Below are 1,153,433 nucleotides of genomic sequence, written 5' to 3'. Positions count from 1 at the left end.
TTTGTGTATGGTGTTAGGGAGTGTTCTAATTTCATTCTTTTACATGTACCTGTCCAGTTTTCCCAGCACCACTTATTGAAGAGGCTGTCTTTTCTCCACTGTATATGCTTGCCTTCTTTATCAAAGATAAGGTGACCATATGTACGTGGGTTTATCTCTGGGCTTTCTATCCTGTTCCATTGATCTATGTTTCTGTTTTTGTGCCAGTACCATACTGTCTTGATTACTGTAGCTTTGTAGTATAGTCTGAAGTCAGGGAGCCTGATTCCTCCAGCTCCATTTTTCGTTCTCAAGATTGCTTTGGCTATTCGGGGTCTTTTGTGTTTCCATACAAATTGTGAAATTTTTTGTTCTAGTTCTGTGAAAATTGCCAGTGGTAGTTTGATAGGGATTGCATTGTATCTGTAGATTGCTTTAGGTAGTATAGTCATTTTCACAATGTTGATTCTTCCAATCCAAGAACATAGTATATCTCTCCATCTATTTGTATCATCTTTAATTTCTTTCATCAGTGTCTTATAGTTTTCTGCATACAGGTCTTTTGTCTCCTTAGGTAGGTTTATTCCTCGATATTTTATTCTTTTTGTTACAATGGTAAATGGGAGTGTTTTCTTAATTTCACTTTCAGATTTTTCATCATTAGTGTATAGGAATGCAAGAGATTTCTGTGCATTAATTTTGTATCCTGCTACTTTACCAAATTCATTGATTAGCTCTAGTAGTTTTCTGGTAACATCTTTAGGATTCTCTATGTATAGTATCATGTCATCTGCAAACAGTGACAGCTTTACTTCTTCTTTTCCGATTTGGATTCCTTTTATTTCTTTGTCTTCTCTGATTGCTGTGGCTAAAACTTCCAAAACTACGTTGAATAATAGTGGTGAGAGTGGACAACCTTCTCTTGTTCCTGATCTTAGAGGAAATGGTTTCAATTTTTCACCACTGAGGACGATGTTGGCTGTGGGTTTGTCATATATGGCCTTTATTATGTTGAGGAAAGTTCCCTCTATGCCTACTTTCTGCAGGGCTTTTATCATAAATGGGTGTGGAATTTTGTCGAAGTTTTCTCTGCATCTATTGAGATGATCATATGGTTTTTCTCCTTCAATTTGTTGATATGATGTATCACGTTGATTGATTTGCGTATATTGAAGAATCCTTGCATTCCTGGAATAAACCCCACTTGATCATGGTGTATGATCCTTTTAATGTGCTGTTGGATTCTGTTTGCTAGTATTTTGTTGAGGATTTTTGCATCTATGTTCATCAGTGATATTGGCCTGTAGTTTTCTTTCTTTGTGACATCTTTGTCTGGTTTTGGTATCAGGGTGATGGCCTCATAGAATGAGTTGGGGAATGTTCCTCCCTCTGCAATATTTTGGAAGAGTTTGAGAAGGATGGGTGTTAGCTCTTCTCTAAATGTTTGATAGAATTCGCCTGTGAAGCCATCTGGTCCTGGGCTTTTGTTTGTTGGTGGGAAAAGAAAGAAACATTTTAAACCCTTGCCTAGATTATTGAGGTGAAATGAAACAGGAAGCAATGTAGTAATATATGAAAATTTAATATGTAAATGTCTTTTGTCTCAGAAAACATAACTCAAGAAAAAATAGGTTTTTCCAAGTGCTTAACTGTGATTAGTAGGACCAAAAATGATTAAATGTGGAAAAAATACAGGTGTGTAAGAAAATGATGATTAGAGAGCATGGTTATTCAAGGAAAGAACTTGGAGGAAAAGTTTAGATCCCAACTGATATATAGCAGGCTAATCCTATCAACAATAAAGAAATTTTTTAGATCCTGAGTCCCTCTTAAGTCTAGAGCTGAAAGAATACTTCCTCATTTTATTTGATTAGAGCTAAAAATTGCTACTTAAATCAGTCAGTGAAAACATTTTGTTGACAGATGTTGTTAAACCTTGTTATGTTGGGGAATGAGGGAGGAGAAATAACTTCATCTGGATGGGATAAATATTGTCCATCACAATTTTCAAAAGCACAATTCTCCCTCTCTCCCAAATAAACTAGTATTAGTTATCAGAATCATTCACTTGAACTGTAGCCCAAGTTCCTGCCTGGGATTTCAAGAACATTATTTGACATATGAAACAGGCATTTCGGGTGGACCTACTCAGTTACTGTTAATCACTACAACATCTTTCATCTTTCAGCCATATCTGTACTGTACAACCCTTTGCATTTTCATTGATCTTCCAATTACTTTTGACCTAGGTTGACAGGAAATGAGTATAAACTAAACTGTATACTGTGGCTATCTAATTATGGAAGTTCTAAAAGATCTGTAATTTAATTCTCCTATTCGACTAAAAGTCAGTAGAAACTGTCTCCTCACCTGTTAGGTAACAGAATATTAAACACAGTTATCCCTCATTTTTTTTTTTTTTTTTTTTTTTTACTTCTTGAGACTACTTTCGCCTGATTTGGATATCTGACTCCCTGACATAGAAAATATGATGTTTGGAACAAAATTTGTATGTCAGATTCTTTAGATGGATTATGAACACTTACACAGAAAGTAGAAAGTAAACATAATGACCTGCAAAGTACAGTCTGCAGCTAATCTAAGAGACTGTGGAGTAGGGACCCCTTGGTAACTAACTCTTTTCTCAATTCTTCAATTCTGAATTTAAACCAGTGCTGATGATGCGGAGGTGATAAATGAGGACCACTTGTTCCTGAGTGCAGGGCACCGTGCTCAGCTGCATTCTCTATTCATAGTGTATATTGTATTACACCGTGATTGATGAGGTACACCTACCTAAAATGAGGTCGCCCCCAGGAGATGCGGGGAACGTCTTCAGCCATGTGTATATAAACCTGGGCAGGAAAGGAGGTCTCTGAGCTTTCAGAAGATTTTATGTAACCCTCCTTACTCACACTTACCAATCTGCAATTGTATGCCCACTTCTGAAGGCTTTGTAGGGTATCTGGAAATTTAAACTTCTGTCTGTCATTAAAAATAGTGTGGATTTCCCTGCTGCGTACCCTCACTGGCTCACTACTGTCTGCATCTTTTTATGAGCAAACATATTTGGTTTACCTAGGTCATTTGTGTCGGTCTCCTTCAGTCTAAATCTCTAATTTACATTAGTAAATGTAAATACTTTGATTCTAAGGTCTCTCGTTATTTCAACTCAACAACTCCTACGAATTGAACAATATATGTATTTCTATTTTGATTTTACATTAGGGAAACTCTATCATGGATTGATTTTAAAAATTATGTGAAGTCTTAATATAGGTAAAAGGCAGATCTGGGATAAAAGGGAAGGCTTAGGGATTCAAGTCTAGCACATTTTCTGTTATATCCCAGACTGTATAGAGTTAGAGAACATAACCTCTAAACTGAATTGACAGCATTGTGGTAAAGATCAAAAGCAGTGATACATGTGAAAATGGTTTTTCCACATAAAACTATTCAAGCTTTATAGAACCTTCTCCTGCCTTCACCTCTAGCCGCTGATAAGTAGCTTTGTGATGAAACTAAAAAATAGAAACAACTTTCCATTGTTTCAATTTTATTGTTTTAAAAATATGTAGGCTAAAATATGACAATGAAATTAAATTTAATCTAAAAAATTATGGAGTGGGACATGGGGGATGGATGTATTGAGAGGAATACATACCATTGAAGAAAAAACAGGAAATCAGATAATGATGATACCATACCATAAATATTACTATTGGCTTAAGACCAGTGCTTTTAGAGGGAAAATTGAATAAGGCAAGGATAAAATTACACCAAAAATAAGCTTACCCTGGAAAGCCCTGTTTCAAAAGAGTCAGTTGATACAGATTAATCTAATAATGCTGAATCAAAAGCAGTACACCTGGATACAGAATTTTGTAGGTTAAGGTCTGAGGCAAAAATAGTCTCTTCTTTCAAAGAGCTTCCTGAATAAATATTTTCCAAGAAAACTTACTTGAGTCTTTGATTATCCATTGGTTATCTTTTAAAATACCCCTTCACAAGTCAAATTAAGATAATGAATACAAAGTGTGCTTATGATGCTATCAGTGCTGGCTTCTTTATAGTCTTAAACTTTTACTCTATCGGCAGGTAAGCAACCTGGGTGAGACTTTATGTTAAACATGGGAAAGGCGGGGAGAGGAGAAAGCCCTTAAAGTGCTAATTTTAGAAGCATAAATAATTGTATCTTTTTATCCAGCTGACTGTTTAGCATTATATGGTCACAGTCTAAGTTTATCTTAACCACCATTCAACTCAAACATTCCAAAACACAAGTATATAACTTAAAATTCAGTAATTTATGAAAGAAGGACACATACCTACCCACTTACCCAGACATATTCGTATACCCAGGAAAATTTATGAAGAAAAAAAAGGGAGCACAGACCTCTGATTCTGAGTCACAAATCACAGTCAAAGACTTGGTGTTGCTCCCTAGGCAAACCTCTGATACCATAAGTGGGTGCATATTTCCTCTCAAATTACATTAATCTCCTCAGAGTATTAGCTAGATAGTACATTTATTCCATAAACCCCACTTGGTCCCCCTCCACCACTTTTGGGAAAAGACTGCATATTGAAATAAAAATATGGTATAAGATCAAAGATATAATATCATAAACATGAGCACTCCCAGCCTAAACCTCGTATATTTCACTTCCAAAATGCAACCAAATTATATGTTTACCTTTACAAAAACCAATATGAATTTTAGTTTTCTAATTATCCAAATGAGAAGGGTTGAAACTTTTGAGATAAATTTACTTACTCTCATTTAAATCTGGGTTTTGAGTTAAATCAGACCTCATAATACATTTCATTAGGGTAATTTTCACCTTAAGACCTATCTTCAGAATGAAAGATGTCTTAAGATTGTCTTGATATTTTCTCACTGCACCATACCCATGTCTCTATAATTATACATATGGATATGAAGCCATTAGTTGATCCCAACCCTGAAGTCATCCTATCTCTGCACTTCAGGTTTCAGAAACTAATAAACTTCTACATTGTGCCAGTTGAGCCAGATTTGCCATTATCTAAAGTCGAACACATCCAAACTGATCCACAGATTTTTCCCCAAAAAATAATCATCATGTCCAAAAGCATGTGGTTCTGGCTAGAAGGAAAGAGGTAAGCCCTTGGAACTGTAAACTGGCTCAAGGTAGAAAGAGTCAACTATACCTGATGAGTGGAAGTCCAACTCAGTAGGAAGAATACAGTCAACAAACAGATGGTAACGCAAGTAAACATTTGGCTTCCTGAACGTTCAACACAATGTCATGAAAGGGCCTCTACAGGCAGCACTCTGAAACTCAGCAGAGCAAGTGATAAATCTGTCACGATGTTCTGTCCCAGCCCCAGAGGCAGTGTTGAGGAAGAATTCTTCCTTTCTTAGAAGGGGAGACAGATAAGAGCAAAACAAAAATCCAGCCTTAGACAGATTCTGCTACTAGTTAGATGACAAAAACAGGACTTGGACCCTGGTAATAACACAGAGAGAGAGAGAGAGAGAGGGAAGGGGTGTGGGGAGGGAGAAAGACCTGATAAGAATAAAGAAGCAAACTATGTTAAACAGGGGACAGATTTGGACTGAGTAGGAGTTATTCTTGTAGAAAAAAATGACTTGCTCTTGAGTCACTGGATTGTTTGAGCCTTTTAAATCCCTCTTGACTAAAGTCAGGCTTGATCTTATCACCTAGAACATGGGGAGGCAGTGTATTGATGAGGTAAAGCATCTCTTCAATAGAGGGCCGGGAAATCGGGAACTGAGATACTGGTAGATCTTAAAATGATGAAAGAATCACCTGGAAAATTCCTCATTCCTTAATAACCACTTGACCTTATTAACAAGTTGATACTTAGAACTCACTTATCCCATTTCTTGGGCTTTTCATAGGCCTGTGTAGTTAATACTATCATTTCAGTTTTATCCCACAGCTGATCAACTAGGAGGCTTGGACCTAGAGAACACCTTAAAATGTAAAAAGTAAATTGAATCCTGAAAGAAGTGCCCAAAAGAGCCTGGGGGATAATATATAAATGAGAACAGAAGTCGTACCTCCTGTGTTTCCTACATTTGCTGAGCTCTTACTTGTAGCAGAATCAAAGTACATGAACTACAACTAAAACTAGTAATAGAAAAAAATAGCTTTAAAAATTGTCTATATTTAAACTAACTTCGTCACAGGCCACCAACCTATTAGGAAGATAAGAGACGATAACTACTGTATCATTGTTTAAAATGATTTTTCAAATTAATCTCTTTTGCATGAAGTCTGCATTAATATCCAGACCATTCGAAGTTCAAGCCCCTATCAAAGCTATTTCTCCCAGTCTTTCCCTACTTCTTAACACGGCATCTAGAGGCAAGAGTAAAGCATGGCACAGTTCATAGTCTGACTGCTGGTCTCTGGTCTTTGCTTGTCTTGTATACCTGGCCTTTTCTCCTGCTGATGAATTCAGAGGCTGGAGAAAGACATGGAGTGTTAGCACTGACGGTCTGTGATTATAGCTCCCGGGATCATAGTTATTTTTCTGGTCCATTGATTCCATCCTTAAATTTGCAGACACTACACATCTCTGATTCTTGGGCACAAACTCCATATGTTGCCTCAATTAAAATGTCTATTTTTCAACTTCATATTCAGAGTCCCCTCACCCCTCAAGATGGCAGCTTCATGAGAGACATGAAATCTCTCATTTCAGCTGCTTTTTGCTCCCTTGTGGGTGTCACTAAGAACTAGGTGTGTTACACATCAGTGAATGTCCACAGGGAAGTAGGGTTGTTATTGGTATTTCTGGATTTTCCACTGGATCACCAGCCTCCATCAATGCCATAATCTACCTGGCACAGTTAGAAGTGTGGGTTTCGACCACAACTTGGTGATGAGACTTAACACATACATTTCTCATACCCTGTCCTTTTGAGGTCTCCATTCCTTCATGACTCCTCTCGAAACTAGGTAAAGGGACCTTGCTTTGATTTGCTGACAGATAAGATGTAGTGGATAGGAGAATTCCCCTGTGTCATATCCTCAATCCTCTCAATTCTATGGCTTAATTGCAAACTAAGATTTAAATTTCTAAGCTTTCTTTTGATACATACACATGTTTCATTTAGGAGAAGGTGGTTAGGTTGTCATCTTTATATGGATTGAAAAAACAGCAAAAAAATACCTTGTTATTTCTCTTCACATTCTTTTTTATTAATCCTAAACCTCTTCAAGGTAGTAAAATTTGTCTTGAAACCCTTGGAGAAAAAAAAAGTGCAATGCAAAAAATGAAAGAAAAAGAGAGAGAAAGAGAGAAGGTGATTCATATATTTTAAAATTTTGTTTCTACTAATTTTACTTTCTCTGGTCATTTCTTCTCTTGTTCTTCTTGAAGCACTTCTCATTTTCAAACACCACATCTCAAGGCCTGAGTTTCAAAATTGTGTGTGTATTACCATTAAGATATACAACTGAAAATTGTATAAGTAAATCAGTAAGTGAAGGCCGTAATGAATATAGCAACAATCATACTCAAAATATTATTTAAATTAAAACTTTATTTTTATATTAATATCTATATCTAGTTTTAAAAAATAGTATTGAAAGGTTTATACAGAAAAATAAGAATCTCTTACATCACCACTCAACATCCCCAAATCCTATTCCCTACTGTCAATCATTTTCTAATTCTTAGCTACTCTTATTTTTGCCTCCATATTTCCATAAAATATGCTTATACAGATATGTCTGGGATTTTCAATTTTTCTCATGTATTATTATTCCAGATTATTTATACCTCACATCTACCCTCCATGTCATAAAATAAAATTAAATGGCTCTATTGCTAGCACCATTGTTGCTTGCGTTTTTGTTACTTGCAGTCAAAAGAAATCTTAAATGATACATGATGACAACACTGTTTGAGAAATTACATCTGCTTCACCCAGCCAACTACCCCCTTCCTTCAAAACTCAGCTCTAGAATTCTCTGTTCCTGTGAAGTCTACACTGTCACCACTATTACCCTACCCTAAACACACACACACACACACACACACACACACACACACACACACATATTCTGTTTGTATTCTGTTCTCCCATAACACCACAGGACTACGTTTATCCTTGCTTTCACATCATTATGTTAAAATTGTTAACCACTTGTGTGACTTTCCTAAGAGACCATAACTACTAAATAGTGTAGTCCAGTGTCATTCAACTTTTTATCATTATGAGTAACTATGGAGGATTTTTAGAAATCATTCAATACATACTGAGTTGAATTTCTCAGAGTCCCTGGTTCCAGTGCTTGTTAATCTTTTATTTTATGCCTCAAGCTACTTGGTATGTGCTTCATACCTCTATGATAAATAGCAATTCACTGTAGCAAGAATCTTGGTTAGAAATTGGTAGGGTGTGTTCTATCAATACTTAGGGCTATATCTTATTCTTAGAGGAGAAAGCATATACAGTTTGAAACTTTCTCCCTCCAGATGACTCTGATAGGCCGCCCTTATAACCTATCCCAGATGACAATCACTGTTCTAGATATCTCACCAAAAGTTAGACGTGGAACCCCACATTTATTTCTCTGTAACAGTTCTCTTAGCTGAATTCAAATCATGCTGTCTCCAATTGGACTCCCATGCACTTCAAACCCCAAATTTCCAAAACTTTTTTTAAAACCTGCTCCTTTTCCTTCAAATATTATCTTCATTAACAAAACCATAATTTAACTAGTCACTCTGCTCAGAACCTTGAAAATCTTTCTTGGGCTTCTCTCTTTCCATTATCCACTGTATACAATCTGTTGTCAAAGTCGAGTTCATTCACCTCTTCTAAGTCTCTCACAAATCTACTAAATCCTCTCAAGCCCCACTGCTAAGTCTTGACTGAGGCCATGTAAGTTTCCTACCTGAATTCTTAGGCCACCTGACTGCTTCTAGTCTTGGCCAATTCTACAGTGCTGTCAGAGTGAGCTTTCTGCAAAGAAAATCTGATCATACAATTTTCCTGCTTAAAAGTCTTTGAAGACACTTAGGAAAAAGCATAATAAATCTTCTTACTTCGACTCTGACTCACATTCCAAAGAGTTATTCCAAAGAGTGACTCAGTTCCAAAGCCAGGCTGATGGAGGTGATGCAATGCAAGATGTCAAGTCACAAACACCATTTAAATTTGCCTAGACAAATGGTTTCTCATTGTGAGAAAAAAAATGCCACCCCCAAAAATGGCTATGGTCCAGCAATGTGAATAATGTAGAATCCCAGGAAGGCTTGTAATTCCACCACACAGAAGTAAGATGCCTCCTCACTACTTCCTGGGATGCTGTAGCCCAGTCTGGCCGAGGCTATGCACACTCATAAGCAAGGGGGTTGAGTTTTGAAAGCCCAGTTGGGCTTCTTGCTGTTTCTTCATCTTTGGGAAAGGGACTAAATTAATTCCAGATTTCACTCATTATGAGCAGCTGAGGTTTGTCACTCAGCTTTATGTCAAGATACTCCGCACCATGGTGAGGTGGAGCTCATCTCCCATCCACCCCCTTCTCCACACTCCACCACAGCATGGTACTTTAAGAGTTAAGCTTATGACCCAAACAGGCCTGAGTATCAGCCTTACAGTAGGAGTGGAGTGGGGAACGATGACAGGAAAGAATGAATACCTGGTTGTCCCAAAGTATATGTACCTTTAAATAAGTCATCCAACCTTAAGGTAGGAGTGAGGGTGAAGGATTTCCTGAGTCTAGGAAATCTCGGCCACCCAGTCTCTACAAACAGCCTCACTACTGACGTAGGCTCTCAGTTCACACTCACAGAAGATTTCCGCTCGTGCAGCCCTGAATCCCACACAGTTTCACTCCTCTGATGGGCAGCCATACCTGGGGAATGACTGAATATGGGATGCTCACAAACTCCTTGGAAGTACCAAATCAACTAAAAGTCTTCAATCTAAAATAGACTTTTTAAAAAAAAAATACAGATTATTTTGAAATGAATTATGACACTCTACTTGGGTCTTCGTTCTTGGCATAAAATGAAACGTGATAACCAATTAAATATGGCCACTTCTATGTTAGCTCTATTAGTTGTTTTTTTTTTTTCCTCTTTTCACCTTAGCTACATTATTCTCATCCACTCCAGCTTCTACACATTTCTTCTCTTTATTTTTTTTCTGTTAGTGACTCATTTGTCTAACAGTAGCTTTTTATTTCAGGATGATTGAGTTTTTGACAAAAATTAAACATTGTTCTTAACGCTTGAAAATGGTTCCCTTTTACATCATTTTCTGTTCAAATTCGAATTAATGATGGCAACTATTCTCAGAACAGAATCAACCATTATAAAGTTTACCCCCAAAGAAAACCTTTTCAAAGATTATAAGGAAACAAATGAGTAATATAAATAAAAAAAGATTTTTCCCACATTCAATTATATTTTGTTTTTTATAATTATTTGCTCCACATTTTATCTTTAGATAACATCTTGTTTTCTTAATTTAGGGAAAATCTTAAAACCATCTAAAGTGAAGAAGCAGGATATCTCAGAGTATTATTCTTACCTCTGAATTCTTTGGCACATTTCACTGTTTGCTATTGGTCAAATTCAGGGAAAAATTCAGGTTTTGAATGAAAAAACTCCTTAGTTTAACTCTGTCAGACATCCTGCCTGGAAAGAAATATAGCAGTGTCCTAACTCAGAATTCATGGATTGACTTCAGGATGTCAATAAATCCTCTAAGATTATATGAAAAATAATTATAAATATTCACATGCAATGTTTTTCTTAGGATGATAGTTCAGATATTTCAAAATATTCTCAAACGTGCTTTTTAAAAAAGTGTATTCCCACTAAATCTGTAATACAAGATACATACTTGCTAAGAATAGCCAGCATTATTTTAGATAAGCATAAATATCCCTTCAAATTTGGGTTTATATTATCTTTTATTTGACAGTATTAAAATGTATCTTTCCAAAAACTTCTTTTTAAAATAGCTCTGAAAAATGACATTATAATTTCCCAATCAAAGTCTACATGGATTTGGGCAGATTCATTGTTTAAACTCACTCATGCTGAGAACATGGTTGTAAAAACCATATGTCTTCAGGAAAGTTGTAAAGCTGATTGTTGAAAATTCATACTAATGACCCAGTAAGATTCTGATGGTTTCCACTGTGAATTACTATCTTTTTCCATTAAGTGGCATATATAATTCTGTACATTTATAAATTTTGACAAGCTTGTTATACAGTCTGATCCACGCCACAGCAGTGTTCTCAGGACAGACTCTTTTTCTCAATAGGCATAAGTCTGAAAGTTTAAGTGACTTCTATTCATAATCACAGAGTAAGTAAATTATGGAACTGTCTCATATCAAGGAATTTTAATATCAAATCTAGCTTTTTTTTTTTTTTTTTGGACAGACAGAGGCAAAGAAACTATTTTTAATATTGCCTCTAGGAGATACTCATATTCCTAATATTTTGTTAAGAGGACTACCCAAAATAGAGAAACAACATTGTACAGTATCATAATGCAGGAAAATGGTATCACAAGTAACAACGGTATCACAAGTAATTAATTTTTCAAGTAATTGTTTTACTTATTTAAACATCAAATAATATATGTATGCATATACACACACATACATACATACATACTTACACAGTTTTGATAGAGGATTTAAAAACATATAAACTTACATACTTCAACAGAATTATTGAGTACACTCTGTCCTTCTTATGATGAACCAGGAGCATGGTTCTGATGATTATTCACTGTGCTAGGTTGCAGTTCAATGATGTACAATGAAACTATTCCAGGGGAGCTCTTTGCTCCGCAGAGCAAATGTCCACAGACTGAATTACAGTTGTTGATTTTGTCTCTTCTCTTGTCTTTCTCAACACCAGGTGTTGCACCTTAATGTTTTTCTTCATCCTCTCATTCTCCATTTCCTCTGTTTGCCTGCCTCATCCTCCCAATGGATAGCTAATAGCCTATTAACAGTTAACTAAGGGAAATCCAAATTTGTTAAATCAGTTAACTTAATTTCATGTATTTAGATCTTTTCTTCCTGGAGAATTGATGGTAAAGTTCATGAGCTGTCATGAGACGTACTTTTATACAACTCCTATTCAGGGCTAATTGCATCTTTGAGGCATTACTATTATACTATATCGTGCAATGGGAAATATAACCAGTATTAAGGATTACAGAGGACAACATAGGACAGATTATCTTTTCCACACTAAATGAATTGATTTTTCTCCATCTTCCTCTGCACAGAACTCATGCATTCTTTTGACTGTCATAGAAATTACTCAAATATACATATGACCCCACTCATTTTGATCAAATTGTAGAAACGTTGCTGACAGGGAAACCTAGGAAGTCTTTCAATTTCAGCTTACTTTCTATTAGTATTTTTCAAAGTGGGAGTTGGTAATATTAAGGGTCTCTCTATTGGCCTGCAAGGTGATTCCTGCAGTATACTGTTTATATTATGATAGAGTACATTTTATTTTAGACAACTAAGTATTTAAGTTATGGTAATTTGCCTTTTTTCTCTTCCCATTTTATATATACATGACCGGTACATGGTAAGCAATAATAAATACTTATGGTTTTTAAAAGTAAATAAAATCAATGTGAGAAACAGCACAGATTTTAAGTTTTTTATCCTTCTGAAAATATTTGTGGTGATTATCAAAAGCATACAGACTATTATACCAAAATGTTTGACAAGTACATTTAAACGATGTGTTATTGCTCAATATACGTCAAAAAAAAAAAAAACCCTCAATTAACTTATCACCATTCACTTTAATGAGCGTAAATGGTACTAAGAACAGGAGGCATGTTCTGCCTGATTACAGTTTAAATTGAATCCCATATTTGAAAGTATCAAAAATCTTTGAGGAAATAAGCATGTTTACTATGCCTTTGTTTGTTTCTGTTACATCTAGATCTGAATCATTCCTTAGGTTTGCAGTTCTTCTAAAGCAATAATGAATTTAAAATTAAGCATATGTCAATAATTGAAATGTGTAAGCCCTCGTGAGATGAGGTCCAGAAGACATAATTCCAACGATAGTCTTCCAACGCTTCCTATCTCTTGGGTGATCTTGGGTGCTGGTCTGAGAGCACAGATCCCAGCAGCTATAGCAAATAAGCAGCTCATACCTGCAGGAACTCCCTGTAAGAAGGAAACTGAATCATGTAACAGGCCACTGAGGGAAACATTTGCCCTAGGGCTTGGCTTATTCCTGGTAATATTTCACACTGTTGTTTTCCTTTGATTTTAAGACCCAGTGCCCTGCTGAGCCATGTCCTAGCCTGAGGCAAAAGGAAAGATCAATAATACTGATCACATCTTTATTTAAAATTTCTATAATGTGTTCATCACTTTTTGCATTTTGCAGTAATTTTTATTTTTTTAAATATTGCATTAAAATATTGTTTATCTTGATTTCTAAAGGTTTTCTTGGTGCCCCTTATATTTGGCATCTGAGGGAGGTACCTTACAGTATCTGTTAACTAAGTACTGACCCAGTATCTTTTGGGTGAAACCTAGGAATCCATATATTTTTTAAATGATTTTACAGTGTAGTCCACAAACTCCTGCATCAGAAGTTACAGAATCACCAGCATCTCATTTGCCTCACCCTAGACCTGTCTTTATATTAATAAGAGAGCTCTTTATGTAAAGTCCCCTTTTATATCTCTTTCAAGGCCTAAATTTATATGCAGGATTGAGTAGTTTTGTATTAAATATATATTGACATTGCTATTTGTGGCTTTTCATCTGTTCTCATAGAATCTAGACAAGAGTTATTCAAAAACTGGTTCCCAAAGAAGTCACTGCATCTTTTTTTATTTTTCAATCTCTTTGCTAAGACTTTTCAAACGGTCATCACTTTTAGTTTGAAATACCTATAAGAGTGAAAAAGCCAGGGGCAAAGTGGAATGAAACATTATACTTTGCTGTTAGCATAATGTGGGTATCAATTATATACAGTCAAAATACAGTGTTTGAAAACACTTTACAGTTTGTTTTTCATTTAAAAATATTTCTTAAATATTTATTGAATACCCATTTTGGGGTGATATTAGAAACACATGAAAATATATATTAGGAAATAAGAAACAATCTAAGCTGAGGTCTGGTAATGTAATGCTTAAAAAATAAACCCAGAGGAACTATAAAATATTTATTAATTCAAAACCAAGTTAGATAGTCTAAAGTTTCTAAGGCTTCATGGGATCTCATTAATGCATGGAAAATTTGGCAGTAAATTTATTATTTCCAATTTAGAAACTACGGGTAACATGTAAAAGTCACAAAACTTATACAGGAGACAAATGCAGAGCTGAAAAAGTTTCACATCACAAACTGCAAAAATCTTTTAAAGGGTTTTCACAGCACAGCAGATGTGACAAATCATAAAGAAGATTCTTGGTTAAAAGGCGAGATGCTTAACAAAATATGAAATACAGAGGCAGAGAATTAGATATCAATGATTTTAAGTTTTTCACATTTTAACATTAAAAAGTAAATACTAGGACTTGAGTATTGGTTGAACCAGGAATTCTCATGCTCTCATTGTGCTGTAAGAGCACTAATTATGAGGACTTTGGGAAATCGTAAAATCACCCAAATCTCTGAGCATTCCTAAGAAAGCTATGAGTTGAAGAAATATGATTACAGCAACACATCTTTCATTAACAAAGCCCTAGCTATTAAGTCATCTATGCCTCCGCCTCCTTCCTCTCATCCGCGCAGGAAAAGAGTAAGTGATAAAGGCACAGACAGGAGACAGAGGCTGAAATGCAACCCCAAGTCGATTCATTTAATCTAGAGCAAATACGTATTGAATCCCTCCTATACTTTCAGAACTATGCTGGCAATCAAGTTGGATTCACAGATACAGCTTCGATATCCAACTCTCCAAAGTTTCAAGGCCCCTCTGTTATGAATCTGGCCTCGTCAAGTTCAGAAGAACTAACTGTTAGGGTCAGGGAAGAGGGCGAAGGGCATCTTTTCTCCTTCACACCAGGGAGTATACACTTCCTAAAAGTTAAAGCAAATTAAAACTTTTGAAATAAGTAAATAGGAGAACCAAACTCCCTACATCATTAATTTTCACCAGAATGACTTACAAATACCAACACATTAATGTGTATAGTATCCATTACAGATTCACAACACATTTCCTTCCTCTCAGAAGTGTAAGGTCTTCTTTTTCTCTTCTTCAGGGCCCATCCTGTCACTCTTCCCTTGCTCTGTTCTAGCCCTCGTCTATTCTCATTCTACACATGATCACAAGAAGACCAGCTCCATCCCAAAGTTCTCTGTAAGCCGTGGGCTGGTCATGCGCCCCCAAAATGTCTCCATCACAAAATTCACTCTTAAATCCTAGGGTTTTACCTACACTAATGTGTAATCTTGACCTAGAAATCCAGACCTAATGTCTAAAATTGAATTCATTATTTTTCCTCAGCTATGTTCTTTATGTTTCCTACCTGTCAGTGACATACATATCCACTCAATCTCCCAAGACAGCAGTCATTCTTCAGTCTCCCCTAAACCATGAGATGGGAACAGAATTGACATTCACAAAATGTGTTAAGACAATGTATAGATAAATAAATTGATGCCATCACTCAATTTTATTCATTGACTTTATACTAATTACCACAGAGCTAAATTGGCAAAAATAATTCTTAAAACTTAATCACATGACTGTTTATATATGGTTTATAATTTTGCATACTTTTTTAATCCAAATGTTTGTTGGATTGTTTTTTAAATGTACCAAAAATAGAAATATGCTTCAGAAATTATTAACCTTTTTTGTGTAAAGAATTACACTTTCACTTATATTGTCATTTATACTTCCCCTTTTCAGGGCAGCCTGCATTCTGAAGATCCAAGTAACCAATTACATTTTTTATCACTTTTAGCTAATTTAGGCTTCTATTAGGAGGTCTCTTTGAGACTAGTTAATTTGTCAGCATGCACCTAATAAAGTTTAGGTGCTTTGTCAATTCTGCATCTTGCCACGTAGTTTCCTACCTTTATTTAACTAATTCTGTGTAATCATTTTGTTCCACTTCTAATAACATTGGATGGAAAACTGTACAAAGTGTATTTCTAGAATGTGGAGCTAATGCATTATCGTTAGCATCTGATTCTCTCTAATGATTAACTGGCAACTCAATTTCTTAAGCACCTTAGTAATGCCCACTGGGCAAAACAACGGTTTATTTGAGTGAGGAAGGTTGAAAGGACCTCCTCTCTCCTCATCTTGATGCCCTGCTACAGAAAGAGACTAACTGCAAAATAAAACTTCATCAGTGGAGCCTAAAGAGCTTTAGCTTTTTTATCCAAGAGGAATGTGCATAAATACTACACACAGGTGTCTTAATAAAATATATAGTTTCCCCAAAGGATATTGCATTCTAGGGATAAGATTTCATCTGAAAGCTGTCTTCTCCTTTTAAAAATAAAGTGGCTTTTAAAGATAAATTCCTCTCTCCTACACTTTACCAACTCCACCATCATAATCTAGAGATAAGAGATGAAGTAAAAAGAAAATATAGAAAGGCAGACAGAGCAGAGAAATGCAAGGAGACACTGTAGACTGGACAAAAGCAAATCTCCTCGTAAATATTGTTGATAAAGACCTTGAATTTTGAGGAAAACTGGAGCAAATTTATTAAGGAATATACTGGTAGCAGAAATAAAAGCTAAAACAAGGAAGCAATTATTTACATGCATGGTGTTGAATATGAACAGAGAAGGAAAGGAAATCCATAAACGAATGATGTAAAGTCAGCTCTGCTAAATAAGATTTAGACAGACACTGATCAACAGAAAATTTTCCTTGGGCACACGTGGCTAAGAGTTTCATTTTTCTTAGTGAGGAAGTATTGGGAGATAACAGCACATCCATAGTGTGAAATGTGTTTAAGCTCCTATATAGTAATTTTACATATTTATTTTAATTATAGTGTGGTTCATTCTTTCTCAAATATTTTTGTGTTCTCTTTATAAATTCAATATTCTAGTGCCCAAAGTAGGAAAATCAGGTAAATGACACATATCTGTTGAATGCTGGCTCCCCCAAAATATCATTCAAACAAGCTGTTAATCACCCAAAGCTAGGTGTGCATTATCTCAGCAAGGATAGGAACTACTATGCCAGAGTCTTAGCCTCTCAAAGAGAAAGGCGAAGTCAGGATATTCACAAGGCTTTGGAATCTGGCTTAAGGCAGGTCTTTCAGTATGTGTGGTAGACAGGGGGTGAGATGGGGATTGGTTAAAACTGGGTAAGGATCATAATAATACTAGTTTAGGATTGGTGAACATGGCAAGGCTTGGGTTTTGAAGTCAAGAGGTTTCAAAGAACTGGGGAAGTAAACAACTGTCAAAGTTATCTGTTTAAGAGTTCAATAGTTTGGTATTCATCTAAATGATTTTCTCCATAAAAATAAAGTTACTTGGAACATTTATCTTCCCAAGACACAGTTTCCTAGAATAATAAAATCATGATGATGAAGTCAGTGAAATGGTAAAGTCAGACTAATTTAATTTAATATGAACAGTAATCCATGTGGATAAAGTTGGTTTTGGTTTTCAAGCTACACAGATAAAGCTATATTTTGTAGCTCAACTTCTGCTAGTCTACATTCAAGGTACTGAGTTAGTGTCTGTCTGTCTATATGTCTTTCTCTCTCTCTCTCTCTGACTTATATATAGTAATTCAGAGAATACTGCAAGAATGATAGGGCACTTGAGAGAGGTTGTAACATTTATTTTGCACATAAAGCACGTAATGGAGTAATGGAAATTCTGGAGATGGTAACAGTACAAATAAAAGTGCAGATTTTAGAAATTTTAGGGCATGAGAAGGGAACAGAGAGTGGTCCATTGTCCTAAAAGATGGCAGTTAACTTTGGTAGAGCTCTTTTTCTTTTCAAAAGAGAAAGGTGTATGTATTAGGAAATTTCAAGTGAAATAACAAGCAAGCCTTAAACACCAGATCTACAGTTTTTGCTTAATATGCTACTTCGCCAACATAAGAAAGCAGGTCAATGATCTCTTGAGAAATTCCTACTTCCTTATATAATATGGAATTTGACCTTCCTTTTCCCTTCTTCTAAAATTATAACCAACTGAGATGAAAGGAAACATTATTCTGTCTGATATTTCATGGCAGATATTTGATTCACCTCATACAAGTACAAAAAACTCTTTTATCTAGCTTTCCACTACATATCTATTTCCCCTCAGAAATTTAAAATTGACTTCATGGGTGTATGATACTTCACATTCTCTGAGAGTCCAGTGTAGTGATCAACTGAGGGAATCACTGATAAATGTGGAAGGTAGAGTGTGTTAGAGTTTTTCTATCACAGTTTATGTACATGGTAGACATGCACATTGTTTTTCAAAAAACTGTAGTTTCATAATCTCAAACCAGTAGAAATAGAGCTCTAAAAACACATTTTTCCTGAAAACGTGTAACAATTTCTCCTACATCTTTATTAACAGAATTCCATAATCTCTCTTTCTGATCTCAAATTGAGAACTTTGTGGGAAATTTTGGATTGGCTTATGTATCAATAGATGTCCTAGTTTAGTTAGTTTAGAATGGAAATGATGGATTACAACACATGCCCATCAGCAGATTCAGAGACTAGAATAGACCCAAAGGTTTATTAAATGCTCTTGTCAGAAGTCACATCACTGGTGTGATGCATGAATCAAAATTTATTTGAAACTTGTTGCAAACAGTAGTGGAACTTCATAATATGTGCTAAAAAATCATGAAAATAAGCACCAAACTAGGAGTTCTAAAAAAGCAGGGTGGTACAAAGAGAATTCCAACAAGAAAAGCTGAAGTAAAACTTACTTCTCCATCTAAAATGTTGAATTATAAATATTAAATAAGAAGAAAATCGTAAGTAAAAATATATCCAAAGTATCAAAAATTTTAAAGAAATTAGATCTACTTATTCACATTGAACAGTAATGCAATAAACATAAAATGAAAGCAGTAAATTAACACTTCGAAAATATTGGGTTGGCCAAAAGGTTGGTTCAGTTTTTTCTGTAAGACGGCTCTAGTAGCGCTTAGCTGTATTTAACTACATTAGAAACAATTTTGTTAGATTGTATTGTGACAGCTGTCATATCAGCGTGCATTTAAAAAAAAAACTATCAAACTTGGTGAATTTTTGTGTAGCCATTTTAATACTGAATATGGAAGGAAAAAAAGCAACATTTTTGGCATATTATGCTTTATTATTTCAAGAAAGGTAAAAACGCAACTGAAATGCACAAAAAGATTTGTGCAGTGTATGGAGAAGGTGCTGTGACCGACTGAGCATGTCAAAAGTGGTTTACGAAGTTTCATGCTGGAGATTTCTCACTGGATGTTGCGCCACGGTCGGGTGGACCAGTTGAAGTTGACAGCGATCAAATAGAAACAATAACTGAGAACAATCAACATTATACCATGCAGGAGATAGCCAACATACTCAAAATATCCAAATCAAGTGTTGAAAATCATTTACACCAGCTTGGTTATGTGAATCACTTTGATATTTCGGTTCCACATAAGTTAAGCGAAAAAAAACCTTCTTGACCATATTTCCACATGCAATTCTCAACTGAAACGTAATGAAAACATTCCGTTTTTAAAACAAATTGTGACGGGCGATGAAAAGTGGATACTGTACAACAATGTGGAACAGAAGAGATCATAGAGCAAGCGAAATGAATCACCACCAACCACACAAAGCCTGGTCTTCATCCAAAGAAGGTGATGTTGTGTATATTGTGGGATTGGAAGGGAGTCCTCTATTATGAGCTTCTTCTGGAAAACCAAACGATTAATTCCAACAGGTGCTGCTCCCAATTAGACCAGTTGAAAGGAGCACTCGACGAAAAGCATCCGGAATTAGTCAACAGAAAATGCATAACCTTCCATCAGGATAACGCAAGACCACATGTTTCTTTGATGACCAGGCAAAAACTGTTACAGCTTGGCTGGGGAGTTCTGATTCATCCGCCATATTCACCAGACATTGCACCTTCCGATTTCCATTTATTTCGGTCTTTACAAAATTCTCTTAATGGAAAAAATTTCAATTCCCTGGAATACTGTAAAAGGCACCTGGAACAGTTCTTTGCTCAAAAAAAGATAAAACGTTTGGGACAATGGAATTATTAGGTCACCTGAAAAATAGCAGAAGGTAGTGGAACAAAAGGATGAATACATTGTTCAATAAAGTTCTTGGTAAAAATGAAAAATGTGTCCTTTATTTTTATTTAAAAACCAAAGGAACTTTTTTGGCCAACCCAATAATTCGCTAACAAACAACACATTAGCAGCAGATATGAATTAACATAATAAAATTGAAAGACAGGAAATAATAAAACAGTAAAAACATAAGGGAAGAAAAAAAGGAAGGACAAAATCAAAATCAGAATTTAGTATGCAACAGAAAAAAAGAAAACCAGGAAAATATTAATAGCAAAAGAGCAATATTATACCACAAAAGCCAGAACAAACTAAATCCAATAAAATGTTTAAAAAGCTTCAAAGAAAAGCAAAAAATATTAAAAGGGAACCACATTTAAAATGAAAAATCAGTACAAAGGATTGGATCATGACAGCAAACTCCGCACATACATCATTTATGTCTTCTGCCCAAAATCCTTTGAAATGACAGAAAAATATGTTTTAAACTGTATAAATCCATAATAATGCTGGTCAGCAAGGAATAGTGCCAAAAGAGTAAGAAAAATATTGAACAATTTTTAAAGAGAGAAAGCAGACAGGACTGGATTGAGAACTAGGCAAGACTCGAGAAATCTCATCCAGGCACAGTGCCTGGAGGACTACCAAGGAGAGGTGCTTCAATATCATAATCAGAGGAGTCCTTCAGGATACTAGTCTTTTAGAATTAATTGAGAAAACGCCTTTAGGGAGGCTGGGGAAATGAACATCTCTCTTCTCTTCCCACTCTGCTAAATTGAGTACAGCCACCAAGTTGGCTGACAGCTAACGCAGCCAGTATTGGTGTTGGACCCTGAAAGGCAGGGCCATGCCGCAGGCCATCAATGGGTGAAGGACCTTCTCCCAGGAGGATCCCTCTGAAAAGACAAACTGCTAACTCACCTCCTGACAGCATATGTCACTCCTCTCCTCTAATCACCAAATCTATGTGATAGGAACTTGCAAATAAAAATAAAATAATTGATACTGTCAAACAACTAAATAAATAAATAACAAGAAACATGAGATAGTTCAGGTAAAAGGAAGTAAGTGGTAAATATCTTGTTGAAAAAGGAATTAAAGTTAAACAAAAATACACCTAGAGTTGGAAAATAGAGAAATGAGGGCGAAAACAAGAAATACCCAGCAAATTCTAACAGAATCAATCATATTTGAAAATATTCAAAAGGTCCTGAATAAATACAATGAAAAATCAATAAATCAGCATAAAATGAAGTTATTTTTAAATCAAGTTAGAAATGTTCCAATGAATAAAAGACTCATAAATGGTTATTTCAAGATTCACCAACTCAGATACAGGTTTTTGGTTTTGTTTTTCCCTAAGTAGATAATAATGTAAATGACGCAGGAAGTATATAAATGAATGAGAATGGTGGGCAGTACAACCATTTTAAAACATCACCCAACCAATACAAAAAAATGAATCATTAATCTATATCTAGCTATTGATAAACACTGCATAAATAATGTCTGAACTACGCAAACAAAATTTCAAAAAACATGAAGCAAAAACTGATAAAAACTCAATGATGACTTGAGAAACCCATAAATTGTAGTGAGAGGTGAGTGTGATACTCTGGCAGCCATGTGAAGGAATCACATCAAGAGGGAAGTGATCAAAGGACATTTGAACAGAAAAAAAAAAAAAAAAAGAGGGAAGTGATCAGCTATGTCAAAACTACAAATAGGTTAAATAGGTGAGAACTGGGAATTCGCATAGGAATTAGGAATTAGCATTACTTTTGTCATTTGTAACCCTGACAAGAGCTATTTTGGGGGAGGGTGGAGATAAAAGCCGCATGGTAGTGAGCTCAAAAAGTGGAAGGAGAATTGAAGACTCTTGGTACAGAAAACTTTCTCAAGGAGTTTTACAAATAGAATCAAAGCAAAGGGCTGATATCCAGAAGAAAATTGATGTTAAGAAACTTTGGTGGGTGGGGAGAAGTGATAATAGAATTGAGGTAATTTATTATAAGCAGTATTTTTTACTTTGTTCCAGTAAGTTGCAGTAGGAAATCCAGTCATTACCTATATAATTGAAAAAAATCATTAAGACATTGAGTGCTTTGTTTCTACTTTTGCTTTTTTAAATAACTGAGGAAATAGCTTGTTTGTATGTGGACAGTAATAATGAAGTAGAGGGGGGGAAATGTGACAATTTGTAAGGCACAGAAGAAAATGGCTCGAGGAATGATTTTAAGTAAGTAAGACAGGATAGGATGTGTTACACATGAGTTGGTGTTAGAAACAAAGAGTTCAGTCATTAGAACAGGAGGGAAGTGAGGGTACACTGTCACCAAGGTAGGTGTCTGGATACACCCTGGTGAGAATACACTGAACTTCCCTGATGGCTCCATTTTGCTCAATGAAATAGGAAGATCATCAGTGAAGAGTGGAGATGGGAAAGAGGTATTGGAGACTTGAGGAGAGAGGAATAAATATAAAATTATGATCTTGGAGCTAATAAGAGTATTCTGCAGGAGTATAAATTATCCATGCCAGTCAGCATTAAGGACCCATTAGAGGCTAGTGATTATGAATTTAAAGTGAGGCTGACAAATTGGTTGTGGGTTTTCCTGCAGCTACATTTGGTTACACAAGGATAGACACTGAATAGGTGAAGGGTTGGATTTAACCTAGGTTGTAATTTAGCCAAAAGAGTATGACATAGTGAGAGAGGAATAGGACAATTGTAGGGTATGCACGAAAGGGGTCACTGTTATTGACCATGGAATGTAAACCGTTATGGAAGGAAATGAGTATACTTAAAGCCGTTGAAGTTTACACTTTGATTGATTAATTGTATGGTATGTGAATTATATCTCAAAAAGTTGTTACCAAAAAAAAATTAAGAAAGGGGAAGTGGAAAGGAGAGGGAGGAAGAGGAAGGAAGTTGAAGAAACAGAATGATCGTGAAACAGAACAGCGAAATGAGAAAAGGAAATATGCCCCCAAGACCAGCAACCATTTGAGGACACAGGGATATGGAAGTGTAAGCTGGGATGAAGTGAGAGAGTGGCATGGACATATATACACTAACAAATGTAAAATAGATAGCTAGTGGGAACCAGCCGCATAGCACAGGGAGATCAGCTCTGTGCTTTGTGACCACCTAGAGGGGTGGGATAGGGAGGGTGGGAGGGAGACGCAAGAGGGAGGAGATATGGAGATATACGTATACGTATAGCTGATTCACTTTGTTATACAGCAGAAACTAACACACCATTGTAAAGCAATTATACTCCAATAAAGATGTTAAAAAAAAATTTTAATTTAGCAACATTTCCTCAAACATGTCTTCCTATTTCCCTAATGTGACAATGTTTGGTGACTTCCAGATGTGGAAGATTGTAAAATTTTTTATCAATTCACATTTTTAGAGTCTATGTGTAATGGCTATTTCTACATTTTGGGTTATGACACATATTTTTATCATAATAAGACTTCAGCAATAAAAATACTTAAGATGCTAAGAAGACTGACAAAAGGTTTTGGGAGCTGGCTGAAATATCATTAATAACTTGGTAGCATTAGTTAAAGAAAAGTAGTTTGTGTATCCATGATGTTTAACTTGTGTGGGAATCCTCTTTCACCTGGTTCTGTGTTTCCTTCTGCAAGGACCTCTTCTAGAGTAATGCTGGAGGCATTGCCCCATCCCCACACTTGCACCTTCCTGGGGTAGGTGTGATTTATCTAACTGTTGAATTTGGAAAACTAAACTTGCGGGTCCACTTCCCTCCACTTCCTTCTACAGGGGAACCTGCCTATCCCAGGCAGCAAACATTCTTTCTCTATGCCATAATCTTTATAGGGTAGGTCCCTGCAGAGCAAGATGCCTGAAGTATTTCAAGATGACACACGTATCATAGAAGAACTGGAATTTGAACTCGGAGTGTGGCTTTATAGCTTACCACCTCAGGCATTAGACTACACAGCATCTGTGAGTTTGTGTCAGGAAATTGGAATGAATACCCACATGATAAAGTAAACAGGGAAGAAACCTCAACCCCTTGCTTGATAATGTAAAGAGTGTCAGAGATAACTGGGATGTAATCAGCTGCTTTTATTTTTTGCTTTTGTTCTAATTTGGATGTAACCGTGCTACAGTACTTCTTCCCACACCAGGGGAAATATCTGTGCCCCTGAACTTGAATCTTCAGGTTGCAGAGAAATAGAAATTGAAGACATGTTTCAGAGAGTGGATCAAGAGAGATCAAGGATCAGAATGTAACAGGAGAAGAGTTTGGAGTCAGACAATCAATGAAACTTTGAGTACTTTAAGGTATTTAATCTATACAGAGCTGCAAGTCTACTAGAAGTCAATATGAAACAAGAAAAAAAGGGGTTTCAAGGGAAAGGAAGCAAAACCTTGGAGATTGGAGCCACAAAAGGTAGGAAAAGGGGAAGAAAGAATAAAAGTAAAGGAAAGATTGTATTCAGAATGAGACATTGGATAACTGAAAGATATAGATTTCATCATGAGACCCAAAGCAAGACAGCTTTTAAAAATTAATCAGAGAAAGGTGATCAGTGACCCTGCTTTAATTCACCCCAGTTAAACAGCATACTGAAAACCATCCACCTATATTCAGGGAAAGCTAAAGCAACCAGAGTTGATCCATGTATCAGAAAGAAGTCAGAAAAATAAGATGAGTTTATTAGAGATAAGTTTAGTTATTTTTTGTATTTTCTGATGAATTTGTCCCATCAATATTTCAAATGAAATAAATATTCTTATTTTGTTTTATGTAACAAAATTAAGTGTACTATAATATTTGCAAGGTTAAAAAAAAATCTTTAAATAGACAATTAGGTTGATTTTCTCAATGAGAATCTCATATTTTAGCTGTGCTATGTATTTGGTAGTGAGCTATGCTTTCCCACCTCAGGGGTGCCATTCAAACAAGCAAATCCATTCACAGAGGTCAAAAAGGGAAATATCTACACCAGCAATAAAAGCAACCATCTCCCACTTTATGTTTACAGGGTTTTTAAACCATAATGAAGTTTAAATCACCCTCTCCCCAAATACATGATTATGATGCCAAAGCACAGTGGCAAGGAAATAACCAAACAATATGCCTAATTTGTCTCCTTGTACAGCTGATCTTGTGGAATGTTCTAGAATTGAAAATAATCTCTGCTACTTGCCTTCCTGCAAATATGCTGCAGATTAAATAGTTCTCGTGAACTTTTCATGAAAGATGGATTTTAATTATATTCACTTACTATGCAAATTAGGCTTGAATCCACCAGTTCATTAATATCATATCTGAGGTAGCAAAATAAATATACCACCTAAATTTTATTAAACATGCCTATGTTTAATGTTTATTAAACATATCCTGAGATATTACAGAATGTGAATTTTTACTTTTGATACAAATTAACAGATTGTCTTATTACTTGATATAATATTTGTTGTTAGCTGATGTAAACACTTGCAAATATCGTGCACATGCAGGATTTCTTTCTTTTGTTGACATTAACAAGAAAAATCTCTTTATAAAGTTCATTTTCATTTACAATCTTAGATTAGTCCTGAGCGTTTTTTCCTCATTATGTGTGAATCATTAATCATACAAAATGAATGCAGCGTCACTTTTTGTTCTCCAGAATGATGTGCGTTGTGATGAATACTTATCATCATAAATCTTTCTAAAAGAGCTCCTAATAGCATCCAGTAACTTGTAACATCAGTGAGTAAAATTTAAAGTATACTCTTCCACCAGCTTTTATATCTGAAGGCAGCACCATCAGTTTTCACAAGGACAATTTAAACTTCAAGCATGTAAAAACAAATATCCATACCATCAGTAATGTAAAACACATTTTCTACTGCTTTTCTCCAAACAGGATTTCACAATGCCTTTGCTTTTTGTTGTTGGCTTTGCCCCCTGCCCCACCCCATACACTTCCAAAGTCAATAGGGCCTGCTGCTCAAGGATTCATTCCTTTAGCCTTGGTAAAACAAAGCTTCAGTAATTTATTGTTGTTGTTCAGATCTAGAGTATTTTCAAACATTGCCCACACCCAAAGTGAATCTGAACTAAACAATCTTGAGTCCTTGTGAGAGTGTCCCAATGAATATAGTAAATATTTGTAGATCAAAACACAAAAACAAATTTAAAACAAGACCAAAGGGAATATAAAAGCTATCTCACAAAATTTGATTACAGGGAGGATGGGAGGGAGACACACAGGGAGGGGATATGGGGATATATGTATACGTATAGCTGATTCACTTTGTTATACAGCAGAAACTAACACAACATTGTAAAGCAGTTATACTCCAGTAAAGATGTTAAAAAAATTTTTTGATAACAGTTATTAAGTGGCACTTTGAAGTCTTTAAAATGAAACTCCTCTTACAAATTACTAAATTTTGACCTTCCACTTTAAGGTCAGAATATTTTATACAAGGCATAATTTTCAGGAAACATTGAGATCATTTAAGGCACAATATGGAAGACATTTTCATATATATTTCATCTATTGATTTCTGTTGCTGTCTTTGTTTCAACTTGAAGTAGTTTTAGAATCATCATAAAAAGATTAAAATGTCAGGTTCTAAAATTTTCTGCACTTGAGACACTTAGACCGAAATAATTGTTGCATCTTCCACTGGTGAAAAAAAAAATCATGCATAGAAAGTTATTTAAAAATTTTAAGCACTTCATAATTATTATAACAATTGTAATAATTTGCTGAGTTTCTGCAACTGTGATCTCAGGACTGTTTCAAGCTTTAATTCTATTGATCTCACTGAGTCCAGAAAATAGCTTGTAAGGAAGATTTTTATCGCTCTATTTTATAAATGAGATAATGAGGCTCAGAGGGCTTATGTGGTCGCCCTGAGAACACCTTACTGGATAGGTGGCACCTTACTGGATAGGAGGCACAGGGCGAAATTAGAATGCAAAATTGTCTGTATTCAAACCCAGCTTCTTTCATCATACATCTTTTTATTGGTTATCTTCACTTGTCTTAGCTTTAAAATTACAGGTGTGGTTTTAGGTTCCCTCTACAAATAGACGTGAGAGTGTATACTCAGACACATAGTGTAGATATAGTAGTTCGTATAGGTCTACAGCTGACCAGAAGACCCACAACACAAGGAATTTGCTATGTGTTTTATAAAAGTAACTTCTACCTTTATACAGAAACCAACTCTGAGAGAAATATATTGTTATTTCTAATGTCATCACTTTTTAATATACTGGAAATATATAATAATATATAATAATAAGTAAAATTGATTTAAATATATTATTTAATGCTTACTATGTATTTTCAGGAGAATATTTACATTACCAAATAACTCAACTGGTCCTAAGATTTTCTATGGAACAGTGAATTGCTAATATTATTTTCTTAGCTATGAAAAAGTATACACTAAAATATAATTTGAATCTCTTAAAAACACATAAAATACAACCTATATAACATTACATATGTGTGTGTATACACATATATGCAGATATATAATTAATGCAAATTTTAGGAATTATAGAAACCTTTTGAGTGTCTAGCTCTACAGTTCAACTCATCCTTCCTAATACGTGCATAAATTGCATATGTACCTTTTAAATGGTTGAATTTATTAATTGTTTTTGGATATACAATGAACAAGGTATAATACTGATTTAGTTGAAGATATTGCCATGTTATAAAATCAGATCTAGAATTGATATCATCAGCAATATCAGCAGTGGTAATTATGGCGTGCAATAAGGAAAAATAGAAACTTAATAAACATAAAAGTTTAGATTTTGAAGTATCAGGAAGAAGAAGTTATAAAGTATATTAGTTATACTATGGTGATAATAATCTAGTACTAATCTCTAAGCAGGTGATTGTCACTCAGGGAGTAAATGCTGTTATGAAAGCTATTATGTTCCTACTCTTAGGCAAGGTACTTGAGGCTGTATAAACATAGTAAGAATCTCTGTGTCAAAATGGAAGCAGAGTTTCCATCAGTTTCTTCCAGCTAAAATCACCTTGGCAAGGAATAGAATAGAGGAGATGTACACCTGCCTCTTTATTCCCATGAATAATAGAGAAATAGCCTTGGATGTATTTGTAATGTGCAATTCAGCTTAAGCTGCTTACTACATATAAGTACCTGTATCAGCAGAGGAGGGTGGGCACTTATCTCTAGGACTTGGTAAATGGAGCCCCAAGAGACCCAGGAAACAGTATTTCTGTGAAGCCTTAACATTTATCTAAAATTTCATACCATTCTGTATTTAGGTAAATAGAAACTATTTAATGTAAAAACAATTTTAAAATTTCCATTAAAGGCTTAATCTTCCCCAGTTTCACCACTGATACTTCATAAAGACACACTTATGAAAATCTATATGTGAGCGATATTATCTTAATATTTACTTTCAGATATCCTGAAGCTTTGTTTCAAGGTTTCCAATGTTTAATAATTCACTATGGTTTTCATAATTTAATGTAAAAATGTAAAAGTTACAGTGTAAACATGGATATTTGCAAAATATAGAATACTCCCAAAGATTCTTTTTTTCTTTTGGTAAAATTTTATGACTACTTTGTTGAATAAGATGTTTGGCTTGTGTGGGTTTTATGCTGAATTACTTGATTGAAATCATTTCTTAACTTATCTAAACTTAGGAGAAAAATTATTAAAATACCTATGTAAGTAATTTACAAATGTAACCTACAGGCATGTCTGAAATCCACATAACTTAAAGTCAAATTAATTCTTTTTCTTTATGTTTTTGGATTTGAGTTAATCTTGATGCTATTATGAAAACACTTGAGGAGAAACAGCAGATTGTGAATCTGGAATTTTCCTCTTTTAATATTTATCAGTTTCCATTATATTTTCATTTTTGCAGGTCTTCATGATCTGTGTTGATAAAATATTCTCTTCAAAATATGTTTTATTATGGGTACTAGTCAGTGGCAGATGATAATATTGAGCTATGCTAGTGCTCACATATAAGCCTTGTTTATCCCTTTTAAACTTCAAAAACAATAAAATGTAGATTTTCTCCATGTTTTTGTCAAACACTGTATTTTATATGTTAATAGGCTCCCTAAATCCATCCATAATTTTTGAATGCTCCCACCATTATTCTAGCTAGTAGATTATTTAAGTGAATTAAGCTGTTTAATCCCTTCTGTGTTTAAAATAATAGACTATTTCACCGTAACATAATTTTAGTTTCTACTCTATCTTCTTCCATTGAAATAAATGTGTAATTAGACCACTCACAGAAGGCTGTAAATAGCCTTTTCTTAAAGGGTGTGTCTTTCATCTTTTCGGCTTTATAGTTCCTAGAATATGGGAGAGCCTTTTTCATTCATTTAGTCAGTGAACACCTGAAGGCTCTCTGCTAGGTCCTGGAGAGAGAGATTTTGAAAAGGAAAAACAGCAACAATGACAACAACTTTGTCTTAAGAAAAGAAGCAAGTCCCAGTCACAGAAGGTCACCTAACTCTAGCTCATCCTTGTTACTCTATACAAGTAACAAGCACCTTGTATGAGGTGGCACTAACTTGAGTCTCATGAAAGTTGAAACCAAAAATCAGAGAAAAGCTGGCCCAGCATACATGGCTCTTCACTGCTGTTGTACGTACCAGCAGACAGTGGCCATGGAGGAAGGGCATTTCAGACAGAGGAAATGAAACCTAAGTTTTCTGCAGAAGTCCAAAGAAATGCATTGGCGTTTTGTTCTGGAGTAATGGGGCAAGTGACATATTATTTTCATTTTAGGAAGTTTACTTTGGCAACACTTGAAAATGGGTTGTAAGAAAGAAGCAAGAGCCAATGAAACCTGTTCAAAGCCTGTTATATTCTAAGCAGAAAAAAAGACCTGAAAAAAGAAATGATAGTGGGAATGGAGAGGAGGGAATAATGAGGAGATATTCTAGAAAAGGATTTGATGGCCCACTGATGCAGGGAATAAGATAGAAAGAAGAATCTAGGGTAAGCATATGCATTTGGCTTGGATGAATGGCCAGCTGGTGGTTCTCTTCACTGAGCTGGGACAAGAACAGATTGAGGGTCTTGTAGGAAAGTAAATGATGAGTTTCATTTCAGTCTTGTTGAACTTGAGTTATTTGTTGGAGAAGTCCAACAAGAGGCTGGATGTATTTATTGTAAAATCGAGAAGAAAAATGTGGTATGGCGGCATACATTAGGTAGTTATAACAGTGATAATTGTAGCCAGTGACAGAGCTTAAATGATACAAGGGACATCAAATGAGAAAAAAGAGAGCAAATGGCAAAACCTTAGATGACACCCATATTTAAGAACCTGGCGAGGAAAGAAGCTGCTGTGAAAGAGAATGAAATGTATGGAAGCTCTTTTTTTTTTGCACCCACCAGACCCTGCTTCCCTGAACAAATGAACATTGTCAGCTACACAGAATTTCCTTGGAAAGATGTCCATTTATTTCAGTGATGCTGTCTTTGCTTAAAGCATTTTATTAGGTTCTCTTTCATCTTCCCTCTGAACTAGCAGCATTTTCTTTTTAATATCATCAACGGTAGCAAAGCTTTATCCTTTGACAATAAATGTGTTTCTTTAGAAAGAGCTCAGACATCAGCAAGATGTAACTATCCAATAATGATACTTATTTTCTCTCAAATGCATTATAAACTGACTGTGAAGGCAATTTCAGTGTGAGAAGTTAAAAATTAAAAGTAAAAAGCTACATTTTAATCATCTTCAAAAAAAGTATATATTCTCCCAAAGTAACTTTTCGGAAGATATTTTACTGGGTAAGTTTATTATATTATTTATAGAAATACAATCAAACCTTATATATTACTATGTTAAATAACCTGATCTTTAAGTAATATTACTGAATCTACACAAATTAATGTGGCTTCTGACTTTTATACAAACCTATCAACTGTCTTACTGAGATTAGTGATTCACTGTAAATGTAGAACCCATTTTCAAGTTTCATTAAAATTCTTAGACGCCCTTACATTTTTAGTCATAACAGTCGGCCCTCCTCACCTTTGGGTTCTGCATCCTCAGATTCAACCAACTGCAAATTAAAGATTTTTGAAAAAATAATTCCAAATTCCAACAAGCGAAAATTGAACTTGCTATGCTCCAGCAAATTTTTACATGTCATTTACATTGTATTTAAAACTATTTACACAGCATTTACATTGTATTAGGTATTATAAGTAATCTAGAGATGATTTAAAGTATGTGAGAGGATGTGCATAAGTTATATGCAAATACTACATCATTTTATATAAGGAATTTGAGCATACACGGCTTTTGGTATCCGCGGGGGTCCTGGAACCAATCCCCTGTGGATGCTGAGGGAGGACTGTACTTTCTTGCTTGTGTACTACTGGCTAATTTGAATTTGTGTGAGTTGTCTGTCTTATCAAGACATTGACGAGCAGATATGCCCCAGTAGTTAACAGCTCCTGGCAATCTATCTTATTTCTTCCTTAAATTGTCTCCATGGCTATAGCTTAAATGCATTTCCAATACAATTAGTAGTCAATCTAAGAGATATTTATTTATTTCAGAAACACTAAGGTCCAGAGATTACATGTTATATACCAAGAGATCAACAAATTGTGTTCCATGATAAAAGTAAAATAGAGTGAGTTATGGTTTTTGTCTTTGATCAGCTCATGTATGTTAGAAGCAACATTTGACTGTAAGTCCCCAAATCTGCAAATAAATGAATCGGACAACCAAGACTTTATTTTCCAATGTATCATGTTAAAGAGCTTCATAGTTGATATCTAAGATACCTAGACTTCCAAGTACAAGTTTAGAACAGGCTTACAATACTAATGCTCTAACTTTATACTCTTAGCATAGAGTATATACAAATCTATTACTACTATGAAAAGCCTTTAGACCCATACATTGGTCTTCTTAATCCTGGACTTTTGTCAAATTAATTTCCAGGGGAAAAAAAACATCTAATCCAATTTTGACTTTAGCTCTTATTTGTATTTTTGGCATGTAAACATTGATTGAATTCAGCTTATTAAACATTAAGAAACATTTCTTTTTAGTATGACTTCAAATAATATAATTAATGTATCTAGAACCTTCTTTGTATCAGAAAGAAGACTGCTAAATGGAAAAGGAAAATTTATTAAGGTTAATAAATTGCCTGGTGAGCATACCACAAAGCTGGGATATGATTTAGTCTCAAGTCAGCATTTAGAAATATTCAAATGAAGGCTGTTTGATCTTGCACAGAGTTTCTTGATTGGTTAAAAGATTGAACTAGGTGAATGCTAAGGTTCCAACAAACTATGATGTTATGACTGCTCCCCACATAATTGAAACTGGAACTGTTAATACTCAGTTCAGCTTTTGCTTTTTTTCTAAAACTCTGTGCTAGGGTAGTCTTATACATTAATTTAACTGTCGTGCTTAAACTCTGTGAACTCCTAGACAATGCGTAATTCATCTTTTTAGCCCCGGTAGAGCATGGTCTTGTCAGTCCTTTTCCACAAAAAAAAGAAGAAAAAAAAAAAGGAAAGGCAAGGAAATAATGAGGCTCTGGTGGCAGTTACTGGTGAGTTGTATTTTATCTCGATCATTGGATACTTGACTGTGACAAAACTTCAGGTTTCCACCCTTTCTACTGCAGGCTTTCATATGTTTCTCTACCTGCCCTGCCTTGTGATTCCTCTTTTGGTTGTCCATACTCAAGTACTGGATGTTATTCCACAATTTTTGATACTCTGGTTTCCTAGAAGTTTGATAAGTTATCATTACATATTGCATAAAGCATGCCACAAGCACACATTTTAATCACATGCACAGGCTTTTCCTCGCACAGCCCTTCACTGACTGGACAGTCATCACAGTTGGTTGCTAAGGTATGTTAATAGTGTCAAAGCATCGGCATCCATATAGTCACCAAATGAAATGCTTTGATAAAAAACCCCGTGCAGATATCCACACAAATGCAACAACAAAGGAATAAAACTTTATGGGATGAAGAAAATGTTTGGTGCATTTACTCTTCTAATATAAAAATTATAAGGTCATGCCTTATTCACTACTGCATAATGAATGGATGCAAAAGAATAATTCTGAGCACATTTATGCTTGCATGTGAAGTACTTAATTATAGAAACACTAAGTTGCAGAAGTAAATCATTATATGGGTTGCATTTTTAAGGTTATTCAGTTCAAACAACCCCAACCATTTGCTAAATAAATAGCAAACACAAGATCTTATAAAGGAAGAAGGAAAAAGAAGATTCATAATGCAGGTAACATTTGTTGAGCTTAAGTTATATGTCAGACACCATGCTGGTCCCATCCCTGCATCTTAAAATGAGATTAGTATAATTAATGGTCCTGAGACACACGTATCAGTCATACCAGGGGGACCACACAGACTGCCAGTGGTTGGCTCAGGTCTCTCCCAGCTTACTGTTGTAGTGACTTTTCTTTGGGAACAAGAATTCCTGGTTTTGTGTCCCTTGAGTTTGGGGACTATTGAATGTCAAGTTGCCACTCACCTTTCAGTGACCACTAGCTCTACTTTTCCTACAGCCCCACGTGAGAGACTCCCTACTCCAACCCCAATTCCATGAAACCCCATTAACAGCCTACACTCTGTTTGACTCATGCATCAGTTGGGATGGGATAGGTTATGCTTCAGTGACAACTTCCAAATTCTCAGCGGTTTGTCTCAGCAAGAGTTGTTTTCTCTCGCATAGTACAGGCCCAGCAGGAGTTGGTAGTGGGGCTGATAACCAGGCCGGACTCTGCAGGATATGGAAGTTCTGCCTCCATAAACAGCAGAGCAGAGGGGGAGAGTGCTGGGGGTCTTATCCTGATAATTAAATGCACCCATTTAAAGCTACACACATTGCTTCTGCAAAAATCTCAATAGACAAGCCTGCCAATGGCTATGTCCTAGTTCTAGAGAGGAAGGAAGTGTAATCTTCCCATAACCCATAAGGAAGAGGAAAACTCAAATGTCGTGGACAGCCCTATCAACTGCTGGACCCAAGCACCCTGACAACCACTAAAACCACCAGCACTCCACACCTACATCCAGACACACGCACGCCCTCTCTGCTCCTCCTTTCTCTCTCGACTAGGGGATAAGGGATCAGGTGTATGTTACATATAACCGTCTCACCACTCACAACAGGTAGTGAGGTTAAGTATTAATAACCTGTGCTTCTGAAGTGAGAGAACTGAGACTTAGATGCAAGGCCTTGAATATAATCACACAGGTTATTGGGCCCAACATTCAAACCCAGATATTTTTGGCCTAAAACCCCTACTGAGTATCCAATTTCCATAAGAAAAAAATCAAACTCTTCCCTATGGCTATGCCGAGTCCCTCAAGACTGGCTTCCTCATCACTCCGTGGAGTCATTTCTTACTGCTCTCAACCCTTACCCTTGACTATACAGCCGTAAGAAACCCCTTATGGTTTCTTTGGGCTTCATTTCCAGTGGCAAGTCCATTTGTACCATTCTCCTCTCCTGTCCTCCTGACAAACACTAATCTACTTTAAAAACACAGTTCCCAAGTCCATGCCCTCGATGAAGGCTTTTCTGATCTTTACTTTTGCACAGAAGTCAAATAAGCTATCTGTTCTTTATGTTCCCATTGGATCCTGTGCATACTTTTATCAAACTAATTTCTGTTGCATTTACTGTCTTTGGTACCTGTTATTATTATACGCAGGTTACCTTGTGGATATCTCTCACTCATTTTTATAACTGAGTGTCTGTGTGTCTGTGTTGATGTCTAATACTTGAGCATTTATTGAATCCTGGGTGGATACAGAATAAACACGTAGCAGAGTGGTAAAGCATGGGCTCTGGAAGCCCGACTTTCTCAATCAGAAAACTGCCTCCTTTCCTACCATTGCCTGACATTGTCCAAATTAACCTCTTTGTATTTCCCTTTCTTCATCTGTAAAAGTAAGGTAATAATATCATCTCTCTGTTGTTCTGTCAGGGTTATTGTGAAAATAAACAAGAAAATATGTGAAGGTTTTAAGGTAGTAATGATTGAAATTAGTAGTGGTCATGGTGATAGTAGTTGTACTAATGCTACTAATAGAGATAATCTGTGACACCTCTCTCCACTAACTTGAAACTGTTATAAATCTATATCTTTAGATCAGACCTGTTCCAAATGGTAATAGATCAAAGTTACACAGAACTGGGTAAATAATTACAATTATATCACTCAGGTATGCATTCAGAAGACACTACGTATGTCATGTGACAAACTTAACTAAAAAATATAACTTGGATGTCAAATTGGATGGGTTGGTTGGTTCAGATAATTTTTTCCTGATTTCCTATCTGCTCATGTAGAATAGAATTACCACCACTTGTAACTTAATCCTGATGGATATGAAAGAGTTAAACCTAAACACTCAAGCCATAAGCTTAGAAACTTAGAATTTTCTCCCCATCCATTACAACTGCAGACAAGCAGGGAACAGCCGTAAAAGAAAGAAAAAGTGCTTGAGTAATGGAAGACAGTTACTTAGCCTGGAAGATACCACTTTCTCCTATCTGACATTAGGGTGTCCTTTGAGAAAATGCTCCAAGGGAACTACATAAGCTTTCATAGATCATCTACAGGCATTCTAGGGCCCTTGAAGAAAGTCACTCTTGAGAGTTTACTTCTTGTGGTTTCTGTATTATGTGAGCTGTTTAATAGCAGTCAGGAACAGAAGTAGAAATAAAGAAAACTTGTACAAACACATATATATATATATATATCAAAGGCAGAAAGCCTGTTCTACAAGGACTCAATTTTGAATGAATAAAAAAGAATTTTTGGAGCAAGGTACAGGGGGTACAGACCATTGGAGGATTACAAAAGTAAAAAGAAAGCTTCACAAATGAGTGAAGAAATGAATAGGATAAGGAAGGATATGTCAACTCATCTTCTGGCTAGTACTTCCCTGGTCTACAGGTGTGATGGCATCGGTGGTTAATATTAGAATGAGTATTATAGGCACGGCCGTTGCCTACATAACTAACATTATATTTCTCTACTATCCAGGACCCAATGATTTGTAACCCCATCACTTCAAATCAATAAACATAACCTATATAATTCGTATTTACTCAAATTACTAATGGCCATGTAACAGCAATGTTAATATTAAAGCCTAAAGGTATACCCCTTCTGGAGTTTGCATTTTATTGTCTCATTCTCCTCAAATATGGTGATGGTTCTTGATATTCTTGAGTCACTGGAATGCTCTGGGTGATAGTTTCATCCATGTGCCCTTCTAAACTGTGAGAAAATGATCCAGATGAAAGAAATCCTCTTGACTGTGAGAAAATGGGACAATTAAGACAACAAAAATTTGTTTATTAGAAAAACTCTTTTCACTTTTTAAAAATATTTTTTAAGAGCAACTGCTCCCAAATACACCACATAAATTAAGTAAAAGAATTTTGTTAATTAAAAACAAAGTGTACACTGAAAAGTGTACACTTGGCCTCTTAATTAAAAGAATTTTGTTATGATTATAGGAAAATTTTTAAGGTCACAAAATAAAGGAAAGTACCCAGCAATTTGCCTTTTCATTTTAAACTCTTAAGTTCAAGCAGTTGTTGAAATCAAGTTCAATATATATTGCTCAAAATTTACCTTTTAAAAACCCTGGCCTTACTGGAGAATTTCCCAATGGTAATTTGGATTTCTACTCATTATATCTCTATGCCTAAAGGCCCTCTAGTGAAATTTGCAGTGAGGATCTGGAGAGAGACAAATTCATTTTATTATGAATTAACTGTTTCATGAGCTGTTCATGACTAAATTGAACTAAATCTTATCTAATTTTCACGTGTAATCAAACAAACTAGACTTTAACAAATGACCAAAATTTCTTGCTGAAGAATTTGAAGGGATAAAAACTGAAGGAAAGAAATTGATAAATGCTTTTAGCATCAAATGGAAAATCTCCATTTGGTGTCCCATTTTTCTAATATAAATATTATTGTGAAGCTTGTAACTTTCATGTGTACTGTTTATAACCCAGAAAGCAATTCTTTCCTAAGGGGCATAGAGTTTAACAAAAACTGTTGGAAACAATCCATTTATGTCTGCAGCTTTCTAAGAATTCTGGAAATTATTTCTTTTATTTCATACGTTAGAGATATAGGTAGTTTTTTTTTAATGAATTTTTTCTTTCTTCTCTGTTTAATGAAAGAGTCAGGAAAGCTAGAATGCGCGATGATGGAATCCTTCATTTGGAGGGAAAAAGCTAAATATAATAAATATGGTTTGATCCGTTTGAGGATTTTTTTGGTGGAATTATAAATTGTTACATTAAAGAAACTTTGGATTTTATAGCTATATGCTCTTATATAATGAAAGGAACTATTTTAGGAAGGCTGATGTTGTCAGATGCATTAAACCGTTTATGGATACTACTCATGAGAGGATGACTCAAATTTTTTTTTTAACATCTTTATTGGAGTATAATTGCTTTACAATGTTGTGTTAGTTTCTGCTTTATAACAAAGTGAGTCAGCTATACATATACATATATCCCCATATCTCCTCCTTCTTGCGTCTGCCTCCCACCCTCCCAATCCCACCCCTCTAGGTGGTCACAAAGCACCAAGGAATCTAAAAACATAAAAAAAGGTTATGAAGAACATAGGGGCAGGACAGGAATAGAGATGCAGATGTAGAGAATGGACTTGAGGATACCGGGAGGGGGAAGGGTAAGCTGAGACGAAGTGAGAGAGTGGCATGGACTTATATACACTACCAAATGTAAAATAGATAGCTAGTGGGAAGCAGCCGCATGGCACAGGGAGGCTCAAATATCTTTAAATCAAGATGTACCTAACAGTTCAATACCATGAATCAAATCTTAAATTTACAAACACTACTGCATTATAAGGCTTACCCATTTTCCTAGAAATTGGCAACATTTAAAAATAGCAATTCCAATTATATATGAAGACTTTCTTGGTCCCTGAAATCATAAATGATCTCACGATCCTCTAATTTCCAGTAGGACATTGTATTTCTTTTGCATACCTCTCATTTAATGTTGTAATATACACTTAGGTGTGTGCCTGTCTTATCGCTTCTATTATATTGTACCTCCTTAAAGATGAGAAGTAGTATTCATCCTTTTTTATACCTCACAGCATGTGGCAGTGTCTTGCCTACAGTGAACGCTCAATAACTGTTTCGGGCATCAAAGACTGAAGGAGAAAATCATCAAAATTCAGACTGCTGACCTGGAGAAAACTGAATGTAACTCCCTGGTAATAATCCTCTACATTCAGAGCAGGCTTTGAAGCAAAATAGCTTCTTGACTAGGAAGAATCCTAACAGACAGAAAAGTACTGCCACTGACCTTCAAAAGTGATGTTTCGTTGTGTGCACGTGTGTGTGTGTGTGTGTGTGTGTAGGGGTGTCAGAATCACCTGAGGAGCTTTTCCTTTTCAAAATACAAATAAACCACGCTCCCTACCCCACAGTTCTTTGTGTGTTGAGAGCATGGGGGGTAAGGCGAGTGGTGAAGAATCAGGATATTTTTGAAAAAATTCTTAGGATGATTTGAAAGCTCATTACTTCTTCCCTCTGTTTAGAATTAACTGCCCTAGAATTTTGGCTTAACTAATAAAGTCATATGGAGAATTAATTGGATGCAGATTATCTCGAAGTAATGCATTTTTTTCAAGGGTCTTTGTGACCTTGGTCAACAGTGTACACTTTCAATATACACTAGTAGAGTTAAATCACTGACACACACATTGCTCTATAAATATACATTTTTAGAGTGGCATGTAGCATTTGTACTGTCAGTGTCGTCTTGGCCATAAATTATATAGGGTAAGCCCAGTGGAGCAGGTATAGTAAGGCCTCACAGGAAAAGCACAAAATTAACATAATACTAATTATATCAAATTCAAAACATACAAATATTTTCATTGAAAACTAAAAATTGTAATTATGCAAAGAAAACTATATGACCCCCAAAGAGCAACATTAAAATAATGGCAATACAAACATGAATATGAATGACATTTTCATCGTATCTTCTCATTAATTTACTTGAAAACTTAACCACTTTAGTGTTTAATTTCAAAACATTTTTTTCAATTTTTATGGCTGTAAAATATCTGTTCAAAATGGACTAGTCAAGTCAGTCAAAAAAATAGTCAAGAAAACTGAAGAGAATTCAAATATATTGAGTAACTACTACTCTTGAGAAACTATGATAGATTCGTTGAAATACTATGCTTCATGTAATTCTACCGACAGCCCTCCAGGATAAATATTGCAACCCCATTTTATAGGTGAGAATGCAAAGGCTCTGGGGAGTTGGTGAACTGATACACAAGTTCATTTATTTAATAGTGATAGACTCAAGATTGAAAACAAGTCTGAATACAACTCATATTCTTTCCACTGTTACTATACATCAGAGGTTTGCAAATGATAGCTCACAGGCCAAATCTAGACTGTTTTCTGCTCTTGTGAGCTAAGAATGACTTTACATTTTTAAAGGATTTTTTTTAAACACAAAAGAAAAGTAATATTTCCTGACACATAAAAATTATATGAAATTCAGATTGCAGTATCCATAAATATAGTTTTATTGGAACAAAATCACATCCATTCATTGAACTATTGACTATGGCTGCTTTCATGCTACGGCATCAGGATGAGTAGTTACAGTAGAGATTATGTGGCCTGCAAAGCTGAAAGTGTTTTCTATCTGTCCCCTTACAGAAAAAGTGTGTAGATCTCAGCGATCTATTCTTGCTTCCTCATTAATGTATGTCTATGCCTAGAACTTAAATAGAAAGTGGAACCATAGGAAAAATAAAGTGAAAAAAGTATTATTCCAAAGATACAGATAAGTAATATTTTTAGAGAGCAATAATGCACCAGATACAATCAATCACTCTGCATTTTCCTTTCCACACAATTTAGAGTCGATTGGTTTGAAAGCTTCGTTGAAGGGCTTGCAGCACTTAATTCGTGCATCCATTAAACCTCTCAAGTTTATTTGGCCTGAGTGTTGTGAAAGGCATCTTGGAGGCACTTTATTACATAAGAATTTGTCACTGATTAACTCTTTTTTAGATGTGTCATGGAGCAGAAAGATGAAGTCACAAGTGACAATTTTGACAGTATTTCCACCAAGGAGTTGAGATTCTGCCAACTGGTGCTAAAAGGATTGTCTCACCACGGCATGTCATTTCCTGAGGCCCAAGCCCAAACTCCACCCCACCACCCCCACCCCCTCCCCGCACAGAAACCAGGTTTTGTGGAGCCTGAAGCTTATAAAATTTGACGGGCCCTTTTTAAGAAAAAGAATACCAAATTGCAAACCCAAAATTAGACATAAAGTCTTGGAAACAGCCCAGACAAGTGAGGGACCCTGAAAATTAATTTTCATTAGCTTTAAGAAAATCATCTTTTGCTTCAACAGAAAAGAGAGACTGGAGGCATCCAAGAGAGGGAGTGGCCATACTCATCAATATGCTTGCGAGGCAAAAATATAAACATTAATAGATTCAATCATAAAGTGAATTTTCCAGATTTCAGTTGCATTCTGAATTATGAAAGTATCTTTTATATAACTTTAACTTCTTAAGCAAGTAAGGTCCTGCTAGATCTCCCCATTTTCTCAGAAAAATATCCAGCTGTGGATACACTACACTACACCACAGCGGAGGGTAACAGCTACACTACTGCACCAAAGAGATGCTTGCAGAAGTGTAATTCTGCCCCGTTGCACTTCAGTTCACTCCTGCTCTGCTTTCTTCCCGTTCTTTTTGAGGTTTCAACTCAGAACGGCAAACTAGGGCAGCCGTGTGCTGTCTGCAGGGCTCACCGTGTGCCCGAAGCTGCAGAGCGGCAGCCCAGGCTGCCTGGCAGGTTCAACTCCACTGGCCCACTTCAGAAGTGCCAGCTCTTTCGGCGGACACTTGCTAGCCTCTTTACTTACTTCCAGTTTTTTCTTTCACACTCTTCACCTTTGATTACAGATTTTTCCAAACGCAAGAAGATTTTGTGTGTGTGTGTGTGTGTGTGTGAGAGGTGGTTGACTAGAGTCTAGGGACTGGAGCCAGAAAAAAAAAAAAAAAAAAAAGGAAAGAAGTGGACCAGATGGTAGGAAAGTAAAGTGAAGACCAGGCCTGGGTTGAAGCCAGATCTGAAAAAGGAACAGACTTGAGAGGTCTGAAGTAAAAGGCCACAGTGACAGTCCTGCTGACAGAAGTGGTCACGGCTACCTCCAGAAAAGACGATAAAGGGGTTTTGCTGCCTATTTTTCTTTAAGCTAAGCAAACGCTTTCCAATGTCAAAGGGAAGCATGGTGTAAAGGAAAGAATGCAGGCTGAAGATATGATGAGAATTCAGCCTGAAGACCAGTCTCTCTACTTACCAGCTATTTAAGCTCTCAAAAATCAGGGTTTTTTGGTTTTTGGCTGTGTTTTGTTTTTTGGGGTTTTTTTTTTTTTTTTTGCTCTCTTTCTTTTTTTAAAAATTTATACACATTGGTAATGATTCCTCCCAGAACTGGGTATTATCAATAAGAAATAAGACAAAAGGTTAAAAGGGCCCAGTATTATTCCTGGCACGACCGTATTCAAGGCCAGTACACACCATCAGTTTCAGAGTGTTACCTCTCCAAACAGAGTTACTTGGAATCTCCAAGTTTCTGGACATGCTTTTTGAGGCCAGTCCTAGGCACACTGCCCGAGGTTATCCTGGAGACCTTCCCAGCCTCTCTGGATTCAAATCTGTGCTGAGCATTCACCGTTTGCACCCTCCACTCAGATCCTTTCACGACCCCTCTCTGCTCTGCTGGGCGCTCTGCTGGCTGCATCACCCAGGGTCCCTGGCTTGTTGACGTCTGTTGAGTTGACCCCTACTTGGCATCGGCAGATCAGGGAGTAGGAGAGAGATACAGGGTACTTACTCTTCCAGCTTGCTCCCTACAAGGCCCCATCCCTCTACAACCAGAGCTCCTACTGGGCGACCCCTCTTCAGCTGCTCCATTGTGCTCTGGCCTCCAGGATGGACACTATCTCCTCCCTTTGCCCCTTCAACACCAAGGGAGGTGATGGCTTCCTAAGATGCCGCTCCCTGGATGCTTCACTCAGAATTTGCTTTTGTTCTTTTAAGTAGTCCCTTCATTATAGCCCATGATTCTTTTAAACAGTTTCTTCATTAAATTATCTTCATTCAAGCCATCGGAATTAAATTCCTCTAGTTGGGCCCCTGCCTAATATAGATTTCATGTCTAGAAGAGTTGGGGTTTTTTGTTTGTTCCTTGGTACTCTGTAGTCAGCCAGACTGCATTTAGGGAAATGTATCCATAATGAAGTTACATTGTAAATCACTGCCTATCAGGAAAGGTTCCTTTCTTTCCCCAAACTTAGATTTTAAACACATTTAACCAAGAAGGAGTCGTGAGGAAAGACATAGGACATCCTTTTAGGGGGTCGAACCAACACTGACCATCACTGGGTCGTAGATGTTTCAGTCACACCCCACTGCCACTGAGCATTTTATCTTGCAGAAATAAGGGTTATATTTTATATTCAATGACATAATAACATATCACCTCTTTAATTATACATGATGTATGAAAATTAATCTAGCCTACGCTGACTTCACTATATTCATCGCTACATTTTAGACTTGTTAGCAAATTCAATTTATTTACCTTTCAATTTAATGAAGTTATTTCAAATTTCATAGATGTGGAAATAATGGAAATGCAGACATTAGAAATCTTATTTTAATGTCAGATCTCGTTTGAAACCTCATTTATATCTTATGGAAATGAGGACTCTGGTAACCATAATTCTTAGTATTCCCATAAATATAAAGAAATAAGAAATATTGAAAAGTAAAAAAAAAAAAAAAAAAGGATGTGCTCACCAAACTATAGTTTATAATTTCAGGGGGTGAATGTAATACAACAAAATAATCAAATATTCAGTCACATTCTTGTATCATCTCTCTCTCTCTTGTGATACTAATGCATGTCAAGCAATTTTAAATCCGAAAAAAAGGTTACACTTCTAGAGCCCTAACTGATAAGCAGTCTGTTTGTAGCTGCTAGAAACACCAAAAATGTTATTTCAAAATCTACATATAGAAGAGGAGAAATGATTTTGAACTTGCCATGTGTACTGATTTAGTCAGGTTTTCCGTTCAAATTCTTTCTTTGTCAACCTCCTCCAAAGTCTAACGTAAATTCACATTGGCAGACTTCCCTCATGCTTTTAACGTGCATTTCAGATACTAGCAGGGGAGAAAGCGCCAATGTACACACGAAGCCACCAGTCTGGTGTCAAGTCAAAGAGGGAATACTTGGGACTTCCAGAGAAGCAGTCATGCTTCAGTTGAGGTCACTGCACCATCCCCGCGGCCACGATAGACATCGCAGGCCTGGATCTGAGAGTAGATTGATACAGGGTTCCCTGGTGTGCATCCTGGTAGAGATACAGGCTGTAGTACAATAGCGCTGGCCACCTAGTTGAGGAGATAATCACGTTATCAAGGATGTCAACACATTTTCTTGTACTTGGGGGTATGTCTGGTGAAGTTAGAACCAGAGAAGATGAAAAAGGTTTTCTTCTTATGCATTACGTAGAAAAAGCAGTAAAATAACATATAACGGGGCCTGTTCTTGCTCATGTGCAAATCTTTCCCTGGTGTTAAGACTATAACTTAATTTGATACTCTCATATATAGAGTAAGCCCTACTAGTTGTCACTTGAACACTTCTGGTTGTAAAAATTCAGTAGTTTTCCTTGTTTCAGTATGTCCCTGTTTCTGGCTGTACAGTGTTTCAATACCTGCTGAATTAAGAATTACAGCCAAATGTTTTTGCTAATTTTCTAGATGTCTGATTAAACGAAATAGCTATCACTGTTGCTTACAAATCTTGGTATAACACAGCCTTTTGATTGAGTTTGTACAATTTTGACAGTCAATCTTGATTTAAAAATTGAAGAATTTTACATAGTCTAGATTTTTGCTTGTTTATAAAATCAGAAGATCTCACAACACAGGGTCTCTATTCCTGTGGACAATTAGCTTGAGATGGGGGCTAGCACCACTCCATATTCTTGAAAGACTCTTTCTTTGCTTTAAGTAATGTCGTACTTTGTTTTCTTCCTGATTCACTAACAGTTCTTCCCCCATTATTTTTTCATCCTCCTCTAATTTTAAATGTGGGAATTTCTCAGGACTCAGTTCTAAGTCCTGAAGAAGGTTCTGTGTTCTCATTCTAAATGATCTCCCTAGGCAAACTCATTCAGTTATTACATATATATCTATATCTATATCTAAGTATCTATGTATCTGCCTAGCTATCTATCCATCTATCTATCTATATCAGCAACCTACAAAGGTCTTTTTCCAAATCAGTCTGCTCCAGTCTGCTTCCACCAATCCCCCTATTCTTTTTTTTGTACACTTATTCTTTATTTTATTCCTTGAATATATCACATCACTTCTAGTTATCTAGCTTTTGCAAAGCCAATTCCACTATCTGGAAGATTCTTCCTCTGCCCCTTTACCTGCTTCCTACCTATCTTTCAAGTTTCTCTTAGCTTATATCTTATTCTTCTAGAAAAACTTTCCTGAACTTCAGATAAGATTACATCTTCCTATTATCTTCTTTACAGTAGCTTGAATGCCCCTCTTTGTAGCACTTATCAGACCATAACACATTACTTGTGTAATTGCAAGCTTAATATTGATCTTAATATAATCTGTAAAGTACATTCAAACAGGTCCTACTTGTATTTTTCACTGTGTGTCTTTGCATTTAGCACAGGCTTTGACACCTAATATGCTCCTAATAAATATTCATTGACTTTGACATAGGTGTTAGGGTAAAAGTTATATGAGATCCTTTAGCATCCTTCAAGAAATTAAAAAATCTCTCTTTCCTTATCAAACTTAAGGATAATCCAGATAATTTTAAACAGGTGGGCTAATTAAGCACTTTATGGACTGTAATTAATAGGTTATATTTCTCAGCACATTATTTTAGTCTGAAAAAGCTATGTTATCATGGAATTAAAAAACATTCAAAATCTCTGAACAATAATTATAAAGCACTAGCCACTAACAGTTTCTTTTAAGTTAATAAGTATTTGTAAAATGATATTCTTCATAATAAAGAGAACAAGCCTATTTAGAATGAATATAACATCCACATTTGTATCTAGCCGTTTTTGGGTAATTCTCAAACGATTTTATTTCCTTTTTTTTTAACATGAAATGAATTGAGCATGTTAAATGTTTTGTGTCATTATCTTAACAGTGCAACTGTTTCACCAAACACATGCATGGCCAGGTTATCAAGTGTCTGAAATTATTTATTTCAAGAAGTAGACTAAAAACAAAGTCATGCGTTCATATAATTGTTTGTTGATGACTGAGAACTAGAGATCTGGAGGCTTCGTAGAAAAACAAGGCACAGAGCATAAAAGTTTTGCATCTTGAGATTATCTGTTGAGCAGAAAGCTGCCACCCCTTTTCTGCTTTTGCCTAAAGACCTGGAACATTCGCATGTTCACTTGGCCAGAGACAGATGGCTGCCCACACGTTCTCCCTAGGCTTAACACTTGTTCTCCCAATACCAACCACCAAGAAGTTTGGCCCACCATCTGTGGATCTGTGGCCTCCTCCTTGCTGTATGAATTTTATGACAAGAAGCTGAGTGGTTTTGGACTGTACATTCTGGGACGGTTCTTTTTTTAGTATATAAGCCGTGCAGGTCACCACCTTTACTAGTCAGGATGGGCTAGGTCAGGCAGCAATAACAAACACCACCTTATTCTGGGTGGCTTAACACAACGAATGTTTACATCTCACTCCTCCTAAATGTCCAAATGGAGCAGCGTAATGTTCAGCCCCCGGAAGTCACTCAGACCCCCAGGCTCACGGAGGCCCCCTCTCAGCTCTTGCTCCTGTGATCACTACCTGAGAAATAGAAGTTTAAATCTGAGTGTCTACAATTAATTCCTCCTACAGGGAACTGACACGTTTCTCTTCTGCTCCTATTTCACTGGCCACAGCAGGTCAATGGCCATGCCGAGCTGAAGTGTGGGAGGTGGTAGGGAGGGGATGACGCAGTACAATGCGACCACGCATCCGGGAGAAGAACTGGAATAGAGGTGGACGCCCCTCCGAGGAATACAGGGGGAGAGTAATGTTCTCTACCTTAATAATCAAACGTATAAAAATTGTGTATTATACTTCTTTCACCCTTTCAAGATAAAACATCTCTGTATCATATCCTTCAAGTTTCTTGCCTTTCTCACTATTTCTAAAAAGTTTTTCTTTAGGACAATTAACAGTAAGAATACCATGCAGCTCATCCAGATAGCTACGCACAGTCCGTAAAACCAAAAAGCCTGCCATTTCTACAGGTCTTTGCCAAATAAAGGTGGTTCTTGCTACCCAAAGATGTCATGCTCTTTGCCACGTGACCCTGAAAGCCAGATTATCCCTTAGCTGTAAGAGGTCATGATGTATGGTATGATATATGATATGATCATATGTCATGATATGACCTATCAGGGACATTTGATAGGTGAGCACATGAAGAGCTATGATAAGCTCACACGAGAATTACTTACGGGTTGGAGATAATAAGAGACATTCAGAGAATAGCACCTTTGAGGATACAGCAAGATGAGTGGATCATTAGAACTGCTAATCCGTAAGTGATTTATCCAGTTTTCTATGAGAACAGCCATGCATTGCTTTGAAAACAGTGGTTGAGGAGTTTCCTTTATTTATTACCATACTTTGTGTCCTTACATCACCATCATAACCCAGTATCCCCCTTCTTTCTTCATCAACATCACCATCATTATTGTTGCTTCTTCCATTGGTGGAGTCCTGATTATGTGCCAGGGCTTGTATATGGAACTTAACTGCTTATCACATTTAACATTGTATTCAATATTTAAACTCAGAAAATCAAGAATTGTCACTTTCTTTCCACCTAAAATAAAGCATAATACACAGCCCTGGTTAAGGCATCCTTTTTTTTTTTTTTTTTTTTAATGAGTTTTGCTTAGCTGAGTTTCACACTCCAGACATCAGAATTTAAATTGCAATTATCATTGAGATCTTCTTACTTGCAAGTGAGAATTGGCCACAAGTGGAATTTGCATATATCTTGAAAGATGGCAGGGCAGCAGCACCGACGTTTATCCTCAGAAGGGGAGTGTGAGTTTGGGAGCTGCTGTAGCTCACGCGCTTTGTCGCCGATCTGCTGGTTGATCTTGTTGCAGTAGCAGCCAGGCCTCTAAACTCCTCTAGTTCCTGCCATCTCCTCTTTCAGCTTCTCTAGCAACTGGACTGAGAATATGGTGTCATGGTCAAGGGCACCCACATATTTGTGGGGCACCTGCATCTAAGAATGGAGACTATGAGAAACATCTTTGTCAGTCAGTTGCTTTCCCCGTTTCTCCTCTATCTTTTCCTTCCCAGCTGACCATTCAGACCTAACCCAAGAAACAGAAACAACAGCCTTAAATAGACTGTTTAACAAATACCCACAAATGCTTATGGTCTCTCCCTCTAATAAATCCTTTATTTTATATTATTCACTGCGGTTCTGTTTCTGTACCCCTCTGATAAATGAATGTTCAAAATAAAACAGACTTCCTATAAATCCCCAACTGCTTAGTTTCCTCAGTGGAATCCCTGAGAAGGTACATTAACTCTCTTCTGCTTTAGGGGTGAGAAACACTGATAAATACATACAAATTCAATTGCCTGATATCATTTTTAAAGGCTCACAGCATATTTGATTGAACGGGGTCTTGTCTCTTATCCTCCGCTGGAATAGTGCTTGGTGTAGCCTTGTTCTCTGCCCTAACATGGTCACTACCCACCACTCTCAGATCTGCCCTGAGCCTCTGCTGGCCTCACTGAGACCTGTGCTCTGGGATTCTGGCACCTCTCTCCTCCTTAAATACAGTGAAGTTACAGCGGCCTCTGCAAGGACAGATGCAAAAATGCTCATCCTTCTTTTACTGCCCCAACACAAAACTATTTTGAATGTAATAAGACTTCACTGGAGACTGGAGCAAGAGGGGATTACAGCGTAGGACAAAGCAAATATGAATTAAATAGTACAGTTCTCAGAGTACGAAGAAAAAAATATTTTTAATTGCACCAACCATATATAAACCTCGTATGATCTGATCTTCATTCTTGCATTCTTGAGTCAAGATTCATCTTTCTCTCTTCCTTCTCCTCAAAGAGAGTGGTTCTTTCTCAATGTCTCATTTTGCAAATCTTTCACCTTTTTAAAGAAAAGTCCATTCCTAAATCACAGGTATTCGTTTCATTCATCCAGGGGAATACAAGGAATACAATAATTCACGGTGCTGCATTCTCCAAAGTCTGAGATAATGTGCCTAAAATAATATACCATAGGTTCCAGCAGAAACACGCAGGTGCTGTCTGGTGCAAGAGATTGGAAGGGGACTACGGTGCGGTAGGTTCACATGAGGTTAGCTGTCTAATATGAGGTGAATAAAAGCTTTCCAGCTCTTCCTGTGGTCTTCCTGTCTTCTGAGGACAAGTTTCAGATGGAAAAAGAAAACCACACACACACACACACACAATGCACATGTACAGATTCAAAGTGTATATCCACATTGTGGAAAATAATCCTGAAGACGAAAAATCTCTTAGATTTCCTTTATCACTGTCTATTATCATTGCAATCCCAGGGGATATGTTTTATTTTTTTATTCAAGCATGTTTGTATAAATTTGAAATGTTACCAAATACTATATATTGGAATTTTAAAATTAACTTTTGATATTTTTTAAGCACTAAACTAGTTAATGTAATGTGTGTGGTTAGAATTCAATCCCAATTTCTCCCTCTCGTCTGGAGTTTGCATTATGCAGGCACCTCATGTTTTTGTAAATGACTTTCCCATTCCGTGTTATTTATAAATAATTATATCACGAATCAAGGCATTTATAAATAATTTAAGTGAAGTACTAGTATCTTGATCTGGGATTACTAACAACTCATATATTATTATCAATTAGATTTTAAAGTAAGTGTTATTTGCCTTCTCTTTGCTGTGCAAATGCTCACTACTAGACACTTACTACTCCCCAGGAGTTTGGTAACCAGCCTCCTTCTCTCTGACCTGGGAAGTCTGCTGATCCGTGGCCTGTGTAGGTACCATTTGATCCACAGTGGAAGACTTTCATGAATATTTCCAACGTAATTCTATTAAAACTCCTATTTTATATCTTTTTTCCTTCTTTTTTGTACTTTTGTGTATATACTTTTATATATTCACATGAAATCTCCTACATATACTCAAATAAAACCACCTACATAACTTTTTGTGCTATAGATTGTCACAACAAACCAGGTGTTTAAATAATAGAGGTGTTTAAACAGAGCTTTAGATCATGTGCACACGTGTATATTCATGGTGTATTATTCACCCTACCATCCCATTTGGGGGTTTGAGAGAACTAAAAAGATGTAAAAGAGATAAAAATGCCTAAGTAATCATTCAAAGTTACCAAAAAAATTCTGTATTATTTTTTTCTGGATCCCTGTTCTGTTTTCCCTCTCCCTTTTATTTCTGACCCTCACCCTTAGTCCAGTCATCCACAATTAACTTGATAGTGTACAACTTCAGATAAACCTTCTTTTTATTTTTAACATCTTTATTGGAGTATAATTGCTTTACAATGTTGTGTTGGTTTCTGCTGTATAACAAAGTGAATCAGCTATACGTATACATATATCCCCATATACCCTCCCTCTTGCGTCTCCCTCCCACCATCCCTATCCCACCCCTCTAGGTGGTCACAAAGCACTGAGCTGATCTCCCTGTGCTATGTGGCTGCTTCCCACTAGCTATCTATTTTACATTTGGTAGTGTATATATGTCCATGCCACTCTCTCACTTCGTCCCAGCTTACCCTTCCCCCTCGCCATATCCTCAAGTCCATTCTCTACATCTGCATCTTTATTCCTCTCCTGCCCCTAGCTTCATCAGAACCATTTTTTTTTTTAGATTCCATATATATGTGTTAGCATATGGTATTTGTTTTACTCTTTCTGACTTACTTCACTCTGTATGACAAACTCTAGGTCCAACCACCTCACTACAAATAACTCAATTTCGTTTCTTTTTATGGCTGAGTAATATTCCACTGTATATATGTGCCACAACTTCTTTATCCATTCATCTGTCGATGAACACTTAGGTTGCTTCCATGTCCTGGCTATTGTAAATAGTGCTGCAAAGAACATTGTGATACATGTCTCTTTTTTTTTTTATTTAAAGAAGTGTGGCTTGGTCATTCACATATATATATATATTTTTTAAATTAATTAATTTATTTATTTATTTTTGGCTGTGTTGGGTCTTCGTTTCTGTGCAATGGCTTTCTCTAGTTGCGGCAAGCGGGGGCCACTCTTCATCACGGTGCGCGGGCCTCTCACTATCGCAGCCTCTCTTGTTGCAGAGCACAGGCTCCAGACGCGCAGGCTCAGTAGTTGTGTCTCACGGGCCTAGTTACTCCGTGGCATGTGGGATCTTCCCAGACCAGGGCTCAAACCCTTGTCCCCTGCATTGGCAGGCAGATTCTCAACCACTGCGCCACCAGGGAAGCCCCCTACATGTCTCTTTTTGAATTATGGTTTTCTCAGGATATATGCCCAGTAGTGGGATTGCTGAGTCATATGATAGTTCTATGTTTAGTTTTTTAAGGAACCTCCATACTGTTCTCCATAGTAGCTGTATCAATTTACATACCCACCAACAGTGCAAGAGGGTTCCCTTTTCTCCACACCCTCTGCATCATTTATCGTTTGTAGATTTTTTGATGATGGCCATTCTGACCGATGTGAGGTGATACCTCATTGTTGTTTTCATTTGCATTTCTCTAATGATTAGTGATGTTGAGCATCCTTTCATGTGTTTGTTGGCAATCTGTATATCTTCTTTGGAGAAATGTGTATTTAGGTCTTCAGCCCATTTTTGGATTAGGTTGTTTGTTTTTTTGATATTGAGCTGCATGAGCTGCTTGTATATTTTGGAGATTAATCCTTTGTCAGTTGCTTCATTTGCAAATATTTTCTCCTATTCTAAGGGTTGTATTTTCGTCTTCTTTATGGTTTCCTTTGCTGTGCAAAAGCTTTTAAGTTTCATTAGGTCCCATTTGTTTATTTTTGTTTTTATTTCCATTTCTCTAGGAGGTGGATCAAAACAGATCTTGCTGTAATTTATGTCATAGAGTGTTCTGCCTATGTTTTCGTCTAAGAGTTTGATAGTGTCTGGCCTTACATTTAGGTTTTTAATCCATTTTCAGTTTATTTTTGTGTATGGTATTAGGGAGTGTTCTAATTTTATTCTTTTACATGTAGCTGTCCAGTTGTCCCAGCACCACTTATTGAAGAGGCTGTCTTTTCTCCATTGTATATTCTTGCCTCCTTTATCAAAGATAAGGTGACCATATGTGTGTGTGTTTATCGCTGGGCTTTCTATCCTGTTCCATTTATCTATATTTCTGTTTTTGTGCCAGTATTATACTGTCTGGATTACTGTAGCTTTGTAGTATAGTCTGAAGTCAGGGAGCCTGATTCCTCCAGCTCCGTTTTTCTTTCTTAAGATTGCTTTGGCTGTTCTGGGTCTTTTGTGTTTCCATGCAAATTGTGAAGTTTTTTGCTCTAGTTCTGTGAAAAATACCACTGGTAGTTTGTTAGGGATTGCATTGAATATGTAGATTGCTTTGGGTAGTAGAGTCATTTTCACAATGTTGATTCTTCCAATCCAAGAACATGGTATATCTCTCCATCTGTTTGTATCATCTTTAATTTCTTTCATCAGTGTCTTATAGTTTTCTGCATACAGGTCTTTTGTCTCCTTAGGTAGGTTTATTCCTAGGTATTTTATACTTTTTGTTGCAATGGTAAATGGGAGTGTTTCCTTAATTTCTCTTTCAGATTTTTCATCATTAGTGTATAGGAATGCAAGAGATTTCTGTGCATTAATTTGTATCCTGCTACTTTACCAAATTCATTGATTAGCTCTAGTAGTTTTCTGGTAGCATCTTTAGGATTCTCCATGTATAGTATCATGTCATCTGCAAACAATGACAGCTTTACTTCTTCTTTTCCGATTTGGATTCCTTTTATTTCTTTCTCTTCTCTGATTGCTGTTGCTAAAACTTCCAAAACTATGTTGAATAATAGTGGTGAGTGGATAACCTTATCTTGTTCCTGATCTTAGTGGAAATGGTTTCAGTTTTTCACCATTGAGAACGATGTTGGCTGTGGGTTTGTCATATACGGCCTTTATTATGTTGAGGTAAGTTCCCTCTATGCCTACTTTCTGGGGGGGTTTTATCATAAATGGGTGCTGAATTTTGTTGAAATTTTTTTCTGCATATACTGAGATGATCATATGGTTTTTCTCCTTCAGTTTGTTAATATGGCGTATCACATTGACTGATTTGCATATATTGAAGAATCCTTGCATTCCTGGTATAAACCCCAATTGATCATGCTGTATGATTCTCTTAATGCGTTGTTGGATTCTGTTTGCTAGTATTTTGTTGAGGATTTTTGCATCTATGTTCATCAGTGTTATTGGCCTGTAGTTTTCTTTTTCTGGGACATCTTTGTCTGGTTCTGGTATCAGGGTGATGGTGGCCTCGTAGAATGAGTGTTCCTCCCTCTGCTATAATTTTAGAATAGTTTGAGAAAGATAGATGTTAGCTCTTCTTTAAATGTTTGATAGAGTTTGCCTCTGAAGCCATCTGATCCTTGGCTTTTGTTTGCTGGAAGATTTTCAATCCCATTTTTAATTTCAGTGCTTGTGATTAGTCTGTTTATATTTTCTATTTGTTCCTGGTTCAGTCTCAGAAGGTTATGCTTTTCTAAGAATTTATCCATTTTTTCCAGGTTGTCCATATTTTGGCATATCGTTGTTTGTAGTAATCTCTCATGATTCTTTGTATTTCTGCAGTGTCAGTTGTTATTTCGTCCTTTTCATTTCTAATTCTGTTGATTTGAGTCTTCTCCTTTTTTCCTTGATGAGTCTGGCTAATGGTTTATCAATTTTGTTTATCTTCTCAAAGAACCAGCTTTTAGTTTATTGATCTTTGCTATTGTTTCCATCATTTCTTTTTCATTTATTTCTGATCTGATCTTTATGAGTTCTTTCCTTCTGCTAACTTTGGGGTCTTTTTGTTCTTTCTCTAATTGCTCTAGGTGTAAGGTTAGGTTGTTTATTTGAGATTTTTCTCGTTTCTTGAGGTAGGATTTTATTGCTATAAACTTCCCTCTTAGAACTGCTTTTGCTGCATCCTGTATGTTTTAGGGCATCATGTTTCCATTGTCATTTGTTTCTAGGTATTTTTTGGTTTCCTCTTTGATTTCTTCAGTGATCTCTTGGTTATTTAGTAGCGTATTGTTTAGCCGCCATGTGTTTGTATTTTTTACAGTTTTTTCCCTGTAATTGATATCTAGTCTCATAGCATTGTGGTTGGAAAAGACACTTGATACGATTTCAATTTTCTTAAATTTACCAAGGCTTGATTTGTGACCCAAGATATGATCTATCCTGGAGAATGTTCCATGAGCACTTGAGAAGAAAGTGTATTCTGTTGTTTTTGGATGGAATGTCCTATAAATATCAATTAAGTTCATCTTGTTTAATGTGTCATTTAAAGCTTGTGTTTCCTTATTTATTTTTGTTTTGGTTGATCTGTCCATTGGTGAAAGTCGGGTGTTAAAGTTCCCTAATATTATTGTGTTACTGTCGATTTCCCCTTTTATGGCTGTTAGTATTTGCCTTATGTATTGAGGTTCTCCTATGTTAGGTGCATAAGTATTTACAATTGTTATATCTTCCTCTTGGATTGATCCCTTGATCATTATGTTGTGTCTTTCTTTGTCTCTTATAATAGTCTTTATTTTAAAGTCTATTTTGTCTGATATGAGAATTGCTACTCCAGCTTTCTTTTGATTTCCATTTGCATGGAATATCTTTTTCCATCCCCTCACTTTCAGTCTGTATGTGTCTCTAGGTCTGAAGTGGGTCTCTTATAGACAGCATATATACGAGTCTTGTTTTTGTTTCCATTGAGCCAGTCTATGTCTTTTGGTTGGAGCATTTAGTCCATTTACATTTAAGGTAATTATCGATTTGTATGTTCCTATTACCATTTTCTTAACTGTTTTGACTTTGTTATTGTAGGTCTTTTCCTCCTCTTGTGTTTCCTGCCTAGAGAAGTTCCTTTAGCATTTGTTGTAAAGCTGGTTTGGTGGTGCCGAATTCTCTTAGCTTTTGCTTGTCTGTAAAAGTTTTAATTGCTCCGTCAAATCTGAATGAGTTCCTTGCTGGGTAGAGTAATCTTGGTTGTAGGTTTTTCCCTTTCATCACTTGAAATATGTCCTGCCACTCCCTTCTGGCTTGCAGATTTTCTGCTGAAGGATCAGCTGTTAACCTTATGGGGATTCCCTTGTGTGTTATTTGTTGCTTGTTCCTTGCTGCTTTTAATATTTTTTCTTTGTATTTAATTTTTCATAGTTTGATTAATATATGTCTTGGCATGTTTTTCCTTGGATTTATCCTGTATGGGACTCTCTGTGCTTCCTGGACTTGATTGACTATTTCCTTTCCCTTATTAGGGAAGTTTTCAACTATAATCTCTTCAAATATTTCTCAGTCCCTTTCTTTTTCTCTTCTTCTTCTGGGACCTCTATAATTCGAATGTTGAGCGAATTATATATGCGCTTGATATATGCGTTTAATGTTGTCCCAGAGGTCTCTGAGACTGTCCTCAGTTCTTTTCATTCTTTTATCTTTATTCTGCTCTGCAGTAGTTATTTCCACTATTTTATCTTCCAGGTCACCTATCTGTTCTTCTGCCTCAGTTATTCTGTTATTGAGTCCTTCTAGAGAATTTTTAATTTCATTTATTGTGTTGTTCATCATTGTTTGCTCTTTAGTTCTTCTAGGTCCTTGTTAAACTTTTCTTGTATTTCCTCCATTCTATTTCCAAGATTTTGGATCATCTTTACTATCACTTCTCTGAATTCTTTTTCAGGTAAACTGCCTATTTTCTCTTCATTTGTTTGGTCTGGTGGGTTTTTACCTTTCTCCTTCATCTGCTGCGTTTTTCTCTGCCTTCTCATTTTGCTTAACTTACTGTGTTTGTGGTCTCCTTTTCACTGGCTGCAGGTTCATAGTTCCTTTTGTTTTTGGTATCTTCCCCCAGAGGGTAAGGTTGGTTAAGTGGTTTGTGTAGACTTCATGGTGGAGGGGACTGGTGTCTGTGTTTCATGGATGAGTTTGGATCTTGTGTTTCTGGTGGGCAGGGCTGTGTCCAGTGGTGTGGTTTGGTATGTCTGTGAACTTATTATGATTTTAGGCAGCCTCTCTGCTACTGGGTGGGGTTGTGTTCCTGTCTTGCTAGTTGTTTGGCATGGGGTGTCCAGCACTGGAGTTTGCTGGTCGTTGATTTGAGCTGGGTCTTAGTGTTGAGACGGAGATCTCTGGGAGAGCTCTCGCCGACTGATATTATGTGGGGCCAGGAGTTCTCTGGTAGTCCAATGTCCTGAACTTGGCTCTCCCACCTCAGAGGCTCTGGCCTGACACCTGGCCTGACACTCAGGAGCACCAACACCTTTTCTCTTTTGTCACTGGACTCTGTGTGGACCACCACCCCATCCTCATCACAGAGGGATGCTTTCACGTAGGTAGATGTGGAAGGGATGAATCACACACTGGTGGAGAGGCAGGGGACTGGGAGATAAACCTTCTTGGTAGCTTTATCAGCATACCGAGGAAAAGAAAGGGACTTTTGCATTAAAACAACAGCAACAATGAAAACTCTGTCCTTACAAGGTGCTAAAGGGGGTTTGATAGTATAAGACACCTGAAATTGTAATTAGGATTCTTGATATTTCAAAGACTTGTATTGCTTTCTAAAAATCCAACTTTTTTAAAAAAAATGTAGAAGCACAAGAAATTACAGAACCTTTTTATATGCACCTAAATGAATTTTCATGTTTTTACTTTATTTTAAAGATGCACACACATTTAAACACTTCAGACACTACCCTCTGTCTTCCTCCTCTGGGTAGCAATTATGTTGGTTGCCAACCACGTGGCCATCCACTTTCCTTACTAACAGAATCCCAGTTTTGTCTAGGCGGCAAATAAGACCCAGCCCCAGGGGAGGAGGACCAATTGGCCTAATAAATCAGGGTCATTCATCACTTTTTGCCAGTGGTCAAGTGGTGGGCATAAGATGTTCATTCACCACATTCATTCAGCAAATATTTATTAAGTAAGTACTTACCCTGTGCCAAAGAATGTGCACAGCAGTGGGCAACACCATCAAAATTCCAGTCTTCATGTAGTTCACATTCTAACGAAAGGAGAAAGGCAACAGAGAAGTAAATTTCATAGTGCATCAGATGATAGTAAATGCTATGAAAAAAAGTCATGAGAGAGGAAAAGAAGTACTAAGTAAGTGGGAAGGGAGGCAGAGGCAAAACTTGAAGTATGTGATGCAGCAGCTATGAGGATAGCTGAGAAAGAGAATTTCAGAAGTAAGTAGCCAGTGTAAGAGCTCAGAGGCAAGAACATGCCTGGTGTGTGTTAGGAATTAGGAGCGTAGGAAAACCAGAATGGGTAAGAGGGTGAGTAGATGAAATAAGGATGAAGAAATGATAGATGCTAGATTTCATAGAGATTTTGGCTATTTCTCTGAGTGAGATGGAAATCCATTTGGAAGATTTTGGTAGAGAAGTAATATGGCTTGATTTGAATTCTTAAGGTTCGCTTTGTGGAGATGGGAATAGATTTAGGAGGCAAAGTAAAGATAGGTGGAAGAATATAAATTATGAGGCAATTCCAATTATCTGTTTTTAAGAGGAAAATAACTTGGACCAGGTAGTAGTAGAGGGGTAAAAAATATTCATAAAGTACAGCCAACATTATTTGTGTATAGATTAGAAGTGTGAAAGAGAAGTCAGGAATGATTCTAAAGTCTTCAACTTGATCAACTAGAACTAATTTGTTGATTTTTACTCAGATGGTGAAGTTTGGAAGGATGGTAATAACAGGTTTCAGTTGGGTTATATTTAATTGGAGATACTGGAAATGCCCACTAGACATCAATAAAGAGACATTGCAGAGGGCATCAGACGTACAAGTCTCAATTTCAGACAAAAGTTACTGGCTACATATAAATTTGGGAGTCATTAATGTATAGATGATATAAAAGGTAATAAGACTGAATGGGCTCACCAAAGGGATGAGTGTTAATACTGTCAAGAACTGAGTACAAGAACTGAGCACTGAAGTGCTCCAAAATTAATATATCAGAAGAATAAGGAGGAGCCAGAAAAAGAAATTGAGAAGCAACCAATAAAGGAGAATATGATGTCCACAAAGAAAAATTATTTTAAAAACATAATGACCAACTTTACCAAGTGCTGTTGAAAGCTGACATAAAATGATACCTAGTAATTATTGGATAATGTATCAAATCAACACACAGTATACCTAAACTTACATGATATTATATGTCAATTATATCTTAAAAATTAGAAATTTTTAAAAATTAAAAATAAATTTAAAAATTTATTCAACCATATCTCAGTGTGTAGAGATGGGCAAAAGGAGCCAAAGAGATATTAAGTGTGTGGGCTAAGCATTGTGTAAGTAGATGCTTTTATATAATCCTCATAACAACATTCACTGTAATAATTTGAGCAACTTAGTGAAATTAACCAATGCTATGAAAATTGTAGGCATTTAAAACGTAGGCATTAAGAAATAAACTGAAAAAAAGCAATTTGTGGAGAGACGCAGATAATAGGAGAAAAACAGGACTCCGGAATAAGCTGGAAGTTTGGAGTAGGAGGCCAGACAAGTCGTCCTGCTAAACAAGTCTTTGTCCCCTCCGCATCTCAGTGGACAAAGCATTCCCTTCCCGCGGGCAATTTGTTTTCATTTTTTAAACTTTATGTAGATGCAGAATAAGTTCTGAAGGAAGTTTATTAACTCTTTTATATTAGAGGGGTAGCATTTGCTGTATCTCTTTTTCAAAACAGATATTCTACAAAAACAAAAATATAATTAGATAATCATATTTTTATAATATTTTATTCTACCCTAATATGAGGTCAAAGTGCAGACTTTTCTTATAATACAATGCTCAGATGGACTTCGCATATACTTTTATTAGTGTACTGTGTTGAAGGTGGTATTAATCTTTAGAAGGAAGTTCAAAATATAAACACAAGTCCGCCCTGATTATTGCACTTGAGTAACTAACACACTGCAGGCATTATAACCCAACTGAACTGATTACATAAACCAATAATATCATGACCCAACTGAACTGATTACAAAGAGGCACTGATAAATGGGCTGTTTTAATAAGCATTTATTTATGAATATGTTATCAGAGTTTCTTCTATTAAAGCAAAATAATTAGGAGGCTGAATCAGATGAAGATGACAGGGCTGCCAAGCAACATCTTTAGAAGAGAACACAAGGGTGTTTGGAGAAAAGTGAGGCAATGTTCTTAAATGAACTCAAATTCCTTTTCAAATTATTCTGCTTCTCAAAGAAAGACTCTTATTTAATAAAAACTCTTTGCCATAAACATCAGTCACAGTCTCATTCCTTATATGCAGAAAGGCAATGAACAGGAGCTATTTCTACTTAGGCGTTAAGCACTTTTTGTCTTTAAGTAGAGGCTGTAAAGTGGAGAGGGTCATTTTGTTATAAGCACCCAAGTGAAAACTGTTATGTGATTACTATTTCTTAATGAGTCATATTAGAAGCTAAGCCGAAGACTGGAAAGGGAAATCCATAAAACCACTCCAAGTTCTCAGATCTTTGAGGCCACCAGGACTCGGAGCCTCAAAGCTGTCCTATGACTGTGCACATGCATATTTCCCTGTCATGCCCATGTGCCATGATGACAGACACTGTGGAGATACACAGATGACACTTCAATCTCACCATGATCTCTAGTTATCCTTCATCTATTTTCCTCTTCTAACCCATGATCCAGAACTCAGGTCAACATGCTTTCCATCTCCTGGGTGTTTTTGCAATCAGGATAAAGACTTTAATATCTGATCAGCATTCTGTTAGAAAATAATTATTTTAACTACTTTCAAATAAGTGAAAAAATTATCCAGGTTTTTAAGTATGTATACAGTTTAATATTTTGATGCACCACATGTTTATAATAAAATTGAATCTACCTAAAAGACAGACATTTCAGTCTACATTAATTTACTATAAAATTATATATATATATGTATTCAAAAGATACCAGTCTAAACCCTCTCCACACTCTGCTTAAAGACAGAAATTTACTCATGTTTCAAAGATTTCGTATGTAATTATGGCCACAGGAGTCACAAATCTTGAAACTTCTTGTCTCATGACTCATTTCATTTAGAGTCAGTGTGTCCTCTAAATTAAATTTCTCTTCTGATAGTGCAATTAACCAACAGGATATACGTGGACTTAATCTATTTCATTGCTTTCATGTTAAGATTAAAATCAAAATGTTTTTAAATTCAGACCTTATTTTATCTGTACTTTTCAATATGTACCACATGATCAACTCCTCAGTTGATGCCATTAAACATGTATGAATCTCAATCTGACTTTCTGATTCTGCATATTTAAAAGTGAACCATAGAACTGAAACTGATAATGATATTGAACTTTCATAATGAATAAGACTAGGTTTTAATATCAAATTTGAGACTTTTCCAACAACTGATATAACTGAAAAGTTACAGAATTTGACTAAGTTGTTGCAAAGAAATGGACTCATCAGTGAAAAGGGAGGCTTCAACGAGACACAGGTAGGGAACAGTTACTTCTTGATATTCCAGTGAGTTGGAATTCCTCAATAACCTGGCTGTAATTATATGAGCTGTAAAGATACAATGAGACTTTAGATTCTCAGAAGTTTTCTTAACACCATAGCCTATTGGAATCTTGGTTTAAATTATATTAAGCAAATTAAGAGAGCAAAGAAAGGCCCCAAATCCTTAGAAAGAAATACATGAAACAAAATGTCCATTTGTGTCACATTTCTAATGATTATCCTATTTTTGTATGTATATGTGTATGACAAATACAGTATACAGTTATTTCACTATGTCTTTAAAGGTGAGCAAGATTTCTGTGCTACACAGCAAAAACCTAAGCATATTTCTGTTTCATGTTGAGTCTTAGAATAGGAATCTCTCTGGAGACTGGTTGTCTGAAATTCTCTCTTGCATGACCATTCAGGCTTAACCGTATTCCAGCTAAAGCTGAGTCACTGATTGACACTAGGCACTGGGGCAGACCGATGAATTTCTCGGGTTCAAAGTTTAATGGAACAGATCTTTTGATCTCTGATTCTGTAAGGAATCTGAAGTTCATTTTTCTTGCCCAAGTTTCTTTGGTGTTAGTACATTGTCGCATACAGATCTCATTCTCATGATTAGAATGTAATGTAGTGAGGTCAACATTGCTAAACTAATACAGAGATTTATATTCATGCTTCATGGCAGGTTAACTTGATCATTATTATTTCCAAGGGTGCTTAGTGTATCTAATTCAAATGTGGCATAAGCTCTTTTAAGATCTCAGTTTGGGCATGATGTCTTATATGAATATAAACTACATAAGAATCCTGTAATTCAGCATTTGCTCTCCTATTTCTAAAATGGCCACAAAATTATTTTAATGTGACTGTCAAAGCCTCAAAAATTTAAGAAAAAAGGAATTCAACTATTCCTTACTTCCTTATAGTCCAGTCTTTTTCTCCCTACATCAGCTTCTAAGACACCAAGCAATATCTGAATCAGTGGAGGAAGAGAAAATATAGCAAGCCACATCCCCTACAGTGGAGCTCATTTTTTATTTCTAGTCTAGTCTCATGGATGCAACTAGAAGACCCATAAAACCTAATTGAAGTTTCTCTAATTCTGCATGTTTATCGAAGTCTTTTCTTGATTAGCCTAGAATAATGTGTGGGCACACACACACTCACATGTCCATGCAGATACACAGATTTTTAGGTCCTTCCCAAGACAACAGATTGTTTCGCTTTTTACAATAATCCAAGGTCCCCTCCAGTTCAAAGTGATGTAAAGTGGAAGACTTGCAAGGTGAAAAAAAAATACAAACAGCCAGTTTTGGTTTTCTTTTTTTTTACTGCATTTACTTCTATGTAGAATATTTTGATAAAGATCTATCCTCCCAGGTCTTTGCCAGCAAATTGAGAGACAAGGTACATTTGCGCACTTTTTCCAAATTTAAATCATATTCAAATAAGACAACATTTAACAGGAAAAAAAAGAACAAAATTGGCATAAAAATACCGTATAAAATTTCAAAACACCAGTTTCTCTGTAAGCATCATCTATTAGATTCCTTTTCTTAAAACATGTAGTAGTTTTAAACCAAATGTGATCATGTATTTGCTCTAACAGAGCTTTTGGAAGAGTGCAAACTGCTGATAAGGCCAATAAAGCTGAGATTTTAAACTTTTTGCATTTCAATTGCATAATCAAAACCTGATGATAGCACATCACACACTCCAAGAACGCCATGGGCACTGCACAGCAAATGAAAATTAGTTCTAAAAGCCTTTTCATTCTCTGTGGCAGAGGACGCTCCTCTCCTGGCTGTATATGAAAGAGGATCAGACACAAAATGGAAAAAAAAATATTATGCCTGTGAGTAAAAGCAAAACCCAAAGAAAACGGAGAGCTTTGGGGGTTGCACTAGAAGAGTGAGCAGCTGTAATTAGCTCCAACGCTGTATGAGAATAAAAAACAAAACCACTTTAAAAAATATAAACAGGCAGAATGCCAGCTGAGATAGTGCCTAGTGCTATAGCAAACCTTGGTAAATAGTGAGCAATATGAAAGTAAATAGAGCTTGCAGACAAAAGTTTGACATCAATTCCTTTGGCTACATTTTTCATAAATTACCATCTGTAATAAAAGTCATTCTGCCATATTGCTTTTTAGGTAAGACAACATTTAATACCAAAGGTTGTTTAAAATAAAGGCAGAATATCATCACATATCCTCCACTAAACAGACACATAAGGCAATTTTAATTACCTTTTGTTTGGGGAAGAGTGAAATTTCCTGTGTTTATAGATATATTCATTTTAAGAAAGAAGTGCAAGGTTAATCAAGGTAGTGAAAGGGCCTTCTCTCCAGCACTCAGCATTGATTTCTGTCCTGCTTGAAACATGGTTTCCTTATTCATTCATATTCCTTATTAAGCAAACTGACCTTGCAAAAAGTGTTAAATTAAATCAAAACTTGCTTATGCATTTATTTGCACATGCTGAAGGCTATAACTCTTCCAACACGGAACCATGAATTATTGGAGAAGGTTTCATATTTGTCCATTCCACTGAGTTTAGATGAAAATATACTCAAGCCATGTCAGTAGGAGGCACATGTGTGTTGTGTTAATATGGTCCTTAATACATTTAAGGAAACCAATTCCTTAAAATAAAATAACTTGATCTTCTTTCTGATCTGTTTAAGACAGACATAGAGAAAAAGATATCTTGGGACTGGCACTGTATTTCCTCCGTTTTATTTTTCTACCCACAGCTTCTACAAAATTCTAAAATTTTACAGAAAGGGCTAGTTCTTCTCCTGTATAAACTACATGAATAGAGTCATACATTCTAAGGAGTGTGTTCTAGAAACACAAGAAAGGGCGAGGCCAAGAAGTGACTCCATTCTCCAATGGCATTTTGCACTTTTTCAATAATTCTTGAAATAAGCCTGTGGCCATGCTTGAGTCTGATGCAAAGATGGAACACTGGTAAATAAGAGAAGAAAAAGCATCCCTGGGGCTTCCCTGGAGACACAGTGGTTAAGAATCCGCCTGCTAATGCAGGGGACACAGGTTCGAGCCCTGGTCCAGGAAGATCCCGCATGCCTCAGAGCAGCTAAGCCCATGCTGTACAACTACTGAGCCCGCGCGCCTAGAGCCTGTGCTCTGCAACAAGAGAAGCCACCACAATGAGAAGCCCGCGCACCGCAACGAAGAGTAGCCCCCGCTCACCACAACTAGAGAAAGCCTGCGCGCAGCAACGAAGACCCAACGCAGCCAAAAATAAATGATAATAAATAAAATAAATATAAAAAAGAAAAAGCATCCCCTTTTAAGTTGGGGACTATGAATCCCTTAGATATCCCCATTCTTTCCTATTTTTCTTCTTTAACTCATCACCACTTGATATACATTTATTTCCCTGTTAGAATATAAGAAGCATGAGAAAGAATTTGTTTTGTCCACTGCTCTATCCCCAACCCCTAAAGCTCATTGGAGGTGCTCCACAAATATGTTGTGAATGATTGAATGGAGAGAACCCAAAACTGATAACCTGTCAGGCCTGAATTATGCATGTACTCCCCCTTATTCTTCACTTTCTGAAACCTGCACCTTTAGAATCCTACAGGTACCTCATAACCGTACGTTAGGATGGCTGGCTGCCAGTCCTTTGTTCATCTTTCTGTTGTACCTTAGGAAACTACCAACTTTTCTTTTTAAGACTTTTTTAGATTCAGTAATACTCTATCTCTTCTAGTCCTTTTAATTTTTTGAAAACTCATTCCCTTGTCCTATACTGGATTCTTTATGGGATTAATTGTGAGCATGCCCTAATCATAGCCTTTGCTATATGACTCTTCTCATCTTGTATGGAGGCCATAAGAAGCCTGCCCACCCTCTTGGCTTCAACTTTCATAGCTGTACTGATGACTACAAATATTTTCCTTCGGCAATGATGTAGCTCTAAAATTTCTTTCCTTATAAGAAAGAATATGGTGGGAATTTCCATTTGTATTGCCCTTTCCAATTCTCTCTCCAGACCTGTGTATTTTCATTTATGGAGTCATTACTTTTCTTTGTATTGTTCCTAAGACCAACAATATCTAATCACTCTTCAAATTTTATTCATTTTATACAAATAGATCTAATTAAAAATCCCTTGCCCCCAGTCCCCTTATCTTGAGATGTGGTGCCTGGACACTTAACAGCATCTTTATGGCCTTCTTGCTTCACTGCTCTCCTCTGCAATCTTTCTAGAACTATTAGAGCACTGCTTCAATCATAAAACTCCCTTGCTTATTGTGAAAGACTCGTGATATCGATGGTTATTAGAGTCTACATTCCTAGCACAGGTTTCAATGCCCATTACAAACAGGGTCCCAACCTCCCTTAACAGTTTTTCTCATAACTGTCTTTCATGAATTGTCATCTGTAACCTACCAAGTCAGCTCAATTGTATTTTCCTATTTACATGTTTACTAATACTCTTCCATGGAAAAGTTTCCCACTCATTTACATCCATTCAAATCTTACTCATTCTTCAAGAGACAGTTCAAATATAATTGCCTTCATCACCTCCATTAGAAGTCTCCTGACTACCATAGCTGGAAATACTCTGCTTTCTGAGTGCCTTAGCATGATTTTATTACTCACTGAAAGTCTGTAATTTACTATTTGGAATGTGCTCCATCCTTTCCTGAGTGTCTGCTTTCTTTCTTCTACTAGATTAAAATTCCTTGAGAGCAGATCCTGTGCATTCCTTACGTGTTTATTTCACTCAGTGCCTTGCACATGGTAGGTATGTGTTCAATTAATATAAAATATTTTTATTAAGTTGAAATAAAAAGTCTATTTTCATGTTTAATTCGATGACAGATTATAATTGAGTTATTCACTTAGTATTTAGGCATCAAAAATGAGTTGTATACCTTTACATAGGAAACCAAGACTCCAACCTCTAAGACAGTCTATCAATCCAGAGGAATAAAATTACATAACTTCTTATGCTTTTGTCATATGCATCATCATATGATTCCCATTCCAGTTCTTTGCTCTTTGGCAATTTTTAAAAGTCAGATTTCTGAGCAGTTGCTCAAGAAGTTATACCTAGGGCTTTCGATTTTGTAACATTCCAGATGGAACTGAACTACTATTAACTTCTAGGATTTTAAAAATTATTCATATACTTAATTTTTTTCTAAATTAATTGCTTTTTTAATTTCCTGGTATAATTTAGTGACATTTATGGTATACAAGGAATATCATCCCCTATAAATCATCTCTGCTGGGGCAGATTTACCCAGTATAAATGGAAGCATCTAGGAGCAAGGCAGATGATCTATAGAAGGTGATGCCTTCAAGTCCTATCCTAATCCCAAGCAGGAACTTAAATAATGACTCAGGCAGAAAAACTGGATTTCATTTATCTTTTCCAGCTGTCGAGGCTGAATTTTCAACATGTTTAGCTCAGTCAAATTCTCCTCCACTAACATTAGAAATCTAAAAGCTGTAGTTTCCTTCATATAAACAGGAGGTCTCTTGCTATGTACCTTCTCTCATCAAAATATCACCTACAAGGAAAGAAAGGTCATAGAATTTTATCTACATGTAACTTTGAGCAAATAAGTGCCTTCTTCAAGATGATAGATTATTGATTTTTGGAAGAGGAGTTAATATATTTTACAAGGTTTTAGTGCATATAATATACAGAAAAATTAGAAAAAATTTTAATGTTATTATACAAACATGTTATTCTCTAAATGTAATATGCAAAATTGTACTAATAGTCTAGATTGCATACGAAAATTAAACATTTGACAAAAATCTCCAATAATTTCAAGATCCAGTAAACAAGCATTTAATTAGTTCTTACTATTCACCCCTCCATTTACTCCCTGCCTTATGCCCACCTCTCCCTTTGTGTTAGTGGCTGCATTACAAGTTGGCTATGTCACAGGTATTCCTTTGTGTCTGGCAATGGTCTGACTTCACATTCTCTTTTATTTCACTTCAAAACATTTGTTTGTGTTTCTTTCATCCATCAGATGACAAATATCTCAAGAACTGCAACTGTGTCTTATTTGTCTTTGAACTTCAACACCTAGAAATATTAGAATATGGTTAGTGTCAAGTATAAGATTGCCAAATTGAACCGAGTTAAGTTTTAGAGGGAAGGGGAGCAATCCTGTCCCAGAACTTCCCAAGAATCTGTATTCTACAGTTTGCTCCTGACTTAAGCAAATCCTTGATTCAGCGATTCCACTTCCTCTGCCAGCTCCAGGTCCTTACTCTGCTTCCACCATTATCCATTAAGTTAACAGCACAACCAAATTCCATTGTTAATGGCACAGGAAAAGGTTAGAGCTTATCACCTGTCTTCCCTTGAAGGCTCTTATTATCTATATCCACTTTTACCTTAGAATAAAAATAAACCTTCCATTATTACCAAACCTAGGGTATCAAGGTCTTTCCCAGACTTTTCAACAATAAATATTGGCCCATATCAAACATGATATATAGGCACAAAGAAATCCCATGACTTGAAGAAAAAAATGAGAACAGATATTTTATTTAAAATCCATTGTGTACTCTGCTCTGTGCTACACATATCATCTATAATGTGGTGAAACCAGAGCCAATACACCACATAAGAATCTATAATTATGTAAGGATCTGTAATTATGTTTCAGCAATGGAACTTCAGAATGTAAACAAACTTTCTACATAAAACTTATACTCTAAAAAGAATATTTCATAATGTTAAAACAGTTAATTCAGCAGGCAGATGTCACAACTCTAAATTTGTATAAATTTAATCACATGGGCTAAAAATAAATGAAGCAAAAGATGGACAGAGACTGTATTAATAGATACATCTACATATGTACTTAGAAATTTTAACATATGTCTCTTAGGCTGATAGAACACACCACATGCACACACACACAAAAACAAACAGAAAAATATGGATTTGAACAGCACAAGTTAAAAAAAACAATAATAAAATCAATAATAAAATAACTATAAAAAGCTCAAATATTTGGTAATTAAGTAACATATTTCTAAATAACCCAAAATGGAAATTAGAAAATTTTATTTATTTATTTATGGCTGTGTTGGGTCTTCGTTTCTGTGCGAGGGCTTTCTCTAGTTGCGGCAAGTGTGGGCCACTCTTCATCGCGGTGCGCGGGCCTCTCACTATCGCGGCCTCTCTTGCTGCGGAGCACAGGCTCCAGACGCGCAGGCTCAGTAATTGCGGCTCACGGGCCTAGTTGCTCCGCGGCATGTGGGATCTTCCCAGACCAGGGCTCGAACCCGTGTCCCCTGCATTGGCAGGCAGATTCTCAACCACTGCGCCACCAGGGAAGCCCCGAAAATATTTTTAACTTCAATGGTAATGAAAATAAAACACATTAAAAGATTTGGAATATAGATAAAATACTGCTTAGAACAAAATTTAAAATAATAGAAGCATATAACAGAGAAATTCAGCAAAGCCAAAAGTTGGTGTTTTAAAATGACTAATACAATTGATAAACTCCTACTAATACCAATTATGAAAAAAGAGAGAGTAGTCGCTGTCAATTCACTATATTAACAGGAAAAAAAAGAAAAATAATATTATCACAACAGATGAAGAAATAAAGTATTTGGTAAATTCAAAATTGATTCATGAAAATGTTGTTGTTGTTGTACAGTATAGTAATATAATAGAACTTCCTAATTCTGATAATGGGTATCCTCTTCCCCTCAGAAAAGCAAAAATAATTGCCATAGCCATAGCAGTCACTGCATTCCTTGGATGGATTGTTATTATTATTAATATTATTTTTTAACATCTTTATTAGAGTATAATTGTTTACATTGTTGTGTTAGTTGCTGCTATATAACAGAGTGAATCAGCTATACATATACATATATCCCCATATCTCCTCCCTCTTGATCTCCCTCCCATCCTCCCTATCCCACCCCTCTAGGTGGTCACAAAGCACCGAGCTGATCTCCCTGTGCTATGCGGCTGCTTCCCACTAGCTATCTATTTTACGTTTGGTAGTGTATATATGTCCATGCCACTCTCTCACTTCGTACCAGCTTACCCTTCCCCCTCCGCCTGTCCTCAGGTCCATTCTCTAGTAGGTCTGCGTCTTTATTCCTGTCCTGTCCCTAGGTTCATCAGAACCATTTTGTTTTTTTAGAATCCATATATATGTGTTAGCATACAGTATTTGTTTTTCCCTTTCTGACTTACTTCACTCTGTATGTCAGACTCTAGGTCCATCCACCTTGCTACAAATAAGTCAATTTTGTTTCTTTTCATGGCTGAGTAATATTCCACTGTATATATGTGCCACATCTTCTTTATCCATTCATCTGTCGATGGACATTTAGGTTGCTTCCATGTCCTGGCTATTATAAATAGTGCTGCAATGAAAGTTGTGGTACATAACTCTTTTTGAATTATGGTTTTCTCAGGGTATATACCCAGTAGTGGGATTGCTGGGTCATATGGTAGTTCTATTTTTAGTTTTTGAAGGAACCTCCATACTGTTCTCCATAGTGGCTGTATCAATTTACATTCCCACCAACAGTGCAAGAGAGTTCCCTTTTCTCCACACCCTCTCCAGCATTTATTGTTTGTAGATTTTTTGATGATGGCCATTCTGACCAGTGTGAGGTGATACCTCATTGTAGTTTTGATTTGCATTTCTCTAATGATTAGTGATTTTGAGCATCCTTTCATGTGTTTGTTGGCAATCTGTATATCTTCTTTGGAGAAATGTCTATTTAGGTCTTCTGCCCATTATTTGATTGGGTTGGTTTTTTTTTTTTTGATATTAAGCTGCATGAGCTGCTTGTAAATTTTGGAGATTAATCCTTTGTCAGTTGCTTCATTTGCAAATATTTTCTCCCATTCTGAGGATTGTCTTTTCATCTTGTTTATGGCTTCGTTTGTTGTGCAAAAGCTTTTAAGTTTCATTAGGTCCCATTTGTTTATTTTTGTTTTTATTTCCATTTCTCTAGGAGGTGGGTCAAAACAGATCTTGCTGTAATTTATGTCATAGAGTGTTCTGCCTATGTTTTCGTCTAAGAGTTTGATAGTGTCTGGCCTTACATTTAGGTCTGTAATCCATTTTCAGTTTATTTTTGTGTATGGTGTTAGGGAGTGTTCTAATTTCATTCTTTTACATGTAGCTGTCCAGTTTTCCCAGCACCACTTATTGAAGAGGCTGTCTTTTCGCCATTGTATATTTCTGCCTCCTTTATAAGGTGACCATATGTGCATGGGTCTATCTCTGGTTTTTCTATCCTGTTCCATTGATCTATATTTCTGTTTTTGTGCCAGTATTATACTGTCTGGATTACTGTAGCTTTGTAGTATAGTCTGAAGTCAGGGAGCCTGATTCCTCCAGCTCCGTTTTTCTTTCTTAAGATTGCTTTGGCTATTCTGGGTCTTTTGTGTTTCCATGCAAATTGTGAACTTTTTTTGTTCTAGTTCTGTGAAAAATGCCACTGGTATTTTGAGAGGGATTGCAGTGAATCTGTAGATTGCTTTGGGTAGTATAGTCATTTTCACAATGTTCATTATTCCAATCCAAGAACATGGTATATCTCTCCATCTGTTTGTATTATCTTTAATTTCTTTCATCAGTGTCTTATAGTTTTCTGCATACAGGCCTTTTGTCTCCTTAGGTAGGTTTATTCCTAGGTATTTTATTCTTTTTGTTGCAGTGGTAAATGGGAGTGTTTCCTTAATTTCTCCTTCAGATTTTTCATCATTAGTGTATAGGAATACAAGAGATTTCTGTGCATTAATTTTGTATCCTGCTACTTTACCAAATTCATTGATTAGCTCTAGTAGTTTTCTGGTAGCATCTTTAGGATTCTCTATGTATCATATCATGTCATCTGCAAACAGTGACAGTTTTACTTCTTCTTTTCTGATTTGTATTCCTTTTATTTCTTTTTCTTCTCTGACTATTGTGGCTAAAACATCCAAAACTATGTTGAATAATAGTGGTGAGACTGGGCAACCTTGTCTTGTTCCTGATCTTAGTGGAAATGGTTTCAGTTTTTCACAATTAAGAACGATGTTAGCTCTGGGTTTGTCATATACGGCCTTTATTATGTTGAGGTAAGTTCCCTCTATGCCTACTTTCTGGACGGTTTTTATCATAAATGGGTGTTGAATTTTATTGATAGCTTTTTCTACATCTATTGAGATGATCATATGGATTTTATCCTTCAGTTTGTTAATATGGTGTATCACATAGATTGATTTGCGTATATTGAAAAATCCTTGCATTCCTGGGATAAACCCCACTTGATCATGGTGTATGATCCTTTTAATGTGCTGCTGGATTCTGTTTGCTAGTATTTTGTTGAGGATTTTCACATCTATGTTCATCAGTGATATTGGCCAGCAGTTTTTTTTTGTGACATCTTTGCCTGGTTTTGGTATCAGGGTGATGGTGGCCTCGTAGAATGAGTTTGGGAGTGTTCCTCCTCTGCTATATTTGGAAGAGTTTTGGAAGGATAGGTGTTAGCTCTTCTTTAAATGTTTCATAGAATTTGCCTGTGAAGCCATCTTGTCCAGGGCTTTTGTTTGTTGGAAGATTATAAATCACAGTTTCAATTTCAGTGCTTGTGGTGGGTCTGTTTATATTTTCTATTTCTTCCTGGTTCAGTCTTGGAAGGTTGTGCTTTTCTAAAAATTTGTCCATTTTTGCAGTTTGTCCATTGTATTGGCCTATAGTTGCTTGTAGTAGTCTCTCATGATCCTTTGTATTTCTGCAGTGTCCGTTGTTACTTCTCCTTTTTCATTCCTAATTCTGTTGATTTGAGTCTTCCTTTTTTTCTTGATGAGTCTGGCTAATGGTTTATCAATATTGTTTATCTTCTCAAAGAAAGAGCTTTTAGTTTTATTGATCTTTACTATCGTTTTCTTCATTTCTTTTTCATTTATTTCTGATCTGATCTTTATGAGTTCTTCTGCTAATTTTGGTGGTTTTTTGTTCTTCTTTCTCTAATTGCTTTAGGTGTAAGATTAGATATGAGATTTTTCTTGTTTATTGAGGTAGGATTGTATTGCTATAAATTTCCCTCTTAGAACTGCTTTTGCTGCATCCTATAGGTTTTGGGTTGTCATGTTTTCATTGTCATTTGTTTCTAGGTATTTTTTGATTCCTCTTTGATTTCTTCATTGATCTTTTGGTTATTTAGTAGTGTATTGTTTAGCCTCCATGTGTTTGTATTTTTTACAGTTTTTTTTTTTCCTGTAATTGATATCTAGTCTCATAGCGTTGTGGGTGGAAAAGATACTTGATACGATTTCAATGTTCTTAAATTTACCAAAGCTTGATTTGTGACCCAAGATATGATCTATCCTGGAGAATGTTCCATGAGCACTTGAGAATAAAGTGTATCTGTTGTTTTTGGATGGAATGTCCTATAAATATCAATTAAGTCCATCATGTTTAATGTGTCATTTAAAGCTTGTGTTTCCTTATTTATTTCATTTTGGTTGATCTGTCCATTGGTAAAAGTGGGGTGTTAAAGTCCCCTACTATTATCGTGTTACTGTCGATTTTGCCTTTTATGGCTGTTAGCATTTGCCTTATGTATTGAGGTGCTCCTATGTTGGGTGCCTAAATATTTATAATTGTTATATCTTCCTCTTGGATTGATACCTTGATCATTATGTAGTGTCCTTCTTTGTCTCTTGTAATAGTCTTTATTTTAAAGTCTATTTTGTCTGATATAAGAATTGCTACTCCAACTTTCTTTTGATTTCCATTTGCATGGAATATCTTTTTCCATCCCCTCACTTTCAGTCTGTATGTGTCCCTAGGTCTGAAAAGGGTCTCTTGTAGACAGCATATATATGGTCTTGTTTTTGTATCCATTCAGCCAGTCTACGTCTTTTGGTTGGAGCATTTAATCCAGTTACATTTAAGGTAGTCATTGATATGTATGTTTCTATGATCATTTTCTTAATTGTTTTGGGTTTGTTATTGTAGGTGTTTTCCTTCTCTTGTGTTTCCTGCCTAGAGAAGTTCCTTTAGCATTTGTTGTAAAGCTGGTTTGGTGGTGCTGAATTCTCTTAGCTCTTGCTTGTCTGTAAAGGTTTTAATTTTTCCATCGAATCTGAATGAGATCCTTGCTGGGTAGAGTTATCTTGGTTGTAGGTTTTTCCCTTTCATCACTTGAAATATGTCCTGCCACTCTCTTCTGGCTTGCAGAGTTTCTGCTGAAAGATCAGCTGCTAACCTTATGGGGATTCCCTTGTATGTTATTTGTTGCTTTTCCCTTGCTGCTTTTAATATGTTTTCTTTATATTTAATTTTTGATAGTTTGATTAATATGTGTCTTGGCCTGTTTCTCCTTGGATTTATCCTGTATGGGACTCACTGCCTTTCCTGGACTTGAATGACTATTTCCTTTCCCATATTAGGGAATTTTTCAACTATAATCTCTTCAAATATTTTCTTAGTCCCTTTCTTTTTCTCTTCTTCTTCTGGGACACCTATAATTCAAATGTTGGTGCATTTAATGTTGTCCCAGAGGTCTCTGAGACTGTCCTCAATTCTTTTCATTCTTTTATCTTTATTCTGCTCTGCGGTAGTTATTTCCACTGTTTTATCTTCCAGGTCACTTATCCGTTCTTCTGTGTCAGTTATTCTGCTGTTGATTCCTTGTAGAGAATTTTTAATTTCATTTATTGTGTTGTTCATCATTGTTTGTTTGCTCTTTAGTTTTTCTAGGTCCTTGTTAAACGTTTCTTGTATTTTCTCCATTCTATTTCCAAGATTTTGCAAGATTTTGCATCTTTACTATCATTACTCTGAATTCTTTTTCAGGTAGACTGCCTATTTCATTTGTTTGGTCTGGTGGGTTTTTACCTTGCTCCTTTTCTGCTACATATTTCTCTGTCTTCTCATTTTGCTTAACTTACTGTGTTAGGAGTCTGCTTTTCACTGGCTGCAAGTTCGTAGTTCCTGTTGTTTTTGGTGTCTGCCCCCAGTGGATAAGGTTGGTTCAGTGGGTTTGTAGGCTCCCTGGTGGGGGGGACTGGTGCCTGTGTTCTGGTGAATGAGGCTGGATCTTGTCTTTCTGATGGGCAGGACCATGTCTTGTGGTGTGTTTTGGTGTGTCTGTGAACTTAGTATGATTTTAGGCAGCCTCTCTGCTAATGGGTGGGGTTCCTGTCTTGCTAGTTCTTTGGCATGGGGTGTCTATCACTGGAGCATGCTGGTCATTGAGTGGAGCTGGGTCTTAGCATTGAGATGGAGATCTCTGGGAGAGCTCTTGCTGATTGATATCATGTGAGGCCAGGAGGCCTCTGGTGGTCCAATGTCCTGAACTCGGCTCTCCCACTTCAGAGGCTCAGGCCTGACACCTGGTCAGAGCACGAAGACCCTGTCAGCCACACGGCTCTGTTTTGAAGAGCTAGACGTTCAGGGGCGTAATTCATTGGCACTGATAGGTATGCACTGATTTGGGCACAATTCGTCTTCCCTGTCTAACTCCACAGAGTTCCCTTCAGACTCTCCTCATGTGCACAAGAGCAAATGCTTTACTCTGAGACATCAGAACAAATCAGCGGATGTTGGTGAGTTTGCTGCCTCCAGACTCTGGAACTCCACACTCCAGAGGCCCTCCTTTGAACTTGCTGCCTCTCCCCTTCCGAGCAGGTCCTAATGTTTTAGGAATAATCCTTTGAAGAGCTAATTTACTGGGATACTAGCCTCAGGGCAGCCAGGCCAGGGCTCTCAAACTTGTCCACTGTCTCTCCCTTCACCGTGTGTTTTCTATACCCCAGGCCTCTAATCACAGCAGCAAATACTCTAGACAAACCCCACTTTTGCCATCTGGATTGTTATTATTAACAAGATGTTCAGTAGAAGACATATTTAGGCTTAGATATTTTGCTAAATAATTTATATAAAAATGTATAAAGTATCTACAAATAGAGCAAGGATGATATTCTTTTTCCATGAAAACAAGTTATATACAATTTATAACATTCTGTATCATTGCATTTTTAAAGATATTTTCGTAATAGTCTGATTTCTGAAAAAGTTATATAAAAGTCTAAAAAGCTTTAAGGTATTTACTTTAGAAAAGAACGAGTTATTAACACTCCTTGATTTTACTCTACAAATAATGTGCTTATTTTTCCACATTTCCTATTATTTTAATGGTTTAAAAGTAAACATTACACTGTTTGGTATATTTCCTCTTTTCTGCAACTTGTATTTAATTTCAATTACTTTCATATAAATACTTCTAGTTCTTTGAAAGACTAGCTAAGTTAAACTAACATTTATACCACTTTAAAAACTTATTCATCACTATAATATTGTGTGATATTATATTACAAAGTCCTTTGAAACTTAAATTTCCCATCCATTACAGATTCAAGTTTTGCTTAAATAAGGCTACAGACTCACTAAAATAAAGAAATTGAAAACATATTCCATTAGGAACCAATTTTACCCTCAATTGTGTTACCCAAACCCAAATGACTTTTCAGAGCCTCCTACAGAAAGTATATGCCTCCTTGCCACAGTGGTATTGGGTTTGATTTATTCAAATTGTCCCATCATTTATTCATTGATCATTTTTTTCATTGATTGAAAGTATTGACTTTATATTATAGTCTTCCACTAAACTATTTAATAAATTAATAATTACTAAATAATTAATAATTTAATATTTGTTGGGAAAATAAGTGAATGAATGAATCATATACAAAATTCTGACGTACGCTTATGTTTGCAACTGATCTTTTTAGTCTCTTCTATGATTCACTAGCTATGTACTAAATACTTATTTTGACATAAATCCAAAAAAAAGATAAATAAATCTTTCTGTTTTCAGAGAGATTATAATTTAGTTGCTCATTACAATTAATACTCCAAGGAAACGTTACAAATTTATATATATTGCTGAGTTTAATCCATGGCAATTTATTTATGAATAAATAAACAAATAACCAATATAGCTACTGCCTTGTTGGGAATAGGTGTTTGCCTTCTTGGAAAACCTGTACACACTTTGGATACTTTATCATTGGCTGGGTTTAAAGTAAAATAATGATCCTCCTTTGAATGTACTATAACAACACAAATGCCAAGAAAAAGACATAGACAGCCGGAGGTGAGAGTATGAAGATGCAATGTGCTTCTTCACTAAAGAACAAAGTGCAGGGTCAAGTACTGATCTTCTCAGAATGGAATCCTTACCAGGCATCCAACTAAAGTCTGGGCAGAAGTTAGAGAGGAAATCAATATTTCACCACTATTTTTAGAGTGTAAAATTATAGGACACAGAAGGCTCTGACAGAGAGCAAGTGAATGGTGCACAGTGTGTGTGTCTGAAATGTCTAAAAATACTCCACTTGACAAAGCAGTAGAAGAGGTTATTCAGAGTACCCAGCTTTGATAACTGTTTTTAACTTGTCTTTCCTCAGATTTGAACACAGAGACAAAATGTTATGTCCTGTGTGGACACTAGCTACTGAAAATTATGGGCTTACCTGGCTCCATTTTTTAAAAAATAATTGTTAATTACCTGTAATGTCTGTTACCTGTAAACTAATTAGAAAAATGCAAACTGGTTCAAAGAAAAAGTTGTCCATTATTCAAATAACCAGAAATAATCACAGGTAGTATAATGGGTACATTGATTCATTCAAGTGTGTCACTTCACAAAACATACTGAGAGTCTCAACTCACTTTACTTATTTCATAAACGGAATTTCACACTGTGATTTTAATGGCATTATAATATTTTAATACATGGGGTTGCTGTAACTTATTTCAATAATTCCCAACAATTCCATGGGATATTGAGAAGATATCCAGTGTGGTGCTTTTATAAGCCACGCTGTGATGAATGTCCTTATGGTAACTTTTTAAAGTTTATTGTATTATATTCTTAAGTTCTAAAGTTCTAATCAAGATGAAATGCTGGGAGTGAAAGTCCTGATATCTAAGGTCAAATTATCATCAGAGAAGTTTGTCTGTATCTCTGGAGATAGATGATGTCTTGCTCCCACATATGTGCTCCCGTTCTCAGCATGTGGGTTATGCCCTCTCACACCTAATGCTGTATACTTTTCAGGGCCTCCTGCAGAATGTATATGCAACCCTGCCTCCTTGGCAGTGAGATTGGTTTATCCACTGTGCATTGTATATATGTTTAATTTTCTATGTATTATGATGTTTTGACATCTTAAAAAACCTTTCTGGCTGGGAAAAGACTGCCCCTCCTGGGGCTAGTTAATTTTTTTTTGGAGGTGGGGGAGGCTTAAACAATAAACATTGCTCTGGGAAAATTTATTCTGAAATACCGCCCTCTCTACATTGGTGTATATCAGGCAGGATATGTTAGGGCATGCTAATGATTCCAAAATCTGGGCACCTCATAATAAGTATGTATGTATGTATGTATGTATTTAATCTCACACTGCATGTCCTGTACATGTTGTCCAGAGGTTTTGCTCCATGTCTTCTCTCTCTGGAATCCAGGCTGATGGAGTAACCATTGTCTGAGAAAAAGGAGAAGGAAAGAGATAAAGGATAAATCACACAGTGACTCTTACATATTTCACCCAGAAAAAGCACATTATCTCCACTAGCATTTCATGGACCAAAAACAATGCATGTGACCACAACTAACTCTAAGGGGAAATGAAGTACAATCCTGTAAGGGACTGGAAGAAATATCTTAAATATTTGTGGAACAATTCTAATGAGCACCACTTGTGACATCACCTGAATATTAGACTTCCTAGTCAGGGGCTAGATGGAGAATGCAGGGATCCTGGTATAGAAAGAGTAATAAAATGCGTGAGAGAAAAGGGAAGAAAGATTCTTAGGAACCTGTAACCACTTAGTCCTCTGTGCCAGCACCTCACCTCTAGCTTAACCACAATTCCCATGAGTGATTTCTAGAAACGCTCTCAGGACTTATGTGTACTAATTTGTTAGGTTTTGTTTGTTTGTTTTTGTTAAGCTTGTTAGACCCACAGTTTTTCTTCCTTTCAGTTTCTGAGGAGAAAAAAATCCTTGCATGCAAAACTCTACCTATAAGCAAGAAAGTTTTATTCACTGTCTTGAAAAAGCTAGTTCCTAAGTAAAATTTGTTTTCTTTACTAGGTCAGCTAAAGGTTTAAGACGTAGTAGTATCAATGTATTATTATCTTGGCAGCCTGTAAGCATGGTGAGAGTGAAGTAATTGGCCAGCCATAAATTGGGGATAGAACTATTATTTAATTTCTTCCCATGAACAAAGGATCTTACAATTTCAAATATAAAACTTGAAAATGAGTCCTACTCTCTTTCTCTCTTAACACAATACACAGTAAACTAATGAAAAAGAAAGTCTTTCATCTTGAAAAGATAATCACTTAAGAAATGAAAATGTCGTAAGAAAAGAAAATGAAGATTCTAACCTAAATTCCAATAAATGTCTTCTCTGGTTGATTCAGTGTCATTCACTAAATAATGTGAGTATATCAGAGTCATCACAATTGCCAGGAGTCTGCAATCATCCTTGCCTTGTGTCATAGGATGAAAATGAAAGAACTTAGAAATATGTATTATGTACAAGACTGTAGGCACTACTTCAGAGTCTGACCTCAATAAACGTTACAAGAATATATATGATTAAGATAGTTAAAATGTGTACTTTTCTAAAATAATACGTGTACTTAACACATAGCCGACAAATATAAAAAGGCACAATAAATAATTTCAAGTACAGTGGATAATTTGGTGGGAAACAATGAATAGTAGTTTCTTCTATCTGGCAAATATTTGATCCTATTGCATTTGAGGAAATAGAAACATCCCCAAATCCTACCTGTAGTCTACTCCATGAATTGTAATATATTTCTTAACTACCATGAGACACATGGCTACTCAGAAAGTACCTTAGTTCTGTAAGCAAAGGCCTACTTGATTAGTTTTATGCTGGCATTTCCCCACCTCCTATAGAGATAGCATTGTGCTTTGTAGGTCTCATGCCTGATCTCCACAATTCTGAGCAATCAACTGATACCCCAGGAAAATTCGGTTCTATACTTTGCTTCAAGGAGGTAGTGCTCTTGTATGGAGGCGTAGAAAACAGTAGTTTTTTGTTTTGTGATTCAAGAGTCCACCTGATGTAAAAGCCCACCTGAAATGGGCTTGCTATGAGTTATTGCATGATAAAGCAAATTACACTGTAACAATGTGTTTAGAGTTTATATCTCTGAAAGCCAGGGGAAAGGTAACCACTGCCCAGCAAACACGGAAGCCCACAAGGCTAAGGGAATGGGTAGGTCCATATCTCAAGTCACAATTGTTCTGGGTTGTGAGAAAGGTTGTTAAGAAAAGCTTGCTGTCATCATTTCTCTACTTGATGTCTTACAACTAGATATTTATCCTACATACTAAATTGATTGAAAATATGATCACTTTCTTGCATAATTATGGCTATTACGTAGGGATTGGCTCCATGTGACCTGGAGATTTCCAGCAGCCCCACTTTTTGTGCCTAAAATACCAAATAAAATCCACAGACCTGTATGTGTTTTTTTCCTCAGCTTAGTGAGAGCCAATTTTCCTTGAAATAACTTGTGAAATGATAGTCTAGGAACAAAGAGGAAATGATAACAGGGGAAGATGTACAACAAATTGCCACTCCCTTCCTAGTACCCAACTGCTATGCTCACAGAGGTTAGCAAACTACTACAAAGAAAGGAAAACTGTGACATAGGCAAGTATAGTCCCTTCCTTTCTCTAAAGAGAAAAATGACAGTCTCGTTGACCTTGGCTCACCTGTTAGCACATCTCAGACTTGCATCAGCGTACCAAATGTGCAAAGATCCAGAAGTTACACTAGTTCTCTATTTCTCTGAATAGAAAAAAAAAAAAAAAACCACACAGGTTTTAGAAGATGCAAGCAGGAGAGCAGGAAACAATGTGCTATGTCTATTACTCCCCAAAGGCCTGAATCTGTCTCAGAAATAAAGCTGCTGAGGTTGAGAGTTCTGTCCCTTCGTTTTTAAAAGATAGATATAAAGGAGTTTTTTTTCACTCTTATCCTTTTATCTCTAGCATCATAGTCCAAACTGGGACTTGATTTTTGACCCATAGCAAGTTAGGGATCTCTTTTCTTGTTAGTCCATCTCATTGCCACATTAATGTTCTTCATATTCATAAAAGGAAATGAGTAAAAGTAATTTTCTTGTCTGTTAGAAATGAGTCATGACCTTATACATTGAAGCATGAAATATACAAAGTAAATTGCACTATGGTAGTGATTTGGCAGAATTGACTTTGTTATTCTTCTTTTCCTGCATAAGTGACCATAAAGAGCTTTTCTGCAATAGTGACTCTTTCTCATAAATCTTAGATCTGGGAGGTGTTCCATAATGTTTTTAAATGAACTCATAGATGTGTATGACAGTCATATCCCAACATGATATTTCCATAGAAGTATATTTCAGACAATGTTATGATTTGAAGACAATAAGAAGATATTAGTCACAGTTCAGGGAATCCTTAATGGATATTGAGGAAAGATGTCGTGAACATATTAAATTTTCCTCAGAAGATGCAATTTGTAGTAATTCTGTGAAAAGCATTAATGATTAAAACGCTATGTGTCAGAGGCTGCTGATTAGAAAATGATTTCCTCTTCTTCCTGAGCCTACATTCTTTAGGCACTCATTGAAATTAGATATGGCCTTGTGAATGACTTCTATTCAGTAGGATGTGAGTGGAAATGAAGTGTGCTACCTCCCAAACTGCCCATCGAAACATCATGTGTGCGGTGCTCCATACTCTCTCCATTTATCGCTCCTGAGAAGAGCAGACTCTTAAGACAGAAGGAACTGAGACATGGAGGAACGACATGGATGGAATCACAATTTAAGATTTCATGTGAGCAATAAGTAAACTTCTCTTGTTTGGGAATAATAAAAAAGACCTATAGAATATTATGTTTAGTGAAATAAGTCAGATGGAGAAAGACAAATACTGTATGATATCACTTACATGTGGAATCTGAAAAATAACACAAACAAATGTATATAGCAAAACAGAAACAGGTTCACAGATATAGAAAACAGACTGGTGCTTGGAAGAGGGGAGAGGGAATGGGGGGCAAGTTAGGGGTACGGGATTAAGAGATACAAACCACTATATATAAAATAGATAAGCAACAAGGATATATTGTACAGCACAGGGAATTACGTATATTACATTTAATAGAGTATAATCTGTAAAAATACTAAATCACTATGCCGTATACCTGAAACTAATATAATATTGTAAATCAACTATACTTCAATTAAAAATAAATAAATAATTAAATTTAAAAAGAAGTTTCAGATCTGATATGATGGACTAAGCTTCTACCAGAACATCCTTCCCATAGATAAAAAACTATAAACTTCTGACAAAATGCAACAAACCACTGTCTAAAGACCCTGGAGAGTGAACAAAACAGGCAAATTCTGTAAGGGAGTCAACTACTGAATTAGCAAACAACATGAGACAACATGCTCTAACTTGACACTGTATTATAGCTGATGCTGTTCATGGTAGCTAAAATTCTCATAGAAAATCCCCATCTTTCTAGCCTGAAAATAACAGATTACAGAATTCTGGAAAGTGAGAGGGGAGTCTTGGAAGAAAGGGAGACTGAGATGGGGAGCTACAAATTCTGTGTAAATGTCTGTGGCTGACCCTTGAATTATGCATGCACATGGCAGATTCAAAACAGTCCAGGTAAGAATAAAATAACTAACTGAGCTGAGAACTGAACTACAACCCAAGAGATTGCTTTTGTCTATGAAGTTAATTGTCTGCTAAACAAGAAATTAACACTCTTTGGAAGACTAACAGAATCCAGAGCCTCCAAAACATAACATTCATGATGTTCAGGGTACAATCTAAACTTCTTCAGCATAGAAGAGAGAGAAGAAAATGTGACCCACCTAGAGAGGAAAGAACAATGGAAGAACAGCAAGATTATGTTAAAAATAATAATGAATGTAAAACAGTTAGGTTAATGCCATCTACTAACCTCAGTAATTAATATTAGCTTAATGAATACCCATTATACCTATTCATAAAGACTAAAAATTTCTTTGTAGACAGACAAATGAGATGGATTCATCAAAAAGATTTCTTATAAACTAAGCTCAAAAATTAGAAACAAAGAAAGCAATCAACAAAATGAAAAGGCAACATTTGGATTAGCAGAAAATATTTGCAAACCATATATCTGATAAGGGATTCATTTCCAAAATATATAAGGAACTCCTACAATTCAATAGTTAAAAAATTAATTAACCATATCACAAAATGGGCAAAGGACTTGAATACAGTCTCTTAAAAGAAGACATACAAATGACTAACAGGTAAATGAAAAGATGCGCAACATCACTAATCAGCAGGAAAATGCAAATCAGTGAGATCACCTCACTCCTATTAGAATGGCTATCGTCAATAATACAAGAGCTAACAAGTGTTGGCTAAATGTGCAGAAAAAGGAACTTTTGTGCACTATTGATGGGAATGTTAGTGCAGCCATTATGGAAAACAGTATGAAGTGTCCTCAAAAGGCTAAAAAGAGAACTACCATATGATACAGCAATCTCATTCCTGGGTATACATCCAAAAGAATTGAAATTAGGATCTCATAGAGATATCTACAATCCCTTGTTCATTGCAGCATTATTCACAATAGCAAAGATATGGGAACAACCCAAATGTCCACTGACACATGAATGGATAAAGGAAATGTGATATATACATATAATGGAATATTATTCAGCCTTAAAAAAAGAAAATCCTACCATCTGTGACAACATGAATGGACCTGGAAGACATTACGCTAAGTAAAATAAATCTATCACAGAAGGATAAAAACTACATGATTCTACTTATATGAGGTATATAAATAGTCCAATTCGTAGAAACCGAGAATATAATGGTGGTTGCCAGGGGGTAGAGGGTGAGGGAAATAGAGAATTGTCTTAAAAAACTCTTGTACTAAGCTCAAAAAATGACAAAAGCTCACTTCTAACATGCCTGAAACAAATAAATAAAGAAGACCAAAAATGAGACTGACAATATAATTTTTTATGCAAGAAGAAATGGATTATATCATATTAAAACTAACACTTGTTGAAGGTCTAATATTTTTCAATCACTGTTAAGTGGTTTGGGCAGGCAATAGAATATTATAACTTAAAAAAAATCAGTCAGTGAATGTGTCTATAAGATTTACTAATTTTATCACTATCTCATATGTATAATAGCATGAAAAAAACACAATGTCTTTTAGGGTTCAATGGAGGGAAATAGAAATTCCTCTAAGTATTTACATACTGAAAGAGATTGATTATGAGGAATTTGATGCTTACAAACTTATTAGAAGTGTTAGATGAACAAAATTCATAGGGTTGCTGTTAGATTTCAACTCATGCCACTGCAGTTGTGAAAGATTATAAAACTGCTGCTGTTACCCAGAGGTGAGAAAGCCTCCTGACATAACTGCCAACTTCCCAACTGCCCACAGCCCTAAATCTTGGAACCAGGTAGTGCAACACTGAGTTCAGCTCCTGTCAAATTTGTCTGTGGAAGTCTACATATCAGCTACCACCACTGAAGGAAGAAAAACCACTCCTGCATCCCTTCACCTTTCCATTCTTGCATAAGTAAATCTCAATGGCCAAACCTAAACCATACCCAAGACCTGGCAGCAAGAGGGTCAAGAGTCTGGGGAATATAGTTTCAAGACTTCTAGCCCCCATAAAAAAGATGAAAATGCAGAATGATTGAGAAAGAATTGAGAATTCAGTCCACAGACAAAACCTAGCACTAAAACTAATTCACAGGACTATTGTAAACACAAAATGGGATAAAACATATGACAAGGCCGTCAAAAATACTAGCTCTCTTTCCCTTCTCATAACTACAAATATCTGGGTTCCCAGGTGAATCTTACAGTCTAGCCTTAAAATCTGGTTTTATCTACAGAATTCATGGGACGATGTTCCTATCTAATAGGAGAAAAAGTTCTTGTGAGGAACCTGGAAGGAGGACCAAGTTCTTCTGAAAAACCTGGAAGGTGAGGAAGGAATAAGACTATATGAACTTTATCCCCCAGACAGGAAGTAGATTTGATTCACTGGGCTAAGAACTGAAATGAAAAGGACAGTTTTGGGAAATGGGCAACATTCAAGGAGCAAGTACTTGGCAAAGCTTTGGAATCTTTGGACAACTTTATTCTCATTGTTTGGGGAAAGAGTTATTTTCTGTATTGCTACTGAGATTGACCCTAACACAATAAAAATAAAGGAATGTACAGCATTTGGCAACTCAAAGGTTCTACAGCTTGGGTAGCATCAGGAGGCAGGGAACCTGGAGCCTCATGGAACATCCTTGTAAAAAGCAGAGCCACTGCAAGATGCTTTGTAGCAAAAGCACTGCAAGATGAGGCAGGAAATATCAACAAGTTATTTGACATGATAGAGGAACATAAGGTGCTGGTCATGGATACATGAAAACCCCCAGAGACATTCATAAGGAAATTTTAGGGGAGGAGAGCAGCCAAGACCCTACTTTTGTTCAGATGGTAGGTAATGAGACAGCAATATAAAGACATTCGTTTTAACATGATTATTCTCCATGAGTCATATAAACTCAAGATCTTTGGAGATCTGGACTACACCTCAATTTCTGTCTTTGCTCTTACCTGATATTGAGCACGTATCCTTCTGTACACATTTGGGACCAAGTTCTTGCGGTATGACCTAGAGTTACAGCATTAAACCTTTCTTAAACTCTTGCTGAAGAATTAGACAAATTTCTTTAGCTTCTGAGGAGAAAATATCCTTTCCCAGTGAGCTTAGGAAGAAAGCCCAAAAGAAGGTGCATTAAAATAATAATTTCTATTTAAATATGTGAAAGAAGAAATAGACATAAAGTTCTGGAGGGGAGGCAAAGGCTACGACCACTAATAAGCAGTATTTCCTCTGTGTCCCCTATTCTTCTGGAAGGGCTTTGTTGTTCTGATTTAAAGTCAAGCCAATAGTTTCCTTTGCCATGGCATTTAGTGTGAGTAGTAATTCTCTGATTCAGTTTTACTGTCTTTGAGGTAGTTACTCTTATAATCTGCATTTTACAAGTGAGGAAACGGTCTCAGAAAGGTTAAGTAGCTTGTCCAAGTACTCTATGCATGTTACAAATTACATTCTTCCCAGAAGCATTGAACTGAATATATAAGCTCTTCTGACTCCTAAATTACAGGAAAATGTACTTAATATCAGATATGATTCTCTTCTAGAAAATTTATCTAGATACTAAATGCAGAGGATTTTAATCTGCATTGCTTTATTATTACCATTATAATTATTATTAGATAATAATCATAATCTATCAAGTTGATATATGTAGAAGGTGAAATTACTTCATAACTCTAATCCTGAAGCAAAAACCATTCAACAAATTGATATATATCCTTCTGGGTAAATGTATATGTTTTAATTTACAAACACTATGTCTATATAGCTATGCCATTTCCCCCCTTAACCAACCTCCTTATGAGTTGAATTGTTTCTAGTTTTTTGCTCTTTCAAATGATGCTGCAATTGATTTTGAAATTTCCTCTAAGGAATCAATTTATGTATGAAATACTTATTGCATCTTCAATTACTGTGTATTCATAAAAGGGCATATCTCTTCCCTAAACTCCAGGAATAAGTAAAATATTGGTTATTTAGTAACCAGGAGTTTTCCTGCAAATAACCAATAAGTAGACCCACAAATTACTACTTACCTTAATGACTGAAATAAGGCAAAAATCCCTGGATGACCTACAGAAAAAGGAAAAATTGGAGAGTGAAAGTACTGAAAAAAGCACTTGTGTGATTGATTTCTATGTCTCTAATGGACCAAAATCCTTTAATTAAATTTGTTATAAATGGATTTAAATTATTGTTTCTACTGAAATTCAACTTCTCTAGTTGTATGAATAATTTTATAAAGGTTCCAATGATGCAATGACATCATGGTCAGTTCCCCCCTATCTGGCAATTAAGTTTAACACGTTTCCTAGAATTAAATTCTTATAACAATTGCAGAGGTAGAAGGAAAGATGAGATCCAGTAAAACAGATCTACTAGGTGAAAGCATTTTCTAGAATAGACTAATAATAATAAAATAATATTATATATTCCCAAAGAGTTTTTCTATATCAATTTTTCTATCACACCTAACAGGTTATAAAAGTTTCTGTCTTCTTTGGGAGAATCACTTTCAGGGTCTATGTATACCTACAAGATATACAAATCTCAAAAACCACATGACCAAAGGCACACTGGAGCTAATCTAACTACTCTGTGAATTATCAAAGTAAGAGGATCAGATATGAGAGAGAGAATACAAGGACAAGTAAATGCATAGTTGGATGAATAAATGAGATAAATGGATAGTTAGATAGATATTTTACATTGAATGTTTATATATTCTGTGCAATATAATAAGGGCTTTACATAAATTATCCTTCTTAACCTTTATAAGAATCCTAAGAATTAGGCATCTTGATTGAGATGTTGAAATTGAGGCTTAAAGCTGAATTGCCCATGATCTTGCTCTTAAGAAAAGTCACTCCCAGTATTCAACCTTGAAATTTGAAAACACAGACACTCACTCATTCATTCAATATAGTTGGGTGACTATGGCATGCCAGCTCCATTCTAGGCATCACAGATCAAGCAGGGAACAAAACAGACCGAATCCCTTCTCTCATACCGTTTATATTCTACTCAGGAGAAGAGACAGAAATGTACGTGTGTCATGTATCAGGAGCTAATAAACAGGATGAAAAAAGTAAAACCAAGGTGAGGGAAGAGATCATGAAGGTAGGGAGGCTAAGATCATTTTTGATAGGAAAGGGAAACATTTGAGCAGAGGCTGGAATGAAGTGCAGCACTGCCATCCATCAGGCAGGTGGGTGTTTGCTGGATGTGTGAAGAAAACTGCAAGGAGATCAGTTCTGACTAAAAAGGAGGGAGCTGGGGGTGTTACTGGAGCAGGGGATGTTAGGAGGGGAAGCAGAGAAGTTATCAGGGAAAGAGCACACAGCCCTTCATCTGGCGTTTTATTCTACGTGACACGGAAGCCATTGGAGAACTCTTCCAAAAGAGGTGGCAGGGTCTACGCCAGGGTTGTAGGATAACTGACAGCCGTGGGAAGAACTGACAGTAGGGAGGCAAAGAAGAAGAAACCAGCAGGAGAGTGATTCTCAACCCTATCAAGCCCAGTGCATTTTTTTAAATAAAAAATATTAATAGTGCCCTCTTTACAATTCTAAATAAATCTAACCTACCAATACAACAGAGTACCAAAAGAAATCAACACTTAGAATACAGAATTTCAAAAGCCCTATTTTTAATACCAAACATCAATAAATGAAAAATAATTTATTTTAAAAATTATGTATTTCAATGTGTCTTTTCCTGCAAGAAGACACTAGAAAACAGCGACTAAGGATCAGATTTTGACACCCATTTGTATGCCTGCTGTAAATGTGAACGCTAAAAGAGCTGACCAGTGTTTTATACGGGCAACTCAAAGACCAAGAACAGCACAGCCAATGACGATGTCATTTTCTGAGATGATGAAAAAATCCTAATAGTTTTAAACAACACTAAATATAACATTCCTTCAATTTACATAACAGGCACATTCCTGGAAAATTCCTATACATTAAAACAAAAACAAAAACCCACTTTGTATTTATAAATAAAATGGAATTAGATTCTAGGCTCAGGAATGACCATGAATGTGAGACATTTAAAAGGAAAGCGGGATGGAGGATAATTCATTTTTTCTGGAGGACTGTTCTGTGTGTTGAAGGGCATCTAGCATCACTGGCCCCTGCCCATTAAAGGCCTAATGTCTTCTTCAACCCCTCTGACTAAGGAACATGGCTCTACATGTTTTGAAAATGCTTCAAAATATTTTGATAGTACTCACATTGGGAATCACTGACTCTGGAGACTAAAGCAAAAGGCAGGTAAAAAAAGACAGTGCAAGTGGTTAAAAGTAGCAGATTCAGGATGTGAAGTTAGACATTACAGGATTTTCCAATGATCTGGATGTGGGGTGTGAGGGAAACAGGAGTCGAGGATGATTCCAGGTATTCCAGCTTGAGAAACTTGGAGAATGCAGTTGCCACATCCAGAGACAAAAGCTGTCAATCGCTATGATTACATCATCTTTTCACGTGTGATCACTATGAGACTACTGGGAAGGCCTCTTGTGACCAAAATACTTCTTCACCAATACTTAGTGACTGGAAATATAGGGGCCTTGTTAATTATGACAAACGGCTTCTAAAACTAGAGTAAATTAGATTAAAAATTTCCACAATAACATTCCTGTAATATGCATATTTTAATGGGAATGCATATTTTAATGGGAAATGCATATTTTAATGGGATGCATATTTTAATGGGAAAGAGTTAAAAGGGCTGGATGTGTACTTCCAAAGGAAAACCAACCAGTCTGGTTAAGGTGTGCATGAGGACTACGAATAGAAACTGAAAGTGGGGCTGAAATTGTGCAAAGGAATGTAGAAAGGAGACGTGGCTGGAGGGTGATGACAAATTTTGTTAGCTTCATTATTTTGCCTAAGACTGACCATAGTCAATAATGGCCATAGTCATGGCCATCTGCCATATGACAGCCAAGTTTCACTGAGCACCAACCCATCTCCAATGCAAGAAAAATAACTAGGTTGACTTCAAATCAAGAAAAACAAGGAAACATCTCTCAGTTTCCCCCATGCGCCTGAGAACAGACAGGACTACCATCCACCTCATAAAGGCAGCAGGATATAGTCACAGGCTGCTGTAAATCATGACATATTTGCCCATGAATCCACAGTGAGTATCTTTCCCCTTTAGATCAAAGGAGTTTACTAAATTATTTCCTTGACCTGCCCACCTTCCCTGACCAAACTACTAACATACCAAAGGAAAGAAGATAAGCCCAGGAAAGTCTTTCTGGGTCATTATCATACCCCATCCCCCAAAGTCATATCTCTCAATGTAAATCTGAATAAGAGAGAAGAACAGAAGTCAATGTTTTAATTTCAATATGTTATCTCAGTCCTTCCACATACAGAATACTCTCCAATAATCTATGGCATTATTTCTCAGAACACTTGAAAACAAAATCTGCTTTCCTTTCATTTTCACTGGGTCAGTGTGATTTACACAACAATATTGGTTGCAAAAAGGGGAATGGTTGGTGAGACAACCCTGGGCTTGAATCAGCTAAAATGAAAAACAGAAAAAAATGTATGATGTTACCCTCTATCACACATGGAAACTGTGTGATTTAGCAAGGGTCTACATCCTGCACTACAGTTTGACAAGCTTGATGTTGAACTGCATTAAATATTAATTTGTATAATGCAGTAGTCATATAAACTCGGCTTAAAACACAGCAGGGGAAATTGCAATTTCTTACCGTTAAGACTATTGTTACAGTCTTCTGTTACCTCACGCTGTCATCCTACTTAGCAGATTGATGTTTATTTTCCCAGCACACATTGACTGTCATCAAAAGCGTTACTAACTTATCTCCTGTTATGTTGCCCTCAGAAGTAGTAAATCTTGCCAACCAAGAAAGGGTCTTTAGATTCAAGAGATACTCGTAATCTCCTGACATGAATTTAATCAAAATACAGAAATGACATGTGAACGCCTGTTTCCGGCAAACGGTTTATGTTAAACCTCAGCACAGCTTTGGTCTTGATCTATAACTCATTTTATGATGTAGGTCCTGGGATAACTTAACTTCAAATGTTATTTTCCTTTGTTTTCACATGTGCAGTCTGTACCAATGAATGTCTCAGCTCTCTCCTAAGTCTCACTAAAGAAGGGTATTTGCCAAAAAGGCCCATTCACCCTTTCCCTGAGTCATTCCCGGTTTACTCTTTAATCTTCTTGTTCTTGTCATAAGTCGTGAAACTATTAGTTTGATTCCATTTTTCCAGAACACCCACAACATCGTTCTATAAAAACTACAGCCATTGCAAACATATTATTTAAAGGCAATTTCTTTCCTCCTTTTTTGTTTTGTTCCACTCCTGTCTCCTTTTTTCTTGGCGCTCAATATATATGCACATCCATACAGATACCTCTCACTACACACCCTCTCCAGAGACTTGCCTCAGGCATGCTTCCGTGAAAGCTCATCTGTAGACCTTCAACTGAAGAATAGAAAGAAAATGTCACCCAGAAGGAGATGGTTACAAAGTTGACAGGACATCGTGTGCTGTCCTATTTCTCCACCTTCTCCCATATATCTGCCCTGGCCAAATGTAGCTTTTTTTGATCTTCACTTCTATTTTAGAAGTAATCTCAAAGTCTGGGGCTCAGTTCTAACTCAGACTTAAGCAAAGAGGAAGAACAGAGAACAAGTAGAGAATTCCAGAAATTTTTTCAGAGAAAAGAGGTTACCTGATGTCCTTGTTTAAAACCATATTCATTTTGCATAGATAGGAAAGGAGAGGAGCAGGAAGGGAATTCTGGAATTAAGGATATTGAAAATGTGTAATGAGTGAGAAACTCCTCATGAATTGCCTAATTCCACCTGGATTTAGAAGGATCAGAGGTATGCTCTCTCTTTTTGGCAAAGTTAAACCTTAAAGTTACCAGATAACTAAAATAACTCCTACTTTCAATTTCCCTAGAGGAAAAAATATCTGCTTTATTCCATCTGTCATTCACATTCTCACCTAGAGTTTTGCACTGATTAAAGGTAACATATTTTGCTTACTCTTCCCATTTCTGCAAATGCCTGACTGTCCCACAGAAATATTATATGATGCTGAGCAATGGGTCTGAGCTACTGTGCACTCCTGAGCAAGAGACACTCTAAAGACTGAAGGTTGAGGTAGCGCCTCCTTTCTAAAAGCTCCCTGGAGATGTTGACAGTCATTTATATCTTCTGTTGAAAATTACTAATACAAATGTTTTTGTGTTGTACAGATTCAAAAATTTTAAATTAGATTAAATATTTCTGCATTTCTTGCCATATTATTGCACTCTTTTTATAGTAACAAAATTCCCCAAATACTAAGACTTTTATTTATTTGAAATAATTTGCTATCATTGTTCCCTCAAAAAAAAAATTGCCTATTTTGATGTCATCTCAAACAAATTCCTCCCAGATGTAAAACTGGAGTTAGAAATTCAAAAGCCACATTGGAAGTTTTAATCATCTTAACCGAGGAATCTAGAGTTGACTGGTAAATCTTCCCATGATAGCCTGTGACATATACTAATCACAGGCCACTGGCTCAGTGGACATTCAATAAATAACAATTGATGAAGTCGAAAATGTGTTGCTCTAAGTTGACTCTCTAGCTTTAAATAATCACTTTCAAAACTGCACCTTAAAAATGTCATGAGCATAAAGAATATTTATGAGTGACGGGTCTCTTCATCCCTTCCAAACAAGTGATTTAGTTCCAGCAGACAACTGTGGGTCTCTGTATCTGGATTTTCATTTTCAAAGTCCAATATAAGAATAAGAAAATGCCTTATATATGCATTACTACTGTCAATCAGAAGATTGAGTTAAAATTTAAATAATAAAAATAATTACACCTATGTTGGAAAAGACTAAAAGAAAATAAATCAAGAAACGTGAGCTGGCGAAATAATTTAAGTAAAGGAATAAAGTTAGAAATACTGATATTACAGACATAGACAAATGGAAAATGCTTTGTGAGAGTGGCAACAAAGGAGTGGAAAGTCATAGCATATTCACATTGGTATCTGAATTAAGGACTGCAACTCATAAATATTAATCGGAAAAGGAAGTTTGGGTTACAGTACAGGAAAAATTACCTAATTTTAGCCTTAATAAAACAATTTTATTTTTTAATTATAAAATTAAGTTATGAAATCTTCTTATTAAAAATACCTTAAGGATACATTTAAGAATGATTACAATAGTTCAGCCAGTTTGCTATAAATATAAGCAGAGCCTCCGACTTCAAAAATCTGAATTTCTAGACCTTCTCCTGCTCTGGAACTGCTTGTCAACTGGCCTTCTTTAAAATCAAGTAAGGCCTCCATTTCTTTATTCTACTAGCAAATTAGTATATATTTTTAACATCAAAATAAGATTTAGAAATAGTTTTTTCCCTGAAATCGCGGAGAATGTTAATAAGTGATTAGATGTGTTATGTGTCTATTCCGCAACTCACTTCTACGATTATCACAATGATTGCATTAGAAAATAACCAGCCTAGTATTATATAAGAGGAGAAAAGGAAATAAATATTAAATGCCTACTGATCAACAGTAAAATCTTTTAGTTTCTCTTCTACTCCACAGTGATTTCTAAATTAAATGGTATTCTTGATGATCTCTGATGTTCTAGATGATGATACATTTTTAGACTAATAGAGTTTTTCTCTTCCTATGAAATTCAACATCTAGATTATGTCAATTATTCCCTTTTTGGCATTCCAATATGGACTGTGGAAGAAATTGTTTCCTCCACATTGACACTGACTGTACAAAACAGGTAGTGGTCTCTACTTCAGGTATAAGAAAGAAGTACATATACGGAACATCTAACAGAGCAGTAGCAACAATGCTTATGTCAAAAGATTTAAGCACCTGGAGATTCAGTATCCAAACATTATTCAGAAGAGACTGAAAATGTGTATGAAAATGAAAGAGGTATTATTTAGGAAAAATTGAAATCATTAGGAAATAAACCTATAGCAATCAACAGCACAGAAAATGGAAGGAGTACATGGAAACTCATTTGAAAACTATAACTTTTGTTAGCTGGGCAACAGCATTCCCTTAGGTTAGGAAATAGATTATTAACAAAAATCCAAAGCAGAACCCTAAAAAAAAATCCCATGATTAGTTTTGTCTTTTGGGTTCAAGATACCAATTTTAAAAACTGTTCTAATAATTTAAACAATTTCTGTGTTGTATCGGAAGATTTTTAATAATATAGTGTTATTATTATGAGATCTTATTATGGTGCTAACAATATTTCTTTTGAAAACAGAAGATTATCTAATTAAATGTCTTTCTAGGAAACTGCTTTCTGACACCTCAGAAAATTTTTATATTGATAAATCACATACTGTGTTCCATATTAAGGCATTCTACTACACACACACACACACACACATCACAGAAAACAGGGCTTCTACCACGTTATTTGTGCTTTACAATGCCCCTTCCCTGTTCCTCCAATGCCATGCTCTTATTTGTTAACTGTGCAAATAACTGAAATACCCTTTTCCCCACTCCTTGTCCACTTGGTAAAGTCACAGGCATCCTTCAAAATTCAGCTGAAGTGATTCTTTCTCTATGAAGCAAAACCTAAACATTTTACAACAACGGGCAGGATCGTGGACACCCCAATCCCCCTTCCTTGGTTTCCAGTACTCCTGTGACGTTTCCTGTAGGGTACTGAAATGTGTCATAGGAGAAGGCATGTAGAGAAAAGGGCAAAGATGGTTATCAGTTAGAATTCCAGATGTATGGCTTATGAATTATTAGCAGTATAACTTTAATCAAAATATTTAATCTTCAGAGCTTCAGTTTCTTCCTCTTAAAGTGGAGGCTACCTTACAGGTTACACTAATGGTTAAGTGAGTTCATACATATAAAGCCCATCACACAGCATCTGTCCTGAGTAAACAAGAAAGAACAGTTATCATGACAATGATGAGGATGAAGATGAGGATGCTGACATACCCTCACTAGACTGTGGGGTCTCTGAATCTTTGACGATTTGAGGTAAACATAGGGATCTTACTATCTCCAGAGCCTAGGAACTACTACACTACGGATTATCAACAAATCTTTGTTAAATTTTAAAACTATAAGTAGCTGCGCAGGATATGATGTGTAGCAAATATGAAAAAAGTATAAGAGGACAAATAATTAAATACTACATATGGAAAGTAAACTTGATTTGACCTAGTGGTCGATAGGTAACCACTGACATATTTAAAACATGGAAATGAGATGATAAGTATTACCATTTTAGAAATATAGGCAGCAGGCTGAAAAACAGATTGAACATATTTTTATTCTATGTATATAAATGGAAATATATATTAGTTTCAGCCATGAGTTCTCATGTCTGTTACTGTAGACTATAGAAAAAATTATGAAATTTTAATTATTATTTTAAAGGACATTTTGTTTGTATTCTTCTATTTCTTAACTACTGTTATATCTAGGATTTGCATCTTTTTACCTTGTATATTTTAAATCTCTGCCATATGTATATTTTTGTGAAGGTAAAAGATGAGGGAAATGTATGTGAGGTTGAAAGTCCACTAAAATGCTTGTAACCAAATGTTAAAAGCTAAGTAATTTTTTTTAAAAGCTGAGTAATTATAGAAAAATAATATAGAATTATAATAATTTTTTAGTTGCTCTTCACAGGGGAAGAAAACGTGACAAGACTAGAAAGGTCCCTTGGTAGATTAGTAGGGCATTAAACAATTCATTCACTTTTCTGCATTAGAAGATAAGAGTTATTAACTTCCATGCTTTTTGATGCTTTTAATACTCTGTAGAACTATCCTTGAGCCTCAGAGGCTATTTACCTTTCTTCACAATGTACACATGTGTCAATCTTTAAAGACTCAGAAAATCTGAACAACAAATCCTCTAAAGCAAACGACATAGTATTAAGTGTATCAGTTTGCTAAAATGTATTTAATCTTTCTTATTACCATTATTTCTGCAATAAAAGCAAAATGTCAACTGTGAGTTGGGCTTTAAGTAATCTTTAAAAATAGAAAAGCTAGTCATTCTTACAGAAAAATACCATTTTTATTAAAATATTAAGCATGAAATGTTTGATTGCAATCCAGTGAGGTTGAATGATATCACTTTATCTAATTAATAATATTTCAATTAAACATGAAATCAAATAAAATTTATCTTATAAGCAAGTCTTTTGTTGATGTACATTTTAATGATTCTCAATTATATAGCTTTCTTTGAAAAATAAGTGGTTAAAAAGCAATCTTGAGAAAGAAAAACAGAGCTGGAGGTATCAGGCTCCCTGACTTCAGACTATACTACAAAGCTACAGTAATCAAGACAGTATGGTGCTGGCACAAAAACAGAAATATAGATCAATGGAACAGGATAGAAAGCCCAGAGATAAACCCACGCACATATGGTCACCTTATCTTTGATGAAGGAGGCAAGAATATACAGTGGAGAAAAGACAGCCTCTTCAATAAGTGGTACTGGGAAAACTGGACAGCTACATGTAAAAGAATGAAATTAGAACACTCCCTAACACCACACACAAAAATAAACTCAAAATGGATTAAAGACCTAAATGTAAGGCCAGACACCATCAAACTCTTACAGGAAAACATAGGCAGAACACTCTATGACATAAATCACAGCAAGATCCTTTTTGACCCACCTCCTAGAGAAATGGAAATAAAAACAAAAATAAACAAATGGGACCTAATGAAACTTCAAAGCTTTTGCACAGCAAAGGAACCCATAAACAAGACAAAAAGACAACCCTCAGAATGGGAGAAAATATTTGCAAATGAAGCAACTGACAAAGGATTAATCTCCAAAATATACAAGCAACTCATGCAGCTCAATATCTAGAAAACAAACGACCCAATCCAAAAATGGGCAGAAGACCTAAATAGACATTTCTCCAAAGAAGACATACAGATTAAGAATGCTCAACATCATTAATCATTAGAGAAATGCAAATCAGAACTACAGTGAAATATCATCTCACACCGGTCAGAGTGGCCATCATCAAAAAATCTACAAACAATAAATGCTGGAGAGGGTGTGGAGAAAAGGGAACCCTCTTGCACTGTTGGTGGGAATGTAAATTGGTACAGCCACTATGGAGAACAGTATGGAGGTTCCTTAAAAAACTAAAAATAGAACTACCATACGACCCAGCAAGCCCACTACTGGGTATATACCCTGAGAAAACCATAATTCAAAAAGAGTCATGTACCAAAATGTTCATTGCAGCTCTATTTACAATAGCCAGGACATGGAAGCAACCTAAGTGTCCATCGACAGATGAATCGATAAAGAAGATGTGGCACATATATACAATGGAATATTACTCAGCCATAAAAAGGAACGAACCTGAGTTATTTGTAGTGAGGTGGATGGACCTAGAGACTGTCATACAGAGTGAAGTAAGTAAGTCAGAAAGAGAAAAACAAATACTGTATGCTAACACATATATATGGAATCTAAAAAAAAAAAAAAAAAAATGGTCAGAAGAACCTAGGGGCAAGATGGGAATAAAGATGCAGACCTACTAGAGAATGGACTTGAGGATACGGGGAGGGGGAAGGGTAAGCTGGGACAAAGTGAGAGAGTGGCATGGACATATATACACTACCAAACGTAAAATAGCTAGTGGGAAGCAGCCTCATAGCACAGGGAGATCAGGTCAGTGCTTTGTGACCACCTAGAGGGGTGGGATAGGGAGGGTGGGAGGGAGATGCAAGAGGGAAGAGATATGGGGACATATGAATATGTATAACTGATTCACTTTGTTATAAAGCAGAAACTGACACACCATTGTAAAGCAATTATACTCTAATAAAGATGTTAAAAAAAAAACAGGTGGTTAAGATCAAGAAAATGTGTCCTTACATAGCTATAATGTGACCATAATAATAAAGTAATAATTTTATTATAGTTTCTTAGGAGATACGAGGTGGCTCCACCAAGAATGTAGAAATCAAAGAAATAGATTACTCTCTAGGAGTCGATGAAAAGAGGAAGATGGGTCAAGTGTGCAGGACTAGAATCCTACATATTTAACTATATAAACATTGTGTCAGTTAGGAGTACTTGTTAACCATAGGACCAGAAGGAAATAGTCAACAAGGCAAATGTGGTGAATGCCCATGTCGCCACTGTATAGGAGAAGGAAGCTTGAAGTGGCCTAGAACCACAAATAGAGATAAATGTAGTTGGTTATGGCCAATGGATTTTAAATATTCTGATCCCCAAAATAAAAAATATAATAAAAATTGATAACTTTTGCTCTTCAAAAGTTAATGTTTAAAAAAATGAGACGACAAGTCATAGACTGGGAGGAAATACGTGCAAAATATATATGTAACAAAGGTTGTCATCAAGAATATATGAAGAATACTTATAGCTCAATAATAAGATAATCCAATTTAGAAAAGGTCAAATAGACATTTCACCAAAGAAGATATATAAATGAAAATATGCACATGAAAAGAAGTTTAACATCATTAGAAATTAGGAAAATGCAAAATAAAAATACAAAGAGATACCACTACATACCCACTAGAATGGATAAAATCAAAAAGACTGACAATACACATTGTGGGCAAAGATGTGGAAAAAGTGTAACCCTCATGTATTGCTGAGGAGAATGTGAAATAGTAAAACCTCTTTGATAAACAGTTTAGCAGCCTCTTAAATATTAAACATACACTTACCATATGGCCTACAAGAAATGAAAATAAGTGTTTGCACAAAGACATACATGAAGGTTTACAGCATCTTTATTCATAGCCAAAAACTAGAAGCAACAAAAATAGATAAGCAACTGCTCAATAGAAAAATATATAATAGTCATCCATATATTGGAATAGTACTCAGAGATATAAAGGAAAATACTCCTGATGTATGCAACAGTATAAATGAATCACAGAGGTATTATATGCTAAATTAAAAACATTAGACACACACACACACACAAACTGATTTGACTTATAAGAAATTTCTAGAAAATGTAAAAACGGAAACATAGAGCAAATCAGAAGTTATTAGGGATGAGGGATGGAAGTGAGGATGGGCAAATTGGCAGGAAGAAGCTTTTTAGGGATGATGAAAATGTTCTAAAATTAGATTTTAATGATGGTTGCACGACTGTATAAATTCAGTAAAACGCATCAAAATGTACATTTAAAATGGGGGAACTCGGAAGCTATAAATTAAACTACGAGACACCACTGAATTAGCTGAGATAATGTATGCTAAAAAATTAATCCTAAATTTAAAACAAGGAAGTTAAATAAATTCTGGTGATACCTGGAAGGAACTTTTAGATGATATGGCAAAGATTTAACAGCAACAGTCACCTAAAGGAAATATATGTTAAGAATCACCTGTTACAGCTCTGAATCATGTTTCTAACCATGGTGTCAATCACAGCTTAAAATATATAAATCAGAGTCCAATTTAACCCAAAGGGGCTGACATCTGCCATGATAAGTTATGATAATTCATGGTAAAATGATTTAGACAGGAAAGTACATTGCCACCTCCCAATACATATTATCTAGCAGTGAGAATTTGAACTAATTGGGGATTGATATAACCATTTCTCAAACTGATCTACACTCTCACAGGATTCTACTACTTCACAAAACTATCTACACCACTTATAGGAATCCAGGAACGTGTAAACCACTTTGCTGGGAGACAGTTCTCCAGAGGTCTCTCAGGTTTTTCTTGCAGGAAGGCACTGCTGTCCTTTGGTTACAGATTATCTTCTCAAGTATGTCTGGATCGTGAATAGCCTTAGAAGATGAAGATAGTGTCTTTTTGGAGCAAAAGCTGGGTTTGTTTACTGCCCATAAGAAAGATTAAAGATCCAGGCTCAGGGCTCTCTCTTGTAACACAACCTGCTAGGTGTGCAGATAATACCTGTGCCTCTTTGTGTCACCAGGTGGGATCAGGGACTTGGAGAATTGGAGTAAATGCTGATACTATGTCTACTCCTTTGTCTCTGTCACAGGAGTCTTGTGGCTTCTGCCAGCATCCATGAAACTGTAGTGGGTCAGCTTATTAGCTTGCAAGTAAGGTACAGTCTCAGGACTCCTCAGAGTTCTTAACAAAGTCCACTTTAAACCTTCCTTTTTTGTTTGTCAACCCTATTCCAGAGCAGAGAAGGCTAAACTTATTTTGTAGATAGTTAAAACTGTGCAATACTATATAATTCAACCATTTGAAAAAAACAGGACCTAGTAAATTTGTACTCAATAATTTTTACTTGCTTTACTATTTTGGTATTATTTCCTAAAATAAAAGTTCGGCATGGAAAATATCAGTGAATTAAAAACAAACTAGACAATTAATATAAAACATTAAAGATAAAAATACACGAAAAGGGCTTCCCTGGTGGCGCAGTGGTTAAGAATCTGCCTGCCAATGCAGGGGACACGGTTTCGAGCCCTGGTCTGGGAAGATCCCACATGCCGCGGAGCAACTAAGCCCGTGAGCCACAATTACTGAGCCTGCGCGTCTGGAGCCTGTGCTCCGCAACAAGAGAGGCCGCGATAGTGAGAGGCCCACGCACCGCGATGAAGAGTGGCCCCCGCTCACCGGAACTGGAGAAAGCCCTCGCACAGAAACGAAGACCCAACACACCCAAAAATAAATAAATTTATAAAAAAAAAAAAAAAAAACACGAAAAAATCAGTGAGATTGTGTATTTACTCCAAATTTTTCAATCTTTTTACACTACTAGATCAATTTCTTAATTGCATAATTTGAAAATCAAATGCATACATTTTTCTAAACATTCAGAATACACACTCCAGCCTAAAATCTAAGAAAAAAGCTAATGTTCATTAAACTAATATTCGTCATAATGGTACAAATTTAAAGATATGCCAACAAGGAATGTTCGAAATAATGTAACAAAATTACCACAATTTATCTTTTGCCAATTTAAATAAATATTTTGATAAGCTAAAAGTCTTTAGGGGTAAGTCTTACGAAAAGGAGTCAATGCAGGTACAGGCTACTCATTTGAAGACTGCTGGTTCAGGGACTTTACTGTGACACGTACTTAGTAAAGCAGTCATTATTAAATCCGGTTTCTGGGTTAAATCAATAGTCATTGATAAAATACCTTCAAAAGAACATGTATCATTTTGTGCAATTTTGAAAGTGCTACTTGCGATAATGTAACATTGTCCTTAACCTTTTTGGAGGAAAAACTAAGTACATTATTGTCCCCATAATGACAGGAATGGCAATCATTAAACTGTATTTCTGAGAGACCAAATCTATTTTTTTCTATTGAGAGCTCAATATCAACACAATTACTTTGCTTTGGAGAAAATAAAAGTTGACTTCACAATGTCAAAGCCTGGAAATAATTAATCTCTAAAGGCAAGGGCTCTTTCCCTCAAGACTTAATTTCAAAACTAGTTTGGAGCATTTTAAAGAATCCTCTAACGCATTACACGCACACACACACACACACACACACACACACGGAAAGGATCTCATTTATAGATACAGATTTACTAGTTAAACATACTAATAAAGACATAAATGATATGGACAAACACAGCTGAAAAGCATTAAGCTTCATATTAACAACTATATGTGTAACCAATACCTTTTTTAAGCTTTTTAATAAACACATAGGTGCTATAGGATGAAACAAAAGAGTAAAGACAAATCTGAAATTCTTAATCATAGTAGTTTAAAATTTTGTATGTTTTTTTTGTACTGGAAACTTTTCTGATAACAGAAAACATATCCAAAGAAATTTAAAATTAGTCAATACATCACTCCTTTTATGTGTAAATATATAAATATGTGTGTACGCATATACATAATTGTGAGGTTTAATATATAAAATCATATGGGGAAGGGAGACTTAGAAAAATATTAGCCTGAGTTTTATCACAAGAAGTTCAAGACAAATTATGTTAAAGACCCACACTTAACGTTAATCCTTTCCTTTCCATGTTATTTTTGACACTGAGCATTCGTGACCTAAATGCACAGGCCCTTGATCTGATTCCTTTGTAGTTTAGGAATCTTACTGGATTTTTTCTTTATCCCATTTGCTCAAATTTATTTATAAACAAAATGCAGCTGAATTCAATACAGAGCTGATGTGAAAGCAACTGACAAACCAACTAAGAAAAGCAAAGTTTTCCTCAGTCTCAAATAATAAGTTTGATAATTAGCTGCAAGAATTATTCAAGAATTGGAATTTTCTGTCTTCAACTAAGAGCTTTCCAATCCATCCTAGCTAGGAGAGAAGGAGCTAACATATACATTAAATATAAGCACGACCTTATTTTTAAGAAGGCGATATGATGGAAAAGTTACAATTTGGTATGAGGCTTTGATGTCAAAAAAACAGAAGTGAATCTGAGCTTTGTCACGCATTATCTATGTGAGCTGGAAGTTACTTAATTTCTCTGAGTTTCGGGGGAAAAAAGAAACTATTTAGAATCAAAACTGCCTCTTGGCCCTTCTGTCATTAGGAAGTTGTCAGGCTAAGAGGAGGAGGCATCATTCATATTAAAGGGAAAATAAAATTTTAAACGGCTCCATTCAACCTACCTGTGGCTAAGAGGGAATGGGATAAGAAAAGACTAACCTTCTCAAAATCTTGGCCAGTTTTCTAATGTGCCTGGGTGACTCCAAGTGTAGATGACTGTGTCTTTGACAAGAACATAAATACATTTGGGGATATGCAGGTGTTAGTCCAGAGTCTAGTTAGAGGAAGTAAGTTAGATTGTTCTGGCTGATAATATCAGGATATTTAATTTCATAAGAAAGCCCCAATGGCGGGTACCCAAAAGAGAGAGAAGCATGAGGTGTGAAGTGAGTTAAGGGATGAGGCAGCAGTTTTTTGAAGAGTTTGGAGCCTACAAATTAAGGTGTCCCGCAAGAAATTTGGGATAGTAAAAAGCCCTTTAGAAATAGTGCTGTCTAATATTCAATTTTAAGTTGATGTCCTAAGTTTTCTGCAGTATAAACCTTCTCTAAAATGGGGATAGATCCATTCTGTAAAAGTACCCTGTGGATACCTGCTGGTTGATTTTCTCATGCTCCATCCGCCCACTTCCGATTTCAAGCACATCTGTGGAGAACATTTCTGAGCAAGCCTAGACATACACAGATCGATGCTGCCTGCATGCTTGCGCCCCCTTCTTGGGGCATCCTGCCCCAGAGCCTTCTCACATGCCACAGGAGCTATTCATCCAAATACAACCCAGCCCAGGAGGCAGGTAAGTTTGCATGACCATGTCAACCTTCAGCCACAGGGGGCAGGAGATGGCAAATAACTGCTCAGCCCCTGCCCAGGGAGGGAGGCATCCCGCATGGTTCTCGGGGGGCTCCTGTGGGATGGAGCCCTCACAACAGCAACACCAGTGGCACACCTCACGCAGCTTTTCCTCCATCCCTGCCTTACACCTCCCCCGGCTTCCCTCGCTCTGGCTGCCCAGGAACATCTTCCCAATAGACTCCCAAGGCCTTACCCATCCATGACTCTACTTTCAATAGACTCCAGACCTAGATGCTTTGTGGAAACTGTTTTAGTGGACAAACAGAGGGAAAGAGGCTGAGTTCCCTACCTGAGCCAGCGCAGAGCTGAGAGGGCCAGCAGGCTGGGGGAGAGAGAAGACCAGGGAGTAACAAGGATTCTAAGCAGGGGTCTTGAGGGGCCCTGACATTTCTGTGGGAAGGGTGACAAGAGGATTGAGTTGATCTTATTTATATCTCAAATGACAGGGCAACCTTAACTAACTTCTAGTTACAGAGTAGGCTCATGATAAGTAGAAGAAAATTAATTTAATAAAGCTGATTGTGGTGGCCCCCAAGCTGTAAGCTTATTCAGCTTTCTGCTTTCCGGAGAACTGCTTGTCTCTCTCTTGGTATGCACTCCTGACGCTGCGGTATTGAGCGTAAAAAAGGAAAATGGCTTGCGGCCAGTTTCGCTCCAGGTGCCTGCTCTGCATCTAAGAGCCCCTGGTTGTTCCCCAGAAGAAGGACGTGCTGCCCTGAGGGGGAAGTCTGTATCTCCAAAGAATGGCCCATAAGGCATGCTGACGCATAGATAGTGCTGCATAGATAGTGGTGCATAGATAGTGGTGCATAAATAGTGGCGCATAGATAGTGGCGACAGAATTATGCGGAAATACAAGGTTTACTGATTTATTGTCTGATATTCGTTCCGTACTAAACCTATATATACATTCATGCTCTTTGAATAAACTTGCCTTGCCTTGCAACCATCAGTTGTCTTGGCCCTTCTGACCCCATACTGGTGCTTTTCAGTTCCTTACCCCTCACCGCCAGGAACTTCTAGCTTTCTGCAGCCGGTCTGCGGCAGCTGATGGTAAGAATTTTGCATTCTGAACCAGTTTATTGCTGTCAAGATCTTCAGTTTCAGATTCTGCTGATCTGTTATCAGGTCTAACTTTTAGTGAGATATTCCTCAATTAGCAGGTGGCACATTTTGAATCTCAGGGCCATTCTATGAATTGGGGACAATCTATCTTTCAAAACTTATTATTTCCTGAAACTCCCATTCATGTATAATATTTGAGCCAAATTATTACCTATGTACACCTTACATCTTGACATTCCCTATACTTGGAATATTCTTTATTATCATCTGCTTTTTTCCCCCCTAAACCTAGCCATCTTTCCAGGCCTGCCTGAAACAGTATGTCATCCATAAAAACTTCCCAAACCAAACCAGAATGTATGACTCTGTTTCATGGTAGTCACCTGCCTCTTGGTATTTATATTTTTTGCTTTCTCCCATTCTCACAGGACAACATTTAAGTTCCATTCACCTTTTACTTACATATATGGGATCCCTGCATAGAGCTGCACTTTAGATTTGATCAGCTTCTTCGTCTTCATTAATATGCTGGGTAAGTTTTTACTACAGAGGATGTTGCTACCAGCCTTTCTTATTGGCTTCCAAATTTCCGTGTGTCCCATTCCATAGTCCACCATTTCACACATCCTATTCTGAAGCCTCATTCTGACCCTTGTTCCTTAAATAAATACCTACCTGTCACAACATTTTGCTTTCACTCGGATTCTCTTATCTCCTCTAACTCACAGGGTAAACATACAAACCGGTTTGCCTAGAACAGCTCCAGTTTAAGCCTGTCGTACAAGTGTAATTGTAGCATCCCTTTTTACTCCCAAACGTTTCCAGGTTTTGGAGGATAAATTATATAGTCACCTTATTTTATGCAGCTTTTGTGCTTTGTTGCTTTTCCTTCTTTTCTGTGCTTCACCTACTCTCACACTGCATTGCACGTTATACATCCACTGTTGCAGAATATACAGTATTTTTAAAGTGAGGGAAATTGTCATGTAAAATGATGTAACATGATCAGTTTGCTCTGGGTATACGGAAGACTTTCCTGTGACCAACATTATAAACGTCTGAGCACTATTAAGTCTGAAAAGCAGACACAAACCAGAATGGGTGGGAAGAGAGACTGCGTTTGGCATAGCTTCAAGAACATCATTTCAGGAAGAAAAATCCAATTCAGTTTTCAGAATGACTGGTTAACCAATCCATGACACGTCTACGTAATCAATATCTACTGCCACTTACCTTGGCAGCATTCCTGGAGAGATCATTTTCCAAAATTGTCCTCTTCTCAGCCACTTTCCATTGTGTTTTATGTAAATTATTTTGGCTTGTCTACTGTATCCCATTTTTTTTTTGCCTCTATTACAATAAAGAACTTAACCCATGTATTGCATTAGGTATGAAAGAATAGATACTTTCCAACCCCTGTATGCAGTTTATTTCTTTAAGTATTCAGTTTTAAAATTCTTTTCAAAGTTATAAAAGAGAGCTCAAAATATTTTCCCATTTTCAGAGTTCTTGTAGATAATCCTAACCCAACACGAACACCAAGCATTTCTATCTCTGTTATCTATCCCACTTTTACAAATTGCCACACAAGGTTCTGCCCTACCACAGCAGGAGCAGCTTTTGACCTTTCCCTTGAAGGAATTAGTGTTTTTCTGGTCAGTAAAACCTTTGTCAGCAGACATAGTCGTTGGTTAAAGAACTCTTGGTATTCTCCCTGATAAGTACCCTCTGTCAAAGGATAAGCATCCTTAATTTGTGCCTACTAAAGAGAAATGGATAAGCAACAAGGATTTACTGTATAGCACAGGGAACTCTGCTCAGTATTCTGTAACAACCTAATTGGGAAAAGAAATTGAAAAAGAATAGATGCATGTATATGTGTAGCTGAATCACTCTGTTATACACCTGAAACTAACACAACATTGTTAATCAGCTACGCTCCAATATAAAATAAAAATTAAAACATAAATAAAGAGAAATGGATCAGGAACTGCTTTACTTCCCCACTTAAATACCCCTCAAAACCCTCAGCAGCTTCCCATTGCACTGAGAACAAACCTAGAACTCTGGCCAAGTCAGCGCATGGTCTGGCTGCCACTCTCCCCCCCCCGAGCCCTGTCTCAGCCACTCTCTCCTGCGTTGGCCGCCATGTTCCAGCCACACTGGCCTCCTTTCTTTGGTTGAAAGAGCACACCAATCCCCTTCCCCTCTCTGCCCAGAACGCACTTCTATCAGCCCTTCAGGTAACAGGCTCGTTCTCACGCTCCAGTTCTCAGCTCATGCAATGCCTCCCCCAGAGGGGCCTCCCGTGACTGCACCATATACGAATTCCCCCAGTTAGTTCCCTTCGTTGCCTTCTTAATCTCTCCATAGTTCTAGAGTTAATTTTCTTATGTGTTTGCTCACTTAGTTGTTGTCTGTCTACCCATTAGAGACTGTGCCTATGTTTTTTTACCCTTAACATCCCCAGCGTCTAGCACATAATGGGTGATCAATGAATGTTTGTTACATGAATGACAGCACTAAATAAGACTGATACAGGCAGTGTTTCTCCTGGTATCATTTTGTCTGGCTCCATTTCTGCTAGTAGCTAGCAGCTCTCCAGCAAGCTATTAATTCCCTCTAAATCTCGACCTTGGTTGCTGGGAGCAAAGAATGAAAGCAGCCAACCTCTGATCCATGGGGGAAGGGGGAGGGATGACGGAGGCAAGGGGCAGCCTGGGGGAATGAAAAGAAAGCAGATGACTTTGTTTAATCCTTATGTCAACTGGACCGCCAGATAAATGGACCAATAGTAGTTAATAGGAAGAACAGACTTTTTCTCTGAAATGCCCTTAGTAGCCATCTCTGGTTGACAATTACTTATAGTAAAAGGAAAGTAGCATCTATAAGCCATGAATAATGCTACACGTGCTTTATCACATATAAAATAGATCTGCTTAATAATTCGAATGCTTCACCACGGGAGGTGATTCCTACAAATCTTGCACACAAGTCTCAATCTATTATTCTGGGTAAAAAGTGCATGTCTATCGATGGAAGATAGGACCTGCGGATTCATTCTGAAGTCCCCATACCTCTCTTTGCTCCATCCGAGCTGAGTAGGATCTCTGATTTATGAGAATCTGATTTGACTATCCGATCGTGTGTGTTAGCTTAGCTGTGAATCAGAATTCCGTGGGGAGTTTAAAAATACTAGTATCCAAAAATTCAATGGTGAGGGAGAAAGGAAAAGAGTCTGTCGAAGTTCTTTTTCTATGATTTAATCCTGGCCCGGGGAAGTAAAAATGTAACCAAAGAGCGTCGGGTGATACCAGTTGCAGTGGATTGAAGGGTGGCCCCCAAAGATATGTCTACATCCTGGCTCTTGAAACCTGTTGTCTTTGTCAGCTCGGGCTGCCATAACATATCAACAGCAACTGGGTGGCTTAAACAACAGACATTTATTTTCGCACAGTCCTGGGGGCTAGAAGTCTTTAAAGAAGGTGCCAGCAGATTCAGTTCCTGAGGAGAACCCTCCTTCTGGTTTGAAGATCGTTGCCTTCTTGCTGTTGATCGTTGTCTTCACATGGCAAAGAAAGAAAGAGGGAGCGAGCTCTCTGGCGGGGGGCGGGGGGGGGGTCTCGGCTTATAAGGGCACTAAATGCATCAGGAGGACCCGACTCTCAGTACCTCATCTAAGTTTAATCACCTCCCAAAGGCCCGGTCTCCAAACACCATCACGTTAGAGGTTAAGCCTTCAACATATGAATTTTATGGGGGATGCAATTCGGTTCACAGTACCTGTGAATGTAACCTTATATGGAAAAAAAGGTCTTTGTAGATATTAAGGATCTTGAGGAGAGATCTTCTAGGATTACCCAGGTGGGCCGTAAATCCAATGACAGGTGTCTTTAGAAGAGAAAGGCAGAGGGAGATTAAGCACATGTAGGAAAAGGCAAGCAAACACCAAGGCAGAGAGTGGAATTATAGAGTCTCAAGCCAAGGAACACCTGTAGCAACAGAGCTGGAAGAGGCAGGAACTGGTTCTCCCTTTAGTGCCATCAGAGGCAGCACAGCCCTGCTGGCACTTTGATTTTGGACTTCTGGCATCCCGAGCTGTGAGACAATAAATTTCTGTTTTAAGCCAAGAAAATAAACGCCAGTGCTCAAATTCCACGCCTATCCAATTAAATCAATACCTTCTGGAAGTGAAGTCCTGGCACTTTGCTGTTGTTTAAAGCCCCTGGGGTAGTCGTAACTCTGCATGTAATTAAGGTTGAGAAGCTCAAACTTAAAGTGTTTCCCCTTCCAGAGTTATTATCATTTTAGTGAGGGTTTCTTTATTCTGAAAGACCAAAAACATTCTTGACCTTCTGAAAAATTAATGCCTGGTGGCAAATTATTTGTACCAGGGAATGTATTGGAAACTAAGAATAGTGACAACATATATTAGAGACTTCTGGATCCTTTAAAAATCTGCCATCACTTCTATTATGACTGGAAAGTAATATTTTAAAAGGAATTTGAAAATAGGCTGAAGGGCATTATGAAACAATGAAGCATTTTTATTCCTTGATATTGCACTAAAAGTAATCATTCTAAATTAGCCTGTAGAGTAACATCCAAAGGTGGGGTGTTTTACTTCTTTTATGTTATAAATTCCCATAGTTTTTCTTTCCCAATCTATCACCCTGATCAAGAGTTAATAAATCTACTATACCAAGTGAACTAAAGAGGCAAAATAATCGCAGTCTTACAGGGAAATACAGATAGTTCATCTAACCCCAATCCTTCCATTTTAACCTGCCATCAGAAGGCTGGGCAGAAGGTCACCTCTTCATCTCTATTTCTCAAGAAAAGAATTAGTCATACATATTGTTAAATTGGCTTCATCCCCAAAGAATAAATGAGAGATGAACTGCACTGAACAAAGAGACATCACTACACTCAGAAAGCCATTTGCTTGCAACAGGAAATCGATATAAAGCAGTCTTACAACATTGCATGACATTAAATGTCTATAATCACTTTATTCTGCTTAACTTGTATAGATGTGTTCTGTCAGCATTCTCTCTCTATAATCTCTCCCTAGGAAAACTCATCTCCTTTCCACAGGGATCACTTATAAACTAATAGCTCTCAAATCCCCATCTCTAACTCAACATCCCTTCTAAGCCCTAGAGGCAGTATGGTGCAGTGGCTAAGGATGTATATACAGGCTTTAGAGCCAGTCTGTGTTCAACTCCCAGCCACCACTCATTGGTTGAATTATTTATCTTCACTAAGCCTCACTTTCATCATCTCTAAGTTGAGGAAAATGCATGCAGCCCAGTGCCTATTAAGAAGTAAGGATTGGGCTTCCCTGGTGGTGCAGTGGTTGAGAATCTGCCTGCCAATGCAGGGGACACGGGTTCGAGCCCGGGTCTGGGAAGATCCCACATGCCATGGAGCAACGAGTCCCGTGAGCCACAACTGCTGAGCCTGCGCGTCTGGAGCCTATGCTCCGCAAGAAGAGAGGCCGCGATTGTGAAGAGGCCCGCGCACCGCGATGAAGAGTGGCCCCCGCCTGCCGCAACTGGAGAAAGCCCTCGCACAGAAACAAAGACCCAACACAGCCAAAAATAAAATATATAAATAAATAAAAGATTACTATAAAAAAAAAAAAAAAGAAGTAAGGATTTGAGAAATGTTGTATTTACTGTAATTATTATCATTAGGCCTATCCGTGCAGATGTCCCAGGAATACATCAAATACAAAACTGTCCAAGGTTGAATTCATTATTTCCCCCCAGTAAATGATTCATCTCCGCGAGCTCTACCGTATTGAATAAAGCCATCATCCTACCAATATGCAGCCCCCAGGGAATCCTTTTGTTATTCTTCCTTCTCCCTCATTTCCCACTTACTTTTCGTGGCCACATCTTGCTCTCTCTCTACAGTGACTCATTAATCCACCTTCATACGTCCCCATTGACATGACCTGAATTCAGGTCATTGCCACTTCGATGACTACAACTTCCTTGTAAGTAGTTTCCTAGGCTCCAATCTCTTGCCCTCACATTGCTGCCTGATGTCCTCCAGCAACACAGATCCGGACTGGAAATGACCCTCCAATGTACTCAAATGCGTTACTTAATATGTCATTCAAAGACTTCCAAAATCAGGCCCCAACCAACCTATCTAGCCTCATCTACCCTACAGTCTACTGAGGAGGATCTCAGTCCCTACTCTACTAATAAGACTCACCCACGGGGGCTTCCCTGGTGGCGCAGTGCTTAGGAATCCGCCTGCCAGTGCAGGGGACACGGGTTCGAGCCCTGGTCTGGGAAGATCCCACATGCCGCGGAGCGGCTGGGCCCGTGAGCCACAACTACTGAGCCTGCGCGTCTGGAGCCTGTGCTCCGCAACGGGAGAGGCCGCGAGAGTGAGAGGCCCGCGCACCGCGATGAAGAGTGGCCCCCGCTCGCCGCAACTGGAGAAAGCCCTCGCACGGAAACGAAGACCCAACACAGCCAAAAATAAATAAATAAATTAATTAATTAAAAAAAAAAAAAAAAAAGTCACCCACTCCCATGGGCATTCTCAGAGGGAAATGTAATTACCCAGCCACTGACTGTAAATCTATCCCTCAAGCAAACAGGACAGATTGCAAGTGAGAGCACAGTTTATATATATATATATATATATATATATATATATATATATATATATATATATATATATATATAATCTTAATGTGATTCTGATTTATATCTTTTAAAGCAAATTATGTGTAAACTTTGGCACCTTATAATTAGCTTTAAAAGGATTACTAGATTTTTATCTCTCATTTAATCTCAATAAGCTTTGGGGGGACTATATTATGGATGAATAACACTAGCCAACAACCTAAAATTCAGATTACTGTAAGCCTAAAAGTTTATTGTGACACCTCTTAGTACACTCTTTTCCTTTAACCCTCTTCCCCAAACACCTTATACCGCAACCCTTGACCTCCCAGCTCTTGAAAACCTAAGCATATAGTGTTCCCTATGCCTCCCTAGCTTTATTTGACCTTCCTCATCCTTATTTATTTACACTTTTTCATCCTCCCTCTCTCGGCTTAATTAGTATCCTCTCTTGAATGTTTTTCTTTTATCAAATTTAATATTATTATTTATTTAACATTTCAAATCTATTTAAGTTATTCAGTAAGGCTAGCTTTTAATGGGCAGCAGCATACTTCTACTGAATACAGATTACCATCTTGGTTCTGTAACAATTCAGTCAGCAGCTGTGAGGACCACCGGCTCTCCCCTTCCCTTGCCCCCCTCCTCTGGGGTGCCTGCCAACAGGGACAGGTTCTGCTCCCGTCCACATAGCAGCACAGAAAGTGGCTTTATGTGTTGGCGTTACTTGTCTTTTCACTCTTTTTTCTTTGGTGCTTCTGATATTCAAAAGTTAATTTTAATATAAACAAATGTGTTCATTGCTTTTTCTCTATGGTTTATAATTTTTATATTTTGTTTAAGAAACCCTTTGTTACCCTGAAATAATAAAAATATTATCCTATATTATCTTCTGAAAACTTTTTGGTTTTTCCTTTTACACTTATGTCTTCTATCCACCATGAATTAATTTTTGGTTTGGTGTAACAACTATTAGAAAACAATAATGATTTTTAATACCATTAATAATAGCAACAAAAAATATCAAATATCTAGTAATAAATCTCATGAAATATGTCCAAGATCTCTACAGGAAACCTGCAAAACTTTGTTGAGAGAAATTTAAAAATCAAAATAAATGAAGAGATCTATGGATTTTAGGATTAAGAAAATGACTATTGTTAAGATATCAATTCTTTGAATGTTCTCTGACTCCCTGGAGAGTAGGTGCCCATAACTCCATGTATCTGAACTCCAGACTGTGTTGAAATTCTAAGGTACAAGTCTAGGCTCAGGTTAGGCTGATCCCTAAACTACAAATTGCCACATTCAGGTTAATCCAAGAGCAAGAGCCTAGGAAAGAAACTGATACTGAAAATCAGAAAAACATACAACTGAAGTGACTGGAGAAAGAGAGAGAGAGTCTAGGTATAAAACACCCGGACAGAAATCACAATTTCAACTGAGAGACCGTATTGAGCAGAATATACGTAAGAAGAATTATCCTTAGATTATCTAAGCAGCTGAACTGTAGCCACCAGCGCTTCCTACAGGCCACGGAGGCTCTCATCCAAGAATGGAGAAAAAGCTCTGCGAGGCCACTCAGGCACACCAGTGCGATTCATACATTCCCTATTGTACGGGAACTTGTGATATTTTTTCTGAGACAAACTGATGATGAGGGAGGAAAAACTCTTTCTAAGTGAAGGAATTAAGTGTAAATGTATAAACAGAGAAAAGAAAGAACTTCATGTTAATCCACTGGTAGAGAAAAAAATGGGGAGACACAAATATATGGTATATCTTTAATTACTGATATAATCTGGGCTTGTTAATATATGCAAATTTCAAACCAGAATCAGAGATCACCTAGTACTTCTAGGCTGAGTCCAGAAATCATTGCTCCTAAATTTTTCTAGGTAGAAAATGGATCATCCTATTATAAACATTGTCCAATTTTTCCTTGGTAATTCAAAATAGAGTTAAAGTAAAAATTTTAAATCCAGCGTACAATGAGGCAATTTCAAATTAAAAAACCAAAAAGGCAATTCTGATTCCCCTGGCAAAAATTTCCTTGCATTGAAAAGTAAAATTTCAAGCAAATTTTCATTGATTTTTTTTTGAACATCTTTATTTATTTAATTTTTATACAGCAGGTTCTTATTAGTTATCTTTCATTGATTTTAAATTTATTTTATTTATTTATTTATGGCTGTGTTGGGTCTTCGTTTCTGTGCGAGGGCTTTCTCTAGTTGCGGCAAGTGGGGGCCACCCTTCATCGCAGTGCGCGGGCCTCTCACCATCGCGGCCTCTCCCGTTGCGGAGCACAGGCTCCAGACGCGCAGGCTCAGCAGTTGTGGCTCACGGGCCCAGTTGCTCCGCGGCATGTGGGATCCTCCCAGACCAGGGCTCGAACCCGTGTCCCCTGCATTGGCAGGCGAACTCTCAACCACTGCGCCACCAGGGAAGCCCCTTTCATTGATTTTAAATGCAACAATCTCTGTTGAAATTATTCTTTGTAATATTTTAAATACATTTTAAAGGTTAATATAAAACATATTGCTGTCAAGTAAATATCAACCTCATCAGAAAAGATAAAGAAGAAATTAGAACCTGATGTGCATAGATCAATAGATACTTAGATACATAGATATAAATAGACGATAGCTAGATAGATGATAGCTAGCTAGGTGACGATGATGATGATGATAGATATTTACTAACCAATTTTAGTTGGTTTTTAAAAAATATTTCAATTCATCATATTCATGTCTCAGTTGATTCTCTGATTAAAAGGAATTTGTGCTTCTTGCAGGTACAAAGGCAGCACACAGCCTGAAATCTATCTGAGCTTCCCTAGCCAAGTCACATGCCCTAGCTCAGGCTATATCCTGGAGGAAGCAGCATCTTTTTTTCTAATTTACACCAAAGCTGGTAGGAGATTTTATAGTTCTATAAAAACTCAAGGGCTTCCCTGGTGGCGCAGTGGTTGGGAGTCTGCCTGCCAACGCAGGGGACACGGGTTCGAGCCCTGGTCTGGGAAGATCCCACATTCTGCGGAGCGACTAGGCCCGTGAGCCACAATTGCTGAGCCTGCGCGTCTGGAGCCTGTGCTCTGCAACAAGAGAGGCCGCAATAGTGAGAGGCCAGCGCACCGTGATGAAGAGTGGCCCCCGCTTGCCGCAACTAGAGAAAGCCCTCGCACAGAAACGAAGACCCAACACAGCCAAAAAAATAAAATATACAAATAAATAAATAAATAAAAGATTACTATAAAAAAAGAAAAACTCAAGTGTCTGTATCATTTTTAATTCAAAATCAAAGTTATCACATAACATCTGACATGTGATACCCCCTTACACTGAGAGGAAATATTCATTCATGCATGCATGCTTACCCAGAGGGAAACAGAACCCAGAGGAAAACTGAAAGAAGTCCCTCTTCCCAAGAAGCTAATATTCTAGTGAGGAGAGACAGACTCTAAATCGGACTCTAAATTATAATAAATTAATAAAACATAAAGCATCAATAAAACATAAAGCAGCAGAAGAAGTGCTAAGGAGAAATATAAGGAGATACATAAATGATATGAAAAAAATTAAAGCAAGGAAAGGGAATAAAGAGTATGGGGAAGTTGGGGAAGGCATTACAATTTTAGAGAGTGTGGCCAGCAAAGGCCTACATCAAAGACAGCATTTGAGTAAAAACCTAAAGGAAATGAAGAATGAGTCATGCACTTATCTGGGGCAAACAGTGGTCCAGGTAGAACGTGGAGCATGTGCAAAGGCCCTGAGGTGGGATTATGCCTGGTGAGTTGGAGAGTTAGTACTACCAGATATATATAGCACTTAAATACACAAGGCAGTGTGCTAATCATTTTACATAGAAATACCCATTTAGTCTTCACAGCAACCCTTTGATACAGGGGCTACTATTATTCCCATTTTATAGATGAGTAAAGTGAGGCAAAGGTTGTTAGGTAACTTGCTCAAGATCACAAAACTATCAGTGAAAAATTCAGACCTAGGCAGTTTGACCCCAGGGTTGATGCCCATAACCACTCTACTATAGTATGTCTTAGTAATTTAGTAATTTTAATCATCAGTGGATTCTGATTATGATTATCTCTACATTTTAACAATAGAAAGAAGAAAAAATTTTAAGAATCCAGTGAAGCTGATCAATCCAATGAACCAATCCAGAAAATACAAATCTAGCAAAGTAGATATCCATTCATTAATTCCTGGGTGATAAACATTGCTCCTTGTATAGCATAAAGTTTCCTCATTGGTTCAAGCCTTATAAATGATGTAAAGTTTAAAAAGAAGAGACCTTAACAAATCATCAAATTTTGATTATTATGACTGAGACAAAGCTAAATTAATTGCCTACTTTTTTAAAAAATTAGGTAAATAACAGAATAGTTAGTAGGTATTCTACAACCAAGTTTTCTAAGTGTGAATCACAGCTCCATTATGTATTATCTGTGATGTTAACAAGCCGCTTAGCCTCTCTGGGTCTCAGAGTCTCAAGAAGTGTGGGTAATAATAGTACGTACCTCACAGGGTTTTGTGACGATTAGTTGTGTCAGCCATGCCTGTTGTAGGGAAGTTGTAGGGAGATAAGTGTTAGTTTTAGTATTACTTTAGTGGCAGTGTAGTATATTATGTAAGTAAGGGACCATAGTGGGAGGCTGTATGGATTGGAATCCCAGATTAACCACTTATCAGCTTTGTGACTCTGGCAATTTACTTAACCCCTCATTTTCTCAGCTTCTCACCTGTAAAATGGGAATAATAATTCTAATGACTTCACAGTGTTGTTGGAAGGATTAAATGAGTTACTATATGTAAGATGTTTAGACTGGCACCTGGCCCTTAATAAGTATTATATTTTTACTGATAGTAACATTAACATTACACATCATTTAGATTTTTTAAGGAAGTTACTTCCTCTTCCATTTTGGTTCAAGAAGACATGATCAAACCATGACTTCTCTTTAAATATCTTTCTCTATAATTTGCTTCTCTCTGTCACTCAGAGGTAATCCAACAAATTGAAAAGTGTACACTAAGAGTTTAGGCCTTTTACTTAAAACAGTCAACATGCTGAGTGTTGTGCTAAATTATTTAGCTGCTTTCCTGAAAACTGTTTCTGCAAACTCCCTTCCCTCCAGTCATTACTAACATGAAAATTCAGGTATATTTAATTTTATATTCCCCATCTGTAATTACCATCATCTTACTGAGTGTTTTCAGCATTCACTCATATTTGACAGTAAAACCCTGATAACATATAAAGATCTATGACATGTGTCATTGTTTTCTTTATTATAGGATAGGTTAGGGCCTCATTTAATTACCTGTAAGGGAAAAGAAATTGAAACGTAGCTGCAGTTAGATATACTGATGACAATTACTATTTGCAGTGAACATGTCCTTACCAAGCTTTCATCTCCATGCCTCAACATCTAAACTGCCATGACATTGCCTTAGAGCTTTTCAGCCAGATTAGGCAAGGTGTTATTTACAGAGAACATTACCTTTGGTCTTACTCAAATGGCAGAAAAATGTGCCAAAAACCTGAATTGCTGTGTAATCAGCTTGGTTTGGCATACTCCACAGAGTTGGCAAGACAGAACAAATGTTATAACAAATAGTCACTCTTGATGCTGCCCTATAAAGGAAAACATGTTGTCTCTATTCCATACTTAGTAGAAGCCTAGCGGGGAGAAGTTCCATGCAGAAAATACCTGATATGTGCAGAGTACCTTGAAATGTCACTATAAGCCTATTATGGTAAGGAATTCTGAATATGGAAATTCCATCTCAGACCTCATAACAGTTTAAGTTACCATAATGATCTCATTGTGAGTGCTTTTACCAAAAAGTAATTCTACTATACAAATCCAAAGCTCATGTGGTTATTTTGCTCATTTTGAAAGTTTCAATAAAGATTGTCATTTCCTATCTCTACAGATACCTTTTAAAATATGATATTCAACTATTCTAAGTTAAAGAGTGAAGCAGGAATTACCAGTTGATATTATCATCTAAAATAATATGGACAGCACTTGATAAAAGGATCAAAGTACAAAATCTCTTTCAGGTTTTGAAAGGGAAGATTCTTTTTTTATAACCAGGAGAGCACAAATTTTCATAAGTTATCACAACTTGTTTCCGATCAAAGTTTCTCAAGCATTTTCCAATTTGTATTCTCCTGAGGGACTCTACAAATGTTCTGCAGAATCTATTTAGAGCAATTGGTACTTCTTTGGTCTTTCAAAACTTCAGGAATCTTAAAACTATAAAACTAAGGTATGGATAATACACATACAGAAAGACTATGCATCTGATAAGAGGAGTTGATTCCAGATATCAGAAAAAAATAATTTTTTACTCTAGGAGTCATGGATTTTCCTTTCACTAGTCAATATCTTAAAAACGTTATGCTGAATACATTTTCTGGTGGTTTCCATTTTGTCATATAATGGTTCCCAAAAGTGATGTGTTTGACCACAACTCATAACAGTGATTGGATCACCTTACCACCTCTGAAGTTCCACTGATTACAATAAGACATCATCTGACATTTAATTTGTTTAGAGTTAGAGATTCACTGTGACAATTCTATCATGGCAAAAGTTTGGAGGTTTCCAAAACCATTCTGGAAAGACAGCTAATCTTTTCTCAGTTCATTACCTTTGTTTTCATCTCTAGTAACTGTTACCAGGAAATTAACAGCTTAGTATTCCAAGAAGAGGCCCAAAATACAGCATTTCTGAAGGCAGGGAAAACTGCCCAAATTCAGAAGACACACCATATTCCAGGCCCCAATATATTTAATATAGAAATACACTCATTTATTTAAAAATTGATAAAGGACATAATTAATTTTAATTGTAAGCCTGAAATGTCATATCATGCAGAGTTGAGCAGAAAAAATTTTCAATTTCAAATTTCTACCATAGTTTAGGAAATTCTATAAGAATAATCACTCCCAGTGGTCTGTATAGAAGTTGGAATACAATTCTTGTCTGCTCATGGATCTCCAAATTTATTGGGAAAACTGATAGTGTCCAGCTCCCCAGAGATTCAGTTTTAGGAGAGTCCAAGGCCAGGGCCCTCAGAAACACTCACCTATTTTTAATTCTTATTCTCTTTTCTACTTCTTTTCCTTTGAGGTTTCCTTGGTCAAACCATTACCTTGTTCAGTCTGAAAAACTGCAGTTTTTCAATGAAAAACTTCCCATTGATTCCTGCAAATATCCTAAAACTCTTGATTCCTCTAGACTCTGAATCTTGATATTTATAGAATAGACTTGGGAAATCAAGAGCCTTTTCTCTCCAATCTGATCCTTTCAAATGAAACTCTGACTTTCAGGACTCATTCTTTCTGCTTTACTCTTTAAACATGGTGTGGTATAATTTAACAATATATTTGGTCTTTGTCCTGAGTTCCTGGTACAGAGCTCCAAAAACACTAGAAATTTCCTGAGCAAAAAGAGTGTCTTCTGTTATTCATAACTAGTGCCTTTGGATCACATATGAGTTTATGATAATGAGGTGACTTAGGGTGAGCCCCCTATTTAGCCTCAGTTTGGAGGTCACAAGAAAGACCAAGTGATTAGCAAGTTGGAACTTTCAGCCCCACCCCTGACTTCTAGGGAGTAAAGGGGGCTGGAGATTGAACTCTGTAATACCTCTGAACAATGAGATTCTTCAAAGAACTTCCTTGTTCATAAACACATCAAGGTGCTAAGAGGGAGGATGGTTCACCCAGAGAAGGTATAGAAGCTCCACACATCTCCTCCCCTATACCTTGAACTATGCACCTCTTCAATTTGGTTGTTCCTGTATTGTATCCTTTATAACAAACCAATAAATATAAGTAAAGTATGTTCCTGAGTTCCGTGAGCTATTCTACCAAATTGTTGAAACTGAGGAGTGGTTGGTAGAGACCCCTGATTTATAGCTAGCCGTCAGAAGGTGGCCCAGGACTTGTGACTGGCACCTGAAGCGCAGGAAGTCTTGTGGGATTGTATCCTTAACCTGTGGGGTCTGTGCTAACTCCAGGTAGTTAGTATCAGAATTGAATTAAATTGTTGGACGCCAGTAGGTGTCTGGAGAATCAGCGAACTGGTTGCTGGTGTCAGGAAACACCTCACAACATGGTGATTTTGAAAGTCTAAACTAAGCAAAACTAAGCAATGCCTTCAATGGTTTTTTGCTGTATTACCACTGCACCCTTCTCCCATTCCTATCCCAAGCATGCATGCTTCAGTATCGATGAATGCAGCACTGTGAAAACAGTGAGTATTACTTTATGTGGAAAATAAATCTGTGTTATGGAACGAATAGTATTCCCCTAAAATTCATATGTTGAAGCCTGAACTTCCAATGTGACTGTAATTGGAGATAAGGCCTTTAGGGAAGTAATTAAAGTTAAATGAGGTCATAGGATGGGATCCTAATTTCATAAAGCTAGTGTCCTTATGAGAAGAGGAAGAGACATGAAAGATCTCTCTCCCTCTCTACACATACACACAGAGGAAAGGCCATGTGAGAACGCAGCAAGAAGGCTACTATCTGCAAGGCAAGAAAAGTTCTCGCCAAAAACCAAATTTGCTCCCACCTTGATTTCGGACTTGTAGCCTTCAGAACTGTGAAAAAATAAATTTCTTTTGTTTAAGCTACCCAGTCTTGGTATTCTGTTATGGCAGCCTGAGCTAACTAATGTAATCTGATAGAATGTTTAAAATATTAACACGTTCTAAATCTTTTTTAGCTTCAAGACTGACATTTTTTCCAACAGATTGTAATACCAGGGATGGGACAGGTGATTCAATTATTTCAATTCAAGCACTCTGTTAACTGGTTGCTAAAATAATTCTAGAAAGCTAATTTTAGAAAGTCTGATGTTTTTACTTTAAGCCATTACACTGTAAACTAGAGTTTTCAACTCAAAATTCAATCATTCGTTCTTATTTCTCTCTATCTATATATATATATATATATATTACTATTCAAACTGAAAAGTATAGTTCCTGCTTTCAAGTGTTTACAGTTTTGTGAGAGGACAGATATTAACCAAATAACCACACAATTCCCAGAGGTTCAAGTGAGCTTAGCAACCCAAGCACATTATTCCACATTTACTCGTATCCAGTTGATGCAGGAAGACAAGTAGAAGATTCCCATGAGAGGTCCCTTTTTTTTTCATAAAATGTACAGAAATATACTTAATCTTGTCATACATATTACATTTCAGAAATGTGTTGAGATTATATAGTTTTTATAGTTAGCATTTTATATGAGAAATCAAGAATGAGTAATGAAAAGGCCGATAGAACCAGAAGGATTGATTTATGAAGAAAGATTGAAAAGAGCAGATGCCTAGAGCTTGACCAACTCACAACTGAAAGAGAATATGGCATTAGAAATAACTCAAATCGTTTAGAAAATACAGATATTTCAATAATGTGATAAAAGGAAATTATTTTTACATTATAGAAAATGAGCCATATTTATTATTAAATTAGACATCCAGTTAAAGGTCTTTAAAATGATACATGAGCTCAGAATTGGGGGGAAAAAAATCCCAAGTGACTTTGGTCACTAAAAACAAGGTAGCCACAGGAAATTTTATCCACTCGTGGTTATCACCACTCGAAGCATTTATGGTGATAGGAATATTGGAAGAGTTTTCTAATAGTTCAGGAAATCATTTATGGGGAAAAAGATCAAGGAAAGTTAGACTAAGAATTCTCAAAGTCAAGGAGTATGTATTCCTGCACTGACTTGTCATCCTTTTTTAGAGAATTCAGAGCAAGATGAAGTATTTGCTTTCTGTTGTGAGGATCAAACTCAGGACCATATTAATGATGGTACCAGTGAATGTAATGATGATGAAACCCTTATGTTGCATGCAAAGCAGTCTTCTTGGTAGTTGATACAGGGAAAGGTAAAGAGCCATGTTTTTCCATGGAGCTCTAATAAATACGTCACTGAAGAGTCCCCAATCCACTTACCATCCTCAACAAATAAAGTGGATTTACCTAGAATTAAGAACTGTTCAGGTGAATTATAATAGTCTCCCATTTTAAAATTTTTTAATTACATGATTTTAAATTAAGCCTATAGGTCTATTGGATCATTGAAGAAAACCAAAGACCTTTTAAAATTACACTTAAGAAATAAAAATATTCTAATAAATATTTTAAACCCCACTCAAGTATTAATAGTACAGTGTAATGTTTGCTTCTCCCTGAAATAAGCTCATTTTAAAAGATGCTTCAAAGGGAAAAGGAAATGGAAGAAGCCAGGCAAGCACATTGTTCTAGCCCAAAGCTAACCCAGGGCTTAATGCCTAAGGCATTCTATGCCTAAACAGCAAAGGTAAGATAGTGACCTTTTGGCTAGACTTACAAAGGAAGTTCCTGAGAATAAGAATTAGTACATTTAAGTAAAATATGTATTATTAATGTCAAAGTTATTTCCTGATGTCTTCAAATACCAAGATAAACATTGCAACCGTGAACTCTAAGATACAGCTTTTCCATATCCTCCTGAAGTCTCTATGATAGCTACATTTGTCCAAATGGGATGTCCCTTGGATTTTAAAATTCCCCCACCACACCATCTCTGCCTCTTAAGCAGGAAGACCACCCGAAAGAAGGCTTTGATCTAAAACTAATGCAGTACTTTAAAAAATTGAAGAATAAGCAACAGCAATGATCAATGTGGAAGCCCTTTGACCCTTGTGGATTAGTCCCTGTGGGATATCCAGAAAATAGGAGCTAGGGTCCAAGTATTCAGTGATAAGGAAATATGCAAGAATTTAGATGCATAGATGCCTCAAACTTCATAATTCTGTGATGTCCTTTTCTCCACTGTGAATTCCTAAATTAATTTGGGAATTCTTATAGTTTAGTAAACTGTTCTGAGTTGTCATTAAACTAGAGAATTTTGTATTATAATTTGGAGAGAAAATTTCCTTCCACCATCATTAATCACTTATCAATTTTGAATCAAAAGCATTTATTTTAATAAAGGATTATTCAAAGTAAACAGTAGTCCCAGAAAATTCTGTATACTGTAAGCAGCAATAAATATCCAGAATTGGTAGAAATAAAGACAAAAGTTGTTGGTTGATTTTTCTTTAAGGGATTGCTAGAAATGCATAGATTGGTCTTGCTTATTTTTAACTTATGTTAGAAACAGTGGGTAAAATTTTGGACTCTGCAGTGGTTTTTAAACCATGTTCCAAGAAACCATTGGGTGGAGTTCCACAGAGAATCATGGATTCTGCAAAGGTTGGATTTTAATTAAAATTTAAAATCCACATTAAACTATTTTTAAACCACACACACACACACACACACACACACACACACACACACACACACATTCCAAAAGAAATTGAATGGAGGCAGATAGACAGGTTCAAATTGTGACTTTACTAGCTGCTCGAAATTGAGTATTAATACTTAAACTTTCACATTCTCAATTTTCCTATCTAGAAATGGAGATAATGATAATATAGTCATATCAGAGTTTTTGACAGGAATAAATGAGATGCTGCAGAGAGGCAATACAGCATAGTGCTTCAGAGCACAGGTCCTATAACAATGGGGTCTCAAGGATGGTACCTAGACCAGAAGCATCAGCTTCTGCTGGGAACATGTTAGAAATGCAAATTCCTAGGACCTGCTCCACACCTGCTCAGGGTGGGACTAGCAGTTTGTGTTTTAACAAGTCTTACAGGTGGTTCTGATGCACAACACAGGTGAGAACCACAACCCTAGACTTGGTCTCCTTGGGTTTGAATCCTAGGTTGGCCATTTAATAGCTACATATCCACAGGCAAGTTACTAAATTTCTATAGTCCATGTGAAGTGTATGAAGCAGAATAATAAATGTTAGCTGTTATTAAAATACTTGGGATAGTGCTGGATTATATTAAGCATCTCAGTAACAGCCACTAGTATGATAATTATTATTTTAATTATCACTATTATTATTATTACATGTCATTGTGAAACAGGATCAAGTAATAATATGCTTCAATATGTTCGAGTTCAATAAAATGCTTAAATTACATTCAAGTTCAAGGTAAAATAAAAGAAATCGAAAGCTTATGGCTACATATGGTGACTTCTATGTATTTTTTAAAGTGAGACCCATAGAAAGGTGCCCAATATACTTATTTTTAAGTTCCAAAAACTCAGGTTGCCTTTTCTTCATAAAATCAAACTTGTTGGAGGCAGACACACTAAAAATAAAATCGATTCACTGTGATCATTCCTGCACCTTTAAAATTCAAAGATTAGAAGACACAATGTTCCTTCTAATGTGCTGATTTTATTCCTTCTGTAATCCAAATGTCCGCACAGTGCCAGGCTTGAACGCCAAGTATGACACGTCAGTATTTTTTTCATTCTTTGTATCTTATAAAGGTTCAAAGAACGGCAAACGTGCCAGTATGCATATGGCCTGACATTTAGCTCTTTAATGCTGTGACAAAGAATGATTGAGGATTAGGATGCTGAGAATGGAGACGTTCGTGCTTGAGTGAGATGGTCATGAAAACGATAGCAAGCATCTGCTTCCTTACAGCCCAAGGCCCTGGAACTTCACAGCAAGCTGATGATACCATCTGTAAGCATGGGAAATGCTTTTTAAGAGTCTTAATTTGCAGTTTATCATATTTACTATGTTTTGCCATTATTTCTATAATAATAGCACATTAAAGTCCATAGAGCCTGGATCTTTCTGTGCGAGATTTCTGACGACTAGTTCCGGCTCCCTCTTTCTTTGATCCGCTAAGCTCTACCGTTTGTAAGACCTTGCCCGTTTCACCTAAATTTTCAAATGTGTTGGCCCAAAGGTTGTTCATAAATTCTTCACATTACCTTTTTGTAATCTCTGTAACATCTGTAATTAGGTCTCTTTTTTCATTCTGGTATTAGTTATTTGTGCCTTATACTTTATTGAACTGTATCATTAATCAAATTTTGTCTATTTTATTACTTTTCCAAATAACAACCTTTTGGCTTTTTTCAAACTTCCTAGTGTTTATTTCTATGACATTAATTTCTTCTTTCATCTACATTATTGTTACGTCCTTTTTATTTGCATTTGTTCTGGATTTCTTCTTAAAACAGGAGATATATGTTTAGCTCATTAATTTTCAACATCGGTTCTAAATAAGAAATGTTTAGGCTGTTTTCTAATAATTTAAGACATAGCAGTATTTTTCTTATAATTTTCTTCATTTTCCATCACTTTCTATACCTGTGAGGATGTATTCCTTAACACATGGATTCTTTTAGCTAATTTCTTAATTTCCAAGATATGGAAACATTCTACTTAATTTCATTATTGATTGCTAATTGAATTCTAGGTTAACTACATAGTTACGATAGCAATCTTTTGAAATGTTTGAAAATGTTCATTATGGTCAAGTTTCAAATGGTCAGCTTTTGTAAATGTCCTATGTATGCCTGAAAAGAAGGTATATTCTAGAGTTATATGATATGGTATTCTATTTGTATCCATTAGGTCATACTTGTTAATCACATCCTATAAACCTTCCATATTCTTTACTGATTTTGTTTGCTTCCTATCAATTACTGAGAGATATTTGTTAAATTTTACTACTATGGGGAGCTTCCCTGGTGGCGCAGTGATTGTGAATCTGCCTGCTAATGCAGGGAACGCGGGTTCGGGCCCTGGTCTGGGAAGATCCCACATGCCGCGGAGCAACTAGGCCCGTGAGCCACAACTACTGAGCCTGCGCGTCTGGAGCCTGTGCTCCACAACAAGAGAGGCCGCGATAGTGAGAGGCCCGCGCACCGCAATGAAGAGTGGCCCCCGCTCGCCGCAACTAGAGAAAGCCCTCGCACAGAAACGAAGACCCGACATAGCAATCAATCAATCAATAAATCTTTAAAAAGAAAAAAAAAAAATTTACTACTATGATTGTGAATTTGTCAATGTCCCCTTATTTCTGTATTTTCTTTGTATATTTTGGGACTATGTTTTTAGATACATACATACATTTAGAATATTTTATGTTCCTGGGAAATTGAAACTGTTAGTATTATTAAATGACTATTCTTATCTCTAGTAATGCTATGGACCTTAAATTCTATTTTGTCCGATATCCAATAGACATACCAGCTTTGTTTTAGATTTTATTTGCATGGTTACCTTCTTCATCTTTTGCATTTAACTTTTTATATAGCCTTATAGCTTAGATTTGTCTTTCATAATGTTTTTCATTCAGAGGATTTTTTTTTTGGTCTCAGAAAATTTATTCATTCAATAAAAGTTTACTGAGCATCTACTATATGCAGGGTATTCTACTAGGTGCTGCAGTTTTTGAAATGACAAAACTGTATATGCAGGATCAGAGTTATTCCTTGATAGTTTTCCTGATTTGACAGAGAAAGACAGACTGCCCCTACCAGGCTCATTTAGGGAGCTAAGAGCATGGATGAGGTCTACTTTCTGTCCTTCTATCAGCCCAGCATAAACTTTTGCCTTCCTCAAATCAGTCGTAAGTCAAAACAAATAAGGCACATTAAAAAAATTTCCTAGCAAATTGACCAAATTAAAGACATGACATTTCATTTGGTAACCTGCTCAAAATTATAAAACTCATTCCATTTGGCCCAGCTCATACTGCCCAGGGCAAAACTTCCAGACAATTCTAATCCCACTGTGCTCTGTTCTTATAAACTGCATATTTTTTAAAAAGTCTTCAGCGTCCTAAATGTGACATGCTCAGTGATTTTATTTAACAATATTTTTGTCTAAATTGGGTCAATTAGACAATTTACATTTAATGTAATTACTGATATATCTATATTTAAGCCTATCATCTTATTTTGGGCTTTCTAATTAGCCTGTTTCTTAAATGTTTCTTTTACAATCTGTTCTTTTTCTGGAAGGATGATCAATAATAATGTCATAGTGGATTAAAATGATAAGCATTAAAATACATGACAACAATAATGCATAGATTGGGGATGAGATAATGTGAAGTCAAGTCCTTGTATTATTCAGGAAGTGGCAAATTTTATTAATATTAGAAAAATTCAAGATGCGTGGGAAAATTTATATGTAAACTGGTAAAAGGAATAAAGTACATAGCTTCCAAACTATTGGAGGGAAAACATGGAAGGATGAAACATATTCATCAATCTACCTTTATTGTGCTTCATGTCTTTCTAGAACTCATACTATTGTTCTGCTTCCTTTAGTAAAAAATCTACTGATGGGAAATCCTCTGTTTTTCTTTATCTGAAAACATTTTTTTCTTGCCGGTGTTGGGTACTACTGGATTAGGAGAGTTTTCTTTCCTTCAGTATACTAAAACTGTCAGCCCCCTCTCTCTGGCTACCATTATCGCTGATGACAAGAGAGCCACATCGGTCTAATTAAAAATCTTTTGAAGGGAACATTCCTTTTTTTTTCTTTTTTTTGCTCTGGTGAATTCTAAGATTTTTCCTTGTTTTTTGATGTTCTTCAATTTCATTATAACGTGCCTAAACGTAACGGTCTTTGTACTTATACTGGTTAAGATTCACTGAACTACTTGAATCTATGGGTTGGTGTCTTTCACCAGTCCTGGAAAGACAACAAACCTCCATGCCATTCATTCTTTCTTCTAATCATGATCCAATGAAAGCTCCCATACCACTTAACCTGTCTCTCTGAAAAGTGTGTTCTGGGTAATTTCTTCTGATCTTTCTTCTACCTAATTTCTCTTCAGCTGTATGTAATCATTTGTTAAACCCATTCATTGACTTTTCAATATTTGTTATTGTCATTTTTATTTCTAGAAGTAATATTTCATGATTTTTCAAATCTGCTTGGTTATTTTTTATACTTTTGTTCCCTTCAGATATATACAAACTTGTCATTTCCTTCTCTGAACATAAAAATAATAGCTGTTTTCTAACCTGGCCTGATATTTACAATTTATTAAATGTTTTGAAGTCTATTTCAGCTTTCATTTTTTTTCTGCCAATTCTCTCTTTGTGCCTTTTTTCTATGTATGTATGTTTATTTTTGACTAGTGCTGCTTAATGTGCTTCAAAAGATTATTTGTGGGGAATCTTTGATACCTAGAACAAAAGTGACATTTTTCAGATAAGGTTTCTATTTATTTTTGCCGGAAGCCTAGGGAAACTACAAGTCTGGGTCTTTTTCAGTATACTTTCATGGCTCCACTCCAAGATATTTGATGTGAATTCGGGCTGCAAAACTGCCTAAGAACCATCTAATTGTGATTACTTCTCAGGGACTTATTTTCACCCCTGACCTGTTCAACACCAAGGTAACATTTTTTGTAAGCTCACAGGTGCTGGGTGTGGGGTGTTATTGCTGTCTAACTCTTCCTGAAAACCTATGGATAGTTCAGTCTAGAGGGTCAAAGATCAGCAAACACTTCTGTCCATGAACCAATTGGCTTCAACAGTAATAAGGGTGACATTTTAATTTCTTATCCTCCTAATGAGTTATTTCTCATTTGGCCCTCAACTTGGACAGGAAACAAAGTGTATACTTGATGTTTTGTTTTATTTGTTCCTTTTTGTTTTTTAAATGAGCTGTCCTTAAAATTTAAGACAATGAGATTTTTTTACAGATGTGGAATGTAGGCACACAACTTCTTTGTTTAGTAAGATTTCGTCATCATTATTTGACATGAAAATAAGTCTAACTCACATCATTTCTGCCCTGTATTAACATTATCCGTGTACTCATTCAATTAATGTTTATTGAGTGTCTGCTCTCTGCCATTACTACTCAAAGTGTGGCTTGTATCACTTAGGAACTTAGAAATATTGAGCAATTAGGTCACTTTCAAATTTCTTAAAAATCAAAATGGATATTAAAGTGTAACTACATCACAGTGAATGTGATCTAAAATTCAGGATATATTATCAAATAATGAAAAGAATAAAAGTATTATGATACTGAATTTTGTAGGAATCTAATGTGAATGTCTTAGATTTTTTTTTTAGACTGTTCAAAGTTATTTTCTTTTGAAAAGAAAAAACATTAAAAAGAAGACACTCAAATCAAAGTTGAGTTCTAGCAAGGACATCTAAAATTACTATGTGATAACAAATGAAATATTCACATTAGTATTTAAAAGTGGCACATTTTTGTGCCTTAGACCTCAGTATTAGTTTGTGACAGAAGTAATATCAAGAGTACATATAAAGATTTCCTCAAAACTTATTTTTAAAGCATATGGAGAACTTCATAAACTTTTGGATAAATGGCAAACTCAGTGACCAAAAGGTTATCTAAACATAAACTCTACTGAAAACACCTGTAGGACCTAATTTCAAAGCATTCTGTAACATAATTGAAACAGTAATTACCTGACTTCAGGAAGGACAATAGGAGGCATTCTTTTTTTTTTTTTCCAGCATATCACATAATTTTTACCTAAGAAAATAGTCCCTTTACATTTCTAACAACAGTTTTGATAGATAGGAACAAGAAGCATTGGCACTATAATTTTTCAGTGCATTATAATAAAGTGAATGTTTTCTAAATGTCATAGTTTAAATTTCATGGGGCGTGAAATCTCCTTTGAAATGAAATTTAAAGCCTTTTTCAAATAAGAAGACTAATCTTACAGTCAAAAGCATTTTACATTCCCAGACATTATTAACCTTGGAGAACTGCTTGCAAAATGATAATACTTTCTGACATATTAAGATTAAATTTGTCTTTATATAATTATGTTAAAAAATACATTTAAACTAGATCAGATTGCAAGAGATGTGCTAAGTGTGTGCAATAGTAAGATTTCCATTTACTAATACTAAATGTAACTACTCATCATTTATATGGTAATACTAACACATATTTGAACAGATGATTTCTAAAGAAAACTATTCTTGGAATAAGCATGGTGCTTAATGTCAAAAATGGTAACGTTGCACAATAACCTAAAAAAGAGTTGGCATTAACTTTCTATACTACTTTTAAATATGAAAAAGCAGATAATTATTTTCTATTGATAAAGTGCAAAATCCTTTTCCTAAAATCAAATGCTATTTTAGCACATCCCAAAATGTTTTAAAATGTGGTTTAAAATACATTAGTTATACTTTTGAACAGCCTGTTTTCAGTTTGTTTTTAATTACAACTAGATGTACATGAAATTTTTTGCAAAAAGAATGTGTGGTGATTGCCCATTTTTCTCAGACATGGGCTGTCAATGCCAAAAACCATTTCAAATATGAAAGGAAACAATGTATTCATATTTTTTATCTGCTTCAAGTCCTTGAAATCTTAATGGCAATGGAAAGTATTATGTATCTTTTACAATTTTTATTCTTTCATGATAGGACTAATACAATTTCCATTTTCATGATCTTAATGTTTTAAAACACAACCAAAGGTAACAAATTAGACAGATGAAAAATAATTATAATAATAATAAAGGCAGGTCCATCAACCTCATACTCGTCTATGAGGGAGAAAACTCAGCCTCTTCTAGGGTAATAAACATTCCACTCAAATTACTGACTTTCACCTTTTTCCTCAGGGCTTTTTCACCCTAAATGCTCTTCTCTGCACAATTACCAGTTCTTCTGGGCCTTGGGCTCCACCTGCTGGCTGGTTATGAGAGTTGATGACCAGATGCTCCTTAATTTCTCTCAGAAATCAATGTTTAGGCATAGCTTCTTTCACTTTCTTTGTTTCTTCTTGTTTGATACGCATTGTCCATAATGCACTTAATTTCAACACAGTGAATATCGGGGTTGCCCAGAGCTACAGCTACTGTAGGTCCCATTGTTCTTCTTGCTTTCTCTGTGCTGCCCCCATTGCCTCATGAAAAGTCTCTTTCCTTCTCATCTTTCAATCTCATCAGCAATTTCTCATCATCAATCTCTCAATCCTTCTAATTTTAACTTGAGAACCAAAAACAACATGGCTGATAAAACATACTATTACTAACTACCTGAATCAAGAAAAAGAAAAACCATAGAGTATATTTTAAGCCCTCCAAGGAATTGAAAATTTCCCCCTCATTGCTCACAAAACTGTCCAACTGCCTCTTCTAAATAAACTAATATTCCTCAGCACCAGGATTCAAGATGCACAGAAATCTTTTCTATTTTTTTTTCCCATTGTATATGTTTACTTCTTCAGTTATATTCAGGCAAAATTTTGTGTAGGTGTGTGTGTGTGTGTGTGTGTGTGTGTGTGTGTGTGTGTGTGTGTGTGTGTGTGTGTGTACTGGCTTTATTCTCTTACTTAATATTCAGAGAACTTAAACCAACTTAAATAACCTATGTTTATATTGGATACTGCTTATATTAAAGCCTTTTATCTTTATTCTCAGTTTAATTTCTCCCCAGTAAGAGAACATTTTCTTTAATACTCCAAGCACAAGGACACTAGTAGCAATTTGCAATAAAAGTGTTTATGCTAACTTACTTCTCCCAAAGAGCCACTTGTGCATTTTTAACATTTTACTATGTATTAAAAGTACTGATTCTTCCCAGAGGAATTAATATTATATCACAGACCACCTTTGTTCAGGCCAAATAAGACCCATGTACAAGAGGTATTTCTATCCTTAAAAATAAGTTTATGTAACTGGCAACTGCAGTTAAGGCTACCATTATTACAATATCATTCTCATTTTAATCATTTGAAAAGCGAACTATATGTCCAGCTGAATCCTTGAACCGAAGAAAAAACTCTTGACTTTAATCGTCTAAACTTAAGTGAGCATTTTGAATTTCCTTCCTTAGGAATGCTTCATAGAACATTCCATTAGGATTCTCAAATGACTGCTGAAACAACTAAATATCCTGGGCTGGAAAGGAATCAATTCAGATACTTGCCCTGCTATTTAAGTTTTTAGCATAGGGGGAACTGTTTTTACTAATTATAGGCACAGAACGCTCTGCTTTACTTTGTTCCAAGAGAAGGATCTCTAAACTAAGGGGAAGAAGCTTTTATTGTTTGAGGGGTTTGTTCAGCACTTTACAGTTTATGAAGTGCTTTAATTTATTTTATTTCATTAAACATATTTCTGAGTTCAGCTTCTCTAATGGACTCAAATACATCTGTAAAACTTCTTTTTAATTTCAGTCTCTAAATCTGTAAATCTATAAATCAGGATGATGAAAAATGTTTTTGATTCTAAAAAGAGCATGAATTTGTACTATGTTGGAAACTATCTTTACTTTTTTCTTTTTTTGGTTGACCCTACTCAAATACATTGCCACCTAGTATTGATGTAGAAATACAACTTTATTGTAGAAAATTAAAATTGCCCTATATAGAAAAATGAATATCCAGGAGTCTGAAACTGTTGCTATTTTCAAATTGTTCATTCTGGAACCTTATTATGTTACCATGTAGAATTTTAACCAAAAATATTTTTGTAGGAAGAATTATCACCATTATCAAATAACATCTCTTCAAAATTGTTAAAATAATTGTTGTTTCTTCATTAGTTATATAGTTCTATAAAACCTTGATAGAAGAAGCTAACGTAGCACAGTTCGAGAGCCATGATTTATTTAGAGGGCTATTTATAAATGTTGAAATATACAGTGCAAAGTTAATATTTGACAGCCATTTGAAAGCACGTCACAGAAACACTGACTTTTGTTTTAGATAAAGATAAGCTGATTTTAATATTTGCAACACGTTATATGACTTAGATGGAACTGTAGGAAAGTTATCATAGTCACTTGAATGCTTCAAAAAATTTACAAAGCTCTATTACATTTACTAGCTCTTGAAAAATACCATTTTTCAAGATGAGAAGGAAAGAGAAGAAAAGATGAGAAGGAAAGAGACTTTCCATGAGGCAATGGGGGCAGACATGACCTATAGTCACAAGTGTCTACCACATATTTATCACTCATATGCTTTATGCTCAGCCAAATTTAAAAGTAAAATATGTCATTGGAGCATAAAGACTCTGAGTCAGACTTTTAAACTCTGAGCCATTCAAGATGAGCTGGTTTTATTTTTGAGGACATCTTCCCCGTAAAATCAAATAGAAACAGTCTCTTTATCATTGCCTATCAAATAGCTATTAACTCTTCTAATAGAATTAGCATATTTCTGTCTATTTAGATTACAAAGCTTGTATTAGTTCCTTAGGCTGCTATAACAAAATATCATAGACAGGGTAGCTTAAACAACAGATATTTATTTCTCAGTTCCTGAGACTGGAAGGCCAAGGTCAAGATGCTGGCTGATTTTGTTCCTGATGAGGTCTCTCCTCCTGGCTTCTTGCTATGTTCTTTTTTTAACATCTTTATTGGAGTATAATTGCTTTACAACTTGCTATGTTCTTACATGGTGGAGAGAGGATGAGACTGAAAGAGGGAGAGACTAAGAGAGCTCTCTTGAGTCTCTTATCATAAAGACACTAATCCCATTACTAGGGCTCCACCCTCATGACCTAATTACCTCCCAAGGCCCCATTTCCACACTGGGTGTTAAGGCTCCCACATATGAAATTTAGGGGGACATTAATTCAGTCCATAACAAAGCTTGTTCTTAATTATGACACATCACCCAAGGAATTGATAAAATTCATTAATACCTATAGAGTTTTTCCATCCCTCACCACCCTTCCCAAATATACGCAAAATGTGCATATTGAACCTTTAAGACAATTATTTTTTCATTTCTAGTAAAGCCATTAAAGAAAAAAACGTTAATAGGACTTTCTTGTGAAGTTACTAAATGCCTGTAACACATGTTCTCTATCTTATCAGAATAGAAAAGGCTGTTTCACTAATACTTAAGCCTCTCTAGCCTATGAATAGTGTAAAAACCAAACAGGATGTCAAGAACATCTCTAAATTTTCTACTTAATATGATATCTATTTTAGGCTTTTGAAAATATACATACTAATTAATGGAACCAAGTAACAGACCTAGGAGATGTTTAGAAGCCTATGACAGCCAAACATGATCGGGACCTCATTAAGATTAAGATTATGCACTGACGACTGAAGTCACCAGCAATGGCATGCAATTTCAGTTCTACTGGAAGTAACATACACTTCTAAGGAATTACTTGGGTAACATCTCTTTGCACAAAGTAATTACCTTTTTATGTTTTGACATGGATGACACTTGTCAATGGCAAAGTCTTAAGGTGTTACAAATGCATAAATCACTGTCAAACAGTCTCAATTACATAATGTGGGGTATTTTTATACCAACATCATCATCGTCAAAAAAGTACTTAAGTAACCTCTGCTAACAGTATTACATAAACGCCTTTTAGTAAGGAGGGCTTCCATATTGAAAATAGTAACACACTTGTGCAAACACAGAGAAGGGACCTAAGTACAGCATAAAATCAGGTACAAAGTCAAGAGGACATTGAAGAGTAAGTCAGAATTAAGTGTATTTTGAAACTGAGAGTGATATGTCTTGTCGATAAGGTGAAATTGTGGTAAAGTTCAATGATAGAGAAGAGCTGTATTTAGTCCCACACGTACATATCTGAGTATGATATCTCAGGTGGATGCTGTTATATTGGGTTTATGCTCATATATTGACCTGGTCCACCAATGTGTATGAGCAGAAAATAGAGTGGCTTATATACACTAATGACTGGAAACATGGTGCAGGTACCAAAATATATATGTTGAATTTGAAAGGCACTCTTATTAAAAGGAGAAGACGATTACTTTCCTAATTATATTTTAATATGAGTTGGCATTTCCAGAACACACACTGCTTATTGAAAAGGAAGATGCTTTAGAGATATGCTAATGCCATGCAAATATGAAAGACACAATGGGATTTTATTTGTCATACACACACACACATGCACACGCACACCCCACACACACATCTGGAGAATCTGGATCTTGAATCCACTCCCCTTTCACTGAGGCTTCATGTCAAAGAATACACTTACACATTTCCTTCGAAACTACTTGCTCTGAACTCTGCTTATAGCAACCTGTCAGTGTGATTTGCAAGAACAAGCAGTTAAGTTCAGTATTTCACTGTTTCCTGTGTAATTAACCATCACTTTCCTCTCACATCACAGAGAAATAGCTTGCCGGGGTTAAAACTTTGTTACTCGTGATCTGGTCATGGCATTGGAAGCTTAATGGGCCTCCTATTCTCTGATAAACTGTGCCCCCAAGTTTGAAGGGGCACCAAAGCCGCTGATGGGCAGGGAGTCAGCACTGGGAAGTCAAAGATAAAAGATAGATGTAAAAGGAAAAACGTAAAGTGGAGATGACAGAATAGGAAGAAAAAGGAAACAGAAAGTAGGGACCTAGAGAGGAAGAAGGCAAAAGAAAAGGAAGCAGGAGAAATGTGCATTGTGCACACTGTAGAACATTTTCTCTTGTGCTAGGAGGTGGAAAAAACAGCTTTCACAGTCTGCGCAGAGAGCTCAGATGGCGTGTTTTGCTGTAAGAAAGCTGAGGAAAAGTGCTTTCCCTGCAAAATTATGCAGCAACAATGTACAGCAATGAAGGCTACCACCACCCGAGTGCCGACTGTATACTGGGGGCAGTATACACACATGCTTTCTAGTTTCCAGTCGTTAAACAAAACTATAATGTGGTTATTTATGCTCACTTTACAGATAGAGATAGAAAGGATCAGATCGTTTAAGGGACTCGCCTGAAGCAGCAGAGCTCTTAAGCGGAAAACTCCAAGACTCCCACTTCCTCCACTACACCATTTTGGCAGATTTATTTACAATATTCTACATTTGCAGTATTTCTGATACATTAAGGCAGCACTTGGCAGTTGCTTTCAGGACACAGATCCCCTGTGAAAGTGCTTCTAGTTGATTAATCTGCATAAGATAGCAGAGTCCACTTTGGGGGGAACTGCTTTTCTTCCTCTCCAACCACGGAGGACTGGTAAGGGTAGACGAGTGTGTGCAATCACAGACTCTCTAAGCCACAGTGATTAATGCAGAGATGTCCTATGGCCCGGCATGGTTCAGACAGTGGTTTTTCCTATTATTTCTCAAATGGGAACTGGTAGGAGGGGGCTGTTGATTATGAAACTATAAGTCTGGATTATGAGACTATAAACCCTGGAGTTGCCTGGTTAAGGGTCTGTGACTTAATCAAGGAGAATAAAGCCTTCAGGCACTCGATGAGATATGGAAAGAAACAGATTCCTTGCAGCATTCGGATCTCTAACTCCAAGCATCTCTAAGACTGAGAATGCCACGTTTGCCAATAGTTTCTCTATTTACCTGTTAGCAGTAGTGATTTTTAGTCATTTAAAATAAGAAGAATCCTGACTTACATGTAAGTGAACTCCTGATTTAAAAAAATACATACAAAAATTTTTAAATGGAAAAAAATCATTTCATGGCATAGGACATTGATTCATTTACCTAGAACATAAAATACATATTCATTTTTTAAATATATATTGCTTTTCATAGAAAAAATGAATAATATACATTTCTTATGAAAATAGATAAAGTGAGAAAGGAAAAGGAAAAGAGGAGGAGGAAAGGAAGGAAGATTCAAATCATCCAAATAAAGTAATATTACACATGAATTCTGTTTTTTAAAATGCTGTGAGTAAACATCAAATGTCAATTCTAAGTTTTTTATTGGTGGAAATAAGTTCTGTTATCCCCGACCCACAAGGTAGATAAAAGAAATTGTACTCAAATTTGCTCTTCCGCTTTTTTCCAGATGAGAATAAGCTTGTTTAAAGGAATAGCAGAGTTCTGCAGTACTCTCAAGATTGAATTCTGCTCACATCTCTCTTTGGCCCCTCAGTCAATGAGGTCATCCTCGGCTGGATCTGTACCTTGATACTGATATGTTATATCACCATGAAAAAGACCAGAAATCCACATTTCATTTAAGTTAAGGGGCATGGACTCCTGCCTGTTTTTATTTGAACTTCCACCCTATTGTTCATCCTCAATCCACCTTCCTGAGGCAAATACAAGGATATCAAGGAAATGAATTGAAAATCACTGACTGGGAAGATGGGTGCTGTGTCCAATGTAGAACCTTGCACAGAGGAGTACACTTCTAATATTAAATCTCAAGGAAGAATATGCACCAAGCAATAGTTTGGTGTATGCAAAACATAAGTATGTTTATTTAAAGACAATATGTATACTAAAGAGATGAGGTCTCTTAAGTAGGAGTGGCCTGTGGAAATATTGTACAATGAGATTCCATTACCTTTAGTAATGTGAGCTGACCATTGCTAAATACATGAAGATTTTGACAAATTTATTTGGAGTATTAGAATTAAAATTGGTGAGCATTTAAAAGCTTTAAGTATACCATATTCAAATTATGCTTTGTCATGTTTATTTTGAGAAGTCCAGGTTGTTCTAATTATTTAGTGTAATATTTCAATTTACACTACTTCAGTTTATGTGAACAGTTATGTCGTCATATAAGGATGGATTATAAAAGGATAAAATAAAATAAAAATATTATGTCATATCAAAAAAAAAAAATAAAGAATGGATGATAGCCACGTAAAGTTAAATTCTACCCAGAAGTTGAAGATACAATCATTTGTTCAAGAAAAACACCAAAATTTGCAAATTGCTTAAAAAAAAGTTTATCCTTCAGAAGACATTTTGCTTTCTTATAAGCTTTCTTTTTATAGAGTATAAAGAAATTAAATTATTGTCATGAATAAACTGTTGGTGGACTGGAGCTTAAAGCCTACTTGGCTGTTTGTGATTGGCTGTCCTCAAGTTGTTCCCCCAGGTCAAGACACTCTGCGCTAAATGCAAAATCTAGTGCTGGCCCTGGCACAGACACGGCGACTGTGCTGAGGCCTTCAAAGCCTCTCACACTGCAGCTGCTGCTGACACTGTGCATTCCTCCCAAAGAAGGATCAATGACTCTGCTGAAAGAGTTTTTCTGAAGGAGGGAAAGAACTTTCCCTCACCTTCCTACTAGGCTCAGATAATGAGTTGAAAACTGCTTCCTTGAGCCTCTCACTGAGATTTTGAATGAAAAATATTCATCAGTGTAAATAGATAGATACAGCTTGTTTATTTTTCACACATGGTAACTTTCCATATATCTGAAGTTGGGCATAATCCCATGGCGAGCTGAGCTGCGAAACAAATGATCTGAATGACACAAATCATGCAATGCTCAAAAGCATAGCTCTCTTGAGTCATTTAGTATAAAAGAAAATATCTTTATCTAGCTCACCATCTTCTGAGAGTATAACGGAATTACCGTTCACTGTGTTGGTTCCTCTCATAATTTTAAGGCACTAAAAGGGTACAGTTCCTTTTTCAAACTTTAATTCAAAATAGTTTTAATAAACTAAAGTCTTGGTGCTTAAAACAATGAGCTTTCATAAGTAGGAAATCAGTCACACGGAACACCTCTTTCACTGAAGATTCTGGATAATGAGGCATCAGGAGAAAACAGGAACACTATGATATTTATTTTCACAATGTTCTCCACAAATTAGAAATCCAATGTTCAATTGATTTCTGAATTTGGAGGTGGGATATGAGTTCAATCCAAATAACTGAGGGGAAAATAAATATATGCAGTAGATCTATGACTATAACAAACCATCTCTACTCAAGCTATGAATAGCATAATAGGAATTACTCCATGGACAGACCCTAGATACTGAGGGATATTGGAAAGAAAGAAGCAAGCACTTCCATAGGAAAAGTAAGTCCTTCTTACAGATGGGATAGACTGGAATTGTTCTGTGGTGTGATTCGCCAGCTATTACGCCCTTGTGAGAGGGCAATGAAAAAGCTTAGTTTTGCCCAGAAATGCCTTTTTTCCTAAGACTCTAAGATTGATACATGATGGCTTGAGGGGGCAGAAAAGAAAAAAAGAAGCCAGCAAACTATGGCCAGTGAGCCACATCCTGCGCCTGGACTGTGCTTCTGTAGAGAAAGTTTAATTGGAATAGAGCCACGCCTATTCATTTGCATGTTGCCTGTGGCTGCAACAAGAGGAGGTGATTAATGGCCAAAGACACTGTAGGGTCTTTTACAGAAAGTGTTTGCCAATCCCTGCCTTAGGATATCCAGTACAAGTGTGAAACCTGCATCATCCATGAAAGACTTAACTGGAAACTTCTGAACTAACAAGACTTAAAAGGTTACTCGGTACAGATCTTGACCTTCGAAGCAGACAACTAGACTTTGGGTAATTAAATTCCCAGATGACTTCACTCTAGATCCAAGCCTATGTACCAGAAAGTTTCCTTGCCTTCCTTTCTACTGTACATCAAGTATTTCTTGTTATGTGCTGTTTCCTATTCAAATCTGTGCAGATTAAGGAAGTGACTATTGTTCTGGAAATTATTTCCATTGAATGTACTGAATACACTGAACTTGAGCATTCTCTGCAAAAGATAATAGCTGCAAAAGTTAAAATGTACAGCATCTTAGATCAGGCTGCCGTAACACTATCAACTGGTGGCTTAAACAACAGAAATTTATTTCGCACAGTCCTGGAGTCCGAAAAGTTCAATATCAAAGTGCTGGTCAATTCAGGACCTGGCGAGGGCTCTTGTTCTGGTTTGTACCCATCTGCCTTCTCACTGTGTACTCACATAACCTCTTCTGTGTGTGCACACATGGAAAGAGAAAACCAGCAAGCTCTCTGGTGTCTCTTCTTTTAAGGCCTTAATCTCTTCATGAGGGCATCACCCTCCTGACCTTAGAAATGGCCTTTGTAGAACTTCTTCACAAATCAGATAAAATTGTAGTTCAAGCTTGCTATGAAGAGCAAATAGTACAAAGTTTATTTTCTCCCTTCTTTAAAGTTGTTGATAGTTAGTGATTATTACTTTGATTGGTAGATATTCGGTACTAACTTAGGTCCCTATCATTATTTATTAACAGATTTCTTCTTAAATTGAGCACTTGAATTCATTCCAGATGGAAAAAGAGAGGTTGCAATTGTCAAAGCACTTCTTGCCGTATATTAAAAATATATTTTATTTATTGTATCAAGGTTCTACTTTCAAGATAGTTTTAGAACACTTTGTTTTAAGAAAATTTCTACGTGCAGAATTTTAGCTTAATTTGCTTCTAAAAATAGCTTAACCTAATCTAGCCTTTTGGGAGGGGTGGCTCTCAGAAAAAATAATTTCCCGCAAATGTGATGAAATCTTTTTAATAGTTGAAAGTGTGGCCGACTTTCTCCCACAGCCCCCCGTGAATGACAACAGGTGGATCAGGAATTCCTACCCCTCTCCTGAATTTAATCCAAGAGACACAAAGATGGAATCAATGAACCGTGGGGAACCAAGTGAAAGAGCAAAGCTAAGTGAAAATCATGGGGAAAAAAACACGCCAGACTTTACAAATAAAGGCCTAGAGGAGACCATTTTGCCCAAAGGATACTGAAGGAACAAACATGGTTCCAGACAGAAGCCTTGTTTCCAATGGCAGTTCCCAATAGACCTGGCTGTATTTATCCAAACCTATATAAGCTTCCCTTTCTGTTTAAGGAATCTTGAGCAGGTTTCAGTTCCTTGCAACCAATAACCCCTGTCTAGAATAGAAACTGATGCCAAAGGACAGCATAGCAAGATAGGGATTTGCCTATATGGCTTTGAGAAATGGGATGTTTCTCAGGTAGGGGAGGAGAAAGGTAGGTAGGGCTAGGATATTATCTGTAGGGTGCATTGGGGACACATGTAATTAATTTATTTACTGTAACCTGGTGGGAACTAGATCATACCACCGAAAGAAAATTTGGGGAGACTAAGTTGCAGAATATACGGTAAATACAGATATTCCTTATGCCATTAAATCAAGTTTTAGTAAGGAAAAGATTTGCTCTGGTTCCAGGTGATCCTGCCGAGTGTAGACAGTGAAAAGCAAGGTGCTTGTACTAGTGTAGTAGCATGGAGGATTGTCATTAGGAGAAAACCAAGGGGCACAAGAGTAAGTCTGGGGAGAAGATTTAGTATTGTGTCCTATGAGAAAATAATTCTTAGAGATTCCCAGAAGAATCAGAAACTTAGAAAGTCAAGTAGTCAAAGGGATCAGAGAGTCAGGGAAAAAAAAAACATTTAAAAAGCAAATCTGGGGCTTCCCTGGTGGCACAATGGTTGAGAATCTGCCTGCCAATGCAGGGGACACGGGTTCGAGCCCTGGTCTGGGAAGATCCCACATGCCGCGGAGTAACTGGGCCCGTGAGCCACAGCTACTGAGCCTGCGCGTCTGGAGCCTGTGCTCCACAACAAGAGAGGCCGCGATAGTGAGAGGCCCGCGCACCGCGATGAAGAGTGGCCCCCGCTCGCCGCAACTAGAGAAAGCCCTCGCACAGAAACGAAGACCCAACACAGCCAAAAATAAAATAATAAATAAAAATTAAAAAAAAAAAAGAGAACACTTAAAAAAAAAATGCAAATCTGGGGGAACTCCCTGATGGCTTAGTGGTTAGGATTCCAAGTTTTCACTGCCGTGGCCCGGGTTCAATCCCTGGTAGGGGAACTGAGATCCCACAAGCCAAGCAGCGTGGCCAAAAAAAAAAAAAAAAAAGCAAATCTGGTTCACATTACAAAACTGGATATAGCTACAAAGAGGACATTCTAAGACTTCTTGTGTATTTATTACATACTCGCCATTTGTTAACTTTGGTAATCCGTATTTGCCTTCTTATAAATATTAAGTTCTTTAAAAATAAAAAGGGAGTTAAGTACTTTAAAGAAAAGAAATAGGAATTAGAAATCCTATGCTCTATTCCACAGTGTCTTGGAGAAGAGAACAAAATCACAGGGAAGATTAACTGACATAAATTGGAAAAGTAGGTCAAAATTTGGGGTATGTAAGAGGAAAAGAAAATGAGAAGGATATAGGATTAGACGGTGTACATAACCCTGAGACATTATCTGGCAAGAAACTCCTCTTTTCCCTGCAAGAAGACTGTAGCAGAAAGCAAAGGGATGAGGGGTGGGAGAAGAAGAGTTAAGGGGGCAATAAAATTATATTAAAGCAACCAGAAGATAGAACTATGAGGCAAAGCAGTATTCATTAATTTCCAAACTATGCTTTTAGAAAGCACCGTTCTCTACTTTGGGCCAATTCTAAATATCTGACATCTGAGGGAAACACCTACACTGTTTGAAACTGCTTTTCAGTCTTTCACTAAAGTGAAATATGAAAGAAATAACTTTTTTCTCCTCTGGAAATTCAAGTAAAATGATTACAGACTATTCACATACTTTGTAATAACAAAATCTATCTTCAAAAGTTTAGGATTTTTCTATTCTCTTCATTGTATAAGATAATCTCTCAGTTCACAGTTCTTAAATTGGGTCAGAAGAAAAACTTTGTCAAAGGAAAGGAAAGGACTTTTATTTAGGCTCTGACATAATTCATTATATTTGCAACTATACATAAAAAGGAAGACAGATGAAACCCCAGCCTATAAATGCACTTTTATATGGCTGTCAAGAAACACAAATACAGCCACTATTTATCTGATGACACTGGAGAGAAAAGTAGTTCCCAAATGATGTGAGGTTAAATCAGCAAAGAATTGTAAAGGGAAGCATTTAACTGGTGAAACCAATCAGCACAGACAAACAATCAAGGAGGCACCGTCACTTTTTCTTCCTCACTAAAAGGTTTATACTGTTAGGCTTTGGGGACAAAGTGTCTTAATAATTACATCAGATGTTTACTTCATTTTGCCTGTCTACAAATCACTAGGTCACTATTGGACATAAATCTGATGGTTCTAAGCAATCTCACCTTAAATCTTCACTTCCCTTTGTACTTACTACACCGTATTGCTCATTTGCTGTCTTCCCCACCTGGCTGTAAACTCACTGAGGACGAGGGTAAATCGAATGCACTGGTTCTCAAAGTGTGGTTCTGGGACCAGCAGCATTGGCACCAGCGTTACCTGGGAAATGGTTAGAAATGCAAATCTTGGGCCCCACCCCAGGTCTGGAGCCTGGGCCTCTGCTCTAAGGGGTCCTCCTGGTGATCCAGATACTCACTAATGGTTTTGAGACCCACTAATGGTGAACCACATTCAGGCCCTGAGCGCAATCTACCCAGCAGAGTGTCAAATCTAGAAGGAAAATTACACCTATGGGGAAATCTATCTCGTGCGGCTTCCAGCAGCCTCATTATACTCAGTGTCTCATTGTCTAGATCCCAATTATCATACAGAAAATGAAGTATTTACCTGTTCACACTGTGGAACCATATTACTTTTTTTCTGGGATATTTTAAATGTTAAAAGAAAAATGTTAGAGATATTAACACCTATTGTCTTGTGAAGGATTCATTTCAAGTCAACTTCCTTTTAGACCAGGGCATCAGGAAAAGCTTCTGATTTAGGTAACGGTTCTTTGTACTATCATAACACCCTGAACGCAATAGGGAATATTCTAGACTTTCTCCTCTCTTTCACTGTGTGCTCCTGAATGGCAATTACTGTGCTCATTTCTTAGACCTCAATAGCCTAGAACCGTAAGTAGCAAGTAGTAAATATTCAGTATATATTAAATGAATGAATGAATTCACCTTATAGAAAATCAGCCTTCCATTTACAATTACCTAGTATTGAAATTTATAATTTATAATACTTCAATAATAAGTTCCATCTTCAGGATTTCCCTACACTGATGCAGGTTCAAAAACATTAAACCCATTCACATCAGATACTGTTATTACCAAAGTGTTGTCTCTCTTTGCTGAAAAGATACAACATTCTGGGGTTCTGGGGATTAAAAGTATTTTAATAACAGAGTTATTATTCATAATGCCCATTCTCTTCAAAATAATCCACTACTGGAGAGCAATCAGTCAAAAATCAGAAAGCAACACATAACTAACAGAATTATAAGTTTATTGGCAATGTTCTTAGGTCACCAAGAAACAAGACAGGTTACCCAGAGACAGCCAGGTGGCTATTTATTTATTGCAAATTGAAGTGAAATTGCCCACATTAGCTCCATCAACTAGTTGGTTACATGTGGCCAACCACAGCAATGCCAGTAGTTATTAACAACGCACTGCTGTAACTCTTCCTATCTTCCCACCTACTCACACTCAAAGGGATAGAGAAGGACTTCAAAGGCCTGGACACACTCTTCTCAAAACCACTCTTCTATGTTGCAAAACATAGAAAATATTCACTCCCATAGAAAATTCATGGGTCTACAGCTTCATTGAGCATAATTTCAGAACACAGTCTTGCAAATTTGTACAAATAGATCTGATTATTCACCTTCACTCTAAATACAGTTTTACTTTTTTACTATCTAGAAAGCATTTTTCTTATTTCACAGCACATAAAATAAAACCTATGTAAAACCATGTCTTTCCAATTATAAGCATTATTCTCCACTATTGATGAATTCAGTATTTTCCAGCCTCGTGTCTATGAATTTTCTCAGTTGCTATAGAAAATGGACTCTGCAGAGATCTTTTAAGGCCAAACCACTTCCCAGACCCTACCCATTCTACCTGTAATTATATCTCAATCCATCCTGTAAGGAAATGACTCCTGCTCTGAAGGAGTTTAAACTGTAAGAAAAGTCAAATTCCTTTTCCCAAGCTGCTTTTCTTTCTCTGCAAGATGAAAGTAACCTAATTTATTCTTTAAGTAACCTAATTTGTGACACTGCTTCCCCTTTTATCGATAGCCTCTTCTGATCTAATCCATGGCTGTAGGTACCATCGATATGCAGATGATTCACAAACATATACTTCATCCCTCCTCAGCTCCAGACCCATATAATCCACTTACCATTGGACGTCTCAATGTAGCTTTCAAAACACTTAATTCAGTATCTCTAAAACTTAACTCATAATCTCTACCCCCAAAAGCCATTCCTGCTACTCCAGTCTTTCCATATATAGTTTCCAAAGCAAAACTTCAGAAATACATTCTCAAATCTGACTGCCCTCTTACCTCACCACCAAACCATTTCCCAAATCTTGCCCGTTCCAACTAATTAGATCTCAAATCCATCTACTTGACTCTAACTCCACAGCCACTGCCCTAGTCCAAGCCACTTTTCTCTCCAACCTGGCTCACTGCAATTGTCCTTGAACTGCTCCCATCACCCACACTTCTGTCTTGCAATCCAGCAGCCTGACATCTATAACAACAGATCTGATCACGTCATTCCCAAACTGTAACCTGCCCACAGTCTCCTATAATCTTCATGATGAGGTCTGCATATCTTTAACGTGATGTGTAGGGCCTTGCTTGAAGTCTGAACTCTTTGCCAAGACCTATACGGCCCTACTTCTCCAGGTTTATCTCCTGCCAATCACCTGTTCACTCTCTATGACCCAGCTAAACTGGCTCTCATTTTCTCATTTAAGTCACTTGCTTGTCCCATCTCAGGATCCTTCCTCAGACAGCTTCCTCTGACCATAATGTCTTTCCATATTTATTCCCTTGCAAACAGCTTCAACTTAAGTATCACTTTCTCAAAGAGACTGTGTCAGATTGTATTTTTCTGAAAGCGTTTATAGCAGAGCAATATTTCTTATCTTATATGCTTTCCCAGAGTTCTGTCCCTTGTCCAGTAAGAGCTAAAGTCTGTTTCCCCTCCCCTTGAACTTAGGCTGGCTTGTGACTTCTCCAACCAGTAAAGTAAGGCAAAAGTGATACTGTGTGACTTCTGGGACTAGGTCATAAAAGGGATACAGCTTCTGCCTGCCTTTTTCTTGCAATAGCTTTGGAACTCATCCATAATTCTGTGAGGAAGCCCAAGCTCGTGGCCTTATGAGTTGTTCTGGCCAGGAGTCATAGCTAAGCTTTTACCCAACAGCCATCGTCAAGTACCAGACATAGGACTGAATGTGCTTCAGACAATTCTGGCCTCTGCTCTGAGTCCTCCAACTGAGTCCCCAGATATCAAGAAGCAGAGACCAGCCATCACACCGTAGTCTGTTTAACTGCTTGACTCACTGAATATGTACACATAATGGTGCTGGTTTGATGCACTAGGTTTGAAGTTAATATGTTATGTTTGCCTAGTAATTGGAAGAGATGCCTCCCTGGTCCTTCTCTGAGACTTGGTCTTGCTGTCATCAACATCCATAGCTCTCACGTTACTTTAACTATGTCTTTAATATCTGTCATTTCTTTTACCTTGGAAGTTTGATAAGGATATGACTTCTATCAGCTCTGTTCACTACTGTATTCACAGTATAGATATTCAGTAAATATTATTGAATACAATTGTAAAATTATTAAATGCAGTTCTGTTAGAGAGAGTTAAAGAAAGAGGACCTTGGCATTCAGAAATTGGAAAAAAGAAGCTAAAATGAGTAGCAGAGAAATAATGAATGACTTTTCAATAAATCCTTTAGAAACAAGTGAAAATAAAAGACTACAATGCTGTGCTTTGGAATTACACGTTGGTGGTGTTTGTATTTGTGCGATGGGGAAGCTAAGACATAAGTAAGATGGGTTGACAGTGTATATTTTCACATAAAGCCTAGCTAAAAGCATAAAACCCTGGGAATTGGGAAGAGGTGAAAAACACCTTAGTACATTAAAAAAAAGTCACCCAAAGTTGACTTTTTGACTTCTAAAAAAGTCAAAAAGTTTTTTAAGTCAAATACCCAAGCAATGATGTCACTAGAAAAGTGAGAAAAGGGATAAAAGGACATGGAAGTAGGAACCAGTATAAGAACTCTGTTGTCAGCAGCTCTAACAAAATCACAAAAGTATTCACAATTAGATTGCGGCCAAGACACAGAAACCAGCATCAAAGAGCTTCTCTGCCTGAAAGCTCTCTCCAACAAAGAAAACAAACTATAAATACATCATTGGAACTAACGTGGATAGAGACCCTAACAATTTCCTCCACATCATATACAGTAAATAAAAATATTACTTTATTAATAATAAAGCTGTCTTTTCTAATAATGTCAGATGTGAAAACCATATAGGTAAGTTCTCTAATGCCATTTTCACTGTAAGGTCTTAAGTTCTTTGAACCTGATTTTTCCTTTTGTTGATTTTTTCAAGATTCTGATTTTCAAGATATCCTTATTTTCAGCTAATTTGTGTTGTGATAAACAATGATACATTTGCAAAATTGATTTCATACAGTATCTAGAATGAAGGAAAATATGCATGTAGAAAGGAAATGGATAGATATACACACTTTATGTTATCAAGAAAACCTTGAATAAAACTACTTTCATGGTTATTTAAAAATCTCCATGGGACTGAAAAATGGATAAACAAACAGTGTAGATACGTAAAAATCTATAAAGGGAAATCAACACACTTCTGGAGAAAGAAAGGGAACAATAAGGCTCTCCAAGGATTAGTGCTAAAATAGATTCAAGTTTTAACTACTGTAGACTACAAGCCACAATAAATTCTCTAAAACTGTACTTCAAAGCCAAGCACTTTGAGATAATAAAATGTCCAGTCAAATGGGTTGTCTTGAAAGATGTCTACAGTGGATAGAAAAATGCCAGCTCAGCTTTACTCTAAGCGTATATAAGAATGTATTTAAGTAAAAAGTAATCCAAATCCCATTTACAATCTAATTGGGTCTGAGCTATCAGCGAAAGCAGGGAACAGTCGGAGAGGACTCTGTAGATTGACAATTCCTAAAGACATCGATGTAACGCCTTCCTTTTAGCTCATGCCTTTAAACAGAGAGTCTTCCAAAATGCCACACGGAAAAAGTAGCCACGCGTTATAGCCTCTATTCAGAAACTAATTCCTGAACTGCCCAATTCGATCTCACAGCTCCTCCAGTCTTGCTCTCATTTCCCAGCTACGAACTTCAGAATTCATTTCCCTTTAGGCTGCCGCTCCAAGCCCTCAGATTTGACAAGCTGAGCTAGCTCCAGCTAAAAGCCTGCCCACCTGCTCACTGAAAGCATCACCAGCAAACCTCCTGATACCTCTCCTGGCTCCACGTGGCCCTTCCCCATGGGGAGCCCCTTACCAAGGGTAGGACGCCTCACAGGAAGGACTGGACATGATATTCTGCTGAGGCCAGAAGAACAAGTACAGCAATGGGCATTATTATCAAGATACATTATGGAGATTTCTTCCTCTCTCTCTGTCTCTCTCTCTTCTTTCTTTCTTTTGTGAGAATGCATCTCATTTTATATAATGAAAACAAACAGAAAACCAAGCTTTACTTCACTGCATTTTGGTTGTGTGCATTCTTTCCAGATAGCATCAATACCAGAAAAATTATCTGAATTTTGTCTAATTCATGTTTATTTTGCATGAATATAAATTTTGCCGTCCTTATCTCTCAGTGGTTACAATCACATAGCTGCATAATGTTCTTGGTTTAAATTACAGTATTGACAAATTAGCAAGAACATAGACAAGAATAGCAATGGAATTGTTATGCGTATATGCTTTCTAAATTACAATATGTGCAATACTATGTACACTCTAAAAAATACTGGTATTCCATAACTGAAAACCGGCATTTGAATGCAAATGTCTTGTGTCTTTCTGTCTTTTAACTCCCACTGCAGAACACTATCTAAATAACGGATCTTCTTGGCTTATAATTACAAACTGCCATATGCCTTTCTTTTAATTAAAATGATTTCCATATTATATCCAGTTTGTTTTATTAAAATAAATCAAAAAGAAAAAAGAAAAATAAAAAAGCCTGGTTGAATTAACTACACGATTAACACGCAGGCATGACTTAATTCTGCTTGAGATCACTCGTTCCTATGAACTATTTCTTGTCTTTAATTCTGTAGAATTTCAGCAAAACCTGTCTGCATCAGTGGTGTACGTGATGGAATGCTACAATTCCCTTCACATCCACGGTGTCCCAAACACAACAAAGGCAGATTTTTAAAACAGGTTGAGACCATTTGTTCATGCCTTCAATATACAAGTTTCAAACTTATTCCAACTTGGTGCATAGTATGCTTTTGCCATCTGCTGGAACAATGATAGACTGCAGGTGTAATAATCTGCAGCAAGAGGAGTTGAAACAATGGTGATTAAATTGGATTAACCAGACACTTTAAAGATGATTTCTCAGGGCTCTAATACATATATAAGCAGAGTAATCAGTCTCTTTCAAGATTTTTAGGAAAGTTCCAAAATTAGAGACCTTCACGGAAGCCTGAGAACCTTTCCTTTGTCTGATTACTATCTTTGCAAAGGTTCCTTTAAGATGCAAGTGTGTCTATTTAGAATATGCAATGCTGTAGCAAAACAAGAGAAAAAGGTCTGGATTTCCAAAAGCTGGAGGTTTAGATAATAGAGGGAAAAATGCAGAGTCATACTAAATCATTTTCATTTTCAGCAAACATTAATTTTTGCTGAAAATTAATTATTTTTCCATAAATATGATCAATTTCTCCGTTATTTGACAGGAGAAGTTTTCCGTGGTCTTCTTACATTTAGGGACCACAACATGCATTCCATAGCATTTTGAACTTATGATAGCATTTTAATTTTGCTGTTCTCTGAGTTTGGTAGATTCAACATTATTACCATCATCTGAGTGGTTTGGTAACTGAAATATAGAGAACTGGAGCAGGTAGACTCTGAAATGACCCCTAATGATCCCGCCTCCTGGTGTTCATACCCTTGTGTAATTTTCTATCCTTTGGACTGTGTTCTGGACTTGGAGACTTGCCTATTACAAATAGAATACAGCAAAAGTAATGGAATGCCACTTCTGAGATTAGGTTATAAAAGACTTGACCTCCATCTCTCTCTCTCTTTCTCTTTCTCCTCTCTCTGTCTCCCTCCTTCTCCCTCTGACTCTTCTCACTTGCTGAGTCTGATGAAGCAAACAGCCATGTTGTGAGTTGCCCCGTGGAGAAGACACAAGGAATAGGGGGAGTTCTCTGACAAACAGCCAGTGAGAAAAATGATGCCCTCAGTCCAACAACCTGCAGGAAACCGAATCCTGCCAAAATCACATGAGTGAGCTTGGAAGGAGATCTTTCCTCAGCTGACCTTTGAGGTGACTGCAGCCCTGGCACTATCTTCACCGCAGTATCACACGTGACCCTAAGCCAAAGCACCCATCTAAGCCACACACACATATCTCACGCACAGAAAACAGTAACTCATAAATATGTGTTTAGCTTGAAGCTAATACGTTTTAGGGTAGCTTGGTATGCAGCAGTAAGTAACTAATACCAGCAGAGTCAGTGATTTCCCATAGATACCAGCCTGGCTAATGATGTTGCCTTTAGGCAACAAACACGTTTAGCTTATCTCAGTAAGTCAAGAGAAACTCTTATGCCAGCAAATTTAAAAATTATGCAGAAGCAAGAGAAGAAACAAGTGATGCAAAGCAATGAAAATTCACTGAGAACCTAATCTTTGAAAGGCCTAGATTAGGTAAACAAGAAAAATGTTCAATATTGAATGGGAAATGCCATAGACTGAATGCTTGTGTACCCCTAAAATTCATATGTTGAAACTTAATCCCCAATGTGATGGTATTTGAATGTAGGGTCTTTGGGAAGTGATTAGGTCATGAATGAAATTAGTGCCCTTACGAAAAAGAACACAGGGAGCTCCCTTACCCCTTCCACCATATGAGATTATAGTGAAAAGACAGCCTTCTATGAACCAGGAAGCAGGCTCTCACCAAGCACTGAATCTGTCCTTGATCTTGGAATTCCCAACCTGCAGAACTCTAAGAAATAAATTTTTGTTGTTTATAAGCCACCCACTACATGGTATTTTTGTTATAGCTGCCTAAACAGACTAAGACAGGAAGTAATACAGGTAAAGATGAGTTAATAGAGGAAGATTAGATTGAAGGATAGTAATAATGATGCTAATGTTAGTATGACTCGAGGAAGAACATCCCCCCATGTAAAAATTGGGATAGACACCAGTGGGCAGACAGCTTTTGAAACAGGCCTTGTAAGGAAGCCTAGGATTTCAAAAAAAGGAAGAAAATTCTGAGTAATGGTTAAAACGTGAAAATGTACAGTAGTAAGAAAATAAGGCATATTTAAGTAAGAGTGAGTGAGTGGTTCACACACAGAAGATACTGGGGAATAAATCTGCATTAGTCACATGAGCAAAAGTCCTGAATGCCAGGTCCAGGTCCAAGAAGTCTGCACTTAATTAATTCTGCAAGGATCCAATGAAATTTCCCGGAAAGGAGAAAGCTGAGACCAAATTAGCATCTTAAAAGAATTATTTTGCAACAAAATGAAGGACGGGTCCAGATGGTACAAGGAAAAATGTGAAAGACTTTGAAATGGACCAAACAGGTTATTGGATGACTTTAATCCTAAGATACAGGTGTTGAGAGCAGGAGTCAGGTGTACTAGGACCACGGGCCAAATCGGGCCAGTGGTCTGTTTTTGAACAGTATTGGAGCTGTGAATGGTTTTTATATTTTTTGAAAGGTTATAAAACAAAACAGAACAAAGCCAAGGTGAATATGTGACAAGAACCGTATGTGGACCACAGAGCCTAAAATGTTTACTATCTGGTCCCTTATAGAAAAAATTTGCTAACCTCTGTTCTAAACAACATTCTTCCAGGTTCTGAATCTAAGGGATTTGCACCTTTCTTGGTCTTTTGAGCTATTTTAGAATTCTGTAAATTGTAGATAACTGATAGCACTGCAAATGGCTCTTGTCGGTTAGCGTGCAAAACAATCCTGTCTGATGGAGAGACATTTCATTTCTCCTCCCTAACCCCACCTGCCCGCCCCACCCCTATGAAAAAGAGTTGGTTTTGCTTCCGTCTATAAAATCATTTCATGGCCTCTATCTCTGCTCTTTGATTTATTTTTTGAACTGGTTGTTAACATCTAACTGGTTACCTCATAAATTCATGAGTTAAATAAAATCTTTGACATGTGTTGATCTTATGATTTTTATGAGAGTCAGGATTTGGCCTTTTTATAAATGCATATTTTGACAATAGGAAAAGAATAAGATGATAAATTAGAGATGATCAAAGCTGTCTCTAAGACTTACGTATGTTCCAGTGTATCATTGAACACCATGGAGTTCTGGGTGTCTCTGGTTATTAAGTTCAGCAATTCCCCAAGTACATATGGAGGTTAGAGACTAAGCAGGCACATCAGCCCGCTATTGATCCTAAGGATGTTCTGAGTGTTAAGATGAGGACCAAACCAAGCAAAGTCCAACAGAGCAGCATCACTCCTACCGGATAGTCACCCAATGAGGGTCTAGATGAAGGGAAAACCCCAACCAGTAAAAATAATGGCATAAAACCTCAATGTGGCAAGGAGAGGCACAGTATGGGAGTCAAATCTTGTACCTGAGCCCTGAGCGTGTCAGCAATGCCCCCTCACAGTGGGTTCTTTTCCAAGTCTCCCCAGAGGGCAAATATTGGTCTCTTCTTCTGGAAAGCCCTCTTTTCTCTCCTCTCTCATCCTCTAATCTCCTTTTTAGACTAGGACATGACTTCCTCCCTCAAATGTTTTACTTTCCTTCTTGCTTTTTCAAGCACTCTTCTTCCTCCCTTCTAACTGCTATGCAAAAATCCTCTCCACTAGTTCTTTCTTGATTGACTCTGACGGTCCATTAGAACCAATTCAGCAAATAACTATTTATCTTTGCTCTACAGCAAGAAGGGTTTAATCCTGAAACTCTGAGTGAGTTGATATTTGTGTGTTTGGGGATGGTGGTAGTGAGATATTTAAATTCTAAAAGGTAGAAGAAGTTCATTTTTCCTATTAGAAAAAATCTGAATTAACTTAACTTACACTTCCACAAGGGTAATGGCAATGAATATGGGGAAAATAAGGTGGATTAAGAAGGTGTTATGTAGGTAGAATATTCATAAATTGGCATTTTATGGAATATAGAGGATGAAACTTAAGAATTGTTATAAAAGGTATTCCAGTATGTCAAGGGTGGTCCATTGGTAATGATGTTAACAGTTATGGGGAATTCAGGTCAAGGAATTGGTTTGGGAGGTTGTTGGGGGGATTATGATATGACTTTTCTCAATATAAAGGGCAATTATAGTTGTAATAGTCATTACAGAAAAATCCAACCTAGTGACTAGGCCTTGGAGAATGAATAGTGTAAAAGTAATTCCTGTCTATACCACAGATAAATCATATGGTTTGGGTACTTATTTTGTCTTTTTTACCTAGTTCTAGAGTACTTTTCCATGACCTCATAGAACTTTTCCATGACCTCATAGAACTTTTCTATTATTTTATCCCTGGATTTGAAGAAGAAGTACAACAACAAAAACTGTCTGTTCTTATACTTACTATGTTTGGAATGCAATTATGGGATATTCCCTATTTTTAAAAAGCTTCCCCATATAGCAAAATATGATTATGATCTTCTATTAATCTCTGAAAACTATAATACCATCATTAATCTTTATCAACTGAGTCCATGGATTTTACATCTCTGCAAGATCAGTCAGCAATTCAAGAAGATTTTTATCAGTGGCAACTAACATCTGGAATGGAATAAGTCATATTTCATTTACTTTATCAGACTAAGTTTATATTTTACTATTTTGATTCACACATTGAAAAGAGACAAGACCTCATGATTTCTAAGTAATTTTTCTATATACGTGGTTTTGTTTTTTTGTTGTTGTTGTTTCTTTCCATCTGGCCAGAAACGGGTGTTCAGAGTCCTAAATTTTCCAATACCTCCAAAAATAAATAAGTTAAAAAAAAAATCAAGCCCATTTAAAAGCCTGATTCTATGTAGTTTAATGTGTAAAAACTGTTTCAAAGTCAAACATTCTTTACTTCCCCATTTTTCCTCATTATTTTGTACAAAATACAACTTCATTTGTAAAAGAGAGGTATTACATTTTTTGAGAAAATGGATTGTATTCTGAGCCTTGACAAATCTATGGAAATCAACACTCAGTCAAATGAATAATATGAATCCTAGTTTCAGGACTTGCTTTAGGCAAAATATGTCATATAGACAATCTTTTCTTGCCTCCCCTGGAGACCAGGGTGAGAATCTGACAGAGTAGAAACCAGAAAACACATTACCCTCAAACTGAAATATTGTTTAGGCCCCAGATATTTCCTATTCACTTTAAGAAAACTAAGACCCACATACCACATGACAGTTAGTTCTTTTCAAATAAATTTGTTTTTGTACAGATCCAGTGGTGAAAAAAAAGATTAATCTTCAAGTAAAATACCAAGAAAAAGCATAAGTGTGTTTTTTTCTACCTGTTCTAATGAATTAAACATTCTTTTTTGAGGTAAAACAAAGGCTTAACTGCTTTTGAATGTCCTAGAGCTAGTATAGTGACGTACACTCAAATTTTTTTCCACAGAACTGATTTACTACAGTCCTTCAGCATGACCAAGAGCCCACTCCAAACTAAATCATTTCACTACTGTCAAAACTAGAATTTACCAAACAGTATTTAAAATGCAACACAGTATTCACAATGAATCCTTAACGAGTTATTATACATTTTTTTTTTAAACAAAAACTTTGTACACTGAGGCAAAGTACTGAGGATCTCTTAGAGGTGTTACATGCAATTAATCATAAAGATTTTTTTCTGGGAAAATAAATCTATGTAGATTTTTAAATTACAGTATTAGGAGTCTTTTTATCATGTGCATGGTAATTAAAATTTATAAGTAGAACACACAAGGGCTTCCCTGGTGGCGCAGTGGTTGAGAGTCTGCCTGCTAATGCAGGGGACACGGGTTCGGGCCCTGGTCTGGGAAGATCCCACGTGCCGCGGAGCGGCTGGGCCCGTGGGCCACAGCTGCTGAGCCTGCGCGTCTGGAGCCTGTGCCCCGCGGCGGGAGGGGCCGCGGTGGTGAGAGGCCCGCGCACCGCGATGAAGAGCGGTCCCCGCACCGCGATGAAGAGTGGCCCCCGCTTGCCGTAACCGGAGAAAGCCCTCGCACGAACCGAAGACCCAACACAGCCAAAAATAAATAAATAAATAAATAAAGTAGCTATAAGTAGAACACACAAATCTTTTATATACTAAATCTTTCTACTTCACATGTAGGTACACAGATCAATGCCTTCTAAATTTTTATGCTGGCAAATTTTCACTAACCCTGCTGAATTCCCTCACCTATACAAAATAATTTTTTATACTCCAGGGACAACTACTGTAGTGTATCAGAGGAATTCCTTACCTCCAAATCAAACTTAGATTAAGCATGGGGTTTAAATTATCTGCAGTTATTTAATATGGCCTGACATTAGCAAAATGGTTTAAGGAACATATTTTAATCTACAATTTATCTCCCTTTTTGAAAAAATTCTTCTGGTTACTCAGGCAAATAAAAACGTCTAATTTACTTAAGAAATGATTATCTCTTAGGGATAAGATTTGTAAATACAAACATTTTGAGATTACAGAAATTGTAGACATTTGTTTGTGAGAGAGGATTGTTGGGAGAATAGAAAAAGCATGAACTTTGGTTTGAGAACACTATTCAAATTTGAGCTCTGTCATTACTGGCAATTGATCGCCCTGAGTCTCAATGTTCTCATCTGTCAAATGGGACAATAATATAGACTTTGCAGATTTGATAGGCTTAAAAGAGCTGGGCAGTTAAGGAACAAGCACATGCTATTCAATGAATAATGATTCCTTTTTTGTTAATACCTATACCAGGAAAATTTGACAAGAAATGACTTAGATCCACATACTTTTATTTGAGAGAAAGATTTCTTCTGGTTTCTGACTTAAATTCTTGGGAATACAATAATTTATCAGTAGGGCTGGGAACATTCTAACTTTGTTTGTTTCATTATTTTTGTTTAGACAAACTCTAATTACAAAATTCTGATTCATTCAAGTCCAGTCATCTTGTATTGCCTGACACCGGCCGGCATGGCCCAAGACAAATCCGCTTACCAAATAAATAATTCTAAGCAAATGAACCTGGCTGTGAGTCAACAGTCATCAGTTACTATAACAGCAAAGGCTAGAATTATAAGCTCACCTCTCACAACTCCCTACAACTATGGGTAGAAAAAAAAAGTCAAACAACCCTATGATTTGACATGCCAGATTTAATATACATAACCACATATCCCCAACTTCTCTGACATAAACAGTCACTAAGTTTAGTTGAGTTACAAATAGAGAGGCATAGTGGGTTAGCAGAGAAATCATTGTGCCAAAAGGTCAAAGACTGGGTTTTCAACCCATCCTCCAGCTCCTAGAGTCTGGATATGTCATTCAGAGTCTTTACTTTGCAATTTCTTTATACAATACCAACAATGCTACCTACCCTGTCTATCTTACACAGTTATTAAGAAGATAAAGCGTGAAAGCACTTTTAAAGTTCCAAATTGCTAAACAGAAATGTACAGCAGTTGATTTCAGTGAACTCAGTGAAAATTTACTATAGAAAATATGTGCATCTATTTTCCTTCTACAAGAAAGAACAATATGATACTTGGCCTACATGGCCCAAATACCAGAAAGAACTCTATTTTGCCAAAAAGACAAATTTGCATAGGAATAAAATGAATATCTCCTTGTATGCATTGCCTAGTGAATTTATGCTTTAGAATAAACATGTTTAATCACAATGAAAGTAAGAATAAGGCAAAATAAACCTGTTTGAAAAAGAGCATAAGGTTTGCTACCAAAAAAGAATAAAGTAGAAAATGAACCAAAACTGAAACAAATTTTGCCTTTTGCCAGGGACTGACTCCGGTTATTAGCACATCAAATCAAGAATATTTGATTCTCAAAAAGTACTCACCATAGTTTGCCTTGCCAGCAGTATCTCGGCTTTAGCTACACAGTTTTAGGTATGATAATCCAGACCATTTTGCTAGTAGCAAAATCAAAGACTTGATGCTGACCAAAAAAAAAAAAAAAGCTTAAACTTCAAAATCTGAGAAGCATTATACCTAAGAGTGAATTTATAACAATGTATTCATCCCATAAATGTAGAAATTCTGTAACTATACTTCTCGAATTGAAGAATAGCACTGTTAAAGGGAAAAACCACAGACCTAAAATGGTGTCACTTGTGCTAAAGCCCATGATGCCAAACCTAGATTTAATACCTTACCCAACTGTAGTTTCGACCTTCACCAGAAATGTAATCTTAATTAACCAATCTGGAATTTTCTGGGCAGCACCAGTAAGGTAATCTGTCACATGGGCCCTCTCTATCTCCCCCCAGAGGAAGAAGAGGCGATCTGCATGATAAAACGCTTGCCCTTGGGTTCCCCTGAAAAGATTTCTTGCCCAAAATAACTTCTTTTTTTTGTAATAGTGACTTCCTGCCCCACCCTCCTTTCTGTAAATTCATTTTGTATAACCCCTCAGAGCTTGCTTCTAGTTGTTAGATGGAATGCTGCCTGATTCATAAATCATTGAATAAAGTTAATTAGATCTTCAAATTTATTCAGTAGAATTTTGTTTTTTAACATCACTAATAGCTGTCCAGGAATAAATTTGATTTATAGTAAGGGAACTTTAAAAAGACATCCATTTCTACCCAAATTTACATCCAGTAAATTATTTCTTAGTTTCTCATATAGGCTAAATATAATAAAAGTAATTTTCCATAATTGAGTCCTTATATAAAGAGAATCTAAAAAAAAAGAGTAGCCTTTAAATGTCTATAAATAAAAGCCAGATCTCAGAGTATATTTAGGAAATTGAGAGAAGGGAAGAAGCTAAAATTTTTTGATCATTTGCTATGTGCCTGGCGCACTGCTTTGGATTTGGTAAACATTTCATCATTTCATTTAACCCTACCCCACGCCCCCCACCAAAAAACAAAAACAAAAAACTCTACAATCAACAAAGATCAGTAGTTGCCAAGGCTGTGGTTAGATGGAGGGATGAACAGGCAGAGCACAGAGGATTTTTAGGGCAATGAAAACACCCCGTGTGATGCTACAGTAATAGATATATGTCATTATACATTTGTCCGATACCATAGATTGTACAACACCAAGAGCAAACCCTAAGGTAAACTATTGTCGACCAAGAAGAAACACAGAAGGCTACAAATAAGAAAAGAGTTTACTGTGGGGTCTTAGGAATTGCACTTTGGGAGACACAAATTCTGGTAAAACCAAAAGAGTGTTCCAGGGAAGAGAAAGAGTATTTTGTAAAAATAAGTATGAAACATATTAGAACTTATAAGACTCAGCAAAACCAATGTTTTACTCTGAGAAAATTCACAGCCTTAATAAATAGTATTACTAAAACTGAAAATATTAATATGATAGTAGATATCCCCATCTTAGTAGAAATATTTTTGAAGCTTTACCATTAAACATGATGCTGTCTCCTGATTTGGTATATGTTTGCTCTGCTTCACTTCCATCACAACTGGATGTACTGCAATACAATTCTAACCCTAACTACCAGGAGTTAGCATCAGACCCCACAAGTTTAAGGGCTTAACCCTTCTCAGGACTGTGCTTGCATCAGATGCCAGCTGCATTTTAGGGGGTTGCCAGGCAACCTGGACTTCCAACTAACTGACTGTAAGTTGGAGGGTTCCCATAACCCCCTCAGCTTTGATAATTCACTAGAATGACTCACAGAATTCAGGAGAGTTCTATACTTAGAATTACAGCTTTGTTAAAAAGGATACTCATAGGGTGAAGTACTGGAAGGGAATGCAGAGTCCCCATGCCACCTCCACACGGAGTCAGGGCATGTCACCCTCCAGGCACATTAATGTACTCTCCAGTCAGGAAGTTCCACAGAGCTTCTAATCAGGGTTTCATAACTTAGGCATGAGTGATTAAGTCATTGACCATGTGATTGAACTCAATCTCCAGCCCCTCTCTGCTTCCTACATGTCAGGCTACCTCAAAGTCCCCAACCCTTTAATCATGTGCCTGGTCTTTTGGGGACCAGACCCCATCCTGAAGCTACCTAGGGACCCACGATGAGTCACTTCATTAGCATAACAAAGACATTCCTATCACTTAGGCAATTCCAAGGGTTTTTGCAGCTCTGTGCCAGGAACCTCAGACAAAAGACCAGATACATTCCTTCTTTGTCTGTTTACTTTATTGATATACCACAATGTTTGATCATGTTAAGGAAGTTTCCCATATGAACCAATCAAGGTCACAGAAGGAAACAGATGGCATACTGAAATTAGGATAATTTTATTTTAACAAAGGGACTATTTATTAAGGTGAGGCTGGAGTATCAAGGAACCTCAAAGCCTATTTCAATAAAACTGGGATTATTCCAAGGATAGAAGGGACAAAGAATTGAAGCACTGTCCAGAACTCAGAGGGAGAAAGTCATATAGAAAAGCCAACTTCGGGATAGCAGGGACATTTTTCTGAGGCACACAATTAGCTGGACGCACTGCTTCAGAGAGGAAAACAGGAACTAAATACTCTGACCTCAATCTCTTCTCACTCCATGAGCTCCTCCTGAACCCAGCTAGACCCCAGAGACTGAAACAGTCCTTTGATGGAATCCATACAGGCCAGCCTCCTGGGGCACAGAGCAGAGTGAAGAATGATCTGGAAGAGCAATTATAATATATCCAGCACACCGTGAAGAATGGGTGTAGAGTTTTATATAAAGCTATCTCAATATCCAGGGACAATGATCTTTTGGATTCACATTTGGTCTGTTAATATGGTCAAAGCTGCTGAAAACTGAACCATCCTTAGATTTCTGGAAAGAAGCCCACTTGGTAATGATGTATTGTTTTTTCATGTGCTGCTGGATGCTACTAGGTAACTTTAAGATTTTTGCATCAATATGTGTAAAAAAAAAAAAAAACTTTGCATTTTTCTTATTGTTTCTAATACCTTCTATTTGCATAAATGAGGACTCATTAAAGTGTTTCCCAAACATGAATACAAAAAATATCAAAGAGATGTAAACCCTAGTGTCCACCTTTAGCCATATAAAGAACCAAATCCTGGAAGCTTTTAAAACTCAGATTTTCCTTCCCCACCAACCATCCCTTTATGGGAAATGGTAAAGGGAGAGAGAGATTCTATAGGGACCACGGCTTTTAAAAATCATTCTCCTTACACTTATACACTTAATAATAAGGACCATTTAATAAGTAAATGGACAATGACATATACTGATATAAAACAAGTTAAAATAGTGCAGCCTATTTCTCACGTAAAACCACTGCCATGTATACTTCTTCATTCTCTTTAAATGTACTTGCCCACCCTTTACTTTGGTGCATTATCAGGAATGTTAAAAAATACAACTAGCTTATAGATCAACATCAACTCTCTTAAATGTTCTGAGACTCTTCTTCCAAAAGACATGCACACACAGCAAAAGCCTAGGTGCTTATAATTCACTATAGTTCAAATGCCAGGCTATATATTCTTGGTGTTAGTCAAACACCATGGAAATATTTAATGGTAAAGATAAACCAAGCATTTCTAGCCAGTCACTTTCAACTGAGATCAATACAGTGTAATGATGATTTAAGATGCTTCGGAGTTTAACTTAAGTAATTTTCCCTTCTCTCCTCTGAGATTGTAAATCTGACTAATTGCTTTATACTCTCTAGAACTGCTTCTTCTTGCTAAGTATAATTGCTATGTCTGGATTCTCCTACGCCCCAAGTAATTTTATGGAGGGCTTGCCTACTGATCTCATTATACTTCCAACTCTGATGCATCAGGTTCCATGCTGTTATTTACCTACATCAGTATACTTGATAAATTAAATCCAGGCCTTGTTAAATTTACCCCTTTAAGGCACAAATATCACAACTTAATATGGATTAAATTCAACCAATAGGCATTTTGCTTCCTCCACCATGGAATATACATTAGTTGATTTCAGTTTCACCACTGAAACACCAATACCAATAATCAGGCTATTTGTGAAATAGACAATTGGGGAAAAAAGCATTCTAGAATAATTTTTGAAGTGAAAAAGTAAAAATAGTCTACCATGGCTTAATCAGCTCCTAATTATAAAAGTGTAACACATGGCAGATAAAAAGGAACACAAGAAGGATCCGAGGAGTAAAGAAGTAAAGAATAATTGCCACGCAGAGCTAACATCCCATTGTAAAGCCAGTTATTTTGATACCACAAAAGTCTGCCCTTTTAAATTCAGCCCTAATGAAGAAAGTCTATTTTTTCACTTAGACCACATTATTTCAGTCCCGTTAAGAAAATCAATTAAATTTGATAAACTTGGGAATTCCCTGGTGGCGCAGTGGTTAAGAATCCGCCTGCCAATGCAGGGGACACGGGTTTGAGCCCAGGTCTGGGAAGATCCCACATGCCGTGGAGCAACTAAGCCCGCGCGTCACGACAACTGGGCCTGCGCTCTAGAGCCCGCAAGCCACAACTACTGAGCCCGCGTGCCGCAACTACTGACGCCCACGCGCCTAGAGCCTGTGCTCCGCAACAAGAGAAGCCACCGCAATGAGAAGCCTGCACACCGCAACGAAGAGTAGCCCCATCTCGCCACAACTAGAGAAAGCCCACACACACCAACGAAGACCCAACGCAGCCAAATAAATTAATTAAGTAAAAATAAATAAATAAATAAAAATTTAAACATACAAAATAAAAACAAGTAAATCAAAAATCCACCCAAACTTAGTGGGAAGACTTTAGTCAGGTGTGTGTGTGTGTGTGTGTGTGTGTGTGTCTGTGTGTGTGTATTGTTTGGCAAGTGGGATTGATAGCACAGTTAACAGTCTTACTAAATCTCACCATTGGCCCCAATTCTTCACACTTCCCTGTATCTACATCCTTTGCTTAAGGAGTTTGCAATTCTTCTAAAAGTGGTGTATATTCACCTGCCCCTTACGTTTGAGCTTGGCCACGTAACTTGCTTTACCTAATGCCATATGAGTAGAAGGGACAGTGTGCCAGTTCCAAGACTAGACCTTACGATAACTCATGTCTTTTCTCTTCTTCTTTTGTGCCTCTGCCATTTCTGTGTGAAAAACATGCTCTAACTAGCCAACTGTTCCAAGGGAAATGAAAGACATGTGAGCAGAGCCACCCCAGACAACCTACAGACCAGTGTTTAGAAGCAAAATTACTCAAGCTGTTCCAGCCCAAAAAAGAGCTGCTCACCTGAGCCAGCCTAAATCAGCCAAGCCTACTGACCCACAGATCTTTGCCAATAGCTGATTGCTGTTTTAAGTCATCAAGTGTTGGGGTAGTTTGTTACATAGCATTATTGGTGTATAACTCAGTATACACTGAGCAAAGTTGTTAGGGAAAAGTCCGTCTCTCTCTCATAAAGCTTCTCAAAATACACTATATACTTTCCCTTACATGTGCTAATTTAAACCTCTTAACAGCTTTACTACTGAAAGTGTCTATCTGCCTAACTGGTGACTCTATACCAGAGAAGAAAGGGTTGATAAAGTTGTTCTGTAATGGAAAAATGTCAATTTTTAAAACCATGAAAGGCCAAAGAAAACATAAAATTGTTATTATAAATATATAGAATTAATTATCAGTAAGATATTCTAAACAGCTATCTTTAATTGTACAAAAATATTGCTATCAAACAGGTTTTAAGGATATGAAGCTTGCTGTTGTTATGATACACATTTATCATTGTCATGCTTTCTTGGTGGATTGACCCTTTTATCATGTAAAGTTCCTCTCTGTCTCTGGAAATTTTCTTTGCTCTGAAGTCTATTTTATCTGATATTAATATAGCCACTCCTGCTTTCTTTTGATTAATGTTTGCATGATATATATTTTCCCATTGTTTTACATTCGATTTACCTATCTCATTATATTTGAAGAGAATTTCTTGTAGATAAAATATAGTTTGATAATTTTTTACTTACTCTGTCAAATTCTGTTTTTTAACGTGTATTTAGACCATTTATATTTAGTGAAATTATTGATACGTTAGGGTTTATTATTCCATTTTGTTTTATTTTTTGATTTTGTTTATTTTCTCTCTTTTCTTTTTCCTGCCTTCCTGTGTCTTACCTGAACATATTTTAGAATTCCACATTGATTTATCTATAGTGTTTTTTAACATATCTGCCACATTCTTTTTAACAGCTGCATAAAAATTCCATTGTATGGATGAACCTTAATTTATTTATCAGCTCCTGGTTCATTCATTCTTCACAAACATAGCCTCTTTGAATTGATCTGATATTTCTAACTCTAGACCTTTTTCAACTATGATACTATATCAAGGAGTTTTTTTCTAAAATAGTATTTACAGCTTATTTTTACCAATTAAGAGTAGTGATATTATTGAAAAAGTTACCACCTCCTTGGGCCTCATTTTCTCATGTGCAACATAACATGTACAAATACATGTGTATTTTCTCAGGCTATACTGGTTGTAAAATCAAAATAAAATAATATTAATAGAATACAGATTGTTTTGTCCCTGACAACAGCCTCTATAATGGGACTTCTGAAACACTCCCCACACACATTTTTCTCAGTGGCCCTGAGCATACCTCTTGTGTCCTTTAACACAGCCCTATCTACAATATTGTGGCAGAACTATTTTTGCCTTGCATTTTAGCTCAAGTTTCCTGAATTGATGTGGCAGATATATCTGATGCCCATTGGGCGATTTAAAGGAGTCTTAATACTGCTAGTGCAATTTCTCCTAAAGAGATTTTTCTGTGCAATGTTATCACACTGTGTTGGAGATTTTTTGGTATTAGAAATAGAATTACTATGTTCTGGCTGAGGAATTGGTTTTATGTTTTTAAGGATGTCTATGGAGTACAAAATTCAGCAGACACTTTTTTGTTACCAATCTCACTTGAAAAGTATAGACCTCAAACGGTTTATGATTCACCAATTAATCAATTTATCATAGTTTCTATATCTTAAACTATGTGTTGGATGGTCACAATTAAAATTTCCCATACCGTTGTTTTTATTCAATATAGCAGGCCTATGAGAATCAGATACATAATTGGCCAAATCAATCAATTAGTCAGCAATCATCAGCTAAGATAGTTAGAAAATATTGACTCATTCAAATAGCAGTGGATTCAATGGTCCTGTATTACAGTTTGACTCTATCATCAAAAAAGCAGCAGATGCATTATTACATTTCCTTTAAATTGGTGAGAAGTCAGTATTCAAACCATTAAATAAGGTGTTAACATTCTAACTCAAAATTCTTCAGCTTTAGGGCATTGAATTGATTCTTCTAACAGTGTAAAAGATTTTTTCCAGGTAATTTTCTATTCCATTACCATATGTGATGCACAAGAGTACAGCTACACATCAAGTTTTGGGCTGATAGGTTTTTTACTGAGTACTTACAGAGAATATTATCCTAGGTTGTAAGGATCAGCACATCATGCAGATCTTTTCGAATTTATCATTATGACTTTTCCTGCAAGAGGCACAACCATTTTAACGATGAGAAAACCTGAGCAAATGGTGACCTTTTGACTCAGAGGATCAGCAGTCAAATTCAGACTTCTTAACTAAGAACTCCATTGTGCCATGCATTTCCCATACAGCCTCTCCAGGTTGTCTTTACTGGTCCAGTCTGAGAGAACAAGGAGTCTCCCACAAACTTACGTTTTACGGCAATTTGCATTAACATAATGCCTGGCAGGAAGAAATAGCAGCTTTGTAGTGACATATTTTATTATTTATTGGTTTAAAAGCAGTCATACAATGTGCAGGTAACATTTCACTCTAGACATCATTCAGGCTTTCTTATAATGGTTACATGGGTCAGCTCCAGGATGGAGTCAGACAGTCTGGTTTAAAATTCTGCCTTGGTAAGTTTTAGGTGTTTGAACTTAGACAAGTTCCTTATTTATTAGACCTCAGTTTCTTCACCTGTAAAATGGGGACAATTTTTTGCTTGTTTGTTTGAGTTCATTTATTTTGGTCCCAGTCTTTTATATTAGAAGTTTTCCTTGGAAATCTGATGACTGCTACCTGAATTCATGTTTATGAGGTACGTAGGGGTGGGGGGCGGTTATTGAGTGGTGAACTTCAAAAGGGGGTGAAAAGACAGGGAGCTGAACTTTTCATTGAGGGAAACTCTAATGTCAGCACCTGTATTGTTTCTTGGGCTTAGTTCCCTAAAAAGGAATCCTCTGATTTTCTGCCTGGGAGGGTATAAATCTGGTTCTCAGAATCTGAGGAGTGCAGTTGGTGAAGGAGGCCCCTGATAAGCAGTTCACCAAGTCAGCATCAGTCCCCTTCTTTATAGGACAGGACCTTATCCCCACAATCAGCTGTGCCAACCTCTACAGAAAGTCAACTCTAGTTTTGATACCAACCCTCACATACTTGAGAAATGACTAAATAAGATATTTTGCATAAAGAATTTAGTAGAATTCTTAGCACTTAGTTGGGGCACAATAAAGTTAAATATTATAATTGTTATTATATCTATAAACTGATATACTGTCAGACTTGCTAGTACACTTGCACAATAATTGCACCAGAACATGTGCTTAAAGATTACTTGAAGAATGAGGAGAAGAGAAAAAGAAAACTATTCTAGTGCTAAAAGTTATGCAAGATCTCTTTGTTTTATTTCCTTGGGTATTGACGTTATACAAATATAATACTCAAGAGTCCACATCATCTATGAAAGAATACAGAACAGTCATTCCAAAATAGACTGGTAATTCTAGGAAGTGAATCTGTACAATAAATACTAAAGGAAGCTTTAGAAACAAACATTTAAATCTTCATTCTCGAGTTAACAGTTTTTTCCAGAAGTGCATCTTTTTATTTTAGTCTTTAAAATAGAATGTACCTTACTAAATGTGCTTTATTTCTACACTCTACATGCCGTTATATTTGCTTACTGAGACATTTCTTGGGTTTGAGAAATAAAACATACACATTGCTTTCCAGAGTTCAAAACCACGTTGTCATATATACACTACCAAATGTAAAATAGATAGCTAGTGGGAAGCAGCCGCATAGCACAGGGAGATCAGCTCGGTGCTTTGTGACCACCTAGAGGGGTGGGATGGGGAGGGTGGGAGGGAGGGAGATGCAAGAGGGAAGAGATATGGGAACATATGTATATGTATAACTGATTCACTTTGTTATAAAGCAGAAACTAACACACCATTGTAAAGCAATTATACTTCAATAAAGATGTTTAAAAAAAAAAAAAAAACACGTTGTCTCTTTAAATTAACACCCATTTCTCCAGCAAAGGGAGCAAATAAGTTTTTGCATTTTCATTTCTACCAAATAGAACTTCTGTGAATTCCAATGTGCTATCGGATAAAATGTGTTGAATAAGAGGCTATACTGAAGAACAAATTTGTAATGAAAATGTATCAAGTAATCTCAATAGCATATATTAAATGCTTATAAAACACTTGTGTGTAAATCCTAAGATTTCATTTTTCTAGAAGCACTACATCTGTGAAAATTTAATTCAAAACATTAGCCAAACAAAGAAAAAATGTTTTTAAGCTCTTCAAATACTAAAGTATACGTAGTGCATTTTTAACAGTAATCTGTTCTAGAGTTGTTTGGTTTTGTGGGGTTTTTTAAACCTGCCTTTTAGAAAGCTAGTAGTAGTACAAACATGCCAAATAAACAATGGAAAAAATCGTTACACATTCTGAGATAAGCTGTCTGTGAATTAATTGTGTAATATGAAATTCACATTGGAATATCATGATCTAATTATTTAGACCTCAAAAATCACAATTTTTGTGTTGTGATTTCTCATATTTAATATCAAATCATTTGAATAATTTTAAATGGCTTAAAATTTTGATTTAATAAAATAAAAATTCTTTAGTGAGTTTTTAAAATCCTATCTTACCTAGTTTTTCTTTCATAGTCTTAGAAATAATAAATTAATAGTCTTTCAAATGAATGACTATTCATTCTGAGCAATCCTAATAAGACCCAAAATTTTATTATAGACTTTGAGCAAGGAGAACATTTTTTATGTGTACCTATTGCATTTAGCATTCATGAATTCTTAATATGTGTTCTGGAACTAGGACTGATAGGTTGGATTTCTTGAGTCAACTGATCCATGTATTTTATATATATATGTATAAAATCATTTACAAATCATTTTTAAGGATAATTTTCAAACTTGATTTTGTTTCTTTCATTGATGTGGAGGCACCCGGAAACCTTAAGACAGTTGCGTACAGTTGCTAAGATGTATGTATTTAACCATAGCAACTCAGATGCAAGCAGCCTGGAACACTGGTAGTGCTTCTGACTTCAAGTTTAATTACGAAGATGGGGGACAGGTTAAATATTCCAGTCTGACACCATCCCTTGACATGAGAGAATGTACTTGCTACAGTAGAAAATGATTACCTTTGGTGAAAAGGTTGACTGGTGTTTATTCACCAGGACCCTAGTTCCTGACTGTTCCTCAGAGATGACTTCCATTTGCTTGTTCCACTGCATATGAAAGACAATGCCTTCTTCCCCAATCCTAAATACCTATAGAAATCTGGTGATGATTTCAGTGATTTTATTGTAAAGTCCCTTGCCTCATAACTGCTGTCTCCAAAGTGCTGGAGAAAATATACAAGGCAAAAAAAAAGATTTTTAGCTCACTGAGTGTCACCTGTGTGCCTCTAGTCCAAATTAGAATTCTCTCTCCTTCACCAACATGTCAATACAATCACCAAACACTTTGTTTCTACCTCCAAAAGTCCCCTGAATATGTCTGCTGCTTTCTCCTTTCCTACTGCACTGCCCTCGCCAGGGATACTGTGTCTTAAACTTGGGCTAAATGGCCTCCAGACCTGCTCATTCCAGGTCAGTCTGCACACTGCAGCCAAATTCATGTCATTAAAATCCAAATCCTATTATGGTAAGCCCCTTTTCACTCCCAGTTTCTATTTGTCCTTAGTACAAAGTCTAAACTTCTTCAGTGGCTTACAAGAATGTTACCTATTTGAACCTGCCTGATTTTCCAGTTCTTTCTGGTGTTGCTCCATGTCGTAGGCAAACTGATTGTTTATTTCAGTCTTAGGTCTTCTTCTCAACTTTATCAACACTTTCCCTAAGTCAAGGTTTCTCAAACTTGGCATTATTGACATTTTGGGTTGGCCTTGTTCTTTGTTGTGGGAACTGTCCTGTGCATTGTAGGATGTTTACCAGCAGCGTTGGCCTCACCCCATCTGATGGCAGTGGCACCCAGCCTCCAGACAACCAAAAATGTCTCCAGATCTTGCCAAATGTCCCCTGGGAGCCAACATCATCTCCTGTTGAGTGAGAATCATTGCCCTGGTGAACTAACCCAATCCATGACTTTATATATCAAATATGACAAGAGTTTTATAAGATAGATCTCTTTCCTCCTTCTTTTCCACTCCCTCTCCTTTTCTGTCTTTCCCTTTCCCCCACCTTCCTTTCCCTCTCCCTTCTCCCCTCCTTCACCCTCTTTCTCTCTCATAGCAGTCCAGGGGTGAAGTTGTCCAACTCCAGTATTGTTGGGAACCCAGTTTTGTTTTTGTTTTTGTTTTCTGGCTTTTTCAAATTAAGAATTATTTCCTCATCCACAAGGCTTAAGATGACTCACTACCATCGTGTCCACATTCTAGCCAACAAGAAGATAAAAACCAGAAGTGAGTGAGCTTTTTCCTTTTAAGGGCATAACCTAAATGCATACATCACTTCTACTAGCTTCAAAGGAGGCTAAGAAATGTAAAACTCAAGTTTCCATTGGAAAAATAATAATATTAATAAAAATAAACAAATAAATGAATAAAGAATCAAAGTGGGAAGAATGCATATCAGGGAACAACCAGCAGTTTTTGCCACAATGTGCCTCCTTGATCACCAAAATAGCAGATGTTCATCTTTCTTTTCTTAAAAAAATGCATTCATATTTTGCCCAAGGAAAACAACCACAAAATTCCAGCCAGTTCCTGCACCCATATCAAAGTCCAGGGTCTCTGAGGGATAGCTTTCTCCATAATCTCCATATGTTGCCTCTCCTGATCAGGAAACTATGAAGTAAAAGAAAAGTAATATGTTCCCCATCACTATAGGCACACACATGTTTACAAACTCAATACCCGATCATGTCATAGAAACAGGAGAACAGTAATTTTTAAAATAATAATTTAATAAGAACTTTCCTCCAAAAGAGGGAAGAATAGGAAATGCACAGTAATCTCTGGTCCACAGGAACTATCAACTCCTGCTGGGCAGAAACTGGGAAGACTCCTGCCCAGACAGGGACTCAGTTTCTGAGTCAATTCCATCTGGCAGCCCCTGATTCCTGTACCCCTAATTCTACTTCCAGAAATTTCTTCTGTCTTTTTATTCTCTATGGCCCCATCAAAGTGGGAAGGAAAGGGAAGTTTGCCCTTCCTAGGGACTACACTTTTGCAGCCTGATTCCTGCTAGTGAAGGCTTGGGTTCCTGAGGGTCTCTATAGAGCTGAAGTAATCACAGGCTTTCTGGGTCAGGCTTATGGTTTCTTTGATTATAGTAAATTTCTGGCACTAGTCTCCATTAGAAAGACTTCTATAAGTTTTGAGTCTGAAGACTTTTACTTACTGGCCTCTTGGCCCTTCCAATCTCCCTCTTCTCTCAACTTAATTGTGGCTTCCTTTAGAATTTGAAAGAACAGGCTTTAGAAAGAAGGCAATCTCTATAATCTGGTCTTTGTTGTTGACAGACAGAAATATATAACAGGAGAAAATCTTGGGGTCACAGTCTTATTTCCTACTAAAGCTACCTCCTCAGAGCTACCCTTTATAACTGCTTTAATTAGGGGTAAGATGTAGTTGGTTTTTTCAGCTCTGCAGAGTCCAAATTACTAGACCCTCATTCAACATAGATCACAAGATTCTCGTGGATATTTTTTCTATCTTCACCACCATGTAACACTGAGTATGACTCTTAGCAAGTGTTCAGTAACTGTTTTTCAGTGAACTTTAAAAGTTGGCTAACTACACAAAACCTGTGAGAAGGGCCAAATAAGAGGCAGGCTTGGTGAGGCATGTTTAAAGGAGAGATCACTGTGGCTGTAATTGCTACAAAAATCCTATGGAGGGGGAGGTTTTATGGAGAACTTTCCATCCCACTGACTTTTTTTTTTCTTAATTCAAATATGTCACAATTTTCAGATCAATCTCGTGAGATAGATAATACATTGCCAGTTTACAAAGGACAAAAGCTGAACTTTAAAGCTTCCTTCTGTTAAAAAACAAAATTCAACTGAGTAAAATTTAACGATCTTGTTGGCTTTATTCAGTAATTCATGAACCAGGCAGTATCCAATCTAGCAAATAGAAAGGAGGTCTGAGGAGCTGTACAAAGTAAAGGACTTTATAGGCAGAGGGAGCTGGAACAAGGAACTTATACTTGTCAGAAAAAGTGGGTTGATTATTGCAGGTTACTTTCCTTTAGGGGATGGCAGGGGTCTACCAGGCAGGTGACCTAACTAGTGCTGATAAGGTGATCCCCGATTGACGGCTTTAAGATTCCATTTCTGGGAGATCCAAAATTATAAAGTTAAGTCTTGGTTTGGTGACATGGGGCTTAGCATAAGTGACTCCATTTTGGTCCTATTGTCTTACACTTCCTACTGTTGCACAACTAGCAAGAGGCAGAGCTTGGTCAAACCCACTTCTTCCAAATTTCAAAATCTTTGCTCTTCTCATTCTCTAGAACTGCCTCTTGTGTGATTCTAGGCCAAGGAGAGGTGGGGAAGAGTATTCTAAACAGAGAGACAAGTCATGAGCAAATGGTGCCAAAGGAAGAAAAAAAAAGAATGTTTAGAAAAGAATTAGGTGTATATATATATATGCCTGGATTGGGGGAAAAGAGTGATTTTGTACAGAAAAGAAGAAACTAATGACAGATTAAACTGAAAAGACCCTGACAGGAAAAGGTATTGATATTTTGAGTATCTGATGACTAAGTCTCCTTGAATGAGACTCCATTTTGCTGAATTCCAATACAAGGCAAGTTGTGCTATAACAAGTCTGCATTTTATGGGTAGATATGTTAATGCTTGCCTTCTTTCTTTTATGAGATAATTATTGTTTGATTATGTGGAATAATGGTGTGTTATTGTTTTCACAGTTTTGAAGGAAAAAAGTTGAAATTTCCTTTCTTTTACAAATATAATTCATGCTGTTTAATATTTATCTCCTTCGCTTATCTTATTGTCACTGCCACAAATAACAATGAAGTAAATAATGTTTTTCGTTTTCCTTGAACAATTGTTTAGGAAAAGTTACTTTAATCTTAGAGGATGGAATGACGTTTTTTTTTTTCCTCTGAATGCTTTTATCTCACATAGGAAATACAAAAGATGCACAAATGAGTTGATTATCTTGGTACCCATTTTAGCAAGCTGGTTTCATGATCAGGAAATTCATTGTCAAAGAGGAGCTTCAAAAGAAAAATTAGGGTATTTGAGTGTCACTTAATTAGATAAATGGATCTCAGTAATTAGACTTTTTTGGAAAGATAATGTATTTGTCAGATGTATTTAGGCAAGTTTATTTAATAAATATCCCCAGGAGATGTTAGTCCCTCTTGTATTTAATCGTGATGGGTTTCTATACATATCCTGAGGATATTAGGGAATTTCCTGTTCTGTTAGTGGGCTGCTCCAAATTTTCTCTTAGTTTCAGAAATGACAGAGATCTCATCCCAGCCTTAAATGACTATTTAAAGAATACTGACTAGAATAGGTGATTAGCAATGGGAAATAGTTTGTGTAATTGAAATTTATCTTGGGCCAAAGGAGACAGAGAAGGGAGAGAGGAAAGGCTGAAGGGTCTAATAGTTTCTTACTTGGTATTGGATATTAAAGACTGAAGAGGGATATGTTTGCTCTTAAATCAGTACTATTATCTGGCTCAACTGAATCTCCCTTTTAACCTACAGGCTTTTTTGTACTAGCTCATGTAGGCAAGGCAATTTCCTCATGCATTCAGAGTGAACCAGTCACCATAAGCCAGTAAAAGTCCCGGAATTTATAAAATAGAATGTATTGATATCATCATCAATCAATCAGCACATAGGCACATGTGGCACTTTTCAGAGGAACATCAATTGTCTATCAACAACATGTAAAACAAACAAATGTGTTTTGGTTTTTGTATACACATATTTATAATTCAAATTACAGAGCTAAATTTTAACCACTGTAGTGATAATAAAGAATTTATATGTTCTAAAAATGGAAAGGAAAATACAAGAATCTAATAAAGTTTATTATAAGTGTGGATGGTTACTTTGTTGAGAATAAGTTGAGATTAGAAGCAAATAAAATCAAATTCAGAGCAAGACAATATATGCAAAATTACTTGAAGCAGTTTAAAGCCTTCACAAATGTGAATTAAATGTCTTAAATCTACAGTATGCTAACACATATATACGGAATCTAAGGGAAAAAAAAAAAAAAAAAAGGCCATGAAGAACCTAGTGGCAAGACGGGAATAAAGACACAGACCTACTAGAGAATGGACTTGAGGATATGGGGAGGGGGTGGGGTGAGATGTGACAGGGTAAGAGAGTGTCATGGACATATATACACTACCAAATGTAAAACAGATAACTAGTGGGAAGCAGCCGCACAGCACAGGGAGATCAGCTCGGTGCTTTGTGACCACCTAGAGGGGTGGGATGGGGAGGGTGGGAAGGAGGGAGATGCAAGAGGGAAGAGAAATGGGAACATATTGTATATGTATAACTGATTCACTTTGTTATAAAGCAGAAGCTAACACACTATTGTAAGGCAATTATACTTCAATAAAGATGTTTAAAAAAAAAAGATGCACATGCTGCCAAGGGGAAAAGTGTTATCCTTGAGCAAATGAAAAAGTTTGGAGAGTGGCTCAAAAATGCTGAAGAAGAATCTGAGTCTGAAGCTGAAGAGGGTGACTGAATTTGAAACTACACCCTCAGTAAAGCAAACAGGAGTTGTAGATAAAATGTCATGTCTCATGTGTCCTGGTTCTTACATCTTCCTACCTCCCTATATCAAGCATGATATAAGGGCTTTCATGGCAAAGTTTATTTTAACTGTTCCTATGGTTACTGGAAATGTTGGATTTAGTTTCTAAAACCATGTTTTAGAACTAGTCTATCTGGGAGAATCCTTCTTTGTCTCTTCCAGCTTCTAGTGACCCCTAGTGCTCCCTGGCTTTGGACAGCATAACTCCAATCTCTGCTCCTGTCTTCACATGGCCTCCTCTCCTCTTTTTGTAAGTACACTAATCATTGGATTTAAGGCCCACCCTACATCCAGGATGATATAACCTAGAGATCTTTAACTAATGACATCTGCAAAGACCCTATTTCCAAATAACATCACATTCTGAAGTTTCCTGGGGACAGGAATTTTGGGGCAATTACTACTTAACCCATAAAACAGATTTTTGTTTCGTTTTGTTATTCCATGTTTTTATTGTTGAGTCCTAATTTAGCTACACTGTAGTCAAAGAAGCTGTTCTTTTTGAACATCAATTCTTCAAAACCAACAGCTTCATCAATTTTTCTAAGTATTCCGTGTGTTCTTTAAAAAATGAAAAGTTCTCTGTAGTAAGTCAAACTTTTAAAGTCCATTTTTAAATCTTGTCTACTTTAATTTTCTTTCCTGGTCTCTCAGTTTCTGATAGGTATGTATTGCTGGGTTTACCTATATTTTCCTGTCATTTTTCCTGCATACAAGTTTGAGTAAAAGAAAATAAACTCAAATTTTATCTTATTGGTAAAAAAAAAAAAAAAAAAAAAAAAAAATGTCTTAAATCTTGCTGAGGTCTGATCAGGCACTTATAAATAGACAAAATAATATGTTTGAAGAACTGTCATTACTTTTATTTCTCAAATTCAATCAGATTGGTCCTTCAATGATCATTCTGCTAAGATGTGAGGTAGAACACAAAATTTCTCTAGCAACTGAAGTAATAAAAAGAGCAATGCAAAAGTTTTTCTTATGTGCTGCCACTGAGATAATTTGAAGGGAAAGTACAAGCTAAAAGGACTCGAGATGGGATTCTCCCAGCAAAATGCAGAAATGGAGGTGGCAGATTGCAGACAACCTGGAGTAATGGAAAAAGTAGAAGCTCGGGCTTGTGTCAGACCTTTTTAAATCCACCTCCCCATATACAGGCCATGACTTTGGATAAATTTTAATTTCTCACAGCCTCAGTTTCTTTCTTTTTTTTTGTTTTTAATATTTATTTACTTATTTGTTTGTTTGTTTGTTTATTTATCTATCTACCTATTTATTTTGGCTGCACCGGGTCTTAGTTGCGGCATGCGGTATCTTTTAGTTGCAGCATGCGTGCGGGATCGAACGCAGGCCCCCTGCATTGGGAGCTCGGAGTCTTACCCACTGGACCACCAGGGAAGTCCCACAGCCTCAGTTTCATAATCTCTGAAGTAATGATGATAATAAATGTCTCAGGAGAGATAATGAGACAAAGATGTGAACAAATTTGCATAGAAGTGCTTAACATAGTTCCTGACACATAGTAGACATTTTAAAAAATATATGACATTCCTTTTCCAAACAAATGAAACAGGAAGACCCTGTTCTTATAATACAATTGGAAAACTACAAAACCAAAGTGACATTGTGGCCCACAGAGAACAAAATTAGCATTTGTCCCCTTTGTTAGTAATGAAAGTGAAGACATTGTAACTCAGGGTTTATTTCTATATAATGGGGGCTCATCCTCTGGTTATCAGGTTAATATTAAATATCATTATAAAATTTGGTTAATGAAAATAGCCAAAATGCTTATCCAGCTTCTCTCTCCTGTTCTGGTTCAAAGGTCAGAATACTGGTTGTGCTTTCAATAATGTGCATCTTAATCCCTTTTAACTCACCAGAAATGCATTTACTGGAAGTTCTGCCTTAAATGACCTATACTTCTCACCTTTAATGTATCATATTGTGGCACCTTTTTTCATATTCCCACAAGTCTACATGTTTTATCAATAACTCAGGAAGATGCATCAGGCACAAGTAATATGCATTTAGATGATAAATGTTTATTATAGGCATCTACAGCTAAATTTCCCTCTAAGCACTGCTTTAGTATTTCATATGTGTATCTTCATTTCTATTCATGTCAAAGTAATTTCTAATTTTCCTTGTGATTTCGTCTTTGATCCACTGGTTATTTAGAAGTGTGTTGCTTAATTTTTATAATACATACTTGTGAATTTTCCAAGTTTCTTTCTTGTTGATTTATTTCTAATTTTATTCCATTGTAGTCAGAGAACATACTTTGTATGATTCCAATTGTTTTAAATTTATTGAAGTTTGTTTTGTGGCCTAGCATGTGGCGTATCTTGAACAGTGTTCCATGTATACTTGGGAAGAATGTGTATTCTACAGTTGTTGGGTAAAGTGTTCCAAAGGTATCTGTTAGGTCTAGCTGGTGCATAGTGAAGTTCAAGTCTTCTATTTCTTGTTGATCTTCTGCCTGGTTGTTCTATCCATTATTAGAAGTTGGTTATTGAAGTCTCCAATTACTACTTTTAACTTTTGCCTTGTCTGCCCATCTACCTTCATTTCAAGACTGTCTATCACACTATCTACCACAATCCACATGGTTATGGCAGTGGGGCTTCTAGTGGCCATGTTTTAAATGTTATCAGGTCCTACTCATCACTCATGGATTGAGAGAGATCAGGAGTGAGCATTCAAACCTGAACTATTCCAATCAACTAGGCACTTTCCTAAGGAAATTAAGAACTGGAACAGAGAATCACCAACACTATTTTTCAATGGAACAAATAATGGCTTATACCAGAAATGGAAAACTAAGGAAGACTGGCTTTAAACAGATTTATATACAGATACAGAAGGAGAGAATAAGTACATGCCCACAAAAGATTTCCCTTTTTTTTTAACCCTCCATTCTCCAACTCAATCTGTTCTTAAGGCCCTACTATAACTCTGACCTTGGATCAGAGGAAAAACCTCTGTAGCATCATAATACATGTCCCGTTTTTACATATACTAGCCTCAAGAAGTTTCTATTTATTTCTACCAGAAAAGAGCAATAAACATATAATGGAAATATTCTTGTTGTATTAATGAACAGCTCAGTTGATAAAATAAAATGTGGGCCATATTGAAAATATCACCTAGAACTGGCATTCCAAAAAGAATACCAGTTGTGGAAAATGGAAGAATTTCTTTAACAAAAAATTTCTAGCAAGAGATTTAAATCTAGAAAGTTAACCTAAGGAAATCAGGGATAAAAACAAAAACATATATGTACTAATAGACCATAGTCACATTGTTTGTAATAGTGAAGAATGTCAAAAAATCAGAAATTACATGTTTAATATTGTGGAATTTATTATATATTATAAATTACTTGGTATGCATAAATAAAATATATATACGATCATAAAATTACTATGAAGATCTGTCTACCTAGATACGAAAGAATTTCTGTGAATTATTAAAGGAAGGAATCCAAATAATTTTGTACATCATCCCACTTTGACAACTAAGTATCTGTTGGTGTGTTTGCGTGTGTGTGTATAATGAAGAATATTGGATGGATATTCTTCAGCAATGTGTTAACAGTTATTATCCCCTGGTTTGTGGACTGAAGGAAAATTTTTGCTAAACTTTAAAAAAATTAATATTGTTTACATTATTTATAATAAGCATATATTATATAATTACAGGAAATAAAGCTATTTTTGATAAAAAAGAAAGAAATGTATGTGACCAGAGAAGATTTTTCTGTTGAGAAGAAAACCACAGAAACTCAAATGTTAAAAGATAACATGAAATGAAGTCAAAGTCCAAATCCTGGGGCACTGAGAAAAGGCCTTGTGTCCAGGTAGTGTGAAAAAACTCCGGAGGACTGGGTTATTTCTCTCTTAGTAATTCTAGAAAGGTAAGTAGGGAAGTCTGGTAAGGGGTAGAAAAGAAGTTCAAGTTTGATGAATAGATTTGTATCTTAAAGATCCTGAAGAAAATTTTTGGAGTATCTTGCAGGAATAAAAAAAAAAAAAAAATGGTAGGAATGCCTTGGGTGTGGACTTAGGCGATTTAATTTACTAAGGTCATTTAACAATTTACCTTTCACCCTGTGCAGACCTTCCATTTGTCTTTTTGTGCCCTCCTGCCCTTGTCTCCACCCGCTCTGCTCTGCGAGTTCCAATCGGAATCAAAGCCGAGGCCTCCGCAGCCCTCAGGATTCTGGTTTGGCTGACGGGAGGGAGCACAGGCTAGACAGGAAAGGGGCTGGAGAGTGACACTAGGTAGATGGTTCGTTCCTCGGGCGGCGCCTTCCCACCCACTAAAGCGGACGCGGCTTCTCTTCTCAGCATTTCTGTCCTCCTCACCCCTTCAAGCCTAAGGATGGAAATGCACCCCTTTGCCCGTGTTGCACGCAGACCCTGGGGTTCCCTGCTCTCTGCCCTCACCTCTGAAAAGAGTTCCTTTATTAAATCCCTCAAATTACTCAGCATGATGCGTCATCTGTTTCCTGCAGGAACCTCACTAATACAAAAACCTATCTGTAAAACAGATTAGCAGGTTCTACCCTTCTGTTCTTTATAGGAAACTACTTCATTAGGGAATCATTCATCAGCTTTATGGTTGCTCCTGGAGCAATTACAAAGCATTCTGCAGCAGACCTGGTCAGCACTAGGCCCATATCGCCACATCTCTCCACTGGTTTCTTTCATTTTCATCCCCTAAGCTAACACCTGTTCTTCCTGATTGCCAAAACCCTTCCACCCATGCACAGGAAAGACGGAAGTGCCCAGAAAAACGGAAGTGCCCAGAAATGTACACGATCCACCGCTACCTAACGACAGCCAATCAATGACACCAGGTGTGGTGTAGAAACACTTCTGCTCCCTCATCCTTGCCTAGGACAGATCTGAGTCTGACATAGCCTCTCTGGAAACACGTTGCTGGATTCAGTCGCAGTTGCTCTTGGTGGGATTTAACTTGATATCACAAGCTTGCTTTGATTCCTCCCTTCCCCTCCCCACCCATCCCTTCCCTGTTTCAGGTCCCCACTCATCGATGTGTTTTTCCTGGATACATTTCCTAATAAATCACTTTCACTTAAAGCCTCATCCCAGGGTCTGCTTCCAGGCAACCCAGTCTAAGTCCGAACTGCATGATATGCATCAGAAAATAAATTTTAGAAAATATAAAATGATAGAAAATAATAAGAATTCCTTTAAAACAGGCAAATAGACATATGTCTGAAAGAAATCTGTGTCAGGTAAATTTAGATTTTTTTGATAAATGGTGATTTAATATAATTAAATTTGGGCATTGACAGAATTTCCTACAAAGCAATGCTCAGGGGAGAATTGATTCACTTTCTCTGACATCATTGTAATGTTGAGATGTTAAATTCTAAGGGCATGAACTCTGATGAGCTCCAGTTATCTGTTATGTGTGGGTGTGGCACTTTGAAGGGTAAGGAGGAAGCATTCTGCTGGTTTTTCATAGAACAACAAGATTCAAAAAAAGCGGTGGGTACTCATTGAATTAGTTATGCTTGGAGAGGTCTCTCGGCCCCATTTTTCCATACTCCAGGCCCCCCAGACCAGACTCATCGTTAACTTCTCTAGAGAAGAACAAGCATCTTCGTAAAATCAGAGTAAAGAATGGAGAAGAGACTAAAAATACACGGTTCATTATTTTCCTATTTCAGCCTTTACTTTGATAAATGAGGTGACCAAGCCCCAGGAGTTTAAGTGGTTTACACAAAACCATTCAGCTCATTAGTGGAAGGGTAGGGATGTAGACCCAGGTGTCCAAAGTTCTAGTTAAGAGCGGTTCCACTACTGATACTAGCTTTTCCGCTTATAAAACTACTGAAATATTCTTCCAGATTCTGAGAGAGATGCAAATTTAATCTTTCACCACCTTTTGATTTTTTTTTAATTGATGAAATTATATCAGAAAATTAAATGATCTGCTTACTTTAATTACCAAAGTTGATGGAGGTTAATTATTTATAAAGTCATTAGAAAGTTTACCTTCTTTATTATGAGGCTGACTGAAAACTGAGGGATGGAAGAGTGTGGGCCACCCTCTCTCTCTCCCTAGAAGGCAGGCAGTGTCACAGCCCCCCTAAAGGAAGGCAGCCAGGTGTCACCAACCACTTTGAGGAGAATGCTTAATGTAAAAAGACATGTTTCATAACCAAAATGGAAGACGTATATTCAAGTCAACAAAAGAAACATAAAATATTGAAATAATTTCCTCCCTAATCTTTTCTTTGTTTATTTATTGAGCTGAAAAGATGATTTTCCCTCCTTTAATGTCTAAGCAATTTGTCAATTTAGAATAAAATACTGAAAGAATAATTACAATATTTCTATGCCTACAGAAGATAGTACTGATGTAAATAACTTTTTCAAAAACGATAGCCTGATAAATTCAGGTACCTAAATTATTTGCATTGGTACATTTTTCAAAACCTAATAAGCAAGCATAAGATCTATAAGTGAGTTCTCCCTGCACACTGGTATCCCTGGTTTGGGCTTTGGTTTAGGCCTGGCCAATTTGAATATACTTATAAAAGCCATCCTACAAAGTTTACATGCACATCAATGACTATAAGTTAAAAGTGAGAAGATATAGTACATGATAGACTCTGTAGGAACAAATCTTAATGAGAAAGTTAGAAACTATTTTACAAACACACTTAGAGTTATCAAATTTTGCTTGTGCTTTTTGATCAGTTTGAATAGCATACATAGTCTAAATGCAGGTTTTTAATTATTTTGTAAAGCTTCCTTTCCAAGAGAAAAGAGACCACTACTAAATAGATTTTTAGTCATTTACAAATTAAAACTCAGAAATGTTATACTGTCCTGTGATAAAACTACACATTCTATTTCTGTAAAGTTTGCTTCTGCCTACATGCAAAACTAACATTACCTGTTAGAGGAAGTTATGGAAAGAATAATTAACTTTGAGAAAAAAAGAACTATAAATGTGAACAAAATAATACCCTTTAGAAAACAATCACCTCATAATTAGAGCCATTCTGGAGAAATTTAGTGCATGTGTTTGTTGTTTTCGTTGTATGCAGACACAAAATTACCTTTGAAATGGAATCTTTATTAGTTTCCTCTAACATTAACCTCTACAGCAGAGACCTGAGCCTAATGTGAGAGTTCAAACTCAAATCAACGCTCACCAGCTGTGTGACCTTGGGCAGGTTACATAACCCTTCTGAGCCTGTTTCCTCATCGATCAAATGGAGATGTTAATAATAGGAATTATCTCATAGCATTGCTGTGAGGATTAAAATGAATCAATACACAGAAATACTTAGAAGAAGGCCTGGCACAGAGTTACACTGTATATGTTTCATCATTACTGTTCCCATTGTATCATAGTTGCTCAATAAACATTTGCTGAATTAAAAGCTCCTCCAAAATAAAACAATGTATAGCAGTCCTAATCAGATAAGATAACACAGAGTATTCTCACATTTGATAAATATGCAAGTTCGAAGGCTGGTATTTGCAAAGCAAGGAGTGGCTTATGCAATGCTATCTGAGGGGCTCTGAGAACCCACGTCATTCCCATAAATTCTGCTCTAGTGCCTGAAGCCCACCCAATGAGACTTTGGCCAAACCACTGAAAGTCCATTTAAAAAACAGACGATAAAGAGCGGAAAGAGGTGATATTACATATTAAAACATAGTCAACCACTTAGAACAAGGTGAGGAATTTAAATAATACCTACTGATACTTTAGCCATATGGTTTATTAGATTAAGTCAACTAGTTACACTCAGTGGGATTCTACCAGAGAAAACAAGCTTAACAGGAGAGTGCTGGAAGGGCTAAGCAATTTGTCAATTTAGAATGAAATACTGAAAGAATAATTACAATATTTCTATGCCTACAGAAGATAGTACTGATGTAAATAACTTTTACATAAGGTAGGAGGAATAAATTGCCTACTTAATTTTTTTCAGAGACTAGTATACCTCTGTCATCTCAGAATGCCATCAACACTATTTTAAAACAAGAATTTTCAACCTCAGGATGTAGGTGGTAGTGCGTCTAGCTTTTAAAGTCACTGACAGAAAGATCTGATAATGTTCCATGTTATGACACTTCCATTATCCCACAAAATAAAGACTTTCTTGTTGTTGTTTTTTTTAAAGTGGTTCCATGCTTCAAAGGGAAAGCTTGTCTCCACCTAACACTGGTGGTTTCATCTATGCTGCATGCAGGGTACAAATTGCAGTGCAGGAGTTAGTGTAGATCAGTTGGTGTCACAATTAGAGAGCCTAACATTGGGTTACCACGGGAGACACTGCTGCTATATAACCCTGACCTGAAACATTCGAAGGTGGATGAAGAACTCAAACAACTGGTGTGCTGTGAGACGCAAATAGCACTAGTTTTTAATACACACCTATTGAACTAATTCCAGAAAGTTCAGTGCCTTAGTATTACTTTGAGTTCCAAGGTCTGGGTTAATATGCTCAGTGTGTGTGTTATGCTAGGAACTAAAGATTGGAAGCTATGTAGTAACCCTTTGATACTTCTAATACTTCTAATGAATGTTACATAAACTTGAGGTGGGGGCAGGGGGTCTCTATATCACATTCCTCTCCTTCCTTCCCAAACTCTGATAAGACAGATACAGCAATCAGACTGATGGAGACTAAAGTGCCAGTTCCCTTAAGGCTAAAAGCTAGCTCATAGGACACAAGGCAGGTGAGCTGGCAGATGGCTTGCTAACACTCATGTGAATTTCCTTTTCACACTTCCCAATCCCAAGATGTGGCAGAAGCAAAGTCAATTCCACTACTCATGGAAGAGAGCAGACTAGAGTGTACCTTCTCTACAGGTAGGCAGTTCTCTCCCACAAAAAAGAGTGAGGCAAACATGCCAGCTCTCTCCTCTTCTCTGATAAATTAGAGAACTACTCCTTTCTACATAGAGAGAGTCCAGAAAAAATGTCCGGCATGTAGTTTTCAGCAGGGGTGCAGATATATTACCAGGGGACTTTGGGAAATGTATGTAGGTGCTCCTGGCATTTAGCAGGTGAGTGCCAGAGTTGCCGAACATCCTACAGAGCACACTACACTCCCAGACAATGAACACTCATCCTGCCTAAAATCCAGTAGCACTCCAGTTGAGAAGCACTGCTGGGGACCCTTTCACAGGGAAACAGGAACAGCAAGGAACGAGTGACCCACAGCTTTGTGAATGGATGTGTGTGTGCACGCGCATAGCTGCACCTATGGGAATACAGCTAAGGTCATATGAACTCTTACTTGCTTTTTTTAAAATTAAGGTACTTATCACCCTTTTTAGCGGACAGTTCTGAGACATCACTACCACCAAGATACAGAAAAATTCCATCATTCCAGAAATCCCCCCATGCCTTTTGCAGTCAGCCCTTCCTATCCGAATCCCCTAGCAACTACCAACTTGTTTTCTGTCCTAATAATTTTGCCTGTTCCAGAATACCATATAAACAGAAGCATACCTTTAAATCTGGCTTCTTTCACTTAGCATAGCCCATTTGAGATCCACTCATGTTAGTGTATGGATCAGTGTCTGTTCCTGCTTGTTGCCCAGTAATATTCCACTGTGAGGATGAACCACAGTTTGCTTATCCATTCCCCCACTGAGGGGCATATCGTGTGAAGTTTTAACCTTTAGAGATGGAAGTTACTGGTAAAATACATATCTTTTAAAAGCCAGATCCAAACCTGAACTTGCTGCATCCTTTCCCATGTTCTCTACCAACTCCTCCAGAACACCAATCTGATTCAGGTGACCCCAATTTGTGAACCCACATTTCTCATACATGCTACTATCACATCATTTACTACATCGTAATAGTCAGTTTCTCCTAATAGACTTTAAACTCAATTAATATTTACTGAATACATGTTTGAACAAATGAATGACCAATGAATGAAAGGGCTCTTACACATGCTATATCATCAACAATGATTTAAGTAATATGTCAGCTACCAACTCAAATATTTTGTCCTCCAATTGCTTTGAAAGCAGAAAATTTGAAACCACCTGTCTGCAACAGGATTTGTTGCTCAGACATTAGATTTTAATTTCTGAGTGTGTAAGAAGTACGTCAGGAAAGCTTTACCGAGACTTAAGTGACCATTAATTACGACCATAACTCCTTCAGCTGGGGACACTTCTTTTTGACTTATATGCTGATTTCTGCACGTCTTCCTACTAAACCACCAAACCTATGGGTGGTCTTGGGGACCCCTCAACACACCTGGAATACTCAGAAAGGGTGGGGAAAAGTCAGAACATTGTTCACGTCAATATATATTTTCCAATACAATATTTTTAATAACTTTTTTATAATATCAATTTTTCTAAAATATACTGTTTCCATCCAAACCTTGAACTGACATATTTTGATTATTCTATTTGTGAAAAGTGTTCTCAATATAGCCTGAATGGCACAATCTAACTTCCCTTCTATAAGAAATAAAATACTTTTAATATTGATTACTAAAGGTTGTCTCATCAAGATTAAACTGATAAAGATCCAAATGCATTTATTTTATCCACATTTATAACTTTAGAAAATGAGTAGAAAAATATAGTTTCTCTTTAATTTGTAATGAGATATAATATAACTGAATATACTATAATAGCTAAAATTAAACTTATCTGTATTCTTTGAAAAATGTTTATGTGCAAGTATTGAAGTCCTAGATTCAACTTAGTAGAATAATTAAATAATCAAGCATCAAAATCAGAAACAACTCATTTAACTATATATATCATGACTGAACTTTTTTAATGTACTCAATGAAATGGAAAGGCATATACTGTTAAATCTATCCCTGAGCTACTATGTGATTTTAGACTTTGTCTATAGATGGCAGAAAATATTAAATATTAGATGGTAAAATAAGATAAGGGTTAGCCATAATTGGAATAAATATTTCATAATATGACTTATTATGAATCTCAAAGAAATCATAACAAAATCCTAGCCTTAGACTTTTAGTCAATGAATCATGAACAAATTGGTAGCACTTGAAAATATTTCAGTTAGAATTTAAAAGGCATTGTCAATAATCTATGTTTGCTTTGGTTATTTGAAGGTAATTTTTAAAAATCTTTCCAAGGATGAATATTGAGAATAGTGGAAAAGAATGGTTTATTTTTACATACATGGGAAAAACATTTTTACTGTTCACTATTTCATACTGATATTTGTTTAGATGTGCTTTCATGAGACTCTCCTGCTAAAGGAGTGCATTTTTCATAAGAGGACAGATGATGAAAAGAAAAAGAAAACCTTTGAATAAATGTGGCCATTAATCCCACAGTGCAACGCTACCAAACACCTGAATTCAGAAGATTCCATGAAGATCCCATACAGAGCAAAATACCCTGCTTTCTAATGCCATACTGTATGCTTAAGAGAATATGTACAAGGAGGGAAAGATGGTAATCTCTGAGGGTTTTTGTGCTTTGTCAGCCCTTAAAGCTTTCACAGAAGTATCCAAAGGGGTCTAAAACTCTGTAGTAAGATTTGGGGTGAAGAGGGATGCTTTACTTTGATAAAATGGAAGAAGTATTATTGTGAAAGCAGTCACAGACTAATTTTAGGAAAGAGTTCATAGTAAAGTGGAAGATCTGAAAACTGTCCATTAAAAACACCCAGGCTTTCTTACCCCTTGGAAAGTTTTCTTTCACTCCCAGATTATATGTGTCCCAGTTTGAAGACCACTGGTGACAAGAAGTGCGTTCCTAAATGTTCCAAGAATTCTTTCTATTGATAATTTAACTCCCACATCCAGTTGCAAGTAGGAATATATTGCTGACCTGACCTGCTATGGATCATATAGGATAAACTTGGAAATTGAGACTTGTGCTTAACTAATTTCCGGGGCTTTCTTTCTAATGGTTTCTGTGGTTCTTTGTAGGCTCCACACCACTTCACTCGCAATGTGCTGGCCTTTTTATTACTGTCTTGTCAGCGTAGGTAGCAGCTCTATTAAACTACTAATGATAGTAATGTATTTTGTCCTGCCCGAGAAAAACAGTATTATCAGATATAAAATCTCCAGTGTCAAGAATATATACCCCCAACATTAATGCAGTGATTTATGTTGGTAGATCTTACTGTGAATGTCTTTGTAATGCAGGCAAATATATGCATTTCCAATGTGGAAATGAGCTTTTGTGTTTCTTATGTTGAAACTTGGGTTCTTTTATAGAAGAACTCATGGGATGTGAACATAAAAAGTTGAGTACTGGTTTAGGAAACAGAAAATCAACTGGGGCAATAACCATCCCTTTTCATATATCCCTGGTCAGCAATTGCAGAATTTTGAACCATGACTTCCTATAATTTAGTTAATAATTGCCCCAGACCAGAAATAACATGTATGATTCTCAATATATTTTTAATGAAGCTTTTTCTAAAAGTATAACATTAAGGTTATCCAAACATCCAGAATTAGCATAGTCACTCTCTAAAGTGGTTAAAGTAGTGAAATAAATTAAAGGAAACTAACTGAGGTGACACAGAGGTATATCTAGAAATAAAACTCAAGGCAATTTTTGGTTCAGTTATTTATCACCCCACCAAGCCATATCTTTTGTAGTTAATAATTATGCATTCCTTCTCTTACATTCTTTATGCCCTTTGTACCTTCAGTCCTTCAAAGTGATTATTTGGAATATGTTTTCAAATATTGGCCTTCACTTTGCTCCTCATCTGTAATATTTTCAGCACACCCAATAGTGAGAGAGGGGAGAGAGAGAGATGGAATGAAAGGCAAGAGGAAAAATTTTTTTAAAGATTATTTTGAAAATCTGGATACAGATTAATATCATGTTAGATAGATGGTTATATATGAAAATAACCCATTCTATCTGTTAAGAGAAAGAAAAATAGAATCATTATTGCTTATAACATCCTAGTATTGTCATATTTCTGCTATAGAAGGTTCAATACAGTAACAAAGGTATCCACATAAAACAAGGTTAATACCAACTAACAAGTAGAATTGAGAATAAATGAATCTCTGATAGATTATTTTTAAAAATCTAGAAAAACAACTTCCTATTTAATTTACATTTACATTATAATTTGTTAGCAACCCAATTCAGCCTATTCAAAAGAAATATGTTTCTCATGCATACCTATAATTCAAATATAAAGGAAAAGAAACCAGTATAAACTATGCATTCTATTATTATATTTAATTTATTTTGCTTTATTAAGCACATCCTTACTAGCTCTTTAGAAACCAATTTTTTATCCAAGATGGCAGTTTCAGGAATTACGTAAAAAGTTTCTGCATATTTCTTGCTTAAAATTTCAACTGGACTATTTTACAGTTTCTGAAAGATAATTCAGACCAATCTCATACACAATAATGTGTATTTTTTTCAAGAGAACTGATATTTATGCTTTGCCAATATCTCAGAAAGCACAGCTAACCCAATCGCTATAAAATGAATAGTAAAAAGTTATGAAACCATCTATATTCTGTCTATAATGGCAAATGAAAATATTAAGGAAAACTTCAGCTATGTGGAAAAAGGGAAATATGTAAAAAGAAAAGTTGGTCAATTTACTTGAACTTCTTTTCCTTCAAATATCCAAGAGTCAACACATAGTGATTATGCAGAAGTTAAATAAGCTGAGAAAACCTCGAAATATTTGAAATTCACATTTTTCCCTCAATCTTAAATTCCTCTGAGAATTGCACTTAATTCGGAAATGCTTGGGAATGCAGCTCCTAATTCCCCCCAAGAGAAGTTTCTTTCCATTTTGATTTCCTCAGCCACAAACTAATCAGTCTTAATTGCTCCCAGCTGCGATTTCTTCTCCCAGGGGTTGCTTCCTGCTGATACCCAAGTAGTACAAAATCATGCAGTTTTGTTAAACTCCAGTAAATACATGGGAGCTTTGTAGAACCTAATTTACTATACAGGAGTTCAAGCACTGTAACTAGCAAGTAAACTTTCACTCAACTTTGAAAGCTGACCACATAATGAAGATCACTTTTCTCCCGAGAGGTGACAAGATATGGGACAATTGAAAATTATATTTTCTACCATTACAGATTCAACAGAATATTATTTATATTTCTATTTGTAATGTGTGTGTATGCTTGTATGTATGTGTTAACATATATATATACACATACATATATATTAAATTTGTGTTATATGTAAAATATTTTTCTTGTATATTTGGAATTTTTACTGAGATAATTTTAGGAAAAAGAAAAAATAGTTCAGAACTACATGATGCTGTCTTGAAACAAAGTACTTTGTGATAACACCAAGAAAGTGAATTAAAATTTAAAACTTGCCACGTTAAGGTCTTCATAAAATTAAATAATTGTCTCTCTTACATTTTTTACTATTTAATCTCAAAAACTGGAAAAAAAAAGATTATAAAAATCTTTTCCAGTTTTTTTAATCCTATTTATCAGATCATTCTGAAGTGATATCACCTGAAAAGAATATCAGGATTTTATGTTTTCTAGTTTACTCATTGTACAAACTGAATCATTTAGTTATTTTTCATGAATCAATCTCTAGTAATTATTTTTGCACAAAGATTGAAAAAGAAGCAACAACAACAAAAATGATTAGAAGAAATTAACTTCATCTGAAAGTGATTTAAGAAGTGACTGTGGGCTTTTTTATTAAAACCAGTGAATCTGAAGTTTCAATTAATGAACCACAATTCATGGCTATTAGCTTAACTAACAAACTTTGTTACTAGGCAGAAAACTGAGAATTATGAAGACAAAGTATCAAAGCCCGCGAACAGGTTACCCTTGGCAGAAATCGTGCAAGTTCAAAGGGCCTTACTAAGAAAGTTCACAAAACAACATTAAGGAAACTAAAAAAATAATTGTTCCTTTGCACCTATGGTCTTAATGAACTCACTCTGTATTACAACAAAGTAAGGCTTATTTGTGCTCAAAATGGTAGGTACATAGAGTCAACATGCTGTAATATTAGACAGTGTTGTATAAGGCACTATAAAAATTTACCATAAATAATGAGAAAAAAATGAAAATATTTATACATTTCAGGGTTATGTGGAGAGTTTCTTAATGTTATTTTTATTTCTGAAAGTAATTTTATAAATAATAATTTTATGGCTAAACATGTACCATATTTATCCTAATCTCCATGCTCTGAAAAGCCATCGTTCAGACAAAAATAAAATCTAGAAAATCTGAACTAAGAGAAGGATTGAGTTATTCATACTACACCAATGCTCCCACAAAGGACTACAAAAGGTAGATAAAATACAAAAGTCACATTTATTTAAAACATCATATTACTGCAGAAGCAACAAAAACTAGCAACTAATAAACTGGACGTGGAAGAACCACGCAGAAGTGACCTGAATATCTGCAGCCATTCTTTCTGGGGGCAGGGCACATACAAGCAAATATCAGTGGTACAAAGTAACAGTAAGTCTTGAGAATTTTTAAAAATGTATTGACATGTCAACTAAATATAATTTGGTATCCTGGATAGGATTCTAGAATAGAAAAAGATCACTAGGTAAAAATTAAGAAAATCTGAAGAAAGTATGGAATTTCATTAATAATATGTCAATATTAGTTAACTGTGACAAAAGTATTATAATAATGTAAGATGTATAATGGGGCAAATTGGGTGTGATTTATATAGAAACTCTGTAGCATCTTCATAATTTTTCTGTAATTATAAAGCAAATGGAAAATTAAAAGCTTACTAAAATATATAGAATTTAAATGAATGACAATAATAACACAACATTCTAGAAAAGTATAAGAGTTAGCATATTCTCCTAGGAATAAACCTACCTAAGGAGACAAAAGACCTGTATGCAGTTGACATATGTACACTATCAAATGTAAAATAGATAGCTGGTGGGAAGCAGCTGCATAGCTCAAGGAGATCAGCTCGGTGCTAGAGGGGTGGGATAGGGAGGGTGGGAGGGAGATGCAAGAGGGAGGGGATATGGGGATATATGTATACATATAGCTGATTCACATTGTAAAGCAATTCTACTCCAATAAAGATGTTTTAAAAAACCCAAAAAAAAAAAAAAAAAAAAAAAAAAGACCTGTATGCAGAAAACTATAAGACACTGATGAAAGAAGTTAAAGATGATACAAACAAATGGAGAGATATACCATGTTCTTGGATTGGAAGAATCAACATTGTGAAAATGACTCTACTACCCAAAGCAATCTACAGATTCAATGCAATCCCTAACAAACTACCAGTGGCATTTTTCACAGAACTAGAACAAAAAATTTCACAATTTGTATGGAAAGACAAAAGACCCCAAATAGCCAAAGCAATCTTGAGAAAGAAAAACAGAGCTGGAGGAATCAGGCTCCCTGACTTCAGATTATACTACAAAGCTACAGTAATCAAGACAGTATGGTACTTGCACAAAAACAGAAATATAGATCAATGGAACAGGATAGAAAGCCCAGAGATAAGCCCATGCACATATGGTCACCTTATTTTTGATAAAGGAGGCAAGAATATACAATGGAGAAAAGACAGCCTCTTCAATAAGTGGTGCTGGGAAAACTGGACAGCTACATGTAAAAGAATGAAATTAGAACACTCCCTAACACCATGCACAAAAATAAACTCAAAATGGATTAAAGACCTAAATGTAAGGCCAGACCCTATCAAACTCTTAGAGGAAAACATAGGCAGAACACTCTATGACATAAATCAAAGCAAGATTCTTTTTGACCCACCTCCTAGAGAAATGGAGATAAAAACCAAAATAAAAAAATGGGACCTCATGAAACTTAAAAGCTTTTGCACAGCAAAGGAACCCATAAACAAGACGAAAAGACCACCCTCAGAATGGGAGAAAATATTTGCAAATGAAGCAACTGACAAAGGATTAATCTCCAAAATTTATAAGCAGCTCATGCAGCTCAATATCAAAAAAAAAAAACAACCCAATCAAAAAATGGGCAGACGACCTAAATAGACATTCTCCAAAGAAGATATACAGATTGCCAACAAACACATGAAAGAATGCTCAACATCACTAATCATTAGAGAAATGCAAATCAAAACTATAATGAGGTATCACCTCACACCAGTCAGAATGGCCATCATCAAAAAATCTACAAACAGTAAATTCTGGAGAGGTGTGGAGAAAAGGGAACCCTCTTGCACTGTTGGTGGGAATGTAAATTGGTACAGCCACTATGGAGAACAGTATGGAGGTTCCTTTAAAAACCAAAAATAGAACTACCATATGACCCAGCAATCCCACTACTGGGCATATACCCTGAGAAAACCATAATTCAAAAAGAGTCATGTACCACAATGTTCATTGCAGCACTATTTACAAGAGCCAGGACATGGAAGCAACCTAAGTGTCCATCGACAGATGAATGGATAGAGATGTGGCACATATATACAATGGAATATTACTCAGCCATAAATAACAAAATTGATCTATTTGTAGTGAGGTGGATGGACCTAGAGTCTGTCATATAGAGTGAAGTAAGTCAGAAAGAGAAAAACAAATACTATATGCTAACACATATATATGGAATCTAAAAAAAAAAAGAAAAAAAAAGGTTCTGAAGAACCTAGGGGCAGGACAGGAATAAAGACACAGATGTAGAGAATAGACTTGAGGACACAGGGAAGGGGAAGGGTAAGCTGGGACAAAGTGAGAGAGTGGCATGGACATATATACACTACCAAATGTAAAATAGATAGCTAGTGGGAAGCAGCCGCATAGCACAGGGGGATCAGCTCAGTGCTTTGTGACCACCCAGAGGGGTGGGATAGGGAGGATGGGAGGGAGACGCAAGAGGGAGGAGATATGGGGATATATGTATAGCTGATTCACTTTGTTATAAAGCAGAAACTAACACACCATTGTAAAGCAATTATACTCCAATAAAGATGTTAAAAAAAAAAGAGTAGTCTAGCATTATGAGGCAAGTGGTAAAAATAATAATTTAAGGTAGACCCTAATAAAGATGCAGGTAGCACCCTCTAGAACCATACTGTGTAATAGATTTTTCTGAAATGAGAGAAATGTCCTATATCTATACCGACAATATCTTAACCATTAGCCATATGAGATGATTATCCACTTGAAATGTGGCTAGTATGACTGAGCAACTAAAATTTTAATTTTATTTAAATAGCCACCTGCAGCTAGCAGCTACCACATTGTTTTTAGAAGAGAAAATTTAAATAATAAAAAATCATATTTGGTTATTCAAATTAAAAGCACAGAAGTAAAGAAAACATAATACAGGTGGGCCAAAAAGATAACAAGTAATACAATGGTATCTATAAACTCAACTGCATCAATATTACATTAAATGAATTTAGACTAAATACCCCAAATAAAAGGCAAACTACATGCTGCTTACATCCAACTATATACTATTTATAAAAAGAAAAACACACTTTAAACACAAGAACACAGAAAGTTTGAGAAAAAAAGGATAGGAAAACCTGTACCATGCTAATAATAATACTTGATAGATGATAGACACATAGTGCAGTTCTATCAGTAGCAGTTAAATTAGATTTTAAGGCAAGAAGGATTCCCACAGATAAAAAGGCATATTTCATAATGCTAAAGAGATCAATCAAGAGAAAGATATCACAATCCTAAATCTATGTGTATCCAAAAACATAGTTTCAAAAAATGTAAGTGAAATTTTACAGAAATAAAGAAAATGTGCATCCCCAATCATATATGAAGATTTTAACACAGGTCTCTAGATAGCTGGCAGAAAAATCATACAAAAATAGTAAAGATATAAAATATCTAAAATTAACAAACTTTACCTAATTAGCATATGTAAAATGTGCTAGAGTGATAGAATTAACATTTGTTTCAAATATTTATGGGCTATTTACCAAAATTGACCATAATCTGGGCCATAATGAAAGACAACAAACTTTAAAATATTGAAATAATTCAGAATATGTTCTGACATAATATGTAATTATCAAAGACATATCAATGAGGAAAAGACAAACTAATAGGAAAAAAGCCACAAAAAAATTGAACAGTTCATTAAAAAATATATCAAAATGTCTAATAACATATGAAAAAGTGCTCAACATCATTAGTCATCAGTGAAATTCAATTTAAAACCACAGTGAGAGGCTATTATAATTACACAGGAATGGCTAAAATGAAAAAATAAAAGACGGTATCAAGTGTTAGTAATGACATGGAACAAGTGTAAATTTCATATACTGTCGATGGAAATGTAAATTGGTACAACCAGTGTGGAAAACTGTTCATTACAGTAAGCTATATATATGCATCCTCTTATGACCCTGTAATTTCATGCCTAGTTATACAAAGAACAGAAGTTTGTACAAATGCTCATCAAAACACATATGCTAGAAGGTTCACATTAGCACCATTCCTAGTAAATTCAAGCTGGAAAAAAAAATCCATCGTCAGTAGAATGGATAAATAAATTGTGCTATATTCATGCTGTGGATTACTATAGGGCAATAAGAAATTAACAAATTAAAACTACATGCAAAAGGAATAAATCTCAGACATAAAATGTTGAGTCAAAGAAGCCAGATACAAAAAATGTCTACTGTGTGGTTCCATGTATACAAAGTTCAAGATCAAGCAAAACTACGCTATGTCAGTCTTGAAGGTATATTGACTGGAAGGGTGAATGAAGAGGCTTCAGGGATGCTGGTAATATTCCATTTCTTGATCTGGGTTCTGGAGTTACTTATCTGTTCATTTTGTGGAAGTTCCTTGAGTTCTACATTCATTATTAGTCCTCTTTTTGTATGTATGTATGTTTCACTAAAATGTTTGCCCTGAGGTTTAAATATGGAGGTATTGATTGGGAAGATATCTTTACAGAAGTTGTCTATTCAGCCTTTGCTTTTATATCAAGCTAATCTTAAACTGAAATTGAAGATGTATCTTTCATATAAAATTGAGATATATATTTCAGATTTCAGATTTATCATCTTCCAGAGATAGTTTCAGTTATATTCTAGGCACCCAAACCTTACCATTTTTATGGCTCCAAAAGTACAGTCTCTTTCCTATTGGGAGTCCTGACATGAGGGGTGTGTCTCACATATGATCAGTTTCCAACAGTTGTTCTGCACTTTGAGTTCTCAGTTCTTGCTGTCTGTAAACTGGGATAGTTCATTGTTCCATATTTATGCTGCGACCAACCGTCATGTTTCTGGTAATTTTTTTTTTTTTATCTCAGGAAATAAGTAAGTGATTCCCACATCTTACCTTCAGGTCTCTGAGGGCTGGGGCGGTGGTTAGTCACAGGAGAACCATGCCTCCAGTTCCCTAGGCTTTTGTGTTTATCTCAGCCCTTTTCTTCTCAAAGCCCATGAGCACTGATAACCTTCTGGACTTGAGAGTATTAAAGCACAGCTTCATTCTATACCTAGTACTTCTACCACACTTGACATCCATCCTTACCTGTTTATTCTGGCCTACATTACCAGATTCCTTTCTCATTCATGGTAATTCTCCAACAGGAACTCTTCATATCCATCCTTGCTTCCAGGCCCATCAGTCTATCAGTCTGTTTCTATATATCTGAGCCCTAACTATATATAGTGTTCAAGTTCTTTCTCAAGGGACTGGTTGGGTCCCTACGAATGAAGCAATGTTCCTGAACATTCTTAAGAATGTCCCTAAATATTTTATGAATTAGGACACTTCTCTGCCAAATGTCAAAAAAAATATTACCTGTCTCTGTCCACAAATATATCAAAGTCTCAACTTTGTACTTTCCAGGATACCAAAATAAATGTCAAAAATCAATTTTGCAGGGCAGGCAAAAGATAAATCAATTCAGAGAGTTGTAAGAGCAGCGTATTAAATTTCAGTCCAAGATTAGCCTGATGTAAAACAAAGGCTGAATATTCAGACAACTTCTTCAAAGATACCTTCCCAATCAATACCCCCATATACAAACATCAGTTCAGTCAGGTGGGAGTGACAGCAGAAAAGGAAAATTTGCTAAGGATACCCCCTTTGCTTGGTGTTTTTTTTTTTTTTTTTTTAATTTTTAAATTTAATTATGTGAAACACAAATGCTGACTTGACGTTCACATGTTGCTTGGTATTTTTAAGCCTCTCCTTTTCTCACTTAGTTTTTTTTGTTTTGTTTTTTTAAATTTTCTCCTACTTGGGTAGATATAGTGATCAGCATGAGAGCTCTTTCAAAGGCCATCAATTTGAGTTGCTACCCATGATAAGAAAAAGAACTATTGAAAATCACTCACATTTGTCTGCTGAGGTCTTCTTTTCCTAGACCTCTATGATTATATTGTTCTTGTTCATCTAAAATTGTGAATTGGCTCCAGTGAATTGCATTCATTTATACGTATCTTTATCTTCAGCTTCAGTTTTGGGAAAACACAGTTTGTTCACAGTAGGTTAAGTTTTGGGGTAACAGAAAGTCCCAAAATCTCGGTGGCCTAAAAAAGTCTTATTCCTCACTTAAGCAAATAGGTGGTGAGTCTGGCTGATGCTTAAGGGGAATCTTGTTTTCTATGTAATGACCCAGGGTCTCCAGATCAATATTTGCTTCCATGACCACATGGCAAGGGTAAAAGCACGGAAGAGTCTCAAAATTAAAGGATTCATCCTGGAAGAAACATGGGTCACTTCTGCTCACGTTCCATTAGGAACATAAGTCAGTGGCCATACATCTGCCCTTAAGAGGGCAGAGAAGTGTCATCCCTCCCTGCAGTCTTGTCCTAACAGAAGGCAAAAATGAACTATTTGTTAAATAAAAATATGTTGAGTAACTAATGCTTTATACTGGTCAGCCAATCTAGACCAAATTTTAATGTTTAATATAAAGGAGGAAGAAACAATCAACATGAAGAAAGCAAACACTAGATAAGGAAGGGAAAACAGTTCCTACTCTATTAGGGGATCAATTTTGCATAGCTTCATAGAACACTGACTTGAGAACAATTCTGAGACCAATCTTAGCTCAATAGGAAAGACTGATTTAACAGGTAAATGACATCAGCCAAGAGCACAAGAATAAGTATTGCTGTGTCATGGATTGACTAATTGCCTCAATTCCAACCCTCTTTCTGCATCCATACTTTTGCATGACCTCAGGAAGGACAGGGTAGACTTTTCTATCCTTTGACTTGGGGTTGGCTCTGTAACTTGTTTCAGTCAATGGCATGTGGGTAGAAGTAAGCAATTTCTGAACCAAGACCTTAATGTCCTCCCGTGTTTCCACTTGCTCTCTGCCGTTTTCATGAGAAGAATATACCTCGGGCTTCCCTGGTGGCGCAGTGGTTAAGAATCCGCTTGCCAACGCAAGGGACACAGGTTCGAGCCCTGGTCCGGGAAGATCCCACATGCTGCGGAGCAACTGAGCCCGTGCGCCACAACTACTGAAGCCCACGTACCACAACTACTGAAGACCGCACACCCTAGAGCCCGTGGTCTGCAACAAGAGAAGCCACTGCAATAAGAAGCCCGCACTTGCCACAACTAGAGAAAGCCCAGGTGCAGCAATGAAGACCCAATGAAGCCAAAAATAAATAAATAAAAATAAAATAGATTTATGAAAAAAAAACAAAAACATACCTCAAGTGGTGCTGTGGTCATATCAGAAGGATGAGAGATACATAATAGGAAACCATCCTGGTCGCCACAGCCTGAAGAAGAGCTGCCCCAGGCATCCCATAAATCTGCACAGAGAAGCAAAGTTACAAAGCTGAGCCCAGCCTACATCAGGTGAACTTCTGCCAACCTTCAGAGAGACAAGAACAGTTACAAATGACTGTTATTTTAAGCCATGGAACTTCTGAGTAATTTGTTTTGCAGCAAGAACTAATCAATATATGGTACATGTGCCAGACACTGGCCATTCATAAAGTACAACAGATGAGAAAAAACAAAAAAAGCAAATCCAGAATCTAGAAGACAAAAAGGATTGGAGATTGCCACACAAAGAAAAGGAAAAGCATTCTTGAGGATTAGGAAAGAAAAGTAAAAATGAATATATTTAATGTGACTTTTTAAAAATAATCATGAACTTAGATACATGAACTAAGAGTGTATGTTCTGGTTTGTGACTATATTTACATGAAAAAACTTGAAAGTTACAAAATTTGACATTTTTATATAAGATATGATTTTATTTAAAAATCAGGAGACAACGAAGTTGGAACAGACCCAATAATATACATGAGTGCCATTAATTATCAGCCTATAAAATTATAAACTTGAACATGATGTTTATTACAAAATCCTTTTGTATTAGAATTAAAGGGATGTCTGAATTTTGAAGGCAGTGACTTTTGGAAAAACAAGAGAAAGCATTAGTTCAAAGAGTAAAACAATGGAATTCAGTGACTTAAAAAAATAGAGAGAGAGAGGAGAAGATGGCGGAAGAGTAAGACACGGAGATCACCTTCCTTCCCACAGATACATCAGAAATACATCTACACGTGGAACTGCTCCTACAGAACACCCACTGAACGCTGGCAGAAGACCTCAGACCTCCCAAAAGGCAAGAAAGTCCCCACATACTTGGGTAGGGCAAAAGAAAAAAAAAAATAACAGAGACAAAAGAATAGGGACGGGACCTGCACCAGTGGGAGGGAGCAGTGAAGGAGGAAAGGTTTCCAGGCACTAGGAAGCCCCTTCGCGGGCAGAGACTGCGGGTGGCGGAGGGGGGGAGCTTCAGAGCCACGGAGGAGAGCGCAGCCACAGGGGTGCGGAGGGCAAAGCGGAGAGGTTCCCGCACAGAGGCTCGGCGCCGAGCAGCACTCAGCAGCCCGAGAGGCTTGTCTGCTGCCCCGCTGGGGCGGGTGGGGCTGGGAGCTGAGGCTCGGGCTTCGGTCGGATCGCAGGGAGAGGACTGGGGCTGGCGGCGTGAACACAGCCTGAAGGGGATAGTGCGCCACGGCTAGCCGGGAGGGAGTCCGGGAAAAAGTCTGCAGCTGCCGAAGAGGCAAGAGACTTTTTCTTCTCTCTTTGTTTCCTGGTGCGCGAGGAGAGGGGATTAAGAGCGCCGCCTAAACGAGCTCCAGAGACGGGAGCGAGCCGCGGCTATCAACACGGACCCCAGAGACGGGCGTGGGACGCTAAGGCTGCTGCTGCCGCCACCAAGAAGCCTGTGAGCAAGCAAACGTCACTCTCCACACCTCCCCTCCCGGGAGCCTGTGCAGCCCGCCACTGCCAGAGTCCCATGATTCAGGAACAACTTACCAGGGAGAACACACGGCGCGCCTTGGGCTGGTGCAACGTCACGCCGGCCTCTGCCGCGCAGGCTCGCCCCGCCTCCGTGCCCCTCCCCCCCGCCCTGCCTGAGTGAGCGAGAGCCCGCTAATCACCTGCTCCTTTAACCCGTATTGTCTGAGCAAAGAACAGATGCCCTCAGGCGACCTACATGCAGAGGCGGGTCCAAATCCACAGCTGAGCCCCGGGAGCTGTGCGAACAGAGAAGAGAAAGAGAAATCTCTCCCAGCAGCCTCAGAAGCAGCGGATTAAAGCTCCACAATCAACTTGATGTACCTGCATCTGTGGAATACCTGAACAGACAACAAATCATCCCAAATTGAGGAGGTGGACTTTGGGAGCAAGATATATTATTTTTTCCCCTTTCCTCTTTTTGTCAGTGTGTATGAATATGCTTCTGTGTAAGATTTTGTCTGTATAGCTTTGCTTTCACCATTTGTCCTAGGGTTCTGTCAGTCCTTTTTTTTTTTTTTTTTACTTTAAAAAAATTTTTTTCTGGGCTTCCCTGGTGGCGCAGTGGTTGAGAGTCTGCCTGCCAATGCAGGGGACATGGGTTCGGGCCCTGGTCTGGGAGGATCCCACATGCTGCGGAGCGACTAAGCCCGTGAGCCACAACTACTGAGCCTGCGCGTCTGGAGCCTGTGCTCCGCAACAAGAGAGGCCGTGATAGTGAGAGACCTGCGCACCACGATGAAGAGTGGCACCCACTTGCCGCAACTAGAGAAAGCCCTCGCACAGAAACGAAGACCCAACACAGCCAAAAATAAATAAATAAATAAATAAAATGTTTTTTAAAAAACTGCTTTGTTTTAAAAAACAATTTTTTTCTCAATTATTTTTTATTTTTTATTATAAAAACTTTATTTTATCTTTATTTTATCCTCTTTCTTTCTTTCTATTTTTTCTCCCTTTTATTCTAAGCCATGTGGATGAAAGGGTCTTGGTGCTCCAGCCAGGCATCAGGGCTGTGCCTCTGAGAGGGGAGAGCCAACTTCAGGACACTGGTCCACAAGAGACCTCCCAACTCCACGTAATACAAAATGGCAAAAATCTCCCTGAGATCTCCATCTCAACACCAAGACCCAGCTTCACTCAATGACCAGCAAGCTACAGTGCTGGACACCCTATCCCAAACAACTAGCAAGACAGGGACAGAGCCCCATCCATTAGCAGAGAGGCTGCCTAAAATCATAATAAGGCCACAGACACCCCAAGACACACCACCAGACGTGGACCTGCCCATCAGAAAGACAAGATCCAGCCTCATCCACCAGAACACAGGCACTAGTCCCCTCCACCAGGAAGCCTACACAACCCACTGAACCAACCTTAGCCACTGGGGACAGACACCAAAAACAATGAGAACTACGAACCTGCAGCCTGTGAAAAGGAGACCCCCAAACACAGTAAGATAAGCAAAATGAGATGACAGAAAAACACACAGCAGATGAAGGAGCAAGGTAAAAACACACCAGACCTAACAAATGAAGAGGAAATAGGCAGTCTACCTGAAAAAGAATTCAGAATAATGATAGTAAAGATGATCCAAAATCCTGGAAATAGAATAGACAAAAGGGACTGAGAAAATATTTGAAGAGATTATAGTTGAAAACTTCCCTAATATGGGAAAGGAAATAGTTAATCAAGTCCTGGAAGCACAGAGAGTCCCATACAGGATAAACCCAAGGAGAAACACACCAAAACACATATTAATCAAGCTATCAAAAATTAAATATAAAGAAAACATATTAAAAGCAGCAAGGGAAAAACAACAAATAACACACAAGGGAATCCCCATAAGGTTAACAGCTGATCTTTCAGCAGAAACTCTGCAAGCCAGAAGGGAATAGCAAGACATATTTAAAGTGATGCAAGGGAAAAAACTACAAGCAAGATTACTCTACCCAGCAAGGATCTCATTCAGATTTGATGGAGAAATTAAAATCTTTACAGACAAGCAAAAGCTGAGAGAGTTCAGCACCACCAAACCAGCTTTACAACAAATGCTAAAGGAACTTCTCTAGGCAAGAAACACAAGAGAAGGAAAAGACCTACAATAACAAACCCAAAACATTTAAGAAAATGGGAATAGGAACATACATATTGATAATTACCTTAAATGTGAATGGATTAAATGCTCCCACCAAAAGACACAGACTGGCTGAATGGATACAAACACAAGACCCATATATATGCTGTCTACAAGAGACCCACTTCAGACCTAGGGACACATACAGACTGAAAGTGAGGGGATGGAAAAAGATATTCCATGCAAATGGAAATCAAAAGAAAGCTGGAGTAGCAATTCTCATATCAGACAAAATAGACTTTAAAATAAAGACTATTACAAGAGACAAAGAAGAATACTACATAATGATCAAGGGATCGATCCAAGAGGAAGGTATAACAATTGTAAATATTTATGCACCCAACATAGGAGCACCTCAAGACATAAGGCAAATACTAACAGCCATAAAAGGGGAAATCGACAGCAACACAATCATAGTAGGGGACTTTAACACCCCACTTTCACCAATGGACAGATCATCCAAAATGAAAATAAATAAGGAAACACAAGCTTTAAATGATACATTAAACAAGATGAACTTAATTGATATTTATAGGACATTCCACCCAAAAACAACAGAATACACATTTTTCTCAAGTGCTCTTGGAACATTCTCCAGGATAGATCATATCTTGGGTCACAAATCAAGCCTTGGTAAATTTAAGAAAATTGAAATCGTATCAAGTATCTTTTCCGACCACAATGCTATGAGACTAGATATCAATTACAGGAAAAGATTTGTAAAAAATACAAACACATGGAGGCTAAACAATACACTACTTAATAACCAAGTGATCACTGAAGAAATCAAAGGGGAAAACAAAAAATACCTAGAAACAAATGACAATGGAGACACGATGACCCAAAACCTATGGGATGCAGCAAAAGCAGTTCTAAGAGGGAAGTTTATAGCAATACAATCCTACCTTAAGAAACAGGAAACATCTCAAATAAACAACCTAACCTTGTACCTAAAGCAATTACAGAAAGAAGAACAAAAGAACCCCAAAGTTAGCAGAAGGAAAGAAATCATAAAGATCAGATCAGAAATAAATGGAAAAGAAATGAAGGAAACGATAGCAAAGATCAATAAAACTAAAAGCTGGTTCTTTGAGAAGATAATCAAAATTGATAATGCATTAGCCAGACTCATGAAGAAAAAAAGGGAGAAGACTCAAATCAATAGAATTAGAAATGAAAAAGGAGAAGTAACAACTGACACTGCAGAAATACAAACGATCATGAGAGATTACTACAAGCAACTCTATGCCAATAAAATGGACAACCTGGAAGAAATGGACAAATTCTTAGAAATGCACAACCTGCCGAGACTGAACCAGGAAGAAATAGAAAATACGAACAGACCAATCACAACCACTTAAATTGAAACTGTGATTAAAAATCTTCCAACAAACAAAAGCCCAGGACCAGATGGCTTCACAGGCGAATTCTATCAAACATTTAGAGAAGAGCTAACACCCATCCTTCTCAAACTCTTCCAAAATACAGCAGAGGGAGGAACACTCCCCAACTCATTCTACGAGGCCACCATCACCCTGATACCAAAACCAGACAAAGGTGTCACAAAGAAAGAAAACTACAGGCCAATATCACTGATGAACATAGATGCAAAAATCCTCAACAAAATACTAGCAAACAGAATCCAACAGCACATTAAAAGGATCATACACCATGATCAAGTGGGGTTTATTCCAGGAATGTAAGGATTCTTCAATATATGCAAATCAATCAACATGATACATCATATTAACAAATTGAAGGAGAAAAACCATATGATCATCTCAATAGATGCAGAGAAAGCTTTCGACAAAATTCAACACCCATTTATGATAAAAGCCCTGCAGAAAGTAAGCATAGAGGGAACTTTCCTCAACATAATAAAGGCCATATATGACAAACCCACAGCCAACATCGTCCTCAATGGGGAAAAACTGAAACCATTTCCACTAAGATCAGGAACAAGACAAGGTTGCCCACTCTCACCACTATTATTCAACATAGTTTTGGAAGTGTTAGCCACAGCAATCAGAGAAGAAAAATAAATAAAAGGAATCCAAATCAGAAAAGAAGAAGTAAAGCTGTCACTGTTTGCAGATGACATGATACTATACATAGAGAATCCTAAAGATGCTACCAGAAAAATACTAGAGCTAATCAATGAATTTGGTAAAGTAGCAGGATACAAATTAATGCACAGAACTCTCTTGCATTCCTATACACTAATGATGAAAAATCTGAAAGAGAAATTAAGAAAACACTCCCATATACCATTGCAACAAAAAGTATAAAGTACCTAGGAATAAACCTACCTAAGGAGACAAAAGACCTGTATGCAGAAAACTATAAGACACTGATGAAATAAATTAAAGATGATACAAACAGATGGAGAGATATACCATGTTCTTGGATTGGAAGAATCAACATTGTGAAAATGACTCTACTACCCAATGCAATCTACAGATTCAATGCAATCCCTAACAAACTACCAGTGGCATTTTTCACAGAACTAGAACCAAAAATTTCACAATTTGTATGGAAACACAAAAGACCCCGAAGAGCCAAAGCAATCTTGAGAATGAAAAATGGAGCTGGAGGAATCAAGCTCCCTGACTTCAGACTATACTACAAAGCTACAGTAATCAAGACAGTATGGTACTGGCACAAAAACAGAAATATAGATCAATGGAACAGGATAGAAAGCCCAGAGATAAACCCACGCACATATGGTCACCTTATCTTTGATAAAGGAGGCAAGCATATACAGTGGAGAAAAGACAGCTTCTTCAATAAGTGGTGCTGTGAAAACAGGACAGGTGCATTGAAAAGTATGAAATTAGAACACTCCCTGACACCAAACACAAAAATAAACTCAAAATGGATTAAAGACCTAAGTGTAAGGCCAGACCCTATCAAACTCTTAGAGGAAAACATAGGCAGAACACTCTATGACATAAATCAAAGCAAGATCCTTTTTGACCCAGCTCCTAGAGAAATGGAAATAAAAACACAAATAAACAAATGGGACCTAATGAAACTTAAAAGCTTTTGCACAGCAACGGAAACCATAAACAAGACCAAAAGACAACCCTCAGAATGGGAGAAAATATTTGCAAATGAAGCAACTGACAAAGGATTAATCTCCAAAATTTACAAGAAGCTCATGCAGCTCAATATCAAAAAAACAAACAACCCCATCCAAAAATGTGCAGAAGACCTAAATAGACATTTCTCCAAAGAAGATATACAGATTGCCAACAAACACATGAAAGAATGCTCAACATCATTAATCATTAGAGAAATGCAACTCAAAACTACAATGAGATATCATCTCACACCGGTCAGAATGGCCATCATCAAAAAATCTACAAACAATAAATGCTGGAGAGGGTGTGGAGAACAGAGAACCCTCTTGCACTGTTGGTGGGAATGTAAATTGATACAGCCACTATGGAGAACAGTATGCAGGTTCCTTAAAAAACTAAAAATAGAACTACCATACAACCCAGCAATCCCACTACTGGGCATATACCCTGAGAAAACCATAATTCAAAAAGAGTCATGTACCAAAATGTTCATTGCAGCTCTATTTACAATAGCCAGGACACGGAAGCAACCTAAGTGTCCATCGACAGATGAATGGATAAAGAAGATGTGGCACATATACACAATGGAATATTACTCAGCCATAAAAAGAAATGAAATTGAGTTATTTGTAGTGAGGTGGATGGAGGTAGAGTCTGTCATACAGAGTGAAGTAAGTCAGAAAGAGAAAAACCAATACAGTATGCTAACACATATATATGGAATCTAAGGAAAAAAAAAAAAGGTCATGAAGAACATAGTGGTAAGATGGGAATAAAGACACAGACCTACTAGAGAATGGACCTGAGGATATGGGGAGGGGGAAGGGTAAGCTGTGACAAAGTGAGAGAGTGGCATGGACATATATACACTACCAAACGTAAAATAGATAGCTAGTGGGAAGCAGCCGCATAGCACAGGGAGATCAGCTCTGTGCTTTGTGACCACCTAGAGGGGTGGGATAGGGAGGGTGGGAGGGAGGGAGATGCAAGTGGGAAGAGATATGGGAACATATGTATATGTATAACTGATTCACTTTGTTATAAAGCAGAAACTAACACACCATTGTAAAGCAATTATACTCCAATAAAGATGTTTAAAAAGTTACACATACACTTACCACATAACCCAGAAATCCCACTCCTGGGTATTTACCCAAGAGAAATAAAAACATATGCCCACACAAAGACTTCTACATGAATGCTTGTGGCAGCTTTATTGCAATAGCTCAAAACTGGAAATTACCTAAATATCTATCAACTGGTGAATAGACATATAAATTATAGTATACATCTACATAATGAAATACTACTCAGCAGTAAAAAGGAATGATACATGCAACAACATGGATGAATCTCAAAAGCATTATGTGAAGTGAAAGCAGACAGACACAAAACCTTACACATTGCATGATACCATTTAGTGGCATTCTGGAAAAGACAAAACTACAGGGACAAGAATCAAATCAGTGGTTGCTAGGGGCCGTGGTGATGGTGGAGGAGGGGACTGACTACAAAGGGGCAAAAGAAAACTTGTTTGGGGTCATAGAAATGTGCTATATCTCAATTGCAATGATTATATTACTATATACATTGCCAAAATTCAACATATTGTACATTTTGAAATGGTGAAATTTACTGTATGTAAATTATTCCTCAATAAGCCTGAGTTAAAAAATCACCACTGGTAAAAAAAAAAGAAATATATATATATGTGTATATATATATATATATATATATATATATATATATATATATATATATAAATGTAAACAAATTTTTACAACATAAACTTCAGAATGACAGTTTTTCAAATGAGATCATGACATATTTAAGAAAGCTAATTTGAAATACTTTCTGAAATGGAGACTGATGCCAAGAGGGTAGCCAGGCCTTAGCTAATATATGCAAAGCAAATTTTGATTTAGCAGGATTATGAGTCCAACCCAAACTTTTTATATTTTCATAAATAGGAAAGGGTGAAAGTGAAAAAAGAGTAGTAAGAGGGTCAGGAGCATGTAGGAGCAATAGTTGATGACCTGGTTAAAATGACCCCAAACCGTTTTGTTTTTTCATTGATATTACTAAGAGATTCAAACCCAAGGATTCTCAGGTTCGCTTGCATCAGAATCACTTAGCATGCTTTTTAAAATACAGGTGCCCAGGCCCCACCTCGGATTCCATTGGTGTGATATTGGTATTTGTTAAAAGATCCCTAGGCTATTTAAATTGTAAGCAAGGTTAATAATCATCGCTACTTTGACCTATCCCAGGTATACATAAGTCAATTAATGATTAATTACAGTTGCCAACTCTCCAGTCCCAGGCTGTTCCCCGTGTGGTTGCATTCAACCTGATTGGGTCATGTGCTCTGATTACCTAAACTTGGAGGAACTGTCACGTTATTAAATATTTACAAGGTAACACAGTGATACTTTTGTAAGCTGTGTCTCACAGTCCTCAAGGTGGATTACATAACAGATAAAGGCAACAGATTACCAGTTAACCCTAAAAAGAATCTGCTATATCTATAGAAATGACTATGTATGCAAAAAATACTAGTTCCCAGTTATATGAAGCAGAGTACATATTTAGTTTCAACATTATGCTATGGAAGGGACTGAAAAACAGAAAACTCCAATGTCTTAGGTTCGACTTGTGTAAAATAGAAGACATTTTAAATATAGATTACATAATGAGCTATATTTACAGATGATTTATAAAAGAGACACAGAAGAAACATTAGCTGAATATCATCGACTGAAGTCCAGGTGTAGGAGCTAGGTACGTGGAATACAATAGGGCACAGAGTAACTTACCAAAAAGAAAGAAGAAATGAAAGAAGATGGGAAGGAGGAAGGGAGAGAGGAAGAGAGAAAGAAAGGGAAAATCAATTTGGGGGAAAATCAAGCAAAACAAATACAATGGAACAATTTCAAGCTTACAACTTGCCAATCTCGCTACTTGATTGAAGTGATTACAATACAAAACTCCTTTTGGAGTTATTTTCTGTAAATAAAATGATGTGCTTGCAACCGTAGAACATCTCTAATGCTCTTAGTTACGTGGAGCCTGCAAAACATCAGGTAAAAAAATAGGTGATAAGATCCTGAGCAGCTTTAGCAAGAAAAAAGCGTTTAACAGTAAGGACTGCACTCACTATCCATGTTTCTCTTCCAAAAGGCAATTTGACTGTAACTCTCCCAGATTTGGAAGTTACTCATCCTACTCACGGGGGGACGGGGGAAATTTATCAGGCTTCTCCCACCACGGCTGGGCAGATGATAGAACAAAAGGGCAGCAGACAACTTGAGCAGAGTCAGCCAAGTTTCCTGCCCAAACAGAGAGGATAGCAGGAGAGGGGGGAGGAGAGGAAAGAAAATGGTAACAGAAGCTTTTTTTATGCCGGAAATGTAAGAGTGCCTTTGTTGTAAAACACAGGCGTTGATTTCCTGTTTCCATAACTTATGATTGGTGAGTTATTTTTACATTTATCTTAATGAGGTTACACCCTGCTCTGAGATTTCATAAGCCATTTCCCTGCCTATGAAACAAACAAAATATTCTTCTCTCTGATTCAGTTTCTTTGTTGACCTTGGGATAGCTGAGCAAGAGAATGGTCTGGATTACACATTAACCTCTGTGTCTAAAAGTGTGTGGGGAGAAGGAGCGCTCAGGCTTTGTTAACGCTGAGGAATTCTTTACCTGTGAGACTCAAAAGTCAGTGTTATTTCCTGACTTTTATTTGTACCTTGAAAAATTACAAAGGACCAGAAAGTGTTTCCTAAATCATGGAGGAAAAGTTCTCAAAAAAATAAAGTGTAAATATATATTTGTCCTGGAACAATGCATCTCAAATCAATTCTGACAAAAATCTTGTGTCGGTGAATAAAAATTAATGGAACATGATTCATTGTAGGCATCAAGCATTCAAATTAGTAAAGAGCATAGCCAAGGAGACGCACTTATTTTATTCTTCAGTTATTACCTGCATGCTGCAGTGGACAGAGGAATTTGGAATGTGTCCTTTATTGCTGCCACGCTGCTTCGGGCGCTGGCTTGGGAATTAAGGATCCATGCCTCTACATAATGATATATGATTAGCACTGTGAAAGTAATTGAACTCTTTGTTCTAGACAATCCCTTGCAGGGTCAGCAAGAAGCTGGAACAAACTGTGTCATTTAACAGAGTTATGCTGTAAGTGAGAAAAACCTCTGATCCCTGAACAATTAACTTCCTAATAATTTTTAAGTTCTCAAGATTAAATGAGAGAATTAATATAATAGACCATATAAATGTGCATTAGAGAAATAAAGCAGTGCAAAGGCACTAAGAGGGATGGGAAAATTTAAAGAAATTAACAACTGTTCTCAAATATAATAAGAGACAGGTGTCAGGCTGTTAAAGGGATGATTAATATAACTGGAGCAGCTGAGAGTGGTAAATGCACAGCTGTTGCAAAGATAGTTATGTAGTAACAGAGAATACTACTTGTTTTGCTGTGCACTCCACTAAACTAAATTATATTAAGAGCTTATAAAGTATCCTGGAAAGTGAAGTAATAATGATATTGACACCTGTTTTAGACAGTAAACTCCTATAACTCAAATCAATGATATTGACTCCTATTTTACATAATAAAACGCTATAACTCAAATCAATGATATTGACACTTATTTTACATAATAAAACGCTGCAACTCAAATCATTCGCTCTAACTTTGTGCCTTCAAAATCACAGCACACTAGCTTTATTATTTATGAAATTTCTCAATTTTCTTCATTAAATGTATGAAATATCTCAGTAATCATTTTAAGACAATAATGCTTGCATTAGGTTGCATTAATTTCAAAATGATCAAATTTTGAAAGTAATATGTTCTCTTTGAAGTTCACTAGTTCCAAACTCTCTTTTATTCTGATAGTTTCGTTTTATCAAAATGTTGCTGTATTCAGCGCAGAGTGATGAGTTGCATTTCAAGTAATTCTATAAAATCTGATGAGCGTTCCTCTTGGATAGGGACTGGACTATATTTGGTTCAGTCTCAGGGTCACACTGACCTTTAGGAAACAAAGGAAAGAAGGAGACATTGCTTTGTAATTATTCTCAAATGAAATTTCTGTTTGTTTTCAATACCATCTAATTAAGCTAATTAATATCCTCTTGTACAACAAAAAACATAAAACAGAAAGAAAAAGAAGTATCAAAACAGTGACATGGGGCTTCCCTGGTGGCGCAGCGGTTGAGAATCTGCCTGCCAATGCAGGGGACACAGGTTCGATCCATGGTCCGGGAAGATCCCACATGCTGCGGAGCAACTAAGCCTGTGTGCCACAACTACTGAGCCTGTGCTCTAGAGCCCGTGAGCCACAAGTACTGAGCCCAAGTGCCGCAACTACTGAACCCGTGTGCCTACAGCCCGTGCTCCACAATGAGAGAAGCCACCAAAGTGAGAAGCCCGTGCACTGCAACAAAGAGTAACCCCCGCTCGCCGCAACTAGAGAAAGCCCACGTGCAGTAAGGAAGACCCAACACAGCCAAAAATAAATAAAGTAAATAAATTTATTAAAAAAAAAAGTGACATGACTATATTTATGACTGCCTATGGTATTTCTTTTTTTAAAAGAGTCTATGAATGAAAATGATTTCAGTTGCTCATTCACAACTTTCTGGAGCGTGTACACTCCTTGGTGGCAGGGACCTGGGTTTATTCAGTAAGGTTTTTGTTCATAACGTTTTGTTTTGATAAATTATAAAATTTCTTTTTCACACCTCTCTAAGTCCTTATCCTCTCCTGTGATTTCACTTCACATTGGCAAGTGGCTGCTAGTTCTGCCTACTATGTGAATTGAAAATCAAAGTATCAATATATTTGAGCTGATAAATTACTATGAGAATTAATCTCAAACACCATTCTTATGCAACTTTGGAAACGTTTCTATGTGTTTATATATGTTTGATGGCTGACTAAACAATTAACAATGTTAAACTGAGACACCAGACACAAGATTCTAGTCATTAATTTCTTGTTAGTGATCAGAAAAGTTCTGTTTCTACCTGGATAGACTTAAAGAAAGCATTAATCTTTCTTATTAAAGTAAGTTTGATACTGCAGGATTCAAATGCTTAGAATTTAATTCTGTGGGCCTTTTCTGCCTTGTTTTTGTTTGTGTCTTTTGGTTTTTGCTGGACTGAGGTGGCTATGCAATTAAGCTTCCACTAGTTTTTAATAACCACTGGTCCGTTGAATTTGGATCCAAGGTTTGATCAACATGAACACTTTCTGGCTGGTTCTCTTGCAGATTAATATTTGAATAATCAAAGAGACCAGTGTGAAGTAATAATGAATTTTTATACTGCTGAAGGTTCTCCTTATAAAGAAGGAAAAAGAAAAAGCATTATATTAACTGAGTAAAGGAAATAGGTTTGGTTTAACATTTTCTAAACATTTCTTAAAGTTTGGTTGAAATTTTTCCATACTTTCAAGCAGCTCTCTCACTTGTAGATTGTAAAACCTTAGCGAAATTTTGCTTATAAGAGAGTGGGTGTAATAATTTAATGAAAAATTCTATTGGTGCTGCTGATATGGATGACTGTCAAGGGTGTGTCTTCAGGGTGACATCAGTGTTTTGAGGTGGTGAATCTAGTCACAGTATATTTAATAATATACTGTAGTCTGTTGGCTTTTCCATTATCTGTGCCATTCAAATTATAAATCAAGCTTCTTTAAATCTTTTGTTTGTCATTAAAGTAACTGTCTGTTGAACGAATGAGGTGAAATTCTTAGGTAAGTTTGTAGAAATATAAAAATGTATGTGAGTAACAAAAAAAGAATATTATATTCAGTTTTAGAATTATGACAAATCCCAGAGCATAAACAAAAGCATGAAGCTGAGTCCTAGAAACCAGAAAACTTAGACTATGTAGTATGTCAGCACCAAAGAACATAGTGAGGCATTTTGAAATCCCTGTAGTTCTTACCTTATTTGAATGTAGTAGTTGTTTGTTTACCTACCTTTTCTTCCTTGATCTCTGCCTCATGCCTATCTCCAAAAACGTGCCAATGGCATCAGAGTAGGCTTTTGTTTTTCTCATAGTTGTATGTCCTGCAATGTCCAACCAATCGCCTTTCATTTAAAGGGTTCACAAATACATTTAAATGAATTGATCAGATGAACACCCATGGATTCAAAACTGGAGAATCAAAGTCCAAGATAATGCACAGAAACCAACAAGGAAGAAGGTACTTAGAAAGAAGTAAGGAAAATAAATGAGAAACAGCAGAGGTTCTAAAAAATAAAAAGAAGCAAGCAGACAGGTTTCAGGATGGTTGCAGCAACTGGAGAATCAAGACAAAGTGAGAATTCATTTCATTCAATACCCAAATATTAGGTAAGTGCCAGGCTGCATGGCGAACACTGGGTGACAGCAATGAATAAGACAAACATCTTCTCTGACCTCCTGTAATTTGTTGCCTAGTGGAAAGCATAGTAAAGGAAATAAGCATTGTTCTTGGGTAGATAGTAATGTGTGGACAAGGGGTAGGGTCAGCCGGGACTTCTGAGAATAAATGACATCTACTCAGACCTAAAAGGTGAGAAAAAAAGAACAACCATTCAAAAAGTGGGAAGAAATACATTCCAAACAGAGTGAACATGTGCCAGTTTCCTGAGGGAGAGAAAACAGAAAGTCCAAGAAACCAGAAATAAAAGCCAGTGAGGCCAGAGCAGTAAGTGAGAGGGGGTTTTGGCAGGAGATGAAGTTGGAGAAAGAGGCAGTGACCAGATAACGCAGAGGCTTGAAAACCAAGGTAAAAAGTTTATTCCAAGTGCAATGAGAGAGTTTCACACCTATTCCAAGTACAGCAGAGGTCATGATCTAATTTAACTTAAAAGAAACAAAAACAAAAAAACCACTTTTCTGGTTGCCTTGTGAAGATTAGATTTTAAGGGAAACCAGAGTGGAAGTGGGAAAGCTAGTTAAAGGCCACAGAAGCATCTCTGATGCGTGATGATGGCAGCCTCAATTGGGGCAATCATGGTGATGACAGGGAAAAGTAGGGCTCTTTGAATAGCATTTCCTGAAGGATTAGATGGTGGAGATGGGAGTGAGGAAAGTAGGGAACCAGGACTGACCCTTAGAGGAAATGGGTGAACGTTAATGCATGTATTGGTTTGGTGTCTCCCTCCCCAACAAAAGGGATGGAAGACCAAGGTTGGGTGGAAGTAGGAATCAGTAGCCCACGCTTAGTTATGTTCATGTGGAAATACTGATTAGTGGGCATGTCTGTATATGTGAGTTTGGAGATCAAAGGAGACGTCTTGGCTGAGATATTAATTTTGAAATCATCAGCACAATATAGTATTTAAGGAATGAAAATGTATGAGATCATCCAGAGAGAGAAGAGAGAAAGGTAGAGAAGAGATCCAAGTACCACCGGTGATCAGAAATGTCATGAGAATCCCTTCAAGTTATTTTGTTTCTACCCTTGGCAGACCTCCTAGACCTTTCCAACTAGAGTCAGCTACATGGAACAGGGTTCAGTCTTCATAGGATCTCTCTGTGAAAGCAGGAGACTTATCACTAACTGACTGGGGGACATATGTTACTGGAAAATAATACCAGGTATTAATAATTTGAAGTTTCTGTTTTAGTGCCACCAACACAACTTTTGATTAAGAAAAACCATGTTCTAAGCCTAGTCTGCAACCTGGGCATGAGGAAACCTTTCTTCTATATAAACATTCAAGTTATATGCCAATTCTATAAAAGCCTTAAGATTCCTGGCTGCAATCAATTAAAATTACTAATGAAATGTTGATCTTTGTGCCCTAAGTCACATCCTCTATCTTTTCCAATCTCCAGTACATGTGGTTTTCCTTCCTTGATCAACATCCAATCTCAGGAATGGAACCAAAGTTAATTCTGACATAGGTAAAAGTGACTGATGACTTTTTAAAATATTTTCTTTCCCTGAGAAATTTTCTTTTCAACAAAGATTTGGAAAATTATGGTGGCATTGAAAACATCTACAGGCAAAAATAAAGCCTTCAGTGGTGGAATTTCAGGTGATTGCATTCAGGAGAGATTAGGGAAGATAGAGGAGGGAGAAGGAGGGGTTTTATGCTACTATTGGTAGCATTAACATATGCAGTGAAATGCCCATTTAGGAAGCAGAGAATATAGATTTAGCTAAAAATGCATATCTTAGATATCATATCCCCTTTATCGATTACAAAGCATTGGTACCCTGACCCAGCTGAATTCTGTGTAAAAATTAAAGCGTCAAGCTTTTTCCCAATAAAAATTTTTTTTTCATAAAGAACTGAAAAGTATGTCTCTCATGGGGTAAAAATAATACTAACAATGGTTAAAGTTTGTTTTGTATTTATGTATTTACTTTTTAAAAAAATGCCTCCAGTGCCCTTCCTTTTAGGAGAAACAAAAGCAACACACACTAGAAAGTACTAGATTTAAAAGTAGAGCAGAGGCCCTATTATTTGAAACACAGTTCATGGCAACTCAGACAACAAAGCCGTTGGCTGGGGTAAAATTTAACTGACCCTTTCAAGGTTGAAAGAGATCTTCAATCAAAATGCTTCTCTTTCAGTAGAAGAAGAGCTCTGTATTGAACTGATTTAACAGTCAAACCTACTGAAATCCCTCTCACTGGGGAAACATAAGCTAAAACAAAAACAACAGCAATAAAAACCTGCCACAATTGTGGTAAGTAGACTTGTTGAGCTGTATTTCTCTACTTCAAAGAATACCACAGGTGAGAGGATTTGTTTTTTAAGTAAAACAAGTCCTATGGACAAAAATTTTCTTTAGGAATAATATTATTCCTTACTCCTGTTGTGTTAAGTTTACTCAGTCGTTGTAAACTCTTTTCAGCAGACTTTAGATATCTCTTACATGATATTTAAATAAAAGCCTCTATTTTTGGGACACAAAAGGATACTTACGGTTTGCTGTAATGCATTTACTATCAATGTCACTGACCTACCTTCAGGACTGAATCCATGAGGAAATGTTCCCCTGCAGTAAATGAGTCACAGTAAATATGATGTTAGCTGTGCTTCCTGGGAAATGGAAAACATTTTCTCTGGAAGTTGATTTTCATCCTAGTGAAGTATCTTTCGGGGACTCTATTTTGTTTTTCAGCTCTTGACCACTTTAGCCACAATCACGGCAGATGCACAGAGCTATCAGGTTGGACAAGTTCAGATCAGTGGGTGGTTTGAAATGACTTGACAAGGTGAGACTGGTGTGCCTTCTTAGGTTTGAAATGAAGAACAACAAATATTATTACTGTACTTCTCCTGATTCTCTCTGGGAGCAAATCTGATTGGTGCGCAAATCCCTCACAGAGCAATATTAATAGAAGCCATAATTCTGACACCTCCTCGAATTGTGGGAAGTGAGTCAGAGGCCACACAACAAACCAGCACCATTATTAATTTAACACTTGAGTAGAACCACAGAGTTAAGCATTCGTTGCATGTATTCAAACCACAGCAGACAACTGGATTCAGTGATAACCAAAAAGGAAAGTTGAATTTTTTTAAAAAAAGATGAAAACTACAGAATACAAGGCTTTCTATCACAAAAAGTCACTTTTACTAAAATACGTACTTCCTGGATTTGATCGTAATTTATATGTATGTAGTATGAACTATCAATGAGGCCAAAGCTTATACTATTTGAATGAATTAAAGTATAAAAGTAATTTTCCAGATAGTTCTATAAATGACAATTCCTCTTGCCTGGAATCTGACTTAGGGTAAAAGTATTCTCCTCCCTTTCTTTTTCTGTCCCTAATTGTCACAGTTATTTTTACAGTTTGCTCAATTCTTCACTTTGATAATACAGATCTCTTCCAATTACCAAATTTCTCAAATAATTTTGTGATCCTTAGAAAGGCTATATAAAACATTGAATATACAGTCCAGGAGATCACTATTAAAACAGTGGCCTGCATTATGAATATGCATAAATACATTCATTGATTGAACTGTTAAATAAATAGATAATATCAGTTTGGAGTGGTACTGATTTAGAAAAATATATAGTGAAAGGAAGAAAAGGAGAGATTACCCAGGAAAAAATTTGCTTGCCAAATGATGGAAAACTGATATGTTTTTCAAAGTAACATCAAAGTACTTTTAATGTTAAGAGTTTCACCTGACTTTTAGCTTTTATCAACATAAAACCTAACAATTTGCACACACACACACATTCCTGCATTTATCTTTTATTCCTGCCTTTGTCTTAAGCCCTGCATCTGTTTCAAACTCATCAATAAGATCTTTTGGTGACGTGAATTTAGACTTGAGTAATGGACTCATGTTCACTTAGCATTTCACTTTCTTTGTACAAGGAAACATACATTCTAATCTAGATCAGCATCCTCTTTCCTGAGCTAATACCTACAGCTGTGCCCCATCCATCAGATGAGTGGATGTTAACACAGATGTTAACAACCAAAAAACAACTATAGAGTGAAAACATTGGTTAAAAAAACGTTGCATGTCCTTCAAAGCTAATTGTTACTGACTCGAGTATTTTTAAAGCTGATTTCAAGTGAAACTATTTTCCAAGTTTTAACTGGAACCATGATAATTCAAATCCAAAGACTGATTTGCTGCAAGCGAAGGTTGAAAGCATTTGACTTAAAATTCTTAACTTTCTACTTCAACTTATGCGTACAAACATGGTCTCAGGGTATACAAGTTGTCCCCATGAGAAAATCACATTTTACTTGGAAAATGATTTCAAGACATTGAGCAATTAATAGGATAACTTTTGTAGCAGACAAGGAGAGCCACAAAGGAAAGTGTAACTGCTTGAAATCCAGATTAAAACAAAAATTCAGTGGACTGGTAGTTTCTGACATGACTTTTATGGAACAGATTTACTGGTGGGCCCAATGCCTCCTTGCCTGGTATCATGAAAAGTTGACTAGCTCACACCAAATCTCATCTCAGAAAAGCATTTTTAAGATTTATGGGTGTATTTTGAGATTTTATGATTGCCGTTTGATTTATGATGTATGTAGTGAATTTTCTAATAATATGCAGGGTGCAGGCACTCAAACGCAAAAAACATATTACTTTCTAATCATTTTCCATCAAAATACAGAAAGATATGAAGGTGGGATTGAAATAATGCTACATTTAGACCGTTCCCTAACTTGCCTCTCCTCCTTTTCACACCCCGCCCTCCCCTCTGCCCATGGTGGTATGTCGTAGCCCATCCTGAAGGCATATGATGCTTATACTACAGCTGCTGCTGCAACATCTTTGATCTATGTGCCCACTGTGTTTATGTTCTGTATATTTTCATGAGAAATCAATGATACTGTTTTGTTTTTTTTTAAGGGACCCAGGAGACCAAGGGTTTAAGGGAGGTAATAGTCCAACTTGACAGTATTTATAATTCGAGAAGTTTAAAATGTTTCCAAGGGCTCTTTATATCCTCATGTCATAGGCATAATTTCTTCAGAGAGAAGACATTATCCAAAAACAGAGGATTGAACAGACAGCACTGATGAATTCTCTTCAGCATGCCTCCGTTCCACTCTTTTGGTGGTAACGTCATAGAACCACCACTATGATCTTGTTTAAACTAACAGGAAGCCTCAAATGCTTTTCTGACAGTAGAAAGATCTTGGAAGACTTGGCCAAACGGTTAAAGCCATGAGAGATGTTCAAAATTTAATCATATATCATTATTATATTTGCAAAAGTTGTATGGCCCCAAACAGATAAAATGAATATGAAATGAATGTAGGATCTCCAAAATTTTAAAGGTCTTTTTAACTTGCAAAGGAGGCCATTTAAATATTAAGAGCCAAAGAAATGCAAAGACCAATCAATTAATATAGCATCATGGGTGGGAATTTCAGATTTCCATGAGTAGCCCTGGAAAACAGACCTCTGGGGCTACAGGGCTATGGCTCTAAATATGAGAGATTATAAATAGAGCTTATGATGTTCCATAAATGTCATGAAAAAAGAGGCCAGTGAATATTCTGTCAAATGCTTCTGGTCATTGCACAATCATAACCAGCTAAGAAGGTGTCCTCCAAATTGCTTGGGATAATAAAATTGTTTATTTAACAAATAAGACTCTTTAAACCCAGGGAGGTTTTAAAATTAAGCATAGAAAAGCCTAAGAGAATCAAGCATGTGGTGTTAATATCTTTGTGTTAAGCTATCTGGGCTTTTAGTTTCTATAATTTGTAGTGTTCCAGATAATTTGTCCTATTAGAAGAACAGCCTTGTGATTTCAATTTAATGTGCTGCTGAATAATTGATTTCAACTTGTGATTTAAAGTTGAAAGTGCAAGTGAAATACTAATGAAAAGTATTGGACATTTAATGGGACTTACAAATAACCATTTTAATAATTTTAATAAGTAAATATACTACATGAGCATTTGAATGTTGATCAAAAAATCAAATTACTTTAAAAGTATATTTGACTAGTTAAATGAAAATTTAGTTTAAAATATTTACTAGTCTTTAAGTTTTAAATGGCACCAATCATTAATTATAGATCTCTTTAAGGTATTATTAAATTCTTCTTGTTTTATAACTCTATAAATTGATTTACAACTTAACAAGAACTAAATTTTAAATTTTGTGACTGTAACAAATTTAATATTAATTTTTAAACAAAAATCCCTTAATAATTATTTTGTGCACACACACACACACCCCTTAGAGGCATCTATAAAGTCACATTCATGACAAAGACTTTTGTGATAAAGAGAATTTGGATTTTTTTTCCCCTTAGAAGTACCTACTATGCCTGGACTACATAACAAAATGTAAACAAGAACTGTTAGGAAGGGGCTTCCCTGGTGGCGCAGTGGTTGAGAATCTGCCTGCCAATGCAGGGGACACAGGTTCGAGCCCTGGTCTGGGAAGATCCCACATGCCGTGGAGCAACTGGGCCCGTGAGCCACAATTACTGAGCCTGTGCGTCTGGAGCTTGTGCTCCGCAACGGGAGAGGCCGCAATAGTGAGAGGCCCGCGCACCGCAATGAAGAGTGGCCCCCACTCGCCACAACTAGAGAAGGCCCTCGCACAGAAACGAAGACTCAACACAGCCAAAAATAAATAAATAAATAAATAATAAAATTAAAAAAAAAAAAAAAGAACTGTTAGGAATTAGCAGATTGATTCTAAAATAAATAAATTGTGTAATAATTTCAACAAAAGAGGTGAATTAGCTACATTGTTTTTTTTTCTATTGAATTTAGTCAGATTTAAATGTATGGAGAGAAACATCTAAAGCTATTAATTATCTGGTTGGCTTACAACATTCTTAATCTCCATTTATAAATTTTGGAAATGATAAATATAAATACAGTTGAAGCCATATTATTCACTGGGTTTGGAGCAGTAGTTTGTCAGTTAATGGCAAAAAAAGATAAAAAGAAAAGGTTCAAGCAAGTAATCATTAGAAATAATTAAATTAAAATTTATTTTAATATAAAAACACATTTGTTTGCCTTTCTTTACATATGGATATTTGCTTTGATTAGAAATCAACAGATTAGTATTTTCCACATTCAGAAGTTCATTATCTAAAATTTCCAGTTTTATTTCTTTAAAGAGGTCCAACTTAAAGCAGCGGCTAGCAGTAAATCAGATACAGAAACTGTCAGCTGGTACTCAGTATGTCTGTCTTTCACAGCTCTTGCTCATACCTAGAGAGCCTTTTTTAGTGACTCTCCTTTCTTGATTCTTTCCATAGCATTCAACATGGTTTTCATAGAAACAAAGATAGATCTTCTACTGTATCTAGATACATTGGCAGATATGTATATATGTCATGATATATAATTAAAGTGTATATTATAAAATTCTTATGAAATATAACCTTGTTTCAGTCCCCATGTCAACACCATAAATGAGTAACTTGATCATTTGTCCAAATTGATTTCTGCCCATTTAAGTCCTTGACATGTGCAGCAAATCTGCAAAAACTGAAAGAAGGAAAGAAGGAAGGAGGGGAGAAAGGAAGAGAGGGAGGGAGGGACATCACATGAGATTAAGCTTCAATATTTTAACCTATGTTATTATGTTATAAGGGGCAACATCAAATAACATATATACAGAAGTACTGTGCTTAAAGCCAGCTCATACAGGCTTATAAGCATCAATTCTTTAATTTTCAGGAAGTTTGAAAGTCAGTCACTAAACATAGCCATTATCAAAAATTTAATCACATAAACTTAAAATTAAATAAATTACATCAAAATCAAAGACAGTAAATACTTAAAACTCATCACATCTTAGTTGCTTTAACGTATTTTCCTATTATCTATGTTCTTGAGGTTACTTACATTTGTTATATATTTGTGGTGGAAATATCCTATAGTGGTATCCTACTAATATCTCTTCCCAAATCTTCTCAGTGATGTCACATTGGTACTTTGAAACTGGCCACAGTGGAAGTATTTATACCATGGAAACCAGAAAGTATGACAAAACAGGTTGTTGCTATTTTGGGTGGGGGAGAAGATGGCTGTAGGGGTGCAGCAGTGAAACATTTACCAGCACACCATTGTATATAGGGTATAGTATATTACCAGCACACCACTGTATATAGGGTATAGTATATTTCTAAAATATATACTATAAATATTTTTGTCATGTTCTTAAAGTACTGAAATTAATTTTAGGGCAATGAACCTTCAAAGGGTTTCTGTAGGTCATTTCTAAATGTGTTACTCCACTGTACTCAAGAAGAAAGAAGAGTGCTTTGGCAGCCTCAATGAGAAATCAATAACACACCCTGCCTTCCGGTCCAGACTTGACCCATTAAATTTCATTCCATTAATTGTTAAAAATAACTGTCAGCATATATTTTCCACTGTTGGCTGGGAGGCCAAATGACTTCATGTTCTATTTTATATATTTATACAACTTTTACAAATACAATTGAAAAAATTCCCACAAGAACACACCAGAATGGACACAATATAAAATATAAGAAATAACAGTCTCCTCTCCTCCCAACCTCATACTCCTGTACCAGTCACTTTTCTTTCTTAGAAAGATACTTTATTTACCTTCTCCAGATTTTACTGGACTCCAGACTTTTATTAGGCTACCTGAAATAATGCGTGGAGAATTATGCCTACAAAATCTAAGTTGGTTTATATAAGAAAGAACAGAGCTACATTTAGGAGAAAATAAGAAAACAAGTGACCTGGAAGAAAGTGTCATAATGAAGTAAGCTAGAGTTTTGAAAGACCCAAGGGAAAGAAATTTGAGAAATAACTGCCACTATGAGGGAGAGCAATATATAAAAGAGATTTTAAAAATTAATAGCAGTAATAAAAATTTATTGATTATTAATTATGTAACAGGCACTGTTCTAAGTGGCTTACATGTATGGCTTCAACTTGATCCTCACAACAACACTATAAAATAGTAATAGCATCTTAGCATCCTCCATTTTACACATAAAAAAACCCTGGAACATTGAAAATAAGTACCTTGCTGAAATCAGTTAAAAAGTAGCAGAATTGGAATTCATACTCAGATAGTCTGGCTCTTAGCTTATTCACTTAGCCATTAGACTGTAGATAGTTTACTTACAAAATATGCTTTATAGCAACATCAAAAATACAGAAAATATCCACAAAGACTTTGCTTTCTAATATTTTTGGAATTAAGATTTGTGTTTCTTTTAATCGTGTTAGCACATTTGAACTGGCCTCAATGGATACAGTTTTATTCAGACTACTACAAGTCAAGTTAAAAGAATCTGAAAACCAGTGTCCTAGTCACTGTGACATTCTAGGAAGATTAAATACAAAATGAATCGTGACATTTAATGTGTCTTGGCTAAAAGCTGAAAATCTGACAAAATTTCTATTGCGTGTGCATTTTTTTGCAACCTGTAGATATACAATTTTGCACATCAAAAACTTTTACAGATAAATGGCCTCATACTCTTCTTTAGTAATGAGAATTTAAGAGAAAAATCATGTAGGCTGGATAGACTCAAGGAATGTAAATTCAAAGTTTATTTTGCATTAAGTTAGGATTCATGAAAATAAAGCCTAACCTTTCTAGGCATATGCCATCATTGAGAAAAACATCCACCCAAGTTACTCGTGGCCAAAAGTCCAGTCTTTGACCTGTACTCAAAGGTTTATGTGCTGGAAATGCTGGAAATTAATGAAGTGGATACTCCATTTAAGCATTAGCAGCAGAGTACCAGGAAAAGGCCAAAGGGAAAGATGAACCTGGGCTCAGAAAAAAAGCAGAGTAGAAGTATAATCTGAGATTGGAATCTTTGCCTTTTGCACAGTCCTCCCTCTACCCCCAAGTCCTTTTAGCCTTTTTCTGTAAAGGAGAATAGTGTTTCATCAAATCTGAGACGTTATCAATTTTAAGATGCACCCCTGGTTCATGTAGAGCTTTTTAATCAGCCAATTAAACTGACAATGCTCTCTTATAACTAGAATTTTTATTTTATACTTGTTGAAAAATATGCAAAATATTATATATGCATATAATGCTTTTCATACCTCACTCTTTTGCACTCATAAAAAGGAAAAGAGAATAAAAAATGAATTGGTAAAGGAACTCCAAAACTTCTTCACCAGATCTTACTCTTTTGGATCACTTCCCACAAAGAATCATAGAGAGCTCTGTTTTCTCATAAAATATCACCGTCTATGCCATCCAGAAAACTAGTGATACTTTTAAAATATGTCCCAATATTGTCTTTGGGGTCTTCTTTGAAGTTTCTGACATCCTGCAAGTTTTGATACTTGTGCTTTCTTGATCTTAACTGATACTGACAATGGAAGGTTTCAGGTAACAATTAAGACCTTCTTCCATAGACTGAATGTTTGTGTCTGCCCAAAATTCATATATTGAAACCTAATCCCTAATGTGATGATATTTGGCGGTGGGGACTTTGGGAGGTGAGTAGTTCATGAGGATGACACCCTCATAAGTACAATTAGTGCCCTTAGAAAATAGGCCTCAGATAGCTCCCTTGCCTCTTCCACCATGTGAAGACACAGCGAGAAGGCAGCCATCTGTGAATCAGGAATATGATTTTCACCAAGCACCAAATCTGCCCTTGCCTTGATTGTGGACTTCCCAGCCTCCAGAACTCTGAGGAGTAAGTTTCTGTTGCTTATAAGCCACCCAGCCTACGGTATTTTTGTTATAGCAGCCTGAGTGAACTAAGACACCATCTTATTAAGGTCCCTAGATAGTTTATGATTGAGACGTTGAAGGTTTCAGTTTTCCCATCATGCTGTCAGAAACAACAGCCAAGGTCGAGCACACTCAAGCAATAACACATCATCCCTTCCACCTGATCAGGGTCCATTTTAAGATTACATCGATTGTAAGATATATGCCAATTTCAGAAAAGCTAAAATGTGGAAAATGTACAGTTAGAATGAATGACATTAAGTGTTCAAGCTGTTCCTTGTTAACTGGGCAAAATGATTTAACGGTTTTGACACAATTCTATATTTACAGCAGTGAAACAACTGCTGATTAATTTAACCTGTCTGTCTGTATGACTTTTTCGTTCGTAAGAGTACTGACCTTCCTGCCCTCAAAATCCATTATTTTGGAGTCCCCTACATTGTTCTCCATGCTTGGATCTAAAGAGATTGTAATGTCAGTAAGGTTTGTTTTCCCAATTTCTCTTCCCCTGAGCAGAGTGTCCTTTGTAAACCCCTTCTCTCACAAAAGGATTCAACATTTTTTAATACCAATTAGTAAAATACATAATTAAGTACTGTCCAATTTGAAGTTTAAGAGTACAAGCTGTATAATCCCTTCTCTAAGACCTTGAGACAGATGTGTTTCAGAATTCTCAATTTTCTTTTAATTTTATAAAGATAATATCATACATATACCATATCCTATGTAATCCAGTAAGATCTAGGGTGGCACACTGTAATCAGATGTGTTAATATTTCTGCACTGAAATGTGTGACTTGTGATACTAAGAGGGATGAAGGCTATAAATGGCCTCACTTAAATCCAAGTTGGATTTTGCCACCAAATAAGATCACCACAGATGAGTTTTGCCACCAAGTGAGTTATGCAAATCTTCTAATTTTTCAACCTAAATGGATTTTAGAATTGCAGATATGGAGCTGTGGACATATGTTAAGCATAAAGATTCAGGTTTTTGCATAAAGTTTTAGGCTTGAGCTAGAAGGTGAATGATATTTTAAAAGGTTGAAGGAAAAGGCAGGTTTTCTCAGTTCCCAAGTCATTGCATCACATTTGGAGAAATGGACAACATCCAACACTTGAGATTGGCCAGGTGGCTCTGAAAATTTTCCTCATGGCATCATCTTCTTCCTCCTTAAGTTTTCTCATCTCAGAAAATGGTATCACAAACTACCCAATTGCAAGCCAAAAACCTTAGAGTTGTTCTTGATTCCTTTCTCATTTCTCCTCATGTCAAGCAGTCTTACCAACTCTACTTCCAAAATATGCCCTTTTGGAGCATATATGTTATAGGGCTTATAACATCCACTCTCTCCATCTCCACAGCTACTACCTCAAGCCAAACGTCTTCATGTCTTCTCTGACAAAATAGCCTCTTAATCCATCTTCTGTTTCTACTCTTAAGTCCCCACATAGCCACTCTCCATACAGCAGGCAGAGCGATCTTTAAATTGCAAATCAGATATCTCGTTCACCTGCTTAAAAACCTCCAAACTCTTACCATGACCAGCAAGGCTTTGCATGACCCAGATCCCAACCCCCACTCCCCCTTCACTTACTGTGCTTTTCTTACCTTCATCGGTTTCTTCCTGTTTTCAAATAAGCAAGCTTCTTTCTTCTTTAGAGTCTTTTGCATTTTCTGCTTCCTTGCAGACGCAGCTGGGGACACTGATTCCCCAGAGCTATGCCTCGCTGGCTCCTTCTTCATTACCTATGACCTTAGATGTCAATTCCTCATCCAGGACTTCCCTGGCTCCCAATTCAAAGTAGATCTAACCCTGTCACTCAACATATGACTCTTGTTGATTTTCTTCAAAGTACTTACCATTATTTGAAGTTATCTTGGTGAATTGTTTGTTTACTTACTTACTGAGCTGTCTCTACCTTCTGGAATGTAAGCTCCGTAGAGGTGAGCACTGTTTACCATTGTATCTACACTGCCCAGACCCTTGCCTGGCATACAGCACTTAATGAGCAGAAGCTCATTAAATATATTTCAAGTGAGTGAATGAAAGCCAAGCAATTAACTATTTAACATATTCATTCTATTACTGCAGTCAAATTACTAGTGTTCCTGGTTCACCTAGGCTGTGCTCACACATTTAAAGTAAACTACGCACATTTTGGGGAAAACTATGCACATTTTGGAGGATGGTGGTATGACCAGAGCATTGGAATATTTTTAGTTAGCTTGATATTTTGGCTGCCTAAATCACTACTATATTTCTGTAATTTGTGTTATATTTAATAAATGCTTTCTATGGGCCATGGTAGCCATAGGCATATATATATACACATATATGTGTGTATGTGTGTGTGTGTGTGTGTGTATTATGCTTCCATCAACTCTGAGAAGTTTAAGTAACTTGTCCAACATCTCATATCTAAAATCCAGTGGCACTGGGGTTGATTCCCAGATTCCTCGGAGCACAAACCTGAGGAAATGAATGTAATCACTCAATTTATAATGAGATGAATTTAACCTTCTTTTAAAGATTCAAATGTCATTGTGAGAATATTGCTCTTCTATAGCACAATGAAAAAAATAATGGTTATTTGAGTCCTGTGGGTTTTTAAAAATATGAAGATAGAAGAGTTTACTGTGTCTTTATTTTGGAAAGATTATCTTCTCTGTGGAAAACCTGAGTTCAGGGCCTCCAGGTTTATTCCCTGATATGCTTATAGAAGATATAAATAAATTAGGAAAACCGTCTCACGAAAATAACTGGGTTTGCAAGGCTATCATTTTAAGTAAGGAAACCAAACTCTGCCTTCCCCTATATCCTTGACCTGAAGGGAGACACGTTTTCAGTAAGAAATTTAAATGTTTTGGTTTAATATTTATAAGAATATTAACCCTGTGTTATAGTGAAGAATATCCAGATTATTTATCAGGACAAAATCATTTTCATGTAATTCAATTAAAACTATAAGACGATATATTGCAATAAAATTGGGATAGGCAAGTCTCCTGAACAGACCAACAGGGTGACCAAGATGAAGCTTCCAGCTGTCCCATGGGCTAGTTATGTGCCTATTTTAAGACTATCCTGCTACTTTAGCTAAATAGCATTTTCTTTGGCTTATTTTCTCATTTCTTTATTATGTTGCATAAAAGTGTAATTTCCTCAAAAATGACATTCACACACAAAATATAGAATTTTAAATCAAAAAAGTTGTCTCAAGGTTTTATTTTCAGTTATTCTTGTCAACACTTCTCATTAATGCTGACTATATTTAGTGAAACTTCCTTTATGTGTGTAACGACCCTTTCAGCTATAACTATCCCTGTTAATATTAACAGCTATAGTTTGAAGTGTGATTATAAATGACTTTTTTTCACATGCTGAAAGTCTTTTATTTTTTGAAGTGTCAAATCCTTCTTTAATTGCTGGCTCCACACAATGGCTACAAACATCCTCAAAAGCAATTTTTAAAAAGCCATTTCAACAAACATTATCTAAAGTAATTTTAAAATAAAGTGTTTTAAAATTATAAATACTCTAATACATGCTAAGTATAAAAAATTTAGGACTGCAAAATAGTTATTTTGAAACATTTGAGTGTCTTTTTTCAGATTTCTTTAAGGAATCTTACAATGGCAAAAGAAAAAAAAAAGAAGTTAATTTCCTGAAAGATACAAAAGAAAGAAATCTAAACAATCCATATGTAAGTTACATGGCTACATAAAAATGATTGCACCCATGGTCATAATGTTACCAAACTGGTCAACCGGACCTAGGCTGGGGTCATAGCCAGGGCCGAGACCCCCTGTCCCGGCCAGGGAGATTCCTCTTCTGATCAGATTTCTGCGCCAATAGCAAAACCAGTGCTGAGACTGGAACAGCACAAGCTTTATTCAATGATCAAAGAATGGAGAAGTGGGAACCTAGTTCACAAACTAACTTCTTTTTGTTTTTTTAATTAATTAATTAATTAATTTATGGCTGTGTTGGGTCTTTGTCTCTGTGCGAGGGCTTTCTCTAGTTGCAGCAAGCGGGGGCCACTCTTCATCGCGGTGCGCGGGCCTCTCACTATCGCAGCCTCTCCTGTTGCGGAGCACAGGCTCCAGACGCGCAGGCTCAGTAGTTGTGGCTCACGGGCCCAGTTGCTCCACGGCATGTGGGATCTTCCCAGACCAGGGCTCGAACCCGTGTCCCCTACATTAGCAGGCAGATTCTCAACCACTGCGCCACCAGGGAAGCCCACCAACTAACTTCTTAACCCAATTCAGGTGGGAACACCAAATATATAGGAGGGTCCAGGTAAAAAGGGAGGGAATTGGAAAGAGCAGGAGGAATATTCATGAGTTATCCAAGAACAGGGGGGTGGCTTGAACCCGGAACTGATGCAACTCTCCTTTTCCGCAATTGTCTGGGCTTTTCCGGTTGTTGTCATGGCAATCATCAGCTGGTGGGCACGTTATCTAGCTAATACATTACAAGGAGTGTATAATGAGGCTCAAGGTCTACTGGAAGTTAAATGCTCCACCATCTTGGGCCTAGTTGGTCCTAACCGGTTCTTGTTTTTTCTCTTTGCAGCTTCCTCCTGAAACTGAGATAAGAGTAATTGCTTTCGGGCTTCCCTGGTGGCGCAGTGGTTGGGAGTCCGCCTGCCAATGCAGGGCACACGGGTTCGAGCCCTGGTCCGGGAAGATCCCACATGCCGCGGAGCAACTAAGCCCGTGCGCCACAACTACTGAGCCTGCGCGTCTGGAGCCTGTGCTCCGCAACAAGAGAGGCCGCGGTAGTGAGAGGCCCGCGCACCGCGATGAAGAGTGGTCCCCGCTCGCCGCAACTGGAGAAAGCCCTCGCACAGAAACGACGACCCAACACAGCCGAAAATAAATAAATTAATTAATTAATTAATTTAAAAAAAAAAAAAAAAAAAGAGTAATTGCTTTCTATTAGAGGGAGGGGCAGGGGTATGATTCTGGGGCAACAGCCTTGTTAACAATAACCATAGAGAAAAAAATTTTGTATTTGAAAATTTTATACACATGGTACCATCATGTGCTTTCAGTGATTTTTCAGTAACTTAATTTTCCTAGATCTCTGTTTCACTATTTCTCAATCTCCCTCAAGGCCACCACACATTGGAGGAAAACCTGTCTTTGCTAGAGGTGCAGTTTATAACTGACACAGAACGGGCAGGTCAGCCTGAGTGGGGCTTATATTGAGTCCTAGCTTATTGACTCAGAGAGAAGGGCTGGAATTTAACCAGCACCTCCCAAAACGAGACTATGTCTTTTACCAGCACATCAGCAAACCGGCTGATTTAGAAGCCTCGAATCCTAAAGTTCCTCCATAGGGAGGGTCCTATTGACATTCCTTACTGCATGTAATCCTCCCAATAACCCTGTCTTTTAGGTTCTGCTATGGTTCTCATGTTACATATAGAAGATACTGAGGTGCAAACAGCCAGTCAGGCTTGGGCAAGGCTTTGACTAAAAGCCTCTTTGGTTGCAGGTTATTCTACTGCTTATACTTCCTTTCCAAACACTGGAGAACTGAAAGATTTATAGACGAGTAAAGAGGGCCAGGGCAATGATTCTCAGTTGGTTTATGGATAAATAATGGAATACATATATTCCATTAGTTGTATGTATAGAAAGAGAGAGAGAGAGAAAATATACCAGTGGTTTTGGTAGAAAATACCAAATTTTAAGAACAAATATAAAAAATGTAAATATAAAGATTAAAAAAACAGAAGGATTAATGCTATGACTGCTTATTCAGAGAAGAGGATTTTTTTTTTCTGGTAAGCTTTCATACATGAAATCCCGTCTATATAAGCATTTAGATCAACCTTCATTCACATTAAGAAAAATTAATTGCTTTCCATTTCAATTTATTTTCACTTAAAGCCAGCCAGTTTTTTCCCTAATATTACAGACTCATGCTTCACAGACACTATTAACTAAAAAAAAAAAAAAGTTTAAGTTCATGACAAGGAGGGAATGAAAGGCTTAAGAGCTTGAACTTGACCCTCAGATTGCCTGGATTCAAATCAACTGTACCTCAGTTTTCTCTCCTGTAAAATGGAAATTGTGAGGATTAAATGAGAAGATACAAAAAAAGCACTTAAGATATCTGATAAACATTAAATTATAGCTCTTACAACTATTTTGATGTTATTTTACATGCAGAAGTGATCATTTGAATGTCTTAGATAATAAAATGGCTTCAATTGTCAACAATTCATACTAGAAATGCATAGATTGTTGAATCAATTCTGTAGTGAATACAGGGCTGATTGCCAGTTTCCCCAGATTTTCAAATAATGAGATTTCCTTAAAGGTGAGTGATATTCCATAGGTACAAATGCCCCATGCCTCCTGATCTTAAAACAATACTCCAAGCCACTCACGAATCACTTCATTTTGGCATTTGGAAAACTCAAATCAGCATAACACAGCCTTACAATGTCCCTAATGTGACCCCATAAAAGATTTACTTGTAAACAGACAACAGAATCATGACAAGCATTTTCCTTTATCTCCATCAGGAAGCATGGCTATTTTGAAGGTCTGAGAAGATTAACAGTCTTTATAGCTCAAGCATTTTCCCTCCAAAATTCCTGGTTTCATGCGGGCTAGATTAAGGATGATATGGTTGAACAATTAATGCCCAGGATTCCAAGAGTAAAACTGTATTGCCCCAAGCAGCAGCCTCAAAGCAGCAGCTAGCAATTAGCCATTCAGAGCAAAGGGCTGTTTGACTGTTTATTTATAACTCCTGGCTGTCCATTGCCTGCAGGGGCCCATGTCTGCTGCCAGTGGGGCATATCAAGGAATGAGGATGTGGTGGATTCCATTCCTGGGACCTGTGGAATCCGGGTGGAGCTTGGCATCGCTGCTGTTGTTCAGCTGGTCTTGCTTCATGAGCAGCTGGAACTCTGTCATGTAACGATGGAGACTTTCACTTACAGTTAAGGTATGCTGACATCTGCACGTGTTCATCGTGCTGCGTGATTCACGCAAACCTGAGCGAAGTTGGGTTTGTTCTTAGTTAAGTCAGTAATAAAGGAGCTACTTTAGGTGCCTATAGGAATTTCAGAGATCAGAGGTATGGTGGTATAATATCTACACAATAGATATCTATAAAATATCTATATAATACCTATATAATATCATATATACCAGAGCAGGGAAAAATTCAGATAAAATTCATGTTGTTAACTGGTTGACCTTAAAATAGAGCGAGTATCTTGGAATATCCAAGTGAGTCCCATGTAATCACAAGATTCCTTGAAAGTTGAAGAGGGAGGCAGGAGAGGTGGTCAGAGTGATGTGACGTGAAAAGGACTGGACACGTCTTCACTGGAGGGAGGGACCACCAGCCGAGGGCTGTAGGCAGGCTCTAGAAGCTGGGAAAGGATAGGCAGTGGATTCTCCCCTAAAGCCTCCAGAAGGAACACAGCCCTGCCAATCGACCCCTTCCTTGTAGCCCGTGAGACCCAGGTCAGACTTCTGCCCGGTAGAACTGAAAAATAATACATGTGTGTTGTTTTAAGCCACATGTTTGTGCTAATTTGTAACAGCAGCAAAAGGAAACCAATACACTTTCTCTGTGGCCCCAGAGACCTCCCTGTTTTGCCTCTTTTTGTTTCCAGGGTGCTTCTCTTTCCTGGTTCCACATCTCTTACTGTTCCTTCGCAATTTCTTGTTAGCTTCTCTTGAATATCTCTAAAAATTGGTTCTTCCCCAGGTTACGCAGCTAGTTCTCTTTTCTTGCTCTACAGGAATCACAAATTTGCTGAACATGGCCCAGATTCAGCTTGCAGCTATGTTTTCATTGGCCTACACGGTGTTTTTTCACAAATCAAATTGAAATGCACTTAGGTAAGACATGTGTCCTCTAGTTTTCCATAATGCACCCAACTCCATACTGTATTTCACCCGGCCTACTTCCCTGGCTTACACTATTTGCTTTGTCCTTTAAGGTTTTGAGTTGAAGATCCCTCTCCTAAAACATAAATGGGTAATGAGATGTTAAGATGTTATATTAAAAAGAATTCTTGGGACTTCCCTGGCGGCCCAGTGGTTAAGACTTCACCTTCCAATGCAGGGGGTGTGGGTTCGATCCCTGGCCAGGGAGCTAAGATGCCACATACCTCGTGGCCACAAAAACAAAAAAACATAAAACAGAAGCAGTATTGTAACAAATTCAATAAAGACTTTAAAAAAAAAAAAAGGTCCACATCGGGTGGAAAAAAAAAAAAAGAATTCTTGAGTCAAAAAGGTTTAGGAAATGCCAAGATAGACAAAGGCAGGTTGTTATATGTCAGGAGTTGACAGCCTTGATTATGCTAACGATCATATATCTATATAATATAGGATATAGCTGCATACAGCAGGGCTGCATATAGCATATAGCATTTCCCCAACTTATGTCCCCACAGAACCTTAGCTAGGGGAGCATCTTACAGGTAGGTGCTCCAAGTATACACACTGAGATGTGTTGTTCAGTACACTCTTTTCATTACTGCAGCCATCACCTGTATCTTAATGATTTCCCAAAGCTATAAATATAATAAATCGGACACCTACAAAGCATGTATATACTGCATGTCACATACTGTTCTAAGCACTTTCACACATATAAGCTGATTCATGACCCTGAATGATAATAGGCACTGTTCTTATCCCAATTTTACAGGTAAAGAAACTAAGACCTGGGGAATTTATCATGTACTCAATGTCACACAACTAGAAAGTTACAAAGCTGGAATTTGAACCCACCTTGTTCCCGAGTCTGTGCACTGAACCACCTACATCTAGCACTTACCCTGCTCTTGAACTGGAGGTGTGGGTCCAGTATAAGAAAGTACTGTGTACCAGAAGTAGCTGAAAATATAACAAGCCATTTCAGATAAGATTAAATTCATTGCCTCAGAAAGAGGTTGGAGGACTTCTTAAGGGGGAATTTTCTGGGAGGTGCTAGTATTGAAGACATCTAACCTAACCATAAGATCTTTCTAAATATGAGATTCTAAAAGGGTAAGAGAATCTATGCTGACTGAAAAGGCAACATGAGCAAAGGTAAGGAATGTTGTCTGGAGCAGACCAGCCTGCCTGTTAGGAAAAATTCACGGAGAATGGCTGCCGAGTAACGCTTCAAAGATAGACTGGAATCAGGCTGCAGGAGGCTTTGAAGGTCAGCGAAAGAGGGATTCGATCTCAGTCCTTTAACTGACGGGGAGTGCTGAAAAGTACTGCATGAGGAAAGTGATAAAGTTTTAAATATATATATATACATAGTGATATGAAGGAAATTAAGACAATCGTCTTGATCTCCTGAGTGATGACGAGGGTCAGTCCTCTTTTGCATCTTCTCTTCCTCCCTGCCCCACTAGGTGGCACCAGAACCCAAAATCAGGCCGCTAGAAAAGGCTGTCTCTCTGTTCTTAGCCGTTCTTGGAGGATGACTTTGTATAAAGATATTTGATGTGATTTGAACATATCAAAAAATATTTTTATTGCCAATCCGTAATTTGCCTCTTCATTCACCCTGGGGTATTCTTCCAGTAGTTAACAATTTTCAGCTTAACTAACTGTAACGTTCTGAAGAAGAGCTTCTGGGGACCCTGCCAGTTTAGAGTACTGGTATAGACCAATGAAGTAATGCATCCGGCAGAAATTGCTAACAGCCAGCTGGAAGCTGATACAGTGGAAATTATTCGACTCTTGATGCAATAAGGGGGAACTCTTTTAATTCACAAGACAGGATTTTCAGGTGGCTGGTTGAATTACCTCCTAGACACTGAATTCTACTTAGAGTATGGAAGGGGGTGAAAGCCTGAGCTAACTAATTACCTAATTGTTCAGGAAAGAAATCTGAGAGCCCAGCACATTGTCCCTCCTTCCTTTCTGAATGCCTCTTCTAGGTACCAACTATTTTACGCAGAAGAGGGCTCGTCCTTCACGTGTTTCTTAATTGAAGCTTTTTTTTCCCCTTCGTGCCACAGTTCTGTTCTTATGCTGCCTTTTTAAAAGATGGGAGGGCTTTCAATTTGTTGGAAAGTTAGTGTGCTCACAAATTTAAAGAGAAAGCAATCATTTCTGGTCACATGTAAATATGTATGTAGTGACAAAAGTACCCATAAATCAAGATTCCTATTTTAAACGTCTAAGACCAGTTCACGTGGTTCAAAGAATCAACAGGCAAATGGCATATTGCTCAAATCACAGGTAAGTGGGCACATGGAATTTTTCCCTAAATCCTTCAAACTGAAATTTGAGGAGGAAATGCAAAGTTAGTGTTCCTGTCACAAAGGAGGTATTGTTTAAAGATAAACAGGCTTTTGTCTAAATACCATGGTCTCAATTTTCCCCTGATTTTAAAGAAAAAGAAAAAAAAGTATGTACTCTACTTAATTTTGTTTATTTGAAATTTTTACACTTCCATTTTTCTAAACCTGTCTTTTCTAAAATGGGCAGTAGAAGAGAGAGGCTAAACTAGATGATAGACTTATGGGCTTGGATAAATAATTAATGGCCTGGAGTAATTAGCTGGAAGATGTTTAATCATTAATCTGTCTGAGTCATCACAAGCATTTGCACCTACCCACAAAGTATTGCACTAATTATGTGTATATATATTTTGTCAAGATGGCAATAAATATATGATGAGAATCAGCACTTTGAAAAATTAAAATATGAAACAAGTCTGTTTGGTCTACTCTTTGTTAAAGATAAATGAAATTTCACTTTTCCTTATTTTACCTAATAAGAAAAAAGTTGTAGAAATTCCATCTGCATTTCTAAGCAAGAAGTCAAACTTTCTGGTTAGGGAGGCAAAATAGTTGGGTAATTTTGTCTTTCTTTAGGGACTTTTTCCAGGAAAAAAAAAAAAAGCCAAACCCAAAACACCTCATTATTAAAGTATCTGGTGAACAATTAGGGTTCTTTCAGAGGACTTAACGGAAAAAAAATGTCCTTTAACATAATGCTGTTTTGCAATTTATGGCTGTGTTCTTCAATGTGGTGTTTTCCAATACAATTTTATTACAGGCTTTAAATTATACTTTCACAGGAAAGGTCTGCCTTTAAACTTTTAGGTCAGAATTGTTCAGATCTTTTCACACTGAATCAATCAGGTTTAAAGCTGGCAAAATCCTTGGCAGCCTTGTAAATCTTTCAAAAGATGTTATCCAATTACCCTTCATGGGCCACAGGATTCTACAGCGTGACTATTTCCTTCTCTGTGTGGAACTAAGTGCTCGTGAGAGGTTAGAAACCAATGGAGTTGAAAAATAAGGTTTTGCATTTTTCTCCCCATTTACATGTTATAGATATAGCTCCAGCTACTAATATATTATGAGATCTGCCACAGACATTCTGATCTAAACAGTGGCCCTGGTATTTACTTGTTTTAAATTAGCAAAAAAAAAAGAAAAAAAGAAAGAAAGAAAGAAAGAAAAAACACATTATAATAGTACCAGAATGGTGCCCATTACAAAAACTTTATTTGGGACCTGTATTCAGAATTTAGCGTAAAGGTATATGCCAAATAGAAAGCATAAGAGATCACTATTGCTGTTAGCTTTCCAAGAAAAATAGATTTTTAGGTACACTCAATAAATACACATGGATTGGAAAAAATAACAAAAAAGATAAATGTACTTCTTTGGTATGGGTTTTGATCTTCTAAAAAAATGTGCTTATTTTCCATTTAAAAAGCACATATTAATCTTTGTTAGTTCTTCCTCCTCTAGGTTTCCAATATAGAATACTAATAAAAGACTAAGGAAACATTCAATTTATATAAAAGCTTATTTCATGCCACTTGGTTTCAAGAGGAAAAATAATCATGGGCAGAATCATTTCGAAATAATTTTTCACGGAAAAATGTGAACATGCCTATAGATTCCTTCACAGAAGCTAGAAAAGCTCTGTTCTCCTTTGTGATGTAAAAAACTGAGTGGAGGTTATGGGATTGCAGTTGCACCTTTGACCTCAAGGCCTCTGGAGTCATTCACTTGTCATGACCTTTGACCTTTGGCAAATCACAACCCTGACTCTCTGTTTCGCTTGATTTTTACTACCTATAACAAAAGGTCTTTCCCCCTCTGGAATGCATAAGAAGAAGTCATATAAATGTTTAAAAATAGTGTGTCAGCCAACAGTCTGGCCAAGAGAAGATAAGTATCAACAACAAAAACAAAAAAGTCACAAAGCACGAAGGAAAATGGCTAACATTTAAAGTGTCCTCCGGTGGAGTAGATTGATTTCAGGGACTACAGTGTGAACAGTTGACCACATGTTCCCTCTCTTAAAATCTTTGTTTTCTTTGATTTAAAATGTAATGTAGCAAGTGGTGGGAAGGTTGGTGCTGTTATAAATTGTGCTTCTGATTCTTTGCAGGCCGGTCATTAAAACTTGCAGACATCACCCCTGCAGCTGTGTGTTCATCAACACTTCCTTTTAACCACTATCTAAATTGCTTCCATCTCCAAAGAAATGCAATTCCCCTTATCAGGATTGTGAGTGAAAGGTGAATATGTGTAAACACTGGGAGTAAAATGTAGAATTGGAACCAGCTCAAGTACAGCTCAGGCACCAAGGCAGTTCATAGTTTTAAAAATGTATACAGGAGCCCTCTGGATTGAATAGTCGGTTACTGAATATATACAGTATTAAGTCCCAAATATTACTTAGTCTTTTTTTTACAGTGATTTTTAAATTTGTATTATTTTTTTATTTATTACAGTAGGTCCTTATTGGTTATCTGTTTTAAATATAGCAGTGTGTACATGTCAGTCCCAAACTTAGCCTTTAGGATATCAACTGTTAAGGATCTAACATACACTACTGATTGGTTAACTATCAAGTAATTCGAGTTTTCACTAGTTTTCCTTTCTAATACTCAAGTTTATTTGCTTGCTTATTTGTTTTAAACAAATAATGGGGAAGGGGACGCTTGAAGATACAGATTTAAAAAGTGTCTAGAAGGCTCAGTACAGCAAAGAGTGATGTATGCTTTTTCACCAGGATGAGAACAAATGGAATCTCTTGAATTTTAATACTGTAGGATTTGTCTACTTAAGGAATACTCTTGTGGTTACTTATTTCCCAGCCCGCATGGAGATTCTTTTTTTTGTTGTTGCATTAAGATAGAATATTTTAATATTTATTTTGGGGACAGTTTAATGTTTAGCTGTTTTCACTGGCTGTATAGTGGAAATCCACCAATTTCTTTTTTTTCCTGATCGTTTCTCATTCCCTAAGAATCAAAAGAAGTGCTTGCTACTTGGAAAATACAGTGAAAACTGGCACATTGATGAAGTTAGTTCTAGATGAGCAATGACCTGGTTCAATTAGACTTTAGAAGGAAAGTTAAGCGTTTGCCAAGTACTCAAACAAGTCTAGTTAAAATCTTTGCAACAAAAATTTTTCACTATTTGTAATTCATTTTAAACAGAGCTGAAAACAAAATCTCTTTTAAAAATCTTAATACAAATCTGTTTATAGAAGTATATCTGCAATCTATCATTTTTGTAATCTCTAGACAGAATTCATCAGAAAGGTGTCCAACTTTTAAAATGTTATCCTTCCTGAGGTCAAGGTAAGATAAAGTGAATGGGCAGCAAACTATGGAGTGGTAGGTATACTATGCTCTCTGAACATGTTTCATACTATGTGACATCCTATGCTATTCGAATGTACTTTTTCCTAATTTTCACTTCTATCACCACAATACCAAAAAGTTCCTGCAGCAACCAGGATCTTTTCCCCTCAGATCTCAGCTAAGGGTCCTGTGGTTTCAAATTAGAAAGCTCAGAATTTAGTGTTCGTTACCTTTCCACTGGAATATTTATGACTTCCTGTAGAGCTAGTCTTCAATAAAATTTAATTAACCATATGGAAATCTGAGGGAATTTGTTGAATTCTTACCTGAACATGTTTTTGAGTCTGAAAATTGAGTCAATAGAAAATAAATTGATCCCTTAATTTCACAGGAATCTGTGCTACATCATTTGGATAAGATAACTAACTGATGGACATTATCCATGTTTTAATTGTTTCCCCTACTCTGAGTCACTGAAATACTGCTGTCTCTCATTTTCTCCTTCTTCCTGAAAGACAGGGTTCTAGAATTTTTATAGCTGTGATTTTAAAATAATAATATTATGAAAGATAGTAAACAAACCAATTTTACTTAGGGTTTTACAAGGCTAATATTGACAGCAGTATTTCTCAAGACCCCCTGCTATGGACTTCCTCTAGAGCAAGATATTTTTGAAATGCAAACCATCAGTCTCACTGCTCTCACCTCCCACCACCTCACCCCAACTGCACACACGCAGCTCTGCTTAACATATGTCAGTCACTATGCATCCAGATAGAGCAGGGTTTCTCAACATTGCCACTGCTGACAATATGGATGGGATAATTCCTTGTTGTGGGGATTGTCTTCTTTCATTTCAGAAGATAGAGACTGGTCTCTATTCCCCAGGTGCCAATATCACCCTCCCCAAGTGGTGACAACCGAAAATGTCTCCAGACATTGCCAAATGTCCTCAAATTTCCCCCGGTTGTGAACCACTGAGATAGAGACAAAATCCTTAAAAAGTGTCTGCATGGTATTTTCGTACCTATCAAAACCTGTGTTATTCAGGGTTCTCCAGAGAAACAAAACCAGTAGGAAGTGTAGTATAGATAGAAAGAGATGTATTATAAGGAATTGGCTCGCGCAAATAGGGAGGCTGGCAAGTCCAGATCCACAGCATGGGCCAGCAGGCTGGAGACCCAGGAGAACAGATGGTACAGATGAAGTGAAAGGTGTTCCACTGGAATATTCACCTCTCTCAGTGACCCCTTCCCAGGAAGGGATCCTCAGGCTTTAGGGACACAGACCTCTCAGTTCCTTGAATATATGTCCTTTCCCATGGTGGGTCTTTGCACCCGATGTGCCCAGTCCTGGGACACTTGTTTCCCACCACACCCTCCATTTGGGCAATTAACTCCTTTCCACTCACCTTCACTTGCACTTCCTGATGACATTCTTCTCCCGCTTCTTGGGTAGGTAACGTCTGCCTAACTTTTCTTCCACAGCACTTATGCACCTTCTTCAGAGCACTTATCACTGCAAAGTCCTTGGGGCTTTTTTCATTTTTATCTTTCTCTGTATCTCCAGCACCTAGCGTATAGTAGGTACGGTTGTCCCTTGGTATCCACAGGGGATTGGTTCTAGGACCCCCATGGATAACAAAATCCACGGATGCTCAAGTTCTTCATATAAAATGGAATGGGATTTGCATATAACCTATGCACATCCTCTTGTATACTTTAAATCATCTCTAGATTACTTAAAATACCTCATACTATGTAAATGGTATGTAAATATCTGCTGGCACATGAGAAATCAAAGTTTTGCTTTTTGGAACTTCCTGGAAGTTTTTTTTTGAGAATATATTCAATTCATGTTTGGTTGAATCCACAGATGTGGAACCCACAGATACAGAGGGCTGACTGTACTCATAAAATATTTGTTGGCTGCCTGAATAAATGAATTAACATTTACCCCAAATTTTTTCAGATGATTATTGGCTTACTGAGTGACTGTTGGTGAAATGACTGATACCCTAGGCCTCACTCCCACTGTTTGTTACTCCAACACTTTGAACACTGTAAAATGCATTGCTTTTTTTACACTGTAGCATAAAATGTGTCATGAACATTTGCACACTACACATTTTGGAATTTAATGACTTAAGGAAAGGTAGGTATGCCCATGATCAATTAATTGCCTCTGGGCTCCAAATTTACCCTTCGTTGCCTTGCTTTATGATATTGGAGTTGGAACCCATGAAGATTTCTCCTTTGCCAGCTGGCAGCATATTAAGCTTTGTCAGTGGAGGGTGTCAGAGGAGGGACAGTGCCAGAGAAAAGACTTCTCTCGACTTGGTTGCATCCTCTCATCTTGCTCCTAGGATGCAGCTGCTAGAGGTGTGTGTTCAGGAGGTCCAGTGGCACAGCCCTCCAGCAAGTCTTGCCGGGACCCCAGTGGAAGGCTTTCTGAATTCAATCCCTTTGCAGGTTTCCCTTCTCACCAGCCCCTGCCAGCTGGCTGTGATCAGTTTTGTCCTGGAGCTATTCAGTGAACTTCTCTGCCATCCAGTGGGTCCAGCCACACTGTCAGCAATGAATTCTACATCTGTGCTGGAGAGGATGAGCCCCTCTCACCCCAGTGGTCTTCCTTCATTGAGTACTGTCTCTCAGCACTGGGAGATTCTTTGAGTTCTCCTTTATGCCCTCTTAGAGGCTATGTACCTGCTACCAGTTAATAATTCTTTGTATTAAATGTTCCCCTTTTAAATTACTGGTGTGGATTCTGTTTCCTTGGACTCTGTCTGGAACAGTGGATCAATGAATAAAAAGTCTGAATACGTACACACAAACACATGTACATAGTTTTATCTCAAGAATATTGAAATATGCCTTTCTAAGATGAAAAATTGTAGCAAGCAGAGCTTTTAAAGGACATACTGCAGTGATCAGTATCCAAGAAACAGAATTTTACAGCTGGACGGAGCCCAAGAGTTCACCCAGGCCCTTGTTTTCCAGTTGAAGCATCTCTGTCACCAAGACGTTAAGTGACTTCATTTACTACTGAGTGGAAGAGTGGATGCAAGACCCTAGGGGCCTGATAGGAGGCAGTTCCTCCATGAAATGTCCCTGCCCCCCTTCTTCCCCTCCCCGGGGAAGATGCTCTCCCAGACCTTCACCAGATGACTCACTGGCTTTTTTACAAGGACCCATGGGAGGGGGAAATTTCTCTCAGGTCTAAGTACCAGAAATAATTATGCTTCTTCTGAACAACTGCTCCAGATTTCGCTCATGGACAATGTGAATCATGTAAGTGCTTGTTTTCCATTTAGGATGGTGGCCAGAAAGCTTCTGGGGCATGCAATGGCTCTCTGCTGGCAAGGGGGCAGCACCTCATGAAACATACCTTTTGCATCCCAGGCCTCCTCTAGCTTAATCTCAGCTGTTTTCTACCCTGTTTTCTCCTTTCCTTGATTGCCTCACATATTAATTCTCATTATCTTATTACACATCAGACACTTTAAAACATCAATTTAAGAATAGGCTAGCTAATCAACTATACTCCAATATAAAATAAAAATTAAAAAAAGAGTAGGTTAGCTATAAATAAAATATTCAAGTACAAATCTTCAATTCTCCTTATGCTCACTTCAGCATTCTTTTCATTACGGTGTTTGCTGACAACAGAAAGGAGTTTAAATACTTACGTCCTCCCCAAAGTGGGTGCACCTTGAATGCCTAAAAGCAATTTGTTCAGACATTTCAAAATGTTCCCTGTCACTTGCTCACCTAATTAATATGTTTAATAAAATGCCAGTGTCATATCCAAATAACAGAAATATTTAGCTTTATCAGCTTCTTAGATGTTCTTTCAATGCAAAGACATCCAAGCTGATAAAGACTGACTATAGCAAAGCTGGCCATAGGTTCAGAAAGGATAATCTTTTATTTTTATTTTTTTCTGTTCATTGAATTATAGTGTCAAAATTTGGTTTGTTTCAAGGATGGTCATTTAGCAATATTCCACAAAATATAGGGGGAAAAAACTCTCCTCTGTCCTTTTTCTTTACTTTTATGTTCTCATTATTTTTTCTTGCTGAATAAGCCCCTTTCATTTTGTGTGTCTCTCTGGATGGTGAGAGATGGCTACTCAAAGCCTCATTTACACCTGGAACCCCTCATGTTTCTGTCCTTCTGCAGCCCGACTCTACACCTGCCCTTTATCATGGGCAGTGGCTCAGACTTTGTAGGGACAAAATAAATATTTGCTGAATAAATCCTCAGCGCTGCTACCAAAAATGGATAGTATTGGAGACAAAGAAGTAATCATTGATACAAAGTAGCTGCAGCTGGAAACTGCATGAAATTCCAGCTTTTCTCCTCATAATTCCTCCAAAGAGAAAGGTTTTTTTTCTCTGTACTGAAGCTGAAAAACCATATACTTTTGGTTTTGTCTGATTTCAAAGACATAATTCTGAACAATGTTTTTCTTATTTTCCTTTACTTCAGAAAAATGCAGGACTTCATGCCACTGGTAAAGATTCATTCTTTTCATTAAGTATCTATGTGAGAATTTGCCAAAGCTTTTGTGCAAATAAACCTGATAACCTTTGGCTCCTTCATACCCAGAAAGACTTCAGTGAAACAAAGTCAGGCAAATTGACCTACAGACCAACTTAAAGGAGGGAAATCCTGGGAAGTGGGCCACAGAAACAAGTGGGCTAAATGAGGTAAAAGTTAGAATGAAGCACTAAGAAGCCAATGCCTCTGCACTCCTCTTGTTGTTAGGAATATATTGTAAGACGGAGGCTTCCTGCCGTCTCTGATTTAACTGAGTGTGGTTCACAGATAGTGGGCCAGCATCCTTTTAACTCTCAGATTTTGATTTATTTCAGAAAATATAAGATCAATTTTCCAAGTAATTCAATTGGCTTATTGGGTTAATGCCCTTCATGGCTTCAAATGTATTCTTGTGCCTATTTCTATTACTCAAGGTTTTGATCTGCAAAACTAAAGTCTGCATTTCTCTTAGGGCTCTTCTGGGTTGCATAGCTCAACTGAATCAATGAGGAATGAACCCTTATCTTCAGACACCCTAAGTTCTTCAAGCGACTGAACTAACAGAAATCAGAATAGACAAAGGAATTAGGAAAGACACATCGCAAATACCATACCCTATCAGTTGACATTTATTAAAAGAGGCTAGTAGATTTTCAAATATATACCTGTCTGGAAAGTGTGTTGGTTTTGAAATTATTCATAGAAAATATGCTTGTGTTTTCCAGTGTTATCAATCACCTGAAAATTTCTGGTGAGCACTTTTAAGACATTTTAACCAAACAGTCTTTGCCTGAAGTTTGTAATCGTTTGCTTAAAGAAAGCCCGTACATTGTAAGTGGAAGTTCTCCTGACATGGTGATGTAACATTGGGCACTGATATAAAAGGCAGTGGTATAGCAGGAACAGAGCTTTCTAGATACTGTGCACAGACAGGGTCCCTGGGAGCCAAGGGAAACCATGTTGGAATTTGCTGCAGTTACATCTGCTCTTGCCCAGCATGGTCAGCTCACTACTGATAAGATGTGGAATCCCTGAGTAATTAAATCAGGACTCTAATCTCCCCACTAAAGAGCCCGTCCTTGGCATTAATAGTGGTGTTGGCCCTGAAGGATGCATTACCTGAGCTTCCCCTTGACAACCACGCAGGTTCCTCCAAGGCCATTTGCAGGATAATGTGAGTGAGTAAACATGAAGAAGCCTGGCTTGCACAGTACTCAGTAATATAAATATAACAATTCCTGTGGCTATTTTTGACTGTTGCCAAATTACAATGGGAATAAAGCAGCATGGAGAAAGCTATGGCTTAAGTGTGCTTAGTTTTGGGGTGAAGGTAGAGATAAGGGCTGGTACGGTTTAAAAATAAATGATTCTGTTGCCATGGTTTCCTTCTTTACAAATTCTTTTCAACATGAATTTCTGTTGTTGTGTTTAATTTTAGATTCATGCAGATTTTCGACAAACAAGAATTCCTATACATCTGAGAAATGGTTTTTCAAAAGCTGCAGGAAGAGATGTTTGGCAGTCTGGCTTAAACATTTCTGAATAAGCTGCAGGATTCTGGCTTTAGACAACTACCAAAGGAAAGCAAATAAAGAGAATGAGAACTTAGAGAACGCATAAGACTACGTTTAACCTTATGATTAAAAATGAATTCACATTACTGCAAGCTTTAAAGGGAAAATCTTGTCTTGAAGATGGCCTCTCAATAGGGGGAACCACAGGGAGACAGATGTCCCTCCTAGGAAATAGCTCTCTTGACAACCAACCCATAAATGTTAATTTAGCTAAATACGCATTCATTAATATCAAAGGCTCTAATTGTGTTTTCAAAATCTGTCATATTACCTCAAATATAATTCAATTCTTGAATAGGGTTTCAGAATTACTTAAAATTTATACCTGCTCAAAAATAGCTCTGCTTCATTTTTTTCAATTTAATAATAGATATTCCAAACTTGAAAAACATAAACAAAAAGGAAGAGCTGACCTTACCAAAGAAATTCTTTTTCCTCATGCTTTTATTACAGGATTGTTTAAATAGTAAAATCCTCTACCACAATAAAAATAGGACTTGATTTTTAAAAAGAAGGAAAGGATAAAATTACTTCGGCAGAAATGCATTATTATACAGTTGTTAGGTAAACAGCAGACACTGAAATGTTGGTAAATGCTAGTTTCAAAAGTATATTTAATGGTTAAAAGGTTCACAGTATTTTAAATGCTGCTTTTGCTGTTCATTTTCTTTTTCTAAGGATTTTGAGGTTAATCTCAATAATCCAGCAAAATGAGAAATCCAGAAGTTAGAATACATTAAGATAGTAAGGGATGAAATTCATTGTAACTGAAAGGAAATGAGTGACCAATATTTGTCTTTATAAACTTATTTTCTAATTCTGTTACTCTGATTTATTACAGTAATTAATCAACTATTTTGTTAATTGTATATTTAGTGTTTAGTCATTCAAATTCTATTTTTGCTTTTTCTTTAAAAAAAAACTCAGAGAATAAAAAGTAATTCTTGCAGTATTTTAGTCCATTTAAAGTTGAAACAGAAGTTTGTGGCATTTCTCTTTTTTCTGAAGTATAGTTGATTTACAATATTATACTAGTTTCAGGTGTACCCCACAGTGATTCAGTATTTTTGCAGATTATACTCAATTATAAGTTATTATAAGACAATGGCTATAATTTCCTGTGCTATACAGTATATCCTTGTTGCTTATTATTTTATACATAGTAGTTCGTATCAATCTCATACCCCTAATTTGTTTCCCCCTTTCCCTCTCCCGTTTGGTAACTGTAAGTTTGTTTTCTATATCTGTGAGTCTGTTTCTGTTTTGCATATACATTCATTTCTATTATTTTTTAGATTCCACATATAAATGATATCATACAGCATTTGTCTTTCTCTGTCTTATTTCATTAAGCATAATATTTTCTAGGTCCATCCACATTGCTTAAATGGCAGAATTTCATTCTTCTTATGGCTGAGTAATATTCCCTTGTGTATATGTATACACAACACATCTTCTTTATCCATTCGTCTGTTGATGGGCACTTAAGTTGCTTCCATGTCTTGGCTATTGTAAATAATGCTGCTATGATCATCGGGGTGCATATATCTTTTCAAATTAGTGTTTGTGGTATTCCTCTTGATGTACCCTATATTTAAATTTACACATATGAATTTTAGAGCATTTTAGAAGGGGTGTGTGTGTATTTGGGAGAGAGGCAGGGGATTTGATGATTAAGATATTTTAACTAATAGCATAGACACAGCCCAAGTTGATGGAATGATTGTATCAGTCTCCACTTCTCTCTGTAGGTGAGAGGGTAGTGCCTCATGTTTTATAATATTTCTATAGTATAACAATCAGACAAAAAGTATTGTGAAAATTCGGACATTTTGAAATTTCCATGCATAGTTCAGAGCTGCTCCTCAGAGCAGACTTTGTCAAGTATATACTTTTTCTAAGGGGGTTGGGATAGCCAAGGACCTACTTCTTTAATTTTCTCTGAGCTTTGCTTATGGCTGACTTGGAAGAACAGCTGGCCAAGCTTTTCTTGATGGCAGTTTGCCTCTGCCCTGAAGCTAAAAGGGCTTTTGGACTATTGCACAACCCCAGAGTTTCTATAGCTAGTAGGTCATGTGGCTTTGCCAGAAACACTGAAGGTAAATAACTCGAGTTATTGCAGACTAGTGTAGACTGGTCTTCCCACCAAGAACAACTTGACAAGCTTGACAAAATACTTTTTAAGAATTTGTGTGAAGGTTTTGGAGAGCAATCGGGGCAGCCAGTCTTAAGAGGCCAATATCCCAAGAGGAAGAGACACTCATTGAGATAAGCCTCCATTTTATGTCAGTTTTCCCTTGAGCTCTCTGCCCTTCCCAAACAGCACAGATATAAAGGCTGACAAATTGAGGAGAATGTGGGTGTGAAGGGTCAGAAAAGATAAGCAGAGTTTTCTACAGTCTAACAGGGCTGGGGGGAGAAAAATTGGAGTCCAGGAACTGACGGGCCAAGATCGTGGAGAGAAAGTAAACACAGAGAAGAGAACTGAAAAATCTGAGATCAGATGTATAGAGAAAATAGGTGACAGAGGCAGATATAAGATAGATAATGGAATTATGGGGTACAGACTTTACAATAGGTTAAGAAAAGATTTGAAAAAATGAAGAATATCATTAGTCCTATAGACTGAATGTTTACATCCTCCCAAAGTGCATATGTTGAAAGCTAATCCCCAGTATGATGACATAAGGAGATAGGACATTTGGGAAGGGATTAGGTCATGAGGGTGGAGCCTGCATGAATGAGATTCATGCCCTTATAAAAAAGATGCCGGAGAGCTCCCTTGACCATTCCACTGTGTGAGGACACAGTGAGAAGATGGTCATCTATGAACTAGGAAGTGTGAACTTACCAGATACCAAATATGCCAGCACCTTGATCTTGGACTTCCCAGCCTCATGAACTGTAAGGAATAAATCACTGTTGTTTACAAGCAACCCAGTGTATAGTATTTTGTTATAGCAGCCTGAATAGACTAAGACTATAAGAAAATTGAAATCTATTCAAAGGAGGAATCAAATGAGCTCTCTAGAACTAAAAATTAGATAAAGTGAAATTAAGGATGCAACAGATAGGCATAATAATAGGTTAGACACAACTGAAGGAAGGAAAATGAACTGGAAAATGGATCCAAGGAAAAAATATCCAGATTGAAGTATAGAGAGAACAAAGCTAGAAAAGAGAGAAAAGAGACTAGGAGAATATTGGACAAGATGTCAAAATCTAGTATGTGTGTGATTAGAGTCCCAAAGGGGAAAACAAGAGCAAAAGAGAGAGAATTAATACTTGAAGATATAATAGCCAAGAATTCTTTAAAATAAATAAAAAATATCAAGCCTCAGATTCAAAAGGCAATATGAACCTCAAGTATGATAAATACGAAGAAAAACACACCTAGGCAAATCACCAAAATGTGACCAAAAAAAAGAAAAAAAGAAAAGAGATAACCTTCAAAACATCTAGAGAAAAATTACAAGTTTTTATTTTCAAGGAGCAAAATGACCCCTATAATAATAACTCAATGGAAATAAATGAAGCCAGAAAACAGTGCAATTACATCTTTTAAGTAAAAAGAAAAAAACCTACCAGCTTAGAAATGTATAATCAGTAAAAATACTCTTCTAAAATGAAGACAGGGCTTCCCTGGTGGTGCAGTGGTTGAGAATCTGCCTGCCAATGTGGGGGACACGGGTTCGAGCCCTGGTCTGGGAAGATCCCACATGCCGCAGAGCGACTGGGCCCGTGAGCCACAATTACTGAGCCTGCGCGTCTGGAGCCTGTGCTCCGCAACAAGAGAGGCCGCGATAGTGAGAGGCCCGCGCACCGCGATGAAGAGTGGCCCCCACTTGCCACAACTAGAGAAAGCCCTCGCACAGAAACGAAGACCCAACACAGCCATAAATAAAATTAAAAAAAAAAAAAGCAATAAAATGAAGACAAATAAAGACATTTTTAGACAAACTAAAATTATAGCAATTGTTGCCAACTGATTTGCATAAAAGAAATATTACAAGTATTTTTTCAAGCAAAAGGAAAATTATAATAGAAGCACAGAAATGCAGGAAAGAATAAAAAGCTATGAAATCTTAAATATGTATGTCTAACTAAATAAATATAAACTGAAAATAATTATAATTTCACACTATGTGGTAAATAGTATTTATAGAATTAAAATGCATGACAACAATAATTCAAAAGGCAAGGCGTGGCAATAAATGCTATTAAAGTGTTCTAAAATCCTCATATAGTCTAAGAAGTAATAAAGATTCCATTTCTATTAGACTCTTATAGGTCAAGGATTGATGTTATGATTTCTAATATAATTAATTAATGTGTAACTAAAAAGCTAAAGGAAGGAAAATGTAACTATAAAAATATTTTATGAAAGCTAAAGGATGCAAAAAAAAAAAAAAAACCCACAAAAAAGAAACTTAGAACAAGCAGAACAAATGGAAAACAGAGTGAGATAATAGATTTAATGTCAAATGTATTAAAGATTACATCACATATAAGTGGCCTAGTAAAAGTGTAAAGAAATTTAATGGCTTTGCAAAACTTTTTGAAAACTTCTGACAAAATTAAATGTACATCTATCTTATGACCCAGAAATATCAACCCTTTGTATTTCTCCAAGAGAGGCGGAAATGTATGCACATACAAATGCTTATAAGAACTTTATACATGATATGCAAAAATGGAAACAAGTTAATTCTATGTTGACAGAAAAACAGTCATACAATGTTATACTACTCAGCAATAAAAAAGAATATGTTGCTGATACATGCTAAGCACGTCTCAGGTGTTTCACGTGGAGCAAAGCTTACATGCTGTATCATTCATTTATATGAACTACATATCTAATTTCATTTATGGTATTAGAGCTGAGAACAATGACTGTCTATGGGAGTGGAGTGGAGATTGCCTGTAATGTGGCCAACAGAACTTTCTTGGACTATGAGAAAGTTCTATATTTGATTGAGGTGTTGCTTACATGGGTGTATACATTTGTAAGAACTCATCATGTTATACATTTACGATACGTCTCACTGTATGTAAATTTCACTTAAATAAAAAATTGAAAGCAAACAAACAACAAAAACCCATGCATAAAGATAAGTGGACTAAATACTCTAAATGTTTTTAAAAACTACCAGACTGGGTTTTTTGAAATCCAAATTAAATGCTGCTTAAAAGACACATTAACAAAGGCACATGAAAAGACAAAGAAAGGCTGCAAGCAAAAGCATGAGAAAAAGATATTTCATGCAAACACAAATTCAAATAAAACTAGCATATATAAATTAATATCAGACAAAGTAGAATTTAAGGAAAGAAGCATTGCTAGACATAAAAAGAGATGTTCTTTCACATTCCTCCACAAAGAAGATAAAACAACTCTAAATTTGTATGCACCTAATAATATATACCTGCAAAATATATAGTGCAAAAATTGCCAGAATATAAAGAGAGGTAGAAAGGTCACAGTGAAAGATTTTAAATACCTGTCTCAGTAAAGGAAAGAGAAATCAGACAAAAAAATTTTTAAGGTTCTAAAAGATTTGAACAATTATTCTAACACTCTTGACCTAATTGAGTTAATATATGACAAAGCACCAAGAACGGCAGAATGTACATTCTTTTTCAAATAAACATTGAGTAGTTATGAAAACTGTATGCAGTTCTGGAAAGCAAGCTGTGACAAATTTCAAAGGAATTTAATCAGACAGAGTATCTTCTCCAGTATAATGAAATCAATTAACAGTCAAATCACTGTAAAACCACCTTATGTTTGGAAATTGAGTAATTCATAAAGAAAGAAAGAAAGAAAAAGAAAGAAAAAGAAAGAAAGAAAGAAAGAAAGAAAGAAAGAAAGAAAGAAAGAGAGGGAGAAGGAAAGGAGGGAGGGAGGGAAGGAGGAAGTGGAATTTTTAGATACCAATCATAAAAGTCCAAATTGGTACCATCGGTTTTGAAAACAGGTAGTATCAAATGAAACTGAACAAATGCATGTCCATCAAAGCAGCAATTCCACTCCTAAGAATGTACTCAAGAGAAATGCATACATAAAAATCACATGTACAGAAATGTTTACGGCAACAGTATTTGAAATAGTCCCAAACTGGTTGACATTCCCTTCAAATGATCATCAAACCATTACAGTAGATAATGGTGCCATATTCATAATATTCATTCACTGTATCATCATGTGAAAATGAATGAACTGTAGACGCATGCAACTTGGATAGTTCTCAATTTTGAGTAAATAACACAGAAGTATGCATATTTTGTGACCCTGTGTATATAAAGTTCATCTATATAAATTATGTTAATGGCTATCAGGATAGGGGAAGAAAAGAATTGTTAAAGACTGTAAGAGGGCAAAAAGGGGGCTTTGGGATGCTAACAATGGTCTATTTTCTGACATGGAAACTGGGCTGTGATTAACTGGCGTGTTCATTTTGTGAAAATTCATGGAGCTTTACACTTAGGATTTATGGAGCTACCTATACGTATATATTATTTATACTAAAAAGTTAAAATGAAAATGTGGGGAATTTCTTTTGAATATCTTCAGTAATGGCAAATGTTCACTTCTTTGAGGGTGTGAACTTTTTGAAAAAAATCAAAGGTAATTTTGAAGCTGTTGAGTAAAGTGGGTGATTAAACCAAGGAAAGGTGTTCTGACCAAAAAGGAAGTGCAGCTGTAACATAATGAGATTGATTCTTTATTGAAGCACAGAACGTGGTCACAAAAATATCATTTTAAAAGGGGACTTCCAAGAATTTTAATGGTTAGAAAAAACTGATAGGAATAAGTGTATCGTTTGTAATGAAATCATGCTATTTGATCATGAAGGTATGTATTTAACTGTGTTTCCATATACAGCTTCTCATTTGGGCCACTCTGAAAATCTGGTGAAGTAAGTCTTATAATCACTTTAGAAAGGCAGGGGTTAATATCCCATTACTTTAAATTTTGGAGGGGAAGAGATAGATGAGGGGGAATTTCAGGAAGGTGGTCAAAAGGAACAAACTTCCAGATATAAGATAAATAAGTACTAGGGATGTAATATGTAGCATGAGGACTATAGTTAACGCTGCTGAATGTTGTACAGGAACGTTGTTAAAAGAGTAGATCCTGAGTGCTCGGCACAAGGAGAAAATTTTTTTTCTTTTCTTTTTGTATCTATATGAGATGATGGATGTTAATTGAACCTATTGTGGTGATCATTTTACAATATATGCAAATCGAACCATCATGCTATACACCTTAAACATATACAGTGATGTATGTCAGTTATTTCTCAATAAAACTGGGGAAAAAATGTTAGAATTACAGAGAAAGAGAGACAGACATGCAGACAGAGAGACAGAGACAGGTAGGCTACCCAGGCAGTGAGTTACCCAAGATTTCACACAGTGGGAAAGTGCTACAGGCCGAATTTGTCCAGCATCTTCTGATTCCTGCCCATTTTCTAGTGCCACGCATTCTGGAGAGTAATAAGGATATCTGTGTTTCTTTTTACCTTTGAGCTGTTTCCTTATCTACACTACTCTTTTGAGCCATATAGCATGTTAAGCTTCTGATCATGTATTAAACTAACACACCATTTATAGTATTTGTAAGGCAGCAATTTTAATGTTGTAAGATCTAGCAGTTTTATATCTAGGTTTGTGTCATCCATGAATGATAAACTCAGTAAGAAAAATTTTTAAATCAATATTTTTCTTGTACCATTGCCACCAATACCTTTTAAAATCAAGCTTTTCTTTTGGGGTGAATGTATATGATTCCATTATTTTCTCATGCAGAATTGGGCAGCTGTTTAAATTCAAGCACAGAGTTCCTCTTTCAAGTTTGCTAACACATTCACTAGTGTTTGGATGATATCTCAAGCTACTTCTGATGAATTACTCTGTCCTCAGAGAATTAACTTGGAGCATAGAGAGATAACTTACTTCCCCATATAATGCATTTTACACAGTAGATGACCAACAAATATTTGTAGGATGCATTAATGAATGGATGGATGATTAATGATACGTAGCACTTTAATTAGAAGAGAGGCTCAGATCATCCCACTATTTCAGGACCATACCTTGGACATGCTGTATGTTCTCTGCCCTTTCTAACAACTTACGCAGTTGTGCTAGGCGATGCTGGATATGCTTGTGATACCACACATTCACATATAGGTGGGTGATTCTCACTTTACTGTTAATTTGAGTTTTGTAGCTTTTTGATGTTTTTATTTTATTTTTCATTGTGTAGAATCCACATGACCTATGGAAGACAATAGCTAATAAGTATACCCAGAGCCAAATTAAGCTTTTGCTGATGTATTTCAGAAGATGATGTTATCTTGAATTTCTTGTGAGAGGTGGGGAAAGACAATGATTTTTCTTTGTTCACCTTTCTTGACCTATGTTTACAGCTGTGAGTTTTAAAAAATTGGTGGCCTATGTACTTATATGCAAAGATCACATGGAGAAACAAGTTTTACAAAATCACAGACTTCTTATATTTCCAGCATTTCATTTTTCTCCAATTTCAGTGTATCAGTTCAAACAGGAAAGAGATGGCTAACTCAAAGGATTAAGAGAATATTGACAGAGCTATGGGAAAGGTTAAAATGGAGCTGTCCTACAAAATAAAACATGCACTGAACATACAACTCCGCAATTGTACTTTTGGGCATTTATCTCAGAGAAATAAAAACTTATGTTCATAGAAGCTGTATTCCTAGAACGCGGAGCAAGGCAGAGAAAGGCCTGGGGGCCAGAGAGCAGGGGGCAAATAGAGAAACCTGCATGTCTCTGCTACAAGCAAATATTTTCTTCTAGTATTTCCCAGACCAAGATTTTTCTTTTAAAAGTAGTATTTATTTTTCTGAAATTTCATTACATGTTTTTCAGTTGTCTAGGTATGCTTTTGCCTAGTCGGCCCTATGATCAGTATCATTCTACTGGTTGTGAACCTGTGTTTATAATTTTTGTACAGTAAACAAACACCTTGTAAACTGGATACATTTCATTTCTTAAATTTTAATTAAGGGTATTTATTAAGCTCTCACAATAAGTAAGTCTTGCCGGAGATACAATTAAAAGTGGGAAAAGGGGGGAGAGGGTTTCCCTGACCTCTAAGTTATTCATAACCCTATGCAGAAGATAGAAATATTTACCAAAACCCACCAGTACATGGAACAAACTGAAAGGGAGGGGAGGCTGTGTCTTTAATCAGGTGTAAAATTCTAAATTGAAATATTGACGTCCTTACGCGTAGAGCTTTAAATTTCCGCAGCAGTCGTGCAAGTGTTTGTGGTGGGGGGTGAAGTGAGAGCTGTGATACTTCTGCATCTCATCCCAGGAATGTAGTTAGCGGAGACTTGAGATGCCTTTGCATTTCTGAGGCAGATTAGGCTTCCTTCCACTCTTCATCATTTTCCTGCAGAAACTCGAGATGGTTTTTTCCGCAGTCACCTTGTCTCTCTTCCCGTCTCATGTTGCAACTATCTGGACTTCATCAATCTTTCAGCCTTAATCCCTGACCAAATCTTCTCCTCTTTTCCTGCCACATCACAACATTTGAAGAGAAACAAACTTACGATTTGATCATAGTTTTTTAACAAGATAGAAAAAATTATGTCTATCATCTATTAATTTTGAAATGTAGGCCACGTAGGACATCGCTGTGACATGAAGGCATGTTTTTCATTTAAATTCCAATTTTTTGAATAAAAGGAAAGATTTGACTGGGATTTCCTGAATGAAATAAATATCCTCTCACCAACTTTGCAATATTTTCATCTGAGGAAATGTAAAAGGATCCGCATCTCCTCTAAAGTATTTATTTAGACTTTTTTTCTTTAAAGCTGTGGTTTCTTGCATTTGATTGTCACCAGCAAATATAGGAAGTGATGAGTTTTCCTAACGGCTGGAGCTAAACAAGATCTCTCGTTAAGTAGCGAAGAATCCAACAGCCTTTGTTCTTCGTGCTCACTTTCCTTACACAATGACTTCTAATTTGCCCAACTGTTACCTTCAAAGTAAAAGGAAGAGTCTGATTTATAATCAACACAATTTGCTCAGTTTTACAAAAATTGTTTGATTTAAATAATTTGTACAGAATGAAGATGTCAAAAACACTTCAGATTTTACTTATCTTCTAAAACAGATTTGCTTTGAAATCCAATCTAACTAGTATATACATTTTGAGTCTATTAGTCTTTAATAAAAGATAGTGGATATTTTTATCACACTGTCTCTGCAGAATAATACCACTACTCTGCATTTAAAATAAAGCATCTTTATCTTGAAAAAGTTGGAATATCTTTCATCTCATTGTATCCTAATTCAGGGGCAGTAGAATCCATCTTGCAGATGAAGGATTGAGACAGAGACAAATGATTTGTTGTCCAAAGTGACATCTGCATAAGGGCTGGCCCTGCGTGAACTTAAGACCCTCACATCCAGCGCCACTCGCTCTGCTCGCAGTAGCCCAACACTGAAGGAGCCACAGGGACTGATGTAAGAGCTCCTATCTCCCTCTGCAATTCCAGCAGCAGTGGTCGCTACCCTTCTGAAGATGGCTGCTGCAGGCACACTTTAAAAGTAGAAACTCAGGAAGCAAGAGAAAGGGTTTGGGTTTGTTTTCTGGGGCAGGAGGAAAGGCAGGAGAACTCCTCTTAGCAGGATGCTAAACTGGTCACTCCTGGAAGTCACACTTTTCATCCCCAAAATGACAGCTTTCTAAAGGAAATAAATAACCCCTCCCATCCTGCATGTTGCCAGGGGACTCGGTGGAAAAAAGACGGGCGACCCAGGGCAGTGTGCTGCAGGGGCTGGATGCGCTGGGGCTAGGGGTGTGAAGGAGAGAAGGGCCAGGAAAGACGGAAAGGCAGATGGTAGGTGATGAGCAGCTTTGCAGTTGAAAGAAAGTGGGGAACTTACCGAGATTGGCTACAAAGGCTAGACAGCCCTCACAGTGCTGCTGCTTGAAGGTGAAGTCACTCTATCAGGAGCCTGTAAACCCTGTAAAACCAAAAGAAAGAACGATCAGGAAGGGTAGGGCTGAGGCAAGACCTGTGGTTACCAACTCACAAATGACGAAGAATAGGAAGATTTAAGTCCACTACTGAGCAGCATTTCTATAAGCACTTCAACCAAAATGTTTAATCAATTCTTCGGTCAGTGTCCCTGGTGCTCAATTGTTCCCTTTCTGTGACAAATCCCAAAGAAGCAACCTCAATCTGTTACCCTTTGCGAAACTGCTGATTCTGGGTGGGCTCAGAAACAAAGCTGCAGCACACGCATTTTGAGGAAGGAAAGTAAACAACGTAACATCAAGTCCCGTGTTTTGGGAACTGGACGACTTTGGTTGCCAGCTCCCGCCTCCTTTATCTCTTCCGTCTCAAATTAGGAAGAAAAACCTGTTCTCCCTGACTGCATTCCTTTTCAAAAATGCTCCTTTCTCATACCCAGATGGTACCCTTTGAACTTAAAAGCTAAAGAACTTTGTTCCCCACTGTAAGTCGTCCCCAAGGCCACGTTGCTTTTCCATTTAGCTGCCAAGCTGGGGAGAATTGGCAGTTATACTGGACAATTAGCACTTTGAAATATTATCCCAGCACATATGAAACAGGTTAGCACAGCGCCTGGACACGAAAGGGAGTGCCTTCCTTCCCTCTGGGCACTAACCTAGGCAGGTCTCGCTGCGTTTCTACCACTGAGATAGGGGAAAGCTGGTGTCCTAAGAGGGGATAGATACAAAAGCAAAGAAAAATATGAACGACTGTTGCTGGACTGTTATTTTAAAATTCAGTTTTAGATTGATAAGTCATTAAGCAAAGCCCGAAAAAAAAAATCAAAGGCAGAAAAAGACAACAGGAAATGAAAATATTAATACTGAAACCCCTAAAAGCAATCACCTTTATCTCTAGCTGTAAAACAGTCCACACTCTAAAACTCAAGTCCAAAGCATTACAGACACTGACCAAAGACCTATCACTGAACTGTCTCTATTAATAATTAGGGATGGTTTTAAGTTTTTCCCTAGCACTTTATTTAGTACAATCCAAAATGCTATCACCTAGAAAAAATAAGCAATAGCAGGGCTGTTATTTATATGATCTGTGAAAATAAGCATTAACCCACTCTTCTAGTTTCTGAATAAAACCAGACATATGGTGAGTATTAAAAAGCAAATGTAGTCCATCGCAACTTTGTAAATTTTTGTTTGTTTGTTCATGGAACCTCTCACTTAAAGGACATTTTCCTGCTTCAGTCTTCCTTTAAGAGATGAATTCTCTGAAATACTACCCACCGCTTTCAAAATCCTTAAATCCAGAGAAAAGTGGCTCTTAAAAGTATTCAGATTAACCTGGAAATAATACGGCAGTTTAGCCAGCTAAGAAGTATGTGGGACTTTCTAGCTATTCCTCATGATTTCCTGACCAGAAGAGAAAATAACTTCTAGCTTCACCTTGAGCTAACAAGTCAAGAGAAATTTGAGCCAATGTTTAAATAGGACATACATAATCCAGACTGTTATACAGAAAAGAAAATTGCATTGGATTTGGTTGAGTTTTCAGAGTTTGATGGAAAGACTAGATCAGGAATCAGAAGATGTGGGTATTAGTCTTAGATATGCAAACTTGAGCACTACCTCCCTGATTCTCACTTTCCTCACCTACAAAATAGGATAAGAGAATCCACTGGGCCAATCTTTATTTTATGTGAGAATTTCATAACTATAATCAGATATACATTATCATTCACAGTTAGAGGGTATTCATTCAACAAACTCATTTTGAGAGTTCCACCTTCCAAAAGGATTTTATTCCATTTAAATGTTTATTATCATTGGGTGTAGCCAAAACCTCTGGTGTTTCTGGAAATAATAAGAAGGGTTAAATCTCAGGTATCACAAGCTCGCTTTATTCCTCTGACCTCTAAGCCCTTAATTCTGGAAGTCCTGCCTATCCTCTCCATGCAGACAGCTTGATCTCACTTGGGGTAGGGAAAGAGATGCTTCTAAATTTAGTCTAAGTGGATTTAACATATGGCATCATACCTTCCCGGGTCAAGAGGTCCCTGTGTTTCTGGAAAACTGGAAGACAGATTTTGCTGGGTGGTAGAAATTGGAGAAGGAAGACCATTCAACTATTTGGAGAAAAACAGTGACTTGAGGATGTGGGGTTGCTTTAAACTAAATTTCTAAAAGAAAGCTATGCCCTAATGCTAAAAAGCCTTCTTGATTTAGGCCTTTGAGATATTTCCCTGATGGCATTTAAGACATATTAAATTATTTGGCATTTGGTCCATGTGTGAAATGGACTCAGCTCTAAGTGAGTTACTCAGCCTTGGACTTGGTAAATTATCTTTATTGGATTTGAGGATAAAAATAAATAGAAGCACAAGGAGGGTTAGAATTGAGGTTTTCTTTTCCAAAGCCAAAGGCTCAGAGTCAATAAAAAGTCAAAAGATAAAGGCATAAGAAAAAACAACAGCAACAGTGAAATTAAGACTTTTAAACTGGAAACAAGTTTGTTTTTGGAAATAATTTTTAATAAAACTGTGATTCAAACCTTATAAGTTTCTTACTAAAAAAGACCTGGCTTTAATTTCAGGTGAGCATGGGTGGCTTCAGATCAGCAATGACAGTAATGTGTATTTCGGTGAACTTCAAATACTCGTGAGGGAAAAACAGGTAGGATCTGCCATATTTCCTTATGGCTTAAGTAAGGCATCAGGATTCATGCTTTTATGTCTGTCTGGGATATCCACGATTACTAACATTCTTATAAATGTTTTTTCTCTCGTTGCACCAAAGGCATAAAAGGACTCCAAGAAAAGAGCAGCTTTAGAGACAGAGCTGAAATGGTGTAAAATCCAAAATGAAGGTGTATATTTGGTTCTGTGCAATAAAACGATGGCAGTAAGTGCCATTGTAAACTATGTGAACACTGCCATCTAATGCATTGCTAAAAATCAGCAAGTGCTTTGGAAAGTTTTGCTGGGAAGCAAGAGAAACAGAAAATAACCACCTAATTAAGAACACTATTATCAGGATTTTACTTTACATTAAATGGAATGCAGTATCTAAATAAATCATGGCTCTTGTGCCTTATTTTTCAGCACACCAGCGGTATTTATTTTCTGAATACCTCTATCTTTTCTCATTTTCCAAGAATAGATTTTTTATCTTACCAGTGCTGTGTAGCAAATAGTATTTAAATTAAGATCTTTTCTATCTGAGGACTGCTTTGTAGCTTGGAGAAAACAGGTCATCAAAACATATCAGTTGAAAAAATCCAAAGACCTAGAAAAGATCCACCAGTGTGTCTTTATTCAATGTGGGATGTGATTAAAATGTCAGATGTTGCGTTAGAAGCTATCAATCCTGTATCCACCATGGTCATTTTCATTGCTTCAAGACTACTTAGAAAAAAACTTTTTGAAACCCTGTTCACCATGGTTGAGCTAAAAGAAGCATATCACACACATGTACACACACCCACCCACCCCCATACACACACAATAAAACTATCATAACTTTCCCTAATCTTTACATAAAGAATATTTGGGGAAAAAAATACTTAAAAGATATAGCAACCACTTCTAATATTAGCACTTTGCAAACGGGCTTTACTAAAACTTCAGATGAGCCTGGCACAATCATTTATATAAACTCTATAAGCAAGTAAATTGAAATAATCCTGTATTCTTTGGTTTCACTGCCGGGAAATAGCTGATGGTTATCTTGCCGCAACAATTCCCACCCTGAAGAAACTGCAAATCACATAGATCCCACATGCATGCCACAACTAAGGAGCTGGCAAGCCACAACTAAGGAGAATGACTGCCGCAACCAAGACCCAGCAAAACCAAATAAATAAAATTAAAAAAAAAAAAAAAGAAAAAGAAAGGATGAGTAGTGGGCCAAAGGAGAGAGGGTGCAGTGAATTTGATAAGTTTGGGGAAAGTGTACTGCTGTAAACTGCAGCTGAAGTGAGTGCTTCATGGTAGCGAAAGATACGTGAGGGGCAAGGCAGTTGTTTATACAGACAATGGTAGAATGTTTAGGAAATGATTGCATTTGAGCTTCATTAATTCACTCAGTTTTCCGAGCTGAGACCAAAGAGTGATGGAGAGATCAATGAGATGATGTCTCCATGTTTTAAAACTTCTACCCCAGTAGGAGAAAGAAGATACCTTCATAAATACAATAATATATGTATATATTTTTACGTAAATATATGTGATATAATATGGCTCACAAATACATAGTATATTTGAAAAGAGTTTAGTAATTAGCAGAGTAGATGCCTAATAATTATATTTTTGAATGTGTAGATAACTATTTGGATAAATGAATAAACGGATTTATGAATTAGTGTCCTAAGAGAGGTTATGGGAGTTTAGAGAAAAGACAAATGATTTCTGTTAATTTTGGTAAGCTGGGGAGTGGAGACAAGTTATAGGAGTTTAAGAAAGAATATAAAATATAGTTGGGATTTGTGCAGCACATTGAATGATTGTTAATATAAACCCAGGAAGTGACAATAGTAAGTAAGGCCATTGGAGGCAGAAAGAATAATAAAGGCTTGGAGACAGGAATTTATTCTGAATGAATGCATTTCTGTTTGCCTGATGATCTAAAAATGAGGGGGAAATTTCTACCTCCCACCATATACAAAAATTAGCTCAAAAGAGATCAATGACCTAAATATAAGACTTAAAACCCCAAGAAGCAAACATGGAGGCAAATCTTCATGACACTAGATTTGACAATGGATTCTTAGCTATGACACCAAAAGTACAAACACCAAAATTAAAAATAAATTGGACTTCAGCAGAAATTTAAAACTTCTGTGCATCAAAGGACATTATCAAGAAAGTGAAAGGGCAACCAACAGAATGGAAGAAAATACTTGTAATTCGTATATCTGACAAGGGTCTGGTAAATAGGATATACAAAGAACTCTTGAAACCCGAAAACAAAAGGATAAACAACACAGTTAATGAAGGGCAAAGGACTTAAATAAACATCTGTCCAAAGCACATGAAGAGATGCTCGACATCGTTAACCATTAAAGAAAAGTAAATTGAAGCTGCAGTGAGGTACTGCTTCACACCCATTAACATGGCTATAATTTCTTTAAAAATACAAGTATTGTCAAGGATGTGGAGAAACTGGCACCCTCATATGTTGCTGGTGGAAATGTTAAATGGTTCAGCCACTGTGGAAAATAGTTTGGCAGTTCCTCAAAAAGTTAAACATAAAATTTCCTTATGACCCAGAAATTCCACTCCTAGGTATCTATCCAAAAGATATGAAAGCAGGTACTCAAACAACTATATATACATGCATGTTCATAGCAGCACTATTCACACTATCTAAATACAACCCAGAGGTCCAACCATGGGTGAACAGATGAACAAATGTGGCATATCCATACCATGGAATACTATTTGGCCATGAAAAGGAATGAAGCACTCATACAAGCTAACAGTGATGAAACTCAAAAACATTATGCTAAGTGAAAGAAGCTAGACACAAAAAGGTCACATATTACATAATTCCAAATATATGAAATATCCAGAAGAGTCAAATCCATTTTCTGACAGAAAGCAGACTGATGGTTTCCAAGGGCTGAGGGGAGGGGAGAATGAGGAGTTACTGTTCAATGGCTATGCCGTTTCCTTTCAAAGTGATGAAAATGTTTTGGGAGGAGAGAGAGAGGGATGGTGGTTGTACAACACTGTGAATGTACCAGATGCCAACGGACTGTTCACTTTCAAATACCTAATTTTATTTCGTATGAATTTCACCTAAATTTAAAAAAAAATATTATGGAAATAGGAGAGCAGGATACAAAATAAAAAGATAAGTTGAATAATTGTTATTTGCTGCCAATCAAATGCACACACAGGGAAGAATCACTCTTTGTAAGTTCTTGGTTAGAAGAGCGCTGTGATCATCTCCATGCTAGGGGACATTTGAAGTAGGTGCAGTGTGTGGTAGAGATTGGACAAAGTGACAGGAAGCAACACTACCTGCTCATAATTTTAAAACTAGTTTTGCTGCAGGAAAGAAAGCGGGGCGCAAGAGGATGGTCATGTCCCAGATCTCAGGTGAGTCCCTGAGACGGCTGCCAAGTATGGGTTCTTGGCTTCTCGCAGGAAAGAATTCAGGAGTGAGCCACAGTAAAGTGAAAGAAGGTTTAATCAGGGAGATACACACTCCACAGACAGAGTGTGGGCCATCTCAGAAGGTGAGAGGCCCTAAAATATAGGGTGGTTAGTTTTATAGGCTGGGTAATTTCATAGGCTAATGAGCGGGAGGATTATTCCAACTACTTTGGGGAAGGGGCGGGGATTTCCAGGAGTTGGGCCACCACCCACTTTTTGACCTTTTATGGTCGGCCTGGGAACTGTCATGGCACCTGTGGGTATGTCATTTACATGCTAATGTATTATGCATGTATAATGAGGCTCAAGGCCTACTGGAAGCCGAATCTTCCACTGTCTTGGTCCTAGTTGGTTCTAACCAGTTTATGTTGTTCATTTCCATGGAGTTTAATGACATTTTTTAAAACTGGAAAGTTGTTTCTTGGTCATAAAGAGATTAACAAGACCTCCTGTATTAAGAAATTAAAAATAGAACTACCATACAATCCAGAAATTTTACTGCTGGGTATTTATCTGAAGAAAATAAAAACACTAATGTGAAAAGATATATGCACCCCCATGTTCACTGCAGTATTATTTACAGTAACCAAGATATGGAAACAACCTAAGTGTCCATCTATGAATGAATAGATAAAGGGGTGGTACATATATACAAGGGAATATTACTCAGCCATGAAAAGAATGAAATCTTGACATTTGCAACAACACAGATGGACCTTGAGGGAATTATAAGTGAAATAAGTCAGAGAAATACAAATACTGTATGCTTTCACTTACATATGGAATCTAAAGAACAAAACAAACAAACAAAACAAAAGCATAGATACAGAGAACAGAATGGTGGTTGCCAGGGGTTTGAGGAATGGGCAAGACAGGTGAAAGGGATCAAGAGGTACAAACTTCCAGTTATAAAATAAATATCATAAGGGTGTTATATATGGCATGGTGACTATAGTCAATCATTTTGTACAGCAGACTTGAAAGTTGCCAAGAGAGAAATCCTAAAGGTTAACTTAGTACAGTGACAGATGGTAACTAGACTTATTGTGTTGATCATTTCACAATGTATACAAATATCAAATCATTATGTTATATACCTGAAATCAATATAATGTTATATGTCAATTATACATGGATAAAAATTTTTTTTAAGAATTTGTGACTACAGTCGTATAAATCATACATTTGGAATTATAAACATGAATATAAAGTAGCCTCTCCACCCATCATCTATCAGGAAATAATTTCCATTACACAAACATTCCCACTAAGAAATTTACATTCTAAAGATGCTTAATTACATTTCTGTTAGGTGTTCAAATATTCTTTTATATTTTCTGATTTTGACCGAGGCTCTTGGAGAAAAATACCTTGAAACTGCTCATCTCATTTAGATGGCGCTAACCAGAGTTAATGCCACTTGGTTGCACACTTAAGAGCTATATTTACTGAGGAGCGATAGACCTGCCACACTGCAGCATTGCAAAACACAGGGGGAAAGCAGGAGAAGCTCCAGTTCTTTCTGCTTTTGTTCATCAAGCCAATCCTGTCTTTGCTGTACCTGTTTTAATGTCTCCTTTACTGCTTTCCTATTTGGTCAATTTCTTTCCCCAAAACTTTGGCTGTGTAGTAACAATTACAACCTGAGTACTTCCAGGCCACCCTTATCCTCTTTCAGGGTTCTCCTTCCTCTGGTCTATTTGGGGAAAGTGAAACTGGTTCATGTCAATTACTAAGTCACTTCCCCTCTGCACTATTTCATTAGCCCATCTGAGGCCTCTACTCTCTCAGTTGGCAATCACCCATTCACACCTCAGAAGGTCATTAAATCAAGGGGACATGTAGCATTCTTTACTGGAGGTGTGGAACAAAAATTAAATATTAGACATTCCACACTTAAAAGTCTCTCAACTATCTCCTGCGCTACAGAACATTTACCCTTGTGTGGTGGTGACCTCCTCCCATATTGCAAGTCTTGATCTGTCCCTCTCACTCCTAGGAAGCTCCCACCAATCAATTTCTCTTCATTTTGCAGTCAATTTACCAATCTTCTATTTTGTTGTCTCCTTCCAAATCATATAGGCATTGGCTCCCAAGGTCAGATCTTTAAATATTTTCTTAAACAAAGTCTCCAGAGAGAAACTATGCCACTTCCTTAGAGGCAAAAACAGCTATGTTATTTGTAGTTTTAACTAGGCTATTTTCCCCTCCTTGTTACTTTATTTTACTCAAAAACAGCTCATGTTGTCCTTTATGTCAGGGTCATAATAACCAAAGATAGTCCCTGAATACCCTAGAGTTTTAGAAGTGCTGTTACAAGAGAAAGAATTTATAATGATCTAACTTGAGGTTACAGAAGATACAACAGCGATGAAAAAATTAAAATACTCATTTTCTGTTTCAATACAAACCAGTTCAGATTAAAAAAAAAAAAAAAAAAGGCAGCACTTCTCTTTTTCTATTTCCAAGTTGAAGCAGTGCAGAAACTTTCAGCTGACAATGACTAAGTCATTAACTGAACAGTACACTAAATAAATGAAATAAGCAAACTCCTTGTAAAAGTACAAGGCGATCATGGTTATGATTAGGGTAAGTCAAGGTGCAGAATACCCAGAGAGAGAGCTGACGGAAGTATTAAAGACTCCATATGTGGCCCACCTGGCTGGGAAAGAAATCTGGAGAAGCAGTCAAATGAATAAATCAGGAAAGTAGATCAAAAGAAAGTTGGAAAGTGAGATAAATGTAAGTGAATTAGAAGAGAAGGAAAAAACTTTTCTATAATATGACCAAGATTTTGAGGGAGCTAAAGTGTAAGGTAACAACAATTAAGGGAAATATATGTGTATATATATATCTCGAGTCTGTATATTTCCTGTATATAATCTGTCTGTTTATAAGTTGTTCTAAAGTGCAGCAGTCAGCATCAGTAGGGGTCCTTCGTGGCAAGCAACAGAAATCAATTCAAATTTAAGCAGAAAAACAAAATACTGAAGGGTATCCAGTATCTCAAAGGCTTGCTTGAGGGAGGTGGAAGGCAGCTGGAGAGTGAGTCTCAGAAATGGACAGCACCCAAGGGAGAGGAGGTGAGCTCCGCGCTCCCACTGAGCAGCCCGACTAGGGTGCTTTCTTTTTAACAGTGCTCCCAGTGGGCACTCAAGCTAAGCCTCCTCTGATGCTTCCAAGACCGCTGTGGGAAATGTCTCACTGGTCACTTCTCCCCTGAAGATCTGAAAGTTCAAAGCCCCAGGCGTGAACCTCTCCTTGCTGACTGGGCCTGTGTCACATGATCATTTGATCATTTGTGGGAGAGAGTGAACTGCCATGTCTCTCACCACGGCTCACAGACTGTAGGGGACTTCCTCAAAAACAGAAGTCTCTTCTCTACCCTCCCACCAAACCAGACACATCGAATGCCCTCCATAAATACTGAATGTTCGACAGTGCTAGCAGTTGAACTTAGTTGAATTAATAAACGGAAAGAGTTAGAATTCAGTTTTCCTGACTGATCTGCTCCTCACAAAAAAAGGAAGGAGTAGGAAGCTGGAGTCCCCAGGCTGGGGATGGGGACAAGCGTGTGTGGGGTGAAGGGCCAAGGCTCTGAAGTCTAGGGTTTACAGCTCAGTTATGATATTTATTGTCTTTGAACTTGGGTAGTTTCGTTACAGCTTCATATGTGTGATAGTTAAAATGGAAATGGAAAGGCTCTCCATCTCTTGGAATTATTCTGAGGATGAAATTTTAAAAATGCATCCCACTTGCATACGGTTTGCTTAGAACAGGAGCGAGCGCTCATAAAACATCAGCCACTGTACCCACTGTGGGGCTCCACCCCCTCTCACGGGACTCCCAACACACACAGCTACTCTGAACACGCTCTTGATTTTTTGATTTGAGGAGAATCCTGATGTAAGCCTTCTGCTTCCAGTGATCTTGACGGCTTTCCTGAGTTGTTCTGGTCATCTCCCTTTATTCTTAGCCTCAGTCTCCCGAGGCTGCTACCTCGTGAATAAAAGCATTCTTCAGTTCCGTGTTGGGTTAAAAAACGTAAGTATTCCAACAGCCCTTTCTAGTACTACTGTCCTGCTCATCTCTTGCTAACCACCTGGCCACCAATCTCTAGCTCCCTTGTCGCTGGATCCCACTACCATGAAGATGAGTTCCAAAGTCAATGATTTGGCTTTGAATCAAGCTCTATCATTCTTAAGTTGTGTGACCTTAGACAAGTTACTTAACCTTAACAATGCCTCATCTGCATTATTTGTATAATGAGGATGCTAATGAATCTGGCACATAAAAAATACCCTTGATTATTACCTCAATGAGCGCTCTTAATTATGAGTAGGCAAAGCTTCTGGTGGGATACAGTAATAGAAAAGGCTCTACAACTGATTTTCGCATGAGGGGTTGCAGTAAGAAGTTCATAGAAGATGTACTAGTCAGAGTACCTGGAAGAAACTAAGATTAAGATCACTCCATTAGGGAACTTTATAAAATTATTGTAAAAGTGGAGGGGAGACAGCTTTTCTCCATTCACCTCAGCTCTGTGGATCACAATGGAAGATGCAACCACAGGTGCCGGGAAATAGGACTACATTCCAGTATTGGATCCCATCACAGGATCAGTCCCTCCCGGTTTCTGGGACTCGTTCTACCCAAGGGGCAGGTGCCCACCTTGTGTGCACAATGGAATCATTTGCAGAGTTTTTCAAAAGCACCAATCTCCAGGCCCCACCCCAAAGTCTAATGTTTAACTGGATGAAACGGGGGTAGAAATAAAATTTAAAATATAATTTTGTTTTAGAAAGGAAGGGGAAGAGGAAACGAGGGGAAAAGGAATCGCTGTCCTGGGAAATTACTGTTCGAGGTCATCCAGGCCCTTTCTTTGCTTCCTAGAAGTTCCCTGAAATCTGTGAAGAAAAGATAAAACCCCTAGATAAGCTCCTCAACGTGCTATTGTTCATGTGCTCGAATAGCTCAAAACTTTCACCATCAAGAAACTCTTAAGCAAAGTTTAATCTAAATCCCTCCTGTTAAAAGCTAAAAGTCCCATTATTCCAGTGTTTAGCTCAGAGGAAACAAGACCTGCTCACAGCATTCAGATTGTACCCTTCTCCATCCTTGAAGTGTCACCTCACTTTACATAAGTGAGTTCTTTTTGTGCTTAATGAAATTGATTTGCAATTTCTACTGAACTGTAGTGTGAATCAGCTCTCAAGCAACGCAGGGCAGTACCTTCTTGTTTCCTAAGCCAGATTTTGCTGTGATAGCAAGCCGCCCGGGGCCCGAGGGCCATTATGGAGATGGGATGGCAGGACCCAGGGTCTGGCCTCCACGCAGACCAACCATTACACTGGCCTGTGGCCACAGGCACCTGGTAGTAGCCTGACTGCATTAAGCCTTTCTGCCAATCCTGGGAAATGAAAAATGAGTCTTTGGCAATCTTCAATCTGACTCAGTGTGTATTTAAGCCAAGGTATGAAATATAATAGCCACTGTTACTGAGCATCTAGTATATGCCAAAGATGTCGTAACAATTAAAGGAGAAAACTTATGGACAGAGCACACTGCCAGGAACAGAGTAATCTCAATAAATGGTGACTGGTATTGGCATTATTACTAATCCCAAAAGTGGCCTTAAAAGGGTGACATGATTATTCTCACTTTATAAGGATGAAATCAAGGTTTAGAGAGGTTCCATCACTTGCCCAAGGTTATACAGTTTATAAATGGAAGAGCAGTCATTAAATGCAGGACCACTTTTGAACAACAGACGCTTGCCCAGGATGGAGAGGGCAGAACATTTTTGACTGTTCATGGAAGTTTCCCATGGTTGGGAAGGAGGTTGAGTAGAGATTGCAACGAATTACTTCCTTTTCTTTTGCACAGCATGACAAACCACCTAAAACTTAATCTTCCAGTAGACAACTGCTTCTTTGGTGTGTGTGTGTATGTATGCAAATCACACATGGCTATGCATGTGTAGACAACGTGATTTATTGACTTAGTGGTAATAGTAGAGAGAGACAAGTGATGGATTGCATTGTAGCAATAACACAAATCGATCACATTCAGAGATTAATCAATATCATTCACTTCAATTCTCTAAGTATTTATTATCAAGGGCATATTATGTGCTTGATATTGTGCACGAAATTCCTTGGAGGATATGAAAGAAAAAGATGGCAGGGTCCCAGCACTCAGAAATCTTCGTGTGGTTAAAACTCTCTGTGAAATAGGGAATCAAATGATATAAGAAATTGTTCATTAAAGTGCTAAATTAAACATAAAATTAAGTACCAAAATATATAATAGATACCTTCAGGATGAATTAAGGGAAAGGAAAGAGCTGGACCATTACCAAGGAAGGCTTCAGGAAGGAAGAGAGATGGGAGATGAGCACTGAGGATTTGAAGCCAAATAGAGAAAAGGGTGTGAATGTCTTTTCCTTTCATACCAGGCCTGTTAAGAATCAGCCTGAGCAAAGCACTTAAGTCAGGAATTCATTTAATTATTCATTCATCTGACAAGTAAACCTAATATATGCCAGACTTCTAGTAAAAAGAGAAATCAGCATGATGTGTACACGGAACAATGAAGAAGCTACTTGATGGAACAGACAGTTTGATAAGGGGTTGCAAAGACATAGAAATTGGGTGGAGTGAAATTCTGGACACCCAGAGACACAGAAATAGGATGGCCCGTGAGAAACTGCTCTAAACTCTTGAGGAGGAAAAAGAAAGATACAGGGAAAGTGGTGTTAGAGAAAACCTCATTGAGGGGAAGGGCTCAGGTTCCTTGGTGCCAGGCTAAGACACATACATCTGCACACACTCCCTACGTTCATATGTATATACACAGAGAGAGGCTGAGAAGTCTTTTGCCTACTTGATTTGGCCATGCTAAATCTTCAAGAAAAATACTATTTGAAAATGGCAATGGATATTCTTGAAGGCAAAAATGAGTCAGTAATCCTCAACGCTGGTTTTCAATTGGAAATCAAATAGCCCTGGTCTAGCCCCTTCTGGGGAATGTTCTCTGATTCCACCATCCATAACGTAGGTTTGGTTTTCCATTACCAGTAAACAGAATATCAAGAAGTTTTCATCTGTACCCAGAAATCTATGTATTTAGTTAAAGAAGGGATTTTCCCCCCAAGAGACATAAGGCAATGGAGTGAGAAAGGAAAATCTTTTCAACGAAATTAAACAAATTCAAACAGTGTCATGTGCTTCACAGCTACCAAAAAGGCAGAGATCAAATCTTATTTTCCTACTGTCAGACCTAGGGTCTAATTATTAAAAAAAAAATCCATGACACCCAAGCTAATTAGTACAAAACTGCCTTAAATGGCATTGGCTTCATTAAATGACAGAAAAATATTTTAGAATGACCCTCTTAGTGGGGGAAGGGTGTGAAAATTACCAAAGAATGGCTTTAATTTTAGAATACCGGGAAGAATTTCACACAGTGGCAAACATAATTTCACTCAAACTGTATGAAAACATTATATACTTAAACAGCTATAAATCTTTGCTTGAAAAAATAATAGTAAACACAGGACTTCTAGTGAATAAAAATGGAGTTTAAATCTATATCAAGTATTGGCTTGGCTGCTAACAGATTTGGTCTAAATGTCAGTGTACGACCTTCTCACTTAACTCTAGACCATGTGGGTTTGCTTTTCCCGATACAGGTTTAGCAAATATGGAAGCAACCATCTCAAACATCAGCCACTCAAGCAAAAGGATATGTATTACTCTTAACCTATCATGCCTATGGGTACACTAGGAGCTTCCACAGAGACAAAAGTGGCCTGAGACTTCACAAGGTATGATGCCCCTGAGATCACTCTGCCCTTTCCTGCTGCTGCACAGACATCAGTACAGACAGCAGCAGACAAGGGAAAGCAGCCAAGAACAGCAGCAGAAATGCCAGCAGACAAATCCATTGTAGCCAATCCAACATCTCCAACAATTTCACTAGTTTGGTTCAACAGTTTCTGGAGAAATGGAAGCTATCGCTCCAAATGACTCCTGGCCAATTTTTACAGGTCATCTCAAGCTTCCTGTACCATTGCCCTTCCAACTGCTCACATAATAAGGGACCAGCAAAGTCAGCTATGGATTGGCAAAGCAAGGAGTTGGCTTTGGCTCTTTGTAACATTAATAGGAATTACGGGAAGCAAGGAGTTTAGATGTTCAGCCAATAGAGTGCTTTAGAGCAATACTGTACCCACTTGATTTTTCTAGCGCTGACACATTGGCTGGTCCTGCATCTTGAAATACACAGCCATCCATCTCGTTTCAGAGGCAGAGAAGATGTACCAACCTAACTATGTGTGATGCGGGATGCCCACATTGACTTAGGATGCCTAATCTGATTTAATAGATTATTACTAAATCTACAAAGGAAAAGATGCACATCAACGGTTCGCGTTAAGTCACTGTACCTAGGTCACACACAGTACCATTTAGTAAGTTCTACATGCCACTGTCCTCAATAAAAGTGGTTTCATTGTCCCGGGGGAAGGCATGTTCTGGGCCAAAGATGAGACTCTCAGTTCCCCACACCTAGGAAGGCAGATGGAAGCCATATAATACACAGCCCTAAGCTGGGCCTTATAAGGAATATTTTTTTTAAATATCCCTAAGTTTTTAAGGTTCTTTTCTTATTGAGAAAAACAAAATATACACAAAATACAAATCAAATGCTACAGCAAGATCACCAGCTGACTTCATTTCTCAGGTCATGTTGCATTTACAAAATATAATTTATGCTATGAGGCAATATATCTGCTCCTAAAAAAAAAACCCACACTCAGCAAAATCATACGTGAAAAATAACCAGAGATTATGCAAAAAATGAGATTATGGGCAGACCACTCATTATCAATTCAATCCATAACAAGAATGCTAGCAAAAACAATAATGATTTTGAGAAAAATACTAGCTCTGTTAAAAAGACATTAACATTCCTAATAAATAAAGAAATACTAAGTGAAAGTATTGGCGGAAGGGGATATAAGGAAGAGTTGAGGCTGCTGAGTTGTAAACAAGATCAAAATGGACAAATGTTGGGGAGAGTTGCAAAATAGGAACTTCCAAGACAAAGCCCGTGTCCTGTGGCCACACTGAGTCAACAGGAAGAGCGTAGGGTAAGGAACATCACGCACAGACTCTATTCCTGTACACCAGCTGTGTTACTGTATTTGTGTTCAGCTGCTATCACTTGATGGTGTAAAACAGTAACCTGCTGGGGCAAATCACCCATGGACTGACCTATGTGATTGATGCGTTACAATGATGTCTTTCTATCCACCCACCACATATAGGCTAGTTTTCAACACAGAAACAAAAGTTTTAGCAGAGCAGATCAAATGTCATGTTTATTTTATTTTCTTACCCAAGCCTCCATTTAACTACCTATCAGTTTCTCCCATTGTTACTAATAGTGTTACCAATATCTGAACACCCCAAGCTTGAATTGCATTTTTTCACTCCGTCTTATTTTTGAATAGCAAGTTGCCAAATATTTCATTTACCATCAAAAAATACCGCACCAGATTTCAGGCCCCTCTCTCCTGTCAAGGTGTGGTTGAAGAAACAATCAACAAGCCCGCTGGAGAGACAAGATACAGGAGAGGGGTAACTCTTGGCTTCTCTCACAAATGTGAAACTGGAGAGTGAGACCTGGACATCGTGACCAGGGTGGAAAGTGAGAGAGGAGCCACTGGTTCTCCGCCAAGTACAAATCTTATCATACTATCTGGGAGCTAAGTGGGGAATGCTAGCCTCCATATAAGAAGAATCCAAGGCAACGTCAAAGAACCAGGAAAACAAGAATGAGAGAAAGCAGAGCGGGAAAGGGAGATGCAGTCTGGCCAGGACTCATCCTTCATTTAAATGAGTCAAGATTCCTATATTGATACATCCTTTGTGTGGGAAGGTGGGATTCATTTCAGAAAGCTCAAATAGGCTTAGGCACAGCAGCCTCTTTTCTTCCTGAGCTGTGACTGCAGGCTGGCCATCAAGATCTAATCTTTCTCTCCCACTATGTGTTTAAACAGTTGTCCCGGGAATGTCCCCTCCCAATCAAGACTGTACATCCTAAATTTACACACCGTTAGGTGTGGTCACATGACTACACTTTTGGCAAAGGAATATAAATAGAAGCGATGGATGCCTTTTCAGTCTCATAATGAAATAAGGCCGTGCCTTAAAACCCTGAGCTTATCTGTTCCATGCGCTCTCTCCCCTTCTTTCTTGATGTTACTCAGACATTGCAGCAATCCAGTTTCTTGATTGCCATGCACCACATGAAATTGGCAGAAACCTGGGTACCAAATAACTTTGAGGAATATAGTTGCCCTATCGACCTGCAAATACTACCTGTGAAAGAAATCATCTTCCATATTCTCTAAACCTCCATCCCTTGCAGTTTAGCTTATCTCAAATAATATACATTCTAAGACATTCTATAGTCTATCTAGTCATATTTTTCGGTTAGTTAATTATTTTTAAACTAATTTATTAATCAAAAGGCAACTTTGAATATTCACTATCTTGCCGTTCCTGAGCAAAATAAAGCAAATCTCTTATGAACCTGTTGCTAACTCTCCATGAGCAGTATTTTCCCAGTGATGTGGGAAAATGATATGGGATATTTTCTTGACACTGTTCCCTCCATCTGAATGACATTCTTGAACATCTTTAGCTGTTCCAAATTGTCATAATTATAATTTTTGAGGTGGGGAAGGCAATAAAGCAAACTCTTATATCATTTGGAAGAATAAATGAGCTAGACTACACAAGAAATTTTTTTAAATAAGGAGGTTCTTGCTCTTTGAAATATTAAAATCCTCTTTTAAAAAAAACTACAATAATTTTTAAAAGGGAGGTACTGGCCAGAGAAGAGAGAGATTGATATTTGAGACAGAATATATATATATATATATATATATATATATATATATATATACACTTAGGTATAATTACAGATAAAGGTGGCATCTCAAATCAAGGAAAAAGACAAGTTGTTAATAAAAATTGTGTTGGGTCTGACTCTCCATTTGAAAAATCCAGCAAAAATCAATCCCTACCTCATCTTTTAGAGCAAAATTATTTCCAGACCAACTAGAAGCTTAAATGAAAAATAAATATACAAATTGCACAGTGAATATTTATCTAATTTATCTAACAAACGAAAAAGAATTTTTGATAATGACAAGCAGAACCTCCAGAAGGAAAAACTAATAATAGATTTGATTGTGCAAACATTTAAACCTTCAGTACTAAATTTTAATTCAAGGAAAAATGACAAAAATATAAAAATGTATACAAAAGAAATCAATGTCTTTAAAACACATAAAACTCTAAGCGTTACTATGAAAAAACATTCCCATAGAAAGTAAACAAAGGATTTGAATAATCAAGTCGTGGAATAGTAAATTAAAATTGACAGTGAGCATATAAATATGTTCAGCTTCACTAGCAATTCAAAATTTCAAATCAAAATGAAAACGAGAGGCTATATTTCAACTATCAGATTGGTAGAGAAGCTCTTTCCACTAGCAGGAGAACTCGCAGATTGGAGAGTAGGTGTGAATTAAGGTTTATGAAATCTCTCCTCCCACTTGGATGACCTGTGCTTCGCCAGGGGCCTCTCTTCCAGACTGACAGGATCTCTAACTCTCTCCTGTGTTCTGATCCTCAGGGGGTTCAGTAGATGTGCCTTTATTCACACTTATAGTTACCAGTCTCTTTTTCTGTTCATGTCTAGATTCCAGAAGATTCTTTCTGGTTCATACCTTTAAATATGATCACCTCCCTAAAAAGGCCCGCACTAAATAATGACTTCCTTTGGCTAAAACTAAATGACATCGTTATAAAGAGGGTTTCTTGGCTAATTAGGAAGAAGGAGGCTGGAGGAGTGGGGATGCAGGCTGGATGAAGTTCAGGCCCACAGGAGAGCATCACTCTTAATGAGGTCACCTCTACTTGAATGCCCTTCCCTCTGCTTTATCCTCTCTCTGGATCATCTGCCTGCAAGACAAACCCTCCTTCTTTCCAGAGTATTTCCCCATGTGAGACTACGTATGTCTCATTTCCCATTTTTCAGGATAAGCAAATCAATCAAACTGATCCCCTAATGAGGCAGTGGGTGTGCTTTTTACACCCCTTGGGGAAAAATGTCTTACTCTAAATGGGTGGCTCTAATGATGGTATTTGCCGGCGCTGTGGCCCGGGTTTCAGCCTTAGCAGCAGATGAGAATCACCTAAGAATGAATCCAGAGCAGATTTTAAAACATATCAAAATGGCCCGGTGTCATGACAAACCAGTTAATTCAGAATACCTGGCACTGGGGCTGAGCCATATTTTTTTGTTTGTGTTTTAAAGTTCCAAAGATGAATCTAATGCCAATATTCCGTGAGGATTGAGGATCCATCCCTACAACAGTGGTTCTCAAAGTGTGGTCTCCAGATCAGCACCAAGAGCACCTGGGAACCTGTCAGAAATGCAGATTCTCAGGCTTCTGAGAATTCTGTGGGCCTCCAAACTTACAGAATCTGAAACTCCAAGGGTGGGACTGAAGACTCTTTGCTAGCGATACCTCCAGGCGATTCTGACATGCACGCTCAAGTTTGAGAATTACTGCATTAGGACAGTCATCCCATGACATTTTGTGAGTCCCTCCTGCGTCCAAGCACTCAGTATATAAAGATGAAATAACAGTTTAAAAAATCAAATTTGGTGTGATAAGTACCATTAGGAAAGATTAACCATGTACTATAAAACTCCAGAGGAAGAAACCACGGACAAGGTCATATCTGACGGGTCATCACAGACCACAGGCTGGCGACTTTAAACGCAAATATTCTGTTTACTTTCCATCTTCTGATGAGAGATCTGCCAACCCAGTTACACAGAGTGAGCCCAAGACTGAGAGGAATAAATGGCAAGCTGCATTTCCTTATCTGCTGGACCCCACTGCAACTCCAGCCTTTCTCAGAAGTTGACCAGTCAAGGTTTGCTGAATTTAAACACTCTGACCCAGTATGCCCAGCACCCAAGTGAAGCCAGATTCCGACACACACCACACACACCACACACACACACACACACACACACACACACACACACACACACACACACACACACACACACACACACACACACACACCCCCCCTCGGTGTGCGCCAGTTCCTTCTGGTCCAGGGGTCCCTCATCAGCTAAGCCCAGCTCCTCCCGCGCAACCCAGAAGGACGGCAAGGAGCAAACGAGAAGCAAGAAAAAGCAGAAGGGCTGATCTGCTGGGGCTTTCCAGGAAGAAGCTTCCGGACGACGGCGCCACTTCCCCGGCCGCTTGCCCCAGCGCCTCCGACCGGACGCACCTCTCTCTCCGCCGCCGGCCCGGCGCGCCCTCCGCGAGAGCGCAGTGCCCAGCGCGCGCCACGGGAACGCGGGGACCAGCCCTCGCCCGGGAGCGGACAGTCAGCGATCAGAACTGGGCCTGGGGTTTGGTACACCCGGCCTCCTGGGGCGGAGGGACAGCGAGCCGGCCCCCGCCGGCCAAAGGCGGCCCCTCTCCATCTCTCCTAGGCGGCCAGGGCGCGCTGCGCGGCGCGCAGGGAAGCAAGGCGGGGTCTCAGGGTTGCCGGTACCTCTCGGCCTCCTGGGCTCGCCTCCCTTTCTTGCCCCACCTCCTGCGCCCTTCTTCCGCGTCCTCCCCTTCGCTTGTTCCTTCTTTTCTGGACCCTTCTGCAGCTCTCCTCCCAGACAGTGGTTTTAAAGGTGGGAGGGAGCCGCTGCCGAACTGGACTCCTGACCTTGCACATTCCTGAAAGCACCTTCGAAGTAGGGTTGAAAAAGAAATAGCAGAAGATAAAGCTGCTGGAGAGAGTCAACGGAAATTATTTTGGGCATCTCCCACCCACCCCTCCACGCACACCTGAAAATAGAGTGCAAGAGAATCACTGGTTCTGGGCAAAATTCTCAAACGGACTAAATAAATGCCCAGCTTTGAGTTCCTGGGGAAAGAGTACCCAGGACATACCATTTTCTGGTGGAGAGGGGTGAGTCCCGCAAGGCATAGAACAATGGCGTTCAGTCCTGACTCCGTGCCGTAATCACCTAGGAAACAAGAAGATGTAATGGAGGGGTTCGTGTGTGTGTGTGTGTGTGTGTGTGTGTGTGTGTGTGTACACACAAAGTACCAGGTTGGGGCTGGGGTATGTATCAACCATATAAAAATAGAGCAGCTATTCCTATGTCCTGTGATGGGCCTAGACATAATTTGGGATTTTTCATTTTGTTTTGATTTTTTTAGTTCCTCGGGTGATGCCAAGAGGCCGGCATGATTCAGAACGGTTACTCTAAAGCAGTTTCCAAAGCGTGGCTTCAAGACCAGCCGCGTTACCATCACGTGGGAGCTTGTTAGAAAAGCAAATTCTCCGGTCCCACTCCCAGATCACTGGATCAGAAACTCTTGGGTGAGGCCCAGCAATGTGTGTTTCAACAAGCCTTCCAGGTTACTGGGGTGCTGAAGAACCGCTAGGGATTGGCTGACCTGTGCCGCCCAGAAAGCTAAGAAAGATTGGAATATTTTTAGAGGGCTGTAAACAACACTACACACACCTAGGTGGCCCACAAGGCCAAAAGTATTTACCATGTGGCCTCTTACAGAAAAAGGCCCCATTCTAGACTAGAGGGTCATATGGTGGAGACTCTGTTAGCTCACCAGCCACAGGCAGTGGGAGGACACTGAGAAATTGTGTGAAATAGTGAGGTGCTGGGAAGTGCAGGGAAAGACAGGATAGGAAGGTATAAGGAATAGAGAGAGGGAAATACATTTTCTTCTCATTCACGTGAAAGACCAGGCTTGCTAGAGGATGTGTTAAAATCACTTGAGATCAAAGTCCGTTTTCCCTCTTTTTTTTTGTAGACAGGCATTATTATTAGCATCAAACAAACAGATATGTAGGACAGGCCTTACCCGCGGCACATGTGAGCAACAGCAGTCTTCCAAGTGGACCGTGACGTCAGCTAGGTCCATACTCAGACCCCGTCCGGTAGTTCTGCATCTACACAGAGGTTTGTGTGAAGTTTGGCTCTCCCTAAGCTCCCTGAAGACGGAAAATAGAGGCTGTGTTTATCTTTGTATTTATCACCTGAAGTACTGTGACAGGCACACAATAGGTCCTTAAACGTGTAGGTACTCAATATGTTTTAAATGCCTACATGTGGTTCCCCAAGATGTAGTGCCAGGTCTCCACATATGTGCTAGGTTGGTAGTATTTGGAGAAACTGTACCAACTATCAGATAAAGAAGAGGCTGAATAAAATAAAGGCTTTGGGGCATCTAAAATAATGAACATTTTATATATATATATATATATATATATATATATATGTTTTATTTTTAAAAGAAATACAGGTAACCCCCGCTTTCTAACTTTATTCTTATGAAAATTCTGCACTAGTACCTGTTTTCAATAACCGAAAGAAATCCAAAAAGGATTTTCATTTTTACGAAAAAAGGTGAAAAGTGAAAATTGCGTTCAGCATCTGTTCTGCAGGGAGCTGCTATAGAGGCAGAGTGCGTCCCAGCAGTAAGAGTGGCCCCGCCGAGCTCCTTCCCCAGGAACTACACTCAGCATCTCAGCATCTAGCCTCCATAGCTTTGAACTGTGTCTATGAACATCTGGGCTTCATCTCGATTTATTTTGTGCATCCGTTAGCAAGATGTGTCCTAAGCAATTCGCTGCTTCACTTTAAGCCGTTTCGGCTTACAAAAGGTTTCATAGGAACGCTCTACTTTTCAATAGCAGGGGAAGCCAGTAATGTCTGTCTTTGATAAAACAGTGTATCGCTGAATAAAATGGGGCATATCTTTAACCACTCAAAATAAATATTTCATTGGAGAAGCTTATTGTTGGTTAATGTTAGTGTTATTTCTTCACCTGCGTCACCTCCCTATTCACCGTTCTTCATAAGTTTAGCAAACTATGCATGTATGCTTAGATTTCAATTTTAAAGACCAGAATTACAGCATCCATTTCTACTGAATGATGTTATTTCTAGGTGCTGGCTGAGAGCCATTACTAATACTACTTGGCTGTGCTGAGGCTAAAATGAATTCTATTAAAAGAAAAAATCCTAAATAACAGATATGTTCACAAGTTGCACTCCATTTAGCATGCAATCTGCTTTAAAATATGTGGTTCTTTTAATCCAGAATTAATATGAAATGATTGCATTTCAGCACAGTATTATGTATTTTAATAAGAAGCTAAGTTTTTGTTGTGTGTGTGTGTTTTAAGGGTTTTTTTTCCAAATGTCATATTGTAATTTTGGGAAAAGACAATTATTTTGAGATTTGGTAGCCTTTTTCTGAAAAAGAAACAAGAAGCCATTGATTCAGAAGCAAATGACTGTTTCCTCAAATTTAATCCCACTAGAATTAATGGTCATGTTTCAAAGTCACTTCCTGCCATCCAGACACCTCACTTGCCATTAAATTAAGAACAGGTGTAGCGGCACCCACGTAATCTACTACAGTGAAACCCTAATATTTTTAAGATCTAGAAATTCAGCATTGTCAAGTACAGACTACTTAGGTAAATTCAGTTGGAGCCAGCTACCATGTGAAGTCTCGTTTATGCATGTAGTTGTAAAAACACAACTTTAACTTGTGTCGTTAGCAGAAGTAATTTTTAAAAAATCTATTAAATGACAATATCCCTTCATGAAAATAATGTGAATGTATAAAGGTGTAGGTTGAAGCCTCATGGGAGGGTGAGGGATGAGACCAGAGCAAAGCAAGAGAGACTCCTCGGGCATGAACTTTAAGGAGGCATATTCCCTCTCAGGACCCTGCAAGGGCCTTCTCTGTAGGCATCTTTCTTAATTCACTGTATTCCTGGCTTTGCTTGACATCTTGTGTAGTAAGTTTTTTAATGAGCAAGTATTTTGCTCATTTTATAGATAAGTTGTATAGATGTTTTGAGCCCAAGTTCTCACTCCATCCAAATCACATTTTCCAATATGCATATATATTCATGCATGAAGCGTTTGTAGGTATGGAGGATCTGAAGAGGCAATGGCACCAAGAATTGTTTCTTTAACAATTTAACAATAGAAAATATAAAACAAGCTTTCGAACTGCTTAGCAGAAACCAGACACTGTCATCTGTGATACCATTTTGACTTTGGAGTTCAGGATGCATGTCTCCCCTCTCACTACAAACAAATCACAGTCTACAGGGCTCTGCTGCCCGGCAACACTAATGTATTACCTGGTCTTCACACGGAAGACATCAGAACTCCCTTTGGAGTTTCTAAGTTGAAGAGATATCCACACTATAGAAAATCGGTTGCTATGAAAGAAAAACTCAGTCCGAACTAAAATGCTTTGCAGACCATGAAGGAAAGTGGCAGAGCTGTAAACACTAATGGACCTTGTAAACAGTGGTTTCAGGCATTATATCCAACCACTGTGGCAGATGAGTCATATTTTTTTCCTTAGTGTCAGACACAAGCATTATGAAAAAAATCACTGGCAGCTTTATTGAATGCTAATGATACATTTTATGAAATATAAGATGAAAGGGGATGTCAGGGAGACTTTAAAATGATACTTTTGTTCAGATTACTTCAAGTTAAAAAAAAAAAAAACCCCTTCTAAATGAGGTTTACCTCTGTATTAGAAAGGTTAAGTTAGGAATGTTTACATGAAAAACCTAATTTCCATGAATAGATATTAACATTAGAATGAGATGTTGTTCCATTTGATAATATAGATGAATGGGAGTTATAAGGGCAGACAAGGTCAAATTTAAACATTGAAATGAATGTTATGTCTTAGAAAATTAAAAAATATAAAACCTTAAGTCCAGAGCTCCTGAAATCCCAGCCTTGGAATGATGAAAACTATCCTATATTTAACTTTGTTTGGATGATATAGTAGGCATAAAGAAGGCAAGATCCATATACATGAATATAGACATTTATATAAATATAAATATATAAATACAAATATATACTTAAATGTATGTATGTGTGTGCATGTGTGTGTGTGTATGTGGGTACAGACACACATACATGTAACACACCCAGACCACAGTCAGTCCTAAGAAGGCAGTATTCTCTAAAGAAAGCTACTTATTTTGTTTCCTTGTCTTTGGACCCAGTACCTTTACTGAAATCATCAGGTAGAATCCTTTCAGTCCTTCTGTATCAGTAACAATACAAGAGTATCTTTAAAATTGCCTAGAAGGGTTCTTTAACTTAGAGCTTTAGGAAACTTAATAAGAGACTTAATGGAGAATGATTGAACCAACATAGTAAAACCTTATATTCAGTTTTACTAATCAGTTAACTTATGCCCTGACACTGAATTACCTTGGGGAAGTTACTTAACATCTCTCAACTTCAGTTTTCTCCTGAGGATCGTAATAGGAAAGAATACCTTACTGTTATATTGTGGATGAAGGGAAATAATGTACATAAAGTGTGCCTAACTTTTTAAAATCCTAGTTATTTTTTTTCATCATACATATCATGGAAAATATAACTTCTCCTCACTGAGAATTGGTGAAAACCATTAGCTGTGTATGATGCTAAGCATCTGGTCTACGGTTCTCTTCTGATCTCTCGGTTCTGCGTACCGTCTTTGGAGTACCTCACAATGTTCTTATCCTGCCCCTCGTGGGGGTCGGATGCCCCCCAGGACCGGGACTGAGAAGTCTCAGATGTTATCTGCAATATCTCAAAAGTTCCCATTCAATATCCAAGTCTTTGTCTCCCGCGGTAAATGATCTTCCAACTGTCCTCCAAAGTGCCCCTCTGAATGCCTGCCAAGGATTACTCATGTCCCTGAAAATGGTTTCTCTCTCATGCATCCTGCAGCTTCCTGGTTCTCTCTGATGGCTGCTAGTCTGACACCTCTGTGCCTGCTGCCAGGTCTGCGTCCTGTGCCCTGCTCTGCTGCGGGCATGGGGGGAACCTGATTCCATGACATTTCTGGTAGGAAGAGTCACCTCTGAGTTTGGTCACTGCTGAAAAGAATCCCCCATTGTGTGGCATGCAAACCATGATGCCGTCTGTTTGGCTCCATTGAACATCGACCTGCTTGGCAACAGCAGCCAAGAGAGCTCACTTTTTAAAATGTCATTTCTGATTGGTGTGTTCTGCAAAATACTTGAGACAGAAGAAATCAGACTGATTTTATAGAAAGACACTGTGGGAGCAGGTGTTAGGATTACAGTGGCATCTCCCACCCCGTCACCAGCAAACACTTACATAGTGCTTTTTGTGTGCCAGATACTGTTCTAAGCACTTTATGTATATGAATCTACTTAATCCTCAACAACATGACTGTGAGATAGAAACTAGTATTATCACCATTTTGCAGGTGAGCAATTTTAGGCATGGGGGTTAAATCGGTTGCCCATGGACACAGCTATTTGGTGGATGAGCAGGGATTCTAGTCAGAGGTGGCACTCCACTCCCTGTAAATGGTACATTTGCAATAAGATTACATGTGAACATTATAAATAATGCTTAATATTGGCCATTCTCGAGGGAAAAAAACGGAGCTGGAGTAATCAGACTCCCTGATTTCAGACTATGCTACAAAGCTACAGTAATCAAGACAATATGGTACTGGCACAAAAACAGAAATATAGATCAATGGAACAGGACAGAAAGCCCAGAGATAAACCCATGCACATATGGTCACCTTATTTTTGATAAAGGAGGCAAGAATATACAATGGAGAAAAGACAGCCTCTTCAATAAGTGGTGCTGGGAGAACTGGACAGCTACATGTAAAAGAATGAAATTAAAAAAAAAAAAAAAAAAAAAAGAATGAAATTAGAACACTCCCTAACATCATACACAAAAATAAACTCAAAATGGATTAGAGACCTAAACGTAAGACTGGACACTATAAAACTCTTAGAAGAAAACATAGGAAGAACACTCTTGGACATAAATCACAGCAAGATCTTTTTTGATTCACCTCCTAGAGTAATGGGAATAAAAACAAAAATAAACAAATGGGACCTAATGAAACTTAAAAGCTTTTGCAAAGCAAAGGAAACTACAAACAAGACGAAAAGACAACCCTCAGAATGGGAGAAAATATTTGCAAACAAATCAACAGACAAAGGATTAATCTCCAAACGATATAAACAGCTCATGCAGTTCAATATTAAAACAACAAACAACCCAATCAAAAAATGGGCAGAAGACCTAAATAGACATTTCTCCAAAGAAGACATACAGATGGCCAAGAAGCACATGAAAAGCTGCTCAACATCACTAATTATGAGAGAAATGCAAATCAAAACTACAATGAGGTATCACCTCACACCAGTTAGAATGGGCATCATCAGAAAATCTAAACAATAAATGCTGGAGAGGGTGTGGAGAAAAGGGAACCCTCTTGCCCTTTTGGTGGGAATGTAAATTGATACAGTCACTATGGAGAACAGTATGGAGGTTCCTTAAAAAACTAAGAATAGAATTACTATATGACCCAGCAATCCCACTACTGGGCATATATCCAGAGAAAACCGTAATTCAAAAAGACACATGCACCCCAATGTTCATTGCAGATCTATTTACAATAGCCAGGTCATGGAAGCAACCTAAATGCCCATCAACAGACAAATGGGTAAAGAAGATGTGGTACATATATACAATGGAATATTACTCAGCCATAAAAAGGAACAAAATTAGGTCATTTGCAGAGACATGGATCGATCTAGAGACTGTCATACAGAGTGAAGTAAGTCAAAAGAGAAAAACAAATATCATATATTAACACATATATGTGGAACCTGGAAAAATGGTACAGATGAACTGGTTTTCAGGGCAGAAATAGAGACACAGATGTAGAGAACAAACGTATGGACACCAAGGGGGGAAAGTGGCAGGTGGGGTGGTGGTGGTGTGATGAATTGGGAGATTGGGATTGACATATATACACTAATATGCATAAAATAGATAGCTCATAAGAACATGCTGTATAAAAAATAAATAAAATTAAATTAAAAAATAAAAATAATAAAATAATAATATATTAGTTTTTAAAGCCCATAAAAAAAATTGGCCATTCTCTAACTTTGAAATTTTAATCATGACATATATGCAGTTATATCCACAAGAAGAGAAAAACTGTTTAAAAATTACAAAAGAATCATTTTGACCACTTAACATTAGAAATAACCAACTGGAAATAAAGTCACTTGTCTTTTAGCAGCTTCCCTAAAACAAAATAAGTAGAAGAGGTAAAAGATTACAAAACCAGACCTGTGGTACATTTTATGCTTTCCCTTTGCAGAAGTAGAAAATGCAGGATAAATAACTATTTCATGAAACGTTCTTAGGGGAATTATGAGTACCTTTAGAAATAGCTGTAACAAAAGTCAGCTCTGAATGTCTTGATTAATACTGCCATCTAATGCCCAATGGAGAAATCCAAATTTTGTTTAGACTCTAAATATGTCCTAGTGCTGTCCTCCAAAATTACTAACAGAAATGGCAGCACAAATTGTATTATCGACTAGCACCCTTTAACTGCAGCAATCGTTTTGAGATAAATTTTAGAAAGCTCGGGTTCTAACATGGCAGTCCCAGGCACCTTTGGTGTAGATATGGTGACTCATTATAAAACTGATTTCATTGTAACCTACAATGTACAAGGCAAAATATCACTCAGTGGTGATAACCTGTTGATATAATCAATATTTACTCTGGTTTCTATTTAAATCTCTTTAGATTTTTCAGATTTTTCCTCTATTTCTTCTTGAAAAGTGTATTGATAAAACCTTTCTCCCCTTGGATAAAACATTTCTTTAGAAATATACCATAAATAAATTTGAAATATTCTATATATTATTACATTTTTATCATCTAAGGCTTAGCTAACGATATGATATTCTCCTAATGAGACTTTCAAATATTAACAAACTCATTCCTATCAACGTGGTTAAGAAATTCTTAGATAACTATGGCTATAATAGCCACATATATTTCACACCTAGAAGAATTCAATTCATGGGTTAAAGCTCATTTGAACTTCCAACTTCCTGAAACTAAGAATGCTTCGGTTAGTGTACTAAACCACAAGGAGACCATCAGTTGGTTAATCGGTTTCACAAGGACCTTCCTCACACTGTGAGTGGGCCTGAAACAGGGCTCCACTCAGAGCCCAAGGGCGTATGGAAGGACGACTTGAGCAGTCCACTGGGCAGAATCTCAGGACCAGAACAGAGGGTGCCTAGGTGGGCAGTGAGCGCACCACGATTTATCCACTAACATCCTCCCTTCCCTTCTGCCTTCAGCTCTGACTTCCTTGCTAGCCTGCTAAGACTGACAAGAAAAGCATGATCACTGTGTCCAAAGGGCAGAAAAATCATCCAGGGCTAGATTTGTCTCTGAATGTAAACTTATTCCATCCTACCACATTTATACAAGTATCTGGGGAAAAGACGAATAAACGGTATCTAGGCAACTTCAAACCAGTTTTTTAAGAAAGAGTTGATTTACTGTTAAAAGTGATTCTGAAAGCTGATAAAAATATTGTCAAATCTGTAACTAAGTAGCTATTTTCAGAATACCAAGTAGTTTAAGTCCATTCAACCTCTACCATTCAAATCAGTTTGTGGTTGGCACAGCTGAGATCACTTGCTGGGGTACTTGGAACTGAGCACAAAGGAAAGGAAATAGTTTGACCTGACATTAATTAATATAATGTTATTAGGAGCAATTTAGCTTGCTAGATCCAAAACCAAAATTCTTTGAGATTTAACCTTCTGGTATGAAGTACTTCTAAGCAATTTTCAGTAACTCCATGCAGAATTCTTAAAATGCAGAACTAACATTATTAGAATAATGGCTATGAACCAAGAATGGGAAAGAGGCAGACATTCATCTTGACAGAGATAAATAACAGGCAAAGTAAATTATTAGCTAGATACTTGTTATACATAAACTAACCCATCTCACTTATATTTATACACAAAGCATAATGTAAAAGGAAAAACAACTACACTGGAATCTACTTAAATGAGCATAATAGTAGTTACTAGGGAAAAATGATGCTGATTGTATCATTAAATTTAAAGCATTCACTTTAGGCACTGAACACAGCCCTCCAGTGGGCCTTTTATCACAGGCTTAATGTGAAGAGTGCAAAAAAACTTGCAAGCTAATGTTTTTAGCATCTCCAGCTCTCCTCACTTTGTGTTTGGGATATTGAAAATACACACACAGGAGAAAAAAATCAGCATTGCAGTCCTCAAAACAACTTCAAAAATAATGTGGAAATATAAGAAAGAATAAAGGGGGAAAACACCACTTGTACTGATTTTCTGCCTGATGTTCAGGTTAGTGAATTTCATTGGCCATCAGGGACTATGTAGGCCCAGTCTCTCTCTAGATTCCATGAAAGACAGAAACCAAAGTATAAGTCACTGAAGAAGGTCTGCTCCCTTGAATCACTCACTTACCACAAACTGAAATGAACATTAAAGTTTTATGCAAGTAATTATTGTCCATGTTTTGAGAAAATTTTCTTGCCTTGATTTTTCACCCTAAAAACAGAAATATCCATCTAATAATTAAAGTCGGCCTTTCTGTGTAATGGTCCCTAACCTTTATAGTTCTTGTTGTTATATATCCATTGGAGAATCTGATGCTCTCCCCAGAGAAATCCACATACTTGTACATCACTCCACTGGATGGCTCGTGGAGATAGGTATCATTATTTCCACTCTTCAGTGATGGAACTGAGGCTCAGTATATTTATGTGACTTGACCAAAGTCACAGAACTGGTAAGTGATGTGGTTGGGACAGGATTCTTACATAGTTGAAGGTACAGGTAGTGGATTTCAGCTGCCTAGATTCAAATCCTACCTCAATCACTATTTGTGTGACTTTCTGTCCCAATTTCATCATCAATAAAATGGAGATAATAATAGGACTTCATAGATTTTTGAAGATTAAATGAAACAACATATATACAGAATTTCAACAGTGACAGGCATGTAGTAAATGCTCAATAAACCTATGAATTATTATGATGCCTATAAATGTTGTGTTCCAGATCCTATATTGGCAGTTTCAATCACAAAATGTTTTAAAGATAATGTACAAGAAATATGCAGGGTATCACATACTTTTGTTTTCATACGTTTCCTCTAATGGCATATCCTAGTAAGATTAATAGTAAATAGTTGGTCTACAATGAGATCCTTTAATATTTAACTTTTCATTATTATGTTTTTAGTTTGTCTACCTGGTCGAAGAGTGCATTTGTGTCATGGCACTATATACAACATATAATAAAGTTTTCAATTTTTAAATTTTATATTACAATTGATTTTAAATGGGAAAGTCAAAATTTCAGTGATTGATTAATATTTGATTATATTTTTCTTTAGTATGTAATAGAATTCACACTGAACAGTTTAAAAGTCCTGGGGAGCAATATTCAACAGCCAACAAAAGTTACTTCCAACATGTAACTATAGAGCAAAAGCACCATAGCAGAGCTCAAATAGTAGTACAATATTGATCAGAGGACCAAGATTCTGGTTTGGACTTTTCTCCTAACAAGTTGTATGATATGTGACACACATATATCACCTGTCAGGGTCTCCTCATCCGCAAAATATACCTACCTCAGGCTAACTTCTGTAGTGGATGCCATGGCGACCCCGCCGTGGTAGACAGCAGTCACCCACTTCCTCAGTTCCTCCCCCAGAGGTGGAGTCTATTTCCCTGTTCCTTGGATCCAAATTGGCCTCATGACTTCCTCTGATGAGCAGAAATAGGCAGAAGGATCTTTGTGCAGGTTCCAAGGTTGAGCCTCAAGAGAACTTGCAGCTTCCACTTTTGCACTGAGAATGCTTCTTCCACCATTCAAGCCAGCTTGAAGCTGTCCTGATAGATCAGGGATCAGCAAACTTCATCTGTAAAAACCCAGATGGTAAATATCTTAGGCTTTGGGGATCATACAGTCTCTGCCACAACTCCTCAACGCCATCATTTTAATAAAGCAGACCTAGACAATATGTAAACAAGTAAGCGTGGTTGTACTCCAATAAAACTTTATTTACACAAATAAGCAGCAAACTGGATTTGGCCCACAGGGTGTACCTGGCAGATCCCTGTGATAGATGATGAGAAATTATACGAAGAGGAGCTGCAGTTACCCCAACTGTTTCAGCCATTCCAGCAGAGGCCCCAGATATGTGAGCAAGACCCAGCTGAGGAGAGCTGAAACCTCCCAAGACCTGAAGAATTGTCCAGCTGAGTCCCCACCAAATAGCCAACCTAAAGAAATGTGAAATGTAATCATTCACTGTAGTTTAAGTCACTAAGTGGTTTGCTACACCATAAAAGCTATATGATACATACACTTTAATCTTCTTTCCCAGTCTTGGGTGCCCATTCTTCAGCTTCTTTGAGGTTACTGAGGGCTCAGACCTGCCCCCTGCGCTGGAGAACTTCCTTGCCTCGGTGATTACACTCTCCCCAGAGGGCGGTGCACAAAAATATGACTGACAGGCGAGTACAAGCCAAGCCCCTGCCTCAAAGTGGGACTGACTCAGTGAAGCAATTCTGCTCCACGAGGCTCCCTCTGGGAATAGACTGAAGCTAGTTTCCATCTGAAATTTTTGCTTAGCTTTCTTCTCTGCCCTCTCCTGCTTCCCTCACTCCCTTTCTCCAGCAAGTACTCCCACGATAAACCACTTGTTCAAAAGTTGCCATCTCAAGTTCTGCTTTCAGGAAATCTAAGATAACTTCCAAGAATGCTTTCATTGTCAATCATAATCAGGACACAGCGTGAGATAAAAGACTGAAATGCAAATGCATAGGGCAATGTAATAAGCCAACAAGACTAAATTGAATCTACCTTAAATATGGCAAGGGACTTCCCTGGCGGTCCAGTGTTTAAGACTTTGCCTTCCAATGCTGGGGGTGCAGGTTCGATCCCTGGTCAGGGAGCTAAGATCCCACATGCCTCGTGGCCAAAACACCAAAACATAAAACAGAAGCAATATTTTAACAAATTCAATAAAGACTTAAAAAAAAAAATGGTCCACATCAAAAAAAATCTTAAAAAAAAAAAAAAAAGAAATGGCAAGAAGAAAGTGATCTGCTACCCCTTAAATGTCTTGTCTGAGTCTAGAAATGCTAGTAGGGGAAGGGAAACTGAAAGTAGAGTGTTTTTGAAATAAAATTAATTTTCTGGTAATTTTACTCCACTTCGTATCATTTTCTTACAATTAGTGAAATCTGGTTTTGACACAGATTTTTGTATTGTCCCCCCAAAACCTGTCCTATTAGACCTTGCACCAGCATCGTGTTTCTAGATTAACAGTGGTTCCAAATCCTGTCTTTCTGATTCCTTTCCCTTTCACTCAAGGAGAGAAAAAACACACTGATCCACCACCTCCTGGGAAAATTGAGACTATTAATGAATTTATGCACATAAATTACATTGAGATCACCAAATGAAGGGTAATTTATAAATACAATATACCTATCATCATTATTATGCAAACAGCATTTTGAGCATTTTGAGTAAAAAAAAAAAAAAAGAAGAAGAAAGAAATATTGCCATCCACAGTTTCTTTGTAAACTGGGAATTGGGTAGCAGGCAAAAGGGGAGGTCTGAAGGAAATCTAAAGAACAAGTAATGACAGCAGCAGGATTTCCCTTTCAAGAGAAGAGAAATAAGGAATTGTCAGAGAGGAAACGTTAATAACTAGCAGAGTGACGTATGTGGAATGAATCTCTAAGAGATGTGAGATAGAAACAGAAAGACAGAGCCCAAATCTAAAGGCTAGAAAGAGAAAATATGAGAACAAGAAAATGCATTTATTGGAACAGATGAAGATGATTCTTCCTGTTGTCTTCTGGAGATTGAAACCCTCAGAAAAAGAATGTAGTGAAAAATAAAATCAGGGATGCTCTGAAAAACATATATTGGAATTTATAAATTCTTAGATATTGTGTAGTTAAAAAAATTAAAATCTAAGGTAATATTTTAATTTTAAAATGCCACCATTTCAATTGCTTGATTTCTTAGTCATTACTATTCAAACAAAACCGTTCTGTTGCACTTGATTTCTTAAAGGAAAAAAGAAAGAAAAGAGAGCATCCCAAAATACAGACTTCCTTTTGAAACCCTGAGCACTTCATCCAATTTTCTATATTTCAGTTTCATCATCTCTAAATAAGAAAATCAGGCGATGTTATACATTCTATAATTCTTTGGATAAAACTGTGCTTTTATTACATGAATGCTAACTGGAGGAAACATTCTAAATGGCATTTTAAAGTCAGATTGCTGTTTGTAACCTTAGAATACAACTTAGGAAAGCAATACTTTCTGCATTGCCTGAAATCATAAACTAAAAGGACTCAAAAAAGCTAATTTGGTACAGCTGGAAAGAGATCTAAGGATGCATGTAAATCTAATGACTGTTTAGGATAGGAAATTATAGCTTAAATAATTTATATGAATTTAGATATTCATTAAGGTTTTACAGCATTTCAAAGTGAGTTATTTCAAGATCAGGAACTAAAAATAGTGGCATTTTCCTTCACAGAAACCAAAGATAAGTAAATGGCAAAGCATAATTAATATATACATTATTTTAGCGTTTATGCAAACCAGAAGTTACAGAAAATAATAAAGCATTTTGAGTTAAATGTGTGTGAATATTTACAAGGAATGAAAAAAAGAATCAACTAGATTCCCTTTAAAATGAGGAATACTCGTGGAAGAGTTATCATAGACAGGCCTGACTTTGTCATAATAAAGAAGACAGAGGTAGAAAAGAGAGTGAGGATAAAGATGCAGAAAAGAAGAGATAATTAGGAAGCAGTGGTCCAGACATGGAAGATGGAAGCAGTGAGAATCCTGTACTCACGTTGAGGGGGATCACCCTGGAAATAAATGCAGAGAAACAATGGTTCTGCAGAGATAGGAGGGAAGGGGGAAAAGGAAGACAAATATAATTAGCTACTAGTTGTCAAGACATTCACTTTTTCATAGGTTCCAATTGCAGTCTTCTTCTCTGGTTCTAGACCACTCCTTCTTGGCCACCAGTATGTGGAAGTGCTTCGAGACCTCTTGCATTCAACCCCTCTCCCTGTGCTCCAAGCCCTATTTCCATTTTGATAACTACTCTCTGGGCACTGGTGCCTTGTGGACCTGACTGGGGTCCATGATTGATTTCTGACTCGAATTCCCCAAATCACCATGGCTGTTCCCATCTGAAATTTCCTCTATTTTTCATTCTCCTAAAACTATCCACTTCCATTCCCAAGGTTGGGACTATTTAGTCATTAAAAAATGTTTGAATGGCCTAATCATTTGGCTATTTGATATATGCTACAGTCTAGATTGTTGTGATATAAAACACACGTGAATTGTCCCCTAAGTCTTCAAAGTTAAGTGTTTGCATCTAGATTGCTTATTACTTAGGCATCAATATATTATATATAACTAATTCTGCATAATGATGCATTATTATATTGGATGCATATAGGTGTAATTATATTAACAGATTTAAAATAAATTCACATGCTATTAATATCAAAACTAAGTATTTTAAAAATTTCTTTAGTGTATGGTTAAGTATCTTACTCATAGCTACTTAATAAATTTCTACTAAATGGAAGATAACATTCTCCATTTCCTCTGATTATATTGTTGCCAAATATTAACCTTTGTCATTTTAATAAAAAGATGATGACTATTTTTTTTAATTAATAAAATGAACCAGGAGATTAACCAAGATGGCGGAGTAGAAGGACGTGCACTCACTCCCTCTTGCGAGAGCTCCAGAATCACAACTGGCTGCTGGACAATCATTGACAGGAAGACCCTGGACTTCACCAAGGAGGATACCCCACGTCCAAGGACAGAGGAGAAGCCACAGTGAGACGGTAGGAGGGGCGCAATCAGAGTAAAATCAAATCCCATAACTGCTGGGTGGGTGACTCACAGACTGGCAAACACTTATACCACAGAAGTCCACCCACTGGAGTGAAGGTTCTGAGCCCCACGTCAGGCTTCCCAACCTGGGGGTCTGGCAACGGGAGGAGGAATTCCTAGAGAATCAGACTTTGAAGTCTAGTGGGAATTGATTGCAGGACTGTGACAGGACTGGGGGAAACAGAGACCCCACTCTTGGAGGGCACACACAAAGTAATGTGTGCATCGGGACCCAGGGGAAGGAGCAGTGACCCTGGGGGAGACTGAACCAGACGTACCTGCTGGTGTTGGGGGGTCTCCTGCCGAGGCAAGTGGTGGCTCTGTTTCACCGTGGGGATAAGGACACTGGCAGCAGAGGTCCTGGGAAGTTCTCCTTGGCGTGAGCCCTCCCAGAGTCTGCCATTAACCCCACCAAAGAGCACGGGTAGGCTCCAGTGTTGGGTTGCCTCAGGCAAAACAACCAACAGGGAGGGAACCCAGCCCCACCCATCAACAGTCAAGTGGATTAAGGTTTTACTGAGCTCTGACCGCCACAGCAACAGGGAGGGAACCCAGCCCCACCCATCAACAGTCAAGTGGATTAAGGTTTTACTGAGCTCTGACCGCCACAGCAACAGTCAGCTCTACCCACCACCAGAGCCTCCCATCAAGCCTCTTAGATAGCCTCAACCACCAGAGGGCAGACAACAGAAGCAAGAAAAACTACAATCCTGCAGTCTGTGGTCCAAAAACCACAGTTACAGAAAGACAGAGAAGATGAAAAGGCAGAGGGCTATGTACCAGATGAAGGAACAAGAAAAAACCCCAGAAAAACAACTAAATGAAGTGGAGATAGGCAACCTTCCAGAAAAAGAATTCAGAATAATGATAGTGAAGATGATCCAGGACCTCGGAATAAGAATGGAGGCAAAGGGAGATTAACCAAGATGGCGGAGTAGAAGGACGTGCACTCACTCCCTCTTGCGAGAGCTCCAGAATCACAACTGGCTGCTGGACAATCATTGACAGGAAGACCCTGGACTTCACCAAGGAGGATACCCCATGTCCAAGGACAGAGGAGAAGCCACAGTGAGACGGTAGGAGGGGCGCAATCAGAGTAAAATCAAATACCATAACTGCTGGGTGGGTGACTCACAGACTGGCGAACACTTATACCACAGAAGTCCACCCACTGGAGTGAAGGTTCTGAGCCCCACGTCAGGCTTCCCAACCTGGGGGTCCGGCAACGGGAGGAGGAATTCCTAGAGAATCAGACTTTGAAGTCTAGTGGGAATTGATTGCAGGACTGTGGCAGGACTGGGGGAAACAGAGACCCCACTCTTGGAGGGCACACACAAAGTAATGTGTGCATCGGGACCCAGGGGAAGGAGCAGTGACCCTGGGGGAGACTGAACCAGACGTACCTGCTGGTGTTGGGGGGTCTCCTGCCGAGGCAAGTGGTGGCTCTGTTTCACCGTGGGGATAAGGACACTGGCAGCAGAGGTCCTGGGAAGTTCTCCTTGGCGTGAGCCCTCCCAGAGTCTGCCATTAACCCCACCAAAGAGCACGGGTAGGCTCCAGTGTTGGGTTGCCTCAGGCAAAACAACCAACAGGGAGGGAACCCAGCCCCACCCATCAACAGTCAAGTGGATTAAGGTTTTACTGAGCTCTGACCGCCACAGCAACAGTCAGCTCTACCCACCACCAGAGCCTCCCATCAAGCCTCTTAGATAGCCTCAACCACCAGAGGGCAGACAACAGAAGCAAGAAAAACTACAATCCTGCAGCCTGTGGTCCAAAAACCACAGTTACAGAAAGACAGAGAAGATGAAAAGGCAGAGGGCTATGTACCAGATGAAGGAACAAGAAAAAACCCCAGAAAAACAACTAAATGAAGTGGAGATAGGCAACCTTCCAGAAAAAGAATTCAGAATAATGATAGTGAAGATGATCCAGGACCTCGGAATAAGAATGGAGGCAAAGATTGAGAAGATGCAAGAAATGATTAACAAAGACCTAGAAGAATTAAAGAACAAACAAACAGAGATGACCAATACAATAACTGAAATGAAAACTACACTAGAAGGAATCAATAGCAGAATAACTGAGGCAGAAGAACGGATAAGTGACCTGGAAGACAGAATGGTGGAATTCACTGCTGCAGAACAGACTAAAGAAAAAAGAATGAAAAGAAATGAAGACAGCCTAAGAGACCTCTGGGACAACATTAAATGCAACAACATTCGCATTATAGGGGTCCCAGAAGGAGAAGAGAGAGAGAAAGGACCAGAGAAAATATTTGAAGAGATTATAGTCGAAAACTTCCCTAACATGGGAAAGGAAATAGCCACCCAAGTCCAGGAAGCGCAGAGAGTCCCATACAGAATAAACCCAAGGAGAAACACGCCGAGACACATAGTAATCAAAGTGGCAAAAATTAAAGACAAAGAAAAATTACTGAAAGCAGCAAGGGAAAAACGACAAATAACATACAAGGGAACTCCCATAAGGTTAACAGCTGATTTCTCAGCAGAAACTCTGCAAGCCAGAAGGGAGTGGCATGATATACTTAAAGTGATGAAAGGGAAGAACCTACAACCAAGATTACTCTACCCGGCAAGGATCTCATTCAGATTCGATGGAGAAATCAAAAGCTTTACAGACAAGCAAAAGCTAAGAGAATTCAGCACCACCAAACCAGCTCTACAACAAATGCTAAAGGAACTTCTCTAAGTGGGAAACACAAGAGAAGAAAAGGACCTACAAAAACAAACCCAAAACAATTAAGAAAATGGTCATAGGAACATACATATCGATAATTACCTTAAATGTGAATGGATTAAATGCCCCAACCAAAAGACATAGACTGGCTGAATGGATACAAAAACAAGACCCATATATATGCTGTCTACAAGAGACCCACTTCAGACCTAGGGACACATACAGACTGAAAGTGAGGGGATGGAAAAAGATATTCCATGCAAATGGAAATCAAAAGAAAGCTGGAGTAGCTATACTCATATCAGATAAAATAGACTTTAAAATAAAGAATGTTACAAGAGACAAGGAAGGACACTACATAATGATCCAGGGATCAATCCAAGAAGAAGATATAACAATTATAAATATATATGCACCCAACATAGGAGCACCTCAATACATAAGGCAACTGCTAACAGCTATAAAAGAGGAAATCGACAGTAACACAATAATAGTGGGGGACTTTAACACCTCACTTACACCAATGGACAGATCATCCAAAATGAAAATAAATAAGGAAACACAAGCTTTAAATGACACAATAGACCAGATAGATTTAATTGATATATATAGGACATTCCATCCAAAAACGGCAGATTACACGTTCTTCTCAAGTGCGCACGGAACATTCTCCAGGATAGATCACATCTTGGGTCACAAATCAAGCCTCAGTAAATTTAAAAAAATTGAAATCATATCAAGCATCTTTTCTGACCACAACGCTATGAGATTAGAAATGAATTACAGGGAAAAAAACGTAAAAAAGACAAACACATGGAGGCTAAACAATACGTTACTAAATAACCAAGAGATCACTGAAGAAATCAAACAGGAAATAAAAAAATACCTAGAGACAAATGACAATGAAAACACGACGACCCAAAACCTATGGGATGCAGCAAAAGCGGTTCTAAGAGGGAAGTTTATAGCTATACAAGCCTACCTAAAGAAACAAGAAAAATCTCAAGTAAACAATCTAACCTTACACCTAAAGAAACTAGAGAAAGAAGAACAAACAAAACCCAAAGTTAGCAGAAGGAAAGAAATCATAAAGATCAGAGCAGAAATAAATGAAATAGAAACAAAGAAAACAATAGCAAAGATCAATAAAACTAAAAGTTGGTTCTTTGAGAAGATAAACAAAATTGATAAGCCATTAGCCAGACTCATCAAGAAAAAGAGGGAGAGGACTCAAATCAATAAAATCAGAAACGAAAAAGGAGAAGTTACAACAGACACCGCAGAAATACAAAACATCCTAAGAGACTACTACAAGCAACTTTATGCCAATAAAATGGACAACCTGGAAGAAATGGACAAATTCTTAGAAAGGTATAAACTTCCAAGACTGAATAAGGAAGAAACAGAAAATATCAACAGACCAATCACAAGTAATGAAATTGAAACTGTGATTAAAAATCTTCCAACAAACAAAAGTCCAGGACCAGATGGCTTCACAGGTGAATTCTATCAAACATTTAGAGAAGAGCTAACACCCATCCTTCTCAAACTCTTCCAAAAAATTGCAGAAGAAGGAACACTCCCAAACTCATTCTATGAGGCCACCATCACCCTGATACCAAAACCAGACAAAGACACTACAAAAAAAGAAAATTACAGACCAATATCACTGATGAATATAGATGCAAAAATCCTCAACAAAATACTAGCAAACAGAATCCAACAACACATTAAAAGGATCATACACCACGATCAAGTGGGATTTATCCCAGGGATGCAAGGATTCTTCAATATACGCAAATCAATCAATGTGATACACCATATTAACAAATTGAAGAATAAAAACCATATGATCATCTCAATAGATGCAGAAAAAGCTTTTGACAAAATTCAACACCCATTTCTGATAAAAACTCTCCAGAAAGTGGGCATAGAGGGAACCTACCTCAACATAATAAAGGCCATATATGACAAACCCACAGCAAACATCATTCTCAATGGTGAAAAACTGAAAGCATTTCCTCTAAGATCAGGAACGAGACAAGGATGTCCACTCTCACCACTATTATTCAACATAGTTCTGGAAGTCCTAGCCACGGCAATCAGAGAAGAAAAAGAAATAAAAGGAATACAAATTGGAAAAGAAGAAGTAAAACTGTCACTGTTTGCGGATGACATGATACTATACATAGAGAATCCTAAAACTGCCACCAGAAAACTGCTAGAGCTAATTAATGAATATGGTAAAGTTGCAGGTTACAAAATTAATGCACAGAAATCTCTTGCATTCCTATACACTAATGATGAAAAATCTGAAAGAGAAATTATGGAAACACTCCCATTTACCATTGCAACAAAAAGAATAAAATACCTAGGAATAAACCTACCTAGGGAGACAAAAGACCTGTATGCAGAAAACTATAAGACACTGATGAAAGAAATTAAAGATGATACCAACAGATGGAGAGATATACCATGTTCTTGGATTGGAAGAATCAACATTGTGAAAATGAGTATACTACCCAAAGCAATCTACAGATTCAATGCAATCCCTATCAAATTACCAATGGCATTTTTTACGGAGCTAGAACAAATCATCTTAAAATTTGTATGGAGACACAAAAGACCCCGAATAGCCAAAGCAGTCTTGAGGCAAAAAAATGGAGCTGGAGGAATCAGACTCCCTGACTTCAGACTATACTACAAAGCTACAGTAATCAAGACAATATGGTACTGGCACAAAAACAGAAACATAGATCAATGGAACAAGATAGAAAGCCCAGAGATTAACCCACGCACCTATGGTCAACTAATCTATGACAAAGGAGGCAAAGATATACAATGGAGAAAAGACAGTCTCTTCAATAAGTGGTGCTGGGAAAACTGGACAGCTACATGTAAAAGAATGAAATTAGAATACTCCCTAACACCATACACAAAAATAAACTCAAAATGGATTAGAGACCTAAATATAAGACTGGACACTATAAAACTCTTAGAGGAAAACATAGGAAGAACACTCTTTGACATAAATCACAGCAAGATCTTTTTTGATCCACCTCCTAGAGTAATGGAAATAAAAACAAAAATAAACAAGTGGGACCTAATGAAACTACAAAGCTTTTGCACAGCAAAGGAAACCATAAACAAGACAAAAAGACAACCCTCAGAATGGGAGAAAATATTTGCAAATGAATCAACTGACAAAGGATTAATCTCCAAAATATATAAACAGCTCATTCAGCTCAATATCAAAGAAACAAACACCCCAATCCAAAAATTGGCAGAAGACCTAAATAGACATTTCTCCAAAGAAGACATACAGACGGCCACGAAGCACATGAAAAGATGCTCAACATCACTAATTATTAGAGAAATGCAAATCAAAACTACAATGAGGTATCACCTCACTCCTGTTAGAATGGGCATCATCAGAAAATCTACAAACAACAAATGCTGGAGAGGGTGTGGAGAAAAGGGAACCCTCTTGCACTGTTGGTGGGAATGTAAATTGATACAGCCACTATGGAGAACAATATGGAGGTTCCTTAAAAAACTAAAAATAGAATTACCATATGACCCAGCAATCCCACTACTGGGCATATACCCAGAGAAAACCATAATTCAAAAGGACACATGCACCCGAATGTTCATTGCAGCACTATTTACAATAGCCAGGTCATGGAAGCAACCTAAATGCCCATCAACAGACGAATGGATAAAGAAGTTGTGGTACATATATACGATGGAATATTACTCAGCCATAAAAAGGAACGAAATTGAGTCATTTGTTGAGACGTGGATGGATCTAGAGACTGTCATACAGAGTGAAGTAAGTCAGAAAGAGAAAAACAAATATCGTATATTAATGCATGTATGTGGAACGTAGAAAAATGGTACAGATGAGCCAGTTTGCAGGGCAGAAGTTGAGACACAGATGTAGAGAATGGACATATGGACACCAAGGGGGGAAAACTGCGGTGAGGTGGGGATGGTGGTGTGCTGAATTGGGCGATTGGGATTGACATGTATACACTGATGTGTATAAAACTGATGCCTAATAAGAACCTGCAGTATAAAAAAACAAACAAAACAACTAATACTAAACTTTCATTGGGTTATTTGTATGGAAATATGTTAATATAAATGTTTCAGACATTACATGAAATTTCTAAAAATGTTATATTTGTATTTGTATGGAAATATGTATGGAAATATGTTAATATAAATGTTTCAGACATTACATGAAATTTCTAAAAATCTTATATTTGTATTTGTATGGAAATATGTATGGAAATATGTTAATATAAATGTTTCAGACATTACAGGAAACTTCTAAAAATCTTATATGTTCTGGTATAAGGTTATAAGTAATAATCCTAGTTATTACTTTAAAATGTATATCTCAGAAATAACTAATTTTCTTGTCAACTGCATTATTATGAACTTTCATCAAATCTTTAACCATGGTCATTTTTAAGTCTTCTGTCATTTACAGACAGTTCTGGGTGTACTCTGATGATTTTGCAAGTATGTTCCTATAAAAGGGTTTCATCTTCAAGAAATTCATGGAAAAGACTCTGACAAGTACAGGTTTCTGGTAACTGACTGTACTGCTGAACTGAATGAATAAGCATTTTCAGAACTCTAATGAAAAACTGATGAACTCATAAAAGTGCTAACAAAAGATCAAGATAAAAAAAAAATTAATTACATGGGACTGAGTGAACTGATGAGGATGAGTATAATTTTTGTGACTTTCTGTCTGAATTAAAAAAAAAAAAATCCCACAAGGACTCAGAGACAAAGAATATACAAATCAATTTTCACTGCAAAGTAAAGGAGCTGTTACAGTGGAGGATTACTGGACTGAATGTCAATATTATGACATAGTATGAGTGTGTTTCATGTTTGGTAATTGCAATCATTGTTGCTTTTGTTGTGGTCATCCATGTACAATGCTTGGTGTCAGTCTATTTATCTCTTGTAAAAATAAAATACAGTGTGTGTGTGTGGAAAAAAAAAAAAAAAAAATGAACCAGTATAATTTAGGAGTCTTTGTTGAAACAGGCATAAAAGATTTGTAAGGAAATAAACAGTAAAATATTATTTTGGTTATATGAAGATTTTATTTCTTATTTGCAGTCCTCTGGACCAATTTAATTGTAACTCATCTTCTTATGAAATTGAAGTTTCTGTAGCATCTATATTCTTCCTTAGGGCATCTAGGAATCATTTTAAAATGGAATAATTTGGAATGGAGCTTAACTAATAAATAAGTTGCACTATTATTCATAAATTTGTTAAATATTAGTGGACACTTTTTGTGAATGAAAAGAACATGGTTTAGTTAGCTGCTGTTATCTTTCTAATTTAACTGGCAATTTAAATAAGAAAATGAAACTGACTGAAAAACAAAGGTCATTTAATTTCCTTTGCATTGTTCAGTAATCTTCATTTAATACTTTAATGAGAACATTCATGCCAAAGTTTATATAGATTTTTTCCACTTTAATCTCTTTACCTTATTAAATCAACTCATTACTGGTATTAAATATAAAAATAAACTGCAGATGACCTACAAATCACTTCTTTAAAAATAATATGTAATTATAACTTGAAATGTTATAAGTGCAGAAGAAATCTGTTTGAATCCTTGATTTTTGTGGCAAATAGTAACATCTCTATGCTATTTTTATGAAGAAAAAATGTGATTCCTATACATATGCATCAACAGTACAAGTAATATATATGTGGAATACAATAAATGTAATAATATATACCTATAACCCTTATTTTTGTTCAACAACAATGATTTTTCACTTATTTAATTACATTATATTGAGTGCCTATAACACACCAGGCACTGTGCTGGGGAAAATTATTTGACATCTAAGATAACTAAAGATCTGACATGACTTAAGTCTTTTTTTACATGAACTTCATTGTCTTTGAACTCCTTCTAATAAAGGCAATTAATCTTCACATTTTGTATATGAATGGTATAGTAGACCCAGTATGGGTTTTGGCACCAGATTGACTTGTTTTCAAGTAATAGTTATGTCACTTACTGGATATGTGATTTATGTAAGTAACTTAGACTTTCCAGGCCTCAGTTTTCTGATCTGTGAAGTAGGAATGATAACATAGTTGGGTTTTTAAGGGTTGTTGCATGATGATTAGACACACACACACACACACACACACACACACACACACACACTCACACTGTTTAGCATGATACCTAACACATCATAAATACTCCTCAAAAGGTAGTCTTTAAAAAATCTAATGCTGTGATTCAGGAAAGATCACATACAGTGTCACTGTATTAGTTTCCTATTGCCATAGTAACAAATTACCACAAATTTAGCAGCTTAAACAATACAAATGTATGACCTTACAGTTCTATAGATCATAAATCCAATACAAGTCTCACCAGGCTAAAATCAAAGGCACTGCCTTCCTTCCTGGAGGCTCCAGGAAAGAAGCTGTTTGCTTGCCGTTTTCAGCCTCTTGAGGCACCTGCATTCCTTGGCTTGTGACCCCTTTAAAAAAGACAGTAACGGTGGATTGAGTCCTTCGTCATCCATCTCTCTGTCCACAGACAGAAAAGGTTCTTTGCTTTTAAGGTTCACGTGATTAGATTGTACCCACATAGGTAATCCAAAACAGTCTCCCCTATCTTAAGGTCTGTAACCTTAACCGCATCTGCAAAGTCCCTTTTGCCATGTAAGGTAACATTTCACAGGTTCTGGGGGTTGAAGCCTGGACATCTTTAGGAGCTATTATTCTGCCTACTGCAGGCACACCGGGACCAACTGGGAGGTGCCTTATTGTGGCACAAGTGGCAAGAACTCAGATGGAACTGCTGCTTGTCCTGGACATACTTGGCAACATGTAAATCAATCCTAAAGAACCTTTCAATTCTTCCTCTACCTACATGAAAGCATGCTTAGAATAAATTCTATTGTTAGAAGCAATCATAACACTCTTGGACTACCTATAAGAGAGCAGTGTGCAAATGGAATAGGAACTAAAAATAAGTCCATTTATTTTGAAATCCTCAGGCTCTCTGGAACTATCTTCCTATTGGAATTATTATATCCCATGGATACAACTACCTGGAGATTTACTGTTTAACCACTTTATGCTGTCTGGGAATATCACACTGTATGTTCTAACTCATTCACTCTCAGATGTAAGTGATTAATAATCCCTTAAAAACAAAACAGAAAAAAAGATGCAGGATGGCATGACTGGTTTGGGCAGCTTCATCTGGATAAAGTAAATGGATGATTCTAAGTGTATCTACCTAAGCAGTGTGGCCATGACACTAGCTCACGTTTTCTGTCTTATGAACAAAGATGTAATCAACTATTCAAGGAAATCATTTGGCCACTATAATTAATTCCCTTCATCTTATAAAGGAAATATATATTTGCCATTTTAGTAAGCATTGAAGTAGAGTGGAAAATCTATTTGATTTAGTCTTGATGAATTTAATGCAACTTCATTAAAAGTTTACAAATAGTTTGGGTATATCTACAAAGTTTCAGACACTAAGTTAGGCACCAGAGCCTCAATAGATGAAATCAGTATGTTCTCTCAAAGAGGCTACACTGTAATGAAGGTTGAAAACCTGGAGACTCTACCATCCTAGCCCCTCACGTAAGCCACAAGGAACTGAATTCCAAAGAGATTTAAATGCAACCGGTTCCGCCTTCATATCCACTAAAGTAGAATTCATTAGCAAGATTGGATTTTTGAGATTAGAGAGGTGAGGGCGTTCAGTAGAACACTGACTCCAATTACTCCCTGGTAATCCAATGGAGAAAGGGTACGAAAGACACCAAGCACATTAGTATTAGAGAAGCAATAATAGGAACAGCTAGGGCTCCCTCATCAAACACTCTGGGTTTTCAAACCATCCAGCAGGTTAACTTGTGATCTTCATTGATCAGCTTGACCTTTCTAAGCTTCAGAGACCACACTTGTAAAGCATGAAGGCAATGTGGCATAGAGGGTAAGAACCCAACCTTCTGGTGTCAGAATCACATGGGTTAGAATCCTGGTTGTTCTATCCTCCAACTGAGCAATCTTGAGCACATCACATCCTGCAATGTTAATCCTATTACATGGGAAGAATAATACCTGCTTCAAAGGCTTGTTACAAGAAGTAAACGTAGCATATAGAGCACGCAGGATGGTGTCTGGATGACAGCAAACATCCAATAAATGGTAATTGGTATTATTATAAATTACAGTTCTCAAATACATTGTGAAGATTAACAATAAATGCAAACCAATTTCTTCATAAATGGCAATATTATGCAGTTCTGAATTTTAATAATAACTCAACACTTTAGAAGATTTTATAACCATGGACCCTACCCTCATGCCCCCACAAGTGTATGGCTAATTTTTCCTCATTTCACAAATTAGGAATTTGACTTTGGAAAGCTCCAAATGGTTCAGGATCATATATTAAAGTGAGAATGGAGAAAGAATTCAAACTCAGTGACCCCTGGCTCTCTATTCATTGCTCTACCTGTTAAATTATATCACCTTGGCAGTTAACAGTGGACTGGAAACATTTTCAAGGGAGAATATTTATATACACAACTCTTGGCACCATAAATATTTGTCTGAATTTATCCTGCTCCAGGCCAATCAACACCTTACGAAACTTGTGATTTAAAAGGCTTGGGATTTTATTCATGCAATGTTAATATAATGGAAAACAATTCGGTATCTCCAGCAGGAATGATTTTACAGGCATTAGCAGGTGGCAGACTACATAAACTTTACCTTTCTTGACATTTTTAAACAACTAATAGAGTTTTAAAGCATGTGCATGTTCCTATCATTTAAATAGTGAAACTATTAATGATAAACAAGGTTTATAAGAAATGTGAATTTGAAGCATTTTGTTTACATTCAGTTAGGTACATATAAACTTTGATAAATGCTAATGGGAGTTACCAACATGCATTCCTTTCATAGCAATGGAAGAACATTCTGTACAATTCCAAATAACCCTTTTAACCTTGTGAAAAATGAATACGGAACTGGTGTGTATAGAGCACTAAAGCATAATAAGAGCAGAAATAAGTGAGCTTACTCCCGTTCATTCTCAGGCTAAAGAGTAAGAAATAATTCCAAGCAAGTACATTTCATGAGGGCTTCTACTTTCATGGCACTTTCCTCCTGGGCCAGTCAGGAGAGAATGCCTTTATTTCTTACTACTCATTTCTCCGTAACAATTGTCTGGCTTACTTCCTTACCTCGTGTGTTTTCATAATACCATATTGAATTAGAAATATAGTTAGGAAGTATCTACTAATCTATTCCACAGTATGTATTTAACACCAGGTGCCTTTTATAGTAATAAATGAAACTGCTGTCCCTGCTCTCCAGAAACTTATGGTCCAGCGGGGAGAGCAGAAAATTAAGCAGGAGATTTCAGTACAGTGTGATAGTAGCTAAGGTATACAATGTGATAAGGGCTAAGGCACTGGTAAGTAGGGTGTTCTGGAAATACATGGAAGTAAAATGTAAATAACTCCAAAGATTCTAATGCTAGGCAGAGAACACCTACTGAGCAAGGCACAGAGTAAGGACATTATAAAATATAAATGCAGTTCCTGGTACCCAGGAACTTCACTTTGATTGAGAAGATGAAGCCCAAAACTCTCTCTCCTTTTCTCCAGAATCTAACTGACTCCTAGACATCTCCACTTGAACGTCCCACCCAAGTTTAGTAGCTAAAATTTACTATGCGCGATGCTGAACGCGTTTTCTCCTTCTGTCTCCAATCGTGGTCCTCACCTCCTGCATTCTCTCTCTCAGCAACTGGCCCTAACCCACCCAATCACTAAACTGGGATCAGGGGAGGCATGCTTAGGGGCCCTTACTGCATCTTCTCTCACTCCAAAAGCACAGAACAACGTTTGGTGAGGTCAGTGGTAGGGGGGTGGGACTAGTTCATGAAGGCTTTAAGTGACAGGCTGAAAATGATGGGCGTTATCCTGTAGATGATCATGAGTCATTAAATCATGGCCAGGGGACTTCACTGGTGGCACAGTGGTTAAGAATCCGCCTGCCAATGCAGGGGACACGGGTTCAAGCCCTGGTCCGGGAAGATCCCACATGTCGTGGAGCAACTAAGCCCGTGCGCCACAACTACTGAGCCTGCACTCTAGAGCCCGCGAGCCACAACTACTGAAGCCCGCTCGCCTAGAGCCCATGCTCCACAGCAAGAGAAGCCACCGCAATGTGAAGCCCGTGCACCGCAACGAAGAGTAGCCCTTGCTCGCCACAACTAAAGAAAACCTGTGTGCAGCAACGCAGACCCAAAGCAGCCAAAAATAAATGAATAAATAAATAAATTTATAAAAAAAAAAATCATGGCCAGCATTGCCTTGTCATATAAGTAAATGAAAGAATATAATGTACTTAGTGAATTACCATTAGTGATAAATATGCACTGATTGATTTTAACATCTGCCTAGGAAACATTGTGAGGGAGAACACTTTTTAAATCATAAAGTGCATTCTAAAGCCAAACATTAACAAGAAGATCATTATTTAAATAAACAAATATATATTGATACATGTGTGTATACATATACAAATTTATGGCATGTTCTAAAGCCAAATATGAAAGGAGGTAAAATTTTTTTAAATAAGCATATCAGATAATACACATCAAATATTGTTGTCTTTTGAAAATGGTCACCTCAGTGCACCATATAGATAAGTTTTGTTTTTTTTTTTAAATTAATTAATTAATTATTTATTTATTTATGGCTGTGTCGGGTCTTAGTTTCTGTGCGAGGGCTTTCTCTAGTTGCAGCAAGCGGGGGCCACTCTTCATTGCAGTGCGCGGGTCTCTCACTATCGTGGCCTCTCTTGTTGCGGAGCACAGGCTCCAGACGCGCAGGCTCAGTAGTTGTGGCTCACGGGCCTAGTTGCTCCGCGGAATGTGGGATCTTCCCAGACCAGGGCTCGAACCCGCGTCCCCTGCATTAGCAGGCAGATTCTCAACCACTGCGCCACCAGGAAAGCCCTAGATAAGTTTTAAGAGCGAGGACTCTTGTATCCAGTAGACCTTCACTGACATCCTGCCTGTGCCATTTGCCGACTATGTGACCTTAGAAAATTTAACCTCTTTGAGTCTCAATTTCCTCTCCTACGAAACGCATATAAACCCAACCTTTCATTACTTTGTGACGGTTAAGCAAAGCAACATAACTGAAGCAGTGAGTATGTAGTAAGAAGTCAATAAATGGTAAATACAACTAACTTACTTCAAGAGAAAAGCCAAGAAGGAACGTGGAATTTTGCCTAAGAAGAGGTAATTTTAAAGCTTCATTTGGCTTCTCAAGTACTTAATTAAGGGAACAGCCATTAATAACTATATGACATGTTCTGACAAGATGGTGGAGTAGGATATACTAAAAATTATCCAGGCACAAACACCTAGAAATGCTAGATAAAATTCACCTAAATGCATATTTGAAAGTCTAAGAAGGGGAAATACGCAGGAACTGGGAACAAAAGAGAATTGACAACTAATGCAGTAAATGAATACACCAACAGGCATCTCTCCTTGCCTACGAGTGGTTGATATGGACAGTCTTTGTAAACATACAACTTGGGTTTAAATATCCATGAGAGGCAAGAAACAAGGTCTTGGGCCCATGCAAAGTAGGAAATTAGAGCTAAAACCCCTGCATAAATCTGGGACCTCAAAATGTTTCATTCTCAGTGAGAAGTAGACTAGAAAAAAAAAATGTACTCACAAACTCCACAAGATAACAAAGAAACTCAGTCTCTGCCATGGGTTTTGGTGGAGAAAAAATTTAAAAGACAATAAATCTCCTTTGAAAACAAGCCATGAGCCAGCACCTTGGATGGGTTTGGGTTTCAAAATTCTCCTACCAGGTTATCTAGGAACTCCCAAGCCAAGAAATTAACAACAACAACAACAAAAGTGATCCTGGGCATCTGATTACTTCTTGGGTGTCAGGTAGAAGCAAAAACAAAACTGTACTGGAGGGCTAAAACTTCCATCCAAGTTCACTATATTCTTACAGGTACTCTAAACATGCAATGCTAAAGATAGGTTTAAAATTATATATAATTATATATATATATATTGCACCATCAACAATGATGAGCCGAGACAACCACCAAAAAGATTAGAACACCACAAACTTTATATAAAAAAGAATCTGATAAACCCTTGAGAAACAAACATTTTAAGTATTATTAAAAGAGGAATCAAACCTTAAGAAAAGAATGTGACACAATGGAAAAAGATTAGGTATATCTGAAAAAGAATAATTAAAACTTCTAAAATTGAAAAATATAATCACAGAAATTGCATTTTAATAAGCAGATTACACAGCAAATAAAACACAGTTTATGACACAATTATTGAACTGAAAGATAAGGCATACCTTAGGAAATTACCTAGAATGTACCACAGAGAGATAAAGAATTAGGAAAGTAAAAGAATTTAAGAGCCAAAGAAGACAAAATGAGAAGTTCCAACATACAGCTAATGGATGTTCTAGATGGTGATAACAAAAAGAACACAGGAGAAGTATTACACAAAAAGATAATGGTTGACATTGTTCCTGAAGTGATAAAATATTCTGATTGTAATTTATGACTCAAAGAACAAAAGATCCATTCAAGACTAAGAGATGGATAGATAGATTATAGATAGATGATGAGGATGAAAGATAATAGTGAAACTATACGGTAACCATCATAGACAAGACATTTAAAGCAACCAGAAAAAAAGACAGATTATTTAAATGGGTTCAATAATTAGGCTGACAGCAATTTCTAAATAATAAAAGACAGAAGATGTTATCTTCAAAAGCTTGGAGATGGTAAACTATTAGCCTAGATTCCTATGCTTCCAATAAGGCAAATAGCTGTCTATTATTGAAAAAATGAGCTACATACTACGGCCCTTTGGGGGAATTTTCGAAGCAGGATATAACCTTATTTGACTGTGATACTTTATGTACAGTCCTCCTAACAGTCAGAAAAGTGGAATTTAAAAACAAAACAAGATCTCTTGAAGCCCTATGATTCAGTAATTTGGGAATTTAAAATTCAATACTTCACCTTTAAGATGCTGATTTCCAGAGTGAGGGGTATTTAAATGAAAAAAAATTATATCAGTATTCTATAAAAAGCACATGTGGATTTTTATGGCTGTGATGTCAGAAAGATCGTTCTGAAAAAAACTGAATCACTTAAGAATGGCTAGTTCAGTTCAATTTACATAAATTTTTCTTTTTAAAATTAGACTGAATGAGAAAAATCTTCTCAGATCATGTGTATAGCACCAAACAAGTGGAGGTGAGACCACTCACTTTCTTCAATCCCAGTATGTATAGTTGAATGAGACAGCTATGTTGTCTGACTTGTAAATTCCCTTCCCATTTCCTCTTGGTGAAATGGGAGTATCTGACTTAATTCATAAACAACCTCATTTAAACAGAGAAAGTGATGATTACCTGTCAATCGGTTTCTTTTTTCTGAGAACTTAATAAGTTTGTGAAGACAATTTGATTGGTTAATAACAATAAGAGGAAAAATAAAAAAGCAGGAACAGAGGTCAGAGAGATTGCTAAAGGTAAAACACCAGCAAAAGGCTATGGAATTTCTGCTGCTAAAGGACAGAAAAGGCCCTGCCTGAAGCCAGGCTGATTTCTTCCTGTGGCCCCTCAGGGCTGTGACAGTTGGGAGAAGCAGGCCATCCTGAGATAGCACGTGCATTGTTACCTACATCAGCCTGTCAGAGCCTCTATTCATCACAACCTAAATGGACAACACACTTACTTTCTTATTTAATACTCTCTACAGTCCTACAGGGTAGGTCTTGTTATCTCTATTTTAGAGACTAGAAAACTGAGCTTCAGAGGGTTTAAGTAATTTGCACTGGGTCAAAGGGCTGGTAAGTAGCAATGCCCGGAATTGAATCGACAATGGACATACATTAACACCTGTGTTCTTTTGGCATAAACAAGTCCCAGTTTCTTCACCTAAAACATGGGGATCAGAGAAACCCATATATTCCCCTCCACCTTTAAAATATCCTATCATAAATGTCTTAAACGTTTGTTCTTCAAACTCAATGTTTAAAAGTGACAGACATAGCATATTGTACAAAGGTACACCTGAAATATTAATGCTACCTGCCGTATAGAATCCTTACATTTCTAGCATATTTAAAGTAAAAAGTGAAGATATTACTAAATCAGAACTTTTTTTTTTTTACACCATTACCATTTTAAGGTAAAATGGTTATGATTTCTAAGTCACAGTAAATTAGAACAACAATAAAAGTATGTTGGTGGTAATAACATTCAGATTTGTGCTATGGAGAACCTCTGCAATTGTCTTCAGTACACTAGCTAATCAACTTAATCACTGAAAAATATTAATTTCCGGTTTTATTAGATAACAAAGGTGAAAATAAAAATTTATACCCAGAATTTTAGAATCTTGGAATTTCATACATTTAGACTTTGGAGATCAACTTATCCAACACTTATATTTTAAAGATGAAGAAGACAGACTCAGGAAAATTAATTGAATTTTCCATGGTTCTTCCATTTTTTAAATATTATTTATTCTCACCAGGTTAGGGGTGGGGCCATCCAGACTGTAGGTCTCAAAACAAACAAAAATTACAACAATTAGTCCACAATTTCTCCTAGGGATGAATATTACATTTAATTGCCCTTAAAATATTACATGAGTAAGATCAGTTGTGCGCAGTAGACATCAACAAAGTTTTTATGACATAACTTCAATTGGCTTGAAAATCAGTAGCAACTTGATCTTTATTACACTAAAGGGTTGAACTTCATGCATTTCTTACATTTCGCCACCAAAAGCTATGCCAGCTCTGAGTTGTTAGGAAATGCTGCCTTATTTAAAGAATGAAAGCTGAAGAGCCAATTAAAAACATCTCATTAAAATTTTTGAAGTGCCTGATGCTAAAGGATATTTTTATCTTCCAGCTTGCTGAAATATTCCTACAGGAACTTACATGAAGTGGATGATCTGCTGGGAAAAATGTGTATTTAAAGTACGTGTGTCTTTTGTGAGGTCCTTCATTTTAAGGGACCGCTAGAGGTACCTAGCTGTGTTCCCATGGCCAGGTAATAATATACCACGTTCTATTGCTCGAACCCAAGGCCAAATTAGGGGAGCACACAATGGAAACCAGCACAGAACACAATCAACCTTGCAGGTTTGCTTCACCCCTACACGGACAGCACTATTTCTGCTCTGGTTGCAGCCAAAGGGTGGATGAGCAGCTTTCCTCCATACACCTGAGATTGTGAGTTTAGAGTTGGACTGGTGTGGGAGCCGCTTAGAGACTGACGATTTTAGATATCTCACACAAGTGGCATTAAGCAGTATTTGTCTTCTTGCGACTGGCTTGTTTCACTTAACAGAAAGTCCTCAAGGTTCACCCATGTTGTCCCATATTGAAGGACTGCCTTCATTTTTAAGGCTGAAGAGTATTCCATTGTATGTACAGACCACATTTTCTTTAGCCATTCATCTGTTGATGGGCATTTACATTGTTTCCACATCTTGTTAATAATACCGCAGTGAACATAGGTGTGTTAGTATCTCTTTGAGATCCTGATTTCCAATCTTTTAGAAAAATACTCAGAGGTGGGATTGCTGGAACACATGGTAGTTCTATTTTTGATTTTTTGAGGAACCTCCATACTGTTCCATAGCAGCTGCACCATTTTACTTTCCCATCAACAGTGTAAAGTGTTCTCCACACCCTTACCGATACTTGTCTTGTTTTTTTGATGATAGCCATCTTGACAGATGTGAGATGATATCTCATTGTGGTGTCGGCTTGTGTTTTTCTTCTTCAGAGAAATGTCTATTCAAGTATTTAACCCATCTTCTAATCAGGTTATTAGTGGGGTTTTTTTTGTTTGTCTTTTTTAACTATTGAGTTATAGGATTTCTTTTTTTGGAGATTAACCCTTTTTCAGAAATATGGTTTGCAAATATTTTTTCCCATTCCATAGATTGCCTTTTGTGTTTCAGTTATATACATATAACTCTGTTTATACAAAGGCTTATGATGTAAAATGTAGTTCTTACCATGTGTCATGGTAATAAAGTTTGAAAACTGCTATAGCATGTGCTGTAATTTGATCATTGGATAGCCTTCATTTATTAACATTTAAATTTTACTTAGTTTTTCTTCTTATTGATGTGCTCATTTTGATTATATTTTTCTAGAATACAAAAGGTCACTTTTATATTAACATATTAACATAGCTATTCAAAATTTTAGTCATCCTTAATATCTTTTGTGGTAGTCCTGATTCTCTGCATTTTAATTTTCTCTTTCTTCCTTTATTAGACTTGCCAGAGGTTGGCCAGACTTAGTTTTGGATTTGTTTATCGTTTCTATTTATCTATTATTTCTACATTATCTTTTTCATTTTTATTCTCTTTTATTCCTTATCACTAATTTGTGCTTCTTTTGTGACTTCTTGAATTGATCTTTTAGTTTATTTTCGTTCATTTCCATAATGGAAGCATTGTGGCTATGATTTTGCTTGAATTATAGATCTGGCTACTGCCCATTTATTTCAATGTCTAAATCTATTTCCTAAATAAATTATTTTGCATTTCTGATTTTCACTCTGCATAAAATCTAGGAGAGTTTTTTTATACATGTATTTTAAAATATTTTTTAAATTGTTTAACTTCATTGTAAATTTTTAGCTTTATTGTGTTCAGAACACGTGATTAGTACATTTTTAATTTTTCGAACATGTTGAAGTTTTATTTGTGTCCTTGTATGAAGTTTACTTTGTAAATGTCCCATGGGCACTTGGAAAGTCTTTCTCTGTTGATGGGTTCTGACCTAATCAATTAAATTACTTTCTGTCTCCACTATAAGTTTCACTTTAAAAATGCAATTACACAGAATTAAAATTTTTTTTCCAAATCAAACAATTGGGACTGTATCACGAATATTATAAAATGTTTCCTGTTTACATATATATAAGTATTTTCAACATTCTATATACTTTTAAAAGATACTTTGATTGCTTGATCAATAAGGTTAACAATTTCAGTAACTGCAATTGAATGTGCTTTTTTTAAAAAATAGAGAAATATTATTTACATCGAAAAATCTTTATGGGACTTCCCTGGTGGTGCAGTGGTTAAGAATCCACCTGCCAATGCAGGGGACACGGGTTCGATCCCTGGTCCAGGAAGATCCCACATGCCACAGAGCAACTAAGCTTGTGCACCACAACTACTGAGCCTGCACTCTAGAGCCCGCGAGCCACAACTACTGAGCCCACGTGCCTAGAGCCTGTGCTCCTCAACCAGAGAAGCCACCGCAATGAGAAGCCTGCACACCGCAACGAAGAGTAGCTCCTGCTTGCTGCAACTAGAGAAAGCCTGCGTGCAGCAACAAAGACCCAACGCAGCCAAAAATAAATAAATAAATTTATTTTAAAAAAACTTTATGAATTACTTAACTTATTCAAAATATATATTCTATGCCCAAAAGACCTACAGATTAAGAAACTAGATATGGTTATATTATATAATTTTCTATTATTTTTCTTCATAAACTACAGTTATATATTTAATTTAATTTTTTCTTAACTTTTGTCACAACAAAGAAAGAATATAAAGTTTTTAAAAAAGAATAGAAATAGACTGGGTCTTTAAAATCCAAGATAAATATATTCCTTTGTTCAGAACTACAAACAAATACATAAAACAGCTAAAAGTTGTCATCCTCACAAGTACCTTCAGGCTATTATGAGAATTGAAAGGCAACCAAAGTTGTGTTTGTTTTCTGACAAGTACTCAAGTACCATAATAGTAACATGAAAGAGTATGACAGTTACTCTCATGGTATGAAGACTTTTATTTCATAAACTACCTTAAACACTAAATTAATCAATGACAGAAACTTGTTTTTTAAATGGTGGCATTAAATAAACTCACAGAAACTAAGCAAGCAAATACATGAAGAAAAATAATAGCTGTCATGTTACATGCTCATATCTCTGAACATGGCAGAGAAATAGAAACTAAGACAGAATTGGGTAAAAACCATTGGATATACAGCCAAGATTTCCAGGGAAGAAGCATAGACTTTCAGTCATAACATTATATTTAAACTCTGGGTGAGTTACATGCCCTTCCTAGGTCTGTGTTCTCACTTTTATCCTGGGATAGTAATTTCTCTATATGAGAAACAAAGAAAAATAATAGTACCTAATGCTCACTGAATGGAGAATATGGACAGGGAAAATACTTAAAGCATTTTACATATACTAACTCATTCAGTCCTCATAAGAGCCTTATGAGGTAAATAATGCTATCTCCCCACTTGACAGATGAGAAAACAAAGGCTCAACAAATCAACAAAATCAATGTTGATTTACTTGCCTGAGGTTCTTATGTCATAAAAGATAGGCAATTTGATTATAGGCAATCCATCTCTTGAGCCTGCTTTGTGTGTGTGTGTGTGTGTGTGTGTTTAAATATACATAAAATAAAATTTACCACTTTAACCATCTTCAAGTGTACAATTCAGTTGCATTAAGTACATTCACAGTATTGTGCAACCATCACCACTATTCATTTCCACAACTTTTTCATCATCCCAAACAGAAACTCTATACGCTTTAGGCAAAAAATCCTCTTTCCTCCCTGCTCCCTCCCCCATTTCTTGTCTTTTTAACTACTACTGCTTTCTTTTGAGCAAACAAAAGAAAACTGAATCTCTTTAATAAAGAGGAGGTAGAAAAAATGAGAATGAAAAAAAGAAACAAACAAAAACATCTGAGAGTTTATCAACAAAAATCATTTACAATGAAAAGTCTAAAGGATATATTTTAGGCAGAATTAAAATGATCCCAGAAGAAAGGACTGAGTGCAAGAAGGAGGAATCATAAGCAAAGATACTGTTAAATTTGTAATTAAATCTAAACAAGTATTGACTGTAGAAAATAATAACAATAATATTTAGTTTTTAGCATTAAAATGTAACAAGGTAACAGAACCAAAATATCAGACAACAGTGGTATGTAAATTGAAAAGGAGATATTATCAGAGTTATAGCATTCTAAAATTTTTTTTATTTTATAGTTAAAAAGTAAATATTTTGATAATTCTAAACCTTGTTAAATATGCAGGTTAAAATAAATAGAATAATTTCTAGAAGAATAGACACATAAAGCATAACTGCTAAACAAGTTGAGAAAAAAAGTAAAATGCCAAAAAAGACGAAATAAATTAAGTCTAAAAGAAGACAAAAAAGGTGAAAGAAACAAACACACACATACTTACAAAAACAAAATCAAAAAATGGTTGCTAGAGTTATAGTGGCACCTAGGATATAGAAATATACTTAGAAATATGAAATATTTACATTTAAAAAATAGAAATCTTCAATATTAATGAGTTTAGCATGCAATCCAAACATTTAGAGAAAGAACAGAAAAGCAAACACAAAGGAAGCAGAAGAAAAGGAATATCAAAGATAAAATCATAACAATGAAAAAAATACAATAAAAGATCAATAAAACCAAAATTTGAAAGGATTTGAAAAAAATAACACATTAAAAACCCTGGTTTGATTAATGAAGAGACAAATAGAAGGCACAATACAAAAGAAGATATTTATAATGAAAAGGGGACTTAATTATAAATGCTGCAGAAATTAAATACATGACAATAAGTTATTAGGGGTAACATTAGTGCCAAATATTTTGAAAATGTAGACTAAATAGGTAAATTCTTAAAAAATGAAAATGTCAAAACTGATCCAAGAAGTAAAAAATTTAATAGTATATAACCATTAAGGAAATTAAACCAATAGTTAAAAATCTTCCCAAAAAAGAACATTAGGTCCAAATGGCTTTCTAGCAGATCATTCCAACCTTACACAAGCTTTCATAGAATAGAAAAAAGGGGTATCCTCCTCAATACATTTTATGGAGCTCTCAAGCTATGATATCTAGGAAAAGATTACTCACCAATCTCATTTATGAACATAAGTTCAGAAAATTGAGCACAGCATTGTGTAAAAGAAATAACCCAGGAGATTACTGGTGAGTAATCTTTTCCTAGATAGCATATGCCGCATGCCACAAGTAAAGATTCCACATGCCGCAACAAAAATCCTGCAGGTGGCAACGAAGATCCTGCGTGCTGCAACTAAGGCCCGAAGCAGCCAAATAAATAATAAATACATAAATATTAAAAAAAGAAAAAAGAAATAACCCAGCTGGAATTATTCCAGAAATGTAGGATCAAATTAATTATAACAAAATTATTAATATAGAAAAATTAACATTATTCACTACACTAATAGAATTAAATAAAGAAAATCATGTTATTACCTCAGTGAATTCAAAAAGAGCATTTGATAAAATTCAGTATCTTTCATAAGAAATACAAACAGACAAACATGAAAATAGAAAGAACTTCCTTAACCTGAAAAAAGACATCTACAAAAAGAAAATTTAAACAAACATCACACATAATGGTGAAATGTTGAATGTATTCTCCTTAAGATAAAGCAAAGATAAAATTTATCATCACCTCTATTACAAATAAAATAAAGTAAGACAAAATTACATCCATACTTAACATCATACACAGAAATCAGTTTTAGATGGACTTCTTTTTACACACAATCATGGAAGAGATCACACTTTATTGTGTAACTACAATGTAATCTATTCTCCTAGCCCCTTAAAAATCTAAATAAGATTGATTCAAACTCCCATTCCATGGATTGGGGAAATTCAAAATCTTCCCTTAGGGGACTTCCCTGGTGGTCCAGTGGTAAAGAATCCACCTTACAATGCAAGGGACGCAAGTTCAATCCCTGGTCAGGGAACTAAGATCCCACATGCCATGGGGCAACTAAGCCCATGTGCCACAACTACTGAGCTGCACGCCTCAACTAGAGAGCCTGTGTGCCGCAAACTACAGAGCCCACGTGCTCTGGAACCCACATGCCACAACTAGAGACCAGCCTACGTGCGGCAACGAAAAGCCCACAGGCCGCAAAGAAAGATCCCGCATGCCTCAACGAAGGTCCCGCGTGCCGCGACCAAGATCCAACACAGCCAAAAATAAATAAAATAAAAAAAGAACACAAACTGAAAGAAGAAAAAATACATAATTCAGGCTAAAACAAAAAACAAAAAAACCCTTCCCTTAATATATCCAAATGTTTGGGAAAGGAGTGGCTAGAGGTGTGTCTTAAATTCTCACAATTTCTTCTGATATGATTTTCTAACTCCAGGTGAATTGTTTCCATGTTCTCTGTCTCATGGCTTTTCTAAAAAGGAAATATAATTGACATATAACAATATATTAGCTTCAGGTGTACAACATAATGTTTCAATATTTGTATATGTTGCAAAATGTTTACTACAATAAGTTTAGTTAACATTCATCACATACATAATTAATTTCTTTTTTTCTTGTGATGAGAACTTTTAAGATCTACTCTCTTAGCATTTTCTTTGTCTCATGGCTCTTTTTATATATTGGTTCTGTTGTCATCCTAAATATGGAACGACGGTCCTTCTTCTAATCCCTCTCTCAAAAGCATCAACAAAGTGAAGGGTATTAACCATAACAGAATTTCACTGGAGGTTTGGGAGTCTCAGGGAGTAGTTTTTCAGCCACTTCCCCCAAGTGATTCTATCCCATGTGGCACCCCAGCCTCTAACCTTCCTAGTTTCTCTGATTCCCTATTTCACCGCCACCACCACCTCTTCTTCTCCTTCTCTCTCTGCATCTGACTCACAGAAGCCCAACAATTCCTTCTTTATTTTAACTCCTGTCCATACCCATACCCTCAGGGTCTCACCTGCCCCAGTAAAGTTGCATAAACATTCCTAAAAGGAATTCTGGAGCCAGCTGTTAAGATAACATATTTTCACCCTGTTATATTTAAAAGAAACAGGACCAGTGCCAGGATCTGTAATAAGTCATGATCCCTATAAAGATATCCTATACTTCGAATTTTTTCTCTTCCAATTTCATTGAGGTATAATTGACATACAGCCCTGTATAAGTTTAAGGTGTCCAGCATAATGATTTGTCTTGCATATATCATGAGATGATTATCACAATAAGTGTAGTCCATCCTCTCATATAGATACAAAATAAAAGAAAAAGAAATAAAAATTCTCCTTGTGATGAGAACTCTTAGGGTTTACTCTCTTAACAATTTTCATATATAACATACAGCAGAGTTAATTATATTAATCATTTTTTTTTTTTTTAATTATTTCTTTATTTATTTTTGGCTGTGTTGGGTCTTCGTTTCTGTGCGAGGGCTTTCTCCAGCTGTGGCAAGCGGGGGCCACTCCTCATCGCGGTGCGCGGGCCTCTCTTGTTGCAGAGCACAGGCTCCAGACGCACAGGCTCAGCAGTTGTGGCTCACAGGCCCAGCCGCTCCGCGGCATGTGGGATCCTCCCAGACCAGGGCTCAAACCCGTGTCCCCTGCATTGGCAGGCAGACTCCCAACCACTGCGCCACCAGGGAAGCCCATATTAATCATTTTTATATTACATTCTCTGTACATGAAATTTTTGAGAACACTTTCAATCTGTTAGAAACTGATCTGAAAGGTGAGCTATGTTAGACTACACCTCCACATGCCTAAACCTTTGACTGTACTTTGGCAAACTATTATTATTCTATCTATTCCTTCTGTTAAGTTTCATCATTCAATCAATCTATCTATCCATTATATAACTCTAGGTGACTCATTTTAGACTAAAAATCTATTTTCCTTTCTAACGTAGTTCAACATTATTTTTATGTGAACTTTAGAGGTTTTTTTTCTATTGAAGAACATCTGCATTTCAGGGTGGACGGATTACTGTGATATTTTACAGGTAATTTTTAAACTTGAATTTTTAAAATTAAACACACTTTAGAGACACGTATCTTTGATCCATCTCCCTCATCCCCAACCCCAAGCAGTTTTCACTAGTGTGGTATCTAGCTTGAGTGCTACCATCTGCCCTCCTCCAGATAACGGCTAGTAAGGATCGGAAGTGGTGACTAAAGTGGCTCCTTAGTCATGACTGTGATTGGCAAGTTTCCTAAACCACTTCCTCTTCAGGTAATAATGTCCCTTGGTTCTGTGACTTCCTCATTTCACATACACTTGAAATTATTCTCAAAACCAAATCACATTCCATTGATAAAAAGAAGAGCACATGACAAATTTTAATCAAAATTTTAAAATATTAGCATTATAAATACTTGGAACAAAGTGTAAGGCACTTTTAGTATTACAGTAGGGCCGAATTTGACTCTAAACAATGATGTTGAAATTAATGCTCTTGTTCCTTCAGTATCTCACCTCTCTTTAAATATTTTCACTGCCTTGCCTGAGGCGTCCATACTTAACACTTGGGAATTGACAGCTGCCAAAACTCACACATATAACTGTTTCTTTCCACAGTTCTCTAGGACTACTCATAAGCAGTTTTTCAATGTAATGATGTTTACAGATCGTGACGTGGAAACTTAGTTGGGTTGGCGGCTCAAAGGAAAATGCATTTCTTATTATGAGATTTTAAGACTTCACATTCTGAACCTTTAACACCATCCGTGTAGGAGGGGAGAAATTACCACAACCTAACAAGGTCTGTAATAGTTACTTCTGACAAAAAGCAAGACCTCCCTGTCACCTTATTTCACAGCAGCCAGAGTAGTCATAATGACACACCATTCAAGGTTTAGTCTGGAAGAACAGAAAGTCTTACCTAAAATAAGTAATTAAAAATTCAGCCTGAAACAACCCATTTTGAAATTTTCAAGTCTTCTAAATTCCAGCAAGGCAGGAACTATGTTAAAGAGTTGTGCCCCTGGTAGAATTCAGGATTTTCTTTCTTGACAGAAAAGGAGATGAAAATAGAAAACTGAATCTTAAAGTTTTTCAAGTATTTTAGCTTTACTTGTCTCTTTTTTTCCGCAGGTATCTCATCCAGAAATACAGAAACAGGAGGCAGGGAAACGCCATATGCAGAGTTAAGGCAGTAAATTACCTCTAGAGGCCAGGAGACCAGGACCTGAAAACGGCCCCCGAACTTGGATGCAGCCGCCATGCAAAGAATGCAATCTTCACAGCTCTTGAAAAATATGGGTTTTTTTTTTTAACCATCTTTACTATTTTTTTAAAAAAATATTTATTTATTTATTTATGGCTGTGTTGGGTCTTCGTTTCTGTGCGAGGGCTTTCTCTAGTTGCGGCGAGTGGGGACCACTCTTCATCACGGTGTGCGGGCCTCTCACCATCGCGGCCTCTCTTGTTGCGGAGCACAGGCTCCAGACGCGCAGGCTCAGCAGTTGTGGCTCACGGGCTTAGTTGCTCCGCGGCATGTGGGATCTTCCCAGACCAGGGCTCGAACCCGTGTCCCCTGCATTGGCAGGCAGATTCTCAACCACTGCACCACCAGGGAAGCCCTACCATCTTTACTATTTTTTAATCCTAAAAAATAGCCATCAATCCAGAAATGAATCCCATGATTTGCAAATAAATATTTTTTGTTTTTTTTTTAAAAAAGTATGTTGTTCTGTAAAGGCTACATACTGCATGATTCCAATTATATGACATTTGGGAAAAGGCAAAACTACGGAGGCAGTAAAATGATCAGTGGTTATCAGGGACTTTAGAGAAGGGAGGGGTGAATAGGTGGAGCACAGAGAATTTTTAGAGCAGTATTATATGATATTTTCATGGTAAATGTCATTATACATTTGTCGAACCCATAGAATGTACAATACCAAAAGTGAACCCTAATGTAAATTATAGACTTAGAGTGATAACAATGTGTCAATGCAGGTTCATCAGCTGCAACAAATGCATCAGCTGCATTCAGGTGCAGGATATTGATAGTGGGGGAGACCATGCACTTGTGGGGACCAGGGTCTATGGGAACTCTCTGTACTTTCTTTTCTTTTCAAGAAATTTATTTATTTATTTTTGGCTTTGTCGGGTCTTCATTGTTGCACGTGGGCTTTCTCTAGTTGCGGCGAGTGAAGGCTACTCTTCCTTGCGGTGCACTGGCTTATTGCGGTGGTTTCTCTTGTTGCGGAGCACGGGCTCTAGGCGTGTGGGCTTCAGTAGTTGCAGCACGCGGGCTCGGTAGTTGTGGCTTGCAGGCTGTAGAGCGCAGGGTCAGTAGTTGTGGCGCACGGGCTTAGATGCTCCGTGGCATGTGGGATATTCCTGGACCAGGGCTCGAACCCATGTCCCCTGCATTGGCAGGCGGACTCTTAACCACTGTGCCACCAAGGAAGTCCCTGCTTCAGGTTTTATGTGAGGAATTCTGCAGTTTCTGGCCAGCTGACGGTAGCGCAGGCCCACGAACCTGCTGAGCATCGTGGCGCCGTCCCAGCTTAGGGTGACCCCGGCCTCGCCGGCTCGGGCACCACTCTCTGTACTTTCAACTCAAATTTGCTGTGAACTTAAAACTGCTCCAAAAAGTAAAGTCTGTTTAAAAAAAAAAAAAAAAAAGTGTAGTGGGAACAAAGCAAGAGATGGCAGTTATTGTTCTGCAAAACTTCACATTAAGGAATCATAAGTAATTGCAATAAATATCTTAAGAGGAACTATATATGACACCAGGAATAAAGGTTAGCCTCAAACGGAAATTCTTGTACAAAAACCCATAACCATCAGATTGCATGCTAAACAGAAGCATTATAAAGGGTCACATATGACTATCTACACATATTCAGTCATAAGAGGTCACAAAAGAAGTGGTCTTGATCAGCGTGTCCAGCCTGTGAACAGAACCAAGCTTTAGCAATAAGACCTTCTCAACTGAAAACAGAGCTTTTGAGTTCAAGTTTGAATCTATTCCTTTTTTCAATGGTGTTGAGTCAGTTCCTTTCTTTAATCTTGTCCTGAGAAGCCAGAACTTTGAAAGCCTCAGAAAGGCTGGTATTTCAAATGTCTGAGCATTTCAGAATGTGTGTGCTGATGTCATACTTATTTGTACTTGGAAAGGAACAGCAAACCTGATTGGTGCCTTCTCATGGAATACACTCATAATTTTTTGTTCCTTTTTACTTTCACACTCATTTTTTAACTTATTTTAACAAGACTCCTTTAATGTAGCCATCTTCGAAATTACCATCTCTGTTATGAGGATCAAAAAACGAAAGCTAGCAACAAGATCACACAGGCCTTCTAATGCCAAAGGAAGATATTAGAGAATAAAAATTCATGGTAAAACTAACCTTGTCTCCATGTATATAGAAACATGGAGACTCTTATGTGGTCAGTTTAAAACTTTGTATATTCTTTACATGATAATTTCCTTCAAAGAAGTTGTCTGGTCCACAGGATTGTTTGCTCCTGAATCCATGCTCTCATCCATAGTGTTCCACCCCACAAGCTCTCTAAACAAATTCCTCTCATAATAATTGTTTAAAAACTCAAAAAGTAGACATTTTATATTGTATACCTATACCTCCAACTTTTCTTGCGTATATGAAGGGCTTTTAAGACAGTGTGGAATGAAAATAACTTAAGGGAACTTCTGATTTCCAATGAGATCATTATGGAGAAAGAATGAGGTCAGCATCCCCTAAGTTTCTCTAGGATGCAGAGATAGTTGCTGTGTATCTATGAATAAGTTAAGAGATGTTTCATTGGAGTCAAGTTCTGGAAAACTTGTATACCTAAAAGGTCAAGATTGGGGAAACACCATAAAATGAATGAAGGATGTGATTGGGTATAGAGAAAAACTGCGCAACATATGAGGGTAAATTTAAAAACTATTTACAAAAGAGAAATAGAAAGCAATGCCAGGTTCACGTTCAATTAAAACTCCTCACAAGATTTCTAGCTACTACACAGAAGCAGAAGCATGCTGACTATGAAACATTACTCAATTAAAAAAAAATACCTCTGTTCTTAATAGAAAGAGCACTTTAGAAATTACATAATTTTCCCAAAAGCTTCATAAAGATTTCACCATGTGATTTATAAAAGTACAAAAGAATCTAATATCCTCTGGTCCAGTAGAAAGCAAACAGACTTAGAGGTTATCATATAATACATATATGTAATTTATTTTCTCCATTTCTGATTGGCCAAACGTTAACCACAAGAAGTTCCAAAACCATGCAATTCTACAAAATATGTGCATAGAATAAAAGCTTCTATATTTCAATTTATTCAAGCCTTTTCAGAAAAATAAATAATAAAAACAGATCACGTTCATCTGAGGACACAAACACTGACAAGAGCGGGAGGATAGATTGATGATCAAGAGTCTCCTTCTGTCTCCTAACGTCATGATGGATGGTGGAGCTAAACCACAAATCAAAGATATACAATGCAATTTACAGTCTTTTTAAAAGTTATTCATCCCATTCTTTAAATTCTGAAAATGACAGAACATCTATTCTCTCATGAAATTATGTTCACAATGAACACTTCCTAAGAAAAATAGAGAGAAATGTTACTAGACACAAGTTGGTTTTACCACTTCCCATTTTTATGACACTGAGTTTATGTGACACCCAGATCCCTTACTGCCCCAAGCTCTGCTTTTTAGTGAAGCCAGGTGAGACACATAGAATATATTCTGTCTTGTTGTTTCATTATATTATAGAGCATAAAACTGCAGGATTCAACCTGCTTCAAATCCTAGGAGTTAGACCCCTCAACAGAGGTTGCCACAAAGGATGCAAGGGCCTGAGGAGACGGCAACTTGCTCTCCTGCTCCCACCCCCATGACACCAGCTCTGCTTTTGTTTGACTTATTGGGCTTCCATACAAGTGCTTGTTTAAAGAATGGGTTCAGCTGCATCACAGATTTAAAAAGCACTATCCTGGAGAATTTGATCTCTGCATTTAAACTCCTTCGGTCGAATGCCTTGTTTCTATACCCATTAATATACTGAGGAAAAGGGTAGTTGATAGATGGTTGGTAGAAGGCAAGAGAGCAAGTGAAATAGTCTGATGGGTCTATAGCATGCTAAATAACTCCACTATAATAATTTCATAAAGAAAGTACAAAAATAGCAGGTGTAGACGGGGGAAGTCCTGGGCATAATTATAAAAGAAATGTCCTCATTCTTTCTTTTGTAAGCTTCTTCCTCTTCTCCTCACACGCTTTTTGCTGCCCAGTATCTGGTATTTTCTCTTTCTGTGTCAAAATTTGCACCCTTATCCCCATAGCTTACTTTATTTCAATTTAAGTTAGTAAGTTGCTGTTTGCATTGGGAAAGCCTTTTTTAAAAAATGTATTGTCCCATTAATTAAAATCATAAGATCATGATTCTGAGATCTAAAAGAGATAAAATACCTCTGAATCGAACGTCAAAGAAAGATGGACTCAAACTTTGCAAAGACTCTCGAAGTATAAAAATATATCTGTTTCTTTTCCAACAAATATTTATTGTGCTTTTACTGAGATCCACACAGTTCTTTTAAAGAACACTCCGAGGAGACTCAGAATCTCAAGGTAGAGGCATCATTAGTGCAAGTGTGGCTTTCCGCCTTGGAAACCCAGAATCTCGATTTTATTTACTCAGAAGCAGGGGGCTCTGTAAATGTAGAGCAAAGATCATAGGATTTGGCGTCAGAGATGTAGGTTTGAGCTTTGGCTGCACCTCTTATTAGCTATTTGTATTCTTAAGCAAACTGACTTAATCCCCTAAAAAAAAAAAAAAGGTCAAGAAAATTATACCTGCCTCACAGGATTATTGTGAAGATCAGATGAGATAGTGCATTTAAAAGGGTTTTATATACTGTCCTGGGCTAAACACCAGTTGGTCAGTTTGGCTTCTGGAGGGAGAGAGACTCTCCAAAGAAAGGGGATTTCTATGTGCCAGTAGGCACCCAGCAGGGATTCCCTGCAGGCGACCTTTGAAGGCTGATAAGCATCTCCAACAGCTGCATAAGAGAATACAGGGACCCACCGAGAGGGCAAAGGGCATGCCCTTTGCCCTTCTGCTCTCAGCTCAAAGGCCATCTGCTAAAGATCCCCTACAGGGAAATATAACTCTAAGGAGGGAGGCTCAGGGAAGATTTCAAGGGGTCCTAACTCAAGAGCCCTAACCACCCTCAGGGCGTTAGCTTTGGAATTTAAACTTATTTTACTTGGAGGGGATATGGGGATATATGTATACATATAGCTGATTCACTTTGTTATACAGCAGAAACTAACACAACATTGTAAAGCAATTATACTCCAACCAATACAGATGTTAAAAAAAAACTTATTTTACTTAGAGTATATTGCTTTTAATTAACTTAATTTTATCCTCTACTCTGCTAGAATTTAAAATGGTTTATATTTAACGTGTATGTGAATATCTGTAATATACACTGTTTGGTCATAGATATAAATATTTTACCATGTATACATTTGTTGTGAATGTGCATATATACTATAGACTTGTGTGGTATGCATCCTATAACGTGTGGGTGAGAGACATGTATAGAGAAAAAAAACCTAGGAGAATATGAACCAAAATGTTAGCAATGTTTATCTCCCAGAAGATTAAATTATGAATGGCTTAATTTTCTTTTTGCTTATATGTGTTTTTCAGGTGTTTCCTTTGGAAATAAATTTCCTTAGGATAAAAAAGTCACAATAAAATTTTCTGATTAAAATATATAGCTCGCATTAGTTTTTGTTTCTGGTTTATCCTTTTATTTCATTTGCACTTTCTCTTAAATTGTTTATTTCACCTATTTCTCTTACTGATTTTGACCTGTATTTTCTTTTGTTTCCTCTTATCTTGCCATTTTGTTTCCTATCATCACCTTTTGTTGCATTTTTCATTTTCTATCTTTTACTGAATATAGCAAGCACATAGCAGAGGATTGCGTCCTTAAGAATTGCTCCTGACTTAACCAAGGAGACGGAATATTTTCCCTTCCGATTAACCCTGTAGTCACCTCCTCTGACCCCTACTGTCTCAAAGCAGAACTGTTTAATTTTTCAAGTACTAAGTTGGGAAACTAGCGAGGTTAACAGACTAGACTTATCCAGGAAGCAAATATTAAATCCATCTCTAGTATCAGTAAAGATGATTTCAAAGTATAACTATTGTCAACTAATGTCTGTGTATCTCTGAATCAAGTGTCTCTCCAGAGCCCAGAGCCATGGATCTACCTGTGTATCTTCTCCTCCACTCAGGTGCCTACAAGCAGCTCAAAAGCAACATGCCAAAATGGAACCATTATTCCCTCACTGCTCCAGAAAAAACTTGTTCCTCCTTGTCCCCCTTTCTCCTAAAGAAAGGGGACTCTTTGCACGCCCCTGACCACCAGCAGGGATCAGTGACATCATCATCCAAGCAGGGGCCCAGGTCAGAAACTTGGGAATTATCCTACACTTCCATCCCCCCAGTTCCCACACCCAAATTCTCTAATTCTGCTTTTTTTTAAAAAAAACATCTTTATTAGAGTATAATTGCTTTACTACGGTGTGTTAGTTTCTGCTTTATAACAAAGTGAATCAGCTATACGTATTCGTATATCCCCATATCTCCTCCCTCTTGTATCTCCCTCCCACCCTCCCTATCCCACCCCTCTAGGTGGTCACAGAGCACCGAGCTGATCTCCCTGTGCTATGCAGCTGCTTCCCACTAGCTATCTATTTTGCATTTGGTAGTGTATATAAGTCCATGCCACTGCCTCACTTCGTCCAGCTTACCCTTCCGCCTCCCCTCCCTGTGTCCTCAAGTCCATTCTCTACGTCTGTGTCTTTTTTCCTGTCCTGCCCCTAGGTTCTTCATAACCACTTTTTTTTTTTTAGATTCTGTATATATGTGTTAGCATACGGTATTTGTTTTTCTCTTTCTTACTTACTTCACTAGGTCCATCCACCTCACTACAAATAACTCAATTTCATTTCTTTTTATGGCTGAATAATATTCCATTGCATATATGTGCCACATCTTCTTTATCCATTCATCTGTCAATGGACACTTAGGTTGCTTCCATGTCCTGGCTATTGTAAATAGAGCTGCAATGAACATTGTGGTACATGACTCTTTTTGGATTATGGTTTGCTCAGGGTATATGCCCAGTAGTGGGATTGCTGGGTCATATGGTAGTTCTATGTTTAGTTTTTTAAGGAACTTCCATGCTGTTCTCCATAGTGGCTGTATCAATTTACATTCCCAACAACAGTGTAGGAGGGTTCCCGTTTCTCCACACCCTCTCCAGCATTTATTGTTTGTAGATATTTTGATGATAGCCATTCTGACTGGTGTGAAGTGATACCTCATTGTAGTTTTGATTTGCATTTCCCTAATGATTAGTGATGTTGAGCATCCTTTCATGTGTTTGTTGGCCATCTGTATATCTTCTCTGGAGAAATGTCTATTTAGATCTTCTGCTCATTTTTGGATTGGGTTGTTTGTTATTTTGATATTGAGCTGCATGAGCTGCTTGTAAATTTTGGAGATTAATCCTTTGTCAGTTGCTTCATTTGCAAATATTTTCTCCCATTCTGAGGGTTGTCTTTTCGTCTTGTTTATGGTTTCCTCTAATTCTGCCTTTTTAACGCCTGTCCCCTTCTGTGGTTTTCAAACAGGAATATGAGGACATCCATGGACAGTGACATCATACCAGGTAATATATGAAGGCACAGAATAAACATAATGAATCTTCCTGGAATACCCTCCTCCCCTTGTCATCTTCATCATAACAAATAATGTAACACACCACATTTTATGAAAATAAATGCATAAAGTATGTGGAATGCAAAATGAGCATGTTTTTAAAAGATGTTTTCTAACAATTCAAAGAAATGTGGTGCTATGGTGGCATGCTCAGGGCTCCGAGGCTATAACCTCAAAGGTCACACCATTGCTTCCCTGCGTTACTGGGATGCTTTGGCAGAAGTAATTCTTGTGTCTGTAAGGAGTGCTCATGGCTTGCTCAGGATATTCCCTCCTCTCTTCTCATGCTGCCACAACCCCTCCTTTCTCACTGGGGCTATTGCGATAACCTCCTAACTGCTCTGGCTCTCACCTCACTCAGCTCCCCATTACTCACCACACTGCCCTCAGAATGACACGTGAAAATGCTAAATTGATCTTGTCGCTTCTCTGTATGAAATCATTCAATGACACCCACTTCATGCTGAATAAAATAAAAGCTCCTTAGTGTGACATATGATGCTCTTCAAATCTGATCCCTGCCTCCTCAGTGTTCTCAGCTCCCCACCCCCTTCCCTCCATCCTAAGAATTACTCACAGTTTGTCAAGCACATGCTTTCTCACAGACCAGAGCTTCTGCACACCAAGTGTCTCTCTTGTATCTTCCATTCACCTGCTTAATCTCACATTCCATAATACTCAGTTCAAACATCACTTGTGAAAGTTCATTCTGGACTCTCCAGAAATGTTCAGGTTCCTCTCTGTTTGGTGCCTGCACAGCATTCATTCTCGGTAACCCCCAACACCAACCCCTGTCCCCTTACCCAGAGCTCCGGAAAGCAGGGATTGTGTGTTGTTCCTCTCTGCTCTCAAAAGTCTATTCTACTCTGTAGTTTCCCTGAGACCGTTGTTATGGATACCCTCCTTTGCACCAGGAGGTCTCAGATGCAGTCCGTAGCCCAGCTGCATCAGAATGACCTGGAATAGTCTTTAAATTTAAGGATTCCTTGGTCTCTGAAATTTTGATTCAATAGTTCTAAATTAATAGTCTGTAGAGACTACGTCAAACATTTTAAATGATAACAATTTTAAAATTCCCCAGGTCATTCTGATGCAGCTTATCCACAGACTGGCATTGGGACCCACTGCATTCAACCCCTGTGATCATCTTGCTAGGGTTTAAATATTAAAACAACAACAACAACATAATTTTTATTATTAATACATTTACAAATGCCTTCTTAAAATGGGTTAATTTAATAGCATTCTTTTTACTTCAGTGTGTTATTTCTTCAGTTGGCTATCTTCCATCATATATTGACTATTGGTAACAATTTCATTATGAGGGCCCACTTCTGATTTTGTTTTCAAATTCTTGAGAGCTTCTTACTATAGTTTCCAAATCCTTAACTAATGTGGTTATGAGAGTTGTACGCCATCCACTTACAAAAATAACCTAGAAATTTATTTTCAAAATAGCTGCAGAGATGTTAGAGGAGGAACATGAGTCTATTTTTTCAGTTAAGAATCTCTTAACAACAGCTGACTGCCTTTCTGCCAAGCTCCTGGCTTTGGCATCTTTATAGGAGAATAAGGAGATGGTTCAAAGCAAGTGACAAGCAATCTCACAGCAATAAACAAGCAAATAAACAAAAACTCAGGGGGTTCTTCTAACACCCAAAGTTAATATCTATCAATTCCAATGGTTTAGAAAACAGATAAATATATGGGGTTGGATATTTGGCAAAGTGACTTTTTAAAAACAAGCCTGCCACATGCCAAAAAGTTAAATTAGTGCTGTCCTTTTATAATCCTTGTTTTCACTGGAAACTTTCGATATTTTTCCATTGCTGCCGCTATACTCTAAGGTCATGGATCTCTTTTGAAACTAAAAGAAAATGACTTGAAAAATGCAAAGGTGACAAATTATGTCGACAACAGATTTGAATTTTGAAAACAGCCAGGAGATACATGGCTCCAACTCTGATGAAAAGTTGAAAAAGAGGCAAGAAAATACGCTATATAGTGAAAGTAATTTTTGGTCTGGTTGTTATTCATTTCTGAAGCCAATTGCAAAAGTGTATATCTTAAAATTTTCAGAAAATGATACTATCATTTGAATAAGAATAAAGCTTCCTATTATGTAGTCTAATTTTGAAAATATTTATTTGGAGTTTTATATGCTAGAAGGTGATTAAAGTCAATCATATCACTTTATAAGTTCGGGGATAGAAATTATTAGTTTAACATAGGGCTTTTTAACTACTTTATGCATTTATATAATTTCAGAATGAAACAAATCTTTTTCAAGAAGAAAAAAGGAAGCTTTTCCAATTTGCATTAGGATAGCCAAATCAACAGATGGCTACTGTCTCTGTTCTTCTCCCAGTTCTGTTCTCTATGTAGGTTTTCTGTAGCGTTCAAAGCAGTTTTTCACTTGAGAGCAAGAATTTAGGAAAAGGAATAGACAGAGTGTTCACCCAAAGAACCACTTTCATAGAAAGCAGAAAGTTCTTGGCATAATAAAATATAAGCTCCATAGGAGGCTTGGGCTGTACAGCCCTGTGCCTGAGGTGTTTCACTGTTGGGGGCACAGAGTGTGCACAAGATGTGACAGCGGAGAACTGGCGGTGGGAAGGAGCCAAAGACTCTCTCCAGTCCTTGGAGCTGATCCCACCTTGGGCAAAACTGAGAAGTAGACCAAGTGTGTATTGAAACCCTTCTCTTCCCCCTTTAATTATCACAGCCCCTTTTCTAATGATCTTTATTAAGATGTTAGCTAATAATTACTTAAGGAATACAAACAAGGTAACCCAACAAATAAGGCAATAAGTGAGCTGGAGGCAAAAATGTTTCTCTTACTATGGGAATAATTTTCCTATTTTCCCTCAGTGACCACAGCAGCCTTGAGACTGTTATCTCATTCTTTCATGCTAAGCATTACACTGAAGGTATATTTATAACTTCATATAGGGTTATTAAAGAGAAAACAATGCTCAAAATCTAAGAAGAGAAAGCTCAGTGTCCAATCTGTGGTCTTTTCCTAACTTGAGGAGGTGCTGTGTGCAGGGAGACCTCTAACCCCACTATCCCAACTGTCACCAGGCCGGTGGCCAGCAATTCTGCCTCCTGGTGCTGCTTGATTGCCCTGTTCCACGCACCCATGCTGCCTTCATTGCACTGCCCATGAGGAGTTTATCAAATAAGGCAGTGATATCTAAATTAGAGGAAAGAACTCTTTAGCCTTGATCTTGGACAACTAAGCCAGTTTTCCTGGTTTTGGTTTGGCGGGGTTTTTTTCTGATTTTTTTTCCCCCTCTTCATTTGTAGCAGTCATGGAAACTGACTCTTTTTGCAGATCTTTGGGTCTTGACATTACTATGATAGGGGAACCCTAAGGAAGGGAAGGAAGTCATTGTTGCAGTGACTGAGAGTCATTTTATTTGAAATTTTTAAGGGATGATAACTTATTTGCAGATTATCACATTGTATTTGAGATGTAACCTTGTTGGAGGCACAAAGCATGTGTAAGGTGTGAATCATGGAGACATGAAAGTGGGAAGAACCAAGACCCATTTAGGCCTTTATTCTGGTGACAGAACTCCTGATCCCTGCTCTTCTATAATCAACTCTCAGTTTGAGTTTGATTCAGTATTTGTTACACTTCCCTGAATAATCTCTTTTCCCCCCACCTCCAAAATAAGAAGAATAATAAAGTATGCAAACCAAAATAAGTACAGTTATAAAATTGAAGGTTTGAACTGAGGAAGCCCACTGTGAATTTACCCACATTTTATCTTTGTCTCCCTACCCCAGGTTGGTATAATTTAGGAAGTTACAACCATGTTTTATATCTATTCGTATTTTGATAATGCAAATGCATAGTGTAGACTTTGAAAATAAAACTATATATTTAGTTAGACCCATTCTTCCAAAGTGATCTTTTCTCCCATCTTTGGATAGAAAATACTAGAAGTAATATTGCTACTGAAGGAAAGCATCCAAATTTATTCATCGGAGCTAAATAGAAATAAAACTAATTTATGTCACTTTCAACACAATAAAGTAATAAGATGAGAGAGTTTCATTAATTGCTGGTTCAAATATATATTTTACCATGACATAATCATAAATGTTCCTGTAATAATAACGGTAACAACAATAATAACAATAAGCGTCTGTCCCTTGCATGTAGAGATGAGTCTTCTAACTATGCCTGCTGGAAGCTCTAGGAGAAACATTATGAAGGCAAATTAAGCACGCTGATGGCACTATCTTGACCCCCTTTAGGCAATCATTCCTGGTTCCTGGAGCAGTTTCCCATTTCCTGCTCCCTCAGCCCCTTAAGGGTGCATCATTCTCACAGACAGTAAACTCCAGGACACAGAGTTTCCTGCCTCCTTGCCCTTCGCCCTGACTTCCCTGGCAGTTGCACAGGCCGCTGATTGCAGAACAATCCCATCTCCAGCTCTAAGTCATCACATCTTCAGATTTAGCCACACGCCAGTTTCCTCCAGCAGGAGCTGGACAAGATACAGGTAAGCCGTGTGGCTTCTACAGAGGGTGGGCTTTAGTTTTACGTCACTCTCTCTATTAACTATTCACTGTGAAGTGTTGTCTTTTCTTTGACCCTAAACCCCCCATTTGTACCCTGAATCATCTTTTTAATCACCCAGACCCAGACCCAGTGCCCCATGACTCTCACTGGCTTTCAGCATTATTTCCCAAATCAATTTATTCTGTTACAATGGTGCCCCCTTTCTGATAATGGGGGATCTAATCTCGACCTCTCTTCAGTTTCAAAACTGTAACCCGGTTTGTAAGACTGTGCTTTTTTCTTGGCTTTTATTATGAGAACTGTGTTGTAGTTACTTGTCCAAGTGTCTAGGAATGAGCAGATAGTCTTGCTTTGTTGCGATAACCAAGAAAAATTTAGTGTGTCAACTCTGTGCAGTTAAGAAATAATATGACCATGGGTTCAGATTATTCAATCAATTTGGCTAAAATAGAAAATCACTTCATTAGCCCACCAAAAATTCATACATTTTAAGCAAAACCAGTCATAGAACCTCAAATACACTCCTCTGATTCCTCAAAGCATATTGGCATGATCTACATTTCCATTAGCAGTTCTGGCTGGTGGATCTGGCTTCAGTCCTTGAAAATTTTGTGTTCACAAACAACTTCTCTATCCACATCACAGCTTAGACCCAATTCCAGGCTATGCTTGTCAGGAACTGTGAAGAATCTGAAATTTTTACCCTTCTTGCAAGCTAACAAGAGATCCTGCCAGTTTCATGAATGCTGGCAAAAAACAAAACACTCCTGGATCAGAGACAAAGCAATTTATTACTCACATAAAGAGCAGTAGTCAGAGTTTAAATTTTCTTATGCTGGATCCTAAATCTCAATTCTGTAAGATAATGCAAAGAGGGCCAGGTGACGGTTGCACATCAAGGGGATTGCATTACAAATGGAAGCACAGTGAGTTTAGGGATTCCAAATCTTTTATAATAGGCAGGAAGAAGAACTGCCCTTTGCTCCAGAGAAAAACAATATCTCCATCTTTCAAGGCTGTTTGCTATACAAACATCCTTTAAGATATCGTCCAGAACAAAGGCAGTTAGTCCTTCTAGTCAAAAAATGTGCAGAAAGGGGAAAAAACCTATGGAGAGTTGTCTCCCAACATTTTCTCATTTCTGTACTATCTTGTCTTCTGGAGAATTTTCTCTTTAGTACACCATTTCGTCAGCCACAATAATTAATCCCACAGAGGCTGGGACCAAATCAATTACTGGAGTCCCCAGCTGGGACCATCATCAATCAGGGGACACAGGTAACAATGCTTCCTACATGACCTATCCGGTGGCTGGTAAGCCTCAGGGTTCCCAGTTCAATTCAAATAATTGAATCTATTATTTTTGGAGATACTGTCTATCTTAGTTCAGCCTGCCTTAATAAAATATCATAGACTGAGTGGCTTAAACAACAGAAATGCATTCCTCACAGTTCTGGAGTCTGGGCAATCCGAGATCAGGATTCTGATGAGAGCCCTCTTCCTAGTTTGTAGACAGCAGTCTCTTAGCTGTGTCCTCACACGGTAGAGAAAGAGATTATCTCTCTCTTGTGTCTTCTTATAAGGGCACTAATTCCATTCATGAGGTTGCCACTCTCATGACCTAATTACCTCCCTGAAGCCCCATCTCCAAATACCATCACATTGGGAATTAGAGCTTCAACACATGAATTTTGATTAGACACCAGCGTTCAGTCCATAGAGCTGCCTTAGGGCTATTAGTCCAACCTGCCTGTTTTTCCATGCCACCTTAATGGCTATAGGAACAGGGCTTGAAAAGATGTCTTGAGGTAATGACAGGTGTTTTGCATGGGAAGTTCAGGATCTTGGGCCATCTTTGATGCTTCTAATAGAATCCTAGGAAAAGTTTTGGGGAATAGAGATCAAATTATGGTCAGAGTCATGTGGCAAGAGATGGAAGACCCAGCAATTAGTTTATTTCAAGGTACTCATAACAGTTTGGGAGAAACACACCATAATGTTTTCCTGGGTGAGGAAAGCTCCGGGCTTAATTCTGAAAGACAGAGATCAATAATGTCCCTCTTTCCCCTGTAACCCCCAGGGTCTACAGTGTTCCCTCCCCAGGTTGTTGCTCTCCTTTTACCCACCCTCCACCCCCCCAAAAAGGGCAGTGTGTCCTATTCCAGTAGCTATAACTTCACCTTTTTTTTCCCAACCATCTTCTTCCTGCATCCAGAACTTTCATCAAGAAGGGTCAGGCAGAAGCGGGACAAAGGTTTTTTCATAAATCTTAGAGACAACCATTATGTTCCCCATTTTAGCCTATGTGGACTATTTTGGGGAAATTCAGTGATTAATGTATTCAGCCCAAGTGGTCACTATCCATATGATCTTTGACCATGTCAATCCAACAAGATAATCCAGGTGACTGAACCAAGTAAAGTTTGGTTCTCCTAGGCTAGGCTGCCCTCAAAGAGTGTATAAACCAGATTAGAGTGGAGATGGCATTAAGGAGAAGAAAGAAGTATCATACCCAGTATGGTCAGGACAGAATCCAGAATTTTCAAAATAGGTCTGTATAAGTCTCCTACTTGACACTTTCCACCTTAATCATAACACAGGAAGCAGCTGAGACGAGATAATCCTTTTCCAAAGATGGTGCATTCCATAATCAAACTTCTTTACTAAGGTGTGTGCATCAGGGGGAGGTGAGGGAACTAGAGTCAAAAATGTTTTTGAGTTAATTTTTGAGACAGTCATTCCAATACGCGAAATACCAGAAGGCAGTGGATGGTCCGGAGTATGGAAAATCTCTCAAATAGCTTGACTAACAGCCCATTATCATATGGCTTCTGTGATAGAGCCTCTCCATTGTCAGAGTATAAGTGGTCTAGAAAGGCAAAAACATGATATAGACTAGTTCAAGGGCTACAGTAGTGTGGTCAGAGTTGGCTGGTCAAACTGCAACAACTTCACAACCTGGAAAGTGTCAACAATGATCAGGATACACTAATAACCCCAAGAAGGGAATCATAAGTCTGATAGTCTCTCAGGAGTAGGCAGGAACCAGACGCCATGTACAGTGGCTTCCCCATCAACCTTTGGCAGGAGTCATAAATCCATCATGCAGTGGTAGCCTCTGCATCAGAAACATGGAGTCCTCTACTGGACTGTGTCCAGTCTATCATGGTCATTGTGTTGTGAGGTCTGGTGTGAAGATGGATACAGGCAATGATGCTGTCACTCAGGGCAGCGCAGGCTCCATCAGCAGCTTGATTGCAGACGACTTCACGGGAACACACTCCTAAAGTAGATATCTACATAAGTGACTCAGTGATTCATCACCAGCCATGATTTGCATCTTCTACTCATGGCCCCAAAGAGGAGTATCTTCAATCTGTCTATAGTTTTCCACGTGGCAAACTAAGCAGCCAAGAGTCAGTAAAAATGTGATGAGGTTCATCAAGGAGAGTATCAACCAGGGCTATGAGAACGACCTTGAGTTCTGTCCACTGACTAGAGTGATCACTTCCATTTCCGACTCTGCATTGCTGGCATTGAGGCTGAGCAGCTGCAGCAGCCCAAGGACACCATCAAGTTTCAGATTAGCTGAACCATCCCATGAACTAAGCACAGGTATTTAGGGGATCCTCAGAGAATTGAAGTCCTCCTTGAGCCAGTGGTTTTGCTTCAGGTGGCTAAATGGAGGATAAAGTTTCCCTCCAAGTGACAGCTGCCCTTTCCAGCTCATTAGAGATTGAGTCCCAGTGAACCCACCATAAAATGGGCACGTCAGGCTGGAGAGTTATAAGGCATACATGGGTCAGACGTTCAGTTTCCAAAAGGTCTTAGTAGCAAACTGCTTTGCATTCTCTAAGCAGTGTACTCGGTAACAAGGTTAGGTGGATAATTCCAAAGCTCCAGGGGCCACCTCCAGGTGGAGGCTGCCTCCCTTTTGCCAGAGACATCAATAGGAAAAATCATCATTTACATAGACTGTCATCAGTCAAAGCTTTGTGCACAGCTTGCAAAGATTCGTGTTGATTCCAGCCCTACTCAAAGGATGCCCCTTTTCAGTGTAGCTGATATAAAAGAACAAGTAGAATATCCAAGTGAGGTCCAATATCCAAAGAGTCCAATACATTATTTGGCCTCCTCTTTGGTGAAGAAGCTGAAGAGACAGTATTTTTCCTTAACTGCTGGAGGGATTGAGTGCTTTGTGAATCCACCCTCATAATCTCTAAAAATGTTACCTTAAAACACTCCCAGCACTCTGTACTTGCTATTCAATAAACATTTGCTGACTTTCAGGACCACTGTGTAAAGTAAACCCCAAGTAGTAGCTCTCTTCCTCTAAAGTAATTACTAATAGTACCATCCCATGATCTTCACGTTCATCCACCGATACCTACAGATGACATTCTTAACATGTTGGATGTCCCGTATAACAAAATGTTTGTGAAAAGGCAAAACAGAGTTAAAATCCAGACTATCAGTATCCCCACAGGTAAGTATTGGGACATGCATAAAAAATTGGACAAGAGGTGAAATTTTTGAGAGTTTCTCCAAATAAGAATAAGGTCGGCACTCCAGGCTGACCTAGAGTGTTTGTGTGCTGGACAGTACTGGTCATCAGGAGAAGCTACACAATCCAGAAAAGACCAATGCATAGAGACAGAAGCATATTAACAGTTGCCAGGGGAAGGAGGGAGTGAGGGGTGACTGCTTCATGGATATGAGTTTTCCTTTTGGGGTGATGATCAAGTTCTAGAACTAATGCCATTGAACTATACATTTTAAAATGGCTAAAGTAGTGAATTTTATGTTATGTGTATTTTACTACAAAAAAAGAGATGATTTACAGAACTGAGAATGAATTTTTAAGTTGGGGACACCAAACCCATTCCAGGGATGGTGTGGGCAGAAAAGACAATAGGTGAACGAGAAGGAGGCATAAGCCTAAGTGTATCTAGAAGAAATGAGGAATAGATACTTATACTAAATGACATCAGATTTCTGTTAGACCTTTATGTGTTACAGTGCAACCAAAATTTCAAAATTTTTAAAAATATTCAAACTTGTAATTTAGTAGATATGGTCCACAAGACTTGCAGCATGTAATTAAATTAGCCATCAGGTCAAAACACTTAACAGCACATTTTCCCTGTCGTTTACATTTCAATTTACTGTGGTAAGTAATAATAATCTTTCTTGTGAAATATAGAATTTACATCAGTGCACTAATTGTCTTGGATTCTAAACCCAAGTTACAGCATTGGAGGGGGGGTTTCTTAGTTGTGCTTTCTATACAATAGGATTATAGCTCAGGGGCACAGTGAGTAATGAATTTAAATGATTTCTTCTGATATATAATTCCACCAATAAATATTTATCTCTGTGGAATGCTCCAATGTTGCTTTTTAAGAGTGAAACTCAACAAAATTTATATAACTGGTGACAGTGCAGAGCACCTTACGGCTGTCCTATAAATATTAAAAGAATCAAAATGCAAACGTGGAGACCAAGAAGGCCTAGAAGGAAGAAGTCCTGCTGAATTAGGAGCACCTCCTTTGGTGCTACAACGTAAGAAACATTAAAGCCTAAGGAAGCCCCATTTTTATTCAGTTCTCTCAAGATATGTTAACTGGGGGAAACAGTCTAGGGATATTTTCATTTTTGAGACCATCTGTCTCTTTAAATGAGCTTTATTTAAATGAATGAATTTAAGCTGAGGCTAAACAAAATTAGTTAGCAGCAATGGATTATTTGGGCAACTGGCTTCTACCTCCTCTGTTTCTAGAGCAATGTTTATGCTTAAGTTGCCAACTAGCATCATGATATCAAAGGGTCTTCCTCCCTCATTAGACTGTGAGATCCCTGAGGGCAAGGATTATGTCTTAATCGTATTAGTCATCCCAGGTTCTAACCACATTAACCATTTAACCATTAAATAAATGTTTCTTGATAAAGATGGGCTGCAAATAAGCTAAACTTTCTATCAGCGTGTCTCCCATGTATACAGTGGTCAGTTATGGTTTCTAAAGCAGATGATGAGAAAAATGAATATATTCCCTACAGGCATATCAGGAAAGAGGACCCTGCCTCAGCTCCTAAAGGGTCCCAGGGTAAAGAGAAAACAGATTAGGGGAATTTGGCCTCTCTTATGGGCTTTGGGATGGCTTTTCGGGCTCCATAGGAGCCAGTTTGCTTGATTTGTTTGGTATTCTTTAACCAAAGTTGCAACCAGGTGTCCTGCCCAAAATCTACTTCACAGAGAGGAATTTCCTGCGTTATAAACTGGTTGCAGTATCTTCTCCTACATCCACTTCCCTTCACCATGGTCCTTTAGCGTAACAGGAGTCACTCATAATGAACAGTAGACAGAGGTTTCAGGTGAGTGACACTTGGGGTCCTGTCTTTTTATGATCTCCCATCATGGAAGAACCATAAATCAGACCATTCAATTGAGAGGTTTCTGACAATTCCAGACTTCTTGCCCCTCCCCTTCACCTGCCCCCACTATATGCTAACTCCAATATTTCATCTTGCAGATCCCAAGTTTTCTAAAGTGTATGTGTTGGTTTGATTAAACAAGGGTAGTTTCTGATTAAGAGGGCTATAAAACCCAATAAGAGAAAAATGCAAGCTGGTTTAGAGAGTATTCTACAGCAATTAGTTGAGAAACAAAGAAAAACAAGAAAAGTCAACACACAAAATACATCTACTCAGCACCTTTTATTTTTTCACATTTCTAGCTGAACAGAAAAATAGTAATAATAATAATAATACCATGAGTAACCTTTGTTGAGGACTTATCTGCGCCAGACACTATGACAAATATTTTATGTATATAGATACATTTAATTTTCACATCATACTCACCAGGTAGCTAATACTATTATCTCCATTTATGGTTGAGGAAACCAAGGCAGAGAATAAATAAATAACTTGTGCAAACTTGATGCAGGCAGTAAATGGTGGAGGTCCTCAGCTTGCACTAGACAGCTTCTCCTGGAACTGTGTAAGCCCTTCTGTTCTTCAGCAGACTTCAGTCTTATTCTGTATGAAGATTATTCCTTCATGTAGCTTAATATTAATCAGATATATATAAGTTCAACTTCGTGAAAAGCAGGAAAAATCTACACAACCCAAAGTGGGAAACACTCTAATTGCTATCTCTCTCTCTTTTTTTTCCTGAAAAAGGCTGGGCAAACTAGTAGCTGAAAAATACTGATGTCACCTGAAAGAAATTGCTTCTTTCCTGTCCTCTTCTTCTCTAATTTTGGGCCTCAACCAGTTGGAAACTGGTATGAATGTGCATAATGATGACCTCTGAATGATCATCATGAAATGACTTTCCCCAGTAATGTTAGATTTATCTGCTGATTTTAATACCCTTCATTCTAAAATGCTATTATCCTGAGTGCATGCAGGGGACAGTACACTTAGTCATAAGTGATGGATGAATTCATTATCTTCAGCCAATTTTAATGGGTCAACTAGAAAGAAAATCACCAGTCAGTTTTGGCTATTGAACATTGCTACCTCACGTATCTTATTAAGCCAAATATAAAAATGGGTGGTTTTACATTTTCCTGTCAAGACAACAAAGGTCACCTCTCACAAGCTTGAGAGACATTCACGTTTATTTCTCTTTGCCCTGAATAAAATGGAGAATGTCAAAGTTTTTTTATCTTTTTCCATTGTGAACTATTTCAGAACCGAACACCCCACAAAGAGGAAAGGTGCTTCGAAGGAATTCAGAATAAGGAGGTTTCGCTGCAGAGGAATAGAGGTTGACATTAATGGATTCCCTGGGTGACATTATTAATCTGATGGCGCTACTGAATTCTAGGGCTTCAGCCCCATCATTAGGACCTGAAAGCAAACACACTGGTGTGTAATGTAAGTAGGGATGTCCGCGAGTATCACAGGCTGTTTTCTACCCGCAGCTATTATAAACCAAAAACATTTAATACACATGAATGATGGGGCCGGCGGGGAGGAAGGTCCAAGAGGGAGGGGATATATGTATATGTATAGCTGATTCACTTCATTGTACAGCAGAAACTAACACAACATTGTAAAGCAATTTTATTCCGATAATAAAAAATAAAAGAATGTATGCTTTTCATATCTCAACCTCTCTTTTCTATTCTTGGTTGAGAAACCCCAACTTTTTAGCTTCTAAATTATCATTTTTCATTTGACTCATCAACTTGTACTTTTTCTCTCAGACCCAGTTCTAAACATCTGCAGCTGTTGATTATAGGAATGGCGAACGGGTATATCCTTTAGGCTCTACCTTAGGGACATAACTCAGGGACCTGTCCTTACTCAATGATTCCTACTTAAAAGACAGTCTTTTACATACACTTGCTTGAAAAGCGAGTATATGTTTTTCTGTATATAACTACCTGACCTGGAGCTTCTTTGAGGCTTACAGTTTCCAGCGTTTAAATTTAGTTTTTTAAATATTTTTTTAAAAGTTATTAAATTTATTCTAAAATCATGAAGTAGTCAGCAAGTAATCAGAATCTGAAAGCTATGACTATTATCTCAGAAAGCATGTTTCTTCCTGCTGTTTACACAACTCAAAATCAATTTATTAAATGCCTTATGACAATAAATAATTTTCTATAAAAATTAATTGTACTAGATGTGAATTTCATGAAGTTTGAATCTTTTTCTTCAATAACCCAAATAATAACTATTTAAATATGAGCCTATTCTTTTAATTAATGTTAATTATTTAAGAATTCCTTGAGACCCTGTGTGACATTTCCTGTCAATTTATAGATGTGGGTACAACATTCAAGGGTTACATTGACTAAAATCAGACAAACTCTTGCCAAGTAGAGTGGGCATGGCTAAATTCTTTTCTCAAAGTTCATAATGTTAATGGAGACAAAGCAGCTTGCTTTTTTGCTAAGCTGATAACCGTCCTACTTATCAAAATAGCAAAACATAGGTAAAGAATGAAATTGGTGATCCTAAAATGCTTTGAAAAGTATAAAAATCTACAGAAAGTATTAAATAGAACAAGAATCCTTCCATGTCTTTCTCCCATTTCCTTCATGAATTGAAACTATCCTCAAAAAACAATGATTTCCTTAAAAATGCTCACCAATAGGAAAACTTGAGTAAAGGCATGTTTCGTTTTGCAAACTTATAGTTACTTAGAAGTATTAAAATATATTTCAGACCTTATTTCTAAGTGGACATAATATTGTCCATAGTTTTAAAAAGCCTTGCCATATTATAACTTACTAAAATAAATTTTAACAGAAGTTCTCAAAGATTGTAAGCAGATGCAAGTTAGTTCTACCATATCCTAAGTTTATGAATATGGCCCAAAAATGCTAGAGAAGGCTTTAAGCTGTAACATATAAGACAAGTCCATCTGTTTATGTCATCTGGTACTCTTTATGTGACACGGTAAAGATGATAAAAAGAAAATCAAATTCATATAGCATTTTATCTAAGAGGTTTCTATAATTGAATTCTTAAGGATTTTAAAATTTTCTTTTTTTCTTTTAACTTGTTACTAATTAAAATAGCAAACTTGTATTTTTAATATGCTCTCCTTTGCTTAAAGCAATGTTATTGTTATTCACTAGCCCAATTTGATGTCTTCAAATTAGCTTTTTAAAAAAAATTTTTTACCAATTTCTCAGCCTATCACTCTGCAGAAACACATAAGAACACACCTGTTTGAGTTAGTCTTCTGTTTTTAGTGTTTTTAAGCTGTATGTTAATATTCAGTAGTGTACCCATGATCTAATAATGTAAAGTCAGAGTTCTCACCACTTTAATTTAGATCCTTATCACTTTGTTCATCCATTGCAGTACCTTCCTAACTGCTGCCCCAGACTACAACCCTCAAACTCTAATCTCTCCAATCCAAGCCAAAGTTCCACTTAAAACTTCATCATAAGGGGTATATTATGGCCAGTAGGAGGAGCACCTTGCACCCAAATCCACCCTCAAGGAGGTGTGATCAACATCAGACTCATTGGGCAACAGCAACACTAGGAAATGGAGTATGAGACACATCAGGCTGGAGAAGCCAATGGTTTGGGGGCAGCATGGAGTTACCCCATCTTTGATGAGCTTCATCAGAGTGCTTGTTACCCAAGCGTTATAGATAACACAGTGAGTCTGGAGCATCTTCCTGATGGGAAGGGGCCTCCCATCTATTGGGAGCCATGGGGCAACCTAGTGAAGGGAGGCATGAACTAAACACCTTAGCCAAAGCCACTGCAGGCTTTAGTGAGCTCATTTGCTGTGAGTGAGGGGGTGGATATTTGAAATAATTGTGTGGTGCACAGGAGCATGAGTCCGATTGGGAAATATATTAAGATTACCAGGCAGTACTGAGGGCCCAGGTGAGGTGATGACTCTAAGTTTATAATAGTACCAATCTTCTCAGTTTTCTCCAGCAAGTCTTATCGAGCAGAATAATGGCATAGAAGTTGGATTCATCTAGAAATGATGACTTGCCAGGATGGTGTGATGAAAAGGACAGAGGCCAGAGCTATTTGCAGGATAGTTGCTGAAATGACAGTCGAGACAGTTTACCACCAAAACCAAGGAGAGAAAACTAGAAGGGGCTGATGTGTAGGGAGTATGCAATACAATCAGATGACTATAAAGAACTAAGGTTATTGAGTAAGCGAAGAAAAAAGTGATCCAGCTCTATGGGTCTACCCTCCCCAAGCTTCTGGGCCAGAAAGACTCAGGAGGAATAACACTCTCACAATACCCACTGGAAGCAGAAGGTGGGGACACAACACCCCCCCCCCCCAGTTTCTGCACACAATGAGGCCTGCTGGGAGAACAGAACGTGATGGTAAGCTACAGAAGTATTGAAGAACAGGAAGAATGGGGAAATGGGCAGGAGAGAGGAAAGGAAGAGGTGGTCTGAACTTAGCAAGGTAAATTAATAGGAGCCATAAAACAGTAAATGAACAAAACAGCCATGATAGAGATAAATACCATGGAGAAAATTAAAATATGGTGACATGATGTAGAGTGACAGGATGGCTGTTTCATATTGGGTTGTCAGGGTGTCTGGGGAGACACCATTTAAGTTGAAATCTGGATGACCAGAAACATTCAGTTTTGATACATGAAGGGAAAGAACCATCCAGAAAGATGATAGAGCAAGCACAGATGCACTAAGGCAGGAATGAGCTTGGAGTGGAAAGAAGGCCACCACACTATGGTGAGTGAGCAGAGAGGAAATGCTAAGAATGAAATCCAAGTGATGTAGTCCACACTGGGTAGAGCTTAACAAAAAAAGAGAAGGAGTTTGCTCTTTTTTGAATCAGAAGATTAAAGAGGAGGGGTGATCTGCTTTATGCTTTAAAAGTTGACTATGGCTGCTATGTGTAGACGATGAATAGTGAGAGTCAGGAGACGAGGTTGTTGGTAGTTATTCCAGGGATCCAGGGAAAAGATGAAGGTGGAATAGTCTAAAGGCTAATAATGAAAAGAGGAGAGCTGGAATGTGTTTTATCGGCTTAAAAGTGGGAAATAAGTAAGAAAGAAGAATACAAGCTTAGGACTGAAGCAGCTGAGGGTAAAGTGGGATCATTTTCTAAGGCTGGAAGGCAAAGAAGAAACAGGTTTAAGGACAGAAATAAAGAATTCAGTGTGGGCAATCTTAAGTTTGAGCTGTTTGTTAGGTCTCTGAATGGATATCAGTTATGCAGTAGGACATGTAAGTTGAAATTCTTGTCAGGACTGCAGATTTGGAAATAACAGCCATAGAAATGACGGAGGAGGTGATGGGAGTAGCAAGAAGAGTGGACAGCTGAAGTGATGTTGAGTTTTGGGGACATGAAAATGTCAGTGAAATGAGAGGCCATGTTCCAGGGGTTGCGTTCACTTGCACAGGCTATAGAGCCAGCGTGCTCAGGGGAGAATCAGGGGTTCGTTAAAACCAGAAATTATGGTGACTCAGGAAGGACAAAACTGATGGAGAGTTCAGTGAGAGAGTTGAGGAGAAAAGCAGAATTTTCCAGGAAGCAGATTGTAGAAGTATAGAGAAGCTTGCGTTTTAACCGGAGAAGGAGGAAATCTGGAATATGTAGAGTGGTGGTTGGAGTTCTGACACGACACTCCACTAAATTCTTGGAGAATTTAGCTGTGGCTTTGAAGGCTGTAATAAGTGTATCCTTTTTTCATATGCCTTATGGCAGGGTTGGCAAGTTACACTTGCTGGCCACATCTTCCCCATCCCGTTTTTGTAAATAAACTTTTATTGCAACACAATCATCCCTCTTTGTTGACATAATGCCCATAGCTGCTTTCACACTCCCATGGCAAAGATGAATAGTTGTGACAAAAATCATCTGGCCCACAAAGCTAGAAATATTTATTATCTGGCACTTTACAGAAAATGCTTACGATTCCTCATCTATGGGGCTGTAAGGTAGGAGCAATGACCAGAGAAATCAAATGTAAGCCTTGTGGCCTGGGACACAGAGGGAGTGTCTCCTGTGGCCTTTTGATACATGCTTTTGGACCTTTGTAGGCAGATTATGCAAGTACTCATATAACAAAGATGAACCCTCATACAACATGATGATAACAATAGTCAAGACACGGAAACAACCCAAGTGCCCATCAACAGATGATTGGCTTAAAAAGATGTGGTATATATATACAATGAAATATTACTCAGCCATAAAAAGAATGAAATATTACTATTTGTAGCAACATGGATGGCCCTAGAGAATATTATGCTTAGTGAAATAAGTCAGATAGAAAGACAAGGACTATGTAATATCACTTATATGTGGACTCGAAAAATAATACAAATGAATCTATATACAAAACAGAAACAGACTCACAGACATAGAAAACAAACTTATGTTTACCAAAGGGGAGATGGACGGGGAGGGACAAACTGGGAGTATGGGATCAAGAGATACAAACTACTATACATAAAATAGAAAAGCAGCAAGGATTTATTGTATAGAACAGGGAACTATATTCACTATCTTGTAATAACCTATAATGGAAGAGAATATGAAAAAGAAATAAAAGCTTTATATATATATATAACTGAATCACTTCATACTTGAAACTAGCACAATATTGTAAATATTGTAAATGAACTATACTTCAATTTTTAAAAAATCATTATGATACATTGTACAATACTTTCCATTACATGTATCCTCAAATAAGCACTGATCTTCCTCATCACCTCTAGATGAGGGCAGGACTTGGGTTATCCGTCAGCAAGACTCTGCAACCATTGGTCTTAATGCTAATCGCATGGACGCTCAGTTGCCATTATCGCCAACTTAATCCTCTTGGTGCTCAGTAGAACATGGTACCCTTTCTATGTCTTGATCAGACAAGAAGGATCTCACAGCCAAGTTCTCTGGGATCCAATGCATTTCAGCTGTCTTAATTCATATACACAAAGCTATTGCCTGAAAGCAAAAACATGCTGCCCATGTGGCTGAGCTGGTACAGCTTTCGGACACTTGTGTGGCAAGACCTAGAAAGCAAGGCTGAAATGTAGGTGGGGTCACACGCTCAAAAGGCTTCCAACACTGGACGGGAATGTAAACTAACAGCGTGGAGCAGACGTTAGACTCCCAGGTAAAGTGGGCATCGTGGCACACTGAAGAACCCTTGCCCTCTCCAAATGGAGTAGTTGTTACTCAACTCCAGTTTTGCAGTCAAAGAGGAATGAAAATCTAGCCAAATAAACTGATTATTCATAAACAGTCATACATTCAGATTTTGATGTTAAATTTCTGGTTTCATTTAAGCACAGTCATTGCCAAATAAAGCCTGCACTCTGTTGCCAAACAAAACTCTTCAACTCTGGCCCATACACTGCTAATTGTAACCCAGTTTCTAGAAGGAAGACGAGAAAGAAGCCAATTAGCCTGTTCTTGATACAGAACTAAGACTTAAGTCTCAAAAGCAGTCTTTGTTGCGCGTATGTGTGCAATACTTAAGCTCTCCAGGAAACTACCAAGGTGTCAGAATCCCAAATCCCAGGCTAGTATTAAGGTTCCCCTTCATAGGCTTCCTCTTGGACTTGGGCTTCTGGACACCTGATACTAGTCATGCCTCTGTAGTAAGAACCCAAAAGAGAAACACCAGCTGGTGCCCAGCTTCCTCAAACCTTTGAAGCCCCTCTGCTGTCACATTTTCAGGAGAAGGAATACAGAGGAAAAAGGCAAGCCAAATTCGTTAGCATGATATTTGATGTCCTCTATAATCTGATTTCAATAAACCCTTCAAACCCATCTTCAATTCTTCTGTACTGCGCTCATTTAGAATGCTCACTGACTCATACACATTACGCGTCCTCCCTTTACCTACATGAATCAAGTACTCTATATCATTTTTGTGACCTCTTCAACTATATTGTTTTGCCTCTTATTTTATACTTCCTGATAATGATCCTTTTCATTTTCCCTGAGTATTTGATTTAATCACTAATGTGTTAGACTGGGTCCTCCAAGAATAAGATATCAAGATGAGATTAAATGTGAGAAGATTTTCTATGGAGAAAAATGCCTGAGAAACAAAATAGGGAGCAAATTGGAGGAGGCTGGGAGAACCATCCAAAAGCTGATCCCAAAGGAGGAGAATGGGAAGAAAGTTCAGGTGGAAGTGTCCTAGATGGCCGTGCTGTCAGAGGAAGGTTCAGAAGTCCTCAGGGGATGTCCGTGGACCAAAGGCAGCTGGCATAGGAGTCCCATGTCTCCCAGGAATAGGTCTGCCTCAGTATCTCAGCTGGACTCAGCCACTGGCTGGGAACAGCCTCTAGGAAGCATGGACTCAATGCAAAGGAACAGTAGTCCTTGGTCAATTATGATCCCTGTAGTTGGAGGACCTGAGAGGCACATTATCATGGCTGCCACTAAGAGGATAATAACCTCTTTATAGATAGAAAGCATGTCCAATACACTTCTTTTTTCTTATACAGAAATTAACAGAGTGCTATGGTCAATAAAGACACACATATATACATATACATTTCTAGAACAAAGGAAAGAAAGAGAAAGGAAGGAAGGAAGGAAGGAAGGAAGGAAGGAAGGAAAAAAGCATTTAGGTTTAGGTTCAGTGTAATCGTATAGTCCTTTTTTAAAATGGAGAAATACTACAAGTATGACTCTAGTCCCTCTAATAAAATAGTTACTTTACTAATCTGAAGTTCTCTATATTTTCCTATCTGTACTTGAGAAATCCATAAACAGGACAATCAGCAACAAGCATTATATCTGAAAGGGCCAAAAAGCTGCCCCAGTGGCTTGAAAGTATTATTCACATTTGTAACATCCAACATATCATTATATACCCCCAAGGAACAATTGCACCCAAAGGAGACTAGCACTTAATTTGAAGTAATGCAGCAAAACACACACTGTGTTTTGAGCATACATAATATTGTAAGTGTTCCTTCTTTTTAATTTTTTTGGTGTTGCTTATTTTTTTACTTAATTGACATGTAGAGGTCATGACAATATCACTTAGATTCTTACTGCATACTTCCCACACTTTCATTAAACTAATTATCTTAAAACGTAATTAGCTGATTACTGAGAAAGGTAGATGATGATAGTGAATGGAATGTAAGATAAGCATTAATGAACAACAACAGGATCCAAATATTCTAGTCAGGGAGAAGACATTCAGGGTTGGCTGAGAGACAAGGAATATTCAATAACCTTTTGATCAGTTGCACTTGAATCAGAGCTAACAATGCTACACTGTGTTATTGCAACTGGGTAGAAATCCAAGTCCTCAATTTTTCAAGCCTAACAAAGCTCCTTTACATTTCAGTGATACTGAATGATGTACTAAAGTACCCTAGTGCAGACCGACTGCAATTTGTCAACCGGACTTTGCAGTCTTTCTCTTTTTTGCCTTTTTAGAAAGTATTATGTGGAAAAGATTTGTTTTCATTGGTAGCCATTGTCAAAGTAATGGAATTTATTATAATTAAATTACAACATGTTTCTGAAGGGCCAATATTCTAAGCTTTACCTTGTTCACAATAAGGTAAAGGCATATTTGTTTGAAATTTTTAAAACCTAGTTGAAAATAGATTTTTTAATTAACTGGCTCTGGACCAGAGCATCTTTCAAATGAAAATACAATAAGACAACTAATTGGATAGGTTATTTACTTAGAATAATTGGATCCATGCTGTAGCAAAGTCCTTTAGAATGTGGCTTTGCTGCAGTATTTTTAGTTATCTGAGTGTGTTGGACTGTCTAGAGCATGAAACCAGTATAGCATGTATCACAATAAAATCCCTGTATGAGCCAACAGCTGCATCTGAGGAAAGCCATGACAAGATTCAGACCAGCCACGATACCCCACCTTCTGTTATCAGTGGACTGATAATAGGAATAGTGTAACCCCCAAACTCACTGCACAATGTATTTATCGTATTACTTCAGAGCAATTCACTTCCCCATTAGAATGTGGGCTCATCTGAGACAGAGGTTTAGCCTACCTCACCTGACTAAGAGCTAATAAGCTCTCAATAAATGTTAGCTGATTTAGAATGTAACCAGTGCAGAAGAACAATAAGACTAATTTAATTCAATATATTATTTATTTTTGCTGTACACGGAGCTGGCTACAAATGAAAGAGAAACCATACGTATCACCCTGGAAAGTAGAATCTTCTTAGAAAGGTAAGACTGTCAGCCATGAATCATCTACAACTAAGTGAGGTGGCTTGTGATCTTCATGTGTTAGTGAGTGATACAAACAGTGGATGCAGACGAGGTTCAGAGAAAGGAGGAACCGGTGTGAGTTCAAGCGACCAGCAAGCAAAAATACCATAACGATGAAAGGCAAAGAAAAACGAGGGAGCATCCACTAGGTGGAATACGGTGAGTCATACATTCCCAGGACAGTTGGGAAATGGGTTGTCTGGAGTGGGTGAATCAGGGGGAGAAAACTAAAGAGACTGAGAGTGGGGAATTAAGGTTGGAAATACAGGTGACAAACCCTGAAGCCATTCTGAGAAGTTGAATAGTGTCATGGAAAAAGCACTGAACTAAATCAGGAGATCTTGTTTAGGTTATTTCGCCCTCTGCTTGCTCTGACATTGAGTAAGGAAGTGGACCCCTCGGGCTTCACTTTCCTCATGCATAAAGTGAGGGAAGCTGAAAGACCAAAGATCTTGGTGAGATAGAATCCTGAGAAGTTATGAGCGAGGGAGTGACGTGAGGAACGAAAGGTTTGGGCAGGACGCATCTGGTGGTAATGCACAGAAATGGGCCTGCGGATGGCCAAGTAGAGGTTTTTAATAGAAACCAGTCACCAGAGGATCGAATAAGGGGCTAGGAAAGAAAATGGAAATGTAGGGGAAATGTAGAAGGCAGTATCAATCAGACTTGATGACTTGTAGAAGCACTGACTCGAAAATAATGCCATTATTTTGAACCAAGGTGATCAGATATTAGTCTAATTAGGATAAAACTATATTAAGGGCAAAGCCAATGTGAGAAAAAGTCAAATAAAACTTTGCTTTGGGTCCTGTCCACCCTAAATGCCTTCCCCCCACTGCAGGACTTGCCCTTTAGTTTCACCCTTAAGTTCTACCCCAAGGAATCCTAGAGTTTGAACTTGCTAAGGACCCTCAATATCCAACCCTAGATCTCCTGGCTCATTTGTGTGTGCCTCCTGTGTCGATCACTTCCAGGCCTTCTTCCAGAATGGTTCAGTGGTTTGTATGTACCACTTGCCGTTTTGAGGCTTTTTTCTTTTATCAGCTCTCCATTCTCAAGTTAATAAAAACTGACTGAAAATTAATGCTTTACCATGGAAATGATCATGGTTTGATAATTAACTAGGCATACTGGATACTTGATCATCACCACCAACTTTGAGGCATTGCATTCATTTTTTCTTGCTGTGTAACAGACTGCCACAAAAGCAATGGCTTAAAACAGTACTCATTTATTAGCTCACAGTTCTATAGGTCAAAAGTCTGGACAAGACTTGGCCGGATTCTCTGTTCAGGGTCTCCCAAAGTTCAAGTCAAGATGTTGGCCACCTTGAGTTCTCATCTGGAATCTCTGAGGGAAATATCCACTTCCAAGCTCATTCGGGATTCTCAAGAACTCAAGTCCTTGTGATTACAGGACTGAGGTCCACATTTCCTTGCTGGGGGTCCACCAAGGGTTGCTCTCAGCTCCTAGAGGCCACGCACATTCCACATACATATTCCAAGCCATGTGGTTTCTTTCATTGTCAAAGCCAGACGTGGAGAATCTCCCTTATGTCCAATCTCTCTCCCATTTCCAATTCCTCTGACTTGGTCTCTGACCCCTAGGCCCAGATTTAAATGGACCATGTGATTAGCTTAGGCCCGCCTGGAAAATCTTCCCCTTTTAAAGTCCACTGTGCCATGTAACATAAACCAATCATGGGAGTGAAATCCTCATATTCCCAATCCCAGGGATTTTACAGGGTGTATGCACTACAACGGGAGCCGTCTTAGAATTCAGCCCACCACTGGTAGGTGATAGGATTGTAGACCAGTGGATGGGACCCCAAGCTGTGTTAGACATTTTCAGATGTTTCATCCAAGGTCTGGCATTTCCATGATGTTTATTAATAAGATTATTTAATTCACTATTTAAGAGCATGGGATCCGTAGTCTGCCTCTTCTGGTAGAGTTGTGTTTCTGCCACTCATTTGATGTGTGATCTTAATCAGGATCCTTACAGTCCTCCCAATCTAGCTGCCTCATCAGCAAGATATAGGGATAAATAGTAATTGCCTCATACACATGTTAGGAAGACTAAATGAAATAATTCATGTAAAGCTTTAGCACTAATGCACAAATTCCTGGCTCATTAATAGTGGCCTTTTTCTTTTACTTTTTTTAAATGAGATTCTGAGATCGAACTAATCTTTCCAGAATTACACAGCTAATCTCAGGATGAGGACCTGGGATTCAGCTTTTGAGCTGTTTGACTTTAGAACCTACACTCGGGCCACCAGGCTAGTGCTACTCTAGGTCTCTTCATAGCCTGCTGCAGCTTCCTCCTGTTTTCATAACCTCACAAACAGAACAGAGTTATCTATGCATGGATTGACCATTGTTTAAAGACACTGATACAAAAAATGTTATTTACCATAACTAAGGAATACATTTCATAGACTTTAAATACATTCTGCTTATGCCTCTTTACTACTAATATCAAGCCTGCTGTGAAATTATTCTCTGAGCATCCAATATTTATTGAATTATTTCATGAATGACATGGAATGATTACTTTGTAAAGAAAGCAAATCCATTTTTTTTCCGAATCACCTAGGGAATCAAGATATTACTGTTTAAGATGTTCAAAAGACATGTTATCATTTAACTAGAATATTGTATCTGGGATTAAAGAGTTCTTAATCTTATCAAATACAACTCATTCTACCTATACATCTGGAAGCCAGCTTACTTTAACTTAGAAACAAAGCCTGGGATGCTGGACGTTACCATCAATGACACTAGTATGGCTCAAGGTTATTATTCAAAAGGAGACAAAAAGAAAACTTCATAGAGAAGTTGCTTAACTCACATCTCCATCAAGAAATGAAAAGGAAAGCAGACTGAAGACAAACACCAAGTAGGATGAGGAGGCAGTGCCCTGCTAATGTAAAACATAAGACACATAGACCTAAATTGTTAACGAAACCTAAAATCCTTAAGATGTCTTTGCTATAGAGTGGAAAGAGATCCTTATAAATATCATCACCAACTTTTATTCTCCGCACATCAATTTAGACCTTTTGCATTTTGCTTTTAATACTGTAACATACAATATATTTGGACCCATAAAATACTTTCTCAGAATTAACAACAATAAAATAATAAAACCTTAGGTTGATCTATCATTTTATTACTTACAAAATAACTTGCGTCATTATTTTAACTTATATTATTATTTTACTTATTCCCCACAAAAGTCCAGGGAAGTGGTCAGAGCATATATTATAACCCCTTTTACATCTGGGTAACTGAAGCAACTCACTCAAAAGAGCAAAGAAAAAAAAAAAAAAAGGCAGAGCCAACATCAGCCTACAACATTCTTATGCTATTCAATATACTTGCAGTTTCTGACAGTTTGAGAATTTCATATTATATTTAAATCATCTGGTTTCGACTAAAGTTAAATATCAAAGCATGGGGCTTCCCTGGTGGCGCAGTGGTTGAGAATCTGCCTGCTAATGCAGGGGACACAGGTTCGAGCCCTGGTCTGGGAAGATCCCACATGCCACGGAGCAGCTGGGCCCGTGAGCCACAACTACTGAGCCTGCGCGTCTGGAGCCTGTGCCCCGCAACGGGAGGGGCTGCGATAGTGAAAGGCCCGCGCACTGCGATGAAGAGCGGTCCCTGCACCGCGATGAAGAGTGGCCCCCACTTGCCGTAACTAGAGAAAGCCCTTGCACGAACCAAAGACCCAAAAACAGCCAAAAATAAATAAATAAATAAATAAAGTAGCTATAAAATTAAAAAAAAAAAAAACCACAAAAAAAAAAAATCAAAGCATGATAACTTTCTTGGTAAACTATTAGTTGTTCCATTAGATTCTGTTAGTTTAAAAATATACAGTTGAACTACCAAATGTAAAATAGATAGCTAGTGGGAAGCAGCCGCATAGCACAGGGAAATCAGCTCTGTGCTTTGTGACCACCTAGAGGGGTGGGATAGGGAGGGTGGGAGGGAGGCGTAAGAGGGAGGGGATATGGGGATATATGTATATGTATAGCTGATTCACTTTGTTATAAAGCAGAAACTAACACACCATTGCAAAGCAATTATACTCTAATAAAGATGTTAAAAAAAAGAAAAGAAAGAAAGAAAAAGGGCAGCCAATTAAACTGTAAGTTGCAGCCCAGTTTCAGAGATGTTAAAGTGTTAAAAACTGTGTCTTGTGACAGGCAAAAATATATATAGAGAGAGAGAGTTGAAATGTAACCACGCCATGAAGACTGTACTGCTATTTATTCTTTTTAGCCACTTGGAATAATGTCCTGTATGATACATTATTCATCTCATATTAAAAACCTATCATCTGCACCTTTTCCTCCCTTTTCCAACATCTAACATTTACTCTCTTCACTGATAATCTTGCTTCTTATTTCATAGGAAAAAATAAAAGTACTCATAAGAGAGCTTCCAAATGCTCCCAGCTTCAAACCTACTAATCTTACCAATCTTTCTGTACCTTTATATCCTTGCACATGAGGTGAACTATCTAAGACAACTGCTTCACTTGTGTAAGGTCACAACACTTTTCACCAAATCAAGGAACACTCCTGGAATTGTCACCTCGCTTTTCTGCATCTTTTTTTTTTTTCATCTTTATTCGAGTATAATTGCTTTGCAATGGTGTGTTAGTTTCTGCTTTATAACAAAGTGAATCAGCTATATGTATACATATATCCCCATATCCCCTCCCTCTTGCGTCTCCCTCTCTCCCACCCTCCCTATCCCACCCCCCTAGGTGGTCACAAAGCACAGAGCTGATTTCCCTGTGCTATGCAGCTGCTTCCCACTAGCTGTCTATTGTTCCCCACTAGGGGACCATCCATTAACAGGCACACTTGCTGCTCTACCTCCCGCCTTAAAAGCAAAAGCCTCCCTATCCCCACGTCTGTTTTTTAACTTCCATTTCTTATCTATCTCAATAAATGACAGCTCCATTCTTCCAGGTGCTCTGACTAAAAATGCTGCAGTCATCCTTAATGCCTCCCTTCCCCTCATATCCCACGTGTATTCCCTCAGCAAAGTCTGACAGCTCTAACTCAAATAGAAACCAAATCTGACCACTTCCTGCTACCCTCAGCCCCACGACTCTGGTCCAAAGACATCCCATCTCGAATGAAATCCGAAGCCCTTGTTGGGTTCTACGAGGTCCTTTATTATCTGACACCAGGTTTCCTCTTCGGTCACATTTCCAACCGCATCTGTTTCTCTAGTTCACTCACCCCAGCCTCCTTTGTGTTCCGGAAACATGCCAAGCCAGCTTCTGCTTCATGCCCTTTGCATTAACATTCTCTGTCGCATTCACCTGCCTCATTTTTATATGTTATATGCTTATTTATTACTACATTTAGCTATTTTTACCTATCTTTTATTTTGCATTCATTTGTTTACTTATGTATTTATTGATTGATTTGCCTGTCTTCACCCCACTAAAATGAAGCTCCAGGAAGGCAGGAGGATTTGTCTATTATGCTCACTGCTTTATTGCTTGTGTTTAGCATAGTTCTTGACACATAACAAATATCCCAACCTCTGTAAAGTTAATAATGTAAAAGTTTCCCTTTCATCCTTAAATCAGCTGTCCAGCTCTCATTCACACAGCAAACACTGTACAGTCATGATGCAGCAGGCTCTGTGCCAGGTGCTGGGTATATAAGGGTAAATAAGGTATATGTGGTGCTTTTCCCTTTTGAAATTTAAAGAATGATAAAAGGCATAGACAAAGAAATGAACAATGAAAATCCAATGTATGAGCTATAATATGGGAAGAGCAGTGTGCTTTAGGAACAAAAAAGGGTAACATCTCTCTAAAAATCAAATAATTACGCCTGTAAGATTTGGTAGATAAGTGGAGATCTGAAGAAAGAGTAAAAACTAAAGGTTGAAATTGGCAAGGGGTGGCGATAGATTTGTTTACCATTTGTATGTGGAAAATGGGAAAATTCAAATAACTCAGTTTGGAATACCCCCAAATTTTACTCAGTAACAAATTTAATCCCCACATCATTTATCTGATCAAGAAAATTTGTTTTTATTTGGTAATCTCATTTTATACTTCAAATCAAAGACATTGAGATTGTTTTTTAAATGTTCAGAAAAAAAACTTATAAATAAGCTGTTTTTTTATTGAAGTACAGTTGATTTACAATGTTGTGTTAATTTCTAGTATACAGCAAAGTGATTGAGTTGTGTGTGTGTGTGTGTGTGTGTGTGTGTGTGTATTCTTTTGCAGATTCTTTTCCATTATAGTTTATTACAGGATTTTAAATATAGTTCCCTGTGCTATACAGTACGGCCTTGTTGTTTATCCATTTTATGTATAGTAATTTGTATCTGCTAATCCCAAACTCCTCCCACTCTCTCCCCCCTTTATCTCTCCCCACTCCCATTCCCCTTTGGTACCCATCAGTTTGTTTTCTCTGTCTGTGAGAGTGTTTCCATTTTGTAAGTAAGTTCACTTGTATCATTTTTTTAGATTCCACACATTAGCGATATCATATGATACTTGTCTTTGTCTGGCTTACCTCATTTAGTACGATAATGTCTAGGTCCATCCATGTTGCTGCAAGTGGCATTAACAAACACACTATTTTTTTTTTCTCTGAATCAAATCACATCATGCACCACCAAATCCACTTAATTTGAAAGATAGTTACTAGGTACATATCATTTGCATAAAGGTAAATAAATCAAGATGCCTTCCCCCAGGAGTGTAGAGAAGATAAGAGTTGGGCAAATAATTAAAATAAAGAACAATAAATGAAAAAAGTACCTTAAGAGTGGTTCAAAATGCTTTGAAAGTGGAGAAGACAAAGATAAGAGATTATTTGATTGGCTAAATGAGTTTACCACCTATGCAGATAGAGAAAGATCTAATTACTAAAGCCTTCAGGAATATAGACTTTTAAAAATTCCTAGAAGTCACTGGAGACTCAAGGCAAAAAAAATATTCTTCAAAAAAGAAGGTCAAGAATGTAAAAAAGAATTAAGGAAAAGATGACAGCAGTAGTTTGTCTCATCTTTTCTGAGACTGAAGGTGGAATTTCAATGAGGATAAAGAATAAATATGTCATCTTGTTTATATTTTAAGGTAAAATGAAGGGTAGGTTATTAATCTTTACCTATAAATATCAAAGATAAAGTCCCAGGTTATGTGGATGGTCTCACATGAGAAACCAGAGCTATCTCATTTGTTGCTTGTACATTTGCCAACAAAATGTATGCAGAATAATCAAAAAAGTTAAATGAAAATAAACTTTTCTGATAGATTCTTTACTCTTGGCTAGCACATTTTAGAACTCAATTCCTCTATTATCTGTACATATCACACAGTACTATGAAAATCAGAAGTCTAGCCATATTTAGTAAAATAGAACTTTCACAGTGTTATATATAATTTCTTGGAAGATTTTAGCAGGAAAATATTCTTCATTTCCAGAAACAGTTATATGAAAATTGTAGTTGCAGATCTTAGGCTGATTCCTTATAACATAGTGCCATCTAGAGATTAAAGCTGATGTTGCTACAAGCTACATTAACCACAACTAGCTTCTAAATGACAACATTACATTTTATAGCTAGTAAGTTCAGTAGGGTGCATCTATACGGCGTACATTTGAAATAAATTAATGAGTACATACATGAACGAATTTATATCTAGTACATTGACACCTGATAATTGCATTGAGTGGCCTCTCCTATGGGTAGTATTCTATTCATTCATGTGCTAATATGTCTAATATGTCTCCTTTAGTGGCACACTGTAGCATTGAGGAAGGTCACATGGAAGTACAAGAATACCCATTTGATTAGATTTTGTAAGGAAACATACTTGAATTTCTTCAAAGAAGCAAGACAGTTTTTATCATAAATATGAAATTTTATTAAGTATTCAATACTTCCTATGGGCGAGGCATTGTACTTACTATGTGTGTAAGTTTCCTGAGGCTGCTATAGCAAATTACCACACACTTGATAGCTTAAAATAACAGAAATGTATTCTATCACAGTCTAAAGGCTAGAAGTATGAAATCAAGGCGTAGGAAGGCTGCACTCCCTCTGGAAGCTCTAGGGGAGAATCCGTCCTTGCCTCCAAGCTCACTGTAGCTGTCACCATTCCTTGGATTCCTTGTCTTGTGGCTACTTCACTACAATCTCTGCCTTCGTCTTCCTATCACCTTCTCCTCTGTGTGTCTTGCTGTGGCCTCTCACTCCAATCTCTCCGATCTCTGCTTCTGTAGTCACATTTCCTACTCTTCTTCTGTCTGTGTATCTCCCCTCTGTGTGTTTCTCCTGTGTGTCTATTTTAAGGACACTTCTCATTGGATTTAAGGCTCATTTGGACAAGCCAGAATGATCCCCTCCTCTCAAGACTTTTAACTACACTTGCAAAGACCCTTTTTCCAAATAAGGCAACATTCACACCTTCCAGATATTTGATGTATCTTTTTTTTGGGGGGGGCACCGTTCAACCCACTATACTATGTCTTTTAAAAGTGAGGAAAGTAAATGGAAAGATAAATGGCTTCTATTTCAATAAGCTTATAGCATAATCAGAAAAAGGCTTGTATGCACAGATGAACAATCACCCAGATCAGGGGTTCTCAATCTTGGCGATATTGGCATTTGAGACTAGATAACTGTTTGTTGTGGAAGGCTGTCCAATGCATTTTTCAAATGTTTAGCATTTCTAGCCTCTACCCATTAGATGCCAGTAACACCCACCTCTTAGTCATGACTACTATAAATGTCTCCAGACATTAGTAACTGCCCGTGGCGGGTGAAACTGCCCCTGGTTAAGAACAAGTCATCTAGTGAATTTCCTGGCCGTTCAGTGGTTAGGACTTGGCACTTTCACTGCTAGGGTCCAGGTTCAGATACCTGGTCGGAGAACTAAGATCCCACAGGCTGCGCACCATGCAGCCAAAAAAAAAAAAAAAATTTAATTTAATTTAAAAAAAAGAGCAAGTCATCTAGGTTATCAAGGAGTGACGTCAGCAATATGGCAGAATAAGACACCCCTAGCTTGTATCCCCGCCTCAGCAACAACACTTTCGGATCCATCCATAGACAAAAGTGCCTTCGTGAGAGTGTTGGAATCCAGGTAGGAGACTGTGAAACCCCAGTGCAGTCCAAGACTGAAGAGAGCTGTTTGGAGAAGGCAAGCGCACAGCTGGATGGCTGACTCGCCAACCTCAGTCTGGGCTACAGAGGTGGAACCAGCTTCGGAGGGACCCAGGAGAGGTCCCGCCCACCCATGCATCAAGTTGTACAGCTCCAGCTGTGGACCCCAAAGTGACCTGTGAGCTGGCTGCAGCTTCCCTCTGCCACAATCCGCAAGCCCCTGGAGGTAAGCTCACCAAATATAGTCAAATTGTACATTCTGAAAGGGCCTGTACTTCCAGACCATCCCAGCCACAGTCTGAACAGTCCTGCTGGCACAGGGACCCTTCAGGAGACACTCTCATGTCCTTGGTGCCACCTACAGACCTGGAAACGGCTCTGTACCCCTGAGGACTTGATTACAGCCCCGTTTGGCTTGGTCCTGTCACCAGCACCAGACACCAAGGGACCTGGGAGCAGTCACGCCCACTCATGCATTGGGTAATAGGCATTACAGAGATTGGTCCCAGCTGTGGATGCTGAAGTGGCCTGTGAACCAGCTCCTGCCTCTCTTGGCCATGGTATGGAAGCCCCTGGAGGGCAGCCTGGCAAACTCTGTTAGACTGAGGATTCTCAAAGGCCCAGGAACTGGGCTCCCATCCCAGCCACAGTACGTGAACAGCTGCTGGAGCAGGGACTGTGCAAGAGACACTCCTGTTTGTGCACCTGGAGATCCTGAAAGGGCCCTATACTTGGCTCAAGCCCTCTAACAGCAGTCCTGAGGGTCTCAGTTCCCAACAGGAGACACCTCCATCAGCAGCCCCCCGAGATCCTGAAGGACCATCCAACTCCACCACAGCCACAATCCACCAGCAGACCTGCCAGCTAGGATCCCAGTAAACGACACTCCTGTGTGCATTCCCAGAGATCCTGAGAGGACCCTATACTTGGCTCCAGCCCCTACCAGCCATGGTCCGTGAGCAGTCCTGCAGACACAAGGACCAGGCAGGAGACAGCACATCTGCACCTCAGGAAATCCTGAAAGGGCCCCATGCTCAGCTCTAGCCCCTCCAGCTGCAAAGAGACCAGTCCAACCCATCCGGGGACCTGGTGAAAGACACTTCCATCCACGCCTCCAGAGCCAGATATGAAGACCTCAATCTTGTTTATTGCTTTTTAAAAAAAAATTTTTTTTGGCAGAAGTACACAATGTAGCACAATGTCACGTTAGTTTTTTTTAGTATGACACTCAAAGCAGAAGCAACAAAAGCAAAAATAAACAAGTGGATCTACATCAAATGAAAAAGCTTCTGTATAACCAAAGAAAAAATCAACAGAATGAAGAGGCAACCTACAGAATAAGAGAAAATATTTGCAAAGTATATACCAGACTAGGCTTTGATATTCAAAATATATGTAGAACTCATACAACTCAATATCAATAAAACAAATAATCTGATGAAAAATGGGCAAAGGACCTGAACAGACATTCTTCCAGAGAAGATATACAAATGACCAACAGTTTGGGTATATATCTGAAGGAAATGAAGTCACTGTCTTGAAGATATATCTGTACCCCCATGTTCATTGCAGCATTACTCACAGTAGCCAAGATATGGAAACAACCTCACTGTTCTTTCCTCAGTGGATGAATGGATAAAGAAAATGTGGTATATAAATAAAATGGAATATTATTCAGACATGAGAAAAATGAAATCCTACCATTTGCAACAACATGGATGGACCTTGAGGGCATTATGCTAAGTGAATTAAATCAGACAGAGAAAGACAAATACTATATGATCTCACTTGCATTTGGAGTTTACAAAAAAAAAAGGCCAAATTCATAGAAACAGAGTAGAATGGTGATTGCCAGGGCTGGAGGTTGGAGGAATGGGGAGATGTCAAAGGATACAGACTTCCAGTTACAAGCTGAATAAGTTCTGGGGATCTATTATTCAGCATGGTGACTGTAGTTAACAATAATGTATTATTTACTTGAAAGTTGCTAGGAGAGAAGATCTTAAATATTCTCCCCCCACACACACAAAAAGTATAATTATATGAGGAGAAGGATGTCTCATCTAACCTTATTGTTATCAACCTTACTAAATCATTTTGCAATATATACATGTATCAAATCATCACATTGTACACCTTAAACTTACAGAACGTTATAGGTCAATTATCTCTCAATAAAGCTGGGGGAAAAAAGAGCAAGTCCTCTACATTATCATAAACAAATCTCATGGCATAGAAGTTCAGAGGAGGAAGCAACCGGGATGACTGGGTTGGTTAAAGAAGGTTTCATGAGGGAAATAAGAAGTCACTGGATGAAAACATAGCACTTGCAATTGTGGAGGAGGCCATGGAAATTGTTACTGGCTAATGCCCTCTTACTGAGAAGCGCTGCGAGCTTGTGAAGACCAAGAAACATACTTTACACATCTTTATGTGCCAACTTCCCAGCACAGTTTCTGGCACAGAGTAACTCTCAAAACTGTCTGTTGAATGAGTCCATGAGGTTGGATTAATAGACCAGAGTCAGAAGTGAAGGGTCTTAGATAATAGACAAGGGAATTTTAAATTTATTTTCTTGGTTAAGTGGAAATCTTGAAGGATTTTGAGTAAGAAAGATAAACTGTGTAAAGAAAGCAGTGGTATATAAAAATATCGAAGAAGCCAGAAACACGATCAAGAAAGATCAGCTAAGAAATTATTAGAACAGTCTTGCTGTGAAGTAATGAGTTCTGGGACCAAGATAATGACAGTGGGAATTCAAATGAGCTACCAATGACAAGAAGAAATAATTATCAGTTTCTTATTATTGGATTTGGAGAAGATGGAGAAAAAAAGGCATAAAGGAAAATTTTCAAGTCAGGCTAAGAGGGTAGAGTTTGTTCATTTGAGAAAAATTAAAAAGTCTGGAGAGGGAGAAAGACGGTGAGCTTGAGATGAGTAGCAGTTCATGGAGATGCAGGACAGGTTATTTTTTATTTTAGGGTAATCTTCAGAAAATGATTGTAGTTTCAAATGCAGCTAAATAAATATGAGATAATTTGTGATCAATGTTAGGACTTGCTTGCTAGATATTATTCTCGTAGAAATTCATAAGACCTTTTGTGTCTCTAAAATAGTACTTTTTGCAAAGATTTCGGAAGCAGTTTGTCTGAACTCAAAATCATGAATTCTATTTCTATTTAGTGACTCTCACCTTGGACTGAAAGGTGGACAATTCCAGATCGTTGCATTATTCACACTCTAACATGCCAGCCACCATTTCCACTGGAGACATTGATGTTCAGGACAAAACATCTTCAAAGCAACAGCTATTGTTTAACATGGCAAACAAGTTTAAAAAAAAACAGTTTATGTAATGAAAAAAGAGAGAAAAAAGAAAGGACAAAATATTTTTAAATCCATTAAATAACTGGAATTTTTTCTTTGTTACCAATAGTTTACACAAACTGGTTATTAACAGCTTGCAAAAATAATTGTATACTTACTTAAGTTATTTTTAAATTTTCTATTCTGTAATTTGTAGGTGGCAATCCTTTATAAGCATTTTAATATTCTAAGTTACCATGTTTTTTTGAGAGTGGAACGTTGTATACTTAAGAAAATAATTTCATTTAAAAAAATAATCACTAGGCTAGGAATTAGTGAATGAAGAACAAAGGCAACTCAAACTCCAAATCTGTCCTTAAAGAAAAAGGGGGTTTTCATTAACTATGTACGTAGATTACCTAATTACCTTATTATCTGTGTAGGAACAATTTTACAGTCATTATTTGGTGTTCCTCTAATTAATAGGTGGGTATGTACACATTGAATTGTGGTGTTTAGTTTTGGAGAATAATTAAAAATAAGAATCAACTATCAAAATCAGAACTAAAGCCATCAATTTTGTTGGACTTTATGATTAATTTGCCTTCTGTTTATTTTGATAAGATTGTACCCATGTAGCAATATGATATAAGATGAAAAATAAGGTCGACTCAAAATAACTTTACGTTTAAATCCAAAAAAATAAATAAATAAACAGCTTAAAAAAAAAAGAGTTCAGTGTTTCTTATAAACTCTCCTTAGTTGCATAATAAAGAGAATTTCCCTCAAGAGCCATGCATTTATCCAATTATTAAATTAATTAATTAACAAATAAGTGGAATAAAAATTGTCATTATTCTCACCATCCTATTCTAGAATTTATCTGAATTTCAAGCATCATGAATGGACCCTGTTTCTAATGACAGTCTTCAGCGGGAACTCAGATATGTATAAGACAGGAAAGATAGGCTGCCCTTGAGGTCTTGCAGTGCTTTGGTTAATCATTACAGGAGGCTTGCATTTTGTTTCAAGCCCCCTGTGTTTTATGTCCCAGAGCATTCCTCCACGGTTAGATTTGGGTGAGGAGAGGGCAACCCAATAACCTGGGTTATTGTGAACTCAGGTAGGTTCTCAGGCAGACTAATGTTAGGAAAGAATACCAGAATGTGGAAGTCTAGAAGCTGATTCCCTTAAACCCGTTCACTGTGAGTACTTTTTTCACTTACCCCCAGGCTCAGGACAACTGGTGTAAATGATGAATCTGGCCAAGTGTAAGGGAAGATGCTTGCACTGCGTGCCGGTGGGGGGGACTCCGGTGACCTAGAGAGCACCAAAGGCCAGACCTAAGAAATGCTAAGACTACTGTTGCCTTTGGGAACAGTGGCTGTGCTGGCTTACCTTCGAATTTAAGAAAATCCAGAAATCCTAATTTTTATGTCAAATAAACTGATTTTAAAATATTAACTTAAAAACCTTTAAAAAAAACATATTATGGGAATTCCCTGGTGGTGCAGTGGTTAGGACTCTGGGCTCTCACTGCCAAGGGCCTGGGTTCCATCTCTGGTCCGGGAACTAAGATCCCACAAGCCTGGAGGCGTGGCCAAAATAAAAAAGGAAAAAACAACAACAAAACATATTATGCACACCCACAGAACACTACTGCTACTGAGTAGGCCCAGTTTGTGCTTTCTGCCATTGATTGTCTTGTTGTTGTTTTCTGTTTAAAATAAAAAAGCTTTTATTTCAAGCATATAAGATATATAACAATTATAACTCCATATAACAGAAGTTTATATGTAACAGAAGTTTATATCACCTCTTGATAAAAGCAGTTGAATTTTTTGTAGGCCAGTTATAAAAGGAATTAATGAAGATTCTGAATAAATCTTGGTAGCTGTCATTGAAGACATTCATTCATTCATTCAGCAGACATTTACTGAATGTCTATTGTTTGCAGGTACATTTTAGGTATCCTCAAGATACAAATAAGAAAAGTACACTTCCAATTCAATATGAAGCCTGCAAATAAGTAACACTGATATAAATGTATGTACCTTATGAATGAGAAGGAAATTTTTAAAGCAGGAGTGTGGACTCAAAGAGAAATATATGATTATCTCAACCAGTATATATTATTCATTAAAATTTCTTTGAAAAAGAAGTAACTTCTGCTCTAAAAATGGATGTATTTGGGTCTCCAACAATGTTAGATTGTTAACACTAAATATTTATGTACGGTGTTTAGACAAAGAACACTAACAACAAGATAAAACAATTGCTATGAGTCTTGAACACATTAAAAAATTTTCTGACATATTTTATAAGGTATAGAAATAAACTTTTTATATCCAATAGAAAATCTGACATTTCCTACACACTAAAATATGAATACTACTTTATAAGTGTACCCTTTCATAAAAACTATGCTAATAAAAGACAATGGTAACATAAAATTTCCATTGCATTTCAAGTTGCAGGCACCCCAAAATATTAAGTAACAGTAAACTGAGAAAAAGAAAAGTAACCTCAAGCTTCCAATTCTGCAGGGAGAAAGAAAAAAATTGACACTTTTGATCCTTTTATTTGAGACTATATACAATAATGCTAAAGAGCAAGGAGTTTATAATCATCCAGGCTTTTTATAACCAGGCTGGGTCTAGTTCTTAAGAGTAGTGTTATCTTATCAAAGGGTTAGGTTTTGAAGTCAGTGAATAAGATGAAAATAAGGTACACAAAATTTACCTTTGAAAACCCTTTAAGAATTGGTCCCCATTGGAAAACAACATGCCATCTCTTAATAAGTCATAATCACCAGTTTTCTTTCTGCCTTGTTTCTTCCATTAAGTACCCACTAAATTAGCTGGTGTGTGTTTAAGGATCACAGTGTACAAAATAAGGAAACTCTAGGCTCTCACTAGTGTTAAATGAACTAGCAGGTGGGATCATCCATATTATTTAAATTGTCATTTTGCTTCCCATCTTCCTCCCTACAAGTATTAGTGAATTCACATAAGATTATTCATTATGCAAGTATAACGTGATGCCATTGTAAACACTGATAAGCTTCAATATTAGTAAAACAATGAAAATAGCATCTCTTTCTCACAGACATTGAGAGAATTAAACTAGATAATATATATAAATACTTAGCGCAGTGCCTGTCACATGGTAGGCATGTAATAAATTATAGTATTGTTTGTTTAGTTCAGCAAATTTATGAACAAAGTATTATCTTTCAACTTTGAAGGTAGGGGCAAAGGTCTTCCCAGCCCCCAAACACACAATACTATTTTCTTAAGGGAATAATATGATCCATCTTATGTTTTAGAAGGATGTGCTAATATAATCTCTGTCTGCCTCTCCAGATCTACTCTTTCCCTTTTCCACCCCGTTCTGTATCTTGGAAGGCCAACCTTTGCGGACTACTTCCACTGGGCTTCCTGATTTTCAGTTTGGGTTTGACCAATAAAAGTCATGGGCAGGAGACTGAAGGGAAGAGGACATGAAGTCATATCTGTTTCCCTGTTTCCCTGCAGGCCATGGGCCAGCTATGGCCTTTCTCTACCAAAGGCCATAGCTCTAGTTACCTGGTTTCCTACCACTAGAACTCTCTCTCTTGCTCTTGCATTTGGGAGGTGCTTCTTTCCCTGGCCCCTGCAGGTATCTACTCTCCTTTGTCGTGTGGAGGATGGATTGGAAGGGAAGAAGACTGGAAGCATGGAGATTACTTAGAAAGTAATCGCAGACGGGAAATAATGAGGATCTGACCAAAGCAGTGGATGGTGGGCCAGAGGAAACAGGACAGAAATTAGATACATTTAGAATATATCTAGTATAGGATAGAAAAGAAATTGTAACATTGGATGAAAGAGCAAGGGAGAGAGTAAGTCCAGAAGGACTCTCGAGTATCTTGCTTCAGCAAACAGATGAAGATTGATGCCATTCATAGGGACAGGAGATGATACCATCTGATGTGCTTTTTTTGGGAAACTGATCATTTGCTTCTTTGAAGTATCCCTTGTATTTTATTCAGCACTTACTAGGACCTCACCTAGTCTCTTTTATGTGACTGTGAAAACTATTTGGGTACATGGCTTTATTTTTGAGTAGTCAAAATTTTTAGAGCACTGTATTTTAACTAAAAAAAATTTAAACAGCTCTATTGAGATAAAATCTACATAAAGTAAACTGTGTTTTTTTGTGTACAAGGTGATAAGCTTTGACATATGTATACCTGTGAAACCATCACCACAAACAAGATAATTAACATATGCACGACCACCCAAAGTTTCCTATTGGCCTTTTGTAGTCCCTCCTTCACACACCGCTTCTCACATTCCACTCTACCCCAGACCCAGGCAACAGCTATCTTCTTTCTGTCACTATACAGCAGGATGTATTTTATAGAAATCTATATAAGATTTATATATTTATATTCACAAATAAAAATATATTTATGGATTTATATAAATAGTACACGTGTTTTTTTTCCTGGTTTCTTTCACTCAGCCTAAGTATTTTGAGATTCATCCATATTGTGGTGTGTATTCCTTTAGTGTGTGGAGTGTTTCACTGTATGAATATACCATGATTGTTTATATATTCACCTGTTTATAGACATTGGTGTTGTCTCCAGGATTTTTTCTTATATGGATATATCAATTTAATGAAAGTGATTATATTTCTACATAAACTCCGATTCCTGCCACAAAAATTAGCAAATGTATATACCCTGAGAATCTAAAAATCAAAAGATAAGAATAAATAAAACTGAGCCTCCAAAAAAGTTATTACTTTGTGTTTTTATGACTTTCTGTTTTTAAGCAAATTGAATTTTTGTACACCCAGCACTAAGGTCCATTCTAAATGAAAACTGAAAAATACACATGCCATCACCCACTTGCCTTAAGGACACAATGAACTAAATTAAAAAAAATATCCTGATGGTGGTTTATATCAGTTTTATTCCTATATCTAGCATTATATGCACACAGATCATCAATAGAAAATTCATTGTATTCTTTTAATCCAGTGGCAAGAATAGAGTGGACAAAAACACAAGAATGTCATGAAAATACAGAGAAAGTAACAATGAAAAATGTGTTTAATCAAATTTGTAGGCTTTGTAAATTTTTGTGGGTCTAAAGATTGAGAAATCATTTCAATACTAATATTGAATTTCAGTGTAACTTTGCAATATACTGGATCTCAATGTCGAGACTGCTCTTGATTTTTCTGAAGTTTTTATTTAGTTTTCCAACTCTTGTTGCTGTAGTAGTTATCTGGAGATTATTCTATAAAGAATCGTATATCTGAGGGAAGTCATATTTGTTTTAAATAAGCATTTTCTTCTGTATGGTTTTCAGAGTGATTTTCATCTGTTCCTGGAGGGGAATGAAAAACAGTCATCCCTCCAACAGGAAGCCTGGAGAAGCGTCCAGCTCAGCTCTGTGGTCATGCACAGCTTCCTGTTACATTCCAGGAATTGCTCTTGGGTGTAAACAATCATCTTCCAGGGACAGGCCTTGGGTATCACTCTAAACTTGTAGAGCATAATCTGGCTATAGCTGTTAAATTCATTCTGATATAGTAGAAAGTCTCCATTTGTTGACTATGTCAAACTCTTGTCAAGCTCGTTCTAGTAAGCATAACTTTTAGGAAAGCAGAATGCATTATTGATTGGAGTTTATGCATCTTTTCCCCCAAATAAAGCACTCTTTGATTGTTTCACCATGTTGAAAAGCATGTTTGAAAGAGGAATTTCCACAATGGTTTTACACTTTCTAGCATTTGCCAACAATAAACATAATAAACAAGGACCTGCCTATAAAAATGCTCACAGCATCATCAGAATATGAGAATATTTAATTTGAGAAATCACTCAAAAATGAAACACAACTTTCTGAATAATATACATTGTGTTAGTCAGGGCTTAGGACTTTACTGCATAAAGACCTCACAATCTATACTAAATGACTGGATAAAAATGCAGACAAGACACAAACAGTTAATCCCAAAGTTGATTAAGAGTGTAAACTGCGTTGTCCACTGTGGGAGCTACCAGACTTGTGTGGCTATGTCAAGGTGAATATAAATTAATTAAAATAAAATAAAATTAATATTTTAATCCCTCAGTCTCACCAACCACATTTTAAATGCTTAATAACCACATATGGCTAGTGGCTATAATAGTATGCAGCATACATGTAGAACATTTCCATCATCACAGAAAGTTCTATGGGATAGGGATAGTGTACAAAATATAATACATAAAGAAAAATTAAAGGAACTCATTATTTTAGCTCTTAGAAAAAAAGGAATGAGTGACTTTTATAACATATGAAGAATTTTTATGCTGTTTCTATACATTTGAAAAATTTGAGTGAGTCAGCTGACTTTTTTAAACTAAATTGATTAGAAGTTTTTTTTTTTTTTTAATTAATTAATTTATTTATTTATTTATGGCTGTGTTGGGTCTTCGTTTCTGTGCGAAGGCTTTCTCCAGTTGCGGAGAGCAGGGGCCACTCTTCATCGCGGTGCGCGGGCCTCTCCCGTTGCAGAGCACAGGCTCCAGATGCGCAGGCTCAGTAGTTGTGGCTCACGGGCTCAGTTGCTCCACGGCATGTGGGATCTTCCCAGACCAGGGCTCGAACCCGTGTCCCCTGCATTGGCAGGCAGATTCTCAACCACTGCGCCACCAGGGAAGCCCTGATTAGAAGTTTTAACTATCATTACATAACATAGAGAGGCAAAACTAGATTTTATGGGATTTTAACCATATTTAATTTGGGACATATTTTAAAGAAAAGAAAGGAAATAGGTACTCAAGAGAACATTTTTACAGAATGATAAAAGAAATCACCACAAATTATAATTTTTAAAAAACTGACAAATATCACAAACATCAAAAACTCAAAAATAGCATTTTTAGTGATTGTCTAGCACATCTTTATACTCCCTAGATTTTGTCTCTTCATATGCCATTGTTCCAATATCATTTTGTAGAGAGAGAATAGAAAGACAATTCTAGTATGGTCAATTTTTTAAATTTGTTTTTTATCATTGAGGTTAGGATGCACAAAAACATGTGACTTCACACATACACCTTTTTTTTTTGTACTTGCAGGTTTATGCCCTACAAACAGATATTCTGATAAATTCTCCATTGTGCGATTCCCAATAAAAAGGAAAACTATAGATGATGAATTAATAATTTTATATGCCACACTACCAAGTATTCCTGATAAAGGAGAATCTCCATTTTGATTAGATGTTAGTGAGAACCAATTCCCTGCTTATAATTTTACATGTCTGAAAAAGCATTTCCCATAGATTAGCTTTTGGCTCCATACACTTCAACCCTTAATTTTCCTCAGTTCCCACATAGGTCCAGTGGCAAGTGCCATGGCATAAGCTCATATCATTTTACAGCATCTGGTCCTAAATCTTCATTTCACAGCACCTCGTTGGTCATCTGGGAAGCATGCAGGAATGGTCCTGGAAACAGTTCCTATCACTGGGTAACTAGCAACAACTGAACTACTTTTAGACATGACAATGAACCACGAAGAAAGTATGTTCCCTATATTCAAACTAAATGTATCCAACACTCAACTTCCCTTTCATCTGAATCCCTAAAATGCCCCTGGCCATTCTACCGCCATCTATCACCAAAGGGAAGCAAGCAGAGAGTACATATGAATACAAAGTAATAGCAGTTTAACTAAGTACAATTAAAATATCTTACTTTTTCAAATTTTACAAAAATGTGACACAATGATAGGGTCTCTTCCAGGGCTTTGGAAGGGATCTATGCAAGTGAGAAACCATGAAGCTAAACTTGAGTAGTTTCATGGTAAATCCCACTGCAGCAAAGGATACATTCTTCACTGACACACTGAGAAATAAAAGTTGAAATATAAGGATTCTAGTTAAATATAAGATAGATTTCCTGACATGGTTGCTCAACATCGACAGTATGACTTAATAGATATGGACTCACAAGTTCAATATTCAAGAAACTGTTTATTTCTTTTTAGCTTTTTTGCCTTTGTTTAAAATATACTGCCATGAGATAAGTGGTAGCTTCTAAAATCTTCATGATCTAATATCCACATTTCTGTAACATAAGGTAACTGAGAGAGGGTCAAAGTGATATATGTCTACATTAAATAGTTCTTTATAATATCAGAGAAACATAGCCATTACTGAGCGAAGTACATTTTAAAGAAGTAATTTTAAAAGAAACTGAAGGTAGCACTAGCAGTCCATTTTACTTATCCTCAATTATTATTGATGCTTTACTGAATTCTTGTTCTATCCTTTGCTAAGAACAGGACAGTTTTTTTTCTATTCTTTTTTCTGTCAGTTTACCTAGAGAACTCTGGCTACAAAAGCAGTTGGTGTTTTCCTTTCTCAAAAGAGATAGCCAATATTTTCTCATTTCCTTTTTCTTTCCCAGTCCTGCATAATACAAACAAAAACGACTCATGGAGAATGGTTGGTAGATGTCAAAAACATAATCTCATTGGCAGTCCCCTCTCTCCAGCCTTCCTACACTGGCCAGAAGAGAAAGACCATAGAATCTCAACAATTGTTCTCTTCCAATCAAATTTTGTCTCCTGTAATTGGTGTTCTATATTTACATTATATATAGAATATTCTCACTCTAAACGTCTTCATTCTTCCACCCTAAAATCACCAAATTAATAATTTAGTCCCATTCATTTGTTTCTACGGCAACCATCACACTGTGACACAGACACATCTGTTCCCTGATAAACTCACCTTGTGAACCAGCATACAGTTTAAAATTTTAAGTTTGTGTTAGAATAGAACTTCAAACAGATGCATTTGATCAGAGCACATCACATTAAGTTTCCTGAAAAGTGAAGTGAAGTGGTTTCTCCGTAACTGGAAAAGATTACAAGCTAAGACTGAACTTTTACAAAGTGTGATTTGTAAAGATGGTTTTAAAATCAACACATATTTCCTTAGTAACCAAAAGCATTGCACATAGAGTCTACAAAAGAAACTAGACCCTTCTCCTATAGAAGACTGAAGTCTAGTTAAAGAAAATTAAAAGTCCTTTAAGTTATAATAGCATTAAATGCACAATAACTACAAAAGTAAGAAAAATTCACTCAAAATATATGATTGTTTTATGACTGTACACAGATTTAGAAGAACGATCCAAAGGAAAGAGTGTGAGTTACAGTGTTGGGGGCGGATGATATGACATGAACAAAAGCAAAGAGATAGAAAAGCATGAGACATTTGGAAAGAGAAGGGTGACCCACTTTATTTCTGGCCTAATGGTAGCATGGGGATATATCAGAAGAAAAACTTAAATGGTGAGGACCAGAATATAGATAGATGTGGGGCTTGAATTCAAGTTAAGCATTTTATTCTATAGATAATGCAAATACACTGGGGAAAAAATCCTTACAGATTAATGAAGCAATGAGTATTATATTTTAGGAGAAATCATCTGGCAGTTCTATCAACATCATATCAAATATAGAGGGAAGATCAGAAGCAAAGATATTTGTTCTATTATTAGAATCCCATATGTTGTGGCATTCTTTAGTTCTGGGAAAGATTTATTTGGTCATAAGAAAATATTTTTGCTTATTAAATCATATGAGGGAACTTCCCTGGCAGTCCAATGGTTAAAACTTCATCTTCCAATGCAGGGGGTGTAGGTTCGACCCTTGATCAGGGAGCTAAGATCCCACATGCCTTGCGGCCAAAAAACATAAAACAGAAGCAATATTGTAACAAATTCAGTAAAGACTTTAAAAAATGGTCCACATCAAAAAAATCTTTTTAAAAAATCATATGAAATGGCATTTTATTTAAGAATTTTATGTCTATGTACATTGATGAGATTGATCTATGGTTTTCTCTATAGTGGAATCCTAATCATTTTATTTATTTATTTATTTACTTATTTTTTTTGAATTTTTGAATTTTTGAATTTTATTTTATTTATTTTTTATACAGCAGTTCTTATTTGTTATCTATTTTACACATATTATTTATATATGTAATCATTTTTTTAATGATACAATTTATTGAGTGCTTCCTATGTGTCTAGAACTATGCCAATTGTTTTCCATCTACTTGTATGTCATTTCATACTTACAGCAACCCCTCCTTATTTTACAGCAGATGAAATTTAAGCCTATAGGTGGCCACTGGCCCAAAGCTACACAATTATTAAGTGGCAGAGCAAGAATTTGAACTCAGGTTGGCTTATTCAGAAGTTGGTGCTCTGACCACTACACTATGCTGTCTTACAGGGTAAGATTTATTGTAGAATAAATCAAGAAATTCATGATATTTCTATTTATTCTAAAACTAATTCCATGTAATGAAAAGTATCCATTTCTTTAAATGGTGTAAAAATACCCCAGAGGATCCACTATGCCTAGCTGTGTTTGCATGGTGCACAGTATTTGGATATGAACCTTCTTCACATTAATTAATTCAAATGTAACAAAGCACTTACTGTTCTAGACAGCAAATGCTAGAGATAAAGAAATGATATGGCCACATCCCTCCTTTTAAGAGCTCACATTTTGGTAGAGAAAATACACTTGCAAATAAGTACATTATTTACAAGAATCTCAACAAACTCAAAGGAGGATAAACTCAGAGACCCACACCTAGACACATCATAGTCAAATTGTCAAAAGACAGAGACTTTGAAACGAGATCTGTTCACAATTCACATTCTACCAACTGTTTAAATAAGAATTAATGATCATCTTTCACAAACTCATCTTTACTCTTGCTTCCTAAGATCACTTTCCAAATAAACTATCTGTATACAGTAGATCGAGTTCTGCTCTCGGGGGATCTCAAACTAAGACAAGAGTTACCACCAGGAATTTCCATAGCAACATTGTCTGTAATGGCACTATATATGTATATGTGTGTGTGTGTGTGTGTATATATATATATATATATATATATATATATATATATATATACATATGCAGAAAAGTCCATTGACACATAAATGGAAAAATAAATTGTGGTATATACAGAATGGGATTAAATATTGGAGTTAAAATGATATAAGAAGTAAATCACAGGCTTCCCTGGTGACGCAGTGGTTGAGAATCTGCCTGCCAATGCAGGGGACACGGGTTCGAGCCCTGGTCTGGGAAGATCCCACATGCCACAGAGCAACTAGGCCCGTGAGCCACAATTACTGAGCCTGCGCGTCTGGAGCCTGTGCTCCGCAACAAGAGAGGCCGCGATAGTGAGAGGCCCGCGCACCGCAATGAAGAGTGGCCCCCGCTCGCCGCAACTAGAGAAAGCCCTCGCACAGAAACGAAGACCCAACACAGCCATAAATAAAATAAATAAATAAATTTTTAAAAAAAAGTAAATCCCAAAAGAATACATACAGTATAATTCCATTTATATAGAGCTCAAAAACAGACAAAACTCAACAGTATGTTGTTTTTGTTTAAGGAATATGTTCACATGTGGTAAGGCTATAAATAAAATCAAAGAAATGATAAATACAACATTCATGGATACCCCCTAGTGATATAGAAAGAGAGCTTCCAAGTGACTGGTAATGTATTCCTTAAGCTGGATTGGGGGTACATTGTGTTGGTTTTACTATTTTTTTACATCATACTTTTATCTTTATACCACACATATATCACATTTAAAGTTTTATATGAATGAATGATATATTTATTGGACATTTTAACAAATATAGTCAATTTTTAAATTAAAAAATATTAGCTTGAAGCATGAAAAGTGGGTTTTTTAAATATAAGCTTTGTTAAATGATAGACTTATTTAACTTTAAAAAAAACCAACAAAGTTGCTCTTTTACCAACAGCATTTTCAAATTCTACTAGGGAAAATCCTAGGAGGAGAAAAAGTGTTTCTTCCGTAGGCAGAGGAAACATCTGCCAAGACTGAATTTCAGGAGGGAATAAATTTTGTAATTTACCAGTGAGATGGCTGCCAAACTTTAGTGACTGAAGCTCTAAACCAAGAGGCAGCAGATTTAAGGTGCTTTTTTTCTTCCCCTTCACGTTCCAGTTTGCTTACTGGATACAAGCCAAGACCTTTAGATGACTCAATTTTTCACTCCATAAGATGAAGACAATACTTGCCATCTCCCAAATAGAGGTTATGAGGATTAATCTGTCCATAAAGCATTTGAAGGTCTTCGCAATAAAGATTAAAACCACATATAAAATTGTTGTATTTTATAGGTGTGAGTTTGCAAGACCAGTTACCTAGAAATTATTTATTTTCTAAGAATTAGGCCTGTAGTTTAAGATTCTATGATACCAAATATGTGGTTTGATCTTAGTTATAGATTCAGGGTCTTGAATAACTAGGCTTCTCATTGACATGGTTATTTAAGAAAGACAACAGCAATTTTCCACTTACTGTTTTTGCACGCATTTACTCTTCCTGGAATACGGTTGAAATTATAAATATGGAAGCTGGTTACTACTTACTCCTAGAAACCATCCTATAAGTGGCACTGGATGAGTAGTGTTGCTAGTTTAAAATTTGGAAATCTAAATGTAAAATAAAAGGTAGATATAAATATTACCTCAAAAAATGCCCATGACCAAGCCAAGGATTTTTTTTCTTCATTAAAAATCAAGTCATTAACATTATAGTTTACTGTTAAATATTGCTTACACTGTATTTACGTATTGTATTAGCATGAGGAAGTAAATACCTTTTAGGAATTCATGTCTGTCTCTTCTCTAAATTTGTTAACAATATCAAGTCACCATACTGTAAAGGTATTTTTACTTTCAGGATTTAAGACATTGAAAAATAGCTCTGGGTTTCAGGTCACTGCAGCATCAGGGTCAGGAGGCATTAGCCTAGCTTTTAGAGAGATCGAAGTATTTTCCATTCTGTTTGCAATTTAACAGCATCTCTGGATGCATTTAACGAGCTCACTTTTCTTTCCATATGACATCCCCTACTCATTTTTTTCATTTATTCATTCATTCAACAGATATTTAGTAAATGCCTACCTACTATGTGCAGAAGCTTTGCTAGGTGAAGAGATGCCAATAAAACATCATCCCTGCCCTCAAAAAAATTTATAGTCTACTAGGCAAGATAGAAGAAATACATGATTACGATTCAGTATGTTTTTTTAAATCAACACTTCAGAAGAAAAACAAAAGTATTTCTGTGGCATCCATGTGTGAATGATCATGTCAAACCCTTACTTAAAACCTCTCCATGGTTTTCATGGGTTTGAACTTGAACTTAGTACCCAGGATGGTCATGAACATCCTTTGCTCACTATCACCAGGACAACCCTCTCCTGCAGCCACACTGATTTCTCACAGCCCCAGCTGTACCACACTTCTCTCTCTTCCTTTGCCTATACTGTGCCCTCTCCTTGGCGTGCCTACTTGTACATCCTTTTTTGCTAGATAATTCTTTGTCTTCAGGTCTGAACATAGGAGTCTTTTCTGGAAAGCCGTCTCTGATTCCTTCAGTTTTATTTAGATACCTCTCCTCTTTGCTCTCTTGGATTTGTGTGCATATCTTACAGCATTTATCTTTTCCCTTTAAGTGATTTCCCCTGGTACTCTTATTCAGTCCTTGAAAACACCACTATCTTACTCACCTTTGACCCTATTACCTATCACAGTGCTTTCTCTCATAGTATCTACTCAATAAACCCTGCTGACTTAGTGCCTCACAAAATGAATAAATAACTACATCTGTATGTAAACACACATCTGATAGAAGAAAACACAGGAAGTATAAGAGCCCATAGGAAAAACACATAAGTCAAAATATGGATAAAGTTAGGGGATAGGCAAAAGATTGAACGCTCCCCTGCAAAGATGATATTTCCTATGTCAAGCTTGGAAGGATGGCTAGGTATAAGCCAGGCACAGTGATGGAAATAGGAACGCTTTGATATGAACTAGTGTCTTCATGCTGAGGGAACATCATATAATACCGCACAGAAATGAAAGTGAGGGAACTGAGCTTTTACTGCTGCTTTACAAACAAGACAGAACTGACCGCCTCACCACAGCCAAAAGTGGAGTACGAGGCAGTTGTATTTTCCCTTCGTCCCACCTACTCTTAGATCATAACTGTCTGCCTGACCAGGTTAGATGTTCTCCAACTCCCCTCATTCTTTCTCTCCTACCTTCCTTGCCTCTCCTTCCCTACCTCTTCTCTATGGCTTCTTTTTCTTATATTTCCCATCTTTTTTTTCTTATATTCCTCCTTTCTGTTAAAACAATGGCTGATTACAAGCTTTTTTCCCCTCACAATTCAGGACCTTTTGGGACCTTAGAGATCATTCTGACCAGCTCTATTTTACAGACGGGGACACAGGGATCAAAACAGGACTCTTCCAGCTTCTTAGAGCAATCATTCTTAGTGTCACAGCAAAAAAGCAGGACTCGGTCTCCTAACTTCTAATGAAATAGCTTCAGACTCTGTACTATCACGCTGCTACAACGCTACTGAGCTTTAACAATTTATTTAAGTTCAGAAGAATAGTTTTGAAACTGTGGTTCCTCACAGCTGTTTCTCTCCACATGGGCTGTGATATTGACTTTCTGGAGATTGCAATCCCGTGAATGTGGGAAACAATATTATTTTGACGATGTAAATGTAGAGCATGGATATTTTCTTCTTGTTACAATATGTATTTTTACATCAGAGCATCATGTATGCAGCAGAGTGGGAGATTACTGTATTAATGACTGGCACAGGCATTCGTCTTAGGAATTCTGCACTGATGGCCTGACCCTCTTCCTGTGAAATGAAGAGTAAGAAAGAGTAACAGGTGGAGCTAGGAAGACATTTGAGAAACTGCACCATTCTCAATGACATCTCAGCTCTTCAGGAAAATTATTAAACTCTTGAAAAGATTTGCTGTGGAGTGATCTTCGGTAGGAACTGATGAATGGCAAGACTGTTTGCTTGAGTTGCGTGAAATCAGAAGTGAGAAGGTTCTCACTGTGGCAGCCACTACTAATACCTGTCCAACAGCCGTACCTTTGCTTTTCTTAATTAACAAATGTAGCTGGAGGACAGCTGGGGATTTGGGTTTCCTTATAAAGGTGACTCTTTGTCTCCTCTTTTTCCTTTTTCCTACTGGAAGTGTGGTCAGGAGAATGAAGGTGAAGCAGTCATCTTGCATCCAGGAGGATAAGCGCCTTGGCCCTACACTGAGGGTGGAGAAACAGAAAGAAGAAAAGAGCCCAGGGCAATGATGACATTGTAAAGCCAGACTGAGAAAAATAATCCCCTATTTGTTTGAGCCATTGCTGTTGCATTCCTGTTACATGCTGCTAAAAGAAAATCCTCACTGATAAATATGCAGAGATAGAGAAGGGGGAGAGAAGACCATGAGGAAATATGCTGGAGAGGAGTTTGTGGAAATCATGGGGAGGGCTTTGAATTCTCACAGAGCATGAACTGGGGAGTCTGAACAAATTGTACCCCAAACCTAAGGAAAATGGAGGTTCCAGTGTACATTTTTGCAGCATGGTCTAGCAAGGACTTCAGTTTTAACCTAATCTATCTTTATCCTAAGACTTGGGCATATCTGGGCAAACCTATAGGTCCTAGGAGGTAGGAATGACAGGAATCTATTTCCGTGAGAGTCCAAGGATCTTTCTGAAGAAGAATTCATTCTTAGGAGAGAAAATGTAGGTGTATATGAGACTGTTTCAAGGATAAAAGATTGTCGTCAGAGGGAAACGTGCTGCACAATAATTTTATATTAGATTCCTCTCTGGCCAAATGCCCAAGGACTCCCGCCTGAGTCCTAGGACAAGGAGGTTGCAAAGGAAAGAGTAAAGCTAAAATGAGCTTTGTCTAAATACCCTCCTATGACAGGAGATATGGTGCTGAAGATAATCACTGCAGTGGTGGCAAAAAGACTGGTAGAAGTGACAGGCACCACAATGACAATTTCACTGCTCTCAAGTGAAGGCATTAGAAATCCTGGTGCAGAGTTCTGAATGTACCCTACACGTAACATAACCACAGACACTGTCTCTAAAGGTGACCCCTCCCAAGATTCCCATCAGCAGGTTATTCAAACACTACTCTAGGTTCTGCTATGAAGGAATGCTGCAGATAGAATTAAGATTAGTAATCAGCTGAGTTTAAGATAGGGTGAGCCCAAGGTAATCACCTCTGAGATCTTAAAAGCCAAAGAAAAAGAGAGAAGAGAGCAGGAGAGATGAAACAGACAGGGAGGTCAGAGAGAATCAGAGCATAAGAAGGACCTGGGCTTCCCTGGTGGCGCAGTGGCTGAGAATCTGCCTGCCAATGCAGGGGACACGGGTTCGAGCCCTGGTCTGGGAAGATCCCACATGCCACGGAGCAACTGGGCCCGTGAGCCACAGCTACTGAGCCTGCGCGTCTGGAGCCTGTGCCCCGCAACGGGAGGGGCCGCGATAGTGAGAGGCCCGCGCACCGCGATGAAGAGCGGCCCCCGCACCGCGATGAAGAGTGGCCCCCACTTGCCGCAACTAGAGAAAGCCCTCACACGAAAACTAAGAGACCCAACACAGTCATAAATAAATAAATAAAATAAATAAATAAAGTATAAAAAAAAAAAAAGAAGGACCTGACCTGCCTTTGCTGGCTTTAACAATGAGGGGGACGGTAAGTCTGGGAATTCATGTTGTCTTTAGAAGCTGAGAATGGCCCCCACCGCCAGCCAGCAAGGAAAAGAATTTCAGCCCTCTGGCCACCTAGAACTGAATATTCCCAACAACTGGAATCAGTTTGGAAGCAAATTCTTTCCCAGAGCCTCCAGTAAGGAATGCAGCTTCCCAATGCCTTGATTTTCGCCTGGCGAGTTCCGTATTGAACTTCTGATCTATCAAGCTGTGAGTTAATAAGTTTTGTTTTAAACTGCTAAGTCTGTGGTAACTTCTTATGGCAACAACAGAATACTAATACACTATGTTACTGTATTGCAATTAATTCTCTATACCTGTCTCTACTAGTAAATTCCCATCCCTTAAGGCAAGAAGGATATCTTTGTCATGTTGTTATTTTCTTATTTGTCTATTTCTTCTACTCCTCCTAGCTAAAGTCTCTCTTCTGTGTTTTTCTCTATTTCGCTATAGAAATTCTAGTACCTTTCCTTTAAAATATTTGTGATTTGTTTTCAAATACCTTTGCAAGGTTGATGGGTCAAATATATTTACAAGAATGATGGTGTTTGATTATTGCTAAGGTCTTTTTGCACAAGAGACATGTATTAGTCTGTTCAGGCTGCCATAACAAAATACCACAGACAGGGTAGTTTAAACAACAGACATTTATTTTCTCACAATTCTAAAGGCTAGAAGTCCAAGATCGAGGTAGAGCAAGGTTGGTTTCTGGTGAGGCCTCTCTTCCTGGCTTACAGACAACTGCCTTCTCACTGTGTCCTCACATGTCCTTTTCTCTGTCCATCAGCTCAAATAAAGAGAGAGATCTTTAGTGTCTCTTCCTCTACTTATAGAGACACCAGCCCTAACAGATAGGAGCCTACTCTTATGATCTCTTTTAACCTTAATTATCTCCATAAAGGCCCTAAATCCAAATGCAGTTATATTTGAGGTTAGGGCTGCAACATGAATTTTGAGGTGACACGATTCAGTCCATAACAGGACAATAGCGTCTAGCCTTATTTTCATCTCAAATAATGAGTTATGCTTCAAATAGACATGCATATGTTGTGCTCATTTACAGTTCTGATATTGTTTACTATCAGGTTCATTGGGGAAAGCTGTAGAGACAGTGTTAGGCCTCTTTCAATCCTCAGTGATGTAAAGTTTGATGCCATTTTATTATCTTTTTTTTTTTTATTGGAGTATGGTTGCTTTACAATGTTGTGTTAGCCTCCACTGCATAACATATTATCATTTGTAATTTTATTACTTTCACATTTGTATTTATGATCCAGTGGAAAATATATTGAAAGATCTCTTTGTTTTGAAAAAATAAGCAAAAAATGATATTAAAAAAATTGCAAAACTGAAACCGTTGTTTCTATTTTAAAGGACAATTTTTTCCTTTCATAATTTATTATAAAATAAATTTTGTTTTTAAACAAAATGAACATACTCACTATGGAAAACTGGGAACCAAAATTACAGTAAAAATTAGGTCTGGTCATCAAACTAATTTACCCTTTAAACTGCAGTTTGTTCTGTTTTTCTTACTGGCATAGTCACACTCTGGGGGAGTGAAAAGGAATTTCTATTTTACTTTTCAGTCAACACTTTCTGGAACCTGTTAAATCCTTAAAAACTGCATAATACGTACCACAAAACAGCTTTAAGCAAGTAATTCTTGCTTTGGATTTGTGATTAACATTCAACTAAGAGTCATAGGAATAGTGTTAAGTGAGAATACCAGACGATAACACAGTGATCATTTAAATAAGAGGTCAGTATTTTTGGTTTTTTTCCTGTAAAAAGTCAGATAGTAAATATTTTAGACTTTGCAGGTCATAAGGTCTCTTCTGTCACAACTATGTTATGTTGACACAGTAGCATAAGAACAGCTGTACACAATAGCCATGGGAGTGGCTGTGTTTCAATAAAGCTTTATTTATTAAAAAAATCCAGGGGCTTCCCTGGTGGCGCAGTGGTTGAGAATCTGCCTGCCAATGCAGGGGACAGGGGTTCGAGCCCTGGTCTGGGAAGATCCCACATGCCGCGGAGCAACTAGGCCCGTGAGCTAGGCCCGTGAGCCACAATTGCTGAGCCTGCGCGTCTGGAGCCTGTGCTCCACAACAAGAGAGGCCACGATGATGAGAGGCCCGCGCACCGCGATGAAGAGTGGCCCCCACTTGCCTCAACTAGAGAAAGCCCTCGCACAGAAACGAAGACCCAACACAGCCATAAATAAATAAATAACTAAAATAAAAAAAAAAAAAATTAAAAAAAAAAAATTAAAAAAAAAATTAAAAAAAAAATCCAGGGCTTCCCTGGTGGCGCAGTGGTTGAGAATCTGCCTGCTAATGCAGGGGACACGGGTTCGAGCCCTGGTCTGGGAAGATCCCACATGCCACGGAGCAGCTGGGCCCGTGAGCCACAATTGCTGAGCCTGCGCGTCTGGAGCCTGTGCCCCGCAACGGGAGGGGCCGCGATGGAGAAAGGCCCGCGCACCGCGATGAAGAGTGGCCCCCGCTTGCCGCAACTGGAGAAAGCCCTCGCACGAACCGAAGACCCAATACAGACAAAAATAAATAAATAAATAAATTAAAAAGAAAATCCTTAAAAAAAAAAAAAAAAAAAAGACTAGCTTTAAAAAAAAAAAAAAAAAAAAATCCAGGTGGTGGCTGGATTTAGCCTATGCCTTTTAGTTTGTGGAGTCTTCATTTAACTCAAAGTGTGTTTCTGGTACCAACAGCATCAGCAGCTTCTGGGAACTTGTTAGAATCACAAAATATTAGATCTCACCCCAGATGCACTGAATCAGAAACTCTGGGTGTGAGGTCACAATATGTTTTAACAAGCCCTCCATGTGATTCTGAACTTCGACCACTAGGGAGTTAAACTATTAATAATGTATGTTAATATACATTTTCATCAACATATCACAGCTTCGCTTATATAGCATTGTAAACTAATAAAAACAACGATGATTTCCAAATTTATAAGAACCATACAGTGTTTTATAGCATTATTATACAAATTGAGCCAGGAAGTTGCATTCATAAATAATGCACTCTTATATACAAAGAGTTTAGCTTATTCCTCTTTCTGTCCTCTACTCCAAGAAGCACATAGTAGGCCCTAAAAACAGACTTTTTTAAAAAATTAATTAATTAATTTTTGGTTGCACTGGGTCTTTGTTGCTGCCCACGGTCTTTCTGTAGTTGCCGCGAGCGGGGACCACTCTTCGTTGTGGTGTACCGGCTTCTCATTGCAGTGGCTTCTCTTGTTGCAGAGCACAGGCTCTAGGCACTCGGGCTTTTGTAGCTGTGACACGTGGGCTCAGTAGTTGTGGCTCGCGGGCTTAGTTGCTCCGCGGCATGTGGGATCTCCCCAGACCAGGGATCAAACCCATGTCCCCTGCATTGGCAGGCTGATTCCTAACCACTGCACCACCAGGGAAGTCCCTAAAGAACGATTTTTTGAATAAACAAAGTCAAAAATAAGAAAAGATGAATAATAACGTACTGACTGATTTTCCTCACAAGCATAGATTGATGAGGAAACTAATTAACTGTGCTGATTGCAACTCTTTTGGTTTTTAAACATTGAATGAATGAATAAATGAATGACCCAAACAGGAGATAAAGAAAACAACCTGACTTTTCTGTGAATATTAAGATAATATTATCTATGCCTAAATAATTTATAAGTAGCAGAAATAGAAATATGCATAATTTTATACACTGATGGAAGCCTATGGTCAAAGGTTCACATTCTTCCTTCCAGTTTGAAATTTCTCATGATTTTCTATCTTCAAAATGTGAAAACAAAGTACTCAGAAGTAAGGAAAATTTCCAAAATGTAAGTGCAATTTTGGGATAAAGTTACTAAGGAGAAACAATGTGAATGGTTCCTCTAAAAAGTTGCTGCTTTCTGCCTTCTTCATATCCACCCTCCCCTGTCACCCCTAAACTCTATCCTCCCTAGGCCAAACCTCAGCCCTGAAGTGTGCCCTAAGGAAGCAGGCTGGACTTAGACCAGACATGGTAAACCGATATCCTCCACTAGAGGGCATTTCTCATTTGCTTGGGTCAATCTATCAAATGTCAATTGCAGAATGTTTCCAGAAATCATGGTCTCTAGAAATCCTCCATAGAGAAGCTCCTTTAAGTGTTCCAGAATTTACCTGTTAACTTTTCCTTCTTATTTTCTTCACTGTTATTACTTTTTAACAATGTGATGGCACATAGTAGGTGTTTAATCCAAATTTTTAAATGAATGTGTGAACCCATTACATATATATATCAATGTTTTATATATAATAATTATAATATATTAGACACTGTAATAAAAATAATATCTATATATCTATCTGTCTTTGGAACTTTTAGCAACTATCCAATCCTTACAACATTACCCAGGAGTGACTTCAGTAAGATGGTAGAGTAGGATATATTAGCCTTCATCCTCTTGCACACACACACACACACAAATTAAACAGCTATCCACAAACAAAAATAGCCCTGGGAAGGCTCAAGAGTCTAACTAGGGACCTACTGCAACATAATGGAGCAAAAAAATGGAGAATAACTATACAGAAAGGATCGGATCTCAGGGAAGATCAATCCAAATAGCCAAAGCAATCTTGAGAAAGAACAAAACTATAAGCATCACAATTGCTGATTTCAAACTATACTACAAAGCCATAGTAATCCAAACAGTATGGTACTGACATAAAAATAGACACATAGACCAATGGAACAGAATAGAGAGCCCAGAACTAAACTCACACAAATATAGTCAACTAATTTTGAAAAGGGTGCAAGAACACACAATGGGGAAAGGATAGTCTCTTCAATAAGTGGTTCTGGGAAAACTGGGTATTCACGTGCAAAAAAATGAAACTGGACCCCTATCTTACACCACTCTAAAAAATTAATGTGAAATAGGTTAAAGACCTATGTAAAACCTGAAACCATACAACACCTTGAAGAAAATGTGGGGGGAAAGTTCCTTGACATTGTCTTGCAGGAATTTTTTGGATATGACACCAAAAACACAAGCAACAAATGAAAAACCAACAAGTGGGACTACATCAAACTAAAAAGCTTCTTCACAACAAAAGAAATAATCAACAAAATGAAAAGTCAACCTAAAGAATAGGAGAAAATATTTGCAAACCATTTATCTGATAGGAGTTAATATCTAAAATTTATGAGGAACTCATACAACTTAGTAGCAAAACAACAAAAACAAACAAACAAAAAAACCCCAATAATCTGATTGGAAAATAGGCAGAGGACCTGAATAGACATTTTTCCAAAGAAGATATACAAATGGCCAACAAGTACACGAAAATATGCTCAAGATCATTAATCATCAGGGAAATGGAAATCAAAACCACAGTGAGATATTACCTCACACCTGTTAGGATAGCTGTTATCAAAAAGTCAAGAAAACAAATATTGGCAAGGATGTGGAGAAAAGGGAACCCCTGTGCACTGTTAGCAAAAATGTAAATTGGTATAGCTACTATGCAAACAGTATGGAGGGTCTTCAAAAAATTAAAATTAGAATTACCATAGGATACAGTAATCCCCCTTCTGGATACACATATGAAGGAAATAAAATCATTATCTCAATGAGATATCTGCACTCCTATGTTCAGTGCAGCATTAGTCACAATAACCATGACATGGAAACAACCTAAGCTTGTTGACAGATGAATGGATAAAGAAAATGTGAGATACATATCACATTATATTTCATCATATATGTAATGGAACTTTATTCAGCCATAAAAAAGAAAGAAATCCTGCCATTTGTGACAACATGGATGAACACAGAAGACATTAGGCTAAGCCAGACAGAAAAACAGTATCACTTATGTTTGGAATCTAAAAAACAAAGTCAAACTCATAGAAACAGAGAGTAGAATGGTGGTTGACAACAAGTGGAAAGAAGAGAAAACGGGTAGATGTTGGTCAAACAGCACAGACATTCAACTATAGGATGAATAAGATCTGAGGATCTAATGTACAGAAGGAAACTAAAAATGGTTGTCAATTATTTGTATATTTATAAATACTGAATCTAGTTGTTTAGAACAAAGCAGACAACAACTTATATATTTGAGTTACTTATTGAATTATCTGAATCTTTGGGTTATACAGATATAGCTTCAAATTTTAGCTATACAAGGTAGATTCGGTTTCAAGATACATTCAAGGAATTGGTTATTAAATAACTCCAACTATTACTAATTTCTTTATGATAATCTAATTAAATTCAATTAGTTAGCATTTTTGTACAAAGTTCACTATGTGTTTGTATAGTGTTAAGGGTCTTTTCATTATATAATTTCATAAATAAAAAAGAGGTTTTGGTTACTACAAATGCATGCTATTTGCTTTTATTAACAGATTTCAGATTGATAACAACTGTAAATAAATAATACAAAGTTATTAATCCATTATTTTGCTTACCAATTGTACTGTCAGATAACTGCCCCTTAAAACATGAATGTTGGGGATGTAGGCTAACTGAGAGTTTAAAGGGCTCATCCACTGTTGATATAGGTTTCAAAAATCTCGCTGCCAACTACACTTTAGATGTCTGTTGAAAATTAAATGGAAAGAGTTTAGAATTGCTCATCATTTTTCACATTCTCCAAGCAAGAACAACATCAAGGCTTTCATCTTTGGGTCAGCACAGTATGTCATTTAGCAAAGTCCACTGAAATCGTCTTATGTAAATTATGGAACAGAAACATTCACTTATTAACTGAATATCAATGAACAGAAGAGGTATTTGTTACAACTGATAAGGGAATCTTGTGTCTATGGGAGAAAAAGGTTGTGTTTCAATAACTTTATAACTATCAGCCCTGTGTTTGGTTAAGATAAGAGCTGTTATACTAACTATATTCATGAGGTAACAGTAAATAATTTGAAAAAAGTGAAATAAATAGTGAAAAACTGAAATAAAAGTGAAGTAAAGTGAAAAAGTGAGGTTTTTATTGATTTTTAAAATTGTCTTTAAAAATATCATCTTATACTAGTTCTCCAAGAGAAGCTATAATTAAAAATTTTTTATGAATTTCCTTAAAATATTATATATCAATTGATCTATTGATCCATCTATCCTTAAATCAGTGTTTTTCAGATAATAAGTAAATACATAAAGACACATCATACTAAAATTAACATTTTTAAATCAATAAAATGTAATACTTCCTAAGCAGAATGTTACATGCTAACTCTTTTCAGATTTTGAATTATTTAATATAAGAAGCTTCATTTTTGTCTAAACTTTTATATCATTAAAATAATTTTTAGCATTAAAATTTTAAAATAACTTTATGATATAAATAGATTTTCAACTTTTTATTTGGAAATAATTTCAAACTTATGAAAAATTGCAGGGGCTTCCCTGGTGGCGCAGTGGTTGAGAATCCGCCTGCCAATGCAGGGGACACGGGTTCGAGCCCTGGTCTGGGAGGATCCCACATGCCACGGAGCGACTGGGCCCGTGAGCCACAATTACTGAGCCTGCGCATCTGGAGCCTGTGCTCCGCAACAAGAGAGGCCACGATAGTGAGAGGCCCGCGCACCGCGATGAAGAGTGGCCCCCGCTTGCCACAACTAGAGAAAGCCCTCGCACAGAAACGAAGACCCAACACAGCCATAAATAAATAAATAAATAAGTAAATAAATATTAAAGAAAAAAAAAAGAAAAATTGCAGAAGTGAGAACAGTAAAAAAAAATCTATATACCCTTTCATATATTGTTAAAAGTTTATCCCATTTGCTTTATAATTAGATTGTGTATACATATATGTAAGTGTGTGTGTGTGGGGGGGTGTCTTTTCTGAAACATTTGAGGGTAAAAAATATACTTCATGACACTTTCCCTTAAATGTCTCAGTGTGAATTTCCTGCATTGAATAGGGATATTGTCTTACTGAATCACAGTACAATTATTAACTTCAGCAATTAACAGATAAATTACTTTTGTTTAGTCAACCATCATTCTTCCAGCTTTGTCAATTGACACAGTAATGTACTTTATAATATTTTCTTCTTTAGTATAGAATCCGAACTAGAGTCAGATACGGCATTTAGTTGTTAAGCCTCATTAGCCTTCTTCAGGAAGACTGGAAATGGAACATTTCCTTAGCTTTTCTTTGCCTCTTGTGACATTGACACTTTTAAAGAATTGGGTCTTCTTTTTTCCAATAGACCGTTTCTCATTTTAGATTTGTCTGATATTTCCTCACAATCAGACTCAGGGTGTGCATTTCCAGTTAGAGTACTGCATTGATGATGTTGTATCCTCTTAGGGGGCATACAATGTCCATCTGTTCTTCACTGATGATAATAATTTTGGTCACGAGTCAAGGTGTCCTCTGATTTCTCAACTGTGCAATTACTAATTTTCCCCATGTAACTGAGAAAAAGTTTTGGAGGAGACTCTTTAAGACTATGCAAATATGCTGATCCTCTAGACTTAGTATCTTAGTACGATTCTTTACTCTTCAGATCTGTACTGTGGTGGTTGCAAAAGCTGATTTTTCAACTCCAGCATTCCCTCCACATTTACAACTCGACCCTCAGTATTCGACTATAAGAGCCTCCCTTCTCTAGCATTCATTCATTCATTCATTCATTAATCTAACTATCAACTGATTATCAGAGTGCACTCAGGCATTCTGTTGCTTTTTTCACTGGATTAGAATTACTGGATCTAATTATTTTGGTGCTCAAATTTTCTCATATTTAGCCAATAGGAGCCCTTTCAAACAGGATCCTGTGTCCTGTAACACAGGTATTTCTTTTTTTTTTTTTTAGTGTTATGTATTTTATTATTTTATTACAATAGCATAAAAGAAATACCTTGAACATATCTTAAAAGAACTTGTAGTATTTTTAACCATTTTTAAAATTTTTTTCCAGTTTTATTGAGATATAATTGACATATAGCACTGTATAAATTTAAGAATAATTATTTCACTTAAATACATCACAAAATGATTATCACAATAAGTTTAGTGAACATCAGTCATCTCATACAGATACAAAATTAAAGAAATAGAAAAAATTTTTTGTGATGAGAACTCAACAACTTTCATATATAACATACAGCAGTATTAATTATATTTATCATGTTGTACATTACATCCATCGTACTTATGTATCTTCTAACTGGAAGTTTGTACCTTTTGACTGCCTTCATCCAATTACTGCCCGCCCCCTGGTCCCCCAGTTCTATTAACCACAAATCTGATCTCTTTTTCTATGAGTTTGTTTGTTTGTGAAGGATAATTGACCTACAACACTATGTTAGTTCCTGATACAAAACATAGTGTTTTGATATTTCTATACATTTCAAAATGATCACAGGGATAAGTCTAGTTACAATACATCACCACCCAAAGATATTACACAGTTATTGACTATATTCCCCTGGCTGTACATTTCATACCCATGAGTCATTTATTTTGCAGCTGGAAGTTTGTACCTCTTAATCTCCCTCACCTATTTCTTTGCTTCCTGCTATAACATATGTATTTTTTTCCTTCCTTCCTTCCTTCCTTTCTTTCTTTTTTTTTTTTGTTGTTGTTGTTGTGTGGTGGTTGTTTTGTTCTTTCTTACCTTACAGCGTAAAGGTAGCATAAAGATTTTTTATTACTGTCTCATCTTATAGTTACCTTGTTTCCTTCTAGGAATCAGCCACTTCTCCAAGGAGCCATTATGGTGTGGAAAGGTCTTAGAGATCAATACCTGGGCTCTAGGTGTGGTCTCCAAATGTATTTTGATAAGGGTTAAGAACTGGTTAAATCTTGTCAAACAGTTGAATTAGTTCTTTGACTAAAGTAGATTTGGCTTATGGATAGGCAATACCTAGTTCTACTTTACTATATATTGAGATTTCATACTGATAGTAAAAATAGCATGGTGATTTTCTGAGCCCCCCCACCCCCCGCGAAAAAAACTTTTAAAGATATTTATGCAGATTTGTGGTTACCAGAGGTGGCGGTGGGGGGAGAGTGAATTGGATGAAGGCTGTTACTTTCAGTTACAAGATAAATAAGTACTAAGAGGTAGTATACAACATGACAAATATAATTAACACAGCTGTATGTTATATATGAGAGTAAATCCTAGGAGCCCTCATCACAAACATTTTTTTTATTTCTTTAATTTTGTTTCTATATGAGATGATGGATGTTCACTAAACTTATTGTAATAATCATGTTATAATGTATTTAAGTCAAATCATCATGCTGAACACCTTAAACTTATACAGTGCTGTATGTCAATTGTATCTCAATAAAACTGGAAGAAAAAAAGGTAAAGATATTTACACTGACACCATGATGGCGCTCTTTAGTGGTACATAGCGACCATCAGACTTTTCAAGGTATCTCTTTACATGGTTCAGATCAGTCTAAAAGGAAAATGCATTCTTTCACAGAATGGGAAATTCCTGTAACTCTTCTGATGAAAGAATAAATTGTTTCATATTTTCATGCCCTAAATTTCCCCCAAGGGCCCAACCCACCTCAAAAAGAAATTGAAACTCCACATTTACATATCTACACCATATGAATTTCACTTTAATATGTCTCATCAAGACATGAGATAAATTATAAGGATTTGTTGCATCCTCTCCAAGGTGAGCCATTTAGTGGTGAGGCTTCATTACAAGTTGTTTCATTTTCTTGAGAACACCTTTTCTTGACAAAAGTGATCCCCACTTTTGTCAAGACTAGAATATGGTCCCCCTGACTTGCTCCTTGTAATACTCATTCCATTTGTGATTTCTTGGCTGATAACTACCTTCCCTGTTAGAGAAGAGGCTCCTGAGTGCAGAGGCCAGCACGTCACCAGGGCTATTACACTGCAGAACTCAAAGAAAGATTTGCTAACTGGTTGAAAGAACCGTGCTCCAACATGGAACACGAAGAGAGCATTATTATGAATCTTCAGTGTGTGGAGGTACGTCTCAGCTAAAAACCAAAGACCACATTGGAATTTCAGTGCAGGAGCTGGGGAAACTAAAGAAAAATTTGTAGGGTAAGTTAAAAGTTACTTCAGCTTAATGCTTTATTACTGCATGGGGTTCCAGCATTTTGACTGGTGAAGTTTTTGGTTTACTCAATTATTCATCCTTATCTCAGAATCCTTTCTGCTCACAATTAACAGACAATGATGTGAAGCACAAACCTTATCATACCCATAACCGCTTAGGAAATGTATGTAATAAAGAACTGGAGATTAGTGTAGATAACAATGAGATATAAAAATTTTTAAAATCCTAGTTAATAGTGCAGTTTTGTTTTGTTTTTTAGCAATTAGATAATAACATAACCTGGCATTGTAAAGACTTTTTGCTCTTCATAGTGGAATTAGTATGGTCTTGCTAGACATGCTATTTCAAATTTAGATCACAAATATCTCTCTCTTAGACTTTTGGAAAACACTATGTAGAGTGACTCTGAGTTTTTGATTTTCAGCAGCATGTTATATTTTCTACTTGTTTAAAAAGAGAATTGAGTCAGGAACCAAGGTGGCAGAATTAGGACTAAGGAGTAGAAGTTAAAGAAAAGTCAATAGAGACCATTATAAGGGAAAACTTCTGGTAATCAGCATTACTGTTTTATGGAAGTAATGAGAAATTATTTTCTCCTTTCTCTTCAGAAAGTAGATACATTAGAAGCCAAGAAGATGAGATACCAGAGATATATTTTTAAAAGGCTAGTTGACTGTTTAGGAAGGATAGATGTATACAGAGAATTCATGCATAGTGTAGCTGGATAGACCAGATGATAACAATAGTATTAATGATGACTATTTTAACATTCATCGCATGTACAATGATATGTAAACATGAACACACAGTCTTATTTAAATGAACCTTTCAAACACGTTTTCATAATGAACTAGTAAAGTAGATAATACTATATCATGTTATAGAGGAAGGTACTGAGGCAAAGTGAAGTTAAGAAAGGCAGCAAGTGAAGGAAGCAAGATTTAAACTTCCTACTCCGAAATCAATGAAATCTTCCCAATTAATGGTGTAGATTCTAGATATCTAAACAATTTACAATTTGTATTTCTACAATGAAGATTTTCTCCCATGTCACGCTCTGCATCAAACTCTGGCTATTCTTTTAAATCAGTTATTGAACATTTACTCAAGTAAGTGAATGGTGTCTTCCAAATAATAATAATTATATATCTAAGAATTAAATGGTGCTTATAATATATCAAACACTGTTCCCGTGTGTACCCTTAGCCAAATTTCACCATTACCCATAGTAAATATTTATTTCAGTACTAAAAATATGTGTGCATATGTCATGTATGGATATAGATTCAGAAAAGTTTTTACCGCATTAAGTCCATTTGACTAATTAAATAGCTTTTGGAAAAAACAGGAAATAATATCATCAAAACAAATTTATTAGAGTTCCATATGATACACTATTCCCTGCTTATAGAAATTTCCCAGAGGAAAATTAAGAAGGTTTTCTGATGTGATTTCATAAGTATTGGGGTAATGACCAGCTTGCAAACTACTAAATAAAATATTTCTGTTTAGAACTCTTTATACCAATACCATACCTATTAAAAAACATTGCCTTTCTAATATCATACCCTAACACACATTTTCACATTAAAAGTTATGTCATTTATAAACCAAAAATGGGAGACAGAGGCATGAAATGACATAGTAGTTCTTATTTTATAGGCCATGAACCTGCTGGGGAAAAGAAAGATCATCAGTTCCTTTAGCCTTCTCTTCCTTACCATCACTGTGTTGCACAATGTATTTTCCTTCTTGGAATTGTAGAAAAAATGCCTTAGAACATTCAGTCATTCACTCATCCACTGATTCCTTTATTCAATACCTACTGTGCATCATGCACTATTTCAGACACTTTGGGGACACAGTTACAAACTAAAAAGACAAAGTTCCTGTCCTCACAGAACTAACATTCCAGTGCAATCATAAAGACAATTACACATAAAAATATGGAATTTAATGCCAAGTTTTTAAAAAATGCATTAAGAAAAATAAATCAGGATAATTATTTCCCTCATAATCAATGTAAAACTGGATTGTAACAGGAAAGACAGTGGTAAAGCCATATAATGACTCTGCTGTAGAGTGAAGGTAGTATGTGATTATATAGTTCTGGGTCCTTCTCTGTAGTATAATTCTAAATTATCATTTGCTGAGAGAAAGGAAACACTATGTATGTTTTATGGTTCCATTTAAATTGCAGGAGACCTGTGATATGACTTTTAAGAAGAGAAGGATTAACCCGTTCAGCTTCTATTTCCTATAAATGCCTGGCTTCCTGGGGTACTCCTTTTATACTCAGAGCCAGCTTGCCAGGAGAACTCAACTGTATGTCAATGAATATAAATATATACCTTTTCTTAAGTGAGTTTCAGTAAGCTGCAAGTATATTTTCACTGCCATAAAATATTAACTTCAGAGAGGTAAAATGCTACTGTCAGATAGGCCTTGTTCTGCCCCTTTTGGGTGTTGCTGACACAGGTTTTGTTAATTGCAGAACTGCCCAAAAGTTCTTCTTTTATGAGACTTCACCCAACTATTTTAGATTTGTTCTCACAATTAGTCTACTTGCCAATACATTCACTTGACTCTTGTATATCATCTTATACCATACTTAATCCCAGATTAGTGTTCCAGTGCCCTGAAAATCAGGAAGGTCCCTCAGCCGAGGTTCTCACACGGGAAGAATACTAAGGACAGTATGAAAGTTGGATAGTTCGAGTTTTCATGAAGAAGAATCTTTTGTTCTCCTCGCAGGAACTAAACAGAACGTGTGACTAGGCCAGCTCCTGGCCAAAGTTAAGGAGTCAAGCCGAGGCCACTTAAATGTGAAATAGGCAAGTTTTTAAAAGAGAAAAAAGAAAAAAACAAATGACTGTCTCTCTTACTTTTATTCTTGGATCATGATCATTTTAATGCTACTTGTGTTTTCTATAATAATTTCATTTTTTCTCATTTTGTAGAAATGTGGTGGTGGCACCCGACTTCAAATGTACTAATTATCCAACCCACAGATCTCCTGACTTACACATGTTTTGTCCCATCATTGGGTTAGTGTGATGCCTACCTCTCGATTACAGCCCAGCCCGAGAGTCTGAGGATCTAGTAGGTGTCTGTGACAGTGGATATTAATTTAGCTGAAGCCACACTTCCTGACACTCATCATTATGGGTATTAGGCCAGTGCCAATGTGGCGCCCTAGTTCTGAGAGACCAGGACCTGCCTTGCCTCTGTTTCTGAGTTCTTGTTCTGCCTAAAACTCAGTGTCCCCTAGAACTAAAGCCCTTCCGAGCTCCTACCAATTCCCGTCCCAGCATCTGGAACTTTTTCCCCTCAATTTCTTGCCAGTGTCTGGATCATTGCTACCCACAGAATAGTAATACATTTACGTAGGCATTCAGAGGACTCAGACAAATCTGGAGAATTGTATGATTATAACCTTGTACTTCTAAAATTGGCCTCATCACCAGTGTTTGCTTTCTGGAAATTTGGTACTTTTGACTTAAGATAGTACATTTTTAAATCAAAACATCTCGTGAATTTTTTGCTTGAATAATCAAATTCCTCGTGAAATATTTTTTCTGTAAAGTTGAAGTACTTGTTCTTTAAAGGATGTAATTGGAAAGGAAGATTGCAATAATATTCTTAAAAGGACACAAAGTTTCAGCTTTGTTTATATTTATTGGAATAATACTTTCACTGGCTCAAGTTAAAATCAATGGAGAAGTATTTCTACTCAGAAGAGAACCAAACAATCTGAAATCTCAGCATCTTAAAGGCAGTGAGATAGAAACATTGCCCTGTAAAGAATGTTAAGAAATATTCAAGTATCTCTAAAAAATATTCCTATTTCTAGGAAATACTGCAACTAAGAAAAGTGAAAGTATGTTCGTTCTATTGTTTGAGACGATGAAGAGCCAAGATTTTTCATAATTGAAAATATAAAGACATTTCACCAGGTCAGGAAGCTAGTACATTATCTACCTATGTTTTAGTACTTCGTTGCAAGGTTTTTATTATATTATCAGCAACAGGCAAAAGAGTCTCACAAGTAGACAAGAAAAAGAATAAGTGAAGGGGACTTCCCTGGTGGTCCAGTGGGTAAGACTCCATGCTCCCAATGCAATGGGCCTGGTTTCTTTTTTTTTTTTTTTTTTTTTTCCTGGATTCCCATTTGATTCTTTTTTTTTTTTTTTTTTTTCCCCACACACACACTGTATTTTATTTTTACAAGAGATAAATAGACTGACACCAAGCATTGTACATGGATGACCACAACAAAAGCAACAATGTTTGCAATTACCAAACATGAAACACACTCATACTATGTCATAATATTGACATTCAGTCCAGTAATCCTCCACTGTAACAGCTCCTTTACTTTGCAGTGAAAATTGATTTGTATATTCTTTGCCTCTGAGTCCTTGTGGGATTTTTTTTTTTAATTCAGACAGAAAGTCACAAAAATTATACTCATCCTCATCAGTTCACTCAGTCCCATGTAATAAAATTTTTTTTTTCATCTTGATCTTTTGTTAGCACTTTTATGAGTTCATCAGTTTTTCATCAGAGTTCTGAAAATGCTTATTCATTCAGTTCAGCACTACAGTCAGTTACCAGAAACCTGTACTTGTCAGAGTCTTTTCCATGAATTTCTTGAAGATGAAACCCTTTTATAGGAACATATTTGCAAAATCATCAGAGTACACCCAGAACTGTCTGTAAATGACAAAAGACTTAAAAATGACCATGGTTAAAGATTTGATGAAAGTTCATAATAATGCAGTTGACAAGAAAATTAGTTATTTCTGAGATATACATTTTAAAGTAATAACTAGGATTATTACTTATAACCTTATACCAGAACATATAAGATTTTTAGAAGTTTCCTGTAATGTCTGAAACATTTATATTAACATATTTCCATACATATTTCCATACAAATACAAATATAAGATTTTTAGAAATTTCATGTAATGTCTGAAACATTTATATTAACATATTTCCATACATATTTCCATACAAATACAAATATAACATTTTTAGAAATTTCATGTAATGTCTGAAACATTTATATTAACATATTTCCATACATATTTCCATACAAATACAAATATAAGATTTTTAGAAATTTCATGTAATGTCTGAAACATTTATATTAACATATTTCCATACAAATAACCCAATGAAAGTTTAGTATTAGTTGTTTTGTTTGTTTTTTTATACTGCAGGTTCTTATTAGGCATCAGTTTTATACACATCAGTGTATACTTGTCAATCCCAATCGCCCAATTCAGCACACCACCATCCCCACCTCACCGCAGTTTTCCCCCCTTGGTGTCCATATGTCCATTCTCTACATCTGTGTCTCAACTTCTGCCCTGCAAACTGGCTCATCTGTACCATTTTTCTAGGTTCCACATACATGCATTAATATACGATATTTGTTTTTCTCTTTCTGACTTACTTCACTCTGTATGACAGTCTCTAGATCCATCCACTTCTCAACAAATGACTCAATTTCGTTCCTTTTTATGGCTGAGTAATATTCCATTGTATATATGTACCACATCTTCTTTAGCCATTCGTCTGTTGATGGGCATTTAGGTTGCTTCCATGACCTGGCTATTGTAAATAGTGCTGCAATGAACATTCGGGTGCATGTGTCTTTTTGAATTATGGTTTTCTCTGGGTATATGCCCAGTAGTGGGATTGCTGGGTCATATGGTAATTCTATTTTTAGTTTTTTAAGGAACCTCCATATTGTTCTCCATAGTGGCTGTATCAATTTACATTCCCACCAACAGTGCAAGAGGGTTCCCTTTTCTCCACACCCTCTCCAGCATTTGTTGTTTGTAGATTTTCTGATGATGCCCATTCTAACAGGAGTGAGGTGATACCTCATTGTAGTTTTGATTTGCATTTCTCTAATAATTAGTGATGTTGAGCATCTTTTCATGTGCTTCGTGGCCGTCTGTATGTCTTCTTTGGAGAAATGTCTATTTAGGTCTTCTGCCCATTTTTGGATTGGGGTGTTTGTTTCTTTGATATTGAGCTGAATGAGCTGTTTATATATTTTGGAGATTAATCCTTTGTCCGTTGATTCATTTGCAAATATTTTCTCCCATTCTGAGGGTTGTCTTTTCGTCTTGTTTATGGTTTCCTTTGCTGTGCAAAAGCTTTTAAGTTTCATTAGGTCCCATTTGTTTATTTTTGTTTTTATTTCCATTACTCTAGGAGGTGGATCAAAAAAGATCTTGCTGTGATTTATGTCAAAGAATGTTCTTCCTATGTTTTCCTCTAAGAGTTTTATAGTGTCGAGTCTTATATTTAGGTCTCTAATCCATTTTGAGTTTATTTTTGTGTATGGTATTAGGGAGTATTCTAATTTCATTCTTTTACATGTAGCTGTCCAGTTTTCCCAGCACCACTTATTGAAGAGACTGTCTTTTCTCCATTGTATATCTTTGCCTCCTTTGTCATAGATTAGTTGACCATAGGTGCGTGGGTTAATCTCTGGGCTTTCTATCTTGTTCCATTGATCTATGTTTCTGTTTTTGTGCCAGTACCATATTGTCTTGATTACTGTAGCTTTGTAGTATAGTCTGAAGTCAGGGAGTCTGATTCCTCCAGCTCCATTTTTTTGCCTCAAGACTGCTTTGGCTATTCGGGGTCTTTTGTGTCTCCATACAAATTTTAAGATGATTTGTTCTAGCTCCGTAAAAAATGCCATTGGTAATTTGATAGGGATTGCATTGAATCTGTAGATTGCTTTGGGTAGTATACTCATTTTCACAATGTTGATTCTTCCAATCCAAGAACATGGTATATCTCTCCATCTGTTGGTATCATCTTTAATTTCTTTCATCAGTGTCTTATAGTTTTCTGCATACAGGTCTTTTGTCTCCCTAGGTAGGTTTATTCCTAGGTATTTTATTCTTTTTGTTGCAATGGTAAATGGGAGTGTTTCCTTAATTTCTCTTTCAGATTTTTCATCGTTAGTGTATAGGAATGCAAGAGATTTCTGTGCATTAATTTTGTAACCTGCAACTTTACCATATTCATTAATTAGCTCTAGCAGTTTTCTGGTGGCAGTTTTAGGATTCTCTATGTATAGTATCATGTCATCTGCAAACAGTGACAGTTTTACTTCTTCTTTTCCAATTTGTATTCCTTTTATTTCTTTTTCTTCTCTGATTGCTGTGGCTAGGACTTCCAGAACTATGTTGAATAATAGTGGTGAGAGTGGACATCCTTGTCTTGTTCCTGATCTTAGAGGAAATGCTTTCAGTTTTTCACCATTGAGAATGATGTTTGCTGTGGGTTTGTCATATATGGCCTTTATTATGTTGAGGTAGGTTCCCTCTATGCCCACTTTCTGGAGAGTTTTTATCATAAATGGGTGTTGAATTTTGTCAAAAGCTTTTTCTGCATCTATTGAGATGATCATATGGTTTTTATTCTTCAATTTGTTAATATGGTGTATCACATTGATTGATTTGCGTATATTGAAGAATCCTTGCATCCCTGGGATAAATCCCACTTGATCGTGGTGTATGATCCTTTTAATGTGTTGTTGGATTCTGTTTGCTAGTATTTTGTTGAGGATTTTTGCATCTATATTCATCAGTGATATTGGTCTGTAATTTTCTTTTTTTGTAGTGTCTTTGTCTGGTTTTGGTATCAGGGTGATGGTGGCCTCATAGAATGAGTTTGGGAGTGTTCCTTCCTCTGCAATTTTTTGGAAGAGTTTGAGAAGGATGGGTGTTAGCTCTTCTCTAAATGTTTGATAGAATTCACCTGTGAAGCCATCTGGTCCTGGACTTTTGTTTGTTGGAAGATTTTTAATCACAGTTTCAATTTCATTACTTGTGATTGGTCTGTTCATATTTTCTGTTTCTTCCTGATTCAGTCTTGGAAGGTTATACCTTTCTAAGAATTTGTCCATTTCTTCCAGGTTGTCCATTTTATTGGCATAAAGTTGCTTGTAGTAGTCTCTTAGGATGTTTTGTATTTCTGCGGTGTCTGTTGTAACTTCTCCTTTTTCATTTCTGATTTTATTGATCTGAGTCCTCTCCCTCTTTTTCTTGATGAGTCTGGCTAAAGGCTTATCAATTTTGTTTATCTTCTCAAAGAACCAACTTTTAGTTTTATTGATCTTTGCTATTGTTTTCTTTGTTTCTATTTCATTTATTTCTGCTCTGATCTTTATGATTTCTTTCCTTCTGCTAACTTTGGGTTTTGTTTGTTCTTCTTTCTCTAGTTTCTTTAGGTGTAAGTTTAGATTGTGTACTTGAGATTTTTCTTGTTTCTTTAGGTAGGCTTGTATAGCTATAAACTTCCCTCTTAGAACCGCTTTTGCTGCATCCCATAGGTTTTGGGTCGTCGTGTTTTCATTGTCATTTGTCTCTAGGTATTTTTTTATTTCCTGTTTGATTTCTTCAGTGATCTCTTGGTTATTTAGTAACATATTGTTTAGCCTCCATGTGTTTGTCTTTTTTACGTTTTTTTCCCTGTAATTCATTTCTAATCTCATAGCGTTGTGGTCAGAAAAGATGCTTGATATGATTTCAATTTTCTTAAATTTACTGAGGCTTGATTTGTGACCCAAGATGTGATCTATCCTGGAGAATGTTCCATGCGCACTTGAGAAGAACGTGTAATCTGCCGTTTTTGGATGGAATGTCCTATATATATCAATTAAATCTATCTGGTCTATTGTGTCATTTAAAGCTTGTGTTTCCTTATTTATTTTCATTTTGGATGATCTGTCCATTGGTGTAAGTGAGGTGTTAAAGTCCCCCACTATTATTGTGTTACTGTCGATTTCCTCTTTTATAGCTGTTAGCAGTTGCCTTATGTATTGAGGTGCTCCTATGTTGGGTGCATATATATTTATAATTGTTATATCTTCTTCTTGGATTGATCCCTGGATCATTATGTAGTGTCCTTCCTTGTCTCTTGTAACATTCTTTATTTTAAAGTCTATTTTATCTGATATGAGTATAGCTACTCCAGCTTTCTTTTGATTTCCATTTGCATGGAATATCTTTTTCCATCCCCTCACTTTCAGTCTGTATGTGTCCCTAGGTCTGAAGTGGGTCTCTTGTAGACAGCATATATATGGGTCTTGTTTTTGTATCCATTCAGCCAGTCTATGTCTTTTGGTTGGGGCATTTAATCCATTCACGTTTAAGGTAATTATCGATATGTATGTTCCTATGACCATTTTCTTAATTGTTTTGGGTTTGTTTTTGTAGGTCCTTTTCTTCTCTTGTGTTTCCCACTTAGAGAAGTTCCTTTAGCATTTGTTGTAGAGCTGGTTTGGTGGTGCTGAATTCTCTTAGCTTTTGCTTGTCTGTAAAGCTTTTGATTTCTCCATCAAATCTAAATGAGATCCTTGCTGGGTAGAGTAATCTTGGTTGTAGGTTCTTCCCTTTCATCACTTTAAGTATATCATGCCACTCCCTTCTGGCTTGTAGAGTTTCTGCTGAGAAATCAGCTGTTAACCTTATGGGAGTTCCCTTGTATGTTATTTGTCGTTTTTCCCTTGCTGCTTTCAGTAATTTTTCTTTGTCTTTAACTTTTGCCACTTTGATTACTATGTGTCTCGGCGTGTTTCTCCTTGGGTTTATTCTGTATGGGACTCTCTGCGCTTCCTGGACTTGGGTGGCTATTTCCTTTCCCATGTTAGGGAAGTTTTCGACTATAATCTCTTCAAATATTTTCTCGGGTCCTTTCTCTCTCTCTTCTCCTTCTGGGACCCCTATAATGCGAATGTTGTTGCGTTTAATGTTGTCCCAGAGGTCTCTTAGGCTGTCTTCATTTCTTTTCATTCTTTTTTCTTTAGTCTGTTCCGCAGCAGTGAATTCCACCATTCTGTCTTCCAGGTCACTTATCCGTTCTTCTGCCTCAGATATTCTGCTATTGATTCCTTCTAGTGTAGTTTTCATTTCAGTTATTGTATTGGTCATCTCTGTTTGTTTGTTCTTTAATTCTTCTAGGTCTTTGTTAATCATTTCTTGCATCTTCTCAATCTTTGCCTCCATTCTTATTCCGAGGTCCTGGATCATCTTCACTATCATTATTCTGAATTCTTTTTCTGGAAGGTTGCCTATCTCCACTTCATTTAGTTGTTTTTCTGGGGTTTTTTCTTGTTCCTTCATCTGGTACATAGCCCTCTGCCTTTTCATCTTCTCTGTCTTTCTGTAACTGTGGTTTTTGGTCCACAGGCTGCAGGATTGTAGTTTTTCTTGCTTCTGTTGTCTGCCCTCTGGTGGTTGAGGCTATCTAAGAGGCTTGATGGGAGGCTCTGGTGGTGGGTAGAGCTGACTGTTGCTGTGGCGGTCAGAGCTCAGTAAAACCTTAATCCACTTGACTGTTGATGGGTGGGGCTGGGTTCCCTCCCTGTTGCTGTGGCGGTCAGAGCTCAGTAAAACCTTAATCCACTTGGCTGTTGATGGGTGGGGCTGGGTTCCCTCCCTGTTGGATGTTTTGCCTGAGGCAACCCAACACTGGAGCCTACCCGTGCTCTTTGGTGGGGTTAATGGCAGACTCTGGGAGGGCTCACGCCAAGGAGAACTTCCCAGGACCTCTGCTGCCAGTGTCCTTATCCCCACGGTGAAACAGAGCCACCACTTGCCTCTGCAGGAGACCCCCCAACACCAGGAGGTACGTCTGGTTCAGTCTCCCCCAGGATCACTGCTCCTTCCCCTGGGTCCCAATGCACACATTACTTTGTGTGTGCCCTCCAAGAGTGGGGTCTCTGTTTCCCCCAGTCCTGTCACAGTCCTGCAATCAATTCCCACTAGACTTCAAAGTCTGATTCTCTAGGAATTCCTCCTCCCGTTGCCGGACCCCCAGGTTGGGAAGCCTGACGTGGGGCTCAGAACCTTCACTCCAGTGGGTGGACTTCTGTGGTATAAGTGTTCGCCAGTCTGTGAGTCACCCACCCAGCAGTTATGGGATTTGATTTTACTCTGATTGCGCCCCTCCTACCGTCTCACTGTGGCTTCTCCTCTGTCCTTGGACGTGGGGTATCCTCCTTGGTGAAGTCCAGGGTCTTCCTGTCAATGACTGTCCAGCAGCCAGTTGTGATTCTGGTGCTCTCGCAAGAGGGAGTGAGAGCACGTCCTTCTACTCCGCCATCTTGGTTAATCTCCTGGGCCTGGTTTCGATTCCTGGTCGGGGAACTAGATCCCGCATGCCACAACTAAGAAGTCCACGTGCCACAACTAAGACCTGGTGTAGCCAAAATAAATAAACAAATATTTTTAAAAATTATGCTTAAAAAAAAAGAATAAATGGAGAATGAATATTGCTGAATAGTACTATAAAAGCAGGCAAATATACAGGGGTATTCATGTTGATATCACAATATGAAAATATCTGTCTATAATCAAATTTTAAAAGCTTAAGAATCAGCCATGTATTTTAACTATTTATACCCTAAAAATACTCATAAGTTATTCGCTTCTATGTTGTTCAAATAATAAATAAGACACTTGACAATTCTTGATACTGAGACATGAGAGAAATTTTTCCTACAGATACTTGTTAAGAGGACATAATAATGTAAGAGCATTCTTATAATAAATACAATAAAAACAAATATAATAATATTTATTTTAACATCTTTTAGCATCCTTCAATGTAAAGCAACGTTTATTCAATAAAAACAAAAAATGTTCCATAAAAGAGACACTGTGGAGATTAATGGGTTTGTAAAACAATTTAGTTGAGGTATACATTCTGTTGATCTTGTTTAATCTATGGACACATTCTAAAGCAGGTTTTCTAGATTTTTTTGGAAATCAGATTGATGAGAATGGGGAGAGGGGAGGGGAGTGAATAGAACATCACCAAAGAGAGATGCACACAAGCACAATAATCTGTATGCAGGTACAGTATTTTAATAAATTCCATGATGCATGGACTACATAGACTATTGCTTTTCAAATTGCAGATCCCCACCCTTCAGAAGTTCATGAATTAATTTAATGGGCTGGAAGTGGCAGTTTAAAGAAAAAAAAAAGGATTATGGTAAAGTTCTGGCTGTGGTGGTGTAGTTTTGGAATCTCCCTTAATTCATCCATAAAAATAGACCAGACAGGCCAAAAGAAGAAAAGTAAAACCAAAAACCTTTGGACAACATCTAGGACAAAACACCACAAACCTCACCATGTGAGCACACAGGAACAACCATAAAGGCCTACAAGACCCAGATAGAATTAGCATCTGAGTGACAGGAAGTGGAGGGAAGGGAGTGGGCTTTGTCGACCTGAAACAAATAGACTGCCAGAGATTTCTCCCACAAAGTTGGGTTTATTTGGGATCAACAGAGAATTACAGTTCAGGGTCTGCAACCATGGCCAGCCACGTGCAAGTCTCCCCCAACAGCAAGGGAAGGATCGTTTTTATAGAGAGGAAAAGGAAGTTGGGAGGCCTGCAGTAAACAAAGAGTCCATGGCTTTTCATTGGCTGAGTCTTTGCCAGGAAAAAGGAGTCTTTCTTCTTGCTGTTGGGCTCTGCTATTGTCCCAGGATGTGAGAGCTCCCCCTAGTGGTCTCCACCTCTATTTAATTGAGGTTTCTGTTTATTAATTTTTTACAGATTGATGACCCTAAGAATAAACATTAAATTGTCACAGAGAGCTCACTGGAAATTGTGGCAGGCCAATCTGAGAAAAGAAGCTGAAACCAGCCAAGGTTTCTATAAGACCCAATTTATGAATAAGGGCAGAGTGTTCAAATGTGATGTGGTCTGATGGTGCCCAAGCAGCCCGCACCCTATAGGCTATTAAACTAACACACCAAACCACCTTCCAGTTTTAGAAGTACAATATTATAATAATACAAAGAAAACAGCTTTTCTTTCAACTTAAATTTTGATAATTATGGCAGGGCAGCAATACCAAGGCTATTCAGGCCTAACTAAGAATTACCTAGAATTCTACCATATTTCATCAATTCTAAGAAGCATATTTTTTTCACATTTTCACATCTCTTTTTTTTTCTTCCTCTTCTTTTTTAAAAATATTTATTTATTTATTTTTATTTGGTTGTACTGGGTCTTAGTTGTGGCTCATGTGCTCCTTAGTTGCGGCACGTGGGCTCCTTAGTTGTGGCATGCAAATTCTTAGTTGTGGCATGCATGTGGGATCTAGTTTCCTGACCAGGGATCGAACCCGGGTCCCCTGTATTGGGAGCTTGGAGTCTTAACCACTGCGCCACCGGGGAAGTCCCACATTTTAACATCTCTGAATCAGCATATCTCTTACATTTTACAGTGTCTTACAATTAATTCCAGCACTTTTCCTTTGTTCATACATTGAATAAATAATTAAATTATGTGTCTTACAACCAATGGCATCTTAGATACACGAAGGCATATAGTATTTTCTTGTTATCAGCACAGTGACCCACCATATGCTTTACCAATGACAGAGTCATTGTTTTCTGGTCAAAGTAAAGAAGTTTGACCAGTAGAATTCAAAGTTACCTTGACCCAGAGACAGTAAAAATGATAAACAATTACTATTTGGGATAAAGAAAGAATATTGCCTAGTTATGTAACATTATACAGGAAAATATTTGATCACTTGAATTGTACTTTTTTATCTGCTTCCCAATATTTTAAGAGTTCAGTAGCTGAGATAGCAACATTTATAATTAAGATTTATTGATAGTTTTGTAAATGTTGGTCTTACAGAAATTATGGGCAAAGTAGACATTTGAATAAAATGGAAAACAAAATTTGCAGGGCTAATATCATTTACATGTCTAGTGCCAGCTGCAATTATATGAATTTTTTCTTTGATGCTAATAACCAATAGAAAACATGACTTATTTTAAGTTAATGAATATGTTAAATAAAAATAATAGAAATGGAAATTATAACTTAGGGTACTGTTCATATGATCCAGCAATCCTACTCCTGGGCATATACCCAGACAAAACTATAATTCAAAAAGATACATGCACCCCTATGTTCATAGCAGCACTGTTCACAATAGCCAAAACATGGAAACAACCTAAATGTCCACTGACAGATGAATGGATAAAGATGTGGTACATATATACAATGGAATACTACTCAGCCAAAAAAAAGAAGAAAATAATGTCATTTGCAGCAACATGGATGCAACTAGAGATTATCATACTAAGTGAAGTAAGTCAGAAAGAGAAAGACAAATATCATATGATATCACTTGTATGTGGCATCTAAAACATGGCACAAATGAACCTACCTACAAAACAGAAACAGACTCACAGACATAGAGAACAGACTGTGGTTGTCAAGGGGGAGGGGGGAGGGAGAGGGATAGACTGGGAATTTGGGTGTGGTAGATGCAAACTATTATATTTAGAATAGATAAACAGCAAGCTCCTACCTTATAGCACAGGGAACTATATTCAGTCTCCTGGGATAAACCATAATGGAAAAGAATATTAAAAAAGAACATATATATATGTGTAAAACTGAGTCACTTTGGGGTACAGCAGAGACTGGCACAACATTGTAAATCTACTATACTTCAATAAAAAATATAAAAAAATAACTTAGGGTACTGCTGTGACTGTCATAGATTTTTAAAATAATTATGTGATATTTTCTCAGCCAATGTCTTAGTCTGGCACTAATCAAGAGACAGAAATCACACAGTAATTTAAATAGGGAATGTTTAATATAAAGAATTATCAAGGTATGACAGGAGAGTAGTTATAGAGATGTACAGAGAATACCATAAGGTACGCTGAGGTTGAAGGAACGTACTTAAGGAAGGACAAACTTGGAAGAATGGCCCCCTTCTGAGGCTGAGGTTCAGACCTAATTTGAAAAAGGCGTGATTGTAGCCCAGTGGATGGCAGAGAGGCTGGTTGCACGGCTGGGCCACAGGTGGTCCACCGTTGCTAGAAAAGCAAGATATAACCCTTCAGCGTGCAAGAGAGCCACAGGAGAGTAGATGTGACGATGGGAGCAAAGGATTGGGGTGATGTGATGTAGGGGCCACGAGCCAAGGAATGAATGCAGTTGCCTTCAGAAGCTGAAAAGGGCCAGAAAATGGATTCTGCCCTCAGAACCTCTAGAAGAAACCAGCCCTGCCAACACCTTGATTTTAGTCTAAAGAGATTTATTTTGGCTTCTGAACTTCAGAAATATAAGATAATAGATTTGTGAGAAAAAAAAAAAGAGATAGAGAGAGAGAGAGAGAGCCACAGGAGAATGTGCGAAAGGATAAGGATGGTCCTGCAGGAGAGAAACCTGGAGTCTTGGTGTCAATGCCAGTAGGGCTGCAGAAAGGCAGTCACCTTGCCCTGGCTGGGGGTACAAGGTTCCTGAGGAACTTAGGGGCTCGGGGCGCAGGGTTGGGACATGCTGCACTGCTTGACCTCAAAAACCCACAGCGCTGAGTACCCTTGCAGCAGGAGCCGGCAAAGGAAAACAGCCCACGTAGGAATCCTAAAAGTTACTCTCTTCTTCCGGCAATGTCCCTCCCACTCCCTCTACTGGCTAAATTTACATCATGTTCACTGAAAACAAAAATTGCTTACAGAGTTCAGTGTGGACTCTCAGAACAGGTAGTGAAGGGTGCATTTGGAGCTGAGAGGCAATAAATTGATAACTGGTAGCCTGTGAAGTATCTGCTCGAGGAAAGGTATTGTAAACCCTGGGTTAGATTCTTGGGAAAACACTATCATTAGGAAGCTGTATGGTGTAGCAGAAGGAGGGGAGTAAAAAAGAGAGAAACAGATAGAAAGAAATTATGCTCAGGGAGAATATGCCTAGAAACCAAGGGTCCCAGGTAGTTGGAGTAAAACACCTTTCATTTGTTTAATATTTAAGAATTTTATAAAATGCTATATATTATTTCATTCTGATCCTCACAATAATCCTGTGAGATTAGTTGAGTCAGTACTATTATTACCAATTTATAAATGAGAAAACTGTGGTCCAGAGTCATTAACAGACTCACCAAAGTCCCAAAGCTAGTTAATATCAGAGGATTTCATCTTAAATTCTGAGAAATGCACATATAGCACTATGGTACTTAATCTGGCTTTGATAGTGAAATTAGACTAGAGCTGTCCCAGGGTCCCATTACCCAGAAGCATGTTGCAAATTACAAAGGGGAGTCTATCAGCAAACAATTAAGAGTGTACTCTGCTAGTCTAGCCATCTTTGTAATTCACTGAGATAGCAGTTTTCTCTCTTCTGAAATTGTTCTGGATAATCCTTATCTTCTTTCAGCACCCCCTCTACATACACACACACACACACACACACACACACACACACACACACACATCCCACAAACGTCCTGGGCACAAAGATAATGCTTATTCTGGAAACTTTCAAAGGACTAGCATCTTTAAATCTTACCAAAATGACCCCCGGCTGTCTTTGTTTTTGGTTTTTTAAAAAAATTTTTAATGTGTATCCATCCTAGGAAGAATTAATAGATTACATAAAGGTAAAAGCCAACAACTCACAAACATTAATTAGATTTCCTAAGTATTCATATGCCTGCTATTTTCCCTGAATCCATGAGTTCTTTCCTTGTTTAAATAATTTCCAAGTCATATAATTCATCTCAGACTCAATCCATAGAGCCTTCAAACTTACTCAAATCTTTAGTTCTACTGACTACACCCCATTCTAAGTATTTAAATTGTATCTGAGGGTTGAACATATGAGAATTAAGGTCAAAAAAGCCTCAGGCCTATCTCTGCCTAAAATATACAGATACAAAAAAGGAATACTCTATTTTGTTTGAATAACACAGATAACTTCTTCTACTTTCCAAATCACTTTAGATATTTTCTAAACGAACCCGATCAACTGTGGGGTTGTTAAATATTTTTTAATCTTTCTTTGGGTATTTATGGTACAATTAAATTGTAACTCTTACGGCACTCACTGCCCAGTTCGGTGCTTTCCAGTGCTTTCCTTCTCTTTGGTATCCTTTGTAGGCATTTCATTATTATTAAATATCACTACCAGGGAGTTAGGCAGGATGAAGGTAAGTCAGTGAAACTAAAAATTGCTACTTGAGAGACTGCAGCAAAAATTTCTAAAAGAAGCTGAAACCGTTAACTAATTTCTAATTAGAGTTCTGACTATCTAGTGATCAACAGCAGAAATAATTTAAAATGTATGGTCTTCAGAATCTTTATATGAATGAACATGATTATGACAATGAAAAGAATAAAAAGCATATTTGTGTTGCTCCCCTTTCTTTCCTTCTGCATAACTTCTTCCACAATCTGCATAAATCTCATACTTGAAGCAATTTACAAAGTAACAAAATTTAATACAAGACCTAAGTTTTCTAAATTATTTGAGATAAAATAACTTTTTTCTTTTTAAATCAGGGGATTTAAATATGGGAAGCATTTAATATGGGACTTTTTGGACAGGATTTTTTTTAAAAAAAATATGTTATTTTTTTTTTTTTCATGCTGTTTTAACATTAGAAGAAGAATTTCCTGGTGTGTCTGTAAAGCTGCAAATGCCATACTGGTGACAGCAGGAAGAGCCAGACCGTGTTCTATGGAATGAATGGTACAGGTTAGAAATGATGGAACGAAAGCAGCTCTGTCAGAGAATATAAATATTACAAGAAGTGCATTTAATAGAACAAAGGTCATTACCACTGAGCGGGAGAAACTAACTCCACTTGTTCACTCTGAAAACAAAAGATACTTGAAAATATAAAGTTCACAAGAGTAATCCCGGGATACAGGTGGATCTTTTTTTTTTTTTTAATTTCTTTATTTATTGGCTGCATTAGGTCTTCGTTGCTGCGCGCAGGCTTTCTCCAGTTGCGGCGAGCGGGGGCTACTCTTCGTTGCTGTGCGCCGGCTTCTCATTGCGGTGGCTTCTCTTGTTGCAGAGCATGGGCTCTAGGCACGCGGGCTTAGTAGTTGTGGCATGTGGACTCAGTCGTTGTGGCTCACGGGCTCTACAGCGCAGGCTCAGTAGTTGTGGGGCACGGGCTTAGCTGTTCCTCGGCATGTGGGATCTTCCCAGACCAGGGCTCGAACCCATGTGCCCTGCATTGGCAGGCAGATTCCTAACCACTGCACCACCAGGGAAGTCCCTACAGGTGGATCTTTTTAAAGAAAGCTTTTCAATCATCATCTACTCTGGTTTCTGCAGACGCTTCACCACCCAACCCGACAAGCAGGGGACCTTGCCCCACTCCTCCCTGCAGAGCAGTATAGATTTTCAGGTAAAGAAAACGTTGGCATATTTGTTATTGCTGGATGATATTTCCTTTTTTTTTTTTTTTTTACCATTTTAAAAATTTTGCAAATATTTAGCATTGCAAAATTTGATTTTGTTGAAACAGTTAATATTTTCTCATCTTAAATAACGAAATACGTAGGATTTTACTTAACTTTCTTTTCTGTTTTCAGGTAAATCCCCAATATTTGCAATTGATACAAAATGACAACAAAGAATACAGTCCCTCAGCTATTTGTATTATATAGTTTTCTAAGGCATCTAGAATTTTAAAACTGGTGTGTTTAGTACCATGTGCAATGTCTGATGTGAACCACATCTTGAAACTAAAATTTTTCTTTCAATCTTTTAAGTTATCTAGCCTTCAGAATTATCGTTAATTCTGAATAAATCAGTCTGACCATTCTAGGCAAACAAGCTTCTCAACTATCTGTTTTCATTACTTAAGAAATTTTGCCAGAATTTTTAATGAAAAATTGTTAGGATTATAATTCCTATGCATAGAGATGTAACGATTTTTTTTTAAGTTAGCATTCTTTCCCAGTGGATAATGTAATTCTCACCTTTGTTTGTATGTGCCTACTACTAAATATTTTGAAGTCTATAAGTTTTTAAAAATTATTTCAAAGTATGTATATTGTGGGTCATTGTGCAAGATAAATTAGGAAACACATGGAGATTCATATATGAATAGTTATGTTACCTTGGATCATGAAGAAAAATGCAGTTTTTAAAGGCTTTTGTTTGTGCAATCCTATTCAGAAAAAACATTTAGGTACAGTTTATATGCACAACATGCTTCACCCTTTCCTTGACTATTAAAACTGCTAATTAGCAGCTGTTCAAGTGCTTAAAATGGTCAAACTGTGCATGCTGTAGCTAAGGGCAGAATGCACAAGTAAAAGAAAACTAGTAGTAAATCCATTGTTCCCTTTTGAAGGACAGTTGTTAAATAGGATCTTATGTCTTGCTTCATTGTCACAGTGTGAGCTTGAATCTTACTAAGAAACTGGAAATTCAAAACACTTGTTAAACACAAATATGTTTTCTTTATGCCATCAAAAATGTTAGTAAAGAACAAAACTCAATTACTGAAATGACATTTATTGACTGATTATGTATAAATTAATAAATATTAGAGTACAGTAACTTCTTTCCTTTCATTCTTAGCATCATTCTTGACTAAATTCTGCAGCAAAATATAAATTCATATTGAATTTTAGATTTATATATACATATGAAATATTTGGAGGAAAATGGTTGAATTGGTTAAATAATCTCTTCATAGCTAATAATTAATACTTATTTTCAAATTAAGTATAATTTGCTAAATACTTTTTCAAGGGCTTTCATATTTGCAGAAAGAGCATCATTTAATTACGTATGGCAGAAATGAACAATTAGGATACATTTATAGCAATACATTTTGCTGATTTCAACTTTGTCACATAAAATATTTTCTGCGTCATTTTCTTGTAGTTTCTGAATTTCTTGGAATCATCCATGTTTGCTAGTTTGGAAATTAGGATGAAAATGGTATATACTTAAAATATATTGGAAATTTGAAATTAGAAGCATTTGAGAGGACAATTAAATCCAGACTCTTGAATAAAGTCTCTTTTTCACATTTGGCAAATAGATCACTTTGTCTCAAAGCCTTTAAATATATTTTATTAACATAATTTGGAATAATGAGGAAATAAAAATTGTTTAGTGTTTAAAAATGTAAAATGCATATATTTTCATTTCTTAAAGCACAAAACATCAGAAGCAATTGTTAGAATAGAGGGCATGTTATTTCAAGAAACTTTTAAATTATAGCATCAAAGGAAAAATAAAATAAAATTAACAAAAAGATTTCCCCCAAAATCTGTAGTCAACTGTCACCTTTGTGCTATTACAGTTCTTACAGAATAAGGACAAAATGACTTTGGGATGTGTTTTCCTACATCTGGCATACCATATATTCTGATATACCTTCACACTAAGCAATTAAATTCAAAGATTTAATTAAGAGGAACAAGAAAATATTCTCCTTTCTTTTTCAGGTCTACTACTTAATTTTTCCTTATTTAACCAACATATCTTAAATTAGCATAAACAGAATCATATGTATTCCCTGGCTCCCCTCTTCCTCTGGAGAATGTAAGATTTAAAGGAAATGAACATCAAGCTGCTTCTGTCTTCCAACTGTAGCTATTCCACAGCAATTCAGGATATAGATAAATCTACACATGCCTGCCTTGTTTTGAAAAGTTGAATTTAAACATCCATACACAGCTGGTGCAAGTGTAAACTGCTAAAACCAATGTGGAAAAATAATTTTACTTTGCTTGGTAAAGTTTAATATATGCATACTGTATGACCATTCCTGTGTACAATACTGTATAGACTAGAGAAACTCCTCCTCCTGTGCCCTGGGCGGCATGTCCAAGTTCATAGCTATATTGTTCACAATAGCAAAAAAACTGTAAATAATTCAAAAGCCCAACGACAGTGGATAAGTTAAGCCACTCATGGCATACTTATACACTGGGACATTTTATGAGACAGAAAATCAATGAACTACAGCATCAATGAGGAAGATTTTTTAGAAACAAATATTAAGTGAAAAGTTAAGTGACAGAGGAATACAATATGATTCCTTTCCTTGATTTCAATTTCAAAAACAGGCAAACTAAACACACATTGTTTAAGAATACAGCCAAAAATAGTAAAATTATAAAGAAAAATCAAGGGAATGGTTAGCACCAAATTCAGGGGAGAAACTATTTCTAGGAATGAGGGAAAGGGATGCAAGGCAGGATAATGTGCAATCAAGTGACCTCAAAGGTGCCTGTAACAGTTTATTTCCCAAGCTGGATAATGGGTACACAAGTGCTCAGTTTTTCTGTGGGTTTTTTGTTTTGTTTTTTATATCAGCTTTCGGGTTTTGAAATTTATATATGTACCGTATTTCACAATAAAACAAAATAAGGGGGAAAGAAATTGAATTTAATCATATAACTGGTTAGCAAATTGCCAGTAACTTTCTGATTGGTTTCAAAGTAGCCTATTGACTTACTTTTTGTCTTCCCCTGACCAATAAACAAGGAAACAAACTTGCAAAAAAGTGTGTCTGTTAAAGTGCAGAGTAAACCAGGAGAGGTATTATTCCTGATGTGTGTGGCACTAATTCTAAATTCGTCAGAGCTACATTACAATACAGATGAGAGTTTAAGGCAGTGGTTCTCGACAAAATTGCAGGGGATCTCAGTTAAGAAAAGGAAGGAAGATGCAGAAGGCGGACAACACACACTGAGGATAAGTGTCAGAATGGTGGTGCGGAGAGTTTGAAAAAGCTGTCCCCCGGCCCAGTCGTGTTATTCCCTTAACAGAGTCTCTTCCTCCATCTCGCCTTCACCTCCACCAATCCCCCAGTCTCACCCCCTAAGATAATATGGAGGACCACCTTAAATATAGACACATTTACATTTTTTTTTCTTTAAACTGAAAAGCCCAATCATCACATTCATTCACACCTTGAACAATTTATTTATTGAGCACCTACAATGTGCCAGGCACCAACTTTCCAAATAAAGCAGTTCACAAAACAAAAACCCAACGTTCAAAAAATGCAAAAACTTCTAAATAAAGTAGAAACCGCTTACCTGATAGGATTAATACCCTGGTTAGTCTGTTAATGGAAAAACACATTTATTTGTTTTAAATTAAAATACTTAAGGCTAATGCATATACATAGACATCCATGTTTCATTCACCAGTCATTTCATATACAGTCTAGTCTATTTCTTGGCCTATGAGCCCATTGATTGAAACTCCACATCATCTTTCTTGCCCGCACCTAATGAATTGTGTACGATTTCCAGGTTCAGTTTCTTTCAAGTAGAACAAGAATTCAAGACAGGCTAAAAGTTACAGTTAAAGACACTTCAGCAGAGAGCAGACTTTGGGGGGTTTTGTAAGTTTTTTCTCCCATCCTCAATCTCCCACAACATTTTAACATTAGTTTTTATCATGTCTTTCATGAAGCATTCTAAAACATTCAATTTCGTTTCTCTAGAAATAACTGTTTTCTTTTCAAACTTATCTTGTATCTCTTTATGAAATTTTTAATTAAGTTACACCATTAAAATAACAACTGCAACTGACATAGTTTTCAGAACTAATATCTTTTGGGTTTTAACTCTCAGATTGTTGATAAGCACACAACTCAGCTGCTGGAAGCAAAGATGAACTGACTTACTTATCAGAGAGGAACCCATTAGCCTTAAACATTTAGTGTCTTTGGCATCAGTCACCAAAGAAATGGAGAAGTTCTGTTAACCCAGCATCAGTTAGGGGGAGGCTGGTTGAGAGAACTTATACTATCAAATCAACAACAGCAACGATAAAAACAAGGGGTGAGCAAGGGAACTTACTTACATTCTGGAAAATACTGTGGAAAGAAGGCTCCTACAGGGAAGATTTTAACCTATAAGATCAAATTGATATGCAGTTTGGGGGACTTAAATTCTGCCCTAAAACAGCAGTCTTTAGCCTGTGAATCAGTTCACAGGTGCAAAACACCCAGGACATTCCTATCCTACCACTACCACTTACAGTGTAAAAATATAGAGAGAATAATAATAACACAGAAAACACTGATTAAAATTAGCAAGAAGAATGCTGTGTTTCTGATGAGTCCCCAAAGAAGAGCAGACGACTTAGATTAGATGCTGGTTGAAAACCTATTGGCATCACCCTGTCAAAGACTGTGCAGAGATGAGTGAAAACCCACATGGTCCTAGATCTCACTTTGCAAACTGAAATAATAGCTCACAGCTACCTAAGTTCTGAGTTTCCCCATACCCTTCCAGACTGGGAAAGACGTAGCATAAAGGGGCCCAGCAGAAGCGGGAGGGGAAGGGCTCTGGGGTCCCCAGTTTGTGGACAAACAGCCCCTCCTAGTGATGAGATGAGCAGGGGCAGGAGCCTCCCAGGCGAGCTGCGAGCCGGAGCTGGAGGTGACGCACCTGCGCCCACCAGGAATGTGATGTCTCTGGAAAGAAGTCACTTTGAAACTAGTTAAAGAACGAAAACATCAACATGCAAAAACAAAATAAGAGAAAGAAATACATTGTAATAAAATTTTAAATCTATAACATTTTACATTGTAATAATGTAATAAAATGTAATGTAATAAAATAAAATTTACATCTATAAAATCTAGTAAAGAAAACAAGCCTTGGGGCTTCCCTGGTGGCTCAGTGGTTGAGAATCTGCCTGCCAATGCAGGGAACACGGGTTCGAGCCCTGGTTTGGGAGGATCCCACATGCCGTGGAGCAACTAGGCCCGTGAGCCACAATTACTGAGCCTGCGCGTCTGGAGCCTGGGCTCCACAACAAGAGAGGCCGCGATAGTGAGAGGCCCACGCACCGCGATGAAGAGTGGCCCCCGCTCGCCGCAATTAGAGAAAGCCCTCGCACAGAAACGAAGACCCAACACAGCCATAAATAAATAAATAAACAAATAATTTTAAAAAAAAGAAAACAAGCCTTGTATTTGCACCCCTTCCACCCCCTCTACCTGCTCCCCTCCCCCATGCCTCCACCTATAGGTGGTCAGGATTGGGTAGAACTGAGAGGGTCAGGGAGCCAAGAGGCCAAGCCCCGGGGGGTCCCCACAGCCGAGGGCGTGGGTGCAGCCCAGGTCAAGGAGGAGTGGGACTGCGCCCACCTCAAGGTCCAGCACTTTGCCCTAATGGACCTCGGCTCACAAGTGAAGTCCACACCTGGGACCTTGGATTCTTACGACTGTCCAGTCTGCAAGCCTCGCCTCTGGGAATCTGCAAACCAGGCTCCTCCCACGTGTCCCTGGGGACTGAAGGGAGCCCTGTGGGTGTCAGAGGAGTGTGCTGGGACGGACGCTCACCACATTCAGGCCACCCGGATCTCTAGCAAGTTTGGACCAGGCGGCCTCTCCAACCCCACTTCACCTCCTCTGCCCTGTTCATGGAGCAGGTCCATGAACCTTCTCTCATGGACCTGCTTTGGGTTGTTGAAATATTCTTCCAATTGCTGCTGAAGCATTTGAACCCAGATTTTTTTAAAGCGTGTAACTTCCTTTCACTATTCCTCCCCTTCTAGCCCTTTCCCAGCCACCTCGTGTCCACACATGCTCGTATTCACACACTTCAACTTGCAGGCTGACTCTCTCAGGGGGTTGTATAACTGTTTCCAAAGCTCACCTTAATTTTACTTTTTTTTATCCCCCGGAAGTTTGCAGCGCAGTGGTAGTCATTATAGATATAAGGAGAGGCTCCGCTTTTGGGGCAGTACAACCCTGCCTCTAGGCCCACGTCCAGCCGGACCTGGAGCTTCTGTTGTCTCCTGGGACGCCTGTGTGCAGAATCCCACCAGCCTGTTGAACTCCAAAGTGGAAACTTCTCCATCACACACCTGCCGTCAGAAATGCACAACAGACTACCTTTGTTTGACTGATCCAGTGATTTCCTCCCCTGAACTTTTAAACATGCTGATTGGCATAGAGTTCTGTTTTCGTCTGAAATAAATTTTATAATGAGTTTTGAGAATTTCACAGCATTCAGTGGATTAACTGGAGACATATTTGTGTTGAGGTAAAATCAAGGTTTGGGGGGAAAAAACAAGGTTTCGAATCACTGGTCTGCACAGTCCAGGCATTGGGATTTCACAGTCTTGTCTTTTAGTTATGTTTTTAATTTGTATTTTAATTTTATTCATTTAATAGAAATAAACACAACTCCCTAAACATCACCATTATTGTCCTTTAATAAAGGGCATTTCAATTCCACCAAAATGAGAGGCTATAATCTCACAATGAAGTCTAAAATACTGAATTGCTTGAATTTAAACCTTACCAAAAACACACAGTTGTTATGCTCTCTAAAGCTGTTCAGAGTGCCCTTGATGTTTCTATTTTTGTAGACTGTAGAAAAATGGTTAACCAAGCTTTGCCTATGGGTCCATATCCATACATCTTATAAAATTCATTGTAAATAAAATAAATAAAACAGGTTATGTTTCCAAGCAAGCTGATAGCTCCTCTACCCACTTGTGTCTAACACTAAGTACTAAGCAAAAAAAAAAAAAAAGGGAAGACTCTAACATAGGGTATCCAAGAGTATCCAAAATTTTATTTTGCCCATTAAAGACATTAACCAAAAAAATTTCCATTATCTTAATCTCAAGAGCAATTTTAACAAAACAATAGACATATTTAAGAATAAATGGCAGTCCTTAATATGGAATGCATTTAGGATTTTAAAAATAACTACATTGTCCTTATTTTCCTTTTTTCATCATAGGTTAGTGAACTTTGTACCATCTGTCAAGAGACCAGTGTGAGATTCACTGATGTAGATCACATTTTCTGTAATACCGTTGTCTTAGTCCATTCAGGCTGCTATAACAAAAAACACCATAGACTAGGAGGCTTAAACAACATTATTTCTCACAGTTCTGGAGGCTGAGAAGTCCAAGATCAAGGTGCCAGCAGATTTGATATGTGGTGAGAGCCCACTTCCTGGTTTTTAGACAGCCATCTTCTTTCTGGGTCCTCACATGGAGGAAGGGGCTAGAGAGCTCTCTAGGGTCTCTTTTATAAGGGCACCAATCCCACTCACGAGGGCTCCACCCTCATGAACTAATCACCTCCCCAAAACCCTGCCTCCAAATATCTTCACATTGGGGGTTAGGATTTCAACACATGAATTTTGGGAGGACACAAACATTCAGTCCATAACAATAGTTTAAGCACACACAGCCCCATACTTTCTGAGCAGTCCAACTTCATCCCTTCAACCTGAGGTATACTAGGTCTTACAAACTGACCTCGATTTTAGGAAACGGTACAAGGAATTACTCTTTATTGTTTTATAAACCTAAGTCAATCTAGCTGCCTTTAAAACATCACATATTACAAATAAATCTGCTAAATGCTACAGTAATCAGCGTTTTACACTGCATGCTTAGAATTAGGCTTCATAAAAACTGTGACATGTAAATTAGCAACTTGATACAAATAGTTGCATTAATATACAAGCAAATGCAAAATGATTAATTTGCATTCTAATTGTGTTAACATTACATACTATAAACAAATTAACAAAAACCATTTAAGAGTACCTTTTATTCTGAAATCCCCTCCATGTAGGGCCCAGGCCTTGTTTTTAAGTATAGGTTCACTGGTTAGAGTTTTATTGATTAGATCATGTCCTTCATATATGAACTATATTTCAGTGCATCTTCTGAGATTTCTAATATTAGTTTAATAAAGAAGAAACTATCGTAAAACATTAGCAAAACAATATGAGAATTTTTTAGATTTTTGGCTTATTTTCTTCAAAACCTACAGTTTTCATGCATATCTAAGCTAACAGCATTTAAAAAAAAATCATATTGTCTGTAGGGGGTCTTTCTAAGGCATTCAACTTAGTTTTCCTAGAAACAACAATTTTCCCATCCAACTCTTATTTCATTAGTTTACGTAACATTTAATGCAATTACATAATTACAATAACAGCTAGCATAAATCGGTTTGGAAACAAACACAACTGATTTTTGGTAAGCCCCCAGCTCTGACTAGTGGGAGTAGAAACCTAGAACTTACTGGAAGGAAGCCTAGTAGCTCTAGTGAGTACACTGTGGACTTGGGTCAGTATATTCTGCAGAAGAAAGAGGGAGCTTTGATTAAATAAAAAAAAAAAAATATGTTTGACTTAACTATTTTCTCATTTAATTTCCATTAACTGCTAGAAAAGGTAATCAAGAATAGAAGACTAACATTTTAGCATTGCCACATTATTAAATGACACAGAGAAAGTTATAATAATGATATTCTTTACAATTTTTTAAAACAAAATTGTATCTGGAATATCTTGGCTTTGAAAATAAAGAGACTATAGGTCTGGGGGAGCAATATTAGATCTACCCTGTTCCTTACTCAAATTTTCAAGCTGACCATAGACAAACCGTAACATAGACAAACTTTGTTTCATCCATTTAGCCCTCCATATATCCTTTTTCAAACATTCATTATCCGTATCACCCTTTCACTTACTACTTCTTTCAGTGCCATACTAAATATTTTTAGCTTGCCAAATGCCCTTTATTTCTGACATCCAAAATTCTCAAATTCCCTCAAAATTCTTCCACATCAAAAGTTAGCTCTTCCCTTCAGATTCTGTTGTTGCTATGTTAATAGGTTAACAGTTAATAAGGTATACCAACATGAATATATTAATGTGGTTAATAACATGAATATCTAACATATGCCCATGAGTTAGTGTGCCACCCTGCTGAGATAACATATGGGTTTTAATAGAAATCTTATGGAGATAATCTCTCACGCAAAAAGGTGTGATTAATGGTAGGGATTTTAATAGGTGTTATGGAAGACTTAGGAATTGGGAAAGAATTTTCAGTGACAGTACTTGTTAGCCCTCTTTGAAAATTAATACTATGGAAACCACCTAATCACACTAATCATTAGGGCTGACTCTTAATTCCTTGCACCAAAGACACAACTATTTCTACCAAAGAAGGGCAAATTCAGAAGCTGCATCTAAAACTCCAAAACACCCTTATTTTGTTTTGATCCAGAAAGTCAGTCTGTGTGTGTCTGTGTATATGTGTGTGTGTGTGTGTGTGTGTATTTTTGGCATACTTGTTAAAGTGTTTCCAATGGAAAAGAAGCATGCTATATATAATTTCTAGAGGACTACTGACCTCGTTTTAGATCCAACCAAAGGGGTTATTCCGAATAGAATAGCTGGGGTCACACCCTTATTAACAGGCACCTAGTCAACTGTAACCCACGAGCCTCTGGTACCATGTTTGCCCCAAAAGTTAGAGGCAAAAATTGAAGAAAACAAAATCCCCAAACGTAAAGCTCTCCACTCCTACGCAGCTTGGCTGAATCTCTTCCCTCTGCCCTTTCTTTCCCCCAAACTCCATAAATTGGGAGTAAGAAACCTGCAGTCTTGGGCCATGCCAGTTTATAGCAAGTACAGTTAAATCTTTATTATTTTGGAGATAAAGTCTAGGTTAATAGACAGTAGTACTTATCTCATCCCATTATCCAATAATTCACAACCGTTTCTGAAGCTTTCTGTTCTCTTCCTTTGGCTTTCAAGTTATGTGAGCTGCACTTTTTTTTTTTTTTTTTTTAATAGTTGGATGCTGGGGTCATATTTTATTTATTTTTTATTTACTTATTATTTTATTTATTTATTTATGGCTGTGTTGGGTCTTCGTTTCCGTGCGAGGGCTTTCTCTAGTTGTGGCAAGCGGGGGCCACTCTTCATCGCGGTGCGCGGGCCTCTCACCATCGCGGCCTCTCTTGCTGCGGAGCACAGGCTCCAGACGCGCAGGCTCAGCAATTGTGGCTCACGGGCCCAGCCGCTCCGCGGCATGCGGGATCCTCCCAGACCAGGGCTCGAACCCGTGTCCCCCGCATTGGCAGGCAGATTCTCAACCACTGCGCCACCAGGGAAGCCCGAGCTGCACTTTTGATACAAGAAAAAAAAAAAAAAAAATTCAACAGATTCTGAGTGAGACAATGGCACTTATACAAGTTTGTGCAATCATTACCTCTTTAAAGTGGAATTATTTTTAAATTCTTTTCAATTGTTCAATTTTTTCATAAAATAATTTATTACAGCTCCTTGCATTATCAAACACAGTTTATTTTTAAAATATTTGTTATTTGCCCTTATCCATTAGAAAGTTATAATTTAACAAGCATGCCCAAAATATGCACATATGTGTATATACAGGATTTCTGGATCAAAATAAAATAAAAGTTTTTCCTAGTTTTAAATGAATTCCTGAATTTGCCCTGCTTTTTGCTGGGATGGTTTTGTGGTTTGTCTTCCATGCAAGGAATTAGGAGTCAGCCCTAATGATTAGGTGTCTACCAAAGTATGCTTCTGAACTATCTTCGTTTCTACAGTTCTGAAGCCTTAGAGAAAGATTATATGTTTCCTTCAGGGTAAGCCACTAAAGGGAATTATAAAACTGGCATTTTCTAAAGCCTCTTTCAAAATGTATTGACACTGAGGTTGATGGCCTGCATTACTAATGGTTTGTAAGCAAGATTTGCAAAGAGAGCTGACTATATACACAGTCCATTCTAGAAGACTATTTAAAGGCTTTGGGTTGGTAAAAGTGGTATATTTCTAAAAATACTTAATTAGAGAGTCTACCAATACAAAAAGGCAAGTTAAAGAGTTCCATTGATCCAGTTTCCTGCACCCTATCAGGATTGGCCTGTCTCTGATTGTTCGATTGCATAAATAGATGAATCCTTGGAAAATCAGAGAATATCAACCAGTGGGACAATATGGTATGTAATTATGCCAATTAACTGAGGTGTTGCCATTTTTCTGTAACTATCATGAGTAATAATAAATTAACATCTCCCAGAAGGAGGCTATAAACTTAGAAATAGGAGAGTTTTTTTTTATGCACACACATACCCCATTAAAATAAATTGAATTTAAGATTTAACTTAAATAACATTTACAATTTTTGTTCTCTGTTGTTGCTTTTTTCCCATATGGCTTTATCTGTTCCCAGTTTGGCAGAGGGAGGGTTTGGTGCAAGGGGTGTTGGGAGGACTGGAGTGGAAATGACTTTGAGTAAAACAAAATTGGAATTAAGAAAAAGATGGATCAAAGAACCAAAATCTTTGGGTTGTGAAGAAACAAGCAAAAACAAAAAGATAATGTCCTTATAGACCTTTTTATTCGAGGACAGAGAGGCAGAAAATAAACGATAGAAGTAATAAGAAAGTAAATTCAATTGAATATTTTATTTAAGATGATAAGTGCTAAAAAAAAAGTAGAGCAAGGAAAACATTGGGGTGATTTGCAGTTTTAAATGCATTCTACAAAGGAAAGGGAAAAAACACTTGGCTCTAATTCTTGCAGGGGGTAGGGGGTTAGGAGACAGCTCTCGCAGAAAAGCCTTAAGAGATTTTTCGATGAGCTCTTGCTCTTAAATAAACAAGGAGAGAAATCAGCATTCCTTGCCCTCCTCCTGCTTTCTTTTCACCCATTCAGCAAACGCTGGCAACTCTCTTAACCTCAGTTCTCCGAACAAACAATACTGAAATGGTGCAGGCGTATCAGTGAAGATCCACTGTTTGTATACTTATTTTTAAAACGTATAGACACATACAAAGAAACCCTGTATCCAGCATCTTCTCACTGGGAGGCATTGTGCAGGGTATTTTCCCATACAATACTGACACACATGTCCATTCTATGGATATTTCTCCTTGAAAACAGGCTCTCTGTGTTATACATTTCTGTATCTTACTCAAGGATTATTTGTTGACTGAATAAATGAATTCATTCATTCATTCATTATTGAACATTAGATTTGGCCAAAACGGGGGTGGGAAACTTGTTCTATCATGTACCAAAGAAGGCAATGTCAATTTCCATTTAGAGCAAATGTATCAGTTTAGAGGTAATTTAAAAGTTATTTTTCATTCCCATAAATCTTAAACCAGGGACAACAGACTTGGGAAGAAAATGTTTCTCCTCCCCTTTGTACTAACTGCATGACTAGGTTCAAATGTATTATTTATCTTGTTTCATGAACACACAGCCTTTCCAGTTCTGCATGCCCTGCATGTGTGAATATGTGTGCATGGGTATGTAGAAGTGTCTACATAGAGCTATTTTTAGATCCTTTGATAGTAAAATGGCCACTTTTATGGTGAAAAATTACTACAACGTCTTCAATTATAATTTAATCTTATAAAATAGAATGTTTTGAGAATCTGGTTCAATATGTAGAATACTATAATTTAGTATCTTTTCAACAATAAAAAGATCCTAGATGTTGGCAAATAATCTTATATTTTAACTTTATATTACTGTTAATATTAATAAAAGCTAATATTTATTATCTTTGTGTACTATTTATGACCTCCAACCATTTATATATATTATTTCATTTAATTCTTAACAACAATAAAGTAGATATTATTAAGATTCTTATTTTAAAAATGAGGAAATTGAGAGGTCGAAGGTTATCCATGATAATATGCTAGTGAATAAAACAGTGGGGACTCCCATGCAAATCCTTGTTGCTCTAAATTCCATACTTTAAACGTTGGTATACGTTGTTCCTACTTTAATAAATAGCCATGGAAATGCCAGATGTTTTATGGACCACCTGAGAGGGTTTTGAGATGCCTTTAAGACTTTAGGAGAAGTTGAAAGGGATTACTTAATCTATATTACTGAATCTCAATTCTCTATTGGCTAGAACTGACTGTACAAGAATAATTTTTTACTTTTGTTTATTCTAGCCGTCAGAATAATGGCAACTTTGCTATTCAGTGAATGTCCGTGGGAACTAAAGAAGGTGAGATTTTTTTTTAAAGGGTCATTTCTTTTAAAGATTTCCTGAAGGAGGATTTGATGCTTTGGAAATGTTCAGATTTAAATTCTTTAATTTTTCTTCAATACAGTCATGTTGACTAATTCCTAATGACTAGTAATGCCATATAAAATGAACAATACTGTTCTACCTAGGCAGTTTTAGGGAACAAAAATACAGGCTCTTCTTTCGGAGTCAAAACAAAAGTGAAAAATACATGGAGTGTTTTAAACCTCTAAATCTAGTTTAGTTGATATTGTTTGAATGTACTCTAAAATATATCAAATGTGATAGCACATCTATGAAGTACTGCAAAAATGCAGCAGTTAATCTTGTCTAAGAAGATTAAAAGAAGCTAGAGAGGGTCCTGCCTTCAGGATCAGGGGAAGGGGCAATGCACACAGAGGAGAGAACTGTAGATGGTTGCCCTTGGTGGTCTGTCTTAGAATCTACCCACACTTAGTTTCTTATTGCTCTGTCAGTCTAACCTTTACTTACTTGCTCTCTCCTATTGCTTCGGGACCGCCAGTGGTTAGTATATGCTCCAAAAAGGAAAAATTTAAAACTCCCAGTTGGGATAGAATTTTGTCACCATTTCAGATTTACCAGGTAGTGTTATTATTGCTGTTGCTTTACATTGACTGTTTTGTTGCTGTAGTCCTCACCTGCTTTCCACAGTTCCACAGGGAACTGCAGGCTTTGGGGGAAGAGCAGGGAAGTCTATTCTAATCCTAATATAGCCGTATCTCAGAGACATTGCAAGTTCGGTTCCAGACTACTGCGGTAAAGAGAATACTGCAATAAAGTGAGTAACACAAATTTTTTGGTTTCCCAGTGCATATGAAAGTTATATCTACACTATACTGTAGTCTAGAAAGTGTGCAATAGTATTATGTCTAAAAAATAATCACCATAACAAATATAATAATAATGACAAATTTTGAAATATTGCAAGAATTACCAGAATGTGACACAGAGACATGAACTGAGCAAATGTTGTTGGAAAAATGGCGCCAATTTAGACTTGCTCTAAATTGAAGGTTGAAGCGTTGCCACAAACCTTCAATTTGTAAAATTTGTAAAAAATGCAATATTTGCAAAGGGCAACAAAGAGAAGCACAGTAAAAGGGGGTCTGCCTGTATCTTCTTTGCATTTCCGTGTCCCCAGTTTGGCGAGCTAGATATCATATTCACAGATAATGATTACTGATCATTTGACTGTTCTCATGTAGGCAAATCCATATGTGGATTTGTTAATCACTATCAAACTATTTGTATCAGCTTCCCAAATTAGAGAATGCAATCACTTACCTTCACAAACACACACAAGTGAATGAGTGGTTATATTAATATTATATTCAGTTGATTAATAGTCAAACTACAATCTGCTATAATCTATTACAATTCTTTCAGAGTTCCAGTCAAAAGTTGTTCTGTTAGAAACATTCATTTCTGTCCCACATCTACTTTAGTTTTATGGCAGGGATATGTGATATAGTATGTAGTTCTCGTGAAACTGGATGTATCAACCTATATCTAGCTCACTGCTGAACTTCCCCACATGTTCACTTGTCAAAAATTAATTTTGATATCAGAGAATGATATCAAGTGATATCTAATGACTCATGGACAGTGGAAGAAGGCAGTGACCAATGCAATTTAAGACAGAAAACATTCATCTGGGGGCCACGGATGCTCTGGGAATCACTGGGCCATCCCAGATAAAAGGTGTCTTCCCAAGACCCACTCATTTTAACAGCAGCTGATTCAGTGCCTCTCCTGTTTCTGTTTCTCTGATTCTGGGTCATGTGTTTAACCATGATCACCCTTTCCTTCTCCTATCAGTCTGCCTCCCTGCCATTTTGATTACAACCCCACTCCATAGCCATTATCAAAATTTTATCCCTTAGTCCCAACTCACTTCTGATTTCATAGCTCAAAAGCTTAATAATCTTGTCAGAGTCTGTACCAGTATCTCCACTCTTTCTTAATTCTGGTCTCTTCCATTCTCCAGCCTCCCACTGGTTCCTACAAAGACTTCAAGTCCCTTTGTATAATACTGCATACGTATAAATAAAACCAAAAAATGTCCGTCTCCCTCTTCAGATAGAATTACAAGATTTATTCATTAAATATGTCTCTAAGGACAATGGGAATTGCATTCCTGATTCTGCAGATAGAACTTTCATATTCATTGATGAATTCAACAAATAATTTTTGAGCACATACTCTGTGGCAATTATTTTAGATGAACATACATTAGACTTCAAAATAACTCATATTTTTGCCAATAGTAAGCACTAATCTTGAACACTGGATTTTGAAATAGTCAGCTCCTATAGCTAATGTGAGATGTGAATATAAACAATGCCTACTGGAACAGCCAGCTCACTTAGATAATGTAAGATGTTAGTCATCTCTTAAACATTTAATATTGAAAAACAGAATTCTCTTGGCTAATGTTAGAGATGTCTTTTTCTTGAATATTTGATATCGTCTGGCTAATGTTAGGCATTAGTAGTTTCTTAAATATTACCTGTGACTGATTTATCTGTCCTGTGCATGACTCTTTAGTTGCAACTAGCTCCTCCATGCAAGATCATTTAGAGAACACACAGCAGCCAGCAACAGACAGTATGCAGGTATTTAACCACAGTGTCCTTCTACGTGTGTCGTTAATCCCTGCTCTTCTGTTTCCCTTGGGTTTTTGCACTGATTCCTTCCTCCCTGGTGTGGTTATTGCTGTCTGTATTGTTGTCTTGAAACTGAAAGATAATATACAAAGAACAAAGAGCAGAAAATACACTAATCGCAAGTGTGTAACGATGACTGTTTTTACATCCATGTAACCAACCCTTAGATCAGAAACATAGAACATTTCCAGCACCCACTTCCTAGGCTAATTTCCACACCCCATTCCCATCCTCTGAGCTCTGCCTTATCCTTATCTTGCTATCCTTTGTGGACTTTTATGGCTCATAAACTTCAGCTTCCCTTCCTATCTTCACTTGGCTTTAAACATTCTCTTGGATTAATTTTACTTGCAGCTCCCTGTTACAGCTACCATGACCTCCCAGCCAGAGAAGGAAAACAAACAATTTGCTCTAAACATTTTGCAAGCAGATTTAACACTGGGCATATCTAAATATGTATGGCTAAATCTAATATCATTTGCTTTTAAAGGTATTCCTACATAATTTGGGAATTCCTGTAAGCGACTGTGTCAGACACAGCTGGTCTTCCGACCACCACAATGCCATCGTGCATGTATTCTCAGAAAACAAAGAAAATCATTCAGATTCTCAAGACAGTTTCTGAGGCTCGGGTGGGTAGTGATTTCTCTCGGACAATTGTAATGTAGAGCTCCGACTCATTCTCCATAAAGTTTTTAATCGGCCTTCACACTTTTATCATCTCAGACATAGAAATGTCAGCTTTCTTTCCAATTCGGTTTGGGTTTTACTTGGTCAATACTTTGTAATATACGGTACCTCCTTGTTTTGAGTATTGGTATGTGAAAAATAAGCTAACATACTGACATTTACTGCCTGCATTTGGAAAAGACTTAATTAACTAATTAACTGGCATTTAAGGGAGCAAGGGTGCATTGGCTTGTAGGATTTTCCAAAAATGTATCCACTTTATTGGAAGTCTCATGTAAATAATACTTCTGTGTTTTTATAATTGTTATCAGTTTAATTATTCATTAGGCACTTATAGAACTATAGCAATTGAACTATCACATATCTTCAATCTGAACACATTGTCATGCAACTTTTAAAGTGACTTCAGAAGTTTTTATTTGCAAATATAATTCACATAACTAAAAACAATTTACATACAATAAAAATAAATTCTTATCACCTTGACATATATAGAAAGTATTAGGCCTGAATGTTAAGGTGAAAATATAAGTACTCAAGTGTAGTTTTGTAAAATGATATAACAATTATGAAATCTGTGTTATTTTAACCAATCTTAAAGAGGTAATTATGTAATCAATATCTTGTTTCTGGAACTATTGACTAACAAAATAGACCTAGATCAACTAGGTCAGGCTGAATCAACTTGTTTCCTCTAATATAAATTGAACTTAAAGCCTATATTTAAAAGCAAAACCATAAAGGAAAACTAAAATGCTTTTAGGAAATTAAGTAAAATTGATTAATAGCATTAGTATTTGGTAATTACTTCTACCTGGGACCTGTCCTCTTGTTGTCTGCCTTTTATTATTTTAACAATATTATAGATGACTCAGATGATCTCCATATACCCCTTTCTCACAGCTAAGTGATTGAGAAAAAAAGTTCAACTTAAATCTAAACCTGTCTGCAACAGAGAATTTTTTCAAAGACAACACAATCCATGTTTGCTATGATTTTCCATTGTTAAGTGGATTTATTAGTTAAATTAAACTGCAGCCCCAGATAGCGAAAATATAGCTGCACTCTATAGTTTCCAATGTGCCTCATCAACAAAGGTTGCTACAGTTAATGTACATATAAGTTTTTCAAAATTATTTCTGAAAGTTGTCTTTTTTTTTTTTAACTTTTATGCCCATAAATCTTTGGTGAAGGATTTGAAATATCAGGGGTCAGTTTCTTATGGTTTCTCTGCGTGAATTAATAATGCACATATGCAGTATGGATGGCCAATGGCAAAGCACCTATCAAGATTAACCAGCCAAAGGTACTGATCAGTCAATGCAGTACTAAGTACTTAATGCAAGAACTAAGTACCAGAGCTTGTCAATCCTGACTTAGCATAAGCATAACCTGGAAATTTTTTTAAAAAACGATGTTCAGGTTCCACTTCTGACCAACTAAATTAGAACATCTGCAAAGTACGGGCCAGATGTTTGCATGTTTTAAAGGCTCCTTGGGTGATTGTAAAGTACAGCCAGGTTGAGAACTTGGCTTAAGGTAAGAACAAGAAATTTAAAATAAGCTACTTCTAATTTTGATGTTACACTCTTCTGGTAAAAACAAATGAAAAACAAATGAAACACTTTACTGTAAGGTACTATAGTAGTACACCACCTTGAAATGTTTAATTAAAAATGCATTAAATTTGTTTTCTAAAAGCCATACAATTTTAAATATACTGACAAACATCAATGCATACTGAATTTCTTTAAGGGTAGATACTGTCTCTTCATTGTGGCAAATAGTACCTAGTACGTCTAGTTTTAATTAAATAATCGTCAATTACCCCCATCTGGTTCTACAGAGTACCTCAGGGACAATTTCAAAGATAAAAAAAAAGGAAAGCACTTTCTTCAATTGCTTCTTTATTCAAAACCACAGACATTCATCTTTCCCTCTATAATTTATATTTTCTTAATTTCAAAACCATAGATGGAATTATCAGGTTAAATAAGCATGGCCTTTGTGTTCACTATAAATTTATTCTCATTAATAGCACCTTTGAATGCCATTCATAGCAAATAATCCATATATTAATGTTATGCACAATTATCAAATAACATACAAAATGTAGCTGTTCGAAATTCTTAACTAAAGAAATAAAATAACATGACTCTGGTGGGATTATTTTATTAGACGTTGGAAGGAATAAATAAAATAAAAACTTGAAGACTTCAATCTTTTGGTTTATTCGTGAAACATTCATGGTAATCCGTAATATTGTGTAATTCTTAAACTTTTCAAAAGCACAGGTTCTGTCTTATTCCTTTTTATAACTTCCACCAGTGCCAGAAAAATAGCAGGCACTTAATAGATGATTGTTAATTTGCATTGAATTATTATAAAAATCCTAAATATAAACCATAATTTATATGGTAAGACTAGATTATGCATTTTTAGACATTTACAAATATATATTGTAGAAAATCCAAAATTTCATCACTGAATTTGTCTCATTGATCGCTGTTTGCTACATTACAAAAGAGTTCAAAATGTACTGGATTTATAACCAGTTAATTTTCCAAAGTCAAAGTGGTGTTTAAATTTATTCCCCTTTCCCATAAAATTCAAACACTGTGAAAAAATAATAAATTACTATAGGAATCTATGTTAACAACGCCAAATTGCCAAAATATGAAATATACTTAATTGCAATAACCAACTTGTAGGCTATCTCCAAGTTAGTATTCAAATTATACATAGATATAGTTTTAAAATAACACTGATGGTTGTATTCATCTTATATTCTGGCATTGTTCTTAAATTCTCAAATCTATAACGTGAATGGGAATTATTGCTTCATTAGCTTCTTAAAACCTATAATGATGTTACAAAACAAAAATATTTTGACTGAATTTATCTTTCAAAATTTCAATACAGTTAAGTCAATTGATACTGACATAGTCAAACAGCACAACACAGGGAATAAAATTCTGAATGTTATTAATAAGGTCAGAAGTTTTTACACATTCTCAATTCAATCTGGGTGAAAAGTGAAAAACACAGATATTTCTCTAGTACTTACTATATATAATGTAAACAGTCAGTTATATGCAACTGTTCTGATATTGAACTGAGATTTTCATTTCATCTGAAATGTTCTGGATTGTGTAAAATAGTACTGTGTGTTTTAGCTAACTTGAGAAGGCTGTGTGTCTACTTTGGCATTTCAGATAGCTTTATTTTTACATTCCTTGGTTGCAGAGAGCATTTGTTAACAGTTTAGTTATTTTCCTGATCTTCAAAATCATAACCACAAAATCTTTAGTTATAAAGTATGCCTAGCTGTGGCCCTTTAAATGGAGGAGGATGAGTTTCCAGTTAGTTAATAGTGACTTCAAAAAATATATATAAAGTTGGCTAATTTTTAAACTCATTGGGATGGGAAAGTTTTCGATTATTCTAATTATACTTACAATAATTTGTTTATTAATGCTGAAAAGAAGTGTGAGTGAACCCCTTAAAAATAAAGTGTAATCTACTAATTGTGAAACTTTCTGGGATTTCCAAGTAAGTAGGTTTAAATGAATTTACATATTACAAAATCCTGGTTACGGTAAAAAACGTATACATTAACAATTAAATCTCATACTGTAGTCATAGAAAACAGTTGATTACATGTTAGATTTCCACAGAAATACTGTTAGATGACTAAAAACAGCTTTTCCAAACTAGGAGTACTGCAGTGTTGACTTTAATTGGAAATAAACTATGAGATAAATAATTCTCTCCTGCTAAGAAAACTGTAAATCGGTGGGATTTCCCATGATTCAGAGAATGTGATGAACTCTTACAGCACCCCTCCTCCTAACCATTCTACTTCACAGCAGAAGATAAAATTTTAGAGAAAAAGGAATCTGACCTATCAATGCTGGCCAAAAGTAATGTAAACTAGACTTTTAATAAAATTAGCAATCAGTTTTCCCCTTTGAAAGACTCATAAATGACTGTTATAGAAAGATTAAATATTGTAAAATTTCAGATTTGGCCATCTATTTTGATTTGTAAAGCAGAAATATCTAGAAAATAGATCCTTAATATAAAAGAGTGGCAAAAGCAATTTTTTATATCATCACTAATTTGGCAATTGAATTTAAGCAAAGCATGATAAAACGAGTCAGAAAGATAGTAAATAGCAGTATCATCAAGATGTGAACGTCGAAAATTTTCACATTTGTACATTATAGACGTCTTCTGGCAGTATCTTTTTTTTTTTTTTTTTTTTTACAAGTTGACTTGTAAAATCACAGAATAGTGGCATGGGCTTTCCAATAAATACTGTATTATTAAAACCAATTTAAAGTTACTGTATTTGTACTAAGTGCTACGAATCCTCACTTCTTTTAACAATTATGTTTCTGAGAATTCTGGAATTTCCTAAACCACAACATGTAGAAGGAGGTGCACTCCTGAGTGGGATCGTTTTCTCAGCTTTGCTTTGTGGTTGTTTATGAGGTTCTTTCCGATATCTACTGTTTCTACAGGAGAGCCAAGAGTTCTTACTAAATGCAGCGGGGTATGGGAGGAAGATCAGGTACTGCAGCTGTGAAACCTCTGCTCAGGCATGCGTTTTGGCTTACACACGGCCGGGTTAAGGAAACACATTTCAGCGATTTGTGCATTCATAAGTCTTGGGTGTAAGGCATTTACCTCTGTGTCTAAAATGATCTTTGCACTGAGTAATCCCGTTTCGACGTGAGAGTAAGTCACTGGGTTTTACTTATCTCTGGTTCACGTTGGCATGGAGCAGGCCCTAATTACCACCGAGACCCGTCTCGGGCAAGAAAAGTAATAAACAGTAATCACATCGCGTACACGTCGAGGGCCGGCGGGAGCATAGCCCCCAGAAAGCCACAGGAAGCGTGCGCTTCCAAGGGGGAGTGCGGCGCGCGGCGGTCTGCATGCGCGCGGAGCTTGTTAACGGAGGGCGTGCCGGAGGCGTGGCGCGAGGTGTCCGGGCGAGGAGCTCCGTGAGGCGGGCGGCAGTGGGCGGGCGGTGGGGGAGCGCGGACCGGGGAAGGCAGCACTGCGCCGCGAGCGTCTCCCGGCTCCCGCTCTCCGGGCTGCCGAGCCCGAGCCGCCGTGGGCGGGGCCTGCGGTGATTGGCGGGCGGGCGGGGAGGTCGGAAGTACTTTGTTTTTTATGCTAATGAGGGAGTGGGGCTTGTCCGTATTTACGTTGAGGCGGGAGCCGCCGCCCTTCATTCACCCACATGGTCCTTCGAGGTGCCGCCGTCCCAACCCGACCTGCGCCTTCGCGCCACTTCGCGCCCTCGGGCGAGGCCGAGGGGGTGGGGACGACCCCCGCCGCGCCGCCACGGCTTGCGCCCCTCGCGAAGCCTCCTTGGCGGGGCGGGCCGGCCGGCTGGCCGCACCCCCGGCCTGGGGCCTCCGGTCGTAGTAAAGCGGAGGCGGGTGGGGAGGCGGGAGCGAGAGCCCGCGGCGGGCGAGGCGAAGATGGTGGCGGCTACTCCTCCTGGTGAGTCTGCCCGCCCCTCCGCCGAGTGAGTGAAACCTGTTGTGTGCGGCCCGGGTCCGGAGGGCGGCGAGCGGGTGGGGCGGAATGGCCCGGGGCAGCGTGGCGGCCGCGGCGTGGCCGGGGGCCGGGGCGGGTCTCGGGCCGTTGGCCGCCCCGGCGTGTGGCAACGGCGACTCGCTGCCCCCTAGCTGGCACGCGGGCTGGCGGAGGGGCAGGGCCGGGCCGCGGACGGGAGGGTGGGAGGGGGTGGCGTGCGCGCGGCGGCCGCGCCCGGGACCCGCGCGGACCCTGCCTGGGCCGGCCGGGCGACCGGGTGGGCGCGCGGCGCACACAATGGCCCCTCGGGGAAGGGACGCACGAGGCCTGCGCCCCCTCCAGGGCTCCGGGCGCACGCGGGACGCGGGGTCCCCGGGCAGGGAAAGTTTCTCTCGGGGGCGCGAGTTAAAGCGCCTCCAGAACAAAGCGGCGGCGGCAGCGGCACATGGGGCAGGCCGCGGGCCGGGAGGGGGCGCGCCCACGAGGTACCTGCGCGCCGGCGGGCGGCGCGGCGTGGCCGGGAGCCCGCGGGCCCCCAAACTTTGTGCGCGCCAGGGTGGGAGGATGGCGCGGGTGCTGGGGGCGGCGCGGCCTGGATGCCACCCCTACTCCGAGTGGGCTTTGTTAACCCGCGTGGGCAGACCACGGGCGGGGCTCGCAACTTCCCGGACTACGGCCGGCTGAGCAGGCCCGGGCCGGCCTTGGCGGCGGCGTGGAACCGTCTTCGGTCGCCCGCTGGTTGGGAGCGCGGCGCGGGAGGGCCAGCCCGGCTCGGCGGGAGCGGCGGCGGCGCCGCCATGTTCCTGCGGGGCGGGCTGCACGGGGGTGAGGGCGGGGGACATGGCGGCGACTGCGCGCCGCCGCCGATTGTTCCCGGCTTAGGCCTTGGGCCGCGTGCGGCGGGCACCGCAGTCGCGGAGCCCCCGCCCCTCTGGGCCGGGCTAGGGGGGGGCTGGGGGACACAAAGGAGGGGCGGCGCGCCCGCGTCCCCGCCGCGCTCGGGCCTCGGCGCCGCCGGTCGCCGCGCGGCTGCCGCCGGGAAACGGGGTGGGGGGGGTGGGTGCCGTGTCCGGCAGGCCCCGACTCTGACCCACCGCCCCCTGGCGGCCGCGCCGGGAATCGCAGGGCCGCGCGCCCCCTTGTGCGACATGTGCTGCCGGCCCGGGCTCCATGAGCGTGGCGGGCACTTTGCAGTCCCGGCTGCTCCTGCCCTCTTTTCTGTTCCTAAGCGGGACGAAGGCAGACTGGAACTGGAGAAAGCCGACTTGTTTCTGTAATATCACCAAGAGGAAAAATTAGCATAGTGCTATCTCGACCACATCAGTTGGGGAAACAACTCTTTATCCCGGCTTGCAGCCACGAGGTCTTGATTGGGGGAGGGGTGGTGAAGAATAGTCCCTTTGCTACTGCTTTTCCCTCCCAGTGGAGCTGTGCAGTAGAGTTAACAATTGCTGTTGCTTACACTCGAGTATTTCCATAAGAGGTGAATCTAATACATGTGAGTTTTTCAACTTTATTCTTTTACACCTTTTCACCCATATATTGTTGGTCTTTTAAACTCCAGTATTGCTTGACTACCTTAACCTCAGTTTTGCAAATGGATGTAATTAATTGATAAAAGGGGGGGGGGAGTTTAAAATACGGATTTGGAGGGTGGTAGTAATTTTGAGCAAATGTTTGTCTTTTTTCCTCCCATCCCTCCCCCACTTTCCAGCCATACACGTGGACCTAACTGCACCAAAAGCTTTTCTAAGGATATTTGCTAAGAAGGAAGTTTGCCCGAGTGGGTAAGTGTATATTTTAATTTTATTTGTTAACTTTTTAAAAACAGATTTCTCTTGACTTTAATCTTTGATTTGAATAAATAAGATGGGATTGGGTTTTCAAAGGGTAAACTAGTTATTTTATACTCTATACTTTTTTTTTTTTTGTCTTTTTCTTTTAAGAAAACTTAGTTTGGGTTAGCTAATGTGTAAGTTAGTAAAAGTACGACGCAAATGCCATTATAAATCTTTGCAAGCTGATGCACAGTTTACAAAATTCAGAACTGCTTTAAGTTGGGTGACAAAATAGATCTCATCTGGAGTAAGTTTTCAAGTCTTAAAATAATTTAACTGGGACATTTAAGTTCTACAACCAGCTGATACACTTGAAATGTAGTCTGAACGGTAATTTTATTAATCAGTTTACCAACTAATTGCTAACTGGAAGCTGGAAGAAAAGAAAAATGTTTTGCCACGTGGATGTGAAGATTTCCTCTAAAAGGTATATGAGTCAGATTGCCCTGGTGATATATATTAGGTCTCTTTTATATGCAGTCCGATTTTGATTTTTTTTTAAGTATGCTTTGGGAATGGCAAAGGAAGAGCTACCGTGTTCATATACAGCATTAGAATGATGGTTAATTACGATTGTCTTATGGAAAAAAACCTTTCATAATTTTAAGGTCTAAATTTGCTTCTAAATGGAACTTGCAGGTTTGAGATAATTAAACTCATTTTCTCTTCCCTATTAGGGTGTATGCTGACTTTTGTGTGTCTTGTAACTGTTAAGAGTTTGAGGTATTGTTTTGTCTAATTATTTATTTCAAATTTAGCAGGAGTAAAGAGAACATCACCGTGTAAAACTGAAGATTGTGACCAGTCAGAATAATGTCAAAGTGCTTACAGTGCAGGTAGTGATACGTGCATCTACTGCAGTGAAGGCACTTGTAGCATTATGGTGACGGCTGCCTCGCTCGGAAGCCAGGGTGGGCTTGAAAGCGCAGGGCCTGCTGGTGTTGAGTGCTTTTTGTTCTAAGGTGCATCTAGTGCAGATAGTGAAGTAGATTAGCATCTACTGCCCTAAGTGCTCCTTCTGGCATAAGAAGTTATGTATTCATCCAATAATCCAAGCCAAGGAAGTATATAGGTGTTTTAATACTTTTTGTTTGCCGTCCTCTGTTAGTTTTGCATAGTTGCACTACAAGAAGAATGTAGTTGTGCAAATCTATGCAAAACTGATGGTGGCCTGCTATTGCCTTCAAGTGATGTTTACTAATTCTGTGTACTTTTATTGTGTCGATGTAGAACCTGCCTGGTGTGTGTGACGCGACAGCTTCTGCAGCACTAAAGTGCTTATAGTGCAGGTAGTGTTTCGTTATCTACTGCATTACGAGCACTTAAAGTACTGCTAGCTGTAGAGCTCCAGCCTCGGCCTGTCGCCCAGACTGTCCAGTTACTGAACACTGTTCTATGGTTAGTTTTGCAGGTTTGCATCCAGCTGTGTGATATTCTGCTGTGCAAATCCATGCAAAACTGACTGTGGTAGTGAAAAGTCTGTAGAAAAGTAAGGGAAAATCAAACCCCTTTCTACACAGGTTGGGATCGGTTGCAATGCTGTGTTTCTGTATGGTATTGCACTTGTCCCGGCCTGTTGAGTTTGGTGGGGATTGTGACCAGAAGATTTTGAAAATTAAATATTACTGAAGATTCGACTTCCACTTTTAACCGTTCCAGAGATATAAAGTATTGGGGGAAAAGGTGGTTGTAATTATTTTGTCTAAAATTCATGTATGTGCGCACGTGCACACACACACGCAACTTTTTGTTCCTTGAAATCAGGTTTTGTCATGTTTTTGTACTAAGCATTCTTCTCAGGTTGCACGTTGTGTTTGACTTTTTTGTCAAATTAGATTTATCTGGTTGTCAAAGTATTCATTACAACTGTGTCTGTAAGGGAAATGTACTTTAATAAATGGCATGATGATGATCTGTAAAGTGAAGATATGCCTTTATGCTTTCTTTGGACCTGATGTTCAGGACATTTTACTTAATCTAGAAGTCAATAAATTATATTGCTTTACAATAGTGAAGAATTTAAATTAGGTCAAAATGCCATTCTTTTTAGAGCATTGTGTAAAGAAAGTTGTCGTTCTGTTATTTTTTAAGCATGCAATTTAGATTTGGGAAGGGAGGTTTTCTTTTTGTTTCTAGTAAACAAATAACTCTTTTACCAGTACTGGTGTTCTTGATGTTTAACTGTTAACTGGTTATATGCATGTTTTCTTGGTAATTGTTAATGATGTATAAACTGTTATTGATGCTTAGATTGTTCTTAGCTTTCTGGAACTTAAAAATAGGAGTTAAAAAGAAAACAAGATGTGCTAGTGCTAAACGGAGTGACAAGTATGTATTTGTGCAGGTCTTAATGCCAAGAGTGTGAGTGGGAGTCTGAAATTGGTTTTTCTCTTAAGTCTGTAGTTAACATTTGTTTTCCCTATAGTTAACATTTGTTTTCCCTACTTTCTTCATAAAGCAGACTTTGGCAACAGTGACAGTTGACGAATGGAACCTAAGAAGAGGCAGTGAGGGTATTTTAGCCAACATTTCTGCCTCTTCTTCCATGTGTTTTGTCTCTAGCCTGTGTTTCATATGTGTAGAAAAATGTGGGTTAACTTAAGAATGATCTGATTTTTAAATGATCAGTTGAAATTGGACCCAAGCTGAATTTAGGAAGAAGGATGCTATCTTAGTAATGAAATAAATTAACATAACCTTACTTAATATACCACTTGATACATTTAGAAAACATCATTATGTGAAATCTAATAAAAGTTTAACCTCTAATATATCCCTTCTTTAAGAAGTTTAAGGAGTTTAATTAAGAAGCCCTGAATAGAAAAGGTAAGAATTTCACAGTTCTGAAGTTCATTAAAAGGTAAATTTCCAGAATGAGAAAATACTAAGAATTGTGTAGTGGTTTACAAAATGGAAATCTAACTGTCCTTTAATTTGAGTTCTTAAAACCTTTTGAATTGAAGGGAACCTAAAAATTGTTTTGGTTGTTTAATGACAAACATTGCTTTAAACTGTGCTCTGAAAGTCCCATAGTGTTAGCATGGCTTACAGTAGGCTACAAAACAGTGTGCTATGCTTATGAGTGAAAAAAGTGATGTTTACATCTTGGGGGAAATACTCTAGGGTTCTTGTTCAAAGTGGAAGTAAGCCTGCCAGATGATTTGTTTAATGTGCTAAATTGTAATAACTTAGTATTAGGTTGGCCCAAACGTGTCTTTTATTTTTACTTGAAACCGAGCCAACTTTTCGGCCAACCCAATAAAAGAATCATAAGGTTAAATGGCAACTCTTCCTAGATGCTGAACTTCTGTAGTACATGTATTCAAAACTTAATTGGACTTTTAATAAATGTGAACGTTTTCATGTGGGTGTTGGCAGTGGAGCTGAGGTTGTTACAGGGTTTAGTAGGAATTGCATTTGATTTGTTTTTGACTTTCAAATGTGTGGCAAATTTTGTGTTCTTGAGTCTAAAGATTTTCTTAGGCTTGACAACATAGTTTTCAAGTTACACTGAGGAAAAGCCATATAAATATAAAGGTTGACATTCAGCCATTTTGAGATACAAATAAGTGAATAAGTTGATTATAGCTGGTAATTGCCTCATGTGTAACTGACCTGGGGAAAAACAGCTCCGACCATTTTTTTATAGTGTTTTTAACCTTGGCATTCCTTAATGACTTAATTTTTCAAGTTTGATAGCCTTAAGGCTATTTTCAGAAAAATAACCTCATAATCTTCTTTTGCATGTTATTCATATTACAGTTCTCCAGTCTGTGTTTAAAAGGACAGCACTTACGGTTTTACAAATTATTCTTTTTCAAAGCTGCTTGCAAAGTAAGTGGTGATTTTACTAAAAACTTCCAGATCTTCGTTTTACAGGCAAACCTATCTAAGCAGAGCAAACCAGACTTGAGGGTTTTCCCTGTAGTTTGAAGAGCCCTACAGAATGATTCCTGACAAAAAGCAACCTACAACTGCCTGGAGAACAATTTGGTGTCACATTAAAGTTTACTATGTATTTAATGAAGTACTGTTCTGTTAGTAATTGACAACCTTGGGGGTAGTTTGTCTAGCATCAGAGAATTAGGAGCTTCGAAGCTGAGCTGTAAAGGTAAGGAGAGCTCAGTATATGAGGCCAATTTTTGTTGTCCAACTGGAAATAATACCATGCCTACTTGAGACAGCACACAATTCTTTGCCTTAGAGGTTGTTAAGCTTTCATTGTGCTTAAAGTCTGAATTAATGTTTTCTGTTTTGTTAAGTTAAATTCAGGATGTAATATTCTTACTGAGTTTTCAAGGGTAACGAAGATGGATGTATCCCATGAATTTTAAGGCCATAGAAAAATTACTGAAGAAGGCTTAGTTTTATTTTTCTAATTGAGCACAGATACAGCATTTGGAGACGCTTACATATTTGCAATTTAGTCATGCTATTTGAGTTGTTTTAGTGCTTTTAATGTAAATAAATAAAATCATGCATTTAAAACTACTTGTTAAATTGCCCAGAATGAGCATTTTGAAATAAAAATTTTAAGGTTATTCTTGGTTGTGGCAGTTTTTCTGGCGTTTTTTGTTACTGTAAAAGATCCAAACACCTTTGCTTATTAATTGAGGTAATTGGGGAGTAGGAACAGATACCCAAGCAATTTACCTGTATTATCTAACTTTGATATCTGTGGCATCTGTAATATCCTAATTTTATAGATAAGGAAATGAGATCAGCAAACTTTTATTTGCAAGGATATAAAACTGGTAAATGGGCTCTGAATTCAAACCCATGTCAATAATCTATAAAAAATATTATTCTTGACCTACTGTCTTGAATCTGACAAATACTCAAATCACTCTTGAACTGGATTTAATATGGAGATTGACTTAAGTTCCTGTTAACATTAACTTAAAATCTGATAAGAAGGATTCTAGTTACAAATTGTTTATTTATCTTAAATTATAGATCATAGGCACTTAAAAACCAGCCAGTTGAGGTTTTATTAATCTAGTTAAGTGGAGCATCTCCATTTTGTCCTTACTGGGATATTGGTGCATATGTTGATAAGTTTTCTTGTCTATTGATGCATTGAAGTTTAAGCCAAGAGAAAACCAAAGTGTGTGAAAGGTATTAAAACAACTGCTTTTAGTAAATACCACAGTATTTATTGATGGTCGGATTGATGGTAGGTGTTTCTTAATGGATCTGTAGTATATTTAAAAATAATCTCCAAAACCCTCAACAATTTTGAGTGTTAAAAATCATAGTAAGTATTTTAAAAATAAGATACTAGGTTGTACTTATGACCAGTAAAGTAACAATTCCAGTTTTGAGTACTTCAAAAATAAGTAAGTGCCAGCATAAATGCAGGTTTTGTCCTTAATGAGGTAAGTATTTAACATGGTATGGAGGTAAAGAACAAAAACCTGAGGTTGGCCAAGCAGAATGACACCAAATTAAAGTTCACTGTAGTATCCCCATTCTTTAACTGCACGATTAACACGTGTGTACACTTTAATAGAAGAGAAAGTGAGCATGTACGCAATTTACATGTCTGCTGTATAAGAAGTATACTATGAAATTGTTAATGCTGACTTCAACTTCTGTAGACTGAAATTCCATTGGTAAACTTTAAAGGAATCATTCTTCTATACTTAATTCAGATACAACGATCTGTACCACTCTTCAACAGATTGAGGGAGCTGGGACTTCAGAACCTTGCAAGGGTAGATAAAAATTATCTGCATTTGTTCAAGTATGTGAACCCCTCGAGCCACTAGGTGGCCTTAGGCTAGGCATCAGGTTCAGTGAAAATCACTGCTGGAATTCTAGAGTGATCATACATGTATAGGACAAGGTTCATAACCACAGTTGGGCATTGTGATTACCCAAAGATATTTTTCAGAATATTAAGTTCTACAATTTTAGTCCAGATGCGGTAGATAAGATCTTTGGGGATTAAGTAGGGCTGGTTGCTAGGAGGACAAACATGAGAAATCTGTTGATCTTGATGAATGTGTTTAAGAATGTAACCATTTCCCTAAATTGCCCAAAATGATGAGCCAGAGGAATGCAGAATGTCAAAGCAGCACCTTGGAATTTGGATGGAGGTAAGAGACTACGTAAGACTAGAAGACGGCCGTTTTCACCATTTTATGTTTCACATACTTTAATTATCTTAGTTTCATAGCTGACTACTTTGCTTGCCATGACACCTTTCAGCTAGCACCAACCTTAAATTGGCCTGTGAATCAACAGGCTTTTCCTCTCCCAACTTGAAGTAGTAGTGTCTCCTCTTTCTCCAGTGATACTTTTTTGTTTTGGTAACAGCACCTGATACACCAGGTGTGTAATAGCCTTTGTGCTGGACTGGATTTTCTTGAGGATTGGTGTCACCCTGTTCTTACAGGGTCGTTGTAAAGGCAAGTGATTTTCTGGCCCTCTTTTCCTCAAGAAAGTTATGGAACTGTACTTTCTCACATCTTTGATTTTTAGAATTCTTGAGTTTAAATAGGGTATGGTTTCTGCCTTGTGAACATTCCTGATGCCTGATTCTGCTCTTGAATGTACGTATTGTTAGTCATAATATAATGGACTACTTTTTAAATGGGAAACTTGCTTGAGCCTCCAGCTCACCCCCTAATTGTCATTATACAGTGGTTTATTCTGCCTCCCCTCATCCCCACCTTTTACTCGCCAGGCGGACTTTTTCTTCATGGACTTTGTACTTGGTCTTACCTTAGCTTGGAAAAATTTCTCCCCATGTAACTGATTTAATCCTATTTGCTTCCAGTCTGCACAGTTGTCAAACTTGCTCTCCTATGTTCTCTGTTCCCTTTCCCTGGGTCGTTTTTCTTAATAGACTACTGGTGGCATCATTAGGGATCTTGTTAGAAATGCAGGATCTGAGGCCCTTCCCCAAACCAGAATTGGAATCTTCATTTTAAATATGCCTTCCTCCCCTCTAGGAGGCTCCTCCATGAGGTCATTTGAAGACGTTCGCTCATTGATGCGTATTCAACACATAGAATGGTACCTAGCACATAAGGGTACCTGGTAAATTCTGCATAAATGAGTGGAAGTTCACATGGGTGAATGTGGCTGTTAGGCTCAGTGGACGCTCATGGCAAACATGAAAGACGTTGGTCTGCTAGTACATTTGGGGCTTAGAAAAGGTAAAGTGCATTACCGGTGGTCTATCAGATGCCTAGTTGGAGGGGGAGGACTAGAGGAGTGTTAACGAGATGGCAAGTAAAAGATTCACAGTATCTAGTAATCCCCTGGCAAAAAATGAAAGCCTTTCTCCTAAGTGAAGGGTCAAGAAAATAAAGATCTTGCCTTCTATGTTCCATTTGTGTGGCAGTGTAATGGTGATAACGTTGGAAGTAGATCTTGGACTTCACTCTTAAATCTCACAAAATGAACAACTGACCTTCAGACCACCAGGGCGGAGCAGAGCACTCGCCAGACCACCGAGGAGGAGGAAGGAGAATGCGCGGGCTGTGGCAGGTGCCGGCTGGATGAAGTTGGGCTCTGTCTCACGTAGTATTTCTTGTCATTGTTCTCAATTGCACTCTAGTTTCTAAATCTGCATTTTGGTGGTTAAACAACTTGGCATTCTTAAGAGTATCATGGCGCTGACATTCTGTATGGTGTGCTCACTTTTGACTCTACTCCTAGCAGGTTTCAGGGATACAAGAAATCCTACCTTGGTGTGGGGTGCCTTGATTAAAATAGGAGCCGTCTGTGGCACCCTGAGACAAAGCAGTATACCGGTAAAACCAGTATGCTTGAGACACAGTCTGTGATGAAAGGGAAGGGCAATTGAGAAAGGGAAACACCAGGTACCTTCTCAGATTGGTTTTGGGAAACAACATACAGAAACGTGTATGGCTGTTGATTTCCTCAAAACTACGCATGCCTTCACGTAAGTTCATCTGAATATGTAAACTCCAATTGGAAGACTGCTGTTGTACGTCACCATGTGGTACTTGGCTACTTGGTTGAGAAATTTAAAGAACTACTTAAGGAGTTTTCTAGTGTAATGTTTAAGAGGGAAACTTCCTGGTTTAAGTACCAGCTTTTTCCCCATTAGTAGCTTAGGCAAGTTACTTTCTCTCTTTTGCCCAGTGAGCTATATAACCTGTCCTGGCTATCCTGGTTCTCATTCAGCCAAAAATAGGCCTCCATTCGCCCTGCCTTCGAAATGGAGTTTCAGCTTCACTCAGCTTGGACAAGTTTAGGTCTCAGAACCCACCTGAACTAACCTGGGGACTAAGCCTGTTTAGGCCTGACCCTTATACACCATCTTCAGCGGCAGGGTGGGCTGGTTGGCAGAAAGATATAAAATAATGAGTACCAACCTGAGGGTTGGGGGAATGGAATACATTTTGGCTGGCTCAGTAAGGAGAAGGGTGGGAGGAGGGAAGGGAGAGGATTTTCAGGTAAGGTGACAACTTGAGCATGTAAGAGGCAAACATTCTTTAACTGGCCTGTGATGCACTTGGCTGATTTCAGCTGCTTCTCGGTCTCGGCTTAAATGTCACTTGGTCAAAGAGGCCTTCCCTGATTACCCTACTCAGCTCAGGTCTTCATCTCTGCCATATGTTTCATTCACAAGACAGATGTATTATCTTGCAGTTCTGTAGGTCAGGAGTCTTGACACAGGTCTTACTGGGTTAGAGTTGAAGTGTTGCAGAGCAGTGTTTCTGGAAGCTCTCAGGGAGGATCCTTTGCCTCCCTTGCTTCTAGAGACTGTTCACTGCCTCTTTCTCCATCTTCAGATCCAATGATGGTGAGCTGAGGCCGCACACCTCATTGCTCTGGCCTCTTGTGCCTCCCTTTTCCACTTTTAAGGACCCCTGTGATTACACAGATACTTCAAAATAATCTTATTTTAAGGTTAGCTGATTAACAGCCTTGATTCCTTCTGCCGCCTTAATTCCCCTTTACTGTGTGAACTGTTTGCAGGTTCCAGGGATTAGGATGCAGATATTTGGGGGGACCATTATTCTGCCTACCATGCCTTCCCTCTTCTCATGGAATTATGTCATGCTTGGACACTGTTAGAGTCTCAGGCCTACATAAACTAATTAGGACTTTTTTCAGACTGAGCTTAAGTAAAATTAATGAATTAAGGAAAATATTTTTTTTAACAATCTAGAAAAAGTAAACTAAGATTATCTTCAGGATTTTCCTCTGCAGTATTTAGATGCCAGCTTAAAGAGGTCTAAAAAGAAAATGATTACTCAAATTCAGTAAACACCCAATTGTCATTTTTTTTTTTTAAGAATAATGTATTTTTTAAAAAATTTATTTATTTTTGGCTGTCTTGGGTCTTTGTGCGGTCTTTCTCTAGTTGCGTCGAACGGGGGCTACTCTGCATTGCAGCGCGCAGGCTTCTCATTGCGGTGGCTTCTCTTGTTGCGGAGCACGGGCTCTAGGCACGCGGGCTTCAGTAGTTGTGGCACACAGGCTTAGTTGCTCCGCAGCATGTGGGATCTTCCTGGACCAGGGCTCGAACCTGTGTCCCTTGCATTGGCAGGCAGATTCTAAACCACTGCGCCACCAGGGAAGCCCCTGGTTGTCATTCTTGTCTGAGTCAAATGGCAAGGGCTGATAGTATTATTTAACTCATTCTAGGAAAACTATGGAACTACATCAGTCAACAGGTTATTTAAAGAAAGACCTCTAGAATGGGGAAGCCATTAAATAAATGAAATATTTGTCATGTTAGCTAACAAAACGTGAACATTGAAGAATTGCTTTAAGAAGTGAAGATAGAATGTAAAGAGACTGTCAGGGTCTAAAACCTCAAACAGCAAAAACTGGGAAATGAGCCTTTGGAGGCATATAGAAGGTAAATAAGCAGTCTTTGCCTCGCTTTGTTAATTAGGATACAGAAATGGTTTAAACATTTTTGTTTCAAAGCAACCACTAGCAGAATAAAACACTAAACTTAGAAATTACTAGGAAAAGCTAAGAAAACACACAAAGTAAAAGATAAGAAAGGGAGCAAAAGTAAGCAATTACGGAAATTTAGCACAGAAAATAGTTTTAAGTAGTTTGTGTTTTAATTCATGTAGTTAGTTTCATAATCTGCAAGCCTTGGTTATTTGTAGCCATGGGCAATGTAGGCGGGTGGTGATTTGGCCATGCTCAAAGTTAAGTCCTATCCCCTACCTTGGTGCTCTTGGCCTGGCGATGAGGCTTCTGTGATGCCTCAGCTCCTCAGAGACAACAAACAGATCTTACTTTGTATTCTCTAAAATGACTGCAAAATAGGCATTCAGTAAATGTCTGTGGAATGAATTGAAGATCACTCCCATCCCAAATATTATTTTACAATTAGTGTATTCTCTGATGCACTGCAGTAGATTTTCACACTATTCTTAAATTTCTCATCTGATGCCAAATTTTGTCCAGAGGTCAAGGCTGAAGATTATGCTTACTTTGATGGAAAGGATAGAAAAAGACACTGAACAGTAGGGGATCGGGGGCACTGGATATAAAGAAAAAGCTATCTGCGCACATCTGTATGTGTTTTGCAGAGGTGACAGGGTTGGCTGAATGGGTTGGAATAGTGATCTGGTGGATTGTGGGAGCTTTACTAGTGGGTCAGAGTGTGATAAAAAAGGGTTCAGAACAGATCTTGCAGAAGTAACTCCCAACCAGTTTTCCTTTTGTGTAACTTAGGGAATGAGAACTGAGTCGATGACCTCAGGACTACTGTGTTTTTTGTTTTTTACTTTTTGGCCATTGCTGTTCTCCCCCAGATGGTTGTAGTCCTTGGGAAGTAACCTACTTAATAAACTGGCAAATATTTGCGAAAATATATATGCATAACTTTATACTAAAGGCTATGTGTGCTTAAGGAGATTGTAGGTGATTTGGAGATAAATCTCGTGTGTGAATTGGAATTAGTAAAATGTAGTGGTAACTAACAATAAAAGGCTCCGAAAGTAGGTGCTCCTGGAGTTCAGAAGGGAAATGACTAAAACAGTGTGTGCATTTGGCACACATTACAACATACAGGTAATTAGAGGGGCACATTTTAACTCAGTCAAATTTAGCATCCATAAATACAGTAATCAAGTTTTTTGTTTGTTTTTTTTACAGATTTAGTCATGGTGTGTTGATCCTTGCTTAATGTGAGGAATCTAATATTTTACAATTTTTTTTCCAGCCAAAAATGGAGTGTGCAGTTTAGTACCAAGTGAAACCATTCAGTCATAGTTGATTGATGCTACTTGTCAGAGAATAAATTCCTGCTTTCTTGCTTATATTGAATATGAGACATCTCACTGCTATAGAAGGGCTTTGCCTACTTAAAGTGCTGTTGGAATATTAAAATATCAAAGACCCAAAACACACATTTTATTCATTTAAAAAACTTATTCAACCCTGCTGATGTTTAAAGCCTGCTGTAATATTTTAATCATAGGTCTGTCCAAAAGGATGCCATCCAAAAGTAATTTTCATTTTTTATATAGGGTTATTACTTTGTATTCATTTGCTGTATTAAAAAAGGGACAGCAAGACATTTATACAGTCATGTAATTCAACTTTAAATTATAGGTTTCTTACACATATCCGGTTCTGGATAATGATAGGATCTGGAATAAGGAAGCACTAATGAGCCTAAAAAAATCTACCTGGGAAATGGTAAAGTCATAACTCGATAATTCAGTGAGGTTAACGATGCAGATGTTAAATAAGCATGTTATATAATGCCATTATTTTAAGTAGCTGAGAATGAATTAGCCATGATCTTTGCCCACTTTTTTTTAGTACAATGCTAGGTAAACACAGAACACATGCTACTAAGATGCTGAAGAAAATTTTGAGATTAATGATTGATTTTTACACTTTCACCATGTTTTAATAGTCTAAGTAATGCTGACACTGTTCTGTCCTAAACCCATCAAATAATTGAGCCAAGTTTGAGGAAATCAATCTCTACTAAATAGTTAACCATAAGGTATATTTGTATTCGCAAACAAAATGCTTTCAAAATGTTCCACTTTTGAAATTGTTTGAGTCTTTTATGTTGACCCAGTGACTTTGTTTGCAAAGGTAAACTGAAGTGGAGTTAAGCAATTGCCTAGCAAATTTGATCTCTGAGATGACCATACAGGATAAAACGAATAAAGTTATCTTTAGAAAATGCACTTAATGACAGCAGAACTCTACTCTTCCTAAATCCTCAGGACTTTCTGTTTGCTCCAGGAAGCATCACAGAGTCCTGCCTTCTTTTTCTTCCTTCCTTTCTGTGTCTCCTCATCTCTCTCCCTCCCCTTACCTGCCTTCTCTTCTTTTTTCCTGCCTCCCCCCTCCCTCTCTTTATCTGTTTATCCACTTATCAATCATCAATGATATGCACATGGTTAAGGATTTTGCCTAGTAATTATTAACCTATCCTTATAAAATTTTAAGTACTTGGGGGACTATAATGGTAAACAGAACACATGTTTAGTTTCAGTTGGGTCTTTTACATTCATATGGAAAACTCAGAGGCAAGACTAGTATTTAAAACAATGGTATATTTTGAAACAGATGATGAAGACCAAAATTATTTTCTACTGGATTCTTACTGCCACCTGAATTAACTGCCTATTTATTGGGCCATAGTCATAACAATATTTCGTATTTCCTAGGCATCTTAACTTCAGAGTGCCTGGAATTTGCATGGTGTCCAGTCTGTCTTGATGCCATTTTAATCCAAGAGTTAGATGAAGGTCTCCCAAAGACTTTTTAATCTCATGAACCCATGCCCACAGAACAGTGAGTTTAAAAGATTGCATAATGATGTCAAAGAAAAGCTTCTTGTCTTTCAAGACCGTAAAAAGTTCCCTGGAATGTGGACAGCTGGGGTTGGAGGGGAGCAAAGAGTGCAGAAACATCATGATGGCTCTTTCCTGTCTTGTGAGGGTTGGGCACAGGTAGGTAACAGACATCCCAGTTATACTGGGAGTTTGACAGCTGGCCCTGGCACTTCACTCCGGTGACAGGCCTGAGAAAGACTCACCAGATTTCTTGCCACTCATTATGGCTCAGGAGAGAGGTAAAATGGTTCCTGTGCATCTCAGGAGGCATGGGAGTGTCAGCCCTTCATCCTTCATACAGGGCTTGTGAATATCCTTATATTAATTTTACTTAAAGTTAATAGTTAGCTGACAATTATTGACCCAGTGTCAGACCCTGGTTATCTGTTTAATCTCAACAGCAACACTGAGATAACTGCTACAATCACTGTTCCCATTTTACAGATGAGGAAACTGAGACAGAGATATGCAGCTCAGCCAGTTTACAGGGCTGATAAGTGGAAGAGCCAGAATTTAAATCTAGGCAGTCTTGTTTTAGAACCAGTTTCTTAACTGCTATACTGCCTTTCAGAACATCTTGTACATTATGATAATTAGACTCAAAATGTAAATAACAGCAAAATATTACTTATTGCTGAACAGAAAGATTTGAGGGGATTTAATATCTTAGTTTATACTTCCACCAAACTTTGTAGAATAACCACATTTCTGTTCAAATTAAAAAAAAACTTAAAAATGAGTATATTTTTTAATGGAAAGAATTACATAAAGGACTCTCACCAGAAAGACTGAGAGAAATACATGCAAAAATGTCCATGGCAATGTTGTCTGAGTGGTGATATTTTTTCAGTGATTTTTTTTTCTTTTTCTGTGCTTTTATTCTTTGGAATTTGGTTTAAACCTTAGTTTTTAAAAATAAGGTAAAAAGTATGTGGGGATTCTATGCTAAAAGTAATCTTGATGTAATCACTGATTTTCTGGAGAAAATGTATTACCAAAAATGATTCAGAAAACAGAAATTGATGAATAACCAAGACGTACTTTAAGATGTAACTAAATAATCACTCTTATCAAAGCCTTTGAGCCTGGAGAATTTGGGGGCATTGAGTTCTTTTAAATATCTGAGGATGAGCCAGTTCCAATGCTGTTATAAACTCTTGAAAACTAGAAGAAAAGGGAAAAAAGGGAAAAGGCTTCCTAACGCATTCCTTCAGGTTAGCACTAGCACCTGCAAAAAATACAGAAATAGAACAGGATGATCTCACTTATGACATGCAAAAGAACTACATAAATACAATGCAGATAAGATCATAACAAACTTAATTGTATATTACAACAGCTGCTGTCACCACTATGACTTAGCTCTGCTTTGGTAGTGTTAATAAACTCACTGAAACAGATCACAGAAATAATTGGCATAGCTATTGGAAAAGTGGAGGCAAAATGATCATTACTAGCATTCAAAATGATTGCCTTCTTTGCAAACCCAGGGAAAATTAGTAGAAAAATCAAGACTAATAAGAGCCTTCAGTGAGGTATTTGCCATAAGATTAAGATGTAAAAAACAATGGTTTTCCTAGATTCTAATATATACAAGTTACACAATAAAAGACTGCAAAATAGTATAAAATACCTAGGAAAAAAATCTTGAGACATGCAGAGCGAAAGGTAGAAACGTTTAAACATCACTGAGATTCATAAAAGAAAAGTTGCATAGAGTACTAGCCAGGTTTCTGTATGAGAAAACGGTAATAGATCAGTCTTCACATACTACGTTATTGAGCCAACACTGCTCCAATAAATTTAGTGGAATTTACTTTTGCATTTGGCAAAAATCTTATATCTATCTGGAAGAACAAACAGGTGAGAAGATGAGAAAAAAATTGAATATCATGGGAAATATACTAGGTATTAAATGGTTTATAAAGGTACACTAATAAAATGAGACACACTGGCAATAATCAAGATAAATCAATGGAACAAAATAAATACGTCTCCAATAGCCATTGTTATATACAAGAACCCAAAAATAAATAAGAAAAAGCCAGAATCAAAATTAAAATACAAACACTAAAAATGTTTGAAACAAATAGTTACTATGCTTAATATAAAAATAATTAGTCCATAAAAAATAAAGTTCTCTAAGAAATGAACAGGTGAAAAAACGGGTGTTGAGAATCGAAGGGAACTGAAAAAAAGGTGGCAAATAAATATAGTATGTACTGGTTGAGAAAAATAGCACAATTAGTGTCAGGCATGGGCGGTATGGCTTATTTATATGCCCAATACCCAGGGATTTTTACTTGGTGGTGAAGGGAATATTTTTAGAATATTATTAATATGCATTACTACATTTTCTATTTGTTTTCTTGTCAGAGACTGCTTATTTCACCCCACTATCTCTTTTTCCCCTCTCCATCTAGGAACGGGATCAGCAAAGTTTTACCTGGGCACATGGTTGCCCAGCTAGAGAGTCCTGGATCCTTTGCAGTAGGAGTGGCTATGAGACTAAGTTCTTGCTAATGAGAAGTAAACAGGGGTGATATGTGCAATTTCCAGATCATTTCCATTAAAGCGGTGTGCTTATTATCTTCCACTATCTCTTTTCCTATCTTTGGGATGAAATATGGGCCTGGTGCTGGTGAGGCAGCTTTGACTATGCAGAGAAGCAAACGGAAACTCTAGGGTTGAGAGAGCAACAGGTTGAAAGGACCCTAGATGACCTTTGGGTGCAGAGTCTTCTACCTTAAATGGGATTGCCCTGATAGTAGAGTCTGAGACAAAGACCTGCATGCAAGTAGTTTATTTTAAAATGATCCCAAGGGCAGGAATGAGGAAGAGAGGAATGAAACAGGAAGGGAGTTATCAAGTTGGCCACTATTAAAATTGCCTGGTGTTCCATTCCTTGAAACCCTCTGGAGACCCTAATGAAATGCATCCCAAAGCTGTCTGCCTGGGATAAAAAGGGGAAATCATTTTTCTTACTGGTTCTCCATTCCTGCTGACTAAAATGGCTCCAGTGGTTAACCATCCCACTCTCTGGAAAACACATATACACTGAAATCTTTTAAATTCACTTGGGCATAAATTAAGAGATATACTGCACAGGCTCAAGGTGAAGTATTGTCCATGTGCTCTGAAAAGTTGGTTAGTTTGTGTAGAACTTGCCTCAGAAGTAGCTGCAGTAAGAAGTATGATTAGGGAGATAAAAACGGTGCACGAGAGACGTTCAACACGATGCACTCCTTGCACCATTCAGATCCACTTGTGTCCTGCATTAATCCCAGTTTATCACAGAGTTCCTTTAAAGTTATGGCTGGCCACAATTTCAGCAAGCACTTAATATAAGAGGGTTTCTGGAAAAAGTTACGGTCCTGTTACTGTAGCTAGTCCTGTCTCTGTTACTGTCATTTATCATTTCCTTTCTCCACCACGTTTTCTAAATGTTTTTTTGAAGTATAATTGACCTACAACACTATGTCAGTTCCAGGTGCACACATACTGATTTGATACTTCTCAGCATTACAAAATGATCACCATGATAAGTCTACTTACCATGTGTCACTTATACAGAGTTTTCACAGTTGACCCTTGAACAATTGGGGGTTAGGAACACTGACCCTCCTGCGGTTGAAAATCCATGTATAACTTATATTCAGCCTTCCATATACATGGTTCCTCCATTTTCCAGTTCATCCGTATTCTCGATTCCACATCTGCATACTGAAGCAACTGCAGATCATATAATACTGTATAGTATTTACCATTGAAACAAACCTATGTATAAGTAGACCTGGGCAGGTCAAACTCGTGTTGTTCAAAGGTCAAATGTACTATTGACTATATTCTGTATGCTGTACATTTCATCCCTGTGACTCGTTTACTTTATAATGGGAAGTTTATACCTCTTAATCTCCCTCACCTATTTCATTTATCTCTCCATCCCCTCACCTGTGGCAACCACCTGTTTGTTCTCTGAATCTGTGACTGTTTCTGTTTTGTTATGCTTGTTCATTTGTTTTGTTTTTTAGGTTCCACATCTAAGTGAAGTTATACAGTATTTGTCTTTCTCTGTCTGACTTATTTCAGTTATCGTAATACCCTCCAGGTCCATCCATGTTGTCACAAATGGCAAGATTTCATTCTTTTGGATTGCTGAGTAATATTCCATTGTGTGTGTATATATATATATATATATATATACCACACCTTCTTTCTCCATTCATCTGTCAGTGGACACTTAGGTTGCTTCCATACCTAGGCTATTGTAAATAATGCTGCAATGAACATAGGGGTGCATATATCTTTTCAAATTAGTGTTTTTGCTTTCTTCAGAAAAATACTTAGAAGTGAAATTGCTAGATCAGATTGTAGTTCTATTTTTAATTTTTTGAGAACATCCATACTGTTTTCCTTAGTGGCTGTACCAATTTATTGAATACTATCCCTCCAACAGTGCAAAAGGGTTCGCTTTTCTCTACATCCTCACCAACACTTATTTGTTGTCTTTTTGAGAATAGCCATTCTAACAGATGTGAGGTGACGTCTCATTATGGTTTTGGTTTGCATTTCCCTAGTGATTAGTGATGTTGAGCATATTTTCATGTGTCTGTTGCCCATCTGTATGTCTTCTTTGGAAAAATGTCTATCCATTCCTCAGCCCATTTTCTAAATTGGGTTGTTTGTTTGATGTTGTGTTGTATGAGTTCTTTGTATGTTTTGAATATTCACCTTTTATCAGATATATCATTTATAAATATCTTCTCATATTCAGTAGGCAGCCTTTTCATTTTGTTGATAGTTTCCTTTGCTGTGCAAAAGCTTTTTAGTTTGGTATAGTCCCATTTGTTTATGTTTGCTTTCATTTCCCTTGCCCAAAGAGACATAGCCAAGATAAAACTAAGACTGAGGTCCAGGAAAACATACTCTTTTATGTTTTCTTCCAGGAGTTTTGTGGTTTCAGATCTCACATTTAAATTATTTTTAGTTTACTTTTGTATATGGACTGAGAGTATAGGCCAGTTTGATTCTTTTGCGTTTAGCCCATCAGTTTACAACACCATTTGTTGAAGAGGCTGTCTTTCCCATTGTATATTCTTGTCTCCTTTATCATGAATTAGTTGACAGTATAAGTATGGGTTTATTTCTGGTATCTCTATTCTGAGTCCTTGATCTATGTATCTGTTTTTGTGTCAGTACCATACATTTTGATTACTGTAGTTTGAAATCAGGGATCATGATACCTCCATCTTTGTTCTTCTTTCTCAAGATTTTTGACTGTTGTTGGTCTTTTGTGCTTGCATACAAATTTTAGAATTATTTGTTCTGTCAGTGACATTGGCCTGTAATATTCTTTTTTGTGTGGTTTCTTTGTCTGGTTTTTGTATAAGGGTGATGCTGGCCTCATAGAATGAGTTAGGAAGCATTCCTTCCTCTTTGATTTTTTTGGAATAGTTTGAGAAGGATAGGTATTAACTCTTCTTCAAATGTTTTCTAGAATTCACCTGTAAAGTTGTCTGGTTTGTTTTGGGGGAGTTTTTTGATTACTGATTCAGTTTCATTACTGGTAATTTGTCTGTTTATATTTTTATTTATTCCTGCTTCAGTCTTGGGGGATTTTACATTTCTAGGAATTTATCCATTTCTTCTAGGCTGTGCATTTTATTGGTGTATAATTGTTCACAGCACTCTCTTATTATCCTTTGTATTTTTTGTGGTGTCAGTTGTAACTTCTCTTTCATTTCTGATTTTATTTATTTGGTCCCTCTCTTTGTTTTTCTTGAGTCTGGCTAATGGTTTGTCAATTTGTTAATCTTTTCTGATGTTGTTTTTTTTTAAGTCTTTATTTCATTTATTCTGCTCTGATCTTTATGATTTCTTTCTTTCTGCTACCTTTGGGTTTCGTTTGTTCTTCTTTTTCTTGTTCCTCTGGGTGTAAGGTTAGGTTGTGTATTTGAGATTTTTCTTGTTTCCTGAGGTAAGCTTGTATTGCTATAAATGTCCCTTTTAGAACTGATTTTGTACATCTCAGATTTTGGATTGTTGCGTTTCCATTTTCATTTGTCTTCAGGTATTTTTTAATTTCCTCTTTGATTTCTTCAGTGACCCATTGGTTGTTTAGTAGCATATTGTTTAGCCTCCATGTGTTTGTGTTTTTTCTAGTTTTCTTTCTGTAATTGATTTCTGGCCTCATACCATTGTGATAGGAAAAGATGCTTGATATAATTTCAATCTTCTTAAATTTATTAAGGCTTTTGTGTGCCTACATGTGATCTATCCTGGAGAATGTACCATGAGCACTGGAAAAGAATGTGTATTCTGCTGCTTTTGGATGGAATGTTCTATGTCTGTCTGTTAAGTCCATCTGGTCTAATGTGTCATTTAAGGCCAGTGTTTCCTTATTTATTTTCTGTCTGAATGATCTGTCCATTGATGTAAGTGGGGTGTTAAAGTCCCCTACTGTTATTGTGTTACTGTCAGTTTCTCCCTTTATATCTGTTAATGTTGCTTCATGTATTTAGGTGCTCCTATGTTGGCTGCATATGTATTTGTAATTGTTATATCTTTTTCTTGGTTTGACCTTTATCATTATGTAATGTCCTTCTTTGTCTCTTGTTACAGTCTTTGCTTTAAAGTCTGTTTTTTTTTTTAATAGATTTTTTTTTAATATTTATTTATTTATTTATTTATTTATTTATTTATGGCTGTGTTGGGTCTTCGTGTCTGTGCTAGGGCTTTCTCTAGTTGTGGCAAGCGGGGGCCACTCTTCATCGCGGTGCACGGGCCTCTCACTATCGTGGCCTCTCTTGTTGCGGAGCACAGGCTCCAGATGCGCAGGCTCAGTAATTGTGGCTCACGGGCCTAGTTGCTCCGTGGCATGTGGGATCCTCCCAGACCAGGGCTCGAACCCGTGTCCCCTGCATTGGCAGGCGGATTCTCAACCACTGCGCCACCAGGGAAGCCCTAAAGTCTGTTTTGTCTGATGTAAGTATTGCTATCCCAGCTTTCTTTTTGTTTCCATTTGCATGGAATACCTTTTTTCAGCCCCTCACTTTTAGTCTGTGTGTGTCATTAGATGTGAAGTGAGTTTCTTGATGGGCCTTGTTTTTTTTTTTTTTTTTTTTGTGGTGAAGGAAAGTGCAGCGTTTATTGCAGGGCACCAAGCAAGGAGTCCAGGCTGCTAGTGCTCAAAAGACCCAACTCCCTGATGACTTTCAGGGAAAGTTTTGGGTTTTTTTAAATTTTTAAATTAAATTAAATTAAATTAAAATTTTTTTTTATACAGCAGGTTCTTATTAGTTATCCATTTTATACATATTAGTGTATATATGTCAATCCCAATCTCCCAATTCATCCCACCACCACCACCCACCCCACTTTCCCCCCTTGGTGTCCATACGTTTGTTCTCTACATCTGTGTCTCAATTTCTGCCCTGCAAACTGGTTCATCTGTACCATTTTTCTAGGTTCCACATATATGCATTAATATACGATATTTGTTTTTCTCTTTCTGACTTACTTCACTCTGTATGACAGTCTCTAGATTCATCCACGTCTCTACAAGTGACCCAATTTCGTTCCTTTTTATGGCTGAGTAATATTCCATTGTATATATATATATATATATACCACATCTTCTTTATCCATTCATCTGTCGATGGGCATTTAGGTTGCTTCCATGACCTGGCTATTGTAAATAGTGCTGCAGTGAACATTGGGGTGTATGTGTCTTTTTGAATTATGGTTTCTCTGGGTATATGCCTAGTAGTGGGATTGCTGGGTCATATAGTAATTCTATTTTTAGTTTTTTAAGGAACCTCCATACTGTTCTCCATAGTGGCTGTATCAATTTACATTCCCACCAACAGTACAAGAGGGTTCCCTTTCTTCCACACCCTCTCCAGCATTTGTTGTTTGTAGATTTTCTGATGATGCCCATTCTAACTGGTGTGAGGTGATACCTCATTGTAGTTTTGATTTGCATTTCTCTAATAATTAGGGATGTTGAGCAGCTTTTCATGTGCTTCTTGGCTATCTGTATGTCTTCTTTGGAGAAATGTCTATTTAGGTCTTCTGCCCATTTTTTGATTGGGTTGTTTGTTGTTTTAATATTGAGCTGCATGAGCTGTTTATATATTTTGGAGATTAATCCTTTGTCCGTTGATTTGTTTACAAATATTTTCTCCCATTCTGAGGGTTGTCTTTTCGTCTTGTTTGTAGTTTCCTTTGCTGTGCAAAAGCTTTTAAGTTTCATTAGGTCCCATTTGTTTATTTTTGTTTTTATTTCCATTACTCTAGGAGGTGGATCAAAAAAGATCTTGCTGCGATTTATGTCCAAGAGTGTTCTTCCTAAGTTTTCCTGAAAGAGTTTTATACTGTCTGGTCTTACATTTAGGTATCTAATCAATTTTGAGTTTATTTTTGTGTATGGTGTTAGGGAGTGTTCTAATTTCATTCGGGCCTTGTTTTTATATCCATTCAGCCACTCTATGCCTTTAGTTTGGAGCATTTAGTCCATTTATATTGAAGGTAATTCTGGATAGGTATGTACTTATTGCCATTTTGTTCATTGTTTTGGGGTTTTTTTTTGTAGTTCTTATCTGTTCTTTCTTCTCTTTTGATTTCTTCCCTTGTGATTTGATGAGTATATTAGTGTTAGGTTTGGATTCCTTTCTCTTTTTTCTGTGTAGATCTATTTTAGACTTTTGATTTGTGGTTACCGTGAGGTTTATAAGTAAGTAAGTAAATAAATAAATAATTTTTTTCCCCCAACTTTTTCCCTGCACTAAGGAGCCCAAAGTTACCAGATAGTTTTTGTAGCATCAAGTTCAGTGTATTCTTTAAGTCCCCCAAGTAGAAACACTTCCCACCCACTATCCTTCCAAACATGGACTTCAAATATGGCAGCCTCAAAGTCTCAAAGTCAGGAAGCACAAATTCTGCAAATAGGTCACAGGGAGTAATGGTTTGAAGCCAATTCTCATTTTGCCCCTTGGTTCTGAGCAGTATGTCTTCTAGCTCTGTGGGCACATAACCATATATTGGCTATGATGGTTAATATTATGTGTCAGCTAGACTTGGATAAGGGATGGTTCTGGTGTGCTCACCCAGTGGGCTCTTCTCCATTGCTCAGCTCCCTCAGTGTGTAACAGCAGCAACTGAGGCAGCGGCCTCCTCAGGCAGTGTCATAGTGGAATACCCATGGCCGGACGCTACCCCCTGAATAGCCATCCCTAGCTCTCCAGAGAGTGGATTACTGATAAATTCCCCTGACTTAACCCTACAGTGACTTCTCTTCTCTGGCGTTCAGTGAGCCACGCTGACCTTCTTTAACAAGTTCAAGATCTCAGTGCTTAGGGGGTTTCTTCCTTGGGGCCCTATCTTAGTCATAGGGTAGTGGTTTTTCCTTACATTTGCTATTCCTATGTTCTTCAGAGTTCTCTTTGCTTTTTACTAGCCAATCCCTCGTTCTTCCAAACCCTGTTTAGTTAGTGATTCTTCATATTAAACTTTCCTTGCTCAAATTACCACATGGTTTCTCTCTCCTGATTGGACCCAGACTGATATAGGATGATACCACTGATATCTCTTCCAGTTAATGGAAAAGAATGACTCTCCCAGTGGGTAAGACCAGTGGCCATGAGAGCAGTAGACAAACAAGTTCTTTCTAGAGATTCCAGAGATCAGAATCAGAGCCTAACCAAGGAGTTTACTTTCTTGCCTGGGAAGGAAGACTTCTCAATTCCTGCCAAACAGGAATATCACAGTGATTACTATGTTTCCCACTTGTCATTTTCAGAATGGTAGTTTTTATTGCAGCTCTTTATCCTGTATCAAGATGTATGGTAGTGCAACTCGTGTATTAGATAATGAATTGCTAGTCCTTGAAGATCCACCTTTAGATCAGCTGGAGAGAAATAAACATCACTAGGCAACCCTAGATTTTGAACTGGGAACAATAACTAGATGCACTTGAAGTTGCATTCCTTGGGGAGGCTCTGTGTTTTCTGCATGGGAAGATTGGTGCATGTGAACATGTTGGGGCTAGAGGCCGAAGACAGAAACTTCGGTTTCCCAGGATTCTTTATCCATTTTCCTTTTAATAATAAAACTCCTTGAATTTCTGGTGAGTACCCCAGCCAGAGACTCTATTCTCGCATTCTCCTTTGTAGGTATGTAAGACTGGGTTCTTGACGATGGAGTGTGAGGAGAAGTGATACATGTAACATACGAGTCTTGCTCTTAACACAAGTAAGTGTCTGCTCCCCTCTCTCTTTCCCTTGGTCTTAAGTAAAGACACAGTGCTGGTGAGCCAGTTCTGAAGATGTGGTCAAGGGGAAACTCAAGGGTTTTAAAGAGCCTTACATAGGAAACCTGAGTTCCTGAATGTCCTTATGAAGCAGAATCTCCTGCTTACTTCTGGGCTGATATGTGAGAGAAAAATTTAAAAATATTTTGTTGCTTTTGTGAGCTGATGTAGGTCTCTTTGTTGTATCAGCTGAGACTGCTCCCTAACTAACACATCTTTCTTATATTCCTTTCAAATTAAGTGTATTATTTTCCTTCCATCTGACATGGAACTTTTGCAGTATTTCTTTCCCTTGAGTCTACCCCACCCATTTTTTGCAAAGAAGAGTTTGCAGCAATCTTTGGCTTCATCTCATTACTCTTTACTGTCACTGCTTGCAGGCAGAGCCCATGATGTAAATGTAAAATTGTGTTCAGCATAAGTTCCCTTGAGTATGTAATTATAACGCATTCCAAGGTGCACCTAAATAAGAAGAATAAGAAGATTCTGTTTCTCCAACTTAAGATTGCTTTTAGTGTCAATCACACAGCAAGATAGAGACAGAGGCAATAGCTGTAGTAACTAACACTAAATGAGGCAGACCACAATATAAAACATTATCCATTTTCATTGCTGATGATCTGGGGAGGATTCAGATAATTTGGAGGCCCTAGGGGTGGGATGGGAGAATTCTAATTTATTTTGGAGGTGCGCAGAATATTTCATAATGAAGTAGTATTTTTGTTCATCCTCAAAAGCACTAAGTGACTTGGTTCTCTTTTATCCTGAACACAAGATGATGATTAACAAAATGTTATCCGTGATTTCTATTATCAAATCACAAATACTCATCAGGTTTCAGTTATGTAATTTATAACAACTAAATATATATATGTATACGTATACATATATGAAGATCATTTAATATAATACACTAAAATATGTTTTTAAAGTATTTAAATATTTACATATATATGAAAACTTTAAAACATACACACAGAAGCAGTCACTGTAAAAGTGATTTACTATTGATGATCAGCTCTTTCATTGACTAAATTCAAATATACTTATCTCAAAACTCAAACTCTTATATGAAGCAGAGCTTCATAAATAAATAAATAAATAAGTAAGTAAATACTTTCATTATTTACTTCATGAATAAATAAATCTGTTTTTCTGATTGGATTTTAAACACGCATCACAAGACTCACAGAAGTTTGAATCTAGAAACTTTATGTAAGAGAAGGTATTTTGTGAGTCATTTAGTAAAAATATTCAAATAATTAAAAATAAATGCCTTCATTTTCCAAAATAAATGAACGTAATTGCTAACACTATCTTGATGCTTTTGAAAATATATTGTGAGAAAGTAAAGGGGTATAACATTTCAAAACTGGGAATCAAATAGAGGTAAAAAGTTAGAAATGATGTAGTATTTCCCAAATTTTAGTCATTTTAAGCCACTTTCAAAATTTTTGCCATAGCCATATAACACAAAAATAATATTTACCGTATTATTTTATCATATTCATTCACTTTTACTTAAATATATTTAATTAAAAAAATCAGCATCAGGGTTTTGCCGTAAATATTATTCCAGCACATAATATTATTTTCTAACTATCTACTACTTAAGTAAAATTATTTTTAGGTGTGCTGTCTAAAGTCATCTCACATGGCCCACATATCACGCTTTGGTTAATGTATATAAAATTCTTCTAGTATTCAGGGCATAAGTAAAATACAAAAATCTGCTAGACTTAAAATGTCATTGTGGTAAAAGTGTATCCATGCCCTAACCAGCCAGCATAATAATAGGTAATAATAATAATTCTATCACTTGAAGATACTAAAACTGTTGAGCAAACCAATAAAACATAGAACACATTTTATAGAGAAGTGTGACATAGGACAGCTGGTGTTATTAATAAGGGTAACTTCACTCCCTAACTGAGCTGCTCTGGCTTCACATTCACCGTAGTTAAAGAGATAAGGGCTGCCAATGAATTGTATCTCTAAAATTAAATATGTTCAGTAGCAATTATGTTACTAAAAGAAACTTGTTTATGTCCAGCTTTTCAGGAATATTTCATTTGCCCAGAACAATTGAATAATATACTTTACAGTTATCTTTGAGGTAAGAAAATAATTGTCAGCATAACACTGAACAATATTTTAGGTTTTTGTGATTGTATTTGTGCATATCTGTAAATTGCCAGTTTGCAGGCAAGAACTCTCAAAAATTCAAATTATGTTCATTGGATAATAAAGCAATAAGAAAGATTATTCTACAAATTCAGTACACCATTTACATTGACTATGACACATCTTTCTAAAGGGCAGTGCATTTGGATTTGGAGACAGCGTATTTATAACAGGGGTTTTCTATCACCCAATGTGTTGGATTACCATCAGCTTACAAATGTGGTTATGGACCAAAATGCTGGATGGAGTCAAGCTTCAACCCAGTTTAATTCTTGGAGTTTTGCCCAGATCAAATGTGCTTGGTAAGCTGGGACACCATACATGCTTTTGATGGACTACAGCTGAGTAATGAAACTTCAGTACTCCATAAACCCACTCCAGTTGTTCCGAGTACAGTGGGGAGCCCTAGCATGGCCACGTAGAGCAAGGCTGTGCAAATTCGTCCCTCCATGTTCCATCAACCCCATGTTTTCCGAGTGTGCTGAAAGCTAGCTCTCAGGCCACCTTCTTTTCTATTGCTGTATAACAGATTCCCACAAACTTAGCAGTTTATAACAACGCCCATTTATTAGCTTACAGTTGTATAGGTCAGAAGCCTTGCACAGCGCGGCTGGGTTCTGCTCAGGCTAAAATCAGGGTGTCAGCCAGCCATGTTCTCATGTGGAGCTAGGCTTTTCCTAGCTCATTCTTGTTATTGGCAGAATACATCTCTTTGGTCTCGTAAAACTGAAGTTTCTGTTTCCTTGCTGGCTGTGGCTCTGAACTTTTAGAGGCTGGTCCCAGTTCCTTACCACAAGGTCCCCTCCATCTCAACAATGGAGAATGACCCTTTGACTTTCTCTAACTTCTTCTTCTGTGAGCAGCCAGAGAAACTTCTCTGCTTTAAAGTGCTCATATGATTAGGTCAGACCCTCCAAGATAATCTCCCCATCTCAAGGTTAATGGCCTCATATAACATAACCTAATCCCAGGAGTAAAACACATTCAATTCACAGTCCTGGAGATTGGGCAGGGTGTGTTCATCAAGGACAGGGAATATAGGGGGACATCTTAGAAAACTGCCCGCCTTTGAGGCTTTTGTCACTTTCACGCTCAGCTTTACAGATTTCTTTGACTTCTGTCTACACCCAAGTCGTTTTTAAAACATTTTTTTCCAAAAGAAACTCAGAAAAACTCAAATTGTCACTAAATTAGTCTACATGTAATAAAATATACATAAAAGAAGTGTATTCCTGGGCTTGCAAACATGTTTCAAGGTGACACCAAATAAGTTTAGATGCTATTCATCATTTTCATTGCAAATGTAGCTTCAACTAAACCATCACTTTATGGTGAAGTACTTTTGTGACAGTATAGTAGCTGACAATAGGTTATAATAATGACATTGTATTAACTCAATATGATTTCTTTCTAACGCATGTCAAGCCTACTATGTATGCGAAGTAACAGGATTATTTTAATACTAATTTATGATTTTTTTCCTACAAAAAATGTATTTTTTAGGATCTAGGAGATTAGTAGGCAAGAAGTTAAAAAAATAATTATTGGTGATTTTGTCATGTCCACCTATCCTGAAATGCCTTATCCTCCTCTCCACATCTGATTATTATTTTTTTTAAATTTTATTTATTTATTTTTGGTTGTGTTGGGTCTTCGTTTCTGTGCGAGGGCTTTCTCTAGTTGCGGCAAGCGGGGGCCACTCTTCATCGCGGTGCGCAGGCCTCTCACCATCGCAGCCTCTCTTGTTGTGGAGCACAGGCTCCAAACGCGCAGGCTCAGTAGTTGTGGCTCACGGACCTAGTTGCTCCGCGGCATGTGGGATCTTCCCAGACCAGGGCTCGAACCCGTGTCCCCTGCATTGGCAGGCAGATTCTCAACCACTGCGCCACCAGGGAAGCCCCACACCTGATTATTAATTGGATTCTTATAGTAGCTAATTCTCAGCCAAAACTTTGATTTATCAAAGTATAGATGAAAAGGTTCTTATTAAGAACACAAATGTCTGATTTGGAGGTGCTCACTAAAATACTAAAATGTATTACTAAGCATCAAATGGCTAATCTCAAATCAGGGTAAAGACCAATGATAGAAAATAAAATATGCAGTGGTGTGGTGTAGCATTAAGAATAATAAAGAGTCAGACACTGGATAAGCTACTTAATTAACTTATCTTGAGTCTCAGGTTTTTCCACTATAAAAGCAGAGTGATCCTCCAACTTTACTGAATTGTGAGAATTGAATGATGTATCAAATATATAGCCTTTAATAAATGTTCAGTAAATACTTCTCTTCTCTGAAAGGAATAATATACTTTAAAATGGGAGAGGTCACCATTTAGATAGAGAACACTCCATAGATTTAATTCGACTTGTAAAAATTTGTAGATTCAGCTGCTGAAACAGAGAGTCAGAATAACAGTGGCTTAAATGATACTAAAGTACTTTTAAGTATTTGAAACAAAGAACCTGTAATAGTGGAATTGGTTAGATGATAGAATGCTTTAGAGAAGTCGAGTGGATGATGTGTCAACCCAGGGCTGAGCAACAGCAGGGAGTACCATCTCCTTACAGGACAACAGGAGGAGGAAGTGTTCCTGCGACTCAGGGGGTGGGATTATTAAGGAAATCAGCCAGAGATGCCAACCAAGGCAGAGGGAGAAATACCCTACTTTCTTCCTTCTAACAAAAGGCAGGTCACACAGTAGCCCGTGGGGTTTGAGAGGAGCAAAAAGGCAGTCAGTGTATCTGAGGGGATCAGACCCTAGAACAGCATTCTAACTGGTGGAACTAAGAGAAATATAATTGACCAGCACCTCAGATTTTAGGTAATTCAAGGCAAGCCTGGATCCTGAAAATACTGTTATGATTAATTCCCTTAATTGTGTTTTCTCAGAGCTTCAGAACCATCACTAACAAAAAGAGAGCTGTCAAAGATAGAGACTTATTCCCTAAGCCCCTCCAGGCACGGCTGTGGAGGAGCATAAGGTTGGCAGCCTGAGGAACAATAATCAGGACTGTGGGCCTTGCCCGTCCTGGCCACAGGAGACGGTATAAAGCGTCACTATTTGTCTCACTTTTGCTCTTTTTCCAAAGGTGGCGATTCTGCCTGTCTTCATCATTATATTTGGTAGTTTGAGATGGAGAAGAGCATGCTTTTTAAAGGTGATCACAATAATGTGTATCCCAGCCTCCATGCTCTTAGTATGGTGCAATTTTGACATGTCTGTTGAGATGTGGAGAGAGTCTGTGTTTTCTCGCTTTGAATCTGGGAGAGCCTGTGACCATGGAAAAACTGACACTGTGAGTTTTGAGGCTGCCTCCTGGTAGGGGTACAGCTTCTGCCTGGTCTTCTTGAGACACTTGCCCTTGGAACCAAACCAGCATACTTTGAGGAAGCTAATTACGCATGGGAAGAATCCATGTGTCAGTATCCCTGCCACCATCTCAGCTGAAAGTCAGTGTCAACCAAACATGAGTAACTGTGTCTTCAGATGATTCCAGCCATCAGCCTGTAAGCCATTTTAGCTAACTCCAAGAGGGGCAAAGATGGCATGTCCCCACCAAGCCCTTGCTAAACTGCAGAGCAAAATAAACATTATTGTTTTAAGCCACTAAGTTTTGGAGTGGTTTGTGACGCAACAGTAGATAAACCAGAACATAGGGTGATTAAACTTACAATTTAGTCAAATGTTGCCCGATATGATACCTCACATTGGACAGGAAAAACGTGCTTCTCAAGAGATCCTGGACATACCATTTTACTTAGTAGCTAGATTTGATTTTGTGTTCTCTGCCTCTGGGGAAGTGTAAGTGCATTTTCAGTTGTAAGTGGGATAATTGTATTTACTCTATTAAATAGAGGAAATGTGGGAATTATTTGTGCACGTCTAAAATGATGTTATAAGCGGGACTTTCCTGTCTCCATTTTGACAAAGGCACCAGTAATCAGTGTCAGGTTAACTGAGAGGGGGACAGATCTCAACTTCATATTGATTTATTCAACGTGGAGTGCTTATAATGAGCCACTTGTTATTCTAAGTGCTGGAGATAGAGCAGTGAACAAAGCAGTTAAAATTGTCTGCCCACAAGAAGCATACGTATGCAGAATTAGAAAGGAAATGGCTCTAAAGACCTGTTCCTTAAGGAGTATAAAAAGGGGTCAAGGTAAAGAGGAGTTTGGGTAAGAGACTTTATTGAAGAGTTGTTGGCATGTGTACTGGTCAGGAGACACCAAGTTATGTTGTGGTTTTGCACAGATGAGCCAGATGTCAGACATGTGTAGGATATCATGGATCTTGTGTAAGGGCCAGAAAACCTCAGCAGGAAAAGGACGAAGATGAACACATACAGGTATACGAGTGCGGAGAGAATGGTAGAAGACCATCTGGAGGTGAAATTCATCTGACTGCCTGGGTCAAGGGCTCTGTGGGAGAGAGAGATCCTGCATTAAGGAATCTCTGAAGAGAAGGGGTGGGGGCCAAGAGCAGAAAGACACCCCCCTCTGTCCCCCCACTACCCTCCACTGCCACTTCCCATGACATGTCTCCAGAGAAAGCAGGTCGCAGTTTAGGAGAAAAAGAATGTTTGATACTAAATAAAATTTAAAATTTTGTTTCATAATTTGTACTGGGCATTCTACTTTTTGAATTGAAACTGTGCTTACCACTAACAGTAACTGAAGAACTTTTATTTTCTGTGAGTGAGTGACCACAAAAACCATGAGTCTGCTCAAGTATTCTTTCGCCATAAGGCAAGATTACCTGAACTGAATAAATTTTGAAACCAAGGTAAGAGACATAACTTGTCACTGTGATGACAATCTTTACATCATGCTTGTTCAACACACCCAGTTTGCCTCTGTGGGGTAATGAGTGTGTTTTTCCCAGGGGGACCATGAATAGTTCTCCATGTATCCTACTCTGTTACTGGTGAGAGAAGTCCATTTTCCTGTGGGGAATGAGTTACTCCACCTCTCTTTAGTCATAAAAGTGGACACCTGAATCAGTCTCAGTGAGAATGTTGGGTAAAAGGTAACATTTGACCCCAAAGTCCATGAGACTCTACTTTCATAGCTATAGGGGAAGAGCTTCATCTTTCAGTTGGGGTTACTAAGTTGTGGGTGGCCATTTTTTCCCCACAATGTGGAAAAAAAGAAAGATAGTGCAAGCCTGTATCATTTTAATCCCAGATCCATGAAGATTTACCATGAAAAAACTCTTACTTATACAGGCCAACTAAATTTACATTTTTACTTAAGCTAGTTTGAGTTGTCACTTGCCACAGAAAGAGTTTTGACCAATGTTATAATGTTATCCTTTGACCAAAGAATTATACCTTCCTCTCACTTTTTCACAAATTGAAAGTGAATTTTAAAAATTATCAAATAAATAAGGTATAAAGTAAATTCAAGAAGAAGGCTGCTGGTGCTTGACTTGAATTCGGACTCAACACAGTGGAGTGGTTTTTGATCTGATCCTCTTTGGCAAGTTAGGAATCCTTATGATCGTGCAGAAGACATCTTCAAGCGTGGTTTGCAGGGCTTACAGGTGCTTGCAGATTCCCGTTTGGAGTGAAATTTCCTGACCTCTCTTATTATCATTCATAGTCTGAAGAATTTTCTCCAGTGCTGGACCATCCACGAAGGTGTCTGCTTTCAGTATCCCTTTTCCAGAGTGGCAACTTGTGTCTAAAGATAAGCTAAGCGACTTTTCATCAGTATCTACAGTGTCACTTCAAGGCCTCCAATCCAAGGATTTACCTTATTCATGTGACTGAAAATATCTGTCAAATGACCCAATCCATGAATCAACTCTTCCTCATCAAACTGACCTGGAATTTGGGTTGGTGTTCTCCACCTAACAGTAAAACTTCTGCAAAAGGTTTATTTGAATATGTGAAGACTTGTCTTTTGGAAATTGGCACATATATTATATTTCTTGTTATGACAAAACCTCTTGAAAGGTAGTAATTCAAGGCCCCATTTAGCTGTTGACATGCCAGCTTATGATCTAGTATTCCACTGACATGTGGCACTTCCTTCTTCATTCACCCACAAAACCAGACGAGTTCCAACTCCATGGGGCTCATCTGTGCTTGGAGTAGCAGGACATTTCTTCCAGCTGAAATTTTCTTTGGCAAAGTCATGTCTTGAAGACACTGATACCACCAAATGGGTAATTTTTTTTTTTTAATTTATTTATTTATTTTCGGCTGTGTTGGGTCTTCGTTTCTGTGCGAGGGCTTTCTCTAGTTGCGGCAAGCGGGGGCCACTCTTCATTGCGGTGCGCGGGCCTCTCACTATCGTGGCCTCTCTTGTTGCGGAGCACAGGCTCCAGACGCGCAGGCTCAGTAGTTGTGGCTCATGGGCTTAGTTGCTCCGTGGCATGTGGGATCTTCCCAGACCAGGGCTCGAACCCGTGTCCCCTGCATTGGCAGGCAGATTCCCAACCACTGCGCCACCAGGGAAGCCCTGGGTAATTCTTTTTTGATGCTATCAGTGGAAACACCATGGACAAAAACAGGAGCTGATTACACTGACATTTAATTGTTTCATCCGATGGTAAGCTGAAGGGAAAAATAACAATAACTACATGAATTTAAATTTAACTTATGCAAATGTTAGAATTTGTTGTGATGATTCTTAAGTACATGCACACATGTACTTGACTGAATTTGACTAAACCATTTAAATAACATTTAATCTAATAACTGGTCATAAGATGACAATGGTTTTAAATCAGATACTTTGAAAGATAGTATAATTTTTTTCTTTTAGTTTCTATCAGCAGGAATTTTTTTATATTCATGTAAATATAAGAGGATGTCCAATTTGTTTGAGATATAAGGCAAATATGCGTCCAAGATACTAAAAGGGTAAACATCATTTTGGAATGGTTGCTAATTGTACTTAGCTAAATATTAAATTGTCAGACTTTCAGAACAAATATTATTCTTGAACATGGGCCATGCTTTTGAGTTTATAAATATTAGTGTTCAATCAACAGTTACATCTACAATAGTACATATCTTTACTATTGACCCTAGTAAATATCTTTAATTCTTTCTTAATGATTAAATTAGTGTGTTATTCATGTTACTTATATACTAGAGCATAATATTTAAGAAAATTGGTTGTCTAACAGCATCAGCATATATGAAGGACTTGAGTGATAAATAATATCTTCTGATCACATTTATCCTTTAATAATAATAATAATAATGATAATAATATCTCTTCAGAATCTTTTCTAATTTCGGCTTAAGTGTCATGTTCTCAAATTTACACCAAGTCATTACAAAAAATAACTGCCTGAAAACTTGCTTTTGCATTTGTTATATTAAACATTTTGTTAATACATTGTCTTTCCTGAAGCTTAATATACCAGTTGAGACAAGTACTGAGAAAAGAGAAGGAAAGAAAAGCAAGAAGGAAGGGAGGGAGGGAAGAAGAAAGGAAGAAAGACAAGTAAAGAAAGGATTTGCCTCTTAAGGATGTGGTAGTCTTTTCAGAAAATGAAATGGTGCCTATTTACTTGCCTTTCTCCCTGACTGGGCTGTGAATTCCTTGAGGACAGAAAGCTTATCTTCTCCACTTGTATTTTTCTGGTCTAGCACAGAAGTTTGTATGTGATGGATATTCAAGAATATTCGGTACCTAAACGAATGAACAAGTAATATTTCTCTTTTTTTTTTAAATTTTTATACTGGCAGAAAACGTTAACACTTTTGCTTTCTCTTCCTCTTTGGGGTGCTGATTTTCTATTTAGACCTATTTGTTATATTTAATGTGGTGGAAAGTGCAGAGGCTCTGAGGCTAGATTGCTTGAGTTCAGATCCTGACCCCATTTAAGGCTGTTTACTCAATATTATTATTGTTATTGTTTACTTTTTTTTTTTTTTTTTGCTATTTCTCACCATCCTGTTCCAATCTAGCCAGACTCCTGTCCTCACTATCCCACAGGCAAATCAAATTATTATTTTTCCATCTTCTTTCGTTTTGTTCCCATTTCCTAGAACATCTTTCTCTTTCTTTTCTATTTGTCCAAGTTATCGTCAGTCTTCAAAGCCCTCAGTGGTTGCTTCTCTTCAGTGAAAACTTCCCTGTTGCATCAAGACTTCCTTGAACCCCTTGGCACTCATTGCAAAGTCTAACGCCCATGTTTATTCTTAATTTTCATTTCTGTGTTTCTGTGTCAGCCTTGCCTCCCCAACTAGTCTGTAATTTCCATTAAGGTAGAAATCATGTCTCTACCTCTTCTGTATAACACTAAACAGCCCAGTTCTTTATTCTACCTGTAACATGTACTTTCATACTTTGTTTTCCCATGTGAAATTGTATTGATGATAACGTTATATGTTACAAAACTTTCACATGTATTCGTTACCCATAAACATCTAGAGTTATTTTTATAAGAATAATTCAATGTAAAATTACACCATAAACAAAACATTTTAAAATGAGAGGTTTCAAATAGATATATTTAAAACATAATGAATCAGAATAAAATTTTGAGATGGTGTCAAGTTTTAAACATATGAAATACATTTGAATATAGACTATATCAACAAACTGATAGTTCTAGGAAACTTTCTGAGAGAAGATTTATTTGTCGTAGAATTCAGGTCAGACCTAGAAAACCTCAAATGTTAAATTTCTAAGAAGGTTGATTGAGTCCACAAAGGAAAACAGAAGATTGTACAGTATTCTTAAAGTTGCAGAAAAATCTCTTGAAACATTAACATTATTCAGTTTGCCTAAGGATGTGTATGCCTCAAAATAAAGAGTGTATATGTCTCCAAACACAGTTTTCCCATCTCTCTACCCTGTGAAGCCCTGCTCCGTCTTCTTGTGACCCTCTTCTAATGCTGTCACCAGCAAAAATATGGCATGGTTCATTCTGAAGTCCTCTGACCACAGCAACTGCAAGATTTCTTTCAGATGTCACCAGATATCTAAAGTTAGCATGAAATAAGATTAGCGTTTGGCAGCAGTTCATATGTAGATGATGGTGGAGAGTTTCAGGGCTCTCTTTGGCCTCAACCACAGATAGGACCCATTGCCTGCCTTTCTCTGTAGAAGATTCCCTAGAGCTATGGGGACATCGCTGCTGGACTTGTCAAACACCCAAGAAAGACAGACTGGATGGAATGAATTCTATCATTGGCTCTATTACCTGAGGTGGGGCATTTGAAGGTTTAAGTTTGCTAAGTTGGCGGTTTTGCCTCTATTTCCAGTCCCAGGCAGAAGACATGGACCTCCTTATTTGTCACGCCAAATAAGCCTGAAAATTTTTCCACCAAACCACCCAGGGACACTGGGACTCTGGTGGGAGCCAAGACAGTCCATCAGGCCTCAGCTGTCATATAGTGAGGCCATCTGGTCCTGCGTGAAGCACCCACAGCATTAGCGGAATCGATAACAGCCATGACTGTCATTAGCAACATCACTGCACAAGAAAAGGCCCTGCAGAGCCATATTCCACAGTTATGGATACATTTTAAAAAATCACGAAAAATTTATAAGCATCTGTTTTTTAAAAATGTGTATAATCTGCTTTGTTTTCTGTTACATGAAGGATTTATTGTTGTTATTCTCTAATTTCTACCAATTAAAATTTTCAAACAGCATAACTATAGAGACTCGTTAATATTTACTTGAAATCTTTTAGTCCATATACAGTTTTCTATATACTTATCAGTATTCTTTTTTCATGAAATAGTCCCTTCTATTTTCCAAATAGAATTTACTGAAATGTGAGCCAATATAAATATTTTCCCTGGATAGACAAAGTACATTAACTTAAAGTAGAAACCATGCATACCGCCTATGTATTATTTTCAGCATTTTCTTCCTTCACAGAATTGTGTTTCTCACAGATGTTTATGTCTTGTTCTGTGAACGATTGAATTAGCTGGGTATTGCCACTTTTGAACAGTTGGTGGCTCCAATGCTTTGCAACTGTCTTGTTAAGTGCAGCACCAGAATAGGCTAGCTCTCTTTAAAGTGTTCAATGCAGAATTTGAAAACGAAAATGCATTTGAATGAATATGGTGCATTTAACCAGAAACTGAAAGTTATATCAGATATGAATTCAGAAGAAAAGTTTTAAAACCTAACATGTGATTCAGACCATGTAATATAGTGTGAATACATGTTAGTACATTCACTAAGTGCTCTTAAGGGATCAAAAGTGTTCCACTAGAAATATAATGTAAGCCACATATGTAATTTAAAAATTTTCCCAATAGCCACATTTTAAAAAGAATAAAAAGAAATGGGTGAAATTAATATTTCATTGCTAAGGAAGGCAAAAATTTAACTTTTCAAGTGTAAATGGTCTGTACATTTATACAACATGCCAACTAGGTGATTATGGTGTGCTAGGTATTATTGTTACATTGGCATTACGTAGAGAAAATAAGGCATTAAAAAAGATGGAGAACAGTAAATTGGTTCTGGGCCTTGGTGAATAAACTTGACTTGCTACTTAAACATATAGAAATTGAACATGCTTTTCAAGCTAGTCAAGGGTGTTTATTACTTCCTCAATTGTAAATTGAGGTTTTACATCAAAAAATCTAGAACATCTGGAAAAACAAGTCATCTGTACCATCTGTTATAGTCTAATTCAGGAATAATGATCCAGGGAGGAAAAGGAAACAAAAACCAGTAAGCTGGTAACAATTCCAAAAACAACTACTAGAAAAATATTTGTGTAATGATTAGTATCTTGGATTTTTCGATAGATGAGCATTTACCATCTGTGGCCACAACGGTTAGATCTATTTCTGGACAGTAATAATCTGGGATAAGTCAGGAACTGGAAACTTACTATGAAGGATACCATGTAGAAAAACTAAAGATGAAATTGTACAGTAAGAATATGTTGTATTACGTTTTAATTCTTCATCCTTTAAATATTCATGAATAGATTATATTTCTACATTCAACAAATATTTATTCTATGCTTGCAATCTGTAGGCACCTGAGATCATTTAAGTAACTTTGTTTCTTTATTATATGTTAGGCTCTCTTTTGTATTTAACTACCATGGTTTTTGAATGGACCGACTTTCACATTGGAACTCACAGGTCTTTGCAGAATAGGTGAGTTATGGGAAGTTGAAGCTTGGATTGGGTTGACAGTAGTAAGACTGATGAAGAGTAAATCCCAGAAAATTTCTGAATGGAGAATTGATAATATAATGATTGACCATATATGAATGTTAAAAGAGAAAGGAATACCCGTGACATAATACAATAATATGATAGCAATTCAGTCTGAAATGTTGTGATGAAAGTGATGAAACTAAGGCACTTGGATAAGATGTTTTTTTCTTAGTGATGAGAGCATTATTATTTGGAGAGTAGAAGTCTGATGAATGCAGCTCTTGAAGAGGTTTCTAGGGAAGTGAAGCAGGCAGGCAGTTGAGGACGAACAGACATATTGTAAGCAGAGAGCAGAGCCAAGACATTGTTTGATGGCAAACATTTTGTTATGAACCATAAATAGTTGGCTGTGGAGCTCCCCGAAACAGAACTCCGTAGCCTGCCAGGGCAGAAAAAATTCTGCGAGCACATTAAAAGTTTATTTGTTCCATGTTTTCTGCTTCTAATTAAAATTTCATAGTAAGGAAAAAAAGTTTTAGCTTTAACTGTAAATGTATAGATGTTTGTACTGTGCAGACTCTGTTTTTATTTTGAGTCTTATAGATTAGCCAGAAAGGTAAATAAGAATAAAACTATTAAACTGATTTTTCTTTGATGAAATTTAAAAATTATTAGATATAATATTTTGTTCAAGGTATCAGTAATTGTTGTGAGAATCAGAAATGTAACATAAAGGAAGCCCTAAAGTTCAGTGGCCCAGGGTGACTCTCTTTCCCCACATGCTTAAGTGAAAATTAGCCAAAACCAAAAAATAATCTCAGCTTTTCAGATTTCTACTTGTTTTACTTAATTTCTTTAAGTGTGTGTATGTGTGCATGTGTGTGCATATGTATCGTGTAAGTATCTGTGTGTTTTCCTCTTAAATGATTCCTTGATTAGAGCAGCTCAAGTTTCCAGTGCATGTTACTGGGCCTTAAAACAAAATATTCATTTTGAAACTTTCTGATTATCTGAGAACAAATACTAATATTCTAAGCTAACCACATTCCCTCTTCTGCTAATTGCTTTGAGGCTACAAAAATGAACTCTTCATTGATTCTGTACACAAGAACTTCACTTTAGTGGAGGTGATAAAGGAAGACATACGAACAATCATACGCAATAACGAGGCAATAAATGCCACAAAAGAGGAACAAATGAAATAATATGAGAATGGAGGAGGGGATCATGGCTTCATATACGACAAAGTGGCTTCATTAACAATGAGTGTAATTTGAGACGTGTAGGGAATGGGAATAAAGGTCGAGGAACCAATAGCTTAGTCAAGGGCACAAAGATGGGAAAAGAAGTGATGCAGTTTGGCTTGAATGAAGTACAAAAGGAAACAGTGGAAAACAACTCTGAAGGGGTAGGTTGGGGTTCAGCTCAAAAGGGACCTGGAGTGGCACACTATGTAATGGACAGAGGTGTGTCGTTAGGGCTTTTAATGAGCAGAGTGACAGTGCTAGGGCAGTGGTTAAGAGCACAGGCAGATCAGACAGACCTGTGTTCCAGATCCGGTTCTCCTGCTCGCTGGCATTGTGACCTCCTCGAGCTACTTAATCTCTCTGAGCCTTGATTTCTTTCATGTGTGTAATAGGAACTACAACTGTACCTACAGGCTGTAACATGGATTAATGAAAAAATGAACGTTAAACACTTACCACAGACCCTGGCACATGATAAGTGGTTAAAAAAAGGCTACTGCTAATATCAGTAATGCTAATAAATATAATAAGATAGCCGTGGCTTTTGCATTATGTGAAGCCGTTTTAAATCCTGAGTTACCCAAACCATGAGACAAAACCACCTGCCACCTTTCTATTGCAGAGCTAGGTTTATTTTCTCTGCTATTACTACGATTATCGACCTCGTTTTCATCTGTATATATTTTAGTCTGTCTTTATGTGTTTGTAGAATATGGAGCCTCAAAAGTTAATTATGTATGATTTTTTTCAAATCTACGTAAATAGTGAGACTGTGTCAATCCATTTGAGCATTAAATGTTTTTGCTTGTTGTTTCTCAAGAGCCCCTGTTTAAACCCAATAATATTTTTAAAAATTTATAGAATTTAGGGGCTTCCCTGGTGGTGCAGTGGTTGAGAATCTGCCTGCCAATGCAGGGGACACGGGTTCGAGCCCTGGTCTGGGAGGATCCCGCATGCCGCGGAGCGGCTGCGCCCGTGAGCCACAACTGCTGAGCCTGCGCGTCTGGAGCCTGTGCTCCGCAACAAGAGAGGCTGCAATAGTGAGAGGCCCGTGCACCGCGATGAAGAGTGGCCCCCGCTTGCCGTAACTAGAGAAAGCCCTTGCACAAACGAAGACACAGCACAGCCAAAAATAAATAAATAAATAAATAAAATTAAAAAAATTTTTTTTATAGAATTTCGTAGCTGGAAGAGATATAACAGGCCATTTAGCTCAGTCCCTCTAGAGAAATTGGACACTCTGAGAGGCTTGGTGACTGGCATAAGGTAACAGAATATTAAAGATGGAGGGAAATTTTGACTAGATCCAGGGGCTGATGAGGAGGAAGTAATTTGCTTTTTTTTTTTTAAGTAATGTGATTAAAAGTGACTTTCTTTTTAAGAAACAACACAAAAAATACTGCAAAGAAACTTAATGAGGATTCACTGGTCAAGTAATAATAAAGTAACAGGGACAACATTGTATTTTACTTACAGATTATCCAAATTAGCATACAATCAGCATAAACATGTCAGTAACATACTCTTTGGTTCCTCTGGAGCTTTTTAGATAGTTGTTGAGATTTACTGCTTATCTTTTCACTCTTGGCTGTTTACAGTGACTTGGTTTTGTCTCCTCTCTGCTGCCTCTCGGACTCCCCATCGGAGAAGTTACCGGAGAGAAGGGGAGTGCTGAGGCCCTGCGGGCAGGAGCAAGGGACCTGGGAGCAGAGGAAGCCACAGGCAAGAAGGGCAGAGACAGGAGCTGAGCACCTTTTGAATAACTTGAAGAGCCTGGTATGCTTCCACTTAGCTGCTTAAACCCATTGCCTCAGGCTCCTCAATTTGCACTCAGGCACATTAATTCATTTGGATATAAAGATTCATATTTAAAAATTTACTGAGCTGCAAAATGAACAGTCATAAAGTCCTATCAAATATCTGAAAATCTCAAAAAAAAACCAATCTGAAAATCTCTTGTTATAGGAATGTTAGTCAAGCATTTCCTTTTAGAGCTCTTTGCTTCCACTCATCTTTTAGTTTACTTCCTTTCCTTCCTCTAATGTGGGGGAATGTAGATTCCTTTTTGAGGCCAGTATGGAATTTTATTTGTTTAAAATGCTTATTTTCAGATTTCAACTATAAATTTGGAAAAGCCTGATTCTATAAAAAAGAAAGTCATAAACCAGAAATAACCAGTTAGTGTATTTTTATCATCCTGTTTTCTATGCAGTTTTTACCGCAGCTGCAAACATGTTCTATCTATGTCTCAATCTTAGTTTTCTCATCTGATATTCCTCAAGTTATTTGAAACTTTTAAAGTAAAATTTTTATGGACTACATTATATTCTATCGTGTTGATGTGATATATGGATTATTTTTTATTAGTGCGCTGAGTGGATGAGAATAAGAGCATGAATCTATGCTTGCTAAACCTAATGAGTCTCAACATAGATACATAGATATCCCCTTAGATACAATGACTTATCATAAGGAGATATTTGTACTTTATTTTAAAGTTTGTATTTGATTAAAGTGCATTTTGAAACATTAGAAGGACATGTGTTAAGCAATTGCACAAGACAAACAGCTTGCTTCTTGAGCTTTCTGCTTAGGGAAGCCATTGTAGCCTTTCTTTGCACGCTGGTGAGGGCAGCCATAACCCTTTACGGTCCTTATTTGTTTATGTGCTTGTCTATCCTTCTGAACTGTGAATTTTTTGAAGGAAGAGACGGCATGTGATTCAGCTCTGCATCTCTAGTTCTGTACTTGGAACAGAGCCTGGCCTGTAGGTGCTTTGATGTTAGAATGAATCAATGAAGTGATTCAGGGCACACCGATGTTGATAAAGGACTCAGCGGGGTTTGGTCTAAATGAGTGGTTTAGGTAATGCTTTTTGGATTCTGAGGGAACATTCATTGTGTTAAATGTGTGGACAGGGTGATATTGGAGATCTAGTATGATGGCTTCTCCAGTTTTTCTCTAGGTAACATCTGAAGTGACAATAAGGAACAGAGAATGCAGGGAATGTGCTTTGAATTCTGAAATATAGAAACTTTTGTTTTCTTCTGAGAGAGGCATAAGCTAATTAGTGAAAGCCAAGTCACAGTTAAAAAGCATAGGTTGCTTTATGATTGTAGAGAAATTTTCTTAAAATGTTATTTGTGATTATTTACATTTATTTGGATTTAAAAAGATAAAGCAGGCTGATAGAACCTGTGTATTGTAGATCTCTCTCTGCAGAATATTTATGTTTTCCCCTTCATAAAGAGCAATAGATATCATTCTATGTTTAGTTTCCATGGTTAATATGTTATGGACCAAGTAATCAATATTTTGTTTTGCATAGTACCTGTTATGCTCAATAGATATTTGTCAGTCAATGAAATGACTTGTATTTGAAAATAAGTAATGAATACTGGTATGATTTTAGTTTTGAAATTATACTTTTATAAACATAATAATTATTTTCCTAAATTACTAGTCAAATTTTATTGCATTAAGACTAATTCAATAGCTATTAGACCAGTAGACAATATGACTTAAAATTGGTAGTTTAAGTCTAGATATCTACCCTCAAATTTCTGAAGAGCAAATATCAGACATGTTATCATTATTAAATTATCATCCGTCAGCCTTCTTAATTGTACTCGAGTGGAATGAGTAGGAATATGAGCCTCCACTCCCATTAGTTTACTTTCTAATGAGGCAGTGTACATCTAAGTCTCCTATAGAGATTGATTAGCCTTTTAAGGTGCTGCTTCAAGCCTTTCTTTCAGGCATTAATTCAACACACACTTACTGAGTTCCTAGATCTTTTGAGCAATGTGGGGCAGCTTAAGATTTTCTTAGGGAAACAAAGCATAACCACATAATAACTTAAATAATGATACATAATTGAGCAGCAAATAATGATTGGCACAATAATGTAGGAAACTTGAGTTGAGCTTTCAAAGAAAGAAAGAGAGGAAGAAGGAAGTAATTCCAGGTTTAACTGATGCTTACAAGTAGAAATGAACAAGGTATATTGGGGAGAGTGGTAAATCATGGATTTCTCTCCCGCTGGAAAAAACAATTGGCTCATGTAGGAAGGAGAGTGGATTTACAGCAAAGTAAAGTGTTTTCACTAAGCCTAAATACTGAGCTTGCATAAGTGTTTTATGAGAATTACTCTGGATCCCAAACCAAGAATCTATTTTTGGATAAGGTCCAGGAATCTGCATTCTAATACACTAGGTTGATATGATGCAGGTATTCCCCCAACTATATTTGAAGAAACACAGGGTTAGATGGTGGAGTCTGCTTTGCCATCAATTAATAATCAATTCAATAATATTTCAGTTTTTTGAATAGAGTACAGGCCTGATACAAACTGACCTGGGCCCAGGAGGATGATTTAGATCAGGAAGAGATTTTTAAGTGATGAACTCTCTCTGGAAACTAATGCAATCAACTGCTAACTTAATGAGAAAGAGTGAGGTAGTTGGAATGAAAAAGATGAATATGGGAGAAAGGTGGATAAATTGCCAAGTGTTGTAATTTATATTACATAGAGACATTAGAGGAGAGAGCAGATACAATACATTCTGGGTTAGCAAGGATGATTTTATTAATAAAAAGAACAGACTTCAGGGTCTTGTGTTTGTTAAATTATCCTAGGACTGCCATAACCAGTTACCACAACTGCCACAAACTCTGCGGCTTAACACAGCAGAATATTGTTCTCGCATAGTTCAAGAGGCCAGAAGTCTGAAATCAGGGTGTCGGCAGGTCTGGTTTCTTCTGGAGGCTCTAAGGAAGGAACCATCTCATGCCTCTCTTCTGGCTTCAGGTGGTTGTAGAATCCCTGGCATTCCTGGGGTTGTAGCTGCATCACTCCAGTCTCTACCTCCCTCTTCACATCTCCTTTTTCTCTGTCTCTGTGTTCTTTCATCTTCTTATAAGGGCACCAGTCACTGGATTTTGGGCTCACGCTAAATCTAGAATAATTTCATCTCCAAATCCTTGATTAATTACATCTGCAAAGGCCCTATTTCCAAATAAAGTCACATTCTGAGGTTCTGGGTGGACATGAATTTTTTGAGGGGAACACTATTCAACCCAGTACATCCTTCTAGAAATATGTAGGAAAAGAAGAGCAAGTCTTAAGTTCTAAGCCTTGGGATATACTAACCATTGGGAGGCAGGAGAGAGGGGGAGAAACAGGCAAAAGAATAGAGAAGGAAATGTTGGAGAGCTAGGAGCACTAGGGCCGCACTGCCAAGAAAGCTGAAGAGCTTTAAAAGAATGACTTTAAGAGAATGTTTAGCAACCTCAGGTTCAGCCAATTATGCAAAAAATGGGCCACGAGGTTTTTGGACTAATGTGATTTATTAACATCAGGAGAACAGTTACAAGATCATTTGAGAATATGGGCAGAAAAAGAAGAGTGAGGGAAAACTAGGATGATATATAGGAACTGCAGTAGGTCAGATGGAGTTTTTTTTCCTCCCAAGATAGGAAAGACCAGAGTACAATTCTCCTTCAGGAGCAGAAAGTTGGCAATTATGTAAAATCTCCACAGCCACCTCCAGAGGGAGGATTGTTGTCTCTTCTCACAAAATCTGGATCAAGAAGGGAATTAAAAAGTGGTCAGAGCAAGGGATTTCTCCTTTCTGCCTGAGAGCATGAGCTGCTTGTACCTTTTCATATGCAAATCTAAAGAATTAGACTGAATGCTAATTAAATTGCAAAGACGTTTGTAAAGTGATATCACATCTAGGGGTAGTTAATAAGGACTGTTCCTGGACCTTATTTATAAATAGCAAAGATTAAACATATGATAAAAGGAGTTTTTAGATGGAACAATTAAAGATCAATTATGACAATGGTGCACGGCCGTGAAAGCCTCTGGAAGAACTTGCCTACTCGTTAATCAAGGATAATTATCAATTATGAGGCTTTATCATTAGTAGAGCGTCTACACTTTGCATCTTAAAAAGCTAACGATAATTAGTCTCCAGTTCTTGCTGTAAGTGCTCATTATGTTCTGAAAGGAGTATTTTTTAAAAAATGACTTTTAACTCATGACCTTGGGCAACTTAGACTCTCCTGTCCTGACACTGAGTTGAGATAAAGCTCCTTGTTGCCATTACCCCCCATCACCCCAAATAATTTGACAGGTGCATAAATGCTAAATAATATGAAGAAATTGTACTATGAATATGAGGAGGGCAAAAGATTTTAGTTTTGAATAGTTGTTGGGTTCAGAGGAGCGGGTTTATTGTCCTAATTACATCCGGGATGTAACTAACAGATCAGGAATTAATGACCGGTATTTTTCCAATGGAGAAGAATCATAATGTCTATTTACTGAGTGCTTATATGAACCAAGAATTGAACAAAACACGTCACATGTTATCTCAGTTAACCCTGTCAATAACATAACAGGTATTCTATTTCCCCCTCATTTTACGTAATGAGGAAAGAGTGTCAGAGTGGTTTAACAACTTGTCCAAAATGACACAGATAATGAATAATCATTCTGGAGAATATTTAATGTGTAGTATTAAAATTCATCTTATCTGAAGATATGAATATTTAAGATATTGTAATATAAGCTGCAGGAAAACAATTAGAAAAACAATTCTTTAACTTGACTAATAATTAATTTGGTAGTAACATTAAATGTTTAAGACATTGACCTCACATTTTTATCATAGGAAAGGAAATGAAAAGAAATGAAACAGACATCAGAGATTTATTGAAAGTCATATACTTGATGATGCAATGACCCATACATAATTTTAGTCCGGAAGTTAAAACCTGGTTTCAAAAGTGTTTATTGATACTATTCTATCAGATAGTGATAGTGTCCACTTTGAAGGTAAAAATGTAGCAGTTAAGTTGAAATTAAAAGGCTGACTGCTTCTTGAAAAATAATCACACATCATCAAAAAATCTACAAACAATAAATGCTGGAGAGGATGTGGAGAAAAGGGAACCCTCTTGCAATGTTGGTGGGAATGTAAATTGATACAGCCACTATGGAGAACAGTATGGAGGTTCCTTAAAAAACTAAAAACAGAACTACCATATGACCCAGCAATCCCACTACTGGGCATATACCCTGAGAAAACCATAGTTCAAAAAGAGTCATGTACCACAATGTTCATTGCAGCTCTATTTACAATAGCCAGGACATGGAAGCAACCTAAGTGTCCATTGACAGGTGAATGGATAAAGAAGATGTGGCACATATATACAATGGAATATTACTCAGCCATAAAAAGAAATGAAATTGAGTTATTTGTAGTGAGGTGGATGGACCTAGAGTCTGTCATACAGAGTGAAGTCAGAAAGAGAAAAACAAATTCCGTATGCTAACACATATATATGGAATCTAAAAAAAAAAAAAGGTTCTGAAGAACCTACGGGCAGGACAGGAATAAAGATGCAGACATAGAGAATGGACTTGAGGACACGGGGAGGGGGAAGGGTAAGCTGGGATGACGTGAGAGAGTCATATATACACTACCAAATGTAAAATAGATAGCTAGTGGGAAGCAGCCGCATAGCACAGGGAGATCAGCTCGGTGCTTTGTGACCACCTAGAAGGGTGAGATAGGGAGGGTGGGAGGGAGATGCAAGAGGGAGGAGATATGGGGATATATGTATATGTATAGCTGATTCACTTTGTTATAAAGCAGAAACTAACACACCATTGTAAAGCAATTATACTCCAATCAAGATGTTAAAAAAAATAATCACAGAAATCTAATAAAGATAATACAGGGCACATGAGAACATCAAACTCATGGGGGCCAAATTCATTCAGTAAAGTTATGGATGGACACAAAATGCAGTCAGTCACTCACTGCTCAGATTGTAGAGGTGGATACGGCAGGCTTACTAGATCTCACAAGGCTTACAGTCTGGCAGATAAACTTCTGTGACCCTTTAGTTCTCACATTAAACAACCAGCAGCAAACAGGTATAAAGATTTTTTTTGCCTAGTTTAATTTCTGAAAAACATTTAAGGAGGAATATTATATATTCCAGATAGATAACAACTGAATTTATTTGTTAATGCAATTGTCTTTCCTTAAAATATTGGGATAATTAATGATGAAACTGAATTTTAAATGTGGATTTTACTCTGTACATCAAAAATAGTTGGGTTCATATTAGTTGGTGCAAAGTCTACATTTGCAATTGAGAGAAATTTGTACTGTATTCATTTCCATTATAATGTACTGTAATTTACACATGTAATGTATGTCAAAACTGAAAAACACCGTTTTCATGTTCTTATATATGGACTAGAAGAAAATTATTTGAAGAAATTTAGTTTCATAAACTCATTGAGTGTCCCTGGGTTCCTTTCTTAGTGTCATTTTTAATGCTTTCATTCTCATTTAGAACAACTAATATTTTTATTTCTCAGTAAATTCTCTGAAAGAAGTCAAATGTCTTTCATTAAACACAAAAGATGTAAAATTAAATACAGTATGAAATACTTTTGAAACCTCCACACAGGAACAGTGTATTTATCTATTGCTTTTTGAGAAATAGTTACATTGTCTTTGCCTTGAAGCATAATTACTGTGAGATAATGACATAAGTGCATCTAAAATATTTCAAAATCATTGGTAAACATGTACTGGTGATTAGAAGATGAGGTTTTTCCAATTGGAAATATACATTAGCAATAGATATATCTCTTTAGAAAGCGTTTGCGTGAAAATGTGTTTGCTGATCAAAGTTTCCCGCTGACTTCCATGAACATTTCATCTTGGTATCTGGTTTTGAGTATTTTATGGAATGTTGTAATTTGCTATGAGTTCTCTCCCGCAGGCAGTTTTTTCTCAACAGTTGCTCTCTTGACCTGAGGAGACATCAGGAGAAGATCCCTCAATTTCCGTCTGATTACTTGGTGGCAGAAATTCGTTACTAGGGTCAGCTGGGGCTGACCTCCAATTTGGCTCCCTTTAACAGGGCAGCGTTTGGGAGAGAGAGAAGGTGGGGCAAGGCAAAAGTCAGGATTTTGGGGGGAAATAGCTAAGTGGAAGCATTTGTATTGCCTCCTATTTACCTCATTGATGAAGGAAGGATCCCCCTCCCTAATTAATAAGAGATGGCCAGACACATGATGGGCAGATGAGACTCACAGCAGTTTATGAGTCACACACACTCAGTCTAGGGGAGGAAGATACCGCATGCCATGCAGGGCCACGTGTGGGTTCCACTTGAGAGCGAGTGAACCAGAGGGCTGTGAGAGGCAGGCTTTGTAGTGACAAGAGGGGTAGGTGACCCTTGGTTCCCATGGAGGGTGTGATTGACTTGTTGGATAATTTCGAGAAACCGGTTAGGTGGACGATAAGGGGGGATGGAGCTGGTCTGGCTGATAGGGGAGCTGGCCAGGGAGGGATCCTTTACTGCTGGGTTGGGGGGCGTATCTGGCTAGTGCAGAACACACCAGTAGGCCTTTGGGATCCCACGAGGGTCAAAGAGGTCAAGGCAGCTCCTGGAATTTTAGTTCTTACACTATAGTCCTCCTGATTGAAGGGTTAAGTAGGACCTCAGGCGGCTGCCGGGAAGGTAGAGTTGGGCCAGGGTTAGAGCCGCTGCAGGTCTCTGGACCACTACAGAGATGAGGTCCAGCTGGCTGTCCCCAAGGAAGAGCACGGAGCACCAGGGTCTTTACCCATATATGATATGGGTTGAGTTCAGGGGCCACAAGGCAGGTGTCCGGTTTGTCAGAGCAGGAGAGGTGGTGGCCACGGGAATGCAGAAGTCGGCCTGCCTGGCTTACACCTGGACTCTTATCTGTGCTTCTGGAAGGCTGTTTAATCTCTTTGTACCTCTGTTTCCTCATGAGTATAATAGTGATTGTCTCATGGGGTGGTTGAAACTTTAAATGAGAATACCTGTAAGCACTTAGTAAATATTAGCTATTAATTTTGATTGGGTACAGGAGTTAACTCCAACCAGTTTCTGAGGGTGAGCTAACCAGTGGCCAGTATTAGCTTAAAGCAGTAGTCAGAATGGAGGGCAATGTGACATCATTAAGATCACCTAAACCATGCTGGAGTTTCTTTATTTCTCTTTACAAGGTCTTGAGTTGACACACTGTAAAGGGTTACTTAGAAGCTTTGCATTTAGAAGAATACTAAAGTGTATTTTAAATAATGACTGTTTAGAGATTCTTCTATCTACAAGTACTGGTATTTCAAAAGCAAAACACAGTGCTACTACATAAAAGGCATTCAATAAATGTTTATTGAATATCTTGTGAAAAACGAGGCATTATCACTGTCAAATTACAGACATTCCTCCCTAGCTTCATCTTTAATGTTTACAGGTAAACTGAACAAAAGATTAGTTATAGTACAGTGTGTAGAGATTTTGCTCTAGAGTGTTCACATGAAAGGCACTTTGCTATTGTATTCTGGTTGGCAGAAGGAAGCTTGTCTTAAAGCTCATCCATGGTGGTAGCAGTAGGGAATAAGAGGTAGAAACAAAATATTTATTTTTGTAATTGAGGACATTTTACATGGACTAGACATTTATTTTCTCATTAGATCCTAGTCCATTTCTGTATATAACTCCCCACCTAATTATTCTGCTGAAATAAATTGCAAAAACACCGAGAACTTGCTTACATGTCTCCGTAATCCCAATTCTGCCTAGCTTACTGTTTTTCTAAAAATATAGTATGTGTTCAATCAGTATTTCTTAGTTGATTAGTTTTTACTGAACCATCAATCATTCTCAGTGGTGTTTGTGATTTTATCCTTGTAAGACAAATTGTTTTAGAGATTCCAAGTGAATGAATTGGACCAAGTAATCTCTGAGATTCTTTTTTTTTTTTTTTCTTATTTATTTATTTATTTGTTTTATTATTTTTGGCTGTGTTGGGTCTTCGGTTCGTGCGAGGGCTTTCTCCAGTTGCGGCAAGCGGGGGCCACTCTTCATCGCGGTGCGGGGACCGCTCTTCATCGCGGTGCGCGGGCCTTTCTCTATCGCGGCCCCTCCCGTCACGGGGCACAGGCTCCAGACGCGCAGGCTCAGCAATTGTGGCTCACGGGCCCAGCTGCTCCGTGGCATGTGGGATCTTCCCAGACCAGGGCTCGAACCCGTGTCCCCTGCATTAGCAGGCAGATTCTCAACCACTGCGCCACCAGGGAAGCCCCCTGAGATTCTTTTAATGCTAATGCTACTCTATGATGATCAAATCAATCAAGGAGAGATCTTGGTAAGACAAAAAAGAACTTTTGGAAAACCTAGGGATTTATTAGCCTTATATTAACATAGAAGGAATTCTAGTAGAATAAAATTCCACAGATAAAAATTATATAAATTTACTAGTAAAAAAAAAACCTGATAAACTATAAACAGCCTTTTGTGTTACTGAATGTAACCCACTAGGTTCTTTGGTATGGCATGGAGTGGCCGAGGAGAGCCCGTGGTTAATAGCACATCTTCTGGATTCCAACGCCTGGGTTTGATTTCTCGTTCCACCACTTAGCAGGTATGTTGGCCTTGGGCAAGCCACTTCACCTCTCTGTGCCTGTTTACTCATCTGTAAAACAGTGAAGATAGTAGTAACTACTTTACAGGATTGTTATAAAGATTAAATGAATGAATTCTTACCCTTAAAAAGCACTTAGAATATTGCCTGGCATCTAAGCACCATACACATACTCATGGTCATTCTTCTTGTTCTTCTTATAGAGTTGACTTCCAAGCAGTCTTTCCACACTTGGTGGCTGGTAGGTTCAGGGGGCAGTTTTTTTTGATTTTTTGTTTTTTTCCCTACTAGGATACATACATAAAGCTTTGCTTGAAGTCCGTGAATTTAAAAACAGCTATTATTTTCAGTTTTCATTTACTAAGAGAGCTTCTCCAAAAAAAAAAAAAAAAAATCTAGTATTCATGGAATTGATATCAGAAGCCAAGTAAGCACTATTTCATTGAAGAAGTATCTCGGCCATTGCCCTGGAATGATTTTAGAGCAAGCAATCTAATCAATCAACATTAATCAATGCTGAAAGTGCTGCCTTTGATATCAATGGTCATTAAAAAGTCCCATGACATTTAACTAAGACTTAAAATTATTCATCTCTATCTCTTGGCAAGGGTTCAAATTTGAGAATAAATTCCCTTTAGGTGGTTAAAGCATTTATAGTCTCCCTGGCCTGATGCTTTTAAGTAGTTTTGCTTTACTGGAGGAGGACTGTCTTCAGGTGCCTGTAGATGATGAAACACTCTTGTCATTCACAGTCTTAGTGTTAAGTCAATCATATTTCAAAAGTACATCTGGCCCTTTGGCTTATGGTTTCTAATGCAGTCCTTTTGTAAATTGACAAAATTCCTTTGTCATTTTAAAATCACTTAAAGTCTTCATTTTTCTATCTTCCTTGTGAGAAACTTCCGTGAGCACTTTTACCCTAGTAGTTCTTTGAGAAATGTTTTAAAGAAATTCCAGAAGTGGTAAAGCTCAGATGGGCCCTTATAGATACAAAGTACTGAAGCAAAATATGATGCTAAAGGGTAATAAGAGAATAAACTGGACTTTACTGTGAAAATAAGAACATTATAAGGTTTGAATGTAGTTTTTATGACTTCTAAATTTTTTCAGAAAATCGTAATGTTACAAAAACAATGTTCCAAAGCAGCAAACATACAGCAATTTAAAAAGAATAACGTCTCACGTACACTCTTTTAAAACCTAAGTGCTATCAAGCCTCTCAATTGAGATCTTTAACTATAAATAGTTTTTTGCCTTTTGTATTGTGCCCAGATCCCACTTCATGCAATTCGAATACAAATTCCTATGCATTGAGGACTTGATTTATACGGAAGTATTTATATGGAAATATTCCCAGTTGGTGTTTCTCATCTCTTGTCTTCTCTGAGCCTCTTCGTACATTCGCTCTTCTTTTCATCAGACTGCAGTTCCCCGGAATGGATTGGGAGAGCGAGGTCGGGTTTCGTTTTAGTTGTTTCCTGGCTCCACACAGCGCCGCTCTGCTGTCTCTCCGGCGTGGACCGCCGTTGACAGGCTCCACGGGTGAGGCCCCGGGCGGCACGCGGGGGGCGTGGCCTGACCACGGGGCGGGGGCGGGGCCTGTCCGCGGAGCTCGACTGGCGGCGCGTCCCGGGTCGGCCGCTTCCAGCCGAGCCCCCGGCGACCGCGGCGGTGGCCCGAGCCTGATACCCGCGGGCTCCGTGCGGCTCCAGCCGTTTCCTCGCTCGCGCGGCGCCATCTCGCCCCGCTGGAGAGGGAGACCTGGCGGCGCTCTGCCCGAGAACTCCGGTGTCTCAGCCTTGGGGCACCTCCGGAGAAAGCCAAGTGCCCGCAGGTGAAGCCGGCGTCCCAGCCCACCGACAGATTGCACCTCTTGGGAACCTCGACCGCCAAGCCTTTTCCAGCGCCTGCAGCGCAAGGCGCGCGGGGAGAGTGGGGTCCACGGCGGGGAAAGGAGTGACCAGGACACCGATGATGGACGCACAGACCTGGCGCGTGGGCTGTCGCTGTCTCCTCCTTCTGGCTCTCGTTGGGTCTACCCGAAGCGAGGGCTTGCGGAGCTGCGAAGAAGTTCGGAAACTTTTCCAGTGGCGCCTGGTGGGACCTGTCAAGGGGCTGCAGGATTCGCCGCGGGCAGGTAAGGCGCGGACTCGGCGCGGAGCTGTGCGCCTGGGCGCGGGCTGGGGCGTCCGGAGCGCCGGCCCTGCGCTCCCCAGGTTGTCAGAATGGCCCTTCGTGGGAAGATGACCTTTGAGGCCCTCCGGCCGCGCAAGGTGAATTCTGGGGAGGCTTCTGGGGAAGCGCGGCGTGAACATCCCGAGCGCAGCGCAGCTCCGGGGACTCCCTGACGCCGCCTGCGGCTGAGCCGAGCTCTGGGCGTTTGCTTCCCGCCCGGCTCCCTGAGTCTCGGCCGATGCGCTGGAAGAGGCCGGTAAACCTGCCAGCGGGGGACAGCGCGGCCTGACCGCGTTTCTGTTCCGCGTGGGAACTTCCCCAGTGCCCCGCCGGGGGGCCTCGGTTGCTGCTTTGTCGTACGGTGGACGGAGTTGGGTTGGTCGCTGTAAGTTTGACAGTAAAAACACAACGCTGCCTTATCCTCCTTTGCTGGAGAATGGGGCACTGACAAGGGCGGCCGGTTTCCTCTGTCATTAAGACTCGCCCTCCCTGGTGTGACCCTTAGCTGCCCCTCCGCGCCCGGGCATCAAGCCCTCCTTGCAGGAACCTAAACTACCCAGTGTGTGTCTCGGAACCACTGGGTAGATGCAACGCCTGAAAGATGTGCCGGCAACAGGCGATCAAACAGAATGCATGGGGCAGCCGCTTGACATGGATGAGATCTTCCAGAGATTGAAAGGGAAAGAATACAGTAAGTGTGGCCAGCGTCGATTCTGCTTCTCGTAAGCGCGTGTGCCTGACCCTTCACCCTGTGCTCCGCGCCCCCTCCGCGCAAATTTCCTCTTGCGGGCGGGATTTCCAGTTTACATTCGGTCTGGAAAAATAGGTCTTAGTTGTCGAACGCGGCAGCAGGTGTCTGGAGCTAAGATCTTACTGAAGCAATGCACCTAATTACGAGGCCAACACACTGACAAATGCTGTGCGCTTACTGGTTGGACGAAGAACTTGTGGCGGATGCTTGGGTCTGAAATCCGTCCTCTGAGTTTGTACGGGGAGGAGGCTTGCTCTTAGCACTGTGGAGCTGTAGCTCTTGCGCTTGATTTCTTTGCTGGTTGTCACCTCAGTTCTGCAGTCATCCCACAAGGAAAATCTGGGCATTTGAGCCCACCGCAACCATTTCAGTTTACAAGACTAGTCTTATAAACAAACACACAAATATTTATTTGAATACCTATTCGGTACTAGGCACTTTTTCTATATTACTTGAAACAACATAGTTGGATATTCTCAGCTGAGGGCAATTCTGTTCTCAAACGATACCACCCCCTTGCAAATCTGTCTTCTTATTTCGGTGCATTCGTTTCATTAAAAAAAAAACCCTCACTTGTCAGTAGGTAATGCAACTAAAGTGAGTGTGTGTGTTGGGGCAGGGGACTTGGTGAGGGCATTGAGCTGTGAAATCCACCTGAACCATAGATTTTTGCCCCCCGGATCGCATAATTTTGGCTGATATGTTCAGTAAATGTTGACAGTAAGGCCTTGATTTCACCACCCATCTCATATCTCAGTATATCTGGTACCTGCTAAACGTAATACAATGACTAGAAGGCATTACATTTCTAGAACCTTGGGTGTGTTTCATCTCTTTTGAAGAGGAACTTTGCAGCGAATCAGTCACTGGCATAACATTTTACTGAAACTGAAACTCTGTCCTACAGAGAAGGAAATGGTTGTACTTATTTGTGTTTGATATACATGACACACAAAAAAGAGCCAGGATGGCAGGCATCTTCTTTTCTAAGGCATTCTGGATTGTTTCCCCATTGCTAGTACCTTTCTTTATCTGTAGCTTAAGGGCGATGGAGGAATCCTAGCAACACCTACTCACGGGGCCATGCAGGGCTGCACTCTTAGGGACATCAATGGTGCTGGTGAAAAACAGTGCTGAATTCTTTTGATATTTGCATTAAGAAAAAGTCACGTGAAAGTATTATTCTGAATCAGAATCACCCAATAACAGGCACTCACATCTGAATTTGATATAATTCTGAATTTTTATCGTTTCTCTATTGTTGGTCATTTTTTATTTGAATAATTAAATGAATATTAAACTGTTTCTTTTAACAGGCACTCACATCTGAATTTGATATAATTCTGAATTTTTATCATTTCTCTATTTTTGGTCATTTTTTATTTGAATAATTAAATGAATATTAAACTGTTTCTTTTAACATTGATGTCTCTTTTCTTTCCACTAAAAAAACTTTCATTCCCCATTTGAGTAAACCACACATACCACATGGTTCATAAATGCTTTTCTTTATTTTTGTATTTATATGTGATCTATAATATTTAGCTTCATTGAGTATAGTAGTTGAATCCTATTTTCTAAAATTATCCTCAATCTCAAGAGAGAACATAGTTAATATCTAAGTAGTCATTCTCACATAAGAATACAAATATTAATATTCTTTTTAGCAGGTGTATGTATTTAGCACAGAGGCTTTCATTGACTAAAGCTAATACATTTAAATTTGATATTTGTTTTCCTTGAAAGTTAATTTTTTTAGTGCTTTCTTGCATTTCTTGTCCACAAGTAGTTAATTCCTGAGATGCCTGGCCAAAATGCCACTTTTAAAATATAAGCAGGTAGAATAACTTTTTACAGTTTCATTCTATATTTGTGACTTTTACATCTTCTGAAAACTATGTTACCCAATTTGAAATTACTAAAATGGTGAGAACAGCCATTTAAGCTCTCAGATTCCCCTCACCTTTGTTCTCTACCCTGCTCCAATTCTTTTAAGCCTATTGAGCTCCTAAGGATGTTTGGATGAGAAATGTAAAAAAGGAGAGAAGGTGTAAATGTGATTAGAATTACAGATTTCCCTGTGTTCTGATTTTATTTCCTAGGTAGTAGTCAAGGTGCCCTTTGCTCTTGTTTATTTCATTCAGAGAAGACCTGTTAGTGAAAGTGACTTTTAAAACGTCCTTTTATTTTTATTTTTTTTTATTGGGGAGAAGGGATAATGCTTTCCCATTGAAATTCTTTTCACACAGGCATTGTTCACACATGCATTATTTCCTTTTTTTTAAAGAAGATAATTCAGAAAGGAGAAGCTTATAAAAATCCAAGGCTACCTTCAGATTTTATATACCAACTAGTTTTAAAAATGTGGATGTTGCTTGTTACAGAGAGTAGCATGTGAAAGATAACTTTTTCTTGGTAGCTTTGGTTGTAAATGGTATAATAAAAATAAACTTAATGTGGCAAAGTTAAATTCTAATACTATAGGACACTTTAAGTAGTACGCTATAGTTCTTTTTTTTAAAAACTGCTTTCATTATAATCCAGTCGTATATTGGCTTCAAGGGCAGTGTTGTTTTATACTGATACCCAAGAGAAACAATCTACTTGGTGACCTTGGAGTTTGGAATTATAGACACTTGGGTTCAAAACCTGGTCCTGGCACCTGTAGCTCTGTGACCGAGGTTAATCCGTTGTCCTCTTTGAACCTCCATTTTCTCATCTGTAAAATGGGAATGTTAATTCTTAAAGGCATGTTGCATAGATGAAATGCAATAGTACATGTATGTAAAATAGCACAAATCCAGGTACATAGTAAGTGCTCAAAAAATGTGTTGCTGTTATTACCGTTTTTTATTTAGTGTCTTTTTAAAAAATTAATTAATTTTTGGCTGCGTTGGGTCTTCGTTGCTGTGCACGGGCTTTCTCTAGTTGTGGTGAGTGGGGGCTACTCTTTGCTGCGGTGCGCGGGCTTCTCATTGCGGTCGCTTCTCTTGTTGCGGAGCACAGGCTCTAGGCGTTTGGGCTTCAGTAGTTGCAGTGCGCAGGCTCAGTAGTTGTGGCTCGCAGGCTCTAGGGCGCAGGCTCAGTAGTTGTGGCGCACGGGCTTAGTTGCTCCACGGCATGTGAGATCTTCCCAGACCAGGGCTCGAACCTGTGTCCCCTGCATTGGCAGGCGGATTCTTAACCACTGCGCCACCAGGGAAGCCCTTATTTAGTGTCTTGATTGTAAATGAACTTGACCTTTAAGGGTGAAATTTTAGTTTTGGATCTCTATAAATCAGAATGTGTTTTATAATAACTAGTTTTTTAAAAGTCACAGATGATTGTTTTTAAAATTGGGAAATATGTTTCTATCTAAAACGATACCTTTTAGGTCATGGTGAACGTTTTGTTTCTTTTCATGAACTAATGGAAAATCAAAGAAACCTATCTGAAATGGTATTTATTAGATTATGGTGAATGTTTTGTTTCTTTTTGTCAACTAATGGAAACTATAAGAAAGAAACCTATCTGAAATGGTATTTCTTAGGTTATGGTGAATATTCTGTTTTTTTGTGGACTAAGGGGAACTCTAAGAAAGAAACCCAGCTGCACTCCACCACTGCTAGCTGCAGCACCCATAGACACTGGTTCCACCACCATCCTGCTGTCTGTATTCAGGGAGGTGAAGGAGTGTTTATGAGGTGGCTTAGGGAGTCACATCATTAGATGGCTGGTGGCCATAGTCACTCATTGACAGTAATCTCAATTTGGGACTCTTGTTTCTCATGAACTAACCCCTTTTGCTGCTGGGGCGGCATGGTTATGGTGATCCAAAACCATAAAAGGGACCCACAGGCTGATGTTGGGCAGATTAGTAATAACAGGATTGTCTTGGGTTGAAGTCCACCAGCCAGGAACCACCAGAAACAGAATGATAGTCAAACAAACTAGGTCTTACTTTCTGCAGCAAGGGAGATCGCACAGCTCAGGAACTGTGGGTGCCTTGGTTAGAGGCAGTTGAAAGGGGCTTTTTATAGGATTTGGCTTTGTGCTGGGTGATTACAAGGGTTTAAGGAAGCAGGGCAATTCAGGAATTGGGCATCTTCATGACTTACCTAGGTGTTAGGAAGATTAAGATGGGGGTAGTTTTCTTTAATGAAGAAGCAGTAGTCACTCTTGCTGGTCCAAAGAGGGGGATGTTTAGTTACTTGTGTGGTTGTAGAGTGTCCTCGTGGCTGTCCTGCTGCATCACTGGTCTCAAGTGGCTTTGTCTCATCATTGTTTTCTTATTCTGAGCATGTTGTCTCTGTTGAGTTGTAAACATCAAGCCCTAGTTCCAGTGTCAGGGAAACTTGTCACTTTCTCCTCTGGAATATCTGGTGTGTGCTTCGATGTCTAAGAAAATGATGTGTTTCATTTTTATCCAGGCTTTTAGTGAAGCTTCATAATGGGGAAGCGAGTATGATTTTCTACTTTTGGGCCATAGAGTATGACTCTCCATCAGGGCCTGAATTGTACAAATCACATCCTATTCCCTCATAGTCAGTTTACTAACAAATGTAAATGTTGTGTGTGTCCCCATCCTCTCTCCATCCCAAAATTTAAGTTCCTTTTTGCCAAGTGTCCAACATCCTGTATTTTTATAATCGGCTTTAAGGAGGGGTGCAATTTAGGAAACTTAAGAATAGCATTTTAGGGGCTTCCCTGGTAGTGCAGTGGTTGAGAATCTGCCTGCCAATGCAGGGGACACGGGTTCGAGCCCCGGTCTGGGAAGATCCCACATGCCACGGAGCAACTGGGCCCGTGAGCTACAATTACTGAGCCTGCGCATCTGGAGCCTGTGCTCCGCAACAAGAGAGGCCGCAACAGTGAGAGGCCCGTGCACCGCGATGAAGAGTGGTCCCCACTCGCTGCAACTGGAGAAAGCCCTCGCACAGAAACGAAGACTCAACACAGTCATAAATAAATAAATAAAAGAACGTGAATTTCTTAAAAAAAAAAAAAAAAAAAAAAAGAATAGCATTTTATAATTATTCTATACTCCCCCCAACTATGTTTCCAGCTTGCTAGGACTTTCTAGAATATGGAATTTGGCTTGTCTGATAAGAACACCTTCTTGGTCTATAACATTTCTTTTATCGTTAATTGGTATAAGACCAAGAGTAACATTTCAACAACCAGATACTACTTGTAAACAGACATGACTTATAAATCAATGGCCTCTTGATATAACTGTTCAAGAAACCACAAATTCATTTTGTTAAAATGGAGTCCTGAGAGACTTCATTCATATACTTTGTTGAAATAGATTGTGAACGTGGTACCCTGTCTACTCCGTTAACTAACGAGCGATTCATTTTAATAGAGAGTAGCCATTTTCCATATCTACCTTTCTTTTACAAAAGCCTGACCTTTAGAAGACGAGACACCACCAATTGTGCCCTCAATTCTTCTACTTTTCAGCTTTAGAAATTTCAAATTTTACCAGTGGTACTGCTAAAATCATCCTAAAATGATTAGTCATTCTGTGAATCACAACAAATATCACAGTTTTTGATTAGCCTTATCAGGTTCACATATGGCTGCCATGTAAGTTGAATGTATAATACGCTTTTTCAGAAAGAAAATGAGATTTTGTACTTTCATGATTTTATGAGAGTCTACGTTTCTCTTGAAAATTTAAAATACTGAAAAGTACAAAGAAAGCAAAAATAATTTTACCATCAGAAATAACTACCAATAACCCTTTGAATTATCTTTTCAATACCCTCATCCATCCTCTGCTCAGCACATAAATATTTTTTGAAAGAATGTAGAATCACTTTTTCTTTCTTTGTAACATGCCTTTTCCAATCATAAACATCCTTCTAAATATGTATTTTTTTAGTGACTAAGATTCTACTGAATCACTGTACCATTAATTGAATTTTCTACGGTTGTTGGAAATATAGGTTTCCAGTATTTGCTACCATAAAGTCACATGGCTAAGGACATGAAAGGCAAATGTGCCAAACTCTCACCCCACTCACAGCTTTGCGATCGCCTTATCTACATTCATTCCGCTTCAGGGTTTTTCAGTGTCAGCACCACTGACCTGTGGGGCTGGATAATTCTTTGTTGTTGGCAGGGGCGGCGAGTGCTGTCCTGTGTATTGTAAGGTGTTTAGAAGCTTCCCTGACCTTTAGCCCCCTGGATGCCAGTAGCAACGCCTTTCCCACCCCCCCACCCCCCCAGTTCTGATAACAGAAGATGTCTCTAGACTTTGCCAAATGACCCAGGAGAGGCAAAATCGTCCTGACTGAGAACCACTAGCATAAATGTCCGACCTATGGGTCCTTCACATACACACATTATACAGCTGGCTGGCTTGCAAGCCTCAGGTCTCAGCTTAAATGTCAGCTCCTAGAGAAGCCTTTCTCAAGGTTCACTGAACTCTGTTCCCTGCTGTTTCTTTCATGGCACTTTTCCTGGTGCTATATTTCTTTTCTTTTTGCTGTTGATTTTTCACCACCAGATTGTGTGCATGTTGAGGACAGGGAACATGTCTACCGAGACTGGTTTCATGGATATGAAGCGTATACAGTCACACAGGGTCCCGCACTCGGAAGGGCCCTATGCTTGGTTTAATGTCCTGCTGTTACCATCTTGAAGTCTGAAAAAGGGTCCCGTGCTTCCCTTTTGCACTGGGCCCTGCAAATTATGTAGCCAGTCCGGCTGTGTACCTTGTTCACTGTAGAATATCTGGTGCCCAGAACAGCGGCTGACACAAAATAGGAGTTGAAATGTTTGTTGAATACTTTAGTAAAGCTTCAGGGAGCCTCTTATTTCATCTTTTGAACCTCTCTGATTCTTAAGACTGACTCTAGAAGTCAGTCCACAGGTTTTGAACACCCAAGATTCTATTGATACAGTGATTTTTTAAATGTTTTATGGTGTTATATAAATGGGTTAAAAATTGGCCCCTGTGTCTTTTACTTCTTCACAGCTGGTTGGGACATTGGCCTAAAGCCCACCGGTGCCAAACTCAAATTTTTACAGTTCCAATTGCTTTAAATATAGCTCAAGTAAACATATTTAGAGCCTGCCTGCTTTGCAAACCCCACAAAGCTGAACTTCTCTGCTAGCCATATAGATAAAATAAACTCTGGTGCTGTAAAAGACCCCAAGTTGCTGCTGCCCTTTGAAGCTCTTTGACTCAGAGACTTCCCATCTTGCTGCTAAGCAATATCACCTAGACACGGGGGCCTCCTCGCCAATACCCCTCTCTCCTGGGATTTCCCTTGTTCTCTTCCTCTTCTGGGTGGTGGTCCTGCACCAATGTCTCGCCAGGTCTCCTGCTGTGAGGGACATCCCCTATCGTGCAACCTGTCAAAGTGGCACCCAAATAAAGCTCATTGCATACTACTGCCATCATGAGGTCCTGTCTTTTCCTTGACCAGCCCTGAAATCCTTACTCACCACATACAGATCAGTATTTAGTTATTTCTAATATAAGGTTGGGACTCAAAAGTAGCAGTACTGATTTTAAATGTGTTTCTTTCCTTCTGCTAGACTATAGGCTACTTGAGAGCAGGAACTGTGATTGATTTATCTTTTTGTTCTGTGATTAGGCCAAACTTAATAAATCAATTTTGATGTTTAGAATTAATCTTATATTCATAGTTACCCAACAGGCTCATTTTATTGTGTTTAATTATGTTTTTTATGCCTGATATTAATAGAATGAGAAATGTAGGTGGTGAAGTTTTAAAAAATATATTCTGATCTGGACTTAGTTGTGTTGTTGAATAAATTGTTTGTGTGGAGTTAATACCTTCTTATGTAACTGCCACAAATTTTATAAAGTGATCTAATGCTTTTAAGTTTAAATTTAAAGAATTTTTATCTATCTTAGCTAACATTTTTGAAATGGAGTAAATTAATTGCCAAACCAATGTCTGAAAGAAAGTTTCCTCAAATGTCTTGCAAGGGAAGGAAGATTATTTAACATTTAAGGATTCATTTGCAGTTGTTATCACCATGTAGACAGTGTGACTGATCTGCCTTAGAACATTAATTGATCTATTATTGGAAGAATGGAGAAAAATAAAGGTGACCAACTATAATTTACAATTGGCTGTGGATTGGTCGGTTTGTGTTTTATTTGAATATATGTTTTGCAAAATTGTTTCTTTCCATGAGAAAATTAATAGTAAGGAACTGGAAGATGATTCGGTTTTTCCGTCTCCTACCCTGATTAATTCCATGTTGGGAAAAAGTACAAATCACTTATCTATGGAATTGTTCCTGAGCTGGGAAGGTTGTTTGTTAAAGGACACTGACTTGGGGTCTAGATTCCATGTGACCAAGTAGAGAGGCCACAATCTTTCAGAGGAAGCAAGAAAATAACTGCTGTTAAATCACAAAACATGATATATGGTAGCAGGTATAATTTGTCTCTAAAGTATTTACAATTCCAATTTTAGAACTACTCGCCTAGCCTTTAAGACTTCTTTTCAGTGATATCTTAGAAAAAAACTTTTTTTTTCCTGTGTGAATTGTGGTTGGTTATTTTTTTTAGGATATCTTAGAATTGGTTTTAGGAAATTTTACCTAAGTAAAGGATTACTTAAGTCAGTGCTAATGAGACATGCATATTCTAGTATGGTTCAGCTAGTAACTTAAATATCTTTCAAATACAGTCATATTTAAAAGCTAGTAAACATTTCTTGTTTCCTAATTTAAATTGCTTATTATTCTTTTTAGGATAATGGGTTTGAATTACTGGTTTTCCTCTCTTGTGCTCTGATAATTAGGTTTACTTTAGTTTTTATAATTCTGTATGGCAGTATAATGAAATAATCTTTGGCAGCTATCTTTTTACAGCTCATAGTCTTTTGTTTTTCCTTGTCTTATAGTTTCAAGGGACGTTAGTGCATAATTCCTTCAGTATAGTATTCATTTTGGGAGAGGCTAAGAACTGAGAAGAGAGTTGGATAAAAAGCATATCAAGAGTGTGACTTCACTGATCAAATGAACGTAGAAATTATTTCTGCATGTCCTTGTTCATAGCATAAATACTCTTTAAATGGAAGATTGTCAGTATTAAATTACCTGTTCAGATTTATTTGCTTTTTGAACAACTCTCTTATTTGCTAAGGTTATACCAAGTTACATTTGGTTCATTTTCTTTTGATCATTGAAAATGTCTGTGTTTAATGAGCTGAAACTGAAGTAGGTCAATAAAGTGAAGAGATTAATAGTCTGTTCTTCACCAGGCTTGGAATACATTTTACTCTGGGGAGGGGGGAAGTCATTATTAAAAAAAGATTTTTTGATTAACTTAAAAGGTAAAGGAAATAGGAATAACATTGAAAGAGTCAAAAAGCTGAGGAATCCACGAGTTCTTCAGAGTGCTCTTTATTTATCAGGTGAAGATATGTGGGTCTGGATTTGAATAGTTAAGAGCTTCAGTTGCAAAACAAAACTAAATGTTGCTTTTTACCTTTCTAAGTTTAGGGTCACAGATAAGCTTGAAGTTGTTAAATATTTAATATTTAATTTTATCTTTGGACATATCTTACATAGAAAACAAGGAAAAATGGTAAGTATGACAAAGCATTGAAAAGTTGTCATGGGATAAATAAATGGGAAAATGAGACATTTTAACTTATAATTTGCCCCATATTATGGTCACATATTTTAGTGAATACCAATGAATTTCGTTCTGAAATAGTTTGGTCTTGACTACATCACTTATTAGCTATGTGACCTTCAGCAGATAACTCAACCTCTCAGAAAATGTTTTTCTTTCTTCACAGGGATAGTATATAGGCTGTTCCTTTTCCCTTTCAGTGGTTTATGAGGACCACATGGTATGGTGTAAAAGCTTTGTGAACAATAATGTAATCCACAGTAATATAGTTAATTCTATCAATACTAGAAATGTAATTCTTAGAAACATTAAAAAAATTCTTTATATGAGATCAAAGAGCAGGCAAAGTAGAGATCCTTTCTCTTCATGCTAATAAACTTCTAAACTTTCAGATAATTTTCTCCCATCACTCACTCTCAAAGTATTGATCCTCTACTCACAGAAACGTAGTCCATCCTTTCATTCTTTATTTTAGTTAACAAGTTACTTAATTGTTTATAGTTTAATTCTAAGGTAAAATCAAATTTGTTTATTCATATTATGTAGTTTAAGATCTAAAGACTGGTCTTTTGTGAAATAATGTCATTTAAATTAATTCTATTAAGGTCAAGAGGGAGGTACTTTGCCTGGAAACATGCTGATCAAATGCAAGCAGGGAGAGGCTCTGCAGCTCGTGATTGACGTCATTAGGGGGAGTAGGAGTTAATTTTCTACTGCGTTTTGTCACGTTCTTGCGTGTCATGGTGCTGCTAGGTCTTTTTGTGTGTCTTCTGCATTGGGGATGAGAACTTTTTTTCCATAAAAAAGGCACAAAGGTGGAGCATGCTGGTGAGTCTCTGCTTGCCCCTTTAGATGGTCTCTCCGTCCTGCTCTGTCCCTGGACTACGTCAAAGGCATTCTTGCCTCTGGCAGCCCTTGGGAAGCAGTGGCTGGAGAAGAAGACAGGGCAAGTGGAGTGTGGTGCGTCCAGGTCTCACCCTGTGGGGTCCCGGCAGCCTGCCTAAGTCCTTTTACCTAAGCACACAGCTCCTCTCAGGCGAACTCACTTCTCTCTCTGGATTCTGGTAGCTACTTTCTCCTCTTGTCTCCTCTGAGGTAGTAACAGCCCCTTCTCCACCGTTATTAGCCAGGGAGTATTGCAGTGTCCTTTATAGGTTTCCTATACCCTGCCCTTTATAAAAAATTTTATTGAATAATTCTATTTGAGATACCAATTTATTTCCTTTCAAGATCCTTCCTGTATGACAAAACTTTACATACTTTAGATATTTAAACCCATAGCTTTCAGAGATCATTTGATTTGTAATTAAAATATATAGAAACACAAATCTGTTCTAGAGTTGAATTATAAATGCTTTTAGAAGTTCTAAGCAATGATGATCTCTCTATTCATATTCAGGTACCTCGTGATCATGCTTCTGTTAATTAGTTGTTTCTTTCTTTCCGTTTTCCCTCACCCCTTTTATGAATAACACTGGTGCTGGCTAACTCTTTAGGTTTCAGTTGGAAATTTGACTAAATAGATAACACCCCAGAATAAAACAGCAGTTCAATCCCCACTGACTCCACTAATTCAATCAGCAACCAAATCTCACAGAATCTGTTTTACAAACGTCCCCGTAATTTCTCTACCCACCACCATTGCCACCACCATGCTTTAACCTAGTGCCTTCTCATGGCTGGATTACTCAATCAGCCTACATCTGCTCTTGGTCCTTGCCAGTTCATTTCCCAAATAATTCCCAATGAAAGTAAACCATATCTTTATTTCTCATGTTAAATCCTTCAATGATTTCCCATTGCCTTTCTCTAAAAAACAAACAAACAAACAAAAAACAGCAACAAGAACAAAAAAGTGATTCTATTTGAATACATAATTTCTGTATAATCAAAAAATAAAATAAACATCACAGTGAAATAAATGGGGGAAAAACTCTGTCATTTCATCTGTAATACACAACAACCAAAAGGTTAGCATCCTTAATCATGCATGAGCTCTTATAAATTGGTGACAAAGACACTAATATTCCAAGGGAAATGAAAAAAGAACATGAAAAGGAAATTCAAATGACTAAATGACTAATAAGGATATGTGAAGATGATTGACTCAAGAGTAAGAGAGGAAAACCAATTTCTTAGGAATATCACGTTGTCAAAGATTAAAAATACTGATAGCTAATGCTCCTGTGATTGTAGCAAATAGGGCACTCTCATCTACAAATACTGAGAAAGAAGACTGGTGAAGACTGTCTCTACATTCAGGGACAATTTTGCATATATCACTCAAAATTTAAATTTTGTATACTCTTTGCCTACCAATTCCAATTTATAGGAAAGTGTTCTAACAAAGTAATTGGACAAATTTAAACGAATATATATACATACATAAGCAGGTTTATTGCACAGAGGATCCACAGCTAATGTAGATGCCTATTAATGTTTATTAAATGATAAATTATGGATAATCATGTGGATATTACACCCAGAGAGGTAAAGCTATGTAACCAAAGTGACTCATAGCCCTATTGAAAGGAAAAAGCAAATTATGGCTCGACTTAAAAAAAAGAAGGAACCTACTTGCTTATCAATTATGGGCAAACATACCCTAAAACAACATGCAGAAAATACCATTAATAGTAAATAACATTGGAAAGTAGAGTTAGGAAGAGGAAAAGAAGTTAAGAAGTAGAAATATACTTTATAAATTTCTCTGTCCTTTGAATTCTTGAAAAAGATGATGTTTTTTCAATGATACAGATTTTTAATTTACCCTGTGATTAGTGAAATTAATGAATTTCACTATGTGATTCACACGTATGGGAACATTGAGATGAAGCTATTGCAATTCCATGATCTGAGCATCTCTGTGTAATAATGAGTTCAAGGCTCCTGGACTTCAGTCCAATGGCAGCAATGAAAACAGGCAATCCCATTGCTCTTTATCCTAATGGTCTTGACTTCTTTGATGTAGCTTATCAGACCCGTCATGATCTGGCTTCTTCTTCTTCAGCTTTATATGCTCTTTTTCTCCCCATTTGGAAAGGTTGGTTTTGATCCTGAGCTACCATAAATAAAGTTGTTCCTCACAGGTTATTTCTGGAAGTACTGAGGTGCTGTAAACTAACTTCAGAGCCAGGAATTATTTCTGAAGTTATCTCTCAATCAGGATACCTAGTTATGGCCATGTCTTTAAAGGCAAATAAAAACAACATTTCTCTTTTGGACTATTGTGATAGTCTATTGGTTTATTGGTCCAGCTTTGTCTTCATTGGAAGTCATTTTGCATACTACTTAAAGGTGATCTTTCTAAATGATAAACCTGAGAACGTTCCCTTCTACATCAATTCATATGTTCAGATTCAAGTGACAGAAGCCCAACCAAAGCTGTCTTAAACTAAAAAAGGAATGCATTGGAAGTACATTGAGGCATCTCAAGGGACAGTGAAGACAAAGGAAGGGCAAGGATTCAGATGAGGTAAAGAAATGCAAATTGGGACTAGAATGTTTACAGATCTCTTATTCTTTGTGGCTATAGGCTTTATTTTTTTTTTTTCCTGCTGCAGAGCAGCCATGTTCATATAGCAGAAAATATGGTTGCCATATAGCTTCTCCAAAAGGAGAGAAACTGGCCCAACTCTTTTGCTTTACAGGTTAAAAATTTCAGGGAGAGGATCACATTATAGAGTACGGAAGGTTTTTTTGTTTTTGTTTGTTTTTTTCACTTACCACAAAGGTGAGCTGGGAGGGAAGGGGAAGGAGGTCCTAGAAAACGTGTTCAAGTCATACATACAAATCCAGAGGTGTTTGGCACACATCTTAAAACATCTTTCATGGTTCCCCAGTGCTGTGGCAAAAGCCCAAACTCCCACGTATTGCATTTAAATTTTTCAGTGATATAATTCCTGCCTTCTTTTCCAGACTTGTCTACTTATCTCCACTTTCTCCCATCTTACCTCCCTCTTGGGAGAGGTAATCCACCTTGGGTCCTGTGTCTGGTATGTTTTTACTAAGTATGATAAAAATGCAAGGCCCTGAGTGCCCTTTACTTGGACCATCTCTGTGTTGTGTTTGCAATAAGCAACCTTGAGGGATAGTTTTTCTCAGGACAAAGACCAGATGTTTTGACTTGCTATTGGTGAATCCCCTAAAAGATCAGTGTTTCTCCCCTGTAATACAATCCATAACATATGCTGGTATTCATATAGAACCCCTGTGGGGCAGAGTAAGCAATATGATGCTCATGATCTTGCTTGATGTGCTGAGAGTCTCTTGGTTTCTGTCAGCATCCATGAAACAGTATGTTAACCTGGAATGAATAGACAGCCAGATTTCTCCAGGAAAGATGGATTTATTTGGAATCAGCAGTGAATTGCAATTCAGGGTCTGCAACCATGGCAAGCCACGTGCAAGTCCACATGGCAAGGAAAGGAGAACACTTCTACAGAGGAGAAAGGGAAGTTGGGAGGGCTGTGGTAAACAAAGAACTTACTGCTTTTCATGGCTGATTCTTTGCTAGGAAAGAAACCCTTTTTCCTGTTAGGTTCTGCTATCATTGAAGGGCCTGAAAGCTCCCCCTTTTGGTCTCCTGACTCTGTTTCATTGAGGGTCTGTTTACTCAATTTTTTCATTTCCCCCTTTTGATCAAGCTCTTTCTCTGAATTGGGCGATTGGGATTGACATGTATACACTGATGTGTATAAAATTGATGACTGATTAAAAAAAAAAAAAAAAAGAAAAAAAAAAAGATCTTTCTCTGAAAGCATCACTGATCAAGAGTCAGGTTTTCTAGTTTCAGTGGTCTTTTGTCTCTCAATGTCAGGAATGACCTTTCCTGGATGTAGTGTCTCATGTTGGAGGGAAAATGCACAGATTGGAAACCTACTGAGGTCACATTTGAGTAACAAGGAGGGGTAGGATGGAAAACACTCAAGCACTTTTAATCTAAAGTCCATGTATTTTCAAGATCATAGACATTGGAGATCATCTGAAGTGCTATGTCATTATCAAAAGTTTGACGACAAACTTCCAGAAGGCCTGGTCCAGGTATCTTGGGAAAGCTGCCTTATCAGATGCTGTCTGCTTCAATTCTGGGAAATCTTTGTTTTTGGGTCACCAGATGATGTACAGATCTAGTCAAGGTTCAGTGCTTTCTTACATGTGTCATGTGAATCCAAGAGTCTATTCCTTGGAGTTTGGTGATATAAGGGTTGGTTAGCAGTACCTTATAGGGGCCTTTCCAGAGGGGTTGCAGAGAGTTCTTCTGGAAGTATCTTTTCCAATAGACAAAATCTCCAGGTTGCAAAATGTGATGCTTAAGGTCTTTGCCTCCCTAGGGTACACTGTGAAAAGATTGCTCTGCCAAAATGTGGTTATTTTTAATAGAAGCAATTAGACCTTTGCAATATTGGAGTATCTCCCCTTTTATTGATTGAGGGTCAAAAGAAGCAGGAGCCAAGTGCATTTGGCATCCTGTGACTACCTCAAAGGGTGAGAGCTTATGAGTTCCAAAAGGGGTTGATTTGAGACTTAGAAGGACCAAGGGCAATACTTTTGGCCAAGGTATTTGGAGGGCCTCTACAAATTTTGCCAGTTAAGTCTTATAATGCTATTAGTGCATTCGACTAAACCAGAGAATTGAGAGTGGCAAGCACAGTGAAAGTATAAAACCGGCCAAACAACTCAGAATTGCTGAAGTGCCTGACCAGGAAGACAGGTTCCTGGATCACTGTGAAGTTCAAGAGGGGTTCTCCAGGTAGGGATGATCTTTTCCAAAAGGACTTTAGCTACAGAAGAGGTAGTAACTTGTCTACAAGGAATAGATTCAGTCTAGTGTAAGAACATACAGACCATGACTAAAACATATTTATATCCATTGGTTGGAGGGAGTTGTATGAAATCCATTTGCCAGACCTCGAATGGTCCATTAGCCAGTTCAAAATGTCTAGGAGCAGTACTAACAGGCTTCCATGGGTTGTACTTTAAACAAGTGGGACAAGTGAGGTAGGCACTTTTTTTTTTTTTTTTTTTTTTAATTTTTATAGCTACTTTATTTATTTATTTCTTTTTATTTTTGGCTGTGTTGGGTCTTCGGTTCGTGCGAGGGCTTTCTCTAGTTACGGCAAGTGGGGGCCACTCTTCATCGCGGTGCAGGGACCGCTCTTCATCGCGGTGCGCGGGCCTCTCACCATCGCGGCCCCTCCCGTTGCGGGGCACAGGCTCCAGACGCGCAGGCTCAGTAGTTGTGGCTCACGGGCGTAGTTGCTCCGCGGCATGTGGGATCCTCCCAGACCAGGGCTCGAACCCGTGTCCCCTGCATTAGCAGGCAGATTCTCAACCACTGCGCCACCAGGGAAGCCCCGAGGTAGGCACTTTTTGTGGCCCTATTAATGTTTCCCCACCAAAGGTGATTCGTGAAGGCTATCATTTCGTTAGTAGACCAATGGTTTAATGCACGTACAGTGGTGAGGAGTGCGAATTTTAGAGTCTTCAGTAAGACTGGGTTGTTATTTGGTCCAAACCAGAGCTTTTTTTTTTTTTTAATAAAAGCAACAGTTGTTGAATTTTCAATCTGTTTTTCTCTTTCCCCCTGAGGCCAATTGTTGGGATCCTCTAGTCAGTTTTTCTAATTATAATTTGGGGAAATATCCTGTTGGACCATGGCTAGGGGTTTGGCTACTGTTGGTCCCTTTGAGGGCATCATTCCTTGAGGAAATATCAGCAAGGTGATTTCCCTTAGCTTCCCAAGAGTCAGGTAAAAGTATGGCATCTAATAATTTCTGAGCATAGGGGCCATTTTAATTTATATTTCTGCTGGAAGTAGGGAAGCCATGTTGCTTCCACAACATTCCAGAATCATGAGCTACTTTGAAAGCTTATCTACTATCAGTATAAATATTGACGTTTTTGTCCTTGGATAAAGTGAAAGCCCTTGTAAGAATGTATAATTCAGCCTGTTGGGAAGAATCAGCCATAGTTAAAGATACTGCCTCAACAATATCAAAAGGAGTTGCAATAGCATATTGAGCACAATATTTGCCATTGTTACTTTTTAAGTAAGAATCATCAGTGAACTATGAGAAGTCAGCGTTACCCAAAGAAACACCCTGCAGATCATCACAAGGAGTCAGGAGGTGGTCCAGCAGCATTAAGCAGTTGCAAGGGACTTTGTTGATGACAGAGGGGAGAAGAGTGGTAGGGTTAAGTTATGTGTAAAAGAGTTATGTGAGGAGCAGTTAACAAAGGGATTTCATAAGCGATGAGGAGCCCAGTTTAGAAATGCTGAGTATGATGAGAATTCAGGAGAGCTTCTACTGCATGAGGTACACAGATGATCAAAGGGGATCCCACAGTGATTTTCTTGGTGGCCTTAACTAACAGGGCAGTCTCTGTAATGGATGTAAGGCAAGGGGATATCCCTGTGTCACAGAGTCCAATTGCTGGCTATAATACCCTGTGGGTCAATGGTGATCCCTGTGTTTTGGGATGAGTACCAAAGTGCATCCCCTTTCTTTTCGTATGTAACAAGGAAAAAGGGAATCTGATAAGTGGGATGCCCAAGGATAGGTGTGTTCAACAAACTCTCCTTTAAGACCTTGAAGGCTTTGTCATCTGGTTCTTCCCGTAAAATTGGGTCGGGATTGTTATTGTTCAGTAAAACATACAGAAGTTTGGTCATAAGAGAGAAATTTGGAATCCAATTTCAGTAATAACCAACTATCCTGAGCCTTCATTTACTGGCGCTTAGTTTGGGTTTTGGGAAACTTAGGACACCTAGAAATATATCTGGATTTAGGTGTAGTCCTTGTTCTGATATCCGATGTCCTAAATATTGAACCTGGGTTTGGGCAAACTGCAATTTTTCTTTGGTGACCTTATGTCCCTTTAAGTATACAAGCTTTACAAGTGGATGTTGTCTTCTTGTGAGGAGGCTTGAGAAGGAGGGCAAAGAAGCAAATCATCTACATATTGTAACAAAGTAAAACCTCTAGGGAACTTTATATCATCCAGATCAGCCTTCAAGATTTGCGAGAAATAAGAAAGACTCTCAGCAAAACTCTGAGGCATTACTGCCCTGGTGAATTGTTTTTCTTTCCAAGTGAAGGCAAAAAGGTATTGGCTAGCTTCAGCAACTGGTATGCTAAAGAATGCTGCATAAATCTGCTACAGTAAAGAATTTGCTTCTGGTAGGCATGGATGTCAGTAACATAAGAGGGTTAGGAACAACAGAGAATCAAGGGATAACAATGTTGTTTATTGCTCTGAGGTCCTGGACAAACCTCTACCATCAGCCCTTAGGTTTTCTCACTATGAAAAGGAGCTAGTACATCATCAGTTAGTGGTTTTGCCCCATAAGAAAGGTGGTAGCTGACTCAGTCGGGACAAATGATCAGTATTTTCAGAATCTGCTTTTATTTGTTCCGTCAGACAGAACAAATAAAACATGTCAAAGGGTCATTTAATTCACCTGGTCGGTTACTCTGATGACTACTTTCAAATTCCAGAATTATTCCCTCTTTTTAGGAGGAAGAAACTGCGGCATGATACTTCTCAAAGAAGTCTCAGCCTAGTAAATGGATAGGGGTGAGAGAACTAAGGAGAAAAGGATGGATATCTCTTAAAGGTCCTAAGCAAAAAGGAATACGTTAAGAGACAGGAACCTCTTGAGGGTCATTAGAGATCCCCACTATTGGAACTGTTTCAGTATTCTGGGGCAGGGACTGTTTTATATTAGTGGGGTTGGGCACCAAAAGTTTGGCTCCAGTGTCAGTCAGGAATGGAAGAGACTGACCCCCAATCTGGAGAAATGTTTCCCCAAGCCGATTAAGAGGGAGGCTTGGGAAGAGCCCCTGTAGTTACTTAGAGCCCGTCACTGAGAATTGGGAGGATGTTGGAGAGGCTGGTTAGAGGGCTGCGTGTGTTTAAAGTGCTTACATTTGTAACAGTCTCTTTCCCAATGTCCTGGCTCTTTGCAAATAATAGCCGAAACTAGGAGGGTTTGGGTTTCATTTAGGAGCCTTCATTTATTGGAGTTGAAGATTAAGAAGTTTGATGGTCTTCCTTATAGGCGACTCATCTAGAGTGTGAGAGAGCTGGTTTGCTAGATTAACTGAATCTGGAGCGGACATAGTTTCCCATTCCATCCTGGTCCTTTTCACTAGAAGGGAAAGGTCTTGGTTCAGCCCATTAATAAACATAGAGTTAAAAACTATCCAGGTGAAATCAACATCTGAAGGAAGACCAGAATTTTCTTTAAAAACAATCTGAAGTCAATCATAATCTTAATGAACAGGTTCATCAGATTTCTGTGTTCGAGGCTGACTATTGTTCTAGTCAAACAGGCTTTGGAAAAGCCCTAGGAATCGCTCCCTGAGGTTGCCTAGTGATTGCCTGAGCCTGATCATATAATAAGTTAGGGGGCTTTTTTCCTGATTGTAATTCTAGAAACCTTTCAGGACTTTGCTAATTGGTGGTTTCCATCCAATGCTGGCCCTGGCCTTCACCAGCAGGCATATGGACTAGCTATTACAAATCAGAGAAACCAGGTTGATAAGCTTGAATGACTACATTAAATTCCTCAGCAAATCTGTGAGGATCTTTGGTTACTTTGGGAAAATCTTCAACTATGGCTTGCAATTCAGCTTTAGTCCAGATTTCCTTTTCTTGGAGAAACAAGAGAGGCGGTCAGGGCATAAGAACTCCCTTTTCTGGCCTCCTGACTCTAACTGGTTTCTATTTAATTGTTTTCACAAGTCACATGCTAGCTTGTTAACTTGCAAGTAGGAAAAACTCCCAGACCCTTCACACTCCCCAGCAACCTCCCCCCGCGCACACCATACATAGACCTGGTGTTCCAGTTCAACCATAGCTCAGTGCTTTTGGTTTCCCCAATGAACCATACCTTTTCATACATCTCGCCTTTTGTCAACTCTCTGTGGAATATCATCCCCCCCCCCACTTTTCTGCCTCTAATCTTGTCTGACCAATCAGAATTCAAATTTGTTTTTCTACTTATTAGTTTTGTGAACTTAGACAAATTTAACCATAATAAACTTACTTTCTCATTTATTAAACAGAAATATTTTCTACCTTGTTTTTTTTTTTTTTTTTTTGGTAAGGATACTATAAAGCATCTAGTTAAAAAATTATTCAAGGTAAACCTCAAAATCTCCTCTGACACCCTCTCTTGTCTCTCCAAGAAGAGGAAACCATTTTTTCCTTTGTGCTCCCGTAGAACCTGGTACATACTTCTTTCATAGCACTTTGTCACATTAATTAAATTTTTTACAAATGTGTCTCCCCCTAGGTTGAGCCCTGGAGGGACAAAACTGCATTCTGTCCTTCTTGGTATCCATAATAACTATCACAGTGTCTTGTACAGAACAGCTGTTTAATCAATATTTGATGAATTCATTTGATTTATTAATCAAAATAAGGAACAGGAAATTACTCTGCAATTTAACACAGGTGGAAGGAAGACTCAGCATCTCTTGAATACTCCCCTGAGAAGGGGGGCTAAGAGCCCATTTATGCTGTAAGGCTGCCCACTTGCCCCCACAACTCAGGAGCTTACACATTTATCAGCCTTTAAGATGCCATTTTAAGAATGCTGGTTAGGGGCTTCCCTGGGGCTTCCCTGTCCCTGATGGCACAGTGGTTGAGAATCTGCCTGCCAATGCAGGGGACACGGGTTCGATCCCTGGTCTTGGAAGATCCCACATGCCGAGGAGCAGCTGGGCCCGTGAGCCACAACTGCTGAGCCTGCGCGTCTGGAGCCTGTGCTCCGCAACAGGAGAGGCCACGATAGTGAGAGGCCCGCGCACCGCGATGAAGAGTGGCCCCCGCTTGCCGCAACTGGAGAAAGCGCTCGCACAGAAACGAAGACCCAACACAGCCGAAAATAAATAAATAAATAAATAAAACTAAAAAAAAAAAACAAAAACAAGAATGCTGGTTAAGTTGACCTCAAAAAGAATAACCAGCAAAACCCAGACTATGATCTGCTGCGTATTATTCCTATGGGCTGTTTCATTAGTGTTCTTAGCAGGAGGGTCTCACTAGCTCGGGAGCAACACTGCATCCTGAATATGTTTCTTAAAGAGCCACGTTACATATCAATATTAAAGCTCTGGAAGTACTACACTTGAGAGAGTCTACTTATTTGATTATTAAGAAAAAAATTTATTTGCATAGGGAAAGAGTGTTTTTTTCCTCACTCACTTTTTTTTTATTCTCCTGGGACGTTTTTACTTAATACCAATTAGGGAAGCTCTTCTTTTTTTTTTTTTTTTTTTTTTTGGGAAGCTCTTCTTGAAAAAGTGGATGGAGCAGCTGGAGAGACTTAGAAGGTGGGATTTTTAGGGGATTTGAGTGGAAGGATGCATCTAGTATGATGCCCAGTTTTTGAAGTAGCTTTCAGAGAGTAGAAGACTATCTGCAGGGAAGAAGTTACAACATGGGGCATGTCAGTATGGAGGTTACTCTGGTATATCTTGGTGATAATGTACAATAGATAGTTGGAAGTATGGGTCCAAATATCACTTGAGAGAGGGATGTACATAAAGACATGGAGATCATTAAGTGTGTGGGTGAATTCCTGGGAGTAGAAGTTCATTCAGGGACAGAACTGGCAGGCAGAACCTGCATCAACACAAATAATTAAGGACTAGGAGAAAGCAGATAATCCAGTGATGTTCTAGAAATCCAAGAAAGGGAAGGGTTTTGAGAAGTGGGGAGTAAGTATTGTCAGATTCCACAAAGAGGTCAAGAGTGATTAGAAATGGATATGTGTCCCTTGGATTTGACAACACGGAGTCCACCAGTTACCTGGGTGTGTGCGCTCACCAAGGAGTGGTCGGGTCAGACTTGAGACGGCAGGGCTGGCATGAGAATGAGGTGGAAACAATCAATTCAGACCACCCGTTCGAGAAGCTGAATTCTTCAGAGAAGAAGAGAAAAAACTAGAGTATAATTGGTCGTTCTTTTGTGTATGAGCGTTTTGCAAAGTACACTCTTTATGAACGTGTCTACAGCTTAAGAAAGTGATGAAATAAGTGCAGAAGTGGTGACTTGAGAGACAGCCATAATTACCTAAGGCCTTTTTGGCTGTGTTAAGGATTTTGGACTGTATCTCAAGAGCAATCGAAAGTCACGGAAAATCTTTTAGCATAAATGCCATGATCAGATTTGCATTTTTAAAAGACTTTTCTTGTCGGTAGCGTATCCATTTAGAACTTCTTTTCTAGGTTTAAGATTAGAGTGGTGGTAGTACAGGTGGAAAGAAGTAAACTTAAAAATTATTTAAGAGGTAGAATCAATATGATTTTGATTTCTTCTGCTTATCTTGCAACAGCAATCTATTAAGGTGCTTCCCATGTACTTTAAAAATTGTACATCCAGCTGAAATCAGTCCCGAAAGCAAGAGGAACATATTGACCTTGAATTCATGGCTATTTGAGTAACCTTAATTACATTGCATGTTGTGTATGGCTATTCAAATGACATATGCTTCTCACTGCATAGTTAATAAAGTCTCATGCTGTAGCTCCCTACTATCTAGTTGTAGGTGAGTTATAAAGCTTCTAGAGGAGCTAATAATCTGAGCCAGAAGGAGTCAAGTCATTCAGTGTCTTAAGTGTTTTCAATTAGCCATAGATCTTTACATATGTGTTTGTATCCTAGCTCTTCCAATACTAGTTTAAATCAATATGCAGAGGTTTATATAATCTGAAAATAATAGTGGGAAAAGCAACATGAAGCTAAGTATAGAAATGATATGAAAAGTAAGAGTAGGAAAAATAATATGAAATCAGGTATAAGATTAAGACTTGAAATAGCGTACATTTTAAGCAGAACACTTGCGAGCTGGGCTGAAAATTTTGGCTCTGAGTTTCCTATTAGCCACTCAAAGAATAATGCAATTAGTTACATATTCAGAGCAGTTATTAGGAAGAACAAGTAAGGAACAAGAAGTTTTCCATGGGTCCTTTTAGAATAGATTATGTGATGATATAAACAATTTAAGCTGGTAGACGAGATATCTTTAACTGATAGAGAAGACACATGTGGAATATTTGGATAGTGGTCTTCCTGGCCAGGAAGAGACAGTGCAGAGGAGACTCTTTCCTTGTAGTGAGAAATATCATGATGCCTGACAGTATGGTGTGAGATTGAAATTAAGTATGTGGTTAGAAGAGAAGAGATCAGGTCAAAATTTTAAAGATGCTCATAGATCCTCCTGATGATCATGACCTATGGAATGCTTTTAGCAGAGTATACCAAGCCTGTCTAGGCTGCTTATGGTAAACAACCCTCAGACTTATTTATGAGTTTATGCGTCATGGGCCATAGGAAAATGTCACTGTCAGTTATGTAATTATCAGAGTATAAAATGGAGATAGTTTGTGACCAAATAGCTCTTCTTGTTTGAGCAACTGCTTAGTAACCTTTTGTGTTAACTTTGGGCCTGGGTTTATGTTAATGCGACAAGGAGGGAGCTGGGGAGATGCAGTGATGGCCTCAGACTCCTCCTGGCTCTACCTGTGTCTCACAATTCCCTGCATCCCTAGAACAGTTAGTAAAGTTTGTGATTCTATGAGTCACTGGTTCTATGAGTGGGATTTGATAATCCAACTCTTTTTCTTTTTAACCCCACTTTCTAGGCTAGTGAACTTTCAGATATGTGGGTTTCCTTTGTAATTTAAAAAAATTTTCTACATTATATGCCCTAAAATTTCATTTTGTCAGGGAAATGATAACATAACCATTTTCAATAATCAAAGGTAGGTGCCCATCTTATATTTGATGAGAACATAGCTGCAATCCTCATGGAATAACCCACCTCCCCTGTACCTGTGTTTCTTAAAGTTGAGAAATCAAGAGACTCTTGGCTTTTTGCATGTCAGCTGTTTATTCTTTTTCTCTTTTATTTGCCTACCCCCAGTGCCAGCAGCATAATTACCTATTTATTCCTACTATTTCCTCCTTTCTATTATTTGTTTATGTTTACCTTTCGACGTTTTGTGAAATAACTTCTTAATGTGTGCATTTAATAAAATAGTTCCTCCTCCTTAGAATAATGTATAAATAAATTTATGAGGCATCTTTTAGTGACTTAAAATGGAGCAAATGCAAGAGTAGATCCTGGAATGCAACTCAGGGTCTCACTCTATCAGGTATCATTGTGATCCTATCATAAGCACATTTCTACCAGTCATTATAAATCAGTATCACCTCCCATAGTCATCCAGAGGGTGAACAAGTAAACACTTCCAAGGATTTTAGAATCATCCACCTTTTTCTCTTAGCTTCTGTTCAAAGAATCTGCTAGCTTATTTACTTGTGTATTCTGAGGTAGAAACTTGTCTAAATGTCATAAAGAACTGCTAACAGTTATTTTGGGATGTGATGGTCCTTTTTTACAATTACGTACTGTGAGGCATACCTCTTCAGGAAGTTCCAGTCTAATAAAAAAAAAAAAAAAAAAGCACATTAAGAAGGAGATAAACTTTTTAAGGTGGAATTCAGAATGTTAGCATTTTTAAGGTGGAATTCAGAATGTTAGCATTTTTAAGGTAGAATTCAGAATGTTAGCATTTTAACTCTTCCTTTTTCCTCCCCATCCTCCACATTATGATAAAAGTCATTAAGCAATAAAATAGGGAAAACATGTATCATTTTATGAAAACCACAGTGGAATATCACCCAAATACCAAAATATTTGGCAAATTTCTCCATGATAAAGTTCATGAAGGTAAGAATGAGGGAGGGACCAATAAGCTAACAGTTTGCTGTAGCTCGTGGAAGAAAAGTTGCTCCAGAAATCAGAAATGTCACCCTTACGCAGCCTCACTAACACCTTTTGGCTCAGAACTGTAGGGTCCACCAGGGAGGTGGGCCATGAGACAGCGGATGGGAGGAAAAGTATTGATTATACTGCTGTTTCCTAAAGTGCTCCCCATGTTGGAACTCACAAAGTATATGTGCACCCTAACAAGACTGGCATGCCAAGTAAAGCAGGGCCACTGCTAATGTTGATCCCAGCAAAGGCAGGGGTACCAGCTAAAGAAGGAAGCATCACCCTGGAGACCCTAAAAAATAGTATAGAAAATTGGGCAGAGCCTTGGAACTCCCTGTTCCACAGTGTCTTCCTGATGCTGACCCTTCCCTATCCCACTTGGACTCCTGGGTCGCCCAGCTAGTAAAGAAGCATGACTGAAAACATTTATTAACATTCCTTTCTGGGTCTGAAATTCGACAACAGAAATCTAAAAATTTGACAAACTTAATTGCAACTCCAAATACATCATAAAACAGATAACTTCTATAAGGTACATGTAAAAATGGAAAACCAGCTGGACTTGTAAAAGATCCAGAATTTCAGTCTGAGAGATGTTTAATAAAAAAGAGTACCTCCTAATTTCTCATTCATATTTCATGTTGCATTCATAAGACAAAACTGTACATCTTGGAAAATAATCTGAGAATAGAAAAGGATTCTTGAAGGTCAAATTCATGGTTTTCTTAAAGAATGCAGTGAAACCTATGAAAAATAGGCTAAATAGAACCTGAATGACTGAATTAGAAGATATGTTTAGAAGTTCCTCCTGAATTATGAAGAAAAGGTTAAAGTAATGTAAACTACGAACAAAAAGATGAGAGGAGTGCAAGATACAGTCGAAAGATCCAACAACTGATAAATATTTCAGAGTGAGAGAGAAAAGCATAGGAAAGGCAGTCTCAGAAATAATAGAAGAAATATTACAGAGTCAAAGACTTGAAGCATTATGGTTTAATATTTAAGTGCATGGGCTTTGGAGCCTTGCTGCAGGTTTCAAGTCTTAACTTGGCCATTTATTAAGCATTTATATTATTGTTTTTGAGGCCATTTTTATTATTGAAATGATTTATAGTCTGGTAAAATTTTTGAACCATTAGTACTTTAAAAAGTCATTTAAACTTACAGTCAGAAGAAGAGAGGTTACTAAAAGGACAAATAGGCAGGTTGATGTTGGACTTCTCTACAATACTGGAAGCTGGAAGATACAGACTTTGGAAGGAAACTGTATTTAAGATAGTAGGCATCCTCAGATACACAGGGGCTTTACTGTATGCATACAATTCCTTTTTTTTTTTTTTACTTAAAAGTTTCTAAGTCAAGTAAGAAACAATTAGAAATAAAATAATCAGTCATAATACATACTTGGAATAAAATGGCCAGTGATAGGAAAAAGAAATGAGGCATTATAATTATTTTGTAAATGAAGATTTCTGACTTCAGTTTTGTGTAATGTTTGCAAATAATGATTCTAAATCATAAATCTGATATTAAATTTATGGAGGTAATAAGAAATATAATCTCTTGCACTGTAATAGAAGCAGGATGGGAACTCATAGCAGTTGATTGGTTTTACTTAGGGATAGATTTCTGCAGACTTACAGGATCCTGGGGACCTGCAATTCTATTTCATCATGACATTGCTGGATTTTCTTGGGACAAGAATGACTTCTTTTGGCGGAGTTGGTGGCAGGATTAGATAGTAAAGTGTGGTGGGTGAAGACTGCCAGAATCCAGTGTTTTTTAGATAAAGCCTGGAATTTAGTTACCCCTGCTCTGGATATCATAGTCATGACTGATAACCCAAGTTTTTGGGTGATACTGGGCCCAGTACGGAGGCTGGCAATCTGGTATGGGTTGGGGAAAACAATTTGACCCCATTGTTGGAAATGGACTAAACAGTAGGAGTATAATTTAGTTACTGGAATTCAGGTATGAAAGTATGTCAGGACAAGCAAAGGTACTAAATATGTTGAACCAATGCAGGATGAATTTTGGGTACTTAATTGAACCCTTGACTAGGATTCACTTAATACTAGAATCTGGAGTGGGATGGAGCCTGCAGGTAGAAATAGGGTATCTCAGCTGACTCAAGGGCAGGCATCTAAATAGATTGTTAATTTTAAAACGAGATGTTTATTTGTCGTTTAAATGGGATGTTTAGTTATCATAGCTATGTGAGAAGAGAAAAGCAAATACCAGTTTTGACAGCCTGCTATACACCAGATACGTGCTAGGATTTTTAACCCATCATTTTGTTAATTTTTATTTTATTTTATTTTATTTTATTTTATTATTATTTTTTTTTATTATTTATTTATGGCTGTGTTGGGTCTTCGTTTCTGTGCGAGGGCTTTCTCTAGTTGCAGCAAGCGGGGGCCACTCTTCATTGCGGTGCGCGGGCCTCTCACTATTGCGGCCTCTCTTGTTGCGGAGCACAGGCTCCAGACGCGCAGGCTCAGTAGTTGTGGCTCACGGGCCTAGTTGCTCCGCGGCATGTGGGATCCTCCCAGACCAGGGCTCGAACCCGTGTCCCCTGCATTGGCAGGCGGGTTCTCAACCACTGCACCACCAGGGAAGCCCTCATTTTGTTAATTTTTAATGTGTCTGGATATATTATTAGAGCTTTTCTATAATAAATGTAACCAATTTTCATTATTAGAGCTTTTCTATAATAAACGTAACCAATTTTCAAAGTGCTATTTACCTTTTTTCCTTTTCTGAATTCCAATATTTGGGTTAACACTTTTTCAGATGCAGAGTCTACTACTCCATAATTTACTCATTTCCTGGGTAAAATGGATTAGTGTGTTTATCTGCTATACTATTAAATCATTAGGTAAGAACTTTTTGTTCCTTATTTTTCTTCTTTCTAAATTCAAAAAATTCAAAAGCAGTTTTTTTTGGTTAATGCTAAATTTTAAGTTGTTCTGAAGGAATAAATGCTTATTTGAACATAAAGATTTTTAAGGCACATTTTTTCATGTGCCTTACCAATTTTGAGTTTGTTTTAGAAAAAAATCCTGTCTTATCTATAGTATATTTAAAAACCATCTAGTTTATGAGCACTATTTTAATAAAAAATTTTTTATTACTCTTCAAGACAACTCATAGACTAATGTAGAATAACCAGTCCTTCTTTCCTTCCTTCCTTCCTTCCTTCCTTCCTTCCTTCCTTCCTCCCTTCCTCCCTTCCTCCCCTCCTCCCTTCCTCCCTTCCTTTCTCTTCTCTTCTCTTCTTTGACAAACCCTAATTAGTAGTTTATCAGATAAAGGAGAAATTACAAAGTCCTTTTCCTCAAGAAGTTGATGGTTTTTAGGAGGGAAGAAAATGTAGAATAAAAATATTTTACATACTAAGATAGTGTTTTGGACAGAGCTGATAAGAGTTCAAAGTAGGGATTGGGTAATCCTAACAGGGGCCCTCAGAAAAGTTTGAACTGAATTTGGAAAGATGAGAAAGTTTTTAGTAGAAAGAAAAAAGGAAGAGAGGGGTCAAGGGCATCCTAGCCTGGGGCAGAAATGGTATAAAGGCCTGGAAATGATGGAACAACATTCTATGCTCAAAGGTAGTGGAGTTGATGGTGTGAGATGAGGCAAAGTGGATGATGAGGAAGAGATCAATGTCTCTCAAATGTTAGTATGCAAGGCAAGAACCTGTAGTGTCCCTTAGAAATAAAGATCTAGTCATTTCCCTAGACATCCTGATTCAACCAGTTTGGTAATCTTCATTTTCATAAAGCATTTTGCCTTCTCCCTATCAAAGATCTTGATGCAAAGATCTATAAACCACTTTAAAAGAAAAAATAAAAAAACACTGTTTTGAGGAGCAGGAACACACGCAAGAAGTTTAAGCTGGGTAGCACAGTAATATTCTCGTGTTAGGTTGATCATTCTGGCAACAGTATAAAGGATGACATGAAAGAGTGTAAATTAAAGGAACTACATTATTTAGGGAATTTGCTGTAAGGAAGTAGCTAGGAGAAAGATAGAAGCAGGAAATCCTAAAGGAGCAAGAGGAAATAATGAGATGAATGAAGTGCCTAAAATTATAGGAAATGTAATGGTTCATTTTATGTGTCAAGTTGATTGGACAACGGGTTGCCCAGATAGCTGGTTAAACATTTCTGGGTGTGTCTGTGATCATGTTTCAGAGAAAGAGGTTAGCACATGAATTGGTGGAATGAGTGAAGCATAAGGCCCTCCCCAGTGTGGATGGGCATCTTCCAACTCACTGAGGGCCTGAACAGAACGAAAAGGCAGAGGGAGGTTGGATTCTCTCTCTCTTTCTCTCTGCCTGACTGTTCAAGCAGTCCTGGAACTGGAACTTACACCATTGATACTCCTGGTTCTCAGGCCTTCGGACTTGGACTGGAATTTATAACGCTGGTTTTCCTGGGTCTCTAGCTTACAGACAGCAGATTGTGGGACTTCTCAGCTTCCATAATTACGTGATCCAATTCCCTATAATAAATCTTATTCATATAGGTACAAGTATATCCTATTGGTTCTGTTCTCTGGAGAACCCTGTCTAAAACAGGAGGGGTTAGATTATGCACATTGGATCCAACTTCAATGGGAGAAGAGACCTACATTTTTCTGAGATGAGAAGTGAAGATGGGTTTGGATTTAGAAATATTTGAAGGTGTGGAGGTAGAAGGATCTAAAGCCATTTGCTCTTTAATTTAGCAGGTATTTGTGTTTGCTTGGGTTTCAAATGGAATTATTGCTTGGAAGTTTATTCTGTTGCTTATGAAAAAATCTTCCCCAGAGGAATAGGGTCAGAGATTGATGCTGATGAAATGATCCTCAGTAGAAAACAAAGTGTCTTTTTTACTTGGTAGGACTGAGAGATATGGAAAACATTTCTTAGAGCAAATGCATTCTAGCAGGTTGGGATTGAATTGAGGGTATTAGCTGGTGTTCCTTGCCACTATTCATTCGTGTGTATATCTGCTCTACAGTCTTAAGACTGTTCATTTTTATTTAAAAATAAATGTAAAGTTTAATATAAAGTCGTGGTTTGTTATTACTCTGTTTTCTTTAAGGCAATCAAGTGTAGAATTATTATACTTCTCAGTTTGTGGCACATTTATTAGCAGCCTGTGCAAGAACTTTCTCAGCTTATTTGGTAATATCCCTTTCTCTCCATCCCATTCATCTTTTCTGTACCCCACACTCCCCTCTGCTTGCCTAAACCACTCTTGTTTGATGTATTTCCTCATATGTACATATCTTTAAAAATATCAGTAGTGTAACATATATATAATTTAAACTTACTAAATGTCACCGTGCCAAAGATGTCATTTTGTTTCTTACATTTGCCACTTAAAGATTCTTTTAAAATTCATCCATGTTGCCATGTGGAGCTCTACTTTTGTAACTTATCTCTACCATGTTATCCCCTTCGTTTTACTCATCAATCATCCTGGTGGTGGGTACCTTGTCTGCCTGCAATGCCATTCACCACAGAAATCTCTGTTATTAACTTGTACTTACATTTTTCATTTCAGGACTGGGTCATAAAATTTACATATCCTTAATCTATGTCACCTAATCATGCTCCAAAATGGCCATGCCATTCTATACTCTTACCAGTCAAACATGCAGTTGTTATTCTCTTTTTAAATTCTGGGAGTTGTTCTTAGACGGATGGGAGCGTAAGTGGCCATTTTCAAAGGCCCATCTCCCAATATCCATGGAAATGTTGAAAAAGAAGCAAAAACATAAAAGAAGACTTCATCTACATCACAACCAGGAAAAACCTCAATATATAAAAAGCTCTAGAGACTATTAGATGCCAAACACAATGCCATGGATGTTGAGTCGACGGGACAGGAAATACCCTATCTGGGACCGTTTTCCCCCCTGCCAATTTGTGGAGAGTGGAGAAGAAACTGTGTTCTTCTACCATCCTGTTACTTTAGAACTCACGCTACAAGGCAGAAAATGAAATGGGATAAGCTGCACATCTCAAGCCTCCAGGTCTTACCATTCTGTGCGAATAACTGATGTTATGTGTACAGTTAAGCCCATCTTTCACTACTAATGAACTTCTACCTGACAATGTAGAAACTGTCCCTGGTTGTTTTTTTCCATCCCCACTAAGTATCCCCATGAGACCCCAAGGTGCGTTTTGTATGTCCATGTGTGTTTTGTGTAGTCAGTTTGGGCTTCCTCTGGTGTAGTGCTGTAGGACTTGGCACTCCCATGTGAAATGAGACATCAGTTGCTCCTGTGGTGGTCATTTGTCATTTCTTAGTCACTGTTGTCCCCACAGTACCCTAGTTTTTTTTGTTCTTTTGAAACCAACTACCCTCTGTCTCTCACATGTAGTTTGAATGCAGTTTACCCAATCCTGAACTCCTAATTGTCTTAAACCAGTCAACATCCTTCATGTTTTGGCCACAGTGATTGTTCACATATGGGCACATAAGCCAGCCAGAGCCAATGAAATGTGAAGAGAGGTTTGCTGGAACTTCTGAGAAAAAGAAGTTTTCTTTTTCTTCTATAAGGCCTATCTGAAGTATATTTCCTCTTCTGAGTGGTATGGACTGAATTACAGCAGCCATTTTTCTACATGAGGCTGGAGTGTCTGGGGGTGCTCACCAGGGGAAACTGAGGATGGAGCAAAATCTATGGGAGACAGAGAGGAGAGACAGAGAGGAAGCAGGTCCTGTGTGAGACCATTAAAGCAATGATGTCAAAAGTTGCCTAGAACTATACTTACTTTATACTTCTGGTTTTCTGAACTAATTAAATCCCTTATGCTTTTGCCAATTTGAGTTGGATTTTTGTTTATTTTTATTCACAAGTATCTGGGTGACACAGTTCCCTTTAATGTGTGTGTTAACAAACATGGTGACAGTGGGGTTCCTTGTAGTAGAGCTGGTGAAGAGTTGTATTTAATACATTACTTATTTCTAGGCACAAAAGATAGCCTTGGTGTTTGGGTTGGGACACTTTTGAGTGTGTCACCATTCTCTACCCAAAAGCGCTCTGCCTGCCCACCCACAATTTCTAAGTCTGGCTTCTTTGCCTGGGCTTTTCAACATGTTTCACGGTTCCTGAGATCCTTCTATATAACATCGATCAATTCATTCTTTCCTGCTACCCCTCCACTAGAGTATTAGCTTGGGTACTTTGGTTGCAAGAAACACAAACTAATAATAAACCTTAGGTGTATCTCATGAAACCCCAAAATAGGGGAAATAATTTGGTCTCGGAAAAGAACTACAGTAGGAACTGTAGAGAACTCTGATGGCTTTCCCTTCATTTCTCTACTCTGTACACTCTGCTTTTTTGTCTCCATGGTGAAATAGCATGGGCACCTCACTCCTAAATTATGTATTAAAACAGCCTGATGGAAAACAGACTAGACTTTCTGTGTGCTCCAATGCTAAATTCTCAGATGAAACAGTCCAGTTGATTCTGTTTCAATCACTTATTTGCTTTCAGTTCAGCAAACTTTAATCAGATGTGAGGTCACCTGACATACCTGAGGCTGGCAGGGACCTCTCCTGTGGAGGTGTTGAGAGAGCAGTTCTCAGAGGAAAGGGGGTTACTGTGAAGTGGGCTGATTCCACAGGAATTGTGGCAGGCAATTCATTTTGCTCTGGGCTCCATTTATGGTTGGGAGCTTCCTCTCCTTCCCCACCGCTAACCCCACCACCGACAAGGTCTTTAGACCATGGACATCCGTGGATGCAAATACATCCTTGAAAATGGAGAAGTAATGCTCAGTTTCCTGTGCCAGATAGTTCGGAATCTCAGCTTCAGCCTGGCTTGCGGGAGCTGTGCTGCATGGGCCTGGTTTCATTTAGAGAAACAGTGTGGATTGTTGGCTATAGAACAGTTTGGGGCTCATTAAAACTGAGGGGATGAGATTGCAATTGATTTTTTTTTTTTCCAATCCCTCAAGGAGCAGGCTCTACTGTTGCTGATTCTTAACAGATATATGTATTAATATGTATTTCAGCTTTTTCTCCTGAGTTGGTTAACATGTCAGAGAGTGTCGACTCCAAATTCATGACTTCAAGTTTGAGAAAGCATTCCATTTAGCAGAACTTTTCTCTGCTTCAGGACATACTTTCATGTTAGAATTGCTTTGTTATGGGTTATAAAAGTAAGGATTTAAATATGTGATTTTGTGTGAACATTCATCAACCATGACTAGAAAAACAACTGAATACATTATCCATTGAAGGATCAATGATGCCATTTATATGCGAGGGACAGCATTACTGTTCTACCAGTGGGTATTATGTTGACCCTATTTGTTTAAATTTGTAGATTGGCAAATGTCACTTATTTTTTTATTGAATTTTTAATTGAATTTTACTATCATTTTTTATTGAATCCAGAACCATAAAAAACCCTTAATAGCTGAAACACTTAATACTCTTATGAAAAAAATTTTTTTTTATTTTAATGAATAATATCAATATATACTTTTAGAGGACAGTGCCTGTATTCCAGAAAAGAAAAAAGGTGAATCTTTAAATTACAGTGGTACATTATTGAGGAATATTTGTAAAAATGTAAATACGATCATCATAAATACTATTTCAAAATGTTTATTGAACCAGTTTTTAATGTCCTCAGCAATATGCTCATCCTGGATCTATATGGAAAATTATCTCATTAATTTTAAGCCGTGAAAGTGCTTTCTTAGGCTTCTTGCGAAATATTTATGTGCAAGTAAGGAGAAAGGGAAGGAGACTAATACTTTCCTGAAGATCTTTTGTTCCAGGCACTGTGCTAGTTACATACAATACATTGGGAAACAAGGCAAAGGTGGTCCTTATCCTATTGGAGCTTGTAGTCTTGGGAGAGAAGCAAATTAAATGGAATCAATTAACTACACAAAGCAAATGTTCAGGAAAGCACCAAGATGCAGGGTGGTATCAGGAACTGTTAGGCAGCCCTTCAGGTCAGGGTTGGCAGAAGTTAGAAAGGAAGGAGCTTTAAAACTGTTAAACAGGTTTTAGCACAAATGCCACAGAGATGAGAAATTAACCTCATGCTTTCCCATTCCTCCAAATACTGACACCTGTCCAGAATCCTTCTTCTTTTGTTCTCTCTCTAGGGCTTTCAGGTCATTGATTGTTGTATTTTGCCCAGTCAATGGTGGCTTTCTGTGGCTAGCACTGCAATGTTGCAAGTGGAATCCCTCTTGTTATTTCTTGGACATAACACATTTTATTTCATTTTAGAGCAGAGAACTGGAATGGCCACTAAAAGAGTGTTATCAGACCCTGCATTTAGTATCACATCCTTTTGGATGTTCTGGAATAAACCATAAAAGAGAGTGGAATGATTTGGCCTGCCATAATCCTGGGAAATATTATTAGTGTTGTATTGGCTAGATTTCTTGATAAGGTAGGTAACTGAAGAATCTGTGGTAGATCCAGGCTTTACCCTGAGCTGGAAAATGACTACGGCATCTGCAAACCTTGCATTCTTGCATAATTAAATTCAGGTCCAGCAGAAAAGAGAAAGCTTTGCTTTCCTGGAGACCTCAGCAAATATCTCTGCATTTCTTTCTTGTGACTGGCTGTCTATTTCTGAATCAATCATTGTGCTGACAGGATAGAATGCTGTGTTTTCATCCTTTTGTGTGTATCAATTTCATCTAAATAACAAGTATGTGGGTGAGGAAGAGGTAAAGCTTCAAAGGAAATTCCAGGAGAGGGAACAGATGCTACTCAACTCTCAGGAGATCCAATGCCATTGTCATGATTCTTGCTAGATACATGGACATAAGTATTTTTTATTCTACCTGGATGAAGGAATACATTTGACTCAGTCAAAACCCTTTCACCCTGATAACATTTCACAGATCATCAGTTTTAGAATGTATGGCAAGAAGACACTCTCAGAAAAGACAGAAAGAGAAAAATTTACCAGTATCACCTTACTACTCTGAATTCCAAGGCCCTATTTTCATCTGGTGAGGATTTGGTATTTTATGACGCATAACATCCATTCTGGGGAACCTAAAGTATATCTTGATGTCAATGTCTTGACACCAAGGCCCTTTCCTATGTCAACCATCAACAAAGCTGATATGTGTTACAAACATAAAAATCCTGCAAGTTGGCTAGGGGAGAGGTAAATGTTCGAAATAAAAAGAGAATGTATATTATCAATCAGTGGTACTATTTTAAAAGTCGTCTTTTTTTTTTTTTTTTTTGTAAGAAAAAGCATAGATACAGAAAACCCTTGGATTTAAGCTTATTTGATTTGTTGTAATCCGTTGCAATTATTATTAGGGATACTTAAATTGTCCCATGTTTGGCCAGCAAAAATGTTTTGAAGTTGGCTTTTTTTTTTCAGTTTTAGTATTTTTTATTGAAGTACAGTTGATTTACAATGTTGTGTTAATTTCTGCTGTACAGAAAAGTGATTCAGTTACATATATATATATATATATATATAATCTTTTTAAAATATTCTTGTCCATTATGGTTTATCATAGGATATTGAATATAGTTCTCTGTGCAGTACAGTAGGACCTTGTTGTTTATCTATTCCATGTATAATAGCTTACATCTACTAACCTCAGTTTCGCACTCCATCCCTCCCCCAAGCCCCCACCCCCCCTTGGCAACCACCAGTCTGTCCTCTATGTCCATGGTTCTGTTTCTGTTTCATAGATAGGTTCATTTGTGTCATATTTTAGATTCCACATATAAGTGATATCATATGGTATTTGTCTTTCTTTTTCTGACTTACTTCACTTAGTATGATAGTTGAAGATGGCTTCTGTTACGGGCTAAATTGTGTTCCCCCAAATTCCTAAGTTGAAACCCTAGCCCCTAATATGACTGTATTAGGAGATGGGAGGTAACTAAGGTTAAATGAGGTCATAAGGATGGGTCCTAATCCAATATTACCGGTGTCCTTATAAGAAGAAAGACATGGGGAGAGCACATGTACAAAGAGCAGGCCACCTGAGGACACATAGAGAAGGTGTCATCTGTAAGCCAAGGATTTGAGAGGCTGCAAGAGAAACCAAACCTGCCAGCACCTTGGTCTTGGACTTCCAGCCTCCAGAACTGTGATAAAATAAATATCTGTTGTGTAAGCTGCCAGTCTGTGGTATTCTGTTATGGCAGCCCTGGCAGACTAATATGGTTCCTGAGTCCGTTTTGATATGACCCTGGTAGTTATTTGCTATCTACTAGCAAGTCTATTAGCAAATAACTAGGGTTATTTGACCCTAGCTTCTTTGCTATCTGGTGAACAAGATGCTTTAGCTAGTCTGTCATCTTATCTCTTTCCTGCCCCAGACCTAGAGGGAGGCATTTCTTAGAGAAGCACTGACTTCTTTTTGAGAGTATTGGTATTTCAAGATTATAACCTGGGCACAAGGGGGACCCTTTGCCACTCAGTTATTCATTGTTCCTAGGCCTTTTCAGTGAAACTAGGAAATATAGTTTTTTAAAGGTAAATTTCTTCATGCTTTCATATTGCTACCTTAAGTCAAGTTTGCAGAGTTTTTTGTTTTTTGTTTTTGATATCTTTATGGTCTTTTTTTTTTTTTAACATTTTTATTGGAGTATAATTGCTTTACAATAGTGTGTTAGTTTCTGCTTTATAACAAAGTGAATCAGCTATATGTATACATATATCCCCATATCCCCTCACTCTGGCTTCTCCCTCCCACCCTCCCTATCCCACCCCTCTAGGTGATCACAAAGCACAGAGCTGATTTCCCTGTGCCATGCGGCTTCTTCCCACTAGCTAGCTATTTTGCAGAGTTTTACTTAACCTTTATTATGTCTGTATCTCTTTTCTTCTTCTCTAAAAAAATCCTGATTTTCAAGGATACAGGATAGAATTAGAGAACAGAATTTGGATAGTCCATAATTACTTATTTGTTTTATCCCATTTCACCCTCACAACAGTTTCAGCATAGAATAAAATACAGGTTTTAGTATTTGTCCTGTTTTCTTCTTCAGGGGTTTACATTATAAACAATATTTTTTTTGTCACTGTCTTTCAAATCCTTTCATTCTTTTTGATTTTTCACAATTCCTTATTTTCCACCCTCTGCTTCTCTTAAGGTATTACCTTTGTGTGATTGGCTCCTGTGTTTCTTCTAGTTTAGTCTTCTCTTCAGAATGTTTTTCTTTCATCTTTAATTCTTTCCTGAGTACTGTCACCTCATATCTGAATTTTTAAAATTCTGATTTGTGCTGTTCTTTCATGTTTTATGTCATCTTTTAGCTTGTTTTGAAATAGCATGGCTGAATTTTTTTTTTTTTTGTGGGGGGGAGGGCATGTCTTTCTGGCATGCTTTCTTTGTCTGTAGGGATGTTATTCTGTTCCTTATTCCCTTTTTTATTGTAATAACTCTGTGTGAGATTTGACCTCAATATTTTTTGATGTTCAGTTCACGTGAAGTTGGTTTTTTTCCTTGGAAATTTAGGTTGAAATAGACTTCAGAATAGTTTTTGTGACTTTACAGAGTTTCTTCTTCTGTTGGTTTTGTGTAGTGTTTAAAAGTATGGCTGCATGTTTTCTGAAATTTCCTGGAATTATTTCCCTTCCCACTTTGGTCTGGACCTTCTCTGTGTATGTCTCTTAACTCCTTCTTCTGTTGAATTTTAATTCCACTTCCAGACGTTTCTCTTCTGCATGGGGTTCTTCCCTGGAAAGGAGCCTGCTGGATCTCTTTGGAGAGTTCATAGGGGTCTGGATTGCTCCTGCTAATTCATTCATTTTAATCTTGGCTCCTTTGCACACATCCAGTGATCGAGAGGGCAAAACTCTCCATTTCAGCTGCTGTTCACAAATTGGTCCACTGTGCTTTCTTGTGAATTCTGGTTGGCTCTTTGGGGCTTCATCTGTCCTTAGGTCCTTCAGACATTATCCCTCTGCTTCATTTTTCTCTCTCCTGCCCAGACTCTGATACTGTGAAGATCTGTGGCTGTTGCTGTTTTTTCCCCACTCCACATATATTTTGAAGGTTGTGGGGATATTACGTCACCTAGTTTAGTTGTATCTTTTGGATTTGATTTCAAGTTGTTCTATCTGGTCCGTGTGGGGATCTGGAGATCGTGAAAACTATGCTGCCACTGCCACTGTCTTTCCAGAATGCCTCCCAATGTTCCTGTTTTAACATATTAACAAAAGTACACAAGCAGGTAGATGGCTGTTAACAGTTCTTAAGTGGGGGAACAGAAAGGAAAACATAGTAACCAGTACTGCTGCTTCTGGGTAGGCAATCCAGAAAAGCCCATAATTCTGGTCGAGGGCCCCTTCAGTAAGGAACCTGCTGTTTTATTTTTAGTTTCATTTTGTTTTTAGCACTTTAATTCTCGCAGAGTTTGGTTTTACTGATCAGAAACACGGCTGCTGCACCTGAGCTTGCGTTGCGTACTCTTGTTGTTTCATAAGCATACTCGGTTATGCCATGTTCTTTGAAGCCAGGCTTTGAAATAGTTTAAAAATATATCTTGTTACCAGGTAGTATCTATTTGGGGTCCATTTGGCTTTGCTTTCTTATGATGCTAGTTCTATTTACAATGGGAGAACTGAAGTCTGGGCATTTGATCAACAAGCATCTTATTATGTCCTTTGTGCTTACACTGTGAATAAAATGTAAGATATGGTCCTTTCCCTGAGGATGTGTAGTTCATCTTGCCTGTCTTTTGGACTGACACAGGAAACAAGGGAACTAGTTTCTTGTGGACTCTTTTCCCTCTCCACTGCGACCCTAACTCTTAAGTTACTACTGATAAAAATATCGTGCCAATTAGATATAACTAGGTCTTTGAATTATAGTCTTGATTTGGTTTGGAGTTTAGTTTTATGTTGGCATTACCAACTTCCAAGATGCTAAATGAAAGTCTGGATTAATCAATGCAGATCCTCATCAACTTGAGGGATGTGTTTGCTCTAAGTTGTCTAAGTTGCTAGCCATGCTTATTCAGAGTGTGCTGAGACATGATGGTTTCTCTTCTACATATGTTTAGAAAGCGGTCAAGGTAATTTGCAGCATCTTTCTAAGCGTACTTTCCACCATTTAAAATTGGGCACAGGGACTTCCCTGTTGGTGCAGTGATTAAGAATCTGCCTGCCAATGCAGGGGACACTGGTTCGATCCCTGGTCCAGGAGGATCCCACATGCCACGGAACAACTAAGCCCGTGTGCCACAACTACTGAGTCTACTCTCTAGAGCCCATGAGCTGCAACTACTGAGCCTGCTCTCCACAACTTCTGAAGCCCACACGCCCTAGAGCCTGCACACTACAACTACTGAGCCCGCGTGTTGCGACTACTGAAGCCCATGCACCTAGACCCCCTGCTCCACAACAAGAGAAGCCACCGCAATGGGAAGCCCGCGCACGACATCAAAGAGTAGCCCCTGCTTGCCACAACTAGAGAAAGCCCACGCTCAGCAACGAAGACCCAATGCAGCCAAGAAAATAAATTAAAAAAAAAAATTAAAGAAAATTGGGCACAAAGGCAAATGGCAACTCTATAACTTTATATTTTAGCCTATTTTTATTTTTGAATAAAACTCCTTGGATGGTTCCTAACCTAAAATGTATTTTCTTGCAACTTTCCAAACAGATGACTTCTTTAGAAACAGGAATTGAAAATGGTCAGGTTTGTCTGTACACAAACCATTTATAGATTGAAGGCCATCGCTTTCCTCTCAGTAGAGTGGTGGTGAATATGATAGCTTGGAAATCACTCTGCCTGTTTCCGAACACCAGCTCCACCGTTTCGTATTATGTAAGTATGTGTCACTGGGCAGCTTTTAAAGCCTCTTTATGTCTCCATTTCCTCACAAGTAAAATGTGGTAGTTATGGTACCTATGTCATAAGGTTAAAGTGACGACTAAATGAGATAACGCGTATACATGGTAGATCCTTGATTGTTGGTTTAATGAATGAAAATTGAGTGTTTATGATGCATTATACTAGGCTCTGAGCTGGACAACTGGCATACGATAATGAGTAAAAGTTCCTGCACTTGGAACTTTGTAGTACAGATGAGGGAACTAATTAATTAGTAATCACATTTAGGAACATAACACTGCAACCATGATAAGTGCAATGAAGAGGAATGAGGGGCAGTCCAGAGGCATAGAGTAGGGACTGGAGCTGTCGGTGGGGTTCAGGAAAGTTCCTGTGGGAAGACTGAATTAAGATCTAAAGAAAAATAGATGGGAATGAAGTCGGGGAAGGTGTGTGTTTGCCGCAAGACTGTCTAAGACGGAGGGAAGAGCATGCAGAATGGCTCTGTGGAAAGAGGGCACTTGGTGAATATGAGGAAATAAAAGAAGGCTGGTGTGTGAAGGGTAGAGTACAATGGCTGATGTTACTTGAGATGAGGCTGGAGCAGGAGGGAAGGAAGAAGTGGTCCAACTTGGGGCCTTCTTGGGCCATGTTTAAGAATGTGATCTAGCAAAGTGATGTTAGGTATTTAAATTCTGGAGAGAGATTCTATTATTGTTGTTGTTACTATTATCATTATTTTTATTCCCTAGCAGTCTTTCCTGTACCAAATATGTTTATATCCTTTAATATTTATTCACTGGTTCTCTTCCCCAGTCTCTATCATTGTTTTTCTCTGAACTCTTAATTCCTCAATCTTTCCATTTAGGAAGAAAGCTGAGAAGATAACTTTATTTTCTTTAAGTCAATTTTACTGTTTGAAGTAGAGTTTGCCTTTGTATAACTTTAGGCAATATAAATAAAAAACAATTGCCAAGATGTTACCTACTGTGACACATTTTATGTGTCTGAGCCTTTGTGCAATGCTCAAGCACGCTGCTGTTTATTTGTCTAACTTACACAAACTGAAGCCTGAGGCTGAATCTGTGTGGAAAAGGAGGAGTTTGAAAGGTGGCTGTTGTGTGTGTGTGTGTGTGTGTGTGTGTGTGTGTACACACATGCACATTTGCATATTTTATGTTTGCTGATCTACAGTTGGTCAGTGAAGAGCTAATGTGGAAGCTGTGAAACTCTGCAGAGATCAAAGACCATAACCCTTACTCCTACCCTAAAATTGGGGAAGAACTGTATTATATTGGGCCATGTAAATACAATTGTCCTGAAACCTGGGTAGGCTTGGGATGCCCTGAGGCTCACCCCATGATGCACCCTCAGGGTTGTCCTCTTTAGGCACTATTCCACGCCGCATACCTTTTTCTCTGTTCTCTAGCGTACCTGCTATGGATAACGGGGCTTGCCCTGGGCTCCTGTCTAGGATAAGAGTTGTTAATCATACTAGCAAGATTTGTTCCTAATTTTTTTTTTATTGCAGTAAAGTATGAAATTTACCATCTTAACCACTTTATAAGTGCACAGTTCAGTGGTACTAAATACGTTTGTGTTATACAAACCACTGCCACCATCTACCTCCAGAACTCTTTTCATCTTGCAAAACTGACACTCTGTCCCCATTAAACAGTAAGTCCCCAGTCTCCCCCCTCTGCCCAGCCCCAGCCAACCACCATTCTACTTTCTGTCTCTATGATTTTGGTGATCCTAAGAACCTCATATGAGTGGAGTTATATTTGTGTTTTTGTGACTGGCTTATTTCTCCTAGTGTAATGTCCTCAAGGTTCATCCATGTTGTAGCATAAGTCAGAATTTCCTTCCTTTTTAAGATTGAATAATATTCCAGTGTATGTATATACCATATTTTGCTTACCATTCATCAATCCATGGACACTTGGGTTGCTTCCATGTTTTAGCTATCATGAATAATATGCTGAGAATATGGTGTACAAATATCTCTTCAAGACTGTTTTCAATTCTTTTGGGTATGTATACAGAAGTAGAATTGCTGGATCATATGGTAATTCTACTTTTAGGTTTTTGAGTAACTGCCATATTGTTTTCCACAGTGGTTTTACCATTTCACATTCCAGCCAACAGTACACAAGTGTTCTAATAACTCTACATCCTCGCTAACACTTGTTATTATCTGTATTTTTCATAGTAGTCATTCTAATGGGTGTGAGGTGGTATCTCATTGTAGCTTTTATTTCCTTCCAGTTTTATTGAGATACAGTTGACATACAACACTGTATAAGTTTAAGGTATACAGCATAATGATTTGACTTGCATACATCATGAAATGGTTATCACGATAAGTTTACTGAACATCTATCTTCTCTTGTAGATACAAAATCAAAGAAATAGAAAAAAATTTTTTCTTTGTGGTAAGACTCTTAGGATTTACTCTCTTAACTTTCATATATAACATGCAATGATGTTATTTATATTTATCACATTGTACTTTACATCTCTAGTACTTACTTATCTTTATAACTGGGAGTTTGTACCTTTTGACTATCTTCATCCAGTTCCCCCTTCTCCAACTCCCTGTACATATCTGATCTCTTTTTCTATGAGTTTGTTTGTTTTTGAAGTACAATTGGTGTACAACTCTATGTTAGTTCCTGTTACACAACATAATGATTTGATATTTCAATACATTTCAAAATAATTGCCATAAGTCTAGTTACAATATGTCACCATAAAAAGATATTATGTAGTCATTGACTATATTCCCCACACTTTACATTTCATACCTGTGTCTCATTTATTTTACAACTGGAAGTTTGTACCTCTTAATCTCCCTCACCTATTTCTTTCTTTCCCTATTCCCCTCCCCTCTGGCAACCACCTGTTTGTTTTCTGTATTTATGAGTCTGTTTCTGTTTTGTTGTGTTTGTTCATTTGTTTTGGTTTTTAGATTCCACATATAAGTGGAATCATACAGTATTTGTCTTTTACTGTTTGATCTATTTCACTTAGCATAATACTCTCTAGTTCTATTCATGTTGTCACAAATGGCAAGATTTTATTCTTTTTCATGACTGAGTAACTCTATATATATATCACATATGATATATATATCACATATGATATATATATATATATATATCACATTATTTATCCATTCATTTATTGATGGGCACTTATGTTGCTTCCATATCTTAGCTATTGTAAATAATGCTGCAATGAGTATAGGGGTGCATATATCTTTTCAAATTAGTGTTTTTGTTTTCTTCGAATAAATGCCCAGGGATAGAATTGTTGGATTATATAGTAGTTCTATTTTTCATTTTTTGAGGAATTTCCATACTGTTTTCCATAGCAGCTACACCAATTTACATTCTCGTCAACAATGCACAAGGGTTCCCTTTTTTCCACATCCTTGATAACACTTGTTATTTGCTGTCTTTTTGATAATAGCCATTCGGACAATGTGAGGTGAGATCTCATTATGGTTTTAGTTTGCATTTCCCTGACGATTAGTGATCTTGAGCATCTTTTCATGTGTCTGTTGACCATCTGTATGTCTTCTTCGTAAAAATGTTTATCCAGAACCTCTGTCTATTTTTTAACTGCGTTGTTAGTTTTTTTGATATTGAGTTGTATGGGTTCTTTGAAGATTTTAGATATTAACCCCTATTGGATATATCAGTTACAAATATCTTCTCCCGTTCAGTGGGGGCCTTTTCATTTTGTCGATAGTTTTCTCTGCTGTGCAAAAGCTTTTCAGTTTGGCATAGGCTCATTTATTTATTTTGTTTTTGTTTCCCGTGCCTGAGGAGACATACCCAACAAAATATTGCTAAGATAGATATCAAAGAGCTTACTGTCTATGTTTTCTTCTAGAAGCTTTATGGTTTCAGGCCCTATATTTAGGTATTTAACCCATTTGGAATTTATTTTTGTGCATGGTGTGAGAGGGTAGCCAGTTTGATTCTTTTGTGTGTCACTGTCCAGTTTTTCCAACACCATTATTGAAGAGGCTGTCTTTTCCCCATTGTATATTCTTGCCTCCTTTGTCATAAATTAATTGCCCATGTAATTGTGGGTTCATTTCTGGACTCTCTATTCTGTTCCATTGATATATGTATGTGTTTTTGTGCCAGTACGATACTGTTTTGATTACTGTAGCTTTGTAGTATAGTTTGAAATCAGGGAGCATGATTCCTCCAGATCTGTTCTTCTTTATAAGATTGTTTTGGCTATTCAGGGACTTTTGTGTTTCCAAACACATTTTAAAATTATTTGTTCTAGTTCTGTGAAAAATGCTCTTGGTATTTTGATAGGGCTTGCATTGAATCTGTAGATAGCCTTGGGTAGTATGGTCATTTTTTTTTTTTTTTTTTTTTAAAAGGATTTTCTTATTTATTTATTTATTTATTTATTTATTTATTTATTTATTTTTGGCTGTGTTGGGTCTTCGGTTCGTGCGAGGGCTTTCTCCAGTTGCGGCAAGCGGGGGCCACTCTTCATCGCGGTGCGGGGACCGCTCTTCATCGCGGTGCGCGGGCCTTTCTCTATCGCGGCCCCTCCCGTCGCGGGGCACAGGCTCCAGACGCGCAGGCTCAGCAATTGTGGCTCACGGGCCCAGCTGCTCCGTGGCATGTGGCATCTTCCCAGACCAGGGCTCGAACCCATGTCCCCTGCATTAGCAGGCAGATTCTCAACCACTGCGCCACCAGGGAAGCCCAGTATGGTCATTTTAATAATATTAATTCTCCTAATCCATGAACATGGTATATCTTTCCATATGTTTATGTTGTCTTCAATTTCTTTCATCAGTGTCTTATTGTTTTCTGAGTACAGGTCTTTTACCTCCTTAGGTAGGTTTATTCCTAGATATTTTATTCTTTTGGATGTGATTGTAAATGAAATTGTTTCCTTAATTTCTCTTTCTGATAGTTCATTGTTAGTGTATAGAAATGCAACAGATTTCTGTATATTAATTTTGTATCCTGCAAATTTACTGAATTCATTGATGAGCTCTAGTAGGTTTTTGATGGTGTCTTGAAGATTTTCTATGTATAGTATCGTGTCATTTGCATACAGTGACAGTTTTACTTCTTCCTTTCCAGTTTGGATTCCTTTTGTTTCTTTTTCTTGTCTGCTGCTGTGGCTAGGGCTTCCAACACTATGTTGAATAAAAGTGGCAAGAGTGGATATCCTTTTCTTGTACCTGATCTTAGAAGAAATGCTTTTAGTTTCTCACCATTGAGTATTATGTTAGCTTGGGTTTGTCATATATGGCTTTTACTATGTTGAGATATGTTTCCTCTCTGCCCACTTTCTGGAGTGTTTTTATCATAAATGGATGTTGAATTTTGTCAAAAGCTTTTTCTGTATCTATTGAGATGATCATATGATTTTTATTCTTCAATATGTTAATGTGGTTATCACACTGATTGATTGATTGGGGATATTGAACCATCCATTCATCACTGGGATAAATTACACTTGATCATGATGTATGAGTTTTTTAATATAATATTGAAAATTTGGTTTGCTAATACTTTGTTGAGGATTTTTGCATCTATTTTCAACAGCAATATTCACCTGTAATTTTCTTTTTGTGATACCTTTGCCTGGTTTTTGTATCAGGGTGATGCTGTGTTTGTAGAATGAGTTCCAAAGCTTCCTTCCTCTGCAATATTTTGGAATAGTTTGAGAAGGATAGGTGTTAACTCTTCTCTAAATGTTTGGTAGAATTCACCTGTGAAGCCATCCTGAACTACTTTTTTTTTTCTTTATTACTGATTCAGTTTCATTACTGGTAGTTAGACTCTTCATATTTTCTGTTTCTTCCTGGTTCAGTCTTGGGATATTGTGCATTTCTAGAAATTTGTCCATTTCTTTTAGGTTGCCCATTTTATTGGGCTATAATTGTTTGTAGTAATCTCTTGTGACCCTTTGTATGTCTGTGGTGTCAGTTGTAACTTCTCCTTTTTCATTTCTAATTTTATTAATTTGGGCCCTCATGCTTTTTTTCTTGATGAGTCTGGCTAATGGTTTATCAATTTTGTCTATCTTTTCAAAGAATCAGCTCTTAGTTTCATTGATCTTTTCTACTTTTTTTTTTTTTTTCAAATTCTCTCTTTCATTTATTTCTGCTTTATGATTTCTTTCCTTCTACTAACATTGTTTTTTGTTGTTGTTGTCATTGTTCTTATTTTTCTAGTTCCTTTAGGTATAAGGTTTGGTTGTTCTTTTGAGTTTTTTTTTTTGTTTCCTGAAGTAAGCTTGTATTGCTATAAACTTCACTCTTAGAACTTCTTCTGCTGCATCCTATAGATTTTAGATTGTTGTGTTTTCATTTTCATTTGTCTCTAGGTATTTTTTGATTTCTTCTTTGATTTCTTCAGTGATCCATTTGTTGTTTAGTAGCATATTTTTTAACCTTCCTGTGTTTGTGTTTTTTGCCTGCCGGTGGATGGGGCCAGTTCCTGGCACAGCTTGCTGTGGGGTCCAGGGTATCCTAAGGCTGGTGTCGACCCACTGGTATCATTTTGCTGGTGGGCATATAGAACATGAACCTGTAATGTGCAGTGCTGATCATTAATGTCAGATACATAACATGTAATGTTTGTTAAATGAACAGGTAATTATTATGAAAAATATTCTATGTATTCCAGGGCCTGATCTTCAGGTTTGCATAGCCAAAAAACCTGCATGTTGCTCCAGGAAGATGGAGGAAAGTTATCAAATCGCAGCTCTCCAAGATATGCAGCAGGTGCTTCAAACATCCAGCTCTACATTAAAGTTTCTGATATCTCGAAACGCAGCTGCCTTTCAAGGTAAATGTATCTTGATTTCTGAAACTGAGCATAAATCTTGCTATGTAATTTACCTATTATTATTATTGTACTGGTAAATTTGTCTAGGTTTACTTCTTTGTCTTTGCATATTATTCTGGTATAAAATGAGGTTTTAGCTTTTTCTTCACAGCTTGTTTCTGAGGTCATTCTGGGGCATATAAATCGACTTGGAGTAGAGTCTGTAACGTTAGTGAAATTTATGCCTTTCTGGGGGTTCTGCCAAATCCCACAATACTCTGACCCATGGTTTTACTTCAGTATGAACAGACATGATTATTAGATTTTATTAAAATAGTTTATAAAACAGTCTCATCACTTTTAACTGGGTAATAATAGATTCATTTTCAAAAACATATTTAAAAAATATTTGTCTAATTTTTTCCTCTACTACTTCATGTGATTTTCCTAAGAACACCAGTGTGATATATCGAAGGGTAGACAAGTCTGATAAATAGTAAAATAGGAAATATTAATTGGATGTTTAAGGGTCAGCTATGGCCAGAACTCAACCTTAATTCAAACAATATATTCAGAAATAAAATTAATGGGTTATAAAATTACAACACACATTGGAAAACAGATGATCTTTTTCTTATTTTAGTCATCTCCTCTGTACAATTCCTTATTGCTACAATAAAATAGCTTAATTTATTTTTCCTTTTATAAAGCATTAGCTATTCTGTATATGATTAGAATGAAAATATTTAGATTACACTGCTTTTCAAACAAAGTTATTGCTTTTGTTCAATGCAAAATATAACTTCTGCTAGTATTCCTTTTTAATAAGTATATTAATGTCAATCTATTTAAATAATTTGTGCTTTGTTTACATACAGAACTAAATCACAAGGTTGATTAATTTTTAAAACTCAACTTATTAAATAAAATAAATGTAATAAATCAGGACAGAATTTAAGTTGAATTAAATTGTAGCTCATGATGAATTGATGATTTTTTTTATAGAAATTGTGACATGTCAGATTTTAAGATGTTTTAATCCAGTAATATTTTTAGATGTCTTAGAAAACAACCTTATTTATGTTATGGAATTTATTCATGTGAAATTGTTGGAGGCAAATATATTGATATGCCTTTTAAGCAAAGATTGGTGGCTTGAACTGACTGAACTAGAAGATATTAACCACCCACAGAAAGTGATGTAATGATTTTTTCTTATGAAAATGATAGTGTGTACAATATGGAAAATACATTTTAGAGATAAAGGGGGCAGTGAATAAATCAACCTTACCAAAACAGGGAGTTGTGGATGGGAATTGTGGACCATATGCTTGAAAAGGTAAGTTGGACTCACGTGGAAGAAGACTTAAAACATCAACTTGAGTTTGAGAGAGTCATTAAAGATTTTTGAACAGGGAAGCTTCATTATGATTTCTCATCTTTTAATATCAAAACTAAATCCCTCCAAGTAAGAAGGTATGGCCGAAGAAGATCATGACAAATCAAACGTACTTTTTTGGATAGCAGTGTTAACCATATAGGTGAAAGAAAGTGCCAGCAGTTACTATCACATAGGGACTCAATGAATGGTAGTTGAACATTTTCTTCTGTCTTCAAATAGACTCTAAAAACCTTTTCACCTATTGTTGGATAAGTTGATCAAGATAGAGCACATTAAACTCAAACGATTGGGAAAAATATAAAACCTGGAATGTTTAGACTTTTAACATGGGTTTAGGCTGCTGAAAACTTTTGGTGATATTGCTAAAAGTTTGGTGACAACTTATCAGTAGTATAAGGACATGAGATTATCTCTACTGGAGTGTCAGGTAATATTATGTATAATTTTTGTTATTTTTTGTTTAATAAATTGTACCTGATATATTTAATAGGGTAAGTTTTGCTGTGTATTTAAATATCAATTATAAAAGTGAAAAAAGTAGGGCCTTTCTTAAATATAATTTGTTATAATAAATTGTCATGTTCTCCCTTTGTGGCATGTCAATTTTATTTAAGAATCATGAGAAGGCAAGACAGCTTTAGAAGAAATTTTCCTAAAGGCTAACTTTACTGGAACAAATTCTCTTACAAGAAGAATACCTGCTTTTAATTTAATGAATAGAATAAGTAGCTTTAGGCTTAGTTCCGTAAAAACAAGCTAAATATATGTGCTAAAAGCCATTTGAGAGATCACATTTGCTGTATCATGACTGAACAGGCTACTTTATCAATAAGTAAAAGCCCTCTGTCTAGTTTCTATGTAATTAAAATGTCTGAACACAAATCAGCCTTTGTTTTTCCTAAGAAGAAAGAAGCTAATACATTTTAGTGGGAAACTTAGTCTGCTTGAGAGCAATTTAATGGAGGAAATCATTTCACTGCTTAAGTCCTGTAAGTAGATGTAAGTAGATGTGCTACATTTCGATCTTTTTATTTTTTAATATTTCACTTATATTTCCTACTTCAACAGTACTACCCTGTCCTTTTAACCATATTGTGGCTAAAATCCCATATACTGGGATGTAGTATGGTCCCTTCTCTCATAGATCTTACGGGGTTCCACGGGAGCATGTTTTTGAAGTAAACCTTCGGATATGACTGGTGGGGATGACCACTTGGGTGTGTGGGTGCAGCGGACCCCACACGACTGTAAGATGAAGGCTGGGAGGTTGGGATTGCTCCGAAGAGAGGAGACAGTGCCGGCAACTGGTACCAGAAGACATAAAGTTAGTCCACGTACAGCCCACATTCAGCTCTGGAATTTAGCCCTGGAAGGTAATATCACTGGGATTGGAATCAGCCTCCTTACTGGGATAATTCTACTTTTTTCAGTTAAGGTGTTTGTTATAGGTTTCCTGAAAATAAAACAGGCAAACAAAGATATGTTTTTGGAAGAACCCGTAAGTACGACCTGGGGTTCACTGTGTCCTATGGGTTGTCATTCACGTAGCATACAGCGTTTGATAAGATGAAAGGAGCAAGCGGGTATCCCTGTGTCTGTTGCTCTTCATAAATTAGTGGTGCTGTTTGCACAGAGACTGCTGTATTCGCCGCAGTGCAGGCAACAACTGCTCTTCATTTTCAGGGGCTTGATTATGTTCGTGAATAAAGCGGGCAGCCTGCAATAATGTGAAAGAGTTTGTTTCCCTTCAGCTGCTTTATGAGTGTGGGATCGCCTGCCTTAAAAACCTTTTGCAGGGTGGTAGGGGGTGGTGGTGGTGGGATGAATTGGGAGATTGGGATTGACATGTATACACTAATATGTATAAAATAGATGACTAATAAGAACCTGCTGTATAAAAAATAAATAAAAATAGAGATCATACTTTAAAAAAGAAAAAAAATTTTGCAAATATTTTTTATAAATGTTTTATTTATTTATACACTAAAGTTTGGTGTGACTCATGAAGAAATAAAGGAAGTTGACAGAGAATGTGTCAACCACTGTAAAAAAAGCAACTCCTACCCAGCTTTCAAATTTGTCAGTTTTAAAATCTCTGTTTAAATAAGAGAATAGGGCTTAGTTTTTGTTTTCTTCAATTTAAAACTATACAAAATTTTCAGCACAATTTTCAAAAATAAACTGAAGGAATATTTGGGAGAATACGAAGCTTGTCTTTTGTTTAAACGTTATAAAGATAAGGTTAAGAAGTTTTATCTTTCCTTAGAGATAGATCTTTTCCTATTTCTCTCATCTTCAAATAGCTCACATATTTCTAAAATATGTGGTATATACTAAGTCTTTATTCTGGAAGTTTCCAGTTTTTTATATGGCATTTAAAAAGTGTGCATTATCACAAAAGACTCAGTGATGAATAATATCTAGAACAAGAAGAGGTTAATATTTTTGTTGACGATTTCATTCTCTGGGCTAATTAAATTTTCATTCTTGATTAAAAGTACATGAAAGATTGGTAAGCTTGTCCTCTTGGGTTGAAATGTTAGATTTAGGACTTTAATAAAAATTACATTCCTATTTTTAATGAAATATAGGAATGTGTTCAAAATTAAATATCTTTGTTTAAAAAGCAGGCAAATTAAGAGTGAGAATGTGAATGTAATTAAAGTATTGTCCTCTTTTACACTAACAGATATTACCTGCTGTGAAGTGTATAGCTAGTGTATAGCTACTGTAAAACCGGTGTAAAATGTATGTACATATCCACATACATATAGTCGAAGGCACAAGGATGTAGTGAATATTTGAATATCTTAATGTATGAGAAGATGAGTAGATTTATATAAATGTTACAGTAGCAGGCCTGGAGTACATTAATCTTATTTTGTTCACTTTTGTTATGCTTTACAGAGGTGAACAATATTTAAAATTATTCCTTGGAAGAGCATTATGTGCAAGGATAAAGGAACAGTGTTATTTCTAACAGTGAGAATTACCTGATCAAAGGCCCAAGGGTAAGAGAACAGGTAGCCTTAGACTGGCAGTGCTGAGGAGACGTGTTGGCTTTTCTCTTTCTCTAGCACCTAGAGCAGATACTCAGCAAATGTAATTAAATGAACTGCATGAATACATGGATAAATGAATGAATGGATGAATGATACTTAGCAGGAATCTGGTTCTGAAATAAAATGAAAGAGTTCTTCTCTCCCTCTCCCCCTTCATCCTTCCCTCCCCTTCATGCATTTAATATCTCTGTTGAGTACCTACTAAGTGCCAGCACCGCCAGGTGCTTAGATTGTACCTTGCCCAAATTTTCAATCTATTTTACTTTTATTGGCTCCTTCAGGCTACTGATATGCCAACATTTGTTTACTGATTTTATAAACTAAGAAGGAGGGAATTCCCTGGCTGTCCAGTGGTTAGGACTCAGCACTTTCACTGCCGAGGGCCTGGGTTCAAGATCTCACAAGCTTCATGGCATATGCCGCCCCCCCCCCCCCAATAACTAGGAAGGAGCACATTGTAATGTTTCTGTCGGTGGTGTATTCTGAATGTGATTGCATTTTCCCCTTAGTTTGAAGCAGCGCGTGGTTTAGTGTGTTATCTCACACGGCAGCCACCAGTGCAATTGGTCTTTATCCAACTGTCTTGTATCTCTGAAATGTTAAAAATTGTTTCTTTTGAATCTGTGTCAGCAAGCTGCTAATAATTATGAAAATGACTAATTTTAATATATTCTGGATGAAAGTTCCAACAGCTTAAATTACTTTTCAGCTGGAAATAAAGCTTGCTTTGCATGAAGCAGAAAAATTGAAAAGCGTAGAACTAAGTGTGGAAACACATTGAAGTGTAGAACCAAGAGGTTACTTTGCCATATTTCTTTTTTAAATTTTAGGAAGTAAACTTTTAGGTGTTTTAATTCTGACTGATGATAGGTTATGATAATATCACCTATTGCTATGATAATCTTACCTAGAAAGCACAGTAACCTGCTTATGGTAGGCTAAACAATTCTTTCTTGATTTTATATTAAATACATTTTCAGTTAAATCTTTTCAATGTGAGAACTGTGCATTTATTGCCTAGAAGATGAGTTGGCATTTCATCAGGGTCTTTATCATTTTGTTATCTCCATATTAGTTTAATCTTACTTTTACATGAGGGATCACAAGGGATGATTCTTAAAAGGTAACTATGTATTGAGTAAAGGCCAGGACATGTGGGAGGTTACAACTAGCTATGTTTTTGAGATTTATCTGTCCCTCTATCTCTTATTCATCTATGTGAATTGATTTATAAAGTTTCTTTTTATAGATATGTGGCATTTATTTACCCTACCTGTGATGGACATTTTAATCATTCCCAACTTATATTTGCACTTGTAGTGCTGCAACAAACATTCTTGTTCATGTCTCCAAGGGCATGTGTTTCTCTAGGGTTTATATGTAGAAGTGAAATTGTGGCTTATAGGCTGTGACCTTGTCAACTTGACCAGGTATTGCAGAATTACTCTTCTAAGGAGCTGAACCTATTTAAACTCCCACAAGCAGTTGGTGTGCTTTGTCCTTATTCCACATCCTTCCCAACACTTCCCAATAATTCTGAAATTATTGTCAGAATTTTAAAAAAATTCTAAAAAAATTAAAAAAAAAATTTAAGTTAAAAGAATTTTAAAATAAAATTTGATGAACTAATAGATGTGAAATGGTATCTTGTTTTCAAAACGTGCAGTTCCCTAATTACTGGGGTATCTGAATGTCTTTCCAAAAATACTTCTTTATTTTGCATGTTCTTTATTTTCTCTTATGAATATGTCTTGTGAATCTGTATACACACTTAGGGGATATGTACCATGTTGTGAGTGTTTCTGTATGTATTAAAATTTTTCTTCTAGGTACAGATATTGCCACGTCTTAATGTTTTAGCTAAAATAATTCAAATTTCTTTCCATATTCTATGGCAATTCAAGCTCTCCAGAAGTTTTCTGCACATTTCCACAGTCTGCAGTCTCATGGTTACTCCTGCCTCTGCTTCCCTGCTTTTTTTCATTTGCTTTTGTGTATATTTTCTATCATATTAATTCAGTATGAAAATTTTTTTCTTAATTACCACTTCCATAGACACACACATACATGTACACACATTAACCTAAGTTGTATGTATAAACTAAATTTTATGAGACGATGGTGATAAAGGAAGGTGAAATCTAAAAATCACAAATAATTTCAAATTGAACATGGATTCCTATGTTTGCAAGTGTTTTCTAGCCCACCCTCCACCATCAATCCATGGAACTACCATCCTCACATCATTCTCTCTGGCCCTTGTATCTCCCACTTCCTTTTGTGATACTCTGCTCTTCTCCTCAGATGGTGAGATGAGGGGATCTTCTGGTTCCTACATTTATTATATGAGCATGGAAATAGCAACCATCACGTGGCTCTTGAGGGTGCATTTAAAAGAAATACTTTTCTTTTAGGCTAAAAAACCTTTTATCTTTTTATGTTAAAAATTTCCCCAGCTTTATTGAGATATAATTGACATTGTGTAAATGTAAGATGTACAACCCATTGATTTGATACTCTTATGTATTGCAACATGGGTACCACTGTGGTGTTAGCTAACACCTCCATCAAGTCACATAATTACCAGTTCTTTTTTGCAGCAAGAACATTTAAGATCTACTCTTTCCACAATTTTCAAGTATATACTACAGTACTGTTAACTGTAATCACAGTGATGTTCATTATATCCCCAGAATTTAATCATTTTGTAACTAGAAGTTTATACTCTTTGACCAGGGTCATTTCTCTGCCCTCCAGCCCCTGCTAAGCACCATTCTACTCTCTAAACTTAGTACTTGTTGATCAACCTATTGTCTGTTAGATATTTTAGAAACAATGAATTTCCTAAATCCTACATTCATACAAATTACTGTGACCTTTTATAAAGTGTAGACAAGGTATATAATCTTTTTTTCCCTAGTATTTAGATTGAGTCTGTTTTATATTTTCAAATGTTAATGTTGATAACATTAGTAATCTATGGAAAGAAAGAAACAATTATTAACTACTTTTGAAACAGAGCTCATTTATCTTAGAAGTGTTTACTTCCAAAAGTAGTAATAGGCTATTAAAGTTAATCAGGCATTTTTAGAAGATTCAAAATATGTTTTCTTTAAAATATTTTTCTCATTTTGCTTATAACTAAATATATAAAAAAAGAAAATAAGCTGAATTAATATCAAATTTTTCTAAATATTGTGTGGCAGTAAACTTCAAGGGAAACTTGTGATGTCACTAATGTGTGGTTGACACTCACTTTGTAATGTAATATTTATGAATTCTTTTAAAAACCTTTTACTCCATGAACAAACTTTTTCATTATGTTGATAATGCAATCTAAAATGTACATGATATTAAAAAGTGAAATTCATGCTTTCCCCCACCCCCAGATTAGCTTTGTGCATTTAACATCTGAATATGGATTTTTTTTGATGATGTCAGCTAATATATTTTGTCAGTGTGTGTCTTGGAATTAATATTTCTAACAGGAAGCAGTTTTAATATTGAAAGTAGGGTATTTCCCTGTTTATAAGAGGCTGGTAGAAAGGTAAAGATTGAGGGATCCTTTGAATGTATCTAAATTTATTTAATGTGAAGAACACAATTACTGTAAAAGTAATAATTTCATTATATGTTTTTACTGATTATAAGTTTCATTAACAAATTCTGTTGAAATATATCCTTGATGCACTTACCAGCTCTTTTGATAGATCATTTTTTTTAATAGCTATTTTTGAGTCAACATATTTAGTTTTATGAAGGGTGACTTGTCTCTATTAAATGTCCAATGTATTTTAAGGCCCTACCAAATTTTATCTAAGCTAGGTAATGCTATGATTTAATGATCAATTTATTTATATTATTTTTACAAGAAAGATAAAATATTGGCATTATTAAAATATTAAAGAAATTATTTTAAAACTCAACAATGTATCTTTTCACATTTTGCGTACTACCTCATAAGTAGTAGTTTATCGTGAGATATTAATTTGTGTCTCACTATGGTTGTTGTGTGGCATATGCCACATGAAAACCTTTTGTTCTTCCTCTGCCTTATTGGTTGAACCCCAAATTTGGGGGTGATTACCCTCTATGGCAATGTGCTTAGGGACAGTGGACCCTGCTGGAGCTCTAGGGGATGGTGTGAAATGGAATAGGAAGTGTGTGTATGGTGGTGAAGGTTTGAATAGCTGTGGTGGGAAATGGGAAAGAAAATGAACCAAAATCCAGTTAGAAGGCTAACATTGGAGTCAACTAATTAATAGTAAAACCAGTATGCATGATGGTATGGCTGTTTTTAGCCCTGATTAGTTCTTGCCTAGGGAGAGGGTTCCAGTAGAGAAGTGCTGATACATGGTTGAGCATGGGTGACGGGAAATTCATTTATTCTCCCACAAATATTCCTGGGGCAGCCTCGCAGTACCAGCATAGTTCTCAGTGCTTGGTATGCTTCAGTGAATGAACAAAAGATCCCTATCCTCAAAGGTTGCATTTCAGCAAATAGAAAATACATATTTATAATACAGATATAAGTTAGAATGTATTAAATGCTTTGAGATAAAGTAGCATGGAGCAAGGGGAGTGGGATTGGGAGGGGTGCAACTTTCAACTGGCTGGTCAAAGAAAAGTTGGCATTTGAGCAAAGATTTGAAGAAAGTGCAGGTGTTGGCTCTGTGGATGTCTGGGAGGAAAACATTCTAGGCAAAGGGAATAACCCGAATGCAGGAGTGTGTGTGCCTTGAATGTCAGAGGCATAGCAACAGGGAGGCTGGTTTGGGGTGGCGCACAGTGGGTGATGTGGAGGAGATTGGAGAGGCTACCGCAGCGGCAACGGGAGCCCTCGTGTGGGGCTTCTTAGGCTTTTCTTCTGAACCAGGAGTTTTTAGCCATAGGTGTGGCTTGATTTAAAAAAACAAAACAAAACAAAGAAACCTCTGTCTAATTGTTGAGGGGCCTGTAGAGGGGCTAGGGTGGACTGAGAAGCCCACTTAGGAGATGATTATAACGTTCCAGAAGAGACGTCATGGTGGCTTAGACCTGAGTGGTGGCAGTGCAGGTGGTAAGAAGTGGTCAGTTTCTGGATATGTTATGAGCATCAGTGGGTTCAGGGTGTAGCAGGAGAAAAAATGAGGCCAAGGACGGGCCGATTGTGGTAAAATATACCAGGGGTGTGTTTGTGAGGTGAGTGCCTGCGTGTAGTGGAGGCTGGTTAAAGATGCTGAGACTGTAGGATGGGTTTCCACACACACTGGACTTTGGAATCTCTGTTGGTAGAGCTGGAGTCTGAGACAAATTGTCACCTGTTTCTAAAGTTCTCAGTAAAAGAGGGATGTCAGTGGGTGTAACAGGGGCGTTGGTTGATTATCTGATGGAGGATAATCTTTTTTGTTTTAAAACCACTTTGTTGAGGTATGATTGATAAACAAAAAGCTGTATTTCCTGTATAAAACTTGATACAAGCAATTTGGAGATAAGTATACACCTGTGAAACCATCACCACCATCTACGCCATAAACATATTGGAGGAGGCTGATCATTGACATGGGTTACAAGAGTAATGGTGTGGAAGGGCCAGGTGACGTCCAGCTCCTCCCTATGGCCCAGCTCTGTAAAGTAGTAGAGATGTTTCTTTCTTTCTTTTTTTTTTTTTAATTGGGGTATAGTTGATTTACAATGTTGTGTTAGTTTCAGGTGTACAACAAAGTGAATCAGTTGTACATAAACATATTTCCACCCTTTTTTAGATTCTTTTCCCACATAGGCCATTACAGAGTATTGAGTAGTTCCCTGTGCTATACAGTAGGTCCTTATTAGTTATCTGTTTTATATATAGTAGTGTGTATGTGTCAATCCCAATCTTCCAATTTATCCCTACTCCCCCTTACCCCTGGGAACCATAAGTTTATTTTCTACATCTGTAACTCTATTTCTGTTTTGTAGATAAGTTCATTTGTAGCCTTTTTTTAGATTCCACATATAAGCAATATCATATACAGTGCAATATTACTCAGCCTTAAAAGAGAACAAAATAATGCCATTTGCAGCAACATGGATGGACCTAGAGATTGCCATACTGAGTGAAGTAAGTCAAACAGACAAAGAGATGTTGTTTCAATGACATATATCTCAGTATGAAAATAAAATTAATTTTGATAGAATAACTCATGATTCTGTCCAATGAAACCTATTTTCAATATTTAGCATAATTTAAAGTGAAGGGCTTTATAAAGAAATGAGTAACACAAATAAATAAGATTGACTTGAATGAAATTTATAAACTAACTTTGAGAATTGACTGGAGAAAGCATGTAGTGAGACAAAGTATTTAGAATAAAGTTGCATAATAGTAATTATGGGCAAAATCATGAGTTTATATATGAAAATTTTATTTTAAACTTATTTTAATTATAAAAGGTATAACATGGTTATATAAAATTGAAAATGAAATCTTTGTTTGTCAATAACTCAGCAAGTAAGGTTCCATGATGAGCTTAAGTCCCTTAAGACTCAAATTTGAAGTCTTGGTGGTAATTCTTAGAACACCAAGAACACATTTTACATTTTTATATCAATAAAAATGAACTAAGTTCTGTTTATGAAAGAATATCAATAATTATCAATCATTTCAATAATATCTTTTTATTATATCATCTCTTAACGAATTAGAAATACTTACAGTTCATATAAGTGGCATTACTGTCTAATTTAAAATTTTAAATAATATAATAATTCACTGTAAATTATAAAATACAGTTTATTAAAACTGTGGGAATGTTCTTAATAGTTAAGCTTTTTTTCCCTCTATAGCCTTGGGGGAAGAGCAGATTAAGATTAAAATATTAAACAGTCGTCCATAATATTTAATTGGTAAAGTGGTAAGATATAATGGAAAATAAGATACATCTCTTTCTTCAGACAAATAGAGGACTTAAATTTTATAGCCATTCCTCAGTGTAGCTGCTCATGATGAGAAATTATCCATGCATATCTTCATGCTTTTAGCATAAAATATATCTAGCAATAAATGGGATATATATGCTATAGCTTTCATGCAGAAGGCAAAGGGCTTGAAATGGCATCTCAAGATCCAGAAAGTCATAACAGTAAATAAAGGGTAATTGTTGGATAGCTATGCTGTGTTTCTTTTATGCCAGAGTAATTCTGCCTGTGGGCTAACTTTAGTATAAACAAAGATAATTGAACTTTTGCACCTTAAAGAATATTTTCCTCTTGTACTATTTCTTTGACTCCATCTCCTCAGGGTGTAAACTTGACTTGAATGTTAACTTATGAAGCATATTCATTTTTTTACCATAAGTAGGAATAAACTGAAGCTACTTTGTAATAGAATAAACATTGGTCTTTGTTATGGGAAAATGTTTGTTATTGTTATCAGATAGGCAACATGCTTAAGAGTTTAAGAACAGGGTTCTAGAGTTAGAGAACCTGAGTTTGAATACTCTCTCAAGACCTGCATCTAGGCTTTCATTTCCTTGCTTGTAGGATGGGGATAATCATAGTACCTTCTTCTAGGTTGCAATTAATAAGGATTGGTCATGGTAATTCCAGTAAAGTAACTAGTATCATGCCTGGTATGTAATAAGCACTCAGTAGATGTTAGCTATTCTTCTTCCTTTGCTTATGGTGTATATTTTTTCCCCAACATTTGATTGGCAGCAAAACATCTCAGGGTAAAAATTGTCTAATGGAATTTCTGTAAGTGGGGAATTGCATAAAGTCAATTGGCACATTATCAGAAGTGCCTCAGTGGCCAGGCAGGAGTAGGGCCTTGGTGATCCAGACTCCTGTATCCCTCCTTGGACCTGCTCCTGATGGGCTTTCCAAGAGTTATATTGCAAGTGCATGGGGTTATGCCAAACATGCTCTCTAATGGTAAAGACAAGCCATTGAGAGAAATTATTTGGTAAATAATAACTGGTACATTTTAAAGCAATTCTTTTTACTGCCCAGCTGGTAATCAAATGTAATTTCAAATTTCATTAAATGGTATTAAATTGTAATATTTTTACTCTCACTGTAGTAGAAACTAACATAAACACCAAAATCTAAAGTTTGGTGCAAAGCGACAGAGTCCATGGAAAACTATTCAATGGCTTAACGAAAGCCTTGATCTTCTTAGTATCCTTTGCCAAATGAGAATAACTTCACATGTGAAAGGCTTTACATTTTTGATATTGCTAGATTCATTCGGATCACTTTCGGGGATGTATGCAGTTTACTTTGGCATTTCTTTAGATTATGCATTTGTGAGTTTTTAGATAGAGCCACTAACTTTAAATTGGTCCTTTCACAACAGCATGGAATAAATAGGTAAATGCATAGTCTTCAGAGCAATGTGAAAGGTTTTGTGGTTGGTAGAATATGGCAAAAAATTTAATCTAAGATTTCACTGAACTGCTTTGGAGGGTACTGTTCATTAAGATAATTTTTATTTTGGTCCAAATGTTGCTAATTATTGTTCCATAAAATTATGTAACTATTTGATAGTTGTACTTCCTACCTGCTGGAAATGTGAAATATTATTATTGCTTGTCTGGGTGGCATTTTAGAGGGTTTTCTCTTTATGTGAGGAAAGACAATATGGAGAGAGATGGACACTAAATCCCTGGAAAGTGTGATTTAGGAAAGGGGTCAGAGGGGTGGACAAAGGTGTCCTGCGGTTTAAGAAGGAAAAAGAAATTCTCTGTTCATGTTATGATTTTTAAAATCTGGGTTTAATATGCTTACTTTCTAGCTGTAGTCTCAGGGCAATACTTTAGGATGATCTAGGCTACCTGCTTAATTTGTTTTTATTACGAACCTTCAAAGTAGGTTTAAATTAAATTATCTCTGTATTTGGCAACTCTTACGCAATATATTTAGTGTATTTGTTATTTTAATGGGATCGTATATTTCAAATGCAAATTAAGAATCTATTTAATAATCGTTAGCCTACACTGGTGCAGCTATTCTGGAAAGCAATTTGACAACACTTAGCAAAAATATGTGTTCTCTCTCCCTCTTTTTCTTCTTTCTGATTCTCTACTGCTTATATATATATATTGGAAAATTTTTTAGAGAACATTTGGGGACATATAAATGCATGTTAATTGCAGTGTTTGTTGTAATAGCTGTGAGTTGAGACAGTCTGGGTGTCTGTAATTGAGGGAAAGGTAAGAAAAATACACAGAAATGCGTTATGGAATAGTATGCATCATGAGGAATAATCAACTGGATGCATACCTAGTGACAGGAACAGACTTTAAAAACAAGGTAGAGTGAAGAAGGGCAGAAAGAGAATGAGGTATGTAGCACAATACCATATATGTATCTTAAAAATACATGTACCAAACAATTCTATATATTTTACTGGAACACATACAAATCAAAGAGTTCACATGAAGCACATTAGAGTGATTGCTTAAGGGAATATGATTGTATAATTATTGTACCATCCAACCTCATACATTTTATTTTTTATTTTTTTAAATGGAGTTGGGAGGCCAGCAGAGGGAGCTCTCAGGCAGGTACCTTTTTTTATTTTTATTTTTAATTTTAATTTTATTTATTTTTGGCTGCGTTGGGTCTTCGCTGCTGTGCGTGGGTTTTCTCTAGTTGCGGCGAGCAGGGGCTACTCCTCGTTGAGGTGCACGGGCCTCTCATTGCGGTGGCTTCTCTTGTTGTGGAGCATGGGCTTCAGTAGTTGTGGCACATGGGCTCAGTAGTTGTGGCGCATGGGCATAGTTGCTCCGCAGCATGTGGGATCCTCCCAGACCAGGGCTTGAACCCATGTCCCCTGCATTGGCAGGCAGATTCTTAACCACTGCGCCACCAGGGAAGCCCCCTCATACATTTTAAGAGATATGGGGGATGTGAAGAATAGCTAGGAAAAAGGAAAGTGAAAGAAAGTGAAATTCTTAGGTATAAACCTTCCAAAACATGTACAGGATCTATATGCTGAAAATGCTGTTGGAAAAAAAAAAAGAACCTGAATAAATGGAGAGACATACCATATTCATGAATTGGGAGACTCAACATAGTAAAGATGACCTTTTTACCTAAATTACACTATAGGTTTAACATAATTTTTATCAAAATCCTAGCAGACTTTGTGTGACATATGCAAGCTTTTTCTAAAATTTATATGGAAAGGCACAGGACCTGAAATAGTTTAAACAACTTGGAAAAAGAAGAGTGAAGTGGGAGGAATCACTCAACCAGACAATGAGACTTACTATATAGCTACATTAATTGAGAGTGTGGTATAGGCAGAGGGATAGACACATAGAACAGATTAAAGAGCCCCAGAATAGACCCACAAAATTATGCTGAATTGCTTTTTTTTTTTTTTTTTAAATTATTATTTATTTATTTATTATTTTGGGGGGTGCTGTGTTGGGTCTTCGTTTCTGTGTGAGGGCTTTCTCTAGTTGCGGCAAGCGGGGGCCACTCTTCATCGCAGTGCGCGGGTCTCTCACTATCGTGGCCTCTCTTGTTGCGGAGCACAAGCTCCAGACGCGCAGGCTCAGTAGTTGTGGCTCACGGGCCTAGTTGCTCCGCGGCATGTGGGATCCTCCCAGACCAGGGCTCGAACCCGTGTCCCCTGCATTGGCAGGCGGATTCTCAACCACTGCGCCACCAGGGAAGCCCTGAATTGCTTTTTGATAGGTGCAAAAGCCATTCAGTGGAGGAAGGAATTCCTATTCAACACACTGTGCTGAGCAATTGGGTATCCATAGGTGAAATATTATTGTAATATTTTTGTATTAAAATGTCTAAATGTTTCAACCCAAAGATTTTCACAGGTTCTGTCTTTTCTGCCTTCACTTAGAGAACCTTTCTTTAATTTTTTCCCTAAGGCAAAATTTATTAAATAAGTCACCTCTGTGAATCTATTGAATATTCCATCAAATATAAGTGCTGTTAATCACAGACCCTCTCAATTTCAGTGCATTCTAGTAGGCAGTATAAATTTATTCAAATAAATATGGTAGCTTCATCAAAAGCTTCTTCCCAGAATTTGAGTTAAACTAAATAAAAGTTAAATCATAAACATTGTTTGAGATCTCACTGTTTTACTCAGTTCTTCTCTTGCTTTTTTCAGTAAGGACAAATTTCAATGTCTCTTTGTTTGAAATGCTCTCAAGAATTGAAATATGTTAAAAGTTTTTAAAACTTTTTTAGTATATATTTACTAAATGTTGATTTAAGATTTTGGCTGATTTCTTTTGGTTGTAGGATGGATGAACAGTTAGTTTATCTAATAGTCTGAATGAGAGAAAAAAAGGAGTGAGTTTTGTTAATGCTGATAGAGAATAGGGGAGAAAGAAATTCTAAGTATATTTAGAAGAAAAATTTAACAAGACTGGGTAACTGAATGACTGTGGAGTGGGATTAGGAAGAGAAGGAACCTAGGATCAGTGTTGAGTCTTGCAAGAGAATACTCTCAGGGACTGATTTATGATGTCCTCATTTTCCTTATTTCTATCTTAATTTTTAGTAAAGTTTTTTTTTTTTTTTTGAAAATTCTGTTCAACTCCAGGTCTGTGGGTAAGCTGCTATAGAGAATTCACCCATTCCTTCATCAATATTTTACTTAGTATGTGTCAAATACTGGGCACCTAACTGTATTCAGGCAGTCCTCGATTTGCACAATTTTGTGTAACTGAAACTCATGCCCATCTGAACCGGGTCCTTGACTGACATGGCTCCATTGATCTTAGTTACCAGAGAACTGTGCAAAACGAGGACCGCCTGTCTTTCATCTAGAGACAGGACTGAAAATTATGACTGCTTTCAACAAGCTTAAAATCTATGGCTGGAAATAGACGATTACCTTTCAGTGTGTTTTAAGGGTTTAAGATACCTTTCAGGATATAAGATAAGATCTCAGACAGACGACATCTGACATGGATTGCTGGGGAAGAAGATTGGGAAAGAAATTCTGAAAATGGTGATATCAAGGGAAGAACAAAAGTCAGGTGATTCCTCCCCCTAGTGAAGGAGAAGGTCTGGAGAGTTAAAGGGCCCACGAGTACTCCCCTAAGGCCACAGCCAAGTGTGGGAGCTGGGAATGTTGGGAAGTAAGCTTGAAGAGTATTTAATTTCCCAAGAATCTGTGTTTGTGCCCTTTCTCATTCCTAATTTTGCTTCTCTCTTTCTTACCTTTCTTAAATTTCCTTCCTCTTTATGCTCTCATTTCTCTCCCACTTTCTCTTTTCTCTTGCTTCTTTTCTTTGTCTCATGACCTCTGTCCTAATAAGGGTTTTGTTTATGTTGATACTATTTTTCTAGAACATTCTTTTAGATTTAGTTATCCTTTACCCTTTTGTTTTTAATAAGGTCTGTTTTAATCTTTTAAAACTCTCTCTTGCTACTTTAAAAAAATTTTCTTTCATATGTTTCTGATTTCTTAAGATGATTATTACTTTCTTTGAACTTTTACAGTTTTCTTCTTTGGTAATGAATGTATTTTAGGGGATGCATTTTCCTTTGGTTACAGCTTTGCTGTAGCACATAGATTTTACTATGAAGTGTTCTTTTCATTTTGTTTTAGACAGTCTGAAATTTTACTTTTTTTTTTTTACTTTGATTTTCTTCTTTGAGATAATCTAGAGAGTTTTGGGATAGATTTGACTAGGTTTACTGTAGTTTTAATTACCCCCAAAATATTAGTGGCTTACATCCACAAGGAGGTTCCGTGTCCTTTATGTGTAGGTGATGACTCTTCCTGCTCGGGCTAAAGGAGCAGCCCTATCTGAGATGATGTTGCCATAGTGACCAAGGGAAAGATGGTCTTGGCTCCACGTCTCTGCTTAGAAGGGGTACATGTTGCTTCCACTCACATCTCATCTGTCAAAGCGAGTCCTGAGGCCAGGCCTGATATCATGGAATTGTGCTCACTGATGCTCCCAAAGGGAGCACAGAATGCATATTGTATGAAAATTTAATCTACCCTAAAGAATGTTGATGTAGGTTGAATTGTGTTCCCTCCATAAAGAAATGTTGGAATCCTAACTTCAGAATGTGACTTTATTTGGAAATACAGTCTTTATAGAGGTTATTAAGTTAAACTGAGGTCAATAGTGTGGACCCTAATGCTATATGACTAATGTCCTATAAAAAAGGCAAATTTTGACAGAGACAGACATGTACATGGGAGAACACCATCTACAAGCCAAGGAATGCCTGAGCCTCCCAGAAGCTAGAGGAGATGCGTGAAACAGATTGTCCCTCACAGTCCCTAGAAGGATCCAACCCTGAGAACAACTTGATCTCACACTTCTAAGTCTTCAGACTGTGAGACCATCAATTTCCATTGTTTAAGTCATCCAGTTCGTGGTGCTTTATTATTGCAGCCCTAGGAAACCAACACAAATGTGTTTCAAAATTTCGAAGATTATGATTGATCAGATTCTTACTATTTATTTCTAGCTTTATTACATTTTATTAGAAAATTTAGCCAATAAAACCTCTGCTATTCAATATTTAAGCTTTTTTTAATGGTTAAAATTATGATCAGTTTTACAAATTTGTTTCAAATAGCAAATTCTATAGTTGAAAAATTTCACTCAAATTTCAAAGGTTATTGTATCTTTTTCTTTTCTATTCAGCAGTTTAAATAACACTGTTACCCTCTTCTAATTTACTACATTCAGGGTTTTGTAAACCTTATTTATATAAAAATTCAGATTCATCTTTCCAGAAAAATAAATAAATACGCTAGGTTTGAAGTCTACCCTTAAGTTAATCTTTTCAGTTGTTTTATTATTACGTTTCCATGACCAGGATGATTAACAGTGTAGTAGGTTGATTATGTCATTGTAACTGTTTTGTCTTAGTACCTTATCCATGAACATACTTTCTTTTTTTCTTTCATTCCTTTTTTTAAAAATTTTATTTATTTATTTATTTATTTATGGCTGCGTTGGGTCTTCGTTTCTGTGCGAGGGCTTTCTCTAGTTGTGGTGAGCGGGGGCCGCTCTTCATCGCGGTGCGCGGGCCTCTCACTATCGCGGCCTCTCCTGTTGCGGAGCACAGGCTCCAGACGCGCGGGCCTCTCACTATCGCGGCCTCTCCTGTTGCGGAGCACAGGCTCCAGACGCGCAGGCTCAGCAATTGTGGCTCACGGGCCCAGTTGCTCCGCGGCACGTGGGATCTTCCCAAACCAGGGCTCGAACCCGTGTCCCCTGCATTGGCAGGCAGATTCTCAACCACTGCGCCACCAGGGAAGCCCCCTTTTTAAAAAATTTTTTTTAACTGAAGCAGAACAATGATTTCCTTCAGACAGCTGTCTGCAAGGCCTGTCTACAAGATCCCTCCATCTCTGTCAAACAGCTCCTTGGAAATTACAGAAATGTTCTTCTTTACTATGGAAATCTTCCTTTCCTTACCAGCGCGGCTGAAACTGACAGTGGTATCACAGCTCAGCTGGGAAAGGAAATGGGGAAAAAGAATTGGACAGGAGATGGAAGATGGAAAGTAACAGGTTACATCCTGCTTTGTTCTCAGGAAAAACTTAGATGCCATTAGAAGGCATATTGAATTTAAGTACATAATTTGTGATCCACTGAAATCATCTGCATTCTTTTGAATTATGTAAGTATTATTTTATGACCTGATCTTGCATCAGGTAAGAGAGTGGTTCTGACTTATGTGTGTTTTGCCCTTTTTATCTCACAGACTGTGTGACCTTGATGCTATTTTTAACTTACATGTTTATACATGTAGAAATGTCTAAAATAATTAATGTAACCAATTTTGTATCATCAGGATTAGCTGTTTGCTGGAGCAAGTCTTTACAGTTGGACTATATTAGAATTCTATCTACATTTTAATTTGGTTCCTGCTGTGTGGATATATTAGACTGAATCTATTACCTGGCTCAATGGTCCTCTCAGACAGTTTCCCTTTCTCATTCTGATTTTTACTGTAAGTGATGGTCAACATACTGTAGAAGTCTGCAAATCCAATTTGGATCGCTCCCATGAGGTGCTGATAACTATGACCTTACATTAAAAAAACAAAACAAAACAAGAACTGAAGGAGTGTTGTGATATTTAATAGATTATCTTTTGATTAAAGGTGCTAGATGTCGAGTGTTTTGTGAGACTGTATGCTTGGGCATTTCTTCTTTACTGATCCTTCATTTGAGTGTTTTGCAGAAGAAAATTCTGTAGCAATCACCCCTTTGGGGCAGGACCTGGTTTCACATTAAACATTCCTGCGTTACGTGTAATTTTACTTTGAGTTGCCTCTCATCCTGGTGATCACGAACTACCTGCTGTTTTTTCGTTTGAAGATACTGTCTCTCTGAGTATTTATTATAATTTCAGCTTTAAATATAGTCTTTTCGTGCATTTAATACATTTAATCCTTACTGTGAAACAGATTAATGGACCTTTGGTGGAAAGCTTAGGAACATTAATTTAGTTCACTCTGGTTTATTTGTGTTGCAGTCTTACCGGGGTATACTTTTTCAGGACACGTCTGGAAGTTAAGAGAGATGATGTCAAGTGGTAAGAGCATAGCACTTCATTTTCTCATGCTGCCCAACAGTTTGATGAAGAGCGCTCTTAGGGAAAAAGAAATACTAGTAATTCACTTCATTTGCAGCTCCATCCTCAGAACTGTCCTGTCATCACCTTGTATCTGGCACCTTGCTGTGGACCCTCATCCTGATTCTAAGATCATTTTTTCCTCACTCTTTTTATCTTTCCTCTTTCTATTTTTATTTCTTTGAATGTTTCATTCTTAACCTAGTCCTGTCTCTCAGCTGCCTGCTGTATATTTTTCTTCCTGGATATCCTGCTAGCACATTAAATGTTACGTTTGAATGTAAATTTCTCATCCTTTTCTCAAAAACAACTTTTCATCCCATCTTTCCCATTTCTATGCATGGTGTCACCATTTTTACCCTGAGTCTTAGACTGAGAACTTCAATGCCATCAATGACTCAAATTTCTTCTTCTCCATGTTAGTTAAAAATGAGCTTTTCTTCTCAAATTTACTTTTTTCTTCCTGTTCCTCTTGACACTTTTTTTTTTTTTTTATTGCAACAGCCTCTTGGCTGGACTAACTACTTTAGCATTTTCCTCTGCTGATCCCCAGTGACTTAACAGATTAAGATTTTAATATAATATTCATGCGTCATTCTGAAGTTTAAAATTCTTCAGTGCTTTGCAGTTTCTTGCCACTTAAAATGTTATCTAATATTCATAGCTTTAAATGTCCACTCTAATCGCTGTTACATCTCTTCAAAATTAGTTCTTAGTCATTTCACAGCATCTTTTCTTCACTAGCAGGTCCTGTCCCCAGAATTCTCTATTCATCAAGTATTGTTACTTTCTTAAGAACAGAATTTTTGTCTTATATTGGTAACCATGTTTCTATAGACTGAATATTTGTGTCTCCCCCAAATTCATATGTTCAAACCTAATCCCCAATGAGATAATATTAGGAGGTGGGGCCTTTGGGAGATGATAAGGTCATGAGGATGGAGCCCTGGTGAATGGGATTAGTGCCCTTATAAAAGAAGTCCCAGGGAGCTCCCTCACTCCTTCTGCCATATGAGGATGCAGCATGAAGACGTCCTCCTATGAACCAGGAAGTGAGTCCTCACCAAAGGTCAAATTTGCCAGCTCCTTGATCTTGGACTTCCCAGCCTCCAGGGCTGTAAGAAGTAAATTTCTGCTGTTTATCAGCCACCCCATTTATGGTATTCTGTTATAGCTGTCTAAATAGACTGAGACACATTTCTTCAGCATTGTACCTAATCTGTGGTAGATGTTCAATTAATGTGATTTTTGTTTGTTTTTTGGTGTCAGTCAGGGTCATATTTAGATGGATGGGATGGTGATTTTTCTTTTATTTTGCACTCTAGACCTTAAGGTATGGTCTCTGGGGTTGCATCATCTGGGTTTAACTCTAACCCTTATTTTGTGACCTTAGATAATTTACCTAATGTCTATGTGCCTCAGTTTCCTCATCTGTAAAGTGGAGATAAAAACTATATTAACCTAAAAGAGTTGTTATGAGGACTTGATAAGGGACTGCATGTACAGGGCTTTAAAAGTGATTGATATATAGTAAGTGCTCAGTTAGGTATCGATAAGATTTTGCATACGTAACATATCTTTCTAGGCTGATGGCACTAAGAACATTTCTAGTGGCCTGGCAAATTAGGTAGAGAGAAAAATCTTAGTTGGGGGAACTCAATTTTTATGTTATTCCTAGTTATTGTCAATACATATGTTATTTTTATAGTGAGGCTATTTATATATACATAAATATTTTTGTCTTATTGACTCAAACTGATATTTGAAACTATTGATGAAAGTATTGATGACAGTTGGAATAATGAATTTACTGAGTGTTTGTAAGATTAATAATACTATTTATTAATACTGTTGTGTCTGCTCCTACCACAACTATCACCACAGTCATTTATTGAACACATTATTTGTCATTTGAATTTTCTTAGTAAACCACAATTGATCCACTAAACACTAGGCAAAAATGTATTATAAGATATGCATATATAAATTATTACCATAAGAATATATACATGTCAAATGATAAAGAATTAGAATTATCCTTTTAAAAATTATCTGGTGGGAAAGTTGCCCATTTTGCATATTATTCTTACTTCTTAAGCTTTCTCTATCGTCTCCCTTCCCACCATTATCTCAAATATTTTTGGCTAGTAAGTGTAGAAGTTGCTTGGAGTTGTTCTTTACAGTTCTGAATTTTATTCTTCCATCACCTTTAATATATGTATGCTAATATTTAAAATAATTCCAATTTTAAATGGCTTTTCCTAGAATCTAGTAATATCTTTTAAAATATTTTGAACTGCTTTGATAAATATCATCCCTTACTAAGGAGAAGAATCTGAGTTTTGCTGCTTTTTAGCAAAGTGGAAAATGTTTTCTGCAGGTTGACGTTAGGTGCTTTGGTGATCGAGCTCACCAAAGTGAAGAGTTGGGAGAATGAAGAGTATGATTTCACTGTTGAATTCAATTGAGTGAGCATATGTTGAATATTTCTTTCAGACCTGAGATTCTGCGAGGTGCTAAAAGTACAGGGAGCACGCAAACGTAGGTCCTTCCTCCCTGACTCTCATATTCTATTAAGGAAAATAATGAGTAATCACACTAGAGAGGGGTCAACACAGCAATAGAAGTAGGGTCAGACAGTGGAGGGATTGGCTTTATTAGAAGGAGAAACGTAAGCAAGGTTGGTTATAGAATGCTTCCTCGTAGGGGTACAGTACAAGGTTCACTTTTTTTTCTTCAGTGTGATTGAGATTTGGTTGATATATTTTTATTTCCATATATTTGATATTAAGCAAGAATATATTTTTCTGCTGTTGTAAAATTGTTGTACCAAATCTTCTTAGCCATGACACAGTCATACACCTCACTGTAAACTTGAGTTTTATCTCCTTCACAGGTGATATTTAGAGTTTGGCATCCATCAACAAAGCTTCAAAACAGAATATTACCAGCAAAGAAAAGGAGCTTAAACAGGCAGTTCAAAATTTTATTTATACTCCAGGAATAGTAAGGAACCTGTTTATGACAGCTATTTCTCTCCTCTCAGGCTAAGATGCTTCGTTTCTTAGCAGTGTTAGTTGAGCAAGGATACAATGGAGAAATCTTTTTTTTTTTTTTTTTCCTAGAGATCTCTAGACTATCAATTTTGTAGACTTTGCATAATTCTCGACAAGAATGTAGTTTGAAGCAAGCTGTTCTGATTAATTATTGCTCATTAACTGGATCTTCACTCTGCATGAAAGAATATTGCAGTTTTTTCCCTCGTTCTAAAAATCATGTTGCTTATATTAAAATTGAAATGTATTTGGGGAAGCTGGAAGTTGAGATAACCAGGGTGGGCTGTAGGGAGGGCAGGAATTGTTGAAAGCTTTGCTTCTGTAGTACTGTGCTGATGCCCTCGTGATTTTTCAGTAAAGTAAATTAGATTTCTCAACAGCAGAATTTATATAATAAGTCATTTGTGATGGAGATATTTTGCATATCTTGTACTTTATAAATCTATTTTCTTCTTGGCAAGAGTCCTTGGTCAATGTGTACAATTAGAAGATATTGGAAGAATACAGTGCCAAAAATGTTCACGACATTTTCTTGTCTTTACAGAATATTAACTAACCTATTAACTTGGTTTATCAATATCCATCTGAAGGAAAACCAGAATAGTAACATGCAATTTTTTCACTCTTTCTTATATAAGGATAAAGATTTTTGCATGCGATTATATGAGTAGTTTTTCCTTAATAGTTGTGCTGAAATCTGTCAATTTCTCTGTCCACAGCTACCTTTGAGAGTCTGATATATATGATTACGCTCATGTAAACAATGAAAAGAACATAAGAAAGAAACTGTGCCAGTTTCCGACTTACAGGCAAAATTTGTCTATAGATAATCAGGATGACCATTTCTAACAATTCATTTGTAGTCTGAAAAAAAAGGGCAAGGGAAAAGAATGATTGACAAGCATTGTTAGATTAGTGGGGCCAGTTTTCAGGTATAGTTGATAAATTTTTGTATTAAATAAGAAAAAAATTTGATAACAGTACTAGTAGGAAGTACAGACAGTATAAAATGTGATTGACAAGGTATTTTTCACTAATAAAACACTTATTGAATAATTACTATGGGCAACATTGCTACTAAAGTTTATAGCATTTAAGGCAATGAGAAGGATAATATACTGATCCTCTAGTTAAGGTCCTTAATTTATAACATATAAATAACAGGAAATCAAGAACCAAAGAAATGGCACATAGAGCAAAAGAATATTAAATATAAAGAGCATTACTATAACTTAAGATGTTCGGAGTAGAGTTACTTTAATTTTCCTCTCTAGAAAAGTTCATCCTAATTTACATCTTCTTTTCCTAATTACATGAGATGGCAAAAAGTGCATCCCAGCTGTTGCTTTGTTTCTTCTTCCTCTCCTGTGCTTTTTCTGAATACTTTCTTAATAAATAGCCAAATTTTGGTCCCTTTTGGGACTCATTTTCCTTTGGAAAGAAAACCTTTCATATATAAGTGTAAAACCTTGAACGTGAAGTGAAGAAAAATGAATTTAGTAGGTAATGTTATGCTGTCTTTGGGTATTCCTCTGTGAGAGATTTCATTCTGGTAAGAAAGATGTCTTGGTGTTAAGTTTTCTTTTCTTTTTTTTTTAGTGTGGGAAAAAGCATGTAAAAATAAAGATAAAAAGGCGTATTGTTTATCAGTCAATTATCACTGTACAAGAAGCAACCACAGAATCTCAGAGGCAGAGAGCTGCAGCGTGTATTTCATGTTTGTGTGTCTGCGTATCAGTTAGGGTTTGGCTGATCTTAGCTTATCTCCAAATTCTGGGTTGGGTCCAGGCAGGTGTGTTCCAGGCTTTGGCTTGTGGGGATGTGCTTAGATCTGTTTCCTACGTGTTTATTTTGGGGCTGTGATGAAGGGAAAGCGCTCAGGAGAAAGCCATTCTTTTGGTTATTGGCAGGAGTTAGAGAGCAAGTGGAAGCGTGCAGTGCCACTTGAAGGTGAGGCTCAGAACTGGCCCATTGCCACTTCTGTTGATATTCCGTTGGTCAAAGCAAGTCAGTGGATGAGGGAGTATATTTCTCCCGTGGAGTTGGAGGATACAGGGAGTGAATACTTGTGGAACACTGAGCTAATCTACCACATATAAAATGTAATAAATGAAGCAGCACAAATTCAAATTCTGTAACAAGTTGGAAATACATGAATCTCTTGATATGAACAATCACTGCCACTTACCAAGCACTAACATGGGCGTGTGCTGGCCTGAAAGCACACCTGCATTGCCTTTTGGCTTTCTCAACCATGGGAATACTGACAATGGGACTTGGGTGTCCCCTTTGTTGTGGGGCTGTCCCACGCATTGTAAGGTGTGTTGAAGCATCCCTGACCTTTACTCACTAGATACCAGTAGCATCTTTCCCCCTCCAGCGCTAATAGCCAAAAATATCTCCAGGCATTGCCAGATGTCGCCCTGGGAGCAAAATTGCCCCAGTTGATTGCCGCTGACTTATCTTGTACTGGTAATCTCTTAAATAGCGGATCACTTCATTTCACAGATGGAGAAATTGAGGCTCAGATGGACTACTTTACCCAGGGTTATCCTGAGGTAAATAAAAGATTTGGGGGTAAAATCCCCATCTCTTTAATTCCAAACTACATAGCTTTAAACCATACTGCTGAAGGCTAATAAAGAAGATGCCTTTGCATTGGGTTTTCCTTCAACAGTGGGAGCCGATGAAGCACTTACAATATTCAGACAATAAGATCTATAAAAGATATGCTCAGGGAATTATGAGAGAATGATGAGAATAGAGCAGGACCACTGTACTCACAATAACTGAGGCAAGCAGTTGCAGGTTTCGATGAACTAATAGGACAAATGATAGTCAACCAGATGGAGGAGGACAGGATGAGCCTCACTGAGCAGAGGTCACAGTATATGTAGAGTCATATACAAAGGATGCAAGAAAATGGAAATGGTTGAAGCAAAGAAAGCAGTGGAGAAAATAGCTGGCAATGAAGGCGGAGGCAAAGCCAACCATGATTTATGCCACGCTGTGGATTCTGAACTTTAATCCTGAAGGCAATGTTGGACACACACACACAGGGATTTTAAACAGGGAAATTACAGAATCATATTTGAATTTTATACCATCGCTCTGTCCTCCTGTGAAGGATGGATTAGAAGGGGGGTTATGGATGACAGGAAAATGTGCTATAGAAGCAAGAAAATTATGTGGAAGGATATATATTGAAGTATTAAGAATATTTATCTTTGGATGAAGATTATGGTTTTAATTTTCCTCTTTATTATCTTTATTTTGAATTTTTCTGCAGTGAGAAAAATATTGCTTTGTAGTAAGTGATACATTTCATTACGAAAAATAGGACAGCGTAGGTACTTTATCTCGGAGTGAGTTAGGAGGTAAAATTGTCAGGGCTTGGAGACGTGTTTTGGGGTCATTGCTGAGAGAAAAGGAAGAGTTCAAGAGGCTCCTGGGGTTTCTGGCTTGAGGAGTTCATAGAGAAGGGGATTTAAGAAGATGGGGCAGCAGTGGGGTGGGGGAGAGGATTCATTCTGTTTTGAATGGGGTGCGCATGAAGTGCTTCTGGGGAATCTACTTGGAGAAGGTAATGAACTCCTCTTTCTAATGAACTGTAGAAGAGGAGTTCAGTATTCAGAGAGAGGTTTTGGTGGAGAGACAGATCAGGGAATAACCAAAAGATAGAGTTAGCTTTTGGGGGGAAATTGTCTAGGAAGAATATATACGTTGGGAAAAGAAAAGGGCTGTGGATGGATTCCTGGTGGTAAAAGTGAGGCACGTGAGGGGCTTGGTGAGTGTCTATGGGGAGGGCAGTGTCAAGGAAGCGGGAACAGATTCTCAGAGGAATGTGGTAGGAAACCAGAAAATGACAAAGAGGCCAAATGTGGTGCTGCACATTCTTTTGCATTTAACATTTAGGACTGTAGTAACAGGGCAAAAGCCATTTCATGGGGACTGGTGGTTACAGTTAGAAGTTAAATAGCGGTGATTGTGGTACCAAAATAGAGGTCATGATAGAAAAACGTTCTTTAAGACATTTGCTTTACAAAGAAAGTGGGAAAGTAGATTGTCTTTTGATGCACAAAAAGACTTTCCACATTATTCATGTGTCTTTCATAGAGAAAAATTTCCTGAGAGGATCTGAAGAAAAAATAAGATTCATATTTAGATGACTTATTCAATGTTAAGGGAACTTTTAATTTTAATGAAAATTGCCTGTATTGTGAGCATTTTTTTTTTTTTTGGTGAGCATTTTTTAAAAAAAAATTTTGCTTCACAGTTAAATTTATCTATACTTTAAAAAGTCACTAAAACTCGAAAAAAAGTTAAACTTTGTACCTGAAACTTAGCATCGCACTTCTCATAAAAGTACGGAATCCATCCACTAAAATGAGAAGAAAGGTATCCTTTTGAAGGGCTCACCTTTTGACTGTGCGTTTATAAATTTATTTTGTATCTCCAAAGAATTACTTTAAAATGTTATTAAAATGAACAATTTCCTACCAATTTTATTTCACTTTTCTTCTCTTTTCTCTCAGTAATTTTTTTCCTTCTCATTAAAATTTTTTTCTAATGCTAAAAAATGTAAGGAGAAATAAATGTAATAATCATTATTTCAGATATAGGTTAGGATATTACATAGTGCTAGTTATTAAGTATTTTTATTGTAGTTTTATCATCCAAAATTTTATCTACCAAATGTATTTTTTAAAATTGTTTACACATTGTATTTTGAAAACTTTATTTTAAAAACTTCTTATTATAAACACTTGGATTTTGAATGCTCATAGAAATATATTTTAATTAAACTATTTCCCTTTTCTTCCCCTAATGTAATTGATGCATATATGATGAGTCAGGAGTACTTGGTGTGGGTCACTGAGTTGTTTGCTCACTAACAAGGTGATTTTGGTCAAGTCATTTATTCTTCACTTGAATTAATGTTTCACTTTTTAGAAAGAAATTCTTGAGAGTGTAGCACTACTAGTCATTTACATCTGAAATTTAAACCTTTTGAAAAATCTTTTGAGAGCATCTAAACTTTCATTGAAGGAATAAGATTTAAAATGGGAGAAGAGGTATATGGTTGTGGAGAATGAAATAATATAGGTGAGTAGAGACCTAATTGTGCACTGTAATTAAATAGAGTTTGGCTTCATTTTCTGAATTCAGCATACCTTTCTAAATTCAGCCAATACTAATTAATGATAAGTTTATAATGATATATTCTATTTTATTAGAATGATGTAGAATAGACTAAGATTGTATAATGTGAGGAGGTAGAAAAGAATTTCTATTTTTGTGTGTGTGTGTGGCTCTTATACTCTCAGTGGAAGGTAAATTTTAAAGGTAAAAACCTGCTGAAATACTTTGGACTGTATAAATTTGCAGAATTAGAAATGAGTATAGATTTTATGCTTCAGCTACTGTTTATATGGAGACTGTAGCCCTAACACATTCATCTGTGGAACTGGAGTCTCTTTGTATGTGTTGGCTGTGTATGTATCAGAGCTAAAGATATTCTAAACAGAAAGAATTAGAAAATTTTTGACAAAGAAAGGGGTTTTATTTACTTCATTCTGGCAGACTTCATACGTTTGGTGATTTCAGGCTTCTGATGTGAAACATATTTTGTGTAAACTATAAATACACCTTCATTTATGGAACCAGAAATAGCTATACTATGGACAGGATATCTCTCCTAAAATAGAAGATTACTTCTACAGTACAGAGAGAGAAAGAGAACACTAATCAATTAATTTTCTAAATTTCCCCTGCTGCGGGTTTCACTCAGTGTTAAGTCTTCACCACACGGACATGTCTCTCTGTAAAGAGTGATGTGTGGTTAGAGATAGTTGAGCTGCCATTACTTGATGCATAGGAAAACCACTTTCTATAATCCACTGCCAAATCCAGCATGACTATCCATTACTTACTCCTAAAAGACTCTTTTGTAAAACTTTCTAAATAATTCACTAGAGCCTCAGTAAATATTGCAGTTAGATTTCTATCAAGACACATTGAGTAGAAATTCTGTTAGGCTCTTTCTTGAAAAGACAGGCTAGGTTGGAAAATAGAATATTTCAGAATTGAGGAACAACTTGGGAAAAAGCTTTGTATATATCAAATAGCCTTTAGTCTTACTAATTGTTATCTTTATTTTTGCAATTTCTGCTCAGTATTTTTAGATAATTATAGACTAATATTATCATAATAGTTTTCAAATCTATAGTTTCTTTTGGTTGTAAGCAACTATATCTGGCTCTGTCATACGTATAAAGAGGGATTGGTTGGAAAAATTTTTGAGGTGTTCTCAGTTTAGGAGAAAATGTCAAACTGAGGCTTAAGAAAGAAAAGAACAAGGCAGTGTCAAGGACCTCATTAGCCAAAGCTTGCAGACATTTTCTTTAGAACCCCATCCTAAACATGACAGCACCAACCACTTCCAGTCTCTTTGTTTTTCTGTTGAAATTTCAAATTCTGGGAGAGAGAATTATGTCGGCTCAGTTTGAATCAAGTATCTGTTCCATTGGATTGATTAGCTGTAGCCAGTGGCCAAGACCACACTGTACACACGTGACCACTAGGGGAATTGGACAGTCACACATTTTGTGTTCAGTGTTCTTTAACCCTTGACTCTTCAAGGCATGTGCATTTACACCAGCCGTTCCCCCTTGGAGGCAACCCACAGTCTCTACAGATACTGCGTTGAGAGTCAGCATCGTGGGACTACTGTTCTCTGAGACCAGGATCACTTGGTGATTTTTATTTCTTTAGTAGTTATGTTGTAGTCTTGTCTTGAATATCTGTAAAAATGAATAATAGTAAGAGAAAAAGAAAAGTCATGGGAGTAAATTATGTATTTCATATATATATACATATATATATATCTCCATGCACTTAGTGAATACAGTAGTCTCCCCTTATCCATGGGGGATATGTTCCAAGACCCCCACTGGATGCCTGAAACTGCAGATCATACCTTGGTGAAAGATAGTCCATGTTTGTGCCTAACCACCACGGCTCCTTTCTTCATAAGCTCATTGAACAAATGTCCAGCTCTCTTTGCCATGTGAAAAATATCCTCAATGCATTATCCAGCTACATGGTTACTAACAACTTTTTCTGCAGAGAATGTCTTCTAGTGAACATTCATGTGCACTACTTGGGTCCCTAAATCTCTTTGTAATATTTCTTTCTTTTTTAAAAAATTAATTAATTAATTGACTTTTGGCTGTGTTGGGTTTTCTTTGCTGCGCGCGGGGTTTCTCTAGTTGCAGCGAGCGGGGGCTACTCTTCGTTGCGGTGCACGGGCTTCCCATTGCGGTGGCTTCTCTTGTTGCGGAGCACGGGGTCTAGGCACGCGGGCTTCAGTAGTTGTGGCGTGCGGGCTCAAGAGCGCAGGCTCAGTAGTTGTGGCGCACCGGTTTAGCTGCTGTGCGGTATGTGGGGTCTTCCCAGACCAGGGCTCGAACCCGTGTCCCCTGCATTGGCAGGTGGATTCTTAACCACTGCACCACCAGGGAAGTCCCTCTTTATAATATTTCTAATCAAATATTAGGTAACTTATATAAATCCTGACTCCAATCCATTGTTCCTTCCAGGTAAAGTGGAGGATCTCAAGTGACTCCTCAGAGTTTTGCACACAGAAATTATTTGCCTTGTCCATTGTTCTCAGTATTATTTCTGAGATGTGGTATAATCTTAAAGTACGATTTTGGCTTGTGCCAGCATATTGCTGGAGTCGTGTTCCTGATGATGTGAACAACCTCTTGCAACTTACTCATGCCTTTGGGGCTCTTTCAGGCCTGATTGCATAAACCACTTCTACTTAATTATGGAAAGCTGCTGAGTAACCCTGACTTTACAGCTAAGTTGATCTGATAGCACCTAGTTTATGATGGCAGCCTGGGATGAATGGCTGGTCCTCTGATGTCCCATCCAACATTGGAGCCAAGTATCAAACCAAAAGATCATACTTGTTGAAGGGTGCTTGGCCTTCATTAATTCTAAACTCCAAGTGCCTCTTCTAGATTCTTCCATCAGGGCTTGCCATAAACTTCATACATCATCCAGGCCTAAATGGCAGAACCATTTTACTGGAACCTGGGCCAGCTAGAGACCTCTCTTTGGTTTTATACCTGCCTCAAATTTGATAGATTCTTAAAGGACACAGTTAAAAGGCTAAGAGCAGAATATCCAAAATCTGAGAGCTCATCTGTCACCGTGACTCCTTGGCAAGACTAATTCATTCCGGAGGAACTATCCCATGTCAGCTTTGCTTCTCAGAGTGTGATTTAGGAACTAGCAATGTTACACTTAGGAGCTTGTTAGAAATGCAGATGTCAGAACCCATTCCAGGCCTACTGCATCAGAATCTGTATTTTAATAATATGCTCAGGTGATTTGTACACAGTAAGACAAGCACTGCCTTAGATAATTTGACCACAGGGAGTTCATGGAAGTAGGAGCCTCCTTGTTTCCCAGGGATTTATCTACTCCTGCCAGGCTGCTTCCTCCTCTTGGATCTTATCAGCATGACACCATTCACGTAATGGATCTATGTGGGGCTCCTGTGGGAAGGTCAGAGAAATACTGCTCTCCTTCGAGTAATCGACAGTTGCTTTTCATGATTCCTGTGTATGAGGATGGAGAAATATTTTGCCATAAAAATACTGGGAGCTCTATGAATTTGCTTCAATTAGAAAACCACATCTAGGGTTGATTGTCGCTGAATTGAAGTCACCCTCTGTTTGTGTTTGTTATAATCATAGCAGTAATTTTTATTTAGGCCAGTTAGTAGTTTTCTGTAGCATAGTTACTGAATTGGAACACAGTGATCCAAGATCCAAAGGAATTGGTTTTAACATAGATCTATAACAATATCACCCCAAAGTTTGGGCATTCCTCTTTTTTGCAAGGCACAGCCATTGAGTTAAAAGTCCTTTTTGGTAAGTCTTAAAGGAGAGTCACAGTACAGTCTGGTGAGGGTAAAACTGAGTCTTTCCTCAATAATACCTGGTTTCTGCATGCAAAAGGCTCTGGTCTGTGATCTGGGATTTAGGCTAGAAGCTCTGTTCTGTAGCTGGTGGCTCACATAGACCTTTGTAAATTAACACTGGAAATGTTTTGTTACAACATTAATAAAGACCTTGGGGGATGTGTTATGATTTTATTTCTGGAGATCTCTTGATTAATTAATCATACCCAGGATTCTATGTACGTCAGACTATTCCGTATACCCTCATGACTACTCCAGCTCCATTGCTTATCTTCATGCTCCTTCCCCCCTCCCTCCCTCCCTAGAGACTCTGTTTCTCGAATAGCCATCCTGGTCTCCTATCACTTCCACTGGGATGGGGTTCACATTAGGCTTACCCACTAACATTCCTGACCTAGAAGTAATAACTAGTCAAGCACTATTGAAAATGTGGATACTTGTCATTACTATCTTCCCAATTGCAAAGGGGGTAGTGGAGAACATTATAGATTGATATTAAATAATATACGTCATACCTTCCCTGAATTTATTATTTACCATCGATATTACCTTCATATTTATTTTTAGAGGCAGCATTGTCAAATTAAAGATATCCTTTACTTTGAAAAGTGGCAATTTATTTGTTATTGTAATAAATTACTTTAGTAGAATGTGTTTTTTCTTTAAATGAACTATTTTCTCTAAAATGTTTTGACACTTTTCTTTTGGAGTTCACACTATGATATCTCATTTGCTTCTCTGGTTAATTTTCTTTTTTAGAAATTCACGTTCTTTTATTTATTTATTTATGACTGTGTTGAGTCTTCGTTTCTGTGCGAGGGCTTTCTCCAGTTGCGGCGAGTGGGGACCACTCTTCATCGCGGTGCGCGGGCCTCTCACTGTCGCGGCCTCTCTTGTTGCGGAGCACAGGCTCCAGATGCGCAGGCTCAGTAATTGTGGCTCACGGGCCCAGTTGCTCCGTGGCATGTGGGATCTTCCCAGACCGGGGCTCGAACCCGTGTCCCCTGCATTGGCAGGCAGATTCTCAACCACTGCGCCACCAGGGAAGCCCCCCCTCTGGTTAATTTTCAATGTATTGAAGCAACACTGTGATATAAAGAAGGAAAAGCATTAGGGTCCAAAGAACAAAGCACCAGGCCTTAGCTGTGTCTCCTACTGGCTCAGGGACCTTGTAAGAATTCTAAACCTCTCTCTACCTCAGTTTTCTTAAATGAAGAAGATATTCTGCCTACCCGATAGGATTATTGCTTTTATTACTTCACATTAATATAAAAATAAAATTTAAGTCTTATATATGTCAATAAATCTTTATTGAGCACATACTGTAAGCCAAGCTCAGTCCTAGTCACCTAAAATTAATGTGAAGCACTTTTATTTTTTTATTTTTAACATCTTTATTGGAGTATAATTGCTTTACAATGGTGTGTTAGTTTCTGCTTTATAACAAAGTGAATCAGTTATACATATACATATGTTCCCATATCTCTTCCCTCTTGCATCTCCCTCCCTCCCACCCTCCCTATCCCACCCTTCTAGGTGGTCACAAAGCACTGAGCTGATATCCCTGTGCTATGCGGTTGCTTCCCCCTAGCTAGCTATTTTACGTTTGGTAGTGTATATATGTCCATGCCACTCTCTCACTTTGCCACATCTTACCCTTCCCCCTCCCCATATCCTCAAGTCCATTCTCTAGTAGGTCTGTGTCTTTATTCCCGTCTTGCCACTAGGTTCTTCATGACCTTTTTTTTTTCCCTTAGATTCCATATATATGTGTTAGCATACTGTATTTTTCTCTTTCCGACTTACTTCACTCTGTATGACAGACTCTAGGTCCATCCACCTCACTACAAATAACTCCATTTTGTTATTTTTTATGGCTGAGTAATATTCCCTTGTATATATGTGCCACATCTTCTTTATCCATTCATCCGATGATGGACATTTAGGTTGCGTCCATGTCCTGGCTATTTTAAATAGAGCTGCAATGAACATTTTGGTACATGACTCTTTTTGAATTATGGTTTTCTCAGGGTATATGCCCAGTAGTGGGATTGCTGGGTCATATGGTAGTTCTATTTTTAGTTTTTTAAGGAACCTCCATACTGTTCTCCATAGTGGCTGTATCAATTTACATTCCCACCAACAGTAATGTGAAGCACTTTACAATAAGCTTTTCTAATATTAAGCCTTTAAATTCTGAGAAAGCTTAATTAAATTTGGCAAAAATCTAAGAAACATAATTACTTTGAAGATAGTTACTATACATAAATGTATATGAATTTCTGTTTTGACTTGGGAGAGGAGTAGCAGAAACTTTGGCAAATAGGCCTTTTTCTCCTTGCTTTCACATATTTTATTAGGAAATTAAATAATTTTAGTTTAAAATAGTTGAGATGTTTTTTGGGATGAAGACAAACTCCAAAATGGAAAAGACCACCGATTGAATAAACATGTATTGAATGCTTGCTGTATTCCTAGATGTTTTGTAGACACAATCACATTATTTGTGCTTTTCCTGCCTTCCAGAAGCTCTCATCAGAAAGTTCCTCTACAATCAGTGAACATTGTTAGACTTTTTATGCTTGTTTCTCAAAGTGTGATGTACAGACCAGCAACATGTGTATCACCCGGAAGCTTATTAGAAATGCAAAATCTCAAGCCCTAACTCATATCTACTGAATTGGAATCCTCATTTTAATAAGAGCACCAGGAGATCCATAGGCACATTAAAGTTTGAGAAGCATTGTTCTGGATCACAAATACAATCTTAGGCTCAAACCTTAAAACATTTCCAAGTAATTTGGTATGTTTGTTTCTATACCTCCACAAACTCCCCCCTCTTCTTCTTTTATATATTGGTTTTTTTTCCACTTTTCCTTTGTCAGAACAAGGGAGAACTAGCAATAGCTAGTAATAGTAGTAGTAGTAGTAGTAATAGTAGTAGCTAGTAATAACTACCCACTCTGATTTTTTTTTTCTTCCAACTAAGATCCTAAAATGTCCAGTTTCCTCTCTGTACATAGTTACCTTGGTGACCAATTCCTTTTTTCTCTTCTTGTTAAACTAACCACTGGGCTCATTTCAATTCCCACCCCTACCGTGCTTCTTCATGATGAGTTGGTCTTTCCCAATGAATCACTTTTTAACAGAACCCTACAATGTACAGTTTGCCTCTCTATTCAAGTGAAACTGCTTCTCAAGTAGACATTGACCTCCTTTTCCCCCTCACTGAACCTTTTAAATATATTTGATAAAGTTTAACATGGCAAAATAATGTAAACTATGTTATGTTTAAACCCACTGGGTTCTTTTTAGGGGCCTTTCCAGAGACCCTCCAATAATACTATATAGTAAGTTGTAAGCTCAGTTATTTGTTAGACTGACTTTAATACCAGCTTGCCATGTCTAGGGAGGGGAAATAATTAGAAAATTTCTAAGACTAGCTACCTCCTGGTCTTGGTATCTTTGAAACAAGGCAAGACAAAGCCAGGATGTAATCTGCCCACTTAAGGCCATCTTTGAGTTAAGTGAAGACAAGCAAACAAACAAACCCAATATGGTGGCTTTAAAAATAAACCCTAAGTAGGAGGAATGAGATGTCTTTTACTTAGTTATGAGTGTGAGGAAGAAGGCGAGTAACTTGGAATGTGGTGTTAAATTTTGAACTCAAAGAGTTAATTCTGGAGAAGCAAGCAAAGATGATTCTGTTTATTGTAGCGAACAGAGAAACAGGTGAGGGTTGGGTTGGGTTGAAGAATCGTTCATGGATTCTCTTATGTGTTACCTGGAGTGATTCTCTGTGTTCAGGCTATATTCCTGCAGAAGGAAATCTGTGACTGATATGGCGGCTGAGGAGTTGAAGATTGCATAGGGTATATCTGAGAAACAAAAATATCCAAACTGAGCTTTGGTTCAGGCTTGATATCCTTATTTAGCACTGAGTGTTCCATGGGATGGCTTATTTTTGAGGTAAGAGGTTTAACCTTTAACTGTATCATTGGGAAATCTGTTATCTCTATTTCTCCTTAATACAGAAGACATTATACATCAGACTAAACTAGTCTTCTGTATTCCTTCAGGTCACATTTCTTTGATTTTGTCCCCACTGAAGGAACCTAATATGTTAATACTATCCTACCAAATAATGCCACCAGAAAGTATTTGCCAAGCAACTACCATGTGTAACATTTTAACATTGGGCATTCAGAGAGTTTCTTTGGGAATGTTTACATTATAACTAAAGAAATAGGTCTATAAAACAATGTACAAGGGCTTCCCTGGTGGCGCAGTGGTTGAGAATCTGCCTGCCAATGCAGGGGACACGGGTTCGAACCCTGGTCTGGGAAAATCCCACATGCCGCGGAGCAACTAAGCCCGTGAGCCACAAGTACTGAGCCTGCGCGTCTGGAGCCTGTGCTCCGCAACAAGAGAGGCCGCGATAGCGAGAGGCCCGTGCACCGCGATGAAGAGTGGCGCCCGCTTGCCGCAACTAGAGAAAGCCCTCGCACAGAAACGAAGACCCAACACAGCCAAAAATAAATAAATAAATAAATAAATTTAAAAATAGAGCAATAAAGTCATCAATTAAAAAAAAAAAACAGGGGCTTCCCTGGTGGCGCAGTGGTTGAGAATCTGCCTGCCAATGCAGGGGACACGGGTTCGCGCCCTGGTCTGGGAAGATCCCACATGCCGCGGAGCGACTGGGCCCGTGAGCCACAATTACTGAGCCTGCGCGTCTGGAGCCTGTGCTCCGCAACAAGAGAGGCCGCGATAGTGAGAGGCCCGCGCACCGCGATGAAGAATGGTCCCCACTTGCCACAGCTGGAGAAAGCCCTCACACAGAAACGAAGACCCAACACAGCAATCAATCAATCAATCAATCAATAAAATATATATTAAAAAACAAAACAAAACAAAACAAAACAAACAAAAAAAGCAATGTACAAGATAGTGTGCCCAGAGAAATTGCATTATACACACATTTAATTCCACTATAAGTTTTTCAGTGGAGGGAGGGCAATGAGGAGGGAAATACATATAACAAATTAAATAGTTCCATTCATGGAGAGAATGTGACCCAATGAGAACATACAGTAAGAGAAACGGACCTGTTGTTCCAAGTGTCCATATTTCTATTATGATGGTTTTCTCAGTGTGAAACGTCTCCTTGAGCTGTATAAAGAACTAAGATTCTTTCTTTTATGGGTGATTTAAGAGTTTTAAAAAGGTTATTTAGACTAGACTGTACTTGATTTTCACTTTACCCCCTGACAATCCTGTAAGGTTTTCCCTCCTAATGCCAAAATGTCCCTTGCTATGGGAGATTAGAAGAGTGAAGTGGTTCCCTCCTGGAAGTTGGGACAATTTGACTTGGGTCTTAAAAGAAATATAGACGGAAATGTCACAAAATAAAATCTGGGGTGTATTGAACGAATAAATGGATATATAAATGAGTTAACACCTGTGGCTAAATTAGACTCAAATTATTTTTGCTTTTAAAAGTATTTCAATTTAAATAATGAGTGTTCATAAAAACCATTTAAATAGTTTTCCGTGTACTTCAACTTTTCTATTTATTCGAAATAAGCATATTTTAAAGTTGTTTTAGTGTCATTGTTACCGAGTCTAAGCGCATACTGCTCGCTGCACAACAGGCCAATAATCGAGAGACGAGTTTTGGAGGCAAGGAATAACGACTTTATAAGGAAAGCCAGCAAACTGAGAAGATGGTGGGCTCGTGCCCCCGAAGACCCATCTTGCCTGCGTTAGAATTCAGGCTCCTTTTATACTAAAAGGGGAGGGAGTAAAGTCAAACACTCCCTGGTTGATGGGAATCAGCCTCCGGAGGGGATGTGTTCATTTCTTCCTCCCAGGAGTCATTCACAGGTGGGCCTGGTCGGGATGTTTCCTGTGAGCTAAACAAAGGTATTTTAGCTTAATGCTCATTACCTGGGAAGCAGGGTTCCCAGAGATGGGCATTATGTACAACTTAAACTTATAGGCAACATCCCTTTAGTGATGAACTTGTATCAATAACAGAATACAAAAGGTTCTTCCCTATTACAGTATCATATATGGCATCCTATAGTCTAAGGGAACCAAGTCCCTCCTCCTCTTTCCTTTCTAAATAAGATGTTTGTTTTAGGAATGTTTTAGCAAAACCTAATTGCTCTGAGAGAACAGATACGTAGTTACAGATACAAAAATACTTGCTATTACTGTTACCAGTTTAGTTGTGTTTGAGCAGAAAAATAGAAAAATTAGGAGCAGGAATGCGAATGAGATTTACTTTTCAATGTATGTGTTTAAGTATATCTGGAAATTTGTACCACACGCACATGTGAATTATTATTATTTTTTTAACATCTTTATTGGAGTATAATTGCTTTACAGTGGTGTGTTAGTTTCTGCTTTATAACAAAGTGAATCAGCTATACATATACATATATCCCCATATCTCCTCCCTCTTGCGTCTCCCTCCCATCCTCCCTATCCCACCCCTCTAGGTGGTCACAAAGCACAGAGCTGATCTCCCTGTGCTATGCAGCTGCTTCCCACTAGCTATCTATTTTACATTTGGTAGTGTATATATGTCCATGCCCATGTGAATTATTAAAAGAAAAAGTGGGGAGGATCACCTAAGCTGGAGATAACATAGCACTTTTACATACTCATATGCTCTGTATGGTTACTTAAATTCCAAATGAATAATACAGACCATGATTATTTGGTAAGGAATTATTATTATTATTAGAGATGGTATGTGTAAATCAGAACATTTATTTTTACACAAGTTTGAAGAATTGGAGCAGAGACACATTGTGGAATTTCAGAATAAAATGCTCCACTAGGATAATGGATGGAAACAGAATAAAATGGGTGAATTGGAGAGATATGTACCAGGATGAGTCATCAGGCACTTTGCTTGATGATGGAGAGAAGAAACTTCAAGCTTTCAGGTGTGGACATTGAGCAAAATGAGAGTGCCCCTGAGAAATAAGAAATTTCAGAGTTAGTTCTAGGGGAACGGTAATGGTTTGGGATTTTAAATAAAACAGGCAGATTGTGGGCTAGGCTATTTAAGTAGCATTTCCTCAGGTTTTTTCTTTCTTTTCTTTTTTTTTTTAACTTCCAATCTTTATCAAGCCTTTTTAGGCCCTAGGTTTAATTATTTAGCCTGGTTAGGTATTAGGTAAGCAATATGGTAATAAACTAATTATGAATAAATGTTCATTGACTGTCTCATTACCCTATTTGCATTTTAAATCAAGGCTTCAATCTGTAGCACAATAGGAGTAAATATATATGCTTGAAGAAAAGATGGATACACGTTTAACTTATTTTACAATCTGTCTAGATCCAGCCTGGAGAGAAATCACTAAATGTACAAATTACTTCACTCAAGGAAACATGGTCAAAACTTTCTTCTTTGCTTCCTTTGCTTTTTTGCTCTACAAGGTGTGCATTATGGGGCATATAACCTAGTTTTACATTGTAGAACCAATATCCAGCTGCCCTGAATTTTTCCTGACATGTGCTGTGTCCCTTCATTACTCCTTGCCTTTGCACATACTGTCTGAACTAATATTTCACTACTTACCGTAACTTCTTACCTTTTCAAACTTCTCTGCTTTCAAGATTCGGTTCAAATGTCCCTGTGGGACTTTTCCTCACTGTATTCATTTCTGCAACAAATTACCATAAACTGAGCAGCTTAACATAACAGAAATTTATTTTCTCACAGTTTCGGAGGCCAGAAGTCCAAATTCACAGTGTCAACAGGGCTGCACTCTAGAGCAGCGGTCCCCACCCTTTTTGGCATCAGGGACCGGTTTCGTGGAAGACACTTTTTCCATGGACCGGGGCGTGGGAGGAGTGGGGGAAGGGCTTCGTTCAGGCGGTAAAGCAGCGATGGGGAGCGATGGGGAGAGGCAGATGAAGCTTTGCTCACTCGCCCACTGCTCACGTCCTGCTGTGCAGCCTGGTTCCTAACAGGCCACGGACCAGCAGTCTGCGGCCCGCAGGCTGGGGACCCCTGCTCTAGAGAGATTCCATTTCTTGCCTGTTCCAGCTTCTGGTGGTTCCAGGTGCTTCTTGGCTTGTAACTGCATAACTCTCATCTCTGCCTCCTTGTCACATGTCCTCTGTGTTGGCGTCTTCGCCTCTTCTGTCTCTTATAAGTCATTGCATTTAGGGCCACCTGAGTAATCCAGGATGTTCTTCAAAGACCCCTTTTTTCAAATCAAGTCGCCTTCACAGGTTCTGGGTGGACATATCTTTAGAGAGACCACTATTCAACCTACTGTATTCACCAAACCAACACAGTTTGTTCATTCATTCATTCATTCATGCGGTGTGTATTGAGTACCCAACAATCAGTTCCTCCTGTTATCCCATGTGGCTTGGTTCATCTCTCTGTTTTAGCACTTACATCACTTACATTACATTAAATTTATATATTTACTTCTGCCCCACTAGGTTGGGAAGTTCCTTGATGGATAATATTTGATTTATCTTTTCTCATTCCTTGAAAATTGAAAGCTCTGGTTCATTGTCATTGTCTCCAGACACTACTTCTTGGTGATCATAATTTTTGATGATTTAAATAACTGCCAGTATGCTAACCTTTTGGTTACTGAGTGTCCTTTCTTCTAATGATCTTGTCCTCTGTGTTCTCTCAACCATTTACTCCATGGACTTAGACCTGGTCCTTATTACAAATAACTGTGACTGCTCTAAAATCTCAGTTTCTAGCATAGCATCTCTTATGATCACCACCTACTATTTTTGCCAGATGCTTCTTTTGAGAACTACTTCTTAACAATTCCTTGACGTCATGGATCCTACCCCCCTTTCACTGTTGCTCTCAGCCCTCATGATTCTCCTCATCTAAGCAGATTTACTGCCAATCATTGTAATCATTCTCTTGTATTCTCTTCTTTTGCTTTGTCATATTCCCTTTCTTTTTTGCACCATTATGTTTTTTTCTTCTTTTCTTGGTCCCATCAGTATACTAATAAGCTCTTATTTCTCCCATTAAAACAAAGTATCTTTGCGAAGAGATTTTTTTTCCCCTTCTGCTCCACTTTTTTTCCCTTTTATAGAATGTCTTTAAAAGGACTGCCTACATCTGCTTTCTTCATTTCTCTCCATTCTACTCTCTTTTGAATCTACTGCAACAGACTTTCACCTGTGCCACTTCAAGGAAACACTTCTTATCAATGTCCCCAATGATCTCCACATTGTTAAGTGCATTGTTCAATCCAATTTTCTGTCTTCATCTTAAATGACTTGTCAGCAACATATGACAGGATGATCACTTCCTTCTCTTTGGAATTTGTGTGTTCACTTGACTTCCAGGATAGCACATTTTCTTGGTTTTTTTTCTTCCCTTCCTGACCGGCTGCCCTTCCTTTGTCTCCTTTGCTGGCTCCTCCTCACCTGCTCCCGTGTGATCTCTAAATTGCACCAAGGTTCAGTCCTTAGTTCTCCTCCGCTTTTCACCTCTACTCACTTTTTAAAGCGATCTCACCAAATACTGTGACTTTAAATATCGAAATTGCTCTCTTCATTCCTGAACCTCTGTCCTGAACTGCTCACTCATGTATCCAAGTGAATCCTTGACATCTCCACTTGGATTTCTAAGAGATATCTCACACTCTGAGTTGAGCTCCTGATCTTATTCCCCAAAGTTGCTTCTCTGAAAATTTTCCCTGTCCCAGGTAATGGAAATTCTGTTCTGGAGTCACCGTTGATTCTGATCTTTCTCTCATATCCCTACCTAAACTGAACATATACTATTGGCTCTAAGTCAAAATATATCTGTAATTTGACTACATCTTATCCCTTCCACTGCTACTGGACTAGTCCAAGCCACCATTATTTTTTTATCTAGAGTCATATCCTGTGCTCACTGTTGTACCTCTTTCTGTCCTTCGACCTGTGCAGTCTGCTCTTGATACAGCAGCCTGGGGGAGGGTGGGGGGTGGCTGTTAGGTGTGAGATTATGTTACTGCTCTGCTCAATTCCCTCCCACGGCTCCCATTTCCTTGCGGGGAAAGCACCTTACAAGGCTCCACTTAATCCGGGCATCTCTCTGATGTCATCTGTAACTTTGTTCCTGTGTTCTCACTTTGTTCTGGCAACAGTGGCCTCCTGGCTTTTCCTGCAGCACATTAGCTGCTACTTCAGGGCTTTGATATTTGCTCTTTTCTCTACCTGGAATACTTTTCCCCAAGGTAGCTTGCAAAGCTTTGCGTTTTATTGTAATGTCTTCTCTGACTTCTCCATTTAAAATTGTGTCCCCAGCACTCCCTTCCAAAATGGGGAAACAAAGAAACACTGGTAAAGAATGACTCTTGTAATCTTTTATAGCTAAATCTAAATGGAGAATAATGATATGACTGGGAAATGCAGCATTAGTATTAAGAACCAATTCTTAAAACAAAATTGCATTCTGTAAAGGAATAAAAGTACAAACTTTAAACTAAAATTACAAACTATATCAGCATATCAGTTCTAAGAATACTTAGTAATTGCTATATTCTTGAAGTTGGGTCTTCTAATTCTAAATTTCCTTATTAACCAATTTTCTTCCTCCTTTACTTTCCCCTTTTCTTACATACTTACTGGTCCTCTGCTTATTTTCTTCATACACACACTCACACACACACACACACACACACACACAGAAATAAAAATTAATATATTCTTTCTGTCCTCTGGGTTGTTTTTTTTTTTTAAAGATATTTAAAACCAATAATGGTCCTTTATGGAACAATGCTTGTTATAACTACTGAGAAAGATGTATGGCCATTTATAATTATACCTTACAGTTTTACACATAGATCTAGCTTTGAGTCATTTTTAATTGTATTTCTGTCCAAACAAATCTGATTTAAAATCTTTCTGTAGGTTATTATGTGTCAGATATCTTACTGAAGTCAGATATAGTTTATGCTTCTGATTTTTTTTTTTTCAACCAGCAAACTCTCTACGATAAAGAAAAAAAAAAACCAAATTAGTCTGGCCTGGCAACTTCGTTAGTTCCTGCTATGTTCTCTGAATAATGGCTCATTATTTCTCTACTTGTTCTAATTCCTTTAGAAAGAATGACACAATAATTTTTTTAGTTGTTTTAAATATTTCTTTCTCCCCTTCATGCTCCAAATTCGTGTATTTATTGCATTTAGCTTGACTTTTATTTTATTTATTTATTTATTTATTTATTTTTTAAATTTTATTTATTTATTTATTTATTTTTGGCTGTGTTGGGTCTTCGTTTCTGTGCGAGGGCTTTCTCCAGTTGTGGCAAGTGGGGGTCACTCTTCATCGTGGTGCGCGGGCCTCTCCCTATCGCGGCCTCTCTTGTTGCGGAGCACAGGCTCCAGACGCGCAGGCTCAGTAGTTGTGGCTCACGGGCCCAGTTGCTCCGCGGCATGTGGGATCCTCCCAGACCAGAGCTCGAACCCGTGTCCCCTGCATTGGCAGGCAGACTCCCAACCACTGCGCCACCAGGGAAGCCCTAGCTTGATTTTTATAATTGCAGAATACACTCGTCGTCCCCTAACCATGCACACATTAATCGCACAAACTAGTTCATAAATATCGATACCATTCTTCATTAAGTAGCATATATTTAAGCACCGTGTTGAAGAGTTGAAGGTAAAAAGCTGGAAATGTTACTCTGTCAGGAAGGCGGGGCAACCATTTTGGAACCACATTTGATGATATCAGTGGCAGCAATAATTTTAGAGATAAATTTAATCTATGAAGTAGAAATGGGAATAAGTTATTTCTGCCATTTCCCCCAATTCTTATTTTAATATGAAGCCTTATTCCTCTGCCTGATATTCTCCAGGGGACTTTTTTTTTTTTTTTTCTGTGCAGAGTTAACAGATTTTTATTGTTTTTGCCTATTTAGAAGAATATAATCCAGTTTTCAACTCAATTCTACATGTTTCCATATATTTCCACTAAGAGTTCTAGTTATAGGGAGACCAGCAATCAGGTTGCCCAGGGCTGTCCCAGTTTTAGCAATGAAATACCCACATCTCGAGAAATCTCTTACTTCCAAGCAAACCAAGATTGTTGTTTACTGTAGTTCTGGGTACTAACATGTGCTATAGAAACCTGGGAGTAGAGGAAAGCAGACTACTATTAGCACTTAGTTCTTAGATATAAACTTTTGTTCTTTTTAAAGCATGCTTATGGTAGGAAACTTGCTAAATACATGATGAAACATACAAAAAAGCATAAAAGTCACTCATAATCCTACTATTTAGAAGTAAGTTTCGGAACCGTTTGGTGACTTCTCCATCTACACATATTTTCTGGCATTGTTTAGATCCTACTATATTTTACATTGTTCTCTTTGTTTTTATTATAAAACAAACATTTGTATTGATGTTAATGTTTCTTTGTAAACATAATAGTTGATGATTGTATAATATTCCACTGGAACTTTTTTGTATGTTCTTTTTTTTTGCCCATTTAAGAAAAATTTTATTAGAGTACAGTTGATTTACAATCATGTGTTAGTTTCTGCTGAACAGCAAAATGTATCAGTTATACATTTACATATATCCGCTCTTTTTTAGATTCTTTTCCCATGTAGTTCATTACAGAGTATCTCCAATGACTGTTAATTGCACATAGACTAACATTCCAACTCCTCACTGTGGTCTCAGGGCTGTTTCCTTTTAACGCTCCCTCACACCCGCCCCCGCCAGTTTTATCTTGGCTACTTCCTTTTCATTGTTGAGATACCTATCTAAAATCCTTTCTTTTGTTTACTTCATAGTACTTATCACCTTTTAAAAATGATTTTTTATTTACTGTTTTACTTTTCCTTTCTGTTGCCCCCCAGGAGTTGTAAGTTGCATGTCTTGTTGACTAACTGACTGAACACATAAAGGAGAAAAAGAGCCTCTTGCCTGTGCACAGAGGGGACCGAGTGCACAGAGGTGAGAGGTGGAACGCACCCTGACTGATGGTTTGTATAAGAAGTGAGAGGTGAGGCTGCACCATGGCCGGGATGGGAACTGAGGGCAGGGCTGCCCAGGGAGATGAAACAGCAGAAACAGAGGTTAAGGAATCTCGGAGAGCATCATGTTTTTAAACATGACAGTAAAATAATCATATCTGTGCTTTAAAGAATAACTCCTAAGAGGGTTGAGGGTGAGTGGGGAACAGTGTAGTACTAGGAGAGTCAATGAGGAAGCTGCTCCAGTAATTCAGGTGATTGATGTTAAGGGGCGAGACTCAGGGAGTTCCAGAGGAAATGAAGAGAAATGGGACCAAAGATGAGTTATGGGGGGTAGAGGTGGGTCGTCATGGGCCCTGCTAAGCTACAGTCTGCAGGGGAGGTGGGCGGTGGTCTGACTGGTGATTCTCCTCTGGTCGCTGGATGCTTGTTATTATCCAAGAATGGGAAGAGAGAGTATCAGGTATAATCAGATCAGGTTTGGTGTGGTTGAATGTGATGTATCAGTGCATTATTCCAAGTGGAGATGTTCAATAAATAATATGTGTTTGGGCCTTTGGGAGACAAAAATCTGAGTCCCGATCAAGGAAGTGAACGTGAAACAACAGAGGGTGAGAAAAGGGAAAGGAGGAGAAAGTCGAGGCTGAAATCCAGATAAGAGAAGGAGAAACACCTTGGTTTTTTCTCTTCACTCTCTAAATATTTCTTAGTCATTTGTGCTGTATCTTCCTCATCCAAGATGTCCGGAAAATTAAGCTTTTAACACTTTGCCCTCAGCAGTTGTTCCATCACTTCTTTTTGCATTTGGTTTGCAGTTGCTTTGATTTTTTAAAAAAAACACCTCCTGCCTCACTTCCGCTGAGCCATGTCAATCACAGTGCGATGGAAATGAGTGTGTTTTCTGTTTCACGCTCTCTGTTTGGTAGCCTCGTACTTCTGGCACAGTGACTCTCCTGCCACCTTTCTACTCCAGGCAGCTGTCCTTAGAGCAGCCTAACCTCAGCTCTTTAGGTGGATGCTTGCTAACACCTCAGTCTAAAAATAGACATATCGGTCACTTTCTATTACATTAGGCTGTTATCATTTTCTCTGTAAAAGTCACCACTGTCTGATATTTTCCACCTTGTTTGTATTTGTTTCTTTATTGTCTGTCTGTATTTGTGGGAAGCATACTCCATGAGACCAGTCACTGGTTCTATATTCTGGACTCTTCTTGTGTTTCATTTGTGCTTAATACTTTCTCTTCCATAAACTCTTAGCCAGACTCTTGGATCATGCTCTCATTTCCCTTTCATTCTTTGCTTACACATAGGCTTCTCGGACAAGCTTTCTGTCTCTCCTGTATCAAATAGACCCCACTTCCACGCTTACCACCATTTATACCCTGATTTTTCTTAACAGCACTGACAATTTTTTAACGTGTTTATTGTCTGTATCTCGCCATTAGAATGTAAGTCCTCCAAGATAAGGACTTTGTTTCCTTCACTGCTATGTCCTTAGAAATCTTAGGATGGTTCCTGGCACCTAGAATTTACTTAATATTTGATGAGTAAATGACTGAATGGATAGAAGTAGAGAAGTCTCTTTTACCAGGCAGGAGAGTTAAGAGCCTTGGTCAGCCAGTCTGACCCTCTGATTCTTCCTGCTGGTGAATCCTCCTTTTCTCTCGTGATCCGTTTGTGATCCATTGGACACACATGAGATGGGAATTGGGGAAGATTCTCAGGCAAAGAGAAATACCTAAGATTATATAGCAGCAGACCTAAAAACAAGTAGAATCCTAATTGGATGATCACTCTTGCCACTGAGACGTTTGAATACAAATGAGTTGAACATCATTTCAACATCCATGGAAGTTCAAGGCCCTTCCCCAAATTTCCGTAAACCTGCATGCTGGCAGTGGGGGTCTTATGGTCCTCTCCCTTCTGGACTTTTAGCTCCCTATGTGTAACTGTGTGCTGTGCCGCATCAGCCCAGATGTGAAACTCAACTGTTTGTTCAAGTTTCACAAAATAAAAACTAAACCAACCAATCGCTGCTACTCTATGTCAGTTACAACTCTTTCTTGCTATTTCCATCTTCCAACATCTTGTTAACCATTCTTATCTTTTCCTATTCTTTACCCTTTACACTTTTTTGTTTCACTCGTTGTCATTTTCATGGAGTTTTGGTGGGGGAAATTCATCTCCTGTAACTTCTTTTTAAAAAAGAGATAATAATTTTCTGGATAATCTTACCTTCTCCAATATAGTCTTTTGATGAAATCTCTGATAACACCAAGGTTCTAAGCAGTTTAAAAGTACTGATATATTATTTTATTTAGCTTTCTCTTTGTAAAATAGGATTTGTGTGTTTCTGTTATGTGATATGGACTTTGTATAGTTTCCCTGATTTAACAATTCACAGCATCTCCATTAGGCATATATCCTATTCTCCTATTTTATAGAAGAGAAAATTGAGGACCAGAGAAGTGAATTTCTTTGCCTGAGATTGGAGAGTAAATAAGCAGCATATTTAAGTCAAGGCTTCTGATTCCCAAGTCCGTGCTCTTTCACTATATACCATTTTTTTCCCTTTGAAATAAATGTGTTACTCTTTAAAGATGAGTAATTATTTTATTAATTTAAATAGAGATTCATAAAAGTAATTCTGAACAAAACAGATGCATTTAAGATTGAGAGTGAAAAATACAGCAATGCTTTTGTTATCCCTCCAACCTCACCCTCTTTACTTAATGTTTAAGACCATTAATCTTGCTCTCTTGATTCTGTGGGTTTTAGTAATGAGTTTCCCTGTTCTATTGCAGTGTAGTCTGCTTTCCCAATATTTTATCTTGATGTCTCTTGCTCATCCTATTAACAAGATACTGGGAGATATCACAAAATTGTGATAAGCCTGAAAGAGCTATGTGCTAATAGGCTCTTTGAGTTTGTGGATAATATAGAGGCAAAGTAGTTAACAGAGAAATGAGTAAAATTTACTTCCATATGATGAAATGGAAAACACTCTAAAACCAGAATGTTTGAGAAAGGCAAAAGATTTAAATCAAGTTATACAGAAAGAATGAATAAAATATTTTAAGCATATTTAAAATAAAAGTGCATAAATGTCAATATAAAATTTAAAATATAGTGGATTATCCATGGGTGACTTTTATTCATAACTTAGATGATAAAACATGATGTTCTGATGTGCTTATTACATTGACTGATATTTGTTTATTACAGCTATTATTCCAAGTAAGAGCTTAAGTACTATTATAAAAGCAAAGTTTGCCCACTATAAGAAAAAAAAAAAAAAATGGCAAATCCTTTTGTCCCTTAATTCCCACTTCCCAGTCCCAAGCTTGACATAGTATTTTGTTATATACATTCTTGTATATATCAAATATGCATATACTTGATTTTGAAATATGTGTATACTTGTGCATAAGCACCCATATGTCAAAATGAAATTATGTTGTATGTGCTTTTCTGAAATTTTTCTGGTGTATGAAAAAAAAGGTTTAAAGTGAGATGAATACTGAAAATACTGAGAGTTTACTTAATTGGAAAAGACTGTCACTCTCTTTAAGATATTTTTCAGTCTTAAAACTTATTCTCTGAGTCTAAAACAACATATATTTAAAGAAAGTAAATTTCTTAGACAATATCTTGAAGGAAAGAGATAGTAAAAATATAAGGTAAAGGATAAGTGACCTTTTCTTTCTTGTTATTAGATATTTGGCATTTTTAAAGATTATTATCAGATGGTCAAGACGCCTCATATTTTCAAAATGGAGAAAATCGGGCTTAAAAAGAGTTGACGTACAAAAAGAATCAGGGCTTTAGCTAATGACAAAACTCATTAGTTCAACAATATGAATTAAATGTGAAAAATACTAATGCAAAATTAGACTGCATTCAGAGAAGTGAAGTTGGTAACAAGGGAAGATGTTATTTCCTAATCATCTGTAACTGACAAAACATGTCTGGTAGAAAATGGTCTGTCCCTGAAGCCACCTTGTTAGATGAACATTGGCAGTTAGGGCTTACAAAAAGGAGGGCAGTCCTGATGACATTCTAGTGGAAAACTATACCACGTGAAAACAGATTGAAGGAATTCAGGGTGTTTAGTTTGTTAAATAAGTTTTTTTGGTATGGCTACAGACAAAATAAGGACAATGGAATTTAGAGAAAAGCAGGTTTAAACTCAGTAGAAGGAGGGTAAGAACCTTCACTTAACTGAGTGCCTACCCTGTGTCAGGTAACCTAAGGGATACAGTATGCATATAAGGTGGAGTTGAGACTGAGTTTTCAAAAAGATGGAGTAATCACCAAAATACCATTCAGACAACTGACTGGAAAAAATATATTTAACTCATTACTTCACGTCTCACTGTAAAAGAAATGTAAAAAGTATAAAATATTAAGGAATTAAATGTAAAAAATTCTATGTAAATACACAATTTGTATAGAATTACAGCTAGTCCATAAATTAGGCCCATTTTAAAAATAAGGCAGCTGAGGATCTTGAAGGCTAAGTAATTTGCATTATAAGGTTAGAAAACATCAGGTTAACCCTGCTCTGACCCCAAAGCCCATATTCCAACTTCCATGATATGATCAATAACATAGCAATTAGCCCAATACAAAAGTGTTATAGGTAACCTAGTAAACTGGTGTAAGAGCTTTCCGAGCCTTGAGGTTTGAGACAAAATCTGGAGTACCATCTAAGCTGTTGAAGTGATTCCAGAAGAAGTAGGGGATTGTGTGAGCTATCTCTAGTATTCCCTACAAGTCTAAAATATTATTGTTTTAATGCTCAAATAAATAAAGGTACAGTAAGTAGAACTTCTAAAGTATTTTATTATTAAAGTGAAACTCAAAAGCATGCAATGCTCAGAGCTATTAAAATGGACACACTACTCCCCACTGGACCTCACATGCAAACAAATTTCGGTTCAAAGTGATGACTGTCCCAATATATTTTGTCAAGTTGCTTCAACTAGGTCTTTAAAAGTGATCAAAAAGTTTTCATATTTTAAGAGATGAAATAGTGAGATATTCATATTTTCATAGGCATTCTCACAAAAAGTCTCACTGTTTAAGAAATTATGCTACAATACATATTCATGAAAGGTCGATGGTAGATGTGATTAATAACCTCATTTTAGAATCCCAGGAAAGTGATATTTTGAGACTGTGTTTTTCATATTACATGAGGATAACATTAATATAACACTAAATGCTCAAAAAAAGCTTTGTGTTAAGATGTTTCTTGCTCAGATTTCTTTATTCTCTTTTCGAAAGTAACATTTTTATTCAAAGCCATATTTAATTACATGGGAACACTTAAAATTAGTCATGATCTATTTTAGTATATTCATGTATTTGCCTTACATTGGGCATATAGCCAAATAATATTCATTTAATAATTAATGTATAATTTATAAGAATTTCTAGTACTTATATCAGCTATATCTAAAGAGGCTTGAGTACACAAGATTAACTCTGAATGTAAGATAAATTAATAATTTGGTTGCAGTATATATGATCCCATATGGTGATAAATGTTATTATATAAATAAGCCAAGATTATGTTCATCATTATCACTTGAAACGTCACCATTCCTATAAAATTTCTGATGATATTTGAAGTATTTACTTCTTAAAATTTTCCTCTGTTTACATTCTCTTTTATATATAAAATCTACTATATATACTTTTTTTATTGTTACTTCTCCATGGTATTAAATATTCTTTGGAAAAATGATATTTGATAACTACAGAAGATTACACATGTATTTTATTATAAAGTCATGCTCTTTCCAAGGCTGAATTATAAACACAGTACTTATAGCTATCATCTCTATTGTGCTTATTTTGTGCTGGGAGCTGCTCTAAGTCTTTAGAGATATCATCTTTAATCTGCAGAACAAATTCATAAGTATGTGCTGTTATTATCCCCATTATACAGATGTGAAAACCAAGATACAGGGAGGTTATATATGATTTGCCCCAAGTCATGCAGCTGGGAAGTTGTAGAGTCTGAATCTGAAACCAGGATGTCTGGTTTCAGAGTCCTAGCTGGTAACCATCATGCCTGGCATTTTGCCTTAAAATGTGAAGTGTGATAGACATCTAGGGATGTATGATTTTTACCCATATCTTAGGTTTTGTTTTTTTTCTGAAAAAATTCTAAACTTTTATAAAGATCTTGACATGTATTGCCAAGTTGTTTTTCAGAAAGGTTGCATTAGTATATACCCTTTCAAGATTATTCCACAGATTCCATTTTCCTGTATCTCCTCTAGTAATAGATCGATCAATTTTCTTGTTAGTTTTCCAGAAAAAAATTCTACCAATTTTCATTTGTTGCTTACTTTGGAGGATATTAACTTTCCTAGCTGTTTTACTAGCTAACTATATTTCTTTTGTGAATTATTAATTCATTCTATGTCATGTTTTCCCTATTGAGGTGTTAGTGATTGAAAAGGTTTATCTTCATCCTTTATTAGAATATTATATATTCTATAAATAGATATAATTTTTTTCTTTTGAGATTTTTTATAATGTACTGCTTTTATGCATAGAAGGGCTTTCTCTACCCTGGGATTAGCTATTTATTTCAGTATAATCCTTTTTAATATATTTATATTGATTTTTTAAAACAACATGTAACGCTTTCATCCATTTAGGTTATATCTGAGTTTGTAGTAAGCCTCTTGTCTCAGAAGCATTTCCTTTATACTTTCTTTTATGATGTTACTTTTCTAATATATAAAATATATACACACAAACCACACACACACACACACACACACTCACTCATTTACACACCTGCTCATTTCTTTGCTATTTTATTTGCTTAGAATTCAGTATAACATAATGAAAAAGAAAAGGTCACCAGAGCCAGACTGCCTTTGTTCAAGTCCAGATCCAACATTTATTAGCCACACTACTATTGCCTGTGTTTCATTCTCCTTATTTATTAAATTGAGATAATAGTACCCACCTAAAATGGTTCTTGTGAAGATTAATAAATTAATCTGTGGAAAGCACTTACAATGGTGACTAGCATATACTAAGTGGTATAGAAGTTATAGTAATTACTCATTGTGCTTAAATTCACAAGGTATATTATAGGTTTTTTTCCTTAAATTTTTGATGGATTATATTTGATTCAATTTACCAGTAAAACTATCTAGGTATGCATTTTTGTGTGTGTGTGTGTGTGTGTGTATGTGTGTGTGTAATGTCTTTTAACCAAAAAAGCCATTTTAGTTTAATGGATATATTATATTTTATATTTATTTCTCAGTAAATTTTGATAGTTTATGCTTTTCAAGGAATTCGCCATTTTGTCGAAGTTGTTGAGTATTTCCCACTTAATTGTTTATAACATTCCTTTATTAACCTTTAAGTTCTGCAGGATCTGTAGTAATACTACTTCTTTTATTTTTGATATTTGTAATTTCCCTATTTTCTCACTTTTTCTTGATTGGTCTTGATTAATCTTGGAGTTCACTGATTATTTACTATCCTATAGCCACTTTGCTGAAGTCCATCATAGGAATTCTCATCTTCATATTGTGTGTGTGTGTTGTAGGATTTCTATTTGACTCTTTTTTTATTGTTTCCATTTCTCTGCTAAAGTTCTCTATTTGTTCATGATTCTTATCTACCTTTTCCTCTAGATCCTTTGGCATGTTAGCCCCAGTTATTTTAAAATCCCTGTCTGATAGTTTCAACATCTGGGCCATCTCTAGTTTCATTTTTGTTGCCTACTTTATGTCTCAACAGTGGGTCATTTTTTCTTGCCTCCAGTTTTTCTCATGAACCCCAAGCGGAAGTTTCTGGGAAAGAGCTGATGAATGGGTGTGTATTTCATACACACACACACACACACACACACAGTGGAATATCACTTAGCCGTAAAAAAAAAATCCTGCCATTAGTGACAACATGGATGAACTTGGAGGGCGTTATGCTAAGTGAAATAATCTGGACACAGAAAGACAAACACTGTGTGATTTCACTTATATGTGGAATCTAAAATAGTCAAGACATAGAAGCAGAGTAGAATAATGGTTGCCAGGGGCTGGGTGGAGGGGGGACTGGGGAGATGTTGGTCATAGACTTTCAGTTATGCAAAGTAAATAATTGTTGGTGATCTATTGGTGATCTGTTGTACAGTCTAGTTCCTATGATTAAGTATTGTATACTTAAAACTTTACCAAGAAGGTAAATCATATGTTAAGTGCTCTTATCACAAAAGGAAAAGAAAACAAAGGTGGTGGGAGGAAACTTTTGGAAGTGATGGATAAGCTTGTGCCATTGAGAGTGATGATGGTTTCATGGGTGTAAACTTATCTCCAAACACATCATGTTGTATACATTGGATATCTGCAGTTTTTGTATGTCAGTCATAAAGTGAGTTTAAAAATTGTGTGACAACATGCGCTTAAATATAATTTTTTAAGTTCATTTTTTAAAATGAAAAACAATGAACATGATATTTAGAGTTACGTATTGATTCAGGTAAAGCTTTATATCTCATTTTAATAGATGGAGAGTTCAGATTCCTAAAGGGACAGTGGCATTCTTAGGCCACACAATGAGCAAATTGCAGATCTGCAAATAGTGCTCACACCATCTGACTATAGTCTTGACACTTATCACACTGCATCGTGCTCCCACAAAATTTTATTAGCACTCTAATATCCTGGAGGTTGAGTTTGTAATATGGGATCTTTTAAAACGAGTTCATTAACTTTCATAACCTTTTCAGTGAAGTTGTTAAAATGGAATATTTTATTTTATTTTTTTCTGGAAGGGATTGACCTGTTGAAATTATCTTAGTGACTCATGTTGAAATAGCCTATGTAATAGTGTCTTGTGGTAGATAAGTTATGTTCAATCAGTGTGCCCTATATTTCCATCTACTCCTTATCCCTGCACCACTGGGAAGTAAAGAAAAGCTGAATCATGACCCCTCTCTTCCTCTATTCATTTGTGCATTTTTTACCTTAAATTAGCCATTTACATTTTTATGATATGGGAATTACATAGTCATCAAAGATAGGATAATAATGAGGATTTGTAGATGCGGCGGGTTGGTGTTTATCTGTGTAGCTAAATCTTCAATGATTTTCAAAGGAAGGTAATTATTTTGTAATTGCAAACTGGTTTGGGGTAAAACTCTAGAGTACATAAGGTTGAAAAGAGAAAGAAGTTCCAAGGAAAAGGGAACTTATCCAAAAAAATCAGTGAGTTGGGACATCTCTGGTGGTGCAGTGGTTAAGAATCTGCCTGCCAGTGCAGGGGACACGGGTTTGAGCCCTGGTCTGGGAAGATCCCACATGCCGTGGAGCAACTAAGCCCGTGAGCCACAACTACTGAGCCTGCGCTCTAGAGCCCATGAGCCACAACTACTGAGCCCATGTGCCACAACTACTGAAGCCCGCGTGCCTAGAGCCCGTGCTCTGCAACAAGAGAAGCCACCGCAATGAGAAGCCCACGCACCGCAATGAGTAGCCCCCGCTCACCGCAACTAGAGAAATCCCGCGCAGCAACAAAGACCCAATGCAGCCAAATATAAATAAATAAATTTATTAAAAAAAAAAGAATCAATGAGTAGAGAATTTGTCAAAATCTAATGTAATCAGATCAGGAAAATTTGGGGATCTGGAAGCACACTAATAGAAATTGCTAGGGACAGACGGGATGAGTTGACTGGCTAGGGATGGGCCAGAGGAAGCTAGAGGTTTGATCACACATTCCAGACACACTGGCAAGAGTGGAACCAATAAGAACAACATTTTATATGATAGACTCTCAGCTTCCAGAAATCTTTACTGTCACAATTGTTATAGGGTGAAATACAAATGGATTTTCCAAATGTTAAATAAATTCATGAAAAATAAAAAGGCCCATAGTGGTGTAAATGATGACTAAATACATTATGTGGATTACCTGCATTAACAAATATTTTAATAAGAGAATGTTACCTGTGTGATGGTTAGTTTTATGTGTCAACTTGGTTTGTCTCTGGTACCCAGATGTTTGGTTAACCATCAGTCTAGGTGTTGTTGTGAAAGTATTTTTAAAATACGATTAACATTTAAATCCATAGACTTTGAGTAAAACAGATTACTTGCCACAATGTGGGTAGGCCTCATCCACTCAGCTGAAGGCCTTGAGAGAGAAAGAAAGACTGAGGTCCCCTGAGGAACTGGAAAGTCTGCCTCTAGACTGCCTTGGGGCTTATGCCTGCAGCACCCACACTTCTCTGGCTACACAATCTGCAGCCCTGTCCTGAGGACTACAGACACGTCACCCTCACAATTGTGTGAGCCAGTTCTATAGTACAAATCTCTCTCTCTGTGTTATGTGTATATAGCCTATTGGTTCTGTTTCTCTGGGGAACCCTGACTAATACAATACGGATAGCTTATTTTTAAACAGTAATAAAATAAACCTGTCACTGCTTGTTATTTTAGGGTTGTTTAACAGATATACTACAAATTTGTGATTTTCTGTAGAAATGATGATTTGTTATTTTTGGTAACTATCAAAGTTATAACCAAAAATCATTATAATTTAATGATTGGTTATTTGGGCATTTTAATTAGTTTTTTAAAAATTAATTTATTTTTACTTATTTTTTTTAAACATCTTTATTGGAGTATAATTGCTTTACAATGGTGTGTTATACAGTCTAATTTTAAATTCTAGTAGTTATGTTTATATGTAATAAAAGATAATTCTTTAATTGATATTCTTGTGAAGATTTAAAACAAGCCCCCAAACTGAACTGTAACGATGATTAGATTATCCTTTGGCACCTGGAACAAGACCAAACCACTTCTTTACATTTGGCATCTACCCTGCTGTTTCTCTTTTATTTTTCTTCATGTGAGAATAAACAAGAGAGGTTTGGTTTCTAGAGTTGTCAGTTTGGCAGTGTTTCATGAAAACTGAAACTGGTTCAGGAAAATTAATGTAATACCCGGTCTTAACACAATGCAAACCTCAGTGAGGCTCCTCTGCTTTTCATTTCGGTTCTACAATATTCGAGGTTGTTCTAGGAATTGAACCTGAAGCAACTTCTGGAATGTGAAAGAGAAATATAAGCATATGCCAAAGAATACTGCCAGTGCCTTTTTATACCAAGAGCTTAGTTAGATGTAAGTGACATCATCGGGAGAGAGAAATCCTGTTTCTCTCTCTCCCTCCCTCCTCTGTCAGCAAAGAGTGCCTCTTGTATACTTTTGTCCATAACACTGACGTTTAACTTTAAAAACCTGTGTGGGGGCTTCCCTGGTGGCGCTTTCCTGGTTGAGAATCTGCCTGCCGATGCAGGGGACACGTGTTCGAGCCCTGGTCTGGGAAGATCCCACATGCCACGGAGCAACTAAGCCCGTGAGCCACAACTACTGAGCCTGCGCGTCTGGAGCCTGTGCTCCGCAACAAGAGAGGCCACGATAGTGAGAGGCCCGCGCACCGCGATGAAGAGTGGCCCCCGCTTGCCGCAACTAGAGAAAGCCCTCGCACAGAAACGAAGACCCAACACAGCCCAAAAAATAAATAAATAAATAAAATTAAAAAAAATATATGTTAAAAAAAAAAAACCCTGTGTGGTTTCAATACAAATCAAATATAGATTTCCTCTATAACTGTGCCTTCTCTTGTTAATGACATATGACCTTTTTTGTTGTAGACTAAAATGTCAAATAAGGATCACAGTTTAAAAATTTAAGGGAAACTACAAATAGAGGCAATCTTTGAACATTAAACAATCTGTAAAATGAACTGTTAAAGGAATAGTTTCTCAGGTCCTTTAAAATTCATATCCCCTTTCTCAGCACCAGCATTTTGCCAATAAGAAAACTAAGGCTCAGGTTTTACAGTGTGTTAGTCACACAGCTGGGATTAGAACCCCTACAGCTTTGGAATCTTGCTTAAACACCTTGTCTTTGATGCCTCACAGCTGAAATTCTCAATTTAAAGACATTCCCTGGAATAGTTTGTTTCTTTATGCTACCACTTAATTGGGGGTGGTGTCATTTTTTAATTGATGTATTGTGGTCACAATTAGCATTAAGATATCAAAATTTCATTTCAGCAAATGAAGAGAACATACCTATGAAACAAAAATAAATCGGATCAGTCCAGGAAGCTTTTAATAAAAAATAAATTTCTATAGCTCCCAACCAAACTAATTTCTAGAATATGTAGACTACCTTATTTTTCAAAGGGAAATATTGCTAATTATATTTTGTTTATACACTGTCTAAGGGCTTATTTTCTTTAGATTATTTTGCCTATTTTCTGCTTTACTTCCTCCTGGGCTACACCAGGGAAGAGTTAGTTCTTTGGGCCTCACATAGGTATTGCTTGCTCACTGCTACAGCCAGGAATCAGCCATCGCGGCTAGCTCACAGGCCTGAGGACTAGCCTCAGTTTTTAGAGGCAAGAACCTATATTCATCCTGTCCTGAACGCATTGGCTTACCATGGTATCTTATACTTAGTAAGAGTCAAATATGCAAATGACTGTTTGTTTAGTTAAATACCTGTCCCCATTTTCTTTAAAAAAAATGTCAAAGCAATGGAGATGACATGCAAGTCCACCACATTACTTATTTATCTTTAAAAAATTCACTGTTGTATTATTGATGAAAAGATGTAGTTTTACTGTTGCTGTCAAAGTCCGGTGTGCAGATGCAGATTCTGAAGCTCTGAAGCGTAGTACATAGAATGTCAGAAACATATGTATTAATACTTATGTGTATAATTAACATCATCTTTGCAGCCTTCTCTCCCTTCTTTTATGTGTACAGCTTGTTTGTGTATCCAAAGGAGCTATATTTCTTTCACTTGGAAATAAAAAGTCCATAGATTTAAAGGGATTTTACTTTTTCCCCTCAGAAACATTAATATTCTATCAGTGAATATTCTTTTTAGAGCACCTTGAAAGATTTAGTAAAGATAATTGTGCAATCAATAAAATACTTAAAGGGTGTTGTTCATATGTTAATGTTTTACATGCCTTAATGAATTTCAAGTGTTATTTGGTACTGAATATTAAAATCCACTGGGAGTATATACCATTCTTCAAGTTATATATAACTTTGGGAGCTTATCAAATTAACTATATTAAATTTTAGCATCAGCAAAACCAGTACTTCTGAAACTGGCTTGATTTCTGCCTTATTTTTTAAAATTGTGGTTATTACAGAACTGCAAACTTGAGAAATAATGTTATTATTTACGTTTTATACACTACCTTTCTCTGAAAGTTCTCTGTGGCATTTTTACTGAGATATGGGATGAAGTGAGTAAGGTTACTGCAGTGGTTAGCGTGGAAAGGAGCAATGGCATGTGTGCTCAGAAGTTTAGTTATTCAGTTGGTGTTGTCTGAATTTGTTCTCAGTGTATGAGCTACTTTTGATCAATATGAATAGAGCTCTGGGTCCATTTTTCACTTCACTGCAGTTACTGTAGAGTTTCTCTAACAATAATGTGGCACTTAGAAGTTAACACAATTGTACCTTCAATCAGCAATTTAGGTAAGGGAAAGTAAACAATATATATATATGGCTTACAATCTTTATTACATTAAATGACCTAACCTATTTCGGGGATCAGGAAAAGGGGAACACCAAACATATGTCCTCTATACCACAAGATGCAAAACGTTGAATTTATATAGCAAGAAGTAGGGTCTTCTACAGAGGAAGTAATTAGCTAAGAAGATAGATTGGGGGTTGAGTACATAGTGATGATGAAATGGGAGGATGAGCTGGAAAATTATTTCCCCAGTTCACATGAAAAGGTATGGCCCTTCTAAAATTTTGATTTAGAGATTCAAAATACTATGTGAATTCATTCATTTGGAGTAGGAGATGGAGTGGGATGGGGGAAAGAAGATTTTTATACATACCTATGTGAGATACGCTTCTGAGGCATCTTTTAATACTGTATCTAAAATAGTCATTAGTTTTCCCAACATTTATTAAACTCTCTTGGGTATACTCTGCTAGACATTGGGAACAGAAAGATGAATTTGATTTGCCCTGAGTTGAAGAAGCTTGCTACTTTCAAGGAGAGTGGTGAGACAGGAGATAATCATAACCTCATGTGATAGAATGCCAGCATGAGTATTGGTGTGTTGAAATACAGAGAAGGCAACGCTCATTTCTTCCAACATAAAGGAAAATGGGAATCAGAAATGTAATATCGTCTCAGACGCTGGTTAGAAGACGCTAGATTCAAAGATTTAGAGCCCAGAGACCTAGGTTTTATTTTTGCCTATATCTTAGCTTTATATGATTGACAAGGAATTTTGCCTTTTTAAAGGGGACTGAAAACTCGTCAGATGAAAACAAGTCTTGATGTCAGTGGCTATGACACTTGGCATTTTCATAGTTGCTTTTCTTTGCTTGATGTGAGGATTTTGAGAATAATGAATCAAAGCTGGTTTTATTATCATTATATTTTAGGTATAAAATATCAATGTAATTAGTATACAGAGGGTGAAACTGCTTTTTGGTTCACAGACTGAGACATTTTGTTTTGGTTATCCATGTTTAACTTGTCAGCCAGCTTAGACATTTGTATATTTTTTTTATTTTATTCATGCCTATCCTGCTTTTCTTAACCATTGAGCTTCATGTTAATTAAAATTACGTTTAAAGTTACTTAAAAAGTAACATATTAAGATGTATACATTATTTGATTTTTCTCAGTTTTACCAAATTTATCTCAAAGGGAAAATACAGAAGAGGAAGTAAAATCATTAAAAGCACAAGCTTTGGGATGATACCCAGATTGAAGCTGCGGCTGCCTTAATTTCTAGCTTTGTGCTTTGAGAAAATTCATGTCTCTGTGCTTCAGTTTTTTAATTTTGTAAAATGGAATACTGATTGTTAAAGGAGAATCAAGGTAATGTTTGCCATGTCCATCACAAGTAATCATGCAGCTAGTTTTAATGACAGCAACAATAATAGCAGCATTGTTAACTTAGATAGATAGATAGATAGATAGGTAGATAGATAGATAGATAGATGATAGAAGGTCTGAAAGATGTAGAGGGTAGTTTTTCCAGGTGTTAAAAAAATATAATCTTTATTCTGATTTCTCCCCATAGTAACCAGGGTCCTGGTGATTTTCCATTGGAGATTTAGGCTGTGGAACAAGATCCTGGCTACTCCACTTTTATTGTCTTCTACTATGACCTCATGTTTCTGAGTCCCAGGTGTGTCTGAGCAGAGGCTTTGGCTCCTGGCTCTGCATCCTTGACCTGGGTCCTGCTATAAATGTTAAACTTGCCTCCATCTTTTTCCTCACCCCAGTTAGGGGCACTGATAGAGACACAGTGAGCAGGAATTTTGTGAGCAGAGTGATGTCATCTTGGCAGCTTGAAATCAGCCAGGGTGGGAATATTTACACCATGATCGGCAGATGCTATAAATCAGGGCTTTCCTGTTTCCCAGAATTGGTTTGACCTCTAGTGTAGGACCTCTGACATCAGTATTCTTACATTTTGGGCTGGGGTAGTAGTACATGCATAATATGCCTTCCTCATTTTAAAAAGAAAAATTCCATAAAAGTCCTAAATTTTTCTCTGGTGATTTCACCTTTAGCTTTATCGGCCACTTCCATGGCAAAGAGCCACCATCCTTTTTTTTTTTTTTTTTTTTTTTTTTAAGATTTTTAGAAATTTCATGTAATGTCTGAAACATTTATATTAACATATTTCCATACAAATAACCCAATGAAAGTTTAGTATTAGTTGTTTTGTTTGTTTTTTTATACTGCAGGTTCTTATTAGGCATCAGTTTTATACACATCAGTGTATACATGTCAATCCCAATCGCCCAATTCAGCACACCACCATCCCCACCTCACCGCAGTTTTCCCCCCTTGGTGTCCATATGTCCATTCTCTACATCTGTGTCTCAACTTCTGCCCTGCAAACTGGCTCATCTGTACCATTTTTCTAGGTTCCACATACATGCATTAATATACGATATTTGTTTTTCTCTTTCTGACTTACTTCACTCTGTATGACAGTCTCTAGATCCATCCACATCTCAACAAATGACTCAATTTTGTTCCTTTTTATGGCTGAGTAATATTCCATTGTATATATGTACCACAACTTCTTTATCCATTCGTCTGTTGATGGGCATTTAGGTTGCTTCCATGACCTGGCTATTGTAAATAGTGCTGCAATGAACATTCGGGTGCATGTGTCCTTTTGAATTACGGTTTTCTCTGGGTATATGCCCAGTAGTGGGATTGCTGGGTCATATGGTAATTCTATTTTTAGTTTTTTAAGGAACCTCCATATTGTTCTCCATAGTGGCTGTATCAATTTACATTCCCACCAACAGTGCAAGAGGGTTCCCTTTTCTCCACACCCTCTCCAGCATTTGTTGTTTGTAGATTTTCTGATGATGCCCATTCTAACAGGAGTGAGGTGATACCTCATTGTAGTTTTGATTTGCATTTCTCTAATAATTAGTGATGTTGAGCATCTTTTCATGTGCTTCGTGGCCGTCTGTATGTCTTCTTTGGAGAAATGTCTATTTAGGTCTTCTGCCCATTTTTGGATTGGGGTGTTTGTTTCTTTGATATTGAGCTGAATGAGCTGTTTATATATTTTGGAGATTAATCCTTTGTCAGTTGATTCATTTGCAAATATTTTCTCCCATTCTGAGGGTTGTCTTTTTGTCTTGTTTATGGTTTCCTTTGCTGTGCAAAAGCTTTGAAGTTTCATTAGGTCCCACTTGTTTATTTTTGTTTTTATTTCCATTACTCTAGGAGGTGGATCAAAAAAGATCTTGCTGTGATTTATGTCAAAGAGTGTTCTTCCTATGTTTTCCTCTAAGAGTTTTATAGTGTCCAGTCTTATATTTAGGTCTCTAATCCATTTTGATTTTATTTTTGTGTATGGTGTTAGGGAGTATTCTAATCTCATTCTTTTACATGTAGCTGTCCAGTTTTCCCAGCACCACTTATTGAAGAGACTGTCTTTTCTACATTGTATATCTTTGCCTCCTTTGTCATAGATTAGTTGACCATAGGTGCGTGGGTTAATCTCTGGGCTTTCTATCTTGTTCCATTGATCTATGTTTCTGTTTTTGTGCCAGTACCATATTGTCTTGATTACTGTAGCTTTGTAGTATAGTCTGAAGTCAGGGAGTCTGATTCCTCCAGCTCCATTTTTTTGCCTCAAGACTGCTTTGGCTATTCGGGGTCATTTGTGTCTCCATACAAATTTTAAGGTGATTTGTTCTAGCTCCGTAAAAAATGCCATTGGTAATTTGATAGGGATTGCATTGAATCTGTAGATTGCTTTGGGTAGTATACTCATTTTCACAATGTTGATTCTTCCAATCCAAGAACATGGTATATCTCTCCATCTATTTGTATCATCTTTAATTTCTTTCATCAGTGTCTTATAGTTTTCTGCATACAGGTCTTTTGTCTCCCTAGGTAGGTTTATTCCTAGGTATTTTATTCTTTTTGTTGCAATGGTAAATGGGAGTGTTTCCATAATTTCTCTTTCAGATTTTTCATCATTAGTGTATAGGAATGCAAGAGATTTCTGTGCATTAATTTTGTAACCTGCAACTTTACCATATTCATTAATTAGCTCTAGCAGTTTTCTGGTGGCAGTTTTAGGATTCTCTATGTATAGTATCATGTCATCCGCAAACAGTGACAGTTTTACTTCTTCTTTTCCAATTTGTATTCCTTTTATTTCTTTTTCTTCTCTGATTGCCGTGGCTAGGACTTCCAGAACTATGTTGAATAATAGTGGTGAGAGTGGACATCCTTGTCTCGTTCCTGATCTTAGAGGAAATGCTTTCAGTTTTTCACCATTGAGAATGATGTTTGCTGTGGGTTTGTCACATATGGCCTTTATTAAGATGAGGTAGGTTCCCTTTATGCCCACTTTCTGGAGAGTTTTTATCAGAAATGGGTGTTGAATTTTGTCAAAAGCTTTTTCTGCATCTATTGAGATGATCATATGGTTTTTATTCTTCAATTTGTTAATATGGTGTATCACATTGATTGATTTGCGTATATTGAAGAATCCTTGCATCCCTGGGATAAATCACACTTGATCGTGGTGTATGATCCTTTTAATGTGTTGTTGGATTCTGTTTGCTAGTATTTTGTTGAGAATTTTTGCATCTATATTCATCAGTGATATTGTTCTGTAATTTTCTTTTTTTGTAGTGTCTTTGTCTGGTTTTGGTATCAGGGTGATGGTGGCCTCATAGAATGAGTTTGGGAGTGTTCCTTCTTCTGCAATTTTTTGGAAGAGTTTGAGAAGGATGGGTGTTAGCTCTTCTCTAAATGTTTGATAGAATTCACCTGTGAAGCCATCTGGTCCTGGACTTTTGTTTGTTGGAAGATTTTTAATCACAGTTTCAATTTCATTACTTGTGATTGGTCTGTTCATATTTTCTGTTTCTTCCTGATTCAGTCTTGGAAGGTTATACCTTTCTAAGAATTTGTCCATTTCTTCCAGGTTGTCCATTTTATTGGCATAAAGTTGCTTGTAGTAGTCTCTTAGGATGTTTTGTATTTCTGCGGTGTCTGTTGTAACTTCTCCTTTTTCGTTTCTGATTTTATTGATTTGAGTCCTCTCCCTCTTTTTCTTGATGAGTCTGGCTAATGGCTTATCAATTTTGTTTATCTTCTCAAAGAACCAACTTTTAGTTTTATTGATCTTTGCTATTGTTTTCTTTGTTTCTATTTCATTTATTTCTGCTCTGATCTTTATGATTTCTTTCCTTCTGCTAACTTTGGGTTTTGTTTGTTCTTCTTTCTCTAGTTTCTTTAGGTGTAAGGTTAGATTGTTTACTTGAGATTTTTCTTGTTTCTTTAGGTAGGCTTGTATAGCTATAAACTTCCCTCTTAGAACCGCTTTTGCTGCATCCCATAGGTTTTGGGTCGTCGTGTTTTCATTGTCATTTGTCTCTAGGTATTTTTTTATTTCCTGTTTGATTTCTTCAGTGATCTCTTGGTTATTTAGTAACGTATTGTTTAGCCTCCATGTGTTTGTCTTTTTTACGTTTTTTTCCCTGTAATTCATTTCTAATCTCATAGCGTTGTGGTCAGAAAAGATGCTTGATATGATTTCAATTTTCTTAAATTTACTGAGGCTTGATTTGTGACCCAAGATGTGATCTATCCTGGAGAATGTTCCGTGCGCACTTGAGAAGAACGTGTAATCTGCCGTTTTTGGATGGAATGTCCTATATATATCAATTAAATCTATCTGGTCTATTGTGTCATTTAAAGCTTGTGTTTCCTTATTTATTTTCATTTTGGATGATCTGTCCATTGGTGTAAGTGAGGTGTTAAAGTCCCCCACTATTATTGTGTTACTGTCGATTTCCTCTTTTATAGCTGTTAGCAGTTGCCTTATGTATTGAGGTGCTCCTATGTTGGGTGCATATATATTTATAATTGTTATATCTTCTTCTTGGATTGATCCCTGGATCATTATGTAGTGTCCTTCCTTGTCTCTTGTAACATTCTTTATTTTAAAGTCTATTTTATCTGATATGAGTATAGCTACTCCAGCTTTCTTTTGATTTCCATTTGCATGGAATATCTTTTTCCATCCCCTCACTTTCAGTCTGTATGTGTCCCTAGGTCTGAAGTGGGTCTCTTGTAGACAGCATATATATGGGTCTTGTTTTTGTATCCATTCAGCCAGTCTATATCTTTTGGTTGGGGCATTTAATCCATTCACATTTAAGGTAATTATCAATATGTATGTTCCTATGACCATTTTCTTAATTGTTTTGGGTTTGTTTTTGTAGGTCCTTTTCTTCTCTTGTGTTTCCCACTTAGAGAAGTTCCTTTAGCATTTGTTGTAGAGCTGGTTTGGTGGTGCTGAATTCTCTTAGCTTTTGCTTGTCTGTAAAGCTTTTGATTTCTCCATCGAATCTGAATGAGATCCTTGCCGGGTAGAGTAATCTTGGTTGTAGGTTCTTCCCTTTCATCACTTTAAGTATATCATGCCACTGCCTTCTGGCTTGCAGAGTTTCTGCTGAGAAATCAGCTGTTAACCTTATGGGAGTTCCCTTGTATGTTATTTGTCGTTTTTCCCTTGCTGCTTTCAGTAATTTTTCTTTGTCTTTAATTTTTGCCACTTTGATTACTATGTGTCTCGGCGTGTTTCTCCTTGGGTTTATTCTGTATGGGACTCTCTGCGCTTCCTGGACTTGGGTGGCTATTTCCTTTCCCATGTTAGGGAAGTTTTCGACTATAATCTCTTCAAATATTTTCTCTGGTCCTTTCTCTCTCTCTTCTCCTTCTGGGACCCCTATAATGCGAATGTTGTTGCGTTTAATGTTGTCCCAGAGGTCTCTTAGGCTGTCTTCATTTCTTTTCATTCTTTTTTCTTTAGTCTGTTCTGCAGCAGTGAATTCCACCATTCTGTCTTCCAGGTCACTTATCCGTTCTTCTGCCTCAGTTATTCTGCTATTGATTCCTTCTAGTGTAGTTTTCATTTCAGTTATTGTATTGGTCATCTCTGTTTGTTTGTTCTTTAATTCTTCTAGGTCTTTGTTAATCATTTCTTGCATCTTCTCAATCTTTGCCTCCATTCTTATTCCGAGGTCCTGGATCATCTTCACTATCATTATTCTGAATTCTTTTTCTGGAAGGTTGCCTATCTCCACTTCATTTAGTTGTTTTTCTGGGGTTTTTTCTTGTTCCTTCATCTGGTACATAGCCCTCTGCCTTTTCATCTTCTCTGTCTTTCTGTAACTGTGGTTTTTGGACCACAGGCTGCAGGATTGTAGTTTTTCTTGCTTCTGTTGTCTGCCCTCTGGTGGTTGAGGCTATCTAAGAGGCTTGATGGGAGGCTCTGGTGGTGGGTAGAGCTGACTGTTGCTGTGGCGGTCAGAGCTCAGTAAAACCTTAATCCACTTGACTGTTGATGGGTGGGGCTGGGTTCCCTCCCTGTTGGTTGTTTTGCCTGAGGCAACCCAACACTGGAGCCTACCCGTGCTCTTTGGTGGGGTTAATGGCAGACTCTGGGAGGGCTCACGCCAAGGAGAACTTCCCAGGACCTCTGCTGCCAGTGTCCTTATCCCCACGGTGAAACAGAGCCACCACTTGCCTCGGCAGGAGACCCCCCAACACCAGCAGGTACGTCTGGTTCAGTCTCCCCCAGGGTCACTGCTCCTTCCCCTGGGTCCCGATGCACACATTACTTTGTGTGTGCCCTCCAAGAGTGGGGTCTCTGTTTCCCCCAGTCCTGTCACAGTCCTGCAATCAATTCCCACTAGACTTCAAAGTCTGATTCTCTAGGAATTCCTCCTCCCGTTGCCGGACCCCCAGGTTGGGAAGCCTGAGGTGGGGCTCAGAACCTTCACTCCAGTGGGTGGACTTCTGTGGTATAAGTGTTCGCCAGTCTGTGAGTCACCCACCCAGCAGTTATGGGATTTGATTTTACTCTGATTGCGCCCCTCCTACCATCTCACTGTGGCTTCTCCTCTGTCCTTGGACATGGGGTATCCTCCTTGGTGAAGTCCAGGGTCTTCCTGTCAATGATTGTCCAGCAGCCAGTTGTGATTCTGGAGCTCTCGCAAGAGGGAGTGAGTGCACGTCCTTCTACTCCGCCATCTTGGTTAATCTCTCCCCTCCATAGTGTGTTTTCTAAACGTGTGACCCACCATCCTTTTTTATATCTCTTCTTCCTATTTGATAACAGACTGAGTGCATGCTGGCATCTGTGAAATCCTGTGCGTTTAATTTACTACAGCCCAAATCAGACCATGATTGTTCTAGTCACCAAGGACGTGAGTCACCAAGGGAGCAAGGTATTGGAATATTTAGATTGCTTTTTTTAAGTAAAGGTAAACTTTGCAGCAAAGATTTCATTTCACTCATATGAAAATGTTTAAAGTTTATGAATATAACTTCAAAATAGGCCATATACTGATTTCTGCTAATTGATCTTGTTAGCTCTTATTTTGAGCATAATGTTGGACAGTTCTTTGGAACCATGGTATAGATAGGTCTTTAAGAGATTCTAGTTTGTGGATTATCATTCCGACAGTAGCTCCTTCTTTCTGCTGATATTTAATTTCCCAAATTGTCTACATTTAGGGAGCTATTGTAGAACATTTATCTTTGTTTCTTCAGTGACTGTTTGCTCCAGCTCTGAAGAATGCCCCTAGAAGAGTGGTCTGACTGAGGTAAGCTTCACTATATCTTTGAGTCATGATGATTTGATTTAGAGCTTAAATGTAGTTGTAGCACATTATATTTTAAGTCTTATTTTGTGGTATTGAAGTTTGCACAAAAATGATTTACAAATAGTGGTCCCTTGTATCACTCTAAGACAGCTTGATACTTATTGAATAGCTTCACTTATCCACTTCACTGAAACCTTGAAATGACTTTATAGAAATCATCTTGAATGAAGCAAAGATCATAGGATTTTCTTTTTCCCACAAAAGTTCAGTGCTAACCTAATGACTTTCTCTGAGCTACTTGGCGGGGGAGGGAACTGGCTATTGGAAAATAATTCTTGTTCTCTCTTTTAAAACTCACAAAGGCATGGTACTTGTTAGTGTAAGTGTTGAAAGCTGTTACCCTAGGCTCCTTTAGGAACTCATCCTTCCCTTGTGGAAGAAAACAGAGGGGGATGTGTCATTACTTGGTACACTTGTAAAATGTTAGAAGACAGATGTCTTTATACTCAGTCCTTATTCAAAGCATAGCTGTGTTTATGTACTTCTCTTTCTCTTTGTTCACTATACAAAAGTAGCAGCTTGAATAGAAGCTGTGCAGAGTGTACTCTGAATAGGAGCTGGTATGTGTGATTAAACTTTAGAGGGTAAATACCTTGGATCAGACCTTTCATTTTTACTCAGTTTCTCTATACTTCGTCATTCAACTTGACGTTTTCTTGTACTTCCAGATTGGGGATGGTGGCGGAAACATTTTGTCTCATTCTTTCCATGAGTGTCTTAGAAAGACTTTTTCACTAATGAGACTGAATGTGTTACTTGCAGCAGCAGGATTTTGTCACAAAAACATTTTTGTGGGGATCCAGCTAACTGCGTTTTTCTAATCTATTCAAGCAGTTATTGAGCATTTAATGATTTGGCATGGGAATTAGGTAAGTGATTGTAAGACACTCAATTAACTCCTTACTGGAAAAAATAAAGAGGGGCAGATCAAGGAAATTGACACTTGAGTGAAGAGTTTAATATGATTTTGACCAAAAATCCTGAATATTCATTTTATACAAGCTATTATTAAAACTCTGCCTGAGAACAATTAAATTGCAAATGGTCTTGAAAGGGTAATAATTCAGCATTTATATAATCCAGATGCAGGAAGATGCTCCAAGTTCAACCAACCAGATGATTCTAAATGGAGACAAGTACCAAACTGATTTAAGATTGAAAGTATATGAATTGTGTTGCTAATTGCATCTTCCATCTAATTTATTCAAGTACTTATCTTCGTTTTTTGTCAATAAAGTTTCTAATGATTAGAAACTTGAAAGTCTTTGTGTCCCATGGAACTTTATATATTCATTTACATCAGTTTTTTGTCCATTTGTTTCAACTGCATTATGAGTCATTTTACGCTTTGATAAAATTAGTAGGTAAGAAAAAAGAAATTATAGAATGGCACTCCTTACTAAAAGATTGATAATATAATGGAGAAGAACAGAAAAAAAAGTGTGTGTGTGTGTGTGTGTCTATATATATATATATATATATATATATATATATGATTAATAAATTACTAATGGAGAAGGGAAATTGAAGAGTGTGGTTGGTCAGAATAACTCACATATTCTGGAAGACAAGAAATTATAAGAATCCAGAGTTAGATGGTTAGTCTGTGAATGTACTGGAAAGATGAAGATCCTTGAACTTTGATTTGAAGCTTGGGAGGGGAGAAGAGAACCATATAGGCAGATTTAAAAGCAGGAATGGGTCTGGTGAATGCAGGGAAGAGCTAGACAGGGGCTGGCTGTGAGGTGAGAGTAGCCAGGTGATTTCTCTAAGACACTGTGCTTCCCGAGTCCTTCTTGTTCTTTCCAGTTTATTTCTGGTGATTTTCAAAGAACTGTTATGATCATCAGGCTGGAGAAAATTAGTTGAAGGGCTGGAATTATCATTAATAGCTCTGTTTTTATTTTCTCTGTGGGTCAGCTTATATTCTGGAATAAAAAACCCACATAGTAATCTGTAATTAAAAGTGCCCTTAGTTCCCATCTGTGAACTACAGTTTGGGGCTATATGAGGAAACAAGACAATCTCAGACTTGGACCTTGTGGAACAAACAGTTATGGGGAAGACATATTAAACAGTGGTAACGAATGCTATGCAAGAGAACTTACAGAGGGTCTGGGAGCATGATAAAAGGGTAACTGACTAACATGGTCAGCAAAGACCTCCCCAAGGAAGCAAAACTTAAACAGGTCTATGAATGCAATTGAGTAACCTCCATAAATCTTTTACCAAGCACCTGCTCAGTACAGTAGATATTAATTTAGAGGTGATTAGGGACTTGAATCATGTATGTGATTCTGAAATCAAAGATTTAGAGCCCCCTAAAACGTATTCCTTTCAATTCTGAATCTAAGAGTCGACATCTAGAATAGTGCAGCTAATGAAAATGGGCATAAGGGATATTTCAGATGAAATATTCTCTGTGCTTTATTATTTTTAATGAAATAAGCAGCTTTTTTTTTTTTTTTTAAAGCTGCTCTCCTCTGAGAATTTGCACTGAAGCACAATAATACAGTTACTTTTGTGTGAAAAAGAGTAGTCTTCCCTGCTGAGAGCACAAAGCAGCTTTTATCCTGAGAAGCCATTATAGATTATATATTGCTCACCTAATGTTGGGATCCTTCATGATTATATATTATGATTTAAGTATAAATTCACTGTGGAAGGACAGAAATTATTTTTGATTATTAAAGTTGAAAACCCAACTTGGCATGTTCCTTTTCTCTCCCTCTCTCATTATTGATAGAAACCCTGTGTATATACACTTACATACACACATATAGTAACAATAAGCTTATGACGTAATTCCATATTTGTGTACATTTTTCCACATATTGTTTTATCTCTGCTGTTCACTGCCTGTGCAAACCTTGGCAAGTTAAACTGTTGATGCCTCAGTTTTCACATCTGTAAAATGGAGACTAAATGACTTAACAACAACGTAAAGTACTTTGAGTGGAGCTGGCATGTATTTAGAATTCAAGAAATGTTAGCTGTTATTATGGCAGTCCATGCTGAGAGAGTTGATTTTGTTGAAAATCAAATTGCTAAAATTGAGCACTCTTTGTATTAGAACCAATCATCATAGAGAAAAGAATGATGGTTTAGTAGAGAATTATTGAGGGGATTTGCAAATGACGTGTAACTCACTGCAGTTATATCATTTGGAATCTGGAGGGTTGTGTCATCTTTAATTCTTCCACCAACCTCATTACCCCTTCTAATAAATCACTGAGTCCTGGCAATTGTACTTCCTCAATTTCTCTGCAGTCCTATTTTTCTCCATGCCTCAGTCTGAACCACCATCATTTCTTGGCTTGGTCATTGCTTTATCCTCTGGACTCTTACAGCCATACCTGGCTTCCATTATTCTTCACAGTATACCCAGGATGCTCTTTTACAAATGCAGTTCTAAGTATATTCAACCCACTATTAAATCTACTCTGTTTAAACCCACCCAATGGCCTTCCATTGCCTTTAAGAGCAAATCCAAAATCCTTTAACTGGCTTATAAAGATTCTGTGAGCTCTTGCAAACCACTTCTTGTTTCTCAGACTTCATTTTTATCTCTAACCTCTCCTGTCTGTTCTCAGTGTCTCAAGTTTATCACATTTCTCATGCCCCAGGAACATTGCATCTATTAATTTCTGTCTGGAATTTTCTCTCATGCTCCTCTGGCAGAGGTTACTTATGATTTAGGGCTCAGTTTAAACATCACCCTTTCATCAGAGAGCTCATTTCTGACCATCCTAGATATGATTAATTCACCTTGCATTTCGTACCCTAAACCTTAATTTTTGTGAGTTTTTAAGTGTTACAAGTTTTATAAGTTTTTATGAGATAGCAGGTCCTGTTATCTTGTGTTGTATTAGGAGGACCAAGGAATGTGTCATGTAGATAATTATGTTCAATTGCCTTTTCCTCTTGTCTGCCAGGAGAGTAAGTGATGATTTAATACATTCTGTTTATGTCTTCCAACCATAAGACTAACGAGACTGTTATATACCCACTAAATCATTTATTTATTGATGTGGATAATTTAAAATAATTACTAAATTCTTGTTGAGTACCCAGTCCCGTGCGACACAGTGATGATCAAGAAAGAGACACAGCCTCTCTCCTCAGGAAGCCCATATTTTAATGGGAAGTCGGGCAGTTAAACAAATAGTGATGATTATTGGACATACCTGAAATATCAGGGAAATGCAGGGGTCTCTGGAGCTGCTTGACAGAAGGGAGTGGGCAGATTCCTTCTACAGGCTTACTGAATAAGTGGTAAGAGGGAGGCTATCAAAATCAGACATATCTGAATGTGGATACTTACTCTGCTTGCTACCTCTGTGATTGTGGAAAAGCTACTTAAACTCTAAGCTGCAATATCCATCTATAAAATGGAGAGCTTACTGTTTTCCTCAAGGCATTGGTGTGAGAATAAAATAAGATAATGCATGTAAATCATCTATCACAGTATTAAGCATGTAGAAAGTTCATGGTTGCTGATATTATTTTCTTGAATCATGAATATTTTTATATTTGATTAACCACTTTAAAAACATTTTAATGGCTGCATAATGTCATTATAGAAGTTGGCTACCATTTGCATTTTAATTTCTTCAATTAAATATTTCCCTTTTTTGTATTATTACAAAAAATACTTTGCTAAATTTTCTTGAATAGGATGTTGCATTAAGGACATTTGAAAATTTGGCCCTCCATGAAAACAAGAAAATATCTGGCAAAAATTGTCAGAATCAAAATTTTCATAATTCTGGAAGTTAGCCAAAGGTTTGCAGCAACCCGGGGAGATTTCTTCAAGAAATGTTACTGAATCTCGATAAGAACAGTGAACTTTGTTGTATTTTAACTTTCTTAGTCTCATCCCCTGCTCTCTGGCTCACATTTGTGGTTTTGAAGGTAGCAGAACAAAGCTAGGGCTCTTTCAAAGTCTCATTCCCAAATAGTTACTATTTGATTTGTTTTTTGGTTCCCTGGAAGACACCCCTGGAAACATTGTCTTTCACCTGAAGTTTCTTGTTACAGCCTGGAGGCTGGAAGTTGAAATCCGGGTGTCAGCAGGGTTGGTTCCTTCAAGGGTTGTGAGGGAAGGATCTGCTCCCGGCCTCTCTGTTTGGCTTGTAGGTGACCGTCTTCCTCTGTTTCTTCACATCCGTTTCCCTCTATGTGTGTCTGTGTTTAGTTTTCACTTCTTTTAAGCACACCAGTCATACTGGATTAGAGCTCACTCTAAACACCTCATTTTAACTTGATTACCTCTAGCACTAAAAGGAAAGGACCTTATTTCCCATTGATCAAAATCTGTGTCTTGCTCATTATTCTAGATGTGGGCAATTCCTTTTCTTGAAGTATCTACTCATACGGACTGGCCACCTAACTTAGGTCACATTCCCACCCTGGAGCCACGGGTGGGGTCTGCTGACGTAGACACGTTCATAGAGAGTTGGAGAGGATGTTCCCAGAGGGTGGATACAGAGCAGTGACAAACCTGAAAACAAAAAAGAAAAGAAAAGAAAGAAAACAAGACACTAAGAAATGATGATGTGTACTTTATAATAGTAAAGGATACAATCCATAATGAATATCTAGTAGTACAGAATGTGCCAAATAGCAGCATCATACATGTAGCAATAAATTAAGTTAAAATATAATAGAAATAAAGATTAAAAAGGAAAGGTAAAAACAATAGAAGTAGAAAACTGATGAGTTGTGGAACTATTATATAATTCTGAGAGCATTATGGAAAATCTGGAAACATTTGCTTTAAAATCAGAAATAAGACATCTTTGTTATGTATTATATACCTCCAGTTAATGTTTACATGGAGGCACTAATTAATACAATAAGACAACAAAAATGTCAACATGTATTATGTTATTTGCTGGAAAAAATGTTACACGAAGCTATATAACTGAAACCAAGATAATCCTCTGTTCTTTATTAAATGGTACTAGGACTAAGCAGAAGTAACTTAGCTGCACCTTCCAAGAAATTATACACTACTGGAAGAAAGACTGTGAAACAGCCAAACAATTTACTTATCAAAGCTAACAGCTTGCCTCTGATGATTCCCTTCAAGATCCTTTCCCTGTTAGTTCACCAATCTAAATAAACTCTGCCCACTCCCAAACACTTTGCAACTTTTTTTTTTTTTTTTTTTTAACATATATCCCCTCTTTTTTAGATTTCCTTCCCATTTAGGTCACCACAGAGCACTGAGTACAGTATCCTGTGCTATACAGTGTGTTCTCATTAGTTATCTATTTTATACATAGTAGTGTGTATATGTCAGTCCCAATCTCCCAATTCATCCCAGCCCCCTGCCCCCCTTGGTGACCATAAGTTTGTTCTCTACATCTGTGACTCTATTTCTGCTTTGCAAATAAGTTCATGTCTACCATTTTTCTAGATTCCACATATAAGTGATATTATACAATATTTGTTTTTCTCTTTCCGACCAACAGTGTAGGAGGGTTCCCTTTTCTCCACACCCTTTCCAGCATTTATTGTTTGTAGAATTTTTGATGATGGCCATTCTGACCGGTGTGAGATGATACCTCATTGTAGTTTCTATTTGAATTTCTCTAATAATTGGTGATGTTGAGCATCTTTTCATGTGTTTGTTGGCCATCTAAGAAGACGTACAGATGGGCAACACTTCACAACTTTATAAGACCTACCTTAAAGTCACCACATTTCCTGAAGGTTGTTCAACTGGGATGTATTTTTTAAAGGTTCTTCATATATAATGGGAAATTCTTTAATTTTTGTGTGTGAATGCCTGTAATCAAATCAGTGTTGAGTATTATTACTACTTAAAGCACATCTGCTAATTCAAATGATGAAACTGTTATATACCTATTACTGAAATTGAGTTGCTTATTAATAAATTTGAATATTGTTTTAATTTGTTGCTATATAGATTTAAAAAAATAAACTTATTTATTTTGGCCGTGTTGGGTCTTCATTGCTGCATGCGGGCTTTCTTTAGTTGCAGCGAGAGGGTGCTAGTCTTCGTTGAGGTGCGCAGGTGGCTTTTCTCATTGTGGAGCACGGACTTTAGGCACGTGAGTTTCAGTAGTTGTGGCACGCGGGCCCTAGAGCGCGGGCTCAGTAGTTGTGGCGCATGGGCTTAGTTGCTCCGCGGCATGTGGGATCTTCCCGGACCAGGGCTTGAACCCATGTCCCTGCATTGGCAGGCGGATTCTTAACCACTGCACCACCAGGGAAGTCTGCTATATATATTTTTATTCTTAAGTTTTGTATTTATGTAACTTGCCCATTTTATTCCTAATGTGTGATGTTTTTTCTTATTCATTTACTGTTTAGATGGTGAGAATATCAAAAACATTAATTTTTTTGGCCAATGGTTTTCCCTGGTTGTTTTCTCTCTGATAGTTTAAAATAATTCCTGTCTTTTGCACGGACTTGTAATGCTTCATTTATTATAAACTATAATAAATGTCAGAGCAGTCTATTATATTCCTAATCAATTGTATGCCCATACCACACTGTTTTAATATATATTACATTTTAATATCTGGTGGGAAAATATTGCTACATTTCTTTCCCATCTTTTAAAGATGTGTTTTCACCTATTTATTCTTCAACATAAATGTTAGAATTGTATAGTTATGTTCCCAAAGAAAAACAGGGACAAATCTCACTGATAGTTTGTTAAACTGATATGTTATTAATAGAAGAGTTAAATTTTGTAGATTTAATGAAATCCCACATTAAAATTAATGGCAAATAATGATAATTATATATCATCTTTTCAAAAAATTACAGTTCTTATATTTATTGTTTGTGTTAATACACTGTATGGAACTTCTATCTTAATAATATAAAGCAACGGTAACATACACCCTTCTGTTATTTCTGAATTTAACAGGCAAGATTCCAGTGTTTTACTCTTTTTTAATAAATACTGTAAGTTTGAGATAGATTTTCTTTATTTTATCTTATTCTAGTTTCCTGTGAGATTTTATCATGAATACAGGCGAATATGATCAAATATTGTGTCTTTTTCTTTGACCTCTAATACAATGTATTTGTATTATTAAGTAATTTATTATTAAACCCATCTTAATTTTCTAACATTAATCTTTATTTCACGGTGGTGCATTCTTTCCATAGATTGCTGAAAAAACTTCATCTGTATTCTTATATGAGATTGGGTTTTATTCTCCTTTTTTAAATGCTATCTTTGTCCACTTTTATGTATGAGTTAAATGCATTAGGCTATAGTAGCGATTTCTCTCATAGTACTGAAACAGAATAATCCAGACCCCTCTTACCTCTACCTATATGTAGAATATAGGAAATGTGAAATCACAAAGAGGTTCCCTTAAGAAAAGAATTAACTATTTATTAAAAGAAACTGTGAGGCAAATCTCTTGCCTCTTAAAGTCTGTTCTGCTATCATACATGTTTCTGAAATGAGAATTATCTATTACACAATTGGTGAAAAGGTAAAATATGTCAGCATAATGTCAAAATCACATTGTTATATACATTATTTTGTCAAATGCATCACTGTTTTTGCACCAAGCCAGCATACACTAACACAGGTGAGTGTAGCAGGTGGTGAAGAAGCACATACTGAAACAGTGTCCATGGTCATGGGGTCTGCTGCAGAAGTGTTGATTGCATGGTGGTCTCCGATTTTTGTATGCTTTTCCCTTGTTTCTGTTCTTTACACCTGGTATCAAATTACTTTCACTTTAAAAAGATACATTCATGTATTAAATGAAGCATTTACTTGTTAAGAATGTAACATGTCTTTTTAGCTATGTTAGTTTTTATATGGTTTATAATTTTTTTTCTCTTGTTACCAGTTGCATATTTTTCTCACAATCTCTCTTAATCTTAGTACATGGTTTTGCAGAGTATAAGGTTTATTTTTAAGTTGTAGTAAAAATGCCTGTACTTTGTCTACTTAAGTATGATGTGACAAATCTCTTCTGTGTATTGATAAAGATGTTGAATTTATAAACTCGTGAACTAAAGTGGCCTTGGTTAATAATGCAGGTTGAAGTGAAGGTCTGGAAAAGTTTGAATTTGATCATGTTTTGTCCTCTGCAGTGAGTGAAGGTTATCTCCTTTTTTTTTACTTAATTAATTGTAAAAAGAGACTCGTTATTTTGCTACAGATCCTGTATTTCCCATCTCAAATGCAAACCTCTATGTTGTTATGGACATCAGTAAAAGTTTTTCAAACATGTGTTAGGTAATTGTGTTAAGTTATAGAATATGGCTAACAAGGAAGAAAGCGTGAGTCCCTAGTTTTTATTGATCATCGCTTAAGATGAATTTGCTGGATATTTGTTCTCAAACATTTATGTAGCCTTACTGTAATTTCAGTCTGGTATAATGCCTGTTCTTTACAGTTGTTAAACATTTTTTTCTTATAAAAATTACATTGGCTGGTATAATAGGTTTAAATGTTCTTTGAACATTTGAAAAATTTATAAAAATCATTGGTCAACTGATTCTTTGGGGAATTTTTTCTTTTGTTAATGTTGGTAATTATATTGGTAATAATATCTTAATATTCTGAAACTAAAGTTTTTACTTCTTCCTAGACTCAATTTTTTTTAACTTTCCAACTACTTTGATTTTCTTGAGGACACTACAGTTATCTTCTAGTTACATTGTATCATGGTCAGAAATTGTGAGCTCTGTGCCTTTTGCTTTGTGATTTGTATGTGTGTTGTGTATTGATCTTTGTGGTCTCTGACATATAAATTTATAAATTTTTGTGGATATTAATATTATGTTTTTAAGGTATAAATCACCACATAGTCATTAAAGATGTTCATTAAATTGTTATTAAATTAAATTAAATTTGTTAAATTGTTATTCAATTGTTAGTAAAAAAATGTTATTCAGATTTCTTTATCTGGATTTAGTATTCTTTGTCTTACTTCAGCTATTGTATCTAGGGAGTTCTTTTTCATTTTCTCCTTGTGTTTTGGCATTTTTGCTTCATATATTTGGACGCCTATTTTTTTCAGCACTATAAGAGTTAGCTATTAATGCAAAATAAATTACCCCTAAACTTAGCAGCAAAACCCCAAAATTTTTATTATCTCATACCGTTTCTGACAGTCAGGGACATGGGAGTGGCTTTGCTGGCCGTTTCTGGCTCAGGGTATCTCATGAGGTTGCAGTGAAGACATGGGCTTGGGTTGCATTCTTGTCTGGAGCTGGAGGGTCTGCTTCCAAGAAGCCTCGTTCATGGGGTTGTTGGCTGGAGGCCTCAGTTTCTGGCTGTCTCATCAGTCAGCACACGTGGTCTCAATTCCTCTCCACATGGGCCTCCCAGTAGGGGTATTCACAACATCGTGACAAACTTTCTCCTGAGTGAGCATGGAGGAAGTATTAGTGCCTTTTGTGACCTAGTCTCCAAAATTGCACACCATCACTTCTGCTTAATTCTGTTCAGTGAGTCACTAAGTCCAGCCCACATTCAAAGGAGGAAAATTTGGCTCTATCTTTTGAAGGGAGGGATATTTAAAATTCTGTGGACATATTTTAAAACTGCCACCAGAACCTAAATGTTCGTATCTATAAACCTCTTTATTGTAGATTTAACTTCTTTCACTCTAAAACTTATGATGGCAAAATGAACCTCTAGATCCAATTTAATGCTTTTGGAGTTGGACTCTGAACTCTGCTGATGATTTTTTTTGTTTGTTTCATTTGTTTGATATATAGTACATATCTTTTTATTTTAAGTTAATATCTTAAAGATAACATTAAAATTAATTTCAATCTGTGGATCTATGTCTAAATTTGGGTAGGAGTAATTTGATGTATTTACATTTATTTTCATAAATGCATATTTGTATGAATGTCTTTTATTTATCACTGTTTTTTAAACTATTGGTTTATGTTTTCTTCTCTCTCATCATTCTTGACTTTCTGAATATAGGACATGATTTCTAAGCATTTTTCTCCTTCTTTTAATTGAAAAGAGATAAAGCTGTTCTTTTTATTGGAAATTACCTTAAGTCAAGAACATTTTTTAAATCAATTTTTTAAAATCAGTTCTATGGATATCTGAATGCATACAACTGATTTATAGCAAAATTTTTATTCTTTTATTGCTGTAAAATAATATGGATCATAGTCTTAGAAAAATTTATCCTATGTATTTAATTACTATTATTTAGATAATGGTCTGGGTTAGTATACCCCAAAGTTCTTTTATTTAGCATACTTTGATGTTAGCTTGATTGCCAGTATTTGGATAGTACTCTGGATTATTATCCCTTGAAGTCCTTTAATTTAGCATAGATTTATATATAAATTTTTTTTTGAAGGATTTTTATTTTTTAATTATTTTATTTATTTTCTTTTTGGCCATGTTGAGTCCTGGCTGCTGCGCACGGGCTTTCTCCAGTTGTGGCGAATGGGGGCCACTCTTTGCTGCAGTGCGCGGGACCCTCACTGCGGTGGCCTCCCCCGCCACGGAGCACGGGCTCCCTGCACACGGGCCTCAGTAGTTGTGGCTCGCGGGCTCCAGAGCGCAGGCTCAGCAGTCTGGCGCACGGGCCTAGCCGCTCCGCGGCATGTGGGATCCTCCCGGACCAGGGCCCGAACCCGCGTTCCCTGCATTGGCAGACAGACCCTCAACCACTGCGCCACCAGGGAAGCCCCAGCATAGACATATAATGTAAGAGGACGTATAAAAATGGCCTTTCCAATGAAACAGTCAAATTTTCAATGAATAATGCAAACATTTTTCTTGCAGATCATTTAGGATAATGTCATGATCTCAGTAAAATGAAAGTTAATATAGATCTCATACTTTTCTAGCTACAGATCTGTAGTAGAATAAAATAGCCGCTGTGTATTTACTTTTCAAAGCATCATGCAAGTAAATGGTACAACACAGATAATATATAAAGTAGTATAGAAGCTGAAATTTCGATGCCCTCAAATGGCTCTAAGTCAAGTTTATGTCTAACTGAGTGTCAGAAACCAATGTAATTATGTATTATTGAGTAAACAAAAAACTTGATTAAAATTAACAGTATGATGCCAAAAAATACTGTTGTAAGTAGTAAGGCAGCCCAACTCATATCTGTTAAGAAACAGTAATTTTACAGTTAGCAATTTTGATAATACTGAAAAATTCCAAAAAATGTATGCTATCTTTAGTCATGTGCTATTTAATTATTTTTTTCTGTAAGGGTTTTCTTTTCAATGCCAGACTATTTTTTGCAAATACGCCAGAGACGTTTAAAGATGCTCTTCTTTGCTGTGTTTGCCAAGATGTTCGTGTTTTAGAAATATTTTTGTTTCCTTTCAATTAAACAAGCAAAAATCAGGCAGTTTGTCTGGATAAATTGGAAAAAAATGACCAGCAAAATTAGACGAAACAAAGTGGACCGGTGCCAGGTCAAGAAGGACCTTGTAAGCCATATTAAGGATTTATGACTTTGACATAAAAGTGGTTGTAAAACCATTTAAAGAGTTTAATTAAGTTATCCACTTTGCATTTTAAAAGAGCACCCTGCTTAGAATTAAGAAAGAATTGGAGTGGATAGAGTGGATTCAGGTAGACAAAATTTGCAGGCCATTTTAGCTGTCATGACAGCAATGATCTTGGCTTAGACTAGAGTGAGGACAGAAGAATGGAAAATTCTGGTGGTCATAAAGAGATAAATGACTAAGTTTGGGATGTGTGGCATGAGAGGAAAGGAGGTGAAAGAATGATTCCCAGGTTTCTACCTTGAGCAACTCTGTGAATTTTCTAAGAGAGAAGTAACACTGGAGGAGTAAGTTTGGGAGAGGAATAGAGACGATGAGGGCACTATTGAAAAAAATTAGCTCCATCATCCTGTGAAACATCCAGTTAGAGATGTTTAGGAGCTATTCATATTGGTCTGAAACTCAGGATGGTACCCTGGAATGGAGATAGATAACAGAGTGTATGCATAAAATTTGATCTGAAACCATTAGAATCTATGATATTATCTAGGGGAGGGTATAGAGGAGAAGAAAAGGGACTAAGAATTCTCATTGAAATCCAACATATGAATCACTACACACACTGTCTGTTAACAGCTTTTCCTCTTTAAAGTAGGAAGTTGGACACCAAAAATTCATGGAAACAAAAACAACTGTACTACATCTCTGAAGGTTTATTATTATTGTTATTATTATCACTATTATTTACCATTTTAGCTTCCTAAATGGTACATGCAGTTAGGAGTTTTCTATTAGTATTACTTGATGGACCGATACATCAGTACCTTATTGACTTATGAAATTAATTAGGTAGAGCTTAATAAAGCCAAAGTTAGAGAGATCTTTTCAGACATCATCAGACAATCTGGAAAATAGGCAACCTGATTAGATAAGTGGATTTAAAGAACTCAAAGAATGAGACTTATTGATATTGAATTAAGCCTACTATCTCCAAGGGAAACATGTTTTAACAGTTGATGGTGGACTCTTATAAGATTTGTATTATTTTATATTAAGGGAAAGTAATAGTAATGTCTCTAATTCAGAAGAATCTGAAAAGGAATAAAGGAAAAGAAGGGAAGAAATGACAATAAAAGTATTGGTACAGAGTTTAGGATACACTTAAACATTCACTGTGGATGTTCTGGTTGACAGGAAGTATAGTGAAAAGAATACACACACTAGTGTCAATGGGCACATCAAAATCATAGCTGTAGTTCTGCCATTAGAGAGTAGGGTGACCTTGGATCAATTTCTTAATTTCTCTTGGATCTAGTTTTTTTCAATCTGTGAAATGGGGCTAATAATTACATTCTGGGTAATTGTGAGGATTGAGTGGAGTACTAGAGTTTAGCATTTCATATAATGCTCAGTACGTGGTAATAGTAATTCTTTGTTTTCCAATATTATATACTTGAAGCTGTTAAGAGACTAGATGTTAATTGTTCTCACCACAAAAAAGAAATGATAATTATATGAGGTGATGGAGGTGTCAGCTAATACTCTGGTGGTGGTTATCATACTGCAGTATATAAGGGTATCAAATCAACATGTTGTACACATTAAACTTACACAATGTTATATGTCAATTATATCTCAATTTTTATTTATTATTTTTATTTTTGGCCTCTCTGCGCGGCTTGTGGGATCTTAGTTCCCCAACCGGGGGTCTAACCCGTGCCCTCAGCAGTGAAAGCGTGGAGTCCTAACCACTGGACCACCAGGGAATTCCTTATATCTCAATTTTTAAAAAAGAAAGGTGCATTCAGTCCTTTGCATTTGGCACATTTATTTTTTTTTTTCAGGAAGCTCTTTTTTTTAATTAAAAAAATTTGTTAATGTTTTGACTCCCTTCACCCACTTCTCCTACCCCCATACCCCCTCCACCTCTGGCAACCACCAGTTTGTTCTCTGTATTTATGAACTTAGGCTATTGTTGTTTGTTTAGATTCCACATATAAATGAGATCATATGGTATTTGTCCTTCTGTCTGACATTTCACTTAGCATAATGCCTTTGAGGGCCATCCAAGTTGTTGCAAATGGCAAAATTTCCTTCTTTTTAAATGGCTGAATAGTATTCCATGGTACGTATATATATGTATGTACATATATCTTTATTCATTCATCCATGGATGGGCACTTAGGTTGTTTCCGTATCTTGGCTGTTGTGAATAATGTTGTAGTGAACATAGGGATGCATGTATCTTTTTAGTTAGTGTTTTTGTTTTCTTTAGATAAATACCCAGAAGTTGAATTGCTAGATCACATGGTATTTCTAATTTTTGAGAAATCTTTATACTGTTTTCCACAGTGGTGAACTTACATTTCCACCAACAGTGCACAAACGTTCCCTTTTCTCCACATCCTTGACAACATTTGCTATTTCTTGTCTTTTCAGTAATAGACATTCTAACAGGTGTGGGGTGACACTGTGGTTTTCATTTGCATTTCCCTGATGATTAATGATGTTGAGCATATTTTCATGTGCCTACTGGCCATCTGTATGGAAATAGTAATTCTTGATGGATGAGAATCATCTACAAAATAAGTGGGTTGATTCTTGAGTGCTTATGGGCTCTAAAGTTCTGTGGTTCAGTAAATAGAGAGTAAAATCTTTAGTCTAGGATATGAGAGTAAAATGGAAAATTTTTCAGAGTTGAAAAATTATTACTGTCATTGTAATATATTTATTGTCTAATCATCCATCATATTTCACAGAATTTATACAAAGAACAAGGAAGACACTATTCCAGTCTCTGTTTAATCTTTCAGAGAAAGGTAGACAAGACAAGGCAGAGTTTCACAGAGCATTTGCAAAATGGAGTAAGAGTTAAACAGCATGTTTCATCAAAAGGCAATATATGTGCAAATACTTGGAATAGTTTAATCCCATGTTATGCTAGGAATCAGTATGCTAACTGAATCACAAATATGTTAATTTTAGAAGGGAGAGTAAAGAAAAATGTATAATAAAATGGGGATAGCAAGAGTAGCGCTGAGAATTCTAGGTTTATGTCTGGTGGAGTGAAAGCTCATTTCATTTATTTTCTGCTTCTTCTGCAAAGATGTGGAAAAGTAAAATTTTTGAATTTTGAATTTGAATTGAATGTTTAAAAGTTTTTGTGAACAGCATAATGAGAAACATCATTCATGGAAAAAAAATATGGTCAAGGCATGTGGTGTTTCTTTTAGTAGGAAAGCAGTTTACATTGAGACATGCTGTTTAACATAAAATGGTTTAAATTTGAACGCCCATTAATTGTTATTACATATCTTTTCACATGCTGATAAATGTTTCAGGCCAACAGATTAAGTCTAAACAATGAAGACAAATATTAACAGAAAGTAATCTTGGGAAATGAAGTCACTTTAAGAATCTAATTTTATTTTAGTACAAAAAGTGTAGTGGACCATTATCTTGTAATAACCTATAATGGAATATAATCTGCAAAAATACTGAATCATTATGCTATATACCTGAAACTAACACAATATTGTAAATCAACTATACTTTGATACAAAAAATATACTGGCTAATTATTGTTCTAGTATTGTACAGTCATTATGAACATGATTTATTATAGTCTCTTATTATTTTTAATGATCAATATTCTCATCTTAGTTATAAGAGGAGTCTAGAGGAAGATTATTGGTTACCCCAGTGGTATAGGTGAGGTTTTGCCCCATGTCCTTTATTCTTTTTTTCCTAAGTTAAACAGTATTTGTAAAGCTTGCTTTACGGCACAGTCGTGTGGGTGATGGACACAGCTGTGTGGATAAGCAGCTCTTTATAGTTCTAACATGTAAGGAATATTGTATTTCAGTTCTAATACACACATTTTCTTTAAAACGTTTTGCCATCTTTGAAATCAGAATATATCTTAAAATTGATGTTAGATTAAATTTGATGGTATATCATAGTTTAATTGGCAGAATTTTCCTTTCTAAACAGAACACAAAATAATGATGAATATCACAGTCTTGGATTCAATGAAATATGGTATCTTACGTGTGTCTTGAAGAGTCGATGGAATTGATCTGGATGATAAATATGAGGGGAAAGTGATAATCTGGGTCTGTCTGGGGAAATGACTTGGAAGTAGATGACTTCTTTTACTCTCACAAGATTGTGATGCAAATTAAAGGTTTCGTTCAATTCAGCCATCATTATCTATCTGTCTCATTTCTATAAAGAGTATGAAGACAGGTGTATGCCCTGAGTTTTTGGAAGGCAGAAATAGCAGTCTTAGGTAACTTTACCAAAGTTTAACTAACACATAAACCCCTTGCAGGCAGGACAAGTGTATAACCCTTTTACCCACACTTTTAAAAATATATTGCATAGTAAATGCCTATTAGAGCTGAATCCAATGCAGCATGCACTTAGAAACAAAACGAGTCTTCTGTCACCTAGTTCAATTGGTACATGAGGTAAATGGCTGTCAAAAATGTCAGGAAATTTTTTGATATGGTATTAGTTTGTCTATGAATTTGATAGATGAATTTTTGCACTCTATTTTATATGGCATTATTTTATATTTGACTTTCATATCATTTTAGAAGATTCAAGTTAGAATAAATATTTTGACATTTCTTTCATTAAGTAAAACTTATATATTTCTAATGATATGTTTTAGCAGTAATTATGTGTTCTCATTAAAAAATTTTATGAAAACTGCAGAAAGAATAAGAAATTCTCTTGTAAACTGCAGCTGGGACCAGTTTGATTTTTAAGAAGAATGAATTTAAGGAGTATTTAATTTAGCCAAAGAAATTAGAAATGAATGAAATAATAACCTACAGTGATGTTATCATTCATTATAATAGAGATTTTATTGTTTTGAAGCTTAAGATTTTAATGGGGTTTGGAATTTGGGATTTCTTCAATATTCCTTAAATTTCCTTCTGAATTAAATTTAATATAACCCATTTCTTACTGCTGATTATCAGTTCCTTTTACCACTACTTTTTGTCTAGCAAATAAATATTTAACCATGATAACATTGGGACTTCTTGTTTGCATCCTAAAACTTGGCAAAGAATAAAAAATAGACAAGAACTTTTTTATTTTTTTAAGCTGAGTTTGTTTACCTTCCAGGCAAGGACGCAGGCATACGCGCGTGCGCGCGCACACACACACACACACACACACACACACACACACACACACAACCTCAGTGAAGAAATTTTGTTAATTAATTTGCCAAAGGGGCAAAGTTAGGGGGTCTTACATGGTAAAAAAAAAAAGAATTTATGGTGGATATGCTAATTAAACTTGAAAGTTTGCTCTCTAGATAAGACAGATGAATCCACTGGTCTGTACATAGTTGGCTAAAACAGATCTTATTGTTCAAATCCTTTTGCTCTCTGGTCAGGAAAGAGTCTTCCTTTAGGTCTAGTGAGGGTCTGGTGCATTCTAGTCCCCCCAAGTTCTGGGTCCTTTTATAGCTTTAGCTTGTTGGGACCTACCGTGGTGAAGCAGAACATTCAGTTTTCATATCACTTTTTCATGGTGTTGAATTTAAAACAAACCCACATCTAAATCCGGAAAGGCTTGCAAAATAAGCCATTATTGAAATCGCTGAGGGGCAGAGAGTTAACACACAAGCCGAAGTACTAACAGTGCTCTTCACTTGTCTTCTAACTCTCTTTAGCCCATCTCCCTTCCATGTCTCCGAATAAGAAACAGACAAATAGCAAACTTTAGCCCATAAAGGCTCTTTTTTTAAGTTTGAGGGAAAGATGACCAAGGAACAGTCTCTATCTTCCTTCCTGCTTGTAAATCCCTGTCTTTTATTACCTTTTCTAATCAAACTTTTAATTTCGAGTCACTTGTAGATTCACATGCAATTGTAAGAAATCATACAGTCAGATCCAATGACCCTTTACCCAATTTCCCCCCAGTGCTGACATTTTATGAAACTACAGTACCATGTCACAACCAGATATAGACATTGATAAAGCCAAGATACTGATTAGTTTATCACCCGCGGATCCCTCATGTTGGACTTTGATAGTCATACCCACCTTTCTTCCACCATCTTTGACCCCTGGCAACCACTAGTCTCTTCTCCATTTCTGTAATTTTGTTATTTCAAGAACGCTGTATAAGTGGAATCTTATGGTATGTGACCTTTTGAGATTGGCTATTTTTTAACTCAGCATAATTCCCTTGAGATTTATCCAAGTTGTTGTGTCAATAGTTTATTCATTACTAGTACTGAGTAGCATTCTATGGTATGGATGTCCCAGAGTTTGTTTAGCCATTCAGTCATTGAAAAACACCTAGGTTGTATCTAGTTTTTTTTCTATTAGGAATAAATTTGCTATGAATGTTTGTGTACAGATTTTTGGGAGAACATAGTTTTCGTTACGCTGAGAAAATACTCAAGAATGCAGTTGCTGGGTCTTACAGTAATTGAATGTTTAGTTGTATACGAAACGACCAAATTGTTTTTCAGAGTGGCTGTACCATTTTACATTTCCACCAGCAATGAATGAGTGATTGACTCTTTTTCCGTTCTTGCCAGCATTTCGTGTCATTATTATTTTTTACTTTAGCTATTCTGATAGGTGTATACTGACTCTCATTTTGGTTTAATGATGTTGAACATCTTTTTCATGCTTATTTCTCTGCCATTTTAATATACATTAGTTTACCTTTTCTACTTACTCTCCCTTTTATCTGTTACCCTGATCAGCAAATCTGTAAGTCAGCCCCCATCTATTTCATGTCTGCTTCTGAGAAGCTGCATGAAAGGCCTCCCTGTTGCCTCCGGGGATGATGATTTCTTCTCATCCTGGGCGGGCCGATGTCCAGGCGCAGGACTGTGTCCCCTACTGGCCTCACAGCTATCAGTCCTTGAGGCAGAAAGTACAGCATGTTTTGACTCCAAACCTCTACTGCACACTGTATTTAGGTCCTGAAAAGGCATTATTTGAACCCAGTACTGCACTAAGCCTTCTCATTTAAACAGATTCTTCATTTGCTCTCAACAACTGCTTGAACAAGAACATGGGAGTAAGCAATCAGACCAGGAATAAATACATCGCACGAAAAAGATGTTTTTAGAAGGCACGCATAACGTGCAAAGAGACATTTCTGCCGTTAGCTAAACAGCCTTTTATATTACTCCCAAGCAAGTTCTACAACTTCTCCTGATTGGGTTATGAATTCTGTTGTGGATTCTCAACTCCCCGAAATACAACCAGAAGAGCCTAGGGTTGGGACAGGCGAAGTTAATTAGGTTCACTGCGTAGGCGAGAACTCTATTCTGATGGAGTCTTAGAGTCTCGGGAGAGAGGAGTCATGGGAGCGTATTATTAGGGCTTTAGACCCTAGACTGGCTAGTTTTAAGATGGCCTTGCAGAGTAGGAAACGTGGAAATTGATGGAGTTGTTATGTAATAGCTCTAACTTTGGGATTGGTGGGTTCTGAGAGGTGTGGCTATGGAAACAAGTCTTAATGAGCAAGCTGTTACTCCTGGTAAGGAACATGTCTGGTTGCCCACAGTCTTATCATCCAGGGGCAGGTAACTCCTGGTGTACATAACTAGGTAATTTTGCTTGGCCTCAGTATTGGTTAACGTAGGGACAGGAAACTATACCTAGTCCCAGTACTGTTACTACAGGGAAAAGGAATTATGCTGTTTTCAGTTCTTACTTCTTTAAATATGCATAATAAGGAAATTACACCTGTGCCAGTTATAAATGTATTGCCTCTCACTTCCAAATTCACCCATCATTTCCTGGCTTATGATACTGGGGCCAGACCTTGTGAACCTTTCTCCTTTGTCCACTGACATGTTAAGCATTGTTAGTAGAAGGTGCTAGAAGGACACTGTAGGAAGAAGAGACTTCTATTCCTAGTTCCCGTGTGATTCTCCAGTGCGCTTGCTCCTGTGGTGCTTGGTTAGCACGCAGGACATCCAGTGACACTCATGCCCAGTGGGTTTTAGTGGTAACATCCTTGCAAGAAGCTTCCTGGAGAGTTTCTCTGGCAATCCTGAGAACGATTTCCCAGTGACACCTGGAGACTCTTGCAGGCCTCAGTGAGTTCTGTTGTCCCCTTAAAAGGTGGTTTTCTTTTTGCTAGTCCCAGTTTCTAGTACCCCAGCAGACTTTCCCATCAGCCAGAAGACCATAGCTGTTCCCTCTCCAGTGATGTCTAGATCTCAATCTTGGGAGGGGTTGGGCTCTTCCAGATTTGTTCCTTCTTTGAGCGCTCTGCCTCCGTCCTATATCTGCTATTCTTATATCCTTTAGAATTCTCTTTACCCCTTTCTAGTTAATTAATCTCTTGCAAATTCTTTACATTGGTCTGTTTCTGGTCAAATTGCTATGTGGTTTTTGTCTTCTGACTGGACGCTGACTGATACAGAGGTGCTACTGTATTGGTCTCAGGAGATAGACCCACAAAGATTGGAATTTGGGATTGGATTGAACATGCCCTAGGATTTGAACATAATACTGGGCACTTTGCCAGCAGAAAATGGGATGCTAGTATCTATTTCATGCAGTGGCATCATAATTAATCAGGTTATCACCTATGGTTGATTTTGATGAAGAGCTGACTGCGGTAAGTGGTTTGGATGCCCACCTGAGAGCAGTATTTGAACATTCTGTCTTTCATGATGGCTACAAGGACTGTGGTGTGGAACGGATTCTACTGAGCCCACCGGAGTGCTCACAGAAAGAAAATGATGAGCTCAGGGCCGTGAACTCTCAGCTGAAGTCATGGTCTGAGAAACAGAGAGCTTTCTCGCCAGCCTTAAATATCCTCTTATTTATTGTAGCTCCAGGGCTGATATGGCTAAAATTAAATATAAAATTGCATTGTATCTTTTGTTGAATTTTAATGCCAATTCATCTACAGTCTTCCCACATTTCTCCTTTGAAAGTTAGGGCACTAATTGGGAAAGAATGGAATCCTGAACTTGGCATGGGGACATATGGTTGGACCCACAAGAAAATGACTGTCTTGAACCCCAAGTCACTCTGAGGCTCTCTTACCCCTGAGGTAGCTTGCCCTCCTGTGTCTGAGGAGACTACCTGTACTTTGCTTGAAAATTCTGTGATAACCTTACCTGGGGAAGATGATTTAAAAGTGAGTATTCATTCTCTTCAACTCTCACCACGACCAATCCTGGTAACTTCTAGGTTCACTGCAAAGGGGGAATCTCAGAATGCTCCAGGGAGACAAGTGCACACACACTATGACCCAGGGATAAATAATTTACATCCCCAAAAATGTGCGAGACTTTGCTATTGCACATGTTCAGAACTCTGGGGAACCTGCGTAAGAGTGGATCCAAAGGGTGTTAGGCCAAAGGGTGCAGAATATAACACTAAATAAGAATCAATTCATTTATTCAGTCTTATTATATGAGTGTACTTACTAGAGAGTCCAGATTTAACGTGTTAGCTTGGGAAATTACCAGGAACATATACACCTTTAATGTTTAATGCTATCAAATTTGTACCCATTACAGAGCCTTCAAAATCATCTTCCATGTAGTAACTCAGTACATATTTACTGAATTGACTTGAAATCTCAGTGCCTGAACTCTAAAACCAAATGTATTATCAAAAGAGAAAAAGAATAATGGTAAATAAATAATAGAGAATTCACACTGCAAGTAAGAAGGGTAAAAGAGATCACAGATAACTCAAAATATTTGTTGATTTATGGATCATTAAAATGTGGAAGAGATTAACTATACTATGAAAATCCATACAATAATGTATACATAGTCACCTTTATAATTACATGGGGAAATTTTTCACTAAACATGTAGAAAAAGAAATCAAACAAAATTTTATTTTCTAGCTGTCATACATCCTATGATTGACTGTTACTTCTTACATTTCTTACTAGTTCTTAAGTGCATAAGACTACTGGAAAGCTAAGCAGTTCTGTTCCCAGAAATAACCCAGAAACTTAAAAGGTTTCTGTGGATAGAACTGTGTGAGTGAGATCTCTATTCCTGGAATCAAACTTGTCTCTAAACCATCTTTAATTTAAAAATGAAGATCACATATTAGAAAATTTTGCTAGGAAACATATATTATTATTCATCAAAGAGGAAAAATTAAATTTCTCCATTTAAAGTAATTCTCTATACTACCTTTTATTTTCAAATATAATTTACTATAATAAATTATGTTTAGATTTAATGTTCATTGGCACAAGACAATAGCTACCAGCGATGCTACTGTCAAGTTTTATAAAATCCTTGTTTCTAATTTTACTTGGTGCTAAAAATTGCAAGTAACTATTTTGAAATCATGTAAACTGGCAAGTTAGTATATGATATTACATCATGGAGGCTATATTAAGAAACTCCAGATCAACCTACTAGTAACTGAATTTACGTACACAAATGTATGCAGACTGCCTGCTAATTAATGGGTAAACAAGGAAAATATAATATCATGAATTGTGGTTTGCCATTCTTTGTAATAGCAAGTTAAGAAAGACATTCTGCATCAGACACTAATGCACATCAGAAAAAGAAAATAGTTTTAGGTTTCCATAAGTATTTTGGATGCTGACATATATTCCATATCTCAGACATCTTTCAGTGCTGATACTGTAATAAAGATTACACAGTTAATTAAATGAAACTATTAACACCTTCACGGAAGTTTAAGCGGTACTCTAACTTATAAGTGGAATGACTTAATTGCTATACATTTCTTCAGTCATGATGCATAATTATAGGAAATTGAAATAATGAGAAATACATGTATATACACACACTCTGACCCGTCTATAATGAGGGAAGCACCAAACCATGTAATCCTTATTTCTCTTGACAACACCAGCAAACATCTGTGTCTCCCTGCCCTCAGCAGGCTGTCACCTTCCCTCTGACCAGTTCTCTCCTCCACACTGCTGCTTGCCTCCTCTTGGGGATTTAACAAGAGTTTTGGCTGGATTCTCTCATCTGGACTAATGCTTAATGCCTTTGTAACTAGAATTGGGAGTGTTTTCCCTCTGGTTCTCCTCTTCCCTCCCGCTGATCCCAGCCAACTCCTCTTTGAGGCTTCCACAGAATTGCCTTATTTTTGGCACCTCCTCAAGGAATCTGGAAAAAAATCCATACGGATAGATTTTAAAAGCATTTAAATGACAACACCCAATTCCTTGCTCAAATATATATATTCCTTGCCAACACTAAGACTTTGTCTTAAATCAAGGGACTTGCTTTTGGCGCTTTCTACCTTTGAATGAATTCTTTGCCCCTCCTCCCACCTCCTCACCCCTGCTTACCATCATCTTATGGTGACTTCTACTCTTAGGAGAAGATTCCATCCTTAAGCCACAGTAAATTGTGTTAACTAAATGTCAAGTATGATCTATACTGGTATGTCATGAAGAGGTAACACATATGTTAACATATTGATCCCTTCAGCTCTTGGGACATCATGGCAGGGTCTTGTTGCATCTGGATACAAACAGCCTTGTGTCATTAATTGTTTAGAAGGTTAGCACTATATTCTTTAGAAGGCTTATACTTTCTACCATTTCAATTAGCATCCCTGGGATATAGATAGATATGAATAATTTAGATAAAGATCCAGCACTCTAAGAAAATAATTGGAAGACATGAATGAATTTTAAGGTATTTGCAGAGCAATCTCATGAGCATGTAACCCCGAATAACATGTGGCAGAATAAATCATCTACTCACTGTTTTGTAATCTCTGCCATCTTAATAGAATAGCAAGTTTGCTTATAGGTATCCCTGAGATATGAGTGTAAATGGAGATTAATGATGTATTTGAACTTCTTTCCAGATGTCAAATACGGGCTTTTGCATTCTAAAACTTACGAGCTGTAATATTGACTTTTGTTTAATCTTTAAGTAATTTACTCATTTTCCCAATATGTTACCTTCCTATTATACTATAACACAAATAAAATTCAAATATTTGCATTTTTAAAATTAAATGAAATAATTAAAGGAAACAGACTAGATACTGATTTTTTTCTAGGTCATGTTCCATTTTGATTTTTAAGTATTTATATTTTAATGAAAACCTGAGGTTTATACTTCTTAAATAATGTACAGTTGTTAGAGAAAGTTTGAATTGTTGCTTTTATCATTTAGGATGCTTTGGGGTTCAAGTAGTAACAGAATTGTTAACTACTAACTGTTAGTACGTAAATAATAGGGATACATTGTTTCATTACTATAAGTCTAGGGTTACACGGTGCCATAGTTATCAAGGACCCATTGCTCTCCATCCTTCTCGCCTGCATTCCTGTGCACATGGGCTTTCTGCCTCTGGTTGGCCCTCACGTGGTCACAATATGGCTGCTGCAGCTACTGGCACTTCATTCTCTTACAACCACGTCTCAGGCAGGATGTGCAGTTTCCTCCTGAGCATTTCTTTCATCAGGGGGGAAAACCTTTGCAAAAAGTTTCTTCAGCAGGCTGCCCATTGCATCTCACAATGTTATTTTTTTCCCTGGAAACTGATGGTATTTATCATTTCTGTTCTGAAATCATTAGGGACAATGATACTAGACTTGCCCTTGGAACCCTTTGTTTAAAGTGTGAACGATTGATTTGGTCGATGTGTCAGAGAGCGATTTTTATCAATACAAACCATAGTTAACCACATAACTTGAATCTAGTAAGAGTAAAGTAAGGAAGCATAGCGTAATGGTTAAAATTGCAAGCTTTGAATCCAGACCTCCTTGAGTTTCAGTTTTGTAATGACTACAAACTAGCTATGTGTCCTTGGGAAATTTACTTAACCTTTCTGAGTCTTAGTTTTCACAACTGTAAAAATGGGAATTATATAAAAGCCAACTCAGAGATGATGTGAGGTTTAATTTAATTAATTGATATAACATTATGTGTTTTTTAAAAATTTATTTCTTTATTTATATATTTATTTATTTGGGGCTGCGTTGGGTCTTTGTTGCTGCGCGCGGGCTTTCTGTAGTTGCAGTGAGTGGAGGCTAATCTTTGTTGCAGTGTTCAGGCTTCTCATTGTGGTGGCTTCTCTGTGTTGTGGAGCACGGGCTCTAGGCACGTGGGCTTCAGTAGTTGTGGCATGCAGGCTCAGTAGTTGTGGCTCACGGGCTTTAAAGCACAGGCTCAGTAGCTGTGGCACACGGGCTCAGTTGCTCCGCGGCATGTGGGATCTTCCCGGACCAGGGCTCGAACCCGTGTTCCCTGCACTGGCAGGCAGATTCTTAACCACTGCACCACCAGGGAAGTCCCAATATTATGCTTAAAACAGTATGTGCTCAATTAATGGCAGCTATTCCTGTACTTTTACTAATGACTAAGAGAAGCTGAAGAAAATTCCAGTGTTCTCATGCCTAGAAAGTGATGGATGTGGATTCAATCTCTGGTCATTCTACATTCAGAGTCCCTGCTCTCTGGACTTACTGTATCTTATTCCTTGTTGTAACTGTGCTAGCATGCTGCAGACACAGACATAGGATGAATATTATTAATTCATTAATTGACTGGTCATTTGATTATAGAGAAATAGAAAAATACACTATATATAGCAAGAAGAAGATTCTTAGATTTTGTGTATATTTTACTTAACCTTTTAAAAACCATAACATTAATTCTGCCATGAGTTTATACTTAAAGTATATGAATATCATTGCATTTTTTGAAAGTCAACTTTTGAGCTTGTAATAAAAATTACTTTTCTCAAACTAAAAGTTCCAAGAATATTTAATTTGGGGATCAAAACATTATTCTATATGATATTTAAAAGAAACTTTATGACAGTGTTTTATATTTCTGAGAATATAATACAGCTTTGCAAATGAATTCTCAACTCTACCCATGTGTTTGGGAGTTGGCTTACTTCTACTTCAGATACATGGGCAGGGCACATAAAGTTCTTAGGCAGACAGCAAAGAACATTTGTTCAATTTATTACCCCAGAGGAACAGGCAATAAATAAGTAGGAGAGTGGTTTGCAGAGGGGGTGGTTATTGGCAAGGAATTCTGTGCAAGATTCAGGAGGTATGAAGGTGGAAGAGTGTGTGTGTTAAGATAAAGCAAACATCTACTTACAGTCTTGATTGTTTGTCCTAGACCCCATGCCTGGCACACAAACAGATATTACCCAGGCCCTTGGCAGTGAGAGCAAGGAGTCCTAACCACTGGACCGCCAGGGAATTTCCCATGTTGCTAATTTAAAATGGGGTTATAGATGCCAGCTAACTCCTCACTTCTCAAAGTGTGATCTATGACCAGCAGCATGGCCATGGCCTGGGAGCTTATTACAAATACAGAATCTCAGGCATCTTTCAGAACTTCTGAATCAGAATCTGTAATTTAACACACTTTCCCAAGGGATTCCTGTGCTCATTAAAGTTTGAGAAGCTGAACAAACATATGCAATGTTTCAACAGATCAGGAGTTGCTTTTAATACAGGAGACAATCCTTGTAACGGTTCCCAAGGTAACCTTTCCCAAGTGATTTTCAGAACTCAAACTATTGAAGTGATACGGAGTTATTCTTTTCTGTAGTGCCTCATGTACTAATCTCGTGTTATGAAATCTATAAAAATTGAGGAAAAAATTGTATTTTGTGGGGAACAAAAACATACATCAGAACTTTAGAACTACTAGAAGAATCAAGATATGATCCTTAGTGGTGTGCAGGTAGGCCTATAGCAAGATATACCTATATATAAAGTCCTGAGTCATATGTCACATTGCTAGGAACAAAGTAGAGCTTTTATTGAATAATGGAATGTAGTTTTGGTCTTTTGTTACAGTATAAAGATAGGTTCTTTCTAAAAATTTTCCATGTATTTTGCCTTTAATATTGTGCAGGTTTGTTAAAGATCAATATGAACCAGAAAGTCCACCAGTGCTTTTCTTAAAATCAATTTTACATAGAAAATCATGTACAATATTTTATTTCTTCTTTAAGGTAAGGTATGCCCATGAAATTTTATGACATGTAAAATAGACATTGTAAACTATTACAAATTAATATGAGTGAAAGCCGAGGCAGAGTAGAAAGTTGAGCAACAGACCAAGGAATAGATAAAAATTTAGGACTTAAAAGTGTCATATCAAATTAGTGGGAAAAGATATTTTGTTCAATAAATGATAGTAGGGCACCAGCTACACATTTATGAAAAACCAGATTTTTTTGCATCTCATATTATACCCCAAGATAGTTTCTAGATCAGTATTTCTATTTATTTATTTTTGGCTGTGTTGGGTCGTAGTTTCTGTGCGAGGGCTTTCTCTAGTTGCGGCAAGTGGGGGCCACTCTTCATCGCGGTGCGCGGGCCTCTCACTATAGCGGCCTCTCTTGTTGCGGAGCACAGGCTCCAGACGCGCAGGCTCAGTAGTTGTGGCTCACGGGCCTAGTTGCTCCAAGGCATGTGGGATCTTCCCAGACCAGGGCTCGAACCCGTGTCCCCTGCATTGGCAGGCAGACTCTCAACCACTGAGCCACCAGGGAAGCCCCTAGATCAGTATTTCTAAACATTGTTTTTATTAACACCTGTAAAGAGCCTTTATAGATATATATGTTTTTCCTAATTCACTCTCCCTCCCTGAAAATTTAATGACACAGATATAGTCTATTTATGTACTGTAGCCCTTTGGAGAATATGAATGATTTTAATACCTAACATTTCCTGTCCTTTTCCCCTCAACAAACAATTTTGCCCCTTTGGGGGTGGTATGGCTGCAATAAGAATGCATGTCCAAGAATCTAGAAAAAGTAAAGTTTTAATGTAACAAAATAATTACAGAATAAAATAACTTAAGTAGATGTTTATAACTTTAGGGTGATAAGCCCCTTCAAAGGAAAATAATAAAAGACAAAATGCACAAAAGAGGTATTGGTGTCTCTTGATACCAACTGAAAAACCTTCTGAACTATAAAAATCATCATTATAGACAAAACTTTTAAATTGCATCTGTTTAGATCCATCTTGACAAAGAGGTAGCACCAGAAAGTTAACAGTGGTTACTTCTTACTGAGGTTATTGTGCGTTTGAAAATGTTCGTCCACACGTTTTTTACAGTGCGCATTACTATCATAATCAGAAAACATTGAAAATTTATAGCTTTTTAACGGAATACCTGTGATTATGTTATTTAAACCACTCACCTACCTCAAGGATCTTGCTGTAATTTCCACTTGATATTTGAGAATACGCGGTTTAGAGCGGCTACTTGAGCGCCAGCATTTACAGTGGGTAAACGTTAGAGCTTATGTTTGAACTAAGTAATCTCTGACTTTACAGGTGTTACTGAATAAATCGGTCCTGCTGCTTGCCCCTGCAAAATCAATTACATACTCATAAATGGTAGAGGAGAAAGGTGCCCTTAATCAGAATGCCGGCAATCTGGGGAGACGGTGGACTCAGCTTCCCCCAGAAACCACCTCTGAAGATTCTGCTCAGCCGTGCAAGTTTTTAAAGAGAAACAGAGAAGTAATCTCAGTTAATCATTGAGATAGGGGCTCGGAGTTGTCTCCATTCCCCACCGCAGGCAGGCTTGTGTGCAGGCTTGTTGACTCCTCGTGGTCTTTCTGTAGATGCCGTCTTGTTCACACAGTTTGTTCGGGAGATTCCTGAAGGGGAAGCTAGGGAAGAGATCTGGTCATCTGTTAGTTACTTCTTCTTCATTTCTACTTCTTTGATCTACAGAGAGAACCGACAAGTTAGGCGAGGTATTATGTGATTAAAAGATTTGAAAGGTGTGCTTGGGCCGGAGGTGAATAGGGCATGGGGGTGCCTGGTATAAAAGTTAGTTACAATATAGCTTTACTAAAGTGACAGGAAAAGGGGCTTCCCGCTGAGGGCAGTTTCCTGTAAACAGCTGCTTATAAAGGGTTTGAAACTCCTATAATGTATGATTTTTCTCTAAGCTATTTTTTAAGGCTTAAAGCCATCATCTATGATTTCTAAATTCATCAATCACCATTTTGAAATTGTTTTGCTTCCACTGTGGATGTGGTTTGATTAACCATTAGATGGGATGTATACTCTGATGAGCTTGGCACTCAGAATTCTGGGTCCCTCTGAAACTGACATTTAGAAAGAGTCAAATTTCTTAGCCACATAAAGTCTTTATTAGAAAAGCATGTAACTCTCTAATTAGCTTCTATTATACATAAAGGCAATAACCTATTAAGAAACACATAAATTGCCTCAGCAGTTAACTTTTGTTTTCCTAATTGGTTCCTATTTATCTTGCTTCCCTTGTTTGTTTGATGCTTAGATCTGTATAAAATGTCCCAGATTCTCATGGTACTTAGCTTTGTTTTTAATGCTTCTGGTCTTTGCACTACTTCACAAGTAATTGTTTTATAAAACATTGGGGGGTCCTTCTTGGATAGTAAGTCAGAGTTTATTTTATTATCCAGAGTCAATGTCAACTTTTAATTAATGATTAGCATACAAGTATAACTAATGCCTTTTTTTCTGTACTTGGATAGAAATATTCAACTTATTCCAGTTCTTGTGGTATACTAGTTTTCTTTATCCATTTGTCAATCTGGGGACCTGTGTTCACTCCCAATTCTTTGTTTTTATTACACTTGTTGCCAAAACTCCAGAGTCATGAAGGTATATTGATGAAAATTAAGGCAACAGTCAACACAACTTCACTTAATTAGAATATTCTGGCAGAACTGAGAGAAGTTGAGGAGTGATGGCCCCCATTATTTTTGATTCCCCCATAAATCTCCCTAATGTTCTGGGAAGAAAATGGGTGTTAGCAAACCAGGTTAACTTTAAAGAAGTGAGCCAAATTTTATCCAACTTAAGTCCAGGGATGCATAACTTGGTCCCTGGTTTGCAAGGCAGAGCTGTCAGGAGCTCATCTAAGAATGATGAGGTAGACTCATGGACAGGTTCTTGTGTGTCGGCCCACTTGGAAATCAGTGGTGTAACACATCTGCCTGAATCTCGTGTAATCTACTCTTAAGTGTCTTATATTGCACATGTATACAAGCAACATGCCAAATACAGATCATTTATTATATAGTTATTAGGACAATTCAGGGTAGGTGACTACAGTCAAGAGAATGTTTTGGGGTTAATTCCTGGTACCATGCACGCTAAAAAGCAATGAAGTGAATATCTTTAGAGCTATTCAGTATTTTCATTCAAAAACATATTTGAGTCATCACTATATGAAATGCCTTTTAAGAGCTCCAAATGTAGCTGTGTGTTCAATACGCTTTACTCTCAAATACTTGAACATGTAAAATTGTATATTGATAATTTTTTTCTAGTAGCAGTATCAGACTAATTTCCTAATTATACATTATACAAACATATTAAAATCAGTTTATATTCTTGAACACTAGTTAAGATGGAAGTAAGACTTGGTTACAGATAATCTTCTGAATAGATAAATGTGGTGAGATGTAGTTAAAATGGACCTAATGAGAAAGTAAGTGTTCCAATAAAAATGAAAACTTGTTTTTCCTCAAAATTTTATCACTTATATGTGTGTGTGTGTATGTGTGTGCATGTGTGTATTTATATCCATATCTTTCTCTATTTTGTCACTACATCCTGCCACTTGGTTGGTCATCTCTAGAAAATAGATAAGGGAAGGAAACTGATCAAACTTGTATCAAAAATTGCAAGAAAAATGACACTGTCTTCAAGGGTAAATATTCTTTTTTTTTCTAAATTGATTTTTTTTTAATTAATTAATTTTTGTCTGCGTTGGGTCTTCGTTGCTGGGCATGGGCTTTCTTTAGTTGCAGCGAGCGGGGGCTACTCTTCATTGTGGTGCATGGGCCTCTCATCGAGGTGGCTTCTCTTGTTGAGCACGGGCTCTAGGCGCGCGGGCTCAACTGTGGTGCACGGGCTTCGTTGCTCCACAGCATGAGGGATCTTCCCGGACCAGGGCTCGAACCCGTGTCGCCTGCATTGGCAGGCAGATTCTCAACCACTGCGTCACCAGGGAAACCCCTATTCATTTTTTAAGCTTAGAAGTTTTAAATTTGTAGCCATAATGTAAGAAAAAAAAAATTCAGAAGTCTGTTTACATTTGGATACAGTCAGAGTCATTGTTTTCTGGGACTCATTTGCCACTGAGTAGCTCAAGAATGCAATTTGAGAAAAAGGGACATTTGGTTTCTAGTCTATTGTGAACTGTGTGACTTTAGATATGGCACTTGAACTATCTGGGCTTTAGTTTATAAGCTGTAAAATAAGAAATTATTTAGCTTTAACATACTTGGTAATTCTAACAGCCCATAAGGTAGAAGTAGACCAGATCCAAATGCCTCAGGCAATAGCAAGTGTCAGAATCAGGTGACACATTAACATATAGGGGACATAGATGGTTTTCTGGAATTTGATTCTATAGGGTCAACAAGAGGGCCAGCAGGGGACCTATAATTCAAGCATTGATGTTAAAAGTCTCTTCAGGCAATAAGTAAGAATCAATACACAATCAGAAAACAGTCTGTCTATGAGAAATCAGACCTAAAATATTAGAAAGCCGTAGAGATGCCTTAGCAAGAAGAAGGACACCTTATGGGTGTGCCTACCATGTGCCAAGCAGTGATTTTATCTTTCCTCTCAACTGCCCTGAGAATAAAAGGGTTTCCCCCAATATAAATACATTATCTGAAACACGAAGGTTAGGTAACTGGCCTAATATCACATTAAATTAGGATCTAGGACTCTGGCTGTCTTCTAATATGATGAATGACTAGTTACAACAGTGCCTAGTTGGACATTAGATTTCCCAGGTGCAGTTTAAATTACAGATTGCTAGACATCATCCCAGATTAGTGGAATTAAAACTCTGGGCATGAGGGCATGAAATTTGTTTTGCTACAGAGTTCTAGAAACAACTTTGCTGCCAGCTTGGTTTGAGAAAGATGGTGGTCCCAAGTCCATACAGAAGAGAAAGAGGACTGAGGCATAGAAGTAACATGTACTGCAAAATCTGTCATATTTAATTATTGAATTAGTTTTCAACCACAACTTCTGAAGTTTTACTTTCTATGAAATCCTAATTCTATCCATCTCAAATCCTACAACCTTCTTCTTCCAACTATTTTACTACATTGAATTAGTTGGAAAGTATTTAAATACCAAAAATTAAAAAAAAATCTATTTTTCTTTCTTGGAAAAATGACTGTTAAATTATAGTATAAAAGAGTTGTTTCTAATGATACTCACATTTACTGAAATAAATGAATTAGAAACCCTATATGAATCAAATTGTGTTTGTTCCATGGATTTTGAAGCTTACTGCTAATTGACACTTCGAAAAGCCCTAGTACTGCCCATTTAAAGATAGGGTACATTGAAAATGCATCTTTGAAAGAGCTATTTGCAACTGGAAAATAGAGATGTTGAGAATAACAGACCTTTACAAGGAAATACTTAGCCTTTAGCTAGCATAGAATCTTTTTTCCTAAGGAGAACATGACATTTTATATGCATATTAAAACTATTCCCACTGGCAGAAAAGTTCTATTGACTAGCTATATGATGCTTAATTTAATAGCCTGCAGGTTTTTTGTTCTTCTCTACATGTTAATTAGTTATTCCTTTAAAAGTTTATTTTTAGTTTAGATGAAATAGAAAATGTATGAGGTCAATTTGGTGGCTACAAAATGAGAAAGCAGTGACTTTTTCCATTACTAATATTTTGAGTAGTGGGGCTATTTTCTTTAAGAGTATGCTTATAAGCGGCTATACATTTGAAAAACTATTTTTATACTGTATCCATTATGGTTTTCCTGCTTTCTAGTTGCCACTTTACTTTCAGTGACAAAAAGAGTTCTAAGATAATAAAGGAAATAACAAAACTGAAGCAATATTAAGATTATATAAATGTCAATAATCCAGTAATTTAGGCCAGATTTATTCAGTAGAAAAACGATAATATAAAAATATCAATGAAGAGGTTAAGTAGGAATGTCCCGAATTTTGACAGTCAAAAACAGTGTAGGCAAAACCAGAGGCTAAGAATAAACAGGGAAAAGTAAAAGAAATATAATGAAGTAAAACTACTTAAAATAAGCAAAGTGGGAAGGAAAATGCTCATGTATCAGTCAGGTTCCCAGCAGCTAACAGCACTGAATGTTGGGATTTTTGAGGAAACTTTTCAGTCTACAGAGGTGGGTGCTGAATTAAAGGAACCACAGGGGTTGTTAAGGCACTCAGGGATTAGCAGCATCGGAAGACATCACACCTGTAGGTGCAAGGGGAAGAGCTGTGTTACTAGAGTCTGCTGAGATGTAGAGCAGTGGGAGGGGCCCCTCCTGCCAGAAACTGGTCCTAAAGGTCCGTCGTCGAGCCAAAATAGCACAGAAGCAGAGAGGAAGTGGAAATCTCCTGTCATTACCTCTCGCTGGCCAAACTCAACTGAAAAGCACCGACTAAAACAAGGTTCTAGATGGTTTGAATTTACATGTAATTCTTAAGATCACACTTTGCAGCTTCACAGTTGATTACTTACAGTTTTTAGCCTCTGGTCCATCTGATTTTTTTTTCTTTTGCATGTGAAAAGACATACTTTACATGTTACCCTCCTTTTCTTGTGTCAGAATTTTTGCATAGATTCTCTGTTCCACCCACTCGCCATCCCTCACTCAGTTTGGCATGAGGGCTCTACTGCCCAGGCTTGTGTTTTCCCTCAAATAATGGGAGTAGATTCTTGGTTCTTCCCATCCCTCTTGGCACCATGTGGATTCTCCTGCTGTCAACTGACTGAAGGGCTGGATGATGTGGGCTTCCCTTTAGTTACTTAGCTTTCGCATGAGGGTTGTGGAAGCAGTTGAACCCTTGAGAAATAAAACTTGAGAGATATGGTTCATTTTCTCCATATATTTGTTGAAATAGTGCCAATGAATCTGAGCTCAGCCAGCTAAGGAGGATATACTGGCCTAGTAGAGAGAACTATTAATATTTAAATTATAAATTGTCTTTCCACCACCCCTTCACCCTCACAGGCTCGGCAGTGCCTCGGCCACTTTGGAAAAAAGTTTCCTTGGAGAAAAGTCCCAGGTTTCTGTACTTTCTCTTTGATGACCTGCTGTTACATCCTTCCACTCTTGGCTGTTGTTGATACATCCCTATGCAATCCACTCCTCATTTATTGTTCCTTCTCTCTCTCCCTCTCTATGCCAGAAAATCATAGGATCGTCCTAGTATGTGCAGAGTACATTTGATAATATTCAACATCCATTTATGGTAGAAACATTTAGCATCTACAAATAGAAGTGAATTTGATAGAGTATCTAGAAAAATGTCATATTTCAAATGTCATATTTAATAATAAAATATTGATAACGGGCTCTCTTACATTGGAGAGGCAACAATGATGCCATCACCACTTCTATAAAAAAATACTATTGGATGTGTTAGTAAAATAAGGCAAGTAAAAGAAATAAAAAGTATACCGTTGGAAAGGAACAAAAATGTTATTTTTCATCGATATGATGATTTTAAAGAATTCCATAATTATCTACATACTTGAAGAATTAAAATTATGAAGCGAATTTCACCAAAGCTATGGACATAAGGTCAAGATTAAAACACTATTTCAATATACCAACAATAAAATAAAGTTTACCAATAATATAAACTAAAAATGAAATATAACAACAATAAAATGAAATTCAAAAGAGGGATGCCATTTACAGTAGCACCAACAATATCAAATACCTAGGACTGACAAAACTGCTACACAGGATAGTGAAATACTATTGAGAAAAACTGATCTATAAACTCAAAGCAATCTGAATAAAACTTTTGTTAGGGTTTTTTTTTTTTTTTTGTAGAAATTGAAATGCTGATTTCAAAATTTATATGTAAATGAAAAGGGACAAAAATAGATTTAAGTTAGCTGAGACCCTCTTGAAGAAGGAAGTGGGAGGACTTAACACTTTCTGAAATAAAGACTTTTTTGTAACGTTATAGTCCGTAATATAGGGTACACAGAGTGCAGAAACATATCCACAAATATATGAAAATTTGATTTAAGATAATTATTTCATTTTAATAAATATTAACAACTATTGCTGACTCAGTTGGACAATCCAAAGGGGAAAAATGAAACTTGACCCCTATACCATTCACACAAAAATATCAATTCTGTGTGAAATGTTGATTTAAATGTAGAAGGAATAATACTGCAAATATTTTCATAACATTGGAATAAGGAATAATTTCTTAAGCAAGACATAAAAATCATTAACCATACTATAAGAGAAGACTGAAAATTTGGACTACATTAAAACTAAGAACTGTTAATAAAGACTCCAATATAGAATGAAAGGTAAATCAGAGATGGAAGATATTTGCAACACATATATTAAAAATGGGCAAGAAACTTGAGTAGGTGCTCTACAAAGCAGACTATCCAAATGTCCAATAAACACACAAAAGTTATTCAATCTCAGTAGCAGAGAAGTGCAAATCAATGGCTCAAATGTTAAAAGACTGACAATACTAAATTTAGGCAAAGATGGTGAACTCTCATACACTACTGGTGGGAATGAAAATTAGCACAATCATTTTGGAAACAGTCTACTAATATTGAACACATGCATAATCTAACCCAGCAATTCTACTTCTGAGTATATACCCAACAGAAATACATACACATGAAAACCAAGATGCTATAGAAGAATGTTCATAACAACATTATTGTAATAGTCAAAAAGTGGAGACAACTCACATGTCAGTCAACACTAAAATGAATGGATAGACTGTAGTCTACTCATTCAATGAAATACTATGCAACAGTTAATATGAATGAACTGAAGCTAACATGGATGAATCTTACAATCATAATGTTGAGTGAAAGGAACTACAGTATGTATATGGAACCTAATCAAACTTAAAAGCTTTTGCACAGTGAGGGAAACAATCAACAAAATGAAAAAGCAACCTATTGAATGGGAGAAGATATTTGCAAACAATAAATCTGATAAGGGGTTAATAGTAAAAATATATATACAACTTATACAACTCAATATCAGTGAAACCAAATAACCTGATTAAAAAATAGGCAGAAGAGTAATGGCCTATATGGGAAAAGAATCTAAAAAAAAAAAAAAAAAAAGAGTGGATATATGTATATGTATAACTCATTCACTTTGCTGTACACCTGAAACTAACACAGCTTTGTAAATCAACTATACTACAATAAAAAATTTTTAAAAAAGGACAGAAGAAACAAACTGATTAAAAAATGCGTAAATAGACATTTTCCCAAAGAAGACATACAGATGGCCAACAGGCACCTGAAAAGATGCTCAACATCACTAATCATCTGGGAAATTCCAATCAAAACAACAATGAAATATCATCTCACACCTGTCAAAATGGCTATCACCAAAAAGACAAGAAAGAAATTTTGGCAAGGATGGGGAGAAAAGGGAATCCTAGTACACTGTTGGTGGGAATGTAAATTGTTACAGCCACTATGGACAACATTATGGAAGTTCCTTAATTTTTTTAGCAACATTATTTATAATAGCTAAGATGTAGAAGCAACCTAACTGTCCATCAACAGATAAATAAATAAAGAAGATGTGGTATATATGTACACAATGGAATATTACTCAGCCATAAAAAAGAATGAAATCTTGCCATTTACAACAACATGGATGGGCCTGGAGGGCATTATGTTTAGTGAAATAAGTGAGACAGAGAAAGACGAATACAGTATGATTACACTTATATGTGGAATCTAAAAGATAAAATAAATGAACAAATATAACCAAATGGAAACAGACCCACAGATACAGACTACAAACTAGTGGTTACCCTAGGGGGGAGAGAGAGGGGAGAGGAGGGGCAAAATAGGGGAAGAGGATTAAGAGGTACAAACTACTAGGTATAAAATAAATAAGTTGCAAGTATGTAATATACAACATGGGGAATATAGTCAGTATTTTATAATGACTTTGTATGGAGTATAATCTGTTAAAATTACTATGAATTACTATGTTGTACACCTGGAACTAATATCATAGTTTAAGTTAAGTCTGATTCAAAAAAAAGTCAGTTATCTATTAAGGAGCTCCAAAAAAAAAAAAAAACTATGTATATGGTATTATTCTATTAACATGAAGTTCAAAAATATGCAAAACTAATATTTGGTGTTTGATTCAGAATAGTAGTTATGTTTGGGCTAGAAGGAGGGGTCATAATAAGAAAGTTGACAAAGACAACTTCTTGGATGCTGGTAATGCTCTTTTCAAGAGTGTTTGTGCTGAGCTGTACACTCTATGTGTGTCTTATATTTTTAAAAGTCAAGGAGAATATATAGAATTCAGTGTTGAGCTCTGTCTATTTCTATCTACATTTTCCAAGGTTATTTTTTCTTTTAAATATTATTTTTAATATTTAGTTATCATTTTATTTAAAGCTTAAAGTCATATTAATATGATAAAATGTGAAAGCCTGAGGGAAATTTTGAAAAAGAAAACAGCAATAAATTATATTCTTCTTTAAAAAATGGCTTTCTCAATTTTATCTAAGATCAACTGCTTGTATTGGCTCTCCTTCAAGCTTAAAATAATTACATGGTTCTGCATTAAATAAGATAGCTATACTGTTACGTGGCTCACAATAGAGCCAGTTTTATTTACACAATATGAATTTTGATTAGTTTGGTGTTTTTAAATGGAAATGTTTGGTAGAATATGTAACCTTACAAAAAAAATAAAAATGAATTTAGATATATGTTTTAAATTAATTTAGGGGAACAGGCTAGGTATATTAAGTATGTAGGAAGAAGTTTCATATCAACAAAAATCAAAATTAGTGTCTCTAATAGTGACATGCTGAAATTATGGAGAGGTCATAAGCAATTTCTAATACATTTCAATAGAATTTGCACAAGAAATCTGTTTTTCAAGCTGCTACAATAATATCTATAGTTACTGGTAACCTGTTGTTTTACTAAACAACTCGTTTAAACTTCCTGTCTTCCTTGACGTTTTTAGTATGGTATGTTGATTTGTTAATCACAAAATTTTTTATTTATTAAATTTTATTTAATTTATTGTTAAACTTTTATCTGTTTATTAAATTTTATTTAATTTTTATTTTAGGCTACTTGTAGTGCTATTTGAAGGTGAAATCTGTTATTTACAGATAGACCTTGCTTCAGGCTTATTAAATATAGAGTAAAAATATACAACTAAACTGAGGATAAGTTTTTTAAATGTCTTCTGTAGACAATAGAGTTTCTTAGTATTTGATAAATGATCTAATCATGGGTTTTTCAAGTGTGTATTTATGCATAAAATTATAATAGTAAAAGAATGTAATAAAAATACGGCATATGAGTTTTGGTATCAGTGTACAAAATACGTTCTTACTTAAGAAAATAATACAACAGTTTGTCTAAGGAACTGTCCTTTTCACTTAACCTTGAAATCCACTTCCCTTGCTTCCTTCCTTCTTTCCTTCTACATTTAGAAAATCATTCGGAAAATATTTTGTGTGTGTGTGCGTGTGTCTTCTTCCTTAGCTTTCTCTTTTATGAAACATTTTACAGACTATTATAGTATAGTTTCTTGTCTTAATCATTATATCATTTTTTTGAAATGTCATCATTTTGTTACTATTAGCTTTTGTATGAATGCTCTTTTTTAATGAGACTATAAATTTCTGAAAGCAGAAACTGCCTTATCTTGTTCTCCCACATATCAAATATCAAGGAACACAGAATGTACTCAAGACATCCTCATCGAATGGAGTTGTATTGTTAAGGATTTAAGCTTAAGCTTGTATTATTAGTAAGGTCCAACATTTTGGGGAGATCACTGTTGATAAAGTTTCTCCTGCATATATTGCTATTAAAACAATGAGATTTCTGCTTCAGTACTCATAATATGGAACCTCACAGTAAGAAATTATAACGAACAACTTCAAATCAGTTTCAATGCTGGTTCTGAATTCAAACCACTACAGATTTACTATGCTACTTTACAGAAATTGAGTGTTTGCAAGACTAAATCAACCAGAAGATACTAACAGCATTGGTGTGATATTCTTTTCACTGGGAGTTGGAAAAGCATCCTTTCAACTAGAGATGTCTTGCATTTCCAGAGAGTGGCTAATAGTAATCATACATCAGAAATCCACACACACAACAATGGTAAATATTCTTAAGCTTCAAATTTACGTATGACCTTTAGAATTAACTTCCCCACTTTCTGAGCATGTGCTACTGGCTATGTATAGAGATATCAGATTGTTCTGAAGGGTGTACTAGTTAAAAATAAGGCTCTGGAATTACACTGTCCAGTATTGATTGTGTGGACTTGGGAGAGTTTCTAAACTTCTCTGAGCCTCATTATACATATGTAAGTGGAGATAATGATGTTGCCTTTTTTAATGGGAGAGTTGGGTTCAATTGAGGAGATAACCCTAAACAATTTCCTTCTCCCTCCACAGGTGATAAGTACTCCTGTATCCCAGAGAAAAAAAAGTAGGTGAGAACATTCTAACTTTTAAGAATTCTGCCCCCCAAATTTCAGTTTATAGTGTCAGTATTCACCCATCCTTTCTTCATCTCCGAACACGAGGACCTGTCTTCCCTGACAAGTCAAAAGTTAGACCTGTACTCTTGATCTCTTCCCTCTTTGCCTTCGTCACCTTCTTGTATCCTTTATCTCTTGTTTCATGTGTTTTCAGTTTTTCTCCTTCCAGTTTCTCTTTCTTTTCAGCCTACAAAATAAGTTTTAAGTTATGCTTGACTCTGACAGCCATTTGTATTGATCGTTCATTGTTTCCTCCCCTTTCCACCAAAATTAGAGGAATTTCTCCTCACTGCATGGATATTATCAACTTTTCCAATAGTTAGTGTATTAATATTAATCAGCCAGATTTGTAGAATTTTTTCTCATTGTCTCTTCAACTCACCAATCTGACTTTTATGCCCACTTTATTGAAATGACTTTGTCAAAGATCACCAATGACCATTGGAAGATCCTATTTTCCAGCTGGCTAACATCTATGCAATATTTGATATCCAACACCATCTCTGTCTACTACTGACAGCTCCTTACTTACTTTCTTTTTCAATCTTAGTTTATATGATAGCGCTTTTCTAATCCTCCTGCCTTAAAAAAAAAAACACTTCTTTTGACTCTTATTCCTCCTCTTTAATTATAAGTATTGTATATTTCTAGGGTTTCATCGCTTACCTTTTTCTCTTTGTCTTTTTTATCCGTCCCCCCCACCCCCGCCCACCAGTGGTCTCATTTACTTCTAGTCTTTTAATGCTCACCAATGTTCCAGTGACTTTACAGCCTGAATTTTGAGATCATGTCATCTGTCTGCAACTCCAAAGCCGGGATGAAAACGGGCTGTTGTTATGTCCTGTAAGCATCTCAAAGAGAGCATCCCCAAGATGGCAAACCAATCTTGTCTCCCCCATTCCGCTTTTCTAGACCAGGCCTTCATCCTCTCTCATTTGGACCCTTGCAGTTGTCTCTAATTTAGTCTCACTATTTCAAGTAGTGAGAAGGACAAGGAAGGAGAGGTCTATAAATGCATCACTGAGAGTTCCATTATAATTTCCCCAATGTGCAGAAAGTTACTGGTTAGTACTGATTGTTAAAGAGACAAGAGTGGGATTTTTACTTTCTCTCTCTGAAAGTCAACTTCCTCATCTTAGACATACTCAAGTTTGTGAGCTATTTTCCATAGATCCCTGTGTGGTCATGTGGCTGGGAATACTATATTTGATACTTTATGTAATTTGTATATGTTTATCAATAGTTCATGATTAGATTTAGAGATGAGGAGATCCAAATTACTTCTTCAGTGAATATTAGAAATATTATACTTTAATATGTTTCCTTGTTAAGTTTTATGACAATTTATGGGTACCTTTATGAAGAGATTTTATTAAATATTCTTCAGTCCTTTCATGTGTTACCTTGAGGTCTGATAGTTTAGTTATCCTATAAATTATGTTAAAAATAAAAAGCTTACTTTTAAAAGTGATATATAATAGTATGCTCCTGAATTTATGTAATTTATTTATAGCTCACTAATTTCCATATTTTATATATTATAAATATATTTGACCTTTCATATTTCAAACTGCTATTTATTCTTGTGAGTCATGGTTGTACTTAGAAAAGAAAAAGGAAAAACCCTTGATATGAAATGAACTATCAAATTATTCTGAAATCAAATATCAAATAAATACAAAATATCAAGTAATATTTCCAATATATTTGGGAAGAATGTTTTATTTACCTTTTTATTTTCTACTATAAAGACTGATTTCTAGAAATGTTTTTTGATTTAAAGTCTTTGAACTATTACTGTCCATCCATTTGGGCTGCAATAACAAAATACTGTAGACTGGGTAGTTTATAAACAACAGAAATTTATTTCTCACAGTACTTGTAGCTGGAAAGTTCAAGATCAAGGCACTGGTAGACCCTGTATCTAATGAGGGGCTGCTTTCTGGTTCATAGATGGTGCCTTCTTACTCTGTCCTCACTTGGTACAAGTGGTGAGGAATCTCTCTGGGGTTCCTTTTATAAGGTCACTTATCCTATTCATGATGCTTTGCCCTCATGACCAAATCACCCCTCAAAGGCTCTACCTCCAAATACCATCACATTCATGATTAGGTTTCAACATACAAAATTTGAGGGGAAGCAAATATTCAGACCATAGTAATTCCCCTTAATAACATTTGATTTCCCCACTTGTTTAATAACAATTTACAAATCTAACTGGAAAAGTGAACAAATATGATGTTTTCCTATGTTTTCTCTTAAGTAAATGTGTCCATTGCTATATAGTTGTGTCTGTTTGCATGTATCACAGCAACAATAATTTAACAAGTTTATTTGGGTTCCATTCACCTACAGTTTGTAAGCATAAGAGTTTATTGAATTAAATTACTCTGTCCTCTCTTGTATATTCATAAATGTAGTAGTCCTTTGTGGTAAATTAACTACAAAAATAATATTGTTTTCTCAAGAACATTGAAATTTTAGAACAAATGTGGTTTGTTGGCATTTCTGTGTTATTCGTAATAAGGCATACATTCACTTATAAAATACTATAACCATTTATCATGACTATAAGCATTATTATAATTAACAGATGAAATATTCATCTCCTTTATTTTAAAAACATCTCCAGGTCCTATTTTAAAGGAATTTAAATAGATATGTTGCCAGAATAATATGATTTGTACTCTAAAACTTTCATTTTTATCTATAAAATGATGTAATTTGATCACATTAGAAACAAAAAGCTATAAATATCAATGTTTTGTCCTATGCTAGTTATATCTTCAGAACAATGACACAAAATTATAGTTCTTCTGTAGTTTTTTTGTTTTGACTTGGGTGATGAATTAAGAAGCTGTTACATAAAATGCTAATATTTTCTGTTAAGTACCTTTCTGTGGGTTCTACTTCACTGATTTTTTTTGTTGTTGTTGAGGTTTTGGTATTTTGCAGCATCATATTTTACAATTCAGTAAGAAACAAAATTATACCTCAAAGAAGCCTGCATTTTGGTATATTTTTTTCTCTCAAGGATGCTTTTTTAACATATCATCTTTTGTTTGGTTATTTTTGGACTCTGTAAATAATATATTTCTGTGTACTCTGTACACTGTTTTAAGGTTCTTGAATTCTGGACTTAAATATGAGTGATACACAATAGTTGTGAGTGCAAACTGATTCTAATGTTTATATGGAGGGTTGAAAGACCCAGAATGGCCCATACAATAACAAAGGAGAAGAACAAAATTGGAGGATACAGTAATCAAGCTACAGTAATAAAGACTGTGGTATCAGTGAAAGAATAGACAAATAGATCAATGGAACAGAATGGGGAATGCTGAAATAGATTCATATAGTCAATTGATCTTTGGCAAAGAACCAAAAGCAATATAGTGCAACAAAGCCTTTTCAACAAATGGTGCTGGATCAACTGGACATTGGGATGCAAAAATAGTGAATCCCAATATAGACTTTACACTGTTCACAAACATTAACTCAAAATGGATTATAGCCCAAATGTGAAACACAAAACCGTAAAACTGGGCTTCCTTGGTGGCGCAGTGGTTGAGAATCTGCCTGCCAATGCAGGGACACGGGTTCGAGCCCTAGTCTGGGAAGATCCCACATGCTGCGGATCAACTAGGCCAGTGAGCCACAGTTACTGAGCCTGCGCGTCTGGAGCCTGTGCTCCGCAACAAGAGAGGCCGCGATGGTGAGAGGCCCGCGCACCGCGATGAAGAGTGGCCCCCACTTGCCGCAACTAGAGAAAGCCCTCGCACAGAAACGAAGACCCAACACAGCCATAAATAAAAATAAATAAATAAAATTAAAAAAAAAAAAACTGTAAAACTCCTAGAGGGGTAACATGGAAGAAAACCTTGGGTATGGTGATGGCTTTTTAGACACAACACTAAAGATGTGATCCATGAAATAAAATAATCGCTAAGCTGGACTTCATTAAAATTAAAAACTTATGCGCTGCAAAAGTCAATGTGAAGAGAATGAGAAGTCAAGCTACAAACTGGGAGAAAATATTTGTAAACAATAAATCTGATGAAGAACTGTTATCCAGATATACAAGAACGCTTAAAACTCAACAATGAGAAAACAAACAACCCAATTAAAAATGAACCAAAGATCTTAATCGACACCTCACCAAAGAAAATGTACAGATGGCAAATAAGCATTTGAAAAGATGCTCTACATCATATATCATCAGGAAAATGCAAATTAAAACAACAATGAGATACCATTCACACCTGTTAGAATGGCCAAAATCCAGAATACTGATAACATTGAATACTGGTGAGGATGTGATGTGGAGGAATTGTCATTCATTGCTGGTGGGTACCATGAAAAATGGTACAGGCCCTTTGGGAGATAGTTTGACAAGTTCTTACAAAACCAACCATACGCTCACCATATGATTCGGCATATCACACTCCTTAGAATTTTCCCAAAGGAGATGAAAACTTATGTCCACACAAAAACCTGCACAAGGGTCTTTATAGCAGCTTAATTTGTAATTGCCAGAACTTGGAAGCAACCAAGTTGGCCTTCAGTAGGTGAATGGATAAATAAACTGTGGTGCATCCAGACAATAGAATATTATTTAGTGCTAAAAAGAAATGATCTATCAAGCCATAAAAACACATGGAGAAAACTTAAATACATATTACTAAGTGAAAGAAGCCAAGCCAAAAAGGCAATTTACTGTGTGACTCTTTTTTTTGTTTGTTTAAAACACTGGCTTAATTTTTTTTTTTAACATCTTTATTGGAGTATAACTGCTTTACAATGGTGTGTTAGTTTCTGCTTCACAACAAAGTGAATCAGTCATACATACACATATGTTTCCATATCTCCTCCCTCTTGCATCTCCCTCCCTCCCACCCTCCCTATCCCACCCCTCCAGGTGATCACAAAGCACCGAGCTGATCTCCCTGTGCTATGCGGCCGCTTCTCACCAGCTATCCACCCTACGCTTGGTAGTGCATATATGTCCATGCCACTCTCTCACTCTGTCACAGCTTACCCCTCCCCCTCCCCATATCCTCAAGTCCATTCTCTAGTAGGTCTGTGTCTTTATTCCCGTCCTACCACTAGGTTCTTTGTGTGACTCTTAATTATGTGATATTCTGGAAAAGGCAAAGCTATGGAGACTGGAAAAATATCATTGGTTGGTAGCAGTAGGGGCAGGGGAGAGATGAATAGGTAGAGCACAGAGGAATTTTAGGGCAGCGAAACTACTCTGTTTGACACTAAAGATGCGTACGTGGTAATATACATTTATCCGAATCTGTAGAATATACAACACAATATTGAATCCTAAGAAAAACTATGAACTCTGAGTGATTATAATACGTCAGTGTAGGTGCATGGATTGTGTCAATGCGGTGCTCTGGCGGAGGACGCTGCTGGTGGGAGAGGCTGTCCGTGAGTGGGAGCAGCGGGATATGGGAAATCTCTGTCTCTTCCTCTCAGTTTTGCTGTGAACCTAAAACTTCTCTGAAAGAGAAAAAGTCTTCAAAAATAGTTTGATAGAATGGGACAAGATACTAGCAATAACTGGATAAAATTTAATAACATATTTTGGATTCCCATACATTAACCACTACTTCCCTTCCCAGGATTTTAATTTATAGCGTGCTTCATTTTCTCCTCTTTGAAATTTTCATTTCTCTCCCTTTTTATTCATTTTGTCTTTCGCTTCTTCCTCCAAGTCCTTGTACTAATCACTAATACACAATTCTTTATTGTTTTAGAAACTATTTATGTAAATAGTTAAATTCATTCACCCCCGAAAGTGAGACACAGAACACCCTAGTGGTTACAAGCGTGAACTCTGGAACCAGAATGCTTGGAATCAAATCCTACCTAGTGGTGTGACTTGTACAATTTACCAAACCTCTCCCTGGACTTTTGTTTTCTCAGCTGTAGGATGGGGATGCTATACAACCTACCTCACAGTGTCCTTAGGAGCATTATATTGTTGATAATTTGTGAGGTTCTGAGAACAGTGTGGGCACTTCCTGAACACCTCGTGTTTGTTTAAGAAATATGCATGTTCTTCATTTGGTGCCTCCTATTCTTGAATCCTTTCTAAGTAGAAAAAAATGCCTCTTTTCCTCTCTAAGGCTAAATCTTCAACATGAACTCGGATTCTCAATGCCCCTTACCTTCTCAGATTCTTCTGGCTTCATGAATTATCTCCAAATTCCTTTACCGGACTGGTTGCCATGCTCCCGCAGTATAGAATATTTGTAATATGACAATTCTGGGCCTTTATCTATGATTTTCCCTTTGCATAGAACTGTTTCTCCCACCTTGTGTGCTTAGCCTAATTTGACTCGTTGTTCAGATTTGTTCTGATACATCTTTAACCTTCTCTACTGCCGAGTACCAACTGCACACTTCCATCATAGCCTTTGCCCCCCTGACTTCTACATGTTGCTTTACTTGCCTAGGCCCCCAGCAGAAATAAGTATTCTTTCCGAGAGATGATGTGTTCTTCCAACCCATGATATCAACAGAATGATTGGCCCCAGTTATATGTTTTTACAGGCAGTGAATAGTTGAGTGTTCGAATTTGATAAGCACTTTATTTCTAGTTTGCTGTCATATGAATTCATTTCAATAAAATAATGTGTGGCTTGACAAATAGCAGAGAGTCTGTTTCCAGCATGATTAGCCAAGAAATGTGCTCTCACCAAGAATTTAAAAAATCAAAGATTGTTACTTGACAGACCAAATAACAAAAATAACAGCTTTATTTTTTAACAAATTCTTATTTGAGAGAGTCTCATATTCCATTTACTATATAATCAACTATCTTATGTTTTAGAATGACCAACAATTTAATACATCTCATGCTATCATCTGTCTTCATAGCTTTTTCCTAGGAATTAATTTTCTTGTGAACTCAATGCAGATTATATAGTCACAGGCAAAGGATTAAAAAATAATGTTACATCATCTTATTACAGGAAAAAAAGTTCTTAAGGGGTATGATTAGTTTCTGTGACTCAATGTCCAGATGTATATCAACAGTGTGCGGCTAAAGAAGGTGTTTTCAAAAGCTTTTGGTAGTTTAATGTATGCATTTTTAAGATATTGAATTTAAGATATTGAATTTTGGTGATAGGAATTTATTGTTCCATTGGTCTTGTCTATATCTGTTTGTCTTTGATTGAAAACAGAACTGACAGAATTGTCAATGTAAGTGGGAACGTACTTAGCATGTCTCTCCTTGAACTTTGCAAGTTTGGCCTTTAAGCATTGATCTGTTATTGGATTGATAAGCCTAACTGTCAAGTCTCTTCAGTAATTTAGCTTTAGAAGATCTTATGTCTTATGTTGCTTAAGTGGTCCAGATATGGAAACAAACCTACAGGGGAGCTATTTTCTTTTTTTTTTTTTTTTTCCTACTTCCTAAGTGAATTTTTTTATTCATTACAATTAGCCTTTGACATTTTTTTGAATTTAGTCTTTAAAAATTTTTTAATATAAGATTTAAAGTTTTTAAGTATCCCTTTAATACCGCTTTAGCTGCCTCATCACAAATTTTTGTCTCTATTATTACTTTAATTTTTGTTCACTTTGAAGTATTTAAAAAGTTTTTATTATGATTTGTTATTTAACTTCTGAATTATTTAGACATGTGTTTTTAAGTTTCAAATATGTGAAGTTTTATATTTTCTTCTTGTTATTGGCTTCTCCCTTTTACCTTTTTCAGATTGTTGCTTGTAGTTACCCCCATTCTCATCTGTACTGTACATAATTTTTTCCTGTACTGTCTGAACTTCCCTTTAAGCATATATGTTTGTTCTAGTTTGTTTTCTATTTCAAAAAAGCAAACAAAACTTTTGACCGCACCTTACCCTTTGTACAAATAATTTCTTAGCTCCCCTTCAGTGTCAATTTTGAAGGAGTCCTAAGAGTTGCTCTTTCCACTTCGTCACCTCCCATTCTCTTAACCCATTTCAGCCAGACTGAGATCCCAGCAATCTCTTGCAATTGCTTTAATGATCTCCATGGTACCAAATCCAGGGGTGATGCTTTGGACTGATTTTCTGCCTACTTGTTCTGTCAATTAGTGAGAAGAGATCTACTTCAACTGTAGATTTTTCTTTTTTCTTTGCAGTTCTATTTTTTTTGCTTTAGGTATTTTGAATTCTGGCTCTTAAGTGCATAAACGTTAGTGATTGTTATATCCTCCTGATGAATTGACCCCTTTATTATTATGAAATGATCTTCTTCCTGATAATATTCTTTGCTCTGAAATATACCTTGCCTGATATTCGTATATCCATTCTACTTTTCTTTTGATTAGTGTTAGTGTAATATATCTTTTTCCATCTTCATACTTTTTTTTTTTTTAAACTTTGGGTTTATTTATTTATTTATGGCTGTGTTGGGTCTTCGTTTCTGTGCGAGGGCCTTCCCTAGTTGCGGCAAGCAGGGGCCACTCCTCATCGTGCTGCGCGGGCCTCTCATTATCGCGGCCTCTCTTGTTGCGGAGCACAGGCTCCAGACGCGCAGGCTCAGTAATTGTGGCTCATGGGCCCAGTTGCTCAGCGGCATGTGGGATCTTCCCAGACCAGGGCTCGAACCCATGTCCCCTGCATCGGCAGGCAGATTCTCAACTACTGCGCCACCAGGGAAGCCCTCCATCTTCATACTTTTAATCTGTTGTTGTCTTTGTATTTAAAGTGTGTTTCTTTTAGGCAGCATAAGAATGGGTCTCACTTTTTTATCCAATCTGATAATCTCTGCCTTTAAATTAGTATGTTTTGATCAGCTACATTTTATGTGATTAAACACATCATTAAGTTTAAATCTATTGTCATTTTTAATGTCTTTTCTGCTAATTATAATATATTCTGTTCTGCATTGGCTTTGATTTATTGAGTTTTCTGATTATGAGTTAGCTGTATTTTCCTGCTTCTTTGCATGACTGGTAATTTTTGGTTGGATATCAGACTTGAATTTTTACCTTCTTGAGTGCTGCATGTTTGTACATTTCTATAAATATTCTTGAGATTTGTCCTGGGATATAGTTAAATTTGATCTTTTGACTCTTCCTTTTCAGATTTGTAGGTGGACAAGAGTGATGTTTAGTCTAGGGTTAATTATCCTCTACCATGAGGCAAGACCGTTCTGTGTACTCTACCCAGTGCCTGGTGAATTATGACGCTTTCCAGTGTTACTGGTAGGGACAGACACTGTCTCCTGTGTGAGTGTTGTGTATTCCCTGTAATGCTTTGGTGGTTCTTTTCCTTGCCTTTGGTAGTAACCTTACACTCACGGACAGATCAGTATTCTGATGAACACTCCAGGCAGACTCTCTGCAGATCTCTTGGAATTTTCTCTCTGTGCTGCTCTCTCCTTTTTGTTACTCTGTCTTGCAAATTCTGGCTGCTTTCATTTCTTCAGACTCTCAACAATGTCCCCTTAACTCAGCCAATATTCCCGACTGTGCTTGTGTTTCCCTTCCCAGTGCAAGGCCTGGAAATTCTCCCAGCACTAAACTAGGACTTACCTTATCCTGCCCCCACCCCCAATCTCAAGGATCCCTGTCCTTCATTGCCTGGCATCCAGCATCGTGAAAGTCCTTAGTCCACATATTTTATCTACTTTTTAAAAATTATTGTTCACTTCTGATAGGATGGCAAATCCAGTCCCTGTTACTCACTTTTGACCAGAAGCAAAACTCAAAATCCTTTTTGAGTTTTCTTTAGTATAACTACTTTCTCAGAATTAATTCTCCCATGTGTGGCATAGGTTAACTGTCTTTCCAGAATTGAACTTACTCATACTTGGCAAATCTTGATTTGAGCTCATCTTCTGAGGGATATTCTCCCTTATATGCTCTTCTAGTGAGTTAATTTTGAGCCTGCCAGTAGCCTGGCATTGCTGGGTGCACAAACTCAGGTTGTACCAGTTCTTTGACTCATGGGTTTTTGCCCAGTGTTATTTGTGTAGCTATGAGACAGCCCTCTACCCCACAAAAAATATAAGCCTATTTCAAATCAGGCTCACTACATCCTGGCCACAGTGAACACTTTATTTTTGGTAGGTGGGTGAGGAGTGGGCACTATTCCTGTCCTCATTCATGGTGGAAATCTTATTTCTGGTTCCTGCCCTGGGGTCCCAAATGAGGCATATTCCTAATGGCCTCAGCCCTAAGGCCCACAGTCCAGCTTGTCTGTGAGCTATTGATTTCAGCTCCTGTTTACTCCTCTGAGTTCCCTATTCATTTCTGGTTTACGGAGATTTTCTTTACTTGGATCTTTCAAACATGAAATGTTTTCTATTAAGTTTGTGTTTTGGGAGTAGAAAAGGAGGGCTTTCCACTTATGTTTAGTCTACTATTTCACTCAGAATGAAAAAAAAAAAAAGTTTTAACAAGATGGCAGATAGTAGAGACCATGAGAGAGATAATGCAGTAATTTCGGTAACCCTCATTCTGTTTCATTGAAATTCTCATCAGTTTACATTTCTTTACTTTTTAATATAGCTTTTGTGTTATCTTGGCAAAGATTCCACTCAAAGATTTTAGGAAATTTAGAACCTAATTCATGAGGGGTAGTAAAGATTTTGCTGGAGCTGCTGATGTTCTAGTGTTTTTCAAAATTTTGGTAATAACTGGAAAGGGTAAAAACTAGCTTGTGAAGTATTGGCAATAATGCACTTTTTTTTATGTCGTATAGCATGAGAGTTATCACCTAGAAAAACTGAAAAAAAACCTTTAAATGATATAGATATTTATAAACATGTTATAGGTAGAACTATTTCACTAAGACTTGTTCATATGGAATATGGGAAATGAATATCTGATTAGAATATCTAAATAATGAAAAAAAGATTCTGGTTGTGGTCAATCTATGATTGACCTTGTGTTTCAGTATTCTCTCTTTGCCATTCAGACTGGCAGTCGAGATACCCAAAGTTCTTGTTTCCCTTGGTCCATTTCCACTGTGATGTGTTTTGTAGTCCATTGTTTTAAACAAAGGCAATAATTTTGTATTAAAGATATTTTCCTCAGTTTAATGCACTAGTTGAGGTTTTTCAAAAATTTTTAAAATGCTCCATAATTTCTGAGTCATTCTTAATATTACATTTTACCCATCTTTTTTTTAATGCCTAATAATTAAAAAATCTCCCATGGAACATTATTCCATATGTATAATTTTCCTTGCAGGGATACTATTCAGTAATTGAACTTGTTTTCTCATTCTGCTAAATATAAGTTTTTCTCTCATCTTGTTGCACCTTAAACCTTTTTATATAGTTACTGAAAATATAAGTGCTCCTAACATTTGCAAGTTCAATATGCTCAAGTCCCTACCTTTATAAATAATGCTTCAGTACATTTTCATGTCATCATAAACCAAGCTTGGTAATTGATTAGCATAATTATTATCTGAGCATTTGGACACAGAGTAGCCTTAAGTAAACATCATCATCAAGACATTTATTTACATAATTGATTCACATAAGAGTTTAGTTCTTCACAGAAATTATTAAGCAAAATACTAATGTACACATTTAAGACTCAATACTATAATTATGAGGAAAAACAGACTAGTAAAACATTAAATTCAGTCATTATAGGAACCATTCACCTCTATAAAGTAATGATATTAGTTTACATATGGTACAAAAGAAAATCCATCTCATTAATTCATAATTATGTAGTCTTCCCTTTTGGGGTGGGATGTGGAGAAGTAGCAATTATGTGTTCATTCATGAAAATACTTTGTAAATTAGGTAAGTTATATTTAAATATATTGAGGTTCTTCAGCACCTAAAAGTAAAATGGTGATGTGGTTTGTTGAAACTGAAAATGTCTTGGGAGTCATTTAATTAATGGAAATATTAAGAAATTAAGAAATAATCTTATTTCCTCATTTGCTACTTGAAGTATAGTAGTCAAAATGAAGTTGATGAATAGGTTATCCAACCTGTAGCAGAGAACTGAGGTAAGCCTGGAATGTGGAGTTCAGTGCTCTTCCGCAATCTGCCTCAACACATAATTCTTTGAATCTACCAATTACATGGGAAATAACGATTCTCTCCAAAAAGTAGCCACTACAATATGGGTGTAGAAATATTTGGACATGACCGCAGTAGTGGGTTGGGAGTACAAAAGAAGGCTTCTGAGATTTTATTACAAGGGGAAGCAAAGTATAGCTTGGCCACATGTCCTCAGAGCCATAGCACTGTCCCAATTTAGAGCAGAGTGAGATCACTCTTGTTCGAACTAGTTCACATCCAGACCACGTGGCAGGGAAAAAAGGGTATGTGTGAAATTTTAAAGAGCTCTCAGCATAAATGTTGTAATGCCTCTGATTCAAGCAGCTTGGCTTTGGGACCTCTCTAAGGAGAGAAGACTTGCTTCAGTCATGAGTGACAGCAGCTAGCCAGCTTGCTTGAGGGTGGAGCAGTAACTAGTGGCTCAGAAGTGCACATCTTTGGCTCAAGGTGTTAGTAGATGTAGGACATCAAGATACAGTATATAGCTGGTGGCAGAAGTGGTCCATGGCCCATCATGAATACTCTCAATATTCTCAGTGAGACTTGCAGTGGTACTATGGCTGAGGGGGTATCTTTGAAGGTTGCTATGGCCAGAATGATGCCAGTGTTATTACTGAGCTTGCTAAAATTAGTATGTAAAGGTCAATGCAATCTAATTACTAAACACGGGCTGGTCACATATATAATTTTTTATTTTGATGTGAAGCCCCTTTGAAGGGCATATTTTTGGCAGGGAAATTTGAGATCAAGTGTAAGAACATTTTACTTTATATGTGTCTCTTTAATGAAGCAAAACCAACAATCCAGCTAAGAATACTTTAATATGAAGCGTCTTTTGGGAAAGCATCTTCTATTTTTTTTTTTTACCATTTTCAGATGTGAAAAGATATTGGCACTAAAAGTGTTAATCTTACTGATTGCAATTAACCTTTATGTGTATTACATTTTTCTTCACATGTAAAATTTGAGCACAGAAATATAGATAACTTAACATTAAATATTGCCCCCAACTGTAGACCTTCTAATATTTCTGTATTAGTTGCTATTACTATACAACAAATTACCAAAACCTAACAGCCTTAAAAACCCATTCATCATCTCAAAATTTTGTGGGTCAGGAGGATGGGCATGGTCTAAATGGGTCCTCAGCTCAGGGTCTCTGAAGACTGCAGTCTAGGTATAAGATGGGCTACAGTCTCATTTGGAGACTCTATTAGGGAAGAATCTACTTCTAACCTCACTCAGGTTATTAATAGAATTCATTTCCTCATGGTTATAGGACAGACACCACGGCTTCTTGCTGACTTTCAGCTAAAGGCCACCCTCAGATCCTAGAGGCTGCCCTCAGCTTCTAGAGGACACTTTCTCTTCCTGAAGGTTGCCCACATTTCCTTATTTCTTCACCACACGTACTTCTCCAACCTGGCCACTTACTTCCTCAAGCCAGCAAAGAGAGTTTTTAGAGTGAGTCTGGTAGAAAGACAGTCTTATATAATGTAACATAATCACAAAGGTGAGAGCCTATTACTTTTGCCATATTCTTTGATTAGAAGCAAGTCATAGGTCCTGCCTACCACCAAGAGGAGGAGATGATATGAGAGCATGGATCCTTAGAGGTGGGGATCATGAGGGCCACCCTAGGGTCTGCTCACTGCAATTTATCATCTATATAGAACTTATTTATTTTAATGAACTCACTGTTTTCCTAGGCATGTGTTATATCAAATATGAGTAGAAATAATGACCTGAAGTTTAGAAATCTTTTATTGTCACACCCTTTTTGGGGTTTAAAAATATTTATTATAATGATTTTTCATTTCTCTCTATTGAGCCTGTAAAATATCTTCCCACTGTTCATATGTATAATGTTAAATATATAATATATATAATACATATATATATTAGAATTAATTACTAAACTTTGTGGATTTTATTAAAATCTATCCTTTAATAATATAGTTAATTGGGCTTTCCTTGATTGAGAGTTAATGATCACTTAAAAGTCATTTATTCTTTATTTTGAATTAAATATTCTGAAGAAATATTTGAAATATCAAACAGATAGTAAATACAGAGTTCTATTTTACCATATCAGTAATAATGCCTACTGTACAGCCCTGAAAACTACAGGCATACCTTGACATCTTGGCTGGTGTTGGCTCTGAGAACCATATCAATCTGTGCTTGGGTGGGTGTTTGCTGAAGCCATAATTTCCTAAGTCCTACCATTCTTACCAGATTTTGGAGTGTGATAGAATTATTTTTTCCTCAAGTAAACTGAACATTTTACACTTGCCACATATGATTTTACACATGCTGGGGAAGAAGCTTCCACCTGCCTAATGTGCTTTACCTGTCAAAGGAGAAAAGGATGACAGTGGGAATGAGCAAGCCCTCCTTCCCCTGATCCAGCAGGATGCCCAGGCAGTACACAGATGGTAACAACAGCTCACAATCCAATCTTTTAGACTGCGGGGCAAATGAAATAAACACCTTTTATTTACGTTACATTTCTAAATTTAAGCCAAAGTTTTTAGCAGAAGGTGGAATAATTGCTTAAACAAAGTTTTATTCCCTGGCTTATTCCTTGGCTAATATAAGAGCTATTTAGTATTCATGGCCACTCTTTTAGACAGTGAAAGGTTTTCCCCTAAAGACAACCATACAGAGAAAACCTTCATTTCACATTTCCTATCATCTGTATCCTAAGAGTATGTAATAAACTAAGAGATGGGGCTTTCATTAAATCCCAGGTGGAAGAAGTAGAGAGGGGCAAGAAAGTAGAGTTGGAAATAATATTTAATATTGCTTTAGAATTTTCTTTCTGAGTTTGAGTTCTTTCTGAACCTGATTCTCCCAAGGTTCTTTTGACGAAGGCCGTTTTTAGTTCAACAGGCATTATCCCCAAATCATACATTTACTGTAGTGGTGCTATATGGGAAATTTTAATAGTTTTAATGTTATTAAACAAATTTAATTGTTTTATATGACAAATTTTTTTTTGAGGAAATTATAAGTTATTATAAAACAGTGTTTCTCAAGTGACTTGTGCAGGGTAGGTTGGAATAAGGTGGCAAGGTGTGATAACTTCCAGGCAATTCATTGATTATTCAACAATCATTTTTGTAGCATCCATTATGTTCTTACAAGTGCCAGGACTGGAATGCAATAGGTAACAAGAGAAGAATGGTTCCTGCCATTATAGAACAGGAAAAAGGAGATTTGATCTCATTTTCCTAGGACAAAATGCTATACAGTATTTTACATCTTTTTAAAATTTGTTATGCCTTTAGGCGGTGACAAGATGCTTAGCTTCTTGCATATTTTATATATAGGTTGTTGCATATAGAGCCGTAGTGTATACTCGCATGCTTATTTGTCCCTTGTGGATGTTTCATGACTGCAGCTGTAGCGGTTGGACATGTTATGTAGGGGCTAGATCCAGTTTCAGGGGAGCACACACACACACCAAGTAGCTTCTACCACCTTAATCTTAAATGCCTATAGTTACCTGGGGCTATTCGAGGGGATTGGAGCGGTGAGCCAAGAGAAAATGTTAGAATGGAACAAACGTGGGTGAATGAAAACAAATATTTGTTCATTTTAATCATACTTAGTTTTGCTTAATAAAATTTAGAGAGTTCCAAATTGGGATGGGCTGAGCTGCCTCCAGTGGCATTTGGTGTGAATGACTGAACATCAGTCCTGGGTATTTGCTTTCCTCTTTGACCAAAGAGATGGAATCAGCCCATTAAATTTGTTTATTTAGGATTTGTGTCCAAGAAAAGATTTTATTTAGAACGATTTAATCAGATTGTTAATAAAAACTTGAATTCAACGTGACAGCTTTGCAGGTGTGTGCCACCCAGATGTAAAACTTAGATTTGACCAGCAACCCCTAAACACAAGTGCGTCTGTATCAAGGAGAGAAGATCAATCTTTTAGGCGTACTAAGTGAGGTAAATATTTTGTTGAAGAGATTCCGCCGCTGTGATGCCAGTTTACGGAGCCAGGTCTCTGAAATTAGAGGACCATGTAATTCTGTATCTGATAAGATCCAAAGTACTGTATCATATTAGCTGCAGTGGCTGGATCTCTGAGAGCCAGGGGTAATAGAGGATGTTAACATGACCAATTAGCTTCTTTCTGACAGCGCCTTGGAATACATCGAAGCAGAGAGCAAACAGGTTAGAACTGTGAAATAGCTGAAAATATGAGAGACAAAGATCAGAAACAGTTCATCTGGCAGTTTATCCAGAGGATTTGGGGTTTTATTTATTCTAAGCTCTCTCATAATAGCATGTTGTACAGTTTGTTCTTAATTGGAAACGAACCTAACAGTAAATAAAATCATATATATATACACACACACACACACACACACATATGTGTGTGTGTGTGTGTGTGTGTATGACGTATACATAGGAAAAGCTTTAGAGTAGATTTAGTCTGACGAGTTTTTATAACATCATCAACAACAGTAGCAGCTGCTTTGGGCTGATCCTTTATCATGAGACTAACAACTTTTCGTATATCACATCACATGCATTGTTCAAAACAGCTTATGATTATATTATTATTTAAGCCTTTTTACAGGTGAGCAGTCAGACCCAGGGAGGTGTGGGAGGTGGCGAAAGGACAGCCTTACGACCAGATGAATTAGCTCAATCTCTGTCTCACTTAATCTTAGCTTCTCTTCTTTACTGGACCATGACACCTAAGGCCTTACATAGATTATGGCCATGTCCACTTGATCTTTTTTTGTGTGTGTGTAATTAATTTTTATTGGAGTATGGTTGCTTTACAATGTTGTGTTAGCCTCCACTGCACAACAAAATGAATCAGATACAGATACAGATACACATACAGATACCCCCTCCCTTTTGGCATGTCCACTTGATCTTTCATCAAAGGTTTCTGCCTGTTGTTTTAGGCGTTCTTTAGGCACAAGTCAACTTGAATTCAAGATTAAAGTAAACCTGTACTCCATCAACCAGTACACATTGGTTTTGCTATTTTAAAATTCTCTCTCCTTCTGAACCTTATTTTCCATGTTCTTCCCAAAGAATGTCACCCAACTCAGTAGCTTCATTTACCATCTCTATGCTGACAGTTATAAAAGGTATGTTTCTAAGACAGCTTTCCCAAGCTCCAGTTTCAGATACAGTATCAGTTGGGGTCCAGCCAGGAGCATGGAAACTGTACTATTTCAAAAAGAGGAAATTTAATGTAGAAAGTTAGTTCCACAGGTGTTGAAGCTTAGAAGAGCAAAAATGAGAAGGTAAAGTAACCCTAAGATTAATACATTCATCAAGAAGTAGCCTTTGTTTAGTGTTGTTGGTTTTTTTTTTTTTTTTTTTTTTTCAGTTGTAAGTAAAAGAAACTCAACTCAAATTAGCTTAAGCAGAGGAGGAAGTGCTTTGGGTCATAGACCTGAGAGGGAATCAAAGGCAGAGGAGCAGGGAGCTGAGGTTTAGGAAGTAGAACTAGGTCTGAATTTCTTCAGGACACATTCATTCATTCTCGTTCTTTCTCATTCTCTCCCTCCGCCCCTGCCTCACCACTTCCTCCTTCCCTCCCTTCCTACCTCCCTCCTTTCTTCCCTTGTTCCTCTGTCTCTCCAAATGTCAGGGAAGATGGCAGCCACATTGTCATATTCTTCCAGTTAAACCCCTTGGTCGAAAAATAGCTATTATATTTAATAGCTCTTATATTAAGATATATCGATATCTTAATCCACCGTGAAGAACTTGCCATTTGGAACAATTTATGTTGCTGAAGACATGGTGTTGTGTGAATTGGTTAGTCCTGCATCAAATGCCTGTTCTTGAGGTGAGGAGGTGAGGTGATAGAATTGGGGAAGCGAGGCTTTCTAAATGAAGGGATGGTAACCAGGCAAAAATATATGCCTACACGATGTTACTATTATTATTATCTTGTCTATGGAAAAATAAGGACCCCTGGTATACAGTATTATAAATAAATATTTCAATCCCTGTTCTCCATTAATTAATAACAATAGTTGAGCTAAATATGTCTTTATTGCTACATGTCTTCTGTGGCTGTCCTTTCTGATCTTGGCATTGACTTCTGGAGTTCTGCATGAGGGCTATGCAGAGCTTATCATATTTCAGAAACCAAGAGCTTGAAGTGAGCTAAAATATGTTTTCCAGAACTTGTAGTTATGCATTCTCGTATAAGACAATCTCTGTTTCTCTGTTTTCCTTATCAAAAAATAATGCATCAAATAAAAATCATTTATTGAATACAGACTATAAACTAGATCTTCTCTTCTAAATTAAAAGGATTAAAACATTGTTTTAAATTCACCATGAATCTTTTTGTAATTTTATTAGAAGAGAGTTACTTGTTTTTAAAAATTCTTCAAAGCTACCTGTTTGTATACATTCATATGTGGAATTCATTCATTTAGTCATTCAGCAAATATTTATTGAATACTTTCCATGTACGATGTATGGTGTCAGCTGATGGTGATTACTATCAAGTGAGCAAATATTACAAAAGCACCATTTGGCATAGTTATCAAGGTTTTTGACTTTTGTTCAGCGCCTAATGACAGGGCATACATTCTAATTGGCTCAGAACAGTAGGAAGACAGGTTTTAAATTGATTATAAAATCTTTACACATCTAATTGCTAAATCCAAAGATTTTTTTTTTACATCCCACAAATATAAATTTTATCAACTTTCTGTCATTCTGAAAAACTATAAGCATGAGGATTATTTTTTTCTTGCTTCCTCTTTTTTTTTGCCTCTGAAGGTAACTTTATTTCTGTACACTTTTCTTCCATAATTCATTTTAACCACATTCCTTAAATGTCAGGTTCATGTTTTCCGTATATCTTTCATTTTGAGTTGTGACAAGTAAAGGGATAGGCCGTTAAGAAAAAGGCATTATCTTTAAAAGTGACAGTGCTGTTATAGTCATGTCAACATCCCATCAGGAGTTCATTAGTGGGCATGGTTCTGGGTCTGAAATTTTCATCTCCTGGTTGCTTTCGTTTCCTAAATCATCTTGCTACAGGTATAGCTTTACTCTTATGTTGGATTTCATTTAATTCTTCTTTCATTTAATTATTCATCTATGAAATAAAGACAAAGGCTTCTATTACTGGCATCATCCCAAAGCTGCTGTAAGTATGAATAAGTATGGCTAACGCTAAACTTCTAAATTAAAGGAATAATGGCACTTTAATTATTTCTACCTTTTCTGTCTAATGGTCTGTAAGTGGGGAGGGGTTATGTTAAAAGTGTCCTTGCAAGTGGAGAGTTTTACCTTTGGAGTTAAAGGGATTGCATCAAGATTGAGTCATCTTAAGATTTTTCATCAAGTTGAAGGGTAGATTCTGTGAAGGGATGGGGTCCTTTTTTTTTTTTTAATTTTTATTTATTTATTTATGGCTGTGTTGGGTCTTCGTTTCTGTGCGAGGGCTTTCTCTAGTTGTGGCAAGCGGGGGCCACTCTTCATCTCGGTGCGCGGGCCTCTCACTATCGTGGCCTCTCTTGTTGCGGAGCAGAGGCTCCAGACGTGCAGGCTCAGTAATTGTGGCTCACGGGCCCAGTTGCTCCGCGGCATGAGGGATCTTCCCAGACCAAGGCTCGAACCCGTGTCCCCTGCATTGGCAGGCAAATTCTCAACCACTGCGCCACCAGGGAAGCCCCAGGGATGGGGTTCTTAATTCCAGTTTCCAGAAAGTGAGATTATCAAAGTGACAGTGTGGATAAGATTTGGGTTTTTTTTGTTTGCTTTTTTTCTCTATCAGCATGTCTGTTAGAAATTACCAGGGAGTCTAGATCCCACTGAGTGGTTATGAAAGATTTGTCAGATTGGTGACAGTGTGCAGTAATATAATGACATTAGTTAACTAAATTGCTTCCTTAACGAGGGCATATAACATTAAGTTTTAAAATGATAGCCTAAAGATTTTTAGAGATATGTAGATTAGGAGATTCGACAAATGAAAACTAGTAGAAGAATGTAAAAATTCTTTGCTAAGCAGTTATAAAACATCTTTGTTGTGTGAATTTCTTATGACAACTCTCTGAGAGGTCAAGGCTATTCGGCTTATATAACAACACATGAGCTTTGCCCAAGGTCATGATTTAAAAGGATGAAGGTGAAATGTGTCGCCTGCTTTCCTCTCAGTCTTCAAAGTCCTTTTAGCTGCCAAGGCTGGGTTCAATTCCAGACTCAGACTGACTTAGATTCCGGATCCAGTTTTACCTCTAGTTAGAAAAATATTAAAGAACCTTTGGTTATTGGTTCATCAGGTAGTCAGCCTACTGCTGGCTTTTCTTTCATCTTAAACTCCAATCAGGATTTTTCATTATTCTTTAGGCCTAAGCTCCTGGTTTATATATCAGTGCCAGTTTGTGGGCACCTGGATTATTGTAATGTGTCTAAATCCATGGTGTGGTTCCTTACCAGGTCTGATTCCTTGAGAACTGTGACCCTGACTGTCACCAGGGTCACATGCAGTCCCTGTGACTACAATCCTGATTCATACTCCACGGCCATCCCAACGCCTATCACCTCCTCCAGGTTATCAGCTTTACTGTCTTCTGCTGACTCCCCTGATGCTCTGCGCTTCCCTCCTGATGGCTCTGCTGGGCTCCGGGCTGCTGCCTGTCTACCTGCCTGCACTTCCCTGCACTGCCTGCAGCGGGAGCCCACTCTGATCATCTCTTGCCCTTTAAATGTCTCTGAGCTCTAGACACACCGAGTGAGGCCTGTTGCATTGACAAGAGTAGCCTACCTGTTCTTTAGCCGTTTTGCCTCTAGCTTTTACTCTGAGTTGTATTTTTTTTTTCCAACTTTGGAAACTTGCTGTTTCATACAGAGGTGGAGAATACTAAACAAGAGGTAAAGGACAGTCTCGTTTGGCTGAGACAGCCCCATCTCCTCTCAGAAGTGGTTAGAACTTACCCAGGTGACTGTGATAACATGAATGATGGATTACACTTACCTAGCCCTCACTATGGGGCCGATTCTTTTCTAAGTACTTTTCCGGTGTTATTATACATGTAGTAGATTATAAAATCTACCATCATCAGAAGCTAGGCAATGTCACATTTTAAGTGCAGCAGGGCGGTCAGATCTCTTAGATTTCACTAAGTTGTGTATCATTTAAGCCTCTCCTTACATTTCAGCATCGCCAACATTCAGCTTTGGGAGAAAGAGTAAATGTTACAATTGTACAGATTCTACACAGCAAATATGAAGAAGGAAATGTATATAGCTCTACCTAATTATATGAACAGTACTGAGGTGAAAGTAAAATGTCCAAAGATAAAAGGGAATCCAGGATATTAGCAGGTGGTAACACCCATGGGTTAAAACGAACAGGCAAACAAGACCCAGGATATTAGAGAGTTGTAAAGACAATCACCTGTCCTGTGAGGGTAAAAGAGGGGGAGACAAATGCAGTCCAATATAATGAAATATTTATAATAGTCTTACATATTAAACTGATCACATTTCATTCTCATTTGTTTTCTTCATTATTTTCTAAAGCATTTTAAATGAATGTGTACCGGTGATCTTCCTTAATGTTAGTAATGAATATAACAAAAATAATGGGGATGTTTATAATAGCCCCACCCTCATGGAAACTAGAGTCTGTTGGGTGGTATGGATGAGGAAACAGGCAATTACAATGCAGAGTGGCAAGTGCAATAGCACAAATTGGGCTTTGGATTCAGACAATCCTGGGTTCAAATCCCATCTTCACCACTTACTAACTGAGTGTTTTTGGATAAATTATTTATTCTCTATCAACCTCAGTTTCTTCGTCTATAAGATGGGCATAATAATTGTACCTGTGGATTACATTAAGTTCTAGGCAAATACACTTTTCAATATATAGTATACTGATATCTCCATTTCACTTGGCACTTAGGGCAGGGATATTGGTTGGGAAATAATGTAATATGGTCTCTTATACAAAATTAAAATCCTAAAATCTCTGGAAAATGGAAAAATTTGGGAAATAGTTTATGGCAAAACTTCATGAAAGAACTATTGATACAAGAGGAGGAGGAAGAGGTAGTGGGAAAGACGAAAAATCAGCTTTGACATATTGAGCCTGCAGCACCTCTGAACCATGGCACTGAAATGTCCAGTAGGTTTTGGATATAAGGATTTGGGATGTATGGTATATATGGGATTGGACAAATTTAAGTGGGAATGATCAGCATATTCACAGTGTCTAGAACTAAGGGAATAGGTGACATCACCCAGAGAGAGTGTTGAGAGACAGAAGAGGACAGAACCCTAAAGATTACCAACACTTAAAATACAAGCCAGGAGGAGGAGCAGATAAAGGAGACTGAGAGTATATTAGAGATAAAAAAGACCCTGTAGATGTAATGTCAAAAGCCAGTGGAAGATGATCCTTCAGATAGGAGTGGACCGCAATATCACATGCCAATGAAATTTTTACATAAGAGTTGAAACAGATATGCTAGAGAGTATATTAGTATGAGAGTTTCTGATTTCTATGTGAAATAAATTTTAAGGTCAACTGCTGAGAGTAAGGAAAAATAGAAGAGAGAGCTGACTATGGAAGTAAAGCTGCTGTACAGGATTGAGGAACTAGTAGATGTGGGAGTTCACGAAGCCTTGACCAATGTCTATAGTGATACATTATGAATAGTTAAGATATTCCTATCTTCCTCTCTTCTCAACTTGAGCCCAGATGTGACTAAAAGACTAAAGACTACGCAGGTCTGAGGCAATTTTTTTAAAAAAATCTTTATTGGAGTATAGTTGATTTACAATTTTGTGTTAGTTTCAGGTGTACCGCAAAGTGAGTCTGTTATACATATACACATATCCACCCTTTTAAAGATTTTTTTCCCATATAGGCCATTACAGAGTATTGAGTAGAGTTCCCTGTGCTATATAGTAGGTCCTTATTAGTTATCTATTTTATGTATAGTAGTATGTATATGTCAATCCCAATCTCCCATTTTATCCCTCCCTACCCCTTACCTCCCAGGTAACCATAAGTTTGTTTTCTACATCTGTAACTCTATTTCTGTTTTGTAAATAAGTTCATTTGTACCCTTTTTTAAGATTCCACATATAAGCTATATCATTTGATATTTGTCTTTCTCTGACTTACTTCACTCAGTATGACAATCTTTAGGCCCATTCACGTTGCTGCAAATGGCATTATTTCATTCTTATTTATGGCTGAGTAATGTTCCATTGTACATATATACCACATCTTCTCTATCCATTCCTCTGTTGATGGACATTTAGGTTGCTTCCATGTCCTGGCTATTGTAAATAGTGCTGCAATGAACATTAAGGTGCATGTATCTTTTCGAATAATGGTTTTCTCTGGATATATACCAGGAGTGGGATTGCTGGATCATATAGTAGCTCTATTTTTAGTTTTTTAAGGAACCTCCATACTGTTCTCCATAGTGACTGTACCAATTTACATTCCCACCAACAGTGTAGGAGGGTTCCCCTTTCTCCACACCCTCTCCAGCATTTATTGTTTGTAGATTTTTTGATGATGGCCATTCTGACTGGTGTGAGGAGATCCCTCATTGCAGTTTTGATTTGCATTTCTCTAATAATTAGTGATGTTGAGCATCTTTTCATGTGCTTTTTAGCCATAAGTATGTCTTCTTTGGAGAAAATGTCTATTGAGATCTTCTGCCCATTTTTTGATTGCATTGTTTATTTTTTTGATATTGAGCTGCATGAGCTGATTGTATATTTTGGAGATTAATCCCTTGCCGTTTGCTTCATTTGCAAGTATTTTCTCCCACTCTGAGGGTTGTCCTTTCATTTTGTTTATGGTTTCCTTTGCCTTGCAAAAGCTTTTAAGTTTAATTAGGCCCCATTTGTTTATTTTTGTTTTTATTTTCATTACTCTAAGAGGTGGATCAAAAAAGATCTTGCTGCGATTTATTGCAAAGAGTGTTCTGCCTATGTTTTCCTCTAAGAGTTTTATAGTATCCAGCTTTACATTTAGGTCTTTAATCTATTTTGAGTTTATTCTTGTGTATGGTGTTAGGGTGTGTTCTAATTTTATTCTTTTACATGTAGCTGTCCAGTTTTCCCAGCACCACTTATTGAAAGACTATCTTTTCTCCATTGTATATTCTTGCCTCCTTCATGATAGATTAGGTGACCATAGGTACATGCGTTTATCTCTAGACTTTCTATCCTGTTCCATTGATCTATATTTTTTGTGCCTGTACCATACGGTCTTGATGACTGTAGCTTTGTAGTATAGTTTGAAGTCAGGGAGCCTGCTTCCTCCAGCTCCATTTTTCTTTCTCAAGATTGCTTTGGCAATTTGGGGTCTTTTGTGTTTCCATACAAATTGTAAATTTTTTTGTTCTAATTCTGTGAAAAATGCCATTGGTAGTTTGATAGGGATTGCATTGAATCTGTAGATTGCTTTGGGTAGTATAGTCATTTTCACAATATTGATTCTTCCAATCCAAGAACATGGTATACCTCACCATCTGTTTGTGTCATCTTTGGTTTCTTTCAACAGTATCTTATAGTTTTCTGAGTACAGGTCTTTTGCCTCCTTAGGTAGGTTTATTCCTAGGTGTTTTATTCTTTTTGATGCAATGATAAACTTGTATCTCCTTTTCTCTTCCGTGTCTATTCCTTTTTCATATCCATCCTTCCATGTATCCAACCACTCATTGATCCATCCATCCATCCATTTATGTATCCATCCTAAGTTTGTCCAAACATCTTTCCATTAATTAATTGATTGACACACCATGATTCACTGGGGATATAAAAATCAGTACAATGATGGTGTCTGTTCTCACAGAGTATTTTAACTAAGATACAGGTTCAGCTCAGCCAAGACAGATGTTTATTTGTCTCTTTCATAAGATTATGAGTAAATAGTTCAAGGAATGCAGGCTCTTTCCATCTCTTTACCATCTCATAACCCTAGGTTACTGGCCTTATGCATATGGCACAAGGTAGCTGACTTCATGTCCACATACTAATCAGGGGAAGAAGGAAGATAGGGAAAGGCATGACTTGGAAGTTGAACATATCACTTTCACTCATATCCTAATTGCCAGGAAAAAAATTACATATTGCCTCACCTAGTTTTAAAGGAGTCTCAGAATGAAGTTTTTGTTTGAATGACCATATAACCAGCTAAAACATCTGTGAAAGAAAGGAGAAGCCAGATATTGAAGAACTGACAGAAGTCTCTCACATACAGAGCTTATGTTCTGGTTAGAGTTACAGGCAGGTGAATTGACAATTACCATAAATTGCGGAGGTCACAGCTGCAGGATGTGGTGGGAGTTCTTAGGTTTTCCACTGCACAGTCCTTTCTGAAGGTCCCTGTCCCCAAAATTAGCCCTGGAGAGTATCCTGTGTCTCAATGTTTTTTCCCCTTTTCTCAATACATTTCTCATTTCCTCAGAGTAACTACATTTTGAGAAAAAATAACAATAATTAATTCATCCTAATATGCTTATTGCTAATCACTTCTTTAGTCTCCCCCCACCCCTTTCTTTGTAATTCTAGGATGTCTTCATGTTTTTAACTGGGGGGCTTATAGGCTGACCTGGAAAGATATTTTCAGACAGAACTGTTTATTCTGAGTACCAGGTTTATTATTAAGATTTGAAGCTTAGAGAGTATGAGAAAGAACCAATTGAAATGTTACTAAAAACAATCCAGTAGTCATATTGACATGTACTGGTAAAGACAAAAAAAGTTAAAAAAAAGAATTTGCACTAATTTCCTGGTCGTTAAAAGAATCTTGTGGCAGGGTTGGTATAATGCCTTGGAAGAGAGTAGATACAACCTCTGGGCAAGCAACTTACTTCCTAGGACTAATTGCTTATTCTTGATTCATCATGGAGCTGGGCATCTTGACAACAAATATTTCCATCAGATTTAATTTTAAAGAACTAAAACTCTTATGAGCTACTTAAGATTACCTTCAAACTAAACAGATCAAACCTTGATAAAATGACTCTAGAAACAGAATCTATTAGGCATAGAAACATAGGGAGCCTCCCGCTGTTTCTCACAAAGATGTCTCTGGGTTTGATAAACTACGGGAAAGCCTCGGAAAGTCTGAGATTAACAATAACACTATAAATGCAGATTATCTCATTAAGGAAGATAATTTGATTTCTGTCTCACTGTACCTACCTGGTTATTTTGCCATCTTGTGTTCGTTAAGGATTTTTATGACTTGTAATTTTCCCTGCTGAATTAAATTATTTATCTCTGCCCATTTTTTAAAAATTTCTGAGTCATTTTTCTAAGCATTTAAGCTTAATAATTTTGTCTTAATAATTTTGTCTATCCCTAGGTGTCTATCCCTAGGTATAACATAGCATTGAAAGTAACAGATCATATGTTTAATTGCTAGTCATCTAAGCTTTTTTCCTTTTAAGTGATATTTTCTAAAAAGCTATATGAATTCAGAATGTTAGTATTATGATTGGTTTAATTTTGGCAGCTTTAGGTAATTTCTCTGTAATGACATATGTATATGATATTGGCTTTTTATTGCTTTTTAACAATCATATTCAACTTTTTCAAGAGATGAGCAATCATTTTGCCACCTTGGGAGCCTTTACCCTGATTCTGATGCTGCTGTCTTTGTACAGAACATTTTTGGGGGGAGAGGCTCTAATTCTTCATTTAAAATGATAATGTAATTTAATTTCACCACAAGTTTTATTAAAATAGAAAAGTACACTCAAGTCAGAGCAACTGGTTGAATCTTTTCAGTGTTAAATCCACTGGAGTATTAGCTGGTTATTGATTTGTTTACTAAACAGTTACTGAATGCCTGTCATAGGTCAGGATTGGGTACACTGATGAATTCTGTCATCATCCTTGCTTTTGAGGTGCTCATGATTCTGTTAAGAAGCAAAATAATTAAACGTAATTATAGTATGTTGCTATTGTTGAGTCAATGTGGCAATATATGAAGATGAGGAAGCAATTTATTTTGGATAGGCTGGGGAAGACCATATAGGCAAGATGCTGTTGAATTTGGACTTTTAAGGATTAATAGCTTTTTACTAGATGGAGAGACAGAAATCAGTGTCTAGAGGGAGGAAACTTATTAAGGCAGAAAAAACTGCATAAACAAGGCACAGCATCTTGTGGTTAGGAGATGGAAGGATGTTGGGTGTTACTGGAGTCTAGCTGTTGGGAAGAAGTAGATGTAAAGAAGAAGCACTAAAACCAATTGCAAAAGGGCTTCAATAAGATGCCAAGGTATTCTCTAAAGAACTCTTGACAAAGGACCCTTTGATTTAATTTTCACATGCAGGATTGTTTTGTGGACAAATTTTTTCCACCCTCCCTCCTTCCCTCCTTCCCTCCTTCCTTCCTCAGTAAATTTATTTGAATGTTCTTTTCTAGGTACTAGGGATAAATAAGTGAACAAAGCAGGAAAAAAAAGTCTTGTCAGCATGGAGCTTACATTCTAGAAGTGGAGCTTACATTTCTAGACCATGTAAATGGCAAGATAGTAAGTATTTTAGGCTTAACAAACCATATACTTTCTGTTGAAAATAATTCTGCCTTTGTAGTGAGGAAGCAGCCCCAGACAATACTTGAACAAATGCGCATGCCTTGTTTCTAGTAAAACTTTATTTACACACTGAAATTTGAATGGTCATATAAATTTTCTGTGTCAGAAAATATTCTTTTTTCTTTTGTTTTTTTCTGCAGCCATTGAAAAATGTAAAAATCATTCCTAGTTCACAGGCTGTATGAAAGCAGGCAGGCTAGATTTGGCCACAGGCTGTAGTTGGTCTCACCCTGCCCTAGAGGTTCAGGTTAATGGAAACATTTAACAAGACATTAGCTGAGTGAATCAAAATCAGTTTACATATTTAAAGGACTTAGAAAATAGTACAACCAGCTTATAATGCATAGAGATACATCAATTCTGCAGGAGAGACAAGGAAATGCAAGCTATTGGGTCATGGACCATTTTAGACATTAATATCTGAGTGAGTGAAGGTTACATCAGATCTTCTGGACATCCAATTGCCCCCTTCCACGTCTAAGCGTATATTCGTGTGGCATTTCTGTATATAGGCTAGTCTGGCTATATCCTGACACCACCTCATCTGACCCAGGTTCCTCTCCTGAATCTTGGTGTTATATAGCAATCAGTGTCCACTCAGGCATGGTTTCCATTCATCTCCCTCAGTCTACCCATGTGAACTCAGCCTGGTTCAAGTACTTTTCTCAGATGAGGACTGCAGAATTACCGTTATGAGTATTAGTTGCGCAGGTGTTTCTGAGAGTAAGCTATTGGGCCCTCAGACCAACTGCAAGAACTTGTGTGCACATTTTAATAACATACCCTTCATCTGCTCACGATATTATTTTCATTCAATTATAATTTCATTTTAACAATAATTTCACTGTTGAAGTTCTGAAGTCATTGCTGCTTGACATTCAGCTGTGTGACACCAGGCAAGTTATGGAAACTTTCCCAGCCTCACTTTCCTCATTTGCAGGGAATAATGCTCTTGCATAAGTTACAGGGCTGTGGCTTTAAATGAAGTAGTCCTCATAATCCTTATAAAGCACATAGTAAAGTATCTGGTATGTAATAAAACGAGTAAATAAAAACTGACTATTATTACTATTACTGTGATTATAGAAAATAAGAGAGGCAATTCAGCATTCTTCTCCTAGTAGAGTTTTAGCTATTGTTTTTAAGATTCTATGAAGATTAGAAAGAGGAGAGAATTAACTTACTTAGAAAAAAACCTGACTTAAACTTCTAAAAAAATCCATTAGAATATTGCAGATAACTTAATACAAGGGAAATTAATTATGAGCGATATTGTTTTGAAACAACACAATCAACCATTAAAACATTTCAAAAATTTGAGAAAGGTTAATTACCTTACCTATGCCAACTACATTTTTAAATGAAGGAGTTTTAATTCTTTTGAAAACATGCTCAAAACATATTTGTTTAATTTAATACTGTGTGTAGTGGACCCCCAACACCTATACAATGAGTATAAACCACTGTAATATATCTTAACCTGAAGGCTCACCACAGCTGCTATTGACTTCAGCTGCTAAAATTAGAGTCTGCTCTTTTCAACTTTCTCCCCATTGTATTAGAATTTGCTTTGTTCTGAAACCAGTAAGAGGCTTTTTATTTACTTTCTACAGCAGGGAAGGATTTCAGTTGGTTCCACGGCTCTTAGTCAAGTATCACTTTATTTCTCGACAAGTGATTCAGACTTGTGGCAGTCATCCCATAATTTAACAGTAGAAAAATTTAGGACCTGGGACTGTCACACAAAAAATTGCACAATGGAGAGAAAGTTGTGCTGATCTTCCTAAAAATAGTGAAATACTACTAATTCAATACACTTACAAGTTTTGTGCTTTGGAGTTTTTCTCCAACTGAGAGAGAAGGCCTTCCAATCTACAGTTTGCCCAATGGTGTATATTTATCCATGTATATTAACATAAATACATGTTTAAAAAGTGTGTGTGTGTGTGTGTACAATTAGGACTTTATGTCCATGGAATTTATTTCTTTGTTCAAATTGCACGGATTCATACATGGCCATCAAATCTACAACCAACTTTTGGGTGAGTTATTTATATTGGCCTCAATTTTCTCATGGATGAACTAAAGCTTATATCTTGAAAGGGGTTATTGGAAAGACTAACAGATAATAATTATAAAGTGACTAGTTTAGTGCCTGAGTCTGTAGGTGCTTAATAAATGCTTGATTTCTTCCCTTCTATCTTTCCTATGCCTTTACTTTTACCTTCTGGCCCAAATCATGCTTTAACTGCCACAGAGTCTCTTCTTTCATTTCTAAAATCACCATGTAATTTATTCCCACTTTTAATCAAAAGCAGACATGTAAACGAATGTGATAATACTGTTTCAGAGATTTTCCAGTTGTAAACATGATGAGCTACCCTAAGATAGGTATTAACATAAACAGAGTAATTGAATTATGAAATGAACATGAGTCTCCAGGCTTTTATTGTGCTTATAACTGAAAAGGAGTGTAAATGTCATGTATATTAATGGGAGAGAGTTTTGATAAAATGACCAATAACCTCACATTATTTCCTCCTTGACTAGTGAGGATGGACTGCAGCTTTTACTCACCACCATCATGTGGAGACCCTTATGTTTTGCTTCTCTCTCTGCTGAGCTCTCAAATTCATTTATCCCCACTGGCATCTCCCATACAATAAGATGGTCTTACTTACTCAAAAATCCCTCTGCTGTTTATAAAGCAGAAACTAACACACCATTGTTAAGCAATTATACTCAGATAAAGATGTTAAAAAAAAAAAGCTCCTTTATTGCATGTCTCTACTCTGCTGGCTGCCAGGCCCTGTAGACTTTTCCTTGTCTTCCAAGCCTTTTTGTTTTGTCCCTTAATGTTTGGAATTATTTGTAGCTAATGCTGATGAAATTGGTCTAGAGGTTGAAATTGATCTCACCTAGGCTTGGCTATTGGGTATGGCTATTGCTCTGCAAAACTTTAGTTTGCTTTGAGGCTTTTGCTGTATTGAATCCCAAGGTTCATCTGCTGAGTTGCCAGAGGACAGACAATATATGCTTGAAAAATTTGTAATAATACAATTTTATAGCTGGACATTTCTGGGGAATCTCCTCCAGGCCAATAGCAGGTCTGGGACTAAAAGTTTAACGTAGCAGAGATGTTCACAGCCAGAGTGATCTATATCCACTGTTGCCATGACAGCTGTAAGAGGTCTTCTGTGTGAGGAAGCAGCCCATATCTCTCTGCTTAATTCCACCATATCTGACTTATTGTGTGAGTAAAAGGGAGCTTCAGTAAAAACAAACAAACATAAAACACAGTTTATCTGATAGGAAGTTTTTCTAGGCTGAATACAAATTTTTTCTCTTTAAAATATGGTAAATGACATTGAAAATAGGTATCTGTTATGTTTGTCCCACATCCATATTGCTTTCATATTCCATTTCAATTCATTCATTGGCTTTTGGCTATATCTTTCTTTTTAAATTTTATTTTATTTTACTAAGAATACATAACAGGAAATCTACCCTCTTAATAGATTTGTAAGTATACAGTACAATGTTGTTAACTATAGACACAATGTTGTTAACTATAGACACAATGTTGTAGAGCAGATCTCTAGAACTTATTTATCTTGCGTTACTGAAACTTTATATTGTTCATTAGCAACTCCTCATGTTCTGTTCCCCCCGTCCCTGGCAACCATCATTCTTCTCTCTGCTTCTGTGAGTTTGACTATTTTGGGTACCTCACATAAGTGGAATCATGCAGTATTGGTCCTTTTGTGACTGGCTTATTTCACTTAGCATATTGTCCTCCAGGTTCATCCTTATTGTTAGATGGATAAATGGCAGGATTTCATTCTTTTTATGGCTGGATAATATTCCCTTGTTTGTTTATGCCACATTTTCTTTATCCATTCATCCATTGACGGACGTTCAGGTTGTTTCCATATCTTGGCTATTGTGAATAATGCTACAGTGAACATGGGAGTGCTAATATCTCTTTGAGATTCTAATTTCAAATCAGACTGACTATTATAAAACCAAACAAAAAAAGACAACGAGTGTTTTCAAGAATTTATAGAAATTGGATTTGTTGTACACTGTTGGTGGGGATGTAAAATGATGCAGCTGCTTTGGAAAACAGTGTGGAGGTTCCTCAAAAATTAAAGATAAAATTACCATATGATCCAGCAACCCTGTGTCCCTTTCATCTGATAACAGCACATTCATTTCAGTCCATGTGGTCCAAATGAGGTTAACCTGGATATTAAGCATGAGCGTGTAAAGAAGCCTGGCCAAGCTCATGCTCCTTTCCATCAGCCACAGGGAGACACATTAGAGCTAATGAGAGGAATTCCTGGATTTCTTTTCAAGAATTGTTGGAAGAGAGAAGCTCTCTTTCCATGATTGTATCTGATAGAGTAGAATGAAATTCCGTGGTTGCTGACAGCCATCTTCGCCATCAGTAGGAGAGAACTTGCCTGAGAATGGAGTGAACAGAGGAGAAAGCAAGACGTATTTGAACCTGTGGATCTTCCCATGCCTGGTGTTTTCCCATCTAATTAAGTGTCCTGTCTCACATTCACTTTAACACATTTTAATTGGCATCTTACCATGTCGGTGTGCCGTAATTTATCCACTGCTCGTTATTTAATATCGTGTCTGAAATTAACCATCATGTGTATAAGTGTTTGGTACTTTGGAAAGATAGAGGAGTGGCATTGCTAATTCAAAATACGTAAAGATTTTCTAAGACTTTTCATATGGTAGGCAATACAGTACATTTACTGTATTGCTTTTTTGCTAGGACATTCTGTTTTAGGATTTTGATGTACGTTCCCAGTTCAAAATGTTGACAGACTGTTATGAATAAGTTTAAATATAGATTGAATGAATTGTTTTCCTTAGAAATGTAAGAAACAGAAATCATCTCTAATGTGGTGTTAAAACTAAATCAAGAAAGCTGATGTGTTACACAGCAGCATATGGGCTAAGTGGGATCTACAGGCAGCTGTGTCTAGCGTGAAATGCTTATGGGCTTTGAGAAAGCATGCAGAACAGTGGGCAACCCGAACATGAGTGTCAGGTATGAGTTATAGGCCTTTGAGATGGGGAGAGTGAAGGAGAGCTGGCTAGCCTTGTCTGCAGGGTCGCTGCACCTGTTTCCCTCTAAGAGTGGAGAGGGGATATCAATATAGTTCAAGGTACATACAATCACCACCCTCCCCAACTCACATGCTCAGAGTATGGTGGGAGTTAGGTTTCCCTGCTGTCATCTTGAGTTTCACTAACATGGTAGTATGTGGACCTGGCTCTCAGAGAGGCCTTCCTATGACTCTTTCATTTCTGCCCCTCAGCCTCTCCCCTCTCCAACCTCACAGCTCCTGCCTCTCTGAAGCATGCTCTCCTGTCACCTCCTCAACATCCTGAAATATTCCCTTGAAAAGCCAAACACCACTTTTTTCCCTTCTAGTTGAAGAGGCAATGCTAATTACATTTATATAAGTATGGAAAATGGGCTCATTATCGTTGTTACCATCTGATTGCAAAAAAAAAAAGTAAAAATGGATGTTATAGTAGAGGAAAGTACAGTGACTTTGTAAAAAAATAATGAAGGGAAAAAAGTCTGGCTCTTATCATAGCGGTTCCATGTACTATCTGTGAGATCTTTGTGAAATTACTTAACACTTCTCAAGTCTTTGTCAGCTTTTGCAACTGAGACCAGCAGAAAAGAAGCTTCTTCCAGATACCAAGAGAGGGTATTGATTTTCCAAATAGCAAATACACCAGGTTATTGCTGTTGTTTACACACCCCAAGGCCCATGACTAGACTGGGGAAAAGAAAGATCAGTGCAAAACGGATTCCAGAGTACAGAGAAGAAGAACAATCAGAACAGCACAAGTTGACAGCGCCTAACAAAATAGAGATGCTGGAATAGATGCACTCTTTCTGTTATATCTCTCTATATTTCCATCACTAGCTCTCTCTCTGCATAAGGATTTTAAGTAAAGTCGGATGTGCAAAAGACTAAAAAGATCTCTTAAAATAAAAAAAAAAAAGAATTGAAATATTCAGGAGATGAATTAAAGGAGAAGATAGCCAATTTGAGATCAGAATTAATGGCCAGGATGACATAGTGGAAGAAATAACTTAAAACACTGAACAAAAATATAAAATGTTGAAAATTAGGAAGGTAAATAAAAGAAACACAGAGGGTAGATTCAGGGGACCTAACATGTACATATTAGGAGTTGTAAAAGAGGAAAGATTTTAGATGTAAATGAAGCAATAATTTTTTAAAAATATAGATGAGAACTTCCTTGAGTTGAGTTCTTGAGTCTGTAGATTTAAAATCCCACTTCTGGGTATATATCCAAAGGAAACAAAATCACTGTTCCCAAGCGATAACTGCACTCCATGTTCATTTCAATATTATTCACAGTAGCTAAGATATGGAAACAACCTAAGAATCTGTTGATGAATGAATGAATAAAGAAAATGTGGTATATACATACAATGGAATATTATTCAGAGATTAAAAAGGAAGGAAATCCTGCCATTTGTGACAACATGAATGAAACTGAAGGACGTTATGCTAAGTGAAATAAGCTGGACACAGAAAGACATATACTGCATGATCTCATATACTTCATATACTCATGAAATCAGGAATCATGTGGAATCTGAAAAAATCCAACCCGTAGAAACAGATAGAAGGGTAGTTAACAGGAGCCTAGGGAACAGGGGCTGGATAAGTTGGGGAGATGTTGATCAAAGGGCTCAAAGTTTCAGATATAAGATAAATAAATTCTGGAGACCTAATATATAGCATCATGACTATAGTTAATATTCTAGTGCATGCTTGAAATTTACTAAGAGAGTAGATCTTAAGTATTCTCACCACACAAAAAAAGAGCTAACTGTATGAGGTAATGGAAATGTTACTTAGCTTGATTGTGGTATTCATTTTGCAATGTATATGTATATAGAAACATCATGTTGTACACCTTAAATATATACAATTTTAATATGTCAATTGTACCTCAATAAAGCTGGAAAAAATCTTCATGAATTCTAGGTGTGATTGAGGAAAAAAGACACAGACCTCAGTGAATCTTGGTAAAATTCCTGAACTTTAAAGGTTAAGAGAAATTGTACAAGCTTGTGGGCTAAAAGAGTATATTTACAAAATGAGAAAGGATCATAGAGATTTCAGCTCTCATCTTCAACATTGAACTTTGAAAGACAGTTATAGATTACGGAGATAAAAGCACTGCGCCACAGGAGTCCAAAACCCAGCTAAGATATAATTCACCTCTTAGGTTCATGGTGAATAGGATAAAGTATTGTGGATATTCAGTGATTCAGAGAGTGCATCACCTATGTACTTCATGAGGGATAATTGCTTGAGAATGTACTCCAACAAAATAATAATATAATAGATGAGACCTCAAGATAGGAAAAGAAGAAGGAGGTGGTGAGTAGTTAGATTTCGCCTGTCTATCTCTGTGTATACCTAAATAGATGATATCTATTTCTATATCATCTATCTCTGTGTATACCTAATAGGATGAAGGCATATGTATTATTTAAATGCTAAATATTGATTATTGAAAAGGAAAATACATCAAAAGAAAGTTATTAGTAATCTAGAAGTAGATTTACTATAACGTGTAAGCAAAATGTGAGAGTTTTGAGGTGAGTTCAGGGATTTGGGGGATGATCAAGGAAAAATATATGACCTTGAGGTGGCAGTAGCACACAGCAAGCTTTGTTTGGGTGGCAATCGGACAGGTTTACGAGCCCTCAGAGCGTGAGACCTTCCAGAGACAGTGGTGCAGGGCACTACCCAGAAGGGGAAGAGGTAAAGGAAACCTTGGGGGAGAGGGAAATTTATGTTCCGGTGATGTCACTCAGGAGGATGGCAGGGAGTTTCTGGATCAGAGAACTCCAAAGGGAAGCAGCAGTTTGGGGTCTTTTCTAGTCCCTAAGATTTGTCTTATCTTTGACTAGCAGATGTTGGAAGTAGCTTTATGGGGTATACATCACAGGCAGGCATGCTGTAAATGGCTAAAAATCTGCATATTTGGTTTACATTTAAAACAATTTGATATGTAAACATTTGAGTTCGGGCATTGGCAGGCTTTTGAGCTGACAGTACCCACCTGCTATGCAGAAGTTAACAACATAGGGCCAATACACTGGGACCGTCTTTGGCTCATTGGTATAACACATTGGTAATGAGGAGCACATACTCTAAATGTCTGATGTGGGAGGAGAAAGAATGAGACGTAAGAGTATTATAAATGTTTTATCTTATGGGGATTGGATATAGGAAGCAGCAGGGGAATATATAGTCCTAATAGATAAGAAGCATCACCTTCTTATAATTGAGAAATATTTTATATTTCTTTTTTATAATGGAACAATATTTTATTATAAATGGTAGTAAAGGGAAAATAAACTAAAGAAATACACTAATATAAAAGTGGAGTGAAATTTCCAAATCAACAAGCAAGCAAGAGAGAATGAAAGGCTTGCAGTTCGATCATATCAGCAAAATATTGGAACAGGGAAAAATTGTTTTAAAGAAAACATAAACTAAAATAATTATATCAATTGTTATACTAAATGTGAACAGGCTGAATTCTGTCTCTTATGAAATTGTAGAGACTGTCAAAAATCTATCCCTAATGTATGCTATTTATGAGAAGCACAAGAGTCGTGGTATGATTATCAGACAAAATGGTCAAAAGAATTTACTGATATATAGAGAAACATCATGTCATAATAAGACACCTGTTTTTTTAAAAAAATATAGTTGTCACAAGTCTGAGTACAACAAACAGCATAGCTGCTAAATACATATAAAAAGAACTATTAAAACTCCCAGGAGAACTTGATAAAAATCCAATTACAGGGCTTCCCTGGTGGCGCAGTGGTTGAGAATCTGCCTGCTAATGCAGGGGACACGGGTTCGAGCCCTGGTCTGGGAAGATCCCACATGCCACGGAGCAGCTGGGCCCGTGAGCCACAGTTGCTGAGCCTGCGCGTCTGGAGCCTGTGCCCCGCAATGGGAGGGGCCGCGATAGAGAAAGGCCCGCGCACCGCGATGAAGAGCGGTCCCCACACCGCGGTGAAGAGTGGCCCCCGCTTGCCGCAACTGGAGAAAGCCCTCGCACGAACCGAAGACCCAATACAGACAAAAATAATAAAAAAAAAAAAAAAAAAAAAATCCAATTACAGTGGGAGATGTTAATATGCCTATTTTGGGGTCAGATCTACTAGAGAAAATAATTGAGGACGTAAAGAATTTGAATGATGTCAGTAAACCTCATATAAAGCTATGTATACAAATTTACACTTTCAAATAGAAATATTGTTTTATATGTCTATGAAATATTCATAATTAACCATATACTTGACACTGAGGATAGCTAGTGAAAATGGTAGAACTTTACAAGTTACATGTTACATTTTGTATTGGATCAAAATACAATTAGTAATAAAGAAGGAGACTGCAATCTCCTCTGTGATAGGAAATTACGAACTACAGTTCTAAATTAATTACAGATCAAGACAGAAATTAAAACTAAAATTACAAATTATAAATGATTTTGAAAACATTGTAAGGGAGAATACTTTATAAAACCAAATAACCTCAGTAAAGCTCTGTTTAAGGAATAACTTCAGTCAGTGATCCAAAAAAAGAGCTTTATGATATTTTTTTTAAATTACAAGAAAAGCAACAAAAACAAAAATGAAATTGGTGTAGGGAAATACTAACCTTAACTCTTGTAATAAAAGTGAAATAGGAAGGATAAAGTAAAACTGTTTTTCTTTGAGTATTCAAGAAAATCAATAAAACCCTGTTGAAGGGAAAAATAAAGAGAGAGAACAACATTATACATGCTTAGGAATAAGGAAGGTCACAGATCTACACAGACTGAAGACATTAATGACATAAGGAAGCACTATATGCAACATTAAAAAAATAACCAATAAAAATCCTAAGAAAAGTTTGGACATCTATGTATGTGTAGACTCAGACTTTCAAAGACCTGATGAAGTAAGGTAGGACACTTGGAAGGTAATAAAGAAAAGACACGCTCTCCTATAAAACAAAATTTTTTATGGCAAAAAATATTGTAAATGAACTCAAAGGGAAAAATAGATTTGTATAACTTTCTTTTTTTTTTTCCCCTAAAAAACTTTTTTTTTTGAACATGAGGAAAGCATGGAAGGATAGATGCTTCCACAAGGCTATTACTACTGGTCACATAGTGGTGGAGAAAAGGTGGGCTGGGTTTAGGGAGTGGAAAAGTTGATGGGTAGAGTAAGAAGAAGTAAAAAGAATAAAAGAAGTAAAATGACTTAATAGCTACAGACTGCAGGTTTAATTTAAAACTTACAAACTCTGGGGACTCGCCGGCGGTCCAGTGGTTAAGACTCCACGCTTCCACTGCAGGGGATGCAGGGGAACTAAGATCCCACATGCCATGTGGCAAAAAACAAACAAAAAAACCCCCTATGAACTCGGAACAATAAAGCCCTGATTCAAGCAAGTACCTTATCCTAACAAAAACTGGGGAGAACAAGTATGAGAAAGACTTCTAAAGTGTTTAAAATTTAAAACTACTTCTATAGCTACATTGTTTAGGGGGAATGAATTGGAGACCCTTATCACAATCCATTGCGTATCCTTTATAAAGTATATATTTGTATAAAGTTGTCATTGAAAATAGTAATGCACTGATCAGCCCTCCAAAAACTGCCTTGTATAGCGTGTGATCTTAATAACTAGTTTTCCTTCCCTTCAAACCTCAATTTTACTTTCCATGAAGCTATTCTCTTATCTAATTTTAAGCAGGTTTTACAATTTCACTTATGGTGTGTTTCTGAAGTAGTAGTGACCCCATTAACTGCTTAAGAGCCCTACTAGTATTAAACTGAACATATTTTGCTGTAAAATAATAACTGGTTTCCTAAGAAAAATCATAGTATTATGACTAAATCTTGGGCTAGAAGAAACCTTGACCTGTCTTTGTGGGAAGGAATCTTTTAAAATTTTGTATTTCAAGGTTAGTAGCATGGAGCGACATTTGTTACAATGAACACAGATCAGCATCATATATCAGTTTGACATATAAAGTCAATAAATAGCACATTTCTAAAATAGGGGCACCGTGTGTTAGTAGAGGCACAGAAAACCTGACCTGGGCCTGGCTCCAGCACGTACTGACACGGGTGTAGGACATGTTACTGAATTTCTCTGAGTCTCAGTTTACACAACAGACTCATTGTGGTCCACCTACCTAGAGGGTTTGTTGTGACAATCAAATGACTACTTTATGTAAGAGGGCTTTGTAAGCAAGAACACATGCATTAGTATGTGATTGAATAGCTTTTTTTTTTCTTTGTGGAAGGATTTTCTTCAGTCTTTTCTGTTAGACGTTAAATTTTACTTGTCCTTTTCTGGATACATCTAGGAAGGAATTTATCTGTGGTACAAAATCTGAATCTCCAGAGACGATGTTTGAATAATAATAAAAAAGATGATTTTATTCTTGTCCTTGGCATAAAAGAAGTACCGTTTTAGGGAGATCTACAATTAGGTTGAATCTTGAAACAGGTGCTTAAAATACAAAATGAAGTTAGTCTACTTGGAATTATTTAAATTCTGTAAAATTTGATTTCATAAAATGGCTAAGGACATAATTTTCATGTAGCTATAGATGCCATATAGCCTTCTGGAAGAGATGATGTAAAGGTGTAATAAAATATTATGTTCCTTCTAACGGTATTCTTCAACATCAATATATTATGTAATTATAAGTAATTACTACAAGTAGATGTTTACTGGTACTATAGAAATTCTGTTTCTGTTATAAACGAAACTACTTGTACTCAGTACTCCAACATTATATCTTTGAACTCCTTCTTTAATCACAATTTACAGAATTATAAGAAATCCAAATAAGATAATTCAATTTTTATATTTTTTCTATAATCTACAAGAGACCATATTAACAGGATAATTTTCTCCTGATGAAAGAAGTTAACTGTTTATTGTGGTGGTTTCTATGTATTAATATTACCTCACAGCTCCTACAATGCTATATTTCAGCATTACGAAATTTACCATAACATAATCTTATTATAATGTAATATAATATAATTAAAATGTCTTTAGCCTATTTAATTTCTTGGTCCTAGTTGTGGACTAACTTTTTTCTATTAGGTCATCACAGTGATTTACAGTAATTATTATTACTTCTTTATTAATAAGAATAAACAGAAGAATGGTATTAACTGAAGTTTTAATTAGTCTCAAATGAAGGGCAGTATAGACTATTTAAAGTGTCAGAACTCACAGTTTTTTTGGCAATTAAGTTGTACGTATTATGTAGCTGTATCTATCAATATCTACCTATCATTTATATCTATTTGTCTACTATCTGTCTGTCTGTCTATCTATCTACCTACCTATCACTTGAAGTAAAATAAGATATATAATTCCATCTGGAAAATAACATCATAAGGGGGAAACAGCACAGGCTTTGAAATCAGACAAGACAAGATTTCAGCTCTGCCTCTTACAGTTTTGTGATAACTTTCAAGCTGTTAAATTTCTCTGTGTTGATTGCTTTATCAATAAGTAACACAGATAGCGGCTAAGTTCATCTCTTTTCCTTTCATAGCATTGTCTACACAGTGGTTGGTTGTCAAACCTTAACATGCAAATCAGTGCCATGGAGATCTTGTTCAAATGTAGATTCTGCTTCAGTAGGTCCGAAGTGGCCCAGGATTCTGTGTTTCTAATAAGCACAAACTCCACCTGCCTCAGTTTGAGTAGCAAGGTTGTAATGTACACTGGGAAGCAGAAGGTGTGCTTGTGTGCTGATGTGCTCTTCTAACATCTAAAATGGAGAGTTATTGTGGCAGTTAGGGATAAGAGATGTGTAAAATGCCTCTCCCGGCTTGTTACATAGGAGGACCTCAAGAAGCGTCATCACTGCATCATCATTGGGGTCATATATATATATATTTCTTTTTGGTAGTGTTCTTCTTGGAGCCCTGTTTTTTTTTTTTAATTCATGTATAATTGGTATATAACATTATATTAGTTTCAGATGTATCAAACATAATGATTACGATATTTGTATATATTACGAAATATTCACCACAATAAGTCTAGTTAACATCCATCACCATACGTAGTTACAACATTTTTTTTTCTTGTGATAAGGACTTTTAAGATTTATTCTCTTGGGCTTCCCTGGTGGCGCAGTGGTTGGGAGTCTGCCTGCTAATGCAGGGGACACGGGTTCGAGCCCTGGTCTGGGAAGATCCCACGTGCCACGGAGCAGCTGGGCCCGTGAGCCACAATTGCTGAGCCTGCGCGTCTGGAGCCTGTGCCCCGCAACGGGAGGGGCCGCGGTGGAGAGGGGCCCGCGCACCGCGATGAAGAGCGGTCCCCGCACCGCGATGAAGAGTGGCCCCCGCTTGCCGCAACTGGAGAAAGCCCTCGCACGAACCGAAGACCCAACACAGCCAAAAATAAATAAATAAATAAATAAATAAATAAATAAAAAAGAAAATCCTTAAAAAAAAAAAAAAAAAAGATTTATTCTCTTAACAACTTTCAAATATGCAATATGATATTATTAACCACAGTCACCATGCTGTACATTACATCCCCTTGACTTATTTTATAACTGCAAGTTTGTACCTTTTGACCCCCTTCACCTCCTCACCCTCCCACTTCTGGCAACCACCAACCTGTTTTCTCTGTATATATGAGCTCGGGTAGTTTTTTGTTTTGTTTCTGTTCTGCGATCATCTTTTTAGGTATTATCTGTGTGTAAATAAATCATATATGTTTGGCAGTAAAGCAGGTCACAGCTGGGAGTACTATTGGAATCATTTTGTGTAGAGCCCTTGTTTATAGAGGAGGAAACTAAGATTTCTAGAAGGAAAGTTCCCGGAGGATAGAAACTCAGACCTCATGATTGTGAACTTAACTCTCTTCTCATCCCATCGTAGTGTCTTCCTTGTCATAAAAGCCAAATAAGTTTGATATCTAAAACGTCCAGGAAGGAATGATTTACATTTAATTTTTCAAAGGAAACTAGGACTTAGAAGCCATTTAAATGAACAGAAGGAAATTCCAAGTAAGTTAAAAGATGTCAGTGAGAACCTGGACTTCCTTGTGTTATCTTTGCTTACTGTTTTGAATCACTTTTTTGGGCACTCAAGGTGGAAAACGGCACATTCATGCAAAAATGACTTTGAAGCTGTAATATGTATTAAGGAAAATCTGTGCAGTGAGCAGATAGGCTGTCTGGTGAACCACACTGTAAAGGTTGGGATGTACGTATATTTTCTGCACCTCATTTTTACCTTTCTGTGACCTTTTTTCAATGACCACCTATCTCACCAGACACAGAATTTTCTCTTGCCTACTAGTTTTCCCCTCTCTAGGGAGGCCCTGATCAAATATACTCATTCAAGCGTTAGGAATCAAATAGCGACTCCTTGTGGGTATATTTGTATTAAAAACAAACAAACAAAAAAACAGACACACTTCAAAGATTAGAAAATGTGTTCAGGTTCATTTTTTAGGGCTTCTTGGCTTCTTTCAAATACTATTATAGAAACTCTTTGCTTTTCCTCTTTGGAAGCCAGCATCTATTAAGATTTTATAATAACAGTGAAAGGAGCCTCTGAAGGATTGTTTTTTCAGATAAGATCTCATGGACTACTTAGACTTTAAGTAGTAGATGTATGCTTGATTGTTATGTCTAGGTGATTGGAGAGAACAGAATCAGGGCTGAGATGCTCAATAAATAATGCTACCTTGGTATCTTTCTCTCCCCACTCTACACAGGTTTAAAAGCAATTTAGAGATAGAGATAAAGCCAGGCATATATATATATATATATATATATATATATATATATATATAGTGTAATCTTATCACTGATATGGATGAATTTAGGAAATTTGGATCTTCTAGGCAAGTGTATTTGCTAAGTTTGCCCTTACATTGGGAAGACTCAGCACATTTCATTCCAGTTAGTCAATGACTGCTCTGGGTGGTATCAGATCTCCCCACAAGAGGGCCTCCCTCTCTACTTTACAGAATGGAAGAGCATGCTTTCTGTGGGCAGGATGGCTGCCAAACAAAGGCAGAGGAAGAAAAGAACTGAGTCATCCTTGACCAGTACCTGCTCTGAAGTTTTCTAATCAGAAAATTCACATTTCCTGCTCTGGGGGAGATGTGAGAGGAGAAAAGAAAGAGGGTCAAGAAGTTACTTTAATGAATGACCCTCAACAAGGAGTAGGAGATAAGTGATCTTACCTAACATTTTGCACATAGTTTTTTCTCTTAATCCATTGGCCTAACGATAGGTTAATGTTATCAGTTTTCAATGAATAATTAATTTTTGTTTTCAATAATAGTATTTTTCAATTGATTTATTTTCAAAAGGTTACTTTTTTTTTTTTTTTTTTTTTTTTTTTGTCTTTACTTGTCTGATTTCTCTATCTCAGTTGGTTCTGAACCTGACCAGGGAACAGGGGATCTCTTTACTGGAATAGCTAGAATTCATTATCTTGTACCTTAGGCCAGAAAACTTGAGAAAGACACAGAGAGTGGAATTTAGGGATAAAAATTACTAATGTGTACCTGATAGGTGACTTAAAGCCTTAGATATTAGCAAGTAAGTATCACTTGGGTTTTGGCTCGTGTTATGAACTTTCAAAACTTTGGTTGGTTTTTAGCTGGTGGAGCCTGGTCAAGTAGCTTCATGCCTTTGGCTATTAAGCATGGGGCACTTCCTGTAGACCTTGGTGCTCTATTTTATGGTCTTTGCCCAAATATATGTGGCTGTTTTTATGCTGACAAGTAAGCAGGGTATGTCTGTACAAAACACTAACCATTTAGGAGGCCAGAGAACATGGGCTGCTGGTGTGCACTGAACTACACAGGCATAGTTCAAGCCCCGTATTGCAGCCAAGTGGCAGACAGGCATGAAAATACCAAAAATATGTGTTTTAGTCCTCAAAACAAATAGTGCTTCAGTTAAAAAAAAAAGATCTGAAGGCAGCCAAGAACTACATGTGTCGTGGGGAACCACCAGGGGGTGCTAGCTGTAAACTCTTTGAGGGTAGGCAATACTAAGAGAGAGGCTTCAAGTCCTTTCACTAAAATTAGGACAAAATGAGGGAACCGGTCATTAAAAACTCCTGTGACTGTTTCTAGATATAAGAATTGGAGAAAGGAGAAATCAGAGAGTTTGGAAAATACTCGTCAGTTTTATTATCAGGACAGGAATAGTGAGAGAATAAAATGAAAGGGAAGAAGACAGACTGATTCAGCTGGAAGGAGAGAGAGATTTTGTTAAGGAGAACTGCTGGCAGCTTAGACAACCAACTGGGAGAGATGAAAGGGAATTGAGGTGGTGGAGAGAGACAAAGGAGGTGCAACTACATCTTTTTTTTTTTTTAATTTAATTTATTTATTTATGGCTGTGTTGGGTCTTCGTTTCTGTGCGAAGGCTTTCTCTAATTGCAGCAAGTGGGGGCCACTCTTCATCGCCGTGCGTGGGCCTCTCATTATCGCAGGCTCTCTTGTTGCGGAGCACAGGCTCCAGACGCGCAGGCTCAGTAGCTGTGGCTCACGGGCCTAGTCGCTCCGCGGCATGTGGGATCCTCCCAGACCAGGGCTCGAACCCGTGTCCCCTGCATTGGCAGGCAGACTCTCAACCACTGCGCCACCAGGGAAGCCCGCAACTACATCTTAAATGTTCATCCAGCGGGTATTAGGCAATGACGATCTGTTAGGTCTTCCTAGATCACAAACAGTAACTAAGCATAATGAAGTCTAAGAGAGACAAAATTTTAGAGAGCCAACTGGAACTATTCATCTAACAGGGTAAAAGAAACAGGGTAAAAGGGTAAACAGGGTAAAAGAAAGAAAGATGGCCTTTTAAGGCTAAACCTTGAAAAAGAGTAGAATGTGGTTGCCAGGGGCAACTGGGGACTGGGGGTACAAAGTTTAAATTATGCAAGATGAATAAGTTCTGGGGATCTACGGCAGTGTGACTATGGTTGGTAATATTGTATTGTACACTTGAAATTTGTTAAAAGAGTAGATTTTAAGTGTTCTCAACAAAAAAAGAGAAAATATTTAAGTATGTGAGGTGATGATAGTGTGGTGATTATTTCACAATGTATATATATATCAAAACATTAATTATACACCTTCAATATATACTTTTTTATTTGTCAACTATATCTTAATGATGCTGAGTGGGGGAAATGCACATCTGTCCTTATAAGTATACTTTCAACTGTTTATCAAAAAGCTTTGTGCAATTATTCTCTCTCAACCTAGACTTTGTAACAACAGGTTTCTTAAGAACTTTTCAATTTTACTTCAGGGTTGGAATTCTAAAGATTTACCCACCAAAGAATATAAGAACACAAATGGAAAATTAAAATTCTTTACAATGTCAAAAAAAAGCTGAAGCTTGAAAGATCATAGTAGGACTTCTGAGATTGTGTTGGCTGTATTAAGTAAGTATAAAATATCTGGATATGTTTGAGAGGGGAAAACGTAATAGCTGTGTAAAATGATCAGAGAGTTGGTAGGTGATTGATGTACAAGGTGACACATTCATTGTAAGTCATCATAGGAATCGCCCATGTTTTTAGGAAACAAACCCAAGAGATACATAGAATTAGGATTCTAAGGGAAGCAGCAAGAGCAAGAGAGACAGGCTCATTAGAGGGGATCCAGGCAAGATAATGATACTTTGAGTCCAACCTCGGTTTAGCTGTTCAAACAATACTTTTATTAGTCTCAGTACTTCTTGACTTAATCTCATGATAGGAGATGAAAACAAGAGGGTTATGTCAGAAAATAAAATATCTGAGCCAGAAAACAAAGGGAAATGTAACGGAAAGAAGACTCTTGAACACAGCAAGCAGCGCTGCCCTACCTGAGTTAGAGAAGGAAAGGGGCCAACCTCAAAGCAAAGAAAATCATTGAAAGCTTAGCTGAATCATCTTGAAAAAAGTAGAAAACAGCAGAGAGAAAGAAAATATTAGAGGCATAGTCCAGATTGTAGGAAAATATATACCAACGGGAAAAGCTACTTAACTCCTGGAACAATGAAAAGCTGTTGAAATAAGGGACAGTGGAGGATCGTGGCAGAGGGCTTTGTCCTCAGTAAGCCCCTAGGGTCACAGACTTTAGAAAGACCATCTGCATCTCCCGCTCAGGGGTCTGAAGAAGCAACTCTTGGGTTGGTACATGTGTGGGAACAGGTTTGAGAGGTGGTTTCTTATGTCTTAGTGGTATCCTGGGGAAAGTTAATGATCACAGCCACCATGGCCTAGCGTGGAGCTTACGCTCAACTAAACCTGAGGTGCGACAAATATGGAGCTCAAATAAAAAAGAAGAGAAAGAAGTTTTGATTATGCAGAAAGGAAAAGGGAGGTGCTACGAATAAGACTCGGTGACCGAGTTTGCCACCCATGTGTATTTCTACATTTTGTAGGAAAACAGGAATGCCATTCTCTGAGAGAAGATAGTAAGCGTAGATCAATTCCCCCCTCCAGTTATGGTGAATATAAAAAGCCAACTTTAACCTCTTGATGCAAAAATACTCTTGATTGGGTTTCAGTTCCCAGTATATATATATATATATATATCGCTTCTGTACATCTGGCATAGATGGATGACATCCTGGTGTAGCTGAACATCTACTCCTCAGATACCAGTCTGGGTATTGTTCTGGTCTTCAGCAAAAGTACTGGGTTCTAGGAGTGTCACTTTTCTTGGAACAGCTGCTCTAATGACTGGGCTTTGCCTTGATTTCTAACTTTTGTGCGTGTGGAGGCACCGTCCTGATCGTCTTACGTGGTCTATTAACTCTTCAGACTCTCCAATAGTGAGACATGTAAGTGGTTTTGGTATTGAACTAATTTAAATTTGGAGATGCTTCTCGCGGAAGATAGCTCAGTTTGGTGCCCCTGAAGGAAATCTGGTTGAACTCAGGCATCAAGAGCATCTCTGGCTGAGACTGAGGAGGGGAAATTGGAGCACCTTAACTTGTATTTGTTCTTCCAATGGATCTTAAGATTGGGGTTTCAACATCAACTCTTAAGAGCAAGAGAATTTGACCTTGACCTTTAAATATTTGGACAATTTCTTTTTCCTGAGAACTTGGTAGTGGAGGTTATGTTCAAATCTGGGGTGTCTTTATGTTGTTCATTTTGTTATGAACCCTTTGAGCTGTAGTGGGCAGTACGGCTGGACATCATTTGGATCTGGAATTAGAATACAGGGTGAGTTTTCAGCATAGTACTGAATGGCATTGTATTTAATTAGGCATTTGTGTGTGAGTGTGTGTGTGTGTGTGTGTGTGTGTGTGTGTGTGTGTGTGAAATGTCATACCCTTTCAGAGCTAAAATGTACCCACAGCAGTTGCAAGAAGGTAAAAAACAAAAATGCAATTATTGGCTTGGGCACAGTGTAGCCAGGCATTTGGGAACGTGACAGCACTGATGCTTCACAATTGAGTAAATGAAGGCGTCTGGGGACTTTCAGGGTGAAGGGACTTCTTTCCCTTGGCATCATGTACCCACATGGCGAGAGATCTCTTAGTATAACAACTTGAATCTCTCTCCACTCTCTGTCTTACTTCTTCCCCTCAGGGGAGGGAAATGACTTATCTGGTCAGTGGATTTGGAGACAGAATTGAGCTTACTTAGCTCAGGTTCTTCCTCTTTCTTTCCCTTTGGGGTTTGATAGCCTGCAGAGAGCACACATTCTGTTCTGCGCCTTCGTGAACTAAGATTTCCCGAGGCAGCTTCCCGTGGAGAGGCCTCTGATGGTGCAGTTGTGCCCATGACCAGCTGGATACACCCACAGGGAATTAGGCAGATGGAGTTAGTAAGTCCCGTCAGCCGAACACCTAAGCCATGTATGTCAGTATGGCTTTTATCAATAATAAAACAGGCATTTGTTCTCCATCTCCTTGACTCCTGTGACTGTCTCTGAATTAGTGTCAAACTTGGGTAGGGAATGAAGACGTCATTTACTGGGTTCCCTCAAACCTCACCTTAGAGAATCATGACATCTCCTAATGGAATAGATTATTTTGATAATGCTTTAAAGTAAAAATCTTATTATTCAATTATAATCTGTTTCTAAAATTTCTGAGGTTGATTAGCCATAAAGTATTGTACTTTAGAAAGTATAAAAGAATGTTGGGTCTTAAATGAAAAAGACACGGAAACATAGAATCAGGATTTTGAATGGCAAGTAATCTTGGAAGTTGTTTATCCCAATGCATTCATTTAATATTTTTTAGTGGTTGAAGAAACTGAGAGAGGATAAGATACTAGCTTAGGTCGCACAGCTGATTTGTGGTAGAATCATTTCTTTTTTTCTTCTAAAGCCTTGACATGAGCTGAGTTTATTCTTGTCGTTGAATTAGAACAAAAACAAATGATTAACCAAAGTCCTATAAATCTAGGAACTGCTTTTAAAACAAATCACCTAACTTAGCTCACTCTTCCCATCAAGTACACTCTGTTGTTTACGGTGCCCTCTTTACCCTTTTGAGAGTAACAGTTTTTTCTCTACCTTCTTTATTTCACTTGATAAATACTGATGTCTTTCTGTGTTTCTACTGGAGCTTGAAATTAATGTAGTTTTCTACACCAATATTACCAATTATGTGAGCAATTATAGGGCTTAACTAATGTTGAAGAGTAGCAGAGGGGTAGATCGCACTGTTAAGAAGAACGTTCTATTTAACAGATGCATATGATTAGGCTGGAGAGACAGACAATGATTTGGTCACAACACCTGTCTTGCCGCTTTCCCATCCTCGAGGCACCAACATTTCCCTCAACAACTGCAAGAATTGACACTCCTTAACTACTGGTTCTCCCTCATTTCACCATGCAATTTTGTTGCAGAATGTGTAGTTTGTTTTTCATCCCTTTGTGTGCATATGATGCTACTCCCTGAAGTTAGAATTTTAGAGTTGAGCAAGACTTTAGGTTAGATTGAAAGATGAATATATTGAGACACAGGGAAGTGGCTTGCCCAGAGTTGGCATACCCACTAATGGGAGAAACCCAGACTTGGACCCCAACTCTTAATTTTGGAGGAAAGAAAGGTCTTTTTTTCTTTTGTATATAAGCCTAATATAAACCCATGTAGAAACTTACAGCAATAGAAGTATAAAAATGAAAATGCAAATTGTATATAATTACACAATTCAGAGGTAACCCGTATTGACCTTTGATGTATATCTCTCCAGATATCTCTCTCTGCCTATTTACACCTGTCATCCTAAATATTTGTCCAAGTTAATGTAAATATCCATGCACCACTACTTTAAATATCAGTTTGATAATACATTTCACTGATACATCTTATTTTATTTAAACATCCACCTGTTGCTTAACATGTTTGCCCAATCAATAGTTTTCTCTATGTTATCTATTTTTTTCTGGCAATTAAAATACCACTAAATATTTGCTTTAATACCTTTATTATATAATTGTATTATGCTTATTTTATATATATTATCTGGGATGTATTGTAGTGAAGGCTGTGGGGTAGAGTTTCAGCTTTGTATTTTCCAAGATGGTAACTAGTCTCCCAGTGGTGCTTACTGAATTGCCGTTTTCTCCCTATACTGATGCATTGATGCCAGGTATTCAGAGGTTTATATTTGCAGATAAACTTTAGAATTATCGTGTCAATTTCATATTTTCCACCCCCGTGGGATTGTACTGAATTTACAGATTTCATTTAGGGAAGAAACTGACATCGTTACAATGTAGAGCCTTCCTATTCAAGAAGATGATATCTGCATTTATGTGAGTCTCCTTTATCTCCCTCAGTAATTTTATAGTTTTCTTTATTATAGTTTCTGCACATCCTTATTACTTATTTCCTTTTTTGGTTGTTGTTACTGTTAGATTTATACAATTCGCTTATATTTACATTTAACAGTATTAGAGATTCTGTATTTTTTAGGTGTTTGGGATTTTCAAACGACACAATAACATACCTTAAAATAATCATTTTTCAATTTTGCCAATATTTATCCTTCTATTTTATTCTTGTTTTTTAATTGCATTGTGCAGCACTTACAATGTGAATGATCGTGCTGTTTATAAGTATCTTTACCTTCTCTCTGATTTTAATAGAAGTGGTACTATTGTTTTATCATTTCATATGATGTCTGTGTCAAATATGTGTTCAATTAAGTATATGACTTACAAAGCTTGTAAAATGGAAGTTCTATTTTCATTAAAAACATAGATATATATTATCTGTGTATATACGTATGTATATGTATACACTGTATATACACTATGTATGTATGTATATGTATTTGTGTATGTATACATATATACAGATACTTATATGTGTGTGTGTGTATCCTTTTAAATCAAATTCAGATTGCCATGAAATAATTCTTTTTGTTCTGTGATTATAGTAAACACATAGTGGCATTTTATACTCATGAGTATAGCATAGATAAATAGAAATGTGTGGGTCGTGGTAAGATGATCTCCGATGGTGTACCAAGTATATCTCCCAGTGTCATGTTTTGCTGCTAAAATTCGATTGAAAAGATTTCTTTTTTAATTAATGAATGTGCCTTTTATCAATGACTTATTCATTAATTTAAATTACTGGGGTGAATTATTCAAGTAGGTTTGACACCTTAGTATAAATCAGAAAACCACATCTTGAATATGTTGTGGAAAAGATGAGGTGTGTATGGGCAGGGTAAGGGGAGAGTTACAATGTAGGAAATTCTCTTACCTCTTGCTGGGTACCTGGGGATGTAGGAGAATATCAGAGATTGAGAAAGTTTGTTAAAATTGGATTTGGAAGTAAGAAAGTTGTGCTTTTCATAGAGTGTATTTATAATGTAATCTAGGTTCATGTTTAAATATCTCTTTCTCTAAAAGAATGAGGGATAAACCCATGCCTGAGGCTGGAGATTTACATATTAAATGTGAATGGATGACCTTAAAATACTGAATGTTTTATGAAAGAAGAAATTCTCAAGGGACAGTGGAACTATCCTTTTATTATGCCTGGTGACTGTGGACAAGGGCTGTACAATCATGCAGGATGGAAGGATGTGGAAGCCACATGAGTTTATAATTCTAGAAAGAGTAAGAACTGGTGGTGGAGTTCAAGAAAAGCTACAACAGCATGAAAAATAGCCCAGAACAGGAGAAAAGGCTAGAAAAGGGCCAGGAAACACTGATGTAGATGGAAGAATATTGGAACACCATGACCCAAGACCTCATTGCTGAGGTGATGATGGAATGGAGGTGGTGAGAAAAAGTACGTGCCAGAAAAGAGAACTCAGAAGACCTTTGCTACTCTGGTGAAGGAAACGATTTTGACCCCAAAAGTCCTACTTAGTTTTGGTCCCTAAATTGGATTTTGTATTCCAGAGACCAAGAAGGACTGAGCACACCTTGCATTGGGGCAAGAGCTGGACTCATTTTTCAAGAGCTCCTCTGTTAGGAGAGCTATCTCCCTCCACCCTCGGTACCCCTCTCTACCTGTGACTAACTGATTTGCTGACAGCTGATCGGATGGGATCACCTTCTGCCTTAGTAGACTCTAGTCTTCCAATAAATCAACAGGCAGAGAAAGAAAGGAATACTTCATGACAAGAGGAGAAGGTAGGAAAATACCAGGGACTGGAAACAATCTCATTTGCCTTTAGACATAGTAAAAAAGCAAAGCTGAGATGGGTCAGAGCAAGTACGGGGAGGGGACTCTCACCCAGGGGCCAGGCTGACAGGAGTGTAACTCTCAACTTCCGGAACTTCGTTTCTCTAACTTCAGAACTAGCCTGATAGATAAACAAAATGTGAAGTGTCTTCTCTGTTCCTCTAATTTTTAAATCTTTGTACTTTCCCTTATCAATTTATTTCCAGGATGCTTTATTCTTTTTTTTTTTTTTTGATTTACAATGGACATTTCTAAATTAGTTAGTGATGCCTTAAATGTAGAACTCTAAATTGATGAGTGAGTTTAAAAATCTTTTTGTAAACAGAGACTATTATTTTTAAGAGTAAGCCATGTCTTAAAAATGAAAAAAATAATATCTATACCTAAATGTTCTATTTCCTTAGTTTAATTTTTCTGAAAAATGATATATCAACTTTTAGGATGAATTATTAGTCTAAAAGTAAGCTGAGATTCAGCAAAAAAAATTAATGAGTGACTTAAATTTGAGGTCTTTTATTCCTTGAAAAATAAAAGAATGAGATGATAATTCAAGAAGGTGAAAAAAAATCTGAGGAAATAGTAAGTTTGAGTCCATCTTGTATCAAAGACGAGTGCAAACAGTATTTTTTATATGCTTTCTATTAGCAAGTGTATTACAAAAAAAACCTGCTGTATCCTTTCCCTTGTTTTATTTTAGGAGGCAATATTTTAAGTTTAGGAAGTTTGACTCACCTTTTCCTTAGCCCCCCTGTCTTGATTACTTCCCACTATAGGTGTGTGGAATATTATATTATAAAGTTTGTCAGAATAAATAATTAAAGTTAAAAAAAATAAGTCATTGGGGGAAGGAGAAAGGAAGGATGTAAATACAGTGAGGCTGGAGGATAAAAAAAAAATACAACACACACCTGGTTTGGGATCAGTAGGAGAAAAGTGACACATGAAGAGACCAAGAAGGACTAACTAGAGACATATAAGGAGAACTAGAAGGGAGTGGTGACACACAAGCCCAGGAAGGGAGCGTTCCAAGAATGATGGTGTGGTCAGTCGGCATGGTCAACCACTGCAGAAAGTTCTATAAAGATAAATATGACAAGCATCTATGGAGCTTGGCGATATGGAAGTGGTTGGTGATACCAGAGAGAAAAGGGATGGAAGTGAAAGCCAGATGGCAGTCAGAGTGAAAGTGGCAAGGGAAGAGGAATTAGAGGGGACGTCAGGTTATAGGAAGAGCTTTGCTTTTGAGCATGTTTTATTCTAAGGATATAGAAGCATAAGAAGGGGAGCCATTGATTGAAGATAAAGCGCAGAGAAGTGATTGATGTATTGTGGGTCCTGGGAATGTGGGAGGCGACTGAGTAGGTTGTTGAATCTGGGACAAAAAAGAGCAAGTCCTGGTTCTCCAGAGACAGGAAGGGAGTTGGAATAACGGTTGTAGATGAAGAGCAGCTCTTGGTTGGCCCTTAAGTAACATGAGGTCTTGATATTGAAGACTGCACCGAGGTAAAAGACAGAATGTTTAGCATGCCAGTTCTCATGTTGTGTGATTTTTTTTCTCCTTGCAGTGTACTATAACTTGAGAATGGGAAGGGAGGAGAGCCATGATTGGATGGATTCGGTGATAGGGTTTTTTAAAGACAGGTGTGACAGAAAAGCAAGAGGGTAAGAGAGTTGTGCTTAATAGGCTGGCTAGAGAAAAAGGTAAATGCAGAGTAGGTCAACAGACCTGAAGACTGGTTATCAGGAAAATAGTAATTCCAACATCAACTAACAGGTTTGTTGTCAGTTTGAGAGTGCAAGTCCTGTGATGATAGAAATCCTGTGGTCAAAGAGTGTAGCATATGAAGACTCCCAAATTTACTCTACAAGGCAATACGCTTTAGGTATTTGAAGAAGGATAGACGTGTGATTTGAAACCAGACTAAAAAGAGGTGTACAATTCATGAAAATATGTGTACATGTCTGTAAGTGAGAGCAGGTAGGTGGATGTAAAAGTGAAGAATTAGGGGGCATTTGCAATTCAAACTAGGGATCACATTCTGAAAATACTGTTTATTTTAAACTTTCATAACTTATGCATAAAATTATTATTATCCATTAAAATTAAGAGGATGTTCAGACAAGGCAATGAAAGAAACTATTTATGAGAAAAGTAGCATACTTAGGAACATAGGACAATGAGTATGTGTTTATGTGTGTAGCTCAAATTTACCTATGACATTCATTCATGTGATATATGAATGGTTACCCTCTGTTTGTGCAGGGTATATATTTGGCAAACATATCAGGAATAAATATAGTAGAAACCTCCATATAAATCATCCATGAAAGGTGCTGGTGCATCATGGAGAAAGTCTGCCCCTGTAGGTTAACCCTGTCATTGATAGCAGAGTAACACATTCTACGTTTGTCCCTTTTATTAAAATTAATGTTTCATGTCATTATTGAAAGCAAAAGTTATCCTAAAATGTATTATTTCATAGGTTTGTATTGTATATGTAGTGGCCATGGGAATTGGCCTCACAGATCTCCAACTATAGGGATCTGACCTGAGCAAGGGCACAGGTGCTAAGCTGTGACATCCTTAACCGCATCCTGTTGAGGCCACGCCCCCAGGGCTGCTCCCTGTCAGTCATGAGTGAGTGCGGCAGGGAAATTAAGTCAGGCCTGTTCCTAGGACACATGGGAGGGACTCCTGTGACTACTGACTTTGACTCCTGGCTGCCCTGACTGTCTTGCTGAATCTTCCTTAGACTACAAGGGACTGGGGCACTGCCCCCTCCAGCCTTCTCTTCCCTCCTTTACTCCTGGTAAGACTTGCATCATGGTCTGAAAGCTCTCCCAGTGTTTTCTGGACCCCTCCCAATTTTCTCTCATGGGCACACTCCTAGTAAGATGTTTGCAAGTCATCGTATCTTGGCGTCTGCTTCTTAGAGTACCCTGCCTAACTGTATTTGTCAGAGTTCTCCAGAGAAACAGAACAAATAGGATGCATGGGTGTGTGTGTGTGTGTGTGTGTATGTATGTAAATGTATATGGACTTGGTTTACATGATTATGGAGGCTGAGAAACCGCACGATCTGCTGTCTGCAAGCTGGAGAACCAGGAGAGCCAGTGATATAGTTAGTTATAGGCCAAGTCCAAAGGCCTGAAAACCAAACGTGCTGATGGTGTAACTTGCAGTCTGAGGGCAGGAGAAGACATGTTCCAGGTCAAGCAACCAGGCAGAGAGAGCAAAGCCTTCTGTCCTCTGCCTTATTGTTCTGTTCAGGCTCAGCAGGTGGGATAATGTCTACTCACAATGAAGAGGGCCATCTTCTTAACTCAGTCTACTGATTCATATGCTAATCTTTTCTGGAAATAGTGTTTAACCAGATATCTGGGCGCCCCTTGATGCAGTCAACTTGCACATAAAACTAACCGTCACACTGCCACACTATATCAGGGACTATACAACCATGTACCGAAGAGGCCTACGCTCAGACAAATTTAAGGCCATAACAAAGGCATTTAATCTTGTTCTCTGCAAACAGTGCTGATCATGAAATCAGAAAGGTGCTTACTCACTGTTGGAACCCATCCAGCTCAAGAAGCCTTCTCTGTTAGGCTTTCCTTCACTTTTGATTCACTCAACAGTGATCCTCTTGCCTTTGAACTTCTTGATAAGATGATATACTACATGGAAAGTTACCTTAGTGTGTGCAGTGCTATCTTGAGTCCAGGATCCTTCCCTGTAGCCTTTTCATTCATTTATCCAACATTTATTGCAAACTGATTTTATGTCAGGCATGAGCCTAGACTCTGGAACACAAGTGCTATGTGTTGAACGTAGAGATTTATTACAAGAAGGGCACAATTTTTCTTCCCATAAAAAGCAAAATAATATTGTCTTCAATTACATTAAGATAGTATTTTTTCTTAGTGGAGAAACAAATTAAGTACAATAAAAAACTAAATTAAAATAAGACATTGCCATTCTGTTATATGTGAAACAATGAGAAAGTCAACTCTACTTTTAGATGTATATAACTGCTTTTTCTGGGGGCAGAGAGTGGTTCAGAAGGGCTCTTAAGGTTCAAGTCATTTTTATTATTTTATTTTATAAATATAACAGGTTTATTATAAAAAAGTAGAAAATACAAGGTAACAGAAAAAAACCCTAAATTCTTTATAATGCTAACATCCAGAAATAATCACTCTTGACTTTGTGCTGTATATCCTTCCAGATGTCTTATCATAAAACACACATACAGGTATACTGCCATCAATCATTTTTCCATACAGTTATTGAACATCTATTAATTCATCTATCCAGGTTCCCACCGTCCTGGAACTTGAGTTTCAGTACAATGTAGCATCTCTGGAGCAAGGTTATGTGAGTGCCATCTCTCTCTCTCTGTCCTGTACTACTGTTTATCAATGGACATGCCACGTTGCACAGCTGAGACTGGTTCCATGTCTTTAAAATGAGGTGATAACTGTAACTACCACACGGGTCCTAGTGAATACAAAACAAGCTTGCATTCAGTAGAATGCCCAGTTTATAGCAAGTGCTAAGTCATTGCTGTTATTACCTCACTACTAGTTGCCCCTTCCTGATATTACTTAGAGATCACTGACGACCATAAAATCGATGAATCCTCAGTGCTCTTCACTCTGATTATGCCGCAAACTGCCCTGTGACTGTAGTCGGGGCTTATATTTGGAATCACGGTGAGTTCTTCTCTCCACAGCGTGTATCATGCGGAGCACATTTATGCTGGTCAGCAGCCACAGAGTCCTTTTGCTTACCTGAGTTGTGGCATGTTGGAGCATAACTACAGAACCCGTTTATGGGCCCTCACCCCATCCCAGTGCCCTCTCAAGTGAATTTTAGTGTGTTCCACTTGGCTTTTTTCTTTGAATTATCCCAAACATACCATCCAAATTTGGTGGAATTTTTTCAGGGAGTAACAAGTCACTGGAAACTTAGTTTTATTGCTACTGATGTCTATAGCCAGGTTTATCAATTGCATAGCTTTTTTTTCTTTTTCACACACACACACACACACACACACACACTGTATTTTATTTTTACAAGAGATAAACAAACTGACACCAAACATTGTACATGGATGACCACAACAAAAGCAACAATGATTGCAATTACCAAACATGAAACACACTCATACTATGTCATAATATTGACATTCAGTCCAGTAATCCTCCACTGTAACAGCTCCTTTACTTTGCAGTGAAAATTGATTTGTATATTTTTTGCCTCTGAGACCTTGTGGGATTTTATTTTTTTTTTATTCAAACAGAAAGTCACAAAAATTATAATCATCCTCATCAGTTCACTCAGTCCCATGTAATTAATTTTTTTTTATCTTGATCTTTTGTTAGCACTTTTATGAATTCATCAGTTTTCCATTAGACTTCTGAAAATGCTTATTCATTCACTTCAGCAGTACAGTCAGTTACCAGAAACCTGTACTTGTCAGTCTTTTCCATGAACTCCTTGAAGATGAAACCCTTTTATAGGAATATTTTTGCAGAAGCATCAGAGTACACCCAGAACTGTCTGTAAATGACAAAAGACTTAAAAATGACCACGGTTAAAGATTTGATGAAAGTTCATAATAATGCAGTTGACAAGGGAATTTAGTTATTTCTGAGATATACATTTTAAAGTAATAACTACAATTATGACTTATAACATTATACCAGAACATATAAGATTTTTAGAAATTTCATGTAATGTCTGAAACATTTATATTAACATATTTCCATACAAATAACCCAAAGAAAGTTTAGTATTAGTTGTTTTATTTTTGTTTGTTTGTTTTTTTATACTGCAAGTTTATTAGTCATCAGTTTTATACACATCAGTGTATACATGTCAATCCCAATCGCACAATTCAGCACACCACCATCCCCACCCCACCGCGGTTTTCCCCCCTTGGTGTCCATACATTTGTTCTCTACATCTGTGTCTCAACTTCTGCCCTGCAAACTGGTTCATCTGAACCATTTTTCTAGGTTCCACATACATGCGTTAATATACGATATTTGTTTTTCCCTTTCTGACTTATTTCACTCTGTATGACAGTCTCTAGATCCATACACGTCTCAACAAATGACTCAATTTCATTCCTTTTAAGGGCTAAGTAATATTCCATTGTATGTATGTACCACAACTTCTTTATCCATTCGTCTGTCGATGGGCATTTAGGTTGCTTCCATGACCTGGCTATTGTAAATAGTGCTGCAATGAACATTGGGGTGCTTGTGTCTTTTTGAATTATGGTTTTCTCTGGGTATATGCCCAGTAGTGGGATTGCTGGATCATATGATAATTCTATTTTTAGTTTTTTAAGGAACCTCCATACTGTTCTCCATAGTGGCTGTATCAATTTACGTTCCCACCAACAGTGCAAGAGGGTTCCCTTTTCTCCACACCCTCTCCAGCATTTGTTGTTTGTAGATTTTCTGATGATGCCTATTCTAACTGATGTGAGGGGATACCTCATTGTAGTTTTGATTTGCATTTCTCTAATAATGAGTGATGTTGAGCAGCTTTTCATGTGCTTCTTGGCCATCTGTATGTCTTCTTTGGAGAAATGTCTATTTAGGTCTTCTGCCCATTTTTGGATTGGGTTGTTTGTTTCTTTAATATTGAGCTGCATAAGCTGTTTATATATTTTGGAGATTAATCCTTTGTCCGTTGATTTGTTTACAAATATTTTCTCCCATTCTGAGGGTTGTCTTTTCTTCTTGTTTATGGTTTCCTTTGCTGTGCAAAATCTTTGAAGTTTCATTAGGTCCCATTTGTTTATTTTTGTTTTTATTTCCATTACTCTAGGAAGTGGATCAAAAAAGATCTTGCTGTGATTTATGTCCAAGAGTGTTCTTCCTATGTTTTCCTCTAAGAGTTTTATAGTGTCCAGTCTTACACTGAGGTCTCGAATCCATTTTCACTTTATTTTTGTGTATGGTGTTAGGGAGTGTTCTAATTTCATTCTTTTACATGTAGCTGTCCAGTTTTCCCAGCACCACTTATTGAAGAGACTGTCTTTTCTCCATTGTATATCTTTTCCTCCTTTGTCATAGATTAGTTGACCATAGGTGCGTGGGTTTATCTCTGGGCTTTCTATCTTGTTCCATAGATCTATGTTTCTGTTTTTGTGCCAGTACCATATTGTCTTGATTACTGTAGCTTTGAAGTCAGGGAGTCTGATTCCTCCAGCTCTGTTTTTTTCCTTCAAGACTGCTTTGGCTATTCGGGGTCATTTGTGTCTCCATACAAATTTTAAGATGATTTGTTCTAGTTCCATAAAAAAATGCCATTGGTAATTTGGTAAGGATTGCATTGAATCTGTAGATTGCTTTAGGTAGTATAGTCATTTTCACAATATTGATTCTTCCAATCCAAGAACATGGTATATCTCTCCATCTGTTTGTATCATCTTTAATTTCTTTCATCAGTGTCTTATAGTTTTCTGCATACAGGCCTTTTGTCTCCCTAGGTAGGTTTATTCCTAGGTATTTTATTCTTTTTGTTGCAATGGTAAATAGGAGTGTTTCCATCATTTCTCTTTCAGATTTTTCATCATTAGTGTATAGGAATGCAAGAGATTTCTGTGCATTAATTTTGTATCCTGCAACTTTACCAAATTCATTGATTAGCTCTAGGAGTTTTCTGGTGGCATTTTTAGGATTCTCTATGTATAGTATCATGTCATCTGCAAACAGTGACAGTTTTACTTCTTCTTTTTCAATTTGTATTCCTTTTATTTCTTTTTCTTCTATGATTGCTGTGGCTAGGACTTCCAAAACTATGTTGAATAATAGTGGTGAGAGTGGACATCCTTGTCTCATTCCTGATCTTCGAGGAAATGCTTTCAGTTTTCCACCATTGAGAATGATGTTTGCTGTGGGTTTGTCGTATATGGCCTTTATTATGTTGAGATAGGTTCCCTCTATATCCACTTTCTGGAGAGTTTTTATCATAAATGGGTGTTGAATTTTGTCAAAAGCTTTTTCTGCATCTATTGAGATGATCATATGGTTTTTATTCTTCAATTTGTTAATATGGTGTATCACATTGATTGATTTGCGTATATTGAAGAATCCTTGAATCGCTGGGATAAATCCCACTTGATCGTGGTGTATGATCCTTTTAATGTGTTGTTGGATTCTGTTTGCTAGTATTTTGTTGAGGATTTTTGCATCTGTATTCATCAGTGATATTGGTCTGTAATTTTCTTTTTTTGTAGTATCTTTGTCTGGTTTTGGTATCAGGGTGATGGTGGCCTAATAGAATGAGTTTGGGAGTGTTCCTTCCTCTGCACTGTTTTGGAAGAGTTTGAGAAGGATGGGTGTCTCTAAATGTTTGATAGAATTCACCTGTGAAGCCATCTGGTCCTGGACTTTTGTTTGTTGGAAGATTTTTTTTTTTTTTTTTTTTTTTAAAGTTTTTACTTGATTTTATTTATTTATTTATTTATTTTTGGCTGTGTTGGGTCTTCGGTTCGTGCGAGGGCTTTCTCCAGTTGCGGCAAGTGGGGGCCACTCTTCATCGCGGTGCGGGGACCGCTCTTCATCGCGGTGCGCGGGCCTTTCTCTATCGCGGCCCCTCCCGTCGCGGGGCACAGGCTCCAGACGCGCAGGCTCAGCAATTGTGGCTCACGGGCCCAGCTGCTCCGTGGCATGTGGGATCTTCCCAGACCAGGGCTCGAACCCGTGTCCCCTGCATTAGCAGGCAGATTCTCAACCACTGCGCCACCAGGGAAGCCCTGTTGGAAGATTTTTAATCACAGTTTCAATTTCATTGCTTGTGATTGGTCTGTTCATATTTCCTGTTTCTTCCTGGTTCAGTCTTGGAAGGCTATACCTTTCTAAAAATTTGTCCATTTCTTCCAGGTTGTCCATTTTATTGGCATAGAGTTGCTTGTGGTAGTCTCTTAGGATGCTTTGTATTTCTGTGGTGTCTGTTGTAACTTCTCCTTTTTCATTTTTAATTTTATTGATTTGAGTTCTCTCCCTCTTTTTCTTGATGAGTTTGGCTAATGGTTCATCAATTTTGTTTATCTTCTCAAAGAACCAGCTTTTAGTTTTATTGATCTTTGCTATTGTTTTCTTTGTTTCTATTTCATTTATTTCCGCTCTGATCTTTATGATTTCTTTCCTTCTGCTAACTTTGGCTTTTGTTTGTTCTTCTTTCTCTAGTTCCTTTAGGTGTAAGGTTAGTTTGTTTACTTGAGATTTTTCTTGCTTCTTGAGGTAGGCTTGTATAGCTATAAACTTCCCTCTTAGAACTGCTTTTGCTGCATCCCATAGGTTTTGGATCGTCGTGTTTTCATTGTCATTTGTCTCTAGGTATTTTTTTATTTCCTCTTTGATTTCTTCAGTGATCTCTTGGTTATTTAGTAATGTATTGTCTAGCCTCCATATGTTTGTGTTTTTTACGTTTTTTTCCCTGTAATTCATTTCTAACCTCATAGCGTTGTGGTCAGAAAAGATGCTTGATATGATTTCAATTTTCTTAAATTTACTGAGGCTTGATTTGTGACCCAAGATGTGATCTATCCTGGAGAATGTTCCGTGTGCACTTGAGAAGAAAGTGTAATCTGCTGTTTTTGGATGGAATGTCCTATAAATATCAATTAAATCTATCTGGTCTCTTGTGTCATTTAAAGCTTCTGTTTCCTTATTTATTTTCATTTTGGATGATCTGTCCATTGGTGTAAGTGAGGTGTTAAAGTCCCCCACTAATACTGTGTACCTGTCAATTTCCTCTTTTATAGCTGTTAGCAGTTGCCTTATGTATTGAGGTGCTCCTATGTTGGGTGCATATATATTTGTAATTGTTATATCTTCTTCTTGGATTGATCCCTTGATCATTATGTAGTGTCCTTCCTTGTCTCTTGTAACATTCTTTATTTTAAAGTCTATTTTATCTGATATGAGTATAGCTACTCCAACTTTCTTTTGATTTACATTTGCATGGAATATCTTTTTCCATCCCCTCACTTCCAGTCTGTATGTGTCCGTAGATCTGAAGTGGGTCTCTTGTAGACAGCATATATATGGGTCTTGTTTTTGTATCCATTCAGCAAGCCTGTGTCTTTTGGGTGGAACATTTAATCCATTCACGTTTAAGGTAATTATAGATATGTATGTTCCTATGACCATTTTCTTATTTGTTTTGGGTTTGTTTTTGTAGGTCCTTTTCTTCTCTTGTGTTTCCCACTTAGAGAAGTTCCTTTAGCATTTGTTGTAGAGCTTGTTTGTTGGTGCTGAATTCTCTTAGCTTTTGCTTGTCTGTAAAGCTTTTGATTTCTCCATCGAATCTGAATGAGATCCTTGCCGGGTAGAGTAATCTTGGTTGTAGGTTCCCTTTCATCAGTTTAAGTATATCATGCCACTCCCTTCTGGCTTGTAGAGTTTCTGCTGAGAAATCAGCTGTTAACCTTATGGGAGTTCCCTTGTATGTTATTTGTCATTTTTCCCTTGCTGCTTTCAATAATTTTTCTTTGTCTTTAATTTTTGCCAATTTGATTACCGTGTGTCTCGGCATGTTTCTCCTTGGGTTTATCCTGTATGGGACTCGCTGCGCTTCCTGGACTTGGGTAGCTATTTCCTTTCCCATGTTAGGGAAGTTTTTGACTATAATCTCTTCAAATATTTTCTCTGGTCCTTTTTCTCTCTCTTCTCCTTCTGGGACCCCTATAATGAGAATGTTGTTGTGTTTAATGTTGTCCCAGAGGTCTCTTAGGCTGTCTTCATTTCTTTTCATTCTTTTTTCTTTAGTCTGTTCCGCAGCAGTGAATTCCACCATTCTGTCTTCCAGGTCACTTATCCGTTCTTCTGCCTCAGTTATCCTGCTGTTGATTCCTTCTAGTGTAGTTTTCATTTCAGTTATTGTATTGTTCATCTCTGTTTGTTTGTTCTTTAATTCTTCTAGGTCTTTGTTAATCATTTCTTGCATCTTCTTGATCTTTGCCTCCATTCTTTTTCTTAGGTCCTGTATCATCTTCACTATCATTATTCTGAATTCTTTTTCTGGAAGGTTGCCTATCTCCACTTCATTTAGTTGTTTTTCTGTGGTTTTATCTTGTTCCTTCATCTGGTACAAAGCCCTCTACCTTTTCATCTTGTCTCTCTTTCTGTGAATGTGGTTTTTGTTCCACAGGCTGCAGGATTGTAGTTCTTCTTGCTTCTGCTGTCTGCCCTCTGGTGGATGAGGCTATCTAAGAAGCTTGATGGGAGGGACTGGTCAATTGCATAGCTTTTAAAAAAACTCCTTATTTTGAAATAATTATAGACTCACTGGACTAGTACAAAGAGGCTCTTCAACCCTCCACCTAGCTTCCTTCAAAGGTGACACTCCACATACTCCAGTGCAATAGCTGAACCAGAGAATCGACATTGGAACAATACTATTAACTGGACTATAGACCATATTCAGTTTTCAGCATGTACTCATGTATGTTTATATGTGTGTGTGTGTGTGTGTTTAGTTTTGTGCAGCTTCATTACATGTTTAGGTTTGTGTAACCACCACCACTGCTCCATTACCCTAGGGGAGCTCCCTCTCGCTGTCCCTTCTAGGTGCACTCATCTCCCCACCTGAGTCCCTGTACCCAAGCACTGGTCTATTCTCCATCTTTACAGTTTTGTCCTTTTAAGAATGTTAAATGCAGTCATGCAGTGTGTAACCTTTGGAAATGGACTTTTTCCAGAAACCATGCTCTTTCAAAACATACTCTTTTTTCTTGACTGTATACCATGAACATCATTCCATTCAACTTGCTTTCCCATCTATTTTCATTTGTTCTTTTAGATAGGAAAACAACCAAAAGAATTAAAACAGTACACATCAAGATGATAAAACTGTGAAAGAAAAACAAATTTGCCTGCTGAATATAAAGTATAATGAAGATGTTTAGTTTTCAAACTTCACTTAAGTAACACCAATAAAACAATTTTAATTTAATCTGAAAGTGGAGGCAGATATTCTTACTTCTCTCTGAATACTCCATATGAGTCTCCAGGGAAAGCAGATAGAAAAAGAACTACGAATGCTGGTGACATAAAATTCTCATAAGCTATTTTTTTAACATCTTTATTGGTTTATAATTGCTTTACAATTGTGTGTTAGTTTCTGCTGTGTAACAAAGTGAATCAGCTATACGTATACATATATCCCCATATACCCTCCCTTTTGCGTCTCCCTCCCACCCTCCCTATCCCACCCCTCTAGGTGGTCACAAAGCACTGAGCTAATCTCCCTGTGCTATGTGTCTGCTTCCCACTATCTATCTACTTTACATTTGGTAGGTACATATGTCAGTACCACTCTCTCTCTTTGTCCCAGCTTACCCTTCCCCCTCTCCTTGTCCTCAAGTCCATTCTCTATGTCCTGCATCTTTATTCCTGTCCTGCCCCTACGCCCCTAGGTTCTTCAGAACCTTGTTTTTTTTTTTTTAGTTTCCATATATATGTGTTAGCATACGGTATTTGCTTTTCTCTTTATGACTTACTTCATTCTGTATGACAGACTCTAGGTCCATCATAAGTTATTTAACATAGTAGGTGGAAAGCCATATGCTCTACACTGGAAAAAAGTTTTCTTAATTTTAATGAAATTATAAAATTCCATGATAAAATTGAAAAAGGCTTCTGTTTAAGTTGATGCCTTCTACCTAGAAATTTGCAGCAAAGATTTTCTCTTCAAAGTCATTATTAATATCAGGTATATTTCTAACATTGCTAAATATTCGTTAAGTCACTGATATAAATTCAAGTAATTCAAATGTCAGGCTGAGTTCTTAGTAGTGATTTACATGGGCAAGAATTTTATGAGAGTGCATTATTAGTTTGCTGGCTGCCTTCATATATAAAGGTTATAAAAAGAATTTTATCCAACAGTTATGATTTTTAGCATAGCACTGGGTAAATATAAATACCCAGAAGAATGTATGTGGCTTCAAAACTTGTGCAGAAATGGTCAAAGAGTGATTCGGCTTCTCAAATTATGGACACCCTTTTTTCTCATTAAATGATACATGCAGTCTTTTCTCATTTGGAAGGAAAGCATATATGATAGCTGTTTTGATAGTATTGTAGTGAATTCTGGACTCCACATTGGTTTTTCAGCACCACCCTTCCCTGATAGCTCCACCAAACACCCTGACTTTAACTGTATGTGTACTTTGGACATTTCAACTTTTAAAACCATTTGTATATTTTTAAACTATCCACTTGGAAAACTTGTCAGTGTAGATATTATTGTAATTCAGATAGGGCAGGCAAGAGTCTCGGAGGATGATTAAATTTTGGTGTTTCACTGTCTGTCTGAGATTTGATTTTTTAATTTGCATGTTTAAGCACACACATTTATTAGTTTCTTCAGAAGCAATCAGTTGGGTGTCACACTTTAGAGAAACTGATTTATAAAATGAGCGTATTATATTAATTATGGAATTCTAAACATGTGTTTTCAAATGTCTCACTCTCCTGGTCACAGGTAGGAAGTTGTCTTCTCAGAGGACGGAGTTATGGAGAAGAAGGTTGCTTGTTGGACAGTGAATTAAAGTAAAGCAATTTGGAGGTTTCTTAAGACACTTGGGAACTAAATAGAAACAGGTGCCTTTCCTACACCAGGGTTTCTGATTTAGGAGGTCTTGCCTCCAGAATCTATTAATAAGCTTATCAAGGTTATTCCTGTCATTAAGCAGAGAAACACAGCTTTAAGTGGTATGTCCATCAATCTGTTGTAGTTTGCTGGGCAACTGAAAGGGGATTTCTACACAGTACTGTTCATATTTGTCAGATCCTCCTTTTCCGGGACAGTGTTGAAAACACTTTCCTTCTTTTCCCCTCCCTGTCTCCTTCTCACACTCTTTAAAATAGTTCTCATCTATTTCCAAAGTTAAAACATCATAGATAATTTACAATTGATTAAGTTACATCATATATCAGATGCTACATTTTTAAGGCTTTAAAGGTGTAATCGACACATAATAAACTGCACCTATTTTAAATGTACAATTCGATACATTTTGACAAATGCATATACAAGTGAAGTCATCATCAATCTCAAGATAGTGAACATGTCCGTTAAAGAAAAACAAGCTCCAAAGTTTTCTTGTGTCCCTTTGTACTTCCTCCCTCCTCCTCATCCTCACCCCGCTAAATTCCAGTAGCCATTGCTCTGCTTCATAGGTTAAAAGGATCCATTTCTGATGTGATTTAAGAAGGCATTACCAGCTTGCTGAGATTTTATAGGCACCCTAAGATTTTGAGCTGGTTGTTTTCCCAGGGCAGATTCACTTTCTAAGCTAAGTGTTGTTAGATTTCTGTTCACACACAGTGAAAATTGATTATCACCTTTCTGTAGGGAAACATGATATGTGCTTATATTGTTTAAAATGTCCATGCACTTTGACCCAGAAATTCTGCCTTGAAGAACATAGGCATGTGCTTAAAGATATTGTGTGATATTCATTGAACAGATCCTTGTAATTAAAAAAAATGGAAAATTCATAAATATCCTTCAATAAGGGATTAAGTAAAAACGAACATCTGTGTAGTGGAATAATATTAAGCTATTAAAATTATTTTGTAGATTATTTATTGTTGCAGAAAGATATTTATAATATATCATTCATGAAATCAATCACTGGGCACAAGTATATTTATGTAATATGAACTATGAAAAAATACATAAAAATATTGGGAAGGTTATAGTTTAGATCAACAGTGCCTCTTGTTAGTTGAGCTCTGAGTATATTAATATTTTTCCTGTTTTGTTTATATTTTCTAATTTTTTCGACAGTGAAATAATGTTTTGGAAAAAATATTATTGCAAATTATATTTTATGTAATAAACTTAGCACAATGCCTGACTCTTCATATTTTCAGGGTTCTTTTTTCTTTATTTTTTATTCCTTTTTTGTGTGCCTTTACCCCAATATTAAGGCTTAAACCCAGTGAGGGCTTGGTCTGTTTTTGACATTCTTTCTCCTCATACATATTCACATAGAGGGAATCAACTGCTTTTTTTAAAATTATATTCTCAAAGCAGTACTTATAGGTCTATAATTGTATCCTTAACATAGCTTTGCAATGATTTCTTTACATATTTCTCTTTGTGGAACTGAAATCCAGTTGATAGCACCAGATGAGTCTTGTTGATTTTCCTTTGCTTCAAGGTATTTAATAAATACCGACTCAGAGACTGGCAGCCTGAATGGATGGTCTTCTTCATGTGTCAGGCACAAATGAGTATGTGATCAACTAAGTGGTGATATTTACACATAGATTTAGATTATTTCAGATTGTGTGATGTCAGAGTTTGCATTCATTCTCTTTTTCTTTTAAAATCATCATAACATTAATTAACTTAAAAACAGTTCTGAGAATTTAAAGCAAGATGGCTTATACAGTAACTGTTACTTCCTAGGCTGATTCTTAGAAAACATATTTATACTAGAACATTCTAAAATGTATGAACAATCTTGACCCTTCAATTTGGAGCAATCTGGAAATACATGGAGCTATGCATAAGTAATGGTTAGTGAAACTGTATGTATATTGTCATGAATATATAGTTGAAAGGGATTTTCAATTTAACATATCCATTTTATAACAAAAATGAGTTGAACAATAACATAATAAAAGGTACATATCCCTAAGGACATTTAAAATATTGATAAACATCAAAAGCAGTAAATGTTTTGAACTAGGTAGATTCCATAATGTGTACTTTGCTAAGAGGAGTACAAAATATTTTTTTGGTTTTTATGGTTATCAACAAGTAGAATACAAAATATTGTTTAAAATATCACTAAATATGAGTTCTAAAACAGAAATAAATAAACTTTGCAATATGTTTGACTTTAGAAAAAAATCCTTATAAAAATACCTGTCAGCTAAAGTTAAAATTTTTTTTAAATTATAGAGTTTATTGCCTGATTGAGATGCCTGCTAGTTTGTCAGGAGAGAATATTGTCTGGCATTCGACTCCCAGAGGAATCTCTCTTTTCAGGTGAAAGAAATTATGAAGTCTGTTAAGTAAACAGCACAGTATCATATTATATCCTAGTGGCCCAAATAAATGCAAAGCACAACTGAGGCGACCTCTGTATACCTGAAGTATCTTTTAGAGATTGTTGTGTCAATTGAAAAATGCATTACATGGAGTCAGCCTTCATGCTTTATTCTGCCCCTTTAAAATTCACCATCTTTATTACCTTTCACTACTTTTACTAACCAATTTGAACAGCAATATGGTCTTTCTTTTCCCCCAGAAATAGCAGTAATAGAGGCAGTGCGGAATAATTAGGACACTAAAATCGACAGCTGAATTTAATGTTCCATTACTGCTTTAACTGTATGTGCTGTCTGTGAATGTACGTGTAATTTTGGGGAACAGCCTTATTGACATCATGCGTGGTATCACCTAAAATTAAATGGCAAGCAACAATTCACCAATAGAAATGCTGTTCAAGAATATAACAAATCATGGAAATGGAAACCATGATAGTGAGGTATAGATTTGCTAGTAAGGATGGATATATACAATAGACTGTGGCCTAATACTTGCTTAACTGTCATAAAATGTACTAGTGTAGGAGAAGTATATGTTGAAGAGAGTGAGATTTTCTTCAAAGAAATTATTATTAAGAGATAAATGTGGGGTCTTGGAAAAATATTTAAAAACAACAAAAATATGTATAGCAGAGAAACTCCATATTATGAAACCGTATCAATTAAAGACCCAGGTGAAGTTTCAAAACCCGTTTGGCTCTCCCACCCATGACTGATCTATGCCTGGCCCCAAACTCTCCCTTCTTTGTGCTAATTTTTGGATAATCTCAAAGATGGCGTATTCTTTGCCTTTCCTGCTATAGCAATTTAGTTTATTTATTTATTCAACACATATTTATTGAGTACCTGTAATATTCTAGGAATAGTGCTAGATGCAGGTAATATAAAGCAAACCAAGGAGCTGTGGCAGTACAGCTTAGCAAGAAAGAGCTCAGGGTTGTATATAAACACATTATGTATGTATATATGAATATATAAACACATTATATGTAATATATAAACATATATAACAATTAATATATAATATAATAATTAACATATAGTACCCTATATATAATACCCCTGTATTCATCACTACAGATGCTGGGGTGTCACTGAACAGTTTAAGCAAGGTCATGACAGTATTAGATTTGCATTTTTGAAAGGTCACACTGACAGGAGAAAGAAGGCAAGTTAAGTGAGCTTGGAAGTAGGAAGACAAGTTAGTTGACTGCTGTAATTGATAAGAGGCAATAAAGGCTTGCACTGGGAGAGTAGCCAGGGTGAAGGGTTATCTCTTCCACATTGAGGGAGCAGAAGAGTAAAGGAATGGAAGGAATTCAGGATGATATTCATAGTTTCTTGTGGAACTGGATGCATGCTGGTGCTAGTAACCTGAAAGAAATGGGTTAGGCACGTGGATCTCAACTGGGGGTGATTTTGCCTCCCAGGAGATGATTGGCAATGTCTGGAGATATTTTTGGTTGTCACAGTTTGGACTGGGTTGGGAATTGTATTGACGTCTACTGGGTAGCGGCCAAGGATGTGCTCAATATCCCACAAGGCACACAACAGTCCTCATAACAAAGGATTATCCCACCCATGTCATCCAGGTTGAGGAACCATACATTAGGGAAATGGAAGCAAGATTTAGGCATTTTGGTAGAGAAATAAGATGTTAAACTCAGTTTTGTACATTTTGAATTTGAAGTACCTGTTAAACATTATCATTCTGATTAAATTACATGACTTGTTAAAAATCAAGTGGTAGAGTGTTGGGGTAAATTTGAAAAATTGGTTGCAGTCACAAATTAAAGGGCATGCATTATGTATAAATAGTATAGAATGATTCAGTTATGTATATATGCAGAAATTATGGTTCCTTTTGAACATAAACTAAATATATGTATATATGTTACGTAGGAGTATAATTTGAATAGTACTGTCTGTATAGGAAGGAATAACAGTACGGGCTATGGCTACTTTGGGTGTTTACAAATAAGTTTATTTAGCTATATTTTATGAAATCGAGGAATACACTATGTTGTCATACCCTAAAAAACAAGGTAGGATACATATCATTGTCTTCAAGAACTTTCTCTCTTTATAGAATATTTTAAAAAGTTTAAAAGATCAATATGTATTTAAGTTGATAATGGGCTGGAGTCGAGAAAGCAAACTGAAAGAGGTAGAAAAAGATCAGATTGCAAGCAAAACTTGTTTCAGTTCCCACTTATTACAGAGTTATACCACCTCACACTTAGATTCTTCCTAAATGGTGGACATTCTACAGTTTAGGCAATATTGATAAAATTCAGCTGAATTCCAGCAGTAAATAGAAAAATACCATTGGTGCCGTGATCTTATCTATAGCATATTTCTTGTTCTCACATTGGTTTGTTTTATGTTTATAGGATGCTATTTTTGAGAAAAAACTCATATCTATTCTTTTCAAAGAGCTGACGTTTCCAAGATTTAATTAATAAGACCAATTAATTCAGATAATTGTTTCCGAAGTTGAAAATTTTGAGCCAATTATCCACGCAAATTGACCATTCTGGTGTAGTACTATTTGAATTGCTATACTCAGCTTATGTTTAATTACAGCATCTGTGTTTAATTATTGTATCTGAATAATGTTTAAGGAGCTCCCATGTTTAATTACTGTTTCTGACTAATGGAATTTCTCTTAAGTAGTCTCTGTCATTATCAGCTAAGCAACGAGAGCTCTGTGGGTCTGCCCTCAGCCTGGTTCTTCAGGCTCATCTTGCTTCATGGGTCCCTTCTGTGTACTATGTGCCAGCCCCAGGCGTTCTCTTAGTTCCCTTCGTAGGAAGGGGGCTGAGCTGCTTCCTACTTTGGGGCCTTCACACTTGTTAACCCTCCTTCCTTCTGCTCTGATCTGTAGATCTCAGCTCCTGACACTATCTGAAGAACAACATCTTCTCTGGCTTTCCAGAGCAGCGGTCCCCAACCTTTTTGGCACCAAGGACCGGTTTCGAGGAAGACAGTTTTTCCACAGATGGGGCGGGGGATGGTTCAGGCGGTAACTCGAGCCATGGGGAGCGATGGGGAGCTGCAGATGAAGCTTCGCTCGGTCGCCCACCACTCACCTCCTGCTGTGCGGCCTGGTTCCTGGACCGGTACTGGTCCACGGCCCAGGGGTTGGGAACCCCTGATCCAGAATACTCCCTTCATGGGCCCCCTCCCTTTTAATGTTAGCATATCATCGTGCAATTTTCCTTTATACCAGGTACTGCAATTGTTTTTATTTGTAATCTGTGTTTATTTAATTTTATGCCACAAGCTCTACATAGTAATTCACCATTGTATACTCCACAGCATTTGTTGAATAAATAAATAAATGAATATGAATAAATGAATGATTCAGTCAACCACAAAATTAAAAGGTAGGCTTTTAATGGTCAATGCTTTATACCTATGGGTTTCTAAAGCCATTTCATTAGCACAGCGATTGAAAATACAAATGCATCTAAAAACCAGAAAGTAAAAGAGATGAGTGAAGTGTCATAGATAGGTCAATAAGGAGAGCTGGGTGGGAGAGGACTTTCAGGACGATGGTGAAGTGGATAACCCATGCCATTGGTATTCAGATTCAATGACTTTAACACTCTGGATGCCAGTGAATAATAACTTAATCCCATGGGTTTCAGTACGTTAGTTCTCAGATGCTGGGGGCAGTGGCAGCCTCAGAACATGAATGTTAGGCAGATGGTTGCTTATGGTCACATACCATAGCTTTGCTTAGATGTCACCAAGCCAAAGACCCAAATGTGTCTATGAATATTCAAGAATATTCGTTCAGTTATGCTGTAAGATGGATCATTTATTTAAGCAGTGTTGAGTTACAATATGTATGAAAATAGAAGTGTAAGATAGTCTTGTGCAAGGAATCTCAGTGGAAATTTATAATTAAGATCTAAAATATACTTGGATGTAGTGTTTATCAGAGTTAGGTAGGACTATGCGGAGATGGCCTCTAAGATGGCAAGCAGTGATCGTGCCTGCTGTATCCACACTCCTGTGTAATGCCCTCCACTTGAGTGTGGGCTGGACTTACTGTCTCAGTTCTAATAAAAAGAATATGGCAGAAGAGATGAATGTCACTGAGATTTGGTTAAAAGACTGTGGCTTCCGTCTTGTGTCTTCTCTCTTGTCTCTGATATCACTCACTCTGGGGGAAGCCGACTGCCACGTTGTGAATGTGGAAACAGAGGACGACTATCCAATGAGCACAAAGGTTATTTACTCAGGGCTTGCTAGAGCAAGGGAGTCAGCCACTGTCACTTGAGTTTGGCAGAGACTCAAAGGCAGTCAGAGGAGTGGGAGAAAAGGGAGGGCTTCAGATGTACCCTTTAGGAGGCTGTTGGCCTGGGGGAGCTGAAGACGGACTAACCAGAAGTGGGGCACCCTCTGAGGTTGCTTAGGGGAGCATGTTTGACTTTCTTTGTCCTAAATTGGAATTAGGGGGCAAAAATTAGGGAAGATGACCATCTTGGCCCTTTGGATTGATTGCGACAGAAGTTGTGGTTTGACTTCCCGGACAGTTTGCTGCAGAGGTCACGATTGGGCTTCCTGGACTGGTTGCTGCCGGTTGTGGGTCAGAGTTTTATTTTTATATACGGTCGGCTTATTGTCCATTTTATATTCAGTCTCTTGGGAGGTCACCGTGCTGAGCGACCCACATAAGTGAGGCTAGAAGCAGGTTTTCTGAGGCCTGCCAGTAGCTATATGACTGAGCTTAGAAGCAGAGAGAACTTCACCCGGTAGAGCTTTGGGGTGACTGCAGCCCTGGAAGACCCTTGATCACAGCCTTGTGGAAGAGCCTCCGCTGAGACTACTTAGCTAAGTTTCTGTCTGATTCCTGACCAACCGAAACTGACACAATGAATGTTTATTGTTGTCAGCTACTAAATTATAGGGTATTTTGTTATGCGGCAACAGTTAATACAGATGCTCTTCTGTCAATCAGATCGCTGAGGATTTTAACTCAAGAACTAAGAGTTTTATCTGGGAGGCAAAAGCCATTGCAATATTTCTCAGAAGGTATAATTTCTCTCCAAGAAATATAAAAACTAAGTCAAAAAGAATTAATCACTGCTCCTTGTTGAACCGTCTTTTCCTTTTCTGTTTTATTTAATGACAACATCATCTACCCAGCCCAGTAGCCAAGAAAATCTTGAGTCATCTTCTGTTCTTTAACCAAATATTTACTGAGTCTCTACTGTGTGCTAGGCACTGTCCTGTCACTTAGATTATAGCAAAATTACCTGCCCTTGTGGATCTTAACATTCCAGTGAGAAAAAGGGAAAATAAACTAAAAGCATAACTCTTGTGAGAGGAGTAAGGTCAAATTCTACGTCATCGCAGGGTATGGTATAAAGAGTAAGCTGTGTTGAGGCACACTGGAAGCCAAGCATCAGGTCAAGACGAGAAGTCTGAGTCCCCTAATTCTTGATAGTCTGACAGGGATGCCAGCTGGACAGAAAACGGATCTGTTTTCCAGTGAAGGGACGCAGTCCTCCGCTGCCCTTCCTTCTTTTTGTGAGAGCATGGGAACAACTTTGTTTGCTCTTGGAGGGACTACTTGAGCACCAGACCATCTGGACGGCAGTTTAGAGTCGTTGGCTAGTAAAGCCAGCTACCCAGCATGTGGAAACCTTGGGAAGTTTCAGGCCTTCGTTCTAGAAGAATCCAACGTGCCTGTGAATTTTCATGGCAATTGAGTTCAGGTGCAGCCCCTCTAGCCAGGATTAGGGGGCTCCCCAACCCTTTGTCATAGATTTCCTGGAATCACTTATCTGACAGTTCTGCTTATTGCAGTGGCATGATAAATGCATCATTTATACAATGCATTATGTGATATGTGCTATGGAAAAAGGAAAAGTAAAGCACGCTATGTAGAATAGAGGGTGTGGAGTAGAGGGTGGGTTGTAAAGAATGTACTGGATGTATTTGAAGAATGGTAAGGTGACCAACACAGCTGGAGTGGAATGAGAGACGGGGAAAGGAGTAAGAGAGGAAGTGAGAAAAGTACAGAGGGTTAGATCATACAGGGCCTTGTGGGACATTTTATGAACTTTGCTTTTACTTTGAAGTGGGGAGCAATCAGAGATTTGTCAGCACATTGACCCAGTCCTGTGTTTTAGAAACTTCACTGTGCTGTTGTTTTGAGTATAGTCTAGACATGTCTGGAATTCAGGAAAGAGGTCTAGACTAGAGATATGCAATCGGGAGTCATTGGCTCACATAGAGTATTTAAAGCCATGAAACTGGATGAGATCACCAGAACGTGAATCTAGATAGAGAAAAGAAGAGGACTGAAGCCCAGGTCCTGGGAACTCCAAAATTAGAAGGATGGAGGAGGAGGGGAAACAACATAGGAGGCTGAGAAAGAATGACCAGCGAGGTAGGAGGAAGACCAAGAAAGTATACTGTACTGGAAAGCTAGTAAAGAAAATGTATTAGGTAGGAGGGAGTGAGAAACTGTCCAATGCTGCTGGTATGTCACCTGTGATGGGGACTGAAATTCACCAATGAATTGGCAACTGAGTGGAGGTCACCAGTGAAGTGCACAGGATTTGTTTTGGTGGAATAGTGGAGGCAAAGCCTGATGGAAGAGAGGGTTACAGAAAAATGGAAAAGAGAATTGCAGTGATAACGTATAAATTTTGAGTAATTTTGATACACAGGATTGCAGAGAATTGGGGTAGTAGGTGGCAGCAAAATTAGCAAAATCTCTCTCAACCCTTGCAGATAATTGGATATTGAGTCTAGTCCCCGATTCTAATTTTTTTTTTTAAATAAATTTATTTATTTATTTATTTTAGCTGTGTTGGGTCTTCGTTTCTGTGCGAGGGCTTTCTCTAGTTGCGGCAAGCGGGGGCCACTCTTCATTGCGGTGCGCGGGCCTCTCACTATCGCGGCCTCTCCTGTTGCGGAGCACCGGCTCCAGACGCGCAGGCTCAGTAGTTGTGGCTCACGGACCCAGTTGTTCCGCGGCATGTGGGATCTTCCCAGACCAGTGCTCGAACCCGTGTCCCCTGCATTGGCAGGCAGATTCTCAACCACTGCGCCACCAGGGAAGCCCCCCGATTCTAATTTTATCTTTTAACATTATTTTCCTCCACGTTTATGTCATTGGCCTGGGGATTTTCATCTGGTTCTTTGCTATCTCTCACCTGACCTATGACCTAGCACCTCACTATGTATGTCCGTAATCACCTTATTACCATCCCACTATTTCCGTAGCATCTTCCTGCTTCATTACGCCTGCTGGGACTCTCTCTCCAAAACATTCCATTTGTGATGTCACTAGCCTAAGCTGGTTTAAGTCTTTAAATGACTTCCCAAATATAGATTGGTTGTAGCTCCTAAGCAGGTTGGCACTCCAGCGACACAAAGACGGGAAAACCAGGCTTTGAGAGGAAACTAGATCTAGGCTGTGCGGTGTGGCTAGCCTGCCAGATGGGGTCGCTGTTGTAAGATCTACAGTGTCCAAGTCATGGTGAGCGTTTCTCCTCATCAGGACCTTTCAGGAGTCAAAGACCTGATTTTATAGGTAAGAAGATGAAAGCTCTTCACCTATTCTCAGTAGAGTTCAGCCTGGTTATACAGGGTGTTGGATTTAGGACCACAGGTGATTTTAGATACCCACCTGGTGGGGAATGTAAGATTCCTAAATTTCTGACAGGTTTAGTTCTAATTGGTTCACGTTTCACCTGCAGGTGGAAGGTTTTCAGGCCAAGCATTAGTTGACATTTGTTATCTCATTCCATAAATGTACCAACATATGCTCCTCTACATTATGAATATACCTATATTTTTTCTATATGTCTGTATGCTATGCTTACCTTTTTTGCTTTTTTTCTTTCTCCTGATTTTGAAACTCACTTTATTTTGTTTTAAATAATATAAAGTCATAAAATTTGTTGATGCCAGTGTATTGCTGCTGCAATAACATTGTTAACCTTTACTGATTCCAGGTATACTTTTGTGAACCAGGAACTGATTGTATAATCACTGTGATTTGATGAAGAAGACAACTTATTTATTTATTTATTTTAAATCATGTCTTATAATCAGAGATGGCTTAATCAATAATATCACACTTTCTAAAATGGTGTTCCATAATACAGTATAACTCATGACTTTTTATAATGTTTGGTGACATTTTAAAGTATTGTAGTGCGTACCGGGCAGGTTCATCACACTCAGAAAGATCAGATGTTCCTAATCATGCTGATTTCTCAGCTCCTGTTTCAGCCACAGGGAAAGCCCTTAGAAGCTTCCTGTAAAATCACGTGATTCACCTCTGTGAAGCGTCTCTGCTCACTTGCGTGATTATTCTTTTTAAGGCATTTATCATTTAGTAGTGGCTTTGTCCCTTGTGTTTTGTGCTCCACATGTCACCTCCATGACTGTCTATTAGAGAAGAGTTTTATTTTTCTGTTTTGAGTTATATTTGGTTTACTTAACACTCATGGAGCAAATTACTCTCTGGTTTTCCTTTTCCAAATTTTAAGTGGTAGTGTTTTTATAAATTTATACCCTGTCTCTAAACAGATTTGGTCGTTTTATACACATACGACTTGCATCACTAAACTTTTCACATAAGTTTTTATGAAAACCATGGACCTAACATTCCATACTCTGCACTGAGATTAATATCTGTATATTACTTAGATTTTGTGAAGATGGAGACATACACTCTTTTGTGTTTTTCAGTTTTTTCACTGTTCAAATTTTACATTAGCGAGCTATCCAGAGATGATACTAAACTGGGACATTAACCACAGTCTTTGCTCATCATCCTTCACCTACGGATCCTCCAAGATACGAATCACATGCCTTCTACAATTGATGCACATTTTCCGAAACTGTACTGGAAGGTCCCCATTTCATCCTCATATTATATGCCTGTAGTTAATTCGTATTTTGATTGAACCAGCAGAAGAATAAAAATGCCCATGAATCAAAGGAAATTATTCTCATTAGATATGAAACAAAGAAAGCAGTGGTTTCGAGAACAAATATTGTTCAAAAATATTCTCATTAAAAGAAATTGCTCTCTCTGGTATAATAAAATTCTTCTAAAGAGAAGCATCTGGCGGAATCATATAATTTACTGTAGCATAACATTTGGGATGAATTAAGTTGCTTCATGTCACAAAATGCTTTCAAGGCTTCTCAATATTTTTTCTTCATTTCAACTTATCTGTGTCTCGCAGTTCTCCAATTAGATCATTTTTTACTCAGCATTTCTTTAAAGACCTCACATTATAAATGTTATATAGAAGTTACAGCCCCTTGAAGGTTAGAATATTGATAAACGGAATTAGTTCAAGCCCATGTGTGGAATGTGAAAGTCTTTCTGTGCTGGATTCACCTGCACAATTTTTCGTAATAATTAGTGGGAAGATTGAACTCCAAGTGCTGAGATAAATGAGCTGCGGAAGTGGACATTGAAGAAAAGACAGTCATTTGAGCTCGTGTGTTTGCCAGCCACCCGTGGGTAGACCTGCTATCGCCCTGCATTTGAGCATAATTGAGTTGTTATGTCCTTGAAGAAGCATTAAATTAAACCTCAATGGATCTTAAAGTTGGAAGGAATTTTAGAGGCCATCTCATCCTCTGGTCTCTCCATTTCAGGTCAATTATTTCAATGACTCCTCTAACAGGACAGCTACCCACAAGGAAGCCCATTCCATTTTCAGAAAGTTTGTATTAGACTGAGATATGGCCTCTGTTTCCATATTTTGTTTCCAGATCTAGAAAACTCTTCAAACTCATCTTCTACATAAGGGCCTTTAAATTTCTGAAGTCAACTTTCACATACCCTCTAAATATTTTTAAAGTGGTATGTGCATAGTACTGTAAGAAATCTTAAGAGAGAGTTAAAGAATGACACCATTGCCTCTCAGGAGAATGTATTGGAATAAATGGAAGTAGTATGAGTTTTAGATCAAATACTAGGGCTAGAACTCCATTCAACATTTATAAGCTGTGAGGGACTATTTTTCAAAATGTCTTTGTTTGTGGATAATATTGCTACTAAATTAGGAAAATTTTTAAAAGATTTTATACTTAAGGCTCTTAAAATATCTGGAATAAAGTCACATTCAGTCATTTTTTAAAATAAATAGACACAGGCTTAAGCATAATAGAGGGTATGATTAACTATGAGTGAATTGACACAGATCTTTGTTACTCGATGGATGCATGAACTGGTAGTATTTGTATCCACTGGGAACATGTTAGACAAGCAAAATTTCAGACCCTACCCCAGACCTACTGAATCACAAGCTTCATTTAACCAGAGCATAAAGTGATTCATACGCAAGCACTGGCATATATTAGAGATGAGTAATGGAAAGTCAGAAAACAGAAAGGTTATAGAGTAGTTGAGAAACTATTCTTTAGAATGTGGGGACCAGGGTAGGAGAGGAAGGGGTTAGGAATCATTCCCTTTTGGAGGCCTAGTAGGTGCAAATGCCTAGTGGTGGAAATTACTGGGGACATTGAGGAGACTGACCTCATGTAATGTGAAGGATACCTGTTAGGGAATAGGAGTACGTGAGGGACTTCCCTGGCGGTCCATTGGTTAAGAGTCTGCGCTTCTACTGCAGAGGGCGCAGGTTCGATCCCTGGTCTGGGAACTAAGATCCCAGATGCCATGCGGAGCGGCCAGAAAGAAAAAAAAAAAAAAGTACATGAGGCTAGAGGATCTTGAAATGAAGCACGTTTTTTTTTCTATTTGATGTGGTAAGTTAGCACCTCTGTATAGGTTGGACTATATTGGAAAATAATAAAATAAGGGAAAGGAATTTACTGGAAGTAAATCCAGACAGGAAATTATAAGACCCTGGTCTAGAATGGTAGCAATGAGGAAGGAATGAAACCACCATTCTTCAAGTCCTCAGTTCATTTTATTACTTAAAGTTTTATTTCACAAAAATATGTACTTGTACATGTATTGTGTTTTTAGGTATTGGTGAATCTATTTCTGTGGAGTGTATTACCAGGACTGTTATTGCTTGTTTTAAAAGTATTGGTTTTTGTTTATTTGTTTGTTTTGTTTTTGATGGTGGTTTAAAAAAAAGATGAAGGGTTTCTATTTTCACTGACAGCAGAAAAAGGCACACTTTCTTTTGAAATACTGCCAGCAGCAGATCATATAGTTCTTTAATTTTTGTCAACTCGGTGGATGTAAAGTGATATCTCATCATTTTCATTTGTATTTCCATGACTCACATTTTTCCTGGCTATTTAAATATACACTTCTGTGAGTTTTCTCTTCAAAACCTTTGTTAAGGTTTTATCCTAAACAGTGGGAAGGTGTTGTCTGAATATTCTTAGTAATAACCATTTTCTCTATTCTCTACAAATAGTGTTTCCCAATTTACTGATGATCATTTAACTAAACTAGGGTATATTCTGTTCTGCAAAAGCACTTAACATTTTTTATAAGCAAATACGTATTTCTTTGAAATTTTTGAATTTTCTACCTAGACTAGAAAGGCCTCTCAATTTCTAGTTGATTATATGATATCTTAAATATTCTTCTAAAAACCTGTTTTATTTCTTTTTACATTATTAGATTTTAATGTCAATGAAAATAATTATCATTCTGATGTGGGGTAGGCATCCAACTTTATCTTCTTACAGATGTATAGCCAATTGTGCAGTCATTACGTTTGAAATGGCTACCAGATTTATCATTTATTATGTTCCCTATATGTCAGAACCTGTTTTCTGGGCCCTCCATTATTTTCCTGACTTACTGATCCAGTCTTATGCTAATATCATGTGGTTTGTTTTGCATAGTATTTTAACATTTAGTAAGCTTAGCCGCTCTCAGTGTCTGACTTTTTTATCATTTGGGGGACTATTCTTAGATATTTAATTAAAATAAAATATAATTTTAATTGAAATTGTATTTAATTTATCTATTAGTTTTAGAAGAATTGATTTTTATGGTATTAAATATTCCCACTCAATAACATGATGTGTCTTTCCATTTATTCAGATTCTGTTTTATATCATTTAATAGATATAGCTTGAAAAATCATTTTTTCTGTATAGCTCACTAATTTCATTCTAAATATTCTAGCATTTTATCCAGGGAGGCAAGGAAGTAAAATGTATGCTTTTCATTTTCTGGTTCTAGAGGGTTAGTTCTATATTAGAGAAATGCTTGTGATTTCTCTCTTTAACTTATCTCTAGCATGTTTCCAACATACCTTAGATTTTTGGCCTGAGCCTCTTGGGGTTTTTTATAATACTTTATCATTTCTTTTCTGATTCATTTGACTACACTTTTCAAAACAGTTTTTCATGTAAATGGCGATAGGCATTGTTTTGTTCCTGATTTTAAAGAAATGGCTTTAACATTTCACCATTTAGAATTTTGTATGCTGTTTGTTTTTAAGAACTGGTTTGTCATATTTAAGTAGAGTCCTTTGATTCCTAATGTACTTAGAGTTTTAATAACTTAAAATAGTGGAATTTTATTAAATGCCTTTTTGTATCTATTGATGTGATCATGTGACTTTTCTCCTTTAAGTTGTTGATATCATTGATTATGGTATGAATTTTCTTTTTATTTAACCATCTTTGCCCCCTGGAATAAATATTTGTTCTCAAAGTATTATTTATTTTATATTATGCTAATTCTAGTTATGAATTAACTATAAGTAACTGGTTACTAACATATATATGTATATTTGCCTTCTCTTTCATTTTATTTCATATTTCCCCCATGATAATGATTCCTCTTAAAAAAAACTATAACAGGTTTGTGAAGGGAGAAACAGGGATGTGACAGATGAGTGGAGCTTAGCTTGGTCTTGACCAGGTTTGTGAAGTTATTGGTGGAGTAGAGCTGCTACTGCCAGGTGAGTAGGTCAGGCTTAAAGGGGCTGGGAGGCATGGGAGGATTCTTTTGGTCCAGTGGGATCAATAACCAAGGTCTCGTTCCTCATACTTTCTCACTTCTAATCAATGCTGCCATTGTTGAGGATGAAGTGTAAATGGACCAAAGCACACAGCATCTTGGCTTTCTGCTCAGTCAGGTTCTCCACATCTAGGGCCAGCTCCAGGTAACAGAGCTTGTCTGGGACTTGCAGAGAGTGTAATGCATGCTCAGTAAGCCCTGTGAGGTTGAGTTAGTCCTGGAGGAGTCCAAATCTGCTCCACAGAAGAATTCACTGCAGTGAAGCCTAGAGAACTAGGAGATCCCAGCATGCCTTGAGGAAGTTCATCTATTACACCTACTGGGTAAACTATTGGATGGGGAACTGGTCGGGGAGGGTAGGCATAGCTTCCGGCAGTGATGGCTACTGCAGCAAGACAGGGACTCCTAAGTACAAAGAATGTTTCTTTTCTTCTTTGTGCTGTTGTTTCCCCTTTTGTAACACTATCTTTATCAGGCTTTGTTATTAATATTTGGTGGCTTTATTAAATGAACTGTGAAGGCTTCCAACTTTCACTGTAGTTGAGAATAGAAGTATCTGCTATTTAGAAATTAGATAGTACTCATGTGTGAAGTCTGCTGGTTCTAGATTCTGCCTTCCTTTTTCTTTTCCACATGAAACCATGTCTGAATCTAGACTTCGGCGTTTGTGAACTCATACGTTTCACTGTGTACTGAGACTGTGGTCTCAGCATTTCACAAAGGTGCCTGGTTTAAGGGGTGAGTGGGTGCTACATTAACCCGGGGCTTTGCTCTTTAAGTTCCTGCTTCTGGTACTGGTCAGCATATGCACATTTTCCTGTTTCACACAAAGCTACGGTATCAGCTAGCAGCACATAGGCTGGAGCTAAGTGAAATTCTGCAAGCTCTTTCATCTCTCTGAGCCTGTTTCCTTATCTGTTAAATGAACTATTGGGTACCACCTACTTCTCATTCCAAATTCTCAAATATATGTGTAACAGTTACTGGAATATTTAACATTATTTTGTTATATTTGTCACACTTAATGATAATATTTTATTGTTATTCACATATTTAGAATATATCTATTTCCTGTTATTTCTACCTCTTTTGATATACTTTCTAAAAAAGAAAACAAAACAAAACAAAAAACACTGGACTGTAAGGGAAATAAATTGTCCTTGTCAGAAATAAAGGTATTTCTGACATATCAGAGATCATATTGACAATCTAAAAGTGCCCTTGCTTCTCATTAGTCATTAACTTATTGTTTATGGAAAAACCTTTAACATCTGGACAACTCCTAATATAAGCAATAAAATAGGAAATGGTTAATAAATAAAACAGTTATTGTTCTATCTCTTTGTAAATAATGCAGTAATTGCGGTGGCATTTTCTAACAAGGAGAATGCAACAAATCCATTTTTATAAAGTGAAAATAGGCATCAGGGTAAGATAGAACACATTGATTACTTAATATGCCACTGGCTTTACAAGGCCTAACCGGGGAGTACTTTCAAATGATAATGCTTAAATAAAAAAAGAAATAATATTGTGCAATCCTGCATAGTAATTGCAGATGCATTAGGAAATTTGACAGCTGTGCTTGGAATGGGGACCAGGAAGGCCTGTGACTTACGGTTCCAGTGTCATCATTAGAACGTGTGTGCATTGAGTTGGGGACTGACATGTGTCCCCCAGCAGCCACTCACTGTCGTATTTTGATGGTGTAGAAAATGTGCACTGCGACCACACTGCCAGGAACAGTGAGACTCTAAACACGGTTCTTTCAGAGGACCATGACACAATTCTGAATGATTAACAGTGATTGCATGATATAATTCTGGGTGATAACAGTGAAATGAGTCAGCATGTGATTTCAGTTCCTAGGCCAATCAGAGAAAGCACTCCATGACAGAAGTGTGAATGAATGTTAAGGCATGATCAGGTGACAGTGAACAGACACTCAAGTGGGAACTTTGGCCAGAATAAGCATTTCAACAGCCCTGATGGTTAATTAACTTATCTTTCACTGACCAGCTAAGGAAGACTTCATTCTATACACTACAGGCAGAGCTAGTGAAGGAATTAGTAATGCTTTACTGAGGTGTTAACAGATAAACTGGCAGAATGAAGTGAGGAGAGGTTCATCCAAACTGAAAGAAAGGTGATTTTTCTAAGGGGCAAGTTGGGTCAGAGAAGGATTTTTTTCATTACCTCTGGATTCTTTATTAAGTGTCTGTAGAAGTAAGGTTTCCATCAAAAGTACAACTGAAGTTTCCTTTCAAGGCCAGTCACTGTCACTGAAGGATCATTAATTTACTGTGACCCTGAGACAGATAGGAAGAGATGTGTCTGCTTGTGTATGTGTTTGAAGGTGAGAGCCTTGCATGGGATTTAATGATTAGCGCATTTTTGAAAATCTGAATTCTGATTTTGTTAGTAATTCATCGTAAGCCTGCCTTGCTAAGATCTCCAAGTATCATGTATGTCAGCTGTTTTACTGGGCACTGAATGAATCCAGAGTAAAGGAAGGATCACCGTGGGATAATTAGACTAGAATGAATTTCTTGGGAGAATTGGGATATGAGCTAGAGCTTGTAAGGACGCTCATTTCATGAATGTAGCATCATATGTTGGCATTTGATGAATGATACAAAGGGGACCCTAGATGCAAAGCTTTAAATGCCAGGAAATCACTTTGGTTTGCTCTTTGGCAACAGAGAAATATTCTTTATTTTGAGGAGTGACGTGCATAAGTGTTTGGTGACTATTAATCTGTTAGTGTTCTGCACAGATTCGAATTAGGAGAGTTCAGTATTGAGTCTATTACAATGATTGAGGAGATGGATGTGGAGACCAGGGTGGTGGCCATAATACAAAAGGTAATAAAATTTGACAAAATGGTGTGAACCAGAGAAAGAATCAGAGACAACTCTAATGTTAGTGTGGGATAGTCAGGGCTGGGAGATCAAAATCAGAGAGCTCATTTTGGAAGAGTAAAGCAAAACAAAATCTTATGGAAAAAAGAATACAGTATATTTATATCTAATTAAAAAATCAATGATTGTCAACTAGAAGCATTGGTGTCTACAGTTCCCCTACCTTCCTACCAGCAGTCATTGTGTTTTCTCCTCTGATCTGCTTCAGCTAATAATTTTGAATGCTGAGAACCTCATTTTTTTGTTGATACCTGAGATGATGCCCACTTGAAGTTGTGGTTCAGCTGTGGAATATAAGACAATTTCTGGAACTGTTCTTTAACCCCTGAGCATAATTATCTCTCTTAGACTGCAGACAGATCTGAAAAATGAATTAATTTTGACATGAAATTGCAAAATATTTCCTTTTGTGATGAAATTGATAGGATTTTCCAAAAAAAGACCATAACCCTCCTTTGCTCTTCTATAGCAAAAACATAAAAAAAGGCAACTTATATGGGAAACAAAAGCAAAAAATAAATGAATGGGGCTACATCAATCTAAAAATCTTTTGCACAGCAAAGGAAGCTGTCAACAAAATGAAAAGTCTGCCTACTGGATGGGAGAAGATATTTGCAAATGATGTATCCTATAAGGGGTTAATATCTAAAACATGCAAATAACTCATGCAACTCTACATCAATAAAGCAAAAAAGTCTATTACAAAATGGGCAGAGGTCCTGAATGGACATTTTTCCAAAGAAGGCATACAGATGGCCAACAGGCACATGAAAGATGTTTAACATCATTAATCGTCAGGGAAATGCAACTCAAAACCACAATGAGATATCACTTCACACCTGTCAGAATGGCTATTATCAAAAAGACAAAAAATAAGTGTTGGTGAGTGTGCAGAGAAATGGGAACCCTCTGTTGGTCAGAATGTAAATTAGTGTAGCCACTATGGAAAATAGTATGAAGGTTCCTCAAAAAATTAAAAATAGAACTACCATACGATCCAGTAATTCCACTCCTGGAATCTCCAAAGAAAACAAAAACACTAATTTGAATAGATATATGCATCCCTATGTTCATTGCAGCATTATTTACAATAGCCAAGATATAGAAGCACTCTAAGTGCCCATTGATAAATGAATAAAGAAGACATGGTATCTATCTATCTATCTATCTATCTATCTATCTACCTACCTACCTACCTATCTATCTATCTATCTACAATGGGATATTACTCAGCTATAAAAAGGAATGAAATCTTGCCATTTGTAACAACATGGATGGACCCAGAGGGTATTATGCTAAGTGAAATAATAATTCAGAGAAAGATGAATGCTGTATGATTTCACTTATATGTAGAATCTAAAAAACAATACAAATGAGCAAACGTAACTAAGCAGAAACAGTCATAGATACAGAGAACAAACAGGTGGTTGCCAGAGGAGAGGGGGTTAGAGGGAGGAGAGAAATAGGGAGATTAAGAGGTATAAACTTCCAGCTACAAAATAAATGAGTCACAGGTATGAAATGTACAGTGTGGGGAATATAGCCAATAATTATGTAATATCTTTGGTGACATGATAACTTGACTTACCACAGTGATCATTTTGAAATGTATAGAAATATCAAATCACTGTATTGTGCACCAGAAACAAACACAGTGCTGTAGGTCAGTTACACTTCAAAACAAACAAAACAAACAAACAAGCAAACAAATTGACAGAAAAAGAGATCAGATTTGTGGTTACCAGAGGCAAGGGGTTGGGGGAGGGGGAATTGGCTGAAGGCCGTCAAAAGGTACAAATTTCCAGTTATAAGATACATAAGTACTCGGGATATGATGTATGACATGATCAGTACAATGAACACTGCTGTAGGTTATACATGAAAGTTGTTAAGAGAGGAAATCCTCAGAGCTCTCATCACAAGGAAAAATATTTTTTCTATTTCTTTTATTCTGTATCTATATGATGATGGATGTTCACTAAACTTTATTGTGATAATCATTTCATGACGTATGAAAGTCAAATCTTTATGCTGTACACCTTAAACTTACACAGTGCTGTATGTCAGTTGTGTCTCAGTGAAAATGGAAGAAAAAAAGGGCGATAAAAGGACAGAAGTGGGTGTTGATATCATCCTGATAACCAAAAGAAGCATTAGCATCATCAGTTTTACAGCATTTATTTGCCTTGTTGTCTTTCCCATTCTTACACTGACTTAGAAACAACAAAATAAAATCCATTCATCTACTAGACAGGTGTCCCAGACTAATATTTCTGGGCTTACAGTACAAGTCAGAGAATGACATTTTAAATTAATTGTAGTAGACATTGTACCTTGAACTCTGTGATTGAACTTCTATAGGTATCACTGAACTTTATCTGTATGAAAAGCAGAACTCAAGCTTCATTGTGGTTTCAGGTATTTGACGTTATATGGGAAAGCAACAACAGCAGGAAAAGTTAAACTCAGGATTTTGTTTTTCTTTTGACCTGAATATTTTGGTATTGTCAGTCTTAATAATCTGGTCATTATATAAGTTGAGATTTTGCAACATTAGATTGAAACAAAGGAATAAATTAGTGAAGTAAATCCTAGAAGTTCCTGGATATTTATGCTTGTTTTAGATTTGTTCTGACAATTTTAGTTGTGTGTCCACATACACAAGAATAACTTGGATTTTGAAGTTACAGAAAATAATACAAACATAATTTCATTTCCATCAAAAGACTGAAGGTTTATATATCTTCCCCTCTTCCCTCCTTCCTACCTTCCTGCCTTCCTTCCTTCTTTCCTTCTATATGACTTCGATTAATATGATGGTAATCAATATAACATGATTCCATAGTAATAAAAGTCAGTAATTCTCTAAACTGTGTTCACATTTTTCCCTACAAAGAAGTTGCCAAAAAGAAATAAATGTTCTTTTAAATAAGAAATATGGTAAACCAGCTTCTTGAAAAAGTTATCTAGGCTAGATACCAAAATAAGAGTATGTTTTGCTTAAAGAAGAAAAAAAAATCTTCAGTTGGGTTAAATTGTTAACAAATCTTTTTTCCTGAGAGTATTCTTGTGTCAAGCACCCTAGAAGATATTGGATATTTCAGTTGAATAAGACCCAGTGCTTGTTTTCGAAGTGCTTGTGATTCAGTGGGGGTGGGGGAGAGAGAGAGAGAGAGAGAGAGAGAGTAGAGGAATAAACAGGTGAGTAAAATGAGGAATGGTAAAATCAAGTGTTAGAGATGGTAAGATAGCACAGCAGCAAAGTATTTATTTCAGTCTGGGGAGAGATTTTGGAAGAGGTAACACTTGAAGAAATAAGGAGAGAGAGAGAGATGAAAGGCAGAGGCAGGAGTGTGCTGAAAGAGAAGGTAATACAGGCACACCTTGGAGATATTATGGGTTTCATTCCAGACCACTGCAATAAAGCAAATATCGCAATAAAGCGAGTCACACGAATGTTTTGGTTTCCCAGTCAAAAAGTTATGTTTACACTCTACTGTAGTCTATTAAGTGTACAATAGCATTATGTCTAAAATAAATGTACATACCTTAATTAAAAAATAGTTTATTGTTAATAAATGCTAACGGTCATCTGACCTTCAGGAAATCCAAATTTTTTGCTTGGTAGAGAGTCTTGTCTCAATGTTGATGGCTGCCGACTGGTCAGGGTGGTAGTTGCTAAAGGTTGCACTGGCTGTGACAATTTCTTTCTTTTTTTAAAATTTTTATTGGATTATAGTTGATTTACAATGTTGTGTTAGTTTCAGGTGTACAGCAAAGTGAATCAGTTATACATATACATATATCCACTCTTTTTTAGATTCTTTCCCCACATAGGCCGTTACAGAGTACTGAGTAGAGTTCCCTGTACTCTACAGTAGGTCCTTATTAGTTATCTATTTTATACATAGCAGTATGTATATGTCAACCCCAATCTCCCAATTTATCCCTCCCGCCTTTCCCCCTTGGTAACCATAAGTTTGTTTTCTATATCTGTGACTCTATTTCTGTTTTGTAAATAAGTTCATTTGTACCATTTTTTTAGATTCCACATGTAATATCATATGATGTGTCTTTCTCTGTCTGACTTACAGTGACAGTTTCTTAAAATAAGACAACAATGAAGTTTGCCACATGAATTGACTCTTCCTTTTGCAAATAATTTCTCTGTAACCTGTAATACGGTTTGATGGCATTTTAACCACAGTAGAACTTCTTTCAAAATTGAAATCAATTCTCCCAAACCCTGCTGCTACTTTATCAACTAACTTTATGTAATATTCACATTCTTTGCTGTCATTTCAACAATCTTCACAGCACCTTCACCAGGAGTAGTTTCTACCTCAAGAAACCCCTTTTTTTGCTCATCCATAAGAAGCAACTCCTCATCGAATAAAGTATGATTATGAGATGCAGCAGTTCAGTCAAATCTTCAGTCTCCACTTCAGATTCTAGTTCTCTTGCTGTTTTCACCACATCTGCACTTACTTCTTCCACTGAAGTCTGGAATCCCTCAAAGTCATCCACGAGGTTTGGAATCAACTTCTTCCAAACTCCTGTTAATGTTGATATTTTGACATCTTCTTATGAATCACAATGTTCCTGATGGCATTTAGAATGGTGAATCCTTTCCAAAAAGTTTTCAATTGACTTTGCCCTGCTCTGTCAGAAGAATCACTCTCTATGGCAGTTACAGCCTTAGGAAATGTATTTCTTAATAAGACTTGAAAGTCATAATGACTCCGTGATCCATGGGCTGTCATTATTAGAATGAATGTTGTGTTAGCGGGCATGAAAACAACACTAATCTCGTACATCTCCATCTGAGCTCTTGGGTGACCAGGTGCATTGTCAATGAGCAGTAATATTTTGAAAGGATTCTTTTTTTCTGAGCAGTAGTTCTCAACAGTGGGCTTAAAATATTTAGTAAACCATGTTGTAAACAGATGTGCTATCATGCAGGCTTTGTTTTTCCATTTGTAGAGCACCAGCAGGGTAGATTTAGCATAATTCTTAAGGGCCCCAGGGTTTTCAGAATGGTAAATGAGCATTGGCTTCTAAAGTCGCAAGCAGCATTAGCCCCTAACAAGAGAGTCAGTCTGTCCTTTGAAGCCTTGAAGCCAGGCATTGACTTCTCCTTTCTAGCTATGAAAGTCCTAGATGGCATCTTCTTCCAATAAAGGCTGTTTTTGTTTATATTGAAAATCTGTTATTCAATGTAGTCTGCTTCATTAATTATCTAAGCTGGATCTTCCAGGTGGCTTGCTATAACTTCTACATCAGCACTTGCTGCTTCACCTTGCATTTTTATGTTATGTAAGGGGCTTTTTTCCTTAAACCTCATGAACCAATAACCTCTGCTAGCTTCCAACTTTTCTTCTGCAGCTTGCTCACCTCTCTCAGCCTTCATAGAATTGAAGAGAGTTAGGACCTTGCTCTGGATTAGGCTTTGGCTTAAGGGAATGCCATGGCTGGTTTGATCTTCTGTCCAGACCACTAAAACTTTCTCCATATCAGCAATAAAGCTGTTTCACTTTTTTTTATCATTCAGGTTTACTGGAGTAGCACTTTTCATTTTCTTCAAGAACTTTTCCTTTGCATCCACAACTTGGCTAACTGTTTGGCACAAAAGGCCGAGCTTTAGTTTTATCTTGGCTTTTACATGCCTTTTTCACTAACCTTAATCAGTTTTAGCTTTTGGCTTAAACTGAGAGACATGCGACTCTTCCTTTCACTTGAATGTTTAGAGGCCATTATATGGTTGTGAATTGGCCTAACTTCAACATTGTTGTGTTGTGTGTCAGGGAATAGGGGGGCCCGAGGAGAGGGAGAGGGGTGGGGGAACAGCTGGTCAGTGGAGTTGTCAGAATGCAAACAACATTTATCAATTAAGCTTGCTGTCATGTGTGGGTGCATTTCATAGCACCCCAAAACACTTACAATAGTAACATCAAAGATCACTGATCACAGGTCACCATAACAAATATAATAATAATGAAAAAGTTTGAAATACTGCAAGAATTCCCAAAATGTGACACAGAGACACAAGGGAGCAAATGCTGTTGGAAAAACGGTGTTGATGGATTTGATTGACCCAGGGTTGCCACAAACCTTCAGTTTGTAAAAAACCCCACAGTATCTGCAAAGTGCAATAAGTGAAGCACAATAAAACGAGGTCTGCCTGTATAAACAAAGTTGTGTTCATCATCAGACAGAGAGAGGGAATCAAGAAGGATCTAGATTTTTAGATACTCTAATCAATGAAATGATTACTTTCTTATAGGCAGTAAAAAATAATGTACTAAACTGAAATATATCTAAGGAAGTTAGATAATTTTCTTATTTTCTTTGCTTTTTCATTTTGATACTCTCCTTTTGGGAGAGAATATAAAATACCAAATGCTTTCCAAAATCATTTTCCCCCATTTCCTCTGATTTGTGAGATGTACTAAGTCTGTGCTTGGACTTCCCACTGGGCAACAGCACTGGTATTAGCGGGAAAGGAGAACAGAGGACAGAGCAGATCAGCTAAAGAAACACTTGCAGAGCACCTCCTATGGACCAGCCCAGAGATACTTGCTAGGGATACCGTCATCCTGCTCCCAAGAAGCTCACAGCTGAGTTGGGAAGACCAAAGAATGAACAAAGGATAACGATGCAATAAAAAAGTACTCCTGGGCAGGTATTGCCTCATGTGTGCACAATTCCAAGTGGGTAAGTGTTTCTGTGCTAAGTGACAGTTCTGCCCCTCTGCATTCCTCCTTCCAAGCCCCAAAGAAACAAGTGTGACTTTTTCCTGTGCCAGAGTTTATGATCTGATTTTTACATTTTCCCCCCTTCCAACCATGAGACTGAATATTAGGACTATTTTATGAAGAAATAAAAGCACTTCTCATTAAATAGTATAATCATAACATTTTATTCCACAGATTTCATGTGCAAATCTCTAAAGAATCACTTCATCAACCTTGTGATTGTGTTATTATACAAGTGTAAATGTGATTTATGTACCGGACATGGGGAAGAAAATTTAAGAGCAGATGAGAGTTTCATTCAGCGCTTATGTATTTCTTATTTTATTTATTAAGAGAAACTAGTAGGCTGTCTGATAGGTACTATTCAAGGTCCTTTCAAACGCTTAACTGATGCTAATGTTGACTCTATGAAGTAGACATATTGCTGTTTTATAAAGAGGGGAACAAGGACAAGGAAAAGTTAAATAACTTGCCTGAAGTCCAGGTGATAGGTGGCAAAGCCAGAACCGGAACCAAGGCAATGGCTGTGCAATGTACACAGTGGCTTCTACACAGTTACGTGGATGTGTAAGTTGGAGATTACTAGTGCTTCAGCCCCTGGGCACACACTTTCTTTTAGTATCCAGATGAAGTGTGTTAAATCCTTACATAATTTCTTATAATAAACTCAAGACCCACCCCACTATTTGTAAGTGTTCCCAGAGAATTTAGGTTCATGTCACCACTTCCGGCTCCAGGTTCCAACCCCTGCTGACACCTTGACAGCTGTCTACTTTCTTCCTTCCTGAAGGGACTGTCCCTTCTTCACTGCCACATCGCAGGAGCAGAGAAGTTGACACTTTCTCCTTCAACCCTCCCAGTACATCATTAACTCACTTGAGCTTTACTGAAAGTTTGGGGATAGTGGGGTGCCTACGAGCATAAAGCAGAAACTTCTGTTTCTAGACACTTCAGAATCATTCCTGTCAGTGGAAATTTCTTCCCAAGTCCTTTCATAATCCCTTGCAACATCTTGCCATTTTGCCTGAGACACTTCTTTTCACACATTGCTTCCAAACTGGAGCAGGCAGGGACCACCCCAAATTGCTATCCCTTTATTTTGCAGAAAATTTTCTAATATTTATTTTACTTTTTCTTCCACCTAGATGAATCCAGGGGACCTTGCACTTCACAATGAAAAATACAATAATGGTGCTTTTTACTATCCAGATAGATCTGAACATCTGAATGGTGAATCAGAACAGTCAATGACTGTTGACTTTTTTCCCAGGAACTATTTTTATAACATGAAAAAAATTGTTAGGTAGGAAAAGAAGACCTAATGGGCATATAGGGACCGAAATGGAATAAAACACAAGGTGTCTCCTTATACAAGTTAAATATACTTAAATTTGCAGTAAGCACAGTGATTTAACAAAGAAACCATAAGATATATACCTTTGACGCATTGAATTCACAATTCTCTGACTTAAGAGTTTAGAGTGTTTGGCTATATTGGAGAAAGGACTACCATAGTAACATTTAATTTTTTGCTCAATAAACAATTATTTTATACCCATTATGCTTCAGGCCTGGTGCTCAGAAAGAGAAGGATGTGATGAATAAAGTATGGTCCTTGACCTCACAAGCTGTAGATCTGGTGGGTCACACAGGAACATAAGCACATATTTAGAAAGTAGTGTATTATGTATCATGTACAAAGTGATAGGTACACAGTGGTGTAACATAGAATCTACAGCTAGCAGCCTGATTGGGTCAGGGAAAGTAATGCATAAGATGCCCTTTGCTCTGAAGGATGAGTGTAAGTGTTCCAGGGAAAAAAGGGTAGAAGAGGAAAGGGAATGTGTGAAGGCTTGGAAAAGCAAAACGGCATCACATCTCTGTGTTCTGAGCGTCCACTTTGTGTGTGTTGAAAGCAGAAGGGGATTGGAGGTAGAAAGAAGGGAGGGAGATGAGTGGCCAAGATGAGAGTGGAAAATAGGTCAGGCTCCACACAAGAAAGAACATTGTATATCCCACTCCAGGTTTTAGACTTTTAGAAACACCAAGGCCAGGTTTTACAATGCTTGTTAAAAACACAGATTTCCGGACTCCATCCCGATCTACTGAATCTAAATGTCTTGAATGAATCAGAAACCAGAAGAAACTTTCATGCGTATTAGGGTTTAAGAAACTCTGCTGTAAGAAATGGGAGCCTTTAGCTAATTCAGTGTTGCAGAATGCTAGGTCATACCTAGCACCGCAGACCCATATACTATAGAGTATATTGTATGTGTATTTAGAAACATAATGAAATAAATTAGTTTTTATATAGCTTGAAAGCTGTACGGTACCCTAGGTGGCAATTTGGAGTAGTTTAACTAGAAGAAATTATATGTGTCTACTAAAATATCATCGGTAAAACTTTACCAAGTGTTTTTTTTTTCTTTTATTCCCTCCCTCATGCACAATAAATCCTGTCTGAATAATTTACTCATTCTGGAACATTAAAACAGGCTTTGTGCTTTGAGGCTAACAAACGATTTTCTTAACTATAATGAGGCTTTTGAAAATGCTTTGCCACAAAATTTACGCGGGGGAAAATGTGGCTTTATTTAAACTTCCAAGCTTGTGTTAATGGTTTTGATGAGAAGCTGTTCTGTGGTCTGGTTAGAGCAGGGAGTGAGCTGGCCCTTTGCTTCCTGAGGTCTAAGAGGGAGCAGTACTCTTGAAGGCTGTTGACAGGATCAAGAACACAATCTGTGTATTTGTTTAAAACACTTCACTGCAGATGAGCAGGGAACAGCTTGTGTATGTGGAAGTGGAATCTGAATTAAAATTGAACATAGAAGAACAAAATGAAGTGCAGTAATGACAAGTGTAAACTACAACATGAACCAAGTAGGAAAAGCTGTTGCAATAAATAATGCTAATATTGTATTAGAGTTCACTGTAAAAAGATATAAGAAGCATCATGGCTAATAGATTCAGAATGAAAGAAATATACTGGGATTTAGAAGGATGAGTGCAATACAGAGGAAATATGACTCAGTCCTCCTATTAAGGCTCAACATTGATTAGTATCTTCCTAAATGATGGGTTCTACTTTTTAATGCTTTTCAAACGTATGCCTATACCACACAGAAGCTATAATCAATTCCCAATAAAACAAATGAAAGAAAGAAAAAGAAATAGATTTTAACTCTAGCTTTATGACATTTGATGCATTAGCTACAAGGGTACTATGTTTTGACTGAATTAAACATGGCAGTGGAGCATGAGAAAGGTTCTAGAACTTCTTTATCTGAAAGGCTTAATTGTATTTGTTTATTTTTAATAGGAGAGAGCTTAAAGTCCCTGAACTGATTATGGGGCATTTGAGAGATGAATTTTAGCACACCTATCATATTTTTTGTGTTCTTGGTACACTGGTATTCCAAACGCTTTGACCTTGTTTGGTAAAATTGTAGCAATAAGCTTTACCAGTTTTATTTAACACATATTTGGGGGGTGCATTTGGTAGATTTTCATAAATAAAATCCATATTATGTCCAAAGTCATATCTTTGAAATCATAATTATTTAAATTTTAGATTTCTAAAGATATCTTTGGAAGCACAATTTAAAAAATTACATTTCCAGCAAATTTGTAAAGGGCTGTTAGCATCCTATAGGTAAATCACATAATTGTTACATCCTATGCTTTCTGCTTTTGACTATGTTACTATTGGAATATTTTTCTGATAACATCTATGAAAGTAGGAATGGATGTTGTAGCAAAGCAGACTCTTCTCGGTCTGATTGATTTTGTGCTTTATAACCCATTTCAGTTATCAGAAAGTATTGCAATTTTTCCTCCTGCTATTTGCAAAGAAGGTAATGGTCTAAAAGATTGCCTGCCTTCTGAGGGAGTTACTCTCTTGTCAAGGTAGAAAGAGTATATTAATTAAACTACCCGTAACTTTGGAGTGGATACTTTCAATCCATTTCTTTCTCTGTTTGCTGGCCTGTAACCATAGGAAGCGCTCAAACATGACACTTGGCAACACAATCCAGCAGATCTGGAGGGCCATGGCTAGGATGTTCTAAAATCAAGAGATTACAGGGGGGAATTAAATTTTTTTTTTTTTTTTTTTAGTTTCCTAATATTATAACATAAGGTGGTTAGACCTCATCAATATTTTACTTTAGTGTGAATTTATATAATGACTGTTTTTGTATTGCTCAGTGAAATTCCTTAGCCATTACTATAAAGCTAATAGAAACAAACAAATGTATTTTTAACACTGTACGGTGGGAAAATATCCCAGGAACCATAAAATGGGGAAGATGTAAGATGCTAAGATACATATTTGTACTTCACTATTTGGGGAAAACAAATCCATGAAAATTCTCTAGAAGAGTATATAAATTAAAGATATTTCTTAGACCAATAAATATGATCAATGACTTGCAGTGATTTGACGTAATGAGATAAATAAATGCAATTAAATATAGTGACAGGGAACTTCCCTAGTGGCACAGTGGTTAAGAATCTGCCTGCCAATGCAGGGGACACAGGTTCGAGCCTTGGTCCGGGAAGATCCCACACGGAGCAACTAAGTCCGTGCGCCACAACTACTGAGCCTGTGCTCTAGAGCCTGCGTGCCACAACTACTGAAGCCCGCGCACCTAGAGCCCATGCTCCACAACGAGAGAAGCCACTGCAATGAGAAGCCTGCGCACCGCAGTGAAGAGTAGCCCCCGCTCGCCACAACTAGAGAAAGCCCACAGGCAGCAACGAAGACCCAATGCAGCCAAAAAATAAATAAATAAATAATAAATAAATAAATATAATGACAGAGTAAATTGAACCACCACTATTTAGAGAATACTCTCAGTATTAGATGGGAATCATTTGCTTTTGTGAGTTTGTGGATTATATAGAGCTGACTTTAAAAGGGAAGACTGAGGTCAGTATAGTTATGTAGTTAGAGGGACGGTAAATCCAATTGATTCATTTTTATTTAGAATGCCACATACTACTTGACAACAGGCTTTTCTAGCACCTGGATATCCTTTTAAGCATGTTTTAGAGATCCAGTAGTGTAAATAAAATTGCGTTGCTTTGCTCAGGTTTATGGGATTTGGACTTGGTCCTTGAGTGAACATTGTGTTTAAATAAATAGGTGAAAAGCAGGATGAAATAGGAATTAAAAGTCCCAGGACTTTGAGTCTGGATGCTTAGAAGGCTGATCCTAATATATGAAATAAGAAAGTCAGAAAGATGCTGAGAAAAGTAGAAGGGCATAGTAGGCAAAAAGAGATCCTGGTTGATGTTAGGCATTAAAAAATAGTTAGGAAGTGTTTGCTTCAGCAGCAATTCTCAAAGTGTCATCTGAGGCTCCTAAGATCTTTTCAGGATGTATAGGAGATCAAAACAATTTTCATAGTACTAAGACTTGCTTTGCCGATTTCTCTGTACTGGCTTTTGCATTCATAGTGCAAACACAATGGTGAACAAAACTGTTGGAGCTTTAGTACAAATTAGATTAGTGCCACCAAACTGTACTTGTAGTCGTTGTATTCTTTACATCTACAAAATTGCAGGAAAAAATAAATCCAGTTTCATTGAAAAATGTCCTGATGAAGCAGTAAAAATTATTAATTTTGTTAAATGTCGACCCTCAGTTATATATATTTTCCATACTCTATGTGATGACATGAAAATACATGAAGTCTGTCTTCTGCATACTGAATTATAATGGCTGTCTCTTTTAAAAATTAATTAATTTATTTTTGGCTGCGTTGGGTCTTCTTTGCTTCGCGCGGGCTTCCTCTAGTTGTGGCTAGCGGGGACTACTCTTCATTGCAGCGCGAGGGGTTCTCAATGCGGTGGCTTCTCTTGTTGCGGAGCACAGGCTGTAGGCACGCGGGCTTCAGTAGTTGTGACACGTGGGCTCAGTAGTTGTGGTGCACGGGCTTAGTTGCTCCGCGGCATGTGGGATCTTCCCAGACCAGGGCTCGAACTCGTGTCCCCTGCATTGGTAGGAAGATTCCTAATCCCTGCACCATCAGGGAAGTCCTATAATGGCTGTTTTGATGAAAGGCACTTACACAGTTTGAATTGCAAGCTGAACTAGCCACTTTTTATTCTGAACACATTTTTTTCATGAAAAAAAATGATTGACAGACAAAATATGATGATTTAGACCTGGGTACCTGGCAGACATTTTCTCAAAGTTGACCAAGATGAGCCAGCCACTTCAAGAAAACATCTTACAGTGTTGTTGCCGGTGCTTAACATTTGACCTTTCAAGAGAAAATTGGAATTTTAGAAAACTTACAGCTGTCACCATAAACTTGAAAGTTTCCTAATACTTACAGATATGATGACCTGTGTCAGCATTGGGAAAATATGAATAATGCATGAACCAATATTTTTCAAATGTCAGTGCATAAGTTACAAAATCATGCATGGATAACCAAACCATTTATAGTGAAATACAGACCAATAGGACATTGCAATTAAGTACTTGTCAGGTTTCGGTCAAGCACTTAATTACGTCAAAGAAGAATGTTAATTATCCGGAAAGATGATTACATATATCATCATACAAGTTGCCTTCCTTTGGCAACTGCATGTATGTATGTGGCTGGATTTTTTCATATATCTCAACCAAAACTGCATATTGTAACAAATTCAATCCAGAAGCAGATATGAGAATCTAGCTCTTTTTGATTATTAAGCCAGATATTAATGAAATTTGCAATAATATAAAATAATGCCACTCTCACACTAACATTTTTTGTTTTGGAAAATAGTTTTTTTTTTTTTTTTTTGCAAAATATATACTTTATTGTAATGTAGTAAGTTTGTTATGATTATTTTTAAGTGTACTTAGTAAATATTTTAAAATAATTACCAATTTTTATTTTTAAAATAATATATATTTATAAATGTAACCCTCCAAGATAAAAGCTCTACAGGTTTCTCAATAACTTGTAAGAATGTAAAGCAGCCTGAGAACAAAAACTTTGGGAATCACTGAGCAATGTATGTAAATTTCAGAGTCATCAGCTTAGGGGTTTCACGTACTGTTATTTGAGTGGTGTTATATTGAACAAGGTCATATGGAACAGGAACCATGGCTTTGAAAAATCTGGCCTAGGATTTAGAGGAACGAGTGAAAGAAAAAATAAATGTACTCATATAGGATGTAAGAGAATCAATATCATCAGATTTCAAGGCTAGAGTAACCAGGAGAGTGTGAGCCCTGAGAAGAACATTGCATTTGGTTAGGAAGAGGTTGCTAGAGACCTCTGAACCATGTCAGTGGCTCAGGACAACCCCTGATCTGACCCAATCAGTTATTTCTGCCTGTCCGAACCTTCCACCCTTCCCTAATGGAACTTGAGGACTGTTACCAGCAACGATCCCTATTTCCTCAACCTTTATCTCTGAACGGAACTTGACTTCCTTGTTCTAACTAAATCCTGGTGCATCTTCCTTTACAGTCTCTTCAAATATAAACTTTTTTTTTTTTTTGGAAGGTTGGATGTGGTAAAAGAGCAAGCAGTTTTTATTTCCTTCTCCACATGTCTTTGGTGATAAAGATCTTACATGGTATTCTTTTCAGAGATAAGGATGAATTTTTCAGTTAATAATTCCAAACATTAGAAAATACGCAGCTATTTGACTCCAACACAACACATGTAGGGCCTTCTCTTCATTTATTTTTGCTATAGTAATAGTAATAGTGTTGGTTAATGGTATTAGTTAATTTCCAAAAAGAGGAATAATTATAGTAGCTAATTTGGATTATTCCACATAATGGCTCAATGTGCTAAATTAACAATGAAATCTTTGCATTTTATTCAGGTATATAAATAAAGTTTTGTTTTGTTTTCTTTGGGGCTTAATACATACCAAACATCCCAATTTCTAATAATTTAAATAGACTTTCAGTGTATTTAAAAAGAGACCATATATCCTAAAGGTTCAGAACCCAAACTCTGGAGCCAGGAAGCTTGGATTTAAATCCATACACTTTCTATGTAAACCTTGAGAAATTCACTTACATTTTTGGTGCTTCAGCTTGATCATCTTTAAAATGGGAATAATAATAGCAATAATAATAATTATTTCTATTATTGTTCTTCTAATTATTGTTATTATTAAGAGTACTCACACTATGAGTTGGAAAATCAAGTGAATTAATTTACCAAAAGAACTTAATGAAACATCTAGCTTATGATAAGCAAGTACATGGCAGAAATGAGGGATTATTATTATTATGATTCTTTAATGTATTTCGAGCACTTTCCACCTACAGGCACTATGCAAGTATGTAGCATGTACAAATTCATTTAACTCTCACAGCCACCCTATGAAATAGGTACCATTACTCTATTTATTTTCTGATGAGAATAAATGAGGCATATGGAAATTAAGAAGTTTACAGTCACGCAACTAGTATTTAACTAGAGTGGACTTGAACCTAAACCTATCAGAATGTATTGAGCTCCTGTGGGCCAAGGGTTGGGAGATATAAAGCTGAACAGGACAAGATCCCCCTCTCAAGGGACCCATGACCCCTCAGAAAAGGCAGGAGGTTACAGCGATTCATAAAATGTTTTCTAGCACAGGATGTAAACGTAAGAGGAGGGAGAGTTCACCAGGTATCACCCTATACTTACCCTATCCCACAATCAGAACAGGCACTATCACATACATTTTATTAAAGATAAAATTGATGTTTAGGGAAGTTAAGTGGCTCATTCAATTGGTATATGAAAGAGTCTAGGCTAGAATCATTGCCTCCTGAGTTTGCTAGTCAAAGGTAGACATTTTTGGTCTTCCATGATCAGTATTGTAATAGGCTGAATACTGGCCTCCAGAGATATCAGGGACTAATCCCTGGACTTGTAAATGTTACTTATAAGGAAACAAGGTCTTTGCAGATGTGACTAAATCAAGGATATTGCAATGGGGAGTTATCCTGAAATATCTGAGTGAGCCCTAGATGCTCAAATATGTCCTTAAGAGAGGGAGGCAAAGGAGATTTGAGATGTACACAAAAAAGACAGTGTGACTGTGGAGTCAGAGACTGGAGTTACTTATCCACAAGCCAGCAGCCCCCAGAAGCCAGCGGAGGGAAGGAACAGTCTGTTCTAGAGTTTCTGGAAGGAGCTCAGCTTACCCTATCTTGATTTCAGCCCAGTGGTTCTGATTTTTCTTACTTTTGTCATCCAGAATGGTGAGAGAATAAGTTTCTATTGTTTTAGCCTACTAAATTTGTGGTAATTTGCTACAGCACTCATAGGAAACTAATAGAAGTGTTCTCCATGGTTGGAGGAGTTGTGTGTTCCTTTATCCACATTGTTGCTCCCCTTCTCCTCAAAAAAATTCCCCTTGGCACCTGCCAAAAGACTCACAACCTGCTAGCACTGTACTAGTAGTAGTACTAGTAGCTAGTATGTACTACTACATACTGTCATTTATCAGATTTCTGGTTATCGTCTCTAACCAACTCAAGATTTTATTACTGACTTTCTTTCCCTTAATTTCTCTTGCCATCATTCTTTTCTACCTCAGTCTCCACTGATCTATCCAATATTCTGGCCTCCACAAACGCCCTAGGTCACATTATTTTTCTTATTCAAGGAATATTCTCCCACAGTTCCCATGCCCCCTCCTCAGTCATCAATTTTCATTTGTCTATCAAAGTACTCCTCTCAGCAAATGAACATCCAGTAAATTCTCCACCCTCAAAAAAACCAGAAACCTTTGACCTCATATATCCCTTGGGCATCGGCCTTGGTTCTCTACATCCGTTACAGGAAACATTCGCAAGAGCGTTGTCTATAGTTGCTTCAATTCCTGTTCTCTTTTGTGCTCACATTCTGCTGAGGTAGATCTTGTCAATGTCAGTAAGAGCGTCTCTCTTGTCAGTTTCCATGGTCAATTGTTATTCCTCATCTCAGTTGACCTCTTAATAGCATTGAGATGATGGATTACTTTCTTCTACTGGAATCACTTTCTTCCCTTGGTTTCTTGCACACTCTGCTTTCCTGATTTTCTCTTTCCTTCACTGCCTTCTTATTCCCATTCTTTCTGCTGGCTACCCTCCTTTTCCTGAACCTCTGCACTCTTCCCAATCTTCTCTCTTTGGGTTATTTCATCCAGCACCATGACTCATCAGTCTCAGATCTATATCACCAACCTCAACTTTTCCCCCGAGCCAAATTATAATCGTTTTATCTAACTGTGTATTGATAAACATCATTCACATTTTTAATTGGCATTATCAACCTTAACATGTCCAAAATAGAACTTGTAATTTCTAACTCACACCATAAACGTAGTGCATCCATAGTCTTGCTTATCTGAGTTAACGGCACCAGTGTACGTCCAGCTGCTGAGGTACAGACTTCAGAATTTTCCTTCATTTATCCATTTCCTCTACACCCTACACTTGCTGTACAACAGTAAATCCTTTTGGCTATTCTTCAGTACCTATGGCCAGTGCCATCACTTTTTGCAAGTTGGCCCATGACCGCTGTAGTCCAGCCTTCAGTGCCTGTCACTCATCTTATTACTTATGTTACTGAAGCCCGTTCCCTGGACTCCCTGCTTTCAGTCATGCCCCTGCCCCAACCCCTGCTCCACCCCTGTGGAGTTGATTCTCCACACAACAGCCACTGTGATCCTTTAATATGCAAACCAGATCACATTTCTGCATGTTTAAAATTATTCAGTAGCTTCCCATTTTACACATTAAGCCACCAAACCCCTTTCCATGGTTTTATGAGGCCGCTGTGATCTCTGCCTGCTTCTCTGACCTTTCCCTCCATCACTCACTGGTCTCCAATCACATTGACTTAACTTTTGTGTTTTCCAAAGTCAACAAGCTTTTCACAGCTCAGAACCTTGCATTCCAGCTCCTCTGAACCTGCAAATCACTCCCCCGTCCTCATGGCTGGGTCTGTTTCATCATTGAGGTCTCTGCTCTGCACTGATTTTATTAGTTACACAAGTGCTTAATTAAGTTTAAATTCTTTGAAAAATCATAAATTGACTTTTAGGAAATAAATGATTACAAAATGATATTAGAAATAGATGTGAAGCACCATGATGACCAAATTAATGGGGAGGGAAATGAGGAAGGAGAAAAGTTGAGAAAGCATTTTTCCATGCAGTGCTTATCCTAGGAGAACAGATTAATTACCAATATGTTAATTCTTGGTGATACAGATTAATATCACACTCACTACTTATTTGTATAGATGACTAATTTCTGAAGAATGATATTATAAATCATACTGCATAACATTTAAAGGTATGTCATTAAATTAATATTCTGGAAAACTTAACTACACATGAAAAAATTGAGGAAATATGCAAATGTCACAGGGGTGAATTCAGTATAAACATAGACTGGAGAAATAGGTAATTGCTTCTTATAATATCTGCAGAGTAGTTATAATGATCTTCTGATAATTAAATGAATTATTAAATGTGACTGTATTAAAATAATTGGAAGGCATTTTTGTAAAAAAAAAAGTAGGAGGAATTACAATTCATTCTAATGTGTGTGATAAAAACTGATTGAGAAATTGCTCTTTAAATGATCTAGCTATCTATTCATCTATCTATAATGCAGTACAGAGGGATACATAGTTTTTGGCACAAACTAGCTCTAATGTAGCAGGATAGTAATGAATTATCTGTTGCAGTAACAAAATCTGTGAGTTGAGAATTGTAATGCACAAATATGTAAATTTACTCTAAAAATTTCTCTTCAACACAGATACACATTGTAAAATCATCTGATTATCCATGGTTGATATGATTTAATCTTTCTTCATCTTTTTCATTGCTATGTTTGAGGATGTCTGTGGCCTTAAATTATAATAAGCACTTCAAATTTTGTATCTTAAAATGTTCACATATAGAAAATTATAAAAAATATGAAAAGGGTCATAAAACGTCTGTTCACGTCATGCTGGGGAGGTTACTATAACAGTTATTTCATGATCATTAGTTTTGAAATCAACTTAATCTTTAAAGCAATAAAAGCCCCATAAATATTGTTTCTCCCGTTGCAAAAAACCTACCTGCATGTAAATCTTCACTGACTTTTCAATGTGTCAAATTTGATTTCAAATCAATATCACCTGATTTTTTTCTCCACCAGTTTTATTTAAATTTAAATCCTTGATTTAAGCATCAGTAGTTCTTTGTACCTATAATAAAATGTCTCTAAAGGGGATGTGGGCTGGAAAAAATTAATATAAAGTTTCTAGTCATAGGTGTTTTGCTGTTAAATTTTCACAGAATGTTAATGTTGAACATTTAAGTAGATGCATGGACACCAAGGGGGGAAAGTGGCGGGAGGGTGGTGGTGGGATGAATTGGGAGATTGGGATTGACATGTATACACTGATGTGTATAAAATGGATAACTAATAAGAACCTGCTGTATAAAAAATAAATAAATAAAATTTTTTAAAAAAAGGAAATTTAAGTAGATGCAGATAAACTTCATGCATTCCAAATTCACTTTCTACTTAATGAGATAATACATAAATTAATTTTCTCATAATGCTGGGAGAAATTATGTTTTTATTCAGTCAGTAATTAGAGTGTAGCTTTTAATTCAATCTACCACTCTGAGGCATTAAAAGGATAGTTGGAAGTTTCTTGCCTTGATAGACTTGATCTGATATCACTGAAAAGAAGAGCTTATTGAAATTCTCAATGGAAAAACAACAAAAAGATCATTTTCCCTAGGCTATTTCTTAAATTCCTTAAGCAAACCTAACAAATGTTTATTCTAAATATATGTTACAATTTTAGGCACATCAATAAAAAGCTATTATTTGTATAGCTTGAGTAAGGGGTATTTTTTATTTATTAAAACTTTGTAATCAAAGCAACTGTATAGTTTCTCTTTAATAATTAAGTAGATATGATTAATTATTCAGCACCCAACCTACCTTGGATTTATAAACGCTGGTTTTGTATGTCAGTTATTCTTTTTCAGAACTGCAAGATATTTTGTTCATTTGACAATTCTTTTGACAAGTTTAAATTCTTGTTAAAATCATAATGTTAATTCCATAAAATGACAGCACTCAACTTCATGGTAAACATAGTAGGAGAACAAAATGATAGTTTAGCAAATTCAGAATTAATACAAACAACTAATTTTTAGTAAATTCAACTTCTGATTTTATGAACTTTTCAGACAAAATTACTAACAAAGTTATCCAATTAGCTGGCTTCTAGATTGTTCAGTTACTGATATGTGTTTATATATTAAAATTTATGAAGTTATTAGGTCCAAAGATTCATAAAAGTATGTTTATTCCTAAGCATTGAAGAATCAAATGTATATGTTATAGAACAACAGTTCTCACCATTGACTGAATTTAAGAAACGTTTATTGATAGAATCACAAATAGACACATTCAAAAATACATACGTAACATGTTTAGGGAATTCAATTAACTGGAGTATGTCAATATCAGATTTAACACAGATTGAAAGAAAAATCCTTATATTGTGATGGGTTAATAGCATAGTGAAAAACTGTTGTAGAATAAATCTATTTTTAGAAGCCATTTGTGTTCAGTATTTAATCAGATGTTGATATCTGAGAGTGTGCAATCTCTTATTCAAAGTGTAGTAAAATCAATATATAGTTAAGAAAACTAAAATTTTAATATATATAATATGAAGGGAAAGATTTTAAATGTTGCTGTAATATGACTTTTTAATTTTTACCAGATTTTTAGTTATTTTGTTTAAAAAATAAAACTAAATCAGAGGATAGTCTGAAGTAAAGATTGTAGACCTTTTCAGAAATCTATTTTTTAATTATTAACTCAAACAGTAGTCAACTTAGTTTATTGCCAATAGTGCACAGCAGCCTTGTAAAGAAATAACAATATTTAGAAATACTATCCTCATTTTTATTTTGAATGGATGCTTCTAAATATTAAATATATTTTTAATATTGCTTTCATAAAATAAACTTGTAAAACCTACTAGTTATAGCATCTGAAAAGATAAATCCCATATATTCCTGAGTCATTGTAAATTATAACTTAATGGGAATGGAATTTATAAAGAAACACTTTATTTTTTACTTAAAAATTTTTTTTTTCAAATTGTGTGTTTGAACTTCATTTAGAGTTGGCAGGAATCAGATGGAATGCTTGTATTGCCTAGGGAAGCATTCTACATTAACTGTACAGGGAATCATATGGCAGGTATCAATGACACAAATGCAGCTATAGCACATACCTTAGAAAACCTGGTGGAAAGCATGTAAGAGTGCCCGTGATATATGGGTTTCTTTAAATCTATTCTTATCTTTAAAAAAACCCTAAATTGTTTGCAAACATTGCTATTTAACCATTATTGGTAAATAAAATCATTGCAACTTCACAATTCATAGCCACAAACAAATTGCTGAGAAAAAAAATGAGCCTGTATTATTGAAGAAAAAAATATAGTCTCAGCAGTTTTATTTTAGTTCCAACTGCAGAGGTTTAATTTCCTTTTCACACTCACTCCTGTTGGTCTGTGGAGACAGTGTAGTGGCTGAGATGCAGCTCTGGGGTCCGACTGTCATGGTGGAATGCTTGCATAGAGAACGTGTCTCAGATTACCTGCAACTGCAGTGTTTCAAAAACTGGCCAGATCAAAAGAATCACTGGGGCTGCTTGTCACATAGAAACTCCTGGACCAAGACAAATCTACTGAGTTGGAACTCCGGTGCAGAGACCCAGTGATCTGTAGTTTCCCCACACAGCCCAGGTAATCAGGCCAGTTGGGGAAACCTGGTGTTAATGCAGTCTCACTTGGCAGGGTAGCTAACCTGAATTGAAGGCTTCAGTCACCCTACTAATTCCATTCTTTCACACTTTCATTGAATACATAGTACGTGGCTTATTCTCTAGTGGGCACTGCAGAGGCGTGGGTAAACACAGGAGTCCTGCCTAGTTAACAATCTTGTTTGGAGTGGTCTGTGTTGCAATAGGGTTGCAACATCCTTTAAAGCTGTTGCCTTTGATTGTAGGGTAAGGGCACTTTCTTAGTTCCAGCTGCTATAACAGAATACAGTAGACTGGGTGGTTTATAAACAACAGAAATTTATCAGGGTACCGGCAGATGCCATGTCTGGTGAGAGCCCACTTCGTGGTTCACAGATGGACATCTTCTGGCCGTATCCCCGAGTGGCAGAACTAGCAAGGGAATACTCTGGGGTCTCTTTTGTAAGGTCATTAATCCCATTCATGAGGGCTCTGCCCTCACGACCTAATCACTTCCCAAAGGCCTCCACTTCCAAATACCATTACACTGGAAATTAAGTTTCCACATAAGAAGTTTTGGGGGGACACAAACATTTAGTCTATAGCATGCACCTTGAAATACCACACTAAAGCCGGGAACTCAAGAGGAGTCAGTCTTGGAATAGAATCAGAATACATGGTATTGTATTTTATCTGTCTGTGTTCTTTATGAAATTTTTTGTTTGTTTGTTTTTATGACATTATGGCATATTCATGACACAGTTTCACTTCATTAGTAGCTCTCCCTGCAACTCTGCTTTTATCATTTCATTTTATTCTACTGTTCATCTCTTTTTATAATATACCCAGTGGTTTGATTGCTGAATTATTGTGTGGTCTTTTACAACCTAATTTAAAATAACTGTAAGATTGGGGTTATGGGAGATAATTTTATTGATGAATTTTATAATTAATTATATATCGACACAGTCCAGTATCATATTTAGGCTAATTATAAAATGTAATTACTAGGATATCCAAGGTGGTTGGCTGCTGTCTAAAGCTATCATTTTGAAATACAATTTTCACTTGCTGATTACTACAACCTCCTTTAATTTGTGGATAAATCATTCTCTGTTCTTTCTGTGGAGAAATTGATTTGGAAGCATTCATTACAGAAGTAAGATAATAAAATATCCCACAGTAAAGTCTTTGAAGATAAGATGATTAAAACAACAGATGACAGTTCAGAAGGCGGTCACACACTTACTTATTTTCATCAGTTAATGCAAGTTATGATTTTCCCACTGCTTAACAAGATTTGACAATTTTAAGGATTGTTTAATCATGAAATGGTTTATTTTCTTTTTAATTTGAACATTCTAGAAGCCTGACAATTCTCAGGTTTCCCTTTGGGAATTTAACCTCTCTTTGTAGTAACTAGTCTATAATCTACTAATTTTCATTCTGAAAAAAGAAAAGAAAAAAGAGAAATCATAAAAATACAGTAAGTGTTGAGTCAAATATTTAACGTCATTGTCTTTTATAAATAATGAACTCATGATTGGAAATTGTTCTCTTAGTGACATTTTTTTTTCTATCATTAGCAGGTTATAAATGACTATGAATAAAATCAATAAGAATTTACTATACATGTAACTTCTTTTTGATTTCTGTACTTTTTGTGTCTGATCCTAGGAAATACATACCTATAAAACGTGTGTGTTGTGCGTAATGCCCACCTTCCACCAGGCATTATTCTTGGGAAGCTAACTTGGGTTTAGTAGGCTGAGCATTCCCATTTAGATTCTTAGGTTAGTTTTGCTGCATTAAGCTCATTTACTGTCTGGAGCAAGTGGATGAACAGTTTTAATATGAATACTAAGCCTTTTCATCCTTTACTTCTGCTTTTGTTACAGAAACCCTTGAAACTCTCATCAGACAAGCAGAAAACTACACCAGTATATTGTTCTGCAACACCTACAGGAACATGGCCTTAGAGGCCGCTGCTTCCGTCCAGGAGTTCTTCACTGATGTAGGGCTCTATTTATTTGGTGCGGATGTTAATCCTGACGAATTCGTAAACAGATTCTTTGACAGTCTTTTCCTTCTAGTCTACAATCATCTCATTAACCCTGGTGACAGTTCCCTGGAATACTCAGAATGCATCCGGATGGCCCGCCGGGACATTAGTCCATTTGGTAATATTCCCAAAAGAGTACTGGGGCAGATGGGGCGATCGCTGCTGCCCAGTCGCACGTTTCTGCAGGCGCTGAATCTGGGCATTGAAGTCATCAATACCACAGACCATCTGCACTTCTCCAAAGAGTGCAGCAGAGCCCTCCTGAGGATGCAGTACTGCCCGCACTGCCAAGGCCTGACTCTCAGTAAGCCTTGCATGGGATACTGCCTCAACGTCGTGCGAGGCTGCTTGGCACACATGGCAGAGCTTAACCCACACTGGCGTATGTACATCCGGTCATTGGAAGAGCTGTCGGATGCCATGCATGGGACATATGACATTGAACACGTGCTCCTGAACTTCCACTTGCTCGTTAATGATGCTGTGATGCAGGCTCACCTTGATGGACAGAAATTATTGGAACAGGTAAGCAGCCATTCAATGTTTACTGATTTCTTAGAACTCAACAATTAGCTATATATTACATAAAGTGTGTTGATTATAAGCACATCATCATGTACTTTAAATTATGGCAGCTTAACAAGCTAATACTTTAGGAAATGGTAGGAGAATGCATGAGTTATCATATTCAATTCTAAATATATTTTACATCTTACATCAAAATTTTGGTTAGCTAAAGTACCAGTTTCTCCTCTAAGTAGAAGTCTTCTTATAGGGTTAGTTCAGTGAGGTAGAGAGGGCTCAGTTTTAAAATCAGGACCAGTATAGATTTGATTCTGCTGTCTGCCAGTAATTCTCAAGTCCCTTAGCTTCTCTGAGCCTCAGTTTCCTCATTGATAAGAAGAAAATAGTAGCACATAACTTTTGGAGTATTCTTTTTTGGGAAGATAGGCAATCATGTAGGCATACTACCTAGTATGGTGCCTGGTACTCTAAAAATGGGAAGTTATTGTTGGTATTTCAAAAGTATTCAGCTTTAAAATAGAAAATGCCAGTTATATAGTCATTAAATGAAAACCTGATATCTTAGGTTTCAAAAGTGTTTCTTCAGAGACTCTCCAGAATCTGGCACAGTTGTGGTGTGATGATTTTTTAACACATGGTGTATATGGCATCACAGTGCTTTCTGCCAGGAAGACTTTAAGAAACAAAATAATCAAATCAAAGGACATAAGAGTTTTCTATTTCACTCACCTTCTGGAGAACCATTTCAAAAAATATTCCCAGGCCCTTTAGTAATAGTTCTCATATCCCAGACAGTGAAGTAAGACATGCTGTTGCTGTTTACCCTAAATCTTTTGTCCTGAAATAAAATTATACTCTTAGTGCCAACAGCATACATCTCCCCACCCTGGCACTGATTTACTGAATTAATAAACATTCTCATTATTGGCTTTGTAAGTCTGTTCCTTTCATTAATTTCCAATAGAAATTGGATATGAAAATCTTTATGTCCAAGCACATACCCCCACTTTTCTTGCTAACTTTCGAGGTCTTTGCAGTGCCTGTGTGAGCCAATATGGTACCTATATGCAAATTAGACATGGTGTCATCTTTCGGTGGATGTCATGCCATGCTGTGGCTCAGCAAGTCCAGCGTGAGCTGGATTTCACTTCTCACTCCTGATCCACTCAGCTGGGTATCCTTATGTAGTCAACAAGACTCCCAACCATATGCAATGGTGCTGGTCTTTTTGCAGTATCTCATTCCTTTAGGGAGATCATACATGCACCAAAACTTTTGCAAGGGGTATAATAAACCAACTCAAAATGAGGTTTATAATAGACTTCTAAGGTTTCATATATTTCATAGTTATGAGGAATAAGCATTTAGGTGCGGGAAACAAAACATCAATAATATTGAGTATCTCTAGAAGGAAAACAGGTACAAGAAATCTGAAACCAAGTCTAGATTTGAATTATTATATAATTTCGGACAAGCCATTTAACCTCTCAGGGCCAGAGTTTTCTAATATATATAAGTGAACTGATTTTTAAGATTCTTTTTATTATGTATTTTGGAGACTTGGAGGGCCTTTTTGTATCCTTAAAATCTATCACATAGAAAAATATCTACTTTTTCTATTCCAAAGGCTAAACTAACACAGGTTTTAGTTAGATAGACATGTTTCAAATCCTGAGTTTGCTACTCATTAGTCATGTGGTCTGGACAAGCTACTAAAACCCTCTGAGTCCGTTTTGTCCTGTGTGAAGAAGGGAGTGATGGTTTAAGTGAGACAAGGTAAGGCTCTGACATTCGTAGGTACTTGGTACCTGAGAAGCTTGCTTTATTCTTTCCCTATTCTGGGGCCAGCCCTGAGCAAACCTCGGTGAAGCAGGTTACTTTAGTATCATAAATGATTAGAATCATCATCATGCTTGTGTTCTATAAATAAATTTTAAACAACACTTTTGTCATATGAAACTCCTTGGTGGATTTTCAAAGAGCATTCTTTCCTTTAAGCAAAGAATTCTATTTCATTTAATAAATGGTCCTTAACTATCTTGAAAAACATCAATTATTACTAATAAATTGTAGATTCTTTTCCAAATAAAACAACTGAGATTTTCTTTTTAACTTATGGTGACAGAGGAGAAACTGACTTTAAATTCCTTGAAAATTGGCTCATTATATTTATTTCTGCCAACTTCAAAGTGATTTATAAGCTGTTTATCAAGCTTTGATAACCAGTTCACACATCAATGAATTTAATAAATTCAAAATAAATTACTGGTGAGCCAGAAAATAATGACTTTCTCACATTCCCAAAGCAATCTCTGAGATCTAGTACTTTCAAGTCTAGTCCTCCGTGAATACGTACAGCCACTTTAAGAAGTCCATAGGGGAACCTGATGTATCATACTTCCGCTGGATGAATTTCAACTGGAAAAAAAAATTCTCAGTTTTCTGAGAAAATTATAAATATCTTCTATTTGGTACGCCATTAAGGAAACAAAATCTAATTTATAAGAGAGCATTTAAATTTTATAATCGTTCTGGGGATTAAGACAAAAATCTAATAAAGCATTAACAGAGGCCATCAAAGTATGGAGATTAAAAGCACAGACTCTACTCTCAGACTGGATTTCCCATCTGTCTCTACCACTTACTAGCTGTGAGTTTGGGAACTTGATTATTTAATCTTTCTTGAGTTTCCTCTTCAGTGAAATGGGGCAGTAACAAACTACCTACATTATAGAGTTCTTGTGAGAATAAAATGAGCTTCGGTTAGTGTCTTATACATGGTAACTGTTTAAAGCCTACTAATTATTAGTACATTATGTTCTTTATAAATACTTCATTGATTTCTCTGGTGTTTTAAATGCTTTCAAAGTGAACACCTCTTTCTTACTGCGGTATAGAATTCAAAAAATATTTTAAATGGGCATTTAACGTAAGCAGATAATTGTAAAGATGTTCCTTGAAGGAGAAGAAAAAACTGGAATTTTATTTATTTAAATTTATTTATTTATTTTATTTTTGGCTGTGTTGGGTCCTCATTGCTGCGCGTGGGCTTTCTTTTAGTTGTGGCGAGCGGGGGCTACGCTTCGTTGCGGTGCACGGGCTTCTCATTGCGGTGGCTTCTTTTGTTGCGGAGCACGGGCTCTAGGCGCGCGGGCTTCAGTTGTGGCTCGCGGGCTCTAGAGCGCAGGCTCAGTAGTTGTGGCGCACGGGCTTAGCTGCTCCGCGGCATGTGGGATCTTCCCAGACCAGGGCTCGAACCTGTGACACCTGCATTGGCAGGCAGATTCTTAACCATTGCACCACCAGGGAAACCCCAAAACAGGAATTTTTAGAAAATATTATTTAGAAGTCTACAATGTATTTTAATATTAATGGGTATTAATAGCTAATTATTTGATAACAGTAATTCCCTTGTGAGGAAATGATTGAATGATTTTTTAGTAGGAAATGATTTAAAGGATTGAATGATTTCTTGGTAGGAAATTATTTATTCATTTTTTTAAATAAAAACTTGATATTTTAAAAAATTATATCTGCTATTAATTAAATTTAGAGTATTAGTTATTAATATAATTGAATGCTTTAACTTATTAAAGAAACAAGAATGCAGGATCTGGGTTAATTCCAATATTTCAACCTCTTCTAAATGGAACAAACTTTACCAAGAAACTCAACTGAATATTTATTCTATACAATTTTAGAAATAAAAAGGTTTTTTCAGCTTTATTGAGATCTAGTTGACAAAATAAAATTCTTCTTTAAATATTTGGAAGAATTCAGTAGTGAAACAATCTAGTCCTGGGTTTTACTTTGTTGAGAGGTTTTTAAAAAAATCTTTTTTAAAATTACTGATTAAATCTCCTTATTCATTACTGGTGCTGTTCAGATTTTCTATTTTTTCATGTCTCAGTCTTGGCAGGATATATGTTTCTAGGAATTTATCCATTTCTTCCAGGTTATCCAATTTCTTGGCCCATAATTATTCATTGTAGTCTCTTATGATCCTTTGTATTTCTGTAGTGTCAGTTGTAATATCCCTTCTTTCATTTATAATTTAATTTACTTGAGTCTTCTCTCATTTTTTTCTTACTCTAGCTAAAGATTAGTCCTTTTTCTACCTTTTCAAAAATGAGCTCTCAGTTTTGTTGATATTTTCTATTGTTTTCTTCTGGTCTCTGTTTCATTTATTTCTGCTCTGATCTTTGTTATTTCCTTCCTTCTGGTAATGTTGGGCTTAGTTTGTTCTTCTTTTTCTAGTTCCTTGAGGTATAAAGTTAGGTTGTTTATTTCAGATCTTTCTTTTTCCTTAATGTAGGTGTTTATCAGTATAAACTTTCCTGCTTTTGCTGCATCTCATAAGTTTGGTATGCTGTGTTTCCACAGCTGGGAGTTGAGGGTTCCCTCTAGATTGTATGCTGAGTGTGGAGTTTAGAGCAAGATATGTCTCAGCCTGTGCTACCTGTTTCCACGTGGGTATTTTCTCATTTGCTTGATGTGCAGGAGTTTCTCAGCTAGTTTCTAAAATGGCTCTGTGTATACAATAGCTGTACATTCTATGTATCTTCGGGAAGAGGGAACTTCCTGGGGAAACGAGGAGCCTCCTATGTCACCGTAATGGGAATTGCTGCCACAAAAAGTTTCTGTTTTTAAGTCTGTACTGGGTTCCAAAGCATAATTTCCAACAATAAAAGTCGCACTCTGTATTTTTAAATAAAAAATCAGTTTTCCACATCTCTTACCTTTGCACTATTAGTACAGTTTCAGCTGATTGCAACCAAATTACTTTAGGATAGCTATGTACTCCAATTTCCATACCTTTCAAAATTGAGTTTAAGGTGAACTGTACACACTAATGCACTCTAATTAAACTACATTGTTGTGATAACTAATGTCTGATCACTGCTTCTCTACACATCTACATTTATCTGAAACTGTAAAATGAAAGCCTAATAAATTAATTATGTGTTTTTAGGTATCTCAATGATATCTTTATATATAAATTGAAAGAAAAATTAAAATGATAGCCTGGGTCATTTATGGTAAAGCACTAATTTTACTTTATTTCTTCCATAGTGTGGTATATATTTTCCTAAAAATCACTCTGTATTCAATTTTACATAATAGGGACTATGGGACAAATAAGGTTAAGGCAACACATTACTCTCTCAAGTCTGTGTCCTTGAAATTGCCCCTAGTGTGGGAATGGTGGGTGGTATATACATTCCAAGGATAGGGGGTGGGGGACAGGTTAGGAGCCTCTGATCTCCTGGGTCCCACTCACGTGCCAACTGGCAGTCATGTCCTCTTGATGACCTCTTCCAACAATATACAAAAAGCCAACAATGCATTATTTCTGAAGCAAAGTTTATTTTTTTAGGCGCTTTCATTCATGTATATTTTTGTACTTGGCTAACAGAGAATAAAGGGCTGTGACCAAAGGTTATAAATCAGCTACCTGTGGACAAAGTTTATGAGTAGGTGGGCAAGACTTCATTAAAAATACCTTCATCATGTCATTTGATATATCTTGATGACATCTTCATCAAGATATCATTTTTACCTTCGCCTAATTTTTGTTTAACTGATGGGGTGGGCTAATGTCGAACTTGTAATTATTATATTGTTCAGATGAGCTGGTTCTTTTGAGAAATAAGACTGGAGATTGACAAGAGAAAAGGGAAAGGCATAAGAATTAAATTAGCAACAATTGAAGGGGGAAGACGTAAGCTTCTAGAGTAAAAGGCAGCTCAGACAGAATCCAATGAAAGTGGGCTAACTGATAATAGAAAAATCTATAAGCTAAAAGAAAAGGAAAGGAAGACTCATTAGACTATGAGAAGGTCATCCAGTCCAACTCATCATTCTAGATAGAGATCACTTTGAAAGGTTTTCACCCACTTAATTCTGGATACTAAATAGTGACAGGGAGCTTGCTCTTACAGAATGGGTAACAGTAAAGCATGTAGCAATAATTAGTGGGTTTTCCTCTCAATGGTAGGCCCATTTAGTTCTTCTCAGATGTGGAATGAGACAGAATTTTCTGACTAGAGGTAAGTCAAAGGGTAATCCTATTGTCCATTGGTTTTCTACTCAAACATTATGAAAAATTGAGATATTTCTATAATATTTTCAGCCCCAGCTGAAAATATTAGATCCAAATCCTTCATCTTTGGAGACTTGCTCCCTGCACACGTGGATCATGGGAGGAGGGGGTGTCCTCTTTGGCCCTTTGATAACCTCTCTTGAAATGATTGGCAGTGGTGAGGACCAATCAAGATCCAGGTACCTCATATGAGAGGTAAGTCTAAATTTTTTTAGGAACACATTGGGTAACAAGCTTGCATAATTTAAGGATAGATATTTTATAAGACTTTAAAAATATTGCATGATTAATTTGTGATTTTACCTTTCTGAGAAAGATTGTGGTATGAATTACTTGAGAATAAGCACTGATAATCATGATTCTTTATTTCTACTTAATTTCCTGGGAAAGAAAAAAAAATATTAAATGTCTTACGAAGCCCTGAAGTCCTATAAAGGGAAATCTGGGCACAGATCTCTGGGAATAGTGGTCCATCAGGTTTGTGGACAGCTCTAGTTGTTGGAGAGTTCACCCTTATGGTGAATGAATGTCTGCATCTTCAATTGTCGTGCCTGGTACTCTAGAATGAAATGCATTGAAGATAGGGACTCAATCTTGGACATCTTACACATCAGCTATGTGAAAGCTATTATTATGCTCCTTGCCTGATAGCTTCTTCTTTGTAGGCTTTTGACTCCCTTTTTATTCAATTCTTCTTTACATGCTTTCTTGTTAAGATCAAGATTTTAACCATGCAGCTCTGTCTTTGTCTCCTGGAGGACCTGCTGACCCAGGATGGAGTCGACCACACTGGAGGGAGCCTGGGGGGTTGACAACTGGTAGACGTCAGGCATGAACCTTTTCATTCCCTCACCGTCAAAGCCAGATGTTTCTCCTTCCTCAGGGATCTGGAATCTGGAGGATTCCTGATTGTAGTCTCACGACCCTATCAAATACAATTTTTAGGAAATCAGGAATGGAAGGATAGTTTTCAGAATCTTTAAATTTCTTTCTCAATTTTTGCATCATGGATGCCTTTGTTTTGTTATGCTGTTGAGGTTTCTCTGAGCTAACAGAACTCTTACACCCATACTATGAGCTTGTGTCTTCTGGGAATAAGAAGGTTTTAATAATACCCAGCGATTCTTTTTAATTTTTCTGAAATAATTTTTGCTTGAATTTTTAAAGTGTGTAGCTGTTCATATACATTACTGATGTTTTTGGCTGGTTTGGAACAGTTCTCCTCTACCTTAAATGGTATAAATTCTCTCTAAATTGGATACTGCATGAAAATTTGTTTTTTTTCCTTAAGTGCAGCAAGGATGTGATATTTCTGTTGGAGTTTTTGCCTCTCCCTTTTTACCTGAGTGTTTTCTGAATGCAACAGAGCTTTCTTGGTTGGAGATTTTTAATGCATTGATTTTTAATACAGATAATTTTTAAGTGCATTGATAATTTTAGCTTCTGCAGGTAATTTTGTGTAGATTTGCTGTCTTTTTTTTTCTTTGAGAGTTTGTAAACTGGTATTAACTCAGTCTCATAAGTCAGCAGTCTTTTGTCTTCACCAATTAAGAGGTCTCCATTTTCTGATGCCTTTGACATATGCAATTCCACATTTCCACAATTCATGTTGTCCTTCCCCAGAACAGCAGCCCAATATCTCCTCTCTAGCAAGTGTTCATTTAGAGTCTTGATCAGACTCTCTTTATTATTAAAAACTCAATCCAATGACAAGGTTTTATGAGAACTTTTTTTTTTCCTTCTAAATTAATTTTGCCCATTCTTCCCTTCCATTTTTGAGATTTTATGAAAGCAGCTTTATTCTTCTCTGAAGGTTGGAATTTACCTCCAAAGGCTCTGTTAGTGCTATCTGAAGCTGTTCTCCATTCTTCTGATGGATTTTGAAGGCTTTTTTGGTTGTAACCTTGTTTCATTTGCTTTGATGTGTTTCCTAAAAAATTTAATCTTGCTTATAATGTCAGCCAGCAGCTGAACTTGTAAACATTTAGATTTTCCTCCTTTCTGTGCTTTCTGTAAGTATTTGGTTTAAGCCCAAGTAAAGAGATGTAGCTTCTCAGCTCTTTATTCATGGTCTTCACATTTCCCATGTCTTAGAGTAAGTTCTCAAGTTTGGCTTCCAGTCTGGTTGACTTAAGATCTCCAGACTCTTTCCAAAGTAGCTAAATTTCTCAATAATTTGATATTTTTCCTCTAGAAGGACAGACACCCCAGTGGGCAGTTTTTTGTGTCTCCTTGCATAGAAACACAAAGTTTTAAGCACAAAACCCTCACTGTGACTATAAAAGCCGTCATCGCTCACAGCATTTCTTGGGGGAACCGGGCCTGTGCTAAGCTCCCTTGACAGCACTGCCACTGCTGGGCATGGAGTCTCCAAGGATCAGTATCACACAGAGCATTACGGCCATCACTGGGCTCCCCATGGCCCCCAAGGCCACGGATGACTCATCTCAGGCTGCCCCGTTCCTATGGCCATAAGAGATCATACAGCCCTGCATTGAGAATTCCACCCAGAATGTCCATGGTGCCTAGAAACCAGAGCATTCCTCACTGGAAGTGGTATAAGTGACAAGAAAAACAGTGCCTCTCCAGATGTGCCCCCCACATCTGGACCCACAATGTCAGCTGTCATATCACATGACGCTGGGGTACCGACGAGTCTCCATAGGTCAGAGGGGATGGCCAACAGCTCCGGCCATGCCAGGTGTTTCCTGGCTGCCCCAAGAACTAAGCAGGGAAATGTCTTTCTGTGTCTGTAGTTGTTCTTGTTTGGGAAGCTCCATGGTGAAGGGCTGCAGGCCCCCGACATTGGCCACTGATCCTCTTGTTCTTCAATGAACTTTTCATTTTGGGGCTTTGGAGATCTAACCCAGCCCACGATGATCAGAGAAGACTCTGACTCTCCGTGTCCCCTTGGTTTGTGTCTGGTTGGCCTTGAACGTAGGGGCCAAGTGTGTGAGTGGCCTTATGATGGGCCCTGGGTAGGGTTTTGACTCACTTCTCTGTTTTCACATTTAACAACTAAAGAAGAAATCATAGGAATTTTCAAAGTCTTCACATTTCAGGAACGTGCAGTCTAACTGTGATCTTTTGTTCCGCTTCCGCTTTTCTTCTCTGTCTGAGCCCACAGAGACCGCGTGGACCAGAAGCGTTGGTGGTTGACATCTAACCCTTCAGCAGCAGAGACAGCTAGACTCTCCCACCTTTCAAAATTGAGGCTTGCCTTCTCCTTCCTCCCTTTTCAGCCGTCTCTGTGTTCATTTGGAGACTAGAATAAGTAGATGGAGCCCTCTTGGTGTCAAAATTACCCAAGGGAAATATAAATAGTGATTAAAAATAGAAAGCCAGGAAAAGTGCATGGTAGGGTGTGAGAGAGTCAGTTTTAGGCTACGTACTAAACTCATCAATGACCTTGAGCTGTATTTGTCTGTACTCTATGAATAGTCTTATTTGAAGAAGATCCCACCTCATTACATCAACCAATAGTAGATGCTTGATGCTGGATATCACTGTTGCGCAAGGAACTGTGCATTTCAAGGTGACCTCCAGGTTTTAATCTAGGGTTAGGAAACCTTAATCCTCGAACTGGATACAGAAGGATTCTAAAAATAATCCACCATGTTGTCAAATGATAGGTGGTTATAGCTTCCCTCAATAAAGTAGTAAGTATGGGGAAAAATTATCCAAAAAAATGAAAAGAAGGCAAACATTACTCAATGCTGTTTCTGTAATTTAATAGGGCCACTACTGAGTCATCTCTAGGTATGTGTAATTTTTTTTTTCTTTTTTACTTACTCTTTTGCTTAATATAAGGACCTTACTATGCTCTGTAGAGATAGATATTATTTTACAGAAGATCGATACATTGCAAATAATTTTTGTCCTGTTGAATCACAAGTTATTTTCATTTGATAGAGAAAGCAAACTGGAGAGTTATTGTTTTATTTACCAGAAAAATATTAATCATCTTCTACATCTAATTTTAGAATAATATTCTGGAGTTCCTTCTTTCAGTGACTATAACACTGGTATATACTTTCAAGCAGCTTTACTGTGCTGTTTTTCCGTCATTAAGGAATTGAACAAATATTTCACAACTGCTCGTCATATGTTAGTTTTTCTTTCCTTCCTTCCTTCCTTCCTTCCTTCCTTCCTTCCTTCCTTCCTCCCTCCCTCCCTCCCTCCCTCCTTCCTTCCTTCCTCCCTCCCTCCCTCCCTCTCCTTCCTTTCTTCCTTCCTTCCTTCCTTTTCTCTCTCTCTCTCTCTCTCTCTTTCTTTCTTTCTGCATTGGATCTTCGTTGCTGCGCACAGACTTTCTCTAGTTGTGGCGAGCGGGGGCTACTCTCATTGCGGTGTGCAGGCTGCTCATTGCGGTGACTTCTCTTGTTGTGGAGCACTGGCTCTAAGCATGCAGGCTTCAGTAGTTGTGGCACACGGGCTCAGTAGTTGTGGTGCACAGGCTCAGTCGTTGTGGCGCATGGGCTTAGTTGCTCCATGGCCTGTGGGATCTTCCCAGACCAGGGCTCGAACCTGTGTCCCCTGCACTGGAAGGCGGATTCTTAACCACTGCACCACTAGGGAAGTCCCCATATGTTAGTTTTAGAGTCACATTTTTTATCTTTTTGAAAATTATACTGTGACCTCTCACATTGAGAAAAAAAGGTTCTAGAAAAGTTATTATAATGGATGGGATTTTTTGGAAGTGAAAGAAAATCAAATTCATTTAAACCTTCCTGGGGGGGCAGTAATTATTAAATCACATGACTAAAGGTCAAAAGGTACAGATAACCAAAGATCTGACTTGATCTATTTCCTCATAAATGTTATTAGCATGTTTCTCTACTTCTCAATGAAGCTTTAGTCTGTCTTGGTTTGTTTCTCAGGCAGACCATCCCCGAGTGCTAACAAGGTAGGCTATACAATCTCTAGGCTCCTCCTTGTGTAGTTTAGCAAGAATAAAAACAGAACTTATTTCCCATGGATCAAAATCTCTTATATGCTTGCGCATTGCTTTGATTTTGAGCCCATTCTTCTCTCTGAACTATCTGCTGATACTCTGGCTGGACACCCTTGGGTCATTTTCCCACCCTGGAGCCATATGTGGGGCCAGCTGACTTAAACAGGTCAACAGAGAGTTGGAGTGGGTATTCCCAGAGGATGAGTAGAGGACAGCAATGCAAACAGAAAACAAAAAAGAAAAACCAAACAGATAAGGAATGAAGTATATGTTATCATAATAAAGGATGCACTTCATACTGAATATCTTTTAGGAATGTGCCAAATAGTATCGACATACACGTAACCATGAAGTAAGATACAAACATAATGGAAATATACATTCAAATTAAAGCTTACACATAATGGAAACAGAAAAGTAAAAAATGTTAGAACTATTATATAATTCCAAGAGCATAATGGAACTTCTGGAAGCATTTGTTTTAAAATCAGGAATAAGACATCCCTGTCATGTATTACACTCTCCGAGTTAAATGTTTACGTGGAGGCACTAATTAATGTAATTAGACAACACATCAATAAAAAGTAACCTAGTAAAAATGGGCAAAGGGTTTAAAGAGATGTTCTCCAAAGAAGGTATATAAATGGCTAATAAACATACAAAAACATGTTGTCATCATCAGTCACTAAGGACATGCAAATCAAAATCATAAGGAGACAGTTACACTTCACACCCCCTAGGATGGCTCTAATGTAAATGATAGACAATAGCAAGTGTTGTTAAGGCTGTGGAGAAAGTTGGACACTCACACGTTGCTGGAGGGATTGTAAAATGATGCAGCCACTTTGGAAACCAATTTGACAGTTCCTCATAATGCTAAACATAGAGTTATCATATGACCCAGCAATTTCATGCCGACGTATATACCCAAGGGAATTGAATACATATGTTCGCAAAAAACCTATATATGGATATTCGTGGCAGCTTTATTCATAAGAGCCAAAAGGTGGACATGACCTAAATGTTCACCAACTGAACATGTTTTATAACTGTACGACGGAATGTTATTTGGCAGTAAGGAAGAATGCAGTACTGATACATGCTGCAAAGTGACTTATCATACAGTGATTGGACCTTGAAAATATGCTGTGTGAAATAAGTTAGTCACAAAAGACCACGTATTATGTGATTCTAATTATATGAAATATTTAGAATAGCAAATTCACTGAAATAGAAAGTAGATTAGTGACTACCAGGGGTGAGAGAATAAGGAATTACTGCTAATGCATATAGGATTTTTGCAGGGGAGAGTGATAAAAATACTGTAAAATTACACAGCAGTGATGGTTGCACATCTCTGTTAATGCAGTAAAATTCACTGAGTTGTGCATTTCAAAAGAGTGCACTTTATGGTACATGAATTATATAACAATAAAGCTGTTATAAAAAGTTATAATGTATAATTTTGAAAATTGACTCATACAAATTGAAAACCAGTATATTCCAGTGAATAATTTCCATTTATACATTTGTTCTTTTTATTGGCCTATGCTTCTTGAGGCTTTGGGAACTCAGAGGAACAATGTGTCTTTTCACTTGTCATCCAAATGACACACTAAAAATGTTTTCAGACATTTTATCATTAACGCTTCAAGGTCCTTCAGAGAAAAACAATGTCTGCCCTTATAGTAAAGGTGTTTTCCACATAGACGGTAAACTTTTAGACCTTGAAAAGCTGTTTTTCTCATTCAAGAAAATTTTGGGTCAGATAAAAATGGATAAAAATGGTGGATAATCTCGTTTTATTTATCTGAACATGCAACAGATGTATGTTGCGTCTTTCAGTGTACCAGGCACTGCTAGACACTGAGTTTATACCAACTGGGCCTGCAGCTGCCCTGTTGGAACTTACAGTGAACTAATTCATTTTTCCAAAACCATGTTAGCGTCTCAAGTCTATTCTCTAGACAGAAGTCAGGATAATCTTTCCAAAATATAAACTATATTATATGTAAAATCTTTCAGTAGCTTCCTATTAACCTTAGAATAGAATCTGAAAGCCTTTACATTGACCTTTAATGCTTTGCATATCTGACCTTTACCACCACTCTACCCTCATCTTGAACCATTCTTTTTTTTTAAATTTTTATTTTATATTGGAGTATAGTTGATTAACAATGTTGTGTTAGTTTCAGGTGTACAGCAAAGTGATTCAGTTATACATATACATGTATCTATTCCTTTTCCAATTCTTTTCCCATTTAGGTTATTACAGAATACTGAGCGGAGTTCCCTGTGCTGTACCATAGGTGCTTGTTGGTTATCTGTTTTAAGTATAGCAGTGGGTACATGTCCATCCGCCAAAATCCTTCTTCGCTCTCGCCAAGCTGGAGTTCTCTTCACTCCTGTAGCATACGGTCCTCTCCTTGACTCCTGTCAGTTACATTTCTCTGGAAGTAGGCTCTTTCCCAACCGTGCTCCCCAACACCTTTATCTGCCTGATGATAGGGCTGCTGGTCATTTTGGTCTCATCTTAGCTACCACTAACCCTGGGAAGCGTTCCCTGGCCTCTGTAGGAAAGGTTAGGTAACTTTTTTTTTTTTTAATTTTATTTATTTATTTTATTTATGGCTGTGTTGGGTCTTTGTTTCTGTGCGAGGGCTTTCTCTAGTTGTGGCAAGTGGGGGCCACACTTCATCGCGGTGCGCGGGCCTCTCACTATCGCGGCCTCTCTTGTTGCGGAGCACAGGCTCCAGACGCACAGGCTCAGTAGTTGTGGCTCACAGGCCCAGTTGCTCCGCGGCATGTGGGATCTTCCCAGACCAGGGCTCGAACCCGTGTCCCCTGCACTGGCAGGCAGACTCCCAACCACTGCGCTACCAGGGAAGCCCCCTAGGTAACTCTTTATTATGTTCTAGTAACGCCATAACTTTTCCTTTACAGCATTTTGCATACATGCAATTATTTAATTATTCACTGATGTTTTATATTGAATTGTATGTGCCCAGAGGGCAGAGACTAGCCGTTGTATTCATCACAGTATCTCTAGAGTCTAAGTCTTGATGGACACGTGAGTTCTTTGATGAATACCTGTTGATCAATGGTAAATCTGGCCTTTCTGCTGCATTGTTGGGACTGTTGGAATTGTCTCCAAATTGATCTCTTTGCTCCACCTTTGCTTTCTTTGTGTCTATACGAAAAAATCCAGACTCCTTAGCATGGTGTGCTAGGTCCTCTGGGTCATGATAACACCCTTTCTCCTTCCGCAGTTTCATCCTATTTCTCCTGACCTGCCCTCCTTGCATTCATGTTCCAGATTAAAGTACCTCACCCTTTCCCCTCAGCCCCTCGTGGACTGGATTATTCTTCTACTCTGACCACCTTACCAACAAAACTGGAAGCTCCTCCAGAGAATTCACTGGGTCTTTTTCATTTCTTTATCCTCAGTGCCTACTAAAGTGTCTGGCAATATTTGTTGACCTGAAATGACCTCCAGACTCCACAGTGGAAACGTCTTGATGAATGCACTGAATTAGATTTAATTTCAAGCATTTATAATTTTTCAATGAATGTTTAATTACTAGCATTTCATATCTCCCATGAGAGCACAGCAAGACAATTGTGATAATCTATGATTCTTTAATGAATGCACAAAACACTTCCATTAAAATTTTATGTAGATAAATACTCTGGCATCATTAACGTTATGTCTGCATTTATCTTAAGCCCAGTCAAAAATCCCATTTATCAAATTAGGCTATTGGAAATAAGGGGCAAAGCAAAAATAAAAAACATTAAAAACAAATCTTGATAGATATGCCCGTAAGTTACTCTACATAGTTCTGTGAGTGATCCTACACCATGCCCTCCACCTTGTAGTTCTCAGTCCAGGAAGGCAAACATCAGGCATTAGGGCATTTCCACTTCACGTATTTGTTTGGTACTAGGACAACCAGAGCTGCTCAGGGAGCTGGAGCAGGACTGAGGCAGGCTGCCAACCTAGATGCCCTTTAGACCTATTTATTTCTGGTTTACAGAATCCCTCATGGTTCGTATAAGGACATTTTAAAAACTGCTTTCTGCTATTCACTAGTGTTCTTTTAGATGTTAGCGGTAGACATTGTTTCAAAAAGTGTTGTATGATCTTAAGTTTGGGGGAAATCTATATAAAGTATTGATCTCCTAGAGATCATTGCAGGTTATCACCATGCATATTAGTGCATCAAAGGCTCTAATAAATCTTACTGTTTAAGAATATCCATTAACTAGATTAAGGAGAGCATTTCCAATGTATATTTAACCAAGATGCCATGTTTGCCTGGACAAATATGGATTTTCTGCTAAAAGCCCTTTGGAAAATGCTGATCAGAGGTAAGTTCATGATTTATTTGTGGCTTTGGCCACAAGTGAATTACATTGGAGGGGAGCTGAAGGTAATGTAGCCTAATAGCTGGCCAGATAGTTTTAAGTTTAGAGCTAAACTGTTGGCAGCTGTGACACTCAGGTGGATCCCCTCACATCACAGAAGGGTCACCCTAAAATTCACCATGGGCGCTGACAACACAGTCCAGAAAATGAATTCCTTTGAGAAGTCTATATGAATTTGATTGAACTGTATTTTTTCCACGTGCAGCAAGGTGAAAATAGAGGACTAAACATTCTCTTGACCTTCTAAAAGTGGTCTATGTCCATGGAGAGATGAGAGTAAACAGATCTGAGTTAAATATCTTTGCCTGTATGTTATTCTTCTAGCTTTACTCTAATCATTTTTATTCAATCCCTTATCTTTATAAACCTACAGTTATCATATTCACAAGGACCATTAGGATGAATTCTCTAGTTCAGAGCATACACCAAAAGCAATGTAATACTTCCAGTTTAAAAATATATATTATTGGGACAGCTTGGTGTTCCCTCACTAACTTGGATGAAGATATGAATGCTTCATAAATATATTTAAAAATCATAATATATAATGCCAGTAGAATGTGATATTTTCATTACTTGTTTATCAACAAATAATATAATCTATGCAATTAAAATGTACATCACAATCCTCAATGTCCTTGATAGAGCATTCTTATTTCCACACTGGGATATATAAAAGTCCCACTGCTAAGTCCCAGCCCAAAAGATAATGCATAGAATCCTTCCACCCCAGTGTTTGGCCTCCTATGACTTTGCTGTTGGTTTTTCCTCAGCATGACCATCTGCTGACTAGCCTTAGAACAAAGGGATATCGTGTGTTTCCTAATACGTTTCTTACAGAACAAGTCATACCCTATTAAGAGACAAAGGACAGTCCTACCTAGAACTTTAATAACCCATCATCTGAGAAGTAAATATTAAGATTAGTGGAAAAAAGAAACCAAATTAATATTACAAGATGGATAAATGGAAATAAAAGAAAACACATGCATTCACTTTAATCTACAAGCAAGAGGGTTTTTTTTTAAATAAAATTAATTTTATGTTTATGAAAAATTTGAAATAAGTAAGAGAGCAGTCCCCCATTTAAAAATACTCCCTTTAATGCCTAGGTAGTCAGGTGTGACCAGGTGATGGTAGTATCCGCATCTTCTTTTCAGCATTGTACCTTTTCACCACTTGCCACAGTTCCCAGGATAAAAAGAAGTGTAGTTAACAGTAATGTCTTTTCTCCCTTTCTTTAATCTCACATTCTTTACCACTGATGATTTCATGTTTCTGGGACATGAAAAGTGGTTTATTCCCAGAGTCACTTTGGAGACCCTTGTCACATCAGCCTAGAAATTGATGTCTCAGGTTAAATTACCACCTTATTTGTATATATCCAAGACAATCTCTGAGCGCCAGACCTATATACATAGTTTTCTGCTTGACACTTTTTCTCGGAATGGTCCCAAACTGTTCGAAACGCATGAATCCAGAATTGAACTCATCATCTTGTCTCCCAATCCTGATTACTCTTTGGGATCCCCTGGCTCAGTACATCCACCTAGATACCTAGGAATCGTCCTTGACACTTACCTTCCTGTGCTGATTCCTACTGATTTCACATCCTAACCGTATCTCAAATATGTTTGAATCTCTCCACCACCAGCCATTTTCTTGCATGGGCGATGGCAGGCAAATGTGTCCTAATTAGTCTAATCTCATTCAGTCTCTTCATGTCCCCTACTGCCCCACCCCATCTATAGGGTCACCAGAATAACACTTGAAAAACTTAGTTGTAACCTCCTGTACTCAGGATTTAAAGCGCTATGATTAGAGACCTGACAAATCTCTTTAACATGGTCATCAAGACTCTGTATGTCTGACTTCCAAACGTCTCTCAATCTTATGCTGTCACCAGCAGCTCCCCTCTGTCCTTGGTTACCTTGGAGTTCTTTTACAGATGTTGACCCCAAAGTCCAATTTCTTGAGACTCTATTGTATTGAAATAAAAGTACTAGTAGTATTCAAAGACATAGTACAGAGATGTTTGTATCAATATTTGCAGCGACATTCTAACCACAACACTGGAAACAAATATCCGCAGTGGTGGACTGTTGAATAAATTAGGATACAGCCACATCAAGGAGGATTATGCAAGCATCATAGATAATGAATTTAAGCTGTATCAATAGACGTGAATGGATTTTTATGTGATATTATGGGATTGAGAAAGTGAAATGAATAGAAATACGTATGATCCTATTTTTATTAAGCATTCAGTTTTTGCATGGAATATCTTTGTATTTATAAATACATACGTATATGTATATATGTCTGAATATGTGCAAAGTACATGGGCATGTGAACGTGGAGAACAATAGAAAGGGATGATAAATGATTTGCTTCACCTGATGATCTGGGAAGGAAAAGATGTGAGTGGCCATAATAAGGGAGAGGGAGTTGGAGAAGCAAGCAAAGTAATAGGAAAAATCTATGGCATTTAAAAAAAATAGAATGCAGCATTATGATTCCATTTATGATGTATATGAGCGTGTATATGTGTGTGTATCTCTATGTACACATACTTAAATTAGAAAGCATAAAACTGGCATTTGTATATAGCTAGTGACTTCTGGTATGTTCATGAAATTTCAGTTGCAAAAGAAAGCTTTGCAGGGATGTATACAATATAATTCTAATTTAGTAAAATCAGACCAAAAAAAGAATAAAATGTGTGTATATGTGTATATCTGCTTGTACATGTTTGTAAAATTGAGGAGAATGCTGTAGAAGGTTAGGTCTCAGCCAATTTGCTTTCTTTCCCTTAGGAAAAACTGGTTAGGTAGTCTTCCAGACATTTAACATGCATTTATATGCATGGATGAATGTAACAACAGAAATATGTGATATTTTAAATTGAATACCATCAATTGTATCCTATTTCACTTATCATTTTTCAATTTTTTTAAACTCATAGTATGCCCTGATATTTTACTTTTAACCATTGCATCATATATTATACCATTGTACCATTATACCATCATATATTATACCATATATTATACCATATTATACCATTGCATCTATATTATAATATACTATGATTATGTAGTGATAATCATGACAGAATGATGGACATTAATTTCTAATTTTCATCATTAAAAATAAATGTTCTCAAGCATCTTTGTACATGCCTCCTTGTTCTTAAGTGTCATTGTTTCTTTAGGTGAGATATAGCTAAGTAGAATTGCTGGCTGGTAGAAAGTGCCGACTTAAAAACTTAATAAAAACAGCGAGGTCTCCTCCAACAAGAGTTGGAGGTACCTTTTTTTTTTTTTTTTAGTTTTTATTTATTTATTTATTTGTTTTTGGCTGTGTTCGGTCTTCGTTTCTGTGCGAGGGCTTTCTCTAGTTGCGGCAAGCGGGGGCCACTCTTCATCGCGGTGCGCGGGCCTCTCACTATCGCGGCCTCTCTTGTTGCAGAGCACAGGCTCCAGAGGTGCAGGCTCGGTAATTGTGGCTCACGAGCCTAGTTGCTCCGCGACATGTGGGATCTTCCCAGACCAGGGCTCGAACCCCTGTCCCCTGCATTGGCAGGCGGATTCTCAACCACTGCGGCACCAGGGAAGCCCCTGTAGGTACCTTTTTATACTCATGCTAGCAATGTAAGAGATCATCTTCCCAACACCTTTGCCAGTAGCTGATACTGTCCATCTTTAAAATGTCTTCTAGTTGGATGGATGAAAATTGTATTTTTAATTTCATAGATAAGTGCTAAGTTTATCAGCTTTCATATGACTTTTGCTATTTGCATTTTTTTTCTGTGACTTAGGTATTCATATTCTTTGTCCATTTGCTTTTTTCCATTGGGTCATTTGTCTTTTTCAACTTTTCTGAATAATAAGCATTTGTCTATTAAATATATTGAAATTATTTTCCCAGTCAGCAGTGTTTCTTTCAAGTACCCTTCTAACAATTTTCTGACAGTGCAATTTTTTGACATCTGAATGTTACATGGAGTATTAGTTATAGGTGGTCAGTATCTATGAAAAATAAGAAAGGTAGAAAAGCCTGTAATGCCTCAGTGTGGTAAACAGGAAGACACAATGTTATACTTTGAGTACTTTATGGAGGGGGGTATTTAAATTGTCTCCAGAATTATCATTTGACTATTTCCAACAAATAAGGTAGTTGAGAAGAAACTACTAATTTATTTGCATAAATGTGTATTAGCTTTGTTTGGGGGGCTGAGTGGGGACTTTGATAGCAATTAGGGACAACAGAAAACAACCAAGTCAAATATTTCTCTGCAATACTCTAAGCTGTGGCGGAACAAATCCTATTGAGATGTACAAACCAAATGCTTGCAAGGTTGACAAATAGCCTCAAGTTGAGAGCTCAAGGGTGACAATTTCACAAGCGATATTTTAACTGAACCTTGAAAGATGGTAACATTTAGACAAGCAGAAAAGAAGAAACGTTCAAAGACTGAAAAGTACAGGGTAACTTTAGAGAGTATGAGTAATACAGTTTAGCTAAAGCGTATAGTGTTTAAAGTGGAGGAGTGCTGGGAAATTTGGAGGTTCTGCTGTAAATTCATTTGAAATGCTTTAGTTTGTACTCATTAGGAAATGGGAGGAACCATCAAAGGCTTTGGATCAGAGAAGCAATATGGTCAAAACGGTGCTGTAGGAAGATGAATCTGGGAGCCTGGGGAGAAGGATTAGATCCAGGAGAATCGGAGAGAAAGTCAGTAAGGAAGCTCTTGCATCTACGCAAGGAAGAGCTAACAGAAGCCCATTCTAGGGGAAAAGAATTTCCAATGCAGGGTAGGAGAAGTGAAAATGCAAGAGACCTGATCTGACGAGAGCAGAATAAATAGCCGTTGAACTTTTATTTTTTTAAATTTTTATTGGAGTATAGTTGATTTACATTGCTGTGTTAGTTTCAGGTGTACAGCAAAGTGAATCAGTTATACATATACATATATCCACTCTTTTTTTTAGGTTCTTTTCCCATATAGGCCATTACAGTGTACTGAGTAGAGTTCCCTGTGCTATACAGTAGGTCCTTATTAGTAATCTGTTTTATATACAGCCTGTGAACATTTTAAACCTCTAGTTGATGCCATTTTAAAGCATCTTCAAACATCTTCAGCTTTGAAAAAGTGGTGAAAATATGGTCGTATTGATGTATCTCCTTTTTATTTTTTATCTAATTGCATTTAAAAATATTTACTTTCACAGTGTAGGATTCTCACTCCCTTTGGTAAATGAAATGGTCAAGTTTTGATTTTGTCTCTAGGGATATTATTTAGTCTTTCAATGTCCTCTATTCTTCAACTTGATTTTGAGTTGCTTCTCTTTCCTCCCTTGTGGTTTCTCACCACCTCAATATTGAGGTAGTACTGGCTGGCTGGCCCTCTTTTTGTGGCAGAGCTTAGTAGTTTGTAGAATATTAGACTGTATAACTCAAGGAGTTTTAAATGTCACAAAGCCCAATGATCACAGAAGGAAAAAAATACTTTTTTCTCCAGAGATCATATTGAAAAACGTAATTGAATCAAGCTTTGCTTAGTATGACCAAGTTAATATCCACTGTTGACAATTTTTTCTCATTTCCATCCCCTCAGCTTCAGGAGAGAATTCCTCTCTCTTTTTTTTCTTTCTACCAATGATTCAAGGTTTGTCTAAAACCTTCCCGGGTACCTTTGGTCCCTAGTAATTTTTCTTTGGGCTCCTATACAACTCACTGCTTATAACATTCTTTTGACACACAGTTTATACCCTATTAAGACATTGTTTATATCGTATTGAAGTTAGCTTTATATATTTATCAATTTGTTTCATCATTGGAAACCCTACCTCCCTAATTAGATCATAAACTCCTTGAAGATAAGAAATTAGCAAAATACATTCTAGCTCTAGTTTTTATTGCCCTTATCAATAAAAACTTCCTTCACACAATGAAAAAAGAAAGAAATCCCTACATTTAGAGATGTTTACAAAATCCCCACAGCTGCACTGTGAATTAAGTATGTATATTTTTCCAGTGTCAAAAGATGAACAGAGCTTATAAGTTATTTGCTTAAAGTCAGATTGTATATTTTCTCCTAAAACCTGCAATTGCCAATTATGCTAGTACATCAGCATGCTGCTGACCTTCACCAGTGGTGTGGTCAGCCTTCTCAGAATCTCCAAGCTGTCCCAGCCCTCTAACCACTCCCAGGTCATTCAGTATGTGGCTCTGACTCCAGGATCAACTCCACTATGCCTTTCTTCCCGAGTTACATCAGTGACCATTGGAAATTCAAAACGCTTGGATTATCTAAGATCATTAGTCCATGACCCATCTCCCAGAGTAATGGAAATAAAAACAAAAATAAACAAATGGGACCTAATTAAATGTAAAAACGTTTGCACAGCAAAGGAAACCTTAAACAAGATGAAAAGACAGCCCTCAGAATGGGAGAAAATATTTGCAAATGAAGCAACTGACAAGGGTTTAATTTCCAAAGTATACAAACAGCTCATGCAGCTCGATATCAAAAAAACAAACAACCCAATCAAAAAATGGGTGGAAGACCTAAATAGACATTTCTCCAAAGAAGACATACAGATGGCCAACAAGCACATGAAAGATGCTCAACATCACTAATTATTAGAGAAATGCAGATCAAAACTATGATACAATGAGGTATTACCTCACACCAGTCAGAATGGCCATCACCAAAAAATCTACAAACAATAAATGCTGGAGAGGGTGTGGAGAAGAGGGCACCCTCCTACACTGTTAGTGGGAATATAAATTGGTACAGCCACTATGGAGAACAGTATGGAGGTTCCTTACAAAACTAAAAATAGAACTACCATACAACCCAACAATCCCACTCCTGGGTGTATACCCGGAGAAAACCATAATTCAAAAACACATGCACCCCAGTGTTCATTGCAGCACTATTTACAATAGCCAGGACATGGAAGCATATAATGGAATATTATTCAGCCATAAAAAGAAATGAAATTGAGCCATTTGCCTAGACGTGGATGGAGTTAGAGACTGTCATACAGAGAGTGAAGTAAGTCAGAAAGAGAAAAACGAATATTGTATAATATCTCTTATATGTGGAATCTAGAGAAATGGTACAGATGAAAACTTATTCGCAAAGCAGAAATAGAGACACAGATGTAGAGAACAACCTTATGGATACCAAGGGGGGAAGAAGGGGTGGGATGAATTGGGAGATTGGGATTGACATGTATACACTACTATGTATAAAATAGGTAACTAACGAGAACCTACTATATAGCACAGGGAACTCTACTCAGTGCTCTGTGGTGACCTAAATGGAAAGGAAATCCCAAAAAAGAGGGGATATATGTATACGTATAACTGATTCACTTTGCTGTACAGCAGAAACTAACACAACATTGTAAAGCAACTATACTCCAATAAAAATTTTAAAAAAATTAGTCCAAGCTGCATATCTTGTAATCTGACCCTATCCCTAATCACTCCCACCTTCCCAATCCTATCACTAGTACTGGCACTATCTCTGAAATCTGCAGTTCTCACATTATGGTCATCATTTCCTACCACTGCAGTTCACTTACTCTTGTATTTCTAATCCAAAAATTATTTTGTCTTATGGAAATATTCAACATGTTTACTCTCCTCTCCCATTTTCCCCCTTATTTCTCTCCTTGCCCAATCTACATTCTATGATCTAGCACCTCCAATGCTTGTGAACACAATTCTAAGCAGCTATGGATAATTGGAGAAGTAAAGGCATTCCAAGTTCAGGTTATTTGTTTAAACTACATGTCTCCCTGGCACTCACACACTTTGAAAAATAACTCACTTGTTTTGAACTATTAGAACTATTTAGTATCAAATTATCTGAAATGGGGTCTCTGCCATTAAACATGCAATCATGTTGTAAAAGCTACTGTCCTAAAACAAAACAAAACAAAACAAAATAAAACAGAACAAAAGAAAACAAAACATGTACTTGATTCCATGCCTCTCTAGGCTATATCCCATAAATCTACTCGCCTTTGCTACAAAACTCCGTGGAAGACTGGTGTATTTTCACAGTCTCTGCTTTCTTATCTTTTTTCTCTCTTATTCTCCCCTTGAAGACTATGCATTCTACCACAATTTTCCATAAAAACCACACTCTTCACAAATCACCAATGGTCTTTTTCTCATAAGATCCAATGGTTAATTTCCATCAGTCACTTTGAACATATCTGATCACTTCCTCTTTAAAAAAAATACTTCATTTGCATTTTGCGATAGCCCACTCTCCTGGGATTCCTCCAACTTGTCTGGAAACTTCTCAGAGTCTCTTTCAACTTCTGTTAGTCTCCACCAGCAAATGTTGTCATGCCCCAGGAATCAGTCTTCAGCCCCCTCCTCTATCTTTACTCATCCCAAGTACATGCTGTTGACAACCACATTTATACGTCTTGCCTGATCTCACCCTTGAGTTTTCAGCTCATATAACTAATAGCCTATTGGGCAGCTCCTCTTGGATGAATAATAGTCTTAGAAAGCCAAACATGTCCCAAAGAGTCTTTTCATTTTCTCCCCAAATCCATTCTTCTCTATCTCCATTTGCCCATATGCTTCAGCCAAAAAGTACTAGAAGTCATTCTCGAATCCACTGGTTCTTCACTTGCTATGTTCAATCTAACCTCAAGTCCTGTTGTCTCCACCGTCAACTAGATCTCAGTCCTCATAGACCATCCTCAGCAAAGTCAGCCTCATACCCTGAACTATACCCAGAACTTTACATCTGGATTCACTGTTTCCATCTTGTCTATTACTTTTTTACATCTTGCTCAGACTTCTCTCCAACCAACATCCAGTGTGATATTTTTAAAACAAAACAGATTGGATTATCATTAAGCTCAAAACTCTCCATTGACTTCAACACCCACTTACAATACAAACTCACCCTTTGGCAGACTATGTGGTATGTGAAACCGTATCATCTGGCCAGCCTACCTCTGCTCTCTTTCTCTTTACTCCCCTCTACTATAATGTATTTTTCAATTGCAGCAGCCTCCTATTCTTCTTTTCCCAGGGCTATTTTAATTACTGTTCTCTCTATATATGAAGCTCTTCCCTGTCATCTTTCCATGGTTGCCTCTTTACTTCACTTCAGAACATAATTCAAATACTACTTTTTAAAGGTCTTTCTTGACCACTTAGTTGAAGCTGTCCATCCTCATTCTATCCCATCAGTCTGGCAAATATCCATTTTTAACTGAATAGCATTCATCAAGACCTAAAAGTAATCTAGTTAATGATTTATTTTCAGTTTCCCCTGCTAGAATGTAAGCATCTTGGGAGAAAGTTTCACTTTATTCCCAGCTCTTAGAATAATGCCCTAAAAACAATAGGTGCTCAGTTTATTGTCATTGCAATCTGTAGCTAAATAAGGACTAAAATGCACATGTTTGACTTTCAGTCCTGGGAACTTTCTAAACTAATGTGTCCTTGTAAATGGAAGGAAGGAAAAAAGGAAGAAAGGACGGAGGGAGGGAGGAAGTGAAGAAGGAAAGGAAAGAGAAAGAGGGGAAATAATTGACTGTCATGGTCAATTTTCAGTCTCTTCCTCTTCCTGACTCCAAGACAGCTCAGTTAGGACAAATTAATCCACAATTCTGAGTTGGTTTTCCTCTTTTCATTTAACCAAATTGGTAGTGTACTCTCAGTCTAGTAGTTTTTCATAAAAGACTGGATTTTTATGGAGATCTCATGTATCTAGGTATTTGTCGCTTTGGTCTACAAGTTGTATTTTTCTCTGCGAGGCCTGAACTAAATGATTTAAAATGGATCCATACAATAAGTTTAATTAATGATTAAGAATAGGACTGAAATGCAGAAGCTCCCTCTGGTGGTTTAATTTGTAGGTGTACAAAAGTAGCAGTGCAGACTGGAGATCCTGCTCACAATGGGCCAAACAGAAGATCATAGAAATATTGTTCTGCTTCTGTCCAGCCTCTTCCTCCTCTCTCTCCTCTTCCATCTTCTTCTTTTTAAATTTTAAATATAAAATGAGTTTGGGTGGCAACTTTATGATGATAGCTACAAAAATCCATATGGAGAAGCAACTTCTGGAAAGTTGAAAGACTAACAGAAAGCAACCACCCAAGACCAGACATTCTGTGGCTCCAAGCAAATATTTTAAAAGGGCCTTGTTTGCTCTTTGCTAACTATAGAGTAAACATATCTCTAGCCCTTGCAAAGTGGAGACTGTAGGTGTTTTCGCCCTTCTTCAACTTTAAAACCGTTTTATTTGCTTTTTCCTGGGAACTGGGCACCTTGTGCAAATTTAGAATTCTGATGGATAATATATTTAAAGGAAGTTCTTTGTAGAGCCTTAATAATTTATAACTTGCTATAAATATTCCTTGTTGCAATACTAAAATATACTAGTGTTTTAAAAGTGGTATTATAGTTATAACTTTTATATCTTTTCCATAGCTGGCTTCTGGAATTATTTGTACCTTGAACTTCTAAGTAACATGTATATTATCTGGATGATGGTGTTTCCATAGTTTTAGGGTGTGATGGTCCATAATCATGTATTTTTGTATTTCCATTAATACAAACTGGGCAAAAGTTTTTATAGTAATATACTGTCACCATGCAATAATTCTAATCATCATGAAGTTAATTTTTTTCACCAAATGTAACTTTGGCGGGGAAAATATCTGGCTTACAAATGGAAATTGTCAGGAAAGTAGAATATATTTTATGAGTAGCTCAAGCTCAACTTTGCTGAAATTTATCTCTGCTTATATTATTAGTATCGTTTAATGTTGTTTCAAGGTTTATCAATATTCATCCAGTATACTTTTATACTTTCACTGAAGTATGTGTTGCATTATATTGGAAAATATACTAGGATCATGTTTTGGGTGGAATCTACGTGATTTAAAGGTTGAGTTCATAAATTATGTTATGTTATATGGGGGACACTATGATATGTATCTATAGGATGAGAAGATGTATACCTCTTCAGTCAAAATACAATGACATAGGAAGGAAATTAATATATTTGATTATTTAAGGGAAAATTAAACAGGATATTATAGTCACTTAATTACATGTATCAAAACAGAATTAAACCACAATAAAGACTATTTGTGATGTTAATAACAATTTGTACAACCATTAAAAGATATGTGATTTAATGAAGCCTGATTTTGGCATTGTATTAGTCAGGGTCCTCCAGAGAAACAGAACTTATAAGATATATAGGATGAATATACATCGGAAGGTATTTATTTTGAGGAATTGATTGGCTCACACGGTATGGCAGCTGAGAAGTTCCACAGTCTGCTGTCTGCAAGCTGGAGACTCTGGAAAGCTGGTAGTATAATCCAGTCTGAGTCCAAAGGCCTGAGAACCAGGGGAGCCGATGGTGTGAACCCCAGTCTGAGAGCTGAAGGAGGCGAGATGACGCACCTGAGCAGTGAGGCTGGGGTTGGGTGGGGAAGGGGAGAATTCCTCCTTCCTCTGTCTTCCCTCAGTGGATTGGATGATGCCTCCTCAGGTTGGCTAAGTGATCAACTTTACTGAGTCCACTGATTCAAACGCTGATTTGATCTATAAGCACCTTCATGGAAACAATGTTGAATCTGGGCACCCTGTGGCCAGTCAAGGTGACACGTAAATTAACCATCACAGGTATTCAATATGCAGTTATAAGAATATCGTTAACACCAGCGTTTGTCAATTGCCTCCCAGGTGAAGAGCACTGAAGAAGATGGCATTAAATGTTTGGTAACTTATAAAAGTTATTTGCAATACCAGAAATAACAGTTATTCACTAAAATATTTTCATATGCAGTTCTGTGTTTCATATACAGTTTAAATGTGGATTAGAAAGGTTTTGATGTGAAGCGTGGATTTCAGGTGCAACTACAGATCAGTAGCAATATGAAAAGCATTTTCATACTGGAAACAAATCTGATTTTTTAAGAAAATATTGAGGATTCATAAATCGGAGAACATGGAACATATGTTAAGTGTGACAGTTATAATGAAATCTGCCAATTTTGCTTTTCTTCTTTTTTTCTGAATTTTATTTTATTTTTTTATGCAGCAGGTTCTTATTACTTACCTATTTTATACATATTAGTGTATACATGTCAATCCCAACCTCCCAATTCATCCCGCCATGCCCCCCCCACCACTTTCCCCCCCTTGGTATCCATACATTTGTTCTCTACATCTGTGTCTCTCTTTCTGCCTTGCAAATTGGTTCATCTGTGCCATTTTTCTCGATTCCACATATATGTGTTAATATATATTATTTTTTTCTCTTTCTGACTTACTTCACTCTGTATGACAGTCTCTATGTCCATCCACGTCTCTACAAATGACCCAATTTCGTTCTTTTTATGGCCGAGTAATATTCCATTGTATGTATGTACCACATCTTCTTTATCCATTTGTCTCTCAATGGACATTTAGGTTGCTTCCATGACCTGGCTATTGTAAATAGTGCTGCAATGAACATTGGGGCAAATGTATCTTTTTGAATTATGGTTTTCTCTGGTTATATGCCCAGTAGTTGCATTGCTGGGTCATATGGTAATTCTATTTTAGTTTTTTAAGGAATGTCCATGCTGTTCTCCATAGTGGCCATATCAATTTACATTATCAATTTTGCTTTTCTAATTGTTGAGCAGGTATTTGATCTGACCAGATAATTTCATTGTGGTAGTTTGCAGATCAGGAAGTTACTGACTATTCTTTTTTATGATGTTACCTGCCCTTCTGTAGAAGAGAGGAAACTCTTACATTACTGTCTCATAAAATTGGAATTTGGGCGTTGTGTATCATGGGAGGACTTCTTTTCATCAATCAGTTATCCTAGTTTTCCTCCTAAACCTAGGTGAGAAATCAAGTTGTCTAATATCCTTGTAGTTCCTCCTTTTCCCGACCCCTATTCATTCCTAGGAATCTTAAAGGGAAATAACTGCTATGTTTCCTCTCATCCACTCCCACATACATAGGGGAAATGGGAGTCTCTTGTCTACTCATATATCTAGATCATTTTCAATCCAGATTATTTAATTTATGTAGGACACTTAGGAACTAGGACTTATATAATGTGAATCCCACACAACAGATGAAGATAAATACCACTAATCATAAAGAAGAGACCATTGATTCTATAATAAATAGAAACTCATCCACTAACTAGATTCAGTCTTAGCAAAGTTATTGTCCTGCTTTGGGATTCAATTTTCCCACCCTTAGGTTAAGGTTAGATATCTTCTATGGGACTTCCAGCTCTATTAGTCTAAAGTCCTTCCTCCTTCCCTCCCTCCCTTCCTTCCCTCCTTTCTTCCTTCTTTTTTCCCCCTTTATCCCTTCCTTCTCCTCTTCCTCCTTTCCAGTTCCTCTTCTTTCTCTCTCTCTCTCTCTTTTGGGGGGGGGGTGTATTATCTGAATTCTCTTTCTCCTGCTTCTGAAAGATTTTCTTTCTCACCTTCTTTACATTCTATATACATTTTGTAATTTCGTCCATTTTCATGGCTTTAACTATTGGCTCTATGCAGGTAATTCTAGTCATTAACTTTCTCTTTATTTCTAATCCACCATTTAGAACCATCTTTTAGAATTACCTCCAAATCCAAGTTCTAAATTAGAATTCATCTCCTGCTCTGAGGAGCAGATAAACCCAAACAGTAAACTTATTCTATGGTCTAACTTCCACATATTGGTTATTGGATCTTTATTCGCCCTGCTTGACAGATTCAAAACTGCTAACAGCTTTATTTCTTCTTCTTTTTTTAATCTCTTATAGTGAATCAACCAGTAGCCAAATCCCATTCATTCTACTTATAAAAGAGCTTTCCCTTTCTCTTCTTTTCAGATTTCATGGGTTCTTATTAGGTTTATTCTAGTATTTTCTTGTTTTACCTATGGGAAATGTCTCCTTGTCAGCCAGATCTTTCTAAAATGAGGCTCTGATAATGCTGTTCCTTGGCTTGCTAATCGTGAATACGTTACCATAGTCTACAAAATGAAGTCCAAACTTCATGAACCTTGTAATTAAGCCCCCTCCCAAACCCTTATGATCTGGCCCAACCTACTTTTCTAAGTTTGTTCTCATGGGATTAAAGCTAAAATCATGGATTTCATCTGTGTCTGGAAAAGTTAGCCTCATTCTAATTTGGCGTAACAGATTTTACCCCTAACACCAGCCAGTTCTTTGGCAAACCATTTCCGAGAGTCATAGGGAACTGGGCAAGAGAAAATTAATGAACTCACATTTGTTGTTAGAACTAGAAAAATTGCCAATAGTATGTTACCTCCAAATAGTTTAAAAGTAGCTTTTAATATAATGGAGCACAACATATTTGACCCAAAACCATTCTGTTTCTTATTTTTATCTGTTATTTATTATTATTGTTGTTGTTGTTTTCCACCATGCTTGCAGAGTCATATCTTGTGTAATTTCTTTTAACCAGCTCTCATTTTAACACCAAGCATCCTAGATACGGCCTGGTTCGATCACCTGTTGCATACACAGTGATGTAGAGTCCACCTTTGCCTCATCCTCTGAAACAGATTGCTTAATAAACACTCACAGTATCTTCACATTCACTGCTTTTCAAGTTATAGTATTTTAAACATTTTTGCTTTGCAATTTCATTATTATTAATAAACATTTTAAAAGATCGTTGCAAACTAAGTGGAAGCTCTGCTGGTGGATGTCAAATGAAAATGAACAGTTTAAAGTTGTTTCTTACAAAGCTTTTTGGGGTTATTAGCTAAAAGCTTTGAATATTTGAAGATTTAAATAAGACTGAGTGAACAGACAGAGGGAGGCTGTAAACAGAAGTTTACACTTTATATGTAGTGCCACGATTACAGTGAGAATGGAGAAAGTCAGCTAAGTGAAAAGGAGTTGTTGAAACAAATACTTGAGCAGAGTGGGAGAAGCGCTATGGGTTATGAGCAACTAAGAGAGTTATTTCAAGGTGAGATGGGAATTTGAAAATCAGTGAGAAGCCAGAGATGGAACTTAAAGCAGACACAGATAAGCATTAGGGAGGAAAACTATTTTTTTCCAAGACACTTCAGACTGATTGCAGGGGAAAATGGTAGAGACCAGGGGGGAGAATAAGGGGGAAGTTGCAGTATAAGTCAAAGATGAAAAATTGTCAAAGTAAGTGTGAGGGATTTTTTCAATAGCAAGAAGGTGCTAGTATTGAAATGGTCCACCCCAATTGCCTCACTCAGGGGAGCTAAGGTGACAGGCTAATGTGCTGGTAACAGATGGTTTTCCATTCCCTTTCAATAAAGCATGAAGTGGAGCTCCCTGATAGCAAGTCAACACATATAAGGGCTCTGAAATTTATTTGTATGTATTGGAATCTGCTCTATATGCTTGTACCTTTGGATACAATTAAAGATGACTTATAAGTCTATGGCTTGTACATTTTCTTTTATCCTTGTAAAACAAATTGCAAAGATGATAACAGGAATAAAAATAATGTGAGGCTGGTACTTTCAGCTATCTTTCTGCCTTCCTAGGAAATATGTGCAATAGCAGATATGGTCTTAGGTCCAACATGGGATCGACAGGGTGAGATAAGATTTTCCTTAACTGGCAACTGCAAACTGGTTTTATTTTCTCAAGTTTAAAGGATGAGAAAACTGAGATTTGTAGAAGTTCCATAACTTGTCTAGAGCTCTGTGGCTCATAACATGGGATCATAATTGCCATCCCTTTCCCTTTTACTCTTCTCCTTTATTTCAAAATCTCCTGTAGTGTCGCCAAACAGTGTTACTCTTGACATTTCCGCCATCAACTTATACCATCTTCCCTTGGCTCTTGTTACTAGGAGTTGTTGACAGTGAAGATACTTTCCACCTTTGTAATGAATATTTTAGCATCTTGTTAATATATTTACACTCCAGTATCACTATTTTTCCACTTCAGTGATTGGAAATTCACTCTGAGCTTTTTAATACCTTGGCCTTATACATCCCTAACTTCTCACTTTCAGTAATTTGCTGAGTTCTGTTGATTTTTTTTTCAAAACAAACCTTATTTTTTTAGAGCAGTTTTAGGTTTACATCAAAATCGAGTGGATGGTACCAAGATTTCCCACATAGCACCTACCCCAGCACATGCAGAGCCTCTCCTGTTACCAGTATCCTCCACCACAGTGATGATACATTGGCTACAACTGATGAACTTGCACTGACACATCAATATCACCCCAAATCCACAGTTTAACGTTTATTCTTGGTGTTGTACATTTTACGGGTTTGGACAAATATATAGTGACATGTATCTACCATTAGAGTATCATACAGAGTAGTTTTCACTGCCCTAAAAATCCTCTCTGTGCTTCTCCATTCATCCCCCCCACCCATACCCACCCCTGGTAACAATTGATCTTTTTACTGACTCCATAGTTTTGCCTTTTCCAGAATGTCATATAGTTGGAATCATACAGTATCGTTTTCAGGGTGACTTCTTTCACTTAGTAATGGGCATTTAAATTTTCTTTATGTCTATTCACAGTTTGATAGTTTGTTTCTTTTTAGCACTGGATAATGTTCTGTTGTCTTGATGGACCACAGTTTCTTTATCCATTTACCTACTGAAGGACAGCTTGGTTGCTTCCAAGTTTTGGCCATCATAAATAAAGCTGCTATAAACATCTGTGTGCAGGTTTTTGTGTGGACATAAAATTTTAACTCCTTTAGGTAAATACCAAGGAGTGTGATTGCTGGATCATATGATAAAGGTTTTTTGTTTGTTTGTTCTTTTTTGATTTTGTAGGAAGCTGCCAAACAGTCTTCCAAAGGGGCTGTACTCTTTTGCATTCCCAACAGCAATGAATGAGAGTTTCTGTTACTCCACATCTTCGCCAGCATTTGGTGTTGTCAGTGTTCTGGATTTAGCCCTGCTGATTCTTCTTCTCTTCTCTCTGTACATGATTCATGAATCCTTCTCTTCATGAACACTGTCAATACTGTACTTCAGAATAAAATTCTCTTTCCTGAGAACTTCAGGATCTATTAACAGTTTACCTCCCTTTAATAGGTCTCTCTCTCTAGTCCAACTTCTACAGGGCTGTCAGATTCATTGCTAAATATCAGCTCTGGAATTTTGCTTTTCTATTCAACAGCCATCAGAGGTTTTGTCTAATAAATAAAACTTTGTAGCTTATCATTTTAAACCCTCCAAGATCTGACTCCAACCTACTCTTCAGACATAATTTCCTTTTACTACTACCCTTCATGTTCCCTTCTTTCCAGGCGAACCAAATTTTTATCCATTTTTGATGTCAGCCTGATTTTTCTTGCATTTGTCTCTCTCAAGATTTTCCCTCTGCCTTCCACCATTATTCTTTGTTCAGAAAACATTTTATATCTAATCAGTCTCCAAGCTACTATCTCTCCCTCCTGTCTACCTCTATATCTGCTGCTTCTTTCACCACTTCTTCTGCTGACTTTGGGCCCCAGCATTTCTCTAGTGTTCTACTGGAGGACCTTTCATCTCCCTCCCTGCAAACTGCTGTTATGATGATTTTTCTCTTGTGGAAATCGTTAAGCAACCATTTTCCACCTTGGAAGCTTTTGCCTGCTTTCCATTTGCTTAAGCAAGTTCTTCAGCTTGATATCCAAGACATATTAAGGCATTTTTAAAGAATTGAGATATAATTGATCTATAACATTAAATTAGTTTCAGATGTACAACATAATGATTAGATGTTTATATATATTGTGAAATGATTACCACAATGTCTGATTAACATCCTTCACCATATATATCATGGCATTTTTTATGTCTTACCTTTTGCTATACTGCTTTCTTTCACTATGCACATTTTGTTCTATGAAACATGTTAAATTGTTTACACCTCTTTGCCTTTGTACTCTCTCCTGGAAATTTCCTGCTTTGTCTACCTGACAAACCCCTAGTTTATCTTTTAATCTGCCATTTAGACATTACCTACTGAAGCTCTTCCCTAAGCACCCCAAACAGAGTTAATCTGTTCATTTTCTACATGTTACAGTGTTACTTCTTTTTCTTTTTTTATTGAAGTATAGTTGACTTATTATATTAGTTTCAGGTGTACAATATAACGATTCAATATTTTTACATACACCATGAAAAGTTATTATAATATTATTGACCATATTCCCTGTGCTCTACATTACATCCCTGTGACCTATATTTTATAACTGATAGTTTGTACCTCTGAATCCCCTCCATCTAATCTGCCCATCCCCCCCCCCACCACCTGCTTCCCCTCTGGCAGCCACTAGCTTTTTCTCTATATTTGAGTCTGTTCCTATTTAGTTATATTTGTTTATTTGTTTTTTCTTGTATTTCACATATAAGTGAAAACATAGTATTTGTCTTTCTCTGTCTGACTTATTTCACTTAGCGTAATACCCTCCAGGTCCATCCATGTTGTTGCAAGTGGCAAGATATTATTCTTTTTTTAATGGCTGTGTAATATTCCATTGTATATACAGTTGATCCTTGAACATTGTGGGTTTGAACAGGTTCACTTATATGTGGATTTTTTTTTTGATAAATATGTACTACAGTACTACACTATCTGCTGTTGGTTGAATTCATGGATGTGGATCTGTGGCTACGCAGAGTGGACTATAAAGTTATATGTGGATTTTTGACTGTATGGGGTTGGTGCCCCTAACCCCCACATTGTTCAAGGGTCAACTCTATATACCATATCTTATTTAGCCATTCATCAATTGACGGACACTTACTTAGGTTGCTTCCATATCTTGGCAATTGTAAATATTTGTGTATTTAATAATCTTAATTCTTCTAATCCATGAACACACGATATCTTTCCATTTATTTGTGTTGTCTTCAATTTCTTTCATCAATGTCTTATAGTTTTCAGAGTACAGGTGGTTCACCTTTTTGGTTAAATTTATTCCTGGGTATTTTATTCTTTTTAATGCCATTGTAAATCGGATTTTTTTTTACTGATTTCTCTTTATGATAGTTCATTATAAGTGTATAGGAATACAACACATTTCTGTATATTTATTTTATATCCTGTGACTTTACTGAATTCGTTTATTAGTTCTGGTAGTTTTTTGGTGGAGTCTTTAGGGTTTGCTATATATATTATCATGTCATCTGCGAATAGTGATAGTTTTACTTCTTCTCTTCCAATTTGAATGCCTTTTATTTCTTTTTGCTGTCTGACTGCTGTCACTAGGACTTCCAATATTTTTTAAAATAAAAATGAGAAGAGTGAGCATCCTTGTCTTGTTGCTGATCTTAGAGGAAAAGCTTTTAGCTTTTCACTGTTGAGTATGATGTTAGCTGTGTGTTTCTCATAAATGGCCTTTATTATGTTGAAGCTTGTTCCCTGTATGCCAACTTTGTTGAATGTTTTTATAATGAATGGATGTTGAATTTTGTCAAATGCTTTTTCTGTATCTATTGAGATGATCATGTGATTTTTTATCCTTCCTTTTGTTAATATGGTGTATCACATTAATTGATTTGTGGATATTGAACCATCCTTGCATCCCTGCAATAAATCCCACTTGATCATGATCTATGATCCTTTTATATTGTTGAATTCAGTTTGTTAATATTTTTTGAGGATTTTTGCCTCTATGTTTATCAGGGATATTAGCCTGTAATTTTCTTTTTTTGTAATATCTCTGGCTGGTCTTGGTATCAGGGTAATGCTGACCTTGTAGAATGAGTTTGGATGTATTCCTTCCTCTTTAGTTTTTCAGAATAATTTGAGAAGAATAGGTATTAACTCTTCTTTAAATGTTTAGTAGAATTCCCCTATGAAGCTATCTGGTTCTGGACTTTTGTCTGTTGGAAGTTTTCTGATTGTTGATTTAATTTAATTAGTATTATTGGGTCTGTACAGATTTTCTGTTTCTTCCAGATTCAGTCTTGGAAGATTGTATGTATCTAGGAATTTATCCATTTCTTCTACATTGTCCAAATTTTGGCTTATAATAAATCCCTTTTTTTTTTTTTGATGAGTCTAGCCAAGGGTTTATCAATTTCATTTATATTTTCAAAAAACAGCTCTTAGCTTCATTGATCTTTTCTTCCTCTTTTTTTTGTTCTCTATTTCATTTATTTCTACTCTGATCTTTACTATTTCCTTCCTTCTATTAACTTTGGTCTTTGTTTGTTCTTCTTTTACTAGTGCTTTTAGGTGTCAAGTTAGATTGCTTCTTTGACATTTTTCTTGTTTCCTGAGATAGGCTTGTATCACTATAAATCCCTCTTAGGACTGCTTTTGCCACATCCCATAGATTTTGGAAAGTTGTGTCTTTATTTTAATTAGTCTCAAGGTATTTTTTGATTTCTTCATTGACACATTGGTTTTATAGTAGCATGTTGTTTACTCTCCATGTGTTGGTGTTTTTTCCAGTTTTCTCCCTGTAACTGATATCTAGTTTCATATCTTTGTGGTCAGAAAAGATGCTTGATATGAGTTCAGTCTTCTTCAATTAATTGAGACTTGTTTTGTGCCCTAACATGTGATCTATCCTGGGGAATGTTCCATATGCACTTGAAAAGAATATGTATTCTGCTGTTTTGGGGTGGAATGTCCTGTAGATATCTGTTAAGTCCATCTGGTCTAATGTGTCATTTAAGGCCAATGTTTCTGTACTGATTTCTGTCCAGATTATATGTCCATTGCTGCAGGTAGGGTATTAAAGTCCCCTACTTTTGTATCACTGTCATTTTCTCCCTTTATGTTTGTTAATATTTTCTTTATGTATATAGGTATGCCTATGTTAGGTTCATACATGTTTAAGAATTCTTCTTGGATTGACTCATCATTATGTAATGTCCTATTTTGTCTTTTTTTATAGACTTTGTTTTCAAGTCTATTTTGTCTGATATGAGTATTGCTACCAAAGCTTTCTTTTTGTTTCCATTTGCATGGAATACCTTTTTCCATCCTCTCACTTTCAGTCTGTGTGTGTCTTCAGCATTGAAGTGAATATCTTGTAAGCAGTATATGGACGGGTCTTGTTATTTTTATTCATTTAACCACCTTATGTCTTTTGATTAGGGCATTTAGTCCATTTATATTTAAAGTAATTATTGATAGGTATGTACTTATTGCCATTTTGTTCATTCTTTTCTGGAGGTATTTGTAGTTTTTCTCTGTCCTTTTCTTCTTTTAGTCTCTGCCCTTGTGGTTTGATGATTTTCTTTAGTATTACTTTTGGGTTCCTTTGTCTTTGTATTTTTGGGTATCTATTGTAGGTTTTTGGTTTTTGGTTACCATGAGGTTCATATATATAAATATATATATATATTATATATATAATATTTGTTTTACATTTTCAAATTTTTGTTAAAATTCTCACTGTGTTCTTATAGCCTTCTCCTGAGTTCAGTGAGCTTTTTTAGGACTGGTACTTTGAACATTCTATCAAGTAAATTACTTATCTCCATTTCATTAAAGTTTGCTTTCTGTTGTTTGTCTCTATAAATTAGGTGAAGCAATTACCTCTCCTCCTCTTGAAGGTATGTCCTTGTCTGGGAGTATCCCTATGCTGACTGCGTGTGCCCAGTGGCTTTGGCAGGAGGACTGGAGCCGAAGTGAGCAGGGGGCAGGGCCTTTTCCAGGGTTCTCTGGGGCTGTCACATTGGCAGGGTGGGCTGGAGCCTGGTGTGGGCCAGGCCTTTTCTTTAAGGTGCATTTTGATGTTTGGGGGGGTTGTTTTTACTTTCCTTCTAAATTGTCAGCTCTCGGGGAAAATTCAGTTTCTAATCTTTTATGTCCTATAGCATCTAATACATGTTCTTTGCAAATATTGGAACAAAATAATTATGGTTTAAATAAATGAGTTGATGCATAATTCCTGTAATTCTCATTCATGGAAAATTTTTAAAAATTTAGAACTTTAAGGGAATTTTGGAATAATTTATTCTAAGTTCTTCACTTTACATATAAGAGAATCAAGTTTTAAAAAGTTCTGCCACTGTTTTCAAGATCTCAGCAATTAAGAAGGAAAAATTAGGACAGGAACCAAAGTCTCCTGATTCTCAGGCAATGCTTTTATGTATTTTTAATTATATGACTATGCATTTTTAAATGTATAAGTTATCTTGTGAATCTTTTTTGATGCTTTACATGGTAATGTGTCCAATTAATTACTTAATTTTCAATGACAATTACATATGAAGATCTTTACTAGATAAGTGGTATTAAAAAATAAAATTTTCAATTCTATAATTAATTTTTAAAAAAGAGACCATAAGTAACACCCTTATGGTCAAATCAAAAAAGATTGAGAAATCAAACCAGATTGAGGAAAAAGATATACAACTATTACAAAATGAGATCTTATATAAAAATATTTATTGCCATTTCTAAGAAAGCATTTTAAGGAGAAAACTACCCTTAGAACTCATATAGAAATGGACCACATATTCAGTAGCAAATTGTTTTATTAAAAAAATTAGTAAAAGTAAGTAGTCATACATATGGATATAAACCATAAATAATATCTACTTTGATTAAATAGTTTTATTTATACAAGCAGTCTAGTTTATTAATGTAGTTCTCTGATTTTGCATATATGTTTTTATTCATGTATTTTGCACTTGCATACATGCAAACTGTATAAATGTGTATAGCATCAATTTATTATGGCTGCCATTTTATACAGATAATTTGATTCCCTTTATTTTAAAAATTAACAAACATTGTATGTCTTAAAGGTTATTAGTGTGGTATAAATAAGAATATGTCATTGTTTTGGACTCTAGTGAACATTACATCCTCAGAAAGGCTGGAGCATGGTTTCTAACTGTCTTTAATATTTTCTATTTAAAAGGTAAATAAGATTTGCGGCCGTCCAATCAGAACACCCACACAAAGCCCCCGTTGTTCTTTTGATGGGAGCAAAGAGAAGCATGGAATGAAGATCTTTATAAGAAATGGGGAAGAGACACTTGCCAACAGAAGAAAGTAAGACATTTGTTTTACAACCAGAAAGAGAAAAGAAAGTAAGCTCTTAATTTTACAACAGAATAGAATGTATTCTATTCTGTAGAGGTTGAATTAAGAATTACGTAGAACAAAATACACTCTTGAAGAAACAAAAGATCAACATTAATTACCTTTAAAATTCAGTGCTTCCTCCTATTCTGTTAATTAGGAAGATAGGTTCAACTCAGGAGACCAAAAAACCTTTCTATGATAAAGGAACATTTTTTATGATACAACATGGCAGGCCTTACATACATATGATCATTGTGCACTTCAAATGAGGCTAGTGTACAATGTTGTACAGAAGTCTGTAACACTTAGTCATCTTGCTTAACTGAAACTATGCCCGTTGAAGAGTAAATCCCCATTTCCCCCTCCCTGTAGTCAACAATATTGCATTGTACACTTCAGAATTTATTAAGAGGGTAGATCTCATGGTAAGTGTTCTTACCACAATAAAATAAAAATTTTTAAAAATTTAGCTAGTGTGACTGAGGATTGAATTTTTAACATTACATAATTTTAATTAGTTTTAGTCAAAATTTTACATGTAGCTAATAGCTACTATACTGGACAGAATGCAACACAGAAAGAGTATTCATGTAAATGATGTGATAAGTATTAGTGAATGTTAAGTACCTGTTAAAAAATATAAAGTGTCCATACCTCTTACCTGGAATGCTGAAAATTACAATCTGTCGATTCAAAATGATAAGCATTGAGTGGCTTACTTCTATAACTCACATTTCTACCACTGTGCCCATGATTAATTGTTAAATTAATTGTTAAATTAAAGCCTTCATTAGTGTCCGGTTGCTTGAGAATTGGTGATTAAACTAAAAACCTTTTAATACTGGAGGAAACTATTATTTATTTATTTTGGTATTCAGTTGACCAGTACAATGGCAAATACTAGATTCTCAGTAGGTATTTTTTAATTGACCTGAAATTCAGAATTCTGTGTTTGTTTATTAATTCAAATAATTATTTCTAAAAATACCTTATGGAGAATTCAGTATTTTACATACCTTTACTCTCTATAATGTAAAATCTGTTTCATTTTGAGATAGTGCTCTTAACTGCCCCATTCTCTCTTCAGTTGGGTTATTAACACAGGATAAAGAACTGAGCTATTACTGGTTATGTGCTACAGCTGAAAACAATTAGCACAGTCTGCAAGTAAAATAGCTGTGTTTTTTTGTTTTTTTCAGTTTAAACATCTATAGTGATCAGTAGTTATTTCTTGCATTTGAGAAATCAGTATGCCTTGGCTATGGTGGTTCTTATAATAAAACCCAGCTAAGGAAGATCTTAACTCCTAAAGATCATGTCAGTTTCACCACTAAAACAACCTAGTTGCTGGAAAACCAAAACAAAACCCGGTACTTAACATGGTTTATTCCCTTGCAAAACTAAGACCATGCAGGTGAAATGTTTCAGAATGGCTCAGGAGCAATGAGGGGCTTATCTGAGTGGAAAGTTTTATAAGTATCTATCCTGGCCATTGAATAGAACTCCATGTCACCAATCTTGCAAACTCATTATTTCTATGCCCTGGACTGGTCAGCCACCATTAACCATTTCCCATGAGTCAGGGTAGGCTCATCACCGGCCAATCTCATGCCACACAAAGTGAACAAACAGAGGTCCTGCACTTGAGCCAGCTTAAGCATTTCACTTTTACACATTTTTTATTGCCATTCCTGAATGGAACTTAATTTCTGTGGCAGTATATTTCCCCTTGATGCCTATATATTGTGCAGACCTATCCATAAAGTAGACCTGAATTTTATCTATCCTTTCCTATTGTAAAGTAGACTTTGTCATCCAAGCAGTGCAGAAGCCTGCAAATAAGAGTTTATTTGGGCTATTAGGAATTGCAATTCAGAAGAGAGATTTGGGTGAAACTGAAAGAGTGTTGGAGCAGAGGAAAGAGTCAGGGGCTTATAAAGATAAAAGCCACAAGCTTGTTAAAGTTGTCTGGCAAGAATTATGATTGACTCTGATACAAGAAAGGAAATATTTATTCTTAAGGGCAATTTTAAGGTAAGGGTTCAATAAGTAGATAGGCTGTCACAAGTTATTTGTGGTAAGTATCTGATAAGTATCATTGGGCAGGTGTTCTGAGTGCCTGCATTAAGACAATAAGTGGTCAAAGGTCAGATTGCATCCAGATCCAGATGTACATCAGTCACACTTCCTCAGTGGACTCCCAGCTGCATTTTAGAAAGCTCTCTTAGCAATACTATTTTGATTTTCCTTTTATAACCTGAATTTTATTTATCCTTCATCAACTTATCTTTCCCCATGAGGTCATACATTTTGATTTAAGTAGGTGGGGCAGTGTAGCAGGAATAGGTGCTTAGTGAGTCTGGGCTAATTTCCATGCATCTTACTTGTCCTTTTCCCACTTGCTTGAGCCTGATTTCCAATAGATCACGTCCACTTGATGTTATATTGCTTCTATACAAGCCCGATCTTATAGCCTGGCAGGTCAGATAGTACTTATTTCCTCATGGGCATCTCAGGTTGCAGAATCATTTGCTGGTTTATGGTCAAGTGTGCAGGTTCTGCCAGAGCCAAGTTGTAAACCAACCAGCTGACTGACCTACTGAACAACAGATGGACCAACCAACCGACCAACCAACTAACCAAACAAACAAAAATAGTGTTCAGTAAAAAAATAAATGACTTTACTCTAAAACCCTTGGTGTCTATACTGTGATTCTTCTTATGGGGCTTTCTGGAGTCTCTGCAGAGCAGCTTTATTTGCCACCAGTACTTCAGTCACCATTGAATAGATGAACTGGGTCATCTGGACTGAATGTCAGAGCACCTTGGTGCTACTTTATAAATGGGTTGTAGCAACACGGTATGTTGGAATATGTGTGTAATATGTTTTCTCTAAGATGCAAAGGGACCCCAAAAGCTCTGTGCGTCTTCCTGTGCTTTAGGTCATCTTAAGTATAGAAATTTGTATTTTGCATGAGAAGAATAGCCCAATCAGATTCAGACTACTAGACATTTAGAAACCCTGCTGAATTGTCAAGCACTCAAAATGTCAATATTTTTCCCCACTGGAATCATTCACTTGTCTACTAAGTTATCTAGCATAATGTGATCAATATTTGATTATCAGCATGGTGTCCTGTAGGATGTCTAGATGATCATGGCTCCTGTCTGTCATGGAGTGGGAGAATTGCCTTGAGGTCTAACAGTGAAGGGGTTCTTGCCAGCTGAAAGTGAAATGTTTCTAATTGTCCTTACTAATTGGTAAAGAGAAAAAAGCATTTGTCAAGTCATTAGCTGGATAGCAGGTGGCAGGACATGTATTGATTTGCTCTAGCAGACACCACATACAAAGGAGTATGTAATTGGAGTCACCCTCTGACTCCGGTTATGATAATCCAACCACTATCCACGTCCAACCCATGTGCATAAACCGGCCAAACAAGTGAGGTCAATGGTGAAGTGTTAAGATCACCACCACTACAATTTTCGTGTCTGATGATGACCCTAAACTCAGCAGTTCCCAAGGATATTGTGATAGTGTGATTTATAGTAAGAAATATGTATTTGTTCTTTGACACCATTCGTGGCAAAGACTCCTAAAACCCTTGGATTTTCCTAAGTGATGAGAGAAGAACGGTGTCTTTTGTTATGTTAATGAGGTGACTTGGGTCCCACCTAAGGATGGGGCTGGCTGCCTGGAGAGCCAAACATGTGATTAAAAGGCTGGAACTTTGAGTCCCACCTCCTAATCTCCAGTGAGGGGCGAGGGGCCACAGGTTGACTCAATCGACAGTGGCCATGAGTTAATCAATCCCACCTGTGTAATGAAGCCTCCATAAAACCCCCGATGGTTTGTAGAGCGTCCTGGTTGCTGAGCACGTGGAGGTGCCGGGTGAGTGGCGTGCCTGGAGAGGGCGTGGCTGGAGAGGGCGTGCCTGGAGAGGGCGTGGAAGCTGTGTGCTCCCTCCTCCGATGCCTTGCCCTGGGCAGCTCTTCCATCTGGCTGTTCCGGAGTTATATCCTTTTATAATAAACTGTTGACCTTGTAAGTAAAACATTTCTCTGAGTTCTGTGAGCCGCTCTAGCAAATTAGTCAAACTCAAGGGGGGGAGTGGGCAGTGGGAACGTGTGATTTATAGCCAACTGGTCAGAAGTACAAGTAACAACCTGGACTTGAGACTGGCACCTGAAGCGTGTGTGTGTGTGTTAGAGGGGGTGGGACACAGTCTTGTAGGACTGAACGAACCATTAACCTGTGGAATCTGATGCTCTCTCTGGGTAGATAGTGTCAGAATTGAATTGGATTTTTAGATACACTGCTGCTGTGGGAAAATTGCTTTTTGTTGGTATGGGGACCCTCACTTCCTCTCCACATACTGGAATTGGTACCAAAACAGCTGTGATATTCTCTTGTTTTACTATTTTTGTAAAAGAGGTAGTTTTAGGGATTTCAGTTTGGCCCTCACTCCACGAGTTGAGGAACTACTGTGGGGACTGTGGAAGGGATGTGTATGTCTCTTCCAAAGACATATTGAGAAGCGTGAAACAGACACACCTCTGTGGATTCATTGCGCCCCGTGTGAGACAGACTGAGCCTAAAATTTAATTTTCATTTTGTAACCGGAAGTGGGGTCCGGCTGCTCGCCACTCAAAAGTCAATAAAGAGGCAAGGTTGGTGGAAAGGAAAGCTTGCTTTATTTTGGATGCTGGCAATGGGGGGGAGGGCGGAATCCTGTCCAAAGGTCGACTGCCCCACCCCCCCTGACAATCAGTGGGCAAGAGCTTTTGTAGACGGAGGGAGAGGGCTGCGTGCAGAAACAGCACAGTCAGCTCTGATGGTCATCTTGAAATTGGTCATGTGGTGGTCTGACCAGCGTCATCTTGATGGCTTTAAGTACAGTTAATCTTCAGTTCCAGGGTTGGTTTGTTCCCATTTCTTTGAGGCCAGTTCTCGGAATTATGGCAGCTTATGTCACGGCTACAGCTTGGTCATCATGTAGTTAACCTCTTCCACCTGGTGGGGCTGTCAATATCTACAAAACAGCTCACAGGATACCGCTCAGAATATGCTATATAGCCCATGAAAAGGAACTAAAGGTCCTTAACTATGCTTAATGACTAAACTATACTATTTAGTCTTGTTGGACTGTTTTCCTTTGTTTCTGCATTTTCTCACTTCTCTAATTAAACTTATTCTTTGCCCAAAGTTTTTTCACAGACAAAAGCCGGACTGAGGACATGGGGGGCAGGGATCATAGGGTCCTGCTCCGTTTCAGTTCGACCTCTATGAGCCCCATTTAGACAGACAGAGTAGAATGGCATTTTGGGTCTTTAAGATTAAAGTTAACTGAGAGCTGGTCTCTATTCCTGGGAAGCAAAAGGGCCACAGGACCCTTAAGGGAAGATGGGAAGAAAGCTTTATGCTACATAATTGTTGGGCTTGTGCAGGGATCTTTCTCACGGGAACCCAGCCTTAGTATAGTGAAGGTACTCAGAAGCTGGGATTAGGAACTAGGTGAGAGACTGAGAATTCTTTTTGCAGCAAAAAAAAGTGACATTTCTTTTTCTTGTACTTTATATTTTTGTTAATTCAGATCTCACTCTTATTTCATGGGTGAGCTATTTTCTTATCACTCTAATCAATTTATTAATTAATATAGTTTAATAATAGTTATATAAGTTAACTAATACAAACTAATATAGTTTTACAAATTTTATTTCCTAAAATTTTGTTTCTCTGTTTTCTCGTTTCCTTTTTTTCTGTTAGCTCAGTTTCCTACTAGATTACTTTTTAAATTTAACTTAATCATTTGTAGGAGTTTCTTTTTATGTTCTATATATTTGTCAGTTTTAGACTTTGCGAACATTTTCTATCTAAGATGATAGTTCAGTTAAATGTATATAAGTGAGTTGATGTGTAACTTAAGATGATCCTTGTTAAACAGAAATTGAGTTTATAAAATGTTTTCTTGTTTAAAAATTTCTTGCCTGCATCAATTCAAAAGGATAGTCTACTATTCTTTTTCATACTAGCATTATAGTTTTGTTTCTCACATTGTTAATATATGTAGAGACTATATCTTTATATATGTTATATATGAGGTAAATTTCCAACTTAAATTTTCCAAATTCTGAGGCAGATTTCAAGGGTTGCTCTAAAACAATCCGTCCTTTTTCTTTCATTGTTTTTTTTTTTTTTTTTTAACTTCATACTCATTCCAATTTCCCATAGATAGGTACACTGGCTTGTTTATAAGCTCTCTCTCTGAAATTGCTCTGTTTACTGGGTTTGGTTTTTTTTTTTCTTTCTGTTTTTTCTTTTTTCTCTTTTGCTCTTAAAGATTTTCTTAAATCTTGTAAGCCCCTTTATCTACTGTTTTTCAAAATTCTCTTAGATGTTTGTAGAATTTTTTTTCAAATATATTTTATAATCTCTTGAGTTTTGATTAGGGTTATATTGAATACAAAGATTGATTCAGACAAAGATATGTTTATAATGCTATATGTGGCTACTTTTTTGTACTCCATTTCTAATGGTCAGTCTGTTCATGGGACTGGGTTTTCTCTGTGGATGATCACATGGTGCAGTGGTACAGCTGTTCTGGCAAGAGGCTTGCTGTACCTGGTAAAACTCATATACTCTATGCACTACCTACCTTAATTGTCTACCTTTTTAGGATGTATCCGAGAGAAACTCTTGCTCATATCCAGTATAGTTGTTCTAGTTGTAAAATGCATCCGTGTCTCTGACACTGTCTTACCATGTAAATGAAAAATAAACACTATTCTAGTTACTAAAACTAAACTGTTTTTACATATAAATAAGTCATAGTCTTTAAAAATTATATTGTCATAATTTACTTTAGATTTAATTTCTTTATTGGTATATCTTATAAAAATTTCTGTTTTAAATTATGGTAGATTTATGGCGCCTGACTTAAAACATACATATTTTCAGGTCTTTGTGGCAGAGTAAAAGTTAAGTTTATATAGTTTCCTTTATTCAAACAATTCTTTTGAGGTTTATATAACCATTGTTGACATAAATAATTTGACCTTTGGCAGGGGTAACCAACAATATTTATTCAGAGGTGATTAATCAGTTTTTGTTTTCTAATTGGAATGTCTATGTATGGTTCAAAAACCAAACTCTACTGAATTAAAAAAACAAAAAAAAAGCAGAAAGATGAGTTTATTGCAAAGATTTCAACCTGCAAACTGGGAAACTCAAGGCTATGGGAGTAGTGAGTTCTGATTTGCTCACAGACTAAGGGATTTTTATGGTATAAATATGTAAGTTATTTGGCTTTTTCAGGTAATTGTTTGGCTACTGGTCTTCTTTCTTATTTGGATCAGGGTAGCTGAGTTAGGGGAATAGGAAGTCCAGAGATGGCATGGACAGACTTGGTGTTTGGGGATTGGCTGGTGTCCTCTGCCAATTTCTGAGAAGAGCTGTAAATTCCTGTAAGGTTAGGTTAAGTTTCCTTTATGCACCTACGTTGACGTCTTCATTTTGTCCTTGACATAAATGACTCAATTTTAGGTTGGTTCTACAGTGTTTTACAGTGATATATAATATACGGAAATAGTAGTTGGGTTTAAGGCTACCATCTTGTTCTTTGTTATCCCTTTATACCATTTTTTTAAATTCCTCCTTTCTTGCCGCCTTTTGAGTTTAGCTGGTATTTATTATTTTTTTATCTTCAAAGCTTTTTAGATTTGTATTTCTTTCGTATTCTCAATGGCTATCATAGAGATTACAATATGCACTTTTAATTTTTTACCATCTACTTTAAAAGTTTTACCACTTCATTGAACAATATAAGTACCTCAAAACGGTTTCACTCTATTACTCTCTTCCTAGATTTTGTGCTTTTTTGTCAACAAATCTTACTTCTACCAACATTTTAACACCCCCCAAGACATTACTGGGTATCGTTGTCTTTAAGTAGTCAATATTTACCTATAATTACCTATTTTATTCTTGCACTTTTTTTTTTCATTTCTGTGTGTTCATCTAGAATCTTTGCTTTAGCCTTAGTACATCTTTCATTGCATATTACTAGTGATGAGTTTTCTCAGCTATTGTTTGTCTGAACATATCTTCACTTTTGAAGAATATTTTCATTAGGCCTAGAACTTCAAGGTGTTGCCATATACATTTTTTAAAACTGTAAATGTCCAAGTCATAATTAAGTTCATGGCATGACACTGTTAAGGAGTATGAAGGGTTTAATGGAAACATTTAATGTGAAAGGTAACTAAGGTAGTGGATGTTGCTGGTGCCCTGCTTGCATCCCTTTACCTGTCCATTTTATCCGCTTCTTGGCTGCTGTTTCCTGGCTGCTGATAATGCACAGCTGCCTTATTATCTGGGGGATTGACCTCAACAGATAGGAGCCTTCTGTTTTTATTATCTATTGCTAACTAACAAATCATTCCAAAACTTAGTGGCTTAAAGCAAAAATAAGCATTTATTATGTAACTTTCTGTGAATCAGGAATTTGGGAGCTGCTTAGCTGTGGGGTTTTGGCTCAGGGTCTCTGGGAGATTGCTGTCAAGAAGTCAGCTGGGGCCATAGTCATTTGAAGGCTTTAGTGGAGCTGGAGTATCATCTTCCAAGATAGCTCACTCACATGGCTGTTGGCAGGAGGCCTTGGTTTCTTGTCACAATGACTTCTCCATAGGACTGCTTGAGTTTTCTCACCACATTGTGGCTGGTTTCCCTCAGTGTAAGCAATCCGAGAGAAAGCAAGGCAGAAGCTGTAGTGTCTTATAATGATCCAGCCTCTGAAGTCCCACACTGTCACTTTTGCAATATCCTAAAGGTTATATAAATCAGTTCTATTCAGTGTGGAGGGGGCCTACACAGAGGCAGGAAGGGAAAGATTACTGGGGCTCATCCTGGAGAGTGGCTATAACACCATCTCGTCCACATGGGTGAAGGGGGTAAACTCCCACCTACCTCACCCCGTCGGTGGCAGCTTGCAGGCAATGACTGACTGACACAGGAGCCTACGGGGCTTGCCCGTTGCTCAAGGTGGTAGGACCAAATATGTGAAATTCACACTGCAGCACTCCTTGTGGAATCTGGCTGAAGATGAGACAACATCACTGCTTAACTTCTTCCTCCCCAGTCTATCTGGCTTCCCTCACTACCTCTCTCTTAAAAGCATCCCTCAGTGAGTCACCTGCATCCACATTGCTGTGTCAGACACTGCCTCTAGGATATCTGACCTAGAGATGTCTGAAGAAGTTCCTAAAATAAATGCAGAATAAGTGTAAACTAAGGCAGAAGTATAGTCTCCTATCATAAATATAGATATTTCTCTATATATTCCTAAGTTCCTAACTTCTTTTGTTTTATTTTCTCCCACTTCTTCTTCTGAATTCATAGAGAACCTTTCTGTTGAACGCATTGCCTTCTTGTCCTATTTGTAAAATTTAAAGAAGGAAATTTACATATTAAAATCTGTCTCCGGATCTAAGGGTTGTGCTAAACTTGTTGATAGAGTCTGGAAAAAGGAGCTAAACTATAGTTTCTTATTATTTTAATCACATTTTGGAGATGTACTTATTCAGTCTACCCAATTTTTCCCATGTATATAGCATGCTGGTAATGAGCTGATTGGAGACTTGGGGTGATTGATACATACCAGTTACAAAGGTCTCTGAAAGTTGAGAAAGACAAGGAAAAGGTTTTAAACATCTAGCAAAGCATCACTATTTAGCCTTATTTTGGGGCAGAAACCAAGTCAACACAGCTGTAAAGGACACTGCCCTCATATAGCTGTCTAAACCAGCCCAGGCAGAGTGCTTTCCCTATGGCAGTTCCTGCTCTCTGCTTGATTGCTTGAAGTTAGCTGGTAAGAGTAAGCTATTAGCAAGCTTAAATCAGTGATAATTAGCTGTACATTATGATTTCAAAGCGGTGTGGCTGTGCCAGTTAAGTGGGTAATTAGGAAAACCCCAGGACGATAAATTAAGACAGAGTCTCAACATCAGTGCCCCATCTGTTCTCCAGCTAGCATTCCAATTAGCCAAGCCTCTCATTTAAGAATATGCCGATTAAGGGGTGGGCTGTATGCATGAGTGTGTATTGGGGTAATAAAGACTTAGGTCTCAGTAAAAGTAAAATATTTTTAATGTCAGAGGTGATTTTGATGTGAAGGTGGGGAAAGGAGAATTTTTAGAAATAACAGATTTTCAATGTCGGAAACAAAATATAATTTAAATTGTTTTATAAGTTTTTGTTTCAGTTTTCTCTTCAGAACTTATTTGGGATATTGTATCAACAGGAAGTTCCATTTTATTCTAATGTGATTATTAAATCTTGATTTGGATGAAAATTTTACCACTTGGAACATTAAGAATTTTATTTATTGAGGATGGAAACTAAAGAGGACACTTGAAATTGCATAGTTTAAGGAGAAGAATGAGTCAGGGCATCATTCTTGTTCAGGATGGGTCTGTCTATGAAAGCAAATTAATTGTTACCCTGTACATCACAGAAGAACACAGAGATGTGGTTAAAAATAATTAAATTACAATAGGAAAAATCTTTAAACATATACTGAATGAAGAACAGTTAATATTATTTAGAATGACTGCCAAGATAGCTCAAAAGGTTCATATTAAGGAGAATCAGTTGGCTTAAAATACATGAATTCATAGCTACGTTGTTAAACCTTATTTAGTAAAATAATTTCTTATTGAAACCACAATTAATTTTTAAAATTCTTGATGTCCGTGTGTTTGGGTAAATGTGTTTGTTTACATGGGTAAATCAGTATTGATAGACTGGGCTTAATGAATTGTGTATACACATACTCAGTGGATGAAAATATCCATGGGTCAGGGAAAAGTCAACTCTTTGAGAAAAATTTAATGTCATTTGTAGGACTGGAGAAAGCAATTTCCAATCTGTTTCCTAAAAGGAAGTTAGTGCTTCTTTGAGGTGCCACTGTTATTTATTATCTGTAAGTTTAATTTACTAAAATAAAGGCCATGTTCCCTTCAATGAGAACATTTCTGTTTAATTTAAAACAGTGCTTAGCGAGTGGTGGCAGTGAGGGCACCCAGGGCAGGGCAGGCCAAGGTGAGGCTTTGGATGAGGGGCCAGAGCAGGGCTAAGAAAACGTGAGCGCAAAGCAGGCTAGCGTCAAGCCCTACATGAATAATGCAGGGCAGGACCCCATGGGTCAAAACCCAGGCACACAGGAAGAAGGAATGCCAGAAGGCAGAGCAAACATGTGGCAAAAGTTTAGGCTAGTGGTGCTTAACCTTTTGCGGGTCATGTATCCCACTGAGAATCTGATAAAAACTTCCCAGAACAAGAAAGTTCATAAACAAGGACTTGAAACTGTGTTTGCTCTTATTTTCTAGATGTTCGTGGAAAAAAATTAATGACTATTTCATGAAATATCTGAAACTAAATCCAAACAATGGGCAATTAAGGTAATATTCCACAGTATTTGTGTTGAAAGGAGAGATGGCGCCAAGTAGTTGGTATAAACTAGAAGTTGAACTTGTGATGGTCTGAGAGGTTTGGTGTCCAGTGGATGACTGCTGTTTGCTTTTTGTTTTGATGGTAACAATTATTGAAAATGACAGAAAACAAACTTATGTGGTTATCAGTGTCTGCAATTAGCACTCTCATAGCTTGCTTGCTTAGATGAGGATAGGCTTATATCAGGGAATATGAGATTTATTCTAAATTCTTCAAGTTATTTACATCGATGGTCCATAATGCTCCGGACCTCAAGTTAATTTGCGACATCTGTAATATTGAGACTGTCAAATTTAAGTTAATGTGAGTCAAAATAAATCTCCCCACATTTCTCACTACAGAAAGAATAATAAAATATATTTCTCAGCCATAGGAAAAATGTCCTTTTAAATTGGACATTTTTCTAACTGGTTCAACAAAAACCTTCTGTTTCCCAGTAAACAGCAGCTTTGCCGGATGAGCTGAGCAGGTTTTCAATAGTATTTATAATCATGACCATAGGATTATCTCATTTATATGGCTCAAGATATCCCCCATCAAGAAAACCAAACTGTGAATGCAATTTTCCCTGTCTAATATACCTGAAAGCAACCTTCCTCCCTTCCTCCCTCCCTTCCTTCCTTCTCACAAAAAGTGAATCTTTTATCCATTTTCCTTTGGAAAGTCAGTGAACATCTGCAAAGTTGAAAAGAACCCCAAATTCAGCTCACATTTTTTTCACTCAAATTTTTTAAGTGGTGAGGAGGATTTTAAATATGTGTCATATTGAATTTGATGATTTTTATAGAAGTGTATAAAAGATACTTCAGAATTTTTAGCAGAATCTATGGGGCCTACATCAGGATAATGAGTGAGGCTCATTTCTTTTACCAAAGTAGCAAAAGTAATTGTACTTAGAAGCATCATGAGTGCTTCTACAGCAAGAGTACCAAGCACTTTCTTTCTCTTGGTTTTCTGTTGCAAAGAATATTCCATCAGTTTAAATCTATCATTGGCATTTGTAGTGTCCAAATCATGCATACAGATAAGAGGGAAAAATGGGGAGCAGGTAGAATCAAGAGATATTCATATTTTTTTATCCAGTTGTATGTTGAATAGAAATAACAAAGCTGCCAATTTCTCCATAATTGTGCTCAAAATAGAAGAAATGTGTTTCTAGAGTAGATTATATCATTTAATAGAGACTCTGCTTTTCTTGATTTTTCTCATCTTCAAGATACAAATTTATGTCAACCATTTCCAGGCCATACCATAGTCTCCAGAATCACAAGTGGAATCTTTTGCTTAGAAGTGCAACTGATGAAAGTTTTAAGGTAGTTTTGGGATGATTCTTTTTGTTTAGGCCCATATTCATAGACTTACAGACTTGCAGATCAAATTGTCTTCTAACTGATTGATTCTTTGATGAAGTTTGATGACTTTTGAAGATTAACAGTCTAAGGTGCTCCTTTGGTTGTGTTGGTTTGACCCTCCTTCAGCAAGAATCTTGTTAGATGTGCAACACTGCAACTTTGGGGTCCTGCAAACTGAGTGAATCCAAAGGATTTATAATCTTTATTGTATTTGGCTTGTCTACCTTTCCCAATGTAAGCTAAGCCTTATATACACAAAGTACATATGAATAATCATAATGGAAGCATGGAATTACTTTAATGCTGATCATAAGGACAGTATTTTATTTTATTATTTTTTTTAAAGAAAATTTCTGGTTTATTTGTCACAGCATGGTTTGTGAGATTTGAGGGACAGTATTTTAGATGTCATAATTGGGTAAATGTGATTATGTATAATAATGATGTATTGTTCAACCCTGGTCAGCAATAATCTGTGCCACCTTTCAGAAGTTGGGCATACAATAATACCTGGGTTACATGTGATATTCAAGAGTAATTTTTTTTCCAAAAAGAGAATTACTAGAATAATAGGAATATAATTGAAGACTAAAAGAACTCATTTTCTTTGAAGCTGGTTAACTATACATTTCTTGACCCTAAAGCCTGTCTTAATATCAGAATCCAGGAACACAAATATATGCATTGAGAGGTATACAGTAAGTGAAAATGCAAATGAGAATAATTTGTACCAGGCATATATTGTCTATCAGTTAGACAAGTTTGTGGATGGAGGTAGCCAGGAATATCTGACTGAAGTCATTAAATGAAAAGAAAGAATGAGGAGGAAGCCCATTTATTGGCAGACTATCAAAGTGAAAGTAGTTCATTAATGTTCTGATGCTGAGAGAGGAAAATATTATCCAGAATGTTTTCTTATCCCCTAAGTCATGGAGTTTATAGTTAAAATGTTAGCAACCACAGAAAACATCTTACTGCAAAAGAGAGTAACATTCAAGATTTGACCTAAAATCCTGAATCTCAAAATACAGGTATAATGTTTCTTTGTATAAATGACCTATATTAGAATCATTAGATTTGCAAATATTCTGTTTGGCTAAACCTTTTCATTGGTCTTGACCCAGTCAGGTCCTAGACACTTTTTCTATTGGAAGATTAATAGCATGCTTCCTGAAACTAGTATAACTGAACAAATAATTACATATTTTAATGAAAATGAACAAAGTTATGAGGTAGGAGAGAACATCACACCTCCTTTGGGATGGATGCTCAGTTTAATACTATCTGATTTGTTTAAATATTGGATGTTTGGTTCTGTGCTTTTTTTATAAATGAGTTAAGGTCTTTGTTTAAAGTCCTTTTTAATGGAGAACAGAGTCGGTGCTTTTTGAGGTACTTTTTTACAACATGGGAAAATGAGGTGAGAGCTTGTTTTGAAAACCTAGTTTTGACATCAGGTTTGAATCACTCTTTTTAGAGGAGGATGCTTTCAGAAAGGGTGCTTTTTACTGGGATATTAAATGGTAATGCGTTGGGTTTGAGGGATATTGAAAAGTGAGAATAGAAGAGTCTATACTAATTGCATAGATGGTTATGAATGTCCAGCTCAGGGCTGGTATAAAATCACCACTAGGGAGCCTTAAACACACAGCACCTGTTGGAAAAGAATCCTCTGCAGAGAGGATGGGAGGATGTTAGCATGTTTCCAGTACTTTTTCCCATCATTTTCCCTGTGCCCCCGCCCCAGTCTACTGCCCATCTTAACCATCTTAACACCTTCAGCTCTGTTGAGAAAGCACAGTAAATCTGTGAAGGAAGGGAAATCCCATCTCATGAAAAAGAAGACTTCCTACCAGGAGGGAAAAACCTGGAATCATTTAGTCAGAAGAAAAAAAATCCTTCTCTAGGAGAATAGTGCTGATTCTGAGGTCACAGCTTCCATCCTGAGCAGCGGTTCAGGTGGGGTTCAGAGAGCAGACTTTATGAGTTACTCTTTTAGAAAAAACAGCATTTTCGTTTTTAATCAAATATGAATGCAACGTGCTTGAAACACATTTCCATCTGTGATAAAACTCCCTGATGCCATTTATTGCTTTGCTTCTTAGGGCTACATTCACCCTCTCCCCGCGTCTCTCCAGGAATCATGAAGCCTGTATAGAAGGGGACCAAGAAGCTAGATTTCAGTCTCCCTATAGCCCATCTGCCTGCATGTATTTAATTATTTTCAAGAATTTACAATGAGAACCATTATTGCCAGAGAACAGAAATCTAAAGAAATCTTTAGAAATCCCTTCTCAAGATCTATACAAATATTTTGTCAAGTAGAATGACTTCGTTGAGAATTAAGTCAAATGATGAAATATAGATTCAGAATTGCCAGAGAAAATAGCCCTTATCCAGAAACATGTGATTATGTATTTCCTCTGCGGGGCAGGAGACTGACACTTTAAATGTCTCCTGTTTGACAACCGTGGTCAGACACGTCCACAGGTTTAAGCCTGTTCATTAGTGCCATATTAACCTTAACTCTGCCTCAGGCCATTAACCAGCAAACTGCACATTTGACCTTTGTTCTACAGATATTTTCAAACAGTGTGTGCGAGGCACTGCTTTTAATTTGGGTTCTGTATTATGTGTGGACTGATGTGAGGGCTGAAAAAATCAATATATGTCATTAAATACAGAAACGTGTGGTCTGAAACATTCCACAGAGAAAAGTTCCATTCGAAAATCAAATTCTTCTCCAACACTTTTCCAGATCATCAGCTTTGCTCAAAATTAGAAATAGTTTTTTATATCATGTTCAAGGGAAAAAAGGTGAGGAAGTGTTCTATGTAACAGCTGATAAATGTTTTAAAATTGGAACAAATGCCCACTAGATGAAGACCTAAGACTGAGAGGTATGACTTTTGAACATAGCTCTGTTTCCAGCAATGTCTCATGAAATGAAATGCAAAATCAAATGTAGATTGGAGCCATATGCTTAAGTGAAAACAGCTCTCTAGAAAATCAGGAAAGTTTGAAACATGCTGTTGTCACCCTTTAAACCATACGTATCAGAAACATGTCAGCCTTATAAATTAAAAAGTAAAAATTGGCTTAGTGGACTATTTTGATAAATTGTGCTAGAGTTGCTATATCCAGGTTTTGGAATAGTATACAGCTGTATAAAAATAAATAACTCTAGATTTATTAACCTGAAAAGGGTTCATGATATATTGTCAAGTGACAAGAGCCAATTGCACGTATGTGTATAGCTTGGTCCTAGTTTTGTAAAACCAAACCATCTCTGTCTCTGTCTGTCTGTCTGTTTTTGGTTATGTGTTAGGGTGCACATAGAGGAAACTGAAGAAAGCACCCCAGGCTGTTAACATTTGTTACCTCAGAAGGGAGGATGGAAACACTGTGGAGGGACAGATATGAACTTATTCTTTATGTGCCTTTTAGTTATTTAACTGCTCACCAAAAGATATGTTACTTTTGTTATTAAAAATGATTAAAGTCAAATGATAATGGTAAGCCAGTCAAAAGTGTCACTTGGTTTTAGAGTAGTAACTGGACATTCCTGTGTCAACCAAACTAGAAATGATTACTTCAGGGTGAATTGCATTTCCTTTCTTTCTTTTTCTTTTCTTTTCTATTCTTTTTTTTTTTTTTTTGGCCACGTGACAGATCAGGAGACTTTCTGGCACTGCAGGCCTCCAGGGCATGGGAAGCAAGGAAGCACTAACTATGTTGGTCCACGTTCCTCTCCAGTCAGTCAGCTCAGGGCAAGCAAGGCTGGAAGCTGTGAATGAGCAGTTGTGTTCCAGCCTTCTTCCTCTTTCCTGTGCTAGCACAGTGTGCAAAGCTGTTCATTAGCCAGCGATCAGAATTTTCTCCACTCCCTGCTTCCTGCACCAGATCTTTTAAATTGATAAAGAGATACAGATAAATCCTGTCTAAACATGTTGCTTTCTAAGTGCAGATTTTGGCAGGAAGAACTGATGTATCTCTTTTCTAGTCCACCAGTCTACTACTGTGTTCTGTGAAAAGTGTGATTATTTCTGTAAAATTTTAAAAACAGAGGGAAATATTCTTTTCTATAAAGAGTCATTCAACTTTGATTTGTCAAATATCCAATATCTGCCCGATACTGCAAAGTGATGGCATTTTTATTAATTAATGAAACAACGATGTCAAGGTCTGCATGAACTAAATGCTTGACTAAATAACGAACTTAATAAATAACTGACTTAGTCACTTTTCACAAGTCCTTCCACTTCTTTGGTTTTAACTTTCCTTAGTTATAAAATAAGAGGCTGCACATTAGTATCCTGTAGTAAGCTTTCAGAAAAACACAGATCCCTGGTTCCTACCCCGGACACAAAATCTGAATGTCTGAGGGAGAAATCTAGGCATACAGTTTATGTTTCCTTGGTGATGATAGAGTGCATTTAGGACAGAGAACTACTGGATCAAATCATCTTTAAGGCTCTTTCTAACTCTTGTCTTTATAATATAGTGTACCTGTGATATATTAATTATAATGGCTACCTTACACCACAGTGTGACTAAACGTTAACGTGTCACTACATGTTGACTTCAGCATCACATATATATTGGGTTGGCCCAAAAGATCATTTGGGTTTTTCTGTGAGATCTTCTATATTCTCTCCATAAGAATATATATATATATATTCTCTCTATATATGTTCTATATATAATATAGAATCTGCCTTGAACCTGTTTAGTAGAATCTGGCACAGCTTGTAGTCCTGCCCTTTAGATTTCTTCCATTTTCTAGGAAGGTCTTTCTGATATAGCTCCACAATCTAGGAGTGGGTCCCGTAATTTAAAGTTCCCCAAGTCAGCTGTGCTCTTTAAGGACTAAATTATCATTATCGTTTTTTAAAATTGTATTTCATGTAGAAACGTCTAATTCTGGAAGTTGTTAAAAAACTAACACCGCATCTGGGGCCAATTCAACAAGAATTTGTTAGGTGCCTGTGGGGTACCAAACTGTGGTCCAGACCCTGGGGATATAAAGCAGACATGGCTCTTGTCTTTAGAGAATGCACCTTTTAATCAGGGTGGCAGATATACAGACAGCGAAATATAATACCAGATAACCAGGGCTATAAAACAGATGGCAAGTGTGGCGTGAGAAACGGATAGACCAACAGAAGCGTCACAGGCTGGTCAGGCAAGGAGTTAAGGGGGAGATGAGGATAAAGCTGGATTTTGAAGGATGGGTAGATGGTTGACAGAGAGAAGTGGGAGGGAAGGCCATTCTGGGGAGAAGAAAAGGTGGCATCTTATGCAGTAAATATTGAGATTTCTGAGGCAATATGAGTGTGTGGTTTTGGCTGGGGTGTGAGACTAGAGGGAAGGGGGACTGTCATGGGCAACTAAGGGGCAAAGAGTAGAGAGATGATGAGCTACGGTAAGACATTTTACCTGCATGCTTAGGATTTTAAAGCAGGAAAGTGTTATGGCTGTTTTCTGGAGCAAATTCTGCTAAGAACTTGGGGCATGCATTGAAGGGAAGATGGGAGGGCAGACCTAGTCAGAGAAATCATTTGTTAGACTGTTGTAATCCCAAATGAGAAATTCTAAATTCGCATGTGGCTCTGACATATAGGCTTTGAATAAATATTCTGACAAAGAATGTTTTCCTCTTTAAAAAATATTTTCGGAGTGTTACTCTTAATAATTATGTTTGATTTCTGTATTCTTGAGATGTCTTAAGACCAAGATGAGCAAACAACGTGTACGTAACACAGCTCTTCAAGGATAAGTAGCTGGAGGCTCTAACATTTTCAATTTATTTTTCTCCTAATTTTAACTGGAAATATTCTCATGACGGTAGAAAAATAAATGTATGGATATAGTCACCCTTCCAGCAACTTAAATTTTGAATCATCCGAAGAATATAATGTTCTATTCACTGTGACATTTCATGTACAACTGGAAAAGGAGGGCCTGGTGCATTTTTTTTTTTTTTTAAAGTAGGCTGAGCATTAAGCTGGGAACTGAAGTATGGATTCTTTTCTCATGATCAACATTCACTGGAGCTGTGGCAGTAGGTAAATGTTTTTAACCTCACTATGGCTTCTAGTTATTTGAGCCCTTCATTTCTTACCAATTCAACTCTTATTATTATTTTTCTATATCCAGTATAGATCTCCTGGTCCTTCAACACAACCACTTTTTTGCAACACTAGTCTCAATTCCTGTGACCTCAAAACTGCCAAACACAGAATATAGAGTTCCAAAGTACGTTCTCTGCTCAATTTCTATCCTCACAAATCAAACCTTATTTCAACATTCACGTGGACTTTCTTCCATTCTTTTAGTCTCAGGGAATTTGCTCCAAAGCTAACCACTCTGTTTTCCATAATCCTTCCCCTCTCTTCTTTTCAGAACTTATGATCCATCAGTTATTCATTTGTTTTTCTTATCTTTGTATCAGTTAAGAGAGACTAGGTTGTGATGTGGTAACAAACCACCTCAACCTATCATCGGTTTAGAACCAAAAAATTGTTTTTGTTCCCAACCTATGACCATTTCAGACCAGCAGGGCTGCTGCTCAAGTTGCGGTTGCTCTGGCTTTAAGCCTCAGAGTTACAGAGCAGCTGCCATCGGAAACGTTGCCTGCCATCAGGGGAGAGGGAAACAGAAGCTGGCAAAGCCGCGTTGGTCCTTAAAGCTTAAGCCTGGAGGGAACAAACATCACTTCTGCGTACATGACTAGAACCCAGGGCAAGTCACAAAGACAAAGCTACCCTCAAAGGGTAGTTCACCTGACTGGGGAGGGGAAGACAATTAGAAGTTATCTTAAAACCTTTGCTTTACCTGTCAATTCTAGATTCCCAATGTTTTTCAAATCTATCATTTTCCTGACGTTGACTGGGAGGTTTTTTTCCCCATCCTCATACCTCTCCCTTTGGACTTGCTTATCGTCCCCTAAGTGACCTCACTGCTTTTCTGTTTCCACAATACTGCGATGATGGTGATGTCACTTGCTTGCTGGAAAAATTAATGGCTCTCACCACCCGAATAAAACTGAAACATCTTATGACGATCAACAAGGCCGACTATAATCTGGCCTCTTCCTGCCTTTGACTGCGATTCCCATAAGCACACTCCTTACTAGCTAAACTAACTGTATGAGTCTCTGAATACACAGTGTTCCTCTTTACCTTTGTTTATCCTGGATTTTTGTTGGTGTTGTTTGCTTCTTGGTTTGTGTTTTTTTTTTTTTTTTTTTGCATGGAACACTGAAATGTTACCTTCTTATTTCCTGATTCTTTCTCTGTCTTCAAATGTGACACTACTTATTAATACTGTGTTATTATTGTGGATTTTTACCAGACTGTGCATTCTTAGAAGGCAGGGACTGTTTTCTTTAGCTGTGAATCCCTAGCACCAACACAGAGCTTGGCACTCCATAGTGTTTAGTGTTTTGTGACAAATAATTGATAGCCGATAGTTTATGGAATGAGTGGAAATCTTCGAGGAGACGATCCTTTTGTAGAGAAAGCAGGCAAAGGCATGGAAGTAAGTTTGGAGAGCAGCAAGCATCTCACTTTTGTGGAACCCGAAAGTGTAGTTTGGGTTGTTGCTGAAATTGAGATGAGAGGGTACCTTATATAGCTTTCTAAGAAGTTTGGATTTCATGCTGTAGAGAATAGAGAGCCATTGATGGCTTTAAGCAAGTACATGGCATAATCTGTGGACTACCAGATTTGAATTTCTATAGGTGGCTCTCATGGAGGATGGGAGGTGATTGTTAAAGGGACCGATGGGAGGTATGCTCTCCTGGTACAGTAATTCCAGAGAAAGATGATCAAGGCTTGAGCTAAGGCAATGGCAGTAGCATTGGGAGAGGGGACTGGAAAAGAAAGATGTGAACTTTCCCCCTTATGATCGATTGGTTGTGAAGGGAGAAATGAAACAAAAGCACCATTTACCAAGAGTGAAGTAGGAGGTTTGCGGGCCAAAAATTATCTATTCAGTTTTACATGATCAATTTGAAGGTCTCAACATTTGCAGCCGTTTGTGCCAGGCCTCTTCATTTCTAAAAGATTCTTTGATTCCAAACATGTGGTCATTTATAGTGAATAGAATTCAGGACAGGAGCCATACATCTTCCTGTTCATTAAACCCCACCTCTCTAAGAAAGAACCAGTCAATTTCATCAATTATGTTTTCATAGCTGCAGCATGAGAATTGATGTTTGTTCATTCATTCCAGTTAGTGGAACACAGCCATCAAGGAGAGACTTATTTTCTAGTAGAGGAAATCGATAAAATATAGATAAGCATTTAACTGTGCTAGTGAGAAAAATAAAGCATCATTTTTTTTTTTTTTTTGATTGAGCATGAGTTAGAGATTTGTGCTTCCTGCAACCATTTTGTTATCACTTGTCCGGTCAAGCTTTGCTAAAAATTTGATTAAATACTCACCAGACACTTGCCATGGGAACTTCTGATCTTCTCTATGATTGCAGATCTTACATATTTGAAAGTTATATTTATCCTTCCAACAGAGTAGTGGTTATTTACAACTCCATCAGTTTCTACAGTTAGTTCTTTGAAAACCAATAAGAGAGAATTACAAGTTGAGACGGTTGAGCATTAGTGCTGTCAAAATTAGATTTAATTTTAAAAAATTGTTTATTCCAGCTATAATTTATAGACACCCCTGCTCTTTAATTTCATTTTTAAAGAAATCATTTTAAAAGTATCAATGGAGAATGCAGTTTCATAATTGCTATATTTTAATTACTCATCCCACGAATTTCTGAAGTTTGCTTTCCTGCCAACGTTTCCATCTCCTGTCCCTGCCTTTTAGTCCAGAGGGGGCATTTCCTGTGGATCAGGCTAGTGGCTTTTCATTCCTTTTCCCCCAAAACAATTGTTTATGTTAAAAAGTTCAGAGCTAAAGTCTTTAGGACTTGGTCTTTTGAAATGCTAAAACTCAAGTTTTTGAGACCTCAAAGCCTTGGTTTTAAAACTCCAAAGTCTTGGATTTCTAAATTGAAAAACTTTTTTGCTGAGTTTTCCCTTTCCATAATTGATGGTGAAAGGGGAAATATTGGGCTGGCCAAAAAGTTCGTTCAGGTTTTACAGGAAAAACCCATGAGACAGAAGAAACTTAATAAATGTATTAAATATTACTCCCTCCAATAACTTTTATTTTCATGCTTCTGAAGTGTGTTACATACCTGGGTTCTCTCATATTTAGTAAAGACATATTGTTTGATGTTCTTAGACCCCAAAGAGAAGACCCAGATGGGAAAATCACCCAAGTCTACTAAACTTTTAATCAGTAAGCAATCGGTCAGCTTGTTATAAGCTTCTGACATTTCTATATGCAAAAGAAATTAGTTAGTATCACTGTGGTTTAGGTGCCAGTAGGTAGTGAGGGCTTTTAGGGAAGCTAAAGTGGTTTTGTGTGTATGTGTGTGTGTGTGTGTGTGTGTGTGTGTGTGTGTGTATGTATGTATGCATATACTATTCACAACTTCTTGGACCTGGAGTTATATAAAGTTCATACCCAGTGAAAACTTCTATGTAAAGAATAAATTTGAATACATTTTTTAAAAAATGTAGTTTTTGTCTTGTTAGAAAAGTATTGAAAATATGTAGAGAAAATTTTAAAAGTTGCATTCTAAACATTATGCATAACAAATTATGCTATTTATATTGGCATTTATTATGGATTTTTGGGTTTAATTGTTTTCTTTGTTTTTTCCATTCAGAGAATTTATCAACAGCCTTCGACTGTACAGGACATTCTATGGAGGCCTGGCTGATCAGCTTTGTGCAAATGAATTAGCGGCTGGTGATGGACTGCCGTGCTGGAATGGAGAAGATATAGTAAAAAGGTATTTTATGTGTAGTGGTCTGTGAAAACATAACGGCCACTTTCATCCTTGCTATCTTTTTCTAGTTCTTGAATGCACTACTTCAGTTTTAACTTTGCCACACAGGTTAGAGGATACATTAATTCCTTCTCTTTAGTTTGTCAAAAATAAGTTTGATTCTTTTTGACATTTTAGAAATATGATAGCATTCTGTGATGTTCTGAAAGTTCTCTTGTCTTTTCTATCTATGGCTTACCCAACAATCCCACTTTTTCAGTGAAGTATTACTTAACTTCTAGCCAATCTGTCTTGTTTCTCAGGTATCTTTTTTTTTTTTTAACTTTATGAGTATTAGAAAGAGGACATTCGGTGAAATGTGAATACCTATGCGAAGATTTGTTATGTGGATATACGTCACAGCAGCATTAATATGTTCATCCTACAGTTGTCTCTGAGTGTATGAGTGTGTGTGAGAGACAGAGGGAGAGAGGGAGAGGGAAAGAGGGCTGGTACTTTTATGTATGTCTGTTTGAGGCATTGTTTATTTGTATGTTGTCAATTGTTCTCAAGCTCAGGAGTGAAATTTTTCACCTTTTTTTCCCTCACCATCTAGAATTTCTAGAGTTTATTTTCCTTCACTTCCTATAACTGGTTGTGCTCGCAAGTAATTTCCTGAGCTTGAGAAAGTCCTAGATTCTCCCTCTGTAACAATAGTGTTGGTCAATACAATTGGCCAGGAATTAGTCCTTTGATTTTCCAATGCTGGTGATTATCATAGATTGTAGACCTGTGCCGTGTTTGGATTCGAATGTTTTAGTGTATTTTTGTTTTGAGCAATCTGCTAAAAGGTAAGGTGTTAAACTTTCTGATTTACAAACACACCTACTCTGTATAAAGATAGGTAGTTTAGTTACCACTAGAATGATGAGTTCATTTAAAGTGTCCTTTAGCAAATTCAATTTACTATGATAAACATATACTGTAATTAATATGAATATAAATGTATGTAGTAAAAACTGTTTATTTCTGTGTGATCATATTCATTATAGTTAACGGTTGCATTCCTGATACATTAAATGATTACTTGTAGTTTATATCCAGATATCTCATAGGGAATCTTTGATTTCACAGAAAATAATTATTGAAGGCAGGAACTATACTTAAATTTAAATAAAAAATTTGGCTGACATAGCTAGTGTTGTTTTTTCATTATGCCCCTTGGATGCTGAAATGTATTCTTAAATATATTTGTCTTGCCTTTACTGAGGGCAATCATAGCATGCATAGTATTTTGAATTCTTACAGTATTCATGTTAATAAGATTTCTGCCACTTAGACCTAGTAATTAATTCTACTTTGACTTATACTTTCTCTTTTCACATTGTTCAAACTGGAATTGAACATTTTTGTGTATTAATTTTTCTACAAGGGCTAATGAGAATTTCATGATTAATGAACAAGTTAGTATAGAATATAAATATATTTAATATATCACATTACATTATACATTTGATTCTAGAACTGCAGGACTCTTAGTTTCAATTTGTCCCATTCCACTCTATTTGGTCTGAGGTTTGTATAATAGGAAATACTGTTGGAGAAATCAATGATTTGGGAAAACTTTTTAGAAGGAGAGTATTTTCAACTCAAAAATATATTTTCTTCTACATGATATATATTTTAAGACCTCATTCATGGTTTTTGAATAAAGAAAGCTCATCTTTAGCAAGAACCCTCCTTGGGAAGTGTGCACATTTCTGGTAAAGAAAGTGAGCAATTCTCATTATTCTCACTTGCTTCCAGCTCCTGTCTTCCCTTTTCTATACCACCCAGCCTCCTGTTTGTCAGCTGCTTCTAAGGGCCCTATGTGACTTCACTCTCCTGTGAACACCTTTCACTTTGCTTAATTTTTTCTCAAACAGCCCTTCTAGCTCATCACCTTAGCTGACATTTTCCCTTTTTTGAGGGTGTTTTTTTTTTCCCCCTCTTTTGTCCCTATCTCATGGGTCACCAACCTACTCCCTTGCTTCTCTGGGCCAGCAGATGAACCTCACACACTGGTTCCCTACCACCATCTCTAGGCTACTTCCCAAATGAACATTTTTAGCCCTAATTATTTTCTAGCACTCAGCTGAGGTTTCACAAGAATCATCTCATTGAACTCTCCCAAAACTTTATTCCCTAATGCTTCAGAGTAAGCTGATGGGGTGTTATTTCTTTTCTGTTTGATCTTGAGAAAACTCTCATGTGTACTTTGACATTTTAAAAAATATAACTTAAATTATAATTTCATTCATGGCTCAGCCAGTTCTTGAAATAAATTTAGAATAGGATTTTTTTTTTCAATGCAAAGTCAATGCTGAAATATAAATATCCATCATATCTAGTTAACTGATCATGGTATATTGACAATGGAATATTATGTGGCCGTCAAAAATGATTCATATTTATATCTTCTAAAGTGGAATAATTTCAAGTAAAAATAGACAGAGAACAAACGTATGGATATCAAGGGGGGGTGGGATGAATTGGGAGATTAGGATTGACGTATATACACTACTATGTATAAAATAGATAACTAATGAGAACCTACTGTATAGCGCAAGGAACTCTACATGGTGCTCTGTGGTGACCTAAATGGGAAGGAAATCCAAAAAAAGAGGGGATATATGTCTATGCATGGCTGATTCACTTTGCTGTATGGCAGAAACTGATACAGCAGTGTAAAGCAGCTATACTCCAAGAAAAAAGTTAAAAGTTGGATATTAAATATTTTATCAACAGATTTGCATAAATTACTGACATTCATTCCACATAGAATATTTCTGGACAGTTACATGAAAACTGCTGATATATTTAAAGTACTGGAGAGGCTTTATATTTTATTTCCATTGTATTTATTTATATTTAATGGAAACAGATGTTATAGTGATGTTAGAATTATGAGCCATTATTGCTTTTTTTTTTATAATTCTTTTTTGAAATAAAAGCACTATTTTTACGTTTCGTTTCTAACCAAATTGGATTTTTGTAGTAATTTTGTGATATAATTTTTTCAAAGCATTAATGGATATGTTTCAAAAATTCAGTAGTTCAGTAATCTAAGATGGCTGCAATGTAAAGTCAAGTTCTAATGAATGTTAACAATCCCAAACTATTAGCTGCTTTTTCCTTGAGAATAAACAGAGTATAGCAGCGATCAGTGGGTGAAAATGCTAAGATCCCCATATAGAATATTCATTTCAGAGACCTGTAGTTGGTTGAGATAAATAACGCCTTCAAATTTTGAAGAAAATGAATATCAAGTGAATTTGTTCCACATTTGGGGATCATAGGGTTTTTTTTCCTTTCTTATGCTGGATTATAATACTCATCAAGTTCATTCTAGAGAAATTATGCCAAACACATCAATAGGATAAATTTGTGGCCAAGATTGAGCATATCATTCATTGTTAAGAACGAAGTGATTATTTTGGCAAGATTTCTTCCCCTGGAGGCATTTTTTAGGAGATGATTGGTCAGATTATTTATGTGCACAGACGTGCTGCCTCAAAGAACAGGAGAACCATACAAATTGTTTCAGTATTATGACAGGCCTATAAACTGGGTCAAATCACCTTTGTGCTCATCAAAAGAGGTGGAATTCCTCTGTGGTTGTAGATGAAATATCTCAAATAGTTGTAGCATATTAATTCATGAAACAAAATCTATTTTAATTCAAATGATTTTAAAGAGTGCATGCATACCATATACACTATCACGACACCGAGGTCCACAGTTCAGATGATTTCTGATTAACCATGAAAATGTATTGCTGAAATCCACGAAGTCTCTAACTCTTAAAGTCCCTCTTATCTACCCCTCCTGTCTCTTCATCGTGAAACAAAATTGTTCTCTGGAAGGCCTGCCAATGCTAACTCTGTCCTCAGATCCTTGTGATTGCAAATTGATTGTTTGATGGCTTGCGCTCGTCTTTCTGAGTACTGAAGTTCAGGTGACAGCTACTTAATTACCAGGGCTTCCTTTTCCCTTTTGATTAATAGACAGATAATCCAGTAACTCTCCCTCGATCTCCAGGAATTCATAACTTCCGCAACAACCCTTAAACTAGCCAATAGCTGTTAAGTATCCCTGTAAAATTAATAATCCACGTGATTTCTACTTCATCTTGATGTAGTTAATGTTCTTTAATGCTTCTTTCCTAACCCAGTGTTTTCTTTTTGAACTCTTACGGTAAGGTGCCCCTTCTCAACATATTAGAATCAAATTTTTAAAAAATCAGATAAAAATATAAAACCTTAAAAATCTGAGATTTTATACTTCTCTATTATCAGTTTTCTTTCCACCCAGGCAATGACATTTTTTCTGGCCATAACTTTTTTTTACCTCACTTTTTTTTCTCCTTTACCCATTATTTATCTGGAAAGACACTTCATCTTCAAATTTTCTTTTTCTTCCTGACCTTCCTACATATTATATATTTTTTAAACACCTGGCTTAGTTTCCAAATGTCACGGACTACATTTTAAACCCAACCAGGTCTCAGGATTGTTCTGAATTTTATTACTGTAACAACTGCTTGTTTTTCCTATGTTGCTTATGCAAAGGCAGTATGTTCTTCATGACTTAAACACTAGTCTGTTTTCTATTTTTTTTTTTCCCCTCGCAATTTCTACCTCTTCAATCAGGTTTATAATACTGAATTAAACCTTTGTAATAATCATCATTGTTATACCTATGGCCTGTCTTACTTGGTTCAGAATTGGAGGTCACTTAAAAGGGGTGACTACAGGGCGTCCCCATTCCTACCCCATTGCAACAATCTGCCGTGGACCTTGATATTTCCACTATTAATGGAATATTTTGAACTAAATCATTTTCTCCATACAACTGTGTATACAGTTTTGCCAAACTCCCAGTTTTATCTTGGGTCCTAGTGGAATGAATTCCCTCATTTGTGTTTTATTGTAACCTCTAAGTCCACCATGACACTTTGAATACTTTTTTGCATTTATATGTCATATATCTTCCTATCTACTGAAATTTATTTTATAACACAGCTTCTGTATCTGAGAGGCTAAGAGCAATGTCCTTGAACACCTATCAATCATTTTTTAAAGATAACAGGACCCTGAGGAAAAGGAATTTTTATAAGTGTTAGTGAGAACTAAGTTATGGTGATTTGGGGATGTGGCTTGGTGATAACATTTTGGTGGGTAATATATGGTTCCAAAATGAAATTGAGTGTTGGAAAAATGAGAAGAAGAGAGATGAATCATGAAAGTTTCTACCTATGGCTGACTCTGGATACTGATTTTTTTTTTTTTTTTCTAACTTAACCTTAAGATCATGCCTGTCCCATTGTGTGTACTTCCATAGACATTTGGTGAAACCAGACTCTAAAGAACTCTAAGAACCTCCTGTTTTAGAGACATATTAGGTCTGATTGTCTTTATCATAAATGAGGCATCTGGGTTGGGGATGGGTAACAGTGCCAAGGCCTGCCCAAGGTCAAAAGCTGAGTCTGCTATCTTCAGCATGGGAAGAACTGAAACATTTTTGCTCTTTTGTGGCAGAAATAAAAAGTGTGGTTTTAGATATATTATCAGACTGTCGAATTCCTCATGTTGTAGAATACACAGTGTAGGTCCAATGGGACGAGTATCAGTATGACTGATGTATTAGGTTCTGAATGAGCATAAAATGTGTAGAGTTCTTGGCTGTGTACCATCTTTCTGCCTTACTATAGTATACTTGCTTGGCAGATAATTTTTATTTAAAAGATAATGTCTAAAATAGTTATCCCATAGTTTGGTTCTGTAGAAAATAAGAGAAGGTAGCAAGGGGATGCACATTTTATCAACTTTTCTCCAAGTTCTGACGTTCCTAACTAGTATTAAAACCTAGGAAAATATCCATTCTTCTCAGGTCAATATACACATTTTGTTATTTTCTAAGAAATGCTCCATTAATTTGGCAATAATTGCATGGTGTCTCATCTTCTGAACCGAGACATTTCTTTTGAATCTTTCTTTACTGGCTTATTTGCTTCGTAGTCAGTTGTCTCCTATTAAGCAGTACAATCATTAAATTTAGGGAGCTGGACTCAAAGGTGAAAGTAGAAACTGTTTCACTAAACCCACTCTGAAGGCTGCTTTTCCCTGTCTCTAGAATGAAATCACAGCCAATTCTCAGAATTTTTTTTTGTCAAATGTCTGAAGGGTCTTTTATTGTCATTAGTTCCATAAACAGTCTAAATTCAGTTATCAAATTCAGCCCGAAGAAAGTCTAAATTCAGTAAAAAGGTCTAGGCTGACTTGATACTCAAAACTTCACTTAAAGCGGCCATTTCTTTGCATTGCCATGAGGTACTGCTCCAGTCTCAGAGGCACCTGTAGTGGGGGGGGGGTGAACCACTTCAGGTCCACGTGCCAACCTTGACTTCTCCTTGTTCTCCAGCCAATGTTTCTGACTCCTGCATGTTTGAAGCTGGCAGGACAATGGGGCAGCAGTGAGAGAGAAGGGGTGAGAGAAAGGAATATTCTTTTTGGCTGATAATTTTGTATCTTTCATTGATGATGATGATTGCTAACTTGGTGACTATTAAGACTGATGTTCTAGGGCTTCTGTGTGCTCAAGACAATGCCTCTTCTAATCTTTTCCATCTGGCTTCTTTCTGCTGAGATCTTCTGGTTGGGTTCTTTTCTCCTGCATGGTCCACTCTAGACCACAGAAACTTTGCTTCTCTCTCCTGCTTTTGGTGGAAGAACAGCCTGTATTCAGTGGAGCTGCCTCTCTTTACTCTGCTGCAAGGCAGGCAACTTCTGCTACAGGCATGGACCGCCTTCCATTTTCTTAGGCATGGATCAACCACCAGTCCTTTTAATCCTTCAACTTCCAAGGATCCCTCAGCCTTTCTCACTTAGGATGAATGAATGTGGGAAGACACAGCAGTCCAAGTTTCTTCAAAGAAATTCTCTCCCTTGGCCTCTTCAATCTCAGTCCTTCAATACAATTAAGATGGACGCCAAGATGAAGGACTCAAAACCAGTTTTCAGCCATCTGCTTTTTATGTCTAGCACCTCAGTTTGGAACACTGTCTATCATCTTGTTCTCAGCTGAAACGGAAATGGAAAGAGTGCTATTTTGGCATCCTTTTACATGTATTTGGAACTGGTGGGAAGGAGACAGAAAACTAGATTCCATGTTCAATACTGCAATTGACCTTGAATGGGATACAAAGGTAAGACTTTGTCCCCACCTCAGGGACTTAGATTCCAAACACAGTAGAGAACATGTTCACAATATGAACACAGTAAGACAGATACTGTGAAACAAGAGAGACACACAAAAAATCCCACAGACTTTCAAATAAGGAGGAAATCTCATTCGTTTGAGGAGATTTGAAAACTATTTAATAAAAGAGGTAATATATGATATGGGTCTCCATTCATTTCAAATAAATTCTCTGAAATATATATGGATGAGATGAGATAAGATAATGTCTGGAATTTGCTTTAAAATAATTCAGTGATTGGGGGGAAGAGGGTAATACTATATATGAAACAAGGTTTTCTGTGTGTGGATAGTCATGGAAGGTGTATTGTGGGTTCTTTGTATTTGTATGTTTGAAAATTTTATAGTAAAACATAATAAATAAAAAATATAAGGCATAATAAAAATTATGTTGTCAAGGGTCTATTCTGTCACATATGCTGTTCTGAATGATGGGGATACAGTGATGGACAAGACAGATATGAGCCGTTTCTTATCAGATTCAGATAAAGAGGAGATGAACACTGTTCAAAGGATTACAGGTATGAATGGTTTACAAAATCTTTAAGGTTGGATGGGATTTTCATCAGCTGACCTGGAAGCAAGAAACAGAATGGGAGCAAATGCATTTCTGAATGAAGTGATCCAAGTTTGGTGAACTCTTAAACAGCATTATTTCCATTTGTGTGTAGCCTTTCAGATTTTCTCTTCTCCTTCTCAGCACTCTTTCATTTGGGCTTCATGGGTGTGTCCTGACTACGTAGTATTAAGCTTTCCATTGTTCATTATAGTGTAGCCACTTATTCAGAAAGTTGGTAAAAGCTCAGAGGTTAGGACCATAGGCTGAAGAGCCAGGCTACTAAGGTTCTTAATAAAGATTAGCCACTATAGCTCTGTGATTTCAGGCACATTTATTAACTTCTAATTGCATCAGTTTTCTTATCTTTAAAATGTGGCTGAAAATAATACCTATCTCATATTTGAGAATTAAGTAAGTTATTCACATCAACAATTTAGAATACTGGCTATCACATAGTAAACATTCAAAAACTATTAAATCTTCTTATTGAGCAGTTTATATTCCTTTACTTCAGTAGGAATGAAACACTATTGTATTAAGGTTCTCTCTTCATTGGAGGTTTTCTATCATGGATCAGAAAACTTCCATTTGGAAAACAGACCTGTGAAGGTTGGTTTATGAGTCAGTAAAAAGTAATATCAGGGATTTTGGATTGGAAGTAGGAGATAGTGCCTTATTAATAGTTGAAAGAATTATTTCATTGAGCATAGAAGTAGAGAAAATATATCTTAATGGGCAGTTTATCAAATGCTCCAGTTTTTGGAGAATTTGGAGAGTTGTGGTCTGTCTTGTACCCACGCAATACATCAGTTTTCTCAAGGGACAACTAAAAGTTAAGATACAAAGAAAAAACATTATAAAGATAAATGAAAAATATTTTACTCCCAAGGAGTAGTTTGGGAACAGTCAATCACTTTCTTAGAGTTGATCATAATGAACTACCCGTTGACTGGAAATAAATGTCTGAAGCCATGCTAAATATCAGTACATCATACAACAGATTGTTTTGGTGACATGATAGTTTTAAGGCTGCTACACTTAGAGTCATTTCTCTTCATCCATTGAGTTCCCAAAGGAAATACATATCATAAATAGAATCACTAAAACAAAATGAGGTTGAACATCAGTCATCACGGTGTGTCTAACTACTCAGTTTCCTGCCAGACTGACACGGTACAAGGAAGCTATTTTTAGCTTGTTACTTGCTTCCATCAGAGATTGTGTGTAGAGAAAGATGAAAAAAATAAGAGACAGCAAGATAGAAGTTCACTGAAGTGGAAACCTAAAGGACCTTTTCCCATCTGTTTGGCACAGAAGTTGTTATCTCTTTAGGGATACAGATGTCATCACAGTTCCATAGACTTGTGAGTGCAGGTTTTGTTATTGCAAAGCAGCAACGGCCCTCAAGGGCTCCGGGAAGTTTATTCTTACCTTAGCCTGAGCAGTTCCTTACTTTTCCTTCATTTTCATATTGAACTTAGAAGTGAAGGACTCTTCCCTTTTTAGTAAAATAGCTGTAAGTTTGCTTATCTGTAAAGATGGCATATCTATTTTTTCTTAGTCTAGTTCCTACACTTCCATAACAGAGGATATAAATTCATCAGTGAATGATTTATCATATTTTAGAATAAAATGCCAGAAGAGATGAAAGAGGTCACTGATTTACGATACTTTCTTCTTCAAATAGAGTCTAGTTTAGTCTCACTTATTTTATGAGAACAGCCCACTGGTTATCAGCACATTTTCTTGACCAACCATCAGGATCCTTATTTTCTGATGCATTCCTCAAAGCAAATGAGTTCCCCAAATCTGATTTGAAATTACTTGCACATTAATGAATGTAACATTTGAAGGGTATTGACCTGTATGTTTTGATTGGCATGATTACTATAATTATGTATTTCATTGTTCTGAAGATTTCATTTTCTCATGACTATACTGAAATGAGGGAATGTTTTAATTTTTTTTCTCCTGGGAAATAAATGAATGCAAATTATTTTTTTTGAGTATTTTTTTTTTTGGTATAATCCACTTTCAAAGCTCTATCTTTAATCATTTTTATATGTAATGGAGCCCCAAAGAGTTCAAGTTATAAATCTTTGGGGTATTGAATAAGAAACCCAAGAGTCTTAGAATCATGAAGGAAATGAGTCTCAAGTTTGGAAAGTAGCCTAAAAGCCAGTTCATCCGATACAGTACAAAACTCTGAACAATGGTTGTGAGAAGGGAAAAACCAGTAAGAAAATTTTGCTCTCTATACACTTTCAGGATAGTGCTTAAATTTTTCATAACATTTCTATGTAAAGAATGGTATTTTCATTTTAAGAAATGCCATTTAATTCTTGAGTTCCCTCTATCAGCCTCAGCCAACTTGTACCTAAATTGGTACAAAGCTGCTCATTTCTTTGCTTCATTCTATGCAGTTCTGACAGCACGAAAGCCCTCCTCCTAATAAAGTGAAGACTCTTTGCTAGCTAGGAAGGCATTAATATATGATGTGTGATGATATAAACATTTTCATATAAATTTTACATACATTAAATATGAAATGACAATTAATTATGGATATGGATGAAATAGTGGTCCTTTTTTAGATTGTTCTAAACAGGACCTAGGCATTTTTAGGGGTATTGAATCAGTAAATCAGCATTTTAGAGTAATATATTTAAACTATTTTGTATCAAACAAAATGAATGTCTTCTTTTAGTGAGCATGGAATATTTAAATATAAGTAGCATTGCAAAGTAGTTAAAAATGTATGGCACTGTTGGTTTGGAATTGAGTCTTTGCCATCTAATTTGAAGTCATGCTTCTCAATTTTCCATACATGTTTCTTCAGAAGTAAGTGGTCATGCTCTGTGGGGTAGAAAGAGGCACAGTATAAACATAAAACCTGCAGTGAGACGGCTTCCTATGTGATAAATATATAGTAATGTATTTGATGTATTAGGGTTTCCAGAGAAATAGAACCAATAGTATCTATCTACCTCTCATCATCTGTCTTCTATATTTAGAAAGAGGTTTTCAGGAATTGGCTCATGGGTTTGTCGGGTCTGGCAAACCTGAGATCTGCCGGGCAGCTGGCAGGCTGGAAATTCTGTTGAAAGTCAATGTTACAGTCTTGAATCCAAAGACAATCTGGTGGTAGAATTTCTTCCTTTTCTGGGAACTTCTGTCTTTTCTCTTATGACCTTCAACTTGATTGGACGAGGCCCACCCACATCATATAGGTAGTCTGCTTTACTCAGAATCTACTGTTTTTTGTTTTTGTTTTTTGAATTGGAATATAGTTGATTTTCAATGTGGTGTTAGTTTCTGCTGTACAGCAAAGTGAATCAGTTATACATATACATAAATCCACTCTTTTTTAGATTCTTTTCCCATATAGGTCATTACAGAGTATTGAATAGAGTGCCCTGTGCTATACACCAGGTTCTTATTAGTTATCTATTCTATATATAGTAGTGTGTATTGTCATACTAAGTGAAGTAAATAAGTCAGACAAATATCATATGATATCACTTATATGTGGAATCTAAAAAAAGTGGTACAAATGAACTTACAACACAGAAATAGAGTCACAGATAGAAAACAAACTTATGGTTATCAGGAGGAAAGGAGGGGTAGGGGGAGAGATAAAGTGGGAGGTTGGGATTGACAAAAACAGAATCTACTGTTCTAAATGTTAATCACGTCTAAAAAATACCTTCACAGCAATATCTAAATGAGTCTTTGGCAAAACTATTGGGTGTCGTGGCCTAGCCACGCTGGCATGTAAAATTAAGCATCACAAGTAGTGTTCTAGGTGATGACTGAGATGGCAAGTTGGTGCTCTCCTGGAGCTCTTCTAAAGATGGTGTGTTTTAGATTAAGTCTCCAGGGAAAACCTCTCTGGAGAAGTCACATTTAAGCTGAAAATGTGGGAAGATCTGATTCTTCCACGTAGAGAGAACATCATGCCTCATGTGTCTGCGGAACAGAAGGGAAATCAGCATGGGTGGAGCATAGTGAGGCAAGTAATGCAAGAGGATTGTCTGGAATGAGATTGTAGACGGGCAAGTGTCAGATTGCATGGGCCAGAGAAGAAGTTTGGATTTTATTCTAGATGCATGGAGAAGTCACTGGAGGCATCGAGCCGGGACTGATATGATCTGGATGCTTCTTGGAGAGTAATTTTGAATATAAAGTTGGAGAGAAACCAAAGAGAAACTTACCATTCCATACTGGCTGATGTGTGTGTCATGAGAGAGAGAGAATGAAAAAGAGAAAGAAACTGATCATGTGCCTCTGAAGAATAAACCATTATAATTCACGGTGAATGAAAATCTGTCACACTTGTTTTATCTGGGAGATTTGTCTTCTTTGCAGAGCAATTCATACTGTAAGGAAACTACAAGTACGCTGAGGATAAAGCATGCACAATCTATATCACAGAGGGACTTATCCCCGCTGAATATAGTTCTTCCTCATATGAGTTATAAAAACACTGAACATCTAATAGAAAATTGCATCAATAAACAGTTCACAGAAATTTATCAGAGGTTTTTAAACATATGAAAAAAATAATTTCAACCGTGCAAGTTAAAGAATTTCCAACACAAATTAAATAAGTGCAAACTAAATTAAAAAATTATTTTTCTCAGTTATTATACGGATAAAGATCCTTAAATTTTATAATTCACAGCATTGACCAAAGAGTGAAGAAAAAGGTATTTAAATACCTCAATAGAAGGAGCAATTATTTCTGACTTCTGTGTCTTTGAAGGACAATTGGACGACACATATCAATATTTCAAATGCATATGACCTATGGAGCAGCTGTTTCACATGTAGGAATTTATCTTCAGACATACCAACATATGTAAACAATAGAGATTGCATTGTACATAGTTTATGGTTGTGTAAGGAAAACCAAAATGCCCATTAATAGGAAAATAATGAATTGTTATGGTATGTTAAAAGTGGAATATAGTTTTCAAAATAATGAATTGTTATGGTATGTTAAAAGTGGAATATAGTTTTTCGATTTTTAAGAAGAAAGATGTGCTTGTACATGTAGTTATATGGACATACCTGCAGAAGAGAACTGGAGGACATGTATAGGAAGGAAAGAATGATTGCTTATCATTCTGTGTGCTTTTATAATTTACCATGTGCTTTCAGTCCTTTTCCCCCCAAAAATTAAAATAAATTTATTCATATAAATGTTAAAGGAAAATTTTCATATATTTTTCTCACATATAAAAAGATACCTTGCTGAGGAACAATATCTTGGAAAGCCCATGCATTTCAAATAAAATACAAGTGAATCGTCAAATAAAATAAAAGAAAATAAAGGTTTCTTAAATAGTCTTTCAGTGTAAGGTTTAGAATTATTTGAGATAGGAATTTTGTAAAACAGAAAATGGTAACTGCTGCACTGAACGTCAGACTGGTGGTTTGGAGACCATAGAGTGGTAGGGAACTGATTAGAACACCCTGAACGCTGCTCTCCCAACTGAGTAGAACCCACACCCAGCCTGGCTCTCACTCTGCACCCTGGATGGCGAGGTGTGGTACAGACTGAAAGTTTGTGTCCACCCACACCCCCCAAATTCGTATATTGGAACCTAACCTCCAATGTGATGATATTAGGAGGTGGGGCCTCTGGGAGGTGATTAGGTCATGAGGCGGAGCCCTCATGAATGGAATTAGTGCCGTTGTAAAAGAGACCCCACAGAGCTCACTCACTCCTTCCCCCATGTGAGGACCCAGGGAAAAGACAGACATTTATAAACGAGGACTGAGGCCCTCACTACTGTACCTTGATCTTGGACTTCCCAGCTTCCAGAACTGTGGGGAATAAGTGTTGGTTGTTTATAAGCCACCAGTTCATGGTGTTTCTGTTACAGTGGCCCAAGTGGACTGAGTAGGGTGGATTGGGATAAGGAGAGAACTTGGTCATCGGTAGTGAATGTTTTTCTTGCTTGTTTATTTTACTACAGTTCCTGTACATCCATATCAGAGCAAATAAGTTTATCAGGGGGTGATTTCTTATATTTTGAAATAAAATACAAGAGAGGTGTATCATAATCATACTGGAAATTCATGTATGGAGAGCATGTGAGTGGTATAAAAAATTAATTCCAGATATTAATATAATCATAGCTTTTAATCTGTTTCTTTATATTAAAACCATACATTCAGGTATGCTATCATCCAATACATAGTTGATTATACATTTGCTTTTATTTTTCTGAAATTTATATATTGGTTTGCCTTATTTTTATTTTCATCTAAGCACTCTACTTTTCACTTAAAATATATGTATTTTAAATTTTAGTCAGGAAGAAATTTTTTTTTCATGACACCTAACCTATTAATGAGGAAGAAAGATGTTTATTTAAGGTAAATACTAATTATATTACATAAAGATGTCACCCTTAAGGTGTAGGGATACATAGTTAAGGAGAAATGCAGTGTAATGTTCCCTGAAAAAACATGAAAGAACTTATGCCATTGAGATATATATTTTTTATTTTCCAAACTTTTAGTACAGTCACTGTTCCCAAAGTGTGGTTCCCAAATTTTCAGGCCTCCACCCCAGGCCTCTACTGAACCAGAAACCCTGGGGCTGGGGCCCCAGAATCTATGCTCTCCCAATGATTCTGATGCACAATCAAGTATGAAAACCACTGCCTTAGGGCATTACAATTTTTTTTAAGATTTCTTTATTATTTATTTATTTTATTACATATTTTTGGCTGTGTCGGGTCTTAGTTGTGGCATGGGGGCTTCTCTCTAGTTGTGGCGTGCAGGCTTCAGGGCTCATGGGCTCTGTAGTTGTGCACGTGGGTTCTAGAGCACGTGGACTCTGTAGTGTGTGGCACACAGGCTCTCTAGTTGAGAGGCGTGAGCTCAGTAGTTGTGACGCCCAGGCTTAGTTGCCCCACGGCACGTGGGATCTTAGTTCCCTGGCTAGGGATGGAACCCGCGTCCTCTGCATTGGAAGGCGGATTCTTCACCACAGGACCACCAAGGAAGTCCCTACAATTTTTTTTTTTTGAGTAATTATTTTTTTCCAAAAATTTAGACTTGACTTAAAAAATTTTTTTGGCCACGCCGCTCGAGGTGTGTGGGATCTTTGTTCCCTGACCAGGGAATCGAACCCATGGCCCCAGCAGTGGAAGCGCAGAGTCTTGACCACTGGACCGCCAGGGAAGTCCCTCTAAGACTTTAGACTTTTTAAAGTGGGAAAGGGCCCATTTCTCCTCATAAGGAAGTTTAGATGTCATGATGTGGTCAATCTTATTGTAGAAAATATATGACTCTTGTTTGGATAAAGATTTTAGAGCAGAGTTGGTGTCTGATGGAATTCCATGTTGATATACAGAGCACCTTCTACATAATGAATTTTGCATATCAGATGGTTGAAGCCTTTACACAGCCAGACTTTTAAGTATTGCATATTTCTGGAAGAAAAGCATTGATTGTATCCTCCTTTCATATTTGGTATCACCAATGGAAATTAATTATTTAAGCCATATGTGGATCTGTAGCTGTGCTCAGGAGGTGAGGCATTTAAAATCACTATTCTTTCATACAAATATACATGATATAATATGTAGAGTTTTGCATAATAACGGCTATTTGTCTATTTCTAAATACTGACCATAATAGACTGCTGGGTAACTGCAAATAAATATTAGGTAAATATCAATCATACTGTTCTTAGTATAGCATCTTCAGAAAAAAAATTCTGGAAAGGAAATTTATGATTTATTAATGATAGTATTATTTCCTTTAAAAGAAATGTTAGAAATGAAATGATCTTCTTTACACAAGGTGAATATATATAATTTTTAGTGTATGTATTTTAGATAAAGATTTCTGTTTAGAACATGATGTTTTCAATATTATATAGTTCTACAATTTAAAAATATCCTTTGGCCAAAATTCCATGCATTGTCCAGGCCCTCAGATCAAGCTGTTTATAAATTGGAAAAGCTTCAGGACTGGGCAGCTAATTAGGAATTTATTCATGCAAGATGCAAGTCAGCTTCTCTTTGGGACTCCATCCAAGTCAACATAGCAAGCCTCAAGAAGCGTACCCAAACCCGATCCATTAGTGCTTGTACTGGCATAATTTATCATGCTTTTTAACGTGTGTCTTTCGGGAACTATTCACTAGCAAACTTTATTATTATTTTTATTATTTACTTATCTTTACAAAAATTTTAATGCCGTTCCTGGGAAGACACATGGTTGTTTGGGGATGCCTAATTAGCAGTTTCCTGTTCATTTTACTTGCAGATGTATCGCTTTCCTTACTAGAAGTTTTGTAACAGCCCAGATGACAAATTGTTCAGCTTCTTGAAGATTTCACCAACTAAACAAACTGTTTAGTTTTTAATTCAAAAGAAACGGGAGAGCAACTTACAGGTGGTACAGTGTGGAGAGGAAACACCCCTGTCCAGAGGGTTCTTAATGAAAGAATGTGAAAGTCAAGAATCTTTCTCTTGTTTATCTTAATGAAGGAGATGATTTCTAGTTGCATACAAATGAGTACAAATAACTTGGTATCTTGAATTTCTATTAGGGGATTTTAGCTTTCTCACTGTTGAACAATGTTGAGCAAATATTTATTTGGTGCCTACTGAGTGCAACGCCTAGTTACAGTGTTAAAATTCGTAGCAGTGATCCCTGCCTTCTTGAGAATTATAGCACCTGTGGTAGCCTGTAGTGTGTGCCGGCATGGTGATGTGCAGTGTGCTATGGGATTCCAGTTGACCTTGAACAACACGGGTTTGAAGTGCAAGAGTCCCCTTATATGCAGCTTCTTTTCCAATAGTAAATACTACAGTACTATGTGATTCAAAGTTGGGTGAATCCTCAGATGCAGATCCTTGTATACAGAGGAACCATGGATACTAAGAGACCACCAATATGGAGGGCTACCTAAATTCTATGTGGATTTTCTACTGTGCTGAGGGTTGGCGCCTCTAGCCCCTGAATTGTTCAAGGGTCAACTGTATATTGGAGAAGCATCTGGAAGTCAGGCAGTAAAGGGATTTACTGGATACTGCTGCTTCTGCTCTACTCCGCTCTCCCCTTGACCTGCAGCTCATCCGTCCCCCCACTGCTGGAGGTGTTGGCAGTTAACAACTCACAGCTGGCATCCTCTCCACAAATCTGCCCCCCAGCTCAGAATCCATGCACCACTCCTCAACACCGACCCCCTCCCCAGGCCCCAGCCAAGAGGCAATGACTAAGGCCCAGGAGAGCGGCATCATCGCCTCAAGGTGGAATGAACTCCATGCTGCAGTTTGTGTTTCAGTGCATCCTGGTGGGAGTAGAGGAAGCTAGATGCCAGCCAGCCGAGACCCATTCTCACGTCTCTTTTATCTCTGGCCATGGCCCGCATCCCTCACTCCCCTTTGTCCGACAGCACTTCTCTAATAAATCTCTGGAACAATAATCTGCTTCTAAGGACCCTGATTTAACAGAATGATTTTCACAGAGTCCTGCAGGGTAAGTAGGAGCTCTCTAGATAAAAAGGGGTAGGGAGGAGAGAGAACGTCATGCAGAAGAACTCCAGCTGTGAAGGCATATGGGGGAAAGAGTCTTGGATAAGGAGTAGAGTGAAATGAGTATGGGGCAGGGTTAGCGGGGTGGTAGGAGATGGGAGAAAAGTGGTGGACATGAGAGGAGAAGCTGAAGAGGTTAAAAATCTTTGTAAGCCAAATTGCATCTACATCCAGTTAATGCCAACAGTTGCGAAAAATCCAGAATATCACCTATATTTTAGTCTCTATAAAATATGTGATACTTGAAATAATTTATGTATTTGAGATATTTCAAAATAGTATTTCAAGTTATTTCTTTTAAATATACTGCAGGAAAGAGGGGGCTGCTATCATGGAATTACTTCTAAATTGCCGTGTTCAACCTTGCTGATCCCAGCGGCAGTTATAAGGGTGTAGTAAGCCTACAGTAGGCATTGTTACCATATTGTTGAAATTCTCATTCTCTTTTCCAAAGGAAAGTCTCCAAAATGCAGTATGAAGAGCATACTGTAAGTCTCTAAGGCATAATTTTTAACAATCAGATGGAAAATGTATATTTAGCATAACATTTTCCATGATAGGTGTATGGTAACTCAGGTTTTAAACATGTTTATTCTGATATATTCTATAACCTGGCAGTTACCTGTGAAGGTGAGTCTTCAAAAGCTGTGGATTTCATTACTATGTATGTCACTAAGCACAGATGTGTATTATAGTTCCAGTGAAACACATTTTAAAAATTTATATGAAATATGGAAATATTACTTTTGAGTTATATCCAATTGCCAAACATGGGACTAAATTAAGGATTATTTTATCAGACTCAACATTTCTCTACCATTTGAGTTGTAACTAATGCTATATTTCTGTTTGGACCTGAAATTGCCATAATTTGTGACTTTCCCCAAATCCACTGATCTAAAAATACATACAGAGGTGGAATACTGCTGGGGAGTTTAATTTGCTGTTGTTCCTCCTGTCAATATAATTCTTGGATCAGTGTCTTCATTCTACCATCATTCCTATTGCACTCAGGCCCTCATTTTTGCCCCCTAGATTTTTGTGACAGATTCCTACCCCATCCCATCTGCCACCTCCCTTAGAGATTCATTTCCTATTCAGCTGATTATTATTTGAATAAATCAACAATGCAATTCCTTCTTATAAACCTCTTCACAGTATAAACTTTCTCTGCAACTCTAGATATCTCTTTCTCTTCTGTCCAGCATATCTTCAATTCAAGCATACCAAATATCCTTTCACATCTCTGTGGTTTGAGGCAAGCATTTCATTCTTCTTGGAGTTTTCTCTTCCCCGTCCATCAACATCAAGAGTAAATGTTACCTTTTTATAAAGCTTGATCAACTGGCCATTTCCTTCTCTGGTATATGCCCTTACACCTATACCTGGTGTATGCTCCTGTGATAGCATTTGCCTAAGACATACTTTAATCACTCACTCAGGTGTTTATCTCTTTCACACTAGACTATTCCATGAGTAAGAGTCCCAGGTTTCATCTAAGTGAGGTTCAGGTATGTCTGGCAAAGTGAAACTGGAAGCATGGGTGGCTAAGACTAACTTACAGGAAGAATCATCTAGATGGAAGGAGCATAGAGAGCCCGGTGGACATAGAAGAGGTCCGATTTCACATGCACCCTAGTGTCTGTCACTCAAATTTATTTCCCAGTTTAGTCCCCATTGTGTCCCAAGTCAATGGAAATATGGGAGTGTGGGCACCTCTGCATTCTGCCTCAGACAGTCAGACAGATTTTGGACTGAGGAGCAATCCATCCATGATAGGTGATGTCATAGCCATGATAGCACCCAGAAGATAAGTGGTGAACCCAGGAAGCTGCGATTGTGGTCCCTGGCAGAGACCATGATGCTGGGGGCCACAGTATTATTAGTGTAGTGGCTTTGACGCGTGCCTAAGCAGGGGTTGACTTCAGAGACACCTTTTGGGTATTCTCAGAAACACCTGATTTCAATGGCTCTTTAGAAAGCTCATATCTAGCGTTTTGCAGGCAATGATCATTAAGGTGAAAATTAAGTTGATGTAACCTTGTTTGTTTATACAGCCTTTGAGGTCTGAGGAGACCATCTACACATCAATATTAGGATTATGTCTGGTAAATTACAGTAGAGAATATTACTACTCAGGCCATAGCTAAGCACTTTGTATTATCGCCTATTATTACCTGTTAAGGAGGTATTATTATGGTCTCTGTCTTCAGAAGAGGAAAGTAAGGATTGGAGACATTAAATCACTAACACAAGATTCTATCAGCAGCAAGTAGCAGAGCTAAGGCTGGAAATGATGCCAGGTCTCATGTTATTTCCATTGTTGTGCTCTAGTGCCCTAATAAATTACATGTGTGAGTGGTGAGCAACTGAATGAATGAATGTAAGAATAACTAGTGTATTTTTTCCTTCAAGTAACAGCACAGATGTCTACACTGAAAGTGTGAATAGTTTTCAAATGCCTGTGGTATGACCCGCATGAGCAATAAGACAGTGTTGAAGTCCAGTTTACCGGTCAAATCCCAATGCAGTGCCAAAAATACCATTCATGAAACCATCAGAAAATAATAAAATAATAAAATCTTTCTCCATAATCCTTCAAAGCTTTTTAGTCCCTGATAACACACACCTACGTGAACATTATAATGTGTAATTGCCCAATAAAATTGCTTTTAAAGCCCTTCCTGCTAACCTTTAACCCCAGGACTGTGTATAATTTATTATCCTATAAACAATCAGATTCTTTCTCAGTTTTTGGGGGGATTTCCTTTCTTCCTCCTCCACCAACATTGCTTCTTTACTGGACAATATTGTATCAAGACATTTTTATTATTTTTCATTTTCATTTAAGGGGTATGCTCCCTGTTCTTAATTAGCATTTAATGAAAGTAGAATATGTTATCTGTAACAAAATCATTGCTTTTATTTTTTTTTTCTTGTTGTACCCTTTGTTGATTTCTCTCTCGTCTTTGAATTGATGTCTATTGTAAAAAAGAAGTTTCCTGCTTCTGTTCTCAGCTATGTTGTTATGTTTTGGGGATGTTGTGATCTGAAGCAAAATACAGCTAAGTTTTTCATCTGCATACATGGGTAGTGTGGAGCTATAATGTGAAATCACGTGGAAATGTGAATCCATGCTGGGTGGGAATGACAGAAGATTATAAACTATCAAAGGCTAATTCCAGAATTCTGTTAACTCATTACTTATGTAATGAGGAACAATTACGTATAGGAACGATTATGTTCTGAGGTGGCCACATAAAGTTGTTAATATTATTTCTTAAATTTCCGGGCTCTATATAACATTTCTTCTGTATTAAATAAGAAATTATCTTGATATAAAAATAGATCTGGATTTTTAAAAATTTAGATCTCACATAGGAACCTGAAAACTACGTGCTTTACTCAACATCCTCACCGTGTTTCACTTACCTAAAAACACTTCCTAAAATCTCATTTCCTTCATGACAATTTCAGACTATGGTCAGGTGACTTCCTCTTCAAAGTAACATCTCAGAGTGGTGCATGTTTGACTACTGGGAGGTCAGGGGCTCTGCTTGACTCCACACCACAATAGGCCACCTTTCCTGAGAGTCTCAGAAAGTCCCGTCAAGCTCTGCCCCCAACATCACTTCCGGAAGCTCATTCTCATTAAGGTGCCCCAAGCGCTCCTCAAGTGGTGAGAACATCTAAAAACACCCTCTCAAATACCCACCTCATTCCATCATAGTCTGGAACTCCAGTAAGCAAGATTTTCTTAGAGAAAATTTCCAGGATTCTTAAAAACACACCTTGGCTGTGAAAAACTTCCCCAGGTGGCCACATTGGTACTTTTGTTCTCTTCATCACATCTTAACAGGACAAAAAGAGCAAAATCTTTAGGAGTGCAGATACTTCATATTATTACAGATTTGGCTGAGTAGCAAGTTCAGTGAAGCATATAAACCAAAAGTTAAACTGAACATTCCAACCAAAGATTCTGGAGTCAACCTCCATCTCCTTCACTTTCAGATTCAACTGGTACCAGAGTCACACATTGACAAGGTATTTGTGGGCCTTCTGGTCCTCCCCATCTATTCCTTCTGTATTAGACTGGAATCTCATTTATCTCTGGGCTCCTTGCCACCCGCTTGGTTCTCTACTCCATCCCACAGTAACTTACACAGTGGTTTTCCAAAAGTATAAATATGATAGTTGAACTGCGATGTTTAAAATTCGCTAATATCAATACCTCCCCACCGTCTTCCAGATGAACTTCAAGCTTCTCCATTTGATGTTAAAGGTTCCCCAAGATATGGTATCTACTTATATGTGTCTCAAACCTCACTTCCTGTCCTCCTTCATCCACCGCATGTACTTTACACTCAGCCATCACATAACTAATCATAATTTCCCATGGGTACCATTTGATTGCACGCCTCGTGACTCCCAGCTCTCCCTTCCCTCAGGCGTGCCCTTTACCCCTTGTTTGTCTTTAAAATATCCTATTTCTCCTTCAGCACCTACTTTACAAGAGCATTTCTCAGAGAACGTTTCATTATATTTTAAATTTTATTACTATTTTTTGACATTTCTCTCATTTCATTTTTTTCTTTAAGCTTCTTATTTCAGAAACTTTGTATTATACATCAGTGTTTCCCAATGCATGTTGTGGAGATTTGCTAAAGTGTCAAAATTGCGATTGAGGGGGGTTTCTAGGAAAATTCAGCTCTGGAGTTGAACAACAGCAAATCAAATTTTCCATTTTTTTCTGGTAAAATTTTTACTTGATCAATTACATATAACTTCATCTGTTTATAATACAATAGTACTTTTTTTCCAGGTCAATGCCACAAACACAATGAATGTTAGAAAAACAAATCACTTTTCCTGATGAAAAGAACATATAAACCTTCTTAGTCCACCTATAACTTTCCCCCTAACCCCCATAATCTTCTATCACTCCCTGCTTTAGGAGCAAGAATCACTTTTTTAAGAATTGGAAGTGAAGAGTATAGGAAGACAAGTAAAGAGAGGACTTTCTCTAATATTTGAGGGTATAGAATCTTTTTATTTTTGTTTCTCCGGTTGATTTACAGAGGCTATAAGCTTAGGTGCCTCTGAACAAGCTTAATGAAGACAGAGTGATGGGTCCATTTTCAGTCATTTGTTGTCATGACCTTGTTTGTTGTTCAGCCTCATCCGCCACTGGCTCTCCTAACAAAATGTGCATGTCACAAGGCGCTGATTGTTGTCACTTCAAAGCTGGTTTGCTTGTCCAACCCTGACTTCCAATTTAAAGAAATTAAAGAAGTCAATCTATCAAAGCCCATGCTCTACTTATGTGGCCATTTTACAGAAAAGATAGTACAATGATGTAGTTTAATACTAAACAAGTCTAACCTTTTATTTATAAGGTATTTAGGAAAGCATCATACAGACAGAATAAGTAAAAGGTAATATGCAAATCCTTTTGCTTGCAATAAAGTCAAATATAAACAAAACTAATCCATTTTTATCATCGAATAATTAGCAGCTACCATCTGCTTTGTATCTGTGATATGCCAGCCACAACAATTGAGACCTTTGCCTGAATTGTTCATTTTTTCCCTTTTGCTGACCCAGTGAAATAGGTATATTTCCTCATTTTATATATGAGGAAACGGTAGCAGAGCTAGGTAGAAGAATCCACCCCAGTTCAGGTAATTATTAAGTTTCAGAGTTGTGGGTTGAAACTAATTCTGCCTGTTTTCAAAGCTTGTGATTTTTAACCTTGGCAATCTCACATTCAGTAATGCGCTGTAAGCAGTACTCTTCCCTGCGCCTCACTTCTTCTTTCCTAAGTGAAGGTACCATCAAAGGAACACCTGAGAAGCTAAACTTTAAAAAATTTATTACATTCTGAGCTAGTACTGCTGAATAAGAATGAGATCATCATCACTAGCTTCAATAATTTTGTCTGAAGATGTATTAAAATATGATTTGCTGAAAGACTATATTTTACATTATATAATCATAAACTATAAGTATATATTTTCTTTACGGCAGAATACATTTTTTAGTAAGATCCTCTTAAATTCCTTTTGAAATGCTGAGACTCTAGGCTGTGAGTCTCCAGCATTCCTGGTGTTTCTGTATCTTTGATTGCCATCCAGTGGTGGCAGTCATATACTTCTGCTGGGAAGAAAGCAGAAAACCCCTCCATTTTCCAAGCAGACGGTCTCTTATAATTCAAAAGCAAATAATCGATGCTAATTTTGTGTAGCTAATTTATTAAAGTGTTAGCCATGGGTACCATTGAGTCCAGTAAATAAAAAATCTATCTCGATATTTAGATGTTGTCAAAAACAACTAGTTCTTGGTAAGGAGAATTTGTTCTTTTACTTTTCTCCGAAAATGTATAACCAACATTTCTCCCTTCAAAAATTTGTTAGAAATAAAGTATTTGTGTTAAAATTCCTGCCAAAGTCAGTAAGTAGCAAATCCCTATATCAGTGATTAATGCAGTCAAATCAAGTGCTGGATTTCTAACATTTTTCTCAAATATAATGTCTCACCAGTGGGAGGAAGCACTAGTATAATCCTTTGAATAAAGAATTTAAGATAGTGAAGTGCATTTAGATTATTTCTTACCAGATGGCCAAATGGTAGTCTGTGGCATGGATATAATTTACAGGAAGTACTTTAAAGCAGTAGCTTCCAGAAATATCATAGAAATTCTGAGAACAGAGATGAGAAACGAATATTTCTATAAAACAAAATGGGATTGTATTTAAGCCACTGAAAATAAGGAAATAAAATAGACACTCTCAGTAGTTAAAAAGTACAGTGCTCCTCTGTTCATAATATGGAGTACTTTAGAGATTGTATTTTTTTTAAGTTTGAAGATGAGAAAATTTGGTATCAAAATAATTATTAGAAAAATATCCTTCATCTGAGTAAGAGGTTGTGTGTCTCTGGGAAGACCATTTTATCCTGATTTCACAAATTGTGGATTGGAGAATGGATGGGTAAAAGTAGAGAAAAGTTATCCCATTTAAAACTACTTATTTAATCTCCAAAATATTTTGATCAAAATAGCAACAATTTAATTTTTCAAAACGTTTTTCCATCATTTTTGTTTACAAATTTCAAACTTACAGAAGTACAGTGAATATTAAATCCCCTTTGTCTAGATTAACCAACTGCTATCATTTTGCTGCATTGTATTTACTCTGTGTGTGTGTGTGTGTGTGTGTGTGTGTGTGTGTGTGTGTGTATATATATATATATATACACACACATATATACAGATCATATATATTATACATTGTATATAATATACACTTGTTCTCTTATCTCACATATTGTGTACACACACATATGTACTTGCACCCATCCTCTTAATTTCCTCTGTGGAGCCATTTGAAAGTTGTCGCTAACTATTAATACTTTACCCTGAATTATTTATAACTTAAGAACTTTAATACCTGTATGACCTAAGAACAACAACAAAAATCCAACAAGTAACGAGAATATTATACAATAAATGTAATGTATATGTGATACCTAATATACAGTCCATATTCCGGTTTTCCCCACTTTACCAAAAATATCCTATATAGCTTTCTTTTAAAAAAAATTCTAGGATCTGGTCAATATTAATGCATTGCATCTGGTGGCCATCTAGCCTGAGTCTCTTTTTATATGGAGCACTATCCCCATATCAACTATTTTTTTTTAACTTAACACAGACAATTTTATGTTGTATGTAGTTGTCATACAGAATATGCTCCGATATAGATTGTATAGTGGTTTCCTCATGATTAGATTCAGGTTAAACATACTTAATGAGCATCCTACAGAGATGCTATGTGTTCTGCTTATCACATCACATCAGTAAACACTTCATGCCCGTTTGTCATATTACTGACAACGTGATATGCATGATGCACACACACAAATCTGGAGTCTGCTAGTTCTTTACATATTAGTGGTACTCTCTGCTTTGTTATTAATACGTAATCTGTAAAGTAATACTTTGAAATCATATAAATATTCTATTTCAATACAATATTTCCCCCAATTATTTTAACTGTAATATAATGCTAATTTTTAAACAGTAAACTTAAGAATTGATTTCAGTCGTTTCCAGTAGAGAGAAGATATTTTGATGATGCTGAAACTGAAAGAAATATATACCAGCAGACAAAAGAAGTTTATGTGTATCAAATGGGCAGGGAAAAGTACATTTAAAATGCCACAAAGTTACTTGAACTTTGTGCAATAAACGACATCAACATAGTAAAACTGGAGCCATCTGGGCTGTCCCTTTACATTGTATAAACATAAGGGAGAGATGCTTTTAATTGTTATTTTTAAAATTTATTGTCACCTGCATGATTTACCTGTCACTATTTATTAGTAGATTACAGTTTTGCCAAAATTAATTAGGCAGCAATATCACTAAAACAGTGAGAAATATTGACACACTGAGAACATTAATCAGTGTCTTGGTAATATGTCTTGTAAAATTATTAGTTGGAGCATAGCACTAAAATTCATTTTGCAACCAAAGTAATTAGTTTACCACAATTTGCATCGTAGGATCAAAACTGAAGACACATTTTAATGTATCTGGATCTACTGAATCATTGTTTCTAAGAAATTTTTAAATAATTTTATAATTACTCATATATGATAGAGGTGAGCATTATAAATAGCGAGGAGAGTTTTACTTAAAACAGCATGGGTCAAATTTAGAAAAAGTGAAAAAAAAAAGATTTATTTAAAAGCCCTGGGTTTAAATGAATTGTGTGTTCATACCTTACAAGAAAATGGGTATGTAATCATTAAACAGCAAGACCCCACAGAGCCAGTTAGTAGACAGATTTTAGGTTTAGCTATTGCTGTTTAGTCTGCTGTATTTCACAGTGACAGGCAGTTAGCTAATAGAGCAAAGGAATTTGAGAAAAGGGAAAAATATTCCAACTAACATTCTTCCCAGTATCATCATTTCCTTCACAGATACAACTGTCACTTTTAGCAGCTGGTTTTTCAAAACAAATGACAAAGCTCGTTGCAGTGATGGAGAACCAGCATACCTAGCATTTATAGCACTTGCATAGGTGTGGTCATTTAGAAGTTAAGTGCAAAATAATCATATCATTAGAAATATATTGGAACTTAACGTTTGTTGAGCAAAGCACAAAGCCATTGAGAAATTGTAGAGAGGATGACTCAGAGCTTTCTGAATATTACCTATCAGGTCAGACCCAAGGGAGTGAGCCATGGGCTGGAGTGTGATCTGATGTAGAACAGAGCAAGGAGAATTCAGATGAAGACCAGAAGCAAAACAAAATGTGTAGGCGCCAGCTCATACTGTCTTGGAAAGAGCTGGGTTTTAAGTTTTCGCAAATTTTGAGAGGTAGTTTACTTTACGTTGTTAGCTTAAAATTACCATGGAGGGAGTTTTTATACCACAGTGATTAGCAATTGTTATAATTCAAGCCTGCCTCCATAATCTTACAGAGCTAGTTGTTAAACATTTACCAGCTTATTTGGGTAATAAGCTGGTTTCTTAAATAATATATAATTTATATGTATTAAATATAATATGCTATTTATAAATATTATTTGGATAATTATAGTAGTAACCATGGTAATAGTTTAGTTGGCTAAGGAGGTCAGAGAGTAGTTGATTAACCATACTGTGGTTTAACCTTGTAGGATTTTTAGTTTGTATTCTGATTAGCAATAATCGGATTAGAAAATATATCCAATGATGCTGGTCATAAAGAAGCACCTTTCACCTGCTGTCACTCTATCAAAGCTGCTTCCTCTGAGGCAGCGGTTCCCAGACTTTTTGCCACCAGGCACCGGTTTCGTGGAAGATGATTTTTCCGCGGACCGGCGGGGAGGGGGGCTGGTTTCGGGATGATTCAAGCGCATTACATTTATTGCGCCTTTTATTTCTATTATTATTACACTGTAATATATAGTGAAATAATCACACAACTCACCATAATGTAGAATCAGTGGGAGCCCTGAGCTTGTTTTCACTTGCCATTCACTATAGGGTTCGATATGAGTCTGCACGTAATTGATTTATTTTGGTCTCTGTGCAGTCAAACCTCTGCTAATGATAATGTGTATTTGCAGCCACTCCCCAGCGCTAGCGTCACCGCCTCAGCTTCACCCTAGGTCATCAGGCATTAGATTCTCATAAAGAGTGTGCGACCTAGATCCCTCGCAAGCGCAGTTCACAGTAGGGTTCGCGCCCCCTGAGAATCTAATGCCCCTGCTGATCTGACAGGAGGTGGAGCTCAGGCAGTAAAGTGAGCGATGCGGAGCGGCTGTAAGCACAGATGAAGCTTTGCTCTCTCACCCGCCACTCACCTCCTGCTGTGCGGCCCAGTTCCTAACAGGCCACAGACCAGTACCGGTCCGCAGCCTGGGGGTTGGGGACTCCTAATGTCACCAAGGACCTCCACTTTGCTAAATCCTAGGGTCAGTTTCTCAGGTGTCTTTTTTTTTTTAAGGATTTTATTTAAAAAATTTTTTTGGCTGCATTGGATCTTCGTTGCTGTGCACAGGCTTTCTCTAGTTGCAGCAAGCAGTGGCTTCTCTTGTTGCGGAGCACAGGCTCTAGGCACGCGGGCTTCAGTAGTTGTGGCTCGCGGGCTCTAGAGCGCAGGCTCAGTAGTTGTGGTGCATGGGCTTAGTTACTCCGCAGCATGTGGGATCTTCCCGGACCAGGGCTCGAACCTGTTTCCCCTGCGTTGGCAGGTGGATTCTTAACCACTGTGCCACCAGGGGATTCCCTCAGGTGTCTTTGTAGTTGACCTATAAGCAGCATTTGAGACATTTTGTTTCTCCCTCTGTTTGGTACACTTCTGCACATGGCTCTAAAGAGACCACATATTCTTAGTTGTCATCCTACCTCACTGGTTGTGCTGTCACCATCTCCTTTGCTAGTTCCTCCTCATCTCACTGCCCACTTCATACTGAAGCTCAGGCCTTGCTTCTTTTCTCCATTTGCATCAGGGCTGGTCAACTATGGTGCTACTGACATTTTGCTTCAGATAATTCACTAATTCTTTATTGTGTGGGGCTGCCTTGTGCACTTTAGGATGGTTAGCAACTTAAACCCACTGCTAAACCCCTGGCTTACATAACAGGAGAAATTCAGGGCCCTATCAGTCACCATGTACATTGCAAACTCTACACCTTGATCTAGATGATGTATCAGGTCTGCATGTAGTTTCTCATGTCTGGTGACTTATAAACCAAATATAAAATAGAAGAATGTCAAGGGAAAAATAGTAATTGTTTAAAATATGCAGCTATAGTCATAACTCAAATTTGTGGCACAAGTCCTTATTTCTGTGACTGGTTACAAGGTCATGTTGGTAACTATCACTTCCTTATTTCATCACCCATTTCATGTTCTCCTTGCTCTCAGAGAGAACCTCAGAGAATAAGTTTTTTCCTGGTTGGATGACTCAAACATTTATTCCTGAAGGTTCTTAATCCACAGTGCTCCTGTTCTTATTGTATTGCTGTAGTCTTTCATTAAATGTTGCCATTGAACACAAAAGGAATAAGACGTACCCAGTGAAACTCGTGGTTACAGAAACAGTCTTCCCTGAACCAACTGTGTAACAGCAATCCAGTCATCTCTTGATAATCAGCATCAGTCACTCCATCTAGTATAGCAACACATGCTTGCTATGACTAGTGGCTTAATAGCATGAGAAGAACACAAAATAACAAAATGGCAGTCTCAACTACCAACTCATTAAAACCTTTGCATGTCTTTTGGTGGAACCATTCCTCCCTTGGAGGAAGTTAACTTCTGAGCCTGCTCAAGCAGAGAAAAGTTGGCCACTTTTTTTTTTTTTTTGAATTTTTGAATTTTATTTTTTTTATTTTTTATACAGCAGGTTCTTATTAGTTATCTATTTTATTCATATTAGTGTATACATGTCAATCCCAGTCTCCCAGTTCATCCCACCACCACCACCCCCTCTGCTACTTTCCCCCCTTGGTGTCCATATGTTTGTTCTCTACATCTGTGTCTCTATTTCTGCCCTGCAACCTGGTTCATCTGTACCATTTTTGTAGGTTCCACATGCATGCGTTAATATACGATATTTGTTTTTCTCTTTCTGACGGACTTCACTTTGTATGACAGTCTCTAGGTCCATCCACGTCTGTACAAATGACCCAATTTTGTTCCTTTTTATGGCTGAGTAATATTCCATTGTATATATGTACCACAACTTCTTTATCCATTTGTCTGTCGATGGGCATTTAGGTAGCTTTCATGACCTGGCTATTGTAAATAGTGCTGCAATGAACATTGGGGTGCATGTGTCTTTTTGAATTATGGTTTTCTCTGGGTATATGCCCAGTAGTGGGATTGCTGGGTCATATGGTAATTCTATTTTTAGTTTTTTAAGGAACCTCCATACTGTTCTCCATAGTGGCTGTATCAATTTACATTCCCACCAACAGTGCAAGAGGGTTCCGTTTTCCCCACACCCTCTCCAGCATTTGTTTTTTGTAGATTTTCTGATGATGCCCATTCTAACTGGTGTGAGGTGATAGCTCATTGTAGTTTTGATTTGCATTTCTCTAATGATTAGTGAAGTTGAGCAGCTTGTCATGTGCTTCTTGGCCATCTGTATGTCTTCTCTGGAGAAATGTCTATTTAGGTCTTCTGCCCATTTTTTGATTGGGTTTTTGTTTTTTAATATTGAGCTGCGTGAACTGTTTATATATTTTGGAGATTAATCCTTTATCTGTTGATTCGTTTGTAAATATTTTCTCCCATTCTGAGGGTTGTCTTTTTGTCTTGTTTGTAGTTTCCTTTGCTTTGCAAAAGCTTTTAAGTTTCGTTGGGTCCCATTTGTTTATTTTTGTTTTTATTTCCATTACTCTAGGAGGTGGATCAAAAGAGTTCTTGCTGTGATTTATGTCAAAGAGTGTTCTTCCTATGTTTTCCTCTAAGAATTTTATAGTGTCCAGTCTTACATTTAGGTCTCTATCCATTTTGAGTTTATTTTTGTGTATGATGTTAGGGAGTGTTCTAATTTCATTCTTTTACATGTAGGTGTCCAGTTTTCCCAGCACCACTTACTGAAGAGACTGTCTTTTCTCCACTGTATATCCTTGCCTCCTTTGTCATAGATTAATTGACAATAGGTGTGTGGGTTTATCTCTGGGCTTTCTATCCTGTTCCATTGATCTATATTTCTGTTTTTGTGCCAGTACCATATTGTCTTGATTACTGTAGCTTTGTAGTATAGTCTGAATTCAGGGAGTCTAATTCCTCCAGCTCTGTTTTTTTCCCTCAAGACCGCTTTGGCTATTTGGGGTCTTTTGTGTCTCCATACAAATTTTAAGATTTTTTGTTCTAGTTCTGTAAAAAATGCCACTGGTAATTTGATAGGGATTGTATTGAATCTGTAGATTGCTTTGCATAGTATAGTCGTTTTCACAATATTGATTCTTCCAATCCAAGAACATGGTATATCTCTCCATCTGTTTGTGTCATTTCTGATTTCTTTCATCAGTGTCTTATATTCTTCTGAGTACAGATCTTTTACCCCCTTAGGTAGGTTTATTCCTAGGTATTTTATTCTTTTTGTTGCAGTGGTGAATGGGATTGTTTCCTTGATTTCTCTTTCTGATCTTTCATCATTAGTGTATAGGAATGCAAGAGATTTCTGTGCATTAATTTTGTATCCTGCAACTTTACCAAATTCACTGATTAGCTCTAGTAGTTTTCTGGTGGCATCTTTAGGATTCTGTATGTATAGTATCATGTCATCTGCAAACAATGACAGTTTTACTTCCTCTTTTCCAATTTGTAATCCTTTTATTTCTTTTTTATCTCTGATTGCCGTGGCTAGGACTTCCAAAACTATGTTGAATAATAGTGGCAAGAGTGGACATCCTTGTCTTGTTCCTGATCTTAGAGGAAGTGCTTTCAGTTTTTCACTATTGAGAATGATGTTTGCTGTGGGTTTGTCATATATGGCCTTTATTATGTTGAGGTAGTTTCCCTCTATGCCCACTTTCTGGAGAGTTTTTATCATAAATGGTGTTGAATTCTGTCCAAAGCCTTTTCTGCATCTCGTGAGATGATCATATAGTTTTTATTCTTCAGTTTGTTAATATGGTGTATCACATTGATTGATTTGCATATATTGAAGAATCCTTGCATCCCTGGGATAAATCCCACTTGATCATGGTGTATGATCCTTTTAATGTGTTGTTGGATTCTGTTTGCTAGTATTTTGTTGAGGACTTTTGCATCTATATTCATCAGTGATATTGGTCTGTAATTTTCTTTTTTTGCAGTATCTTTGTCTGGTTTTGGTATCAGGGTGATGGTGGCCTCATAGAATAAGTTTGAGAGTGTTCCTTCCTCTGTAATTTTTTGGAAGAGTTTGAGAAGGGTGGGTGTTAGCTCTTCTCTAAATGTTTGATAGAATTCACCTGTGAAGCCATCTGGTCCTGGATTTTGTTTGTTGGAAGATTTTAAATCACAGTTTCAATTTCATTACTTGTAATTGGTCTGTTCATATTTTCTATTTCTTCCTGGTTCAGTCTTGGAAGGCTATACCTTTCTAAGAGTTCATCCATTTCTTCCAGGTTGTCCATTTTATTGGCATAGAGTTGCTTGTAGTAGTCTCTTAGGATGCTTTGTATTTCTGCTGTGTACGTTGTAACTTCTCCTATTTCATTTCTAATTTTATTGATTTGAGTCCTCTCCCTCTTTTTCTTGATGAGTCTGGCTAATGGTTTATCAATTTTGTTTATCTTCTCAAAGAACCAGCTTTTAGTTTTATTGATCTTTGCTATTGTTTTCTTTGTTTCTATTTCATTTATTTCTGCTCTGATCTTTATGATTTCTTTCCTTCTACTAAGTTTGGGTTTTGTTTATTATTCTTTCTCTAGTTCTTTTAGGTGTAAGGTTAGGTTGTTTATTTGAGATTTTTCTTGTTTCTTGAGGTAGGTTTGTATTGCTATAAAATTCCCTCTTAGAACTGCTTTTGCTGCATTCCATAGGTTTTGGATCATTGTGTTTTCGTTCTAATTTGACTCTAGGTATTTTTTGATTTCCTCTTTGACTTCTTCAGTGATCTCTTGGTTATTTAGTACATATTGTTTAACGTCCACGTGTTGGTGTTTTTTACGTTTTTCCCACTGTAATTGATTTCTAATCTCATAGCGTTATTGTCGGAAAACGTGCTTGACATGATTTCAATTTTCTTAAATTTACCAAGGGTTGATTTAAGTTGGCCACTTTTAAATGGCAGTTTTTTAACTTTTTCTAGTGAGGCACTCAGTGCTCAAACATAAAGCTGTTTTACTATTTTACAGATTTATTATAATTACTAGTTTATGGGTATATCTTCCACTTTATCTAGTCCATTAATTGGGATCAGTAGTTTACATTATACATCTTTGCATTCCAGAATCTAATATAGAGGGCAGCCACTGAATACAGAGTAGGTGAATCACAGAATGCATATAAGCATGAAGGAAGGAAGGGAGGGAGGGAGGAGGGAAGGGAGGGAGGGAGGGAGGGAGGGTGGGAGAAAGGGAGTAAGGAAATAAGGAAGGAAGGAAGGAAAGGAAGGGAGGGAGGGAGAAAGGAAGGAAAGAAGGAAGGAAGAAAATTGGTTTAGTTTATTGAAGGAATTTGGCAAGATCTAAAATTGCTGTCTCTTTATGTATCAACCACAGATGTCTGCTTGGATTAAATTAAAGCAAGAAAAAAAAAATTAAAGCAAGAATGCTTTTACGACAGGTCTGCCACCATCTATTTAATTTTATTCTTTTTTTTTTTTTTTTTTACTGTCATAACAATCAACACATTGATTGGTAATAATTTGCTTCAGGCATCAATTGTTGAGATTTATGGAACAGATTTTATTTCTTTTAAAAAACGTACATGGCTTGATAATTTTTATTTATTATTTTAATCTTCTCAAGTAAGCGATACACTAAAAAAGTGTGAAATGTCATCAAAGGGTTTATCATGAAAAGTAGCAGTTCCCCTGAATTACCTCCCCCTCATTCCAAAGACAACAAACTGTAGCTTTCTGTTTAGGGATCTTTCTGTTGTACCTTTATGTCAATCAATAGATATTTTCATTGTTATTTTCTGGTATATCTGTTCTAGACACCATGTATTGATTACTGTTTTGATGGGTGCCAATGAAGAACACTCAACCTCCTCACTTCCCCTTCCCACTGTTGCCCATCTAGTGATAGCGATATGTTTAGTTCTTCTAGGATATCCTAGTTACTTTAAATAAAATGTTCACTCCTTTCATTTCTGACTTGCCACATCTTGTGAGTATACCTGGTAAATACGCTGCTTATCCTGCCCTCCCTCCCATCCTCTCTGAATCCTGAGAGTTGACCCACACCCCTCCTTGGCTGTAGCCCATTCTCTGCCCACTCCAGGCTTCCTCAGCCTGCATCACCTGACACCACTTTTTCCACGTGCTTTCTTTCAAAAATGTGTTGACATTTTTTCTTTGATGTTAGTGCATTCCTGATCTCTGTATGTGTGGGCTTAAACCATTACTTCTATACCCTCCAGAAGGAGAGGAAATAAATGTCTTCATTTGACTAGGTTAAAACAGAGTATCGTTTATTTCTTTTGTTTTTTAGTCACTATTTTATGGAGCTGTTTAGGTTTTGTTCTTTAGTCTACTTTTCTTTTCTTTTTCTTTATAGCTACTTTATTTATTTATTCATTTTTTGTCTGTGTTGGGTCTTCGGTTCGTGCGAGGGCTTTCTCTAGTTGAGGCAAGCGGGGGCCACGCTTCATCGCGGTGCGGGGACCGCTCTTCATCGCAGTGCGCGGGCCTTTCACTATCGCGGCCCCTCCCGTTGCGGGGCACAGGCTCCAGACGCGCAGGCTCAGTAGTTGTGGCTCACGGGCCCAGCTGCTCCGCGGCATGTGGGATCTTCCCAGACCAGGGCTCGAACCCGTGTCCCCTGCATTAGCAGGCAGACTCTCAACCACTGCGCCACCAGGGAAGCCCTCTTTTTCTTATTGGTAGATTTTGACTTGATTTTTATCTTCTTCCAGGGGTATGAAACTTTAACTGCTGATTTTTTTCTCATGGTATATCAAATTGTAAAATTTTTATTTGCCCTTTTAACTTTTTACCTATGTAAACTTCAGTTTCATCTCGTGTGTCATAGTATTGCTCTACTTTAATAAGCTGGGCTATACTGTCTAACAGTAATTATAATTTCTTAATATAGGTTATGGTTTATAGCACAGGCTCACATAAATTATCTGATTTTTAAAATGACAGTTTTGATGTTTGTCTAAAGAAAAAATTTGTACTCATCTTTTTGCTTCAAAATTAAGCTTTTTTTTTTTAAACTTTTATTTATTTATTTATGGCTGTGTTGGGTCTTCGTTTCCGTGCGAGGGCTTTCTCCAGTTGCGGCAAGCGGGGGCCACTCTTCATTGCGGTGCGCGAGCCTCTCACTATCGCGGCCTCTCTTGTTGCGGAGCACAGGCTCCAGACGTGCAGGCTCAGTAATTGTGGCTCACGGGCCTAGTTGCTCCGCGGCATGTGGGATCCTCCCAGACCAGGGCTCGAACCCGTGTCCCCTGCATTGGCAGGCAGATTCTCAACCACTGCGCCACCAGGGAAGCCCCCAAAATTAAGCTTTGATAAAGAATTATAATTAACTTGCAGAATCCCCAATTCTAGATTACTTTCCTCTTCCTGGTATAGTGTCATTTTATTATAACATTTAGAGAGCACTTGTTTGAGCATAGTATAGGGTCAAACACTGTTAAAAGGAACATTATTGCTAAAAAAGTGGTGGCATTTATATTGATATCAAATCATTAATTTTTAATACTGAGAACACACTTTCTCCTCCATATTCTTTATTAATAAATAAAAGCACAATTCCCAGTATTTATTTTTCTTCTTTAAATGAATCATCTGAGGTCATTTCAACAAATCCCTGTTCTTTCAGAATTCCTCAACTAAGGCAGATAAAATTTAGCCAAGATGTTTGGAAAAAAAAATTTAATATCCAGTTTGTACATTAGAAAACAGATCCTTGAAAGGCAAAATTAAGAGCTCTTCATCTGCCCCTAAAATAGAATCAACAATTGAATGTGTTTCGTTTGCAGTTGATGTTGACAGAGTGCTTTTTCTGCTACATGAGCGGAACAGAACACAAGGAAAACTGTGACCGTGAGGAAAGCAGGTGGCAGGCTGACAGCTGAGCTGTTTGCAGTGCCTCAGCTGGCGCTGTGGTCCTGTTGTTGGGTTGTGTTCACATCAAAAGAGCACCCGTGAGAGTCGCTGGATTGACAGCTTGGTTGACACATAATTACAGCTTCTGTAAATATTTACCTTAGGCATCAGGGAGAAAGATAAGCACACGTTATGGGGTGCTGAGTAAATAGGAAGGTATGTGTTAGGGAGAGGTTGCTTTTCTAAATAACAAGAGAAGGGTTTTTCTAAAAGGAGTGATTTAAAAGTGTAGGATAATCTTAAGGGAGTATGATGAGCACATTTTCTCAGGAATGTAAAGATGTGTTAGTATCTTAAAATGTTACTTTACACGTGAGTTCCTTTGAAACATTTCCAATTTTATTCACTTCTTGGTGAGTATTTTTGTGTGTGTCTATGTGTGTGTGTATACATCTTCCCCCCACCCCCGGTTATAAAACATTTAATGGCAGAATCTATAATAATTGAGGCCTGGATGTATCATACATTCTATCCTAATTATGACATATTCTATATTAAATATATATACAAAATAGGATTTAAGCTCGTGCTTTGAACATTGTAGGCCCTCCAGAAGTATTTGTTGAATAAATTTTTTTGGAGATAACATGTTCTCTGTAGGAACAGCAACAGCAATATGATTAAAGTTTAAGAACAAATTTTATTCATTTATATTGCAGATAGTGGTTTATTAACTGTCACATACAAAAATGAACACTATTGCTACCAAAAGATTGCTATCTTTTATTAATATTTGAGAATTTATTTTTAACAGTTTAAAGGAAAGAAATATAGGAAATGTTAATATTGGGAACACAAGTCCCACACCCATATTCTCTCTTAATGATAAAATGAAAGCACCAACTCTAGGTTTTCATTTTTTCAACATCTTAGTAATTAAGGTCATTTAAAATTTTCTGAACTAATTTTATTCAGTACATAATGAAGTCACATGTCTTTGAAATGGAAAGAATTTGACATTTTCATTTATAGTTTATGAATGCCTTAGAGATGATACTAGCAACCTGATGATTTCTACATTGTTACAAAAATAAACCTAAGTTTAAAAAAAAAATGACACCAAAACCAAACCAAAACAAACTGGTTCTATGAAAACCTCATTCAGACATATACATCTTGATATTATTTGAAGAAAACTAAAGATATAACATTTGTAAATTTATGAATCTAAAACTGAATGATATTTGTTTTATATTTACAAGAGATGAAATTAATCCATTTAAGGTGCTATTAAACTGTCTTACTTAGCTTGCTTTTCCATTCTGTATTCTTTCCATGTAAGGAAACAAGCACTCAAATCTAAAGGGTCAGAAGTTTAAAATAGTAAACATATGTCACTCAAATCCATGATACTCTAGTGAGATTCAGAGGAAGGAATTTGTGGGAACCCTCTGGATCATCCCATTTCAGCTTTATTCATTAGCTCACAGAAATCCAATTTCCTCTTACAATATCTTCATTGATTTCATTTCCTATCATCTCATCACTCATGTGGCTATTTTCACGTAGAGGTCAGGTTATGCTCAGTCTCTTTTGTTAATAGAGATAAAAATAAAACCACATGTCTCACTCTTAGGGATACGAATATAAGTGAGTCAAATGGCAAGCATTCTGCCAGGAGAATTTTTAGAGATAGGATTGATTTTAAGAGTAGATTACAAAATTTCTTTTCTCTATATATTTAAAAGTATACACTAATCTTCTTTGTTTCTAGTGGTCTGGATATGGTCTGGCAGATTTTTAGATATGTAAGTCTAGAGATATATTTTAATTTGATTTTTTTCATTTTTATACATTCTTTATTTCAAAGTTATTACCTCATGTGTTTCTGTAGGATCTTTACAAGATAAAATGGACAGAGACATCTGGAGCTCTTAACTATAATGTTAATGTTTTTCCTTTTATTTTTTTAAAACCACATTAACTTTTTATATATATTTATTATTTAAGTCTGGGACAATCTACTTGTCTGTTAGGTTTTAGTCTAGAAGCCACTCTTGCTGCCATTTTCTCTTTGAATTTCCTTGTGTTGAAATAATGTGGGAAGATTTAGATAGCCTAGTCATTGAACAAAAAATGTCAAGACTGTTAATAGTAAGAAAGCAGTTCTTTATGGTTTTATCTAAATCTAAACCAGATTTTGAGTAGGAGTAAATCCCTATGACATCAGGTCTATGTGGGGTTTTTATTTTTCTTCAGAAATAAGTGTGTTTTGTTTGTTTGTTTGATTTTGCTTTTAAAACCTCAGCACTCTGAACTGGTAAACAGATTTCAGGGTTTACAATTGTTTGCTGACTTGAATTAGATCAGATTTTACCCAGCATTGACAATGTTCCATGACACAAATTTTTGTTGTGTTCCTTAAATGTGTGGGTTCCCCTCTTTTTCTGGTTGTCTCAAAAAAAAAAATGTCTCTAAAAGTATGGATTATACCATGTAGCTGATGACATAAAATCAAACTGACAATTCACAAAGAACAGAAACAGAAGTGATTTAATAGCTGTATATCTTCATGTCACAATTTTTTTTAACGCCGCATAACCGCATCTCAGCCGTGGAAGTATTTCTAATAGCTAACATTTATTGAATGCTTGCTTTGAACTAGGCATTGTGATAACATTTCTTGGTGAAGTACATTATTATTATCAGCACTTACACACTGCAGAGCTAGCATATGCAAAGCCACATACCTAGTCATTTGTTTCACTGGGATTTGAATCCAAACAGTGTCACCCCAGTGCCCACATTCCCAATCCTTGCGTACCACTGTGCCCCAGGCAGGCCATGGTCATCTGTGCGTGGGTGCTTCAGCATCCCGCATCCCGGAACAGGACACTGCTCTCCTTGGATGCACCATGGCTCCTTGGCTCAAGGGCATGGATTAAGCATTTGACCCAATGAACTAAAAATATAGATATTCAAACGCAGAACTCTTTGTGTATTACTATTTACGTTTCAGATCTTATAGAGCAATATGTAAATTATCAGAAGCCATAGCAAGCAGCACTGAGTTGTAAGTAGCATGATATTAAGAACCCTGGACTTAGAAGACCCGAACTCATATTCTCTCTTCTACTTGATATATGAGTGGTTCAGGCTGGTTAGCTGAGCATTGATGAGTCTCATTTTCCTCATTCAGAATAAGAAGTAATAAAACTTTTCTCTGACTGGATCGTTGTGGAGATTGTGAAGTAATTAACATAAAAGTAAGAGTAAATCAGCTGACATATGGAAGGAAATAAATATCTGATAGTGTTTTTCTTTTGCTTCCTTCTTACAGAGCAAATGGTTTAAAAATAGTTAAAATTCTCTGTAAAAAGTATTTAGAAACACGAAGTGTTTAGCAATGGGTTGTCTAAGTTTTGGTAATTGTAATTGAAACCAGAATGTTAATTTTTAAAACTTTGTTTATAAGAATTATGGTTGATACATCACTTTATTTTATTTTTTTATTTTTTTTAAACATCTTTATTGAAGTATAATTGCCTTACAATAGTGTGTTAGCTTCTGCTTTATAACAAAGTGAATCCGTTATACATATGCAATATGTTCCCATTTCTCTTCCCTCTTGCATCTCCCTCCCTCCCACCCTCCCCATCCCACCCCTCTAGGTGGTCACAAAGCACCGAGCTGATCTCCCTGTGCTATGCGGCTGCTTCCCACTAGTTATCTATTTTACATTTGGTAGTGTATATATGTCCATGACACTCTCTTACCCTGTCACATCTCACCCCACCCCCTCCCCATATCCTCAAGTCCATTCTCTAGTAGGTCTGTGTCTTTACTCCCGTCTTGCCACTAGGTTCTTCATGGCCATTTTTTTTTTTTCCTTAGATTCCGTATATATGTGTTAGCATACTGTATTTGTTTTTCTCTTTCTGACTTACTTCACTCTGTATGACAGACTCTAACTCCATCCACCTCATTACAAATACCTCCATTTCATTTCTTTTTATGGCTGAGTAATATCCCATTGTATATATGTGCCACATCTTCTTTGTCCATTCATCTGTTGATGGACACTTAGGTTGCTTCCATGTCCTGGCTATTGTAAATAGAGCTGCAATGAACATTTTGGTACATGACTTTTTTTGACCTATGGTTTTCTCAGGGTATATGCCCAGTAGTGGGATTGCTGGGTCGTATGGTAGTTCTATTTGTAGTTTTTTAAGGAACCTCCATACTGTTCTCCATAGTGGCTGTATCAATTTACGATACATCACTTTAATACTGTAAGTATTGAGATGTTAGCCTAGATGATTCATCCTGACCATAAAATTTAATAATTGGAGATAGTTGAATATTTTTCAAATTGTGGAATTGTGGTCCATCAGAAGGTTATGAAATCAATTTTAAAACCATCTTTTTATTTTAATTAAAAAAGAGAGAACAGAATAAAGCAGAGTGTATCACTCAGTAAACATAAATATTATTTTTGTGAGACTTTTCATTTGGTTTTATACACACACTCACCTATACCTGGTTGCATGTATGTATGTACTGGTTTGTGATATTCATGTTACTTCCTACCATGGATTTCAGTATTTTAAAAAGTCACTGTTTTAAGGGCCAGTTAATCTCTGAACAGTATGTTTGTTTTCTTGTTTTCATTATGGAGATGAAGCTGTAATGCCATTGGTGTTGTTTGTCCTCAAGCCCGGTCTTTTCTCTCCTATGGTCCCAGTGCCACGCCAATGTGCCAACATATACTTTACAGTTATGACACTGATTTTCCCCCCAGGGCTCACCAACCACCTATCATGACAAGTAATTTAGAAGAATTTCTTGACATCTCTTGCTTAAGGCTAATGTCTTACTTAGCTGATGCACTCTCTTTGCTAGTAGTTACTGTTAGCCATCAAAAGACTTGGTGAATTAAAAAAGAGATAAATTATTCTTTTTCTTATTTGCACTTGGCCTGATAATTCTTGCTCACTGTAATGGTTTTTGATGTGTGAAAATGATCTCAAAGAACTGTTTAATAATTCCATAGCCCATTAGGATAACAAGTCATTATGCCATCTTGAGTCCCTGAGAGAGGCAGGTTCAGCAGGGCAGAAGTGCAAGAAAGTCCTGCCAATTAGATTGAAATTTTCCGGGAGCTGTACGCATGTGAACTTCCGTTCAGGCTGAGGCAGCTAAAGAAAAGGAGATAGAATCTCAGTACAGGAGCTGGCAGGCCAGGTTGAAAGGAGGGCCATCTGCTTCCTCTCCCGGATGTCAGGTACTGGAATGAGCGGAGAGCGAAAGCATGGTGCTGAGTTATGTTTCATTGTGGATTTTTTAGAGCTTGGAGGGAATCACCACTTTTCTGAACCACATGACGAAGCATAGCCTTCACTGTCTCTGTTTCACTCACTTCTGCCTTTAGCAAACTGGCAGAACAGTGTGTGGCTCAAAAAATAATAGGGCCGTGAGAGAGAGGGTGTGATATGGTTGCCTTTTTACTTAAAAAAATTTTTTTTTTTTTTTTTTTTGGCTGCATTGGATCTTCGTTGCTCCATACAGGCTTTCTCTAGTTGCCGTGAGCAGGGGCTACTCTTCGTTACGGTGCACAGGCTTCTCATTGCGGTGGTTTCTCTTGTAGAGCGTGGGCTCTAAGCATGCAGGCTTTAGTAGTTGTGGTGCATGGGCTCAGTAGTTGTAGCTCACAGGCTCTAGAGCTCAGGCTCAGTAGTTGTGGTACACGGGCTTAGTTGCTCCGCGAAATGTGTGATCTTCTTGGACCAGGGATTGAACCCGTGTCCCCTGCATTGGCAGGCAGATTCTTAACCACTGCCCCACCAGGGACATCCTCAAAAATATTTTAATAGTACAGCTTTACAAATTCTTTCACTGCCAACCCTCTTGATCTACCCTACACCCCCGTGCAAAACTGAGCTTATAGTACTTAAATATAAAGCTGAAAGTGAGTGGCAGGGAAATATTTTGCATGTAAATATATGGTTAAAGAATCTTTGTGGTTTCTTTTAATCCCTTGATACTTATTTTATGCATATGCTTAAGAGCTATTGGAAGGGAAGATTTAATATTTTATTTTCCAAATTAAAGAGTTATATTTTGCTGCCATTAAAATACCCTAGGCTTTGCTTTATTGGATCATTAATTACCACTTTGAATGGTCGAAGGGACTTATTCAGTTCACATGTATCTTGCAGTACACAAGAGGCGTACATTAATGAAAGACTAAAACATGCCCAAGAGTCCCTTATTGCTATATTAAAACATTTATAAATGGGACTTTAAAGTGCTGCTAAAATAAAAATGAAATGCTATATTGATTCTCAGGCCAGGTGTTCTTTAGAAAATGCAGAATGTGTATTATTCCCACTCCAAATTATAATTTCACATCTGACCTGGACACACTCAAAGATAATTCTCTAAAGACCAGATGCAAGCATGTAGGGCAATTAAAGTAAGGATCCCTAGGATGACTTTTGTACACCAGGTGGCAGAGTTTTCCAGGAATATTCCTTTTGTATCAAGTACTATAGTTTTGTTCAGCTTTGCAACTGAAGACAAAAATTCATTAAAATTTTGTTCCTCAAAAGTGGACTAAGGACTGTTGCTTCAGGAAACCCTCTCAAGTGTCTCCCTTTTGACTTGAGCTGGCACAGTGGCCAAGTCGACTGGCCGTGGCGAGACTAGCCTGTGGCTGAGGTGATCTGAGGGAGCGTGAGAGGGATTTGAATATCAAGTCATCAGGGTCTGGCTGTGTAAAAGTCCAAAATATTGAGTGTGATAACTTCAAAATTGAAACTGAGTGGGGGACCAGCATCTTACAGTCTGTTAAGAGTTGAAAATTACATATTCAAACAAAAGGAGATAAAGTGATCTGCCTGGGAACAGTTTATGGAAATATAGATATTCATGCATCAGAAAAGAGTGCAATTGAAGGATGAGTTTCAAAACTCAACTTTCTTCAGTGTTTTCCACAAGATGGCGCAATTAGACAGCGTTACTGTTCTCCAAAAGCTTTTATTAGCCATAGGAATTTTGATTGTTATAAAACAGTTTGCATTTTTTCAATCAACTTTTGTTGCTTTCTGTGATTTAGCATAGTATTAAGAATAAAGGTATAATTTTGCCAGAACTTCTGCTGCCAATGTCCTTGTCCCCGTGGTGAGCCACAGCCACCCTCTGCCTCTGCAGCAGACCTTCCAACACTAGCAGCCATGGGGCTGAGAGGGTCTTGGTGCTCTGGCCTGGTGTCAGACCTGAGCCTCTGAGGTGGGAGAGCCGAGTTCAGGACACTAGACCACTAGAGACCTCCCAGCCCCACATAATATCAATCGGTGAGAGCTCTCCCAGAGATCTCCATCTCAATGCTAAGACACAGCTCCACTCAACGGCCAGCAAGCTCCAGTGCCAGATGCCCCATGCCAAACAACTAGCAAGACAGGAACACAATGGCACCCATTAGCATAGAGGCTGCCTAAAATCATGCTAAGTTCACAGACACCCCAAAACACACCACCGGACGCAGCCCTGCCCAAAAGAAAGACAAGATCCAGCCCCACCCACCAGAACACAGGCACCAGTCCCCTCCACCAGGAAGCCTACACAAGCCACTAAAACAAGCCTTACCCACTGGGGACAGACACCAAAAACAACAGGAACTATGAACCTGCAGCCTGCAAAAAGGAGACCCCAAACACAGTAAGCTAAGTAAAATGAGGAGACAGAGAAATATGTGGCAGATGAAGGAGCAAGGTAAAAACCCACCAGACCAAACAAATGAAGAGGAAATAGGCAGTCTACTGGAAAAAGAATTCAGAGTAATGATAGTAAAGATGATCCAAAATCTTGGGAATAGAATGGAGAAAATACAAGAAACATTTAATAAAGACCTAGAAGAAGTAAAGAACAAACAAATAATGATGAACAACGCACTAAATGAAATTAAAAATTTTCTAGAAGGATTCAAGCAGCATAACTGAGGCAGAAGAACAGATACGTGACCTGGAAGATAAAATAGTGGAAATAACTACTGCAGAGCATAATAAAGAAAAAAGAGTGAAAAGAATTGAGGACAGTCTCAGAGACCACTGGGACAACATTAAACGCACCAACATTAGAATTATAGGGGTCCCAGAAGAAGAAGAGAAAAAGAAAGGGACTGAGAAAATATTTGAAGAGGTTATAGTTGAAAACTTCCCTAACATGGGAAAGGAAATAGTCAATGCCAGGAAGCACAGAGAGTTTCATACAGGATAAATACAAGGAGAAACATGCCAAGACACATATTAATCAAACTGTCAAAAATTAAATACAAGAAAAAATAATAAAAGCAGCAAGAGAAAAGCAACAAATACCATACAAGGGAATCCCCATAAAGTTAACAGCTGATCTTTCAGCAGAAACTCTGCAAGCCAGAAGGGAGTGGCAGAACATATTTAAAGTGATGAAAGGGAAAAACCTACAACAAAGATTACTCTACCCAGCAAGGATCTCATTCAGATTCGACAGAGAAATTAAAATCCTTACAGACAAGCAAAAGTTAAGAGAATTCAGCACCACCAAATCAGCTTTACAACAAATGCTAAAGGAACTTCCCTAGGCAGGAAACACAAGAGAAGAAAAAGACCGACAAAAACAAACCCAAAACAGTTAAGAAAATGGTAATAGGAACATACATATCGATAATTACCTTAAATGTACATGGATTAAATCCTCCAACCAGAAGACATAGACTGGCTGAATGGAGACAAAAACAAGACCTGTATATATGCTGTCTACAAGAGACCCACTTCAGACCTAGGGACACATACAGACTGAAAGTGAGGGGATGGAAAAAGATATTCCATGCAAATGGAAATCAGAAGAAAGCTGGAGTAGCAATTCTCATATCAGACAAAATAGACTTTAAAATAAAGACTATTACAAGAGACAAAGAAGGACACTACATAATGATCAAGGGATCAATCCAAGAAGAAGATATAACAACTGTGAATATTTATGCACCCAACATAGGAGCACCTCAATATATAAGGCAAATGCTAACAGCCATAAAAGGGGAAATCGACAGTAACACAATCATAGTAGGGGACTTTAATACTATGCTTTCACCAATGGACAGGTCATCCAAAATTTAAAAATAAATAAGGAAACACAAGCTTTGAATGATACATTAAACATGATGGACTTAACTGATATATATAGGACATTCCATCCAAAATGAACAAAATATACTTTCCTCTCAAGTGCTCATGGAACATTCTCCAGGATCCATAATGTCTTGGGTCACAAATCAAGACTTGGTAAATTTAAGAAAATTAAAATCCTATCAAGTATCTTTTCTGACCACAACGCTATGAGACTAGATATCAATTACAGGGAAAAAAAATCTGTAAAACATACAAACACATGGAGGCTAAACAATACTCTACTTAATAAACAAGAGATCACAGAAGAAATCAAAGAGGAAATCAAAAAATACCTAGAAACAAATGACAATGAAAACACGACAACCCAAAACCTATGGGATGCAGCAAAAGCAGTTCTAAGAGGGAAGTTTATAACAATAAAATCCTACCTCAAGAAACAAGAAACATCTCAAATAAACAAGCTAATCTTACACCTAAAGAAATTAGAGAAAGAAGAACAGAAAAACCCCAAAGTTAGCAGAAGGAAAGAAATCATAAAGATCAGATCAGAAATAAATGAAAAAGATATGAAGGAAACAATAGCAAAGATCAATAAAACTAAAAGTTGGTTCTTTGAGAAGATAAACCAAATTGATAAACCATTAGTCAGACTCATCAAGAAAAAAAGGGAGACACCTCAAATCAACAGAATTAGAAATGTAAAAGGAGAAGTAACAACTGACACTGCAGAAATACAAAGGATGATGAGGGATTACTACAAGCACCTATATGCCAATGAAATAGACAACCTGGAAGAAAAGGACAAATTCTTAGAGAAGCACAACCTTCTGAGACTGAATCAAGAAGAAATAGAAAATATGAACAGACCAATCACAAGCACTGAAATTGAAACTGTGATTAAAAATCTTTCAAGAAACAAAAGTCCAGGACCAGATGGTTTCATAGGTGAATTCTATCAAACATTTACAGAAGAGCTAACACCTCTCCTTCTCAAACTCTTCCAAAATACAGCAGAGGGAGGAACACTCCCAAACTCATTCTATGAGGCCACCATCACCCTGATACCAAAACCAGGCAAAGATGCCACAAAGAAAGAAAACTACAGGCCCATATCACTGATGAACATAGATGCAAAAATCCTCAACAAAATACTAGCAAACAGAATCCAGCAACATATTAAAAGGATCATACAACATGATCAAGTGGGGTTTATCCCAGGACTGCAAGGATTCTTCAATATTGGCAAATCAATCAATGTGGTATACCATATTAAATTGAAGGAGAAAAACCATATGATCATCTCAGTAGATTCAGAGAAAGCTTTTGACAAAATTCAACACCAATTTATGATAAAAACTCTCTAGAAAGTAGGCATAGAGGGAACTTACATCATAATGAAGGCAGTATGTGACAAACCCACAGCCAACATCATCCTCAATGGTGAAAAACTGAAACCATTTCCTCTAGGATCAGGAACAAGACAAGGTTGCCCACTGTCACCACTATTATTCAACATAGTTTTGCAAGTTTTAGCCACAGCAATCAGAGAAAAAAAAGAAATAAATGGAATACAAATTGGAAATGAAGAAGTAAAGCTGTCACTGCAGATGACATGATACTATACATAGAGAATCCTAAAGATGCCACCAGAAAACTGCTAGAGCTAATCAATGAATTTGGTAAAGTTGCAGGATACAAAATTAATGCACAGAAATCTCTTGCCTACCTATACACTAACGATGAAAGATCAGAAAGACAAATCAAGGAAACAATCCCATTCACCATTGCAACAAAAAGAATAAAATACCTAGGAATAAACCTACCTAAGGAGACAAAAGACCTGTATGCAGGAAACTATAAGACACTGATGAAAGAAATTAAAGATGATACAAACAGATGGAGAGATATACCATGTTCTTGGATTGGAAGAATCAACATTTTGAAAATGACTATACTACCCAAAGCAATATACAGATTGAATTCAATCCCTATCAAACTACCAATGACATTTTTCACAGAACTAGAACAAAAAATTTCACAATTTGTACAGAAACACAAAAGACCCTGAATAGCCAAAGCCATTTTGAGAAAGAAAAGCAGAGCTGGAGGAATCAGGATCCCTGACTTCAGACTATACTACAAAGCTATAGTAATCAAGACAATATGGTATTGTCACCAAAACAGAAATATAGATCAATGGAACAGGATAGAAAGCCCAGAGATAAACCCACGCGCGTATGGTCACGTTATCTTTGATAAAGGAGGCAAGAATATACAATGGAGAAAAGACAGCCTCTTCAGTAAGTGGTGCTTGGAAAACTGCACAACTACATGTAGAAGAATGAAATTAGAACACTTCCTAACACTGTATACAAAAATAAACTCAAAATGGATTAAAGACCTAAATGCAAGGCCAGATACTATAAAACTCTTAGAGGAAAACATAGGGAGAACACTCTTTGACATAAATCACAGCAAGATCGTTTTTGACCCACCTCCTAGAGAAATGGAAATGAAAACAAAAATAAACAAATGGGACCTCATGAAACTTAAAAGCTTTGGCACAGCAAAGGAAACCATAAACAAGATGAAAAGACAACCCTCAGAATGGGAGAAAATATTTGCAAACAAAGCAACTGGCAAAGAATTACTCTCCAAAATACACAAGCAGCTCATGCAGCTCAATATCAAAAAAACAAAGAACCCAATCCAGTAATGGGCAGAAGATCTAAATAGTGATTTCTCACAGAAGATATACAGATTGCCAACAAACATATGAAAGTATGCTCAACTTCACTAATCATTAGAGAAATGCAAATCAAAACTGCAGTGAGGTATCACCTCACACCAGTCAGAATGGCTATCATCAAAAAATCTACAAACAGTAAATGCTGGAGAGGGTGTGGAGAAAAGGGAACCCTCTTGCACTGTTGGTGGGAATGTAAACTGATACAGCCACTATAGAGAACACTATGGAGGTTCCTTAAAAAACTAAAAATAGAACTAACATATGACCCAGCAATCCCACTACTTGGCATATACCCTAAGAAAGCCATAATTCAAAGAGTCATGTACCACAATTTTCATTGCTGCATTATTTACAATAGCCAGGACATGGAAGCAACCTAAGTGTCCATCGACAGATGAATGGATAAAGAAGATGTGGCACATATATACAATGGAATATTACTCAGCCATAAAAAGAAATGAAATTGAGTTATTTGTAGTGTGGTGGATGGACCTAGACTCTGTCATACAGAGTGAAGTAAGTCAGAAAGGGAAAAACAAATACCGTATGCTAACACATATATATGGAATCTAAAAAAAAGAAAAAAATGGTTCTGATGATCCTAGGGGCAGGGCAGGAATAAAGATGCAGATGTAGAGAATGGACTTTAGGACATGGGAAGGGGGAAGGGAAAACTGGGATGAAGTGAGAGAGTGGCATGGACATATGTACGCTACCAAATGTAAAACAGATAGCTAGTGGGAAGCGGCCACATAGCACAGGGAGATCAGCTCGGTGCTTTGTGACCACCTAGCGGGGTGGGATAGGGAATGTGGGAGGGAGACTCAAGAGGGAGGGCATATGGGGATATATGTTTACGTATAACTGATTCACTTTGTTATATGGCAGAAAGTAACACAACATTGTAAAGCAATTGTACTCCAATAAAGATGTTAAAAAAAAAACTGGACTAAGTTTTTCCTTTTTATTAGTATATGGAGAAGTATTTAGTGAAGTTTTTAACTGCATGTTTTGTTTTGTTTGAATCATCGACAAATGTAATGCATTTTGGTTTTAGTGAAGTTTTTTCCAAACAATAGGAGAAATAGGGTTCTGCCGTTCTTAATTTTTAATTTAATTTAATTTCACTTTGTTTAATTTCATTTTATCTTTATTTTAAATTTTATTTTAAAACAACCAAGAATTCATTCCTCATTCTGAAATAGCGTGATTCAAATAAGTGCATGACAGGGGAGAATGCCTTACATTCTTGAAACACCTGTTTATTTTTAAAAGACCTTTCATATTAATTAATTTGTGGGATCCTTACAATAACCCTGTGATGTATTATCCCATTTTTACAGAACAGGAAATAAAGTTCCGTCAAGGTGAATTACTTCTCCAAGATTAAGTAGTAAATTATAGAAGTAGACCAAAATGGTGTTGCCTTTCTTTTTTTCTTTAATGCTTGGTTTCCTCATGAGCACAAGAAAATTCAATAGAAAATTTAACTATCAATGAACTAGGCGCTGTATGTATATTAATTAGTGGGAAGGGGAATGGAAATGTAAAATGTTTTTTTTATTTTTGTTTTAAGTTGGTGTATATGTACGATTTAGTAGGAAAGGGAAAGAAAGAAACCAAAGAAATGAACTGACTTATCTAAATATATTATCAGCATTATCCCCAAATTACCAGAATTTTATATTACATCAAAATTTGTATTGGCACCATTTTGTGGAAGTATTTATAATAGGGTTTCAATACATTCAATGCATTTTTTTCAAGTGTTCAAAGAGCAGTGTACTTTTTTTTAATAAGTCAATGCTTCTGCAAGCCTGCTTCACAGACCAATATCAAATTTACCTAGAGTTTATTAAGAATACAGATTTCTAGGTCCTCCTCTAAACCTAATTAATCGTAGTCATTGTAAATTGACACAGTTATCTTCATTTTCAAAGAGCATCCAAGATTTGGCCACTAAGTTTTGAGAAACAATAGGTTTTACTTTTTTGACATAATATAAATACAAATAGACATTATCTGAACAGGATTATAATCACTCTAAATATCCTTTTCAAATATAATAAATTTTTATTCCATGTAAAAAGAGGAGATTACATAATAAATTAATAAGTAATGTAGACTTGTAAATAAAAGAAATGGACACACATACACACACTCACACACATGCATAGAGAAAGTACACTGCAATGGAAAGATTTCTTTTCTAGGTAAATGACTGTAAATGCCTTCAATCAAATATTAGTTAAGAAAGCAACATTATACTTTGGAAAATAATTTGAGAAGTACCAACAATTTTGTTTCTGCTTTTATTTTTTATCTCTGACTCCTACGTGGTCTAAGAACTAGCCATTTTATTTCCCTGATTTGCTTTAGCGTAAATTTGGCAGATTTAATTACTGGTGATAATAGTAGTATTTTTGAGGGATGATGATCTGCTATGCATTTTTGTGAATAATTTTAAAACCCCACATGTCAAATGAATTGATCAGCTGAACAGTATAGGCATGAGTGTAAAGGGAATTAATCAAGTGGAAGACCAATCATATAGAGAAATATTTTCCACTATTTGTTTTGAAAGACACTCAGAAGAGCAACAAGGAAGGAAAACTTTGTAATAATTTTGGAGACAGTATATTTTTTAAAAATATTACATGCATTTTCATTTGTTTTTAACTGTAAGAATTCTTAAAGCAATGAATAGGCCAATGCACAGCGAGTTCCTTGGGGGCAATTGTATGGTTCGTTGTTTCTTGACAGTATTCGGCAACTAAATGTTCTTGCGTAGATACCTTGTGGGGCTAGCGGAGTATGGAACAAAGTTTGGAAAATCTGAATTTTAGATACACAGAACCAGTGAACCATGTGTATTCTTTGTAGCCTACATAAGATAGCTCTTTCTAGGGAAAAAAAATGAATTGTGGATGATTTGAATATAACTTATTTTAAAAGTTTTAAAACCACTTTCTATCCTCCTTTCTTCCAGGAGCATAGCTATCCCTTTTACTGTAGGAATGAATTCTGCTTTTTTCATGACGTCAAACATGATGTAACAACCTAAGAGCCGCGGTCCCCAACCTTTTTGGCACCAGGGACCTGTTTCGTGGAAGACAGTTTTTCCACGGATGTGGGGCGGGAGTTGGTTCAGGTGGTAACGCCAGCAATGCGGAGCGATGGCGAGCGGACCCTTACCGGTCCACGGCCCGGGGTTGGGGACCGCTGCCTAAGAGGACCTAAATACAGTGCGAAAGAAACAGGCTTGCACCAGTTCACTGGGTATTGATGATAGCTCTGCCGGCCTTGATTTTGTGCCTTCCTATCTTTGTCATTCTTATGGATTCTGATACGTCCCATCTATTAAGAACTGAGCTCTCTGTTTGCCTTTGAACTGACCCTGATCACATGATCTCTGATGAGTTCTACAGTTTCCTGGACTGTCCTCTCATTTGCCTATTTGAAATCTCATGACTCCATGACAGCTCTTCACTGAGCATCTGTCCATAATTCAAAGACAGAGATGGCAAGATGGGAAGTCTAGATCTGCGAACTCATACTACAAAAGAGAAAACTGAAAATATTTATTATGCATGCCTATTATTTTCTATCAACTCCTGCGCACGAAACCTTGTATTGTAATGATGATTTCTTGAAGCCTCTGATTCTTACTGGGTCCTTGGACCTAAGTTAGTTCTCCAGAGTGGTGCCTTCAGGCTCTTCATGCTTCTGCTTAGGACATGGTATGCCATTGGGCGAGCCTGAGGTAGCTCCCCTCATGGAAATATTCGTGGAAGTAGGACTAAGCTAAAAATTCCATGCAGCAATAAACCACTTCAGAGCCAGTGCTAGCATTGTTTTATATCTCTGTATTCCAGTACTTAGCTTCCCAGGTTTTAACTAATGCAAAGAAGGCCCTTGGTAACTTCATCTTAGAGGAATGATTAGAAAATATAGATAAATGAGTTGAAAGTAATGGCTAAAGTAAACTTTATAATCATGGCTAGTTGTCAGCAATGCAAACTGTAAACCCAAAGGACATGGTCTAAGATTTAAAATTTTAATGTTGTGAAAAGGGTAGCTTTACTGTATCTCTAAGGAACGTGATTAACTCTCATCCATTTCTGTACCTGTTTAATGTGCTTTGGCATTATACTTGTGTGTCGCCAGATATTTTAAACTTACAGTAATTAGCTGAGAGTTTTGCACCTTTAATCTGGTGCTTTACTGTCAGTATTCAATAGTCATTTTAGCCACTACTGAAATGTTTTAAATCCACTGCTGTTTAATCACAGTAATTGTCCTGTCTGCAGAGTTTCCAGTGACAGACAGCGACCTTATGACTGACAACTGGTGATGAATAAAGTTTCTCCTGACACTAAGTTTGCCTAACAAATAAGTGAGAGTCCTTTCACTTTGTCTTTGCCTTGCCTCACCAGTGTCAAAACTGTAACTAACCTGTCCACTGGCTGACACTTGTCTTGGTGAAACTATGATCGTCTTGTTGGTTGTGGCCCTGTTAGAGAAAATATGTGTAGTCAAGCAGAATGTCAGATCAGATTATTTCCTCAGCTATTTGGCTCACTTTTGCTCATTATGGAATTAACTGGAAGTTTAGTATTCTTTTTTGATTTCCTCAGAATATAATATAGTAATCGAGCTCATTTCCCCACACATACAATTCCCATCTTCTGCTTTTTTTTCTTTAGTAAAGAGAAACTTTTAGCAGAGTGTACATGTCCCAAAGACATAGTGAAACATAGGTTAAATTTTTATACTGAATATATATCTCATATATATGAAAAAGTATACATATAAGGCAAAAATAAAATGGAAACTAACTTTTATAATATCAATCTGGTTTCTGTTACGAAGCAGGCATTAAGAAATAATTCATTCGTTTTGGGGGTATATCTGCCTATGAGCCTTTAGGGAAGGTTACGGTGTGAAATCCAAGACTCAGGGATGCACATTTTTCTCAGGGAATTATGTGCAGTTAAAAACCAGCACTTTATTTAATGGGTGGTGGTGTATAGTGGTCCTAAATTGTTACATTACAAGGGGGAAAGTCATATTTTATTCCACAGTGAAACTAACAGAAATTTGGAGGTAATTCATAAAACAATAAAAATTTATTTTCAGGGAAGTAATTCGTGTAATAACAGAGTGCTAAACCTGGGACTGTGAGTTTGTCATATAGGATGACTAAGTCCTGTGACCCCATTGTCCTCATCTTTTGGTAGGATAGCAAATGACAATTATGGACTGTTTATTATGTTCTAGAATTTCTATTAGATATTTAATATAATTATTTAATGCTTTCATACATGTCAAAGAGACATTTATCATTTCCCTTATTTTGCAGATGAGGGAGCAAAATGTAGAGATTAAGTCATTTAACTAGTATTATAGAGCCAGTGAATGGTTGAGCTTAGATTTAAACCCAAATCTGACTACAAAGCCAGTGTTATTTCTACAAACTCTACAATTGTATCATTACAACCATCATTCAGTTGCTATCTACTTTATAATCACCACTAACCTAATACCATAAACGTAAAGCAACTTTATATTTAAAATATTTTTGAGAGGTTACTTCTTTTAAAAACTGTGATAGTAGGTCATTTATTTCTCTGGTGCAAATTGCCTTGAATAAAATGCTCCTATGGGCAAAACAGAGTCATTATTAGTATCCACTAAAATAAGGACTGTGTTAAATAAGTCTCCTCCAAATGGGAAGCCCCAAAATATTGGTCTCTGCATCCGAATCTGTATATAAAAAATTGTGGCACATTGCTAACATCTTCTTTCTTCAGTGATGACGCTGCATCACCGCCAGCGTCGAAGTACACACAGCCACTTTCACTCTCAGGACCTTTTCTCAGAGTAGCCACAGCGTGGAGCTGCCGTGTAATGAGACTGAGCCAAGGCTCCCAGACGGTTTGCCGAGCCTAGTGAAACAGAACAGAGCAGACAGTGAGTAAAGCAGAAGCGCAGCACCTGAAAGCTGGCTTTATGGGCTGAATAACAAAGATCTGTACTTTCAGTGAAGAAAACATTTGCGAACGTGCTACGTGAGAGGAAATGAACTAGCATAGACTCCGACTGATGCTTGACGTCCAGGTGGTCAATATAAAAATGTCATTGCTTTGGAGTCTATTAAATCTTCCTGTCCTGTTTCTTACTGTGAAATCATGCCCCACTATATTCATGTGCCTCTTTCTATTTTAACATATGCATTTTTGTTGCTTTGAAACTACAGAATGAAGGAACACTGCTAGGAATATGAAAAAATAAGAAAACCCAGAATATTGTCACTAAGAAAACATATTTATGAAGCGCTGGAACAGTAGCTCATTTATACTCTGCAACAAACTTGTGAAGTGGTCTGAACATGTATTATCATTACTTATGTTTTCCAAGTGGGGAAACAGAGACCCAGAATCAACATCAAGGTTCAATTTTTCCTCTTCTAATTCTTGCATTTCTTCCATTTTTGTTGGGTGTATTGTCCAACATTCCACAATTTGCTGTGTTGTTTGAGTTCCTCTTCTGTACTTATTTATTGCCCCCTTTCGGCATTCCTAGCCTACTCACCAGCAGAGAGAGGATAACTTTCTTGATTTCTGTTAGTTCTGTATCACCAATCACTTAACTGTTAGAATAATGTAAACTTCAATAGCAGAAATGGAGACAGGGGTTGAAAAATCAGACAACTCTTGCTTTTATTCCTTCTGTCCCAGTTTCCAAGAGTTGTTGGTAAAAAATATCTTGACCTCTTTGGATTGCTGTCAAGAAATACAGAGCTTAAATGAAGTCTATACTCCTTGTTTCCCACACATGTTTTACTTGTTGAAAATATACTTTGTACAGTTTAAGACCACAATGTTATATAGCTACTCCATTTCTGTGATTTGAAGCAGAAATTCCAAAGTGAGGCATTTCAATCTATGGATATGTACGTTTGTTCTTTAAACCTGAAAAAATTCGGATACTTATGACCTCTTGTAGTTTGTGCAGGTCTGTTCTGATTCTCTTGCAGTTACCTGATGAATATTGAAAGGAGCTTTTTGACATATATAAAACACGGTTTATGTGTACATGTTTATTTTTATAATTTTTATTTTTGGGGGGTCCTCGAAGCCTTCTTTTTTCTTTTTTGTCCTTTTTGGATTACTTTGATGCACCTGTTATGATCCTGCTGAAAGCTCTCTTGCTTCTCGGGAGCTATGAGAAGAGCTTTGTACCTTTGAAATTTTCATTAGCTTTTGACTGGCTGCCAAGATTTCGGCTGCTGTGGTGTGGTACAGAGGCGGCCGTGCATCGGGCTGCCAAGTCTCAAACTCTTGTTTAGCATGACAGCGAGAACCTCCAGACTTCACTAAAGTAAAAAGCTTTTGCAGAACAGAATCATATTCTTTGGTAGGTGGATGGTACCAAGATGGGGTTAGTCCTGGGCGATCCAGGAGCAAGTACGGTCCATATCAGAAGCGTTCTCAGGTCAGGGAAGGGAGGGTGGGGAGGAAGGGGCAGATGAGGTTTGCCAAGTCTTGGATATAAAGGGGGATATTTAGAAAGGTGCCAAGCACTGATCCTATTCAATTTTCTTCCAGTATCTCCTCTTTGTGTGAAAGCAAGATGTTTTGGATTAGAAATAACCTACTGAATTTAGGAAAACAGATTAATTTAAAAACAAATAGTGCATTTGTTTTTTGAGACTTAGCTAATTCAGCATTTAAAATACCTCCTCCCCCTAAGAGTTAAATCCTATCAATGCGTACACTGGTCTTGATGATCAGTATTTAGGCTAAGGTTTTTAAATTATCTTAACTGAAAGATTTAATATCGCTTTCAGGGTTACCTATATGTACTCTTGAAATTCTATCATATACACATCTATATTTGTATCTATTTCTCTTTATGGCTCTGTATACATAGATCCATATCCATATCTATCTACTAATCTCCCACTTACAGACTTTATAAATTCAGTTTTAACAGAGTATATGGGACAAGGAGCCTGACACCACCGTAATATTCAGTATTTTTACAAAAATAATACTGAAATTTGTTCTCAAGTTTTTGTTGCAAAGCAATAGTTTTTAACTGCTTGTATGCTATTGTCACTTTAATTGTTGACCAAATGCTGTTATACATGAGGATGGTAAACACCTGGGATCTACTTTTTTCTACGGCAGGCATTTGGAAGATTTCAAAAACATCGTAGACATGACTTGCATTCTAATGGTCTTCAATGCTGATTTAAAAAGACCAGCAGAAATGAGTGTGCGATAGAATAACTAGAAAGGCTACCACCTTCGTCCAAGAGCGAGACCACAGAAGCCCAGAGCGTGCATTGCTTTGGTGGATCAGTGAGGAAAAGGAAAAGCTATGTGACTCTGTTTATTCTCCTATGTTCCTTTCTTTCCTTGAATCCTCCTAATACTTGCTTTGTTACAGTATCATTTCCCCAAACAATGATGCAGGAGGGCTCACAGGCCATATGCTGGTCCCACAGGCACCTGAGTCATGGAAGCCACGGTAATGAAAATCTGCACGTGGTGATTCCTAAGTGGGCAGCACGTGATGTACCTTCCAGCTGTCGCCACCACGCGACTCTGGCTCTAGCAGTGCCTCCGCCTAGACTTCTGGTCTTCTACTCAGGTTCCACCGAAATAGGAAAGATTTTTTTTCGCAAGGTAGAGATGTTTTCTTTTTCCTAAAGCACAGAAAAATTCAAATGAGATGCCCCCTTTCTCCTCCTCCTTCTTTTCTTCTTTCTCTTTCTCCACTTCTTCCTCCTTCTCTCATCCCACTCCTCCCTCCCACTTCCTCTGCTGCAACCAGCACATCACGAAATCCTTGTTGAGTCCTTACTTGATTATATCAGGATAGCAAAAGAGTATAACTCACTGCCCCATTGCTCCGGAAGCTTACCTAGCTAAACAGGGTTAAACAGTGTAAGTGCTCTGGACCTCATGATGATCAGAGAGACCAGTAAGGGCTGAATTAGCCAGAAAGGGCTTCCTTTAATAAATATTTAATGACCTACTGTGTGTAATTTATTTGTGTTTGACTGTACCGCCTCGTACACGTATCCTTCTACTACTGTAAGTTCTCTGTGGGCAAGGACTGTGTCTAGTGCAAACTTGTATGTCCTCTACCTTTGACACAAGGCGGGCATTGGGAAGTATCTGTTGCATGGATGCAGGCATATGCAAGGAAAGCCTCAATGAATGGCGTTGGGAGAATTGTAGGAGATGCTGTTTCCTTTCAAGACGCTTCTTTCTTCCCATGATAGGGAAGCTATGACTAGACCAATAGCGTGAGTTAGAGGAGTGTGACAAGCATGGTGGATTTAGTTTCAGAGAGAGAAAAGATGCTGTCAGTTGGGGTTACTCATTGCATGCTCCTATTCTGTCTAGTTTAAGAGAGGGTGAATTCACCCCCCATTGAAATCAAGGGGAAGGTAATTAACTGCGTAGTCATTTATATGCCTTCATCCCTGGAACCAGCTGTTTTCTGGATCATATTTTATTACAACTTTTATTTATAGTATATCTTTGCAAGGAACACATCCGGTGCAACAGAGCCCAGCAATTGGTGTGTAATAATGCATATTTTAAAGCTACACAGAAGACACTTTCTGTGAGTTACCGTAGAAAAGCCGGGCTTCCAGACCCTTTTAGCCCTTTTTAAAGCTGTGGAGGATTTCCCCTGAGGTTTATGGTTGTGGTAGAATGGAAAGAGGATTAGCCTTGTGGTTAAATCTCATGGATCTGAATCCTTATGCTACTGCACATTTTAGCAGTGTGGCCTGAGGAAGTTAATTTGGATGTGGCCCAGTTAACACCTGCCTCACAAGGAGAGGGCGTATGAGAATTAGAGAAAAGATGTCAAGTAAGTGTTCTCAGCGCATATCTTTCTTTCCTCCTATGTCTCCAGTATAAAGGTTTTTCTGTTGTTGTTGTCTGAAAAATCTACTCACACAATTTAGGAATTAATTCAGTTCAAATTATTCTACCTGTGCTAATTTTGAATTTTAGCGTGATTTTAAGCATTTTGCGGGAAGTCCCATATCATATACCTATTCCATTTTATTTGGTAATTTACCTCAAAATATTAAAATTTAATACCATCTCTAGATATATTGTTCTGTCTTTAGGCATAAAGGTCGAACTCCTTTGGATTATAAATGCATGGATTTTGAATTACATTTTCATGGCACATAAATGAAATGAGTTGTTTTTATGATACACTGTAGTCTAAAAAGAACAAATGTTACAAAATGTAAAGAATCAGGGTTAGAACTGCAGCTCTTGGAATCCTTCATTTCAGCCTTTAGTTTGAATCTTTTCAGAGGCACGTGTGGAAATACGCAGTCACGTCTGTAGATGGCACTATTGCACCAGATGGAATAAGACCGCAAATAAGTATGCGCATTCTTTCCCAGAGCAGTCAACCTGTTTAGCGTCAAGCGCGTGCTTAAGAATCCACAATACCAGTTTTTGGAACTGGAAAATGATGTGTGGGAAGAAGACTTTTTTTTTTTTTTTTTTTTTGATAAAAAAAGTGAAAAGTCAAATACACCCTGATGGGTTCTATAGTAATTGTGTCAAGTTTTAAAAAAGTATTTTAGAGGAGAAAAGAGAAGTTGATAAATGTCCACATGGAAGGCTTTACTTTTATTTTCTGGGAACATTTAATTAAACTATAGAGGACCACAAGTAATTGGATTTACAGTAATCAATGTCAGTTCTAAGCCACACAAAATAAAATTCTGTAGTCTTCCCTATTTCTTCTATTTCCTGTACTTTATGTGATAAAGGACTTCTTATGCATCTATATTTCTTTCATTTTCTTTTGATTAGTTTTCTTTCTGGATTATGTCAGCAGTTCACTTATTTTTTTTACAGATACGTGACTAGATTTATGTGTTGATAATCTTGGCCAGAATAGTAATATTTCATTTTTTACACATACTTTTGTGGCTTATGAATCATTAAGAGAAATTTCACCTGAAAGGGTGTTTGAATAACTGAATTATTGGGGTATATTATTGGAATAAGTTGTACAGTCTTGTGGTAGAAATTAGTATCTGGGGAGCCCTGTTACCAAACACAATTAATATATGACGTGGGGAAGTTGTTTAATTTTTATTCTAAGTTGCAGATGATGGAGCGAAATTTGAAGACAAGGCACATGTTGTTTTTTCCTGAGATCTGTAAATTTTTTATTTGTTCATTGTTGTGTCCTGGAACATCCAGTGGCCTGTATAGCACAACTTCTGGGCCATATTCACTTTCAACAAATCACAATGGGACAAATACTGCATCAGACTTCATTGACACAAATAGCTACTACACTCAACTTTACATCTTTCTATTTATGAATAATGATATTTATATATTATTGATGTTGTTACTATTATCCTAATAATTTTTACATAAATGAAATCATAGCTACAATTATGTAAATGTAAATTATTTATATTTGTCATTAAACATGACACAGCATGAAACATATGTGGCATTTAATGAGTGCGTATAAAGTAAACTTCATGTAAACACAATCAAATCAGAAGGTAGAATTTTGCCAGTATTGTAGAAACATCCCTTCCAGGAAACATGGGCCTCTTGCCAGATTACAAACCCCTTCTATTTTCCCAGATGGGTCTAATATTCCTGACTTTACTGAGAATCATTCCCATGCATTTAAAAATAAATATTATATTTTCATCTATCTATGTATCCTTAAATAACAACGTTTTGCCTGTTTTTGAACAGAATACTGTGTGTATTTTTGTGTGTGGGTGTCTGACATCTGATGCTCAAAATTATGTTTGTAAGTTCCATCTATTTTAATATATGTGGCTGCGGTTTATTTACTTTAATTGCTGAATATTTTATGACTGTAACACAATTTATTGATCTATTCTGCTGATGGACATTTGGGTGTTTCCTGGTTGGGGCTATTAAGAAAAATGCTGCCAAGAGCTGTCTTATACATATATATATACACACACACACACACACACACACTGTTGCACACATATATGTTTCTCTACAGTATATACTGAGGAGTGAAATTGCTGGATCATAAGATTTTCATACACTCAGATTTACTAGATAATGCCACTTGGCATTCCAGTATGGTTGTACCAGTTCATACTCCCACCCCCATGCAATGAGACTTCTTGTTGGCCACATCCTCACTAGCATATGTATTGTCAGACTTTAAAATTTTTGCTCAGTGAGTTTGTAGTGGAATCTTACTTGCTTTAATTTACATTTCCCTCATTACTAATGGTCACTGGCTATTTGTATTCCCTCTTTGTAAAGTGCCCATTTTTCATCTAAGTTGTCTTGTCTTTTTCTTAATTCTTATAGGAGTTTTTGTGGTTGTTATTGTTTTTGTTGTTTTGGTTTTTCTAGTCTTTCTTTAAGTATATTAAAAAAAAAAGTCTTCTTCCAAACTGTGGTTTCTATTTTCACTATTTTAATGGTGAATTGTGATGCACAGATTTTCCCGATTTTTATACAGTAGAATTTATCAGTCATTTACTTTATGCTTAGTGCTTTGTGGTTTAGAAAATTAGTCCTTACCCGGGGAAATAAAGATATGCTCTTGAAAAATTTTCTCAAAATATTATAGACATGTATTTCACATAAAGGTGCACCTTGACATGAATTTTATACACAGAACCATGTAAGTTCCATTCATTTTATTTTCTGTTTAAATGGGTTCTCACTGGCTCCAAACCATTTTCTGCAAAGCCTGTTTTTCTCCACTACTCTGCAGTGCTAAATATCTCATTTATCAGGTGTCCATAAATGAATGAGTCTGTTTCTGAGCTTTATATCCTGTTCCGTTGGTCCAAGTGCCTGTCCTTGTGTCAGTACCATAGTTTGTTAATTAGTAGATCTTTGTAAGAAGTCTGTATATGTCTGCTTGAGCCTTGTTCTTTTCAAGAGTGTTTTGATGCTTGAAATTCCATATGTGTTTTTAAATCAGCTTGCCAAATTCTACCAAATTTATTGGGATTTGGAGTGGGATTACATTGCTTTCACATATCCACAGTATTTCAACTTTCAAACAATGAACATGGTATATATCTTGATTAGTTAACCCCTTTTAATGTCCTTAATGTTTCTTAGTAAAATTTATAATTTTCTTGGATGATGTCTTACACATATTTATAGTGTAAGACATATAATCCCTAAGTATCTAAATTGATGCTATTATAATGTATTAAAATTTTGTTTTCCTTACTGTTGCTGGTAAGCAGGAATGTAATTTATTTGTATGCCAGTTTTATATCCAACAACCTGGTAGAACTCCTTAATTAATTCTACAAATGTACCTGTTAGTTCTTTTGTATATAATGGTATTACCTGGGAAAAGGTCATTTTTTCCCCCTTCCTTTCCAATCCTTATGCATTTTATTTATTTTTTATTACCCTTCTGCATTGTCTTAAACTTCCTATAATGTTAGATAAAAGTAGAGATAATGATTCTTCTTGTCTTGATTCCAAAATCAAGGTGATAGGTATAGTTATTTACCCATAAGTGTGAGGTTTTCTGTAGATTTTGCATATCTTATATCAGATAAAGTTCTCTTCCAGTCTTAGTTTGCTGAGAATTTTTATAATGAATGAATATTGAATTTTATCAAATGGATTTTCTTAATGTATTATTATGACCATGGGATTTCTTCTAATCTGTCAACATGATTAATTATACTAATTAATTAATACTAATCTCCATTCCTAGACTAAATTCAACTTAGACATTACATATGTACATTGCTGAAATCAATTTGTTAATATGTTTATGAGATTTTTGCATTTGTGGCTATGAATAGGAACTGGCCTTAAGTTTTTAAATATGCAAAAAATATTGGAATTGAAAATCAAGGTGTAATGTGTCATATACAAGCAAATAGAAAATATTTTTCTTCAGTTGTGAAATTCTCTATTTTTTCCTAGTAAACAAAAAGGGATTTTTTTGTGGAATTTTAGTACTATCTTGTTATTCTAAAAATCTATATAACTTGCCTCACTGGAAATATTCACAAAGTGTGTTCAAGTGTGAAGTTGAATGTTTTACTTCTCACCTCATCCACAGCTTGTCTCTTTTCTATATGCATGGCTTCAGAAGAAAGTGAAGCAACTTAAATTTCATCCTCCCCAACTCCTCCAAAAACAAAAAGTTGAAATTCATTGGCATCGAAGTTTCACTGTCTGTCCATCTTTTCCTGACAAATGAATTAGGGACTCAGGTGCTATAATGTAGCTCTCGTTATGATTGATGGCTTGTAGTTGACTGTGACATGAATCACTTCTAGTTCTGGGATGTCTGGAGATTACAAACTTGCTCTTCATCTGTGGTTTGAGAAAGACATGTACGAAATCCCACTCTGTGTTTCACCAATTCAGTTACACTTGTACTCTGCAGTGTGGACAGAGGTGTGGCAGAGGATTAAATTTTTCCCAAGAAAGTCTAAAAACACAAAAGCAATATAAGAAATCTTTTCTCTTAAGAATGTTGAAAATGTATTGGAGATAAATACCTATATAAAATATTTTTAACATAGTATAAAATAGTGTATGATCTCTTTCCAAAACAGAGAGTATAGCAAACAAATGTTTTAATGCTCAGAAAAGTGAAAGATTTGTTATAAGTGGTAGTATTTAAACTAGGGCTGTTGGATTTGTCTGAGAAGATATATACAAGAGGACAGTAGAAGTGGGGGTAAACAGTATTTATTTTATCCTCTCTCACTGTTAATTTTCTGGATCTTCAGAGGAAGAGTGTACCTAATAACAGACATATTGGGTGATTAATATTGTCCCAGCCCTGTTCTAGCCTTTACATGTATTATCTCATTTAATCCTAGGAGCAGCCCTTCAAAACAGCACTTGAATATCTTGATGGCACTTGAACTGAGGAATAGAGACCACAGGGAAACTTGCCAAAGGCCAGACAAGAGCTAAGGGATGACAGAGAGTTGATCCCAGGCATTCACCTCAAATACTGATGCTCTGAACTATCATGGTATATTCCTGCTAAATGGTGATCGTGAGAAAAAGAAAACTTTGTTCTTGAAGGGGAATGAAAACGATAATCACTGGTACCTCAAACCTTTAATGTTCCCTCAGTCACTCTTATCAAATTACCTGATTCTCACCCTTAGACTAGGTAGATCTCTTTCTCTCTTATAGGTGTTAGAGACTTCATGTTAGGATACATATAGTCAAAGATCTTTTTCAGCTTAATATATTCCCCTGTGTTTGTGAAGTTTTCTTAGAATTACTAGCAGTTATAAGAGTCATAGTTATTTACGTAAACAGGAATAAAATTTCTTAAATGTTAGTTTCTGGCATCTACTAAACCAATGCAGAGATTGGAATCAGTATTGTAAGGGGATAATGGTAGAAAAATAAGAAGGAAGGTGACAAAACAACAAACTATGTGTTAGTTATAGTAGCACTTAACACAGGTTTTAAGTCACTGAATTATAAAAGTGGGAGCTAAGGAAATGTGTTCTATCACCTAGCTCTTTCAGTGTATGTTGTCAAAAATGTCATATGGTGTGTCATGGTCCCCTGAACTGCCAATACATGGAAAAGAACTATCATATAGAGACCCCATAGACTTAGAGGGGCACTCACCACAGCCTGTACCTGCATGTAATAGACACATTAAAAAAAGTCATTTTTGTTTACTTGATGCTCCACAGATATGAACTGTGACCCCTGAAAACCAATCCTAAATTAGGGTACAATAAAAAGAGTATAAGAAATGGATGATCCTCTTCAACTTGGTAAAAGAATTGTTAAGTAATATCCTTAGATGTTAGAGGCAAAGCTGAGACTAGAACTCATTTCTTCTCATTCCTGATCTGTGATGTATCTTCTTTGTATCTTTTTTTACTTTCTGCAAGTTGAGATGGATGGTTCATTTTGATCCCTAATTTTTTAATTAATCTTTAAAAAATTATGACCTAAACTGTACAAAGTATCATAAATTGCATAAAACCATCCTTAGTAGTAAAGAATGAGTACTTTTGAGTAGAATCCAGTGTCATAATCACCCTTCATCCATTATCATTGTATGTAAGAGTGTCCCCACCCCCTTGATTGCTGTTTCATTTCTGATGAATCAGTCCTTTCAGTATTTACAGAGCTAATGTTTATAACCTTACATATACTATCTGACATTTATTCTCCTATTTCTAAGACCATTTTTCTAATGGTTGAACCACTTTAAAATATCAATATGGTGTACCTTCTGCAGTGTTCTAATTGAAACCATTCTTCAGGACTGCTGGAAACATGGGCCAGTACAGAATGCATTAGCTAGGTAAAACAGTAAGTGGTCATATGAGATTTAATAAAATCAATGCAGTTAAAACCTTCAGAGAAAGGAAAAGACTGTATAAGTAATTTACTTTCTCAATGCCTAAAACAGTATACTATGTGATTATGTACTATGTGAAAGGTTTTTGAGGAACATGAAACTACGTTTTGGCACCAATCCAATAAAAATGAAACAAATGGATACAGAGAAAGACAGTAGGATCAAGTTATAGTTGAATTATGTTGGCATGAAATTTTGAAGGAAGAAAATTAGGACAGTAAATTAAGGGAGGTAGGAGAGAGACTGAGGAAAAGAAGTTCAGAAAGCATTTAAACAACAGGCTGTGTTTTAATTACAAGCATATTAGAAGACTCAGTACTCACTCTAGACTTACAATACTCACTACAGCTCAAATTTGTAACATGGGGAAGTGAAATGTGTTAGGCAGACTAAGGTTCTAATAGTATCTGAGATAACAGTTTATGTTGTTGGATAAATTACTTTAAATTTTCTAAATTTTAACCTCCTTATTTGTGAAAATGAAAGTCATATTTACTTTACAGTGTGCTGTGAAAATAAAATACAATAATATATTTTAAAATGCCTATCTCAGTGTTAGGCATATAGTACACCTCCAATAAATTTTCATTCCATTTCTTTTCATTTTGTATTTTATTGGGATTATTTATCCAGCTGTGATAGATCAAGTCTGGTATACAGATATCATGAGACAGTTTTATAAAAAATTCTTTTGCAAGAAGATTAAATTCTTAGTATCTTGGAATAAAACTCTGATAGTTATTATAAAATCTAATATCTGTTTGGCACTTTATATATATTAGATAGTCTGCATGAAATATCACATTTAATCGTCACAGCAGTTTTATGTTATTACTTTCATCCCCTTTTGTAGATTTGTTCATTACCTGTAGGGAGTAGGTGATGAGGGAGGACTAAAAACCAAGTTTGTCTGATTCTGAAGCCCATGACCTTAACCACTAAATTATACTGCTTAACTGGTAATCATCAATGGTGTTGACATTTTCAAATTATAGACTTAAGATATAGTTGCTTGAAAGGGGGGTGTAGAATGAATAGAAATAGAATGTGACATGACTATGATTGATTTTTACTGTACCTAACTTTTTGAACTTGCCCAAGCAACAATATTTCTCAGCCCTACTTTTGGCAATGTAAAATGCAATAAATATGCTTATCGCCAATGTTATTTTCAGGATTAAATGCAGTTACATTCTTGTGCATGGTGTTGAGGTGTGTGGGTATGTATAGTGTATAGCATAGCACTATTCCTGGCAGAGTAAGAAAAAGAGCTGCCAGTTTTTATAGATTGAAAATATTTGAATCATAATGCCTTATGATGACTGAAATAAAAAAGGAACTACTTGGTTCCAATTCCAGGAATAGCAGCAAAACTGGAACTACAAATTATAAACTCTGGGGAAAATATAAAACAGGCATAGGAAAATAATCAAAAGAGAGCTGAGAGGCTGGTGGGGATTTGACCCTTAAGGGAAGAGAACTGTGCTGGGTGAGATTCATATTTATAAAGCTTTCTGTCAGAGGGCACTCCCAGCTACGTGACACCAGATGGCTAGAACTAAAGCCAAAAGCTACGATCTTACTGGCTTTAAGAGTCAGATGTTGAAGTTTGAGTCTATAAGAGAAGCTTGAAAGTAAGAGGGGAATCCAATAAAGGAGGGAACCATGGAGGGAGGGAAGAAACCTCAAATCTGCATATAAACTCTTCTTAAATCTTTGGCTAATTCCTGAACTGGGAGGGAGGGAGGGAGACTCCAGAAATCCCAGCACAACAGACAGCTGGAAAGCTAAAAGAACTGAGTTAAGCTTAGCTGCTGTCCACCAGAAGGGACGACAGTGCTTGGAGTCAGTCCAGCTATGTTAGCTGCTAGCCCTAACTAAAAATGTTCTTTAGAGGAAAATAACAGAATCTAAGTTTATGATATAGCCACAAAATTTAGTTTAAAAAATAACATACATGCCAAGAAAAAATGAGAAATGGGACCTAGAGTCAAGATAAAAGAAATATATACTACCAAATGTAAAATAGATAGCTAGTGGGAAGCAGCCGCATAGCACAGGGAGATCAGCTCGGTGATTTGTGACCACCTATAGGGGTTGGATAGGGCGGGTGGGAGGGAGACGCAAGAGGGAGGAGATATAGAGATATATGTATATGTATAGCTGATTCACTTTGTTATACAGCAGAAATTAACACACCATTGTGAAGCAATTATACTCCAATAAAGATGTTTAAAAAAAAGGCGGTATTAAAGAAATCATAAACTCGAGATGCACATGTTTTGCAATTAGCAGATAAGGACTTGAAGTAGCCATATTAAATATGTTCAAGGACCTAAAGAAAAATATGTTTCTATTGAGAGAAGAGATGTGAAATAATATCTATTTAGCTATCTATCTACGTATCAAAAGTACCAAAAGGAAATCGTAGAATTCAAAATAAAATATCTAAAATTAAACATTTACTAGGATGATTTTAACAATATTGGAGAAAGCTTGGAAGGAGCAAGGAAATTTGAATTTACATCAATAGCAATTATCCTTACTTAATGAAAGAAAATGATTTAAAAAAAACCCCAAACTCAAGAAACATGTAAGACACAGTTTGCCAAACATGTAATTAGAGATGCAGGAGAAGAGGAAAAATTATGGAGCAGAAAATATATTTGAATAAATAATATACAAGGATTTCTGAATTTGATGAAAAACAAACAACTTCAAGAACAAAGTAGATCAGCAAACTCAAAGCATGATATAAAGAAACATCAATGACCTAAATGTATCAGAGTAAAACGTTCAAAAAACAAAGAGGAGTACAAAATTTTGAAAGCAACTAGATAAAAAGATACATTAAATATTGGGTAACAGTAACTACTTTTCAGAAGCAATGTAAGAGAAAGACAATGTAAAGATATTTTTAAAGTGTTTAAAGAAAAATTGTACCTGTCTAACAAGAATTCTATAACCAGTGAAATATATCTAAATAATTGGAGAAAAATACCATGTCAATGGATTTTAACAGTCAGTATTGTTAAGATGTCAGTTTTCCTCCAGATTAATGTCAGGACTCTGTGCAATACCAATCAAAATCTCAATAGCCTGTTTTATGCAAAAGACAAATTATTTTTAAAATCTGTATGATAATATAAAGGACATAGAATAACCAAAAATATTGAAAATGATGCTTATGATTGCAGGGCTTACACTACCTGACATCAAAATTTAAATTAAAGCTACAGTATTCCAGACAGTGTGGAACTGGCATTAAATTAGACAAATAGATCACTGAAACAAGAGTGTAAGGCCAATTAACGTTCAAAAGAGTTGCTAAAGCAATCCGATTGGTAAAGAAAAGCATTGCCAGCAAATGGTTTTATAAAATGTTCAGTTGAGTGTGTATTTTTATGTGCATGTGTGTATGTGTCACACCATACACAAAAATCAATTCATGGGTGGGTCATAGACTTAAACATAAAATCTATAAAGCTTTTAAATGAATACAGAAGTATATCTACTTGACTAAGGCACAGAAAACAATAGCTAAAACTTTTAAAAATGCTATTAAAATTTGCTATTTGCTAAAAATGCTAATAAAAATTTTAAAATCTTATCTAAAGTTAATGTATGTTTATTAAATAACGTAAAATGAGCACAAAGTCACAGACTGGAATAAATATATGTAAAAACTATATTGGGGACCTCCCTGGTGGCACAGTGGTTAAGAAGCCTCCTGCCAGTGCAGGGGACACGGCTTTGAGCCCTGGTCCAGGAAGATTCCACATGCCGCAGAGAGACTAAGATCGTGCGTCAAAACTACTGAGCCTGTGCTCTAGAGCCCGAGAGCCACAACTACTGAAGCCTGCATACTACAATTACTGAGCCCGTGTTTCCACAACTACTGAAGCCCATGCGCCTAGAGCCTGTGCTCCGCAACAAAGAGTAGCCCATGTTCACCGCAACTAGAGAAAGCCTGCACCCAGCAATGAAGACCTAATGCAGCCAAAAATAAATAAGTAAATTTATTTTTTAAAAAAACTATATTGGACAAAGGTCTTTTGTCTAGACTATAAAAGGAAGGCCTACAAATTAATAGTAGAAGAAGACAACCTAATAGAGTGGGTAAGAGATTTGAATAGACACATTACAAAGGAAGACATGTGAATGGTCATTTAGCACATAAAAATTGCTCAAAATTATTAGTCATCAGGGAAAGGTAAATCAAAACCATAATGAGATACTATGTCACACATTTGAATAACTCAACTGAAAAAAGACTTACCAAACTAATTGTTGTTGAGCATGTGGTTTAACTCATACATTCTGATTGACGTTTAGAATGGTATAATCACTTCGGATTATGTTTTGACGTTTTCTCACAGAGTTATAAATACCCCTCCTCATTCACTTGGCAATTATACCCCTACATATTTACCCAAGAGTAATGAAAATATATCTCCATATAAGACTTGTTCATAAAGATTCACAGCATCATTATTTAAAATTACCCAAAGTGGAAAAATACATATATCCATCAAGAGCACAAAGAATAAGTGAATTGTGGTGTAGTTATACAATTAACTCTATACACTAATAAAAAGGAACAAACTGCTGATACATGCAACATGTCTGAATCTCAAAAATATTACACCTAGTGAAATAAGACAGGATCAGGAGTACCTACTGTATGAGGCCATTTATAAGTGTTTGAAATAGCAATATAATTCAATAGTGAAAAAACTAGAACATTGGTACTTGGTGGAAAGTGGGCAAGTGAACTTTCTGGGGTGATGGTTATGTTCTATATCTTGATCAGAGTACGGATTATGAGAGTTTATGTTTGCCGAAACTCACTGAATGGTACCTTTAAGATTTGTGCATTTCACTGTATGTAACCACTAACCACACTCCCCCATCCCGATACACACATGATCAGTAACTATAAACAAATATTGAACACAATTAGTATGATTTATTTTTTGGTAGTGCCATGTGTTCACAATCTTGGAAACATTTTCTCATATTTTAGGCTTGATCAAATGAAAAATACATCGAGGATAATGGGAGTTAGTTCCCAGCTGTTATATATTGTACTACTAATGTGGAAAAGGGAAATATTAAAATGACCTTGGTTTATTGTATTGGAATTGGAACTATAAATGTTAATTCATGGCTTTTCAATATAGATAGATATACAGATACGTACATGATATTTAGATAGATAGACACACACACACACACTTTCTAGCTCTGTTTAGAGTATGTAGAAGCAACAGCATATCAATATCAATTGCTATATCTATTGCCCAAATCCTGGTTTTTAAATATGATTCTCCAGTCAACGTAACCAGGGTTCCTTAGAGAAGTGGAGGGTCCCAGAGTCTGGACCGGGAAAGTAAGGATAAGCCTAGAATATCTTGTCTAGAAAGTAAATAATTTCTCAAACAATAATAAGGAAATGTTAACAGCAGCCAGAATCCAGACTGAAGAGTCTCCAAATGGACAAATCTAGTATAATTTGAGTATCAGAAACAAGAACAGTAAAAGATCAAATCCATTTAATATTGATAAAATGGGAATCCATGAGTCCAAACTGATATAAATGAACGAATGAACAAATAAATGGGAAAGAAGGAATAACTCTTCCTTGCAATAGAATATCAACAAATAAATGCAGACTAAATGAAGAGGTCAGAAGATCACCATGTTGTAGCTATCAGAGGAATACTTCAGTCAAGAATTATCAGTTTTTGCTAAAAGTAGTGGGTAAATTTTTGATAAAGAGCATCATATTGACATAGTGTCAAACTATTGATGACATAGTAAGCAAATGTGAATTTTACTGGATAGATACAGGGTACAACACTTCAAACCAGTCATCAACATTATTATCATCAACACTGGGATAAACTGACAGCATGTGCATCCTGATATACCTAGAAGGACACATATGACTTCTGTGGCGTTCTTGCCATAAGGGCATAAACTTACTGTAATCATGAGACAACAACAGTGAAACTCAGCTTGAGGGGGATTCTGCCAAAGAAGGAGGCTGTACTCTTCAAAAATTTCAAGGGGAGGAATGGTAAAGAAATGCTGAGAAACACTGGCTTCCAGATTAAAGTGGGCTGAAGAGATAAGGCAACTAAATGCAGGATCCTGGATTCCATTCTGGACTGGGGACAAAGACAAGGTATGAAAAAAATCAATGGGATAGAATTATATTAATGTCAAATTTCCTGATATTGATCATTGTTGTGTGGTTAAATTAGAATTTCCTTGTTTTTAGGAAATAGACACTAAAGTGTGTGTATCTGGGAGACAGAATGAGAATGAAAAATCAAGTGGAGCTAAATGTAAATAATTAGTGAATCTTGTTTAAAAAGTATACTAGAATCTTTGTATGTTTTTGCAAATTTTCTATACATTTGAAATAATATCAAATGAAATAGTTAAAAGATAAAACCACATACCTAAACTTCTCCGTTACCATTTATATCCTATTTGTTCTGTTTCTCTGGAGAACCCTGAGTATTAGTCCCACGATTTTGAAAAAAATATATATACTGGCATCTTTAGAAAATCACAAATAATGTTAAGGAGGAAATTAGCTAAAATCTCTTATAGCAGAGGAGAAATGAGACTTTGAGCATAAATGTTTTAGATCTACAATTCCTCCAGTACATCATTTACTAATGTCTTATCCTACTGTGGTTTCACTGCTTTGTGGTTTCCTTAAAGATTAAAACAAGTGCATTTGAAGTGGTGGTGGGGAAGCCAGATGGAAGAATATAATATAATACATAAATATATATACACACACACACACACATATATATATATATAATAGGTAATACTACCAATATAAAATACAATAATTGTTAAAAATGTACTTAAATATTGACTGTTACTATGTGCTCATTAGAAAAGCATTGCTATATCTTTTAAAAGAGTAAATACTCTTTTAATGTTGTAGTTTGGAAATATTGAATAGTGATATTATAATAGGGGAGGCTGATGTTATTATGGATAGTGACATTATTATATAGGAGACTGATGTTATTATTATATTTTTACTACTCCATCAACATCCAAGAAGTTATTTCTCCAGCAATCATTACTTTTTATACAGTTGACCTCTACGACTTTTCATTTAAATGTTTTAGTTTTCATTCCTTAATGGTTTACATTAAATTTATGAACTTTTTCTTCATCTGCAGTACAGTACATTTTCATGCTCTGTTTCAGAAACAGAGGCATGCATTTTGATTTGGTGCCACTGCAGATTTATTTCTGGCCATATATACAAAATTATTCTCCCCCAAATATATGCCTTCATATTACTGTTAATTTCTTATGCTGAGTGATTCATAGATTATTTCTTTTTTTTTTAAACGTCTTTATTGGAGTATAATTGCTTTACAATGTTGTGTTAGTTTCTGCTGTATAACAAAGTGAATCAGCTATATGTATACATATATCCCCATATCTCCTCCCTCTTGCATCTCCCTTCCACCCTCCCTACCCCACCCCTCTAGGTGGTCACAAAGCACTAAGCTGACCTCCCTGTGCTATGCAGCTACTTCCCACTAGCTACCTATTTTGCATTTGGTGGTGTATATATGTCCATGCCACTCTCTCACTTCGTCCCAGCTTCCCCTTCCCCCTCCCTATGTCCTCAACTCCATTCTCTATGTCTGTGTCTTTATTCCTGTCCTGCCCCTAGGTTCATCAGAAACATTTTTTTTTTTTTTAGATTCCATACATATGTGTTAGGATACGGTATTTGTTTTTCTCTTTCTCACTTACTTCGCTCTGTATGACAGACTCTAGGTCCATCCACCTCACTACAAATAACTCAATTTTGTTTCTCTTTATGGCTGAGTAATATTCCACTGTATATATGTGCCACATCCTCTTTATCCATTCATCTGTTGATGGACACCTAGGTTGCTTCCATATCCTGGCTATTGTAAATAAAGCTGCAATGAACATTGTGGTAATTGACTCTTTTTGAATTATGGTTTTCTCAGGGTATATGCCCAGTAGTGGGATTGCTGGGTCATATGGTAGTTCTAATTTTAGTTTTTTAACGAATGTCCGTACTGTTCTCCATAGTGGCTGTATCAATTTGCATTCCCACCAACAGTGCAAGAGGGTTCCCGTTTCTCCACACCCTCTCCAGCATTTATTGTTTGTAGATTTTTTGATGATGGCCATTCTGACTGCTGTGAGGTGATACCTCATTGTAGTTTTGATTTGCATTTCTCTAATGATTAGTGATGTTGAGCATCCTTTCATGTGTTTGTTGGCAATCTGTATATCTTCTTTGGAGAAATGTCTATTTAGGTTTACTGCCCATTTTTGGATTGGGTTGTTTATTTTTTTGATATTGAGCTGCATGAGCTGCTTGTAAATCTTGGAGATTAATCCTTTGTCAGTTGCTTCATTTGCAAATATTTTCTCCCATTCTGAGGGTTGTCTTTTCGTCTTGTTTATGTTTTCCTTTGCTGTGCAAAAGCTTTTAAGTTTCATGAGGTCTCATTTGTTTATTTTTGTTTTTATTTCCATTTCTCTAGGAGGTGGGTCAAAAAGGATCTTGCTGTGATTTATGTCATAGAGTGTTCTGCCTGTGTTTTCCTCTAAGAGTTTTATAGTATTTGGCCTTACATTTAGATCTTTAATCCATTTTGAGTTTATTTTTGTGTACGTTGTTAGGGAGTGTTCTAATTTCATTCTTTTACATGTAGCTGACCAGTTTTACCAGCATCACTTACTGAAGAGGTTGTCTTTTCTCCATTGTATGTTCTTGCCTACTTTATCAAAGATTAGGTGACCATACATGTGTGGATTTATCTCTGGGCTTTCTATCCTGTTCCTTTGGTCTATATTTCTGTTTTTATGCCAGTACCATACTGTCTTGATTACTGTAGCTTTGTCATATAGTCTGAAGTCTAACAGCCTGATTCCTCCAGCTCCATTTTTCTTTCTCAAGATTGCTTTGGCTATTCGGGGCCTTTTGTGTCTGCATACAAATTGTGAAGTTTTATGTTCTAGTTCTGTGAAAAATGCCATTGGTAGTTTGATAGGGATTGCATTGAATCTGTAGATTGCTTTGGGTAATATAGTCATTTTCACAATGTTGATTCTTCCAATCCAAGAACATGGTATATCTCTCCATCTGTTTGTATCATCTTTAATTTCTTTCATCAGTGTCTTATAGTTTTCTGCATACAGGTCTTTTGTCTACTGAGGTATGTTTATTCCTAGGTATTGTATTCTTTTTGTTGCAATGGTAAATGGGAGTGTTTCCTTAATTTCTCTTTCAGATTTTTCATCATTAGTATATAGGAATGCAAGAGATTTCTGTGCATTAATTTTGTATCCTGCTACTTTACCAAATTCATTGATTAGCTCTAGTAGTTTTCTGGTGGCATCTTTAGGATTCTCTATGTATACTATCATGTCATCTGCAAACAGTGACAGCTTTACTTCTTCTTTTCTGATTGGGGCTCCTTTTATTTCTTTGTCTTCTCTGATTGCTGTGGCTAAAACTTGCAAAACGATGCTGATAATAGTGGTGAGAGTGGACAACCTTGTTTTCTTCCTGATCTTAGTGGAAATGGTTTCATATTTCACCATTTAGAATGATGTTGGCTATGGGTTTGTCATATATGGCCTTTATTATGTTGAGGTAAGTTCCTTCTGTTCCTACTTTCTGGAGGCTTTTTATCATAAATGCATGCTGAATTTTGTTGATACCTTTTTCTGCATCTATTGAGATGATCATATGGTTTTTCTCCTTCAATTTGTTAATATGATGTATCACATTGATTGATTTGCGTATATTGAGGAATCCTTACATTCCTCGGATAAACCCACTTGATCATGGTGTATGATCCTTTTTTTTTGGTTTTTATTTTTGGCTGCGCTGGGTCTTCGTTGCTGCTTGAGGGCTTCTTGTTGCAGTGGCTTCTCTTGTTGTGGAGCATGGGCTCTAGGCGCACAGGCTTCAGTAGTTGCAGCACGTGGGCTCAGTAGTTGTGGCACACAGGCTTCAGGAGTTGTGGCGCACGGGCTTAGTTTCTCCGCGGCATGTGGGATCTTCCCGGACCAGGGCTCGAACCCGTGTGCCCTTGCACTGGCAGGCGGATTTTTAACCACTGCGCCACCAGGGAAGTCTCGTGTATGATCCTTTCAATGTGCTGTTGGGTTCTGTTTGCTAGTATTTTGTTGAGGATTTTTGCATCTATGTTCATCAGTGATATTGGCCTGTAGTTTTCTTTCTTTGTGACCTCTTTGTCTGGTTTTGGTATCAGGGTGATGGTGGCCTCGTAGAATGAGTTTGGGAGTGTTCCTCCCTCTGCTGTATTTTGGAAGAGTTTGAGAAGGAGAGGTGTTAGCTCTTCTCTAAATGTTTGATAGAATTCACCTGTGAAGCCATCTGGTCCTGGGCTTTTGTATGTTGGAAGATTTTTAATCACAGTTTCAATTTCAGTGCTTGTGATTGATGTGTTCATATTTTCTATTTCTTCCTGGTTCAGTCTTAGAAGGTTGTGCTCTTCTAAGAATTTGTCCATTTCTTCCAGGTTGTCCATTTTATTGGCATATAGGTGCTTGTAGTAATCCCTCATGATTCTTTGCATTTCTGCAGCGTCAGTTGTTACTTGTCCTTTTTCATTTCTAATTCTGTTGATTTGAGTCTTCTCTCTTTTTTTCTTGATGAGTCTGGCTAATGGTTTATCAATTTTTTTTATCTTCTCAAAGAACCAGCTTTTAGTTTTATTGATCTTTGCTATTGTTTCCTTCCTTTCCTTTTCATTTATTTCTGATCTGATTTTTATGATTTATTTTTTCTGCTAACTTTGGGGTTTTTTTGTTCTTTCTCTAATTGCTTTAGGTGTAAGATTAGGTTGTTTATTTGAGTTGTTTCTTGTTTCTTGAGCTAGGATTATATTGCTATTAACATCCCTCTTAGAACTGCTTTTGCTGAATCCCATAGGTTTTGGGTCATCGTGTTTTCATTGTCATTTGTTTCTAGGTATTTTTTGATTTCCTCTTTGATTTCTTCAGTGATCTCTTAGTTATTTAGTAGTGTATTGTTTAGCCTCCATATGTTTGTATTTTTTACAGATTTTTTCCTGTAATTGATATCTAGTCTCACAGCGTTGTGGTCAGAAAAGCTACTTGACACCATTTCAATATTCTTAAATTTACCAAGGCTTGTTTTTTGACCCAAGATATGATGGATCCTGGATATTGTTCCATGAGCACTTGAGAAGAAAATGTATTCTCTTGTTTTTGGATGGAATATCCTATAAATATCAATTAAGTCCATGTTGTTTAATGTATCATTTAAAGCTTGTGTTTCCTTATTTATTTTCATTTTGGATGATCTGTCCATTGGTGAAAGTGGGGTGTTAAAGTCCCCTACTATGATTGTGTTACTGTCGATTTCCCCTTTTATGGTTGTTAGCATTTGCCTTAAGTGTTGAGGTGCTCCTTTTTTGGGTGCATAAATATTTACAATTGTTATGTCTTCTTCTTGGATTGATCCGTTGATCATTATGTAGTGTCCTTCTTTGTCTCTTGTGATAGTCTTTATTTTAAAGTCTATTTTGTCTGATATGAGAATTGCTACTCCAGCTTTCTTTTGATTTCCATTTGCATGGAATATCTTTTTCCATCCCCTCATTTTCAGTCTGTATGTGTCCCTAGGTCTGAAGTGGGTCTCTTGTAGACAGCATATATACGGGTCTTGTTTTTGTATCCATTCAGCCAGTCTATGTCTTTTGGTTGGAGCATTTAATCCATGTACATTTAAGGTAGTTATTGATATGTGTGTTCCTATTACCGTTTTCTTAAATGTTTTGGGTTTGTTATTGTAGGTCTTTTCCTTCTCTTGTGTTTCCTACCTCGAGAAGTTCCTTTAGCATTTGTTGTAAAGCTGGTTTGGTAGTGCTGAATTCTCTTAGCTTTTGCTTGTCTGTAAATGTTTTAATTTCTCCGTCAAATCTGAGTGAGATCCTTGCTGGGTAGAGTAATCTTCGTTGTGGTTTTTTTCCCTCTCATTGCTTTAAATATGTCCTGCCACTCCCTTCTGGCTTGCAGAGTTTCTGCTGAAGGATCAGCTGTTAACCTTATGGGGATTCCTGTGTATGTTATTTGTTGTTTCTGTTGCTGCTTTTAATATTTTTTGTGTGTATGTATTTAATTTTTGATAGTTTGCTCAATATGTGTCTTGGTGTGTTTCTCCTTGGATTTATCCTGTACAGGACTCTCTGCACTTCTTGGACCTCACTGACTATTTACTTTCCCATATTAGGATAGTTTTCAACTAAAATCTCTTCAAATATTTTCTCAGTCCCATTCTTTTTCTCTTCTTCTTCTGGGACCCCTATAATTCGAATGTTGGTATGTTTCATGTTGTCCCAGAGGTCTCTGAGACTGTCCTCTGTTCATTTCATTCTTTTTTCTTTATTGTGCTCTGCGGTAGTTTTTTCCACTATTTTATCTTCTAGGTCACTTATCCGTTCTTCTGCCTCAGTTATTCTGCTATTGATTCCTTCTAGAGAATTTTAAATTTCATTTATTGTGTTGTTCATCATTGTTTGTTTGCTCTTTTCTTCTTCTAGGTCCTTGTAAAACGTTTCTTGTATTTTCTCCATTCTGTTTCCAAGATTTTGCATAACCTTTACTATCATTACTCTGAATTCTTTTTTAGGTAGACTTCCTATTTCCTCTTCATTTGTTTGGTCTGGTGGGTTTTTGCCTTGCTCCTTCATCTGCTGTGTGTTTCTCTGTCTTCTTATTTTGCTTAACTTACTGTGTTCAGGGTCTCCTTTTTGTAGGCTGCAGGTTTGTAGTTCCCATTGTTTTTGGTGTCTGCCCCCAGTGGGTAAGGTTGGTTCAGTGGGTTGTGTAGGCTTCCTGGTAGAGGGGACTGGTGTCTATGTTCTGGTGGATGAGGCTGGATCTTGTCTTTCTGGTGGGCAGGACCACATCCAGTGGTGTGTTTTTGGGTGTCTGTGACCTTATTATGATTTTAGGCAGCCTCTCTGCTAATGGGTGGTGTTGTGTTCCTGTCTTGCTAGTTGTTTGGCATAGCATGTCCAGCACTATAGCTTGCTGGTCGTTGAGTGGAGCTGGGTCTTAACTTTGAGATGGAGATCTCTGGGAGAGCTTTCGCCGTTTGATATTACGTGGAGTCGGGAGGTCTCTGGTGGACCAATGTCCTCATCTCGGCTCTCCTACCTCAGGGGTACAGGCCTGACACCTGGCCGGAGCACCAAGACATTGTCTTCCACACGGCTCAGAAGAAAAGGGAGAAAGAAAGAAAGAAAGAAAGAGAGAAGGAGAGAGAGAGAGAGAAAGGAAGGAAGGAAGGGAGAGAGAGAGATAAAGAAAGAAAGAAAGATAGAAAGAAAGAAAGAAAGAAAAGAAAAGAAAGTTATTAAAATAAAAACTAAAAAAATTACTGAAAATTAAAAAAAATTAAAAAGTAATAAAAAAAGAAAAAAAAAAAAGAGTTCAACCAAACCAAAAAACAAATCCACTAATGATAACGAGTGCTAAAAACTATACTAAAAAAATAAAATAACAGACAAACAGAACCCTAGGACAAATGGTAAAAGCAAAACTATACAGTCAAAATGAAACAAAGAGGCATACACATACACACTCACAAAAAGAGAAAATGGAAAAAAATATATATCTATATATAAAAAAAAAAGGAAGAGACATCCAAATCAATAAACCAATCTATCAATGATAGTAAACTCTAAATACTAAACTAAAATAGACATAAAACCAGAAACAAATTAGATACAGAAAGCAAACCCCAAGTCTACAGTTGCTTGCAAAGTCCACTGCCTCAATTTTGGTATGATTCATTGTTTATTCAGGTATTCCAGAGATGCAGGGTACACCAAGTTGATTGTGGAATTTTAATCCACTGCTCCTGAGGCTGCTGGTAGAGATTTTCCTTTCTCTTCTTTGTTCGCACAGCTCCTGGGGTTCAGGTTTGGATTTGGCCCTGCCTCTGCGTGTAGGTCGCCTGAGGGTGTCTGTTCTTTGCTCAGACAGGACAGGGTTAAAGCAGCGGCTCATTAGGGGGCTCTGGCTCACTCAGGCTGGGGGGAGGGAGGGGTATGGAATGCGGGGCGAGCCTGCAGCGGCAGAGGCCAGCGTGACCTTGCAACAGCCTGAGGCGGGCCGTGCATTCTCCCGGGGAAGTTGTCCCTGGATCACGGGAGCCTGGCCGTGGCGGGCTGCACAGGCTCCCGGGAGGGGAGGTGTGGATAGTGACCTGTGCTCGCACACAGGCTTCTTGGTGGCTGCCGCGGCAGCCTTAGCATTTCATGCCCGTCTCTGGTGTCCACGCTGATAGCCGCGGCTCACGCCCGTCTCTGGAGCTCATTTAGGTAGTGCTCTGAATCCCTGCTCCTCGTGCACCCCGAAACAATGGTCTCTTGCCTCTTAGGCAGTTCTAGACATTTTCCCGGACTCCCTCCCAGCTAGCTGTGGTACACTAGCCCCCTTCAGGCTGTGTTCACGCAGCCAACCCCAGTCTGACCTCTGAAGAAGTTGGAACCTCAGCTCCCAGCCCCGGCCCGTCCCGGCGGGTGAGCAGACAAGCCTCTCGGGTTGGTGAGTGCTGGTCGGCACTGATCCTCTGTGCGGGGATCTCTCCACTTTGCCCTCTGCACCCCTGTGGCTGCGCTCTCCTCCGTGGCTCCGAAGCTTCTCCCCCTGCCACCCCTGTCTCCACCAGTGAAGGGGCTTCCTAGTGTGTGGAAATCTTTCCTCCTTCACAGCTCCCTCCCCGAGGGGCAGGTCCCATCCCTAGTCTTTTGTCTCTGTTGTTTCTTTTTTCCTTTGCCCTACCCAGGTACATGGGGAGTTTCTTGCCTTTTGGGAGGTCTGAGGTCTTCTGCCAGCGTTCAGTAGGTGTTCTGTAGGAGTTGTTCCACATGTAGATGTATTTGTGATGTATTTGTGGGGAGGAAGGTGATCTCCATGTCTTACTCCTCCGCCATCTTGAAGGTCTCGATTATTTCTTTTTGATATAACAAATGTATTTATAAAAGCACGGGTGCTCTTTAATCATGAATTTATAACATCAGTGCTAGTTTAATCTTAAGGTAAATTTTATTGTACTTTTAAATATCACTTAATGTATCTTGAGGTTTATTTTATGTTTTATAAAAAGGAATCTTTGTGTTCATATTGCCACCATATTTATATTCACACTCTAGACTCCTTAGGTTTATGCCAGGTGGTAGATTTTAACTGACTGGGACAAAATATTTATATTCCAACCATTTTATTTACTACTTAAAATATTTTTATTATGCTCAAATAAAAGAGGAATCTGCTTCCTTGATAGTTAGATTGTTTGGTTTCTTGAAATAGTTTTGCAAATATATTGCCAACTTGAATAGTTTGACAGTTTTTAATAATTGAAAGTTTTTTTTTTAATAATTACATCAGAAATTAAAACTATGGTATATTGATAATTTGACATTTGAAATAAAATATATGTATTTCTCTTACTCCTGAGGCAAACTTAAAATGTCCATAATTGTTTGTATCCGTCATGAATTTCTGAGAAATAAAATGACTGTCTAAATGACTCTTTATTAGAACCCCCTATTTTAAAAGAAGATTTTTGTCAAGATTCCATTCTACAGGAAAGCAAAATTAACCAAAAACTTCTTGATCTGATTGCCCTTCATGTGTGAGACTCAATTATGGTTCTATTTTTGGGAATCAGGAAAGTTATTCCCTGAATGACAGTACAGGTCAAGACCACCTTTATGCTTGTTAAAGAAGATACTCATCCAGAGACCTTTAGCTTAATGACCCAGTTTCTTCTGCGTAAGTTACAATCTGGGACCTTGGTGGGAACTTTTGAAGCTTCATTAGCCTTTTAGACCACAGGGGAAACATTAAATTAACAAAAAAGGAAAGAAAGAAACAAAATCTCCAGTCAGTGATTCCAGAGAGACCGGAGCCAACAAACTGTGTTGACTTTCTTGCTTTCCTTAGCTGTGGAACACTGCGTTGAGTTGTGTTTTGATAACTTTGTGTAATTTCTTCTTCCATTTAACATTTGCACCTGTCTGACTCTGTTAAACAGTGTTCCGTATTAATAACTTTTGTGTAGTTAGACCATTATTATGCCATACTCATCACATTCTAAAGTAGAATCACCTTCACTGCAGAGTGGAGGCTGGTTCTAATAAGATGAGCAGGGAGTCAGGGATTACGAGTCAGATTCTCTAGAGAGAAATGAGAGACAAAGCTATGAATTTGGATGTCACGATGAGAGGTGAGAAAACGACATGGATGAGGTCACCCAGGGAGAGTGTTTAGAATCGAAATCCAGAAAGCCAAAAATATGACCTTTGAATCACCAAAGCAGAACAGCAGGAGATATAGTAGATGAACCTGGAGAGAATAATGTACTGAAACTAAGAGAGGACACATTCAGCAGCAAGGTGACAAAGGGAGCAGAGAGGCCAATCTTCAGATATATTCAAGAGGGTAGTTTGGGCAATTAGAAGATTCAGTGGATATCGTCAATGAGAAACGTTTCGTTGCTAATCTGTGGGTTAAATTGGATAGACCTGAACTGAGGGATAAATAGGAATTCAGAGTTAAAAAAATTTTTTTTTAAAATAGTTTTAGGTTCTCAGCAAAATTAAGAGGGGTGTACAGAGATTTCTCTTCTGTCCCTCTCCATATGCAGAGCTTCCCTCATTATCAGCATCCCCCAACACTCCACCACAGGGGTACCTTTGCTATTACTGATGAACCTACACCTACACATCATAATCACACAACGTCTATAGTTTACCATAGGGGTCACACGTGGTGGTGTACATTTTATGGGTTTGAGTATCTATAATGACATCAATCCATCTGTACAGTATCATTCAGAGTAGTTCCACTGCCCTAAAGATCCTCTGTGCTCCATCTATTCATCCTTCCCCCGACACACCTTCTGACAACCAGTGATCTTTTTGTTTTCTTTTTCCAGGTTTGGAAGTTTCTTTTGTTTAAGTTTAATTTTATTTATTTATTTGTTGTTTTATTTTATATTGGAGTATAGTTGATTAACAATGTTGTGTTAGTTTCAGGTGTACAGCAAAGTGATTCAGTTATACATATACATGTATCTATTCTTTTACAAATTCTTTTCCCATTTAGGTTGTTGCAGAATATTGAGCAGAGTTCCCTGTGCTATACAGTAGGTCCTTGTTGGTTATCTATTTTAAAAATATTAATGTGTATATGTCAATCCCAAACTCCCAATTTATCCCTCCCCCCTCCCGCCTTTCCCCTTTGGTAAACACAAGTTTGTTTTGTAAGTCTGTGGGTCTGTTTTTGTTTTGTAAATAAGCAAACAGTGATCTTTTCACTGTCCATGGTTTTACCTTTTCCAGAATGTCACATAGTTGGTCTCACAGCATATGTAACCTCTTCAGACTGGCTTCTTAGTGACATACATTTAAGTTTCCTTCATGTATTTTTATGGCTAGGTCGCTCATTTCTTTTCAGCACTGAATATATTCCATTGCCTGTATGTACCATAGTTTATCAGTTCATCTACTGAAGGATATCTTGGTTGCTTCCAAGTTTTGGCGATTATGAATAAAGCTGCTATGAACATCCTTGTGCAGATTTTGTGTGGACATTAGTTTTCAACTTTTTTTTTTTTTTTAAAGCATTTTTTTTTTTAATAGCTACTTTATTTATTTATTTATTTATTTTTATTTTTGGCTGTGTTGGGTCTTCGGTTCGTGCGAGGGCTTTCTCTAGTTGCGGCAAGTGGGGGCCACTCTTCATCGCGGCGCGGGGACCGCTCTTCATCGCGGTGCGCGGGCCTTTCACTATCGCGGCCCCTCCCGTTGCGGGGCACAGGCTCCAGACGCGCAGGCTCAGTAGTTGTGGCTCACGGGCCCAGCTGCTCCGTGGCATATGGGATCTTCCCAGACCAGGGCTCGAACCCGTGTCTCCTGCATTAGCAGGCAGATTCTCAACCACTGCGCCACCAGGGAAGCCCAGTTTTCAACTTTTGAGGGGAAGTTCCAAGGGGTGTGATTACTAGATAAAATGGTAAGAGTATGTTTAATTTGTAAGAAAAGCCAGACTGTCTTCCAAAGGGGCTGAACCATTTCGCATTCTCACCAGCAATGTCTGAGAGTTCTTGCTTCACATCCTCACCAGCATTTGGCATAGTCAGTGTTCCAGATTTTGTCTATTCTAATAGGCGTGTACTGGTGATAAATAGCAGTTTAACAAATCGTTGTAATTATAGTCTGGTGGACTTTTATTTCAAGAATTGTGCTGTGAAAGATAAGTAAGAAATGGGATGGTAAATAGGTTAGAGTCAGCTAATATATAATGGAATGCCTTCTTCGTTGTCAAAATTTTGACAAATTTTGAAACTTTAATTTTCAAAATTTGGCAACTATTAACAATGGAAAATGTGATGGATAGCCACTGCCCAAGCTTTCTTAATGCCCCCTGCCATCCCAGCTGTCCTGGACACTCCACAGGAACTTAGTAACCATCCCAAGATCCAGTAACTAAGAGGAGCTCTTAGTTCAGTGGGAAACACAGGCCCTGACTCAAACTTTTGTATGATAGATGCTGTACTGATTATTAAATAATTTTAATAACATTCCAGGAGGGGGACATTAGATCAAAGGAGGTTGTGAGCTTTTTGTCTTGTTTTTAAGAAAAGAGAGACTTATGCATGTTCACAGATAAGGAAGGTTTGCATGGAGGTATAAATGTTAAAATCAGTTAGAGATAGAGTGGGAGAAGAATCCAGGGAGCACAGAAGTAGGTATTAGCTTTGGGTGGGGAGGAGACCGTCATTCCTCTGGGTTGGAGGAATAGACTGGGAATAAATATGGACAATTTGGTACATCGGTAGGTAGAAAGATGAAGAATTTCCTAGTCAGGGGCCCTTTATTTTCTGTGTAAATTGGGAGACATTGTCATCAGTATGAGTGGTAGTGAGTCAGGAAGCTTGAGGAGAATTGTAAAATTTTCTGTCAGGCTCTTTCCACATGCCTCCTATTATTGAGTAGATTTGAAGCTCAGGGTACAATGCTGGTATGTGCTTCATCCTCTCTTTTTTTTAAATTTTATTGGAGTAAAGTTGCTTTACAATATTGTGTTAGTTTCTACTGCACAGCAAAATGAATCAGCTGTACATACACATATATCCCCTCTTTTTTGGATTTCCTTCCCATTTAGGTCACCGCAGAGCGTTGAGTAGAGTTCCCTGTGCTGTACAGTAGGTTCTCATCAGTTGTCTATTTTATACATGGTATCAATAGTGTATAGGACTGCCCTGGTGGCACAGTGGTTAAGAATCCACCTGCCAACGCAGGGGACAGGGGTTCGATCCCTGGTCTGGGAAGATCCCACATGCCAAGGAGCAGCTAAGCCCTTGCGTCACAACTACTGAGCCTGCGCTCTAGAGCCTGCGTGCCTAGAGCCTGTGCTCTGCAGCAAGAGAAGCCACCGCAGTGAGAAGCATGCACACCGCAACGAATAGTAGCCCCCGCTCGCCGCAACTAGAGAAAGCCTGTGCGCAGCTGCAAAGAACCAACGCAGCAAAAATAAATAATAAATAAAATAAATTTATAAACACAAAACAATAGTGTATATATGTCAATCCCAATCTCCCAATTCATCCCATCCCCCGCCTTTCCCCCTTTGGTATTCATATGTTTGTTCTCTATGTCTGTGTCTCTATTTCTGCTTTGTAAATAAGATCGTCTATACCAATTTTTTCAGATTCCACATATATGTGTTACTATAGGATATTTGTTTTTCTCTTTCTGACTTACTTCACTCTGTATGACAGTCTCTAGGTCTATCCATGTCTCTACAAATGACCCAATTTCATTCCTTTTTTGGCTGAGTAATATTCCACTGTATATGTGTACCACATCTTCCACATCCATTCTTCTGTTGATGGACAATTAGGTTGTTTCCGTTCCCTGGCTATTGTAAACAGTGCTGCAGTGAACATTGGGGTGCATGTGTCTTTTTGAATTATGTGTTTCATTCTCTTAATTTTAAAAAATGTATCTCAATAGCAGTCATGCTAATAGCAAGAAATATAACTACCATGCCTTCATGCTCCTACATACATATATACTCATAATAAGGTTTTTGGTAGTGATAATATTTACAAAGACATGATTATTCTATATACTTACTACCCACATTCAACTCTAATTTTTCTCTCTCATCATCATGTTGTCGTCCTTTCATTAGCTGATGTGTAAATATTCCACTAGTATTTTTTTTTTTTAGTAATTGCGTAGTATTTGATAATATGCTTTAGGCAAATTGATTCAGTTATTTCCCTCTAAATGAACACTTCTGAAGGTTTTTTTTTTGCCCCTACAATGTGCAGTGAATAACAGCATACATCTTTGTATACATATACTGGAATTTCTATAGGGATTGCTCAGATTTTTATATTTACATTTGCATTGCTTGGACTTTTGATATTTTAATACATTATTTTCCAAAGGGTTCTAGCAATTTTCACCCCCCTGGCGATTCATTCCCCATTTCTTTACATCTACATCAGCATTGAACATTACTGCTGTTTTTTGTAGGGGGGTAGAAATGTGGGGATATTACTCCCTTTTTGTTTATGTATGATTGAAAGTTAATAGAAATTTCTTAAATATTATCAAGCTAATTTTTTTTCAAGAGTCTCTTGACTCTGGAGAAAATTATTTGGTTCAGACAATCCTTCATCCTTCACTCAGTGCTTTGGGAAGATAGTTCAGTTTTTCTCTTTAGCAACTAGCTCATACACATTAGCCTACTGTGCTGGTCTGGGCTGAAATAAGAGCTTCAGAAATGTTTGAATGCATAATTTTTTCATCCCATAGTTTTGAAATCTGTACCAAAACTGTCTATGTTTTGTTGCCCTGGATACTGAAAAGTTCTGTCAGTTTATTAACCCTGCCTGTTATGATGTGTTATGAGAGAGTAAGATAATTATAAATCATCAAAAAGGGGTGGCTATGATTTCCTTTGAGATGGTACATATTTAGTATCATCAGGAAGGTCTCAGAATTTGCTGAAACAAAGTTCACACACAACTCAATGAATAAAATCTAGTTTAGAGGTGATAGTAACTAAGGGCCTCTATCATGTTCCGGAATTTGCTTTTTATAGTTTCTCTCCTTCTAGATTCTTCTTTCCTTATGTGCTAGCAATAGTGAATTATTCATGGTTCCTGAGATCTGCCGTACACATACATTTATTTCTGTAATAAGTCAAGCCATTTTATTGAATTAGAATTCCTTTCCCACATCTCTGCCTGCAAAAATCATATTCAACTGACAAGATTCAGCTCAATGGCAACTCTTTCCTGAAGAGTTTCCCAAATTAAAAAATATATATATTTCCCACTTTTATCAATTGGGTACTATATTTTATATTATCACTATAGTTACACTTCACTGTCTCCTTTGCTAGATTTTAATAGTTTTGAGATTAGAGACTTTGTCTTACTCATCTTTTTATTTAGCAGTCATTTGTATTACTTGACATCTAGCCACTGCATCACACGTAGGAGATACTCAATAAGATTGAATGAGTGGAAGTGTGTGCAGGTGATGGAATAGGCTAGCTAAACCAGGTTAGGAAAGGCGCAGCGGTCAATGTCCACTGCTGGTTATAAATCCTGAGAACACTGTATTAAGGGCTTCAGGATATAATGAAGCTTGCACTGGGTCAGAACACCCTTTCATAAAACCCTCTGAGAATAAAACAGACCAATAGATTACACAAACAACCCGTGGGATGATGAGCAAAACTGCCCTCGTGTGTTCTTCTCCCTTGAGAGTTAATCACATTTGACCATGTGATTTCATACTTACAGTGTATTTTATATTCAAACAATCCCATATATTTAGCTGGAGAAATTTTACCTAATTTTGATAATTTATAATGCTAGTCACATAATAATTTATATATTCTTATTTTTCTGGTTTTAAAAAGGATATTTAGGTGCTTTTAGGTGTTCACCAATATTCAAGTATCAATTTTAAATACTTAGAGTATATTTGTGAATTAAGAGTAAATATTGTATTGGTTAGAAAAATTTCTGCTGGTAATAGCGTAGTGTGAGTCCAGAGATATCTGCTTCATTTTTAATGCTCTGGTAGTATACTCTCTTTTATAAATTCTTTCATCTCATAACTGTAGATAAATCCCTAAGAACCAGAAAAAGTGTGATCATAATATTCTGAATTGATTGTTATCTACTACTTTTGGAACTGTAAAATATATATATATTTAATTTGTAAAGAAGTATGAAAGCTACTCTCTGAAGATGCTAATCCGTACAGAACACTCCATATATGAATTCAGAAGGAGCCTGGAGGAAAGCTTTCTCACATAGACAGATGAATTAGGATACTTAGCTGACAGGGTCATCACTACATTTCTTATTGGAAAAATGGATTTCTACTGCAGGGCTGGAAAATATTAAAAAATTCTCAAGTAGGCTGTAGCATTCAATGAATCATGTCATAAATTGAATGGAAAGAGACTTTGAGCATGTCTTGCAGAATATGGAGTGAGAAAAGGGCCTGCAACATCAGGCCTGCTAGATAAAGAAAAATACCTATGCCAGCAAAGAGAGCTTTTGGGCTTAAGGTAGAAAATTGAATGGTTATGTTTAGGTGAATGCTTCGATAGCATTTTACATTAAAAAAATCATCTGTTTTTCAGAGTAATATACTGTGCTAAATGCTGTGTATATCATCGAAATTATTTTGCCCCACTTAAAGATTATGGAGAGAAATGCTATCATTGTAGAAGCAGTCATCTTTATGAAGGCGGCCAATGCATAATGCTAATGGTATTTACTCTTTGAGAAATAACTTAGGCATTGAATTTATGCTAGTAATTTAGAATAGCTTAGAAAACCTAAGGAAGGAAAGAAAGGAGGAAAGAAGGAAAGTCAATGAGTTATCTCAAGTAGAACAAACATAAGTACAACTGGCAAACTATATCAACGAGTTTTAGAGCCCATGCATATGCAGACTGAAGTTCTATTTAAATTTGTCAAGAGACACGATCTTTTTGGGATATTTTAGTGTCAGCTGGACTTAGTGATTCATACTCTTGTTAGTACAATAAAAGTTTCAGTTTGTGCTAGCGAAGAACAACCATTTTGAAGGAGTATTTGAATTTTGATTCTATGCTTCCACTCTGTGTAAACATGACCTTATTTTGTGCAGGAATTTTGAGACTTTCTTTGATTTTTGTACATACCATGCATCTTTAAGCCTTAAAGAATAAGATTACATTCTAAGATTCAAAAAGGGTTTCTTTCCTAGTTTAGACATATTTAGGTTTAGAGCAAATGAATGTGAACATATTTAGAAGCAAGGAATTCACTTAACATTTATCTAGTTGATGGTATAAAAGAAATAAAGGGTGGAGGAATAAAAACATTTTGTTTCAAAAGTTTATCATTTAAAAATATATTTTGTTTTTTCTTAAATGTTTAAAATTTCTGTGATTTGAATTACACTGCTGCCAAAAGGGAATGCTGTTTTTTTTAAAGAAAACTCATGAGGCAAGTTTGACTCATAAGAATGATATTTATTTTATATTCTCAGTGACAGCCTGTATTTTAATTTTATGCATGTTGCTCAAGATATTCAAAAATCTGAGCTGAGGAAGCATTAAAAATGTTGGATATGAGCTTTAAAATTTGAATTATCTTTAATGGACTCCTCCTAAGACCTTAACATGAAAATAGATTGATATAACTTGAATTGCATCACATGTGTCAACTAATGCTTTTCTAGTACTAGCTGTGTTAACTTGTTTGACAGTATTTCAATGACTTTTATTTTAGAAGTTTATTATCCCTTTTTTCTTATTATATTTTTAAGATTTTATTTGAATAGGAAACATAAATCTGCTGAAGCCATGATTGTTGATTGATTCTGTAGTTCATAATTTTAGAAATGAGTTCCAACATTTACTGAGCTACTATTTTGTGTAATGCCCTATGCTACACACCAGAATAGACATAAAAAGTGATGATTAATGATCTTCATGTTTCTAAGTATTTATAGTCAGCCTTCTGGGAAGAAAAAATATATACATAAAACTATAAATGTGCCAAAATATCCAACCTTAATAATAAATATATAAAAATGTATTTATATACATTTTTGGGTTCATGAGGGAGGGAGGGAAAATGCATTGGTTGAAATACTGCATAAAAGGTGAGTCATTGGAATTTAGCCATATAAGGAGTCACATGAGGTAGTGTGTGAAGGGGCAGGGGCATTACAGGAAGAGAGAGAAACATGAACACAGCCACTGAAATATGCAAATGTGTGATGTATTTTTGGAGTGGCAAATTGACTGGTATTGGTAGACCATGGGTTGTCAGAGGAAAGTTGGCAGAAAATGGGATAAAAACATAATTTTAAATTTCTTATAAAAAACGTGGAGATCTGCAAAGTTCTTAAATAGGGAAACGATAGAGTCATAACACATTTTTAGAAAAACAATGCTAGCGGCTATATGAAGCACATGTGGCTGGCCCGGCATATTGAGGGGAGGGAGATACATTTGGTTGTATCTGAAATAATTTTTGGTGAAAGATAAACTTTCCAGATGCAATGTTAATAAAAAGGAGAAAACATCTGCAAAAAATAAAATGCATTTCCTATTGCCATGACTTGGTGACTGACTGGTATGAGAAGTAAGGGAGAAGATAAAGGATTAAAGATGAATGAACTCACGATTTCAAGCTTTGGTGGCTTCAGGGAGAGTGATGCCTTCCATAGATAAGGGACACAGACACTTTTTTTGTGGGGGGATACTCTTTTAGGCATGGGAAATTAATATACATTTGGGAGTTTTATATCTATCTAATATTGAAGCTTCATGGTAGATTTTACCAGGATAAGAAGTAAAGTATAAGAGAAGGGAACATAGGCTTTAACAAAACACAGTGAGAAAGAATATATTGACAACCATGAAATAATCTTATTTTAATTACTTCGGAAAAAATACAATTTCAAGAAGGGTAGTGACAATCAACAATTTTAGAAGTTACATAGAGTCTTAGAAGGATGAAGATTGAGAAGAGGATGCTGGGCACTTCCCTGGTGGTCCAGTGGGTAAGACTCTGTGCTCCCAATGTGTAGGGCCCAGGTTCAATCCCTGATCAGGGGACTAGATCTTCCATGCATGCCGCAACTAAGAGTTTGCATGCTGCCGCTAAGAAGTCCACATGCGGCAACAAAGATCCCGCATGCCACAACTAAGACCCGGCACAGGCAGAATGAATTAATTTTTTTTTAAAAAGATATGATAAATTGATGTCCTTTAAAAAAAAAAAGAGAGCGAGAAAAGGATGCTGGATTTGAGAAGCAGATCATCAGTGATCTTTAATACTGGGTTCCCTGGAAGCTGAGATTCTAGTGCGAGTGATTTATTGAGGGATTGCTCTCCGAGGAAACTTCTGAAGTTATCAGGGAATCGTGATACGGGAAGGAAACAGGCTCGCATGGAGTCTAGCTTCAGCGTGATTCCAGGGGGAGCTCTAGAGTAGGGATTGCACCAGAGTCTTGAGAAGAATGGCCTGGGCCTTTATAGCCCTACATCAATCAGTCATTGGTATGGGCTAGTGATTGCAAGTATGAACCTGCAGGCAGGAGGTTTCCTTCGGCCAAGGGCATTCACCCAGGAAAGGTGTCTTAATGACCCCTCAGCAGCCAACAGCCCAGCAGCTAGGGGAGGACTCTGGCCTGGTCAGTGGGATTTGGTGTGGTGCACACAATGTCTTCCACAATCTTTAAGAGAGCGGTCTCATTTGAGTTGTGGTTGCTGATACTGCAGTAATCTAAGGAATGAGACTAAGGGGACACAGTAGCTAAAAGGGATATTACAGGGCCAATCTGTTTATGTTTTTTAGATTTAAGAAGATTTGGTAATTTTTGAGAGACCAAGAGTAAAACGGAGAAAGAAATATGGCTCCTATCAGGGCAAAAATGAATTGTAACCAAAGATGGCATGAAGTGTTCAGCTTTGGAAAGTCAAGGTTCCTTTAATAGACGGTTAACTTCTTGTCAATAGAGTAATATGGTAATATGGTAACATAAAAATTTTTGTTGTGACTGTTATTTGTTTCCTTTTGTCTTAATAGAAAGGGTAGGTTTAGAACTGCGGTGTGCCAGTCGATTTTTAACTGTCTCTCTAGAGAAAATTAAAAAGCCCTGATCTGTAGCGTTTGTCAATTTCTGTAGTATAAAGGTGTAAATATTCTCACCACAGCCAATTTCAAGCTACCAGTGATGACCTCAAGTGGCTTGCAAGAGTCCTGAAAATGTAGCAATCAACTCTGCTTTGGAATAACCTTTGATTACTGTGGGAACTTTCAAATTAACCTTAGTGAGAAAAAAGTTAAGGATACTCTTCTTGAAACCCTTGCCTCTACCATTGAAAAGTAAAAGGTTGCAATAGTTCATCTCTGAGAAGAATGGAGAACCTAGGATTTATTCATAAAGCCAAACATGATACAAGGCTGTTATTTTAGGATGGCTCTGATATTGAATATACAGTGATCATCCACACAAAAGAATGCTAGTGATAAACTCATGGATTCTATTTTTATGATACAATAATTCATGTCTTTAATGTTTGACCTTTGAGAATTTTTTAAAGTGTGTTTCTTTGTTTTAAATCAGTGAAGCTTATTTATTGGGTTCTAGTGTCACATCTCAACACAGAATTCTTAGATATTTCTAAACTGAAAAATTTGGTAAGAGTTTGCTTTTTAGTTCATTTAATCTTAATGAGTAAATTCAATTTTGCCTCAACCAGGAAGGCACAAACGAAAGGCCTTTGCTCTTCTCCTGCAATTCTGTTCTGCCTGCAGGGTTTTATGAAGAAAGGAACTATTCCATCAATAGACTACAAACTATTAATAAAAATAATAAATATTATTTACCTGTTTGAGTGCTTTTCCTATATTTTCTAACTTAATCTTATAACAACCCTGTAAGGGGATATTGTTATTATTCTCCCTTAAGAAATAAAACTTGGTTAAATTTCAAGATTTTTCACTTAAAAGATGCATGATTTGCAAAGAATATTTAAATTCTCTAAGCTTCTGTTTTTTCATCAGTAAAGTGGAGACAGTAGTACATACCCCATAGCAGTTTGTTAGGTCATGGCTAAATTAGACCATGGTTAATAATACTTTAACTGAAGCATTAATCATCGTCATTCATTTCAGTCCCCATTATCTTTCCCTCTTGGCTGAAAGAGGCACAGTGGACAGTTAAATCTATGCACAGTTGAATGGGCATGTGGGAAACTGTTTCTTCCTTCTACACAGAAGGATTTGTGGGGCTCCCCGTACATTCCATGAAAAGTACATGTGTGGTTGTGAGAAATTTTAAACATTACCTAGCCTTTCCCTGACATGCACATGCAATTTACTAAATCATGTAAGCAAACCAAATTCTAATATCATTAGATTCATTTCACAACCTCTCAAATTAACTTATAACCACAAGCTTCATGTTTTATCTTGAAGGATAAAACAACACCTCTTGAACCATATTTGTAATGCACTAAATGCTAAGTTCACCTAGGGCAACAATTTCAAGTTTTAGGGTTTTATTGAAAGTTTCACTCTTTTATTAGTCATGGGTTTAGTAAATTAGTACTTCCTTGGAATAGAAGTAAACGTGTAAACTGAATGTGATGTTTGAGTAGTAACTTTTGGAGTAAGTGAAGCAGCTTTAGGACATTTGTATCTTTTGTGAAGTGAAAATTCACAGAGTGAAGCACAAATTCTCAGAGTGAAGCACTTGCGTGCTTAGGCTTCCCATCCATTGACTGTTTTTTTTTTTTTTTTTTTTTTAATTTATCTATTTATTATTTTTGGCTGCGTTGATTCTTCGTTTCTGTGCGAGGGCTTTCTCTAGTTGCGGCAAGCGGGGGCCACTCTTCATCGCGGTGCACGGGCCTCTCACTATCGCGGCCTCTCTTACTGCGGAGCACAGGCTCCAGACGCGCAGGCTCAGTAATTGTGGCTCACGGGCCCAGTTGCTCCGCGGCATGTGGGATCTTCCCAGACCATGGCTCGAACCCCTGTCCCCTGCATTGGCAGGCGGATTCTCAACCACTGCCCCACCAGGGAAGCCCTTTTTTTGACTTTTGAATGGCTCTTTACTGAAGACAAAATGGAGAGAGCTAAGCGTAATTCTAAACACTTGGATACCCCTGCAAGTGTGGTCAACTGTTTTTTCTCCTCCAAGCACTCTCCTGTTTCCCTTTATCAAATTGGCCAATCTTATCTCAGTGCTCTAAAGAAAGGTTTGGAAGTACCCTAGAATGAGAGAAAGTTTCTCAGTGTTTGTGGGAATCAAAGAGGCTTTAGAGAAAATGGATAATATTAATGGAAAATATGTATATTTCTCCCTAAATTAGAGAAATCATTGAAGTGAAGACTAAGTTCAATGAAACAATATATGCTTCATTATAATTTTGTGCAGTTGAAATAGGTATGAAAGTATGATTGACAATTAGAAATACAATTACTGTAAGTAGCAACTCTTTTAAAACAGACTTCATTTCTGGTGGCAGTTAAATAGGTTTCTGCATGACTTTTATTATGTGTGTACATATACATACACACTTAGATTAGAACAGATTATTGCCTTTACGGTAAGTGTGTCATAGATCAATGAGGAAAAAAATATTCTATTCAAAGAGAAACTATGTACAGTTAGACATGGTCTCCTTTCTTTCAGCTGTTGTGAATTATGATCCTGGTTTATTATTCAGAGGGGAAAATAATCGTTTTCCGTAAGATTTGATGTAATACTTCTGCTTTGGTTCCAAATTTCAAAGTGAAGAAAAAGTTAGTAACATCAAAAGAATAATGAGAAATATTTTCCCCGGTTAAAATATATCTTATAAATATAAAAGGAAGGAGATAAGGGAGTATTTAGAACTAGTGGTACAACTTAAAAAAATTCTCCTAATCTTGTTGATAGTATAATTGGAATTACATCTCCTGGTTTAATTATCTCTGAGATTATTTTTTAAATAAAGACATATGTTGGCAAGAAATTTTATCTCATTTTCAAAATAAATGCCCTTTAATGACCATATGTCTGATTGTTTAATAAAATAGTTATTCTTTGTAGACTTGTAATAGAAAATACATTCTTGGGTGCTATACTCTTTCCATCATTTTGGAGAACATCATTCTAGTTGAGCAAAATACTTTTTATATTTAGGTATAGAAGTAGCCTTCTAGAGTAGTAGTAACAGTAGTAGTAGTATAGTATAGTAGTAGTACTGTAGTAGTAACAGTTGCTGTTATACATTTATTTCATGTACCTGTTTGTTTTTTGGATAGTGAATAAATCAGTTCATGGTGAAGAAATAGGCTGTTTCTTTTCTGTCCTAAACTTTTCATCTAAGAGCCATGATTACTGATTTGAACAAGTTTGATACTGAGTATTTGAATGCCAGTTTTTATTTGATTGTCCATTTTATTCCTTATTTACTTCACCCAGAAAAGTGGTTTGCTCTGTTTTGTTAAGGAGGAAGCTCAGTTCTTTAGTGTGGCCTCTCAGTTTGTTTGTTGGATGATCTGGACAGAAATTATTTATTCAGTTTTTTAGTTGAAAGAGTATTTACTGGATGTTCCGACATACCACAAACAGTGGTAGAAACTAGGAATGAAAGCTGTAAGTAGGCTTATCCCTGTCCTCAGGAGCTATGATGAGCGGAGAGGGTTGAAGTGGATACAGTGAGAGAGGGGTGCATTTAGGAATGTGCCACAGGTGCCTTGCCTACAGGGAATGTTTTCTGGAGAGGGCTGTGCTTTCGAGAGTCAGAAGAGAAGGAAGTAGAAATGGAGGAGAAGGAGGAAGTAGATGCAGCCAAGGACAAAGGTGGAAAGGAAGGTGTGTGGGAGAGTTGAACTTGTTTCATAAGTGAGGTATACGTTGATAACTAGATAAGAGAAATACAGTTTTTGAACTAGTCTCTTAAACCGTAGTGGTCAAGATTTCCAATATGTGTCTTCTACAGAGATTTCCAGAGTTTGATCCATTAAAAGTCCTGTGTATTTGAAAGTGAATTGTTATGCAAATAATTTACAAGATATTATGCCAGTAGCCTTGTATAATGAGTAGCTTTAAAAAAATCCAAGTATTTCTTAAAAGATGTTTTTTTGTGCAGTATGATTATTTCCAAGGCTTAATCACATTGGCTATGGATATTTTATTATTTTGAATCCAGTAATGCTTAAATGTGATACAATTTTTAGAGATGCTGTGTAAAAATTAGCTCTTGGTTTATTAAAAGAAAGTGGTAAACTCCTCTTAGCTTTTCCTGCTAGCTCTGCAATTCTAAAATCTCTCCCTTTCACCCATGTGTTACAAACCTGTAGATCTTTCCTTGGTGTGATAATGCATGCGTTGCTCCTATTGGGTCTTCATATCATATACATGCCTGTTTCAAAACCATGCAACTTTCAACACACTGCCACCTGCCCCTTTAGTAGGAGGACATGACATATATTCCTATACTCAGAATTACCAGTGTTTTTGTGTCTGACTTTCCAAGCTTGTTTACCCCAGACAGTGCTCTCTACAGAAGCACCATCTCCCCTGACAAGACTGCTTTGAAAAGGAGAGTGAGTGAAATTTGCAATTCATTGTCAGTGTACCACACATGGTTTAATAGCTCTACAGACATTTGCAAAAATGCATATATATGTGTATGTGTATGTATAGATATATATGCATACATACACACACACACATATATAAAAGCTTTCAGTGTTTTTCATATCTAGCCAAGTCCTATGTTCAAACAGTTTTCTTGCTGAACTTTAATAAATAAAATGATGAAATCTTCTGTATTCTGTTTGAATTATTGGAGGGGGTCTGGAGCATTACCTGCTTATCTGCTTATCTGCCCTGTAATGTATACCCCTGAGTGTCTATAGTGCACAGTTTGAAAATTATTGCCTTAAGTCAAAAAACAAAATATCAGTTTCTAATAGTAGAATTTCAGTCATCTTCAACTAATATCTTTTGATGAAGGGAAAACTCCAAAAATCACACAACCTATAAAAATCTTTTATGTTTAATGTTAGCTGTGGTGCAATACGATGCGTATATCAAGAAGGGAGTGTTTGTTTTTATTCAGTTGCTTCTGAAATATACATGAGATGATGTCATATAATTATGGAATATTAGATCTGAAAGGGACTACAACATCAAGTCATTCATGCCTTCAATTTAAAGATGAGGATAGTGAGGGACAAAATTTAAAGAGGATTGCTCAAGGTCTAACAGGGTAGGGGCAAAGATGAGTCAGGAATTTAGATTTCTTTGTTCTCTCTTCCTATATACCAAACTGAGCGCTTAATTATATATTGTTATTGCTGGATTTTCTATCTTGCAACAGAGGGGTTTCAGGTCAATATTTGTTCGAAGTTACAATGCAATATTTTGTAGGGATATCATATTCAAAGTTTAGCAATGCAATATAAATATCATCAAATTGACTACAAATCCATCACTTTATCTTCTATGCTTTTAATTAAATCTGCCTTAATACTATAGAACAACCAGGGGCAATTTTGCCTCTCAGGTGTCAGTCTTCAATGTCTGGAGCAATTTTTGATTGTCATAACAAAGAATTTTCCAGCTCAAAATGTCAAGCGTGCCAAGGTTGATAAGCTTACTGTAGGGGATTTAATGGTGCCCTCTGCAACATCTAAATGTAATGAATGACATGTTTCCTATATTAGTTAAGAAGAAGCCTGGTCCTCCCTATCATACTAGGTTTTAAACTTTAGGGTTGTCCCTACCTTACAGTATTTCATATTTTGGTGAAGAGTTTCAAATGTTGTCATCTTTGTTTTATAGAATTTGATCCTCTTCCCTTTTGTTCTAAGTTTTTTGGTTTTTTTTTTTAAGTCTAGCCTCGTAAGAATGCCAGTGCTTTTCCTTTTTGACTATTCAAGTTCCATTTGTCAGCTATATCTCCAGCTCTATAGAAAAATCTGTTGTATTTTAGCTGGTGTTCCACCATAGGTCTGCCCTAGAATAAACTTGTGTTTTCTGTTTTTGTGTGTCTTCTGGTATTTATTTGCCTTTTAGGTTTTGCCCTTATTAATGATTTATGATTTCATGTAATGATTAATAATTCTTCTTTATATATTGAAGAAATATTTATTGAGTCCAGGGAATATAAGCTAAATACCTACCTGCCTTTTTGGAGCTCAGTCTTCTGGAGGATATACATAAATGAACTTATAAATAAAATGTGCTATGATGATAAAGAATGTGGAAGCTGCGATGGATGCACATAATAGGGGCATCTAATCCAGGCTTCAGCCATCAGGAAAGTGACATTTGAGCTGAGACCTGATGAATGAAGTGGGGCAACGTATTGTTTCTGGCAAAGAAAGCAATACGTTTAAACACTTAAGCCATGAGACACAGACAGTGCCCCACAGGATTTAAAAGGCATTTATGAAATAATGTAGAGCTTGGAGAACTCATTTCATATGTATTCACTCATTAACAACCATTGATAGAATGTCTGCATCAGAAGAACAGCACTGAGAAAGCAACTGAAGGCTGCCCTCATGTAGCTGACATTCTAGTGCGGTAGCTTATTAGTATTATTTATCTATATAGGTTACTTTTCATAAAAAGGTTTCCCTCTGTGTACAAAGTTGTGAATGCAGTATAAATCTGTAGGCTGAGCAATGCACTGAGTGGTAAATTAAAGGAATATATTTTGAAAATCATAAAAATAATGTTAAGTTGTTGTTAATTTGAGAAACATTACAAATTTATTGAAGAAAATTTGATATCCAGTTTCTAATTCTTCAAGCTCTCCTTTCAGTGTTTCTCTTTCTCTTGGAATACATGGCTTGTTGTAGATGAGACTTTTCCTTTTGGAGAGGGTTTATTCCTTTGTTCAGTTAAAGTATTAGAGTTGATTTGGCAGATATATTGATCAACAGTACTTACAGGGGCTTCCCTGGTGGCGCAGTGGTTAAGAATCCACCTGCCAATGCAGAAACATGGGCTCGAGCCCTGGTCCGGGAAGATCCCACATGCTGCGGAACAACTAAGCCCGTGCACCACAGCTACTGAGCGTGCACTCTAGAGCTCACGAGCCACAACTACTGAAGCCCGCGTGCCTAGAGCCTGTGCTCCGCAATAAGAAAAGCCACCGCAATGAGAAGCCTACACACCGCAACGAAGAGTAGCCCCGCTCACCACAACTAGAGAAAGGCCGCATGCAGCGAAGACCCAACGCAGCCAAAAATAAATTAATTAATTAAAAAAAAAACAGTACTTACAGAAGGAACGTATTTTAAAGCAGCATAGAAATTAAAGCACCTTTTAGAAAAGTGATTCCCTGCTCTTACACTAAGACCTACTAAAAAACTTTACACAGGCGTTGCAGCATGAAGAGCCTTAACAGTGACTTCCATTGGGTTAGATATGGCTAAAGAATGAACAGAGGATAAGTAAGTAGTACCCTGTAAAAAAAACTGCATTCATGGGAAATTTAAGGAATTTCTAGAAATATAATCAAGCAATTGTATTATTTTTTACCACACTTCTAACTGGTGAATATTTCTCAACAACAACATTCATGAAGCCAACTTTGAAATATAAAAAGATTTTATAATTCTTTGAAACCATATTTCAAGTGTCCTGATTTCAGCTTAGTCATGTTAGAATAAAAGTAGTCATTCAAGAAGCTTATACTAGAGAGAGCTGTTTCGAAGTCATAAGATTTTATTAGAAACAAACAGAAAATGTGGTGTGGTTGGCAAACCCTACATTGGGTTTTGGAATTACTGTGCTACCAGTGTGTTCCAATCAATGAGAACTTTTCAGCCGTGAACTTTTATTGATTTGTATTCCTCAGAGTAACATAAATAGCTTTCCTTAAGTCTTCCAATTTCACTATCATTTTTTTTCTGAAATCTCTGCTTTTAGAAGGTATATCTATGCACTTACTTTTTTGCTTTCCAACTCCTTCATTTTTTTTTAAACATCTTTATTGGAGTATAATTGCTTTACAATGTTGTGTTAGTTTCTGCTGTATAACAAAGTGAATCAGCTATACATATACATATATCTGCATATCCCCTCCCTCTTGCATGATCTCCCTGTGCTATGCAACTGCTTCCCACTAGCTATCTATTCTACATTTGGTAGGGTATATATGTCAGTGCTACTCTTTCACTTAGTCCCAGGTTACCCTTCCCCTTGTCCTCAAGTCCATTCTCTATGTATGCATCTTTGGTATCAGTGTTCTGTATAAAGTAAGGGAAAAAAGTTATGGTATAACCAATTAAATTATTCCAGAACAGTTAAATTATACTATTAATACTTTAATGGGAACAATACTTTTAGCTTTAGAAGAACAAATAAGTTTACTGAAAATTTCAAACAGCAAAGAACTGGAATGTTTCAACTGCTTCTTTTCACTTTTAAAAATTTATGTGAAACCCAGCCCTCAAATCCATGCTATTGAGAGATGTATTTTCAAAATTTGTTGAAAAAAAATAGGAATTTAATTTTTAGACTTACCATTTAATGGTCAGAATAAGAATTCAGTACTTGCCAAGGCACGCTTGGTTTTTCTCTACTCTCTAAGATGTTAATTATTATACATTGCCTAGAAATGTGAATAAACATATTAAAGAGCAGTCACATTGCACACTGAAGCATAATTACATTGAAATATTTATGTTGCTGTTTTTAAAAATCATCCATTTGAATTGTTTTTTATCGTGTTTTCAAACTTTAGTCTATATTTCAGAAAATATGACAGTAACAATTGATAAGGAAGGCTGATAATAAATGTTGACAGACTTTATCTTCTGTAAGGTGAGTTTTAACATGCTTTTCTAACTAGTTCCAAGTAACTATGGAAGAAAGTGAAAAAAATGTAGCTTCAAACTTCATTGACTTTTCAGCTCTTAACATTATAGTCATATCTAAGCAGTGAAATCTTGCTTAATCTTCCTTTAAAATATCTATAAAATGTGTACTTTGCCACTAGCCATTACAACCATGAAAATCTACATTCAAACATGCATATAAAAATCAGTCACTCTTTCCTGATATAATAGAGTTGTGGAAAATTAGTCCTAATGGTGTAAGGACTGCTTACTTTGTACTAATCATAGTACTTTCTACTGTAAAATAATAGTACCATTCTAAATTGGATATATGAATGAGTCAAAATTGGCAATAATCCCTAATAACTTAAAATTAACATATAGAACCAAATCCTTGATTAATGCAACCAAAGCAATTATTACTAGGACATGAAAAAAGGAAAAGCGTGATTGTTTTTCTTTATATAAAGCTTAGGTTTAGTGGTATTCCAAAACTCTGAAGACTTAAAATAAACTCTGTTGCTTCTATCTCTAGTACACTTGTAAACTACACTTTAGATATTCTACTTTCTTTGATGGTTCAGTTTAGCTACTGAGTTTTCAATCTTAGCTTTTCGTTATTTTTTAACATTATTGAAACATTATCTTACTGGGGGAAATTTACTTATATTGAAATGTGTAGATTTAATGTTAAATGTACAAGTCAATGAGTTTTAAGAAACATATACAGCCATGTACCCAAAGCCTAATCAAAATACAGAATATTTCCACACCCTAGAAAGTTCCCTGTGCCCCTTTCTAGTCATCCCCCAACTCCCATAGGCAACGCCATTTCTTTTTTTCTTTTTTATAAATTTATTATTTATTTATTTATTTTTGGCTGCGTTGGGTCTTCGTTGCTGTGGATGGGCTTTCTCTAGTTGTGGCAAGCGGGGGCTACTCTTCCTTGCCGTGTGTGGGCTTCTCATTGCGGTGACTTCTCTTGTTGCGGAGCACAGCCTCTAGGCACGTGGGCTTCAGTAGTTGTGGCATGCAGGCTCAATAGTTGTGGCTCGGGGGCTCTAGAGAGCAGGCTCAGTAGTTGTGACACACAGGCTTAGTTGCTCTGCGGCATGTGGGATCTTCCTGGACCAGGGCCCGAACCCGTGTCCCCTGAATTGGCAGGCGGATTCTTAACCACTGCACCACCAGGGAAGTCCGGCAATGCCATTTCTGAAGTCTATCTCCATGTATTAGTTTAGTATGTTCTTAGACTTTATGTATTTTGCATCTGCCTATTTTTGTTCCACACATATTCTTGATATCCATTCATGTTGCATGCATTGGTAGTTCATTATTTTTATTAATGAGTATTATTCTATTACATGACTATACTAGAAGTTTTTTATCCATTTTCCTGTGGATGGACATTAATTTTTTTCATACATGTCAATTACTTTTAGTAATGCTGCTATAAACATTTTTGTAAAAACCTTTTTCTGAACATATTTCTATTTCTTTTGTGTAAATGCCTAGAAGTAGAATTGCTGAATGATAGAATACTTCTATATTTAACTTATAAGAAACTGGAACAGTTTTCAAGAATGTGTACATTATTTTAGTTTTCCATCAGCAAATTATGAGAGTTTGAGTTTCTTTATATATTCATCAACATTTAGTGTTGTCATTTTTTCCATCCCAGTGGGGAAGGAAGTATTTCTTTGTGGTTTTAATTTACATTTCCCACATGATGTAAGATGCTAGGCGCATTTTCATTTGTATCTTGGTCGTTTGTATTCTTCTCTTTTGAAGTATCTAAGTCCTTTGGTTATTTCCAAATTTGCTTGTCTTTTTATTATCGATGTGTAGAGTTTCTTTACCTATATAGGATACAAGCTCTTTGTTGGGTATGTTTTAAATATGTTATCCCAGTCCATGGCTTGTCCTTTTATTTCAACAGAGTCTTTTGGCAAGAAGTTTTTTTTTTTTTTTTAAGGAATTCTATTATTAATTGTTCTTTTATATTTATTGGTACATATATCCTGTCTAAAAAAATCTTTCCTTTCCTAAAATGGGGAAGATAGTCTCTTAAGCTTGAAAGCTTTATTCTAGAATCTCTGTAGTTTTAGACTTCACACTTAAATCTGTTAGATACCTGAAATTAAGTTGGTGTATCAAGTGATGTAGGACTTAAGCTTTTTTTCTTCCTTTGTGCTTATAAAGTTGTTTCATCTCCTTTTGTTGGAAAAATTTGTCCTTTCCAATTTGAATTGTCTTAATGCCTTTGTTGAAAACCAAATGACAAAATATGTGTTCGTATTTTTTTTTTTTTTTTCTGCTTTGTTGACCTACATATCTTCACTTACCCTGCTACCACACTGTCTTGATTATGGTAGCTTTTATAAGTCTTGAGCTAGGAATATTAAGTTCTCCAACTTTTTGCTTCTTTATCATTATTTTTATTTTTCTACTCTGGGTCCCATATATTTCCATATAAAATTTTAAATCAACTAGTCAATTTCTTCAAAATATCTGATGGGATTTTGATTTGGTTTAAATCTAATAACCAAATTGGCTAAATTTGGCACCTTAACACTATTGAGTCTATTCAGTCTTTTAATTCATTAATATGGAGTTAGGTCTTATTTAATTTCTCACAGCAATGGTTAGTGGTTTTCAGAGCAGGATTTTTTGTATATTTTTGGTTAAGTTATTTTTTTTGATGCTAGTAAATAGAACTGCATATTGAAATAAAATTTACTTTATTTTTACATATGGATTGTGTGTCCTCTATTATAAATTTCTTATGAGTTTCTACATAAATGATCATCTCTGTTAATAAGACACTTCTTTGGCTTCTTTTCCAAATTTTGTATTTTATTCTTTTTTCTTGCTTATTGTGCTGGTTCAGACTTCCAGTACAATGTTAAGCAAAAGTCGTAAAGACAAGCATGTTTGCCTCATTTCCAATATTAGGGAGAACTCATTCAATATATAATCATTAAGTATAATCGGTAGTATTATATATTGTAGATGCCCCTCTATAAGACTGAGAAAGTTTCCTTCTACTTTTAGTCTGCTCTGAGAGCTTATCATGAATACTTATTTAATTTTGTCAAAAGTGTTTCTCCATCTATTGAGATCCTCATATGGGTGTGTCTTTTTTATTCTCTTAATAAGTTCAAATACATTGACTTATTTTTTCGGATATTAAAGTACCCTGTCATTAGTACACTAAGTCCCATTTACTCATGATGCATTTATTATCTTTCTTATTTGCTGAATTTGATTTTCTAATGTTTTAAAAGAACTTTTGCATGAAATCTCTCTGCCAAATTTTGATATTAGGGCGGTACTGAGATTGTATATCAAGTTAGTATGTTTATCCCTTAGTCTACTTTCTGGAAGAGTTTATATACAATTGCCATGATTTCTTCCTTAAATGTTCGAGAGAATTCATCAATCTATGATTGAAATTTTCAAACTATGAACTTAATTTATTTAATAGATACAGAACAACTCAGGTTATCTACTTCTTATTAAATAAGCTATGGTAATTTGTCTCTTTGAAGAACTTTACCTAATCTGTCAAATTTATGAGCATGAAGTTGTTCATAATATTCAATTATTATCATTTGAGTACCTGCAGGATCTGAAATGATATTCCATCTTTCATCCTTTTTTTAACATTAGTCTTGCTAAGGTTTAAAATTTTATGAATCTTTTCCAAAAAACAACTCTTCAGTTTGCAAATATTTCCTAGTATTTTAAAATTTCATTTATTTCTTCCACTGTTTCTATTACTTTATTTTTTCCACCTTCTTTTTATTTAATTTGCTTATAATTCTCTTGTTCTTTAGCTGACTTTTAAACATGTGGATGTTTTTCCAGTAGAAACATTTTATATGATCGAACTATCCTCTCAACACAAATTTAATTTCACCGCATAAATGATGTTATTTTATGAAATTTTCATCATTTTATATTATTTTCTAAGTTATCTTTTGATGTCTTTTATGAGCTATGGGAGACAAAGTATTTTCTTTAATTTACAAATATTTGGGGAATTTCTAGGTATCTTTTATGGCATTGATTTCATATTAAATGCTACTCTGGTCAGAGAATATATTATGTAAGATCTAAAACCTGAAATTTGTTGGAACTTAATGTTTGGCTCAGCATATGGCCTATCATGGTGAATGTTACTGTTGTTTTTATTATGGTAAAAACATATAACATAAAACTTACTATCTTAACCATTTTTAAATGTGCAGTTCAGTGGAATTTAGTATATTTATATTGTTTTGCACCCATCAGCACCATACATCTCCAAACTCTTTTCGTCTTGTGTAAATGAAACTCTATACCCATTAGACAGTAGCTCTCCGTGACTCCCTCCCCTCAGGCTCTGGCAATCACCACCATTCTATTTTCCTTTTTTTAAAAAAAAAATCTCCCTTTTCCCCCCATCCCCCAGCCTCTGGTAGCCACTGTTCTACTCTCTATTACTATGAGTTCAACTTTAATTTTTTTTTTTTTAATTTCACATGTAGTGAGATCATGCAGTATATTTCTTTATTATTTGCCTGTTTCATTTAGCCCAATGTCCTATAGGTTCACCCATGTTGTTGCAGATGACAGGATTCCCTTGTTTTTTAAGGCTGAATGATATTCCACTGTTGTATATATGTCATTTTTTTTTTAATCCTTTTGTCCATTGACAGACATTTAGTTTGTTACTGTATCTTGACTAATGTGAATAATGCTGCAATGAATATGGGACTGCAGGTATCTCTTCAAGATCCTGATCTCAATTCCTTTAGATATATATCCATAAGTGAGATTGTTGGACCATATGGTAGTTGTATTTTTAGTTTTTTGAGGAATCTTCATTCCATTTTCTATAATGGCTCTCACAATTTACATTCCCACCAATAGTGCACAAGGTTCCTTTTTCTCCACATTTTTGTTCACACTTTTTCTTCTTTTAATAACAGCTATCCTAACAGGTGTGAAGTGATGTCTTACTGTGGTTTTGATTTGACTTTCTCTGATGATTAATGATGTTGAGCACCTTTTCATATACCTGTTAATCATTTATATGTCTTCTTTGGAAAAATGTCTATTGAGATCCCTTGTGCATTTTTCAATTGTGTTACTTGCTTTTATGCTTTTAGGTTGTAAATTTTCATTATATGTTCTTACATATTTTGGATATCTTAACTCCTTATTAGATATATGGTTTGCATATATTTTCTCCCATCACATAAGTTGTTTTTTCATTGTGTTGATGGCTCCCTTTGCTGTGCAGAAGCTTTTCAGTTTGACATAGTTCCACTTCTTTATTTTTGTTTTTGTTGCCAGTGCTTTTGGTGTCCTGTCTGGAAAAAAATCATTGCCAAGACCAATGTCAAGAAGCTTTTTTTCTAGGAGCTTCACAGTTTCAGGTTTTATGTTTAAGTCTATAATCCATTTTGAATTGAATTTGGTGTACGTTATAAGATAAGCATCCAGTTTCATTCTTTTGTATGTAGATATTGTTTTTCCAACACCATTTATTAAAGAGACTATCCTTTCCCCATGATGAATATTTTAATTGCACAAAAACACACTGTGCGTTTTTCATTTGTTTGATGTAGTTTATAAATGTCAATAAGCTCAAGGATCTGTAACCATACTGAGTTTTTTGTCAGTAAGTCAAAGAATTGTTCTATCAATTACAGACAAAGGTTTTATAACATTCAACTGTGATTGCCAATTTACTTATTAAACCTTTAGTTTTGTTTCATGTATGTTGAAGCTCTATTATTAGGTAGATACGCATTTTGGAATAATACTACTTTTTTGTGCATAGTCTAGCTTTGTCCACATGTTTGCTTTCAATCTATCTTTCCTTGTATTAAAAATATCTCTCTGGTATACAACATTATTTGGGTATCACATTTTTATCCAATGTGAGAATTTTTGCCTTTTAATTAGAAAATTTAGTTTATTTGTATTTAAAGAATTTACTGTATATTATATACGTATATTTCTATCTTTACATGTGTATCTATTGATCTATCTATATCTATATATTTGAGTTAAATGAAACATATTCCTTTTTTTGTATTTGTTCAATCTGTTTTTTATTTGTTCATTTTTTATTTCTTCTTATTTTTTCCTTATTTTTGTTTTATTGAATTTTCAGTATTCATTTTTAATTTATCCATTGCAGAGTTAGTTGCATGTCTTTATATTATTTATGATTAACTTATTTTTATTGATTACAAAAGTGTTCAGTTTATCCTTAACTAATCTAAATTCTGCGTAGTGGTAATTTTTTACTACCTCACACATAGTGTAGAAAACTGGGAAAAGTACATTTCCTTTATTTCTTCTCTGTCCTTTGTGATGTATTTTGTAATATAATTTTATCTATATAATCATAAGCCCCATCATGAAATTTTATTTTTTCTTTTAAACAGATAATTGCCTTTCAAAGAAATTGAGAGATTAAAAAATCTAGTCTTTTATATTTGTCCTCATACTTATTATTTCTGTATTCTACTTCTAGATTAGAATTTTGATTTGATATTTTTTCTCTTCGTTTGAAAAACTTTTGTTAGCATTTTTTGTGTTGCAAGTTGGCTGATAACAAATTAACCTTTTTTTTTTTGTTTTTCTGAAAATGTCTTAATTTTACCTTCCTCTTTGAAGGATATTTTCATTGTATGTAGAAACCTTGGTTTACATTTTTTTCTTTCATCATTTCACTGTTTTCTAGCTTCATATTTTATGAGAAAAAAGCCATCATCTGTATTATTGCATCACTGTGTATTTCTTTATTTCTCATGTTTCTGTTAAGATTTATCTGTATGTTTTTTGCCATACTGAGGAAGCTGTTTATAGATTGTTTTCTCTCTGTACATTTTCTTCTTAAACTTTGCTGAGATTCTTTTATCCTGAACCATTTTATATTAAGCTGTTAACCTGATGACCCATTATCCCCAAATACTTTAGTAGTGGTTCTTAACCCAAGGGCAATTTTGCCCTCTAGGAAACATTTAATAATATCTGAAAACATTTTTGGTTGTTAACTTGGAGCAGGACGTGGGGGAAGAAGGGGAAAAGTGCTACTGGCATTCAGTTAGCAGAGGCCAGGCATGTTGCTCAATATCCTGCAGTTCACAGGAAATCCCCACAACAGAGAATTTACTGGCCCCAAATGTCAATACTGATAATGCCATGGTTGAAAACCCTGCTTTAATGTGTTTTTCCTACATATATACAACAAACACACACACAAAATATGTGTACATCATACACACGTGTATGTGCACAATACATGTGTAATACAACCATCAAAACCAGGAAATTAATATTAATACATTCCTTCCGTCTAATCCTCAGACCACTATTAAAGTTTCAACAATAGTCCCAATAATAGCAAAAAGATCAAGTTCAGAATTTTGCATAGTTTTTAAAAGTCAAGTGTTTTTAGTGCCTTTGTGTCAGGAAGAGATCTTCAAACTTTCCTTAACTTAACCATGGCATATTTGAAAATTTCTGGCCAGTGTTTTCTTTACTTCCTTTTTCCCTTCCTCCCTCCCTCCCTCCTCCCTCTCTCCCTCCCTCCCTCCCTCCCTCCCTCCCTCCCTCCCTTCCTTCCTTCCTTCCTTCCTTCCTTTTTTCTTTTTCCTTTTTCGAATACCTCAATTTAGGTTTCCTAATGTTTCCTTGTGATTAGCTTCACTTAAACTACATTTTGACAAGAATATCACAGAATTGATGCTACATTGTTTTCATTGCCTCCTACCAGGTGGTATATGATTTCAATTTATCTCATTACTGATGATGCTTCTTTTGACAGGTTGTTCAAGGTGGTATCTACCAGTTTTCTACCCTGTTAGTCTCTATCATTATACTCTGTTCTTTTATCTTTTGTCACTTTTCTTAAAAGACAATAAGAATTGTATCTGTTTCTTTACCTGTTTGTCTATTATCTCAAGCAGATGGTTTTTATTCCTTACTGTGCTTATAGTTATGGTACCTAGTGCACACCTCAAACATATTTGTTACCCACAACTGAATCTATACTTCTAACACAAAATTGTCTCCCAGTAATATTTTTCTCTGTAGTGATACCACCAAATACCTAGTTTTTCAAGCTGAGAGTTCTTAGTGGAACAGACTAAAGCCCTTACATCCTTTCTTATTATCCATAGCCTATTATATTAGTGAACTAGAGATATAACAAGGGGTTAACTAGTCCTTCTTGTTAGAATATGAGAGTAAAAATTGTTACTGAACCAAACTTGGGTCCACCCGCCTGCCATGCATCAAAGCCAATCTCTTGGCACCAGGTTGTGGTGAAGGAAAGTACAGCATTTATTGCAGGGACAAGCAAGGTAGATGGGCAGCTCATGCTCAAAAGACCCAAACTCCCTGTTGGCTTTAAGGGAAGAGTTTTTAAAGGGAACATTAAGGGTGAGGCTTGCAGGGTGCATGATAAGCTTGTGGACTTTTTCTGATTGGTTGGTGGTGAGGTAACAGGGTGATGTTTTGGGAATCTTAATCATCAACCTTCTGAGTCCATCCAGTCTGGGGTCTACATGCTCGTGGTCAGCATGTAGTCACCATCCTCCACTTGGGTGGGTATGTCTTAGTTTCTGCAGAACAACTCAAAGATAAGTGTCAAATTGTTATATATATCCCTTGAGGAGGAACTAGGACTGTTTTATGGCTGAACTATTGTTTAAGCTATCATTATTTTTTTTGATTGACTGCTTTTCCTTTGTTTCTGTATTCCCTCACTTCACTAATTAGTAACTGCTTGTGCCTGCTCCTTGAACTCAGGGAAGGCCTAGGAGACTAAAGCTTTTTTCTACAAATAAGAAATGGAGGGCACCAAGGGGCTTCTGTACTCAGGAGGCCCCTGCAGGGTCTTGCTGGGTTTCAGAATCATACAGCAAGGAGATAAACAGTGAGGGATCAAAATAGAAACCTTTTCCTTTTATTTCTGGCACAAACGCAGCCTGGATTCATCAACTCCTCTTTTAATTATGAGTGAATGGAAAAATTCCATCATTGGATAGAGTTAGTTTCTATTACATAATAAAGGAAAATGCCTATAGCTCACAAATCATAGAAGAGAAAACATCATGCTTTATCAAGATAACTGCAGGAAGCAGAAATGAAGTGTAGAAAATATTGACTTTGTGCCATCTTTTTTTTAAGAAACATAAGAAACAAAGATGGGATGAAAAGATAACAGTATAAGATGTTTTAAAAAAAAAAGCATAGTGTGCAAGGAACATTGAGAAGACAAATGAATGGCAGAATTCTCAGATGTGAAAAGCCTTGGATAGTAAACCACTTTTGTTACTATTCCTGAAAGATTTATGTAAAGTAGTTTTTTAGCCAATTAAACACATTAATCAAAAACTAAACTTTCGAGAAGAAATATAAATGTTCTGTCAACAAGGCATGGGAATAAATGTAAATCAAGACTTAATTCTATTATTTTTTTAAATCATACACTGTAAATATAAATCAGAATGTCATTGCCATAAGAGAAGATATATGATCTAAAAGGAATAACTTAACAATTACAACCTGAATCCAAAATACAGGAGGATTTGGCAGGAAGATTTGGTAAGATGAGTGAAATTACAGTCTTTAAAATTCCCCTTCTTTTATAGAGCATATAAGATAGATTTGGTGTTATTCATTAGGAAAATATTCAGGAAATATACAGGAAAATATACATTTAAGTATCTCTAAAGCTTTAAGGCATTTAAGAAAGAACATGTACATTCTGGATTACAATGAGAAATGGCATAGAGTTTGTTCAGCAAAATATGGCAAATATATAAGAACAAAAATATTTAAAATAAGATGATAAAAGTAAAGCTAAACATATCATTTAGGAAAGTAATTTTAATAGACAATTGATCTCTCATTTGGGTAAAAAAAACTGAAACTGAGCAGAGTCCTGTGGGGCCTCCCAAGTACAAATTCTGTGTCCGCCATTTCTTGTTTGTAGGAAATAGGCTCCATTCAGCCTCCTTTACCGTCCCTGAGTTCCAAAGAGCAGATTCAAACATTGCTAATCAGGGAAGGCAGGAAATGCAGAAACAGAGGTCAATCAAGAAACAATAGTGCAGCCTTGGGGCAGGGTCCTTGTTCCTTCTCAAGGAATATATATAACAATATCTTTGAGTTCTTCTGCAGGAACTAAGGCCCCCATCCGGGTGGAGGATGGCAACTTCAGGCTGAGCATGGCAACTTCAGGCTGAGCACAAGATTTCTGGAACACTGCCCTGTTACCTCACCACCAACCAATTCAAAGAAAGCCACACACCTGGTAGCCCTTACCCCAAATTTTGCCTGCAAAAACTTCTCCCCAGATACCATTGGGGAGTGTGGGGTTTTTGAACATGAGCCACCTGCCACTTGCTCTCCTTTCTTGGCCCTGCAATAAACCTTTCTCTGCTCCAAACTCTGGTGTTTCAGTTTGTTTGGTCTCACTGTGCTTCAGGCACATGAACTTGTGTTTGGTAACAAAACCTTAATAACCAAATATATACTGTGTCAGGGAGGAAAACATTTTCTTCTGCCCTTCTAAGTTTTTCTGGTTAGTCTGAGAATTAAATTGACATGAAACAGATTACCAGGAGAAAATCAAAAAAAGTTGAATAACTTGTATATATGACAGGGACCTAGGAAAATTGAGTAACTCACCAAAATGGCCAAAATCCTTACTATAATTAAGCTAAAGACAAAAAAGGATGTTGGGCTGGAGGGCAAAGTGGTTTGGGACTTCACAGGGGAAGAAAGCAATTCACGTGGAGATGGAAAAGCAAATGTTTGATAAATAAATGTTTGCTCGACCATACAGAGACATGGGACTTTGGGTAGACTCTGATCTCGAGGCCTGTCCAAGTTTCCCCCACCACATAGCCTATATTCTTTGAAGATATCTCTGGTAATAGCTGTGTCCTGGGAATGTTACCAGAAGTGGGACCCCTTCCAGGGCCCAAGAGTGGGCTCTTGTTTAACACTCAGAAATGAATTGTCCAAGGAGACACATGTACCGACAAAGCAAAATGCTTTATTGGGAAGGGGTGTGTGGGTGGAGAGCAGTGGCATAAGGGACCCCAGGAGAACTTCTCTGCCACATGGCTCACAGTCTCAGGTTATATGGTAACAGGGTTAGTTTCTGGGTTGTCTCTGGCCAATCATCTTGCTTGTGCCCATATTTGGTCTGACTCAGGGTCCTTCCTGGTGGTGCACACATCTCTCAGCCAAGATGGATTCCAGCAAGAAGGATTCTGGGAGGTTGGTAGGACATATTATGGGCTGGTGTCTCCTCCCTCCTTTTTGTCTCTCCCTAATTCTTCTGGCTGGATGTAGCTTGTTAGTTCTGTGTCCCTTATTGGGACCTCCTGTTGTGAGATAACTCATGCAACAGGTCATTATCATGCCTGGCCAGGGCAGGTGGTTTGGGTCAATGGTTCTCTAACAGGAACAGGCCCTTTACCTAAATTCTTATAGGCAGGTAAGAGGAGATAATAAGCAAAACTTTCTGAGTCTTCTGTTTCTTAAAAATAATCAGCCTAAATTAATCCTTATGTCAGACATATTTTGGTGTGGCAAATCTTGCTCCCCCTACAAGCGTTAATATGAGAAAAACCTAAAATAAAGGGATTTAGAGAATCCAAAGAGAGAAGATAGAAAAAAGATACACTAGGTAAGTAGAAGCAACATTAAAGCAGTGATGAGAATATTAAAATTAAGCAGTATAATGCTCAGTTTTTAAAAGCATTAAAAATGGACCACTCTTTATTTTTGAAGCATGCAACTGGCAATAAAATCATACCAACATTCAAACACTTTTATGTGCTAAATAATGTGATATTTAAGTGTCCATTTAATCAAACTGTTAGCAGCCAACATATAGGGGCATAAAATTCAAATAGTAATAGGAGCTGTGAATGCATTGCTCAGTTTTTCCCATGCCAAGAAGACTAAATATGTAAATATATTATTAAATATATAAATGGATGTGGAGAAGCTAAACAACATAATAATTATGGTTGATTAAACAAACAGTGAACTCAATACCCTCCAAACATGTATTGTAACTAGGAGAGTCCCCTGGACATACATAAAATATGTCTGCATATTAAGCCTCTGCACAAATGTTTGTAGGAATTATGTAAGGCATAACTGTGGTCACACTCAAATATAAAATAAAATAAATTTATAAAAAGTACACAATTTAACTTCCTAAGGGAAAATCTGAGATGAGAACAAAGCTTTTGATATATGAATATTAATCACTGCAGTACTTATAATAGCAAAATGGTGACCAAAATGACTGATTAAAAACAGTCTGATTTTACTACTATTAATATTTGTCATCTAGAAGTTGTTGAATATTATTTGTGTATATACTGATGCAGATGTCTAAAGATTATGTCTGAATACAAGCTTATACCAAGGATTATACTAATTTCATTCTTATTAATCTTGATTTTAATTCTCATGAAGTTAATGGTTATTAGAGTAAACACTAATAGGAAATTTTGTCTCTTATTGAAGTGTTTTTGTTTGTGTAGTTATAACTATATGCCAAAATTTTGGAAATTAAGGGAAGGGTTGTGTTTAAATAATTTTATTTGCCATCTCAACAGCTGAATTTAAGATGTTACCTTTCTTTGTAAGATTTGGAGAATTTCACAATTACTTTTACTTTTGTTAGTCATTGATATTTTCATATATAAAGAAGGTTTACTTGTATAGGCACAAGCAAATCACACTTTTGCTCATGCTAATAATAAATCCAAAGATTTCTTTTGTCTTTAAAGAAAATATTCATTATTGTGTTTAAATTATAGAAGCTTTTGTGTCCTTTACATGTAATAGAAATTTGTGAGGTATTGAATGTAAATGTCTCATGGTATATATTGTATAGAACTGGACCCATGTAGCAACTTCTGCCATACTATTTATAAATAATAGTAGTATAGGTTATCTTTAGCAAAATAAATGTAGGAACTATAAACTATGGTTGAAAATGAGTACAATTTTGTTTAAATTTTACTTTTAAGTAACGTTAAGTACCATTACAATGTTAAACGTCAGCACATTAAAATTAAGTACTGATTAAAGAATAAAACATTTAAAGGAGATAAAATATCCAGTCTTCAAGTTAAACAGAAGTGTATTGGGAAAGCATATTTGGAACGACTGTTTTGAACGTTTGTTTCTGGGATTCTGAAATCAAAGCTATCTACACAAATTACATCAAACACATCTCTACAGTTCATTTTGTCTTAATTTTCAAATAAAATGTCAATGAATTATTTGGATATTACTTTGTTTGCCAAACATGTAAAGTATCCAAACAAATTTTTAAAAGTTTTTTTCTGCCTAAAAAATGATTTGAAACCAAAAAAAAAAAAAAAAAAAAAAACAGATCTGTGGAAGAAGGATACTGAGAAATTCATTTTTCTTTTAGGGTTTTTTGTGAGAAAACATTCCCAGCTTGATATTCTTATAAATTCCAGAGAAATCACTCATTTGTAAAAAGGGACAAAAAAAGGAAAATAAATGATCATTGTACTTATAAAATCAGCAAATAATTAAGAAAATAAAATTACAAATGGTTTCAAGATATTGATTTGTTAATCCACAATCATTATTATTTTATAGTTTATTTTATACCAAAAGGTGGGCAAATAGATGCAGCATTTTCTTTTATGTTAATAAATTACAGATTCATTTAAAATGTTTTTCTTTTGAAAATGATATGCAATTGGCATAGACAGTCTAGAAAATTTTGAATCATTTAAGAAAGCATTGCAATTTCTCCAAATTCAGTCTCCACTGTTAGTAGTTTGGTGTGTTTCCTTCCCGTGTTTCTAGGCAGCATTTTGCACAGTGATTAAAAGCATGGACTCTTTAGCCAGGCTGGCCTTAAATTCAAACTCGCCAAATTGGGGCAAGTTATTAAATGCCTCTGTGCCTCAGTGTATTCACCTATAAAATGTGAATACTAATGTTATCCACATCCCTGTGTTCTCATGTGGATTACATGAGATTAAATGTGCAAACTACTTGAAGCCCTGTCTGGAACATAGTAAAACACAACACAGGTAGGGTGAGACCTGTCCTGTGACTCTAGGAGATTTCCAATTTAGACCTCTTGTCCTAAACTATTTATTAGTAGCCACTTTTTCACTCTTAGTAATGGCCAGGATATCCAATAAATGTTATGGTCACCATATACTTGAAAATGTGTTATTAATTATTCTAAGCATAATTTTCATATGGCTGTGGTAATATTATATAAACAATTTTAATATTGCTTTTGTCACCTAACATAGTATAGCCAGAATTTCTCCAAGTCAACTTTTTATAAATAATTTTATAAATAATTTTTAATGTTTGTATGTGATTCCTTAGAATGAATGTGACATAGTTCGCTGATGTATACTTCAGTTATTTTTAATTTTGCCCACCAAAATAATGCCATGATGAATTTCTTTCTCCTGGTATTTGGACTACTCTTCCGTGGATTTACTCACCACGGCAAAATTTAAATTATTGAGTCAAAAGTAATAAACATTTGTTAGGATTTTGATGATGGTTTATATCTGCAGCCATGGAGAATTTCAAAGTATAGCTTAAGCAAGAAAAAAAGACAACCAAACTCTGTCCAGACTTTTGCTGAAACTGCATTTCAGAGTTGACATTACATAGAAACTTAGGTTGCTTCTTTCATTTGACCTTTATTTGCTGACTGCCCTTCTTATCTTATGTTGGCAGTAATATTCAAGTTTTTCATCTGCTTAGTATTCTTACACCGTATCATAGCTGTCATTTTGTGCTAATTTTCCATAAATTATCTAGCAAAAACAAACCACTCAATAACAAAGAATGAATTGAGTGTATGCTCCTTTGACTTATGATTTCTGGAGCTGGAGATCTCCTGTGGCTAAAGGAAAATATTCAACACGTCAGTGTTATGTCAAACATCAGTTCTGAAATTATTGGGTAATCTCAATTCTCCAAGTGTGTTGCTGTGGGTTCCAAGAGATTTGCAGGGTTGTTTTAAAGGAAATAGAAAATGTCAGACTTGTGTCTCCAAGGTTTGGTCTCCTGAGTAATGGATGGTATGTGTCCTTTATTGGATGCCCTTTTGTCTGCATAAAGCAGAAATATTCAGTCTGTGTCAGGAATCTTTATTCTCCTAGTTGATTCTAATTAGCCTTGACAATTTCCTATCTTCCCTTGGTTTGCATTTTCCAAGAATAGTAACCTTTGTTTTTGTAGCTGCCCTTAGCATACAATAAGGTTCTTTTTAATGGTAATTGATATTTTATAGTACCACTAAACAGGTATGTTAAAGGGGCTACCTTATTTTCAAAAAGAACTGAGATTTTGGAAAACTTCAGATGCAGTGGATTGGTAACTACAGGGGTTGCTCCTGCTTAATTTCATCGAATTTTTTTCAGTAATAAATTTGTATTTCATTTAATCATATTTTTTTTAGATGTTTTTCCTCAGGTAAGAGTTCTGTTTGTTCCCAATTCTTTCATTTTGAAGGGTTAAATTCACTGTTTCTAAGGCACTCTCTAATTTGTCTTCCAACTTTTCTCTCTTCTTGAATCACGTTCTCTAGGATTTCAGTTTGAATTTTTTTTAACTTTTTATTTTGAAGTAATTATAGACTCACAAGAAGTTACAAACAAAATACAGAGAGACTCCCATGTACCCACTACCCAGTTTCCCCCAAAGAGGACATTTTATATAATTGCAGCACATTATCTAAACCAGGCAATTGATATTGGCATAATAAAACTCACTAGATGAGTTAGTTCCTCAGGATTTTGTATTATTTTGAAGCAGTTTATGTAAACTTCTATCTGCAGGAAATGTTCTTATAAGAAATAACTGACCTTCTTATTTCAAAAGTATTATTCTCAGTATTTTTTCCCTTTGATTCTGTGTATCTCTTTTATATCTATGATTAGAGAAAAGTGAAGCATTCTAAAAATGAATAGTTTTTAATTCTTTTTTAGATCAAAATAATAGTACTAATATTTATTAAAATGCTTATTGTTGGCAGTATACATATATAGTTTCACTTAGTACTCAAGGCACCCTGAAAATTAGACCACATCACTGATATTTTAGACATTAAGGCACTTGAGGTTCAAGAAAAGTTAATAAATAACCAAATTCGTGTTGTGAGTTAAGACTAAAATAGGACTCAGAGTCAATCTTTGTGATGATGAGATTCAATCTTTGGGATGAACAGTTTGAGATTTTTCTATACAATCATATCGAGTTTTTTGGGTAGGTAATATAACCCACATAATTTCTACTTTTAAAAATATAGTGAGACTTTCTTTGCGGTCTCAAATATAATCCATTTTTCATCTTCAGTGGAGACCTGAAAGAAAAATATTCTTCATGGTACACAAATTTTTGAATATATATATTAAAAAATCTTATACATTATGATGGTCAAATTATATTTTTAATCTTTTAATCTAATCAGTTATAACTGAGAGACATGCTAATTCTATCACAATTAAATATCTTCCAATTATAATTTTATCTGTAATTATACATTCATGTATCATTAATACATTTTGCCTTATAAATGTTCATGGTATGTAACTCATTGAATAAAGAATTATTGCTGCTATACCTTTAATGACTATCCTGCCTTGTATTATTAATATTTTTATTTTTTCCTGTGAACATTTCTGCTTAAATTCTACTTTATCTGAAATCAAAGTGTTTTGATTTTTATTTTTCTCATGGATTATTTCCTTTATTATTTTTCTCATGGATTCTTTAGGTTAGGAAATTCTAGCAGGATTCATCTGGGTAATTCTTCTGCTCCCGTGTCATTAACTAGAGTGATTCAGTGGTGCTCAGCTGGCAAACAAGTCAATGTGCAAGGTCCACGGCTTCTTTTCTATGTCTTGTAAATTGGTGGGAGTGGCTTAGCTGAGAGGGACTCTTCACTAGAGGACCTCCACATGGCTTATATATGGCTTCTCCATCATGGTGGTGTCAGTGTGGTTGAACTCCTCATAGCTGGGTTCCCAGAGACTGAGCTTTCCAAGGGAACCAGGCAGAAGTGTATGGGCTTTTACTATCTAGCCTTAGAAGTCCATAAAATTACTTGCCATACTCTCCTGGTTATAGCAGTAACAAGCATGACCAGATGAAGGGAAGGGGACACAGATCCATCTCTTGATGAGAAGAGTGTCAGCCTATTTTGATGCCATGTTTAAAACTGCCAGACATGGCAATTATATATCAGGTGGAAGGCATTTGAGGAAAGACTTGAAAGAGATGAGAAGCCATGCTTTATTGAGAAAAGAGCATCCAGAGAGAACACAGCTTGTGCAATAACCCTGAACCAGGAGCCTGTGGACTTATTCATAGAGTATTCCATCATGGAAACCAGTGTGGTTGAAGCATAATGAAGGAGAAGAAGAGTATTAGTAGATGATGTCAGAGAAATAAAGGAGAAGAGGCAGATTACGGAGAGAGGGCCTTGTAGGCCATTGTAAGGACTTTGGAATTCCCTCTGACTGAGATGGGATCTATTGAAAAGTCTTAAGTAGAGAAGTGGCATGATCTGAATTACTTTTAATAATATCTCTCTGGCTCTTGTGTAAAGAAAAGGTGAAGGGGATCAAGGTGAAGTTGGGAGTCCAGGAGGGAGTCTTTTGCCATAATCAGACAAGGAAAAAGGTATGGTCTAGACTAGAATGATCATGTTGGAAATGGTCACTAGTGTTCTGAATCTGGACACTTTCAGTAGAGCCTACAGGAATTTTTAATGCTATCTCTTGAGTTCACTCAATGTTAGATGAGGGATATAGAATGCTTTTCCTTCCCTTTGCCCCTAACAATCCTCAATATCTAGTATTATAACTAGGAATGTGAAATATTGCATTTATTAAATACTTATTTTATTTTCTTTTGAAATTTTACTTTAATCATAATTTTGTGGTAAACAATTATAAAACATGTAAAATGAACTTTAATCGGATCAGTTGTCTCCTTTCAGGATTTTGGATTCACAACTTCCTAATCCTTGAAAGTTTAATTTTGATAATTTTTCCCCAATATGTACCGATATGTCCTTGAGCAAATTATTATTGGAAGGACAGATCAGTGGGATATATAGAGATGTCATCCCTTTGCATTCAACCTTGATACAGAACCTGATAGATATGATGTTTTTGGTCATATTCTTATTAAAGTCTCCACGTCTTCTAATATTTTCACACAGCAGAAGAAAGGTCTAAAGTAAACCTGATATAGTTTATTTTTAACTAACTTTTTTTTCTATATATATATATTAGTCTGATATTTTCTTTATTTTTGCAGTTTTGGTGTTTGGCTAGTTTCTGTCTACATATGGATAAGTCTTCACTGTTTTCCCACCACAACCACTAGAATCTGGTTAGTCCTTTTCTTCTTCATATTAAGTTATACCTTTGATTATTGTTTCATATCAAGTTACTCTTGTTTTTTTCTCAGGTTCACAAATTATTCTTGAGTCAGAACTCCCATCTCTGGCATTCCATCTACCATCTTTTCTGTCATTATTTTATGCCTTTCTCTTTCCCCCTGGGCCCTGATTCAATTGCTGCTTGAGCTTTTCAGTGCATCAGTTTTGTTCTCCACGGATCCCATTGTGGATGGAAATTTTGCTATTGCATTTTAGTTTTCATATAAACCTCCTAATCTCACCCATCTCCCATTTTGCCATTTAGGCCCATTTTGTCATTATAACTTTCAGCTCCTGTTTCATAAATGACCTGTCTTTCTATATACTCTTCATAGTTTAAGTAGTTTAAAGCAATTTTCTAAATATTTCTTCTTGTTCAACAGTAAAATCATTTTTAGGGGTATTCTTTCCCTAAGTCTTCAACATGATATTCCCTTTCTTGTTTTTGCAGGATGATTTTTAGTTGTGTGTGTGTTTTCTGTTATATTTTCCCCATTCTCTTTACCTAGAAGGTAGTAATATTTATCTAAAATCAGGTTTTTGAATAAAAATAAATAACCACATTTCCATCTCACTTACCTTTGAGATGATGACTGAGCTTCTTTTTACTTCTAAACTGGAGGAGAGTAGGTTGATATGCACATCCTCTCAGTAGCCAGCAAGCATTTATTGGAATAGCTCAGCTAGGCTAAGGTGGATACCTGTCCTATGCTGTCTCGTTCAAGGCACAAGATGTATTGCAATGTTCAGCACACATGTAGAGTGGGGGGCAAGAATGAGTACTGTTTGTAAATGATATATGTTACTGATTTCTGGGTGGGGATTCTAAAGAAAGGCTGTATTTTATTTTGAAATTAATTTTAAATAGCCCGTTGGTATGGCGCAGGTCACATGTTTATCAGGAATTTCCTGATTTGCTTTATACTCTCTCTCCATTGTTCCCTAAACTTCATTAAAATCTTTTTGTACTAAATAGCAAAGTTGTAATGTGGGAAAAGGAAGGGAAAATAGGAAAAGAGGCTGAATTCTTGCTAGGGGGAGCGAGATCAGGGAGGGGGCAGTGGCAGAGGGAGCGAAGATGCTGGGAAGTCTATATGATTAAGACCCGAATCACTTGGGTTGTAAATCGCTTCAGGTACCCAGGCTCCTCTGTTGCTTCACCCAACAAGGCTTTTCTTGAGGGAAATATTCTCCAGGTCCTGGCAGGATCTTGCTGCATCTTGTTCTTTTACTGTAGCTTCAGTCTCTCAAGGAGTCTATATTAGGCCCCTCAAAAAACAGGACTGGGGCTGTAGAAGAACAACTGCTCCTTCTCAGGGCTCCTACAGGAATGACTCAGCAACAGGCTAGGGAGAGCCAACTACCATCTTACCTGATTTTATATAGAGGAAATTCTTTCCTCCTGTGAACTAAAATATGGATAGGAAGGTTTAACTTAATTGTTTTTACAGTTAGTTTATGTATTGAGTGTCAGTTTTAGGATTTAGTGTTTATGTTGTTTGTTCTATTTTTTTTTTTTTTTTTAATTTTATTTTTGGCTGTGTTGGGTCTTCGTTTCTGTGTGAGGGCTTTCTTTAGTTGTGGCAAGCGGGGGCCACTATTCATCGCGGTGCGCGGGCCTCTCACTATCGTGGCCTCTCTTGTTGCGGAGCACAGGCTCCAGACGCGCAGGCTCAGTAATTGTGGCTCACGGGCCCAGTTGCTCCGCGGCATGTGGGATCTTCCCAGACCAGGGCTCGAACCCGTGTCCCCTGCATTGGCAGGCAGATTCTCAACCACTGCACCACCAGGGAAGCCCCTATTTGTTCTATTTTACTAATTTCTTTTTATTTCTAATGAGACCTTGGATGAGACTCCATTAAAAAGCGCTATTCAGAAACTAGTTAAAACTGGACCAAATCAGCATTAAAATGAAATTACAGATTCATGGGATTTGTTACCAAATTCAGGAACGTTGAGGAATTTCATAAGAACCCATTCTGGAAAAGATAACTTATGTCTTGAAAGTTATTTTTTGGTTTACTTTTGTATCAGTCATGTATGCACTCAGATAGCAAATATGTGTTAAGCTCTCATATTCAAAGCATTTTGTCAAGCCCTGGAGCTAGAGGATGATTAAGACAGACACACTAATTGACCTCAAGAATTTACAGTCTAGAAGGGAGTTATAGGCACTAACTATTGTGTAGTTAATTACTTAATTACAATAATGATACATGTATCCCAGAAAAAAAAAAAAGTGTTAGCAAGCAATAGTCACAAGAGCCAATAACCTAAAAGAGACACCCTAGTTGGCAGTTAGTTGTATTAGTTTCCTGTGACTGCTATAGCAAATTACCAGTGAGTGACTTACAACTGCAGAAATGTGATAGCTAACGGTTTTGGAGGTCTGAAGTCTGAAATCAGTATTGCTGAGCCCAAATCTAGTTGCTCTAAGGCCGTGGTTCTAGGGGAGAATTCATGCCTTGCCTCTTCAAGCTTCTAGCATTCTTGGGTTTGTGGCAGTATCACTTCAGTCCCTGCCTAGTGGTCTTATTGCCTTCTCCTTTTACTTCTGTAAAAAAACAAAACCAGGGGCTTCCCTGGTGGTGCAGTTAATTAAGAACCTGCCTGCCAATGCAGGGGACACGGGTTTGAGCCCTAGTCTGGGAGGATCCCACATGCAGCGGAGCAAATAAGCCCATGCGCTACAACTACTGAGCCTGCGCTCTAAAGCCCACGAGCCACAACTACTGAGCCCACATGCCACAACTACTGAATCCTGCGCACCTAGAGCCGGTGCGCTGCAACAAGAGAAGCCTCTGAAATGAGAAGCCTGCACACCGCGGGGAAGAGTAGCCCCCGCTCACCACAACTAGAGAAAGTCCACGCGCAGCAACAAAGACCCAACGCAACCAAAAATAAAATTAATTAATTAAAAAACAAACAAACCAAAAAATCCAAAACCAAAAAACTCCCTCTGTCTTCCACTTAAAGGGATACATGCCATATGAGAATTTGGGGCCCACACGGATAATCCAGGGTAATCTATCTATCTCAGAATCTCAGATTTAATCACATTAGCAAAACCCCTTTTAAAGCTTGGTGTAGTGACTGGGGAAAGAGAATTTCTAGGCAGGAGGAACAGAGTGTAAACCGAAGGACCTTGCAGAAATCATTTAAATGACTGAAAGAGGGGAAGTAGAGGGAAAGCACAGAGAGTGAGGGAGAGGTTGGCCAAATTTGCCTCGAGGTACAGAATCTCCAGGTCATCTGGACCAGAAACACCCATTCTGTTTGGACTCTGCCGGCCATCAGAAACCTCCTGCCTTCTGTGTATGCATCTTTTTCACATGCTGAGTCAGCCAAGTGTGTTCAGAGAGGAATCACAACTGTAGGAATCTGAAAGTCCATAGGCACGTAGAGTTCTGTCTATGGAACTAGGTCCAACTGTTTTTTGCACCACATAACTGGGTTTGCCAAGAAATAGCTGGAGAAGCAATTTTCTCATATATGCAAGTGAATGCAAATTAGAGTCCATTACACAGGTGGATTGTTTTTTCAGGACTGTCTGATAGTAGGAATTTGGCTGTGGTGTAGTTAAGATGAAGCACGGACAGAAAGCTGAGTTATTTCCCCACCTCCTCCAGCTTGCTCTTCGTAATAACTGTGATTTGAAACCTATCAATTTTTATTTTTTGAGATTCAACAGACCACAAAATGGACAGAACTTTAAGTTGGGATTGGAGACAGAGTTGAAACTGGGTGTTCAAATGGATGTGTTATGCTCAACTTCTAATTGTTTTCTATATACTAATTAATTACTACAGGCTTACTTTCCTTAAGAAAAATTATTTACAAATCTTTTAAAATTTCAAATCTCTTTTATGGGCCCAGGAAGTCCACTTTTTTGCTATTGAAAATGAATGTAAAGAAAGTGAATACGGGAACAGTAGGGTATGTGTGTGTATGTGTGTATAAGTATGTATAAATAGATGCATATATATTATTGTGTATATAAATGTTTATTTTATGTATATATAAATGTTTGTATGTATATACATTATATATTATATACTATATTATTATATTATATATTATGTGTATGTTATATATAAGCACTTTTCCATGTAGTTCTTATTATGTTATTATGTCTGACTTTCATTAATATTCTAACCAATTTATTTGGTCATGCCTAAAATAAGAGCAGACAGAAGTATTTACAATAAAAGCTACATAATACTGAGCTTGTTGGTTTCCTTGACAGACTCCCACCCCCAATCCAAAAATACATGTACCAACCACATATCAAAACTGTCCAATTAATAGAGTATTGATGATGGATTTAAACTTGAAAACTGTATTTGTCAAAGAGTGTCCTTTATAAAAAAAACAAGCTACAAATTTCCAAAAGTAAAGGAAGAAAAAAGAAAATGATTCCATTAAAGGTAGGATTAATAAATATATTAAAAATATTTAATTAACTGTCCATCAGTTAAAATATATCTTACCATTATGACTGCCCTTCCCCCTCTCATTGGTGTTTATTTGCAAATTGCGCATCTGTGTTTCTATTTGCTGTGTAGGATTGTGGAAACAGCTACTTTGTGGTAGTTTGTTACTGTGGCCCTAGGAAACTAGTATGCTCTGAAATTCAAAGTTTCTTTCTCTCTGATTTTATTGTGTTATGTATTGGTAGGAAATACCTGGGTGGTTCATTTGCATGGTATGTTGATAATCTGAGAATTATTGTATCTTGCAACTAATTTTAAAGTATATTTTGATGCAGTTGTTAGTTTCATGTCTGAAGTTTAACTAATGTTGGTGCCAATTACATTTGGAAAACAATACAAAAAAACTGTAAGATTCTAGGGACTTTTAGGATTTTGTAATGTCTCTAAAACAAGGTTGGTGAAATGAAATTTATATAACGTTATATGTAGTGATCTGCTAAAAATTCCTTGTTGATTGCTATACAAAGCATGACATGACCTTATTAGAATAATGTTAATGAGTGTTTTCCGTAAGATATCACAAACTGTGATATCCTCAGTAGGTACTTAGTTATCTATAAATAATAATAAAGTCCATAATAAGGTCTCTATCAATTCTATTTATTTTGACTTCATTATTTAAGGTCAGAAACATATATTTCACACTTAGACATTATTATCTATAATTATAAAGTCACATAAATGGTAGAAATTAACTTAAAAATAGTTTGTGCCTCAACAATTGAAGTGAGATAGTGGAATCACAGAAGGTTGAATCTTTTTGAATTGATTCTACAGATGTCTGCATTCTCTAAATCCCCTCTAGGCCTCTTACCTATCATGAAAGTTTATTCTCTTAAACCTGGCACATAAAATCAATCATATGACTCCTATCTGTTCTGAGAGTTTGAAGATTAAGACCTTCACTGTCAAGGAGAAGGGCTGTATAGAAGCCGCATGTGCACAAAACAGCATTCAGCAGTGGCATCCAGTGTCACTCAGGTATTTGAGAAAAAGTTACAGAAAACAGATCACTAGTACTTACTTCCCATTTGCTACCAAAACCAAGAAGGGGGGCCCAGAGATGGTTTGAAAGAGAAATTTGTTCTGGAGGAAGGGGTTCACTGATGAATACCTACACTGCGCTTCCCAGACCTTTAAACCAGAGACAGCAATGCATTTACCAGAGTCAAAGACACTCCTAAAACTAGGAGACTCAAAACTCTGGAAATGGAAGGAATTTTAATATACAATCACCTAACCAAATCAGAAAAAAGGATATAAACAAAACATCTACTACTGCTGCTATTATTACCACCACCACCAACATGGTCCCTATTCTCAATCTTGAATCTCTAACAGAGATAGCAATAATGGTAGAAAGAGAAAGTCCCTGATAAGGTGTTTTCCTCATCTCTGATCAATGATCATATTCTTATACCTTGTCCCAGTGAAGCTATCAAAAACTTCTAAGACAGATCACTTTAATGATTCATAACGAATTCCAGGGTCAGATTTTATATATTTTTCCACCTGAAATTGTATAAGTGCACATCAAAATACCATACTTTTGATGTGAATCTGAAACAAATTCTATTGCATTCCCAAGAAAATGAAATTAATATCAGCCAAGAGAGCATGGTGTGTTTCAAATAAGAAATGTTGGTAATGTCAGGAGAAATGACTTCCTAATGACATACCGTGTGTAGACGTATTAGCACTTCTTTTTAATATTTCATCTGTTGAACACAGAACTGGAATCTTGTTAATCATCATTTTAAAACATTTTTATAGAATGTAAATATATCCATACTTGCCTTTTGCCATGTTAATGAGAAACAAGTCATACTTGTGGAATGAGTATTCCTATTAAACTGCTGTCGTCCATTCCCAGACCTGCTTAAAAGAAACAGGCACAGATGGTGGCTCTATTACTTCTCTAACAAAACATTTGCCTCTTTTTTGTGTGTGTTTTGTTCCCGCCTTCTCATTGAAATGTGAGCAGTTTTTCAAGTCAAGAAGCCTCTGTAGGGTTCCTTGAAATGTTTTATCCATTACTTGTACATTTGGGAGGAAAAAGAGTGATTAATGATTTATTAAAATTTCATAATGAGAAAAACTCATATAAGAAGTCTGTTGGAAAAACTTTGATTTAGTAACTGTATTTTTTGCATGCAAATTAAAGTCTGCAGGGAGTTTTTGTGTCAAACTAGGAGCCTAAATTACTAATTTTATGATGACAAAACCATTTAGCCCATGTTAAAAATACCTATGTTGATCTTTTATTTATACATTGTTCAATGCAGATTTGTCTGTTGTATGCATATTAAGAAAAAGAGCACAAGACGTTTTCAACGTAAATGTTTTGTTTAGGTTGAAAATACATGTATACAGTGAGGTATCTAAATTTTAACTCTGCAGTTCAATTCTTTTTTTTTTTTTAATGTAAAATGAGCACTCTTGTGGAACCAGGATACAAATCAAGAAACATTACTAGAACCCCAGAAACCCCCTTCAAGCTTCTGCACACTATCTCCTAGAGTAGTACTTATGGTGATTTGGAACATCATTGATTAGTTTTTAACTTTTAATGAATGGAATCATAGCATATGTTCCATATCTTGCTTTCATTTAATATTTAGCTTATAAGATTTGGAATATAGTTATAATTCATTCATTCTTATTGCTATATAGTATGACATTATGTAAATATTCTACCATTTATTTGCCCATGCTAATGTTTAGGGATATTTGGGTTTTGTCCAGTTGGGGGCTATTTTGCATAGTACTTCTCCGAAAATTCTATACCTTTCTTTTGGTAAACATTGTTTAGTATATACCCGGATACATGTCAAATAGTGGTTTATATCAGTTTAAACTCCCATCCACAAGGAGAGAGGGTTCTAACTGCCCTACATCCGTGCCAATGCTTGGTATCATCTTTTTTCATTTAAATCATTCTGGTGTGTGTATATCACTATTGCATTGTGGTTCTTCTTAACCTTACAAAAACAGAAAAGAATAACTAAATTTTAAAAGTATGTTTCACTTAAAGTATCTTAAATGCCCTGTTTTGCAATATATTTTTGTTACTTAAATGATACCTAAGAATAGTGATCCTGAACTATGATGATATACTAGCTGGGAAGGAGATTATTGATCAACTGTAATTCTGATAAATTTAACTAGTTATTAACTGTAAAAATTAAGCACAAAAAATAAATTATTTGGATTAATGTGGGACAATATTCTTGAATGTTAAAAGAAAGTTTCATGGTCTATAAATAAATCAAGACGTGAACCAAGTAAGTGTTTATTTAAAGTTAAGAGAGGAGTCTCAGTTTCCATTGTTGGCATTATGTCTGTATTTCAGGTGAAACAAAGGAAAATCTTAAGGTAAACTTGCAGTCTATTAGTTTAGTCTAAACTTGCAGTATATTAGTTTAGTCTCACTCTGCCAGCAGCTGTTATTTCATTCTTTATCTAGTAATATACAACTGTTCGTTGAAGAGGTTTTTGAAGAAAATAGTGTATCCCTTTTAATTAGAAGCAGTGAAGACTTTGAAATGCTGTAGTTACAGTAAAAAACAAATCAAGTCAAAACAAAACAATTAAAAAAACAAACACTTTGCACCAAGCTAATTGGATCTTTATGTTAGTTGGTTTCAGGAGTTTTCATTCATAATTATTGAATGATTGTATCTAGAGCTCACATTCCCTGTGTTCATATCCTTGCTGTATATTTAACCAACAGTGTTGCCTTGGGAAAGTTACTTAACCTATTCAAATCTTAGATCCCCAATCTACAGATTGGGAATAATTATCGTATGAATATTATATGGTGTACTGTTCTGGGTCCTCCAAGAAGCAAATGCCAAAGAAGGACTAAACACAAGAGGAGTTTTATTAAGGGAAATGCCTATGAGTGAAAACAGGGCGGAATCTGGGTAAGGCTGGAAGAGCTGTTGGCCATGACGCAAACGTGACCCGGAGTGAAGGAGAGAGGGAAGCAAGGTAGAGTGGAAGCATTCTGGCATGAGGTGCAGTCTAAGGCAGGTTTAGCAGGGGCTTCAGGGAATCCTGAGCCAAAATTGGCCAGTAGGGGAATGCTATGTCTTCCAGTGATGGGTCTGCTTTAGTATCTCTGCTGCACTCAGTCATTGGTTGGAGGAGACATAGAAATAGATTTCAGAGCAAAGCAGCAGGTGCCCTGGTCAATGACACTTCCATTATTTTGAAGTCTATGAGGCATGTTCTCATGGCTACAACAAATGATTGTCACTGAGATGAACTGACAAACTCCAAAGAAAGTAATTAAAACAATGCCTGAATCATAGTCATCATTTATCCATTTATTTATTCACATTATTCATCATTATTATTAATAATGATCACACTAATAAAGGAGCCACATGTGTAATCTACTTGAAATATTTGGAAGAAAAATATAACAGTGCTACAGAGAAGTTAAGAGAAGCCTAATATTTACAATTTACTTGATTCTTCCTAACTAAAGAATATTAGTACACATTAATAGTATATGCATAATTGTTTTCCTTCTACTATTTGTTATTGGTATATATTGCTAAGTTACTAACTTACACTGGACTACCTAACTTTAAAACCCTCTATTTCTGCATAAAGAAATGAGTTCAAGGTTGTTTTAAAAATAAAAAGATTTATTAATATCATTATTCTTATCACATCCAATTGGTATTATCCATATCAAAGAGTTCCATCATTTACTGTCATTGGAAGGACATAATTAGTAATTGTTTGATCTACTTTTGAAAATTGATCATTGGGTATGCATAATATTGGGAATAACTGGATATTCCTTGAAACTCCTTTTGTTTGGCCATATTCTGAACAGTGGAACCTCTTTTTATCTTTTCAAAGAGTTTCCACTACCGTAGAAAATTCAGAAGGTTCACGTACATAATTGTGATACTCTGCTCAAATACAGAGAAGGGATATTACATTACAAATTATGTGAAAATGCTTCCTGAAAAGTCTGTGAGGCCACTTTATCATGATACTTTAATGTAAGCAACATTTTACTCAGAGGAGAGTCTTAAACATAGAGGGGATGGAACCTCCAGGGCATGTCCCCCATCTCTTACTTTCCCCCATTTGTTCTCTCCCTTTGTAAATAAAAGCCTAGTTATGGTTCCCTGTGTGTGTTACTCACGTGCCTTTGTGATTTCCCCTGCTGGGATGTCATCTTTTGCCTTGGAGTTCACATTAACTACATCATCCAAGACCTATCCTTACCTTAATATTTCCAGGGCTGCCTCAAGCTATAACTCCTCCTTTAGTTTTTCCCCAAGTGTCTTGGTCCAAATAAACTTCTCCATATGTTCATTGTTTACTACTTGTGTTATCCCTACCTCTCACTTGGCATATACTCTTCCTTCTTGCTATCCCTACCACATACTGAACGTCTCCTTCATTCCTAGTGGTGTGCTTTAACTGTTCACTTGTCATTACGCTACACCACACTGTCAGGAAAACAAAGATAGTTATATTGCTGGAATCTAGTAAGAACTTTTAAATATAATAAAATCTAATGAATGAATGCATGAATGAACAAGTTAATTGATACATTATATTCCCAGGTATATAATGAGTACTGGAGGACAAGAATTGAGTCTTATACCTCCTTATAACCCCAGTCATGTAGTATAGGACTAGAATATAGGAGGGGGCACTTAATACATCTTTGTGACTGATGAATCTAAATATTTGTTTGAATACTAAGTTGACATATGACATATATATGTGTGTATATGTGTATAAGTATATATATATATTTCTTTTGTAGTCCAATATGTAAAAAAATATGACTGTGATTCATCTAAATACTGTATAAAATGAAGTGAATTGACCCAGATGATATGGATTCAGACATGTATGTAATTCAGCAAAAATTGGTAACAAAGTGAGATGTATATTAACTTTTTTTGGAATATTGGTAAGTAGCACTAAAAACACAATTTTTGGTTGGGTCTTTTGAGAGGATAACAATAGAATAGTTTGTATTTGCATGCTAAGTGTTTTAGCAGGAAAAAACATTGCAGCTGTGCCAGGTTCTGGTCCAAGAAAAAATACATTATTTTATACTCTTGAAGGAGTAAGATTCTGAACTCGAATCTGTTCAAAAAGTTGTGGCAGATAATACTGTGACCAGGTTATTAAGTCATGTATCTTTCACTTTTCACTTTGTTAGCTATACTCAGCGTGTGGTTGGAAATGGAATCAAAGCCCAATATGGAAATCCCGAAGTCAAAGTCAAAGGAACCGATCCTGTGATAAATCAGATTATCGATAAACTGAAGCATGTTATTCAGGTAAGTGCCAATGCTCTATTTATTGGTATACTCAGTAATAACTAGTTAGTGATGACTTTCTATTATATGTGATCAACCTGTTAATCCTATCTGATAATCCTACCTGAAACTGAGTACTGGAATAAATTATTTGTATCTAGAGTTTTGGAAATATTTGGTTGAGTGATTTTCATATGCAGTCAATGTGCAGCAGTATTTTAATGGATAGACAATATCTATCTGTAAAAGGAACCATGGCTTCAGGGTTTCAATGAATAATGAGAATCTCAGGATGAGCTTCATCCCTAATGAATAAGCTTTAGACATGGGAACTACTGTCACCATCAAAGAAAACACATAGAAGAGCATTGAAGGTGCCAAAGTCACCTTCCAGGCAACTTTCTGAGCCTTGTTGTGAAGGTTTTTGCTGCATTTTCAACAAAAGTTAAGCCATAAATGAATCACATGCATTTCTTGTATTTATTTCCTGTATCACCTTTTACATGTTACCTAATGGTTGTTTATGAAATACTTGTTTTATCTTTAATAATATTATTTAATTAAGTGAATATATACTGCTGTTTTTAATACACAGCAAGTAAAGCATGAAGGTATCTGTCAAAGGAATATTTCATCAAACTATTGGATTAATGAAAGCCAAATATTATATTACATGTTGTAAAAACCACCTTCCATTCTGCATCTCTTGGGGTTTGGGGTAAGAAGCGCTATTTTTTAAGTTATTAGTCTTTTTATAACAATTTATATGTGCATATGTTTTAATTTTTTCTAAGCAAAACTTTGTATGGATAGTTGACACTGACTTCTAGTATTCTATGTCACAATGTATACCTAAACATAGTACTGAGTTTTTATTGATATTATTCCAGAGCCGTTGGTATGCTTCTCATAATTGTTCTGCAAAACTTAAGTTTATATGGGGACAGTTCTTAGGATTCCATTTTTATGGGAGTCTCTACATATTGAACAAAGCAAGATAGGGGGGCTTGTGTCCAACACCATAGATTTCTCCTTTCCAGGAGGCAGTAATGGCTACTTTGCTCTTTCTATGGCTAGTGCATTGCAAAAACAGAGCTTTCACCCTGGAGAGCAGAATCAAAAATAAGTTCCATTAGGAAAAGTATAAGAGAAAATTGGTGCCGTAATTGCTAGTGAACTAAACCAGTTCCGTCAAAGAGGCACCTCCAGGGTAGTGTAAATAGGTGCCTTATGCTGCTAGTGGGGCAAGTGCTGAGACGTTTCTTGGAACCGAGTTGCTTGGGAAAAGGGCAGGAGCTAAAGTGACAGTGTAGGAGGGAGCAGTGAGCCGCAGAAGCTGGGCCAGAGCCCGGGTCAGAATGGCTGAGGTCATCAAGGAGCAAGCCTGTTGTCCTCAGAAGCAAGGATAATAAGCTCATCAGTGACTGTCACTCAGGCACTCAGAAGGACGGAAGTCACTCTTCCTGCCAAATTTTTGGAACCTTGCTTCCCCATGATGAGAAAAAACAAGGAAGACCTCCAGGTGAAATTAATCTGGACTCAGTGAGACCCTAATGAGAATTCAGGAAAATTTAGGATATTTTTAAATTCTTAAATTTCCAGTGGGCCAATAAACAATCTATTAGGAACTTGACACATAAACAGACTAGATTCCTAAGTATATGCCGATGTATATATGTTTTTGTTGGCGTTCGCTGGGAAAGAGACTCTGAAACAGAGATGTGCGTGCAGGAGGTTCACGGCAGGGTGCCCTGCAGTCAGTAAGGGGCTGGAGGGAGGAGCACAGCACAGAGGGAGCAACTGAACTGTGTTGTAGCTTTAACAGAAGCCTTGCCTGGACCCAGTAGGACCTCAGGAGCTGGGAGGCCTCTTTCAGGTTGTCCTGAGTTGGAACAAGGAGGTGGGTCTTCATTGTCCCACATTGACCAGTGATTGGATGAGGGCTACTGGGGTGGAGGTAGGTGTGTTAACTCAGCTCTGAGTCAGCACAGCTCTGAGTCATCAGCAGCCAACAATATTATCTGCAGCTGGAGGAACAAATGCCTTCATCTAGGTGGCACCTTACAGCATCATGGGCTATAATATGGTATGTAGATCTGTATTATTCAAAAACTCCAGTGCACAATGGATCATCAAATCAAAAGAGCTTTAATAAGAAGTGGTTCCTCTCACTGAGAGACAGCAAAGCTTAGTGGTCTCCAACGTGGGGTAAGCATTCCCCAGGGAGTTCACAAGCTGAGCCACTGGAAGGCAGAAAGGAAATATAGAACTTCAATGTATATTTATTCTGTCACATTCTTTTAATTTTTTTTTTTTGGTTGTAGGAAGGTATATAAAATATGTAACAGTGCAATAGCACATGCATATAGTTTAGAAATACATAAATATGTGTCGAGTGGGTGTGTGTTCAAACTGTTTTAATGGTGTATGTATACACACACACACACACACACATATATATATTATAAAAACAGATGGAAAACCCTGTTGTAGGCAATAAGGATGGAGCGGCTATATACAAAAGAGTACATGTAAAAAAACCATATTCACAAAGAAATAAGTAGATACTCAAAATGTAGGGTTTATTGAAAATTCTTCACAGGAGGGTTCACTGATATGTTGCCCATTTGGCATGACATTTGCCCCTTCTTGCTTCATAGATTTCAAAGCCATATCCTTTTCAAGGTGGCAGAGGGAAATTCCACTTTTTTTTAGCACCCATGTTAAATTGAGTCCCATTCTTTCATCTTTATATTAGTGTGCAGATCTCCAATTATTCATGCTTAAGTTTCCTTCCAGAGTTACAAGAGAATATGAAATAAAATGCTACCTTTGAGGTCTATCTTTTTAAAGTCTACTAGGATGATATGATTGAAATTTAGATTTTTACAGAAGATAGCAGAAAGTCATATTTTGTACAATATTCACCTTTAGTGTCTTAGAACATGTTCTTTCCTAAGACAGCTGTCATGGAGATGAAGAGAAATTTTTGACTTTGCCAGACTTCTGACTGCTGGTCATATGTGTGTGTCCTAGCGGGAACAGCTGCTGTGCTGTAATATCCAGGGGCAGTTAAAAAGACCCACCACAGAGTCAGGTCTGAAAAGTTTCAGAAAATCATCTTCTATAAGTGAGAATTTATTAATTTGGGAATAAGTATGGAGCAAGGGAGGAAGTAGAAGAAGGAACATATTTCAGAATCTAATCTGTAGATTTAAGTGATCACTTATTTGTGTTTGGAGTTTGTTTTTTATTGTCATGGATATTAAATGCATTTGTCGACAATACAGTATACTATAAAAATGCCATCTCTCATCATAGGGGTAAGCAAAAGTTCCTCTTGTCCTTTTTTTCCATATCTAAGTATATGGAAATAAGCCAGCCATATTTATTAGCAAAAACTGTCTCCATATGTTAGCCCCCAAACATCTTTCTTCTAGGCCTGCCATTGAGCACACCTCATTTTCTACCCTGGAACCTCTGCAGTTAGAGTCATTAAACAAGTGGGTAGGGATTTTACTTTGAAAATGCCACTTTGTAAATGTCTTAATCATTAATTTATTCAAAATATTCCACTAATACTTATTGAATTCCCACTATGGGCCTGGTTCTGCACAAGGCACTGAGGTTACATGGGTGAACAAAGCAGACACAACCCTGCTCTCATGGGATTTATATTCTAAGGAAAAGGAAAATACAATGCCTGTAGCTGACAAATGTGAACAAATCAAGAACACAGAACAGATGAGGTAGGGAAAGGCACTCAAGAAGAGAGAGCTAGTGGAGGCCATTCCAAGTTGGGGAGCTGCTGGGTTGATACTGATTGACAAGGAATCATAGGAAAGGGAGAAGGAATCATAGGAAAATCTGGGAGAACTGTGTTTGAAGCAGAGGAAATAATACATTCAAGGACTTGTGGCAAGAGTAGGTTAATTGTATTCAGAGAACAAAGAGAAAGCCATGTGTCTGGAACAGAATGAATACAGAAGAGAAGAAAACATAAGATGAATTAAGGGGAAACTGGTAGGCTCTGGTAGGGCATTTCAGTCTTCTCCTAAGTGGGAAAGGAAGCCACTTAAAGGCTTTAGGCAGAGTATGATGCAATTTAATTTATGTTTTATAAAGATAATTTTGGCTTTACTATGGAAAATGGACTTGAAGGGCAAGGGTAGAAATTGATTTGGACTAGAATAAGAAGAGTGGATAATATGAGAAACAGATGGATTTGGATCGATATGGCAAGAGGAGTTATCAGGAATTGTTGATGGATTGGAAATTGGGACAAGAGAAAGAGTATAAGGAAGATAACCAGGTGGAATGATAATGTCATGAAGTGAAAAAAGGAATTCTGGAAGTGGAGTGCATCTGGGGTTTGGTTGTTGGAGTTGACCAGAAATTAATAAATGAATGGTTCTCTTAAATTTGAGATGCCTGTTAGACATCCCAGAGGCATGCCCAGAGTTCATTGGCGACCCTAGAACTAGAAATGCACATTTGGGAACATCAGTATACAGATACTATTCAAGTTCTGAGACTGTATGAGATTGCTACTTTCTTGTTAGAATTTGTACTAAAACAATTAGAAGAGAATATAAAACAGCAGAATTTTATGAAAAATGTGTACCGTACAAATCTACGAATGGAGAAATCATTTATTTAATGTATGTGGTACCTTGCAGATACTTAGAGAGTTGATCTTGGACAGACAAGATATTTAGTAACATTAACTTTTTCTTACTGAAGAATTATGTGTGTATTATAATAAACCAAATTTTATTATTTTAGAAAATTTTACCAATAGAAAGAGTAGAAAATAAATGTTATACCACTTATGAGACAACAAACAAGCCTCAGGAAATAAGCCTTCTAGACTTTTTTGTACTTACGTATACATTTGACTTTTTAAAATAAAACAAAGAGTACATTTGGTTTTGTGTCCCAAACTACTCACCTAACAACACATAAATTTGTTTTCACAGAATTAAATATTCTGCAATATGGTTGCTAGTGCCCGAATATTATTCTATCATATGGTAGGACTATAATTTTATTTAATCCAAGCACCTTGAGTTAGATATTTAGGTTATTTTCAATTTTCACGATAATGAAGACTACTAATAGGTATATCCCCTAGACATAAATCTTTTTGCAACTTTTTTCTCTTGTGATAAATTTCTAAATGTTGTAACCAAGAATCTGTTCATTAATAATTTTATGTATTTTGATAAATATTGCTAAATTTTTCTCTAGGAAAATTATAGGAATTTATATGTGAAGCAAATTATATATTTCAGTTTTCCCTGCATATTGAGGGTGTAGGTGAGAGATGGCACTGACCACACATCAGTGTTAGGGAATATTATGGAGCTCTAGGAAACAAAGTAGTCAAACCAAAGTAGAAATGTTAGCCTGAGCTCCTGTCACCTGAGAGTACACCAAGGATGGCCAAAAAAAAAAAAAAAAAATGGTCATGAAGAACCTAGGGGCAAGACGGGAATAAAGACGCAGACCTACTAGACAAAATAAATATTTTTAATTAGAAAATAGTTTATAAGATTTTTTGGGACTTCCCTGGTGGTGCAGTAGTTAAGAATCTGCCTGCCAATGCAGGGGACACGGGTTCAAGCCCTGGTCCAGGAAGATCCCACATGCCACGGAACAACTAAGCCCGTGCACCACAACTACTGAGCCTGCGCTCTAGAGCCCGCGAGCCACAACTGATGAAGCCAGCGCACCTAGAGCCCGTGCTCTGCAACAAGAGAAACCACTGCAGTGAGAAGCCCGCGCACCGCAACAAAGAGTAGCCCCCGCTCGCCGCAACTAGAGAAACCCCGCGCGCAGCAATGAAGACCCAACGCAGCCAAAAATAAAGATAAATAAATTTATTTAAAAAAGAAAGATTTTTCAAGTCTTCCTAGAGAAAGCGAAAACAGCTTTAATTTTACTTAATTGTTTAGGACGAGCCCTATCTTTAAGTCCTGCCAGGAACAAAAATGCCAAGAAAATTCAATATAAATGGATAACTATGGATTATAGTTTGGCCTCAGGGAATATTTCAGGTACTTCGAAGTCCCCTCACTGTCTCTGCAAGTCCTTCTGAACTGGGAACAGGGACCTTGGAAAAAAGAGGGAAGTCATTCCCGGCTCCCCTCCATCTGTGATTTTGGCATCTTTCTCTAGATAAGCCACCGTACAAACCCTGAGAGATACATTCCTGCAGTTTCCTACATTCCAAAACCTGTGCTTAAGGTGGACATTGCTTGTACCTTTGAAAACGACCTGTGATAAATATAGGGTAGCTATTAGCCCTCCAGTGAGGAATTGTGTAAAGGACGGAATTTTAAAATGTTAACATGAACTTTCTTAGATGTTTGCATCAGCCTGAATTGCCCTTCGATAATAGATAGGAAACAGCACTTGATTCCTCTTAGTACATCTGACAGAGGAAATGTATGAGCATTTTAATTCAGATTGTCTCTCCTAACAAACTTATTTTGAAACTTCTCGTTCATATTGACTAAGTTTGTTTAGGGCAAAGCTGTCAACAAAAAAGTCACAGTTATGCAGCAATTTATCTTTAAGCATTAAATAACATCTATCATTTTTCAAAGAAAATGATGTCAGCGGTTAAAATCCTAACTGCTGAGCACTGTTATTTGTGGACGGTAATGACCCACTGCTTAGAAATTACTTTACCTACTTTCAGTATGAAACATAAAAAGTAATATCACAGCAATTTTCTATAATTCTTTTATTGCAAGACCAATAAATGTTACAGTGTTGTTAAAAGTAGTAGATTTAAATAACGTTTTATTTCTTCAAACAATTCCAATACATATAAGATATTACCGGTTTCTATCAAATATTCATTTTTATAGAGAGACTAAACTTCTTTAGAAAAATGTCTTCATGTATAAAATAAATTTGATTTTTAAATGTGAGAAAGAGCAATCATCATAACCATTTGCTTAAAACCACAAAATACATAGATATTTTATAATGTGTATTTCAGTAATCACAACCTATGGGTTCAAGAAGAGATGAGAGACTTTCTTATTTTATGTAGGGAAAACTATGTTAAATTGCCTCTTTTATTTTATCTCATTCTGTTCCTAGGATACCAATATGATAAACAGTGACTTAATAGCTATGGTAGGTTAAGAAGAGATTCTAATTGAAATCTCAATGGATGGTTAGTGTTTATAAATACAAAAAAAAAAGGACACAGAATTTTAAAAAGATATTAGTATCTCAAAATTTCTGAATTATGAAAACTGTCCAAGCTTTTTTCATTAAATCACCTACTATGAAATGCATTTAGGAAGACGTTTCCTGTTGTTAATAGCTTATAACTCTGACAAAGAGCCAGTCAATTGGTCAATTCCTGATTGCAAACTATTTGACCATGAGGTGTCAGCTGACTATGAACTTCTTCCACTTCTACCAACTCATTTCCTTGCTTAGGAAATCACTACAGCACCCTGACTCCTTCCTCCTGATCTCCACTACACACTAATATCATGCCCCCAAGCCTACTTTATTAATATTCCAGAAAGACAGTCACTTCTTGATTTTGTATTAGCAATGCAGTAGTGACCAAAGCCTGTTTAGTTTTTGGTTCAGAAGAAAGTATTTGAAATGCGCTCAATAACATTGAATGGTCATCTAATTTAGCAATTAGTTTGGTCTGAGTAAAGTCAAGGGAAGGTTGCTTTCTGGAATATGTGGTATAATGCATTGACTTCACTATTGGCCATTTCATTAAAAAAATCAATGGTCAGCATAAAACCAACCTTTTAAATTAGTGGACAATCAACTGGAAATGCAAGTTTCAAAACTCTTTTTGAAAGTAATGGGGTTTGGGTTGGCCATTGATCATTTATTTTCTATTATTTAAAGAGTATGTAGCTGTTTGATGTTGGGTAAATATTTGACTTTATATTTACTCTGATGCTGCCACATTATTATTACTTATTAAGATTTGAGCCATTTATCTAGCAGATTTTCTGTTTGTCAAACATATTGAAAGAATGTTGGACACTAAAACTTTTATATTTTTTATTTAGGTGATTTTTTTGTACATTTGTACAAAAAATCTTCTTAATTTTTTACATTTGTACAAGAAAAATTGTACATTTGTACAATTTTGTGCATGAATGTTGACAGCGGCATTATTTGTAATATTCAAAAAGTGGAAATAACTCCTTTTTCTCCCTTGCTGTCTAAAGGTGTGTTTTCTGGGGGGGTTGGGGGGACTGTAATAGGAAGATTCCTGGCTCATAACTTCTGCTAGAATATAGAACAGAATGAACCACAAGACAGGAAATAGAAGAACTAAGTGAAAAGTCACATACTCACCTGCTTGTTTTCAGAATGCTAGCATTCAGGTACCAGCTACTCATGTAGAATATTAGATGACTCTTCTTTGAAGAAACTGATCAATTCTAGAACAAATAATTCCACTTACTGATTGGGCTTATACCCATTGCGAAGTCAATTTATCATCTAATTGAATGGTGGTGAAATCCTCTATTATACCCTATATATATACAATAATTTCCAGGTGGCTTCTGATGCCCAATATCAATGGACAATCAAAGATCACTGTGCATTGAAGTAAAATGGGAAAAAAATAAATATAAAAGAAAAAAAGAAATGGGAAAATATAGATGAGTATGAAGAAGAAAATACACAAAGCTATATGAATATCCTCCAAAAAATGAGAGAATAGATTGTATCTTAAAAAAATACTAATATATTGCTTCTAAAAAATTAATGAAAGAATAAGAAGGAACTTCAAAAATTGAAAATATATAAAAATTTAAAATTCAGTAGAAGAGTTTTCAAGATATAGTCAAAAAATATTCTATAAAATAATAACACAAAAAAGAGAGAAGGAAATAGTAAAATGATGAGATGTTAGAATTTTACTCTAGGAGATCCTTGTAATAAGAATTTCAGGGAAAAGAACCAAACTAATAGAGAGGAGTTTATCATATAAATAATAAATCACTTTTTTCAGAAATGAAGAGTCTTGACTCCAGATTGAGCCCACCAAATGACCATTACAATGAATGAACACACACACACACACCACACACAACAATAATTATGAAATTTATGAATATTGAAGAGAAGATATTAAAACCTTCCAGTGAAAGAAACAAACCAAACAAAATACATACAAATGCATACAAAGAATGGGGATCAGATTTGTAGTTTCTTACTGACAGGAGTACTAGAAGAAAATGGAAAAGCAGTACCTTCAAATTATGAGGCAACTGATTTCTGACCTGAAATTCTATACATAGCTAAAATGGAAATCAAGTATGAGGATAGATTAAAAAGCTTTTCAGATAAGAATACACAAATTTATATTTTATAAACCTTCTGTGTAAAGCTGTTGGCAAAGAGTGATCAAGAAATGAGAAGATATGGGGTCCAGGCAACATGCTGTTGAATACATCAGATTAGGGAAAAGGAAGACTGTGGGAAGGAATTTTGCAAGCCAAAAAGAAAAAAAAAATTGCTAACTTAATGTGTTGGAATGTATGAAAAAAACATTTGACAGATTTGCTAGAGCATTTAAGGAAAAAACTGGATAGATACAAGGCAAATTATGCAAATTGATAGATACCATGGCAATTGTAGATTATAGGAAAGCAAAAACCTTTATATGAAAAGATATATAATCATAGTACACTATTTCCCTGAAGTGAATAAAATATTTGTAGATAAAACTATTACTGTTATCACAACTTTGCTAAAATTAAATTAGTTGTATGGGAAAGAGGAAAGTGGGATGTGGTGGTATAACAGAAAATCAATAAATATTGCCAAGAATTGATAGTAAGAAACAGAAAATAAATGCCAATTTAATAAAGGTTTAGACATGTAAGGTTAATGCTAGAACAATCAGTCAGGTTGATTATTACTTTCCCCAGGAGCAGGAAACATGGTCTATAAAGTGCCTTTGGGAGTAGAAATGCTTTTTTTTTTTTTTTTTTTTTCTTTTAAATAGACCTTTTGGTACTACTTGTTTTTTACTAAATATATTTATTACTCTGATAAACATAAATATAATTTAAAAAACTAAAGACAAACTCTGCATTATGTTTTATGTGGAGCTGCATCATCTGGTCTTCCATGTCTCAAACCTTATTAGCTAATTCCTCCCCTTCTTACACTAATGTTACATCTACTCTCCCTACATACACACTCATTGTTTCAGTTCTTTAATATCTCAAGTTCTTTCTTACTTCTAGTTCTTCCATTCTATTTTTTTTTAAGAAAAACACATTATTGTTAACTTTTACTTGGAAAAAATTGTCTCTTTTTTTCTGTATCTCATAGTCATCCATTATGTCTCAGTTTCCCCCAAAGAAGGGCGCGTGTATTCCTGTGTTCTTCCTCACACTCTGCAACTGACTTACGAGAGCGCTTCTTTAGAGAAGAAAAAAAATCAAATTTTTCTGTACCCAAATATCTTGGTTAGTCTGATTTTAGTGTTTTGAACCATATCTCGCAAACTTGGCTAATTTTTCTGTTTGGACTTGGCCGATCTTTTTGCTCTGATTAAATGTTGCAGAGAAACTCCTCCTCTAGCTTTTTCTGGATATTAATTCAGGTTCATAGTTCTACCACCCTCATTGAATTCTGGGAACCTAGGGTTATAGTAGTTCATAACACTTCCCAATCAAACAACCCAGCTCTTCTCCTTGTTATTCACAATTTTCTGGGCCATGTGCCGTCCTCTCCTGGCAACTGTCACAACTTGATTCCAAATACCCCAAAGTTTGGCAGGCAAAAAATAATCCATCTAATGATCTTCTGTAGCACTCTTTTGCCATATGAGTGGCTCATGCATATTCTCAGCTTTCTGCAGGCGTTATTATGGGTCCATAATGCTTTGCAGACTCAATAAATGTACTCCATAATCACTTGAATGTCATTTTATGAATGTGCCTTGAAGACGTAATTCGTCAGAGCAGAACAGTTTCTGGATATATTTCTTGCAATTCAGCAGCACTTAACCAGATGGCCCCCTATTGTTTTGAAGCAGTGAATGCACCTTGAAAGTAGGCTGACTTATGAGAGGAATATGGTCACTGAGGATCATTGGGAAAGTTTCTTAGGCACAGAATATTGAAGAAGTGAAATAAGTACTGTATAAAGATTTATTAAAAACTAAACTAAGTAAAAGTCCTATGATAAAATGAAAATATGAATTGTAATAACTGTAAGAAATGTGATAAGTCCTATAAATATAAGTTCTGCATCTATTATGTGTTTCACACTGATGTGGTGGAAACTTGATTGGTTTCATTAGAAATAAAACAAATCACGAGTTTCATAGTAATGAGTTTGAATAGGCATTTATATACCTTTATACAAGGCAGGTCAGTTACTATTTCTGAAAATGATCATTTTGAAATTTTATATCTGGAAATATATTATCAAACCAGGCCTGAAACTCATTAAACAGATGGTAAAATCTAATTTCACTTCCTTTAATGCTCCTTTTCTTTTTATCTTATAAAAGCAAATGAGCTTGTCAGCTTTTAACTATAAAAGAGTAATTTGAATTTATTAGGTATATATAACAAACCAAGATATTTACTATATCCTAGTGACTTCCTATTGTGCACATTCATTTTTAATTTAATGATAAGAAAATCTTCTCAAGATTTTTGTAGAAGAATCACATTTTCAGAAGAGCAGTTTAAAATTTCTAGAAAATAAATGTTCTTAAGGCACTTAATAGATGTTGAAATGAGACCTAATTCTTAAGAGTTTTCAAAATATTTGATTTGCACCCATTAAAATAGGTACAGAGTTTAAATTTCATAATTTCCCATTTTAAAAAATGTGAAGCATGCCTCAGACATTTCAAAGTGAGTTATTTATATACTTCAATTATGAAGTATATAGTTTTGACTGTATTGTGTTTTTTCATTGATGAAAATTGAATAGCAAAATTATTATATGTCATCCAAGGACACAATAACTTTATTAGAAGACTACTTTTCTATGTTTGTTTCACAAATACTCTCACGACTAGTGGCTTTTTCCTGTTTCTGTGCTAATTCATTATAGTGTCACCTTTTACCCAACCTTAAAAATACCTCTTTTTCTGATATTTTAAGAATGTATTGCATCTCAACATACAAATGCATTTCTTGGATTTGTAACAAGGGAAAATATCCAAGGAATTATCCATTTAAAATAAACCTTTATGCTTAATGCCGCTTGTGATGCCTTTTGACTACCATCTCCATTATGTTATGGGCCATACTTGTATTTCCTCATTGTGTCTAGCAGAGAGCATGGGAACATAAACAATGTTCAATATATATCTGTTGAACAAATGAATGAAATTTATAGTTAAATTGATCACTATATGTAAAATTTAAATGAAACAGAAAAGTGAATCTTCCTAATGATCAAATACTAACAGTAACTATTTAATATCATTCTAATTACAAACAATATGCTTTCAGTCTTGGATTATAATTTTAAAATTCCTGTACTATTTTACTCATTTGTCCACTCATTTATTCACTGAATAAAGCGGTTTAGTATCCCCTAGGTGTCAGGCATAATAATAGATACAGGGAGTACACAAAATGATTTAAATGAGGATGTTGATGAGAAACAAAGTGTATTGCATTTATGAACTAGTCTGCTTCTCATCAAATAAGGGAAGGGAGTCTGACCATGTCTCTTTACTTTATTCAACAAATATTATTGAGGCTGTATTATGGATCAGGAGATTTCCTAAGTAGTGGGCATACAAAATTGAATAAGAACGTACCTACTTGTAGTAAAACATTGTCATAAAAAGGTAAAGGAATTCATTTTGTAAGCTTTATAGTAAGATTTCTGATCTAGCTTCAGAGAATTTGTCCCAGTTCCAGGAACCTAGAAGCTATTCAACTGAGATTGAATATGAAATGAATGAGAGGATATTTAATAAAATACAGTGGTACCATTTACTTCAATTAGAGTATAGTTATAACTTATTTTTTTAAAATTATGATGTGTCCATAATAGATGTGATGACTGAATAACAGAAATGTTGGACAGTGACACCTTTGAAGCAGTCAAGCTATTGCCATGATAATTTTGTGTTTAAAAACCACGTAAAACTTAGTGAAATACATCAATAAGTATCTTTTTTTATTTGTTCATGCATCTGTGGTCAGCTGTGATTCAGCTGGTCTCTGCTGGGCTGGGCTGGGTTTTGCTCGAAGTCCAGATCGGTTGCACATGTTCGTCATCTTTCTCAGATCACAGAACCGGAAGCATGTTTTTGTTATGACAGAAGTCAGGAGTTCAAACCCACCTGTGCAAAAACATACCAAGCTGCTGCTGCAGTAGAGCCTCTAAGATAAGCCTTTGGCCAAAGCAAAGTCATACAGCAAAGACCAAAGGCAAATAGTGAGAAGTACATCCCTTCCCACCCTCAATCCCCCGCCCAGGGATGGAGATGGGGGAGAGAGTGAACAATTGCCCCAAATGATCTAATCTACCAAAATCTTGAAGATTTTCAAGTCATAAAGTCATCGGCATTGTTTTTCTTTTTTTGAATAAAGCTTGCATAGACACGATACAATAGAAAGGTCCTATTTGAACTCTTCCTTCGTATTCATGAGATTGCTACATATTTTCCACTCTGATTATTTTTTTCTTTGTGTACAAATCTGAAAACTGTATACTTAAATTTATTAGATAAGGAAAGGCACAACAACTTAAATCATCATATAAGAAATATTTCTCAATATTTTTAATGTTTCATGCAATTAGTATTTTCACAGCAAAATACTTGGAATGATAGAATTTATCAATAGGTCTAAGTCAGATATTGATTATTTTAACAAACTACACAAATCAGAATAAATTACAAATGAATAAATTACACTTGAAATATTTATTTGAGCTGCAAATGAGATTGGATTTTCATGTTAAACATTTGGATTTTAATTATTTTGTTAGGATTTGTTAATTAAAACATAATTAGTAACATTATCGGTAGAAAAACATGAGCTATAATTAAATCATTTAAATAATCACGTCTTGATGTCTTAATAGGCTAGATTTCTCAATTCATTAAAGCAGATAAAAGTTCTCTGTAAGTGCAATTTATTATCAGTAAGTTTGCTTTTCTAGAAATGATAGAAAATTTAGAATTCTGCATTAACATTTAATAACAATATGCTATTCTGATAGTGATGCATTACAGTTATCTACAAAACATGCTACAAGGCAGAAATATAGGTAATTAGAATGATTGCAACCTGTTTGCCTTTGGCAATTATCAATAGTAGTAGAATTTTTAATCTTTAGAAAAATATAGATGATTTTAGAAATGGACTATTTCCATTTTCTATCTAGAAAGAACTACTTGTATACTGAGGTTGTGTTTACAGAATACCAGTGTTTCCAAACATAATGTGTTATTTTCTGTTTTTTCTATTCCACACTGAAAATTTGTTCAACCAAACAAGCTATTAAATCTAATAGTACAGAGAAACTAGTATAGACATCTCAGACTGTTTCTTGTATTTTCTTAAAGGAAAAAAAAATTATTAGCAAAGGATCTACCTTCCCAATGACTTCATTTCCATCTCTGTATCACAGTGATAAATTTCATGGGTTGGGAGGAACAGTCTGAGATATCTATACTGGTTTCTCTATACTATTAGATTTATAGCTTGTTTGGGATAAATTGGGAGATTGGGATTGACATACACACACTACTATATATAAAATAGATAACTAATAAGGACCTACTGTATAGCACAGGGAACTCTACTCAATACTCTGTAATGGCCTATATGGGAAAGAATCTTAAAAAAGAGTGGATATATGTATATGTATAACTGATTCACTTTGCTGTACACCTGAAGCTAACACAACGTTGTAAATCAAGTACCCTCCAAACACCTGTTTCACTCAGGGACCGTAGTTGTTGTAAATAACTTAACAAGCATTTACTCTACCTGCTTTTATCATAATGTAATTTTATATGACAGTCTCCATGGGAGCAAGTAGAAGGGCTTGTATGGAGTATCTCTACGTGACTCCATTAAGTAAAGAAAGAAAAGTTGTGTTTGGAAAGTGATCAGGTTAATAAACTTTCTCTCTATTAAACAAGTGGCCATGCATTATGTTTTAGTATGGGAGGTCAGAGAGAAGAATTCTCAAAGTTTATTTGTTTTGGCAGCCAACGATTGGTCACACTGCACGTTTCAAGGTTACAAAGGAACCTCATGGTGGTACAAATGCAGGTCAGGAGAAGACACTTAATTGTGCTCAAGGCTTTAAAATGAAGCCAGAGCAAGAGTTCCGGAAGTTGGCAATATCAGGAAAGCAACCTCTGGAAGCAGACATCCAGGGGACTCCAGAAAGCTCTTTTCAGACCCTACACCCCTGGACTTTCAGAAATCATCACCCTGTTCTCCTTTACTAAAATGTAATTCATGGTCACAACAACATAAAAAATCAATTAAAAAATAAAAACAAAAAAAAAACCAAGCTCATAGGTACAGAGAACAGATTGGTGGTCAGAGGTTGTGGGGTGGGAGAAGTGGGTGAAAGGGGTCAAAAAGTAAAACAATTTTACAAAGAAAGAATTTCAATACTGAAAGCCTATTTGAATTCACAGCTCTGTGGCTCATCTTGATGGATATAAAATATTGTTTATATGAAATAACATTAAAAAGAAAAATGGAATATAAAATAGTAATTTTAATAGAAAGTAATAGATTGACTATAACCATAATGAATTCTGATATGTACATTAGTAAAGATATATTATTTTGAATAATATAAATGGTTTAATATTTATTATTTTGGTAAGTTTAAGTTCGGAAGGAAGTTAGAATGGAAGAATAGATGTGCAGAAAGATTCAATACAACTTCGGAAAAACCAGTTTGCAACAAGTGACCCTCCAATACTAGCCCATAAAAAGCCCCCTTAGAAATCTCTGACGTTCTCAAGGTCAAATGTCCACAGTTCAGTGGCCATCACTTTATCTAAATCCATTGGGAGCCATCCTAGTCACATGCTCCACCATCACCTTTATTTTTTGATCAGATCAGAAGCTACAGGTCGTTTGAGAACCAAAAGTGCAGCCTTACTGGAAAAAAAGAAAAAGAAAAAGATAGTAAAAGATAGATCAAGGGACTTTATAGCCACAACATGTCTGAGGTCTGAGGAGAAAAACACGAAGAGAGAGAAAATAGTGAAAGCTAGCAGGAAAGGAAAGGGGCATAATACTAACTAATTTCTTAAATTTTGACTCCAAAGAAATAATATTTCACAGACTCTCTTCTAAACACCAATTTCACAAATGTAAATTTTTTGAAAATTTCCCTCTTAATCCCTTTCCTTGACAGTGAAGCCCAGAGAAGGATACTTGGATTCAATTTCCATCACAGCCACCCTCCCAATCCTATTCTGAAGGATTCAGAAATCTCTCTTGAGTCGAGCAGGCTTCAGATTTCTTTCTGATGGTTCTGGCAATTTCTATTTAGATCTGGCTCCATCTAGTCTTAATACTCTGTAATCACTTGAGCTTTTTGGTTATTAGTGGACTGCTTGTGCTATTATTTTAATATTAACGATGTAATGGATAATTTGACAGTTTGTTCTTAAATGTCTATGAATTTTACTCATTAACGTTTCTAAAACATTCACCAGAATTTAAGTATTCCAAGTCAAGTGGTCACTAAAGTAGGGAAAAAACCCATGTTATGCATCTGCCTTTCAAAAAACAGAAACGTACCACTTACTTTTAAAATGAATATACTTTGTTCTTTTTTTCTAGAGTTTTGGCTGGATTGTTTGCTGTATTGCAGAGAATCTTATCAAGCACAATCTTAATTTTCTTCTTTTTGAGGATTTCAAAATTAAGATTGGCATTGATCCACCAATTCATTCTTTTCTCCTTATTGGATGAGTGCACATAGATTGCTTTACTTATATCTTAATTTTCAACATAAACTTTTAGCAGAATCTTTCGTGTTTCATCACCATGTAAAAAGATGTGATTTTTTTTTAACTCCACATCTCTGCTTTTAATTATATAAAGATAACAGCATGACTGTCACAGAAAAACAGTATAGAGAAAGTACAATACTGAGCCTATGATAGAAGCTCAACAAATAATGTATCAGGTCTGCTTTCAAAATGTTATTTCATTATTACATTCATCACAGTTGCTGGGTATGGGCCAAAAATCATTTAGTACACAAAGAAAAATTTTACAAAGCTTTCAGCATTTATTAAAATTAGGATAACTGCTGTATTTCCTCTGTAGAATAAGTTTAAGTAAAAAATAAGGTTTCATTTCTAGAATGTTGAACTGAAAATAAGTTTAACAGAATGAATTATTTGTATATGGAAGATAAATTTAAAAAATATCTTGCACTAAAGATATAATACATAAATCAATACATTAAAAAATTCTATCAGTACTTAAGAAACAGAACATTCTTGAGTAATAAAATCTTTGAGATACAGTGAGGAAAAGTTCCTTTCAAATTTTTAAAAACAAAGATCACACAACTCTTTGGCTACAATCTTAACTGAATAAAGAAGCCAGTATTTACTAATCTCTAAATCATAATAGTAAAATCATAACTAATAACTAGAAGGATATGTTTTCCTAAAAATTAACCAAATCAACATTTCTTTTGTGTATTTAACATTAGTTACAAAAGTTAACTTTTCATTGATGACAGTCAGAACATTTGCATATGGACCAGTTTCGAGAACCAAATTACAAACCCCAGAATACAGAAACAAGCAGATGTGATTTTTTTTCTTTTTCCTTTTCATTGAACAGTTACCTCATTTGAAATTTTTCACTGATTTAATTTAACTTTTTTTTGGTGGTAGATGCATCTGTTGCTATCTATGTCTGGTTTTCATTTTAATGGGTTGCCTAGAAGCTGTGACCATAATAGTGGTGCATTTTCCTGCTGTTCGTTTATTCTTTGTTTCAAGAATACCGATTTTCAAGAAATAGAATTGTCATAGATTTGTGTTTTGCCTCTTCAAAATGTTCTTCCATTATTATTTCTATTTATACCTTTGGAAACATTCTGTGGTTAATTGATGCATAGAACACCAAAGCTCCTTTAGAAATTTTTCAGTTTCCCAAATGCACATAGACATACACTATTTAACAGTTACTACAAAATGATCTTTGGAGCAATACATTTTGTTATACAAGGACAATTCCCAATTGTAATTTAAAAGTGATACACTAGCTTTTGATGGCCTAGAATTAATGTACATTTATCTTGTTAATCTTCATGCAAATTGAAGAAGACTGTGTATTCAAGATTGGTTACACAATTTTCAAGGTCCAGTGCCAAATGAAAATGTAGATTCCTCTGTTCAAAATTTACTAAGAATTTCAGAATTATCACAGTAGCACATGGATGGGGCCTTAGTAAGCAGGTTGTATGCCCATGAAGACGGCCCTGTGTGTAATTTGAGAAAACCAACATCTTTATTTGAATGTTTTAAAACATATAGAATATTAGATTAGTAGAAATAAAAGCTGTAATGAAAGATGACATAGCCAATCTCAAAATCAAAGCATGAAAAAAAAAAAAAAAAAAATCAAAGCATGAAACTCTTACATGAATTCTCTGATAGAACTCACCTTTAGAACCTAATATTTCACCTATATTTCTACTTTTGAACAAATCTAGATAGAATTTCTATCTTATTTTTGCCTAAAATTCTAACTTTTATCAATTCTAACTGCTGTCCCAAGTTCTGCCCTAATAAATAATTCAGAGATGACTATTTCCTAGTCTATTAGATGGAACCATATGAAATTATCCATATCCAGCCCTCTTTGATTTACAAAGAGGGCAGTTTTATGTGTTTCCACCTAAGACGTAGCAGCTCATTAAATATGCGAAGTCAGGAACTATGCAGACTCCACTCCCCCTTATGAAACACATTCATGTACTCCTCCAAAAACCGCAATCAATCTTTTCTTACCCAAACTAATTATTATTTGAGTCTTCGCCATTATTCATATGAGAAATTTTCCAGATTCTTCAACATGTTGGCTGAGTGACTCTAATAACTAACTTTATTAATTTTCCTCTTACAGTTTGACATTTTTTATTGAAAAGAATGATCCAAATGTTGACTAATAGAGTCCATAGTGAAACACGTTTGCCAGTCCAATGACCTAAATAAGTCTAAACCCTGACTCCCAATTTTTTTCTTATCAATTTATGAGCAATATGTTTGCTAGTATAAACTTATGTAATTTTATGTGAAACCTGAAGAACCTTATTTATGTATATTCGTTCTATTTTTTATTTATGTTTTGCCAACAAAGAACCCCTTTGGTAATGTCTCATCTTCCATTTTCTATCCTATTTTTTTCCAAAATTCTTTCTGTTAAAACTGTAACAGTTTCTGTGGAGAAACCTAGTTCTTACCAATTCTGAGATCTGGGAAGCATTCTTGCAATAGGTCTCATAAACTCTGTCTGACATGGTGGGCAATAAAATCAATAATATCCGTATAATGAATAGAATTGTGAGTTCTGTTATGCTCATGTGTAACATGAGAAAGCAAATCAGTAAAAATAATTCTCCTATAGAATATGGCCTAGATATGTAATTTTCTGCTGGTTTCAACTGACATGAAAATGACATAGATATATTGTAGAGCACTGGATTTCTAAAATTTTCATCTGCCAAACATTTTTCATCAACAAGTTTTATACAGAAGTCCAACATGAGAAAACCCTAACTCAATGGAGATTTTCTCTCCACCTGGGCTCTGTATTAATCCCACTGTGTTGCCCACCCCCCAAAAACCCAAAACCAAAACAAACAAACCAAACATTAAATCTGAATTCTCAGTGGCTTTACCAAACCAAAGCTTGTTACACACATAAAGTCCAAAGTTGGTCAGGCTAACAACCTCCATGTTTAAGCTATGGCACTCATTACATGTAACCTTGGGGTACCCAAGGCAGATGAAAAGAGAGCTTAAAATAAGGCAGAAGTGTTTTCCTGCCTTAGCCCCAAAGTGATACATATCACTTCAGCTCATAGTCTATTAGATATTTTCATAACTGAAGTCTCAACCTAACTAGAAGTCTCTGAAATATCTGGAAGTGTGTGGATATTTACTGAGCATGAAATGTCTGTCATAGACTCTCTTTTGCTTTCTCAGATGCCCCCTGACTCTTCTCCATAGGAACTCCTAATGCCTAATATAATATAATATAACACAATAAAAACTCTGATCTTAAGGAATGATTTCCCTATGCTTCAAGCAATTCTCCATGAAATATTGTTCTATACCAAACATTCCAAGAGAAATGGGCTGCAAAGAACTCAAAATTTTATTTTCTGAAACAGACTGGAATGCTCAAATTTTGTGTAGCAACAAAAGGACAAAGCCATGTGCTTTGATAGACTGCCCAGTGTGAGGTAGGGATGGTGTCCTTCTTTGAAAGTTGGGTCTCTCAAGGATATCTGATGGGGACACCTGACCAAGTCCCAGATTTCCCCCTGAAAGCTTTCTGGGTCTGCTGTAATGTGGGAGTGAGTCCAGAAAATCTAAGACCCCAAGAGCAGAGATAGTGCCTTATTCATCTTTTGGTCCTGCACATGTAGTCCTGAACCTGGCACCTGCTGAGTTTTCAATTATGTTTGGTTGATATGAAATGAAATCCTCAGCTGCCCACTATACAGTTCCAAAGCAGGCCCTAAAGCTGAGCACTTCCAGGCTCATTGCTTTTACTCCAAATCTTGGTCTCCCTTTAGAGTTTCCAATTTTGATTATAGATACCTCCTGTCATACAGTCTTTTGAGCTTAACATTTTAGAGTCTCTATTGGGTCTGGCACATTTTTTACTCTTTATATAGTCAATCATATGCCAAGGGTTGTTGCCTCTGATTCATGCCTTTCTCTCAATTTCATTTCTAAATCTAAGTCGTTCACATATTAGCTTGCAAGGGAGCTATTTTAATGGGCTCCTAGCATCCAAAATCTCCTCTTCCAACTGAGAGTTCTGCCAGAATTGTCTTCTTAAAGCAGAATTTAGACCACCTATTTCTAAGTACATTCCAATGACACCCCAAATAAGGGTTTTTAGTAGGTGCTATATTCAGGGAAACAGAGATGGAAGAGTTTGTTTCGTAAATAAGTTTATAAAATCTGGCTTGAATAAAGTTGAATAGGATTTACTTTTTGTTGTTACTGTGTTAGCGTATATGAGAAATTACTAAACAGCTTTGCATATACAGAATTTCTCTAATATTTTTAACAAAAGAATATGTTTTCTTACAAGTATTCTTTCAGAATTGCCATAGACTAAACTTTCAGGGATTCCTCATTATCAACAGAATCACATCCAGATGGTTTAGTATTATATTCAAGTGTTTCCACCACAGGCTTACTTACAAAACATTTTTTTTTTTTTTCTCAGACCAGTTTGTACTCTTCAACTTGTGCATCTTCTACTTTATGTGTTTGTTCTTACTGTAGTTTCTATGTGGAATCTCTTGCAGCACAATTCAGTTTCTTTTTTGAACACTGAACTCACTTATCATTAAAAAATCCCCTTCCTTCTCTGTTGAGATTTCCCTGTCTTTACTGGTCACAATAGTTTCTACACAGATGGAAGAGTTCGAGTTTAATGGAATATTTCCTGTGTACCCAACAAAGTACTAGGTGTTTAGATATACTATTTTGTTTAATCATCTCATCAATCCAATGAAGAAATATTAACCAACCCATTGTACTAAGACATGCACAATTAATGCCACGTGTGTTGGTTTTCTCAGCTATTAGCTAGGGAAGCTGTGACTTTAAGAAAATTCAACTATCTTCAAAACTTCCCTGAGCTACTTACACTGCATTCCACATCACTTGGCTTTTATTTGGTTTTGTAGTGCTTACTGTATTGTACCATGTTTCATGTAATTTGTAGCTAGAAGTCATTCCCATTAGAATGCAAGCTCTATGAAGAGAGACACTATATCTTGTTCAGTGTCTAATTATTATAATTGCATGTTATACAGCTGAATACATATTAATATGAATTTGACCAATTTTGTTATATTAGCTGCCTTTGCGATGTTTTATCTGTTTCTGTATGCTGCATCAGGGTTTTCTTCATTCAAATTTGTGTTAAGATATCTCTGGGTACAAGATCTTACTGTATTACTTGTACTATATGTGTGTCCTCCGAATGCCTGTGCTGTGCTTCCCAGGAACTCTTTCTGACACTCTTGCTCAGGGCTGAGCTTTAGGATTTCAAGTTTATAAAGCAATTTACGTTAAAAAGTGACAATATTGCCTCCTAACCAACGTCAGTACACAGAAAAGGAAGAGGTTTCCTAGGTCTGTACCATAATGGACAAAATCAAAGAGAGGCTAAGAGAGAGGTCAGCAGTAATCTGAAGGCAGAACTTTTAAAATAGTTAATGGAAAGCATTTTTACTCATGCCTTGCTTGTGACCAGAAGTGAAGTACTATGAAGAATGGGCTAAGTATCAAGAAATGCTCAAAAATATTTTTCTTTTGTAGGCCCACACCTGCCTTTGAACAGTTACACATTGCAGATTGCTCTCTAAATTATCATCTTGAGAGTAATGTTTGCTTTTAAATATGTATTTTAATGTAAATATATTCTGTGACTGATGGTGGCTGCCTGATCATCAATGAAAATAGGAAGGCTTCATTTTTATCTTAAAACCTGGGTATCTTCCAAGGTCAAACTTGGGATTCATGTCTTATTTCAAAACAGACTAGATGGCAGCTGGAGAATTTACCCTGACTCCTGGGCAGACCCCACCCCTTTTTGGTCCATAAACACTAAGGGTGTCTCAGAAATGATTTAGATTATTGAACAATGTGTTTGATTCTATTCACTTACTAGGAAAAATATAGATGGTTGGGAGTCCTCATAATTCTTTCCAGGGGCAAGTCGAACCCAGATGTTTTCGACTCCTTCAAGTTTCAGGGGTCATACCTCACTTCCAGCTAAGGGGGCAGTATTGCAAAACCCACTGGTGTTGAGCACAAGACATCTAGTCTTCTACCAGGTTCTTGTCTCCAGACATTTATGGAAAAATCTTGAGAAATACATCAGTGGACTGAAAGCTGTCCTGATCGCTTTTGACCTGTCACAGTAATCTTGCAGTAGAAGTATGTTTCATTCTGTGTAGGTCAGCTTTTGCCATCTCAAATCAGACTTCTCCAGAATGACACTGCTCTACGTTTCTTCCATTGTCCCAGGTAACAACACAGGTCTTTCACTTAATTCCTCAAAGCAGATTTCATACCAGGCTCTTATATTGTCATTACGTTTCCTGGGGTTTGACTACACCCAGGGGAATGCTTTAGATGATGTCTTCCAATTTCCATTTCAAAGAATAAAATTATTTTCTATCACTCCCATCAAAAGTCATCCTCTTCTATAACTGTAATAACCTATGTGAAAGCAATTTTAAGCATTAAAATAATAGTCACCTTTTCTAATATTAGACAGAGAGGCTTACAACCTCACTGTCTCAAACCTTTTAATTTCAGAATTAGATAGTTGTTTACCCTTCTTTATTCAAAAGTCTCACTGATGTGTGTTCTTCCCAAAGGAACAAATCGTCACACTGTCTCCCCACCAGGTTCATTCATTTGTTCAAGAAAAAATGTACTGAGTTCCTCTTCTTTGACAGGTATTGTTGAAAATTGAAAGGCTAGGAGAACTAGCCATAGCCTTTGTCTTCATGGAACTTAGTGTAGTTGGAGTGATGGATATGAATCAAGTGATAAAATGTATGATTACAGCGAGGTTATATAATGTGAAAGAAGGGAACAGAATGCTACAGGATGTAACTCACTGATGAAGTCACCCTGCTCTGAGGGATAATTAGGAGTTCATGAGGTAAAAAAGAAAGTGGCATAGAGTGAGAACACCAAAAAGAAAAAAACGTAAAGAGACAGCATATGGATGTAGTGCGTGATGAGAAGAGTGTGAAACAGTAAAGACTGAAAGAAAACTGGTGAGACTGAAGCTCAGAGAGCAAGGGGAGGAGTAGAAATAAGATGATATTGGAGGTAGGCAAGAATGGGACCACACCAGACCTGGTGGTAGATGATAAATGATTTGATGCTTATCAAAGAATAAAAAGTTATAAGAGGGTTTTAAGCTGAGGCATGTGTTAACTAGATTTGCATTTGAAAAAAAAAATCCCTCCAACTGCAGTAGGTAGAGTAGATTGCGCAGTAGGTAGTGTAGATTGCATGGAAGCTAAATAAACTTGGGAAGATGATACAGTGGATTATAACAGCAGTTCATACAGTACTATGGATTAGGATAGTGGAGAAAAGGAGAGATAGATGGGTGTGAAGGCCATGCCAGAGGTAAACTTGTCGGAATTGATCATTTGGCTCTGAAAAGCGCGGGGCACCATGGTATCGGGAATAGCTCCTACTCAACTAGATCGATGGTGTTGAGGTTTCCCAAAATAGAAATCAAAGGAATAAAACTAATACATGAGAAGGAACATTAGTTTACTCTTGGATATGTGAAGTTTGGAAAGTTTTTAAGAGTTGATATCATGTAGAAAATTGACTTTCCTGCTTTAAACTTCAAAGGATCAGTCCGAATTCGAGATATAAACTGTATCATCACCAACCAACAGAGGTAATAGATTTCATAGGTGTGGATAAAATTTTCTAGGGGAATACTCAAAGTGGTAAGAGAATTGGATGTAGAAATTCTCTGAGCACTGAGGAAGAAACCCAGCGTGTAATATGGCCTGTTAGAGGACGATGATCCTCTCCAAAGAATCAGAATAGTCAGCCAAAAATTCCGGTGAACTTAGATTTTCAAGTCCAGAAAAAAACAAACCAAAAAAAAAAAAAAAAAACAACAACACCTAAAAACAAAACAACAAAAAGACCTGTCTGTCTCATTTCTCTACTTATTAATCTTTCTTTTTTTTTTTTTAATTATTTATTTATTTCTTATTAATCTTTCTAAACAAGTACTTATGTCATGGTTACAGTGTTCCAAGTACTGTTCTAAGTTCTTTACAAATATTATAATCTTGAAATAGCATCCTCTCCATTTCCTACTCCTAACTCTACTTCCCTATACCAACAGACTTTAGTCATCAAGGTGTAAATGTTGTAGGCATAACAGCAATTGTATTAATTAGGATAAGTAAACTACTCTAATAAGCAATATCCAGATCTCTGTGGCTTATCATAATAAGTTTATGTCTCACTATAATAGCCAGTAAAGATAGGTCGTAGGGGTTTGCCTTGAAGAGTGATGCAGGGATCCAGGGTTCTTCCATCATGTGGTTCCTCCCTTCTCCATGTTAATGGAGTCCTCTCCACCCAACTATTGGTTAGAGAATGGGGGAGCTTAATCACACAGGAAGTTTTAATGGGATCTTCTGGGGAGTAACCTACAGCACTTCTCCCCATTTCCCATTGACAAAAGCTCAACAACATGGTCACTTAACTGCAAAATAAGCTGGGGAAAGTGGTCCTACTATGTGTCCAAGCTGAGATGACCACAAAGCATTATTTTTGCCACAGAAATCTAGCCAAAGTTAAAGAAACTTGTAACCAAAGTATGTTTGTTTTTATTTTTCATAAACCATGCAGTCTTCTTATTACAGAATTCAATCCACCACATAAGGAGATGCACCCAGCATGTCCCATTGTCTAGGAAAAATAGAAAACAAATATTCACCTCATTAATCTAGGACTTTCTTTGCTCCAGGATCTCAAATAGTACCATACTGTCTCTCCTGCAATTGGCTCAAGTTTCTTAGAAAATATATGGAAGAGAACAAATTTAAATCATGGAAGTCAATTTACTTATGAGTCTGTGTGGCCTCCTTATGGGGCCTTGGGAGCCACCTACCAAGCAGCCCAGGGATGAATTCCGTGGCAGCTTTGACATTTACATGCCAATAGTCCATTCTTTCCTGCCTACCACCAGGGTTCTCAAAATTATGCAAATTTAACCACTACATGGGAGACCATCTTCTACACTGCTGATAACTTATCTTTTAAGCACAGTGGTGGAGAACTGCACCACACATTGCTTTCTTTAGCAGATGTGAATGCATTCTGGATTATTCATTGCTCAAGTTTTTACCCAGACATACCCACAACAGAAGCAATACAGTACATCTTATCTTCCCTAAATTAATTACAAATTTTTTATTATCACCACTTTTTCATGACTATGACCTTTAACAAATACAGACAGTTGGGTCAACAGTCATGTGACAACCACATCAAGTAAAGATGTTCCATTGGTTTTGGAGTCCCTCTTTCTCCTGTAATTTTCATTCAAATATCTTTACTTTGATTAATATAGACATGTTTTGTTTGATGAAAGAGAAAGGTAGTGCAACTCATTTTTTTTTCAAATGTTGAAAATATTTTGGAAAATCTATTTTTATGTGAAGTGTATGATTAGATTTAGCTCTGTTTCTACAGAACAGCAAGTTCAGAAAGTTAAAATCTCTGGCACAATGTTGAAATCCTCACAGGTAAATGCCTTAATATTGATTTTTTATATGGGTTTGGAGATCTGCCATGAAAATCTATTGACTTATGTGGCTTGTGGTGAAGGTCACAGATACTTTTCCCAGATTGTATTTCTCTACACAAGGTTTTACAAAAATATAGCTGGACTTGTTTTAAAAGATACATTAGGAGAGAGGAAGTGTATTTTCTAAGACTTGATATACAGAAACACTAGGTTCAGCTTCTGACTTTATGTCTGAATTGTATAGAGGTTTATTTAGACTGAACAAGAGAATGGAATATAAGTGGAAACTAGAAAGATAAATTTGGGAGGGAAACAGCCATGACTCGAAAGATCTAGGGCATTGTGTTGTCTAGGGAAACCCGGAGTCCAAGCACCTGCCATTCTCCTGCAGTATGAGGGAGTGAGGACATAGTGGTAATTAGCCATAACCCAACTCCCTTATATAGCCCAGATGTCTGATGTCTATTTGGGGGATATTTTATGGACTGAGAATTCTTGAGACCACTGTGAAACACAATGAGAGTCCTTGAAGCTTCTGGAGCTAGCTCAGTCCAGATTTGCAGCAGCTCACAGCTCAGGGATCTGTACTAAGATTAATTCCTTCCAGCTAAAAGTTTAGTGATGTAATGCTTGTTTACAGAATAGGGGTCATCACCATTGCCTACTGGTACATGTTAGAAGAGCATCCGGTAGCCAGAAGGTTTGGGGATAGAAAGTAATGATGTAAGCAACTCATTTCTTTTTTTAAGAAAGGCACTTAATTCTTCCATGGTATATTTTATCTATTTATGTAATACTTGTCTCTTAATGACTTGTTTGCTATCAACATTGACTAATGTAAACATGTAAAAATGTTCAAATAAAAATTTAATAATTTAATGTTGCTGAACATTGACCAAAAAAATCAAAGATACTCAAACATTGTATAAAATGTCCTTGCAATGAAAATCATCACTGTTCAAAATAACAGTGAAAAAGAATATCATTGTACTCAGTTTTCAATTTACTATAAATACACAAAAATATAGTACCTGTAGCAGTTGAACTCTTCGAATTATTTAAATAACTATTGTCATTACTTAGATGTTACAATATTTTAGGAGTTAGTTAAAAATATAACTATTAGAAAAACAGCTGCTTTTTGCTCTTGCCTTTCTGATGATGCCTATCAATAAATATTTCTGTCATTATTCATTGAATGATAGAAAAATATTTTACAGCAGGACTTAGTGACTTGCTTCAAACAATAAAAATGGAAAAATGGTAAATTACAGTAGAGAAACCTGGTAGATACTACTTTAATTAAGTGATCAAGGTAAATATCACCAGTGGTAAGTCATGTTATCAGTACCCCCTGATATGATACAAGGAGAAAGGCACTTCTCTGTATTATTCTTCACCTAAACCCATAATTCCAGTCTAATCATGAAGTGACTCACACAAACTCAAATTGAAGGAAATTCTATAAAATATCTGTCTATTATTCATCAAAACTGTCAAGATCATAACAACAACAACAAAAAAAAGGAGAGACTGAGAAATTGTCAAGGATTATAGGGGGCCCCAGAAGGTACAAAGACTAAATGAAATGTACTATTCTAGATTTGGGTTAAATCCTAGATAGATAAAGGACTTTAGAGAAACAAATGGTGAAATTTGAGTAAGTCTGTAGTTTAGTCAGTAGTTTTATACTAATGATAAATTCTTAGTTTGGGCAAACTGTGATTGTGTAAAGTGTTGACATCAGGAGAAGCTGGTGCATATGGGAACTCTCTGTATATCATTGCAATTTTTCTATAAATATAATATTATTTCAATGCAGAAAGTTTAAAAATTCTATTAAGGAATGCTGTCTTGTACAGGAGAAATTTCTCCATGTTCATCTTTTAGGCAGACTCACCTGCTATGGCATTTTATCTACATATAACTGACAGCAAATTAAGAAATCACAGCATTTACAAACTGGGAGCTACGTTAGAAATAATTTAACTCTCTATATATGAAGATACCAAGATTCAGAGACAATATTTTACTTGTCCTGAGAGTTCTGAGCAATTTATGACATAGCCAAGGCCAGAACTCAGAACATAGCCAAAGCTAAAACATAGCTAAGGCTAGAACATAGCTAAGGCTAGAACTCAGATGTCTGAATTCTCTTTCTATCACACATAATACTGAGTGAATCTGTGTGCCAGACACTACTACCCATGTTACCAATATTAACTCTTTTAATTCTCTAAGCAGTCTTTGAGTTAGCTATTTTTCACTGTGCCTGGCATAGAGCAATTGTTCATGTTAGTTATTTTTAACATGGATATAATCAAGCAAATGACCTCATTAGATTTACACCTTAGAAAGTTTGCTCTGGGATCTTAAAGGATCTCTTGGTTTGAGGGGAAGTGGGATTGGAGACGGAGGCTCTTTCAAAGGCTCCAGCGAAAGGGCCCACTAGTATATAAGAGAATTGACGCATCAACCAAGGCTTTGCCACTGGAGCTGAAAAAGGAGTAAATGAAGGTGGGACTGATGGGAATTAGTGATTTATAGGACACATGAGATAAAGAAGCTAGAAATACTCTACCCCTGAAATCAGAAATGCAAAACCTCTCTTTCCTTTCTAAGCTCTTTCACCCTATTGGTTCCACTTCATTGATTTTTGGCCCAATATGCTTGTGTGGCCTCCTGTTGTGTTTATCTTTCCAGCCTAGATGCCATAGCATGTCATTCAGGAACTCCTGGCAAAATACTCAATTTCACTGTCCCATTTGTTCCTACCTGACATACCCTCTCTGGGGTTTGAACACTAAATGAGCCTCTCCTCTTGTCTGAGGCCAATTCATCCACCTCCACATAGACCTGGCCTTACGCATTAACTGTTTTTTGTCATCAACATTTTTCTATACTGGGCTTTTTTTTTTTTTTTTTTTTGACATGGTAAAGTCTCTCTAAGCCTTACATCCAGTCCTCCCTCACCTCTTAGATCCCTTCAGTTACCGCCCTGTCTCTAGCTTCTCCTTCCCAGCCAAGCAGTTGAGTCATCCTGGTTTTGTTAGTTTCCCTCAGGATTAGGTCCTAGATCCTCTCTCAGCTCAGTCTGTTTGGCATTTCTGAACAACAGTCTGTTCCCTGTGCCCTCCTGGGTGTACTGAGAACCTTACTCCTCGATATTGGTGCCTCAGAAGCAGGAGTGCAGCCATAGTGGAATTCTCAAGTTGGCTCAGATTTCAGTGAGTGGGGAGGGATCGTGTTTTATCCAGGTTTCTGTCTAGAGTCTGGTGCCTGGCTCCGAGTGGGAACTTGACATATCTTTCCTGAACCACTCGAATAAAGAAAATGAAATAAATTTCACTGTTAAAGCTAGAGAGTAGTATCCATTTGTAATTTGATTGATTCCAGATGTGGTTTGCATGCATATTTTCTAGAACATCTCTTTGGTAAAGCAAGGCAAAGTAATATTCTTAATCTCATTTAGGAATGTTTTGACTTATTCTTTCCTATGAGGATTGATTTAAGTGTGTACCTGACTTTTTCAAAAAGCACTGTTTCTACTCAGAATACTGTGATTATTATTCTAAAGTTTGGTCTCTACCTCTAATTTCAAAATAGACTCAATTCTGATATATCCTGACTTGCTACTTCTCTCATCCTAGTCATTTTATCATTTAAACTGGTGCAAATGGTCCATCAGGTCTAGAACAAGAGAACAATGACACAAAAAATGGAAATCTATACTATGAATAGGTCCTATATCAACCCTTTCTGATTAATTCTCCCTTTCTTCTCAACGTCCAACTCATCCTGACTGAATCAATCAAAAAGCTATTACTTTCATACTTGGAAGTGTTGGTTTCAAAATCAATAAAAACACAGTTCATTTTTAATATGCAATATATTACAAAAATGAAAATTCCCATTGACTTGAGGTAGAAAGTTTTGAAAAAAATGTATGGTTGTTGGAAAACTTGTTGGCTGCATATATACATGTATATGTGCATATATATTTGTAATTCTTCATTACAGTCTTTATATTTCATTTTACTTAAGATTTTCATCACTATTAACTTTTTGTATGTATATATGTGGATGCATGTTATATATTTGAAGAGAAAACAATGGATTGCTTCATGGTGAATTTCTGTTCAAGTCTTAATGCATCTGAATTGTAGGCACTGAATAAATCAGCATCTTCTATAAAGCTCTAGCTGCAGTGGGTAATTCTACATTAAAAAACTTACATGAGCCATCCAAAGACATCTCTAGCAAAAATTGTGTTAAGTTCTTAATGGGGACATTAAAAGCAGCCAGTTGTGTAACTAATAATCATATTATTTATTAATAGGGAATAAATAGAAGCTCTGGTTTCTATTAGAGAATAATTAATTGTATTGTACATCTGTATTCAGGAATGCCTATTTTCTGATATGCTTCAACTGCCATGCATCTGTATGTCTGTAATAATTACGCATGCTTGTAATATTGAACTAGAGACCATGATTTCAGTCAATTTCTGTGTAAGATTCTTTTGTTCTCTTTGATTTGTTTCATTTGAAAACGTGCAGTCTGGTATGAGATTATATAATCATATATAAAACTTGCTTAACAGAATACCTTAATATCAGATTATGTCAGTAAAATGAGTGTTATAGTATGTAATGAAAGTTATTATTTTGCTATTTTTATATTTATTATTGTGTCACTACAGCCTTTTTTTACTGCCCATCCATGAACTTTCTGTATTCTTTCTTTGAATGTAATCAAATGGAAGAAAAGTTTCTAGATCATCAGAAGTTGACAGTTTTCAATGTGGTGTGTGTGCTTAGTCTAAGATAGAGTTGAGTTTGGTAGATGGGTGATGGATGAAGTTTTACTGAGTGATGGATAACTCCTCATTCTGTTAATGGCATTTCATCTATCAACTACTTTTGATATGGTTGGTCACAAGATGTTGCTGACTCAAATTTTGTGGATTAACTGAGGTGAAAGTGATACCTGTTTGAAGTTTCACTAATACAAAATTTCCCCTCTTGGGAGTAGGATGGATTATATTATCTGTTGAGATGCTTTTCCATGTGAGTTCTTTACTGTCAACTTTCTTGTTCTCTCAACCATATCTCTTCTGTATTAGCTGAAATAGAACCTTATGTTGTTAAATGATTTTTCCATGTCGTGGAAAATTTATGTCTCCGAATCTACATTCCTTCCTACAAGTTACAAATGGGAAATAGCTTCTTTTAAGAAGATGAGGTGGATTTCTGGTCCTCTGTGCCAGGGTAAGCTCTCTATAGCCCATCCTTCACATTGATTGCAACTGAAAACTTGAAAAACTACAATAAACAACTAATTGAGGTCTCTGAAAAGTAAACAAAAGTGGGAAGATTATGAAATATTATCAAAATTTAGAGAGGCAACCTGCACTGGTACGAGTTTCCTGCTGTTTTTCTGTCAGTCAAAAAAGAGAATAAAACAAAATCAACAACAATAAAACAATCCAGGAAAATAGATATTATGAGGAAACAGGAAAAAAACAAGAAACAGAGTTAGAACCCTAAAGTTAGAATTATCAGAAAAAGAATATCAAAGAAGAGATTTTTAAATATCTTAACCAAATTTTAAAAAGGAATAAAAATATAAGCAAAACAAAAAATGGTGTAAAAAGAAACTGATTATTTGTTTGCATTTGCCTTGTTTGTATTTATCAACTCTTTTTAAAGACACTTTTGGATCTCTTTTTTTAAAGGGATATTTCTTGTATCTATCATAAAATTGAGTACTGCTTTCTAATTAATATTATTAGAATTTTTAAAAGTAAATGATCATTTATTTTTGTTGACAGGACAGATATATTTTTATAGTCGTTATTTTTAAAATTTTACCTGTGTTTAAATTTCTTCCCATTTCTTTAGACAATATCTAATGGCTCCATACTGTGAGTGGCAATAAAATTAGACTAGGTGCTGTGTCTAATTTCTCTCCTCCGCCTGTACTATTCAGTTTTTGTAACTGGGCATTTATTAATATTTGCCTTGTAATTTTAATATGTTTATATTATTGTAGGTGAATTGTGAGCCTCAAAAATATTCTGTTACTCTCAGCTGTAATATATGAGACGATCAGGGAGCTAATTCTGCTTTCTACATCTTGTACTCACTCCCTCCTCTTAATTTTTATGGTTGGATTTTGGACATTGTCAGAACTGTCAATAAAAATGTGTTTTCACATTTTCCACACCATTTTCCCCTTAAATCTACAGATGAATGTATTGGATTCTCACTGCTAGTCTTAATGATAGTAGTTCTCCTAATCAGCACTGGGTTGACTGAAGTTTGACCTCTAGTAAATTTCTCAAAAAGATTTTACTTGCCTGAATTTGTGGGTGTTCCTAACTGTAGACTTTATAGTTGATGGATATCTTGGGAGGATAAAGATAAAGTCATTGGCTTCATTCTCTTCTTGATTATTTTGTAGATATTGCCTCCTATATTCTGGTGTCAACTTGTTGCTGTGGAAAACTCTGATTCCCCATTGGTTTTCCTTTCTTAAAAAATGTCTTGATCTTTGTACTTGACCTTCCAAATAATTATTTCTTAATCATTAAGGTTCAATTATTATACAAGGATTTATCTTAGATTTGAGCCTTCTGATAATATAAATGTATATAATATGGATAAGTATACCTATATGGTTTACCTTGGCCTAACATAATGTATATTTTTTCTAATTCTGTTTTATTTTCTATATTTCTGTTTCTTTAGAGAGAGGAGAGGGTTTATTCAATATTTTGTTTTCTTCTCTCATTTCTCCTCTTTATGATTCTTACTTTCTTTGCAGACAAATCTTTCTTGTTTTCTTTGTATTAGTCTTTTCTAAAATGATTTCTACTTTTAATCCCATTTCTTTCATGAATCCTGACAGTTTCAATTTCACTCTCTGGCCAACTCTTCCCCTAGAACTTGTATGTCATCTCATGGTCCCTTTATGTGTTTTAAGTTGTTAAAGTTTACGTTGGCCTGTACAAATGTTCATTACATTTTTCTTCTGTTTCATAACAATGTTTCTGATGATTAAAAGAGTTGATGTGTTCCTTCTCATCTTTGTTCTTATAGTATCTTTCATGGATGCTAAGCAAAGTCCTTTAGTGTTTCTCATATGGGAATGTTGAATTTTCTTGACTAGCTCACAACAGGAGTTTCTTGTAGGAAGTGGGAAAGAGGTTATAGAATTGTGCAAGCATTGTAGCTCAAGGGACCTCTCATAATTTTCTATAATGATAAACTATTGCCTCACGGTTTGAGATATTATAGGTCCATGGCTGTTCTGGTTCCCAGAACCCAAACTGGTTTGGGACACTTTCTATCTGTAGGCTTATTCTCTCCTGTTTCCCACTGCCCTGCTGCAAGTAAACAGCCCTTGCCTTCCAGGATATTCATTCAGTGTTAGAAGTTATATTCTGTAGGAGGTTTTCCACCTCTGAGTTCCACTGAACATTGTTCAGTATTCTCTCTCCACTTCCCTGAGAACTTGGTCCTATTAGTTCTTAATTCTGCTCTAGCATTTCTGTCTCTGGCTGGGGCTTCTCCTCTGGGTTCATATACTTGCTTGTGGATTTCTAGTGATCTACTACCATTAGCTGCTCCCGTCCTCTCAATTCTTTCTTCTACTGAAGCATCACTTCCCTTGGGTACTTCTTACTCAGTTCAGTACGGTTTGTGACAGCATGCTGTATGATTTGGAGTTAGAGGGTCTTTCTTTGTTTCATGCACTTGCTGAAAATAAAGTTTATAGTTTTTATTTTTGTTTTAGTTTGTTTTTTCTCTTATTGTTTCTAGGAGAAGTGAGATGACTAAGCTGCTGCTGTTGAAGTGTACAAATCTTTGCACATGTTTAAATGATAGAAATGTAATATTGAAACTTACCATTACTCTGTATGCTTCTATGTCTGCCAGTTTTAGGAAAATTTAGTTTACCTGTTTTTGGTTTTATATTTTAATATAGTTATATATAAAATTTTTTTAAAATTTAGAAAAACAATTTCAAAAAATAATCAATTAAAAATAACCTACATTCTTTTGCAAGGAAGCCCAGTATCTTCAGAAGATTTTTTTTTTTTTTGGTCCTCATTTCTGAGTACTTCCCTGTGTTATATGCTTGACTTTATTACCTGCATAAGTGCAAAATTATCCCCAGCCCCTCAGATTACCTGTTAACGTGGCAGCCTTGGTAAATCTAGTGAATGGACAGCAGATGTCACTGTTGGATGAAATGAGCCATTCTGCTAACCCCACCCTCTCTCATCTGAAAGTGCCTGTCTAGGGTCCAAATCCTGGGGTTTACTATAAAGAGAGAGAAAAAATTATACTGAGAACCTGAGTCAGTTCCATAACTTGGCCTGGCATCTTAGGGCATGGGATGTAAGCCAGCTTTGCAATTAACTGAACTTTTTCATTTTTTTGTTTTGTTTTTTTTTTAAATGAACTTTTTCATTTGAAACGAAAACATACTTTTTAAGAGTTTACTCTGCATGGTGGAAAATGACTTGTGATGTTAAGATTCTGAATTCTTGTGTCTTACTTTGTGCAATTGTTTCCCAGTTTCTTCAACACATACCTGCAGATTTGACGCTAACAGCACTCCATCTGTTCACATGGTGCTTTTAAATCGGATGTGACATTGGGAATCATGGCACACAGCAGAGCCATTTAGTGCTGAAGTGTAGTATTGAGCACAGAGTGCTTTATTGTAGTATATCCATCTCCGAAAAGTCACCTCCTAATAACTTTTACTATGCATTGTTATCTTTTGCAGGTGCCCATATTTCAGTCCTTATTCACATTGAGGATTCAAAGCTGGATACTTTCATTTTTCAGATAGCTTTTATTCTTTGTAAGAATAAAGAAAATAACAGCATTTCCCGAATGTTTCTAAGATATTTAGGCTCTTACTTGTGTCTATTATCTTGCTATGTCGACCTGCTGACTTTTTTGAGTGATTTCTCACTTTCTGGGTCAGAAATTCTTCTGGGTTACACCTTATGTCCAACTAGTGTACTGTGTGTTACTAATTAATTAAGTTCAACTTTGGCTTTTAATTTTAAACTTCATAATTTATTGCTACTCAACTATTTTAATTTTCTTTCACAATCCTTTTATAGAAGAAATGCCAATCAAAGTAGCATGGCATTTTAATCTTAATTTTATCAGCTCCTAATTGGCAAGCTTATATAATTCTTGCTGCATGATGTACCGGTAGAGTGGTTAAGAGAGTGACATATAAGAAAAGGTGACATATAAGACACATTCTGTCTTTGGGAAACACTGCAGTTAAAATTATTGAATGGATTTCTGTCACTATTTGCTTTGATCCCAATTCTACATGTAAATTTTGCTACTTGGGAATGGGATAGGGGAGGAGAGAGTCTTTTTTTCCTCCCCCCAGCAGTGAGCACAATACTTGACCAATAGTAGAAACCCAGTAGTTGTTCAATTAATGAAAGAATGATTGAAGCTATATTAAATACTCATCATGCTTATTCCTGGCACTAATATTTTGAGGTTAATAACATGAAACACACAAAAATAGAAGAAAAAAGTGATATTGATTAATTGAGATATTAGGATAGAGATTTATACATTCATTCATTAAATAAATTTCTATTGAGCACCTACTGTGTGCTAAGCATTATTCAGGGTTCCTCTCTTGTGAAACTCACAATCTAATTTGGGAATGGATCTAGTAAATATTTTTGTGGTTTTGTTTGAAAATAAAGAAGCAATCAACTAAAGTATTTCTCCAAAAAAGATCACTTTAAAAAATATTAAAAATACCCCAGAAATTCATGAAATGTATGTTGAGACCAAATCAATATAATTTTAACAATATAATCATTTATTCAACTTCGTAATTTCTCTGGTGGTTAGCTTTTGGCAGACATGATGTGGTAGGTATTACACTTAAATCCATATTGTAACAGACTGTGTTACAACTTATGTTCTAACTTATGTTCAAATACCAGCAACTGAAATGCTGCAAAGTCAAAGTGAATTCTCCATGCAATGGCACAAATGCAGTTTTAGCATGCCTTGTTAGTATACATGTCAATTATGTTTTGTTTTTTTCCTTTTCCTACACAGTTATTACCATCTAAGAGAGACATATGTTGTGTCAATGGTACAACTTATTAAGGTGTTTAAGGAGGAAATATTAAGAATGTGCACCAGATGGTGTTTAACTCCATAAGAGCACAGATGATTACCAGGTAGTTGCTACCATCTTTTCTCCTTGATATTCATATATAACTCATAGCACTTGTGGAAACAACATTTTAAAAATACCAATGTATTATCTTTGAAGAGCTCTATGTATGTTGTGGCACATTTGTTTGGTGTTAACTGACTACATTATCTCCAACTGTAAAATAACCCATTTAGGGTAGAAGGAAAAGACACCTATCCCCATGTGTTTCCAGAATTCTAGTTAGAAAAAAACCTGACGCCACCTCCCGATTTAACTTGGGCCCCCATTCATGTGTGTGCACACAATGAAGCTATACATATTGCAAATATTTTACTGTTAATTCACAACTATATTATTCAACAGTAAAGGAGGAAAAAGAGAAATGCAAAAATCTAAAATTAAAAAAAAAAAAAAGAAAGAAAAGACTATGGGCTATGCTGAATGGTTTAGGAGGTAGATCCATATAAGGCAAACTACCTGAAAAGATGCTAAGGGTAGTGGCCTGCCGTAGATTGTTGGTAGGAGAAATTAACATGGAAGAAAATCAGTAATACCTCCATTATGTGATGGTAGCCAGCCAAAAAATAATAGAAAGCAAGTAAAATGTTTAGCATAACCACTTAAACTACTAAATTAGGTTTGTGAAAATGGGAAAGCCAAATGCCTTAAGGCCAACTGCAGGTACAAAAGCAACAGATCAGAGGTCAACCTAATGATATTTTTAATATAAAATGAATGTAACTGCAATTGTAAGCAGTATATGTTCTTTTTTGTGGTTTGTTTTTTTTTTTAATCATTCTATGATAAGCATGTGCATTCTTTGCTGTACTAGATTCTCAAGTCATTGTCAATTTTTCAGTTTGCCTTCAGAGAACAGGAATCCTTTGGTTCACCCTTTGGAGAATCTGATACCTTGCAATGTGGAGTGAGCTAGAGGGTCAGCCTTTGTTTAAATCACTTGTTGAGGTAGAGTCACCATCAACTGAAAATATACAACTGCTTAATCTGTAAGCACTCGCGTGAACAGCCTACCTAGAGAGAAATGAAAAAAAACTTGGTCCTATAGCAGGTTCAGAGTTGGGCCCCATTAATTTCACTGAAGTTGGGATCAGCTGATTCTGTAACTTTTCACGGAAACACTCTCTTGTGTGATTTGCCACCACAACTTTCATACCCTATTTCTCATCACGCAAGTAACAGAACTGTTCTCTTGTTACTAAAACTGCCAAATTTTTCCATGGATGAATGTCCCTACCCGCTATTCCTTCAGCCGGTTATGAAATGCTCAGCTTTTTTTTACTCCAGCTAATGCAAGCTTGAGTTTGTTTCCAAACCAAATGACCCACCTCCAAAAAGTAGTTTGCAAATTCCAAAGAAAACACTTGCTGCTCCGTTGTCTGTGCTCTCAAAGCACTTGGTTCAGAATGTGAGTAACTGGATTCCACTCCTCCAAGTGACTCAATTGTGTGACCTTGAACAAGTCACTAATATCTTTAAGTCTCATTCTCTCTTCTTTAAAATTAGAATAAGAATGGGAAACTCACAGGGCTTTACAAGGGTAAAATGAGATGATGTTTGTTAAGTACCCAGTGTAGTATCTGTATCCATAAGATGCCGTACCCTCTGTTTTATGGTACTGATGCCAGTGAATACTTCTGGTACTTGCTATATGCCAAACGTTCCTCTAAGTGGTTTTTATGTGTTATAACTCATTTAATGGTTACTGTTGTTATCGCTGTTTAAAAAATGTACACTGAAGCACAGAGGGACTTTAAAACTTGCCCGAGGTCACATGTTAGAAAACAGCAGAGAGAGAATTTGACCCAAGGGATTTGGCTCCAAAGCTACTCTCCCCTTGCTCTCTGCTGCTGCTTCGCCCACTATTATGACAATTCCTGCTCTGCTTTGGTGCTTCTCAGATTGCTTTATATTTTATTAATTTATGTGTATTGCCCTACAACTAGTTTAAGAGCTACTTGAGGGTGATTTATTTATCTTTTCTGGCCATCTAGCATGCCTGGACCATAGTAAAATCTCATTAAATATTTACTGGAAAATGAATTAACAAAGCCCAATAAACATGAGAAAATTTTTAAAGTTATAAATGACCTAGAAGATCCTTTTTTACAGCTCTGTACTGATCTCCATTACTCTATAGATGTGTTGTATATTGTGAATATATACATTTCAAGAATTACTAAAATTGACACACTGTGTGGAAACATATATATGTAAAGGTATAAATGTATGTATATATAGAGAAAGAGAGAGAGAAAGCCTTGTTCTTTTGATTGAAAATTCTCAGTAGAAAATACCAACAACTAATCTTCCCTGTTAAAGTATGTTGGTGGTTCTATTCCCTTAAGCTCAATCAGTTTACTTGATTTTATCATGTCTGAAAGTTGTGTCAGAAGAAACAAGTTTTCTGAATACCTAAATCAGATTTTGGTGACATTTTTAAAGCATTAATGACAGACAAGCAGAGGATTCTTTCAGGTATTAATTTCTGCCAATTAACCACATGTTTACAAACATTATGGCTATTTTTTAAATAAGTGCCATATGGTTGACTACAGTAGACTTAAGGGGTAAAATTAAGAGGTGAATTTAGGCTCCTTCTCTTATAGTTTTCAAATGCTGTGATAAGAGTTGCACTAACCCAATAAACAAATGAGAATTTTTCTAGTTTCTGTGGCATATTCTCTAGCATATACCCAAAGTACTAAAGGAAAATATAAAAAATAGTTAATAGTGAAACATAATTACTTTGGGCCTAAAAACACATTTTGCTCAATGATTTGGGCCATGTCTCATTGACTCAACATTTCATTTATCTAATTAGAAAGCTGTGGTATAAAATATGTTTATTACTTCTACCAAGGAAGATTTATATATAAAATCTTTCCTTATGAAACTGAGTGCTGGAAGATGAATGAGGAAAAGTTGTTTTGCTTGAGTAAGAGAGCTTTTCCTCATTAAATATCAGGACTAAATGAATTATCTGATTTAAATAAGTTTAGGCATAATGTAGGCAATTATGCAATTGAAAATAATAAATACTTTTGAATGTCTACTCTGTTGCATCTGTCTACTAGGTATTACCAACATGGAAAGTAATCTTATTATTATATTATTATTCATTTTAATGATAGCTATCATTTCATGATCATCATATCCATCAAAAGTGGAATAGGAAAATAAATTATGGAATATTTATAATCATGTTCATAAATATTATACAGCAATGAGAAAAAATAACTATTGCTTTACACAGTATAGATGGATCTCACTAACATAATTTTGAACCAGAGAAGCCAAGCAGAAAGAAACATTATTTGTGGTTCCACAAAAGTTCAAGGCAGATAAAATTAAGAGAAGTCAGGATAGTGCTTTTAATTGTGGAGGAAGGGAATTAGTGTTGAGACGGGAGGCATGATGGGGGCTTCTGATTTGCTGGTGATGTTCTATTTTTTGATCTGGTTGGAAGTGAGTCAGGTGTGTTCACTTTGTGAAAATTCATTTAGCTGTAACTTTCTATAAGTATACAAGTCAGTCAACTTTCAACATCAAAGACAAAGTAAAAGTAGTAAGTGAATCAGAAAAGGGATGACCTTAGGAAACTATGGAGAATGTAATTAATATGTTCAAATTCAGTTGAGAATTAAGTTTGGATGGGCATTAAGAAACAGTTATGAAATTTCTTAATTAGAAGGTCATTGGTGACTTCCATAAGAGCACTTTCTATGGAATGGTAGGGGATGAAATCAGATGGCAATGTGCTGAAGAATGAATGGGGGAGTTGTCAGTGTTAGGGAATGCCTTCTTCTTTTTGAAACTTCAAGATCTTTTTGCAAGGCATAAAGAATTATGTTGGAGAGACCCCAGAGATTTTTTTGGTTTTGTTTTGATTTTTGTTTTAATATCTTGCTCTCTTCTTCTGCTAGCATTTTATTTAAATCATTAGAGAAATATATAACTTTTTCCTGATTTAAATACAATCACAACAAATGGGTTTTTTTGCTATCTAGCATAGGCTGTGTGAGCTCTAGAGTAGTTTGGCCATTAAAAAATAGAATGCTTTTATATGTTTTTTGACATTTATCTAATAGACTTAATTACTAAAAGTTGAAGGAGGAATTTTTGTATATCTTAGTAGCAGCTTAATGTACCTATCTATTCCCACCCATGACTTCAAACGTACATTTGTAATCTTCCCTTATAACTCAGCCGGCGCAAATAAAGTGTGCTCACAGTAGCTGTAGCTGTAGCTATAGCCAATGCTTAACTGACATTCCTCATTGGGAAAAAAATAAGGTGGACTCTTGAATCATGATGGGAGCTGTCTATTAACCATTGGCTGTAGCTACGGAAAGCAGGTTTAGGAATGATTCTACTGATAATGAAATCATTATGTAGAGTAGAGATTATATAATGATGGCCTTTGAATCAATTCAGCCCACTGATGAGTTTCATTTGCCACATTCCTTAGTTATTGTTTGTAGCTATTATTTTTAAATGCCATAAGGCAGTACCTGTGCTCTCTAGATTGCCACAGTCTTGGTGCTTTACTATTTCTGCCTTCTAGGGTAGAAGTGTAATACAGTGAATAAAAACATGGGCTTTGGAGCCAGCCCACCTGGGTTTGAATCCCAGTTTCATCACTTCCTATGTGAGCTCGAGCAGTTACTTAATACTTCCGTACTTCTGATTTCTCTTCTTCAAGCTGGGAATAATATAATTTTGTGATTCTTAGGTATCGGAATAAAGTCCAAAATTATAGAGCTAGATTGGGCTTAGAATTGGACTGATATGATGATATAGGGACCCTAATTCCTTGCTGCCTGGATCGGTTGAGCCATTGCAGCCAATCTAGAAAGCAAGGTGGCAGAACTTAATCTATTTATGTACGTGTACATGCTTTAACCTCAACTTTATGCTCCTGTGTATACCTAACCGAAAGAAATTTTAACAGAAGTACATGAGGAAACGTGTAGCAGGACATTTATTGGAACATTTGGAACTAAGGGAACAATTGGAACAAGAATTAGAACACTTGTTTTGTGAAGCAGCAGTAGGGGGCAACCTAGATATCTATCGCAGGGGGAGTGGACAGGTAAAATGTAGCAGATACACATCACGGAGTACTTTGCAGCAGTTAGACACAATAAATTAAATGCATGCCTAGCAAAATAGGTGAAATTTAAAGGTCTAAGGCAGACTGAGAAAAGTTAGAGACAGAATGAATTATAGAGTATAACATCATTTACATGAATGAAAAATACATGCACCAAAATACATGTTTTGCAAATCACCCCCTAAAAAGATATAGATTAAACACATTAGAATCTTAACTCTAAAGGGGGAGACAGAAAGGAATGGCAGTGGAGATATAAGGAAAAATAGGAATAAATGAATAAAACACAGAGCATAATGTTGATATGTCATGATCTGAGGATTCTGAGCTCATTCCTCTGCACCTGAAGTCCAACAATGAAATTAAGTTAAATATGGATCATATAGTACTTTCCTGATAAAAAATGCGGTGAGGATTAAATGAGTTACCACTTAAACACTTCTAATACTGCCTGGCACATAAATACTCAGTAATGTTTTCTCTTCACTCACATATGTAACTTGCTAAGCTCCAGAAGGCATATTAGTTGTGAAGCCAGGTATAAAAGAGTGCTCATTTGGAAAAAGTAGTTTAACTTAAATTGCTTGTTTATCTGTTTTACCATGATGACAAAAAAGAGTTAATGATTAGATATTTATAACATTTCTATTTCTTCTTACACCCGCTTTTAACCAGTTCTTCTCTCCCTTACAGATACTCACATGTAATAAGAATTTCAGATACTCACATGTAATCATATCAGGTGCATTGCAAGAAGAAAAAGACACATTTGCTTAGAGCATAAGGGATTTTAGCCAACGTAAATGAATCAGAAGGTTTTAATTCACAAGGGTTCAAATTCATTTAGGCCTGTCATATCCTACAAAGGAAAATCATCAACCAGAAAGGGGCAGTCAGGCATGATATTAAACAGCTGAACGTGTCAAAATAATCACTCTGTCGTTGTGGAGTCCCATTCAGTACATCCAAGCTTGAGCTCTTGCCATTGTGAGAGATTTTCTCCCTTCTTGATAAATTGGTCTGTTTCTTTTTTTCTAATATAATTATCTTGAAGTATCTCTGGAATGCAAATTTAAACTGAATAAATCCACTGCATTATAATTCTTGGAATATTTGATTAAAATATTAAATAACTTTAATTTGTAAAGTGGGTTTCCATATGGCGGGAGAAATGCTATTTTTTGTGGTTTATTGTAGAGTACAAGGTAGAATTGGATGTACTTCCTAAAGAAGGATAGTGTTCTTCCTAACTGCCTGAACATCTAAGTAGGAATAATTTCACAGCTACAAATAATTACACATCATAGAGATGTGAAAGCCAGTGGTTTTTTTAAGCTCAGTGGTACGTTTCTAGAAAGGTTCATTTTCAGATCATTCAGTGGCCTGACAACAGTGAACTCAAAAATTCACTGAATTATTAATAAGAATGACTTACTTTAATGTTTCCATTTAGAGTTGGTGAGGTAAGGCAGAGCGAAATAATAATAAACTTTTGTTATGTAATAAAAAACGTATCTTTGGAGTAGTATATGATCAGAAAAGAGATTCGTTGTCAGTTTTTACAGGGCATTGTTTTATCAAGAGACTTGGAAGTATTTTGTTTTATTTCAGCAAGTTAAGAGGAAGACAGCCTAACAAATTGCTTCTTAGCAAAGTCTTTTAGTCTGAATACTAAACGCAAGATTTGTAGGTAGTCATTGAGATAGGTACATGTATATCCACTTTTGAATCATCTTTATTTGTAGGATATATTTGCACCAAAATATTTCCTTGCAAGTTGGATATGTTTATTCTTTGTTATTTATTCTTATTTGATGAATCAAAAGTAATCATTAGTCTAATATCCCACTAACTCTGGCAGCCAAAGGTTTAGTTGATAACTGTGTGTTCATGCATTAGTCATTAGCTGAACTATTATGTAAGTCATAAAAGGCTTAATGAATTTAAAAACTGATAGCAATATTTTAAAACAGGAAAAAAAGAGGAACAATGCATCTCTGCAGAAATGCATTGGTTACTGCCGAGAGTTTAGATAAGAACAAAATATTGAATGACTAACATGTTATAAAAGCTTGAAATAAAGTCTTTGAAAAAACCCCACTACTTCCCATATGCTAAAGTAACATACTTGCTTTTCATTTTTACCTTGGTTATTTTTGTACTTTAAAATCATTCATATTTTTCATATTATAAAAGTAAAATATGCTCATTTAGAATAAATTTGAAACTGTTAAAATTATCCAGGAAAATATGAAAATAATCCATAATCTTTTAAAACGGTTATTTTTTATATTTACTTTTCCAGTCTTTTTTCCCTCTGTGTCTGTATTTTAAAAATTAACTTAGAATAATTTGCTATTTCCAATTATATATTTCATGAAAGATTTCTAAAGTAGAAATGTTTTTAAACATAACACTTTCATGACTACATATTACTCTATTGTGTGCATGTTCCATTATTTGACCATAAACAATAAATATTTAGATTGGCTTTAATTTTGTACACATTTTCCTAAGAAAAATTATAGAATGGAAATTTCTGGAATAAAGGACATACCTTTTAAAGTATCTTAATGTTATTGGCACATTGTTTCACCTAAAGTTTGTAAATTTGCAACTCTCTCATCCATACTAAGTACCTCTTTCATCACATGCTTGCCAATATCATTTTAATTTTTTTATTGTTTTCATTTTCTGTAATTCCTATTGAAATTCATTATTTTTGTCAAATGTTCATCAGTTATAATTGTTCTTTATCTAAATTTCTTCTTATCATAATTGTGGACTCTATATTGTTTGGAGGCTTTATGCTTCTATTATAATCAATTTGAATGAATTCCCTATATTAATGATATTAATATTTTGTTCATTGTATTTGTAGAATACATATTTTTAATATTTTTACCTTTTATTTTTTAACAATGTTTTTCACCTTTATAAATTATTATTTATATATAAGAATGTTTTTAAGTTAGTCTTGATTGCTTGTACACTTAGAAAATCTTTTCTTTTTCCGAAATTAGAATTATATTCAATTATGTGGTTTTTTCCCTCCACTTTAAAGGTTTCTATTTTTACATTTTATCCTTCAATTTTTCTAGATATAATTGTGGTATATAGTGTGAGATAAAATATCTAAGATTTCCCTCCAAATATGTGTTGTATTGTCTGAGTATTACTTTTTTACCCACAGATTTCAATTTTAATATAAATATATATGAAATTTAATATGAATGTAGGTTCTTTATAGACTATATTTTTAAATAATCTTTCTAAGTATTCTTTTAACCATAATACCGTACTGGTGGCATGTGCCTTAATATATTGTTGAGCCAGTTCCCATCATCGACACTACTTTTCGTTATTTTTCACTTTCTTTTCCTTGTCCTTCTCCTCTTTCCTTCTTCCTCAAGCTCTCTCTTCCTGTTCCACCTTCTTTCTTCCCTCATTTTCTTTCTCATCCTCTTCCTATTTCCCTTTATCTCCTCCTTCTTCTTTTTCTCTACTTTAAGGTCTTAGCTTCTGCTTGCCAGTCTTTAATTTTCTAAGTAGCATGCAGGTCTGACATTATCTCCTTTAAAAATATGCAAATAAACATGCTATGTTTCTAAGGAGCATGAAAGCAAATATAAGATTTCTTTAGAATATCCCCATATATTATACTGTTTTCCTACCTCATCATATCATGCACATGTAAGGACATGTGAGTGGAAATCAGTGCTTCACAATGAACACTGTACTAAATATTTTTTCAACTTGGAAAAAAAAGGATGAAAAGTCTATTATAATTAAACAGTTGAGAAAATGCCCTTTGCAGACAGATACTCCTTTTTTTTCTAGCTCAATCTCTGTTTTACAGCTGCCCAGCAGGTAAAATAAAAAATCCCACCTTCAATAGCAGTGCACATCATGTTCTGATAATTGCTATTTTTTCCAAATCACATTACTAGATATCAACTGTGCTCTGAACTTTCATTTAATTATTCATTTATTCACTCATCGTACAAGTATTTATTGAATGCCTCACATGTACCTAGGATATAGGCCCCACTTTCATTGGGTGGTATTTGAGTAGGGGTGGGATGGGGTGAGGCTAGACCAGTCATATGTAACAGATACATGTTTAAGATCAATACCAGTTGTAGTGAACATTGTGGTAAAAATAACAAAGGCAAATATGTGAGAAAGAGAGTCATTGGGTGAGGCTACTTTAGATGAGGTAATGAGGGAACACCTTGCTAGTTGACATTTGATTTGTGACCATGTGACTTACAGGGAGACACCAAATTTCCCCAAAGTAGAGATGGAGCGTAGGGAGCTAGAGGCTATTCAACCAAGCCTATCCACCATGGAAGGGAGTTTGGTTTTATTCTGAATGCATTACAAAGTCACTGCAGGATTTTAAGAGAAGGACAGACATTATTTAAGTTTGAAAAATTTCATCTCCCAGTTCTGTGGAAAATGGATAATATAGGGAGGGGTCAGATGACTGATTCAGTGATATAGTAGTCCAGGTGAGATATGGTGGTGGCTTGGAACAAGATTATGTCAGTGGAAATGAAGGGGACTTTGAAAATTTATGATCTATTTTGAAGAAAGTATTGACATAACTGGTTGATAAAATGAAAGCAGGGGATGAAACGAATAGGCGAATTGGCATCTTAAGTATTTTGCTTGATGCGATGGTTGTACCATTGACTGAGAAGGAGTAGGCTGAGAGAGAGAGATTTGGATCATGCTGGAGATTAACTGTATTGCTTTAGTTATAAATACCTAAATAGCCATGCAAGCAGAAATGCTTGTCGGGTAGTTGGATATTATCTTAACTCAAAGAATGTTAGAGCCAGAGGTTAAAAAGAAAAAAAGCAAACAAACAACAATGATTTTTTTAAAGAAATCCTCTATTATCATTATCATCATCAAGGAGGTATTCAAAGCCATGTGTCTGGATAGGTCCTTTAATGGAAGCATGTAGGTAAATAATAGGGACTAGAATCAAACCTCGATACGTTCCATTCCATTACAGTATCTCATATTTTTCAACTAATATAAAATATTTTTCAGCTTCATTGAGATATAATTGACATATATCATTGTGTGAGTTGAAGGTGTATACATAATGATGTGATATATGTGTATACTGTGAAATGATTACCATAATAATAATGAGAGTTAACACATCCATCAACTTCAGTTGCCAACTTTCAAATATACAATACACCAGTTAACTGTCATCACCATGCTGACCATTATAGCCTCAGAACTTATTCAACTTATAACTGACAGTTTGTACCATTTGACCACCTTCATGCATTTTCTCCACCTCCCATCCCCTGCCCCAAGCAACAACAATCTGTTCTCTGTTTCTGTGAGTTTGTGTTTTGTTTGTTTGTCTGTTTTAGATTCCACATTTAATTTATATATCAAGTTTATTTTAGAGCATTTTCTTTCCATTTCCCAAATGCCCTGCTGGTAATCTGTCTTCATGTATGTATCAACTGCCTTGAAATTATGTTTTTCCCCTCTATGCACATAGCTTGTTCACAGATACTGTGCCTCAATGACCTTTGATTCAATTCAACAGATTTTGATGAAGACTTATTTCTGTGAGTACTGTGTTTAGTTTAATGTTTTCTTGTATTGGATAATGCATGATAAACCTCTCCAAACTTTATGAGGAATTCATGTGTCTCAGCCATTGAGAGATTGAGGCATGATCATAATTCTGTAGCCCTTTAGTAGGAACTTGGTTAAAATGTGTATCAGCCCAAAGACCCTGCATTTGGGACTCTCTTTCCTTGTAAACCTGTCCTTTATGTCTATAGACATTCCTACAGACACACATGTAATATGACTGCAGTAGCAGTGTTTATTATCTCTTGAAACGACAGAACCTGGATGCTTTCTGTTTGTGATCAGAAACATTTTTGCATAAAGGAATTCATAAATATGATTATGTTAAGTGATGACAGATCACTTATACAATGATTTCCACTTTCAGGACACATCCTTACTGTTTCTTTTAACCTTCACAATAAAGCAGTCAGGAAGCAGAGATATTACAGATTAGGAAACAAGCTAAACGAGAATAGTGTAGGTACTGGGGTCCCATGTTTATTGAAGAGTAGAGCTATGATTGTAAAAAAAGTTTCCAAAGTTTAGTCCAAAACCTGTTCAGAAATACAACACTGTATTTGAGAAAGAGAGAGAAAAGTATGCTTGAGGAAGAGAAAGCAAAGTACACTTTGAGAAAGAGAAAGCAAAGTACACTTGTTTAAAAGTGTAGCATATTTATTAGAAAGAATTCTAAAATAAAAATTAGTATATATGTTGTCTAAGCCTGGATCTGCCACTTAAATTAGCTAGCTATATATAATAGAAAGCTAGCAATATATAATAGAATATAATAGAAAATAGATGCTTTATATCCAGAGACCTCAGAATGTTTCATCTGTAAATGAAGAAGAAATGAACTTCATTCTATCATTTATTTATTCAACTGACTCTTAATTTTGTGCTAGGTACAGTCCTCATCACCATAAAACTAGTGACATAGGAGACAGATTGATTAAAAGGAAATGCTATTAGGATATTGAAAGAGATGGGCACCAAGATGCTATAATAATATGAAGATGGGCATTTAATTTTGGCTGATTCACTCATTCATTCACAAATGTTTTGGACTGCTTTTTTATGTTCCAAGAATTATCCCAGTTGCTGGAAATGAAAACGTGAATGTTGAAGGATTGTAAAGGGTAAGAGTTAGCTCAATGAAAACGGAGTGACAAGAGACTGGAACAGGACGTATCAGGCAGAAAAATAAGCAACTGCAAAAGCAAGGTGACAGGAGGTGGGACTGGAAAAGAAGGTAGGAGTCTTTGTGAATGGCCCTCTCCAGCTTTGCTCAGCAGAAGATACTTAATTCTAAAATTAGGGAACTGGAGAAGTAGTTAGGAAAATGCTCAGATCTATAAGAATCATGCTGGCAGCATTGTGAATATTGGGTTAGAGGAACCAGGACCTGAGGCAGAGGGGTAATTTACGAGACTGCTGTAGGCACTACTCACCTGTTTCTTTGATTCATTTCTTTGATAATGTGGCGATATCCATAGAGATTGAAAATACTCATTCTCTTAAACCAATTAATTCCATTTCCAGGTATCCCACAGATATGTTCGAGTGTGTTGGGGGTTCAGTACTATTTGAAATAGTAAAACATTATTAAAACAAGCCTCTTCAGTGCTACACTAATGGTTAATTAAGTAATGAAACATCCATACTATATAGGAATAAACAATATTACATATATATGTAGTAATATTTCATATGTATATATAATGAAATGTAATCATCAAAAAGCTTTGTTGAGTGAGAAGGGAGGAGCAGGGAAGGTATCTATAATGAATTGATGCACCATTAGCTGAATAGCACCAGCATATAAAGACTGAATGGAATAAGAAAATCTAGGCAAGGAGACATAAAATAAGTCAACAGAAAAGAGAATTTGAGACAAACATGAAAGTGAGTTTCATGAATGGAAGAATTGATAAGTGATGTTAGATTCTACAGAGACACCAATCAAGGTAGGGCTGGAAAGTATTCCATGAGATTTGGTACTAAGGAGGTCATAGGGAGCTTTGATAATTGTTCAGTCTTGTGGAGTTCCTAGCTTTTCATATTTTCATCAACTTAAAGAAGAAGTGACCTTCTGGTCAAAATTTCCTTTAAGTACAAATACATCCACTACTATCATCGTATGGCATAAATATAAAATAACCCCACATCTTGGGGTTTAATATATTCATGACGGTCAATCAAAGTGTGTCATCCCTTTTTGAGAATGAACCAGATACTCTGTATTTCACCTGGAGTTGTGAGTTCCATAAGGCTTCAGTAGATTGTCACTTTGTCTTCGTAAGCAGTCTCTCTAGATGGGTGAGGGTGTCCAGAGAATCACCTTAGTGAGAGTAAGTATCCAAGTTCATGTTTAGAGAGTTGTCCTCCATCTGAGCAACATGTTTGTCAAAATAATTTCTGTGGGGTCAATTGTAGGTCCTTTTAGGTGCTAATACCTTGGTGGAGTTAGTTATACTTTGTTCTAAAAGCTATAGTAGAGACATGATGGTTGTACTATTTTGATTGGCTTTTTCATTCCAGATATACATTTAGATTTTGTTATACTATATGGACATGTATATGGACAACTTAAAAACTGAACTTATGACTAAATTATTGTTTCTGTTTCACAATCATGTTTCAGTAATAAAAGGGCATGCTGCAGACGTGAGTAATTTGCCAGTCTTCAGCAGCCATCCACTTTGATGATGTTAACTTGATGACAGTCAGTGGCTCTAGGTTAAACTTCAGAGGGTACTCTTGGCCTTAGAGCACACCATCCTAAGGACCAATTTAGGCTGCATGGCTAAGGGTCCATCCACGTGGGCATCCCCCATGTGTAATATAAATATGGAGGCAGTGATTATGTTATTGTATTTTTTTTCATGAGGGGGCTGTCTTTTACTTTTAGCTCTCCTTTTCACAACTAGTCTTATCTAAGTGTTGTTTTAATTTGCATTTCCCTGATAACTAATGTGCACACTAGTCATCTAAATATCCTCTTTTGCAAAGTTCTGGTTTAAAGTTCTTTAATCTCTTTGTTCATTAAAAGGTTTGTGAGTTATTTAACAATAGCCATTTTGTGTTTATCTTTGCATTCTTGATTTCAAGTTTAATTATTTTGAGTTTGGAGACCAAGTTCTCTATGATTTTAATAATTTGAATGTTTAAAATTTTCTTTATTGTCCAGATTATTGTCTATTTTAGTAAATGTTCAAATGTGCACTTAAAAGAATGTGTATCATGCATTCATTTCCACAGTTATAAATGTGGCAAATTAAGCCAAATTGACAAATTGTACATCTTATAAGTTGTCTCATCACTGATTTTTTTTTTTTTTTTTTTTGGTCTGCTTTTTTTTTTTTAAGAAGGTATGTTAAAATCTTCAGGTACTTTTATATATTTGTCTATTTTTCCATCTGCTTTTATCAATGTTTGCTTTCTATAATTTAAAGTTGTGTTATTGGTTATATACGCCTTTACAGTTGCTTTCTTTCTGTTGAATTGTCCCTTTTATCATCAAAAAGAAGCCAATTTATTACTTGCAATGTTCTTTTTTAAAAAGCTACTCTGACTGGTATGGATATAGCTACTTTCTTTTGCTTAATGTTTTCCTAGTATATTTTTATCATAGTATACTTTCATGTTTTTTGAGTTCTTATATGTGATATGTGTCTACTATAATATAAACAGAATATTTTTAAACAAGTGTGACAATTTCTGTGCTTTGATCTATGTGTTTAGTTCACTTATATTTAAAGAAATTATTGTTAGGTTTGGTTTTAAGTCTTTCATCTTGCTATTTGTTTTTAGTTGTTCCATCTCTTCTTTCATCCTTTACTCATCATTTCTTGACTTCTATTGAATCAATTGAGTTGTTTTAGAATTGATTTTGTTCTTCTCATTTGGCTTTTTAATTATTGATTTTTATTATTATTTTCATAGTTCAGCTTGATATCAACATACATTCTTGATTTATTATAGTCTATTTTAAAATTGTACTTTTACTGCTTCCCAAAGAGTTCAAGAAACTTTCTACTATTTAACTTTATTTCCCTATCCCTCTTGCCTGTTGTGCTATTTTATCATATATTTTATTTCTATATATGTTTTAAACCCTACAGGGGAAGCACAGCTTGCAGTGACTAAAAAAAACACATCATGTTTTTCCTTAAAAATAAATTAGTAAAGTTGTATTCTGAAAATTCTTCAGAATCACAGCCAAAAAGATGAAAAAAATTCAAAGTGTCACTTTTCAGTATAGTCACAGTTGTATAGAACTCATCCTGGAAATCCTTGCAATTGTAAAGCTGAAATTTATTACCCTAGTAGTCAAGAGCTTTATAAATGTATTCTTCTACTTTATTCTTAGCCTAAGATCCAATTTATTTCCCACTTTTTTTAACCTTTAAACATTTTAGGGATGCTCAACTGTAATTATTCCTTTAGATGCATTGCACTTGTCTGCTTTTCTGCTTTTGTTTTTGCTGTTTCCTCGTCCCAGCCTTATATTTTCATATATTTGAACCGTATGTTTACTTCAAGTCCTAACTCTCTTTCTATTCCCTCCAGAATGCCTCACTTGACTCCTCCTCCTGGCATCTCCCTCTTGTCTGAAGTTTAAGACTAACTCTTACATTTTTTTCAATCATTACTTGGTATAATAGTTATTTATGCATGTATATAATCTTCCTCACTAGACATTAGTTCCTTGAGGTAAGATCCCAAATATGGTTTCTTTATATATTATCAATATCGTCTATGGCAATGCCTCATGTAGAGTGAAAACACAGTAAAAAATAATCAATTGTGATGGCATTGCCTGCATGGTGTACTCTAGTAAAAACAATGGTGTTGCTGCAGCATTTTTAAACCAAAGCTAATTTTCAAGACTGCTTTGTCAATGGATTCTCATGTAAATACAACGTGACTGAAGCTGAATGCTTTAGGAAGCAATGGGGGTTGCATGCTAGTGACACTGTTTCAGGGATTAATTATCAGTTGGTAAATAAATTAGATAACAATCAAGGTTACACAAAAATTACACTGTTTTAAGGATCAATGTTAGCAGGGAAGGTATAAATGAACTGATAATCAGGTGGGAAGACATTGTGGCAAAGGAATGGATTTCCTTGAACAACTTTTATAAATAACAGAATTTTAATAGGATATTATCCCTGGTCAATAAAAATCTACTGAAAAATAATGAAATCTGCAAGGGTGATGGCTGCAATACTGCAGGCGCCCACAGAGCCTCAGTGGGCGGTTCTCACAGGCTTCTTACCTGCCTCTCCCACTATTTACAAACATAATTAAAATGAAAATGAATATGCTGCTTGACTGCTACTGTAACAAGGACTGTGAGAAGAATATCATTTTAGTTTGTCAGGGTGACCTTTATGAATTTCACTGTTGCTAGAAAACTCAGGCCGGTTGGACAACATTCTCATTCCTTTAAGGAAGATTTGAAAGTGTTTAACATGGGCTACTTTTCAGATTACTTTTTGCAAAAGTGTTGCTTTTTTTCATTGGCATTTAGTTTACCTTGTTTTCTTTTTTATTGTAACCTATGACTAATTTATATTTATGACAAATGAAGATAAATAAAGGGAGATTGAGTATAATTTCCCAGCAATTGTTGACTGAAATATTCGGGAGGTGTTGGTCCATTCTGTTGTTTTGTGACCAGCAGGAATCAGCCACTTTCAAGCTTTTCTTCACAATACTATAAACCAGGTCAAAAAACTTTGGGGTGCATATTTTCAATCCCGTTGTTATATCAGCATTCGAAAGAGAGGCAGAAGCCTTCACATTTCAACCCAAGATCAAATTTTTTTATCTTCTAAAATAAACATTTCAAAGGCATCATGTTTTCTAATACACATAATTAAACATTTGGTTTGGAATATTATGAATGTCCTTGTATATGAGAAAGCCAGAAGGTCAAGGAGGCACAGAAAGAAAACTCAGGATTCTTGATGTTAATCTATCAACAATGTATTATTCTGGTTTGGAATTTTGGCCTTTTCCAACAATCCCTACATATGGAAGTCAGGAAGGCTCTCAGCCTGAAATCTTTGTTTTGACTTTTCAGAAAGGCCTTCAGATGCTCACTTGAAACCTATGGACCGCACAAGATTCTAAATAGCCAGGTTATCTGATTTCTCAAACAAAAGCTCAGTAGAACCAGCAAATTGGAAGAAGAGTGCTGCCAGAGGCAGGCTTGCCAGTAGCAGACCATCTTTCAAAAACAAATCAAACCTCCTGTATTCTGGGCTAGCACAATTACTGATGGTTATGCTTATGATTTTCATTATTACAGAAAAATTAAGATATGTCCCATATGCCAGGAAAATTAAAAACTTAGACCCCTGAACAGTAGTTCATTTTAGAGATACATTTCCATCAAAGGTTAAGCTCTGTTATCTGGAAAATCCACTTATGTGGGATGCGCTGATGATGCTGAAATGATGATTTCCTTCTTTGCTTAATTAGCCCTTGGTCAAAGATTCAATACTGGAGTTCTTACGAGATTTGAAGTGGTCTCACATGCGTTATATCATTTGATATCTGCAATAACCCTAGGAGGTAGACAAGGCAAGTGCTCATTGTGTAAATAAGACACTTGAAGTTCAGAATAGTCAGAGACTTGCTTCATGTCACAAAACAGTAAGAGGAAAACCAAAGATGATATCAAGTCTCCTCTTTAATACTGCTTCCTCTACCTTCTGCTGCCTCACTGCTTCCATTTGGGAGCTTGTTCCATTGGAGCCTCAAAGGCCATACCCCTTCCTATCCAGACAGTTTTAGAAAATAGTTTTTTAAGTGGGTTCTTTCAGCATTATCATGTGTAAAGAAGTTAGGATTTGTTAGACGTGTTATATAAAGTAAATTAAATGTAGCCTCTGTATTCTGTAGACTTTGGTTTCTACATCTCATGTGTGATTCCCACTAGTATATAAGATGAACATGATTGCCTTTGTTGTATAATGCAATGTTGTAATCAAAAGAAGAACTTGAATTGATACTGCCTGCTTAAGGAAAATACCTATTTTTGTATAAAATATTTTCTTGGTGATTTAAAACTGTATAATCACAAGTTAAAACATTGAGGTGTATTGGTAATGAATTGATAAATATAGCCCTTATACTATCCTACCTTATAACATAAAATTACATACATATGTATTATGAACACAGTAGCTACACATGTGAATATAAATGAATGTTTAAATTTCTCTTTATTGGGAAGTAAAAAAAATCCACAATCCTCAACCACGCATCAATGTTGATAGAAGTTTAGTATGATTTCGTAGCAAATCTAAGATATGGAGAAATTAACCATCTTGTGTTACCATTCACATAGCGTGGAAGACAAAAATAGAATTCATTGCTTTAGTTGAAATTCTTGCATTCAAGGGTTATGTACAAACTGAACACCTTAGAATGCCTATTATATGGTAGATAGTTTGACTAGTATGTTAAATATAAAAAGCATGCCATCTATTCTTTTAGAGCTTTAAAGCATAGTAACTTGGTTCCATAAGCAAATGCTATTAATAATTATCATTAATATATACTAACAGGCAATTATCACTTTGAAAGAATATCAATAATTATATTATAACCAATATACAATCATTATGATAAATGATATGTAAATGGTGTATTTTATTAATATGAAATTAGTAATAACATTATTAAATATACAATTATTATTAATGTAATTTAATAACACATGTATTGAATTGGGTTGACAATGGATATACCAAAGAAAATGGGAAGATAAATAGAGAAAAAAGAACAAAACAAACCCAACTTTCTTTTCTTTCTTTGTGTAACACATAAAGTTATAACCTGTGCAATTCACATACGTAACTGTAGTAAGGTAATTGAAAAATACGTCAGATGTAAACATCATCTCTTTTCTCAAAGGGATGGGAAGATAATGTCAGAGTTTTCATCTATGGTGTGACTGCATAAATAATAATCTTGGTGATTTCAGTGATTCAGATTTAAAGAAATAAACAGGTTTTTTTTTTACATGTTTGTATGCAACATCCATTATACTACTAGGGCTGCAAGTTAAAATCTATTTGGTAGCAAAAATATTCACAATTCTTAAACTTGTGTAAAGTGAGCAAAATGCCAAGAGAGGCAGTACTGTGTCTTTAAATGGTAGGAAATGTAAATTTGAACTCAACCCCAAGATTTCCAGGCCATGTGACAAATAGACCTCAGTTTTCTCATTGGTGAAAGGGGTGGCCCTGAGAATTAGGAGTGCTAAGGCAATTAAACAGTGCAGTGCAGTTCCTGGCACACAGTAAGCACTTAATAAATGGCAAAAACATGACAAAGGCATATCAAGTAAGGAGATGGATTTTGCTTTTTTCTCCTTAAGATTTATATTACCTAGTGGTATTTTCTTGTACTTAACTTTTACTATAACACTTTTAAAAATATTTTTTCCTCTTATATTGAGCTCCAGAAATCAATCATCATCTAGTAGCTACTGTGCACAAGACATTGTTCTGCAGGCTGAGATGAAGGGGAATGGACCGTGCTCCCCACACTCACAGAGCTGTCAGGGCGAGGCATTTCCATTGACTGATCAGCAGCTCAGATGTTTCCATGAGGGTCAATTGTTTCAACAAAAAAAAAGATAAAAATATATGTCTACTGCAAGTGAAAGCATAATTTAAATTTCAAATTTTCCACTTATGGAGTTACACTCATGGATTAATAAGATATTTCCCAGTGTAGCTTACTTAATAAGAATTGTGTCTGCCAGAATTATGATGTTCTCTTTCACTATAGCTATGGTCGTTAAAAATGGTGGGAGAAAGTTTGATTTTGTAAATGCAAGTTTCACACCTAAATTGTTACCATTCATAGTAAAAGCCCTGGAGCCAGCCTGACACATTAGTCAACAACAAGGCAGTCTAATGAGGACGCACTTGTGACCATCATAAACAATGGTTTTATCTGGCCATTTGACTCTTAAAACCTTGTGTTTATAAAGCTCACCATCTATTACAGCCCTTCTGGTGATTGTATTTTTGCAGTTTCCTCATCTCTAAGATAAAGGAGCTAAACAAGAGAGTTTCTACAGTTTGGTGACTCCATTTTTCTTGCGTGGAAGATTGCAATGTCCTTGTTGTCAGAGGCACAGCCTGTTTTGTTCATCTTTGCACATTTCATAATGCTCAGTAATGATAAATGAATGGCATTTAAACTGTATCTGATTTTCCCTCTTAATGGTAGTTATACCTAATAATTAGGGTATTCACATAGGCTCATTTGAATGAGTGGGTGCTATCTTGGATATTTTCATAAAATTTATTTTTATGTATCTAAGTGCAAAAATAAAAGATAAAAGGAAGGATTTCTTTTTTGCTCTCTCATTCTATCTATAATATATATATTTTACCTAAGCTTGTGCAACTGATGGGTAAGTGTGTGTGTGTGTGTATGTTTTGAATTCCTAGCATAGTATAGTGAACATTTTTTTTTTTTTTTAGATAGGAAAAAAAGAACTGTAAGGAAGATATTAATGAACTTAATATAATGTTCCATTTTGGTTAGAATTGTATCATGAATTCTATTTTTGTCTTCCATGCTATGTAAATGGTAACACAAGATGGTTAATTTCTCCATATCTTAGATTTGCTTTGAAATCATACTAAACTTCTGTCAACATCAATGTGTGGTTGAGGATTGTGGGTTTTTTTTACTTCCCGATAAAGAGAAATTTAAACGTTTATTTATATTCACATGTGCAGTTATTGTGTTCATAATACATACGTACGTAATTTTACATTATAAGGTAGGATAGTATAAGGGCTATATTTATCATTCTACCAGTATCCAGTGAAAACCATTACTGCCCTTCTTTAAAAAGGTTTTAAGTTAATTAGATTGTTATGGGAAAAAAGTGGTTTAAGAAATTGGACCTTTAGGGACTTCCCTGGTGGTCCAGTGGTTAAAACTCTGCATGCTTCCACTGCAGGGGGCGTGGGTTCGATCCTTTGCTGGAGAACTAAGATCCCACATGCTGCACGGCCAAAAAAAAAAAAAAAAAAAAGAGAAAAGAAATAAAGGAATTGGACCTTTAAGCACTTTAATAAAGTTATTTGCCTTTTAATAAAGTTCAAAGCAATTACACCATGTGTAAACCTCAGTAATCAATGTTTGTTCGATCTTGTTAATTGTAACTACAATTATATTTGTGAAATAGAAGACTTCTGATTGTAGTTCTAACGAGATGTATTCATGGCCATCTAAAGAGGCAAAGTTGTCTATGTTTGCAGAAGTAATGAAATAGTTGGGACACAGAGAAACAGAGTTAACCAATATTTATCCAGTTTTAAAGCACGGGTCATGACGTAGCCTTGGTTTCAGTAGTGACTTGGGGACCATGTTAGGATCAGAAGTAAAATAATGTTTCTGGTAAAAGTTTAAACCATTGGAAATATATTGTTTGAGTCTCTTTCCTTTAATAGTCCTTCTATTTTAGGAAGTTTAAAAATTTTCCATAAAATATCTTGTGCTGATTGCGCTCTGTCTGAGTCAAACACGTATTGTCCATGTGCTTTTGTAATTTTAGCAAACAGTTGTTCCAAGTGAACAATTTCTGCTAAAGGCTACCGCTCTGCTGGGTGCCTTCATTCTTCCGTTCTGAATTCTCTTCAACCTACTTAGCTCAGCCTTTTCCTGCTGCAAATCCTTCTTTTAGGTTCACATCAAGCCATCTTACTGCCATTCTACATCTTAAATATGTCACATGTTATGTTTGCTACAGTAATTTCTTTGCTGCATAAAATTAAGCCTTTATTATGACCCTCTTTTGATTTCCTGTCTATCGATTTGGCAGTGATGATTTCAACGGGAGCACGTAATATCCAAGAATTTTTGTGTGTTCAAATGAAACAGTTGAGAATAGAATGATAATTTCATCCAAACTTACCAAAGTATCAATAAAAATCCAAGTTTTTCCATCACTTTTCATATCATTTTAGCAAGTATCAGGCTGAACTTGTCCATTCGTGTGTGAGAGTTTGTGTGTGTGTGTGTGTGTGTATATATGTGTGTGAGCTAATACTGCTTCATGATTTACCCCAATATCATACTGAATATTCCTTTCATGAAAATGAAATACCCATATTTATTGATGAAAGCCTAGTTCCTTTCTCATTTACTTAATTTCAAAATATCTCATATACTTAATAATAAGTCCCCACCTCACTTGCAAGTGTCTGTTGTAGAGCTGAACCTTAACAATCAATTTACCTTAGTTCTCTGCTAGGAAATAAGAAAGTGACCAGAATGTCTGTAACAATAATATATCAAGTGATAGTTGGTACAGTACAAAGTCCAAGAGCTGTCAGGAATGTGCAGAGAAAGTAAGCCAATTTAATAAAAGGGGACAAGGAAATGCAATGACGTAAATCCCAGAAGCAATTTTATAGTCAGCATGGTGTTTACACAGAAACCAGGGAAATGCCTACAAGTTGAGAATGTTTCACTGAATCTCTCAACAGTATATGTCACTTTGGATCTATTGCCAAGATGTTGCCCATGAATTAGCAGTGGGTCTGGAGGAATTAAAAACACCAGCAAGAAAAGGCCAGTATCTTCTAAATTGCAAACTGAAAGTAAATATGCATTTATACCTATTGAAGACTATCAGATAAACTAGCCCCTGAAAAGGCAATTTTTTTATGGTAGCATTTAAGACATCCACTTAGTCCTCCCTACTTTGTTTATTCATAAATGTGTCTGACATATTACTAATGCATCATCTAGGCTGCAAATAAATATGTCATTCAGGGCATCACAAGAACCTGTGTTAGACCATCTTAGATTTGCCTGCATTCATTAAAAATCCAGCAAATATTTGTTGAATGCCTGTTATGTGCCGAGATAAAACAGAGAAGGAATCAGTTTTAATTGAGAGTTATCAATTGTTAATGATTCTTAATTAAACTCTAAGTATAGGCTATCAATCATATAAATCCAACTAATGCTTTGTCATCAAGCCCATACTGTCTCACCTCTCGTAAACCAAATAGCCAAGGGCTTTGCCTTGTCCAAGTCCTGATGTAGAGGGCTGTGCCTCTAGGAGCTCACTGAGCTTCATGGAGATTACTGGACCAACATAACAGGGCACTTACTATTCTAGGGCTCACCAGTTCCACCTTTAAGTACAGGCAGCAGATACTGCATTCTTTTTACAAATTGAAGGTTTGTGGTAATCTTTCCTAAAGCTATTCTGTCAGTGCCATTTTTCCAACAGCATTTGTTCACTTCATGTCTCTGTGTCACATTTTGGTAATTATCACAATATTTCTAAATTTTTCATTATTATTATGTTTGTTATGGTGATCTGTGAGCAGTGACCTTTGATGCTACTGTTGTAAAAAGATCATGCCTCGCTGAAGGCTCAGATGATGGTTAGCATTTTTTAACAATGAAGTATTTTTTAATTAAGGTCTGTACATTGTTTTTTTAGACATAATGCTATTGCACACTTAACAGACTACAGTACAGTATAAACATAACTTTTATATGCACTGGGAAACCAAACAGTTTGCATGACTCACTTTATTGCAATATCCACTTTATCATGGTGGTCTGGAACCCAAACCATGTTATCTCTACGGTATATCTGTACATAAAAGTCACCTGTTTAACAATCTGTTCTAGAATTTTGTCCGAATCAGCCTTGATTTCCATTTAAGCAACTGTCTCTCTTATGTTTTAAAAATGAAGCTACCACTAGATCTTTTGGAATTTCTTTTATTCTCTATTAGAACTTCAAATTTATGCATTTGCTTGGTCTTTAGTTGACAGTGTTATGACCCAGAAACTTAACTTCCTTTAAATGAGTTCGGTAATACTTTGCAGACTCCATATCAATTTTGAATTTCACTTCTTCTTCTTCTTCTTCTCCTCCTCCTCCTCCTCCTCCTCCTCCTCCTCCTCCTCCCCCTCCCCCTCCCCCTCCCCCTCCCCCTCCCCCTCCTCCTCCTCCTCCTCCTCCTCCTCCTCCTCTTCCTTCTTTTTTAAACCATAGTCTGGCTATCTTTTGAAGTCTGAAGATGATTATTCTAGGTCCAAAAATATTAAAAAGAGAGTGAGAGTTAAGTTTGGGGACATACAGTGGATACTGAAACATGTCCGTAATTCTTTTTTTTTTAACTTTTATTTTATATTGGACTTTAGTTGATTTACTATGTTGTGTTAGTCTCAGGTGTACAGTAAAGTGATTCAGTTATACATATACATATAGCTATTCTTTTTCATGTTCTTTTCCCATTTAGGTTATTACAGAACATTGAGCAGATTTCCCTGTACTATACAGTAGGCCCTCGTTGGTTATCTATTTTAAATAAAGTAGTGTGTATATGTCAATCCCAAACTCCCAATTTATTCCTCTCTCCCACCTTTCCCCTTTGGTAACTATAAGTTTGTTTTCTCAGTTTGTGAGTCTGTTTCTGTTTTGTAAATAAGTTCATTTGTATCTTTTTTTTTAGATTCCACAGATAAGCGATATCATATGATATTTGTCTTTCTCTGTCTGACTTACTTCACTTAGTAGGATAATCTCCAGGTCCCTCAATATTGCTGCCAGTGGCATTATTTCATTCTTTTTAATGACTGTACTACCCAAGGCAATCTACAGATTCAATGAATCCCTATTAAATTACTAATAGCATTTTTTGCAGGACTAGAACAAAAACGTTTAAAATTTATATGGAGACACAAAAGACTGCAAATAGCCAAAGCAATCTTGAGAAAGAAAAACAGAGCTGGAGGAATCAGGCTCCCTGACTCCAGACTATACTACAAAGATACAGTAATCGAGACAGTAAGATACTGGTGCAAAAGCAGAAATATAGATCAGTGGAAATGATAGAAAGCCCAGAAATAAACCCATACACCTATGGTCAATTAATCTATGACAAAAGAGGCAAGACTACACAATGGAGAAAAGACAGTCCCTTCAATAAATGGTGCTGGGAAAACTGGACAGCCACATGTAAAAGTATGAAATTAGAACATTCTCTAACACCATACACAAAAATAAACTCATAATGTATTAAAGACCTAAATGTAAGATGGGATACTATAAATCTCTTAGAGGAAAACATAGGCAAGACAGTCTTTGACATAAGTCACAGCAATATCTTTTTTGATCTGTCTCCTAGAGTAATGCAAATAAAAACAAAAATAAGCAAATGGGACCTAATTAAACTCAAAAGTGTTTGCACAGCAAAGGAAACCATAAACAAAATGAAAAGACAACCAACAGAATGGGAGAAAATATTTGCAAAGGATGAGACTAAGAAGGGATTAATCTCCAAAATATACAGACAACTCATGCACCTCAATATCAAAAAAAAAAAAACAATCCAATCCAAAAATGGGCAGAAGATCTAAATAGACATTTCTCCAAAGAAGACATACAGATGACCAAGAAACACATGGAAAGATGCTCAACATTGCTAATTATTAGAGAAATGCAAATCAAAACTACAATGAGATATCACCTCACATCAGTCAGAATGGCCATCATCAAAAAGTCTACCAACAATAAATGCTGGAGAGGGTGTGGGGGAAAGGGAACCCTCCTACAGTGTTGATGGGAATGTAAATTGGTACAGCCACTATGGAGAACAGTATGGAGGTTCCTTAAAAAACCAAAAATAAAGCTACCATATGATCCAGCAATCCCACTCCTGGACATATATCTGGAGAAAACCATGGTTCAAAAGGATACATGCACCCCTTCATTCATTGCAGCACTGTTTAAAATAGCCAAGACTTGGAAGCAACCTAAATGTCCATCGGCAGATGAATGGATAAGGAAGATGTGGTACATATATACAATGGAATATTACTCAGCCATTAAAAAGAATGAAATAATGCCATTTGCAGCAACACAGATGGACCTGGGGATTATCATATTAACATGTCCCTAATTCTTACAGGTAGCATGACATTTGCTAATTGCTTAAGATTGATGTGTTTCTGTTCCCTTGTCTGTAAAATAAGGGAAATAATAGTACTTTACTCATGGAACTGTTCTGAAATTTAAATAAGTTTATTCTTGCAAAGTGCTCAAAACACTGCCCTGTAGATAGTAAACATTCAAAAAAATCCTAGGTATTATTTTTTATTTCTAATAACATCAAATGTTATACTTATGCTATTTCTATGTAAATAATTTTAGAACACTTTTTTGTTGGCATTATTATTTTTGCTACATGTTAACTCATTTGGGGTTGTAAATTGGTCAGTAAGTTCATACAGGTCTAGGTCACTGGTACATAATTAACTTTCATCATATGTAAAATTCTCAGCTCCTTACACAGTCTCCTTTACAGTAAGTCACATCAGGTATGTGAATGCAAGAGAGACATTAAGGGATGTGGTTAAACATGTAGGCCCTGAGTGAGACCAACAGGCCCTACCACCCACTAAATGTGTAATCTTAGAAGATTGCTAACTTTTTTGTGCATCATTATCCAGACTGAATTATAGGCATATCTACCTCCTTGAGTTGTGTCATTTGAAGGCTTTTTAATCCCAAATCTTACAGATTCAGGGTCGGGATCCAAGATTCCTATTCATTCCCCCTCACATGTTTCTTTTTCTCTTGGGGACCAAAAGTAATAGCCTCACATCCCTGGGCTATGTAGATTTTTATGGTCTATCAGTCCCTATAGTCTCATGTGTCTGGTCCACCAGGAGGCTGTTCTTCATGCCCTCACCCTATCTTGCAAGAAAAGCCAAAAGATCAGATCTCTCCAATCAGACTCCAGTAGGATTAAAGGTCCTGCTTGCAGCCATCTTCCCTCTGGCTCAGGCCATCGTTAGCATTTGAGGGTAAGGAGGCCATATTCTTGTTGCCAGAAATGCAAGAGATTCTGTTTATTCAGGAAAAAAGCATGCTCACGGGACATAGAAGGACTTGCTGTATTATAGTCTTGGGCTGTAACAGAACTAGACTCTTAAGAATGCTTGATTGATTTCTGCTAATGCTACATAACTGAATTTTTTAAAACAATAAAAATATTTGATTATGAAATATACAAAAAGTGTAAAAACCAAAAATGTATAGCTAAATGAACTATCACAAAATTAAAACCTGTGTAACTACCACCTAGGTCATGAAAAAACATCAGCAGTACCCATAGAAGCCCCTACATTTTGTTTCCTTTCAATCACTACCCCTTACAAATTCTGTTTTAACTCTAATACTATAATTTAAATTGATCTGTCTTAAAACTTTGTATACATGGAATTGCACATAGTGTATTGTGTTTTTGTCAGCTTACTTTCATTGAACATTTTGTTTGTGGGATTCATCCGTGTTATAGCATGCAGCAAAACTTAAGTCACATTTTTTGCTCTATAGTATTGCATTGTATAAATATAATGACAATTATTTATCCTTTCTACTATTCATGTGCATTTGGTTTGTTTATGTTAGCACTTATTAAAGATATGGATAATATGAACATTTCCTTTTTTTTTTTTTTTTTGGTACACGTGTGGTCACATATTGAGTATATGCAGAGGTAGAATCACTGAATTATAGAGCCAATTCCTCCCAAAGGGACTGTACTCATTAGCAAAATCATCAGCATGTATGATGGTTCCAGTTGATTTATATTTTCACCCATAGATGGGACTGTCAATTTCACTACGTTATCGGGTGTGGAGAGCTGTCTCATTTTAGACATAGTTTTTATTTCCCTGTCTATTTATAGAGTGAAGCATCTCCTCATTTGTTTATTGTCCACCTGGAAGCCTTCTTTTGTATGAATACATTCCTGTTTAATTCTCTGGCTCATTTTATGTTGGGTTTTCCTCTTTCTCCTTGTTGGTTTGTAGACATCCTTTCCATTTTGGATGCCTGACCTTTATTAGTCAAATGTAGTATAGATTTACCTTCTTCCACTGTGGCTTTGCCTTAGCACTCTCTTCTAGGTCACTTTTAATAAAGAGAAGTTTTACTTTAAATGTACTCAAATGGAACAATAATTTTCTTTATGGTTAATTTTTTAAATGTTATATTGAAAAATTCTTTTCCTACCTCAAGATCATGAAGTTATTCTCCCTTGTTATCTTGTTGAAGCTTTATTGTTTTGCCTTCATATTTATTTTTACAATATTTTATGTTTGGTGTGAAATAACAGACGGACTTTTTTTCTCTGTATGGATATTCTATTGTCCAAGCACAATTTATTGAAGACTGTCATTCTCTATTGCTCTCCAGGGCAACCTTTGTCACAGATCACTTAGTGCTCGTATAGGGCGGAATCTATTAATACTTCTAGACCCACTATTTCATTCTGTTGTTCTGGTTTTCTATCCCTACACTAATACTATTCTGCATTAAATGCCATAGATATAGAATAACTCTTGACATCTGATAAAACTCCTTTCACATTACTCTACAAGATTATCTTGGACAACGCATTTCCATATGTAACTTTCATAAACCATGCCAATCCCCCCCTTGCACTTAATACACACACCCTGTTGGAGTCATGATGGGGATTACACTGAATTTATGGATTAATTTTAAGAAAATCAACACTTTTGAAATGTTGAAACTTTCAATCTGTAAAGATGATGTATTATTCTATTTATTCAGATCTTCTTTCATTTCTTAAGGCACCCCAGCCATCCCACCACTTTTTACCATACAATCACCTGTTATTGTAGGTTCCAGAAAATTATCAGTTATAAAAATGGGACCCAATATACCTGCAAAAATACTGTTACCAAACAAAACTTGGGTCTACTCACCTGTGCACAGTAAAGGCAATCTACTGACACTGGGATGTGGTGAAGGAAAGTGCGGCATTTATTGTAAGACCCCAAGCAAGGAATCCAGGGCAGCTAGTACTCAAAACACCCGAACTCCCAGATGGGTGTTTTAGAGGCACTTTTAAAGGCAAGGTGAGGGTGGGACATCCCAAGGTATGTATGTGATGGGCTCATGCACAATTCTCTGGTTAATGATGAAGTAACAGTGGTGTCATAGGGATCAACATTATCAATCTTTAGGTGTCAGTAGATCTGGGTGCTATGTGCTCATGGTCATCAAGTAGTTAATTTCTTCCATTTGATGGGGGTTTTAGCAACTGTAACACAATTCAGGATATGTACATCAGATACTGTTATCTAGGTACTTCAGAGAGGGCCCAAAGCAGAGGATACGGGGGAGGGGGGTCTGTCCCCAGAAGGCTCCACAGGGCCATAGTGTCCTTCTCAGTTACAATACTAGTGATGAGAAAACTGAAAAGGAGAGTGGCTTACTTGCCTCTTTAGTTCAAGGAAGTGCTTTTCTCTTGATATGGTAAGTTGCAGTTTAATATATGATGCCTTGGGAAGAGTGTGGTGATGGTGAGTCAGTCTACTTTCTGAAGGTTTGATGTTGCCTTGTTTTATAGGAATTTAAATGTGGCATCTTGTTTCTTTCTTTCCTTTCACTACCAACATCCCAGGGGACAGCTTCCCCTTCCAAATAACCTCTCTCTCCCAGAAGCAGAGCATTGCTGAGACAACCAACAGTGGTCCTGCCCGCTTGCTAAGCATTTTCTGTGTATTCTCAGTGTTTTCTCCAATTCCTTTTTGGGATGACCCTGGCTGATGTTATCTCTATTTTTCACCAGTAGGACCTTGCTGCACTCTCTTTTATTCATGTAATACTCCTGGCTCTGTTTTGGTGTGGTCTCTGGAGGTGCTCCTTTCAGATGTTTGATTCTCTACTTGGGTGGGAATTGAAATTTATAACATTTTTTGCATGTTTCTAGTTTCCAGTGGGCATGGAAACTGCTTTTTATTTTACCTGGTTTGATTTTCTTTGCTATCCTTGTTGATCTGTATTCATTTTAAATGAAGAGTAGTGTGATTTGTATTTAGGTGGTGTGATGGTTAATTTTTTTTGTGTGTGTGTGTGTGTGACGGTTAATTTTATGTGTCAGCTTGACTGAGCTAAGCTACGCCCAGAAAGCTGGTAAAATACCATTTCTGGATGTGTCTATGAGGGTGTCTCCAGAAGACATTAACATTGGAATCAATAAACTGAGTAAAGAGATCCACCCTCACCAATGCAGGTGGGCAGCATCTAATCACTTGAGGGCATGAATAGAACAAAAAGGCAGACGAAGGGGCATTTTCTCCCTCTGCATGAACTGAGACATCCATCCTCTTCCCCTGCCCTTGTTCATAGGTGCTTCTGGTTCTCCTGTTTGGACTCAGACCAGAACTTACACCATTGGCTCCCTGGTTGGTTCTGGGCCCTTTAGACTCAGACTGAATTACACCACCAGCTTTCCTTGTTTTCTGTCTTACAGAGAGCAGATCAGGGGACCTCTCAGGCTTCATAACCACATGAGCCAATTTCTAAGATAATTTTCTTCTTATAAATACCTATCCATTTATATTTCCTATTGAGTCTACTTCTCTGAAGAACCCTGGCTAATACAGGTGGGCACCACTACCCTACAAGAACTGAGAAATTTTCACTTTTATTCTTCAAAGATATTTTCACTAGGTATAGAATTCTAGGTTAATGGTAACTTTCAATCCTTTGAAAATGTTTCATTGTCTGTTGGCTTCTGTTGTTTCCATTGAGATATCATCTATAGACTATTTCTCCTTTGAAGGTAATTGTTTCTATTTTGTTCTCTTTGTCATTAGATTTCAGCAGTTATAGACTAAAGTAAGATTTCTTTTTTTAACCTACATGGAGTTTCTGGAATTTTAAAAATCTGTGACTTTATGTCTAATTAGTTTTGAAAAATTTAAACCTTTATCTCTTCAAGGTTTTCTTCTACCTGATTTCTTTTCTTCCCATTCCCCCCCCCAACAAGGGCCTTAAGTGCATGTATGTTAGACTTTCTCACTCTTTTCTTTCCTTTGTTTTTTTCCCCAAGTGTTTTTCCCTCCATACTTATGGATATTCTAATCTTACAGTTTGCTGTTCTTTGACAACTTTGCATTCTTTTTTTAATCTTTTTTTTTTTTTAGTATCAATCACAGTTATTTAATCTATGTCCGATGGCTATGTTATTGAACCCCTCTGACTTTTCTTTCATTGTGTGTTCTTTCTGCTCATTTTAATCTCCTGTTTTTTGGACCTGTTAAATTGTTTTTGCAAGTTGTTTATTTGGAATATTTTTGAAGTGGTTTTAGGCAGTGGTAAATTTTTTCATCTTCCAGAGAAGACTTATATTCACTTGTAGAAGGTACCTAGAGATATAAGCAATCCAGGATCTTCTTAATATGCTATGATGGGATCACCTAATTAAAGATGGTCTTCAATACCCACAAGGACTGTGTAGTTCTATGTGAGCCCAAACCAAAGATTAGCTTAGATTGCCCACTCCTCATTGGCCTTGTACTACAATTTTTGAACTCTATTCCTGAGAGTCTGCCAAAAATTCTTTTCAGCCTCTCAGTGCCTTTAAGGAACTCAGAAAAGGGCCCTAGGAGAAAAGTGGCCAACAGACCAGGTTCACATCCTTGAGTTTCTTTCTTTTTCCTGATCTTGGTCTAATACTGTTGTTCACTGCATTAACACTTTGGTGCCTTATAAATGGTTTAAAAAAACAATTAGTCTAGGTTTTCTATTTTTCTTTTTTTTCCATCAAAAAAAGTTTGGTCTGAATTAGCCTAGTTCACCATTACCAGAATTAGTAGTCCCCAAAATGAGGTTTTACATGTAATTACATGACATGAGCAACACATAAATGGGAAAAGGCTTAAATTGGATTTTGTGATATATAAAGCTTATATAAATCCTCTCACTCTTGGTTTCATAATTTTTGAGTATGTTGATCAGGTAGCTCAGTTTTTAGGTAGGTGTATATATAGGCTGACTTCTAGAGAGGATAATATTTGTATATTTGACTTGAAATTTATGAAAATAGCAATATAATATATTGATAATGACTGAGGTCACATTCTGTAATGAGAACATATTATTTTTTGCTGGTCCTGATGTAAGAAAAACTAAGACCACTTAGCATCACAAAGTTGAGTGTATGACTGGACTATCCATTCAAAGTGCCCCATCAATCTAAGCACAGTCTAAGTGATTGTTTGAGGAATAGGCACATGACCCAAGTAGAGTCAAATAGAGTCTCCCCTGAATCTTTTTTTTTTTTTACTAGAGCTATCAAGAACTTCAATAAAAGACATATTTTAGTCCAGTATGCTCTGCAAATTCTAATTTTGGCAATACTTATTATTCCCCTTTAACCTAGACTTTGTATCTTTGCTATGGCCGGCAGTTGAATTTTCTCTATGAGATAAGTTATCTTCTTTGATCAGAGACACAATTAATCCAGTTTCATGAAGAATCTCATTTTTCTCAAGTGCATCAAAATAATATTTTATTTGTAATGCCATTAAACATCCAACTAGTCAAGCTTAATTCAGGAAATTACCATTTAATTTCATGGTGCCTAATATCAGATGATCTATAAACACATTCAATTTCAGAAGGTGCCAAGGTAAAAATATCACTTCAAAAGATATTTTAAAGTTAATTAAATTAATTAAATTACTGTGAATACAATTACATTATCAATTTCAACCTCAAGGAGGGAGAAATGGGATAATTTCATTATCTTGATTTCTTTAAAACGTTACTTCACAATTATATTTTCCTTAGTTGGTGTGTTCACATCTTCCCCTTTCCCTTGGGATCAGAGGTTTTATTTACTTGGAGATCGGTGATGTTTTTGTATTTCAAATAGATTAGGTGGAGACTGAAACCTTTACCTAGAAGCAAAATGGATACCTGGACAGCAGAATCAGTAAGCAATGTGCTCCCTTTTTATCCATTTGTTGTGAAAATCCATCCCAGCCTCCTTATTCAGTTAACTGTAAGAGTAGTCCCTAGATTGCCAGTCTCATCATATTTGCAAGAATTTACTTCTTTTAATTTAATTGTATTTTATAATTATGTATAAATGAAATGACATGATCATAGCACCAAAACATGTAGATTACATCCCTGCTCTTTATTCTATTAGGGCAACATTGGACAAATTACAGTTTTTTGTTTTTTGTTTTTTTCCTAAATCCTGCCTTATGCACTTGAGCAAGAGAAAAATTCAGGGAATTATTATGAAAATTAAATTATAAGGCATACGAATGTACGTCCAAATGTCAGTTATTTTTACTGGCCAGTTATCTTTATAAAATAGGCTTAATTTTCAAGGAGCTTATATTCTTGAAGATGAAATCAGACCTAACATTTTCAAGAATGTAATCCACGAATAAAAAGTTTTAAAGACAATAATAACAACCATCTGTTCCAGTCTGGTGGGAACATGCTTAGGTATGCTGTTGCTATTCCTGGGTAGTCATTTTCATTTCTTTTACTCTCAAAAGAAAATTCTCAAAAGTGTGCATTTACATAAAGGTGTGGTTTTTCCAAGGCACTGAGTGCAATCACTGACGTGCACATGTGAGTTTTTAAAATCTACTATTATACCTGGATAGAAAAAACAGGCACTATGAGATATGACTACTAGCTTTATATTTTTGAGATTCAACTATTTTTCAAATAGAAATATTTTATTCTTTAAGCCTTTATGTAAGACTCACATTTTTTAGAGTTTTCTCCAAACTGGTACATTGTTCAAATATCTTCATTACTTCATTTACCTAAAATTGCAGTCACTGTTTGAAAGATTATAAGAATTTCCAGTATTGTTGATGGTATTGTGCTCAGCTAGGTCTAGAACAGCTTCAAATACATATTAGCTCCCTAATGGAATGTGCTGTAAATCACTTTCTTTGTAACACAGACAAAAGTGCTGTTTGAGTGCTCTGCTGGTTGGCTGGAATCCTTTGGGGAGTACTTAGATTGTAACCAAAGGGAGATGTTTAGCACATTTTCAGACACTGGTAGGTAGCAAGAATATTAAGCGGCAGGATTTCCTGATGTTTAGCATGCCTCTGAAACTTAGAGGAGCTACAAATTTCATAAGTTTTGGACTTGAGCAATAGAGAACAATGTATGTAATGCTAGGCAATGTTACACTGTACCATTTCTAGATGTTCTCAGGTTAACCATACCATGTGGTTAATCATAGCACCGAGAAAGCTGTACAGGGGGAATGGATGACAATTACAGAGTGTTGAGGTAAAATAAATGAAGAGTCTACCTTACCTCTGTAAGCGTTCACCTCACCCAGAGCAGTGCCTTCCACATGCTGTCCTTTTAGTACACGTCTTCCTTGATAACCAAAATATAACTCTGTTTGATCATGTTCAGCTTTGCAACTCCAGAATTAAAGTCATATCATGGCTTGCTTATTATAAGCAAAGACATTGAAGGTGAAGTTGTTAGTAGTATTATATGATTTATATTCACCCTCCTTGAAAGAAATTCTTGACTATACACAAGTGAGTTACTTGGAAAACAAAAGTCTTGGGAAAATTAACTCCTTATATGCTTGTATTACTGGGGAAGACATTTTGTTTCATTCTGTAAACTTTATTATGCATTTTGGCTTTGTGCTAAAGAGTATCTATGCCAAGAGTTATTTGAAAGCCAATGGTGATAATTAAATATGTGATTGCAGTTAATATGTCAGAATTCTAATACTAATTAAATAGTTTTATTTAATATTTTTATTCTTAATTTTTTCCCCAAATCCCTGTATTTTAGAAGAGATATCATAATCCACTAGGACATAAAAATAAAAGAAATATGTTGCTATTAATAATGAAATGCCGAGAGATCAATTTAGAGTACATTTTTAGAAAAACTTGGCCATTGTGGTAATTAAAAGTGTTTAATACTTGATATAAAGAAAAATGAATTTAAATTTGAAAGGTATTATATAAATTCAATTAACTTAGATTTGATGATATTTTATTTTTATGCCCATAATAAAACATTTAAATGAAGGTATATGGCCTTTTAAAACAATCAGTTTTACTTATTGCAATAATGAATATTTGAAAGTAAAATTAATTTATAAGCACATTTAGGGATTGAATTCTAATGACACATACTTTTCTACCAAATGCATCTTAGCATAGTTGCTCATCATTCAGATTGGATAATGATGATCTTGAATTCACATGGTCAGCCTGATATCAAAATATGAAAATATATGAAAATATACATATTCTAATTATATATATGTATATACATACATATATATGTATGTGTGTGTGTATATATATATATACATATATATATATATATATGTATATATATATATATATATGCACATTCTATGGAAATATTTCCAGCATTTAATCAACCTGATGTGAATTATCTTTGCCTTCCTACTTTTGACATCCATTTTATACATTTGTGAGATTTAGAACATAGGTCTTAAATTTTTTGCGTAGGTGAAGACATGGCATAACATTCCAAACTTAGCTGTGGACAAAAAAGAATACACATTTTTGTATCCTGTGTCTGTTTTCTTCCCTAAAATTTTGTGCTGATATGAAAGGTGGTAGTTTTTCTTTTTCTTTCCTTTTTCTTTTTCTTCCCTTCTTTTGCTATGAGTGCTTTCTGAAAACTCTGGAGCAACTGACAAAATACTGACCCTGTTGCTGGGAGGGACTCACAGATAGAGGATACCTGTGTATTTTCTAAGGACACAGGGAAGGAGGGGTTAAAAAAGGACTGCTTCTGCACAGAAAGAATCAAGAGGTCTGCAAGATGGTATACTATTGTCATTACCCTACAATTCTGCTCTAGAGCAAGTAATTCATTTTCACATTGACTCCCAATCAGAAATTTTATTCTTGTAATCAAAGGAATTAAAATACCCTCTTTTTAATGAAAACTCATATCAGAACACAAAATTCCCAGAAAAGGGCAGGAATCAGTAAGCCATAGTGTCCTACAAAGATCAAGAGATACTACTGCGGGATGAAAACCAACACAGACACCACCAACATTTTGTTGGGTATTTTGGAGGGGAAAATAAGTCTTCGTCATAACATGTGATAAAGACTAGAAACAGAAAGATAAATCTAAATAAGCACATAAAAAGAGAGTAGGAAAGTATTGAAAGAATAATAAAAGTACCAATCCAAATAAGCAGTGTTGTATTTAAGGTAAACAAGAAAAGAAATAGGAATGGAACACATAAAAGAGAATCAAAAACCTTTCAAAAAGGATCAAAACCGAGGCAATTCCACTGGCTGATATTTCTCTCAATGTCTATAAAAGCAAAGATGGAGTCTTTCTCTATTGGGTTTCTAGGAGCTGAGAGCTCCTCCTTGTACCCCCGTTCCCTAAGCCATCCAGAGGCAGAATCTACCTGGTGGATGGAAGGGTGACTCCCTTGCAACCACAGTTGTCTGCTTTGTTGTTACTTAGTAACAAAGTAAAGCATTTAAGAACATTGACATGGAACAGTGGGAAACTCTGAGGTGTTTAACAGACTTTAAACGTGGCAGAAAAAAATTGACAAAGTCTGACATTGTACATAAGCACCTAGTTTTCACTCCAGTCCATAGAACATCAGAAACTTGCAGTGTGATCCCGATTTCTTTTTCAGTGTAAGGACGTTTGTTTTCTCTACTCAGCCATAAGAAAGAATGAAATTTTGCCACTTGCAGAACCATGGATGGATTTGGAGGGTATTTTGCTAAGTGAAATGAGTCAGACAAGGAAAGACAAATATGTATGATATCACTTACATGTGGAGTCTAAAAAATGCAACAAACTAGTGAATAAAACAAAAAAGAAGGAGACTCACAGATATAGAGAACAAACTGGTGGTTACCAGTGGAGAGAGAGAAGGGGGAGGGGTGATATAGGGGTAGGGGATTAAGAGGTACAAGCTATTACATATAAAATAAGCTACAAGGATATATTGTACAACATGGGGAATATAGCCAATATTTTATAATAAGTGTAAATGGAATATAACTGTTAAAAATTCTGAATCACTATATTGTATACCTGTAACTTACATAATATTGTACAGCAACTATACTTCAATAAAAATATTAGAGAGTGCAATTTTATATACAGAAGTTTGTATCCAAACATGACATTTGACAAATTATAGGCTTTCAGTGTATCAAATCCAATAAGGCTAAATTGTACATTAAATGGATGCATTAAAAAGTTTGTTTCAATCGGTTTAAGTATTTAATCTTTATTGCAATAGTGCACATCAAATCTGTATTTTACTACTTTTTTTTTTTACTATAATTCAATTCCCTCCTTTCCTTGGTTATTAGACAAGTAGGAAAAAAAGGAGAAACAACAGCTATCTTTCACATTTACTGTGAATAATAAAGCAATAAGTCATGAGCAGTCTTGATCCATATTGATGAAATGTTACACCTCAGAATTCTGGTAATAGGACCACAGAAGGAGAGAAAATTAAAATCACTAAATCTGATCTGTGAGAAGATTAAAAACAAGCCTGTCATAATCTCTTACTGTTGCCAGAAGTGGATTATGAAATTAAAAGGCTCTCCTACCAACTCACTAAGAGTTTCATGAACTATATACCATAAATATCATTAGAATTTTGAACAACAAACTGATAATTTAGCTGACTCAGTTTTTTGTTTTTTTGTTTTGTAGAGCACATACATCTCAGTATTGCCTTAATATAAAGACAGTGTTGAATCTATTTTCTCAAATGTTTGATTTTTCTTATTCCCTTAGTAATGACAATATGGCTGGCCATGCAAAATGACTGCTTATCTACAAAGGTATATGTGTTTGTATACAATCAAGGAGTCATTGTTTAGAACAGAGTTGCTACTCAAAAGAATATTGTCACAAATTTAGCATAAGTTACCTTTATGTACAAATCCTGCAAAGGAAAGCAGAGCTCCACTGGGCTAAGATTTCCCTTCCCTGGCTTCCACAATTCCATCAAAAGGGATAGAGATGGAGCGCCAGAAATTTCTTGTACTTGACAAAATACTGACAACCACATACCACTATGAGCCTTGAGACTATCAGGAATAATCTAACCTTGATTTTTATTTGTGTTTAAATCCATTGCAACTAGAAGTTAAATACTCACTGTTGCTCAAACTACTCCCCTGTCCAGCTTTCTTCCACCATAAAGTCTTTGCCTTGGTTGTCTTTCCCTTCTGCCTAGAACCCTCTTGATTCCGCATTTCCTACACTTATATCCTCAAGCTCTACAGGTCTTTTCCCCAATATAGCATTCTCAGGGAGGTTGCACATAACCACACTTTAAAAAATGTTATCCCCTCTCCTCTCAATATTCTTATCCTACTCTTATCCCTTATTTTTATCTCTAGTATGTATCACCCTTTACATATATGTGTGTGTGTGTATAAAATCTTATTATTATAAATAAGTTCTACACATATGTACCTTATTTGATTATTTATGTCTCCTTACTAGAATATAAGCTCCAAGAAAGCAGGAACATTGCCCATTGTGTTTACTACTGCATCTTCTGCACTGAGGTCACTGTCTAGCCTAGAATTTGTAATCAACAAATAGTTGTTGAATAAATGAATGAATGAATGACAACGATATTGGGATATTTGGTGGGTTTATGTCACTCATAGGAAAGAGCTTTTAAATGCCACTGATTTAGTTACTAGCAGCCAGTAGAAAAAAAATCACTCTCAAACGGTGAACACACTTGTGTGTTCCCAGTGAAACTAGAAGTGGTCTGATAAACACTTCTTATAGCTATGGAGGACCCACAAAGGTCTATGGTGAGCAACCATATCATACCTGAGGGAAAGGCTTTTTCCTTCTAATTTTGTCACACTGAGAAATACCTTGTCCAGTGACACCCTGTGAAGGGCAAATTTTAGCCCACTGAATCTGTGTTTTATAACTATGTAATGTTTATGGCTCATTATGAAAAATGTGCAAACATCATAGAATAGCGTTCTCTGTCTTCTTTGTGTTCAAGATGATGCCATATTCTGGAGCAATCATCAGAACTAAAATTAGAAAGAATACAAAAATAATTTAAGTGGACAAATGATAACTAAATATATAGAAATGGTGCAAATATACATTTTTGCTAGTCTTTGCCTCCTAAAATGATTTCTGTGAAATGTAAGAATGTTTCCTAAATAAACTATAGTTGGTTCATTTGGAAAAGCTGTCTTTCTGTGATAAGCTATTAGCACTCTCTAAGGTTAAGAAATTGTGTGTTTTTAAAAAGTAAAAAGGTATTGATTTCCATTTGGCTTGAAGAGTTCTTGAAACTCTATTTGTCTAGTACAAAAGTGCCTTGCTACTTGCTTTTGTCTTCCACCAGGCTATGATTTCTCTTCCACTGCAGATCCATATCCAAGTAAGCTCTTGATCTGGTGTCAAATGTAGTGGAAAGCATGTTTCTCTAAGTTAGTTACAAAGAGAACTTCCTTGATCTAGAAATGTCTTACTATCAAAGATCCCTGCATTTTTCAGCGGGCTTTACACCATTTCAGATTATGAAAATTAAGAGAGTGAGACACTCACACACGGAGACAGCCTCATACACAAATGTGCGTGTGCACACGCACACACACACACACACACACACACACAGGTAATAGAGTACATCCTTTGATTAATTTATGAGTGTCATATAGCCTTATCGAATGATTAAGTTGACTGACTTTGCATGATCTGCTCATTTGTTAATTGACTTTGTTTTATCATACAGAATATTTTTGTTATCATAGCATAAATAGTTTTGGATGTTATGAATTTTATTTTAATAAAATGACTTTAATCATATTGTTTAGTCAAGCATTAATACTTGAATTTGTCTTAATTTCTTTTGACATATTTAATGTGATAGAGGGAATTTTTTATGCTAGTGTGCAATTTTATGCCATATATGACTGTTAAACCATAAATGCAATATGTGTACATTTCATGCCAGAGAAACTATACTTAGCAGTTTTCACAGTCTACTCTGTATATCCATATATGATAGGTTTTTATTTATTTATACACTACCTAACGGCCAGGTTAGCACATATGTTTTAAAGGGAAAAGGAAATATTCATTGACACTACACTTGTATTTGTTACCATGTTATCACTTGCTTTCTAATTAATAATAATAAAAACACTGAAATTCTCTGGAAAAAGGGGACTTACCCATTATTTTCATTGCTTTTTACAAACTAGTATAGGCATGTGGTTTAAAATTCAAATGATACTAACATGCTTATAAAAAAGTATTCTTTTTCAATAGGTTTAGCTGTTTTTCATATATGTGCTTCAACAATTTAAGCTGTTTTTCATATAGTTAGCTCTTTTTCATATACGTGTACATATATATAAAAAACAGTCAAATATTTGTATTAATTTTTATAAACTTTTTCTTAATTATTTATTTTAGAAAATATCAACCAATTCTATACTGGGGCAATGAAGAATTAGCGCTCTCACATTCTACCTTTCTCCTCTTTTAATAAAATAATTTAATACTTTTCCTTCTAAGTGTGGCTTTGGCTTAATTCTATACATTTTGATGTCTTTTCATATTCATTTCAACATTTTTTGTGTTTTCCTTATAAACCCTCTTCATTTATATTTGCTTAGAAAAGAAGTGTTTTCAAATACTTGGGGATTTCCTAGTAATCTCTCTGCAATTAATTTATTTTTGATTTTCTTGTAGCCATACAACATATTCTGTATGATATCAATCCTTTCAGTTGGTCAAATGGCCCTGCATATGATCCATCTCAATGACTGTTCTATGTGTTCCTGAAAACAACATGTATCCTGCTGTCCTCAGGGGAGTGTTCTGTAAATAGCTATGAGGCCAAGTTTTTTATATCTTATCAAACCATTTTCTATGTTTTCTATCAATTAATGAGAGAGAAATGTTGAAATCTCCAATTATAGTTGTGGTTTTGTCTCTTTGCTTTTTCAATCATTAGCTTTTGTTTTGTGCATTTTGAAGTTCTAATATTAGGTTCATACAAATTTAGGATTGGTATGTGTTCTTGATGAATTTACCCTTCCATCATTATGAAGAGCCTCTCTTTATCCCTTCTAATTTTCCATGTTTTGAAGTATAATTTGTCTGAAGAGCTGCCCCAGCTTTCTTATAATTACCTTTTCACTGATGTTTAACTATTGTTAATACTAGACTTATCTCTGTCTCTATATTAGATTTTATGTATTTTAAGCAGTATTTTGTTTGTCCTTTAAAATACAATTTGCCAATCTCTGCTTTTTAACTAGCATTTTAAACCATTAATTTTAATGTAGTTATTGCTATAGCTGAGTTTAAAATTATAATCCTCCTATTTGATTTCCCCTTTTTAATTTATTTTTGTTGTTCTTTTCCTCCTTTTCATTTTTCTACACTATTAGCTTTTTACCTACACAACTTAAAAAATATGTTTGTTCAAGAAAAAAATAGACATTTAAACTTATCCCACACTATTTTATGTAATATATCACTTCACAAATAATATAAGAGATTTATAATTGAGTTATTTATTTCCCCTTCCTGGCCTTGGGATTGTTCTTGTCATACAATTTCCTTCTACATATATTATAAATCCCGTAATACATTGCTACTAGTTTTTTTTTGTAATTGAAGTATAGTTGATTTACAATGTTGTGTTAGTTTCAGGTATACAACAAAGTAATTCAGGTATACACATGTGAATATATATATTCTTTTTCAGATTCTTTTCCCTAATAGGTTGTTACAAAATATTGACTAGAGTCCACTGTGCTATACAGTAGGTCCTTGTTCGTTACCTGTTTTATATGTAGTAGTGTGTATATGTTAATCCCAAACTCCTAAATTATCCCTCCCCATTGCCATTAGTTTTGCTTTAAACAGTAAATTATCTATCAAAAGACATAATAAATTAGAAGAAAACCTTTAAATTTATGGTCAGATTTGACATTTCTGACTCTTTATTCCTTTGTGTAGATCAAAGTTTCCATCTGGTATCATTTTCCTTCCTCATGATGAAACCTCTCTTAATAGTGCTTATAGTGTTTGTTTGATGGTAGTAAATTCTCCCAGCTTTTATTTGACTGAAAAAAATATTTTTTTGGCCTTAATTTTGGAAGGAGTTTTTTATTTTTTTGCTAAGAATAGGATTCTATTTGATTACATACTTCCATTTTCTTCTGGCTTAAATTGTTTTCTGAGAAAGAAATCTGCAGTAATTCTTGTCTTTGTTCTTCCTCATAAAAAATGTTTTTGTTTTTTTCTGGTTGCTTTCAAAATTTTTATTTTCTAACTGATTTTCAACAATTTGATTGTGATGTGCCTTGGTAGGTTTTTTTGTGTTTATTTTGCTTGGGGGTCTGCTGAGCATCTTGGATCTGTGAGCTTATAGTTTTCATCAAATTTGGAAAGTTTTTTCACATTACTTCTTCAAATATTTTTTTTGTCCCCTACCCCACTTCTCCCTCTGAAACTGCAATTTCCACACATGTACAGTTTTATATTGTCTCATAGGTCAATGTGCTTTGTTCACTTTTTTTTTCTTTTTTCTCTCTGTGATTCAATTTGGATAGTTTCTATTGCTATGCCTTCAAACCCACAAATCTTTTCTTCTGTATCTAATATGCTTTTAATCTAGTGAATTATTTATTTCAGACATTAATTTCATCTGTGGATGTTCCATCTGATTACTTTTTTGTATATTCCATTTCTTGCCTAATTATGTTCATGTTTTCCTTTAACTACATGAACAGTTTTATAACAGCTATTTTAAGGTTCTTGTCCGTTAATAATATTATCTTTGTCATTTCTGGTGTTGATTCTACTGAATGAAATTTCTCTTTATTAAAAGTCACACTTTCTTGCTTCTTGGCATGTTTAGTAATTTTTATTTGATACAGGTTGTTGTATTTGATGCAGTTGAGTGCTGAATTGTCTTTTTTTTTATGGATAGGTTTTGTTTGGGAAGCAGTTCATTGCTTGGAGATTAGCTTGATTTTCTTCAAACCTTGTTTTTAAGCTTTGTTATTTTGGGTCCTAAATAGCCTTTACCCTGAGGCCAGTTTAGTTCTACAACTAAGGTGACATCTCTGGGGACTCTACCAACATTCAGTGAGAACTCTTCTCTATGGAAGGTCAGAATGTGGGGATTGCTCGGTTCACACCTCCCCAGTTATTCTTGCCCAGGCAGGTGGATTTCATCCTACACACATGCACTTAGTATTCAGCAGCTGAGTCAAGGGGCTCCCTATAGAGGTTTCTGGGGGGTATTTCTCCTTGGATTGCTCCACTTTCTGACCCCTCTATGCAAATTTCAGAAACCAAACTATCATCTTTGTCTCTTCAACTCAGTAAGGTTATCATACTTCACTTGGGAAGCACATTCCTGAACCACTTTCTGGAAAGTTCTTCCAGGCAGAGAGCCAAGCCAATCGCAGGAGTCACCTTTCAGTTTACCTTTTCTTAGAGATCAAAGTCCTGTGTTGTCTATTTTTTAAGTTTAAAATAATCATTTCATAGATATTTTTGTCAGGAGGACTATTCCGGGTCCACTTACTCCCTCATGGTCAGAAGTTGAAATTCCCTTATATAATTTTAAAAACATAGAGTACTTTATAGATACCAGCAAATGTAATAGACAATGTAGAGACATATATATGTGTATGTATATATATATATGAAAGCTTAGAATATTTACTCACCTTTCTCAGATCTTTATCAAATACCACATTCTTGGTGAGGACTAACATAACCCTATTTGAGATTGCACCCTGTCCATTCTCTGTCTTAACTGGCTGTTTTAAAAAAATATTTCCATAATATTTATCACTACTTAACATACTATACATTATACATATTTATTTTCTGCCTCTCTCTCCAAGTAAGTTTAAGCCACATAACTGTATAGCTTTTTGCCTGTTTTATATACTATTATTTTCTAATACATAGAATAGTAAATTCTATATAGACATTGAATAAATATTAGTTGATTAAATAATGAACATCAGGATAAATCTTTCATCTAGTGAGAAAAAAATGTTGATTGGGGGAGGATTAATTGGAGTTTGCAACTACACCTTTGTTATGAACTGAATTTTACCTCCCCTCCACAATTCATGTGTTAAAGTCCCCAGTACTTCAGAATGTGACTATATTTTAATATAGGGCCTTCAAAGGAGGTAAATAAAGTAAAATGAGGTCATATGATGAGCCCTAATCCAATATGACGTGTCCTTGTAAAAAGAGGAGGTTAGGACACAGACATGAGCAGGCACAGAAGAAAGACCATGTGAGGACACAGTGAGAAGGTGGCTGTCTACAAACTAAGGGGTGAGGCCTCAGAAGAAACCAAACCTGCCTATACCTTGATCTTGGACTTTTAACCTCCAGCACTGTGAGAAAATAAATTTCTGTTGCTGAAGGCACTCAGTCTATGACATTCTGTCATGGCTGCCTGCACACATAAATACAACTTGTAATACTTTATTTCTTAAAAATATATCAGAAACAAATATGTCAAAAAGTTATTGTTGGTTTTCTGGAAAGACATCCATAGCTCTTTATTATATCTTCCTTTAACAATTTTATTTTTATTTACAATATATAGGGTAAACTTTTGTCACCATAAAATACATTCTAAAGCATACTGTTCTTTAAACAGATTATATATATAATGGACAAGTTATAAGCAAAGATCTCCCATCATTAGATGGCAGAATATGTGCAAAACATTGCCTTGTATCTAGGATGTGATAGGACCCAGTAAGTCGTAGTTCGTTTCTTCTCTTCTCCTCCACTACCTCTATTCAGTAGATGGATTGGTCAATGAGTATAAATATATTAGTGTGTGATCAAAAATTTGTAGCTGTTAACATGTAAAAAAATCATTATCCAAAATAAAAACTATACCGTTCCCTGTCTGTAATACCTTAAACTTTCCTGAACGGAAAAGTAAAAGTCAAGAACTGCCCCTTCCTGATAAATATGACAGAACATAAATCCCCCATCATGTTTCCCAAGGAAATCTGAACTTTGTAAAATATTGAATTTTGATTTACATTTTGAAGGCTGTGTGAGCTTGTTATCTATTAGTAGCCATCTTAGTCCCAGATCTGCCTCTAGGCACTAATGATGCTGCCAGTCGGGAAGCAGTAGGAGATGATAGAATAACTTGACATCGTATAACGAGGTGTTTATCTTTGTTGTTCTGATTGTGTTTTTTTTTTTTTATTTTTTAGTTCATTCCTGTAACAGTTGGATTGTGTTATTTTCTAATGTCCACTTATTCTTCCCTCCATTCCCTCCATTGAATCCATTCATTAAGTTCTTTATTTCAATTATTGTATTCTGCTATTGCGCAATGTTCTTTTGGCTCTTCTTTATATATTCTCTTTCTTTTCTGAGACTTTCTGTTTCTTTGGTGAGACTGTATGTTTTCATCTCTTCAAGTATCTTCATAATTGTTCATTGAAACAGGCTTAGGATGGCTGCTTTAAAATCCTTATCAGATAATTGTACCATCAGTGTCATTACTACATTGTCATCTGTTGATTATTTTTTCCAATCACTTTGAGACTTTTCTAGATCTTGATATTGCAAGTGGTTTCCAAAAACCTGGACTTTGGGGCTGTTATGCTATGCAGAGCTTACTTAAATGATCTTTTTAAAGCAGGTCTCCTTTGAAACTACTTTGTCAAGGGAAGTGAAAGCTGCCTTATTAAGGGAAAGTGGAAGTAGACTGTCCCCTCTCAGCCTCCACTGTCTTCTGTGGTGTGATAGTGTTATAGAATGAATGTTTGTGTCCCCTCAAATTCCTATTGTGAAGCCCTGATGGCCAATGTGATGGTATTTGGAGGTAGGGCCTTTAGAGCATAATCACCTTCAGATGAGGTAGTGAGGGTGGCGCCCTCATGATGGATGGGATCAGTGTCCTCATAAGAAGAAGAGGCATGAGCAGCTCTCTGTCAGCCATGTGAGGACATGGTGAGGAGGCTGCCATCTGCAGGTCAGGGAGAGAGGCCTCACTACGAACCTAAATAAAGCTGCCCACACCTTGATCTTAGACGTTCCACCTCCCCAGAACTGTGAGAAAATACATTTCTGTTGCTTAAGCCATCTGGTCTGCAGCTTCAGCAGACAAAGGGGCTCCTTCTTACTTCCGCCTTAGGGATGGGAGTTCTAGATGTCACGAGATTTCCAGTAATATCACCCTGGCTGGGAGGGGCAGCAGTGCCTCACTACTCTCTCTGTGGCCTCCACTTTCATCATGGGGGTAGGGGTGGCTTCATTACTTCTGGACAGTGGTAAAAGTCCTGACTCCCCTAAGCCTTCCCTGACATGACCCTAGAAGGGTGAGGGGAAGGTGGCATGGTGCTGCTGGTTGGTGGGGGGGTTCCCAGGGCATCCTATGGGGTCTCCTCTTACACTGTAGCAGGGGTAGTATTGGTGGTAGGGGTGTAGAGGCTCATTCCTTCCTGGCAGGGATGAAAGCTCGGCTTCCCACTCAGCTTTCTGTTACACCATCAGGACCAGGGTAAGTGGTAGGTGCACCTCACTACAACCTGGCAATGGGAGAAATCTAGGATCCCATTGGTCTTTGCTGGTGGAGCTGTTATTATCTAACATTTTCTGTCTTGTTAGGCTGCCTAAGTATTGTCCTTCGGTAAAGAGGCTTTTCTTGGGACTCTGTGTGTGTGTGTGTGTGTGTGTGTGTGTGTGTTGTCTGTTAGCATTTCTGTTTGCTGGCATTTCTGCATTTTTCAGCAGTCAAGCTGGATAGGTGAGGCCAAAAGAAAACGCAGGTAGTCACCGCCATGGCATTCTTCATAAGTGAAAGTCCCTAGACAGTCAACTATCTCTTCACCTTTCAAGGTCATCTTATGCTGGTTTTATATATAATGTATGTCCTTCTGAAAGCTGAAGCCTGCCAACTCAACTTCTTAGAATTCAAAGTAATAACATGAGATTTTTTGTTTCTATATAGAAAGATAATTCATGTAAAGAATATGGTTCAGTGGATGGCATAAAATCAGTGTGCAGTGACTTTTACAAACCCCAAGACACACAGGCACACATATACTCCACACACATGCACTCACACACTTTCCCAAAGGGCCTGTGAGGGTTGGCCTAGGCTTTCTACCCACAGAACTGCTCTCTGAGAAGAGCATTCAGAGTTGCCAAAATCAGTGCTAATGAAACACAAACCCCAGTGGAGCAGCTCTTTGAGAATGGAGTTAGTTGTTTGTTAAGCATTTATCTTTATACAAAATACATGTTTTTAAAAGTTGTTTCTATATCCAGTTGTATGCCTGGATTCCACAAAATCCTCAGGATCATAAGGAAGTGAAAAACAAATAGAGTTGACCCTTGAACAACATGGAGGTTGGGGTGCTGGCCCCTCACGTGGTCAAAAATCTGCATATAATTTTCAACTCCCCTGTAACTTAACTTATAATAGCCTGCTGTTGACCAGAGGCCTTACTGATGAGTCGATTAACACATATTTTGTATGTTTTATGTATCATATACCATATTCTTACAATGAATAAATCTAGAGAAAAGAAAATGTTATTAAGAAAATCATAAGGAACAGGAAGTACATATATACTACTGTTCTTTATCCATACTGTATTTATCAATACTGTAAGTTTACGTCCTCTGTTTACAAGATGACTCGTCTGTCTGTCAGTACCTACATCAATATTGTCTTATAGAATGCAAAACACTATAGATGTTTTGCATATTACTAACACTAGAACTCAAATTGAAAAGAAAATGTGAAACAGATATTTATATTTATTTACAGGTGTAACAATCATGCACTGAGAACAGAGAAGCAGCAATATGATTGCTTTATGGTAGCCTAGTGTGATGGATACCATTGCCTCGTGGTAGATGGTAGCCTAGCCTATACACTAATGAATGAATCATTATAAAAATTTTATGGCATACAGTATTACAGTAATATTCATAATATAGTATTAGAAACATTTTTTTAAAAAACACTCACCTGTGGGCTTCCCTGGTGGCGCAGTGGTTGAGAATCTGCCTGCCAATGCAGGGGACACAGGTTCGAGCCCCGGTCTGGGAAGATCCCGCATGCCGTGGAGCAACTAGGCCCGTGAGCCACAACTACTGAGCCTGCGCGTCTGGAGCCTGTGCTCTGCAACAAGAGAGGCCGCGAAGACGGGAATAAAGACACAGACCTACTAGAGAATGGACTTGAGGATATGGGGAGGGGGTGGGGTGAGATGTGACAGGGTAAGAGAGTGTCATGGACATATACACACTACCAAATGTAAAATAGATAGCTAGTGGGAAGCAGCCACATAGCACAGGGAGATCAGCTCGGTGCTTTGTGACCACCTAGAGGGGTGGGATGGGGAGGGTGGAGGGAGGGAGATGCAAGAGGGAAGAGATATGGGAACATATTGTATGTGTATAACTGATTCACTTTGTTATAAAGCAGAAGCTAACGCACCATTGTAAGGCAATTATACTTCAATAAAGATGTTTAAAAAACAAAACAAAACAAAAAGAGAGGCCGCGATAGTGAGAGGCCCGTGCACCAAGATGAAGAGTGGCCCCCGCTTGCCACAACTAGAGAAAGCCCTCGCACAGAACGAAGACTCAACACAGCCATAAATAAATAAATAAATAAATAAAGGAGTTCCTTGGGGGAAAAAAAAAAGCAACTATCACACCATCTAGTCCCTCAACTGTTTAAAAAAAACAAAAAACAAAAACAAACAAACAAAAACACTCACCTGTGATGACATGGTGAGCTGATACACAGTTTCTCCAATTATGAGATAGTATACAGTAATGTAATTCTTTGAAAGCTAAGTTATAAAACAAAACTAACACATTATTATTTTTTTATTAAATATCACTCACCTTAGATCTGTGTAAGGATAGGTGATCCACTTCAGTGCAAGTCCTGCATACGATATTCTACACAGTGAATACTTAGGGGACGATGATGATACAAAACCATCTCATACAGTTCTTGCTGTAGTTATTAGATTTTCACATGAAGACACATACACAACAGATAAGTTTATTAACTGTGTAGTGTGATGATTACTTACTATTCATTAAATGGAAGTAGCTCGTCATAAATGTGTTTATTCTCATCTTCACATTCAGTAAGCTGAGGAGGAAGAGGAAGAGGAGGGCTGGTGTTGCCGCCTAAGGGGTGGCAGAGGCACACTAGGTGGAACTTTACAGAAATACATCATAATTTCTGTCTGCTTTTTGCTTTTTCATTTCTCTAAAAATGTTTCTATACAGTACCAATCCTTCCACCCTTTGCTTTAGTTTCAGTGCTTGTATCATAGAAGGGTCCATGTTGTAAAAGAAGTCACAAGCAGTCTTGGATAACCAGAACCCTTCGGTCAGATTGTCTAGTGTCAATTTGTTTCTGGCACTGCATCTTTTTACGTCTTCGTCCTCTTGTGTGGCTCTGGTTCAGAAACATGCATCTCCATCAAGTCATCTTCTCTTAATTCCTGTAGTGTGGTGTCTATCAGCTCTTGAATTTCTCCAAGATCTATATCTTGAAACACCATACTTTTTTTTGCCATATTCACAATCTATTTCATTATTTCATTAATTGGCTCTGTCATAAATCTTGTGAAGTCATGCACAACATGTGGACAGTTTTCTGCAGCAGGAATTTATTATTTTGGGCTTGATGACTTTCATGGCTTTTTCTATAACATCGATGACATCTTCAATGGTGTAAGCTTTCCAGACTTCCATGATCTCTCTATCAGGGTTCTCCTCATAGTGTTGACAATCCTTTCCAAGGAGCACCATGTGTAATGAGCCTTAAAGGTCGTTATGACCCTCTGATCTAGAGGCTGTATTAGAGACATTATGTTTGGGGGAAAGGAGGCCACTTTGATGCCTTCATTGTTCAACTCATGGGGTTCTGGGTGGCCAGGGGCATTGCCCAATATCAAAACTGCATTTTCACAAAACAGTAGAGTTACCTTCCCCTTCCTGCCTTAAGTCCTGGTCCTCCCTTCTCTTCCTTACTAATAAATGTCCTTTGTAGCATTTTTTTTTTTTTTTTTCTTCCAGAATAGGGCACTTTCGTCTGCATTAAAAACCTGTTCAGGCAGAAAACCTTTCTCCTCAATGATTTTCTTAACGGTGTGTGGGAACTCATCTGCTGCCTTGTGGTCAGCAGAAGCTACTTCTTTGGTTATCTTGACTTTTTTAAAGCCAAACCTCTTTCTAAAATTATCAAACCATCCTTTGCTGACATTAAGTTCTCCAGCTTTAGATCCTTCACCTTCTTTTGCTTTAAGTTGTCATATAATGACTTCACTTTTTCTCGAATGATATTAGTCTATAGGTATACTATTCTTACAGCAATTCTGCACTCACATAAAAGCTGAATTTTCAGTATGAGATAAAAAGGTATTTCATAAAATGTGCAAGGTTTTCACCCCTGCTGGTGTAGCTGCCATAGCAGCTTCATGAATTTCCTTTTCTTTCTTCTGCTGGATTCATTTTTCTTGACACGGCGGGCAACTGAAGTCTACATTACATATCAAGCAAATCAACTTTTCCTTGTAATGTTTTGACTTTTCTCTGCTTCTTGGGAGCACTTCCAGCATCACTAGTGGCACTTTGTATGGGTCCCATGGTGTTATTCAAGGTTTATGGTATTGCCCTAAACATGATGAAAGATACTCGAGAACTGCAAAAGATCACATATTACTGTGATATGCAATTCACTGGAGAGATGAACTGAACACGTAGAGATGACGAGCCTACACAGCGTCTTAAGTGGATACTCGCAACACTTGAGCTCAGCACAGTGGCAACAGGAAGTGGCTACAAAATTATGACCGTAGTACAGTATGTACTACAGTTAATTTTATGCAGTTAGGATTTGATACTACATCTTTATATTTGTTAACATTTCTCTGGACTGTGAGTGACACCATGTACAGTCTGTGTGTCCTTGTAGGTTTTGATAAATTTTAACTTTCTATGATAGATTAACATATATTATATGGTAGTAAAATAGACTAGTGTTCACATGTATTTTATGCATTCATGACATATCTAACTTTTTCTTAAGTTTTTCAACATTTCTAGGTTATGTGGTTCAACTACAAGGTTTTTCAAGTTGCTGCAAATCTCCAAAATTTTTTCAAATATATTTCTTGGAAAAAATCCACCTATAATTGGTCCTACACTGTTCAAACCCCTGTTGTTCAAGGGTCAACTGTAGATAATTTTAATATCCATATTTTTCAAAAGATAGGTTCACCTAAAAGTTTATTTCAACAACTTTATGTGGATATGAATAGAGCTTTTTGGAAGTTTGCATATATGAGGGAGAGGGAAAATGAGGGAATCTATTATTATGCCTTTCCTTAGGACAGCACCAAAACTTTAAATATGAACTGATCATAGTTTGAAGTCTAATTTTTATACTGAGAGAAAATACTATCTATTTATATTCAACATACTCTCTATATTTGTGCTTAAATTATTAAAAAAAATAAAAACAGGAAAGAAAATCAGGAAAATCAAACCCATACATGTTATGATTTGATTATCCCCAAGCTCTGAGGAGGGGACACTTTTATGCCATTTTACATTATGGTGGAGATGAAGAGAAAAGCTTGAATCCTGAAGAATTCTAAAGATGCCATTAAAAACAGACAGCTAGAAATTAAGATTTTTGAGTTCCTCAACATCTTTAATATGTACTTTATAAGTGTTTTAATGATTAATTATTATCATAAATAATAATTCTGGCTCTTCTTTTACAAGAGTATATGCCAATGAATATAAAATTTTCTTTTTGTAGCAAAATCATTTTTATGAAAAATATTTCTTCTTTGAACCCTAATACAAAACTCAAAGAAAGTAGAGCAACCACTGATGCTGAACAAGATTGAGTTGGTTGAAGGCACACTAATGGTTTCACCAATATTTTTCTAAATATTGTTAGATTATTTGGTTCTTAATCAATAATGAAATATTGGTTGTATATTAAATATTGATGTATATTTCATTTTGTTTCCATTGGAAGAGAGAATTAGAAAACATGTCTTGGAAAGACATTACATCTATTATAGATAGATAGATAGATAGATAGGAAGAATCAAATGGTTTTAAGGAGTTGTTTAATTTCACTAATCTTTTACCAATAATATTTTCCTTAAGTTATAAGATATTTCAAATAAATATATATAGCAGTTTAAAATGCTTTACTATAATCTTATTTAATGAACTAACCCAGAAGTATTGGCTTTCAACATGGAAAGCACAGCTTACATATGTGATTTTAACTTCCTGAGTATAATATAGGTACACATGCATATGTTTGTGTGTATACAATCTAAAGGGAAAAATTTTTTTAATCTTCCTTTTTCTTTTTTGCTAAACTTTATGTAACTATAATATATGAACCTACCATTAGGAGTGCAAATTCAGATAAAGTATGAAGATCTGTTGCTTTGTGTTCTCAATGGCTAACTGATGATTATGATCAGGTTGGTTGCAAATGTCCATTAGAGATTTTTCAATCTTAAAATGAGAGAGGTTACTGTGATACATGTTTATGGCCATTGAAATACCTTAGGTTTATCTGGAATCAATAATAACCAAAAGAAATTCATATGAATAAGGGAGATGACATTTCTGGACATTCCCAGGACTCTAAACAAAAATGAAGCATATAACTAGATTTTTTTTCTCTTTCTTTTGCCTTTGACTACACCTCACTTATACAGGGACAAATTTTCCCAATTTGAATTGTGTATTTGTTTTCTATTTGCTGCTGTAACAATTTGCCACAAACTTGGTGGCTTACAACAAGAACTATATTATCTAACAGTTCTGTAGGTCAGAAAGTTCAGCATGAGCACCCCTGTGCTAAAATCAAGGTGCTGGCAGGGCTGCATCTCTTTCTGGAAGCTCTAGGGGAGAATTGCTTGCCTTGCCTTTTCCAGCTTCTCCAGGCCAACGACGTTCCTTGTCTCATGGTTTTCTTCCTCCCTCTTCACAGCCAGCAATGTTGCAGCTCTCTGTGGCTTCTTTAGTACATAGTCACATTTCTTTCTCTGACTCTCTTACTTTTAAGGGATCTTGTGATTATATTTGGCTCACCTTGATGGTCCCAATTTGATCTCCCGATCTTAAAATCAGCTGATTATCACTCTTAACTTCATCTGCAACCTTAATTCACCTTTGCCAGGCAACCTAGCACCCTCATATGTTCTGAGGATTAGGATAGAGACCTCTTTAGGAGTCATGATTCTGCCTACTACAAGTAAGTTTGGAGTTTGTTGCCAAGAGAAAAGGTGATCTCTGCTAAACCATTCAGGAATTTCATTTCTCTCTTTCTAAGTTCCAATAGTACTCTTAGATTTAGGTCACTCCATTATTCATTTTCTTTAGCACAGAAACTTTTGCTATAATACGTAACATTGATTTATTTCAGAAATCTTTTAATTATGTAGCAGTGGTAGGGGAGATATTGTAAAGCTGATTTCAATCCATAGGATTAAGCTATTCAAAGTAAAATTAGATATGAATGAATGAATTGGGTGTAGTTTAAGAGGCTAAACACATCTAAATATGTTTTTGCTTTCTTTGCTTGTAATTACCTCAAAGATAGAAACTATCTTATTTACCTCTGTCTATGCATGGATTTACAAGCACATCATGAATCCTAATAATTGTGTGCTTAATAAATGAAAGCAGCTTTTAAATTATTTGAATAAATGCTTTGAAATCAACAATTAAATAATAGAATGTTAAGTCCTGTGGTTTTTCTAAAAAATAAGATGGGTTAGTTTGTATCTTTTAATTTCTACCACTTTTTGTTTTTAATACAATTCCTAGAATTTTCAAAATCAGAAATAATGAAATAATAAATTTTAAAAGCCCATGAATTCCTGTGGGTGTAGGATAATCATTTAATTATTAGTTTTTGTTCATTTAAAGAATGTTGTAAAATATGGCTTTATATAAATAGGGCTAATGAGGTCTTAAAAATAAACGTATGACAATAGTGAGTAATCAAATAGCACTCATTTGTTGCATTAGCACTCATTTGTTGCATTACAGAATAAATTAAGAAAGAGAAGTGTTCCTCTATTCGTTTCAATTAATTTTTATTTTAGTGCCTATTTTTGCAGAGAATAGCAATATACTTTCATAAGATACTATTCTGCGGACTCATGGAATGTTAATATTATGCTGAATAAAATATGTAACTTGTGTTTCATTTAACTTAGACACTCCTAGTGCCTCCCATAGTATTTGGTAACCAACAGTGTCTCAGAATTGTATTTGAATGAACAAAGGGATGACAGTATTAAATTTTCTAAGTGCTTGAAAAATTATATGTCCAAGTTCCTTTTTCAATTTCCTCTATTTGCTCAGATATTCTGGTATGGATCTGAGGCCATTTTTTGATGTTGTCTCATATCAAATTACATCCTGAATAATCAGAAGAAACCATAAAACCAGCAGAAGATAAGAAAAAGGATCCTAAAAATATTTTTTGAAATAAAAATTTTATTAGTTTTATATATAATTTTCTTCATCTGTCAAGGAAAAATGATGCTATCCATATAACATTGTTACAAGGAAAAATAATGGTCAAATATGTATACACTAGAAGTACTTGAAATACTTAATGAATAATATGAGTGTATTATACAAACTTGAACATTTTATACCAGAAAGTTGACTTGTTTTTATCCCCAGCAATTGAGAACAGGGTGTATTTTAATATGATTTTAGGGTTGTTCAGCCAATATCAGGGTTTCACGCTTGATGTGTCTATGACATCTTGATTGAACCATAGATCTCTTTGTCCTTAACAGTGTTCCTTTGTTGGGAACACACATGCACACACAGCAAATTACAGGTGTATTTTAGTCAAGGAGAGAAGGACACACACTTCACAGAAGCACGTTGGTTGCAGAGGGTAGGAGCAGAGGCACCATCTTTTCCAGCTTCTCCGGTACCCAGACTATGTAACAGAGAGGTGGAAGGTAACACAGCTGGTGATGCACATGAAAGTTGCGGTCTTGACCACTGTGGAAGAGCTGATTCTGTGCCCGCCACATTCCTTTTTCACTTGGGCCTTTCAATACTATTAAGGAATAATTTATGAAAACAACCTCTATGCTTAATGGCTTTATTTAAGAGAAGGATTACAGATACTGGGCACTCCTGGTTTTGAAACCAAAATTAGCATTGGTGAGACTCCATCCTTATCTGGGGCAAAAGGAAGATTAAATGCCCTACTGGCCCTTCATACTACTGATCTGCCTCTAGATTACCAAAGTACTGGAACAGCCATTTGCCTGCTGAAGCTATTTGGGGCCCATTATTCTGATGAAGTTGAAATAAGTGAGTAGATTGGTCTGCCCTGTGACCTGGAGGCTTCAGGGCTCCTCAGTTCTGCGCTGGTGAATTCAGGCATCACAAGCCTTTCCATAGGCGTGACACCTCCAAAGGAACAAGCAAACACTTTTTAACTCTACAAAGAAGAGACAAGGTTTTGCATAGGAATGTCCTTAATAAAATCACTGAGTGAACTATGAGTTAAGAATAAATACCTGCATTTATATATTAAAACCAAGAAAAAATGCGAGAGACAGCACTTAGCAGAACCATTGCCACCATCTCTAATGAATGCTTTCGGCCTTCCTGTTTCCAGTCCCCTGTTCCACTTAGTGTAACTGTTACTTGGCACAATTTAAAGCTTATTCTGAAATTGTCTGGTATTGATCAATAACGGCAGAACTGGTTTACTGCTCACTACTTCAAAAACTGCTCTATTGGGCTTCCCTGGTGGCGCAGTGGTTGAGAATCTGCCTGCCAATGCAGGGGACACGGGTTCGAGCCCTGGCCTGGGAGGATCTCACGTGCCGCAGAGCAGCTGGGCCCGTGAGCCACAACTACTGAGCCTGCGCGTCTGGAGCCTGTGCTCCGCAACGGGGGAGGCCGCGATAGTGAGAGGCCCGCGCACCGCGATGAGGAGTGGCCCCCGCTTGCCGCGGCTGGGGAAGGCCCTCACACAGAGGCAAAGACCCAACACAGTCAAAAATAAATAAATAAATAAGTATTAAAAAAAAAAAAAACTGCTCTATTTATCTCATATCCTCAAATCATTTTAGTCAATCTTGAAGTCATAGCCCTCATTTTACATGAAGTCTTTGCAAAATTTTCCCAAGGCTTATATATAGTATTTGCTCAGTAAATAGAGTTGAATCACTTATTGACAATAAGTTCTGGGCACTTTGTGAAGTGTTTTTAAAAATTAATTGATTTATTTCCCATATTCATCCTGTGAAGTGACATAATTATACCCATTTTACAGGTGAAAAAAAATGGCTTAAGAAAGTGAAATGATTTACCAAAGATCATATAATGACAGAGCCAGAATTTAAGTCTGTATATGTCTGACTCCAAATCCCATACTCATAAGCATTGTGTTATAGTGCCAAATAAATTAGTGATCCCTATTTTTAGCTTCAGAGAGAGAGTTTCTATCCTTCTTTGATTGTTTTCTCCCCAGTTTAGTGGTGCAGTCCTGTGAACCCACCCATTTCTACTCATATTAACCCGTAGACCTCTTGTAGATGAAGTCATTTTTATTTCATGGGTTTTTCTGGTTTTTAAACACCAGTATCAGTTCTGTTGTTTCATCTGAATCCATAGATAAACCTTAATGATTTCTGATTCTCTGTCCTTTGTTCATTTATTTCCAGTCAGAATATGGTTTCCAATCACAGTAACTGTTCCTTCATCATCCATCTCTCTCTCTTCATCTCACAACACACTTGCCCACATTAAGGTTCTACACTAAAAATTAACTTCCTAGAATGCTTCCCTCTTTTCTCTCTCAGTTAAGTTTCAAAAAGCTTTAAGAAATCAATATGATCAAACATAAACTTTCTTAACATGTAAAACTATTTTCATTCTTAATGTAGTTTGAAACTTCAGTGGCATGCAATATTGTCCTGACTGCTTCCCTCTTTTTAGGGTAGAATTTATTAAAATTCTTGCTTCAGGTAAAACATTCCTTTTATTGTCACCTCCAAATAGATATATATCTACTTAAGTACTTCCCAGATAAAACTGTGCAGGAATATTTCAAATGGCCAAATGCATAATTATCCATGTTTTTTTTTTTGCCCCTCTTACCTCAAATGATTTAATCTTCTGTAATAAACATAAATCATACATCTATTGCATTAGAAAAGAACCTAATCATTTTATATATTTTATGGCTATGGGTATAAAAATTATAATTGTGAACATTAGCATTTCATTTTCACAAAGCAGCTGCCAGTTTATGATCCCTTAAGATTTTATTAAATTTGTGAGTAGAGCTGAAAATCATCATGCTTACTCAGATCCATTCCCTGTCATCATACATCAGAACCCACTCTTTCTAAAATGAAACCATCAGTGGCAAATGTATTTAGGAACAAACCTCTATCCTGTCCTATGGTACTGGCCTCACTTGTCATATTTTGCCTCTTTTTTTGGTTCCTTTCATTCCATAAGCCCCCTTGTGGCCAGAATATGGCCATTCTCCACTCCATTATTTATTATACGCTCTTTGTGTTATGTTTGATTTTTAAATGAATTCTAATTAAGATTCTTAATTTATTCTTTTGATATTGTTCCCCAAGAACAAAAAACAGAATAAAAGCCTTCTAAAAGTGATTTTTTTTCTCTCCTCCTCCACTCCCAATACTCCACCTGCCACCCAAACACTTCCATTTACACAGAGAAAGACAACAAAATTCAAAAGGCGGAAATGAACTGCCTAAAAGCTTTGTTAGTTATCTTTCCTTCCCTTGCTCATGCCCAGCTGGTGGAGAACGTCCAAGCCATTGTCTGGAGCTCATAGGCAGGTGAGGGAATAGGAATGCACTGTCAGAATTCCACATCGGAAGTGGTCAGTGAAGCTGGTCCCGCGGCTGGCTTGCTGCAGGTCATGTAGCCTAATTTATGGAGTGGAAATCAGGATCTTCAACTATGGGACCCGTCGCGTCAGTACATGCTCAGTGTGTGCACAGAGAGAGGGGGTCTTATATTCCTTCTTCTGTCTGTGAGGCACTTCCATCCTCTTTTGTGTAGCATATATATGCCTATCATATTGTTTGGTTTTTATTTAATATTATAGATAATTATCTCTTTATATAGGACTAAAGTTCCATATTATGCTTGATATTTCAGCTAATGCATAGCTAAGCCATTCTTATTAATACCTCAGGTGGTTTATAAGGTAAACTAATACTATCTATATCTATCTATACCTATCTGGTTAGCTGTCTCTCTGCATATGTATATTTGCACACCAACACGTGTGTATGTCTGTGTGTGCATATATACAATTGCACATGCAACATTGAAAAAGCTGCACCCGGTCATTTTTGTGAATTTCTTTGTTTTGGGGCTTGTTGAATCAAAACTGGTACCTCAAAATAATTTTTTTTTAAAAAACTGATGTAATAAAAATCTTGGTTCCCAGATAGATTTGTATGATCCCAAATTAGAAACAATATTCTCACAGCACTTCTGAGCAGGAAGTGGAATCATAATAAAAATTGTTGCTTTTAGAGAAAAGCAAGAGGCCCAAGGAACAGAGAATATTTTCCCCATACACCTGTCTTTCATTCTTAAAGTATTCTAAATCCTTGTTTTTCTCAAAAAGTGCACATTATTGTGGAAACAAAATTTGTATTCATATATTTTACTCATAGATATGCAAATATTTATTAACAATTAGTCTCCATTTTCTTTATATATGTTTTTCTATGTTTGTACATTGTGACAGTATATGTATTAGATGGTAAAAATCTAAGTCCAGAACCAGACTGATTGGCTTTTTAAAAAATGTAAACTCTTTGAGCAAAATAAGGTCCTCAATATTTTCTCTAAGGTAAACAGAGATACAATCTTAAAGGTATCTTGTGAAATAATGATTTTCTTTCTTTTTTCTTTAATTTAGCCAAGCATCAAGCCAAGTGGATATCTAATTGATTAAATAATCATAGAAGCTACAGGTTCTGAGTGCTATAGAGCCATGCAGATAATGAAGTCCAAATATCTTATAATTGAATTATATTAATACTTCAGTTTCTATAAGCATTCCTGCTCTAAGGGTAGCCAAAGCCAAACTTAATATCTAGCGAGAAGATATTGTCTTAAAAACTCTTCACTTTTATTAGGAATATTGAAAAATTATTTTTGGTGAAAACCCATGTAAGTAGCATACATTACATGGATGGCTTGATTTATGGATTACTGTATTTTTGGAGTTGAAGTCCATAACCAAGATTCCTTCTATTAAAATATTTCAAAACTATGTGACTAAAAGATTCAAATGGCTAGGGGTTAAGTGATTTGTTTTAATTCCATGGCTATGTAGCAATTTTGACAGACCATTCTAAGAATTTCAAATCTTTCAAGTATTTGTTTGAACTATCACCATTGTGGCCTGCCAGCCTTCACAGCTGGCTGTACGCATAACTTGAGCAGAATTGCTAGGATTTTGCAATCATCAACTGAATTAAGTTATAGAATAGGTCTTTATTGAAAACATGAAGAATTCATGTGAAGATAATTGAGAGTCATTGCTGGTATTTTATCTCTGATGTTAATAAACATATAATTTCCTTTTAGGAGAAAAGGAAATAAAGGTGTCATAAAGTTATAACTGAGAGAGAAAACTTTTTGGTAGTTTTAATTTCTACATATGCCATTTTTTTTACATAGAGGCTAAATCGCATGTTATTCCTTCAGAAATTGGTCACAGCATATTAATGCCACACATTGTTCAGTGCTTAAAATGTGCAGAGCAAGTTCACCAGCTTTTTATTCTCGAAATGTCTCTCTAAGGTTGGTGGCTGTGGATCATTATGGCTATTTAACACTTTAAAGGACTGTATCTCATTACATGTCATGTCCCATGACTGTGTGGACTCTTCTCAAGGGAATTTCAACAGTTTCTCATGACGTAGTCACTAAACCCACCCATTCATTTGACAACCCAATGAATGCATAATAGCAGTGAATGGACTTACCTGACATCACCAATAAGGGATAGATGGGAAATCCAACACTGGACACAACAAGGGCAACTACTCCAAGAAAGACGACCTTCCTTCCACCCTAAAATACCAATATTCCTTATCCCCTCTCACCTAAAACACTGATATACAGAAGTTTTGTCATCAGAATGGACACACGTAAGAATGAACAATACCATAGTTGAACTAATTTTTCAAACTGCTTTTGGAATGTAGATGTCAATAAAAAATAATAAACATCAATAATGATATGTGTCTATATGGAAGGAAAACATCTAGGTACTGCTGACAGATTCCTAATGGTAACTAGAGATGCTTAGCTGACTTTCTGTTGTAAGCCATGTTTCAAAACCAAACAAATACTACATGATGATGAACATTTTTGAAATGTTTTATACCTGTTTGTATTGGGGGGGGAATCTCATTAGATAAAAATGAACTTCTTATAACTCATTAAATCAGTAGCACTGCTATAAATCATAAACCTGTTATAAGGAAATAGTTTAATATAAAAACAGCAGGTCCAGCTGTTTAAATATCATATGGCATATGGGGCTCAGTAATTGGACTCAAATGCTATCTGCTGAGTCATTTACACTTGTGTTTGAGTGCTATACTTCTATAGGGAAGGACAAAGTCATTCTTGAATTGCTGCTAGACTGAATAATATTCTCTTAACTTCAGGTGACTGTCTCACCAATTAACATCTACTTGTTGAATTCAGTAGGTTTCCTTTGAAGTAGAATCTGATGTGTGCTTATTCTGGCATATCTCACTGTGCCAATTATTATGTGCTTTATTTGGCTTTGAATTTCAGCCTAACATTTGCTTTACATTTTTTGTTTGTACTTTGTTTGTTTCTTAATACCTAAGGTGTCTACCTTAAGACATTTTTCACTTAGAATATAATCTTGTCATGTTAGTAGCCTCTGTAAATATCTGTGGTTGAGATTGGAATGGGGAGAAAAGGAAAACAAAGCAAAATGATTTCGTTTTCAAGTAGCTATAATAAAAAAGCAAGTCCCTATAATAAAAGCTAAAGTGCTGCGCCCCAGTATTTAGGATGTGTGAAAACTACTAACAGAGCCAGAAAGAAGTCGAGAACCATATTCCATGATGTTGATGGTGAGTAATTCATATACAGTAGAATGTGTCCCAGTATGACTATGTTACCTGCACATGGATTCACTAAAATAACTCTTTATCAGAATTATCTACCTGTTTTCATTTTATTTAAATTCAGACTTCTGAGCCTCACTCCAGACTTCCTGATATGATCCAGAAATCTCTGTATGTTTATTTCCTCAGTGAATTCTTACTTAGCCAGATCAGCGTCAGCTTTTGGAAATTATTACACAGGTTGTTGGGGGTTGGAGGCGAAAGCAAAGAAGGAGGAAAGTACCTTTGTTTGAGCCTCAACACTATAATGAACATATGCTAGGTGAGGAATTTACCCCTACCAATGTCATCTAGTCCCCAAAAGTTGTGTTTTGACCCATGCCGTCAGATTCATTCATGACATTCTTCTGCTCTCCTCTGAGCCAGGAAGTGGAGGGGGAAGAGTCTTCTGCAGGCTTCATAATCCAGGCTCCTGTGGGAAGGAGGAGGGAAAGAACCAGCCTCTTTCTCTCCTGTTGCCTTGTGTAGCCTCTCTGGATGCGGTCGCATCTGGATCACCTCCAGGGCTCCAGCTTCTTCTGGGTAGGCCCAGTGTTTGCAGCTTTTGGTAGGTGATCCCAGCTCCTAAACCCTGGTAATTCTGCCTCCTCCAGGTGTTTCTTTAGGGGAAAGCGTGGTTTCTCATGCTACTAATCTGTAGGTTTCTCAGGTTTTCTTCATCTCTGTAATCAATTCCCTGGACTTAATTCCATTCTGTTTTCCTGGCTGGATCCTGACTGATACAATCTCAAACATCACCTTGAAGTTTCCACAAGGATATAGTAAAACCGATGAGGTATGCCAGTCTCCCTCACATTAAATATCAAATGTGACGGCTTCAGACACCGTAATGCCTCTATAGAATATTAACCGTGAATGATTGCTTACTGAAAGAAATTGAAAGAAAAAGTACTAGGGAAGTTGATTGGAACCATAGAGATTACAGACCCTATCAGAGAGCAAAATATGCACCAGACCTCCTGAGAAACTTCACTAAAACTAGACATGCATCCAATTTAAACACAGTGTGGCAAGCGTACACTATCATTTTGCTGATTGAACAGGAAAACAACAGCAAACATATTGAAGAGTAAGTAAACAAGTGTCTTAATTGAAGATACTTTGTAAGACTTTATTAGAATAAAAAGTAGTTTTAGCATAAGATCGGAGGAAAATGAACCTCTCAGTTGAGACCCCATCCCTTTCCTGTTATAAACAGTCACCTATTAATTTCTCCACCGTTGTCTCCTTTGTTTCTGTTGAGTTAGTTGAGGTAATGCCTCATTATTCCTCAGCCCCATCTCTTTACTTGTTTTAGATCCTACCTGCTTCTTGGCAACCTTACACTTTTTCTAAATTACAAGTATGCCCCCCGCTATCTTACCACCCCCAGACCTGTCCATCTGGGTTAAGTTACAGCGTCACATTCATCCCCGAAGTTCCTGAAGGTGTTGTCTGTATGTGCTCTCTCCACCCATCTCCTCCTTCCAATTACTCCACACCCTCTGCAATCTGCATTCCGCCGAAACCATCCTTAGTAAGGTCACCTGGGACCTCTACGCTACTGAATCGAATAGACATTCTCAGAATTCAATTTTCATGGCCTCTCAACAGATTTTGACCTTTTTATTGACTTGTGGCATATTTTCTTCCCTTAGCTTCTGTGTCACCACGGTCTGCTGCTTTCCTTCTTACCCATTGCCCACTGCAGGCTCATGCACCTTACTCAGCCCTTACAGGGTGTGCTTTCTCAAGGCTTAGCTTTCAAACCTCCTTCTCTTTTAATTGGGTGTTCTCTCCCTGAGGACTTGTAGACCCCAGTACAATCTTCATTGCAACTGTAGACTGCATGTGCTTGATTTCCGAATATCTAACTTCAAAGCTGACTCTACTTTGAGCTCCAGACTGGAGGTCACGATGGCATAGAAAACTCAGGATTCTGCCTTCTCCCTGCACTGCTGTAAATCCGCTTCAGTGTTTCCAGCCCAGTGAGTGATACCTCCCCGCGCACGTCCAGTTTCACGAGACATAACCTCTCCCTCTCCCTAATCGCACATAGCCAATCCATCATTAGGGTGTGTTGATTTTACCTCTTACTTCTTTACTCCATACCTAAGGCCACTCTTAGATGTGTCTTGTACTGCAGATAAAGCACAAATTTATATGTCATCTGCCCACTTTAACAATCTGATGACTTATGTTCCCTCTTCCCTTAAAGCAACGGAAGACATTAAAGTAGACAACCTGGCCAAGGAAGCCCACATTGTCTGGTTCTCTCAAACTTAATGATCCATGATTTCCTCCTCATTCTCTGCCCATCTGTTTCTTCACACACTCGGTTCCTTGATCAGGCCAGAGTTCATCTGCCATAGCCCTTTGTCCATGCTCTTCTTTGTCTCTGGTTTGGTACTTACCACTTGCCTATATTAACTCATGATTTAATCTACCTCCAATACTACCTTTTTGGGAAAACAGTTCTTTTTTCCTTCTGCCCAGTGGAGTTGTCTTCTCTTTTCTGTATCTCTTATTGAATTGTATCTGTTTCTTTTAGACCACTTATCAGTGATTATGTATTCCTTAGTGAGATTATTTGTTAAATATATCTTTACTCCAAAAGCCTCTAAGTTTCATATGAACTAATTGCTTATCTGATTTTGTTCAACATCATATCTCACTTTATACTTATTGTGTTAAATTATATACTTTGTTTTGTGCACCTTCCTGATTGCATATTTTATGTATGATAAAATGTTGATTTTTTGAAGAAAAAAATATATATATATATTTTAATTAATTAATTTATTTATTTTTGGCTGTGTTGGGTCTTCGTTTCTGTGCGAGGGCTTTCTCTAGTTGTGGCAAGCGGGGGCCACTCTTCATCGCGGTGCGCAGGCCTCTCACCGTCACGACCTCTCTTGTTGTGGAGCACCGGCTCCAGACGCGCAGGCTCAGCAATCGTGGCTCACGGGCCCAGTTGCTCCGCGGCATGTGGGATCTTCCCAGACCAGGGCTCGAACCCGTGTGCCCTGCATTGGCAGGCAGATTCTCAACCACTGCGCCACCAGGGAAGCCCGAAAAATATTTTTAAAGAAAAATTTATAACATGTTAGAGCTTCCATGGATCTTAGATTAAATTTAAGACCCATTGAAGTTCGAACACTACATGTATCTATAAATTTTGGGGGAATTATTATTATTTTTGGTCAGATTATACAATACAAGCAAAAGCCTGTGTATACTCTCTCTGTAGACTAACACATATAATAGTCTTCATATTCTGTTATGGTAAATTTTAACCTTACATCTGGGGTTTAAAAAAAAAAAGAGGGCCACTCAACTGAATTCAGTCAAGAATCATAGTCTATTTGCCCCACAAAACAGTGGCTTGCACAGTATATATTTTAGTACTTATGAATTTATGACCAACATTCAAAGAATTGGGAAGTTTCACATTAAAAAAAATCCAGATGGCTTTGTGTTAAAAAAATTTTTCGAGATGAGCCAAAACTGTAATCCTATTCCCAGATGATAAGAATCTGTTCCCTCTTCAGTGGAGCCTGGAACATTCAGCCCTCTTCAGTCCCAAATCTCCTGTCACTCCCTGTCACTGAGAGTAAGTGTCAGTTTCTATTCAGCATTGTGGTGGAGTTGTTGGTATAGATACTATTTTGGTCTTCTGGGTTTTTTTTTACAGACAGGGTGTTGGATCATTTGTTAACTTATTTTGTTACAATAGGCATTTTCGTTGTGATCACTACCCTGAACTTTCTTTTGTGCCAATCTGCCACTTGTATTAATTATGACTCTTATTGTTCTGCCTTTGGAGAAAACCATCTATTTGTACATTTTGGATAAATCATCTCATCCAGGAAATGAGATTAACAACTTGGAACTGAAAAACAATCCATTTATTTAGAAGTCTGTCTTTTCAATGTGCTGTAGAGAATGAGTATTAAAAAGTTTAAGCCTTCTTCAAAAATTTTCTCAAAATATATCCTTATCATGGCAGATGTTTCTTTCTAAAGAAACATTAAAAAACAATGTTCTCCAGAGCTACTTGATTTAGTGAGAAGCTTTTGTCTTTTCTGCAGAGAGCTGAGCTCAAGTCTTCTATTCAGTTCTTAATCTTACAGTATTTATTCTTTCAAGACTTTCCAATTTGCCAGTTCATTGGATTTTGTTTATCACCTTTTCCACAAAAGCCCATTTGTTCATTGACAGTTGCATTCTATGTTAAATCCAAAGTTGGGCTGATTAATGAATATTCAGACTGGCCCCAAGGGTTCTTGTTAGCTTGATAGTTCTATCACATTAACCATATGTAAAATCTATCTTCAAGTTAAATGTGGCTGCTTTTCTATGTCAGAGATTATTTATTAGTCTATCCTCTATTAGTCCTGATTGACAGGAAATTTTTGATCAAGCAGGGCCTTCTCATCTCTGACTGCTTATGCATCAAACATTCTTTTTCTGTGGATTTGACATATGAATGGTTTTATAGCATTGCTATTTATTTGCTTCATGTTCCTTATATAGTTTGGTACAAAATAAATGAAACCAAGCTGGACAAAGATCTTATTTTATAGGATAGTTTTACAAAAGAACAATTCTGCATTTACAAAAGGTACTTTGGATGTCTAATTATTGGGCCAAGATACACAGCATGCTCTTGTTCATGTTGTAGCAAATACCATAAAATTAACAACTCTTAAAGGGCTTTCTTGGTTTCTCTTCTATGTCCATTGTAAAGGTCATCCATTATAAAAACAGAAGCCGATTTCATGCTGTTTGAATCAAGGCATGAGAAGAAAATTAAGGTAAACTTTAGTCTTACTGTAAAATAGATTTTGCTTTCAACTTCATTTTGTTTTCCACACAATATTTACTAACCTTCCCCCTGAGCTTCTGTCTATTCCTCTCTCAACTTGGATGTCAAAGTACAAACTCGAACTTAACGTGTCTCCAACACAACTCATGATTTTCCCCTAAACCTGCTTCTACACCAGTCTTGAACATGTCTATAAATGGCATGAGTAGTTACACAGTTTGTTCAGACAAAAAATTTATTAGACAAAGACCTTTTAGACTCCTTTCTTTTTATTAGTTCATCAACAAGTTCGTTCAGTATATGTCAAATATTTAACAATTCTCTCCAAATTTTCTGTTGTACACTGATTGTATGCATCCCTCCTTCCCAAATTCATATGTGAAGCCCTAACCCTTAATGTGATGATACTTAAAGGTGAGGCTTGTAGGGGGTAATCAGGGTTAGATTGGGTTATAAGGACAGGGCCCTCGTGATGGGATTAGCGGCTTTACAAGGAGAAGAAGAGAGAGATCTGTCTCTCTGCAACATGAGGATGCAGTTAGAGCCATCCATCCACCTGTAAGCCAGGAAGAGAGCTCTCATTAGAACCCAACCATCCTGGCCCCCTGATCCAGATTTCTAGTCAATGAACTTTGGAGAAATACATTTCTGTTGTTTCAACAAACCCAGTCTATGATATTTTGTTATGGCAACTTGAGCAGACTGAGATATCTTCCCTTAATGCTCTAGTCTAATTCTCTACCATCTCTCACTTAGAACACTGCAGTGACTTCCTAAATTACCTTCCTGCTTCCTTTTCATGTTTTTGCTGTCAATATTTCAAGGATCAGTCAGATGATATTTTCTAAAATGTAACTCAGTTCATGCCATCTCTTTCTGCTCAGTTGTTCCAATGACTTCCCATTATGCTCAGCTAGAACCAAACTCTCTTTTCTATAAGGACTTTTAGGTTCTGGCTGTTGCCTAACTCTGACCTCATCTTCTATTTCTTTCATGGTGCATGCATGCACACACATGTTCGTGTACACATATGCACGAACATATCTTGCTTACTTATGTATAATCTCCTGGCTCTCTAGCTGTTCCTCCAATTTATCAAGTATATTTCTACCTAAGGGCCTTTACATTTGCTGCTCCCTCTGCTAGTAAGACTACTTCCCTGGGCTATTCATGGGACCTGCTCTCTCACTTTATTCAGATACTTACTTGAAGACTTCCTCTAGGAAGTCTTCCCTGACTATTTAAGATCACCCCTTGGAGACCCCACCCCCCATTATTTCCCTACATTACCCCTGATTTATTTTCTTCATAGCATGCATTATTTCCCAACTTTGTAGTATATATTTATTTGTTTGCTTTATATCTTCCCCACTGTAATGTAAACTCCACGAGGTATGAGACTTAGATATTTTTTACAGAATTGCTAGGGCCTAGAACACACAGTGCCCACTGGCACAGAGAGGGTCTTTAATAAATATGTATTCAGTAGAAGATTACATAAATCTCAGCAATCTATAAGCCAATTATTAAAAACCCCATAGTATGAACCATGACCTTTCATAACAATTTGATGGAAAATATAAGTCCCTCCTGCCATAGTGGATTTAAACCCTCATTTGCTAATATACAGGGTATTAAACCTCAGGTCTTTCATCCCAAGTAGGTGCAATCTGAATTTTTTTTTTTTAATAAATCATCTTTAATTAATTAATTAATTTATTTATTTATTTATTTTGGCTGTGTTGGGTCTTTGTTTCTGTGCGAGGGCTTTCTCCAGTTGCGGCAAGTGGGGGCCACTCTTCATCACGGTACGCGGGCCTCTCACTATTGCGGCCTCTCTTGTTGTGGAGCACAGGCTCCAGATGCGCAGGCTCAGTAATTGTGGCTCACGGGCCCAGCCGCTCCGCGGCATGTGGGATCTTCCCAGACCAGGGCTCGAACCCGTGTCCCCTGCATTGGCAGGCAGATTCTCAAACACTGGGCCACCAGGGAATCCCTGAAATTTTGTTTTTTAAGAGAGAAATTGATTTTAAAATCACGTTTTTTTGGTATGTTGTCTGTTGTAGGAATAATAATTGTTGACACATATTGAAGACTTAATATCTTCTGGTAGTATTGTAAATACTTTGTATGTTTTTATCAATATATATTAAGTTGGACTATTGTGAATGTTTACCTGTATAATCTCATTTAATTATCCTGAAAACTCTATAATATAGGTACTTTGCTTATCACCAAATTTTTGTGAAGAAACAGAGGCATGGATGTGTTAAATAATTTAACCTGGGATATAGTCAGTGATAAAATAAGAACTAAATATATTCAGTCTGACTCCAGTGACCATAAAGCTAAAAACTCTGTCTACTTCCTCTGTATCCAAAATAATCTAAGTATTATTCAACTAGAATAATTTACCCGGAGCAGTTTAAGACCTACAATCTCATTATCTTTTACTGGCTATTTACTACTGGGTTTTTTGTTAGCCTCATAACTACTCTCCTTCTATTGTTAGGCAGAATCAGATGAATATATTTCTATAATCTAAATTCATTACTTTTGGTTATTATTTCAATGAAATAACAGGGTTTACATGGTCAAATGCAATATAATTACAAATCTTTTCCCCAATTAATAATATAATGAATTACTGGCTTGTTAAACAATATAATTAGAAAGGGAAGACACATACAGAGAAACCCTTTGACATTCATCCAACAGACATGCCTTTAAACACCTACCGTGTCTGAGTCTCCGGAGACACAGTGGTAAATTAGATACGGTTTCTTCTGTGAATGAACTCACCATTTAGTAAGGATAACAGCCACATCAGTAGATAATTCCAATAAATTCAGTATAACTAGAAACCTAATGAAGACCCAGATTATGGAGAAACCTATATATTATACAAAAGACAAAGTTTGGATTTTATTCTAGAAGCCAGTGGTGTCTAAAGTGGGGGGATGTGACTAGGAACAGGTGCTTAAGGTGATCCATTGAAGTGTGAAAAGGAAGTGTTAGAATTATTGTTGACATTTATTTTGAAAGTATCATTTTTAATCTCTGTTTTTAGTTCTCTCATCATAATCATATAAAAGAGGTGCTAAGAATCCCTGTTGGGATCTGGGAATAAAACCTTAAAAATGTCATTTACTTTAATTTCTAGTATTATTTAAAATTTTCTGTTTTGATATCTGTTGTATGAATTATATATAAATATATTAAGGGGTACTTATTTTTAAAAATTTAGTGATATAGATGCACATTAAAAAATGTAACTACTGGGCTTCCCTGGTGGCGCAGTGGTTGAGGGTCTGCCTGCCAATGCGGGGGACACGGGTTCGAGCCCTGGTCTGGGAGGATCCCACATGCCGCGGAGCGGCTGGGCCCGTGAGCCACAACTGCTGAGCCTGCGCGTCTGGAGCCTGTGCTCCGCAACAAGAGAGGCCGCTATAGTGAGAGGCCCGCGCACCGCGATGAAGAGTGGCCCCCACTTGCCGCAACTAGAGAAAGCCCTCGCACAGAAATGAAGACCCAACCATAAATAAATAAATAAATAAATAATTTAAAAAAAAATGTAACTACTGAGACTGAGAAACATAAAGATTTTAAGCATTAGAGCTCAAGAGTAATATTGGAGTTTTAGATGAATTACCCTAGAGTGAACTTGTTATTAAGGGCACTGGAAGAAGCTATTGTAGTATTTCAGCAGAGAGATGATGGGAACCTTAACCAGGGAAGTAGTAAGGAAAAGGTTTGGCAACTGTATAGTATTTAAATTGGCAAGATTTTGTGACTCATTAAATACGAAAGTGATGAAGGGGAAGGATGCAAGAATGACTCCCAAATTTCAAATTTAGGAAGCTGGGGAGAAATTAGCAGTACTAAACAAACAGGAAATCCAAAGAAGGAAAACCTTAGGTAGGAAGCTTCTAAGTCCATTTTAGACATGATGATTTTGAGCACGCTTTGGAGCATTTAGCTTTAGGATGTCTGAAATTTAGGGACAAAGTCTGTTTTGCAAATACATATTTGGCCACCATTGGCACAGGTGGAGAGTAGATGGACTCACCCACGTGGATCACATATAGTGTAAAAAGCAGTGGTTCAAGAGACATTTCTCAGACACACCAATATTTAAGGGACAGAGAAAGGAGACACCCTTAGAGAAAGTCAAAGAACAAGGAGTCAAAGAGCATGAAGAGAATAAATATCCTAAACACAATCCATGGAGCAGGGAATCCTCCCCAAAGTTCTCTGAGTACTATGGTCCTGTTCTCAGGCTGTCCATATAACAGGCTCTCTTCTTCCGGCACCATTAAACATTCCACATACAAATCCATGTTGCTCACTTTTATATACAGAGAAAAGCTCAGGTTACCTCCAGTAATAGGGGTTTATTGTTCATAGGAAAATAGAGAAGACTGGGAAACCTTGTCAGCTTCCTTCAGAGCAGGTGGAAGCTAGTTCACTGCTACATGTTGGTGTTCAAATGTTATTCATGCAAACCCTAAAGTCATTTCTGAAAAATTGCATATCCTCTTCTCTCATTTGAAATAAACACCTCAGAATTTATTACAAATTTAAATATTTGCTAAGTCTATATTTTCTGGATAATCTTATTGTATGCCTGATTTACATTGAAACGTTAGACTGGCAGTTTAACTCTTTCAATCTATAAATGGTATCATGGGAAAACAGCCCTCATTGTCAAATTCAACAGCAAATTAGATGAGGCTATATAAGAAAAAGTCCAAGTGTATTTTTTTGTTTCAAATAAATATTTGTATTAACCACTCGTATTAACCTACCAGGTATTCTGAATTCTAATTCTGAGCTATATAGTTCAAAATATTGCTAGATAAGATATAAATGCTTCCATGATATTTTGCTCCCATGGGTCTCACTCTCAGGAGTTTTACACTCCAGGGCAATGAATTACAGAAGATGGTGAGGGGCTTGCATTTCTTTTGTAAAGAAGGGAAAAGGAGAATTTAAAAGAGGAGTTGAAAAAAGAACTCTGAAAGCACAGATACAGTTTTAGCCAAATTAATTTTTGGAAAGCATACATATGGAGAAACTGAGGATCTGGAAACTGATTGACTTAAATTTATTCATGCCTATATAGCATCTGTTCAGTCTTTGTTTTCCCACAGGGTACCGTGCTCCAGGAGACTCAGCTATAATCATCTAAGTGAGACACCAGTAGCTAGCAGCCTGAATTGTCCCTCCATCTCCACTTTTCTCTGCCTGCTATGTCCTCCTCTGCTACTGTCCAACTTTTCCCCTTCCTCTAGGTCATCTTGAATTTAATCATTATGATAGGGTTGGATTATGAGGTAGGCTATTGTTGAATTTTGTCTCCCTCAAATCCATCAGGTGAAGACCTAACCTGCAATGTGACTGCATTTGGAGATAGAGCCTATGAGGAGGTGATAAATGTTAAATGAGGTCATAGGGTGGGATCCTAATCTGATAGGGCTGGTACTCTTAAAGAAGAGGAAGAGGCACCAGAACTCTCTATTTCTGCCATGTGAGGACATGTGAAGACACAGCAAGCAAGTAGCCATCTGAGAGCCAGGAAAAGAGCTCTGACCAGAATCTGACCATGCTAATCACCTTGGCTACTAACCTTCAGAAATATAAGAGAATAACTTTCTGTTGTTTAAGCAATCCAGTCCATGGTATTGTGTTATGGCAGCCTGAGCAGACAAATAACAGGCATGTAATGTGCAGGCCAGGTACATGGACATTATCTGAGATGACTCTTTAAGCCTAATATACTCATCTCCCTTTTCTCAGGGGTGTCTTTCTTACTGACTACCTGACATAGTATGTGGCTTTATTGGCTTGGTCACAGCTGACTGGGCCAGGTATCACCCTACCAGGGATTGCCTTGGCTAAAGAGAGCTGCCATGCTAAGGACCCTCCCCGGGTATCCCCCATCTAATGACTGATTTACTTGGTGACATAGGGTCCAGCTCACTTGCCACAACTCAGGACCATTCTGAATGGTCACCTGAGCTTCAGAATTCCCCAGTGGTCATCTGAGACCGCTGTTGAGGTGGCACTGCAGTGTGACTTCTCCCTCTGCTTCCCCACCTGCCCCTGCAGTTGATGACCCCAGAGCATGCCCTAAGAAACCTGTGACACGCTCATCTCCATCTCAGAGTTTGCACACAAAAACCAGTGCACTGGCACCCACGTTGTCTTACCAGATTCTATGGTCTGTGTGTGCATGGTTGGAGAGACCCAAACTGAGAAAATACATACTAAATTTTATTGTAATTTTTCTATTTATATCCCTCTCTTTCTTTATTTCACCATGAGATTGTACAGGGCAGGAAGCATACATTACTCATATATCTACCCATAATATTTAGGACTTTGTCGGTCAATAATAGTTCTCGACAAACATTTCCTAAATAAATTCTACAGTTGATTTATCATTTCTCCAGAGGCTAGATTAAGTCCAAGATAAAAATTAGTATAAACATTTGTATAATTAACTAAAGGCTTCAGGTTGTATACACTTTGCTTGAATTCCCTGAGTGCCATTTTATTTTTAATCTTCAATAAAAAGAGTCTTTCTAAAAGAACAAACAAGAATTACTTTGCACACAATGATATATTTGTGAAGTTGAGAGGACATCTCAGCCCTTTAATATTCCCTACTTAAGGCAAGTGGGATATTGAATACATACATGTTTAAAGCAGTATTAATAGCTGTATAATGTGAAAAATGACTTATTTGTGATATAAATTTATCATAATTACACAAATTAGAGCCATATAAATTAAGATATCAAATAAAGAAGAATTTAGTATTTACTTCAATGTTTTTGTGATAATGAACAATTTGCAAAAGTATTTGCTGCTTGGTCCAATATGGACTTCTGTAATTCCTGGATTTTGCTTTCTGCTTATGTAGGAATGCAGAGTGAGCATATCGATGAAGTCAAGACCTCCAGTTGTATTGTTTTGCTAAGTGTAACCAAGTGAGTTTTGTTTGGGGCTCCTCTGCTTTATGAACCGAGATTAAATGTTATCTAACAACTTTTCTACCTAAAAATTCTATTTTGCTATCTCAAATGAACCACTTCTAATCTCACACGTTTGTTGAAATAATAAGGAAGACAATCAAACTAAACATAAATTATAATAAAGACACTGAATTGTGTCCATATTTCTGTTGGGACTTCATTAATTTTTTCCAAATAGAAGCTGAAGTTAGGTTATCCTCATTTATTCCCAGCTTCCCTGTCCTATATTTTAATTATGCTCTTTTCATTTATTCAATAAGTATTTATTGAGCATCTCCATTTTATCAAGCACTTTCTAGGTGTTTGGGGACACATGAGTGAACAAAACAAAGATCCCTGCTCTCATGGAGATCACATTCTTCTTTGGTGATACAGTGAACATAATAAATATATAAACTATATTGTAGGGGGATGAGGACTATGAATGTAAAAGATGTGGAGCAAAGAAAGGGGATACTGAGAATGTTGGGGTGGAAATTGTGGCAGCTCACAATATTCAAACAGGGTGTTCAGAGTAGTCTTAATTGAGAAGCTGAGATTTAGCACTATTTAAAGAAATGAGGGAGTTAGCTATGCTGATACTTGGGGAAGAGAACCCCGAGCAGAAATAACATCTAGAGCAAAGGTGCAAAGGCTGGGATGTGTCTCGAATGTTTAATTAAGGAAGTATAAGGATACGGTGTGGCTGAAACAGAGTGAGTAAGGAGAGGAGGAAGAGAGAAGTTAGAAATCAAAGGTAGGGCTGGTGGTGAAGAAACAGATCCTCTATGGCACTGTGGGCCTTTGAAGGACTTTGGATTTTACTGAGTGAAATGGGCAGCCTCTGGAAGGTTTGGGGCAGGTTTTAGGAGAGTAACGTAGTCATCCTTGCCTTTTGAAATGATCACTCTGGCTGCTTTGATAAGAACAGCCTAACAAGAGGGAGTGTCAAGAGTTGAAGCAAAGAGACCTCTTGGGAGGTTATTGATGATATTCAGGTGAAAGATGATGGCAGGTGGCACTAGGTATTAGCAATGGTAATGGTGAGAAGTGATTGGCTTCTGGATATATTGAAAAGTTAGTGACAAGAAGAATTTCTATTGGATTGGATATGGGATGTAAGAGAAAGAGAGGAACTAAGGATTAATTCATATTTTTGGTTTGAACAACAGGAATGATGGTGCTGGCACCAAATAAGATGGGAATGCTGTGGTGGAATAGGTTTTGGATTGGCAGAGATTGGTACGTGAGAAAACTCAAGTGTTTATTGTGTATCTAAAGAGAGTGCTGAGCAGGCAGTTGGTGTATAAGACTGGAGTTCATGAGCATGATCTAGGCTGGAGATAGATAGATATCGCATGTAACACAATAACACACACATTTGGCATAGGTGTTATTCAAAACCTTGAAAAAGAATAGGTTACCAAGGGAGTGAGTGTAAATAGAGAAGTGAAGTGAAAAGAAGAGGACAGGATACCAGGGAGCTCTAACATTAAAAGGACTACATGGATGGATCTTGAGAGCATTATGCTAAGTAAAAAAAAAGCTAGACAGAGAAAGACAACTACTGTATGATATTACTTACACGTGGAATCTAAAAAAGCCAAACTCATAGAAACAGAGAGTAGAATGATGGTTACCAGGGGCTGGAGGGTAGGGGAAACTGGGGAGATGTTTTAAAGGGTACAAACTTGCAAGTAGAAGATGAATAAGTTCTGGAGCTCTAATGCACAGATTAGCAATTATAGTCAACAATGCTGTATTATAAACTTCACAACTACTAGGAGACTAGATCTCAAATGTTCTAACCATTTTAAAAAGTAGTGATAATTATGGGATGTGATGGAGGTGTTAGCTAATGTTATGGTGGTCATCATATTGCAACACATAACTGTATCAGCTCAGCATATTGTACACCTAAAACTTATACAACGTTATATCTCAGTTACCTCTCAATTTTTAAAATATAAATACTAAAGTGTGAATTGGAGTGGGATCATTCCCAAACAAACAAACAAACAAAAAAAGGAAAGTGAAAATTGGAGATGTAAGCAAATTAGTCTGAGAAGGAACCACTCATGAGATAGGAGGAAAACCAAGCGAGTGTGTTTCCTTGAAGTCAAAGAAAGAAAGTCAAGGGAAAGAGTGATTAGCTACCTAAAAATCTTGCTAGTAATTCACTTACTAAGAGGTCTGAAATTGATTACTTAATTTAGCAACCAGGAAATAATTGGTAACTTGATCAGAGCAGTTTAGGAAGTGTGGTAGGAGTGGAGCTGAAATGGAGCGTGTTTAGGGCCGAAAGAGAAGAGACTGTGAGTCTGGTCCATCTGCCTGAGGATTTTTGCCAAAAAAGGGAGTAAGAAACTGGATGGAAGCTGGTAAAGGAAATGGATCAGGACATGGTTTTTGTTGTTGTTGTTGTTTTAAGCCTTTTGTTTTGCTTTGTTTTTTAAGATAGGGAAAGTAACAGCATGTTTATGTGCCAGTGGGAATTATCAGTAGAGAATGAAAAATGGAAGATGGAAGAGAGCAGAGGAAGCAGGAGGGCTTCTGGGTCGTGGAATGAGGATACACCAATTCCTCTCCTGAGTGTAACAACAGTGTAACTATTGAAAATTATAAAATAATAATAAAAGAATCGTCAGTCATTTATAATTTCTGCAAAGTGTCCTAAGGCCATAAACAAGTACAGATATATTAATTCAGAAAACTCTACTAGATTTCCATAGGTGTAGCCAGTATTGATGCCTGCATTGGTTTGCTAGAGCTGCCATAACAAAATACCACAGACTGGGGGGCTTAAACAATAGATATTTATTTTCTCACAGATATGGAGGCTAGAAGTTCAAGACCTAGGTGTTGGCAGGTTTGGTCATTTCTGAGGTCTGTCTCCTTGGTTTGCAAATGGCCACCTTCTTTCTGTGTCCTGCACATGGTCATTCTTCTGTGAACTCACATGCTGATGATGTCCTAATCTTCTTCTAAGGGCACCAGTCATATTGGATCAACCCACCCTCCCCTGCCCCAGATGACCTCATTTCATCTTAATCACCTGTTTAATGGCCCTATCTCCAAATACAGTCACATTCTCAGGTACTGGGTGTTAGGACTTCAAGATATGAATTGGGGGGGGACACAGTTCAGCCCATAACAGTGACATTTAAACCACATTCTGTTCCCTAGCTCTGTCTGAGGCCACTAATTTTATTTGGAAGATAGCATGGAGAATTCTTTGTCTAAGGGTGTTTTTGAAAACAATTGAGATGTTGGTAGAGAACAATTAAGGTGAGACCTTTAGCTCCAATAGTACAAGCAAAATGGCAGAAAACCAGAAGAATCCTCTTGGGATCACAGTTAACTCTGGGGTTCAAGAGGGCTGTGAGCATGAGCTGGGCTGCACCAACCCAAGAGGAATAAGAACAGGGTGTGAGGCAGACTTTAAGCATTTCCCAAGCCTCATGCAGACCCATCAACACAGGGCAGAAGCCACACTGGCACTCAGGGCTTAAATACAACCTCTGTCAAAATACTGACTGAACAATAAACAACTCTCACCCAAGGGTCCTAAGAAACCAAGCTTAAAAATAAAATCACACTCATCTCTGGCAAACTCTGGAAAACTGTGTGCATGCCCAAGGCTGTATCCACTCATGATCCACTCATGACATCTCATCCACTCATGAGACGTCATGAGCTGAGCTTCCAGGTGTTGGAGTTATTGATTAGGACAAGTCAAGAAGAAAGTAATGATGAGACTTTATTCACTTGTTGGGATAATAAGCAAGAGATTAGAAAGAAGTTGCCAGCTCCCAGAATGTTCTATTTTTCTCCATAGAATGGCACTGGACAAGGGATAGATGTATCAGTACAAATGGGGGAATAATCTCATTGCTGAGCAAGCTTCAAACAAAAATCTCCTGCCATTTTATGAATCTGGGTTAGGAGGGCAGGGAGAGGGGGGTGGGTGGGATTGGAAAAGTACTGAGAGCTGAACCACAGTGGAGCAAAATGTCTTCAAGTTTTCCCCCTCCTTTTTCTGAAAAAGAGATCTGGGCAGAGACCCTGGGGAAAGGCACCCCATGAAGAGTCCTCCAAAAGGAGCCATCTATGCTGGGAATGCAGAGATACATAAGAGCATTCTGGCCAGGGGTCCTGAGTCCTTGATGACAACTCCCCTTCAAGACTGTCCTGCACTAGCTGTGCACCAAATCTGGTGCAGGGAGGTCAGCGTTCCTCCATGAGGCTTGCCAGGTGAAGCCTTTTAACTGCCTATCCTTGACCTTAAAGGTGATCAAGAAAGGGAATCATCAAGCTGTTAGCTATTGGGCCTTGACTGAAAGAAGGGCTAAAAAATGTGAATGCTCTGAACTATGAGAGCAGCCTCCAAGACATCTGTCCTTCAAAGAGTGAAGGGGCTTAAGCCCAACCTTTCACCCATATGTGGCTTATAAGTCAGGGGTGACCCTTAAATCACTGGCTAAAAGATACAAACAAATGGAAAAACATATGAGTAGGAACACATCTGAGAGGCTACACACTGCTGGGAAAATAGACTTTGCAGAATTAGCTCAGCCAAACCATTAATCAAACAAATGACTAAGCAGACAACAACGAGAAACCCTGTGGTGAGGAGGAAGAGTAAACATGTTTGCTACAATATATTATTTAAAATGTGTAATTAAAAAAAAAAGAAATTATATATATATATATATATAGAGAGAGAGAGAGAGAGAGAGAGAGAGAGAACATGAAAATAAACAGCAAAGTGTGACCCATACATAAGAATAAAAGCTGATGATAAAAGGTGCCTTTTAAGGGACCCACTTGGTGGACTTAGCCAACAAAGATATCAAAAGGGCTATTATAAACACATCCAAAATATGTTCAAAGAACTAAAAGAACCATGCTTAAAGAATTAAAGGAATGTATGATAACAATGTTTCATTGAATACAGAATATCAATAAAGAAACAAAAATTATTGAAAGAACCAATGGAGCAAATCCTTATCAAAATGCCAATGGCATTCTTCACAGAACTAGAACAATTATTCTAAAATTTGTATGGAAATACAAAAGGCCCCAAGTAGCCAAAATGACCTTGAGAAAGCAGAATAAAGCTCCCTGATATCAAACTATACTACAAAGCTACAGTCATTAAAACCAGTATGGTACTGGCACAGAAACAGACATGTAGATCAATGGAACAAAATAGAGAGCCCAGAAATGGACTCACAATTATATGGGCATTTAATTTACAACAAAGGAGGCAAGAATATACAATGGGGAAAAGACAACCTCTTCAATAAATGGTGTTGTGTAAACTGGACAGCTACATGCAAAAGAATCAAACTGAACTACTTTCTCACACCATGCACAAAAATAAATTCAAAATAAAGACTTAAATGTAAGACCTGAGACCATAAAACTTCTAGAAGAAAACATAGGCAGTAAGCTCTTTTGACATTGGTCTTGGCAATATTTTTCTGTATCTATCTCCTCAGGCAAGGGAAACAAAAGCAAAAATAAAACAAATAGGCCTACATCAAATTAAAAACCTTTTGGGTAGTGAAGAAAACTATCAACAAATTGAAGAGACCATCTACCAAATGGGAGAAGATATTTGCAGATGATATATCTGATTAGGAGTTAATATAAAAATATACAAAAACATATAACTCAACATTTTAAAAAAACAATTAAAAAATAGGCAGAAGATATCAATATATATTTTTCCAAAGAAGACATACAGATGGCCAACAGGCACATGAAAATATGCTCAACATCACTAATCATCAGGGAAATGCAAATCAAAACCACAATGAGATATCACCTCACACCTGTCAAAATGGTTATTATCAAAAAGAACATAAATAAGAAGCTTTGGCAAGGATGTGGAGAAAAGGGAACACTTGTACACTCTTGGTGGGAATGTAAATTGGTGCAGTCACTATGGAAAACAGTAAGGCGATTCCTGAAAAAATTAAAAATAGAACTACCATATGACCCAGCAATTCCACTCCTGGCTATTTATTTGAAGAAAATGAAAACACTAATTAGAAAAGATACATGCACTCCTATGTTCATTGAAGCATTATTTACAATAGCCAAGATATGGAAGCAACCTAAATAAATGACCATCAATACGAATGGGTAAGCAAGATGCGGTATACATACAATGGAATATTCCTCACCCGTAAAAAAAGAATGAAATCTTGCCATTTGTGACAACATGGATGGACCTAGAGGGTATTATGCTAAGTGAAATAAGTCATAGAGAAAAAGACAAATACTGCATGATTTCACTTGTTATGTGGAATCTAAAAAACAAAACAAAAGAACAAACAACAGCACAGAAAGAGTTAGAGGTACAGAGAACAAACAGGTGGTTGCCAAAGGTCATGTGCTTAAAACCTGAATTTAGCTGCAATGGTAATTCTCAGTGCATAACATAATGTGGCCCCTTTGGCTTGAACTTCGGAGAGTTGGCAGCTGTGTTTAGTTTAATCCCCTTTGGCTTCAACTTTCCCATGTCTCTGGGCGTAGTTTTCTTAGTTCTATACAATATTTCCTGTGCAAGCTAAATTTCTATTTTTTAATCTATTCTTTACCTTAACTTGTCATTCCCATCCTGAATTATTTTACTGATGTATTAGTATTAGCCAAGGTTCTTGACTACATGCATAATAGCCTGTTTTTCTTTTCTTTTTTTTTTTAAGGTTAAAACTATATCACAGATTAATTAGCAGAGTTACAAAAACAAAACCCTAGGCTGAGATTCTGGGAAGAGCCTCCCGCTGGGTAGAATGTAGAATCTTGCCTCTACATATTGACAAACTACAGAATCAGAAGCTGCTGTGACAGCTGATGTCTCAAAACCTAGTCAGGAAACTGCTTAATCTGGATTCTGGTTAGCTGTTCCCTCCAAGCAAAAGAGTGTCTTTAGTTTGTCATGTGATTCAGTTCTGAATGGAGATCTTCCACAGGGATATCTGATTGGTGAAACCTAAATTATATCTGAATCGCTAGCAACAAGGGATACTGGGAAGTATAGTTTTTGCTTTCCAGCCCCTGTGAGCTACAAGGTTGTTAGGATGGATGTTGAGAGTGTTAAACTCCAAGTTATGATTTTGGCTTTTAATGTAACTTCAAATATCGTAAGGTGATTAAATACACTAAAAAAATCTGACCATGACAAAGACTTTGTCTACATAATTCACCAAAATCTTGCTGTGTTAAATCCTAGCATCTTCCTGGGAGAGCTTTATAAAGAAAATCTTCTTTGAAGATGTCAGCTTCTGACAGAAAATTAAAACTCTGGGCTTGCCCAATTTGAAAGGGCTAGTGAGAATAATTTTATCATGATCACTACCATCACTCACAGTATTTTATTTGGTTAATTAACCCACCCATTTCTTTCCCTCATGTTTCTGAACCTATTTGGGAATATAGAACAGGAGTTCAAATGAGAAGAAATCATTTGCTTTATTATAGGTGAAAAACTGGATTAAAAAATATAGCTTGGACTTCAAAAAACATCTTCTTCCTTTTTCTTTTTCCTTCCGTAGAATTTGTACAAAAATATCACTAATAGAGCTGCTGAATAACTGAAAACTTCACTGCACAAAGTGTAGTCTGTTATCTTTGGTTTATTGTATGGAAAATGAAAGATTGGGGAGAAGAAATTATAATGCTCACAGGCAGGCAATTTCCAAAACAGCGATCCAAGAGTGGTAGCTAGAAAGAGAAACAACACATGAGCATGTAGGTTTAGGCCATTAACCTTCCCAGTTGAAGAACATGAGCAAATAGATATCAGACTCTTACCATTTCACCAATCAGATCCCTTCTACCAAAGGAAAAGGCTAGGGAGCAGTAAGGAGAAGGGAGCAACTTTCTTCCTAAAATTTACCTGAGGCATTTTGTAGACCTGAGAGAAACTGGATTGGGAGACGATGACTGTCACACTGCCATCAGCACCACTGGCACTACCATCACGATCACGACATGATCACCCCCGTCATCACCATGAGCCACCAATGTCATCATTCAAACAGCTGCGGAGTATCTACAATATATGGACCACTTTTATGTCACTTAAGATCCAAATTACTTTAAGAATGAGAAATGAGGAGGATTTATAATTAATGCCACAGAGAAGATGTGTTGTTGAGAGGAATAGAGTTTGGGGTGGGGAGCAGGAAGTGATATACAAGAAATGAGGTGTCTGGGGGAATTAAAGAAGGCTTCGTGGAGGTAGGTTATATTTGGGCCTTAGAAGAAATAGTGGGGCTTCCCTGGTGGCGCAGTGGTTGAGAGTCTGCCTGCCAATGCAGGGGACACGGGTTCGAGCCCTGGTCTGGGAAGATCCCACATGCCGCAGAGCAACTAGGCCCGTGAGCCACAACTGCTGAGCCTGCGCGTCTGGAGCCTGTGCTCCGCAACAAGACAGGCCACGACAGTGAGAGGCCCGCGCACCGCGATGAAGCATGGCCCCCGCTTGCCGCAACTAGAGAAAGCCCTCGCACAGAAACGAAGACCCAACACAGCCAAAAATAAAATAAAATTAAAAAAAAAAAAGAAGAAATAATGTTACAAGGATTCAAAGTGTAGTCTTACTGCAGAGATGAGGGATACACGTGAGAAAAATCATGATTTGCCTCATTATAAAGGGTATGAATATTCAGTTTTAAATTTCACCAATCTCTCAAGAAATGGGGTTGATCTTTCAAGGAAAATAATTCCCAACTACTTATTTACGCATATAACACTATATGACTAATCTTCCTGAATTTTTCTTAGAATCTAGTCTTCTTTATACCATTGTGCTCTTCCAAAAAAGATGTCATCAATCTATTTACTACAAGTTCAGGAATGAACTGTTGTTGAAAATGAATAAGTCAGTCTGTTTTGTATTCTCCAAGTAAGGCCTGCCATCCAAAGCCCTTACATTGAATGTTTATTTGCTTCCCTATATTAGATTTTGGGAACTAAGAAGGATGTTGGGAGTTTCAGTTGGATACTATATGGTCTCTTACAATTCTGGGCAGTCTTGAAGGCAAAGCTGAGATTATTTGACCAAAGGAAAACAAACGACCTCATGTTTCTAGTCAGTTCATTTTCCAAGTAAATACTGATTTCCTTGCAGGAAATTCATTTTAATTTTACTTCATTCCCCCACAAAAAAAAGTTATCATTTTATTTAAATAAAGAGAGGCCTTCCAACTTATTCTGCTGATTAGTCACACAGTTTTGCATTTTATTAGAAAATCCTTCAAATATAAAGACATTCTTTTGCTCCTCAAGTACTTGTAAATAAACCATAGAGTTAATGGAGTTAGACAGAATCTCATATCATTGAAAAGGAGGGAAAAAATACATATATGTCTTACCTCTGAGAAGCAAATAACAGCAAGCAGACTGCTGTCATTTTAATAAGCCTGTGTTTGTATTTTTGCACGGATTTTCTTAAATGCCCTTATGATGCCCATTTAATGTTTTAAAATCACTGATGATTTTGTGAAACAATGAGGAATAATTTTTAAAGGCACTTATGAGGTCTATTCTTGTCTCATTAAATACAATGGAGTTAAGTGATTTTACATTTACCTCCCTAGAGCAAAGGGAATTCCATTTTTAAACAAGGACCCACCGTGATACATTATTTCCTTTTTTCTTCCTTATTTCCTTTTTTCTTTTTCTTTCTTCCTTCCATTTAGGGACCCTGATTTGCTATGAACCCAGCATGAAGAGAAAGGAAACAAACCCATGCTAACAACTATGTAGTTACAGCAAAATTAGTTTAGATAATCCCTAAACATTTTCTTCTTTTATCGCAGAATACATCACAAAAGCAGCACTAATTAAATTGTCTCAGACCTGAATTCTCATTAGGATAGCATGCATAGACCATCATCAGGGAAATGGTTACTGATCATTAAAATGCACCTAGAATCTTAAAGGCAGATTTCTTCCTCTATTGCATGTTTTCTCATTCTTTTTGACTTTCTTTTACTCCATATATATATATATATATTTTTCCCCCTATTTGCTACCATCATCAGGAAAGCCTTGTGTCTTCCACATATCATGATACATAATGTGATGACTTATATTATCATTATTATTGCAATTACTTCTAACCTTTATAAAGCCACAATGTCAATAAAGGGCTTGTGTCAGATATACAGATATTATTCTGCAGTAGATATGTTTTAAGCCTTTTAACCTGTATTTTAACTAGCAGTTTTAGTTCCAGTTGTTAACATTTGTTCAACAAACATTAATGAACGAGGTATTTGATCAATTTTTTAAAAAAAGCTTTTTCCTTAATAGTTAACACAGTGTTCTAGTAGTACATAGTAAATGCTCAAGATAAAATTTTAAATCACAGAATTTTAAAACTATAATAGAATTTACTAATCTAAGTTATTTGGGGAGGGCAGGAAACTGAAATATAGAAAGTTTAAGGGATTTGACAGAAATGATTTGACTGAAGCCAATTATTGACAGTAATAAGGCTGGAAGTCAAATGTCCTAACTCAGTCAACTTTTTATTGGAAATGTGATGATATGTTACAAGGGAGCCTGTGATGGCATTTGACTTGAAACAAAGCTGGGCATGAAAGGAGTCTAATATGTGGCTCTTTACCACACATTGAAAATATGTAAAATTAAAGAGATACAATTATGTACATTAAACACCTAGAGATCAAAGCCAAGTGATGTATATCTAAATCTGTCTATCTGTAAGCTCACAAAGGGATTTTAAAACAAATTTTTAAAAATGGTATTACTCTTTTCCTTCTGCTTTCATTTTTCATAGCGAATATGAGAAATAATATTTTCTTATTAATCACTAATTGAAATACAATAATTAAATTTATATCCCAGAAACACAGCTGTATATAATAAAGACCTTAGGTGACGGATAACATTATACTACAAAACTGAAGACGTAGAACCAAGTAATCAAGATTCAGCCTTATTTTCCTCATAAATGTAATTGCAATAATAATAATAATACATCTGACAGGGCTGTTGTCGAATTATATATGACATATAATAATATTTTATTAGTAGTGTATATAACCAGATGACTTATATTCCATTATATCATTATATATTACTGTATTATATATTATGTATATTTTTATAAATAAGATATTATTACATTATGTTATAAACATGATATTTGATTATATTAACTATGTATTCAAAATAGAGATTTGACTAAACTGTGATAAAATCTTGGCTGTTTATAGAAATCTTTTGATACATCCCATCAAACACGCCAGAGGAATTAAAACAAAAACAAAACAGATTGGAAGACAGTTTCAGTATGAGAATATTAAAAGTCAGCCAAGAGGGCAAAGAGGCTTCTCACATGCTTGAATTAAGTCTACAGGAGCATCTGTCCAGAAGGCCAGTGAATCCATTGCTAAAGTATTTTGTATAAATTTTGAAAACACATGGTATTCATTTCTACTTGGCAGAGTTTATGTTCTGTACACTGACTTTTCTGATTCTTTCAACAATATTTTATGACCTTTTTAGTATTGACTTTTTAAAAATTTTATTTTCCAATTGCCTGAATAAGTGATACAAAATTTTAAATGCAGTTAATCAAATATATTTCCTCTATAATATCAAATAGCTCATAATAAGTTTTTTTTCTCCATTTCATTGTTAAGTTGACCAACAGTTTGGTCCTAATATTGACAAAATAAATGACAGAAAACCCACCATGCATTTCTGGGTCTTTAAATTTTTTTAAAAAAGAAAACAAAACACCATTACAATCGTTAGCATAGTCAAGACATTTAATTGAAACACAGTTCATTTGGAATAGATTCCTTTCTACATGACTAAGATAAATTTCTTTTTTCTCTCACTCTTATCATGTAAAGTTAAAATAGCTGTGCAGATTTTCAGCAAATTTAGAGAAAAGTTTTGGTATAGTCTGAAAAATATGGGCCACAGAAAATTCATGGAGGAGTGCCTCATCAATAATCATTTCAGGAACAGCCAAAACGGAGCATTAATTTTCACCTGAATTGACAGATTATAATTGGGATAATCTGTTAATAATTATATACCTAATATGTAGCTGATCAAATATATCTATATTTTTATATATATTTTAAAATTTTTTCTATCTTTTTTCATGGTCTTCTTGCTCCCCTGCCCAAATCATTTCCTGTTTAAGTGGCTTTATTTTTCCCCTCAATGCTTATCACTTCCTGACCTTATAATGTATTTTTTTAAACTATTTTTGAGTCCCCAAAGTCTGGAACACATAATAAATTAATACACATTAAATTGGTATTTGATGAATAAATATAGATGTGGAGAGAACAAACAAGCATCACTTTAAAATCTGAGCTCCAAATAAAAAGCCACAGGGAAGCAGGAATTACAGTGTTTATGTACCACTGAGCCACTTTGTATATTCTCAATTCTGCTTAGTTGTTTTCTTGAAGAAATAACCATAATGATGATTAATGGTCCCTTTGTGAAATGCTGGGTGGGGGAGATAGTCCAAAATGAATCAGATTATTAATATTATATAAAATAAAGTTTTGTAATGTTTTAGCCATTAATTGACTCTGAAGCTATTTAAAATGATAGAATAATTACAATTTCAGGTGCTAGATGAAACTAGATTAACATCTTAACTATATTTTGTTATGATCAAAAAATGTATAAAAACATCAGCCAGGCTTTATTTTTATGATAGAAGTGAAGAGAATAAAGGGACTAAAAATGATACTTTTTTAGCCAGAAAATATTATATCTGGAATAATTTGAAAACAAGTTCAGTAGTAGCTTGCATATTTTATACAAATTGTCCATGATAAGGTCTATGTGGAAAGGAGAGAAAGCTGGCTATGAAACTCTTCATGACTGTAAAACTTGCCTTCCTGGGCCGTGCAAAATTACAGAAAATATTTTCAAAGGCATATAAATAAAGAAATAACTGAGAAAGGAGCATGATGAAACTATGATTATAAAAGGAAATAGGAGCATGTACTAATGTTCCCATTTTTCCAAGTTTGGCGATTTCCTTAGTACGTGGTTCTTCTTAATTCTAGCTGTCTGTATTTATGGGCGTATAGTTACAGAGATTGTTTTAGGTACAACATATTTGAATTGTAACAACAAGTGTCATTCTTTTTTATTGGGACAAGGCAATTTAAAGCCTAGATCTTCTCTATTTAAAAACAAGCCAAGAGGAATAACGTATTCAGGCAACTTCAGATATTACTTATCAGAGGATGGCTTTAACAAATTGTTTTTATGGTGGTATCTCTATTTTAGGAGGAATATAATGAAGACTCTTATTTTGATAAGGGGCAAGAGGAGGGAGAAATCTTGAGTCTGAGCATTCCAAATGTGTTGAATTCAGTGCCAAGTCCTGGACTCCAGCAGCCAGAATGAGTGTAATAGGCCTGGAGAGAGCAGTGGGAAGGCAGAAGCAAACAGCACCTATTTTCCAATTCAATATTCAGAGAACTAGGTATTTCACAGTAATAATTTTTGCAATGTTGAATTTTAAACCTCAAACAGACATGTTTCCTAATGTTTTAAAAAGAGTTTATGAGATATAATTTGACCATTTCTTCATAAATTAAGACACCTTTTTCCAAACTGTGTTATACAAACTCCAGTGTTCTAAGAAATATTAACAGATCACCCAAAGAAAACATGGCTTCACGGTCAAATATCTTGGAGAAATACTTCATATGCCATTTTTCTCTAGGATTATGACAGTGCTCAGGTGGGCTCCAAGCAGTCCCACAGAATGGAAATTTGTTTAGCTTTATTTAACTTCATATTTTAAAGTACATTTGGTTATAGAATTCATTTTTATGGAAAACATTTTGGAAGATATTAATTTTTTACGGAGCAGGAGCCCACTTGGGATTTAAAACTATCATTATGAATAATCCTCTCAGTGCTTCTTGAACTTTAACATGCATGTGAGTCTCCAAGGGAACTTGCTAGAATGCGGATTCTGATTCTGCATTTGTTGGAGGTGCAGATGAGATTCTGCCTTTCTACCCAGGTCTCAGGTGATGCCCAGGCTGCTGGTCTGGAGTCCACATTTCAAACAGCTTGGCTCTGCTGCATTGTGGTTCTTTATTGTGGTTCCACCCAGATTACTGAGATGTGGAAAGACGTATGCTTCTACATTAGTGGCTTCAGACCTTTAGGCTAATGAGGTGAAACAAATCATTAGAATGGGAATCTTTGTACTTCAGCCTTGATTGGCATCGGGCTGACAAAGTAAAGGAAAGACAAAAGATTGAGAGCCCCACTCTATACAAATTAACAAAAAAAGTGAGTGAAGAACAGTCTGTCCACAACTCTAAGACCACTCTCCAGACAGACATGACAAGGGAGATGTGGAAAAAGAAGATTTCTAACAGTGCTCTTTTAAGCGAGCTAGTGCATCTGTTCTATTCCTTCTTTGATGTAGAGGTGGAAGTTCCATTCTTGGCCCCAAGCCTAGTGACAATTAAGAGGGAAACAGCCAATTTTGAAATACATTCCCTAAGGTTGAAGAGACGCTGAGGGCTTGTGCCAGACGCATTCTTAGGAACAGTAAAACAGAACGTAAACTAGATCTGATCCAGGCTCAGACTTATGTTTAAGTGACAGGCCTATTGAAATTGGCCTGCGCTCCTGGAATCTATTGGTGTTGGAGATACGTAAGTGTTTCCCACAGGCCTGTCATGGAATGCATGGGAGAGAAAACCAAGCAGGTTTATTTTGGGTCATGTCCAATGTGGTTGCCTGTAGGGCAAAGAAATCTCAGCAGAAAGAAGCAGGTGGTAAGTCATGAGATTCTCAGAGATGAGCAAGAAGTTGCAAAGGACTATCCCGAATAAACTCAGGTACCTCTATCTGAATCAAGGGAACTTTAGGAGAGATGGGTCCTGTAGGAAACCTCAGGTGTCCTGAGAAGGATAATATACACCCGCCCCCCCCCCCAAATACTTGTCCTCTAAGTTTCCAGATTAAAGTAGGTTTAAAGTGGGAAAACAAATTTAACAGTAAATTATGTATGTTTTGTTATTAGTATCTTGGGCAGGACTTTTTGGCTTCTGAATTTAAATTTAAACTGTACTTAAATTTAAACTGGTACTCAAATAACTATAGGAGGTTCTATTAAGAATGAGCAGGAAAACCATGGTCATCTCAAAGAGTCCACTCGGAACATTTCAAAATGAGGCTTACTGAATAAAGTTTTAATTCAGGGATGGTGGAAGATGCAATTAAGGGGTGTGTGTGTGTGTGTGTGTGCACGCCTGTCTGTCTGTCTAATGTTGGGTGTCAGGCTTCTTCAGCAGGTTGGTCACAGAGGATTAATACTGGCCTAGTCTCCCCAACTGATGTCAGAGCTCACTTCTTGCTGTAGTCAGTGTCTCTGCCACTCACCTCTAATTTGTTTCTTCTAATCGGTAGAGGGCTCAGAATACAAATGATCTGGCCCATCAGGGCGCTGAGCGAAGGCAAGAAGGGCTCTTCTTTGCAGTAAGAATTTCAACTCAGAAAATTTACCTTTGTGCACAAAATTTCTCCTCCCTTTCCTCTCCTTTCCTCTCCTCTCTTCTCCTCTCTTCTTCTCTTCTCCTTTCCTTTCCTTTCTTTCTCCTTTCCTCCCCTCCCCTCCTCCCTCCCTCCTTCCCTCCCTTCCTTCCTTCCTTTTTCTTTCTCTCTGTCTCTTTTGTTCTTTCTTTCTTCTTCCTTATTTGGTTCCTTTATTGTTCCCTCTTTCTTTTTGTTTCCTTAGATGTTAATCAGATTGTTGTCATCTTATTTGTAAAAAAAAAAAAAACCTTATACCAAATATCTGGAAATATGTACAAAATACATTGCTATACTTTGGTCTATATCAGTAAAGAATTTGCATATTACTTTGATATGTTTTCATTGCTTCAGGGAATTTTCTTTAAGGTTTAGATTTCACTTATTGAGGGAGGAATGAAGACAGCATGATACCTTAAAAGCAATAAATTAGTTTGAGTGTGTACGTATTCTCATTCAAGTGCTGAATAAATCCTGACTGTGTGCACTAAAAACACAAAAAATAGAGACACAGGACCAAGACTTAATTTTGGTTCTTTTAGCAAAGTTATATACTTGCTTTTTTTTGGCTCTGGCAAATGGTAAGGTGGCTTTCTATCTCTGGAACCATCACCTTTTTATGAGGTGAAATTACATCCATCCTGTCTGGTTGCCCTTTATCTTGGCAACCATTTATTGAGCATTTACTGTGAATCAGAAATCATGCTCAGTATCTTATATATATTAATTTACTTAGTCCTCACCCCTTCAAAATTTCTGATGCAGGCATTTTTATCCCTGTTGATAGGAGTAAGATGAGGCTTACAGTATGTTAGCAAGGCCAAGTCATAGCCTAAGTTATACGGAGTAATAAAACCAGACTTTGAACCAGTGAGCTGTAACAAGGCTTGTACTTGTAGCCACTATGACAAAGGAGAGTATAAACATTTGATATCTGCAAGGAGTTGACTTTGTCCTACAAGTGAAATGTACATTTTGTGGGGATTTGTTCTCTATTTACAAAGCTATTGGAAAGATTACACCATAGTTCTTCCTTTGCCAGTTATTTATAATAACTGAAATTTAATATCATCTCAAGAGGTAACATTAAACTATACAAAATCCCCAAGATTAAAAAAAAATATGCTTTGATTTTATTTCTAATTCTTTTCGGAGGATGAGAATTTGAACTATTCTAACTTTTATGGGTATCCTATATATGTTCATGTACATAAAGTTAATTTCCTGTCTCAAGGGTAGCATAGACATAAAAAGGCCAATTACAATTTTATGAATAGGAAATATAAGTCTGGGGCTTCGATTTTCTCTATTGTTGCACTCTAAATAATAGCAATATTTCTAGGGAATACTTACATCCTTTCTGCAACAGAATAGCTAGGAACTTTCATTAGAGAAAAATCAAAGCAGATGCAGTGTGTATCCCCGTATATTGCAAGTAATGTTAAAATAGATTCCAAACTGGTGTCTTGTTTTGATGAAAACTCAGAAGACAATTTGGAGACTGTCTGTCAGACTCTGGAGACCGAGGCACAGATGGAGTTCTGAATTAAGCGACTTTGTATTTTGAGATGTGAAATGAGCTCTAGTCCCAATTGTATATTTTAAAGATTGTGGACTAATTGGATGTGGTAATTGATTATTAAAGGGTTTATATTCTTAAAATTGTAAGGTTCATAAATAGTAATTTAAACATTTATAACAAAATTCAAGATGTAAACTTTATCTTCAGATTAATATATGTAGACAGGATTGCATAAGCCATATTTCAGTTTGATTGGTAAGACAATGTTCTTGATTAGTAAATTTTCCATAATGCCAAAGAAAATTCCTTGAGATATCAAAAGTTTAAATATTTTAACTAGTCTAATAACAAAACAACAAAATATACTCCTTGATTCCCTATTACACCAAAAAGTTCTGAACTGAACGCTATTTAGAACATAGCATTTTGTGGTTGACCAAAAAAAATGTCATGAATGCTAATTCATTCGACAAATATTCATTTAATAAATACGTACTGTGCCTAAAATATGCCAGGGTCTGTTCCTGGTATTGGTGGTACAAAACACATCTCTGCCTTTCCACATTGCAAACCTTTTTAAGATTTATTCTAAGTCCTCAGAAATACCTTCCTAAGTGGTTAAGGTTTATGGGGTCTGGGGAGCACTCACATTTTATACCAATATCCTCTGAACATCTTACCAAAGAGTCTTGGGCTGAAGTGGACAACGTGGGCCAGGCTAGAGAAGTAGAGGAAATTTAAGAACATGATTCCAGGCTGTGTTTTTCACCCTTAACAAAAATATTTGGAGAATTGTAAATTCTAAATTAAGGTAAGGCAGGAAGGAACTTATAAAGACTCATTAATGAGCTTGATTTTATTCTGTAAAATGTAAAGAACTACTAAAGCCTTTTAGGAAGAGAGTGATCTTTTTCATTAGCATAACTTGAAAATATATAATATTGGAGCTCCAATATCAATTAAGGTGGGATATAGAACAGTGGCAGACCAATGACATTGGGCAGACTAGGCATTCAGTTTTATCATATGTAGAAATAGACCCAATGATGGCCAGTTAGTGTATGATAGAAACTGATTAGATCTCACATTTCTTGGCTATGCGTATTTGTCTATTCTTTCTCCCCTTCATTGTAGTGTTAAAATGTATTTAGATTTCCCATATATGAAGATAATAAATGCTGACATATTCAATTCATATGCTTTTTCTTTTAATGGTAAAATAATTCTATAGTTCTACAGAGAAATGCTTGTTTCCCTGTCCCTCTCTTCCCCCAGGTCCTCTTGTATACTCCAATTAAGTTATGTAGGGGAACAGAGGGAGTACACACACACACAGACACACACACACATTTCACAAACTACAAGTTGACAACTAAATGACTGAGGTGGATATTCTATATTTTAATTTTCATAAATTCTATTATATTCTATTGTATGTTTAATTTCATAAGGGGAGAGAACCCTGAAATCATAAATTAGAAATTTCTTCCACATCCTACTGCATAGATTAGAATAAAATATATTTATTTTATTCAGATTTTATTTTTATAAAATATATTTATTTATACATAGGTTAAAATACTATAATTAACTTATCATCAGGTGTTTGTGTTTCCAAAATCTTAAAGTTGATTTGATAATATATGCCAGAAAGGAATTGCATATTTTCAACACATCTTTTTCAAAGCATACTTTACATCACTTCAGCCAATTTTATTGTTTAAACATCACGGTTTCTGAATCCCAGATGTCATAGTAGGATAACATGAATATAATGGACTACTGTACAATTAATTTAAATTTTTTTCTAAATGATTTAATTAGTGGTTAGCTGTCATTTAAGAGAAATAATTCTAAGTTCCATTTAAAAATTTTGATAGTTTATTCGTTTCCTTTTGCTGCTGTAGCAAATACTACAAATGTAGTGGCTTAATGTATGGTGTTACAGTTCTGGAGGCCAGAAGTCTGAAATGGGTCTTGTGGGGCTGATATTGAAGGTGTGTCCTTTCTATAGGCTCTGCCGTTTCCAGCTTCTCGAGGCTGCCTGCATTCCTTGGCTCCTGAGCACATCGTTCCAAATTCATCACAACTCCTCTGACTCATACTCTTGCTTTTCTTTTTCACTGATGAAGACACATGAGATTACATTGGACCCACATAGATAATTTAAGTTAATGTTCTAATCCCCAAATCCTTAACTTTAATCATGGCTGCAAAGTTCCTTCTGCCATGTAAAGTCACATACTCACAGGTTTGGGGGAATAGGGTGTGGAATTCTGTGGGAGGAGGGCGAGCTTTATTCTGTTTATTACAGTAGTGTTGTTTTTTCTATTTTTAGCATATGTAGTACCAACCTTTATTTGTAAGTTTGGAAAAAACAATATTCTGTACCAGATATAATGGAATTATGTTTTTCCTCCAATATATATATATTTTCTGTAACTGTGTAAAAATATTTTTAATTGAAAAAAAGTTAGTAGTCCCATGCTGTGAAAATTAAATTTGAATGACCAAGGCATGAATTTTGGGGTGCTATTTTTGCTTGCTTGTTTCTTAATTCCATTACCATAATTTATGTAATTTTTAAGATATAAAATATAGCAGTATAATACATGCTACTTTATATTTCTAAAATACTGAGTTCATACCCTCATCCCCAACTCAGATGAGGAGGTAAAGAATCAGCTCAAATCTAATAAAGCAGTCCCAAATTTGATTAATCTTAATTATCTATTATAAATTAATGCTTTTGCCAAATGCCCTACTGAGATCTCTTCCTATGATTGATTAAAATTTGACCATCAATCCTTTCCCATTCCTTCCACTGAGAGGCAGGTCCCTTGCCTCCTTCCTTGAACCTGGGCTGGTTCTGTGAATTGAGGAGAACTGATGTCTGGGTGTCAGGAGATTCAAGGCTTCTACTTTCCCCTTCTTGGATCACTCCCTCCGTTTAAGAAATCCAACCCCAGTTAGAGAGGCATTTCAAATTAGCCAAACTGAAAGAGGCCATTATGAAGTAACAGAAATGTGAAGAAAGAGTTCTTGAAGCTTCTAGCCCAAAACAACCACCAGCAATATGCAGCCACTGAATGATTTCCTCTGCTGCCATGTGGAACCAGAACACCAAACTCAGCCAAGTCACGCCCGAATTCCTAACCTGCAAAATCACGAACAAGTGAAATTGTTGTTGTTTAAAGCCACTAAATTTGGGGGCAGTTTGTTACTAAGCAACAGATAAGCAATTACAGCCCCTGCTTTGTAAATTGAATTTATGAATTCACTCCAAGCCTCTTGCTCTTCTGTGATGCATTGAGAAGTAGATTTCAAATGTGTCTTATGCATTTTGAAATATCTATATGATACAGCCTCTCCCGATGGTACAATGGCTCTTTCTGTCTCTGGATATGTATCTCATCATTGTCTGCTGAAAGCTATAATTTAATTTGTCTATTATTGATTCAGAATGCTAGCACAATGATTTGAATTTTACTGCTTATTTGGAGGATAAGAGCAGCCTTAAACAGATTTGAAATGCGGATAGCGAGGACTTGCAGCTCTCAACAACCTTTGTAGTCTTAAACCTACCACATTTTGTACTCTTCATATCTAGTCTCAGAAAAAAGAGAAAAATTGCATAGTAGAGCTGTCTCATTCCTTGCCTATACCTACAGAACAGCAGGTTGGTCCCGCATGCAGGGCTGCGGGCTCAGAGATTCTATTGGAGAGAATGATAGATGTGATTGAACATAATCTTATTGACTCCATCCCAGTCTACTGACTGTCCATTCTGGTGAGGCATTAGGAGAAGGACTGAATCTTGGTTAGGGTCCTCTGGGATGGTCAGAGAACATCAACTACGTAGGTTCTAGCAGCTAAATTAGCAGAGGGTCTTTAGAGTTTTGTTGTTAATAAACTTTATTTTTAGGGCAGTTTCAGATTCACGACAAACTTGAGCAGAAAGTACACAGAGTTCCTATACATCCCTTGTCCTCACACATTCAACCCCTCCCTCACTATCAACATCCAGCGTGCGGTACACTAGTTACAACTGATGGAACTGCATTGAAACATCATTATCATCCAAAGTCCAGAGTTTATATTAGGTTGGTGTTTAGGATTTTTATTCTACTGCTTCACTACAGAGATGGGAGCAAATGTTCAGGCCTTCTGTCACCTTAGTTAGAAAACCCTTGACTCTGGACCTTTGCAATTTTGTGTGCTCTATCATGTTTTCTAATTACCTTACCTCTCTTTATTTTTGCTCATTTGGAACTTTTGGATTTCCTTGTTCCCCTCTCAAAAAACTGTATATTTTATGTAAGAACACTTGACCTTCGGCACCTGTGTTTGTTACAGAACTGCATTCTACTCCTTTCCTATTCAGATTTAAGGAGTAATAACTCAAGGATTACTTATTATTTGGCTATAACTTTTCAGAACATGTTCATATTTATATCATCTTAAAATGCCTCAGTGAGAAGACCACAAATAGTATCAATAATGAGGCACATCTGGAGGGTTATAAGAAGATTTAAAGTCATTGCAGAAAGATCATCAATGCGATTACTACTCTGCTATAAAGAAGAAAATACATACCAGTACAAATCTAGCTGTCCAAAGACAGCCATTGTTTATAAGTTAAAGACACATGTATAGACATCTCTCTCTGAATACATATATTCTAATATTATTTTACATAAAAGGGCATATACCATATATGTTTTTGCTTATAACCTCCTTTATTCACTCAATAGCATATGGTTGAGGTTTTTTCATGTCAATGCATAATAGCATGTATAATGACTGTAATTTCATTTATAAAGGTATACCTTCATTTATTTAGCCATGATTTATATTTAAGATGTTTCCATATTTTATTATTATAAATAATATTTAGATGGACATCTTCTTAACTATAAATTTGCTTACTGCTGAAGCATATATAAAATACATTTCCTTAGCTGTGAGACTCACTTTTGCATAAAGTTATAAAGACTTATTTAAGTAAAGTTCATATAAGTTGCCCACTTTACACATAGGAATTTTTTACATTTATCTTGGATTTTATTATTTTCTTAGTATTATAATATATATATTTAGTATATAATATATATAGGATATATATAGGTAGATGAATATATATAGGTATATATAGGTATATATATATATATATAGGTAGATGAATAGATAGAAAAGAAGAAAGAAAGCAAGGAGAGAGAAAGAAGTGATTTTTATGTGATTTTTCAGATCTAATTTCCATTCCCCAATTTTTTTCATATATTGCCCTTTATAAGAATCAGAGCCCTACACAAAGATGCCTGCAATAGTAAAGGAAGAGAGAACGAATATATTTTATGTAAGTGTAAATACATGAATTGTTGATTAAAATGTAATTATTGTCAACATAGTAGATGCCTTTTGTGTTGAATCTAATTCATTCTATCTTTGAAATTTAAAATAAATGTTACAATAATTTTTATTTATACTAAAATTATTTCATTTCTTTATTCTCATATACAGTATAAAGAATGATGGTTTTGTTTAACTTGATTCCCCACTGCTTTACTTTTTTGCTACTTGACAATCTAAAAGAAAACTCAGAGAAAAAATGTCGGCATTCTTCCAAAACCTCTTTAACCGTAACTTAATTTGGGTTCTTATCAAGAAGAGAAAAGATACAGAATTCTCAAAGTTTTCCTTGTTATTTGATAACACACAAAAAGAAACACATGTATCCAAGTAGCTTGCTCACATGGCTAGAAAGGAGCTATCCAGGATGGCAGAGCTATACAGATTTATTGGGAATCAATAGAAGTCACTGCACATCGGATAAAAAAAAAGCAACCGGTAATTAATACAATGCATGTCACATTGCCAGTGTCAATTTTAAAGGATGAATTAAATTTGAGAATGGAAATTATTAAAGAAAGCAGAAAAATTATATCATTGTCTCCATATAGCCTAAATTATCAGCAACCCTACTTAATTATTCAGCATATTTTAAAAATCTTTAAAAGGAAGTCAATCATGTTTAGCTCATTCATTGCAGCTATTCATAAACAGTAGAAGCAAACCACAAACTCTATGTTAATTGTGTTTACGTTCTAAGACATTGTACAGACCTTCTGCAAAGCATAAAAGATATATCAGTTTCTCCTCAGGAATTACTCCAGGGTTTGGAATAGGGTGAAATTGTATAGGTCCCTCTTTGCAACCACACTACTATTCAGATAATACATAGCACTTTCATCAACAGGAAATGGCAGATCTATGGCTTTGGGGATGTGATTTCTCTCGGAAATGGATGATATATCACAATTATATAAACTGAGGGAAGGCATAACCTACCTATAGGCTGCATAATAATAATCATGGCAAGAAGAACCTATATCATTTGCAAGATTAGAACCAACAGGTTTTGCAGAGAGTGCAATAAATCAGTTTTGAAAATGCCAAGTCAAATCAGGTGTGCTAAGCTATTAGCTAGTATTTGGTTTACAACAAAACCAGAAATTGAGTTATAGAGTTTTAGACACTTCATGTGCGAAACACATGAAAAACACTAAGAGGTATGGCGCATTTACATAGGAAGGAGAAGCTCAAACCACAATGCAAAATATTTTAAGAGCATTAAATCAATTCATAAAATTAAGTTTTAAAAGTGAATAATCATTCCTGTAAATGATGGTAGTTTTAATACAATCTAGAAATATTAGATAAAACATATACAATTAAAGCATAGCCATGCAATATGCTCTGCTATAAAAACTAACTCTGACCAAGGGACAGACACACCCTCTTGGGGAATGGGACATTTTTGCTGTGTCAGTGAAAAAAACATTTTCTTTCCTGAAGTCTCCATTTTCTATAGCTGCCCCTCAAGATGCATTACTAAAAGTGAAAGAATAAGCCAGCAGATAAGGCTATGAACAGTCACCCACTTTTACTACTTTTACTTTATTTTCATGTACTGATATGTTGCATAATATTTTATTAAGGAGAAAAGTTCTTCCAAACAAACAAGCAAACAAATAATACTCTAGACTCCAAGGTCTTTTTTATTCTTAATATACATTCTATTTTGCCAAGAATAGCAAGAATTTATCAGTGTATTTAACATGATTTCAAGTTTGATGTCAGTGAAACCATGCTTCAGTTTTCATATTTAATTTTTTTCTACTTTCCATGTTTTCTTATCTCTAAAATATCATGTAATGGTGTCATAGAAGAATGTTAAGATGATTAGGAAAGGAACACTTATGCATAATTTTTGTTTATTGGTGGGGATTTATACTCCAGCCATTCTTTACAGCATTTTGTTATTAATATCTGTTAACTAGATAACTGTTAATAAAGTGGTGGATCTTCACTTGTAAGATGTATTTACATACTTCATGGGACCTATTTATAACACTAGATGAGATTTTATCTGCTCATTTACACTGGTTTATTGCATATCCAATTTTTATATTTGTTTTCTTACAAGTAACGTTGTAAAAGTGAATCAGAGTGTTTGTTTTATACAAAGTTTGACTGTAAAGGGATGTTGTTTTTTAATGTAGTAACAACCAAATTTGCCTAATCCCACAAAGTACTTACTACAGAAAACTCCAATTTTATTTCAATGAAACTCTTGTCATTTAAGACATCTTCCTTGAATTTGAGATACATGTTTTCACATGATTTGAATATCCATACTGGTGCAAATTTGCAGAAGAGTTTTGCTTCATAAAATAATAAAATAAACTTTTGAGTATGGTGAATAATGTGGGTTATCAAGTTGTACTTTTGTGATGATGTCTCAAATTTTGTATTGGTTTGTGATCTGATTCTGAAAGCATGTTGCAAGGAGAATTCAAACATTTTATTTTATTCTTTGTAGTTGAAGTACAATTGACATGCAATCAAATACACACATCTTAAACATACAATCTGATGAGTTTTAGCAAACGCTCAAACTGTTACCCCACTTCCCCCATCATTCATTCAACAAACATTTATTGAGCACCAAATGTGAACCCCTAGTTGCTAGAAATACAGTTATGAATTAGATAAAATCACCACCCTAGAGGTATGGAGAAGAAGACAAAAGAAAGTGATTTGCCATTAAGTGGTAAAAGTTCTTTAATATAAACATGCACAGGAATGAGAAATAGCAAGAGAGTGATCAATTCCATTTGAGGAAGAAGCAGATCCAGAAAGACTGACTAGAGGAGAAAATAATTTTGCTCTGACTCCACCTTACCACTTCATGAATTGGCATGGCAGGTGAGGTTCACTTAAAAAGGAAACACCAAATTTGCATTTTAATTCAGGTTCTAGCAGTCAGGTCTTTCTTCAAATTCATTTTCTGGTTTAGTTCATGGGTGAATGTCATAGAATCAAGTCTAATGTCATGAGATTCCCTGTAATCCCCAAACCAGTTGGGTTTACATCATTTTTAATAATCACATTCTCTTAAATTTTACTCCATAGTAACTCAAATTATCATATTAAAGTTTTTTTAATTCAAATCTCAAAGTTTGCTAGGTCACATTAAAGAAAATGACAAAGTAGTTGTCCTAATCAAACTTATTGCCTAATGAAAGGGCTATGATAGGGAAAAAAATTAGAGCAAGACTTTCTGAGAAAAGATGTCCTTATTATTGATGAATGAAAGATGTCTTATTACTCCTACCATGTTTGGGCCTGAGGAGAAAAAAATATTGAAAAATAAACTGAGAATTTTGAAAATTAACTCTGCAGCAAATTTCGAATAAATAAGTTAAAAGAGCTTGGAGTTGAAATTTAAAGCTGGGCTCAAAATAGAAACAGATGATTCTCTTTTGTGCTATTAGAATGAGCCATCAAAAAGAATTTTCCTGACTAAATAGTTAAAAATCTTACAGATATTGGAGTTTTAGGTACGATAAATGTTAACATGAAGAGATTAATACATATGAGTTCATGCAAGTTACTAATGAGAAGTAATGCTCTTAGGAATTCTATATATTAATAAATTGCTGTAAATAAATGGCCTCTACAGCTTATTATTTACCTGAAAGTTATTAAAATTTTAATTATTTAAGAGTGACACTCTTGTTCAAAATTGTGATTTTTTTTTTATGTATAATATATAATTAAATGGCCAAACTTTACTGAGAGCTGCCCTTTTTATTTCAGAAAAAGCATGTTCCAACTTTGGACTAAGTTTAGCAAAGATTATCAGAACTTGATGGCTCAAACTTCAGATTACAGGGACATGGACACAGAGGTTTTACAAAAACCTCAGCAGAATTGGAACAAAACAGAGAACACTATTTTGTAACCATGCACATTCACTGATGCCATTTTGCCACTTGTGATGTGTTAGTCTATTAATAGGAAAGGTGTAGGATAGCCTGAGGTCATTTCTCACTGTAAATAGTGTTTTTCAACCATGACTGCACATTGGGGCCACCTGGGAAGTTTGAAAATTATTGATGTCAGGGTTCTACCCCTAGAGTTTTTCACGTAATTGGTCTGAGGTGCAGGCTGGACTTCAGGGCTGTGCAGCCAAGGTTCAGCTAACTGTTCTAAAGAAACTTGAAATATGAGAAGCTTGGAGATTTTAAAGGAGACCCCAGAGACATTGTGTTGCAGAAATTATGGCAAAATAAGCATTGTACATTGATCAAAGATAGAACACACAAGTGTCAAGTAGGGTAGATACCCAGAGAAATGTTGCTTCAACTGTATAAAAGTGTTAATCATAGATTGAAAACAATCTATTCAGAGAACATCTTATAAGAACAACAAAGTAAGTCTCAATAAAACTAATTGTGTTAATAATTTAGTTCACAGAATTTTGAAGATGAAGGGAATGTAGAGCTTCTGAAATCAGTGATTTTGTTAAATATCAAAAAAACACTTTGAGAGCACCTGAAAGGTCAGTTTAATTATAACAAGTAATGTATAATATGTGGTAGGGATCAGTGGTTTGCTTTTGCCCTATTTTTTAAAATATGTTAACCAAATAGTTATGAGTTCAAATTATAGATAATCTCTAGTCTCCACAAAAGTAAATGGGACCACAAAAAGTTTATTCCTGTTTTTGTGGAGCCCATAAATAACTGCTTTCAAGGGATTTAAATGAAATTATTTCCCTGACGGCAGAGGCTGGGGATTGGTGAAGATTTGTCCTTTGTGAGTAAGGAGAAGAGTATACTTGGATATAAAAATAGTAAAGAAATAATTAGCTTTAAAAAAGCTAAATTCCATGTTTAGCAAAGTTAATGAGTCCTTAAATTCCTAAAGCTGAATGTTGGTGTGTAAATGAGTAGTCCAAACCAATAGAGAATAACCTTAATATTCATGGATATTAGACAAAACCTAATCTAATTTCTTCCTACCTAGGAAGGTGTCTCCTAGGTTTAAATCAAACAGATGTTTTGGCTCCTAAAAGGCCCAAAATAAGTTCTGCTTTTCTGATAATGTCCTTTATTAGTGGATTACTTTTTAAAATGTCATTTATCAGGAAAAAAATTAAATTTACATCTTCAAAATTGTATGTTGGATTAATTCACCAGATCTTTTATTTGGTTTGTGTTTCCAGTTAACTAGTTTGACTGATACATAAACGTTCAAAAATGTTTGTTGAAAGTACAAATTTTATTAACTGATTTTTGAGGGGACTGATGTAATGTCAGTTACTCTTTAAGATGCTTCCATTTTGCATATTCACGCTATCTTTATAGTGTGACTAATTTGAAGGACTTTAGCTATATGATGTTTTCAGATAATGGTAACTGAATATGCAAGAGTTGAAAAGACAAGATTTTAAGTATGGGCTGAAGAGTTTCAACTTTAACTAGGGGATAAAGTAAAAAACACTTTTACTGGAAGATTAATTTTCCCTTTTTTGGGGGAAATTTTAATGGAACAGATATGAATTGAAAAGGGGAAGCAGAAGCTTAGGCAGAAAAGTTAGCTAGGTAAACTTGGATAGTTTTAGATCTAGGAGAGACAGAATACTCAAGGACATGAAAAAAGGAAAAGTTACTCTGTAATGTTAGAGGCCAAGGGCTGCCATATGCTAATTGAATTCTATGCTGTGCTAATTTCCCTGTCTCCGATCAGATCCTATAAAATGACTTGTATTTACTACATGAATGTTAGATGATGGAATCAGCAGGCGATGTGACTGAGTGAGAGTAATGAAAATGGGGAAATTAGAAACAAGACTGATGATTGACTCAGATTTGGGTACATTAGGTTTTGATAGAACAAACCTGGAAAGAGAAACAAAAGAAATAGAAAAGATTAATGGAGCCCAGAGAAATCCAAAGCGCCCTACACAAGTGCTACTCACCCAGGATATCCACTGGCTTCCTTGCCCCACATATGAGCAGCTTGTCCAGAGTAGATTTAAGTTTTCCAGAGCTGGGGACCCAGCTCTTCACGCTCCATTTCCCTAATTCCAGGTCCCAAGGCCTGAGAGGAAAATTAGCTCCTCTTCTGAGAGAAGGCGGACCAACTCTGTAAGCAAATTTTAGTATCATCTTTCAAATTACTCATTTTCACAAATGTTGACTAATCAAGCTGAGAAAATAAAATGAAAACAAGCAGACTTGGTTTGAGGGGCATGTGATTTAACCTCTTTCTGGACAGGGCTTCTTTCGCAGGCAAATGAATCCTGGTAGACATGTAGAGCATGCTCCTAATCCAAAATAAACAAGGTGTGTTTCACTGGAAAATTGCAGATGTATCAAAGGATAACTTGACAGCAAGTGTACAGAATACTATAAAAATATTTCCTTCTTTTTTACATGCATGTGTAATTCCTGCTTGAATGCAAGAGGGCTGAATACCAGCTTTATTTAATATATTTTGTGTCAATTTCTGTGTAAAGATTTTTTTTTTTTTTGAGGTGAGAGTAGCGGAAAGAGGAGAACATTAATTCCAGATGGCTTTAAGCAAACATTAGAAAGGTGAACATTCATAGGCTTCCAAATATCTGTTGGCTAGTTGACATTTACAAACACTGCATAGGTAAGCCTTCTCCTTCAGCTATATTAAGGTTCTGGCAGCAAGTAAAGAATGTGTGAAATGAAATATGCCATTCAAATATAATAAAGAAAGAGAAGACTATTTGTAACCACTATTGGGAGAAATCACAGAAACCAAATCTTTCTGTTCTTTAATATGTTCTGCTAAAGCACTGCAAAAATTTAACTAAACTCTGCTATTTAAAACATTTGGAACTCTAACCTCCATTTCCAAAATCACACTTTTTGGTCCACACATTATTTTGAGCAGCAAATTGTCTATTTGAATGAGCAAGCGCTATGTTTTAAATTCCTGAGCATACTTAATAAGAACAGAAGGCAGTATTAATAGGAAGGATTGTATTTAAAAGGATTGCTTAAGGATGCAAGCTGGTAAGCTACTAACTGTAATTCTTTAGTTCTGGTATGTTTGCAGCATCCAGTTGTATGGAAACAAAATGTGTATTTCCAAGCTGTATGTTTTAGAAACAGAAGAAATACAGCATAACAAATGTGAAATTCCCAGATAGTATGCAAACACATGTCAATCATTACTTTAATCTAACATGGCAGCTGGAGGTAACAACTCCAAGCAACATATGTAGTTGATTGTGATAATGTTTACCTATACACAGATGTCATTTCAGAGATGTGAAAACATGCAGATAACTCTAGGGTTTTTCTAATTACTGTATTTATTAAGTTCTATTGTCTAAATTTAAAAAATAATGTACAAAATATCATGCATACTATAATTGACCTCTATCTCTCTCTTTCTATCTGACTTGTGGATATATATCCATAACCACATGTATGCATGCCCATGATGTAAAGGCATACATATATAAGGACATGCACCAAAATGGTATAAATGGTTATTGTTAAGATGAGTTGGGTAGATTGTCTTCATTTTCTACTTTTTACGTGTCTGTATTGATTGCAAATTGTTACATAAGCCTGTGTTACTTTTTAAAGTGTAAGGGATAAAAAAGATTTGTCCATTTTGATAAATAAAAAAGAACACTTAGGAAATCAGGACATTCTTAGAAGCCTGTAATTTATATTCAAAAATGATCTTCAGTAATGAGATATTCCTAGTACCAATGTGGATATCCACAGTTGCATGCAATTTGAGTCTTTCTGTTGTTGTTGTTGGCTAGATCTATTCAACATTATTAAAATGACTTGAAAATTGTTGAACTCTTACAGAACGTAAAAAAAGAAAAGCTTTCAAATTAATTTTATGAGGTTAACAAAACTGATCATAAACAATATATTTTTAAGATTTTATTTTCTAAGTGGTTATTCCTGGTGTAAGGAAATAAAAGTTTTTTATATGCTGATATTCTATCAAGGATCTTGCTTGCTACATTTACTTTTTAGTTCTAATATTTAAAATTTTCTACATATACAATAATACCATTTGCTATAATGACCAGTGTAATTCTTTTTTGTCAGTACTTGAGCACTTTTTTTTTCTCTCTTATTAAACTGGGGAATCTTTTCTTGTTTCTGATCTCAGAAGGAAAGTTTCAATATATCCTTATTAATTATGGTATTTTTTGTAGGTTTTATGGCTACCTATAATCCGATTAAAGGAACTGTATTCTATCCCTTGTTTGCATGTTTTAAAAAGCATATAATTTTGTGCATACTTTGAGATAAGAATTTCTCTTTCAAATAGTTAATGCAGTGAATTACATTAATTGATTTTATGATATTAGAACAATCTTGCATTATTGGAATAAACCTAAGTTATTTTCATTTTTAATAGTTTTTATTGAGCTGTAATTCACATACCATAAAGTTCACCCTTTAAAAGTGTACAGTTCAATGGTTAGATTCAGTGATTACAAAGTTGTGTAATAATCACCACAAACAAATTCTTACTCCTCTCCCCAACTCCTGACAGTAACTAATTTACTTTCTGTCTTTATAGATTTGCTGTTTCTAGATATTTCATATAAGTGGAATCATATAATACCTTTTGTATCTGGCTTTATTCACATCGTAATATTTTCATGATCCATTTATCTCATAGCATGTATCAGTAGTTCATTCCTTTTATGACTGATAAAAAGTGGACATAAAACTTTTTGTTTATCCATTCATCCAACTAATGGACATTTGTGTTGTTTCCACCTTTTGGCTATTATGGATAGTGGTACTATTGTTACGGAGCTCAGGTTTGGTTGCTCGCCACTCGAAAGCCAATACTTGAGAGACAAGTGTTGGTAGGAAAGGAAAGATTGCTTTATTCAGGAGGCTGGCAACCTGAGGAGAAGGTGGACTCCTGTCCAAGAACCAACTCCCAACTGTTGATTAAGGGGCAAGAGCTTTTAAACGGGAGTTTCAGGGGTTCACAGGTGGTAGGGGAGGCTATGTGTAGAACAGCATAGTTAGCTCTATCATCTTGAAATTGGTCATGTGGTGGTCTGATCAGATCATCTTGATTGTTTTTAAGTACAGTTAGTCTTCTGTTCCAGGGTCGGTTTTTTCCCATTTCCTTGAGGCCAGTTAATGGAATTGTGCAAGACAGAGCAGCTTATGCATGGCTACAGTCTGGTCATCAAGTAGTTAACTTCTTCCACTTGGTGGGGGTTTCAGTATCTGAAAACCAGCTCAAAGGATATGGCTTAGAATATTATCTCTAGCCTTTGAGGAGGAATTAAAGGTCCTTGACTTTGTTTAATGGCTAAACTATTATTATTTTGTCGTGACTGTTTTCCTTTTTTTGTCTTCTTTTCACTTCTCTGATTAAATTTATTCTTTGGTTAAAGTTTTTATACAGAAAAGAGGCAGGCAGAGGACACGGGGCAGGGGTTTGGTCTGTCCCAGGAAGGCCCCATGGGGTCCTACTCAGTTACACTATAAACATTTGTGTACAAGTTTTGGGTAGACATATGGTTTCAATTCTCATGAATATATATTTATGAGTGAAATTGCTAGGGCATTTGATAACTCTATGTTTAACTTTGGTGAACAAATGGAAAACTGTTTTCCAAAGTGGCTGTACCATTTTCCATTCCCAGCTGTACCTTTGAGGGATTGTTTTCCACATCCTCACTTTCACTTGTTATTTTCCATCTTTTGATCATAGCCATCCTGGTGAGTGTGAAATGGCATCTCACTGTTGTTTTTATTTGCATTTCACAAGTGACTAATAATGTTGGACATCTATTCATGTGCTTCTTGCCCATTTGTATATCTTTTTTGGAGAAGTAACTCTACAAATTATTTTTCCATTTTTAATTGTTGGCTTGTAATAGTTATTTATGTATTCTGAATGTGAGTCCCTTATGAGATATATGATTTGTAAAAATTATTTCCCATTCTGTGGATTGTCTTTTCATTTTATTGGTTTATTTCAAACACAAAACAGTTTAATCTTGATTTAGTATAATGTGTCTCTTTCTTTTGTTGCTTGAAATTTTGTGTCACATATAAAAAACTATTGTCTAATCCAAGGTCATGAAGATTTTTACTTATATTTTCTTCTAAGAGTTTTACACTTTTAGCTGTTACAATTAGGTTTTTCATCAACTTTGAGTTATTTTTTTGTATATAATATAATGTCAGAATCTAACATCATTCTTTTGAATGTGTATATATAATTGTCCCAATACCAGTTGTCGAAAAGACTATTCTTTCCCTGTTGAATTGTCTTGGCACCCTTGTCAAGAATCAATCGACCATAAATGTAATGGTTTATTTCTGGATTCTCAACTTTATTCCATCCAATGCTGTCAGTAGAGTTTTTAAAAAATACAATTAGTGAGGTATTTTCTCCGTGATGGATTCAAGAAGAGAAGAAAAATACAGATGAGTATTCTCTGTAATCAGATATACATGTATTTTTTGTTCAGGTGTCTTAATGGATTAAATAAATGAAAACAACATTAAAAAAGTGTGTGTGTGTGAAATTCAACACCCATTTATGATTAAAATTCTCCAGAAAGTGGGCATAGGGGGAACTTACCTCAACATAGTAATGGCCATATATGACAAACCCACAGCTAATACCATACTCAACGGTGAAAAGCTGAAAGCATTTCCTCTAAGACCAGGAACAAGACAAGGATGCCCACTCTCGCCACTTTTATACAACATAGTTTTGGAAGTCCTAGCCATAGCGATCAGAAAAGAAAAAGAAATAGAAGAAATCCAAACTGGAAAGGAATAAGTAAAACTGTCACTGTTTGCAGATGGCATGATACTGTACATAGAAAATTCTAAAGATGCCAGCAGAAAACTACTAGAGCTCATCAATAAATTTGGTAATGTTGCATGATTCAAAAATAATACACAGAAATCTGTTGCATTTCTATACACTAACAATGAACTATCAGAAAGAGAAATTAAGGAAATGATCCTATTTACCATCACATCAAAAAGAATAAAATAGCAAGCAATAAACCTACATAAGGAGGCAAAAGAACTGTACTTGGAAAATTATAAGAAAAATATGAGACATATATGGATGAAAGAAATTGAAGATGACACAAACAGATGGAAAGATATACTGTGTTCTTGAACTGGAAGAATCAATATTGTTAAAATGATCATACTACCCAAAGCAATGTACAGATTCAATGCAATCTCTATCAAAATACCAATGGTGTTTTTCGCATAACTAGAACAAAACATTTTAAAATTTGTATGGAAACACAAAAGACCCTGAATAGCCAAAACAATTTTGAAAAAGAAGAACAGAGCTGGAAGAATCACAGTCCCTGAATTCAAACTATATTACAAAGCTACAGTAATTAAGATAGTATGGTAGTGGCACAAAAACAGACACATAGATCAATGGAACATAATAGAGAGCCCAAAGGTAAGTCCACACACTTAGGGTCAAGTAATCTATGACAAAGGAGGCAAGAATATACAATGGAGAAAAGACAGTCCTTCAATTAGTGGTGCTGGGAAAACTGGACAACTTGTAAAAGAATGAAACTAGAATATTCTCTAACACCATATACAAAAACAAACTCAAAATGGAGTAAAGACCTAAATGCAAGACTGGAAACCACAAAGCTCCTAGAGGAAAACGTAGGGAGAACACTCTGACATAAATCATAGCAAGATTTTTTTAGATATATTTCCTAAAGGAAATTAAAGCAAAAATAAGCAAATGGGACCTAATTAAACTTATAAGCTTTTGCACAGCAAAGGAAACCATTGACAAAACAAAAAGACAACCTACTGAATGGGAGAAAATATTTGTAAATGACATGTCTGATAGGGATTAATATCCAACATGTGTAAACTGCTCATACAACTTAACATCAAAAAAATAACCCAATTAAAAATGGGCAGAAGAACTGAATAGACATTTTTCCAAAGAGGAAATGCAAATGGCCGACAGACACATGAAAATATGCTCAACATCACTAATCATCAGGAAAATGCAAATCAAAATCACAATGAGATATTACCTCACACCTGTCAGAATGGCTATCATCAAAAAAGTCTACAAATAACAAATGTTGGCAAGGATATGGAGAAAAGAGAACCCTCATACACTGTTGATGGGAATGTAAATTGGTTGCAGCCACTGTGGAAGACAGTATGGAGGTTTCTCAGAAAAACTAAAAATAGAACTACCATATGACCCAGAAATTCCACTCTTGGGTGTATATCTGAAGAAAACAAAAACCTTAATTTGAAACGATACATGCACCGTGATGTTCATAGCAGCATTGTTTACAATCAGCAAGATATGGAAGCAGTCTAAGTGTTCATCAACAGAGGAATGGATAAAGGAGATGTGGCATGTATATGTGTATGTGTATATATATCTGCACACACACACACACACACACACACACACACATATATATGTATATGCACAATGGAATACTACTCAGCCATTAAAAAGAATGAAATTTTGCCATTTGCTGCAACATGGATGGACTTAGAGGTCATTATGCTAAGTGAGATATGTCAGACAAAGATAAATACTGTATAATATCACTTCTATGTGGAATCTAAAAAATACAACAAACTAGTGAGTATAACAAAAAAGAAGCAGACTCACAGATATAATAAAGGACAAACTAGTGGTTACCAGTGGGGAGAGGGAAGGAGAAGTGGCGATATAGGGGTAGGGTAGTAAGAGATAAAAACTATTAGGTATAAAACAAGCTACAGGGATACACTGTGGAGATGTAGTTTAAGGATATAATCTTACAGTCAGTAGATAAATAAGTCTTGGACATCTAATGCACAGCAACGATTATAGACAATAATACTGTACTATAAACTTCAAAGTTGCTAAGAGACTAGATCTTAATTATTCTTAACACAAAAAAGAAATGATAATTATGTAATGTGACAGAGGTATTAGCTAACACCATATTGGTAATCCTATTGCAATATATAAATGAATCAAACTAACAATTGTACACCTTAAACTTATACAACGTTGTATGTCAATCATATCTGAATAAAACTAAATTTAAAAAAATGAAAGTATATGAACAAATGATGTCAGAAACACATGAATGCATGTTAAAGCATTTATCCTAAAACAACCACTTTATTCTTTCAATCTGTATGATCCCTCTGCTATAGTATTTTATACTTTTTGTTGTGCTTCATGGGTTTTATCCTTTTACTTAAAGACATTTTCTTATTGATATGCAAGAATTTTCTATTTAGTGTTTATTATGTCTTGCAAATTTTTGTCTAGCTGGCAGCACGTCTTTTATTGTGAATGACATGATTTGATATTTTGTGAAGTCGTATTGGTCAGTATTTTCCTCTATGAATTTTTCTTGTATTTTAGTCTTTGAATGTGTTCTCCACCTCAAGGTAAGATAAATATCTATATTTTCTTCTGGATTTTTTTAAAGCAACAAATCCCTTGTCTTATATGAAATTATTTCAGTGTGTGAGAATCTAACCTTATTTTCTCCAATTAATTAACCAATTACCCTAGTTCCAGCATTGACTGCTGCCTAAGCTTTTCTTATCCCACTGACTTGAAATCCCAAACTCAGTCATGTAAAAAATTTATTGATTTTTGTCTATTCTTATACTTGTGCAGCACTAATTTTTTTTTTTTTTAATTTTTTTTGGCTGTGTTGGGTCTTCGTTTCTGTGCGAGGGCTTTCTCTAGTTGCAGCAAGCGGGGGCCACTCTTCATCGCGGTGCGCTGGCCTCTCACTATCGTGGCCTCTCTCGTTGCGGAGCACAGGCTCCAGACGCGCAGGATCAGTAGTTGTGGCTCACGGGCCTAGTTGCTCCGCAGCATGTGGGATCTTCCCAGACCAGGGCTCGAACCCGTGTGCCCTGCATTAGCAGGCAGATTCTCAACCACTGCGCCACCAATGAAGCCCAACTAATTATTTTCATTACAAAATTACCTCATCTCTCTGCAAAATTTCTTTGACTCTCTTCAATATGACTCTTCCAGGTGAAATTTAACATTTAAGATCAAAAGCTGAAAAATTCCCCATTAAATTTATACATTACTTCCGTGAGCATTGGCAAATAATTGTTTATTTACTTAGTCTTTTAAATCCCAAAGGAAAATAATATACTTTTCTTCTTATATAATTTATATATTTATTTTTATAATTCATTTTAGAATTGTTTTTTGCTAATTTTATTACAGTTAATGTTATAAATAAATAAATAGGCAAAAATAATCAAGCATTAAAAAAAAAAAACAGTAGTTGCACTCATAATCATAGTAAGCTTCAAGGCAAAATTTTCTTTTATTTTGGATTTTGTCTATCCTTGTATTCTAGTCTTGTTTGAGCCTACTCTCTTTTCAGACCTGTCTTTCTCAAAGACATTTTTCTCTCTATGGCATATTGTTCTACTCTCTTGAAAGTCATGGTTCTGTATCTTTTTGTGAATAAAAAGGTGATTTTTCCTGGCTTTCTTCTGTTTCATATGTTAAATCCTTTTCATAAATGCGTCATTTTTGAATACTGAATATTTTGATGTTATGTGTTTGTGAAAAACAGTTAACTCATTCATAACTAGAGAGAGATCTAGATTTAAGCCATACTTCTTCCAACAGAAAAGAGAGATGTCCCATAGCCACTCTGAGTTTCTACCTGGACCCAATAGGCTTTTTCCCTCTCAATTGTATTCCTGAAGGACTATTTTATGAAGAGATCCTTAATCCAGTCTTCAGTTTCCAAATAATGCATGATCTCACTTGAGAATTGAATTGAAATTGAAAAATGAATTGAAATTGAATTGAATTGAATTGAAAAATGCCTAATTTCTAAAAACAGAGTATAGAATGGTGATTATCAGGGGCTGGAGACTAGATTAAGAATCTCTACATAAAATTGTCCTTCAGGAATACAAGTGAGAGGGAAAAAGCCTATTGGGTCCAGTTTCCAAGGCATTAACCAAACATGGCTTTACTGGACAAAGGTGGGTCCATCTGTGTTTTCACTCTGGACTCTATGCTATAGAGTCAGTGCCTTTTCTTTAGTTCTTATTTGTACTTGTTGTACCTGTTGACTCTACCTGGCTTAGATATAATTCCCTGCTGCAGGATGATGATTTTCCTCAGTGCAGCTGCCTGAACTCTGGTGTTAAAGGCAGATGTTAAAGTTGTAGATGAGTCAAAACTTTTTTCAATCTTCTTGAGGCCTCTCCAAGCTGTTTTGGTTCAGATAATTTGTAGTTATCTATTGTAAATTCATTTACAATGAAGTCAGGAGAACCCTCCCCATTATACTGTTTATGACAGTGTATTGTAATTGCGTGTTAACATATGACTCCCCTGTTATTGGGCCCTGAGCATCTTGGAGGTAGGATATCCTATTTGTACTTTTATCCTTAGGTTTTTGTTCTGGTTCTATAAAAAATTGCTCAATAAATCTTAATTGCTAAAGTATTTAATGTGTTTTTTTTTTCCTTTTCTTCCTCAATTGAATTTTAACCTCAAAAGAACATTAAATACATATTTTCCTTATTTCATACTAGCTTTATATAAATATACTAGTATATTGTATACTACAAGTCCTAGTACAGTGCTATATATGTTTTGCTTAGTAAACACTGAATAAATCAAGGAACGTTCTGGAGAGTTAATGCAGGCATTTGACCTTTATTTAGGACACTGTCATTACTGCTGGCCAAGTTGTACTGGATTACAGAGCAAGGTATTTCTAAAAAATTCTTGCAACAAGTTCCAATCCCTACATTGATACTGGAATGAAAAACTGTGCTGAGGTGTGGAGGATGTCAGAATTTCCATCAGACTCTCCAGAGCCTCTAACATAAAAACAGCATGCTGCTCTGCAAACAGATTCAAAATTAAAAAAAAAATAAAATTATCCTTTACTTCCAAAGAGTTTGTAAAACTTAACACCCTCTTATATAAGACTACAAAGATCACAACTGCCAGAAATGCTTTCCAACCCCAGCTTTCTACAGTTGCTCCCTTTCTTCGTTTCCTCATCTCTTCCAGGCTAATTCAATTCACCACATATTGTGTGAACAGCTGGTGAGTGCTCAGCCCAAGGCGAGAACATCACAAGTGGAGACCTTGAGGAGAGAAACTGTGTGAACAGTGGAAGCAAAGGCAGGTTGCTGCAGACAGAGGAGACAGCAAGAGTGGAAAGCTTTCAGGAACTTGAACTCTGAAGACACGAGAGCAAGAAACCTGAGGGTGTAGGAAAAGAGAGGCCGCAATGGTGCACCGTAGATTTGGATGTGGGTGGATATAGGTAAAAAAGGCAAGACTGGTGAAGTAATACCTATTTAGAGGCATAGGAGAGATTTTAGAAGATCTTTGAAGAATAAGTAAATTGAAAGACATGACAGGGAAAGTGTATTCCAAGGACAACCTGTAGCATGTACTTGGAAAATAAAAGCAAAACACAGAGGGCATGAAAGTGGGGAAAATATGAATATGCCCACATTGACTAGCTCTCATAGTAGAGCCGGTAAGGAAAATCAAAATAAACCAAGATAAAGCACCCTAGTACTCCATCGGATTCTGCTCTCAATTCCATTTTGTCTCCTCTCTGCATACTTGGTGGATGATCTCATTCCCATCATGGCAAAAACCCCCAGTTAAACTAATGACTTTGAAGCCTCTGCCTCTAGCTCTTTGCTCAGCTTCAGACCTGTGCATATAATTGTTTGCTAAAACCTTGACCTGAATATATTACTCATTCCTCAAACTGAAACCACCCCTACATGAAATCTTCTACTGCTGCAAAGCTTCTCCCATTTTAAATTTCTTATCTCAGCGAATCACCATGTAATCCAATCCTTATTATTCTTTCTAGGTCATTTCACTCGAATTCTGACAATTCTTTTTCTTTCATTTCCTCTTATAACCTTTGATTTTCATGCCCACTGCCCCAGCAGTGATTGGGACCTTATCCTCATCATTAATCTTCCTTGTGCCACTCCTATTCAAGTTCAATCTCTCTTTCACCTTACAAAGTACAGTCGTCCTTTTGCATCCGTGGGGAATTGGTTCCAGGACCCCCAAAGATACAAGAATCCGTGGATGCTCAAGTCCCTTACAGTCAGCCCTTCGCCCTCCATATCTGTGGTTCCGCATCTGCAGATACAGAGGGCCAACTATAATGTTTTAAAAATATAATTTTGATTGATAATCCCTTGGAAAAATGATATTCATTCTCCCTGTCCTTGATATAAACTCTGACCTTTGTCATATGAGATACAAATAAGTCCTGAGCACTTCTCCAGGCTCATCTACTGACTAGTACCCATCTTGTACACATTCTTCTAACCATATCAGTTCTTTTAACTATATCCAACTTCCTGCAGTGCCCCATGACCCATGATGCCTTACACCACAGCACTTATACATATGCCTTTGCAGGAAGTGTTCTCTACAGGAGGAATACTCATTTTAACATTCTTCTGGATGGCTCTGTTTTTTATTTTCATAGAACCCTATGGATGCCTCTGTTGTTAATTTAGTTGTCTATGTTACCCACTGGATAGCGTCTTTCATCTTATTCACAGAACATAACAAGGAGTAAGACGTAATAACTGCTGAATAATTCTGAATAAATAGCTTTTTAAAGAGTCAAGTATGAATGTCAGAAGTTTACTTATTTCTACAAAAATATGTGAATTTGGTTGTACTCTAAGGACCCCAGATGAGGATGAACTTTACAAATGGTTTCTACCTGTAGTTCTACATTCTCAGATGTAGGAAAGGGAGATTAAAAATTAAATACAGTAAGTCTCTTACATACGAACCTTCAAGTTGAGAGCTTTCAGAGATGCGAACTTGCGTCTGCATGTCCAGTCACGTAAGTTAGTTCACATGTCTGGCATACAATGTCACGTGCATGCATTCTCTACAAGTGGTTGTGCTTTTGTATACTTTACTGTACAGTACTACTTTTTTGTGTTTGTTTGTTATGTATTATTTGTGTGAAAAGTATTATAAACCTATCACAGTACAGTACTATATAGCCGATTGTGTTAGTTGGGTACCTAGGCTAACTTTGTTGGTCTTACAAACAAATTGGACTTAGCAACATGCTCTCGGAACAGAACTCGTTCATATGTAGGGGACTTACTGTATTCTCTTTTGACCCTATTAAGATATTGATATTTTATGTTATTAATTTTGTATTTTATCCCAAGGCATAAATAAAGCATAATTCAATATGAAGTATTATATATAGGAAAAACATATGAAAGTTGAATTCACTCCTCTATGTGTTTGCTGACTAAACAATTCTAATGAAAATAGTTTTTGTGCCTAGACAAAGCTTAAGCGTTTCATCAATTATATAATGTCTATATTGCTTTATAAAACATAAGACACTGCAATATAAACATACAGTGTAAAACAAAAAGTAAATGAAATTAGACATAAAACATTAGTATAGGGAAGTTATAAATATGTAGAAAACCAAGGCCAAGATAAAGAGAAATACAAGTATTCAGTCCAAAAGAAACTGGGTAGTAATTACAATGTTAGGTTTAGTTTCCTAGTAGTTCATGTTAGAATGAAGATAGCGTCGTTTCTCACCTTAATGAAAGGAGAAGCTTGCCTCTGAAGGAGAAAAGCTTTTCCCAGCCCTGAATTGGGATATAATGCCTTTCCTGAGATGTTATGTATGAGCTTCTCTGAGTGACAATATTCCTCAATAATATTTTTGTATTAAGTGACAAAATAGATTTCGTATGATTCCTTGTTGTATTGTTCTTTCATAAAAAAATTGGGGCATGACCTCAAAACTTAATTCAGAGAAGGCAGTTCTGTTAACAACAAAGGCAATATAGTTCAAGTTTGTAGCTTTCTGGTGAACTGATTTGACCAAAGCTAAATTTTATAAAACCTAGTACAGTGACCACCTTCAAGTGATTTTCTGTAACTATTACAGCAGGGTGTTTATTAAATGTCCACTTCTGTTTGGTGACACTTCAAGATGTTTTAGTTATTTTAAAGATAAAATTCTAAAAAATAATCTTAGTAAAATGTAGTTTACCTAATCAACAAGTATATGGCATATAATTTTTAATGCCTCAATATTAAGCTAACAAGGAGAAGGTATTGTCTTTCCTAAACTGTTGGTAATTAATAGACAACAGTTTCATATTTTTTCCTACAAAATTTTATAATTGTGCCATTTTTTTTCATTACGAGAAACGAGGAAAGTGAAGCAACATCTGCCAAATACTTACTATATTCTACATTCTAATGCCAGATTATTTTACACATTTTATATTATTAAGTTGGAATTAAACTTGTGAAAATCAAAGTGGGCTAAAAGTAGATATTTAACTTTTGTGGACTTATTGAAGTCCAATATGGAGATTTGTCCACATGGGATCATGAAATCAAACATTAGGAAGAAATATATTTTTTTCAGCAGCATTCTGAAATCAGTGGCTAAAACCACAAGACATAGGTGAAAAGAGCTTATAAATACTGATTCTTTACATTTGTTCCCTTGGGCTCATATCATGGATAAGCCTATAATACGTCAGCTAGAGTTTTATTTACAGTACTGCTATATACAAATATAATCAATTTCTCTTATATAAAGCTTCCCTTTAGAGGATAAAATTATTAATGTATGTGGTTAGTAGGAGCTCCTTCTTTCTGCTCCATAGAAAGGACTGTGGCTTTGCCTACTCAGGTTTTTTCCCGTTCCTATTCTCCAGAAAGTTACTGCTGGTGGTTAACAGGTGATTGGCATTTTTTTAAAAAATATTTTTATTAGATCACATGCCCTCTCTTATTATTTTTTAATTTATTTTTTACGGAGTGAAAGAGTCTTTAAATTCTATAGTGCTTGGAACTTTTCAAAAGTTACACACACATAGTTGTATATAATCCCAAAAAAACCTTTTTTTCCCCACCCCTATATTGCCCCTCCCCCCTTCACTCTCCCCTCTGGTAAATAGTAGTTTGCTCTCTATATCCGAGTCTGCTTCATTTTTGTTTTATTCACTAGTTTGTTGTATTTTTTATATTCCACATATAAAAGCTTGTTCTTTGAAAAGATAAACAAAATTGACAAACCTTTAGCCAGGCTCATCAAGAAAAAAAGAGAAAGGTCCCAAATCAACAAAATCAGAATGAAAAACAAGTTTTATCCGACACCACAGAAACACAAAGGATCATAAGAGACTACTATGAACAGCTATATGCCAATAAAATGGACAACATAGAAGAAATGGACAAATTCTTAGAAAGGTACAATCTCCCCAGACTGAACCAGAAAGACATAGGAAATATGAACAGACCAATTACCAGTACTGAACTTGAAACAGTAGTTAAAAAAACTCCCAGCAAACAAAAGTCCAGAACCAGATGACTTCACAAGCGAATTCTATCAAACATTTAGAGAAGAGTTAACACCTATCCTTCTGAAACTATTCCAAGAAATTGCACACACTTTCGAACCCATTCTATGAGGCCAGCGTCATCCTTGTACCAAAACCAGACAATGGTTGGCTCTTTAGCGTTGCCACATCAGTGAAACTATAAGAGGAAATCAGGACTAGAAAGGCAGTAGGGAAGGGGGACGTAGGCTGAGAGATGCATTTGGATTAGGTCTGGGGGAGTTTTCTTCTAGCAGAGAAAAAATGTGCATAGTTTGTGTGTGGTGGTGAAGTTACTCAGAGGGATTTAAGAAAAGAGGAAAATGGATGAAAGAAGAGGAATGTGAAGATTTGTGTTTTGTATTATGTATCTCTTTCAGATATTACCAAAATACAAGTAGAGCCTTGAGCTCTTTTAAAATTACTTTTCAACTTTTTTTAAACCAGGGTGCTGTATCATGTCACATGTTTCTTAGTGTACATATTCTAATAAGGGGGTAAGAAAGAAAATGTTTAAACCGCTTGGGCTGGAGGTGATGTGGAAGAGTTATGGGGAAGTATGGGTCTTGGCTGGGAGTCAAGTCTAGTCTTTGATCCTAACTGGCTGTATGTCTATGGATATTTTCATTTGGAGAGAGAGAGAGGGGTGTGGACAGGATTCAGCAAAGGGTAAAGTGTGTGAGCACCAAACCACTGAAGTTTAAAAAATATATTCAGAAAAAATATATAGGGGGAAAATTTTTAGAGCATTGAAGCAAATAAAATATAGCATGAAAGTTTTCTGAAAATTCAGGTTTATTGAAAGCATATTTTGATGGTTTGTACTGTCTGAAACATTTTAGTTCTTATGGACCATGAGAGGAAGAATAAATCCTCTAAGTAGAAAAGAGAAATAGCTGACATCCAACAAGTCTTTTGAATGAATGGATTATTCGATGCTAACATCTGGAATATAAAAGGTAAATAGCCCCCCAGGAATTCACACTGTGTCACCTTCTCTAAGGAAAGTGCATTAAAGGGATCATCTAAATTATCTGAAGCTCTGTGTGCATGTGCCAGATGTGGCTGGCATTCTCCTAACTCTGCATGGCTATATCTGAATCAATACTTCACCACCTCTGTGAGATTCGTGTCAGGAGGCTCTATGCTTCTCTATTTTTCAAAAATTGCTTACTTTCCAGGAAGTCACATCTGCATTTAAAGAAAACTCTGACCAGAGGCTATCAGGCATCCCCCCCACCGAGCCCCACCCTCCCAACCTCATCCCTCCCCGCCACCCAGCTGTCACTGTTAGTGAAGTTAATGCTTTTGTGAAAAATACATTCAACAGCCTGGCTCTGCAGCTTATTGATTTTTTTCCTTATCTTCAGTAGCATGCATTCCCATTCTAATTTAGCCACCTACACTCACTGCCCTAACAGGAACCCTAACATCTTCTGTGGCTAGTTCACATCAGATTTTTAAATTCTGGTATTCTTCTCACCTTTAACTTCAATTCCTTATCTTTCCAGTTCTCTGAAAATTTTATTTTCTCTACACATATTATTTGACCTCATAGACAGCAATATTTTCTTGCCTCTTTGCATTTTTTAAACCTCACAGTTCTTTCTTGGCCTCAGTTATTTCCCACATATCACTTAGTCATTTTAAATTCTTTGCAACATGGAATGCCAGAATCCAATCGGAAGTACACCAGTTCCAAGCCAGAACATCTTCCATCCCTGCTTCTACACGCCTACAGCAGTGAAAACCACATTCATGTAAATGTGGCCATTTGAACACAGGCTTTCAAATAACACTTCTTCCTCAGTGCTAAGTGCCAACCTGATACTTTGTTAATTGGATCAAGAGATACAATGAAAAAATTAAGAGAGTGTGATGCTTTTAGACCCCTAAAACCTGAGTGGGAGGTACCAGCAACTGAGGGCACAGCAAGAAGGCAGTTGGCTGCAAGCCAGGAAGAGAGCACTCACAAGGAATTCAGACTGTCGGCACCCTGATCTTGGACTTCCCAGCCTCCAGAACTGTGAGAAATAAATGTCTATTGTTTAAGCCACACAGTCTGTGGTATTTTGTTATGGCAACCCAAGCTAAGACTCATGACAATATAAAAATAATAACAAACTAAAACATTTGGAATAGTTAAATGATAATTTTCTCATTATTTACACAACCAACTACTTTGCAACACAGAACTTAAAAAAGATGACTTCCATTCCAAGCAAATATTGCTTTTTTATTTCTTCTTAAACTTCCATCATTTGGAAGGTAAAGATCTCTCAGTGCATCCCATACATCGAGACATTGCGTACATTCATGTGAATAGGCATAAAGCTTCATTTCATCAATTTCTTATTTTCTTTGACTCATTCAAGGATCATTACATTTATTTTGTAAGTTAACAATACATATTTGTATTATACCATTTTAATTCACACTGCTAAGTAGTTAACTATCCATTTAAATACATGTGTATAAGAATGTATAAAATGCTGTCACCTAATGTTTAGCAATTCTTATTATTTTTGAGCAGTAGAATTTAGAGTGATTTTTATAAGTTTTGATTTTGAAATGTGATGGATTATTCGATGGATTTTCATAAGGTCCATATTTATTTCAAGATCAAAGATATTCTAATAACATTTATTCACATTTTTGTGAATTGTTAGAATGAGGTAATATTCAAAAGACAAAAAAATTTCCATGTATTAAATGTTTCTCATAAATAGTTCACACCTACCTTTTCTATATTTAGTAATGAAAATTTTTTATTTTAATTGTATGTGATAGAATATACAAATATCTCTTTTAAATTTTATCCGCATAAACATTTATAACCATAAAATCAAATAAGCATTAAAATATGAAATAAAATACTAATTTTCAGATCTAAATGTTGCTTGGGAAAGATACTTTTTCTATAAGCAGTATCTGCATTTTTATCACTATAAGAGTGTAGATGAAATATCTAACTAGTATACTTTTAAGTTAAAACTGTAAAAATTATGTACAGAATTTTGTAGTGCATATTGGATGTGTAAAACATTTTGCCTATTACATTCTTCATGTTGATAGTAACAGTGCTTAAAGTTTGTAGGTACTTAGTTACATTGGCTTTTATAGCCGCTTAGATTGAATATAATGTACCAGTCCCTGTTGACTCTAAACTACTTGGAGTTTTAAGAAGTTTAACAGCAGTGGAATAACACAGTACTAACAGACAGGCAAAATGACAGATGTACCGTGAATAACACAAAATCTTTTCTGTAATGTCATAAAAGGAGTCAGGCTCTGTTTTGTCAATTCCCTTAATTCATTCAAGTTCCCAACTCATGAATCAGTCAGGTATCCCACCCTCCGCAGTGAACAGAAACATTGTGAAAGCAGTCAGCTTCTAGTCACTGGAAATCACAATTCCACTCCGTCCAAGGAAATAGACTTACATTCTTCTCATTTAAAGTATGTGCAGAAGGATATTGGTTTATCATTCATTTTTAACAAAATACTCCACGGTTTGCTCTTTCACTTTCATTGAAACTTAATGATTAAGTGGATCTAAATAAATATATTTGATGTATATGTCTACATCTATATATATATATAGTGTATATATATATAAATATATATCTATGAGGAGTATATATCAATACTATTGTCTACACATTGTAACTCTCTTTTATGAGACTATGCCAATATTGTTGCTGTTGATCTCTTAAATGGCATCAACTGACTCTATTTCTTACCTAAAATAGAACTGTGAAACAGACAGTAAAGAGGATGTAATATATCCTCTACATACTTTTGAGGTACTTGGGCTCACATATATATGGTATCTGATTACATAGTGGTACCCTTCTGAAAGTGAATAAATCATGAGTTATTTCTAGAAAATTTGATAAGACATTTGGTTACAAATTAAAATCATGCCACCAGATGTCTATACTTTGACTTATACAACCTCTTACGTTCTATAAAGGTAAAGAGAAAGTGTAGGAACTAAACTTCTACCTCATAAAATCACCTAACTCCATGGTGCTATTGGAAAATGCTGACCTGGAGATTTAAATAAGTGAAAGTAATCAAGTAGTTGAAATCACTGATAAAATAATATTTGAGATCTTACATCGTCCTAAGATTATATAAAATGTACTTGAAATGTCATGGTTATAGGAGTGAGAACTGTTAAACATAATGTTAAACTTTTTATATAAAATTGAATTTTTTTATAGAAATGACCTTGAGAAACTTGATATCCACTATTTCTAGCATGTCTTAAGACTATGTCAATCCAATGTCAAAGGATACTTTAAAAAATAATTTCTTATACAAATGTAAAATGGACACATTAATAATTTTATTTAACTCCTTAGTTAATAAGAGAACCAGCAAGATGTTTCAACTGATTCAAAGGCAAATCCACAGAGTAGGCACATATATAGACAGTCAGGAATGCTGAAATGAATTTGCTTAATAGATGCAAAATTGTCAATATCCCTAGGGCCAAAGTCAAATACACTCCACTGGATAATTTTCATTTCTATGGAAAATTACTTGCAGCTTACAGAGCTGTGAAATAGATAAAAAACAATGAAAGACACTGAGACTCATAGAATCAGACAAACCAACAGTGTTGAGTTTTCCATTGAAAGTATTCAGCAATCTTTTTGGATCATTTCAACAATCTCAATTTTCCTATATACTAAAAAAAGTTAATGATTTATTTCTAGTAAACATTAAAAGAATTTTCCCGTGTTGAATTAGTATGAAAAATTTATGAAAGGAGATAAAACATAAAGCAATCCCCAAGCTTATTAAGTAAGTAGGTAGTATTAAAAAAACCTATTGAGAAGTAATTTTTTAAATTATGTTATAACTCTCCTAGAGAAACATAGCCAATGTTCATGTCTACATAATCTTGCTATTACACAGATATGTATTATGTGTATCTGTGTGAATATGGATACAGATATGTGTGTATCTGTATCTATATTCACACAGATGTATATGTGTACAGACACCTGTGTCTATATGCATACACACCCATACAGTTATCAATTTCAGAGAATTACTTATGCAAATCCTTCTGCTTTTTGTTATGAAACCATGTTACCAGGAAGTTATTTTTAATTTTTTATGTAATAAACAACTCTAGAATGCTCTAAGATATTTAGATTGTTTATAAACATTTCTAATATAAGATATTTAGGCTATTAATAAATATTTTCTTTTCAGGATGTCCAATGCACTCTATGGGAGGTAGTGACATATAAGACCCTATCAGAACAATTCTACTCTATTAATTAATTTTGCTTAAACACAAATTTTTAAGACCCACTGTGTGTCAACAGATATGAAAGTATACAAAGATGGATACAAGCTGGGCTTCAGCTATGAGTTACAAATAATGAATCACTGAAAGTAAAAATTGCTAAAAATAAGTGAATAACAATAAATGGTTTGAAATTAACTTTAGCAATTGACGATCAATGGCATAGAAAGGGTAATAAAAAGGAGATAATGAGTCACTCTTTCCCCCTTAATCCTGGTCAATATTTATTAAGGAGAATAAAACAATCAACTTCAAAGGATTGTGTGAAAGCTGATGGTCTTAAAATGGTTGAATCATGTGTCATAGAAATTAATCTTAGCTAATAATGCTACTATGTGAGGTCTGATTAATATTGTGGCCTATAAATTGCTGATTTTCATTAGGCACTTTTTTTAGTGAGCGATTTTCATACAAACCATATTGTTTTAAGGGGCTTCTATTTAATGTTTGTTAGCTCTTTGAATTTTAGGCATCATTGAAATTTTTAAAAATATATAATCTGACATTGATTATCCTAAAATTCTTAGTATTTAGGAAACTTTTAGGCAAAAGAATACTTAGGTTGAAACATATTATTTTAATAAAAGAAAATTTAAATTGCTCTTAGTTCGAAAAATGGCCCTGGTACACAGAGGGTAAGGAAGGGCCAAAAAAGAGGCAGACCACTCCAGATTGGTAGGTGGCAGTTTTCATCAGCAAGGGAACTTAAATAGAAGCTTGTCTTGGGCAGCTTTGAGACAAGTAAACCTCCATGCCCACCTGCCAGAATCTTAAAGTTTATACAGAGGCCTTAACTGGGTTCAGTCCCATATTCAACCCAGATGGTGTCAATCACACCTTACTCCCGCAAGTCTGTGTCCTTGAAATGGCTCTCACCATGGGAACGACGGGCAGAATGTACAATCCAAGGACGAGGTAGGGGTGAAGAGCCTTGTGTTGCTCGGGTCCAGCTCTCGGGTGAACCAGAGGTTACATCCTCTCAATGACCAACGCCAACAATTACTCCTTCAAAGAAACAGCTGGTAAATATAATGTAACAAACTCTGTCCTTGGCTTGGCTTCCTCACGTGTTTCAAAGTGACCTTTTAGTTTAGTATACACGTTCTAATATTATGAACGCTATTCAAAATTATCTTTAGTACATTTTTAGCAGACTGGACTGTTTCAAATTTTATTACTTTACCGCAGTTCATTTATATACCTTTTTTGGGTTAGAGTTTTTCATATTTTAAAAAATATTACTATACTGTATATAGTAATATTGTGCTTGTATTTCTCTCCATTAATGTTTTATTTTGTTTCATAACCTTTAGCTCGTCCTCTTTTTTCCATATTCCCACGTGTAGATGTAGTTTTCAAAGTTGCTTTTCTTATTTACACAAAAGCAAGACTTTTGAACCAAGACATTCTGAATGCAATCAAAGTCAAGTCTCAAACAGTTCTTGAAAATGAGATTTTTCTGAGTTGGGAATCAGAGCCATCTATTGCCTGATGCAGTTTGAGAACAGAATTTGTTACAACCCTCTGTGCATTAATAGCAGAAAGAAAAGAAATGGGATAAAATAGAAGCAAAGAATATACATTCTCAGAGCAAGAAGAAACACTGAGGGATTGACGTGAATAGGGTTTATTAAACTTAGCAAGTTTTGATACAACACTCTTCTTTCATTCATTTCTTAACAGAGTTCTTACTGCTTTCAGTTCTTTTTTCTCTATAATAGTATCCCCAGATCTTTACTTTGTAAATCCACATATACAATTGTTATTTACAGACATCTCCCACATGCTATACGTTATTTGATTCTCATAACTCTATATGCCAAGTACGGACATAACATTGATGTGAAAAATGATATTACTGAGAGATACAGTGACTTTCCCAAGGTCACAAGGCTTGCAGTTTGCAGTATAGACTAGAATATAGCAGTACAGATTTTTTTCCTACTTTCCTGTTTCTCTATACCACAACCCCTCTGAAGCCTTTCAGCTCAGTCACTGCATGTCAGGAAGGCTTTTTTTTTTTTTTTTTTTTTTTTTTTACAAAAGCAGCCTTTTCTTATTTATTAACATTTTGTTATGTATGACATACAGCTTTGAAGTGCCTAAGTTCCCCCTGGCCCTTTAGTAGCCCAAGGTCCTGGCTGTACAGTGACCCTCCTCACCAGGGTCACATTGTCACTGTCTCCACCATTTTATCATAGGTATCCAACCTCTGGTAATAAGATCAAACTGTTTCACTAAGTATCATCAGAGCACTACCTAAATTAGAATCACCTGGGATGACTGCTAAATACATATTCTTGGACCCTACCTTCTTCACAATGAATGTCTTGTAGTAGACCTTGAAAGTTGTATTTTTAAATAAGTCCTCTGAAAACCACTGCATGCAAGATGTTAAAATCTATATATTATGCATGTCTTCTTGCCAAATATTCAGACTTGTTTATTCAGCTGCCACCTGGACTTAGCCATTTGGAGGTCTGGATGCAACTCTTACTCAATCTGTCCTAAACTGAACTCATCAACTTTCTCCCTAGCTATTTATGGTAGGCAGAATAATGCTCCCAGCTCCCAAGATGTCTACATATTAATCTCTGGAACGTGTGAATATGTTAGCTTACATGGCAAAGGAGAATGAACAGTGCAGCTAGAATTTGAATTGTTAATCAGTTAACCTTCAAATAGGAAGATTAACCTAGATTACCCAGGGGAACCTAATGTGATCACAAGTGCTTTTAAAAATGGAAGAGACGGCAGAAGAGAGCCGGAGAGAGATGGAGCTATGTAAGAAAGGTCAGGGATTCAGTTACTGACTGTGAAGATGTCTGAAGACGATCCCGAGGCAAAGAATGTGCGTGGCCTCTCCAGCTCGAAGAGGCAAGGAAACTGATGTTCCCCTAGATCCTCCAGAAAGAAAAGAATCCGTGCTGACATCTTGGTTTTAACCCAGCATTCCCCGTGTTGGACTTCTGTCCGACAGAAATGTAAGGTAATGATTGTATTGTTATAGGCCACCAAGTTTAGGGTATACCATGTCAGCTAGAAAACTCATGCAGGGTCTGATACCTGGAAGTAGGGTGCTGCTATCGAAATTACCTAAAAATGTAGAAGATGCTTTGGAATCGGGTGGTGGTCGGAGGCGAGAAAAATGTCGAGGTGTGTAAGAGAATACGCTTAGATTGCCTGGAATGGATTATTAGTAGAAATAGGAATATTTACAACTGTGTTAGTGAGGGCTAAGAAGGAAATCAGGAGGAGGATGGAGACAAACTATCATCTTAGAGGATAGCACAGTCATCACGAACAGACTGTCAGCAGAAGCATGACCATTTAAGGATTTGCAGGTGAGGGCTCTGAAGGAAATGAGGAATGTGTGATTGGAATCTGGAGGAGAGAGGAACCTTGCTTTATAGTGGCAGAAATCTTAGCAGAATTTTTACCCGCAGTTCTGTGGGAAGGAAAACTTGTAAACTGGACATTTAGCAGAGATTTCCCAGCAAAGTTCTGAGGAGTCAACCTGGTTTCTTCTTGCTGCTTCTAGTGAAATACAAGAGAAAAGAGATAAATTGAGAGAAGGATTATTAAAAGGGAACCAGGGCATGATGAGCTGGGAAATTCTCATTCATATTTCAAAAGAGATTAAAATTAAGAGATTTGCTTTCAGGAAATTGTAGTCGAAAAGAGAGTTAAGGCTGGGGCCACACAGTCTTTTGCTAACACCTCAGGAAGATCAAAAGTTCTGCCTACTATATGACACAAAAGGCTATTTGAAGAGATTGAGTGACTCATAGAGCACCTCTGTCATATCAGTAGAAGCTGAAAATAGAGATGAGATTATCTAAGAAATACCTGTGGATAAGCCTCTTGTCTACTGGAGTGGGCTTCACGGTATATAGAGGAAACACAAAGTTCTTGAGAATCTTATGCCAACAAACACTGCCAGCTTGGAATGAAACAGAATACAAAATATAGGAAGGTTGTCAGAATTCCAAAATTCTACAGGGAGGAAACAGGTTGATTAAATTACTCAGCTGTAAATATATGCTGTATTTAATGAACTAGGAATGATGATCCAGAAGCAGAGCCTGGAGCCCAGAGGGCATACCCTCAGGCCCAGAGTATGGAGCCGAAAAACACAGAGGATTATTCCCAGACCTTGAAACCTACTGGAGTTTGCCTCACTGGACTGTGAAATGTCTTGGCACCCCTGACTTCTTTTTCTTTTTTTTTGTATACATTTTCACCTCTTTTGAACCAGAAGGTCTGTAACTATTTTCTCATACCTGTCCTGATGTATCTGGGGAGGAATTTGAGGCTTTTGAACTGATGGGATTTAGATGGATCTTTGTACTTTGCATTGATGCTGTAATGTGATGAGAAACCTTTTGAGAAATTGGAATGAAGTTAAGGTATTTCATACGTGGGATTGATGGGTATCACTGGAGGTCTGAGAGCAGAGCGTGAGAGGCACAATAATGCCCCCTGCCCAAAGATATCCATGTCCTAATCCCTAGAACCTGTGGAAATGCCAAGTTATATGGCAAAGGAGAGTTAAGATTACAGAGGAAATTAAGGTTGCTGAAGAGCTGACCTTTATGTAGGAAGAGTACTCTGAATTATCCAGGTGGATTTAATGCAATCACAAGAGTCTTTAAAAGTGGGAGAGGGAAAGCTACATGATTCCTCCCTTGAGCCTCCAAAAAGGAATACAGTCCTGTTTACACCTTGATTTTAGCCCCCTGAGATGGCTGTTGGACTTCTAACCTTCAGAAATGTAAGATAACACATTTACATTCAGCACTAATTTTGTGGTACTTTGTTACAGCAGTGATAGAAAACTACTACTTTATTCTTGTCTCTTGTTGTATCAGTTTACCATATCCCAGTTCATCTATTCCCTTACCTAATAGTCTGAAGATCATTCTTGCTTCACCTCTCTCTTTGCTTGACACTGCATCCAATCAGTTACTGAGTGTTGTTGCTTAAGCTCCTAAATTTTCCTAAAATAAGTCTTCATGTCTCCCTACCATCAATTTCCTAGATAAGTTATTAACCAGATTTATTAATACACTTAAAACTGTCCCCATCTCACAACCCAAAGTTTTTTGGTTTTATCTTTAATACCCTTCAAAGATGTCTTATTACCTGTCCTAGAGAATAGCGTCTAAATTCCTTAAAAATCACATACAAAGCTTCCCGTGCCTGGCTCCTGGTAACCACTAGAGCATCCCCCACCTTGCAGTAAATGCTACGACAATGCTGAGCTTCTCTTGCTGACTTTGACATGCCTTGCTTTTGTGTGTCTTTCTGCCACTGCTCTTGCTATTCTTTTCCTGCGATGTTCCTATTCCCTCTCTGCACTTTTGAAACACTTCAACACTCCTAATGTCCCATTTTCTCCAAGGATCTATCCCTTAATTGCCAGATGGAACTCTGTGTTCTTGCTTTGTGTTCTCTTCTTTTCATGAGCATATCTTTATCTGGATATTTATAAAATAAAGTGAGTATTTATGGGTTATTAAAAGTCAGTGTGCCTGGTGCATGGTTAGTGATCAATATCTGATTCCTTAATTAAACTGAGTTAAACTGCTACCCCATTGTAATGAGAATTACAATCATCATAAAGAGAATTCTCCCCCTCCCCACATAAGTCAGGCTTTTGTATAATCCCCTCCCCTTGAGTTTGGGCAGAATCTGTGACTTGCTTCTAGCCAACAGAATGTGTCAATGCAAAAGGATTTTGCAGGTAATTAAGATTCCCAATTCTGTTGATCAAAAAGAAGATTAACCTGGATGAGCTTGACTTAATCAAGGTGAAATTCCTGAAACTGAGATTAGGGTTCTTCCTGAGGTAGAATACTCTGATGCTGGCCTTAAAGAAGTAAGCAGCTGTGTTGTGAACTGTCTGTGAAGAATACCACATGGCAGGGAACTGTGGCAGCTTCTAGGACCGGAAGGTGGAGCCCAGCCAATAGTTAGCAAAACCAGGTCCTTCAGTCAGTCACTCAGCTGGAAGAAAATTTTGCCAGTAATGACATGGAGCTTTGAAGTGGATTCATCCCCAGTCAAGCCACCAAATGAGAATGCAGCCAGGTCTACACCTGGACTGCAGCCTTGAGAGACCTAGAGCAAAGATCCAGATGATTTATGTCAGAATTCCTGACTCACAGAAACTGAGATAATAAGTGTGTTGCTTTCAGCTTCTAAGTTTGTGGTACTTTGTTCTGCAGCAATAGAACTCATAGCCCCACAGCTTCAGGTAGTCATTCACTATTTTACATTTACTATTACCTGTACATTCCATTGCTTTTATTACCTTGCTTCATTCATTCACTCACTATCAATTTTTTGTACATTAGTGTATACCATTAATAACTTAAAAAATCTAAGTCATTAATAGGATGTATACAGAGATCAATAATACAAATTCTCAGCACTTAAGAAATTCATAGTCTGGTGGTCCCCTACAAAGCATAAAGGGAGAAGCAAGTATGTCTGCCTAGGGTGGGTGGTGAGATATCATGTAATTTCCATGACTTGAACACTTCTCCAGCCAATTCAAACCTACAAACTCCTTCAGGGCTCTTCTCAAGCTGTATGTCTGTCATTGAACCCTCTACAACTGTTGTTATATACAATCAAATTTCAAACAAGATCCACAAATAATACACAATTTAAATTTTTGTTATTTGTGCTGCATCTTTGCATCTTGTTTTCATAACTGTATTTTAAGCTTTAAGAAACAGATCTTCATTTATATTCATCTCTGTGAAGAACAGAGAACAATGTATAAGGTTATAGCTCAGTTCTAGATACTCTGTGTCTCTCTGTCTTCCAGAAACTTCCACAAGGCAATATAGCTTTAAAATATAAGATGTGCTTAAATATTTCCTTTTCTCCAATGTGCCTGAATTTCATTGCTAAAGTCATTTTGGGGGAAACCATAATGTGTTCAGAAATTTCTGTTAAAGTTCAGATAATTATAAAGGAAATTATAAAATTGCATGCTGAGGAAGATATTTGGATTTATAATTCTAGTATCAAACATTTTGAAAATACTGACCCTTACAAACTACATGGGACTAAATACAGACTCCATTTGCTGGGAAAAAAAACGGGGGGGGTGATCTGGGAGGATTGAGAACTTCAAATCTAGCCTGAAGGAAGATAGAAAAAGGTTTTGATAAATTTATTAAATTTAATCAATTTTGATTATAGGGAGATTATAAAAGCTAACTAGCTGAGACTTCAGTAGGTAAGGACACTAGGACTGCCTCAGTCTCCATCATAGTAGTGTTCTCAGGCTGCCATAATAAAATAACATAGGATGAGTGGCTTAAAAAACAGAAGTCTATTTTCTCTCAGTTCTGGAGGCTGAGAAGTCCAAGATCAGGTGTTTGCAGATCTGATTTCTAGTGAGAGATCTCTTCCTGGCTTGCAGATTGCTGTCTTCCTCCTGTGTCCTCACATAACAGAGAGAGAGCTTTGGTACCTCTTTCTCTTCTAATAGGGGTACCAGTTCTACCAGAGGATCAGGACTCCACTCTTAGGACCTCATCTAGTCTGGATCACCTCCTTGAAGGCTCTAGCTCCAATATAGTCACTAGACGGTTAAGACTTCAACATAGGAATTGACACAATTTGGTCTGTAACACCCATCTCCCAATAGTTCCCCCAAAACATTACAAAACAAGAATAAAAATAAAGCTACACAAAAACCATCCCTTTAGTATATCTTGAAGACAGAGAATGGCTAAACTTCAAAAGAACGCTAAGTAAAAAAAAGAAAGAACACAAAATCTCAGCCAGAGATGTTTCACTCTCCTGCCTCAACCGCCCTAATGTCAAGCTCTGTGACAGGCAAAAGCAGAAAAAACAAATGGATAATAACTATAGGGCAGAGGGAAGGAAGACCCCAGTAAGGTCTAAGGCTTATATAAGGCCTGCACCACAAGGACTAAGTCATTTACAGGTCTGAAAATACATTCCTGAGTGTGGAATCCCAGGTAGGGACTTAGACGTCTGAACCACCTGAAGAGTAGTCTTCAAAATGCATATCTCCTGGGAAGTGGGGAGGGGATACAAATGTAACATGTGCCTTTTGCAACTGCTTGACGAAAGGGGAAAAAAAGAAGAAGAAAATATATGATTGTGAAACATAAAAGAAAACCAAAGAATTTGGAGACATCTGACCCAGAGTAATTTCAACTAAACCAGGTTATAAAGTTTAAATGTCAAGGAACTAAGGGCATTAAAAGGTTTAAGTATTACAGAGGTAAACCCTAGAACAACAAGACTAAAAAACAAATCATGCTTTAAACAGTATGTGTACATATACATGTGAAAGAGCAATGAATATGAATTTCATAGAGAAAAATATATCACAATGTAGATAATCATAAAATATGACAGAGCTGAGACCAAACATAGCAGTTATAGGTAAAGTGTGAATGCACCTAACTCTTCTACTAAAGGAAAAAAGATTTTCACCTTAAATCAAAATGTAAGATACATCTATATGCTTTATATGAAAGACAAGTCTATAACAATGTAATTCAGAATGGGGAGTGGGGAAAGGGAAGGATAAACAAAAATATACCAGGCAAGCGGGGACAAAAGTTAAAAAAACACAAGGAAGCAGAGGTAACAATCCTGATAACAGATAAAGTAGAGTTCAAGAGCAAAAGCATTAAACATGATAAAGCAGGACACCTTTTAATGGTAAATGTCACAATTCACAATGAAAGCATAACATGTATGAGTATTTATAGCCCAGCTAACACAGCAGTCACCTTATGAAGCAAAATCTGTCAGCAAATGCAAGGCGATATGAGTAGAATCACAGTAGTACTAGGAGACATTAACATAACACTCTCTGTACAAGACACATCAAGTGGACTAAATCTAAGTAAGGAAATAGAAGACCTACAAAATAAACCAATAAGGTAGATATTATGGATAGATGTTGAAATTTATACTCTGACAATAGACAATGTACCTTCTTCTCAAGCACCTATGTAACCTTCATGGAAAGACAAATGATCATATATTAGGTCCACAGAAAATATCAGTAAGGTCTATAGGGTACAAATATTACAAGTAACACTTTATGATTACACTAAAAAGACATATGTACAGCATTTATAACAACTGTATTAATTGCTAGAGCTGCCATAACAAATTACCACAAACTGAGTAGCATAAAACAGTAGAAATCTATTATCTCACAGTTCAGGCTATAAAATTGAAATCAAGAGTTCTGGAGAATTGGCTCTTTCTGGAGGCAAATTTCTAATAAGATCTATTGATAAGTTAATATTATTGTATCAATGTTATTTTCTTACTTGAATATCTGTGTCTATAGAAAGTACTGTTAATATTTAATTATAAATATTATGTTATATAATACAAAATATATCATTTATTATTAAAGTAAAATAGATAATATTTCAAATCTTTAGACATATTTTATAAACACCATATTTAAATGGAGGTCATTGTATAAAATGATCAAAACAATTCTACTTTAACACAGTTTTCTTTGGTTTTACCTCACTATCAGCCTTCTTCGTTTGATTCAAATGGAAGTAGGAAAAATTAGGAGGTTCTGTTTTGATACTTATATGATTGACTTTTTTTGAAATTCAAAGTTAAATATGTATTAACTAATTGGAAAAACTCACAATACATTTTTAGCAAGTATAAGGACTTTTTATATGTTTATTGTCCAATTGCATGTAATTTTCTGTGAAGTGACTGTTCATATTCTCATGTCCTAGGTGATGTATATTTTTGGATCACACTGACAACTATTTGTCTGGCATTTTATATTTGAAACACAAAGATAGTTGCAATCCATGATTATTATATATTTTTTGAAGAATGCTGATTGGAAGGACTAGAAAGGTCAAGACCCAGGAGCTTGAAACTCTAATTGCAAGTTTGGTTATAATATACCATTAACGCTAATTTTCCAAGAAACATGGTCAGGGTGCATCTGCTCCTAGGGCATCTTTCTTACTATGACATTGTCAACTTTAGTGACATAAATAATGAGTAGTCTTTGGCCATAGTCACATTTGTCATATTCAGCTATCAAAAATCCAAAGTAGAATTTAGATAGGATATAGCAAAGTAATGCAGTCTCTTTATGTATATTTATCCCTTAGTTACAGCTTATACTAAAATATTTATTGTAGTTATTTGGAATGAAAAACTTCTAAGAACATTAAGAAGAATAATAACAGCATCTTACCCTTTACAGCACATAGCAGTATACAATACATGCTTATTCAGGGAAGGGACAGGGATTGACCATCTCATTAAGATATTAAATGAGAAACATGTGAATTGTCATTCAATGGATTCTGAAAAGTGAAATCAATTAGATATTATCTTATCACATAACTTTTTAAAATTTAATATTTTGGACTGGGGGAGTTAAAATTATTCTATTACTTGATATGCAAATTTACCAACAAGCTGCTCACCTTCAAAAAGATATTTTATTTTTCAGTGAAAGGTGACTGATACAGGGCTTAACAACCCCACTCCTTGGGGATATAATTAGCTAGCTTGTTTACACATACCCTGTTGAGCTTGAAAGTGTCTATACATAGATTACGTTGGTTACCATGGACTGACCATGTCCATAGTGGATTCTCAATGTGTTTGTATGCATATATTCACTATTTCCAGAGCTCTCCCAGCTATCATTTAATTAGGATGTGAACAAACTGGAGGAAATGAATTTAAATTCGAATTTCTCTATAATTAGGATGAAAGAGTTTCAACATGGGTGACTTACAGTTTATAACATAAAATTAATTTATGCAGACTACCTCAAGTCATTTCTAGCAAGAATATTTAAAATCAATAGTTATGGCCTCAGATTATGCCCTTGCTCCTAGGGAATAAAATGATCTGTTCTAAAAAGTCAGCCTGTCATTTAATAGTTTTTCTTTCAGGATTTAATAACAATTACACACCTGAGCGTTAATTCTGGATAGCTATAGTTGTACCTCTGGTATATAATGAAAAAGTTAAGGATATATGATTTCAGATGGAAAAATAAACCTAAAGAAAACTTTAAAATATTCAAGGTAATATTCCAACACCAAACTGAAATTCAGATGAACTCTCTGAATACTGTCAAGAGTCAATCATTTTGTGGCACCTATGAGACATCCAGAAGGTATAATTTAGAAGCTGAATATGAGGGGTCTGGAGAAAGGGTCTGGATGGGGCTTATAGATTTGGCATTCATAAGTAAGCACATATTCTGTGATTGGCATTATTTAAATAGATGAGATTTCCCTAAGAAAGTAATCAGCATAAAAGAAAAAGAACATGGATGAAACCCAGAGAAATACCAGTTTTTTAAGAACAGGCAGGGGAAAAAACAAAGACCAAAAAACTAGAAGCAAGATGGATAGGAAAAAAGTAGGGAAGGCAGGAGGAAATATTGTTAGAAAAAGAAACAGTGTAGAGTTTTAAGGCGAGCCCAAGAAATCATATCAAATGCAATGGGGCTGTCAAAGATAAGGCCTGAAAGATGGTCCTAGCCCTGGATGATTAGCAAGTCTTCGTTAACCATTTTGGTGCAGGGTTACAAGGATGGCTAAAGTGGGTTCAGATACCAGAGGACCAAGATGAAAATTGAAGAAAGGAAGTAAATAGTTCCTAGGGAATAAAATGATCTCTTCTGAAAAGGCTGTTTGATAGTTTTTCTTTCAGGATTTAAGAACAATTACACACATGAGAGTAAATTCTGGATAGCTTTTTCTTGTCAAGATCTTGCCTATGAATATGGAAGAGGACAGTATCTAAAATAGGACTCAGAATTAAAAAAAAATGTTTTCCACAAGATGTGAGCATTTTGAGCCTATTTATAGGATGAAAGGAAGCAACATTGGAGAATGAGGTCGAAAATACAGGAGTGAGAGCTCTTGCCTTCTGAGACAGACTGCATTCTGTCCATGGAATGTGTATCTCTCTAAATAACCTTACTTTCACGTTAAAAGAAAAAAGAAAAAGAAATACAGGAGAGAGTGTATAATTGATAGTTCAAAGATCCTACACAGAGTGGTAAGGATGGGTTTACATAACTCAGTGAGAAGTATTCATTTAGGATAGTATAAGGGACACGTTTTCCTCTAAAAGGACCTATAAGGAAAGAAGCACTGTAATAGTATAGGCATCAGGATAGGATTGGGTCAGAAAGCTTAACTAGTATATACCTGAACACTTCATTTTCTGTAAAAGATAAAGCCAAGTCATCTGCATGGATTGAAATATAAATTCTTCTATGGTTAATTTGAGGGGAACAAAGTATGTTTAAAAAAAAACAAAGGAAGCTTGACAGTGGAAAATGAGGAATCACATGGAATAGATTGTTGCGAATTGCTTAGAACCTAACTGAGGTTGGAAACAATTTTGAATGACACTGTGGGAGAATATTATTTTAGTATATTAACAAATCATTTTCTTGGACAGAGAGGATTGTTGACTTTGTTTGTTTAGCTTTTCTTTTGCAATCCCTGACAAGTATATACGCATGGCCTTCTAAATATCTTACTTAAAAAAAAACAGAAGACAAAGATAAGTACTTACAATATGGCTTCTTATCTCAAAATACTACCCTTCCTAAAGGAACAACATGCCATTATAATGTGATTTTTTTTTCCTTCAGTTTTATACAATGCTAGTATAGCAGCTATCTTTGGAGAACCTAAGAAACAGGGTGTTGTCCCTAGCACACCAGAAAAATGTAAAATTTTTTAATCTAAAAATGTGTGTGTGTTTGTACACACAAAATTTCCTTAAATGTCTTGCACCAGTAACTCTCCCAATTGAGCATCTCTGTGTGTTTGTTGGGGGCACACATAATATTCCTAGGGTACTTTAAAACACTGCCTTAGCCTTTACTTCTTGCTTTCACAGAGCTTCAAGGTCAGCCATCATTAATAGTTTAGGGCCTTCTCAGGTTTCTCTGGGAATGCACATGTTACTGCACATGTGTATGTTCTCTACATTCCCAGGCATATGTTGGAGCTTTTCAAAGCCCCAGATAATCATCTCATTCTTCATTCCCCAACATTCCTTTAATGATTTCTGGTCAGCTTCTTATTTGCCCCAGCCCTTATTACCATCTCAGAGAGCTGAAATGTTAAACCATTGTCACTAATTGTTTTGGGCAAATACACATGGGAAAAGGCTAATAGCACAGAGAAATCTATGAATCAGGTAAAATAAAGACAAGATGATGGTGGCTTAGACCAGAGCAGTAGCAGTAGAGATAATATAAAGTATTTAAATTCTGGATATATTTTAAAGGTAGAATGGATAGAATTTACTAACGGATTGGATGGGAATGTGAGAAAAAGAGCCCGTTAATTCCTATTTGCCTTTTTCTATATAACAGAGAAAAAAACTGAGGGAGCAAGAACTTTAGCGACTTGTGCCAGGCTATGCAGCTATTTAAAAGAAAGCACCTACCTGGCACATAGTGGGCAATCATTAAAAATGAATTTCACTTCCTTTGTGGTAGAGATGTCTAGGATTCAAATGCAGCTATTTTCAGAATCCTATCACTTCAATGAGTTATATATCTATATGTTAATTTCTTCCAATAATCAATCAACTAACTAGCTAAAAAATTAAACAAGAGAATTTATAGGCATTCACTCTGTTTGCAGCTTTGTGGAAACAGAAGAGATAATGCTGGTTATAATGACATCAACAATGACAAACATTGAGTGACTGCCTTCTGTTAGCTGATTTTTCATATATTATCTCATTTAATCCTTATAACAACCTAATGGGAACAATTACTATTATCTACAGCTTACAGTCATGTAAATGGGGGTTTTGAGGAAACTTCCAGGTCAAATAATGATAATATTCTGAGCATGGAACTCTTGGGGGGCTCCAAACCCATTCTGCCCCATTCATTGAGCCCCATCAGTGGATCCTATGTTCTTATTTTCACTATAATTTTGAGGCTATTCATTTTTAAGTCTACCACAGCACTGAGGAAAGAGGGATATGAATAGGGCAAACTGAAATGTCACAAGGCTTACTGAGATTCAGCATTTTTCTTAAAGAAACATACCTCAACTTGTTGCAACTTAATTTCTGGAGTTCCGAGGAAGTTGACTTTTTTGGACAACTTTCCCCAGTATTTTCATTGCTTTTATGGGGAAGTAGATTTTCAGTGGTCTTTCCCATTCTGAAAGTCAGAATGACCTTATATATGTTTTTAAATTATATTCTCACAGGCATTCAGTTTAAGTATGGCAAGTACATTCCCCGTTTATTTAGAGAAGAGAGAAATCATAGATGAAGTAATTATTATAAGGTATTTTCTGTTAAACATCGACTGATAATCTGGGATCTTAGTTCCAGACTTTCTTTTTGTTTTGTTTTGTTTTTGTTTTTGTTTTTTCCAATTTGAACTTAGAAGAAATATTTTATTATTTTTTTAACATCTTTATTGGAGTATAATTGCTTTACAAGGGTGTGTTAGTTTCTGCTTTATAACAAAGTGAATCAGCTATACATATACATATATCCCCATACCTCCTCCCTCGTGTGTCTCCCTCCCACCCTCCCTATCCCACCCCTCTAGGTGGTCACAAAGCACCGAGCTGATCTCCCTGTGCTATGCGGCTGCTTCCAACCAGCTATCTATTTTACATTTGGTAGTGTATATATGTCAATGCTACTCTCTCACTTCGTCCCAGCTTACCCTTCCCCACCCCCGTGTCCTCAAGTCCATTCTCTACATCTGTGTCTTTATTCCTCTCCTGCCCCTATGTTCTTCAGAACCATTTTTTTTTTTTTTAGATTCCATATATATGTGTTAGCATACGGTATTTATTTTTTCTCTTTCTGACTTACTTCATTCTGTGTGACAGACTCTAGGTCCATCCACCTCACTACAAATAACTCAATTTCATGTCTTTTTATGGCTGAGGAATATTGCATTGTATATATGTGCCACATCTTCTTTATCCGTTCATCTGTTGATGGACACTTAGGTTGCTTCCATGTCCTGGCTATTGTAAATAGAGCTGCAAGAATATACAATGGAGAAAAGACAGCCTCTTCAGTAAGTGGTGCTGGGAAAACTGGACAGCTACATGTAAAAGAATGAAATTAGAACACTCCCTAACACCATACACAAAAATAAACTCAAAATGAATTAAGACCTAAATGTAAGGCCAGACACTGTAAAAGTCTTAGGGGAAAACATAGGCAGAACATTCTATGACATAAATCACAACAGGATCCTTTTTGACCCACTAGAGAAATGGAAATGAAGACAAAAATAAACAAATGATACCTAATGAAACTTAAAAGCTTTTGCAAATGAAGCAACTGACAAAGGATTAATCTCCAAAATATACAAGCAGTTCATGCAGCTCAATATCAAAAAAACAAACAACCCAATCCAAAAATGGGCAGAAGACCAAAACAGATTTTCTTTTGCTAAGAGTGACGGATAACATGCTGAAAGAGAAAGGTGAAGGTTTGATCTGAAGAGTATCTGAAGAGTAGAAAAGGAGCTGACTAGGTATTTGTAGGTGGCTGTACCTCATGAAGGTCCCTGCTGAAATTCTCAATCCAAATGGTTTGGTAAATTTGGGGTGACAGGTGTAAAATGGGTTGTGTGAAGTCTGGAGTAGTTTGGACCCTATCAAATCCTTTGCAATGACATTGTAGATGACAGCCCCACCATTCTGTAGAAATATGTACCTGTCAGAAAATATTGAATTAGCTCAGTCATTGATCTGACGGAAGCATTTGTGTTCATATTTTTATAGAAATTATGAGGGTAAGATATAAAGAAGCATTAGACAAAAGTTTTGTTTTCATTGCAAAGGGGTTAGGATATTGTTGGCTTTTTATTGAACTTTTCCTGTGCAGGCCATAATCATTAAAATAATTCACTGCGATGTCAGAAAGAGCTTCTTGTCTTAGGGGCACTGGTGAGGTGAATTCACAATTATGGATCGTTTTAATCGAATTATATCCTTAGAGCTTTAATTTTGAGCTCTGAATCCACAATCTGTAATTTGCAGGTAATCAATGATATTTATTTAAATGCTCTTGGGTAAAGATAATGTGAATACAGAAACCTGCTTATTTCTAGCATAAAATTGTTTGTTAAGCAAAATAATAGAGCACTGCAAATTAACTGTTAAAGGGAAATGTAATCTTGGTTTATTTAATTTTAACACCTTCGTTTGATATTTACCGAGTATTTTTAAGAATAACTTATATGTAATTTAGTTTAACTATCATTAAAATGTGAAAGTAACTTTGAAAGCAAGCATTCTTACCCTTTATGGTACTTATCTAGTACCAAACTGTTTTCATCTGTCATGGAAAAATATTTTTTACATTTTAGAATTAACGTCTGTACCTACTTGGTTAATCAAGGAAATGCCTGAATTAGGAAATGTTCCAAATTACTCTGTATAAATATATAATACTTTACTGATATTGACAAAATGAAAAAATTACATTGCAGTAGGTCTTATATATAGTAATCTTAAGAGGTTACCATAATAAATTTACAAATATGCATTTGTAAAAGCATAATTTTAGAGTTTTAAAAGAATCTCCTTTTCCCTTCTCAGTCAGTGCTGCTCAAAAGTAGCCACTATTTTCATGTCTATTATCATAGATTAATATTTCCTATTTTGGTCTTCATATACATGGAGGTATACAGTATTTACTATTTGGGCTCTGGCTCTTTTCCACTCAAAACTATATCCATGAAATCCATCTGTATTATTTTACACAGATTTATTCTTTTTCCTGCTGTGTAGCATTACATTGTTTACATTGTTTAATTCATTCAACTGCTGATGAGCATTCAGGTATTTCTGTTGAAATTGCTGATTGTAAGTTATATATGTGTTTAACTTTAGTAGATAATGTTAATCATGTTTCCAAAATGGTTGTACCAATTTAGGGGCCCAGATACAAATATGTGAAGAAATCCTAACAATCAATAACAAAACAAAAACAAAAACAAGAAAACATTGAAAACCAATATGAAAAAAAGCCGAATTAGTTCAACAAGCACTCACAATATATACAAGTTTATGAAAACCAAGGATTAAATTTTGATAAAGAGCAGTAAGAATCTCAGTTCAGCCATATGTGTGAAAACAATTGTTCTTTCATATTATTAAATAAAAAATAGATTTAGGGCATGATGAGTGCTTAATTGAGGCTTTTTATTGGCTAGACCTTCAAAGTTGGAATTTTTAATTCACAACAAATCCTTACAGCAATTTTATGTGTGGATAGAATTAGGAAAATAGCCCTGAGGTTATTGAATAAAATGTTTAAAGTACCTTATAGGATGAGGAGAAAATGAAAGTGAACAAAGATACCAAGAATAAGCGATAGAGTGTTTACAGTTCAAGAACGATCAGATGAAAAGGTAGCCTCTCCTAGAATTCTTTAGGTAATTGTGCATATTTGCTATTTTCAAGTTTTGCAGCACATTATTATTTCTTTTAATAGATTTAGTTAGTTAGTTAGTTTTGGCTGCGTTGGGTCTCTTGCTGTGCATGGGCTTTCTCTAGTTGCAGCGAGCGGGGGCTACTCTTCGTGGCGGTGCGCAGGCTTCTCATGGCGGTGGCTTCTCTTGTTGCGGAGCACGGGCCCTAGGTGCGCGGGCTCAGTAGTTGTGGCGTGCGGGCTTAGTTGCTACGCGGCATGTGGGATCTTCCCAGACCGGGGCTCGAACCTGTGTCCCCTGCATTGGCAGGCGGATTCTCAACCACTGAGCCACCAAGGAAGCCCAGCATGTTATTTTTGGCCCAGGGAGTCCACTCTCTTTACAGATATGCAAAGTATTCCTAACTAGGAACAACTTCTAGTCTCAAAGTCTAAAGATAAAGAAAATTATCATTAAACACTTCTGGTTCTAATATTGAATACGTACGTAAAAATTTCCCATCACCTTCCAAAAAATGAGTTGCTCGAACCATTTTTTGATTAATCATCACTCACTATCAGGCGTTCTCTTCCTCCTTTGGGGCTGCAGTTAACCCTCTTTATATTACATGGTATATACAAATGTTATTTTCTTTCAAAGTGTTATTACCTATATTTATGTATTTACATGGTTCACTTGACGATTTTTTCTATCTGTGAAATTTCTTCAGACATGTTAAATACATCATAATTTCTCCCACTTTTATGATCGAAACATTTTTTTCCATTTAATAGTTTTTTTCTTAGTGTCAGTTTCAGAAATGAACTAAAGTTAAGTGAAGAATTGGTAAACTTGGGCAGACGGATACCCATGTCTTATCAGTTTGGCTCATTTAGTTTACCTCATTTTATTGAGCTTTGCTTTATTGTGCTTCAAAGACAATGCATTTTTTTTTACACATTGAAGATTTGTGGCAATCCTGTATCAAGCAAGTCTACTGGCACCCATTTTCTAACAGCATATGCTCACTTTGTGTCTCTCTGTCACATTTTGGTAATTCTCACAATATTTCAAACATTTTCATTATCATTACAGTTGACCCTTGAGCAACAAGGGGGTTAGAGGTGCTGACTCCCATGCAATCAAAAATCTGTGTATAACTTTACAGTCAGCCCTCCATATCTGAGGTTCCACATCTGCAGATTCAACCAACCATGGATCAGTACGTACCTATTGGAAAAAGTCTTCATATAAGTGGACCCACGCAGTTCAAATCACTGTCATTCTAGGGTCAACTGTATATGTATTATGATGATCTGTGATGATCTTTGATGTTACCATTGTAAAAAGATTACAACTCACTGAAGGCTCAGATGATGCATGACGATTAGCATTTTTATCAATAAAGTATTTTTAATTAAAGTATGCACATTGTTTTTCAGATATAATGATATTTCACATTTAATAGACTACAGCAGTGTAAACATAACTTTTATATGCACTGGGAAACCCCAAAACTTGTGTGACTCATTTTATTGTGATATTTGATTTATTTAGGTGGTCTGAAAGCAAACCCACAGTATCTCCCAGTGCCTGTATTTGTTTATTTCCTAAGCTTAACCTAAGACCCTTCCCCTTTTCAGGAAAACTGATTCCTAGACATGTTTAAGTGTAAAGTATATTCCCCTCTTTTATTATTTCTACCAAAACTAACAGCTGAATTTTTGTTGTTGTTGGTTTTTTGTTTTGTTTTGTTTTTTTTCACTCAAATTCGCTTACTCACTATATCTGGGAAATATAAGAGACAGGTTATTCCTGTGGTCATTTATATTTTCTTAGGGCAGTTTCTTATGATATGCCTAGTTTCTTAATATTAAAAAAAGAGTCAAATTCTCCCATTATCAGGCCACTTGAAAGAGTTTATAATAATCCTGCAGCCTTACTTCTAGAATAATGAGGGCAATATTTTTTTTACTGCATTACTGTGAAAAGTTAATATACCGTTTTTGAGTTTCTTCAGTCTTATAGTTAATAGTTATAATTGCCAAGAATTGGAGACAGAATGTTCCAGAAATATATATATATATACATTTTTTTTCTTTCTCTGGAAATTTTCTGTTACTCTTTATAGATTCTCTTATAGACCATATTTCATAGCCTACATTGTACCCTGTGTTTGCACATGTAAGTTTTACAAATTAAAGCAAGAATAAGAGAAAGAGTAAGAGATAACACACTGACCAAATAGTGGAATTACCTCCATGGCTCGGTATCTATCTTATTATTCAGTATGTTATTCTACCATTTTCTCTCTTCTCGAAACCTATATCACCTAAGGCTCACCACCCTATGCTTGAGCAGATTTGTTCCCTAAAATGACTAAGTTCATCCAACGCTAATTCTTCCAAATTTCTTTTTCTTTCCATGCAAAAGTTTCCGTCTTTAACCTATTCTATCCTCATCCGTTCCATTTCAGAAGCAGACACTACCCTCCTCTTTCCAAGGCTAATTCCTGCATCTGACTTGTTTATTCCAGCCCAGCACTTCCCTCCATTAGTTATCCTTTTCTTTATTACAGCTGTCACCTCTTATATTCTATTGGCTCCGATTTCACATATTTTCTTGAAATTTCTTCATTTTAAACGTTCCCTCAACACCAACAATAATTATATACAACAATAAAGAATACTACTATTTATTATAGCCACCATATGTTGGGGAACATGCTACTAATTACAAAACAGTCATGATAATAACAAATCCTTATTTTGACTTTCCAGATATTTCTCCTTGCTTTACATATATCAACAGACATTTAATCCTGGGGAAAAAAACAATGCAAGGAAAGCATTACTATAATCCTCATTGGTCATGATGGAAATTAATGCTCAGCAAAATCAAGAGTTTCAATCCCACACACGGAAGAGACTGCAGTGCTGGGAGTTGACCCCAGGCCTTTGGACTCTAAAGCCCATAGTTTTACTTTATTTTTGCTCTGTCATCACATAAATCTTCTTAATAAACTACCACAATATGGTACTAATTTCCCGCATTCTAACGAAATTTGTTTCTCGCATGTGGTCATAGACACTCATGTTTGCTCTATTCTAGACACATTTTCTGTGGTATTAGATAGCAAATCTATCTGTAGAATCATCTTTATCCTTTGCATTTCCTGTCCCAGCTTCTGCGTGTCCTCTTGCCCCTTGGACTTTCTTTTCTCATTCCTCTGCTATCATCTCTGTTCCTATTGTCCTTTCTTATCATTGTTACCTGAGTCTCTATCCTCAGACCACTTATTTTCTAGAGGTGCAAACATTCCTTGATCAACTTGAATTCTCATAAGTTTAATAGCCATATCTGTGATCTCTTCTGGTGTACATATCCAGTATGAAATATAAAAAATCTCTTTTTAGTTCATTATTTCTACTGGTTGCTCTAAGAGACCCTCTAATCCCAGTCATCAAATCCTCTTGATCTTGCCTCCTCACTATTTTCTCCCTAGACCCTTCTCTCTCTCACCCTGAACACTTCTATCACCTGATCTTCATAAGCTCTCACTAAAACTGTTGTAAGCACCTGCTGCCTGGTTTTCATCTCCCCAAGGTCTTGCCTTCATTTGGTCTTCCATCTAAAATCCTTTTGATAAGTACTTCCTTCCATTGGACTTTTATTCACTCTTCTGTATTTATTTTTGGTAAGAGCAAATCCTGAGACCCAAAAGATGAAGGAGTCAGGTGATGTTGGAATTGAAGAAATGCATATAATAAGAATGTTAAATAGGAGTTATAAAGGGCCAAGTAAGATTATGTGTCTGAGGCAAGAAAACTTTGTTATGGATAGGTCTTGGATAAAGGATTGATAAGAAATGAGAGTGAGCAGGAAAGAGGGGCCACATTTTGCAGGTACTATGAACAATAGTTAGTGTAACCTTTACAGAGGGATGGAGAGCTATTTAAAGCTTTTAGGATAGCAGTGGTGTTATGATATTTGCCATATGTGTAGACCACACGGGCTGCAGTATGGAAACTGAACTGACAAAGTTGCTTTTAGGTAGTGACTTGGGATTTGTGTCTGAGAATGGAGTACAGGATACCAACCAAGATCCTATTTAAAAAGTCTAGTTGGGAAATCCAGGTTCCTGAAAGAGAGCATCCACTGGGAAACTGAAAAGACATAGAGGTAATCTGAAATTTATTTAGGAGATGAAATCCACATAGCAAGTTGATCAGCAAAAAGAGGCTACTCTAGTCCTATGGACTAGCAAAGCCATAGACTGACAGCTTTTGATAGTTTCACATATGAGATTTGAAGAAAAGAGAAATATGCAGGATTGAGTCTCAAACACATGCAAATAGAGACACAAACTAAACACAGGTAATAGAAGGGAAAAGAATAGAAGGAAAACCCTTTTCCTTTTATTTTTAGTCTTAAGCAGCTCTGCTTACCTATGTTGCAACTTCCTGAATTTGAATGCAAGACCTTATTAACTTCCTGACAAGAAAGATCTACTCAAAAATAAGATTTGCCATGTGTTGCTAAAATTCTGAAGTGGCCCTTCTGCAGCTTCCATAGATTGTTTTATCAGTGTATTTAGGGGTACTCAGTTGTTGACAGCTGGGCAGGCATTGACTTTCCACTAGAAATGGATAAGTTAAACTTGTACTGGAGGAAAAAAATGTCCCACAGACCTCTTTCAAACAGAATTTAAGGAGGAAAATTGGTACTTGCCATTTAATAGTTTGTAATTTAAATGATAAGGGTCAACAGTTTAGCTGTGTTAATAGGAACTGAGCAGTAATAGTCTCATGTTAGTTTTCTCTGACTAAAGGATAATTGAAGGACAAGAAAATTGTAGACTTGACCTCAATATTCTAACTAATAATTCATCATTCTTGTATTTTTAAATGTATTGTACCCAAAGAAGGGGATAAGAATTCTGAGGCTGTGGATTACTTTTGACTGTCATTATGCCTATTTATATTCAAATTTGGACATTTTCTTTCAGTGTCCTGATTTTTAGGAGACAGAACTTTTCTTAAGAGTTGTTTTGGTGGTGTTTATTCATTTATTCAATCAGTCAGAATTTTGGATGTATCATCTATTATGTGTGACTGGATTAGTCATTGAGATATAGAACTGAATAGGATAGGGTCCTTGCCTTCAAAGGGCTACCTGTCCAGGTGGAAAAAGGTTTCACTTAACATTTTGTTTGGCTACAATCTGTAACAGAAACTCAACTTTGGCAGCTTTAATAAGTAAGAGGTCAGGGTTGGCAACCCCAGTCTAGTATAGCGGCTTTATGATATCATCACAGAAAGCACACTTTCTTCTTTCCACCCTGCCACCCATCATATGTCTCTTTCTGGTGGTCACAGGATGGCTGCTTCATCTACCCACATTGTTTCTGTGATCCTGTGAAAAAGGCGAAAAGTCAGAGGGCACATGGCATATGATAGCTGAGATTTCTCTTTCCCCATCATCATGCCCAGAAAGCTTTTATTCACATCTCATTTTCACTAGTCTATCAGATCAGATGACACTCTTTAGGTACCAGAAAGCCTGGGAAATCAGTATTTTTAGGCAGGCACATTGCTGACTCAAATGCAACGAGATTCTGTATATTAGAAAATAAGAAGAGAATGAATATCTGTTGACAACCAGCTGTTTCCACCATGATTGATAGATTCCTCCTTCTCCAAAACACTAACAGCAGCCCTGGGAAATAAGTGCTATGGAGAAACAGTGCACAAATTCTGGAAATACAAAGAGAAATACAGATGGCAATCACTTCAAATAATTGTTCCCAGAAGAGGTGATGCTATGATGAGTCTGATTAGCTAGCAATTTTTTGGGTGGACAACAATGGGGAATACCAATCCATGAAAAAGGATCAATTTGGAGAAAAGCATCAAAGTAAAAATGAGCTGTGCCCAATCAACAAAACCAAAGAATACTGGTGTGACGAAAGGAAAAGTTAATTGAAGGGATGATGATAGGAGATAAGTTTCTACGTATACAGTGCTAAGTACTTTGAAATCATTTGTAAAGACAGTGGAAAATACTTAAGGGTCTTATCCCAAAGAATTTCATAATAAGATAGATTAGAGAGAATGAGACTCAAGACCGTAGCATTAATCCAACAAGAGAAATCACAAGGGCAGTGTCAGAGATCTGAAGAAGATACTTCTAAGGAAAAAACTGGGTGTTACATGGAATTTGAGTGGAGGGTGGCCATTATGTTTTAAAGAAACAGAATTGGTGTTGTCTGGAAAGTATCCAGGTGTATGTATTCAATAGTTTAGAGGATTTAGAAATGAAAAGAGTAATTTGAGCTGTAAATTCTGGCTGTGGAGATATCAGCTTATTAGGCAAAAATGAAATAATGCTTGTGGATAAGGTCACTCAGAACAAGTCATGAGAAAATAAAAAGATACAAGCCAGATTACTGAAGATAATAGTAATGAAATGGGAGGGGAATAATATACTGTAGGAAAATTAAGAAGTGATGGTCAAAGAAACTTTAGGAGGAAACCTAACTGGGGGCAGTCTCCTGCATATTAATAGAAAAGATGATTCCTGGAGAACAAAAAGGGAGAGTTCAAGAGTGCCAAATACTAAGTTGAGTAAGACCTGGATAGAAACTGTTCACTGAGTTCGAATATTACATAATCATTTATCATCTTAGGGGGAACTAATTTAGTAAAGCTAAGAAAGAAGAGGTAGATGGCCTTTCATTACGAATAAGGAACAGATGAGGAAGTAGATACTACCAACTGGAAACTTGGAAGGAGTGATTGGGAAAAAGAGAACAGATGGTAAGAAGGAGTCAATGGTAGGATTACAACAGGGTCATTTTTGTGTGTCTGTGTGTATGTGTATGTATGTATGCACGTATGTACATATATATATGTATGTTTGGATTTTGAGAAGTTTGAGAATATATGTTGAGGAGATGGTCAGTAGAGAAAATGTTATATATTCAGGTAGAGCAGGTATAACTGACAGGAGATTATCCCTGTTAAGTAGGAAGTTGAGAGGTATTTTTTGGTAAAAGCGTGCATGCTTGTTTTCATGATGTGTTGCAAAACTGATCTGTATTATGATTATGAATTTGCTCACTTCAACTGCCTATCGCGATCAAAATATTTTTTCCATAGCCACCATTTCATGTGTCCATAACTAAATGTACAAAGCACTTATTGATAAGTACATAATGAGCAAAACTTTATCATTGTGAAATGGCAACATGGCAGCTTTTAAATTTCCATTTCAAATTATTTATTTCTATTTTATTTTTTCTAGGGATATCTTCACTCTTTCCAGGAAATAATAATAAATACATGAAGGATAAGAATTTATATCTCAGTTTTAAATGATGATATTCATTTAAGTGTCAGTGGGTTATTTTACTGTATTCTGGTGGCTTTTTTTCTTTTTGACATGAATTTCATCTTGTAGTCCCGAAGTTTTGTTCGATTTCAATCATCAATGTTTGCTCAAACTTTGACTTGCATCTCTGCTTTGAAGTTGTATTCAAAGGGGAAATAAGTGTCTACGTATATTCCTTATAACAATTATAACAGTGTTACCAAAAATATGTCTATTTGTTATTAAATATTTTTATAAGTAGCACTAAAGCTGGTTTCAGACATGAGTTTACTCATCAGTCAATTGATATGACTTCTCTTCCATATGTTAAGCCCAGCCATTTGTCTTCATACAACATTTTAATACAGAGCAATGGATTTAAGAATGGAATGAAGAATTGACTCTTGTGACCTAGGCACACTTTTGAACCCAAATATGTCAGTGTGAAATGTTATGGAAATGTGAAGGGATTCTCTAGGAATACCATATATAAGTAATCATAAATGAAATGTCTGCAATGGTGCTAAACATCTAAAATATAGCTCTTGTATATGTAGTTTTTCATTACTACTTTTGGTCAGATAAATAGAAGTTATTCTTGAGGAGATCAATGCAATAGACACTTTAAATAAGTGATCAGTATAAGGAAGTCTTAAAAAAAATGATTGTCTAAAGAAGTATGGAGTGACCAAGAGAGCAAGATAGGGGTTACCTTTAGGAGAGCATTTGGTATAATAATTGTCTCACTTTTCTTTCTAAGGAGTGAATAAAAACTAAACATAATGTGAAATACAGCTCATCTCTCAAAGGTTTAGTATTTCACTCTGGGATCATTGTTTATGGTTATATTTGAAAATATGGAAAAGCCATACACTTGTTTTTTTTTTAATATTTTTGTTTTATTTTTGATAACATAGATCATTGGTTTCCTCCTTTTCCTCAAGTAGCCATTTAGTCAGAAAATTAGTGGCTAGAAATAATAACATTTAGTCATTATTTCCTAATTAAAAAATGAATGACTGTGGAAATGGAGCATTCTCACCTCCTGCTCCGTCTCCTGCTCTGACATATACACAGGGATAGGGAAGAATATTTCATGGAAGGGCCTCATTTTCCACCCAACACAGGGTTCACCGGGACCACTGTATCAGCACTTTTGAACACACGCATGCACCCACATGCAGAACCTCACTTCAGATCTTCACTGGACATTCTTTTTCCTTCCCCAGCTTTGAATTCCACATAAATTTTATGCACAAAAGCACTTTATATACAAAAATATATGTTATAAGGTTGACCTAATTATATGTCAAATACTGTACCATTTTCTTTCTACATAAGTAAATAATGCCTGTTTCTAAATGTATACATCTAGATATCTTTGTAATCTTGTTAACATTATATTTTAAAAATGATTTTACTAAGCAAGGAAACATTTTGATTGGAACATGAAGATTTGAATTTTGACCTAGTTGACCTTGGAACTTTTTCCCTTGTGATTTCCAGCTCTGGGTTTATGTTAACAATGCCTTTGCCTCATCCAAGATTACATAAATATCAACTTGTATTGTAGTGCATTTGTAGTTTTGTTTTTAATATGTGCTTTTTCAATTCATCTGGAAATTACTGTGGTAAAGTTAACTCTATCCTCCCCACTAGCCCACTTTAAGAATCCCAACTGTGACCTTTTTCTAAAAACTCCAACCAGCTCTTCTACGGAGCACGTTTTCTGCTTTATTGCTATGTAAGCAGAGGATATAGATTCTGCAGGGTCTCCAACTACATAAGGTCAAGGAAAGCTAGTACTTCTTTTTTGAAATATAGACATCATCCCCTCATTTTCCTATTTTTGAATAAATTTCTTTTATAACCTCAGTACCACTCGAAGGAGAATCTTTATTTTCTAGTAGTTGATTTGTTGATCCCACTCACAGTTTCCTAAGGGTTGTTCATGAGCCAGTGGGTAGTAGTCTGTCGGGGGGAAGCAGTTTGGGGGAGCTCTGTCGTGGATCTGCATCTCTCCTCACTGGCATCCACGGCAGCCCCGACTCCTTTCTGCTCTCTGGTGAGAAGTCGCACAAAAGATCTCTAAATTGGTCTCTCGAGTCAAGCTTTCACTGAGTCCTGGACAAAGTGACCCATTAGCTTCAGTGTATTTTTGTGGCTTTTTCCTGTGCGTGAAGGTCATAGTGGCGGGAAGGGATGGGGAGAAGCATCTGGAAACTTGACCAATGGAAACATAGCTGTTTCCATAGGTAACTCTTTAATCCGCTTGCTTTCTGCTCGTCTTCCCAGTTCTTCTCATCCACAGGGGTGTTATGTTGAAAAACTGTAACTGCCTGTAACGTGGCGATGTGTACTCAGAGCTGTGGGTTCCTTCTCTCCAGCTAAGCTCTCACAGTAGTCCTCCTTACCCTCAGACTTCTAGAAAGTCATAATAGCTTCTTTTTTTAAAAATAGATTTATTATTTATTTATTTTTGGCTGCATTGGGTCTTCATTGCTGCCCGCTGGCTTTTCTCTAGTTGCAGCGAGCGGGGACTACTGTTGGTTGCAGAGCACGGGCTTGAGGCGCGCGGGCTTCAGTAGTTGTGGGGCATGGGCTTAGTTGCTCCGAAGCATGTGGGATCTTCCCGGATCAGGGCTCGAACCCTTGTTCCCTGCATAGCCAGGCAGATTCTTAACCCCTGTGCCACCAGGGAAGTCCCCATCATAGCTTCTTGATGGCTCAGCTCCTTTTCTCCCATTCATTACACATTTACACTGCATTTTCAATGGGATTATGAAGAGTGCAAAGGGAGTCTTCTCTGAAAAGATTGCTGAGGTGTGAAGAAAGTGCCAAATCTACTTGCTTATAAAATTAGAATATAGAAAGATATTAAAATTGGAATTAAGGTATTTTCATCCAGCTACCTTGTTGAAAATTCAAATCAAGGCCACAGAAGAAACAAACTCCATTTCAGCCTTTGTTAGAGCAGCTTCCAACAAAGCTCACAGTTAAAGACCTTCTGACATCAGTCTAGCATAGCAGCAATATTCCAACTATCATATGATTTACAGACATGTAACTATTAAACTAGTTTCAAAAATGCAGATGAAGCAGTAATGGCTGACTCTTGCATACTAGTTTTAAAAGGGAATTGTACTTGGAGAAACAGGAAGCTTAGGCATGTTGAAGTGCCTTTTACCTTCAGGGTGACAAGGACTAGCTCCTTTACTTTTAGCAGCCACAGACTTTAGGGACTCTTAGGGGCCAGAAGCCTGAACTTCAGAGAAGACACCACCTTTAGTCTCTTTTCAGTACCACAGAAGTGTGAAAATCCAGTTCCAAATCTGCCTTCTCTTTCTTCAGCCTGGGAGTCATTAATTAGGTGCTTATCCTAACACCTTACAACATACTTTCTGTATATGGTTTAATTCCCAAGCCATCAGCGTTGCCTTTTCTCATAGTTTTTCTAACTTCTCAAAACTTTTCTGTAAATGAGGCCATGTAGGCAAGTCTCTCTCTATAACTTCACCTTCCATTCATAACAGAAACAGTATCCGTTGCTTCTGTTATGGTTTAATAGCTTTAATGTTACTGGCAGACTGCTTCCAGCCTTCTCCTAATCAATCAGGAGAGTCTAATTTTTTTCTCTATTTTTAGCTATCTAGTTTTATTCCTTACATATGTTCCTAAAAAGGCCAGACCTTTTTTCACCCCTCTCTTCAGAATGGTTAAAACACATTGGCAACAAGAAAAACAATTATTAAAAATGTTTTAAAACACACAGATTATTTCCTTATTCTGCCTTACACACTGAAAATGCAAACTACTTAGAATACATGCTCCAGTCAAGTTGACTGTGCGGAGAAGAAATATTTACCTTTGATGCTGGTCTTCTTTGGAGCACACACTGAAATAATTTATGATAATTTACTGAGACTAAAATGCTGTCTTATAATTATCGTTATATACAAATAACTGATAAAATGGTTAGCTGCCGTAAGGAAATTATTAAAACCCACAAATAGTTCCAAAATAAGTGCATGTGCTAACTTGTAAATCTAAGGAAGTTCTTAATTTAAAATTTGAAGGCTGGAAAATATTTGCAAGGTTGTTATATTTTATTACATCCAAAACACTGTTGACTTCATGTCATTTCTGTGCCTAGCTTACTAGGCTTTTGGAGACTAACTTTAAAATATGAAAATAAAAAACAAAAGGCCAGGGAGTTGAACTTTCTTCTCATGTTTATTACAAGTTTTACCAGGAGCCTGGGTCTCATTTATGTCACCATAGATTTATTTTACAAGTTTGGACTTGCACAAATGTGCCAGAATTTGAATGCCTTACACATTTTTTGAAAAGCAACTGTAATATGCGATTCACTGACCTTTTAGTATTCATTTTGATTGGTTAATGGTTATACCTTTACAGTTCAGTCAGATTGTAAACAAGGGGAAAAAACTGAATATATAAAGGTCAGGAAAGTTTAGTGACAAAACTTATGAAACTCTATGCTTTCCTGTGACTAAAAATGATTAAAATTCATACATCTGCCTTCTAAACATATACTTAAGAAATAGAGGTCCTTAAAAGCGAATTCAAAATATAAATTACGGAATATTGTTTTCTTAATTTTGTTTTAGATAAACTCTGTACCTTTTTCAAAAAAGTCATATTTCTTCACTGAACATCTTTCAAATTATTATGTTTAAAGGTGAATGACATTGTGTTCACATAGAGTTACAATAATGACACTGGAAATCCTCAAAGTTTATGTTTTTATTGTTATTTAACTTTGTTTATCTAGTTCCTAGAACATGGTGGCTTAATAAATAAAAACTTCATTTATCAAAATTGAAATCTCAAAGGAAAATATAAACGATATAAATAAGCATCCAAAGAGTGATAGAAACTGTTCATGCAATAAAACCTCAGTAATTCTTAGAACAGTCTTTCAGAAGTATCACGCCTTCCATCTCACTCTGTACATAGTGGAAAAGAAAGTTCCCTTCAGCATAGAGTCATTCTTAAGCTCAGCTAAGAAAAATGATGACTGAAAAAAGCTGAATATCACAACTGACGTGAGGAGTCAAGTCCCATTGTTCAGGAGCACTCGTTGGTAGAAAATGTTTAGAAGAAGTCCCTTTTACTTGAAATTACACAGGAATGGAGAAAATGACATCCAAAAAGGAGAAGAAAGAAAAGAGGAAGCAGGAGTTGTGTTGTTCCAGAAGCCCAGGTGAGGAAGAGAAGCAGAGATTAGGTGTAGAAAGCAATCAACATTCTTGAGAGTGAGAAAGGGGAAAGCGGAAAATAAACGGTTCTGTAGAATGAGTAAGAATAGTCACATGCATGTCAGTATTATACAGATTCTGGAGAATCTGGCATAAGCAAACACACAGAGGGTCTCCACGTGAATCGTGTGCCAGTCTGGTGCCAAGGAAGAGAAAAAATCTGCTGCATTTCCCAGGATAACTCTGGAGATGAAGGGTGGTATAAGAAAATTGTAGAGACCATTGCTCTAAGTGATAGAGCTTCAGTGAAACATTTTAAGAAGAAAAATAGCATAATAGTGGGAGGCGAAAGTGGTCATTACCTGACATGGCATCATAATTTCTGATGTATCTCCCAGTGATCCTGCATCCTAGTGCCCGTGCCCTTCTGTGATCCCCTCTCCTTGAGTGTGGGCTGGACCTAATGCTTTGCTTCTAATGAACAAAATACAACAATAGTAATTGGATTTTACTTCTGTGATTAGGCTACAAGAGCCTATGACTTGCGTCTTGCCGATCCTCTTCCCCTCTTGCTGGCACTCTCTCCTGACCTCTTGCTTGCTTGTGGTGGTAAAGGGAGCTGCCTTGTTGTGAGGTGCTTTATGGAGAAACTCACATTTCAAGGAACCAAGTGAGTCCTCAGCCCAACAACTCACAAGGAACTAAATCCTGCCAACAACCATGTGAGTGAACTTGGAAATGAATCCTTCCCTGTCAAGCCTTGAGATGACTGCCTTCAAACAGCTGCCATCACACATACCCACACACATACATGCACTTGCATACACACTCACAGATGATCACACACACACACACACACAGACACATACACACACACACACCTCCTTTTGGCACCCTACTGGTTCGGAGCTGTAACTGACAATATAGAAGGGGGCTCAGTGCTGGTAGATGGCTCTGAATTGGCAGTCTCCTCCCATTGTATTTCAGTGCATTTTTTTTTTAAACATCTTTATTGAAGTATAATTGCTTTACAATGGTGTGTTAGTTTCTGCTTTATAACAAAGTGAGTCAGTTATACATATACATATGTTCCCATATCTCTTTTCAGTGCATTTTGAAGGGATAAGTCTTCTTTCCCCCCAACCCTTAAGTAAAGTGGTTTAATCAGGTGGTCATATTCTTTTTCCTAATGCTTAGATAGAATTAGCCACACAGAGGGAATAGCAATATTATTTGAGAAAAGATTATGATTGAAGGAAGGGGAGATTTCATACTTCTAGGAAAGCCTGGGTGAACAACTAAACATTGATATGACTCTGAGTGCATGGAAGAGAGAGCAAAGACTCAGGAAGTAAGAGTAGCATTAAAGGAAAGCCAGTTTGCATGAAAAAATACAGTCCGCATGCTGTCTCTGGCATATATATCCAAGGATACTACTTGTTTTATAAATGAAAATGTTAGCTTTTATAGTATGAAATTAAGTTATATCAGGTAAAACAGTGATTTTGTTTTTTAAGTTGCCAGGCTCTTTTTGTTGTTTAAATTATCTACTAATAGAACTGCTAAATTGGGCTCAATAACCAGAATCATACTTAACGGTGCTCAGGGTTCAATAGGTTAAAAGTTCCTATTCTTGAATCAGCAGACCAGAACTAAGCATCCAAGTACCAGGCATGGATCTGGAATAACAGATCCAGCGAAATAGGTTTCAGTGGTGCTCACCTGGTACAGGACCATGGGCAAAATGCCAAGTAAACACCGTGATAAAAACACTGTGATGGACATTCAAAATTGGAAAGGATAAAGTTTTTATTGAACTGCAGAAGGTTTTCTCTATGGCCTAAAATTTTATGAGAATGAATTATTTATACAATAATAAAAAGCTATTTTTGTCATTTTAACATGGGAAAAACACAAATACCCCCAAGAGCACTGCAAAACAGTATCTTTGTGACAATATCCATCAGGCCAGGAAATTATTGGGCTAATTTGAGTCTCCAGCAAAATTTTCACTTTGTGATGGAACAAAACTGAATGCTTAAATACTAAGGTCTTCATACACCCATGCTCCATCTGATGGCTTCTTTACTACTCCAGGGAAAGGGATGTCCTTGAGATCAATCTTCTCCTCTAATATTTATCTTTTAAAAAAATTTACTGAATATTGACTCACTCTGTTCTACACTAGTCTTGTCTTTTCTCTGGGTCTTTTGATGATAGATGCTGGTATCCCTCTCTGTCATTCAGCCAATATTGTTTATTTGTTTGTTGTTTCTTCCTCCTTTAAGCTGAGTCTTATAAGTCAAAGTAAACTACTCACTCAGTACCACTTAGAGAGGGTGGTCAGTAGTAACATTTCTGATAATTTCTCCGGTAACACCTATGTCATTACAGAGCTCTCTCCAGGGACATAAAGGTTTTATGTATCTCATACTTGAGTTACATTAGGCCAACTGACCTAAAATCAAGGTACATTGTCATATTCTAAGCTGCTTCTTCAGCACATGCTGGTTGAAATCTACTGCCCCTGCATTGCTCTGGCTGCATTTCTATATACCTGTAGGTCAGGTTCTTAAGGTGAGGCAGTAGGAATCCAAATCACATATACCCAAATGGTCATTATAATAACAAGACCTTTCTATTTTTATATTTTTGTAAGGGTTTAGAGTCCCATTAAAAAAACATTTCTCTGGAACAGCGATTTAAAATTTTTATTGACCAGGTTTATTTTTAAGAAGCAATTTAGGGTAGTCCTTTGATTCCCAAGATAAGCATATAAACAAAGATAACATGACTTGGAATTATTCAGCTCTGCAAAAATTGCATGAAATGTATAACTTTATGACTATTAAGATGCTTTGGTGGAAAAAATTAAAGAAAGACTACATGATTAAAAATAAAGTATTAAAAACAAGTTGAGTGCCAGCTATGTTGTATGCATTAGAATAGGCCAACAGAACTATGGCAATTAGAAGCCAGATAAATTACAAAATTATAATTGTAAAAACAGAAAGCTAGGACAAAAAAAAAAAGAACAAGAAAAACTAAAATCTATGGGTTGGAGAAACCTCCCATTGTGGGCTTGAGTATTGGCAATGTTTATTTCTGAGTGCCTTTTCTGATTGTGGCTGGGGGCTTAGAATTGGGCCTGGTCCAGCTTATCTGGGGGTAAAGTAAGCAATGGAACATGTGACTCATTTTCCCGATGGCATATTTGCTGAGTTCTTGTGCTGTATGCAAGAATGAGGGACTATGCCAGAAGATTCAAATGCCAGAAATCTTCCAGGATCTCATAGTGATTGAGAGACAAAATAATTGAAAGGGAGGGGGAATAACTCAAACACATGGACAGAGCCCACCCTTCCCAGATATTTTTCGGCTTTTAAAGTTGCATGGTGTAAGATGCTAAATAGCTAAGCTCAATATTTCTGAAAGTTAGAACCTAATATCCAACAGAATTTTAAGGCTAAGTAGAAACAGATTCATCCAGCTTTAAATCAGAATTCCAAGTGGTCCATATTTGAGAAACAGGGATGAACCAAAGGTGACAGAGTCTTACCAAGCTATCAATACAACCTACTCCTAACCATTTCAATCTCTAATTATATTCATATGGCCTACTCCTTATCTTATCCAAATAATAAGGGAAAGTGGGAGTATATTCTGTTGAACCTAACATCATCTGAGTACTTCATCATTCTTTTTTTTTTTTACCATGTTTTTTGGAGTATCATTGCTTTACAATGGTGTATTAGTTTCTGCTTTATAACAGAGTGAATCAGCTATACATATACATATATCCCCATATTTCCTCCCTCTCGCATCTCCCTCCCACCCTCTCTATCTCACCCCTCTAAGTGGTCACAACACACCTAGCTGATCTCCCTGTGCTATGCAGCTGCTTCCCACTAGCTATCTGTTTTACATGTGGTAGTGTATATATGTCCATGCCATTCTCTCACTTAGTCCCAGCTACCCTTCCCACTCCCTGTGTCCTCAAGTCCATTCTCTACGTCCATGTCTTTATTCTTGTCCTGCCCCTAGGTTATTCAGAACCTTTTTTCTTTTTGTTAGATTCCATATATATGTGTTAGCATACGGTTTTTGTTTTTCTCTTTCTGATTTACTTCACTCTGTATGACAGACTCTAGGTCCATCCACCTCACTACAAATAACACAATTTTGTTTCTTTTTATGGCTGAGTAATATTCCATTGTATATATGTGTCACATCTTCTTTATCCATTCATCTGTCGATGGACACTTAGGTTGTTCCCATGTCCTGGCTATTGTAAATAGAGCTGCCATGAACATTGGGGTGCATGACTCTTTTTGAATTATGGTTTTCTCAGGGTATATGCCCAGTAGTGGGGTTTCTGGATCATATGGTAGTTCTGTTTTTAGATTTTTAAGGAACCTCCGTACTGTTCTCCATAGTGGCTGTATCAATTTACATTCCCACCAACAGTGCAAGAGGGTTCCCTTTTCTCCACACCCTCTCCAGCATTTATTGTTTGTAGATTTTTTGATGACGGCCATTCTGACTGGTGTGAGCTGATACCTCACTGTAGTTTTGATTTGCATTTCTCTAATGATTAGTGATGTTCAGCATCCTTTCATGTGTTTGTTGGCAATGTGTATATCTTCTTTGGAGAAATGTCTATTTAGGTCTTCTGCCCATTTTTGGATTGGGTTTTTTGTTTTTCTGATATTGAGCTGCATGTGCTACTTGTAAATTTTGGAGATTAATCCTTTGTCAGTTGCTTCATTTGCAAATATTTTCTCCCATTCTGAGGGTTGTCTTTTCGTCTTGTTTATGGTTTCCTTTGCTGTGCAAAAGCTTTTAAGTTTCATTAGGTCCCATCTGTTTATTTTTGTTTTTATTTCCATTACTCTAGGAGGTGGGTCAAAAAGGATCTTGCTGTGATTTATGTCATAGAGTGTTCTGCCTATGTTTTCCTCTAAGAGTTTGATAGCGTCTGGCCTTACATTTAGGTCTTTAATCCATTTTAAGTTTATTTTTGTGTATGGTGTTAGGGAGTGTTCTAATTTCATTCTTTTACATGTAGCTGTCCAGTTTTCCCAGCACCACGTATTGAAGAGGCTGTCTTTTCTCCATTGTATATTCTTGCCTCCCTTATCAAAAATAAGGTGACCATATTTGTGTGGGTTTATCTCTGGGCTTTCTATCCTGTTCCATTGATCTATATTTCTGTTTTTGTGCCAATACCATACTGTCCTGATTACTGTAGCTTTGTAGTATAATCTGAAGTCCAGGAGCCTGATTCCTCCAGCTCCGTTTTTCTTTCTCAAGATGGCTTTGTCTATTCGGGGTCTTTTGTGTTTCCATACAAATTGTAAAATTTTTTGTTCTAGTTCTGTGAAAAATGCCATTGATAGTTTGATAGGGATTGCATTGAATCTGTAGATTGCTTTGGGTAGTGTAGTCATTTTCACAATGTTGATTCTTCCAATCCAAGAACATGGTATATCTCTCCATCTGTTTGTATCATCTTTAATTTCTTTCATCAGTGCCTTATAGTTTTCTGCACACAGGTCTTTTGTCTCCTCTAGGTAGGTTTATTCCTAGGTATTTTATTCTTTTTGTTGCAATGGTAAATGGGAGTGTTTCCTTAATTTCTCTTTCAGATTTTTCATTGTTAGTGTATAGGAATGGAAGAGATTTCTGTGCATTAACTTTGTATCCTGCTACTTTACCAAATTCATTGATTAGCTCTAGTAGTTTTCTGGTAGCATCTTTAGGATTCTCTCTATATAGTATCATGTCATCTGCAAACAGTGACAGCTTTACTTCTTCTTTTCCAATTTGGATTCCTTTTATTTCTTTTTCTTCTCTGCTTGCTCTGGCTAAAACTTCCAAAACTATGTTGAATAATCATGGTGAGAGTGGACAACCTTGTCTTGTTCCTGATCTTAGTGGAAATGGTTTCAGTTTTTCACCATTGAGAATGACGTTGGCTATGGGTCATCATACTTTTATATACAATGTCCAGCATGAAACCAAAATAATGCCTAGATATGTGAAGTGGCAAATTAACACACACACACACACACACACACAAAAACCAGACAATAGGCACACATCCATAGATGATGCAATTCTGAATTCATCTGATAAAAATTCAGAAGCACTGTTGCTAGTATGACAATAAAATAAAGGTAAATGGACAATATGAAAAAACTTTAGCAAGGAATTTGAAAAAATATGTATAAATTCATATAGACATTCTAAGGTGAAAAGCACAATAATTGAACTTAACTGAATAGTTTAAATTAGAGTAAATACAATAAAACACGAGAAAGGAGCCTGAAGAAAGAGCCACACAAAGAATCTAAACTGAAGCAAAGAGATTGGATAAAGCCGAACAAAGCATAAGAGACATGGGTCACAGTCAATATATTTGTATATACCCAAAATATACCTAATATATCTGTAATTGGAGACCAGCAAAGACAAGTGAGACAGAATAGGAAAGAAACAATATTTGAAGAGAAATTGATCAAGAATTTTGTAAAGCCATAAAGGATATCAACCCACTTTTAAAAAGATCAACAAAATGTAAGCAACATGATACAAATAAAGCTATAGTCCAACTGGCAGACCATAGTCAAACTCTTGAGGTAAGACAAAAGGAAAGTCTTAAAAGCAACTAAAACAGCAAAAATAAGATTTTCAACAAAACTACAAAAACTAAAGGCAGTAGGATGACATCTTTAACATGCTGAGGGTGAAATTATGCCCATCTAAAATTCCATAACCAATGAAAATATACATAAAAATGAGGCATGATAAAATATATTTAGACAAATAAATATTGAGTGAATGTTTGACTAGCAGACCTGAACTATAAGAAATACTTCAGTTCTTCAGGCTAAAGAAAAGTTACTCCATACAGAAGCATGAAACTAGAGGAAGCAATGAAGTTCATTGAAAAACAACCTTAAAATATTGGCAAAAGAAGAAAATTTGATAATCTCAGTGAGCTCTGAATCTATTATGGAAACTATTTCTATAATTAACACATTTCTCACACACAAAAAAATCGCAGGACAGATGGATTATCTGGTAAATTCTTCCAAAACTTAAGGAGTAAATAAGATGAATCTTACACAAGCACTTTCAGAAAATGTACGCAAAAAAAACAAAACAAAACAAAACAGAACACTTCCCAGTTTGTTGTGGGAAGGCAGTAAATATTGATGCCAAAATCTAACAAAAATATTAAAACAAAAGGAACTTATAGGGAATATTTACCATGAAATATGTATGAGAAGTAGTCATAAATGTAATAACTATGTCTTTTGGAATTTATAATATATGTTGAAATAAAATGTATGACAACAAAGAATGAGAGTGACTAGATAATGTTGAACTGTTTTAAGGTTTTTTCATTGTTGGCGAAGTGGTTAAAATACTATTTGAGGTGTAATAAGTGTGTAATAATATATTATAAATATTATAATTACAATCCTTGGGTATTCAAAAAGGTGTAACAGGTATTCTAATAAGCTGAAAAAATTAAAATAAATGATTCATCTAAAAGTGGAAAGAAAGGGAAAATAAAAAATAATGAAATAGTACAATATGAAAACAAGTCATATCCAAAATTTGTAAACAACTCTTAGAAATCAATTAGAAAAATACAGATAATCTATGTTTTTCCCATGGTTAAGTGACTTGAAAAGATACTTTATATTAGAGGATACCAAAAAAACCCAGATCATATGAAAATCATTAATCATTGGTAAAATGCAAATTAAAATGATGTTGAAATACCACTGCACTCTCACAGAATACCTAAGATTAAAATGACCAATAATACCAAGTGTTGCAGAAGTTGTGAAATAACTGCGACTCTCATATATTACTGGTGGGAATGTAAATCTGAGCAACTATATTGAAAAGCTGTTTGGCAATATCTGCTAAGGCTAAATATTTATATACCCTATGACCCAACAATTCCACTCCTGGATATATACTCAAGATCAATGAATGCTTAAATCCATCAAAAGACATGCACAAGAATATTTGATCAACATTATTTATCATAGCCCCAAATTAGAAGCAGGTGAATTGTCCAATTACATCAACATAAATCAACAAATTGCTGCTAATTTGTAAAATGGAACACCTATATTGCAATTGACAGGATTCAGGATACACTACCAAAACTATGTCACCCTGGCAGAAAGAAATTTGAGATACGTGAGGTACAGGAAGTATTTTCTGACCTTTCTGTGAAGCAGGTCATAAAACCCGCATATGAGAGGTTCCCTCCTTGTACCCCAGGAAAGAAGCATCCTTATCTCCAAATAGGAGCGAGGGACGCCAAGGGGAGTCTGAATGCCCAAGCCTTGCTATTTCCCCCAGTTTACTACATTTACCCCATTGCCTTTTTTGTCCTATCGAATTTTCTCTCTTTTTGTCCTATCAATTTTTCTGTCTTTTTGTCCTATCACTATTTTCCAGTCCTCATCAAGCCTAGTATAAAAATGCTCAGCTTTAACCACTTCTTCCTAACGAAGGCTACTGTGTCATGTAAAACTTCTATTTAAAAAATTTGTATGTTTTTCTGTTGTTAATCTGTTTTTTGTTACAGGGGCTCTAGCTGAGAATTTAGAAGGAAATGATATTTTTCCTCCCCTGCACAATAATAAAGAATGAACTACTGGTACACCTAAGAATGTGATGAATGTTTAAAACATAATGTTGAATAAAAACAGCCATATGCAACAGGTTATATACTGCATGACACTATTTCTGTGAAGTTCATTAACAGGCAAAATGAATCTAAGTGAGTTGAGGTCAGAATAGGAGTTATTTTTTGATTGCAGTTATTGACTCTGATGACAATGATATTTCTGGGGTCCTTGTGATATATTTTTAATCTGAGTTGTATTTTTGTGTGTGGACCTATGGGGGAACTCATTGAGCTGTATATTTAAGAGCTATACACTCTATTAAGAGTAAATTATACATTAATATTAAGAAGGAGGAAAATAAATAATAAATAAAGCTAGTTTGGTTTAACGGATACCTACCTCTATGGCGTAATGATTACACATTTAGGTATATAACCAGCAGATATGACTGGCTCTTTATACCAAAAGACATTTAAAATTTTTTCATACCAATGCTTTTTTATGTCCAGACACACGAAACTGTAGGATTGCCCACCAACAGAAGAATGAAAAGTTATGCTTCACTGATACAGTAGAATAAAATACAGCAATTAAATGAATAAACTGCTGCTACACCTATAGTGTCACAGACTGTGCTTAAGTTCATATAAAGTTCCTCAGAAAAAAGGTGAATCTGTGGTGAAGGAAGTCAAACTTGCATTATCTTTGGGAGAAGAAAATGACTGAGGCATAAAAGAGGCTTCTGGGATGATGGTAGTGTTGTGTGTCATGATTATGGTGGTCACGTGGCTGAGGTCAGGTTGAAACATTCTTGGAGTTGTACATTTATCATTTATGCACTTTTTAGTATGTAATTTTGTGTTCAGTTGTTAGAACTATGGTAATAAGGTACCACAGACTGGGTGGCTTCAAAAAAATTATTGTGTCACAGTTCTACAGGTGAGAAATCTGAATTCCAGATGTCAGCAAGGTTGGTTCCTTCTGAGGGCTGTGAGGGCTATCTGTTATATGGCTCTCTCCTAGCTGCCAGTGGTTTGCTGGCAATCCTTCATACGCCTTGGCTTGTAGGTGTATCAGTCCAATCCTTTACCTTCATGGAATTCTCCTTCTCTCTTCATACAGCCTTCATTCTGAACATGTCTGTCTCTGTGTTCAAATTTCCCCTTTTTATAAGGACACTAATCATATTAGATTAGGGCCCACCCAAATTACCTCATTTTACCTTGATTACCTCTGTGAAGATCCTATTTCTAAATAAGGTCACATTCTGAGGTACTAAGGGTTTGGGCTTCAACATATATTTTTGCAGAAACACAACTTAACCCATAGTAAATGTATACTTTTTTTAAAAAAAATTAAATCTAGCAGAAAAAGGAGTGCAAGAATAGAATTGAAATGAATATCAAGGAGGACTGCAATAAGCCTTGATGATGTAAGACCTATTTCTAAACCAAATGTTAGAATGGCTTGAAACATGTTAGAATTGAAAACTCTGGAGTTTTAAGACACATTTAGGATCTTTCACCCTCTTCATTTTTCAGCTGAAACATTTAGGCTCAGCAAGATTAAATGATATAAGTTCACGCATGTAAATAGTTAATGGGAATTTGGCCTAGAATACCCACCTATTCCCTCCCCAAGACAACCACAGCCTCAAATTTTAACAATTTTTCTCAAATTACTTCTAGAATATTAGTAAAATCACATTCCCTTAATCCTCTTTTGGCATATCTCTGTCCATATTTTTATAGTTTATGTAAAGAAAGCTAGATTAAGGGAACTTCATTGCAAAGGTGAAAACCAGAATGACATTTATGAAGATAGAACTCTCATAACCATCTGGCATACACAAGGGTATCATACTAAATGGGATCAGAATGAGTTCCTTTTGGAAGTAAACCTTTCATAGACTGGGAAACTTTAGGGGAATCTTTCCTAGAATGTTTTAATAGAACGTTGGGGAATGAATTCTGCACAGCTGGCCAATGAAGGCAATCTAGATTGGTTACCAAAACCAGGTTTTAAATGGATTTGCAATCCTCCACAGTTCTTTGTAAAAGACAATGGAAATTGTGATGAATTAACAAATAAAAATCTTTTCTAATCAGGGAGCCCTTACACTGGCAACGCATCGTGACTAACATCATCCTTCTTTCCTCCTTCCTTTTCTTTCTTTCTTTTTTATTTTCTTTCTGTGACATCAGTCTTATGCAGATAAATGATTAAAGGACTATGATTAAAACACATAACAGTTGAATGATATAAATCTTCTAGTCTTGTCAGAAACGCATTAAGGCAATAAAAAAGAAATGGTAAGGAAAAATCTAGGTTAATGATGGAAAGGGCTAATTTTTGTATACCATGTAAAAATGACCTGGTCTTCCTGTCAGAGCAGATAACTAAGATGCTGGTACTGACAGTTCTGTTCTTTATGACTAAACCAGGTGAGGGAACATTTAGCAGGTAGGTTGAGGGAAGAAAACCATTCACCTGCTAACACATGTAAAATTAATACTATCTACATCATTAACTAGGAAATGCATGTAAAACTACCTTTATGATATGGTAGAGTGTGGTGGATAGAAGCCTGATTCACCAGATGATATTGAGTTGTGTTGAATTCATCTTCAATCAGTCCCTCTATGCTTTGGAATGCTTTCACTTATTTTCCTCAGGAGCAGTAGACGTTCAGTTTTGGTCTATCCTTGATTTTAGAAATTCAGTTGCTGGGCTCCGTAATGTCAAGATGGTATGGGATAACTAGGCAAATAGTTAAACGTGTTCTCAACAGTGTTACTTGTACCTTTAATTGCCGTGACACCTATACCAGGCAGAGGCAGTTTCCTGAAGTGATCCAGGGCACAAGTAACTGCACATTTGGGGCAAATTTCCATGTGAGTCTGTGTCACTTTGGTGGATATTTAAATACTCCCCATGCATATGAAGACCTAGTTAAAGAGATACAGGCTTTTGACATGTTAAGAAAATGACTTCACAATGATAAACCACACCATGAACAGTATAAATTTATTCTGTACCTCATGAATGCAAAATAATAAAATTATTTAATATCTGATCATTCTTGTTTAGAATGCCCTTTAATTTCAATCATAGATGAACCTGCGTCAGCTAGAAACCTGGATGACGGTTTCTGTCCTATAATATTGGTGGGTGACAATATGTATATGTGACTTTGTGTGAGTGTGTGTGCGTGTGTTGGTGAACGTGCAGTGATCTAGAAAATTAAGAAATTAGCTTTGAAGTAGTGGCATCAAGAAAATAATTTTCCCACTTAAAAAATTTTTCAGTGGTATAATTGTTATACATCATGTCCCCCCATAATAAAATGTTTGACTCTGAGGATTTCGCATTGCACATCTAGTTATTCCACTGAACAAGTTGTGGGCTTTTAGTTTACTTATAACCTCCACTTTTCTTCTTCCCTTCTTCTCCTCCTGCCTCAGGGTCATTTTACATTACTTACCTCCCCAAATGTCCTTGTATCTTCCCTTACCCCTCTGATTGCTCTTCTGGACCCATCCAGCTGACTTGGCATGGATGCTTTCATAGACGTCTCCAACAGTAACTCTGGGGTTGTCTTGTAAGAAAGGTTGTTTTGCTTTTTCACGAGTTCTTTTTGGGTCCTTGGAGTGTTTTGACATAGACATTTCACAAAAGCCATTTGATAATTGATAATGTTTGGCATGCACACTTCCTCTTTAGGGCCAAAAATTTTCCTGAGTCTTATTTGAGATTATGTCCCTGTTTCCTTTTATTCCTGCACTTAACTCACCAGCTTTTAGTTTTAACTATCCTGTGAGGTCTAGTTTAGAGTTTGGACTAAGGCACACATTAATTATAAACTTATCTGGTAACTTTTGTTATGGCAGCTCAGAAAATGGAACTGGTCACATTTTGAGTTGGAGGTAAGGATCAAGCATAGTGGAAGGGAGATATGCAGAATTTTCTTAGGGGAAAAAGAACAGATGACTTCTTTGCAGTTTAAGAGGCCAGAGAATGAATGTAGTAAGCCTTTCCTAAGTTCAGTATTCTATTTACAAAATCACAAGACTTTTATAAATTACCAGACTGCATTGCATAAACCAAATGTCACAGAACAGTGACCTTTCAAATTACCAGCACAACAGAAGCTGAGGTCAGAAAGCTCAAAGTTAAAGCAAACACTGACAAGAAATCCGACAGAAATGACTTCCGTGTCTGGTCAACTTAACATAACATGACATATTGTAAAATGTGTTTGGATTTTTAGGTAGAACAGCCTATAAAGGTTTAACTGCTTTTGAAAATATAATCTTTAATATAATCTGGAGATTTGTGGTATTTAGGTTATGTGGATAAAATATTTTCTAAGTCTGAAAGAGAGTGGAAAAGTTTACTATAAGAAAAACATTTAAAAGATGAAAAAGTTTAAGTGATGAAGGTGAAAATAGGGAGGAGTGGGTTGGGGTATAGATGGGAACAGAATTGGAGGTTTGAGGAAAGGGAAGTTAAATTGCAAGAAAAAATGGGAGCAGTTATATAAAGAGTTTTTTTTATAAAAAAGGTCTAATCTAAATATGTTATTACAAAGATAAATTTAAAAAATACGTCAGAAGGAATTTTGAATCAGAGTTCCAATTTTTAAATGTTATAAGCTTCTGTTGTTTTCCTATTTCCCATGCATTTCTTTATAGGTTTTACTTGAATTGTATGAAAGTACAGATACCAATTTGTTTATAATGAAATTAAATTCATATATATGTATATGTTAACATGTATTTATACATAGAGAATTTTTTGTTCTATACTTAAGATATATTCTTTAGAGATATTTTATTAATGATGAAATGAAAGCACAATTTTTTCTACGCCTTCATTTTTCTGGTTTGAAATTTTCTGTCAATATTTGAATTTTTACCACCCAACATATATACCCATCAATAACACAAAATTGTAAAACAGAATCTTTTACCATGTCTATGTTTGAATAGATGACTAGAACATATGATGACTAATATGTTCTAAACACATATTTACTTCTTGTATATCTGTGTAAATGATTGTAAATGGATGGAGAAAATATTTTAGAGATGTATCATTATATGTCGGATTTTGAAGCACATTCCATTGCTCTCATGTGTGAAGATTGTTGAATGTGGTGAATATGTTTCTCTTTCACAGCAAACATGTGTATGTAAGCCATCTATCTATAGCGAGATTTTATTCTAAGTGTTTGAAAGGCTATTGCAACCATGGGATATTGCCAGACAGTTAGTAAAAGGCAAATTGAGTCTGTTGAGAGATTAATTCACCAGCTGAAAGAAATACATTTGCCTCAGAGTCATCAGATATTCTACCCACCAAATTCATCCTCCGAGATAGCATCCCTAATGAGCTTCCTAAACCAATTAAACATAAGCAGGAAGCATCAGTCATCAAAACTATTTTCAGCTAATCAGCTGACTGCACAAATTGCATGGCATTGAGGAAAAAAGGAACACTCTAAAAGTTGTTGAATTTTTTTTCTACTCTGTCCTTACTTTGTAGGCTTCTCAATTTTATGGATGCAGTGTCTTGCACAGAACACTGTAAATGAGTGCAGTGCTTTATAGTATATAAAGTGCTTTCCTTTGGATTATTATTCAATAGAATAAAATGAGCTTTAATGGGCTTAAGTGATTTTCTTAAAGGCACACAATTAATCTGTGGCTGGGACTCAAAATCATGCCCTTTCTTATGTTGTAATAGTTCTATAAATATGTAGGTATTGATCGACTTTCTACCCTCCATGACAGGGGAAGTATTCAAAGTGCCATCATCTTTACATATGGACAAACTCAGAGCCAAGGCAGGATGAGGGTGGAGGGAGACATTTTTATTCTGATATGGGTTCCCTCCTTTAAAGACAGAATTAAGTTAGTGATATCATGTCATATTGTTTATAATGATAAAAGTGATAAAGAAGAGAACATAAAACAAGCATAAGCAAAATTATAAACATATAAATTCACACAATTTCTGTGAGAAAAACAAATTGCTCTGCAGTGTAATTTGGGTGCTGGGGGGTGCTGCTTTAGATATAATTTTTTTTTTTTTAAATCAGTATATTTTATGGGACCTTGACTGGAGGCTAAATTTGAACTTTTCATTATGGACTCATTTCCAAAGTATGTCAATGGTTGTTCTGTGAGGGGAGGGGCTAATTTGCTTATGTTAATTTGGAAAATGTAGGGTGAATCTCAACTAAACAAGATTACTTACTGTAAGATTCCCCATGAGCCTTTAGTTCCTAGATCTCAAGAAGGGGACATAGTATGAATTTCCCAAACATTTCATCCCAGGACTTCTTTCTGTGACTCATCTATCCAGACTGATATTTCTCTGCTGGATACATGTTGAAACCAGTATAGAGTCACAAAAAGCACTAAGGCAGAGAAATGACATGGTGAAAATACTGATTTGAGGAAAATAATATGGTGGTAGTAGGCAGGAGAGACCAATGTCCCCCACAGTAAGGGAGTTGGGGAGATAAGTTGTAATGATACCTGAATAATGGAGGTGAATTGTTCTATTTTAAGATGCAAAGTAGTAGAGTACATTTTATATCTAACTACTGCTTACTGGTGAGCTAAAGAGTAACAAGGGCTGCAAATAAAGACTTGAGTGTGCTCTGTATACAGGTGAGAGCACAACCTGTTAGGATGGGTTCCCAGAAAGAGACTAAAAAGAAAGAGCAGGGGATTTACATTATTCACTGAAACATTTTTACTGTTTTGGAAGTGAGGGGAAAGATGATCAAGCTAAAAAGAAATCAGAATAGTTTAGTCCCAAAGAAGTGGGATTTTGAATAAGGGTCTTACTGCAAAAAGCTCATTGTTTTTGTTGATTAGAAATTTATTGGGAATTTTCACAAATTAAGTTTTAGTATAATTGTGAGAATGAAAATGAACATTTGTGGATGTATGATGATTGAGAAGTAAGAAAGGGAACATTTAAAGCAGAATCTTCATGCAGAGGAGATGATGACTCTACCAGAGAGAGATGGGATCACTGGGGACCTGGAAGCATGGATCAGGCGGGATCGTGGATATATTTGGATAAGCTGATCATTCGTGAAATTCCTTTTGCCATGTAATGCAATGGATGTGATAGTGACATATTCACAGTCCCAGGGATTTGAGTAAGAAGTCTTGGGGCCCATTTTATAATCCTGCTGCACCACAGATAGTTTAAATTAAAATATGGTTTTATATAGTTTTATTTCTTAAAGATATGAGTTTGTGTGCCTTAGATGTTTCTTGGAGTGTCACTGAAGTGATGGAGAAGATAAAAATAGTAAATATATTAATTTTTTTAAAAAATATTTTTTTCTCTAGTGTCATCTATTATTTTTACAAGTCACTATAAATTAATGAATCATTCTCTGATAATTAATGCATTTAATTGCTTTCAACCAAAACCAGTTACCTAAAACAGTAAGTTTTGTTTTACCTGTGCTATCTTTCTTTTTGCATTTTTGAGTTCAAATTCACTGGGCTGGATCTTCGTGACTTACACATTGTTCGTGATGTTTGTGAGATTCTTTCTTTTCTGATCAAGGTCCCAGTAAAATATTGGAAGAATACTTAGGAAAGTAAAGGGGAAATAAAGTTGAAATGGGAAAATGTTGGGGAAAAGTGTCAGTTACAACATCATCAGAGAGTTTGGCTTTTATTGTACTTGTCAGATACGACTTTGAAAGATTTTAATGTAAATCATGTAATTGAATTCTTTATCAAATAATTTTTCAGTTATTGTGTTCTGAGTGTTTAAGCCATATTGCAATAGAATATATAATAACAAAGATAATAGTTAGCAAAGTATATTAATTTTTAATGTGGCAACACCATGCAGTATAGTTTAGGTATTCTTCTCATAATAAGAACAATGATCCAGGTATATTATTGTCTTTATTTTAGTTATGAAAGAGCTGAGTTATTCAGGGACTTGCCCAATGTCCAATGTCATATGGTTAATATATGTCAGAATCAGGATTTAATTCTTGGTATGTTGGACCTCTGAGTCCCAGCCCTTTATGATTATGTTAAATAACAAATGATAAATGGTATTATTTTATTAAAAATTTATAAAACATTTTAATATAATTTTTATAATATAATGACATTTATTTTTCCTTCCCTTTGTCAGATTTTTGAATTTTTATATGCTTTGTTACATATCTGTATTTCCCCATTGCCATACCCCACTACAGGAAGTAGCATACATATCAGTGCATTAAACACAATAATAAGCTTGGTTTAAGTTAATCCCAAATTCACTTGACCATGGAAGAAGCCTTCTTTTAAAATTTAACACCTATTAACACTTGGGAAATGCTGATCAATAGAAATAAATCCTGACCAGAATTTTTTAATTATTGTCAAATTGTTTTAACATTTCATTTTTGTCAAGGAAAATAAATTTTAAGAAAATACATTTCAGAATTCATGACCTAATTTTATTTTTAATTTTGAAAGTTTATCAATTGTCAAAGTCCAGGTGCTTAATCGTAGTGTTCTTTATATGCTAAACATATTTGTCTTACGTGTACCGAGGATGGATTACTCTTTATTTTTTCAATATAAAATGCCATTGTTGAGTTGTATGTTTGATTATTGTCTGCTAATTAATACTGTTATCTGGAAAATCTCTAAGACATAACAACCCTAATACTTTCATAAAACACCCTGAAATTTTGAATGCCCATTAACTGTTCAGCTGCAATATATTTCATTCACAATATGGTAGGGCCCTCTAGTGCTCACACTTGGTCACATGTCCTCCAAAACTGCCTTAGAGGGGTAAATGTCACATATTGGATCATTTTACTCAGTCTTGGCTTTAAGTGAAATAGTCTATTATTCATAACATCACCTTTTGGAAAAGGAGTTTAGGCATGTCCAATATTATTCAAAAATATTATTTTCCCCATGCTATAGGGGGAAATGTCTAGTCCATATATTTTGCTCATAAAAGTAAATGAAATACTTGAGAACCAAGAACAAGAAGTTGGTTAAATTTCTTAAGTAATTCGTATAAATGGAAGTAGAACCTAAGTCTTTTGTTCTAAGGTTCAGTTCTGTGCCATGTACATTGGTCTAAGTATTTAATCCATGAAGTTTAAATAAAACTATAAATGTACATGTCCAAAATTCTATATTCCTTTCACTGAACCTTTTCTGGAAGAATAGCACTCTTCTTTTGGGGAAATTTTGGACTGTTGGTTTACAAAACAGTACAATATTATCAGCCAATACACTGCAGAGGGTGTCGTGTTGTACTGGAGTTTGAATTACCCTGCTTAAACAGCGGATTCTCTAACCAAAGTATCCATGAGCAAGAAGATCTGGTTTTATTTGTTTTCCAAAGCTGTGTCACAGAGCTAATAGGCAGACTGGAGCTCTTTACAGCTGTAAGATCTTGCCCATTATTTATTATTATTTCAGTAGTTTTTAATCTTTCTTGCATACTTGACATGGTAAGGTGTCTACAACAAAACAGTGGATCCACATAAGAAAATAGTTCTAATTTCTACATATTGTTGAATAGCATCCTTAAATGATTTGAATTTTCTATTAATAGATGTGTTTGGTATCCATATTTAGCTGTTACAGGGTAGGTCACCCAAACCCAGCAAGTGGGAACTTGGCATGGGCAGTAGTGGCGACATGGCTGAGCCGGTCAGCGGAGACTGTGATGATGAAGATGGTTGCAGGGGATCAGGAAGTGGAGAAGTCAAGAGGACACTAAAAATCACAGACTGTAAGTGTATGATTCTAACACCACTTCTGAGGGATTGATTTGGAGATATAATTAAGGAAAATTATTATTATGAATATAAAGAAATAATGGTAGTGAATTCAGAAAAATGCAAGAGTAATTGGAAGTGAAAGTAAACCCATTTTTTTTTAGATATTCAGGACATGCGTTCTTGGGGTTTTTGTTTCTTTTTAACTAATGACTTTAAATGGAAATGATATTTTTCTGTGAAAAACTAGTGAATGACCATCAGTTCTGAGAATTCATTGTTTTAAAGTGGGATCGTCTGTAGGGCGTGAAATAGCTAGTATGGTGGGCAGTAAATGTATCTTGGTGAAACCAGGATGTGTGAGCCCTACTAAATACTAACATTCTGCAATTTTATTATATTATCATGCCATTAGATAAATTTTATTAGGTTTTCATGTTCAAATTACAAAGAAACTGGCTAAATATATGGTTAGTTATGGTGAGAAACTACTTGGGTTTAACTCCTATGAATTGGTTCTTCCAAAAAAGATCTCACCAATTATTCACATTGTTTTGATCATGTGGGTTTAAAAACCATTTCTGGTATTGCTGGACTGGTCATTATTACAAATGATAAAACTACCAAATAACAACAACCAAAAAAATCACCAGATGAAGTTCCTTTCCTTGTCTTCACATACAAAATGAGGAAGGTAAGCTCTTCATTGTTATGTGCATGTATATGTTCACACAGGCAAGACAACCAAAGTTATCAACTGAGAAAGAAGTGTGAAAGTTAAGGTACCCAGAGCAACTAACTTTCAACTATTCACTTAATTCAGGTCATACCAAAGGGGATTACTTTATAAAGTGATCTTCTGGACCTGTGCAGCCCTATCTGGAGGCTGGCCTGATAGTGTCCCTCTAAATCACAAAGGGATGCTTTGGACCTGTTAGAAATGTCTTTTCATGACTTTGGTGGGAGAAGAATTCATTTACTTTTCAGTTCTCTTGTAGTAAATTTAGAACACTACCAACGCTTCAAGCATCAATACCCCATTCCTTCTAGGATCTTGTTTTGTAAGGCAAATATATTGGTTAAAGGAATGGAAGCTGAAAGAGGTACAAAATCAAGACAATATAAAGGTACATGTTTTCCTGTTAGAAACAGTAATAAATTTAACATAGAAAGTAAATAGATGGGGTTTAGTACACTGGAGTAGCAATTGAACAAAGGACCACAAAATTCTTTGATGTATTAACACAATTTTCTAGTGAAGATTACACATCTTCTACTCATGTAGGAGCAGTAGGGATATGTGTTCTTGTTATTGGTACTAATATCATTTATCAGATTGACTTCTCTTGTTTTTCTACCTTTTGTTGTTTAGGCCAAAAAAAAAAGGAAGACAAAGCAAATGAAATAGGGTTTTCATTAGGAAAAGAATATTTTTACTAAGAGTTAAAATGCCCTCCATCGTATTTTGCAATTATGATACATATCTATTAGGATAATATTAAATAATCTTTCATTTTCACTTGATCTTGAGTATTTATATGTACCATAATTTCCTTGCCATTTGAATATTAGTAGGGTTTTAAGGCATTAAGTATTATTATGCAAAATAGCTTAGGTTAAAATTTTTTCTATAAATTGCATGCGTGTTTGTGTGTGTGTGTGTGTGTGTGTGTGTGTGTGTAGAATTAGCATTTTAATAGGGATTTTTCACTCCTGAAGTTATTTATAAGCTCAAGAACTTGCTATGTATTAATAGATAACTCTTTTTGGCTTATTTCATGAGGAGTAGAGACAGTGGAGGATATTCAACTACTAATAGTTTTCTTACAAAACCATGCTTGTCAAGGTGGCAAGAATGAATTTTTTACTTTAAAACCGTGTTTTCAATTACTACTGAAATAGACAGGTATGGTACAAGCAACTATCCATCAGAATTGGGGAAATGTAAGAAATAGATGGTTTTCAGCAACTCCAGGCAAACATTAAAAAAAAATCCACATCTGCTGTAAGTGGGTTGCCTATCATGTTTCTAAGGGTTTATAGCTGTTGCCTTTCAATTTTTAATAAGTGGTTAGGAACCCACTGTGGATAGCCTGCTGAAATAAAGAGGCACACGGCAAGTAGCAAGGCGTAGGTCACATTTCTATTTTTGTAAAGCACTGTAATAGTTTACCTGTGTTTGGCTGGTTAGATATATTGCTAAAGCATTTTATGATATAGTTTTAGGTGGTCTTAATGACTTAAAAATATTGTGCTCTAGAACGTTTATCAAGGTGTCATTTGTGTTAAGAATTTGAAATGCACCATTATTTCTTCCTTACACTTATGTTTATTCTTTATAAAATACAATATAAGTAGAACATAGTTCATTTGTCACTTCAAAATGTCTGATTAAAAATAGTTATACATGTATGTTTTTATTTATACTTATATATAGTTACAAGGAGTAATAGTAATACTGTGTCTTGTAAATTTAATGATTTTGCTCCATTTATGCAAATGTTCAAAGTTGATAAATATCTTACTAACCAACACTTGAACTGATTTTCTGTTTCTGTTTTGGTTAATGTTTATTTCAGACAAGAGGGATTTATATATTTCAGTGTGCAATGTTTTACCACCAAAATATTTATGTACCTCTTAGGTATCATTTTGTTTTCATCAGTGATGTTATCAAATGATTTACAAATATTTAGCTTTTAAAACTATCTCTATTTATATCATACATGTTGGCTATGATTAAATGTGAACTGATGTATTTATAATAAAAAAATCTATACTATGTAGTGTTCACTCTTAGGAAACTGAAAATACTTTCTTATTTTAGTAGAGTGGTTTAAAAATCCTAATATTACAGAAATTTTTTTCTATATTTTTATTGCATCGAATTTGGCTCATAAATGTAGGTATGGTTATTTCACTAGTACCTTGGAATAGCAGGGTTGGAATGGCTTTGAACTTTCATTTCCCCTCATCTTGGACACTTGCCATCCTTTCAAAGTAGCTAAGGGATGGTAGGTTTTAAACGCCAGTGGAAGAAACAAGTTCTGTTCTTGTAGCCATGCAGAGCAAAACTACTCTCACTACCATCAATACTTTTTCAACTATTTGACAATTCTAATATCCCCAAATTCTGTTATTTTCAACTGTTATAAAACAAACCAAAGTGCCACTAAAGACAGGCCATAGCAATACTATCCATGTGTTGTTTTGAAAATCTGCAGTAGCACTGCTTGCAATTCTTATGTGATGTTATAATTTAAATTGCAGTAACTCCGATTTTAACAAAAACAAAGAATGTATAATCCGTGATCACATTTATTTTGATAAGATGGTTCACAGTAATAATCTCAGACAAAATGAATTTGATCACAAGTTGGTTCAGACACCACACGTTCAAAAATAGTAGGGTGATTTTAAGTCTTCAGATCGTGTGAGATAATCTCTGTCCATTGTCATATTCATCATTGATTGTACAATACTATGTAGCATTTTAGCAGTTTTAAAAATAATTTTATTTTAACGGAGAAGCCTGTAAATGACAACACAGGTTGTTAAGAATGTGTTCAAATGACTTTTTCCGATAGTGCTATCAACATACCTCTGCAGAGCAGTCATGAAATAGGTCCCAATGCAGCACTCTGAACCCTATGCCCTCCTGAATTGCCATCTGGAATGCATGCTAGGAGGCCCCTGAAAGTCTTTCCTGAAAGACACTGAAAGTCTTTCCTGGGAAGGGCTGTTTACCATTCATTTCTTCTTATCTCGCGGGCTGCTCTTCCTCTTTTACAGGTTCTCATCATCATCTCAAATTCTAAATATTTGAGAAAGCCAGGACTCAGTCTCAAACTTTTATCATCTCTATTCTCAACTACTTTCTGTCCCACAAGCCACTTACTGCACTATAATAGCAATAAGAATATGGTAGATAGCCTTTTCCAGCTATAAAGAATTCCCCTATGTGTTACATCAGGGAGTAAGCTGATGAGAACAGAGAGTATTCAATGTAAATGAGATTTATTTGGAAATAAAAGGATAATATATTGGAATATTAAGTCACAAGATCTAGAAAGAACTTTTGGTTGATCTTTGATAGACTAAAATAAATAGAACTATTGTTTATATTGTGCTTTGGATTTGTCATTTAGTAACTAACCTTAGATCAGCCTCTAACAAATGTATCTACAGCATGATACTAACAGTGACCTTGGAAGAGAACAGTGTATTCCATGTGCATAGTAAAATGAAAATGGTACTTTGTTATCCACTGAAAAATAAAGGGTGCTGATTTATTTAATAATGCAGGATTATAGAGCAAGTGGATATTCTTGGCGTCCTCAAACTTATTTTCACCATAAATCACCTTTATTTCAAAATCTCAGCTAGACATGGAGGTTAAGGGAGAACTCAAAAAAAAAAAAAAAAAAAAACTACAAGTTGCATTTTCTTTAGATAATGAAATCTTTATTTATTTTCCAGAACTACTAAAACTATGTAATTATTCATTTTGTACAAATCATTTTGTAATAGTTTATATTCTCTAGTTGGTGATTTTTTCTTCCCAACATAAATTATGTAAAACATATAAGGCAAGCATGTAATATTTGTTTACATTAATAACAGTTCCAAATATGTATATTAAATTATGTGTACTATTTCTAAAATTCAAGTTCCATCCAATTTGATTAAAATAAAATATATTCAGTTTATTTTGCTAAGTGTTGATAAATAGACCATTAATAAATTATCCCAAATATAAGAAACTGTACTGAAAATAACTAAACAGCTATCATTACTTTATTCAGTTAAGCTAAAAATAAATCATCTTTATAAAGGTACTTAGACTCTTCCCTTTGTGACACAGTGAAAGTAATCTTGAATAATGACTGTACACTTTGATTTATGTTTTGCAAGTGTCTAATACTGAAGGGTCATGATAAAACCATAGAGAAATGCACAAGGAAACACTTCCTGATCCTGTTCAATGTTCGAAATTGTGAACACTTTGAAATTGTCATCTACCACAGTTTTTATACTACTTATGAAAATTATACTAAAGACAAATGAAATATATATCTAAGATAAATATATTTTAATTAGTATATGATCATTATGAATATTATTATGATTATACATTTCTATTTTGGTTTCTAAATAATTGAGACTCATGCTGCCTGCTTGCTGTTTTGTTAACAAGATTGTATAATAGAATCTGGATACCTGATGAATCATCTAAAATCATCTCTCATCCTCTTTACTAGCTATATATCACTGTCATGGATTTAAATAATAGAACTGAAATAAAAGAATTTGTCCTTGAATGCCTAAGGAATGATTTTCATTGCTTTGGCTTAGACACAGAACTGATGTTAAATCACTGAGGTGAGGAGGGGAGACATTAATTAAAGCTTAAGGAGCCTCCTAGCATGCATTCCGGATCAACCAGCTAGTCTGTAAATCTTATAACTAAATCTATACCACACCAGAGGACATAGAATAAAGAAATTATGGTCTCTGTTGACTAGCACAATGCTAAGTATGACTGTGTGATCAATATAGAGAGTAAAAAATTAAAATTTAAGAAAATATCCTCAGGTACATTTGATCATGACTTGCCCAAAGTCATGTAGCTGTCAATATAACCAGAAACAAACCATATTTGTATATAACCATATCCAGGTCTATTTTTTATATCATTTTGTTGCAAATAAACAGAATGATTATTGAAGTTGCAATATTACCCTTCAGTGAGGATGAATGGATAAAATGCAGAAACAGGTTAGGTATATTTTTAGCTCTTTAATGACTTCATTACCGCTAATTGTGTAGAAAGAGTATTTTCATATAGGTTTTTGATGAATTAAGTTCTCATCTAACTGTAAATAATTAAATAAGAGAGCATGTGATCTGGGCTCAGAGGTTCTCACAGCCTCTTGTCATACAAATCATGCGGGATTCTTGGTAAGAATATGAGCATGATACAGGAGGTCTTATGTGGGGCATTCCTTATGTGCTCCCAGATGATGATTGTTACTGGTCTAAGGACCATACTATGAGGAGCAAAAATTTATGCCCTTCTTTATTACATCCCTTATTTATTAGCAGCTCTAAAATGAGTTTCTATTAAAGGAGCATAACATTTTTTTTACATCTTTATTGGAGTATAATTGCTTTACAATGTTGTATTAGTTTCTGCTGTATAAAAAACTGAATCAGCTATACATATACATATATCCCCATATCCCCTCGCTCTTGATCCTCCCTTCCACCCTCCCTATCCCACCCATCTAGGTGGTCACAAAGCACCTAGCTGATCTCCCTGTGCTATGTGGCTGCTTCCCACTAGCTATCTATTTTACATTTGGTAGTGTATATATATGTCAATGCTACTCTCTCACTTCGTCTCAGCTTCCCCTTCCCCCCACCTGTGTCCTCAAGTCCATTCTCTACGTCTGCGTCTTCATTTTTGTCCTGCCCCTAGGTTCATCAGAACCATTTGGTTTTTTTTTAAGATTCCATATATATGTGTTAGTATGCAGTATTTGTTTTTCTCTTTCTGACTTACTTCACTCTGTATGACAGACTCTAGGTCCATCCACCTCACTACAAATAACGAAATTTCGTTTCTTTTTATGGCTGAGTAATATTCCATTGTATATATGTGCCACGTCTTCTTTATCCATTCATCTGTTGATGGACACTTAGGTTGCTTCCATGTCCTGGCTATTGTAAATAGAGCTGCAATGAACATTGTGGTACATGACTCTTTTTGAATTATGGTTTGCTCAGGGTATATGCCCAGTAGTGGGATTGCTGGGTCATATGGTAATTCTATTTTAGTTTTTTAAGGAACCTCCATACTGTTCTCCATAGTGGCTGTATCAATTTACATTCCCACCAACAGTGCAGGAGTGTTCCCTCTTCTCCACACCCTCTCCAGAATTTATTGTTTGTAGATTTTTTGATGATGGCCATTCTGACTGGTGTGAGGTGATACCTTGTGGTTGTGGTTTTGATTTGCATTTCTCTAATGATTAGTGATGTTGAGCATCCTTTCCTGTGTTTGTTGGCAATATGTATATCTTCTTTGGAGAAATGTTTATTTAGGTCTTCTGCCCATTTTTGCATTGTGTTGGGTTTTTTTTGTTATTGAGCTGCATGTATATTTTTAAGATTAATCCTTTGTCTGGTGCTTTGTTTGCGAATATTTTCTCCCATTCTGAGGGTTGTCTTTTTGTTTTATTTATGGTTTCCTTTGCTGTGAAAAAGCTTTTAAGTTTAATTAGGTCCCATTTGTTTATTTTTGTTTTTATTTCCATTACTCTAGGAGGTGGGTCAAAAAGGATCTTGCTGTGATTTATGTCATAGAGTGTTCTGCCTATGTTTTCCTCTAAGAGTTTTATAGCGTCTGGCCTTACATTTAGGTCTTTAATCCATTTTGAGTTTATTTTTGTGTATGGTGTTAGGGAGTGTTCTAATTTCATTCTTTACATGTATTTCATTCCTTTACAAATCTGTCCAGTTTTCCCAGCACCACTTATTGAAGAGGCTGTCTGTTCTCCATTGTATATTTTTGCCTCCTTTATCAAAAATAAGGTGACCATATGGTTTATCTCTGGGCTTTCTATCCTGTTCCACTGATCTATGTTTCTGTTTTTGTGCCAGTACCATACTGTCTTGATTATTGTAGCTTTGTAGTATAGTCTGAAGTCAGGGAGCCTGATTCCTCCAGCTCTGTTTTTCTTTCTCAAGATTGCTTTGAATATTCAGGGTCTTTTGTGTTTCCATACAAATTGTAAATTTTTTTGTTCTAGTTCTGTGAAAATGCTCTTGGTAGTTTGATAGGGGTTGCATTGAATCTGTGGATTGCTTTGGGTAGTATAGTCATTTTCAAAATGTTGATTCTTCCAATGCAAAAACATGGTATATCTCTCCATCTGTTTGTGTCATCTTTGATTTCTTTCATCAGTGTCTTATAGTTTTCTGCATACAAGTCTTTTGTCTCTTTAGGTAGGTTTATTCCTAGGTGTTTTACTCTTTTTGTTGCAATGGTAAATGGGAGTGTTTCCTTAATTTTTCTTTCAGATTTTTCATTGTTAGTGTATAGGAATGCAAGATATTTCTGTGCATTAATTTTGCATCCAAATTCATTGATTAGCTCTAGTAGTTTTCTGGTAGCATCTTTAGGATTCTCTAAGTATAGTACTATGTCATCTGAAAACAGTGACAGTTTTACCTCTTCCTTTCTGGTTTGGAATCTTTTTATTTCTTTTTCTTCTCTGATTGCTGTGGCTAAAACTTCCACAACTATGTTGAATAATAGTGGTGAGAGTGGGCACCCTTGTCTTGTTCCTGATCTTAGAGGGAATGGTTTCAGTTTTTCACCATTGAGAATGATGTTGGCTGTGAGTTTGTCATATATGCCCTTTATTATGTTGAATTAGGTTCCCTCTATGCCCACTTTCTGTAGAGTTTTTATCATAAATAGGTGTTGAATTTTGTTGAAAGATTTTTCTGCATCTATTGAGATGATCATATGGTTTTTATCCTTCAGTTTGTTAATATGGTGTATCACATTGATTGATTTGCGTATATTGAAGAATCCTTTCATTCCTGGGATAAACCCCACTTGATCATGATGTATGATCCTTTTAATATGGTGTTGGATTTTGTTTGCTAGTATTTTGTTGAGGATTTTTGCATCTATGTTAATCAGTAATATTGGCCTGTAGTTTTCTTTTTTTTTGTGACATCTTTGTCTGGTTTTGTTTTCAGGATGATGGTGGCCTCGTAGAATGAGTTTGGGAGTGTTCCTTCCTCTTAAAGCAGCACGAACTCTTATAAAACACTGTCTACATTTATAAATTAGCATTACAAGAGAGCATCTTAGGCACCAGGACATTAAGGACTATAACAATTAGGCTGGTAATGGTGGCTTACCCTATATGATTTTTGTCAGCAGTCTCAGTTTGATTGTTTTTATTTAGCTTTTAGTCTACTTTCTTTTTTTAAATTTTTATTGGATTATAGTCTATTTACAATGTTGTGTTAGTTTCAGGTGTACAGCAAAGTGAGTCACTTTATGACACCAAAGGAAAGGCACTTCCATCTTTTCTCAGGGTCTGAAAGCATCAGATTACACTGGCTTCAAGAAAATTTCATCTTGAAAGAGTACCTGTGTTATCTCAGCAGAAATGTTTCATCTTCATCAGCTCCTCCAGATTGAAATGAACACTAAAGAAATATCTTGCACTTTCCCTTGTATCACGTTACATTCCAACGGAGAGGGATCAAAGTTTCATGTGAACTAAGAGAGAGGAGAGAGGGTATCGAAATGGTACATTTGGAAAACACTCTTTAGAGAAGACAGGAAAAGGGCAATCTGGAAACAAATAACGTTTGACTGCAGTGTTTATGAGAAAGTGGCATTGGACAGGGTGGGCACATTATTTGGTTTCAGCAATTGACAATAGGGAGGGGAAGGTACCCTGTGAAGAGCAAACTCCATGAACAAGACACAGTGGGGTGGGGAGAGGAGGTAAGGAGCATGCTCACAGAGGAACAAAGTTATTCAAATTGCTTGAAAAAATATTGGAACTCTAAAAATGGATTAAAAATGTTACAGTGGTTTTGAGTTCCAGAGTGAGAAGTTTGTATGTAATTTGGTAAGCCAAAAGGAACTATTAAAAGTTTTTCTATGTGGTCATATTGTTTGGGTATGCCCTTATTTGTACTAGCAATACAGTGAACTGGTTAAGAGAAGAAACATGTACAAATAACATACGTCTTGCACAAGTAACTTACCACTTACTTTGCACAAATAATTGTTCTATACCTGAATTTCCTTGAGATGGGGATAGTAAGAGTACTCTCCAAGAAGCATCCTTGTGAAGATTATATGACTTCATCTATAGACAGCATTACCATAATGCCCAACCCACCCCCACCCACTGAAACAAAAAAATAGTTCAGTGAAATACATAAAAAGTTTTCTTAATTGCTTCCATGAACTAGCAAGAAGAGAGGAATCTTCCATAAAACTAGGTGAAATCATAACAATAATGTAGAGATAAAGATAAATGTAGAGACAGAGATACAGATATAGTGACAGAAACATGCACACACACAGTTTAAGCAAAATAATAAAGTAAATTTGTATCTACCCCTCCTCCCAGTTCAAGAACAGAATATTTCCATACCTCTCTGAAAACATCCCACTCTGAGAGTTTACAGTGATCATAAACAATATCTTGCTGGATTTTTCTGGGGTTTGTACTTTATTAAAAATGGAATCATATAGTCTTTGTTGTTACACAGTGTGTTCCTTTTGCTTCAGTGTTAAATTTTTAAGGTTCACCTATGTTGGGTGTATATTTATTAATTCATTTTCACCAAAGTATCGTATTCTAATTATGAATATACACACCCACTTATTTATTTTATTGTTGATGGATATCAAAGTTGATTTCAGTTTTTGAATATTGTGAATAATGGTGCTATAAACCATCTTAAACCATCCTGAAGATATCTCTTAATGCTCATGTGTAAGATGCTCTGCAGTGTATACCTAGAAGTAGCATGACAGAGAAACAAAGCAGAGTACGCATAAGTTTTACTTAAGCTTTACTGGGAAATGTCAAACTTTGTTACTGGTTAACAAAGTGATTGTGTCAATTTATATTCTCACCAGCAAAAACTAAAAGTTCATCTTGCTCCCCATTTTTGCAAAAACTTTTTTTTCCACTCCCACTACTTTCATATATCTGTCCAGAGGATGGAAGTGGACAATATTTTATTCTATATTAGTTCCTATTCTCTTAATTGTACTTTTTTCATAAGTATATGAGATTCCTCATATACTTCCTCACCTGAAATTTCTTTCATATCCATAGCCTTTTTCTCTTCTACAGGGTTATTTATCTTCTTTGACAAATGTTCTCTGGACAAAGGTCAACTTCAGTGATCCACTTACCTATTTTGGTTATGACCTTCAAGAAAGACAGGATAGATTCTTGAATTTTTCTTTTTTTTAACCAGTTTCAAGAAAATGAATTGGTACCCTCCTTGTCTTTCTCAGAAGGTGACCAATTCTTTTAATTTTTTAAAGTATCATTATGAACTAAGTTTTAAAAACATTTGTAATTCTTATTGCAGTCCAGATTGTCCCACATTTTGCCAATTGACACTTCTTGCATTTGGCTCTTGAGTCCTTTTGACATAATCCTCAAAGTCTTGGCTAGTTTCATTGCTTATAGTATAACAAGGAATTCCAAGCTGAGCTTGTACATTATCTGTCTTAGATACGGAGTCAGTCATTTTTACATGACCCCTTTATTTGTTTTATTAAAAAATGGTTTTTCATGACCACAATCTGGGCACAAGGCATGATCCTCAAAGATACAGGTCATAATAGAAATAAATATCTCATAATTACTCATTTGCTTTAGTCCACATTAGATGTACCATATTATAATAATACTAAAAAGAACCCTACCAATTATGATTACTAAAATCAGTTACATTTTTGCCTATTTTATCATATTCTATCCCCATTTTATGGTGATAATAGATATAGATATTAATGTATATCAAACAGCCCTATGGAGATATATATGTGTATATATACAGATATATGTATCTATCTATATACATATAGATAGATACATATATATATATTAATATACCTATATTTCCTTGGCAAGAAACTATATCAATATAATACAGATACAGATATATTTAGGTCACATACTATATCTGCTAACTATATATTTAATGCTTACTACTAGTTCTTATGTCAAAGTTTCTCTAGTGCATTTCTTAAGAAGGACTGATGAGGACAACATTTTACAAGTTTTTACTTGGTGATGAGTTTGTACCCCTTTTACATGAAAGTCGATTTTGCTAGCTAGAAGAATGCAGGCTCACATTTTCTTTCTTTGCATTTCTTCACTATACACTGATGTCTATTCTGGCAGAAAGCATTACTGGCAAAAGGTCTGACTATGTTCTAATTTTCTTCCCTTTACAAGCAACATATTCTTTTTTCTTTCTTTCTTTCTTTTTTACCCTTTCAGTGCCCAGAGATTAGTTTTCTTTTTTTTTTTAACTGCAGTAATTTTACTAGAATATAGCTTTCTGGGTAGTTTTAAGTGGACACTCTCAGTAACATGGTATACTTTTAAAATAAGTAACACCAAATCTTTTTTTAGCGCACTTTTGCTGAATTATAGTTTTAAGTAATTGTTCTCTTCCCTTGTTTTGATTTTCCTCTTCAGAAGTACCTATTGTACATTTGTTGAATTGTATTTGCTTATTTTCAGTATATTCTCCAATACCTTTTATCTATTCTTAAATTTATTTTTGATTTTTAAAATCCACCTCCTTTTCACTTTCTATTTCTCTTAAGGTATGAATAGTGATGTTTCTTTACTCTTACGCTGCCTCTAGATTTTATTTATTTTTAAATGAATGTTTCTTCATTTTTTTTGAAGTCTCTAACTTCATTTCTGAATTTTTAAAGTTCTGACTTATTTGGTGTCTTGTATCCTTTTCTTGATAACTTTTAGCTCATTTTAAATGGTATGTGAAATTTTGGGTCTGGTTTTCTGGTGTGCTTTCACTATTTGTAGACATGATAGTAGAATACTGTTTAACTTTGTATGGCATTTGGTCTTGATCCTTTTCTGCTGCTTATTTTTACATAAATTTAAATGCCCTAAAATTTTAGAAGGAGGCTTGGTTCAGACATATTTTCTAAATTTACTGAATTTCTAGTCCTATTATTTTCATGTAGTGTTAAATAATGTATGTGGTGGTTTGTTTTCTGAGATATTCTGGCTCTGTTCCCTCCCCTATATTTACCCGTCTCTTTTCTTCCCTAATTCTCCATTGTCCTTATCCTGTTAATTCTGGATTCTTCTAGCAGTTTCTCTTCTGTGTGGGCCCTAAATGTTAAGGAAGACTTGCCAGATTAGTTTTGGGAGTTAAAAAGTTTTCAGAGACTCCAGACCCTGTAGTTTTATGTCAGTGTCCTTACACTCACCCACTATTAAGAGTGCGCAAAGCATCTCCCATTCTCTGCTGTTTTCAGACTGATTTCTAGTGAATACCTGTTGGCTATTTGCATTCTTTTGTTTTCAGGTGCGTAACTTGCTCTGTTTCTTCCCACTGCTTTCTCCTGCACACATGCTGATAGCATGTAGGTTTTGTGGCTATTAGTAATTTGTCCTCACTCATTTGTATGTTGAGGTTCTTGAGGATAACTCTTGAGATGGGTTGGAAGTGGCATTTATGTGATTTTGATTTTACTATATAATTGTTCTGCCTGTTTTATGTAAGAATTTGGAAGTTTCCAAGTTATGCTACAACCACACTGCCCCAGACCTTCCAGATCATTTAAAATATTTAAGAAAACAGTGATGCTCTTGTTTCTCTTTGGTTTTCTAAGGAGAAGAGACCATGTCAGTGTTGAGAGCTTATGAGTAGTTGAACAATAGCTTTTAGTTATTTGTCATCTCAGACAGCCCATTTCAATTCTTCTCAGGACACCCAGATATTTTTGACCAAATTAAACAATTTTATTGTCTCTCATATCTTAGTGAAATGAGTGGAGGTACTTAATTCTTCTTTCTTAAGACATATACTTTAAAAACTTAAGAGATTGTTATGGCTATTGTGCTGATTATTTATCTGTTGTGTTTCGGCTCTAGGTAACCTTTTAAAATTGTTCTGTGATTATGCAAACTGCATTTCTCAAACTCTGAACTAAATTCCTAAACTACTTGAGATCTATAAATTATATTTCCCAGATTATCTTGCCAGCCAGTATACTGTTATTTTTCTGCCAATGGGGTATACTAAAAGACAATCAAAAGAAGGGAGAGGGGAAAATACATCCTATTTCCAGTTCTTAACAAGATTACATCAGTAGCATAGTGTCAATGCCCTGCCTCCAGATACTTTTAGCATTTACAGTAGCAACTATGTTATATTCCTTGAAGGGACCTGTGCCAGCTAACTTTGCTTTGATTGATAATCTGACACCAGCAATATGGTGCCCATGGAGGTCTGAACATCATCAAAGAAGATCTATACTCCCATTGTCCATCCTGAGAAGTAAAATTCTCTTTCATTGCCCAGGTTCTGGATATTCTATCTCCTGTCCTTCAACCCTAAGAATGGGAGTTACTCCCCATGATTACCAATATCTATGGTCTTCAACACCCTCTTTTTGCTTCACTAACCTTTAAATATCTATATACTAATTTTTGGTATTATATATCTCTAAAATATCTAGCATACTTCCTGTTCTGTTGATTGGGTCCTATCTGATACAGCTGGTCTTAATTGCATAAAGTTAGAATCAAAATAAAATATTATCTGAAAACCAATTAAGACTTTCCTCCTTGTTTTCAAGGGGATAAAATCCTTACAATTCTCTCTAGATGTATATTCTACCATGTAGGTGAACACCTGTTTTACCATTTCCTCCCAAATCTCAGAGTAAAATAATCATATAGAAAGTTAGGAGAGATAAGCTATTTATGCTTGGGCATATAGAACAGAGAGCAAGAGGAAATAGCGGTCTTCTGGTTGAGAAGTACTCTAGGGGTCAACTCTGGAACCACTGAGTCTGTGTTTTAATTGGGCTGATCCACCTGAGTTGATTTGAAGCTCTGCATGAGTGTCAATGGAACCACCATGTAAAACTACATATCTGAGGGCTGACTGCTGGGACTATTGGGCTTGGGTCTTCCCTGGAACCAAGAGTACACGACTGGGAAAGGTTGAGGCAGGACAGTCGAAAACTTACGTACATACATGCATAACAAATAGCAAATGGGACTGGCAATGCTAAGGTACCAAATGTTGGTGCTTGGAAAACAAATTCTAAGTCTCTTTTTTTTACTGTTAGTAATTTCAGGTCCTCCTAGATTTGGAATATTTGAATGAACTACCTAAGATACAGTCAAGCACTTCTTCAATATCCTGTATACTTACCAGGCATAGATTTCTAAAGTATGATTTCATTCTCGCAGCCAGCACCAAAACCGTTATTAGTTCCTATGGCCCACTCAAGAGTATAGTTCTGTGTATGAGTTGTATTAACTATCACAGATTGTAAGATCTTGAGGGCAATTCAGCCGGTACATTTTTATCTTTCCATACATCACACAACTATTTTTGATCACAGCATATACAACTTCTGTCAGAATTATCACTGTGCTTGTTTAAAATGCAGTTTGTAGAATTCCACCCACAAATACTGAATTAACATTTCCATGGGTAGAATCCACAAATTTATAGTTAAAAAGCATAATAAATAATAATTATTCCCAATAAAGCTTGAGAACAACTGCCTCACGGTCCTTACCACAATGCCTCTAAACATGAGACATTTAATGAATGTGCTCTGAATTGCATGATTGGATATGAGTATAATCTACATGTCTGTAAGACACATCTTAATTAACATTAAAAACCAGATTTTATAATGAATTGAAAATATTGACATTAATTTTAGTCAAGACTATTAACTAAAAACCAAAATGAATATAAATCTGTTCACACTCAAGACTATAGCTGTGTTAAATATAGAATACATTTAATAAGCACAGTTTTCTTCAACAACTACCAATATTTGTGAATTATATAAATAACTCTTTCATATTTTCACAGAGTAGAGACCTGACTGTGGAATTGTTGCATTAGTATAATGTGCTATTTTGAGTGAAAATTAATGTCAAAAGTAATTATTTGAGTGCTAATTGTTAAACTCAAGTATAAAGCCCTAAACTTAAGAGTGTAATTTTCTAGATTAACATGTAATATCTCAATTTTGGAAGAGATACATTAACATACTATTGCTTGGAGGTAGTTTTAGATTGATTATGGTTTACTTCCTTTAATTTCCTTGTAAGTCTAAAGTTTCATGCTAAATTTTTTTAGAATATAAATAATTATGTTTACCTATTAAGTAATATATAGAATTAATTCCACTTCTCTGGTTATAACTTTGCTAAATAATAGGAATTTTGTATTATGACATTTTGCAGAGTAATTATTAATAGTCCTTACCTTTATAAGTATATTCGATGGAATCTTGTGGGGTTTTTTTTTTTCTGAAATCTACATTACATTATGGAGCTCATATGGGAATAGTATGGCACTAATTTCATACAAATTTTGAGCTCCAAATTCAATTTTCATCACTAATGGCTTTACCCCCAACCTGTATTTATCTTTTCTTTGATGTCAACCCCTTACCTCTCAATCCATCCATCCACTCATTGGTTCATTCAACAAATACTTACTTGATACTTCTACTGTGCTTATCAGCATGCAAACTTTTGCCTCAGGGAGATACAGATGAGTAATCAGGAAATTACAGTACAGTATAGAGAATTTTATTTGTGGAAAAACAGATCTTATGGGAGCATAAAGGAAAGATGTCTTACACAGCCTTAGGGATAATGGAATGTTTTCTCAAAGGAATTGAACTATAATCTGCCACCTGAAGAAACAGTTATTAATAGGGTTATGAAGAGCCAGGAGCATGATCTCTATAGGAGGACAAAGCAGGAGCAGAAACCTGGTAAACAGACAAAGTTGAGCATCATTAGGGAGCTACATGGAATTCCAGAATGCTGTAATATATAATGTAGGCTCGGGATTGGCATAAACCAAATAATGAATCACTTATCCCTAGCACACCATGCCAAAAATCAGTTCATTGATCCATTTGCACTCTAGCGAGACCTCTCTAATTGCAACATTGAGAATGCATCTAGAGAAAGCTGTTATTATAGTAATCCAGACATGATATGTTGATGACATAAGTGAAAATCAAATATTTTTTCTTCTGTGGTGATTTCTTTACCTCTTCAAGTGAACTTGGCCACATGCTCATCTGCTGACTTAATACATTGTGCATATCTATATTATTACAGTAGAGTTTACTTAGGGTTCTATTTCTTCTTAAACCATGAATTTCTAAAAATGGTATCCACATCCTGTTCATCTTTATATCCTTGAAACGGAATATACTGCATGCATGAGCAAAGATGCTCAGAAAATTTTTGTTAAGTTAGTGTATGAATATATGCATGTGTAAAAGAAAGTATTTTGAAGTCATCAGGGGGAATATAATAAAACCACACTAGAGTAAAATGGGACTAATAAGAGCAAAAGTATTAGAAAGAGATGGAAAAGTTATAACATAAAATGATAAAAATTAACATGAATTTCTACCTAATATTTCATTTTTCCAATATGTAGATTATCAAGACTATTATATAGTTCTTAGGGTTTATTGTATTTCAGGATGTCTTGTTGTCTTTGAAGATAACTTGTCATCATTGCACAATGGTCCTATATGTAGGTTCAGCAAAACGTGTTCAAGATCAGTGAACAATGGCAAGAATAGTAACAATCTTCCTATTTCAAAGATGAAGATTGTATGATCTAGCAATCATGTTCCTTGGTACAAAAATCTGTACGTGAATGTTTTTAACAGCTTTATTCATAATTGCCAAAACTTGGAAGCAACCAAGATGGTCTTCAGTAGGTGAATGGATAAACTGTGGTACATCCAGAAAATGAAATATTATGTGCCAAAAAGAAATAAACTATCAAACCATTAAAAGACATTAAAAAAAAAAAACCCTTAAATGCACTATTTCACTAAGTGAAAGAAGCCAGTGTAAAAAGGCTGTAAACTGTATGATTCTAACTATGACATCTGGAAAAAGCAAAATTATAGTGACAGTAAAAAGATCAGTGGTTGCCAGGGGGAGGGAGGGATGAATAGAGAAAGCACAGAGGATTTTTAAGGCAGTGAAAATACTGTCTATGATACTAACTTGACCCTTGAACAATGCAGGGTTGGGGCACTGGCCCCCCTCCCCTGTCCCTGTGTAGTCGAAAATCCACATGTAACTTTATAGTCAGCCCTTCCTATCCCTGGTTCTGCATCCTTGGATTCAGCCAACCTCACACGTATCATGTAGTGTTGTAGTATGTATTTATTGAAAAATATCCACGTATAAGTGGATCCACTGAGTTCAAACCTATGTTGTTCAAGGGTCAAATGTATAATGATGGAAACATGTCATTATACATTTGTCCGAACTCATAGAATGTACAATACCAAGGGAAACCCCTAAGGTAAACTATGGACTTGGGGAGATAATGACGTGTCAGTATAGGTTTATCAGTTGTAACAAGTGTACCGCGCTGGTGAAGGATGTTGATAGTGGGGAAATTGTGTGTAGGTGTAGGGGCAAATCTTTCTACTTTCTGCTCAGTTTTGCTGTGAAACTAAAACTGCTCTAAAAGGAATGTTTGTTAATTTTAAAAAGGTCAACTTTGCTGCTTATAAAATACAAATATAAAATATGAAAACAGATTTTAAATATTCAAAATAATAATAATTCTCAATAGCTAACTGTTGTTTTAAAAACAGTAGTGAATAGTCAATTACAGAGCCCAGGTCTGTTCTGGGTATTTACGTGTTAAATTATTTAATCTTAACAAACCTCTATATGATAGGGAGTATTGTTTTCCCTGTTTGGCATACATGCATTGAGATCTTTGCCCAAGGTCACATTAGTTTCAGTTAGCATGCTACAGAACTAGGAGCATTGCCAGGCAATAGTATTTCAGACAAGAAGAACAGAATCGTCTCAGCAAATTGTACGTAAGAGGCTCTGTGACATATTTTTAAATGTTTTGAAAATCTTTTTGCATACGTGGGTGAAGTTGAAACTTGCAAAAGAAACATTTTGAAAGAGAAGTATCTTTAGAAAGGGTATTTCCAAATATTAGTCTAAATATCTGGAGAAGCAATTTTTAAAAATAGTGTTCAATTATATGTTTCATACACAGCAAGGGTTTATTCTATTGTACTTTTGATAGGACAAACATATATAAAACTTTACAGTAAAGTGATAAGTGGCTTTATAGAGGAAGTATATCAGACAATATATAAAGTAACATGAATTCTAATTGTAGGTCTGTCACTAATGTCCAGGAGCTTTGAATGAGTCTTGGATATCATTTGCCTACCATGTAAAATCAAGGGATGTGAACATAATGCTCCCAAATTCCATTTTGCTTCTCAAATATTATGTTTCAGGGAAGAGCATATTTTAAAATAATGGTCATTTATTTAGAAAATGTTTTAGGTATAATTGATATTTTGGAAGCTCTTCTTACTATGATAAAACCCATTGGATAAAGACCACCAGAAAAGCTCCCATTGTCAAAGTTAGGTTTATTAATTTGTAGTATCAAGGGAGACAATGCACCAAAAGAGCTGTATGGCAACTCAGTAGGAGGCCATTGCAATAGACAGTTTATAGGTGTGTTCTTGTGATGGACTATTTTAGATTTGCACTAGTACCGAACCATTCTAAAGAACTTGAATGGAGAACAGGTCAGCCCTATGTTAGGTGTGGTTATGAGGGGAGGTCTGTTTAACACTTACGCATCACAATAATCTTTGCTCAGGAGGTGAGAAGAATCAGGCACAACTGGGGAAATCATTGGTACAAAAGCAGGAATGAGTCTTGTGTCCTTGGCCATGTCCCCTTAGAAACACTGCTTTAGGTACTGTTGGTAACATCACAGTCTCCTCTGTACCCAAAATGAGATGAGATAATGTAACTGAAACATACACACAACCACAAAAACCCTAGCCTGAATAGTGAAATTTCCTTCTATAATGAGTAACAGAATTTTTGATGGAGAAGGTAATGAATATAAGGTTATTTTTTCCCACAGTTAAATATGTGGTTTGTGTTGTATGAAAACATCTTATATCTGGAACCCTACAGTGTTGATCATTCTATCAAAGAGGTGAACGTTTAATTGAAAATACACCACTGAGAAATATTAACAACTCATTGTAACCCAATACATGCTAGCAAGTGATATTCCACCATCAGTTGTTGCATTACTTAAATGTGCATCATTATCCAGACATTGAAGTGGAGAGATAAAAGGTTTTTAGATTTTTAAAATATGTGATTTTAAAAGTTGACGTGAAAATGACCCAAACTGCAAATGATATGAAAATTCAGATTTCACAGGGTTCTCAAATGAAGTGAGTAAAAGCAAAGCAAATGACTAAAGTTGCAAGAAATAGACTTGAGAAAGAGATCTAGTAAATAGAATAGTAGTAACAATGTATGGAGATATTACACAAATGTTTTCTGTTTTTCCCTTCCTTTGAATAAACTAAGTGGTCTTAAAAGAAGCAACAAGAATTGGGGCTAACGACAAAGGAAAATAAATTCTGATTTTAAAGGTTCTGACATACAGAAAGAGATTTAGAGAGTAGACAAAGCGTTTCTTCCCTTGTGTTAAGTTAAAGACTAAACTAGACAGCTGATAACCTATATGTGTTAAATGCAGCCTGCCTCTGGATACAAAAGCTTCCAGATTCCACTCTGCTGTCCTCTGAATCATGTGGATTACCAGAGCTCCAAGCCTTTCAGAAAAGATCAACTGATCGTTTTAAATTGACTTTTTAGCTCAATTTAATTTTGTTCATTTTAGCTCAACTTCAGCTTTCCCTGTCAAGTTAGGACAAAGAAATAACAGCCAGGAAAAATAAAATAAAATAAAATAAAAGGACAGTGTTTGTCTTAAACTGGAAGGCCTGTAAGTGAAAGTGCCATATTATCAGCTAGATCCAAAAAAAAGGTCCAAACCTTGGGTGATTCTATGATCTCTCACTATATGAGGGCAAATTAAGTGGAGTAGCTGTCACCTGGTGATGGTCAGATCTGATCTAACAGATTTGCATTTTCAGGGTAGCAATATTTTCTTGTATCCAATCATGGTCCTGATTAGTAGCTGTTGGAAGACTGTACTGCTAGATGGATGAGCCTTTCTTTTTTGCCAATGGTATATAAGTAACTATGTCGCCTAGTAAAAGATCTCAACAATTCTTCCCCTTAAATATCTTCAGTATCTATGTTTAAAGAACCTACTATCTAACCTCTAAAATTATGTTTAAATATCTTTGAGATTTAAAAATTTGCATTCCTCATTGATGCATTTCCTTTACACAGAAAATCTTTTATTTTGTCTTATTCTATCTTGTATTTCAAAGATGTTGGTATGAGATATTATTAAAAGAGAACAAAAAGAGAAATCATTAAGACAACACACTAGTACTATGAAGATGAACTCTGAAAACTAAAATCATTTAAATTAAATATAGGATAAACTTTGAATTCCTTACCTTTCATTCAGTATTAGCATGAAGTTTTTGTTTGCATTCTTTTATCTTATAAAGTTTGTAGGATGTGGAGAGAAATGTAAAGTTGACATTTTGGCTTCTTGGGTATTTTTTCCCAAGAGATAGTTATATATAAGATTTAGATGAGTCATCAAATAACAATTATAAAGAAAAGGGGCAATTTTATTTTATAATTTGAAATAGCATAGCTGTCATTAATGAAAAAAACAACAAAAGCTTCTTTTTATTTAAAACTATATTTTTATTTATTTGATTTTTAAGTCTGCCTTTTAAGTGTATATTGTTCAGCATTTTTGAAGGTTGAATTACAAATTTGATTGGAGATTTGTTTTCTTAAAGTATTAATTTAAAATATAATTTTTAATAATATATTTCTCTGGCACTTAATCATTCTTGTGTCATAGTCAACAGTACAGAATATTACAATGCAGATAACATCAGGAAACTTTTTTCAAATAAGTCTTCCACCTGTAAGAATATTTCTAGGAAAATGTTTGAATATAGATATTTGATAGTGTCTTGAATTTATAACTTGGAAAAATCAACATATTGAAAGCTGTTGAGATAATCATTTTTTTTTTATCCTTCACTTTGTTAATGCATATATCATGTTGATTGATTTGCAGATATTGAGCCATCCTTGTATCCCTGGAATAAATCCTACTTCATCATTATGTATGTGTATTTTTATGTATTGTTGAATTCTGTTTGCAATATTTTGTTGAGGGTTTTTGCATCTATGTTCATCAGGGATATTGGCCTGTAGTAATTTTGTTTGTGTGTTTATATGGTATCTCTGTTGGGTTTTGTTTATCAGGGTAATGCTGGACTCATAGAATGAGTTTGGAAGTGTCCTCTCCTTTTCAATTTTTTGGAGTAGTTTGAGAAGGATAGGAGTTAACTCTTCTTTAAATGTTTGGTAGAATTTTCCTGTGAAACTATCTGGTCCTCAAATTTTGTTGAAAGATTTTTTATTTCCGATTCAATTTGGTCTGTTCAGATTTTATTACTAGTATTTGGTCTGTTCAGATTTTCTATTTCTTTGTATGTTTCTAGGAATTTGCCCATTTCTTCTAATGTTGTCCAATTTGTTGGCAAATTGTACAACTGTTTTTAGTATTCTCTTATAATTCTTTTTACTTCTGTAATATTGGTTGTAAATTCTCCTCTTTTATTTTTGATATTAGTTATTCTAATTTTATTTTATTTTATTTTATTCAAATTTCTCTTTTTCTTGATGAGTCTGGCTAAAGGTTTGTCAATTTTTTTATCTTTTCAAAAAACCAGCTTTTGGTTTTACTGATCTTTTATATTGTTTTCTTAATCTCTATTTTATTTATTTTCTCTCTGATCTTTA

General features: G+C 36.6%; 1 protein-coding gene and 2 long non-coding RNA genes across 6 annotated transcripts; 1 reads left to right on the top strand and 2 right to left on the bottom strand.

Annotated features, from left to right (window-relative positions):
• Nucleotides 1-61,606: 61,606 nt before the first annotated feature.
• On the bottom strand, nucleotides 61,607-204,271 carry LOC103011723 (uncharacterized). 4 transcript variants are annotated; one of them, XR_009005989.1, is made up of 8 exons: nucleotides 202,330-204,271; nucleotides 192,557-192,660; nucleotides 153,768-153,865; nucleotides 85,053-85,089; nucleotides 83,970-84,027; nucleotides 79,037-79,112; nucleotides 76,679-76,761; nucleotides 61,607-66,309 (listed from the first exon to the last, which is right to left on the bottom strand). It is a non-coding gene; the product is annotated as an uncharacterized LOC103011723 (long non-coding RNA). The 4 variants fall into 4 exon arrangements; XR_452422.3 differs by lacking the exon at nucleotides 83,970-84,027 and having other exon boundaries at nucleotides 202,330-202,456; nucleotides 202,545-204,271; XR_009005988.1 differs by lacking the exon at nucleotides 83,970-84,027.
• A 41,900-nt stretch (nucleotides 204,272-246,171) lies between these two features.
• On the bottom strand, nucleotides 246,172-268,399 carry LOC103011432 (uncharacterized). The gene is made up of 3 exons (XR_452420.2): nucleotides 268,165-268,399; nucleotides 248,261-248,341; nucleotides 246,172-247,349 (listed from the first exon to the last, which is right to left on the bottom strand). It is a non-coding gene; the product is annotated as an uncharacterized LOC103011432 (long non-coding RNA).
• Nucleotides 268,400-472,749: 204,350 nt separating this feature from the next.
• Nucleotides 472,750-1,130,860, top strand: GPC5 (glypican 5). The gene is made up of 7 exons (XM_007196859.3): nucleotides 472,750-473,193; nucleotides 519,873-520,034; nucleotides 734,202-734,890; nucleotides 773,245-773,378; nucleotides 796,021-796,146; nucleotides 924,326-924,446; nucleotides 1,130,666-1,130,860. Exons 1-7 carry the CDS (start codon nucleotides 473,028-473,030, stop codon nucleotides 1,130,858-1,130,860), a joined length of 1,593 nt encoding a protein of 530 aa, XP_007196921.2. The 5' UTR covers nucleotides 472,750-473,027.
• The last annotated feature ends 22,573 nt before the right edge of the window (nucleotides 1,130,861-1,153,433 follow it).

This window comes from Balaenoptera acutorostrata, chromosome 18 (genome assembly GCF_949987535.1).
Source record: "Balaenoptera acutorostrata chromosome 18, mBalAcu1.1, whole genome shotgun sequence".
Classification (NCBI taxonomy): domain Eukaryota; kingdom Metazoa; phylum Chordata; class Mammalia; order Artiodactyla; family Balaenopteridae; genus Balaenoptera; species Balaenoptera acutorostrata.
This window is presented reverse-complemented; position numbering and strand designations above follow the sequence as displayed.

Bases quoted from the DNA above. Each gene is read 5' to 3' on its own strand.
- GPC5 (XM_007196859.3), top strand. From the start codon at position 473,028: ATGATGGACGCACAGACCTGGCGCGTGGGCTGTCGCTGTCTCCTCCTT. The intron at 734,891-773,244 runs GTAAGCAGCCAT...TCTATTTAAAAG, and splicing joins GACAGAAATTATTGGAACAG to GTAAATAAGATTTGCGGCCG. The intron at 924,447-1,130,665 runs GTAAGTGCCAAT...ATCCATATTTAG, and splicing joins AACTGAAGCATGTTATTCAG to CTGTTACAGGGTAGGTCACC.